A 1,153,433-nucleotide genomic window follows, 5' to 3' on the forward strand; every position below is an offset into this window, starting at 1 on the left:
AGACTATAGCAGATGCCATTGCAGGCTTTTGAGCAGGAGGCTGCCTGATACTATTAAGATTTTTTTTTCTTTTCGAGACAGAGTCTCTTGATGGCTTATTAGAATTCTTTTTGTGTGTGTGACAGGGTCTCACTCTTTTGCCCAGGCTGGAGTACAGTGGGGAGATCTCGGCTCACTGCAACCTCCACCTTCCAGGTTCAAGCGATTCTCCTTGCCTCAGCTTCCCAAGTAGCTGGGATTACAGGCGCCTGCCACCACACCTGACTAATTTTTTTTTTTTTTTTTTTTTGTATTTTTAGTAGAGACAGGGTTTCACTATGTTGGCCAGGCTGGTCTCGAACTCCTGACTTTGTGATCCGCCCACCTCAGCCTCCCGAAGTGCTGGAATTACTACAGGCATGAGCCACCGTGCCCGGCCCTATTAAGATTTTTAACAGCGTCACTCTGCCACTGTGCAGGGAAGACAAGGTTAGATCAGGAGAGACCAGTTAAGAGGCTGTTGCAGTAACCATCGTAAGATGGTGGTGGGAGCGATGGAGGCAGCAAGAAGTGGGTGGATCCTGGATTTATTCTGAATCGAGAGCCAAATGTTTGATGCTGAATGTAATGTGGAGTATGAGAGAAAGCAGAGGTTTAAGGGAAACACAAAGGTTTTGGCTGAGTAAATGGATAACAGAGTTGCCATTACCTGAAATGGGAAAATCTGTTGCAGGAGCAAGTACCAGAGAAGATACGTACTTGGCTTTAAATATCGAGAACATGAGATGTCTCATAGGCTTCCAAGTGGAAATGTTGCATAAGAAGTTAGATAAATAAGCTAGAAGTTCAGGGGAGAGATCCAGGTTGCCAATATAAATTTGAGAATTATTCTCTTACGGGTGCCACTGAAAGCTTTGAAATCGAATGTGATCATCAACCGAGTATGTACGTGTGCGTGTGTGTGTGTGTCCTTATTTCAACGTATAAGTAAGTTTCTTAAAAACAATGCCTGTTTGCCTGTGTTTCATAAGAACTCTATATACAACAAGGCAACAAATGTCATGATATGTATTACCCATATCTGTTACCCTGCTACTTGTTAAGCACAGGCCTCAACAAAATAAAAAAGCACAACACAAGTTCATCAGCAGAGAATTTGGGAACGGCAGGATTATTTTAAACTCTACACAGACACACAGCAAACCAAGTCTAGCTGTGCTTGGAAGCTAGTAGGCATTTAACTACACTTGATTTTTATTCAGTAATTTGTCAATGAATTGGGAAAGATGGTCTCTAGCCTTCACACGACCAGTTATTTGTATGACTATGAACAAATCATTTCTCCTCTCTGAACCTTTGTTTCTTTGTATGTAAAAGTACGCGAGTGGAATAAAAGTACACGAGTGGAATTAGATGACCCTTAACTCTCCGTCTCTTAATAGTCAGCAACAAAAATCTTTTCTAAAATAAACCTTTCCTGAAACCTGCTCGTTTTACAGCTGTATGGCTCCCCCAAGTGGCCAATGAGATGAATGTAACTGAAATGAATGCCTTGTGTTTTATGTAGTGGTTATTAATAACTGAGTTCATTTATTGATCGTTCATCACATGTCAGACACTGTAGTAAGCATTTCGGGTGCATTTTCTCATTAAATTCTCACCAGAACACTATAAGACAGTTACTGTGTGTATATCCTCATCTGTAAGAAATTGAGACATAGGATTCCACATAGCAACAGGAAATGACGATCCGGGATTGAAACCTAGGCAGTCTAAATCCAGAATGTAAACTCTTAACAACTAAGCTCTCCAGTATAAGTCACTGTTCAGGGGTAAGAATGGATGAACAGCCAAGGCTGGAGAAGCTTTTGGGGTATTGGCCCTTGACTTGGAGAGGTTATGAATGGCTACCTGCCTGTGGAGAGACTTGGCTGGCTGTCTTCTCACTTCCTGACGTCAGAAAGGATTTCAGAAGCCAATCGAGGTCCCCTTGAAACACCACTGCTATCCATGCTGTCCAGGCCCCCAGTGCTATAGGAAAGAAGGCAGGCTTCTAAAATCCATCAGGACTGGAAGAAGCATCTTCTACTCAGGCAGTTTCCTTAGATCAACGTCTTCAATAGCACAATTAGAAACTGAATAGAAATTGACTTGCCTTGCTTTGCTTGTTTGCCTTCAGGTAGTTTAGGGGAGGCTTTTGGTTTTAAGATTTAGTAAAGTCGTATGTTTACTGTGGCACTATTCACAATAGCAAAGACTTGGAACCAACCCAAATGTCCAACAATGATAGACTGGATTAAGAAAATGTGGCACATATACACCATGGAATACTATGCAGCCATAAAAAATGATGAATTCATGTCCTTTGTAGGGACACGGATGAAGCTGGAAACCATCATTCTCAGCAAACTATCACAAGGACAAAAAAACAAACACCACATGTTCTCACTCATAGGTGGGAATTGAACAATGAGAACACACGGACACAGGAAGGGGAACATCACACACCAGGGACTGTTGTGGGGTGGGGGAGGGGGAGGGATAGCATTAGGAGATATACCTAATGCTAAATGACGAGTTAATGGGTGCAGCACACCAACATGGCACATGTATACATATGTAACAAACCTGCACGTTGTGCACATGTACCCTAAAACTTAAAGTATAAAAATAATAAAATTTTAAAAAAAAGATTTAGTTAAGTGACCAAGATAAGCAACTAACAATTAGCTGAGCCTGTGGAATCCAGGTTTTCTGGACCCGTATCCCATTCTTTTTTCTCTTTCACCTGCTATTTTTAAAAACAATTTTTAACTTCAGTAAAATTTACCCTTTCCGCTGTACATTTCTATGAGATTTGACAAAGCATAGCCATTTCTTCAACTTTTGACTTCTTTCCCCAATCCACCCACTATAGTTAACTTTTCAGCACCCTCGGGGAGTGTGGCCTCTTGTATTCTGCCTGGAGTTTTTAGTTGTTGTTAATGGGAGAGATAGTCGAAGTGGGCTTACTGGATCTCTGCCAGCCCCGGAGCCCATTAGATAGTTTTAACATTCTGGAAAGAACAATCTGTTTGTATAGTAGTTGGGCTTAGTATGTAAGGAAGAGAGAACTTTCCTTACTGGCTGGGGAGCAGGTCATGGATTGGTCCATGAAGGGGTCCCAGGGAGAAGGAAACAGGAACCCGAGCCAGGTAGCCCCGGGGCTCAGACGGAACCTTCAGGGATGCTCAGATCTAAGGCCTTCAGCAAAGGTTGCCTGGGCAGTTGAAGGAATTTCACTCTATGCCTCCAGGCCTGAAGTCTATCCGTTTCTCTTCCTACACGAATGGGCTTTCCTTTCTATGAACATTCTCTACCGTGTAGCTTCTGCTCACAAATGGCTTCTGTTCCCTTGGAATTTGACTTATGTGTGACTTATACATCATGCTTCCCCTACTCAGGGGCTCCGTAATTCTGTTTTCTTTCAGCCTCAGTTCCCACCGCCACCTGCTTATCTCGATATTTCCCAGTTCAAATTATTGACAAAGAAAAAATAATTTGTCCACTCATCGTTTTCCATCAACCCTGTCGTAGCCTCGCCTATGGCTCAATTAATTCTCCATGGTCCAATAAGTTATAACCAGCCGGAGAGGGTAGAAGGTATTACTACCTGTTACTCTGTGGCGGCCTGAGGTTGTTCCTGTCATCGCCCTATCTAGAATAATTAGAACTGCCAAGGTTCTTCCTCTACTATTTTTGTTGTTGTTGTTGTTCTCTAACAGCTTTTTTCTCATAATTTTTTATTGTGGTAAAATACGCATATATCATGAAATTCACATATATTTAAGTGTACAGTTCCGTGATATTAAATACACAGGCGAGGCTGGGCGTGGTGGCTCACCCCTGTAATCCCAGCACTTTGGGAGGCTGAAGTGGGAGGATGGCTTGAGCCCAGGAGTTTGAGACTAGCCTGAGCGACATAGGGAGACTTTATCGCTACAAAAAATTTAAAAATTAGTTAGATGTGGTGGTGTGTGCCCGTAGTCCCAGCTGCTTGGGAAGCTGAAGTGGGAGGATCACTTGAGCCCAGAAGGTCGAGGCTGCAGTGAGCGGTGGTTGCGACGGCGCCGCTGCACTCCAGACTGAGCGACAGAGTGACACCTTGTGTATAAACAAACAAACAGGCATACCTCAGAGATATTGTGGGTTTGGTTCCAGACAACCACAATAAAGCCAAGCCAATATTGCAATAAAGTGAGCCCTACAAATTTTTTGGTTTTCCAGTGCATGTAAAAGTTTTGTTTACAGATTCTGGTTTTTTTTAGACAGTTTCACTCTTGTTGCTCAGGCTGGAGTGCAATGGCGCAATCTTGGCTCACTGCGACCTCCGCCTCCCAGGTTCAAGGGATTCTCCTGCCTCAGCCTCCCAAGTAGTTGGGATTATAGGCGTGCACTACCATGCCAGCTAATTTTGTATTTTTAGCAGAGGCAGGGTTTCACCATGTTGGCCAGGCTGGTCTCAAACTCCTGACCTCAGATGATCCACCCACCTCGGCCTCCTGAAATGCTGGGATTACAGGCCTGAGCCACTGGGCCCAGCCTGTTTACAGATTCTGACGGTGCAATCGTTGTCTAGCTAGGGAGACAGATCCCTGGCGCTTCCTACTCCTTCATCTTCTCAGACTTCTCCTCTCTAGAATCTTTTAAAAATTTTTACTGTGAAATATTTCAGATAAATAAGCATATATAAAAGATATATGTACGGTTTTTCAAATAAAGCAAACATCACTGTACCCACCACCATCTGGCTTAAGAAACAGACTTAGTCAGGCACGGTGGCTCACATCTGTAATCCTAGCACTTTGGAAGGCTGAGGCCTGTGGATTACTTGAGCCCAGGAGTTCAAGGCCAGCCTAGGTAACATGGCAAACCCCATCTCTACTAAAAATACAAAAATTAGCTGGGTGTAGTGGCACACCTGTAGTCCCAGCCACTTGGGAAGCTGAGGTGGGAGCATCGCTTGAGCCTGGGAGGCAGAGGTTGCAGTGAGCCGAGATCGTACCACTGCACTCCAGCCTGGGTGACAGAGTGAGACCCCATCTCGAAAACACAAGCAAACAAAAAACAAGAAACAGACTTAATACTCTAATACTCTCTTAGAGGCAAGTTCCTCTATGCCCCTCTCTTCCTTTCTCTCCAGAGAAAACCAACGTCTTGTATTTTGAGTTAATCATTCTTTTGCTTTTTATGAGTTTTAATATCTTTAAATGTATTCCTAAAATATATTTTAGTTTTGCCTGATTTTGAACTTTATATAAATGGATTCATAGCTATATAGCCTTCTATGACCTGCTTCCTATATTCAATGTTATTTTTTGGAGGTTCATCTATGTTGATGTGTGGAGGGATTTTTTTTTTCATTTTTAATTCCTTACAACATTCTGTATGTATATATATGTCTGTATATATGTCTATATATGTATAATTACACATTTGTTAATATTCTATAATATATGTATAATTATACACGTATAGATGCCCAATTATACATCCATTCCACTGTTAGTAGACATTTTAGTATTTCTGGGTTTTGTTTTTATAAGCAATATAGACATTTGTACATACTTCCCATATATTGGCAAGAGTTTCTCTGGCGTACATACTTAGGGCAGGTTTCTGGGTCATAAAGTATTATTATTCTCAGACTTATTCGATTACAACATTTTCTCCCCAAAGTATTTATATCAGTTGACTCTCCCAACAACAGATGAGAGTTCTCACAGTTCCACATCCTTCCCAACTTTGGTTTTGCCTAGCTTTTAAAATATTTTCAAATAGTTGAGTATGAAAATGGTATCTACAATTTGCCTATCAATAAGAACAAGCATCTTTTCATATCCTATTAGTCTCCTGTTAAAATGCCTATAAATGGGCCAGGCACAGTGGCTTACGCTTGTAATCCCAGCAAGGCCGAGGCAGGCGGATCACTCCTGAGGTCAGGAGTTTGAGGCCACCCTGGCCAATATGGCGAAACCCCGTCTCTACTAAAAATACAAAAATTAGCCGGGCGCGGTGGCACGTACCTGTAATTCCAGCTACTTAGGAGGCTGAGGCAGGAGAATCATTTGAACCCAGGAGGCAGAAGTTGCGGTAAGCTGAGATCACACCACTGCACTCCAGCCTGGGTGACAGAGCAAAACTCTATCTTAAAGAAAGAAAGAAAAAATGCCTATAAATGTTTTTACACTTTTTTTTACTGATTTGTTTGTATTTCATTTATTGATTCACAGGAGTTTTTTTATATATATATTTTAGGTGTCCCAAGCCTTCAAGATAATATTTTCTGTTGTCTTCTAAAGTTTTAAAATGTTGCCATTCACATTTTCATTCTAAATCTATATATAAGTAATATTCATATATGCTATAAAATTAGGTCTCTAAGATCACTTTATTTTTTCCATTTGAAAGACTTATTGGCACAGAACCATTAATTTACCTTTCTCCACAGAGAATTTCCACTCTGCCAAGAATCAAGTTTTTTATGCATGCATGAGTTTATTTCTGTGGTTCTATTCAATTGCAAGAAAAAAATGACTCACAGGGCTGGGCACGGTGGCTCACGCCTGTAATCCCAGCACTTTGAGAGGCCGAGGCGGGCGGATCACAAGGTCAGGAGATCGAGACCATCCTGGCTAACACAGTGAAACCCCATCTCTATTAAAACTACAAAAATTAGTTGGGCGTGGTGGTGGGCGCCTGTAGTCCCAGCTACTCGGGAGGCTGGGGCAGGAGAGTGGCTTGAACCCGGGAGGCAGAGCTTGCAGTGAGCTGAGATTGCACCACTGCACTCCAGCCTGGGCGACAGAGCAAGACTCTGTCTCAAAAAAAAAAAAAAAGAAGAGTCACAGCATGTCCCCCTCTTATTCTATTCTCTGAAAAATTTGGGAAAATTTGAAATGATCTGTTCTATTATATTTGGTAGAACTACCAGTAAAACCAAGCATTAAGGTATGGTATGTTTTTTAATATTTTAAAATTATGTTTCATTGACTTTAATAATTGTAGAACTAGTGTTTTCTATTTCTCCTTGAATACGTTTTGGTAAACTATAGTTCTCTATTCGTTTTTTTTTTTTTATTTCCACTAAGTTTGCAAGTTTATCAGCATACATTTTTTCCCTAACATTCCACTGTTTAGTCTCTGCAGCAAGTCTATTACAGACCCGTATTCAATCCTAGTGTGGTTTGCACCTTTTCTTTCTTTACACAGAAATAGAAATCTTACCAGTGGTTTATCCTTTCATCACCCCTTCCAGATAAATACATTTTTTTCTTGATTGATCCTCCCTATTAAATTTTTTCATTGGATTCTCCCTCTTTTATTTCTGCGATTAATAATTTCCTTCTGGCTGGGCGCAGTGGCTCACACCTGTAATCCCAGCACTTCGGGAGGCTGAGGCAGGCAGATCACGAGGTCAGGAGATCAAGACCATCCTGGCCACATGATGAAACCCCGTCTTTACTAAAAATACAAAAATTAGCTGGGTGTGGTGGTGGGCACCTGTAATCTCAGCTACTCAGGAGGCTGAGGAAGGAGAATTGCTTGAACATGGGAAGCAGAGGTTGCAGTGAGCCAAGATTGCGCCACTGCACTCCAGCCTGGCGACAGTGAGACTCTGTCTCAAAAAATACTACTACTACTACTACTAAAAACTTCCTTCTATTTTCTTTTGTTTTTCTTTTACTTTTTATTCATTCATTTATTTAAAAATATTTATCAAGAGCCTATTCTTTCAATACAGGTCAGTATTATGAAGAAAGGGTACAGAGTGAGATGAGAAGGCTTACCTATTAACAGACATGTGGCTATGGCTATGTCAGGGAATCACCTTTCCTCCAAAACAGTGATGCTTCCTTGTCTCTAACAAGATCAAAACTGTAATATCTCCTTTCTTTCATGTCTACAAACCTTTTGTTGCAAGGCATAGAGCATAAATTGAACAGTGAATCAGTTTATTACAATTAATGTTTTTTCATCTTTTATCTTAGAATCAGGGGTACATGTGCAGGTTTGGTATATGGGCATTTATGTGGTGCAAGGTTTGGGGTATGATCAAAGCCGTCATCCAGGTAGCGAGCATGGTACCCAATAGGTAGTTTTTCAGTCTTTCCCCTACTTCTTCTCTTCACGCTCTAGCAGTTTCCATTGTCTATTGGTTCCATCTTTACATCCATATGTACCCAAGGTTTAGCTTCCACTCATAAGTAAGAACATGAAGTATTTGATTTCGTGTCTGTATTAGTTCACTTAAGATAATGGCCTCCAGCTGCATCCATGGAGTACTATTGTGAATAGTACTGCAATGAACGTACAGGTCCATGTGTCCTTTTGTTTAAATGATTTATTTTCCTTTGGGTATATACCCAGTAGTGGGATTGCCCTGTTGAATGGTAGCTCAACTCTTAAGTTCTTTGTCCTTCTCGATATTTTCTTTAAATTTACTCTGCCATTAAACAAACAAAAATCAGCAAAAATATAAAAGATCTGAATGACAAAGTAAACAAGCTTGACCTAATACCCACAGAAAATTCTGAACCTAGCAATTAGAGAATGCACATTTTTCTCAAGCACTGAGAAAAAAAAAATTCTCTTTTTGAGACGGAATTTCGCTCCTGTCGCCCAGGCTGGAGTGCAATGGTGCGATCTCAGCTCACTGCAACCTCCGCCTCCCAGGTTCAAGCAATTCTCCTGCCTCAGCCTCCCAAGTAGCTGGGATTACAGGTATGTGCCACTATGTCCGGCTAATTTTTTCTTTTTTTTTAAAGTAGAGACGGGGTTTCTCCATGTTGGTCAAGCTGGTCTTGAACTCCTGACCTCAGGTGATCTGCCAGCCTAGGCCTCCCAAAGTGCTAAGATTACAGGTGTGAGCCACCATGCCTGGCCAGAAAATTTTTTTAATGATCATTTATTATTCCTAAAAAATTTCAATTTCAAATAAATACTATATGTACTAATACCTCTGACTGCAATATAATTAAGTGACAATTTAATAACAAAATATATTTGAGAATATTAAAACATAATGGTAAATAACCCCTGGAGCAAAAAATTAATCACAATTGAAATTTGAAGGAAACCTAAAACAGAAATATAGTGAAACCACTATATATTGAAATGTATGGTATGGTTCAGTACCCATTCTTAGAAATGTATAACCTTACATGTTTACATAAAAAAGAATAAAGGTTCAAAATTATTGGGTCTAATGTCCATGTTAAGAAGTTAGAAAAATAACAACACAGTAAACCTAAAGAAAGTAGATGATGAGGTAATAAAAATAACAGCAGAAACAAATAAAATAGAAAAGAAAAGCAAAAGGTGATTTCAAAAAAACTAACACAGTGGACAAATCTCTGGTAAGATTAATCAATGAAAAAAAGAGAAGATGAGAACAATATCACTAATGAAAAAAGAGAATTGATGAATTGTATTAAAAAGAAAAGTATTGGCCGGGTGCAGTGGCTCACGCCTGTAATCCCAGAATTTTGGGAGGCTGAGGCGGGCGGATCACGAGGTCAGGAGATCGAGACCATCCTGGCTAACATGGTGAAACCCCGTCTCTACTAAAAATACAAAAAATTAGCCAGGCCTGGTGGCACGTGCCTGTAATCCCAGCTACTCGGGAGGCTGAGGCAGGAGAATGGTGTGAACCTGGGAGGCAGAGCTTGTAGTGAGCCAAGATTGTGCCACTGCACCCAGCCTGGGTGACAGAGCAAGACTCCATCTCAAAAAAAAAAAAGTATTAATATTCACATGCCAACAAATGTAACAACTTAGATGATATAGAGAAATTAACATGAAAATGGATGCAAAAGAAATTTTTTAATTTCATAAATCATCCTATAAAAAATTAAAGCAGGGCTGGATGCAGTACCTCACACCTGTGGTCCCAGAATATTTTGGGAGGCCAAAGTGGGAGGATCACTTGAGCCCAGAAGTTCAAGGCTGTAGTGAGCTATGGTGGCTGGGTACGCCACCATATGCTGCACCTTTTCAGGAACAGCATCAGAGGCTTAACACACTGTGTTGGGGGCAGGGGGATGGTACAAAGGAAGCACACTTCACTAAACTTATCCAACCAGTTGCTAAAAATGAAACAGGCTAATAAAAAACCCCAGAGGGGAAGGATGAGTGCTGATATTTCTACAGTATCTAAAATGTCCAATTTCCAACAAAAACTTATAAGGCATGTAAAGAATCAGAAAGTATAAACCATAAAACAGAAAAATAAAATTAAAAACAGGCAACATAAACTTCCCATGATTACAACAAGATATTAGATTTAACACAAGATTTCAAAATAGTCATTATAAATATGTTCATGGAACTAAGGAAAATATAACTAAAGGAGTAAAGGAAGTATGATGACAAAGTCACGTCAAATAAAAGATATCAATAAAGAGAAAGTATTAAAAAGAAACAAATGGAAATTATAAAGTTGAAAAGTACAACTGAAATTTTTAAAAATTCACTAGAGGAGCTCAACAGTAGATTTGAACTGGCATAAGAAATAATTAGCAAACCTTAAGACTGATCAAACAGATTATGCAAGCCAGAAAAAGACAGAAAAAAAACAGAATGAAAAATATGAACAGAGCTTCAAAGAAATGTAGGACACTGTGCATTTATGTAATGGGAGTAACAGAAGAAGAGGAGAGAAAGAATATGAAAGATTATTCGAAGTAATAGTGAGAAGAAATTTCCCAAATTTATTGAAAAACAATAACCTACACATCCAGGAAGCTCAATGAACACTAAACAGGATAAACACAAACAAATCTAGAAACAGATGCATGATGGTAAAAATGCTGCAATTCAAAACAGAAATAAGCGGTTGGGGGAAGAAGGAAGGGAAGAAATCCTGAAAGCAGCAAGGAAAAAAATGAGTCATCAATTACAAAGAAACTCCAACAAGATTAACAGCTAATGTTTTCACAGAAATTGTGGAAACCAGAATGCCGCGGGATAACATATTTAAAATGCTCAAAGAAGGAAACAAAACTGTCATCCAAGAATCCTATATCAATAAAAGTTATCTTTTAAGAATGAGGGAGAAATAAAGACTTTCAAGGATTAAGAAAAAACTGAAGTAAAGCATTATGGAAAACAGTATGGAGGTCCCTCAAAAAAAGTAAAAATAGAACTACCATATAATCCAGCAATTCTACTTCTGTGAATATATCCAAAGGAACTGAAATCAATATGTTGAAGGGATATGTACAATTCCTAATTTATTACAGAATTATTTATAATAGCCAAAATATGTAATCCATCTGAGTGTCTATCAACAGATGGATTGATAAAGAAAATGCAGTAGGCTGGGCACGGTGGCTCACGCCTGTAATCCCAGCACTTTGGGAGGCCGAGGCGGGCAGATCACGAGGTCAGGAGATCAAGACCATCCTGGCTAACATGGTGAAACCCCATCTCTATTAAAAATACAAAATTAGTTGGGTATGGTGATGCGTGCCTGTAATCCTAGCTACTCTGGAGGCTGGGGCAGGAGAATTGCTTCAACCAGGGAGTCAGAGGTTGCAGTGAGCTGAGATGGTGCCTGGTGATAGAGTGAGACTCCAAAGAAAGAAGGAAAGATGAAAGAAAGAAGGAAAGAAAGGAAAGAAAGAAAGAAAGAAAGAGAGAGAGAGAGAGAGAAAGAAAGAAAAGAAAAGAAAGAAAGAAAGAAAGAGAGAAAGGAAGAAAGAAAGAGAAAGAAAGCAAGAAAGAAAGAAAGCAAGAAAGAAAGAAAGAAAGAAAGAAAATGTGGTAGATATACAGAATGAAATACTATGCAGCCTTTAAAAAGAACAAAACTCTCACTTGGGACAACATGGATGAACCTCAAGTACGTAAGGCTACGTGAAACATGGCAGGCACAGAAAGACAAATACTGCATGATCTCACTTATATAAGGAATCTAAAAAAAATTAATTCATAGAAGTGGAGTGGAAAATGTTTAGCAGAGGTCAGGGGAGATGCGAGGAAATGGGGAGTTATTGGTTAAAGTGTACAACATTTTAGTTAGGAGGAGTAAAAATTACTTTTTTAATAAAACAGCCTCTAGAAATGGTTCTGACAGCAAAGAGTAAATGAAGAATCATCTATTCAAGAAAACCTGCAAAACTTCTGTAAGAAAGAAGACAGTCTGTTATTCAACAATTAAATATACATTTATCTCAAATGCACATAAAATATTATCTAGGGTAGACCATATACAAAGCCATAAAACATTTTAATACATGTGAAAGGACAGAAATAACACAAGGAATATTCTTTGAATACAAAGGAAATAAATTATAAATTGATAACATAAAAAAATTGAGAAACTTACAAATATGTGAAAATAAAATAACATACACTTAAATAACCAATAGGTCAAAGAAGAAATAAAAATAGAAATCATAAAATACATTGAGATGATAAAAATGAAGACACAATTTATGGGATACAGCCAAAGCAATACACAGAGAAAAGTTTATAGCTGTAAATACCTATATGAAGATCTCAAATCAATAACCTAATCTTATACATTAAGACCCTAGGAGATGAGCAAACTGAACCTAAAGCAAGTGAAGGTATGAAAATAATTAAGATCAGGGCAAGAATAAATGAAATAGAGAACTGACAAACAATGGAGATAAATCAATAAAACAAAAAACTTGCTCTAGGAAAACATCAATAAAATTAACACACTTGGCTAAACTGACCCTAATAAAAATACAGAAGACTCTGATTTCTAGAATCAGGAATGAAAGAGGACATAGGACTATAAACTTACAACAATAAAAAGTATTAGAAAGGAATTCTAATTAATGATTATACGCCAAAAAAAAGAAATAAATCCCAGGAAGGCACAAAATACCAAAATTAATTTAAGAAGAAATAAACAATCTGAATAGATCCAAAACACCTGAGTTAGTAGTTTTAAAATTACTCACAAAGAAAATATCAGGCCCAGAGGGCTTCACCTATAAATTCTACCAAATATTTAAATAAGAATTAATACCAATTCTTTATTTCACAAACTCTTCTGAAAATTGAAGAGGAGAAAACACTTCCCAAATTATTTTAGAATAAAATGACAAAACCAGACAGAGACATCACAAGAAAATAAAACTATTTATCTCTTAAGAATACGTACACAAAAATTTTTGACAAAATGCTAACAAATCAAATACAGCAACATATAAGAATTACACACCATGACTAACTAGGATTTATCCCAGGAATGTAAGTTATTTCAGTATCTGAAAATCAGTTAATGTCATACATATCAATAGAATAAAGATCACACAAACATGCCAATGGATGCCCAAAGAGCATTTGACAAAATCCAGCATGCCTTTATGGTATTAAAAAAAAAAAAAACATGACTGGGCACGGAGGCGCACACCTGTAATCCCAGTACTTTGGGAGGCCGAGGCAGGCGGATCACATGAGGTCAGGAGTTTGAGACCAGCCTGACCAACATGGAGAAACCCCATCTCTACTAAAACATTTACCAGAGATTTTATCCAGAGAAACTTGGCAAGAAAAATATATAAAAGGCATCTTAATATAAAGGAAGGCCAGATGCAATGGCTCATGCCTGTAATTTCAGCACTTTGGAAGGCCAAGGCGGGCAGATCACTTGAGGTTGGGAGTTTGAGAACAGCCTGGCTGACATGGTGAAACTCCATCTCTACCAAAAAATACAAAAATTAGCTGGGCGTGGTGGCGTGCACCTTGAGTCCCAGCTACTCAGGAGGCTGAGGTGGGAGAATCACTTGAACCTAGGAGACAGAGGTTGCAGTGAGCCAAGATGGTACCAATGCACTCTAGTCAGGGTGACTATGTCTAGCTAGACTTTGTCTCAAAAAAAACAAAAACAAAACAAAACAAAACCCAGATAGGAAGGGAAGAAGTAAACTATCTTGTATATAGAAAATATGAATTAATCTACTTTTTAAAAAAAGAATTAGAATTAATAAATGAACTCAGCAAGGTTGCAAGATACAGTATCTATATAAAAATCAATTGTATTTCTATACATTTGCAGTGAACATCTGAAAATGAAATTAAGAAAACAATTCTGGGGCAGGCACAGTGGCTCACACCTGTAATCCCAGCTCTCTGGGAGGCCGAGGATGGAGAATCACTTGAGGCCAGGAGTTCAAGACCAGCCTGAGCAACATGGCAAAATCCTGTCTCTACAAAAAATAAAAAAAAATTAGTCAGGTGTAGTGGTGCATGCCTATAGTCCCAGCTACTCAGGAGGCTGAGGCAGGAGGATCTCTTGAGCCCAGGGAAGAGAAGGCTGCAGTGAGCTGATTGAGCCACTGCACTCCAGCCTGGGTGACAGAGTGATACTGTGAGGAAGGAAGGAAGGGAGGAAGGGAGGAAGGAAGGCAGGAAGGCAGGAAGGCAGGAAGGCAGGCAGGCAGGCAGGAAGGAAAGAAGGAAGGAAGGAAGGAAGGAAGGAAGGAAGGAAGGAAGGAAGGAAGGAAGGAAGGACCTAATAATTCTGTTCATAATAGCATCAAAAAATAAAATAAGGCAAGATGCGGTGGCTCATGCCTGTAATCCCAGCACTTTGGGAGATCAAGGTAGGAGGATCATTTGAGGCCAGGAGTTCGAGACCAGCCTGGCCAACATGGTGAAACCCCATCTCTACCAAAAATACAAAAAAATAGCTGGGCATGGTGGTGCATGACTGTAATCCCAGCTACTTGGGAGGCTGAGGCACAAGAATTGCTTGAACCTAGGAGGTAGAAGTTGCAGTGAGCCAAGATCATGCCACTGCATTCCAGCCTGGGTGAGACAACAAGTCTCTGTCTCAATAAAATAAAATGAAATAATAAAATAAAAAAGTAAAATAAACAATAAATAAAATAAAATCTTTAGGAATACATTTATCCAAAAAAGCGCACATCTTATACCCTAAAAACTATAAAATATTGTTGAAAGAAATTAAAGAAGACCTAAATAAATGGAAAAACATCCCATATTTATGGATTGGAGGACTTAACATTGTTAAAATGATAAACTGATTCCCAAACTGATCTAAAGAATGAACACACTCCCTCTAAGAATCTCAGCTGACTTCTTTGTATAAATTGAAAATTTTATCCTAAAATCTGTATAAAATTGCAAGTGATCTAGAATAGCCAAAGGATATGATGTGTGTCCCATCCAAATACGTTGAAATGAGACCTCCAGTGTTGGAGGTGGGGCCTAGTGGGAGGTGTTAGATCATGGGGCAGATCCCTCATGAATGGCTTAGCACTATCCCCTTTGTGATAAATGTGCTCTTGCTCTGAGTTCACATGAGATCTGGTTGTTTAAGAGTCTGGGACCTCTCCGACTCTCTCTCTCTCTCTCTTGCTCCTGCTCTTGCCATGTGACATGCTGGCTCTCCATCACCTTCCACCAGGATTCTTAGCTTCCTGAGGCCTCACCAGAAGCTGATGAGCCTCACCAGATGCTGATATACTTCATCTACAGCCTACAAAACTGTGAGCAAATTAAGCTTTTCTTTATAAGTTTTATAAAGTTTTATAAAGAAGTTTTATTAACTTTTTCTTTATAAATTACTCAGCTTCAGGTATTTATTTATAGAAACACAAGAATGAATTAATACAGATAATTGGTACCAAGGTGTGGGGCATTGCTACAAAGATACCTGAAAATGTGGAAGTGGCTTTGCAACTTGGTAATAGGCAGAGGTGGAAGAGTTTGGAGAAGATGATAGAAAGATGAGGGAAAGTTTGCAATTTCTTAGAGACTGATTAAATTATTGTGATTAAAATGCTGAAAAAATATGGACAGTGATGTCCAGGCTGATGAGATGGAAATGAGGAAATAACTCCAGTTATTGGAGTTATGCCCTATCAACTGGAGTTACCCATGTTATGCCCTAGCAAAGAACTCAGCTGCACTGTGTGCATGTTTTAGAGATCTGTGGAAATCTGAAATTAAGAGTGTTGAAATTTCATAGAAGAAATTTCTAAGCAACAAAGTGTTCAAGAAGTGGTATGGCTGTTTCTAACAACCTATTATCAGATGTGGGAGCAAAGGAATGACTTAAAGTTGCAACTTATATTTAAAAGGGAAGCAGTGTCAACATTTAGAAATTTTGCAGCCTGGCCTTATGGTAGAGAAAGGATCCAAGCAGGCTGTGGAACAACCAGTTGCTAGAGAGATTAGCATGACTAAAAGGGAGCAAACTGCTAATATCCAAGACAATGGGAAAATAGTCTCAAAGGCATTTCAGAGATCTTCAAGGCAGCCCCTCCCATCACAAGCCCAAAGGCCTAGTAGGAAAAAATGGTTTCAAGGTTCAGGACTGGGACTCTGCTGCTCTACACTACCTCAAGAGGCTGCACCCCATAACCCTGCTGCTACTGCTCCAGCTGTGGCTCAAAGGACTTCAGGTATACCTTGGGCTCCCACTTCAGAGCATGCAAGCCATAAGCCTTGGAAGCTTCCATGTGGTGTTAAGCCTGTAGAAATACAGAATGCAAGAATGAAGGAAATCTTGGTTTGGCATCTGCCAGCTAGATCTCAGAGGATGTATGGAAAAGCCTGGGTGCCCAGGCAGAAGCCTGCTACAGGGTTGGAGCCCCCATAGAGAAACTCCAGGGCAATGCTGAGGGGAAATGTGGGGTTGGAGCACCCTATACAGAGTCCGTACTAGTGGAGCTGTGGGAAGGGTCCACCACCCTCTAGACCCCAGAATGGTAGGTCCACTTGCAGCTTGCACCCTGAGCCCAGAAAAGCTGCAGGCACTCAACTCTAACCCATGAGAGCAGTCACATGGGCTGTGCCCAGGAAAGCCACAGGGATGAAGCTACCCAAGGCCTTGGGAGCCCATCCCTTGCACCAGGATGCAAGATACAGAGTTAAGAATTATGCTGGAGCTTTAAGATTTAATGCCTGCCCTGCTGGGTTTCAGACTTGCATGGGGCCTTGTACCCTCTTCTTTTCGCCAATTTCTCCCTTTTGGAATGGGAATGTTTACTCAATGCCTGTACACCACTATTGTATCTTGGAAGTAAATAATTTGGTTTTGACTTTGCAGGCTCATGGATGGAAGAAACTTGACTTCAGTTTCAGATGAGACTTTGGACTTTGAACTTTTGAGTGAGTTGATGCTAGAATGCGTTAAGATTTTGAAGAACTTTGGGGAAGGAATGATTGTATTTTCCAATGTGAAAAGGATGTGAGATTTAGGGGGAGCAGGGGAAAAATATATGGTTTGGATGTGTGCCTCCTCCAAACTTCATGTTAAAATGTGATCTCTAATATTGGAGGTGGGGCCTAGTGGGTGGTATTGGATCATGGGGGTGGATCCCTCATGAATGGCATGGCACCATCCTCTTTGTGATAAATGGGCTCTTACTCTGAGTTCACATGACATCTGGCTATTTTTAAAAGTCTGGGACCTTCCCCCTTTGTCTCTTGCTCTCCCTTTGCCATGGAACATGCTGGCTCCCTGCTCCCTGTCACCTTCTGCCAAGATTATAAGTTTCTTAAAGCCTCACCAGAAGCAGATGCTGGCACTATGCTTCCTTTATGTTCAGCCTGCAGAACCTTTAGCCAATTAAACCTCTTTTCTTTATAAATTACCCAGCCTCAAGTATCTCTTTATAGCAACATAAGATGGACCAATACACTAAATAATCCTGAAAAAGAACAAAGGGGGATGACTCATACTTCTCAATTTCAAAACCTACTGCAAAACAATGATAATCAAGACAATGTGGTACTAGTACAAGGACTAATATATCAATAAATGGAGTAAACTTGAGAGTCCAGAAATAAATCCATGCATCTATGGCCTACCAATTTTCAGCAAAGTGCCAAGACTGTTCAGTGGGGAAAGAACAGCTGGATAGCTACATACAAAAGAATGAAGTTGGTCTCTTATTTTACATCAAATACAAAGGTAACTCAAAATGAGTCAAGGATATAAGTGTAAGAGTTTTGCTCTTTATAGTTTTAGACTATAAAACTCTTAGGGAGAACAAAAAAAGTAAAGAAATCAAAATCCTCATATACTGCTATGTGAGAATGTGAAATTGTACAGCTGCTTTAGAAAACAGTCTGCCAGTTCCTCACATGGTTGCACATAGTGTTAACATATGGCCCAGAAAATCCACTTCTAGGAATATTCATAAGAAATGAAAACATACGTCCACACCGAAATCCACACATAAATATTCATGCAGCATTATTCATAATAGCCAAAATGTGGAAACAACACCACAAATGTTAAGCAACAAATAAATGGATTTAAAAAGTGGTATATTCGTGTAATGGAATATTATTTAGTCATATTCATATTCATACAATGGAATATTATGTAGTCATAAAAACAAATGAAGTACTAATATATGGTACTTACATGAACTCTGAAAATCCATTAAGAAGCCAAACATAAAAGTCCACGTATTATCTAATCCCATTTGTGTGAAAGTCCAGACCGGGGAAATCTATAGAAGGAAAGTAGATTAGTGGTTACTTAGGACTGGGCAGGGTTAGAGTGAGAGAGAGCTTGTCAGAGTATGTGAGTTTTTTGAGGTAATTAAAACATTCTAAAATTGACTGTGGCAATGGTGGCACATATCTTTGAATATACTAAAAACTATTAAATCGTACACATTAAATGGCCGAATTATGTGGTATGTGGATTATAGTTCAACAGAGCTATTTTTAAAATACATATGGAGGAAAAGGGTGTCGAGAATAACCAAGATACCTATTAAGAAGAGCAGAGAGAGGGGATCAGATATGAGGATTTATTATGGAGCTGTAATAAAGACAGTGTGGTATTAGTTCAGGGATAAATAAATTGGTCAATGGAATAAAACTGACAGCCTAAAAATGCATGTATGTTAGGAACATTTTCATATGATAAATATGGAGTGCATGATCGATATGAAAAGAAGTAGTTGATTGTTTAACAAATCGAGCTGGAAAAAATGATTTTCACATGGAAAATTTGAAATTGAATTCCTACCACACACCATCTACAAAAATCAATTCCAAATGGATTTAGGGCTTAAACTCAGGAATAGAACTTTAAAACTCTCAGTATAAAATACAGGGTAAATGATAAAGAATAGAGAACCCAGAAATAAAGCCACATACCTACAGCCATCTGATATTCAAGGAAGTCAACAAAAATAAGCAATGGGGAAAGGACTCCCTATTCAATAAATGGTGCTGGGATAACTGGCTAGCCATATGCAGAAGAATAAAACTGAACCCCTACCTTTCACTGTATACAAAAATTAACTCAAGGTGGATTAAAGATTTAAATATAAGACCTCAAACTAAGAATCCTAGAAGAAAACCTAGGATATACCATTCTGGACATTGGCCTTGGGAAATAATTTATAACTTAGTCCTCAAAAGCAATTGCAACAAAAATAAAAATTGACCAATGGGACCTAATTAAACTAAGGAGCTTCTGGACAGCAAAATAAACTATCAATAGACTAAACAGACAACCTACAGAACAGGAGAAAATACCTGCAGACTGTGCATCTGAGAAAGGTCTAATATCCAGACTCCATAAAGAACTTAAACAATTCAACAAGCAAAAAACAAATAACCCCATTAAAAAGTGGGCAAAAGACATAAACAGACACTTCTTAAGAAAAGACACACATGGCCAACAAACATATGAAAAAATGTTAAACATCACTATCATCAGAGAAATGCAAATCAAAATCACAATGAGATATCATCCCATATGAGTCAGAATGGCTATTATTAAAAAGTGAAAAAATAACAGAAGCCGGGTGCGGTGGCTCATGCCTGTAATCCCAGCACTTTGGGAGGCCAAGGCAGATGGATCATGAGGTCACGAGATCGAGACCAGCCTGACCAACATGGTGAAACTCCGTCTCTACTAAAAATACAAAAATTAGCTGGGCGTGTTGGTGCATGCCTGTAATCCCAGCTACTCGGGAGGGTGAGGCAGAAGAACCCGGGAAGTGGAGGTTGCAGTGAGCTGAGATCACACCACTGCACTCCAGCCTGGTGAGGGAGCGAGACTCCATCTAAAACAAACAAACGAACAAACAAACAAACAAACAAAACAGATGGTGATGAGGCTGTGGAAGAAAGGAAACACTTATTCACTGTTGGTGGGAATGTAAATTAGTTCAGCCACCGTAAAAAGCAGTTTGGAGATTTCTCAAAGAACTTAAAACAGAACCATTTGACCCAGCAATCCCATTACTGGGTATATACTCAAAGGAAAATAAATCTTTCCACCAAAAAGCCCTATGCACTCATATGTTCATTGCAGCGTTATTCACAATAGCAAAGACATGGAATCAAACTAAATGCCCATCAAGAGTGGAGTGGATAGAGAAAATGTGGTACATACTACACCATGAAATATGTCATAGCCATAAAAATAATAAAATCAGATACTTTGCAGCAACATAGAAGCAGCTGGAGGACATTACCCTAAGCGAATTAATGCAGGAACAGAAAACCAAGTACCACATGTTCTCACTTATAACTGACAGCCAAGCATTGAGTACATATGGACATAAAGATGGGAACAGCAGGCACTGAGGACTAATGGTGAGGGCAAGGGCTGAAAAACTACCTATTGGGTACCGTGCTCACTATGTGGGTTATAGGATCATTTATACCCTCAATCTCAGTGTCACTCAACATACCCTTGTAACAAATGTGCACATATATCCCTTGAATCTAAAATAAAAGTTGAAATTTTAAAAATTTTAAACAAATAAATAAAATATGAGGTAAATATTTTTAAATCTTAGTATTAAAATCTTATTTTTTTTTTGAGACGGAGTTTCGCTCTTGTTGCCCAGGCTGGAGTGCAATGGGGCGATCTCAGCTCACTGCAACCTCCGCCTCCCACGTTCAAGCGATTCTCCTGCCTCAGCCTCCCAAGTAGCTGGGATTACCAGCACCTGCTACCACACCCAGCTAATTTTGTATTTTTAATAGAGGTGGGGTTTCTCCATGTTGCTCAGGCTGGTCTCGAACTCCCGACCTCAGGTGACCTGCCCACCTCGGCCTCCCAAAGTGCTGGGATTACAGGCATGAGCCACTGCACCCAGCCTTTATCTTTTAATAAGATACAAGATCTATTAATTTTTATAAGTACTAATGTCTGAATAATTGGTGTTCATAACTATTGTTCATCAAAACATAACTTCAAAAACATGAAAAGAAAAGTTACTAAGAGAAGATATTTTCAATACACACCTATGAACAATTTGGATCGATAATACATAAATGACAACAACAAATCAACAAGGGAAGGATAAGTAACTTAATGGGAAGATGAGCAGAAACTTGAGTGAGGAAACATATCTGTCCAATAAGCATACATAGGCTGCTCATCGTTAGTGATCAGGAAAAGTCATATCAAGATCGCAATGCAATACTATTTTAAACTGTGTCAACTGGGAAGAACTTAAAAGTCTGAAATATCTGGGGAAGATCTGGAGAATAAATTGGTGTAACCAGTTGGGAAACCGTTTGGCATTACCTTTTAAAGTTGAGCATTCACATGCTTTATGATCCAGCAATGTGACGATATAGCAGCAGTTTCCTATATCAAAAGAAACTTTGACACTTGTATAGCAGGACACATATACAAGAACGTTCATAGTAGTACAGTTCACTAGAGAAAAATCTGGAAATAACCAAAATGTTCATCAATGGGAAAGTGGATTTTTTTTAAAAAACAACATGTAATGAAATATTATACATCTATAAAAAACAACATGAAGCTTAGCAAAAGGTTATTAAGGGGGAAAATCCCAAAATATTATAGATATAGCTTTTTCATAAAATATAAAAATAGAACCTAAACTCAAATATATATCACACTAACAGAATCAAGAACAAAAACCATATGATTATTTCAATAGATGCTGAAAAAGTGTTTGATAAAATTCAACATTACTTCATGATAAAAACATGCAACAAACTGGGTATATAAAAGGAACATACCTCAAAACAGTAAAAGCCATATATGACAAATCCATAGTTAATATAACAATGAATGGGGAAAATTAAAAGACTTCCTTTTAAGGTCTGGAACATGACAAGGATGCCCACTTTCATCGCTTTTACTCAACATAATATTGGAAGTCCTAGATAGGGCAATTAGGCAAGTGAAAGAAATGAAGCACATCCGAATTAAAAAGGAAGAAGTTAAATCATCCTCCTTTGCAGACAACATGATCCTATATTTAGAAAAACCTAAACTAAAAAACTGTTATAGCCGACAAACTAATTCAATAAAGTTGCAGGATGCAAAATCAACATATAAAAATCAGTAGCATTTCTATACACCAACTGTGAACAACCTAAAAAAAAAAAAAAATGGCCAGGCGCGTTGGCTGATGCCTGTAATCCCAGAACTTTGGGAGGCCAAGGCGCGTGGATCACTTGAGATCAGGAGTTCCAGACCAGCCTGGCTAACATGGTGAAACCCGATCTCTATTAAAAATATGAAAATTAGTCGGTGTAGTGACACATGCCTGCAGTCCCAGCTACTGAGGAGGCTGAGGCAGGAGAATCACTTAAACTCAGGAGGCGGAAGGTGCAGGGAGCCTAGATCACACCACTGCACTCCAGCCTGGGTGACAGAGTGAGACTCCATCTCAAACAAATAAATACATACATACATAAATAAATAAATAAGAAAGCAATCCCTTTAATTGTACATCTTTGTAGTAAGTGTTCTTTATTGTAAATTCCATTTACGATAGATACAAAAAAAACCTTGGAATAAATTTAACCAAAAAAGTGAAAGATCTCTATAACAAAAACTATGATTAACACTGATTAAAGAAATTGAAGAGGAACCAAAAAAAAAAAAAGAAAAGAAAAGAAAAGACATCCCATGCTTATGGGTTGGAAGAATTAATATTGTTAAAATGTCCAGTCAAAACTATCTACAGATTCAATGCAACCCCTATCAAAACACCAAGCACAGCAATTTCTAAAAATCCTGTAATCTGTATAGAAACACAAAAACAAAAACACAACAAATAGCCAAAGCAATCCTTAACAACAGGAACAAAGTTGAAGGCATAACACTACCAGACTTTAAAATATACCACAAAGCTATCGTACCAAAAGAGCATGGTACTGGCATAAAACTGATGTGTAAACCAATGGAACAGAATAGAAAACCCATAAATAAATCCACGCATTTATAGCCAATTCATTTTGACAAAGGTACCAAAAACATACAGTGAGGAAAAGACAGTCTCTTCAGTAAATGGTGTGGGAAAACCAGATGTCCATATGCAAAAGAATGAAACTAGACCCCTATCTCTCACCATATATAAAAATCAAATAAAAAAAGAATAAAGACGTAAATGTAAGACCTGAAGCTATGATACTACTAGAAGAAAACATTGGGGAAGCACCTCAGAACATTAGTCTTGGCAAAGATTTTTTGGGCAAGATCTCAAAAGCACAGGCAACCAAAGCAGAAACAGGCAGATGAGATCACATCAAGCTGAAAAGCTTCTGCACAGCAAAGGAAATAATCAACAGAAAGAAGAAATATTATACTGAATGGGAGAAAATATTTGCAAACTATTCCCCTGACAAGGGATAGTACCAGAATATATAAAAAATGCAAACAACTCAATAGCAAAAAACAAAACAAAACACAAAACAAACAAAAACAAAAAAAACCCAACCAACCCTATTTTTAAAATGGGCAAATGATCTGAAAAAAATATGTAAAATATTTAATATCATCAATCCTAAGGGAAATGCAAATCAAAACCACAGTGAGATATCATCTCACTCCAGTTAAAATGACTACTATCAAAAAGAAAATAATGATGCTGGCTGTGGAGAAAGGGGAAGGCTCATACACTGTTGGCAGGGAGGTAAATTAGCATTGCCACTATGGAAAACAGTATAGAGATTCCCCAAAAAACTACAAATAGAGCTACCATGTGATCCAGCAATCCCACTGCTGGGTATATATTTAAAAGAAAGAAAATCAGTATCTTCAAGAGATACCTGCACTCTCATGTTTATTGCAGCATTATTCACAATAGCCAGGATATGAAATCAATGTAAGTGTCCATCAGTGGATGAATGGATGAAGAAAATGTGGTAAACATACACAGTGAATATTATTCAGCCATAAAAAAATGAAATTCTGTCACTTGCAGCAACACGGATGGAACTGGAGGTATTGAGTGAAATAAGCAAAGCACAGAAGACTACTATTACATATTCTCCCTCATATGCAGGAGCTTAAAAAGTTGATCTCATGAAGGTGGAGAGTAGGATAATGGTTACCAGAGGCTGGGAAGGGTGAGGTGGATGACAAAGATAGGTTGGGTAATGTGTACAAAAATACAGTTAGAAGGAAGAAGTTCTAGTGCCTGATAGCACAATAGGGTAACACACTGTATTGGGTTGTTCTTATGTTGCTCTAAAGGAATACCTGAGACTGGGTGATTCATAAAGAAAAGAGATTTAATGGGCTCACAGTTCTGCAGGCCGTACAGGAAGCATGGTGCTGGCATCTGCTTGGCTTCTGGGAAGGCTTCAGGGAGCTTTTACTCATGGTGGCAGGCAAGCAGGAGCAGGCAAGTCGCATGGCCAGAGCAAGAGCAAGGTGTAGGGCCAGGGAGGTGCCACACTCTTTTAAACAACCAGATGTTGTGAGAACTTACTCACTACCAAAGGGATAATGCTAAATCATTCATGAGGGATCTGCCCCATGATCCAAACACCTACCACCAGGCCCCACCTCTAATATTAGGGATTATATTTCAACACGAGATTTGAGGAAACAAATATACAAACTATATCATATAGTTAACAATAATTTATTGTATATTTTTAAATAACTAGAAAAGAAGATCTGGAATGTTATGAATACAAAGAAATGATGAATATTTGAGGTGATGGATATCTTAATTACCCTGATTTGATCATTATACATTGTATGCAAATATCAAAATATCACATGTACATCATAAATACGTACATTATTATGTATCGACAACAAAATATATCCATGTATCCATTCATTCATCTATCAGGGGAGGGAGGGGGGCAAAGATATAACAAACTAATTAGGAGGAAAAGCAAGCAAACCCTTACCACCTGGATTCAGGATGATTACCTTTTGTCAGGAAAGGTGGGAAAATGAGATACTGAGTAAAATGTATGGTTAGATATAGGTTATTGCTAAAGTTATAACTTCTGTTTTCACAGGAGTTCATTGCTCTATTATTGGTTAATATAATGTATTAACTAACCAAATATCTAAATAAAAGCAAGAGAGGAAAGAGTCACTAGCTAGACAACTGCTTACCAACATAAAACTCATGTTTTTATTCTTTCTTTGCTAAAATGAGAAGGGAAATTCTGTGTGTGTGTCAGGGTGGAGGTGATGGGAGTCACCATCCCATCATTCACTGAGTTTATTATTTCCATCTTTATATTGCTCAATTCTTGAAGTTTTATTTGATCCTTTTCTTTTCTTCTAAATAGATTTGATAGTCTCCTTTTCCTGGCTCTTTCAAGCTTTCCTTTTATTTTAACATATTAAACATTCATTTTATATTCTGTATCTGATAATTCAAGAAACTATTACTGCTTATTTGTTCTGCTAGTTTTCACTCATGGTACCTTGTGCATTTGTGATTTGTTTTTGTTTTTTTTTTTTGAGATGGAGTCTCGACTGGAGTGCAGTGGCACGATCTCAGCTCACTGCAACCTCCACCTCCCAGGTTCAAGTAATTCTCCTGCCTCAGCCTCCAGAGTAGCTGGGATTACAGGCATGCACCACCATGCCTGACTAATATGTACCACATTTTCTGTATCCAGTCTGTCGTTGATGGGCCATTGGATTGATTCCATGTCTTTGCTATTGTGAATAGTGCTGCAATGAACATACATGTGTATGTATCTTTATGATAGAATGATTTATATTTCGTTGGGTATATACCCAGTAATGGGATTGTTGGGTCAAATGGTATTTCTGCCTCCAGGTCTTTGAGGAATCACCACACTGTCTTCCACAATGGTTAAATTAATTTACACTCTCACCAACAGTGTAATAGTGTTTCTTTTTCTTTGCAACCTTGCCAGCATCTGCTGTGTTTTTGGATTTTTAATAGTAGCCATTTTGACTGGTATGAGATGGTATCTCATTGCAGTTTTGATTTGCATTTCTGTAATTATCAACAATGTTGAGCTTTTTTTTCATACGTTTGTTGGCCACATCTATGTCTTCTTTTGAAAAGTGCCTGTTCATGTACTTTGCCCACTTTTTAAAGGAGTTGTTTGTTTCTTGTCCTGTAAATTTGTTTAAGTTCCTTGTAGACTCTGGATATTTGACCTTTGTCAGATGGATAGATTGCAAAACGTTTCTTCTATTCTGTAGGTTGTCTTTTCACTCTGATAGTTTATTTTGCTGGGCAGAGGCTCTTTAGTTTAATTAGATCCTATTTGTCAATTTTTGCTTTTGTTGCAATTGCTTTTGGCGTTTTTTATTTTATTTTATTTTTGAGACAGACTCTTGCTCTGTCACCCAGGCTGGAGTGCAGTGGCATGATATTTGCTCACTGCAACCCCTGCCTCCCAGGTTCAAGTGATTATTCTGCCTCAGTCTCTCGAGATTACAGGTGCCCACCATGGGATTACAGGTGCCCACCATGACGTCTGGCTAATTTTTGTATTTTTAGTAGAGATAGCGTTCCACCATGTTGGTCAGGCTGGTCTCAAACTCCTGGCCTCAGGTAATCCGCCCACCTTGGACCCCCCAAGTGCTGCAATTAAAGGCGTGAGCCACTGAGCCTGGCTGCTTTTGGCGTTTTAATCATAAAATCTTTGCCTGTGCCTATGTCCTGAAGGTATTGCCTAGATTTTCTTCTAGGGTTTTTATAGTTTGGGGTTTTACATTTAAGTCTTTAATCCATCTTGAGTTGATTTTTGTATATGGTGTAAGGAAGGGGTCCAGTTTCAATTTTCTGTATATGGCTAGCCAGTTCTCTCAGCACCATTTATTAAATAGGGAATCCTTTCCTTATTGCTTGTTTTTGTCAGCTTTGTCAAAGATCAGATGGCTGTAGGTGTTTGGTCTTATTTCTGTGTTCTCTATTCTGTTCCATTGATTTATGTGTCTATTCTTGTACCAGTACCATGCTGTTTTAGTTACTGTAGGCTTGTAGTATAGTTTGAAGTTGGGTAGTGTGATGCCTCCAGCTTTGTTCTTTTTGCTTAGGATTGTCCATATGAATTTTAAAATGGCTTTTTCTATGTTGTGAAGAATGTCAATGATAGTTTAATGAAACAGCATTGAATCTATTAATTACTTTGGGCAGTATGGCCATTTTCATGATATTGATTCTTTCTATCCATGAGCATAGAATGTTTTTTCATTTGTTTGTGTCCCCTCTGATTTCTTGGAGCAGTGGTTTGTAGTTCTTGAAGAGGTCCTTCACTTCCCTTGCTAGCTGTATATTTAGGTATTTGATTCTTTCTGTAGCAATTATGAATGGGAGTTCATTCGTGATTAGGCTCTCTGCTTGTCTGTTGTTGATGTATAGGAATGCTTGTGATTTTTGCACATTGATTTTGTATTCTGAGACTTTACTGAAGTTGCTTATCAACTTAAGAAACTTTGGGCTGAGACAATGGGGTTTTCTACATATAGGATCATGTAATCTGCAAAGATAATTTGACTTCCTCTCTTACTATTTGAATATCCTTTCTTTCTTTCTCTTGTCTGATTACCTTGGCCAGAACTTCCAATACTATGTTGAATAGGAGTGGTGAGAGACAGGACATCCTTGTCTTGTGCTGATTTTCAAGGGGAATGCTTCCAGCTTTTGCCCATTAAGTATGATATTGGCCGTGGGCTTGTCATATATAGCTCTTATTATTTTGAGGTATGTTCCTTCACAATCTAGTTTGAGAATTTTTAACATGAAGGGGTGTGGAATTTTATCAAAGGATTTTTCTGCATCTATTGAGATAATCATGTGGTTTTTGTCTTAGGTCTGTTTATGTGATGAATCACATTTATAGATTTGCGTATGTTGAACCAACCTTGCATCATGGGGATGAAGCCAACTTGATAGTGGTGGATAAGCTTTTTGATATGCTACTGGATTCAGTTTCCCAGCATTTTATGGAGGATTTTTGCATCAATGTTCATCAAGGATATTGACCTTAAGTTTTCTTTTTTTGTTGTATCTCTGCCAGGTTTTGGTATCAGGATAATGCTGGTCTCATAAAATGAGTTAGAGAGGAGTCCCTCATTTTCAATTTTTTGAATAGTTTTAGTAGAAATGGTACCAGCTCTCCTTTGTACTTCTGAGAGAATTCAGCTGTGAATCCATATGGTCTTGGACTTTTTTTGGTTGGTAGGCTATTTATTACTGCCACAATTTCAGAACTCATTATTGGTCTATTCAGGGATTCAATTTCTTCCTGTTTCAGTCTTGGGTGGGTATATGTGTCCAGGAATGTATCCATTTTGTCTAGATTTTCTAGTTTATGTGCATAGAAGTGTTTATAGTATTCTCTGATGGTCATTTGTATTTCTGTTGGGTCAGTGGTGATATCCCTCTTATCATTTATGATTGTGTCTATTTGATTCTTCTCTCTTTTCCTCTTTATTAGTCTAGCCAGCAGTCTATTTTATTAATTTTTTCAAAAAGCCAGCTTCTGGATTCATTTATTTTTTGAAGGATTTTTTGTGTGTGTCTATCTCCTTCAGTTCAGCTCTGATCTTGGTTATTTCTTGTCTTCTGATAGCTTTGGGGTTTGTTTGCTTTCGGTCCTCTAGTTCTTTAAGTAGTTATGTTAAGTTGTTAACTTGAGATCTTTCTAGCTTTTTGATGTGGGCATTTAGTGCTATAAATTTCCCTCTTAACACTGCTTTAGCTGCATCCCAGAGATTCTGGTATATTGTCTCTTTGTTCTCATTAGTTTCAAAGAACTTCTTGATTTCTGCCTTAATTTCATTATTTACTCGAGTCATTCAAGAGCAAGTTGTTCTATTTCTATGTATTTGTGTGGTTTTGAGTAAATTTCTTGAGTTCTAATTTGATTGTGTTGTTGTCTGAAAGACTGCTGTTATGATTTCAGCTATTTTAATAGCATTTGCTGAGGAGTGTTTTACTTTTGATTATGTGATCAATTTTAGAGTGACTGCCATGTGATGTGGAGAACAATGTATGTTCTGTTTTTTTTGGGTGGAGAGTTCTGTACACATCTATCAGGTCCACTTGATCCAGAGCTGAGTTCAGGATCCAGATCCTGAGTATTGTTGTTAATTTTCTGTCTCAATTATCTGTCTAATATTGCCAGTGGGGTGTCAAAGTCTACCACTAGTAATGTGTGAGTTTAAGTCTCTTTGTAGGTCTCTAAGAATTTGCTTTATGGATCTGGGTGTTCCTGTATTGGGTGCATATATATTTAGGATATATTCAATTCTTGTTGAATTGAACCCTTTACCATTATATAATGCCCTTGTCTTTTTTATCTTTGTTGGTTTAAAGTCTGTTTTGTCAGAAACTAGGATTGCAACCCTTGCTTCTTTCTGTTTTCCATTTGCTTGGTACATTTTCCTCCATCCTTTTATTTTGAGCCTATGTATGTCTTTGCATGAGAGATGTGTCTCTTGAAGACAGCCTATTGATGAGTCTTGGCTGTTTATCCAGCTTGCCATTCTGTGTCTTTTAATTGGAGCATTTAGCCTATTTACATTTAAGATTAGTGTTGTTAGGTGTGAATTTGGTCCTGTCATCCTAATGCTAGCTGGTTACTTTGCAGACTTGTTTATGTGGTTGCTTCATAGTGTCACTGGTCTCTGTACTTTAGTGTGTTTTTGTAGCAGGTGGTAACAGTTTTTCCTTTCCATATTTAGTGCTTTCTTCAGGATCTCTTGCAAGGCAGGCCTGTTGGTGATGAATTCCCTCATCTTTTGTTTGTCTGAAAAAGATCTTATTTCTCCTTCACTTATGAAGCTTAATTTGGCTAAATATGAAATATTGAATTGGAAATTCTTTAAGAATGTTGAATATTGGCTCCCAATTTCTTCTGGCTTAGGGTTTCCACTGAGAGGTCTACTGCTAGTCTGATGGGCTTCCCTTTGTAGGTGACCTGGACTTTCTCTCTGGCTGCCCTTAACATTTTTTCTTTCATTTTGACCTTAGAGAATCTGTTAATTATGTTTCTTGGAGATGACCTTCTCACAGCATATCTTATTGGGGTTCTCTGCATTTCCTGAATTTGAATGTTGGCCTGTCTTGCTAAGTTGGGAAAGCTCTCCTGGACGATATCCTGAAGTATGTTTTCCAACTTGGCTCCATTCTCCCCCTCTCTTTTAGGTACCCCAATCAGTCATAGGTTCAGTCTCTTTAAATAATCTATTTCTCAGAGATTTTATTCATTAATTTTCACTGTTTTTTTCTCTCTTCTTGTCTGCCTATTTCAGAAAAAATGGTCTTCAAACTCTGAGACTCTTTCCTCCACTTGGTCTATTCTGCTATTGACACTTGTGATTGCATTGCGAAGTTCTCGTATTGTGTTTTTCAGCTCCTTCAGGTCAGTTATGTTCCTCTCAAAACTGGCTATTCTGGCTATCAGCTCCTGTATTGTTTTATCATGATTCTTAGGTACTTTGCATTGGGTTACAACATGCTCCTTTAGCTCAGCAAAGTTCATTATTACCCACCTCTGAAGGCTACTTCTGTCAATTCAGCCATCTCAGCCTCAGCCCAGTTCTGTGCCCTTGCTGGAGAGGTGTTGTGGTCATTTGGAGGAGAAGAGGCACTCTAGCTTTGAGTTTTCAGTGTTTTTGTGTTGATTCTTTCTCATCTTTGTGGACTTATCTACCTTTGATTGTTGAGGTTGCTGACCTTTGAATGGCATCTTTGTGGGGTCTTTTTTGTTGATGTTGTTGTTTTCTGTTTTTCTTTTAACAGTCAGGCCACTCTTCCATAGGACTGCTGCAGTTTGCTGGGGGCTTGCTCCAGATCCTAGTTGCCTCAGTTTTTCCCCATACCTGGAGGTATCACCAGTGAAGGTTATGAAACAGCAAAGATGGTAGCCTGCTCCTTCCTCTGGAAGCTCTGTCCCAGTTGAACAGTGACCTGCTGTCAGCCTGAACGCTCCTGTAGAAGGTGTCTGGAGACCCCTGTTGGGAGGTCTCAGCCAGTCAGGAGGAATGGGATCAGAAACTCACTTAAAGAAACCATCTGGCTGCTTTTTGGTAGAGCAGGTGTGCTGTGTTGGGGGGACTCTTCCTTGCCCAGACCACTTGGACTCTCTAAAGCCATCAGGCTGGAACAGCTGAGTTGATCAATCTGCAGAGATGGTGGCCACCCCTCCCCCTGGATCTCCATCCCAGGAAGAGATCAGAGCTCTGTCCATATAACCCTGGCTAAAGTGGCTGAAGTTCCTGCAGGGAGGCCCCACCCAGTAAGGAGAAATGAATTGGGGTCCCACTGAAAGAAGCAGTCTGGCCACAATCTGGCAAAGCAGATGTGCTGTATTGTGGGGGACCCTTACTCATCTGGACCATCTGGATTCTCCAAAGCCATCAGGCTGAAATGGCTGAGTCAACCAAACTGCAGAGATGGTGGCTCTCCCTCCGTTCAGGGAACATGGTCCCAACTCAGGCAGACTCCAGCCTGTTGCCATTGGTGGCCTGGAATTCCAAGCCAGTGGGTCTTAACTTGTGAGGTGCCGTGGAAGTTGGACTCACAGAATGATGCTGCTGGGCTCCCTGGATTCAGCCCCTTTCCCCAGGGTATGTACAAACTGGTTTCCCACCTTGCCAGGGATCCTGGGGACAACAGATGTAAAACTCCTGAGTCTCTGTGTGTGTGCGTGAGTGGCCAGTCTGCCAGAACTCCACACAGCTCTGTGTATTGAACCCAAGGCCTTGGTGGCCTGGGCTCCTGAGCAGGTCTCCTGATCCATGGATTGCAGAGATCCATGGGAGAAGCATGATTTCCCAGGCAGGGTCGCACATTCACTCATTGCTTCCCTTGGCTGGAGATTGGGGTTCCTTTGGCTCTGTGCCACTCCTGGGTGGGCCATTGCCTCACCCTTCTTTCCTCAGTTCTTCGTGGGTTGTTTGCCTAGTCAGTCACAATGTGAGAACCTGGCGATTTCAGTTAAGGGGCTGAATTCACTCACCGCTTTCATTCCTCTCCATGAGTGCCATGGACAGCAGCTGCTTCAAATAGCCATCTTGGCCTCTGTGTTTGTGATTTTTGACTGTGAGCTATTCATTTCCCTTTGAACCTTACCTATAGTATTCTTTGAGGCCTGAATTGAAGGAGAGTTTCTCAGAAGATAATTTTTATTTGCTTCTATCGGCCACCTACATATTACCAACCTAGGTCCATTTAAATTCTCTGGTTGAGGGTTTTGAACCACAGAGATAGTGAATTTAACCATGAACCCACATGGAAGTTGACTTGTGGTTATGGATGCTTGGAAATTTCCTCCAACATACGCCAAGATGAAGGCAAAGATGTTTCAATTCATCTCCAACAGATTTTCGTTGGAGATGAATTGAACGTTTATTTTCCTATTTTACAATTTGTATGGAGCCCTTTGGGGTCTCAGCTTTATTGGAGGATTTCCTATTAGATATCCCTCAAAGCTCAAGGTTCCCAGCGTTCAGCAGAAACTTTCAGCATGAAAGACCTACTTGTTGGCACTTGGTTAGGCACGTTTCAAAGAAAGGCCCTGACATCTTCAGACACAAAAGCTGATCTAGCAAATTCTTTTCTCTGTCCTCAATTGAAGCAACTCTTCATGCTTTGGAAATGGATTTACTTTCTAGAAAAAAGTAAAAGCAGGTTGGAATTCACAGTCCCTGCTTCTATTTATATGGGAGCTTGACAGATTCCTTATTTTTGTGCCAGCTCAGAAAAGCATTTAAAAATAAATATTTTTATTTTGTAATTGCCAGTGTAGTTACTCCAATTGGGAGTATAGTTAATACTATATAACCTAGCATTCTGTCAGAAATGGAACACACTAGTACTTTCTTAATGGCTACTGACAATTGACTACTTTTGTTTACACACTACCTAAAATTTGATTGCTAACCTTTGACTGTGTGGTAGGATAGCCCCAATTACAAGCCATATTCACTTTGCATTTAACAGAAGTATGCCATGGATACATTAATCCAATTTATTTTGCATTCTAGGGGAAAATCATCTAAGCTAAATAGAATAAAATGCCATCTTCAACAAATGTGATAAAATCAGGTGTATGTGGCCTTTCTAACAGAAAATCAGTATCATAATATGACAGCCTCAGGCTGACTAGAGGACTGGATCATAAATATGACTAAGACTGACTTCAAATTACCAACAAGTAAGGAAACGTATGAATGACCATAACTCAACATGATCAAATGTAACATAAATATATGTAGAAATACATATTCTGTTCTCTTGAGCTCAAAGAATAGACTTGGGAAAGGGTTCCTAAACTGTCTGACATTAACCTAAGGTCTTAAAAGATGAGTAGGTGCTTTCAAAAGGCAAGTTAAAAAAAAAAGAATTTCAGACAAAAGGAACCAGCTTATGCAACAAGAAGGCATAAAAGAGCAAAGCAGATTTGGTAAACCATGAAAGGTTATGAATGGTGCAACAGATGGTATAAAACAACTCAAACCACTCAAACCAGAAAACATTATTCCAGGCTTCTTTACCCCGCACTTTTGATTGGGAACCAATAAAGTATCTCATAAAATTCTCCTTTCTCCATTCCCAATTCTACCACTTTACCTCTCTTTTTACATTTTTTGCCTAAAATATTACAAGTTTTCTAATTGGTGTCCAAATCTTCCCACTTCCATTTTAGGCTAGTCACTGAAATGAATTGTCTAAAATACAAATCAGATCAAACCATCTCCTTGCTTAAAATCCCATATGGCTCACCAGCACTTAAGAGATAAAGTTCAACATTATTGGCACAATGCACCATTTCCTATATGACTGTCTACCTTTTCAGATTCATGCCCTATTCCTTTTTTCACATTTAACAGAAATTTTTATTAGTTTTTTTATTTCAATAGGTTTTTGGGGAACAGGTGGTGGTTGGTTACATGAATAAGTTCTTTAGCGGTGGTTTGTGAGATTCTGGTGCACCCATCACCCAAGCAGTGTACACTGTACCCAGTGTGTAGTCTTTTATCCCTCACCCTACGCCCATCTTTTCCCCTTTCCTCCGAGTCCCCAAAGTCCATTGTATCATTCTTATGCCTTTGCATCCTCATAGCCTAGTTCTTACTTATGAGTGAGAACATATGATGTTTGGTTTTCCATTCCTGAGTTACTTAGAATGATGGTCTCCAATTCCATCCAGGTTGTTGCAAATACCATTACTTCATTCCTTTTTATGACTGAGTAGTACTCCATGGTATATACACACCACGATTTCTTTATCCACTCATTGATTATCATGCCCTATTCTTGATCTTTCTAGATTCCTCCTTGGCTGTGAAATAGTGGGCAAGTTACCAATCACAGTGAGCCCATTTCCTCATCTTTAAGATGAAGATAAGTCCTACCTATGTGTTCAGGATTAAATAACACTACATCTAAAACCATGAGTTTGGCCTTCATTTTGCATATCCCAGGGATTAACTAAGGAATTTAAGCAGAAGAACATGATGAGAGTAGTACTTTAGAAAGGCTAAGGACAGTAGTGGGGATGGGTCCAAAGGGAGCAAAACCAGAGGTGAGGAATGAATGGATAGTGGCAATGGAAACAGACAGAAATAAATTGAACTAGAGAAAATTAAGAAACATAATCAAAGAACTTGGTCCCTAATTAGAAGTGGAAGGTGAAAGAGAAAGGACTTATCAGAAAGCAAGTTTTAAAGAAAGGCCCTGACACCTTCAGGAACAAAAACTGATCCTAACAAGTTCTTAACATTTTCTGCTTCTGAATGAAACTATTGTTCATGATTTGAAAATGAATTTACTTTCTACAAACAGACAAAAGTGGGTTGAGATCAAGTCTTATGAACTAAGAAATTAAACTGTGAAATACCATTTAGGATTAAAAGAGAGCAGATGATCAGTAACGTTGCTTCTAATCATGTGCTAAAGGCAATTTTCCAAAGGAAAATGGTTCCAGGGATTAGAATAAGTGTAGCAGGCAGGAATCATATGTAACTAACAAGCTTTTACTTTTAAACCTTGTAATTCATCGTCAAACAGGAAGCACAGTTTCATAAAAACCCTAACAAGCCAGGTGTGGTGGCTCACGCCTGTAATCCCAGCACTTTGGGAGGCCGAGGAGAGTGGATTAGTTGAGGCCAGGAGTTTGAGACCAGCCTGGCCAACATGGTGAAACCCCATCTCTACTAAAAATACAAAAAATTAGCCAAGAGTGGTGGTAGGTGCCTGTAATCCCAGCTACTTAGGAGGCTGAGGCAGGAGAGTTGCTTGAACCTGGGAGGCAGAGGCTGCAGTGAGCCAAGATTGTGCCACTGCGCTCCAGCCTGGGCAAAAGAGTGAGACCCTGTCACATACACAAAAAGAATCCTAATAAGCCATCAAGAGATCTGAGCTCTATATACCCTCTTGATGTATTACCTTAGGCAAATTACCTAATTATTTAGTACTGTTACGCATGTGTAGGACTGGAGCAACAGAATACCCTTCCTATCTCCTTGAAGAGTGGTGTTCACATTAAATTTGTATAAGAATTAGGAAAAACTGGAAGTCTTAATACTGTTCTTTAGCAGAATGCATATGTAGATAAATTTCAAATGCAGACAGAAATTTGATTCATTATGCATTACAATTACTGAATTGTGACTATATGCTATATGGGTTAACAAGTTTTAAATAGCAGGACTACATTTTACATTTAAGATGTATAAATACATTTTGGCATATCAGAAAAACAAAATGTTATCAAAAGCAGATACTGAACCACTATCTTTATGATTCCAAGGCTTGAGATGAGAATTTCTGGATATTCACATATCGAAAAGATGGGAAGAACTAAGATATAAAGATAACTTCAGTCTGTACTAAATTACCAGAAGACAAGCTGTTTCCCATTCTACAGGTGTTCCTTCTATGATGTTGTCCAGTGTCAATTTTCCACGACGTGGTTCTTACAGTTCATCCTAAGAGTTATTACTGCGGATTACATTTTCCCTCAACCACTTAATGAGGTATTTAAAACCAAGCCAGTACGTTTAAGACCAAGCCTTTAGATTCTCTGTCCCTCACATCCCAAGCAATAAGCCCAGGAACAATGGATGTGACTGGTGCAGACAGCCCTGCACAAGAGATGGAGACACATAATCACTACACACTGCCAAGACAAGTAACCAGTGTCCCAACGGTACTTTCAAGACCTTATGTGTCCTTTCTCTATCCTCCTGCAGCTAAGACAGTTGGATCGAATCAATTAAAGGGAAGTCGGGCATGCTGGCTCTTTGTAATCCCAGCACTTTAGGATGGCGAGGCAGGTGAATCGCCTGAGGTCAGGAGTTCGAGACGAGCCTGGCCAACATGGCGAAACCACATCTCTACTAAAAATACAAAAAAAAAATTAGCTGGGTGTAGTGGCAGGCGCCTGTAATCCGAGCTACTTGGGAGGCTGAGGCAGGAGAATCGCTTGAACCTGGGAGGCAGAGGTTGCAGTGTGCTGAGATTACGCCATTGCTCTCCAGCCTGGGCAACAAGAGTGGGACTCCATCTCAAAAAAAAAAAAAAAGAAAAGAAAAGAAAAGAAAAAATTACCTAGGTGTGGTGGTATGCACCTGCAATCCCAGCTACTCGGGAGGCTGAGGCAGAATTGCTTGAACTCGGGAGGCAGAGGTTGCAGAGCCAAGATCACATCATTGCATTCCAGCCTGGGCAACAAGAGCAAAACTGTCTCAAAAAATAAAAAATAAATAAATGAAAGGGCACTTTACTCATTCTCAGTGATTGCCACATTATCATGCTAATGGAGACGTTCAGTCCATGACACTGAATTCTCAGGTGTTGCACTTAAGAATTACAACCTAGAGTTCCTCTAGTTAATTCTAAGGTAATTACACAGTTGCCTTTGTATGGATCACTTTGTATGTTAAGCCCCACTGTGGCCCCCAGAACCTCTGCCTTCAACTCATTTCCAAAACAACAAAGCAGGCCCTGGTCAGGTTTATGAACAGAGTATCCTCAACTGTATTCATTCTTCTACTTCTCAACTCCACAACACTTCTTTAATAGCAGTGTTTTTAAATTAATATAACTTCTTAGGGTACGTGTTACGGCCTTGAATTTGAATCTCAGCTCTGCTCCCTACTGTTATTTGAGCCAGAATTTCACTTCTTCGGACCTTGGTTTTCTTGTATCTAAAAGGGGATACAGCCACTTGATTTTAGTGGGATGCATTTGGAATCAAATGAGATGAACAAATACAAGGCAGTGTCCTATGAAACATGGAGTGTGTAGTCTATCTCTCATGCCAGTATTGAAACCCAATGGGTACCCTTTCCCTTAGCAGCTGAGGTTAGCTGGAGAGGCCAGAATTCCTGCTTTCATACCCCTCTCAGGGAAATGTTTGATACCACATCTGGCTGTGTAATAGTATCTCAGGTACAGTTAGGAGCAGGCACAAGGGTAAGGTGCTGAATCACCATAATATCAATGAATCTGTTATCTGATCAATTACTGGTAGGAGGTAGAGTACAGCAGATACATTCAGTGCTGGAGCCGCAAAGTGCTTTTCTCCAACAGTTTTCAGGCTCCCATGGCTTTTTGTTCACTTCCATTGTCCTCTCATCCATAAACCTCCCATGTCTGACCCCCAGACGTCTTCTACCCACAATCCTCCCTACCCTTCTAAGGTAACAGTGAGTGATTCCAACCCAGTATCTAACCTGACATCTAATGCTCACCTGGCAGCTGTAGCACCAAGAGCGGAGAGCATGGCTGGAAACCATACACGGGGCCCAGATAGACTTATAAGTTGTACCTCTCCACCATGACACAGGTTGAAGAACTGTACCCACTTCCTTTAGCATTAAGAATGCTGGGGCAGGTCAGGACAACAAACAAAGAAACTCAAGAGACTGTGACACCTGTTCAAGCAAAGCTGTGCTTAACAGATACATCTGTGGTTTCAAGAAGGATAAGCAAAAAGGGTAGCCATGGGAAGGAAGAAGAAAAAGAAAGCAGCCATAAAACACTTCCAAAAGGAGGTCATTTTCCCCGGTGTGAAATGCACAGATAATTTAATGTAATTTACTTTAAGATTTTCCCCTCTCAGGGTCTGATTTCAGAAAATCAAATTACAAAGTCATCATCACATCCTAGATTTATTACAACTGACCTGCAGGCAAAAGGATAGAACTATTACATAAACACTTCGATTCCATGTATATATCTTAAATAGAGGAGGAATTCAAACAAGAATACAGGATAAAATATTCCAAAGCTCCAAGAAGCAGTTATGTTACTGAGCTCCATTTTTTACAGACAAATAAGGCAATATCCCTGCACATTAGCTTTTTGATAATTTTTATACATTTTTCTATGGTACAAGAGAAAAATAACCAGAGCTCACAATGTACAGTTCTTACACTATTTTCACAGTTTGTGAACACTATACACCCTTTTGTTTTAATAAAGATACATTGTAATAAACTCCTTGCCCTTAAGTTTATAGTTTATAATAATCTATGATTAATACACTAAAATTGCCTTCTTATGTGGTCATCCACACAATAGAACGGTCAGATTAGCTCCTGGACAGTCAGAATTGCTTTTATCTCCATTTGCATAATGGCAAAGTGACCCTATGCTGAGCCAGATGGGAAGTTGACAGCAGAGAAACAGATTCCTCTTGAGTCCCCGGGAGCAATGGAGGATGATGGCTTGCTGCGGTCGAAGGCAGACATAGAGCAATGTCTCCTTTCAGAATAGTGGGAAGTCTAAAGTTTAGGATACCGTGGGGGAGAAGATAGGGAAATGAGGCAAGTAGATCAAAGAGATAATCACTTTTGAATTCTGCAATTTACAGGGATGTGACTTTAAACAGCACCATTCTCCCTTTATTGTTTGACAGTATTTATGACTGTCACTCTGAGAGGAGACACAGCAATACCTGCCACGATTTGGTTCTGTAATGGCATCACCTGCATCTCAGGCCATGACTGTTTTATATTCCAGTGTGCTTGAACCACTCACAGTGCTGCTTCACTGTCATACAAAGCCTAAGGTTCAGTGCCAGGGAGGCCCAAGCAAAACCTAATGAGAACCTGGCTAATGGGTAAGTGAAGAAGCACAAGATACTTAAATGGCCTCTTGTAACAGTGCTAAGGGTTTTGTTTTGCTTTTTGTATTTTTTTCCAGTAGAATTCCAATGCCAAGAAATGGTGATGGACTACGAGAGGTTCTAGCAGGTGATGAACGTAAAGGCTGCCGTTTCGGATCCTCATCTGGTCCAATGTGTCTCTAGAAAAGATGCCTCTTTATCACCTACCACATCGGCTGGGCCCCACTATTCTTAGCCTTTTAAACACTAGCGAATATGAGAGATTTGGGGCTAAAAATCCTTGGTAAGGAACATCCCTGCTAACTGTAAAGGTTTTTTGATATAGAAAAAAGGCAAAATATTGGATTAAGCGCAAGTCACATAGCGACAATAGACCACAGGGGAAGGGAAAGAGATTCGGAAACTGAAGACCTGGACCAGTGATGGCAAGAAGCAAACAACTGAGATTTGGTCTTTTGCTGCCTACTAGAAATCTTTATCTAATCAATCAAGGCACATTGCTACTAGCTACTTCTCCCTGTTAGTGAGTTATGATGGCTAAAGTATCAGGCTTGGGACCAAGGGGAAATATATAGCTGCTACAAGTTGTTCCAGATAAAATACTAGAATTAAAAACATCTGTAAACTTTGCCTTCTGTACTGTTTTCTTCTTGCAGTCCTGGTGGTTTGTGGCAGGTGGAACATCAAGTTGGCAGCACACCGAATTCTGAGAATGAAAAATTCTTAGGATCAGCACCTTCTTTGACAAGTGGCAGACTCCTGAGTCTTCCCATTGAAAAATAGGACTGGTAAAGGAGAAAAGAACACATTCTGTCCTGTCTCAATATTTTAATGTTCACCTCTTTGAACGCAACATGGTTTTTGGTAAAGATAAATTCATTCTAATTTAACATGATATTTCAAACAGGAAATTTGGCTGAGCACATCGATCCCCAAACATCAACTGTAACTGTAAAGCAACAGAATATCACATCAGTAATCTATTGCACTTGGTGAAGAAAGTAAATTCCTCCTTTGTCTCCCAGCTCCAGAAGGCAATGTGTCTCGTTGGCTGTGCAAGCTCTTCTCACTCAAGCCCGAGTTTCTATGTTCAGACATAGTACATTCATCACTGTGTCCTTCCAGGATTTGGAAGTCTGACAAAACACCATTCCAGTAGCTGCATCTCCAGGTTTTGAGTCTAGAAATGAATTTAAGATGTGATCTAATCACAGTCAACAACTTGATCGTACTGACTTCCACATTTCATGAATATGTTCATCACAAAAGAGCAGGATGAGGTCTCTCTGACCAGCACTAACACTGTGTGATCAATCAGGTATTACAAGGATGCACGTTCTAGGTGACAGGAGTATACAGACATGATGGAAACGAACACCAATCTTATTGCACATGGTGTCTGGGCGAGCAATAAAAACACTGTGATACGGGATGAAAATTCTTTACGTCTTGCTTCCTCTCAGCCCTTTTTTCTAGAGTCTGATGTAGCAGCGATATCAATCGACATACATGGGAGAGCTGGGAGTAGCTGGCATTTGATCCAGGATTTTACAAACATAGCATGCGACCTCAACGGCACGTTCTTCATACATCAAAATAAAGGGATGTTTCTGCAAGAAAATTGAAAACAAAAAAGTCAAAAGTTTGTATGACAGCCCAAACTGAACATTTTCCAATTTCTATAGAACATAGAACTCCAGGCTCCCAACCACACATAGCTGTGAAATACCGCAACACTACAAGTTCAGAGAGGCGAGTACAGCCTTTATTCCATGCAGATATGCTAATGGGCATGGGCATGCCTAGAGAGAGGATACGTGGTAATGATTTGAAGGTGCCACCTTGGCAGTGAGGTCTGGAAACTTATCTGTATACCAGGGAGTGTTTGTTGAGGAAGACAGCCAAGTTGTCACTCAGCACAAAACATAGCTGGAGCCTCCACCACACCATCTAAGAGCTAAGAAGAATGACGCAAATGCCAGTCGCTATTCCTCTTGGGACACCAATATAAATCTCAACCTCCATTTCTCCTATATACAACAGGAGGACCTTTTTACAAAAAGGTCGCAATCCTTTTGACCTCTTCTTTTGACCTTTTAACAAAAAGGCTGTAATTCTTTTGACCAAAAGAGGCCCAAGAGAAATTTGCCCCAGGAGCTTCTTCCCTGTACTCTCCAGAGCCAGGGTCCCAGTATCTGCTTCACTAACCCACCTTTTAAAACTCCATCTCTAGCAACAGTTTTCTTTTACAGACTAAGTATGTTGACTAGATATTTTTACAGTCATTGGTGGACTGTGATATAAGTTTGTCACGACATCCTTGAAGAGCTAGTAGTTAAATGTGACAAACAAATGGATCTTTTCTTAAAATATTCCCTCATTATTAGATCACAACACTTTCTCCCTGCCCCACCAATGCCATACCCAGTAGACTGCTTAAAACATCCAAGTTCCATGGGATGAATGAGAACTTTCAAAGAAATGGGAATAGGCTATATGATGTAAATTTGCATGAATTTTATAAAGGCAGAATAAACACAAACTTTTCACTAATTTTTTTCTTATGGCTGCATCCCATATAAATAGACTATGCAGTGGAAAATGGCTTCTTAAAGTCAGAATTCTTTGGGGGTGATTTTTATAACATGTTAAGACCAAAATTTTCCATGAGAATTTAGCTAGTATTAGTAGAAAAATTATAACTGCAAATTTTCTCTTTCCAAATCTTTGTGTAAAAACATTAACAAAAAACACTCAATAAAGTTGAGATGTTTGTTTATGACAGAGAGGCCCACTGCTTGCTTAGTGAACCAGCATGTTAAGAGAGTTCCGGGGTGAGGATGTACCTACAATCCCCACAGTCCCACACTCACCAGAAGCTCTTTATACTTTGGCCTTTTGGATTCATCCTTCGTAAGGCTAAAATAACATAAAAATAACATTATTAAAATGTAGATTCATTTGCCTAAGTATTTTTCTTTTCACAGATGAAATATTACAAATAATGAAATAGTTATTTCCTTCAGATCCAAAGTAACAACGCAGACAGCCTGCTAAACACAGTAAAAGCACATACAAAAAATTGTGACAGTCTATAATCTGAAGATTTATCTCTAGGATAGTCAGTGTAGGATGATTAGTTAAAAATTAGAAAAAATATTAATTCTTGAAAATTGACTAAATTATGGCATAGCTACACAGAATACTACAGTTAAATATATAAATGTTTTATAAGTATAAAATTATTTGTGTGCATATATGCTTTTCTAAATGTAAATAAATAAGTAGACAGATATTTATGCAGATACTACCCAAGAGAAACCAGCAATCAAGTAATTCTGGGAGATAAATTACATATACATTTTTATCAATTTATCCTTAAGTTTTAAAAAAGTTTATACTCTGTATCTCAATATGTTCTTTGGTCCAAAAGTTTAAAACAATATAACTTTGCTGAAGACTACATCAGTATATAAAAATGTCTGCTCTGTTGACATTTTCTCCTTGAATTCTACCTTGCCTAATTAAAGCTGCCAAAAGTATTTTCATTTTGTTTATATTTACCTCATCTATCTTGGCCCATATCTTAATCACCATTCCCTTCCAACCTCAATTAATATTTTACTATCAAACATGAATTAATATGGGTAACATAGTTCACCTCTTTCTAAACTCATTGCTGTTTTCCATATCCCACACCTTCTGTAACGGATACTGCAATGTGCTATGTAGATTCCCTCTTTAAGAAGGAAGGACTTATTCTTCCACTGTGGGGCAAGCTGCCAGCAGACAACCCTTTACTATTGGCCTCTTCAGGATTACCACAGCTAAAGACAGCCACCTTAGCCCTCCTGGGACAGTCCATCTCTAATGACTGATCCACAAAAGTGAATAAAAATCCAAGACCCTCATTCCAAGGCAGGTCAACACAGAGTTGGCTGAGGCCTTCAATGACATGGCACTGCAACTGAACTTCTTCTGCCCAATCTCGTTTCCTTCTCATTGGTAGTGTTGATCCCAAGATCACTACCTAGTCAACTTCCTACACTCTTATCTCTGTCTCAAAAGCCTGCTTTCCAGGCAGCCAATCTGTGACATACTTCTTCTGGGTTAACTTCTCTTCTTGGTCAAGTACAGATGGCCCTTGAGCAACACAGATTTCAACTGTACAAATCCACTTATACATGGATTTTTCTTCTGCCTCTGCCACCCGAGATAGCAAGACCAACTCCTCCTCTTCCTCAGTCTATTCAATGTGAAGACAAGGATGAAGATCTTTATGATGATCCACTTCCACTTCATGAATAATATATTTTCTCTTCCTTATGATTTTCTTAATAACATTTTCTTTTCTCTAGCTTACTTCATTGTAATAATACAGTATATAATACATATACAAAATATATGTTAACTATGTTATCAGTAAGGCTTCTGGTTGACAGTAGGCTATTTGTTAGTAGTCAAGTTTTGGGATAATCAAAAGTTATATGCGGATTTTTGACTGTACAGGGGGTCAGCATCCCTAACCTCCACACCATTCAAGGATCAAAGCAGTCTATGAATTGTAAGTGCTCAGTCTTCCCATTCCTAAAACTGTATTTCTTCCTTACTGTGAATATTTGAGTGTCTGAGTCTAAAACTTTAGGACCAGGCTGACAATTATATTCCCTCAGCACTCTGGTGCTGTGACTCCACTTTTTCCTGCAACTATTGTGGCTGGGAACAAATCTGCTGTTAGTCTTATTATCAATTCTTAACAGATAATCTGTTTTCTCTTCCTGATATTGCTCGGTAATTTTGCTTCAATACATAAATGATGATAAACGAAGGTATAAATTTAAAGGTAAATTTAAATATAAATTTAAAAGGTAAATTTATACCTTTGTTTATCATCATTTATGCACTGAAGCAAAACTACAGAATATCAATTAAAATTTACTTTTAAATTTATATTTAAGCTTATACCTTTGTTTATCCTACATGATAAAGAGACTTCACTTTCAATCTGAAAACCTATACTAAATCAGTTCTCAAATGTTTTCTTTCCCCTATGATCTCTGTAAACATTGCTTCTCCACTTTCAGAGTTGCCTTCTTTATTTCCATTACATGCATCTTAGAACCTCTAACTCTGCAATCTGTTCTGATTCTTCACTGCTTTTCATATAATCTGTGCCATGCTGGGGGAACGTCTCAGCTCCTATTTCCCTAATTTTGTCTTCAATTATTTCCAGTCTAGAGAACATCAAGTCTGTTGTGTCTTTTATATCAACAGCTATGATTTTTCCATTTCCAAGACTTCTATTTCCAACCGCTTTATTTCTTCCTCAGTTTTAATTGAATTTATACCTTTATTTCCTTGAGCATCCTAAATATACTGATTTTCTTTTACAGCATATTTCAGACAATTTCATAAATCTATTTCAACTTAAAGTAAGTTTCTGTTCCATTTTGTTAAATGCTTTCTTAGCATTACACTTCAGTATTCAAGAATTATGATTTGCAGACTCATTTTGAAATAACATGTTTACCCTCCATGCATATCCATTCATTTGTTCAACATATGTCTGAGTGCCCCACTAATCACTATGAACTGAACTGGGAGCCAGGGATACACACATAGAGCAGTTTTACAGTTGCCTCTATTTCACAGGGCCACCAGTATCAAACAGGGTCCTGTAATGGACCTTTCAAGTTCCACTACTATGTTGGTATTAGGACAATTACAGTTCCAGTCCTCTGGTTGCAAAACCAGTATCTAAAGCCTTGTCATTGTGTAGTACCATAGCTTGCTTAAAGCTGTGGCCCAGGAAGTAACTGACATCATTTTTTTCATTCTCCAGAATGAAAAATGACCTGGAATACAGCAAGTCCATGGCGTCAGATCTACACAGCATTCTGTAAGTATTTCTGTTGCATTTTTTCACCCACACAGAGGTTTGCTTTGTTTGTAAAGCTGCCATACCTTTCTGGTTTTGTGTTTTTCTATTTCATCTACTGGAGCAGAAAATTATGTCAGTGTATAAACTTATGATGCTATTTGGGTTGAAATCTTAAACTATTAACATTGACTGTCTTCTGTTTCTGAATTACAGCTGACATTAATAATGTTATCAATAATTATATTAGCTCCCCTTAGACTATCTAATAAGGTAGCCGTTAGCAAAATTAATTCCAATAAAAAATGCATTTCCTTAGTTACATTAGCCACATTTGAAATGCCAGCAGCTACCACACTAGACAGAGCAGATTATAGGACATTTCCAGCATCTCAAAAAGTTTTACTGGGAGAGCTTCAGCTCTATCTTCTAGTTCATTAATCTCTCTTCAATGATATCTAATCTGTTGAATCCAGCTATTGTTTTAATTTATGCTTTTTATTTCTAGAAGTTCTATTTGGTTCTTTATAAATGTGTTCCCTGCTTATATTTCTAAGCTGCCTCTTTTTAACTTATTTTTTGTTTCCTTTCATTCCAATATTTGAAGCCTTTGCAGATCTATTCCTACTATCCATTGTTTCTGATTCTCATTTCTTTTGTGAGTGTTGAGATTTTTTTGTGGACTACATATTCCACTTGACTTTATTTTTTGGAATCATTTAGTCCTAGGCTGAATGATTTGCTTTTGCTTCTGCCCGTCAACTGGGGGCAAGAGGAGCATATCTTTCCAGCCAGGGACTCTGAAAAGTAATTTTTCTTAAAATTAAATTCTGTAAGTATTTTTACCATATTCAATATGAATTTAGATGGCAAATCTACATTTGCTTGGGTTATCCTTTAATTTACTTTGACTCTTCCTTCTCTCCCATCATCTCCCTCCCTGAATTTCAGTCAACTTCAGAGCTCCATGGATTCCTCAGTTTTGCACCAACTCTTTTACATTTTAAGAGGGACTTTAGGTGGGGTACGATGGTTCACCCCTGTAATGTCAGAACTTTGGGAGGCTGAGGCAGGCAGTTCACCTGAGGTCAGGAGTTCGAGACTAGCCTGGCCAACGTGGCGAGACCCTGTCTGTACTAAAAATACAAAAATTAGCTGGGAGTGGTGGTGTGTGCCTGTAGTCCCAGCTACTCAGGAGGCTGAGACAGGAGAATCACTTGAACCTGGGAGGTGGAGGCTGCAGTGAGCCAAGATCATGCCACTGCACTCCAGCCTGTGCGACAGAGCCAGACTCTGTCCTAAATAAATAAATGGCACTTTAAAATGCTTATCCAGGCCAAGTACAGTGGCTCACACCACTGTAATCCCAATACTCCGGGAAGCCGAGGCAGGAGGATCGCTTAAGCCTAGGAGTTTAAGACCAACCAGGGTAATACAGTGAAATCCAGTCTCTACAAAATTTTTTTAAAGAAATTAGCCAGGTGGGCCAGGCGCAGTGGCTCATGCCTGTAATCCCAACACTTTGGGAGGCCGAGGCAGGCGGATCACCTGAGGTCAAGAGCTGACCAACCTGACCAACATGGAGAAACCCCAACTCTACTAAAAATACAAAATTAGCCAGGTGTGGTGGTGCATGCCTGTAATCCAGCTACTCTGGAGGCTGAGGCAGGAGAATCACTTGAAACCGGGAGGTTGAGGCTGCGGTGAGCCGAGATCATGCCATTGCACTCCAGCCTGGGCAACAAGAGCAAAAGTCCGTCTCAAAACAAAAAAGCAAAAAACAACAAAAAAACAAAAATTAGCCAGGTGTAGTGGCACATTCCTGTAGTCCCAGCTACTCGGGGGGCTGAGATGGGAGGATCGCTTGAGCCTGGGAAGCTGAGGTTGCAGTAAGCTGCGATCATGCCACTGCACTCCAGTCTGGGTGACAGAGTGGGTGAGACCCTATCTCAAAATAAATAAAATAAAACGCTTATCCAGCATTTTAGTAGTTTCAGTGCAAGTGTTGTCCAAGATATCTAATTCACCAAAGTAATATGAAGTGACCACATTCCTCCTGTTATAGCTGTTTCTCTGCTCTTCAGGTATTGCTGACTTGGTGTTTTGTGTACATTTGTGTGCATGTGTTTTAATTGAAAACTTGTCAAGTCTTATCTTTTCTCAGAATACATCTAGATGTGGCTTCCCTCTACTCTCTTGTTTAATTTGGTCTGGTATTTTAATCTAAGAACTTGAGTTATTCTTCAAGTAGAAGGAATTTTAATTTTAATTCTTTGTCTACAATTAGTTAAATAGAATATTTTGGATTTTTCTTCTCTCTTACCATTTACCTCATGTTCATCTTTTTAGCCCTTTATTCTTAAAGATTAACTAAAGGGTGTTACTTACAGATCTGGTTAACCTGCAATACTCAATCTGCTGTGTGCCACCATTTTCCCCCATTCAGTTCAGGAATCATGTTTACTATCTGAAGATAACGTTTCTGGAATTCAAATTATTCCCTCCTTACAATTTTTTACCTTGATTTTTTTTCTGTGACATTTTAAAGGAAATATTTGTTTAGATTTCTTAGATAGGTACAATTCTCCAAATCACTGAAAGTTTTCATCTGTTAGTGATTTTTCTTTATCACAGTTAATCTCAGCTATGGATTCAGGTTAACTCTGAGAAACAGGTGGAGAGCCATCATTGCAGTATCATCACCTAGGTGGAGAGCCATCATTGCAGCATCATCACCTACTATAGGGATTTAATTTTTGCATTTGCTCTAACAGCGTGCACTGTGCTCCCGCCCTCTAACCAACACAGGCGTTGTTGTTAGAAGTTATTTCAGCAAAGCTTGAGCTTTTCTTTACAGGTCTTGCTGCTAAGAGAAAGGCAGGAGTAGATACTACTACACTGTCCCAGCTGCCTGTGAGATCTAACACAGAAGGCATTTCCTCAAGACATTTCAGGATCGAGCTTTACTGCCTAATTAGTTGCACAATTAGGCAGTCCCACAAGTTGCCTCTTCTTCCAGGTCTGCTGCCCAAGCTACAGAGTTGTATATGGGTCTTATATCCTCCTAGTGACTTTTTATATTCCCCTCTGCACACGATAAATTTTGGATTAGGCAATCCATCCCTGAATTCAGTCTTATCTCCATCCAGAATTTCACAAAAATTCCTCAAGAATAACATTTTTTTTTCCCCCAGGACAAATAAAGAATTTTTCCCCTAAAAAAAATTCCAATGGTGATTTCAATAGATAGTTAAATTGGGAAACAGTTTAAAATATGGGCTGAGATCTGAGGAGAGCAAAATCACTTGGTGACCACTGAACAGGCCCTAGAGACAAAAATTCCTTATCTGAGGAATGTAGAAGGAGCAAAAACCACCCGATGACTATCCAACAGGCAATCTGGAAGCAAAATTCCTTATCTGGGGAAAATCAGAAGTAATTAAACTTCCCAGCCTGGCGCAGTGGCTCATGCCTGTAATCCCAGCACTTTGGGAGGCTGAAGCGGGCAGATTACTTGAGGTCAGCAGTTCAAGACCAGCCTGGCCAATGTGGTGAAACCCCATCTCTATTAAACATACATAAATTAGCCAGGCATGGTGGCATGAGCCTGTAGTCCCAGCTACTTAGGAGGCTGAAGCAGGAGAATCGCTTGAACCTGTGAGGCAGAGGTTGCAGTGAGCTGAGATTGCGCCACTACACTCCAGCCTGGGCGACAGAGCAAGGCTCCATATTAAAAACAACAACAACAACAACAAAACCCAAGAAGTAATCAGACTTCCCTATTATCTAAAGCAGGCATTGGTTCCAGATTTTTTCCCCAAAAAAACTTTATAAGTAACTAGAATTTCTATACATCTCCAGAATGCCATGTCGAAATTCACTGTGCAACACTTGCTGACATTAAGGAACCAAAATTACTACAAATGTAATCATTTATTGTTACCTACATGGCTAATATGGTCCAAATTATCCTCAAGCTTTAAGGTCCATAAATACCCCTAAGGAAAAATCCACTGTGGCACGCTCAGCACCTTTCTGCACTCTTCTGCAGCATACTTTCTTTCTAATAAACTTTCCTTTTTCAAACCTATACTGTTGTCTGTAAATTCTTTTTATCAACCCACGAGTCGACCATTTCCCAATGCTGAGGGCTCAGACACCTCAGTCGGCAAGGTCTTCCTTTTGAACCATTAAGTCTTATCCTTTTTTTTTTCCTTAGGAAAACTTTTAATCGAAGCAGACATACAGAAAACACAACTCCTAAGTGCAGAACTAAAATAAAAGTAACAATATTCTAACTTCCAATACCTTATATTGTTTGCTTTTAACTTTCATATAGAAATAGAACCATACATACTGCTTTCTGTCTTCTTTCACTCAACATCATTCGTGAGATTTACTGAAGTTGCTGAGTGAAGCAATGGTTCTATCTTCTCTGATGCTATATACTGCTGTATACATAATGCTACAACTTATTATCTGTTCTACTGTGGAGAGAGTTTCTAATTGTAGGTTATAAATGTGCTTTTCTGGACATTCTTACATATGCCTTTTAGTGTATTTATGTCCACACTTTTGTTGGGTATATAGTCAGAACTTGAATTGCTGAACCATGGTGTATACATCAACCATATTAGATCAGCTATACTGGATACTGCTTGTTTTTCAAAGGAACTGTACTAACTTATAGTCCTACAAGTTATGTATGAGACCTCCAGTTGCTTCAGATCCTCACCAATACTTGGTACTGTCAGTATTTTAAACTGTGGTCATTCTGGTAATTATAGTGGTATTTCACTGTAGTTCTGACCTGCATGTCTCCTGATTACTAATAATGCAGAATGAATGCAGTAAATTGAATATGTTTACTGGCCTCTTGAATATCATCTTTAAAGTGCCTTTCAAGTATTTTGCTACTTTTGGTTGTTATTTTTCATAAGTGTTTTACATTTTTAAGTACTTTACATATTCTGTGTAAAAGTCCTTCGTCGAATGTAAGTATGAAAAATATCTCCTTCCACTGTGTGGCTTGGCATGTCATTCAGTGCTGTCTTTTAATCAATGGAAGTTCTTAACTTTAATGAAATCCAATTTTTTTTTATCAATCTTTCTCTTAGGTTTGGCTACTTTCTACGTTCTGTTTCAGAAATCTTTACCCAAACGTAATGAAAACATTCTCCCATATTATCCTGTATGTGCTTTTAATTTATGTAACTGAAGAAATTCAGTTTGGCAGAAACCATTCAAGGAGAGGGAAGTCATGAGAAATGTGGCTAGAGCGGGCCGGGGGCAGTGGCTCATGCCTGTAATCCCAGCGCTCTGGGAGGTCGAGGCGGGCAGATCACGAGGTCAGAAGTTCGAGATCAGCCTGGCCAACATGGTGAAAACTGTCTCTACTTAAAAAAAAAAAATTAGCTGGGTGTGGTGGCAGGTGCCTGTAATCCCAGCAGTACTCAGGAGGCTGAGGCAGAAGAATCGTTTGAACCCGGGAGGTGGAGGTTGCAGTGAGCTGCGACCACATCATTACACTCCAGCCTGGGCAACTGAGACTCCATCTCCAAAAAACAAGAAAAAAAAAAAAAAAAAAAAGAAATGTGACCAGAGCAATAAACTAAGTCCAGATCATAATGGGTTCTGAAAGCCTAAATTAATTAATTTTAAGGACAAGAGGAAGTCTCTATAGAATAGTATCTCTCAGTATTTTTTTCATTATTTATCCTCCCCATCATGAAATTTAAATATGATAGATATAGTGCGTATCTGTTTATATTCTATGGCCTTTTGGAGGACTAAAAACCATTATACAACCTAAGATTTTCATTTCTCCAAAATCAATTTTTGCCTCCTTAGGGTCAGTATCACCCTGCTAAGAATGCATACTTTAGACAGAGAAGTAACATGATCAGATATACATCATAAAAAATACAACTCTAATAAAAAGGGGAATCATTTGGAACAAGACAATATTGGATTATAAGAAAATCAATATTGGATTATGAGAAATCTGAATGATCCAGGTTAGAGATTACAGGCAATGTCCAAGACAAAGAGTGGCAGAAAGAATGGACAAATGTGGAGAGCTAATATGAGCATATTATGAACATAAGTACACTTCAATGTAGACCTTAATGATTTGCAATGACATGGAACTATGAACCTACTCAGGGAAAACAATGGGACTCCAATGTCTAAAACTGTCACTCTATTATGGCATCAAGCGAAACAGAAATAAACATGTACAAGTACCAACACATACAGAACAAAACCAATAAAGAGATCAAGGAATTAAAAAGAAACCCTGATGGAACGTTCACAGGTGATCATTTTAGATATTATACCCTATGACTTACACAGATCATTTTAAGCAAATATGTCATAAAAATGAAATACATAAAATGATCACATTTATGCAATTATATAAACTATCCATACTGTGTGCAAATTAGTACAGAATTGATTGTTTTTTAAAAGGAGGAAGCAGCCAATTTGAGTCATCCTTATGTCCTTCTTCTACCTAGAAAATCTTGAAGTATTCCTCTCCCCTCTGAAAAACCAACACAAAAGTAGAATTTGGTTACAGAAGATGAAAGAGACTTAAAAACTATAGTCAAACAAATATTTTTAAATTTTTCATACAAAGGAGGGCAATGTTAGACCCTGATTTAAGTCTATAAGACCTAAAATGAGGAGAAACCGCATTCTTAGCAGGAAAAAATTATGAGAAACCAAAAGGTATTTTCAGGAATAAACAGAAGATACACAAAATGCTCTGAGGCTTTTTGTTCATAGCATGTCTTATATTTAAATCATGTTGGATAAACAAAATAAATGTCAAAAATATCCAAATGATAACACAAAAAGATTTTATTTAAAAGAGCCTAAAACAGTATAAAGCATGATTATATTACTGCCATATCTGCATATGTTTATTCTTAGGTGCTACATATACACAAACACACAACAAACTATTAAAAAGGTAGACAAACAACAACAGGTGTGGGGTTCACATCTTCCTTGGAGTAAGGTTTCAGAGAGCAAAGATATACAGTTCTACCAACTACACTTTGCGTGTGGATGTGACCCTACTACATATAACCAACTGTTTTCTATGTTATGTCAGAACAGAGATCCAACCCTGAAAGTCTGATCTGGCAAGCTCTTGATTCAGTAAATGCTTCCAGGTGATTTTGGTGCAATTGCATTGTGAGAACCACATTAGAGTAAGATGATCAGTCTCACCTAGAAGTTTAACCTGGTATTTCTTGTACCAGGTACTGGAAGTCTGGAGACAGCAGCTTCTCCACCACTCATGGCTGTTTTTCACCAATACCTGAGTAGCAGAATAAGAAGGTGATGCCTCTCCCAGCTAGCTGTAACCTTCCATACAGCCACAGTGATCCAGAGTCCCAGCTTGAAAAGTAGGGTGATGTGACCAAGGGTCCCCTTCCTCCATGTAAAGTACCAATGCTGCTAAGACCAAGTAAATCTCACTATTCTCGCCATGCGTGTTCGACCATTCATAAATCAGGTACTCACCACAAGTTGACAAAGTTGATGAAACTCGGGGAGAATTCCCTTTCCTCAGAATTACTCAGCTGCGGAGGATCTCCTTTCACGACTTGTGTTAGTTGATCAAATACACTATTCCACTTTGGATAAGGAAATCGGCCTGTGGCCAACTCATACTAAAGAGAACAAAGAGGAAAGAGCAAAATACACCAGGCATCATTTACTACTCCCCACTGGAATGGCCACAAAAAAATCTAAACTACAAGCAAAACTCTAGTAAAGCCTTGAATTAAACACAGGTTAGCTTGGGGAGGAATCTTCAGAATCATAAAGGCTAAGTAGAAGTTATATTTAGAAATCAAGATAATATAGAGAATTCTGAATCAACCAAATTCAAGGACTTGGAATACATGGGAACACAAAACTTAAGCCTTGACAATGTCCCTACAATGCATGCTCCAGGGCAGCCTGTGGTTCTGACTTCTTTACAAGAAAGTCTGGAAGACTGGTTTTAGAACTATTTTACTATAGAATACACACAATTTGTAGCCATCTTAGAGGAAGGCCTTGGTCCATAATCGTGGTTAGACTCCTTTTTAAGGCAAAAGAATATCCAACAAACAAAAGCCTAATCTGAGCTTGGAGGAAACAATGTGCAAATCCTGCTCTACAGCTATTCTGCAGATACTACAATTTCAACCACAACCAGATTTTACAAGTAGTGAAGAAATCAAGTCAGGGTCAAACCCTGCATCCTGAAGCCCCAATAAAGGGCTCAGGACAGTACCTCTAAGCCACACCAGAAGAGATCTGAAGAGTCTTAGGTATGTCCCAATCCTATCAAGCGTCCAAAAAAAAAAATATTCTCTAATAACCAGTGAATCGTATTCTCATCTATCTCCCTTTCTGTTCTGAAAAATAATGAAAACCTACCAATTAGGCCGGGCACAGTGGCTCACGCCTGTAATCCCAGCACTTTGGGAGGCCGAGGCGGGTGGATCAGGAGGTCAGGAGATGGACACCATCCTGTCTAACACAGTGAAACCCCATCTCTACTAAAAATACAAAAAATTAGCCGGGCGTGGTGGCAAGCGCCTGTAGTCCCAGCTATTCAGGAGGCTGAGGCAGGGGAATGGCATGAACCCAGGAGGCGGAGTTTGCAGTGAGCCGAGATTGCGCCACTGGCACTCCAGCCTGGGGGACAGAGAGAGACTCCATCTCAAAAAACAAAAGAAAAGAAAACCTACAAATTTTGCTTTTTCCAAGAAACATATTTAAATCTGCACCATGGCATAATGAATCCCATTTTACATGCACTGACAGGTGACTGATACATGAGGATGAGGCTCCAAACATATTACAGAGGAAGATGGCATACAGGAAGAGAGAGAGAACTCTCAGAACACTGATTCCGTTTCCTCCCTAAAGGATGCCTCTGTCAGCTCACTGTTGTTTCTAATTACACACATGTGTGCACAAAAGTAAGCAGGCATGCATGCATACACACACAGAAAAATGTATTCCATTAGCTGAAGTTTCTTTTTGTTAAAATTATAAATGCTTTTCAAGACATAAACCTTCCTGGTTATTCACAGAATTAGGAATAACTTCATTAGATTCCTTCTTGTGTTTTAATAATAAAAGGAAAAGTTGGCTGCATATCATAAAATAAAGGACTTAGGATCTTAGAAATTAATTTCATACATTTCACAATTTTTATAAGATTGTCCCTATGAAAAATAAATTATGAACCAACTGTAAGTACAGAATACCTTTTAAACAACAAGGTTTAGCTAAAAGTACTAAAAGAAACTTGCTAAAAAATTTTCTGTTAAAATCTTTCACAAAATTTTCTTTCTGTAAAGAAGTACATACTTGCTTTTAAAACGTAATTGTTTAGTCATAGATAAGTATTTCTGAATTGTAAATATCCTGTGTATGCAAATAGTTGCCTCAGCTGGAAGCTCTAGGTCTTGCTGCAGTCTTTGGGACCAGTTGCCAAACCTAAAAGATGCCCGAGATCCATGTTCTCTCCTGTCTAAAGAAGAATCTCTTCTTTAGCTGGTTGGCTTCACAATGAGAAAAGATTCCAGAAGGTATTTCCTATATTTGGTCACAAAGTAAAGTAAATCAAAGTCCTCTGCAGAGGTGAGCTGTTGGCCTTCAACTCTCTATACGAAGAATTCTCTAGGCCTAGCAATATGATTCATCAAGAATAACTAACAAGGTTATGTGCTTCTGATCACAGAGAAGATCCTAGAAACATGTAATACCAATGAACAAATGAAGATTATTTAATAAGCTACAAAAAAAGCCCATTGCTCTGAACCTGTGTATTTCTGGGCTATAGAGTCTTAGGTAGCAAAAACTGAAAATGGGAGAAAATGAAAGAAGAGGATTGGCCTGCCTACCTACAGGACAGCCTCATCTAGGGATAGAAAATTCGCCTTCAATATAGAAGCAGCTAAAGAAGCTATCCCAAATCAGAAAAACCCAGCAAGTCCTGGTAGAACAGCAAGCACAAGAAAATAAACCGAAGACTTCAAAACAAAATTTGGTAAAAAGGAAATGAGCAAAGATACTGCTAGAGACTGAATGTTTGTGTGTCCCCACCCCCCACCAAATTCATATGTTGAAGCCTAATCCCTAATGTGATGGTATTTGGTGGTGGATCTTTGGGAAGTGATGGGGTCACGAGGGTGGAACCCTCATTAATCTAATTAGTGCCCTTGTAAGAAAGACCCCAGACAGCTCTCTTGCCTCTTCTGCCATGTGAGACTACAACAAGAAGATGGCTGTTTATGAACCAGGAAGCAAGCCCTCACTAGCCACCAAATCTGTCAGTGCCTTGATCTTGGACTTCCCAGCCTCCGAAACTGTGAGAAATTTCTGTTCTTGATAAGATTATAGCCCAGAGGTCAGCATTTGGTTGGAGCAGCCTGAACTAATACAGATATTTTAAATGAAACCAAAATTTCAATACAGTCCATAGGTAAGAAAGAAGAGTTTATATAATTGCGCTTGCTTGTTGCAAATTAAGTAGCTTTCTTATCATTCTTTCTCAGTGTTGTTCTAAGGTAGAACTTTCATTTAGAATTATCACCTAGGTAGTTCTTGTCTGATATGGTTTGGCTCTGTGTCCCCACCCAAATTTCATTTCGAATTATAATCCCTATGTGTTGAAGGAGCGGCCTGGTGGGAGGTGACTGGATCATGAGGGTGGTTTCTAATGCACCATCCCCCTAGTGCTGTCTCATGATAGAGTTCTCATGAGACCTGGTTGTTTAAAAGTGTCTGGCACCTTCCCCTTCACTCTCTCTCTCCCCTGCTCCTGTACGACCTGTGGAGCTGTGAGGCAATTAAACCTCTCTTCATAAATTACCCAGTCTCATGTAGTTCTTTACAGTAGTGTGAGAATGGACTAATATATTGTCCCTCAAAAACTGAATTACTTTCAGCTCATTCACTTGTGATTTTACTATTCAGTGAATAGAATATTGCAAGAAGAAACTATTTTCCACATATAAAAATACGTATACTTCAGCCCGGCCCCGGCCCCCCAGGACGGAGAGCCGAGCAGCCCCGGCTCTGGGCTACGGACTATGGGCGAATAGCTCTGACCACCCGGCGAAGCATGCCGCCTGCCTTGGCCTCCCAAAGTGCCGAGATTGCAGCCTCTGCCCGGCCGCCACCCCATCTGGGAAGTGAGGAGCGTCTCTGCCTGGCCGCCCATCATCTGGGACGTGAGGAGCCCCTCTGCCTGGCTACCCAGTCTGGAAAGTGAGGAGCGTCTCTGCCCGGCCGCCATGCCATCTAGGAAGTGAGGAGCGTCTCTGCCCAGCCGCCCATCGTCTGAGACGTGGGGAGCGCCTCTGCCCCGCCGCCCCGTCTGGGAAGTGAGGAGCGCCTCTACCCGGCCGCGACCCCGTCTGGGAGGTGAGGAGCGTCTCTGCCCAGCCGCCCCGTCTGAGAAGTGAGGAGACCCTCCGCCTAGCAACCACCCCATATGAGAAGTGAGGAGCCCCTCCGCCCGGCAGCTACCCCGTCTGGGAAGTGAGGAGCGTCTCTGCCCGGCAGCCACCCCATCCAGGAGGGAGGTGGGGGTCAGCCCCCACCAGGCCAGCCGCCCCGTCCGGGAGGGAGGTGGGGGGGTTAGCCCCCCGCCCGGCCAGCCGCCCCGTCCGGGAGGGAGGTGGGGGGGGTCAGCCCCCCGCCCGGCCAGCCGCCCCGTCTGGGAGGGAGGTGGGGGGGTCAGCCCCCCGCCTGGCCAGCCACCCCGTCCGGGAGGGAGGTGGGGGGGGTCAGCCCCCTGCCCGGCCAGCCGCCCCGTCTGGGAGGTGAGGGGCACCTCTGCCTGGCTGCCCCTACTGGGAAGTGAGGAGCCCCTCTGCCCAGCCAGCCGCCCCGTCCGGGAAGGAGGTGGGGGGGGTCAGCCCCCCGCCCGGCCAGCCACCCCGTCCGGGAGGGAGGTGGGGGGGGTCAGCCCCCCGCCTGGCCAGCCGCCCCATCCGGGAGGGAGGTGGGGGTCAGCCCCCCGCCCGGCCAGTCGCCCCGTCCGGGAGGGAGGTGGGGGGGTCAGCCCCCCGCCAGGCCAGCCGCCCCGACCGGGAGGGAGGTGGGGGGGTCAGCCCCCCGCCCGGCCAGCTGCCCCATCCGGGAGGTGAGGGGCGCCTCTGCCCGGCCGCCCCTACTGGGAAGTGAGGAGCCCCTCTGCCCGGCCAGCCACCCCATCCGGGAAGGAGGTGGGGGGGGTCAGCCCCCCGCCCGGCCAGCCGCCCCATCCGGGAGGGAGGTGGGGGGGTCAGCCCCCCGCCCGGCCAGCCGCCCCATCCGGGAGGGAGGTGGGGGGGTCAGCCCCCCGCCTGGCCCGCCGCCCTGTCCGGGAGGGAGGTGGGGGGGTCAGCCCCCCGCCCGGCCGGCCGCCCCGTCCGGGAGGTGAGGGGCGCCTCTGCCCGGCCGCCCCTACTGGGAAGTGAGGAGCCCCGCTGCCCGGCCAGCCGCCCCGTCCGGGAGGGAGGTGGGGGCGTCAGCCCCCCGCCAGGCCAACCGCCCCGACCGGGAGGGAGGTGGGGGGGTCAGCCCCCCACCCGGCCAGCCGCCCCGTCCGGGAGGTGAGGGGCGCCTCTGCCCGGCCGCCCCTACTGGGAAGTGAGGAGCCCCTCTGCCCGGCCAGCCGCCCCGTCCGGGAGGGAGGTGGGGGGGTCAGCCCCCCTGCCCGGCCAGCCGCCCCATCCGGGAGGTGAGGGGCGCCTCTGCCCGGTCACCCCTACTGGGAAGTGAGGAGCCCCTCTGCCCGGCCAGCCGCCCGGTCCGGGAAGGAGGTGGGGGGGTCAGCCCCCCGCCCGGCCAGCCGCCCCATCTGGGAGGGAGGTGGGGGGGTCAGCCCCCCACCTGGCCAGCCGCCCTGTCCGGGAGGGAGGTGGGGGGGGTCAGCCCCCCGCCCGGCCAGCCGCCCCGTCCGGGAGGTGAGGGGCACCTCTGCCCGGCCGCCCCTACTGGGAAGTGAGGAGCCCCTCTGCCTGGCCAGCCGCCCCGTCTGGGAGGGAGGTGGGGGGGTCAGCCCCCCGCCCAGCCAGCCGCCCGGTCCGGAAGATGAGGGGCGCCTCTGCCCGGCCGCCCCTACTGGGAAGTGAGGAGCCCCTCTGCCCGGCCACCGCCCCGTCTGGGAGGTGTACCCGGCAGCTCATTGGGAATGGGCCATGATGACAATGGCGGTTTTGTGGAATAGAAGCGGGGGAAAGGCGGGGAAGGGATTGAGAGATCGGATGGTTGCCATGTCTGTGTAGAGGGAGGTAGACACGGGAGACTTTTCATTTTGTTCTGTACTAGGAAAAATTCTTCTGCCTTGTGATCCTGTTGATCGGTGACCTTACCCCCAACTCTGTGCTCTCTGAAACATGTGCTGTGTCCACTCAGGGTTAAATGGATTAAGGGTGGTGCAAGTTGTGCTTTGTTAAACAGATGCTTGAAGGCAGCATGCTCGTTAAGAGTCATCACCACTCCCTAATCTCAAGTACCCAGGGACACAAACACTTGGGAAAGCCGCAGGGTCCTCTGCATAGGAAAACCAGAGACCTTTGTTCACTTGTTTATCTGCTGACCCTCCCTCCACTATTGTCCTATGACCCTGCCAAATCCCCCTCTGTGAGAAACACCCAAGAATGATCAATAAAATAAATAAATTTAAAATAAAAATAAAAATAAAAATTAAAAAAAAAAATACGTATACTTAATATACACACTATATACAGTATTACTGGACATACTACACCTTGCCTGAGATGGGAGAAGCCTATGTGCCTTCATCAATGAATTGACTGCAGGTAAGCTGGCTTGTCCTGTTCCCATTCTTAGTGCAGTTGCAGATAATAGTTGACTCCTATTATCTGTGGCCAAGAGATCCAGTTAAAACATTAAAGGGCTCTAGACACTTCACATAACTTCAAGGGAAATAATCAAGTCTGATTTGATTTTTAAAGTAAATAAATACATACTTTTTTTTTCAGCAACTTAAAACCATACTGTCTGTGATTATAGTTCTTAACGAACGGGGAAGTCTGATTAAGTTTTCTTTCACTTCTAAATTTCTTATTGTTACGCTACTGTGGCAAGGTTGAATCAGCATAAACATACCAATGTGATCCCCAAACTCCAGACATCAGAGCGGACATCATATCCTTGTCGTGATGCGCTTGGGTCTATTCTTTCAGGCTGGAACATAAAGACAAGTGTAAGTTATTAATTGCCTTACACTCAAGGAATAGGCAAATGGAAGCAACAGCTGGGTAGACAGCCAAAATGCCAGTATATTCCTAGAGGAATCCATGTCTAGCGTCAGAATGGAAGTAATAGGAAGTCATCATTATCATAAAAACAAACAACAAAAAACTTAATGGCTACTTCCATAAAGAGAACACTAAGCAATTCATTTAACTATTCCCCTCAAAGACTCAAAAGCATTTACAAAGCTGAAGCTGAGGGAAGAGGGAGACAAAGGAAGAAAACTGGAAAACATAAAGAATTACAAGGTCACCAGGTGCAGTGGCACACGCCTGTAATCCAGCACTTTGGGAGGCCGAAGCGGGTGGATCATGAGGTCAGCAGATCAAGACCATCCTGGCTAACACGGTGAAACCCCATCTCTACTAAAAATACAAAAAAGTAGCTGGGCCTGGTGGCAGGTGCCTGTAGTCCCAGCTACTCAGGAGGCTGAGGCAGGAGAATGGCGTGAACCCGGGAGGCAGAGCTTGCAGTGAGCCCAGATCATGCCACTGCACTCCAGCCTGGACAACAGAGCGAGGCTCCATCTCAAAAAAAAAAAAAAAATTAAAAAATAAAAAGGTTTTAAAAAAAGAATTAGGTCAAATTTGTGGCAACGAGTGACAAAGAAGACTGTCTTCGATTTTTAAAAGACTTTGTTCGGTGGATGAGGCCATACCACAATATATTTGAGACACAAAAGCAAAACAAGAGCTAAATATATCACAATTATTCCACCCATACTTCACAATAACGCTAAATTTATCACTACACATATGTGTAAAGATATTTGTCTGTTAGTCATTTGTAGCCAAATTAAAGCACTGCCAAGACAGTAATATATTATCCTATGTACTGCAGAAATCATTTTTAGTAATTTCTGTGAAAGAACATCTTTACATTTCCTTGAAATTAGGGACCATCTAAATGATGTGTCAGGAAAAGGGAAGAGAGAGAGAGGGTCCTGTTGGCACAGAGTTGACAATGGATCCTTCGCTAAGTCTGAGAGTAACTGCTGTTGAAAGAAATGCCCGGAGAAGCATAATAGTTGACTGTATTACATTCTCTGCCTGTGAGCATCAACTAAAGACATCTGTATATTGCTTTGAGCATGAGTACTGTGCTGCATAAAATTCACTGTAAGCTATTTACTTTGTTTTTTTTTGTTGTAAATGTAAGTATTTGCCTGATAAGGTACACATTAAAATCCCAGATATTCAACCAAGAGAAAAAATACTCCATCCAACATCATCAAGATCAACATTTTCCCCAAACTAGCATGGAACATTGATTAATCCTGACCACATTCTGGGGCATAAAACACACCTTGTTTTAAAAGATGGAAAGCATGCAAAGCATGTTCTCAGATCACAAAATAAATAAATTAGAAATCAGTAACAGGAAGATATCTGCAAAGTCCTCAAATATCTGAAGATTTAACAACACACCTCTAAATGACAAATGGATCAAAAAAGTCTCAGGAAATAGTTAAAAAATTGAACTAAATGAAAATGAAATTACAACTTCCCAAAATTTGTGGGATACAGAAGTAGTGCTCAGAAGAAAATTTAGTGTAAAATGCATACATTAGAAGAGAAGACATCTCAAATCAAACCTACTTTATAGCTTAAAGAATTAGAAAAAAAAAAAGAACAAATGAAATCCAAAGCAAGCAGGAGGAAGAACGTAAGAAAAAGTAAAGTGAAGACAAGTAAAACAGGAATAGAAAAACAATAGAGAAAAGTCAAGAAAACCAACAGTACTTTGAAAAGATCAATAAAATGGACACACCTTTGGCTAGACTGACCCACAGAAAAAGAAAAGATACAAATTACTAAAATCAGAATGAAAGAGGGGCCATTACTACTGTTCTTACAGAAATAGATGAAATAGAAATATTTTCTGAAAATGAAAACCTACCAAAAAGAATATCAAAGTGTGAATAACCTTTAAACTATGTTACTTAATGAATGTTATTAAAAACCTGCCCAGAAAGAAAAGTCCACACCCAGATGGGCTCACTGGTGAACTCTTTTCAAATATGTGAGAAATAACACTGGCCTTACACAAATTTTTTTTTCAAAAAAGTGAGAGATGGTACGCTTCCCAACTCATTTCATGAGGCCAGCATAACGATTTCTGAAAACCTGACAAAGTCATTACAAGACAATTAATAGCCCTTGTACAGAAAGACACAAAAATAACAAAATATGAGCAAACCTAATCCAGCAACATACAAAGAGGTAATGTATCATGACCAAGTAGAGTTTATCTCAAGAATACAATACTAACTTAATACTTGAAAATCAATGCAATGCACCATTATTTATAGAAAGGAAGAAAATAATGTGATCATCTCAATAAATGTAGAATTAGCAACTGACAAAATGTAAAACCCACTAATAACAACAGAAATAACAACACACTAAGAGAAGAAAACATCTTCATTTCCATAAAGGGCATCTAAAATAACCAAGAGTTAACATTATACTTACTGGTGAAATATAGAACACTTTCTTTTTAATTAATATTGGGCATAAGGCAAATATGCCTACTATTATTATTACTATTCAGGATTCTACTGGAGGACCCAGCCAGTATAGAAAGGCAAGGGGGAAAACAAGCATTACCTTTATTCACAGACACAGAAAATTCCTACTGAAACTAACAGTAAAACTAAACTAGCAAGGTCACAAGATCCAATGTTAACACATGCAAAGCAGCTGTATTTCTATATAATAATAGCAAGATATTGGAAAATATTTTTAATTCCACTCCCAATAACAGTATTCTAAGACAAAAAGAAATCCGAGACAGGTCTCAATCAATTTAGAAGTTTATCTTGCCACGGTTAAGGACATGCCTGAAAGGGAAGTTTGTGCCTTTCTCCAAATATGATTTTGAGGGCTTCAATAATTAAAGGGGAAAAGCAGGCAGCAGGGGGACGAGGGAGGGTGTGGTCACATTACTGAATCTGTATGTTGCAAGAGAAAAGGAGCAAGTACGGAAGAGTCGATTATGTATTCCTCTCATCCTCAGTAAGTTAGCACTTAAATAAGATAAGGTGAACGGAATAGCTACCTGTGGAGATATTTAAAACTTTATCTGTAGCTATCTGCTTAAGAACAAAAGGAAAGGCAGTTTTTTATTTACATCACTCAGCTTTCAGCTGAATTTTTTGTCTTGGCATAGTAAATTGGGGTCCCAAGTTTTTATTTTCCTTTCACAGTATCGAAAAAACATGAACTCCTTAGAAATAAATTTAAAAGGTCTTCAAAAGCTGCACACTGAAAACTACAAAACATTGCTGAGAGATGGCAAGAAGACCTCAATGAATAAAGAAACATACCAGTTTCTATTCTGCAACTGTTTTAACTGCTTAAAAAAAAGGAATGTCTGTAAACATTACAAATAGTAACCATTATGTGCTTTGCAATGTTATGCAATAAAAAGCACTCCTCATACATGAAGTATGCATGTCTAAAAATAGTTGTAGTCTGAATCTAATCATGAGGGAACAATCAGATATTATAAGAATGCGAGACTTTCTGAAAACACTTCCAAAACTGCCAATGTCACAGAAAACAAAAAGAATGATCAAGCCCTGTATATATTAAAATAATGTAACAAATAAAAGCAATGTGGAATCCTTTTTTTTTTTTTTTTTGAGACGGAGTCTCGCTCTGTCACCCAGGCTGGAGTGCAGTGGCGCGATCTCGGCTCACTGCAAGCTCCGCCTCCCGGGTTCCCGCCATTCTCCTGCCTCAGCCTCCTGAGTAGCTGGTATGGAATCTTAATGTGACCCTGGATTGACAGCTAAAAGATAGTTTTTTTGACATATGGGAAATCTGAGTATGAACTATGTATTAGATAATACAGATTGAGTATTCCTCATCCAAAATCCTCATCCAAAAAGCTTGGAACCTGAGTGTTTCGATTTCGGATTTTTTCAAATTTTGGAATATTTGCATATACATAATAATATATCTTGGGGATGGGACCCAAGTCTAAACGTGAAATTTATTTATGTTTCATATACAACTATATACATAGCCTGAAGGTAATTTTATATTATATTTTAAATAAATTTGTGCATGAAACAAAGTTTGTGTACACTGAAGCACCAAAAAGCAAAAGTGTCACTATCTCAGCCACCCAGGTAGACAATCTGTGGTTGCTGGGCATCACCATCATTCCGGACTCGGAATTTACATGCTATTAATAGGCAATCATTGTCTTACACTTGTTCACACAAATACTTAACAGTAAAAAATATGACGTATCAATACAGTGAAAAACAATGAGTTCTGGGGAACTAAGCAGCACAGTAGCATCGCCAGAATACCTGCATCAACTGTTAAACAGCAGCTACAACAAACAGCTACAAGCTTTCAACCTCCAACTACGATGCTGTGTTTTGATTAAAAGGCTATTGTACACTGTATTTTATTTTTTTAGGTGAGAAGAAACATCAGAAGCATTTGAGGGGCCAGAAGTGGGTCCTCTAGTAATGAGGAGGCATTCTGCTAGATGGCTTTGTAAAATGTTTCCTCCCTAGTCAACTGCCTCATTAACAATGGTTTTTGTCTTAGGAGTCTCTCTTCAGTTTTATAAACTGACATGGTTTCTTGTTGTGTTATGAATGCATACTGCTCTAATCCTTTAATGAGTCCATTACACATTTTCATCAAGAGCATTTTTTCTTTTTTATGAGGGGGGGGAATGAGGGAGCTTGTTTCCATTTTCTTTAAAATTTTTTTTAGTTTTTTTCCTTTTTATTTATATATATGTTTTTTGAGACAGAATCTTGCTCTGTTGCCCAGGCTGAAGTGTAGTGGCACAACCTCAGCTCACTGCAACTTCTGCCTCCTGGGTTCAAGCAATTCTCATGCCTCAGCCTCCTGACTAGCTGGGATTACAGGCATGTGCCAATGTGCCTGGCTAATTTTTGTATTTTTAGTAGTGATGGGGTTTCACATGTTGGCCAGGCTGGTCTTGAATTCCTGGCTTCAAGTGATCCGCCTACCTTGGCCTCCCAAAGTGCTGGGATTACAGGCATGTGCCACCGCGCCCGGCCTAATTTTTATTTTTTTTAAACTTTTACTTTAGGCCCAGGATTACACATGCAGGTTTGTTATATAGGTAAACTCATGCCACAGAGGTCTGTTGTACAGACCATTTGGTCACCCAGTTACTAAGCCTAGTACCCAATAGTTATTTTTTCTGATCCTCTCCCACCTCCCACACTCAAGTAGGCCCCAGTGTCTGTTTTGTTGCTCTTTGTGCCCATGTGTTCTCATCATTTAGCTCCCACTTATGAGAACATGTGGTATTTGATTTTCTGTTCCTGCATTAGTTTGCTAAGTAAGTATCCTTAGATATTAATGGATGGCCTACAGCTCCATCCATGTTCCCACAAAGGACATGCTCTCATTCTTTTTTATGGCTGTAGAGTATTCCACAGTGTATATGTACCACATTTTCTTTATCCAGTCTTCCACTGATGGGCATTTAGGTTGATTACATGTCTTTGCTATTGTGAATACTGCTGCAATGAACATATGTGTGTATGTGTCTTTATGACAGAATGACTTCTATTCCTTTTGGTATATACCCATTTCCAGTAATGGAACTGCTGGGTTGAATGACAATTCTGTTTTTAGCTTTTTGAGGAATCACCACACTGCTTTCCACAATGGTTGAATTAATTTACATTTCCACCAACAGTATATAAGTATTCCCTTTTCTCCATAACCTCACCAGCATCTGTTGTTTTGACTTTTTTTAACAGCCATTCTAACTGGTGTGAGATGTATCTCATTGTGGTTTTGATTTGCATTTCTCCAATAATCAGTGACATTGTGTTTTTCATATGCTTGTTGGATGCATGCATGTCTTCTTTTGAAAAGTGTCTGTTCACGTCCTTACCCACTTTTTAATGAGGTTGTTTTCTTTCTTATAAATTTAAGTTCCTTATAGATGCTGAATATTAGAACTTTGTGAGACTCATAGTTATTTGTAAATATTTTCTCCCATTCTGCAGATTGTCCATTTACTCTGTTGATAGTTTCTTTTGATATGCAGAATGTGCACTTGTCTATGGGCATTTCTTCCTCGTTGTTAACATCATCCTCATTATCACTAAGTATCACGTTTACCTTGATTCAGAACCACTTCAGCTATTTCATCATTAGTCAATAAATGAAAAACTAAAGCTTCATTAATTTGATAATAAAAACTTCAATATCCCCTTCTTTCCGTTTACTGACAGACTCTAAAGATGTATTTTTTGCATATAAAAGGAGGTCAGATATCATTTTTTTCTCACTTTAACATATGGAATCCATCCAAGTCACTACCTTGTTCATCATCATCATCACTGAATAGTCACAGGCCAGAGGTTATGCCAAGCAGGCATGACTGTGTCTTAGTCACTGTTGGCCAAGTGCTGGCAACAGCATGTATGACATCCTTCATACTAAACGCCTTCTGAAAACCTTCCACACCCACACCTCTGTTCACTGCTGCTAGCATGATGTTCAAGAAAGTGTTTTTATATTTACCCTTCACTGATCTAAGGATATCCTGGTCACATGGCTGAATTAATGAAGTCACATTTGGGTGAAAGTACATGGCATAAACATTATTTTTTATGAGAATTTCGGTTGCAGCATAAGCAGAACAGTTGTCAATGGATAACAAAATCTTTCACTCTTCTTTCAGTCCAGCTTCCCTGCAATAAGCACAAGGCACTGGTACAAAATGTTTATGAAACCAATCAGAAAAGGTATCCCGAGTGATCCAGGCCTTTTGATTAGTATAATAATGGACTGGTAAGACATTCACTTCTTGAAAACAGGAAGGATGCAAGCTTTTGCCTCCTATAGATTTATACCTACACGGGCCTACTGCATTAATACATCCCGTCACAGTTTTTCTGCCCTTGGCATCCTTAAATCTTGCAGGGGCTGTCTCATCAGCTGTAGTGTCTTTCTGGGGCAATCATGCCAAAACAGTGATGTTTCATCAGCATTATACCTGTTCTGATGTTGAATTTTCATCATCAATAACCCTGGCGAATTCATCAATGAATTTCTCCACTGCTTCATGATCAGCAGATGCTTTATCACCATAAATCTTTAAAAAGTTAATGCTATGTTTTTTCTTAAATTTCTATAACCAGTCTGTTGAATCTTCACAGTTCCCTTCAATTTTCAGTTCTTCATGATAGATGTTCATTTCATGATGAGCATACCATCAAATGGCATGTGTTCACTGTGAGTCTGACAGATCCACTCTTTTAATACATTACCAAGATCTTCATTTTTAGCTATTATGTGGTGTTTTTCTATTTTTCAGTAACTTTTGTTCATCACTTTCAGCACAGAACTTCAGCAGTTTCTCCTTCTGTTTCTTCAGGTCATATATGGTGCTCATACGAACACCACACTTTTCTGTAAGACATTTCACATTTACACCATTGTCCAGTTTCTCCAACAGCTTGACTTTCTGTGCTATAAACATAAACACTTCCCCTTTATCCCCTTTAACAAACTGCTGTCTCTCTAGGGGTATCTGCAGGCCTCTTTGACATTTTCAACATTAACTTTAAGCTACTGAGCAAAAAATGAGCAAAAAAAACAAAAAAAAATACAGTGAGTAATGCAGGTAGGTCTTGGCCCCATGTGAGGTATAGTGTGGAACCTGTCATTAGCACATCTTGCCTGCATACATGCCATTTTATTACCCTCTGTAGGCATGCTTATGTGGGGAAAATCTGGGCATGTGTGGAAAAGATATATTGCAGCTAAAGGGGGCCACAAGGGTCTTTTTTTTTTACCTTGGGAACACTGAATCAACAAGATGTGGTGCACCTGCATTTTGAATGTGACCCATCGCATAAGGTCAGGTGAATTTTCCACTTGGGTCATACTAGTGTCGGTAACGTTTCATATTTGGGAGCATTTCGGGTTTTGCATTTTTGGAATGGGGATGCTCAAAGATGACATTCTTGTTTTTTTTTTTAGGTGTGGTAATGATATCGTGGTTATGTAGAAGAATGGTCTTTTTCTTGGGAGATATGCACTGAAGTGTTTAGAATAAAATGCATGATATCTGCAACTAACTTTCAGGTGGTTTGGCACATCCATACCCACATACAGAAATTGTCTCGTGCTGCAAAACAACATTTTGGTCAACGACAGACCACATATACAAAGGTTGTCCCATAAGGTTATAATGGAGCTGAAAAATTCCTATCTCCTAATGACACCATAGCCCTCATAACATAGAGTGACACATTACTCGCGCTCGTGGTGATGCTGTTTTAAACAAACCTATTGCACTGCCAGTCATTTAAAAGTATAGCACATACAATTATGTACAGTACACTATACTTGATGTCCTTCTACTTATTTAAAAAAAAGTTATCAACAGCTTCTGGCAGGTCTTTCAGGAGGTATTACAAAGAAGGCATTGATATCATAGGAGATGACAGCTCCCTGCGTGTTAATGCCCCTGAGGATCTTCCAGTGGGGCAAGATGTGGATGTAGAAGACAATGATTGATCCCGCCCATGTATAGGCCTAGAATGATGTCTTAGTTTTTAACAAAAAAGCTTAAAAAGAATAAATAAGTAAACAGAATAGCCTTACGGAATAAAGATATAAAGAAAGAAAATATTTTTGTACGGCTGTACAGTGTGTTTGTGTTTTAAGCTAAGTGTTAATACAAAAAAGTAAAAAAAAATTTTTTTAATTAAAAAGTGTATAAAGTAAAAAAGTTACAGTACACTCAGGTTAATTTATTACTGAAGAAAAAATTTTTTATAAATGCCATGTAGCCTAAGTGTACAGTGTTTATAAAGTCTACAGTAGCATCCTAGGCCTGCAAATTCACTTACCACTCACTCACTGACTCATCCAGAACAACTTCTAGTCCTGTAAGCTCCATTCATGATTAGTGCCTTATACCAGTGAACCATTCTTTATTTTTTATACCATATTTTTTTAGATTTGAATAATTTATTCTAACAAAAGTATAAAGTATGGAAAATTAGTGTATTTGAATCATTTCAGACAGTATAGCAAGTTTCACGCTAGCAGATTTCAGATTTTAGCACCTTTGAAAAGAAATATTCAGAGTTACAAGTGGCAATGCAGGCTGCAGGCAACCTACAGGGATACTCATCTGACTTCAGTGCACAGTTCATGTAACAGTGCGGTCATTTGGTTTTTTTCTCTACATTTTGAGAGTGCCACAAAACAGACTTAAAAAGAACGAGAAAAGCGTTCACTCAATTCATAGCTGGTGTTAGAAGATGAACTACCGGAGGAAGGTCACAGGCTGGACTAGGAGGTCCAATACACAGTCCAAAGGTGCCGACGATACAGTACATGGTTTTATTCTCCCATCGCACAGTGCAGCTCCTGTCAGCAGAGCTGTCCCAGAAGCAGGAACTTGCCATGTGTAATCCAGCTCCATTCTTTTGCATAATTACACAGGTCACAATGTATTTAAGTGGTTTTCCCAGCTTGGTGAGTTGGCTTGAAGTTTGTTCTACTACATTTGTGTTCCACTGGTTCACTTTGCTGTGTTGATAAGCGTTAACCACCAATTGTGCTTTCTATAGCCTCTTTTACAATTTGCTCACTTCATCAACAACAAAAGCAGTCTCCTCCGCAGCCTGGTAGTCTTCCATCTTTCCTCCGGCCCGTCGCCTCTACCTCCTTTATACCATATTTTGACCGTACCTTTTCTATATTTGGACACACAAATAGTTGCTGTTGTGATATAATTACCTACAGTATTTAGTACAGTAACATGCTGTATAGGCTTGTAGTCTAGAAGCAACAGACTGTACCATATAGCCTATGTGTGTAGTAGGCTATACCATCTAGGTTTGTGTAAGTACACTTATGATTTTGCACAACAAAATTGCCTAACAACACACTTCTCAGAACATATTCCCACGGTTAAGCAACATAAGACTGTGTACCTACATGAGGGTATGGAGTTGGGAAAATGTTTACAAGAAATCAGTTTACGGGAAAATTTATGTGTAAACTCTACATTTTATTTACTTTTTTATGTTGCACAATCTAATGAGTAATCCTAAGTCCTGTAGACTAAAGACAACTATAAATCTCAAATAAAATGATATACCTCCAATAGGTTTTGTGAATATTTGAAGAAAAGTCAAACCACCTGAAGGCTTTTAAAATTAACATTGATTGAGTTCTTGTCTATCTATAACAGGCTTTGAAAGATGAGAATGGACAGAAGAATTTCATTTGGTCCAGTAAAGATTAGAGGCCAAGAGTTTATCAGCCTTTGTGTTCCACAGATGAAGGTCAGCAAGAAAACAGAAGTCTTACATCTCCTGGGCCTGCAAAGCATATTTCTGCACAAGAATGACGAAAGTCTGTTTTAAAGAAAGTCTGAGTCTTTCTTAGAAAGCTGAATTCAAAATATTCTACTTTATCTGGGCTGCAATTGCATTTTCAAAGCCTGCTTCAATCAAATATAATTCTTAGTCAGTGTCACACAACAAAAACATTTAGTCACTGTTAGTATCGAGACAAGCCCTAAAACTGTAGATGACAATTTCAGTTCATTCTCGGGGTATCCTTAATAAATATGTAAATCACATTTCCCAAATACTCCATGTCTAATTTTTTTTATTTCTTGCCTTTGAAACTATTGTGCCATTTATCCCTAGTTATCACGATAAACAAATGATCTTCCAAACTGAGTCAAGAAATCTGCCCAGCCAGTCAACATCCACAAAACCAAAAGTTTAAAAGGTCTTACCACACAGGTTAGGTGTACACACACACACACACACACACACACACACACACCGCTTTTACATGTTCATCTGAAGAAAAAGTGATATGGGAAGATATAACAAAACCAAAAGAGGATTGAAAAATGCAGTAAGTTGAATTTGTAGTAGCACTAAGCCTATCCATTCATAAATAATCTAGAACACCTATAATATCTAGCCTGTGACTCTTTTTTATTATTTATAGCACTAGGTTTGAAAACATATATATCAAGGAGGAAACCAAGAAAGAACAATTTTATTCAATTCTAAGCTTATCTTTAGTTTAAAAGAGTCTACAAAGATGGAAAGAAACGCTGCTGGCAGGAAGGCCTCAAGAAACAACCACAAAACCTTATGTGTCACATTTAGTAGTGTGCTGGTCCCCAAAGAACCATGGCAACATTGAAGAAAGACATTAACACCTAGGGAAATGTCTGAAATACAGACACTACATTTTCATTCAAATACAGATCAAAATCCAGGCTGTAGGAACACTGTATGCAAATATACTGGGGTAAGATGAGTGTGATATCTATGGATGGATAGTGTACATCTGTCTCTTTGCAGGAAAAGAGGCTCCAGGTTGCAAAATACTGAAGGCCTCTACCTTTGCATTTGTTGGTGTGCTTCATCTACCCCTAAAAAAAAGGACTAACAATATTCAAAATATGCAGCTTCAGACTCTGTAATACATAGTGAATTCTGCTAATGAACTCAAGGCTTCCCATTTGTCCCACTAAGGGATGGTGGGAACTTTCTGAGAAGTTACCATCTGTTTAATGAGTTGAGTTCAATATAATGAAAAAACAATAATCAGAGAAGACCACAACTGCTAAATACCAAGTAAGAGAAATAAAGCAAGACAATGAAAACAGGAGCTGACTGGGATAATTTAGCAAAGTTTCATGGAGAGGCTAGGACCTGAGCTTGGGCCTTAGGGTAAGGGAAATATTCTAGCAGTTTCGTGGTAAAACCGTATGACTAATGGCCAGCACAAAAGAGCACAGGCTCTCTGTGCAATGACTATCAAAGCAAGAAGGCCTGGACTTAACACTTACTGCCATGTATGGCCTACAGCCAGCATCTCTTGTCTTGGCAATAGAGTCCACAAGCTGTCCACTGATGCCGAAGTCACAGAGCTTAATATTTCCACTTCTGTCCAGAAGAATATTGGAAGGTTTGATATCTGCAAGACATAGATATCATTCAGTATACAATTAGCTTCTTCCTAAGTTACATAAGGCTTCACTTTAAGCAAAAATATTGAAAAACCTTAGACAACGTAAGTGGTCAAGTCCTTAAATTCAGATATATAAGAAGTAAAACATCTTCATTTATCACATACAATAATTATTCATGTTTTAAACATGTAGCTTTAATAACTATAATTGTGTAAATGTAACAGCAAAAGTCATTTCACAAACAATCTGTAAGATATAGATGGGGATTGATTTTTCTCTTAACATCTTCATATTTATAAAACACAGAAAAAACAATGGTTTTCTTCTATTGAAAATGAGAAAGGAAAACAATTTCCTGAATGCCAGTGCTTAAAAACTGAATATCAAAAAAAATTTTCACAAGAAATTTAGGCATTAAATTGTTTTCAAGAGGCTTACAAATTCATTTACTTAGTCCAGATTCATTGCATAACAGTCAAAATATAAGGAATGTCAAATCCCTTTCTCATTGACAATCAAGTCACTACCAGTATGTGCCAACTAATTCTCTATCCATAGCTCAGTCCTTTTATCCATGTCCTTGTCACTATCCTGGCTCAATGAATAAAAAATAAGGTTTTAAAATATAGGATGCAGAAAACATCTAAATGTAACTCAGAAGGTGATCCACAAAAAAATTCAGTAAAGATCTCTTACCATGACTGAAACAGCTGCGGGCCTATCAAACATCCATTCCTAACCATCCATGCTTGCTTTTTTTTTTTTTTTTTTTTTTTGAGACAAGAGTCTCACTCTTTTTTACCCAGGCTGGAATGCAGTGGCGCAATCCCCACTCACTGCAACCTCCGCCTCCCAAGTTCAATCGATTCTTCTGCTTCAGCTTCCCAAGTAGCTGGGATTACAGGCATGCGCCACCACACCTGGCTAATTTTTGTATTTTTAGTAGAGATGGGGTTTCACCATGTTGGCTAGGCTGGTCTCGAACTTCTGACCTCAAGTGATCCAGCTGCCTTGGTCTCCAAAGTGCTGGGATTACAGGTGTCAGCCACCACACCCAGCCCCATCCATACTTCCTAACAGAACCTGTGTTTTATTGAAGTATCTCTTCTCATCAACATCCACACCTCGAAAACCTGGCTGTTGGCTGGTATAAGTTTTATAAGGGTAGTCTCATGCTTCTTGATAGTAGCTGGTTTAAGGGCATGAGGCACTTCTGGTGAATGAGCCAAGAAAAGGTATTAGAGACGTGGGAAAAGTTTCCATACTCCCTACAGAGCTGCACAGCACGAGAGCACCTCTTCTTCACGAGGCAGCCATATATAGACATGATAGCGGGAACTGCTCTAGTTGTTACTACCCTGAGGACAGAGTTAACACATGAAGGAGGACAGAAGGAAGAGGAGCAACTTGACCCCTAGTCATATTGTGCTTTGAGCCACCCCATCTTTGGACTAATTATGACAGATAATGAATTTCCCTGAAGTTTAAAGAGAGTTATCAGGATTTTCTATTACTTGTAATCAAAAGCACTGACTCCAACAAAAAAGCTAACTGATCCTAACTGATAAAAGACGGCTATAAACTCATCACTTTATTTAGTAAGAGAACAATGAAAGTTACTTCTGAAGTTTTTTTATTTTATTCAGCTACTCCCCAGGCAGTACCTTGGTGCTTTACTGTGATCAGTAAATATTCCTAAGGTAACTATCAAATGCCTCAAAGGTGCTACTCTCATAATTATAGAACACAGCTAACAAAGAAGGGAAAAAAAAAAAAAATCAAGACAAGAACAAGAAGAAATACAAGAGAAACAAAGAATTTTGTTTAGGGACCTAACTCTACATAATTTTAGGCCAAAAGAAAAAATGATATTATTTCTAACAAGCATTAAGCCAAACAAAATTAAATAAAATTTACTGATGTTCAAGGTTCACTAATTTCAGTGGCCTAGTGTCAACCACAAACAAAAGAACTTAAATAAATGGCCCAATTACTAATTTCTTTAACCACTAGAAATTGTCTCCCAGAATTAGAAATTTTTCACTTCTCTTCATTTTGACTCTTTACTTTCCTTCCTATTTACTGTCAGGCTAAATCACACACTGCCACTTACTGTCTTAGGTTTTTCCATTACAAATTTGCTGAGGGGTAGTGATTCGGTGTGTTTCCTCAAAGCCAGCACCTCATTACCCTGAGTCTAGCACAGTAATAAGTAAAGCAAGCACTTCATCTATTTGCTGGATTAAATTCAGGATTCCCACAGGGTTACTACTTTTCTAGGTCTGGCCTTCAATTACATCAAATGCTTCATTTGAATATGTACCTAATAAAGGCAAGATCACTGTTTACACAAATACAACATGCTTTACAGAAATTTCAACTTATAATACTAATTAAAAGATTTCTCTCAATTTAGAAACATCCTCTAATGTGAAGAAGAAACAACAGACAGGGATAGCATGCCTTTAAAATGCTTGAGGGTACTATCCCTCAGATTCTTCTTTGAATGTCCACAGGACCACCTCGATGCCTTATTTGTATGCAGAAAAACATTATCTATCAGGCAAATGAATAATTATTTTTCAACTAATAATAATAACAACGTGCAGCAAAATCTATTTCAGTTTCTAAGTCCAACATACTAAGATAGACTGAAATTTATTGAATCCCAAAGAAAAAAATAGCAGTAATAGAGTTTTAAAGTACATAAAGCATTTTTTGCTAAAAATACAAATATTTTAGGAAAGTTTATACAGTGACACTGTAATTTTCAATAACCGTTTCACCAATTAGGAGAAAAAACTTAATTTCTATTACAAAAAATACCAATCCATACCCACCTCTGTGAATAATTTTCAAGTTTTCTTTTAAGTGGTTTAGTGCTTTCACAGTCTAGGGAGAAAAAGGAGAGATGGGATAAACAACTTGTTTCTTTTTATTCAAACAGCACAACAGTTTATCACAAGTAATATCCCGTGTAGTCCTCTGCATACATTTTAAGCTTAATATTTCAATATTTTGTCATTTCTTGTTAACCAAAGATACTGAATAATTTTAGATCTAAAAGCTTAGTTGCCTTTATATGCTGTTCCCTGATAGCTCAAACAAAAAATCCAGTAACTTAGACTTATAATTTGTTTAATAATTCATTTAAAATTTTATCTTTTTTTCTAACTCCAACCTAAAATTTCCTTTTTTTTTTTCCCCCTTTTTATTTTGAGACTGGGTCTCGCTCCCACCACAGCCTGCCAAGTAGCTGGGACTACAGATGCATGCCTGGCTAACTTTTTACATCTTTAGTATGGACAGGGTTCTCACTATGTTGCCCAAGCTGATCTCAAATTCCTGGGCTCAAGCGATCCTTCTGCCTCGGCCTCTCAAACTGCTGGGATTACAGGCATGAACCATTGTGCCTGGCCTCTAAAATGTTCAAAAATAAAAACAGGACAACAATGATCACTGAGTTGGTTCCATTTCAACTAAGAGTAATAACTTGCAGCAAAATCGATATCAATTTCTAAGTCCAGTAGTAAATAAAAAGTTTTCTAAACTCTCAGTTCCTCATCATCATCCACGCTCACTGGATGCTAAGCCTTCAAGGTGATTTTTGAAGAGCTAGTGTAAACTCTGTTCACCACTGTGGGAATTTATCCTGTTGCCTGGTCACTGATCATGATCAGAAAATTACACATTTCTTCAGGAAGGGAAGGAAGAGAGACACAACCTCAAACTAAAAGAGAACTAAACAACAGGCCAACTATTTGCTGTAAGGTGACGTCTTTGCTGACGTCAAGCTGCTAGGTACAAGAAATGTAGAACACATAAATTTGTTGTGAATAGCTATGCTTGTTTGCTGGTTTATTAATTAGCAAGAAGAGACTAAACACAAAGTATTTTACATGTGTGCTTAATATATATAAAGTGATCACCAAGTCTTGACTTAGGCAAATATGGAATAAATCATTTTTTACAGTATATATTCTTTATATTGCAATATATGATAAAATAATTTTTCTGTTTTCTAATTTTATGGTCACCCTGTTATACAGCGGTTAAGAGCAGGGTTCTGGGATCAGGCTGCCTGGATTTAGATTATTTACCACTTACACACTTCAAAGCACATTAATTATTTAATCTGTCTATGCTTCAGATTTATCATTCATAAAAATGAGGTAACACTATTTACCACAGAGAGTTACTATGAAGATTTAATGTCACAAATAGTTTGATGCAAATAAGCATTTAATAACCATTAGCTATTATCATTTTTCTATTATAATTATTATGAATGGTAAGTTTCAAGACAACACGGGTTTAATATATTAGAGAGAGATGGCTAAACTAATCATTGTAAAATTTCATATACCCCGCTAAATAATAAGTTTCTAGTCTAAGTTAGCTTCTTTTTATACAATTATTTTTATAAAATTTAAAAATAAAATTATTTCATAAAATCTTTTTATGAAATTATTTGAAAGAGTATATATCTTGGTGAACTACATTGGAGGGGGAGTATGCAGGTAAGGAAGAGCTAGGAAATTACATGCAACCAAAGTATCTATTTTACAATTTCCTGTATGATTTAGTTTATATATCAACTAACCTAGAACATGCCATTAGCTCAGATTCTCAGGAGTTTCTAAGAATCTTATGAATTTTGCTCTATAAAAAGTAAATTATCTTTTTCCTTTAGGAAAAAAAATTTACAAAAGATTCAGAGCAAGAAACAAAGTGATCAATTCACTTTCAAAACTATAAACACATATGTAAAAAAGTACCTATTTTCTTTTTTGGTACTCTGGTAAAAGTGAGTTAACCAAATTTAGTAGTAACACTGGCCCCTGAAACTGCTAGTCAAAATTTTAAATAGTTTAGACTGAATAACCAAATCTTAAATCACAGTAAACATACTTTGTCCAAGGGCTTCAATTATGGGGCTTCAAGGAGACTGCTGTGATTCTGATTAATTTCGGGATAACTGTGGTAATATAACCTATTTAAAAATAGTTAAAGCAACAGGAAAAAATGAACAGAAAATTGCTTTTCCTAGCTTTATTTACAGAACAGTCTGTTATGACTCATTGAGATTCAAAGGGAAAGAACATTGGCAGTATTTATCGAGACCATTATGACCTATTGTGTTAACTACCCCACAGAAGTGACTTTGTCTCTGGTTATTAACTATGAATTATTTTCAGGAAGGTACTGTGAGTGACACTCAGATATGTGCATTCAAAACTCCAGCAGCATCTCTATATAACTATATACACAATGAATAATTTAAAGACCAGGTACTTACTGCTAAAGTGATTTTGCCTAAAATTTCTTCTGGAATAACATCATCTAATACACTATATACATATTTGTAAAACTTATCAAACGAGGTAGACATGAGTTCCATACAGATCCAACAGTCACCCTATAAAATAACAAATATCTGTTATTCTTATACATCTTAAATATCACCTTGCCTTTACTTAAAATGGAAATACAATAGAAAGGTGCAATCTTATTCTTGCTTATTTCAAATGTCAAACTAGTAATAATTTTTGTTTTCTTGTTAAAGCCTTCAACAGAATATTCTACTCAGGTTTAAACATAAACAATGTAGTTAAAGCCAATTTTCCCCACTCTTTAATTGTATGGACAGGGACAGGCTTACACAGAAAACTTCTGTACTTTCATTAAAATTTCAAATTTTGCCAAAATAGGAAATGTGTAGAAAACCATTCTTACTAACAATGAAAATAGATGACAGTAATCTTAAGAGACTACATAAACTTCTTAAATTAGCCAAAAAAAAAAAAAAAAAAAAGGAAAAAGACAAAAATACATAAAGTAAATCCCATGCCTCAAGACCCCGTACAAATGCCACCTTCTCAGTGAGGCCTACTTTAACTGATACAAAGCGCAAGTCATCCCATCAGGCACTCCCTTATCCTGCTCTGTTCTGTAAAGCCTTCATCATCCTCTAATATAAAGTGTAATTTACTTATTTATTATGTTTGTCTCATATATTCCCTACTAGAATGTAACCTCTGCCAGAACAAAGACTCAATAAATACTTGTTAAATGACTGGATGCTGGCTATAATTAAACTGAATCATTCAAACATTTCTTGCATTATAGATTGTTTTAAACCAATTTGAAAGCAATTTGACAATAAAACAAATAAATGTGTTGATACCATTTTATAGAATCATCCTATGACTGGGAATGTAACTTAAATGTTCCATAAATTACAAAAAGAAAAAACAAAACAAAACTAGAAACCGATGAACTATCTCACAAAAGGGAATACAACAACATTAAAGAGATTATCTAAAATCAATTTTTTTGAAAATGAATACAGTTCATGAGAGAGATGTATGAGTCATGAAAAAATAAAAAATAAAAGTAGATACCATGATTATAACTGTAAAAGTACAGGATACACAGATGAACAAGAACTACAAAGTACCTTACAAAAATGAAAATACTATCAAAATGATTTTAAAAAAATTATGCAGTTCTGTATGTTGTTACTTATTTATAAATACAGCTGTATCATCAAAGATTTTCTACCCATTAATCTCCTATCCTTCGATTATATAATAATTATATAATCAATCCTATCCTTGGATTATATAGGAGATTAATGCCTGTTAAAAGTAAAATTACTTGCCCAGAACAATACACTACCCATGAATAGAATCCACTGTCCCTAATGTGTTTCTTCTATCAACGTTTGCAATGCACTCTTACAAAAGGACCACTTTCTAGAACATTCACACAGATACATGGCTATACATAATGTTTTTGTAAAGCATATCTGACGTAGTAAATTTTACTTATTATTTCTGCATTTAAATCTTTCTTCTCTCTGTAAATCTCTTTTTCTTTAGAGTGATCTATGAGAATGGCTATCATGAAAGATCGAGTAACACCCTCCACCCAAAACAGACACAGCTTTATTTTAGAGACACTATCTAAATAGGTTTACTAAAAAATCTTATTAGAGACATACAGCACATTTACTTCATCCACTTATAAAAACAGTAGAAAGAAACAACCTCAATAATATAGCAAAGTGGGAAAAAAAAATGACATTAGGAGTCTGAAAAGCCTGACATTATCCAAGCTCTCCTACTTTCCACTTATATAAGCTTGGGCCTCCTCGCATCCTCAGCTATGAAATGAGACTGCCCCACCATCCTCAGTGGACTGTGATAAAGGGCAAATGAGTTAACATATGCAAAGCACAAACTAAAGTGCCTGGCAGGTGCTAAAAACTATAGTTACCAAATGGAAGGGAGAAGGAAGGGAAATGTGGGCAAACAAAAGAGAAAGATGGACATGGGAGTGGGAGAATAAAGGTAACAAGTAAACCGAGAACTGAAGATGAGAAGGGGGGACAGAAAAGAGCAATGAGATAGAGAGGTCTTTGTAATTTTTAAGGAACATAACCTAATGTAACCTTCTTATCTCTCTGACAGTTCCTTTTGGTCATACAAACAACACAATGGCAATGAGCTGCATTTAAAAAATGAAATGCTCTGAGCTGCCTGAAAAAGGTAGTGACAGCAGCATGACTGTCATGCTCAAGCAGAAAACAGGATGACCACAGGTCTGAAATGCAGAAGTGAATAAATGTGGGTTTATTGGGGGAAAAAAAGCTGGAGAATGATGAACAACTCAACTACTAAGGTAACATAAGGAAGGGTTCCTAAAGATCCGTATATAACCAATAACATATACCAATAACTAATTCGAAAATAAAAAGATATCATTCTCAATCAAAATATAAACTAAGTCACCAGGAAATGTATCTAATAAAAATAGGCAGAACCTTTATGAAAACAAATATAAAATGTTACTAAAGGACATAACAATAACCTGAACAAATGGAGTAGCAGACCATGATTACAAATGTGAAGATTCAAGATGAGAAGCACGTCAAATTCTCCCAAATTAATCTAAGAATTCAGTTAAATTCTAATCAAAATTTTCAAGGACCTGAACAAGCTGACCCTAAAGCTTATATTAAAGTAGAGCCAAGAATAACTAAGATAATTTTAAAGAAGAGATACTGACCTACTACACAAAGACTTTTTATGAAGCAATCACAAATAAAAGATAAATACACCAAAGAAACAGATGCAAAAGTTCATGCACAGACAGAAATCTGATATATGACAGAAGTTAACAAAGCAGATCATAGCAAAAGAATGCATTATTCAATGAATGCTGCTGGGACAACTGGCCATCCATATAGAAAAACATTAAATTCTGACATTAAATCATTCACAAATATATATACAAAAACTCCCAAATGGATTTTGCAAAAAGCAAAAGTTTAAAACTTTTTTTCTAAGAGTTCTCCATGACTTTTATATAGGAAAAAAAATTTTCCCAAGAACACACATAAAAACAACAAATCACAAAGGATAAGACCTGTTAAATTTAACCCCATAATAATGAATACTTGTGTATAAACAAGGACAACATACCAAAAGTTTAAAAATAAGAGACAAAAACATCTATTTGGATGTAAAGAAACAAAAGATCAGTATCCTGAATAATAAAGAGTTATGCTAAACTAATTAGGGAAAGACCAAACTCAGTAGAATTATATCAAAGGCAATTTTTTTTTAAAAAAAGCCTAAATACATGTAAAAAATTCTGTATCTCACCAATCAAGGAAATGCAATTTTAAAAGTGAGATACCATTTCAAACTGCCAAAAATTAAACGTTTATTATCAAATGTTAGTACACACCAGGTAAAAGGAGATCTGTGACAGTAAATGCTGATGGCATACTAAATAACCATTCCCCCTTTCCTCTGTACAATGTATGTGGCTAAAATCTACATTTCCCAGTCTTTAAAAGTAAAGAAAGGCAGCCAAAGAGGTATCAACACAAAACCACTGGTTTGTGACTCCAGGAAAATCCTTTTAGTTCTTCCCTTTTCTTTTCCTTCGTGTGGACATGATAGCTGAACTCTAGGAGCCAATGTGGATCATGAGGTAACCTTAACAACTGAAACTATAAAGTAAGCAAGCTACTAACAGTCAGGAATGGCTGATACCAAATACAATTCTTGATATAGAAATTTTGGTGGAAATTTAAGTCGATACTCCAGCTGGAGACATTTGTATCATTAAATTTAGCAACTGTATTTCCAGGGACATATGCTAAATAATCTGTAACCTAAGTTGTCAAAGAGACATGCAAAACAATTCTTCATTTTTGTGCTGTTTATAATTATAAAAAAAGAGAAGCAATCTACATTATGATTATTTCTAAAAAAATAAAATAAAAAGGTGTATTTAATCATTAGAATACTACAGTTAAAATAAATTAACTAAATCTGTATATTACGAATCTATATTTACATAAATCTTGAAAACTATGTTGAATAAAACTATGTTGAATAAAATGTACAATAGAGAACGCATATAGGATTCCATTTACTTAAATGTGAAAATACATAAAGCGATATTATGTAAAATGTAGGGGAAAATGCACATATGGATGACCTAAACAAACAAGTTAAAGGAAACACTCAGGGTAGTGATGAGATCTGGAAAGGGAAATGTGATGAGGGCTTTAATTCTATTTATAATATTTGAAGACATATAAAGAGTAAATATGCCAATATAGGATTTGGGTAGCTGTTTCTCCTCTGTAATTTAGTCTATGTTTAAAAATTTTCACAGTTTAAAAGGAACACGGACCACCTTAAGAAACAAACAAAAAAAAGCAAATTAAGCAAAAATAAGTAAAAGGAAGAAACCACAATCAGAACGAACACCGCTCCCCGTCAAAAAAAATAATAATAGAAAAGCAATACAGAAAATCATGTAACGGAGGCCAGACGCCATGGCTCACACCTGTAATTCCAATGCTTTAGGGGGCCAAGGTGGGAGGATGGCTTGAGGCCAGGAGTTTGAGACTAGCCTGGTCAACAAAGTGAGACTCCACCTCCAAAAAAAAAAAAAAAAATTCAATTAGCAGGGTGGTGGTAGTGCATGCCTGTAGTCCCAGCTACTCAGGAGACTGATGTGGGAAGATCCCTTGAGCCTAGGAGTTCAAGGTTGGGTTGAGCTAGGATGATGCCACTGCACTCCAGCCTGGGCCACAGAGCAAGACCCTGACTTTTTTTTTTTTTTTTTTAAGATAAGAAAAGAAAAGAAAATCATTTAACTGAGAGCTAGCTGGTTCATCGAGATCATCAATAACATTGATAAACCTCTAGCTGGACTAATTGGGAAGAAAAAAAGAAGACATAAATTACCAGTATCAGAAACAAGTGGGAGGGAGGGGGAGACAGGGAAGACAGAAGTAACACACTACAGACTCTACCAATATTAAAATAATAAAAAAGAAATATTATGAATAATTTTATTCCAATAAATTTGATAATTTAGATGAAAGGGATAAATTTCTTCAAAGAAACAAATACCAAAGATCACTCGACAAGAAATACGTAACTTGAATAGAACTATATCTTTGAAAGAAGCTGGATATTCAGTCAAAAATATTCTCACAAAGAAATTGCCAAGTTCAAGTGGCTTCATTGGTAAATTCCATCAAATACTTACAGAAAAAATAATACCAATTCTATATAAATTCTTCCAGAAAATTCAGGAAGAGGAAATACTTCCCAACTCATCCTATGAGGCTAGCATTACAATGATGCAAGTCAGACAAAAATAAGAAAAGAAAACTATACATCAATGTCTCTCATAGATACAAAAATTTTAAATGAATTTTAGCAAATTAGCTAAATTTTAGTAATTTAACAACTTGAATCCAATGATAGATAAAAAAGATAAAACATCCTAACCAACTGGATTTCTCCCAGAAATAAAAGCTATGTTTAATATCTGAAATCAATTCATATAACTCACCATTATTAAAACAACAAACAAACCATACATCTCAAAAACATCTCAAGGATCTGGAAAAAGAATTTGACAAAAATCTAACATCCATTCCCGACAAAATCTCTCAGCAAACTAGGAGTAAAAAGAAACTTCCTTAACCTGATTAAAAATATATATATATGAAAAGTCCACAGCTAATATCATATTTAATGAAGGAAACATGAATGCTTTCCCTCTAGGATCAGGAAAAAAACCAAGGATGTCTACTCTCACTGTATCTACTCAACAGCATACTGAAGGTTCCAGCCAGTGCAATAAGGCAAGACAAAAATAAATAAAGGAACTAATTGGGAAAGAAAGGAGTAACTCTCTTTATTCACAGACAAAATGATGATCTATGTAGTAAATCTGAAGGCAGGTAAAAAAAGCTACTGGAATTTGAGTTTAGCAAGGTTGCTGCACACAAGATCAATATAAAAAAATCAAATGATATTTGTGCATTTAGTCACATGAGAAAATTAAATTTAAAAATACGTATTAGCATTAAAAATATTATACACTTAAGGGCAACTCTAGCAAAAGCATGAAAGACTTATACAGCGAAAACTATAAAATATTGCTGAGAAAAATTAAAGAAGATGTAAAATAATAAAGTGAGATGCCACAGTAAAGGGTCAACAGACTTAATACTGTTAAGATATCAATGCTCCCCCAGTAGACCTACAAATTTAGCAAAATCCCAATAAAAATTTCAGCAGGTTGTTTTTTTGTTGTTGGTTTTTTTCGGGTCTTTTGGTAGAAATCGACAAGTGGATTCTAAAATCCACATGAAAATAGAAAGGATATGAAAGAGCCGAAACAACTTTTAAAAGAACAAAGTTTAAGAACCAACACTCTCAAATCTGAAGACTTTCTATAAAGCTGGAGTAGTCCAAGACCATGTGAGATCAGTGCAAAGACAGAAAAACAACAGATCAATGGAACAGAGCAGATACTCCAGAAATAGACACACATCTGTATGGACAACTGATATCTGATAAAGGTGCAAAGGATATCCACATGCAAAAAAAAATCATCAATATATAACTCTCGATATATATAAAAACTAACTCCAAATGGATAAGTATAAATGTGATACCTAAAACTATAAAACTGCTAGGAGAATACATAAGAGATAATCTTAAGTGAGCTTGAGTTAGACAAGAGCTCTTATACACAGCATCAAAAGCACAATACACAAATTTAAAAATTGGCCTATATCAACATTAAAAACTTTTGCTCTCCAAAAACACTGTTAAGAATAGATATATATAAAGATAAGTGCAGACAGGAGACAGTATCTGCAAATCATAGGTCTGATAATAAACTTGTATTCAAAACACATTTTTAAAAACCTCCCAAAACTGAATAACAAAAAAACCCAATTTAAATAAAAATGTACAACAGATTTTAACAGGAACTTCATCAAAGATATACGGTTGGTAAATAAGCACATGAAAAGACATTCAACACTGTTAGTCATTAGAAACATGCAAATTAAAAATACAGAGATTCCACCACACATTTACTAGAACGGCTAAAGATTAACACAACACATCACACTAAGTGCCGGAATAGACATGGAAGAAGCTGAACTCTCAAAAACTACTGGTGAAAGTATAAAATGGTACAAATACCTTAGAAAAAAGTTTGTCCATTTTTTAAAAAGTTAAACATACACCTACAATATGATCCAGCCATTCCACCCCCATGTAATTACCCCAGGAAAAAAAAAGCTTATGTACAAACAATTGTACATAAATGCTCAAAGCAACTTTATTAGTAACAGACAAAAACTGAAAACAATCCAAATGGCCATCAACAGGTAAATGAGTAACAAACTGATAGATCTGCATAATGGAACATTACAGATAGTACTCGGCAATAAAAAGAAATAAACGACTGATAAATGCAAGATAATTATACTGAATGAAAGATGACAAACTGAAAAAGAGAAGTACATACTGTAAGATTCCGTTTACATAAAATCTAGAAAAATACAAATTAATCTATAATGGCATAAAGCAGGTCAGTGGTTATCTGAGGATGGGGACAGCAGAGAGGTGGCAGGTATTACCTACGTGGTGTGAGGAAACTCGTGAGTGATGGGCATATTCATTACCTTGATTTTGGTGATAATTCTACAGGTGTATACAGTTGTTCAAACATATCAAACTGTACACTTTACATATGGGAAGTTTATCAGATGTCAATTTTACCTCCATAAGCTGCATTTAAAACTTGCAAGGAGAAAGAAGAGGGAAAGGAGAAGAGGGGTGGAAGTAAGGATAAAAAAGGGGGAGGTAACTTGCTTCAGCCAGCATCACTGCCTTCTATAATCTGATGAACTTCTACATTCACAAGTTACTCAGAACAGTGCTTTCTGCACTAGAATTTATTGCCCAACCTCAAAAGATGTTTAAAGTAAGAGTTTACCTGCTATGAAATTCTCAAATTTTATGTATTAGAAAAATTTTTAACTGATACTAGGTTTCAGCACTGTTAAGATAAATGGTAGGTCTTTTTTGTAAAATATAGGCTAAAAGTTACTTCCATTATTCAATTATTATCAAGCTCTTTTTTCCACCTACCTACAAAGCCTGAAAATGACTTTTAGGAACCTGTGCAACTGAGTGACCTAATAACTTATCTAAACCAAATCCAAGCTGTACTTTGGACTTTTCTTTTTGAGGTTGGTTCCATCCTAGAAAGAAGTATGCATGGTTGAAGATAGTGGCAACATAGAAGTTACCAACTTCAGTATTAAGTATTATTCACTGCTTTGAATAAGTGACGGAACTTTCAGAAGCTCAATATTACCCAACAGCAAGATTAATCTCTAATTAGTGGAACTACCATTTGATCCAGCAATCCTACTACTGGGTATCTACCCAAAGAAAAATAAATCATTATATCAAAAAGATATCTGCACTGGTATGCTTATGGCAGCACTATGTATAATAGCAAACTCATGGAATCAACCTAAATGTCCACATTTTTAAAAATGTGACATATATACACAATAGAACAGTGACAGCCATTAAAAAAAGAATGAAATCATGTTTTTTTTTTTTTTTTGTAGCAACACGGATACACTGGAGGCCATTATCTTTAGTGAAACAAACCAGAAACAGAAAGACAAATACTGCATGTTCTCGCTTATAAGGGGGAGCTAAATCATGTGCACACATGGACAGAATACGGAACTGGAGACCTTGGAGACACAGAAGGGAGGGAGGAGTTGAACGGGGTAGATGATGAAAAATTACGTGATGGGTACAATTTACATTGTTTGGGTGATGGATACACTAAAAACACAAACTGTACCACTATTCAATATATTCATATAAAAAAACTGCACTTGTACCCCTTAAATTTAAATAACATTTAAATTTAAATAAATAAATAGTTGCTGCAAGAATGAGAAAAGGAACATCTCATAAGCTCCTTGATGGATGGCTGACTGAACCAAACCAAGAGCTGAATCTAGTGGTTGTATAAATTAGGTGAAATGAAATCCCTGGAGGGTGTCTCACAGTAACAGGAATTGAAAGCACTGTCTCTCTCACAGTGATAGTAAGGTAAGCTAAAAAGTCCTGACTACATACATTCATTTCTACTATTTCCTTTCATGAACTCAGATTTTGTGTCTATTATTGGAACTGAAGGTCATGTCACCAAAAAAGATGCATGTAAGTCATCAACTGCAAAACAAAAATGTTTCTTTAAAGTCTTATTCAATCTGTTTATTACTTACATATATATGAAAATATATACATATATACATACACACATACTTTTTTTTTTTTTTTTTGAGATGGAGTCTCGCTCTGTTGCCCAGGCTGGACTGCAGTGGCATGATCTTGGCTCACTGCAACCTCCGCCTCCTGGGTTCAAGCGATTCTTCTGCCTCAGCCTCCCAAGTAGCCGGGACTACAGGCATGTGCCACCACGCCTGGCTAATTTTTGTATTTTTAATAAAGATGCAGTGTCACCATATTGGCCAGGCTGGTCTCGGGCTCCTGACCTCGTGATCCGCCCACCTCGGCCTCCTGAAGTGCTGGGATTACAGGCTTGAGCCACCGTGCCCGGCCATTTTAATATTTTTAACCTTTGTAACTTCGGGAAATACACTTTTACTATTCACTCTTTAAAGGTGACTAATAAAAGTAACACTTTTATTGTAAAACTACGCTTTTATTGTAAAACTATTGAAAAACTATATTTTTATTGTAAAACATACTATTGTAAAAGTTGTTACTTTCTGCTTTTCTAAAACTTTTATTATTCAGAAAGTACCTATTACAGACTGCATTCTGATTTGGGAGGAAAGTTCATGTTTCATCTACTTAGGTATTTTGTGTCTTTGTACAGCTTAACTGTGTAGTTCCTAAGCCTTCACCTTATCACACATCTTATCCTATCAAAAATCTTATTTAAAAAGCATATATATATCTTCATATCTGGACCACTTCTAATAAAATAGAAGGAACAGCAAGATTTCTGTCTCTGGAATCCCATCTCTGCCACTTGTTGGCTGTGTAACTTTTGTCAAACACACTAAATTTCATTTTCCTATCTGGAAAAAGGGGATAGATAATACCACCAAATCCCGAAGATTATTGGGAAGAAAACATATGTGAAAACGACAAAGCATTCAACAGACGTTAGTGTTTACAGCTGCATATGTCAACCCCCTTCAACCTTTCTGAGACATAAAACCAAATGTGACTCAGCTATCCATAATAACAAAACCATGGGAATATTGTTCAGACACTACTCCAAGCTTCCGTGCTTTGTTTCCACATCTTTGTCAATCATGAATATGACTTACTCTGCTTTCTTTTCATACAATCAGATTCCCACGCTATCTAGCCCAAGGCTAGGTATGTAAATGGTACTTGAATGATTAAATAAATGAACAAATGAAATAAATTGGTATATTCCAGCACTATGGAGGTGACTTAGGGTTCAGGTAGAGCTGGGGAAAGTCTATAATGAAAACGAATACAGCACTGAAAAAGCTGACCACAGAATCTAGTTAGGAGAGAAAATCTAGTTCAGTCCCTAATTAACTATTGTTCTGCATATGGTGTGATGATTTAATGAACGTGAAGAAAAGTTCATAGTTGGGAATAAAGGGAGGAGGATATGGTAAGATTCTTGTGCAACATGAAGAAAGTTCCAAACATTTAGAATAACATTACACAATATTTAGGTCCAAGATATAGTCATGCACATGAATACATGACTGTATACTGATGTAATGGAATGCTGATGTGAAATGATGGAAGAAAATTAATAAATTCAGTATATCTGGTCATAAAAATGAATATTCTCATTATTAAAAAGTAAAGACAGGAATAGAAAAAAACTACATGAGTTGAGAATTAACAATTAGTGATTCAACAAAGAAATGGGCTCTGTCATGAAGTAGAATGTGTTGTTACTAGTTACCCAGTAAGAGCCCAGAAAAACAAACAAAAATTTCAGAATTAGGTTTAGAATTAACTAACCTCTAACACTGTTTCCAATTACAAGATTGCATATACTTCTACTCAGTGCTACATTCAGCCCTGTTTCAAAAATATATATTAATTTTAAAGCCAATAACAACAAAAACCCCAAGGATACACTCTATAATCCCATCCCAAAAAGAAGAGAGAGCAGGAGGGTTTTTCTTACCAGTTTATAACAACTCAGCTATTCATCCTAACATTTGCAAAATGAGAAAGGTATTTTTTTTAGAGAGTATTTGAAATGCTTAGCAGTTCAGTTCAAGTCCTACTCAACTAAGTATCACAATTTTTGATGGCGGTCTAGGATACCGTAATGTATTAATTCATTTACAGCTCCAGTTCTACCCCTAGCCCAAACTCACTTCCACATTTTAGGCAGCTGGATGACTGGAAATGAGTAAGTGGATTGAGAGCTGGAGGCAGAAATGATAACCCAAGTTGGGACACAAAATAACCAGAGGCCAAAAGAAGAAACATGATTATGAGACCAAGAAATTAGAGCTTTAGTTTCTACACAAAAATCTGGATAAGAGAATTAGAAAAAAAAAATTTATATTGTAATTGTTAATTTCCATGTCTGATGGGTATACTTCAGGATTATGGGCAGGGACACATAAGTGTTTATATTAAATGCAGACATACACTTGATGACAGATGAGTAAAAGTTAAAATATAAAGTTGGCGGGGGTGGGGGGGGGGCGTTGCTCAAGGCCCAATGAAAATCTAAAACTATAGCAAAAGTGCTGATATTTAGAAGTCAGCTGATTTTTCAGGTTCTTAAAGAACAGAAAATATTTGTATGAGATTTACAAATGACAGCCACCAATACTAAAATACACACATACACACACACACACACAAACACACGTGTGATTCACCCCTTACCCACCACCGCAAAAAGAGTCAGAAGTTAATATGTAGATTATCATGGTTAAACACTAAGATACTGAGATATTAACTTATTACTAATGTATGGCATTTAAGAATAGAATTGAATCCTGCCATCTTCATTTGTCCCAATTAGATATTCATTAGTCAGCTAAAACCCAGTTTATTCCTACCTCTCTGAAGAGTGCACCATAAAACTGAACAATGTATGGGCAATCACTACTCCGCATTACTACATCCAAATCCATAAGAAGTTGTTTCTGTTCTTTTTCATCCACTGTTGACCGAATTCTCTGGAAAAGAATGACAAAAGATGTCAAAAAAACAAAATAATTTTGTCAAAAACACCAATAATTTTTAGTCTCATGGTAGAGAAAAACCGTTACGAGACTAAAAATTACCAAGCAAACTTCACAAATACCAGATATGAAAATTATCATCTTTCCTTATACTTCACAAGAATTACTTTAATCACAGAAAGTTTAACAAACAGCACTTAGAAATCCTTTAAAGGAGACAGGGCAATTTAACCATGAGCATTTACTAATAATGTTGGGAGTTATGCAACAAAGTTCTTAGGCAGTAAAAATTAACCCCCACATGCAAATATAAAGAAAATGATAATGAGTTTTAACAGTTTCATATGAATAATTATAGGTAGCTGTATACATACTTTTAATCACCGTTTCAAAATTGTATGCAATCTAGGCATTCAATGCAAGAACATCCCTCTTCACTCATTCACTCATGAGGACACCCATACCACAGTGTCCTCATTCATAAAGACGGGAAATAGTCCAGAACCGGATAAAGTGAATACTAGTATAGGAGCAGTGCACCAGGCAAGAATCCAGGTCTCCAAAATCCTAGATTGGGACTCTGTCCTTTAACTGCACTTTCTATACATTAAAAACAAAAAGTTCTACCTGACTCTCCAACCCATGAGTCAGCATGTAGGGCAGCATAAACCTGTGGAAGAAAACCTAAAAATGAGGAAACAGAGGGCTCTTTTTGTCTATTCCTAAGGTGCTAAAGCACTCCTCCATATACTGCAGACCAGGGATATATTCCTAACCAAGCTGTACAACAATTTCTTTGCATATTTCTAAGAGACTGCCAGAAAACATTAAGTACCCCACCTCCCACCTCTTATTCAGGAACAGTATAGAACACAGAGGTGTTGGGAGGGACAATATAGGAAAGAATCATGTTCAGAAATTATAAAAAATTAATAATAAAATTATAGTTTAACATCAAAGCATGCAAACAACTTCTGTTCTCATAAAAAAGTTCACAATGTCACATCACGCCACTGTGTACAATACATAGTATGTACTTACAAGGCAAGTTAGTATCAAAAAATACACAAGGTGGCATTTTGTCTTCCAAAGACTTCGAGGTATCTGTCAAATGTTCTTGAAAGGGATGAAGGCAGTCAATTAAATTCTTGAGCCCATTTTACAGAAAAGAAGCCAGAGGCACAAAGAGATATAAAAGATGTATTTCATGTGACATGAGAATAAGCAGTTGTTTAAGGAACAGAAGTAGGTTCTCTCCGTTTCATTTTTGAGGAATTCCATATATTCCAAACAAATTTAATTTTGCTACTTAAAATTTACAGCTTGCTACCTACAGTATTTCATAAGCAAATAAAATTTATTAACTGGCATCTATGTTACAGACACAGATTTACCTACAACTTTTATATTAAATATCAACGCTCAGATAAACAAGCACTAAAGTAAGAATGAAAAATGGAAACAAAATAAGACTAGTTCTATTAACGTTAAGGAAAGTTTCCCTTCTTTCTCATTTTGATTATTTTCATAGTTTATGGATTAATAATCTTACTTTTAAATCAACTTCAGCATGTTTGCTCAGAAAGGATATTTTTAAAAGTCAAAATAGCCCAGAGATGTGATCTGTATTTGTTCAAAGCATGATGTAATAATTTTTGTAAATATTCTACCTTTATACCTGTTTTTTAAAAAATAACTCTAAAAGTGTAGCTGTCAAAATGCTAATTCAGGAAGGTAATTATTTATAAAAGAATCTTAATAATCCTATATATCTAAATTTAAAACAGACGAAGAGTTGTTTAATATTAGAGACAAGAAGAGAAGAAAAATCAAATAACCCTTTGGTTGGGGAAGATTTCTACCTAACTCTCACTATTAAAAGGTGTTAACAAATGTATTTTTTTCTATTTTTACTAGTATGAATATATTGGCAAATGGATATATACTAACACACATAAACTACTATTTTTAAAAGGTGTCCTCTTTACTAGTTTATCTTTTGTTTCACAAAACTGGTTGTGTGGTATGCTAAATACACATTTGTACAAATATTTATATTTCAACTAGGAAGCATATTACAGTCAAAACCTCAACAGTTATCATAAATAACTGACTTTTGGGAGCGAGCCCGTGTCCAAAAACCCTACCGTAGCTACAGAAAGGATATATAGACTACATGATCTAAAGGCCTAACTGAAGTTCCAACATCTTACTGATACCTAACACTGAGACAATCTCTGACAGAATTGTTACTAACCAGAATGTAGAGAGTTCCTAGCACAGCTCTATCTTTGAGATCATCAGCACTGGCAGGAAAACCTATTCATCTGTAAGTATTCTTTAATGTCACTTCTAGTACAAAATAGAACACAGAGCAGCTGAATGGCCTACTAGTCTAACATGAAATTGATTGTGCTTTTCAAGAGATCAACACCTCCCCACATTCTCTGAACATTTTGTCTAAGTATCTGGCAGTAGGTAGAAAAGTAGCTGCTGGTATTGCATCTGAATTGTTTGGAATTGAACAAGTACAGCTAACTCTTTTTCTTTTAAGACGGAGTCTTGCTCTTTCGCCCAGGCCGGAGTGCAGTGGCGCGATCTCGGCTCACTGCAAGCTCCTCCTCCCGGGTTGATGCCATTCTTCTGCCTCAGCCTCCCGAGTAGCTGGGACTACAGGCACCCGCCACCACTCCTGGCTAATTTTTTGTATTTTTAGTAGAGACGGGGTTTCACCGTGTTAACCAGGATAGTCTCGATCTCCTGACCTCGTGATCCGCCTGCCTCGGCCTCCCAAAGTGCTGGGATTACAGGCGTGAGCCACTGTGACCGACCTGCTAACTCTTAATTATACTAATGTTTTAGGGTTGAACTGTAACATTTATCATATGCGAGCAATTAATAAACTATTTCAAAAGGCCTAAAGGACCCCAAAAGGGGATCAACTACAAACACATGCCTATAATAGCAGTAACTTCAAATTAGTGATTTTAATAACTCAATAAATAACTCAAGTAGAATACATAATGACAATCAACAATTCAAATTAGAGAATACTTAAGAGACTAAAGCTACTACCAAGAAAGTTTTTCTAATGAACCATCAAAACAATATCTATGGGAAAGACTTCTACATTTGAATCAAGTGAGTCCAGGATCTTCTAACATTAAAGGAGCATAACTACCTAAAAATTGAACATCAATAAGAACAAACTTCTCTTCCCTTTATAAATCTGTCCTTAAGAGCACAGAAAAATGGAAGTAACAAGGTGACGCCAATTATATGACTTGAAATCCTCATAATCATAATGTTCAGAAGCAACAACCATTGATAAAAAACTTTGAATAGCAGGAAAATTTCATTTATTTATATAAATTTAAAAGTTAGATAAGGCTGTTTACTTGAGCTCAGCAAACCTTTTTTTCCCTGGCAGTAAATAGTAGAATGAAAACTACAGGAAACCATAAAATACTTAAGAAAATCAACTCAAGAACATTAAGTTTTTTATATTATTTTCAAAATCATTCTTTTTCATTATGGGGTTACTGAGCTCTTTTACTTAACACTACTTTACTAACTTAGCTTAAGTTATTACACGCTTCCAGGACAAATTAAATTGTGTTTCTTGAAAAAGAATCCACATCTCTTTCCCAATAATAAAAAGTATTTTCAGATTATTTCAAGTTTTACTTTATTTGGAATATAACATAAAGAAAACATTGAAAATCAAAACAAAAATTACTACTCTACATATATAAGTAGTTTTCTATAGTAAAGAAATTTATAAACTTGAAGTTAATTTTTTTTAATTGTTGTCCAAATCTGTATTCAAGGTTGCGTATAAGCCCAATAAAGCAGGTAAATGCCAATAAAAACAGCAGGTAGATACAGGTCAGAAATGCCAACATCAGTCCAATTGAGAGTCACTTAGAGACACAGGAAAAAAAGACTACATTCCCAGTTCTCTGGCTTTAAGACTATTAATATTATGCATGGTTCTTGTCCAATTAAAAAAAAAATTCCAAAAAGCGTATTTTTTCTAAAACTGTCAGTCCAACTCATGCCATTGGTTGGATCAGCCACAAATTTAGTTGTTGGGAGTTCTGTATGGATTAGGCCGCGGTAATAGAAAGTTAACAAGTCCCATAGGACAAGCTAAAAATGTTCAGTTACAAATGATCCCCTTGTCCTCTACTCCATCTCGTCACAAAACACAGCAACATCCACTTGGTGAACAGTCCCAATCATATAGAAATGTCCCAAATTCCAAGTTGTTGAAAGGCTGCTTTCCTTCTTTTTGTGCAACATGGCACCTGGAAGTCATTGGTAGATTTAAATGTTGACAGCTTATAACATCTATGGACCAAAATCTTGAATAATATTTAGCCTCATGTGGAATGCCTCTATTTTTAACAACTTGAATTTAAAGTATAAATAACTCTTTTACTGATACTGAAGAACAATGTAAATGTGGTGCTGTTCTAGGTGTCCTCCAACTTTACACTGAGATCTCCAGGGGAGCTCTCTCTTCACAGTGACACAATTCTCCAGCCTCATATCCAAACCCTACCAAATCCATCTCTCACATACAATTTGTTGGTGCTCATCAGGGATGAATGACTAGCAATAAAACTAACATCGGTAAGTATGAAAAACTTTAAAGCAGACTATGACACATTGTTATCATGAAAAGGGACAAGAGGAACGAATAAAACTAAACTCGCTTAAGGACTGGAGTGGAAGAGCAAAGAAAAAGAAGCAAATAAGAGGATGGACAGAAACAGGCAGTATATACTGTCAAGGAAAACTAATTTATTCCCTTCTTACTCAGATATTATGCCTCAATCCCATCATAATGGTGACTTTTTGTTTGTTTGTTTATTTCCCTTCATTTTCTAAATTTGTTTTCATGGGTGGGAAGACAGGGAGAAGGGATAGTGGGAAAGCGCATGATGATGAAGTGATTGCTATTAAGGGGTAAGGTTAGGAAGACTCAAATGTGGCAAAGGAAGGCAGGCTGACAACGCAAAGGCTAAGGATGGAGTTGCAGACGAGGCAAAATAAAGGCTCACGTTGTAGTTCCTAAGAAGCAGGTCACCAAGTAGCATTGTGCCTAGATGCTCAATAAATACCTGGCTGATTCTGATAGTGGTCCTTGCCAGTCACCCTGATTCAGAGTTAACCCTTACATCTCCATGTTAGGGTGCTCAAAGATATCTCAGTTACTAGAGAGGTCAGCACACACCTTATCCCAAAGCACCAGGGCCTGCCTTGAAATGACCCATTCTGTGACTGCCGGTGTCCTGATGTGACAACTACTGATTCTCCCAAATAACCCAGTTTTCCTTCCTACCAAGTTAAGCTCTTGAACAATGTATGTGAAGAGGCACTCTGGGTTACCTGATCCCATTCCTGCATGGAGAAAGGGAAAATAATAGGTCATTATATACTCAAAAGACTCAAGAGTAAAAAAGGATTGGATGACAAGTCATATATGCACTTCATAAACAGAAGTTCTACAGAGGACATGACAGATGTCAGTTCCTAGGATCTGAACATTCTAGGCAAAAAGGATATGAGTCATCAGCAAACATGTAAGGAATCAAGAACTGAGGAGTCCAGAAAATGACTTTAGAAAGCAGTGGTGCCACAGACACACTTGAAAACAGCAACATAATCAAATAAACTTACAAAATGGCTATCAATTCTAACTGATGCTATTTTTGTTTTGTTTTGAAATGGAGACAATGCATGGAGGAATGAGATGTGAGGAGCATAAGAAATGGGAAAACTGACATGGAAGGACATGACCATCAGTCCTGGCAGATCTCTAAATTCTCACATGACAAATTCTTGTCAGGTGTTTGTATGGCTCAGCTGAGTGTCCGAGAGGGCAGTATAAAAAGACAGTAAGAGCAGAGTAGGAGATACATCTCCCTGCTGCACAGGTACACCTGTAGCTGCTTAGAGAAGTTAGGAATAGGTAGAGCATTCCAAAGTAAAAGACAGGTGAGTTCCTGGATCAGAAATTAGGACTCAGACACAATGAAACTCAGCAAGGTAACGAATTCAATCATTAGAGGAAATCAGTGTAGGGCTTTAGAGATTCTTCCAGGCACCAATTAAAACAAATAGACACAAGATAAAATAATGCAAGCTACTAGTAATTTGGCCATTAGCAAGGCGAAGCATCATTTCCAATTTACCACCAACCAAAATCAGAATACCAGAAGGCATTTACTCTTCAGCAATCTATGTGGAATCTGCTATAACTAGGTTAGCTAAAACCCATACTTCAGTGCAGGGGGCTTGTTCCCCTACATCTAAGGTTACCAAAAGAATCTGTATTCCGAGCCAGGCAGGGTGGCTCCCGCCTGTAATCCCAGCACTTTAGGAGGCCGAGGCAGGTGGATCAGGAGGTCAGGAGATCGAAACCATCCTGGCTAACATGGTGAAACCCCGTCTCTACTAAAAATACAAAAAAATTAGCCAGGCGTGGTGGCGTGCACCTGTAGTCCCAGCTGCTGGGGAGGCTGAGGTAGGAGAATGGCATGAACCCGGGAGGCGGAGCTTGCAGTGAGCCAAGATCATGCCACTGCACTCCAGCCTGGGTGACAGAGCGAGACTCTGTCTCAAAAAAAAAAAAAAAAAGAATCTGTATTCTGTATTTCAAGTAATTGCCAATTGTCCTGTCCAATTATATGATGGCTAAAACCACCACACCCAAGACAAGAAGCAAATCGAAAGCTCCCTATGATGACAGTTGTCCACCTTTTGTACCAGGTAGATATTAGTAAATATTTAATTACCCATGGAGAAATCCTAGAACTAGTACATGAGCAAACACAGCACATGGGACCTCCTCTCCACAGAAAATAAAGAATGATATAGCAAAGGTTCAGCATTAAAAATCAAAAGAAGAAAAGAACAAAGATTATCTTAATTAATCTTTTACATATTATATATAATATATTTAATATATATTATATATTATATATAATTTAATATGATATATATTATATATTATATACATATTATAGGTAATATATTTAATATTGTATATTTAATATTGTATATTTAATATTATATTTAATATTGTATAATATTTAATATATTTAATATATATTATATGTAATATATATAATTTATATATAATATTACAACAGTTTTAATATTTTGAAAACGCATCCAGTTTCTGTGATCTACAAACACCAATACTGCTATGCCATAAACATACCCTTCATTGTTCATTAAGTAATCCCTGCTAAAGATCCCTCTTAAGGTTACTGTCTATAAATAAAATGTGAAGGGGAATCCACTGCTAGTCAATGATTGACATCAGATCAACCAAAGTCAGTGATGTAGAGGACAGAAGAGCAAGGATCACACTCCTCCAGTGTCCCTACTATTCTGAACCCTACAAATATGCTGCTTTCCCAGCAAAAATGTCCAGAATTCAGTTGTAATACAAAGTTGGAAAATCCTAGAAACCAAAGTTGGAAAATCCTAGAAACCACAGCAGCACATCAATATCCTATCACCTTCCTCTGGGCTGCAGAAAATCTTAGGTATTCTTATTTTCCTAATTTGTGGTACGAGTTCCTCCTTATCAGCTAGAGTCTTCTAAATAGATCACACACGAAAATGGCCATGATATCTCACAAAGCCATCATTAATAAGGTCAAAGCAGATGGCAACATTAACCAAAACAAACAGCAAAAGAAGCAAGCAAATTATCTAGAATGCTGATCACAGATGTAAATCTTTCTTTCCTGTGAAAAAATAAGTGTCTGTTAAGTCAATTATTTTAAATTGTGAAAGCATATATGATTTTACTACGGGCAGAAGAAAGAATGCTAATTCTTAATTGCAAAAATCATTCAAGTCTTTTAAAATCAATTTAATAAACTCTCAGTTGTATCTTAGCCCCATTAATTAATTAATTAATAGTAATACCCCATTCTTCTCACTGGGGATACTGAGATCCACTTAATTCCTTTTACCTTACCTTCTGCTACGTATTATCAGAGCACCTGGGAGTTCAGTTCCAAAAGCATGTGTTATATTACATTATGGGAAGAGCTGCCCTGAGGACCAAGTTAATGGAACAAGTTTGACATGCCTTGGTAAGAGTGGTATCATCTTCTTCCTCTTTACTAACCACATCATCCACATTTAAAGAAACAATGTCAATCTTAGCACTGAAATTTTTAAGGGTCTGAAGACCATAAATGACAGATCATCATTTCAGTACTTATGACAATAAAGTGAGGTAACAGTAGAAATCTGACATATACAACAAATTTCAGAGGCATAGCCATAAGATGACAAAGAATGATAGAAAATATGCAGGAAATATATCACATACTGGTTCAAATGACACCCACGCAGAGTGAGGTATGGTAAGACAGGTTTTTGGCTGGGCGTGGTAGCTCTCACCTGTAATCCCAGCACTTTTGGGAGGCTGAGGCGGGCAGATCACCTGAAGTCAGTAGTTCAAGACCAGCCTAGCCAACATGGTGAAACCCCGCCTCTACTAATAATACAAAAATTGGCCGGGTGTGGTGGTGCGTGCCTTTAGTCCCAGCTACTTGGGAGGCTGAGGCAGGAGAATCACTTGAACCCAGGAGGCAGAGGTTGCAGTGAGCCAAGATTGTGCCACTGCACTCCAGCCTGGGTGACGCAGTGAAACTGTCTCAAAAACAAAACAAAACAAAACAAAAAACAGGTTTTTCTCCAGATAACTATGTAAGCTGCGATTTAGTCCAATGTCAAAATTCATTCATTTTAACCAAGTGATGGTAGAAGGTTTCAGAAACCAGATCTCTAGAATGTTCAAAAACACATAATGATTGACTAAAATTCACCTAGAGCAACCATTTCCAAACTGTCTTAATTGTACCCCTATTAATTCCTCAGAGCTGGTGCCCCAAGGGCTTCCAATATGGCTGCAGGTAGTCTCTACTTCCCACCCTCACATAACCCCGAACAGTACTGATTTTGGCTGTTTTATTTCTTGGGTTGCACATACAATTCTGTTAATGGAACAAACTCGCAGTCTGAAAAACATTAACTTGGAGTGACAGCAAAACAAGCACACATGTATACCGGGAATTCCAACCCCATCTACATAAGCAACCTGAGTTCAAAATCAAGGCTGCCTAGAGGCCAGCCCTGCCACACCCCTTGAATATGTCTCCTCCTGGAAATGCTCTACTTACACTTTTCATATGACCACCACAGCTTTTAAGCAATATTAGGCAGCATAAAAGAATACAGCTCAATCACAGATGCCTTAAGTAAGTCACATGATCTGACCGAACGACGGCCTAAGATATTAGACTACAGTCTCAATTCTAAACAAAAGAGCCATGACATCTGCATCCCATAGGTGATTTGGATAATCAAATATGATCACTGCGGCCCTTTGGAAGTGAATAAAATGGCCTAACAAAGCACTCTATGCCATCAAAAAGGAACTTTTCCAATTGAAGTCCATCCCAGTATCATTCTAGTGCTTTCAGAACATGCAAGACCAATGTTTAAACACTAAAATGAACCTCCTCAAATCATTATTCATCATCATAATCCCCACTGAAATAATTTGGTAATGGAACTTTTGACAGAAGTGGCATGGTCTCTCCAGTGGCAGGAAAACAAGCCAAGCCATACTTTTCTGACACCTGACTTCCCATACTCGCCATACTATCTACAACAGGGAGGCCTACCCAACCAGCAGATTAAAGTTCCGTTCTACTCAGGGAACAGCTGAGCTGTGGGCTGCTGATACTGTCAGCAGAGGGCTCTAGTCCTTACTATCAAGCATCAGGATTAGGCTGGGTCTCAACTCCAGGTCAAGGACACTAAAGTCAAAATCCAAATAATCAAGGAGAGGCAGGATTGCAGGAATCAAAATCAAGTTAACAAGCCAGAATCAGCAAGACTCACATCAATGAAACAGTAGAGGTGAAAGGGTAGAGCTGAGGTTCAAAAGAACAAGACAAGTAAGGCAGATCTCCAACAGAAAGAAAATACTTGAAACTCTTGCATACCAGGTCACATTGCTAACTCAGTCCGGCCTATGCACCTACCCTCAAACAACAGATCTGTTTTTCCTGATTAACCCAGATAATTTCTCAAGCAGAAGACTGAAAAGTCATCATAATGATCCACAATGACAAATTTAACATGACACATTCTTATTCCCACCTACCTGCTCAATATTATTCAGTTCTTCAATGAGATGACAGCTTTATTACAGTATTAACCCTTCACACAACAATTCAGATTCCACTGCCTGCCATCATCTTTAGTGACAGGTACTTCAGTCCTTATATTCCCTCTCATTTTCATTCTTACTTTTTCACGTTTCTTTGGTTTTTCGCACATATTCTACAAACATGAAAAGGGCATGCATACCTTCAAGAAGTCAATCTGGACATGAGTCTGCTAGAAAACAACAGGGAAGCTGGTACTCTAGGCATGCAGGATTTTTTACACTGCAGGCAGAGTCAGGTGGAGAATATACTGTCAGGCATCAGAGGCTTACAGTCATTCTTCCCTCTGTCAGCCATCTGAGCTTGTAAGCCCATGGTCTAAGCTGTGACATTTCATTTACTCTTTCTCTTTTCTCCTGTGTCCCTAGATTTTCTGTGGCATCCTGATTCTGACTGATAATGCTAGGTGTTTCTCCCAGATCTGAATTACCCTAGCTCAGAAACCTAATCCTAACTGCCTCTTCAAACATTTGGTCTGAACTCTGGGCTTTACCCCGCTACATTTAACCAGAGAGCTGGTTAACATATAGATGAGGTACTCCTCATCTATATGTTAATTGATGTGTTGTATTGCCATCCTCTCCCATTCCCACCTGCCAGAGAGCTGAGCAGGCACCTACTTTATGTAGAGGACAGTGACTGTTCATGTCTAATGTTTTCATTCAGTGGTTACCCCACCACCGTGCAAAACAGGACACTAAATAAATGTTATTTGTAAAGGATACTGATCACAGTTAGAAGTAAATCCCTGGTAAGAGTTGAAGGTTGTTCTCCCTGAGCTTTAAGAAACCCCAGAGGCAACACTGGCTTTGCCCTAGGCAGCCCTAAGACTAGTCATTCAGGCACAAGTATACAAATTACTCCCACTCACAGGAGAGCAAGACCCTTTTCCCAAGCACGTGCAATTAAAACTAAAGGGTAAACCATGTTCACATCTTAGGTCCTAATGCAGAAACTCACCGATAGCTTGGGAGACTGTCCTCAAACCAAACATCAAAAAATTGTTTTAAGTATAACTCTTACAATGTTACCTCACTAAATCTGATTATATCAAAACTGATTTTTAGATTAAGTCTTTGGGGTAATTATCTCGTTACTAAGAAGTCACCTTTTTCAAATATTTCTTATATATTGCAAAATAAATTTGGGGAAAGAATTCCTCAGAACTAAAAATGAGGAATAATACAAAGAAAAAAATCAAGCTAATATCACAGTTCACTTTTCTACAGATATTGCAAGTAAATCTTAAGGATCATTTCCAGCTTAACATCTAATAATGCAATCCTTCTTTATTCTCAAAGTGTGTATTAAGATGTTAGCACAGAGTTACTTCAAGCGTGTTTCTCATTTCACCAACAGCAATGGAAAGCTCTCAGCTGTGTGAACCACCGTCTCATGGTTCCTTTAAAACTGTAAAGTCTCAAATCAAACTCCTCCTTAATCATACATTGATTCTGTATATTTGTGCCTGTCAATCCAGTCAATGTACCTAAATGAGGAATGAATGAACTCTCTCAAGTGTGATGAAAGACTATTCTTCTTTGAAGAAACCAATAATAAATGCATTCTTTAATTCAGAGATGGCATACATCAGTCATCAATTGGTATCAAATTTTAATGCATATTAATGCAAAAACACTTATTCTTCCAGTATTAATGAAGTCATGGAATCCAAAGGTACTCCTCAACTATATGTTAATTGATGTGTTGTACTGCCATCCTCTCCCATCCCCAACTGCTATGCTTGTTCAAGAATTCGAGATGGTAAACGAAGCTAGGTAGTACCATGTGGTGGGTATACATGTGACAGCAACCAGTTTGTAGGTCTCATGACTGCCTTGAAAGTTCTTCAAGTACAGCTGGGATTTTTAATAGCATCCCAACTGGAACTGTCACAGTAGCCAGTAGCCACTGATAATGTAACATTACAAATGATGGACAACAATTTCCTATTTTCATTCTTGAATTCCTACAAAACTTGAGTAAGCATTATACAACCCAAAATATTATCAAATTAATCAGTGAGAAAAACTTTTAAGTGTCAAAAGGAAGTACCCTCTTTACCTTTATGACCTTTTTAACAATGGCTAAAATCAATCCATATTACTAAAATGGTTAATAATGTTCATCAACAAAGTTGAAGCACACATAACACAAACTGTAAAAAGCAGGAAATAATTTTTTAAAATTACTTTCCCTAGTACCTGAAAGAAAAGTTTACAACTTTAACTATATAGGAAACCTTTCCCTTAAGATCCAGCCAACTAAAACTGGATGCCACACACACGTAGCACAAAAGGACAACACAACATTCATCCAGGAGTCTAAATAAAATGACTCTTTCCACTTACACTGCAGTGGCACAAAATAGGAATACAGAAATCATTTCACATTCCAATAAAACATTTTATTTTAACACATAATGCAGAGTTCTTCACCTGTGCATCTTTAGAGGTCTACGGTTTGTATACAAAATGTTGTGTATATACATCTGCCTATGAAAAGTCTATAGTTCTCACCACATTTTAAAAATACAGCCAAAAACAATGTTAGGAACCCATAGAGAGAATCATAAAAATTTTCCCTACCACTAATTTAACATTACTTTCATATGACCCAGCAAAAAGAAATGCTCAACAGTGAAGGATACTAAAATAGTTACAGTAAGGTTTGGCTCACAACAGACTTCTACACAGAAAGCATTTTATTTTAATTTAAATTCATTCTCAAATGTCAAGAAAAAACTAAGGACTCTTATCAACCACTCTGACAAACTCTCAAAATAGGACACTAATAGGAAGATGATTAGCTTGGACTATATGCAAATCCATTCTGAATTCTTGTAAACTGAAACATGTTTGTTCCCATAGGAATTTTAAGCTCAGAGAGGGTATGGCCACAGCTAGCTTTTTTTCCTTTGTTTTTGCAAGTTGTTCCCCCTGTTGCTGATTTTCCTGAAATATCTTACATACAGCAAAGATTTGTTAAACATCTAAACAAACAAATGAATAAATTACAATTACATGAAACTAGGAGTCAGATGGAAACCACCAGTTCTTTACAGGTACCAGCATAAGCTTGCCAGGTATTGTCTATGGATCAAATCTCTGTTTCTGGCCATTTTTTTTTTTTTAATGAACATATTAAGTGGCATGACACAATAAGGACAAAATGTGACAACATTATCACAAGGTATGCATTTCAGTACAACTTTAAAACCAGGGAACAGGGCAGTACTGAGTAGAGATGAAATAAACAAACAGAAGCCGAGCCGGTCAGGACCGAGTAAGGTTGAGGTTAGTGGCAACAGCATGTGCGTGGTTTCCAGGAAACCTTCAGTAAGACTGCTGTTAGCCCTAGCCCCGCACCTTGCCCAACCCAGTGTGCTGCGTCTTCTTCCAGCTCCCGCCTGGCTCAGTGCAGCACTGCCCTGCTCCCAGGGGTGCAGCCGCCCAGCCTGAACTCACCTTGGCAGTAGAAGGGCCTGAAGTTTAAAACATGTTAATGCATCATGCCAAAAATGCAATCAACATGCACACTTCATACACTCATGTTTCCAAAGAGATAGAAAATGTGCCACCAATAAGAAACCTCTACACAGAACACCCTCAAAGGAGTTGGAGAAACAATTTTTCAAACACCCACATTTACCACAAAAGTAGGAACACAACAACAGTGGTATTACTGCACCATGAAATTTCACCTAATGGATTAAAGTACCAAAAATAATCATGGCATCACCTACTTTAACTGCCATTATTTGCCCACTTGGTTTGTGGACCATTTTGTTGACAGAACCATAAGCTCCTCGTCCAATTTCTCCAAGGTCTTTCAAGTCCTCTGCAGTGAAATCCCAGTGTTGTTCAGGGGAGATCTTCAGTTTTCCTGATGACTCAATGCTGTGTGTTCTCAGTCTCTCTCTGTTAAAATATTGGGAAGCAATTTTTCCACATTTTAAATAGGTTTTAACTTTTTTCTTTTAGTACTGATTAACGTGTGGGAAAAATGTTTTCTAAATTACTAAAATAGTCTGACCTCCAGGTTTTTGAAGTTTTTCATTTGTGTCATCCTGGTTTTTTACACACTGGATTAAGAATGATCTAGATTTAGGTAGTCAATAGACACAGCTTCAACGGGATTCATAAAAACAAATTGCCAAGAAGATTTTTTAAAATTCCCATTTATTGATTAAACTAATTCTGCAGATCAGTTTTCATTTCTAAATATAAGATCTTATTCAAACTTGGATGATGATTTATCCAAACAGCATTATCAAGTGAGAATCCCAAGAGCTGCAAACCTTATTGCGAAAAAGTTCTTACCCTATCTTACCCAACATTAGTTATTCCAGTGCCTCAATCTTCAGTTAGTACAACTATTCCCAAGGTTTGCTGTACCTTACAATCACCTGGGGGAGATTTTAAAAATCTCAATGCCCAGGTATCATCCCATAGCAATTACATCTGAATTATCCAGGGACAGGAGTCAGAAAACAGTATTTTTAAAGACCCCCAGATGATTCCTGTAATGTTTGGGAACTAGTGCCTTAGTATACTGTCCTGTTGTTGTTAATACCATCCTGAGGTGGGAGAACAGTTAACTGAATAGCTAGCTGGCTCTAAGAGGAAAATTGCCATGTGCTATTCAAAATTGAAATTTTCAGCCCTCGTTCGATAAAGCAATGGGATAAAAAATGAGTGGCTCGTAGACAAAAGAGCTCACTCATTACATATTTCCATTAAATAAAAAATCATCTCCAAAATCTCAACCTGGAGATCAAAGTATTAACAACTTCTAACCATGCTTTGTAAAAAAGTAAATCCAATGAAAAATGTAAAATCAATCTGTTTCTCTCTCTTGCTCTCTCTCACACACACACCAAACCCCAATGTGTAGGAACAAACTATCAACCATACACACAACGAAAGAATTCATTAAATATCAACTACATTTTTCAGTTTCATACTAAATGATCAGGATCTCTTTTAAACTCTGATCCTATGATGCAAACAAGCAAAGTTTATGTGCTTGGTCATTATTTTTCTTCTTCCAAAATTTAGGAACGTTTTCTCCAATTAGTAGAATGGTTTTCTGTAGCAACTTTTAAGGTTCCCAAAAAACTTAGAACTTTAAAATCTACCCCCACTCTGAGAATAATCGTATGTACTAATATTAAGGTTCAAAGTTACACTTCAAAGATTCATACACTTGGTCTAAATAACAATTTACTAAATCAGTGTTCCAAATAACAGACTTTCAAATCATACTAAGTGATAAGCTTTCATTCATACAAGTGCTTTTCAGTTCAAAGTCCTTTCACCCATATTATTTGATACTCTAGCATCCAGAATCACAAGAAGCCCGGAAATCAGTGGCATAAGTGACCATTTAGGTGAAGATGAAGCTGGAACTGATCTTTTAAGATGGAAATCAGGTCTAGGCAAAAACAGGAAACTCTTCTTGGTAATCTTTTTCATGAAGTAGACAGATTAAGCCTGAAAAAAGTTCTAACATGAAGAAGTTCCATGTATAATGATTATTGTTCTATAATCTTTGGCAAGTAAATACTATCTCAATGGCAAAATCACTGGTGAAATACACAGCACCAATCTACCACTGAGGGAAGCTGAAAAAAAGTTAATTAAAATTACTTGTAAATCGGAAGCAAAATTTTTTACAGTGTTCGCTAATTGAAGGGCTGTGGCAGACAGGCTCCAGGAAGTCCTCATGATCCCCACCTTCTTAGTGTTCGTATTTTTGTGTAGGCATATTTCTTTGGGTGTGAGTGGGACCTGTGACTTACCTCTAACCAAGAGAATATGGTAAAGATGATATAATATGACTCTCATGACTACATTGCTATATAATACTTATGCTAGCATTCTTGAGAACTGAAATGAAAGATATTTCATTACTATATAGAAATTACAGAATGAAAACAGTTACAATATTATCTCTTGTTTTAAAGATCAAGTTTTAGTATTATGGAATATCTCTACTAATAGTTTAGCTCACTGTAGTTTCTTTTTAAAACTGAATAAGTTGAAAGCGAAGTGATACAGGGTACCCACTTGGGCTAATATCCAAAAACTGAATAAGGTGTCAGATGCACAATTCTGTAAATATACTAAATATACTAAAAGCAAATGAACTATACACTTTAAATGTGTGAACTGCAGAATATGTGAATTACATCTCAGCAAAGCTGCTAAAAGAGGAGAATGTGATTCCTACCCAGAGTTCCAAGTTTCTCATTTAGAAAGAAAAAGTGCTGTAAAAACCACAGAAAAACATGCCACAGTTATGACATCACCAAGGCATGTTCATACATTCGTCTTTATACTGGGCTAGCGATCTTTCCAGCAAAACTGAGTCCATTTCACAGCAATTGCTTTAACGGTAGGTACAACCACAATGGCTTCCACAGAAGGACTATACACAGATACAGCACTGGACTGACTAGATACAGGAACTGGACCAGAACCTTTCCATTAAACTCTGGAGTCAATCAATTTCTGTCCTAAACTACGTAAGAGGCCTAGGAAAGAAAGAACATAAACAGTAGAAAACACACCCAATGAGAAGATTGGTGAAAAATACAAACCAATAAAGATGTAAAGTTGCCCTTACTTGTTGATAAATATTTGCCTACAATTATACTCTTACAGAAAAAAAAAGTTCCCTGACTTTTCCTTGGGATATCACTTTCTTCAGAATGGGGACTATATTTTATCAAAAATAAGTCCTAGTACAATTGGATTTTTTGTAACACAAAGGAAAAGTGCTTGAGAAGATGGATACCCAATTTCCCACGATGTGATTATTACACATTGCATGCCCATATCAAAACATCTCACATACTCCATAAATATATACACCATGTACCCCCCCCAAAAAAATAATTCCTAAATATCCCTCATCTTTCCCTTCATAATTTTCTGTGCATTATTTTATACAGATCACCCTTACCTGCCTCCAATGAACACTACATAAGGTTCCAACCCCAAGGTTCTCATTACCAATCTGGGAAACTCAGACAACAGCCGCTGTGGCAGTAACTATCAGCTGTCACCCAACATCCATTCTCCTCTTCATCCTCCCTAACAGGATCCTCATTTATGTGGGGCAGCAATGCACCCAGCTAAAAGGCTACATTTCCCAACTACTATGAACTGAACTGTGTTTCCTCTCAAAATCCACATGTTAAGGCCCTAACCCCAAATGTGACTGTACTGAAGACAGGGCCTATAAGAAGATAATGAAGGTTCAATGAAGGTTAATGAAGGGTGGGGCCCTAATCCACTGGGATTAGTGTCCTTACAAGAAGAGAGACCACAGAGTTCACTCTCTTCTCATATGCACAAGAGGTCACTTGAGCTCAGAGTGAGAGGTGGCCACCTATAAACCAAGGGAGGACGCCTCAGGTTAAAACCTACCTTGCCAGCACCTTAATCTTGGACTCTCTAGTCTCTAGAATTGTGAGAAATAAATTATGTTGTTTAAGCCACCTAGTATGTGGTATTTTGCAGGCCGAGCTAAGTCACCAACATTCCTTGCAGTTAGAGGTGGAAAATAGGAACACAGTACTTAAAAGGAGCTAACTCAGTTGGAAAAAAGACTCTTTTTCTTTTCCTCCAACCTCCTTCTTGTTGCCTGGAATGTAGGCAATGACTAGAGCTCCAGCCACACTCAATGCCCTGCAGAACTGAAATAATGTCCTGAGAATGATGGAGCAGAAAACAGCATTGACTCCAATAACCGTGAATCTACTACACCAACCCTAGCCTGCTTATCTCCGGACTTTTCTATGGAAAAGCGAAATAAACTATCTGGTTTAAGCCACTATTTGTTCCTATCCTTGTTGTTGTTTAGATGCAAACAAACTTAATTTTAATTAATACAGCCCCTAGCATTATTTTATTTCCCAGGGATTCTCAAAGGAGGTAGTGCCCGGACACCTCCAGCATCAGCAGCAGTTTGGTCATCCCAATCACTGGGAAGTGCAAGTAGCATTTAGTGGCTGGAGGCCAATGATGCTAACTGTCTCCAAATCCACAGAGCAGTTCCAGCAACAGGCCAAAAGTATTTCCTTGAATAGAATCTTAACTCTAAGACTATACTTTCAGGGGTTATTTCTATAGTTCATTACTAGAGAAGTTTCTCTGAACATGCAGAGCACCTAAGATGTTTCCGTTCTCCTGAACTCATTCCTGATGTTTGATACCCTGGTTAAAAACAATTCAGTAAAGCATCCTGCCTCAGAATGACTTTCCTATCATCCTTCATGTGTCATTCCAAGGTTTCTTCATTAAGTCATTCCAAGTTCTCTAGTCCATACCACAGTACCCTGCAAAAAACACATGAATAAAGCAATACAATTTGATTAAGATACACACACAAAAAATACACACACACACAAAATACAAACACACAAAAAATCCGTAACTCTGGTGTCCCTGATTTCAGTGCCTTACTATTCCACATCTAATAATTCTTGGTTCCCAGAGACTTAACAGTTCCACATTCTAGAGAAAACACATGCACATACACCCAGAAAAACTGCCACAGGTGTTACAGACATTCAAAAGAAGTGAAATATGAATGGTCCTAACTTTTGCGAAACATGCAAGATTATAGATAGAATACTTAATATAGGGCATGAATTCATATAATACAGGCCTTATTAAAAGTACAACTCAATGTACAGAAATTATATTTTGATATCAGAGATTTATCTTGTTAGATTAAAATCTGAAAACTAATTTTTTGAGGCTACATGTTTGCAGTGAAGTCCTTCCCGATTATTAATTTATCTTCTGGATAGAAATGACAAATATATCTGTTAACTTAAATTTAATACTGAATTAACACTACTGTATTTTAGTTGTTGTCCCTTCATTGACCCAGACTAATCTACTAGTCTGAAATTTCTGAAATCCTACAGACTAAACACACACACAAACACACACACACACACACACACACACAGAACTGTGACATAATGTCCCAGAACATTAATCAGACTGGACACTGAGAAAAGCTGTATTTCTATACAATGTCTAATAAAGCTGCCTGGAACTTCATATATAGGCAGGTGGCCTTCTTTTGTAAAGAAACACAGTGGCCAGTCAAGTAGGGTTATTAGGACAGCTCTAGCCACATCCTCCACCTTCACTCCCACCCTCTATAAGATGCAGTGTGTTTGCTGTGCAAATTCAGCAGCAGTACCAGTACTTGAACCTCTTTTTCCAACCAGACACCGAATCTAAAATCCCTCCTAAAGCTACAAAGGTAGAAGATAAAAAGGAAAATGGAAAAATCAATCATAATCCAGAAAAAAACCACTATTAACAATTTAGTACATATTATTTTGTATCTTTCTATACTATGGGAATAGGTTGCAAAAACAGCATATTATAACTACTGCTTATAGATTTCACTTAATATATTTTAACACAGTCATTAAATAATTGGTTATCACTACTGGAATGGCTGTGTACCAAGTCTGCACTGATTTAGGAGTACCATCAGCCAAAAGGTGCCCACTGTACCTAGTCAACAGCACCTTTTTCCTCATGCCAATTTGAAAGGTGTTAGGGTTAGATCATTCTTTTCAACTGCTAGAGTTGAACATTCTTAAGCTATCTGGTGAACAAATATGTCTTTTTTGTATTATTATTAACTGCCTGAGATAGCGCCCCTGAGCCTTCCTGGTCCAGGTGTTTGTTCTGTTATCGCTGCTTCTACTAACAAGTTCCTTACCTATTAACACCATCAACCCTTGTCCTGCATTGCAAATATTTTCCCAGTTTGTTGTTTACCTTCCCTTGTGTTTATGAATTTACATTTTTAAAAAATTCAGTAATTTGTATGCTTTCAAATCAATGACTGCCCTCAAATTCTTTTCTTTTGCTGTCATGCAGTATCATTTATATTCACAATTGCATCAAAAGGGATTTCACTCTACCACTGCTTTTCAGGTCCCTAGTTATGTCTTTTCCTCATCTGCCCCTTTTCTATAATCTTGTTGCGTATCCATCCAGTCTGTTCTCTCCTCGAGATTTTTCCAATCCATTTTTATAAACGCCATGACTTCTTTCACTGTATTAACAATGTCAGTCACTATTGTAAGAAACTATTTTGAATCCTGCAAGATATCTTGTTTGGAGATGCTCTTTCTCAAAGTCTTCAAGATATTATTCCCTAGTTCCACAATTCCTGTTTCCATCTCACAGTGAGTGTCAATGTGGCACCTCCACTTGTCCTACTATGAAGTATCAGGAGACAGACTTACCCTCATACCTAAAACAACTGAAAAAAACAGATAGAATATATAGGCAATCTGGAAGACACTGGAAATCATCAGGAAACAAAGGGCAGCAGACACTGAAAGACCGGAAATATGTAAGGTGAGCCCTACAACTGTCCCCAGCTTACTGCTGAAGAGTTCACCAACTGTGATACAGGGAGGGGGGATCCAGGAAGATCCTGGCAGTACCCTTGAGTTGAGGACAAGGATCTGGGAATCTAGGGAGACCAAGGTAGCCAGAGTTCACATGGCAGAGTACAGGATAAGAGACAACTACACAGAAAGAGAATCCCACCGATATGCAGAGGGCCCTCCTTGATCAGTGGATGATTGTGAGGAACCTATACAAGCCTGAAGAATAAGCCACCTAAAAGGATTAAGAAGGAATGATACCCAGGCTCATACAAGGCAGCTCCTATTCTTAGCCACTGGAGTGGAAAACTTCCTGATTGGAAACCAATAAAGTACTTAGAAGGATTTTACCTTACTAGTAAGGCAAAATTAGCTCTAGAGTAGTCTCATCTGCGAAAGCTAAAAAGCAAGACCTGAAAGGATCAAACTATCTCCAAGTAACTTAACCAAAGAACAAAACTCAAAAACATTCATGAAAATACAAAAACAGCCATCACACAATAATCTCTGGGATGCAATCTAAAATTACCACAGTATACAAAAAAGCAGAAAAACATGACCCATAGTGCAGAGAAAAACATCAATCAATTGCAACTGACCAGAAATGACAAAAATACTAGAATAAAGACAATGAAACATTTACCACGTTCCATATATTAAAAAAACGAAAGGATGGATAGAGTATGTTAAATATAGACGTGGAAGACAGAAAAAATAACCAAATCAAATGTCTAAACACAAAAACTACAACGAGAGGCCAGGCACAGTGGCTCACACCTGTAGTCCCCGCACTTTGGGAGGCCAAGGTGGGCGAATCACGAGGTCGGGAGTTTGAGCTCAGCTTGGCCAACATGGTGAACCCCCGTCTCTACTAAAAATACAAAAATTAGCTGGGCGTGGTGGTGGGCACCTGTAATCCCAGCTACTTGGGAGGCTGAGGCAGTAGAATCTCTTCAACCCGGGAGGCAGAGGTTCCCAGTGAGCCGAGATCACGCCACTGCACTCCAGCCCAGGCAACAGTACGAGACTCCGTCTCAGGAAAAAAAAAAAAAAAAAAAAAATCTACAACAAGAAGGAAGAAATTCTGGGAATGATGGATATGTTAACTTGACTATGGTGATGGCATCACAGATGTACACATATGTCAAAACCTAGCAAATTATATGCTTTAAATATGTACAGTTTATTCTATGCCAATTATACCTCAATAAAACTGCTGAGAGAAGGAGAGAAAGAAAAAGAAGATTATCCTTGGGCTGCACTCTACTTATCTGATACGGATTTGCCCATTACAAGCCTATGGTTCAAAGGCAGATTTGAGATATCTAAGGCTTAGTATATTACGAATCAGAGCACTCACTGCTCCCATGGTAAATTCTCCTCTCTCCAATTTTCTTGGTCTCTAATACTGTATTCTGGACTGATAACAGCAATATAAAAATACAATCCTAAGTCTATACTGGGCAGCACTATACTGTTACTACAATCCTTCTCTACTTCCACCTAGTACACTTCACTCATAACGACACTTCCCAGATAAAATTCATCAGCATCCTCCCTCTTCCCATCTCTCCCCAGTTTTTTTCTGGTAGTTACCAGTGTGGGCAGGAGAAGAAATGAACATGAAAAGGGATGAAGTCTCTGCTATAAAAGAATCCCTGGGTAAAAATTTTCCTTATTCTGGCTGTGTTGCTATTAGTATCCATTATCAGATCCTACAGGGAGTTAAGTCATCTTAATTTTCAGTGTTTCATATTTTCATCTTTGTTTCTTAATAAATATTTTAGCAGGACACTGCTACTCATATATCATTTTGTACTACAAACCTCAGATTGCTTTTACAAAGTCAGAAATTTAGTTCTTAAAGCAAATTAAAAACCAAGAGTCTCAACTACTTTTCATTTGTGATCTGTTAGCTAATTCTTAATACTATGTGAGTTGTGTTTTGAACACCTACTTATTAAACACCCTCAAGCTTACTTTTATTATTTTTGAGACACTTATTTAAACATGTCGATGAGAAAAGGAAAACAATTTTATAGAAATAAATTTTATGTATAGACACATTTAGGAACACGTGTATTTTACATAACACAAAGACCTGAAATCTAGGGTATTCATGAGTACCTCACACTGCTTAAATTTTAGCTTGTACATGTGAACTATGATCAACCAGCTCAATTTAATCCCAATCTATGCTTTATACCTGATTTTATTCTAGTTCCTTATGATATTCTTATCATATACTCATGACACTAACAGAAAAATTAAAAGTTAAAAGTCTAATTGTAGTTGGATTCAAGGGAATTTGTATCTTTCTATGAAGGTATTTAGGCATACAATTCAAATGTTTTGTTAAAGGAAGAAAATAAGAAAACTTTCATTCCCATGGCTTCCTATTTGATATTCAGAATATACATGGTCACAGACTAACAGAATTTGATTAGAAAGAAAACGCAGACTTCACTCTTGTCCTTCTAAGAAACTTCCTGAAAATACTGTATTGGGCTTCATGTTCCTCCTCTGTGCCCATAAATGTTGAAATCAAGATACACCTAGTCTGTTCCAAACTCCTGATCTACAGTCCTAGTAACACTTTCAAAAAAGTATATTAGGCTAGTTTAGAACTGCTTACTTACTCTTAGTGAACCCTAATTTGGATTAACCATTTCTATTTAATTCTTCTATGATCATCTCCATGAAGTCTGTATCAGAAGCTTCATTTCAAAGTGCGCAGGTGAGAATATAGGCAATATAAGGTGGCTTTTCTCTGCAGCTCCAGCGTCTACACTGGAATCCCTTGCCTACTATTTGATTCTTCACCATGTGAATTCATCACTTTTTAAACATTTCAGAATATACCCAAATACGGTAAATGAGACTTCCAGGGAATGCAAATAGATACCTACCACTGTTATTATGGTTTACAAATATGCCCATATGAGAAGAGGAAAATGTCACAGACCTTCTCTCCTGCCTAGGCCAATAGTTTGTATACTCCCACAATGACAAAAAGGCTCTCAACAAAAGCCAAATCTCAGGTTCACTGGTCTATACATTGGTGTGTACCTTCTACACTGCCACTCCTCTACTTGCTTATTAAGTCTACTTCTTTTGAATCATATATATATATTTCCCAGTGCCGTAATTTAGCCATGAGCCATCCCTCAAAACTGTGATTTTTGTTTTTGTGCCAACTATTTTTCATTAAAATTTCAAATTCATTGTGTTGTTTTTTTGGAGGTGGGAGTTAGGGTGAGAAAAATATGAAGAGACAAGAAGAGAACGATATGAAGCATCAGGCACTGGTCTTCATCCGTCTCCAGTGAATATTTTAGTACTCTTTCTCCTATGAATTTTCTAGTACTCCCTTTACTCTACTGCTTATGTTTGTGTCACAAAGGCTATCTTCTATGATTCAACTATGCCTCTATCACCTTGCCTTTGAAATGTGAGTTTAATATCTTCTCCAGCAGGTCAAAGGAAACACTAAGAACTGGCTATCCTTAATATACAATGTGATTTAAGAAGCCAAAACCCAGTTCTTCAATACCATCTGTAGTAGGGTGAACTATACACCACCCACCACACAAAATAAAGATAGGTCCATCCAAAATCTCAGAAAGTAACCTATCTTTACGGATGAAATTAAAGATCTCAAAAAAGAGATTCTGGATTAGGTGGGCACTAAATAAAGTAACTATCCTTATAAGAGACCAAACAAAGAAAAGGAGAAGATAGAGATGCACAAGACAGACACAGGGAAGAAGGCGATAGAGATTACGGTTATGCTGCCACAAGCCAAGGAAGAGCAGCAGTGCCAGAAGCTGAAAGAAAGGAAGGATCCTCCCCCAGAACCTTAGGGAGAAGCATGGCCCTGCCAACACCTTCAGATTTCTGGCCTCTAGAACTGTGAGAGAATAAATTTCTGTTGTTTTAAGCCACCAAGTTTGTGGTAATCTCACAGAAGCCTTGAAAAATCCAGTACACCATCTAAATCACGAGTCACAACCTTTTTCTGTAAAGAACCAGATAGCAAATATTTTAGGCTTTGCAAGCCACTAGTCTCCTGCAACTATGCAGCCAGATGGGTGTGGCTATGTTCCAATAAAACTTTACTTACAAAAACAAGCAAACAGGATGGATTCGGCTCATGAGCTGTAGTTTGCTGACTACATGATATAAATGATACCAAATGGTATCTAGCAACCTAAATTGCATCTATCATGCAAATAATCTAAATCATATTTTCTATATCCTTTTTCTCTTTTATATTTATAATTATGCTCTATATGATAAGCACCTTCAATTATCTGCCCAAATCCTATAGTTCTGTTTCCAGAATTTAATCTCAAGATACATTTCAGAATTTTTCTTGAAAATGGCCCACCAATCAACAGAGAGTGGAATTAGGGGCAGAAACCCTTCTAGGATTCTCTCATCACTTAGGTAAGTACGCTAAGATGGCAGCAAACCTCCTTGTTTAATATCCTGGACATCTCTCATATCTACCTATCTTTCAGCAAGTAATAGCTAATTATCTTAACAGATTTCTTTTTCCTGCACATGAGAACTTGATTTCTCAAACTTGACAATGTCTACTATTTTCCTTCAATAAATAAATAAATATCTTCTTGTGCCTAGAACCACTATCCGTAAGAACCTTTTATTATTTAATTAGTTTGAAGTATGTTTTCTCCTCTTATTTCACTATCACATTCTTCTACCTCGATCATCTGATCTTGATTTCTTCCCAATGCTATCAAATATACCTTCTTTCCCAAATCATTTCTTCCTTCTTTTTCCTAAGCAACTTTGACTGTATCAAGCCAGCATATACTAAAATGCCCCAAGCTGTTTTACTGTCTCCTCAGCATGTGTATGTATGTATGTATATATATATATATATATATATATATACACATGACTAATCTTCCTTAGACAGGAAAATAAAGGTAAGACATACCCTGCACATCACTGCAACTGTTCTTCTGTGTCCGTACTGTTACGATCTCTAGATGAATACTGCTTTATGCATCCTTCTGCAATGCAGCTCTGTTAATTCCGGAAATTTCCACAGTAAACTCGGTCTGTCAGTTACCATGGAAACTGCCTGCTTCCTGGCACTACTAACAAATGAGTATCTTTGCTGTGATCTAAGATGAGGCAAAAGGAAAAACTGAAAAACGAAATGTCCAGAAGAATGGCTCAAACATTCTAAATAGAAAATTTCAAATTCTGATACTCATATTTAGTGAACAGAATGTATTAGACAAATTAGATAAGTCTGCAGTATTCTGAAGTAGTACTCATTTGTGAAACACAAAGAAATGTTTTATCACCACAGAAAAGAGTAACATTAAAGAGGACAAGACAAACATTCATGTTTGCATCATGTTGCTATTGACTGTTTCCTAAGAGCTGATCCTGTGTCAGTTGTACTCTAAGTTTACCCTTAGAACAGTTTTTCTGGGCTATGCTTCTTCAAGAAAAGGAAAGGAAAACTGCCCTAAATCTATAGGTTACATGTTTTCATGAGATCCTTTCCCTGTTTAGGCCCCAATTTCCAGTGGCAGCTAAAACCTCTTCCCAAGTAAGTAAGAAATTAAGAGTAGTTTAAAGTGTATCTCAGGAGTTTTTGCCAACAAGGTAGCTTTACTAGCATTCTCAGAACATTAGACATAGCCAACCACAATTCCTTCCCAACTGCACTTTGAAACAACGCTAGATTTCTACAACATCACGCACTACCAGTTTGCTTCCTAATTATCAAGCATCTTTTAATTTTTGCCTGTCCCTCCTCTTCTATCCAACCTCTAAATGTTAGATTTTCTTGGGGCTCAGCCCTGGACACAATTTTCCCATCAAAATACATTCTCACTCTCTTCCTAGGCAACCCTTTCATCTATATGGCAGCAATTTTCAACTTTTTATCTCCAATCTACAACTTCACCTCTGGCACCAGACTCATATTTTCAACACCAGAGTATGTGATATATGCACATAAGCACAGAAACACATGTATACATATACATACATACACACACACGCTATATATATATATATAATATATATATGTATGTTTTGATATCCCTAATAAAATGTCACAGGTCCCTCAAACTTAATATATCTAAAACTCGATCTTGCCCTATGACCCCCATTTACAGATGCTCCATACCCAGTAGTCTCCATCACAGTAATCGCAACTAAACCCATTAATTCAAGCCAGAATTCTACAAGTCACTATGAACACCTTCCTCCTTGTCATCATCTACATTCAAATTATCACCAATATTAATTACTTCCAAAATTTCTTTACAGTCTCTCTACATTTACTGTCATCAATTTAATATTATTAAAGTCATAATAGGTGACTATTATGCTTTACCTATATTACCATAGTTTTATCAGGTCTCCCTAACTATATTCTTACCTCCTTTCAATACATAGTCCACACGGCAGCCAGAATAATTACTTTAGACTGTAAATAATCAGTTTAAATTGTAAATCACTCACCTACTTATAACTTTTCCATAACTCCCCACTGCACTTTGGATGTCATCCAGCTCTTTATCTACAAGGCCCTACATTATGTGGCCCATCTCTCCATACCTAACTGTCTCTACACCCTTAATCTAAATTTGTTTTTCCTTTCTCATTCAGTCACCCTCCATGTGAACTGCCATTCCTTCCATTCCATGACAAGTTGAATATTTCCCACCTTGATAATTTCAAATACATGCGATTCCTTCCACTTGGAACACTCATCAATCCCTCCCCCAAATCTAGTAAAACTCACTCAAGTTTAGAAGCCTTCATTGACTACATTTTCACCACCCTCCTTCTAAATTAGGCCCATATTTCATTTTCTCATAGCACCTGGTTCTCTTCCTTTAATAGCAAGTAGGTGATTATAATTTTATACACACACACGTCTGTGTCTGCCTCTAAATCTCAAGCTTCATGAAGTAACAATCACATCTCTTTTTTCAACATGAAATACCTATGCCCACACCATAGTAACTAGCAGATGGCAGACATTCAACAAACATTTGCTAAATGTATGAAAGAACACGTACTGGATTGCTTTGGTTTCTGGCAACCATGACTTGCTCCCAAAGCTCTGATGTTCTCCCTGGACTCTATGAGATATCCCTATAGCCATGCCCCAAATTCCCCTTTTCTGGCATCCATTCAAACCCCAAGGAATACACCTCTTATATCTGACTTCTGCAGCTCCTCAGTCAGGAAAAAGGTTCATCTGTGTAAACCTGCAGTGCCCGCTATACCAGTGGTCCTAAGAAGAAGCAAATTTGCACTCCAAGGTTCATTTGGTAATGTCTGGAGACATTTTGGCTGTCACAGCTAGTAGGGGGGCAGGTGTTACTGACATCTAGTGGGATGCCACTAAACATTCTACCATGCACAGGACGACGGCCTCCCACAACAAAGAATTTTCCAATCTAGTATCTCAACAGTAACAAGGTTGAGAAGACACAGCTACTTCCAGTCTCTCCTATGACAAGAAAAGGGCTGAAAATTACCAATCTATGAAGAATTAAACATTGGTTAATTTTTAAAAGTACATTTCACCAGCACAAAGTTGTTCTCTAAAACATTGTTTTTAATTCAACAATGAAAATAATCTAAATAGCTATCAATAAGGAACTAGTTAAATATATAATACACCTATACAATGTAATGAATACTATATAACTAAGAATAGGTATGTGGGTGGGGCACAGTGGCTCACCCCTGTAATCCCAGCACTTTGGGAGGCCGAGGTGGGTGGATCACTTGAGGCAAGGAGTTCAAGACCAGCCTGGCCAACATGGTGAAACCCCATCTCTACCCAAAAATACAAAAATTAGCCATGTGTGGTAGTGCATGCCTAAAACCCAGCTTCTTGGGAGGCTGAGGCACAAGAATCACTTGAACCTGGGAGGTGGAGGTTGCGGTGAGCTGAGATTGCACTACAGCACTCCAGCCTGGGCAAGAGTGAGAAAATCTCAAAAAACAAAGAAGAAGAAGAAGAGGAGGAGGAGGAAAAGGGTATGTGTTAATTCAGAAACATTTTCAAGATGTACTAAGTTACTAAGTGAATAAAAAATCAAGCTACAAAAAAGTGCAGAAAAAAACTGCTATTGTGTGTAAATATTCTTTAAGGATCTATATAAATTATGTATTCTGACATATAATAAGCTTTTCTGCAAGGCATTTTACATTTAACAGGGTTATCTTTGGAGATAAATATTAAGGGCATGAAGCTGATTTTTTGTTTTATAACTTTCTGCACCAACTGAATTCTCTTACCAGAAGCAGGTACTACTGATTTTTTAAAGGGTAACATGAACTACCTGGATGATAAGATAATGGGCCATTTTGGCTTTCTTCTTTATACTTTCTCTGTATTAAAAAAAAAAAAAAGAAAGAAAGAAACAATAGTAAATGTTATTTTTAAAGCACACTAAAAACACATCCCCTCAACTTTTTAGGGGACTCTAGCTACTTAGGGGTACACTATACCTGATGTGGTGCAACAGATACTCTAGAATAATCCTCAAAAGAAACTTGATAACCTTCTTAAAAATTTCACTCTAGGGTTCTTTCAGACATCATGAAAGGGGAAACCACATGGGCAGAAATAAAATTTATCACAGTATTGTTCCACAGGCATAAAAGCTGAATTCAATAAAAGCACAGTGTTCATATATTCATCAAGTCATCTAAATTGTCGAAATACATAGGTGCTTTGAGAACAAGGACAGAAAACCACAAATACTGCTCAGTGAGAGTAAAAAAATCTATCACTATAATTTTTATTGTTACTGGCCAGGTACGGCGGCTCAAGCCTGTAATCCCAGACTGTGGGAGGCGAGTCAGACAGATCACCTGAGGTCAAGAGTTCGAGACAAGCCTGGCCAACATGGCGAACCCCATCTCTACTAAAAATACAAAAATTAGGCCAGGCGCAGTGGCTCATGCCTGCAATCCCAGCACTGTGGGAGGCTGAGGCGGGCAGATCACCTGAGGTCAAGAGTTCAAGACTAGCCTGGCCAACATGGTGAAACCTTGTCTCTACTAAAAATACAAAAAACTAGCCAGGCATGGTGGTGTAGGCCTGTAATCCCAGCCACTTGGGAGGCTGAGGCAGGAGAATCACTTCAACCCAGTAGGCGGAGGTTGCAGTGAGCCGAGATCACACCATTGCACTCCAGCCTGGATGACAGAGCAAGACTCTGTCTCAAAAAAAAAAAAAAACAAACACCAATAATAATAATAATAATAATATATGTATATATATAATTGTTATTGTTCTGGATTGCTTTTAAAATTGAGGCACCATTTACATATAGTGAGATGCACAAATCATAAGCATATGTGGCTCAATGAGTTTTGACAAATGCAGACACCTTTCTATTTCACAAAATACAGCAAGATATAGAGCATTCCATCACCTCAGGAAATTCCCTGGTTCCCTGGTGCCATTCTCGTCAATCTCCTCCAGAGGCAAGCACTGATCTGATTTCAATCACCACAGATCTGTTCTGCCTACTCTAGATTTCATAGAGATAGAATCAGTATGTTCTCTTTTGTGTCTCGCTTCTTCTGCTCAGCATTTTCAGAGATCCATCAATATGATTGCAGGTATCAGTATTTTCTCCACTTTATTGAGGAAGAGTATTTTGTTAAATAATATACCATAATTTGTTTCTTCATTCTTCCATTATTGAACACTCTGGGTTCTTTCTAATTTGGCGGCTATTCTGAATAAACTTCCTATAAACATTCACTTACAAATCTTTCTGAGAGTATTTTCATCTTAGGCAAATAACAAAAGGTAGGACTGCTGGGTCAGGGGCAGGTGCTTGTTTCATTTTATTAAAAACCTAGCAGAGTTTTCTAACGTGGTTGTACCATTTTCTGCTTCCTCAACAATACAGGAGAATTCTGCTTACACCACATATTTGCCAAGATATTGCCTGGTCTTTTAAATTCTAGCCCTTCGGGTGGAAGTGTAGTGGTATCACCTTTTTGTTTTAGTCTGCATTTCTCTTATTACTAATGTTCTTATGGCTGTTTCTCATATACTTATCATCCATTCCAATGCCTTCTTTGTGAAGTGTCTATCAGAGTCTTTAAACCATTTTTCAAATTGGGTTCTTTGGGCTAGCCCAGCGGCTCAATGCCTGTAATACTAGCACTCTGGGAGGCCGAGGCAGGGGGATCACTTAAGGAGAGTTCAAAACCAGCCTGTGCAACATAGCAAGATCCCACCTCTACAAAAAATTTTTTTTAAATGAGTCAGGTGTGATGTAATGTGCCTGTAGTCCCAGGTACTCTGGAGGCTAAGCTATGATGCACTCCAGCTTTGGTGACAGAGTGAGATTTTGTCTCAAAAACAAAAAAGTAAACTGGGTTGTTTTGAGTTTTAGTTTATTATATATACAAAAGTCCTTTGTCAGATATATATATACATTGTGAATGTTTTCTTCTAGTCTCTCTCTCTCTCTCCCCCCACCCTTCCCCTCTCCTCCTCCCTGCTTTCCTCCCCGCCCCCCACCCCCTGACAGAATTTTGCTCTTGTCACCCAAGCTAGAGTGCAGTGTTATGATCTCTACTTACGGCAACCTCTGCCTTCCAGATTCAAGCAATTCTCTCGCCTCAGCCTCCCAAGTAGCTGGGGTTACAGCCATGCGACACCACGTCCAGCTAATTTTGTATTTTTAGTAGAGATGGAGTTTTACCATTTTGGTCAGGCTGGTCTTGAACTCCTGACCTCAAGTGACCCGCCTGCCTCGGCCTCCCAAAGTGCTAGGATTACAGGCATGAGCCACTGCGCCTGGCCTTGCCTGTTTATTTTCTTAAAAAACTTCTGATGAGCAGAAATTTTTAATTTTGATAAAATCCAATTTATTATTTTTTAGTGGTTTCTTTGTCCTATCAAAGAAATTTTTGCCTATGCCAGATAACAAATATATTTTGGATGTTTTCTTTTAGAAGCTTTATAGAGTTTTTGCTTTTACTTTTAGGTCAATGATCCATCTTGAGGTAATTTTTGCATATGGTATGAAGTAGAAATTAAAATTTATCCTTTCAAACCTTTTTCCAGTTTGTTACATCACTATGAAAAGCCTATTTTTTTCCCACTGAATATTATAAGCACCATAGTCAAAAATAAATTGACTATACATGTGTGTTTGTCTACTGGACTTTCTATTATATTCCATTGATCTATTTGTTTATCCTTAATATCCTTCCACCAAGCCTTAATTACTGTAGCTTGCAGGTTGTACTTGTAGGCTGACCGTGTTACAGATAACCTTGAAAATCAGGTCGTTTTAAGTCCCCCAACTTACTGTTTTACAAATTGTTTTTAGCTAGGTCCTTTGCATTTTCATACATATTTTAGAATCAAAATGTCACATTACACATATTTTAAAAGTCTGATGGGATTTCACTGAATCAATATACCAATGTCAGAAGAACACACATCCCAGATGAATAAAATAATAATAAATTGTCTTTCCTAGAATGAAAGAGTGGTTTCTAGATTGAAAGAGTCCACTGAGAGCAAACTACAAGGAAAAAGAAAGGTAAGGGGAGGAGGGAAAGGAGGGAGAAGACTGGGAAAAGGGAAGAGGGGAGGTGGGGGGGAAGAATGCAAACACAGCAAGATTTCAGAACCTGGGGAAAAAGAAAAATCCCCACAATAAATCACAAAAAAAAAAAAAAGAGATCACATACAAAGGTTCAGGAATCAAAGTCACATCTAACCTTTTAAAGTAACCATGGAAAATAGAAAACATTGTCGAAATACAAACACAATTCTGGAGAAAAATTTCTACCCCAGAATTCTATACCCAATAAAATTGCTAATCTATTATGAGGGTAATTTATTTAAAGACATTTTCAAGGCCAGGCAGTGGTTCATGCCTGTAATTCCAGCACTCTGGGAGGCCGAGGCAGGAAGATAGCTTGAGTTCGAGACCATCCTGGGCAACATAGCAAGACCCTGTCCTCTACAAAATAATTTAAAAATGAGCCAGGCATGGTGGCACATGCCTATAGTGCCAGCTACTCAGAAGGCTAAGGTAGGAGAATCACTTGAGTCCAGTTGTTCAAGACTGCAGCGAGCTATGATAGCACCATTTACTCCAGCCAGGGCAACAGAGCAAGATCCTGTCTGAAAAAAGACAAAGGCATATTCAGGCATACAAACACCCAAAAAGCTTGAGAAGTAATTAAAAACTACTAAGAAAGAATTCTTATCTCAGGAAGACTTAGAATATATACTCTACCAAAATGAGAGTGGGAAAGCGAAAAATAAAAAAAGATGAAATCCCGGAAAAGATAATCAGAATCAGGCATTCACAAAACAATGGCAACAGCCCTGTGAAGCAGACCTCAAGTGCAACCACTCCAGATTAAAGCAAGAGTATGGATGGATAGCTAACTCAAAAAAAGAAAAAAAGGGGGGGGGAGAGGGGGAGAACTGAGTGACCAACTGATGTATTTAACTATGTTGAGAGAAGATTCACAGTGAACCATATATGAGGCAGTTATTAACTCTGGGGAAAACAAATTTGCTCAAGAACAATAATATAATCATACTGTTACTCAGTTGTAGATAATTTAAAAAAAAACACACTGAAAAAAGTTACCTTCATATAGCAAATTTCCTTAATAATAGATAAAAGTTTCCAGAAACATACATACTACAAAGATAAAAGGCCTTACAATATTCTGATTGAAATCAGAACTCAAAAACATAACTGCCTGATTAGAAATGGTTGGAAAACTCATCAATAGCTAAGAAGTCAGATGTATCTTCAAGGAGCAGCACTTAGAAGTACTGTGAGTTAAAAAACCAGGGCTATCTTCTAATGTCGGCCTCGGTCTCTGATTCAAGAACAAAGATGATTTATAACACCAAAAGCACACAACTCAACAGCATGTATCATTAATCTATGCAAATACATATTCCAGCATTAGCATCCACCACCTCAGCTATAAACATCCAGCTTGAAGGGAATGTGAATCTCAAGGGGGTAGGGGCCCACAAAGAGAATCAGTTCTACCACTCCTATTACCACTGCCACCTCTGTCGAGAATCACTTCTCCAGTGAATTGCTGACTTATGGAAGTGTACCACAGCCTCAGGTACACTGAGGTGGAATGTGGGACTAAAGATAAGACTGAATATCCCTAAACTGTAACATTAAGAAGTACAATGATCTAAGCTTTAAAGATTATCCCAAACACAGCATCATTATTTACTAGAGCCAAAAGGTAGAAACAACCCAAATGTCCAACAACAGATGAATGGCTAAACAAAATGCTGCATACACATAACAATAAAATAATATTTATTCACCCTTAAAAAGAAGGGTGGAGAAAGATACATTCTACAACATGAATGAACCTGGAAGACATTATTTTGAATGAGATAAGCTAGACACAAAATAAATGTTGTTATGATTCCACTTATGAGAGGTACCTAAAAAATAGTTAGATTCATAGAGACAGAAAGTAGAATGGTGGGCACCAGGGCTAGAAGGAAGGGAGAATAAGGACTTATTGCTTAATAGGTACAGAAGTTCGATCTGAGAAGATGAAAAAGTTCTAGAGATGGATGATGGTGACAAATGTACAACAATGTGAACATAATTAATCCCAATGAACTGTATACTTAAAATGGTTAAGATAAAAATTTTTACGTTATGTATATTTACTACAGTAAGAAAAAAGATTCGCAGCAGTAGCACCAAACCAGCCACACACACACACGCACACACGCACACACACACCCCATAGTATTTAACACATTTGAGATTAAACATCATCTATTAATACATACCCATAAATACTTCTACCATTACCGCTATTTTGTAAAAGTGGTCCACCACAGAAATGCAGAGATTTCACAGTATCATGATTGCTTCAAAAAATTTCAGAGACAGAAAAAAACTTCCAAATTCATGTAGATTAGAGGTATTCACACTTAGAAATTCACCAGAGATGTCCTGGGACTATTCTGGGGAATGAAGGCAGACAACGCTACAAAGCTCTCTCCCACCTCACAAACACTTCAGTCAGCACAGTTCCTCCTTTATCTTTTTAGCCTATCAGTTTTGTACATGAGACTTTATTTAAAGAAGGCAGTGCAAAGCTGGCTTAATTCTCTCCCCTCCCTATTCATTATATAAAATAGTGTATGTCGCTATTCTAATTCAATGCCTAAATTGAGAGCAGAATTAAGTGATAAAGTCAAGGTCACAGAGATAACGACAATGCCAGGATAGAAATCCAGACTCCTAAATTTCTACCCATTGTTATTTCTTTTTAAAAACAAATTTTTTTTTTTTTTAATAGAGACAGAGTCTCAATTCTTACACAGGCTGGAGTGCAGTGGTACACTGTAGCCTCAACCTCCAGGGCTCAACTGACCCTTCTACCTCAGCCTCCCAAGTAGCTGGGACCACAGGCGCACGCCATCACACGTGGCTAATTTTTTCTATTTTTGTAGAAATGGGGTTTTGCCATGTTGCCCAGCCTGGTCTCGAACTTCTTGGCTCAAGCAATCCTCCTGCCTCGGCCTCCCAAAGTGCTGGGATTGCAGGCGTGAGCAACTGTGCCCGGCCTCGTCATTAATTCTAAGACAGCAACGTTTATAAGACATAGTTCTCACAATTTAACCAAGAGAAGAAGAAATTCTAAGTTTTAAGATAAAGTTCTACTGAGAAGGCTCATCAAGAAATACGAGGAATATTAGTTATTAACTAGGGACTTTGAAACCTCTTTAAACTACTCCTAGATGTTCTATAGCACAACTGAGTCTCTGTCTGTTCCAATGTAATAAACAAAGATAAGGGAAATCCTAGAGATCCTCTGGTCTAAAGAGAGCACTTTAAACTTAAAACGTGTGGTTCCAAAACTCTTAAGCCCCAAAATGTTATCTGCATCCACCACTATTTATTTCCAGTGTTAACTTTTAAGCTAGTGTTTCTTCTTGACAATTGTGATGTTATGAAGATAAAAGGGCTGTTCTTTCAGAATAACAATTGTACTGAATATATTCTAAACGACTCAGTACACTGAGAGCACTCAACCATAACTCACCATCATGAAAACACAGAATGTTTAACAGAATATCTACTTCTGTTTGTCAAATTCATATACACAACATGATTTTAACACAAGCTGGCCACATTTATAAGAATATCCCTAGAGTATCAAAAAGATTTATAGTGTTTAGTAGAATCCAAACCTGATGAAAATTTAAAAGGTAGCCACACATTTTTCCTTTGCTTTTTCTTTGTACTCTTTGGCTATCCAGTTTAATCTTTCATTTTAAAAGCCAAGGGAAAAAATGTTAGTGGGTACAAGAGTCTCTATTATAATATGCATTTTCTGTCAAAAATATTTATAATTTTAATCAATGATAATTAAAAATCAAGGTTTCCTGTTCAGGTTGTCTCCTCATCCTCCAAGATCCCCCCAAAAATCCTTTCTTAAAGGAAATAAGCAATAAATTAAAAGAATTAAATTTCTGAATGCCTGAGTAGATAAAAATGTATCACAAAGAAAAACTAATCGATTTCAAGAGAAGGAACTCTAGTTTAAAAGACTGATCAGCTAACTGCATAGAATGCAGGACCTTGTATAGACCTCACTTCAAACTATTAAAAATAAAAAAACTAATGAGGTCATCTGCTTATTTGATGATATTAAAGAATTATTTATTCTACTAGATGTAGCAATGGTACTATGATTATGTCTTTTAAAAGCAGCTCTTATCTTTTATAAATGCATACTAAAATATTTGTAGATTGCATAACATCTGAGATTTGGTTAAAACTAAGGGGTTGAAGGAAAAGATAAAACAACATTGGCCATGCTATTAACTGTTGAAGCTGTTAAAGCTGATTGACAGTAAAGACAGATTCATCTACCACTTTACTTCTGGGTAGGTATGCAATTTTCCATAATAAAAGGTTTAAAAATAAACAGAAAAAACTATAACCTATAACACATGGTAGGAGGCAGGCATGCAGTGAATATGAGAGACAAATCATGGTCCCAATAGAACACTGGATCAGAGAGAATTCATGGTCAGAAGAAATGAAGGCCTAGAAACCAGAGTTAATTAAACTTCTTTCTATAAGGAAGTTCTAGGCCAGGCGCAGTACCTCATGCCTATAATCCCAGCACTCTGGGAGGCTGAGGCGGGAGGATCCCTGGAATCCAGGAGTTCAAGACCAGCCTGGGCAATATAGTGAGACCCTGCCACTTAAAAAAAAAAAAAAAAAAAGAAAGGTCTAGTTAATTCCACTTTTCCTCTTTATTCTTCCCCTAAAATAAAAAGGGGGCATGTCTTCAAAGAGAACAAACACATCTGGAGAGAACCAGGCTTCCTAAGGTGAATTTTGGCTCTACTAATTCTAGCATTGGTAATATTCCTGGCCTAAGAGCTAGCTCTCAAAATACTCACAGGAAAGTAAAGCCAAGCCCACCAGGTGATGATCTATAACCAAAGCTTCCATTCAAGAAACAATCAAGAACAAGACATGAAAAAAAAATTATAAGATGTAAAAAAAAACTGAGAAAGAGGTAAAAGAAAAACTGATCCTTGAGGAAATCAATAATTCAAACAACAGAAAAGAATTTTTAAATTCCCTATTTTGTATCCAAAATTAAGAATAGAATCCTAAGAAAATGCCACAATCAACTCTTGGAAATTAAAACTGATTGCCAAGATTCCATTTAGGGGATGGAAAATAAAGAAAATCTCCCAGGATACAGAGTAAGAAAACAATGAGACGGAACACATTTTTTTTTAAAGTCTAGGATACAGGGGATATAGGCAGTCCAACATCCTAGTAACACAAGTTTCAGGAGAAGATGATAGGAAAAACATGAAGGAAATGTATCAAAAGGAAAGCAGCAGCAATTTTCCCAGAAGAAGAGATACATGAATCTTGAAACTAAAAGGGTTAATCTGATACATGGGAAGATGATGCAATTTGAGGCTTATCCTCATATAATTACAGAATATCAAGAATAAAGAAAACGGGCTAAAAGATTCCAGTGAGAGAGAGAAATAGGTAATCTATAAATAACATCCCTGCTACAATTAAACAGATCTACACATGGTTCCCAAAACTTCTCTTGTGCATACGCTCACCAGAATGCCACTGTCCCTTGTCTTCTTCACTCAACCTTCCCTGCCTGTCTTTCAAAATCCAGTAAAATCTTGTTCTTCTGGGAAGCATTTAATCAAGTAGGTTTTCTAAAATGATTTACCCCTTGTACACCTTTAATTTGACATTCAATCCATATTACCTTATGCCTTACTAAAATTACGACAGCCAATTGTCATTTCTTGGAATTTTATTTAAACTGTTGGTTCTCAGAAAAAAAGAACACTGTCTTACAATTTTTTTTTTAATCTTGCAAAGGATCCTGCATCCAGGAGACATCAAATGCCAAGGAGATCTGAAACCAGATCCTGTGACATATCTTAACTTCATTAGCTTGCTTATTTCATCTTATCTTTTCCTAAATTCATGAACAAGTTTTATATTCACATCTGTAATTATTAAAGTTCAAGGAAATTTTAGGAGAAAAAACATATAAATGTTAAGAGATATCTTATTTCAAAACTCCCACAAACTACAAGTTATGTTTTTCTAATTGCAAGTACTCATCCTAAACAGAAACTAACAACTGTTTTTAGTGCTTGATGGCAAACAACTCAGAGGAAGAGTACAAAAGGATACCTTTTGGAAGGGGCTGGGAAGGTAGAGGAGATATGTTGTTCTAAGTAATAAAACAGTTATCTCTGACCAGTAACAATGCTAGTAGTTACCTATTCCTAACCCACAACAATTGACCTGTACAATAAAAAACTTACAACAAAGTCTGGGTCTAAAATTTTTACATACCAGAATCAAGCTCTAAAGATTCTATCATAAGGTAAAAATACCTATTACCATGTCCTTTCAAATTTTAAATACTTGCTGGGAAGAAATAAAGGATGAGAAATCTAGCTGGCTATAGGTTTATTATAAAACATTAGTTAAGAACAAAACAAAAAATAAAACCTGAACTCAACTTTGGAAGAAAGTTTTTTTCCACCCTGTGTTTACTATTTTTTTAAAAAGTTTGCTCCATGAATTCCACATACATAAAGAAACTCCAGAGGGAAGACAGTACAAATAGATGAATGTTTTTCCAGTTTTAATTTAAGTCAGGTTGTCTTTCTCCTTGTCCAAAAAGGCTTTTAAAAAAGAAAGATCTGATAAGTTTGGTGATTACTGCTATATCCTTTCCTTCTTAGACTTCCAACATATGGTTCAGCTAGTAACTAAGGTAACAGAAGGGGGCTATGTTAAAGAATTAGTTTTGCACTAGCTTTCACTACAAATTCTAAGAAATAAGGAAGGAGGTTCTTTTAAGAATTGTTTCCTTGCTGCTGAAATTCTGACTAATTAATAAGTACTAAGTTTCCTTCCTCAAGATAGCCCCTACTTGATGTTTCAGAGAAGGTAAAAAGAGTGGGACTCTAGGCTGAGCTCTGACAAGAAGTGTGATTATGAACACCAGTCTAATAAAATTAATAGACAATTGAGAAAAATAAATTGTTACTACACTTTTTATTTAAAATATCTTTCATTCCCTCTAAGGCTACAAGTGAAAGTATAAGTGTATATATACATACACATACCCCACTACTCCCTTCTAGACATTGCTGTTTTAAAAATATTTTAAGCATCTCTTTTGCAAGACACTACCTTCTACCAATTTGTTACTGTTTGTAAATACAATGCATACCAAATTCTGAAAGAAGAGAAAATAGCAATAAAAGTGCCTCTTTGGGAAGAATAAATGTATTTTAAGCCTAATAAGATCTAGATGCAAATTGTTGAGAAATTACTTAAAAAAAATGTATCTGCCAGCTTTTTAATCATACCTTACACCACTTGCTTTATAGTTCTCAATATCGAAACTAGCTCAAAATTATTTTTATGGACATGGTTATAAAAGTACAGCCACTGGCCTTCATTTTCATGATAGGTTAGGATGGGAAATAAGAAGAGGTTTTTTAATATTTCACATCACTTAAATTCAATTGAAGGTTAATGTAAAATATTGTTCTGAAGGTATTGCTTTATGTTAACTAAGATGCTCTAATATTTTCACTAAGATGCTACAATATCATTTCCATTGTTTAAAAATTCAGTAAATGAAATAACCACTGATATGTGTACACTCACATGTACACAACTCTTTCAATTTACTATGACATAGAAATCTTGCAGGAATCTAGCTTATTAAGATGGGACTCTATTTTGTCACTAAGTGGTGAAAATTTGTACAGTTGGACAGAAGACAGTCAAATTTCCTAAATGCAACTTGCAATTTAACTGGAACTCCAGAAGGAAAAGAATAAACAATATTCCCAGAGAGTTTAGTCAGAGAAATTATACTGACATCTCATAATTGGAAAAATTCATAAAATACAGTAACTTTAAAATCTTTGCTTGAGTTGAGCCTTTGATTACCAAGAATACTCACATGTGTGGGTTTTGAACTCCTGTAGGATTGGGATTCAGAGTAAACCTTGCTGTAGATTTGAAAGGTGGATTTGCAAAATTCAACTTCAGTGCTTTGCGTTTACCTGAGAAATAACAAATAAAAAGTAAAAGTTTCAAGTACTACAAAACAGGTACTATTCTGAGGGCATAAGAAAGTCACACCAAAAGGCAAGAGAACTTGCTTTAACAAACAGTTAATATAGGACAATATTTTGAAAGGCAATGAGGAATTTCTCAAACTAAGAAAAAATAAAATAATCTAAAGTTGTTACTGACTACAAATCATTCACTAGGCTATGATACAATAGATAGAATGCTATCACTTCAAGTTTCCATTATTCAGGGAAGTTAATACTTTTGCAAATGAAAATACTATTATAAAAATCAATTATCTCAGTAGATATACTGAAAAATTCTAAAAATATTACCATCTGTCCAGTGTTATACTTAATGCCCTCAGTTTAATAAATATCGTTTTCCCTCATTTTAATGAATATAAACAACAGAGTGAAGAATCTGAAAAATTTGCTAAAAACATTACGGTAGAGTAAACTTCAATTTAGTAATACAAGTATTCTAAATAATTATTTCCATGAAGCTGTTTCTTTAGGGTAGGAAGGGAAGAGATACCAATGTTTTTTTATTACCCAAGTAAAACCACCATGGTAGAAGGGCAGAAAATGCAAAAAAAGATCAAATATATTAAAAATGTTACATATACACCTATACAATACATAGGGTTAAAATTTTACATAAACTTATCAATCCAAGTACCTCAAAATAATCAGTTTACTAACTACTGCAGACTTTTTTCTATACATAGATAGGGACATGTATTTTTTCACTACAATTGAAATCAGACCATGAAAATGCTTTGTAAAATGCTTTATTCACTAACATTTCTTTCTATATCAATAAGTCTTACAGAATCATTTCTTTAGGACTTAAAAGGATACCTTGTAACAGAACTGAATTTTTTAAGCATTTGCAGCATATCTTGGTTTCACATTCACCTTAGGGACACTTTTTCCTGAACCCACTCTCTAGAGTTTATTATACAATTAACTACTCAAAAAATATCTCTGCAATCCAAACACTTTCTGACCTCAGTGGATGAGGATTTAATAGAGGGTTCAAACTGTAAATGTGAGATCTGAAAATCTGATGGAGCCACACTGGATGGAGAAGATGGCAAAGAGACAAGAGCACAGAGCTCCTTGCCATGGCCCCTAGATCTGCTTTCAAAGATGAGCCTCCTTTCTACCAGATCATGTGAATTCCCGCGAAGACCAAACACATCCATTTTCAGAAATAAGGTTAGTACAGTATGACTTTTCCACATAATGTAGAGGAAGGGCATTCAAACAACATGTGCAAAGGGTACACTAGGAAAAATAGCAGATATGACTGTATTTTAAAAAAAAAACCCTCAGTATATTACCAAAAAACAAAACTAAAAAAAAATTGAACCTTGGGAAAACTCTTGCAATACAAAAATCAGTAGCTCTAAATATATAAAGACATCATAGAAATCAAGAAAAATAGAAAAAAAGTGATAAGAATATGAGCAGTAAAGACAAATCAAGGGAAAATATAAAAAGACACTAACACCAAAAACATTTTAAGCTTTTGTTCATGTGAAAATGGCAAAGTTTGAAGGTTTTATATTATACATACATAATGATAACATGATGATCAGAATGGCTAGGTAGAAGAATCACTAATAAGATATATTGCTGGTAGAAAAACTTTCTGTGAGAGGTTCAGCAATATACAAAAAAAAAGGTTTTTTTAGTAAATATGCTCTTTTACTTCTTGAGAATTTTTCTTTAGAAAATATTTAAAGATAGAGGATTACTCCCGGGTCTTGAAACCAAATGGAATTTGCCCTGGATAATACTCAGAGTTTTACCCATGCCTGATTTAAATGATTTTCATAATGGGATTTGGGATTTTTGAGCTGATAATATTTAGGTGAGATTTACATTTGAGTTAATACTGTAATGAGTCAAAATTTTGGAGACGCTGGGGTAGGGTAAATGTATTTTGCACATGGGAAGGATATGAATATTTGGGGCCCAGAAAACAGACTGTAATGGGCTGAATGGTGGTCCCCAAAGATACTAAGCTCCTAATCTCTGGAACTTGAACCTATTAATTACCTTAATATGGCAAATCGTTTACAGAAAAAATTAAGTTAAGGAACTTTGCTATCACAATTTGAAGAAAATCTTTACAAACTCCTCAAATCAAAAACTGAGCATATGTCATGTAGTCTGTGTTTGAAACCATCTGGCACATCATCCATTACCTCCGTGTGAAGAAAAATTAATATAAGACTAAGATAAAATGCAAGACAAGGACAGAACAAAGAACTATTGTGAAAACTATCCAAAGAAAAACAAAAATTGGTCCTTTCTTAGAAAGCCCAATTTGACGGAATAGTAGCTAACCTTACCAGATAAACAATAAAATATATTACAACAGTTAAAACTTAAACTGTTTTCTTGAATATAAGTATTTATACTGAATACACATAGAGATTTTTTTCAGCATTGCATTCACATTTAAATAAAAACTAAATTGAAAGCTTTAAAGGCCATTAACTTCATAAACGTACACCATGATGAAGAGAATGTGATTTAAGTTACATAAATTAGATTTAAACACACTCTACACTTCAGAGACATCTGCAATTATCTTGAAAAAGTCCAAATTTATATTCTGATCATTTACTAACAAAACACACTAAGTAATTCTGTAAGTTTCGAAGCCTTTCCAAGCAAAGATCACTCAAAGCCTAAAACAAGTGTCAACGAGCTTAGCACATGATCAAGTTACCTTGCTGGGTCTCATCTGTGTACCCCAACTCTTCAAATGCTGATCAGTTTAAGATGAACTTGAAAGGCAGTTTTGAGGAGGAAAAGGAAGGCCCCAAAATGTCAACCGAAGGTGAGATTCAAGAAAAGCAGAAAAATAGCTTTTACAATACTCAGGAGAAGCTGTTTCTGGCTACCTGGAGGCATGAGCTTTTTTTTTTTTTTTTTAAAGGCATCTTCTCCTCTCCCATTCACTTTCTCTAAGTACTAGAGCCTCTACTGGGGCTGGGTCCTTCTCTCCTTTACTTCTTTTTCAAGGGTCCCTCAAAAAAATCAAAACTGAAAGGCAATCTGTCACCATGTATTCAGATATTTTTAATGACAAAAAATTACAAGCAAATAGGACATTAATATGAATTTTTTTCAAAAACTTGAAACAACTTTCACAGGGAGAAAGGAGGGACGTGATACTATAAATGACCTGTGAAGATTTTTAGATGCTAACAAAGATTGAAATATTTGTACAACAGGGTTTAAAATAACTGATCAAAAACATTATGAATTTGTGATTATAACAACCCCTTTGGTGGGACTGTCATATCATCAATTTCTAACCAGTCAACACAGATAAACACTGTCCCTTTAACTATAGCAGGAGAGAAACGAGGCATCAAACATCCTAAAATATTTATACAGAAGCGATTTCCTGCGAGAGATTCTCTGTATACCTAAAACCTTAGATCTGTGCCTGATACAGAAAACACTTCCAAATGTTTATTGATTTGGGAATAAAGTTGACATGGACAGCCTCAGACAACTTAAGCCTATATGGTTATCGGCTGGAGTAAATCTTTGTTGTTTGCAACCAAGAACCCTGACTTAGGAACAGTACCTGTCCTCATCACACTTCCAAAGCACTGTTCCACCCCTCAAAGCAATACTGCCTACTTTTTTCATGCAATGGCTTGTTTAAAAAATGAGAATATTTGTTCAACATGCTGGGAAAATTAGAATTGCAGCTGGCCCAGAGGCTGGCCTAGGCATTGAGCAGTCCTGTCCCCACTCAGCCACTCCAAGGCTGAGGGCAACAATCTGTCAGAATCATCCTTGAAATTCTGGTTTCAAAACTCTGCCTTAAGAGAACAGCCAGCACCTTTCAAACAAGCTTTTCACAGCATCGGCACACAGTGTCTTCCTCAAATTTCTCATGAGAAAAGCACTCCCAAACATGGAATCATCAAGAATATTAAGAACTGTAATCCTGAAGAAAGGGATTGGTCAAGTGTATCCACATTCACCGAGGCCTAGGAATACCCTTTGTCTAGTTGTGAGCAACTCACTGACTCACAGAATATTGAAGTTGGAGGGAAGACACCTTCCAGGTTTATTTAGCTTTAAAAACAAGATGATAAAGAGCCCTGAATATTCTCCCTCCACTAACTTCTCAAGCAATACAAACCTTTTTAACATTGCTTTCCACAACCAGCTAAGCTGAGCATATAGTTTGCTTCGATCTTGGCCAAAAACCTCAACACGGGCAGTTGAGAGTCCACTACTCAATACAAAATCTATGGAATCTCTGCAATCTAGGTTACCAAAAGCATCTCTCCTTCACATTTTATAGAACAGCAAAAGGTGTCAGTTCCTCTATTAAGAGCCAGCATTATTTAGTTTCCAAAAACATCAGTATGTCCCTCAGGAAGAAACACTTTACACTTACCATCCTCTCATCCTCAAGTCTGTTTCCATCAAAAAATTGTAAACAATTTTCTGCTTTAAATTTTTAACTATCTTGATTTATCTTTGAACTCTGCAAATCACCTATAACAGTACCTCAGACAAAACAGCAGTTCAACAAATATTTATTAAATTAGAATTATTAGTAGATTGTTTTTCTTATCAACATTTCACTGCCCCCTGCTCCCTGCCGCCATCTAATGGGCTTGTTTTGTTTCATAATATCACAGGAAAGCAAGATTCTGTTACCTGTATGGTCAGAATCAGAGAACTACAATCACTAGAATCCTCCCGCCCAGCCTGTAAGAATGGAAACCGTCTCTACAACATTTTAGCCAATCTGCATATCTTCAACTCCACTGATATCACCATATTTGATAGCCCTTGTTTAACATCTGTTGTAGTAACAGCAAAGTACTTCATTGTTCATGGTAATGAAGACCACTGAAGGATCTACAATAGCTGCCTCTAGAGTATAACCTTTTTGATATAATGCTGAGTTCACTGTAGGTTATTTGGTAGACTGTCACAAAAATAACCACCAAGGAACCACAGCTCCCTGAGTCCACACCCATCTGCAAAGGGACCTTGCTGCTCCTTCCATAAATAGGTGAGGTCTATTTCCCTACCTTTTGAATCTGGGCTGGCCTTGGGGCTTGATTTAACCACAATATTATAGCAGAAGGAATACTGTATGACTTCCAAATCTAAGCCCTTTATGAGGCCTTGCAGCTTCCACTTTCGCCCTCCTGGAAAGCTACCCTGAGTTTGAATGTGAAGCAGCTCAGTCTATTCTCCTTGATGAAAGACCACATGGAACAAAAGGCCCAGCAGTCCCAGTCTTCCTAATAGACCTACTAAATACATATAAGCAAGCTCAGGTGAGACAGAACTACCACCCAACTAATGAAAAGAATCATAAAAATTAAACAGTTGCTCTTTCAAGTCAACTACTCACATGCGAAAGGAGCCAGGAAGGAATAATCAAAAAGCAATCTGAATCATTAGGGAACACCCACTGACACCACAGGGTATTCCCTAGAACCACCACATAATAAAGAGAAACCTGGAACTGCAGTGTACAAGTCATTCATAGAATACCTTCAAGAATATTGGTATTTGACTTACAAGTATTCAGAACATCACATCGCAGAGAGGGGAGCTGTCATTTAAATTCTCATTTCTTCCTTGGCTCTCATTGTTACTACCTCATTTTCAAAACAGAAAGATTACCTGGAATAATTTTTTAATTATCTGCAATCACTGGTTATGAAATGAGTAACCCACAATTCCAACTATGCAACTTTACAGTCAAACAATTTCAGAAATGAGGAAATAAAGTGGTAGTAAAGAACTTACTTTCATTCTCTTTTCTCCCTAAATTACTACGGTAATGAGAGACCTAATATTTCATAAGCTCAAAAGAAAAAGAGATGTTAGGTCAGGCACGGTGGCTCATGCCTGTAATCCTAGCACTTTGGGAGGCTGAGGCGGACGGACCACCTGAGGTCAGGAGTTCAAGACCAGCCAGGCCAACATGGTAAAACCCCATCTCTACTAAAAATACAAAAATTAGCCAGGCGTGGTGGCAGACACCTGTAATCCCAGCTACTCGGGAGGCTGAGGCAATGGAATCGCTTGAACCCAGGAGGTATAGGTTGCAGTGAGCAGAGATCGCGCCATTGCACTCCAGCCTGGGTGACAAGAGTGAAACTGCGTCTCAAAAAATAAATAAATAAATAAAAATAAATAAAGAAAAAGAGATGTTAGACTCGCAATATCAGGTATTCCATATATCCATGTATTAAGTGAGCTGCTATCAGCTAATATTATATTGCCCCTATCTCCCCCCACTGGCAATCTTTGATACATAAGAGTGAGCAATTACTAAAAAGTTCATAAAATCTCACTCAGAACTTTGAACTCTCATCAATAAAGCACTGTTGTTCATCCACACAGCTAAGCATTTTGGAAACTAGATGGTTCTGAGTTTAAGAAATCAAGTAAATATCCCAACAGCAACTTTTAGCACATTTTACACTTTTGTGTGTAAAATGGATTTTTAGAAAGCCCAATATAATAATTTACACAACAACAAGTGCAGAAATACCACATTTACAAACAAGTTATATGCCAGGCAGTGGAGATGAACAATAGATAAGGTAGCTGACCCCTCCACAAAGACTGTTTCGTTGGGCATTCTGCCAAAAAATTAAAAAGAAATGTGAGGCCAGACATGGTGACTCATGCCTGTAATCCCAGCACTTTGGGAGGCCAAAGCAAAAGGATCATTTGCGCCCATGAGTTCAAAAGCAGCCTGGGCAACATAGTGAGATCCTGTCTCAAAAAAAAAGAAAAAGAAATGTAGTACAAGGAGGTTAAAGGGTAGGAATAGGAAAGAAAATTCTTTTCCTAGATGTCAAATGATCACCACTGAAAATACTAATAAATACCACTGGAACACTAATCAAGATACAAACAAGAATATTTCTGTGGTCTAGTACACTACACATCTGTGAAACCAGGATAAAAAGTCTGCTACTTGGCAGTACTGTTGTGATAAGGATTAATATACCTTAAATATGCTATAATAGTTGGCAAACAGTAGACATGAAAAGTGGTAACTACTATGATATTAGTTATAAGTACATATTAAAACCTAATTGAGAAAGTACTAAATTCTCAAGAAAACTGGAAAATGTTTGTTTGATAGCGTTTAAACCAACAAAATATATTAGCAACAAAGAATTCAGCTTGCTTTGTAAATGTGTTTAAAACCACTTTCCCATAAAAATCTTATTCCTATCCTAATCCAGGATCCTTCCTAATTCTATTAAACTAGAAACCAGAAAAATCAATATAGACTAGCAGTGCCAATCGGCCTAGTTTTGAAGCTCAACTCTGCTACTTACTAGCTATATAATATCTCTTGGGTAAATGACTTCACCTCTCTGCCTCAGCGCCATACCTGCCAAATGGGATTAATATTACCTTCCCCATAGGGGCACTGTGAGGAGTAAAGGCATTACTATGCATAACAGAGTCAGCTAGTCACGCATTCCAGCTTTATTATCAATTATGATAACTGTCTACATTTATGATGGCCAAGTCCTAAACCAGGGTAAAAGTAGATTACTAACAGCCATGATTCCTAAATATTAAACATTTTCCTCATCTGACAGGCTCGGGCCTCAGAGGCTCTGCTGCCAAGGAAAAAAAAAAAAAAAAAATAATTCACCCTCAGCATTTCCGACCTCTGGCAAAAGATTCATAGTCCTTTTCTTGGGTAGAAAAAAAAAATTTAACCCAGAATACCAAGGATTATGTTACTCCTCTATCAGTTCCTGAAAGGGTACTGCTTTGACAACAAAAGGCTTAACAGCTCCTATCAGATTCTTAGAACATCAGACAAAGGCAAAAGCAGCATTCTACTTGTAGACTACCTATGTATGGAGTCCTTTCGTTAACAAAAGCCTTCAGGGAGAGTTGGAAGGCTTAAAAGCCCAAAACTCGCTTCCAAGCTGCTCATCTAACAAGGAAAAAAAAAATTTAACTCATTTCAGTTATAATAAAATAAGGGGTTTATGAAGCTTCATGGAATGAAGCTCCCAAAACACCCTAAATTCCTTTTAAACCCATTAACAGAAACTCATAACTGATTCATCCATTCTGATTCAGCTAACCACCAATGCCACTGATTATAATAGCCCCTCTCTGATCTCCAGTTATTTCACATCAATTAAGCACAGTGCCATCATTATGGGATTCCACACCCAGCCACACCTTTGAGCTATCACTTAAAGCCAATAACAGCAACACTTTCTATCAGACTCTGAGCCAGATGTCTACTACCAACAAGCAAATATATAATTCCACAGGCTAAATTGAAAATCTCTCTGGCCAAGTCATGATTAGTCCAACCCCATAAAAATTACCCAGGGAGCCAGCTAATCACAGAAGGCCCTACTGTAGTTTAAAATGTTGCTAAATTTAACAACATTTTAATCACCAACAAAATATAAAAAGCTTATCCGAAATAACCCCCCGAACCCCAACTCCATGTTCCAATGATTTTGCAAGTAGACTTCATGGGAACCTAAGAGTTGGAATTTCACAATTACACAACCACTCTGAGAAGGTTCCAAATGGATACCCAAAAGGAGGCAGCCAGTTATCTCCACCTTTGGTTCAGGGGAGAAGAGAATGTGTTAATAGTTCTCTGAATCCTTAATTTGTCCCTAGCTCATTTAAAGAGTTCTCTCATACCATCATCTTTCACAGTCCTTAATAAGAACGGCCTAATCTGCTACATACCTGCACTGATTCCATTCACACAGAAACACTATTGCTATACATGTGCTGAGAGTTCTAGCCAGGAAGAGGAAACATTTGCAGCATAGCAAGAGTCAGTAAAGGTACTCAGCATTTTATCCAGGTGCTCAGACCATTTTTAAATCCATGTGATGCCTAAATCTCTGGCAAATCCAAAGGGCATTTGTGTTTTTAAGCCTCAAACTTGTGAGTATATCAACAGAAATCCCATGAAGACAAGTGAGACACGAACCCAAATTGATCAACCCCAACAAAATTTTCTATGTACAACAGTCAACAGTGGTCTCTTACTTTGTAATACACAGGCCATTTTGATAACCTCTGCCTCCTAATCCAACTCAATATTCTAATTAAGCTCCTCATGAGCACCCCAAAGTTTTAAGTTACTGTCTCACAATGTACCAAGAACAAGATACTCAGATTTCTGGAAAACCATCCACATAACTGATGCTTATTTTTTTAGTAGCAATCTTACTAATGGAATAAGGAACAGAATATGCAAACTTATGAAAGCTATGTCAAGAAAAGTCATAAGGCTTGTTCTGATTTCCATCTATATCCCAGAGCCCACGGAGTGGCTTCTAGTCTGACCTCACTGTACAGACAGAAGCACATATCAGATACTCTCTGAAGAACAGCTTGCTTGAACCCTAGCAAGGAACCAAGTGCACACAGGTCTTACATCACATTTATTTTTCCTGCTTGGTAAATGCCATGACATCCTATCACCACCCTATTTTAACAACTTTTCACCACCTATAAGTGAAATAAAAACATTAACCATATTTTATAACTATAACATCAATATTTTTTCAATCAGTGCTTCCAAACCTTTTTTATATGTGCATATGAAAAAAAAATGTGTACAACACAATGAAAGAAATATAAGTCTGTTCTTGACTCAAGGACAATGACACAGAGCTCTAGTGAGTGGCCCCAGGCCACAGGGCTAAGGGGATCCATATTTCAGCTGACACGTAAGTACTCACAACAGCACACAAATTGAGGAGCTACCAAATATGGTATTGAGAAATACATATTTTTGGTTTTGTCCCCATTTCCTGGCACACAACTCCTTAAATTCTTGGAATTTCCAAGGTGATGTATTTTTTGGATGCTAATGAGTTGACTGATGACTGGCAGCACCTAGCTTCAGGATGAGGGCTGGTGACCAGAAAGACCAGCAAATTAATTAACCCCAAAGGAGGGTTGTGGGAAACCCAACTGGGAGCCGGACAGTCAGAAGTTCTGAAGGCCCAGACTTAACAACTGGTATCTGAAGCAGGGGCAGCCTTGTGGGACTGAGCCCTCAACCGGTGGGATCTGACACTATCTCCAGGTAAGCTGTGTGATAACTGAACTGGAGGACACCCAGCTGGTATGTGCTGCAGAAGTGATTATTTGTTTGCTAGTGGGGAGAAATCCCCCATATTTGGTCACAGAGTCTTCTATGTTGATTGTTGTATGGTGTGAAAGCAGAGGAAAAAAGTTTGAGTTTTTCCTTACATCAAAACAATCAGATCTGACTTCTCCTTCTTGGCAAGTTTATAATTTTATAAGTAATAATGTTATTAACTATACAAGAAAGCCAGACTGGTCATAAGTCGTAAGTAATTAACTCTTCTGCACTTCAATTCTATATGAACTTCATTAGCAAGTAGATTAGAATAAAGAAAGCTATAAGATGCAGAGAACTTCCTAGCCTAAGTACCCATTTGCTCCAAGGAAACAAACCATGTTCATCCTTTTCACGACAGAAAAATCAGCCATCCAGTAGACAACCCATTATGGGATTACCACTCTTTTTCCCAGATAGATTCAAAGCTGTGGGCCAATTGTGTGCAAGGTAATTTTGCTACAGAAGTACCTGTAGTACAATGAAAAATATAACTGTATTTTGCCTTTGTCCCAGGTTTGGGGCACAGAGCTCTGAAAACCCTTAGAATCTCCTGAGTGACAGGAGTGTCTTTTGTTACCAATAATGTGGCCCTTTCAACCATACCTGACTTTGTGCAAGAGTCTGGTAACTCTCAGAGGGCCCCTATATAACTTCAGGATAGGGGCTGGTCACCAGAAAAAAACAACCAAGTGAGTAGACTGTTAAAACTTTCAGCTGCCACGCCCCCATACACACACCTCCAGGAAGGGGAAAAGGACTAGAGACTGAGTCCAATGGCCAATGATACAATCAATCATGCCTACCTAATAAAACCTCCATAAAAACCCCTAACAATAGGGTTCGGGGAGCTTCCAGATTGGTAAATGAATCAAGGATAGTGTGCACGGAAAGGTCACAGAACCTCTGCGCTATTCCCCTGTCCCCTTACTCCCAATACCTTGCCCTATACAGGGTCCTATCTCTTCCATTTGGCTGTTCATGAGCTGTAACCTTTATAATAAAGCCAATAACAGTAAATAAAGTTATTTCCTGAGTTCCATAAGACATTCTAGCAAATTATCAAACTTGATGGGGGTTGTGGTCAAGTTTGATAATGGGAACCCCCAAATTTGAAGTCATCCAAGCAGGAGTATGAGTATCCTAAACACCCCATTTGTGACTAGCATCCTAAGTGAGGAGAATCTTGAAGCACTGAGCCCTTTAACTTGTGAGATCTGATGCTAACTCCAGGTAAATAGTGTCGGAAATGAATTCAATTGTTGGATACACGGTTGCTGTCAGAGAATTGCTTGGTGTCAGAAAACACCTCAAGGTGTCAATATTGGAAATATGAAATAAAAATTTCCTTATTTCCATTAATATTTGTAATTGGTTTTTATAACTATCCAAATACATAAACAAGCCTAAAAACAAGTAAAACAAATTCCAAGTGAATTAGAGATAAAGTAGGAAGATATGGTTTATGAATATATTTTTCTCCATCATATATCAATAGTTGATTTACAAACAGGTATGAAAATATTATCAAGGATTATCAAGCCAGATGTCCTTCAAATACCTAGCAGACTCCTGACTTCAAGAACATCTTTTTTTTTTTTTGAGACGGAGTCTCACTCTGTCGCCCAGGCTGGGGTGCAGTGGCACAATCTCGGCTCACTGCAAGCTCCGCTTCCCGGGTTCACGCCATTCTCCTGCCTCAGCCTCCCGAGTAGCTGGGACTACAGGCCCCCGCCACCACGCCTGGCTAATTTTTTGTATTTTTAGTAGAGGCGGGGTTTCACTGTGTTAGCCAGGATGGTCTCGATCTCCTGACCTCATGATCCGCCCACCTCGGCCTCCCAAAGTGCTGGGATTACAGGCGTGAGCCACTGCGCCTGGCCAAGAACATCTTCTTAAAGCAAAGAGCGTGTACGTCCACATCATCCTAACTCAGGAAAGTCAGAGAGTCTACCTTCCTTCTTTTCGACTCCACAGTGAATCACAGTTTTTTGTTTGTTTGTTTGTTTTCTGACAGAAGGTCTCACTCTGTTGCCCACGCTGGAGTGCAGTGGCATGATCACATCTCACTGCGGCTTTCACCTCCCGAGCTTAGGCGATACTCCCACCTCAGCCTCCTGGGTAGCTGGGATTACAGGCCACCACGCCTAGCTAATTTTTGTATTTTTTTGTAGAGAAGGGGTTTCACCATGTTGCCCAGGTTCAGTTAATTTTTTATTCCAAGCTGACTTCTCTCCACCCTCCAGGGCACACCTGACTACCTTGTCCAACTGACCAATTACTTTACCCTCAAAGCAAACAATTCACACCACTATGTAACACTTTACCTGTAATAACTGTTTTTCACCATGATCTGTCCTTAAGAATCCAGAAAGGCAAAAGAATAATTAAGTCATATACATAATTTTGTTTATATTTTAATTAAGACCATTTAGAGAGCCTTCAAATAACCTGTTACTACTACATGGTACCTTTTTTTTTTTTTTTTTTTGAGACAAAGTTTCATTCTTGTTGCCCAGGCACGATCTCGGTTCACTGCAACCTCCACCTCCTGGGTTCAAGCAATTCCCCTGCCTCAGCCTCCCAAGTAGCTGGGACTATAGGTGCTTGCCACCACACCCGGCTAATTTTTGTATTTTTAATAGAGACAGGGTTTCGCCATGTTGGCCAGGCTGGTCTCAAACTCCTGACCTCAGGTGAGCCATCCGCCTCAGCCTCCCAAAGCGCTGAGATTACAGGCATGAGCCACCACGCCCAGCCTCCATCGGCATGACTTCTGACCATTGGAAATCAGACAGAACATTCTAATGAGTCCGACAACTCAGTTCTTTTCGTAACAGCACCTGTCATTTAATAGGAACTCAAATATTTCTTCAATAAATAAGGAATCGAAGCTCAAATGTTTGATTTAACATCTTTAGGACACAACAGTTTCACTAAGAGACACAATAGGGTGTTTTATCTGTATTTCCTGATGGGTCCAATTTGTTGTTTCTTTTTTTTCCTCATTAATCAAAATATGTATAACTGCATGTTATGCAGGTTCTCTGAAAAAGTTACCAGAAGCTTTTAGTAGAAAAATGCTAACAATAGAATTTCATGACACAAAAATTAGTCAGACATCTTCTGGCTTTGAAAAAGATATGTGGCATTTTTAACTGCCATGAGTCATAAGACATGTGGCGATCTTTTGTATACTCCACCAACTTTCCATTTCAGCACTGCATTACACTATATAATCATTTTTAAGAAATGTTAGGTAACAATTCACAGTCAAATTTAAATTAAAATCCAACTATGTCACTACAAAAGCAAATAACAGAGGTAGAAAATGAGCAGGCATCTTCCACACAAAGGTAATACTGTAATAATTAGCAATATTATACTCCTCTTCCCATCCAAATGGCTTCTTTTGACCCTCATTAAATAACTCCCAATTTCAAAAATATTAACACGTGAATGACACTTTTATTTCCTAGTGGACACAATAAAAAACTATTTGCTGCCCATAAATGTATTCTACAAATTGAAAGTTTTAAAAGGTTGGACTAAAGAATAATCAAGAGCGTGAATGGCACTCAAAGAAGATATGCTGCATTCTATCTACTTCATGTGTATACAGCACATGAGAGAATCTCGACTGAAATGTTTCTAATTTGTTACTTACAAAGACCCAAAAAGAAAATCAAAAGAGCAAATTAGTTGTAGAACATTATGAGAGAGAGACTTTAATAATTTAGTTAAAGTTAGATGATGGAACAGGAATAGGAAAAAAGGAAAGCTGGTTAAGAAATTATTACTGCTAAAGGGTAAATGACACCAACTGGACAACAATACACTGGTCATTAAAAGGTCATTACTAATTAAAACACAAGTAGGTCATCAGATTTTTATTATTAAATCTTGGATGAGAACTCTTACTCACTTCTAATCCTCACCAAACTGACTTTTGATGACTCAATCTGATTCCCAAGTATTGGGAAGGCAATGCCCTGAAGGATCTGAGCATTCTAAGCACTGAACACAAATTTTAAAAGCTGGACTCTGATGTGGGATTGATCTTAATTTGGCAGGACTAGTCTTGTCTAACCATTGGCTCCTCAACTTCACCAGAGAACGTCTTATTACTTGACGTGGCTTTTGATTATCCGCAAAGATTAATGAACGGGTCAACTCATGTTCCAGGGTAGAAAGGACAAGTATCCAGTTTTTATTCTATCAAAATACAGAGCATCCCAATAAATGTTTGTATATCATATGTGTGCATATAAATACACTTTCATATCCTTCAGTACTGGCATAGTTAAGTCAGAGATGACCAAGGCTTAACTATAATTTGCTTTCAGTTGTATGCCCCAAACACAAATTTTGTCTTTTTTTGGCTGGATACAACTACTATCTGCAAAGCCCACATATGTCTGAAAATGAGAGTCAACCTCTTCCTAAGAAAATAATTAATGTAGGCAAAGTTAATGGGCCAGAACTACCAGATGAAAGGCTGACGGAGAACTTTACACTATATGGATCACACTGGCAGCACCTAAGCCCATTGGTTTATCTTAACAAGAGCTCCAGCAAGAAATCATATGCCTCCTGATGTGATACAACAACACACCTGGATGTGATGTGAAGCACACAACACCGTCTATGAAGTAAGTGTTCTTGCCAAAAGTCTGATCAAGTTTCTGTAACTACCAGTTAAAGGTAAACAACAGGGCATGAAGGAACATGTTAAACACTAAAAGGATGCAATCAGCCAAATTCAAAATATACAAAATGCTACAAAATAAATTAACCAATTTTTTAAACAAAAAAATGGTAAGGAAAAGAGAGAAGAGGGAATTACCACAGACTTAAAGAAACTTAAGAGACATATCAACCAAACACAATGTGTGCACATACCTTGCTGAGGTCTCAACTTGAACAAATTAACTGTAAAGAAAGCATTTACAAGGCTTTTGGGGAAATGTGAACATTGAGTAGCTATCTAGTAATATTGTTTTGTTCATTTAATGGTAAGATAATTGTATCAAGGTTATGTACTTAAGAGTCCTTATCACTTAGAAGACATGTAACACATTTATGTGGATAAAATAATGATAATCAGAATTTGCTTTAAAGTATTTCAGCAGAGATAGCTGGAGGGAGGAAGAATAAGATTGGCTATATGTTGGTAATTGCTGATGCTATATAATGGGTACATGGGGGTTCATTACACTACTCTATTTTTGTGTATGTTTGAAATTTTCTACTATTAAAAGTTTTCAAAAATTAAATCTTTCTTCTAACCCTGCCAAAAAGAAAGTGGGGTGGGGATGCATAAAAATTTTGCTAAAAGCATCAGTTTGTTCTTACGACAGTCTGTACACAGTCTGTCCTCACAAAGTTCATGGCTGTGCCACCTTGTCCACTGACTTCACAGGTCTCCTGACCTACTAATCTTCTCCAGCTGTACCCAGGCATATAAGTCATTTCAGAATCCTGGAGCAATTTATTCCTTGTATCTGTCTAGGCCAGGAGAGTTTTAGGTTTTCACTAAACGTTGTTTTCCCTAGTGGTAGATCCTCTGTGTTCCTAACTTCATAGCAACACGAATCTTTCTACTTTAATGTTCAGTAAGGCTTACTGGATAACCTTGATAAGCCTTACAAATGGCTTACCAAGATACAAATGGTAGGTCCAAATCTCATAACCTAGTGCAAATGAGGACTCCTCAAAAGCCATTTGATTTAGAAAATCATTCCTATAAGCGCCAACTGCTTTCAAGAATTAGTAAAACACTAAGGTTTACAACGTGTAAACTGTGACCAGACCAAGGTCACACAGTTCTGCCCCTTATTAGCTATATGACTTTGGAAATTTTATTTAACCTCTCTGTGCTTCAGTTTCCTCATCTATATTAACTATTATACCTACTTCATAAGGCTGCTGTGAGAATTAAAGGAGTTAATATAAAGTGCTTAGAGCAGGGTTTGACACACATTAAGAGTTATTATTTCTACCACATAGCTCCTATATATGCTCAATCTCTCAAAGAACATACACTTCTTCAGAGTAGGCTCTAGATTTAATTCATCTTTAAGGATCCCAGTGCTTATCATTGGTAATATCTTTATCTATTGAAGGTATATATAGATACAGATTTGTTAACTGTTAACATTTGTACCTCTCTTTCCTTATCCTTATAAGAGCTTCTCTAAAGGGGAGTGAATATGTTCGTACGCACTTGATTTTCCTTTCTGATTAACGTTCATTTGGCATTTCTACCCAGAGAAAATGAACACCGAGACGGAAGTCACAAGTTTTTCTTAGTGCATCTTATTAACTGTACATTTTTGCCTAGATTCGGATCTCATAAAACCATGTAGTGACAATCCAAATATTTACTACACCTTATCTGAAAACCATCACCCTAAATGTATGAGCTAAATTGAAAACCACTTTAACTGGATTCAGTTGGGAATACTCTCTGGAAACGTTCCATATCATTTCTACTCTGTATCTGTTCAACTCTGAAAGTTCTGTCAACATCCCTTTGTTGCTAGTAGTAAAGTTCAAGTGGCATATAAATGAAAACTTTCTGCAATGTGGGAAAGTCGCTATTTAATTATTTTCTTATCAAAAATGTCACACATTAAGCATCCCCAAATTATTTTAAGGTGCAATAGCTGTTAGAAACCCTCCTTCTCCTAGCAACAAAAAGCACTTTCAGGACAAATTCATGTTCCCACCATTTCCAAGGTCAAAGACAACTAAGCAACATTCCCTTTGTAATGGTATAAGGTATAAGCATAAAGTATGAGAGGAATAGGTGAATCCTGACTCTGGAATATATCACTTCTACTTCTACAATTCCTGGGCTCTAACTAATATAAAAACTTTTTTCCAAGCAGATGGACTTCCCATTGACAATTTATCATGGTCCCCACAAATGGTAATAAATATTAGATGTTAGTCTGGCTTACAGCTAATCCTACAAAAGTCTCATTTTTCAACTAACTTCATTAACTATATATATAAACTTATATAAACTGTATAAACCTCCAAGAGCAGTAAATGACATTTTGTTTCTTAGGATTGCTGACAAACTCAGTTGAATTTAATAATTTCCAAATTATATAATTTTTGTCACTGGCTGCAGACTTTTGCTACATAAAACGAGGAATCAGAAATTTAACCAGCTGAATTTTCTAAGTTCTTAGTTTTAAATGCAGAATAACTTAACCTTCCCTTTGCTCCTTACTTTTCCTGTTTTCCTATAGTCCACTCCAATAAAGTCAAAACATCATGATTTACAGACACTTCTTAGCAGGTCAGTAAACTTAGTATATTTCCCAAATTTCTTGGAAGATTCACAAAACATCCTTCTTCCTCTTTATGGTTTCCTTTTTATTATTACCAATTTAAAAAACAATTAGGGATACTTATAAAATCAGTCTCCAGGATGCCTCCTTTTTTTCCTCCAAATATACTGATGTGCAGTGCCACCAAAAACCACCACCTGTACTCTAATTTCAATTCGTAGCATCCAGAATAATAGCTCTGGAGCATCTAATCTTCTAAATAAATATCCTGTTGCTATGTAAACACTTCCAAGTTAAATCATTTTTTAAAAGCACAAAGTTTTTAACGCCACCAAAAACGTAAAAGACAAAGCTACAGAAACTTAACACTACCCAAAATATTTAGAGCTCCAGAACTCTTCGGCCATGAACTGATAATATACTACAGTTACAAAAAAAAGGTGGCGGGGGGGAGGATAGTGATAAAGAGCTAAAAGCACCTTTGTGTGAAAAATAAATTATCAGAAGAGTATTTGCCAAACGCCTAGCTACTATCACTCTGATTAGCACACAATTCGGTTAGGCATTTTCTGAGGAAAATCCCTATGCCCAAAGATCTTTAAATGAGTCACGATTCTCATCTGAAAAAAAAAAAAAATTAGAATGCTGACAACACTAAGGTAAATTCAACTTCATAAAAGCATTTCTTAAAAACTGTGTTTCTAAAAAAGGGGGCTTCTGTCATGAGTGGCACACATTGGGCAACTCAACTGCTTTTCATGAGGAATCAACATCAGGAGGTTTTGGAAGAATGATTTTTTTGGTAGTTGGGCAGCTTGTGAGAAAAAAATGTTTTAAGGCAAATCCTCATCCCTCCTCAAAAAATAAAAAATGAAAAAATGGTTTTATAAAGCAAGTAAGTCATATTCTAAACAACTATGTTCACAGGTTAGCTCATTAAAGTCAGTGAGATACGGTCATAAATTATATAAATACCTTTACATGTACAAAAACATTATCTTCAAATAACGGATAAATTAATCAACCTTCTAAGGCAGGACCTCTACACTTATAACTCTACATTTACAAATGGAAAAATATTTTTTCCCTAAAGTGTTCTTACATTCAGACTTCAGAAAAATTCAATGATCCAACAGTATTAAAGGAAACATGACACTATGGTCTTAAATAAATGTAACTTGAAGTTTATTTTATCTAAAATAAACTTATATTTAGAAAATAAACTGAAGAATAGATAAATGCATGAACTATAATCTATAAAAGGAAGACTGTGAGGAGCAGAGTGAATTTTTATTGAATTTCTATAGAAATGTTTCCCAAATTAAATATGTAATCGCTATTTGTGCATGTAAATACATACACACACATCTCCAATAAAACTCCACTGACTTGTAACAGGCAACTGTAATAAAGTGATTAAAAGAGAGTGACGTAGCAATATAAAGAGCAAAAACTATGTGAAAGTCAATGAAAAAAATTAATCCTTCAGAGCTTCCATTAGTCATCAGAATCATCTTACAATAAATCTTTTTTATTTGTGATAGATTTAAGCATTTGAAGCAGCCAGTACCCAGACTTATCAGACTTGAATGATATCTAATTTCATGCTCTTTGCCCCATACCCTCCTACAACTACTGTATGATACATAATTCTTTTTAATAAATTAAACATAAGTTTATCTGATAATTCTGAAATATCCTTAGAATAAAAGTGGAGATTCTAGAAATAAGTGTGCCCCAACAGTGGAGAAATCAGTCCTTTGATGATTTCAAGCCTTTATTTTTATTTTATTTATTTTGATATGGAGTTATGTATTTATTTATTTTGAGACGGAGTTTTGTTCTTGTTGACCAGGCTGGAGTGCCATGGCACAATCTCGGCTCACTGCAACCTCTGCCTCCCAGGTTCAGCGATTCTCCGCCTCAGCCTCCCAAATAGCTAGGATTACAGGCGTGTGCCACCACGCCCAGCTAATTTTGTATTTTTAGTAGAGGCGGGGTTTCTCCATGTTGGTCTGGCTGGTCTTGAACTCCCAACCTCAGGTGATCTGCCCGCCGTGGCCTCCCGAAGTGCTGGGATTACAGGCATGAGCCACCGTGCCCGGCCCAAGCCCAATTTTAAAGAAATGTGTGACCACTTTTACCATAAAGTTAATGTCTATATTCCAGAGCAAACCAGCAGATTGTCTGCAAACATTACAGATTTGCACTTCTAATTTTTTAAGTCATGCAAATCACAGGACCAGATTTAGAAGAAGTGCTAATATATGTAGGCAACTGAGAACTTATACTAAAATATAGGTACTGATAGTACAAAAATAAATACTGTCAATTTAGGGCTAGCCATCTCTACCAAGTCTCCAGCTCCCCTCCCTGATGTGTGCACTCCCATTCCCTGAGTCTTTCACTGAGGTCTGAGCCAGCACAGACACATCTGCTTAACTCCAAAGCAGGGTAGGCCCATTGTTGGATCCCTAAGACACAGTGTCCAATCAAGAAAGCAGTTATCATGAGACTCTCAGCACCCTTTATGCTCATTCTCTCTCATGAGAGAACAGCAGGAGCAAAGGTGCCCAGGACAGATCCACTCCTGCACCATCCTCACCCTGGTTCCAGTTAAAAATCAATTAGTATGTAACATCGGTGGTTGAACACTTATGTAATCAATGTAGGATCAACTCTAGTCCACTAAACTATGAGCTTGCTAATGGTAGGGGCCTATTCCATTCATTTCTGTACCAAGAATCTCGCTTACTGTATGGTTTCTAGGTGTCCAATATGTGATTTCGTGAATGTATATAAATAACTGTGCTGAATCCCAAAACGGGAAAATAAAGAGGAGCCTTCCAATGGGAAGAGGCAGAAATAAAAAGAGAGATGTGAAAAGCCAGCAGAAAGTAGCCACAGTGTAAAGAGACAGTGAGGGCAATCAAGGTGAATAATCAAAGTGGGAATACATATGCCCCTCCACCACATAATTAAGTTCTAATAGGTTCCCCTGTCCCAGCCTCCATTGTTAAATTCTTCCATATGTATCAAAGCAGGCCGCACTGCAAACCTATCATTTCTATAATGACAAAAACAGAGCCATTCAGAAGATTCAAAGGCATTTTTAATCCACATACAAAGCTACTTATAGACACTGTATATACAATTTTACTATAATCAATGTTTCTCGTTTTATATCTACAATAGAACTAGGTTAAATAAAAGAACAATAATGTGAGTACAACTTAAAATTTTTAAAAAGTCAGGCCAGGTGTGGTAGCTCATGCCTGTAATCTCAGCACTCTGGGAGGCTGAAGTGGGACTGCTTAAAGCCAGGAGTTCGAGACCAGCCTGGGCAACATAGCAAGATTCCATTTCTACAAAAAAATTTTAAAATGAGCTGGGTGTGGTGGCATATACCTGTAGTCCCAGCTGCTTGGGAGGCTGAGGTGGGAAGATCACTTGAACCCAGGAATTGGAGGCTGGGCTCCAACTTGGGAAACACAGTGAGACTCTGTCTCCGAAATGAACAAAAATAGAAGACAGCCTTTTTTTTCATTAATTAGATTTTAGGTCAAAATACAAATAAAAGCTAAACGTTGTCATGCTAAATATTAAGCAGACATTTTGAAAAGTCAAAGCTAAAAATTATCACAGTGAATGTGTCAAAATTAAAAAAATAAAACAGAAGTTGCAACTTCATTTCATATAGATATACATCATATATAAAGGTTCACTATGAGCAGGAAATCATATATTACTTTTAGTCAGTTATTTAAGGCAAGGGAGACGTAACAGTAATGAACCAATTAAAAAAACTTTTATCCTAGGGTCTAACTGCTTGATCTCTATTATTTATATACAGTTACATTGTGGGTGAACCATTCAAGAAATAAATTTTTGCTAACTACATTTCAAAGTAGTCATAACAATCAATCAGTGGAAACTATGCATTCTCATTCCAAAAAAAAATTTAAACATAGCAGAAATGTTTTTTCCAGGTTAATTTTTTTTGCCTTTGAATCAATGTACTTAAGAATGACACATATCAAAGCATCATTCTTCTCCAGTTCATGAATAAATAAGCAGAAGACAAAACGACTTATATCATATTTTGGTATATTTTTATGTTAACTGGAGAGTAGTCTCCTTGAGATGAGATTTTTTTAACTGTACTTGATACAGATGACATTTAAGCTTAAATGCATTTTTTTTTTGGCTGGGTACAGTGGCTCACACCTGTAATCTTGGCATTTTGGGAGGCCAAGAAAGGAGGATCTCTTGAGCCCAGGAGTTTGAGACTAGCCTAGGCAACAAAGCGAGACCCTGTCTCTACAAAAAAAGTTTAAAGTGAGTCAGGCATGGTGGCATGCACCTGTAGTCCCAGTTACTCAGGAGGCTGAGACAGGAGGATCGCTTGAGGGAGGTCAAGGCTGCAGTGAACTATGATTGCACCGCTGCACTCCAGCCTGGACAACAGAGTGGGACCCTGTCTCAATAAATAAAATACAAGGTTTATAACTTTTTTTTTTGATATAGAAAGTCTGTTTTGTATTATATGAAGACTAGTGTCCTAATACAGAATAAGGATGGTGAGGGAGGCAGAAGAAAAACACTGTTTTGTTTTAAAGAAAAAAATTAAAAATATATTCAATGTATGGTTTATAATAATTCAATCTTAAAGCATAAGATGTCTGAATATAACTCTATACTTTCTGCACCACGATCTTAAAAGTGAATTCTCTTCTATTTGTAATTTAAATTAGGGTTAAGTCTGAATACCTATATATACTTTTCTATACCTAAATACGTATTTCCATATTATATACATCTAAATACCTATACATATTTTGCTATTTCAATTTCAAGTGAAAAAAGTACAATTTACAATCAAGAATATAATTTTTTTAATATTTGGAAGAAGAATGAAAAATGGAAGCTCTTTGAATGTAAAATTGCCATGGCTGGTTAGCTGAAACAATAGTGGACACATTCCCAATACCAAGATGGATATGAAAAAAATAAATAGCATAATATCATAAAATTTGTAGCTTACTTTGTGCCTTTTCACAGAAGTTTATCTGAAAGCCTAAAGTAAAAAAGATAAGTTCCAGTTCATTTACTGTAAATCAAACAAACCAAAATTGGAACATGACATTGCATTTTTATATTAAATTTTGAATAAAACGAATTCAAGAACAGGTCAAATCACATTACCCCCACCAGAGACAACAATAACACATGAGCTTTCTTTAAAAACTTAGCTCTGTCAGATGTAGACGTAATACATTACATGAAACTGAAATCAAGTTTATATTGCGTTGCAGTCTTAATCTTTATTTTTCATATATATTTAATAAAAAGAACTACAAGCCCTTAGAAGTTAACAGTAACCTTTAAGATAGTTCTGTCCATTTTTTCAATGTGTTCAACCTACAAATACAGAATGAGTTACTTAACTAACTTAAATTACTGATTTAGAGTTACCCATGATTAATTACCATCTATGATGCAAAAGTTTTAGCAGTTCATAAATTGTGAAACTTACACACACATAAAACATTTCCTAGTAAATTAGCTAACTTCAAACAATAAGACAATGAACTGCTGAAGAGGGGCTGAAATTCTTCTAAAATAGGCCTGAAAAAATAAGATAGTGTCCCTAGGAATGAGAAAGCCGAGTACTTTAGAAGTTACAAGAAGAAAACCTGTGAATTCCCCTTAGAAACCTAAACACATTTTCAAATCCAGTTGGATCTGGTTACACCTTATGTATACACTGTATCCAGATATAATTTTTAATAAGATGCATCCAGTAAAGTAAGCCAATTAAAACAAAAGCCTTCACAAAATATTCTTTCACCCCTAGTTTAGTGAGTGGATGGATATCTGGTTTTGTTAGTGGTCTATCTACGCTTGTGTTTTGGGGAACAAAATGAAGGAAGTAAGCTTACAATAACTTTGTGTTTAAACAAATTCAATCAAAACACGCAGAAAAAAGAGCCAGGACTGAAGAAAGGATAGTTAAGTAGTTTTTCCTATCCAGTTATCAAAATTCTTAGGATTCTAAGAAGATGCCATCTATAAAGTACAAAAACTGAAAAATGCTAATGTAGCTACTTTGACATGAAAAGTGTCTTTGGTGCACCACCGAAGTAATCCACTGCTGACTACCTTATCATAGAAATGACAATGCAGGAAGAAGTGAGAATGGAGACTTCATGGGAAAGAAGTACTAGGGCAAACCTAGAAGGTCTGACCCTGGTCTCTCTACCACTGAAGGTCAATATGCTACCCCACCAAATGTGCAGTGGGAACAGAATTCAGAAAGAAAAACAGAGATGCATGGGTCTTATAAGCCTAAGCAACTAAAAGCCACTGGCCTCCTACCACGCAAAATGAGCTGACTACATTCAGGAAGAAAAGGGTTCTCTGGAAGTAGCAGGCAAGTCTTCCCCGCATCCCACTGGAAAAGGGAAGGTAAAACTCACCTTCTACTACAACTGGAGAGGAGGCTGGGAAACAAACAACTTTAAAGCAAAATACCCTGATTGACTGTTACTAGGTAGCAAAAAGAAAGAGGTGAAAAGGAGAGAGAAGAGGTGAACAAAATAGTAATATGGATGGCGAAAGAGCAAGAAAACAAATTTGTAAGGTATATGAAAAAGAAATCAGTTGGATCTATATGTAAGGTTGTGTAAAAAAAAGTTACATTGCTTAATAAGTGTATAATATATTAAAAATTTTAAGGTATATGTGACTGAGAATGACAGAATGTCGCCAATGATTGCTCTAACACATTAAAAGCTAAGCGCCAGTTTAAGTGTTAAAAAATTCTCAAAACCTGAAATTCTGTCACCAGTACAGAATCTATATAAGTAGCTACAAAGGAGGTGGGAAGGGGATTAAAATCTTCAAAGCATAAGTATAGACTTGTTCTTTGTATCTAATTATGAAGTGACCAGGTGAACGAATTCTGGGGTCTCATCCAAACATCCATCTCTCCACATTATTTCTCACTAAGAAAATACTTGGTAACTCGCCCAGAGTCCACTGACAAGCAAGGTCTAAATTAACTGGAACACACTGGCTCACCTTTTCTTTAGCAATTCTGTAACTTTCTTAACATTATCAATTAAATTAGGGAAGAAGCGTTTTTAGTTAGTCTGTCTAAATCTTTAAGACCTGCAAAAGTCAGAAAGTTAGTGCTTATAGTGCAGATTTGGGAAAGTACCAAATAGCTCCACTAGCTCATACTCAAAGGGTAAGGATGGGCAAAGGGGACAAGCAACAGTCTTGCACAAGAGAAAGATGGTGGGAAGGAAAAGTGAGGAAAACTTCCAATATCCTCAACTTTACAAAATGCAAGTTCTTAGTTATGATATAATATTCGCTAGTATTCACTCACATATGTTCAATTTTTCTTTTTTCTTTTTTTTTTTAGAGACAGGGTCTTGCTGTCGCTCATGCTGGAGTGCAGTGGCATGATCATAGCTCACTGCAGCCTCAAACTCCTGGGCTCAAGCAATCCTCTCATCTCAGCAGATGCAAGCCACTATGTCTGGCTAAGTTTTGGAGTTTTTTGTTTTTTGTTTTTGTAGAGATGGAGTCCCAACATGTTGCCCAGGCTAGTCTCAAACAATCCTCCTGCCTCAGCCTCCCAAAGTTATGGGATTATAGGCATGAGCCATCTCACCTGGCCAATATGTTCAATTTTTGAAGTCTCCCTTGTCTCCGAAATTCTGACTTCCTATTCACTTACTTTAAGTCCTGTCTCTGGAGGTACTAGATAATCCGTTGAACCTGTTGATAGTTAACTGGTTACATTTTAAGTCGTGTGTGCCTCACTTTTTTATATCTGGGTGAACTATCTGTACCCTGGGGCTTAATTTGACATGATCCTCCATTTATATTTTCCCCATTACAAGTAGGGGTAAATTTGAGTCTTTTTCATTTTTCCTGGCCCCAGGCAAGTTTAATTACATCTTAGAATAAATATCAAGAATAATATTTATTTAAGAATTTAAATTCTTAATTCTTGACACTGATGAATCAATATCAAAATGCATAGGACAGAATGCTAGTAAGCCTATAAAAGAAATAAAGCTACATGAGGGTTTTTCCTCCTCCTTTTTCTCTCTACGTATCTCCTACCCTCATTCCCATATTTGCCCCTCATTCTCACCCTCTTACCTCAATTTTAAGATCTTTTATGTGGCCATAACTTGAAACCTACAATTTACTGTTCTTACCAAATACAGTGAGGTAAGCGGCTGTTTAGGATGTGTAAGTGTTTGTAAAAACAAAAAGCAAATAGTATTTGATAAAGTAAAAAACAAAATGAAGTGTGTTAGGAGACCAGAGTTCTAGTTCCAACTGTGAAACTGAAATCATTTCACTTGAGTCCTAGTTTTGTCATTTTTAAATAAAGAATATTATCTTAAGGGTTTGAAAACAGTGTGCCTAAATCTAATTTTGCTTGTGTAATGGCCATTACGAGGTTTTGCAGTTATCTCCATTCCCATTCCTCTAGGTTGATAATATAAATCAGAGAGGGTGTGGGGCCGGACATAAGTGGTTTCCTATCTCCTCAGTAGTTGCTTCTGATTCCCTGGACATTCTGGATTTTTGCACTGCTGAAAGTGCATTATGAACTACAATATGAACCCACACTAATGTAAAGAAAATCAGAGCTGCCTTACTGGGTCATGCCCATAAGACCGTGCTACAAAGTCTTTCCTCTGTCACAAGCATGAAGGGTCTATTTGTCTGACACCTTCAAACTTCCAACTTCAAAATTCTGGCATGTGCCTTAAACCGCAGCTACCCATAGTATATCATTATGGCTCTAACATGTAAGGCGTTATCTAATCCTACCCTAAATTTGTATTTTCATTGTACTCAGAGCAAGTTCCCCAAGATTTATTTCCTGATGGTTTATTTCTTTCAGATTTCCTTACGTCAACTTTCTGAAACTATCAAAAGGGAGCCACCCTAAGTTAGCAATTCCAGGTTGTTAGAATCATCCACCAGTCAGGAGTTGATAAAATACTCATCAAATCCCTTCCACACTTTTTAAATTCAAGTGTCCTCATAATGCCAGCTCTTTTTCTCTCTTTGGGCAATGACCACCTTATTTATTCTTTGGCCACAAAACTAAATGCCACATTACCTTCTCAAGCCTGTTTAATGAAGCACAGTACACTGAGACAGTAACTTACAATTATGTTCCTTCAGGCAAGTATCTAACGTCTATGAGCCTCAATTTCCTCATTTGTGAAAAATAAAATAATACCCAAAAGAGCTTTGTGATGATTAAATGGGAAAATATATCTAAAATGTCCAACCAAAAGCCTGGACTAAAGCAGGTTATTATTATCACAGGCACTATTATTCCTGTTCTCTCTCTCATGGGAGCAACGATTATGGCACCTTCCCTATCTTTCTGGTGCTCACCAGACCAGCTTAACCTACACAAAACCAGTCTTTCTCCTTTCATTCACAGTCACCTTGAGAGAATTAAAAGGGAAGGACTCCAAACAGCCCTGGAGATCCACACCCCACCCTCTACACCTCTGCCACAACCCTTCCTAGGCACAGCCTGGTATCCTGAGGACTCTAACAACCCCAAAAAGATGGATGCTTCCCCATGACAGGCACATAACCAGATCCCAGGGAAACTGCCAAAATCATCAGGGGAGCTCCTTAATGTCACCGATTTCTTTAGCAAAGCCAGGCAATAAATAGACATAGGCATGTCAGATATATATACATCTGACATATATATATCTCAGATATATATGTCTGGTAACACTTTGCTTGATTCCTCTTTTTTTAAATGTTTGAACAATTTGGTGTCTGTGTCTGTGTGTGTGTGTGTGTGTGTGTGTGTATGTTCAGATATATATGTCTGGCAACACTTTTCTTGATTCCTCGTTTTTCAATGTTTGAGCAATTTTGGGTAAAATGAAATACAATATAGCTCGAAAAAGCTGCTGTGATGTCCATTTTAATCCTCTTTCTCCGTGGTGGAGAATAATGTGTTGTTCTTAAAGAACCAAGCTGCATACAATGTAATTGTTTTCTTCATTCAAAAGGCCCACCTTGAGTTGTGTAAACTACTGGCTAATCATCTCCCTTTCACTGTGTAGCTACAAGCAAGGCCAATCTTACGACTTGAATACTTTCTATTAATGTAAGTACACATTAAACTCCCAACCTTACTGAGCGTGAAGAGACACCTGAAGATTTTCTAGAGTTGGGAGGAAACAGCTAGAAGCTAACCCACATCCACTAGCAAAAATAGTAATTTGCCCAGATTACAAATTTAGCCAGAACGACAACATTTGTTAAATTTTATGACAAATGAGTTCCTTTTATATATAGTGTTAAAAGGATTATATTACCTTTCAAATCTGCACTGGTTTCCTCTAATTAAAGTCTTCTACTTACTTGGAGATTCCCAATCGAAATGTCTCCAGATTCAAAATGCCACTGTAAACCCTCCAGCAAGTTTAGAACATTGTAACATAAAGTGCACCATTCTTGGAGCACCAAGGCTCCAAAATCATCTCAAAAGGTGGCTGGTTGCTTGGAGCTTCCGCCCCCTGACTGAAACCTAAAATAATCTCTCTCCTCTGTTCCTGAATCTGCATCACTTCTGGCAAAGATGCTTCCTTCAGACCTGAATGGCCGAAATGCCTTAAAGAGGCTCAGAGAACCATGCAGTAGAATAGTAAGAGGAGCAAAGGCTACCAGTCACCCAGGTGGTTAAAACCTACCTCTTCCGGAACAAATAAACGTCTACCCCCTCATCTATGAAGGGGACTATGTCCACTTACCTTTAAAGGGTGGTTGTGAGCATCAAATTAGGTAGGAACAGTGAAAAAAGTTGTTAACTGTTACTTTCCCTTTCTTTTTTAAGCCTCAATTAAAGTTTCTCAGGTTGTATCATTGGAGCCATCTGCATTTCCCACAGACTACAAAGGAGACTGACCTGGATTATGTAGAATGGAGTTAGGATTATGATATCCAGACCCCTAAAAATAAGGAAACTCTATGGGCTCACATCAATCCAGCTTCTCAAATTAGTGAAAGAAGAAAAATTTACGAAAAAAGAAAACGACTCAAAATACAGGGTTAACTAATATCCCATCTTAAACAAGTTTCAGCACACATTCAGGCTAGTAAGGTATTTTAAAGGAAAATGTGAGAAAATATGTATTCTAAAAGTGAGGTGAGATGTTTTTCCACTTTTTTACTTCAATACTAGGGTTGCTCTAATTTTTAAGGGAACATAAGAAGAAACGCAGTCTGAGCTTTGAGGGGGGACTAATTTGCTGAGGTGAACTTGTATGAGGTTATGTTAAACAGTAAAAGAAATGTTATGCAACACACTGGGAAGGGCAAGCAGTTCTGGGGTTTGAAACTCTTCACTGTCTGCACAATTCAGTTCTTTAAAATTAAGATAAAGGTCTCCCATGGTTCTCGAAAACCAGACTAATTAGTAAAAACAGATAAAATCAAAAGCAGGACATTTCATATACATTTTATATTCAAATATTTTTGGGAGAAATAACTACATTGATTTTAAATCTCTTGACTTTTTCTTAACAGATATACTTCATTACATTTTAAAGTACTGGGCGTGTTTTCTAAAGCAGAATCAAGCTATCATCTTTTTACTTAAACTGATACATAAAAATGCTCAGCTAAGGGTAAATAGCTAAGGACTCGACTGGTCCCAAAGTTTTCTGTAAATCAGAACTTTAAGAGAATCAGAGGCACCTACAACATATACTTTCTAACTATTTCTTGTAACAAGTATTTTACAAATGGCTCAATGTTTTTCTGAATCAATTATAGATTCTATTCTAACCATTTTAAGAAAACATCTGTTGAAAACTGACATTTCTCAGCTAAGCGATCTTTGAAATCTATTACATTTTAAGTGACTAGTAGCTACAGCAGGCAAATAATCATGTCTAATAACAATCTGTATATACTTATAGATATTCTATAATTTTCAAAGCACTTTCACATGCATTAAGAATGTGATTCTTACAATGGCCCTACAGGTTAGGCATTATCCCTATTTTAACAGATGAGAAATTTCTGAACAGAGAGTTCAGAAAAGTTAGGTAATTTCCCTAAAATCTCAGTGTTTGTAAACAGCAGAGCAGTTACCTTAACCATGGTTTTCTGAGTCTAAGTCCAGTGCTCTTTACACTTCACACTTCAACGTCCTTTTGTTTCTTAAACATTACTACATGCTATGGGAACGCTAGCTGCTACAGCTACTACTGGAAAAGGAATCATCCTGCCTATGCAATTTCATTATAGAAGCTGTTGAATTCTCAACTGGCAAGCTCTATTAATCAGAATATGCTATTCTCTAACATGCCAACCATGATACTATCTAGTACTATTTGCTATACATATCTAAGATTAATTACCTGGTATAACGGGATCTTCTCTTTACAGGATTCACACTAACCCAGCTAAAGTCACGAGGCTTTCGATTTGCCACAAGAGAAAGCCCTAGCTATGGCTAGGAAGGTTCTTGAATGTTGCAAGTCAATTCCGTACTTTAGGTTGACTAAAATTTCTTGGACTAAAGAATAATACTTTTCCACAGAATGAGGCCCTAATATGCAAGAAATTTTCCTATTAAATCTATCTACATTAACAAATTATTGATGAAACATTAAGAATAAAAACATTTCTCAGAGTAGTTAATTTGAGTATTGTTTCCTCTCTCAAATGCAAACTCATCCTAATGCCAAATATACTTTCATAAAACCACTTACCTAACTTGGCAAACAGATCTACATTTTGTTAGCTTTAGTCATCAAAGAACCAAAGCCTAAGAACTACTCAACGTATAAAGGTTGGGTGTGTTTGTGAATGAACATGAAAAAAAAAAATGAGTCAGAATGAGTGAAGACACTCAAATCTATTGAGTAATAACAAAATTAGCAGCTATTCCCTATTATCTGAGGGACAGTGGCAAAAATGGCCAGATTAGAAGCCATAACTGTTAGCATAAACATGCAACCAAAGCTACGTCTGTTGATTACTCTTATAATCAAATTCACTATAAATCCCATTCCAACCATCTACCCATCCCCTATGAAAAAAATGAGTAAAGCAAATTGATAGCTAGACTTCTGTTTCATATCGTTCACATTGTAATTCATTTGAGAGTCCTCAGATCCAGAAAAAAACAGATCCGGAGTTTGAAGTAGAATAAAATCTCATCTAGGATACTCTGAAAGGACTGCTCAATAATGAAAAGTGGGGAAATCAACAGGTTAGAGAGAACAGTGGGACCTAGTAATATGAACCAAAGAAATTGTGTGGTAAATAATGAGAGGTTAGGGACTCATTTACCAATAGTAAAAGGGACCATTAATGAGACCATAACAATATTGTCGCTACTAACAATGATGGCTAATAGTGTATTGCATCCTTACTACATGTCAGGTCCCAGGCTTACATGCATTCTCAAAGCCACCGGGGAAGTAAGCGTTATTCCTACTTTCCAAGTGAGAAACTGAGGCTTCAAAAGGCCAAGTTCATTGCCCCTGGTCACAAAACGCATATCTAAATCCTGGCCAAGAGATTCAAACCCAGAACTCCAGAGCTCTGGTTCTTAAGCAGTATATTAAGAAAACAATATTGGCCAGCCTGGACCACTCTTGGGCCATAAACATGAAGCCATGAAAAAGTATTCAAGGTTATCCAGTGCCCACCACAGTGCTTACCACATAAGAGGATGTCCAATGTCTACTGCATGAAACATTCCTTATGTTCTACAACTGAATCCTGCTGTTTCAGAGAGCATGGTCATTAACAACTCCCAGAAAGGAAGTTTTTTGAGTGGCAAGTATAATTAGATTGGGGGAGAAGGAATGGAAGTACATCAAACATCTTCTAAGGCCCACTCTGTGAAGTCTGATCTAAAGCAAAAGAAGACCGTTGGCAGATGAAGTACAGTATGGGAGGTGTGACTCCCATACAATTGGATGGGAATCTTTCTTTTTGGGTTCTTATAAGATTTCCTCTTCAAGGGCCTCACAATTAAGATACAGAACAAAACAAACCAAAAAGAAAGATCCTAAATTGCTGCTTAAGTTCAAGCTTTATAACAGACTGTTCTAGACAACATCCTGAGAATATCAAGCACTTCATTCTGACTAATGAAAAAAGTTTCAAGAACAAGATATAACACATTCCTGAATCAATCAAGACTAGACACAATATTGATAAAAAAGAAAATTCGGCAATAATTCATAGAGAGGTCTTAGGTCTTTTTTCCTTCTAAAATGGGTTCTGCTTATTAGAAAGTTTAGTTAACTGGGTATCAACATACAAGGGCTGAGGAGAACGGACAGCATCAGAAAAAGTCCTAACCACTGCCTTAGGAGTTCCTAGAACACTCCAAGCTCTTCCCTGCTTTGGAACCTTCATACACACTGTTCCTCTGCCTAGAACCGTCTTCAGGTAAAAGAGGGTTAGCTTTCCAGACAAGCCTTCTCTGACCATCTTATCAAGCGGACTGCCCTCTATTATCTTCCATCACAAAACCCAGCTTGTTACCTTTATTACTTTTCCAACTAGTAATTTTTCATGTTTAGCTAAATAGCCTTCCCTCCCCCATCTTCACAGGGGGTAACCTCCATGAGGACAGTTAGAGATGTTCAATTCTCTATAAACTCAGCATGAGCGTTTTATGCAGATGCTCAATAAATATTTTTTGAACCAAAAAAAAAAAATGTATCCAGCTATTTCAAACTGTCAGCCTCCCCACCAATAAAACAAACAAACAAATCACCTTGTTTTTATAAGCTTTGTAAGTCACCCATCTGGAACAAGAAATACAATCCTAAATTGTCATTTTGCCATTTCATTTCGCCCCAACCACCACCACCTAAATTGTAAAGCTGTACAGTCAGGAAGTCAATCTTATACTTCATCAGTATAATGTGCTGTGCAACACAGTGGGCATCCAATAACTAATTCAATTTGAATGAATTATCTTAGGGCCTGCCCAGAAAGTGTCCTCTAAGCTCTGACATCATCCTGTCTATATATCTATCACTGGTTTTTATGTATATTAAAATTATTTCATGGGGAGGGTGACAGGGATGTAAAGATAAATAAAATCCTGTCTCTTCTTCCTGAATTATGGCATGCTCTATAAACATGAAACATTCAATAAATGTCTGTTGAACCTAACTAAATGCTAGAAGCCCTTTAAGAAGAATGGAATCAAAAAGTAACCATGGTCACACTGACTACCAAGGGTACCCCAACCCTTATTCTGTTAATAATTCAACACAAGCAGTTTGCTAAAGTTGTCAAGAGAGTTCTGAGATTCCCTGTTTTAAAAATAGCATTACTACTCAAAATTCCCCAGTAAATTTAAGGAAATGGTCCCTAACAGGCTCGGGCCTGGCCTGGTATTTTCACAACACCCCCTGTCAAAAGCCATACAGAGCTAACAGGCATTCCCAGTGAGGAAAGTCATTAATTAGCAGAGCTGCCTCAAACGTCCAGACACTACAGTATCACTTTGACCCCTGTCTATTTCCTGTATCTCTCCATTTAAACCAAATTAAGTCTTCTTTTTTTTTTTTTTTTTTTCTTCCTGCACGCAATGCTAACACAGAAATCCCTGGCCTGGAACAAAATGCCTCTCCCAGGCCAGTGGCAGCCTACCTACCTTACAGGTGGCACAGGCCTGGGCAACCCGCCCCCCACCCCCATCCCTTCCAGCGCACAGAAACCCTGCAAAAGTTTGAAAACGCAGGTTCCAAGAGGCCCCTGTAGCCCGAGGTCAGCTCGGTGGTCCGGCTCCAGCTGTGCCCGGCGACAGCCAAGATGGCCCTGAGCGGGGCCCACTGCGGCGGCGGGGCCGAGGGGCGCCGGCCGGGGCCGCTGTCTTCGCCGCCTACCTGAGCGGCGTCAGGGACCAGGAGGCAGGCCCGACGCCCCTCCCGCTCAGCCGCAGCCCCGAGCCGGCGCGTTCCCGGAAACGGGGGCCGGGCGGGCGCCAGGTAAGCGGCGGGGGCGATGGGGACGGCCGCGGGGGCGGTCCCGGACCAGGTGGGCCCTGCGGGCCGGCTGAGAGCCCGGTAGGGCCCAGGGGCCAAGCGCAGGCAGAGGCCGCGGCCGGGGCCTATGCGGCCCGGAGCTCGGATCCAAGCCGGGCCGGAGGCGGCCGGGAGCGGGGCGGGAAGCCGGGGAGGGAGAGAGGGAGAAGCCGGCGGCTGCCGTGGCTTCCTCAGCCGGGTCCGGGGGCGTCCGCTGGGGCAGGCCGCGACGACGCGGGTTGCCGCGCTAGGGGGCTGGGGTCTCGGCGCGGCCGCGTTCCTTACCCTGCATGCTGCTGACGGCCGGGTGGCCTGGCGCCGGGGACCCTACGGGGCCGGGGGTGCCGCTGCCGCTGCCGCCCCCGGAGCCGCCGCCGCCGCTCGGGCTCGGAGCCGCCATTGTTGGGAGTGAAGAGCCGAGCGGCGCCGCGGCGGCTGCAATGCAGCAAGCTCGGCCTCTCGCACGGCCGAGGGGCGAGGCTTGCCCCCGCCTTGGCCCCGCCTCCGACACGCCCCGGACACGCCTCCTAACACGCCCCCGCCCGAGCCCGACGCGCAGCCCGCGCCAGATGCTGAGCTGCAGAACCGCCCGGCTCCGGGTGCGCGACCTGTGAAGCAGACAGCTGTGTTGGACCGGGGCTGCGGGCCCGCGGGGCCTAAAGTGGTTTGCAGAATTAAAGGTGGGCCTGCATTTGTGCGGAAAGAAGGTACACAGCTTTCATCATTCCCATGGAGGTCTGTGACTCCCAAAAGTCCACTTTGTTGGAATCTCAGAACCCCAAATCGGAATAGTAAAGCTGAAAAGGATCCCAGGGATCCCTTTCTCCTCCAGTCGCTAACACATCACTTCCAGAAGGGAGTTACCTAGAGCTATGGTTACAGTCTGGAACTCCTCTTAAGCCCAATACCCCAACCCTCTACACTTCTCTGAGGGGAAAGGGGAGTCCCAAGGGGAACTAACCAAAGTGCTGTCCATGGACCCATCCCAAAACTACTGAATTAGAGGTTACATTTTAATAATACCACCAGGTAATTTGTATGCCCATTAAATTTAAGAAGCATATATTTAAGCACTCGACACTTCCCAGCCTCCTGAAATATGCTATCTACATCACCATCTTCCCCTAAATGCACACTGGATTCCCTCCCCCAAATCCTTTACATCTTGTATAAGACGAGCCGTAGTCATTATTGTAAGTTACATAAAATGACAACCCCAAAAAACAATATGAGGTTTCTTCCATTGCTTTGCACAGAGACTTTTATTTTAGGAAGACAGTAGCTAAAAGAAGAAAAAGTTCTCTATGAAGCTAGGATTTGTAAGCCAACCATAATGTACTCGAAATGGTAAGACATGGGTTTCTGGCCAGGCAGCCTTGCCTAAAATGGAATAGCCAGTTATCCTACTTCCCAAAGAATCTAAGCCATGGATGGAGCTGGACATTTTCTCCCATTTAGAAGCATTGTGTGATCTACAGCTAGACTTCTTTCCCAAAACTTCTTCCACCCAGACGTTATTTGATGCTGAGAGTTCCTCACAGCATGCTGGAAATGTGTCCTGGGTCAAAATAGCCCTGCCTTCTTGTTCCAAACCCAATTTCATCCATCATCTTGATGGCTCAGATCCTAAAAGTGGCTAGCCATAAACATCAAGTGGAGAGGCATTAAAGGCAAATTGAAGGTGAGAGCAGGTAGGTGTACTTAAGTGGAGAGCCCGCCAGAACTCTCCTCCATGGGCCTCGTTGGCTGCCCAATATCTTCAAGTCCAGGTCTTATAAACATGGCCAGATTCCCATCTGGAAATCAGTAGCCCACCCAGCTCTTGTTGCTCCTAGGGCATCTTAATTGTGAGCCATCATAACTGGCCTTTAATAAGAATTTAATATATATTCTTTTAATAGAAATCCAAGAAGCGGCACTACAGATTAGGCAACTACTAGAAAATTAATTTAAACACACACACACACACACACACACACACACACACACAAACATCCAATATTATAAATAACATATATTAAAGAAGGCTGGGGATGTTGGCTCACACCTGTAATCCCAGCACTTTGGGAGGCCAAGGCGGGTGGATTACGTGAGGTCAGGAGTTAGTGACCAGCCTGGCCAACGTGGTGAAACCCTGTCTCTACTAAAAATACAGAAAAAAACAAAAATTAGCCGGTGTGGTGGCAGGTACCTATAATCCCAGCTGCCAGGGAGGCTGAGGCAGGAGAATCGCTTGAACCTGGGAGGCAGAGGTTGCAGTGAGCCGAGATTGTGCCACTGCACTCCAGCCTGGGTGACAGAGCAAGACTCCATCTATTAAAAAAATATATATATATAGTTATATTTATATATTTATATATAGAGAGGAAAACATTCAACCTAGCAAATTCATTAAGGGAAATTGGGAAACTGAATTAAAAGAGAAATACAATAAAAATATAACTAATCTTATTTTTAAGAATACCTAATTCTGAGTTTGTGATAAAACTGACATATACTTGCATTGCTGTTGGTATTGTAAACTAGTAAGAGCCAATAATTAGATGTGCATATGGCAAAAACAAGAAAGCACTTTGATTTGTTCCAACTGAGGAAGCTATGTATGAGCTTTTTAACTTTTTCTTATGCTCACATTTCTCTTACATATTTGTGTTTTATGATTTCTTATGGACTAAATTGTATTCTGCTCCCTCACCAAATTTACATGTTGGAGTCCTAACCCCCAGCATCTCAGAATGGGACTATATTTGGAAATAGGGTCTTTAAAGTAAAATGAGGTCATACGAGTGGGCCCTAATCCAATAGGACTGGTGTCTTTATAAAGAGATTAGGATGCAGACACACAGAGCTAGGAGAAGATGATCATCTACAAGCCACAGAGTGTGTCCTCAAAAGACACCAACTCTGCCTACACCTTGGACTTCCAGCCTCCATAACTGTGAGAAAATGCATTTCTGTTGTTTATTGGTTCTTTTGCTATGACATCCCTTAGCAAACTAATACACAGTTCAGAAAAATGAATTGCTTAAAAAAAGTTAACCTTTTTAGTAATAATGGTGGTAGCTGGCATAATCACTGGGGAGACGGGAAGGCAATTAAGCAATACATATGAATAACCAGCAAATTTACATTTATAAGATATCCTTGAGGAAATCCCCAAATGGGCCTGAAACTCCTGGCTCTGCCATGTAGTGATTTTATCTTCCCACTAGAGTAGATGAAAATAACAAATTAAGATGATTGCTAAGAGGAATGTATGGCAATATCAAAGTCCCCCATCCTGAAAGAGGCTGCAGAGAAAGAGTAACGTCTGTGTATTCCTTGCTTAGAGAACCTTTGTTGAGAAATCTAGCTTGCTTGTTTTTTATGATACATATGTCAATGGTTAGACTAAAAATACATTTTTTTTTTTTTTGAGATGGTGTTTCGCTCTTGTTGCCCAGGCTGGAGTGCAATGGCGTGATCTCGGCTCACTGCAACCTCCGCTTCCTAGGCACAAGTGATTCTCCTGCCTCAGCCTCCCGAGTAGCTGGGATTACAGGCATGTGCCACCACACCTGGTTAATTTTTTACTTTTAGTAGAGACGGGGTTTCACCATATTGTTCAGGCTGGTCTCGAACTCCCGACCTTAGGTGATCTGCCTGCCTCAGCCTCCCAAAATGCTGGGATTACAAGGGTGAGCCACTGCACCCAGCCTCAAGAATACATTTTTCATTTCACATTCCAAATAAAGAAAAAGTAATTTACAACTGGATTTCACCTTAGGACCCCAATTTCAGCCTCTGGGAAAGAAACAAGGTCAGACACCTCTATTTGGATGGAACAGTCACCAGATATTCCATATAGCCTTAGCAATTGTCTTTGAGCAAAACGCCCACCCTCAAATTGCCAAGGGCTCAGGACCAGGCCACCCAGTGACGGATGTTGCCTCTTCAGGCAGAGAGCTGCAAGCTGTGCAGGTTTCTGGATGTCATTCAAGCACTGAATTTAATTGGAAATACAGGGCCTGTGAGAAACTTTGCCCAGTTCGTGCCATTAAAGAACCAAAGTTTCATCTGGGTCAGATAAAAGAAGATGTTACTAATTTTTTTTTTTTTTGAGACAGAGTCTTGCTCTGTTGCCCAGGCTGGAGTACAGTGGCATGATCTCAGCTCACTACAACCTCTACCTCCAGGTTCACGTTGTTCTCATGGCTTAGCCTCCCAAGCAGATGGCACTACAGGCGCACATCACCATGCCCAGCTAATTTTTTGTAATTTTAGTAGAGATGGGGTTTCACCATGTTGCCCAGGCTTGTCTTGAACTCCTGGCCTCTGGTGGTCCACCCGCCTTGGTCTCCCAAAGTGCTGGAATTACAGACGTGAGCCACCGCACCTGGCCAATATTACTATTTTGACTATTAATAATCATGCATATGTATAAAGATTTATAAGAAAATGTTCATGACAACATTATTTATAAGAGTGAAAGAATGGAAATATCTCACTCTAAGTCATTACAAAAGGTGAATACCATGCTACCATTTATGCTAGTGAATACCATGGTCTGACCAAATACAAACATATTACGGAAGTATAGGATTCTATTCTGCAAGAACTACACCCACAACCTGTCCACATACTCTGTATTCTGTTGCTCTAACTTCACTGGAACAAAAAAAAAAAAGGACTGGGCACAGTGGCTCATGCCTGTAATTCTAGCACTTTGGGAGGCCAAGGTGGGTGGATCACCTGAGGTCAGGAGTTCAAAACCAAGCTGGACAACATCGTGAAACCCCATCTCTACTAAAAAGACAAAAATTAGCCGAGCATGGTGGCGCATGCCTGTAATCCCAGTGACTCAGGAGGCTGAGGCAGGAGAATCACTTGAACCCAGGAGGCGGAGGTTGCAGTGAGCCAAGATCGTGCCACTGCTCTCCAGCCTGGGAGACAAAGGGAGATTCCATCTCAAAAAATAAATAAATAATTTAAAATAATAATAATAAAAAGAAATAAGTAAAATACAGGGAAGGAAGCTTGAAGATTAACTGGGAAGGGGAAAAAGGAACTTTCTGGGGTAATGGTCATATTCTATACCTTGATAAGAGTTTGGGTCACACAAGGGTAAGCACTTGTCAAAATGCAGCAAATATATGCTAAAGATTTGTGCATTTCATTGTATGTAAATTTTACATCAAAAGAAAAACCTGTAAACAAATATCAGGCTGAGTGTGGTGGTTCACGCCTATAATCCCAGCGCTTTGGGAGGCCAAGGCAGACAGATTACTTGAGGTCAGGTGTTTGAGACCAGCCTGGCCAACATGGCGAAACCTGTCTCTACTAAAGATACAAAAATTAGCTGGCTGTGGTGGCGCATGCCTATAGTCCCGACTACTCAGAAGGCTGAGTATCAAGAGAATTGCTTGAACCCGGGAGCCGGGGGTTGCAGTGAGCCGAGATCTCGCTGCTGGACTCCAGCCTGAGTGACAGAGCAAGACTCTGTCTCAAAAAAAAAAAGGAATACAAATATAAAACTCTAGCTAATTATAGGAGTCCTGCAGTATTTAACAGGACATAATGCTGATATCTGCAATTTACTTTGAAAAAATGGTTGAATGATAGGAGAGAGGGATAGAAAGATGGATAGAGATATGCTAAAACAAGCATAATAAAATGTTAATAGTGACATCTAGGTGGTGGATAGACTGCTACTAACTACAATTTTTTCCACTGTGTGTCTGAAATTTTTTAAAATAAAATATTAGGGAATATAAAAAACATAACAAAACTAAAAATGTCACACAGAAGTTAAACATTTTGCTAAATTGTATTACTCGCTAGAACAAAATAACAAACCAAGTACTGTAACTTCTAACAACTAAGTCTGAATTTGTCCAACTAATATAATCTTACTGGGTAGGTTCTGATAAAAATAATGACTTATTGAAATGTATCTAAAAGAAAGGAATCACCTAGGGCGTAGCCAAGAAAGGGCCTCACATGCAAAGGCATGTATCAAATGTGGTCTTATGTGAGACCACAACAAGCATCTCTGGCTAACTCAAGATTGTAGAATTTAATAATTAGTTGGGGGAGGGCATTGTGGGTTTGGTTTTGCTTTTGAGATTAGGTAACAACATTGGGTTTGAATTTAATAATACTGTTTTGTTTCATTGTGTTTAAGTTTTATGAAGCTATAATTCATATACCATATAATTCACCTACTTATAGTGTATAATTCGGTGGTTTTTTGGTTTTTTGTTTGTTTGTTTGTTTGTTTTTGAGATGGAGTCTTGCTCTGTCGCCCAGGCTGGAGTGCAGCGGCTTGATCTCGGCTCTCTGCAAGCTCTGCCTTCTGGGTTCACGCCGTTCTCCTGCATCAGCCTCCCGAGTAGCTGGGACTACAGGCACCCGCCACCATGCCTGGCTAATTTTTTGTATTTTTAGTAGAGACAGGGTTTCACCGTGTTAGCCAGGATGGTCTCGATCTCCTGACTTTGTGATCCGCCTGCCTCGGCCTCCCAAAGTGCTGGTATTACAGGCGTAAGCCACCACGCCCGGCCAATTCAGTGGTTTTTGTACATTCACAGTTGTGCAACCATCACAACGATCAAATTTAGGACACTTTTATCATCCCGAAAGGAAACTTTATACCCTTTGCAGTTGCTCCTCATTGGACTCCAACTGCCCCTACCCCTAGCTTTCAGCAACTACAAATCTACTTTATGTCTCTATATATTTGCCAATTCTGGACATTTCATACAAATGGAATCATACAGTACGTGGTCACACAATACGTATCTAACTTCTTTCACTTACCATAATGCTTTTAACGTTCATCTATGTTGTACCATGTATCAGTGTTTCATTCCTTTTTATGACTGGATAATATTATATTGTATGGATATATCACATTTTGTTTATCCATTTGTCTATTGATGGACATTTTGGGTCACTTCCACTTTTTGGCTATTAGGAATAATGCTGCAATGAGCATTTGTACAAGTTTTCCTGTGGACATATATTTTCAGATCTCTTGTGTATATACATAGGAGTGGAACTGATGAATCTTATGGTAGCTCTATGTTTAACCATTTGAGGAACTACTAGACTTTTTAAAGTTGCTGCATCATTTCAGATTCCCACTAAGAGTATGAGGGTTTCAATTTCTCCACAATTTCACCAGCACTTGTTATTATCTGGCTTTTCTATTATAGCCACCCTAGTGAACAACATTATGTTTTGAGGCATTTCATCTACAATATCCAATGAAGAGGACATTGGCCGACATTGTATTTCTTATAAACTAAAAATGAAATATATGTTCATTTCAAGAGGAATTACCAAAACATGAACTCTCGTGACCATCTGTCAGTCACTTTTGGTCCCAGCACATCAAATTCAACCAATCAAAGCTCAAGAAAGCCTTACTCTTTTCCAAATTGTTCCATACGGGTTTGTTGTCTTACTCTAACCATCAGATATCAGCAACTAAATTCTGTTAGTAGTTGATGAAGCACTTTATCAGCAATATAGAATAATTGAAAAATTATTGTTAGACACATAGGAAATTCTCTATTTTTAGAATGCTGAAAAGAATTAAGTTACCTGACATTTGGAATTAATAGCAAAATAAAGAATACCCAGCAAAAAAATGTTAATGAGCAGGAGAGAAATGTCATAAGAATGAAAAAACCTAAATTAGGTGACAAAACTAATTAGGAAGACTAGAAATAGACTCAAATACTTTTGAGAATATAATATAATTAAAGGTGAGATCTCAAATAAAGGTAGACATTTGCTAAAAAGTGAACTTGAATCCATAGCTCAAACTTTAAATCTAGATGAGTTCCAAATGGATCAAAAATCTTAGTATTAAAGAAAAAATAAGAAACCATGAAGATATAAGATAAGCCCATCATTTCTAAGAACGACACAAGCAAAAGATGAAATTTCTAAAACATTCTCTTAGCAAAAAACACAATAAGCAAAGTCAAAAGACAAACTGCTAACTGGGAAAATGCTTCAATTTATAACATGGATAAAGGATTAATTTCACTAATAAAAATTTCCTATAAATTGGCCAGGCACAGTGGCTCACGCCTGTAATCCCAGCACTTTGGGAGGCCGAGGTGGGTGGATCACGACGTCAAGAGATGGAGACCCTCCCAGCTAACACGGTGAAACCCCATTTCTACTAAAAACACAAAAATTAGCCGGGCATGGTGGCACATGCCTGTAGTCCCAGCTACTTGGGAGGCTGAGGCAGGAGATTCACTTGAACCCAGGAGGCGGAGGTTGCAGTGAGCCGATATCACGCCGCTGCACTCCAGCCTGGTGACAGATCAAGACTCTGTCACAAAAAAAAATAAAAAATTCCTACAAATCAACATGAAAAAGAACAACAACCTAATAGAAAATTGAGCCAAGAAAATTAACAAGTGGATCACAGAAAAGGAATATAAATGTCTCTTTAAAAATGCGAAGATGCGGACAGGCACGTTGACTCACACCTATAATCCCAACACTTTGGGAGACCAAGGCAGGAGGATCACTTGAGCCCAGGACGTCAAAGCTGCAGTGAGCTGGGATCATGCCATTGCACTCCAGTCGGGGCCACAGAGGAAGATTTGTCTAAAAAAAAAGATGTAAATTAAAACCACATTGAGGTATAATTTCTCAGTTATCTAGCAGATGAAGTTTAATAACACAATATGTTGATGAAAGTGTGGGCAACTGGCATTCTTCTACATAGGTGGTGGGAATGTACATTGGCACAGCTCAATGGGGGACAAGTTAACAATGGCTATCAAAATTACAAATGTATATACCCTTTAACCCAGAAATTATACCTCTAGACATGTATTCTTACAGATATTCTCACGTTTGCAAAATGATATATGTCCAAGGTTATTGAATATAGTATTTTTGTAGCAAAATATTAGAATCAACTTAAATGTCCTTTAATAGGCAACTGAATAAATATGGAGCGAATACTACCCAGCTGTAAGAAGAGGAAGCTCTTTGTGTAGTGATATGGGATGACTATCAATATATATTGTTATCTTTTAAAAAGCCAGATGAAGAACACCATGGTTTGCTACTATTTGTTTTAAAGAAGGAGAAATGTATATGTAATATTTAGTTACTTGTTTTTAATTTATTTGGAAAGATACTGAAAATAATGAAAATGTTGGTGTCTCGAGAGAGAAACTGGGTGATTGGTGGACAGGATTGAGAGGGACACTTTACATTATATATTCTTTGGTAGCTTATGGACTGTAAATGTCATGAACATAATAGCTGATGAAAATTAATGAATTAAGATGTAACTGCTGGGCGCAGTGGCTCACACTTGTAATCCCAGCACTTTGGGAGGCTGAGGTGGGCAGATCACGAGGTCAGGAGTTCAAGACCACCCTGGCCAATGTGGTGAAATCCCATCTCTACTAAAAATACAAAAATTAGCTGGATGTGGTGGTGCATGCCTGTAATTCCAGCTACTCAGGAGGCTGAGGCAGGAGAATCACTTGAACTTGGGAGGCAGAGGTGGAAATGAGCCAAGATCGCGCCACTGCACTCCAGCCTGGGCGACAGAACTAGACTCCGTCTCAAAAAAAAAAAAAAAATTAAGAACATTTGGCCAGGCATGGTGGCTCACACCTGTAATCCTAGCATGTTGGGAGGCTGAGGTGGGCAGATCATGAGGTCAGGAGATCGAGACCATCTTGGTCAACATGGTGAAACCCCATCTCTACTAAAAACACAAAAATTACCTGGGTGTGGTGGCGGGTGCCTGTAGCCCCAACTACTTGGGAGGCTGAGGCAAGAGAATCGCTTGAACCCGGGAGTCAGAGGTTGCAGTGAGCCGAGATCGCACCACTGCACTCCAGCCTAGGCGACAGAATGAGATTCTGTCTCAAAAAAAAAATAAAATAAAAATGATGGAACTAAATCAGGATGATGGATGTCCTTTCTTTTGTTGTTAAATAAACATTCTTATGAAACAGCAAATATTTATTACCATACATTTATATTCTTTTAAAGTTTCATTCAAAATATGATTCAGGGGAACCGCCATCTTCCAGTAATTCACCAAAATGACGAACACAAAGTGAAAGAGGAGAGGCACCCGATATATGTTCTCCAGGAGTTTTAGAAAACATGGAGTTGTTCCTTTGGCCGTGCACAGGCGAATCTAGAAGAAAGGTGATATTATAGACATCAAGGGAATGAGTACTGTTCAAAAAGGAATGCCCCACAGGTGTCACCGTGGCTAAACTGGAAGAGTCTACAATGTTCCCCAGCATGCTGTTGGCATTTGTTGTAAACAAACAAGTTAAGGGCAAGATTCTTGCCAAGAGAATTAATGTGTGTATTGGGCACGTTAAGCACGTGAAGAGCCAAGATAGCTTCCTGAAACAAGTGAAGGAAAATTATCAGAAAACTAAAGAAGACAAAGAGAAAAGTACCTGGGTTCAACTGAAGTGCCAGCCTGCACTGCCCAGAAAAGCACACTTTGTGAGAACCAGTGGGAAGAAGCCTGAGGTGCTGGAACATATTCCCTATGAATTCATGGCATAGTAAGTGTTTAAAAAATAAAAGACCGGCGGGGCGCAGTGGCTCACGCCTGTAATCCCAGCACTTTGGGAGGCTGAGGCGGGTGGATCACGAGGTCAAGAGATCGAGACCATCCTGGCCAACATGCTGAAACCCCGTTTCTACTAAAAATACAAAAAAATTAGCTGGGCGTGGTGACGGGCGCTTGTAGTCCCAGCTACTGGGGAGGCTGAGGCAGGAGAATCTCTTGAACCCGGGAGACAGAGGTTGCAGTGTGCCAAGATTGCGCCACTGCACTCCAGACTGGCGACAGAGCAAGACTCCGTCTGGAAAAAAAAAAAAAGTTCAGAAACAAATTTTTTGGAAGCAGTTTTAAAGAAAAGCAGTCTGTTCTTGTAAATACATTCTATTTTACTTACACAAAACTTTTCCTTTTTTCTCTTTAAGTCACCAGAAAATAAATGGACTGAGTTTCTATTCTTGGCTCAGATTCAACTAGAATAGCGAAGAATTACAAGATATATAAATGAAAAATCCTGTTCATTTAGTAAACATTTCATACTATATTTATACAGTGAAATTCATTGATAGTACTTTTTTTTTTACTTGTAAGTTTTTATTGGTTCTAATTAAGCCTGAGAATAAAGTCTTGTGAAACTATCCTCTCCATTACTGTCTATTCTAATCTATTCTCGACAGGCACCACAATAAAGCTTTCACCCCTGTTTTGGTCTGTTATATCCAAGCCACATGTGCAGTCAAGGAAAGGGTGATGTTCCTGTAGTCTTTTCTAAACTACCATCTGCTAATATTACATAGATAAGCCATATTTTAGGCACTTTTTTCTGCCATCTCACAAATCTGTATGTTGGAATTCTAGGAATATATGTTAATAAATCATTCGGTGTATTTTAAGTGGTTTTTCAAGAAGCAAAGTTAGGGTATTTGTTGTTTCTTTTACGTCTCACGCAGGCAGGAGCAAGGAGGGATGATTTAAAAGCTCAGGAATGGCCAGGCGCGGTGGCTCACGCCTGTAATTCCAGCACTTTGGGAGGCCGAGGCAGGTGGATCACTTAAGGTCAGGAGTTCGACACCAGCCTGGCCAACGTGGTGAAACCTTGTCTCTACCAAGAATACAAAAATTAGCCGAGCATGGTGACGGGCGCCTATAATCCCAGCTACTTGAGAGGCTGAGGCAGGAGAATTGCTTGAATCTGGGAGGCGGAGGTTGCAATGAGCCAAGATCATGCCACTGCGCTCCAGCCTAGGTGACAGAGCAAGACTCCGTCTCGAAAAAAGAAAAAGAAAAAAAAAAAAAAAAAGCTCGGGAATGTATGGCACAGAGATGGGTGGAAATTGATCATGGAGGACCATAGGACCCTGTTTTCTAGAGGTCCAAATGATACAATTTGGAATAAAAGAACGTCTCTGCCTTGAACTCAAGGCTGTCCTCCTGGAACCCCGAGTGGAGCAGGCAGTTCTAGAAGCAGCCATGTAGGGATAAAAGGATGGCAAAAAAAAAAAAAAAATTGTCTACACCAACCCATGTCTCCTCGAATATATCTGTTTTCAGGTATGTGAAGGAAAGCTAAGATAATTCAGTGGATTCTTCACTGGGAAAAAGGCCAGATTCCAGTTTATAAGTGAGTATAACCCTGAAGACTTGCCTCCTTCTCCTAGACAGGGCTTGAGATTTGAGTTCCTTTCTTCCCTTCATTTCCTCCAGTGAACACTGGCTGATATCTGTATAGCCTGTTTCCGTAAGTCAGGAATTTGCCAGGGTGTCACAATTGTAAATGCTATGCTCTGAATTTTGGACCATGGTATCTAAATTTTGGTTCTTGGGATATAGTTACAGTAGACCTAGACTAAATTCTTATCTGTTGACCTTGACCAAATTCCTTCGTATTTCTCTTTTGGGAGTTCCCTGAATAATAAGGATCTTGGGGGGAACAACAGTTCCTAGTGGCCTACCATCTGGTGGAGGCCACAGACTGATTAAGTAAGTATCAAGTGAACTGTGGGATAAGGGATTTGGCAAGGGCAGTGCCCTGCCCAATCTTCAGTAGTCAGCTTCTAGGCCCTCTGACCAGCAGTCTTCAGACATCCCCAGCAGGCTCTACAGCTCAGACTCTGAGGGGAGCATCATTAACCTTGACTCCTCTGCCTTCTGGAGAATATTTGAGCGCAAACTTGCTCAAATACCTTCAGGGTCCAGATGGTACGGTAAGTATGTTAAAGGAACATGATCTAAAGGGATGGTCAAAGCTGGGCATGGTGGCTTGAGCCTGTAGTCCTAGCTACTTGGCAGGCTGAGGCGTGAGGATCCCTTGAGCCCAAGAATTCAAGCCTAGCCCGGGCAACGTAGCTAGACCCCCATCTCTGAATAATAATAATAGTAGTAGTAATAATGGGATGGTCAGACTTATGACTCACTGCAAATTGCATGCACCACTAAAAGGCATTCCAGTTCAAGTAAATTTTTAAAACTGTGCTTGCCAAAGAAAATACATGCTGCCAGTTTCCAACTTCTGGTTGGAAGGGTCCACATCAATCTCAGAGAAGAGAACTGATCTTGGATAGAACCCTGTAAGCTTAAATGAATGCATTCCTTGCTTAATTCCAGGAATTACCTTGGAAGAGGGTAACCAGCCTCTTCCAAGATGGGGTTTCTGTTTGGTGCCTTGGCTACATGCTGCTGCTTCTTCGTATCTCCACGGGCAACCCGAGGCACTCTGCAGTGGCCCTCCTCAAGACTCTACAGCAGACCACTGCTGCTGATTAACTTTATTTTCTTTCCGTTCTCTGAGCACCACCACATTATGGATTTTTTTTTCAACCCTGGTGTCTGGTTAATTCCAATCATCTTCTCTCTCTGTGTTCCCCAGTGTTCAGACCCTTTGTGCTAATTAGCAGTGACAGACGTGTCACCAATCTTGCTGTTTCTCCAGAGGAAGAAAAAGCTTGCTTTTTAAAATTGATCTGTGAGAACTTCAGGAGCCACCACATGCTCCTGGAAGCTTCTGTTAGAAGGAGAAAGGTTCAGTCTGAAAAACCAAGTGCAGAGAAAATCTCAACGTGGGCAGGCGTCTAGCCATCCCCAGCAGCAGGTGGCAGGGACAGATGGGTCTTCCCACTGCTCAGTGCTGATGGGATTTTCAGGAGTCCTGGCTTTCAAGGTGAGATAGATGTCACAGACCCAGCAAGGGCAAAGTCTGACTGTCCAAAGTCAGCAGGGCCATCAGTCCAGCAAGGAGTCAGGCACCTGAATGTGAAGGAGGCCACGGGCAGCATCAAGTGACCGTACAAAAATCAGAATTCAGCTAACAAGGGGTCAAAGTGAGACATTTAGGAGGACCGAAGAAGAATTCTGGGTGGTGGAAGGTTTAAAGGGACATGGGGCCTCTTCCACAATCGCTCTAAGATTGTCACCTGTGTAGAACTTCCTAAGTTTTAAAGGATCCCTGGCTAATGAGATAAAGAAGCCTAAAGACTTCAGAAGCTTCCCAAATCTGCATCTGAAGGCTGCAGCTCTTTTTCTGGCAGGAACTGAAGCTCAAAAGGGAGATCAACATAGAGAGAGTCTTCACTGGGAGATGATGTCTCAGCATTTGGTGGTGAAGCTCTGTGACTGAAGCCCTGACCTCCTTCTTGGTAGAGGAGGCCAGAATCTTGACATCTTACCAGAACAGAGATTAAGCTCAGAGGCACATGCAGGACTCTAAAAAGACAGAAACAAAACAAAACTAAATAAAATAAAACAGTAAACATTGGCCTAACACACAAAACTACATTAATGGTAGTTAGCTGTCTCTATGAGGCCACAGTCACAGAATTCCTTTGGGTTTTAATTTTTAGGTAAAAATATGATATTTATTACATTATTACAGAATGTCTTACAATTTACATAATTAAATTCATTTAGTTGAGACTTTCATGTTTCTGATCATTACAGCTTTTTTCTTTCTTCTGGGATATCTGGATACTGTTGAAACACTGTGGCAAAAAAAACAGTATGGTAATATTTTTGCTCAGTTCTTTTTTTTGAGCTTCGGCACCTAGGCTGGAGTGTGGTGGTGAGATCATGGCTCACTGTAACCTCAACCTCCAAGGCTTAAGTGACCCTCCCACCTCAGCCTCCCAAGTAGCAGGGTCCACAGGTGTGCACCACCATGCCCTGGTAATAATTTATGCTCAGTACAAATAATTTTTTATTACTATTCTTTCTAGGAATCACCTATCCTAAAACAGATGATACATACAAATTACGATATCTCAATAACAGCTAGATTTTGCTGTGTGCCAAGGCACTGTTCTAGGTATTTTACATATATTGTCTCGTTTAATTCTCTTAACAGTCCTAAGCATTAGGTGGCATTTTTATCTCTCATTTTACTAGTGGGAGAATTGAGATGCATAAAGATGGCTGTCATATATTATTATATTGGGGATATTTATGTTAGGGGTTCCTGGATAAAAACCAGCCCAGAAACCTCGTTCTGTTTTAACTTCTTCCAAAGGCCTCCTGATTGCCAGTTAATTGTATTACTCCCTGTACTATTATCCTTCTTGCCCACATAAGTTTTGGCAACTAACATCTGTTTGTGTCCTGAGGTTTGAATTAATAGACAATTATTTATGAACATGGATTTGAATGCCACTCACAGATCAGTGCCAAAAGCATCACTTTGGAAGTTGTTAAAAAATCATACTTCCAGGCTCTACCTCTCAGATAATCTGATTCAGGAAAGAAGTCAAAATAATGTGGAATTAACACGCCCTCCATGTGAGTCTGATCTGCAGCCCAGTTTAAGAAGCTCCCAGATCTAGAACAGGGAGATCTACACTTTTTTGATCAATCATTCTTTTCTAGTAAAAGTATTTTGAGACTATGTAGCCACTGTTTGTATATGTATTTATTCATAAATAATATATACAGGTATTATTTTGCCTACATGTTGTACATTATAAAACATATTCAAAACTGAAAGTTAAATAGTCTATGGTAAAAATGGAAAAATAATATTTTAAAATATGTATCTTATTTATTGAATAAAGTTCTCACCAGAAATATAATACACCTCATTATTTGAGCAAATCTTTAATACTCTGTGATACAGAGAGTTTTAAAGTCGGGTTCTAAATTCAGTTTATTTTTGACACTTAGTTATAATGGTTGTCAAAAGTGAAAAAAGAAACCTCCCCAAACCTCCAAATGGATAAAGTACATCATTGGCAGCAGATACTAAGAATGATATTTGTTTTTCAATGCCATCTGGTAATTAAGCAAAAAATTTTGATGAAATGTGGCTACTAATTTCCATAGTCACTGATGTGAGTCAGTAGCTCTTGCAAACTAATTGGAAGAGACATTACATTTTCATAATTTTTACCAATGGGCTTAAAATGAAAAGCACAAAACTTTTTATACGGAATATTTTGTGTATTGATTTTCATATATGAGAACCTCGAAAGAGGCCACCAGTTTCCATTTGATTTAATGAAGTTTCATAAAGTACTTGATAGAATATGACTTTAAACTTTGTTGAATTTCCTTCATGTTCTATATATATAATATATATGCATATATTAGTATCTGTGTATATGTATTATCTGTATATATAATCTGTATATATATAACTTCTGCATCCATAACATGCATAAATATATATACATCACACATACATGCATATATATTTATATATACTTGTATATAGGTACAAATATATACACACACGTATTTAAACTTAGTGCGTGTATAAATATATATTTAAACATTTAAAATCTAATTTACAAACTCAGTGTAAATATACACATAAATATACATCTTGTTAAGGTGCCATTCAGTATAGTGATAGAGATATAAATGCACATTTCTTTTCTTTTCTTTTTTTTTTTTTGAGATGGAGTTTCACTCCTGTTGCCCAGGCTGGAGTGCAATGGCACGTTCTTGGCTCACTGCAACCTCTGTCTCCCGGGTTCAAGCTATTCTCCTGCCTCAGCCTCCCAAGTAGCTGGGATTATAGGCATGTGCCACCACACCCAGCTAATTTTTGTATTTTTAGTAGAGACATGGTTTCTCCATGTTGGCCAGGCTGGCTTCGAACTCCCAACCTCAGGTGATCTGCTGCCTCGGCCTCCCAAAGTGCTGGGATTACAGGCTTCAGCCACCGTGCCCGGCCATAAACGCACATTTCTAGTAGATTTCTTAATATTTGAAATTATTTTGCTTGGCTTTGGTCGGATCTGATTCATTGGCATTATCATTACCTTCCGATGTATCTGCAAAGGGACTCAAGTTAGAAGTGTAACTATGCTATTTTATTGCTGTTTACATGTGCCTGCATTATTACTGTTATCTTCAAATTGAGATTATTTTGTTAAGAAACTTTAAACTAGGGTCCATTTTGCTAGGGTTAGTTTAGTTAAAACTAGGTAATATAATCCATAAATCCATTGATTCCTGCACATATTAACTTCAGTATGTCTCAATATGTTGAATAAGTGAAAATGTAAGGACCTCACTTTTTTTTTTTTGAGACACAGAGTCTCGCTCTGTCACCCAGGCTGGAGTGCAGTGGCGCAGTCTTGGCCCACTGCAACCTCCATCTCCCGGGTTCAAGCGATTCTCCTGCCTCAGCCTCCCGAGTAGCTGGGATTACAGGCGTGTGCCACTGCACCCGGCTAATTTTTGTATTTTTAGTAGAGACGGGATTTCACCATGTTGGTCAGGCTGGTCTCAAACTCCTGACCTTGTGATCCGCCCGCCTCAGCCTCCCAAAGTGCTAGGATTACAGGCGTGAGTCACTGCACCTGGCCCAGGCCCTCACTTTTAACTGCTCCATGGTGTGGGCCTCCTCACGTTCCCTTATGGCACCTTCTATATCCTGACTCAAGCCTGTTCAACATATGTGCAAACTAAGGAGCTGGCCAGTCCATTGTATTCAATACCAGTGAAGCTTAACTTCTTTGTCGAGTCTCCAGGCCCATGGATTTAAAAGTTCAAAGGGGTCTGCCTAAGTATGCAATGACTTTTTAAATTTGAGAAAAATACCCATACCTACAAACACTTGCATACTGGGGAGTTAGTCATTGAAATCCTGAAGTCTCAGATTGGGAATACCTTGTCTAAAGACATTTTACGGCCTCAGGGAAAAATTTCATTTGGTGAGAGATGCATCAGGATTTATCCACCATATATACTTTTTTAAGGTATGCACTTTAGGGCTAATCCAGGTTTCTGGCCCTGTGTGTCACTTGTAGGCACTATAGGAAGTCATTTCCTAGCCCCACCTGAACCTTCTTGAACATCTTTTTTTTTTTTTTTTTTTTTTTTGAGACAGAGTCTCACACTGTCACCCCGGCTGGAGTGCAGTAGCACTATCTCGGCTCACTGCAACCTCTGCCTTCCCAGGTTCAAGCGATTCTCCTGCCTCAGCCTCCTGAGTAGCTGGGATTACAGGCGTCCACCACCATGCCTGGCTTATTTTTTGTATTTTTGGTACAGATGGGGTTTCACTATGTTGGCCAGGCTGGTCTCGAACACCTGACCTTGTGATCCCAAAGTGCTGGGATTACAGGCGTGAGCCACCACGCCTGGCCTCTTGAACATCTTAAAGATCTCCTCCAGGACATCCCACATAAAACGTGACGTATGTTAGTATTTCTCCTAACTAGAGAAAAGCAATTACCATCTTGTTTAATTCTCTGTTCTCTCAATAGTCCTTAAAAGACAATTCAGGTTCCTTCTCCCATGAGTTAAATCACTCTTTGCTCTATTGAAGTCAACAGGATACAAACTACATCTTGATGGCAGAGGGAGGGTGTCGGGAGTGGTTTCTGTTCTGGTCTCCCTTCCTTGTCCATGTGGCCAGCCATTTCCACACAGCTTACACTGATATCCTCCACTGATGCCCAGGTTCCTTTCACCTTGAGTCAATCCGAACCTTTCTGCTCCTCAGTTCCAGGGAATTTTTGTTGAAATAACTGATCTGGCCCACAACAATCTCATGTAATTTAACTTCATCAATATATTCATTTCAAGTTCTCACAGTATCTCCCATGATAGTTTGCCCAAACCTTATACAATTTCTTTGAACAGCTTGTCCTGTTAGCCCTACTTTATCCTGGGACAAATGCAGCAGACAGAGGGCAGAGTATGGGATCTGCAGTCAGAAAAAGCAGAGTTTAAATTCAGCCTCAGTAACAATGTCTGCAGCTTTCAGTTACGCTCTTACACACTCTGGATCTCGATTTTCTTATCTCTACAATGGGAACAAAGATATTTGCCATGTCTGACTCTCATCAATGTTAGACTATTTTTTTCCCTAATTAAAAAAGTTGATATCTTTTTTATTTTTTTATTTTATATATTTTTTGGGGACGGAGGCTTGCTGTTGCCAGGCTGGAATGCAATGACGTGATCTCAGCTCACTACAACCTCCGCTTCCCGGTTTCAAGCTATTCTCCTGACTCAGCCTCCTGAGTAGCTGGGACTACAGGCGCACACCACCACGCCCAGGTAATTTTTGTGTTTTCGGTAGAGACGGGGTTTCACTATGGTAGCCAGGATGGTCTTGATCTCTTGACCTCATGATCCACCCACCTTGGCCTCCCACAGTGCTGGGATTAACAGGCGTGAGCCAACGGGCCCAGCCAAAAAGTTAATATCTTCTAGTTTGTAAGAAATAGACTTGATCCTGCAGTTTTATTTTGTTTTCTCCCTCCCACCTTTCATCCTTTCTTTCTTTCTTCTTTTTTTCCCACAAGGTTCTTTTGCTCTATTGCTTTTACTTTTTTTTAAACCTCTTCGAACAACTCAGAATTTTTATTTTAAAATATCTTTCAGATTGCTCTATTATCTCTGAATTTTGGAGTGCATGTGCTTTCATTTTTTTTAGTAACTAGTGATTTTCATTTATAATAGATTTTTAAAAATTTAGTTTTAGTTTTAATTCATGAATAATAATTGTATATATTTATGGGGTATAATGTGATGTTTTGACATAGGTATACATTGTAAAAGTTTAAATCAAGTTAATTAATATATTCATCACCTCACCTACTTATTTTTTATGGTGAGAACATTTAAGATCTACTCTTTTAGTGATTTTGAAATATACATTTTTTTAAAATTTTTGTTTGTTTTTTGTTTTGAGACGGGGTCTCTCTCTGTCCCCCAGGCTGGAGTGCAGTGGCGCAATCTCGGTTCACTGCAAGCTCCGCCTCCCGGGTTCATGCCATTCTCCTGCCTCAGCCTCTAGAGTAGCTGGGACTACAGGCACCAGCCACCACGCCTGGCTAATATTTTGTATTTTTAGTAGAGATGGGGTTTCACCATGTTAGCCAGGATGGTCTTGATCTCCTGACCTTGTGATCCGCCCGCCTCAGCCTCCCAAAGTGTTGGGATTACAGGTGTAAGCCACTGCGCCCGGCCTGAGGTATGCATTATTATTAACTACGGTTACCACACTGTGCAATAGATTGCTAAAACTTACTCCTCTTGTTTAACTGGAACTTTTGTACCCTTTGATCAACACCTCTCTATTCCCCATTTTCTCTGTACGAGGAATTGTTTTTGGTGTGGCTTGTAACTTTTGACTTTAAGCTCCTCTTTAGTGGAGATTGTTTTCTGTGAGTGTTCCATGTGGCCTAGATTATGTGAGTACCCAGAAGCCTTGTTATTCAAAAATCAATCTCTACTCAAGAACATTTTTCAGTAATTGTCACTCTTCTCCCCTTCCATACAAATTTTTCCTCCCTACTGGATCATTCTAATCAGTGTGTAAGCATGCTGTAAGATCTCCTAATTTGTCTCATTTTGCTATTTCTTTTTATAGCAAAACTTCTTGAATGACTTGTCTATATTTGCTGCTCTAATTCTTCTCTTCTCGTTCCTTATTGAACTTATTCCATTCAGGATTTCTCTACTCCCAACCACTCTTATAAGGTCAAGGTCACCAGTGATTTTATACTCCTGTTGCTCAGTCAATTCTTAATCCTCATCTTACATTTGATCATGGCATTTGATTAGTTGATGATTCTTTCTTTCTTCCTTTCTTTCTTTCTGACAGAGTTTCGCTCTTGTTGCCCAGGGTAGAGTGCAATGGTGTGATCTAGGCTCACTGCAACCTCTGCCTCCTGGGCTCAAGCAATTATGGGTTTATACCTTTTCTTAAGGTGCCAGTTTATATATTACAGGCGTGCACCTCCACGCCCAGCTAATTTTGTATTTTTAGTAGAGACAGGGTTTCTCCATGTTGGTTAGGCTGGTCTGGAAGTGCAGACCTCAGGTGATCTGCCCATGTCGGCCTCCCAAAGTGCTAGGATTACAGGCGTGAACCACCACACCCAGCAATTCCTTCTTTCTTTGAACACTTTATGCAGTTGGCTTCCCGGATCCCACTCTCTGTTTTCCTGCTACCTCAGGGGCTCCTCAGTTTCTTTCTCCTTTAATAGATTTTTCTTATTACCCTGACCCTATATGTTGGCGTGGTCCAGGGCTTGGTCTTTATAGTGCTTCTCTTTATTGTCACTCATTGTCTCATGGCCTAAACGTTTATGGGTGGGCCTGGTGGCTCGCACCTGTAATTCCAGCATTTTGGGAGACTGAGGTGGGTGGATCACCTGAGGTCAGGAATTTGAGACCAGCCTGGCCAACATGATGAAACTTTGTCTCTGCTAAAAATACAAAAAGTAGCTGGGCACGGTGGCAAGCACCTGTAATCCCAGCTACTCAGGAGGCTGAGGCAGGAGAATCACTTAAACCTGGAGTCGGAGGTTGCAGTGAGCTGAGATTCTGGCACTACATTGGGCAACAGAGCAAGATTCTGTCTCAAACAACAACAACAACAAAAACTTTTGCAATTTCCTCTGCCTGGAGGTTCCCACAGATACACGCAAGGCTTGCGTCTTAATTAACTTCAGGTCTGGATTCAAGCCTGTTTTATCTGTTAGTCCTTCCCTGACCATCCTATATAACTTGCACTCCATCTCTAACAGTACCTCTCCTCCTTACCCCAATGTAATTTTCTTCACAACACCTATAATTACCACTTGTGCACTTATTTATTGTCCAGCTCACCCTACAAAATATAAGTCTTGGGAGGGCTGGGACTTTGTGTGTTTAGTTCATTCTTGCATATATAGCTATTGGAAGAGTGCTGGGCACATCATCTGGTAAATATTTATTGAATGAGTAAGTGAATAATAGAAATAGATGACATCTTTTCATTATTTCCTAAGCTGAGGTAGATATCTCCCTATTTTAAAAAATATTTTGGATGTTCAGCCTGTTTCGAAATAAGTGTTTATGCCTTTTCCTAAGGTGCCAGTTTATAAAGAAATTATTAAACTTCAAAGTGTCATTTTCATATCAGGAAACATCTACCAGGATTAGAGTTCTCAAACTGAGGTTTGTGGGTTCCAAGGATGGGTTTCAAGGCTGTGTTAGCTCCCTGAATTTGAGTGCAAAGTGTTGTATGTAGATGTGTATGTGCATTTTTCTTGGGAAAAATTTTACCTTCCATCAGATTCACAAAGGAGTCAGAACCCAATTAATGGTTTTGAATTACTGTTATCTTCCTTGGGTGTTGATCAGCTAAAAGCGAACACATTGAAGATAAAACTCCTATAATCTTCCCCTCTAAACCACCTTATCTCTTGACTTTCTTAGAAGCAGAGCACATTGATGTTGGAAGCAATACCCAATGAAGGTGTCCCTCTAAATGTGCCTGGTAAATTGTTAGCCATGCTGTCCTCAGGAACTCAAAGCAGCGCCATCAATCACATGAATGTTAGAAACGTCCAGCTAGGTGCCATGGCTCATGCCTGTAATCCCAGCACTTTGGGAGGCCAAGGCGGGTGGATCACTTGAGGTCACGAGTTCGAGACCAGCCTGGCCAACATGGTGAAACCCCGTCTCCACCAAAAATACAAAAAAAAAAAAAAAAAAAAAGACTAGAAACTTCCACCTATGTCAGGCTGAAACAGTAGTTTCACACATAGGATCTTGTTCAGACCCTGGGACTTAAGAGAACATGTCGAATCCCTTTTTCACTGGTCACTTTTCAGGTACATGAAGATGTAATCCCATCCCCGCATCAAGCTTTATTTCTCCAGAGGAGGATCTTTAATTCTTGTAAACATGGGACAGGTATAGGACATGTTATGATAATGACAGGTACAGGATATGTTATGATAATGACAGGTACAGGACATGTTATGATAATGACAGGTACAGGACATGTTATGATAATGACAGGTACAGGACATGTTATGATAATGACAGCTCTTCTTTAAATTTTTATTTATTTATTTATTTATTTTATTTCCATAGGTTATTGGGGAACATGGCAGCTTTTTTTGAATACCCTCCTCTTTGCCAGTTGCCCAAGATGGAACACCCAAACTTTGACATGATACTTCCATTAATGCAACTTAGTATCACAAGTTGATGTCGTGGCCCAGCACAGGATGGCCTGGAAACCGGCAACACTGGACGCTGGGGAAAGGGTAAGAAGGCCTTGACCATTACAAATGGTGTGGAACTGAGCCGAGGGAGGGATAGTGAGAAGGGAGAGAGGGTGAGGTGTCTGAGAGACAATGAGGTCAAATCAGAGGATTCAGCCATTGTTGGCGTGTGGGAAAGGGAAGGAGAAGGGAAGAGTCAGGGATGACATTTGTTGAGAGAGAGAGAGAGAAGAAGAGAGAGAGACGCAGGTGGAAAGAGGATGGCACCACATTGGACTAGCCCCAACGGAATGGGGAGAAGTGGGAGAGGACCCAGGGGATGCAGAGCTGATGAGAGTGGGAGAACCAAGACAGAGGAAGAAGGTTGGGGCAAATCAAGTGTCTCAGGGAGGCCCAGTGAGGCAAGAACGGAAAGGAGGAGAAAGGCGGCGGTTAAGAATCAGGGATAATGGCAGAGCGTTGCAGCTCTGCGGGTGGGACTGGGCGGAAGGGTTTGGGAGAGACAAAGAAATGATCTTTGAAGGCCTCGCAGTGCTTGGCCGAGTGCCTGGCACAGAATAGGCGCGCAATAAATGACGGGTGAGAAGTGAAGGAACTCAGGAACAGTGATTAGTGAGTGAGTGACGGAAGGAACGGAGGATGGCGTTGGCTCGGAAACGTCGCTGCCGTGTCGGCCGAGGCTCCTGGGCTGCAACGCCAGAGAGAGGCGGGGCGTCCCCGACGGCCAATAGGAGCTTCGGTATCAGCTCCGCCCCCGCCCCCTAGCTCCGCCCGGTGCCGCACGTCGTTCGCCTGCCGCCTGAGGCGCGCGCAGCCACCCAGCTCCCGGAAGTGCGCCCGGAGCCGGCGCCGCGGGCCGAGGTGAGCGCGCGTGCGGGGCGGTCCCGGCCTCCGGCCGCTCGGGGTCAGGCCTTGCGCTATCTGTGTCCGCACCTGACTCAGCTGGGCACCCCGGAGCTACGGAGGGGCCAGCGGGTTCCCTTGCCCATGCGTCTGGGAGCGCGCGGGGGACGTGGCGAGTGCGGGGCCGGGGCAGCCATGGCTGGGAGTGGACCCTTGGTGCGGGGGGATGTGTGAACCCCGTCCCGGCTCTGCATTCCTGCGCCTCTGCGCCCCGCGGGACCGGCCGGGTCTCTGCACTGGGACCGAAAACGGGCTCCTCCCCGCTGTCTTCCCCTAAGGGCTGAAAATGAGTCTCTGGAAGAGGAAACCCGATGGGATGATGCCTGGAGTCTCTCCCTCTCTCATCAGAGTGCAATCGGCATTTGGGGGGCGCATGGTGGAGAATACATATCCAATGAGCAGCGCTGCCCTGGCCTCGAGCACTAAATGCCAGTTCCCCTAGCTGCTTGTGACAACCAGAAAACGCCCCAACAAATCACCAGACGTTGGCCGTTCTCCCCAAAGCAAAGGCTTTAGAGCTTCCTGGGTTAATCTGGCTGCCACCTGTGAGCCTCGGAGGTTCCTGATCTGTACACCAGGGTAATTGTGGGAATTGGAAATACATGAACCGAACTTAATAATGAGCCGATACCTAGTAGGTGCTTAACAAATGGTTACTTATATATGTAACCATGTATGTAACCACGTGTGTATATTACACCTAGAATGCACTTTTAAAAATTCATTCTATTTGTTAAAGGTTTAATAACAGGTATAACAGACAACCTTATTTTTTTTTCATAACTAATGGGGGCAGTTCCTCATGAGGTTATCGGAATATAAACTCTCTATTAAATTTTTAATACTATATAAAGTAATTTAATTTTGAATAATCGAGACATTTTTCTTACACACTACCTGGGAGTATAATATTACTAACAAAAGATTTAAGTATTTTATAAAATCTGTAGTTTTTCCAAAATGTCATTTCTCTTAAATATTATCTAAACTGCTATCTTAATTTAGGAAACAGATAAATTGCAGTAAGTTTACAGGTCGGTATCTTGCTATCTAAAATCTTGCCGCTTGTTATTTGAAACTCTTGAGCCAAATAGGTTGGATTTACAAAGCAAGGTATTTTTTAAAATATATTTATTCGTTTTTTAAGATGTTATTTGAAACTGTAGGTTTACCTCTGAGCTAAAGCTGCTTTCCAGGTGGTTTGATAATGCTGTCATTGTCACTCAGTATGAAAACATATTTTAATTTCCTTTGTGATTTTTTTCTTTGACTATGGGTTAAGAGCATTATTTAGTAATTTCCATAAATTGGGATTTTCTAGTTATTGTTATTGATTTCTACTTTAATTGCACTATGATCAGAGAATATATTTGAACCCAGGAAGCTCTAAAGTTTTCCATTTGACCTTTCTGGTTTTGTTTCTCTTGTGTTCCTTTTCTATCAGATATTGGGTTTTTGAGTGTTTTTTGGTATTGCTTTAATGGCTTTTTAGCAATACCACTTTGCGTAATATTTTTAGAGCTAATTTTAAGATATCAGTCATTTGAAAATTATGCATATAGTCTGTTTTGATGAATACTCTTTGCACTTGTAATGAATGTATACTCTGCAGTTCTTGGGTCTAGTGTTCTGAAAATGTCAATTAGAGCAAGTCGGTTGATAGTGTTCAGATTTTTTGACTTTACTGACTCTTTTTTTTTTTTCTTTTTTGAGATGGAGTCTCCTTCTGTCGCCCAGGCTGGAGTGCAGTGGTACGATCTTGACTCACTGCAACTTCCGCCTCCCAGGTTCAGGCTGTTCTCCTGCCTCAGCCTCCTGAGTTGCTGGGATTACAGGTGCGCACCACCATGCCCGGCTAATTTTTGTATTTTTAGTAGAGATGGGGTTTTACTGTGTTGGCCAGGCTGGTCTCAAACTCTTGACCACAGGTGGTCCTCCCGCCTAGGGCTTCCAAAGTGCTGGGATTGCAGGCGTGACCCACCGCGCCTGGCCTGGGTTTCTTTTTTTTTTTCTTGCAGTAGTGTGATCTCAGCTCACTGCAACCTCTGCCCCCTTGGGTTCAAGCAATTCTCCTGCCTCACTCAGCCTCCCTGGTAGCTGGGATTACAGGCATGCACCACCACGCCCGGTTAATTTTTGTATTTTTAGTAGAGACGGGGTTTTGCCATGTTGGACAGGCTGGTCTTGAACTCCTGACCTCAAATGATCCCCCTGCCTTGGACGCCCAGAATGCTAGGATTACAGGCGTGAGCCACTGCGCTCAGACCTGGGTTTCTTTTTAAGCAAAAAATAAATTTAATGAGGACCACATACAAAACATTTGGTATTGGATTACGGTTGCAAGGGTCCATTTATACAAGGATTTTCGTCTGCCTCTGTGACTCCTGCAAGACCAACCCTTCCTTCTCCTTCTCCTGTTCCTTGTCCTCTTCAGGCTACTCAGTGTGAAGATGATGAAGGTGACCATCTTTATGGTGATTCACTTCCACTTAGTGAATAGTAAATGTAGTTTCTCTTCCTTATAATTTTCTCTTTCTTTTTTTTTGAGACGGAGTCTCGCTCTGTCGCCCAGGCTGGAGTGCAGTGGCACGATCTCAGCTCACTGCAAGCTCTGCCTCCCAGGTTCATGCCATTCTCCTGCCTCAGCCTCCAGAGTAGCTGGGATCACAGGCGCCCGCCACCACGCCTGGCTAATTTTTTGTATTTTTAGTAGAGAAGGGGTTTCACCGTGTTAGCCAGGATGGTCTCGATCTCCTGACCTTGTGATCTAGCCACCTTAGCCTCCCAAAGTGCTGGGATTACAGGCGTGAGCCACCTGGCCTGGCCTCTTCCTTATAATTTTCTTAATAATATTTTGTCTAACTTACTTTATCACAAAAATACAGTAACATGCAAAATGTATGTTAATCAACTATTTAAGGCATCAGTCAATAGACTGCTAAGCTTTTGGGGAATCAGAAGTTATATATGGATTTTCTACTGTGTGGGGGGTTGGCGCCCCTATCTCCTGCATTATTCAGTGGTCAACTGTAATTCTTTTGACTTCGCTTTTTCCTTTCTCGGGCCCTTGAAAAAAATTTGTTTTTCTTTTTTAGTTTTTAAATGATTTTCCAATGTCGGATAAATTATTTTGGTGAAACGGTAAGGATGAAGACATTGTTTCCTACACCTTAAGAAATAAGCAGCTACAAAAAGCTAGAGTATTGTACTGATCTCTGATTAAGCCAGATCCTCAAGTGATGGGGTATCTTTTTTTAAAAATTGCCGTGATTAGTCTTAGGGAGAAATGATGACCACCAAATTCTTCATAACATTTAAGGATTTACCCAGTAATCCTATATTATGATTACTTGCAAGAAAGTTAACTAGAAATAGTGGATGATCCTTTTTAGAAAAATATTATTTGCGATTTAATATTTCTCTTTCTACTGTCTTTGTTGTGATCTTCTAAAATTTGATACCATTCACATAAAATAGTGATTATTTATATCTACACCATAGGAGTATTTTCAAGGTAGTTAGTCTTCTCAACCCTCTTTTTTTTTTTTTTTTGTGAGACGGAGTCTCTCTCTGTCCCCCAGGCTGGAGTGCAGTGGCGCGATCTTGGCTCACTGCAAGCTCCACCTCCTGGGTTCACCCCATTCTTCTGCCTCAGCCTCCTGAGTAGCTGGGACTACAGGCGCCCGCCACCATGCCTGGCTGATTTTTTGTATTTTTTTTTAGTAGAGACAGGGTTTCACCGTGTTAACCAGGATGGTTTCGATCTCCTGACCACGTGATCCACCCGCCGGCCTCCCAAAGTGCTGGGATTACAGGCGTGAGCCACCATGCCCAGCCTTCTCACCCTCTTTAACCCCAAGGTTGAAAGTGTCAGGTATGATACTTGTTTTTTTCATAAATTCTCAAATAGACCTATTTTAATATGGCACTCAAAAGACCTCTCTTGGAAGTTTCATTACACCTTTTTGGTATACTTTTGGAAGTACTTTTGGTACCTTTTGGAAGACTTAATTTGTTCTCTTTAACCTCCTATTTATTACAGAAGCATGTAGGCATTAGCTTTTATTCCTAGGGCATTAATATCTTTTTCCAGCTTTATTTTTTAGTATGCAGATAGATAGATGAAGATGTAGAAGTGTTTTGTAGAGGAGCCGTTTACCTGGAAACCTATAGTGAAAATGTTTCGTATGGTGCATTTTATTCTTCATTTTGTCTGGACATTTGAAGACCAAGAAAGAACATTATAAAATGGGCAGGGAAATGGTGGCTGTTTAGATACAGTATCAGTAGTTTGCTTTGTGGCTTCAAGTTTATAATCTTTCAAAATAGAATCGTGTATCCATTGAGCAATTTCAGAAGCTCCATAGTTGACCCCATGGCTTCTCAGGTAGGGCATGTGAATTTGTTCTTTCTGAAAATGTGTCCCCTTCCTCTGTGTAGCACTCAATCTCATTCCCTTTTTAGTGTCCTGGTGAAGACCTAGTTCTTGCCGGAGACAATTCCACTACAGAAGCACTTTACTTAAAAGGACTTGCCAGGCTGGACAATGCCCGTTGACTTGGGGCAGGCCCTAGGCCTGCTGCCATCACTGGCGAAGGCCGAGGACTCCCAGTTCTCAGAATCAGATGCTGCCCTTCAAGAGGAACTCTCCAGCCCTGAGACCGCACGCCAGCTTTTCAGGCAGTTCCGTTACCAGGTGATGTCTGGGCCTCATGAGACCTTGAAGCAACTTCGGAAGCTCTGTTTCCAGTGGCTACAGCCAGAGGTTCACACCAAAGAGCAGATCCTAGAGATCCTCATGTTGGAGCAGTTTCTGACCATCCTGCCTGGGGAGATCCAGATGTGGGTGCGGAAACAGTGTCCAGGAAGTGGAGAAGAGGCAGTGACCCTTGTGGAAAGCTTGAAGGGGGACCCCCAGAGACTGTGGCAATGGGTAAGCAGAGGGTATTATGATCTGCGAGTGAAACACAGGGCTCCTCTCTGGTCCCATCAGGTGTGTTGTCTTTTTTCTGATACCACTTATGACACCAAATGGGTGGGGCTTTTCACACCAATGGCCAATTCTGTGATTCTCTAACACCAGTACAGTGTCCAGCAATTCAGTTCTGAAGCTAACTCTGGAGGTTCAGGGCTCAATCCAAGACTGCTCCTGATCTCAGATGCCAGTCACAAGTGCCAGGGGCCACCTGTACTTCTGACAAATTGGCTATAAATTCGGAGGTTCCCACAATCTTCTCTTCAAGTTTGATAATTAGTTAGAATGACTTACAGAACTCAGGGAAGGATTTTACTTCCTGTTACTGACTTACTCTAAAGGATACAACTCATTAACAGCCAGAGAGAAGAGCTGCATAGAGCAAGGTGTGGGGGAAAGAGCGTGGAGCTTCCATGCTTCTCCTGGCATGCTACGTTACCAGTACCTCCATGAGGTCACCAACCTGGAAGCTTCCTGAACCTCATGGTTTAGGGATTTTTATGGAGGCTTCACTGCTTTGGCACACTTGATACAGTCATTTGCCATTGGTGATTGAGTATCTCCAGCTGCCCTCCCCTCCTCAGAAGCTGGGTGGAGATACTGAAAGTTCCAACCTTTTAATCTCAAGGTTGGTTCCTCTGGCAACCAGCCCCCATCGTGAAGCTATCTAGGAGCCTAGCATAAACTCAGGTGTGGTTGAGAAGGGCTCCTTATGAATAACAAAGCCTCTTCTTTCACCTCTGTCACTCAGGAAATTACCAGGGTTTTAGGAGCTCTGCGGGAATGGGAACTGGGGACAAAGACTAAATGTGTATTTCTTATTATACCACAGCTGGATTCCCCCATACCTCACCTAATTCTAACACTCTCTGACTCTCGACACTCTTTAGCTATTGAGGATTGAGGGTAAAGTCTCCCAGCGCATTCCACCTTTAGACTAGAATGTTTGAGAAGTTATTTAAAAGATGCCTGAGTTTTCATTGGTGGCGCATATCCAGTAGAAGCACGTTAGTGGCATGTCTTGAAGGTCTCCCACGCGTGATTCGGGCCTCAGCTTTTGGTGTCTTTTGGGACGTTTCTTTCCCTGGTTCCTGCTGGACTAGAAATAAAAGCTGGTTTTCTCTTTCTCCACATCCTTAGAAATTGTCTTATGATCTGTTGTAGAGAGTAAGCTTTGTGTCTTTTAGAGATCCTTACTCTGGATTCTTCAGTAATTACTAATTAATATATGGTCTCTAGATCAGTATCCAGGTTCTAGGACAGGACATCTTATCAGAGAAGATGGAATCTCCAAGCTGCCAAGTGGGGGAAGTGGAGCCCCATCTTGAAGTGGTGCCTCAGGAGTTGGGACTTGAGAATTCATCCTCAGGGCCTGGGGAGCTTCTGAGCCACATCGTGAAAGAGGAATCTGACACAGAAGCAGAACTAGGTGAGGATGGTGCTGTGTGGTGTTCTCTTGGAGAGATTTTGGGATTGTGATTAGTAGGCCTAAGTGAGTTGAAATAGTATGCTGCTCAGATTGGCGTATCCCTGAGAGGTTTGCAAACAGGTTAGACCTAAATAAACTGCTCTTGTATGGAGAGTCAAAGTCTGTGTTTTAAACTGCTTTATGACTGGGCCAGACCATTTGGATTTTGGCTCTGAGGAAGGAGGTGGGAGAACATATGGGTGAGACTGGAATGTTGGAGGGGATTGGAGTGTGTCAGGGAGATAAACACAAGTCTTGAAATATAGATGGCAGTACAGGTATTGTTCTGATTTGTGAAGATTGTTATCTGCGCCCTCTGGGGAGTGGTTAAGGAAGACATCCAGATTCTGAAAACTTCCTCTCCTCACTTCAGCCCTGGCTGCCTCCCAGCCTGCCCGACTGGAGGAAAGGCTGATCAGAGACCAGGACCTCGGAGCCTCACTGCTCCCAGCAGCACCTCAGGTGAGCTGACGTACAAAAGCGATGAAAAGGAAACTTTTTACCTTTTATAATCTCATCCTCCTGCCTCTCTTCACCCCATTCTCCATCCTGAGGAAACTTCTGATCTGCTCTCTGTCACCATATGTTAGTTTACTTTTTCTAGAGTTTTGTAAAAATAGAATCATGCCAAATGTACTCTTATCTTTGTTCTTATGCATATAATGTGTATATATATACATATATATATATATTTGCTTATTTCAGTGTATTCTCATTTTTTAAAACAATTTGATTTTGATGTGCCTTGGAGTCATTTTCACATTTCATGTAATTGGGATTTATTGAGTTTCCTAGCTCTGTGGGTGTATGGTTTTCACTAAACTTGGAAACTTTTTGGCCATTATTTCTAAAGCATTTTTTTTTCTGTCTCGCTTATTTCTCCTCTCCTTTAAGGACTTGGGAAATAATACCTGTGGAATGTGTATAATGATAATGTATATACATGTATCAGAGCTCTTCAAGTTGTCCCACAGCTTACTGATTGTTTTTCTGTTTTTGAAGTCTTGGTGTTTTATTTTGGACAATTTCTGTATGTCTTGAAGTTCATTAATCTTTTCTTTTATAGTATCTGATCTGCTGTTAATCTCATCCAGTATATTTTTCATTCTGTTATTGAAGTCTTGGTCTTTTATTTTGGACAATTTCTGTATGTCTTGAAGTTCATTAATCTTTTCTTTTATAGTATCTGATCTGCTGTTAATCTCATCCAGTATATTTTTCATTCTGTTTTTGAAGTCTTGGTGTTTCATTTAGGACAGTTTCTATTTTGATGTCTTTAAGTTCATTAGTCTTTTCATCTCACAGCATCTAATCTGCTGTTAATCTCTTCCAGTATATTTTTCATTTTAGATGAATTTTTCACCTCCAGAAGTTTGATTTGGGGCTTTATTGTATCTTTCATGTCTATACTTAATGTGTTCAATTTTTTCTCTAGCTTCTTGAACATATGGAATATAGTTGTATTTGTATTAATATCCTTATCTACTGATTACTACCTGCATTAGTTCTGGGTCAGTTTTGATCAATGATTATTCTCATTATGAGATGTATTTTCCCGCTTCTTTGTATGCCTGGTAATCTTTGTCTTTTTCGTTTGTTTTGAGACAGGGTTTCACTTTGTCTCCCAGGCTAGAGTGCAGTTATGCAGTCATAGCTCACTGCAGCCTTGACCTCCCGGGCTCAAACCATACTCCTGCCTCAGCCTCCTGAGTAGCTAGAACTACAGGCATGTGCCACAATGCTTGGCTAATTTTTTTTTTTTTTTTTTTTTGAGACAGGGTCTTGCTGTGTTGCCTAGGCTGGAGTGCAGTGGCGCGATCTCAGCTCCCTACAACCTCCGACTTCTTGGTTCAAGCAATTCTCCTGCCTCAGTCTCCTGAGTAGCTGGGATTACAGGCGTGTGCCACCACGCCTGATTAATTTTTGTATTTTTAGTAGAGATGGGGTTTCACCATGTTGACCAGGCTGGTCTCAAACTCCTGACCTCAAGTGATCCACCCAGCTGGGTCTCCCAGAGTGCTGGGATTACAGGCGGGAGCCACCATGCCCGGCCTGCTTGGCTAATTTTTAAATTTTTGTGTGTCTTACTATGTTGCCCGTGCCTGGTAATCTTTGATTGGGTATCACATTGGTGGGGTGCTGTATATTTTTGTATTACTATAAATGTTCTTGAACTTTGCTATGGGGTGCAGTTATTTGGACACAGTTTATTACATGGCACCAGAGAAACATTTAGTCGAGTACTATTTTTTCCATGCTAAGGCACTTCCCTTCTGAGTATTCTGAGTAATCTGATGCCCCTTCATATACCAGGTTTTCCACTCTGCCTGGTGGAAATACAAACTGTTTCCAGCACTGTGTGAACTCAGGGGATTGTTCCCTCTGATTCTTTTGGGTGGTTATTTTCCAGACTTTGCGGGGACGCTCTGTAGATCTCTGGAGCTTTCTCTTTGTGAAGTTTCCTTCTCTCCAGTTTTTCTACCCTGTCAACTCTAAGGATCTTGGCATTTCCAGACTCTGAGCTCCTTCTGCTCAACTCAGGGAGGCTGCCTGGCTCAGCCTGGGTTTCCCTTCCTGTGCTGCTGCCTGGATCCTCTGTCTAGGCAGTAAGTTTGGATAACTAGAGCTCACTGAATTTGCTTTCCCACTTTCAGGGATCTTGTTCTGCTCTGCTTGTGTAATGTGAAATGTCTGAAAACTATTGTTTCATACATTTTGTCCCATTTTTAGTTGTTTCAGGCAGAAGGTAAATTCAACAATTCCTAATACTTCATTTTTGCTGTACATAAAAGTCTCTGGGACAGATTTATGTTGATATTTAGTTAACAATTTTGAAAAGTTGTATTTTGTAAAAAATTTTTTTTTCACGAACCTATACATCTTAATTAAAACATCATTTAAAACGTTGAAGGAACTCCTCTTGGGACTTGCCTTGCAATCTGCTGTAGCGTGAAGATGAAAATAGAGAAGGCAGTAGGTAATGCTGTGTTTCAGACCAGGGTCTGAGCTTCAGCTCTCCAGGCTCAGATATATAAAAACTAGAATACCAATTTCATAGTTTACTCTGGGGGAAGGTGGATGGGGAGGTGGCAGGGAAGAGAAATATCTTTTTAGTGAATCAAAGGTACCCTTCTGCCTGCTTTCAAGGTGCCCAGAAACCAAATTGTTAAGCAAGATGTTGCTTGGTGAAAAAGATTTGGGTGTTCTGTGGAATATGTCAGCCAGGCTTGGAGGATTATTGTTGTTTCTGTAGTAGGTACAGAGTATCCTCACCTGTTCTGGATAACTTAAAGTCAAAAGATTTAAAATGCTCATCAGCACCAATTTGTTTTTTACAACCGTATTTACATGTATATGTGTGTCTGTATTTCCCTACCTTCAGATGATAACTAGTTAGCAACCATTTAAGTCAAATGAACAAAAGTTGTCCCTACCCAATCTGAATATCCCCTCCAAACTAACAGCAATTATTTGCATCAGAAAGACTTTGATATTTAATGGAATCCTTTGGAAGTAAAAGGAATTTTTAAATTAATCACTCCCTCTAATCTCTTAAATAAGTGAGGAACTTCATAAATAATGCCAGAATAATGACACGGTATTACTATCAGTACACAGTAGTTATTTCATTAGTGGAAACCATGACTCGGTTGGAACCTCACATAGACTCCAGCAGCGCATTTACTCACCTTCCCCTGTTTTCAGACTTAAAGGAAAGGAACAGCGTGTAACTAAGTGCAAGTCAGTTGTAATATCTTATAAACCCACAAGATGGTGCCAGTTCCACACAAAAATAGAATTTTCCCATCAAATCCCATGTGTCTGTCTTTCAGGATAGAAAGTTAGGTTTTTCCGTCTCTTCTAAATATGAGAAAGAGGCAAGCTGGCTGCCATTGGCGTCTTGCCTCTTCAGTAGGAGGTTTTATTCGAAGTACCCAGCTTCTTGGCAGTTTCTTGAGTAAATTTGTGTTTTTAAGCTGGAGGTACCCTGTTAGTGCTCCTGAAGCAACTTTTCTGGTTTTTGAGTGAGCTGATTTTGACCCTTGGGGGTTTTGGTGGCTGTATCCTTTTCTGCCTTGTACTCTTCTTGGTAGTTACTGTTCTGGTGTTCATGGAATAGATCCTGTGTCAGCAAGCCAGGCAGCCAGGCAGATATTACTGTGCTTGGCATGTGCATCCTTTTCTCTGCTAGCACTGAAGCCAGGGTCCATGTGTTCTGACCACAAAGACTGAGAACTCCTGTATTCAGCAATGTTTGCTCAAGTGATTATTTTCAGGAGGTTGTTAAAATAGCTGCATTCACAGAAGATTAACAGAATAAGCTGCTAGCTGTTTATACTTTAAAAATTAAAAAATTTAAATTAAAGTTCACATTAAAAATGTGGTTATAGTTAATAGTTGACTGTGTAATTCAGTATATTGAGGTCGCTTTTCAGCTTCCTATCCTTCCCACCCAAAAAAGTCCAAACCCTCTTTCGTTTGTGTGTTTGGCTTAGCACCTGCTAATTGAACAGTTTTTGGTATCTCTTTTCTCCTTGAGCCATTTCCACTTCCCTTTGATGTGCTAGGGGGCAGACTTGACTTAGGACTGAGAGTGTATTAGTCCGTTTTCACACCGCTGATAAAGACATACCTGAGAATGGGCAGTTTACAAAAGAAAGAGGTTTAATTGGACTTACAATTCCATATGGCTGGGGAGGCCCCCAATCATGGTGGAAGGCAAGGAGGAGCAAGTCACATCCTTCGAGGATGGCGGCAGGCAAAGAGAGAGCTTGTGCAGGCAAACTCCCATTTTTAAAGCCATCGGATGTTATCTTATTCACTATGATGAGAACAGCACAGGAAAGAACTGCCCACTTGGTTCAGTTATCTCCCACCAGGTCCCTCTCACAATACATGGGAATTATGGGAGCTACAAGATGAGATTTGGGTGGGGACACAGAGCCAAATCATATCAGAGAGTGCCTTCCCCAAACAGTATATTGTGTACAGTAGGAGGATGACTTTGTAGTTCCTTTCCTCATTTCTATTCCCTGAAGCCTGGCTATTCATGTCTATCCACTTTGGGGTTTCTGAAAGTGTGCAGAATCCCTTAATTCTCTCTGCAAACCCTTGGGGTGAGACTGGGAGACTGCATGTGATGGTAATAATATATATTATCTACTGAGGACCTGTTTGCTAAGGGCTTTATTTCACCCTGGTAACATATATCAAGTGCCTCTTCTGTCCTGGACAGGGTCTTGGGAACTGGGAAGGTATTATACAATGGAGAGGATGACAGAGTCCTTTTCTCATGGAGCTTACATTGCTAGTAGAGGCAACAGTTAATCAAATACTTACATGTGTGCACATACATTTGTACATACACATAAATATTTAATAAATGGATAAATACTATAAATAAAAGAAGTACAGTGTGCTATGAAAACAGGTGACACTTGCATTATTTATCTCAAACCTCCCAACACTTTTTTGAGTTCAGTGCCATCATTACATGAGGCCTGAAACTCTGGAAGGTTAAATAACTTGCTCAAGGTCGCACAGCTAGAAAGTGGCAAGGTTGGGACATAAAACTCAGTACATCTGACTCCAAAAAATGGGCTGCTAATCCCTCTGCTATACAATCTGAGTTTCTAATAGTCAGCTTCTTGGTGGAAGACTGAAATTTGAATTCATGAAAGCAGACCCTAGCTGTATGGTATTCCCAGTTTTGAGTCTCCAGTCTGTCGTTTCATAGGAAAAGCAGGGCTTCTTTTGGAGATTGGGACACCTTGCTCCAGAGAACCTACCAGTTTTCCACTGTCTGGGAAGAAAACTAATTTAATGTTAGACTCTAAATGCAGAACTTTAAGATATTTCAAGTATGGCTATAACATCTCTCTCTTCTCTGAATATACCAATCTTTGTTTCAGGGTGAAGCTTACAATGCAGTTGACTCTTAACTACATCTTACTGATTTGCACCTGCTTTTCCAACAGATTGCTTTTTAACTTCTTTCTTTGCTTTTTGAATTTCCTGATTTTAATTAAATAGTGGGACTATCAGACTCTTCCTCCTCAAAGACCTCTAGTACAAGCACTTGAGTTAAAAAACAAAAACAAAAACAAAAAACAAATAGTACCGGCCAGGCAAGGTGGCTCACACCTGTAATCCCAGCACTTTAGGAGGCCAAGGCGGGCAGATCACGAGGTCAAGAGATCGAGACCATCCTGATGGTGAAACCCCGTCTCTACTAAAAATACAAAAATTAGCCAGGCATGGTGGCATGTGCCTATAGTCCCAGCTTCCTCGGGAAGCTGAGGCAGGAGAATCGCTTGAACCTGGGAGGTGGAGGTTGCAGTGAGCAGAGATTGCTCCACTGCACTCCAGCCTGGGCGACAGAGTGAGATTCCATCTAAAAAAAAAAAAAAACCCAAATAAAAACAAATAGTATGGAAAAGGCTCCTGCCCTCTATACGTTCTCCACTTTTAAATAATTCACCTGAAAAGGTGCAGAATGTAAAGCCTAGATGTTTTCTCACCAAGGAAAGAAACACTGATATAGGGACTGTTGTTTTCCCTTTGGCCTCTTTGTCCCTTGAACCACTCTGCTGGGATTTCTCAGGTCTTGCGATGACCAGGATCCTATGGCACGTTTCTGTCTTCTCAGCTTTCCTTTAGGCAGGGAAGGCAGGTTCAAACACCTTCACTGGAGTCATGGTATTGTATTGCTTTTTTTTTTTTTTTTCCAGGAACAGTGGAGACACCTGGATTCCACTCAAAAGGAGCAATACTGGGATCTCATGCTGGAGACCTATGGGAAAATGGTCTCAGGAGGTGAGGGTGTGGGTTAGTCTGATGGAAGGAGGTAGAAGGACTGGAAAACTGTGAGGCATTTTCCATGCACTTATAGAGACATCTGCTGAACTGAAAATCACCAGGTGAAGGAAATCGTTAGGGACACAGTTGGGAACTGGGGCAAGTTGGAGCTAGCAGAATTAACAGTAAGAACTTCCTTGTATTGAAAGTATTCAGTGTGCCAGGAACTGTTTGTGGGTACATTGCACGGAGTAACTTCTTTAATCTATGAAATTGATGATGGTATTCTCATTTTAAGCCTGATGAAAGTGAGTGTCAGATCAAATACTTACCCACTGCCACATAGCTCATAAGTGGGCTGAGTGATGATGGAACTCAGCTGTGGCTGGTTCTGAGTCCATGCTCTTTTCTACTAAACCACACTTGTCAACCAACCATTGGTGGGATCCCCGTCATGATTCTCACACCAGCCTGCCAGGTAGTCTACAGACCTTTCTGTCCACCTGCCTAGACTCTTGTTTTCATGGCCTTTACCATCTGTCAAGGTCATCCTGTGAGTACTGGTGTCTTACAAGCTCCACACGCTGTTCTAAGGTGAGTTTCTGCAAGTGTCCAGAGCCTTCATATTTTCCCTCATGCGTAGGGTGCTCCTTTGAAAGACACAGCTTGAGCTCCCAGTCTTCCCTATTCATCCAGGCCCACCATACATCTTTCTCTCTATAGCAGGCATTTCCCATCCCAAATCTGACCTGACTAATTCAATAGAATTTGGGGAAGAGCTGGCAGGACTATACCTTCATGTCAATGAGAAGATCCCAAGACCCACCTGCATAGGTGAGTAATCTTTCATTGGTCTGGAATCATTTCTGACTGCCTGTCATTAAATTGGAGGTGATTGGGGAGGTGGTGAAGGAGGTCGGGGGAGGCAGAATATTCTATTACGTTGGTTATAACTAGCCATGATCTGATTGGTTTGATTTAACTATTGAGATTGAGTCTACTTATCTCTGGCTATAGGGCTGTTGACACATATTTAACTATGGAAGGAAGACCACACATCAGACCTGCTGCCTTTAATCTTGTCTGTTACTTTAGCTTTCTTTCTCTGAAAGAATTAAGATTCACACAAATTAAGACCAATACAAATAGAGTAGAATTTCATTGCAAAGGATTATGTAGCAGCCATTATTACCCTTCCTAGCAAGAAGCTAGAGTATCTAGACATAAAACAAACAGAAAAAAATGTTTTATCTAATCCCTATGCACCTAACATTTCTTAAAACAGCAGCATCAACAAATACTTCATATAAATAATTTATTTAAGACTAGGGAAGAAGAAATCTTAACTTGTTATCTTGTAAAATAGTCATTCTTTGCTTTCTACACTTTTTCTGAAACATTGAAGTTACGTAAAAACTAATTGCGAAACCTACACACACACACACACACACACACACACACTTTTATATATACAGTAAATCCCAGAACCTTAGAGGAAGAAGAGGACCAAGGATGGGAATTGTAGGGCAAGCCATTCTTTCTCCCCAGTGGCATCTAATTAATTATTTTCTTTTGCTAATATACCACAGAGAAAGCAATCATTAGCTGAGATATTTGATTTTAATTTTACACAACGTATTTATCAGGCCGTTTCACAAGGATTTCTTCTGGAACAGAATTTTTCAAACTGCATTGCATAACCAGTTAGTGAGTTGTGAAATCATTTGATAGAGTTACAACCAGCGTTAAAAAAAAACACAATAAGATTGAAGAGGAAACATCAGATGTAGGGGTGGGTAGTGTTTCAGGAGATATTTGTTTAAAATATGTGTGCATGTACTGTGTTTCAATATTAATATATTGATTACTGCCTTAGCTTGGGCTGCTATAACAAAATACCATAGACTAAGTTGCTTAAACAACAAACATTTATTTCTCACATTTCTGGAGGTTGGGAAGTCCAAGATCAGGGTGCCAGTATGGTTTGCTGACCTCGCTTTTCTTGCTGTGTCTTCACATAGCAGAGAGGGGGGTTGGGGAGAGGAGAGGCGGAGAGGAAGGGAGAGACTGGGAGAGGGGGAGGTGAGAGAGGGAGAGGAGGAGACGGGAAACTAATCCCATCATGAGGACTCCAACCTTAGAACCTCATCTAGACCTGATCCCTCCCAAAGGCCCCAGGCCCCATCTCCAAATACCATCATACTGGGGGCTAGGGTTCAACATATGAATTTGGGGGATCACAGTTTAGTCCATAGAACTTATAGTGGGTTGCAGTCAGAAAAGGTTGAAAATATTGCTTTGGAGGTTGTTGCAGTAGGATTTTTTTTTGGACAGGATTTATTTTTAAGACGAGTTTTGGGTTCATAGTAGAATTGAATGGAAGCTACAGAGATTTCCCATATAGCTCCTAGTAGTCTGACCTTATTTGTGATATATAGCTCACTATATTCCGACTCGTTTTTTGTTTGTTTGTTTTTCCTTCATCCCACCTCTGCTGACATGGTCCCATTAGATACTGCCTTTAACCAGACGTGAGGAGTCTACAAGGGTCATCCTGCCTTGATAGGCAAAAAAAAAAAAAAGCTATTATAGGTTCTTGTCTCTACAAAAAATGCAAAAAACCCAAAAAACCGGGCATGGTGTGAGCACCTGTAATCCCAGCTACTTGGGAGGCTGAGGCAGGAGAATCGCTTGAACCTGGGAGGCGGAGGTTGCAGTGAGCCGAGACCACGCCATTGCACTCCAGCCTGGGCAACAAGAATGAAACTCTGTCTCAAAAAAAAAAAAAAGAGGATATGTGGAAAGAGGTTTAGGAAGATGAATCCGGCAGCAACGTGTAGGACAGGTAGGAAGGGAACACTTGGAGGAGAGAAGTCTGCAGGAAGTCAGTGCAGGAGTCGGGCTGTCCGGGGAGGAGACCTAGAATAATTGTGGAAGTCACAGTAACCAAATGGGAATGGCCTGGTTTGAAAAATACAACAGTTTGCCAGTTTACCAGATCTGGACTCAGATCAGGGGCAAAAGTCAATATAGAGAGTGAATATGCTGTTATAGTTGACCATATGGAAGAACAGCTCCTAGTTAAAACAGGTCAGCAGGGGGCAGTCTCAAAAAGCCATATACTTACCCTGCTAATAAAAATCCAAAGGATTAAAGTTTTTAAAGTAGTTATCTGGAAGAATATAACATGCAAGAATAGTTTTTAAAAAATGTTTTGAAAGAAGAATGTTTCATGAATGTTAGATCTGAAAATATTAAGTCTGTTGTATTATAAAGGTAAAAAATCATTAAAATAGTGTGATTCTGATATAAAAATAGATGCACAGATCAATAGAACAGAAAAGGGAGCCTAGAAAAGAGATGCTGGTCTGTATAAGAATTTAGCATGATCAGGCCGGTGCGGTGGCTCACACCTATAATCCCAGCACTTTGGGAGGCTGAGGTGGGGGGATCATTTGAGGTCAGGAGTTCGAGACCAGCCTGGCTAACATGGTGAAACCCCATCTAACTACACTACAAAAATTAGCCGGGCATAGTGGCGGGCACCTGTAATCCCAGCTACTTGGGAGGCTGAGGCAGGAGAATCGCTTGAACCTGGGAGGCAGAGGTTGCAGTGAGCCAAGATCACGCCATTGCACTCCAGCCTGGGTGACAGAGCGAAACTCCATCTCAAAAAAAAGTTTTCATGAACATGACAGATAAATGATTATTTTTGTTGATATAGAAAGAGTTAAAGAAAGTTGATAAGAAAAATGTGCTTTCCCAGTAAAATATGGGCAGCAGTCTTCGAGTATGAAAAATAGCTCATAAATGTGATAAAGATTCATCCTTTCATAACTTAAGAATTAAAATTTAAAACAATGAAAAACCACTTTTCATCCATCTAAATGGCATATGTTTAAAAATATTCAATATTTAAGTATTGAATACCCACTTCCCCCTCTGCCCAATTTCACATATGAGAGGATGGCAGAGTTGTTCTGGAAGTTGGGTTGCCAGTAGGTGTCAAGAGCCTTAATATTTATGCCCACTGACACAGTAATTCTACTTTGAGAAATTCCTTTGAGATATTCATGAGAAATGTGGGCAAAAACTTATGAAGAAAACTGCTGATCACAGCATTATTTATGGTAGCAAAAACACAATAAGCAAATTAGATTTCCATGGTAGGGGAACAAATTATATGTTTATTATGACATCTTCTTGATGGGCCATTACTCAGTTCTTTAAAATGATATTTATAAAGGCTTTTTTAAAAACAAGAGAAAGTACCTTTGCCATTTGAGAGGCACATATTCTAAGGCTTTTATTTTATTTTATTTTATTTTATTTTTAGATTCAGGGACATTCTAAGGCTTTTTGACTTAACAAGTTCAGATCTAGCTCTCTAGAAGATGTCTAGATCCCTGGCAGACAATTGAAAAGACACTAATATGTGAAAGAGAAAGGTAAATGGCATCTTTAGATCTATATAGTTAAAATAATTTATAAAAGTTGAAAATCCTACCACCAAAATAAAAATTTTCTATTTGCATCATTAAGTACTATAACCAAAAACCCAAGTTACGATGAGAAAAACAAACTTCCAGTTGCTAGTGTGATTTAATAAAGGGCATGTAAATACTAGATTCAAGGGATTCACTTTTATAGTAAAGCCCCGCTGCATTGCAGCTCTGGTAAAATGACACGTGCATTTCACAGATTTTGGGCGTCTTATGAATGGGAGAGGGAGACTCTATATTACATTGATTAATGCCACCATTCACAATTAAATGCTCCATAGCTGGATATAGAACTATATGTACAATATGACACAAATTATGTCAGAAAATAGCATATACCTGCATACATATAGGTTAAATTAAAAAGACTGAAAGGAAATGTATGCTCATAGTTGTTATCTCTGGGTAGTAAGATTGAGGCGGATTTGGTTTTCTTCTGTATATATTTCTCTCTCTTCAGTTTTTTTTTTAGTTACCATATTTATCTTTTATATATAATCAGATAAAAATCACTTTAAAAGCAGTAGTTGCCTATAATATACTTGTTTTTTTCCTGGTCCTTAAGAAATACATGTGGCTTTATTTACAGAGTGATCACTTTATGAGTACTCCTGTGTTGTTTAAAAATCCTCAGCTCCAGAGCTGAACCATTTAGCCTTGAACCCAGGACAGGGGAAGTGAGTTTGAACATTTGGGCCGTATGGTAGTTTTCTTCCTCACTTACTAATGCCCTAAAAAAAAAAAAAAAAAAAGAAAATGAATGTTTTATGATGACCCTCTCTTTGACATGTGAGTTAGAAAACAGGGCATAGCACTTGAACCATTTCAAATCTTCTTTCTTCTTTTAGGAGATAGACAAGAGAATGACAAGGAGAACCTAAATTTGGAGAATCACAGGGACCAGGAGCTCCTGCATGCTTCCTGTCAAGCTTCAGGAGAGGTTCCTTCTCAGGCTTCCTTGAGGGGCTTCTTCACTGAGGATGAGCCAGGATGCTTTGGAGAAGGAGAGAATCTCCCTGAGGCTCTGCAAAACATTCAGGATGAGGGAACAGGGGAACAGCTCTCTCCTCAAGAAAGGATTTCTGAGAAACAACTAGGTCAGCATTTGCCTAATCCTCATTCAGGAGAAATGTCCACCATGTGGCTTGAGGAGAAGAGAGAGACCTCCCAGAAGGGGCAGCCAAGAGCCCCCATGGCCCAGAAGCTCCCCACCTGCAGGGAGTGTGGGAAGACCTTTTATAGGAATTCTCAGCTTGTTTTTCACCAAAGAACTCACACCGGAGAGACATACTTTCAGTGCACCATCTGCAAAAAAGCCTTTCTGCGGAGTTCAGACTTTGTGAAGCATCAGAGAACTCACACGGGAGAGAAGCCCTGTAAATGTGATTACTGTGGGAAAGGCTTTAGTGACTTCTCAGGATTGCGCCACCACGAGAAAATCCACACGGGAGAGAAACCCTATAAATGTCCTATCTGTGAGAAAAGTTTCATTCAGAGATCAAACTTTAATAGACATCAGAGGGTTCACACCGGAGAGAAACCTTATAAATGTTCGCACTGTGGGAAAAGTTTCAGCTGGAGCTCGAGCCTTGACAAACATCAAAGATCCCACTTAGGAAAGAAGCCCTTTCAATAGCCAGTAACCAAACTCTCTTTCCCCATTTCTATCTCCCAGCCCAGTCACAAAAATACTCAGCTCCATCAAGAGGAATTGTGTCTAAGAGGATACCCCTGTTAATCTCCTTTTTTCTTGGATTGGAGAGGAGAGAATCTGGACATGACTTTGGACTTGGAGGATATCTTGGATTGGATTGCACAATGGCTTAAATTCTTGATTCTGCCTCAGGAGAAAGAATAGTCTTCATGTTTCCACTCATCCTTCCTTTGGACCCATTGGGGAAAAAGTCTAAATTGGAGATCCGGTTTTAGAAGTGCTTTCCGGGAAGCATTTAATGGGATTAGCTGTAAATCACTGCTTATGGGAAGAACCTCAGATCAGCCCCTTAAAATGGGTTCTAGAGCAGGTCTTCTGTTCCAGAAGGGGAGAAGCATAGAGGGCCTGTGAGCTCACATGTGTTCTTTGTCATAGGGGTGAAAAACTAACTTCAAGTGTCCCTTGTTTGAAATAAACTTAGCAGAGTCACTTTCTATCATCTTATTTGTTTGTTCACTGTGTGTTTGACTGTATTTCAAAGCACATTATTTCATAGAAGACCCTAGGCAGTTGAACTCCAAAGTCAGCCCCTATAAACCTCAAGTTCATAATGTAGCAGAACAGTAATAGGAAAGTCCTAGGCTAATGTTCAGACGATCGGAGCTTGGCCAGTGCTGGCAACACCTTTATCTCAGGTACGTTTGTTTTTGGTGTCCTCTTTCTGAGCCACTGTTCCACTTGATCTCTTGCCTCAAGCTGCCCCTTTCTCCTGGCATCCCACATGGGCTGTCATTTTTGCCAAAGTGTGCTCTATGCTTTAAAATTACCTCTGTTATAGTCTAATTTTGTCTGTGAGTGTTTATTGGGAAGAAATTGATAGCATTGATCTAGTTTATAATACTGTCTAGTGGTTTATTAACACATGTATCTAAACTGTACAATCGTACTTGTCTCCACAAGTTACAGGCCTCAAAGTGTCCTGCCTGTATAGTGAGTTTCATGCGCGTCCATGTGAAGAGACCACCAAACAGGCTTTGTGTGAGCAACATGGTTGTTTATTTCACCTGGGTGCAGGTGGGCTGAGTCCGAAAAGAGAGTCAGCGAAGGGAGATAGGGGTGCGGCCGTTTTATAGGATTTGGGAAGGTAATGGAAAATTACAGTCAAAGGGGGTTGTTCTCTGGTGGGCAGGGGCGGGGGTCACAGGGTGCTCAGTGGGGGAGCTTCTGAGCCAGGAGAAGGAAATTCACAGGGTTAATCACTCAGTTAAGGTGGGGCAGGAACAAATCACAATGGTGGAATGTCGTCAGTTAAGGCGGGGCAGGGCCTTTTCACTTCTTTTGTGATTCTTCAGTTACTTCAGGCCATCTGGGCGTATAGGTGCAAATCACAGGGGATGCGATGGCTCGGCTTGGGCTCAGAGGCCTGACATTCCTGCCTTCTTCTATTAATAAGAAAAATAAAACAAAATAGTGTTGAAGTGTTGGGGCGGCAAAAATTTTTGGGGGGTGGTATGGAGAGAGAATGGGTGATGTTTCTCAGGGCTGCTTCAAGCGGGATTAGGGGCGGTGTGGGAACCTAGAGTGGGAGAGATTAAGCTGAAGGGAGATCTTGTGGTAAGGGGTGATATTGTGGGGTTGTTAGAAGAAACATTTGTCGTATAGAATGATTGGTGATGGCCTGGATACGGTTTTGTATGAATTGAAAAACTAAGTGGAATAAGAGAAGGAGAAAAACATGTATAAAAGGACTAAGAATTGGGAGGACCCAGGACATCTAATTAGAGAGTGCCTATGGAGGGTCAGCATAGTCCTGCCAGCAAAGATTATTTACTTCAAGAGTTAAGAGTGGCAGTTTGGGGATAGGACGAGGAGATACCAGCTGTGATGGCTTGGAGAAACAGTGTAAACCGGCAGTGTAAACAAGAGCAGGGCATGTATGAGTAGTTGAGAATGGTGAATAGGAGTATGACTAGACAGAAGATAGTAAGGATGACAAGTTATTTGGGGGCACAGTCGAAGTTGGTCTGGTGTCTGGAATGAGGCTGGGGCCTAATAAAAAGGAGCGTCTATACAGGAGCTTAAATGGGCTGTACCTTGTAGCATTCTGAGGACAGGTCTGACTTCTGAGAAGGGAAAGTGGTAAAAGTATTGTCCAGTCCTTTTTAAGTTGGTGGCTGAGCTTGGTGAGGTGTGTTTTTAATAGACCATTAGTCTGTCACTGAATACTAAGAGCCTGAAAAAATGCTTGGCTGATTTGACTAATAAAGGCTGGTCTGTTATCAGACTGTATAGAGGTGGGAAGGCTAAACTGAGGAATTATGCCTGACAGAAGGGAAGAAATGACTGCAGTGGCCTTCTCAGACCTTGTAGGAAAGGCCTCTAAAAGTATTAAAGCAGCGGCAGCCGCTGCACGCAGACATGAAGGCTAGGCTAAAACAGTAAGGTCAAGTTGTTTGGACAGAAAGGCTACAGGGTGCGGTCCTGGCTCTTGTGTAAGAATTCTGACTGCATTAACCATGCCTAGGAAGGAAAGAATTTGTTGTTTTGTAAGGGATTGAGGTTTGGGAGATTAAACGGACACGATCAGCAGGGAGAGCTTGTGTGTTTTTACAAGAATTATGCCGAGATAGGTAACAGATGAGGATGAAATCTGGGCTTGACCGAAGTAATGGGGGCTGTCTGTGAAGCCTTGCGGCAGTACAGGCCCAGGTAATTTGCTGAGTCTGATGAGTGTCAGGGTCAGTCCAAGTGAAAGCGAAGAGAGGCTGGGATGACAGGTGCAAAGGAGTAGTAAAGAAAGCACGTTTGAGATCCAGAACAGAATAATGAATTGTGGAGGGAGGTATTGAGGATAGGCGAGTATATGGGTTTGGCATCATAGGGTGGATAGGCAAAACAATTTGGTTGATAAGGCATAGATCCTGAACTAACTTGTAAGGCTTGTCTGGTTTTAGGACAGGTAAAATGGGGGAATTGTAAGGAGAGTTTATAGGCTTTAAAAGGCCATGCAGTAGCAGGTGAGTGATAACAGGCTTTAATCCTTTCAAAGCATGCTGTGGGATGGGATATTGGCATTGAGCGGGGTAAGGGTGATTAGGTTTTAATGAGATGGTAAGGGGTGCATGATCGGTCACCAAGGAGGGAGTAGAGGTATCTTATACTTGTGGGTTAAGGTGGGGGGATACAAGAGGAGGACGCAAAGGAGGCTTTGGATTGGGAAGAAGGGCGGCAATGAGATGTGGCTGTAGTCCAGGAATAGTCAGGGAAGCAGATAATTTAAAGTGTCTCAGCCTAAGAAGGGAACTGGGCAGGTGGGGATAACTAAAAAAGAGTGCATAAAAGAGTGTTGTCTAAGTTGGCACCAGAATTGGGGAGTTTTAAGAAGTTTAGAAACCTGGCTGTCAATACCCACAACAGTTATGGAGGCAAGGGAAACAGGCCCTTGAAAAGAAGGTAATGTGGAGTGGGTAGCCTCCATATTGATTAAGAAGGGGACGGACTTACCTTCCACTGTGAGAATTACCTAAAGCTCAGCGTCCGTGATGGTCTACGAGGCTTCCGAGGCGATCAGGCAGCGTCAGTCTTCAGCCGGTAAGCCAAGAAGGAGTCAGTCAGAGAGCCTTGGGTCAGAGTTCCAGGGGCTCTGGGAGTGTCTGCCAGGTGAGTTGAACAGTCCGATTTCCAGTGGGGTCCCGTACAGATGGGACACGGCTTAGGAGGAATCCTGGGCTACAGGCATTCCTTGGCCTGGTGGCCAGATTTCTGGGACGTGTAGCAGGCTCCTGGGGGAGGAGCTTCTGGAGGAACGCCTGGCTGCTGCGGTTCAGGCGTTTGGAAGTTCTTGTGTGCTGGAGATGTGGCTGGGGTTTGTCTCACAGTGGAGGCAAGGAATTGCAACTTTTTTCTGTTATTGCACACCTTGAAGGTGAGGTTAATTAAGTCCTGGTGTGGGGTTTGAGGGCCAGATTCCAATTTCTGGAGTTAATGTCGGGAGCAGATTGGGTAATAAAATGTATATTGAGAATAAGATGGCCTTTTGACCTTTTAGGGTCTAGGGCTGTAAAGCGTCTCAGGTTGCTGCCAAACGAGCCATGAACTGGGATTTTATATTTGATGAAAAAGAGCCTAAACGCTATCTGATTTGGGATAAAGAAAAAGGAGCATTAACCTTGACTATGCCTTTAGCTCCAGCCACCTTTTTAAGAGTAAATTGCTGGGCAGGTGGGGGAGGGCTAGTCACGGAACGAAACTGTAAGCCAGACCAGGTGTGAGGAGGGGAGGTGATAAAAAGATTATAGGGTGGAGGAGCGGAGGCTGAGGAAGAATTGGGACCTAGCTCGGCCTGGCGAGGAGGGGAGAGGTCAGATGGGTCTGTAGAAAAGGAAGATTAGAAAGACTCAGCGACGCTTGGGGTTGGGACTGAGGGGACAGGCGGGAGATTTGGGACGAGTTGCATTGGGCACAGAGACTAGGAAGGGACTGATGTGTAAACGAATGCCTGGACGTCAGGCACCTCAGACCATTTGCCCATTTTACGACAAGAATTATTTAGATCTTGTAGGATGGAAAAATTGAAAGTGCCGTTTTCCGGCTATTTGGAACTACTGTCGAGTTTGTATTGGGGTCAAGCGGCATTGCAGAAGAAAATAAGACGCTTAGATTTTAGGTCAGGTGAGAGGTGAAGAGGTTTTAAGTTCTTAAGAACACAGGCTAAGGGAGAAGAAGGAGGAATGGAGGGTGGAAGCTTGCCCATAGTGAAGGAGGCAAGCCCAGAGAAAAGAGAGCGTAGAGACACGGAGGGAAGGGGTTCGGGGGTTCTTACCTTCCAGAAAAGCGGGAGGGGGGGTCGGGGCGCGAAAATAAGGCATTGGGGCACAGAGATAAGGGATTGGGGCGCAGATAAGAGGTTGGGGCGCGGAAATAAGGGATTGGGGCACAGAGATAAGAGGTTGGGGCGTGGAAATAAGGAACTGGGGCACGGAGATAAGAGGTTGGGGTGTGGAAATAAGGGATTGGGGGGTTCTTGCCCCCTAGGAAAGCGGGACTTGCCGCTAAGGGTGAAGGAGAAGGGGTTGAGGGGTACTTGCCCCTGCCCCAGGAAAGCGGTACTTGCCGCTAAGGGTGAAGGAGAAGGGCTTGAGGGGTACTTGCCCCTTCCCCAGAAAAGCAGAGAAGGGGTAGAGATGAGAGAAGGGGTTGGGGTACTTGCCCCTTTCCCCAGAAAAGCAGAGAAGGGGTAGAGACAAGGAGAGAAGGGGTTGGGGTACTTGCCCCTTCCCCAGAAAAGCGGGACTTGCCGCTAAGGGTGAAGGACCAAGGCAGGCGTCCCTGCATGGTCTGACACCCTTGAAATGTGAGTGTATAATCAGAGAGGTGTCCCTGCAATGATTAAACACCAAGGGAAGGCTGCCTTCCCAGTCCGTGACCGGTGCCGGAGTTTTGGGTCCACGGATAAAATGTGTCTCCTTTGTCTCTACCAGAAAATGAAAGGAATTGAAATTAAGAGAAGGGAGAGATTGAAGTGTGGCGCCAAGATTGAAAGGAGAAAGAGGTTGAGGGATAGTGAGGGAGGTTGGAGAAGAGAGTAAAAAGAGGCCGCTTACCGGATTTGAAATTGGTGAGATGTTTCTTGGGCTGGTCGGTCTGAGGACCTGAGGTCGCAGGTGGATCTTTCTCACGGAGCAAAGAGCAGGAGGACGGGGGATTGATCTCCCAAGGGAGGTCCCCCGATCCGAGTCATGGCACCAAATTTCATGCGCGTCCGTGTGAAGAGACCACCAAACAGGCTTTGTGTGAGCAACATGACTGTTTATTTCACCTGGGTGCAGGTGGGCTGAGTCCGAAAAGAGAGTCAGCGAAGGGAGATAGGGGTGGGGCCGTTTTATAGGATTTGGGAAGGTAAAGGAAAATTACAGTCAAAGGGGGTTGTTCTCTGGTGGGCAGGGGTGGGGGTCACAAGGTGCTCAGTGGGGGAGCTTCTGAGCCAGGAGAAGGAAATTCACAGGGTTAATCACTCAGTTAAGGTGGGGCAGGAACAAATCACAATGGTGGAATGTCATCAGTTAAGGTGGGGCAGGGCCTTTTCACTTCTTTTGTGATTCTTCAGTTACTTCAGGCCATCTGGGCGTATAGGTGAAAGTCACAGGGGATGCGATGGCTTGGCTTGGGCTCAGAGGCCTGACAGTGAGACTTCCCTCTCCCACCATCTTCCACCTCCTTCTTTAGGCCTGATTTTTTGTTTTTTTTTTTTTTGGTGAGACAGAGTCTTGCTTTGTCGCCAGGCTGGAGTTTAGTGGTGCAGTGGCGTGATGTCGGCTCACTGCAACCTCCGACTCCCTGGTTCAAGCAATTCTCCTGCCTCAGCCTCCCGAGTAGCTGGGATTACAGGCACGCACCACCAAACTCAGCTAATTTTTGTATTAGTAGAGACGGGGTTTCACCATGTTGGCCAGGATGGTCTTGATCTCCTGACCTCGTCATCCGCCTGCCTCAGCCTCCCAAATTGCTGGGATTACAGGCATGAGCCGCCGCGCCCGGCCTGCCTGATGTTATTATACTACTATGGGTGAGGCTCAGGAAGGATGATGCTAATGTGGACAGAGTTATCTGCCTGAAAACAGATTAACCTATAGTCAGGAAACTGCAAGTGCATTACTAGTTGATGGGAGAGGAGGGACAACACCCAAGCTGGAGGTCCTGGCTTCCAGCAGTAAAATTTATTAACTCCCTTGTATCATGAAGATGAGAAGGCCCCACTTAGGGGGTGCAGGAACTGCAAGGAAGAAAGCAGGAAAATCATAGAGGAATTAGCATCGGATTCCATATTCTGTATAGCAGAGATTTATAGGATGATGGGATTTGAGGTTTTAAATCACGAGTTCTCAAACTGGCCTCCAGACCAGCAGCATTGGCAATTTGTTTAAACTTACTGAATCAGAAATATTGAAGGGCGGGTCCCAGTAATCTTTGTTTTAACAAGCCCTCCAGGGCATTCTGATGCCTGTTCAAGTTTAAGAACCACTGTTCAAAACAGTAATCACAAAATTAAGTTTCTGCAAGGTTAGGAGGGAATAATCACAGAAGGAATACTGGGTCCTCCCATACTTTTCTTACCAAACAAGCTGCCTCATAGAGCTTTTTAAAACTCATCAAAACTGTTAAACCCATTGGACTTCCAGTGAAAATTTGTTCCACGGAGGTAAATCTAGAAAACTTTTAGATTAAAAAGCTTTAGAAGGGCCAGGCGCGGTGGCTCACGCCTGTAATCCCAGCACTTTGGGAGGCTGAGGCAGGCACATCACCTGAGGTCAGGAGTTCAAGATCAGCCTGACCAACATGGTGGAACCCTGTCTCTACCAAAAATATAAAAATTAGCCAGGCATGTTGGCAGGCGCCTGTAATCCCAGCTAGTCGGGAGGCTGAGGCAGGAGAATCGCTTGAACCCAGGAGGTAGAGGTTGCAGTGAGCAGAGATTGCCCCAGTGCACTCCACCCTGGGTGACAGAGCGAGACTCCATCTCAAAAAAAAAAAAAAAAAAAGGCTTTACAGTAAAGATTTCTTCTTGGCTTCCTCTTAAATGATCGAAAGGATGATGGAGATACTTCCTGTTTGCTTGTTCACATTGTATCCACAACAAATAGTAGGTGTCAGATTAAAATGTATTGAGTGGATGCATGAATTAATGAAGGATAAATATCAGTATACACATCCCTTATCCTCTACAGCAGGGATCAGCAAAATATGGCCCATTGCTTGTTTTTGTAAATAAAATTTGTTAGAATGCAGTCACACCCCTTCATTTACTCATCATTTATGGTTACTGTTGGTCTACCACGGCAAAGTTGCAAAGTTCAAACAGAGGCATTGTGGCCTGTAAATCACTAAAAGTATTCACTAACTGGCTCTTTATGGAAAAATGTTGGTGACCCCTGCTCCAGGGTAGTGTTTCTCAAACTATAATGTGCATACAGATTTTCCAGAGAGATTGTTAAAATGGAGATTCTGGTTCATGGGTGATGCCAATACCACTGGTCCAAGGACTGCGTGGGGTAGCCTGGAAGAAGAGCACCTAGGATAGTGTTGTGTAACAAGGTCAGGGCCCTTGTGGTTTGTTTCTCTTGGTCTCTACATGATCATTTATGATTCAGCAGCTCTCAAATCCTGGGCCAGACACAGTTGAAGAGTAAATCATTTTATTAAGAAACCTGGGCCCACATTCCTTCAGCTCAGCCTCACCTTAGGCACACCTCTCCAAGTTCCCTAGAGGAATTCTACAGAATTGTGAGTGCTCATGGTTTCTTACCGTTCTAAGTGTCTGTGGTGACCCTTCATCCACCTGTCCCTCTGGGCAGCCTCCAAGCCCAGCTTTTTTATTTTCTCGGTGGCTCTGCAGGATGCTAAATCTGGAGAAGCAAGGCTACTCCAGCCAGAACCCACTTGGATGGGTTTTCCTTAGTCTTCAGGTTGAAAGTCCACACGTAGGTGGGTCCCCGCTGACTAGTCTTGTACACAGGACAGGAATAGACACTGCGGCAGTCCTGCTTATCTGCAGGAATGGCCTTGATGAACATCACAGGCATAGGGGGTGTCAGATCCTTCAGCTTTGCCTCTGTAATGATCCCAGCCTGAGGATAAAACATGAGAAGAGGCACCTTAGATCAGACCCAGGGCCCAGCCAACCAGCCTTGCTCTTGTCAGCAGATCCAAGGGAGGAAAGACTGGACTGACATGGCTGCCTTTATGCCTGCCCCCTTCCAGGTTTTCTCAGCAGCCTTTGATGGAATGCATCTGATATGTAGAAACACGTTTCTATTTTTCTCAGCCTAAATCAGGTGAAGCAGAGTTCCAAAAGCTATTATCACATACAAATGAATCCCTTTGGAGCTTGATTCTCCCCTAGTTTGTTTTTTCATTAATTCATTTCATGAGCATATCGAATGTGTATATTTGCCAGATGTCGGGCTAGGTGCTGGGGATTTAAAAATGACTAAGACACAGTTTCTGCCAGTAAATGCGTTAGCTTTTAAGGCTTTTGTTATGTCCTGTTTCTGTTTCTTTTCTGTTTCATATGCAACCTCCTCCATCCTCTAGAGTGGAGAGGGCTACATTCTATCTTTACTCATGTAATGTGGACCTGACTATTCTGTAGCTTTCCAGATGAGGCCTCCCTATGATTTTCTGAGCTATTTCAATACAGCTGTACAGAGCAATTTTTCCTACTAGTCCTGAGAAATGTTCTGCGGAGCCAAAGTCTCCCTTGGTCCAATAAATTTGGGAAGTGGTGCTTACCATATTCTGGACTTGACGTTTTACAACGTACACTACCACACTGAACACAAGAAGTCCTAGCAATAAAGAAAACAGTTTATTTAACCTGGTGTTTCCCAAACTTATTTGACAACAGGACCTTTCTCTTTGCAACCTATTCATTTCCCATGGCACCTAGTGCCTTATGGACCATACTTTGGGAAATGCTGATTCAGAGTGTTTCACAGATTCTTTGTGTCCATGTGACTCTGAGGCCTTTATGCCATGGACAAAGTTTGGTTTATTTGTGTGAAATTTATTTAAAGGGAAGGATGTAGCTCTTCACTTCTTTTAGAGGCTGATGAGGTAAAGGATGGTGAGTAACAGAATTAAGGTAAACAGTGGGGACCTCCTTGCCCCACAGAGATGAATGTGTATAGCAAGGAATAGGAACAGAGGTAGAACCTCTTTTTTTTTCCCCAACATACTGTAAAACCAATCCTTTTAAAGTGTATAATTTAGTGGTTTTTGGTGTGTTGACAAAGTTGTACGATCATTATCACTGTCTAATTCTAAAACATTTGCATCTCCCCAAAAAGAAACTCTATGATCATTAGCAGTCACCATTAACAGGATGTATTGACGGCTCCAATTATTATGGTTGAATTGTTTACTTCTTCCTTTAATTCTGTCAGTTTCTGTTTTGTATATTTTGGGGGCTCTTTTGTTAGGTGCATACATATTTACAATTGTATCTTCTTGATGGGTTGATCTTTTTATTCTCATAAAATGTCCATTTTTTGTCTCTATAATTTCTATCCTATTTATTTTTCAGTAACAATTTTTACCTAATAAAGTCTATTTTGTCCGATACAGTATAGCCTCTCAGCTGCCTTTTGGTTACTGTTTGCATGGCATATGTTTCCATCTGTTTTCTTTTAACCTGTTGGTATCTTCCAATCTAAAACGTGTCTTTTGTGGAAATGATATAATTGGATCATGATGGGTTTCATGGTTTGTTTTTTAAAATTCATTTAGCTAATCTCTGCCTTTTTAAAATTGTATTGCTTAATCCATTTACATTTAATGTAATCACTGATTAAGTAGAATCTGCTATTTGTTTTCTATGTCTTTTTTATTTCTCTAGTTCTCCATTACTGTCTTCTCTTGTATTAACAGATATACACTAGTGTATCATTTTAATTTCCCTTGTTTACTATTTTTTAAATTATTAGTGGTTGCCTTGGGGATTACAATTACCATTCTAAGGCTGGGCATGGTGCCTTACACCTGTAATCTCAGCACCCTGGGAGGCCAAGGCAGGAAGATCTCTTGAGCTCAGGAGTTGGAGACCAGCCTGGGCAACATAAGGAGAACTCATCTCTATTAAAATTCAAAAAAGTTAGCCGGGCATGGTGGCACATGCCTGTAGTCCCAGCTACTTGGGAACTGAGGCAAGAGGATTGCTTGAGCCCAGGAAGTTGAGGCTGCAGTGAGCCCTGTTCATGCCACTGCATTCCCGCCTGGGTGGCAAAGTAAGTCACCTAGTCTTAAAAAAAACAAAAAACAAAAAATATTCTAATGTACATAACAATCTATTTCAGATTAATTCCAGCTTACTTTTTTTTTTTTTTTTCTGAGATGGAGTCTCGCTCTGTTGCCCAGGCTGGAGTGCAATGGCATGATCTTGGCTCACTGCAACCTCTGCCTCCTGGGTTCAAGCAATTCTCCTGCCTTAGCCACCCCAGTAGCTGGGACTACAGGTGTGTGCCACCATGCCTGGCTAATTTTGCCATATTGGCCAGGCTGGTCTCAAACTCCTGACCTCAAGTGATCCAACCACCTCATCCTCCCAAAGTGCTGGGATTACAGGCCTGAGCCACTGTGCCCAGCCTAATTCCAGCTTACTTTCAATGGTATACAAAAGCTAATCTTGTATAGCTCCATTCCCTCTCCCTCCTTTGTGCTGTTTTCATCATTTACATTAGATCTTTATACATTTCTATCCATCAACACAGATTTATCATTATTTCCTTATGCAGTTGTCCTTTAAATTAGAAGAGAAATAAAAATTACAAAAGATGCATTTTTACTATCTTTTATGCTTACATATGTAATTGCCTTTATCAATATTCTATATCTTTGTGTGGACTTGAGTTTCTGTCTAGTATCCTTTCCTTTTGCCTGAAGGACTCCCTTTAGTATTTCCTATAAGGCTGGTTTACTAGTGATGAATTCTCTCTCTCTCTCTCTCTCAAAAAATCTGAGAATGTCTCACTTTCTTCACTTTTGAAAGAGAGTTTTGCTGCAGGTAGGATTCTTGGCAGATAGTCTTTTTCTTTCAGCATTTTGACTATGCCATCGTACTGCCTTCTCTTTCATGGTTTCTGATGAGCAATCAGCTATTACTCTCATTGAGAACCCCTTGTTAAGTGATGAGCCACTTTTGTTGCTTTCAAGATTTTCTTCTTTATCTTTCACCAGTTTGACTATAATATGTCTTGGTATGGATCTCTGAGTTTGTTCTACTTGGATTTCATTGAGCTTCTTGGACATGTAAATTAATGTAAATTAATGTTTTTCTTCAAATTTGGGCAGTTTTGGGTCATTATCTCTTCAAATAGTCTTTCTGTCCCTTTATCTCTCCTTTCCTTTCTAAACTACCATTGTGCATATGTTGGTATGCTTGATGGTGTCCCACAGGTCTCTGAGACTCTTTATTTTCTCATTTTTTTTCTTCTAACTGGATAATTTCAATTGATCTGATTCTAAATTTGCTGATTTTTCTGCCTATTCAATTCTGCTATTGAATTCCTCTACTGAGTTTTCATTTTAGGTATTATATTTTTCAACTCCAGAGTTTCTACTTTATTCTTTCAAAAACATATATAATTTTTCTCTCTGTATTCTCTATTCAGTGATACATAGTTCACACAATTTTCTTTAGTTATTTAGACATGGTTTCTTTTGGTTATTGGAACATCTTTAAAATAGCTGATTTAAAGTCTTTGTCTAGCAAGTCCAATATTTGATCCCCCTCAGGAATAGTTTGCATTGATTGCTTTCTTCCTTGTGTATGGGCCATTGCTTTTTGTTTCTTTGTATATCATAATTTTTTTGTTGAAAACTTGGACATTTTAAATAATGTGGCCACTCTGCAAATCATATTCTCTCTCTTGTCAGGGTTCGTTTAGTGACTTTTCTGAACTGATTCTGTAAAGTCTATATTCTTTGTCAGGTATGGCCACTGAAGTGGCCTGCTCTATTAGCTTAGAGGTCACCAAATAATTGGACAGATTTTCTCAAATGCCTAGAACCAATAAGTCACAAAGTCTTGGCTGAGTGGCTGTGTGCAAGTGTTGGAGCACACCTTCAATGCTTAGCCAGGCAGTTTAAAACTCTGCTTAGATTTCACTCCCCTGTTTTCCTAGAACCTCAAGGTTAGCTAGAGTGTACAGCCTTCTCAACTCTCTTGAGCATGTCCACAGCTGTGGGTGTGTGCACAGATCTGCACATAGGCATGGCCTAGATTTCCAGGAACATGTCAGGGGTTTTCAAAGCCCCCCATGGCCATCTCATTCTCCGACTTGCCCTTTTAAGCTTTTTGATTAGCCTACTGTTTGCACCACTATTATCTACTGCTTCAGACAAACTGCAGTGTTAAGCAGTTGTCTTTGATTGTCTTCAACAAATGCCCTGGGGAAAAAGACTGTTGCCCTGGGTGAGTTCCAACTCAGGTGAAATAAAGACTTGTGAGTCCAGGGAATCCCTGGACAGGCAAAATAATGACAGTTTTTTTGTTAGGGGTTGGGGAACAGGGCTTTGAAGGTGCTCCAACCCCATTTTGCCCCTTCCAGTGGTTTCCAGGCTACTGGTTTCACTGTGATTGTGGTCTGTTGGTTTTATAGGTAACCTCCAAGCTAGGGGTTGGGTTGAGATGGGAATAGACAAGTTAAAAGGCCATAGACTGTTCTTCCTACTGAGATTCAGCTGTTTTGCTTGAATAAACACTTCTTGGATTGCTGAAAGCCTTTGGTTAATTTCCAGAATTCTAAGAAAGTTGATTCTGACTCAGTTTTTGTGAATGTTCTCATTGTTTTATGGAGGAGAGGATTTTAGGAGGTCCTGACTCTTCCATTTTTGCCGACATCTTTCTGGGATAAAACCTTTGAGAACAACAGCTTTTGGTGAAGAAGTATTGATTTTGGGGAAGTTTTTATTATTTACAATGAGGTATGAAAAATGGGAGGTTGACAATTGAAACTGATATCATTCCCCCACTTCCAGTGTCACTGACTTTCCTTCTGAGCTTCTTGCCTACTTTCCTTTTGGTACTTCTCTCATTTTGGTGGTTTGGAGGATTCTATTAATAGCTGTGGCTTGCTCTAGGCCACCTTATACCTAATGCAATCCATATATGATCTCCACTGACAGAATCTTGTGCAAATGTTCAGGTGGAGAGAGGGAAGTCAACTTCCTTCTCAAGATTCAGGCTTTCTAAACATTACCCTACTTTACTGTCCTTTCTATTGGCTCTTGAATTGCTTTCCTAGGGCTGGCATAATAAAATGCCACAAACTTGATGGCTTGAAACAACATATTATCTCACAGTTCTGGAGGCCAGAAGTCCTAAGTCAAAGTATGGGCAGAGTTGGTCCTCCTGGAGGTTCTGAAGCAGAAACCATCCCATACCTTTCCTAGCTTCTGATGGTTGCTGGTAATCCCTGGAATTCCTCGGCTTGTAGATACATCACTCCAATCTCTGCCTCTGTCTTCATAGGGAATTCTCTTTTGTGTCTCTACATGGTCTTCTTTGTTTTGTTTTTTTGAGGTAATTTGTTTAACTGCAAGCCTACAGGGAATGAATGAATACATTTCCTACTGCTAATAGTACTCCATGAGACTTTACTTGCTATATCCACTAGAACGGTAAGCATTATAAAACATGTCTCAACAAAATTTTCCATCTCTTTTCCTTTTAGTTTCTTTTTTTTTTTTTTAAATTTCAACTCTTAGATACAGGGGATACATATGCAGATTTGTTACATGGGAATATTGTATGATGCTGAGGTTTGGAGTATGGATCCCCTCATCTAGTTAGTGAGCATAGTACCGGATAGTTAGTTTTTATTAACCCCCACCTCTCCCTACACCCTCTAATAATCCAGTGTCTATTGTTCCCATATCTGTGCCCATCTATGTGGTCGTTGTCTTCTTTTTTTTTTTGAGACGGAGTTTTGCTCTTGTTGCCCAGGCTGGAATGCAATGGTGCGATCTCGGCTCACTGCAACCTCCACCTCCTGGGTTCAAGCGATTCTCCTGCTTCAGCCTTCCGAGTAGCTGGGATAACAGGCATGCACCACCATGCCCGGCTAATTTTGTATTTTTAGTAGAGATGGGGTTTCTCCATGTTGGTCAGGCTGGTCTCAAACTCCTGACCTCAGGTGATCTGCCCGCCTCGGCCTCCCAAAGTGCTGGGATTACAGGTGTGAGCCACTGTGCCCGACCTGTGTGGTCTTTTTATAAGGGCACTGGTCATTGGATTTAGGGTTCATGATAATCCAGTATGACCTCATCATAACTAATTACATCTGCAAAGACCTTATTTCTAAATAATCATTCTGGGGTTATACCTAGACATGAATTTTTGGGGGTACTACTTAACCAAGTAAATCTCTATTTGCATATTCTTACTGGTGACAAAACATCTCCAATCTCATGTGACTCACGTTTTTATTAGCCTTTGATAAGGAATCCTTTCAAAATGCCACTTTAAGTGATATCTACTGGCTCCTCTTTGCCAACATAGGACAACATAAAAGGCAGAAGATTCCTGCCCTTTGAGAGCTCATGAATGTGGAAAGTGGACCAAGGAGGTGAGGCAGGAGAATTGCTTGAACTCGGGAGGCGGAGGTTGCAGTGAGCTAAGATCGTGCCACCGTACTCCAGCCTGGGTAACAGACACACAGCAGCAGCAGCAGCAGAGATAGCTGACTCCAACACTTTTTGATCACTGCCTATGTGCCAGGCACTGTTCAAGTGTCTTACATATTAGCTCGTTTAATTTTTACAGTGACGCTCTTCTCCCATCTAACAGGTGAGGTCTGGAAAGGTGAAACTATATCTAAGGTTACAGAGTTAATAAATGGTGGTGCTGGGATTCAGACCCAGCCAGTCTGGTTCCAAAGCCCTTGCTATTAACCTCTCCACTCTACTGCCTCTGCAAAGCTTATGCTCTTTGCACCACCCCTGGCTAAATAAAAATGGCCTGATGGCCTCAAGGAAAGAAGGTTAGCTAGAGAAAAAGATTCAGGAATATCTCTTTTAGTAGTCACACTTCATAGGAAGCAATGTGTATTTAATCAGCCCCCAGAAAGATGCCCTTTGGTTCATTCCAAGCTTTACCTGTGTGTCCCAGCAGGCACCTTCCATGAAGAGGCCATGGATGTAGGCCCCTTCCCGAGGAGGACTCCTAAACTCTTCTCTGTTCTTCTTCGTCATGTCACATTGCAGGGCCATCTGGTCCAGTGGCCACTCATTCTTGCGAGCCGTGGACTGCATGATGGCAGTCAGGAACGACTGGGGGTTGAAGAAGCCTGTCAGCCACACAGTGGAGGGCATTGTAAAGTCACCCGTCCAAGCCTCTAGCTCCTTGATTCTGTTGAGGAGGTCTGGAAACCAGGCTGCCAGGCCTGCTGTGGAAGGGTAGGCTCGTCTAGCCCAGGACTCTGGCACCATATCGAAGTACAGGGCATTCTGTAAGTTCTCCATGTGGCTGGTCATAGTCAGCTCCCCCTGAAGATAAAGAATGGGAGGGGGAAAGCGTGAGAAGGTGGGAAGTCCCTGAAAACACCTGGCCTCAGAGACCCCTGGCTCATGGCACCCAGGGTTATCCATCCTTGTTCATGTCATTTGAACATAACTCCAGGGGTAGGTGACACAATGACTGTCCTGTCTAGTACTTGCTTTGGAAGGTTTGTCTCACAGAAGCTGGTCCTTGAAAACCCTCCCTGCTCTGATGTCAGAGTCTCAACTGTCTACTCACAGTGTTTCAAAAGACACAATTGCTTCCCATTGCAGACCTTAAACCACTTGTGGGTTCAGTGCCACATGACCCTAGCCTAAAGCTTAAATTCCATGACTCTCCTGCATGCAGCTTAGAAACCCAAGAAGCCAGTGCCTACAAAGATCTATATTCCCCCAAATCAGGGATTTCCTTCGGAAATCGAGCTATTGGATATGTAATCAACTTTAAGGGACACTCTTTCAACAGCTAGATAGGATTTGTAAACAAAGGTTTACACTGAACACCATCTTTATTTTTTTTTATTTTTGGAGACGGAGTCTCACTCTGTCGCCCAGGCTGGAGTGCAGTGCTGCAATCTCTGCTCACTGCAACCTCCGCCTCCCAGGTTCAAGTGATTCTTCTGCCTCAGCCTCTTGAGTAGCTGGGATTACAGGCACCTGCCACCACACCCGGCTAATTTTTGTATTTTCAGTAGAGACAGGGTTTCACCATGTTGGCCTGGCTGGTCTTGAACTCCTGACCTCAAGTGATCAGCCCACCTCAGCCTCCCAAAGTGCTGGGATTACAGGCATGAGCCACCGCGCCCGGACTGAACACCATCTTTAAAGCAAACTTTGTAACTTTGGCTCTGCCAATGATCTGTGGCAATTTCTTGAAGACCCCATTTCTATTGTTGTGGTTTCTGTAACAGGTGTTAGGGCACCTGACAGCGTTTGGCTGTCTCATCAAGGGCAGACTGCTAAAATGTAACATGTTCTCACCTCCGTAGGGCCTGGAGTCTCCTGGCCTGTGGGACAGGAGACTGGCACATGGAATTCTAGATCTAACTTTTTCTCTTAACTTTTGGAATTCTTTTTTTTTCTGGAGACGGTGTCTTGCTCTGTCACCCAGGCGGGAGTGCAGGGGCGCAATCTCTGCTCACTGCAACCTCTGCCTCCCGGGTTCAAGCAATTCTTCTGCCTCAGCTTCCTGAGTAGCTGGGATTACAGGCGTCTGTCACCATGCCCAGCTAATTTTTGTATTTTTAGTAGAGATGGGGTTTCATCATGTTGGCCAGGCTGGTCTCGAACTCCTGACCCTGACCTCAGGTGATCTGCCCACCTCAATCTCCGGAACTGATGGGATTACAGGCATGAGCCACCGCGCCCAGCCACTTTTGGATTATTATTATTATTATTTTTAAGACAGAGTCTTGCTCTGTCACCCAGGCTGGAGTGCAGTAGCACGATCTCAGCTCACTGCAACCTCTGCCTCCCGAGCTCAAGGAATTCTGCCTCAGCCTCCCAAGTAGCTGGGATTACAGGTGCCCACCACCACACCCGGCTAATTTTTGTATTTTTAGTAGAGACGGGGTTTCACCATGTTGGCCATGCTGGTCTCAAATTCCTGACCTCAGGTGATCCACCCGCCTTGGCCTCCCAAAATGCTGGGATTACAGGCGTGAGCCACTGCACCTGGCCCACTTTTGGAATTCTTAAAAACAGTTAAGCATACCTACCTTAAGATGAACATATTTCAGTCTCCTGAGTGACAGCCAGAGGCTCCTGATTTATAAGAAATAAACTAAACTGGTAACTTCTTTATGAACTTCCTACATGAAGTATAATTATTACGAATTCACTTTCTAGACCGTAGTGTCTGGTGGCCGGACTATTTTAAGACATAAAAACCTCAATGTTTTAAAGAAAAGACCAATATCCCTAATCAGAGCAGCAACAGATGGACCAGCCTGAATGAGTACAGTGTGAATTACAAACATTTTCCCCCAAGTAACAGGACTTTATTACAGGGATAGAAAATAGATTTCATTCCACGTGTCTATCCAGATGTTTTGAGGTGAATGACCAGAGCAGGGTGTTGTGATGAATCTGAGGCCACATCAAGGCTCCATGGGATGTAAAAGAGCCCTGTATGTGCCACCAACATTTATCACTTTCAACCAAACCCGAATTTGATGAGCAAGTTTCTTCTGGTAGATTTCCCTAAGGATCTGCTGAAATGAATATCATTATTAGGTTAAAATAGAAAAAACCTGTTTCCTTTGTTTGGAATCTCTGCTTTAGTGTACACAGGCTTCTGAGAAATGGGTTTAATATGCTGCTTATATCTCTGAGCCCAAATCAAGCTTCTGAGACAATACGGTCTTCCTCATATCTGTAGTTATGTGATAATTCATTGCTACTTGCAATGTATAGCTTATGTAATAATTGTTTCCCTTTAAATAGCTGATTATTTAACAAAATAACATTAAGTATAAAGATGAAATTTAGTGCAAAGGACAAAATAAATGATCAAAGAAGATCATTCACTTTGTTTTATGAGACCCCATCTGTGTAGCCATGTCTTCCCTTACCACGTTATCAAGGACATTCATGGCAATGATGAACAAAAGTGATGAGGATGGAAAACCTTGCCTTGTTCCCAAACTTAGAGAGAAGGCAGGCAGTCCCTCACAATTAAATATGTTTTCTTTGGATATCCTTTAAGTTGACATTTCCTTTGATTTCTGGGGGTTTTTTTGATATTTTAAAATGAAGATTTGGTGTTCAATTTTGTCAAACACCTTTTCTGCATTTATGAAGATGATCATATCTTTTCTGCATTTATGAAGATGATCACATGATTTTTAAATTTAGCACATTAATATGGTAAACTTCACTGACTGATTTTTGAATCTTAAACCTAATCTTGTATTCCTAGGATTACCGCATTTAGCCATGACATATTATCTTATTCTTATATTGTGTGATTTGATTTGTTAACATTTTGCTAAGGAATTTTGCATTTGTGTTTATGAGAAAAGCTGATCTGTCATTTGCTCATAATGTATTTGGTGTCACGTTAATTCTGTTTTCATAAAATTTGTTGAGAAGTTTTCTCTATGCCTTTTTTTAATATACTTTATTTTTTTTTTTTTTTTAGGGCAGTTTTAGTTTCACAGCAAATTGAGCAGAAAGTACAGAGATTACCCTTATATCTTCTGCCTCGACACATGCACAACCTCCACCACTATCAACATTCCCCACCAGAGCAGTACCTTTGTTACAAGTGATGAACCCGCATTCACCTCATTATCACTCAGAGTCCATAGTTTACCGTAGGGTTTGCCCTTTGTGTTGTACATTCTATGTGTTTGGACAAATTTATAATGACATGTATCTACCATTATAGTATCATTACAGTTTAATGCCACGTATCCACCATTTTAGTATCATATGTCATTGCAGTATAATTGTATGTATCCACCGTTATAGTATTGTACAAATACAGTATCATGTTGTATCATTATAGTATATGACAAGTATCCACCATTATAGTATCATATTCATCATTATTGTCTCAGTGTCCTAAAATTTTTCTGTGCTTGACCTACTCATGCCATCCTCACTCTTAACTCTGGGCAACCAGTGTTTTTACTGCCTCCATTGTTTTACCTTTTTCAGAATGTCACATAGTTAGAATAATACAGTATGTAGCCTTTTCATATTGACATCTTTCACTTAGTAGTATGTGTTTAAGTTCCCTCTGTTTCTTTTCATGGCTTGATAGCTGATTTTTTTAAAAGCATTGAATAATAATCCACTGTCTGGATGTACTGCAGTTTATCCATTTACCTACTGAAGTACATCTTGGTTTCTTCCAAGTTTTGGCAGTTACGAATAATGCTGTTATAAACATCTGCAGGTTTTGTATGGTGATTTAAAAAATTAAACTTATGATTTTGAGATAATTATAGGTATATTTATAGTTGTAAGGAATAATACAGACAGATCTTGTGTACCCTTTACCTGGTCTCCCCTAATGGTAATAGCTTGAAAAACTATAGTACAATATCACAACCAAGATACTGACATTGATACAGTCAAGACACAAAACATTTCAATCATGATAAGGATTCCTGTTTTTTCTGTGGTGTATGGCTGAAGTAGCATGCTTATTGTCTATAAGTTTTCTGTCTTGCTAGGCTGTCTCTTTGCTGGTTCATCTCTCTCTGCTGAAGAGAACAGTTTTGTTGTTGTTGTTGTTGTTTTGTCTGCATCCACTGGTATTTCTGGCTTGCTGGCTTTTTTTTTTTCTCCCATTCTGAGGTCTAGGAGGCATAAAAAAAATCCAAGAAACTCACTTTCATGTCCCTTCTTGGGTCCTGAGGTTCGTAGATAGTCTTCATTCCTCTCTACATATTCCGGAGTCTTATGTTTCTTCTATATAAAATGGCCATGGTTTTTATTTATACTTAGCAGGAGGAATAGGGAAACATAAGTCTATCCATCTTCCTGGAAGTAGAAGAGTTTATGTAAAATTGGTATTATTTCATCCTTAAATGTTTGTAGAATTTACCAAGGATACTTTGTGGATCAGGGGTTTTCTTTGTGGGAAATTTTAAGTCATGAATTCAATGTTTTAAACACATATGGGCTATTTAGGTTATACATTTTACTTGGGTGAGCTTTGATGGAGTCTCATAGGGAACTGGTTCACTTCATTTAAGTAGTTGAATTTAATTGCAGAAAATTATTCATATTCTTATAATGCTTTTAATGTCTATAGGATTTATGATGGTATCTCCCCTTCCATCCTGATTTTTTCAAGTTTTTGTTTTTTCTTTTTTCTTATAAATTCTGGTAAATGTTTATTAATTTTATTCATTTTTAAAAAGAACCAGCTTTTGGTTTCATAAAGTTTTATAATTTTTTTGTTTTCACTTTCATTAATTCTACTCTTTATTATTTCCTTCATTTTGTTTACTTTGGGTTTGTTTTGCCATTTTTTTCCTAGTTTCTTAAGGTGCAGCTTAGGTAATTGATTTGGGAACTTTTTTCATTGCTGATATTCGCATCTCATGCTATACATTTCCCTCTAAGTTCTGCTTTAGCTACATGTTACCAATTTTATATATTTTTATTTTTATTTTATTCAATATAGTTAGAATTATTTAGAAATATGCTATTTAATTTCCAAATACTTGTGGGTTTTCTGATATCTTTCTGTTATTGATTTTTAGTTCAATTATGCTATGGTCAGTTAATATACTGTGTATGATTTTAATCCTCTCATATTGCTTTATGACATAAAATATAGTTGATTTTGGTGAGTGTTCTGTGTAGTCTTGAAAAGTATGTGTATTCTGACATTGTTGGAGTGTCTGTAAAATTGGTTAAGTTGGTTGATAATTTTGCCAAGTCTTTTTTATCCTAATTAGTTTTCTGTCTACTTGTTCTACTAAATATTGAGAGAGGAGTTTTGAAACCAACTATAATTGTGGATTTGTTTATTTCTTCTTTTGATTCTATCATTTTTTTGCTTTATGTATTTTGACGCTTTGTTATGAGGTGCCTATACACTTAGGATTGTTATATCCTCTTGACAAATTGACTTATTACATAATACTCCTCTTCATCCATGGTAATATTGCTTATTTAAAAATATAGTTAGTTTGATTTTTATATAGCCTCTACAACTTTCTTTTGATTAGTATTTTTATATTATATTTTTTCTCATCTTTTTCTTCTAACCTGTGTTTAGCTGGATACGTAGTTTTTTTGTCCTTTGTTTTGGTAATCAGCTGTGCTGAAAGAGTTAATGGGCAAGCTTGAGACTGCTATCCTTAGAAATGCCTGCTGGCAAGGTTGGCCTGTGGCTGGCATCTAGAAACTTAGCTCCTTGTTAACGGTTAATAGAAAAGGGTGGTTGACCATATCCAGACTGTGCAAACAATTTGGTTTACACTGAATACCTACTTCCCATTTGGAAGCATGGAATTTTGGATGTGCTAGACAGAGGGTGCCTATGTGACCAGCTCCTAATAAAATCCTTGGGTGCTGGGGTCTCTAATGGAATTCCCTGGGCAGAAATGTTACACAAATGTTACTCCATTTCCAGTGCTGGAGAGAGGATGCACTCTATGTGATCCTTCATGAGAGGGAGGCAGCATATGGAAACCTGTACATGGATTTCTCCTGACTCCACCTATGTCTTTTCCCTTATGATCTGGCTATGTGTGTATTCTTACTACAGCACCATAACAAATTTTAGCCATATATATTAATACAATCATATGCTGAAACTCATGAGTCCTTCTAGCAAATCTCCAAATGTAGGAGTGGTCTGGAGACAGGATTCCTGACATAACAGCATATAGCTAGGTCTTGCTTTTTAAAAATTGGATCTGGCAGTTCTAAACAGTACTCTGGGCACTTAAGCCGTTTATATTTAATGTAGTTACCAACACAGTAACTACAATAATTGTAGATTATTCATTTATTTTTTGGCTGCTCTAGGGCAAGAATTGACAAACTTTTTTTTTTTCCTGTAAAGTGTCAAATAGTAAATAAATATTACAGGCTTTGTGGGCCATATGATCTCTGCTGACACTACTCAATTCTGCTATTGTAGCACAAAAATAGCCATAGACAATGTATATATGAATGATTGTGGCTGTGTTCCATTGTTTACTTGCCAAAACAGGTTGTGGGCTGGATTTGGCCTGTTGGCCAATAGTTTGCTGAATGCTACTGTAGGATTTACAATACATATCTCTAACTCATCACACCCTAACTAACTTCAAAATTATACCACTCCACATATGGTGTAAGAATCATATACAATATGCTTCTATTTCTCTTCTCTCATTTTTCATGCTGTTGTTGGCATACATTTTGGTTTTACATATGCTTAAAGCCCACAGTAAATTTTTATTATTTTTGTTTTAAACAGTCTATTATTTTTAAAAAAAGATTTTGGATGAGTAAAAATGTCTTTCATATTACTCACATATTTACCATCTGTGGAGACCATTATTTCTTTGTTTAGATCCAAATTTCCATATATCATTTTCTTTCTTTCTAAGAAATTTCTTTCTTTCTTTTTTTTTTTTTTTTTTTTTTGAGACGGAGTCTTGCTGTGTTGCCCAGGCTGGAGTGCAGTGGTGTGATCTCGGCTCACCACAACCTCCGCCTCCCAGGTTCTAAGAAATTTCTTTAACATTTCTTGTCCCACAGGCTTGTTGGCTATGAATTATTTCAGTTGTCTGAAAACATCTTTACTTAGTTTTCTTTTTTGAAAGCTATTTTTTCCTGGGCAAAGAATTCTAAGTTTACAGTTGTTTTCTTTTTTGAAAGCTATTTTTTCCTGGGCAAAGAATTCTAAGTTTACAGTTGTTTTCTTTTAGTACTTTAATGATAGTTCTCCACTTTCTTCTGGCTTGCACAGCTTCTGACAAGAAGTCTGCCATCATTCTTTTCTTTGATCCTTTAAATATCATTTTTATTTTTCTCCTCTTGCTGCTTTTAAAATTTTTCTTTATCCCTGGTTTCAGCAGTTTTATTATGAGGTGTATTTACAATGTTTTCATTAGGCTTATTCTGCATGGGGCTTGTTGAGCTTCTTGTACCTATAGGTTTTGTGGTTTTCATCAAATTTGCAAAACTGTGGCCCTTATTTCTTCAAATAGATTTTTTTGGCCCCCCCTTCCCCATCAACAACCCCATCCTTTTGGGACACCAATTACATGTATGTTAGACCACTTGATATTATCCTACAGGACCTAGTAATTTGTTTACTTTTTTCAGTTTTTTCATTATTCTAGATGTTTTTATTGCTGTGTATTCATGGTTACTGATCTTTTCTCCTGTAGTGCCTACTCAGCTGTGAATCCTCTGAAGTTCATTTTTTCATATCAATATTGTATTTTTCATCTCTATAAATTCCATTTGGGTCTTTTAATAAATATCTTACATGTTTTACATTATACTCTTGTTTTCTTCTAGCTTCTTGGATATATGGTGCAAACTTATAATAGTTGTTTTAACATCTTTGTCTTCCATTGTCTCTGTCATTTCTGGCTTCATTTCAATTGATCACATTTTTTTTTTTTTTTTTTTTTTTTGAGCCGGAGTCTCTCTCTGTCGCCCAGGCTGGAGTGCAGTGGCGATCTCCACTCACTGCAAGCTCTACAGGCGCCTGCCACCATGCCTGGCTAATTTTTTGTATTTTTAGTAGAGACGGGGTTTCACCACGTTAGCCAGAATGGTCTTGATCTCCTGACCTCGTGATCCACCCGCCTCAGCCTCCCAAAGTTCTGGTATTACAGGCATGAGCCACCGTGCCCGGCCCACGTATTCCTACTTCTTTACGTGGCTGTAATTTGTTTACTCTGTGTCAGGCACTATGAATTTTACATTATTGAGTGCTGAATTTTGTCATACTCCTTTAAACAGTGGTGGAATTTATTTTTAGCCTGCACTTAATTTACTTGAAATCAATGGATCTGTTGGTGGCTTGCATTTAAGTTTGTTAGGGTGGGGTCAGACCAGCTATTAGTCTAGGTTCAATGCATCCCCATTACTAAGCTGATACACTCCTGAGAATTCTCCCTGACACCTCCTATTTTTTGAGTTATTTCTACTCTGGCTAGCGGGAACACAAACTATTCCCAGCGCTTTGTGAACTCTGAGAATTGTTCTCCGTATTTTTTTCTGGTGGTTCCTTCTCAGCCTTGGGTGGTTTCCTCTCACTCATGTGCAGAGCCAAAGTCTCAAGGGGATTCCTTCTGTGGATCTCTGGAGCTCTTTCTCTGTGCAGCTCCCCACTTTAAGGTACTGTACTCCGCAAATTCTACGTCTTTCCAGTTCAGCAAGACTGTGGGGCTGTTTTGGGTTCCTGAACTGTAACCTGTAGCTTGTGCAATGAAGGGCTCACATTTCTTGTTTCCTTTCTCTCAAGTATCATAGTCTTATTCAGCCTGTTGTTTAATATCTGAAAACTGATATTTTTCATAGCTTGTCTAATTTTCTAGCAGTTTAAGGTGGAAAGGTAAATCTGGCCTGTTGGTCATAAGCAGAAGGCCACATGAGTTACTTTTAAGCACTTTTTCAATAATACTTTTCAGAGATTACTACCACAATTATAAATTTTCCTTTAAAGTTTTTACCTTTCTCTGTTTAGGCCAAAAAAAACCTCTAAGTATGTAAAAGGAATTATTCAAAAACTTAAAAATCACCGTGAATAATCAATTCTACTAACTTTTAGTGGACTGATTATAGTGTATGTGTGTGTAATTTTCCAAATCCCTGATTTATAAAAAGGAAGCCCACTGAATCCTTTTCAGGCTGCAGACTATTTGCATTGGTAGGCAAACAAATAATTTTAAACAGAAAGACATATCCTGAGGAGTGAACCGATGTAGCTGACCTCCCTCCCTTTACTCAGACCCATGGTAAACAGAGAGAGAGCTATACCAGCCTTTCTTCCTCCAGAAATATACAGCAATTAGAAGAGAAAGTCTTTGCTTGAGGAGTTTACAGTTTAGCTGAGGAAGCAGGGTTTGTATTCATGGAAAAGGCTTGCGTGATAACTTAATAGCAATTATAAAGAAATGCAGGCATAAGTGCATATTAACCCAGGAATAACGCTGGATCTATGTACTGCAGAGGTACAGAAGAGGTAAGTAAACACAGTCAAGTTGGATCAGTCATGGAAAGGCTTAGATATGACACATTTGCAGGTGTCTTTTTTAAGAAAGAAAGAGCCTTAGCCAGGGAAAGAAGCTAGGGGATGGCTATTGCAGACACGTGCCAAGACAGCCTGGAGCCTGCACTGCGGCAGAGGCGGCAGTGGCTGAAGCATGTTGCCTTCTAGGGAGATAGGAGGCGCCCCAGATCAGTGGTTGTCGCCCAGGCTGGAGTGCAGTGGCACAATCTCGGCTCACTGCAAGCTCTGCCTCCCGGGCTCACGCCATTCTCCTGCCTCAGCCTCCCGAGTAGCTGGGACTACAGGTGCCCGCCACCATGCCCAGCTAATTTTTTGTATTTTTAGTAGAGACGGGGTTTCACCATGTTAGCCAGGATGGTCTCGATCTCCTGACCTCGTGATCCACCCGCCTCAGCCTCCCAAAGTGCTGGGATTACAGGCGTGAGCCACCGCCCCCGGCCTTGTCAGCACTTCTTTTCTAACAAACATGATGGATTATGCCCATTAACAGGACATACTCCCAATGTCCAGTAGCTTTGATACCACTTCACTTCGTCCCATTTGTGAACGAGAATCAGAATCAGGTGAATGAGAGTGATAAGGAGGGGAAAAAGCAAGGTAAAGCCACTGATGTCATAGGTTGATGCCGCTTGAGGCCTGACCAGCACAAAAGGGCTGTGGGTTGGTGGCTGGTAGAACCACTGAGTCTGGGTACAGGATCCTCCAACGGTAAGTCAGGCTAATGCAGCAACTTCTCTGTGGGCAGCAGCTGCAGGGTGGACAGGTGAGAAAACCCCCTCTACAGACTGGGCCGTGTCCCTGGCAAATTCATATGTTGAAGCCCCAACCCTCCATGTGACTGTATTGGAAATAGAGTCTTTAAGGAGGTAATTAAGGTTAAGCGACGTCATAAGGATGAAACCCTAATCTGACAGGACTTTCGCCTTATAAGAAGAGGAAGAAATCTCTCAGTCTCTCTCCTACTTTCCCCTTTTCTGGCTCTGCCTCCCTGCCATTTGAGGACACAGAGAGGAGACACCTCTCTACAAGCCCAGAAGAGAGCCCTCACCAGAAACCAAATTTGCTGGTGCTTGAGCTTAGACTTTCAGCCTCCAGAACTGTGAGAAATAAATATCTGTTGTTTAAGCCACACTGTCTATGGTATTTTGTTACAGCAGCTGTACCTGACTCATACAGCCCTGGAGAAGAGAACCAGGAGAGAGGTCAGTGGGAAAAGTGATTGCTGTGAATGGGGAAAAAAAAATGGCCTTTAAGGGCTACAAGCCATTTTAGGAGAGAAGGGCTGAAATTCACCTTTAGGGGCAGGATGAAGTATTGTACTTTATGGGGAAACTACCTGATAGTCTCTTTAGCAAACACAGCTACAAGGCAAATCCTTATCCATTGTCCTTGGCCTTACATTACAGGACCCAAATACATATATTTTAGGTTTACAGTATCTCATACGATAGCCACTAGCCACATGTGGCTATTTAAATGCAAGTGAATTAAAATTATAAAATTAAAAATTGAGAGCTGGGCACAGTGGCTCATGCCTATTATCTCAGCACTTTGGGAAGCCAAGGCAGGAGGATCACTTTGAGCCCAGGAGTATGAAACCAGCCTGGGAAACACAGTGAGGCCTGGTATCTACAAAAAAAAAAAAAAAGAATTAGCTGAGTGTAATGGTGCATGCCTGTAATCCCAGCTACTTGGATGGCTGAGGCACAAGAATTGCTTGAACCTAGAAGGTAGAGGTTGCAGTAAGCAAAGATCATGCCACTGAACTCCAGCCTGGGCAACAGAGCAAGACTCTGTCAAAAAAAAAAAAAAAAAAAAGTAACATAGCTTTGGCAAAAACATACATAATAGTTTACATTACCAGACAGAAAACCTAGCCTTTTTGCCTAAAATACCATCATCCACCAGAGCTTCCTGTGATGGCAAAGACATTCTGTATCTGTGCTAATAAGATCACATGTGGCTACTGAACACATGAAATGTAACTAATGCAAAAAAGGAACTGAATTTTTAATTAAAAAAAATTTTTTTTTTTGAGATGGAGTTTTGTTCTGTCACCCAGGCTAGAGTGCAGTGGTGTGATCTCAGCTCACTGCAACCTCTGCCTTCCAGGTTCAAGCAATTCTCCTGCCTCAGCCTCCCGAGTAGCTGGGATTACAGGCAGCTGCCACCAAGCCTGGCTGAGTTTTGTATATTTAGTAGAGACGGGGTTTCACCTTCTTGGCCAGGCTGGTCTTAAGCTCCTGACCTTGTAATCCACCTACCTTGGCCTCCCAAAATGCTGGGATTACAGGTGTGAGCCACCGCAGCCGGCCGAATTTTTAATTTTCTTTCCCTCAAGATAGGGTCTCACTATGTTGCCCAGACTGGTCTACAAACTCCTGGCCTCAAGCAATCCTCCTGTCATAGCCACTATGCCCAGCTAATTTTTGTATTTCCAGTAGAGATGGGATTTTGCCATGTTGGCTAGGCTGGTCTCAAACTCCTGGCCTCAAGTGATCCACCCACTTGGGCCTCCCAAAGTGCTAGGATTACAGGTGTGAGCCACCATGCCTGGCTTACGTTAAAAACTACAAATGCCAGTTTTAGTACAAATTTTTATGTGCATACAATAGCACTACTTGCTTGCCAACCTTTGGTTAAGAAGATGTGTCAAAAAGTCATGACTCACTTCAAAAGTGAAATGAGTCCAACAGATATTTTTTTAAAAAACAGGCCATACTGCATTCATTTTTTCCCTTTAGAATAAAAATTTTCAGAAGTTTTCAATGGCCAATTAACTTCCATGGTTATAAAATGCCTTTACAAACAATACAGCAAAATATAGTTCTACTAAATTTGCTTCTATACAAAATTGTTTGGGGTTGTATGAAATCTGGGTGCATCTATGGAAAGATACTGCACATGTGAATGTTGTCTGTCCTGTGAGTTGATAGGGGAATAAAGGCCCCATTCTGGAGTCACCTGATAACATGACTCAGCAGAACTCCTAAGGTGTCAGGTTGTGGACTGCTGGCGGTACACTGGACTAAGTGTGATGGAAATGTCCTGGTCGTTTGGGATGTGCTTTGAGGACTGGGCCAGAGCGAGGCAGATAAGATGAACTCAGATGGAACCCTGGACTCAGAAGTCCTTTGTTTCTGGTCATTTCCCTGGGCTAAGTCAACAGCTCACTCTGTGTTACCATCCCTCATACAGAGATATGCCATTTCTGAAAACCGTGAAGGCATACAAACTGTTTCTATAAGTTTTGTTATAAGAAGAGATAATGTGCTTGAAAAAAGTTTAAAATAGCCAGGCACAGTGGCTCATGCCTGTAATTCCAACACTTTGGGTCAAGGCGGGAGGATCATTTCACACCAGTAGTTGGAGACCAGCCTGGCAACATAGTGAGACCCCATCTCTACCAAAATAAAAATAAAAATAAAAAGTTAGTCGGGTGTGGTTGTGTGCACCTGTAGTTCCAGCTACGCACGTGGCTGAGGTGGGAAGATCTCTTGAGCCATGATCACACCACCACACTCCAATCTGGGCAATAGAGAAAGACTCCATCTCTGAAAACAAAAAAGTTTAAAATATATCCAATACAAAGGAGTTTTAGGGCAGTGAAACTACTTTTTATGATACTATAATGGTGGATACAAGTCATTATTTATTTGTCCAAACCCATAGAAAGTCTTAACACTGAGAATGAACCCCAATGTAAACTATGAACTCTGGGTGATAATGATGTATGAGTATAGATTCATCAGTTATAAGAAAAGTACCACTCTGGTGGGGAATTTGAGAGTCGAGGAAGGATAATTTGTCTTTGAGGACAGCAGGTGTATGGGAAATCTCCATACCTTCTTTGCAATTTTGCTGTGAACTTAAAGTTACTCTAAAAATAAGGTCTAATAAATTTAAAAATATATGCAATTCTTAATTTTTAACACCCTCCAGAAATCTAACATCATTTTGAAAGCAGAGGAACATAATATGTGTAACTTGGCTTTCTTAAAAATTTCCCACATCTGCTTATAATAAGATTATAATGTATTCTGACAATAATTTTACACATACTAATTGAATGTGCAAGTGATGGAACTCTAAAGAATGTTCTGTCTCTCAGCTTGTCAGTGAAGCAGGGACAGCCCTGGAGAAGAGAACCAGGAGTCATTTAGGAAAAGAAGAAAATAAAAAATCATTGGCTGGGCATGGTGGCTCACACCTGTAATCCCAGCACTTTGTGGTGGAGGTAGGTGATTCAGCTGAGGTTGGGAGTTTGAGACCAGCCTGACCAACATGGAGAAACCCCCTCTCTACTGAAAATACAAAATTAGCCAGGCATGCTGGCGCATGCCTGTAATCCCAGCTACTCAAGGAGGTTGAGGCAGGAGAATTGCTTGAACCTGGGAGGTAGAGGTTGCGGTGAGCTGAGATCGCGCCATTGCACTCCAGCCTGGACAACAAGAGCGAAACTCCGTCTCAAAAAAAAAAAAAAAAAAAAAAGTCTCAAGCTATACTACAGCAAAGACACCTACTTATGTTCATTCAACCAGTTTCCTAAACTCCTCTGGCCTGAATCCTGTTTAACAGCGATTAATATTCACACTTGCTCACAGGTCAAGAGTCAACAAAAAGAAAACTTAAAACACTGGACCCTTCGCTCAAGAAAATGCTGCATTTCAGGGTCTACAAGGTGCTTCCTTGGTCTTGGCATTGCAATGAAACTCTGGGAGAACTACAGGCTGGGTGGCCCCTTTTCAGGATAGGAGGGCTATCTGGCTGTGACCTTAACCCTTTCATTCATCCCTATCAGTAAATGCTTTCATAATCTTTCTTTGGCATAATACAGAGTGAAAACCTCATTTTTCCTGTAGGTCTTCGTTCTTTTAAGTCAGGGAGCCTGTTAAAAGCTTGGATTCGTAGGCTGTAGTCCAAACTAAGGACTCATACCTCTGGGAATGAGGCCAGGAACTTCCATTTGAAAAGGGCGCCTCTGGTGTGTCTGAAGCAGCTGTTGCCCTGGGCTCACGGTCATGCAGCGGGCGTTCAGTCCACAGAGGGCCAGGGGACAGGGCAGCAGCACCCAGGTCCTCCCTCCTGGAGGGGCTCCATGCTGTAGCCTGTCCTGAGGCTTAGCTCCTCTCTGTTTTTTTCTACCCTATGAAGATGTTCTTGGCGAGGAGCTTTCATTTGTTTAAGACACTGGGAGCTGAGGACATGGGAAGAAGTGAAAGTGATAAGGGTCCCACTCCTTCCAGGCTGGCCTCCAGGCTGGGTTGGCAGCAGCCTTTCTATTCAGGTATTCTGGTAGAGTACTGGAAGGCCAAAGGCATAGAGGCCAGGATAGCTGCCCAGTGGGTGGGGATGAAAGGGCCATAGCACGGCCCACCCTTCCAGACCTGAACTATTCAAGTCAACACACAGTGCATCAGAATAAAGAGCCAGAGGAGGCCGGGTGCGGTGGCTCACGCCTGTAATCCCAGCACGTTGGGAGGCCGAGGCGGGCGGATCACTTGAGGTCAGGAGTTCGAGACCAGCCTGGCCAACACGGTGAAACCTCATCTCTACTAAAAAATACAAAAATTAGCCGGGCATGGTGGCGGGCACCTGTAATCCCAGCTACTTGGGAGGCTGAGGCAGGAGAATAGCTTGAACCCAGGAGGTGGAGTTTGCAGTGAGCCGAGATCGTGCCACTGCACTCCAGCCTGGCAACAGAGTGAGACTCTGTCTCAAAAAAAAAAAAAAAAAAAAAAGAGCCAGATTAGATCTCCAGTCAGCAAGCCAGACTTTAAAACTTGAACAGCTTCACATCTTTAGAAACAGATTTTGTCAATCAGGAGGGGCAATCAACCACTGAAGCATAGAAAAAAAGCCTGATGCCATCACACGTTTGAATGATAAAAATCAGTTCCTGGCCAGGCGCGGTGGCTCACACCTGTAATCCCAGCACTTTGGGAGGCCGAGGTGGGTGGATCACAAGGTCAGGAGTTTGAGACCAGCCTGGTCAATAAGGTGAAACCCCATCTCTACTAAAAAAATACAATAATTGTACTAAAAAATACAAGAATTGTACTAAAAAAATACAAGCCGGGCGTGGTGGCGGGAGCCGGGAGGCTGAGGCAGGAGAATCGCTTGAACCCGGGAGGCAAAGGTTGCAGTGAGCTGAGATCACACTACTGCACTCCAGCCTGGGCAATGGAGCGAGACTCTGTCTCAAAAAAAAAAAAAAGTAGTTCCCAGCCCCTCCCAGATTCTGGGCTGGCCATGGCTCCATCTAAGATATGCACTGCCTAAATGAAATAGAATGCAAACCACATGTGAGAGCCACATAGGTAATTAAAAATTTTCTGGAATTCACATTTTAAAAGTAAAAAACCAAACAGGTGAATTTAACTTTTATTTAACTCAATATATCTAAAATACCAAACATCATTTCAATATATAATAAATATAAAATTACTAGACTATTTTATAGTTTTTGGTCTTATGGCTTTGAAATGTGGTGTGTAATTTAAGCTTATAGCACATCTCAATTTGGACTATCGCATTTCAAGGCTCAGTAGTCACCTGTCATTAATGGCTACTGTATTGGGCATTAAAAGTCTAAGAACTTGTCTTCTGTAGTTTTCCTACATAGGGAGATAATTTCTGGGCAGTCTGTTGTCAGTATATGCCCCTTTGAAAATGATGCCTAGTTGTTATTGAAACAGAATAAATTGGCCATTGGGCATTTGGTACATCAGGCTTTTGTGAGTTTGGTTAGTGGGAGTCAATACCCCTTCCAGTCAGCTCTGGGATAATCACAGGACCTGGTTCCTCATCTTGTGAGGCTGAGAGACAGATGTCTAACTGTGGTGAATTCCCAAAAGAATTCCTTTCTATGGGAACATATTTGTGGCCCCCAGATGATGCCTTCCTTTACCACTTTTGTGTGCTTTGAGCTCCTGTAGTCCTCAAGGCTTTCAGTGCTGTGCTTTTCAGTAGTTAATACTTTTTAGGTAGACATTATGGCCTCCCATCCAGCCAAATATGAAGTATGGTGAATAACAATATCTTTTTCATGAATGCTAACAGTGTTGACTTAATGACTTCAAAAATTAGACATTTTCTAACCTTGGTGCCCAGTCTGGGCACAGCATTTGGGTTTGTCCAATTAATGTGTTGGCTAACATGGGTAGACCTGTCTCCCTATGCTCAACCTGAAACAGCCCTGGAATATTTTATTTTATTTTTCGGCTTGCAAGCATTTTTTTTCCTTTTTCAATTTTAAAATACCGTTATATATTTAGAGGGTACAAGTGCAGATTTTTTTTTTCTTTTTCTTTTTTTTTTTTTTGGGGGGGGGGATGGAGTCTTGCTCTGTGGCCCAGGCTGGAGTGCAGTGGTGCCATCTTGGCTCACTGCAAGCTCTGCCTCCCGGGTTCACGCCATTCTCCTGCCTCAGCCTCCCGAGTGGCTGGGACTACAGGTGCCTGCCACCACGCCTGGCTAATTTTTTTGTATTTTTAGTAGAGACAGGGTTTCACCATATTGGCCAGGCTGGTCTCAAACTTCTGACCTTGTGATCCACCCACCTTGCCCTCCCAAAGTGCTGGGATTACAGGTGTGAGCCACCACACCTGGCCGGGAAGTAATTTTTATCATTCAAACGTGTGATGGTGTCAGGCTTTTTTTCTATGCTTCAGTGGTTGCTTGCCCCTCCTGATAGACAAAATCTGTTTCTAAAGATGTGAAGCTGTTCAAGTTTAAAGTCTGGCTTGCTGACTGGGGATCTAATCTGGCTCTTTTTTTTTTTTTTTTTTTTTTTGAGATGGACTCTTGCTCTGTCACCCAGGCTGGAGTGCAGTGGCACGATCTCGGCTCACTGCAACCTCCACCTCCCAGGTTCAAACTATTCTCCTGCCTCAGCCTCCAACTATTCTCCTGCCTCAGCCTCCCAAGTAGCTGGGATTACAGGCGCCTGCCACCACGCCTGGCTAATTTTTGTATTTTTTAGTAGAGATGAGGTTTCACCATGTTGGCCAGGCTTGTCTCCAACTCCTGACCTCAAGTGATCCGCCCACCTCGGCCTCCCAAAGTGCTGGGACTACAGGTGCCCACCACTACGCCCGGCTAATTTTTTTTTTTTGTATTTTTAGTAGAGACGGGGTTTCACCATGCTAGCCAGGATGGTCTCGATCTCCTGACCTCGTGATCCAGCTGCCTCGGCCTCCCAAAGTGCTGGGATTACAGGCGTGAGCCACTGCACCCGGCCACAAGTGCAGCTTTCTCACATGTGTATATTGCATAGTAGTGCAATTCTCACTTTTAGTGTACTTGTCACCTGAATAGTGAACACTGTACCCAATAAGTAATTTTTCATTCCTCACCCCCCTCCTTCCTTCCCACCTTTTGCCACCTCCAATGTTGGTTATTCCACTCTGTATGTCTGTGTATTCCCATCGTTTAGCTCCAACAGTCCCAGAACTTTAAAGTGATTTTTTTTTTTTTTTTTGAGATGGAATCTCTCTCTGTCACCCAGGCTGGAGTGCAGTGGCACAGTGTCGGCTCACTGCAGGTTATAGCATCCCAGGTTAAAGCGATTCTCCTGCTTCAGCCTCCATAGTAGCTGGGATTACAGGCGCCCGCCACCACGCCTGGCTTATTTTTGTATTTTTAGTAGAGACGGGGTTTTGCCATGTTGGCCAGGCTGGTCTTGAACCGCTGACCTCAAGCGATCCACCCGCCTCAGCCTCCCAAAGTGCTGGGATTACAGGCGTGAGCCACTGAGGCCAGCATAAAGTGATTGTTAAACTAAGAAAGTGAGGAAGGAAAACCTCAAGCAGAATTTCCTCTTCCCCTTCCCCCTGCCAGGTAAGCTGGTCAGCAAAGCCAAGTGTGCCTTCCACCAGTGTTCCGGGAAGAGCTCGGAGCTGACATTCCTCGCTGCTCCATCTGAGGGACTTGCCCCACTTGGGCCCTCCACCTCTCACTCACAGGCCAGACCATCCTGCGAACCCCTCCTGCCAAGTCACCTGCTTTGCCTCTTTTCCCTGCTGTTCTCATTTCTGGCCAGCTCAGCTTTATCCATTCCCTAGACTTAAAACTCTCTTCTCTGAACTCTGCTGCCATCCCCTTTGCACCTTCATTTTGCCACAAATACCACTGTCTAACTTTTTTCTTTTGCCTCTTACCTTCATGCTGTGCTTCCCAAACTTGAGTCATCATAAGAATTTCCTGGCTGGTGATGAAACATTACAGACTTCCAGGCCCCACCCTTAGAGGTTGGTAGGACTGGAGCGTGGAGATGGGAACATGTCATAAAACTTCTGGAGAGTCTGAGGACCAGGCCAACTTGGGGGATGGTCCTAAGGAGAGTCTGGGATTCATGACAGCAAGTTTGAATGGAGATTTCTCTGTTTATCTTCCATTTCGCAGTGGGACCAGTAGACAAAGGTCCCAGCTGCTTTTCTATCATTGTTTTGTCACCTTTTGGAAGTTCACCCTATCACTGTTGCTCACCTGAGTGGGCCTGTAGCTGCAGCCAAACCATGTTAACTCTGAGAACAGACCGTGGGCTGCTCTGCCCTGTGCCTCTAGGAGCCCCTGCCTTTTGTGATCACCTGTCACAACCCTACCCTTCCTCCAGAACCCCCTCAATGCCACTGCTTCCCTGGGGCTTTCCTTATCCCACACACAATACTTGTTTCTTCTTTCTTCTCCCGCGTCTCTCTATGTGGCTCTTAATTAATTTCACCCTGCTTTATATCAGTGTGTGTGTCTGTTTCCCCACAAGACTGTCCTTCTGCAAGGGAAGGCTCCCTTTCCAATCTCCTTTGCACCCTCCAGCAGGCAGTGCTGAGACTTGCCCAAGAGGCTCATCAATCAACATTGCTTGAATCAGACTGAAAGAAAAGACAACTACCTCCCACACCCTGCATCTTTGTCCAGGCAAGCTCTGAGATTCATGACACCAACTGCAGCAAAGGCTCTCGGAAGAAAAATGAGTGAATGAACTGGAAGTCGAATGGGTAAACAGGCTGTGCCACATTACCCAAGTTCCATAAGCCTTTCAAATGGCAGCAAACCTACTCAAGATAGTTACTGATATATACCTGCGTACCTCAGTAATGGAACTGCATTACATAACAGGCAAAGTTCTTATTTACTCTGTGAAATTTTGTACTTCATTTGATTACAAGCTGGCACAGAATTTGGAAACGTTACCAAACATTGTCCATCTTCAACATTCCCCTCCTGTCTCTCCTTCCTTATTTCCTTCTACCCATGTTGAGATGCGGTGGAGGAAGGAGAAAGAACATTAAGCGATTAAACAAAAAAAACCCTAACCTTGATTTTTTTGTTTTTGTTTTTTTTGAGACGGAGTCTTGCTCTGTCACCCAGGCTGGAGTGCAGCAGTGCGATCTCGGCTCACTGCAAGCTCCGCCTCCCAGGTTCATGATATTCTCCTGCCTCAGCCTCCCCAGCAACTGGGACTACAGGCGCACACCGCCACGCCTGGCTAATTTCTGCATTTTTAGTAGAGACGGGGTTTCACCGTGCTAGCCAGGGTGGTCTCGATCTCCTGACCTTGTGATCCGCCCGCCTTGGCCTCCCAAAGTGCTGGGATTACAGGCACGAGCCACCGCGCCCAGCCCTAACCTAGATTTTGCAGTCCGTTTCATCATCTATGTGACTCCATGTGAAAAAACTCATATGTGTTTTTCCTATCCACATGTGACCCTAGCTGTTTAACCCCAAGAGACAGACATGATGAAGGCACTAGCATGTTCCATACCTGGACTTCCAGGGCTTGTCTGAGTGTTCATTTACAATTCTTGTAATAAACAAGCCAGTGTAGGCCAGGTGCAGTGGCTCACACCTATAATCCCAGCACTTTGGGAGGCTGAGGCGGGTGGATTATGAGGTCAGGAGATGGAGACCATCCTGGCTAACACGGTGAAACCCCATCTCTCCTAAAAATACAAAAAATTAGCCGGGCTTGGTGGCAGGCACCTGTAGTCCCAGCTACTCGGGAGGCTGAGGCAGGAGAATGGCGTGAACCCAGGAGGTGGAGCTTGCAGTGAGCCGAGATCGCGCCACTGCACTCCAGCCTGGGTGACAGAGCAAGACTCTGTCTCAAAAAACAAACAAACAACAACAAAAAACAAGCCAATGTAAATCAACATCAGTCACCTTCCTCAGCTCCTCAAAGGCAGCAAGAGCTTCCATTTCCCTGTCATCGGGGTGAACAGTAATTAACAGGCTCTGTGCTAGGCACTTTACATCATCTCAAGATGAGGAAAATAAACTTGTCTAAGTAACTGGTAGTAGAAATTGTAGACTCTTTCCTTGTTGACGAGAAATGTCAAAGACTGTATAACATCTTGGTTCTTGTAGATAACCTCATGGCCAGGCTTTGGTTTCTGGGGAGTGATGACTTTTGGGCACCTAGGATGCTGCAGGACAACTGCTCCCCAGCTTTCAGGTCCCCCAGTGCTCCTTCTTCCCCATAGGGGTCCATCTGTGTCCTCTAGCAATGTCCCCTCCATGCCTTACAAGACCGCGCTCACCTTTAAGCCGAGCTCCAGCTCCCTCAGTGAGCGCTGAATCTCTCTGGTGAGGATATTCATCCGGCCACACTCCTGGAAGGCAACTACAATGTAAGGGGTGCGCTCCTCCACTTTGGCCATCAGTTCTGGGATGTTAAACTCGTCTGTCACCCGCTCCAATATTTCTTCCAGAAGTGCCTTGACCTGCCCCACAGAAGGAAACACAGTGTTAAGAAAGGGCTCTATTCTCCAGAAGGAATCCATTTTCCTGCAGTGTGGGACTAGAGATGCCAATCACCCATCGTCTGCTGCCCCTCCACCCACTGACCTGGCCAAACTCTTGCCTGCTTGTCGAGGTCAACTAGGTCAGGGCTGAGGACTGACTGACCACAGTGGACCTCTTCATAGGCTGGCCAAGTTCCCGGGACTTGCATGCCTAGCATAATACGATGAACACAGATAGCTCTCTAAGAATTTGGAGTTGAAAAACTCAGAGGCTGATCCAGTTGGCTGTGGGAATCAAACTAGAAAGCCATAAGACAGACTTGGGCCAAAAGGTGGCCCCTGCGGGCCATGTGAAGCTGAAGTGATGAGCAGCAATGACAGATCTATCTATCTATATCCAGATACAGTATATCAATATACAGTTATATACAATATCTATCTATCTATCTATATCCAGATACAGTATATCAATATACAGTTATATACAATATCTATCTATCATCTATCTAATCTGTCATTCATCTATCCATCTATCTAATCTATCACTATCTATCTATCTATCTATCTATCCGGTCATCCACTCAGTTCTGAGTTTCTATGATGCAACACTGCAGTTTCTATCCTTGAGTTCTGGAAGAAACACCCTCATCTATCATGTAAACCTCCTGTTGTACCCCACGATTCTTTTCCCCACACAAACTGTCAGCTAATTAGATCAGGGGAGCTAGGACAAGTAGGGTCTCTCTCCTGGAAAACTGGAATTGAGGCTCAGAGATTCTGAGTTAATTTGGGGCAAGCACTTGGAGGTTGAGTCTGCCATTTTGGAATAAATGAGTAAGCCCAGGAGGTCTGTCAGCAGAGAAAGAAAAATGAAACAAGTGCAGACATAATAGACCACACAGCCAGCAGGTTGGGACAGAGGGAGAGAGGGGAAGGAGGGAGGGAGTGAGCGAGCACCAGCCATTTCTGGAGTCCTGAGAGCTGAGCTCTAGGTGCCTGTGGTGGATATCTGTTTTTCATTATCTCTTTTCCCTTCTAGGAACAATTCCCTATCTCCTTTGTGAAACTATGTCTTCCCCATTGTTTTATGTTTATGTTTAGTCACTGGGCCCAGTTTCCCCTGAGCCAAGTTAGGCCAATCAGATTATGTTTCCCAGGAGCACAATGATTTGAATCTCAAGCCTGGAATCCAAGGAACCACTGGCAGGATGGAGGCGCCTGGAAAGGGCGGTCTACCCTTCTTTTACCTGGGACTCTAGAGCCATCGTGATTTTTATCTCTTCTTAGGCTGACTCCCTTGATAGAGTGAGCCATTTCTTGCCTAGTTAAGCTCTGTTGGTGTCTATAGCTTGCAGCCAAGGAGGCCTGACCGAGTTAATACAGTTCTGCCATGCATTACCCATGTGAACGTAAGCAAGTTACTTAGGCCTCAATTTTCTCCAGCTGTAACACTTCCAAGAGTGTCTTTTTCTCCACTTGTCCCCTTTCCCAACTCCCAGAGTTGATGTGAAGATCAAATCAAATGAGCTGATGAGTGTGGCAGTCTCTGAAAGCTATGAAGAACTATATAAGTGTAAAGGATGATAAATATTCACCTTGCCTTGTATTGTTAACACACAATGCCATCTCCAGGAAAAGAGCTGATGTTAGAAAAAAGAAAGTAAAAACCAATCACTCTGTCACGAATGGGTCTTTGGTGCTGTCATAGCAAAAACTGGAATCGGATTTTAATGGTACCTGAGAGCAGCTGCTGGGAAGACAAATGGCTAAAATTATATATATATTTTTCTCTGGAGCAGAGTTTGAAAAAACAGCTCTATATCAGCGAGCTTCCATTTGGACATTATTTACAAAGAGACGAAAAGATCGTCTGGAGGTATTGTTCCAAAATACGCAGGATGTGGGGACACAGAGTTCTGTTTCATCTCTGATTAGGCTGTAAAGGGTGTGGGGGCCTGAGGAGGGAGAGGGCTGATAGGGAAGGACCCAGGTCCACAGATGTATGCGGGGCCCCTCTTTTGCTCAGGGAACCCAGAGACTCTTTCAGATAGGAGGAGTGGGTTCCAAGGGACGGAGTCCACCTTATTTCCACAGACAAACACTTCTGCTTTCTTCCTTTCTGGAAAAGTAATAAATGCTTACCAGAAAAATCTAAACATTTCTGATACACATGATATTAGAAGCAAAGTCCTCCCATAGTCTTAACTCTTCCCCCAGTGGGAGAAAAACACTGTTCAACTGTTGGTTTTTTGGTATATATTCCTGCAGATGCCCTTCAGTGTACATAACTCTATTCCTCTATCATCCATCCATCCACCCACTATCCATCCATCACCCATCTACCCATCACCCATCCATCCATCCATCCATCAATTATCTATCCATCATCACCCATCTACCCATCATCTATCCATCCATCCATCCATCCATCCATCCATCCATCCATCCATCCATGTATCTAACATGCCAACCTCCCTTCTCACTCCTTCTCTTTAGCTGTATACTAAAATCCCCAGCTTCCCTTCATATAGATGTAAACATGGAAGCAGAATTGAGTCAAGAGTTCATGAGTGTATGTGGAGTGTACAACCTCTCGGTCATTTACTTCTTAACAACAAAATACTCTCTGGGCTTTGACTCTTTGCCCGTCATCTTGAGCTGAGCTGCGGTGTGGACAGGAAGGAACATAGCTCATAGGAACATGTGAGCTATGTGAGAAACACCACCATGGCCAAATACTGGGATACTGCACAATCAGATGTGCACCCAGCAACCTGCACACGTGTCCCACGCAGCATTGTGCATGGCAAGTAATCACAGTTCATATCATTTCTGAAATACACACACAAGCACATACACACCCCATTTCTTGGGTTAGCTGGGGGAGGGGATAAGGAAATGATAAGCATTAGAACCTTCTTTGAACCTTGACTGAAGAATTCTAAGTCTATTACTTATACAGTCTCAGCCTTTTCCAGTTTTAGATCTAGGAACATTATTCATTCTGGGTGGGTTCTTCTCTTTATTTTCAAATTATACATCAAATAGTGGAATAGACTGAGTAGAGTGATATGGAGCAGATTTCTCGAAGTATGCTCACCTCATCAAAATCACTAGGTTGCCAATGCAACCTAACCCCAGACCTCGGAGTCAGAATTTCAATCTCTCTGGCACATTCTTAGGCATATTAAAATTTGAGAAATACTATTTTGATGACATGACTCCATACCTTTATATAAAAGTCCAACTCTTTTAGTATCAGTTTGCTTTCCTAAAATCAGTCTCTAGAGCCTAAAAGTTTGATAATCTTCCCAAGGATGTTTACTTGTAAACCTAATGGCATCTCTAAATTAAAGAACCCAGCTAGGACCGGGTGCAGTGGCTCACACCTATAATCCTAGCATTTTGGGAGGTCAAAGTGAGAGGACTGCTTCAGCCCAGGAGTTCAAGACTAGCCTAGGCAACATAGTGTGACCCTGTCTCTACAAAAAGTTAAAAAATTAGCAGGGCGTGGTGGTACACACCTGCAGTCCTAGCTACTCAGGAGGCTGAGGTGGAAGGATTGCTTGAGGTTAGGAGTTGGAGGCTGTAGTGAGCTGTGATTATGCCACTGAACTCTCCAGCCTGGGTGATGGAGTGAAATCTTACTCTTAGAAAAATTAAATTTTAAAAAAAATTCCAGGCAGTACCATGGGGTGGATGTGAGCTGATACAAATACATCTTTAGGAAGTTGGTTAGCTTGTCTCAGAAAAAAATTCATGGAGAAATTTCCCTTTGGTGGCCCATTCTTTTTTTTTTTTTTTTTTTTTTTTTTGAGACAGAGTCTTGCTCTGTCACCAGGCTGGAGTGCAGTGGCACGGTCTTGGCTCACTGCAACCTCTGCCTCCCAGGTTCAAGCAATTCTCCTGCCTCAGCCTCCCGAGTAGCTGGGATTACAGGCGCCCACCACCACGCCCGGCTAATTTTTGTATTTTTTAGTAGAGACGGGGTTTCACCCTGTTGGCCAGGCTGGTCTTGAACTCATGACCTCATGATCTGCCCGCCTTGGCCTCCCAAAGTGCTGGGATTACAGGCGTGAGGCCCATTCTTCCTTTATCCTCAGCTACCCCCACACCAGGATCAGAGCCCCCATGTTGCCTTGGGTTGTCCTGAAACCCACACCTCACCCTGGTCTGCCTTTCTACTCCATAATTCCCTTCCACCTCCCTAAAATTTCAGGAAGTCCTGTGCTTAGTAGCAGGTAACTGTGTATTTAGAGACTCTCGGACTAGAAGCCATTCACACAAAGGGAAGGCGTTTGCATTATGAAGGACTGTGTTCTTCCCCACCGGCATCTGGTTGGTGAAATGAGGTGGGGGTGCTTAGGGGCAACCCCTTGCCCATCCTTGCTTGGTTTGCCAGGGGATCAAGAAATCACATTCAAGGTTCCCAAGCCACCACTGTTCAGCCCTGCCCTTTCTTCACTTTGGCAGAGAAGCTGAATAAAAATGGACTTTGGGTGGACTGGCAAAGAAAACTGCTGAACCCAATGGCAGGGACTTCCTGTGATTTAACTGTTGGCCAGCATGGTGATGACGGGAGGGGAGAGGCTCTTGGCGGTGACAGGCAAGCATCTCCAGGCTGCAGGTGGTTGGTGCTTTGTGTGTTGTCTATGCTGTGTACTGCCAAAATGGCCAGCAGGAGAAAGGTGTGCATCTATGATCCTCGGGGTCCCCCAGAACGACCTCAGGCAGTCCCCACCACACACACCTTTTCTTCTCTTGTGGCGCCCGCTCCGTCTCCGGCCTGGCTGTCCCGAGGCTGCAGCTCCAGCACAGTGCGGAAGAGCTTTTCTGAGGTTTGGGTCAGGAAGCCAATCTCTGCGTTCGGGTGGAGGCCATAGAGGTAGGGGGATTCTGGGGGCAGCTCAGCATCGATGTACTGAAAATCAAGGGCAAGCTCACTTAAAAAGAAACCAACACGTACCTCCCATCTCCCACACCGGCTTGTCCTCTGCAGGGAGTCCATGGGCTAGTATCCCTCCTCCAGGGGACACTGCTCACCATCCCTGGTTGACTTCAGCACCCTCTCCACCTATTAGTGCACCTTGACGTCATCCGTTTTTGTCGGCTGGACCCGTTTCCCAGAACTTCCACATTCATTCTATCATTCTCTCTTTTCTGGGAGGCTTAGATGCCTTTATCTATCTCCACACCCAATGCCTCCCACTCCTCCCTGATGACTCTTTTTCCTGCAGACCAGAGGAGGACTTCTCATAGTCCTTCAAAAATACGAATCCCTCCCTAGTGATTTTACTTAAGCTCTTCTAGGATTCCAGACCTTTCCTTCTTTTCTCTCCCCTCCATCTAAATCAGATATGACAAACCTGAACACGTACATGGGACGGCGCATGCAAAATAAACAAGTGAATTGGGCTTAGGACAAGGGGGGTGAGATTGGCTGCGAACTGGAGAGTCTGCACCCCTGGTGAAAGGTATTCAAATAAAAAAAATTTTGAAACTGTGTGTCACCCTAGCAGCTCCTTTCTGTGGCCAGTGCTAGTGGCTAGAGTCTGCCATGCCTAATGCCTAAAAATCCTAACCAGCGGCTAAGGCTCAGTTTTATTTTATATTTTATTTTATTTTATTGTGTGTGTGAGACAGGCTCTCACTCTGCTGAAAAAACTAGAGTACAGTAGTGTACAGTAGAGTACACAGCTCACTAAAGCCTCCATCTCCCAGGCTCAAGTGCTTTCCACCTCAGTCTCCCAAGTAGCTGGAAATACAGGTACATGCCCCCATGCTCAAGCCGATTTTTTATTTCTATTTTTTGTAGAGATGAGGTCTCACTATGTTGCCTGGGCTGGTCTCTAACTCATCAGCTCAAGTGATCCTCCAGCCTTGACTTTCCAAAGTTCTGGGATTACAGGCGGGAGCCACCGCGCCTGGCTCTGAATGTTTTGAGTGCCTCTTCATGACTCTTTATACGATGGTGGGAAAATATCCCTCAAGTTCCGTTCCTGATATGATTTTGACGATTCCTTGGTGTTATTAACACCTAGCCTAATAGATTGCTCATTCCTCAAGGGCCGATCTGTATGTTCATTTTTGTATTTCCTCCAGCGTTCTGTGCAGGCCCGGACTCTATGTAGATGCCCTAGAACCATCTATTAACTAACACATTAAAGAGAAGTATAAGAAAGAGAGTGTACCTCAGTCATTTGGAAATGTGCAAATCGATTTCACCCTTGCTGAATAAGAGAAACAGACTTCCTTTGCCTGTTACTTGCTCCAGCCTCCTGTCGAATTATCCTATGGACACTAGGGGACGCTGTTGCACAATTTTCCTGGGAAAAGCCTTCTTGCCTTTGGTGAAGTAGTTAAAAACATTTCCTCTTATTTTCCTTAAAGAGCTTTATTGTTTTAAATCTCTTCTTATAGGTCCAATTTTTCTGGATCAAATGACTTTTACGATTTACCCTTAAGTTTAATGAATTAAAAAAAAATTTTTTTAAAGCTTGCAGTTAATATTCCTGTGATCAATATTTCCCTTATGTTTTATATTCAAGAGTTTTTCTAGGCATGTTCAAAAGCCTACCAATAAAAACTGCTAAAAAATATCTTTCGGGCCGGGCGCGGTGGCTCACGCCTGTAATCCTAGCACTTTGGGAGGCTGAGGCGGGAGGATCATGAGGTCAGGAGTTCGAGACCAGCCTGGCCAACATGGTGAAACCCCTTCTCTACTAAAAATACAAAAATTAGCCGGGCGTGGTGACGCATGCCTGTAATCCCAGCTACTCAGGAGGCTGAGGCAGGAGAATTGCTTGAACCAGGGAGGCGGAGGTTGCAGTGAGCCGAGATCGCGCTACTCCACTCCAGCCTGGGTGACAGAGTGAGACTCCGTCTTAAAAAAAAAAAAAAAAAAAATCTTTCGGAATGTTTTCCATGGAAGGTGAAATAGGCAAAGATGAATACTTTAAACATAGCTGTGGTAATAGTAACATAAAAGACCGAAGTAATAGTAAGAAAACCTCCATGAGGCCGGGCGTGGTGGCTCACACCTGTAATCCCAGCACTTTGGGAGGCCGAGGCAGGTGGATCACCTGAGGTTAGGAGTTCGAGACCAGCTTCGCCAACACAATGAAACCCCGTCTCCACTAAAAAATACAAAAACCGGGTGTGGTGGTGGGGGCCTGTAATCCCAGCTACTCAGGAGGCTGAGGCAGGGAGAATAGCTTGAACCTGGGAGGCGGAGGTTGCAGCGAGCCAAGATCGCACCACTGTACTCCAGCCCGGGTGACAGATCAAGACTCCGTCTCAAAAAAGAAAAGAAAAGAAAACCTTCATGAGAATGCTGACTGTGGCATACGTATGTGGTATGTGCCTGTGTTCATAGCCACCAACACGGAGTGGGAGGGGTGAGTGACCTGAGAGATCTTGGCATAAGACCGCATAAGACTATGCTCCTCCAGGGATATTAGGATCACCGACAGAAACTTTACCAAAAGTTGGCTAAGGTCTTGCCTGAAATTTTGCTCCATGAAAAATGGCTTTGTCAGGCCAGGCGCGGCGGCTCACGCCTGTAATCCCAGCACTTTGGGAGGCCCAGGTGGGCGGATCACGAGGTCAGGAGATCAAGAACATCCTGGCTAACAGGGTGAAACCCCGTCTCTACTAAAAAAATACAAAAATAAAATTAGCCGGGCGTGGTGGCGGGCGCCTGTAGTCCCAGCTACTTGGGAGGCTGAAGCAGGAGAATGGCGTGAACCCGGGAGGCGGAGCTCGTGGTGAGCAGAGATCGCGCCACTGCACTCCAGCCTGCGCACCAGAGCAAGACTCCATCTCAAAAAAAAAAAAAAAAAGGGTTTGTCAACATCCCAAGTGAAAACAACCAAATAACTGTCCCAGATGTTATTTGTAGAAAACAGCAACACATAGAATGACTGAACCAAACATCAAGAATCGAAAGATGTCCAAAGGCTCCATTTGATTATTAATTTGAGGATAGAAATCCCGTATCTCTCAACTTAAACAGGGCAGGCTTGGGGCATAGGACCAGATTTGACATGAGCTCAGCTGTCTAAGCCCTTTTGCCTCAGCCCCTGCCTGCAGCCCATGGTGATGTCCCAGCAGAGGCTTCCCTGGTGGTGCAGGTCGGCGTGGGAGGAATACCCAGGGCCCTGTGAGCACCCTCACGACATCAGAAGCACAGAGCAGAGTCTCACCTGATGATAACCATTGTAGTCCATGTTGCCTGGGAGTGGGAACCCTGGGGCCAAAGACAGTTCTCCTTCTAACATTTCTGGTCGAATGAATTCCCCCAGGTAGGTTCTGCAGAGTCTTCTGTCCCAGTCATCTGTGATATGGCCTCCATACATGATCTCTCCAAACAGGTAGCGCAAATCATCATAGGGGACCTGAGTGATGGGGGAAAGAAAGAGAGGAAGGAAGGAAGGCCTCCACACAGGCGTCGGGGCTGGCCTCCCATCTGGGCAGCACAGAAAGCCACAAGAGAGGGACGCTTCTTGAGATTGGGAGCAATGTCTTATTTTTCTCCATACCCCCAGTGCCCAGCAGGGTTAGGGGTGTTTGGGGAGTTCATTAAAAGCTTGAAGAAGGCCGGGCGCGGTGGCTCACGCCTGTAATTCCAGCACTTTGGGAGGCCGAGGCGGGTGGATCACCTGAGATTGGGAGTTCGAGACCAGCCTGACCAACATGGAGAAACCCCGTCGCTACTAAAAATACAAAATTAGCCGGGTGTGGTGGTGCATGCCTGTAATTCCAGCTACTCGGGAGGCTGAGACAGGAGAATCTCTTGAACCCGGGAGGCGGAGGTTGTGGTGAGCTGAGGTCACGCCATTGCACTCCAGCCTGGGCAACAAGAGCGAAACTCCGTCTCAAAAAAAAAGAAGAAAAAAAAAAGCTTGAAGAATTACATCAAAGAGTGAAGACAGGAAAGATGCCAACCCCACGCCCCATATATATATGCCTTCCCTCTTTCAAGCTTTTAAACTGTGACAGTGAAGGCAGGCTCTACCTAGAAATTCTTTAAATAGGTGAATGTCAAATGGAGAAAAGTGAGGACCAGAGTACTTTTCTAATTTTCTGCCTTTAATGACAAGATTAACTGTCCCCTTTGAAAGTTCAAAGGGAATAAACAAAGCCCACAAGTTCATTGGTGTGAGACTTAGGGAGGGAGGTCACTGGAGGAAAGCCAGCAATGAAAGATTACTGTTGAGTGGGCTTCCCAGGCCCAAGGGCTGGAGACAGAAGGATTTCTCAGGGCATCTGGGCCTGGTTCGTTTTCCCCACGAGGAAGAGGTGGTGGCCCTGTTGACTCTGTGTTTGGCTCCTGAACTAGAATAACCTTGACGAGGTGAATATTCCCTTAATTGGAAGAGCACTGATTGTTAGCGAAGTTTGGGAACTTATATCGGGCGAGTGTGAAGTCTCTTCCTGCTGATCCACAGTCTACCTGCCATGCTGTGAAGACATAGGTATGGTCTGGTGGGGCCCGGGACAAACTCTCATGGGAATGACTCACTGTGTGAGTCTCTAGTTAGACTTCCTGAGCGTCCATGGCTCTCACCTCACAGTTGTACTATTCTCAGCCTTTGGGTTAGTCCTGGGGTTGGCACTGCCTCATCCCACCTGTGTGGGGTGCAGCCCTTCTGTGTGCTCATGCCCCTTCTGTAGGATAGCACTGCATCATCCTTGTGAGAGGTGGCCCTCCTTAACGTGCATACGAATTACCAGAGAATCTCGTTAAAATGCACTGATTCAGTAAGTTTGGGTGGGACCTGAGATTCTGCATTTCTAACTAGCTCCCAGGTCCTGCCAATGATGTTGATGCATGGGCTCCGATTTGTACTATCAAGGTTTCAAATAATCTAGCTGTCAGGTAATGGGGAGTGGGGCTTGGAACATGACCACGTGTTACACTCTTAAATTATGGTCCCCGAATCAGCAGCATCTGCATCACGAGGGAGCTTGTTAGAAATGCACATTCGCAGGCCCCATCCTAGACCCCTCTGATTCACCCCTCAAAATCAAATAATTTTAACCCTCTCCCAACCTGGCTAGTCCCTGAATGTCCATGGCCTTTACCTTTGCGTTGGCCTCCAGGAAGTTGTAGAGGACATTCACAGAGATAGTGAGGTCTCCAGTGTTAAAGGGGTATGAGCGATTCCATCCCCGGGGCCCAAATTTTCGTCTTTCTGCCACCACCGCATGGAAGTAACAAAGAGCAAAGAGGATGCTCTTAAACTCCGTCTCCCGAGAACACATCTCCAGAGTGTCCTGAAATGAGAGTGTCGCTTTTAAGGTTTGCACACAACTTCTCTTATACGGGGCTGGCTAGGGTGGGGTTACAATCAGGGTTTGTGTTGGAAAACATTACCATATATTCTGGTTTGGGTTTGAGTTACAGCGAGACTACAGCCTGGGGGGAACGTGTGGAAGGGTCAGGCTTTAGCTGAGCATTGAATGAAGGTTTAGATTCAGGTGATAATAGGGTTTGGTTTAGGGTTCAAGTTTATGCATACGGATGTGCTAATAAAGTTCACTAATGTAGCTGATGGGGATCAGGGTGACATGCAATGAGAATGTTGTGTACCGGGGTGTGGGGTGTGGGTGCACATCCCATGGCACCATCTCTAATATCTTCCCTTCCTACCATGCTTTTCTTGCCTGTTGTGGAACCTCAGCAGGTGTAATCACTGCCTGGGAGTTAAGCTGGGAAAGGAGTACAGGGGGTACTGAATGTGTTTTGCTCCTTGAATCTTTGTGGAAGCTTCCCGCCCAGAGTTGGGCTGCTGGACTCCTACACTACAAGGGTGTCACACAGTCAGTAAAATCTTCTGAGACTCTGACTGTTACATGGTCTTCATCTTACTTTAGGCTTAAACCAGACCCCAAAGGTTTATGTTGGTTTAGGTGGCACAGTCATCCTGTTGGATGGCCCATCTCAAATAACCTGCATGACCCATCTGACACATGTGAGCTGGCAGGGCTTCTGGGAAACCTGAGATGCACTGGTACTATGACAAGATGACAACCAAGAAGAAAACCTCCCTAGCAGCTGCTGGAACCCTCTCCTTGAATTCCACCAAGGCGTGGTGTGGCAGATGGATTTTAAGGTGATCCGATGGCCTCCACTCTGCTACAATTCAGGCCTTTGGGTACTCTCCTGCCCAGGGAGGTGGAACTCCCAAGAGAGAACCAAAAAGAAATAGTGCCTTCTTGAGAAGATCAAAGAGGCCTGGGCCGCAGACTTTGACAGTACAACTTCATATACAAAGTTGGCCACCACGGGCTTGGACCTGGCTTCAAATAAATACGCTACAACATAAGCCTTTAAATTCCCCATAATGGAAACGTAGTGGTCTGCGTTTGAACACTTGATATTCTGGGTCTCTCTGGAGCACAGTATTCTCAAACTTGACTGTGTATAAGAATCTCCCGGAGGGTTCATTAAAACAGATTCCTGGGCCCCAGCCCAGAGTTTCAGATTGGGGCCTAAAAATCTGCAATTTTTTTTTTTTTTTTTTTTTTTTGGAGATGGAGTCTCGCTGTGTCGCCCAGGCTGGAGTGCAGTGGCGCAATCTCGGCTCACTGCAAGCTCCGCCTCCCAGGTTCATGCCATTCTCTTGCCTCAGCCTCCCGGGTAGCTGGGACAACAGAAAAATCTGCATTTCTAACAAGTTTCCAGGTGATGCTGATGCTGCTGGTCCAGGGGCCATACTTTAGGGGGTCTAACATGCAGTTACATTGCAAATCCATATCCCCACTACCTAACACCTGGATTCTTTGAACCCTTGATACTCAAGATTCACGTAGACGTCAAGTGATATCATCTGATTGACAGTGTCATCTCTCTGCCTGAAGATAGCCCATCAGTGTGTGACCCAGTGTATCTTATCAATGAGATGTATAACAACGTGTCCTTCTTCATCTTGGAATATTAGGTAACAGTAAACTTGCAGAAGGCTTCCCCGCATCTCTTGCCAAAGAAATGTCCTGAGCTCTACTCCCCTGGGGTTATCTGGCAATGGAGAGTGGGGTTGCCCTGAGTGGGCATCAGGTGGGAACATTTTACCCACATCAGCATTGCTCCGTAGCCCAACCAGCACCCGACTCCCTTCTGAGTTGCATGCTCTCCCCCCACCAGTTTGCATCAGCTGACTGTGAGGTGTGCTGCTGTTTTTGCCTCCCTCCCGGGGCCGTACCTGAGTGAAGTTGTCCAGGGCCTTGTGCAGGTTGGCATGCATGCCCGTGGGGGGCTCATTGGTGATCTTAATGGAGTTCTCCAGGATGCCCTGGGGGATGATGTGGCCCTCAGGGGAGGGTGCCGGCTCTGCACTCATGAAGACCCTGAACTCTGGGTGGCTGTTCTCACTGTGCTCCTCCAGCTTCTTCTCCAGGGTGCTGAGCCACTTGGCCACCAGGTGAATGTTCTAGTGGGAAGGAAGGAGCCCCCCCTCAATACAGGCATCTGCTTAGCTCTGTTAGCAGTAAACAGTTGTCAGGAAGGCAGCCAGAGGGGGGACTGGTCTTAGCATCACATAATTTTTAAAAATTGTGGTAAGACGTAACAGAAAATTTACATCTCAAACCCTTTTTAAGTGGACAGTTAACGGCGTTACATGCACTCACATGTTGTGCAACTCAATGACTTTTAATGGCAGAAGTGTCTTAAATCACATCATAGAAAAGAGTTCTGGGATGCCCAGTAGTGAGGACCTCCCAGTATTCTGCAGTTAAACTCTATCTCTTGCTATCCTAAGGCTTTCCAGCATAATGTTTTTAAACTTGCCTGTGCATGGGAATAACCTGAAGGGCTTCTTACAACACAGATTCTTGTGCCCCAGCCCAGAGTTTCAGATTCAGCAGGTCCAGGATGGGGCCTGAGAATGTGCATTTCTAACAAGCTCCCTGGTGATGCAGATGCTACTGGTCTGGAGACCACAATTTAAGAGTGTAACACAGCCAGGCGCGGTGGCTAACGCCTGTAATCCCAGCACTTTGGGAGGCTGAGGCAGGCGGATCACGAGGTCAGGAGATCGAGACCATCCTGGCTAACACGGTGAAACCCCGTCTCTACTAAAAATACAAAAAATTAGCTGGGCATGGTGGTGGGCGCCTGTAGTCCCAGCTACTCAGGAGGCTGAGGGAGGAGAATGACATGAACCCGGGAGGCGGAGCTTGCAGTGAGCCAAGATCACGCCACTGCGCTCCAGCCTGGGTGACAGAGTGAGACTCCGTCTCAAAAAAAAAAAAAAAAAAAAAAAAAAAGGCTGTAACACTTGGTCATCTTCCAAGTCTAACTCCCCATTACCTGACAGCTAGATTATTTGAAACCTTGATGGTACAAATTGGAGCTCATGGATCAACATTGTTGGCAGTACCTGGGAGCTAGTTAGAAATGCAGAATCTAAGGTCCTGCCCAAACTTACTGAATCAGCACCTTTTAATGAGATCCTCCGGTAATTTGTACATATGTTAACATTTGAAAGGCACTGATTTAAACTCTTTCTAGCTAGCTTTCCTGAGTCTTCTCTCTCCACTCTCCAAACCACTCTGTTAATTGTTGCCAAACTTATCTTCCTGAAACACACTGAGTCATTGCTGCTCAAAGACCAAACAAGGCTCTCTACTCTAATCCCAAGCTCCTCTGTCTGGTCTTTGAGCCTGTCTCCTCCTCCCAACGTTTGATTGCTGTCTATCTATCAAAACCTACATTTGTTTCTTACCAGTGCTTTGCAGAATGCACCTTTCACTGTAGTAAGGGGAGTCACCTGGCTTCATTGCAATGTGTTTCATTATAATGGATAGATAAAAGCTCCTTGATAAATATTTGAGGAAGTAAGCATGCAAAGCCTTAAATACACAGATCAGAGCTGAGCCCAGCACTTGGACCACAGTAATTTGGTCTTTGAGTGCTGCCTTCTCTTCTATAAGAAGAGAAATAACAATAACGTTTGCTATACTTATTTCAGAGTGGCTGCAGATAACCAAAGAAATGGATTTGAAAGGGTTTTGTAGGACTGGGTGCAGTGGCTCACATATGTAATCCCAGCACTTTGGGAGGCCAAGGCGGGTGGATTGCTTGAGGCCAGGAGTTCAATACCAGCCTGGCCAACATGGTGAAACCCCATCTCTACAAAATAAATAAATAAATAAATAAATAAATAAATAAATAAAAGGGTTTTGTATACTGTAAAATGCTATGTAAGGGATAGTAGTAGTTGTTGAGATGAAAATTGGTGAAATTAAATAATGTACTTATAATCCAATCAATTGGAGCAGAGTGTTTAGTGGGCTACTTGAGAGCCAGGGTTTCTTTTAGCCAGCATCACCAGCAACCTACATGTGGGTAATTTGGCTGCTCCTTTAGAAACTCCAAGTTCTGCTACTGGGCAGGTCTGGGAGAAGGAATGTCTGTTGCTTGTGTATAGAACCCTGGGGTGGATTCAGAGATCCTCGAGGCTGCCCCACGGGGTTGATGGGCTTGGGTTGGGAAATCCACACAACAGCTCCTACAGCCAGGAAGGAAGAGCGGGAAGACTGTGAGCCTTGCTCTCTCACCCAGGACCAGAGAAGCCAGCTCTCCCAGAAGAGAAGCCCTAGTTCATCTGGGTCAGGGTCCTCAGGCAGCATTTCCCAAAAGTGTGCCATGGGATGTTAAAAGATGTTAGATCCATAAAGAAGGTCTGTGTTCCTGCACACCTACAACTATCAGATCTTCGACAAACCTGACAAAAACAAGCAATGGCAAAAGGATTCCCTATTTAATAAATGGTGCTGGGAGAACTGGCTAGCCATATGCAAACAATTGAAACTAGACTCCTTCCTTATACCTTATAAAAAATTAACTCAACACAGATTAAAGACTTAAACATAAAATCCAAAACTATAAGAACCCTAGAAGAAAATCTAGCAATATCAGTCAGGACATAGGCATGGGCAAAGATTTTATGACAAAAATGCTAAAAGCAATTGCAACAAAAGCAAAAATTAACAAGTGGGATCTGATTAAACTAAAGAGCTTCTTCCCAGGAAAATAAACTATCATCAGAGTGAAAAGACAACTTATGGAATGGGAGAAAATTTTTGCAATTAGACCTGACACAAGTCTAATATCCTGAGTCTACAAGGAACTTAAACAAATTTACAAGCAAAAAACAAACAACCTCATTAAAAAATGGGCAAAGAACATGAACTGACACTTCTCAAAAGAAGATATTCATTGTGGCCAACAAACATATGAAAAGAAGCTCAACATCGCTGATCGTTAGAGAAATGCAAATCAGAACCACAATGAGATACCATCTCACGCCAGTCAGAATGCCGATTATTAAAAAGTCAAGAAACAACAGATGCTGGTGAGGTTTCGGAGAAAAAGGAACCCTTTTATGCTGTTGGTGGGAGTGTAAATTAGTTCAACCGTTGTGGAAGACAGTGTAGCAATTCCTCAAAGATACAGAAGCAGAAATACCATTTGATCCACCAATCCTATTACTGGGTATAAGCCCAAAGGAATATAAATCATTTTATTATAAAGATACATGCATGCATATGTTCACGGCAGCACTATTCACAATAGCAAAGACTTGGAATCAACCCAACTGCTCATCAATGATAGACTAGATAAAGAAAATGTGGTACATATACACCATGGAATACTATGCAGCCATAAAAAGGAACGAGATCATGTCCTTTGCAGGGAAATGAATGGAGCTGGAAGCCGTTACCCTCAGCAAACTAAAGCGGGAACAGAAAACCAAACACTGCATGTTCTCACTTATAAGTGGGAGCTGAACAATGAGAACACATGGACACACGGGGCGGGGAACAAACACACTGAGGCCTGTTGTGGAATAGGGGGAGAGGGAGAGCATCAGGAAGAACAGCTAATGGATGCTGGGCTTAATACCTAGGTGATGGGTTGATCTGTGCAGCAAACCACCATGGCATATGTTTACCTATGTAACAAACCTGCACATCCTGCACATGTACCCCAGAACTTAAAATAAAAGTTGAAGGAAAAAAAAAAAAAAAAAAGAAGGCCTGTGTTCAACGGAATTTGGGAAATACTGGATGGAATAAGATTTCTATACCAAAGGATTCTCAGAACCATTAGCCTATTGATATCATTGAAAATATCCTTAAAAGGAATTTGTATGTAGTATTTTCCAACATTTGAAATAGGAATTTGTTAAGTGTATTCCTCCCCCCCAGCTTTTTTTTTTTTTTTCAGAGAATCTCTCAGGTTTACAGGCTGGGAAACATTGCCGGGTAGGATTCTGGTCCAGTCTAGTTCAGTACATCAGGAAATTCTTAGAACCAGATAGCTATGATTTCTACAAGAGATTTCACAAACCAGTAAGGATCTTTTGTTTCTGTGAGCACTTTACAGTTTGGACAGATTACGTCTATTCAATACTCCAATGCTTTATTCAGGGGGAAAGGCAGGCATCCAGATTATTTGGCACAATTTTCCTTTGGAAATGTCCAGTCACCAGGAAATAAAGATGGAATATTGAGTTCAGTGTTGGAGAGCTCTGAGCAACCACATCAGCATAAGATTTTGGTGCCCTGCATGGCCAATAGATGCTGGGGGACAATGGGGGCAGCAGAGGCGGCACCACAGTTTCAGAAACAGACTCTGATGTCCATGACAAGTGCCTGGGTTCCCAGCACTGGCGTCTGGAGAAGTCTCTTGGCAAATGTGCCTGAGGGGGTGGGGAGGTCACACCTTCAAGCACTGTGCTGACCCATGAGGGAGGAAGGAGGAAACTCAGCTGTTATTATCTTTTCTCCTGAACTTCCTGATGTTTCTGGAAAAGGAGGCCCTGGGAGGGGCAGATCTCTCAGTTGCTAGGCTCCAAATAAACAACAGAATAATTAAGGACAAAGACCCAGCAGCAAGATGTGATGTCACCAGTAATCAGGAGATGGGGGAGGTTCATGGTAGTGAAAGCCAGGAAGAATGGGAGTGACTGGCTTTTGCATTTATTCTTTCTTTAATTTCTTCATGGATTCCTTGACCCACCGGCCTTTTGTTTCAGTGTCTGCTATGTTCAAGGCAGTGGGCTGGGTGATAAAAGGTAAAGAAGGAACATCTCTTTACCTAAAAAATTTAGTGGAGAATACAGTCATAAAATAAACCATGTCAACGTAGCAATGGAGCTCTAATAGAAGATTCCAAAATGTTCTAGGAGAAAAGAGGAGCAAGCTATGCATTCTGCCACGCCAGCATCTATACAAGTGGCATAAAAGAGGATTAGGCAGGCTGGCCCTGAGAGATGGATTTGAAAAGGTTTTGTCTACTGTAAAATGCTATGTAAGAGTTAGTAGTAGTTAGGCTGGGTGCAGTGGCTCATGCCTGTAATCCCAGCACTTTGGGAGGCCGACGCAGGTAGATCACTTGAGTTCTGAAGTTCAAGACAAGCCTGGCCAACATGGTGAAACCCTGTCTCTACTAAAAATACAAAAATTAGCCGGGCGTGGTGGTGCGCTCCTGTAATCCCAGCTCCTCAGGAGGCTGAGGCAGGAGAATCGCTTGAACCCGGGAGGCGGAGGTTGCAGTGAGTTGAGATTGCGCCATTGCACTCCAGCCTAGGCGACAGAGCAAGACTCCATCTCAAAAAAAAAAAAAAAAAAAAAAGAGTTAGTAGTAATTGTTGAACGAAAATTGGAAAATTGGTTAAATGAAATAATTTAATAGGGGTTAAATAAAATTTAATGGGGGTTAATAGAGAGGGCTAAATTCTTTAATTTAACTCTCTCTTCTAATAGAAGAGAGGTAGCCTTTTTTCCCTTGTAACTGTTCGGTTAAATTATCAGTAGTAGGGGTTCCAGATTTCCAAACACCAACAAGAGCTCTCAGTGAAGAGGCTAAGGTTGCTCCCATATCCTAGTCATGCCCGTGACGAAGAGCATATGACACACAGCCCAAAAGAAAGGCACAGCAGAGGAACGTGCCATGAAATTCACAGGAAGAAACCAGCTGTTGAAAGCATCCAGCTGCCAGGGCCTTCAACGTAAATGCTAACTTCCTGAACGCCTATTAGAGTGGGAATCTGTTTCTTTTATAAGTAGAGCTATTTAAACTAGAGAGAGTGACAGAGCAGGTGAGGGGAGAAGGATTGTTCCTGGACATGGTCTGGGGAAGAGAACATATGAGTGAGGAGAACTGGAAAGAGAGAAGATGAAGAAATGAAGGGGATAAGAGTGTGAAAGGACAGGTGGGGAGAAGCTAAGAGTGGATGGAGATGCCCAGTGAGCGTGGGATGAGGCAAGTATGGGTCAAGATAACCCAGACAAGGGTAGAGGAACATACCTGCAAAATAACCCAGTGACCTTTCTTGGCAGCAAGGTCCAGCGCAGCCTCAGCCACCACTTCCTGTCCTTGCCCCAAAGACACGTTGTGAAAGTTCTGATTGTTGAAGGTGTATCCAAGTTTTCTTCCTAAAAGGAGGATGGAGTCGTCGTTATTATTTCTTGTGTCTAATGATGGATGTTTGATGTTCATAAGGAAATGCACACGCTCAGATCACCCCTCAAACACGGGCATGCCCAAATCTATAACGCAAACCTCATATACTGACCCTTTTCCTTCACAGGGGGCTACTTCTTCCAGCTTTTTGTTCTCATATAAAAGGAAGCACTTGAGCCGGGCGCAGTGGCTCATGCCTGTAATCCCAGCACTTTGGGAGGCCGAGGCGAGCGGATCACCAGGTCAGGAGATCGAGACCATCCTGGCTAACACAGTGAAACCCCATCTCTGCTAAAAATACAAAAAATTAGCTGGGCGTGGTGGTGGGCGCCTGTAGTCCCAGCTACTCGGGAGGCTGAGGCAGGAGAATGGCGTGAATCCAGGAGGCGGACCTTGCAATGAGCCGAGATTGCGCCACTGGCTCACTCCTGTAATCCCAGCACTTTGGGAGGCTGAGGCAGCAGGTGGATCGCCTGAGGTCAGGAGTTCAAGACCAGCCTGGCCAACATAGTGAAACCTCATCTTTACTAAAAATACAAAAAATTAGCTGGGTGTGGTGGGAGGTGCCTGTAATCCCAGCTACTAGGGAGGCTGAGGCAGGAGAATCACTTGAACCCAGGAGGCGGAGGTTGCAGTGAGACGAGATCACACCATTGCACTCCAGCCTGGGCAACAAGAGCGAAACTCCGTGTCAAAACAAAACAAAACAAAACAAACAAAAAAAAAAAGAAGCACTTGTTCAGACCAAAATCACTTCACTCTTCCCTCTTCACTTAATTCCCAAAGAGGGGTAGGATTGCTGATGCTATTCTTTATGTGTCTTACCTGCAGACCAGATATGGGTCCACCATTCTAGGGAGTGCTGATGAGAGAAGGGTGAGAGAGTAGCAAGCATATGGGTGTGGTCCTTTGTGGCTTGCCTTGTCCTCTGAATAAATATTGTGTCTTCTCTGGAACTTTACTGGGAGGTGTGGCCAGTAGGGGCAGGATTCAGGTAGTTCTGGCTTCCTGTACTTTATGCCCTATTAACCTCCTCTCCTATCATTCCCAACACATAGAAAAGAGTTATCTCATCATTTTGCATGAATTAGGGTGAAGAGAGGCAAGACATGAAGCTGTTTCGTTGTGTAGGTGTGAATTTTCTGTTGGATGTATATAAGGGTTGCTGGTGTTGCAGATGGATTAAGAGAATGACCACACACACAAACGTGGCAGCCGTACCACTGAAGCAAGACCAATGGGCTTCAGCTGCTCTCCACGCCCAAGGGAAACAACACAAAGAAATGACCCTAATATAGAGAACATTAGCTCTTAGCACAATCCAATAAAATGTAGAGAAATTACATAATATTCTTTAGATAAAAGGATCATAAAAATGTATAATACCATGAAGGAATCATTAAGCGATTTTTCTAGCAAGGTGAAGTAGACAAAAGGGGAGAAATCGAAAAAGAAATAATAAAAATCCATACTTAAAAAAATTTAGTTTCAGAGGAACTAAAAGTGAAGATGTAGTTTGATACTTGTGCAAGAAAATTTTTGGAAACAAGTGTTAATATTGAATATTTCTTTTAAACATAAACAATGTATAGACTGTCATTGAAATGTACAGGACAACGCAAGATGATGACTTTTTGTAGTAAGAAATAGATATTGGAGACTTAACTGAGATGAACCCAAGAAACACCGTTATTAAATTATAAATCTTAGTTGGCAAAACATTTGATGTCAGCTTTGGAAGTGGGGAGATAAACAATTCATTCCAGAGAAAATACCAGGATAAAAAGTGTTGGGACTTTTAGATGTCTTCTGTGACATTTCTGCTCACAAAAGGGCCTGTTCATTTTGTTTATTAGCAACAGAAGGATATGGGCAAAGAGGTTATTTAATAAAGATTAGTTTGAAAATTCCAGACTGGAGGGATCATCACGGGCAAAGCTTAGCACTGCAGAGCCCGGCTGGGATCAGTCTGCATTAATCTGGGCTTGAGGCATGACAATGAGGCGGAGAAGAAAGAAATGGATCTTGGAAACATTGAGAAGGGGAAAAATGGATGGGATTCTCACTAACTGAACACTCAGCCAAAGGTGGCCGCATCCCATGTGAGCCTCATGGGTGCGGAGGTAACCTTGTGAGGTCTTTCCCTTTGCAACTGTGAGGCTCTCAGATGGCTTATTGGGCCTTGAGCAAGTCCCTCCAGTGTCTCAGGATTTCACCTTCAGATCCTTGTATGCTGGTGCTTCCATGCCTCCACCCCTACTGCTTGTGACTCATCTCTCCTTTTCTGACTTTCCTTCCAGCTCTACATATGGTGGTGTCACCTGGAACTGTGCACCACTGTCAACCTCTTTTAACATCTTTACGGTGTGCGTCACTGACCTCTAGTCTCTCTGAGGACATCACAACTCCTACAGTCCTCTCCCTAGTTCCATACCCCTATGGCGTTGGCGTTGGAAGGGGAACATTTTTTCTAGTGTTTTCTTGCTACTTGGAGGCTATTTCTTCTCCACCTTCATAAAAAAGAAAAAAAAAACCACCTTTTTTTCTTTTTCTTTTTTTTTTTTCACCCAGGCTGGAGTGCAGTGGCACGATCTCACCTTACTGCAACCTCCACCTCCCAGATTCAAGCGATTCTCCTGCCTCAGCCTCCCGAGTAGCTGGGATTACACCCAGGCTGGAGTGCAGTGGTACGATCTCGCCTCACTGCAGCCTCCACCTCTCAGATTCAAGCGATCCTCCTGCCTCAGCCTCCCAAGTAGCTGGGATTACAGGTGCCCGCCACCATGGCTGGCTAATTTTTGTATTTTTAGTAGAGATAAGCTTTCACTATGTTGGCCAGGCTGGTCTCAAACTCCTGACCCCAAGTGATCCACCCACCTCGGCCTCCCAAAGTGCTGGGATTATAGGCATGAGCCACTGCACCCGACCAAAAACCCCTTTCTCACTGAAAGCACGTGTCATCTGGTTTTATTATTTACTACCTTTTATGTTCTCTGCCTTCTACCAACTTTTCAGTGAGTCTCATTTGTATTAGGGGCTTTGGAACTTGGTTCCTGTTTCATCATCATCTTGGTAAACTCTAATGTCACTATGGATGACTCAGACAACACCCAGCCTCATGTTTCCTCATCTTTCTTTCTTTTTTCTTTTCTTTTTTTTTTTTTTTTGAGATGGAGTCTTGCTCTGTCACCCAGACTGGAGTGCAATGGCGCAATCTCAGCTCACTGCAACCTCTGCCTCCTAGGTTCAAGCAATTCTCCTGCCTCAGCCTCCCGAGTAGCTGGGACTACAGGCACATGCCACCATGCCCGGCTAATTTGTGTATTTTTAGTAGAGACGGGGTTTCACCATGTTAGACAGGCTGGTCTCAAACTCCCGACCTCAGGTGATCCACCCACCTCGGCCTCCCAAAATGCTGGGATTACAGGCATGAGCCACTGTGCCCAACCTCATCTTGAAAGAGCTTAACTCCAACCATAATCCCAGCACTTTTGGAGGCTGAGGCAGGTGGATCACCTGAGGTCGGGAGTTCGAGGCCAGCCTAACGAACATGGAGAAACCCCTTTTATACTAAAAATACAAAATTAGCCAGGCATGGTGACACATGCCTGTAATCCCAGCTACTCAGGGGGCTGAGGCAGGAGAATCGCTTGAACCTTGGAGGCAGAGGTTGTGGTGAGCTGAGATTGCGCCCTTGCACTCCAGCCTAGGCGACAAGAGCGAAACTCTGTCTCAAAAAAAAAAAAAAAAAAAAGAAAGAAAGAAAGAACTTAACTCCATTTCATTTCTGCTGCTGATTCCCAATGGCCACACCCAGGGCTCTCCCATCATGGAGATCTGTCCTGTGTCTGAAACATGATTCTTGCATGTCCACTCATGAATTTCACTTCCTACTTCCTAGATTTTTTACCTTCTTATTTCTTCCCCACCTATTTTTCTACTTCAGTGAAATGTTGAGTCCTTTGGTCCCTTTGTTTTTTTCTAATTTCACCTTTACCTCCTCTTATTTTAATATGGACCCAATAATCCTTAATTTGAGCCCAAGTCCTCAACTCCATTGCCTCCTTCTACTTCCGCACTTACTACTCAACTTTCTAAGACCCCACCTCTGAGTTTAAGTATTAATAAAAGGAATAATTCACATGTTTGGTGAATTGGCACCATCACCAGCTTGTGATTCTCAATTTCGAAGCGCTTTGGTACTCTTTCAATGTGTCCAGAAGCCGGCTATGTTACCCATTTCCCTCTGTCGTTATGTCTCCTAATGGATCCCTCTTTTTTTTTTTTTTTTTTTTTCTTTTTTTTTGAGACGGAGTCTCGCTCTGTCGCCCAGGCTGGAGTGCAGTGGCATGATCTCAGCTCACTGCAAGCTCTACCTCCCGGGTTCATGCCATTCTCCTGCCTCAGCCTCCCGAGTAGCTGGGACTACAGGCGCCCACCACCCCACCTGGCTAATTTTTTGTATTTTTAGTAGAGATAGGGTTTCACCGTGTTAGCCAGGATGGTCTCGATCTCCTGACCTCGTGATCTGCTCGCCTCGGCCTCCCAAAGTGCTGGGATTACAGGCATGAGCCACTGCGCCCGGCCCTCTTTTTATATCTTTAACCTTTGTCTCTATTCACTCTTCTGCTCCCCAGCACATGCACGAATCAGTTTCGCTCATCACAAAAAAACAATACTCCATGAATCCTGAGTCCTCTCTCTAAAGACTGTACTTGCCTCAGCTTATCTATCTTTTACTTGCCTTTTAAAGAAAAGAGGGCTGGGAGTGGTGACTCATGCCTATAATCCCAGCACTTTGGGAGGTTGAGGTGGGCAGGTTGCTTGAGCTCAGGAGTTCAAGGCCAGCCTGGGCAACACAGTGAGACCCAATCTCTACAAAAAATACAAAAAATTAGCTGGGCATAGTGGCATATGCCTATAGTCCAGCTACCTGGGAGGCTGAGGCAAGAGGATCGCTTGAGCCTGGGAGGTAGAGGTGGCAATGAGCCAAGATGGCGCCACTGCACTCCAGCGTGGGCAACACAGTGAGAGCCTGTCTCAAAAACAAAAAAACAAAAAAACAAAACAAAACAAAAAAACACCCAACCAAATACAAGAAAACAGAATGGGGTCAGGAACAATGAAAACAAGACCCAAAGCAAAGTTTCGATAATCTGGCTGCAAAGACACTGAATGGAAAACTGTTTCTTTGAATATATCTGGTAGCAGGCCTACAAAAATCTCAGAACGTTGGAGAGAAAAGGAGACAGTAGAAGACAAAGGCGGGATACACCGCTTCTTTCTGATCAGAAAATGGAAAGACAGAACTCATTTTGTTAAAGCCAGGTAATTGGGCAAAGAAGGATGGAGACCAAGCAAGATGATGCTGCAGACAAGTGAAAGAAAGACCAGAGAAGATGCCGGCATCAGGGCAAGAAGGGGAGGGCCAAGGAGGAGACTGTTCTTTGAGAGGATGTGACAAAAAGATGTGAAGGAAGGGCAAACTGAGCTGCCCCAAAGAACAGATGCACCATCCTCATCGTAACGCCGTGCAATGCTACTGTACTCTCGGCTTTTCAAAGCCTTTTCACATCTGACATTTTGTTTTTATCTTCACAGTAACCCAAGGAGGCAGGTATCATGGGTGATTGAGAACAAGGGGGAAGTAGATGAAGCAAAAGCAGAAATAAACAAGCAAATAAGGAAGTGTGGCTCCTTTAGGGAAAAAGATGATGAGAAAAGAGAGGTGAGTACAGTGAAAGCTCTGTTAAAGGCTTAATCAGAGAAGGCAAGAAGGAAAACAGTGAGCGTGGATGGTGGTAGCTTTCGTGTTAAAATAGAGGCCAGCCAGATGTGGTGGCTCACGTCTGTAATCCCAGCACTTTGGGAGGCTGCGGCGGGTGGATCACCTGAGGTCAGGAGTCCCAGACCAGCCTGGCCAACATGGTGAAACCCCATCTCTACTAAAAATACACAAATTAGCCGGGCATGGTGGTGGGCGCCTGTAATCCCAGCTACTCGGGAGGCTGAGGCAGGAGAATCGCTTGAACCCGGGAGGTGGAGGTTGTTGCAGTGAGCTGAGATCGTGCCATTGCACTCCAGCCTGGGTGACAAGAGCAAAGCTCCGTCTCAAAAAAACAAAACAAACAAAACAAAAAAATAGAAAACAGAGGCCAAGAAGAGTGGATGGAATTTTCCCCTTCCCCACTCCATCCCCGCTTCTCCTCCTCTCTTCTTTCTCCACTTTCCTTTCCTTCCCCTCCTCCTCCTTCACAATTGTTGAGGAAGAAAAATCCTGGAGGAGACTCAGTGCCACAAAAGTGCCTACAAATTATAGATTCCTAATCAAGGGAGTTATTAATTATTAATTGGCCAATGGATAAACTTTAGGGACTGAAGAAATGCTCAAAATCGTATACAGAAGGTTGTGTGTCTGTGGGTATGTGCATTTTTTCGGGGGTGGAGGAAGGACCAAGGAACAAATCTTGAATCTGAATCTAGGGGTTTTAAAACTCTACCTGATATTAAGAACTGCCTTGTTGAAGCAAAAGAATACGTAAATGAAGGAGTAAAGAATTTAAATCAAATACCCAAAGAGGGGAAATGATTCCAAGCTTTTTAAGAGTCTAAACGGAGGAAGACAGTGAACTGTGTGATACACAGACTCTGCACAAGCAATAAAACAGTAAGTTTACTTAACGAACTGGGGCTTGGGGACATGGGGAAAGTGTTTAGATCAGCCATGTGGATTCCAGACTTCAGACTAGGAGCCCATCAGGCAAGCTGATTAGATTCAAGATGTGGGAAATGTGGATGTCACCAGAATATATGTCCTAAATGGGTGAATTAGAAAATAAATCAAAGCACCAAGAAGGCAGGGAGGAAGGAAGAGCGAGAGAGGCACAGGTGCCTAAGTAATCTCTAGTTGATGAACAGCAATATTGCTTCTGGTAAGAAAATATCCATTAAGATTAAGCCAAGGGCAGGGCTGAGATAACGTATTCTGAGACAAACAACCCATATAGATCAGGGAGGGGTCAGTTTGCCTGAGATGACAGGAAGCTGCAAACTACGTGATGGAGTAGTTGGAGGTCAATTGGCTAAGAACAATAGGAAATTGCTCATAAACAGGGTATATGAAAGCTTCCAAAGGGGAAAATACTGAATAAAAATGAGGAAACTAAATTTATCTGTATAAAAGGAACAAAGCCTCCAGGGGACAGAAGGAACACAGACTATAAAGTGTGAAAGTCAGGAATAACTTAGCTCTGATAACAGTTCTGCTAACATTAATTTGTTCGTTTGTTAGTTCATTCAACAATACTTCTCTGTGCTAGTTATGCTATTAGGCAGTGGTAAAAAAATGAACAAGATGACATGGTCATCAAGGATGTTAATGACAAGCAGGTAGGCAAAACATAAGTTAAAATGATAACAGAATGATTAAATTAAAATTGTATTAAATGCTCTGAAGCAAATACATAGAGTGCTGTAAGAATCTCTAGTTGAGAATCAAATGGTCTTCCAGGGAGGCCGGAAATGGCTGGTAATTTGCAGGATGAGTAGGCATTGGATGGTTGAAAATATTTCAGATAAAAAGAACAATTTGTGCCAATGTCCTAGGTTAGGAAGGCTCATGGTGTGACAGGATCTAAAAGCTGGACAGAAAAGCCATACCATGCAGGCCACACAGGTCATGTTAATATTGGACTATACCAGTGGGAAGTCACTAGAAAGTTTTTTGTTTTGTTTTGTTTGTGTGTGTGTGTTTGTGTTTGTTTGCTTGTTTTTGAGACGGAGTCTCTGTGTCGCCAAGTTGAAGTGTTGTGGCGCGATCTTGGCTCACTGCAACCTCCGTCTCCCAGGTTCAAGCGAGTCTCCTGCCTCAGCCTCCCGAGTAGCTGGGACTACAGGTGCGTGCCACCATGCCTGGCTAATTTTTGTAGTTTTAGTAGAGATGGGGTTTCAGCATGTTGGACAGGTTGGTATCGATCTCTTGACCTTATGATCTGTCTGCCTCGGCCTCCCAAAATGCTGGGATTACAGGCGTGAGCCACTGCACCCAGCTGGGAAGTCACTAGAAAGTTTTAAGTAGAAGAGTGATACAATCACATTTGAGATTTAGCAACATGACTCTGGCTGCAGAATGGCAAGGGTTTGCAGAGGAAGAAGAGTGGAGATGAGCTAGGAGGCTAGTGTAATAAGCCAGGTGGAAGACTATGGTGATTCAGACTAGGATGGCAATCATGAAAATAGAGACAATTAGATGGATTTGAAGCACATTTAGGAGTTGGAATCAATAGAACTAAATGTGGTGTGGGTGGTGGAAGAGGTGTCTAGGATGATTGACACCCAGGTTTCTGGCATGAGAAACTTGGTAAATGGTGGTGGCATTTACTAAATATAACAGAAAAATTTTTAGAGCTCAAAAGTTTTAGTGACTCTTCCACTTGAAATGACAGGCTGACTGCTCAGCAGATGAATGAAAAGGACCCACAACTAGGCACAGCTTATGAAATTTCAGAACACAAGGTAGAGAGATTATTCTAAAGTTTTCAGGGAATAAAAACAGGTCACCGACAAAGAAACAAAGAAAGAATATAATTTCACTGGCATATGATATCTCATGAACAAAACTGGCTTCTAGAAGATAATAGAATCATGTATCCAAAGTTCTGATAAAAACCATTTTGGACCTTGAAAAACTAGCAAACTACTATATAAGCAAAACTGAAGCATTTTTAGACACCCAAGGATTCCAAATTTTTACTTCTCATGAGTCTTTTCTGATAATTTATGCCAGCAAAGTAAGGATGAAAAATTGAAAATAAAAGACATGGGATATAAAGACAGTAGAACTAATTTAGAATATAAAGAAAATAGGTCTCAGGATGATAGCTTCCTAGAAGGCTGAAATACAATTTATTTATATTAGAAGAAGATGTCAGTGAGCTCCAGGAAGAGTATCTTCAAGAAGAATAAAGTGCAGTCTTTCCAATATAGAGAACGAATAAAAAGGTAGTGATAATGATAAGTGAAGCATTTACTTCTTCTCCCGAGATAAATAAAAGGCAACTTGCAACTCCAAAGAAAACTAAAAGCTACAAAAATTATCATCACCTATAAAGCAAACTGAAATTTGACATGTTTTGAACCTCTGTGCTAAGAACATTCTTCTTTTAGAGACCCCCTAAAGATTATGACATTTGATCAAAAAGAAGGAAGCGTAATCCTAGACATTACTTGCCTTTGCAGTGAATGATATATTTACATATATTAGAATATATGTGCTGTTTATTGGCTTTCAACTTAAAAATTAACCCATAAACTAGGCATGCATGAAATTAATGATAGTAACAGAGTAGAATGAATATGCATTCATTCTTGACTATGCAAAAACAAAGACATAGCTGACACAAGATGAGAAATGGAAGCTTTAGCTTACCTAGAAAGAAGTCAAAAGAATTATCTAAAACTTGTGGAATATGAAATTGTTTCTCTTTTTCTTTTTCTTTTCTTTTTTTTTTTGAGACGGAGTCTCACTCTGTCACCCAGGCTGGAGTGCAGTGGCGCAATCTCATCTCACTGTAAGCTCCACCTCCTGGGTTCATGCCATTCTCCTGCCTCAGCCTCCTGAGTAGCTGGGACTACAGGTGCCTGCCACCATGCCCAGCTAATTTTTTGTATTTTTAGTAGAGATGGGGTTTCACTGTGTTAGCCAGGATGGTCTCGATCTCCTGACCTCGTGATCCGCTCGCCTTGGCCTCCCAAAGTGCTGGGATTACAGGCGTGAGCCACCGTGCCCGGACAAGAAATTGTTTTTCTAATAGCATTTAGTTATAACATACCCAATAGATGATCTAAACACTTTAATATAGATATCAAAATTAAGGAGGTGTTTATCAACAAGTTATATAACTTAGATGAAATGGACAAAGTCTTAGAAAGAAATAAATTATGGTAACTGACTCAAAGAGAAATAAAAACTTTGAGTAAATATATAACTAGTAAAGATAAATTGAACTAATAATTTAAAAACTTCTTACTCAAAAAAACTCAGGCCCAGATGGCTTCATCACTGAATTCTACCAAACATTCATGAGAATTAATACTAATACTTTACAAAATCTTTTTTTGTTTTTGAGACAGAGTCTCGCTTTGTCACCCAGGCTGGAGTGCAGTGGTGTAACCTTGGCTCACTGCAACCTCCACCTCCCAGGTTCAAGCAATTCTCTTGCCTCAGCCTCCCAAGTAGCTGGGATTACAGACATGTGCCACCATGCCCGGCTAGTTTTTGTGTTTTTAGTAGAGATGGGGTTTCACCATGTTGACAAGGCTGGTCTTGAACTCCTGACCTCAGGTGATCCACCCACTTCAGCCTCCCAAAGTGCTAGGATTACAGGCATAAGCCGCGGTGCCTGGCCTACAAAATCTTCAAAAAAAAAATAAAAGCACAGGGAATACTTTCCAACTAATTCTGATGTATAGATTATTAGCATTATTCTGATACTGAAAACAGACAAGGACATTGCAAAGAAAGAAAAACAATATTCTCAACAAAATGTTAGCAAATTGAGTCCAGTAATACATAAAAAGAATTATACACTAGTACACTAGGACTGATTGAGATCCTAGGAATGCAAGATTGGTTTAACTTCTAAAAATCAATAATATAATATACAATATTAATAGAATAAAGAAACAACTATCTCATTACTACAATATATGCAGAAAAAGCATTTGACAAAATCCAACAACTTTTCACAATAATACAGAACTCAACAAACTAGGAATAAAAGCAACTTTCTCAATCCAATAAAGGATATCTACAAAAAATCCACTGCTAACATCATACTTAACGATGAAGACTGATTTTTTCCCCTTAGATCAGAAACAAGACAAGGATGTCTGAACTTGCTATTTCTACCTAACAGTGTACTGGAAATTCTAGCCAGGGTAATTAGGCAAAAAGAAATAAGAACATATGAGGATAGCACTTTGGGAGGTCGAGGCAGGCAGATCACGAAGTCAAGAGATTGAGACCATCCTGCCAACATGGTGAAACCCCGTCTGTACTAAAAAAATACAAAAATTAGCTGGGTATGGTGGCGTGTGCCTGTAGTTCCAGCTACTCGGGAGGCTGAGGCAGGAGAATTGCTTGAACCTGGGAGGCAGAGGTTGCAGTGAGCTGAGATCGTGCCACTGCACTCCAGCCTGGTGACAGAGCGAGACTCCATCTCAACAAAAAAAAGAACATATAACGATAGAGGAAGAAACATAAATATCTGAATTTGCAGATAACATGGTCTTGTATCTGGAAAATCCTAAGAAATTCACTAGAAGGAATTATTAGAACTAACAAGAAAGTTCAGCAAGTTTGAAGAAGATCAGTATGTAAAGAGAAACTGAAATTAAGGAAACAATTCCATTTACAACAGAATCTAAAAGAAAAAAGTCTTGGGAATACATTTAATAAAAGAAAAGCAATCACACTAAAAACAACAAAACATAGTTAAAAGAACTTAAAGAAAGCTAAATAAATGGCAAGACAATCCATGTTCACTGATCAGATTTATATTGTTAAGATGGTAATACTCTCTAGATCTTATCTACATATTCAGTGCAGTCCTTACTGAAATTCAAGCTACATTTATTATTTTTTGCAGAAATTTATAAGCCAATTCTAAAATTATATGAAACATAAGATGACAGCAAGAATGAGGGAAACAAACAGAAAATAACAACAAAAAGGAAAATATAAGAGACCCAGAGTAGCAAACACAATCATGAAAAGAACAAAGCTGAAGAACTCATACTTCCTGATTTCAAAACATACTGCAAAGCTACAGTCATTGAGACTGTTATTTGGCATACAGATAGATACATAGATCAATGCGATATAAATATTAGTCCAGAAATAAGCTCTTACATTGATGGTCTATTTTTGACAAGGGTTCCAACATCATTTAACCAGGAAAGAATAGTCTTTTCAACAAATGGAGCAGGGACAATTGGATATCTACGTGTCAAGGGACAAAGTTGGACCCTTTCCTTACATACAGAAACATTAACTCAAAGTGGATTATAGACCTAAATGTAATAACAAAAAGTAAAAATCTTAGAAGAAAACAAGGGAGAGTAAATCTTTGTGACCTTAGGTTAGCAATAGTTTTATAAATATAGTATTAAAACGCAAGTGGCCAAAGGAAAAAATAGATAAATTGTATTTTAACATAAAAATTTTCTGCTTCAAAGAATACCATTAAAAAAGCAAATAGAAAACCCAAAGAATGAGAAAAAATATTTGGAAATCATATATCTGATAAGAAACTTGTATGCAGAATTTATAAGGAACTCTTCTTATAACTCAACGATAAAAGGACAAGTCACCTAATTTTAAAAACAGGAATAGAATAGACATTTCTCCAAATAAGATGGAGAAATGCCCAATAGGTACATAAAAAGGACACTTACCATCATTTGGGAAATGCAAATCCAAACCACAGTGAGCTACCACTGCATACCCACTATGGTGGCTCTAATCAGAAGATGGATAATAAGTGTTGGTGAAGACCCGGGGAAACTGGAATTTGCATATTGCTGTTGGGATTGTGAAATGGTGCATCTGTTTTGGAAAACAGTCTGGCAGTTCCTTAGAGTTAAACATAAAGTTACCACCTGACCCAGCAATTCTACTCCCAGGTATATACTCAAGAGAACTGAAACTTATGTTCACACAAAAACTTGTACATGAATGTTCATAGAAGCATCATTTATGCAGCTAAAAGATGAAATAGCCCAAATGTCCATCAACAGATGAATAGAGAGATAAAATGTGGTTCAGCTATACAATGGAATATTACCCATCCATAAGAAAGAATGTAGTTCTGATACATGCTACTACATGTTTGAACCTTGAAAATATTACGCCAAATGAAAGAAGCTCATCACAAGAAAGCATACTGTATATGATTTCATTTATATGAAATGTCCAGAATAGGCAATTTTTTTTTTTTTTTTTTTGAGATGGAGTCTCACTCTGTCACCCAGGCTGGAGTGCAGTAGTGTGATCTTGGCTCACTGCAACCTCCGCCTCCCGGGTTCACGCCATTCTCCTGCCTCAGCCTCCCGAGTAGCTGGGACTACAGGCACCCGCCACCACGCCCAGCTAATTTTTTGTATTTTTAGTAGAGACAGGGTTTCACCGTGTTAGCCAGGATGGTCTCGATCTCCTGACCTCATGATCCACCCGCCTCGGCCTCCCAAAGTGCTGGGATTACAGGCGTGAGCCACCACGCCCGGCCGAGAATAGGCAAATATTTAGAGACAGAAAGTAAATGATGGCTGACTAGGCCTGGGGAGGTGGTGAGATGCCATGGAAAGTAATGGCTAGTGGATGTAGGGTTTCAAAACAAGAGTTTTGAAAATTAGCATATGTTGATGGTCACATAGCCTTATGAATATCCTAAAATGCTTTGAATTGCACACTTTAAATGGGTGAATTGTATGGTTTGTGAATTATATCTCAGTGCAGCTGTTGAAAAATTTGGGAGCACGAGGAGAGTCTTGGTGGGCAGCAGCGTGTCTCATCTGTACCTGTGGGATGTTCATTGATTGAGGAGTCTGGATGATGTCATGGAGGGGCAAATGCCACTGAAAGATTTTTATTCCTTACATTTCCTGAGATCAGGGGATGCACCATACGTGCAAAGCCACATGGGGGAGCACCAGGTTGGTCAAGAGGCAGGAAGGAGCAAGGGGAAATCGTAGGCCAGGGTCTTTATTGGGGTTTTCCCTGAGAAACACAAGGCAAGGCAGGGGAGACAGTTCAAGACTGGCTAATTTGAGTAACTCTTGTGGTTTGGGGGCATAGGGACTGTCCTTACTAGTCTGGTACCTGGCCCTGGGTTGATTTAGGCCAGTGGGGATGTTGGCTTGGTGTGTGAGTTAGATAAAGGGGATGATTGGGAGTGTGGACTCTGGATGGTTATTTTGCTTACAAAAGGCATATTCCCAGGTGAGCCTTTTGTGATCTCTAAGAACTGGCTAGCTTTGGGAGCAGCAGTCTCTCTCCAATCAGTGAGGCCACAAATGCCAGAGCATCAAGACTATAGTTGACAATAACATATTATATAGTTTCAAGTAGCTAGAAGGTGGATATGGAACGTTCCCAACACAAGGAAATGATTAAATGTTTGAGTTGGTGGATATGCTAATGCATGGAGCATAAGTAATTCCATCTTAGCAAAAGACTCCATCTTACATTTTAAAAGGCATCGTACCAACAGGGACCAGATGTTTGCCTAATCAGTAGAGACTGCATGCAACCAGATAAGGACATAACCAGGCACACTTTCCCACTATCAGTCCTCACCAGAGGACTTCACTGGCTCAGAACAGCCATCTTGACAGACACTGGTCTTGCTGTTAATTGTGATAAACACCCGGCATCCGCGGAAGGCTCTGCCCACATCAAAGTCTCTTCCTTGTGGTTCGTTAAAAGACTGCCCAGACCAGGACAGGAGATTCTTTTTGTTCATGTTGCTCCCCTTGGACTGTTTCATTAACCCATTTTTCTCTCCCCTTTATCTTGATGTTAGATGTTACTTCGTTTGATGTGGAATGTTTAATCTGTAACATTTATATTGATTTAGTATACCATTATGTATGGTTTGCAATATCGACTGACTTTTGGAATGGCTTGAGCCCGTGTGCCTACAGCTCTGACTACCGAGTAAATGGGAAATACTAAGAAGAATTACCTCCGTAAAGCTTGTGGCTTTTATGATTGGAATAGCATCAGTAAAAGACTGATACTGTAGAAAGACACAAATGTCCGTGGATCTGGTTATGTCTGACTTTGTGCTGCTCATGATACTAATCACCCTGATCTGACTACTATGTATTATGTGAATGGAAACTTCACTATGTGTCTCATTGATATGTGCAATTATTACTTGTCAATTAAAAAATTTGTTTTAGAAGAATATAGACAAAGAGAGTACAGTCGATCCTTGAACAACACAGGTTTGAATTGTGTGGGTCCACTTACACATGGATTTTTTTCAACCAAACTCAGATGAACATACAGCAGTATTTGAGAGATGTGAGGCCTGTATATACAAATGGCAGGGCCGATGATGGGACTGGGATATGCAAGGACTGGAACCAATACCTCCCAGTCCCCACCCCGTGTATGTGGAGGGAAGACTGTATAGTTAATGCATTTGGCCCTGTGATGTCTCAGTGCCAAACAGACACATACAGAATCTAAGACGACACAGACAGAACACAGTGCACGCTAAATCCTTGTTTTTCATATCAGGAATAGACACTTTATCTAAAACTGCTAATACAAAAATGGTGATATAAGGTTATTACTAGGAAATGAGAAGTAATTCTCAAAAGAACTAAATTCAGAAATGGACAAAAGCATAGGGCCTGGGAAGGGGGACTGCGTATCTGGAGGGCTGGTGCTGGGGGCTGTTGCTTTTCAGTTTTAATTCTTCTCTATTATTGATTTTATTATGCACATCTTATTCGTTCTTTAGGGCCTAGTTAGCTTTATCTCTCCTCCCCTGAGGCACAAAGCATATGCTGTTAGTTCTTTCATTCCATAATCAATACTAGACTTGAAAACCAAAAATAAAATCCTAAGCCTCCCAGCCGTTCTGAATGGACCCCTTCTCTCAGCAAAGGACATTCCAAAGTTAACTTGAAAAACTAGTTCAGGCCATGATGGGAAGGGAGGTCAGACATGCCTCATTACACCCTCCTTTCTTTTGGAATTACTGATAGGACAGACTCTATTTTTTTTTTTTTTTTGACATGGAGTTTCACTCTTGTTGCCCAGGCTGGAGTGCTATAGTGTGGTCTTGGCTCACTGCAACCTCTGACTCCTGGGTTCAAGCGATTCTCCTGCCTCAGCCTCCTGAGTGGCTGGGATTACAGGCATGCACCACCATGCCCAGCTAATTTTGCATTTTTAGTAGAGATGGGGTTTCTCCGTGTTGGTCAGGCTGGTCTCGAACTCCTGACCTCAGGTAATCCACCTGCCTTGGCCTCCCAAAGTGTTGGGATTACAGGCGTGAGCCACCGTGCCCGGCCAGGACAGACTCTTTAAGACTGATAAGAAACGCTTACAATCTATTCTCTCTGAAGCCTGCTACCTGGAGGCTTCACTGCATGAAAAAACCTTGGTCTCCACCACCCCTTATCATTTTTGTTTTTTTGGTTTTGAAGTTGGACATGCTGAATATTCTATTTTTGTTTCTTTAAGTTCAGTGGTACATGTGCAGGATGTGCAGGTTTGCTCCATAGGTAAACATGTGCCACGGTGGTTTGCTGCATAGATCATCCCATCACCTCGGTATTAAGCCCAGCATCCATTAAGCTATTCCTCCTGATGCTCTTCCTCTGCCACCCCCTTAATAGGCCCCAGTGTGTGTTCTTCCCCTCTTTGTGCTCGTGTGTTTTCATCACTCAGCTCCCACTTTAAGTGAGAACATTCGGTGTTTGGTTTTCTGTTCCTGCATTAGTTAGTGGAGGATAATGGCTTCCAACTCCATTCACGTCCCTGAAAAGGACATGATCTCATTCCTTTTTATGGCTGCATAGTATTCCATGGTATATATGTACCACATTTTCTTTTTTTTTTTTTTTTTTGAGACAGAGTCTTGCTCTTGTCACCCAGGCTGGAGTGCAGTAGTGCAGTCTCGGCTCACTGCAACCTCTGCCTCCCAGGTTCAAGCGATTCTCCTGCCTCAGCTTCCCGAGTAGTTGGGATTACAGGTGCCTGCCACCATGCTTAGCTAATTTTTGTGATTTTGGTAGAGATGGGGTTTCACCATGTTGGCCAGGCTGGTCTTGAACTCCTAACCTCAGGTGATTCACCCACCTTGGCCTCCCAAAGTGCTGGGATTACAGGTGTCAGCTACCGTGCCCAGCCGTACCACATTTTCTTTATCCAGTCTATCATTAATGGGAATTGAGGTTGATTCCATGTCTTTACTATTGTGAATAGTGCTGCAGTGAACATATACATGCGGGTAGCTTTATAATGTTAATAGAATAATTTCTATTCCTTTGGGTATATAATCAGTAATGGGATAGCTACGTCAAATGGTATTTCTCCCTCTAGGTCTTTGAGGAATCGCCACACTGTGGGGCCCTGTGGAAGGATCATACTAGTATTTCAGAAAGATTGCTCTGGCAAGATAAGGGGATGGGTGAGGCGGAGTGGAGGGGACGAGGCCTCCTCATGAAACTGGGACTGTGAGTTCTGCCTTTTACAGCCCAGAATGGCTCTTTCTCTCCCTGGTGGGTGATCTTCTGATTTTATTTCAGCAATGACCCTGACTTCTGTATGATTTGCAGTGTTGCATATTTGAAGCTTGAATCCAGAAAAGAGAAATCAATAGACCCCAAGAATGAAAGTGCACAGGGCAAATGTAGCCCTGGCTCCAAGAGGAGGCCTTTCTCACCTTGACTTTCTACATCCTTCAGTGGGTCCACCCCTGGAGACAGGATGAAAAACATAGGAGTGGCTGGTCCCGATTCTTCAAATGAGGTTGCAAAATCTAGGGCTCTTCCCACCACGTATTTGCTTCCTAACTTCTCTTCAACAAAATCTCTGCCAGAAAAAAAGCACATATAGATTTATACATATATAGCAGCCACAAAATGGTAACATTTGAGAAACAGAGGCCTATAGAAATGAAAGAACATGCTCAAGGTCATGGGCTAGGTAGTTATAGAGCTAGGACTGGCTCCAAGTTCACTGCTTATTAAGTCAACACACAACCTTGTGCTGCTAGTTGCCGAGCTGCTCACCTGGATCTGGGCTCCCTCTGAAGCCCCATCCAGGCAGGCCATCGCTGACTCCCTCAGGGGAGCCTGGTGGCTTCTCACATCACCCCACCCATCAGGACACTGTTAGCGCCAGTACCTTCAGAAAGCTGGTAAGTTAAATCCTCCATATGCTCTCTCCCTGCTATCTACCAGCCTTGCCCAAGATTTAAGGCCCTACGGTATGCTATTCTCTCTCTCTTTTTTTTTTTTGAGATGGATTCTCGCTCTGTCCCCAGGCTGGACTGCAGTGGCACCATCTCAGCTCACTGCAACCTCTGCCTCCCGGGTTCAAGTGATTCCCCTGCCTCAGCCTCCCGAGTAGCTGGGACTACAGGCGCCTGCCACCACGCCCAGCTAATTGTTTTTATATTTTAGCAGAGATGGGGTTTCACCATGTTGGCCAGGATGGTCTCGATCTCCTGACCTCGTGATCCACCCGCCTCAGCCTCCCAAAGTGTTGGGATTACAGGTGTGAGCCACTGCGCCCAGCCTATTCTCTCATGTTTTATTTTTCTCTCTCTTCTTTCATCTCACTCCACTTACCAGTGTTCCTGTCCAAAGTGTCACATTTTATGCTGAACAAATCTTCATAGCTATAACCACTTATTGAACATCTGACCCAGCTCCTGGTCTTAACAGAGACTTGCACTCTCTCCCAGGAACACTATTTTCCCTGTAGCCTTCTCGACTGGGCTCATTCTCCTACGCCTGCCTTAGGATTGGCAAGCGGAATCAGGGTCCAGCTCACTGCCCACTACTGTTTTCAAGCCATTCCTTCCCCACTCTTTTTTTTTTTTTTTTTTTTTTTGAGACGGAGTCTCACTCTGTCGCCCAGGCTGGAGTGCAGTGGTGCGATCTCGGCTCACTGCAACATCCGCCTCCACCAGGTTCAAGTGGTTCTCCTGCCTCAGCCTCCTGAGTAGCTGGGACTACAGGCGAGTGCCACTATGCCTAGCTAATTTTTGTATTATTAGTAGAGACGGGGTTTCACCATGTTGGCCAGGCTGGTCTCGAACTCCTGACCTCGTGATCCTCCTGCCTCGGCCTGACAAAGTGCTGGGATTATAGGCATGAGCCACTGTGCCTGGCCCCCTCCCCACTCTTGTGGCTCCTCAGAGGCTCATTTCCCCTGGCTGTGTCACCACTGCCCCTGCACATCAATGTCATCTGTTCCCCTTCAGTCACTCTCCTCTTTCACTGACTTTTTCTCTTTCAGCCTGGGTGACATCAACATCCATGTGGACAATCCTGTAGATTCTTAGTGACCTCAGCTCAAGAGATCTCTGTTTTTCTCCCCCTTTAGCAACCTAATTCTATGGCCACATGCTCATCGTTGTCATTACTTGGAAACTTGTTAAATGTTAGGATACATAAATGGGAACATCTCACTCTTTGACCCAAGCCTTTTATCCTTAGCAATCTAACCTGACTTCACCTATTCTTTGCCTGTACTGGGGCCACTACGAATGGAGGAATTTCAGTATCTTGGTCTCCCTGGTATTTTTCCTTCCTTCTTTCTTTCTTTTTTCTTTTTTAAAATGGAGTCTCCCTCTGTTGCCCAGGCTAGAGTGCGGTGGTGCAATCTTGGCTCACTGCAACCTCTGCTTCCCAGGTTCAAGCCATTCTCCTGTCTCAGCCTCCTAAGTAGCTGGGACTACAGGAATGTGCCACCACGCCCAGCTAATTTTTCTGTATTTTTAGTAGGACAGGGTTTCACCATGTTGGCCAGGCTGGTCTCAAACTCCTGACCTTAAGTGATCCGCCGCCTCGGCCTCCCAAAGTGCTGGGATTACAGGCATGAGCCACCGCGCCCGGGCCCTCCCTGGTATTTTTCTATCATGCCCTTACTCTAATCACTCCTTTCCTATCCAGTATAGACTCCACGGCCTACAACTTCTTTTTTCTTTTAAAAATAACTTTATTGAGGTGTAATTGACATACCATAGGATTTTCCCATTTTAAGTGTACTATTCAATAACTTAATACATTTACCAAGTTGTACAGTCTTTACCATAACCCCGTTTTAGAACATTTATATCACACCGATGAGATTCTTTATGGCTATGGCTATTTAATTTCCTTTTTTTTTTTTATTTTTTACTTTTTTTGAGACGAAGTCTCACTCTGTCGCCCAGGCTGGAGTGTAGTGGCGCAATCTCGGGTCACTGCAACCTCTGCCTCCTGGGTTCAAGCAATTCCCTGCCTCAGACTCCAGAGTAGCTGGGATTACAGGTGCCCGCCACCATGCCAGGCTAAGTTTTGTATTTTCAGTAGAGACGGGGTTTCACCATCTTGGCCAGGCTGGTCTTGAACTCCTGACCTTGTGATCCACCTGCCTCAGCCTCCCGAAGTGCTGGGATTACAGGCGTGAGCCACCGCGCCTGGACTGTTTAGTTAATTTCTATTCCCACCCTCTAGCTCCAGGAAACTACTATATACACATGGCTTTGGAGCTCAGCCCTGCTGGTCCAGTTGTCCTGAGGTTGCCCTTGCCCCGTGCCTATGCTGGGCCTTCCACCACCCTGTTTCCTACCGCAAAGCATAGGTCATCCGGTCGGGCCGCATGGCTCTCAGCATGCAGAGGCGCTGCAGGGCTGTCTTGTTCTTCCACTCCTGTGGGAGCTTCTCTTTCTCAGGACATTCGGACTCCACAAACTTTTTCCAGCTCTTAGCAGATCCCTCTATGTCCCGATCCAGATTAGAGAATTCTTCCATTGATGAAAGTACCTGGGAAATTTCAGAGAATCTGAAATGCAGTTTCTCCAGAAAGCTGTCATTTGCATTGTGTTGGGGGATTGAGGGGCCAGATGGTCTTATCTACACAATTCTGTCTCATTTATACTCTTGTCTAGAGCTTTGGATCATCCCCCAGGAAAAATCAAGAAAGAGGAAGAATTTTGAGCAGCTTAGCAAAGTGCCCCAATAACATGCAAGATTTAGCGCATAAAATGTTTGGGATATTATTAGCAGCAGAGACTGAGCCACACCTGCCTGTAGGTGTGTACATGGAAAAGAGGGGCAAGAAGGGGCATTATGGTTATTCTGGTCATGAAGCTTGGACACCTAAAGTTAGTGACTTCTCCCTTTCCTCCTCAAACTCACTCTGCCACCAAACCCTGTCAATTCACCTCTCAAAATGTTTCTAGAATTATTCATGTACTCTGTGTTAACGCCAACTCTTAAAATGCCCATGGGTTGTCTATTTCTATAAGGATTCAGTCCAAATGCATAACTTGGTAGCCAGATCTCTTCATTTGGTGCCTCTCTTCAATCTGTCCAGTAAGTCATGTGTCCTCCTACTCTGTCCCACTCTGAGCATATCTGCTCCCAACCTTGGAAATGTGCCTGACTCATTCCCAACTCATTTCCTTGTTCATACTACTTCCACCATCTGTAAAGTCCTGTTTTCTTTTCTGCCACATTCCACTTCTTCCTTTTCTTGTGCTGGTCACGACTGTTATATGTTAAGGCTCTACAGGTTGTGAAAGACCAGTTCAAAACCTGCAACCTCCCTCGGGCCATCCTTCCTAATGTAGAACATGTAGACCTCCCATCCTTTTGTAAACCACTTAGAGCAAGCTTGTCCAACCCATGGCCCTTGGGCTGCATGCGGCCTAGGACGGCTTTGAAGGTGGCCCAATACAAATTCATAAACTTTCATGAAACATTATGAGTTTTTTTGTGACAGATATATATTTTAGCTCATCAACTATCATTAGCGTTAGCGTGTTTTTTGTTTTGTTTTGTTTTGTTTTGAGACGGAGTGTCGCTCTGTTGCCCAGGCTGGAGCGCAGTGGCATGATCTTGGCTCACTGCAACCTCCACCTCCTGGATTCAAGCAATTCTCCTGTCTCAGCCTCCCGAGTAGCTGGGACTACAGGCGCAGACCACCACGCCTGGCTAATTTTTGTATTTTTAGTAGAGACGGGGTTTCACCATATTGGTCGGGCTGGTCTTGAACTCCTGACCTCAGGCGATCCACCCGCCTCGACCTCCCAAAGAGTTGGGATTACGGGTGTGAGCCACCACACCCGGCCCCAGTGTTAGTGTGTTTTATGTGTGGTCCAAGACAATTCTTCCAGTGTGGCCCGGGGAAGCCAAAGATTGGACACCCCTGACTTAGAGATACTTGCAGAGTTGACATCTTTAATAAAGAGCTTGACTTCGTTTTTAGATGTTTGACTGCTGATAGCTTTTAAACCTCATCCTTTCCTCTTCCCCTTCTGCCCTGGGCACTCTCTCTTTTGGTGCTGGAGGGAAGTTGTACCAGGCAAGCCCCTGCCCATGCACAGACACCCTCACCCTGGCCCCACCCCCTAAGCATCATAATACCCAAAGCAGTCTCCTTTTCTGGCACTCTCAAGCCATCTGCAGTCTGCTTGGGAGCTCCTCTGCTCTTCCTAGAAAACCATGTTATCTGAGTAATAAACTTTCTCATACCCTCTTAGTATGTATGTAGCATCATCAGTCTTGGTGTTGGAACTGTATTTTGGGTGTGTGTGTAGGAGGTCTGCTCTATTTCTTTAGAGTGCCCAAATCAACATCACTCACTTAGATACTTAATTACCTGCAGTCCTGCCTTCATTACTCAACTGTGCCTGAATGCCTGGTTTCCCCAATGACGTGAAAAGCTAGACGAGACTGCGTGTCTAAAGCACCTACCACAGTGCCATGAGTTTTTAGGCACCCAATATAATCTTTTTATTTGAACTCATTCATTCATTCATTCTTTTGACATTTATTCAATTCCTACTACCTGCCAGATACTGGGGAAGAAAATAATAAAAAACAACAACAACAAAAAACACAAGCCTTTCAGGAGCCTGCAGTCCTAGCTTAGGGAAAAAGAAGATGAGGGAGGCCTTGGTAGGTATGTAGAATTCTGCTGGGCAGAGATGGAGGTAGAGTGAAGGAAAGGGAATTTTTTTTTTTTTTTGGCAGGGGAAGGATCAAGAAGAGCTAAAGCCTGGAGGAGGGAGAGTGTGGGGCCTGACAGGAAGCAGCGTGATTGCTGCAGAGGAGTCTTTTGCCTTACCACCGACAGGAACAGCTGGAGAAGGACAGAGGCATGTGACCGGGGCTTGCAGAGGCTTTTGTCCCGTGGAAATGAACACATGTCCTGGCTTTACATATTCCTTCACATGGGCTCTGTGGCTTCCCAGTTTCACCCTGATCACTTACAGCAGGGAATCATCCTTCAATGGTGCAGATAAGTCGTGTGGAGTGGTGTGTGGAGTGGAGCAGGAGGCACCGGGGGACTGGAGTTCTGGCCCCAGCACCACCACTTTTGAGCCAGTGGACTTGGAGCCTGTTTTAAAACCCTTGTGAGTTTTTTTTTCATTTGGAAAATGAGGCCAAGTCATGTGGTCTGCCATATCTCATACTGTTATGTAGATACAAATGCTTTGAAGGCTACAAAGCTCTCCCTTTTCCTTCCTGGGGCGCTCCTATGGCTATTGAATTGCAACTTCTGGTTTACTTGCCTGTTACTCCCACAAGACTGTGAGCTCCCTGCGGGCAAGAACTTTTGTAGGCCTCTTTGTACGCCTTAGACCTAGCAGGGTGCCTGGCACTTAGGAAATGCTCAGTTAATAAGATTTGACATCTGCCTGGCCAGCAGGAGGGCTCTTGACAGGCTGAGAAAGCTGCAGCTGCTGTAATTATTTCTCTCTGTGCTGAGGAGCTGACTTTCATCTTCTTTCAGGCAGCCACTCACCCCCTCTTCCCAGTTTGCAACATTATTAACCCTTCTGCAGTCCTGCAACCCCCTCTGGCATCTCCACAAAACTGAGCAAATTACACTGTGATCAGTGCTCCCAGCTGCCAGGGCTGGATCTGAAACACACTTTCTTGAAGCTCTAGATTGAATACAATTGCAACATTTAATCTTCCAAATGAGGCAAAGGGATTTCTAGCCTTCTAATAAGCTAAATGGAAATGACTAATTAACCTAATTACTTTGGACTGTGTAGCAAAATACAACCGAGCTAAATTGGCAACCAGACTGGTAGTAAGGGGCCTTTTCAAAGGCTAACAAAGGCCTTCATCGCAGATGAGATTTTCTAATGAGCAACAGAACATGCCCATTACCTGAAAGTTCTGCATTTGATGGGACCTAAAAAACCCTTACAAAGGATATTAATAAAAGCAGTATTTTATCACAAAGATTTCATTCATTACCTGCTTATTAGTTCTTCTGGGGAAACAAAGCAATCAGTCTTCATCACGAGATACAATGCTTAAAATTTTTTTTAAAAAAATCATGTCCTATTCAATTATTTTGTTTCTTTAGGCTAAAATCCAACCAAACACTTAAAAAGAGCATTCATCAAAGGCTTTGGCAACGAGTACTACATAATGCATTGTGTTTCACCTGCTCATATCCTGTGCTGTGCTTGAGTTTGATGGTTCTGGACTTTGCTGCTCTTCCTAACAAATTCACATAGAGAGATAAAGCTTCCCTAGTTGGCAAAAGCCTTTGAACAGCTAGATGAGCTTAGCCCACAAAACAAAACAAAAAAGCAAAGTGAAGCAAGGCAAAGCGAACCAAACAATCCATTTCGTGAAAAGAGGAATGAAACTAAATTGTACGTAGCTTTTGGGTTGAGCTTTGTAAAATGAAAGCACTGAAGAGGGCTTGTGAATCATTTATTCCTTATGACTTTTGCAGCAGAGGGCTTTGTGGGGTAATACAAAGAGAGGCAACTGGACTTGGTCCAAACTGCACAACTCACAGTTCCTGAAAGTTTTTCCTTCTTTGGACAAATTCTATGTGGTACAATCCATATCGACTATAGCATGTAGACACCAGATAGCTGGGTGATTAATCATCATAATTGTTATGGGGTGAATTGTGTCCCCCCAAAATATATATTGAAGAAATAACCTCCTGGACTTGTGAATGTGACCTTATTTGGAAATAGGGTCTTTGTAGATGTAATCAAGTCACAATGAAGTCACTAGTGTGGACCCTAATCTATTATGACTGGTGGCCTTATAAGAAGCGGAAAGGGCCAGGCGCGGCGGCTCATGCCTGTAATCCCAGCACTTTGGGAGGCCGAGGCAGGCAGATCATGAGGTCAAGAGATTGAGACCATCCTGGCCAACATGGTGAAACTATCTCTACTAAAAATACAAAAATTTTCTGGGTGTGGTGGCACACGCCGGTAATCCCAGCTACTTGGGAGACTGAGTCAGGAGAACTGCTTGAACCCGGGAGGCAGAGGTTGCAGTGAGCCGAGATTTCGCCACTGCACTCCAGCCTGGCGACACAGCGAGACTCCGTCTCAAAAAAAAAAAGAAAAGAAAAAGAATGAAGTGGAAAGGCAGAGACTCACAGAGGGACACAGAAGACAGCCAGACAGCCATGTGAAGATGTGAAGATGGAGACAGACCCTGGAGTTATGCTGCCACAAAGCAAAAGACACCAGGGGGTACCAGAAGCTGGAAGAGGCAAGGAAGCATCCTTCCCTAGAGCCTCTGGAGGGAGCACGGCCCTGCTGACACCTTAATTTCAGCTTTCAGCCTCCACGACTGTGAGAAAACAGATTTCTGTTGTTTTAAGCCCTCCATTGTAATACTTTCTTAGAACAGCTCTAGGAAACAAATACAGCAACCATAACCAATCAGCTTCCATTGGTTTAGCATTTACTCTGTGTCTTACACAGCCTTCTAAGAAAGGTATTACGACGACCATTTTGCAGATGAGGAAACCAAGGCTCAGAGGAATAAGACAACATGTCAGAGGCCACACACACAAACCTGAAGTTGAATCCAGGGATGTCTGACTCCAGAGCCTGTGTTAATTAGTCCATCTCCATCATTGCTCCAGTTCTGCAAAGGGGTTCATTCAGAACCGCTTTACAGAACTAACTTATTTTCCGTAAAAGCATCAGACTACGAGAAATTATTGTCTAGCTCTGGACCATACTGTCCTACGAGGTGGCCACTGGCCATGAGTGACTCCCAAGTACTTGAAATGTGGCTGGTGGGACTGAGAGACTGAATTTTTAATTGCATTTAATTTTAATGGTCTTAAAATTCAAGTGTAGAAAATAGGACTTGTTTTATTAATTGGAAAACTTCTAAAGATTGTTGGAACAACTTGGGTATATGAATCAATCAATTTTATGGAATCTCAATACAAATGTTTTTGATGAAAATTTGGCATCTGAATTGAGATGAGCTATAAGTTTAAAAAATATTCACCAGATTTCAAAGGCTTAGTATAAAAGTACAAAATATCTTAGTAATAATTTTATAACAACTGCATATTGAGATAATATTTTGGCTGTATTGGCTTAAAGAAAATATCTTGCTAAAATTAATTTTATCCATTTTTTTGAAACGGAGTTTTACTCTTGCCATCCAGGCTGGAGCGCAAAGCGATCTCAGCTCTCTTCAACCTCCACCTCCCAGGTTCAACCAATTCTCCAGCCTCAGCCTCCCAAGGAGCTGGGATTACAGGTGTGTGCCACCACACCCGGCTAATTTTGTACTTTTAGTTGAGACGGGGTTTCACCATGTTGGCCAGGCTGGTCTTGAACTCCTGACCTCAGGTGATCCGCCCACCTTAGCCTCCCAAAGTGCTGGAATTACAGATGTGAGCCACCGTGCCCAGTCAATTTTATCCATTTTTTAAAACATTTTTTAATGCAGCTATAGAAAATTTAAAATTACTTAAGTGGTTTGCATTATATTTCTTTTGGACGGTGCTACTTTAAAGTGTGTCTATTCATTTGTATCTTATGTAGCCCAGGAAAATGGATGGTTTCCACTTCTCTGCATTTATTTAATCATTCTTAGGCATTTTGTAACTTTGTAATTTGGGTTTCTGTTGTGAATGGAGTACCCCCTTATTTCTTCCCCAGTATATTATTTCCCTTCTCATTCACCAGATTGGGCCCAGAATGACAAATAAAATTAAATAAAAATCAAATTACAACTTTATTATTTGGATCAGAGATTGGCAAACTACAGCTTGCGGGCCCAATCTGGCCCACCACCTGTTTTTGTCAATAAAGTTTTATTGGAACTCTGCCGTGTCCATTCACTTATACTGTGACTGGCTTTGGCAGAGTTGAGTAGTTGCTACAGAGTCTGGCCTACAAAGTCTAAGTGGCCCTCATAATTGTTATGGAGTGAACTGTGTCCCTCCAAAGTAAACTATATACTGAAGAACTAATCTCCTGGACTTGTGAATGTGATCTTATTTGGAAATAGGGTCTTTGTAGATGTAATCAAGTTAAAATGGAGTTACTAGTATGGGCCCTAACCAATATAACTTGTGCTCTTATAAGAAGCAGAGAGACAGGGACTCACAAAGGGAAGACAGCCATGTGAAGATGGGAAGATGGTGATATTTACTAAGTGGCCCTTTGCAGAAAAAGTGGGACAACTCTTGATTTAGATACAGTCCTAAAGTTGGTTAAAACAATACAGGCTCTGAAAAAGAAGTTAGAAAACTATCTTTGAGAAATGGTAGCATTAATGGAATGAGCCTAGAATTTCCTGAGATGACTCCTTTGAAGGGGACAGCAAGTATATAAATAATTAAGTTCTAGGTTTTAGTTATAAAGTAAAACTACTTGGACGGATATCGAGGGAATCATGCTAAATGAGCACACCAATCCCACATGGTTATATACTGTATAATTCCGTTTATGTAACATCCTTGAGATGACAGCAAATTATACAAATGGAGAATGGATTCGTGGTTGGTAGGTATTGGGAACTGGGTAAGGGAAGATGTTGTTGTGGTTATAGAAGGCCAACATGAGAAGTCCTTGTAATGGTGGAACTTTCTGGATTGTATCAATGACAATTTCCCAGATGTGTTATTGTACTATAGTATTGCAAGATGTTACCATTGTGGAAAACTGGGTACAAGGGATATCTCTGTATTATTTCTTAAAACTGCATATGAATTGTTGTCTCAAAATAAACAATTTTAATAAAAAAAAAGGAGAAAGCCAATCATATTACTTTACTCTTATACTTCTTTGTGCTACTAAACATCTATAAAATGCAATAAACATGGGAGATCATAAACAAGATTCATCTTATGTAGATGCTATTCCTCACATGGCGCTGAAACCTGTCATGGGTGTTCACTCAACTGCCTGCATGGAGTGCAGGCCTGGACTCTGGAGCAAGCTGGTGTTGCCTCACCCAGCATTCCCTGCCAGGCATTGTGTCAGGATCTGTGAATTGCAGGCATAGTACCTACTGAAAGAACCTTATAGTTTGTGATCTTTTCAACACTCATAGAATCCCAGCTAAACTAAGCTGCATGATGTGGAATGAAAATAGGCTCTGCCATCAGACAGACCAAAAATTGCGTCCTGGGCTTCTGGTAAGCGTGGGACCTGTTTCCTCCTATGTTAAATGGGAACAAATAATACCTATTGCCCAGGTGGATAGAGAATTAAATAAGGTAATGCATTTCCAAGGCACTCAATAGATAAGAGCTGTTATTAACTGCTGAGCATCCCAGGCTGAAATGCATTCCTGCTTTGAGTCTGAGTTAGGATTCAGATGCCTGAATACAGCACTGGCATCTGCTGTTTTATGGAAATGCTGTGGCAGCCTCTCCACATCAACCCCAGGGACTCACTGAGGAGGCCATGTTCCAGCCTTAAGCCCTGGTAGGTGAAAAGCAGCTCAGCTGACTCAGGGGAGCTCACGGGAACTTCCTGTTTCCTCACACCCTGGAGGCAGAGCCCTCATACACCAGCATGCACCTGCTTCTTCTCTGCAGGCCCAGGAAAGATGAGCTCACTGTGGGGACGCAAGGAAAGGGATGCGCCTATGTTTAACACAGCTCCATGCTTGAACTCCAACAGAGAGCCCTGCTGACTTCATGGGGACCAGTGTCAGAGGCAAACTCTGAGAGATGAGAGCTTGGCTTTTTTCTAGGGGTTAATACTGACCTTGACAGCTCCCCACGCCTGATGGGAGAGGAACTCCACGGGGCTGGCGGTGCCCGTCTGCACTGGAGATCGAAGCAGGAAATCCAACTCCACTGCACTGACTTCTCGGTTCATGAGGAGAATCTGCAATGTGGAGAAATGATACTGCATTTCTTTAGCTTGTAGCCAGAGTCCTAGAAATCTTAGAGGTTGTCACTCAGTATAATTATCACTGCCTCTAATACTAGTTTGCCCATCAATTTTGGTTGTTTAATGAGGGTAGAGTGGAAGGAAGTGTATATTCACACACATTACTACTGTGTCCCTCTATTTTCACCCCAAATATGAGAGTGACTGAACTGCACACAGCGAGTGACTATATCTTGGTTAATAAGCATTTATTACATATCAATCATAAATGCCATGGAGTATGTTTCTGCAATCTAATTGAGCAGATGACACATACAAATGACATGATCCGAGGAGAATGTCAAAATGACGTATGGATATACGGCAGCTAGAAATGCAGATAGGAATCCATAATGCTAAAGGAGTTACAGAGTAGAGGAGTTATCAGCAAGTGAGGGGCAGGAAGAAACTAATTTGACTAAACTTTCTATAAGTAGTTTATTTTATTTTCTTTAAGTTCTGGGATACATGTGCAGAACGTGCAGGTTTGTTACATAGATGTACATGGGCCATGGTGGTTTGTTGCACCTGTCAACCTGTCATCTAGGTTTGAAGCCCTGCATGCCTTAGGTATTTGTCCTAATGCTCTCCCTCCCCTTTCCCCTCCACCCCCCGACAGGCCCCAGTGTGTGACATTCCCTGTGTCCATGTGTTCTCGTTGTTCAACTCCCACTTATGAGTGAGAACATGTGGTGTTTGGTTTTCTGTTCCTGTGTTAGTTTGCTGAGAATGATGGTTTCCAGCTTCATCTATGTCCCTGCAAAGGACATGAACTTGTTCTTTTTTTATGGCTGCATAGTATTCCATGGTGAATATGTGCCACTTTTTCTTTATCCAGTCTACCATTGATGGGCATGTGGGTTGGTTCCAAATCTTTGCTATTGTAAATAGTGGTGCAATAAACATATGTGTGTATGTGTCTTTCCTATAAGTAGTTTTGGATTGGGTCTTGGAGAAGCTAAGAGATGGGGATATTTTCACAAAAGGGAAGACGTTCCATAGAGTAGGAAATGGAAAAAGCAGAGGCTTGAAAGGGGAATTAGTGAGCTGTGTACAGGGGAGAGAAAAGCCTTTGGCTTAGTTTGAGCTCATGATTCACACTGAGAGGTGGGGCCCACATTTTTTTGTTGTTGTTGTTGTTTGCAAAGGCCAAGCTGTCATCTGGGCTGGAGTGGGGAATATAGGGGGTGAGAGGGGTGAGGCAAAGCAACACTCACCCATGAACTCAGGCAGGCCCTGAAAGGTGAAAACAGAGTCAGCACACAAGTGATGATGGGATATCTGACTTTTGGAATTGGAAAGGGCCTTCAACCGCGGGCCAGTGGCACAATGGATAACGCATCTGACTACGGATCAGATGATTCAAGGAAAGGGCCTTCGAGATAATTAGTCTGTGCTCCCAATTTACATATTGGAAAAAATCCCAATTCTAAATGATTACAGGGACATGTAAAAGGAAGTAAATTAGGCCGGATGCAATGGCTCATGCCTGTAATCCCAGCACTTTGGTAGGCCGAGGCGGGTGGATCACCTGAGGTCAGGAGTTTGAGACCAGCCTGGCCAATATGGTGAAACCCCATCTCTACTTAAAATACAAAAAAAATTCGCTGGGCCTGGTGGCGCACACCTGTAATCCCAGCTACACGGGAGCCTGAGGCAGGAGAATCACTTGAACCGGGGAGGTGGAGATTGCAGTGAGCCAGGATCACACCACTGCATTCCAGCCTGGACAACAGAATGAGACTCCATCTCAAAATAAAAAAAGGAAGTAAATTTTCATGGTTTTTTGATGTTGAGAATAACTAGAAGACAAAGGTTTCTTCTTAAAGATGCAGCAACATCGGAAATCCCTGCTTCCCAAACCCTTGAGAACCAACGTTATTGAAAACTTTCTAAGGCCAAGGCTGCTACAGTTGTGGAAAGACCTGTGCAATTTCTTATCCTGGGGGATGGCTGCATCAGTAAACTTGCAGTCTAAAGGTAAATAAACAATGATGGATACTCTACCAAATTTCTTACAGCATTTCAAAAAGCGTCTAGTTATTGGTATGGTTTAATCTAGTTTCATCTTCAGTGCCAGTTTTGATTGATTGGTAGTGGCTGCTGGAGTGCTGTGCTGAGGAAGATCTTAGATCTTCCAGGATCAGCAAGAAAAAGTACAATGATGGATTAAGTATGTCTGCCATAAGTGGGAAATGGTGTGGGCAGATGCACACACCGTATTGGACCTTCTTGTCTGATGCCTCTATCCAAAGACAGATAGTCTGGACATGCTGTGGAAAGTGATGTTCAAAGAAGAAAGTTTCTTAACACCTGCTGTCTGGGCACTAAAAATAACCTGTTTTCTGGAAACTTCTTCAATCCACTTTTACCTGAAAGGTGAGCTGGGCAAGGTAGGTCAGCTTATCACACTCAAAGAGCCCGCGGGTGGTGTACTGGTACACAGAGAAGGTTATGCTGTCTATTAGGTTGGCCACCCGCTCCCTGAGGCTTTCGTCAGGAGCAGCCCTCTCCACAGCCTTCTGGAAGATGATACTGAAGGCCTGGGGACAGAAGACAGGAAACTGGTAAGGTACACAGCCCTCTTACTATACACTAGTGGTCTTACCTGCGAAGAATGTGATAGTTTTCCAGCCCATAGAAATTTTTTCCCAAGGCCAGGCATGGTGGCTCATGCCTGTAATCACAGTGCTTTGGGAGGCCAAGGTGGGCAGATCACCTAAGGTCGGGAGTTTGAGACCAGCCTGGCCAACATGGTGAAACACTGTTTCTACTAAAAGCACAAAAATTAGGTGTGGTGGTGCATGCCTATAATTCCAGCTACTTGGGAGGCTGAGGTGGGAGAATCGTTTGAACCTGGGAGGCAGAGTTTGCAGTGAGCCGAGATGGTGCCACTGCATTCCAGGCTGGGCGACAGAGTGACTCTGTCTCAAAAAGAAAAACAAACAAACAAAAAAACAAAGAAATGTTTTCCCAAAATATCCTGCCAAGGACAATAGTAACGAGAAAACATGCTATTATCTTTTCTTAGTTTGCTCATGTGAATTATTACATAGCTATAAGCATATATACCTCTGCAGTGATAAGACGAGTCCTTGCAAGCAGCCTCCTTTCTCATGGACCCTTCCTGCAATGCAGGGAGCGTAGCCTGCTTTGGTTACATCTTCTGAACTACACATTATGTGTATAAACTAATATAAAAATCATGTGAATCAGTTTTCCATTGTTTTAAACTTAGATATTGACTATTTAAAAAAGTAAATATTTGGAATGTTACATTTTAAATGTGATAATGAATAGAACAAACAATTAAAGAAAATAAAAACCAAGGCCAGGTGCAGTGGTTCATTCCTGTAATCTCAGCACTTCGAGAGGTAGAGCTGAGAGGATCACTTGAGGCCAGGAGTTCAAAACGAGCCTGGGCAAGATAGCGAGACCGTGTTTCTACAAAAAATTAAATTGTCCGGGCCTGGTGACACACACCTGTAGTTCTAGCTACTTGGGAAGCTGAAGTGGGAGTTTGAGGCTGCAGTGAGCTATGCTGGTGCCACTGCACTCCAGCCTGGGCAACAGAGTGAGACCCTGTCTCAAAATAACCTAAGAAACAAAACAAAACAACACAAAACAACAACAACAAAAACAACAAAAAACAGAACAAAAGAAAATACAAGCCAAGATATAATTGGAACTTTTCAATTTTGGGTTATGCAGATTTCCAGCCTTTTCTCTATTTTCCTTTTGTGGCTTCAATAAGAAAAAAAATCTTAAGTCTTTCTAACACCACCAAGTATTTGAACTTTAATGGAAACCAGATAAGATTTGAGTCTCAATATCTCTTCATTTGCAAAGTAGGAAAATGTGAATTTCTCTCTCCCTTCCATGGTTCCAGGGTGTTTCTTGTTAACAAAGGCGTTGCAGTCTTTCTTCCTTATTTAGTTTTAATGATCTTTGCAAAATCTTCTGCCCATGTTCAACCCAATCCATTGTAATGGTTACCTTCACTTGATAGATTTTAGATAGGAAGAATAGCTCATTAGAGGCTGATAATGTCCCCCCAGCACCACAGAGAGCAATTTGGGAAGATTCCAGAACAGTTTCATAGAGACAGAGTGGAGAGCTTTCTCCTGGCAGTTACTATGGCTTTTCCCTAAAGCTCTCTCTTCATCAAGATAACAGTAATCAGTGAAGAATCTCTTTGTTATTTAAGTTTAAACAAAGTGATTCACAATTCAGGAAAACATGTAAAAAAAATTAAAAACCTAGGTATATTTAGCGTTTTCTTTACATTAAACTAATTTTGGCTCTCTTTTTCTTTTCTGTCCTAAAACAAGAAACAAAACCCAAAAAGCTTCTTCCTCTTACTTCTGGTGTCGGAACAGCTCTGATGCTGGGCCTGATCCCACTTCCACAGCATCCTCCAGAAGGTCCCTTCTCCTGCCCATGGGGTCTTATCATTGACTCAAACTACCCTCATATATACTCATTGGCTTTTGTAATTTTTTTGTAGGGCCCTTATCCACTGCCTTGTATCTTTGGTATTTTTCATCTTTTTACCAGGTTATGAGCACATATAGTGGGGCCCAGGCCTTACTCACTTTCTTACATTTCCCCAAACCTAGCCCATCTCTTCACATATAGTGAGCACTAAAAAATATTTGTTGGATGGATGACTATGTCCTGCCAATGCCTAAAAGAACCTAGGCAAAGTATGAGCAACGCTCTAGACCAAGGGTATCAAACTCAATGCTTTCAGGGGCCAGGTGTTTAATACCGAATAGGGAGGCATAAGGACTGTGGCAACACTGGAGGCACATGCCAATCTAGGGGGGCAGCATCCCTTGGCTCCAGCAAAATCGTGCCACGTGGGATGTGAGCTCAGTGTTGTCAATCTTCCAAACCTTCATGAGAAGCCATAATTTGGAACTTACATAACTTCTCCTCATTTTTAAATGTTGGCAACCAATTAAAGTACTTGAAAAGCCCTCCAAGGACCAAAGAAAACAGGACAATAGGCCCTTGGGCTTCCGATTTGAGACCAATGCTGTGTTATTTTCGCCTCTGCCTATCTGATGCAAGCTTCTTTTATTTTGAGAAGTGTTATTCCCCCAGCCATGTCTCTCTGCAGAATGCACACAATACAGAAAGCTAGGCCTCCCATCAATCTGCAGGAGAACCCAGTGAGGTGTCTTTCACTCTGAGGCACCCTGTGAATGTGTCTTATTAACCTTTGCCTTGCCTTTGGCTAAATCTTGAAGAAAAATTACTTTACTGCCACTTAAGTTCCATCTTAATCATATTATAAACTTCAAAGTTCAAAACCTGGCTGTTGAAGAGTTTTTGCATGTGTAAACACACACACAAACACATTTTAATATATTCCTGCTCAAAACACTTTTGAAAGCTAGGATGAATGGTTCCTGCCACGTTGGCCTATCTGGGGTTTCCATATTCTGAGAATGCCTCTTCTTTCTCTGCCAGGAAGGGGAACTGTTAAATCCAACCCCAGACAAAAGCCAAGACCATGGAAATTACAGTGGCCCATTTTTCTTCAAAACAGAGAAGGCTTCTAAATGCATTGTGGTTTCGATATTTTTGAACACCCTTACTTCAGCTACTTATCATAAAGCAGTTAACCTGCTTTTAATGATCAGGTTGGTCAATGAACAGCTGTTTTTGCAATTCTTAATATCAGTATGGTGACCCAAACTCCATCTCCCCTACTTTAAAAATGGAGCTTCAGAACTTCCTATATCAGGACACTGTTGCTGCCAAACATCTTACAACATGGTTTTGAACACAGATTGTCATGGGCCTCATTTAATTTCTTGTTTTCAGACAGAGTCACTGTGGTAGGCTTCTGATGGGTACCTATAGTCAATTTCAACTACTCTTGGAACCAGGGAGGTGATCCTGTGGTCATTAGGCTTATCATGCCAATTTTTATGCTGTTTTAAAAGATTTTTATAATTCTTTCCTATGTTGCCTTAAACTAAATATGAGGCCAAGTATTGGGTTTCTTTTAAAAACGTAAAATATGGGGCCGGGTGCAGTGGCTCACGCCTGTAATCCCAGCATTTTGGAGGCCGAGGCAGGCGGATCACGAAGTCAGGAGATCGAGACCATCCTGGCTAACACAGTGAAACCCCGTCTCTACTAAAAATACAAAAAAAATTAGCCAGGTGTGGTGGTGGGCGCCTGTAGTCCCAGCTACTCGGGAGGCTGAGGCAGGAGAATGGCGTCAACCCGGGAGGCAGAGCTTGCAGTAAGCCGAGATCGCTCCTCTGCACTCCAGCCTGGGCAACAAAGCGAGACTCCCTCTCAAAAAAAAAAAAAAAAAACCATAAAATATTATAAACACAGTTCATCCAATCTGCAGAGACTCTGAGTTAAAATAATAAGATTGGGAAATGATTAAATGCCATCTTCAATCAAATGAGCCCCAGGAACTGGAGGCCTTCTGATTTCTCATCTGCTCATCACCATCCCCGCCATCTTGGTCTTCACATGGTGGTTTAGCTGAAAGCACTCCACAGATTCTGAAGTGTGTGTGCTCTCTCTGTGTGTGTGTGTGTGTGTGTGTGTGTGACTGTGTGTATGTGAAATCTCCATGTGTCTATATACATATGGTCTCTCTCTCCTATTTCTCTGTGTGTATATGTATGCATGTCCTCTTTGTTGGGTCAAACCAAAGAAATTTAGAAATGCTTCACTACCTCCTAATGCCTCTTCAATTGTGGTCTTTTGGTGAATGCCCTAGCGGGGAAAGATGTACTTTCAGAGATGCACTAAAAATTTATAGGTCTTTATTTTTTCATGAGTAAGATAAGTTTAGTCAGCACTTACAATTTGCTAACATCTTTGGTGGTTTTAGGAATATTTCAACAATCATAAGGCAGCAGCTTTGGGGATATTAGGGTCATAAGAAAACTAATTTAAAGTTGGTGTATTATTATTGCCTGCTTTGGACTTTAATCAATACAAGTGACACATTTGATTGTCTATTATATTTTAAGCTCTTTGGGGACAGGGATCACTTCTCAGACTTCTTCGGTATCACCTTCCACACATTCAGTAAGCATAGTACCTACCGTATCATGTGTGCCTACTGAATGAGCCAAGACTTGCTGTGGTGTCCTGTTCTGTTCCAGTCAAAATTACCCGTGAGTCATGTAAGACCCAATTAAAGAGATGAGGATGGTAAGAGATGTCTGAAGGTAACATAGCTGCTCTCCTGGCTTTGATCTTACAGACCTGCCATAGCTAATGATCTTACATGGATAAGCTCTCACAGAGAGCTGCATTGGCAATATTACACTGCTTTATTATAATCAGGCAAGAAACTCCAGGTGTAAGTCACCTTGAGAGAAAACTGGTACATTGGATGGATCTTGCTGAGGTCGTTCATGATGAAGTAGAGCAGTGAGGCCCTGGCAGCTGCTGGCCGGTAGTGCTCTCGGGCCTCGTTGATTTTCACTTCAGTCACCTTGGCCTCCTGGACCTGTTGGAAAAATAAACAGCAGCCCACTGTTCCAACCAACCTGGGCTTCCTGAGAATCAACTTGGCCCCTCTGTGTGAGTAGACATGTGTCTGCTTAGGGGATGGAGTGAAGAGGGATGGGGATGATAGTAGAAAGTTGAAAAGCTACTATGGTATTCCTTCCTAGAACTTGGATAAGAAAGGAGATGGTAAACTTCTAGTGCTTTCGGAGGGTGAGGTGTCAGCTCTTCCAGTTGGGAAGCGTGAGCCATGAAAGCCTCCACACTCCATCTCTAATGAGAAAGATTTCAGGGAAATGCAAAAAAAAAAAAAAAAAAAAAAAAAAGACTCAAAAATGAACTAGAATGCCAAGCAGTGGAAATCCAGGGAAAGAAACATAACATAGTATAGTCTTCTTTTTTCTTAACTTTTATGAAATAGTTCATATGTAATTTCACAAAGATATCTTTCAATGGAATATTCTATTTTCAGAAAATTTTTGTTTGTTTGTTTGAGACAAAGTCTCGCTCTTGTCCCCAGGCTGGAGTCCAATGGCACGATCTTGGCTCACTGCAACCTCCGCCTCCTGGGTTCAAGCGATTCTCCCGCCTCAGCCTCCCCAGTAGCTGGGATTACAGGCGCCTGCCACCACGCCCGACTAATTTTTGTTATTTTTAGTAGAGAAGGGGTTTCACCATGTTGGCCAGGCTGGTCTCGAACTCCTGACCTCAGGTGATCCACCTGCCTCAGCCTCCCAAAGTGCTGGGATTATAGGCGTGAGCCACCGCGCCCAGCCAGAAAATTGTTTATGACAGGTAAAAATAAGAAAGGAGACCTCAGGATCAGGAAGACAGATTTCTGTTAGACTATGCCTCTAAAAGCAAACCTCAATATGCTCTGCCCTTATGCTCCAAAATAGAGGAAAGTTGCTGATAATTTGTGGGAGCACCACAGGAAAAGGCAATGATCCTTATTGAAGATGTTCTCATAATAAACAATTACAAACTGTAGGAGTATTACAAAAGGGAACAATCAGAAGGCCCCTTTCCAAAACAAAACAAAACTAAACTAAAAACACCCAGAAGGATTAGCATCTCATGAACTGAGAATGACTGAACAAACTCACCATTAACAAAGTATGTTTTAGAGCAGTGGACACAAAAGGAAGCATAAAATATGGACATTATGAAAAAGAACAGGCATATCTGGAAAAGAACTAGCTAGAACTTCTAAAAATAAGAGTATAGTTATTTAAATTTAAAAAGTGTTCGGTTTAAATAATAGACTGGAGTTGAAAAGAAAATCAGCAAACTAAAAGAGAAATCTCAGGAAATTGTTACAAAAGCAACTCAGAAAGAAACAGAGATGGAAAATATGTGAAAGAGGTTTATGATCTTTGATGCCCATCAGAACGTAGCCCAATTTTCCCAGCATGGTTTACACAGCCCTATACAATGGAAACTCAGGCCACCTTTCATGCCTTATTGCCAGTGACCACTTCCAGCTCCCACCCCCTCTATGTTCCAGTTACACTCAAGGGAAGCACCTCCTCCCTCTCACCCAATGTGGGTTGAGTGTTCCTCCTTTGTGTGTTCACTGATCCCTGTGCTTTCTTGGCCTCAGCCCTCAGCCCTGTTTTGTAACTGCCTGTTTACTTGTCTTTCTCCCTTAGAGGGCCAGGCCCTAAAAGCCTAGGATTATAGCAAATTTCTTGCTGTATCTCCAACTTTCATCATGGATCTTAGAATACAGTGGCCTTCAAGTAAGTGTTCATGAGATGAATAAATGAGAAAGAGAGAGAAGACAAAAAGAAACGGAACAACAAAAGGAAAAAGAAAGCTTCATACAACCCTCGGCACACAGCAGGTACTCAATAAGTGTTCATTGATTTTAAAGAAAAAGATAAAAAAAAAACAGATGAAGACGTGGGGAGAAGAGATCAGTATGTTGCATCCCATCCTCTGACCTACTCTCTTGATGTAAGTTGGGTCTGTCTCCCCAGCTCTCTTATCCAGGGCAGTGGCAGCTCTACCGTAATTACTTTACAAACTCTCATGCCCCCAACCAGAGATATGGAGGCCATAGGTAACTGATAGTGGAACCTGGTGGTCACATCCCTGCTGTTGACCCAATGTTCGGCTGACTCTTCCTCCTTTCAATCTCATCACTCCAACCTCAGCTGTCCATCACCCCAGAGTGGGTATGACCTGGTTTATCTGTCTTACCCATCATTGCTTTTCATATTTCCTACCTTGTCTCTACCTAGAATGAAGTCTTTCATATTTGGAGAAATCCCAATAATCTGGCAATAAGCATCTTCCCTCAAAGGTATATTGTTCCTGGACACTGTTACAGATATGCTCTGTCCTGCTCAGGGCCAATATCTCCAATGCTCTTCTGATGCAAGCGTGAGACTGAGACTGCAAAAGGCCTTGTTGGAGGTTTGGTGGTATGCTGGAACAGAGCAGGGGTTGGGCCCCTTTCCCATCACACCCCGTCTTCTAGTCCTCACGGGGGGACCGAGGGCCTTCCAAACATTATAAAATAAAGGAAGCTACACACAGTAGGGCACTGTGTCATCACTTCCCAGGATGATACAGTTTTTGAGAGCTGAGTTTCCTAGGAAGTTATTGAGGTTTTCTTATTAAGATCAGACTTGTGAGATTCTGCGGTCCGGTGGGTTTTGTCAGGATGCAATCATGCCCAAACCAGTTGGCTTTTCCAGCAGTGCGATTCCTTAGCTTCAGGGCAATTCCACACACTATCTGAGGTATCCATTTTGAGCTACCATTCCCTGCACAGAATACCAGGCCCCGCAAAGGCTTAAGTGTTCATCAACTGTGGATGGAGTTAAGACATCAAAAGTATTTTCCAGAAGGTGGGAACTACATAATACAAGATATATGGGGTAGTCACTTCAGGAGTCCTGCCTAGGTAGACTTTCTAGAAGAACCTTGCTAAGACAGAAAAGCCATGTGTTACTTTGACATTTTTCTAAAAGTCAGACTCATTGTCTAAGAGGAGAGAAAATTGTAGGAGGACCCCAGCCTAGGCTGCCTTCCCAGACTAGCCAGAGGAGTTTTACCTTTTTCTCAACTTCGGCAGCAGTCTGCTTGGTGATCTCTAGGTTTTCCACCAGCGCTGTTTCTCCCAGGAAGTTCCCAGAGGCGGAGGAGAGGCGAGAGAGAAGACTGTCTTCCAACGTTTTCAGGGTAATTTTGAATCCATTCTGCTGCTTTGTGAGATCGGACTGCAAATATCAAGCAAGAGACAGTCAGGTGCAGATGCCCAGGGCATCCTGCTCTAAGGATGTGTCTGAATAGGGCGAGAGTCCCTTGCCTTAAAGATAGTAAACTGGAGGCAGAATGGCAAAGAGCTTCAGACCATGAGCAGGAGACAAGGAGTCAAATTGGTGCCCAACTGTACAATATTCTGGGCACATGACCTTGAGCCAGTTTACCCTCTTTACTCTTCTGTAATCCCAGTCCCAACTTGTAGGATTTCTGTGCTATGCTTAATGCACAATGGGCAACACACTGCATTATCAGTGTTCACTAAATGGAGCTTATTTATGTAACTAGAGGGTTAGGGTCCAGTTTTAGTTCTCTGGAGAGTTCTCTCTATTACCAATTTACTTTAATGAACAACTCTCCTATGGCTTACTTAAAAAAAAACCCAGCAGAATCTGTCTTCCAGTTTTAAACTGTGTAAAACCATGGCAGACTGTGTAAAAGCTTCCTCGAGGCTGGAGTGGGGTGCTGGTATCCAAGTGGATCTCATCTCTTCCTCTCTTTATGCTCCATATCCTAAAGCACTAACTTCAGGCAGCTGTAGTGTCTTTGCCCTTGTACAGCCTTTGGATCCGTGGGAAGAACAACCTTCCTGTTGGAGGTTCCAACCACAGCCACCCTGACCTTTCTTGTTTCTTAAAACCACATATCTTGATCCTGCCTTAAGACCAGGATTTGCTGTTCTCTGTGCTGGGAATGCTCTATGCCCAGAGGCTTTACAATTATTTAGGAATTAGCTCAGATGCCAACTCCTCACCGAATCTTTTTCTGACCACCACTGTTTAAATTTGCCCTCTGGCTTTCCAGTATTACCCTGTTTTATTTTCTTAAAAATTCTTTTCACTATCTGAATGGCATTGTTCATTTGTTTACGTTGCTGTTTTCTGTGTTCCTCCACTAGAGTGTAGATTCCATGAAGGCTGGGACATGGTTTTCTTTGTTCACTGCTGAATCCTCCATACCTCAAATCCTGCCTGTTACAGAGGTGGTGCTCCCTAGGTATCTGTTCAATGAATGAATGATTGCAGGAAGCGGAGTCCCAGGGAGCCCTGAACTCAATCTCTCATGCACTGGAATTCCACCTACCAACCCCGCCATATTGTATAATCTAAGCACATTTAAAGAGAGGACAAAAAGCACGTTATCTGCTGTGGATTGAATTGTGTTGTCCTAAAAGTCCTATGTTGAAGCCTTAACTCCCCACGTGACTATATTGGAGATGTGGCCTTTAAGGAGGTAATTAAGGTTAAATGAGGTCATCAGGGTGGAGCCATGGCTTTCTTTATGTGCAAAGAAGAGGTCATGTGAGGTCACAGTGAGAAGGCCGCTGCCTCCAAGGCAGGAAAAGAGGCCTCACCAAAAACCAACATGATCGCAGACTTCCAACTTCCAGAATTATAGGAGAACAAATATGTGTTATTTAAGCCACCCTGTCTATGGTATTTTGTTATGGCAGCCCAAGCTGACTAAGACATGACCCTAACATTGTTGGACCTAGTTCTGTTACCCTTGTAGAATTTCATTCCGCTTAGTTCTGGCACGTGGACCTGTGTGATCAGCAGCACTCATGTTCATGCCAGGCTCTGCTCTTGGTCATAGGAGTGTCCAGTCTCCAAGCTGTTTTTTTTTTTTCTTTTTTTTGAGACAGAACCTCGCCCTATTTCCAGGCTGGAGTGCAGTGGCACGATCTTGGCTCACTGCAACCTCCGTCTCCCGGGTTCAAGAGATTCTCCTGCCTCAGCTTCCCGAGTAGCTAGGACTACAGGCTAGCGCCACCATGCCCAGTTAATTTTAATTTTTATTTTTTTAGTAGAGATGGGGTTTCACCATGTTGGCCAGGCTGGTCTCGAACTACTGACCTCATGATCCGCCCACCTTGGCCTCCCAAAGTGCTCAGATTATAGGCATGAGCCACCATGCCCAGCCTTCAAACTGTTTTTGCTTCTGTTCTTCAGCTCACCCATCCTTCTTTCCCCAGTATGGTATTCCCAGGTTGCTACATGGGGTCAGCAGTCTTCCAGAGTCTAGCAGAACCCACCTGACTCAATCCAGGAAAAACAGCCCCCCTCTGCAACCTCTCCCAGAGTGGAGTACACTGCAGGCTCTAGTGGCAGAACATTTTCTCCCTTCTGTCCTCACCTTCAGCTGCTCCAAGTCTGGCCTCTCCATGCTGACCACAGCGGCCAGCAACTGGTCCTCCAGGCCATCCCTGGTCACGGTGAAGTTGATCAGGGTGGCCTGAGCCTGCAGCTCGGGCTGGTAGTGAGGATTAGCCAGCTTGGTGTGGAGGATGAGCCGGAACTTGGGATTGTATTCACATTCTTTGTCTCCAATTTTAATGAATCTGGAACATAAAGGCTCACGTGAAGGTAAGGTGCCTTCCTGCAAAATTTGGTTGGGGTCAGAATTTGAGATTTTTTTTCAAACAATATTGCTATATTCAGATGGATTCCTCCTGAGTATGTCTAGGATGAGCCCTGGGATTCTTTTTTGCACTAATGTTGGGAACAGGTGTGGAGGGGGATAGATGTTTTCCCATGGCCACCATGTTTGGTTCTGTACTGTGCAACTCTAGGAAGAGCCATGCCTGTTGTGTCAATGTAGATTAGTACATTATGAACAATTTCCAGCAGATGGCAGTGAAGTGTCTGGAGGAAGGTGAACCACCTTGCAGTTTCCACAAAGGTGCTTTATACGCCAGCAATAGGGCTTACTTTTCCTCATGGCTGACATGGGAATGACATCTATGGGTGAAAATGATTAACCAAGTAAACGAGCACGACTTGAGGACAGTAAAGGCAACGATGGCCCCAGCAGTGGGTGAGGCTCCTGAGTCAAGCACCCCTTCATGATAATTACTCTGCCCTTCATACGAACCCATTGCCCGTCTCCTTCCTCTCTTTTCCTCTCCACACCACCCCCTGCTTTGCCTTGTGCTTGCTAAGCCCTCATCATGAGCCAGCACTCAAAGCAGCACAGACTCATTAAATTGACAAGGAACCGAGTTGTCAGAATTCAGATGACTGGCTTGTATAAGATGCTCGTACTTAAAAGTCAGCCTGCTTTTTGACTGATTTCCTTCTCAAGTTTCTTCAAAATTGTGCACTGTGGCCATTTAGAAGGAAGTCAATTGGGACACTGGCTGATGGAAGCAAAGTTTCTCCAGGAAACTTTCTCTAGGAAACAAAGGCCACTAAATAGACCTCTGCTGGAAGAAAGAAAGGTGGATGTGCTGCAGGGAGCTACTTGACATGAACTGAAGAGAGGAAATTCTAGGAAGAGCAGACCTCTTCATGATTCTAACCAGGGCCATGAACCAGCTCCCCCCGAAGGGTCAGCAACACAGCTGAGTCTTACCGTCCTTTTTTAATGACTTCTCTCCCAAGCAGGGGTCCCAGAACAGGATCAATGGACTCCTCTAGATTTTCAATCAGCACCACAGCTCCAGCTTCCAGGGCCTGCTCTATGATTTGAAGGTAGCTGGGGAAACAAGTATGAGTCCGGGAGTATGAGACTGTGGCAAGCTATGGAGTCGAGACCATTTAATGAGACAAGCATGACCTCTAAGACATGGTGGTATAGTTGGAGGCACAGCTATTTGGAATGTTTTCAGTGGCCACATTTCTTCCCTATGTAAAGTGATATTTATGTGATTCTATACACTTTTAGAAATAGGGAGAAATTATAAAATACAAAAAAGATAATGAAAACCATAATGTGTCTTCAACGTTTTGGTGTATACTATGTATATTTGAATATATTATATTGTCAAGTTTAGCTTTGAGAGTATTAGATTCATATGGTGGTTTTGTTTTATAACCTGTTTTTTTTTTTACAGAAAATATATTGCAATCACTTCACCATGTCATTAAATATCCTTCCATGTAATTTTAAATGACTGGGTATTAGGCCATATTGATACACCTTAATTTATCAATCAATTAACAAAGATTTAGGTTACTTTTAACTTTTCAGTGTTATGTAGAGTTTAATAAATATGTAAATAGCTTGATTTTCTTAAAGTCAATTTATAAGACTGATATAATACAACTCAAACAAAGAATAACAATAATTTATAAGACTGATATAATACAACTCAAACAAAGAATAACAGTAAAACTTTATGGAACTCAACCAAAGATCTTAAAGTTAACCTAAAAGAATACAGTGAGGCTGGCAAGGAGAAAACCAATAAAGAAGAAGAGGAGGGAGTCATTATCTAATACTACATATTTTATATATATCAACAATATAGATGTGTAGAAAGAAGGCTTAAAGGACAGCATATACCAATAAGTTAGCAGTGTTTTTGAAAGATGAATTATAGAAGTTTTTCTTTGTTTTTTATGATAACTCCTACCCCGCCCTCTCATTTTTCTTTACAGTGATGATACATTACTTTTGTAATGGGAAACACCATAATAAATGTTACTAAATATAAAAGTAAATAAGAGCTGGTGTAGTATTAGATACATAGAAAAGAATAATGACCCTATTTAATAAAATAATTTAATATATAGTAAAATGACATGTCTAATTAATTGAGGAAAGAATGGAAAATTTAATATTTGGTATTGAAACAATAGCTAACCACTTGGAAAATTAGTCTGTACCACATATAGTAGCTTAAACTATATTTAAATTGATTGGATTTCCATGTAAAAAGAAAACTCAAAAAACTTAAAAATGGGCCAGGCCTGGTGGCTCATGCCTGTAACCCAGAACTTTGGGAGGCCAAGGTGGGATGATTGCTTGAGGCCAGGAGATTGAGACCAGGAGTTTGAGACCAGCCTGGGCAATATAGTGAGACACCCTCTCTACAAAAATCCAAAAATTAGCAGGGCATGGTGTTGCACATCTGTAGTTCCAGCTACCTGGGAGGCTAAGGTGGAAGGACTGCTTGAACCCCGGAGGTCGAGGCTGCAGGGAGCCATGATTTCACCACTGTACTCCAGCCTGGGTGACAGAGTAAGACCCTGTCTTAAAACAAACAAACAAACAAACAAAAAAACTAAAAACTAAAAATGTAGGTGAATATTTTAAAAATTCTTGGAGACAAAAGACTCCTCTAGGCATCACTTATAGAATAAATGGCTGACAAATCTGATCAAATAAAAAACTAAAATAAAATGAACTGTAGTAGGTAAAACCTCACAAAAGTAAATTAAAAGACAAATGAGACGAACAAATTTTCATTCATATGAAGAAAGAAGACTATACATATTACATATAATGCAACATTTGTATTCAAATAATATACAACAAATCTAGAAAACCATTCAACAGGAAAGTAGTTAATGGACATGAACTAAGAATTAATTGAACATATTTATTAAGGGCCTACAATGCATTCGGCAGTGTTTTAGACACTAGGGACACTGCAATGAGCAAAAAGAACATACACCTGTCTAAAATGCATTGTTAGTCAGCTGGAAAAGAATATTTTAATTAAAGTTTCGGGAGAAGGCCAGGGTTGGATTACTATGTGACTGAAGATGCAAATAAAAATATATCATACTGGCCGGGCGCGGTGGTTCATGTCTGTAATCCCAGCACTTTGGAAGGCTGAGGCGGGTGGATTACCTGAGGTCAGGAGTTCAAGACCACTGGGCAATATGGTGAAACCCTGTCTCTACAAAAAATACAAAATATTAGCCAGGCATAGTGGCACACGCCTGTGATCCCAGCTACTCGGAAGGCTGAGGCAGGAGAATAGCTTCAACCCAGGAGGTGGAGGTTGCAGTGAGCCGAGATAGCGCCACTATATCTATATATATATATCATAGCATGCCTTGGCATTCACTTCTCAACAAAGTTTGCTCTATAAGATGGATGCATTTATTTTAATGTTTGACTTGGTTAACTATTATTTTTAACATCATGTGTTCAACTTGAACAACCCCGAGTGATCTGGACCTTAGTGCATGCATGCTTGGGACACGTGGCCAGAGCAACAAAGCTCACTTTGAGTGGCTGTTTGCTGGAGTGGATAAATCTTAGGTTTCTAAGTGAGGATGACCCAGCTTCAAATACTGCCACCATTACTTTTTTTTTTTTTTTTTTTTTTTTTAGACAGAGTTTTCGCTCTTGTCCCCCAGGCTGGAGTACAATGGTGCGATCTCGGCTCACTGCAACCTCCACCTCCTGGGTTCAAGAGATTCTCCTGCCTCAGCTTCCTGAGTAGCTGGGATTACAGGCGTCTGCTACCACGCCCAGCTAATTTTTGTATTTTTAGTAGAGATGGGATTTCACCATGTTGGCCAGGCTGATCTTGAACTCCTGACCTCAAATGATCTGCTCGCCTCGGCCTCCCAAAGTGCTATGATTACAGGCTCGAGCCACTGCGCCCAGCTGCCTCCATTACTTTTTAAACATATTTATTAATATATTTAAATTGTGGTAAAATATATGTAACATATATTGTGTGCCGTCTTAATGTGTACAGTTCCATGGCTTTAAGTACACTGTTGTGCATCCGTCACTATCATCCATTCACAGAACTGTTCTTGCAAAACCAAAACTGGCCGGGTGCAGTGGCTCACTCCCAGCACTTTGGGAGGCTGAGGCAGGCAGATCACAAGGTCAGGAGTTTGAGACCAGCCTGGCCAACATAGTGAAACCCCGTCTCTACTAAAAATACCAAAAAAAGTTAGCCGGGTGTGGTGGTGGGCGCCTGTAGTCCCAGCTACTCAGGAGGCTGAACCAGGAGAATCGCTTGCTTGAACCCGGGAGGTGGAAGTTGCAGTGAGCTGAGATCGCACCATTGCACTCCAGCCTGGGTGACAGAGTGAGACTCCGTCTCAAAAAACAAACAAACAAACAAACAAAAAAACAAAACAAAACCCGAAACTCTGTACCTGTGAAACACTTAACTCTTCATTCCCCTCTCCCTCGCACTCCCTGGCAAACACCATTCGACTTTCTGTCTCAATGAATTTGGCTACCCTGGGAACCTTGGATGAGAGGAATCATACCACATTTGTCTTTTTGTCACCAGCTTATTTTACTCTGCATAACACTTTAAAGATTCATCCATGTTGTGGCATGTGTCAGGATTTTTTTCCCTTTTTTTTTAACTTCAATTTTATTTTATTTAAATTTTTTTCTTTGAAAACATTTTTTACTTTTAATTTTTATGGGTACATGGGTGTATATATTTATGGGGTACATAAGCTATTTTGATACAGGGATGCTATGCATAATAATCACGTTATGGAAAATGGGGTATCCATGTCCTTAAGCATCTCTCCTTTGTTTCACAATCTAATTATGCTCTTTTAAGAATTGTTTTCCTTTTAAGGCAATAATATTCCATTGCATGTGTACATCACATTTTGTTTATCCATTTATCTGGGTTCTCTTCACCTTTTGTCTATTATGAATAATGCTGCTATAAACACGAGTGCCAAATTTCCATCACTTTTAAAATGGCGAACTCCCCAGGGAAATTACTTAACTTCTGTGAACCTCTGCTTCCTCGGACGTGAAATGGAACCAATAACCTTACTGGTTATTAACCAGTTGATTACTAACCTTATTAACTGTGTGGATTAAGGACGGCATTTGAGATAAAACCTCTAACACCAAGACTGATGCATATCAACCTCCTAATGAATGATGTCTGCCTCACTTCCTCTTCCCCATTGCCCCATCCTGCTTCCCCAGGTGTCCTGATGACATAGAACAGGATGAGTACTGAAACCACAAGGCTAAAATGAAGGGAGGCATGAGGGATGTCAAGGCCCAAGCCACTGAAGCCTGGTGGGTGCTGGCCAGACATTCTCAGTGCCATTCAAGTCCCTTCACGTGGTAACTTTCCCATAGGTAAGTACGAAGCCACATGGCAGGTACCAAGGGCTCTGAAGGTTTCATAACTAACTCAGCTGCTTCATGGGACCTACTGAAATGTCCAACTGTGCCTCAGGAGGAGAGTTTTGTTCTTTGTATGTGGCTCTAGGGCACAAGTAGAAATAATGGGTAGAGGAGAGATAAGGGAGGCAGCTTTAGCTAAGGGTGAGGAAAACTTTATAAAGCACAGAGCTATGTGACAATGGGATATGAAGTTTGGGGAGGAAATGTTTAAGGGACAATGAGAGGATGAGCTCAAGGGATGGTGAAGAAAGGACCCCAGAATGGGTCGAGAGGTTGTGGTACATAATTTCTCATGTGGATAAAAAGCAAAGACTTAGTACCCAGGCATCTTTCATTGAGATGTTTGCTAAAATGGACGGAGAAACACGAGAAGCCTGATGGAGAGACCAGGAGTGTACAAACCATTCACTGGGGCTTAAAATCTGCTCATGATCTACACATTTTCCTGCACAAATGGCTAAAGTGGGAACTTCTGTGCTCAACCACTTACCCTTTCTGACCAATCTGCGTGACCTGGAGATCTTCACCATATTTATTCTTGATCCATTTGATGCCTTGTAGCTGAGGGTCAACCATGAGTGGCCAGCGCTCACAGTTGATGAGAATGGTGGCATTCTCCATGGACATGCGGTCGGCTGGGAGGCCCTCGTTCTGCCAGGCAGCCACGTCAGCATCATCCATCAGCATCCTCAGGGGATCCAGGGCCGGGGTGACTGGAATGGGAGTCTGGTGAAGAAGAAACGCCAGCCAACCCACGCTCAGAACAGAAGCAGACATTCTCAGCTGGGATGAATGCACAGTTACTCACCAAATGACACAACTCCTTTAAAAGCAAGATCAACATCCCACTGAAGAATGCCTTTCTGGCTGTGTGATTATTTCTGGAAGCAGGTTCTATTAAAGTCCTGATAGCTTTTTTTTTTCCCCTCCATGGATGAATAACTGCAGAAATTCAACTCGTGTGACTGATTCTTTGTTTTTCGGTATCTTTACCTAAGTCAAGTTTCTACTATATTATCTGTGTTTTAATCTATGACCTCCTACACACTCTCACCCATGTTAACAGTGTTATTTCTCTGCTATATGTCTGTGTTTCTTGTGCATGCTCCATGAACCAGCACCAGGTCCCATGCCTAGTGGGTTTGCCCCTGTCTGTACCAACCGGCACAAACCACTCTTTCCTCTCATCTGTTTCACCAGCTTGCAAGAGGCTAGACGGGTTTTCTTTTTCTCTTCCCCAAACACCCCATTCACTTGCAGGACTCTTTCTTGCAAACCTGCCTGCTGGTGCCTGTGGGGAAGCTGCCGAGTATTTATCAGTCTGAGAACTTGCCTGTGGCCTCTCTTATGCCCCTTCAGGGCTCCTGTGTGTGCCCTAGACACTGCCTTTTCTTCTTTGTTAGCCTTTCTCTGCTCACTCAGTTCTTTTTTTTTTTTTTTTTTAGATGGAATCTTGCTCTGTCACACAGGCTGGAGTGCAATGGCGTCATCTCAGCTCCATGCAAACTCCACCTCCCGGGTTCAAGTGATTCTCCTGCCTCAGCCTCCCAGGTGGCTGGGATTACAGGTGCCTGGCACCACACCCAGCTAATTTTTGTGTTTTTAGTAGAGACGAGGTTTCACCATGTTGGACAGGCTGGTCTCGAACTCCTGACCTCAGGCGATCCACCTGCCTCGGCCTCCCAAAATACTGGGATTACAGGCGTGACCCACCACGCCAGGCTCACTTAATTTTTTTTACAGGCAATCTTTTTCATTGATGACCCATTTTTTTTTTTTAAATTAAGGTAACATTGATATGAAATAAATTAATCATTTTAAAGTGCACAATTCAGTGGCATTTAGTCTATGCATAACATTATGCAGCCATCGGCTCTACCCCCAAAACATTTCATCACCCCCAAATCCCATACTCATTCGACAGCCCCCGCAATTTCTGTCTACCCCCAGCTCGTGGAAACTATGAATATGTTTTCTGTCCCCTTGGATTTTCTTATTCTGGATATTTTACTATAAACGAATCCTACAATATGTGACCTTTTGTGTCTGGTTACTTTCACTTAGCATAATGCTTTCGAGGTTTAGACAAATACCCTTTTAACTCCTTCATCTCACTCCTCTCTGAAGTTTGTTCTGCCCAATTATCCCAGGGAAACCTCTCCAAACCATCTCCCATCCTCTTAATTGTATCTAACAAGGGCACAAATGGCCAGTGCTACAGTATCCAGCAAACCTCTGAAGGGAAATAAGCCCCTTGGGGATTCTTATCTGGGACCAGAATTGTGTTCCAATATATTTTTTCCCTTTGTAATCTCATGCATTCTATTTGACGTGCTCAAAATCATTATTCTGAGAAAGAATCCGTAGGTCTCACCAGACTGCCAAAGACGTCCATGACACAAAAAAGCTTAAGAACCCAAACAAAGCCAGAAAAATCCTCACTAAGCTGCTACTGAGCTCTTCATCTTCATTCACTCAGTTAATGATGGTTCCTTCAACAATTTCCTTTTTCCAAAAGTGTTTAGGATGAGTCAAACAGCTGCTTTATTTTTTGTTTATTTGCTAGCATTTTAAAAACTACCGTTCAGCTAATTGTCAGGTGAGCAGTGTTTTATGAGCTGATCTGAGAAAACAGTCATCACTACAGAAAGAGTTTTTGTTCTAAGGTTCTACTTACAAATAGATCTGGAATATAGCTTTTACCTTATGTTGTGAAATTTGGGGCTGACTTTCACCCTCACTGACTGTTTTTGTTTGTTTGTTTTTTGAGACGGAGTCTCGCTCTGTCGCCCAGGCTGGAGTGCAGTGGTGCTATCTCGGCTCACTGCAAGCTTCGCCTCCCGGGTTCACGCCATTCTCCTGCCTCAGCCTCCCGAGTAGCTGGGATTACAGGCGCCCGCCACCATGCCCGGCTAATTTTTTGTATTTTTAGTAGAGACGTGGTTTCACCGTGTTAACCAAGATGGTCTCGATCTCCTGACCTCGTGATCCGTCCGCCTCAACCTCCCAAAGTGCTGGGATTACAGGCGTGAGCCACCGCGCCCGGCCCACCCTCGCTGACTTCTATGAGCCTAATCTCCTCAAGTGGACTGGGAACTTGCCAAAGGTATCCCGGTCTTGAACGTTTTGTGTGCCTCCTGTATAGTGGAGTGGTAGGACACACTAAATACACAGGGAGTATTTGTGGGTTGCTATAAGTGATGCGAAAGTGCCAAGAAAATATTAGGACTTCTGATGCTCGTGTCCAAGTACAGCTTTGAATCCCCTTTAATGGGAAACCAGTATTTCTCCACTTAGTTACACTGCAGGGGGTGGGGGGCGGGTGATGTAAAGGGATGGGTTGGGAGTAACATCCACCTAGCCACACGAAGAGGACAAGCTGAACTGCCCAAATAAGAAGCATGTGAGCAGCTGTTCATGGGATTATGCAGGACGGAAGCCGACGAAGGAAATCTGTGAGTCACTGGCACAAGCTGTGTAGCTCTAGGGCCCAGTAACAAGGTGCAATGTAGGATCTGGGAAATGGAACTTCCCCTGACTGCTCCTATGAAGTCTGGCTCTGGAGGGGGGAGATCAGAGACGAAAATGGTTCTTTTTCTATCTCCCAGGTTTCACAGCTTTAAGGATTGCTAGGAGACAGCCCGCGGGGAAGAGGACTAGTGTTCCCATGGAGGACTGCATTCAGAGGAGAGGTGCTGCCCCCAGGTGGCCTGGAGGGCAGTGGGCAGCAATGCAAGGCAGTGTGGAAGGACACGGGTACGCAGGTTTCACACCTGGTGCTCAGGGGGTGGTGGGGGTGAGTGTGCAGGAGGACACCAGAGGATGTGAATTATGACCATGATGTCTTCCCATTGGTGCCCAGAGGCTGATGTGGTCGGGAGAAATTCAGGCCATACGTACTTTCAGCTGGCTCAGGTAGGGCCTCCAAGTTCCGTCCAGGAGGCTCTGCCGATATTTCTTTGTGAAGAAGCCAAGGTAGGAAATGAAAGCCGTTATAAGTAAAATGTCTCCACATAACGTCCTTTCCTGCTGTTTGAAGTTCTGCACGGCATCTGCCCACCTCACGTTTTCAGAAGCGAGTCCTCCAACCTACCATTTCAAAAGCCAGAGAGGAGAGGAGGCGTGTTACACAGTAGGTGACAGAGCCGTGATTCCATCATGGAGAGCGCCCACTGCACGCTTCATAGCGGGAAGAGGCAGAATATCACTTATATGGCCCTTTCCATCAATGGGGATTTGTGCTGCCTGTAGCAAAGCTTTCAGTACACAAGCCCCCATTCTGTGTCATGCATCACATGAACCATGGAAAGATGACAGGGTTCGACTCTGCTCTTTCTGTGTGTGGAGACTGATACCACTTAATCAAAGGGTTGTTGAGAGGATGAAATATAATCATGTATGTTTATTATTTAGCACGATACCTGGTCTGTGGAACATGTTAGAAAATTAGCCACTTCTTTCTCCTTTCCAAATGCTGGGGAAATGAAAATAAACAAAATCAAGTCCATGCACCATAAATAATTCACAGCGGGCGAGGAGACAGATGTGCTAATTGAGACACAGAGAAGCATGGTAAGGTCATGGGTGTGTACAAAGTCCTGACCCCCCAGCCCTCTTTGGGTTGGTACAGTCTCCCTGGGAGGAGAGCCATTCTTTCTACAGAGGACTGTTAGTGGTATGGCGGAGCTTTGCTTCTGCGTTAGGACTCACCCTTTATTTTTTCTTCTAATGATAACATCATGGAACGTCAGAGTCTGGACAGACCTTAGAGATTTGCCAACCCAGTCATTCACATGCCTGTTTTCAGATTACACAAAGGTCAGAAAGTCCAAATATCTCACCAGAATCTCTAGGTCGGTAGAGACAGGGGTGGCTTCAGAGCCTGAACATCCTGACTCCTAGAGCAGAGTGCCACACTGCCTCCCACGAGCACTGACTCAGAAAGTGCTCCAGCCAGGCAGAGAAGGCTGTGCTAAGTTCAGAAACCAAGCAGGGAGGTGAATGGAAGGCAGGCCAGCTAGGAGATCTGGAGGACTTCTTGCACATTGGCAAGAGTTGCTATCTCTAAACTGAACTGTTCAGCTAAATGGATCATCTCAAAGCCACACAGAAGCTGGTCCAGTGACAACTGCACAGACACACATTTGGGTATGGCAGGTCTTCATTACATCACAGCTCCATTCAGTGATGGCTATGACTCACTGCTCCCCAGATTAAAACATCTGGCTCCGCTGTGTAATTCAGTGGTGGCTGGAATAAATGTCAACAGGTGTGGAGTGTACTTCCCTTCACTGGTGAGGAGGGTGCTGTAAAGTCTCTAGCTTGAAGAGAAATCATATCCATTTGACTTGCTTTGCAGAGTCTTAGCTGATATGTGGGATGAGAAATACAAGCCATAGGAGATTTTAAAAGGCCGTAAATTCTTTGACATTCCTGTCATTAAGAGTTGCTGTCTGTGCTCTCTGCCCTTTAATCTGTGACTGCTTTGACCTGTAGAGTACAGCGGAAGTGCTGTTGTGCCAGTTTTCAGTCCCAGGCCTTCAGATACTGGGACTTTCCATTTCCTGCCTCTTGGGACACTTGTCCTTGATGTCCTGAGTTACTGTGTAAGACGTCTGACTACCCTGCTAGAGGGAATGCGTGGAAAGGCCCTGAGGAAGGGAGAGAGGACCAGCTGCACCCTCCCTTCCAATCATCACTGCCAAGATGCCCAGCATGTGAAGGAAGTCGTCTCAGGGGTCTCCAGCCCGGCCACCAGCTGAATGTACCAAGTGACCCCAGTCATGGCCACATGGAGCAGAAAACCTGGCCAGCTGAGCCCTGCCCTCAACAAACTTGTGAGATATTATGAAATGGTTATTGTACAAAATCACTAAGCTTTGGAGTAATTTTTTTATGCAGAAACAAACACCCATAACACAAGCACCGCTGTCCTGACCTGCAGACTTGATTTCCCAGGAAGGCTGCAGCATGTGTGTATATGTGTGTCTGTGTGTGTTTTCTGAAATACTCAGGGTCAGTAGGTCTCATTCTTTTCTGTTTCTATCTCAGTTCCTAATCTTGGCCACACCCTTATAATGAAATGTTACATAGATAGGAATGTCACGGTTTGCCTATAAAATGCTAGCTTTGTCTTGTAATGTTTCCTCTGGTCAATACACATGAATATAAATGTGTTACCATTTTGCATGAGCTGCCTGATAGATCCAGTGCTCCCATCCTCCCAACCATGTCTATAAGAAAACTCCTTTGACCAGATTAGGGTTTATGCATCCACATTTTCCTCAGGACTCAATTCCTGCATTTCAGCACATTTTAATACTTCCCTCCAAATCAAAGCGCTGCTGTGCTGTGCTCATCTATCTTGCACCTCCACGGCATTTGACAAGCCTGCTAATATAATTACAGCTCGGGCTGCTGTGGCTTACACTCACCAGGCGATTGGCAAGGGAGATTGTGACTGCGGTCACTTCGGCTTCTTGCTGACATTTGAGTTTGTCTGCTGTTGCTTTCTCAAACCTGGCTGTGAGCTTTGCCAGGTTTTCATTAAGGTGCTGTTTAGGAAGGAATACAAGGACCATCAGTCATTTCAGCCCATGTAACTACCAGTGCTCATTAGATGAGGGTTCACATGGAGGTGGTTCTGAAGGAAGCACTCTGCAGGGGCATTCCTATGGGACCAGGGAAAGCAGGGCAGAGAAGGAAATGAAAGCACATTCAGGGAAGATCTCAGGCGGGTCCTAGCAAGGACTTCATCTTGATCCTGCAGTGGGAGGGTGGAGTGGACATCCAGAAATGTCCTACTCCAAGATGAGAGAGCTGAGCTTCATACCCCACCACCGCAGTCATTGAGGTGTTGAACGCTACGAGGTGTGAGGGATGTGGATGGGGGGAAGGGTGCATACATTCTGCCTCTGCTTGAGTTGGAGAAAAATGGGTTCCAGTAGCCTGACAAAATGGTGCAGGTGCTGCTATTAGAAGCAAGAACACATCAAAACTGGGGTTAGCATGAAAAAGGTCAACAGCAACCCACGTGGGCCAGGGAGGACAACTGCCAGTATCTGCTGCAGCTAGTCTGGGGCTGGGCTGTCTGGAATCTAAGTCCTTCACTGGCTCTAAGGTCCTAGAGTACAAGGTAACTTTTACTTAACCTCATCTAGTCTCTCCCATTAACACAATGTATAGCAACATAAAAAAGACATAATTTCAATATTTAAAAATGTATTAAGAATTTAAAATTGAAGTATGTAGCTTTTGTGGTCCTCTGAGTACATATTTTTACACACAAAGATACATGGACACACAGCAGATACCTCCAAATACATCTCAGGTCTGTGCAATAACTGGGGTTCAGGCTGCTTTGTTGGTCATTACTAAGGCACAAGAGAAATCAACGTAGGGCCAAGCTTAAACATCCAAGCAGTTTAAAAAGCAGGTGGTGGGCCATCCAATTAAGGATGGCAGACTGGCCATGCTCATTTACCTCCTACACTTCCCAAGACTTCTCTAAAATGATTATGAAGCAATTAAAATAGTCATAAGCCCATTACACCAAGCAAATTGGTGAGGGCCATTTGGAGGGTGAGGGAGTCCAACAGATTTATGGAGGACCACACTGTTGAAGAAGTGGAGACTGCTGGAGCAGGGCAGAGGACGTGACAACTTAGAGTTAGCTGTTGTTCACCAAAGGGGAAACTGATCAGCACACAGAGCCCTATACAAACTGGAGATCTCAGAAATGTCAGGTGTGATTGAAGGGGAAGATGAAAATATGAGGATTAATTGGAAGCCTATTGATTCTTGCCCTCATATCTCCATCCACATGCACAGTATGCAATGCTACCAGTCACCTATGTCACCATGTAAGAAAGTCAATAGAGGCAGAGAATAAAGGTGCTACATCTTGGCATAACTCATCAGATTTTGAAAACAAATTCTACCAGTCAACCAGCTCTGCCCTTGCCTGCAGACCTAGAATTAGCTTTTGATCGCTACTCTTGTAAACATGAAAGGACAAGAAGAGATTTAATGCAGGCTTAGATTAAGTTAAACAAGATGAAAAAAATGACCTAGGAAGAAGAGGCAGAATTTTGGTAACAACAAAAACAGCAACTGCAACAACAAAGTTAAAACTTTCACAGTTTCTCAGACAGATTCAAGATGATTCATCCACAAAACAAGAACAGGATGTTATTAAAAGGAAGAGAGAATAACAAAAAAAAAGCTCTTGTGGAAATCACTATTGTTGTTAATATAAAATATAACAAAATCAAGGGAAAGGTTAAAAGGTGAATTTGAGGAAATTTCCTGAAAAGCATAAGAAAACAAACAGTAACAAAAAGATGGGAGAAAACAGAGGACTGATCTAGGAGGTTCAACATCTGACAGGTATGCTTTCCAGAAAATAAGAGTAAACAGTAAACAGAAGGGAATTTACCAAAGAAATAATACAAAATAATTTTCTAGAGCTGAAGAAAATGAATCTTTACATGCCAAACACCATATAAGAAAAGAATGGAGAGGAGCCAAGATGGCCGAATAGGAACAGCTCTGGTCTCCAGCTCCCAGTGTGAGTGACGCAGAAGACAGGTGATTTCTGCATTTCCATCTGAGGTACCAGGTTCATCTCACTAGGAAGTGCCACACAGTGGGCGCAGGTCAGTGGGTGCAGTGCACCGTGCGCGAGCTGAAGCAGGGCGAGGCATTGCCTCGCTCGGGAAGCACAAGGGGTCAGGGAGTTCCCTTTCCTAGTCAAAGAAACGGGTGACAGATGGCACCTGGAAAATTGGGTCACTCCCACCCGAATACTGCCCTTTTCCGATGGCCTTAAAAAACGGTGCACGAGGAGATTGTATCCTGCACCTGGCTCGGAGGGTCCTATGCCCACGGAGTCTCACTGACTGCTAGCACAGCAGTCTGAGATCAAACTGCAAGGCGGCAGCAAGGCTGGGGGAGGGGCGCCCGCCATTGCCCAGGCTTGCTTAGGTAAACAAAGCAGCCGGAAAGCTCCAACTGGGTGGAGCCCACCACAGCTCAAGGAGGCCTGCCTGCCTCTGTAGGCTCCACCTCTGGGGGCAGGGCACAGACAAACAAAAAGACAGCAGTAACCTCTGCAGACTTAAATGTCCCTGTCTGACAGCTTTGAAGAGAGCAGTGGTTCTCCCAGCATGCAGCTGGAGATCTGAGAACGGGCAGACTGCCTCCTCAAGTGGGTCCCTGACCCCTGACCCCTGAGCAGCCTAACTGGGAGGCACCCCCAGTAGGGGCAGACTGACACCTCACACGGCCGGGTACTCCTCTGAGACAAAACTTCCAGAGGAATGATCAGACAGCAGCATTCGCGGTTCACGAAAAACCACTGTTCTGCAGACACCGCTGCTGATACCCAGGCAAACAGGGTCTGGAGTGGACCTCCAGCAAACTCCAACAGACCTGCAGCTGAGGGTCCTGTCTGTTAGAAGGAAAACTAACAAACAGAAAGGACATCCACACCAAAAACCCATCTGTACATCACCATCATCAAAGACCAAAAGTAGATAAAACCACAAAGATGGGGAAAAAACAGAGCAGAAAAACTGGAAACTCTAAAAAGCAGAGCACCTGTCCTCCTCCAAAGGATTGCAGTTCCTCACCAGCAATGGAACAAAGCTGGATGGAGAATGACTTTGACGAGTTGAGAGAAGAAGACTTCAGACGATCAAACTACGAGCTACAGGAGGAAATTCAAACCAAAGGCAAAGAAGTTAAAAACTTTGAAAAAAATTTAGACGAATGTATAACTAGAATAACCAATACAGAGAAGCGCTTAAAGGAGCTGATGGAGCTGAAAGCCAAGGCACAAGAACTACGTGAAGAATGCAGAAGCCTCAGGAGCCAATGTGATCAACTGGAAGAAAGGGTATCAGCGATGGAAGATGAAATGAATGAAATGAAGTGAGAAGGGAAGTTTAGAGAAAAAAGAATAAAAAGAAACGAACACAGCCTCCAAGAAATATGGGACTATGTGAAAAGACCAAATCTACGTCTGATTGGTGTACCTGAAAGTGACGGGGAGAATGGAACCAAGTTGGAAAACACTCTGCAGGATATTATCCAGGAGAACTTCCCCAATCTAGCAAGGCGGGCCAACATTCAGATTCAGGAAATACAGAGAACGCCACAAAGATACGCCTCGAGAAGAGCAGCTCCAAGACACATAATTGTCAGATTCACGAAAGTTGAAATGAAGGAAAAAATGTTAAGGGCAGCCAGAGAGAAAGGTCGAGTTACCCACAAAGGGAAGCCCATCAGACTAACAGCGGATCTCTCGGCAGAAACTCAACAAGCCAGAAGAGAGTGGGGGCCAATATTCAACATTCTTAAAGAAAAGAATTTTCAACCCAGAATTTCATATCCAGCCAAACTAAGCTTCATAAGTGAAGGAGAAATAAAATACTTTACAGATAAGCAAATGCTGAGAGATTTTGTCACCACCAGGCCTGCCCTAAAAGAGCTCCTGAAGGAAGCACTAAACATGGAAAGGAACAACCGGTACCAGCCGCTGCAAAATCATGCCAAAATGTAAAGACCATCGAGACTAGGAAGAAACTGCATCAACTAACGAGCAAAATAACCAGCTAACATCATAATGACAGGTTCAAATTCACACATAACAATATTAACTTTAAATGTAAATGGACTAAATGCTCCAGTTAAAAGACACAGACTGGCAAATTGGATAAAGAGGCAAGACCTATTAGTGTGTTGTATTCAGGAAACCCATCTCACATGCAGAGACACATAGGCTTAAAATAAAAGGATGAAGATCCACCAAGCAAATGGAAAACAAAAAAAGGCAGGGGTTGCAATCCTAGTCTCTGATAAAACAGACTTTAAACCAACAAAGATCAAAAGAGACAAAGAAGGCCATTACATAATGGTAAAGGGATAAATTCAACAAGAAGAGCTAACTATCCTAAATACATATGCACCCAAAACAGGAGCACCCAGATTCATAAAGCAAGTCCTGAGTGACCTACAAAGAGACTTAGACTCCCATACATTAATAATGAGAGACTTTAACACCCCACTGTCAACATTAGACAGATCAGCGAGACAGAAAGTCAACAAGGATACCCAGGAATTGAACTCAGCTCTGCACCAAGCGGACCTAATAGACATCTACAGAACTCTCCACCCCAAATCAACAGAATATACATTTTTTTCAGCACCACACCACACCTATTCCAAAACTGACCACATAGTTGGAAGTAAAGCTCTCCTCAGCAAATGTAAAAGAACGGAAATTATAACAAACTATCTCTCAGACCACAGTGCAGTCAAACTAGAACTCAGGATTAAGAAACTCACTCAAAACCGCTCAACTACATGGAAACTGAACAACCTGCTCCTGAATGACTACTGGGTACATAACGAAATGAAGGCAGAAATAAAGATGTTCTTTGAAACCAACGAGAACAAAGACACAACATACCAGAATCTCTGGGACACATTCAAAGCAGTGTGTAGAGGGAAATTTATAGCACTAAATGCCCACAAGAGAAAGCAGGAAAGATCCAAAATTGACACCCTAATATCACAATTAAAAGAACTAGAAAAGCAAGAGCAAACACATTCAAAAGCTAGCAGAAGGCAAGAAATAACTAAAATCAGAGCAGAACTGAAGGAAATAGAGACACAAAAAACCCTTCAAAAAATTAATGAATCCAGGAGCTGGTTTTTTGAAAGGATCAACAAAATTGATAGACTGCTAGCAAGACTAATAAAGAATAAAAGAAGAATCAAATAGACACAATAAAAAATGATAAAGGGGATATCACCAACGATCCCACAGAAATACAAACTACCATCAGAGAATACTACAAACACCTCTATGCAAATAAACTAGAAAATCTAGAAGAAATGGATACATTCCTCGACACATACACTCTCCCAAGACTAAACCAGGAAGAAGTTGAATCTCTGAATAGACCAATAACAGGAGCTGAAATTGTGGCAATAATCAATAGCTTACCAACCAAAAAGAGTCCAGGACCAGATGGATTCACAGCCGAATTTTACCAGAGGTACAAGGAGAAGCTGGTACCATTCCTTCTGAAACTATTCCAATCAATAGAAAAAGAGGGAATCCTTCCTAATTCATTTTATGAGGCCAGCACCATCCTGATACCAAAGTCGGGCAGAGACACAACCAAAAAAGAGAATTTTAGACCAATATCCTTGATGAACATTGATGCAAAAATCCTCAATAAAATACTGGCAAACCGAATCCAGCAGCACATCAAAAAGCTTATCCACTATGATCAAGTGGGCTTCATCCCTGGGATGCAAGGCTGGTTCAATATACACAAATCAATAAATGTAATCCAGCATATAAACAGAACCAAAGACAAAAACCACATGATTATCTCAACAGATGCAGAAAAGGCCTTTGACAAAATTCAACAACCCTTCATGCTAAAAACTCTCAATAAATTAGGTATTGATGGGACGTATCTCAAAATAATAACAGCTATCTATGACAAATCCACAGCCAATATCATACTGAATGGGCAAAAACTGGAAGCATTCCCTTTGAAAACTGGCACAAGACAGGGACGCCCTCTATCACCACTCCTATTCAACGTAGTGTTGGAAGTTCTGTCCAGGGCAGTTAGGCAGGAGAAGGAAATAAAGGGTATTCAATTAGGAAAAGAGGAAGTCAAATTGTCCCTGTCTGCAGACGACATGATTGTATATCTAGAAAACCCCATGGTCTCAGCCCAAAATCTCCTTAAGCTGATAAGCAACTTCAGCAAAGTCTCAGGATACAAAATCAATGTACAAAAATCACAAGCATTCTTATACACCAACAACAGACAAACAGAGAGCCAAATCATGAGTGAACTCCCATTCACAATTGCTTCAAAGAGAATAAAATACCTAGGAATCCACCTTACAAGGGATGTGAAGGACCTCTTCAAGGAGAACTACAAACCACTGCTCAAGGAAATAAAAGAGGATACAAACAAATGGAAGAATATTCCATGCTCATGGGTAGGAAGAATCAATATCGTGAAAATGGCCATACTGCCCAAGGTAATTTACAGATTCAATGCCATCCCCATCAAGCTACCAATGACTTTCTTCACAGAATTGGAAAAAACTACTTTAAAGTTCATATGGAACCAAAAAAGAGCCCGCATCGCCAAGTCAATCCTAAGCCAAAAGAACAAAGCCAGAGGCATCACGCTACCTGACTTCAAACTATATTACAAGGCTACAGTAACCAAAACAGCATGGTACTGGTACCAAAACAGAGATATAGATCAATGGAACAGAACAGAGCCCTCAGAAATAACGCCACATATCTACAACTATCTGATCTTTGACAAACCTGAGAAAAACAAGCAATGGGGAAAGGATTCCCTATTTAATAAATGGTGCTGGGAAAACTGGCTAGCCATATGTAGAAAGCTGAAACTGGATCCCTTCCTTACACCTTATATAAAAATCAATTCAAGATGGATTAAAGACTTAAACGTTAGACCTAAAACCATATAAACCCTAGAAGAAAACCTAGGCATTACCATTCAGGACATAGGCATGGGCAAGGATTTCATGTCTAAAACACCAAAAGCAATGACAACAAAAGCCAAAATTGACAAATGGGATCTAATTAAACTAAAGAGCTTCTGCACAGCAAAAGAAACTACCATCAGAGTGAACAGGCAACCCACAAAATGGGAGAAAATTTTTGCAACCTACTCATCTGACAAAGGGCTAATATCCAGAATCTACAATGAACTGAAACAAATTTACAAGAAAAAAACAAACAACCTCATCAAAAAGTGGGCGAAGGACATGAACAGACACTTCTCAAAAGAAGACATTTATGCAGCCAAAAAACACATGAAAAAATGCTCACCATCACTGGCCATCAGAGAAATGAAAATCAAAACCACAATGAGATATCATCTCACACCGGTTAGAATGGCAATCATTAAAAAGTCAGGAAACAACAGGTGCTGGAGAAGATGTGGAGAAATAGGAACACTTTTACACTGTTGGTGGGACTGTAAACTAGTTCAACCATTATGGAAGTCAGTGTGGCAATTCCTCAGGGATCTAGAACTAGAAATACCATTTGACCCAGCCATCCCATTACTGGGTATATACCCAAAGGACTATAAATCATGCTGCTATAAAGACACATGCACACGTATGTTTATTGTGGCACTATTCAGAATAGCAAAGACTTGGAACCAACCCAAATGTCCCACAATGATAGACTGGATTAAGAAAATGTGGCACATATACACCATGGAATACTATGTAGCCATAAAAAATGATGAGTTCATGTCCTTTGTAGGGACATGGATGAAATTGGAAATCATCATTCTCAGTAAACTATCACAAGAAAAAAACCAAACACCGCATATTCTCACTCATAGGTGGGAATTGAACAATGAGAACACATGGACACAGGAAGGGGAACATCACACTCTGGGGACTGTTGTGGAGTTGGGGGAGGGAGGAGGGATAGCATTGGGAGATATACCTAATGCTAGATGATGAGTTAGTGGGTGCAGCACACCAGCATGGCACATGTATACATATGTAACTAACCTGCACATTGTGCACATGTACCCTAAAACTTAAAGTATAAAAAAAAAAAAAAGAATGACAGCTAAGCACATCAATGTAAAGTTTCAGACATCAAGAACCAAAAGGAAAAGATTAGAAGACTTCAAGGAAAGGGGGGAAACTGTGCATACACAAAGGAACAAGACATTGACTGTCCACAAGACTTCTCACCAGACAAAAGCATAAAACATTCAGTGTTCTGGCAGGGCGCGGTGGCTCACCCCTGTAATCCCAGCACTTGGAGAGGCCGAGGTGGGCAGATCACCTGAGGTCGGGAGTTTGAGACGAGCCTGACTAACATAGAAAAACTTCATCTCTACTGAAAATACAAAATTAGCCAGGCATGGTGGCACATGCCTGTAATCCCAGCACTCGGAAGACTGAGGCAGGAGAATTGCTTGAACCCGGAAGGCAGAGGTTGCAGTGAGCAGAGATTGTGCCATTGCACTCCAGCCTGGGCAAGAAGAGTGAAACTGTCTCAAAAAAAAAAAAACAACAAACAACAAAAAACAAAACACAAAGCAACAACAACAAATTCAGTGTTCTGTGCACAAAAAATTAGCAACTCAGAATTCAAGACTTTGCAAAACTGTTAGTTCAGTTTACGAATAAAATGAAGACATTTCTAGACAATAACAATGCAGAAAATTTACCTCTTCCTTAACATTTCTGAGAACGTTCTTTGAGAATGAGCCATAGCAGAATAAGAGAGAGAAAGGTTGTGGCAGCAAAGAAGGACAAACAAAGAATACTTAATTGTAAACGGAAAGTTTAGAAATAATGGATGCTATGCAAAAGGAACTAATGCAAGAGAAAGAGACAATAAAGGAAAGTAGAAACTCTGGGGAGCGGGGGTGAAGAGACTGCGGAAAACAAGAGAATGTAATTCTAGATCTGTTATGAACAATATAGACAACGTTCACAGAATAGAAATGGAATTATTGCTTTTTTAACTTTGCAGATCAGTCTATGGACAGAGCATGGGTCACTTAATTTTGGTTACAGAAGAGAATGTATTCTCAGTTTTGGTGATTACAAAGCAAAAGTAATGATAAGCAGTAATAACAAAAGTTGGGAAGTAGAAGGAAGGGAGCTGAAGGCAGGGGTAAGAGTGTCATCTTGTGCTATGGTTTGGATGTCTGTCTCCTCCAAATCTCAGGTTGAAATGCAATGGGATTCCCAGTGTTGGAAGTGGGGCCTGGTGGGAGGTGATTGGATCATGGGGGCGGGTCTTTAATGAATGGTTTTGCATCATTCCCTTGCTGGTAAATGAGTTCTTGATCAGTTAGTTCAGAGGAGATCTGGTTGTTTAAAAGAGTGTGGGACCTCCCTCTTCTCTCTCTTGCTCCCGCTCTTGCCAAATGACATTCTGGCTCCCTATTGCCTTTGGTCATGATTGTAAGCTTCCCGAGGCCTCGCCAGAAGCCAGCACCATGCTTCTTGTAAAACCTGCAGAACTGTGAGCCGATTAAACTTCTTTTCTTTACAAATTACCCAGCCTCAGGTATTTCTGTACAGTAATGCAAGAATAGACTAACACATCTTGAAAGCTGAGAGCTCCAAGGGAGCTGCCTTTATGTAATAGAACAGGAAATAAAGGTTACATTAACTGTTAGACTGGCACAAAAGTAAGTGCATTTTTTTTTTTTTTGAGATGGAGTCTCGCTCTGTTGCCCAGGCTGGAGTGCAACGGCACGATCTCAGCTCACTGCAACCTCTGCTTTCCAGGTTCAAGCAATTCTTCTGCCTCAGCCTCCCGAGTAGCTGGGATTACAGGTGCCCACCAGCATGCCCAGCTAATTTTGTATTTTTAGTAGAGATGGGGTTTCACCATGTGGGCCGAGGTGGTCTCAAACTCCTGAGCTCAGGTGATCCACCTGTCTCAGCCTCCCAAAATGTTGGGATTACAGGCGTGAGCCACCATGCCTGGCTGTAACTGCAGTTTGTGTCATTACTCTTTTTTTTTTTTTTTTTTTTGAGACGGGGTTTCCCTCTTGCTGCCCATGCTGGAGTGCAATGGCGCAATCTTGGCTCACTGCAACCTCTGCATCCTGGGTTCAAGTGATTCTCCTGCCTCAGCCTCCCAAGTAGCTGAGATTACAGGCGTGTACCACCACACCGGGTTAATTTTGTATTTTTAGTAGAAATTGGGTTTCACCATTGTTGGTCAGGCTGGTCTCGAACTTCTGACCTCAGGTGATGCAACCACCTCGGCCTCCCAAAGTGCTGAGATTACAGGCATGAGGCACCGTGCTGGCCATTAAAGTAATGGCAAAAACCACAATTACTTCTGTGCTAACCTAATAAAACTGGTTACTGTAACTATATTGGGAAGACATGGAAATGGACAACTTATAGCCTTAGCTAACTAGCAGAAGGTCAACTGCCTCAATAAGATACATCAAAAAATAGATGTCAGCATAACACATGGACAGAAGTCAGAAATTCAAGTGATCAGAAAGTGGGAAGATAATGGAAACTTGTCAGATGAGTCTAGTGTTGAAAAAAATAGAAGTTGGTGGGGATTATGACAAAATGAGCACAACAGTGTGAATGGGAAGCCATTACTTAACTCTAGGGTCAATTAATGACATATGAGAATCTTTTGATTATTTTTAGACTGACCTAAAATAAGATTTTTACGTAAAAGTACCTGCTGTTTTAAATATTGGCAATTAATTAAATCATCTGCAAATAGACTGCGTGGGCCAACTGGAACACAGTTGAGCTGCTAGGTAGCAGGCTCTGATGTGATCTCAAGCACCAGAAACAGATATAAGAATTAAAAGGGATTCTTGTTTCTCATCAGAAGCCTTTCTCTACTATTTGATATTTCACTCTGTGTGTGATAATATGCTCACGGAAAATGCCTCCCTTGTTCTTACTATTATTTTTATAAATCATAACATTAATATATCTTCACTACAGAACAAAAGAAAATGTAGATTAGACAAAACAGCCATCCAAAATTCATCACCCAGAGATCACCACCACTGTTAATATTTTTGTGTGTTTCCATTCTGTATTAGGCCATTCTTGCATTGCTATAAAGAAATACCTGAGACTGGGTAATTTATAAGAAAAGAGGTTTCATGGCTCATGGTTCTGCAGGCTGTATAGGAAGCATACCGCTGGCATCTTCCTCTGGGGAGGCCTCAGGGAGCTTCTACTCATGGTGGAAGGCAAAGCAGGAGCACGTCATATGGCCAGAGCAGGAGCAAGAGGGAGTTGCGGGGGGCAGGTGCCACATACTTCTAAATGACCAGATATCACAAGAACTCACTCACTGTCATAAAGACAGCACCAAACTATAAAGGATTCTCCTGACAACACAAATGCCTCTCACCAGGCCTCATCTCAGGCACTGGGGATTACAATTCAACATGAGATTTGGGCAGGAACAAATATCCAAACTATATAATGTCCTGCATACAGTAATCAAACTGAAATCTGTCTTGAAATATGCTTTCCCCCCACTTTCTGTATTCTGAATATAAGATTATTTACTTGGAATTATCCTAAAATCCTCAAAGTAAGACTTGGGTGTGTGTATGTGAGATTGGACTAGGCTGGAAATGGCCCTGCAGCATATAGGAATCCTCTTGCCCTGGGTGGGTCTCCAGGTTAGGGATGGGTGTTAGCCCATCTCCTGTGTTATTAGCAGGGAGTGCCCACATTCCTGGGATGTTGACAGGGATGTGTATAAGTGGAGGATGGAGAGGAGGTTGTTAAAAGCAAGAATAAATTTTTTTTTTCCGGAAAATATTTTGGCAGAAAAGAAGTGCCTTCCAAAGGTAGCCAAGGAATTTTAAAATATTCTTATTGCTTTCGCAGGTTGAGTGGGCCCGTCATGTGAATGTTGGCTACTGAAAAGGTATAAACATTTTGAAAACATTCTCTTTGCACCAACTGTTCCTTTAGTTAAAATAACTTGAGTCAAGAGTCTTTGAAAATGCAGTTCTTGTTATATTTTCTGGAAGAGACTGAAAAATATAAAAATTATCGGGAGATCTTTTCCTCCCAAAAAGCAGGAATATGGGCTGGACATGGTGGCTCATGCCTGTAGTCTGCTTGTAATCCTAGCTCTTTGGGAGGCCAAGGCAAAACATTCACTTGAGGCCAAGAGTTCAAGACCAGCCTGGGCAACATAGCAAGACCCCTTCTCTAAAAATAAAAAATAAAAATAAATTCAGGAATGGGGATGTGACGGTGTCTTGCATGTGATGTTCTTTGAAGGGAGCAATTGTTATGGTGATTATCATCTATTTTAAGTAAACTAGTCCATGAACATGTGCATTATAAAACAAGCATATTGAAAGGAGGTGAGTTGCTTTGCCAAAGTTCTTTTTTTTTTTTTCTGAGACAGGGTCTCGCTGTGTTGCCCAGGCTGGAGTGCAGTGGCCTGATCTTGGCTTACTGCAAGCTCTGCCTCCCAGGTTCACTTCATTCTCCTGCCTCAGCCTCCTAAGTAGCTGGGACTACAGGTGCCCACCACCACGCCCAGCTAATTTTTTTTTTTTGTATTTTTAGTAAAGACGGGGTTTCACCATGTTGGCCTGGATGGTCTCGATCTCCCGGCCTCATGATCCTCCTGCCTTGACCTCCCAAAGTGCTGGGATTACAGGCATGAGCCACTACACCCAGCCCAAAGTATCTTTTTAAATAGAGAGATCGGTCTCAAGGATCTTTGATCTAGAGCCTTTTTCCATAGATTTTAATCTAACAATCAATAAACCCATGTCACGTGGCATACGGCATGTCTACAATCCTACCTTTCATAACTTGTAAAATCCTCCTTATCGTCATGACAAATTTGTAGCAAGAATCTTATTTGCCTAGAATGCACATACAGAAATTAAAGATCCAGAAAATTTTTTGGATTGAACGTGATCACAGCCGTGATTGAGTCCATGCAAGAGGTTGGATGTGCATGTGGTAGACGGCACATGCTGTCAAATGGGACAGTAGCGGTTGAGCAGTTATAGTCACGCTCACACAGTAGTGGTTGAGCAGTTATAGTCACACTCACAGCAGGGGGGCAGCTCCTGCTGCTCCCTTCATCATGGGCTGGGCTCTAGTCTCATGCTTTATACACATCACATCCTTTAATCCTCATAATAGTCCCATGAAGCAGGTACTATTACTGTGTCTATTCTACTTCAGGAAGCTAAGGTTTGGGCATTTTGGAAACCTTTCTAAAGGTCACGCGATCAGTAAATATTACAGCTTGGATTGGAACTAAGGTATGTGGAAGGATGGAGTCTTAGTTGCTATGCTATCTTCCATTCTGATTTCTACCTGTTACTTTGTTAGTATACATTTTTATGGGAAAGGTGAAGTTCAAGCATATGAAAGTAAGTAATTCAAGATCTAAGCTGGTGGAACTTTAAAATATTTTGAGCCTTAAGGTAATGTGATTATAGGTCTCGAGTCACAGGACAGGCAGCTATAACCTAGGCAGTTGTAACCTTTATTTCTCTGATTATAGATTGGCCTTTTTCCTTACCTACATTGTCTTGTAAAACATTGCAAATGACTAAAGGGCACCAGGGAAGACTCCTTCCAGCTTCATTGCTGATCTTTGTTATAGATTAACCTCTCTTTTACCTTTCTCACACAAAGACTCCACATTATCTAAGATGGAAGGTTAAATACACTCTTTTAAATTGGAAAGGAAGTGAAACAAGCTGTACAGAAAACTGTAATTAATTAAATTGTTGTAACTCATAAACCAGCCTATTATAGAAAATTTCTTTGTTTTCTGCCTATATAAGTAACACCTTAATGTTTTACTTTGGAGCACTCACTCTATCTCTTTGGAGTTCATTGCCAGTTTTTCACTTAAATCAACTCTTGAAGCTGGATTCTGGGCTGGGCTCAGTGGCTCATATCTGTAATCCCAGCACTTTGGGAGGCTGAGGTGGGAGGATCACTTGAGCCCAGGAGTTCAAGACCAACCTGGGCAACATAGGGAGACCCTGCCTCTACAGATTAAAAAAAAAAAAAGAATTCTGATCCTTTCAATTATTTCAGGTTGACAAGGAAAATCTCCCAAATAGGTGTGAATCCAAGATCACCATCCCCATCTCCAAATCCTGGGTGAAGCAGACATAATAACAATATCTACATGAGTTTATAAAAGCTAATGACCCTCACAGTTTTATATTTATGGACTAGGGGCCACCCACTAAGTCACAGTGTATAACTTGCTTTAAAGAACTTCCACAAAACAATGCAGATAGCTGACACATTTCCACACATCCATGCTACTGAAAGTGAGACAGGCAGATAGTTGGCTAGAACTGAAGGGAATAGGTAAAAAGGGTAAGGTGGCTAAAATCCACATTTCCAAGGAGAAAGAGAAAAAGTCTCAAAATTTTAACCTTTTGTTCAGAAAAGGAGAAAACCTTTTAGCACCACAGCTTGTAAACCAGTGGTCCAGTGGAATTGTCTTGTTTGGCCTATACAGTGTTTGAGAAAGAAATGTAAAAAGTTGCCTCTACTGAAAAATGAGATTTTGCATGAAAATGTGGTTTTCCTGCTTCTCTTTAAAAACCGTAATGTTAGGTGTTAGATGGTGTCTGAAGAGCGTTGTTTGTATTGGAGGCGGACTAGCAGGGTGAGGGGCTCTGGGGTCACTCACAGCGATCTTGGCTTTGATGGCAGCCAGCTTCTCCTGGGCAGCTGTGAGGTCCGCGGTGGCTTTGTTCAGTGCCTGGCGCTTGGGTTCCACATCACAGAACACCTCATGAAATCTCACAATATTGATGACCCAGGAGCAGAGGCCTGCAGCCGCATAGGATTTGGTGGCCACAAACTCAGGATTGAACTCGGGGTCTTGCAGATACGGCCTGATGGCTTTGAGGCAGTTCTCGTGAATGTTCTCTTTGTTGAAGTTTATTAGCGAGTCCAGGAAGCCATCCACTTTGGCCATGGTGACCTTAGCAGCCTTCCAGCTCCGGTCCTTGGGCACCCTACCCCTGGGGGCCATCAGTACCATCACCGCAGCGCTGACATTGCTGACGGCCAGAGGCGGAGAGCCAAATGACTTCAGCTCTGTCAGGTTGGTCTGGGAAAAGAGAAGGAGGTGGTTAGGGGAACATGAATGGGCTTTCTTTGTCCTCCGCCACTGATGGAGTTAGGTTGTGGAGTGATCGGTTTGAAAGGGCTGCTTTGAAGCCTGCAGCAGCCCTCTGAATTTTAAATATCATGACTCATCAAAAGGAAACCAAAGCTACTCCTCAGTGGCTTCAGACTTCTCTGAATGGTTAGCCAAGACTCAGCTATGTTCTTTCAGCACTTTAACTGACTCGCAGCCCATTAGAAACACACAATTATTTCACATTCAACTGAGAAATACAAGGATGCCGACATACTCTGAAATACGCAGCATGCTATGAATAAAAGATAAGGTTATTATAAATTAATTTCCATCTTGGATTGAAGAGAATAGCACTGTAACCCAAGTAATATTTTTTTCCTTAATTAAACTGCTTTGTTCCATGAGCTTGTTCTAACTACACTTGACTGTCCTGATAGCAAAACAGCATTTTCTGCCAAGAAATAATTCAGACAGAAACAAGGCACAGCCTGTGAGTCAGCTGCTCTGCCTGGTCCTGGGTTTGTCCTTTGCTCAGAGTTTCGCTTGTTCCAGAAAGACACGGCTGAAAGAGTTGATCTTGGCAAATCACTTAAACCTTCCAGAACTTGCCACCTTCATCTGTAAATTGGGGGCAGGAGAACTCGCTACTCTGTACATAAAATGGTGTCATAAATGCGTATGAAGTTGATTTAAGGCCTACTATGACATTCGGTGAGAAGCCTACAATCAGGTGTAGGGAATTCTAATTTTCTGTTGCTTGGGCATCCATTTTGAATATAGGTTTAACTTTCTCATACCAGAAGCAGGGCTCAGTTACCCTGGATACAGCTTCCAGTTCTATACCACACCCAAATGACTCAAGCCAGTAGCCAGAGAATTTGGATCTCTCCTAGGCAGGAGCTCCCTGCTTTCCTGCCACTTCCTTTAAAGGGATCATTCAGGCATTTGCTGAAAACCTAAAGTGACCCACATCCTACTTTCTTATATATACTTATATATTAACATAAGATATATCTTATATTAAATATGAGAAATATATTTCTTGTATATACTTTCTTTTATATATATATATACACATCCTACTTTCTTTTATATATACACACTTTCATATATATATATATATATATACACACACACACACACACACACTTTCTTATATATATCTCTTATATATACTGCCGGTTGCCATGCACTTCTATGCACTTCTCTTTCTCTCTGCCTCACTCTTCATTCCTACCTGTCGTGACCCAGGGACAGAGCACTCCCCTCCCAACTGATTGCATTCTCCCTGCTCAGGATCTGTAAGTAAAAATATTTGAATGTGTTTCCTGTTGTGGTGGTATACTGAATTTGCGCCTTCCATCTGAAGAACCAGGGGCTGCTCCAGGCTGGGTTTTCTCCAGGTACTGGGCTGAGCTCCCAGCTCAGAGTGATGGTCAGGCAGGCATAAACTGGACATGGATTGGACAAGAGCCACAAGGGGATCCGCCAATATAAACAAATTTCCCATGTGAGGGACCCCCTGGTCATGGGTCAGACAGCTAAGCATTAGGCTGTCTGCCAGGTGAAAGAAATATCCGTGAAAGGTACATTGCAGACTCCCACGCCCAGCTCCCTATCACTTCCCATTAGGGCAGTGGAGCCCCAATGTAGCTGGAGGCTCTTAAAATGCTGTGAAACCATTTGCTTATGGCGCTAACTTTGTCAGTGGGGGGAAATCTTGATTTTAAAAATTAGATTCTTATGCCAAATTAATTTGAGGTGCTCTTGATCCACAAACAAAGAGAATTATTTCTAGCTACGAGTGGAAGTACTGTGGCAGATGCTCCTTTCATTCTTGCAATGGATTTCACATTTGGTCCCAATACACCTGTGAGGGCAGGGAGGTAGGCAGCACAAGTGTGAGAGGGATACCAGCACACCTGTTGTCACGGCCCCCTGAGGTGACAGAGGGCAAAGTGAGAAAATACAAATGTAACCAAAGAATGCCATGATTTTAAAACAGCATAAGTTAAGCAATGTACAGAGATGAAAATGAATTTTATAACCCAGATATATCACGGTCGATGTTTCCACGTACAGTAACTCCTTCTCCTTCCAGTCTTTTTCATATTCATATATATCTATAAATTAATCATGACTCTTTTGGTTTTAGTGACAGAAACCCTAGATGAAGTACACAGGGAGATTTTCTCACTCGAATATCTGGCAAGGGCAGGCATGGAGCTGGCAGTATGATGAGTGGAATCCCATTCTCAATGTTGTCGGCAGGGCTCTGTGGACTTTCTCTTCCTTCCCTGTCTCCCTGTGTGTGGGTTGCTTTTTTACACCCCAGTTTCTTCATGTTGGAAGGCACACGGTCTAACTCTCTGACTGTTGCCCACTTTCTCCTTTTCTCACTAGGCTGTAGCTGTGATCACCTTCTTTCAGTGTATTGACTTGCCAAGCTCATTGCCACCTCAGGTCTCTGCCTGGAACACTTCCTCCTAAGACATTTGCATGGCTGATACCTCTGCATCCACCAAGATCTCAATTCTGGCTGGGCACGGTGGCTCACGCCTGTAATCCCAGTACTTTGGGAGACTGAGAAGGGAGATCACCTAAGGTCAGGAGTTCGAGACCAGCCTGGCCAACATGGTGAAAACCCCATCTGTACTAAAAATACAAAGATTAGCTAGGTGTGATGGCAGGCACCTGTAACCCCAGCTACTCTGAGGCAGGAGGCTGAGGCAGGAGAATCGCTTGAACTTGGGAGGTGGAGGTTGCAAGGAGCCAAGATTATGCCATTGCACTCCAGCCTGGGTGACAAGAATGAAACTCCATCTCAAACAACAACAACAACAACAACAACAACAACAACAAAACAACCTCAATTTAAACGACCCCCACCCTGTAAGACTCTACCCACCAACCTCCCCTTCTTAGTCATTTCCCATCCTAGAGCCATGATGGTTTCCTTCAGAGAACCTGAAATGATTCTCAGTTTTTCCTTGTTGACTTACTGTATCCCTCCTCTTCATGAGAGCAGGGACCTCCATTTATCTTGTTAACCATGGAAGCCCCAGTGTCCAGAACAGAAGAAATTATGTAGTAAATGCTTGTCAAAATATGTGTTGAGTGATTGGATGGAAAGAGAAGGGAAAGAGACTTTTTATCCAATGCAAGTCAAAATTTAAAAAATCCCTGGGTAAAGATCTTGTTTGGTTAAGCATGGGCCCTCAAGTCAATTCGCATGGGGCAGGCAGATAGAGCAGTGTGGTGCTAATAGAAACACAAGGCTGGAAGAAACTTTTTTTTTTTTTTTGACATGGAGTCTCACACTGTCGCCCAGGCTGGAGTGCAGTGGCATGTTCTTGGCTCACTGCAACCTCCACCTCCCGGGTTCAGGCGATTCTCCTGCCTCAGCCTCCCAAATTACAGCTGGGATTACAGGCACCTGCCACCACACCTGGCTAGTTTTTGTATAGTAGTAGAGACAGGGTTTCATTATGTTGGTCAGGCTGATCTTGAACTCCTGACCTCAAATGATCCACCTGCCTCGGCCTCCCAAAGTGCTGGGATTACAGGCATGAGCCGCCATGCCTAGCCTGGGAGAAACACTTCTCAGAAGGCAGGAATTGTTAGGCACAGGCACTCTGGGCTCCACTCCACTCTGTCTTAGGACTATTGTTCTAGCTGTGTGGCTGCTCTTCCCCAAATATCTGCCTGATGCATTTGTTCTTCTCCAAGTTTTTCTCAAACGTCTCCTTCCTAAGAAGGCCTACCACCTCTGCCTCCTCCCACCCATCCTCTCCAGATGCCCAGCCTCATTGCTTCTCCTACTCTACTCCACATTTTTCTTTTTTCCCCACAGCATCTGTCATGCTCTACTACATTATATAAGTCACTTTGAAGTTGTATTTATTGTCTCTTGCCCCTTACTTCTGCTAGAGTATAAGCTTCAGAGAGGCAGGGATCTTCCCTCATGGATGTATCACATGTACCCAGAGCAGTGCCTGGCATAGGAAGAGCACTCAAAAAGTCTTTGTTGAGTGAATAAATGAATGAATCAATATGTGTGCAGTCATCATTGGACAAATATTATTTAGTATGTACTAGGCATTCAGTTTGAGTGATGGGGATACAAGAAAGGCAAAGTTCTTTTGCTCATTCAGGTGGGGGAGACAGGCAACAAAGAGATACATCTTTGATATTTTAAATACTGAGAAAAACAAACACAAGGGCTCAGGAGAGAGAATTCTTGGAATGTGATGATGCCACGTTAGCTAGGAAGGTCTCTTCCTCTGGGAAGGCATCTTCAAGAAGCTGCATTTCACTGGGATCTCAATGATGGGAAATGGCCAGCTCTACAGACTGCAGGAAGACTGTTCCAGGCTGCTGAGCAAGCAAGTGTAAAGGCCTGTGGCAGAAGCAAGCTTGGCTATGATGTACAGTGGGGAGGACAGTCCAGAGAGTGGTGGAGAGGATGGCTGAGAGGCAGTTGGGGCCAGACCACCAGAGGCTCCGGAGGCCATGGGAAGGAGTATGAGGAGTATGGATTTTACTCTAATTTCACTGGGAAGCCACTGGTGTGTTTTTGGCAGAGAATGGAATGATGCAGCCTATGCTCTCAGATATGCTTGCTGCAGTGCAGACACACTGTGGCAGGGGAGAGTGGATGAGGAACAAGAGAGTCAGGAGGCAGCTTAGCCGTCTAGGCAGGGAACTGAAGGTGGCTTGGTCCAGGCTTTTTGCAGGGGAGATGGTGAGAAGTGATTGGATTTGGGACATATTTTGGAGCTAGTGTAGGCAGAACTTATGAATACTTTTAAAAAGAGGTGGCCAGGTGCGGTGGCTCACGCTTGTAATGCCAGCACTTTGGGAGGCCAAGGCAGGCGGATCACGAGGTCAGGAGATCGAGACCATCCTGGCTAACACAGTGAAACCCCGTCTCTACTAAAAATACAAAAAGTTAGCTGGGCATGGTGGCAGCCGCCTGTAGTCCCAGCTACTTGGGAGGCTGAGGCAGGAGAATGGCGTGAACCCGGGAGGCAGAGCTTGCAGTGAGCCGAGATCATGCCACTGCACTCCAGCCTGGGCGACAGAGCAAGACTCATCTCAAAAAAAAAAGAGGTGTGAGAGAAGGTCACTAGTTCTTCTAGAGAGGATTTTTAAAAAGTCTGTACATGGACAATCCACACTTTATCTAAAATTTATCTAATTTCTGAAAATGTTAAGTCATTTCCCAGAATTTACCTCACAGATAATGCTTTGCTGAACATTGTTCTATGTAAGTGAAAATTTTAGTTACTTACGGCAATCTTCTTGGAAGTGGGATTTGCTGGGTCAAAGGGTAAAAACATTTTTAGTATTCTTTGTACAAATTGTCATTAATAATTATTAAATTATTGTACAATTATTCAATTTATTCAATAATTATTCAATTTATTAAATTATTATTAGTAATAATTATTATTTCTCAGAAATTTCAATCCCAATCATCAGTATTTGAGATAACCTATATGCACTCCCATCCTTTCAACACTGGGAAATATTATTTAAATAAAAAAAAGATAGATTAAAAATAAGATCACAACATTGGTTTAATTAACGTATGCATATTATGCAAATATATGTGTATTTACTAGTGATGCTAAACTTTTTTTTCATGTTGACAAACTATTTGGAGTTTTTATTTTGTGAGTTGTTTGTACCTGTCCTTCGCCTACATTTCTACTGGGCTATTTATCTTTTTCTTTTTGATTACTGTAATTGTTAGGGTTTCTGCAGGCAAAATGATGATACAACACACCAGCTCTTTTGAGACAGTTAACTAAAGGAACTATTTATGAAAGTGTAGATTGAAGAGATCTACGAGAGAGTACATTACTCTGGGCTAGTAATGTTAGGGTGAGTGGAGCTGGGGAGGTTCCAGTTCCACTCTGGGCTTGAGGAGAAAAGGGAGAGGAGGGGTTAGCAGAACCTGGAGAGACAGAGAGAGAGCCCTCTGGAGAAGGAGCCCTACACGAGCTGTAACCATTAGTGGAGGGCAGGTGGAGGCCGAAGAAATGACTACCGGGATCTCACTCTCTTTCTCCTTCCTATGACCTTCTGATACTCAGCATGGCCAAAGGGCACAAAAACCTAGAGGGCAAAGGCAGTCCATTGATATAATTTATGCAAATCAAGTCTCTCAGGTTAGGGAAAGAACAGAGTTGGGAAGGGCAAAGTGTAACTGGGTTGGGGGCAATAAGAGGAGGGGAGCAGAACAAATGGGAGATTCCCAGTACAATTCACGAGAGCTTTTCATATATAGAGAAGATTTACTCTTTTCACATATGTGTTGAAAATTTCTTTTAAAATTTTGTTTATGGCACTGGTACAAAAACAGACACATAGACCAGACCAATGGAACAGAATAGAGAACCCAGAAATATAAGGCCACACACCCACACCCATTTGATCTTCAACAAACCTGACAAAAACAGGTCATGGAGAAAGGACTCCCTATTCAATAAATGGTGCCGAGACAACTGGCTAACCATACGTAGAAGATTGAAACTGGACCCCTTCCTTACAACATATACAAAAATTACTCAAGATGGATGAAAGACTTAAATGTAAAACCCAAAATTATAAAAACCCAAGAAGACAACCTAGGCGATACCATTCTGGACGTAGGAATGAGCAAGGATTTCATGACAAAGATACCAAAAGCAACTGTGACAAAAGCAAAAATTGACAAATGAGATCTAATTAAATTAAAGAGCTTCTGCACAGCGAAGAAAACTATCAACAGGGTGAACAGAGAACCTACAGAATAGGAGAAAATTTTTGCAAGCTTGGATCTGACAAAAGTCTAATATCCAGCAGCTATAAGGAACTTAAATTTAAAAGAAAAAAACCACCTCATTAAATCCTATTCAACATAGTGTTGGAAGTTCTGGCCAGGGTAATTCGGCAGGAGAAGGAAATAAAGGGTATTCAATTAGGAAAAGAGGAAGTCAAATTGTCCCTGTTTGCAGACGACATGATTGTATATCTAGAAAACCCCATGGTCTCAGCCCAAAATCTCCTTAAGCTGATAAGCAACTTCAGCAAAGTCTCAGGATACAAAATCAATGTACAAAAATCACAAGCATTCTTATACACCAATAACAAACAGAGAGCCAAATCATGAGTGAACCCCCATTCACAATTGCTTCAAAGAGAATAAAATACCTAGGAATCCACCTTACAAGGGATGTGAAGGACCTCTTCAAGGAGAACTACAAACCACTGCTCAAGGAAATAAAAGAGGATACAAACAAATGGAAGAATATTCCATGCTCATGGGTAGGAAGAATCAATATCATGAAAATGGCCACACTGCCCAAGGTAATTTATAGATTCAATGCCATCCCCATCAAGCTACCAATGACTTTCTTCACAGAATTGGAAAAAACTACTTTAAAGTTCATATGGAACCAAAAAAGAGCCCGCATCGCCAAGTCAATCCTAAGCCAAAAGAACAAAGCCAGAGGCATCACGCTACCTGACTTCAAACTATACTACAAGGCTACAGTAACCAAAACAGCATGGTACTGGTACCAAAACAGAGATATAGATCAATGGAACAGAACAGAGCCCTCAGAAATAACGCCACATATCTACAACTATCTGATCTTTGACAAACCTGACAAAAACAAGCAATGGGGAAAGGATTCCCTATTTAATAAATGGTGCTGGGAAAACTGGCTAGCCATATGCAGAAAGCTGAAACTGGATCCCTTCCTTACACCTTATACAAAAATCAATTCAAGATGGATTAAAGACTTAAACGTTAGACCTAAAACCATAAAAACCCTAGAAGAAAACCTAGGCATTACCATTCAGGACATAGGCATGGGCAAGGACTTCATGTCTAAAACACCAAAAGCAATGGCAACCAAAGCCAAAATTGACAAATGGGATGTAATTAAACTAAAGAGCTTCTGCACAGCAAAAGAAACTACCATCAGAGTGAACAGGCAACCTACAAAATGGGAGAAAATTTTCACAGCCTACTCATCTGACAAAGGGCTAATATCCAGAATCTACAATGAACTCAAACAAATTTACAAGAAAAAAACAACCCCATCAAAAAGTGGGCGAAGGACATGAACAGGCACTTCTCAAAAGAAGACATTTATGCAGCCAAAAAGCACATGAAAAAATGCTCACCATCACTGGCCATCAGATAAATGAAAATCAAAACCACAATGAGATACCATCTCACACCAGTTAGAATGGCGATCATTAAAAAGTCAGGAAACAACAAGTGCTGGAGAGGATGTGGAGAAATAGGAACACTTTTACACTGTTGGTGGGACTGTAAACTAGTTCAACCATTGTGGAAGTCAGTGTGGTGATTCCTCAGGGATCTAGAACTAGAAATACCATTTGACCCAGCCATCCCATTACGGGGTATATACCCGAAGGACTATAAATCATGCTGCTTTAAAGACACATGCACACGTATGTTTATTGCGGCATTATTCACAATAGCAAAGACTTGGAACCAACCCAAATGTCCCACAATGATAGACTGGATTAAGAAAATGTGGCACATATACACCATGGAATACTTTGCAGCCATAAAAATGATGAGTTCATGTCCTTTGTAGGGACATGGATGAAATTGGAAATCATCATTCTCAGTAAACTATCGCAAGAACAAAAAAACCAAACACCGCATATTCTCACTCATAGGTGGGAATTAAACAATGAGAACACATGGACACAGGAAGGGGAACATCATACTCTGGGGACTGTTGTGGGGTGGGGCGAGGGGGGAGGGATAGCATTGGGAGATATACCTAATGCTAGATGACGAGTTAGTGGGTGCAGCACACCAGCATGGCACATGTATACATATGTAACTAACCTGCACATTGTGCACATGTACCCTAAAACTTAAAGTATAATAATAATATATATAAAAAAAAAGATGGTAAAAAAAGAAGTGGACAAAGGACATGAACAGACACTTCTCAAAAGAAGACATTCATGTGGCCAACAAACCTATGAAAAAAAGCTCAACATAGCTAATCATTAGAGAAATGCAAATCAAAACTACAATGAAATACAATCTCACGCCAGTATTGGGTCCTAGGCTTAGTATCTGGGTGATGAAATAATCTGTACAACAAACCTTCATGACACAAGTTTATCTATATCACAAGCTTGCACATGTACCCTGAACTTAAAAGTTAAATAATAAAAAAAGATGTTACTGGCTGGGTATGGTGGCTCATGCCTGTAATCCAAGCACTTTGGGAGGCTGAGGCAGGTGGATCACAAGGTCAGGAGTTCGAGACCAGCCTGGCCAGCATGGTGAAACTCCGTCTCTACTAAAAATACAAAAAATTAGTTGGGCATGGTGGTGTGCGCCTGCAATCCCAGCTACCCTGGAGGCTGAGGCAGGAAAATCACTTGAATCCAGGAGGTGGAAGTTGCAGTGAGCCAAGATCGCTCCATTGCACTCCAGCCTGGGTGACAGAGTGAGACTCTGTTACCATGATGTGGCTTCAAAGGAAATGACTAAAACAAAATTTCAAAAAAATCTTTCTTCACATTGTAATAATATATTAATGTAAAAAATATCAAAATACAATCTGGACTTTTCCCATCAAGATTATAATAAATTATTAAACTTCTATTTAATGCAAAAAAGTTTGTTTATGGTATTTTGTGATCTACAGAAATTTAAAGCTTTTAAGAAGTCACATTTAACAGTCCTTTTCTAAATATAGTTCTTTGTTTCTGCATTTAGAAAGACCTTTCACATACATAAAAACTGATCTGAAAACTTTTGAGAAGTTTTCTAGTTCTTTTACAGTTTTATTTCTTTATTATTCTTAACTGTTCTACAAGATAATACTGTTTTGTCCATTTATTAAGAGTATATACTTATTGTGGAATATTAAGCAAAGATAAAAAACAAGATTCATAATTTTACTAACCAGAGATAAAACATTATGTCCTGGTGTGATTCATTCAGCAGCTTTCTTTTTTATGTCTCTCTATTATTCTCTCTCTATGTGTGTGTGTGTGTATATATATATATATATATACACACACACACATACATGTATATATACAAATATACATATCAATCACTATACTAATTTCAAACCTACTGTTTTACTGAAAATAAAATCTGAAAGTTTTTCTTGTCAATTATTTTTGCAAATATGACTTAAAATAAACAATGCACACTTTTCTTCCATCTGAATATACAATTTGGCTAACTTTATATTGTTGAACATGTAGGTTATTGGATCTTTAATAATTGGTTAAATGATAAGAACTTTTAATAACAGTAGAGACGAATATGCCAAAAATCAATTTGGAGTTCAATTAGAGTAGTATTTTATTTTTAAGTAAATTGGAGAAATAGTGTCCTTACAAAATTGAATCTCCCAGTATACAAAGTATATATGTTTATTCATATCTTTTAAAATATCCTTCAATAAGGATATGTAGTTTTCTTCACAGTTTCAACAAATTTCTTTACACTTATTTGTACCATATGTTTTGGTTGTTATTTTGAAAATATATTTTCTAACTGGCTATTGTGGATATTAGGAAAGGTATTGCATTTTAAAATTTATTTTGCAATGAGTCCTTAACTTTCCCTTTTATTTTTTATATCATCCATAAATATTATGTTTGATATTTCACAACATTTAGGTGATTAAGAGTTTTAAATTTATTATTGCATTGGCTAGAAATTCAGGACACATTTTTGAATTACAGTAGCGAAGGGAGCTGTCATTGCGCTTTCTCTACGTTAATGACAATGCCTCTTGGATTCTGTCATTAGATGGAATGTTTTGCTCCTGGATTGGGATTGGTTTCCATCTGCTAGCGAAATAGCCAAGTATTATTTTATTCCTACTTTACTGAGAGTTTTAATGAGGAACAGATGTTGAATTGTGTTAAATATCAGTTTGACATTTCTCAAGGTGACTGTGATGGTTAACATGAAGTGTCAACTTGATTGGATTGAAGGATGCAAAGTATTGTTCCTGGGTGTGTCTGTGAGGGTGTTGCTAAAGGAGATTAACACTTGAGTCAGTGGACTGGGAGAGGCAGACCCACCCTCAGTTTGGGTGGGCACCGTTTAATCAGCTGCCAGCACTGCTAGAATAGCTAGAATAAAGCAGGCAGAAGGTGGGAGAAACTGACTTGCTGCGTCTTCTGGCCTTTATCTATCTCCCGTGCTGGATGCTTTCTGCCCTCTAACATCAGACGCCAAGTTCTTCAGGCTTTGGACTCTTGGACTTACACCAGTTGTTTTCCAGGGGCTCTCAGGCCCTTGGCCACAGACTGAAGGCTGCACTGTCAGCTTCCCTACTTTTGAGGTTTTGGGACCCGGACTGGCTTCCTTGATCCTCAGCTTGCAGATAGCCTATTGTGGAGCTTCACTTTGCAATGGTAGGAGTAAATACTCCTTAATAAACTCCACTTCATATATACATCTATCCTATTACTTCTGTCCCTCTAGAGATCCTGACTAATACAGTGACTACAAAGCTTCTCTTTTTAATGTATGCTTGGGTATGCATACATAAATAGCATTATATACTAAATTAACTTTACCAGTTGGTGGCATATTGTTTGAATAAACTGCTAAAGTCAACTTACTTGTATTTCACGTTGATATCTTACACCACCATTAATAAGTTAGATCAATCTGAGGTTTTATTTTCTTGTGCTATATCTATCACTTTTAGTATTAAGCTTATAATGAAGACCCTGACTTCTCCTAGAATTCCCCAAATTATTTGATTATAAAATCTTTTTTTATTACTTGTTAATATTAAGTTAGAGGACAAATAACAGACTGGGAACAATATTACAACATACATATACCAAGGGACTCATAGCAAAAGTTTATAATGAGAAACTGTATAAAAAGAAAGAAAGGAAGGAAATAAAAAGAAGGAAAACTACCTTGTGAGAAAATGGGCATAGGATCTGAATAGGTAATGAACAGAAAAAGAAATCTAAAGATTTGAAAAGATGCCCATGTGAAAGGAAAATAAATCTCAGGACCCCAAACTCACTAAGCCAAAGGGAAAAGTCAAGCTGTGAACTGGGTCACGCAAACCTGCCTCTCATGTGGTTCCTAAATAAAATAGCTACAAAGATAAAAAAAAGCTACATACTTCCCTCATAATTTTCCCACAAGGAAATTCCTTGTGGGCCCCAAGATCTTTATCCTAAAACAGTTCTGTTGAATTTCACCCTGACAATGTAAATTGACAGCTTATCTTCACAGGGATGGGACAAAGGACAGAACTCAAAATCATCCTTCTGTTCACCTGAGACAAATACATGTCTGATTGCTTCCTCTGCCCTATGTTTATATTATCTTATGTAAAAATGCAGATTCACTGAGCAAGACGGACGCATAAGTGACTGTTCCCCTACCCTCCTCTCACGTGTGAATGGCTGAACAAAGACTCAAAAGGATGCAACCATTTGCCTCTTAACTTACCCACATGCTTTAAAAAATGTTTTTTCTCTTTCCTCAATACCTGCTCCTTTCCTTTTAAACACTGAGGTTCCCAGAGCCTCTTTGGAAAAAGCATGGACCACATTTTTCTCATGGCTCTGTGTTCTTTCCTGGGCATATCCTTAATCTTGGCAAATAAACCTCCTAAAATGATTGAGACTTGCCTTGATCATTTTCTTTGATCAACACCCAGTCTCATTAGAATGAAATCACTTAAAGTTAAAATAAAAGTGAGAATTTTAAAAGTCATTTCATTGAGTAAAACTGAAGTGACTAAAAATATCTAAGGTTGGCCAGGATGTGGGAGGAGCAGTGTTCAGAACTGTAAGAACAGCTATTTTGGATAGAAACTTGGCAGAATGTATTTTTAAAAAAGAGCATATTATTTTAAGAGGTTTCTATTGTTTCCGTAAGAAGTTACAACAAACTTCCTGACTCAAAACAACATGGATGTACTATCTTGCCATTCTGGAGGTCACAAGTCCTAAAATCAAGGGGTTGGGAGGGCTGATTCCTTCTGGAAGCTTTTGTGGAGAATCCGTTGCACACCCTTTTCAGCTTCCAGAGGTTGTCCGATTCCTTGGCTCGTGGCCCCATATCACACAATATTTTCTTCCCTCTCCCTCTGTCATCACGTCACTTCCTTCTCCCGACCTTTTTTCTCTCTCTTCTATGGACCCTTGTGATTACTTAGGGCCCACCTGGATAATCCCAGATAATCCCCCTGTCTCAAGATCCTTAACTTAATGATATCTGCAAAGTCACTTTTGTTATATGAGGCAACATTCACATGCTTCAGAGATTAGGATGTGGAACTCTTTGGGGGGAGAGGCATTATTTAGCCTACCATGTTGTTCTGTCAAGCAATTGTACTTCTTGTTTGCCCAGAGAAATTCTTACACACAAACAATAAAGATATATGTACAAGGAAAATTGTATTGGAAAAAGTAAACTAAATGCTCAAAAATAGATAAATAATTAAATAGAACGCAGTACCATTAGACAGAGTACTATGAAGCATTAAATAAATGAGGTTTCAATACATGTACTGGCATGAAATAAAGTAATCTTGTATCAAGAGGGAAAGCGAGATTCCACATGTGAGACCATACAGTGTATTTCTGTTTATGTCTGACTCATTTCACTTAGCATAATGTCTTCTAGGCTCATTAGTGTTGTTGCAAATGCAGGATGTCTTTCTTGTATAATGTCGACGGACATTTATGTTTTCTCCATATTTTGGCTTTTGGGAATGAGGCTGCAATGAATAAAGGAGTGCAGATATCTCTATGAGGTGTTGATTTCATTTCCCTTGGGTATATACCCAAAAGAGGGATTGCTGGGTCATATGCTGTTTCTATTTTTAATGTTTTGAGAAGCCTTTGTATACTGTTTTCCATAGCAGCTGTACCAATCTGCATCCTCACCAGCAGTGCACAAGCATTCCCATTTCTTCACACTTTGACCAACATATATTATTGCGTATGGGAAATTTGCTAAGAAAGCAGATTTTAGGTGCTCTCACTGTACATACATAAATATAACTATGTGAGGTGGTGAATATGTTAATTTGCTTGACTGTGGCAATCATTTTACTATGTATATGCATATCAAAAGCATCATACCTTAAATACATACAGTAAAACAGGAGGGAAAGTAATTTGGTAATTTCCATTTGTATTTAAGATTTGTTTTATATGTGCATTAATACAAATATAAATGTGTAGAAAAACTGCTGAAATAGACACACTCCAAATTATTATAGGAGGCATCACTAGGAGAGGTCAGGGGCTGAAGCGGAAAGTAAGGGTGACTTTTTGTTGACCCTATATATTCTATACTATTTGAGTTCTTTTCTTTTTTTTTTTTTTTTTGAGATGGAGTCTTGCTCTGTTGCCCAGTCTGGAGTGCAGTGGCGCGATCTCGGCTCACTGCAAGCTCCGCCTCCGGGGTTCACGCCATTCCTCTGCCTCAGCCTCCCGAGTAGCTGGGACTACAGGCGCCTGCCACCATGCCTGGCTAATTTTTTGTATTTTTAGTAGAGACGGGGTTTCACCGTGTCAGCCAGGATGGTCTCGATCTCCTGACCTCGTGATCCGCCCGCCTCGGCCTCCCAAAGTGCTGGGATTACAGGCGTGAGCCACCGTGCCCAGCCCTTGAGTTATTTTCAGCAACAAAAATGCTGTTACCTATTATTTGTATAAGAAGAAATAAGTTCACTGTAAAAAGATGCATGGGAAATAAATAGACCATTCCAAGTAAATTTGAGGGGGTGGGAGGGAGACCATGAAATTGCAAGATAAACCATTCCTAAATGAAGGCAGAAAAAGTTATACTGGATTTATTTTAGTTCAGCTATAAAAACAAAATAAAACTGCCAAAATGGAGACTTAAAGTGTGCAGAGACTTACTACCCACCTCTGATTTATAGGTATTCTTTATGTATTAGCTAAAGATTTATTGCTAAGTTTGAAAATAATGAGAAAACAGATAAATGGTCCTTAAATACCAGAGTCCTGTGAGTGCAGAAGGGTTTAAAGATAGTCGAGGAGTCCTTGGGCTCATGGAGCAATATTCGTCCTTACTACAGGTGGTGTACTATGCACCATTCTATTTCATAAAAACGCGCTGTTGCAACCCAGTAATGCATTGCCACCTGTAGATTGTGAACCGGTCTACAGTTAAACTTCCTGGTGACGGATGGACTGTTAATTGTCTTGTTCAACTCACCTTTAGAGCCTCCCCTGCCACATCACCTTCTAAGGCACCCACTTCTGTACCCACAGCTCAGATATACCACACCCTTCATTCATCTGGGTCTTCACAGAGGTTGTTCCTTCCTGGGATGTTCTTTCCTACCACCTTCTCCATCTAGTAAAATACTTATCTTTATACTATCTGCTTCATGGGGTTTCTCTTCCCTATTTCCTACCTGGCCAGGCAGTTCGCTATGCCTTCTTCTGTGATCTCAAGTCACTGAAATTTTTTAATTTTTATTTCTGCTAATGTAACACATGCACTTAGTTTACAAGCTGTAATACCACTACAAGGCTGGGAACAAAACACATGCCCATTTCATGCCAGTTCTGTCTCTCCGGAAGTCACCACTTTCAGTTTCTGCACCATTACTTCTAGATTATACTCCTTACTGATAAAGAACATGCTTATGCTGCTACTTTTTCATTTAAGACATTATCAAGTGACTTCCTACCGTAGAATGTGAATATTTAGTTACCGTTACTGACTTCCTTTCCCTCTCCCCATTATGGTTATATCAAACTTTTAGTTAAATTAACATTCAGTATGCACATGAATATGACTATAACTATTGCTCACTTTGGATTAATTTCTTTCTTGTATATCTTAATTTTTTTCTGAAATTAATGAATGCCTTTATTATTTGCTTCCTGATGAGGTGACTTTGGGCAAACACTTGAAAGAAGAGTGGGGAACCATGGAGATAGTTGGAAGATGAACCTTCTATGCAGAGGCAAGCACTAATTCAAAGGTCCTGGGGTGGGACTGTGCTTGGAGTGTTTGAGACCCAGCAGGAAGGTTGGCGTGGGTGGAGTAGAACGGCAAAAGGAAGAGTAGTAACTGATGCCGAAGAGGTGGCAAAGGCAAATAATGGAGTGCCTTTTAGGCCATGGTGACATCTTTGGGTTTTATTCTGAATGTGATGGGAAACCATGGAAGATTCTGAACACAGAGATGACATGGTCAAACACCCATTTTACAAAAAGATTACTCAGATTGCTGTAATGGACAAAGACAGTGTTGGATTATGGGTAGGAGCAGAGAGAGCAACTTAGGGGCTATTGCCATAGTCCAAGGCAGAGATGATGGTGGCTTGGACCTGAGTGATAGCAGTAGGGAGGATCCAAAGTATTTGATTTTTGGATATATTTTGAAAGTAGTTTGTTAATAGATTGGATGGGAGTGTAAAGTGACATAAAGAACCCGTTAATTCCTGTTTTCCCCTCTCTAATACCAGGGAAAAGAAACTGAGGAATCAAGGACTTCAGTGACTTGTACCAAGCTATACACTAGTTCGAGGACAGCATCTATCATATTACCTGGCACATAGTAGGTACTCATTAAAAATGAATTTTACTTCTGTTGTCTAGACTTCAAATCCAGTGTGATTTTCAGTATCCTATTCCATCACTTCTCAAGTTACATACCTATTATTTATTTCAATCTATCAATTAATCAAATTAACCAACAGTATTTATAAATGTTCATTTTGTTTGCAGTTTTGTGGAAACAGAAGTGATAATTCTGGTTATGACAACATCACCACCACCACTACCAACAACAACAAATATTTACTGTGTAGCTATCATCTGGTAGCTACTTTTCATACACTAATCCTTGTAACAACGTAATGGGAATGGTATTATTATTGCTTCCATTTCACAGATGAGAAAACGCAAGCTCAGAGAAGATAAAATTATTCCCAGAGCCACAAAGTTACTAAGTAGTGCAACCAGTATTTGAACGATAGTCATCTTAGGAAATATAAAACCTGTATCAAAAGAACTTATGAAAGACGTTTGTCTTCTTGGCAAGGAATGATCAGTGAACAAGACATGAAGGTGTGTAAATAAAGTGGTTCTATCTTTTGTATTCTGGAAATCAGAAACAGAAGGCATAGATCTGGAATGTAAGGTTGATTTTGCAATTTGGGTAAGATTTAGACGGAATGAATGGAGAGGGACCCTAAATGAGGAAGGGGGTGGGTACAGTCTAATTAAAGGCCTACAGGTGAGCAGAGTGTTGCTGTGAGGGGCCAGAGAGAAGCCTGTCTGGCTGTAGGAAAGCTTCAGGCTCAGAAACAGTGGTACAGCCGGGTCACACCTCTGATCCTGGCCTACCCAATGATATAACAAATTCCTAATGGAAAAATCTTGTGTTTTTCTTTGCAGTAGAGGCTCATTTAAGAACTTTACTGGCCTTGGACACCCTTACTTTTAGGGTTTCCTTATGCCACATCATAAAAAATACAAAAATGCACTCACATCTCACATTAAATATAATTTTATTATAACCATCTATAATAGGATTTTACAATGTGCCTAGTTGAGGCCCTGAGGCAATAGATGCTACATTCCAATGTGAGTATGAGGTGACTATGCAGAATTCAAGAAGGTTTCAGAAGATTAGCTTTTTTGACTTTTCAACCCTTTACTCTAATTGAGGATATAAGAAAGTCAGGAGGTTAGAGATTAAGAGGAAACTTCCATGAGGATTACTGGTGCATCCCACCCACTGTGCCTTCAAGGGAGGATGTGGCAGCTACCCCTTTTCACATGAAATATGGAAGGAGGGACTTCAAAAAGACTACTCAGTGAGCTTAATATGTTTCTCCTGCAGTTTGACGGGCACAGGGGACTGGGGTCTAACTTACATCCCAGAAATCTAGAGTGCATACAAATAGCGGGGTAGCTCCGAGGCATGTGGGCAGAGTATTCGGCATGGGGGGCCTCTTAGAGCTTGTTCAGGGAAAGGTGGTGTGGAAATCTCCAGTGGACCAGATGTGAGCCATTTGCATGGCTCAGCCGCCATAGGTTGTTTTAGAACTTGCCCAAGTGTTTCATTTGAAGGAAGAGAGGGAATTGCCAGACTCTCGGGAGAAGGCAGAGAAAGCAATCTGTAGGGATGAGGTCCCCAGTGACTGGCAGAGGATCTCCAAAAAACATATGTGAGCATCTCAACAGAAAAGGGGGCAGCTTTCTGTCCATCTCTGGTGCCAACTCATAATGACTTGAGTCTGACTGACCCTCTTTTCCTTCCACCTTTGCCTCTCAACTATGGTTATCCAAGTGGGAAAAAAAGTTAATTGTGAAAAATGAGAAAAGAAAAGAGTGGCTAAGCCTCGTGCCCTCCCCACCTTCCTTCCAGAGTAAATTTATGAGTTTAATTTAGTTGACATACAGTTATGTGGTTGCCACTTAATTACTTACCAATTTTGATTTTACAGATTAAAAAGTATATTTTGAGGCTAACATATTATTTTATTCTCTTATCTTAAACATTTAACATAAAAACCTTAAAGGGCTCGTGTGTCCCACAGAACCTAAAGGGCAAAATGGTCCTGGGTTACTGGAGCAGGAAGATCCCTGGGATTAGATTTTGAAGATGTAAATTCAAGTCTCTGCTCTAATATTTAAGTTTATGGGTCTGGCCTAGTCTGTCCTCCTCCCTGGGCCTTGGTTTTCTCATACATGAAGTAAGGAGTTTGGATCAGCTGACTTTTCATGTTCTGTCTGGTTCTAAGATTCCCATCTCCAGGATTTCATTGGTAGCTCATGGAACCGAAAAGATAGTCCTAAGAAATGTTTGCTTGCTTAATGAGCAAATCAGTGACAGCTGGAGCCCACCCTAAACCCTCCCAACATTGTCCTTGCATCTCTTGGGAATGCCAAGGTGGTCTCTGCGTCTACCAGCCCCTGAGGGATGAGCAGGTATGGCAGACAGTCCTCCTACCTTGTTCAGGGTGTTGAGAGCTGCCTGCGCTGCTGTGAGTGCTGGCTCAGCCTTTGCCAGGTCCTCCTCACAGTCCTTCTGCTTCTGTTTCACCTCTAGCATGATGAGGGCCACCTTCTGCTCCTCCTCATCTGCCATGGCTTTCTCTCTGCTCACTTTGTCAGTCTCCACACCCACGACCTGAATCAGTTTGTCTGCATCTTCATTTTTCTGCCTCAGCTCTACTTCCTGGGCAGCCAGCTTTGCTTTCAGATCATCCACCTGCATTGGAGAAGCACGGGACTTATCAGGAGTTGTGACTGGAGGGACTGTGGGCACTGGACTAGTCACTGGCCTGTTGGGCATGACCTGAGGACCCAACTCTGTGGAGCAGAATAGATGACAGCTCCTGATACAAAGGTACAAAGCTGTGCTCTCAGATGGGACCAGGCTCCCTGACCTGGGTTTCTTTCCCAGGAACTCTGGATGTCCTCTCTCCACCATAGTAAATGTGCTGGAATATTCTAAATTACATGTGCCCTGACCTTTCTTTTTTATTTCTTCTTCTTCTTTTTTTTTTTTTTTTTTTGAGACGGAGTCTCACTCTGTCACCCAGGCTGGAATGCAGTGGCGTGATCTCGGCTCACTGCAACCTCCGCCTCCTGGGTTCAAGAGATTCTCCTGTCTCAGCCTCTCAAGTAGCTGGAACTACAGACATGTGCCACCAAGCCCAGCTAATGTTTGTATTTTTAGTAGAGATGTGGTTTCACCATGTTGGTCAGGCTGGTCTTGAACTCCTGATCTCAGGTGGTCTGTCAGCCTCAGCCTCCCAAAGTGTTGAAATTACAGGCATGAGCCACCACACCTGGCCCTGACCTTTCTCCCTGATGCCAAAACAGCTTAGGCTGCTTCTCACTGACATTGGTAGCTATTGCTTATAAAGCTTCATGTACTTAACATAATACTTTTCATATAGTAGGCCCTTAATAAAGATCAGTCATAATTTAATTAAAAGTGGCCAGTGTGGAGTGTGCCAAAGATTTAACAAGATACAAAAAGGGAATGTCTACTGTGAATCCTGAAAGACTGAATGTCCAAGTGGACAATGATAGAACATATATAAAAACTGACCTCTGATCCATAATCTGAAGCAACCTGCTTAGGAACCAACCCCTTTTCTACAATAACCAGCCCAGGAAGCCAGCTTGCTAAGTCAGACTTGTAGGAAGTCGGACTTCTATCTCTAGTAATATTCCAGGAAGACAAACAAAAACCCCTACAGCAAGTGGCTCCAAATGGCCAGGACTTGATTAACAATAAACAATTTCCTTAATTTTTATCCCTGCTTCCAACTGTGGACCAACCAGAGAAAGCCAAACATGCTCCCCTAACCAATCACATAGAACATCAGACTTCCAGTGAGCCCGCCTACCGCAGGGCACACTGGAAGCCTTCCCTCTTTTTACTATAAAGTTTTTTCACTTTTCTGCCTGCCTTTGAGTGGCTAAGCACAAGTGATGGTGGCTGACTTTCTTGCTAGAGCAAGCTCTGAATAAATAGCCTTTGATTGTTCTCATGTGATTGGTCTCCATTTATTTACACAGTCCTTACTAGAAATAGATGGCCAGATTAAAGTTGAACAGTAAGAATCCCAGTGGCCCAGGCCAGCTGAATTTCCCATCCAGCCCAGCCTCTGAAGTTACACGACACCTGGAGGCAGTAATAAAGTGATGGGAATATCAGCACCTGAGAAAACTTCCATTCTGCTCATGAGCTGGGAGAGAAGGATGGTTTTCTATCTACTTTCAGATCAGCAGAGTGATGTGATCCCTGGAACAGCAGCATCAGCATCACCTAGAAACTTGTTAGAAATGCAAACTCTCAAGTCCTAATCCAGATGTACTGAATCAGAAATTCTGGGGGTGGCAATCTGTTTTAACGGTGACTCTGATGCCCGTCTAAGTTTGAGAGTCACTGGCCTAGTGTAATGGCCTTTTCAGATGCAAACGAAAGACACGGACCTATTTATTTCTAGAAAGTAAAGAAGCTATTTGTATTTGCAATATGGCCCATAAACTTTACATTCCAGAATGGCCTCTTGCCTCTCATTTTTCTGCAGTCTATTTCACGCAACAACCAAAGGTTACTTCAGAGCTCCTGGAACACGTCAGATTCCAGTGCTTTATGATGCAAAATGCAGAAGGGGAAAAATAAAACTGAGGCTTAGACGCTGTTGATAATTCCCTTTTCATGGCAGATCAAAAGAAAAGGAAAGGGAAAAAAGAGAATGCTCTTTAATTTTGTGTATTCATTGAAACGGGAGACTTTGTGTTAACCTCAAACGGAGGCCTGCTCCCTAGAACTTGTCTTATATTCACAAGTTGGAAGGTTAATCCATTTCCATCTCCTGTTGTTCAGCTGCAGAGAGATATTTCTACAGGGACAAAGATGCAATTGTAAATCAAAATGATTGAGCGGCATAATCACTCCAGTCAGCAAACACACCAGTAACTTTTTGTTCCTTTTTAAATCTTGGGAGATTTGAGAAAATTGAAGTGGCTTTTTTTTTGGTTGTTGTTTTGTTTTGTTGATTGCAGATATGGCTTATGACCTCAGGCCCAAGGTAAATAACCACCAGCACTGTGAATAGGAGCTTCACAGCTCTTAAACCATGACATGGAGTGACAGGAGGGTCCCATCAGTCAGAATTAGGGCTCCCCCAACCAAGCTTCACAAGGGGCATAACTCAGGTCCATTTTATGGCTTTTCTGCAATAGAATGGGAAGTTGAAATGGTTACTTTACATCTTTCTCTTCTCCCTTATTTAAAACATCCCAGCTACACTTTGGAGGTCTCCTTATTTAGACACACCCACACTTGGATGGGAAGGTTGAGAGGGAGCATGCCATAAACACAGAAGAGACCCTTTTCCTCAGCCCTGCTGGTCCCCTGAATCGGGACCATGGTAGTAAATGGTGCTGACTGAGTGGGGTGACAATACAGTGGTGGTGGGTGATGGGGATCATGGCGGTAAATGGTGCTGACTGAGTGGGATGACAATGCAGTGGTGGTGGGTGACCCTCCCTTCTTCAAGAACCAGGCACATGATGCTAAAGAGAGCAGTCGTGATGTTTCTGCAGTGCTCCAGTCAGCTTGGGCATAAAACTGAGAAGGAACTAGAAAAAATGAAAAGGAGTGTTTTCCCCGCATTGCCTGTGGGGGAGAACTTTCTTTCTTCAGGCAGCTCTAGGATTTGGGGAAAGATGGGATATCATCACTGGTTGCCAAAGAAGGAGAAGAAGCCCAGGGCAACCAGCAGCAATAAATACTACACTGAGGGCTGGAGACTGTTATAGTTTGGATATTTGACCCTCCAAACCTCATGTTGAAAATTGATCCCCTATGTTGGAGGTGGGGACAAGTGGAAGATATTTGTGTCATGGGGGCGGGTCCATCATGAAGAGATAAATGCCCTTCCTGTGGGGGTGGGTGAGTGAGTTCTCACTTTATTAGTTCCCTTGAGAGCTGGTTATTTTTTAGAAGCCTGGCATCTCCCTCCCCTCTCTCTTTTGCCTCCTCTCTTGCCATGTGATATCTGCACACATCAGCTCCACTTTCCCTTCCACCATGAAAAGAAGCAGCTTGAGGCCTTCATCAGATGCAGACATTGGTGCCATGCTTTGTGTATGCCTGCAGAACTGTGAGCCAAATAAACCTCTTTTCTTTATAAATTGCCCAGCCTTAGGTATTCCTTCATAGCAACATAAACTGGACTAAAACAGAAGCTTAGAGATATTTTCCTGCTTACGCTGTGTCCATATAGTCATCCAACTCTTTCTGATATGAATTTGAATTTCAAGGAAGCTTTCCTTTTAGATACAGATGTGTCCTACCTATGCCTGTAATGTCTGCCTGCCTAATAAATGTTCACCTTTATTCTGGTAACTTAGTTTAAGTTTCCTTTGGAGAACTCTCCCTTCCAAATCCTTATAGTTTCAGTGGGGCTTATTCCAGCTGTCATTTGATCCTGCCTTGGCCAACGAGAGTATCCAAGTCACAGAGATTCTTCAGCTGTGGGAAAACCAAGATGTACAGAATATCATGCAAGTCTCTAGCTCCAGCCCTGTTCAAATTAAGCCCTATCTTTGACTTTTCAGTTATACGAACGAATTCATTTATTTTATTTTGTTGTTTTTCCTAAACCAACTTCAGTTCGATTTTCATTGGTTGCCATCAAAAACGTCTTGATAACGACATCATGTAATCTCAAGATTTTCTCTTTCCTCTCTCTATTTTCCCTCCTGTCCCTTCCCATCTTCCCTTCCTTTCATTTTTAGTTTTTTCTCACTAAATGAATTTGAGTTAGAATTTTTCAGTTACAACCAAAAGAATCCTAGTACATCATCACGAATTATGAAACTGTCAACTTCAGGTAAGTTTGATTACCTGAGACTATTTGAAAACCCCAAGATAAACTGAATTTAAGTTTCCAGATTGACAGATGTGTGGATTAAGTCCTATATGCAGGCAGTTGGCAATGGCCTTGAGGTCTTTTATAAACATTTCTTCAATCCAACAACCCTCTCTTCCTCATGACTACACCTGAGTTAAATGTAGGTGCTGGGAGGACAGTGGCATGTGAGCAGTGCCAACGAGGGACAAGTGAAACCTAACTCAGGAAAGGGGGACCTGGCAATGCCAAGAGAAAGGAAGCAATGACACCAGCTGTGAGACTTCAGCTGACATTGATGCAGAAACAGAAGATGCCACCTAAAGATCCGGTAGGACCAGCACTGGCCACCAGAGCCAGTGAGAACTGGAGGAGTTCACCAGGATGTTTTGTCAGCTGCCTTTGGAAACCCAAGTCCACCACAGAGAAGAGGAGGAAAAGTCCCTCCAGAGGGAAACAGGCCTGTGGGAGACTTTTAACTCTGAACTGACTACCGTCCAAAGACTAAGTTTTTAACTTGATGTGACTATGTCACAATGCAATGCAAGATTAATATTAAGAGCTTTCTACTCTTAAATGAATAAGATGGATCCAGAGCCATGTTGAATTCAGCTATAGAAAAATAAAGTTACATTTATGATCAGCTCTAAGAATGAAATTATAAGTCTAAAGTTTATGAACTTTGACCAGGTGTGGTGGCTCACGCCTGTAATCCCAGCATTTTGGAAGGCCCAGGTGGGAGGATCACCTGAGGCCAAGAGTTTGAGACCAGCCTGGCCGGCATGGCGAGACCCCCATCTCTACTAAAAATACAAAAATTAGCTGGGCATGGTGGCACGCGCCTGTAGTTCCAGCTACTTCAGAGGCTGAGGCATGAGAATCGTTTGAACCTGGGAGGCAGAGGTTGCAGTGAGCCAAGATCAGGCCACTGCACTCCAGCCTGGGTGACAGAGTGAGACTCAGTCTCAAAAATAAATAAATAAATAAGCAAATAAGTAAGTAAATAAATAAGTTTGTGAACTTTACAATATAATTGTTAATTTTCGTCATTACTACAATTATCATTCCTACTTCTAACACAATTATCATTGCTAAATAGATTTGTCTTTTATCTGAGCTAAGGCTATAACGTTCATTTAGCCTCCTCCTGCCAGATTACTAGCATCAAAACCTCTCATAATCAAGCGGTAGGATACCAATACAAAATAACTCAAGTCCTTAGCCTTATATCACTATTTTGATGGTATACTTCAGTCTTTTTATACTGAACAACTGCAGATTAAGAGTTTATTACAGAGTTAAGAACCATAGATACCATTTTTACTAGAAGAATCATTATTATAACCATTGCCAAGTGTTTATGGAATGAATACCATGGGCACAGTATTGCCGAGAATTATCCTCCACCCCCACCGAGCTCGCAGGTGATGTTGGGATTGTTCAGTGTTAATTTGCCTCTCCACCCTTCATCTATTCACCTATCCATTTATTCACCCATTTGTAGAGTGCTTGCCATGTGTCAGTTCCTGATGCTAAAAGAAAAATGAATCCTGGTCCCTGCCCTTGAAGGATTAATAGCAGTATAGCTTGATATATTCAGGAGTGGAGACATAATTCAAGGATGGAACCAGAGAGAAGGGAATGCATAACTGCTCAGAGTTTAGAAAGGGCTTCTGGAGCAGTGGGGAACAAATTGTTCAGGTCTTGGAAGTGACGACAAGGTGGGGGTACATGTAAAGATACAGAGATGTGAACCAGTTGTAGAGTTTTGGGAGCGCTGCAAGAGTACTGTTGGACTCTAGGGTACAGTGTGGTAGAACCGAGGAAGAAAAGGATGCAGAAATATGCAAGGGTAGTGCTGGTCTAGTGTGCTACCAGCATACAGTCTGGGAAACAGAATGTTATTCATTCAGTAATTTATTCATTCAACAAATATTTAATGAGTGCCCACTCTGTTCGGGCATTATTATTTTTTTTTTTTTTGAGACGGAGTTTCACTCTTGTTGCCCAGGCTGGAGTGCAATGGCGCGATCTGGGCTCACTGCAACCTCCACCTCCCAGGTTCGAGCAATTCTCCTGCTTAAGCCTCCCGAGTAGCTGGGATTACAGGCGCATGCCACCATGCCTGGCTATTTTTTATATTTTTGTGGAGACAAGGTTTCACCATGTTGGCCAGGTTGGTCTTGAACTCCTGACCTCAGATGATCCACCCGCCTCGGACTCCCAAAGTGCTGGGATTACAGGTGTGAGCCACCGCACCCAGCCTCTGATTTATGTTCTAAATTGACCACTCTGGCTGCTCAGCTGAGAATAGACTACAGAGGGGCAAGAGTAGAAGCAAATAAACTAGTTAGAAGGGTCTTGTGGCTATGAAGGTAAAAGATATCCGTGACTCAGCAGTAGCGCTTTGAAAGGAGTGAGATGTGGTGGGATTCTGGGTGTATTTTGAAGTCACAGCCAATAGTGATCTTCTCATGGTTTGGGTGTAGGTGTGAGAGTAAGAGGAGAGTAAAAAGAACCAAGGATGTGGATCACCTGAGGTCAGGAGTTTGAGACCAGCCTGACCAATATGATGAAACCCCATCTCTACTAAAAATACAAAAATTAGCCGGGTGTGGTAGCGCATGCCTGTAATCCCAGCTACTTGGGAGGCTGAGGCAGGAGAATCGCTTGAGCCTGGGAGGCGGAGGTTGCGGTGAGCCGAGATTGTGCCATTGCACACCAGCCTGGGTGAGAGAGTGAAGCTCCATCTCAAGGAAAAAAAAAAAGAACCAAGGATGATCCCAAGGACTTTGGCCTGTGTGGGTAATATAGTTTGAATATACATCCCTGAGAAATTTCATGTCAAATTGTCAAATGTTGGAGGTGGGGCCTGGCGGGAGGTGACTGAAACATAGAGGTATATGTCTCATGAATGGTTTAGCACCATCCCCTTGGTACTGCACTTGTGAGAGTTAGTGAGTTCTTGTGAGACTTGGTCATTTAAAGGTGTGTGGCACCTCCTCCCCAACTCTTGGTCTTACTCTCATTCTCACCATGTGAGATACTTGGTCCTCCTTCGCCTTCCCCTATCAGTAAAAGCTCCCTGAGGCTTTCCCAGAAGCCATGCAGATGCCAGTGCAATGCTTCCTGTACAGCCAGCAGAACTGTGACCCATTAAACCTCTTTTCTTTATAAATTACCCAGCCTCGGGTATTTTATAGCAATGCAAGAATGGCCTCACATAGTGGGTGATGCAAGAGGTAGTGGATGATGCTGGATTGAGAGTTCAGTTTGTTGAAATCATCCAGGTAAGAAGTGTCTAAATCAAGATGTTGAAAGTAGGGACTCGGCTGGGCATGGTGGCTCAGCCTGTAATCCCAACACTTTGGGAGGCCAAGACGGGTGGATCACTTGAGGTTAAGAGATTGAGACAATCCTGGCCAACAGGGTGAAACCCCATCTCTACTAAAAATACAAAAATTAGCTGGGCATGGTGGCGGGTGCCTGTAGTCCCAGCTACTCAGGAAGGAGGCTGAGGCAGGAGAATCACTTGAACCCGGGAGGTGGAGGTTGCAGTGAGCCAAGATTGCACCACTGTACTCCAGCCTGGGCGACACAGCCAGACTCTGTCTCAAAAAAAAAAAAAAAAAAAAAGAAAGAAAGTAGGGACTCAACAAGAGGACAGAATTGAGAGATATTTAGAAAACATTCAGAACTGGCCGGGCGCAGTGGCTCACACTTGTAATCCCAGCACTTTGGGACGTCGAGGCGGGCGGATCATGAGGTCAGGAGATCAAGACCATCCTGGCTAACATGGTGAAACCCTGTCTCCACTAAACATACAAAAAAAAAAATTAGCTGGGCATGGTGGCAGGCACCTGTAGTCCCAGCTACTTGGGAGTGAGGCAGGAGAATGGTGTGAACCTGGGAGGCAGAGGTTGCAGTGAGCGGAGATCGCGCCACTGCACTCCAGCCTGTGGGACAGAGCAAGACTCCGCCTCAAAAAAAAAAAAAAAAAAAAAAAAACCAAGAAAAAGAAAAAGAAAACATACAGAACTTAGTAATTTTTAAATGTGGGAACTGAGGAAAGGGAAGAGTCTAAAATTACCCACCCAGCTTCCGGCCTAGGGAATTGGATAGCAGAAGCATCATTCATTGAAGTAGAGAATATAACCTAAGAAGGTCATTGGTGATGGTCTCCGATACTGAATCTGATGCCAATGAGGCAGGCAGTTAGCAGGGAATCGGCTTGATTACTTGCAGGTGACTAAAAGCAATGCAAACGAGGCCAAACAGGTTAGCACAAGGACCCACCCCCTAGTAGGAAGCAACTGTTACAACAGGCTTAACAATAAAGACAGATTGCACACATCCTTCTTTAGGCACAGATAAGAATGTAACAAAGAAGAAACCAGCTGAAACTGGTTAAATCCAAGATGGCCAAAAACCTGACCAGCTGTCAATCCTTGGCTTCATTATGTCCTATTACCATAAAATTTCCATGGGGAACCCTCCCACTCCCATCATGCACCTGACACCATGATAGTTCCAGATTAACCATATTTAGTCAAGAAAATCCTGATTCTGGGAATTGCCTACCTATTTCCTAGAAAACCTCTTCCCTCATTATAGAATATTTTGTGCTTTCATTATGCTTTTCCATATAGTATGTGAGCTCTGACCACAATGGGCGTGGCTTGTTCTTTTTAGCATGCCTGCATTCCTCTCTTGAGTGTGTGCATAAATCTTCCGTACTATCACTTTGGTCTTGCTTTCAAATTCTTTTGTGTGGCAAAGACAAGAACCTGTGCTGGCTCCTGGCAAGATCAGGACTTGGGAGGATTCTCCACTATGTGCAGCTAGAGCTGCAGTCACCTAATGGTATAGCCAGGCATCTCCTTGTTAAATAGAGATCACCTACAACAGTAACACAGAAACCGTGCTTTCTTCAGTCTCTGCTCAAAGACCCGCTCTGTATAAAATAGAATACTGGGTTCTGCTCCATGAGAGGATCAAAGTATTTTTCCTATCCCTTACTTCCTGGCAACCATTCTTCAAACAGATGGGCCAGCAATTCCCAGAGGATAAATAGATAGGAGGGAGAACAGGGCTGGTGGAAAATGTTGTGAGGGCATGGTAGGCGGTGAGGAGAGGAAGCACAATGGGGAAGTGGAAGATGTTTTTAAAAATCTGGTAGTACTGCATTCTGAGATTGTATTCTATGCTGTTTGCTACAGATTCAGAGATTGAAACAAACTGAAGGTGATCAGGAGAAAAGATGTTACCTTTCTATAGCAAAGATAAACTCCTAGGACCTAGACTGGGATCTGTGTATCTTACGATGCCCTGAACTGGAATCCTAAGAAGAGGTTTTCGTCATCATACAAAGGGAAAGACAGGGGTATCACAGATAATTTGCACATGCCATTTGTTGGCAAACGTTGAGTTTGAAGTGATCTCATGTTGCCTGAAGGTAAATAAAGAAAAAAAAAAAGGTCTATATAAAACCACAGAGCAAAGAATGGAATAGCATGGAAAAAGAAGAAGGAGGGGGAGGAGGAGGAGGAAGAGGAGAAGGAGGAGGAGAAGGAGAAGACAGTACTGAAAACGATCCATTACCAGACCTAGAAAAAACATGGAGGAACCTGTTTGGAATTATCAGTAGGACAGTTTCTGTGAAACTGTAGCAGAAAAACAGGCCAAAATAAAATAATAATAGGATGCATCGAAAAAAGAAAAGGATAAAATGTGAAAGAGTTGTTAGGAAATTAAAAATTCAATGGCATAATTAAAGTCTTTATTGCAAACCTAAGAAGAAGAAGCAATATTACACACTATTAAATTAGTATTGGTGAGGGTAAACTTGAAAAGCTCTCCTACAATGTAGAGAAAAAAGCCAACGGGATGAAAGCAACACATGAGAACATAATAGATACGGGGCACGGGGACCCCATCCAACTGACTATTGCTCCCAGAGGAGAGACCAGATCTGACGAGTGAAATCATATCACAGAAGGACCACTTCCTGAGCAGAAGAAAATCTATGTGTATACATTGCGAGGGCTCACTGCATCCCACTAAATGAACTTAAATCCTTTAGGTACATTTAATACTTCTGAATCAAGAAATTGAAGAGGGGCAAAAGGACAAGTCAAAAGGAGAAAGTTCAATAGAACAATTCCAAAGGCAAAATGAAAGGCTCAGATAACTACAGGAACACATGATGTCCAAGAATTAGGTGGATCACAATTTTAGTTTAATTGTGCAAATTCATGAAATTTCACCACCTTAATGAGAGGCTGGCTCCGCTGCTGGAGAAGAGAAAATAGAAAGGGGTCATCAAAGAGGCAGTATTTGATGGGCGTGAGCAGAGGCGAAGCAGCTGCAAGAGTTGGCCCCAACTCCCAAGGGAAGATGAGCAAATTGACTGAAATAAACCTGTTCCATTTGGAGAAGTAAACAGAAAAACATAACAAGGACAGGATGACAGGGGATTTCTTTCTTTCTTTTTTTCTTTCTTTTTTTTTTTTTGAGATGGAGTCTCACTCTATCACCCAGGCTGGAGGGCAGTGGCGCAATCTCGGCTCACTGCAATCTCCGCCACCTGGGTTCAAGTGATTTTCCTGCCTCAGCCTCCTGAGTGGCTGGGACTACAGGCACCCGCCACCATGCCCAGCTAATTTTTGTATTTTTAGTAGAGATGGGGTTTCACCATGTTGGCCAGGATGGTCTCGATCTCCTGGCCTCGTGATCCACCAGCCTTGGCCTCCCACAGTGCTGGGATTACAGGCGTGAGCCACCGTGCCCGGCCGACAGGGGCCTTCTTTCCATGGCCAACTACTCAGATAGAGATAGATGACTACTTAGAGATGCATGAAATGAGAGGGCTTTTTGAAAAATTGAGGTTCCAATGGCTCTTTGACAAATAACAGAGTAAGACAAAACAAACAAAAATATTATAACCCTGCAGCCATTCCCCATTTCCTTTCACCATTCATTTCTTTTGGTTTTGAGGATGGAAGGGAAGTGAATTGGAGAGGAAAACGAAGAAATTGCAAAGAGGAAGAGGGAAGAGGTGCTTCAGGGGATTCCAGCATCAATGAGAGCGGATGGATCAGACCTGAGCGGGGCATACGCACTTCTGCTGGGGAACTCAGCCTGAACTTTTGGTACTGTTTCTGATGGTGAGGATACTGTTACTACGGACAAGGATAAACTTGAAAAGCTCTCCTACAATGTAGAGAAAAAAGCCAAAGGGATGAAAGCAACACATGAGAACATAATAGATACTGATGACATGGGAGTCTCTGGAAAACCATACATATTTTTCAGATCTTGATTGTGATCCCTCCAGTTCACTGGAAAGGGCTGCTTCAGCTCCCTCCAAGTCCCCTGCAGGTGGAAGGAGCGGGACATTGCTCACCTGGGCAGAGGTGCTATGCAGCTTCAGCAGCCCGTTCTCTAACCGCTCTGTCTTGCACTTGAGCTCTTTTCTGTGCCTGTGCAACAAGCTCTGGTAGAGTCTGATGAACTCCAGAAAGGACTTGGGAGTTGTATAGTTGTAGCGCTGTTCATTGCTCAGATAAGACTGGGATGTTTGGTTGACACTTGTGTGGACAAAGGCCATGAATTTGCTAATCGACTGCTTTACTGTGGGCTAAAACCAAAGAGCAACAAATGAAAAGATTATCTTGTGTTGAAGATTGGAGGCAACTGCTCACCCCTCACCCCAGCCATTCCTCCACCATGTGGAAACTCATGCTTCCAGCTTGATCTTTAACCCTAACATCCTGGACAGGGAATTCATTGTACCCTCATCTGGGAAGGACTTTTAGGAGTGTCTCCTTTTCTCTCTCACCTCAATGCCCTCTGTGTTCTGCAAGAAGCGGAGGCTGACAGACTCCAGTGCTTGCTGAGGCCACTCGTGGAACCAGTGGATGGCTGTGCAGTTCACAATGGCTGGGAACTTCCTGCTGCGGACTCTTAGCTTGTTCCCCACAGGGGAGAAACAGAGAGTCACCTGAGAAGTCAGAAGGGTGGGGAGAACCAGGAAGGCATCAGAGAAATAGTCACGGAGACGCAGATATGGCCTTGCGTTCTCTAGCTCCCAGAAGATTGGGAAGCACATCCAACAGAGACAATATCTGTAAATGCTAGCCAGCCTCACCAGCCAAGAGATCAAAAATGCTGGGACTGCGTGATCCACAAGGGATGCTGCTGCCCTTAAAGCAGATGAGAAGGGTGTCCTGGCAACTGTGCTCAGGCTGAGAAGGGTGCCGCACACTCACCACCTACTCTAGACAATCAATAAGGACAGTTGTGCCCGAAATATCAGTGGAAGCTCCCATGAATCATCTCGGGTCTCTGCCTGCCCCTGTCAGTAAATGCTCTTTACCTTCAGCTGTCGCCGGATCCGATCTATAAAGAACTTCCAACAGTTCTCTCTGTTGTCAACCAGACCCTGGCTCTTGACTTCATTCCTCACATTGCTTATGATGTTTTCAACTTCATCATCAGAGTAGAGATCTGGGATCTCCCCTGGGAAAAAATGGAGCACAGATAGGCAGCCTTGGCATCTCGTTAAAGGATGCAATCAGACATGGGAAGTTATCCTACCTTAGGACACAGGTCAGTGGTTTTTAGGCCATGTACCAACTCTCTTGCTGGTGAAGCTGGACAGACACCATGTCTACTCCAAACCCAGGGCAGAAGAACGAGTATGTTAATGATTGGAACAGAGTGTAGGGTACCCTCTTGTCCTGGGGTAGACAGTTGGTAACACAAGAGCCTTCAACAGTCTTTTTTTCTTTTGCTCAAAGCATTTGTTTCCTATCTACTGTATTTTTTGCCGTTTTTGTATTGTGCCCTCCAGGAGTTTAATATTTAGCAGGAAACATGGCTAATAGGATCCAAAATAGCTATAAGACCCCCGGCAAAAAGGGCCATAACAAACATACAGATAGGTCCATATATTTAACAAGAGCAAGCTATCACTGTTTATGAGAGAAAAAGGGGAGAAAGCAGAATGGCTTCATGGAATTTAGTATATGATAAGCAGGACGCCTTAAATCAACCGGGAAAAGATTAACTTCAATATATGGTACTGCATTAGGAAAACTGGGATCTGAAAAAATTATGGCTAGATGTTGACTTTTTTTTTTTTTTTTTTGAGATAGAGTTTTGCTCCTGTTGCCCAGACTGGAGTGCAGTGGTGTGATCTTGGCTCACTGCAACCTCCACCTCGCAGGTTCAAGTGATTCTCCTGCCTCAGCCTCCTGAGTAGCTGGGATTACAGGCATGCGCCACCATGCCCAGCTAATTTTTTTTGTATTTTTAGTAGAGATAGAATTTCACCATGTTAGTCAGGCTTGGTCTCGAACTCCCGACCTCAGGTGATCCACCTGCCTCGGCCTCCCAATGTGCTGGGATTATAGGCATGAGCCACTGCGCCTGGCCAGATCTTGATCTTATACAGCACACTAAAGTAAATGCCAACTGAATCAATGATTTAACTATAAAAAACGCAGGAAAATAAGAGAAAAAATAGGGGAAATAATCTCTGAGTGGGGAAGGATTTTCTAACTCTATCTGAATCAACCTATGTTAAAAGAAAAATAAATTTCATGAGTTCATAAAATTGACAAATTTGACTGCATAAAAATAAAAATATTTCATGATGAAAATATCACAGGCAAAGTATAGCAATGATAGCAAAATACAAAGAACAAACTAAGAAAATATGTTAACTCAGATTATAGTAAAGTGGTTAATCTTAGTATGTAAAGAAATTCTCTACAAATAAAGAAAAAAATCAATAATTCAATAGATAGATGGGGTGAAGGATAGGAAAAGAAAGTACATGGTGAAGGAAATAAAAATTTCTGTTGAATATATTAATAGATGCTTCACCTCACTCATAAGAACAGAAATGTATATCAAAACTATGCTTAGTTACTTTTTGTTTGTAGAAATGAGGTTAATGAACAAGGACAGTCAATCTTACTCTTAATGAAAATGTATATTAAAACTACACCTTATTTTTTTTTATCACATTGGCAAAAATCTGAAAGTTAAATGAAAACACTGTATTAATGAGACAATATGTGAAAGTAAAATTAAATGCTCAATCTCCCTGATGAATAACAATTTTAAAAATCCCAACTAAATATGTATAAATTAGTATATGATGACCAAGTGTAAACCCTGTCCCGGAAATGCAAGGATAAATACTAGAAAAAAAACTATGAAAATAATTTACTACATTAATTGATTAATGAAGTAAAACAATATGACATTGAAATGGATGCATAAGGTTTCTAAAGACTGTTAGCAAACTAGGAATAAATGAGATTTCTCTTTAATAATAGATATCACCCCCAAACCCACAGCAAACATACCTAATAGTAAAATACTAAAATATTCTCTTTCAAATCAAGAATATGACAAAAAAGATTGCTATTGTGTTTTCTAGTTATCATTATATAGGAGGCCCCAAACAGTGCAAAAAATTAAGAAAAAAATAAAATGTTTAAGGATAGTTAAGGGTGTAATAAAACTATTATTGTTCAAAACCTAATTTTCTACGTAGAAAATCTAAGAGAATATTCACGTAAACAACCAGAACTCATAAGAGCATTTGACAACAAGCTTGTTGGATAGAAAATTAATACTGGAAATTAAATCACATTCCGTACTCCAGCAAAAACAAATTGTTAATAGAAAAGTTATCAATTAAAACACCAAAAACTCCCTCATAAAGCAGGTAAGTAATAAATATATAAAGGGATGTGCCAGATCTTCATGTGAAAACTATAGCATACTATTGAAAGGAATAAATGAAACCATAAATACAGGAAGAGAAATATTGAGTTCATGGAGGGATGATGAGGTATCACCGCTTTCCCAAAAATGCAGTTTCAATAAGAAATCAAATGGGTTTCTTTCTTAATTCTGACAAATATTTCCTAAAATTTTTATGGAAAAGCAAAGAATGAAAAATGGCAATGTTGAGAAAGAACCAGAAAGAGTGATTTGTTCCACCGGAAATCAAGTCTCCTTATGAAGCTATCTTAGTTAAAACAATGTGAAATTGACACTGGGGTGAATAAATAGAACAATGAGTAAAACACCTAGAAATGGATCCAGAAATAAACAGGAAATTGATATTAAAAATCAGGAGGCAGGGACTTTGGGAGGCCAAGGCAGGCGGATCACGAGGTCAGGAGTTCGAGACCTGCTTGGCCAATATGGTGAAACCCCATCTCTACTAAAAATACAAAAATTAGCTGGGCATGGTGGTGTGCACCTGTAGTCTCAGCTATTCAGAAGGCTGAGACAGAAGAATCGCTTGAACCCAGGAGGTGGAGGTTGCAGTGAGCCGAGATTGTGCCACTGCACTCCAGCCTGCGCTTCAGAGCAAGACTTTGTCTCAAAATAAAAAAAAAAAAAAAAAAATCAGGAGGCAGACAAGGCCTGGACTAATTAATAAGTTATGTTAAGATAATTCAATATTGATAAAAAATATAATTAGATCACTATATAAAAATAATTTTCAGGCAAATAAAGACATACATATGAAAAGTAAAACAATGATAATTAAAAAATAAAACCCAGGCAATTATTTTTATGGCATTGCGATAAAACAACATTTGTGAAACAGAGTACAAAAAGCACAGAAAAAAGGACTATTACAATATTAAAACTAAATTGGCACAACAAAAGTCAGATACAGACTTCCAAAAGATATTTACAGTCCATATAATGAACAAACAATCTAATATGTAAAGAATGTCTGAAATTCATAAGAAAAAGACAAAAAGCACAAGATCCAGAGTGCAAACTGTATAAATAGGCAACACATAGAAGAGAAGCAGGAAGACCAGGCACGGTGGCTTACGCCTGTAATCCCAGCACTTTGGGAGGCCGAGGCGGGTGGATCACCTGAGGTCGGGAGTTCGAGACCAGCCTGACCAACATGGAGAAAACTCGTCTATACTAAAAATACAAAAAATTAGCCGGGCATGGTGGCACTTGCCTGTAATCCCAGCTACTCAGGAGGCTGAAGCAGGAGAATCACTTGAACCCAGGAGGCGGAGGTTGCAGTGAGCCAAGATCACGCCATTGCACTCCAGCTTGGGCAACAAGAGCGAAACTCCGTCTCAAAAAACAAAACAAAACAAAACAAAAAAACACAAAAATACAAAAAAAAAAAAAAGAAGAGAAGCAGTAAGAGCCAATAAACACTTGAAAAGATGCTCAGTGTCACCAGTGAAAAGGGAAAAGAAAATAATAGGATTTAATTTCATTCTCACTGGCAAAAATTAATACGTCAGCTAAGCCAAATATTGGTAAGGTTAGACAGAAACAGGTGTTCATGCACTACTGGCCAGAGACAAACTGTATGAGTACTATGGAGAGCAATCTGGCACTTTTTGGTAAAGCCAAAATGTACACATTAGACAAACTAGTAATCTAGGTATTGGGCACCTGTTGGAAAGAAACCCTTGCAGATGCACAACAACATTTTCCATTTTGCATCATTATTCATAATTACACAAGTGTTTGTTTTATTGCTTTTAGTCATGTCCAAATTGTTTCACAAGGAAATATAGAAAAGCACAAAGGGAAAATGTGAAAACCATAAATTTTATTCTTTTGAGAATTTTGTCTGGGGAAGGTTCTAGGATTATTGCTTGGCTGTCACTTCAAGTCAAAGAAAGTTAATTAAAAAACGTTCAGGATGGAGATAATGGGCTATGTTTGAAATCAGAGAAGAGGGAGAGTCAGAAATTGAAAGAAAAGATGGAACAGAATAAAATTCTGAATTAGGAACTAGGGGCGGGCTCCTAGCTCAGATGAAAAGTTGACCTTGGAAAGGAGGAATGGTAATAATGGAGGAAAAGAGAAAACTGCAAATAATAATAATAATAATAATAATAATAATAATAATAATGGAGACAGACTATGATGTATAAAGTAGCTGTGAGGCCTAAACTAAATGACATCAGTTTTCTCAATGAAAAAGATGAGACTGAGGGAGGTAAGAATGAACAAAACACTATAGCTAAAAAGTTGAAAACAATGGATATGATGTAAAGGTGAATGTGGTTCACTCCAGAAAAGCAATGGGTATCAGAAAAACAAAATTTTCCCATTTCTAGAACAAGTCTTTAGGTAGCTGTTGAAGTTATCTGGGACTGGAATCATATACAAGCTCTTCTTTAAAGTTGTTTTTCACCAACAGGATGCTTTTGTAAAATTTTTTTAAAAGCTGTTCACACATGCTTTTACCTTCTTCTGTAACTGACAGAAATGTTAGCATCATAGGAATGTTAGCGATGAAAGAAGTCATTCGGGCCATCTTATATCCCACTTTCTTTTCTCTTCTTTTTTTTTTAAATACGGAGTCTTGCTCTGTCACCAGGCTGGAGTGCAGTGGCATGATCTTGGCTCACTGCAACCTCTGCCTCCCAGGTTCAAGCGATTCTCCTGCGTCAGCCTCCCAAGTAGCTGGGACTACAGGTGCACACCACCATGCCCAGCTAATTTTTGTATTTTTAGTACAGACGGGGTTTCACCATATTAGCCAGGATGGTCTCGATCTCCTGACCTTGTGATCCGCCTGCCTCGGCCTCCCAAAGTGCTGGGATTATAGGCGTGAGCCACCACGCCCGGCCCATCCCACTTTCTTATGGACTTTGGTGAGGTCCTCAAAGTGAGTGGTCTGGCAAATGATCAGTAATAATCAGAGTGTGAGTAATTGTGATTGTATCAGTCATTGAAGCTGCTGCACTTTCTTGAACTACTGTATCTGGAGGAAACTCATGCCAACTTTCCAGCAAATTATGGACTTCATGGTTTGATAGCACTAAACCAATTAGGAGTCTACTAAGAGTTTCATACTAATTAGCTTTTATCATTTAAAAGGTTGAAATAAAAAAATGAATTATCATGAAAGTGATCATTTGCTGTTTTCTCTTAATTGTACCAACTTATTTAATTTCTATTCTTTGAGATAGTTAATGACATGCATATAAAATTCCTGTACTATAATTTGTCAAAATCAAGATCTTACTAATAGAATGACTCATTTCAGCCTCTTCTGATAAAAATAGGAGTGAAGGAAAACCGCTAAGAAAATAAAATATTTAGCATGTGTTGAAAGTTTAAATAATAATATTTAATGGAATGTGGAAATTATGTGAAGTTCAAATTTTATTGTTCATAAATAAGATTTAATTGGCCATAGCCATGATCATTAGGTATTATCTATGGCTATTTTTGCCCTACAAGGACAGAGCTGAGTATTTGTGACAGAGACTGTATGATCTGCAAAGCCTAAAATGTTCACTTCCTGACACTTTATAGAAAAAACTTGATGACCCTGGTTTATTAATACTCTTAATTCCAAGACGTTGAAAGCACCTGGGCCACTTAGAGACATTTTCCGTGCTCAAATGATGGTGGTATTTGTCACAAGATCCAAGATCCCTAGAACCTTTAAGAAGAAGACCATTGGATGGAATATCTGGAGATAAACACCTCTGAATAGGGAACAAAATTTGCATTTTCACATTTGTTCCTATAATTCCTTCTTGACAATATTCTCGTCACTTGTTTTGTGATGTAGGTAGTCATGCTGGAAGCAGGAAACTGAACTGCCAGATGTGATTTTGTGATGTGAACAGGGGGAGAGGCTATTTAAATATTTGAGAAGTTTCCTCCTGAGACCTAAAGTTCGGAAACATTATTTATTTTTATTTTTATTTTTTTTGAGACGGCTCGCTCTGTCGCCCAGGCTGGAATGCAGTGGCGCGATCTCAGCTCACTGCAAGCTCCGCTTCCTGGGTTCACGCCATTCTCCTGCCTCAGCCTCCAGAGTAGCTGGGACTACAGGTGCCTGCCACCACACCCGGCTAATTTTTTGTATTTGTAGTAGATACAAGGTTTCACCGAAAGTTGGGAAACACTATTTGTAACTCCAAGTACTTTCAGGCTTCATGCAGTACTTGGAGTTAGAAATAGTATTGAAATATTCTAATAGTTTGGAAGCCAGACTATTCACCATCTTCTGCCATCTTCTGTATGTTAGTATGGGACTCCTTAAAGGCCACAGCTGCTTTTCAGGAAGGAGATCCTGATAATTTAACGTGGTTTAGTTAGTTGGACTTTGGTGATAAAAAGGGTGAAGCTAAGGGCTAGATTCTCAACTTCACACTGGTGTAAGGACTTTGACCCTATCTAGACCTGATAGTTTAAAAAAAAAAATTCCCTATTCTTAAAGGAGAAAAAGCAAGTGAGTGTGGTGGCTATTTCAGTACTCTGTCCCTTTGTCTTCACTGCTGGAAAACTTTCCAAAGCACATGTCCAATAGTAGTATTTAATGGCACGTCATTCTCATGCTGTTACTTACTTTACTTAAAGAAGTACCTCCTAAATGTCAATTATGGGCTGGGAGATGTATTAAGAGCTGACTGTATAAACGATGAAAAACAAGACTCTGCACAGAGTAATAGGTATATATCAGTGTTGCTGTATTTCCTAAACTGAGAATTAGCCATTTAATCCTTCTTTTTTTTGTATTTCTGGATTGTTTAATAACGTAAATTAATCAACAGCAAACACAATGGTCTCTCCCTTTCATAAATTTACGATCTCGTTTCAATACAGTGGTGGTACGTGCAGCTATCGAGTGCTGTAGGAATATGGGGAAACTCATTCCTAAGAGTGACAGTGGATCTGTCTCTAGATTTTCTAGAGAGGGAACGCCTAAGGTAAGTCTTCTACTGTGGGTAGAAGTTAATCCAGACAAAGAAGGGCATGAGGTTCAAAAGGAACAGCATAAGCAATTTCGGATGTCAGCAAGTAGCACAGTGTGTTACCTTAAGGAATTAGGAATCACTAGATCACAAGATGGGAAGTGAGACTAGCAAGGAAGGAAGGAAACAGGACAAAGAAGCTTGGAGTTCATTCTGCAACCAGTTGGGAACTAATAAAAAAATTACAGTGTTTTTGTTTGTTTGTTTTCTTTTTTCTTTTTTTGGAGACATGGTCTTGCTCTGTCACCCAGGCTGGATTGCAATGGCACAATCACAACTCATTGCAGCCTCAAGCTCCTGGGCACAAGCGATCTTCCCACCTTAGCCTCCCGAGTTGCTGGGACCTGAGGTGCGCTCCATCAAGCCCCGATACTCTTTGTACTTTTCATAGAGATAAGGTTTTGCCGTGTTGCCCAGGTTGGCCTTGAACTCTGGGGCTCAAGTGACCCACCCGTCTTGGCCTCCCAAAGTGCTGGGATTACAGGTGTAAGCCACTGCTCCTGGCCAGGAATTATAGTTGAGATAGACCCTTTTGCAAGGAGTGAGGAGAATGGATTGGAGTGGGGATAGCATGGGAAGTAGAGAGATAAGTTAAGGAGTGTTAGCATTTGTCAAGGCAAAAGAAGGCAAAACCAGTGGTAGTGAGGATAGAGAAGATACGGATTCAGAAATAGATAAGGGGAAAATTGGTGGCAATAGATTATCTCTTGGACATAGGTAGTAAGGGAGAGGTTAGCAATGTAGGGAATCCCCAGAACACAAAGTCTCTTGAGTAACTTGTATAGGACTTCAGTTCCACAAGAAAAAAAAAAACCAGTTTATTACCACAAAAGGAAAAGAAAAGTCTGATTGCTCATGCTTCTTTTTGCATTGCTCTTTGGGAGTTTCTGTTTTGCAGCTGGAGAACCAAACCGGTCCTGGTTTAAAGTTCCACTGTCTGTGGTTTGAGGGCACAGCCGGTGAGCAGATCTAATGAGTCCACTAAGTATGTCTTAGAGGATCAGTGCATGCTTGATGGTTGCTTTTTTGCCCCAACTTTATTGTTGTTTTTTTTTCTTTCTAGGGAAACTGGGCCAGAATTCAATTTATTTAACAGCATAGATGGCTCCTCAGGAAGTCCAGTTCCAGACGGCCACCAGAGGAGAACAATCCAATGCCAAGTCTGTTATAAACACTTCCGGGCTCTGCATTCTCATAGGATGTGTGTTGAACACTAACATGTCAACCCTAGCTCTAATCCTAAAGCACCTAGAATATGAGGTGGATCTTTTTATGTTCTAGATCCTAAGAGGAGATTTGGCCCACAGATATATAAAAAGAACAGTTTGGTTTAGAGATAAAGAAGAATATGACTTTAGAAGAGAGGGACCCCATTGGTTATAAACTCTTCCATGAGACTGCACAGAGGTTACATGTTATTCATCTTTGAGCACAGTACCTAGTGACTGAGCATGCACACTTAGTAAATGATTATTGAATATATGAATACATAGAAAGTCATCTAGCCTGGGACAGGAAAATGAATTATAATTTTGAATAAAACAATTCAGCCTTTTGGAAAGCAAAAGGAAAATCCTAACATAGGATTCCAAAATAAAATAAAATACAAAATCTGTCATAGCTAGGGGCGGAAGAAACATCACACTTGGAGCTGACTAGGTTTTCTTAGCTGGTTAGTGCTAACTGGCAGGGGCACCAGAGTAAAATGGGCCTTCTGGAAGGCTGGAAAGCTGGAGGAAGAGGTGTTTTCCTGGAAAGCCAGGGAATAATTCTGATTTTTTTTCCCTCTAAATTAGAGTGGGGACTTGCTGAAGTTGAGTTTAAGTGAAGGTCAAAAAGAGAACAAGTTTTGTAAGAATTCCTTAAATGCCTGGGTTTGATGATCAGTGCACATTCCTCAGGAATTATTATAGCAGGTCAATAAGAACATAGCAAGTAATGAACCTTTCAGATCCAGCAAGGACTCACATTTCATGCACAGTTTCACCAGCAGTTGCATGACCCCTATCAAGGACCCCAGCAGCCAAGGGAAGTGACTCAAATATGTGGTTCATCTGCTCTTACCCTGGGGAGCCACTCTAGTTCTTATACAGTTATGTATCTTTTGCTAATTAAACCAGGAACCTAATTTAATATTTTTGCTTTGTGTGTAAGATTTCTTCATGTCCATCTATAATCCATCTGAGATACAACTGGCATAAAGATGGGTTCTGAAATGCTATAGTTCGTGTCAGAAGTGGGATTCATAAGCCAAATTACTATCATGGTTTGATTTTAGAAATCGTGTCAGGAAAACAAGAAATGCAATGGTGAGATAAAGAAGTGTGAGAGGAAACTCAGCCCAGGGCATGAGATCATTGGTTTTCCAAGGGAGATGTTTTTGGGAGAGAACTGCATTCACTATACCTTTATATCCAACCTCGTAGGACTTGTACATAACTACAGAGGGATGAGTGAATTGCAAGGTTGTCTAAGTTATGGTTTCCTAGTCCCTACTATGTTATCCAAGGGTGGAGTCATTGCATAACCCCACAAAGTTGAAAAAGTTGGGAGACAATGAGGTTCTGCGTCATCCCTGCAGCTTTGGCTGAACTGGCAGTCGGTTACTTTCTGGCCAGAAATTACTTATTTGATAGGGAAAATTAGAACCAAGATATACTCTAATTCTCCCTGTTGAAATGGTTAAGAAAAAAAGGGGGTGGGTTAGAAGACAAAAGTGTTCATCTTAACTGTATCTCCACTTGAATATGTATACACAAATTTTACCTTTTTTTTTTTCTTAAAGAATATATAGAAGCCTTAAAATGGGGCCTAAAACTCCATGACTTTGGAGCCGGCTGATTGCATTTTCACTGGGAGGGCTTTAGAAATTCGTTTGCACTTGAAAAAAAGTTGCGTTCTAAATGAAAAATTATCAATACTTAATTGAGGAATAAAATTTCAATTGGTGAAAATGTGACAACTCTGTGTCTCAGATGTTATTTTAGGAAAAGGTGACCTGGCTGGATTAGAGCCAATTGAAATACAATGGTGTGAGGCTGGCAACATGCCCGACATCTCTAAAGCTGTATTCTCTCAGACTGATTTAGAAATTAGGCTTTAGGGTAGCTTTGGGGTAGGAGGGAAGTTGGATCCTTCTCTCATTATTTAGTAGAATAATAAAAGATGAGGCTATGTTGTAGATTAAACACTATTGCAGAAGGTGATGAGATGTTAAAGAGATTGCATTTAAGAAAGGAAAAAATTGTGGCATTGGAGAAGAAAAGGTGTAAGAGTTGGCAGGCAAACTCTCTGATATAAAGCTAACTTGAACAGGGCAGGGAGGGAAGGGAATGAGGGTGGTATCAGTGCAACACTAGCAGCCAGCACAGTGAGGAAACCTGGGACATCGATCTCACCTGAAAGAAGCCAAAGGTTGCTCACAATGCCTGCTAGTACATGCTCTGGACCAGGGACCAGTGGCTCTTCATGAAAATGACAGCATGATGGCATGGGGTGCAATGCCACAAAATATGAAGCAGACAATGATTCCAAAGCCAGGAACTTCCTGGAGGTTGTCAGGAACTATCGTAAAATATATTACTTACAATATATAGTAGATAGACTATATACTACTATATCTATATATACTAGATAGACTATGGAGAAAGGTACTTGTGACCATGGTCCTTGGACCTTATAAACTAAACAGTATTTAATCAGAGCCAGGGAATGGAGTGTGGAGAGAGAGAAGGCTTTTGAGATGCTGGAAGTCTGGAGGCAGAAATTTTGTTCAGGAACATTTGTACACTGACTGTTTTCTCAATTGAGATGAAGAGGTGGTTTTGTAGATGCTGCATTTGGTTTAAGAGCCAAGAAAGCATATTCTTTCTTTAATATAAACATGCACATATTTATATAAATGCATAATTTATGAATTATATTGTCTTATATTCTTGGATGTATGTGTGTATGTATGTATATATGTGTGTATATATATATATATATATATATATTTTTTTTTTTTTTTTTTTTTTTTTTTTGAGACAGAGTCTCGCTCAGTCACCCAGACTGGAGTGCAGTGGCATGATCTCAGCTCACTGCAACCTGTATCTCCCTGGTTCAAGTGATTCTCCTGCCTCAGCCTCCCAAGTAGCTGGGATTACGGGCCTTTTGCGGTCTCAGTCTCGCGCTTGCATCAGAAGAGCATTGGAGATATTGGTTCTGAGCAGGACAGAGCGTATCTGTAACAGTGTCCAGGAACAATATACCTTTGACGGAAGATGCTTATTGCCAGATTATTGGGATTTCTCCAAATATGAAAGACTTCGTTCTAGGTAGAGACGAGGAAGGAAATATAAAAAGCAATGATGGGTAAGACAGATAAACCAGGTCATACCTACTCTGGGGTGATGGACAGCTGAGGTTGGAGTGATGAGACTGAAAGGAGGAAGAGTCAGCTGAATGCTGGGTCAACAGCAGGGATGTGACCACCAGGTTCCACTGTCAGTTACCTATGGCCTCCATATCTCTGGTTGGGGGCATGAGAGTTCGTAAAGTAATTACGGTAGAGCTGCCACTGCCCTGGATAAGAGAGCTGGGGAGACAGACCCAACTTACATCAAGAGAGTAGGTCAGAGGATGGGATCCAGCATACTGATCTCTTCTCCCTGCCTCTTTATCTCGTTTTATAACCTTTTCCTTTTTTCTTTTTCTTTTAAATTGAGATGGAGTCTCGCTCTGTCGCCCAGGCTGGAGTGCGGTGGCGTGATCTCAGCTCCGCCTTCCAGGTTCAAGCGATTCTCCTGCCTCAGCCTCCCAAGTAGCTGGGACTACAGGTGCGCACCACCACACACAGCTAATTTTTGTATTTTTAGTAGAGATGGCGTTTCACCATTCTGGCCAGGCTAGTCTTGAACTACTGACCTCAGGTGAGCCACCCACCTTGGCCTCCCAAAGTGCTGGGATTATAGGCGTGAGTTTTCACTTTGTGGGGGATTGTTGGTATACGTACTGAATTCCTAAATAAAGAAGGACAATAAAATAGCAATAGCAAGCATTGAGCTTTCCATTGAAGTCCTATCTTGCACAGACAGCATCACAGGCCACTTCACACTCTCTGTCAAGTTTTTTGGGGACCAAGGAAAACTATGTGGAACTTCCGCTTTGCTCTCATGAGGTTGTAAATCACTAGTTAATTACATTGGTAACCTCATCTTGCCCTACTGTGTAAGTTTTATGCGTGCATGCTCATGCTCTCTTTTTGTGTATCTTCCTGCCAATGCCTGAGCTTCCTCAAGTACTACACACATTCTAGTTTCTCTTTGATTTGGATACAGAGAGGGAATAGCACCTTCTCTCCACAGCACATCACCAAGCTCTTAACCCTCTCTTCTTCCCATCATCAGGTCTAGTCCCACTAAGAGAGCTCCACGATTACTGTCTGTTTTGCAATGAAATAAGAATGAAAGAGCCAGGATAGTAGGCCCAGCATCAATGCTGAGAAGGACCTCAATGAACCAGTCCTTGGCTGTGTCAGTTTTCTTCCTCATTACTATGACCTTACTCTTCCCACCCTGGACGAAATCTTCACCTTTGTATAACTCTGATTCCAGGGGGAATTTATCAGTGACACCAAGTGCAAGGAATCTCTTACCAGATGCCAAAAGATCATTGATGAGCACAAGGAACCTCTCATCAGCCACTTGGGCATCAGTCATGAGAAACACTGTGTTGAGATTCTTCACTCCAGCTTTCAGACACAGGCTGGCCAGGTCCATCTGTAGGAATGGTCAATATCAGAAATCTCTGAAAAGAAGGCCTCCTTGAAAGAGAACTCCAACCCATTCTTTAGAAATGGAACCGTTTTCTTCACTGCTTGAATGGGAATTAAAGTAAGGTGACAATGGGAAGCTGGGGGAGGGTTATCTTGCACTGACAGGCAGGAGACTATGCCTCATTCCCAGGCTTTGGTGCCAATAAAGGTGGGCAAGAGAAATTACATAGCAATGGCCTCTAATTCATACAACCATGCTAGCTCCTGTACCTCTCTTACACTGATTTAGAAATTAGGCTTTAGGGTAAAGCTTCTGGAGCTCCTGCTTTGTGCAAAGAGGTTACAGCTTTCCAAAGCCCAAAGGTGGTCCCCCATTTATCTGTCTTACACATATATAAGACTCATACAAGTGTCTTACTTATATGCAAGTCTTACATGTAAGACTTACATACTTATATGTAAGACTTACATACTTATAAGACTTACTTACATATATGGAAGACTTACTTACATATAAGTAAGTATGTCTTATGTCTTACTTATATGTAAGACTCAAACAACTGAATGACCTGCTCCTGAAGGCAAGCCATTGCTCTTGGTCTTGACTGAGAGTGAGGTACTTGGGGCTACCAGCATGGCGGATGAATATATCTTATGCTAGCAGGGTCTTGTAGTTTTTATTTTTTATTTTTTGAGATGGATTCTCACTCTGTCACCCAGGCTGGAGTGCAGTGGCACCATCTCGGCTCACTGCAAGCTCCGCCTCTTGGGTTCAAGGGATTCTCCTGCCTCAGCCTCCCAAGTAGCTGCGTCTACAGGTGCGTGCCACAACGCCCGGCTAATTTTTTGTATTTTTGTTGTAGAGATGGGGTTTCACCATGTTAGCCAGGATGGTTTCGATCTCCTGACCTCGTGATCCACTCCCCTCAGCCTCCCAAAGTGCTGGGATTACAGGCATGAGCCACTGTGCCCGGCCTCTTGTGTTCTTATGACTAGCTCCAGCAAAACACTTATGTTGAAAAAAATATACTGGGGCAACACACACACATACACAAATGCAATCACCTGTAGGAAATTATATCCATTGAAAACTGCAGATGGATGACATTTTGGGCTAGGATGCCAAGTTCTGAACTTATCCAGCTTGATCAATCTCAGTTCCTTTGGTGTATCACCCTCCCCAAGCTCAGCCATCAGTTCTTGATGTTGCCTTTCTCTCTCTCTCACATTACTCACAGCTATTTCTAACAACTCCACTCATTTCTTTACCACAGAGCTACCTTAGTGTCCAAATAGCTCCCCTTTAAATATACTGATTTTTGTTTTAGATCAATGGTTCTCACCGCATCCTCTAAGTGATCTAAGACAGTGTTTCTCAGTTCTCATTGGAATCATCTTGGGGATGCTTTGAAAAATCGTGATGCCCAGGCCATTCCCCAGACTAGTTAAACCAGAATATTGGGGAGTGGGACACAGGCATCAGTATTCTTTCTAGATCCCCAGCGATTCCCATATAGAGTAAGAGTTGAGACCCACAGTCTCAGCTCATTCTGTAAATGTGTAATTCCTATCACACTATCATGTCTTTTTTGGAAGCACTAAAGAAAGACCTAATACGAATTTGATGTATGACCTTAGATTCAGCCAGTCGTCGAGAGGCTGGGCTGTGGTTTTAGAGCAGAAATGAGCACCTCCCTCTTCTGTCACTGGCTGAGAGATTATGAGGGCAAGTGGGTAGGACTAGCTCAGTGCTGGCTGGAGTTCTTCCAGGAAGAGCAAGAGCAGCCTCCTGATAGAAGTTACACCGTGACTTCCTACCAAGACTGTTGTGGCCATGGATAAAACAAAGGGGACTGGACACAATGACCTCTGAAGGTTGTATATAGTGTCTTTCTTTACTTTCCAGAGTACTCATCCAGCCTCCAAGTGCTGGCTGTCTGAAACCAGGATATGTCACTGAAGGTCCCAGAGGCCAGTGGTTACTGACCCGTCTTTTAAAATCTGAATTTCTTAGGAAACTCAAGCAGACCTTCAGAATTCCATCTGTCTGCTCCCACTGCCAGTGAGCTGTGTGCTGAATTTGATACAGATGTGCTTCTGATTTGAGCAAGAGTGGAGGCCCCACAGACGTAACTAGGACGCCTGAGGTCTCCCAAAGGCAGACTTTGGAAATGCCACTGTTCTCAGGCTGAGTCTAATGAGAAAAGTCATTCACATCACCAGCCCAGAACCTAAGACAGAAATGGACAGACATTGAAGGGGAGGCTCCAGACAGGGGAACTGGAGAACGAGTGAAGGATGATGGAACTGTGGCTGGTTGGAGGGAAGCTGAGCCTCCTCCCTGCAGCTGCCTGACCTTTTACCTTGAAGTCTTGGATCTGGTAGCCTTTGCGCAGTGTGATCTGGAAGACATCCATGGAGCTGATGAAAGCTGCCAGCCTTGTCAGGCTCTGCTTGCCGCTCCCACCTACACCAACCAGCAGAGCATTTCCCCGCGGGGACTCCAAGATGCGATTGATATGGCAGCTAAAGAGAAGGAAGCAGGCACATGTTGCTTTGATCAGACTTTCTGCAGTCAGAAACATGTATAAAGGCTTGAGTGGGAGCAGGGGCCTTCCTTGGAGGCACGTCACAGGCTGAGCTGTGGGAAACGTTTATTAGATTGTCCCTAAACCTGGCCTCACCTTCTTGCCCGAGCTGACTGAAGCTGCCATTGCTTTGCCTTAAGCCACAGCCTCTAGTGAACTAGGGACAGCCTGGGGGAGCCCATGGAAGGGAGCAGGATTGCAGGGGATGAGTGATGCGATAGGGAAGGGACTCAGGATTGCTTTTGCTCTTCTCCGCACCATACCTGACCCTGCCACACCTCCCACTTCAATTCTTTTGGGCAAGAAGAGGGGACGGAAAAAGCGAAACAGTTGAAAACACACAATTTAAAAAATTTAGGAAAGGCTGGAGGACAAGGCAGGAGCAGAAGTTGGTTCCTCTTAGGAAAGAAGAGAAGCCAAACCAAAGTCAGCAGGAGAGAAACAGGGAGCCCGGACAGAACTCTTCTGTCTCCCTTCTTCAATCCTTCCTGGGCGTCGATGACCCTGTAATGAAGGTTTGTGGGTTCTTATTATCAATAGGTAAGACAGCTGCATCCCTGGCTTCTGGATTCCTCCCTTCACAGCCTTACTGCTCACCGTTCTCAGTGCCCATATTCCTCTCTCCTTGCCCCCTTCCTTGCAATGGAAGACTATTCCAGACCTCATCCTCTTAAGAGGAAACCACTCTTCCTGCCCTCCAGCCCTTCCTCAAAGGCCACCCTCCATCAGCCTCTCCTCCAGGATCCGCTTCCAATCGTGTGTCTAACCCCTCTCGGCAGTATGCATATACCTTATGCAAGGTGCTACACCCTTTATAAAAAGAACCCTGATTTTCTCCTTTTCTCATCTTTAAAACAATGGCTCTGCATTGTATAAAATGCGTACAATACAGAAAAAAATCCACAGTTCTACTATTTAGCAATAAACACTACTGACGTGAATTATAGGTCCTTCTAGACTTTTTTCTAGTGTCCGTCTGCATTTTTATAAGTATATATGTTTGTACATACATTGGTTGTACCTGAAAAGTCAATATATTTCTGTTATGTGTATTTTAAAAATTGAGTTCATGTTGTATACTGAACACAGTCTTTTGAAAACTTTTTTTTCATTTAGCAATATACTGTGATTGTTTCCCTAAGCCATTAAAAATTCAGCTAAACCAGACTTTTGATGGTAGAATGGTATTGTGTAGAATACCAACATTGTGTTGGTAATAAGGAAAGAATAAATTGCCTGTCTGTAATAGCCTGCTCTTGGATATGTATGTTGCTTCCAACATTTTCCATTTATAAATAACACTGTATATATTTTTTAAGTTTATATCCCTGATTATATCCTCAGGATAAGTTCTAGAAGTAAAACTGTTGAGCCAAACAGTAAGACAGTCTTTAGAGACTGCCGCGCAGAATGACGGCACCAATATGTACTTTTCCTGGGTAGAATTGATCAAAAGGTGGATCTGCTATATTGGAGGATTTGAATATACTGGATGTGTTAGTTGAATTAGGATGTGTTAAGTCAGCAAATTCAGGGCTACGTAACACAGTGATCAAGCTGCTTTAGAGAAATGTTTTTGGAAGAAGAGACAACAGGTATTGGTGATTTGGGGACCAAAAGAGTGTGAGAATAGGAACTCGGGCTGGGAGCGGTGGCTCACGTCTGTAATCCCAGCACTTTGGGAGGCTGAGGCGGGAGGATCACCTGAGGGCAGGAGTTTGAGACTAGCCTGGGAAACATGGTGAAACCCCATCTGGAGAGGGTTCAAGATTTCAGTCTGGATGCGTGAAACATTTGTAGCAATAAAAAGTTCTTTGGGGCCCAGGTGCGGTGGCTCATGCCTGTAATCCCAGCACTTTGGGAAGCCAAGGTGGGGGGATCACCTGAGGTTAGGAGTTCGAGACCAGCCTGGCCAACATGGTGAAACCCTGTGTCCACAAAAACACAAAAATTAGCAGGCGTGGTGGTGAGTGCTTTTAATCCCACCTGCTAGGGCAGCTGAGGCAGGAGTATCTCTTGATCATAGGAGGCGGAGGTTACAGGTTACAGTGAGCCAAGATCGCTCCACTGCACTCCAGTCTGGATGATAGAGAGAGACTCCATCTCAAAAAAAAAAAAAAAAAAAAAAAAGAACTCGGGTAAAGTTTGGCCAAATAGAGTAGAGGATACGTTTGAGATTGAATTGCATGGGCTACAATCCTGTGCTCCTGTCTGTGTTAATGATGTTATGATTAGAAATGCCATATTCAAATTAAGTAGGGTGGAGCAACATAAGGTCTAGCTAGCTCCAGTTTGGAAGAAACTCTGGACATGGGTTTTGGTGGGTGGGGTTCAACGCATGAACAACATGTGAGTGTATATAAAGTTACAGAGCTTGTGTTGAGCCTCTGTGGTTTGAGTTTCTTATTTCTGCAAATTTCTTGCATGTACTGATGACCTGTTCACAATTAACATAAATAAACTAAACGTTTGTGGTTCCTCATTGCCCCATGTCTCCTGTGGGGTGCGCTTGCTGCTCTGAAATCTTGCTAGCAGTGTGTAGGAGTCTGGCCCCCAACCCTTGTTGACACTGAATCTTACATCTAATTTTTTTTTTTTTTTTGAGACAGAGCCTTGCTTTCTCGCCCAGGCTGGAGTGTAATGGTGGGATCTCAGCTCACTGTAACCTCTGCCTCCCAGGTTCAAGGAATTCTCCTGCTTCAGCCTCCCGAGTAGCAAGTAGCGGAGATTACATTTGCATGCCACCACTCCTGGCCCCCAAAGAACTTTTTTTTTTTTTTTTTTTTTTTTTGAGACAGAGTCTCGTTCTGTCATCCAGGCTGGAGTACAGTGGCGCGATCTCGGCTCACTGCAAGCTCCGCCTTCTGGGTTCACGCCATTCCCCTTCCTCAGCCTCCCGAGTAGCTGGGACTACAGGTGCCTGCCACCACGCCCGGCTAATTTTTTGTATTTTTAGTAGAGACAGGGTTTCACCAGGTTAGCCAGGATGGTCCGATCTCCTGACCTTGTGATCCACCTGCCAGGCCTCCCTCCCTGGGATTACAGGCGTGAGCCACCGCACCTGGCCAATCTTTGCCAATTTAATGGTGGAAAAATTACTGTTTTTATTTTTATTTATTTGGTTTCTAGGGAATTGAACATTTTTAAATGTTTATGAAGCATTTTATTATTTTTGTTTTGTAAACTTTCTGTTCATGCCCATTGCCTGCTTTTCAACTGAAGTGTTTCTCTCAATTTGCGAAACCCTTTTACGTATGTTTTCAATTATCCTCCAATTTCTCACCTTTATCTTCCAGTTTTTTAAAGATGTTTCAGATATACAAATATTTTTAGGTCTTAAAGTTGGATGTGGTTAACTACTAAATTTTATGTAGTTAAAATGTTTTAACTTAAATATTCAGGAGTTATTTATTGACCTACATTCAGTAATTTTATGATTTTACTTTTCCACTTTAATTATTTAATTGTGAAACTTATACTGTCTTATATCAGATAGATTTACACTTCTCTTGCTTTCCTATGAAACTGTAATTTCTAGATGTCTGAAGAGTACATATACTCATTTTGTATTCTCTGCAGTGATAGCACATTGAAGGTATCTAATACATTTTTGTTAAATTTAAACAGAACAACCCATGCCTTATACGAGCTCCACATTTGGGGTGATGTACGCGATGATTCATTACACTGGGTGCAAGGGGTTATCTGCTTTGTGTCTGCATGAGATGGTGCCTGATGAAGGGAGAAGCCATGGTGCTAAGATACCCAGGCCCTCTCTCCTCATTCAGAAAAGTTGGGGCAGGAAAGGATTAGTGGAGGAAAGAGAGAGGCAGGCATGGAGGAGGAGTCAGAGGAGTTGGAGTCCAGCTGGGTTCTCTGGGTCACCCAACCCCCCAGCCCTATTCTGAAGGCCTGAACTCAGCTTAGCATGGCCCATGCCATTCAATATCTCAATGGGAAATGCATCGTTTGTGATGAAGTTTCCAGAGAAGTGTGGTTAAGTCTGCAACCGTCAGCACCGGACTCCAGCTGGGGATTCATTACCAACCTCTGATGAGGGCAAAGAACTCTGCATTTAAATTACAAAATTTAAAAAGAAGATCAATATTCTAAAGTGCTCCTGGGCCAGAAAACCAAGGCAGTCTAAGTTAAGTCCATTACTGAATTTCTGAGAGATTAAAAACAAAAGCTGAAGATGCACCACCGCACAGCTGGAGGAAGTTGATTTATTGGACTAGACACGCATGTGCGTGTGTGCGAGCGCACACACACACACACACACACCCCCCTAGAGAATGGGTAAGATTCTCAGGGCACAAAAGAAGTACATCTGAGGGTTTGTCGTTGTTGTTGTTAATGATTGCTAAGTGATTCTAAGAGAAGAAAATATATGTGGGAGTGAAAAACAAAGAGACAGAAAAAGATGAATGGAGATGATGCCAAAAGCAGGGGAAAAGATCTGGTTTAAAGCTTGAAGAAAAAGCAGAACAAGAATCTGCTGAAGTGGTGACGAAAGTCAGTAGAAAAGTGGTACTATTAAGGAAATAAGGCAATAGCACAAAGAAAAAAGACTTTAATATTTACTGACTGCAAAGCACTTTGCATAGATAGCAACAACCCTACGATGCAGGCATTCTTAATATCCTAATTTCCCAGGTGAGGATATTTAGGCTTGGGGGTTAAGCATCCTTCCCAAAGCATCCCAACCAATTTGTGGCAGAACAAGGATTTGAACTTTGGTTTGGTTTTTGTCCATAACCACTACACAGTGCTCTGTTACTGAGTTCAGCATCAAAGCTGCAGAAAGGGAGAGCAGCAAAGCTGGGGAAGGGTGTAGGGGACTCTAACGAAAAAGACGATGAGAGCTCGAGCGGTGAGAACAAACAGCTGGATGGAGTTATTATAAAAATAGGTTCTCACCTTGGATCCCTGGACCTGTGAGTTCCTGGGAGGGCACACACAGTCTCCTTCCTCGTCTGCTCTGTCCTACTCCCACTTTTTTTTTTTTTTTGGTCTGTGTGTTTTCTTGAGACGGAGTTTCACTCTTGCTGCTCAGGCTAGAATGCAGCGGCACGATCTTCGCTCCCTGCAACTTCCACCTCCTGGGTTCAAATGATTCTCCTGCTTCAGCCTCCTGAGTAGCTGGGATTACAGGTGCCTGCCACCATGCCTGGCTAAGTTTTTTGGTATTTTTAGTAGAGATGGGGTTTCACCGTGTTGGTCAGGCTAGTCTTGAACTCCTGAACTCAGGTGATCCATCCCGCCTTGGTCTCCCAAAGTGCTGGGATTACAGGTGTGAGCCACCGTGCCCACCCTACTCCCACTTTGCGTCTCAGAAGGTGGTACCTTTCTGGAGTGCTGTGTGTGTAGCGATGTGAGGCCATAGAGTCTTCCCACACTCTTAGGTTATCTGTGTTTCTCCCTTTACTGCCTGGTATCCTTTTTCTGATCGAAGAAGGGGAATCCTTCTGCTTTATTGGTTGGTAGAGGCAGCAACGAGAGGTCCATGAGCCCCAGGGAAGGGAGGGAATGGCAGAGCGAGGATAAAGTAACGGGTGGTTGATGTCTTTAAACAAATGTATGGGAAATTATACAACTAAATACATTTTATTCTTCAGAATTGTCCCCTTCCAGGCAGTTCATTTTCCCAGTTATTTTGCCATTGCTAAATGAGGCTCAGGCTTCTCTTTGGATACTAACTTCAGAGTTTGTTTATAAGCCTATGGAAGAAAGCCAGTGTTTGTAGCCAGTACTTATTTTTTTTTTTCTAAAAACAATATTAGTTTGATCACCCATGTTGGAAGCCACATTGATGGAATCACTTACAATTCTTTCAAATTAAATTCGCCCTTAAAGGACAAAGACTTGCCTCAATTCCAAGACTATGACAGACATACTGGTGGCTCTTCAGGAGAAGAGAGAATACTTACTGGAGCTTCACAAGGTTGAATTTTTTTTTTCTTTTTTGAGATGGAGTTTCACTCTTGTTGCCCAGGCTGGAGTGCAATGGCACAACCTTGGCTCACTGCAACCACCGCCTCCCGGGTTCAAGCGATTCTCCTGACTCAGCCTCCCGAGTAGCTGGGATTTCAGGTGCATGCTGCCACCATGCCCAGCTAATTTGTATTTTTAGTAGAGACGGGGTTTCACCATGTTGGTCAGGCTGGCCTCAAACTCCTGACCTCAGGTGATCCACCTGCATCGGCCTCCCAAAGTGCTGGGATTACAGGCATGAGCCACCATGCCCAGCAGGTTGAACTTTTAATGCCTTATTTCCTGAACCCTAATATGCACTAGGCATTGTCTAAGATACTAAGGTTTCAGCAGTGAGCAAGACAGTCTGTGTGCTCAAGGAGCTCACATCAGATTAGGGGGATACAAAAAAATATTTGAAGAAGCTTCATAGGATGATGGTATAGAGCACAGACTCTGGAGCCAGATCGCACTATTGCAAGTTCTACCTATTTATGAGGAGTGTGACCTTAGGCAACTTCTCTCCTCTCAGTCTCAGTTTCCTCATTTATAATATAGAGACAATAACAAAACTTTACTTCTTCAGGGTTTTTGTGAAAACTAAATGCAATGATATATGCAAAGCACTATGCACAAGGCACATAGAGAGTTCCATGTTGAGCTACATGTCGTTTTAAATGCTACCCTCTCAGGGAGGCCTTCCTGATGACCCTAATTATAATTAGGATCACCCTCAGTCCTCTCTACTCCCCTTCCCTCTCTGTTTTCCTCTGCATGATTTAGTCTCATATAACATGCTAAGCAGTTTTACTGAGCACCTGCTAGGTTCCACACAGTGTCCTAGAGGTTAGGATCCCGGCACTTATCCTAAGATTATCTCATCAATAAATGTATGTTGGATGAGTGGATGATATAAACAGACAGAGGTTAATCATTGACCACAGGGGCGTCATGTAATATAGGCGAGGACTTAGCAGTGACAACTGACTTCAGCAAGACGTGTGGTCACCTCACTACAGAGGTGACAATGATAAGCACTGCTTCGTTCAAGGGCTAAGAAGTAGGCAGAGAAGGAAATCAGAAGTGAGAAAGTAAGACAAAGATGGGCAACGTTTTGGATGAGTGTCATTGCGGATAGGAGCGGAGAAATGGGGGTAGTAGATGGAAAGGAATGTAAGAGGCAAGGAAAAGTTTATTATTTTTTGATAAATGATAACATAGCATGTTTGTATGCTGATGCATATAATCCAGAAATTAATGATGGGGTAAGATAAAAGAGGGGAGAGAGAAAATAGGAGAGGGAGAAGGGGAGAGAGATAGAGGAGATAATTACAGCGAGAGGTGAAGTCACCGAGAAGGTGAGAGGAGGTGGGATCCAGGGCGCTGGTGTAGGGACTAGACTTAGGTAGGGACAGGGGTGTTCATGAACTGAAGTTGTAGGGAAGGCAGGACTTGTGGGAGGGATGCAGGGATACACAGGCTGTTAGATTTGATGACGGGAAGACACGAGATTCTCTTCTTCTCACTTTCATTATCCCAGTGAAATAAGAGATGTTCTTATTAACTGGGAATAAGGCGCTGGGAGTTTGAAAAGAGAAGGAAAATGTGTAATGCAGTTATCACGGGATGGTGAAAGAAGCAACATGCTTAGGGTAGAGGAGGACAATTTCTAGCAATGTTGAGACCTGTTTGATATTTATGGATGCAGATCTGGAGCAAAAACAATCAACATGGTGGGATATTTTTCCTCAACACTATCTAGCTGCTTAGGGGCATGGGTAGAGTAAGAAGATAGTGGGGGCTGGGCGCAGTGGCTCAGGCCTGTAATCCCAGCACTTTGGGAGGCCAAGGCGGGTGGATCACCTTAGGTCAGGAGTTTGAGACCAGCCTGGCCAACATCGTTTAACCCTGTCTCTATTAAAAACACAAAAAATTAGCCAGGCCTGGTGGTGGGCACCTGTAATCCCAGCTACTTCAGAGGCTGAGGCAGGAGAACGGCTTGAACCTGGGAGGTGGAGGCTGCAGTGAGCTGAGATCGCACCACTGCACTTCAGCCTGGGTGACAGAGTGAGACTCCCTCTCAAAACAAAACAAAAAAAAAGACAGTGCGGTCTAGCCCGAGTGAGATTTTGTGGATACAATGACAAGAAAGTTAGGGGAGCTGGCACTGGGGTGATGGGGTCTATGGTGGTTAAAAAGGAAAGTAAGGAGAATCGCCTGAACCCAGGAGGCAGAGTTTGCAAGGAGCTGAGATTACGCCACTGCACTCCAGCTTGGGCGACAGAGTGAGACTCCGTCTCAAAAAGCAATAAAATAAAATAAAATAAAATAAAATAAAATAAAATAAAATAAAATTTAAAAAAAGGGAAAGTAAAGACATGGTAGGGGGAGAGATAACGGAGTCTGGGGAAGTAGTTGGTCCAATGAATGAAGTCTTGAAGTTGAATGAAAGACCAGAGCAGATAAGTGGGAGGGTGGCAGGTACAGGTCAGAAAGTGGGATGTTTGAAGTTGGGATTTTGAAGGTGGGTTCCTATTATAGGAACATGAGAGTGAGAACTGAGGTGAGCTAGAAGAAAAGACCATGGGAGCCAAGCAAGCCAAGGAACAGAAAGAATTATTAGCTAGATGCCAAGAGTGAGTCGAGACATGGGTGAGGAGGAAGGGTGCCCAGGGACTAAGGCCATTAGCGGATGCTGGGGAGTGATTGACTGTCAGCAGATAACAGTGACAAGGAGGAAGAATGAGTAGGAAAGGCAGGTGACTTGTGTTCAAAAGAACTGGGGTTTTGAAGGGTAAGAGAAGAAAGGACTTAAATGTGTCATTGGGGTGGGGGACTGGGGGTAAGGAGGTTACTTACTCCTCTCTAGGCCCTGGGGCACATAGAATGGGGAAGAAAAAACAGCTTTCCTCCACTCAGGGGTCAGTCAGGTATCAGTTAGAATCTGGCAGTAAAGGGAAAGTTCAAAGAAGTTGAAATGAAGCAGATATTGTTGCTAAGACCGTGAGTACCCTGGGGGAAGGTGGAAGGATTTTGGAGGGCAGTGAGCGCTGGCAATGGGTCTCAGATTGGGAAATGTAAGAAGCAGGGTAGGGATGGTGTTGGTGTGAGGCTAGACTGTCTTGGAGGCTTGGTTATTACTTTCAGTGATTCACTAGATAGCAAAAACACTAAAAGGATATTTAATTTTTGAAATATGTATGCACTTCAACACAAACCCTCTCTCTCTCTCTCTCTCTCTCTCTTTTTGAGGCAGAGTCTTGCTCTGTCACCCAGGCTGGAGTGCAGTGGCACCATCTTGGCTCACTGCAACCTGGGCCTCCCAGGTTCAAGCAATTCTCTTGCCTCAGCCTCTGGAGTAGCTGGGATGATAGGCACGTGCCACCACGCCTGGCTAATTTTTTTGTATTTTTAGTAGAGATGGGGTTTCACCGTGTTAGCCAGGATGGTCTTGATCTCCTGACCTCGTGATCTGCCCGCCTCGGCCTCCAAAGTGCTGGGATTACAGGCATGAGTCATCCTGCCCAGCCTATCTCATTTTTTTTAAATGGCCCTTGGACTAATAACAAGGTGGTGATGGAGGTCCTGAGCTGTTCTGGGTCCCATTTTATGATCTCAAGTCTGTTCTTGCTGTCACTGTGATTATGCCCGGGATAGCAAATGGCGGACCTGGAAATGAACCCATTCCTGCCTGAGCTCCGCACTGTGCTGCCCCCTAGGGTCTGCGGCAGGAGCTGCAGCTGCTCTGCCAGCAGCCATCTTGACCTTTAAGGCAGAAGCCGGAGCTCCTTACCTGGCTTTACGGAAGTGACCTCAAATAGCCGAATGAGACCCCTGTCATTGGGAAGAGGAAGCAACTGAGGAAAAGGAAGAGGAGAAGCACACTTACACATGGCGCATGGCATCCTCAAAGAGAACTAGGTCCATCACTGTGTTGACTTCATTGTGGTTCTCCAAGGCCTCCACCAGAGTCTGGGTCAAAAGTTCCCAAGACTGTACAGGCATGTATTTGGGCTCCCCAATACCATTTGCAAAGTGACAATACAGGTTCGGGCTTTGGGTCTGCTCCACAGGGTCTTCAATATCCTGGTGATGAGACACAGGAATAAGGGCCCTCATTATTGACTTCTGGGGCTGGTTCCACAGAGCAGAGACACCTGATTTGCTCTGCACATTCCCTGGAAATTAGGCATCAGTGCTACTTCCAACATGCCCTTCTCTTGAGAAGCCCTTTTAAGTGGATGCTTAACATCCATCTACCAGCTCCATGAAGTCTCAGGTGATGTTTGTTATTCCTTAAGGACTGAGGATGGGAAGTGGGAGGTGGGATGGGGCCTCCTCACAAGCACGGTAAGAGAGTGCTTCTGTGAGAAGAATGGATGGGGATGGATGGGTGGATTTCTCTAAGTGGGGGCTCTTTCACCAGTATTGAATGAAGGGGATCGTGGCCCAATCGCCTCACTTTCTGCATGTACATTCCAACAGATCTAGGTCCTCAATCTGCAGCAAAGCCACCCAACATCTTTTCCTGTGAGATTACACAAGTATGTTGCCAGCCCTGAATTCATAGGTTCAGTCCAGAGGGCTTGGTTTCTGAAGAATGCGCTACTAGCCACCCTCAGGTGACTGGTTTATTTATGGTAATCTTAACGCATTTATGGCAGAACTCCCTACTTACAATACTTTCGGGCTGTGTGTCAAATCTCACCCATAGGAGAAATGTTACCATGTTGAATAAATACGGGCTGGTTATAGTATAGTATAACTCAATTCATTTGAAGGATAAGGAGTCTGCGTCTCTTCACCAACGTATCTCTAAGTACTGAAGAGAAGACCAATTTTTTAACGTTCATGTTAGTGGAGACAAAAAGGAACTACTTGCCTGTCAAAACCCAAATACCTGAGACTTGAGATAGAGGAAAGGTTGTCGAGGAGAGAAGTCCGAGAAAGAATAGGTTTTCTAAGACACAAATAGGAAGTTATGCCAGCATGAGCAGTTGTCCGCACCTGTTGTTTTTTCCTCCTAAAGTTCAGACTGGAAGACCTACCTGGGAAAGAGGTAACCAGTGTGTTATTTATCAGCAGGGACACGTCCCAGGGCATAAGTCACTGCAGGGTAAGCCTTGTAACCTATGGGACGAGATTCACCAAACCTAATATAGGGAAAGCGAGGAAGACAGTAACATCTATAGAGAAACCAGGGCTGCTGCCTGGGTGTAAGAAGAAAGGACTGGAAAGAGTTAAAAATAAAAAAGTTATTAGATTTTGAAGGTGATTTCAGAAACTATAGAAAACTTTTAAACTATGCAGGCTTTGCCAGACAATAACAAAAATGCTCAGACATTTGGATAAGATGTAAACGCAGTGCAGGAGGACTATTCTTGCTATTAGGAAAACACATGAGGATGGAGGATGTGATGTGGGAAGACATTTACCCTGTTTGAGAATGGGCTAACGTCCTGGGAATCAGTTCTTATATTAGTCAATTGACACAAACCATCTAGCGGAGGAGGAACTAAAGTGCAGTTTTGAAAAGGCTGGTTTACAAAGACTCTTTGAGGAACAAAACAAGTCTGTGATTTTATGATCAGAGCCGTGCTGTGTAGAAGGCAGAGAGAAAATCAACCAACTCAGTGAATCAAAGATTCCTTAATAGTGATGCCAAATCACACAGGGCCATGAATCAGAGAAGCTTAAGCTTTGAATAGTGGAAACAGGATTTTATCGCTTTGTTGGTGAAAATCTGGCAACTTTCCCTGGATACCAATACCAAGATGTGGTGTGACCAAGGGTGCTTCAGGCTGGCATTTCAAATGTTGTTGGGGAAGGATAATGGCAATATTCATATATCTGGGTCTGTGATCAAAAGGCAGTGCTCTTCATACACAGACCCACACATGGAACTCTATTTGAAAGTTCAAGTGTTATTACTCTGAAGTGCTAGCTCAGACCGACTTGTAAAGACCATGAAGACTAATTTGCCAGGCCAACAATGAATACCTGAATTGGGTAACTCTATGATGCTCAGAGAAGGGCATCTAACATGAAGGTCTCAAACATCAGGCCCCAATAACAATGCTGAGAGAAGTGGGAGAATTTAGGACGGCTGGCTTAGTAAAAAGCAGAATAAAATAAGTGACTTAAAATGCTGTCTAAACATTCAAAAGGCTGTCACATAGGTTGGGATGGACTGCAGATATCTTCAGAGGTAGAGTCAAGATCTTACCAGGAAAAAAATACGGAACTAAACCAGACAAGGTGAGTATGAGGACAACATAGCATACCTAAATACAAAATTTGAATATTTCTAATTTCCAGAGGGAACAGACAAGCAGTATGTGTGGAAAAGATGGGGCTTTGGTTAATAGAAGGCTCAGTGTTAACTGTGGGGTAATTTCGACACTAAGAAATAGAATATGATCTCAGGTTGTGCTACTATATCAATGCCTCCCAAGGCATAATCCATGGGCCATTCATTATGTAAATTATTAATAGGTTTAATGAGAGGAAAGAATTTTAGGGTCCAATACATTTGGGGAATGATATGTGAATTAGAGTTATTCAAGATTTCAGAACTTTAATGTCTTTTATATATATATATTTTATTATACTTTAAGTTCTAGGGTACATGTGCACAACATGCAGGTTACATATGTATACATGTGCCATGTTGGTGTGCTGCACCTATTAACTCATCATTTACATTAGGTATATCTCCTAATGCTATCCCTTCTCCCTCCCCCCACCCCACAACAGGCCCCTGTGTGTGATGTTCCCCTTCCTGTGTCCAAGTGCAGAACGTTAATGCCTTAAATCCACTGTGAATTTCCAAGAGAGTCATATACAATGAAACATTTTCTCAACTCATTTCATGACAGAGACTCTTTTTCAAGAAGTATCTTGTAGTAAAACTACTTAGCAGGACACATTTTGGGAAACACAGTAACAAAACTATAGTCTTTAAGAAAAAGGGGAATGATGATCATGGTTTTGGTCAGACCCCAGCTGGGTTGTGCAACGAAAAGTCAGGCATCACAATTTCAGAGGGGAGAACTGGTGAGAGAGCAATCAGGAGGATGTCAGAGTTCTTTAAGTTTGAAACCAATCCATGTCAGAAATGGTTAAAAGGATTCAGGCTATTTCGCCTGGAGAAGAGAAGACTCAGGAAGAGTGAGATAAATGGCATTAAAATATTTGAGAGTTTGTCATGTAGACCTGGGTAGTGGACAGAGAAATAACTTCTAGATTATTATTAGACCAAATTTTCAGTCTTTAAAATTATTTCAAATGTTCCAAGTTTCAAAATTGCTCAGGCCGGGCTCAGTGGCTCACGCCTGTAATCCCAGCACTTTGGGAGGCTGAGGCGGGCGGATCACGAAGTCAGGAGATCGACCTCAGTGAAACCCTTGGTGAAACCCTCGGTGAAACACAGTGAACCTCCGTCTCTACTAAAAATACAAAAAATTAGCCAGGTGTGGTGGCGGGTGCCTGTAGTCCCAGCTACTCGGGAGGCTGAGGCAGGAGAATGGCGTGAACCTGGGAGGCGGAGCTTGCAGTGAGCAGAGATCGCGCCACTGCACTCCAGCCTGGGCGAAAGAGCAAGACTCTGTCTCAAAAAAAAAAAAAAAAAAAATTGCTCAAAATTTCCAGTTATTAGCAGCCCCAAAATGGCGGCCTTGGGAACAATGGGATGATGCATTTCAAGGATGCTAGAGCATCACTGGGGTAACCAATCTGAGAAATGCTGCTAGGGGACTAAGTACCATGTGGGGACTTGGATCAGATGACCTCTATGGACTTCTTCAACACTGGGATTCTGGGATTAATTTGCATCTATTCTTGCCCCAGCATTTTTTTACCTGGGCAAAATTACAGAATTTCCTTCCTCACCTAAACTCTGGCCTTTCCCCATTAAACAGCTAGATTTTATCATTTGGGTGATCATCTGTATAATTATCTTTTTTTTTTTTTCAAATACAAAGAAAATCCATAGGGCAATACTCACATCAAAAGTTTTCTTGAGCACTTCTGTCTGGATTTTATCAAAAAGATCAAAGTCCTTTTCTTCTACCATCTTATCCCGATAAACTCGATTTGATTCATGCAGATAGAGCCTTATGAGATCCCATGTGGATTTCACACATTCCACTGAGGAGAAGAGAATGCCCTTCAAGGGGAACAGACACAAAAAAATAACGTTAATAACCATCCAGAGGTACAATAGTTAGGAAAACTTCCTGGAGCATTTTATCTAACCTGGGATGATGTCTAGGGCTTGTCTTGCTAAACAGATCATTCTAGTGGAGGGAACACTGAGAAGCTGAAAGGGAGCTTGTAAAGAAAGACCCAAGGGTTGCAGTTAGACAGACCTGACCTCAAATACTTGCACAACCACTATGTGACTTGTGACTTTGGGCAACCACTAAGCAACTGTGTGACTTTGGGCAAGGCATGTGACATCTCTGAGCCTTAGTTTGCTCACTTTTCAAAGTGGAATAAAAATACTGACTTTCTAAAGTTGTCTAAATAATTCAAATTAATATGCCTAAGGAAACAAGCATTGTTCATTTTACATACTCAATACATTGGAATTATTCTTTTGTGCTCATCATAAAAATAACAACTGCAACAGCTATAATTTATTGAAGCCAGTTATGTGGACTAGATGCTATTGAAGCCAGCATTGGACTAGATGCTTCGCCAGATGAAGCTCATTTAATACTCATGATGATCCCATGAAATAATTATTACTAAATCCATTTTGTATAATGTGAAGATTGGAATTCAGAGAGAAAACACGCCCCATTTCATAGAGTAAGTTGCCTTCCTAACTATAATGCCTGGAATTGTAACCACTCCATTTTGAATCACCCACAATGAGGGAAAAAGTGGTTTCTCTGCTATATTTCAATTCCACAGTGCCATTTTGAAAACTGATTCAGATAACAATTGACTATGTAAAATCAGAACTATAACAAAGGGCTAGAAGGGATATAGCTAACCTTGGCAGGTCAGCAATCTATTTATTTATCTCTAGTCAGTTCCCCTTCCTATGTGCCACAGGGTTGGTTTCAAATATTTATCATTCTTTTCAAATTTCTCTGTCATCTTTTTCTGTTACTATTAGCCAAAGTCCTAACCTTCTTTTATTTTACTGAAAGGTGGAGACCACCAATGTTAGAGCTCCTCAATAACCTCAACAAATTCTCTAAGTTCAAGCTCATCTATATCTGTGCTTGTTCTCATTGCTTGCTTTCTTGTCTTAGAGGGAAAGGGATCATTTAATGGGTCTTTACTTAAATTCGTAGAATAATGTGCAGATCCATTAACATAGAATACAAGTCTGGTGACAACATTACTACAATCTGCTTCCTCATGATCACTCTTTTCTTTTTGAGACGGAGTTTCGCTCTTGTTGCCCAGGCTGGAGTGCAATGGTGTGATCTTGGCTCACTGCAACCTCCGCCTCCCAGGTTCAAGCAATTCTCCTGCCTCAGCCTCCTGAGTAGCTGGGATTGCAGGCATGCGCCACCATGCCTGGCTAATTTTTAGTAGAGATGGGGTTTCTCATTGTTGGTCAGGCTGGTCTTGAACTCCCAACCTCAGGTGATCCACCCACCTCAGCCCCCCAAAGTGCTGGGATTACAGGCATGAGCCACTGTGCCCAGACCCTCATGATCACTTTTACCACTACTTCCCATAAAACCTAGATTCCAGTTTCACAAAATTCCTATTATGTTCTGATCCTGCAAACTTTTCTGTGTCTTCATGCCTTTTGCTTTGCTTGCCATACTCATATTTCAAGATCTAGCTCAACTGAAACCTCTTGTTGAAGTCGCCCAAGACACCTCTCCTGTCCAGCGGCATTCCCTCCCATGTGCCTCACAGAGCCTTTATGTATACATCTCGATTATAGAAGAATTATTAGTTTCCCAAATTATTTTTAATATTATTTTTGTGACAGAGTCTCACTTTTTGTCACCCAGACTGGAGTGCAGTGGTGCAATCTCGGCTCGCGGCAGCCTCCACCTCCTGGGTTCAAGCAATTCTCGTGCCTCAGCCTCCTGAACAGTTGGAATTATAGGCACGCACCACCACACCCAACTAATTTTTGTATTTTCAGTAGAGACCAGGTTTCGCCATATTGGCCAGGCTGGTCTTGAACTCCTGGCTTCAAGTGATCTGCCCACCTTGGTCTCCTAAAGTGCTGGATTACAGGCAAGAGCCACCTCACCCGTTGTCAAATTATTATTTTTTCTTTATACAGGTTTGCTTCTTCCGGGTGATGGCAAGTGTCTCAAAGGTAGGAAGTTGACAGACTTTATTTAGGTTGTGGTTTATTTTTATAATTGTATTATTAGTACTTAGTAAGTGATAAGTCTAAAGGTAATTTCTCAACAGAAACAATAAAAGAAGCCTTCAAAGTGCTGAAAGAAAATAGCAACCAACCTAGAAATCCAAGCCACCCTAAAATTTTTTAAAAATAAGAAATATATTTTTGGTCAAGTTAAAATTGTGAGATACTTCTCCAACAGATATGAACTAAAGTAAATACTAAAAGGAGTTCTTCAAGCAGAATAAAAATGATCCCAGGTGAAAGAACAGGAATGTACAGGAATAAAGAGCAATGGAAAAGGTAACATATGGGTAACTCTAAAGGAATGCTGACTTACTAAAACACAGATATCAGTGAGTTTTCAAAATACAGAGAGTTAAAATAAATGATAGCACAAAAATCAATGAGAGGTAAATTGTCCCAAGATCCTTGCATTGTATGGCAATTAATAAATATGCTAATTTATAAAAGACAAAAAGATAAAATGATGCTTTTGGTAACCATTAGATGAATAGCAAAAGGATGTATACTATGCTAAAAGAGGGAGAACAATTATAAAAACATATGATTAGTTTGATGGAATACAAGAAGTGAGAAGAAAGGAGGTAGAATAGATAGAATATATTAAAAAGAGCATAAGTAGATCTAATCATAAATATATTATTATATAAAATAACATAGATGAGCTAAACATTGTAATTAAAAGGCAATGTTGTCAGGTGGCACTTTAAAGAGCCCAACCGTATGCTGCTTATGGGAGATATACCTTAAATATAAGAATATGGAAAAGCTGAGTGCAAGAAAATGAAAACATGTCATAAGAATATTGACTGAAGATATGGAATAGTCATACATACTAATGTCATACAAAATTGACTTTAAAGCAAACATCGTTTTTAGAGATAAAGAAGTGCACTTAATAAGAAAAAGATCAGTCTGCTAGGAAGATATACTAATTCTAAATCTGTATGTACCTAATAAATAACACAGTTTCAAAATATATAAAGTGAATATGACAAATAAAAGCAAAAATAAACGTACCCACCATCACAGTGAAATATCTTAACATCTCTCTCAGGGACTGAAGGAACAAGCAGACAAATAAATCTAGAAATTTTAGGAATTTTTTAAACAACATGATTTACAAGGTTGCTTTAACTGGAATGTTGATAAAACTATACCCAATATCTGCAGAATGCATTAAAAAAAACCCTGCACATCGATTATATCTTGGGACATAGAGCAGTCTCAACAAATTTCAAAGGAATAAATCCATATAGAGTGTCTTCTGACAACAGTGGAATTAAAGTAGGCATCAATAAGAGAAAGATAACTAGATAATCTCTAAATGTTTGAAAATAAAGCAATACACTTCTAAATATTCCGTGAGTCAAAGAAGAAATCATAGTGGAAATTAAATATTATCAACTGAATGATAATAAAAATACAGCATATAAAAGCTTGCATGATGTAGCTAATGGTGTGATTAGAGATAAATTTATATAGTCTTATAATGAATGTTTTAGATGAGACAAAGGATGACAATTAATGATATAAATAGCCATGCCAAGAAGTTAGAAACAGAACAAACTAACCCCAAACCCAAGGTAAGTAGGAATAAAAATTATAAAGCAAAGAGAAAATATTAATAATATATGAAACAGATATCAAATTAAGACAGTAAGAAAGTCAAATGCATAATGCAGGTATACCCTTCAGGTTTTTTGACTAGCACAATTGCTAACTCCCTAGCAAGGATGATAGAAGAGAAAAAAAGAGAAAAGACACACTTAATACCCAACATAAGGAAGAGGACATAATGTCAGATACAGCAGATATTTAAAAGATAATCTGATAATATTACAATTTTATGCCAATAAATTAGCAACTATTGATAACAAGGATGTCTTAACATGACTGACACATGAAGAAATAGACAATCTGAATAGTCCTGTACATATTAAAGAATTTGAATTTATAATTTAAAACCTCTACCAAACAAACCTCCAGGTGGTTTCACCAGTAAATTCTTCCAACATTTAAGGAAAGCACAATACAATGTTTTACTAAATCTTTTAGAGAACAGAAAAAGAGGAAACACTTCTCAAAGTATTTTATGAGGACTTTATAACCTTAGAATATTAGAGAAAGATTACAAGACAATCTTATGAATATAGATTCAAAAATTATATTAAAAATTATCAAATGAAACCTAGGAAAATATTAAAAAAGAACATGTAACAACCAAAATGAGTTGATTCCAGGAATGGTTGATTTAATGTTTGAAAATAATCAATTAATTTATCATATTACCAGAATAGAAGAGAAAAAATTTATATAATTAAACAGATGGCAGAAAAATCATTTGTTAAGTTTCAACACATATTCATAATTAAAACTCTTAGCAAACTATACACAGAAAAATATTTCCTTAATCAGGTAAAATGTACCCAGAAAAACCAGTAGAGAACATCATATTTAATGGCAAACTATTAAAAGTGTTTCCCTGTAAAATCAGGACTATGTCAAAATGCCACTCTCATTGCTTCTCTCCAACATTGTACTTGAGTTGTAGCCAGCACAATAAGACAAGAAAAAGAAATAAAAAAATTTAAGGATTGAAAAGAAAGAAACATAACTGTTACTCTTTAAGTCAAAAAGTAACAATTATTAAAAATAGAGATACACATATAATACTGAACAAAGATACAAAGTGATATTGGCTATACTATTTATATAAACTTCAAAAATAGGTCAAAATAATTTATGATGTTAGAAGTTTAGACAATATGTAGGGCTGGCAAGAGGAGGAAAGCAGGAAAGCATGAATGGAAGGTGCAAAGGAGAACATCAGGGATATATTGAGAATGTTTTCTTTCTTGATCTGAGTGGTGATTACATAGGTGAGATCCCTTTGTGATAATTAACCAAGTTGTATGCTTGTGGCTTTTGTGTATTTCTACTTGTATGTTACACTTTGATAAAAGTTTATTAAAAGCAAAAAGAAATTCCATTAGGTCTCCTTGGCTCCACCCAGATGTTTATTGCAGCCTCTGTCTCCTTCTTAGCTCTCCTAGGTACCTGCCATATATGAAATGCAGAGGACAAGAAAAAGCAACAACCAGGAGTCCAGACCTTTAGAATTTTGTGTTTTACAGTGAGGCAAGCTATCAGTTGAAGTTTATAAATCTTGTTATAGCCAAATAGTCAGGGTGGTTGACAATTAAGGCTGAGTAAATGTGAGCATGTCATATGCCAACTCTGCACCATCTTAGATAGTTATGTGTTGCACTGAGATGGGAATGGTTAGTGATTTCTGCTACTCAGAGCATGTATTGGTCCGTTTTCATGCTGCTGATAAAGACATACCTGAGACTGGGAGGAAAAGGGGTTTCATTGGACTTACAGTTCCACATGACTGGGGAGGCCTCAGAATCATGGTGGGAGGCAAAAGGCACTTCTCACATGGTGGTGGCAAGAGAAAATGAGAAAGATGCAAAAGCGGAAACCCCTGATAAAATCATCAGATCTTGTGAGACTTACTCACTACCACAAGAACAGTATGGGAAAAACTGCCCCCATGATTCCAATTATCTCTCACTGGTCCCTCCCACAACATGTGGGAATTATGGGAGTACAATTCAAGATGAGATTTGGGTGGGGACACAGAGCCAAACCATATGAGAGCACTATCAAATTCTGTTCTGATCTGAACAGAGTGAGGGGAGTACAGAGAAGTTCGGAATTACCGAGCCTGGGATCAAGCCAGATAAAGGAAAACAACAGTGTTCTCTGGGTAGTGCCTGTCTCCTAGAAGACATTAAACCACCCTCTATACCCTTCAATCAGGCCTTTGGTCAGACTCAAGGAGGAAGGGAGTGTTAAATCAAGTTTAGCTTAAAGCTGCCTCCTGAAGTATTTTAAGTTTGGCCTAAAAGTTGCTCTGTATATTGTGACCTGTAATCTAAATGGAGGTATAAATTGACTGTAACGTACTCTTGTGCCAATCACCGAGTTTCACCCAATCACAGGTGGCCAGCTGTTAAAACTGGTGTTCAAATAAGGCAAACACCAAGCTATAGACATTAAACCACCCCATCTCAGTGCAACACATAACTATCTAAGATGGTGCAGAGTTGGTGTGTGACATGCTCAATCAGGCCTTTGGTTAGACACTGAGGGAGGAAAGGAGTGTTAAATCAAGTTTAGCCTAAAGCTGCCTCCTGATGTGCTTTAAGTATGGCCTAAAAGTTGCTCTGTACATTGTGAACTATGACTTAAAAGGAGGTGTAAATTGACTGTAACTACTCTTGTGCCAATCACTGAGTTTTGCCCAATTGCAGGTGGCCAGCTGTTAAAACTGTGTTTAAATAAGGCAAACACCAAGCTGTAACCAATCCAGCTGTTTCTGTGTCTCACTTCTGTTTTCTGTACATCACTTTCACTTTTCTGTCCAGAAATCTTCTTCCACCACGTGGCTTTGCTGGAGTCTGTCTGAGCCTACTCTGGCCCGGTGGGCTACCCAATTCGGATTCGTGAATTGTTCTTTGATCAGTTAAACACTGTTAAACTTAATTTAGCTAAGGTTTTTCTTTTCACAGCAGGTAGGAGGAGACTGTGGTCAAGCTATGAGCCTGAAACTCTCGTTAGAGTAGGAGAGTGAGGGGACCACGTAGCAGAAGGGAGGCAGCACTCCAGGGGTGTTGCGTTCTCCACACTTGGAGCAGCTGACAGCTGGCAGGCTGCAAAGACGCCTGGCTGGGATGCAGACCTCAGGGGGTTTCCACTCAGGCTAACTGAATCAGGCAGAGAAACAGGCCAGGGGAACAATCTCCACTCCCATGTCTCTGCTGTCTGGTTCCTCCTTGATACTGCATCAGTGACCACTACCACAAGGTGTACTCTTTCCTCCGGAAGCCTTTTGTCACCCTGAATTACCTCCACAGCAGGGCTGAACATTCTAGCTGTTCTATCAATGCTGCTGCTTACCATTATGCGATCATGCAGTCACGCTCAAGAGACTGATTTGTCTGTGGCTCGGTTTTGTCATCTCTAAATTGAAAATAATCAGTATTTTACCTTCTAGGGTTGTTGTGAGGATTAAGTGCATTCATAGATATAAAAGGCTTAGCACTGTGCTCAGTAAGTGTTAGCTATTATTACAGACTAAAGTCGAACTGTTAAGTAGGGCCCACTCTGGTCTCAAGTCACCTTTCCAACCTCATCTCTCCTTTCCATATCACTCGTCGTTCCCACTGGGCTAAACTCCTTGCTATTCCATGAGAATTTTTTTTTAACCTCCCTGACCATTGGTGCTGTCATTGACTAGCTAGTAACTTCTCTGAGCCTCTGTTAAATTGGGATAACAATGTCTATCCCAAAGGGTTGTCGTGAGTATTACATTTCAGGTTGTACAGGGGACAAGACCACTGTTCCAGGCAGAAGCTAAGGTTGGGTTGCTTCTGATAAATGGAGCATAATTGATGCTTCTCCCTTCAGTTCTGTCACTTAGGAGCAGTGTAGATTTGATCAAACAATGTTAACTTCTTTTTTTTTTCATTTGAAAAATCCACCTAGTAACACCCCCACTTCATAGAGCTGCAGTAATATTTAAGAGAAAGATTGTGTGGTGAAAAAGTCTTTCTCAATGAATGCTCATAAAATGGGAGCCAGTTGTGGGTAAGCACAAACTTTGCTGCTGTCCAGTCCTGAGGCCTGCAGAGATGCAGGCTTTATACGCTCAGAGCTGAGTCTCTCTTGCTGCCGTAACCATCACATGCTTATTTTCCTCATTGGAAATTCAGATGAAGACAGAAAGGTGTGGTGGAAAGTTGTCCAGGCCAGGAACCCAAAGACCTAGATTCCAGTTCCTTTACTGGCTTCCTTGTGCTCCTGGGCAAATATATATGATCTATGTGGGTCTCTGTTTTTAATTTTTAAGATGAGCTAATGTTTGGGAGCTACATCTGATTCAGGAGTGGTATCCTGAACTAGCCTGGATGTGTTCTCAGAGACTTATCATTCTGAGGGGCTCATTGATTCCACCTTCAGGTGGAGCTTTCCTGGTCCATAGCTCTTGAGTCTCTGAACCACGGTTTAGTAGATTTCTGCTTCTTACAATAAGGAGTTCTGGCTGGAACAACCTGGCCCTATATCGTCAGGGTCTCGAGCTTTGATGGTTTGGCTCAAAAGTCCTACCTGCATAATTGCTCTGGGAAATTAATTACATGTGCTCTCATTGGAAGGTGGTGTCACTGCCTGATCACTTCGACACTTCTTTATGGGTGTGGCCTCTGCTTGGTGTGAAAGGCATCATTCCCTCAATAATAACCCAGTATTATCTTGGGGGAAGGTCTCTCTACAAACGAGTTTCTGCAGATTCTTGTCCAGAATGGGAGAGTTGTAGACTTGGCTACATGAGGATACTACATCTGACCAGACGGAAGAAAGGGTCTGGGTTTGCTAGATGGCCCTCTGGAGACTTTGATGGTGATGAGCCAAGCAATTGGAAGCAATGGGCAGAGATATGCCGTCACTATTCAGATAAGCAGTTGGAAAGATCTGAAACAGCTTTAGTCTAGAAATGAACCTGGGAATTTTAGGACTGAGACCCTCTTAGAGGCTGGCAGATGGCATCTTAGGAGTATGACAATGTGGTTTTTTGAGGAAGCAGAGTATCTTGCAGTTTGGGGAACATTCTTTTTCATCCCAAGATCAATAGGTGTACCAATGGGAGATCCAAAATAGTTCTTTCTTTTGGGACATTTTTCTTCCCAGGCATACTGGACTCATTATATAACACTATCTCCAAGGTGTTGAGCCTTCTGCAGCCCCCAGGGAACCAACTCAGAGATGCATGCTGCTTACTGAGAAATAATTTAGTTGGCAAAGGAAACTCTATTTTATTGAGGGCCTTCCTCATGGAGCCCATGGCACTGTGTGTACCTGCTTATGTTCATGATTACATATGAACAGTGGCTTTGCCTGTGCCTATGAGCTGGGCATTAACTACTTATTTTTATGAAGAATCGGAGCATCTGGATAATCACTAAGTCCCTAGGGTGTCTCGGAGCCGATGAACTCACCTGGAAAATGTTGGCAAAATCTCTGAGGTTGAAGATGTAGTGGAATTTGATTCCTGTGGGTAGGAAGGTGGTAGCAATTTTCTGGTGGAAGGCGAGGGCCAGATTGATCAGTGGGGGGATGGATTTCTGCAGGGACGCTGGGAAGTTTCCGAGCTTCAGATGCTGAGTGAGGATGATGCTGTAGATAGAGGACAGGGCATCTGCCCCCGGGAAGGAGAGGACAAACACGCTGAAGTGACGCTGTACAGGAAACAAAGGCATGAGCTCAACATCCGTTACCACGGAGTAGAAATCACCGCTTCTGAATTTGGAGATAACAGAAAATTCTTATACAGTCTTCAAATCTATATTTTGGTCCCATCTCTCACACTATGCCCAAATTTAGGTTGAACCTAAAATGACTAGGGGAATAACAGGCAAAGCACCTTCAGTTAAAGATGGCAGCCTGGGGCAGTAGGAAGAGAACTAAACTTGGACTCAGAGAATCTGAGTCCAAATCTGAATTTGATACTGAGAATCCCTGGGAAAGTCATTCATCTCTCTGAAGCTCCCTCATCTGAAGAAAGAGGGATCAAATCAGATGAAATCTATGACCCCTTCCAATCTTGAGACTCTAAGTCTAGGAGTTTCTCTTTTCCCCTAGAGATGCAATTTGGCATTCTATCTGATTTACCATTCTGAGAGGCTGCATGGGGAAAAAGGCCAATTATTATACTTATAATCAAGGGGCATCAGCTCTAGTAAGATAGGATTAGGACCCAGGTCCCATGGCTCCTCCTGTACCTGAAGCCGGGGGTTGATGGTGAAGCTGCCTGCCGTGGGGTTCATACAGGAAACATACTGTACATTTGTGATCTCCTTTAGGGACAGCTTGCTCCGATCATACCTGGAACAGTCAGAAGCTCTAGGTGAAATGTGTCTGAGGACCGAGGCAGGTGAGTGCTTTGTCAAGGTGAGGTAGGATGTGCCCTACTGTTCATGTGTTTGGGTGATAAAAAAGTCTAGATCCACTGGCAGGGATTGAGAAGAGATAAGAGCATAAGACAGATTCCCAAGGTGCCTCAATATCTAAGGAAATAGCATAGGAAGACGAGCCAGCAGGATGGACAAAAAGATAGGAGAAAAATCAGGGGTATGTGCCATACCAAAAGGCAAAGGAAGCCAGTATTCTCAAAAGAAGAGAGTGGTCAACCACATCAAGGGCTGCAGAGAGAATAACAAAGGTAGTGACTTCAGCAGGGGTGTCTAAGGGAGAGAATGCAGTCATGGGTTCTTAGCTTCCATCTCTGGTTGGGCCAGTAATGCCCCTTCCTCATCCCTCTTTTCCACTTATGACTAGAGACAGAAACTAAAAACCATGGTTTCAGGCTGCTAAAAGCCTAAAACAAAACAAACCAGAACAACAACAACAAAATAAGGCAGCTGGACAAGCTTGCAAAGGATTTCTTGGATTTTGCAATAATGATGCAGATAGTAGTTTAGCAAGAACAGTGGAGGGAACAGAAATCAAATAATAGTAGATTGAGGAGTGAGTGGGAGATAAAGAGAGTGGGGACAGAACAGTAATTAGAAAGTAATTTTTTAACCCAATAGAATAAATTTATGCAAGTTTATTTTTAATTTATTCTTTTTTTGAGACGGAGTCTCGCTCGGTCACCCAGGCTGGAGTGCAATGGCAGATCTCGGCTCACTGCAACCTCTACCTTCTGGGTTCAAGCCATTCTCCTGCCTCAGCCTCCTAAGTAGCTGGGACTACAGGCATGTGCCCCCACATCCAGCTAATTTTTATATTTTTAGTAGAGACAGGGTTTCACCATGTTGGCCAGGCTGATCTCAAACTCCTGGGCTCAAGTGATTCGCCCACCTTGGCCTCCCAAAGTGCTGGGATTACAGGCATAAGCCACTGCACCCAGCCTGTTTATGCAAGTTTAAATGATGTGAAGCAGCTAATGAGGAGATGGGGACCGATCGATGAGTGGGAGATGGTAGAATGAAGAGGCTGGTGGAAGGTTTGGCCTTAGGTAAGATGTAACAGGAGGGTGGAGGAGAGATGCATGGGGACACGGGTGAGTTGTATAGATGTGGAAGCAAGAAATGGAGGCGGCATCTGTGTTCTCTGAGAAGGCAAGGTCATCAGCTGAGGTGTGGTGGGAAGATCAAAGAGAGGGAAGATGGAATGAAATAGACATTTCTGAGAGTGGACATACTAAGGCCATATGGTAGAATTTCCAGGAAGCTTCTACTTCCCATTTAAGGTTTGTGACCATGAATCTAAAGTACAACTAGTAAGCTTGACTCTAATTATTGTCCATGAAATTAAGCTGCTCAGATGTCAGTGTGGAGATTGCAAACAGTTCCATAGTTCAAGCATCCAATAAAGATTTTGGGAAGGAAGGGAAGGCAACTCAAGTTGCCATCTTAACTATCATTCTTCTCTCTGAATTCTCCCTTCTCACTCTTTCTCAGCAGCAGATTCAGTATGCGGTAGAAAGGTGAGTCAAAGTTGTCTCAAATCAGTGACTTACTTTTTTTTTTTTTTCCTAGTAAGTTCAGACTTTTGCCATTAAAAATTATGCTGTTGCAAGAGATACTATCCAGCCCTCTGAGCTGCTCTGAAGGCACTGAGGCTGGAAGGTCTGCAGACACAGTGCATGGTACCGGGTGTTTGGTAGTTTTTTTTTTTTTTTTTTGAGATGGAGTCTCGCTCTGTTGCCCAGGCTGGAGTGCAGTGGTATGATCTCAGCTCACTGCAACCTCCGCCTCCCAGGTTCAAGCTATTCTCCTGCCTCAGCCTCCTGAGTAGCTGGGACTACAGGCGCCTGCCATCACACCTGGCTAATTTTTGTATTTTCAGTACAGACAGGGTTTCACCATGTTGGCCAGGCTGGTCTCGAACTCCTGACCCTGTGATCCACCCGCCTTAGCCTCCCAAAGTGCTGGGATTACAGGCATGAGCCACTGCACCTGGCGTGTGTTAGGTGTTATCACTGAAGCACATGCCCAGTGCTGTGGGGCCATGGTGCAGGGGAAGTGGTTAATTCTGCTTCGGGCACGTGAAAAAGGCAACTTCGGAGATGAGTCTTGAAGCAAAAAGTAGGTTTTTTTTCCTTAGATGAGAGCTCAGTGTCTTCTCTGGCTAAATGTTTCATGTGAATATTAGTGCCCCTGTTTGAAGGAACCACTCTGGGAAATAGAGAATTGAATGAGAAATGTGGTTTACCACAAAGATTCCCATCTGGCACCAGAGCTATGCTGAGGTTTGCCGTTCAGGCAGAATAGAGACTGGCCTTCAGCCCTGCCTTAGGCTCTGCTCCCTTGGGCCAGTCCCTCTACATGGGCGCTCTTACCAGTGGCCATAGTCCAGATGCTGCCGGATGATGGTGTGGGGCTGCACCGTCCCGTAGGCATCCACCTCAGGCATGTTCATGTCATCAATGAAATAGATGAGCTTCTTGTTCCCTGGAGGGCCATAGTTTCTGCCAGCCTTCTTTTCCAGAGGCTTCTCCAGGACAGCTGGGGAGAGAGCCAGTCGGTGAGGGAAGGCGGCTCAAATCTCAGATGCCAGTACTGAGACAGCAAAGATGTCAAGGAGAAGCAATGGTGCTGCCTTCATGTGTGCAAAAAACAGCAACGCGAAAGACAACAATAATAACAGCTACTGCTGCTCCCAACAGGCATTCTACAGGACCAGAAAGTGAAACTGAAATTGCTAGGCAGTAATGGGGACTGAACACCTCACCACGTGCACTGTGCTAAGTTTTTAGACATCTTAATTATCTCATTTAATCCTTAAAACATAACTGTGAGATTAGTATTATCCCATTTTACAGATGAGGAAACTGAGGCTCAAAAGAACTCAGCAACTTTACTGGCTGGATACAAACCACAGTGGTTAAAACTCAAAAGACCATGCTTCTTCTGTCATATTTGTGGTCCCCAGTTTTCTTTGTTTACATACTAAAAATGGAAAATATCTTTACAGTCCCAAGGCCAGGTACTCTACTCCAAGGAAGCTTATGAATAGTTGAATCCTGGGTAGAGTTGCCCTCTCTACCAAAGGCAGCAAAAATGCATAAAGGCTGCCGCTCCCCTTCCAGGGCTGGGTAGATGCCCCTTCCTCTCCGAGGCTGTAAGAGAGGCCTCAATGGATGTTTTGCCAACAGTGTTCCCAGAGAGTTCATCTCATGGGATTTTCCTTGGTGGGATGTAGAAAAAACAGCCTCAGAGAATTTCCCAGATGCTTCCAGTGTCATGAACGGTGCCCTCCCCAGCTCTCAGGTTTCCTGGCTCTCTGTCTGAGCACCTTGGTGCCTTTCTGGAGACAGAGTGCAGAAACTCTTTTCTGGAGTGGTTTCTTCAATGATCAAGCCAAAGGAAGGATCTAACAGCAGTTTTCCAGCATGACAGGACTTGTTTAGAACAAACATAAGTAATAGGGTGGAGATATCTGTACTTTTTCCAGTAAAGCAATGAAATATTTATGAATTGCAAGAACCAACACTTCCTGTTACAGCTGGAAGCTCTAAGAACCATCTGATTTCTTCTCTTGAAAAACAAGTTTGTAAACAAGGAAAAAGTGTCAATAGACATATGAAGGTGACAGATAGAAAGACAAGTTCCTTCAAGAAGTTCGAATATTCTAATTTTCTGGTCCTGAGTTAAATTAAGTGTTTCAAATATGAATTAAATTTAAATTTAATTAGCATCCAATTAACATACACTATCAACCAATTAATCACACAACACCTTCTTCCCCCCTAAAGATATAACAACTATATGTGAGATCTGTCAAAATGAAATATAATTCATGGGTTGACAAGGACATGCTTTTGAGAACAGTTCTTCTAATAGGAAATTCTCTCCTTAGAAAGACTTGTTTCTCCTCCTCCCAAGGCAATGATATTCAAATCAACCCCTGGAATTAAGCAGACCCTGTAATTTGGGTTGATTAAGCTCTTTATGCTTTAAAAGGATCGTTGAGGAGAAAACCATGTCAGTTAGCAAGAAGTGTCCGTGGAGCGCACGGGATTATCTCAGGCAGATGATCCTAAATTCTCCAGAGAAAGAAAGGGTCCACCAGGAAAGACAGGCACATTGTTGATCCCTTCTTGGCCATGCTGTGCTCCATGTCACACCTAGGATGGAATTACAGTGAGCTACTCTGTTTCCAAGTAGAATTGGAGGAGAAGAAGAGGGTTTGAGTTTCAGGAAAAGTGTTGATGTTGAAGGAGCTGAACGAATGAGACATGTAAAGAAATGTGACCCTCTTGCCACACTTCTGGGTTCTGACTGTTCTCAACAAGCCTGGAAACTCAAGCCCACACCTGGAGCCCAGGCCCAAGGTCATTTGTACATTCTGGCTGAATTTCTCCTCGAGACCCGTATGGAACAGCTTGGGGTTCAGTCTTTGGCCACACCGACCCGTGTCAGCTGCTGCGCCAGGGTGAATGGCCATTCTCTGGATACTATTGCACTGCCATCTTATACTTGAAGGGCAATTTAATTTTCTTCTTTTTTTTTGAGATGGAGTTTCACTCTTGTTGCCCAGGCTGGAGTGCAGTGGCGCAACCTCGGCTTACTGCAACCTCTGCCTCCCAGGTTCAAGCAATTCTCCTGCCTCAGCCTCCCAAGTAGCTGGGATTACAGGCATGCAACACCACACCTGGCTAATTTTGTGTTTTTAGTAGAGATGGGGTTTCTCCATGTTGCTTAGGCTGGTCTCGAATTCCTGACCTCAGGTGGTCCGCCCGCCTCAGCCTCCCAAACTGCTGGGATTACAGGCATGAGCCACTGCGCCCGGCCTGCAATTTAATTTTCAAAGTGGCTTCCCATTTGTTTTCTCTTTTTGCCATCTCCACTGCTGCCTTCCTTGTCCATCTGCTCTCACCTGGTAACTACACATCTTCCCAAATGGTAAGATGTGTAGCTTTTGCCCTAGACTCCCTACACCATATTCTCAAAACAGCAGACAAGAATACCCTTGTAGAATGTAAATTGGATCATGTCCATCCCCTGTTTTATGCCCTCCAGTGGCATCCTGTCTCACTTGGAGCAAAAGCCAGTTTGTTGACTTCCACTAAACTTGCATCTTTGTTTTTCTCTCCTGTTCTCCTCCTCAAGCTCTGCTCCAGGCACCCCGTTTCTCTTTTTTTTTCTTCCCTTTTCTTTTTTCTTTTTTTTTTTTTTTTTTTTGAGATGGAGTCTCACTCTGTCGCCCAGGCTGGAATGCAGTGGCACTGTTTTGGCTCACTGCAACCTCCGTCTCCTGGGTTCAAGCAATTCTCCTGCCTTAGCCTCCCGAGTAGTTGTTTCTGATCATGAGTCACTCGCTGACCCAAGGCTTTGCTCTGGCTGTACCCTCTGCCTCAAATCCTCTTCTTCCAAATGCCAGCACAGTTTGTTCCCTCATACCCCAGCAGGTGTTTATTTACCCAGGTGCTATTTTTCCAGTAAGGTCTTCCCTGGTATGTGCCCTAAAGTTCAAAGCCCCACCTGCTATCCTCTGCCCCAGCTTCATGTCTCTTTACATCACTTGTTACCTCCTAATATCCTATATCTTTACTTATTATCTTGTGTATTACCCCATCCATCCCCTTCAATTTCATTATACTATATTTGAACTTTCCACAATTCCAAGTAGAATGTCTTGCTCACTAGATGATAAATCTTTGATGATTTCACTTTGATTTGTGTCATTAAGTGAAAGGTATTAGGTGGGAGAGAGCTGTCTTTCTGTAATAATTGTAAGCACAATGCCCTTTGAGATTGGACATTTGATTAGATCTTTTAAGGTTCTGTCCAACCTTGAGGTCTATAATAAACAGGTTACAGAGATTCATTTTACACAAAGTTTCAGACATCTGAGTTTCTATATAATTAGTGTAATTAAGCACTCAAATATTTGTTGAGCTAATAATGCAAATGGCAAGAGAATTCAGAACTATGATGAGCTTGATCTTTGGCCTTCTCTCTGCACACTAAAACTATAAGCCCATTGATGCCTTAACCAAGCTCTTTGTTCCTACTTTTCTAAACTATCCTGCTTCTAAACCATCCTGTCTTGTGGGTCTTTATGAATTCTTTTGTTTTAAAAATTATTTATATTTTCAAAAAGAACAAGAAGAGACTTAAAGTCTTTAAAGAGACATAAAACAGACCAATTACAATAAAGACTAAATAGGGATTGCTAAACAATACAGAATGAGAAGAAACTTAATTACACTAGTAATGTAGGATGACATAGTTACTGTAAACACATAAAAATTTATCTCACATTTTCCTTTATGAACTGCTTGCCTAAAAGCTCAGAACTAAATCTGTGTTTAATTACAATAACCATGTCATCTCACTCAGGTTACTGGTACAGAGCCATCTCTTCTTTCCTCTAAAAATTTTGCAGGCACCAAATTCTAGGAGGCATATATCACAGATATTTATAAAACAGATACCAGGCTACAGAATGGTCTTCAACTGAGATTTTACAGAAGGCATAAAAAATAACTTAAAATTATCTTTTATTATAGTAACCCTCAACAAAACCCAAGGGCGGACCATTATGTTGTAATTTAATGAAGGGAATGAAAGCAGTACAGCTAGGTTTGTGGAGTTCAGAGAAACTGCTGGAATGGAGAATGAACACAGATCTCTGTCTCTCTCAGCTTGAGGTGTCAGTGTTATGAACCTGTGGTTTGTGCATGACTACCCAGTAGTCAATTGAAGGCTGACTTTTTCAATGACTGACGGAAGGGCCTATTATATTGACTATCACAGAAAAAGATATCCATATGCTCTAGATATCAGATGAGTGGAAGCAGAGTTGGCATTCTATTATGAAAATTAAGATGTATGACTTAAAGTCTTATCAAAGTAGAAGGTCTTCATAGTTTCATGAAATAAGACAGCTTTGGTGTTAACTCATAGGATGACTTTGAGATAAGTCCTTAACACCTCTAAGCTTCATTTAATTAACTTGTAAAAATGGGGACTATCATCAGATCTGTGCTGGACACCATTTCCAACCTCCTTCTCTTTAGGCAGTCTTCAGCTGGGGTGGTCATGTGGCACAGTTTTGAACATGAAGACATAGGCATAAGTTTATAAAGTTCCTGGAGAGTTATCATGTCAGGACATGGGCTCTATCTCCCCCTACCACTTTTTTTTTTTTTTTTGAATGCAGATGTGATGGCTGATACAGCAGCCATTCTGCCACCTTGAAGGAGCAGCCAAGAGAACAGCAAATATCTTAGCATTGATATCACTGTCATTAACCTGATATTAGCAACTGCCCACCTTCAGAATTCCTGTCTTGTAAAAAACAGAATATTTACGCCACTAACGTCAGATTTTCCACTACTTGCAGTCAAAAGCCATAGTGAAATAGTTTCATAGGCTGGGGAGGATTAAACGAACTAAGGTGAGGAAAGCCCTTTGTACAAGGGTTGACCAACTGTAAACATTAAAGTGTGTGCTATCCACACTGTAACTCGGAAGCACAGCCCCCACTGGTATCAAGGAGTTCTGAATCCATGTTTAGAGAAATACAATGGAGACTCTAGAACTGGATGTAGTGAAAGAGAGGAGAGATGCAGGTATTATCAGCCAGCTGCCTCCTTTATAAAAGAACATCTGATTGGCCCGGCGCGGTGGCTCACGCCTATAATCCCAGCACTTTGGGAGCCCGAGGCGGGCGGATCACGAGGTCAGGAGATTGAGACCACGGGGAAACCCCGTCTCTACTAAAAATACAAAAAATTAGCCGGGCATGGTGGCGGGTGCCTGTAGTCCCAGCTACTTGGGAGGCTGAGGCAGGAGAATGGCGTGAACCCAGGAGGCGGAGCTTGCAGTGAGCCGAGATCGCACCACTGCACTCCAGCCTGGGGGACAGAGCAAGACACTGTCTCAAAAAAAAAAAAAAAAAAAAAAAAAAGAACATCTGATTTTGAGAAAAATAGCATCTGATGGATTGGCAGGATGAATGAGCTGTAAAAAGTCCCCCTGGAGACCTCTAGGAATTGACCTACTGGGTGGAGTTACTGTCTATTTGAAAGCTGGAATATTTTTTCCCAAAACATTATTTCTGTTTTAGCATAGCTTGTGTTAAACTTATTTTTCAAGCAAAAAAGGTTTGCTTTTGTTGTTTTTTTGTTTTTGGCAGTTGGGGCTTAGAAATTATTGTTCAGTGTAGATTCTTAAATTTGAGAAGTATGTTGTTAATATGATTATAATAACAGCTTCCATTTACAAAGCACTTATTGTATGCTGGGAATCATTTTGAGTGTTTTACATACTTTATCTTACTATTCAAGAATGAAAAGAATGAACCGTTGATTCACTCAACAACATGGATAAATCTCAAAATCATGCTGAGTGAAAGAAGCCAGGCAAAAAGAGAGTGCACATTTTGTGACTCCATTACATAAATTTCTAGAAAATGCAAACTAATTTATAGTGATAGAAAGCAGATCAGTTGTTGTCTGAAACAGGGCAGGTGGGGGGCGTTGGGAGGAAGGGATTACAAAGGAACGTGAGGAAACCTTTGGAGGTGACGGTTATGTTCATTATTTCAATTATGATGATTTCATGATGTATAAATATTTTGAAATGTATCAAATTGTACAACTTAAATATGTACAGTTTATTGTATGTCGATTATAACTCAATATAGTTTTTTTTAGAAAAGAAAAAATGTAAAAAGATTATGCTGCCTTTCAGTAGGAGAAAGGATGAGCTGTGATTTATTCACACAATGGAATTCTATGCAGCAGTGAAAATAAATGAAATAGATCTGCATGTATTAAGACAATGATTAAAATAGTAATGATATGGGTTGGCTGTGTCCCCACCCTAATCTCATCTTGAATTGTAGCTCCCATAATCCCTACATGTCCTAGCTGGTGGGAGGTAATTGAATCATGAGGGCGGGTTTCCTGTGCTGGTCTCATGATAGTGAATAAGTCTCATGAGATTTGATGGCTTTATAAATGGCAGTTCCCCCACACACACGCTCTTGCCTGCCACCATGTGGGATGTGCTTTTGCTCCTCCTTTGCCTTCCACCATGACTGTGAGGCTTCCCCAGTCATATGGAACTGTGAGTCCATTAAACCTCTTTCCTTTATAAATTACCCAGTCTCGGGAATGTCTTTATAGCAGTGTGAGAACAGACTAATGCAAGTAAGTTGCCAAAGAAAGGTATAGTATGGCATATTTAAAGTTTAAGTATGCAACACTATGTATTTTATGGCTACATATTTGTTTCAAAAGTGTAAACTTGGAATGATACACATTGAGTTTAGTACTCTAGTTAATAAGGGGCAGGAAGGAGAAAGGAGCAACAGGGGTGGTGTATTAGCTGTACTTGTTTTTAATTCTATTTTATTTTATTTTGTGGCAGGGATCTCACTCTGTTGCCCAGGCTGGAGAGCAGTGATGTGATCTTGGCTCACTGCAACCTCAACCTCCCAGGTTTAAGCGATTCTCCTGCCTCAGCCTCCTGAGTAGCTGGGACTACAGGCACGCACCACCACGCCTGGCTAATTTTTTTTTTGTATTTTTGATAAAGACAGGGTTTCACCATGTTGGCCAGGCTGGTCTCGAACTCCTGACCTCAGGTGATCTGCCCGCCTCAGCCTCCCAAAGTGCTGGGATTACAGGCGTGAGCCTCCATGCCCCGCCTATTAGCTGCACTCATAAGGCTAAGTTCCATTTAGCATAATGCTAACACTTTAGCATCTGTTAAATCTGGATGGTGCTACACTGGCATCTGTTATATTGTTTTCTGTACTTTTGTACATGTTTGAAATATATTATAATTAAACATAAAAGGTTTAAATAATTCTCTATTCCACCCTCAGCACCCAGTCAGTTTCCCTTGCCAGGGACAACTGCTGTCTGTGTTTCTTTTGTGTCCTTCTGGAGATTGTCTAAGTTTTTATATAAGCATAAATTATGTGTATGTGTACATATTATATATATTTTAAAAAATCATATAAGTGAGTAAATTTTTATATATTTCTTCTTAAACAAGATACAGTTTGGAGCATGCTATATATACTGTTCTATATCTTCCTTTTCTCACTCAACAAAATTTTGGAAATAGTTCCAACTCAGTGCCTACAGAATTTTCTCATTCTTTCCAACATTGCTTAGTATTCTATCATACAGACAATTAGGCTGTTTCTCCCCTTTTACCATTACAGACACATTATAAACATAAATTTGCACATCTGTCTGGGTGTTCTAACTGTCCTTTCAAGCAGACTATGCCACCTCACATCCAACTTTTTCTTAAATACACAGGGTCTCAAGTGCAAATAACGATTAAGACACTGGGCTGCAAAATGAGTTAATGGGTTCATGAAGGAGGTGCAACAGTTTGCCTCTTCATTGAATGATACTAGAGCAGCTGTCTTTTGAGTTTACACATCTCTCTTACATTCAGCTGATTCTCCAAATTCCTGTTTGATACCTGGTTTCTAGCTGTCACTTTTTAAATCGTTGGTAACACCCTTTCTTCTGCCATTTTGTTGCTCTTAAAATGTCTTGGGCTAAGAAGCCCAAATAATCAAGATTATTTGCACTGTGAACAAGGCAAGAGGAAGGAAGTTCCCATAAGGGAATACAGCATTTTTCAGAGTTAAGGATCTGAGCTTTATTGCATGAATGTTGTAACATATATGCTGCTACTCTGGGCTTCGGCTGACTCCCCAATTCCTGGTTGCCTCTGGACAGGAGAGGTTATGGAACAGTAGCTTTCTCCATCCCTTAGTGTGCAAGGAGGGTTGGCTTCAAGATCTAACGTTACCAACAGGCCATTAGGGAATTAACAAGAAACAGAAAGTGTTGGGTTTTGGTGAATGCTCAGCTACAGTGAGAGCCAGTTTTCATCTTGGCCCTATTTAATAGCATTTTGAGATTTTTTTGTAGTCACAGCTACTGGGGAGGCTGAGGCAGGAGAATCGCTTGAACCTAGGAGGCAGAGGATACAATGAACCAAGATTACACCACTGCACTCCAGCCTGGGTGAGAGAGCGAGACTCTGTCTCAAGAAAGAAAAAAAGGAATTCTCTGTGTTCTAACAGGAGGGAAGGAGAAAGCCCTCTAGGTGAGAGATCCAGAGTGAGAATGACAGGTCAGGGCAGTGTGAGAAACTCATCTTCTCTTCCTTGGTTCCAAATGTTTACCCTCTATTTAAAGGATATTTTAAAAATATTATAAAACCACTTTAATAGAATTAAATCACTTTTTCTGTTTAATTTTATTAGATCATTAATTTTAATAATTTTAGAATAAATTATTAAATTTATTCTATTTAGTAAAATTAAATAGAAAATCATTTAAATAGAAAATCAATTAAATAGAAAATCATTCCTCTGGAATACTTGAATAGTACTCCTAATGATAATAGTAATAATGTTGAATATTTATTGCAGCTTTCAAAGTATTTTCTTAGCAGGGAAGCAGTATAGCCTAGTGGTTAAGAGCACAGGCTCTGAAGTCAGACTCTCTGGGGTCAAACCTTGGCTCCCCAACTTACTGTGTGTCATAAGGTAGCTTGTTTAACTTCTCTGTGCCTTAGTTTTCTCATGTATAAAATGAAGGTAATACAAATTCTTATTCACAGGGCTGTACAAGATTTAAGAAGTAAAAAAAGAGAAAAGTGTAAAAGTCTAAGTCAGATTCACACTCCTGATAAGTCTTTGATAAATGTCAGTTGTTGTTGTTGCTATTATTATTATTAGTAGTAGTAGTAGTGTAGTTGTAACAGTAGTAAGAATTGAGGTAAATGGGCAGAGCTGGTAATCTGATCAGTTGTTGGACTCAAGGCTTGAAAATAAGGGTACGTATTTGAACAAGAAAGAGGAATTCTATGAGGCAGACAGCGAAGTGCTAAGATTTAAATTAGCCAGACAGGTGAAGTCTGCTTAAGGCCACTGCCAGGTGCTGATGTGATGGCTTCGGCCTTGATGGAAGGTTAAGATATGATAGTATTGAGGCCTCATGGAGTAAGGACTAAGCCAGTGGTTTATTGGAGCTGATTATTGAAACCAAGGGAATTGTGCAAGCTGGTTGTTAAACATGACCATTATTAAAAAATAAATTAGGCTGGCTGCAGTGGCTCACACCTGTAATCCCAGCACTTTGGGAGGCCGAGGCAGGTGGATCACCTGAGGTCAGGAGTTCGAGACCAGCCTGGCCAACATGGTGAAACCCTGTCTCCACTAAAAATCCAAAAATTAGCTGGGTGTCTTGGCAGGTGCCTGTAATCCCAGCTACTTGGGAGGCTGAGACAAGAGAATTGCTTGAACCCGGGAGGCAGAGGTTGCAGTGAGCCAAGATCATGCCACTGCACTCCAGCCTGGGTAACAAAGAGTGAAACTCCATCTCAAAAATAAATAAATAAATAGGTATAGATAAATTTAAAATTAAGTAAATTATATTGAAAATCATGGTAATAAATATTCAAAACTCATCACTTCTTATTTTATGACATTTACTATCATGTGTATACTGGAGGTTATCTTCATCCATTGTATCTGTAAAGTGGAAATGCTTATAATGGTGTGCTACTGTGTATCTCTTCCTGACTCCTTGTTCACTGACATTGCATTGGTAGCTTACAATTGGCCACGGTGGGAGTATTTACACCATGGAAATTGGCAAACACTACAAACCAGGGTTTGATTTGTTTTGTAGACTTGTGAAAATATAAGGAAAATGTTAATAATACAGATTATACTTAAAAGTATGTCATGCTTGTTGCTGTGACATTGTGAAGAGCACAAAAAATGGAAGAACGATTCCTTCAGTATTTGAATAGAAGATGTTTACATCTTTGACAAACTAGTAAAGTTCTGATGTAAATCTTTGTTGCTTCATTTTGTCTTACTTGTTAATATTCATGTCTGAACTACAGTCAGTTGCTGGATTGGGATTGGCTCAGCAGCGGATGAAGTCTAGAGGTGAGTTTGAAATAGGTGAAGAAGTCTCTGCCATTGAAGGGCGGGTGGGGGGAAGCCGGAATCTCTGTCTACATGCTCCAGGCACCTAGCTGCTCTGAGGGGCAGAGAGCAGAGGTGGTGCTCCCCACCATCAGCATTTTGAGTTGGCTAGACCCTAATCCTACAAGAGCTGGCAAAACTTTGCAGAAAGAATTCCCCCAGGGGCATTGGGGAAAGTAGAGTGTTAGCAGAGGCAACATCGCGGGCTGACTCTATGGTTTACACCAGGCAGGGATGGCAGAAAGACTGGGTAAAATGGTCATGGCGGAGCAAGTGGTGGTGCACACGAAGCCTGCTTTGCAAGTCTGCTGGCCTAAGGCCTGGGTGATGTAGCGGATAACGAGAGTGCCAGGTTCACTTTTTACATTATAAGCTATGGCTCCTAACTTATCCAACTGCAAACAGCTCATATCTAGGTGTGGGGAGGCACTGCAGTGTCACCTGGGAAAGCTCAGACCAAGAAACAGAGTGGGACAAGGCTGTCGGTGTTTGGGAAGTAAGAACAGGGTTTCTCCCCAGCCCTGCCTCTCCCCTCATTTTGTTGGAAGAATGGCTTGGAAGCTTCTCCAAAACAAAGCTGTTTTTAGTTAATGTGTTGTTTCCATAAAAAAGGAGACTGTGTCGTAAATGAGTTAAGGGGAGAGAGACTCTGGCAAGGGGAAAACATCACCGGTGGCCCATATCTATTTGGGAGCTCTGTATGTAAATACCGGGGAAAAGCAAGCCCCAGGTGGAGTCAGAAGACCAGATGTGTCATGCCTGCCTCGCCACTTGGTGGTGACTTTGGGCAATCACATCCTTTTACCTGAGCCTCAGTTTCCCCACCCATAACATATGAGAGATGAATTAAATGATCTCTAGAGATACTTTCAGTGCCGGAAGTCTGCAAGTTCTTGCAAATCTCTCCATGGCTTATAGCTCTCTTTGTCATCGAGGTGCTGAACTGCTCTGTGTTGAACACCTTGCTCTTGAGGAATTTAACAGACCAGGGAGGAATGTAGAAAGAAAGACCAGAAGCAGTGCTAAGGGGTGCTGGAGGAGCCAGAAAGAGGTGTGTAGGGAGAGGTGAGAAGGGGCGTGTGGGAAGAAGTGCGCAGTGCTGGGGTATGCAGAACTCAAGTCAGGCAGGCACCTGACACTTGGCTTCAGCTCTGTGTCAGGTGACACGGCCACCCAGATGCCCCCCACCCCAGGTGCCCTGGGCTGCTTACCCTGCAGCATTGCTGACGTGGTGTAGTAGTTGAATGGCACGTTTTTCACCAGGTATGCCTCGGGGTCAAGGCTGGCCAGCTTAGCTCCCACCAGCACCGACTTGCCAGTGCCAGCCGTGCCCACCAGCATGACAGGCCGCCGCCGCGCCATCAGCCGCTCCATGAAGTAGCACACACGGATGGTCTCACTCGTGTGCACCAAACACGCCTGGAACGGGAGCACAATAAGCCTGCCAAGGGTGGGCTCTAGGGAGAAACAGATGCACCAGCAGTGTTCCGAAGCATTTCAGAACAGGGGATTCCGTCACGATGGAGCTCCCCAAATAAGCACCGGTCAGGAGTATCTTCCCTGATGTTCACAGTGGGACCATTCTACAGACTCACTCTCTGGGCTCCCCGCAGTTAGGCAGAGAGCTTCCCCGCTCTCCTCTACCTCCCGGGCCTCTTTCTCTGTGGCCTCTCTAATGCATTTTAAAATCTTCTGCCCCTGCCATTTCCTCCTCTCTTGAGGAAATGTCCTGGGCTTTAGTAGAATCTGTGACTTCATTATACCTATCATCTCCTCTGCAAAGTCATGGAGCTAGGGATGACTAGTTCCTAGCAAGGACAAATGCTCAGATAGCCATGCGGGGCTGCTACTGGAGCCACTGCAGATCCTTGAGGGCAACTGCACGCACGTCCTCGGCTGCTCAGCTGCGCTCACCTGCAAGGGCATCTCGGGGTCAAATTCGAACTGGGGGACGAGCTTGGACCAAGGCTCGAATTTCTTGGTCTCTGGGTCGATGTAATAGTCAAAGATGGTTCCTTGGGAAGGAAACTTGACTGTTTTGAACTCAGTCAGCCACCATTTGCTGAACTCGGCCCGGTAGTCCACAAGCTGCAAAAACAAAGACAGTCAGGGTACAAGGTCCTCCAGAACTCAAGAAGCCCACACAGGAGGCCACGGCGTCAGATAGAAGGTCAGGGCAGGACAACGTGCTCCTCCCTGTGTGGGCCTGCCGGCTAGACCAGCTCCTCCAGGAAGGCAGCGCTGCCCCAAGGGTCAACCCTGACCAAGCCGGACTACGCAGGGGGCACGCACAGGCATCCCTGCTTGACCATGCGGCTGAGCCAGCCTGGTCCTGCCATGTCTTACAGCCACTGAAGGGTGGAGAGGGTTGAGGGAGGGAGGTGGAAGAACACGGGGGAGAATCAAGAACTCCTGAAGAGATAGATTGGCCCCATTCTTCGGTGCCTGAGATTCTCTGCAGTTCCCAGGATGGCAGCCTAAGGTTGGAATGGAACTCTTGACACCTGGGGCACAGAGCGCTGCAGTGAGAAGAGCCTCAGAAGGGGTATGGGTGTCAGCTAGGTAACCACAGGCAAATCCTTCTTTCTATGCCTCAATCTCCTCATCTGCAAAATGAGGTTTCTGGAAAGATTTCCAAGATTCTTGCAAGAGCTAAAATCCTAGAATCTAGGAGCAGTGGGGGAGACAGAGCTGTACTGTTTTTTCTGACAGAAGGAATAGGTAGAAGCATATAATTTGCACGCATACCTATTAGATAATGGGCCCCTTACGCATGGGGCTGTATACCCAGTGTACTCAAACCATCTTATTGTGTCCAAACACACACACACACTCAGACCCAAAACATACCCATTACTACTGGCAACTCTTTGGGAGGGCAAACCCATTCTTTAAACACACTGAACTAAGAAAAATCCTAAAAGAAAAAAAAAGTCCCATATTGGTCATTTAAGGAAATATTCATGGAGGGCAGGACAATGACAGTTTAAAGGCTGAACAGACCAGGGGGCTGGGCACATGATAACAACTATGAACCCCGAAAAAAGGGCACTCTTCATTTTGCTGTTAAGTAAATAGGATTGAATTCTTTTGCTTTAAAATGAGAGTGGAAATGGGTGGTAAGATAAGAAAAGATTTGTTTGATGTTCTCATTCTGATTTGAATTTAGATCAAGCGGATGTTATAACTTCCCAATATTGTTCTCTGGAACCAGAAGCCTAGAGGAAACCCCCATTCTTAACTCCTAGATAATACGCTTCAAGACCTTCAACTTTCTACGAAAACCAGATTTTAGGTTTCTATGGAAACTCTGAGACGAAGGCCACCTCTAGAAGGAAGGAAGGGTGGGTCTTGTTTCCTCAGCCCCGATGATGCCTTGAGATGCCTGGCAATTTCTCAGCTAAGCCCTTGGCTGGGCCACACCGACAATGTCTCACCTTCCTGTAAGCTGGTGCTTGACCGCACCTTGTACTATAATTGGACACTGTAAAGTCAAGGTGACCTCTGCTGGGCCAGTCCAGTGGTCCTTTCTTTTTCTTTTCTTTTTTTTTTTTTTTTGAGACAGAGTCTCACTCTGTTGCCCAGGCTGGAGGGCAGTGGCGCGATCTCAGCTCACGGCAACCTCTGCCTCCCGGGTTCAAGCTGTTCTCTGCCTCAGCCTCCCGAGTAGCTGGGATTACAGGCACCCGCCACCATGCCCAAGCCCGGCTAATTTTTTGTATTTTTAGTAGAGATGGGGTTTCACCATATTGTCCAGGCTGGTCTTGAACTACGGACCTCATGATCCACCCGCCTTGGCCTCCCAAAGTGCTGGGATTACAGGCGTGAGCCACCGCACCCAGCCCAATGATCCTTTCTTAATTCCACTCCATGGTATCTCTTCAGCATGGTCCCTTCTGAAGTCCCCATCTCCCCTGGGCTCTGACAGTTCACTGTTTTCTCTCTGCCCTTTAACCTGGAGGACATGAGGACTTTACTGGCATACTGTGGTAGAGCTGGGAACCCAGTGTTACTTCGCTTCATTTTCACAATGCTATAGGTTATCCTGGTTACTTAAAATCACTCCCATTTTATAAAGTGGGGGTTTTATGAAACGACAGAATTGGGAGTTGAACCCAGGTTGTCAGTCGCACAATCTGGTGTTTTCTCTACCTTACATTTCTGAGAGATTGTTCTCTCTAAGGGCTGCAAGGTATTCAGCCAGGACTTTTTTTTTTTTTTTTTTTTTTAAGTGGGAACTTCTACTCAGGTATAGCCTCCATTTTGTATTTCTGCTTTGCTTTTATGACAGTTTTTTTCAATGTAAGCACCACTGCTGTTCCTGATGTGAATATTTTGACCAAACTTCTACCTTCCTATTGACAGCACTATTTTTGGTGTTTAGCTTTTAATGCAGGCAGTGTAGGGGTCTGCGATGTGCCCTGCTGCTAAAAGCTTTCTCCCTTGTCCTCTTCCCAGGTTGCTGGCAGGGCTGTCAATTGCTTCAAGTGCTCCAGTGCCCAGGACGCCTGGAGGGATGCTTTCTCCGGGGCTTTTAAAAGGCTTGAGGGGATTTAAATTTTTATACCCAGAGTTAGAAAAATTGATCACATATTTTCATCCTGATACCCCACTGCCTGCGCACCACCAATATTAGACAGCAGCCCAGCAGTCGCTGTCTGACGTTTTCCCAGCCCACAGGTCAGAGACTGCATTTGACGGGGAGCAATTAAACCTATGCATTCGGGATCTCTGTGCAGTTCAGCCAGGTCTCATCCATCTTGCTGAAATCTTTGCCTCCTTGCCTCAAAGGGGAAATGTAAAGCTGTCAAAGGAGTAGTCCACAGAGAAGCTCCAAAGACTACAGAACAGACAGCAGAAAATTCTCAGATGTCAAACTCCTGGTTCATGTATCCTCCTGTCCTTGGAGATTTCCCTTTCTGCCTCCAGGGCATCTGTCTCTGGGGAGGGCAGTAGAGAAAGGTGCACTTTCTGAGAGCCTGCGAGAGCTGCTTTCTGAATTTTGAGCACCAAAGAACACATCAGGGAGTGATGGTTGGTAGGACGGATGTTAACAGCCAGGGCCCTTGAGAATGAAAAAGAAGTTAATTGCGAATTCTTTTTTGTCCAAGTTCACTTTCATTTTGGATTTCTAGAACATGGTTTTGCCTTGGGAGGCTGAAACTTTCTACCTTCCTTTGAAAGAGAGTCACAATCAATCCAGACTGAAAAGAGTAAATGATAACTTTCCAACAATTACAGCTTGGTCTGATCCCCTGTTGCAAGAGAGACACCAGATACGTGCTATAGAACTGAATATTTTTACTAGAAGAATATGAATAATAAGCACCCATGGGTTGTGCTAAGTACCTTGCATGTATTCATGCTGAGTGATTAGAACATTATGCATTCACTTAGTCCTCACCACCCTCCTAGGAGCTGGGTACCCCTATGATCATTCTTTGTGCACATGGGGAGAGTAAGGTAGAGAGAGGTTAAGTTACTTTCCTAAGGTTCCCCAGATAATAGTGGCAGAGCTACAATTCAAATCCACAGTTCATGTTCTTTTTTATTTTTATTTTTGCTTTTCTCAGCTATTTTTAAAAATCACTTTATTGTGGTATGACTGATATACAAAAAGCTGTACATACTTAATGCATATGATGTGATGAGTTTGGAAAAAAGTATACACTTGTGAAACCATCACCACAATCTATGCATAAACCTACATATCACCTTCAAAGTTCCCTTCCATGCTCTTATTTATCATTGTTATTATTATTGTTATTGTTGTTTTGTGCTAAGAACATTTGATGTAAGATTTATCTTCCCTCTTAGCAATTTTTTTTAAGAAAAAGGAAATCTTTCCATTTGCAGCAACGTGATGAACCTGGAGATTGTTATGCTAGGTGAAATAAGCCAGGCACAGAAGAACAAATCTGACATGATATCACTTACATGATACAGCTAAAATAGTCAATTCACAGAAGCAGAGAGAGGAATTGAGGTTGCCAGTGGCTGGGGGAGGGAGCAATGGAAGGTATAGGTCAAAGGGTACAAAATTTTGGTTATAAAAATGATTAAGTTCAAGATGAATAAATCTCCTGTACAGGAAAGTTCCTATAGTAACAATACTGTATTGTATACTTAAAATTTGCTAACAGAGTCCATGTTCTTAACTGTCATACAATAATGCCTAATAGCTAGAGTCAGTTATAAGAGACTGGTTTGCATAATATTGAATATTTTTCTTTCTAGATAAAATATCTTTTATTTGGAGAAAAATAAGTAAAGAAAAATGCTGGGAATACAAGAAGGGTTGGGGGACAGGATCCAAGGATATTCCAAGCCACATATCCCTTCTTCCAATCAACATGAGACTATAGCAGTCAACACTATAAGATAAATTCCACTTTGGTTTTCCAATCCTAGATGCTAATTAGACTTTTGTCCAGCCTTCTCTGGACAGCTTTGAGTTTCGCGGGTATGGAGATATGATGGTTAACTCTGGCCTGGTAGGTAGTGGTACATCCTTGTTCTAGAGGTTTTTAAGAAAACTGAAGGGTTTCCTTCCACTCAAGCTTCCAGAGCACAGCCTCCTTCCACCCCTCTCTCCACAAACACACCACCTGGCAAAGTAGTGCATATATACCAGCAGTTGTTCAAACTCAAACACTGTATAAGTTCCCAAGAAATCAAAGATATGTTCAGTAGCTCAAAAAGGAAAAGCTCCAAACACACCATGACCTCATGTATCTCACCCTATGAGGTCTTGCTAGGACAACTGATGTCTTTAGCAGAGTAATAGGTAGATGACTAAATAGTTTGCTGCTTTCAAGTCCATTCTGACATTTAGCTGTCCTGTCTTCCAAATCTTTGCTAAAGGATCAGTTTTTGCTGCTACAGACTTCAGTGTGGTTGTTGAACTCAACATATCTCCTTACCTGATCTTGGACCATTGCTCCGCCGAAAGCCCAGATGGCAGCAAACACAAAATAATGCTCATAAATTTCCTTAGGGCAGTCTGCAGGGCTGTCCTCCGTGGTCAGGAGACATTCCAGAAGGTGACACACCATCTGAACCATGCTCTGCTCTGGGATGGGAATGATCTTCTTAAACCTGCGAAGAGAGACCCGAGGGGATCTGAAACACAGAGGATATTCCATTCTGGTGGTGCTGTTGGACAGCTATGGAACCACTCGGTTTCAGCGGACTCATGGTCCGTCAAGTTCTTTGGGATTACAGATAACCAGAGCGCCACTTAAGCCTTTATTCTCATCAGCTGTTCTCGCACCAGCTTCCTTTGTAAGGAAGTAAGGGCCCAGAGCTCTCCTGAGGACTTTCTCATCTCCTTTCCTCTGACACCCTCCCCCTCCCACTTCTTCTTCCCGCTTCTCTTTCTGTTGATGATCCCCTCTCAGTACCTGGGGAACACAGGTGGCTGCAACAAGTAACTTTTTCGCTCATTTCACTCTTTCTGCAATTGTCAAAAAGCACCTCAATGGTAATCCCAGCACTTTGGGAGGCTGAGGAGGGAGGATCACGAGGTCAGGAGATCGAGACCATTCTGGCTAACATGGTGAAACCCCGTCTCTACTAAAAATACAAAAAATTAGCCGGGCGTGGTGGCGGGCACCTGTACTCCCAGCTACTTGGGAGGCTGAGGCAGAAGAATGGCGTGAACCTGGGAGGCGGAGCTTGCAGTGAGCTAAGATCGGGCCACTGCATTCCAGCCTGGGTTACAGAGTGAGACTCCATCTCAAAAAAAAAAAAAAAAAAAAAAAAAAAAAACGCACCTAAAGAGGCAATTTGGGTGCAATTCTGAGGCTTGCCCTTTTACCTCTTCACCTCAGAGGTTTCCTTCCATTGAAAACACCAAAAACACTTTTTCTGGGGCCAGGATCTTATCTGGGAAGTAGAGTGGACCAGGACAGATGGTTATTTTATACAATCATGATGAACTGAATGGAGTTCTTCAACTGAAAATACACCTCTGTAACTCTGCCCTGGCCTGGTGTTTGCACTTTTAATATTGGCTTTAGAGGCCTTAATTGAAAGGCAGATATCAAGAGATGCACAAAAGACATCCTATGCCCCATGCAGCAGGAGCATGCACAAGCTCACACACACATACTTTTCTTCCCATAGGTATCCTCATCACACCACATGTATATGCAGAGCACACCACATACCCACACACTCAGCCCACATCGCCACCTCCCACAGGATGAAGTGTTCATAGGCAGCTTGGAGGCAGAGTCCGTTTTCATAACAAATACAGCACTGTCAATGGACACCTTAACAGTCATTTCCCAGCACTGAACCTGAGAGCTGCACAGCACGCCATTCACTTTTTAACATTTGTGCTGGTTTTGAATCTAATTGCAATTCTTACAACAAATGCTATGACAGTTTTAGAGTTTAGTAATCTAGGTATTACTTCCATGAGTGACGAGAAGACTGATTCCTCGATGGGTGTTCCCTCATTTGTTTGATGTGTATTTGTAACAGATAGATATAACACAACTCTCTTGGGCTCAGTGCTGGATATGCCACCAAGAGGATAGGTGCCAACTGCCCTTCCATTCCAAACAGAGATTCTAGACAACTTAGGTGGGACTCGCAGAGGGTTTTGCAACCCTGGCTTCTCACCCTCTCAAGAGTACAGAGGACAAAGTGGAGATGCTGGAAGGCCTGGAAATTAGCAATCAGAGAACTAGAGAGAGCTCTGGGTAGGCAATGAGTGTCCCCTCCTGCACAGGGAAGGTAGCTGCTTTCCCCTAATAGCCAGGGAAAAGGGCTTCAATAGGGTTACTCCGAGTTGGTGAAGGACTCTTGCCTGGAAAACCCCCAAGACTTGCTGATCTCCCAGTGGAGAGTGGGGAGGTACCTTGCAGGGGCAGCCTGTGCTCCAGTTTGTCAAAGCAGAGAAGGGGCAAGCATCTCCTGGAATCCAGGTGTGGGCTGTGTGCAGCAGGGGTTGTCTGAGTGCTTGGCTAAGGGATAAGGTGAGGCAGATGGGGTTTGTGTGGGAGCGGGACCTGACCAGCTAGAGAAGCAGTTTCTTTCTTCCAGAATAACAGATGAAAGATTTCCAGTGATGGGGAGGAGCCAAGGAGCTCCCAAAAACTATCAAAGAGAAGAAGTCGGATTTCCCCTCTTCTCTCCACCTCCCTTTTACAGCGATGGGTCAGAAGTCATAGCCAGGGAGTAGGTCACTGGCAGATAAAGGAGAGAAGTCAAAAACACGCCCCTTTCCCATTGCAGTCCTGAGCTGAGGCAGATGGGGCAGAAGCCTCCATTATGAATGGAGTTTGTTTCTTTATATTTTCAATGGACTAACACACACGTGTATGTATGACTGTGTGACTAGAAGTGATCAGATGCCTTTTTATTACAGAAAAGTCATAGACCTTGACCTAGATCTCATGCAGGGTCAGGAGAAGAACTAGTCACATACAATGGTTTTAAAGGAACAGTAGGAAATAAAATAAAGCTGCTTTATAATTACCCCTTCTGGGCCTGCTTATTCAATAAAAAATTATCTGTTGACATGACACGGCTTTGTAGTGACAGGGCCACATGAAGCTGGCATTACAACACTGTGACTGTATAAAATAGAAGGAAGGCTTTAAAGCAAGTGCCTGTTACTAACTGGCTATGATGCCAGGGGAGCATCGCGGAGCTGCAGCTCCCTCATCGGCAGGATGGCTGTGAGAATGAAAAGACATCTGCCGGGCGCGGTGGCTTATGCCTGTAATCCCAGCACTTTGGGAGGCCGAGGCAGGCAGATCACGAGGTCAAGAGATTGAGACCATCCTGGCAAACATGGTGAAACTCCGTTTCTACTAAAAATATAAAAATTAGCTGGGTGTAGTGGCACGCACTTGTAGTCCCAGATACTCGGGAGGCTGAGGCAGGAGAATCTCTTGAACCTGGGAGGCAGAGGTTGCAGTGAGCCAAGATCGCGCCACTGCACTCCAGCCTGGGCTACAGAGCGAGACTCCGTCTCAAAAAAACAAAACAAAACAAAAAAAAACCACCACCAACAAAAGACATTACACCCAGAGCGAGCACCCATAATTGAGAGTTCGGGGGAGAGTTGCCTCTGGATAGACTTAATACAGTCAGAATATTCAAAGCTGTTTCAAAGGCTTGTGCATGCACCGGCACACATGCACAAACAAAGACACATGAGCTTGCCATCTCTTGTTCTAAATGCCCAGAGTGAGAAATAGCAGACTTTTAGTTAAAGGATATATGGGACAAGTGTCTCAGGAAAATCCTAAAGAACAGGGATGCAAAGGAAAAGAAATTATTTTATCAAAAAGATACCTGCACTCTTATGTTTATTGCAGCACTATTCACAATAGCGAAGTCATGGAATCAACCTGAGTTTCCATCAATGGATGATTGAATTTAAAAGGTGGTGTAGGCGGGCGCAGTGGCTTATACCTATAATTTCAGCACTTTGGGACACTGAGGCAGGCGGATCACCTGAGGTCAGGAGTTTGAGACCAGCCTGGTCAACATGGCAAAACCCTGTCTCTACTAAAAATACAAAAATTAGGCTGGGTGCGGTGGCTCACGCCTGTAATCCCAGCACTTTGGGAGGCCGAGGCGGCCACATCACAAGGTCAAGAGATCAAGATCATCCTGGCCAACATGGTGAAACCCCATCTCTACTAAAAATACAAAAAATTAGCTGGGCATGGTGGCACGTGCCTGTAGTCCCAGCTACTTGGCAGGCTGAGGCAGGAGAATCGCTTGAACCCAGGAGGCAGAGGTTGCAGTGAGCTGAGATCACGCCATTGCACTCCAGCCTGGGCTACAGAGCGAGACTCTGACAAAAAAAAAAAAAAAAAAAAATTAGGTGGGCATGGTAATGCACACTTGTAACCCCAGCTACTCAGAAGGCTGAGGCAGGAGAATCACTTGAACCCAGGAGGTGGAGGTTGCAGTGAGCCAAGATCGCACCACTGCACTCCAGCCTGGGTGACAGAGCGAGACAACAACTCAAAAAAAAAAAAAAAAAAAAAGTGGTGTGTATATATACCTATGTATATCACATGGAATACTACTTAGTTATAAAAAAGAATGAAATCATGTCTTTTGCAGCAACATGCATGGAACTGGAGTCCATTATCCTTAGCAAAATGACCGCAAAACGGATAGTCAAAAACTGCATGTTCTCACTTATAAGTGGGAGCTAAACAGTAGGCATATATGGAAATATAGAGTGAAATAATAAACACCAGAGACTCCAAAAGGTGGGAGGGTGGCAGGGGGTCGAGGGTTGAAATACCCCCATTGGATACAATGTATGCTATTCAGGTGGTGGCTACACTAAAGGGCCAGACTTCACCACTATGCCATATATCCCTCTGACACAACTGCACTTCCATCCCTAAATCTATACAAATAAAACTTTAAAAAACATTTTAAAACTCAAAAAAAAAAAAAAAAAAGAACAGGGATAGACTATTTTCCTAAAACCTTACCCTTCTCGGGTTTTCTAACTCTTGGCTGCCCTAGTCCATCTGTGATATTAACTACTGTTTTCCACTTCCAGACTTTTTTTAGCTACACGGGCTGCTTTAGCCCATTACATCCGAAGGCCACAGAGCCCATGGGTCACCCACGGACTGAAAGCCTTTCAAAGGCTTATACAAATGTTGAGTTGGAATAATAATTATTGACCCTGAAATAGAAAAACTATGAAATCGAAAGTAATGTTTCATTAAACAACGAAAATAGACCACAATGTCACCTACTTGACTGCAACTCAATTTTTAGGTATACAAAATTCACTTTGAACGTGAGTGGATTTTTCAGGGTGTGGGGCGGGGCATGTGGAATGAGAGCACCTGGAGCCCTATTGCAGTATCGTTTCCTGCAGTCTGAAGTGCTCCCTTCCCCTTGGCCTCCATGCTTGCAAACCATTGGAGGCACAATCATATCCCATGCTTGACAAGCCAAGGAAGAAAGAGGCAGGGATCAACTTCAAAGATGAACTTTAGTTTCCGGGAAACATAATCCTGACCCTAAATTGTGGCATCTTCATGGGGCTCTGAGTCACATCGCCTTCACAGCACCAGCCTCAGGGGCCCATTCTTGCCTCCACTACAGGGATGGGTGTCAGATTCACAGAATGATGCATCAAATGGCAACAACGACCATAAAAAGAGTGTAAAACAAAAGCAGGTTCCAAACATGGGCAGCTCCCTGTGCTGACACAGATAGTATTCTTGCTGTAGTAAGTATCCTCTTGGTCAAGAGTGATTAACCTCTTGCTTAGTGATAAGTGGTCAGGGCTTGTTGCTCTTACTTTTACAAACCTATAAGAGGAAAAGTAAACTCACGATATCCAGCAGGGCAGGACTGTCAGATGGTACATTATACCCACATTATCTGGGCCGTGAACACACACAGCCAGGGACAGGGAGTGGGTCCCACAGGTCACCAATAAGTGCCATTTTCACCCCTAGGTCTGTTGATCTGGCCTGTGGATTACTTATTACAAATGCAGAGCTGCTTGCCCTGTACACAGAAGGATCTGAGTATCTGGATTGTAATCTGATACTACAACCCGCAGCCTCCTTCAGATACATCCACGTGGCACTCACGAAAGGGACTTTCAATCTTCCTCCTCTTCGCTCACCTCACTTCATGCCTGAGCTGACAACAGGCATCCCATGGCCATCCTAATGTGTGTCCCCTCTGCCATCTGCCATGCCTGGAGGAGATCGCTCTGGGAACATCTGACTTTGGGACAGGACAGAACATCAGCAGGACACCAGGTGTGAACACATGGGCTTTTTATTGCTGCTTTAACTCTCTATCTTCCTTATTTCTTGGCCTACCTGGTTCTGAGTGTGTCTAGGCAGGTTGGAAGATACTTGTCAAACAAAATGGTTAAGTTGGCTCTCTCTGTCTGGATTTCCCTCTTGTCAATCCAGCTGCTCACTGGAGGGTTCCATCCCAAGTCTGCCGGGTTGATGTACAAGATCCCTGTGAGCACAGAGAATACAGTTTAGTGAATATTCCATATACATCATTATATTTTTCACCCCAGGGAGTTATTTTCTGTGTTTGGAAAATGTACAGAAGACTGGACTGAAAAGAAAAGGAGATTTGGCCGAGATGTGAGAGGGTAAATGGGTTTGCTATTGAGGACCAACTCCAGCGGACTCATGATAGATGGATGGGGAGCAGCTTTGAGAATCCCAAGGCCACGTCCAGGCTCAGGAAGAAAGAAGGCTGTGACAGATTAGCAATACTTGTCATGGGAATGTGGGGGTATGTAGTGGGTTGATTGGTGGTCCCCCAAAAGTCAAGGCCATGTCCTCACCCCTGGAACCTGCCAATGTGATCTTATTTAGAAAAAGGGTCTTTGCAGGCTGGGCGCAGTGGCTTGCGCCTGTAATCCCAGCACTTTGGGAGGCTGAGGTGGACAGATCACCTGAGGTCAGGAGTTCAAGATCAATCTGGCCAATATGGTGAAACCCCATTTCTACTAAAAATACAAAAATTAACCGGGCATGGTGGCACACACCTGTAATCCCAGCTACTCAGGAGGCTGAGGCAGAAGAATAGCTTGAACCTGGGAGGCAGAGGTTGCAGTGAGCCAAGATCATGCCACTGTACTCCAGCCTGGGCAACAGAGAGAGACTCCGTCTCAAAAAAAGAAAAAGAAAAGAAAAGAAAAAAGAAAAAGAGTCTTTGCAGATGCAATTAAGTTAAAGATGTTGAGATGAGACTATCCTGGGTTATCTGGGTGGAACATTTATAAGTGTCCTAATAAGAGACAGAGGGGAGAGACACACACAGAAGAGAAGGCCACGGGAAGGAGCCAGAGACTGGCATTATGGACCCACAAGCCAAGGAACACCCAAGCTGGGAGATTCAAGAAAAGATTCTCCCCTAAAGCCTTTAGAAGAAGCACAGCCCTGACCTTGATTTTGGATGTCCGACTTCCAGAAACGTGAGAAAATACATTTCTGTTGTTTTAACAGCCCCAAGTTTGTGGAAATTCGTTACTCTTGTGAGAGCATCCCTAGGACGGCAGAGACAACTCTCCTGGCCTGTGTGCACCAATTTTAGCAGAGGTTCTTGAAAGGGAACGTAATATTATGGTAGAGGCCAAACAAGATCTCTTTTTAAATTATTTATTTTATTTTTACTATTTATTTCCTTTTTATTATTAATATTATTTTTTAACAGCTTTATTGGAGTATAATTGATATATAAAAAGCTGTACATATTTAATGTATACTATTTGGTGAATTTGGACATATGCATACACCAGTGAAACCATTATCACAATCAAGGTAATAAACATCCATCACCTCCAAAAGTGTGTGTGTGTGTGCGTGTGTTAAGAACACTTAACATGAGATCTATCCTCTTAACAATTGTTTGTGTTTGTTTTTGTAGTAATGGGGTTTTGGTATGTTGCCTAGGATGGTATCAATCTCCTGGGCTCAAGCTCTCTGCCCAACCCAGCCTCCTAAAGTGCTGAGATGATAGGTGTGAGCCACTGAGCCCGGCCCAACAATTTTTTTAAGTGCACACTACAGTATGGCTAACTATAGGCACTGTGTTGTACAGCAGGTCTCTAGAACTTACTCATCCTGCAGAAGTGAAATTTTGTACCCATTGACCAACATCTGCCCCTGCCCCCCAACCCTCACCTTTGGCAACTGACATTCTACTCCCTGCTTCTTTAAGTTTGATTTTGCCACACAATTTTTAAAAAAATCTTCCAGTCTCTGTTAATAAATTTGTTCAGTGGAGACAGAGGAAACTTAAGGGATAGAGTTGCAATTTTGCACCAGGAGTTAGTGATAAACAGTGATATTTGGTCATCTCCATTGACGTGGAGGCTAGAACTGGCCTAAAAGTAGCCTAAGTTAGACACTTCTGTGCAGAGGATAGTTGTGCAGCTCAAAAGCCATTTCCCTTCTTATTACCACAACATTTCCAAATTCACAAAACTGCACGTGAGGCTTCTGGCTCCCATGTGGAGATTCCTTCTGAGCCAGCAAAACTACGTGTGAAGCCAGAGGTACCTCCCTAAGTGGAGTAGCTTTGTGGTTCTTCCATTCTTGGGCCGTACCTGCTCTAGAGACAGTTGCTGGAGTGGCTGTGCGCAGGTGGCTGATCTCAAAGAGGAGCTTCATGGTGGGGTTCAGAGGAATCCTCTCATTGCTGGCCAATGTCAGCACCTGGAGACAACAGGAAGGGCATGCCAGTGAGGAAGGAGGGAGGTGCCTTGCCAGTCTGTGGGGATTTGGCTGATTATTATTGGTTTGGTTGGGATTATGGAGAATTATTTCCTTCATATGGTTTGGCTGTGTCCCCACCCAAATCTCATCTTGAATTGTAGCTCCCATAATTCCCATGTGTTGTGGGAGGGACCCAGTGGGAGACAATTGAATCATGGGAGTGGTTTCCCCCATACAGTTCTCATGGTTGTGAGTGAGTCTCACAAGATCTGATTTTTTTTTTTTTTTTTTTTGACAGAGTCTCGCTCTGTCACCCAGGCTGGAGTGCAGTGGCACAATCTTGGCTCACTGCAAGCTCTGCCTCCTGGGTTCATGCCATTCTCCTGCCCCAGCCTCCTGAGTAGTTGAAACTACAGGTGCCCGCCACCATGTCCAGCTAATTTTTTGTATTTTTTGTAGAGACGGGGTTTCGCTGTGTTAGCCAGGATGGTCTTGATCTCCTGACCTCGTGATCCGCCTACCTCAGCTTCCCAAAGTGCTCACAGGCGTGAACCACCAAGCCAGGTCAATCTGATGGTTTTATAAGGGGAAATCCCTTTCACTTGGCTCTCATTCTCTCTGTCTGCTGCCATGTAAGACGCTCCTTTCACCTTCTGCCATGATTGTGAGGCTTCCTCATTGACGTGGAACTGTGAGTTCATTAAATCTCTTTTTCTTTATAAATTACCCAGTCTCTGTTATGTCTTTATCAGCAGTGTGAAAACGAACTAATATATTCCTTCTTTGTGATGAATAGTATTTTCTAAATTTTCTACAATAATCCTCTTTCTTCCTATGCACTCTCCACCACCACCCCTGTGTGTGTGTGTGTGTGTGTGTGTGTGTGTGTGTGTGTGTTGAGTCAGAAAAAAAAGTTATTTAAACAGTTTAAGTTGATGTTGGTGATTTGAATGAACTAGACTATATTGGAACAATGGAACTCTTAAAAGAAAATAACTTACATTTCATATTAATACTGTTCCTTTTATAGTAGTACCTCATGAAAGATCCCTAGAAAAAGAATTACAAAACCCTGCTTAAATAAATCAGAGATTACACGAACAAATGGAAAAATATCCCGTGTTCATGGATAGGAAGAATCAAACTCATTAAATGACCATACTGCCCAAAACACTGTATGGATTCAATGCCATTCCTACTAAATTACCAATGACATTCTTCACAGAACTAGAAAAAACTATTTTAAAATTCATATGGAACCAAAAAAGAGCCAGAATAGCTAAGGCAATCATAAGCAAAAAAAAAACAAAGCTGGAGGCATCATGTTACCTGACTTCAAACTATACTGGAGGGCTACAGTAACCAAAACAGCATGGTACTGGTACAAAAACAGACACATAGATCAATGGAACAGAATAGAGAGCCCAGAAATAAGGCCACACACCTATGACCATCTGATCTTCAACAAAGCTGACAAAAACAAGCATTTGGGGAAGCCTATTTAATACATGGTGCTGGGATAACTGGCTAGCCATATGTGGAAGACTGAAACTGGCGCCCTTCTTTACATGATATACAAAGATTAACTCAAGAGGATTAAAAACTTAAATGTAAAATCCAAAACTATAAAAGCCCTGGAAGACAACCTAGGCAATACCATCTTGGCCATAAGAATGAGCAAAGATTTAATGACAAAGATGCCAAAAGCCATTGCAACAAATGCAAAATTGACAAATGGGATCTAATTAAATTAAAGAGCTTCTGACAGCAAAAGAAATGATCAATAGAGTGAACAGACAACCTAAAGAATGGGAAAAATATTTGCAAACTATGCATCTGACAAAGGTCTAATATCCAGCATCTATAAGGAACTTAAGCAAATTTATGAGAAAAAAACAATACCATTAAAAAGTGGGCAAAGAACATGAACAGACACTTTTCTAAAGATGACAATTTTTGTGGCCAAAAAGCATATGAAAAAAACTCAACATCACTGATTATTAGAGAAATGCAAATCAAAACCACAATGAGATTCCATCTCACACCAGTCAGAATTGCTATTATTAAAATGTCAATAAAAGAACAGAGGCTGGTGAGGTTGTGGAGAAAAGGGAACACATTTATACACTGTTGGTGGGAGTGTAAATTAGTTTATCCATTGTGGAAAGCGGTATGGTGCCTCCACAAAAGCTAAAAACAGAAATACTGTTTGACCCAGGTATTTCATTACTGGACATATATCCAGAGGAATATAAATCATTCTACTATAAAGACATATGCACCCAAATGTTTATTGCCACACTCTTCACAATGGCAAAGACATGGAACCAACCTAAATGCCCATCAATGACAGACTGGATAAAGAAAATGTGGTACATACACACCATGGAATACTATGCAGCCATAAAAATAATGAGATCATGTTTTTGTTTTTTTTTTGGGAACATGAATGGAGCTGGAGGCCATTACCTTAGCAAACTAATGCAGGAACAGAAGACCAAATGCTACATGTTCTCATTTATAAGTGGGAGCTAAATGATGAGAACTCGTGAACACAAAGAAGGGAACAACAGACAGGACACTGGAGCCCCCTTGAGGGTACAAGGTAGGAGGAGGGAGAGGTGCAGAAAATGTAACTATTGGTACTGAACTTAGTACTTGGGTGATGAAATAATGTGTACAACAAACCCCTGTGACATGAGTTTGCCTACGTAACAAACCTGCACATGTACCCTCAAACCTAAAATAAAAGTGGAAAAAACAATCAAGTAGTCTCTCCAGGAGAGCATACTTTTATTCTAACAATCCTGTAAACGTTAAAGGCATTTTAAAACTTGTAATCTGGACATGCTCTCTGAACAAGCTTACAAACAGCTACCAGCTTAACAGCCACCAGCTAGTTTTTGGAGATGGAGTTTTTCTCTTGTTGCCCAGGCTGGAGTGCAATGGCGCGATCTCAGCTCACTGCAACCTCTGCCTCCGGGTTCAAGCAATTCTCCTGCCTCAGCCTCCTGAATAGCTGGGATTACAGGCGCCTGCCACAACGCCCAGCTAATTTTTTGTATTTTTCGTAGAGATGGGGTTTCACCATGTTCGGCAGGCTGGTCTTGAACTCCTGACCTCAGGTGATCTGCCCGCCTTGGCCTCCCAGGGTGCTGGGACTACAGAGTTTTCATTGTTTATAAAAAATAAAATAGCCTCTCAATGGAACAATATTTGCCACCATGAAAGATGTTTGACAGGCTTGGAATGTTTCTGATCTTCAATATCTTTACTCTAGAAAAGCATAAAAAGAAAAAGTAAAAAGATGTGAATGAATGACTTAAGACTGCTTTGAACTCTAAATACTAAAGAGTCTATGTGCAGAACATTCTGATAGAAATTATAATAATGCCAAAACTGGTGTGAGCCATGGCAGTACCATTGATGTAAGCAAAAGTTGCTGCTGGGAATTTATCAGTGCAGAGATGTGTGGTGAAGATGCTGATGATAGTTCCTTACTCTGAGCCAGCCATCACGTGGAATCTAGATTTGCAAGTATGCCTGCCACACTGGGTGACTGGTTTCACAGGTGATTAGAAATGATCTAGGGATATCCCCCAATTTCATACCTTGTTATCATCCATGACAGTATTCAGGGATTCAATCCACATTGGATCTATGTCGCCGTCCAGTAAAATCCACTTGGGCCCATCATGGGTGATGTTGGCAAGCTCCCGCATGATGGAAGAGAACAATCCTAAAAGGAACCACTGATACCTTATTTTCCATTTCTTCATTAATCCTCTTTCACTTAAACATAGCTTTCCCCTTTAGCTACAACACACAGAAGGGGGCGTACGTGGAACATGCAACGGCAGATCAGACCTGGTTTTATTTTTATTTTATTTTACTTTTATTTATTTTTTTTTAGATGGAGGCTTGCTCTGTTGCCAGCCTGGAGTGCAGTGGTGTGATCTCAGCTCACTGTAACCTCTGCCTCCTGGGTTCAAGCGATTGTCCTGCCTCAGCCTCCTGAGTAGCTGGGACTAGAGGTGCGTGCCGCCATGCCCAGCTAATTTTTTTGTATTTTTAGTAGAGATGCGGTTTCACCATGCTGGCCAGGATGCAGATCTGGTTTTATATCTTGCTTTGCAAAAACCTAGCAGTGCCCAAGGTGCATTCTCCCTGTGCTTTAGTCTAACTTTTCATGACATTAACAAGAACAAGAACAACTCCTGATAGTAAAAGCTTTTTAAGTGACAAAGTGGATCATTACAGCAAGTAACTATGACATGATGAAACTACATTAAACTTTTTAAGGTAGAGTTTTCATGCTTTGTAATTGCAGTCTTAGCGAATCTTGCCAAACACAAGCTTTGGAAAGCGGCCCATCTGATTCTAATTGTCATTACCTGAAATTTATATATTAATTTGGGCAGAATTGATTTTTATGATATTAAACTTCCCTAGTTAATAGTATGGTACATCTGTTCATTTATTCACATATGGCTTTATGTCCCTAATACATTTTTACAGATTTTAAAATATATGTGTTTGGTTAAATGTGTTCCTAAATATCTCATGATTTTTATTGCTACTGTGAAAAGAATTTTCTCCTCCTGCACTTCTATTTTTAGTTGACTCTTGCCAGTATTGAGAAAAGTTACCAAATTTTGTGTATTTATTTTATGTTCAGTTGCCTTTAATGAACTTTCTTATTAATTCTAGTAATTTTTCAGTAATGTCTAATACATTTTCTAGGTATAAAGTTGCATAATAAACAAAACAATAATTTCTCTCCTTTCCTCTAATTTTTTTTTCTTTCCTCCAATTTATACCATCTATTTCATTTTCTTGTCCTATTACATTTTCTAGAACCCCAATAAGCAATAATGTTGACAATAGGCATCCCTAACTTGTTCCTTATTTTTCATGGAAATTTACTGTATCATTATTCAGAATGCCTTTGTTTTCATTTCAGCTTTAGGTACAGAGCATTTATTATATTTTAGGGGTTTCCTTCTATTTCTACTTTACTTAGAATTTTCTATTAGGAATGAATTGCATTTTAAGTATCTATTTAGTGATCAAATGATTTTCCCCTTTAGTTTGTTAATGTTTTGTGTTAATACTGTTAAAAACAATTGCTCTATCCCTACATTCCTGGAATAGCTTTTACTTGGTCAAAGGGTATTATTTTTTGAGATACTGTTTGATTCTCCTTACTGATATTTTATTTAGAATATTTGTGTCTATATTAATGAGTAACATTGGGGTTTTTGGCTCCACATAAAAGTTGGTATTAATATTATTCTTGCTCTGTAAGATAATTTCAGAGTTATCTTTTCATAATTTTGAAATTATCTGTTTTTTGCTCTACTCTTTTTTAACTTTTTCTTTTCACTAGTTTACTCAATTTTTCTACTTCTTAATGAAGAAATTTTATTAATTTATATTTTGCTAGGGGTTCATTTATTTCTTTTAGTTTTTCAAGTATGTGTCATCAATTAAATATTTTCTTCTACTTTAGTCTTGTCTGTTAATTGCAAATTATATGTATATTTACTCTTTCTTCCCGTTAATCACTCTCACAATAGACTTATCTTATTGGTCTTTACAGCGAACCAATATTTACATTTATTTATCTTTTATATAATCTGTTTGTGTTCCTCCTAGTGACTAATTTCAGCTTTTATCTTTATCAGTTCCTTTTCCGTCATTTTCTTTGTGTTTAGTTTGAACAATTTCTTATGATGAATATTAACTTCCTTTACTTCCAGCCTACCTTTTATAATAAAGTGAGTTTAAAAAGTTTTCCCTTAGAGGTTTTAGATGGAGCCCATAGGTTTTCTTGTATGAAGTATTTTTTTATTGCATCCTAGAGAGGTTTGCAATTAAATTTCCTTTTTGATACAGGAATTAAGAGAGCATTTCTTGATTTGCAAGTAGTAAAATCATTTTTGGTGACTTTCTTGCTATTTGTTTCTAATTCTATTCCATTATTATCAGAGAATGTGACCTGTAAATTGATATTGTTGAATTCATTATAGCTTTCTCTGTAGCCAATTACATTTTTAATTTTTGGAAATGTTACATGAACCAACCAGGAAAGGAATACTTTCTATTTATGGGATAAAAAGTTCTATAACTTTGTATTATATTGAGTTTGGTGATATAATTGCCAATTCCTTTATGTACTTATTTTTCTGTTTACTGGAATTAATTTTGAAAATAAAAAACAGATAACAAATAAATAAATAAAACTAAAATAACCTGTTAATTTGTATTCTTTTAAAGTTATCCACATTTTTTTTTTTTTTTGGTAGACATGGGGTCTCACTATGTTGCCTAGGCTGGTCTCAAATTCCTGGCCTCAAATGATCTTCCCATCTTGGCCTCCCAAAGCACTGGGATTATAGGAATGAGCCACTGTGCCTGGCCCCTAAACATATTTTAAAGGCTATGTTCCATTTACTTCGAACTTACCTTGCTCAGTGAACACAGACTTGTGATTATTATATCTTCCTTGTCAATTTTCCCAAATTTAATGTATAAATCTAATAAAATTTTAACTAGAATTCAGACTTAAAAGTTTGAATTATATTATTGAGCTTATATTTAACATGAAAAAAGAAGTGCTTGAGACAAGACAATAAAATTACAAAAGATTACTGAGGAGGGACTTACCTCATTGGATATTAAAATATGTTATAAAATGATTGTAACTGAAATAAAATGACATTAGTATAGGATTAGATAAAGAGGTGAGTCAAACAGAATAGAAAGCCCAGAATCAGATCTCAATATACATATGCAATTTAGTAAATGACAAGCTGGTGTTTAAATTCAGAGGGAAAGGATAGTTTACTTAATAAATGGTACGGTTACAATCAATTATCCATCTGGAAGGAAATAAAGTTGATTCTGTACCCTGCCTCATACTAAGCCCCAACATAAATTCCAGATGGATAAAAAATGTTAATGTAAAAAGAATCTTTTTTGACCAAATTTATGATACTAGATCAGCAGCTGAAGAATTATAAACTAATAGAAATCCCAGATGCTAAAAAGACTAGACAGGCATAATTTCCTTTGTTAAAAAGAGCATGGGAGAATAAAGTGTCTATAGACAAAGAATAGGTTGGGGAAGCATTAGCAATGCATGTGACAGATAAGGGGTTAATATCTTTGATATATTAAAAAACTCTTGGCCTGGCATCATGGTGGCTTACACCTGTAATCCCAGCACTTTGGGAGGCTGAGGCGGGAGGATCATGAGGTCAGGAGATTGAGACCATCCTGGCTGACACGGTGAAACCCCGTCTCTACTAAAAATACAAAAAATTAGCTGGGTGTGGTGGCAGGCACCTGTAGTCCCAGCTACTCGGGAGGCTGAGGCAGAAGAATGGCGTGAACCTGGGAGGCAGAGCTTGCAGTCAGCTGAGATTGCGCCACTGCACTCCAGCCTGGGCGACAGAGTGAGTCTCTGTCTCAAAAAAAAAAAAAAAAAAAAACTGTTAAAAATTGGTAAGAAAAACAGGAAATAAAACCACACAAGAGCAAATTACTAAGATCAATAAGAAGGAAAGATGCTAAGTCTCATTAACAGCAAAATAAAAATTAGACTCTGGTTGTTAAATCCTTGTGTTCTAGACCTCAGATGAAAGCTCCTAAATTAGAGAAATCCAGAGAGTTTGACCCGGATGTGGTCAGACATTGAAACATCAGGAAGGAGCTGAGATTTCCTCATTCCAGAAGCTACATAGGTTTTAGAAAGAGGTCCTCCTTATCAGCTCAGGGACCTCTTTTTTTCCCCCTCAACTTTCTTTTCTGCTGTCTTCCAGTGCCAAACGACCCTTTACAATGTCTATTGGTGAAGTTTAGTTCTTTGAAGGTAAGGCTGAGATCAGCACCCAGCAAACACAGGGTTGGGGGCCTCTGAATCACTGTAGAAAGGAATATGGCTCTAGGGGCCCTCTTGAGATTGAATGGATAATCATCAGGGGCCTGGCATGGGCACAAGGTTCTGTAGCATGCAGCTTCCCCATCACTGCTGGGGCAACATCAAATAGGGGAGTCGTGCCCTTTGTAGGATGCCAGACTGCACCACTTCTTTGGGAATGAGCCGTGGGCTTCCCTACCCAACACATACTTGAAGTCTACTGCCAGGCAGCATTAACACTCTACACCACGGCTCGTACTCCAGAGTCAGTGAACTACAGCTGAATGCCTATGTTGCTTTATCTTATTTATTTATTTGAGATGGAGTCTTGCTTTGTCACCCAGACTGGAGTGCAGTGGCACGATCTCGGCTCACTGCAACCTCCACCACCCGGGTTCAAGCGATTTTTCTGCCTCAGTCTCCTGAGCAGCTGGGACTACAGATGTGCGCCACCACGCCCAGCTGATTTTTTTTTTTTTTTTTTTTTGTATTTTTAGTAGAGACAGGGTTTCACCATATTGGCCAGGCTGGTCTCGAACTCCTGACCTCGTGATCCACCCACCTCCGCTTCCCAAAGTGTTGGGATTACAGGCATGAGCCACTGTGCCCAGCCTGCTTTATCCTCTTTAAATGCACTCTCTAAAAGGCAGCTGGAAGAGGTCCCCAAGGAGGGAGAACATCTGAAAAACTGAAGTTCCCCTGCAAGCCAAAATTGGTTTCTCCCTTTCTACTCGCTTTTTTGTCTCCTTCTGCGGTCCCAAACAGATCAGTCCAATGTTTGCTTCTGCAATTCACCCAACTGCATCCAAGCCCGCCACAGGGACTCTGAGGCTAGCAGAGACTTTCTCCTGGGAGAATCCCATGCTTACCATCCTTCCATTCTCGTGTGGCTGGATTGATGATGCCAAAGAGCTCGTCATTTGTGACTGCTTTGGGATTGAGGTCAGTCCAGACGGGGCGCCGTTTCATGATCTGATAGGTCTTGTGCAAGGACCTCAGCACCTGTGACTTGCCGGTACCAGCGCCACCCACCACGAATACAGAGTGCCGCACAGCCAGGAGCTCCTCCAGCTGGACCACCTGAGGAGGCAGGAAATTCAGCCAGAGGGACCAGCCTGTGACTCACCTGCATCCCAACTGCTCTTCTGTGACCCCAGCTGGTGTCTGAAGTGAGACCTGAAGTCAACAGAGGAAGAGTTATCCACCCCAAGATGTCAGGAGGTCTGAAATATAGGGGCAACATGATTCATTTGTTCCTGTATTCATCATTCAGTTATATAATTATTAGTCACCAACCAAGTGCTACAGAGTGTGCCAGGCGAGGGGGATTCAGATGTGATCCTCCTGCCCTCTGTGATCTTATAGTGTGATGGAGAAGAAAGTCATGTGGACAAATTATTCTAAGGTAAGAGGATAAGTACTATCTTAGAGGTATTTATAAGGTGCTGTGGAAACAGAGAGGAAGGAACAATTGATTTTGTACACATAACTTACAAGTCCCCACAACTTAGAAGTTCAATAAAACACATAAGAACTTTCAGCTTATTACTCTATTCTTGCTTTGAATAAATTCACTTTTCTTAAGGTTCTCTTTTCTGGGAGACTACTGACTTCCAGCTCTAATTTGAATTGATTGCTTTCTAGGCCTGCTAACGGCTGTCATTTCGGGATTTTTTTTCTTGATTCTTGATTTTTTTGAATCTCACAATATTTTTCTTGTTTTTCATTCTTGTTTTGCTGTAGTATGTCCTCAAGTAACTTACTCAAAAAGAGTGCATAAGAAGTAACATTTATGAGTCTGAGAATATCATGGATGATAATTTGGTTGTATAGAATTCTAGTCTTGAAATCATTTCCCTTAAAAACTTTGAAGGACTGCTTTTCTTATTCTCAAATATCCAATTTAGCTGACAAGAGATTCTGAGTTCCTTTTAAATTTCATTCCTTTCCTGGATCACTTGTTGATGTGGTTTGGCTTTGTGTCCCTACCCAAATCTCATCTCGAATCCCCATGTGTCAAGGGAGGGATCTGGTGGGAGGTGGTTGGATCATGGGGGCAGTTTCCCCCATGCTGTTCTTGTGATACTGAGTGAGTTCTCACGAGATCTGATGGTTTTATAATCAGCATGGTGCAGGGAGGAGGTGTAGCATGCAGAACAGAGCATGGAGTCTGAACTTACACTTCATTTCAAGCCCTTGCTCCTCCACTTGATTTGTAGCAGATTGTTATTTAATTAGATCTGTGATAAATGTTACAAAGGAAAAATGCACTGTGCAAGGAAGACAAAGGGTGTCTGCAGCTCTTTATTTCCCCTCCACTCTTTCTCTCTCTTTCCTGCTGCCTTGTGAGGAAGGACTTGCTTCTCCTTCACCTTCTGCCATGATTGTAAGTTTCCTGAGGCCTCCCCAGCCATGCAGAACTGTGAGTCAATTAAACCTCTTTCCTAACTACCCAGTCTCAGGTATTAATACACTAGTACTACCTCCTCACTTAACTAGGAGACTTATTCTTTTCTCTTGACTCTTGACCTCTGAAATTGCCTTGTGATGTGTCACTGCACAGATTCATTTAAAGTCATTCTGTTCAGTACTGTCTTTCCAATGTGGATACATGTCTTTCCAGCTCTAGTTATCTTTCTGTTCTTTTTCTAGAATTCTTACTGGTAACATGTTGGATAACCTAAATTGATCCTCTATACATCATCTCACCTCTCGCACTTTCTGTATCTGTGTGTGTGTGCATGTGTGAATATTTTACCATACACACACATACACAATACATAATACTGCTTATAACTTTATCCTGGGATGTTGCCTTTATCTTCCCATCCTCTCACTGGATTTTGAATGCCACAGATGATACAATTTTACATTTAAAAGAGGTCTTTATAATTCTCCAATAGTGCTTTCTTTGTACAATGGCATCTAATTCTTGTTTGATGGATATCATTTTTTAAAATTTCCTTCAAAGACGCTAATTATAACTTTAAAAATATTCTCTTTGTTATTTTCACTGGCTGTTTTTGTTGTGTGTGTGTGTCTGTGTCTGTCCATCTGTCTTTATCTTGCGTGTTGTCGGGTTTCTTCAATATCTGGTAAGCCTCAAGGTTAAATAAGGAGCTGTGCTGTGTTTTCCAGGAGGCTGGGAGGGGTATTCTCCTCTGCTGGTTTTGGGTGTTCTCTTTTGCTGGTCTCTATCCAGGATAGTAGGATTGAGTGGAGGTTCTGTAGATGTGGCCAGATCTTGGCCTCTGTCTTTGTCCTTTCATTTATGGGTGAGTGAGCAGATAGTTGGCATTCAGGCTGAGGTACACCAAACAGAATGGAAGGGCTGTAAAGTAAGGATCCTCCAACTTTCCCTTGTATTCCCTACCATGCATTCCACATTGTGGGTCCCCAGTTAAGAGTGGTTGAAATGAATTGAGTTATTACTAACTAGATACATATTTGTACATCTAAAACAACCCTTTGGATTATGGATGAAGGATAACCCATTATCCTGGACAATAAGTAAGAGATAGAGAAATCCTGGGAGGAAAAACCACATGTACCTTGAGCACAAAGTTGTCCTCAGCCTGGAGCTTCAGATCCACTATCGCCTTCCTAACCAAAGCTTCGAAGTTGGGGTCTCTCCTCCGGGGGACATCCAGGGCGGGAAAGAGGTCCCCGATCAGGCCCATGAAGATGGGCATGTCATCAGTCACAATCTTGGGGATGTTGAAATCCCGCAAGGAGCGCATCAGGACCTGGTCCTCAGGCCGGTCAGGGTCTCCTCTCTTCAGGGATCCTGCCACCACCAGCACAGACTTGATGGCCCGTAGGCCCCAGTCGTAGTGATCCTGTGGGCAGTGTTAGATCAAAGTGACAGAGAGACAGAACACCATGTGCTGGGGTGAGTGTCTGCAGAATCATAGATATCCTATGAGCATTAGGTCACCTCTGAAGCCTGGACAGAGACGTGGGAAGGGATGACTTAGAAAATCATGATCCCAGAATTTAGTTCCTGGTCTAACACTTGCTACTTTTCCAGGTGTGATGACAGCAGGGCAGACACAGAACATACAAATGATGTGGGGGGTCAGAGAGATCAAACAGAACCATTTTCAAACCTATCTGGCTACTCCTTGCACACTCAGCAGGTAGAATTGGAAGGGCTGTCAAGGAGGGAGCCATGTTAACTCTTAGAGATGGTAGACGCTGAGCTTACATGTGCCACCTTGGAGGCCTGCACATTCTATGGGAAAAGAGGTTTAAAGAATAGCTCCTTAAAGTGGGTTCTGTCAAAGATGAACCCCCTGGTCACAGTGCTGCTAGTACGGTCTGTGGGAGAGTGGACCACACTGCTGATACCAGGCTTCAGGTGGCAGCATGGTGTGGGAATGAGCTGTAGTGGGCAGAACAGAGCACGGAGTCTGAGCTCAGACAGACTTCTGTTCAAGCCCCAGCTCCTCTACTTGATTTGTAGCAGATTGCTACTTAATTAGAGCCATGACAAATGCTACCGAGGAGGCCAGGTGCGGTGACTCACACCTGTAATCCCAGCACTTTGGGAGGCCAAGGCGGGTGGATCATCAGGTCAGGAGTTCGAGACCAGCCTGGCCAATATGGTGAAACCTCGTCTCTACTGAAAATACAAAAATTAGCTGGGGTTGGTGGTGGATGCCTGTTATCCCAGCTACTCAGGAGGCTGAGGCAGGAGAATCGCTTCAACCTGGGAGGCGGAGGTTGCAGTGAGCCGAGATCACGCCACTGCACTCCACCCTGGGCAACAGAGGGAGACTCCATCTCAAAAAAAAAAAAAAAAAAAATTGCAGCCAAGGAAAAATGTGCTGTACAATGATGACAAAGAACACAGCGGCTGTACCCAGGATATGGATCAGACTTCCCTAAGGAAATGGCATTAAAGAAGACCTTGAAGGAGTAGAATTCAGTCAGGCACAGATGAAAAAGAAGTGCAGTCAAGGCAAGTGAGAACAGGATGTTCACAGGCTCAGGTGAGAAGACAATCAATTTCAAGGAACTCAGAAAAGATCAATGGAGATGGAGCATCACACGACAGGGAGAGAGCTGTGAGCCACTGCTGTTGAGGTAGGAGGAGACAGAACACCCTGCAGTATTTAGCAGAGAGTGATAAGGACATTGGTCTCTATCTTGGGACCAGTGAGGAGCGTTTTTAAATAATCACTCTAGCAAGTGGCTAAAGAACAGATCTGAGGAATTAGAAAAGAGGTGGAAAAACTAGTAGAAAGGCAGTTGCAATAGTTTAAGCAAAAGATATGGGTGCTTGGAACTCAAGTGGTAGCAATGAATAGGGAAAGGAAATGAGACTTGTCTGAGAAATATCCAGAACATAGAATCATTAAGGGTTCATTTAAAATTATATATAGGGCTAAGGAAGAGGAAACGGTCCAGGGTAACTCCCAGGGTCCTAGAGTTAGCAAATGAGTGAATGAGGGGTCAGCATACTGAGGCTGGGAACACAGGAGAAGGAAGCTTGGGCTTAGAGCTGACGGAGATCAGCTTTAGACATGCTGAGCTGGAGGAGCTTTTTAAACACTCGGGGGAGCTGTGGTACAGATCATTGAATGTACAGGTTTAGGGCTCAGAAGAGAGGTTTGGGATAAAGCCGTAAAAGTGGAAGTCAACGTTGGGAAAGAACCTAGAGAGGGGATACAATGAGAAAAGCAGTATGAGGAAAACAGGATTTTCTGCATCTTGGACAGACTCCACATGGCTGAGAGAGCCTGTTTTATGGCAGTAAAGGTGATCAAAACAAGATAATCCCAAAGCTCATTGGGGACAGCCCAGGGAAGCTTGGTCATCTGTACTTGACAAAAAGAAATTCTCCGTTCAAGGCAGAAACCTTGCAGGTAATGTTTTGCTAAGGTGCAATTTTTCTGTGAATTTCCTCCTGCCTTAGGTGGAAGCTACAGGTAACGCCAAGCAACTATGAGAAGCTCAAAGCTGGTTAACACCTAACCTGCTTCCCTAACCCTCCTCATCTATGTCCCTTCAGGTACAGACCATTTCCTCCAGGGGTTTTTATTGGCCACTCTAATGTCTCTCATGGGACGCTGGTGTCTGTGACGTGTTGCTAAGTGTTCTATTACAAAATGGAGTTTTGAGGTTAATTTTGAAAAATGCAGAGCTAAAAAAGTGAACATAAATCATTATTATGGAAGTGTTCAGAGGTTTCGATATGCTTATGGGTACAGTGACTTTCTATGAGAAAGCTTGAGTATGTTTTCCTAATACATTTGTTCCAGAACTTTTCCAGAGCTGGGGCTGTTGCATGGTGCTTGGTTGTACAGCCTCCCTAGAGATCCTACCTGTTTGGAGAGAAGCTCTTTGCACAACTGGTAAAGAGTGATGAACTTTCTGGCTAATGACTGGGCTTCAATGAATCCTTCTGCCACCAGCATGATTTCACAGATCAATTCAAAGTCTGGAACCACCATTGCACAAGGCCTGAGTATAGAAAGACAGAAGGCCCAGTCAGTTTCCCAAGTACAGTGTTGAAGAGGAGACTGCAAGAAAATAGGCACTGGCCGAGATCACACATGGAGGCATCTGTGAGTGCAAAAATTCATGGAAAGACCTGAGCCATTATTTCATCTAAGACTTTCAATTTATTCTATGTGCTGCTGCAGTTAGCATGAAGACTTTCAACTTAGAGATGAGTTAGCTAAGGATAAAGGAAATGAAGTCGCCTTCTTAAGGGGCTGGATAATGTTAGCAGGCAGGGGCAGACTTGGAGCTACCACTCAAGTCTTGTGACTTGAGTTCAGTGTGTCTTACACAAGGCATGAATTAGTAAAGCAAATTGCCTAGAATAGATTCGAGGCTTAGAATAAGGAATTGAGTTTCTCTGGGTATCTACAACAAACTGAGAGTTCCCCTATTCTTCATCCTCAAAATGTGTGTCTCCTCTAATCCTAAACACCCAGGGCTTATCCTGTACTTATTTGAACACAAATGTAAATTTCTCATGATGAGGCCTAAAGTATGTATTAAGTGGGTCCAAAAGTAATTGTGGTTTTTGCCATTACTTTCAAGAAACTGAGAGTTCCCCTATTCTTCATTCTCCAAATGTGTGTCTCCTCTAAGCCTAGACACCTAGGGTGTATCCTGTACTTGTTTGAATACAAATGCAAATTTCTAATGATGAGGTCTAAAGTATGTATTAAGTTGGTGCAAAAGTAATTGCGGTTTTTGCCATTACTTTCGATAGCAAAACTGCAATTATGTTTGCACCAACCTAATACTTATTAACCCTATCTTGACACAGAATGGCATATACAATAATATAGAAAGGGATTTATAGAAGGCTTTGTTGTATTTTTTTCCTCTGGCACTAAAAACATTTGATTTTAAAATTACTTACATTTTTTTAATTTGTTGGGTATGTAATAGGTTGTTACATTTCTTTAATTGCATTTTCCCTATACTGATATGAAATTTTCAAAAACATTTCATTCGAGCACATTTTTTTCTTGAAATATTTTACATTGTATTCAAATTCAAAGGAGCAACCAAATGCTTAAATTCTCAAAATTATTTTGCAACCTGAACATACGGGTAAATATACATTTGTACAACAGAACACTATGTAGCCATGAAAAATAGTGGTGTGAAAGGAAAATTATATAATGACACAAAGAAACATTAGTTAATGAAAGTAGGATACTAAACTATATATAGTCTGATCCCAATTTTGAAAAAGAAATGCGCTACTGTTGCAGTATTGGAAAAAAAAATGCCAAATGGTTACACTGATTGTTCCTGGATGACAGGACTGGGGGCGGGGAGGAGCAGGGGCTCTGGGTTCAAACTCTAGCATTCTGCCGCTTACTAGTTGGTTCACTAGCTAACCCTAGTAACTAGGGTTACTACCCTGAGCAATTTGCTGAATACATCTGTTTCTTCACTAAACACTGGAGAAACTAGTACTATCCACCTCATAGGGCCTTTGAGAGAATTAAATGTAAAAGTAGATGTTTGTACTTACTATTTTGAAAAATATGTTTATTTCCAAATTTCCTTCTATGGGTATGTGTTATGGACTAAATGTTGTGTGCCCCCAAAATGCAATGTGATGGTATTTGGAGATGGGCCTTTGGAAGGTCATTAGGTTATGAGGGTGGAGCGCTACCCAGAGAGCTAGCTCGTCCTCTTTCCTCCATGTGAGGATACAGCAAGAAGGTGGCCGCCTGCAACCTGGAGGAGAGCCCTCACCAGAGCCTGACCGTGCTGGCACCCTGCTTTTGAACATTCAGTCTCTTAGAACTGTGAGAAATAAATGTCTGCTGTTTAGGCCGCCCAGTCTGCAGTATTTTTATTATGGCACCCTGAACTGGCAAAGACAATTCCAGTCAGCAAAAAAATTCAGCAAGAAAAAAAGGTAAGAAAGAATTCTTATCTGGGTGATCACCTACTTCTATAATCATTTGTAACACAAGGCTTATTTAATAATTACTTTGTAGAAACAAATGGTCAACAAGGCAGTTTTGTGTAGCACCCGTTTAGACAGCTTGTTGGCATTCCAGCAGCTCTTGCTTAACACAGGGACCTGGCTGAAGAAGGAGAAGCCCCCGTCACTCCAGCGACACGGGAATTTGCCATGACTAAGAAAGTGAAGCACTCAGGGAGCTGCCCAGCGATCTCCTATGCCTCTGGAAATCCAGTAAAGTGTTGACAACCTCTCCGGACAGACAGCACTGTGTTTCTCAGTCCAAAAATGAGACAAAACAGTTTTGTCATAGCACCCCACAGTCTATCTCACTCAGGTAAAAGTTCAGTAACCAGAAGATCAGAAGCCATGAAGCATTCTTCAGTTTTCTCTTTGTTGGGCCAACTTTTCTTTTCTGGAAAAAGAATGCAGCCTCCAGCTACTTCGATGAAAGGTATTTGTGTTTTCTTATCAAAATAAAGAAGAGTTTAAAATATGGCAATGTCCACCGGTAGCAAGGGTGAAATAAAAGAGGTGCTCTCATGCGTCGCTACAAGGAGTGTAATTTGGTACTACTCTTTTTAGAAAGCAATTTGGCAATGTGTATCAAGAGCCTTAAAAATGTTTCTACCTATTAACACAGTAATTCCACTTCTGGGAAGCTAGCCAAGGAAAATAATCATACATACGGAAAAAAAAGATTTATATGCAAAGATGTACATTACAGCATTATGCATAAATTTATTTTAAATGTTAGAAAGTCTTAATATTTAACCATGGGGAAGTAGTTAATTACATTGTAAACCATGCACTTGATAAAAAAGTATGCAGCCATGAAATGAGATTTATCAAGAATATCTAATAGAAGAAAATATTTAGGATATGATTATGAGAGACTATGAAATAAAAAAAAAACAACACAAAACTATGTAGACCGCAAATGCAGGCTACCAACGTATGGATTTAAAATGTATATACAGAGGAGAACAGAACACAATTAAGCAAAAAGCAATTTTACTGCATTAAAGACATTAAAGAAGGTTGTTAAAAATCTACTTTTCCAAATGTTCCAAATTTTCTTTAAAATATATGTCACACATTTTAAGTGGAAAAATGAAAGAAACTTCTCTTTTGGGGCTTTTGCATGGGGCAGAACTGACACTCACCTGAAGAGAGCCTTGAGGTTCTCTGGCAGCTCTGTGCGGCCAGCATAGCCTGGGTTCATGGTGATGAAGATACCGACAGAAGGATTCAGGTTGATCTCCTCCCCAAGGAAGCTGAACCACTGCTTCTTATCTCTAATCGCATCTTGAATGCTTTTTACCTGGTGAACCAATCAATCAGTGAGAAATTCCTCAATTGCCTTTTAGTGGAGGGATCATAACTAAAGCTGGAACCCCGTAGTCAGACACAGCACGAAGAACTGTCCTGTGGACCCTTTCACTGAAAGACAGGCATGATGACCACAACCCAGACCCTTTACTGACAGGCCCTGGTTGCATGTCTAAAAGAAATCTGGCCACTGCTAGGCACAGTGGCTCATGCCTATAATCCCAGTGCTTTGGGAGGCCAAGGCGGGCAGATCACTCGAGGTCAAGAGTTCAAGACTAGCCTGGCCAACATGGTGAAACCCCATCTCTACTAAAAATACAAAAATCAGCCAGGTGTGGTGGTGTGCATCTGTAATCCCAGTTACTTGGGAGGCTGAGGCAGGAGAATTGTTTGAATCAGGGAGGTGGAGGTTGCCGTGAGCCGAGATCATGCTACTGCACTCCAGCCTGGTTGACAAAGCAAGGCTATGTCTCAAAACAAAACAAAAAAATGAATCTGGCTGCCCACATCCACATTTATGACACTGTGGCTAAGAGCATGGGAGGGAACAGCAAACAGGTGTTTAACTCCCTGAATGTGGGTTCTCTCTGTAGTAATGGCTGAAGTGTATTAGGGCTGACCACTGGCCGGACACAGTTCTGACCACTTCTCATGTATTAACTCATTTGAGCTTCACCATGCTTGGAAGGGGGCACTTCAATTACATCATCCCCATCTCTGATAAAACAGAAGCATGGTGAGATGGAGACACTTGCCCAAAGCCACACAGCTACTAATTGGGGCATCAGGATTTGAATCCAGGCAAATGGATCCTGGAGCCTGTGCTTTCAGGTATTGTGTGATGGTGAGGATGCCATAGTTACCTGCTGAGCTTGTTCTAAGTAAATGAAATAAAGTCTGTGAAGTACATAGCCTAAAGAAAAATGCTTAGAAATACCAGCTAACATGAGGGATATCCATGTGACCATCCTCATCACAACTGTGGTCCCTGTCTTGGTTTAACTCCTCATAGCCATCCCCCAGACTATACCTCCAGAACAGGTGACCCTTTACAGATGGAGCAAAGGTAGGCTGGGTCAGACCCAGAGGGCTGTTAGTGCTTTTTTCTTTAGAAAATCAGACTTTCTCTTAAATGTAGACTGGAGTCAGAGGAGGATTTATCCTGAAGCTTGGCCCAGTCAGATATATGTTCTAGATTACTCTCTAGCAGTGGGAAGAGAGGCAGAAGTGAAATTCAACCATTTATTGTCACACCTGGTGCTTGGAAATGCATAAGCAAAAATGATCAGCAACAGAGAAAAGATGAAAGGGACACACTTTCAGGCTAGCCCACAGCCTTGTCCAGCCCGGCCCCAGAAGGTCTTTGGGAATTTCCAGCCTCTCAGGTTCTCAGAAGCAAAACCCAAAAGCTGGGGCCGGTGCAAGGTTTTGAATGAGCCTCAGCAGGTCGGCTAAGTCCAGGGTGCTAGAAGAGCAAAGGGTAGCCTAGTTCTGTGGAAATGGGGCTGTAGAGTTGTGTGTGTGAAACGGTGGGAGGGGTGGGGGGGCAGCTGGACCATCTACCACTGGGCACGGCTGTCTCCAGAGTACACAGTTTGCCTGGATGCATGACAGTTCTACAATTAGGATTCAGCTCCCTTCCCAGAGTGAAGCGCTAATGACTGTATGCGTTTGAGCTCACAGCAATTAGTTTGAAACTGAGACTTCTTTTCTACGTGCAGAATATCAATGCCATCCTGGCAGAAGCAGGCTTCAGCAGCCAGGACGCTGGCCAAACAGATCAAGCTCTGCTGGTTTGCGTGGGGCTCACAGCCCAGCCCAGCTCTGCCATGGAGCCTCTTGCAGCCTTCATCACCCTGCAAGTTATGTGACTGGCAAAGGCTGGTTCTCTCCTTTGTCCCCAGTCTTCCCATCCATAAAATATACAGAGCACTCGCCTTATTAGGGAGTGGGAAAGCAAGTTTAATTAGCGTTTATAAGTTGCTCTGCTACCTTTGGGCGAAGACTAAGGCACGAGCCTGGGACCTTTTCTGCTGTTCATTCTGACTCAGCATTCTCTCTCGAAACACCGAAGCCCAGAAACCTCACGCTCAGCAAGAATTTATGATGCACTTTTGGATTGGAGGCATCTGTGCTTTTGTGTAAAATTCTGTAGAGGGGCTCTTGAGGGAGAGTGTTGAACAGACTCAAAGATGCAGTTAATGTGGGAGCATCGGTGCTCATAGAAATTTTGGTTAGGCTGGCTTGTACAGGACAGGCTTTAGCAGCAAATGCGGTCCGCAGAGCAAATCACTGGAACATAACAATGATCAGGGTCCAAGAGGCCTTGATAACATCCAGGTCCTGGGAAAGGCCAGAGGGTCTTTCAGGATGCTTGGAGGCAGGGAGGGGGAAGTGGAGAAGCAGGTGAACTAGGGATGTATGGATTAAATGCAAGCCCAGCCAGAGGGAAGTACACACACAGGTCGTTTGGCAACTGATAGCTAAGGCTGCCAGGCACATCTCACCCATTGGGATCTGTTTCTCTATCGAAAATGCATCGTTTTCTGAAGATCTTAAAGCCACAGTGAATAACAAAAAATAGTAACTGACATTTTTGAGCACTTAATATGTACGAGGGACGATCCTGAGTATTTTCTGTGAATTATCCCATCCCAAGCTTTTAACAGTTGTCTAAGATAGGTAGTCTCAGATCTTCATTTTACCGATGAAGAAACTGAGGCAGAAGGCAGTTAAGAAACTGTCCTATGTTTATGTAAGATGTTAGCATTAAGGGGAGGCTAAAAGTGAGATATGTAGAAATTCGATGCTATTTTTACAACTTTTCTATAAATCTAAAATTGGTTCAAAATAAAAAGTTAAAAGAAAAAAAAGAAACTTGCCTGAAACCCCACAGTTGGTAAGTGGAGCAGCTCAAGCTTAAAAGCCAGGCAATCTGGTGCCGAAGCACATGCTTTTAGCTACTTCCCCCAAAGGCTCTTGTACCAGAAGGAGTGCTGTGCCAGCCACAGACCAGTTTCTCATCAAACATATACGTTTTCAGAGCAATTTGTTTTACTCTGAAAACTATCATGTTTGTTATAATTTAGAGGCATACTTTCCACAAAATAAGAAAAGACAGTTTTGCCACCGATTAAAAAGACAAATAATCACGCCTGTAATCCCAGCACTTTGGGAGGCCGAGGCGGGCGGATCACGAGGTCAGGAGATCGAGACCATCCTGGTAACACGGTGAAATCGCGTCTCCATTAAAAATACAAAAAATTAGCCAGGCCTGGTGGCACATGCCTGTAATCTCAGCTACTTGGGAGGCTGAGGCAGGAGAATTGCTTGAACCTGGGAGGCAGAGGTGGCAGTGAGCCGAGATCGCGCCACTGCACTCCAGCCTGCATGACAGAGTGAGACCCCATCTGAAAAAGGAAAACAAAAACAAAAAACAAAACAAAACAAAACAAAAAAACAAAACAAAAAAAAAAATGGAAAGCTATGTAGGAACCAGTGTTCTCAACTGGGGATGAGTTTGCAATCCCTCTCTCCCAGGGGTCGTGTGGCAATGTCTGGAGACACTTTTGTTGTCACAGCAAGGAATGGGGGTTGCTGTCGGCATTCAGTGGGTGGAGGCCAGGGCTGCTGCTCAACATCCACAATGCAGAGGATAGATCTTCACAAAATAGAATCATCAGCCCAAAGCATCAATAGTGCTTAGGTTGACAAGCCCTGATGTAGACCAAACATTTTACCAGTGAGGACTCTGAGGCTGAGAAGATATAAGGTACTTAACCTCCATCCCACACCACGTGTCCTTGGGTCCAAACCAATTCCCATGCAAATTCTTAGCTCTACCTCCAAGATAAATCAAATCAGAAATTCTGGGAATGGGGTCCAATGAGGTGCGTCGGAACAGGCCCTCCAGGTGATTCTGATGCACGCTGAAATTTGAGAACCACTGCAGTCCAGTCAATTCTTACATTTCTACTCATCCCTACCTCTGCCCACATGGCCCCATTCATAGCTGCATACTGACCTCCCTCTCTCAGACGGGAGGGTGTTGAACAGACTCAAAGATGTAGATAACTTTGGAGCATTGGTGCTCATAGAAATTTTGGTTAGCCTGGTTTGTACAGGACGGGATTTAGCAGCAACTGAGTCTGCAGAGCAAATCATTGGGACTTAACAATGATCAGGGTCCAGGAAGCCTTCACAAAGTCTGGGTCCTGGGAAAGGCCAGAGGTTCCCCTCTCTCCCTCTCTCAGATGAGCCTGGGTCCCCCACTTCCTTCTGCCCCACCAGGCCTGGAGAGGCTTTGCCCCTGCAGAGCACTGGCTGGGACAAACTGGCCTCAGTCTTGGGGGTCTTGATGTGAACCCAAACTCTACAGTCCTCAGCGGTGTTTTCCTCATTTTTCAGTCTCTCTCTCAGCTCTGGTTCTCAAAATTTGCTGAACGTGTGAACCATGTGGAAAGTTTTTAGAAAGTACCGATACACTGGTCCTATTCCGCAGGAATTAAATCAACATCTTTTCGGGGTGGACACTGTGCATTACTATTTTGTAGAATTACCCAGGCCATTCTAATGTGCAGCCAGGGTTGAGATGACTGTGCCAGAGTGGCACAGTCTCCGATTTTATTGTGCGTAGTAATCACTGGAGGGTGTGTTAACATGAAGATTCTGTTTCAGCAGGTCTGGGGTGGGGCCTGAGACTCCGCATTTCTAACAAGCTCCCAGGGGATGCTGGTGCTGTTGGCTCACAGTTTGAATAGCGTGGGGCTACATGACACCAGCCATGCCTGGCACCCTCTGCTGTCACTCTCAGGGCACCTACCTGAAAGTCAGTGAACTGTTCTTGCCACTGGGCCACGCTGCCCCATCCCAGTTTCATGGCCCACAATTGCCCCTCAGCCAGATGGTTTTACTGTCTCTTTCCAGCCTCTATGGTCCTTGCAATTGCACATCTTTGATGGAACTTATTTTCTGCCTTATCATTTGGATAATTTGCCTAGGTTTTACTTTTTTTTTTTTTTTTTTTTGAGATGGAGTCTTGCTCTGTTGCCCAGGCTGGAGTGTAGTGGCATGATCTCGGCTCACTGCAAGCTCCACCTCCCGGGTTCACACCGCCATTCCCCTGCCTCAGCCTCCCAAGTAGCTGGGACTACAGGCTCCCACCACCATGCCTGGCTAATTTTTTGTATTTTTTAGTAGAGATGGGGTTTCACCGTGTTAGCCAGGTTGTTAGCCAGGTCAATCTCCTGACCTCATGATCTTCCCACCTCGGCCTCCCAAAGTGCTGGGATTACAGGCGTGAGCCACCGCACCTGGCTAGGGTTTACTTCTATATATTGCAAGCCAGCCCTGACGTCCAGTGGTCAACCTTGTTATCTGCACAAGCCTTGTGTGCCCGTCTGACCATAAGAGCTGCATTTCTTGCATGAGGATGACATCTTTCCCCTCATGACTGGAAGCTGCTGATCACAGAGGGTTCTGTCCCTGTATCCTCCCACTCAGGCTAGGGCCTTGTGTCTGACTCACTCAGTGAAGTATTAAGGCCATGCTGTCTCTGTGCAGGTGACATACTTTAAGGAGGTCATGGGCTAGCCCTATGCTACTGGGATCTTGGCTTTTTCTCGTCACCCCTCTACCTTGGCCCTTCTATTCTAGGAGAGTGGCTCATTTTGTGGTCCCCTGTGGTCATTCTCTTTTCAAGTCTTTGCCCCAAATGCCATGTGCTATTTAACATCCTCCCTGGCCCGCTCCACGCTTCCCACTGCAATGGCAGATTGAAGTCTGTTGCCTTCAGGAAGTGCAACCCACTCACCACTTTTTAAACATTTTAACATTTCTGTTTTTTTTTTCCCATTAGACTTTAAGCTTCTCTTTAAAGGGTGTTACATGGGAAGCTCCCTCGGCTCTGAGACTGGAGCATTTGTTTGGTGCTTGGAGTACTTGGAGCCCTGCTATGGTGGGCTCCCAAGTCTTTGCTGACTGATCTTCTGCTTCTACTTGCTTCCTGCCTCTGCCCAACCCATTATTGGGGCTTGTAATGCAGGGAAGAGAAGACAGTGCCAGGAAGGCCTGGCCACAGGGCATGGAGGGGAACAGGGCATTGGGTTGTGTCCTTGTGGCACAAGTCCCCAGGCGCAGATAACCCAAAGCATAGACAGCTGATTGCAATAGTAAAGAAGAGATTCCAGAAAAAAGTAAGTAATATCTTAGACATTTTTTAAACAGCAGAGTAATTTTTTTTTGGAATTGCCACACTGGTGTTTTTCCCAAGTGGCTATGTGACTTTGCTTGACCAGTCTCATGGAGACATGAGAATGTCCACTGACAAAGACGCTGTGGACCAGCAGCATAATCGCTTCTGTAGGAGTTACTGGGAAGAGGAGCACAGACGGACAAGCAGTGGAGAGGAGGAGAGGGGAGGGTTGCGGAGAACTGTCAGCAGCTGGTGTGGCTTCTGAACCAATATGCCAGCCTGGATTGCCGTGTGAATAATTAAGTGCAATTTTCTCCTTGGATGGGTATTCGATTTCAAATGTTACCTGCTCAGATTTTGCCTGGGCTGTTGTCAGACCACTCTCTTGAGAAATGTCTCTGATGGGTATATTCCTAGATCAGAGTGTGACAGTATCAGGGACCCCCCAGTTAAACTTATTTCATTTGATTCCAGAAACAAACAGGAACTAAGTGATCTTAGAGAATGCATTGCTGACCTTGTGTTGAGCAGCTTCAAAATAAAGCAAATTCAGTGTCTATCTACTATCCAGGGACAACAATGGCTGTTGGGCACTGCCTCATTGATTAGTACATTGTTAAGCTTGATAAGATAGCTCGAGGTTGGTCCAGCTCAGAAGGAGTGAAGGGCATAGAGAAGACCTGTGAGAACTGTAAACTAGTTCAACCATTGTGGAAGTCAGTGTGGAGATTCCTTAGGGATCTAGAACTAGAAATACCATTTGACCCGCCATCCCATTACTGGGCATATACCCAAAGGATTATAAATCATGCTGCTATAAAGACACATGCACATGTATGTTTATTGCAGCACTATTCACAATAGCGAAGACTTGGAACCAACCCAAATGTCCAACAATGATAGACTGGATTAAGAAAATGTGGCACATATACACCATGGAATACTACATAGCCATAAAAAATGATGAGTTAATGTCCTTTGTAGGGACATGGATGAAGCTGGAAACAATCATTCTCAGCAAACTATCACAAGGACAAAAAACCAAACACCGCATGTTCTCACTCATAGGTGGGAATTGAACAAAGAGAACACATGGACACAGGAAGGGGAACATCACACACTGGGGCCTGTTTTTGGGTGGGGGGAAGGGGGAGGGATAGCATTAGGAGATATACCTAATGTCAATGACGAGTTAATGGGTGCAGCACACCAACATGGCACATGTATACATATGTAACAAACCTGCACACATTGTGCACATGTACCCTAAAACTTAAAGTATAATTTAAAAAAAAAAAAAGAGAAGACCTGTGAGACCAGGATGTGAACCCTTTTTCCCTGCCCTGTGTATCCCAGCTTCTACTTCTCTTCAACCCATTTCCTGCAGTGTTCAGATAATAATGATGGTAATCATCCTCATCACTACCACAACCATCATTATCACTATCATCACCACCATCACCATCATTGCCACCACCATCCCCCTCATTCTTACCATCATAACCACCATCATCACCATCATTGTTAACATTATAATCACTGCCATCATCATCACTGTCATCATCAACGTCATCACTGCCACCACCATCATCATGACCACCATCACCCCCACCATCATCATCACTATTATCACCATCATCACCACCATCACCATCATCATCACTGACACCATCATCATCACCACCACCATCATCATTACCACCATCACCATTATCATCTCCATCATCATCACCATCATCACCACCACCATCATCATCACCATCATCACCACTACCACCATCATCATTACCACCATCACCATTATCATCTCCATCATCATCATCATTAGAATCATCACCACCACTACCACCGCCATCATCATCATCAGCATCACCATCATTAGCATAATTATCACAATCACCACTACCATCATCACCATTAACATCATCATCATCATCACTAACATCACCACCACCATTATCATCATCAACAAAGCATTTATTGAGTGACTATTCTCTGCAGGGCTTTAAAAAAACAGTGCTTTAGAGATATAACTCATTTAAAAATTATTACAACTGCCTCAAGGAGGTGCTATTATTAACTCCCTTTACAGATGTGCACCTTGAGACATGGATATGCTCAAGGTCACACAGCTAGTAAGTGGCTGAGACAGCATTGAACACTGGCATTATTCCTTATTCCAGGTTGTGAAGTGACCAGCCAAAGGTGAAAGCAGCCAGGAAACATATTTGATTTCTTATAAATATCTGGATGTCCGCTCTCTCTTTAAAACGTAAAAGATCTGGCAACACTCAGCTTACATCCTTACAAGGCAGAGGTGTGCTGGTAAATTTTTAACAACCAGCTCTCCAGGAGAGCAAAAATGCCCTTGATTTGTAGAATTTGGCAGCTTTCATGATGGAAGGACTCTCACCATAGCCCATTTCAAGCTACACTCATGTGATGCCACTGACATGCACACAACCAGCTCTTTCAAGCCAAGCTGGTCAAGGGTTTCAGTCCAAGAGTGTCCAGGCTAGCCATTTGTCTTCCTTCCTCTACTAACTGCTGCTGAACAGAACAAACCCAAAGAAAGGGAAAAACCATATTTCACCACTGGAAACCACGGAATAGCCTCACGTTCTGGCAACTTTCAGAGCTTCATCAAGGAACAGTTTGGACAAGAGTCAGTGGCTGTCAAACACAAGAGATGGAAAGACAGGCCACCTTGGAGCAGTGGTGAGTGAAGGGACCCAGCAGAGTCCCTTGACTGCCTGTGGCTTTCAGGGCAGCTGGAGATGAAGGTGGCATGGATTTGCGGATGGTGTGAGCCCTACTGCTGTTCAGCTTTGCGGTTGCTTCAGTGCCCCACCCACAGCCCCACGTCCACACCTACCTGTGAAAAGGTATGGGATGAGAGGTGACCACATGTGAGACTTATGTGGATGGAAGCTGGCTCCTGCCAGGGCAGAGGGGGACAAGGATGATGCTGGCTCAGTCATCTTTCCCCGCCAGGGATGACCTTTTACATGATGTTCCTCCCACCCCCCTTCTGCCACCCACCCCTCAATCCCGCACTCTTGCCTTAGAAAAATGTCAGTCAAGCTAAACGCTTTCCTTATTCCTTTGTCTGGACCTGAAAGGATTACAGAAACCTGTAGGGACCAAAGAGTCTCTCATAGCTACATTTTTCTTTTTTCTGTACTGTGCGCATACTGCTTTGGAAATAAAAGCAAACACAAGCAAAATTAAACCATTTTCGATTATATGGTGTGCGGCACACACTAGGAGCACCAGGCACATAATTGTCCCAAGCACCTCGCCACAGCTTTGATCATCACATGGTGCCCTTGTGATTGCTTTGCTCTGTTAAGGGCAGGATGGGGGTTCTGAAACCAGCTGCCCCTAGCAGGAGAGGGGGTGCTCAGCCTACAGGGAGGCATGTGGAATAGATGCTGGCAAACGATGTGCTTTATCTTGGAGATGGGGTTCCTGGGGGGAATGGAGCCTGTGCAGCTGCAGTAAGAATCCCTGGGAGAGACTCTTGACTTGCCCTCAGCCACCAGTTTTCCTACTGCTCAGCCCCTCCTTCATATTGCTGGAAAATAGAGGGGCAATCTCCCTCCCAGATGTCTCTGGGGGTTCTCTGATGCCTGCTGAGGAAGGCATTTCAGCCTGCTACTATTGGGTTCGAACTTGTCTCTCTGGCCTTATTTTCTCCTCTGGCATTTTACCCACTAGACACCAGATCAGTGCCCACATCTGCACCTGGACAGTGTTGGTGGGGGCACAGGGTGCACATACCAACCTTACCACTTTCCAAAAGTCTACCCATGGACAAGATACAGTTCCCCTCTGATGTTCAGCTTTTCCACATACGTAATGGGGAGAATAGTGGCTTGTAGGGCCATGGTGGAAAGACGTGAAAGATCTTTCATCATGTGAAAGATGATGTACGAAAAGTGCCTGGTACAGAATTTCAACAAAAGCTTATTCAAACGTTCCCCTTCACCCTCCTACTGCTCCGATTGTTCATGGGATCCTGACCCAAATCCAAAATTCTCTCCATCTTTTCAATGTAATGCATTTGGAAGTCTCATCTCAGTCAGAATTTAAGTCACCTCTAGAACATTGAAAGTACTCACGTCTATCTCAAGAGTTCAAGTTTTTTTTTTTTTTTAGGTCAGAGATCACATTCCATTCACCTGGGAAACTTCACCCGTCTTTTGCGTAACACTTACTAGGTTGTAGGTGTTTAATAAATGCTTTCTGGATGACTTGAAAGACAAGGGGCATGCTTACATAAAATCTCACCCCAGAAGTGACTTCATTCAAAAACGATTCATGCCATATTCCTCACTTTATTAAGCTGAGCGTGGTGGAATAACTTGCCCAAAGATTCCAATAGGAAATAAAATAACTGAAATTTAAGCCTTGGTTTATAACCAAAGAACATGGCCTTTCCGAGGAGCTGAGTTCTGCCATCTTCATGTTTCTGCGCCCAGATGAAGCAGGCAGGACAGATATTCTTTCTCTCCATTTTACAGAGAACGAAACAGAGTCCCAAAGCCAGTAAATGGTTCTACTTTGGTGGGTAACAGAAGGATACCCATTTTGGAGGACAGCTTCCCTGGAGCCTAATTTTAGAGGATGGAGAAAGGGGCATGAAATGACAAGGGAAAAAGGGACGTAGATGCTCAGGAGAGGCAGAAAACAAGAGGACATAGACTTCCGCAGTAATCAATATGAAGACCACAAGGCTCCCACCAACTTCTGGCCCCTACCTGCACTGCCACCACTGACAAGACCTCCACGGAGATTCGATTAAACTCATCAAAGCAGCCCCAGGCACCAGTCTGAGCAAGGCCTTTGTAGATGTTGCCACAGGACTGCAAGAAAATGCACAAAGATTAAATTACCAACAGGCCAGGCTTATCAATACATGTTGAAGCCATTCTCCATCCCCTTTATTATAGATACTTCCAGTCCCCCTAAAGACCACTGGTCAGAAACTTGTATTAAAATTTCAAGAACAATTAAATGTTTGATGGTTATGGGGTGTCAACAGAAGTCACAGGATTAAACAGAACCTTTTCAAGACACTTGGATGAAAATCCCTTTAAAATGTCATCAGGGTTGCATTATTGTTGATTCTGTAGCTTTCAAAATCCCAGGAAATGAATAAAAGATGATTTTTCTTATGCTATACAGACAAAAAGCCTTCCACCCAGCCTTTGTCATGCACTGATGGAAAAATTTATGTCTGTATCTTTAAATCTATGCCCAACCACCCAGGTTTTCCAGAGTGGTGAGGGAGCTGGAGACAAAGACAGGGGGTGATAACATCTGTTAAAAAAACAAAAACCAAAACCAAAAAACAAAAACACACACATGCAAACTAAAGGTAAATCTTTTCAAATGAGAGCAGGGAAGGAATTTACAAGGGAATAATGCATTTCTGTCCTAAAAGTAAAAACCATCCTAGGCATTCAATATGAACTGGTAAGTCATGGGGCAACCAAAAAGATAGGTTCCTGGGAGACACTCACAAGGTCATTGGCAAGGAGACGTCATTAAAATGCCAGGGAAATGCAAATAATGGAAAAGTCCCATTCATTTATTCAGCAGGTTTTTTTTTTTTTTTTTTGAGATGGAGTCTCACTCTGTTGCCCAGGCTGGAGTGCAGTGGTGCGATCTTGGCTCATTGCAATCTCCACCTCCCAGGTTCAAGCGATTCTCCTGCCTCAGCCTCCCGAGTAGCTGCGATTACAGGCGCGCACCACCATGCCTAGCTAATTTTTATATTTTTAGTAGAGACAGGGTTTCACCATGTTGGTCAGGGCTGGTCTCAAACTCCTGACTTTGCAATCAACCTGCCTTGGCCTCCCAAAGTGCTGGGATGACAGGCGTGAGCCACCATGGCCAGCCTTCAGTGGGCATTTTTTGACTATCAGCTCTGTGCACAGATCATGTGCTGGACAAAGGGGAGCTCAGTCTAAGAACTTTTGGTCAGGTTGAGGAGATAAGGTATATACATAAAAACAGGAAAATTACTGCATCAGTAGTGGTTCCATTGAATAATATAGACCACAAATGTCATATTCACAGAAGAGAGGGTCAGAGTGCTCCTGAGTGATCAGTTTTGCCAAAGAGGTGAAAGTCAGATGGCAGCACAACAATACTTCACAAAGTTTATTCCGCGGAACCACAGGCCTGAAAGATGCTCTTCAAAGAAAGGGCTTTTTGGTCAAGCAAATTTGGGAAACATATTCTTCAACTCATTTTGGCCAACTTACAATTTGTATTAGCATTTAAGGGCCCTGAGAAGTCCTATAACAAAAACATTAGTTTCACTGCATTACATGGCTAGGATTATTTTTCCTTCACGTAACCCCTGATTTTCTCAGAATGCACTCTGGCAATTATTGGTATAGTGTAAAGATCACAAGATTAGAGTCAGAAGATATGGGGATCTCACAGAAAAACTACATGCTTTAGGACACGCACAAGAAATGATGGCTTTATAGGATAGGAGTATCTGTGTAGACAGAATGGAAGGGGTAAGGCTTTCTAGGAGGAGGAAGATTATGGAAGAAATACAAGCAGAATAATGATATGTGCAGAGAAAAATGACAGAGCCATTTTGATTGGAAAGTTGAATTACTAAATAAAGTCATGGTTGTAAAAAGCCTTGAATTACTATGAGGGATCTTTGGAGGTTTGCAGCAGAGAACATGAACAGAGCAATGCTATGAGAGGACTGGTCTAACTGCCACATAGGCTAGGTTGGACATTAGGGCAGACTTTAATTTTTTTTGTTTGTTTTTTTGAGATGGAGTCTTGTTCTGTCACCCAGGCTGGAGTGCAGTGGCGCAATCTCAGTTCACTGCAACCTCTGCCTCCCAGGTTCAAGCAATTCTCCTGCCTCAGCCTCCCAAGTAGCTAAGATTACAGGCGTGCACCACCAAGCCCAGCTAATTTTTGTATGTTTTGTGGAGATGGGGTTTCACCATGTTAGCCAGGCTGGTCTCGAACTCCTGGCCTCAAGTGATCCACCTGCCTGGGCTTCCCAAAGTGTTTGAGTTGCAGGTGTGAGCCTCTGTGTCCTGCTATAGGGCAGACTTTGAAGGAGAAGGGAAAAATAAAACCCACCTTTCACTGAGCTTCTGGAATTAAGAGATTTCTTTTTTCATTCATTTCAACAAATATTTATTGAGCATATACTATGTGCCAGAGATTGTTCTAGGTCATGAAGAATCAGCTGTGAACAAGATAGACGACGCCTCTATTCTCATGGGTCTCATATTCCCATAAGGAAAACAGACAATGAGCAATAACAACAAATCAGACAGTGATAAAGTCCCACTGGAGTCTTAAAATGAGGGTGACATGGAGACTTCAGATTGAGCTGTCAGGGACATCCTGTCTGAGGAGGTGATGGAAGTTCCAGGCGTTGTGTTTTTGTGCCTTAAATCAGGGGTCCCCAGCCTCTGGGCAACTGTCCATGGTCTGTTAAGGAACCAGGCCGCACAGCAGGAGGTGAGCAGCAGGTGAGTAAGCAAAGCTTCATCTGTATTGATAGCTGCTCCCCATCACCTGCATTATTGCCTGAGCTCTGTCTCCTGTCAGATCAGTGGCAGCATTGGATTCTCATGAGAGCATGAACCCTATTGTGAATCGCACATGTGAGGGATCTAGGCTGGGTGCTCCGTATGAGAATCTAATGCCTGATGATCTGTCACTGTCTCCCATCACCCCCAGTTGGAAACAACTAGTTGAAGGAAGAGAAGACCAGGGCCCCCACTGATTCTACATGATGGTGAGTTGTATAATTATTTCATTGTATATTACAATGTAATAATAATAGAAATAAAGTGTACAATAAATGTAATGTGCTTGAATCATCCCGACACCATCCCCCACTACCACAGTCCATGGAAAAATAGTCTTCCATGAAACTGGTCCCTCATGCCAAAAAGGTTGGGGACCACTGCCTTACATTATTCCATTTCATTTGCAAAACAATCCAAGTGTCACAAATACTAAGTGGAAATTCAGAAATCAACATCCATGTTTAACTATTCACAACAGTTAAGATATGGAATCAACATAAGTGTCCATCAATGGATGAACGCATAAAGAAAATGTAGTGTATACACACAATGCAATATTGTTCAGCCATTGAAAAGAATGAAATCCTGTCATTTGCAGCAACAGGGATGGACCTGGAGGATATTATCTTAAGTGAAAGAAGCCAGGCACAGAAAGACAAATATCACATGCTGTCATTCATATGTGAGAGCTAAAAAAGTTGATCTCATGGAGGTAGACAGTAGAATGATGGTTACCAGAGGCTGGGAAGGAGAAAATGAAGAGAAGTTGGTTAATGGGTACAAACATACAGCTAGACATAAGAAATAAGTTATAGTGTTCAACAGCACAATAGGGGACTATGATTACTAATCATTTATTTTATATTTCAAAATAGTTGAAGAGGAGATTTGGAATGTTCCCAACACAAAGAAACAATAAATCTTTGGGATGATGGTTATCCTAATTACCCTGAGTCGATCATTATACTACAATGTATAATGATATTCATAATTATTATTGATATTATTGATAAATATTATTGATAATATGTGCATCAAAATATAACATGTACCCCATTAATATGTACAGTTATGATGTATCAATAAAAAAGATGTTTTAAAAATTCAATTTTTAACAAGCCGGGCACAGTGGCTCACGCCTGTAATCCCAGCACTTTGGGAGGCCGAGGTGGGCGGATCACAAGGTCAGGAGATCCAGACCATCCTGGCTAACACAGTGAGACACCGTCTCTACTAAAAGTACAAAAAAAAAACAATTAGCCGGGCGTGGTGGCGGGCACCTGTAGTCCAAGCTACTTGGGAGGCTGAGGCAGGAGAATGACGTGAACCCAGGAGGTGGAGCTTGCAGTGAGCTGAGATCGTGCCACTGCACTCCAGCCTAGGGGACAGAGCGAGACTCCGTCGCAAAAAAAAAGAAAAAAAAATTCAATTTTTTACAGTGATTTTGAAAGCTTTTCAAACTGCAGACCCTTTTTATAAAATGAAAACTCAAAACATAAAATAAAGGAAGTGGAGTTTCCATAGGTGGATGCTTGTCACCCCCATGTTTCTCCCCCCCACCCCAGGGCCTGTGGCTGAACCCCAGGACCCTAAAGTAACCCATGTGTTTAGCTCACCACATATCTCCTGGTCCTGTCAGCGAGGCTGGGGCATTATCTTGCTGTGGGATGGTGAGCTTTGGGACTAGGCGAATGGCAAGAATAGGGCAAAGGCCTGGAAGTGAGAAGGGTGCTGAAGAATCGACACTGGTGACCGATTAGAGGTAGGGAAGGAAGGACATGAAGTAACCCAGGTTCCTGAAGTTTTCCACCAGGATCTCAGGGAAAATGAGATGATCCTTCCTGATGGTGGGGAATCTGGCAGGGAGAAAGGAAGAGTGCTAACCACAATGCAAGAGAAGGGCATTCAAGAGATGCCCACCGCCCCGTTAGAGAGAGACGGGACTAGGACTCCGGTGAAGCTGGAGAATAGACATGGCTTCATAAAGGAGACATAGGTATACACATCACACTGGAAATTATAAAAGAGGATCAGCAAATGAGACCGAGAAGCCAGGAGACCAGAGACTCAGGAGGAGGACTGTGCAAGTATAGCATTTCCGAAGCGAAGGGAGTAGGGTCTCAAGGAAAAGTGTAGTATCCACAATATGGCTGCTACAGAGAGGGTTGGAAATATTTCCAAACACTTTCAGGTTTGGAACCATTTGATGTCCCTGCAATAGCATCTCCAAATTGAGGTCAAGAGGGGAAAGTATTACAGCTATAATATAAAGGATGTTTCAGCACTGAAACTGCAGTCATTTTCAGAGAAAGTGGCTGGTTTTATAGGTTTTCCATCCAGGATAAGAGAGTAAAGCAATAACTTTCCCTTTGCTTCAAGTCTTTGCGCTGTTCTCCTGTCCTCCCAGCTCAATGCACACCCAGTCCTCATGAGCTAACTGAGGTGATGCGGCTTATAGGATTTCTAAGGCAGAGGGGATAGCAAGGGCGCTTGACCACAGCCTAGACTCTCCTCTTCAACCTCTCTCTTTGCTTCACCACTGACTGCCTGCCCATATTCCCGAGATATCACTTACCTTGTTATATTTTAAGCCTCTTATGCTTTTCCATGTCTACTACCACATCAGCTGGTTCCTCATTCCCTCTGGTTTGAATGACTGAGATGCTCTCACCAAAACCTATTCCTGCTTCCAGTCTCTTCCTTTCTCACTTCATCTGACTGCCAATCTTTATGCTTTTGCTCCAGTTCCGAAGCCTGCAGTTCCTTTCTGTAGCCCCCACTTCAAGGTGAGATGCTTTCAGTGGCTTTCAGTCCTTCCCCTCCTTATCTCCTGTTTTTGATCCTCTGTAAGGTAGGTTAGCCCTTGTTCCTCATTTATTTCTAGCTTTCACTATGGACAGACCTGAACAGAGTATATTGCTGTGAGTGTCATGAATGACACATCAAAATCTCCCCTGGAGAAGTGCACAGCAGCTCTTCCTGACCTCACACCCTTTTTCTCCTCTCCCAGCTGGGTCCTGTGAGGAGGGCTCACGGGGTGAAGTCAGAATGAGGGCTGGGGACAGATATTGGCCACACATAGAACTTGGTCATGGCTTTAAAGCTGACATTCTAATGGGTTAGAATGTGTGAAAATGCCACATGCTCTGTCACCAACCCCAAAACTGAGCCTTGGTTGGGTATCACGTCCTCCACATGTCTTTCCTGACCAGCCCACTCTGTGGCTCTCCCCCTACTCTGGAATATTCCAGGGCCTAAAGTTTGTAGGGCACATGAGCACCCAGGGTTATGCTATCTGAGTGTTAACTAGCTCCCCTGATGATATCATATATCCTTTGTCCCTCCAAATAAAATTGGGTTATACTATCTCTCTCTTTCTCTCTCTCATCAATCATTCATCTATCATTTATCTACCTAAAATCCATCTACCGTCTATCCTCCATCCATCTCTCTCTCTCTCTCTCCCTCTCTCTCCCCATATGATCTGTTTTTGGCATCCTGCACAATGCCTAGCACATGCTGAGCAAAGGCAATACTCAATAAATTAATTGGATTGCGAGTGTTTTACCATAAAAAATAATTCTGAACAGCCAGAAAACAAAGGTAGAGGAAGTTTGCAAACAGCTTAGTGGGGCTGTTTGGTTACCTGGGATATTTGGTGTCCAGGAAGGGAGCACCTCCCTTCTGGCATGTTTCACTGTGGCTATGCTTATCTATGATGTTCTAACCTGTGTCTAGCCTGTATTCCATGGAAGCTTAGCCTATAGTTGAAAAACAAACAAACAAAAACAAAAACAAAAAACAAAACAAAAAAACAAACAAAAAAAACAAAGATAGACTCCCCCGTTCACCCTATACTTTTAACAAAATTGGCGGGGTTAGGGTTCAGTGATTGGTTTTGATAGAATTGAGTAAAATGGCCATAGTGACCCCTAGCCAACTCACCATTTCCTGCTTGCTATTCTAGGTATGACTTTGAAGAAATCTGGCTGATTTTCTTCAATCAATACACCACGTCTTCTACATCCAAATGAGTGTATCTTTCAGAATGTTCCCTTTGGGAGACTCTACTTACTTTAGCAGTGCTGCTGCCATTGCTCAACTATAGAAAAATCTAGAACATAAAATTATCCCTAAGGCTGAGGTCATTTTTATAAAGGGGGGAGAAAACTCCACCTTTCTGTTCCAGCCTGACTTAAAGAGAAACATTATCTTAATGTGTTCATCAATAAAAGCAACTGTGCTAAAATTTAAGGGATGAAGACCACGTGGAAGACAAGTTTTTTGGGTCTAGATCCTTGCTTTGTTTACTTAACACGAGAAAACATGGTGCTACAGGACGCTGCAACTCTACACAACAAAATTATGCTACAGAAATGATTAAATTATAGAGGATGAATCTCATTTACAGAGTGCTATACGTGGTAACGGCAAGCATTATTTCTAAAATTATAACTACATTAAATTTATTTTACAGTCAATACAGCACATGACTTTTATATATAAATGTTTAATCTATTTAATGCAACTTTTTTTCACTGCAAATTTATTTGCATGTCATCCTGTTGACAAAAGGGACTTAAGGCAGTTTACAAAAACACATACAATATAACAAAAATAACGAGAGAGGGAGATAATCTGTTATTACACTTTTGTTTTACCAGGGCCTGTCGTGGGGTGGGGGAAGCGGGGAGGGATAGCATTAGGAGATACAACTAATATAAATGATGAGTTAATGGGTGCAGCACACCAACATGGCACATGTATACATATGTAACAAACCTGCACGTTGTGCACATGTACCCTAGAACTTAAAGTATAATTAAAAAAAGAAAAAAAAAAAGAAAAATTGGAAAATAGTTCTCACAAAGAAAAAAAAGAAAAAAAGAAGCTATATAAGGTTCAGTTGTGAGCAGAATATTTCTAGCTAAAGAAGTGACCTCATGGGCCTTTTGTTTCTCTGGCTTTTCTCGGTGACTCAGAACCTGGAACACATTGGTTCTTAAAAAATGGTACGTGCCTGAATGAATATTAGCTTTGCACTTGTCTTCTGTGGGCGTCTGTGCTCTGAGTCGGGGTTGATTAGCCTGCTTTCAGAAATCATGCCTGGCCCTTGTAGAATATTCTGCCCCTGTTGATATTCTGGGGAATGTCCACTTCTACAGAAGAGCACAAATACGTCAAGCTTTTATGTGAAGACAAGTGCCTTCATCTTGGCTACTTGTGAGCCTTTCTGTGTTTCTAGGTCAAATAGGGAAATTAGGACTTTGGATATATGTTCAGTTTCTTCATTTTGCAGGTAATAAAAGAAAGATCCAAAAAGATGAAGTCAGCCATCTGTGGTCAGAGCTCATTGGTGGAATGAGAATACAAAGGGCTGTGCTTCCTCATCACATGAAAGCCTTATAGGGAGTCCAAAAAACTCCAGGGTTCAAACGTCCAACTTTACCATGAAGGAGCCAACAGAGACCTCCTGATCTGGGCTCCGACACCTGGGGAAGCTGGATCAGGGTGGCACGGATGCGTCTTAGCCTTGATTTGGTGCCCTGAGTTCCTATCCCCCACCCCCACCCCCAGGAAGCTGGGTGGAACTGTACCTTATAATCCATCTGCTCCGAGCAGTTGAACACATAGACCAGGATGCCCAGTGCGCGGCCCAGGTCCTTGGTGGTCTCCGTCTTGCCTGTGCCTGCAGGTCCTGCGGGAGCCCCACTCATGGTCAGGTGCAGGGACTGGGTGAGGGTGATGTAGCACCTGCCAAACACGGGAGGGCATAGGTCATCATTCTTGGGGGCCCAGTGAGATAGGACTAAGGCTCAAGGCCATGTGAGATCTGGCATAGCTTCTGAAAAGAAAGCCAAGAGCCCTGCCCCTTTTTCCTGCTCCCCACAGCACTGTGGGGAGGACTCTCTAGCGGGCAAGCTCATCACAGTGCTCCCTCCATACAGGGCATCAGAGGCTCCCTGACAGGTTCTTCTTCTGGGTCTGCTTGCTCCTCCAGCTCTGTTTCTCACTGTTCCCCTCCTCTGAAGCTGCAAACCTCTGCAGTCCAGCCATATAGAGCTCCGTTCATCTGCCAGACACACTAGGACTGAGCTTGTCCCTGATCCTCCCCCAATCGTCCCCCAACTCTTCGAGTCGACCTGATGTTCCTCTTTAATCTTTGCCTGGCTAATGGCCACAAATTACTCAGGACTCATATTTGACTTCACCTACGAAGTGTTCCTGGATCCCCCAACACTGGGGTGAGTGAGCAGAGGCTCCCTCAGCTGAGCTAGTACTCCACTTGAACTTCCTGTGACATATGTTGTATATATCTTCAGTATATATCTTCATAGGGTTCATGAAGGTAGGGCTATATCTTATTCATTGTTTAATCTCCAGAACTTAGCACACTCTAGGCACATACAGGCCCTCAAAAACTATTTATAAAACACAAATGAATCTGTGAATGAATGGATCACATTCAATCCATTTAATCCTTTTGGGACTCTTTTTCCAGTAACAATAAAATAAACTCAGCTTTAAGCTTACTTCTGGTACTATTAAAAAGGACTTATATTTCTTAAAAAGTAATAAAGCATACCATATGATTCAGCAACTCCCCTCCTAGGAATTTACACAGGATAAATAAGAATACATGTTTACACAAAGACTTGTGCGTAGCACAATATCTACCTGTTCATAGCCCTTGTTCATAGCAACAGTATTCATAACAGCAAAAAGCTAGAAACAACCCAAATATCTATCAACCGTGAATGGATAAGCAAAATGTGGTAATTCGTAGAGTGTAATACTCTTCAGCAATATAAAGGAATGAAGTACCAAACATGCTACAGAATGGATGAACCTCAAAAACATTACGCTAAGTGAAAGAAGCCAGATACGGGAGATTGTATGTTGTCAGGCCGGGTGTAGTGGCTCACATCTGTAATCCCAGCACTTTGGGAGGCCAAGGCAGATGGATAGCTTGAGCCCAGGAGTTTGAGACTAGCCTGGGCAACATAGCAAAACCCCATATCTACACACACACACACACAAATGAGATGGGTGTGGTGTAGTGCACCTGTAATTCCAGCTACTTGGTGGGCTGAGGTGGAATGATTGTTTGAGCCTGGGAGGAGGAGGTTGCAGTCAGCTGAGATCATGTCATTGTACTCCAGCCTGGGTGATACAGTGAAACCCTGTCTCAAAAAAGAGATTATATGTTGTCATTCCATTGATATGAAATGTCCAGAAAAGATAAACTGAGATAGCCAGCAGATCAGCGGCTGCCTGAGGTTTGGAGTGAGAGAAGGAAATTATTGCAAAAAGGGTGAAGGAAATGTTCTACAGTTGGATGATGGTGATGGTTACACAACTCTGTCTATTTACTAAAAATCATCCAATTGTACATTGTACACCTGCAATGGGTGAACTTTAAGGCATGTAATTTATGCCTCAATACCTCAATAAAGCTGATACAATTGTGCCACTGTTCTAACTTTTTAATATCTAGCAAATCAATACATAGACTCTCAACTTCCAGGTGGGGCCGTGTGAGGGGGTGTCCAAAATTAATTCTCTTTGTTTCTGAATCTGATATTATGAGATGATCAGAGACTCTGAGACTCTGAAGACACCATCTTTATGTCAGATGGTGGCTGGGTTTCTACTGACTTGACTAAACCTTGGACCAAAATGGTTTTTTTTTTTTTCCTTTTCCCTTTAAAAAATAGAGACGGGGTCTCACTACGTTGCTCAGGCTAGTTTCGAACTCCCGGGCTCAAGTGATCCACCCACCTCAGCCTCCCAAAGTGCTGAGATTATAGGTGTGAGCCATTGTGCTCAGCTCCCAGATGGTTTTGAAAGTCTTTAAGTTCCCTTTTTCTCCTTCAATTAAGTGCAAAATTCCCTTATCTGTTTCAGCCTTTGAAAGGCTGAATGTTGCCCTTCAGACCTGCCACAAGGCATGACGAGGTGAGTCAGGGTTAGGGTGAAAAGTTGGGTCTCGTCTTGTCCTTCTTGGCCACTGTTACCATTTGGTAACACTTCTCTTCTCTCTCAAGCATTTCCAGCTAGATATTCATGGAGCCCTATGCGTGGCCTCACCTGAACCTGCCCTCCTGGGCTCTTGAGTTTCTGGCTCCAGGTGGATCCCATGCCTGCTATCTCTCCCAGCCTTGGGCTTCCTCTACAATTGCTCAGGGCCTGCCATGGCCTCCTGCCTCCCAGGAGGACAAGCTGTCTGAACTAGCAGAGTCTTCAATCCCTGACAACTCACCTCCTCACCTTCCTTCCCTCTCATTGCCTTTCTGTCCCATAGCTGTCCCCTCTGCCGGCTGAGGGTGCATCACAGGCCTCTTTTCTCTGGAGCTGCAGGGCTCTCAGGAATTTGGGAGTACAGAAATGCCAGGTTTCACAAAAAGAGAAGTTGCATAGAAAAAGTTAAGAATTCCTGAAAATAAATACATGGGACTGGGTCCATCTCTTTTTGAGCATCTGCTGAGCTTCTGATTATCTTTTGGGGGAAATGTCAAAATATCATTATCTTCCCCTCACAAGAACAGAACTCCAGAGATGGAAGGGATTTCTAATCTCCCTATTTTACATATGGGGAGACTGGGGTTCAGGGAGGGAAAGTGGACAGTCTGGTGAGTTTGAAGGCAGGGTCAGTGGGGCTTTCCCTCAGGCCATGAAAAAAAACGCAAAAAAGAAAGACAGGGCCGGGCACGGTGGCTCACGCCTGTAATCCTAGCACTTTGGGAGGCCGAAGCGGGCAGATTACCTGAGGTCAGGAGTTCGAGACCAGCCTGGTCAACATGGTGAAACCGTCTTTACTGAAAATACAAAATTAGCTGGGCATGGTGGCACGCACCTGTAATCCCAGGTACTCGGGTGGCTGAGGCCAGAGAATTGCTTAAACCCAGGAGGCAGAGGTTGCAGTGAGCTGAGATGGCGTCACTGCATTCCAGCCTGGGCGACAAGGTGAGACTTCATCTCAAAAAAAAAAAAAAAAAAAGAGAAAGAAAAAGAAAGAGGCAGTATTTCTGTTTGTCACAAGGGAGGCTGCCATGACGCCTGGGCCACTGAGCCAGCAGCAAGTCCTTCGGGACATATCCCTGCTCTAGGATTCTCTCTGAGGTCCTGTTAGAGCGCTCATCTCTTTAAACACCCAAATCAGCTCCTCTGATGTGCTCCTGCTTGCGAGTGTGGGCCAGCAGACCATGTAGAGCTGTTTCAGGCACTGACTCTGGAGTGACAAAATGAGTTCGAAACTTGCCTCACTATGAAGTGTCCGTAAGACTCAGCCAAGTTATTTAAACTTCTTTGTACCTTAAAAACAAAGGCATCCTTAAGATCCATGACATTGCATTTTCTTTGTACAAAGAAACTGAGATAAATTTGCTGCTTCAAAAGCAGTGGCAATTGTGACAATGGCAAAAGATCCTTAAGGAAGAGAGATCCTGGCCGATGAGTCCCGATATGGATTGATTTAGTTTGGTTCCAGTGGGAACACAGGAATGTTAGCGTTGGAAGGGATTTTAAAGGTGAGGCCGTTTGACTCTTTCACCATGTCAGGTGCTCCCCCTTTAAATCCTTCAAATATGATCATATAGTCTTTTCTTTCAGTGAGGCACAGTTTACTATTCTAGGAGGCAGCCCATTCCACAGTGGGCTGGTTCTAATTGTTTGAAAGGTCTTCTTAACATCGAACTAAAATTAGTCTTGCTTTCCTTGGGCAAATAACTTCTACAGGTTTTGTTCTTATCTGCCCCACCAGGGTCTTATGAGGATGCTATGAGACAAGATATTTGAAAGTGCCTTGAAAAGTAGGAAACCGACAGACTTTGAAGGTATTATTTTTGAGGCAATAAATTCTTTTTTTGGTACAGATATTCAACTGGAAGATAAAGAAAATATCAAAGCTGCTATATCTTGATTTCAGCTATGAATAGCCTGTGCTTATCACGGAAAAGTGGTCCAGATGATCCTAGAGTAGGTGGAGTCATAGTTGGCTTGTATTAATTTTCTATTGCTGTGTAACAAATTACCACGCACTCAGTGCCTTAAAAGAACATCCCTCGTTATCTCACACATCTGTGGGCCAGAAGTCCAGGTGCGTTCTCTGCTGAGGGTCTCACAAGGCCAGAGTCAAGGTGTTGGCTGGGCTGGACTATTATCTGGAGGCTTTGGGGTAGAGTCTACTTCCAAGCTCATTCAGGTTCTTGGCAGAATTCACTTCTGAGGTCCCTGTTGGCCAGGGGATCTCTCAGCTCCTAGAGGCTGTTCTGCCACCTTGTACACAGCCCCTACCACCTTCAAAACCAGCTATGGCATGTCAAATTCTTCTCATGCCTCAAATCTGACTTCCCCTTCTGCTGGCTGGGGAGCCAGGAGAAAGCTCTGTTTTTAAGGGCTTATATAATTATATTAAGTCTACCTAAATAATTTTCCTTTGCCATATAACAATACACAACCATGGGAATAATATCATCACAGTCACAGTTTTTACTCACACTCAAAAGGGAAGAGACTATAGAAGGGTGAGGGTCCTTAGAGATCATTTGTAGAATTCTGTCTACCACATGGTTCAATAACCATAACTGAGGAGTGACCATGAATGCAACAGTATCTACCTTCAGGGAGGCCCCGAGGCATACTCAGCTCACTGATGTTTAATGTCTTCACTCATAACTTGAATTAAGAAATAATTACTAGATAGACGATAGAACAAATTTCTAAATAATATTAACAGTGAAAAAATGATGGGACAGACCCAACAAAATCCAATTTAAGAGGGATGAATGTAAAGTAATCTTCCAATCACTTGGATACATGCAGACTGGAGGAGATGTGGGTAGATGAAAATCCATGTGAAAAAGACCCAGAGCTTTCAATAGGTTTCAAGCTCAACATGAGAAATCGCATTAATAGAAATTTCCTTTGCACTAACCTAAAACAAATCCATTCCTTTGATAACGCTTTAATATTTAAACTTTGAAAATTTTTTGTTCTTAGCATAAATGCCCCCAGTTCTAGGATCTGTTCCTTATACCAACTGGTTATGAGATTCTTCACCATCCAGTGCTCATCTTTTTCTTTGCCTATGCTAATTGGTAAATGTCTTTCTCAAAATGTGACAGAACTGAGAGCAACGCTACCCATATCATCTCTCTAGCAAAAATTATAACATGCCTAGTAACTAAACTTGAGTAGTTATAATTACTCTTCTCATTATTTGTCTGTCTCAAATATGATTAGAAATTCTAGGAGTGATTTAGAAAACCCAAGAAAATCAAGAGTAAAACTTTTAGAATTTGTAATACAGGGTAGTAAATGAGTAGAATGGAAGATAAATATATTGTACAAAAATCATTTTTTCTCCTGTACACAAGTGAAAAGAAAGTTAAAGATAAAATGAAGTTAGGCAAAGATTTCTTAAATAAAACACCAAATGCATGTTCCATAAAATAAAAATTCATAAGTTGAACCTCATCAAAATTCAAAACGTTTGCACTTCAAAAGACACCATTAACCTGGTGAGGTTGAGGAGAAAAGGGAACACTTATACACTCTTGGTGGGAGTGTAAATTAGCTCAAACATTGTGGAAAGCAGTATGATGATTCCCCAAAGAGCTAAAAGCAGGACTACCATTTGACCCAGCCATCCCATCACTGGGTATATACCCAGAGGAATATAAATCATTCTACCATAAAGACACATGCATGCATATGATCATTGCAGCACTATTCACAAAGCAAAGACAGAGAATCAACCTAAATGCCCATTAATGACAGATTTGATAAAGAAAATACGGTACGTATACACCACCGAATACTATGCAGCCATAAAAAAGAAAGAGATCATGTCTTTTGCAGGAACATGGATGGAGTTGGAGTCTATTATCCTTAGCAAACTAATGCAGGAACAGAAAACCAAATACCACACGTTTGCACTTATAAGTGGGAGCTAAATGATAAGAATTTATTAACACAAAGAAGGAAACAACAGATACTAGGGTCTACTTGGTGGGGTGGGTGAGGGAAGGAGAGGAGCAGAAAAGATAACTAATGGGCACTGGACTTAATACCTGGGTGTTGAAATAATCTGTACCACGAACCCCATGACATGAGTTTACCTCTGTAACAAATATTTACAGGTACCCCAAAACCTAAAATAAAAGTTTTTTTTTTTAAATAACTCATTTTTTTTTTCTTAAAGCTTTTTAAGAAAAAAAAAATGAGCAACAGACTGGGACAAAATATCTGCAAACACATTTGCAACATATCCAGAATATACAAAGAATTCTCAAACTCAATAATGAGAAGACAGACCAAACAATAGGCAAAAGATATGGGCAATTATTACACTAAAGAAGATGCATGAATGGCTAACAAGCATATATATAAATCTATATATTTATATATAAATATATACAAATGTGTATATATATACAAATATATATAATAAAAACAAAATCTTCTATAGCAACGACAACTTTAAAAAGACCCAGAGATCACATTAAGAAATAACCAAAATATAAAGATAAACTTTTCCAAAAAACATGATTGCACATATGAATAAACAGAAATATACCACATATTATAAAGATGGCTGTTTCTTCCAAATGAAGTTGAAAGTATTAAGGCACACCAATAAAAAACCCCAGTGGTTTATATTTTTGAATTTGTCATTTGAAAGAAGAAACAGAAGTGCTAAAAAAAAGAAAGTGGAAATGAAGGTAGATGATGCAGAGCTTTACCCTACAAATATTACAACTCAGGATAAAGCAAACATCTTTAAATACTGTGGCACAGAGAGGGACTGATAGACTGATGGAACAGAATACATAGTTTTGAGGTAGACTGATGAACTTAGAACTTCAAATATGGTAGAGCAAAGATCATAAATCATTAAGAAGAACTGATTACTCACCAAAAAACATTAAGCCCACTAGTCACTTTGAAAACAAAAGAAATAACATTATATACTCCCCACTGTCATTCCTGTGGGATTTCTTTGCCCAGAATATCACCCTTTGGAGAGCCATCTCTCCTCCACAGCTTGTATTCTGATGGGCTGTCAATCATACCTTTCCTATCCTTGGGGCTGGGGGACGAGGCTCAGGATGGGCAAAACACTCAATCTCATTGGCTGCAGCGACTGGCTCAGAGATGGGCACATGATCCAAATAGGACCAATCAGAGACCTCCCTCAAGGAATTTGCTATACCTGCCAGGCAAGAGAGGGTCTATCTTCCTTCTGAGTCAGAAGTTATAAAGGCATAGGCATAGAGACCATCTTTCCAGCCTGTGCAAGAAATAAGTCAACATTCAGAAGAAGCAAAGTCATGATATATGAGAGAGTTTAAACCCTGATATCTCCTAGTTTAGGTCCCAGAGCTGGTTATTACTGCAGCAAGCTGGACTCATTTTCCAGATGTGTGAGATAAGTCTTTTTTCGGCCACTTCTATCACTGGTAACTGAAAATGTTTTCACAAAAATGTTTTGACTCACTTTACTCAGTAATCAAAAGATTTCCTAAATGATTAAAACAGGTTAAAGGAAAAATTAAAATAAACTAGGCTAGAATGAAATATAGTGCAATATTAAATTGATCTTAAAATAAACATGGATTTTCTAACCACAGAAGTGATAAAAGAATATCCCAGAGAAAAATGGGCAATAACAGTAGTAAATAATTAACAGGAGAAGAAAATCTAATAGCTAATAAACACATAAAAATGTTCAACCTATGAGCAATTAATGACATCCAAATCCAAACTTGATACAATTTTGAATAATAAAAGTAATAAAGTAACAGTAATACTTAATGCTAGTCAGGGTGTTGTGCAATTAATACTTTAATAAACTACGAGTGAGAGTAGGAATAACAGTTTTTCACGAACAATTTGAAAGTATGTGTCATCTAATTATTCTGCTTCTTGGAATCTATCCTAAGGAAAAATACAAAATTTTTGCTTAAAATTGTACATATAAGTGAGTTCATACAGCTTTATTTTTAATAGTGAAAGCTTAGATGTAACTTAAATAACCCATAATATGGTTATGTTACATAAATTATGGGATACTTATAAATAGACTATAATTCAGCCATTAGAGTGTTTTAGAAAAATATTTAGAGAATATACATAATATAATGTTAAATAAAACAAGCAATCTATGAAGTTTTATATATAAGATATGATCTCAGTTTCATTTTTCAACATTCTACATGTAGAATGAAACAAACTACATATTAACAATGGCTATCTATGGGTGACTTTTATTTTCTTTTGTACAGAATACTAAGCTTTCCAAATTTTCTCCAGCAAAAACATGAGAGAAAAACTTAAAGAGAAAGCATACGACTTTTGCTAGCTGTGTCCTTGCCCAGAAAATCACCTTGAAAGACTCTTGCATCAATTATATTTCACCTACTTGCAGAAGTTCCTGAGAAATTAAGGGGTACTCAACATTGATAAGCAGTTGATTAAAACAGTACTTAACACAGCACAGGGCAGAAAGGTGCATTTGTGTGTGAAGGTGAAGGAAGGGGAGCAAAGCAGGAGGAGATCATCCAAAGGTCGAGAAACGACTTATGAGAATTGCTTTTGTTCAGCCTGAAAAAACATTTCCATTTAGTTCTTCAACTTAGTGTGGTGCCGAAATCCTGTGACAAGGGCTGAACCATTGCACCTATTTATATATTCAAGTCCCATCCAGGCAGTGGGAAATTCCAAAGAAACAGGCATAATCATTTGGATGTACTGTAAAACGGGTGTGCTTTTAATGAATGTGCAAAGGTTGTATGGATCAATTGTCCATTTGATTAATTCTTCGGGCAGGAGAGAATTAAATGTACTTAGGCTACACACCAGTAAAAGCTGAATGCTTTTTAAAATGTGATTTTCTATGTTGAGGCCAATTTTTTTCTGTGCAAAAAACATTTCTTGAGATAATAATGGAAGTCAATGAGAAAATGGAATTTGCCATATAAATATTCAGCTACATACTACTTTGTCAGAAAAGCAACTAATGCGCAAACAAGGTGAAGGTCTGTATAGTATTCACCATTATTTTAGCTAACCTTCCTTTCAAGTTCTTATTTGCATCATTTCACGGTAGAGGCCATAAATCCCTATTTCAGAAATAATGCATTGTCAAAACTTTACCCTTTCCCTCTATAAGGTATTCAGCACTAGTATACTAGAGACCTCTAAATCCAAAAGAGGTAATTATCTTCAATTCCTGGGCGAGTGCGAAGGCCCAGGGAAAAGACAAATCTTGTACTTTTTATCACTTGGAATGATAATGTCTGATATGTTGGTGGAAAGGATGGAAATATTCTGAAGGCCAGGCACATCCCTATCTAGAGGCTCAGGAATCATTTCATTGCATTCACTCAAGGAGTATTTCTTGAGTGCCCATTGTGTGCTAGACACAGTGCTAGGTCCTGGGAGTAGAGAAGAAATGAAGGTCAATGTTATCTCGGAACATACAGTCTAGAGCGGGGGATAGATTTATCAAATTGCCCAAATACATAATGGCTTCATTATTCTGTCCCAAGTGGTATAAACTCCCAAACTATTAGCTTATATTCCAAGATAGGCAGACTTCACTGCAGTAGGGAAGACTGATTGTACAGGACCTCCTTCCTGCTAATGACTGAGAATGGCCCTAAAGACAGATACTAGAGGAGTCCAGTCTGAATGAAAAGGTGGGAACCACTTTTCCTTTAACCCAGACAGGATGAGCTCCACCAACTAATCGGCCCAAGTAACACCTGTTAAGACTCCACGCCCCCCACCCCCAACTCCAGTTGCTACTTCCTTTACCATCTAGCTACAGAGAGATCAACATCCCCCTCTGCAGAGGTGCTATTTGCATTTGTCTTAAGCTGAGGTAGGGAGGAAGATGGATTCCCAGCTAAGAGCAAAACACAGAGTAGCTGTTTCTTCTTCACTGGGAGCCAAGACACAGACACACAGACAGAGTCCTGGACAGACCTTGCCCCTAAGTCAACTTCCCTTGCTTGATTCTGTCTAATCTTATGATCTGGGTCCTCAATATTTAAATGTCATTCATTCATTTGATGATTATTAATTCAACACTTACTAGGGGCTGGGGACATAACAGCAAACACGATAGACAAAGGTTCTTGATTGCTAGAGGTTTACATTCCAAAGGGGAATGCCAACAAGGAGGAGGCAAGCCAGGCCATTTCAGAATAGGGGAAACATTAAGATCAACAGAGGCTCTGTCAGGGTTACCTGCTCTCTCTCTCTCTCTCTTCTCTCTCTCTCTCTCTCTCTCTCCCTCTCTCTCTGTGTGTGTGTGTGTGTGTGTGTGTGTGTGTGTGTGTGTGTGTGTGTGTGTGGTGGGAGAGGCTGCCTTTTAGAAACAGTGGTCAGGGAAGGCCTCTGAGGACAGAGAGTAGAACAAAAGCATGAGAAGGTACCAGTGGAACAGACGGCCTTGAGAATGGCATTGCAGGCAGAGGGAAGCATGTGTGTGCAGGTGCTGAGGTGGAATGAACTCCAGGTGATCAAGGAACAGAAAGGAGGCCATGTAGTTGGAGTGTAGTGAGTGAGTCATCAGGGTGGCTGATGGGAACTACCAAGTCCCATGCAGAGTTCACATTTTGGTCCATGCAGAGTGGAGAGCCACTGGAGACAGTGATGTGCCCTCTAAGGGATATCACAAAAAAGAGAGATACAGAGTAAGAGGGAAGCAGTTCGAGTCGGACTCTCCTCTCCCCTTCCAGACTGGGGAGGAAAATGAATTAAAGAAATGAAAAAGCAGAGGAATTATCTTGACCATCATACTTCAGCTATGAGGTGTTGAGCTATGAATTGTGCTGGGATTTTCAAGTACTTACTTTGGATTTTCCATGTCCTATTCATTCCATGAACACAGTGACTGCAATTTAACTGAATTGGAAATATTTATCAAATACTTGGAAATATATTTGAGGATTTGACTAAAATACAAGTGATATCACTGAGAACAGGAAAAGAGAAAAGTCAAAAAATAGCACAGATTCTATCTGGTCATTTTAACTGTAACTCACAATTTCTGACAATCTCTTCATTACCTACAAGTCATTCATCTCAGTGAACCAGTTATTCAGACATACAATTCCTTTTGGGGAAGAGGAGGTTTAATGTTCAATGGAATTACAAGGAAAGGGTATGAACTCCCAGCAGAATTTACAGAAATTTCAGCAGAATTAAAATATCATTTCTCCCATGCATCATGACTTATTGTTCTGCCCTCACTGTCCTTTACCTGTGTTGTGCTGTCAGATGAATCTTCATAAAGTACAGATTTCACACTCTGATGAAATTTCTCAATAGTTTATCACTACTTACTGGATAAAGAATATATTCTGCATACTCTATATTCTGACTCCTTTATGGCTGACTACCTCCCCCAAAGTCTGAACTCCCTCTTCCAGGAACATATCTTGAGTTTTCCCATGTCTGTGACTTTGCCACCAATATGCCATTTTCCAGCAATGTTTATCAGTAACTTCTTAACTTTTGGGGATGCATAGCATTTTAACAATTAATGAATGCTGTGTATCCTCTTAATAGAAAAAAGTTATGTGTGAACAGATTTCTATACAATTTCATGGACACCTCGACAGTAATCTCATAACCTATTTAAATCCTACTGGAATCCAATACATCCTTCAAGCTCCAGGTCAAATACCATCTCTTCCCTGAAGCCTTTCCAGTTCTTTTCCTTCTACTGTGAGTGGGGACCTCTGTGCTCAAAGGGCTTTCTGCTGAGTCACCTGCTTGGAAATTTGTTGCATATGGCCTCGTACCTTATTTTATACTATGGCCTTGTACTTTTCCCCTTGGTGATATTTAAATTTTTATCTACATATGTCTTATTTCCCTCATTAGAATTGGAGTTTAAGGGCAGAAAATGTTTTAGTCATCTTAGCATTCCCAGTGACTTGTTCGGTGTCTGGCGTGAATTCATTCATGTGTGAATTAATATAAGTGATGGAAATACTGTCTTTCTAAAAAAACATGCAAGCTCCTAAATGGTTGGAACTACCTTGCTTATTTCTTTGCATTCCCAGGTAAGAGGTACTGAATAAATGTGCCAGTTAATTGATCAATTGATTGACAAGAAAATAATAATAGGGATCAATTACTGAGCACTTATATACTAACTTCCTTAGGAGTATTATCGTCTTTTTTATGTGCTTGTTTTAATGAACCATATTTATTTTTATAAATATGCCTGGAAAGCAAAATACATTATTCACTTACTTAAGAGTTCTTCATTAAATTGCACCATGACATTTTCAAGAGAATCGTTTTAGAAAGTTATTATAATCTTTGTGCAGTATAACATTCCATGGTATATTTCTTAACTTTAATGAATATAGAGAGAAATACCTCTTTGTGTTTTGTAAATGGAGGTGAGGGGGTTACCAGTATGCTTTTTAAATTGATACATATTTGACATATTTATGGGGTATATGTGATATTTTATTACATGCATAGAATGTAATGATCAAGTCAGGGTATTTGAGTTATCCATCATCTTGAGTATTTATCATTTTTATGTATTGGGAATAACTGAAGTTCTCTCTTCTAGCTACTATGAAATATACGATACACTGTTGCTAGCTATAGTCATGCTATTCTGCTGTTGAATGACAGAACTTATACTTTTATCTAATTGTATGTTTGTATCTGTTAACCTACCTCTCTTCATCACCCTCCTACTCTCCCTCCCAACGTTACTGTCTTTAATCCTTACAATAATCATGGAAGTTGTGAGTTACCACTTCCATTTCACAGATGAGGAAACCAAAACTTAGGTCAATGTTTTTCATAATCAAACAGCTGGTATGTGTTAGGGCTGGTGTTAGAACTCGGGTGTGTATGACCATTTAGTAATTCCTCAAAAAGTCACGGCTCATTGATTTGCTCTGGGATTTGTTCCAAGAAAGGCTCTGCCCTACATCCTTTCAGTTTCACTTTAAACAGGCTGTGTTGAGTCAGGCCCTTTCCGTGTAGCTCTATGGACAAATAGCAAGTGACAGGGACTTTGACCCTAGATGCCCACTAGCTGGCCTGAACCAGACAGCGGTAAGGCTGTCAGTGGTTGACACCAGTGCTCACCTGTCAGTCAAAGGTGTGATCACCAAGCGAGGTGTGTTTCCCAGGTACTCATAGGAATACAAAAACTGGGCATCACAGATGTTGGCAAAGCAGTGTTTGACCTCGTCATCCCAACGATGGCGCAGCTGAGACAGCCAGAGGAAAGCCTGGGCATTGTCTACCTAAAGAGAGAGTGGTAGAGTAGGTGGGTGAATCATAGGCAGCAGGTAGTCCCTTGGCCACAAGACACATAGGGGTCTGATGCCTTGGCTGTTGACTGCTGCTAAAGTGTGCAGCATGCTGTGGCCACCACAGCATAGAAAGCACAAGCTGCTCTGATTACAGGGCTCTATCCCAGCACTTTGGGAGGCCAAGGCAGGCGGATCACCCGAGGTCAGGAGTTTGAGACCAGCCTGACCAACATGGAGAAACCCCGTCTCTACTAAAAATACAAAGTTAGCTGGGGGTGGTGGTAGATGCCTGTAATCCCAGCTACTTGGGAGGCTGAGGCAGGAGAATCACTTGAACCCGAGAGGCGGAGGTTGCGGTGAGCCGAGATCGTGCCATTGCACTCCAGCCTGGGCAACAAGAGCGAAACTCAATCTCAAAAAAAAAAAAAAAAAAAGTAGGAGCAGCCACTGTGATCCTCCCCCAGCTGTCTGGTCAGTGCTGCACAGACCCTGGGGCCCCCATATTTTGGCTGTATGTGCTGTTCTCAGTGTAGCTGTACACAAAAGTGGGCATCCCTGGATGTTTGGGACCCACCTTCTGAGCAATCATCTTGGCTACCACATCCCTGGCATGCACATCGATGGTGCATATAGTCATAATCTTCTGCCGGTCTCCCTTGGAGAGCTGGCCAATCAGCATGGTGATAAGGGTTTTGAGCTGGGCCACTTGCTTCTTATAATAGTCCTTCATGGCACTCTCATAGCCTTCCTCCAGCCTGGCAAATGCCATGCCCACTTCTGTTGTCCACCAGATCTGAGTACAGGTCAGGGCCACCTGTGACAGCAAGAGTTGCCTAGTAAAGCTGTTACCATGGCTGTTTCCAACCAACCCACTCATCACACAGCAAGGGCTCAGGATGTAATTGTGTGGGTGACATGAGCCCCATCCCTCCCTCTTCCACCAGCACTGACTAAGTGAACCATATGCTCTAAACCCTTGAAGGTGTGAAGTTGTTGCGGTACAGGTGGGAAAAGCACTTTCTGCTCCTGAAAAAATGTATCATTCGGTTGAGAAGAACCCAAGATTGATTCTGATCAAGGCCGGTGGCTTCTAGAAATTGTGACACGGGTGATTCAGTCTTTTACTTCCCAGAGGTAGCAACTTTCCCAAGCTTGGGAAGATGACAATATGTTGCCCAACCATCCCAATGACACCCAGTCTTCTGCTCCTCTGTGGTCTGACAACCTAATTTAGTGAGCCACTGCTGATCATCTATGGCACACATTTGCTCTTCTACCATACTTTCACTGCATTTTAAAGATATTTTAAAACCTTAAAGTGCCTATTTTTAAATGCCAAGATGAGAGATATTGAAATTCAATTGTGGTTAATATGATTTGCATTTTCAGAGATTAAAAATAAATAAATAGAAAAAGCAATTGAAATACATATTTCTTCTATTTGCTGGAAAGCTTTGTATGGAACATGCATAACTTTGATTACTCATGGTGGGGAATTTAGATCCATTGCTCATCTGTAGTATCATTTGGTTTGGGGGACACCACTCTAGATGACATTTACTGCAATAGGAGGAGGCAACACATTCTCTTGTCTCAAAATTCTGGTACAGGTAAACAAGGAAGCCTGATGGGATTTACTCCCTTTGTGAAATGGAGAATCTCATCGTAGTAAACAGCACCATTTCTGTTCGTCCATTTTTCCCTTTGAGTTTATGTCCCATTAGATTTTATTAAAGAAGCTCCCCCTCATTGCCAGCCTTACTGGGATAACTTGAGAGGATGTTCCAATCCTACTGTTAATAAACACCTCTTCTTGTCTGCAGTGTGGACTCCTTTCTCCTCTCTTCTTCATAGCCAAGTTTCTCCCTGCTATTCACACACATTCACTGTGAATACTTTCTTTTCTTTTCTTTTCTTTTTTTTTTTTTTTTTTTGAGACAGAGTCTCGCTCTGTCACCCAGGCTGGAGTGGAGTGTTGTGATCTCAGCTCACTGCAAGCTCGCCTCCCGGGTTCACGCCATTCTCCTGCCTCAGCGTCCTGAGTAGCTGGGACTACAGGTGCCCACCACCACGCCTGGCTAATTTTTTGTATTTTTTAGTAGAGACGGGGTTTCACCATGTTAGGCAGGATGGTCTCGATCTCCTGACCTTGTGATCCACCCACCTCGGCCTCCCAAAGTGCTGGGATTACAGGCGTGAGCCATCACGCCCAGCCACTGTGATTACTTTCTACCTTTTCCCACTCCTCAGCCCCTGCAATGTGGCCCCTTCCCTACCACTCCCCTGAAATGGCCTCACCAAGTTTATCCATGAACCTTCTTCATCCTCTTTATTTTGCTTCATCTCTTAGAAGTGTTTGACATTTCCTACCTCTTACCTGCTACCAACAGTTTCTTGCTTGGTTTCCACGATTACTGTTTCCCGGTTTTCCTTCTGCTCCCAAAAGACCATTTCTTATTCTGCTTTACTGGTTCTTCCTTCCTCCTCCTCTGGCTCTGAATGATGCTCAAGAATTTGTTCTGCACTCTCTTCTCATTCTACATACTTTGCAAGGGCAATCTTATCTACTCTATGGCTTTGATGACTATTAAATGTCTGCAACCCCCAAACAGAGCAACACTACTACTATACTGTTAACTGAGGGAAGGAGGAGTGGCCTACTGTAGCCAGAGTTACTTTAAACATTTCTTGTTAGATCTGGCTTCTCTCTTATTACGCTTCTGAGAAACCTATAAGGAATTCCGCTCTATCTCAGAATCAAGTCAGACTCTCCCACATGGTCTACAGAAACTGGCTTCCAGAATCCACCTGCAGCCTTTGCTCCTCCTCCGCTTACTCTGGCTCAGACACACCTGCTCACCCTGGCTTCTGAGCCTGGGCTCTTCCTCCTACTTGGTTGCTCTTTGCTCCCATTTTTAGCTTGCTAACTCCTGCTTCACATCTCAGCTTTCATATCATATGCTCAGGGGCGTGTCCCCAGACCTCATGAACTATCTGTATGCTCCCAGAGTACCCTGAGCCTCCCCTATTAAAACACCTGTCATGGCCGGACGTGGAGGCTCACGTCTGTAATCCCAGCACTTTGGGAGGCCGAGGTGGGCGGATCACTTGAGTTCAGGAGTTTGAGACCAGCCTGGCCAGCATGGTGAAACCCCATCTCTACCAAAAATACAAAAAAAATTAGCCAGCCCTGGTGGCGCATGCCTGTAGTCACAGCTACCTGGGAGGCTGAGGCAGGAGAGTGGCTTGAACTTGGGAGGTGGAGGTTGCAGTGAGCCGACATCGTGGCACTGCACTTCAGCCTGGGTGACAGAGCAACACCCCGTCTTAAACAAACAAACAAAAAACAAAACAAAACAACAACAACAACAAAACACCAGTCATATGTGTCAGCAGTTCAGTTCCACATGAGTCTGTAAACTCCAGCAAGACAGGTGTCATTGTCTTGTTCCCTACTGGTGTGTCCTGTGCTCAGCACAGAGCTTGGCACATAGAAAGTAGGCTGGCTCAAAGAGTTGAACTGTTGACATTTTCTCCCTTCTGTAGCCAATGAGGGCAAAAAGAGATCACCCTTGATTTCCCAAGGTCAGGGTTGACTTAGGTCATTATTGTTAATCCCCCTGCTCCCACCTGCTGACCCCTCACAGTGGTCTGGGATTCAAGCCTCCCTGGCTGTGAAGCATGCAGCCAGCCTGATATCTACCAGCTGCTGAAGGCTGGGGGAGGCTGCGGAGGCAGACAGCCCCATCCATGGAGGATGGGGATCCCATTAGGAGAATACCTGAGCTGGGTAGTCAAAAAGCCACTGCTCCCTCGGCTTTTCTTCATAGGCAGTTACACCTTCTGTCATCTCATGCCTCACAGTGGCCTTCATGTGACCAAGGACATGGTTCAGCCATATTTCTACCTGAAAGAACAACTCAGGTTAGACACTGGGTGCCTGAGAAGTTTTGGTTAGTCCTACATATTTTCTTCCACTCAGTCTGAGGGAGTGAAGGAAAGGGAGCCCACACATTGTATACAGCCCCAAGTGGCTGCCAGAAGGTGCAGAGAGATGTGCTGTTTACGTAATCCGGGATGGTGATAAGTGAGACCCAGACTTAATTAACAGCAGGCTGATGTGTGCATTTGGAATATGCAGGACAGAGTAGCAGGTTAAGGGGGTGGGGGCTGTCACCCAGAGCTCATACAAGGAAATAGAAATCTGGGTTGAGCTGGGTGTAAATAAATCAGTGGCTTCTCATGACCTTGTCCACTCTGAGTATGAAGCGCAAACCAGGATTGTATTCCTCAGCTCAATGCTTTCTGGGTCTACAGAAAGAACGTATTGTGAATGAAACCCCAGGGCCACCCACATATAACTGAGAAGCAATTATTTTCTGGCACTAGAATTGCTTTCTTAGATATAGGTGATAAGGGTGGAACCCTGTAAAATATCCTTACCCCAGCTGTTATTTGGCACTAGATGAGAATCCCCAGGGGCAATGCTTTGCTGGATCATTTCGGACGATAAATAAATAAAGAAAGGCTTATACTTTATCGGTGGTGCTAATGGATGGGAAGGAGGCTTAAGGGGTAAATGGTCCCATGGTTTGTGTCCCTTGCATTGGACATGGAGATTTGGAGGAGGCAGTTCCTGGAGCACAGTGGTAGTTTGTTCTCCAAGGGTAAGGCTGTGGGAGGAAGTGACACTAAGGCACATTTGTGCAGAGAAGGGACATCTCAGGAAAGCAGCTGGTTCCACAAAAGGACATTTTTCTCCCAGGGAGGGTGTCAGTGTTCCAGATTCCCCCAGAGGATGCTCCAGGGGTTGCCATGTTGACGTCTCCTGGTGCCGCTAATCATTTTAAAATCCTTTTCTCATTGACTTGGGTAGCTGTTTATGTGCATTTTATTTCCCTCTGCACAGGTCTTTGGTTAAGGAAAAGATATGAATGTTGACATGTGTCCTTCCCTGAAAGAGGACAGCAGGGCGCCAGCTGCTGCTCCAACATCAGCTCAAGTCAAAGAAGCTGGCTCTTGGAGGGCATGGACAGCAGCTCTGGACCAAGGTCAGAAAGGCCCTCCTAGAGTTGATGCTGATCATATTTGAATGAAGGCATTTGAGAGAGAAAAGCAGAAGGAGGGGAAAGGGCTATTGTGTTACCTGCCCGCTGCAGTCACAGGGCTCACTGAAAGCCACATACTCTTCTTCTTTGCTGTACATGCCGAGGCTTGTCTTGGTTGGTTCCCCACTGGCATCTAGCTGGAATCGCATCTTGGCCATGTTGTCAAAGAGTTTGGAAAGGTGACGTTGAACCTATGAAGGGAAACCAGGCCAAAGGATCATAAAACATGTTCGGGAAGCTGCTTATTAGAATTGTTTAGAGGCCTACCGTGTGGCAATCATTGTGAAAGACAGAGTGGTGGATACCAAGCATTTAGAAGGAAGTTTGTGGGAACAACGCTGATGTGAGGACAGGAATAAAATGAATCCGTAGAAGTGGCTAAAGGAAGACTGAATAAAACTAGTGAGAGTCATGCACTAGCTATAAACCAACTAAGTCACAATGGTTTGACTAAATTTGGATTGGTCTACTATAGATAGGACTAGATTGGAGAAAAATATGATGGTCAAGTTGTAAACCTTCTTCCTAAGAAAACACTACCATGGTACAGGACATGAGCAAAGGACCATCTAGTAGAAGAATGCTAACATACATTGAATCTGGTGAGTCAACAGTGGTGGCGGCAGTGGCCTGTGGAAGAAGCCACCCCATTCTTTTTTTATTTTTATTTTTTGAGACGGAGTCTGGCTCTGTCGCCCAGACTGGAGTGCAGTGGCGCAATCTTGGCTCACTGCAACCTCCACCTCCCAGGTTCAAGCGATTCTCCTGCCTCAGCCTCCTGAGTAGCTGAGATTACAGGCGTGTGCCACCATGCCCGGCTAATTTTTGTATTTTTAGTAGAGATGAGGTTTCACCATGTTAGTCAGGATGGTCTTGAACTCCTGATCTCGTGATCCGCCCACCTTGGCCTCCCAAAGTGCTGGGATTACAGGTGTGAGCCACCACACCCGGCCATAGCCACCCCATTCTTGAAACCTCTTCAGTTCAACAAACACACATCAGAAGGGTTCCAAGCAGTGCAGGCATGCTCATGGCAAGCATAAAGTCTGGCTGTGCAGGGCTGCTCCCAGCCATGGCATCTGAGGAGTAGAGGTCCTCTACAGTGATTGCCTGGGCCTGTAGTGCTAGGAGGGATGCTGGACAGAGCTATGTTGTGGTCCTGAGGTGAAGAAAATGGCAGACTGAAGGAAAAAGAATAAACAGAACCTGCCCCCTGGTAGAGCTTCTTGAATAATTACAAAGGGCCCTCCAGCTGCTGGTATCCTGACTTTTAATGCTAAATTTAGAACAACCAGCTCTCCAGCTTATGAGATGAGAGGACAAATCTAAGAGTGTTTAGGTGAACTGTGAAGGTACCCATGGAAACACCACCCACACTGATTTGGGTACAAATACCAAGATAGACCTTTCTTTATTGAAAAACAAATGCAAATTAAAAATAACAACAATATAGAACCTATGAAAATATCCCAAAATTTAAAAGGAGAAAACAGGACTCAAGAGGGCAAAGAAGAGCATATATATATATAAAATATATAATGTATCTATGTTATTTTATATATAATATATAATTAGTATGTATAATATAGAATATTAATATAATATTAATATTATTTTCTATCTAATCTAATATATAATTATTAATATATAATATATTATATAATTATATATATTAATATATTATATAATATATTGCTATTATATTAATATAATATTATTAATATATTATTATATTAATATAATAATATATTATTATATTAATGTAATATATTATTATATTACATTAATATAATAATATATTATTATATTACATTAATATAATAATATATTATTATATTATACTATATATTATATTATATTATATATTATATATAGCTAAATTTTATATAGGTATATATACTATATATGCTATAAAGTAACATTATATATAATTTTATATATAATTTTTTTAACCTTTATACATAATTATATATAACTTTACATAAAATTGTATATAACATTTTTTAAACCTTTAATAATGGAAACAAATCAATTTGTGAACCATCACCTTGTTTTTCTTTCAATTACATTAAAGAAACATGAAGTCTATAAAACGTGGTGAAAGATGAGTTGGCAGAGGTAGAAAAATAAGGAGACTAACAATGACAGAGTACGGTTTATAGCAGTATTAGCAACACTAAAGTGCAGAATTGACACAAAAAATTAAATATGGTGGAAGAGCTTGAGAAACTTACTGATAAATGCCAAGGAAGAGGACTAAGAGATAAAAATATGATGAAAGAGAAGGTAATGTATATAGCATGTATAAAGTGGAATCTCAGCTTACGGAAGTATGATAAACCTGAATGAAAAAATATACAGATAAATGGGATAGATGTATTATTTAAAAACATGCTAGAAGAAGACTTTTTCAAGATCATAAAAGCACTCGTTTTCAGATAGGACAAAATCTCATCATGTTTTAGGGATAAATTAACAAAACAAGTATATAAGCATACAAATTTTTAGAAATTAATTTAAATTTTATTCTCTATAGGGACCTAGATAGAAAGAAATTAGGCTATCTAGAAATTTTTTTTAAAGCAGGCAGGCCTCAGATGACTTCTTTGTAACAACAAACAGCAGAGTGATATCTGCATGGATTGAGAGGTGATCACTGTGACTCATGAATTCTAACCCTAACCATTCACTTGCTCACATGTGAAATGACAGAGTCACAGATATAGAAGGAATTAGGATGTATTCCACCATGCTTCACCTCTTAGGGTGTGGGGAATACTCAAAAATGTACTCAAATAAGAAATGAATCAAAATAAATATTTAAGAATGAGGCCTATTCTGGTGGCTCATGCCTATAATCCCAACACTGTGGGAGGCCAAGACGGGAGGATCACTTGAAGCCAGGAGTTCAAACCCAGCAAGACCCCGTCTCTACAAAGAATTTTTAAAAATTAGCTGGGTGTGGTGGCTCATGCCTGTAGTTCCAGCTACTCTGGAGACTGAGGTGGGAGGACCGCTTGAGCACAAGAGTTTGAGGCTGCAGTGAGCTATGATCATGCCACTGCACTCCAGCCTGGGTGACAGAGCAAGATCCAACCTTAAAAAAAATTAATTAATTTTTAAAAAGAATGAGATATAAAAAAATCTGGCAGTGATCTGAACACAGAATGAATAAAAATACAGTTATAATACAGAATGCTAATGCATTAATAATAAATATTTCATCACCACCACACCTGGACTACTTTGGAAATATTTTCATCTATAGGAAAAAAAGAAGTGCTATAACTATCAGGGATAATCTCTCTTTAGTACTTGCTTCTTATCAACAAATCAAAACCTAATTTCACTAAGTTAGAAAGGGTAGGTCAAAGACAAAACAACTTATGCATGTTTTCATCCTTTGGCTCTGTTTGAGAAGCTCTTGTCTGCTGCTTGTGGTGAAGCAAAAGGGTGGAAATTTGGCAATATCTAACAAGACTACATATGTATCCACCCTTTGAGCCGGGAATCTCACTTTTAGGAGTTTACCTGGAAGACAGATGGCCAACAATACAAAGTCCAAGGTTATTCAATGCCACATTCTTTGTAATTACAAAATATAATAAATAACCTATGGCCAAACTGTGGTATATCAATCCATGGAGTATGATGCAAATATTAAAAAATGAGGGAGATATCTTTGACTTGATATGGAGTGATTTCCAAGCTATGTAGCTAAGTAGAAAAAAGCAAAGTGCAAACAGGTAGGCGTAGCATGCTACCTTTTGAGTATGAAAGAAGGGGAAATTAGAAACTGTACATGCATGAATGTAAATATGCATTTGCTTATTTTTGTAAAGATAGACATAGGAAAGCTAACCCAGAAATTAATGAAATTGGTTACCTATAGGGGGTGGAACAGAGGTGGTTATGGCATGAAAGGAACAGAGGAGGCAAGGATACATCTCTGAGTATATACATATCTTTTTGCATAGTTTGACTTTTGGAATCCTATCAGTGTCATACATATTCAAACAATCAAATAAACAAGTATGGGAAAAACCCTAACACTGAAAGCAAAAAGAAGCAAATGAGCCCAACTATTCTTTAAATGAATAACAAAATCACACGAGGAAAAAGAACTCATCCAAGCATTTTGAGACCCAGACAATGTTGAGAGCAGAAGTTCTCATAGTGTAGTCCCTAGACCAGCAGCATATTGGGAAAATTCTTAGAAATGCAAATTCTCCAGCTCTAGCCAGACGTAGTGAATCAGAAACAGTGGGAGTGGGACCGAGGAATCTGTACTTCGACAAGCCTTCCAAGTGATTCTGATGCACTCCCAAATTTCAGAACCAGTGTCTGCAGCTCCAAATACCAACACTGCTACAATTAGTTACTTTAATACTCAAAAAACCTTCGAACACAGCAGGTTTCTTCTGTTTTACAGATAAGGAAAGTTTGTTGCTAAGAAGTCACATGTCCAAGACTCTATGGCTAGTAACTGTCTAGAACCAGAAGCCAGAACCCCACATTTTGGGCTTCTCATATATGCTTTTGCCAATAAGCCTTACCTCCATATTCAGTTAACATAACTTCCAATCTTATCTCCCTATAGAAATTTTAGCTATCGAGTTTGGCCAGTATTTCCTGGATCTTTCTTCAGAATCAGATTGAAGGCATTCTCTGCCAAGCCTCAACTCCTTCCACCTTTGCCATCCTCAAAGTTTCTCAGTTCTTTGTTAGAGATTAGCCTCTGATGGGCCAGAGGGCATGCTGAGCAGCAATACTGATGGGGATTAAGAAAGCTCCGAGGTGGCCGGGCGCAGTGGCTCACAGTTGTAATCCCAGCACTTTGGGAGGCTGAGATGGGCAGATCACGAGGTCAGGAGATCAAGACCACCCTGGCCAACATGGTGAAACCCCGTCTCTACTGAAATACAAAAAAAATCAGTCGGCATGGTGGCATGCACCTGTGGTCCCAGCTACGCGGGAGGCTGAGGCAGGGGGATGGCTTGAACCCAGGAGGCGGAGGTTGCAGTGAGCCAAGATCGTGCCACTGACTCCAGCCTGGGCGACAGAGCAAGACTCCATCTATTAAAAAAAAGAAAGAAAGAAAGAAAGAAAGCTCTGAGGTATGTGATGATGCTGGGGGCAACACAAACAGGTCTGAAGTACAGAACCTGCCAGAGAGAAGAGGCATGATGGGGAGCCAGAAACTGCCTCCTGCTGGGCACCCCTCAGCCCTCCTAGACCTTTCTGCAGACGTTCCTCCAGCTTACCTGTTGTGGAGCTGTGCCGTTGGAAAGGATGTCTAACAGATCGGAGGAGGAGAGAAAGTAAAACCGCGGGAAGGCAAGCCTCTTGGTGTCGAGGTACTCTGCCAGGGCCTTCTCACACAGGCACAATCTGAGGGCACAGAACACAGAATTTCCCAGTTAAGAAGGTCTAGACCCATGGATACACATACATTACTTAAATGTCTGTATATGCAATAGACGGAACATATGCAGAAATTAGCACAAGAAACACTTAGAGATATTTGCAAAGATATACATGGATGTGTCTACCTTGGCGTCAACACCTCTAATAATGCCCCATGCTACCCAAACACACAGGCGAAGAAAGGGACATGCAAGGCACCCATACTCACTCCTGCCCACTGGTCTCAGAGACGATGGGGAAAAGGAAATGATGCCTTCTTATTAGAGAAGGGGTAATGGGCGGACCCTCACCTGCCCTGAATATCCTCCAGCTTTTCATACAGGCCTGGCTTGTTGGTGGTTTGCACTACATTTGGAGTTTTCTGGGCATCATAAGCTAGCTCTTTAAAGTCAGTGTCGATGCCTTCAAACCTTTTAGAATCCTGCAAATAAAAATGTGGAAGCAATTAACCACCACTCCACTCAGTTCCTAGAAGCTCCCTCCATGGAGCCAGTTAGAAGCAGAAACTTGTTCCTGGGTTGTCAAATACAGAGAATAGACTCAACGAAGGAAACACCCTTAGTTTAAGCTGCATTCAGCTTAGAACCCATTTACATTTTCAAAAATTATTTAGGAGTCCAAAGAGCTTTTGTTTATGTAGGTACTATCTATCATATCTTTCAATATTTTCTGTACCAGAGGCTAAAGCTTTTTTAAAAAGAAATTTCTAAAATATTCATTAATGCATTTAGACCGGGCGCCGTGGCTCACACTTGTAATCCCAGCACTTTCGGAGGCTGACGCGGGCGGATGGTTTGAGGCCAGGAGTTCGAGACCAGCCTGGCCAACATGGTGAAACTCTGTCTCAACTAAAAATAGAAAAATTAGCTGGGCTGGGCTTGGTGGTGCAGGCCTGTAATCTCAGCTACTACTCGGGAGGCTGAGGCATGACAATCGCTTGAACCTGGAGGGTGGAGGTTGCGGTTGCAGAGAGCCAAGATCGTGCCACTGTACTCCAGCCTGGACGACAGAGGGAGACTTTGTCTCAAAAAAAAAAAAAAAAAAAAAAAAAAAAGGCATTTTAAAAGTAGCAATAATAAGCTGGGCGCGGTGGCTCACGCCTGTAATCCCAGCACTTTGGGAGGCAGAGGCGGGTGGATCACAAGGTCAGGAGTTTGAGACCAGCCTGATCAACATGGTGAAACACCGTCTCTACTAAAGATACAAAAAAAAAAAAAAAAAAAAAGCCGGTCATGGTGGCGTGTGCCTATCATCTCAGCTACTCAGGAGGCTGAGGCAGGAGAATCACTCGAACCCGGGAGGCGGAGGTTGTATTGAGCCGAGACCGTGCCACTGCACTCCAGCCTGGGTGACAAAGCGAGACTCCATCTCAACGACAACAACAAAAGTAACAATAATAAACCCATTATGTCAGCATAAATAAAATACTTAAGTATATTTTCCAAAACCAAAAATAACAGTTGAAAATGGGGCATCATTTCACTTTTTGTCAAATCTCTACAATATCTGACTTAACAGAAAACTGCTTCTGTATCAATTTATTATGATATCACATGTCATCTGATCTCTGGAGAACCCCACTGTACACTCATGGAAGAATGAGAGAAAAAAAAAAGGCGGATAACATCTTAATGTGATTATTAAGATAATTTTGACCTTGAGGACTCCCTGAAGAGGTCTCGGAGACCATCCCAAGCCCCAGGTATACAACACTTGATTCGTAAGTAGATAGTGGATCTAACGTTCTTTCTGGACCCCTGCAAAAGTTTATATAACCAAAATGAATTTTCCCTCAGCAAATATACTCCTTTGATGTCAAAAGTAATCCGTTGTCAACATTTTTCCCAGACATACACACTCACAGTATCATTGAAATGATTGACAGACTAATATATGCAATGTGCTTCAGCCAAATACATGGCACCTGGTGAGGTGGTAGAGCTTGTGGTATTATTATTACATAACAACGATCATAATGGTATGTGCCATGTGCATTGTTTTAATGAAGACTCTGGAATAGATACTAGTATTAGTCCCAGTTTACACACAGGGAAACCAAGGCATTGAGAGGTTAAGTGTCCTGCCCAAGGTCCCACAGCTGCAAGTGAGAGAATGAGGACTCAAGCCCAGGCCTGCCATTCCTTCCCTCTGTGATCCTGCCCCTTGCCCAAGAAGACCTAAAAACAAGAGGGTAGGCCGGGCACAGTGGCTCAAGCCTGTAATCCAAGCACTTTGGGAGGCTGAGGCGGGCAGATCACGAGGTCAGGAGCTCGAGACCAGCCTGGCCAACATGGTGAAACCTTGTCTCTACTAAAAATACAAAAATTAGCTGGGCATGGTGGCACTCATCTGTAATCCCAGCTACTCAGGAGGCTGAGGCAGGAGGATCACTTGAACCCAGGAGGCAGAGGTTGCAGTGAGCCGAGATTGCACCACTACACTCCAGCCTGGGTGACAGAGCAAGACTTCGTCTCAAAACAAAAACAAAAACAAACAAAAAAAACACAAGAGGGCAAAGTAAATTATGATTCCTCAATGAGATATTTTGCTCCAATTAAAAATAAAAAAGTATCAAGGTTGCAGAAGTATCTGAAATATCTGGCATAAATGTTCAAATGAAAAAAGTTGAATAGAAAATTATAATTACACTGAGAGCAATTATGTAAAAATATGTATATACATGAACCAAAGTTGGGAGAAATTCATAATGAATGAATATAGTTACCAGTTAGGGTGTTAGAGCCTGGCTGATTTTATTACGTTTTCAAATTGTTTCTGTTTCATTGTTATTACAGGGAAAGTAAATGTGTTTACATATTTTATACACAAACTTGTGGCACTGTATAGAGGTTAATGATACTAACTCTTCAATATTTTTAATTAGAAGTTCTCAAACATCTCCCTTAAAGTTTCTGCAAGAATCTCCACCTCTGTCCCGGCCCCCTTTTAATTAAGCCTTGCCTGCTTCAATCACTGGCATTTGAGATGAATAAAATCTGGCTTATTCAATTTGACTTAATGACAACTGCCATACAGAATTGTTTTCTATTACTTTTCACTGCAAATATACAACCTTTAATCTACAGTATTACACTAAATATGCTTTTTGGGATTAGCAGGAAAACTATGTTTGGGCAGAACGTGCTTTAATTTCTAACCAAAGCCTGGACAGCCCGTGACATTTTGGAATCAAGCTAATTTGTAAGCAAAGAACTTGCTGTACTGAAAGAATATACAGGAAGCCTAAAGAAAAAATTTAAAAATGAATCAGAGTCCACTGAGAGAGGGGTAAGTTAATGGCACATTAATTAGAACTAATTAGAAGGGGCAATCAAACACAGGGAAGGTAATAATGAGAAGAACACATATTTTAGGGGAATCCATTGTTTGGTGTTTAGCTGACAGCTGGTAGTTGGAGCGCTGGCACAGGTCAGCGGTTTATAGAATGGCATGCTGCTGAGAAGGAACTTGAATTTGCCTGGAAACGAGACTCGCTTTCAGTGGACACTTGAATTTTAACGATCCAAGAAGCAACCCGTGAGGACCTCATTCCAAACTGCAGTAGCCAGTATTTTTTTTTTAATCTTTCTTATATATACATTTTTTTTCTGAATGAGGTTCTCCTTTCTTTTTCCTACCCATTGAAGGACAAACTGATTGGTGTGCATTTCACTGTCCCTCTTTTCCTCTGCCTAACTTTCGGTGGCAGGTAAGGCGAACATCTGTGGGAAGTGCCTTTAAGTAAAGTCAAAGCAAGGAGGCAGAAAAGGAAAGAGCCTAGACAATGCAGGAACTGGGTGACCTTCCCTTCACCCTGGATCAGAGAATAGAGAGATTCTAGATTTCTTTAGCAGGTACCTGGGGTAGCTGTGCCCGAATATCTTCAGATCCAATGAATATGCTTTCCAGGTGAGTCCATGTTCGCTGCACTTCAAACCAGATAGAGATGACAGCGTCCACTGTGGACAGCTTCTTCTGCCAGCCCGACACCTCCTCCAAGAAGAAAGCAACATACTTGGACATCACCAGGTTCTGAAGTTGAACTTGATTATCCTCCAGAACCTCTATGAGGTCCTCATCAGAGCACAGGAGGGGGACATTGGTCCGTGGGTGGGGCTCATACTGGAATTCCATGCCAGCCCAGGTGGTCTGCAGCTCCTTTAAGGTTTTCTCCATACCCATCTCTTTTGCAGCTTTGTCCACAATGCCCCGGACCTCATCCTCATAGTGGTGCAGCTGGAGCTGCAGCAGGTGCGCTAGGGTGGTGTCCTGGTCCATAGTGAAGCTCACACCGGTGGCCTGCATCAGCTGCCTCCAGTGCCGCTCCCGGATGGCTGGATTCTGCAGCTCAGCTACTGCCCTCAGGGAGCTCAGCGTGTTCCACACAGTGCTTTCCAGGCCTGTGAATGCATCCCAGGCCCTGACCTCCTTGTCCAGGTTTCGGATATGCCGGGCAAACTGTTTGCACTCCAACTCCATGGCTTCCACGTTGATATTCCTCCAGGGTGTGGTCTCCCAGGCATGGATGCTGGAGGTCACCATTCCAATGGTGTCCCAGAGCTCCTTCAGCTGGCAGACCTCCTTCCTGCACTGCCTCAGCTGCTTGTAGTCAGGGACATTGACTTCAAATAAGCTGGCAGACTCAGAAATGGAGGCCATAGTGGATTCCATCTGCTGGATCTCGATGTGCCTGGCATCCAGCATTTGATGAGGGTGGATGCTATCAAACCTACAAAACACAGTGTGTTCCTTTGTAAGTATGGCACGCAGGGGCCCATCTCCTAGCATCTCTAAGGTAGCAACCAGCTGAAATATTTAAATGCTTGGTGTTTTAGGAAAGAGCAGTGGCTTTCACCAAAAACATTCTTTTCACCAAAGCAAATAATGTCTTTTCTTCCCAGGATTTTCTTTTGGGAAAAAAAAAAAACACACTCAGGACAGACTGGGGTGGAGTGGGCATTGGAAGAAGGGCAATTCAAGAACATTATGCTTGGATGTTCTCCACCCAGGTCTAGAAGGGAATACCCCCTTATCCAAGCCCCTTTAGACTCTGCCCTTCATCTAGCTGTTGGTTCTGAAGACCATTTGACACAAAAGAGCACTGTCATATTACAGCAGAAGCCGGAAAGCCAAGGGCCTTGCCAGGAACCTAGTGATAGGTGATTTCTTAAATTTATTTTTTATTTTTATTTTTTTTTTGAGACAGAGTCTCGCTCTGTTGCCCAGGCTGGAGTGCAGTGGCATGATCTCGGCTCACTGCAAACTCTGCCTCCCGGGTTCAAGCAATTCTCTGCCTCAGCCTCCCAAGTAGCTGGGAATACAGACACCTGCCACCATGCCTGGCTAATTTTTGTGTTTTTAGTAGAGACGGGGTTTCACCATGTCTGCCAGGCTGGTCTTGAACTCCTGACCTCGTGATCCACCCGCCTTGGCCTCCGAAAGTGCTGGGATTACAGGCACAAGCCACCAAGCCTGGCTTGGTAGGTGATCTTTAAGTGGGAGAGCTGGGACTCAGGAGCCCAACCTTGACCCTCCCTCCATTGATCACTCTGGGGCAGTGGCTATCAGCCTGGGCTGCATGTCATGATCTTCTGAAAGCTTTGTAAGATCCCCATGCCCAGACTGCTCTATAGACCAACTAAATCAGAACCACTGGGGGCGGGACCCAGATGCACTCCACAGGTGATTTCCATTTGCCAGGATGGTGTCATCATTCATGGTGAAGCTCAGACTGGTGCCTGCATCAGCTTCAGGCAACAGCACTTCATGCTGGTGAACCACTGTGAGCGGCCATGAAGACTGGCTGCAAAGCCCTTGATAGATAATCGTGGTCACTTTCCTTCACCGTGTGCCTTGAATCTGGCTCCTCATCTTCGTGAGTTCCTCTCCAAGCTGTCCCTGATCTTCCAGTTCTGCCTTTGCCCTTCCCTGGGCCACTCCCTTCTGCATCCTGGGGCAGCCTCTGGGCTTGCACTCGACACCTATGAGCACCATTTCTAGCTTTTTAGTTCACATTTCCTCATCCTCTTCTCTCCAGTGTTTATGGCATGCACGCACCTGAAACTGCTTCTAATCCTCGTAAGTGTGGACAGACTTTATGCTGCCATACAGCAAAGCATGCATTCCTGCATAGTGTTTTCCCCAACATAAGACCCTACATGCAAAGGAACCCATGTAGGCAGATGGCTTTTTTTTTTTTTTTTTTGGCTTACTGCAATCTCCGCCTCCCGGGTTCAAGTGATTCCCCTGCCTCAGCCTCCTGAGTAGCTAGGACTACAGGCACACACCACCAAGACTGGCTAATTTTTTGTATTTTAGTAGATACGGGGTTTCACTATGTTGGCCAGGATGGTCTCCATCTCCTGACCTCATGATCCACCTGCCTCAGCCTCCCAAAGTGCTGGGACCATAGGCATGAGCCAACCCGCTCGGCTGCAGATGGCTTTTTTATGGTCAAGGGCACTCATAGCCCTAGTGTTCAAGGACCCTCTCATTTTCTCCTCCAACCCCACTTTATTATACTCACTCTCATCCTCAAGCTCAGGTTTTCTTGCTTCTGTGTGCTTGGAGGGCTACATACTAGACACACCACAGCTTAAGGGAGAATGGTATGTTTTGCTAAAATCAAAACACGTCATCATGGGGTTCACCATCAAAGGGAAGGTTGTGAGGAAATGACTAACTAGAGAATCGGCCGTTTCCTCCCATCAACAGTGTGTGTGTGTTTCTGTGTGTACATGCATGTGTTTGCGTGTTGGTAGGTAGAATACAAAAGGAGTGAAAAAGGAAGAAAATGACATACAAACTCCTGTTTTTCAACTGCCCTTTCTCTGTTGACTTTAGAAATATTTGACTTGACAGATGGAAAGTAATCCTAATTGAAGTCGTTTACCTGAATGCTTACCACTTAAGCCTAATTGCCATGCAACAGAATAACAGTTATGCATACTATTAAATTAGTGTCAGATTAACTTCGACGCTTGTTATGTTTGAATCCTGCTTGTTCAATCTAAATCGTTTTTGGCTCAGGTGCTATGGTTGTAGATTTACATCTTAAGAGAATGGGACTATCATTTGCATGCCTTCTCTATTATTTAGCTCCCACATATTTCAGAACAGAAGGTCAGAGTGCTCAGAGTTGAAAAGGGCCCTGTCTCTCTACATATATATAGAGAGAGGAGCTTTCTCCCTTACGAGGAAGAAAGAACTAGGAGGAAAGAAATGGAAGGTGCTCATGGCAAGGGGCCCAGCAAAAAAGATCACCAAGGGTGAGGAGTTCTTGTGTTTATTCTTCATTTCCAAAGACTAATCGTTGGTGTGTGTAGGTTCCACTTTTTATCTTGACTAGAGTGAACTTAGAATGTGAACTGAACCTCTTGATGTTAGTTAAAATTCAAACAAATTCTAAAAGCCCACATGCTGTTTAATTTGTTAGTGGAACACCATTTAGGAATAACTTTTTAGGTAAGATAGGAGCTATTTGGGGTGCACATGGAAGATTAGAAATTATCTTGCTAACCATTCTTCCTTTGGCACCCATAAGCATTCTTAAATCAATGTTGGTTCCTCAAGTATTTATAAGAGGTGAATATTTATCAAACTTATTCCAAACTTCATTCATCCTGCAGCATAATTTTTGTTTATAGTTTAGATTTGTGGGTGATCATTTTCTGTAGCTAAGCACACATAAAAACCAACTTGGCCTAAGTTGTGAAGGGAACCCATAGATGTGTAGCCTTCTTATGATTTCAAACCTTTAGAGCAAATTGTCAGGATATTCATAGACCTCGTCCACGTGCCTAAAAAGCTGGAAGCCATCCTCTAAACTCTTGGGAAATGATACAGTATAAGAACAAGAAAGCAATAGGAGGGAAAAGGGTGGGTTGAGTCTTTGAAGTTGAAATAATAAGGCAAAATGTATTTTACTCTAAAAGAGAAATGCCTGGAAAGCTTGGATGAATAAAACTATAATTAAAAGAAATGAAAATACGGCGCTCATGCATTTGATCGTGGAAAAATGACTGATTCAGGCCTGACCCAGATGTGAGCCTAGAGAGAGAGGAATAAGTGAGCTAAATTGATTCCTGGGAAATTGGCTGTTGGTAAATGGGAATCTCAGTACCATCTGTATCTGTGTATACCATGAACGGTGTCACACCTGTCCTTGATAACCACCAGGTAGCATAAAACTCAACGTGTCTCACGCCTGTAATCCCAGCACTTTTGGAGGCCGAGGCGAGTGGATCACGAGGTCAGGAAATCGAGACCATCCTGGCTAACAAGGTGAAACCCTGTCTCTACTAAAAATACAAAAAATTAGCCAGGCATGGTGGCACGCACCTATAGTCCCAGCTACTCGGGAGGCTGAGGCAGGAGAATCACTTGAACCCGGGAGATGGAGGTTGCAGTGAGCTGAGATCCCGTCACTGCACTCCAGCCTGGGTGACAGAGCGAGACTCCGTCTCAAAAAAAAAAAAAAAAATTAATGTATCCAACCCTGACTTTGTGAGGCGCAGTCCTTCCAATTCTGTGCCCGCCTCAGTGAACAGTGGGATAAAAGCTCTTCCGACCACTTGTCCAAGCTAGAAGATGAAAAATCCCCTTACACTCTCCTTCTCCTCCATCTCCCACATTCAATCAATCCTGCAGATATTCTCCTAAATCTCTCTGTAATCTATTTTCCCCTCTCCCTCATCTCTGCCACTGCTTCTGATCAGGCCTCACCACTTCTTATCTGGGCTGTTGGAACCACTCTCCCATTGAGCACCTGGTTTTGAGCCTACCTTGCCCCATTCTGTTCTCCGCAGCCATGAGAAGGTGGTCTTTACATTATGTTTTTGTCATACTTAGACTCCTCAGTGGCTGAGATTATGGTCAAAACATGGCCCCCTCCATTCTCCTCTCCTGCTTCCTGCATCCCAGCCATACACACATGCAGTTTTCCAGCTGTTTCTTACATTTTCATCCTTCTGCATCTTCGTATGTGCTATTTCCTTTGCCCAGAATATCCTCATTTTGTAACTCTTTTTTTTCCCCCTGAAACAGCTCTTACTTGCCACTGGCTCTGGCTCACCATGATAATAAGCACCATGTTCTACGGGAGGTGTGAACTGCCTCCCCGGGCGGGGTTAAAGCTGGTGCCCAATGTGCATGCCTTATTGCTCATTTTTGAAATTGTCCCTGAGGCTATAAGTCCTTGAGGTCAGGAAAGGTGTATTATCTCAAAATCCTAACAGCTACATCATTTTTTGCTGGCTCCACTGCTGAGACCATAACCTCATCTACTCCATGAAAGCCTAAATCCTGTGAATGAGTCAGATTAACTGGAAGAACAGGATCAAGCTGAATGAATGACATATCTTAGGAAACCGATATGTCTCTGGGAGGTTTAATGACAAATATTGCCCTTTTCTGCAGTTATGGAAGAGACAGCAGACACTGTGCAAGAAGGTCAAAAGCCCTTCTTTCCTCATGACTGCTGCCTTGGGCTATTTGGAAAGCTGTTTTCTCTAGTTGTCATGTAGGACAGCACCTCATGGAAGAAATCTTCAAGAAAGCCCTCCCAGCCATTCATAGAATCTGGTTGCCTGCTGAAAACACGAATGGTCTTCATTGAGCTGGAGCTCATAGAGGTAGATTATTTTGGCTCAGTAATCCCTCGATTACCTTGGTCTTGTTGTGGGCAAGAAGACTATATGTCATGGTGACGTTTCTTAAGGTCAAGAGGACTGTGCTCAAGGTCAGGAAGACCAAACAGTGAAACACCACTAGAGCATGGGGGCATTCCTTTCATTCAAGAGGGAGAACTGGTCACCAGCTTTAAGAGTTGCACAAAGCCCTTGAATCTGAGTAAGATGATTTAGCCAATTACTAAGGTGAGAGCTCGGCTCTCACCAAAACATGGTGTTATAATTTAGAGTTAAGAACTAAAGGAGGAGCTGAAATTTGACTTGGACATGAAGAACCTCAACCTATGCAACCTGACTTCACACAGCACCTGTCAGACTGCAAGGGCTTAATAAGACACTCAGGTTTTTTTTCTCTCCTCAAACACGAGAACATTCAAAACTGAGCTTAACCTGTGTAACCTAATCAGGAGCAGAAACTTGCATCCACAGAGAAATGTACCAGGGTCTGCACTTTAGAAATTTATAAATGATCTAAAAGTGAAGAAACCAGAATTAAACTCAAACTTGAATTCACAGAAAAATATACCAGGGCCTGCAACTTAGAAATTCATAAATAACTTAACAGTGGAGAAACCAGATTTAAACTCACATGCCACACATAATACCTACAAATTTTGAACACTCACACGCACCAAACTAAGAAAGAAAACAAAACACATAAGTTGACATCCACTAAGATTCGCTTTAGTGATAAATCTACAATTCCATTTTAGCTCTGATGTTTTTTTTGACAAGAAGAGAAATACACCAAAATTGCAGAAATGTTTGGTTTCCCAGCAGTTCTTTTCAAAGCATCCTCTTCCAGGGATTCATCTGCATGTCAAATTAGCAGATGTGAATTTGGAACACCCAGCTAAGAGTAGCAGTATCCTCACAGCCAGCAGATACAAGTGCAAAGAAAGAAAAACGAACACAACTATCAAATAAAAATAAAATGAAAAAACAAACAGGAGTTGATCAATACACAAAATATACCCATGAAGGAGGAATACCGAATTTCGAACAGACACAAAAGCACACCAATGTTGTTTCCCTTTCAAGCAGTCTTAGAAGTCTCTTTGGGAGGATATTTTCCCCAACATCTTTGAATTTTTTTCTTTTTTGAAATTATCTTAAGAGACTGTTGGGCCGGGCGTGGTGGTTCATGCCTGTAATCCCAGCACTTTGGGAGGCCAAGGTGGGAGGATCACGAGGTCAGGAGTTCGGGACCAGTCTGACCAACATGGTGAAACCCTGCCTCTACTAAAAATACAAAAATTAGCCAGGCATGGTGGTGGGCACCTGTAACCCCAGCTACTCAGGAGGCTGAGGGAGGAAAATCACTTGAATCCAGGAGGCGGAGGTTGCAGTGAGCCGAGATCGTGCCATTGCACTCCAGCCTGGGTGACAGAGTTAGACTCTGTCTCAAAACAAAACAAAACAAAACAAACAACAAAAAAAAGACAGACTGTTGGTGCAAAAATATTAGTGTCTTTATTTTTATGGCTGTTGCCTTTGGTGTGGTTGTTGTTAACACTAAGTAGTATTACCTAGCTGGAGAACTTACCTCCTTCAGCAGTTTTGGCTCTGAATTGGTGTTCAATTTCAAAAATTCAATTGCATGCCCAAAAAAGAGTCAGAAGAATAAGCCTCAGACTCTGAAAGATAGTCCCCAAAGGAGTCTACAAGGGTTTCGAGCAACAGATGATTCTTTGGAACAAGGGCGTGGCTCCTAAGGCAATTATTCTAAAGGGATACAGACTTAGGAGTTACATTCCTCCGCATGATTGCTCGAAAGGAAACCAATTACTTCCCTTTAGGGTGGTGGTTTCCAAACTTGGCTGCACATTGGAATTCCTGGAGCTTACAAAATACTGATTCACGGGTCTCGCCTCCAGAAAGTCTAACTTCATTAGTATATAGGACACACTGGGCATATTGGGAGTTTTAAAATCTCTCCAGGTGATTCTGAATGTGCAGCCCAACTGGCAGCACATTGCTTTAGAGTCATATGTTTTATATATTTATATCTTATGTCTGTTTTACACACTTGTCCTTCCCTGCCTCTTAACCTACTCATCTTATTCTCTGTTACCCCAAGTATAATGCTTGGGAGATAGCAGCTGCTTAATAAATGTTTGAAGAATGAATGATAAAAATAGGCATGCCAGGTTGGGTGAGCAACCACCCAGTTTGCCCAGAACACAGGTGCTTCCTAAGACATGAGCATGCTTGTAGTTCCAGCTACTCAGGAGGCTGAGGTGAGAGGATTGCTTGAACCCAAGGAGTTCAAGGGTGCAGTAGGCTATGATTATGATGCTGCACTCCAGCCTGGGTGACAGAGCAAGACACTACCTCGAAAATGCTGCTATCTCCCAAGCATTATGCTTGGAGTTACAGAGAGTAAGATGAGTATGTTAAGAGACAGGGAAGGACAAGTGTGTAAAACAGACATAAGATATAAATATATAAAACCTATGACTCTAAAGCAATGTGCTGCCATTTGGGCTGCACATTTAGAATCACCTGGAGAGATTTTAAAACTCCCAGACAACAACCAGAACAATCCTGGACAAACCAGTACAGTTTTTCACCATAGTACCAGACACAGTGCTACACACTTTCAAGAATGATCTCTTTAATTCAACCCACAACTATATGTGGTGGATACTACTATCATCTACATTTTATAGATGAGGAATCTGGAGCACAAAGGTATTAAGTAACTTTGTCATAACATAAGAAGTAAGTAGAAGACCTGAAATTAGACCCCAGGCCACCTGAATCTAGCATCTGTGCACTTAATTTTTATTGAACTTCGTTCCAGTGAAGTTGTATCTTTTTTTGTTTGGTTTGTTGCTTTAATATTTCTGTGGGCAAATAACCTTTGAAAATGAAAACATTCCTCACTGTAAGCATCGAGAATTTTCCAGTTTGGAGATTTTGAAGTCTGTCTACCCAACAATATAGAGGAGACCCAGCAAGAAATGAAGCTCAAGGAAACAGGAAACAAATCACAGAGCTGGAGCGTTAGGGCAAAGGGCACCCAATCTAGCTGGCACATCAGCAGATGTAGGACCATTGAGCGCCAGCTTGGCCTCCTGGTTGGAGCCGTTGATGCTGAGCAGTGGACCAGAAGCAGACCGCTTCACCACGGGAGGAAATCCCTGAGAAAGGAGCCCAAGTATGTGCAGTGTGGGCATGGATGAATGGTGTTGCTGATCCTAGAGTTGCTTTGTTTATGTAAAGACCTGTCATAACAAGCAGGAAGGTGTTGGAACCAAGCAGAGAGAAACCCCCTGAAGAAAACCTTCACCTAAATCCTTCCTTTATGCTGCCAAAATGAAATGCTCTGTAAAATTTTAAAAATTCAATCAGCCACTTTTTAAAACCAAAAGAACAGTCTGTGAGAACTTAGAATGCTAAAGGTTTAGTAAAATCCTAGTAATTATACCACTTATCATCCCTTTATAAACTTGGAGGCACAAAGATGCTTCTAGATATATATGCATCTTTTTAAGGCAAGATGTTTGTACAATCCTTGGCCTTTTCATACAGGTCATGATAGGATTCAGTCCACATTAGCACCACGTTTCAACCACAGGTCCTAAATGGGAAGGAAGATTATTAACTGGTCTGCAGCTGCTGGAAGAATACACACGCCCCACAAAAAGATTATCCATTACTCAAAGACTGCAGTGTTCACAGAAAGAGAGGCAGCAGTGTTCGGCCCATACCTGAACGGGGCTTCTTTGTGGAATTGCTCCCAGAATTGCTGCTGTTCTGCATCGAAGGCTGTGCACCTCTGGCGGAGGAGTGTCACTTCATTTGCCTGCAGTGGGGCCACCTGCTGCTTCACAGTAATGGCCACCTTTTTTATGTTGTTCCATTTCTCAGGCAGCTCCTGCAAAGGAAACCTCAGTGTGGTCAGATTCTCAAGATGCTCTTTCCTCTCCCATAGTCCTGAGCTGGACAGAGCCCAGATGCTTCCATCTGTGCTACAAGATGGTACAATGGTGTGGTGGTGTCATCTTCCCATTCCCTACAATCTGCCCTCCACCCACTCTTCCTCGACTTCCTTCCGCAGCTGCTCTCAACTATTACCTACCACTCACTCAACACTAACCTTCTTGCTCTCAACCTCTGGTCCTCTAAGCCCTCTAAATTTGTGAAAACTTGGAATGCTAAAGAGACTTTTAGATTTTTCTTAAAGGAAGATGTTTCTACAATCTTCAGTTTCTATTGCTTCTACCATATTTCTACTGAAGCTACATTAACCCCTTCCCTTTTCTATATTCTTCAGGGTTGCTTGGTTATTTTCTTTTATGTCCCACATTACCTCTTGGACCATCTTAACATATTTCAGATCTGCTTTTTTTTTTTTTCTCAACCAAAACATTGGTTCATTTCTATGGAAAAAAATTATCCATCTTAATTCTCCCATCTATCTCCAGCATTGCCTTCTCCCATATGTACTGAGTTTCCAGAATTTGCTAGATGTTACAAATACGCTACACATTATAGTTCCAAAACACGGATCTTGCAGCTCCAAGCCCTGTTTTTCATTTGCTGTACCCCACTTTACCCCATTCTGAAATCCTAAAATGTTTCCTCTATTTCTTTTATAAGGAAGACATAAATGCACTGACCTCCAGCTGCTTAAACACTGTTTCTGGCAATTCTTGTTCATAGGTCTTCAGCAATTCAATAGTCTGCTTTAAGGGCTCAAACATCTCATCAGTGTTACTCTGCCGTTCTTTAACAGCCATAAGGTGTCCCATGATCTCAACCAAGCCTTGGAAATCTCCTATTTCAACTTTCTTGAGTAAGCCGCTCTCACTGTTCTTTATAAACGCTTCCAGGTTGGCCAAGCTAATCAACACAAACAGAACATGAGGAACCATTCTCGTTCTACTTCTCGAAAGGCAGATGTATTGATTTCCCCAACAAAAATATCTATCATTATGAAAATACTACCACATGCCCAACACTTGACTAAGCACTCTGCATAGACTATGCTCTGATGTTAAGAATATGGCCTCTTGCACAAGGTGTTAAGGTTATGAATGGCAAAGACTGAGGCCTATCTTGCGATGAAGGAGACTCAGGAGGAGACACGACATCTAAATGTAATGTGTGATTTGGATAGAATCAAGAATGGAGGTCATTTCAGAGGTTCTCCGAGCGCACTCAAAATCTGTGATAGGTGCAGACCTTTGTATTAAATGCTGGATTCAGAGAAGTGGCAAAATTTATGAACTGGATAACATGAGAATTATGGCTTGCGATAGCATTGCTTTGTGAAAAGAAGCATAGAAAAAGCTTCTAAGAGGTGTTTGCTGGCAATGCATAAATGATCATATGTTGATGGAGAATTCCAGGAGAAAGAAGCTCATAATTTTCAGTAGGCCTTTATATCACTTTACTATATGGCAGGAAGAAACAAACATTTTTAAGTTGACAAATCAAAAACTGTCTTAAGATTATACTCTAATAAACATATTTTAAAACAAATAATAAAAGAGAAGGCTTAAAATGTGAAAAATAACAAAGAACAAAAACAAGCAAGCAAAATTATACAATAACTGAGTAGAAGATCTAAAAATGGAAAATATAATTATAATTTAAATTTCAACAAAGCTGAAAGGGGATTAGACTGCTGTATGATATACGTGGAGCAGTTTCTAAACTGCAGGGTAGAAAGAGAAAAAAGGAAAAATATGCAAGTTATTAAAAGACAGGAGACAATGAAAACATCACACATAAGTATAACAAAAGTGCCAGAAGAACGAAATAGAACAAACAAGAGCAACATTTGAGAAGAGTCTAGCTAAACATTTTCTAGAATTGCTGAAAGACTCGCAATGTAAGATCAAGAAAGCCCAACAAATCCCAAGCAGAATAAACATAAAGGAACCCTCATATAAACACTTCACTATGAAACTACAGATTACCAAAAGAAAAAAAAATCTTAAAATTAGCTTCAGAGCAAAGACAAGTTTCTTAAAACAACGACAGCACACATACAACAAAAACAAAACTAGACTGATAACTGACTACTCGGCAACACAAATGGAAGCCAGGACACAGTAGAATAATATTTTCAATAATCAAAGAGAATTTATGTTATTCTTGAATTCTCCCCTCCACAAAACTATTTTTAAAGAACAAGGGCAAAATGAATATATTTCAGACAAAGAAAGAATGAGAACACTTCATCAATAGACCTTTACTAAAGGAACTTCTAATGGGATATACCTCAGTCAGGTGTCTGGACTATAGAGCAATAATGGTAAGTATGTTGGTAAATCTAAATAGGAGGCCGAGGCGGATAGATCACAAGGTCAGGAGTTCAAGACCAGCCTGGTCAACATGATGAAACCCTGTCTCTACTAAAAATACAAAAACTAGCCAGGCATGGTGGCCTGTGCCTGTAGTCCCAGCTACTCGGGATGCTGAGGCAGAAGAATCACTTGAATCCGGGAGGCAGAGAGGTTGCAGTGAGTTGAGATCATGCCACTGCACTCCAGCCTGGGCGACAGAGCGAGACTGCATCTCAAAAAATAAAAAAATAAAAAATAAATAAATAAACATTTGGTATATATATATATATATATATATATATATATATATATATAGTTCCTGGGGCTTAAATAAATAATAGAGAGCAATCTAAATTACTAGGAATGATAGAATATAATTTGATGGATGAACAGGAGACATGAAACTATTCTAAAGTCTTTTAATCATTGTGAAGAGACTAAAAATAGTAATAAATTTACTTATTTTAAGGATGCTTATTAAAATAGCAGTGGTAACCATTAGAACAGCAGAGCTACATGGCATGACATTCAAAGTAGCAGAGGAAAAAATGGAATAAGGAAAATAAAAGAAAACATGAAAAATTATACCCCAAAGCAGACAAAAAAGGAAGTCAATGAAAAAGAAAAAGAATAGCAAACTAAAAGAACATAATAAAATGGTAGATTTAAATTAAAATGTACCATGATCAATGTTAATGAACAAAACCCTCCAGTTAAAAAATACATATTGCTAAAGTGGATTTAAAAAATCAGTTCTATGCTCATTATAAAAATGTCTTCTAATGTAAGGGCACAGCAAGGTTGAAAGCCAAAGGATAAGAAGAGATGCACCAAGCAAATGTCACCAAAGAAAAATTGTTTTAGCTACATTAATAGAAGACAAAACATACTTTAGTACAAGACATATTGCTAGTGATAAAGAAGATGTTTAATGTTTGGTTAAAAGGCTCAATGTTCCAAGAAGATATAAAAAGTCAAAATCTGTATGCCTATAACATAACCTTAAAATATATGAAGCAAAAATTTACAGAATTACAAGGAGAAATTGACAATATACCACTAAAAATGGGAGATTTTTAATACAATTATCTTAGTAAGTGATGATAGATTAAGTAGATTAAAAAAGGCAGTGAAGATACAGTAGATTTGAATAGAATAATTAACAAACTTGAACAATAGGCATACATAGAACATTCTACTCAGTACTTACAGAATATACATTATTTTCAAATATGCCCAGAAATTTATAAGAACTGAATATACTATATTGAATAAGGCAAACTTTAACAAATTTCAGAAGCTTGTTATTAGACATATCATTTCTAAACCACAGCACAATTAAGTTGGAAATTAATAAAAAACTATAACTAGAAAAGTCTCACATTTGAAAAATTAAAAAATCTAAACCCATTATAATTAATATTAAAAGTATTTAGAACTAAATTGTAATGAGAATATTACATACTAAAATGCAAAATGGAGGTAAAACTGTATTTAGAAAAGAATTTATAACTTTCAATGTTAGCATGCAAACAGACAAAAGACTCAAAATTAACAAGCAAACGTTAGCCAAAGAACAGAAAATAAATCCAAAGTAGTAAAGGAAATAATAAAAGAATAAATTATTGAAATAAAAATAAAACTACAATAAATAAGATCAATGAGTTTATTAGATAGTTTTTTTGTGTCCGGCAAGAAGAAAGGAAACCAGAAAGCACAAATAAGAATGAATAGAAGGCCAGGTGCAGTGGCTCATGCCTGTAATCCCAGCACTTTGGGAGGCCAAGGCAGGTGGATCACCTGGGGTCAGGAGTTCGAGACCAGCCTGACCAACATGGAGAAACCCTGTCTCTACTAAAAAATACAAAATTAGCCAGGCATGGTGGTGCATGCCTGTAATCCCAGCTACTTGGGAGGCTGAGGCAGAAGAATCACTTGAACCCGGGAGGTGGAGGTTGCAGTGAGCCGAGATCGTGCCATTGCACTGTGGCCTGGGCATCAAGAGTGAAACTCCGTCTCAAAAAAAAAAAAAAAAAAAAAAGAATAGAAATGAAAAGAGGGAGACACCATAGGCTTTGCAGAGATTAAACAGTTGAGAGGATCTTATCCATTTTATAATAATAATTTGAAGATTTACATGAGATGGATACATTCCTAGAAAATATGACTTACTCAAAGTGACTTACGAAGGAATAGAAAACTTCAATATCTTTATAATCATTAAAGAAATTATAGGCTAAAATCTTGTTACAAAGAAAATCACAATCCCAGATGGCTCAATAAGAAATTTAAATCAAACTCTCACAGATCAGAAAATTTCAAGATTACACCAACTCTTCTGGAGAAAAAATAAGAAGAATTACTTCTTGTTCTATGAAGCTAGCACAATTACAAAACCAAAAACCAGATACAGACAGGAAAAAAAAAAAAGAAAATTGAAGGCCAAATTCAATCACAAACAGGTGCAGTAATGCTAAACAAAATATTTGCAAACACAATAAGCCAGAGAGTATATTGAAAAAGATAATACTTTTTGTTGGGCATATCTCAGATGCTAGGTTGTTTTAACATTAGAAGCCAAATAATATGTTCAACACTTTAACGGCTTGAGGGAAAAACCAGAATTATCTTAATGGACATAGATAAAACATTTGATACAATTTTACATCCATTTATGCTAAATACTCCAAACAAATTAGAAATAGAAGGGAAATTTTAAAATCAGATAAAGCAAGTCCACAGAAAGCTCACAGCAAATATTATACTCAGCAGTGAAATGTTAAAAGCACTCCTTTTAAGATCAGAGACAAGACAAAGACGTATGTTATCCCCACTTTCATTCAACATTCTACTGGAAGTCCAAGCCAGAGTGGTAAGATAAGAGATAGAGATATAAAGCATAAAGACCGAGAAGGAAGAAGAAATAAAACTATCATAAATTTGTAGATGATGACCATGTACGTTGCAAACACCAAAGAATGTACAGATGAATTATCAAAATTATTAAATTAATTTAGCAGGATTGCGTGATATGAAATCAATGTACAAAATCAATTCAATTTCTACAGAAAATATGATTTTAAAATATTATTTATACTACGAACTGAAAAACAAAATACTGAGGAATATATTTGAACAAAAATATGCAAATTTTTTAAAGACAATGATTACAAAATTTCACTGAAAGACATAAAAAGGATGTAAATAAGCAAAGAGACAACATGTTCTTGGACAAGAATACTCAGTATCATCAATTCTACTCAAATTGATCTATAGTCACTAAAAATATAATTAAAATCCTAAAAGATTTTTTTCTTCTACAAACTGATGACTAAAATTTATATGAAATGGTAAGGACCAAGAACTGTCAAGATATTCTTGATGAAAATGATCCAGGTGGAGACTTGCCCTGCCAGATATCGAGATTTGTTACTAAGCTACAGTAATTAGGATTTCTTCATATTCATGAGTGCTAGATAAGGGACTATTTAATGTGAAAGATAAAATTTTAAAACTTTTAGAAGGGAATACAGGAGGGTATCATTAGGATATCAGGGCAAAAAAAGGATTTATTTAACAAGACAAAAGAAGAACAACATAAGGGAAAAATTGGACACATTTGGCCACACAAATTAAGAATTTGTTTATCAGAATACACCATAAGTGGAGTGAAAAGACAGGTCACAAAATGGTAGACTCCATTTGCAAGACATACAATAGCAAAGGACTAGATATAGAAAATGTAAGTAATTCCTAATGTAATTTCAAAAAGGAAAAAAAAGTCCAGTAGAAAAATGAGCCACAGATATGAATAGGCAGAGAAAAGGAAACATAATGACTCACCAAAAACATAAAAAGATGAGGACCTTTTTATACTCAGAGTAGTGCAAAATATTTACCACAGTGAGATACCATTACACTCCCACCAGAGTGGCCAGGATTGAACAATTTATCAATACTAAGAGGTGGGGAGGATGCTAGGCTGTAAGAGCTTTCACCCATGGCTGTCTCTACCTTGGAAGGAGCTTGGCATTATATGCATACTCTTTGACTTAGCAATTCCGCTCTTAAGTATACACCCTAGAGGAATGCTTGCCCATTCCATGATCACATATAAGAGTTCTTACAGCAACATTGTTAAAAGGGAAGCAGTGTCCTTAGGGAAGAGCAAAACCACTGGAAACAACCCAAATGTTCAACAACTATGGAATGGACAGATACATTGTGGTACATTAATCTAAGGGAATACTGTACGACAGGGAAAATGAACTACTGTTATACTGTCAACCTGGATAAATCTCAAACATAATGCTGAGTGAAAGAAATAGAACACAGAAAAATATATGGCATACAATAATATCATTTTTATGAAGTTTTAATGCAAGTCTCCATATAGGTATGTATGTATGCATATACATATGTATACATCCATATGCATACACATGTGTATATATCCATATACATACACACATACACAAAGTGATGAAGAAAAGCCTGGGAAGGATTATGTCACATTTAGGACCCTAGTAACATCTTGCAAGGAGGGAGAAGGATTTAAACTTTAAAATATAGCCAATGTTCTGTTTCTTAGCTGGATGACGCAAATTCACATATTCTCTTTAATATTGTTCTCTAAATTGTATGTATGTTATATTTCATCATAAAACTTTTTGTAGAGAGAGAATGGGAGGTGAAAAACCAAAAAAAAAAACAAAACAAATATAAACACATCTTTTGAGAAATTTTGCTGTAAAGGAGTGCATACAAAAAATTGTGTTGTAGCTGGAAGGGCTTGTGGGGTCATACTCCTTTCTCTTTTTCAATGTGGCAAATATGACAATATGCCCACATGCTACTAAGAATGTGTAAAGGAAAGAATTGATAATGTTGGAGATAGGGAATATTTAAGAAGGTAAGTCCTAAGGTGAGAGGAAAGAGACTGGATTTAGAAAAGCAAGGACAGCTTATCCACAGTCATGGGAGAGGTGGTTGAATATCCAGCTTCAAATGCAGGCATGCTGGTAGATTTGTTGGTGAAAAGGTGAATTAGTTCTCTCATGATTGATACTAATTTCTCAGTGAAATGAGAGGCAGAGTCATAAAGGCAGAGAAAATATTTGAAGGAAACAGGAGTCTGAGAGAATTGGGAAGTGTCTAGGAAAATGTGAAGGGCCTACCTGAATTTTATGTTCACAAATGAAACGTAGGACTGGTCAGAAGACTGGTTTGATTTTGCTTCATCAGGGATGAATTGCTCAGGAGCAGGTGTGGAGCACTGAGTTTAAACAGTCAGGGTTTTACAAGGTGGGAATGGGAGGGAATGGGAGGGAACAGGGACCAAGGATGATAGACTCTGAGAAAGCAGGGGAGTCAGTGAATTGGAAATCCTGATGGGTTTGAAGAATTCTGTGCAGCAGTGTTGCCAAGTAAGTGAGGTGGAAAGATAACAGGTGGAGGCCAGGGAGTGGAATGCTTCAACCTGAGCTTCTGAAGGCAGAGCAATTACTTCCCCATCATTCTCTGAGCCCCACTGAGAATGCAGAAGAGATGTAGGTAGCAGAGGTATGGCAGAGTGAAGGGCATTGGAAGGAGGAGGTCAACGATGTAAGAGCCAGTGTGATGGAAATTCTGTGGATGCTGGGTCATGGCGGGTGACTATCAGCAGAAAGTGGGAAGGGTGGGAAGGGAAACCTCTGAGCCAGACGCTAAGATCTGCACTGGTGAGCAAGAGGGACTAATGGCAGCAAGGCAGAGTGCAGTTGGTATTGTCTGAGAATTCACGTCAGCAGAGCTGGTGATTTTGAGGGAAGATGGTGGTGAAATGGTCTGGAAGCAGCACTGAAGAGCAACCATACCTTACCCACCTGCAGGCCTATTAGTAAGAGGGATATAGGAGAAAAGTCAGCCTCCACTTGGGAGGGCTGGAGGGAAAGCAGTGTCCTCAGAAGGGAGCCAGGTTTCAGTTGGAGCAAAACGGTGATGAGACAAGATGAAAGGGACAGTGGGCATTTGCTGCTGTAAGATCCTGAGGTCTGGTGCAAGGGCACGGGAAAGCTTTGCAAGTGCAGAGGTAGGGGTTGAGTCAGATTAGGGCAGGAAGAGCTGAATGAGATGAGAATTTACGTAATAAAAGGGGGTTGGACTTCTGGCAGTGAATGAAGTACCTAAAATGCAACATAAGGTGGGATTCATCCCGACCTGTTAAGGAAAGGTGGAAATCACATAATTACATGGCACAGAGGAGACAATAATAATTTTTTTATTATTTCTATTTTATCGAATCCTCCAGAATACAATAAAATCTTCTTCTAAAGTGTAACACAATAGCCAGTTTCTAGAATCACCAACTGTTAAAGCTAGAAGACGGAAGACACCTTAGAAGAATCCAGTTGGGCTGTCTTCTTTCAGAGGTGAGGAAACAGAGATCCAAGGACACAAAAGTCAGGCCTCCTAGCTGCTCTACTGTGTGTTCATCCTGTTAAACCAACCCCATTAGATCTTTAAAGCCTACCTGGTTGATGCCTATGGCAGCTGCTGTTACCACGTCCTGTATCAACCATGTGTTTTTGATCCTTTCACATCGGGGTCTTAGAAACTCTAGAGGGACTTCCCTGCACAGGGCTGAGCAATTTCTTGAGACAGCAGTGGCTGGCCTGTGAGCACACTTTCCATATGCAAACCAACTATTCCAGAGTCCAACCACCTCCTCTATGGGGCTCTCATGCTCTGGGCCATTATCCCCCTGCCCTAATCAGCCCAAGGCCAGGTCCCAGACAATTTGGAATAGCCTCTATGCCCCAGAGCTACTGAAATGTTCAAACTCGCCAATCCTGAGCCTGCTTGCCATGTCTTGTCTATTCCTTCCCACAGAAATCACAACAAAGGCTTCTGCCTGTATTCTCTGCCCCCCTCTGCTTCCTGATGGACGCTGGAGCTCCCCACTGTGGCCCTGTATGCCATACACCGTCCTCTTGAGAACTGTGAGTAATAATCTATCTGCTGTAAACTGTCCTCCTGGGAACTGTGAGTAATAACCTATCTTTTTATGGGAGTCATCTGCTGCTCTGTAGCCTTGCTGTGCCTGAATAATAAAACATGCATTTTGAAACATGCTGCTTATCCTTGAATTACCAGATGTAGCAATGAAGAGGGACCACAAAGCAGCTGTCTCCTCCAACAGTGCTCCATCCTGGGGCATCTGTCACAGTCCTACCACCCATCAGCATTTCCTCTTCTTGCCTCCGAGTTCCTCAGGGAAGAAAAGCTTTCATGAATGTGGAAGAATACACAGGAAGCCCTATTTAAAACATCCCCAGTCAGGCGTGGTGGCTCACACCTGTAATCCCAGCACTTTGGGAAGTCAAGGCAGCTGGATCACCTGAGGTCAGGAGTTCAAGACCAGCCTGACCAACATGGAGAAACCCTGTCTCTACTAAAAGTACAAAATTACCCAGGCGTGGTGGCACATGCCTGTAATCCCAGCTACTTAGGATGCTGAGGTAGGAGAATCGCTTGAACCCAGGAGGCAGAGGTTGTGGTGAGCAGAGATCATGCCATTGCACTCCAGCCTAGGCAAAAAGAGCAAAACTGCATCTCAAAAAAAAAAAAAAAAATCCCCACAAAGCGTTCTTGGGGTTTCCTAAGGTGGTTGAACATTACCCTTGGAAAATCTCTCAAAGTTTATTTGTAGATAGATAAAATTCTCAATGTTACCATTTTCTTTCTGCCTATGGCTCCAGATCACGGAGCAAGGCAGTGGCAGCATTAAGCAAAACCAGCACTGAACTGAGGAGGGGGTCAGGTTGGCCTCCCTGCAGTGTCGTCCAGCACTCCAAAGGGCGATCACTGTGCAGAGGGACTGGTGGTCCCCAGTGGGATTCTGAGATGGGGGTCGAGATTCTAATTGTGGTGGGTATCTGGGGACCAGGCCAAGGTAAAGTGACCGGGGGACTGTTGACTACATGGATTATTCATTCAGAGGATGATGCTCTGGCTTAGAGAGCCTAGTGCTGGGCTGGGTGGTCTAGGTCACAGTAGGGCAGACAGAATTTCATATCCAGCCTGTTGCACAGTGAGAATGGCACAGACAGGCAGTCAGGAGCACAGAGTTTTAGTGACATCCATATTGCCCAGCTGGATAATCCGAGACAAGGAATAAGAGGTAGAAGTAAAACAAAGAGGCCCATTAGACCCTCTCTGCTTCCCAAGCTTAAAGAGATTGCATGGAGCCGTGAAGGGAGCTTGGATCTGCTATTATTGTCTCTAATATTCCTTACCACTTAACCACGTGCCTTTCACACAATGGACGTCAAACAGAAAACAAAACAAAGAGGCCTTATCTGGTAAACAAAGAAAAGGGCAGGACTTAAGTTACCATGGTGTCCAAAAGCCTAGAACCTCTAACCAGCTGTCTTAATTTTTAATTTAACCAACATACCCATGGGGAAAAAATATAAAAAAGGTTTAAAAACATGGTGTTCCTCGCAGCCTAGCATGCTGGAAGAAAGTGAAAACAACTATTGTACCTGTGAGTGACGTGGTCCACAAGATGCTGTTTGAACAGGAGGCTCCACCTCTTAATAATATTCAGCAGAGATGCCTTAAAGGGTCGAATATCAATTTTCATCCAGCCGTCAAACACCTTGATGGGTTCCAGCCTGCACACCTCTTCATAGAGCATTTCATAGGAGTCGATTTGCACTTTAAACCGAGAAAGGAGGGGAGGGTTCTCTGGGATGCCATCTTCCACATGGTCTTCAATTTCTTCCGGAGTGAGGATGTGCCCGTACAGCAGAAACTGACCAAGAACCTCCTTCCGGTCCTCCACATAGAGGTACGAATACTGGCTGAAGGTGCTCTGATAGCCACAGCAGAGGCCCATCATTCTCTGGACTCTCTCCATGAGTGTGCGCCGCATGTTTGCCAAATCTGGCATACCGTCCAGGTCGACCTGGGGAAGCGAGACAACGGCAGGCAGGTTACACCAGTGTGTGGCAGGAAGTTTGAGATTCGGCTGGAGGGGACACAGTTGGAGGGCAGGATGGCTGCAGCTCCAGTACCTGATAGTGAGGAGAGCCGTTTTGTGGGGAAAGCCGTGGCACCAGAGATGATATCCTAAAAATGCTGGTGATGAGACCCTCAACAATGTCATAGAAACCCCCCTTCACTCCAGACTCCAGAGACGGATAGAAAACTAGCTCTGGGATGGCTAGACTCAGTTGTGCTTCAAATATTGGGGTAAGTCCTGCCTTACACTCTGAAAAACACGGAAAACAAGCAAACAAAACAAATTGTGGATAAAATGGACAAAGTAGAGGACTGTTTTAAAAGCACCCAGAGCAATGCTTTTCTTTAGATAAGCTGCTAGACTGTAGGGAAACGGAAATGTAAAATTTTGTTTACATCCCATACAATATGAGGGTGATAGTCTTGCAGTGCTTCTCAATGGGGGAACCACTGACATTTGAATAGGCCCATTCTGCTGCAGGGCTCTCCTGGGTACTGCAGGATATTTACTTTCCTTGTCTTCATGGAGCACATCCTAGTGACTGATCAGCCCAAGCCACTCCCCTTCCACATTCTCAAATGCCTCTTGGGGGACAGTCTAGCCTCTGGTTGAGAAGAGATTGATTGTTTTTTTTTTTTTTGAGATGCAGTCTGACTCTGTCACCGAGGCTGGAGTGAAGTGGCACAATCTTGGCTCACTGAAACCTCCACCTCCCGGGTTCAAGCGATTCTTCTGCCACAGCCTTCCAAGTAGCTGGGACTACAGGCATGCGACACTATGCCCAGCTAATTTTTGTATTTTTAGTAGAGATGGGGTGTCACCATACTGGCCAGGCTGGTCTCAAACTCCTGACCTCGTGATTCGCCCGCCTCAGCCTCCCAAAGTGCTGGGATTACAGGCATGAGCCACCGCGCCCAGCCAACAAGAGGTTGATTTTTCAAAGCCCATTTCTTGGAAGCAGCTGATTTCTTCCTAGGCACAAGCCATGCAATTCCACTTATCACTCTAGGTGAACAGGGGCAGGCTTGTCAACGATGTACAGACATGAACCACAAAGAGAAATTACAATTCTGCCTATTCTGCTCCTTATCCTTTTCTAAGAAATAACTTAATTTATTGCTGTAGTCCTGTAGTGATAAAAATTTTAAAAACAGTATGAATAATTAACAAATCCCTGATTACTTACTAGGTCAACTTGCCTTACTAAATTTAAATCAAAATACAACACAGAGCAAGATGTTCCAGGTACAAGATATATGCTTAAAGTTTTTACCAATAACCACTTATTTTTATATGACTTTTCAATTGTAGTTATATTTAGGAGCCCGTTATGGGCTGGATACTGTGGGTGGCAGAGCCTGTTCACTGAAATCCATTGTTGTCTTCTTCCCTTGAAATAGAGTAATAACTGGGATTTGACCAGATTTCCCAGCCTTGCTTGCAGACAGGTGTGGCAACGAAATTTCCTCACCAGTGGATGTAGGACAACATGATGGTGCCACTTGTGGGCTGGGACTCTTGAGACTGCAGGTGATCCTTCTCTGTACTCAGTCTCTTTCTCCTCTACCAGACTAGAGCCTGGACATGGCAGTGAGTCAGTTCAACCCCAGAAATGAGGACAAGGTCCTGAAGAATGGTGGAGCCATAGGACAGAAGGAACCTGCCCATCAAACTGGAACACTCATCTTCGACTCTTGCTTTCAAGGGTAGACTTCTCTGTCCTTCAAACCATATTGTTGATGGAGTTTTTGTTACCACAGCTTAGCCACTCACCCTAAGTAAAATACTGCAGTATACTCAAAATACGTAAGAATAGGGCCTTGCCTTCAGAACTGGAGGGATGACAAATTCGCATTATTGGACTCAGGACAGTCCCAATATTTAACTTAAGGGAACACAAGATTGGACTCAGGAGAGTCCCAATATTTGACTTAAGGGAACACAAGTTTACCAATAACAAAGTAATTATACTACTATAAGTTTATAAGATGGTATAGTTTATAAAAACTACTATAAGTTTATAAAATAGTATAGCTTATAAAATCACCTATAATTTGCTTTATATATATACTCATGACATATTCTGCATTAATATACATATTATGTACTTATAAATTAATAGACAAAGTTGCATATAGTTTACAGAATTCAAAAGACTTGACAGAATGTTTTGACTGTATGAGATTTTTGTCGCATATGTTGACATGGGACTGTAATCTCTACATTGGATGTAACGCCAATGTAATTATCATCCAAAGCAGATTGTCCTGGTTCCACAGTGTTGGTGCACGTAAATCATTTTACCAGGTAAGAGGAGGAGGGACATTTCTCTATGGAGTGGGAAGCATATAACCTATGCAGGGTTTGGGTTGAGAGATGACAGGGAAACCAACCCAAGCCTTGGGAATGCCCTCAACAATGTCATAGAAGCCCCTGCTCTGCTGTAGACTCCAAAGGTCAAAGAAGTCTACTCCCCTCCAGGTTAACAGTGCAAGGTAAGTGTTCCAGTTTGGTGGACAGGTTCCTTCCATCCTGTGGCTTTACCATTTTCCAGGGCCTTACCCTCATTTATTGTGGGTTTGACCAGACAAAATGGTAAGGTGGACCTAGGATGACAAAGCCACCCAACTGAGCTACTGCAAGGGGTCACCATGATTTTCTTCTCAGAGGCCCCTTTAGGCTCCTTTACTTCCCCTTAGATAACCAGTGCCTTTCAAATTTTATCTATAGTGCTTCAGATCAGGCAGCTGATAAATTCAGCTCCCACCCATTCGAAGGAGAATTCGAAGGGCCTCTATATTGTGAAGAAAATGTGTTCCCCTGTCCTCCTATTTCCACAAAGCGAAGGAAACTTTGGTAATCTTGGAGAAAGACTGCCATCTCTTCTCTCCATCCCCTGGTCCCACTCTGTCCTTCCCACAAGTGGACACATGGTACATCGGATAGCCCAGATCAGGAGAACCAGAGCGCCGTTGGTCAAGGATGAAGTCATTTAGGCACCACTTCTAGTGCACTGCCTGCACCCAAGTATGGCTGGGGTATCTTCCTAGATTCTCTAGGGAGGGCTTAGTGATGAAGCCCCCTGAACCTCCAGCATTAGAGGAGGCTTGGTCAGTTCACTAAGGTGGACACCACCAGTGCTGGTCCGTAAGAGCCAGCTGTCCAGACTTGGTGCCCGTGTTCCATGCCCCATTGGCTTGTTGCTCCCAGGCTCCAGAAGATGATCTCTTACCTTGCTAACTATGCTGGATTTCCTGAGTCCTGTTGTTGATTTCCTTAGTTTGGAGCACCCCTGTATCCTGCAAGCAAAGACCATGCCTAACACCTCAGCCATTCTACCTATCAAGACCATGGGGATGGCCATTGGGGCTACACTCAGTGCTGGGCCTTCCTTCTCTCTGGATTCTCAACGTAGGTGTCTGCATGTAGTCTCTTTTATGGGCTGGATATCTGGACACTGGCCTTGGACTATTTATTTTACATCAGTATTTCATTTCAATCCTTGAGTTCTTAAAAACTCTCATCTTACTTCCATCCTCTAGCTTCAAACTATTTACCTCTGCCTTACCACTTTGACAAATCCTTCTATAGGTTCTTTGCTAAGCAACTCAGAATCTGCCAGAATGTGAAGGTTTAATTTGACTTTTAGTCCTGAACTCTTCTGCCCTGACCATTTCATCATTCACTAGCTAAGGTTAGCCCTTTCTGTATCTTTCACTCTGTGTACCTTACCCCAGTTTATCCACTATAAATTCAAAGCCTTTAATTATTTTTTAAAAGCTTCAAAGAATGCCCATTGTGTTCTACACATTTCTTTTTCTTCTGAAAATTACCTCCTCCCCTACTTCTTGTGTGACTCTTTCACTCAGAAAAACTTCTGTTTCTTCCATTTAACCTTGCGGACACAATCTCCTTGTGTTCTCAAAAGTCTACAGAGATAAAATACATGAAGCTTGAAGGCACAGAATGTCCCCCACCCATTGCCATAAGTCAAGCTTGGATGAAGCCTTCTGCCTTTATTGCTAACAGTGCTTCCTGCTTCTTAACTTGGTCACTCCTCTTTACTGAAGCTTGATTTAGAGTGAATTCGCTTTTATACTTTTGCTATGTGCACCACTGTCTTACAGCCTGGTTTATTATCTAATTTTAAGCGTCAGAAATCTTTTGTCTTTGAACAATTTAGAAGTTTGATACCTTTTCTGTTTTCCTGTGCATCATTCACAAAAGGTCTACAACGTTTTGGGAAAAGTCACAGAGCACTCAGCTGCTCTTCAATATAATTCAACAAATGTTACTGTTGTTATCTTTCCAATAATAACCCACATCCATAAGCCAGTAAGTACCAGTATTTTCCAGAAGATACTTGAGGGAGCACTCAATGGCAAGAAAGAATCCATTCAGCAACAAATTGTCAATAGAGTTAACATAAGTCTTCCAGATATTGGAGGTTGGGTCTGCTGAAAATAGACCCAGGTTTTCCTATAAAAGGAAGAAGAAAGTATATAAACCTCGTTTAATAGCATGAAACAACTGGTGTAATCAACAGTCAAAATAAAAACAACACATGGAGAAAAAAACTCTCTTGTGGAGAATTTGCTATTACACGTGTATCGAATCCACTCTGCCTAATGAGTATTACCATTGACTGAAAGGAAGGCAAAGTTAGTCTATGATGGTAATATAGGGGACAACCTGTCCCTGAGGAAGGAGGATGGGGTTGGCCCAGCTTCTCAGAAGCAATGCTGATGGATGCAATGTGTGTGCTTCCTAAGTGCTGGTTGATATACTGTGGAGGAAGTTGCATCAGGGCAGAAGTGAGGGTAGGCAGAGGAAGGAATTCTAAGGGTAGATAGTATTAAGATTCAAGGTTTAATAAAAATTTCAGGTTCAAAGAAGCAAAGCATTTTCTGGTTAATTCTTAGAAATGAGCTGAAATGTTTTGCAGTTGGCATTGAATCCTACTGAGTGATTTAGAAAATGCACACAAATAAATAAAAAATGTTTCTCTCTCTCTCTCTCTCTCTCTCTCTCTCTCTCTCTCCCCTCCTTCCTCCCCGCCTTCTCTTTTACATGATACACTCTTGACCTATTGGCATCCAAGCATCACCATGGTAACAAGGTTTGGGCTTCAAGGAAAGGAAGCCTAAATGCTCAGCAATGCCAAGTACAGACATCCCATTTACTCTTTGTCATTTGCAGTATTAACACTTTTTACAGCAACTTTCCAGTTACCTAATATCTTCAGAAAAATCAGGAACTAACTTGCAGATGTAACTTTTCTAGATGATTCATATTTACCTCTTCAGGATGTATTGCCATGTTATAAATCTCCCTGGATTTAAACAATCTCATGATTCTGCTTTTAGGTAACACAACTCTACAATTTCTAAGATGCAATACCTACACCTTTCTTTCTTAAGTAGACTTAAGATGTTCTTCGTGACTTAAAGTCCATCATCATGCAAATCACAACACAGTGACAAGACAGAGTTTCTCTCGGGTATTAAGATGCGTATGCTTGTTTGCTTCCACATTAAATCACTTCTAGTGTTTATGACTGCTTTGTATAATTGTTCTATCTTCTCTTACTGTCAAGCTATCAATATAATATCTATATCTTTCACCTTTGTTTGCTGCCTCAAATCTATTGTGGTCTAAGAAACAAACGTGTTGGAATTTTCTATGAAGTAGGAAGAAATAGTTCAGGTTTCTGATTTTAACCACAATAGCAGAGAGTGAGATTGTACTTGCTCTTCTGCAAACAAACACAGAACTGATTATAATAAAAGAATTAATTGGTTTGGGTAACTGGATAACAGACAGAACAAGAAAGTGATCCTTGAAACAAGGGACATACTCAAGGTGAGCCTCACCACCACCTGGCTTTCTACCCAAAGGCCCTTTTCAAACTATGGCATAGGTTAGTGGAGCTTAGTTACAGCATCCCTGCTGATAGGCAGAGAAGACAGAATTTGGAGTTTGGTGCTGCTGTGGGGGCTGGGTCCTCTTGAGTCTGACTGAGGAATCAGCTATATATGTTTAGAGCAAGCCTCTGGTAAAGAATAGTTGCAGAGGGCTCTAAGCTGAATGGAAATTATGTAGGCCATATAGTGTTGGAAGATGTTAGGGTTCTATTAGAAATAATGAAGCAACCTTGCAGATAACCCAGGAATTCAGTTGAGACCCTGGAAACACCATAAGTTAGAGCTGCTCGATCCCAGAGTAAGTCCTCTTTAGACCCTTAAAAAGTGAGCCTCAACAGGATCAAGGTGATCCATCAGCAAATTAGTGGACTGCCAAAACAAAAATCAAACTCTTTAAAGGAAAAAAATCCAGATTCTCAAGTGGCATTCAAGTGGCCTCCAACATGTCTAGCACATAATAAAAAAATTACTAGACATACAAAGAAGCAGAAAAAGGTGCCATTTAACCAGGAGAGAAAACAGTCACTAAAAACAGATTCAGAAAATAATCTGGGTAGGTCTCTGATTTCATAATTGTCATTCTAACCCCAGAAAGCCTACTCATTAAACCTATTTTACGTGAGAGAAAATTAAACTTCTGTCTCATTAAAAAAGAGAAAAGAAATAGACTCAGAAAATAACACAGATATTGAAATTAGCAGATAAGAATATCATAATTTCACAAAATTTAGTGAAAAAGAATTTCAAGAAACTTACAAACTCCAAGCATGAAGAACACAATGACGAACAACCTGGGAATATTATCACTGTGCTGAAAAAATATCAAAGATTAAAAAAGAATCTAGTAAAATCAGCCTGAGATAAATAATACATTACATATAGAGAAACAAAGATTCAAATTATGACTGACTTCTTATAAGAAACATTGGAGGGTAGGAGATAATGAAATAACTTCCAAAAGAAAGCAAAACTATAAACACAATTGTGTACCAAATGAAACTGTCCTTTAAAAACAAAGATGAAATAAGGACATTTTTAGATAAACAAAGACTGAGAGAATATGTCATAAGCAGACCTGAACTTGAAGAAGTAGTAAATAAATTTCTTCAGGCTGAAGAGAAATAATCCCAGATGGTAATTTATATCTATAAAAGGGAATAACAAGCCTGAAGATGATGAGTATGTAAGTAAATATAAAACACTGTAAATATTTTTTCTTAAATTTTAAAAGTAAAAACTATAACACTGCATTGTGGGGCTCAATATGCATATTAATAGATACCATATATTTTACTATTAATATATATTATGTGTGTGTGCATATATATAAATATCTCACACAACAGCAGTATAAAAAATAGGTGAGAGGTTAAATTACACCACACTTTTGCAAGGTTTCTGTAGGAAAAGTCTAAGTAGATTGTGATAAGCTGAAGATGCATACTGAAACCTAGAACAACCACTAGAATTGTATTGCAACAAGGTAAAGCTGAAATGCCAATTGAGAAATTAAAATAGAATACTAAAAAATATACAGTTACCCAACAAGCAGGTGACAATGGAAGAGCAGAGGAACAAGAAAGCAATGAAGCAAATAGAAAACAAAAAGCAAAATTTAGTAGAGCTAAATTCAACCATACAAATACTTACATTAAATGTAAACAGTCTATGCATTCCAATTAATAGGCAGAGTTGTTAGACTTAAAAAAATAAATTTTGTTATCCCAGCACTTTGGGAGGCTGAGGCGGGCGGATCACGAGGTCAGGAGATCGAGACCATCCTGGCTAACACGGTGAAACCCCGTCTCTACTAAAAATACAAAAAATTAGCTGGGCGTGGTAGCAGGCGCCTGTAGTCCCAGCTACTCGGGAGGCTGAGGCAGGAGAATGGCGTGAACCCGGGAGGCGGAGCTTGCAGTGAGCCGAGATCGCGCCACTGCACTCCAGCCTGGGCGACAGAGCGAGACTCCGTCTCAAAAAAAAAAAAAAAAAAAAAATTTGTATTATATGCCAACTGTTAAGACAAGAAATTTCAATCCAAGAAACAAATAGGTTGAAGGTAAAATGGTGGGAAAAGATGCAAAATACAAAAAGTAAGAATAATGAATCAGAAAGGAAAGGCTATATTATTATCAGAAAAAAATAGATTTCAAAACAAGAGGGTATTTTTAGAAATAAAAAGGGAATTTCATAATGATAAAATGGTCAATTAATCAGGAAATTGTAATAATTATAAATGTGCTAAAATGTTACACATTTATAATAATTATAAATGTGAAATTTATAGTTATTATAACAGAACTTAACAGAACTTCAAACACATGACAAAAAAATTTAACAGAACTAAAATTGAAATAGACAAATCCAAAATTGTAAGTGGAGATTTTAACACTCTACCTTCAATAATTGATAGAACAAGTAGCCTGTAAAAGATCACAACAATGCTATCAATTGCTTTGAACTAATTTATATTTATAGAACACTACCCCCAACAAAAGAAGAATAAACATTATTGTCAAGTCTCCAAGGAACACTCAGTAAGATAGACTATATTCTGGGTCATGAAACAAGTCTCAGAAAATTCCCAAAGACTGAAAGCTTACAGAGTATCTTCTCTGAGCACAATAGAATTAAATTAGATATCAATTTTTAAAGATATCCAGAGAAGCTCTGAATATATGGAAATTAAACAACAAACTTCAAAGTGACCATTGAGTAAAATAAGTTATAACAAGAGCTGGGCATGGTAGTTCACACCTGTAATCCCAGCAGTTTGAGAGGTCAAGGCAGGTGGATCATTTGAGGCCAGGAGTTCCAGACCAGCCTGGCCAACAGGGCAAAACCTCATCTCTACTAAAAATTCAAAAATTAGCTGGGTATGGTGGCACATCCCTATAATCCCAGCCATTTGGGAGGCTGAAGCACAAGAATCGCTTGAACCTGGGAAGCGCAGGTTGCAGTAAGTTGAGACAGTACCTCTGCACTCCAGCCTAGGGAACAGAGCAAGACTCTGTCTCAAAAAAAAAAAAAAAAAAAGAAACATTTAAAACTGAATAACAATGCAAATGAGGTAGATCAAATTTGTAGAATGAAACTAAAGCACTACTAAAAGGGTAACTAGTATCACCATCAGCCCATATTCAAGAGAAAGGCTTAAAATCAAGACCCTAAGTTTATACCCTAACAGGCTAAAAACAGATAAGCAACTAACCCTAAAGTAACTTGAATGAAATACTAAAAAACATAAATTAATAAACTAGAAAATAGATGAATAGAGAAAATTAGCAAAATCAAAATTTGGTTCTTTGAAAGGATTTATAAAATTAAGAAAAAGAAAAAATCTCTAGCAAAACCGACCAAGGAAAACAAGTCACAAATTGCCAATATTAGGAATGAAAAAGGATGCAGCACTACAGATCCCATAGACACATAATGTTGGGGTAATCAGACCCAACACCAGGTCGTGGGGGCTACAAAGTCCAGCAGAGTCAAAGGAATGAGATAAGACAAGAGTACATAGGGTGGGTCCAGGGGGCCAATGCCAGTTTGGAGGCTGTGAAGGCCCTGAGCTCTGGGAGCCCATACTATTTACTGGTAATCAAACAAAGAAGCAGGTGGTGAGGACGTGCTGATGTAGGGGTAGACAGATGAGGATGTGAGGATAGAAAGGTAGCAGTGCATCAAGCGTAGCTGTGACGGTTTAGCATATGCTCTGCTACTTGAGATAAGGGAAAACAGGGAAAACAGGTTCTTCTACTTCAAGATACAATGAATTTATGATCTTGGGAGAGCAAGGAGCAAGGGGCCAGTGAGTCTGGACACATTCCAGAGGCTACAAGGGGTTTTATGCCCTGAAGCCTGGGTTCTCTCCCAGCCACAAGGGGTTTTATGCCCTGGGCTTAGATTGCAGTGCAGCAGGGCAGCCTTCCACCCTTTGGCACAGAGCTTGGTGTTCCATAGGCCACAAGGGGTTTTAGACCCTGGAAGCAGGACATGTTCCAAGACTCTTTTACATTATGTCAGACAAGCCCTGCCTCAGCTCTTCTGCCAACACATAATGATAATAAGAAATAATTATGAACAATTTTTTTGCCAGTAAGTTTTATAACTTAGATAAAATGAAAACGTTTGTAGAAAAAAACAACTTGCAAAAACTAATAAAGGTGTTAGGCAAAAAATCTAAATAGTCTTTCATCTATCTAAGAAATAATCATCAAACACTTTCCCCAAAAGAAACATCCATATCCAGAAGTATTCCCTGGTGAATTCTATCACATATTTAAGGTTGAGTTAAGACCAACCTTCCACAAACTTTTTCAGAAAATAAAAGAGGAAATACTTCCCAACTCATTTTATAAGCCTAGCATAATCTTAACACCGAAACAAGAACATCAAAAGAAAATAAAAGTAGAAGATAAATGTCATTCTTAAACACAGGTACAAAAATCTTTTAAAATTACCAGAGCAAATACTATAATACATGAAAAGATTAATATGACATGACCGAATGCATTTATCTCAGAAATGCAAATTTGGGTTTAACATTGAAAAAAAAAAGAACAATGTGCCCATTAACAGAAAAAAGGAGTAAAATTATATAACCACCTCAGGAGATGCAGAGAAATCATGTGATAAAATTCGATGTTTAATCATGATGAAACTCTTTTACTCAATTAGGAATAAAAGGGGTCTTCCTGTGTCTGACAAAGAACATCCACGAAACCCTACAGCTAAAAATTTAATGGTGAATTACCAAATGTGTCTCCATATAATTGGAAATGAGGCGAGCATTTCTACTCTCACCACTTCAACGTTATACTGAAGGTTCTAGCCAGAGCAATAAGGCCAAAAAGAAAAAAAAAAGACATAAAAAATTGGAAATAAAGAGGTAATATTGTCTCTATTTGCAAATGACTTATTTACATAGATAATCATCCTAAATTTACAAAGCAATTACTACATCTAATAAATTTAGAAAGATCACGGAATATAATATCAAAATGTAAAAATCAATGATGCTTGTATACACTACCTGATAGTAATTGGAAAATGAAATTAATAAAACAATTCCATTTGTTGTAGAACTGCAAACATAAAAAACTTGGTGCTAGATTTAATGGAAAATGTGTGAGACTTCTACACTAAAACTACAAAGCATTGCAGAGAAAAATTAGAGACTTAACTATGTGAAGAGATATGCCAGGTTCATAAATTGCTATATTCAATATTGTTAAGGTCTTTATTTTCCTCAAATTAATCTACAGATTTAATGTAATCTCAGTCAAAATCACATCTAGCTTTTTTCCCCCTAGAAATTGGCAGGCTGAATCTAAAATTTATGTGGATATGTAAAGAACTTATACTAGTCAAAATGACCTTGAAAAGGAAAAACTGAATTGCAGGACATATAGAACCTGATTTTCAGACTTACTGATAATCAATTTTCTCTTGATCAATAATCAAGAACAAGTGGCATTGGTATTTTCCACCATATATATTTTATATTAATATTTTATACAATTAATCAATTTTCAACAAAGGTGCCAAAAAATTCAAAAGGGAAAGTTATTTTTAATAGTATGGGAACAATCAGATGTTACTATGGAAAACAATGAACTCAATTCCTGTAACCTCCTAAACAAAAATTAATTCAAGACAGATAATACTCCTGAATAAAAAAGTTAAAACTGTAAAAATTCTAAAAGAAAAAAAATAAAAGATATCTTTGCAATCTTTGGAGTAAATAGTTTCCTTAGTACTCAAAAGTACTAACCACAAGAGGAGAAAAGGGAAATCACACAACATGAAAATTTAAAACTATTTCTCATCAACATACATCAATAAGAAAATAAGTAAACCAACAATTTGGAGAAGATATTCACAATACACATATCTGTCAAAAGATGTGTAACCAGAAGCTGTAAACGATTGCTAGAACTATAAACCATCCAATTTAAAATGAGAAAAACACTTAGACACTTTATAGAAGAATTCATATAATTGGCCAATCAGCATATGAAAAAATATTCAAAAGTATAAATCTTCAGGGAAAGACAAATTAAAATTTCAGTGAGATACAAAAACACACTGACTAAAATGGTAAAAATTTAAAAGACCACAACATAAACCCACAATTTGGTGAAGAAGTAGAGCAACTGAACTTTATTACACTGCCACTGGGAGTATAAATTACACAATCACTTTTGAAAACTGCTGGGCTATTACTTACACACATTAAACATATGCCTACTGATGACCCTGCAGTTCTCAAGAGAAATGAAAACATATGTCCATGGAATAACTTATATCAGACTGTACATACAAGCTTTATTTATAATAGTCTGAAACTAGAAATAACTCAAAGACCATCATCAGGGGACTGGATGAATGAATTCTGTTATATTCATACAATGGAATTCTAGCAATAAAAAGAATTAGACTCGAAATAAATGCAACAATATGGATAAATCTCAACAACACTAGGCTAAGTTTTAAAAAGGCAGACACAAAAGAGAACTTGCTACGTAATTCCATTTATAGGAAAAGACAAATCTACTCTATATTGACAAAAAGCTGATCAGTGATTGAGGCTCGCAGGAGAATGGGGATGTATTGACTGGAAAGAGGGACAGGTGAACTTTCTAGGATGATAGCAAATGTTCTGTATTGTGGTAGTTACCTGAGTGTATACATTTGTAAAAACTCACTGAGCTCTATGTATACTTTTTGTCTGTACGTTGTACTGCATGTATATCATACTACAACTTTAATAAATGAATAACCAACTGTACCCAAATACCCAACAGTGGGATGAGTTAGTCAAATCCTGGTGCATCCACACAATTAAACGTTACACATGATATCATAGAAGATAATTAGTGACATAGACAGTTATTGGGTACACTGTTTTAAAAATCTAGTTATAGCAAATCAGCAAGAAAAGAACAAACATCCCATCAAAAAGTGGGCTAAAGATGCGAATAGACAATTCTCAAAAGAAGATAAACAAATGGCCAATAAATATATGAAAAAATCCTCAACATCACTAATGATCAGGGAAATGCAAATCAAAACCACAATGCAATACCACCTTACTCCTGCATGAATGGCCATAACCAAACAAATAAAAAAAATAGATGTTGGCGTGGATGTGATGAAAAGGGAACACTTTTACACTGCTGATGGGAATGTAAACTAGCACAACCACTACGAAAAACACTGTGGAGATTCCTGAAAGAACTAAAAGTAGAACTACCATTTGACCCAGCAATCCCACTACTGGGTATCTACCTGGAGAAAAAGAAGTCATTATATGAAAAAGATACTGGGCACAGGCCCGTTTATAGCAGTACAATTTGCAATTGCAAAAATATGGAACCAGCCTATCAGTAAATGAGTGGATAAAGAAATTGTGATATGTATATGTGTGTGTGTGTGTATATATATATACACACACACACACATATATATATCCCACCCTTTCCTCTGAGTCCCCAAAGTCCATTGTATCATTCTTACGCCTTTGCCTCCTCATAGTTTAGCTCCCACTTATGAGTGAGAACATACAATGTTTGGTTTTCCATTCCTGAGTTACTTCACTTAGAATAATGGTCTCCAATTCCATCCAGGTTGCTGCAAATACCATTATTTCATTTCTTTTCATGGCTGAGTAGCATTCCATGGTGTGTGTGTGTGTGTGTGTGTGTATGTATATACATGGTGTGTGTGTGTATATATATACACGGGGACTGTAGCTCTGCATTTATCCAATATATTACACAACCTCCAGGGTAGTCATAAAGGTCCCTTAGGTCAAATACGAAACTTAGTAATTAGGCCTTAAATAATGTTTGCCTTTTGATAATTTAAATATTTTTAGACAAAAACCACTGAACAGAAGCTCCATGAACAGAAGAAATTTTTATCTTTTTCTCTAAATTTTTATCTTTTATCTAGTTCTATACACACACACACACACACACACACACACACACACACACACACACACCATGGAATGCTACTCAGCCATGAAAAGCAATGAAATAATGGCATTTGCAGCAACCTGGATGGACTTGAAGACCATTATTCTAAGTGAAGTAACTCAGGAATGGAAAACCAAACGTTGTATGTTCTCACTCGTAAGTGGGAGCTAAACTATGAGGAGGCAAAGGCATAAGGAGGATACAATGGACTTTGGGGACTCGGAGGAAAAGGTGGGAGGTGGGTGAGGGTAAAAGACTACACATTGGGTACAGTGTATACTGCTCGGGTGATGGGTGCCTATGTACCAATTAGCAGAAAAAGATAAAAATGTCTTCTGTTCGTGGAGCTTCTGTTCAGTGGTTTTTGTCTAAAAATATTTAAATTATCAAAAGGCAAACATTATTTAAGGCCTAATTACTAAGTTTTGTATTTGACCTGAGGGACCTTTATGACTACCCTGGAGGTTGTGTAATATATTGGATAAATGCAGAGCTACAGTCAGACAGCTCTGCTTCCTATTAACTGGGCAGCTACAGACAATTAATTTAGCCTGTCTGTGCCTTCGTTTTCTTATCAATAAAATAATGAAAGTATCTGATTTTCATGAGAATTACATGAAATGGACAATGCTTAGGACAGTGCCTGGCACTGTATGGTAGTGTATAGTAGATACTAGATAAATATCAACTACTATTATTGTGTTATAATAAGTATTATTATTAAAGTGTCTGAACTTTTAGAGACTTTTGTGATAAGTATTTTGGCTTGTGGCCATTTTTGGTTATTTCCTGGTTGACCCCTGGATAATTAAAATGTTACAATATGTACTTTTTTCTAGGTCACTGTGCTTGCCTCACTGATTTTGTGATTTGTCTGAATTTTTTCTCATTCTGACTTTCAAGAACATGGATTTGAGCATTTGTCATCACATAGATAGGTGATAGATCAATAGATAGATACATAGACGATAGATGGATGATAGATAGATTTTAAACTTTTAAAATCTTAAGTAATTCCTTTTTTTTGCTTGATGGTTTTCTTCTACCTCAAAGCGGGGACTATATCTTACATTTTCTTGGTATTCGATACAGTGCCCAGGATAGCTATGGAAATACAGCTGGTGGATGGATGGGTGAATGAGTGGATGAATGAACAGTTGGATGAAAGAAAGACGAATGAAAAGCAGATGCCTGGGTTCTACAACAGCTGCTGATTTACTGGATGTGGGGACAGAAGGGGTTAAAAATTAAATCAACTTGAGGGACTCTTCAACTTGAGCAGCTCTTTACTCTCAAAGACAAAATTGGGATACTTATCTTAATTCTGGTAATCATTAGTGCTTAAGGCTCAACATTTTTATTGTGCTTCAAACCACAGAAAATCCACAGATAACAACTGTGATTCACTTGTGACTTTCCACAGGAGTCAACTTGTCAGACATGGCCCTATAGCTACTTGCGTAGGGCTGGAGCTGGTGGCCATTTATAATCCTTTCCCGTTGTTCACAAGGAAGCTTCAGTCTTTGACGATGGGACGTAAAGTTTCCCTGACCACTAATGCAGGGCAGAGCTTTACAGCATGAAGTGTAGCACTCTGCATTTTTTCCTCTTATCACACACAGTTAGGGATACCATGGTAGTCTTTCATTTCTTTAGGCTCTACGGAGCCGGGTTATAAGGATGATGCTGGAGGACCACAATATGTTGTGTGGGCAAGCTGGGATGGGGATGGTTACTGCAGTGGATAATTTGGGATTTTGCCCTTGTCATCTTCTTCTGTTCCCTTGGGGGTAGGTGTGAGACCGAAGTCATGTGACAATTAAGTGTTGTCACCATGAAGATAGTAATAATTTCAACACATTGATACCAAAATGCAACTTTTCATTTGCCCAGTCTATTAGCTTTAGTCTTTTGCTATCAGCCTAAACTTCTATCCTTGTCTTCGGAAGACACTGCACTTATTGATTGTCCTAATCACTTATTCATCCAAACACACTTTTTGATGCTTTCCCTAAACTCGTAGTATGTGCGCCTGAGTGGCTGGGTTATTACCTGAACAAGGGCATGGATCTTAAGGCCAGATTCCTTGATGAGATTGTAATATTTTTCCATTCGATCATGCCGATCATCCAGAGAAAGAAGGGATTCCCTTTTTCCATCTTTTCTCTTAAATATTGGAGTCACCCATGTTTTCATGATGTTTTGGATCTCTTCCACATTGTCTTTAGTTTTCTGAATTCTTTGTTCAAGATCATGAATACTACTGGTGATTTCAGTGACATAATCACAAATGCCTGTTCCCCAAAAGAAACATAATTAATTGAAATAGCCTGCAGTGGCATAGCTAAAGGGCTAGTTGCTATGAAAGATAGGGATTTAATACTTGCGAGTGTTATAAGACCTTTCTACACAGGTAACTTCATTATCGTCAGAATATTCTCCCTCCTAGTTGTATTAAAAAGCCAACCCTGGCCGGGCACGGTGGGTCATGCCTGTAATCCCAGCACTTTGGGAGGCTGAGGCGGGCGGATCACGAGGTCAGGAGATCGAGACCATCCTGGCTAACACGGTGAAACCCCGTCTCTACTAAAAATACAAAAAATTAGCCGGGTGGGGTGGTGGGTGCCTGTAGTCCCAGCTACTCGGGAGGCTGAGGCAGGAGAATGGCGTGAACCCGGGAGGCAGAACTTGCAGTGAGCCGAGATTGTGCCACTGCACTCCAGCCTGGGTGACAGAGCGAGACTCTGTCTCAAAAAAAAAAAAAAAAAAAAAAAAAAAAAAAAAAAAAGCCTACCCTTACCATAATCCTGATTATGGAGGAAGAGAAAGAGGTAATGCTTACTTACCAAGCACACAAAAGTTGGTACAGCTGCTAGGGAATGCAATTTTATATCCAAACACTAGTGAGACTTGATGACCTTATTTGGGTTAATCTTTCTTTTAATGTTTTAAGCACTTTCATCGTGTTAAATTTTGAAAATGTCTTTTCCTCTTGTATATGAAATAAAGTTCTAACTTGTTTAATATGGCATTCTAAGACTTTCATGAATCAACTATAATCTTTTTTTTTCAAACTTTAACACTTCTGAGGACCCTAATTCGAATTAATCTCCCTCTCCTTTGATTCCCTCCTGTGAATCCCTCTCCTGCTATTCATCACACTTCATTTTTACCTCTATGATGGCTTTTCATGAAAGTCATCATATGGCTCTGTATAAGTTATGTTGTATATCTGTCTGTTGTCCCCACTAAATGTGAGCTCTTTGAGGGTAGAGTCCATGTCCCATACACCTCAAATCTCTCTAATTTGTCACACAGTACCCTGCGCGTATTAATCAGCCAATGAAAAGTGTATTGAATTGAGAGATACCAGAGAAGTCAATGCATACTGCTTTAAGATGCTTACAATCTAGTTAAGAAAATTAAATAACAAAGATAATATAGTAAGAGCTGTCACTCATGGAGGACCCAATATATGCTGGAGACTGTAGGAGATCTTATGCAACTTCTGAGCCTCCCAACGTGCATGGCAGCAAGGTTTTCTAAATTTATCAACTATATCCATAGAAAAGGAAAAAAAGGAATACCAACCCTTCTTGCCTTCTCTGCTTGGATATGTGTCAAAGGAGAAGACAGACTTATGTTTCAACCCCAAATAAGATTACCAGGGAATAATTGGAGGTTCTATGAACTTTATTAGATCCTCGAATCTCCATGTTTTTGTCAGACTTCAGATGGTGCCCTGTTACCTTCTGTTTTCCAGTTCAAAGTTTCCTCTGCTGCTCTGAGGCGGAGATCAATATTTTGCAGCTCTTCCTCCACTAATGGAAATTCCACCTCCAGCAGAGTTTTCATAACCTTGTTGTACCAATTTGCCATCAACTCTAAATTAGCCACAAGCTGCCGATAGAAATCCCTGGAGGAGAACATGGCTGCTGCTGTCTCAGGCATGTGTTTCATCTCTCTGGGTTCAAGATAGCTCATTTCTTTCAGCACTGAAATCAGCTGGAGAAAAGAAGCAACACAAGTGTCTGTCGTTCAGTGATAATGAATAATCTGCAGCATTGGTCAAGGACTGGACAATCCCAGGAGGCCCAAAGATCTTCTGGGTCTTTTCTTAAGTTCTGCTCCTATCAGTTTCTTAAATCTAGTCTCAGAAAAGGAAAATCAAGTATCAGGCAGAAGGAAGATGTCTCGGAAAGAAACAAGGCTCCTAAATCTATACGTCATAAAGAAGAGGAAAACCTGAGAACAGAGACAAGTGTGATAGCAGGGGAGGGCTCTGCCTTCTGCGCTTTGGACAATGTGGCTGCGGAAATGATGGGCTCATAGGAGCCCAGCCAGTTCCCATCCAAGGGTGGTGGCCTAAAGGAGGAGAATCATCTGGCCTGGGCTACCAACATTCATGAGAAGCCTCAGGTTCAGACTTCTGGCATTCTCTCCAAATGAAAGTTATAGCGAGACACTGGCAGGATTGAGAGGAGGTGCCCATAATAAAACTTTAGTTATTCAATGTAATCATTTGGAATATCCCACAACTTCTGTAACTCTCTGCTGGCATTTCCTTGTGTCTTAACATGCTAGGGGTTCAGGAAATGGAACTCATCCAGGCTGCGTTGAACTTCTGTGGGGTCCCAAATTCAGCAGCAACTGAAGAAGTGAGAAGCCAAGGAGAAAGATTTGTCCAATGAAACAGGGTTTCCAGGCACTCTCTTCTTCATCCTTCCTTATTTATTGATGTTTCTGTCTGAACCCATGAGGACTGATGGGCATAGGTACAAGTGATGAACAGATGGCCCCAGGTTCTCCCTATCTCCCCATCATATGAAGACACTTGGCTCCTAGCTCTCCTTCCAGTACTCTGGGTCAATTCTTTATTGCTAGTGGGCAAACCCTACTCAGCATTCAGACAAATGCTAACCATTTTGTGGGGAAATGGACTCAGTCTTCTAGTTTTAGCTCAAGATAGATATTAATAATTTAACTGTAAAAAGTGAAAAGAAAATAATTAAAAGAAAGATGTGGGGCTATTAATATAATAGGGAAGTAGAGAAAGTCATTCCAAACATAAAACCACAAAACATAAAAACTTTTGCGCATAAAATATCAACATAAAATGGCCAACATATTTGGCCATTTAAACTGGCAAAATTTTTGGAGCAGATTTCTTAGTATCTGTCACATATTTCCTAAGTATCCTAACAAATTCACAGGAAGAGAGGGTACTTCCACTAGCAAATGGGCAAAGGACATGAACAAGCAATTCAAAGAAGAATAAATATACATGAGTAATGAATATATGATAAAAATTCACATTTACTAGTAATCAAATACATGCAAATTGAACAACATTGAGTTTTTTTCTTTTAGTTCAACAGTCTGGAAACTATTTGAAGAAATGAACAGTATCTTGTTGGCAGGAAAATGACTGAGTTTCATCTTTCTAAAGAACAAGTTGATAATATACATGAAAAGTCTCAAAATGTGAATGCCCGTTAGCCCAGAAATTCCATTTCTGGACTTTTATCCTAAAGAAATAATCAGGAATGCATACAATCAAAACTAGGGATATTTGTTGTAGCATTATTTATACCATGCTTTATCCAATTTAAGATGTCATCAATTGTAAGATTCACTATTATTTTATATGCAACAAAAAAGAAAAACATGCAGTCTATTAAACTAAAAACATGCCAATTTCAGAGATATAAATATGTAAAAAGATGCCTCCTAGAATCAATGAAATATAGACTGATGAAACTGTAAAATGATGTAAATGCCCAACAATAAGACATTTAAATGATTTACATAAATTTGAAAAAATTAACCTATACGATTCTTATCCTGTCCCCCAGAGGGGCAAATTTCTGATCATGTCCCTCTAGACTAATAAGATAAGTGTGTTACTGTTCATTCTTTTTTTTTTTTTTTTTTGAGATGGAGTTTCGCTCTTGTTGCCTAGGCTGGAGTGCAATGGCGCAATCTCGGCTCACGGCAACCACCACCTCCTAGGTTCAAGCAATTCTCCTGCCTCAGCCTCCTGAGTAGCTGGGATTACAGGCATGTGCCACTACGCCTGGCTAATTTTTTGTATTTTTAGTAGAGATGGGGTTTCTCCGTGTCGGTCAGGCTCATCTTGAACTCCTGACCTCAGGTGATCCACTCGCCTCAGCCTCCCAAAGTCCTGGGATTATAGGTGTGAGCCACCACGCCCGGCCCTGTTCATTCTTAATAGCCCAGCTTTGGCCACGTTGCTTGAAGTTGTATGTCAAGGGGTGATCGTGTTCTTCTTTGACTTGCTAAGCTTGTAGTTGTCCCCCATCAACTCACATTATAGTTTAGGTATTAATATTTATCCCTACCCCCCTTTTTCTTCTTTCCTCCCTCCTTTCCCTTCTATGGCCTGCAAACATCTATAAAGTGTGCCCTATGTGTTACACATTAAGGCAGATAAGGTCCTTGTCCTTGGAGTATACAGAGGCTGGTCCATCTTGAATACATGACCAAGTATGGTTATATACCAAGGACTTAATTACTATATAGTAATATATCTTATACTGAGGACTTATCTCAAGGGCTTAATTACTATATTACAACATGGAAACTGTGGCCTACTTGGTAATCCAGATAGTCATCTCTTTAGGCATTTAATATTCAATATTGCTCACAGTGAATGCCAATGAAATTGATCCAAGGAGTTCAGTAAGTTAAACAGACTCACGTCTTGCCAAAGTGAAGACATGAATTCTCTATATTCCTTGTTGACTTTGATTGCAGAGGAGGAAGCAATGTTCTACTTAAATTGCAATTTTCTTGAAAGACACCAATATGCCATCAGCTTGGTTTTCAGCTCAATCTATAGTGCATTCCTGGAGCATACGCCATCAAGGCAGATGTAGGTGACTGCTTTTAGCTTAGTGTGACCAATACAGTTTTTTTCAACCTGAGTAATATTATTTTTGAAACCAACTAACCTTTAGTTATCATTTTTCTCCAGCATTAAACTTTCTGTGGCTGCTACGGTCCCCACTGGTCTTCCATCCTTCTGATCATCTAAAACAGTTTCTCAACCTCAGCACTATTCACATTTTTGACAAGTAACTCTGTGGTGGTACACAGTCCTGTGCATTGCAAGAAGTTTAGCAGCATCCCTGCTATCTATCCACTAAATGCCATTGGCACTCCCGCCTAGCTTGACAAACAAAAATGTTTCCAGGAGGACAAAATCACCACCAGTTGAGAACCACTAATCTAGAGTCTTATTTCCAAAGCCACTCCTCTGGGATTTACCATATGCCATCTAGTGAAGATAAAATTTTGCATGTTAAGGTTGTGACCCCCAACTAGACCGTGGGTTCCTTGAGGGCAGGAGCCAAGTCTTATATGCACTTGGTTGGCCCTCCAGCATCTAGTCAATGGCCTTCAGACATGGTAAGTTCAAGGTAGGCCCAGTGGGCTATGTTTGTTACCAAATGATTGGTGATCTTTTGTAGTACTTCCTGTTGTGCAAAATTGAAGCAAATATATTGAGCAACCCTAGTGAAAAATGTGAACATGGACAACTTAATAAAACACTACGCCCCAGAATTCATCCCCAAAAAGAAATCCAGGGTACAAATTATTTTGAGAATCTTTTGCATGTTCTTATAAAAAGTCTTTGTGCTGGGAGGCTGAGGTAGGAGAATCACTTGAACCCAGGAGGTAGGGGTTGTAGTGAGCTGAGATCGCGCCACTGCACTCCAGCCTGGGCGACAAGAGTGAAACTCCGTCTCAAAAAAATAAAAGTCTTTACGCTTTTGAAATCAGCAGAGTTCAAAGAAACTCTTCAGGAACCCAAAAGAGAGCTACTGTCAGCCAACTGACCTGTGGGTTAAAGTTGATAGTGATCTCCTTCGTCTCTGGGTCACGTTTTAGAAGTGGTTGGGAAAGATTGTACTGTGACTTCTCTGATACTGTCCGGCACCAATCCTCATAAAGTCTTGTCTCATACCTGCAAGGGTCAGAGACAATAGCCACCTCATAAGCCCCCTCCCAGCTCGCCAGTGCCTGGTCATGATCTGTAACATAAATTGAAGATACTACTAGTCATTGACCCAGCCAGGCTGGGTCAGCTTCTGCGAGTAACCACAAATTTCTTTCTTTCTTTTTGAGACAGAGTTTCGCTCTTGTTGCCCATGCTGGAGTGCAATGGTGTGATCTCGGCTCACTGCAACCTCTGCCTCCCGGGTTCAAGTGATTCTCCTGCCTCAGCCTCCCAAGTAGCTGGGATTACAGGCATGTGCCACCACGCCCGGCTAATTTTGTATTTTTAATAGAAATGGGGTTTCTCTGTGTTGTTCAGGCTGGTCTCGAACTCCCGACCTCAGGTGATCTGCCCGCCTTGGCCTCCTAAAGTGCTGGGATTACACGCTTGAGCCACTGCACCCGGCCATAGCCACAGATTTCTAAAGGTAGCATTGCTTAAATCAGAGAAGAGGAGAAAGACCCCATGAGATCTTTTGAGGGGATAAGGAAGTTGTGATTAGTCTCAGTAAATGTTGCAAGAAGTTACTGGGGAAGATTCGCTCTCACACTAATCTTTACGTAGCTCATGGACGTTCATCATTCAGTCATGACACACTGACCAAGCACCTACCATGTGCTGGACTTCGGGGATACAAATGACGGATGAGTACCTGACAGTAAAGGCAGTTAATGGTGGGGATCGCAGGCCAACAGATCACCCTGACACAGTGCAGCAACTGCAATCCTAAAGAAATGTACAGCTGTAATCCCAGCACTTTAGGAGGCCGAGGCAAGTGGATCACCTGAGGTCGGGAGTTCGAGACCAGCCTGACCAACATGGAGAAACCCCGTCTCTACTCAAAATACAAAAAAAAAATTAGCCGGGCGCGGTGGCTCACACCTGTAATCCCAGCACTTTGGGAGGCCGAGGCAGGCGGATCACAAGGTCAGGAGATCGAGACAATCCTGGCTAACACGGTAAAACCCTGTCTCTACGAAAAATACAAAAAATTAGCCGGGTGTGGTGGTGGGCGCCTGTAGTCCCAGCTACTCGGGTGGCTGAGGCAGAAGAATGGCGTGAACCCGGGAGGCGGAGCTTGCAGTGAGCCGAGATTGTGCCACTGCACTCCAACCTGGGTGACAGAGCAAGACTCCGTCTCAAAAAAAAAAAAAAAAAAACAAAAAAAAAAAAAAAGAAAAAGAGAAATGTACAGGACATCAGGCACCTAATAGCAGAGGTGGAGGGCTGGGGATAATAAGGAGAATGTCAGGGAAGGTTTCATAGGAGAGGTGATGAAGGGATGCTTGCTTGGGTCTCAGAGGATGGCCAGAGGTTGGGTGGCAAAGGGAGAGTGAGCATTCCTGGCGTAGCCAAAGGGTAGAGGTGAGAAACAGCATGCTTTAAACTGTGTGCTTGAAACAAGGACTACAGAGCATGGCAGAGGCTGGAGGTGGTGTCGAGGAGGCAAGAACCACCTCAGGGAAGACTTTTCATGTCATGTTAAGGAGGCTGTGAGAACCACCGCAAGGCCTCCCAGCTGGTGGTGGCTATGGTGACATTACTGGATTTGGTAACAATGTGGGTACTGAGGGGAACAGATCTGGAGGCAGCAAGGACTGTTAGGAAGCCACTGCAGCAGTTCAGCCTGGAGAAGTTCCAGTCTCTTGTGAAGACGCTGGTGGTGGAGACAAAGAGGAGTGGATGGACTTGAAGTTATTTTGGAGGTAAAAGGGGTGGAATGTGTGTTACTTGCCAGGTAGAGGTGCTGTTAATTAATCTGTCTGGAACAATGCTAAGCATAATCACAATTATAATCTCAATGGCCACCATTCTTCCCTCCTGAACCAGGAGAAAGAACAAATGGCAGAAGGAGAAATCAAGACAATGGCTGTTTCTAGACCCTAAGCCCTTGAAAGACTTATTCAGCTTTAAAGCAGTTACAACTTTGAAGTCATATAAAATTTTCACTCTTATGCTTTCTCAATAAAATGATGCAGGAAGTACTTTTTAAAACTTATTGTCTCTTTGTGCAGCATGCACTGTTGCTTTCTGCTGAGTAAGCAGCTGTTGCAATTTTCCGTGACACCCGTCTCGGAGTTCCATGAGTAGCACCCCACTCCTAGCTCTAGTTCACACTCCCAGCAAAACTACAGTGGAAAAGTATTTATTTCCAGAATACAGCTGAATTCCCCAGATACCCTGTGTGTGTGCAACCCGGAAATACTGTACTCACAAATATCGTGGTTATAACATAAAACATAGAGTGATACTTCGGAGCCACTGAGGAATCTGCACAAACTCGGAGCTGCAAAAGGCAGCAGCATGGAGGCTGTGCAATCTGCAGACCCACGCAATGCCAGAAGTTGCTTACTTTTCTAGCAATGACAGCATATCTTCATATTTTTGTTTCATTCGCTTTCCTTCTGCAGATTCCATGCAACTACTCGTACAAAAGAGAAAAAGTGACACAGAATTAGAAGAAGTTAAAGTAATAATCCGAGGAACAAACTGCAGTCTCCAAAGAAGAGCGTGAATAGCTCCTTGGCTCGTTTCCAAACAGCCCTGAAAGAGCCTTTCTTCTTCCCGAACCTCTTACTCTGGCCACTAGAGGGCATCTGCACTTCCTGAAACGCAGGCAGCTCCGCAAGTGTCAGAGCTCTCATAACCTTTCCTGCCCGCAGCTCCACCAGCACCCTCACCTAGCTGAGCCAGTCACGCACAAGGTATGTGAGGTCCTTCAAAAATCTGAATAAAAGGGAAATTGAGATATGAAAAAATTCTAGGTGCTGTAATTTTCTGTATTTAAGACCATCAATGTTATATACAGTCATGCACCACATAATGGCATTTTGGTTAACATATATACACGTATATGACTGCGGTCCCATAAGATTTTAATGACGCTGAAAAATTCCTATTGCCTGTTGACATGATGCAACGCATTACTCCCATGGCTGTGGTGATGCTGGTGTAAACAAACCTACTGTGCTGCCAATCGTATAAAAGTGTACAGTAATGTCCTAGGCCTTCACATTCACTCACCACCCACTCGCTGACTCACCTACAGCAACTTCCAGTCCTGTGAGCTCCATTCATGGTAAGTGTCCTACACAAGTGTACCATTTTTTAAATCTTTTATACCTTATTTTTTGCTGTACTTTTTCTATGTTCAGGTATGTTTAGATACACAAACACTTAGTATAGTGCTACAATTGCCTGCAATACTCAGGAGAGTCACTCGCTGCACAGGTTTGTAGCCTGGGAGCAATACACTGGACCATAGAGTGTATTGATCATAGAGTGTATTGATCATAGGCTAAGATAGGCCATAGAGCATATTGATCATAGAACGTATTGATCATAGAGCATATTGATCATAGAGCATGTTGATCATAGAGCGTATTGCTCCTAGGCTAAGCTAGACCATAGGGCATTTGTAGCCTAGGAACAATACTCTAGACCATAGACATAGGTTTGTGTAAATACACTCTATGATGTTCACATAATGATGAAATTGCCTAAGGATATATTTCTCAGAACATAACCCCATTGTGAAGTGATACATGATTGTCTATAACACTATATGCCAGGTAAATATCTATATAGGTACAGATATATTAACATGTTTTTAATATATTTAAATATATATGTTTCCCCTTTTCTGAAATCCATCTAGAACACGCGATCCGAAACACTACCAGTTCTTCACGTTTTTACATGAGGGTCCCTCCCAGCTCTTACCCCTGAAACATGTGCACATGTAATACACATACATGAAAGTGCACATGGACGTACATATAACATGTGTAAACACAAGTGTGCACACACACACACAAATGGAGGCTTCTGCAGGAATGCTAAGGACCACGGAAGAGAGTGTGGCTCGAGGTACGGTTACCCTCAACTGGTTTTGACACTTCCTGCAACACTAATGAAAGTCCAGTCCTGGAAGAAATTGGTGAAGTATCTTTAATTCTTCAAAATCTTCACACTAACTATGTGGTGGTTTGTTTCTATTTGACCTGCTGGCAAAACGAGGCAGCTTACTGCAGAGATTCCTTAAAATCCATCTGCTCTTTAAACCAACATAGGATTTCTTCACCAGATCCCTCGAGCTTTCCACAGAAGCCCTAGCGCCTGCAGAGAAAGCAATGAATTTGCTGGCGTTTTTTTCCCCCCCCCTGATTACTCAGTCCATGTTTGTGATGAAAGAGCAGATGCATCTGCCAGGCAGCAAGGAGAGGTAGAATATGCTCCAGCCCGAATGGGCGCTTTCCCTTGCCAAGCTGTGTGATTTCCACAAGCCCCACAGGCCCCAACACCGGGTCTCAGTTTTGTATCTAGAAAAGAATGAGGCCAGAGCAGAGTGAGGCTTCTCACATGGGCGTGTGGCCGAGTGGGTCTGGGAAGTCACAGGAATAAGCACAGTGAAATTCCTGCAGTTCCCATGTCACTTCATGGTGAGGAATCTAAAACATTTTCAATAACCAATCAATACCTATTATAGAATAGAATACACATTTTTTTTTTTTTTTTTTTTTGAGATGGAGTTTCGCTCTTGTCGCCCAGGCTGGAGTGCAATGGCGCAATCTCGGCTCACTGCAACCTCTGCCTCCCAGGTTCAAGCGATTCTACTGCCTCAGCGTCCTGAGTAGCTGGGATTACAGGCGCCCCCCCCCCGCCCCCGCCCCCACCACACCTGGCTAATTGTTTGTATTTTTAGTAGAGATGGGTTTCACCATGTTGGCCAGGATGATTGCAAACTCCTGACCTCAGGTGATCCACCCGCCTCAGCCTCCCAAAGTGCTGGGATTACAGGTGTGAGCCACCATGCCCGGCCCATAATACACATTTGAATTCATTTTTAAAACAAGGGGGAGTTTTCACGGGAATTATAGAGGTCTCTGTTGTGTGCCTTCCAGATCGCCTCTTGGGACCAGGCCCTGGTACACCTCCAAACCTTCCTGCTTCAACCCCTGCCTCGCCCTGTCCCCTCCAGCCAGGAGTGTCGGCTGCTGCCGAAGTACCGCTGCCTCCCTCTTTGGGAGCAGCCTTGGCCAAAGAGAGCTGCCTCACCCAAAGGTCACGCCCCTCCCCAGGAAAGCCCACATCCAACCAGCTGATGTAGGGGTACAGAGGCAGAACAGCTCTGAAGGGCCCAAACTCCCTGGAGGACCGGCTGAGGCCCCCATTGCAACTTTCTTGCAGCTCAGCAGCTCAACTTCTTTCTCTGCCCGATCTGTTTCCCCTCCCTTCTTCATGAGTGCTGTTCCTGAAAGGATCTCTATAAATTCCTGCACACACATCATAGGTCTGCTTCCTGGGAACCAGACCTGTGACAGCTGCGGCAGTCCACATTCTAGGGGCAGCCCTGGCACCCCTCCCCATCCCATTCACCTATCTTCTCCCTTCTGCTGCGTGATTGAGATGCATGAGGGCTCAGATCTACTCCCTGCCAAACTTCCAGGGCTGGGGGGTCCCCGGGAAGCATTCTGGATTAGGAGCCTGGAGAATCAGGCATTTCTTCCAGTTCTTTCTTTGGCTGTCTCTAGGACCTTGGGCAAGTCACCTCCCTTCTCTCTTCATTTCCTCCATTTCTTCATCTGAAAATAAAGATCTCGCCCACACCCAAGCAGATGCTGCAAATGGGTCACCCGCTGGGCAGACCTGCCTCACAGGCATGCTTTGTTAGTTCTTCACAGAGTTTGAGAAAAAATGGAATCCTTGATCATTGGAAAATTGGATATCCAACTGTAAAATCCAGTTTCCAGCTTATCTCCAACAGTCAGGAGATTGCTCACATTGGGTCTGCTTTTCTGCTTGGCAATGCTGGAGTGGGGTGCTGGTGGCCCCCTGCAGACCCCATCCTGGCCATCCATTTGTCTGGCCTCTGATGGTGTTGAGTCTTCCCACTTGGGCCAGACCAGAGGGTCTCTAAGGCTCTTCCTAACTCCAAAAAGCCTGTGAGTCTAATGGCCAGAGTTTGATTCCTTTCCTTCTGTTGTGTTTTCCAAAACCTGTGTGCTGTCAGCAAGATTAAGTCTTTTAGAAAGAGGTATCAGAGAAAGACTGCCTTTCCTCAGCCAGCGTCTTAAACACAACATCACAATTAGCAGCTGAGTTGCTTCTATCTCAGCTTCTAACCTCAGCTATGAAGCAAGCTGAGGGTTTCCAAACCTGGTCACCGTCAGAATCACAGGAGGAGCTTGCTGAAGGGGCAGGTTCACAGCCTACACCAGATTCAGATTCAGCCAGTGACAGGTGAGGCCCTGGAATGTGCATCTTTAACAGGTTTCCCAGAGTTATCCCGATGGACAGAGACCTCATACTGCACTTGAGGAAACACTGGGCTTCATTATTTTCCAGTGGCCTCAGCAGCAAGGAGACATGATGTTAAAGGGAGACGTGTGGAAGAACTCCACAGAGCTTAAAATCCCTGGCTCACTGTCCTCCAGAAATGAATCCCCCAGAGCAAAATGAGTCAGCCAGTTACAGCACTTAACACCAAGGGCCCTGCCCTTCAGTCCAAATGCAACAATATCATGACTGTTTTGCCAATAGGTGTCTAATCCCTTGCTGGAAATGGAAAGAAAGGAAGATGATTTTCTGGCCTTCGTTAAGCAGGTTGCATTTCTACAACACTCAGATCCTAGAGCAGGAACAGCAGCCCAAGACAAGCCTTTCTTTCAGGAACACAATACTCACGGGTGTGTGATGCGTCCAAACTTGCTGAAAGGACCCTGGATGCGCTGCCTCAGCTCCTGTGCCCAGCGGAGGCCGCCAGCCACGGTGGGCATGTTCTTGTGCACCGGGGAGAACCCTGGAGACATGGCACAGACAGACCGAAATGAGTCTAGAGCACCTCAGTCCTCTCCGCTCGGCAAACGCCTCCCACCAAGTACTCCACTTTTGCCTCATTATCTCCAGACTAAAGTCACCTGGGAGCACACTGGAGTTCCTGGGGGGTTCTGTTAAAGAGGAAGAAAGAGTAACCCTGAGACGAACACTCCCAGCCTCAGGGGACCTGGGTCCGTTGCCCAAGCTATTCTGATTTCATTGCTCTGGGAGGGGCCCAGCCATGAGTGTTTCAAGGAGTCTAACTCTTGTCGCCCAGGCTGGAGTGCAGTGGCGCAATCGTGGCTCACTACAACCTCTGCCTCCCAGGTTCAGGTGATTCTCCTGTCTCAGCCTCCTGAGTGGCTGGGATTGCAGGCACCCACCACCACATGTGGCTAATTTTCGTATTTGTAGTAGAGATGGGGTTTCACCATATTGATCAGGCTGGTCTCGAACTCAGGTGATCCACCCGCCTCAATCCCCCAAAGTGCTGGGATTATAGGCATGAGCTGCTGCACCTGGCCACCATTGAGTGTTTTTTTAAACGCTCTCAAGATGACTCTAATTGAACAGTCAGGGTTGAAACACTCCCTTAAACAGACAACTCAATCACCCTGGGTCTCAATTTTCACATCTATAAAATGGGAATAATATCTTCCCTGCTTAATTAACTTTCAGAGTTTCTGTGAGAATTCCGTAAGATGATGAATGAGGCGGGTCATGAGGATTATGGAGCCCTGGACTCCAGTCAGCACAGACTAGATATGCTTATGTTAGCCCAAGCAATGGGTTTGTCTGCTTATATTTGGTTGTCAAGATTTAACAAATGTGAGGTTTCGCTTTTTAAAGAATCTCACTTCCCAGCTTCTCTGGTAAAATGAGAAGATTAGCAAGAATCAGCTGGCATTTCTAACTAGCAACTAGAGAAGTGGCTACTTCCTTTATTTCACCGCGGGTACCACCCTTCCCTAGTGTCACCATGCTCAGTCCGGATCCATGATTTTCATTTCCTGCTTGTCCTCCATGATAGGCAAAACTCTAAGATGACCCCCAATGACACTCACCCTTGCATAATCCTCTCCCCTTTAAGCATGGGTCAAAACTGTGGCTATGATGACAGCGTACTCCTGTGGTCATGATATGTCATACAGCAGGAGGAAGAGGACCCTGGGTGGGCCAGACCTAATCAGGTGAGGCCTTAAAAGCAGAATGTTTTCTCTGGCTGGTGGCAGGACAGGAAAGCAGAGATTTGATGCATAAGAGGATTTAACGTCCTGTTGCTGGCTTGAAGATGGAGGTGGCTACATGGTAATGAATGCAGATGGCTTCTAGTTGCAAAGAGTGGCCCTTGGCTGACAGCCAACAGGAAATGGGGACCTCACTCCTATAGTCATGAGGAACTGGATTCTACCAACAGCAAGGAGGATGGCAGTGGATTTTTCCTCTAGAACCTCCAGATGCAAACTCAGGCTGACCAACACCTTGATTTCAGCTTTGGGATTCTCTCTGAGTAGAGAACCCAGATGCACCATGCTGGACTCCTGACCTACAGAAGTGTGAGCTGAGGGCCAGGCGTGGTGGCTCATGCCTGTAATCCCAGCACTTTGGGAGGCTGAGGCAGGCAGATCATAAGGTCGAGAGTTCGAGATCAGCCTGACCAACATGGTGAAACCCTGACTCTACTAAAAATACAAAAAAATTAGCTGGGCCTCGTGGCAGGCACCTGTAATCCCAGCTACTCTGGAAGCTGAGGCAGGAGAATCACTTGAACTGGGAAGGCAGAGATTGCAATGAGCCCAGATCATGCCACTGCACTCCAGTCTGGGCAATAGAGCCAGACGCCGTCTTAAAAAAAAAAAGTGTAAGCTGAAAGATGGATGGTGGTGTTTTAAGGTACTAAGGTTGTGGTCATTTGTTACCAATATAGCTTCTGAAGGCATTTGAGTTTTCAAACTCTGTATCTGACCGTAAGAAGTCATGGGGCTAATCCCACATAAAGCTTGGCCAACGGATTTTCTTAGAATGACTTCCAAGTGGAGGCAACTCTTGATGACCTCACCATGAAACCTACTTGCAAGCAGAGCAATCCTGTTACTCAGCTACTTAAAAGCCTTTGATAATTTCCCCTACCCTTGATCATGAATTCCAAATTCCCTAAGGTGGCACATTGAGCACTTCCCAAGCTGACCTCAAATGCCGTGGCCGAATGAGTGTCTTCTGCACACCTTGTTTGGCTATAGGCAGACCCAGCTGATCACATTCCATATCCTCTCATATCTGCTCTGAAGGCCTTTGTCTCCTCTGCTTTACTGTTGATCTCCCAACTTTTAGGGCTTAGCTCAAGACTACCTTTTCCATAAGCCTGCCCTCGAATCTCCCACTCACGATGCATCTTGTCTTGTTAAGCCTGCCCTCGAATCTCCCATCCACAATGCATCTTTGCTTGGGGAGGAAGGAAGAGTTTTAGTCTCTTGTTCTTTATTTTCTTTTCATAATAAGAAGTTAATAATTTATTTAATCCAAATGGCATCATTTTTCAGATGTCAGAGGCCATTCAGTCCAATAATGACTTATTGAGCACCCGCTATGTGCAAAGCACTGTGCGACTGACTATAGGAATGTATTTTATTTCTTATTTATTTTATTTTTAGAGACAGGGTCTGGCTCTGTCGCCCAGGCTGGGGTGCAGTGGCAGGGTCATAGCTCCTGCAGCCTCGAACTCCTGAACTCAAGCGATCCTCCCACCTCAGCCTCCTGAGATACTAGGACTAGAGGTTCGCGCCATCGCTTCCAGCTTGTTACCATTCTTTATAACTCAAGTCGAGCAGTACTCAACATTCTATAAAGAACCACCTTTTTGTATTAATTATTTTATCCCTTACCTTGACTTGCCACAGTATACAGTACCCACAGGCATCCTTGGCATGTAGTAAGGACTCAATAAATGTATGTAAAACTGAAATGCATTTGTTTTGACACGCAGCATCATAATAAAAATGGAGACATCACGCCTTGGCATGGTACTGCCCTTTGGAGGGCTCCTGCTGGTTCCTCCCACCAGAAGCATGGTTGCTATGGCATTGGAAGGCATAAGAAACTTTTCTCAGGCGTGTAAACATTTATTTTCAAATGGAGGCGTGTTGAAGATTAGTCAGTGTAGCAATACTGATCAAGGGTCAACTCATACATAATGCCAAGGTCTCAGCTGAACAGAAGCAGTCAAGACTGTACCACGCTGGGTCAGCCTGCCAATCTCAGCCCCAGAAACAGGGAAAGCCATAGTTCAGAGAGCTCCCCAGTCACCCAAGGTGGTCTGGAATTTCAAGCAAGAAGGTTGTGCTTGCTCTTTTTTGAGAATGTATGGATCCATACGTGGACATTTAACAAATACAAGAGGAATGAGTTGCTTCTTTCCAGTAACAGAATGTCCCCATTAAAATCCCCTTTAACCAGCCTACCAAGTTCTGCTTCCTCCTGGACATGCTGACTGTAGATCATCCTCACTGCATCCAGATCTTTGTTGAACATTTGGATGAGGACCAGGTATTTATCAGATGTATCCCTCACTACCAGCGGTCTTTCAAGGAGGTTTCCTGCTATGTCTAGCAGCTGTAGGGAAGGTGGAGGAAAAAGAGGAAAAAAATCACAGATTAAACCTTTCCATAGTCATACAAATCCAGTGTTCTGGTTTTCCTTTATATGCCTACCAATGTAAGAAGAGTGAACAGTGTTATTGTGGAGCTGGACCTGTAATTATTCATATGTGGATGATATTCATAGTCTTTCTCTTCTCCTTTGCTTCTAACAGAGAATTCCTGTCTGCCGAGTTACCCACCCCCAGCTCTACTTGGCATAAGAATCTGGATAAACCAATAAACAAAGGGATAACTAAAGATCCCAGAAAGGTTAAGCTGAACTACATAATTAAGACCTGGAACAGGCCAGGCGCGGTGGCTCATGCCTGTAATCTCAGCACTTTGGGAGGCCCAGGTGGGTGGATCACGAGGTCAGGAGTTCAAGACCAGCCTGGCCAAGATGGTGAAACCCCGTCTCTACTAAAAATACAAAAATTAGCTGGGTGTGGTGGCGGGTGCCTGTAATCCCAGCTACTCAGGAGGCTGAGGCAGGGAATTGCCTGAATCTGGGAGGCGGAGTTTGCAGTGAGCCAAGATGCCAAGATCGTGCCACTGCACTCCAGCCTGGGCGACAGAGTGAGACTCTGTCAAAAACAAAAAAACAAAAAAAAAGAACCTAGAACAGAAAGAAGGTAATGATGGAAAAGAAAAAGAAGCTAAGTTGGCTGGATGTTGGGGAGAATTTGAAGGGCAAAAATTTGAGAATGGGAACAAGGAAATAGTTTCTGAGAGCAGGTGCCGTGAGAATGGCAGTGATGCTGACCTTTCTCTGAAGATGTGTTCCTGTGCATTCAGACTGCCCTAACCCCTCAGTGTTTCCTGGAGCAGCAAAATCAAGATGTGAAATGCTTTTAATTACTTTCTGGCTCCTAGACTGTGTTTCTTCCATTGTGATGCTTTTCTGAGATGAGGCCATGTAGGACTCCAGTTATATTTAGAATATACCAATACACTGCTTCTAAACATGCCTTCCATGATAACCTCTCATCTCCACCTAGCACTTGAAGTCAGGGGGTGACGAAGTACAGCAGTGGGCAGCCAAATCTGCCCAAAACTGCTCAGTGCATGGTTTTTGCATTTCAAAAAAGAATTAAAAAAATTAAAAAGAGGGCCGGGCACTCTGGCTCATGCCTATAATCCCAGTACTTTGGAAGGACGAGGCAGGCACATCACTTGAGGCCAGGAGTTCAAGACTAGCCTGGCCAACGTGGCAAAACCCCTGTCTCTACTAAAAATACAAAAAAAAAAAAAAAAAAAATTAGCGAGGCATGGTGGCGTGTGCCTGTAATCCCAGCTACTCGAGAGGCTGAGGCATGAGAACCACTTGAACCCAGAAGGCATAGGTTGCAGTGAGTTGAGATTGCACCACTGCACTCCAGCCTAGGCAACAGAGCAAGACTCTGTGTCAAAAATAAATAAATAAAAATAATAAATAATAAAATGAAAAAGAGTATGTGACAGAAAACACACGTACCCATAGTCTAAAATATTTATTCTCTGACCTTTTGTAGAAAAAAATGTGGAACCCTTGCTTTAAGTCAACGAACATGAGAAACACGATATAAAATTACATCCACATGTCCTAAAACTGGAAGCTGAACAGTCTGCATTTGTCTAAGACCTTATGCTCTTTATCCTACCTCCTTATTTCAGGTTGGGCCATTTTTTTGCTTCACTGGCATCCCAATCCTGGAGGGAGTGCAAGCTCTAGGAGCTGATTGGCATCAGCTCACAATCTTAGATGGCTCCTAGAAGTCTGAGGTGTCCAGGCCATGTTATGCAGAATGACCAGGTATGGAGAAAAGCCAAATATGGGGTCCTTGGCCAGATGTTTTCCAGGTCTGACAGTTTGACTGGATTTCCTTAATGATTCCAAGGCACTCTAAGGACTCTGTAAAGGTGCTAAAAAGCCTTCCATTGGGGAGGATCTAGGGTCACACTTTCTTTCACAAAACAATCACCCAGATCTCTGGAGACAGTAAAAAGTAGCTCTGCCTCAATGGAAGCATAAGAGAGCAGACTCTTCCGAGTTCTGTGGCTCCCATCTTCTGTTGAGGAAGTACAGGTGTGTGCACAGAGGGACCACCATGGCCAACCTGCACCGTCTGTTCACAGTCCTTGGCCTGGGTGTACTCATGGATTCATGTCCACTGAGGGGCCACCTAGTAGTTGGATGATCTTACAGCAGCAACAGGGGATCTAGAGTCAGGTACTCTCTCTGGTTCCTACTCCCCAGCCTTGAAAAAGTTCTTCTCTGCATGAGCTTATGTCAATTGGAGATTTTGCTTTTGCTTGGGGATGAAGGAAGGGTTTTAGTTTCTTGTTGGTGAGATCACCAAAAAGAGAGAAACAAAGTAGGCAGAAGGGATCGGAGGGTTATGGTTTTCCTACTAGTTCCCAAGGGCTGGGCTGGAAGCTCAGCTGAGAAGAAGAGTCAAGGTCAGAAGATAAATAATCTGCTTTTATGAGCCCTCTGAAACTCTGGGTACAAGCAGTGCTGCTTCAGTAGAGGGAAGGTCTCCCTCTACTTCTGTCCAGAACCCATAAAATTTCAAGGATTGGAATTCTGGAACCCAAAGAGGCATGCCCTTAGCACACACAGACATGTTTTCATGGTGGGAACCATCAGAAGAAAAGCAATGGCAAGACTCCTTCAAGCACTTTTCTTGGCAGATAAAATTTAAAGGGGGTCTGTAGACATGTAGAAGATGTCGTGATTTCAAAGACTTCAAAGTGGCTTGAGAATACTTGTGAGGCATCCCTTGAAGACTCCTGAACATCTCTGGTAGAAAGGGATCTATGTGATGTGTAGGTCTGGGCATCCTTAGTGCACGAATGGAGTTTCAGCCCCACAAGTTGCCTGAGCAGCAGAGTTTCAATCATCCCTGATAGTTAATAGCATACATGATCATTTTGTAGACACATGCAAGCCCTTTCTTTGGAATTGGTTCAAATGCTTGGAGAGGGGAATCTCAAAAGGCTTCCAATGTGAATTACGGTATTGATTAAAGGCTACATGTATATGTATGGTCAATGGCTAATGGAGCCTGCCGCATTTGGGTTACCAAATACTCTAGAATAGCACAGATCCATCCATCCAGGGTTTAAGCCTCTTCTACAATTGTCCCACCCATCACAGATCCTGTGTCTGAACATTTTCAGTGCCCAGAAACTGAACTACTTGCTAAAGAAGTCCATTTCATCTTAAACAGCTTTGACAGAAATCTCTTTCCTCTACTGAACCACAATGTGACTTCTTGTAACTTCTACCAACTACTGGAACCCTTAAAGCTTTACAGAATAAGCCTCTTGATTGCTTGGTGGAAGACATATCATGCTCCACTGAGTCTTCATGTCTCACGATGCAGCGTTCTCAGCTGTGCAGCCATTTACCTATGCAACATCTACGCCTTGTCCTAAACCTTCTCCTCCATACACTTTGTACTACCTGATCTGAGCGTGATATGATAAGAGCACAAATCTTCTTATTCCAGTTATCAATGCCTGAAACCTATCAATCATTACCTGGGAGGTGGTTTGCTCCAGATTGAATCAACCTAGCAGCCATGGTTAAATAGCCATGGTATTGCATGGTCACGCTTTCCCTACTGCTAAAGGTATGGCACCTAAAGAGATCACCGCAGAAATTCTTCTTAAAAGTATTTTTACATTGTCACATTTTCAGGAAAGCATAAGTAATTAGCCTGAGAATCCCAATTCTGCACACTTTCTTGATATAAGAAGGATTCCCATATCCTTCTCTACTAGATTAATAAGAATAATTAATAGTTGCAGGAACAGAACAGTTGGAAAGGTATCCATATCATCCTCTGATGAGGGCCAGGGGAGTATCCAGGACCGAGTGGCTCCTGCCCCATTTACACAAACCTTAAAGGCATGCTCCAAGCCAGGTGCATCATCAAAAGCTTGAATAAAGATAGTCCCCAATCTTCGGTCAAGATCTTCTACTTTCTGGTTAAATTCAGAGACGTCATTTTCAAAGTCCTGAAGAGACACCATATATATATAAGGAAAATGTAATTTTCTGTAAGCCAACCCCACTATGCTCCTCACAGCTAACTTTTGTGTTTGAACTGGTTATACCAAAGAATTATTTTAATTTTCTGAAATTCACCATGGCATGACTTAATTTTTAGCCATGTAGAGTTACCCTGTGGTTGCAGCATTTTTACCTAGAGGGTTCCAGCAAGATGGTGAAATGAATTAGATGTGAGTTTGGTGTTCTTCCACCCTTTCCATGCTCCTCCGTTCTGCTTCCTGAAGCCCCTTCTCTCTCACTCATAACACCAGCTCACATAACCCTGAAAACCACCGCAGCATCAACAGCCCCAGCAATGGGGCTATTTCAACTTTACCACCCACTTTCGTTCCTTCCCCAAGTCAGAATTCTGTTTTTCCATTGTCAGCAAACTAATCTAGCCATTAGGAGGAAAGAAAGCTAATTAAACTAATACAAACTATTTCTTCTAAATCCTTCTTAATTGGTTAAGACAGCAACTAGCCTTGTTCTTAAGATTGCCAAATTTAGCAAATAAAACTACGAGGCACTCAGTTAAATTGGAATTTCAGGTAAACGAGAATTTTTTTTTTTTTAGTATGTCCAAATTAGTGTAGTTTATCTGGCAACCCTAATGTATTTCTCTTAGCACATAGCAATTTTCAGAGAAACGTTGGTCACGCCAATCTCTAATTTGTGGAATTATTTGTTATTATTGCTTTGTAACAGTAACGCATGTGTGTGTGAAAAAAAGGGTACGAAAAAATAGTCTAGTTCTACTTCCCAAGCATGATGACATTTTGGCATGTTTCTTCTTAGTTTTTAGTTTTTTCTCTGGGCAAAATCCCTGGGATTATGCTTTGTTTTACTGTATTGTAGGGTAGCAAATACATTGTATATAGCCTGCTTTGTGGTCTGCTTTTTTTTTTTTTTTTTTTGAGACAGAGTCTCACTCTGTCACCCAGGCTGGAGTGCAGTGGCACAATCTTGGCTCACTGCAACCTCTGCCTCCGGGGTTCAAGCCTCCTGCCTCAGCCTCCCAAGTAACTGGGATTACAGGTGTGCACCACCACGCCCAGCTATTTTTTTGTATTTTTAATTGAGACGGGGTTTCACTGTGTTAGCCAGGATAGTCTACGGTCCACCTTTTTTGGGTCTACTTTTGACTAATAGAATTCTTAGAAGGTAGAACCTTCCTGGGTCTGGCCAACTAAGATTCCGCTGGATGTCTGAAGGTGCTCAGAGCAGATTCCTGCCCTGATTTCTTTCTCCTTTTCCCGCACACACTCTTAAAATTCCTTCTCCAGTAATTCTGCCATTCCTTTTTCTGGGAATTCCATTCTCTGTTTTCATACTGGCCCTTTTTCTTCTTTTTTTCTCCCATGCATGTGGACTTACGGGTCGAGGCTTTCCTGGGGCTACAGGTGAGATGCAGGCTCTTTGTTCCTGTCCTGGAAAATGCTTCTCTGGTCCTTTCATTATCCTATGTGTTCTGTTAGGAACCAGGTTCAGATCAGAAAACCCAGGCTGTGGCTTCACTTATACCTCCCCAAGTCACTAATAAAATTCTGTCCAGGTGTGCCTGTTCTTCCCTTAGCAGTTTTTGCCCGAAGCTTAAAACATTTTTCCCCCTCAGTTTTATTAAGTTATAATTGGCAAATAAAAATTGTATACATATAAGATATACAACTTGATATTTTGATACATGTATACACTGTGAAATGATCACCACAATCAAGCTAATCAACATATTCATCACCTCACACAGTTACCATTTGCTTTTTGTGTGCGTGGTGAGAACACTTAGGATCTATCCTTTTGGCGAATTTCAAGTACGCAATACAGTTTTTCTTTTCTTAAAATTATTTTACTGTAAGTTCTGGGATACATGTGCAGAACGTGCAGGTTTGTTACATAGGTATACATGTGCCATGGTGGTTTGCTACAACTATCAATCCGTCATCTAGGTTTTAAGCCCCGCATGCCTTAGGTATTTGTCCTAATGCTCTCCCTCCCCTTGTCCCCCAACCCCTGACAGGTCCCAGTGTGTGTTATTTCCCTCCCTGTGTCCATGTGTTCTCATTGTTCAACTCCCACTTATGAGTGAGACAGCAAAGCAATACAGTTTTTTGTTTGTTTGTTTGTTTGTTTGAGACAGAGTCTCCCTCTATCGCCAGGCTGGAGCACAGTGGCGCGATCTCGGCTCACTGCAACCTCCGTCTCACGGGTTCAAGCGATTCTCCTGCCTCAGCCTCCTGAGTAGCTGGGACTACAGGCGCCCGCCATCACACCTGGCTACTTTCTGTATTTTTAGCAGAGACGGGGTTTCACCATGTTGGCCAGGATGGTCTCCATCTCTTGACCTCATGATCTGCCTGCCTTGTCCTCCCAAAGTGCTGGGATTACAGGCGTGAGCCACCGCACCTGGCCCGCAATACAGTATTGTTAACCGTCTTCACCATGTTGTACATTAGAGCTCCAGAAATTATTTATCATGCATAACTGAAACTTTATACTCTTTGACCACCACCTCCCCATTTCCCTCTCCCCCAGCCCCTGGCAGCCACCATTCCACTCTGCTTCTATGACTTTGACTATTTCAGATGCCTCATATAGTTGAGACCATGCAACATTTGTCTTTCTGGGTCTGGCTTCTTTCACTGAGCTTAAAACGTTTGAAGCCACAGGGTGGCCACCGCCTCCACTGTCGTGTCATACCCACTTTAGCATCTCTGAAACCCTGGTGTCATTAGTCTGGAGCAGTTAACAGTTGGAAGAGGCCTCCTTGATCTTTCTTCCAACACAAAGAATAATTAGAATCTTTCTCTTGGCACAAGGAATAATAATTTCTCCTAACACAAAGGATAATTAGCAAAACCACTGGGACCACAGAGCCAAAGGAAATACACAGGGAAAATGCAAGTAAATACCTAGACCCTACAGATGAGAGGCATCCGGGACAGAGGCAGAGCTGGCGATTCAGCCCTTCCCAACCCTACCGTGCTTTGGAGGTACAGGCAGTCGGAGGAGGATCCTGAGAGAAGCCTGTACATCTCTTGAAATTCCTCATGCATTTGCTGGACCTGCTGACTCAGAGCATTCCCTCTGACGCCGCTGAACTCCACCTTTCCCAGTTTGTGGAAATCCAGGGCCGTCTTCAGAAGACCCTATGGGGACAATTCACAAAAGAGTTAAAATCATTCTCAGCAAACTGTCGCAAGGACAAAAAAACCAAACACTGCATGTTCTCACTCATAGGTGGGAATTGAACAATGAGAACACATGGACACAGGGTGGTAACATCACACACTGGGGACTGTTGTGGGGTGGGGGCAGGGGGGAGGGATAGCATTAGGAGATATACCTAATGCTAAATGACAAGTTAATGGGTGCAGCACACCAACATGGCACATGTATACATATGTAACAAACCTGCACGTTGTGCACATGTACCCTAAAACTTAAAGTATAAAAAAAAAGAAGTAAAAAAAAAAAAAGAGTTAAAATCATCATCATGATCATAACAGCAGTGAATGAGAAAAGTTGGAAACCATGGGGGCGGTGGTTGCTTAGGAAATTGTGAAGCCTGATTAGTTTCATAACCTTATTATTAGATTGGGCTGGTAAAAATAACTCTTGGTTAAACTCGATAACAAAGCAAAGAGAAAGTATGGTCAAATAAAATTCACTTAAACCAAAATAAATATATACATACATAAATAAGTGAAATGTATGCTTCCACCTCTCTATGTCTTTGTGGTCTTTAACAAATAATAAAATGTAATAATAATAAAACTATTTATATAATTGGTAGCTTTATCGCTGATTTCTCTAAAATAGCTCATTTCAAATGGATCATGTTATCCAGTTCTAGAATGACAGCAATCCTAAGGGATGTTGACGGAAAAACAGAGCTGCAAAATCGTCCTGAAGACATGCCCAGAGGGTGACACCGGCCTTCTTTGCAACTTGTCTGCCAAGCAAACACATCTCCTGCAGGGCGCCCTCGCTGGGCGTGCATAGGATGTTACACCCTGCTGCCAGCCAGGTGGCGGTGAGTAGTTATTTACCAGCTCTGTGCTGCACTTCTTCATCTGCTGCAGAATAATAATAACACCTTGTAGCATGATGCTGAGTGCTAAGTCAGTTAACTCAAGCCTGGGATTTAGGCCAGGCCTGCACACACAGTATCATCGCTGTTATTAATGTGGCAGTGTCCCAGGTGTGCTTGAGATCCAATGACAGGTGGACGGCACAACCCAGAAGCCTTGGGGAGGATCCCCTCCTGAGTCCACGGAAGCTGCCTCACCTCCGATAGGATTGGAGCTTCCTCCTGAGCACATCTAGCAGGACAGATTGAATTTATCTCTTGTGAGTACCTAAAAATCACAAAACCTCCAAACCAAGATATGGTTCTTGTCATGACTTCCAATTTGTGTGCACATTCCTTAGGCAGGAAAGAGGACAGTAAAAGTTCCCTTTGTGTCATTTTGGCCAACATTTGGTGTGGACTGTGGGAGGGATCCTCTGCTCTGGAGGTTTAAGGGGTGCACCATGACACCGATGCTGTAAAATCCAGCAGGTCCTGGTACCACTGCAGGAAATCTCACTGCCCATGGCTGCTGCTATGGGTGACCCATCAGGCTAGCACAGGCTGCCTGGCTCCTTTTTCCTGCTGGGACACACCAACTCCAGCAGCAGTGACAGAGGCGCTGGGAAATGGGGACAATGGCTGACTTTCCCTGCTTGGCAAGGAGGGTACCCACGTGGATTTGGGCAGCCATCTAACAAGCCTGTTTTTGCTCAGCTATGTATGTTTGGGCATGGCTAGTGGGAAGCAGCTGAAGTGGGAGGGGAGAGAAGAGGGAAGACACCAGCCAAGGCAGGGAAGACAGATGCCAAAACCAGGGATGGACTTTTGCCACTAATGGTGGGAAAAGTGGCAGTCTTTCTTCAAAAATAGATTCAACTTGATATACTGGGAAGAAAACCGAAATGAATTTTATGGAAATGAAATTGACTTCAGTAGTAATTCAAGTCTCTCGTAAAGTGCTTAGTTGTAATCGGTTTTATAGGGAGAGTCATACTTGTGCTGTGAAATGCAACCTTGGTACTCATTCTTCATAATTCTGTGGATGTCAATTTCAATTTCTAGGAAATACTTCGTACCATTTTAAAAGGTAGATGCATTGTGATATGTTTGATTACATCAGAAACCCAGATGATAATTTTGTTAGACTGTTTTATTTCTCAAGAATACTTAAAGCATGGTCTAGGGAGGTGACAGGAAGGTGTTTGTCTTCAATTTATCCTAGATATTAGCGAAATATTTATTTAACTATTCTACTTTTGGAGAAAGTCTGGTCACTTAAAAAGATAGATACTTACATTGTTTTATGTAACAACACACACATGGTGGACAACAGATTTATCTGGGGCTCAACTCAAGGTCTTAGGCCTTTCCTCACCCTTCTGTGGAAAGAGATCCACCCATCCAGCTTTCCCCCAGACTCTGTATCCCCTTCTTCTGCTTATTCAGAGCGCTTATCACACTCTGGAATTATATTATTTGGCATTATATTATACTATTTGCTTATTTTCTGTCCAGTAAGTTGTAAATGCCCCAAAGGTACCTTGGTATTTCCAGTGCCTGGAAGAGTCCCTGACCCTGAACACATATTTGTTGAGTGAAGGAATGTATGCTGTTTGTTCTTTGACTTGCCTATAATACTTCCAGAAAAAAAAGCAGCAAGGTGATAGAGGAGCTAGGAACCCTGACATCTGAAGAGCAGTTGGTGAAAAAAAATAGACAAGAGAAGAGAATTATAAGGAAGGACATTTCAATGTCCATAGGACCCTGGTCAAGTGCAAGGGGGAACCTTCCCTGGTGCTACAGTGAGGGCAGAATGAAGGCAAATGAGTGAATGGGACAAAGAAGTAGATGTGACCTCACCATACAGGTTGAACTTATTACATTGCTGATACGGGATCATTTCGACCTAAAAAATGGCCATTTCCTGTGGTTTCACTTAATAAAAAACCATCTAATGCTGTAGAATGGGCTACAAAGAGAGGGAGTGAGCTCTCCATCGCTGAACGGGTTTTAATAAGTTTGATGTTGGAGGCATAGCAGAAAAGATTTCTGAAGCAGCTAGGAAATTGTCTTACAACTATAGACACCAGACTTATGGCATTGACCATGGCTATATCTTTGATTAGCCTTAAATCTTTGATTTAAGAATCAAAATAATTCGATTCTTAAATTATGTAAATGTAAGTTCTTTTCATTGTTTATTTAAAAGTTCTCACAAAACAGATAAAAGGCAATTTAAATCAATAAGAAGTTTAAATGATATTTTTTAAATATCTATTTTTATTCATTACAGTACTAAACACGAAATTCATCATGTCATACACTGGTGAAATATCCACTTCAGAGACACAACATATGGCATTGTGGAAAGAGCCTAGGATCTAGGGCCAGAACAAACAAACAAAAAACCCTGAGTTTATGCAACTCTGGTTCCATCATTTACTAGCTATGTGGCTTAAAGCAAGACACCTAACTTTTCTAAGCCTCACTTTCCTAACCTGTAGATGGGAACAATAACACTTAAGTTGCTGTGAAGTTACCAAGTTTATGGAAGGTTCCCTGTAGGACTTCACTAAAAGGCAGCCACTATAATTAACCATGATCATTCTGATGTCATTAGATCGGGTTAATGGATATTATATGTGTAATGGGGTACAGAGGGGACATTTGGGTGCTTCTTTCAAGACAGAACAAGGAACACTGGGGTACCAGGCTGCTTACTGGACTGATCAGGTTCTATTCTTATGAAAAAACCGTGCAGCACTTAATGGTGGTGGCAGGTGGCAGGGATGTGGGGAGGATTCAATATGTGCTCTGGCCCCTGAGATGAAGAATCAAAACCAGGGGTAATAGCAAGACTTGCCAACAGCAACCCCCTTCTCAAAGGAGAGGCCACACTGCCCATCTTAAAAGAAGAACCTTGGGAATTCATTAAGGGAGAGCACAAAGCAGATGTTCATAGATGAAAATCTCAAAAGGTCATTTGGAAAAAGACTGTTTTCTTTACCTTTTGACCGCCACCGACCTTATGTGGCTAATGGTCTCCTATGTGACCACATATTCAAGCCGGGCTAAAAGGGAAGATACCCAATTAGGCTCAGAATGAAAGGAGGCTGCAGAGTGGCTGGAGATGGTAGAAAGAGCAAAAGGAAACGCGGTGTGGATATTAGGTCAGCTTATTACCTATGTACCTGCTAATCACTTCGCATAAAGTCTCAGCAGGAAATCATTTTGTCTCCAAATAAATCACAGCTTTATAGCAGTTTTATAATAAAGGAAATGAGAGTTCTCTCCAAGGTGCTTACTGCATTGTTTGGAGGGAAGAGGCTGCAGGCAGAAACTCAAACAGGGGATCTGCAGAATCTACAACTCTATGACACAAAAATGAACTCGGTGTGTGTGTGTGTGTGTGCACTGATGCATCAAGCAGGAAGGCAGGATGAAAGAAGGAATCAAGAGGCAACCCAACAACTCTTTTTGTCTTTGAACTTTGATGGCTCATTCAAATTGCAAAGATTTTATATACTTCTGGGATTTTCTTAGTAAGTCATAAAGTCAAATAAGATCCTTTCATGAAATGGGAATTATAATTGTACCTGAGTAACTTACTTTGATATAAAGACCTAGAAATTGTATGGCAAAAATTGAGTGTACAAAAGTAGAACAGAGTGTATAAGGGCAGAATAAAACCACAAAACCAGTTTGGGATCCTCAAACCAGGAAAGTGGGAGGAAAGAAAGAAGGAAGGAAGGGAGAAAAGGACGGAAGGAGGGAAACAGACCTTCACAACTCCCTATAGGATATCAAAGTTTGGTGCAAAGACAGTACTTGGAACCAGCTGTCCCCCTGGGTACAAATCTCAGCTACACCTCTCCAACCTGTGTAACTATGGGTGAGTTCATTTATGTATCAGATTTAGTTATGCTCATTTGTTAAAGAAAAGATACTGATACCCAGTTCTTTTCTTTTCTTTTTTTTTGAGATGGAGTCTTGCTCTGTCACCCAGGCTGGAGTGCAGTGGCACGATCTCGGCTCACTATATCCTCTGCCTCCCAGGTTCCAGCGATTCTCCTGCCTCAGCCTCCTGGGTGGCTGGGATTACACGGGTATGCCACCATGCCCGGCTAATTTTTGTATTTTTAGTAGAGACAGGGTTTCACCATGTTGGCCAGGCTTGTCTCAAACTCCTGACCTCAGGTGATCCCACCACCTCGGCCTCCCAAAGTGTTGGGATTACAGGCGTAAGCCACTGCACCCGGCCCCAGTTCTTAAGATGATTGCAAGGATACAGGCTCTGGCATGGGATAGGTTCTTGAAACATGTTAATTTTTTAGTTTTCTATTCCTCGTTCTTCCCTCCACAAGGGTTAAATCTCTAAGAGATTACCTGTATCATGGTTGTGATAAGAAGGCAGAGGAGAATGGTGGTATCCTGAAAATGCAATTACTCCGCTTACTGCAGACACCGAAAAATACTGGGCAATGTATACCCCTTCTTCCAAGCCAGCCCCACCTCTGGCATTTAGCAGGCACCCAGAGAGGAAGAGTGGATCTGCACAACAAAATTCTCTTGTGCAAAAAGAGTGAAAGAATAAAAAAGCAACTCACATCAGAGAAATGAAATCTGGGAGAATTGTGGGGATTAAAAACCAGCCCTTCACACTCTAACCCGTGACGAGAGCATGCAGAGAGATAAACACATTGGTGTTTCGTGTATTTATTAATTGCAGCTACCATCATCTCAGTGGCCATAGATTGTATTAGAATAGAAGATGAATAAGGCTAAGTTCATGATAATTCTTACTGGAGAGGAGCAGATTAATCCCATTTCAATCAGGCATCGATCACAGAGATACACAGAATATTAACTAAAGGCCTACATGAAATATGCCAGAGGACAGTCGATAGTCCCGTGTTCCACTGCACAGACTCAGGAGGCAAGAGCTGGGGGAGGAGGAAGATGGCAAAAGGCAAGGGCGATGCATTTAAGCAGACATTTGGGAGATTAAAAATAAAAGAGGGGAGGAAATATGAGGAAAGGGGGCAAGGAGTAGCCGTGGGAAGATGAAAACACATGGAAATTCAGGGCAAACAAAGAGGTCAGGGAAGTTAGAAAATAGAGAAGGAGGACAAAGTGAAAGGGGGACCAAGTGAAAAGGGAGGAAGAATTAGACAAAGGGAAAGAGAGGGAAACACAGTCAAGAAAAGAAATGCTGGCCGGGCACGGTGGCTCACGCCTGTAATCCCAGCACTTTGGGAGGCCAAGCTGGGTGGATCTCCTGAGGTTGGGAGTTCAAGACCAGCCTGACCAACACAGAAAGACCCTGTCTCTACTAAAAATACAAAAATTAACCAGGCATGGTGGCACATGCCTGTAATCCCAGCTACTTGGGAGGCTGAGGCAGGAGAATCGCTTGAACCCAGGAGGCAGAGGTTGTGGTGAGCCGAGATTGTGCCACTGCACTCCAGCCTGGGCAACAAGAGCGAAACTCCATCTCGAGAAAAAAAAAAAAAAAAAAGAAAAAGAAAAGAAAAGGAGCAGCTGGGCACAGGAGCAAAGCAGCTAACCAGAGCCAAGGACAGAATGACACCTAAGAGAAGGAGAGGCAGCAAGGCAGGGAGCTTGGTGACACTCATGTCATCTTCTAATTAAATGGGGGCAACTGCTTTTTATGCACCTGTGCCCTTGATTCAGAAAGCAGCAGCAGCCTGAGAAAGGACTTATTGTGAGAGTAATGACACTAGGGAGGCTGGTGGCCATCACTGCTTATATTTACTGAACATATCCTGCAGATTAGGCACCCTGATGTTAGAATAGCTGTCTATATGCAAAGTCAAATCATTAGCATGTGTGCACAGGGCCTGGGGTCATGCTCTGCTACCATTCCCAGGGCTATCTGCAGGGCTGGAGCATCTGCAAACATGGCCGCTGCCAGGCAGTGATGGAAATTCGTTCTTCGTGGTCAGCCCAGGCCAGGCATGGGCTGGGGCTGGAGTGTCCCTCACCTCTCACTAAACAGCAGCAAAGGAATTGGTGGTGGATATGAGAGGAATACAGAGTGCAGGAGGAGTGAAGGGCTGTACATCAACCATGATGGAAACGGCTGAGGGAAAAAGGGCATTTAGGATAAAGCTAGATAATCAATTATTTATAGTCTCTGTGATCCTGATGAAGGGTTTAAGGTGCGCCTTTCATAAGATCTAGCTTCTGGCTTTCTCTCTCACGCATTTTCTCTCTTTATGCCCTTCCCATCTTTGTTTTCCCTGGCAAATTCCCACTCCAGTTTCACAACTGATTTTCTCTTGCGTTCCCACTTTTTGTCAAAGTCCTGCTGGGCTAGAGACCCCTCTTTCTTGCTCCCAGTAACACATCAATCTCACTTTTTTTTTTTTTTTTTTGAGACGGAGTCTCGCTCTGTCCCAGGCTGGAGTGCAGTGGCGCGATCTCGGCTCACTGCAACCTCTACCTCCCGAGTTCAAACGATTCTCCTGCCTCAGCCTCCCGAGTAGCTGGGACTACAGGCGCCCGCCACCACACCCGGCTAATTTTTGTATTTTTAGTAGAGGCGGGGTTTCACCATGTTGGCCAGGCTGATCATGAACTCCTGAACTTGTGATTCGCCTGCCTCGGCCTCCCAAAGGGCTGGGATTACAGGGGAGAGCCACCGTGCCTGGCCTCTTGTCTTAATCTTAAACTCAACCCTGAATTTCTCAAATCCGTTTAAGTCTGTATTTCATTTTATTAGGCCCATTACCCTCCCTTCCAAGTCCAATCAGCAAACACATAGCTGTAAAATGTTGAGAGACCTGTTAAACATATTAAGTTTTGAGAATTGAAACAATCCAAAGAAATAGTATCATGACTTCTCACCGTAGTACTTCACCTAAAATCCATATTTATTTTTAAATAATTGAGGGAAAGACATAACTTTGAGCATAAGTCATGTTTCTTTTGCACAGGGACTTATTCGTTTTGGACTTTGGGGAGCTGCCTTGGAGATTGAGGAGTGGAGGAGGAGAAGTTCAAAGCAGCCAGCTTTGCGGGAATGGTTATAGCCCAGCCAAGGTTTGCTCAGTGTCAATCTTTCTAGGCAGAGTTTATTTGAAACCCAGTTCAAAGGCTACGGGCAATTTGCAAACCAATTGAACTAGTTCATTGATTCCTTGGGCCTTCTTCCTAAATGGGTCTATGATCAGGATTTCCTAAACTTCTACTATAACCACTATTATGTGATGTGATGGTCAATCCAAATGACAACTATTTATTAAAACTTCTTTTTTTTTTTTTTTTTGAGACAGAGTCTCGTTCTGTCACCCAGGCTGGAGTGCAATGGTGTGATCGTGGCTCACTGAAACCTCTGCCTTCCGAGTTCAAGAAATTCTCTGCCTCGGCCTCCCGAGTAGCTGGGATTACAGGCGTGTGCCACCACACCTGGCTAATTTTTGTATTTTTAGTAGAGACAGGATTTCGCCATGTTGACCAGACTGGTCTCGAACTCCTGACCTCATGATCCACCTGCCTCGGCCTCCCCAAATGCTGGGATTTACAGGCATGAGCCACCGCATGCCTGGCCCTTGTTTGTTTTTTTGAGACAAGGTCTGGCTCCTGTTGCCTAGGCTAGAGTGCAGTGGCACAATTTCGACTCACTGCAACCTCTGCCTCCTATGCTCAAGCCATCCTCCCACCTCAGCCTCCCGAGTAGCTGGGACTACAGGTGCACACCACACCTGGCTATTTTGTTGTTGTATTTTTTGTAGAGAAGGCGTTTTGCCATGTTGGCCCGGCTGGTTTTAAACTCCTGGGCTCAAGCAATCCACCCACCTTTGCCTCCCAAAGTGCTAGTGGGATTACAGGCATGAGCCACTGTGACTGGCCAATTGAACCTTTATTATGGATTATTCCAGCTGATGGAGGGTTGGCTATGAGGTTGTGTTGTGCATTTTCCTATTCCACTTTTTGGACCCCTGGACTGCTTCTTTCTGTCTGGGGCTGGCAGCCTGAGGTGAGGTGCGCACTCACCTCCACCATGTGCAGTCGTCCCAGGAAGCCATCCAATCGCACAAAGACCAAAGAAGACTGGAAATCCCATTCCTTGACTTCCTGGTTCTCTTTGAAGTAAGTGTGGAGATTCTCCCTTCTGTCCTGAAACTCTTGCTTGAAGAAGCTCAAAGTGTCTGAGACCACTCGCAGTTTTCTCTGACTTTCTTCTACCTCACTTCTCAGCAGGTCTTCTGGGCTGAGATAATTAGAGGCCTGGTATACAAACAGATTAGTATCACTGAGCAGGTGCAGACATCCTGTAACTTTGCAACACCAACTCTGAACTGAATCATTGCCCCAGTAATATTTTTCATGAGGATAATAGAGGAAACATCTGACCTCGCTTTCCGTTCCACATGTGGACTGCGACCTGGGTTTCGGCCAAATAGTCTTAGTCACTGAAGCTACAGTGATTGGCTCAGGAATGGGCAAGTAGCCAGGGACAAGGAAACACAATGAGACTTTGTTGGGCTAGCTGGGGCTGGAGCAGGTGCCCTTTCCCAGGTATTCTTTTGTGACTTATTGGCTTTCAGTAGTAAAGTAATTTGAATGCAAGAATTATTTGGACCATAATTATTTTTCTGTCTCGAAGAAGCTTACACCTGGAAAACTGAAAAGCTGGAGCTGTAGCGACAGCCACCTTCACCACAACAGGGTGGGTCCCTGGGTCTGGCTGACATCATCTAAGGCCACATTGCAAGTCGGGGCTGAAGCCAGCCTTACCTTGGACTTTCAAGGTACATGAGCCAATATGTTTTCTTTTTTTGCTCCTACTTTTGGTTTCGGTTTTCTTACACTTTCAACCAAAAGAGTTCTGGCTGATAAACATGGAGTAATGGAAAGGCACTAGCCTAGGAGGAGTCAAACAGCCTGGGTTGGGGTCCTGGTTTGGGTGTCTTTGGGCAAGTCAGTTAACCTCCTTGAACAGTAGCCCACATCTTTAAATAATATAATAAATAATAAGACCTTCCCTGCCCACCTTGCAGGGTTTATTTGATGATTGATGGAAATCATGAATGTAACAGTATTTTGCAGCCTGCAAAATGTTAGTTATTCTTAGTTACTTATTAAGCTTGTTCGTTATTTTCTCAGAGAACAGCTCCTTAGAAGAAAAGGAAACTGGTTTGGAGAGATCACCCAAACCTCCTTAAGCCCTCTAGTTCTTTTTTTTTTTTTTGAGATGGAGTCTCGCTCTGTCGCCAAGCTGGAGTGCAGTGGCACAATCTTCGCTCACTGCAACTTCTGCCTCCCGGGTTCAAGCGATTCTCCTGCCTCAGCCTCCCAAGTAGCTGGGACTACAGGCGTGCACCAACACGCCCAGCTAATTTTTGTATTTTTAGTAGAGACGGGGTTTCACCATGTTGGCCAGGATGGTCTCGATCTCTTGACCTCGTGATCTGCCCGCCTCAGCCTCCCAAAATGCTGGGATTACAGGCGTGAGCCACTGTGCCCGGCCCTCTAGTTCTTTTTTAAGATACACTCCTCAAGGTTTACGCTGCCCTGGTTGGTGCTACAAGGGTCCCTAAGAAGGAGGAGCGTGAAGTGCATAATCTAAGAAGCTGCTTCTCAATAGCTTATGGGTACCAGGTTCTTACCATGTGCAGGGCACATGCATGATCACATGGAAGCCTCAAATCACCCAGCAACCCAAAAAGAGATATGGCTTCTTGTTTTCACCATTGTACAGTGGAGGAGAGTGAGGCACAGAACAGGAAGTGACTTGTCCTGGCACACAAGTGGTATGCTGGCTGCCAAATGGCAAAGCCAGGGATTGGTACAGCATCGCCTGACTCTACCTGACATCAGAGGCTGCACTCTTTACTGCTTAGGCTTTGCTGCTGACTCATTACCAGTCCTTCTTCATAGATCATTAAGGAGGTTGAAATTCACCACCCCTACTTATCCCCTCTTAGGCAGAGGGGAAAGGAAGACAGGATGGCTCAGGTGTTCTAATATTACTGACAATGTCTTTGTAAATTATTGGCTTCTGAGAGTAAAATACTGTAATTCAGGTGTAAGAACTCTTTGGGACATAATTATTTCCCCGCCCAGAAAAAAGGACACTTGTCTCTTCTCTCCTGTGACTAGATGCCAACCAGCCCCCGGGAGCAGTTGCTGGGCATCCCGGGGCAGCCCACCTGCTGGATGAGAAGGTTGCAGATCTCCTGGAGCAGCACAGTCAGCCTCCCCGGGGAGCGGTAGGACTTGCATGTGGCCCAAATCAGACAGACCACGTGGAGCAGGGGCCGCAGCCGGGGCTTCACCTCCGGAAATTCTGCATTCTCCAGAGCTTCCAGGTGGCGCTGGAGCGGTATCAGGTGCACGTGGATGTCCTGTGCCTCTGCTAGAGCTGGAAGGAATTGGAGATGGTCAGCATTCCCATCTGGAGCCTAATACCCACCTGGTGGAGCCCTAGTCCCTGGGAAGTAAAAGACCTGCAAAACAACAAGCAGAGAGAAGGCTGGTTCCAGAAAACTTCCTAGCTCTTATGAGGAAATATGGAAACTGGAGAGCCCTGAACAACTAGGATAATGATCTGAAGAGTTCTGTCTTGTAACATTCCTCTAAATGGACTTTTCCCTGGCCCTCCCAGCCTCCATCTGGTGCTTGGTGGGTAGTAAATATTTGCCAATTACTTTGCTGCTATCTCTGAGACAATACAAGTTTTAGAATCAGAAAGACTTTCCTTCAAATGCTGGCCGAGACGCTTGGCAATTGTATGACTTTGGGCACGTGTAACCTCTCTGAGCCTCAAAAATAGGCGGAGCTGTAATGAGTTTAAAGGGTCCTTGTGAAGGCTGAAGGTAGTTCAATAGGAATCTTTATAAACAACTAGCACAGTGCTTGGACCAATGCAGGTGTTTGATAAATGGTGGTGGCTCTGATGAATATTCACTAATAAAGAATCTTGCTGAGCACTTATAAAGAAGTCACAGATGTGTGATGTTCCCCACCCTGTGTCCAAGTGGACCCATTGTTCAATTCCCACCTATGAGTGAGCACATGTATACATATGAAACAAAGCTGTACGTTGAGCACATGTACCCTAGAACTTAAAGTATAATTTTTTTAAAAAAGTCACAGAGCATAGAGACATAACATAGTTGGGTTACGGCAAGGTTCTGCTGGTTTTCAAAGCCAGGAAAATCTCTTACCATCTCCTCTGAATACAACCAAGGAAAGAAAGGGGCCTTTAACCAGTCGTCTTGTGGTGACTGACACGGGAAACTAGGAAATCCAGCAGCACTGGATGCTAATATCTGCATAGCAACTTAGAGGGAATGCAAAAGGGCATTGGACAAACTAAACTGGAAGGGCGAGTTTACAAAGGCTGGTTCTGTCCTGGGCAGATAATCAGGTGGTATCACATGAGAGCAGGTGGTCTTAGGTTACAGTATGTGGATGAAGCTCTGCATTCATCCTAAAGGGAACTCAAAATACACACTATTTAGGAAGCAGTTTCAATATGCCGGGAATTGTTCTACTATCTATGAGATATTTACCATCTCACAGAAAGCCCTGCAAGCCAGCTTTAGTACTTCATACTTTAGTACTTTATAAGTGAAGAAATTAAGGTCTGAATAACTTTCCTAGGGCCCTCCCACGAAACAACCAATCCTGTCCAGCTAAGGAAAAGGGAGACGACCCAGAGTTTATTACATTGAACCCTTGGCTTCACGGAGGCTCACCATACACAAAAATATGTTGATGTGTATGTTTGTACTTTATATCCCAAATAAGGTTGTGGAAAGCAGTATGTGAATCGAATTTTTTGCAAAGTCAGATGTCACAGTAAATTGATTAGGGCAGGGATTCTCAAGTGGAGGAGCTGATGGTGAGTATTAGAACCTCTGTGTTGGGGTGGGGGATTTCAGAATCCAACAGTCATTCTAATGAGCACACGCTCTTGCTTCCGTAAGTGCTGAGAGAAAAGAGGCTGAGACTATCATGCTATAGGAGCTTTCTCTTTATGATACCCTGTTTTGAAATCTTTTTAAAAATCACAATCTCTTTTAATTATACTAATTAGCATTGCCTTGATTTTTAAGAGCACAATACTTGAGAAAAGGGTTGGCCATCCAACCCAGGATGCAATACCCTTGGATGACAAGGCATATGAAGAGAGAGAGAGAGAGCTGGGCTCATACCTTTTTTTTTTCTTTTGGGGTGGGGATGGAGTCTCACTCTGTCACCCAGGCTGGAGTGCAGTGGTGCGATCTTGGCTCACTGCAACCTCTGCCTCCTTGGTTTAGTCTATTCTCCTGCCTCAGCCTCCCTAGTAGCTGGGATTACAGACATGCACCACCATGTCTGGCTAATTTTTGTATTTTGAGTAGAGACGGGGTTTCACCATGTTGGCCAGGCTGGTCTCAAACTCCTGACCTCAAGTGATCTGCCCGCCTCAGCCTTCCAAAGTGCTGGGATTGCAGGTGTGAGCCACTGTGCCCAGCCGAGCTCATACCTTTTTAAAGAATGTAAATACAAACAGCAAAGTGCATAGTGATCTCCAGTGGTTTGCAGGAAAGTCTTTAACAACAGGCTCTTTGAGGACAAACACGTTTATTTGTAGCATCTACCAATTTCTATGGTATAAATATTCCCAGTATTCCTACCATGTCCATTTCTAGGCTACCAATTTGACTTCGCTGAGTGCTGCTTGGGAGAATGGGGGTGCAAGGTTTAAAACAATGCATATAGCAGCCCTTCACGAGCCACAGCAAACCAGTGTGCACTGGCTCCAGACAGCCCTTCTTTGTGTGCCTTCTTTCGCACACGTATCTACCTACACACATCCTTAATTGCTGCTATGTGAATGTGTCCCCTCCAAAATTCAGGTGTTGAAATTTAATGGCCAGTGTGATGGTGTTAAGAGTTGGTGCCTTTAAGAGGCCACTGGGCCATGAGAGCTTCTCCCTCATGAATGGGATTAAGGCCCTCATCAAAGAGGCTTCACATAGAGTTTGGCTGGCTTGCCCTTCCACCGTCTATCAGGTAAGGACACAGAGTTCCTCTCCTCTGGAGGATGCAGCAACAAGGCGCCATCTTGGAAGCAGAGGCCAGGCCCTCACCGGACACCCAACCTGCCAGTGCCTTGATCTCGAACTTCTCAGCCTCAAGAACTATGAGAAATAAATTTCTGCTCTTTATAAATTACCCAGGCTGTGGTATTCTGTTAAAGCAGCACAAATGGACTCAGAAACTTGGCAACCAGGTTGTACCACGCCTATCCTGTGCAAGAAAGGAAAACTCTCTAATTAGTCTTTATTGCCCTTGTTCTTCCTTCTCAAGGGGACTGTTGCTTTCCTGTTTTCCAAGATTATTTACTGCTCAGTCAATACTACTTCATACAATCGTGTTCCTGCATATTTTCCTCCATCCTTTTAACCTCCTTTTTTCTTCTCACTGTTTTCTAATTCATATCCACCAATCCAGAAATATTTCTTTTCCTCTCCTTCTTTCCAATTCATCAGTAGGTCAATAAACCACCCTGACCATGCCTAATAAGAATAATGCACATAGTATATCTATTTAGGATAAAAAAAAAAGATGCTCTGAAATTCAGCTAGAAATGAGAAAATCAGTCACCAGCTTAGAAGATCCTGCCAAATTTTCTGACCAAGTCTCTACCTAACTCTTCTAATCAAATTTTCTTCCATCATCGACACTGAGTTTCATATTTAAAGAATTTCTCTTTTTATGGTAGTGTTTATCTGGCACTATTGTAATGGTATCTTTTTTAAAAAAAATTCATTGCCGGCATATACTCTACTGCAAATAACTTTTTGAAGCTCGCCTGGGGAAGTGAATCTTATAACTATTAATTCATATGAATAATTATAGTCTATTGATCTACTAATGTGAAAAGTATATTTGGGGCACTAAATAACAAACTCATAATATATTTTTACTACATCTTTTTCGGAGCTCCAAATTTCAGGCATTCACATATGTCCTTTGCATGTCTTCTACATATGTATAATCTGTAGCACTCTATTGCTTACTTCATATTTTTCTCTACATTGACTCCCAATTTAACCTAACTAAATTAGACAACATGAAAACTGTAAATCACTACCATAAGTGGAAAGCTGGTATCACTTGCGAAAACCAGGGCTAATAACCTTTAACAATTTTTTTTTTTTTTTTTTTAATTTTAGACGGAGTCTCGGTCTGTCACTAGGCTGGAGTGCGGTGACGCGATCTCGACTCACTGCAACCTCTGCCTCCCAGGTTCAAGTGATTCTTCTGCCTCAGCCTCCCAATTAGCTGGGACTACGCCCGGCTAATTTTTTGTATTTTTTGTAGAGATGAGGTTTCAACGTGTTAGCCAGGATTGTCTCAATCTCCTGACCTCGTGATCTGTCCGCCTCGGCCTCCCAAAGTGCTGGGATCACAGGTGTGAGCCACTGTGCCAAGCCCCTGTAACATATTTTTTTTAAAAAACTTTCCCCTAGTCATTTCTGACATCAGTAGGGATACGCATACCACTTCTGGGGACACCTGTCTCCTGGAAGTGTAAACTGGGAACAAAAGTTGATTCCTCGGGAATACAGAATCTCTCAGCAAAGCAGTAAGCTGGAGCCTCAAGAGACACGTGGTCCCAAGCCAGCCAAACGTGCTGGCAGAGCTGCCTCTGCAATGAGGATTCAGGGTCAGGGAGGACCTCAGAGACTAACAACTTATGCCAGTTCTGCTCTCTGACGTAGCTCATGTTGGAAACTAACACCTGGACTTTTCTTCCTTTAGCTAAGATGTTTGCAAACTCCATGCCATGAGAGGGGAAGGTGGGACAGGGAAGTAGCCAATGGGCTCTGGGCACAGGACACTGCCCTTTTTACTAAACCAAACATGCCTGGATTCGTTTTATGTAGTAGGCTTACATGGGAGATTGTATTTAAAGAAAGAGTTCTGGGCAAAGTAAAATGTTTGAAAATCACTGCTTAAATTAAGCTTAGAACATGTGAAATGACAAAGACCTTTAAAAGCACATTTTGACCTATGGCACTGAAGAGCAAAGAGGAGATTTTACAGGAAAAAGGGAGAAGACACACAGTGCACCAAGAAAGGGAGAGGGAGTCCTAAAAAAATTTACCTACTTCTAATCATAGACTTTGCTGGCTTGGCAATTTTCATAAGCGTAGATCTTGTCTGGTGCTCAAATGGCCAGGAAATTGCAGTCCCATCTGACAGTAGGAACAGAAAATGCAGAATGGAGCTAGAAATGGAATAGAGATTTCTCAAGGAGCCAAAGGTGGAGGGACCTGAATTCCAGAGGTGAGAGATAACAACATGGATTTGTACAGTGCAAAGCAGCAGCTGTAGGCAGATCGGATGGAAGAACTTTCTTCTAGTAGTTTCCAGACCCTGAAGACAGGGCCCAGAAAGACCTTTGACCAGATCCAGGAGTTCCCAGCATGCCAGGGAGTACAAGCACTTAGTTAATGAGGGGTCCCAGCCAATAATCCCAGGTCCTGGAAGGCATGGTTAGGCTGTCTTGCCAGAAGGGTAGTCCTTGATTAGGACAGATGGACTCACATGACCACACTGGAGTTGGTCACACAGGCTCCATAATGGCCACCCCAGAACTGTATGTCCTGGCCCCAGTGTCTGAAAGACACAAAGGGACAGCTCCGGGAACACTGTTGTGTTAAGTCAATAAGTTCTTCCACCTGTATAATCTCACACGGACCTAGAAAAGTAGGCAGAAGTGTATGCCCCATAACCATCACACGTACTAAAGCTCAGAGGGGCTAGGTGAATTTTCCCAGGCCATACAGCAGTGGAACTGCAAACAGCATAGCTCTGTTTAGCTGCTCTCATGTATCTAGATGTGGTATTCTTGCCACCATGCTAGTTTGTGTCGGGTTGGAAATTTACAAGGACTTGAAGTTGCGGAATTCAGACAGAGAGAGGTGAATGCATCATTCAACGGTAAATTGAGTCAAACACATTTGTGAAAACACTTGCTGGTCCTCACCTGCAACAACATCTCTGTACATGGCTTTGAAAGCTGGAAAGTAGCTACTCTGAAGCTTGTCCAGGAGCTTGGCCATGCCCCTCACCGTTATTGTTCTCAGTTGATTATAGATGTATTTCAGATCTTCATACCTGCAATATCATGAAGAAGGGTGAATCCAGGCAAGCATCAGGAAATGCAAGTCACACTGTGATGACCCATCGTCACACAGAAAGAGAGGAGCCCTGCCTCGGGGTGCTTCCACAGAGGCTGTGCTCCAGCCCAAAGAGCCTGGACATCTGTTCCCAGCACAGTGAGGGCAAAAGCCTGAGCTGGGAACACAGGTTCAAAGGGGCAGCTCCAGGAAACACTGCTGTGACCATCTGGTGGCTCAAAAAGCTTGGCAGCTGGAGGTCATTAGCTCTGGCAGTAAGGTTGAGTCAGGGTGAGAGAGGCGTTATTGGAGCAAGGGTGCTAAGAGAAGGGCCTTGCAGTAGGTCAGCAGAATGGTCAGAAGCCAGGCAAGAGCATGGGGCATCTCAGCAGGGTGGTACAGACAAAAGGCTGGAGCCCTACAGGCATGTCTGGTCATGTGACACCGATAATCTCCATTCCATGCCAGGACAGGCACATCTGCCGCTAACATCTGTCTGTCTCCTTTTGAGTAAAGGATTTATCAGCACGATAATAAATAGGAGTGAGGAAATGGGGAGGAGGAGGGCGAATAAGCAGGAGCAGGAGCAGGAGCAGGAGCAGGAGCAATAATGAAGCCTTTCTGGACAAACACCCTGGAAGATGAACTTTCCAGCCCTGCGAGTGATGAGCCGGAACACAGGAAAGGCTGTTCTGCAGCCAACTCCCCAAAACTCCTCTGTATTCAGAACTTTACAAAAGGTGTGTGCATGTGGCCTCAGCTGCTCAAGGAGAAGGGAGCAGATAAGTTAGAAGAAAAATGTTAAAGAGTTGATTAATTTTACATATAGTCCAAAGAGCCTTTGAAAAAATTTAAGAGGACATACTGATGTGAACCCAGGAAAGGAAAAATGACTATTGAATCTGGGGGAAAGTGTGCATCTCCCAGTCTATCAAAAAACTCTCTTGACCCAATGACACAGAGCTGTCTACCCCAGCGATGATGTGAAATACCTATAGGGAAGAACAGGCTCAATGGTGGCTTAACCCAGGAAAGCTCTAGCTTTAGTCTCTGTAAGACATCTTCACCCCAGACTTCCAGCATGTGCCTTCTTGCCTACCTGCTCTTCCAGAACTCCAACTCCACCTTAGGGGTGGGATTCTCCCCTTGTAAGAGTGGCTGGGAAGACTCTCTCCTGAGTACCACCTGGACTTGGTAGCTCCATTTGATCACTGCAGACTCAATGGCATAGATGACTGACTTATCTATAGAATCCAAGCTGTGAAAGACAAAACAACAACAATGATAACAACAAAAACAAAAACCCTGAAGCGTGAAAATAACCCTGGGTGTACCCCAAGACAGAATCCCAAATTTAAAAAAATAGGTGAGAAATTTCATCTAGCCCATGCATTCTTAACTTTTTTGGATAATAGTCTCTGTTGACTAGTCAACGAAAATTATAGATCCTCTCTCCAGAAAAAAAAAATGCTTATGTGTGTATATGTATATTTTTCATACAGATTCAGGGCTCATCAATATCCTGAAGACTAGTTTAAGAACTTTGAATGCCAGTACATTGTCCTGCCAATGCAGGAATACCTTGGACAGAAAATATTCAGATGACCACCCAATGCTTGCTTGAATCCTACCAGTGACAGCAAGCTCTCGACTTCACAAAGCAGCACCTTTCTCAATAGGTTGGCTCTCCCAAGGAGAAAGTTTGTCTCTATACTGAACCATTTCTAACTCCCTGTGATTTCCTCATCTTGGTCTTAGCTCTGACCTCTGCAGCAAGAGGAAATAGTTTATTTCCTCCTTCACAAGGCTAATAATCAGCCACCTGAATATCACCATCACGATTTCACTTGTTCCTCATTTTTCCAGTGAAGAATAGAATTCCCAAACTTTCCCCCTCATACAACTTTTAAAGAAAGTAACTTAGCTATATTTGGAAGCAGTTAAAATTTTTTTAATACATTTTGGTCATTATTTTCACAGTCTTAACTGAAAATGATAGGTGCAAAGAACCAAGGACACAACGACAAAGAAAGAGGACATACAATTCACATTTTTATGTCAGAAACCCACTTCCACTTCATTAAATTAAATTTATATTTGCTGAGAAATGATACGGCACAAGTGATTGCGGAAGGTATTAAAGGAAGAAGACACCCATTCCCCCAAAATGATCCAGTCTTTTGGGAAATTATCCAACTTGAACAAACAGAGATAAATTCAGCAATGATTATAAACAAACACTGAATGTTACAAAGTTAAAATATAAAGGGACTAGAAAAGGGGTAGTTTGAATTTATTTATTTTGAAGATTGGATATCTTTATTAAACCGCAATAAGTTTTCCAATTAACTGGGAAATTACTTCAAATTGTATATGTAGGAAATTACTTCTGATAGAAAAAACTCATTATAAAGTACATTGTTGTATTTTATAATGCATTGCACGCATATAATCTGTTGCATGCGTTACTTATTCTTCGGATCAAATCATGGATCCTGAATACACAATGTTGACAGTAATACATTGGGAAACTCCTGACAGTGTGGCAGACCGAGCTCATGTAGGAAGGCTGTCCGTTGCCACAAGCACATAGAGATGCTGGATGAAATATAGCAAAATATACTATTAATATTTATATGCATAGCCTGGCTTGAAAGGGGAAAAGAATTCCCAAGGGATAGAAACAAAGAAAACTCGAAAGTCAGCATGGTAAACAGAAGCTGACGGTGGATTCAACTTCTAAAAGGAGACAAGCCTGGGGTTTTAAGGCCTACTCAGGGGCAGGAGGCATGAACTCCCAACAAAGCCAGGTGCCAACAAAGCCAGATTTGCTACTATATGAAAAAAGAAAAAAATCCCCAGGACCTGTAAAAAGTCTTCAGCTGCTGGGGGAGGAGAGTCTGGAACTGTAACAAGAGCCGGCAGCGATAGTTCTGTGACATTATGTACTGAGTAAACACTGGGAAGAGGCATGCCTGCCTCCCAGACTGGACCTGGGTCTTTGCCAATGATGAGACACTATCCTGATAAGCAAAGTACTGAAAGCTAGTGTGGTTGCGCTCAGCCCTGAAATGATTCTGAATGGAAAAAAAGGCCATGTTGCTGTAATAGCCTTGGAAGACTTCATGCAGTGGCTGGGCCAGGGAGTAACCAGGGTAAACACACCGTCCACAGTCTGAGGGTGTCGGCAAACAGAGCAGACAGTAGGCTTGTGTGCAGAACGAGGAGATGTGCAGAGTCAGGAACAGAAAAGTTGTAAGGAAAACATTCTGATAACCAGCATCTCCCATATCTCAGAGGCCCATATGGCCAGGCTGGCGGTACTTACACTGTCTCACTTTTGGAATCCGCAAATTCCATTTTTTCTGAGCCTGCTGGAAGAGGCAGCAAAGTTTTTCCCTTCACTTGCTCAAGTATAACCGAGAGGTCACATTGGAGGCTGTGGGCGTGCCGCCTGACATCCTCACATATCATGTGGGGCCAGTTTAGGCGATTCTTCTCATTGGCCAGGACGGGTAGAACAACCTGGAACAGAGGTGCACAGGAAAGAAAGGCAGGCGTTCCAATTCTGAGAACTTAAAGAAAGCCTCATCTGGAAAAGGCTTATAAAGCTATATACAACCTTTTGCAGGTCACTGTGCTGGGAGGCCTAATAATAGGGTCGAACATTATGACCTTGACATCTGGTAAATTGGGGAAGCCCTTGAATAGCCTGCTTACAAGTTTTCCTTCCCATTCTGCTCCTGGGGATAAAGCCCTCTAGCCAAAAAATTCTTTATCGGCTAAGTGCAGTAGTTCATGCCTGTAATCCTAGCACTTTGGGAGGCTGAGGCAGGTGGATCACCTGAGGTCGGGAGTTCGAGACCAGCCTGGCCAACATGGCAAAAACCCATCTCTACTAAAAATACAAAAATTAGCCGGGTGTGGTGGCGGGTGCCTGTGATCACAGCTACTCCGGAGGTTGAGGCAGGAGAATCGCTTCAACCCAGGAGGCGGAGGTTGCAGTGAGTCGAGATCACACCACTGCACTCCAGCCTGGGCGACAGAGTAAGACTCCATCTCAGAAAAAATGTAAAAAGAAAAAACAAAACAGTCTTTATCAAAAGGACGAGGCACAGTTCCCGCTTATCCCTGAGAAGCAGACTTCAGTTCCCTGCCAGCTGGTGGAATGATTTAAACTAGCCAATTGCGTCCCCCAATGAGATCCAGGGACCACTACACCTTCTTGATACTATTAATACAAAGTGTGCTTTCCACAGCCCCTTGTCATTTAGTCTGTTCCCTAGAGCAATCCCCATGTGGCCTGCATGGCTCAGTGTCCTCTTCTGGGCTGTGAGTATGTTGACTGAAAAACTGCTGTCAATGGTGTCTGTCCTATGTTGGGTGTTGTATGTTTACCCATCTCCATCACTCTCAGGCAGGAATCCCTCCCTCATCAACGGGGTGAATAGGAGGTGATTAAATAGTCACAAAGGCCAGAGGCAAAAAAGAAGGACACATGCAGATAAACATGACCTTCTGTCTACAGGTGGTGGGAGGGGCACCTTGAAAAGGCAAGCAAAGTTGAGGATCTTGAATCCATCTTTAGGGTGAACGTTAGGTTATTCTGGCCACCCAACATAGTTCCTCTTTTTTCAGTATTCATCCCCAAATCCATAGGTGAACATGGAACCAAATCTGAGCCAGTGAGAGTCAGGCCAAAGTGTCTTATGTGACTTTTCAAGGAAGAGACACCTTCTCTTTTCTGCTAGTGTGGAGCTTTTCTTGGTCACCTTCACAACCAATAGCGCCTTAGAATAAAGTTAATATGAGAGGAGAGTGCTTACAGATGGAGAAAGACCAAGTCTTGGTAACTTTGTTTGAGCTCCTAAATCAAGCTGCTCTTGAACTTTCCAAGCTAGTTTAAATTAGGTTTCTATTAACCGCAACTTAGAAACTTGTCAGTATACCGAGGTGGGCAGATCACGAGATCAGGACATCAAGACCATCCTGGCCAACATGGTGAAACCCTGTCTCTACTAAAATACAAAAAATTAGCCGAGTGGCATGCGCCTGTAGTCCCAGCTACTTCAGGAGGCTGAGGCAGGGGAATCGCTTGAACCCGGGAGGCGGAGGTTGCAGTGAGCCGAGATTGCACCACTGCATTCCAGCCTGGAGGCAGAGCAAGACTCTCTCTCAAAAAAAAAAAAAAAGAAAAGAAAAGAAAGAAAGTTGTCAGTAAACTCACCCAGAATCTTTGACTGTCAAAATCTCACAAGTGATGGAAGGAGAATATCAGAAAGACAAACAGATGCTCATATAATGTGATGAGGAAGCTACCAATATATAAATAATCAAAAGGAAATATGAACTCATATGACTGGCTGGGTTATGATCAATAAGCCCCAGTGGCCGTGAAATAGAATACCTGGACCCAGCATGTTAGATTCCAGAGGATGGTCTTTGCCTGGTCTGTCTAGAAACATTCACTGAGCTGGGAACTTACAACAATCAGTAAAGGGAGCTCAAAAAGGAAGGAAAGTTTACAAATTAAGCTTTATCACATTCATGTTAAGAAAGAACCATTTGAACCCAGGGCAGAAGTCCTAACCGGGAAAGAGGATGAACTGGAATTTTCCTAGGATCTCAAAGGCAGGGACTCTATCTTATTTAATTTTTATATAGTCAGAGTTCTCTCCAGGATCTGGCATATAGAAAGCACTCAAGATGTTTATCAAATAACTGAATGTATACTGTCTGAAGAAAAAGGAATAGTTTTGAGTGGGGGTTTTAAGGGCTTTGAGTGACAGAAAAATAACGAATGTGAACTCTCTATGAAGTGAAAAGCAACTCATAGCCAGGTGCGGTGGCTCACGCCTGTATCCCAGCACTGAGAGGCTGAGGAGGGCAGATTGTTTGAGCCCAGGAGTCGGAGACCTGCCTGGGCAACATAGCAAGACCTCATCTGTACAAAAAAAAAAAAAAAGAAAGAAAAATTGCCCGGTTGTAGTGGCGCATGTCTGTAGTCCCGGTTACAAAGGAGGCTGAGGTGAGAGGATCGCTTGAGCCCAGGGAGGTCGAGTCTGCAGTGAGCTGAAATCGTGCCACTGTACTCCAGCCTGGGCAACAGAGTGAGACCCTGTCTCGAAACAACAACAACAACAACAACAACAACAAACCAAAAAGCTACTCATTCATTTATTCAATGAGTATTTACTGAGCATCTATTATGTGCTGGTACTTTTCTAGGTGCTAGGAGGATACACCCGTGAACAAAACAGTCAAAAATTTCTGACCTCATGAAGCTTATATTCTAAGGGAGAGACAGTCAAGAAACAGTAAGTTCTGTGAATAACGATAAAGCATGTGAAGGGAATCAGGAGTGTGGGGTGGAGGGGCTGCAATTGTAAATGTTGAGGTTGGCCTGACTGAGAAGATAAGATTTGAACAAAGGCTGGGAAGGATAGGGGGAGTGCTTTGCAGATCCTTGGGGGAAGTATATTGCAGGGAGAAGTAACAGCCAGTGCAAAGGCCCCGAGGTGGAAGCATGCTTGGTCTGATCAAGGAGCAGTGTGAAAGCAAGGAAAGCGGGGACAGAGTGATCCCAAAGAATAGGTGAGAGTAAAGGGAGTCAATTCACATGCAGCCTTGCCTGTGAGATTTTGATATTTACTCTCAGAGAAATGGACATCATTGAAAGTTTTGAGCAAAGGAGTGCCATAGGCTGAGATCGTTTTGAGTAGGATCAACCAAGCTGCCATGATTATAGGTTCTAAGGGGCAAAGGTGGAAAGGGAGGCCACCTAGCAAGTTGGTGCTATAATACAGAAGACACTGGTGTGGCACAGTGGGTAGTGGGGGAGATGGTAAGAAATGGCCTGATTCCATACAAATTTTGAAGGTATAGCCAATAGGATGTGTTAACAAATTGCTTTAGGAGTCGCAAGAGGAAAAAAAAGGGTCAGGATGACTCTAAGATCTGTGGCTTGAACAACGGGAAGAATGGAGTTGCTGTCAACCGATGTGGGGAGGAGTAAAGGTGGAGTAAGATTTTGAGAGAAGATACAGGAGCTTTTGTTTGCACATGTTAAAATGTAGTATCTCGATTGGACTTTAAGATAGAGATGTTGAGTAGGCAGCTGGATATGCTAGTTGAGAGTTCAGAGGAGAAGAGAGGGCTGGAGATAACAAATTTGGGAGGTGTCAGATACAAATGGCTTGTGAAACTTTGAAATTGAATGACAGCCCCCAAGAAAATGGGTGTATATAGAGAGAAGAGAAGACGTCCAGGGAATGAGCCGTAGGGCCATCTGGTGTCAAGAAGTTGGGAAGAGGACGGGCGCGGTGGCTCACACCTGTAATCCCAACACTTTGTGAAGCCAAGGTGGGCAGATCACGAGGTCAGGAGTTTGAGACCAGCCTGGCCAACAGAGTAGAAACCCCATCTCTACTAAAAATACAAAAATTAGTTGGGCATGGTGGCGGGCACCTGTAATCTTAGCTACTTGGGAGGCTGAGGCAGGAGAATTGCTTGAACCCAGGAGGCGGAGGTTGCAGCAAGCAGAGATCATGCCACTGCACTCCAGCCTGGGTGACAGTGCGAGACTCCATCTCAAAAAAAAAAAAAGAAGTGGGGAATAAGAGGAGGCACCATCACTGGTGATAGCCATGGTGATAGGAGGAAACCAGAAGACTGGTTCCTGGAGCCCAAAGAAGAAAGCATTTCCAGGAAGAGAGGATGATCATGAGCTATGACAAACACTGCTCTCAGGTCAAGCCGAACGAGGACTGATTCAGGGCCGTTCAATTTAGTCAAGTGGAGATCATCAGAAACATTGACACGTTATTTTATTCCTCTTCTGTGAAGTGAGAAAGTCAAAGCCTGATGAGTGATGATGAGATAAAACAGGAAAATAATGAGACACCAAGAGGAGACACACATTCCAGGAATTCTGCTATGAAGGGAGTCATAAACATAGGGTGACAGCTGGTGGGATGAAAGGAGGATTTTGCTTGATGAGAATTATCTAGCAGAGAGGAGAAAAATATGAATGCAGGAGAGAAGAGGAAATTGCTAGAGTGATCTCCTCAGGAATGTGTGGGATTCAGAGCACAGGCAGCAGTTTCAGCCTTAGGGTTGGCATCAGAGGGCAGCACAAACAGTTTACCTCTAGCAATGGATGGGATGGCAGAAGATACAAGGAGAGATGCTGCAGTCAAAGTGGACATAAGAGTTCGTGGACATGTTATTCTCGTTTCCGTTTCTTAATAAACCAAGAAAGAAGCAAGAGCGTCTCAGAGTGAGGTTAACAGGAGGTTTTGGACATTTGAAAGAAGAAAGATTTTTCTTTTCAAATTGTTTCTCACGTTGGGAAATAGCGATCTAAAAGAGCAAGAAAATATAGTTGGAATAGAAAAAAGATAGAATGTCTGCTGGGAAACATAAAAGGCTTACTTAGCGGTTCGAGAGGTCGTGCATTTAAAGAGGAGCCCATTGGTTTTTCCCTGGTCTCTTTTAATTTAATGGGTGCAGGTATGAAGTATGTAGAGCTGGGTTTTACCAGGATTGTGGTTGCACCAATAGAGTATGACACAGTGAGGTAGAGGCCAGTACATCAGGAACTGATGCAAGGGTATGATGATCATGAAGGAGCATGGCACTCAAATTGGGTAAGAGAAGAGACCGTGTGCATGGTCCAGGGCCAATGGGAAGGAGCCAAGGTCAAGAGATTGGAGCGCCCAGCAGGATCAAAGGACTGTTGTAGTCAGGGTATGAGAGGGAGTGAGCTGGAAAGATGGGAGTAGTGGTCAGAGAAGGAGGTGCATAAAATTGGACAATGAGGTTGGTGGTTGTTGGGAATGCAAGGTCTGGAAATTGCCATGGGAGGGGCTGCTTATGATCGGGAGGAGGACAAGATCACTGGAGGACAAAGATACAGAGAACCCAGAGGCCAAGTTATTGGAAGGGCCACTCACATGTCTTTGGAAATAACTACATATTAGAAGTAATGTTGGGGAGAGTCACAGTGAGTTGGGAGGCAAAATCATACACACGTAAGGGTAGCACCATCTGTACAGGATGCAGCAGTGAGAGTGGATGATGTCCTCTGATGACAGGAGATTCAAACTGGAGGCTTTTTGATGTGGATCTAGAGCAGCAAGGAGGAACAAGGAGGCCACCTGCCCCAGCTCCAGGCTTAGGAGAAGGCTGTAGGGGAAATGCAGCTGAGTCCTCCAGGAGCAGCCAGGATGGGTTACAGCAAGGTGACAAGGATCCATCAGATGGGTGAGGAGGATTTTAAATAGGATGAAGAGTGACAAGAATTCTCATCCTTTATGGAACACCTGCAGTGTGACACTCTATTCCAGGTGTTCTAATATATGATGTCTAAATTTCATAGCAACCCTGCAAGACAGTTTTGGACCTGGCAGAGTGAGCACATCTGCTCACATCACACTGCTGAATTTAACCAGAATTTGACTTAGGTCTGTGAGATTCCAAATCTTATGCTCACATTCCAAAATGCAAAAAGTCAAAAAAAAAAATCCAAGTTTCAGAGCTGGGAAAAATAAGTTGGCAGTAGTGAATGATGTGGTTGGAGGAGGGAGTAAGGAAGTAGGAGAACAAGTTACTAAATTCTGTTAATTCTTCCTTTCAAACATTTCTTAGGCACGTTTTCCTTTTTTACCTTGTACTAGTAGAATGGAACAAAAATAATATTAAAATTACAGCTTTCTCTCAGCCAACACCCTCAATCCTACCCCCAGCCCCACCCCACCCACACACACACAAGGCAGGAAGACGTCTCTCAGCCAGGTAGGTTCTTCTGGCTTTAGCGATGCTGCGTGGGGAGGTGGAAGGAAAAGGGGAGCAGGTAATCAGAGACTATTAAGCTGATTACAAGGTGCTGAGAGAGAGGAGAGGGGGTGGACAGGAGGGCCGGGCCAGAAGGAGGGTCTTAGCAGATGAGAGGCCAACAAGCCTTGAAAGAGACACTGGATCAGCTTCAGGGTATGGAATAAAAGTAGATGGATGGACAGAAAGTGGAATAAAGTTACTGGTACAAGTTTTGAGAAACGCAAGGAAAGGACTTGAGTTATTTTTAAAATAAATTATTTATTTAGGTTTTAAAATAGGTAATACATTTACATGGGGCAAAAATTTAAACGTACAAAAGCTTTTACAGTGGGAAGTAGATCTTCCACCTACCCCTGTACTTCAGTTACTGTTTCTCCTCCTTGTGGATTACTGTTAAAGAATGTCCACTCTTCCTCCCTCCCTCTCTCCCTCCCTCCCTCCCCTCCTTCCTTTCTCTCTTCTGCCCCTCCTTTCTTTTTTAAACATAAATAGTAGCATACCATCCATGCAATTCTGCACTTCTTTAAAAAATTATCTTAAATTGCAGTATTATTCACAAAAACCAAGAGACAGAAACAACCTAAGTGTCTATGATGGATAAATTTTTTAGAAATGTGGTATATACATACAATAGAATATTGTTAAAAAAAGAAAGAAATCCCACATATGATGATAGGCGGTGACAATATGGATGAACCTTGAGGACATTATGCTAAGTGACATCAGTCAGTCAGAAGGAACAAATACTGCATGATTCCACTTATATGATGAGTCAGGTTCATAGGAACAGAAAGTAGAATGGTGCTAGCCAGGAGCTCAGGGGAGCGATGTGTGGCTTGCTGGGTGTGTGTGGAGTTTCAGTGATGCTGGACGGGGCAGTTCTGAGGATCTGTTGCACAATAATGCATATGTGGTTGACAATATTGTACTCTACACTTGGAAATTGTTGGGTGAATTTTACGTCATGTGTTTTTTTGCCACAAGGAAAAAATTACCCTAAGGAATAACTCCAGTTGGACATGGTGGCTCACACCTGTAATCCCAGCACTTTGGGAGGCCAAGGCAGGAGGATCACTTGATTCTAGGAGTTTGAAACCAGCCTGGTCAACATAGCAAGACCCTGCCTCAAAAAAAGGAATATTCCATATCAGTCATTCTTTTTAATAGTTGCAAAGTATTTCACTGTATAGATGGCCCATAATTCAGTCACCCAGTCCCGCTGATGAACATTGTTTGTCTCCAATCTCTTTCAACGCACCAATGAAAATTCTTAAACATTCGAGAATTTTCATTATTTTAAAATTATTTTTCTTGCTGGATTACTTTGCTTAGCCACGACACAACTCTGAGATGGGCCTTCTGTCTCCCACATACACTAGGTTAAATCCTGTCTCTGAACCTTTGATCAGTCTGCTCTCAGTATCTTGAAAGTTACCTTGCTCTCTACTTATACGAATTCTTCTAATTGTTCAGGAGACAATTCAACACTTATGTTAAGCATGCTTCTCAGATCACAGGCCTGTCTTTCTCCTCTGAAGCCAAAAGTACTTTCTATCGTCAACATTCATTAGAGAAGCTGATCTAAGTTCAGGCTTCAGCGGGATGGCTTTCAGACAATGCACAGTTGCAAGACCGTTCTGTTTGTTAAAATATTGAAATACCGCCATATCTAAAAGATCTAGCTTCCTGGGCCCTCTGTGTCCTCCTCTATCTATCCAACCCTTTCCCTGGAATTTTCACCTCCCCACAGCCTCCTGATATGCCATCTAAAGGGCTTACACTTGACATAGCAGGGAGACTCCAGGACTTGCATCTAGCAGTGGGGCCAACTTTTAGGTAAGCTTTACCCTCACCCCAGTCTTAAAAGTTTGAAATATTTTGAATATATGAATTATTACATACGTTTCAGCTCCTTGGAGTAAGCATTTCATGGGTGGGAATAGTTCTTTGGTATTCCCTATAGCACCTATCACCTGAACCATCATACAGCCAGTATTCTGCCCATCCTTATTTCACAGCCTGCAGGGTCCAGGGCATCAAGCCTCCAGAAGCACACAGGCCTGACTTGCAGGGCAGTTTACTCCCATTCCAGAAAGGTCTAAGGGGCCCAGGAATCTCTCTGGAGCAATTCCCTGAAATCTCCTGCATTCTCGAAGCTTCTGCTGTGGTGCCACTAAAGCACTCATGACCCACATCTCCACTTTCCTCCCTGAGCTTCAGGCAGACTCCTCCAAAGGCCTGCTGGGCATTTCCAAATGGGAGCCCAACTTCTTATGCTGGCACAGGGCTGACCTTTGCTAAATGGTTGGTAATGAATGAATGAGATGAAAATCAAAAGCAAATCACTACCCACCTCCCCCTCCCATTTAACTGCTCTCCAGAAGTAGGCACTGTTTATAGCCATCCACCTCCTTCCACCCCACTGATCCATCAGAAATGCCGTCTTGTTCACCACTTCCCATCTTCCTCAGATCTTTCCAATTTACAGGAGGGATTACGAGACGCTGATTTTGAAAGTAGTCAGGACCTAGGCACTCTTCAGATTATGGTCTTCCCCTGACTTTGGCTGGAACCCAGACCCGGACTGACCCAAGCCTTAGCCCCTTTCCATTCTCATTCTGGCCTGGCCTCCACCCAGATCCCTCCCTCCGGACCCACCCGACTCCGCCCCTAACCCCATCCCATTTTCTTCCTGACTTCAGGAACTTGCCTCCTGGTTGTGCTCCCTCCACAGCCTCGCCCCTCTGCCTATCACTCCGCCCCTTGGACCTCCCCTGCAGCTTCGCCCCGCCCCCTCTGGCCCCGCCTCCGTCCCTTAAGGCTCCTCCTCCCCTCCCCCACCCAGCTTTAGCCGCGCGGGGACACTAACCCACCCTCACCTCCGAGAACAGCGCGGCTAGGTGCTCCAGAGGTGCCGCGGGCAGGTCCCCGCAGACCACTGCGCCGCGGAAGCTGTCGGGCCCTGGAGGCTCGGGCCCGGTGCGAAGGAAAAAAAGCGCCTTAGCGCCAGCCAGGCCCGACTCAGGTCCCACCTCCAGCCCGGGTCGTACTGCCAGGCCCCTGGGCCCGGGCCGCACCACCAGCAGCGGCCGCGGCCCCTCGGCAGCATCGCGGCCCAGGAAGGCCTGGAGCAGCTGCTCCGCCTCAGCACTCCCCGCGCAACGCTCCCAGGCGCCCGCAGCCGGCCGCAGGCTCATGGCCACGTAGGTCCCCAGGAGTCGCAGTCGTCGGTCGGCGCCGGGTTCCCCATCCGCGTTCTCCGCCGCGAGCGCGGCCCGCTCCTCCGCGAGCCGCATCGCGCGCGGCCTCCAGCTGCATCGGTTTCCCTAGCGACGGGGACGCGGCCAGGACTCACTCCTCTGCTCCCTTCCTATTGGGCACTGACCCCTGGTCCCGCCCCTTCCAGGCTAATAAGGTAGGAGGTGTACGCGGGAAGGGGCGGGGTCGCGTCGCTGTTGCTAGGACACCAGCCGAGACTCGTACTCGGTGTCTGCCTGGTGTATTGGGAGTGCTGAAGTGTGACCGTGGAGCGCAATGGCTTATTGATGGGCTGCGTGGAGAGGAGATCAAGCATATAAATGCTGTTAAGGATCGTTTTGGCCAAGGTCGAATTAGAGTCTTTAGAGGTCTCCAGACACTGAAAATAGCGTGGTCCTCTCACCTCTATCCTAAATGCGCAATCCAGACTTAAACACAATGCCAAATCATAAAACAGATTTAAGGAGATTCAGTGAATTTTATTTCTTTTCCATGATGGCAAATTAAACACTTCAGAACAGTGCTGTCCAATAGAACTTTCTGCGATGATGGAAATGTTTTCCATCTGTTCTAGCCACGCATGGCCTATAAAGGAGGTGAAATCTGCTCGTCCCACTGAGGAAATTTTTAATTTTACTTAATTTTCACTTAAAATTAAATAGTCACATGTGACTGTAGTTATATTGAACAGCTCAGCTTCAAAATTTTAATATCAAGTTTTTTTAAGTTTTCTTCCGTGCCTTTCTTTGCCCATGTTTTTTAAGGCATGTGCTTAATCTTCTAAAAATGTAACCAAACTGTAAGAGGCTTGTTTTTGTTTCTGCTGTTTTTGAGACAGAGTCTTACTCTGTTGCCCAGACTGGAGTGCAGTGGCCGGATCATAGTTCACTGCAGCCTCAAATCCCTGGGCTCAACTGATCCTCTGGTCTCAGATTCCCTAGGAGCTGGGAATACGGGCGCCACCACATCCAGCTAATTTTAAAAATTTTTTGTAGAGATGGGTCTCGCCATGTTGTCCAAACTGGTCTTGAAGTCCTGGACTCAATTGATCCTTCTGCCTCAGCCTCCCAAAGTGCTGGGATTATAAGGATGAGCCACCATGCTAGAGTTTTTGACTTCCATGGGTATGACCACTAATCAGTTCTTACTAAATGTAGCAAAGTACTTGTAAATATGCAGGATGCTCAGAACCTTCCCATCCTGCCCTATACCTGGATATTGGCTTCAAAAAGGGATAATATAAAGTGCCTTGCCTGACTTCAGAAATTAGCATTTGTTACCTGCTTAGTCCTTCTCCATGGTCGGGATAAACAGCTTGGCCCTTTGCATGCATGTAAGGTGACAGTGCATGGGTGCTGAAAAAATGGACAAACAACTTGGGCAGCATGAGGTCTGCAGGACTGAATGAGCTCCCCTCTGCCCTGCCATCCTCCCTTTAGTCACCTCCCAGGGACTGCTGAGTTTCTGGGTAAAAGGAATGTTTATAATGGGTTTCAAAGGAATATTAACAGAATAAGCACTTATCAATGGCAGCTTGGCTAACAAGAGCCCCTCAGGAAAACACCAGTGGTTGGGAAGTAAAATGATTGATTTCATAATAACTGGAGCAAAGGAGTTGCTGTAATAAAAAATGTTCATGTTAGAAATGAATCTTTATGTTTGTAAAGGGTGTTTCATCATTGCTGGATTAAACAATAATCAACCAACTATGAGGAAAGGGAAAAAGTGGGAAACTAAAACAATTTTTAGGATGAATTTGGTAACTGACATTTCAAGAAGAAGCATCAGGGAAAAATAGTAATGTCAGGGGCTTCTTACACATATTGTTTTTTGTTTATCTTTGCACATAGGAAGGCATCGTTATTGTTTTAGTGCTTAGGGACTTCAAATGTGTCAACTATGCTCATGTTTCGTATACAGAGTGACTTCAGGACCATTAACTTTCAGTAAACCCTTGAAATAAAATTTCTGCCACCTCACTGTGGCTCTATTATGCTGTTAATCTCCTATGTCCCCTTGCCCCAACATAGATAAAAATAGGAACACAGGAGTCTGTGAATATGACTTAAAGATTTCTGTGTAAGGTGAAGGCTCCTGAATATTAGCAATCCCAGTTTTTAATTTTCTCTCCAAAAAGATACCTTATCTGCATTTTAGAAGGTGATTGGTGGGAGGCATTGATATGGGATTATTGAAAACAACTGACATTTTAAAATATTGTATAATTATGACAAAAATATCCCCAAAATATATTAGTTATCTATCACTGTATAACAAATTACCCCCAAACTTATCAGCTTAAAAAGCAATAAACATTTATCTCACACAGTTTATGGGGGGTCAGGAATTTAGGAGCTGCTTAGCTCGTAGTTATGGCACAAGGTTTCTCATGATGTTGCAGGCAAGATGTCATCAGGGGCTACATCATCTGAAGGCTTGACTGGGGCTGGAGGAGACTCTTCCAAGATGGCTTACTCACATGGCTAGTGGGTTAGTGCTGGCTCTTGGCAGTAGACTTCAACTTCTTAGCATGTGGAGCCCCCTTGGGTATCTGAGTGTCTTTGTAATGCTGTGACTGTCTTCCCCCGGAAGAAGTGATCTAAGAGAGAGCAAGGCAGAAGCCTACAGTGTCTCTTATGACTAGCCTTGGAAATCACACACTGTCATTTCTGCAATTATCTTATTAGTTACAGAAGTCTTCCCTATTCAATATGAGAGGGAATTACATGAGGATGTGAATACCAGGAGACAAGAATCACTGGGTACCATCTTGGAGGCAGGCTACCACCAAAAGTAAGGGAAAGAATGAATTTGCATAAGATGTTCAGCTAAAATAATTTCCATTTTTTAAATTGGAAACTTGAACTCAGTCCCATGAGCGTAATATTTGTAGTAATCATATTTTTTGTTTTAAATGACTATGCACAATTCCTGTTCGAGACTTTTGGTCATGATCTCTTTAAATTCTGGATAGTCGCTCGTGATGAGAAATTTGTTCCCACAAGCAAGTAATATGAAAGTTAAAGCCTTTCAAAACCATTCATAAATTAGCAGTTGACATTATATTTACAGAATCTAACAGCTCTTTCTTTTCTTCCTTGACAAATGTTACATTGAAAATCTTTTATGCTGCTAATAGATACTGAATCTAACCCAATCTTTTCATATCAAATATTTCAAAATAATGATGAAGTTCTAATTCAAATAATGTGCATGAATTATTAGAATAACCTCCTTGCAGCTATCTTGGATACTATTAATGTGAATATCAGACACAAATAGGGATCTCTATGGGATCCAAGAATAGAAGGACAGTGTATGCTGCCTGTGACTACATCCAGGAGACATGCATAAGAACATCAATGGTTGCACTGTAGCAACTTCAAAATAATGGGAAGCAAACCAAGTGTCCATCAATAGTAGAATGGATGAGTAAATTGTGTTATATACTATTCATGACGTATAATACTCTACAGCAGTAAAAATAAATAGACAATAGTCACATGCATCAACATGGGTAAATCCTAAAAGCATAATGTTGAATAAAAATAGGAAAGTTACAGAATAATTTAGTGTTACATTTGTTAGAAGTTTTAAACTAGACAATATGTTGTAAGAGGCACACACATATGTAGTAATCTAATGAAAAGTAAAGGAAAGATTATCACAATTCAGATTTTGATCACTCCTTGGGGGAATTAAAGAAGCATGGGATGAGTAAAGGGAACACAGGGCCCTTTTAAGTTCCTGATAATGTTTTATTTCCTAACTTGGCTTGTGAGTTTTCATTTTGTCATTCCTCTTAAACTGTACATACATATTGTACTTATGAAGCATCTATGTTGTCTGGGGTATAGACCCTGGGGTTTGTCATTACACGCCATGAAAATTTAGGAGATGGACACACAGGAGGAGTCAGGAGCAGAGGTTTAGTAGGCAGAAGAGAAGGGAAAGAGAAACAGCTTTCTCTGTAGAGAGAGGGGGGTCTCCAAGCAGAAAGGACCAGCTGGTGGTCAATGCGCCAGATTTTATAGTCAGGTTTGAGAAGGCGGTGTCTGATTTACATAGGGCACACAGATTGGTTCTATCAGGTATAATGTTTATGTAGTGCAAGCGGAAGGCTGGTTGTCCTACTCTAATCTTATTATGCAAATGGACTTTTTAGTTGATTGGTGCCATCTTGTCTGTTCCTTACTGTACACATGGCTGGCAGAGAAGGGAAGATGGAGCCGCCATCTTGAACATGTCTAGTCCCTAGTTCCTGTTGGCATTCACCTGTGCAAGCTTCCAGCTTGCTTGTGTATGTCTGCAGCTGGACTTTACAGGCTGCTCTTTGTTAGAAAATGACTTGGGGCTGCTGTTCATTAAAAAGAAAAGCCTTACCGAGGACTCCCATACAATTCTGCCTAAGTAATTTCTTCGTAACTCCTGTGTCATGTGAATATGTAATATAAGTCAGAATAAAATAAAACAAACAAACGTGCCATTTCATGTACTCTGAATGCTGTGGGGAAATTCATTTCAGTTACTGAGAATCAATGTATAGATGTTCATTTAAATGCTAATAACTCATTAGATTTATAAAATTACATATCAGATATCCTAAAAATTGATTAAGTCTGTTACTTGTGACTTCTTTTTCATAAAATCCAATTGGCACTATTCAGTCTTTATGTTACTTACTGGTTCTATTAAACTCAGCTGATTCCTGATTCAACGTGTGGAAGCAACCTCCACCTCCCGGACTCAAGTGATTCTCTTCTTGTGCCTCAGCCTCCCGAGTAGCTGGAATTACAGGCACACACCACCATGCTTGGCTTCTTTTTGCATTTTTTTGTAGGGATGGCTTTTCGCCATATTGGCCAGCCTGGTCTCGAACTCCAGGCTCAAGTGATCCACCTGCCTCAGTCTCTCAAAGTACTGGGATTACAGGCGTGAGCCATTGTGCCCAGCCAGGAATTTACTGTTGAAGAGAAGTCAGAAGCCAGCTTCATTTTATTCTTTTGTAGGTAACATGTTGAAACTACATGATCATTTAGGGGATTTTTAAATATCTCCCTTTTAATTTTTATGATTCAGAAAAATGTTTTAGGATAAAACTAAAGCCCCATGTAATTGATCTTTGCCTGAAATTATAAAAGCCCATTCAGTTCTCATAATGAACTGTTTCTTCACAGCAGGAAAGATTGTTCTATGGAATCTTGGATTATGACTTATTTTCCATATGCACTTTCTAGTCTGATTTTCTGGAGAGGTAAACTGATAAAGTGTGCTAACAATTCCAAGTAGGGGATACAATTTGAGATATTAATTGAGGTTTCTCATTCCTATATGTTCTGATGCTGTCCTGCGGCTCTCCACACAGTGAGTTAACATTTAATCCCTCAGGGGAGTGTGAATACAGCCTAAAACAGCTCATTGATTCTGAATAGTTTTTAAACACATAGCAGAGACAATAGCTATGAAAGCTATGCTGTTTTTTTTCTTGTATTGTAATAGGTGAGCTTACAGGGAGAACAGATTTATGTTGTATTATTTGTTGTAATTCTAAGAGCTTGGCTTTGAATATATAAGGCATAATCTGAAAGACTGAGAGGTTAGAGCGTATTTGCTAAACCATGGATGGATAAGAACGCATAGCAATATGATAAGCAGATTTCCTTACAAAAAAGAGATAAGGACTCTTTCTGGGATTGGGGAGAGAGACTAGGGAAGTGGAGTAGAGGAGCAGAAGACACTATGGATATGGCTGCAGAATTCTTGACCCTTTCAGGTAGGTCCAGGGAATGAGATGAGATGACAGCTACTACAGAAATTCTGAGTGTCCAAGAGAAGGGAACACTTGAGCCTTGCTTCTCTGGTAAGCTGTAGGAAACAGTGCCCAAGTGGAGAAGCCTTTATCCAACCTGGCCCTTGTGTTAGTGTAGCATTGACAGAGGGCAGGATTTGACAACAGGGACCAGGAGGCAGCCTTTCAATGCTCCCCTGCCCTAGCATTGTCCAGGTACAGGAGCTGACAGTTTCTACATGTGTGGTATGATTAGGAGGAGGAAAACCAAAATGCTTAGAGGGCTAGCTAGGGGTCAGGCTGTAAAGAACGTAGTACAGGTATTACCTAGAGGCCTTAATGGGTGACAGTGCATGGTTACAAGGACGATACAAGATGGTTTATATCGCAGCGACGACAAAGACAGGTGTAGACTGGGTGTCCTTCTCCTGATGAAACCATCTTTGCAAAAATTATATCAGTGAGAAAGTTGTAACAGTGAGGTGAGTTAACCCACCCCTCATCTTGCCTTGCCCTTGGGCTTTTGGGCCCAGCTAACTTTGGAAGACATTTAGGCTATGGTTTAAATTATAATAGGACTTCCCCAAAACTCAACAGCCTTTGTAAAGCTAATGAAAGAACATCAGGCTGGAGGAAGACAGGAGCCTGATTCTGCTAAGTTGCGGACATAGATTGCCAGCCATTCCTGCAGATAACACTGCTATAGTAGATTGGCCTTTTGAGATATGACTCCACCTGGACCTGCCAACCCTACTCCTCCAGTGGCCCACACCCTGAAGTGATTGAACACACAAAAGGACAGTTCCAACCCCCTAAGATTTCATCTCTGCCCCAACCAATCATCAGTAAGCCTAGTCATCTCCACCTGTTCCCCCAAACTGCCTTTGAAAACCCCTGACCTACCAGCTTTGGATGAGAATGATTTGAGTACTAATTCCATCTCCCATGTAGTGTGGCTGGTCTTGTGTCTATTAAACTCTTTCTTTACTGCAATGCTGAGGTCTTTATTTGTGCAGTAGGCAGGAAGAACCCCTCTGGCGGTTACACTGATTGGTGGAAGATATATAAGCCCTCCAGGTACTCACAACCTTCCAGAGGAGAGAGTAAAAGGAAAGAATCCTAAATAGAGTATGGAGACTGATATGGTTTGGCTGTGTCCCCACCTCAACCTCATCTTGAATTGTAGCTTCCATAATTCCCATGTGTTGTGGGAGGGACCCAGTGGGAGATAATTGAATCATGGGGGCAATTTCCCCCATACTGAGTAAGCCTCACGAGATCTGATGGTTTTATAAGGGGAAACCCCTTTCACTTGGTTCTCATTCTCTCTTCCCTGCCACCATGTAAGACGTGCCTTTTGCCTTCCACCATGATTGTGAGGCCTCCCCAACCACGTGGAACTGTGAGTCCATTAAAGGGTTTTTTCTTTATAAATTACCCAGTCACAGGTATGTCTTTATCAGCAGTGTGAAAATGGACTAATACAGAGACATTGGAAGTGATTGAATTGACCTGAATTGGCAAGATTGTGGATAAAAGGGTGGATCAGTCTGGGTTGGGTTAGAGCCACTCCAAGTGTTATACCAATAAGAGGCTTAGTATAGAAATTAGAGCTTACATAACTATGTCAAGAACTGGGAAGTGAAGGTCAGGAAGGCTATAGCTGAACATCAGCTTTGCCACAGTGAAGTGAGTGGAACAGTCCAAGTTCACGGAAAAGTGTGAGAAACCAAAGCATCCATATGTCAGAACCTCAAAGCATGAGACCCTGGACAGATCTTCAAAAGCATAAGCCTGCCAGGACCACAGAGGGGAAGTTCTTGGAGGTGGTCTGCAAAGGCACCAAGACTGGCCACCATATCCTCTAGGATAAATTACCAGTATATCCCTTACATTTGAATTTTAGGTAAGTAATGAGTAAATATTTAGTGTAAGTATGTCCAAATATTGCATATAAAAATGCACGGCAAAATGGGACATCCTTATACCAATCTGAAATTCAAGTTTAACCAGGTATCCTGTATTTTTATTTGTGAAGTCTTGCAGTCCTACCCGTGAATAACAGCATCCTTTTTATCTCCCCCTTTAACATCTCATGTGAATTCTACTCTATGGCAAGCTCTAGCATAAGAAGGGAGCCTTGCAGTAAGGGAGACCCTGAATGTACCTCCCTGCCTTAGAAGGGAGGGATGGTGGTGTTGGATTGGTAACAGACAATTTAGAATAGGAGATTATATTATTTTGCTAGGGCTGCCATGACAAAATATCACAGATGGGTGGCTTAGACAACAGAAATTTATATTCTCATGTTCTAGAGCCTAGAAGTTCATGATTGAGGTATCATGGGGCTTAGTTTCTTCTGAGGCCTGTCTTCTTGGCTTGCAGATGACTACTTTCTTGCTGTGTCCTCACATGGCCTTTCTTATGTGCCATGCATTACTGGTGTCTCTCTATGTGTTCAAATTTCTTCCTCTTGAAGGACAACAGTCAGATTTGATTAAGACCCACCCAAAAGCCTTCATTTTAACTTAATCACCTCTTTAAAGGCTCTGTCTTGAAGCAGGAGATGTGAGAGGAAAAACAAATTTTCCCTCTTTCCTTTGGTATGAGCAGCTTCCCCCTCGAATCCCTCCCCATTCTGTGTGATTGGACCCTGCTGTGCAAGTTTTTATGAGTTTATGGTTTCCTGTTTTCTGTAACTACAGTCTGTAAGTCTCTGTTGCACCATGGAGGTCATGAGACATGTTTGAGCGTGCTTAGATTGCAGCCATCTGGGTACCATAGGGAAGGACACAAGATAAGGCTGTGCAGGCATCTTGAGCAAACCTAGATAATGGCCACCTGGCCTGCATAGCAAGAGTCACATGTAAGCCTGAGTTAGGAACCTGTCACAGTTTGATTAACTGCCTTGTTCTGCTTCTGTAAGCTCACTTTCCCTGCCCCACAAGTTTTGTGCCACTGGCAAGCCATCCCACTTCGGTTGCATGGATGAAAGTCAAGCCCTGTCTTCATTCATGGCTCAGCCTTTGGATATTAATCTGCTGAGCTGGTGGCCACCTAAATAAAATCCTCCTGTTCCACCCATATGGACTCTCTGGTCTCCTGATTCCCACAACAGTCTCTATAATATAATCATAATTCATGTACTAGGAGTTAGTGTTACCAAAGTGAACTTGGATCTGCCTGCCTGAAGTAGCAAAGTCAAACTCTGTCATCAAGATTTGCAATGTGAGAAGAGTGAGGCATTTATTGCAGGGTGCCAAGCAAGCAGAACCAGGCGGCTTATGCTTAAGACCCAAACTCATAGATGGCTTACATGTAAGAGTTTTTAAAGTCAGGGAGGCAGAGGTTACGGACAAAGTCGTAAATCAATGCATGGGGACTATACATTGGCTTAGTCCAAATAGGTGAGATATTTTGAAGTGGGGGCTTGCAGGTCACAGGTGGATTCAGAGGTTCTTTGATTTGCAGTTGGTTAAGGAAATAAGACTTTGTCTAAAAACTTGGGGTCAGCCGTAAGGAATGTTAAGGCTTTGCCTGTGAGCATGACTTTCTTTAGGGCCCTCAGGAAGAAATTTAGAACAAAGAACAGTGGTCAGAATTCAGTCTTTAGTTCCTTCTTATCTGAGGTCTATGTGCCATGGATGGACAGTATTTTTCATCTGGTGAGCATCTGGGTTTTGAAAAACAACTCAGGAACAAACGTGAAGATGTTATCTTTAGTTTCTCTAGAGAATCAAATATCTTGTGGCTCTAACTTCTTTGGCTGTTGTTTCGCACTACTGTTACCTTCTTGCTTTTTTTTTTTTTTTTTTGAGACAGAGTCTCCCTCTGTTGCCTAGGCTGGAGTGTAATGGCACGATCTCGGTTCACTGCAAGCTCCACCTCCCGAGTTCACGTCATTCTCCTGCCTCAGCCTCCTGAGTAGCTGGGACTACAGGCACGTGCCACCACGCCCAGCTAATTTTTTTGTATTTTTACTAGAGATGGGGTTTCACCATGTTAACCAGGATGGTCTTGATCTCCTGACCTTGTGATCCGCCCGCCTTGGCATCCCAAAGTGCTGGGATTACAGGTGTGAGCTACGGCATCCAGCCACTTTCTTGCTTTTTAAGGCTAGCTAGGTGCCTGGAATTTCCCTTGAAGGAGCTCACAATTTTCCTCTATTTCTATGTTTTGGGGGGACCCTAAGAGAAGTCCCTAAGAAGAGGTCCCTGCTCTGTCTTGCTAGGGATTTAACGTATGAATTTTGTGGGAACAGAATTCATACCTTAAGAGAGATCATCTTGAAACAACTTTAGTTTAGATGTAGGGTAATAACAACATACTATGCAAATAAACAAAGGCCTCCCAAATGAGAACAAGCAAAGGCTATGTCAAAAGAGTCAGCTGCCATCACTTACGTTTTGGTATAGATTCAAAGGCAAGCAGAGGAGCGGGAAAGATTTGTAGCAGAAAGAAGGGAAGGCTTCATGTGTGCCCTGATTGGAGGCCTTTGGCCCGTGGAAGCTGGAGTTGGTTCAGTGGAAGCAGAACATCCATGTGATTGGCTAGGGGAACTTGTTTGGCTTTCATCAGTTGGCCCTAAGTTTGGGGACAAAAATTAGAGAAGATACCAATTTTTTTTTGAATATAATATTTTTTACTTGAACCCCCACAACTCCACCTCTTCCAGAAGCTATCAATTATTAATCAAATCCTGACCATTTGAGTCAATAAATACAGGGGTTCTTGTTTGACCTCCTAGACTGGCTGCTACAGATTGTGAGGAGAGTTCTATTTTTTATATATGGCTTAGCCATTGTTCATTTATTTCGTCTCTCTGTCTTTTTTTTTTTTTTAATCTGAGTTTTGTGACCATGGAAAATGTACCTTCATACAGCATTAATATGACTATCTACTGACTTCTAATATGTACTTCCCATAATTTGATCAATGTTCAGTCTCAGTGGTTTATGGAAGTTTCTGTTTCTGATTGTAGAAAGGTGATGAGAATGGAGAATGTGGGGTATGGTTAAGCTGGAGGAGAGGAGGGGTAAAATATTATTTTGACTCCTTCTCATTCTTAGGACCCATGATTAACAATCAGGGGTTAGCAAACTATAGCCCATGGGCTAAATTCAAGCCACCAGCCAATACTGAAAATACAGTTTTATTGGAACACAGACATGGCTATTCATTTATACGTTATCTATGACTTATTTCACACTGAAAGTGCAGAGTTGAATAGTTGTAATTATGCAGAGAATATATGGCCCACAAGGCCTAAAAAATTAATTATCTGACTCTACAGAAAAAGTTTGCTGACTTCTAGTTTGGATTAGAAACTACCAAATCTCACAGTTAAGAAGGACTCAAGATGGGAAGGATATAAAGCAGCCTCAGTTTCATTAAATAAAACTCAGAAGTGCTTTGCTGTAACAAATCCATACACTCTTCTTCTAGTAACTACTCACCACTTTTTGTTGTGGCAACTATATCCACCTTCTTGACAGCCTCCTTCCCCGCCCTAGTCCAGGTACTTCTGGTAGGGTTCAACCCCCAGTACTGTGGCTGAAGCATGTGACTTGGCCTAAACTTGGATCATTCTTTCTCCTTGTCACAGTCATCAATGTGGTAATGGCCATATGATCCTATCAGGACATTAGAGTCAGACCCAAGCTTTGGTTTGAATGTTGGAATAAACGAGTATTTTCTATTTTCCACTGGACTTGAACCTAGGAGGATGTAGGACAGAGCCAATGTGACCCCCTTGACTCCATGAGGGGAAGGGTTATCTGAAAATGGAGCCAAGACAAGGGAAGTAGAGGCAAGGGACGGAGAAGAGGAAGCAGTTCCTGATGACTTTTTTTTTTTTTTTTTGAGACAGAGTTTCACTCTGTCACCCAGGCTGGAGAGCAGAGGTGCAATCTCAGCTCACTGCAACCTCTGCTTCCTGGGTTCAAATGATTCTCCTGCCCGAGCCTCCAGAGTAGCTGGAACTACAGGTGCATGCCACCATTCCCGGCTAATTTTTTGTATTTTTAGTAGAGACGGTGTTAGCCAGAGTGATCTCAATCTCCTGACCTCGTGATACGTTCGCCTCGGCCTCCCAAAGTGCTGGGATTACAGGCGTGGGCCACCGCGCCCGGCCCCTGATGACATTTTTGAGCTCTACATGCAGCCTGCAAGACTAGACTTTTCATTTGCATAAACCAAGACATTCTCTCTCCAGTTAGCCAGTTTGAGGTGTTTCTGTCCCTGTTAAACAAAAATTACAACTGATGCAGGTGACACGTAAAGAAAAATTTCTTCAAGAACAAGGAGAGATGATGTTTATTTATAAAGGAGAAGGAGGCCATCAAGGAGGTAGTTGAGAGCAAGAACATAAAAGAAGATATTTCCTGAAATAACTTCTATCGGAGATGTAAAGGGTAAACCTTCAATTGCTTTGCTTAGCACATAATGACCCCAGATCACAGACTTAGCTCTTGATTTTCACCCTGCTTTTGAATTAAGGCAGTAAGCCAGAAATTAATATGGGCAGATTTCCCTGTGTTTATTCACTGTTCAACGTTTAATTCCCAGAAGGATGAAAGAAATACTTACTTAATTAAATGTGCTAAACAATAACAACCCTCGCTTGCTTTTCACCTGTACTTGTCTTACAGAAATATGCTATGAAGAGTTGACGAAGCTATTTTTAAAACAAATTCCACACACTACTTAATTATAATAATCTATAGAGTGTAACTGTACATTTCCCACCCTAGGATACGGGTGGGCAGAACAAGAAACAGTGCAGAAAACACACCTTCTTCTCCTTTTTGTGATTGCAGGAATTCTTGGGGGTTGATGTGAACTTTCCTTCTTAGATGTAATCCCCTTGATTTGGGAGGAAATCACACATCTTATAGGTCAAGAGAGTCAACTCTTCTGGTGGTACTGGGATTATAAATTTGTGAAATATATGAAATATTCATTTGCAAGTACATGAGTAAATGAATTAATAGATGCACTATCAAAAGCATGAAAAAGTATGTTCACCTCTAAGCTGGCCAGGTGAGCCCAAGTATTTCCAGGACGCAATAGACTATTGTCCACTGAGAGTAGTTTTCCAGAGGTAACAGATGAATGCCCTTTGGGTATGCTGCCCTATATTCTGGTGGTTCTCAAGTGCAGCCACACACTAAAATCATCTGGGGATATTTTTAAAGTACCAATAGTCAAGGCCCCATTCTAGAGCAACTGAAGCAGTGTCTGGCGATAGGGGCCAAGCCTTGGTACATGTTAGGAGACCTTCAGGGGATTCCAATGTATTGCCAGCGTAGACAGCTACCCTTCTACCAGGAAGCCCTTCCTTCTCCAGGGCCGAGGTAATGCGAGATCTGACTTATCCTCTTTTAATTCTACTTCTTTCTATGCCTACATCTGTTTCTCTTTCTACTGGCTCCCTTTCTCTTTGACATGATGTATCTTTGTCTGTTCTCAGCCCCTACATCTCTCTCTCTCCCTTTGTTCCTTCAGACATTTTTATTTACATGAGTCTGGAGAGGTGACAGAGACGTCACCTCTAGACACCTCTAGACCTCTAGGGACGTCACCTTAGACACCTCTAAGAAAAGACTGAGCCATCACTCCCTCTTGTTCCTTTGGGATCCCTTCAGATACAGAGGCTGTGATTTACAGTACAATGACTTACAGCAGTTCTTTAGTGAGAACCTGATCCCGGCACTAAATAGCCCAGGGGTAAGATATTTTTGTTTGTTTGCTTTTTGTTTTGCTCAAGGGTTGAGTCAGTGGTTCTCAAAAGTGTGGTCCCAGGCAGGCAGCATCAGCAACCTGGGAACTTATTAGAAACCCAAATTCTTGGTCCCCAACTCAGCTCTGCTAAAGGGAAAATTGGGAGTGGGTGTCATCCAATGTGTTTTCAGAAGACCTTGAAGAAATTCTGATGCATGCCAAAGTTTGAGGACCAGGCTCCATGGGAGAAATGCTCTCTGACTTATTCTTCATGGGCCTCTACTTTGGATGAAGGATGTCCTCCAAGCCTCTGAGCTCATAATGGGCCTGAGATATATATTTATCCAAGGAAATAATGCTATCTGATGAAAGAAATGACGTCAAGTCTCAGTGACTTGTGTGGAAATGAAGAATGCCCAAATGGGAAACAGAGACTATATATTCAGAGCTTGCTATAACAAAGAGTCACCTACAATCATTTGTGTTTGGCAGTGCCTCAAAGGCAGGCAGAGTGGGAAAGATTTACAGTGGGGCAAAAAGGGAAAGCTTCAGGTGTCCCCTGATGGGAGGCTGCTGAATCAGCAGGTATGGGGAAGCTGAAGACGGGCTAATTAGAAGTCCGGCGTTCTATGTGATTGGTTTGAAAGTATATTTGGCTTTCTCTGGCTGGTCCTGAGTTAGAAGTGGGGGCAAAAATTAGGGAAGCTGTAGTTACTGACTGTGATGGTTAATTTTATATGTCAATATCATTGGGTTAAGGATACCCAATTTGCTGGTAAAACATTATTTCTGCGTGTGTCTCTGAGAGTGTTTTTGGGACAGATTGGCATTTGAATCAGAATACTGAGTAAAGAATGTTGCCCTCATCAATGCATCTGGGCATCATTCAATCCATTGAGGGCTTGGATAGAACAGAATGAAGAGAGAGAGCTGATTTTTTCTCTCTTTTCTTGAGCTGGTGGGCCAAGAAGGTGATGGCAGTGGTGGGCCATCTGAAGCTGCTGCTGCCATCAGCTGCTGCTGCAGGGAGGGTGTGGGGAGGAGGTGGGCAGTCCCCCCACTCCCCAGACTGCTGCTCTGGGGGCTGCCATGATGGGGCTGGGCTGGGTCACCTGCTAGCGGGGGAACAGTATGGTTGGGCAGAGAAGGGCCCTGAGGTGGCTGGGCCCAGGACAGTGCCATGCTTGCACACGGGGTGCAGGGGCCAGGCCCGGGGTGCAGAGCTGGGGCCATGCTTTGGGGTTCCAGGGTGAGAAGTGCCCACTTCAGGGACCTGACCTGTGGTGCAGCCACTATACTCACCCTACTTTAGAGCACCGGGTTCCTGCACCTTGGGAGGAGGTTGTGTCCCCAGGGTTTGCCCCGCATTGGGGTGACCACCAGACCTGACACTCCAGACAGCTGGGCCTGAGGCCTGTGGCCCGTGATCTGCTCCCAGAGGTGCCACATTGGGCAGGGCCACGAACCAGGCAAGGGGGAGCCCTGGGCTTCCCCTGAGCACTTGGGCCATTCGGGGAGCTTGTGGCAACATTGCTCCATCCCTGGACACCAGCCTGGGCCCAGCAAGGACCTGGAGCCCCTATCCCAAGCTGCGAGGGGACAGATTCCAGGGCTGCACATTCCATGGAGCCAGCAGGAGCTGGGAGCAGGCAGAGCCCTGATCCACTGGGATGCAGCTGTAGCCACCAAAGTTGGGGCTGTGGACTGGGCCTCTTTGCACTCTTGGGGGCCTGGGAAGGACTTTGGGTGTCCACAAGCACAGGAGGAAGACTGAGGGGGTGCTGAAGACAGCCTGGCACTGGCCTGCAGGTGCCCCTTGGTGTGAGCAGCCTGGATGCCATGGACGGCAGCAGGAGGCAGACAGGCTTTTGGGTGGAAAGGAGCAGGTTCCTGGTGAGGCCCCACCTTCAGGCCAAGGAGGGCCTGAAGGCTGAGGGCTGGGCTGCCAGTCCTGTGGACTGGAGTGGGAACTTGTAGTGCCTTTTCTGGGCCTGCCCATCAGCACATGGACTAATTGGCACATACTTCCTTCCCTCTGAGGCCCATAAAAGCCTGGGGCTCAGCCAGAGCAGAACAGACAAGGGGACAACCAGCTGCAGAGAGGAGATACCCTCTTTGCCAAGAGCAGAACACTCATCAGGATGACCAGCTACAGAGAGGAGTTACCCTTTCTGCTGGGAGCTGAGCACTTGTTGGAGTGACCTGCCTGAAGATAGGAGCGACCCTCTCTACTAGGAGCTGAACACTCCAACAGGACACCCTGGCTGTAGAAAGGAGCTGAGAGACTGAGCTGTTTTATCGCTCAACGAAGCTCTGCTTCATCTTGCTTACCCTTCACTTGTCTGCATAACCCATTCTTCCTGGTCATAGGACAAGAACTCAGGACCCACCAAATGGTGAGGCTAAAAGAACTGTAACACAAACAGGGCTGAAACTTGACCCTTGCTCTCTACGTTGTGGACAAGGAGAAGGAGAGAAGAGCTGAGGACCCTTGGGGACTGCCGTGACTCCCTCTTTGGGGCCCTGCAGTGCCTGGCATCTCCAAGCTTCCGGGTACCACCACATTCCTTGGTGCCAGCCAGGGGAAGCTGCTTGTAGTGTGCCTGGTCCAGCCACAGCCTTGCAGAGAGCCGGTGCCCATGCTGGCATCTGGAGTTGCCCACCCTGTAGCAGCAGCTGGCATGTCTGAGGGTGCAGACCCCACGCTCACTCACACACTCCTCACTACTCCATGCCTGACTTGTGGTCTCCTTGGAGGTATGGGATCCAGGCCTGTAGCATGAAACAAGTGCAGCCTTCCAGGCCAAGTGGACAGAATGAGTCCAGTGGACCCAAGCAAAAGTTCGGCAAAGGTGCCATTGGACTCAGGTTTCCAGCCAGAAAAGCAACACCCCAGAGGTCCTGTAACACTGGGACAGCCATCTTTTCTTGCCCTTGGACATGAAAGCTCCTGGTTCTCAGGCCTTTGGACTCTAGAGCTTATACCAGTAGCCCTGCCAGTTCTCAGGTCTTCAACATTGGACTGAAAGTTACACCATTCCTTCCTCTGACCTCTGGGCCAGCACAGCATGAAGTCACAGGAATGGGAAGCAAAATTTTTATTAATGGGTCACTAGTGGTAATGGTGAGTGGTGCCACTCCAATTTCTACCCCTTAATTCCTAGACCCATGAATTCTGGCTATTGGAGAAATAGTACTGTATACTGGATGCTGATTCAGAGTATATACAGCCTTCTGGAGAACCCTGAGCCAGCCCTGCAAGGTATCGCCACCTAGCTGATGCTGTAACTGAGTCTTCAAAAATCCATTTCACTATTTCATGAATCAGGAAATGCCTCCTCACCAGACACTGAATCTCCTGGCACCTCAATCTTGGACTTCCCAGTCTCTAGAACGGTGAGAAATAACTTTTTGTTCTTTATGATGTAACTCTCGGTCTAAGGCCAAAGGACCAGGGGAGCCTCTAGTGTAAGTTTAAAAGTCAGAAAGCCTGAAAACCAGGAGCTTTGAAGTCCGCAGGCAGGAGGAGATGGATGTCCCAGCTCAAGAAAAGAACGTGAACTTGCCTCTGCTTTTCTGTTTTTGTCAGGCCCTCAGTGGATTAGACAATGCCAGCCCACATTGATGAATACAGATCTCCTTTCTGAGTCTACTGATTCAAATGCTCATCTCTCCTGGAAACACCCTCACAGACACACCCAGAAAAAAATGTTTTACCAGCTACCTGGGTGTCTCTTAACCCAGTCAAATTGACTTACACAATTAGATATAACATTGACCAAGTCCTGACTATTTGAGGCCTATTGCTGCAGGGGTTGTGATTTGGTTTCCTGGGCTTGCGGCTGCAGAGACTATGGGTTGAAGTTCTGTTTTTAAGTATGGTCTGGCCATTGTCTGCTTGCATATTCAGCTTCTCACTTGGAACTTTCAGGCCTTGATCTCAGACTGGATGAGCTATCTTGAATTAGCGTCCCCAGATTTTCCACTTTGTTTTGAATGCCTTATTTAAATGTCAGCAGGATTGAAGAACCTTGACTGCAGTTGCCCACACATTCCTCACCATGAGCTCTTGGGCTGGCTCCATTGTGTGTCACGTAAATCATAATCTCAGGGAGATAGGGGGCCTGGGAGAATAGTGGCACCAACAAGCAAAGGGATCATCCCTGTGTGATCTATGTGGTTTGGCTGGAAGATGCCAGTGGGGGGTCCCCTACCACTTTCTTTCTTGATTAGGTGTCATGGATATTAGGTAATTCCTAATCATGGTTGTGGTTTTCAGAGCCCCAGTGGGAGGAGTTGATCAGTGGAAAGATAAGTGAAAAACAGGGGCACTTACTACATGGGGAATACAATTCTTTCTTGATCTGGGATGGAGAAAACCAAATGAAAATATTATAGAGTTAGTGGTTTAAGAAAATTCCATTAAATAGTGCCTGCAATTAAAATCACTGGACTGGAAAGACTAGGGATATCTTAGTTGTTCTTTGGTTATAGAGGATGGTGGTACCAGAAAAACTAAATAGAAGAGGACAGTCATTTCCCTCAGAGGGAAGATCCACCCCCTTCCTCCAGAGAAAGCCTGAATCTAAGAAATCAAATAAGGTGTTCTAAGCTTATAGGAAGTGTGATGATTAGTTTTGTACGTCAGCTTAACTGGGCCATGAAATACCCAGATAGCCAATTAAACACTATTTCAGGGTGTGGCTTGAGGGTATTTGCAGAAGAGATTAGCATTCAGATTGGTGGACTGATTCCTTAAAGATGACCCTTCCCAGTGTGGGGGAGAACCATCCAATAAACTGAGGGCCTGAACAGAACCAGAAGGAGGAGGAGGAAAGTTGAATTAACTCTGCCTGACGGCTTCAGCTGGAACATTGATCTTTTCCTGTCCTCAGCACTCTTTGTGTTCAGGTCTTCAGATTCCAGGCGGGAATTGACATCATGGCCTTTGGATAACACCATCAGCTTTTCCAGATCTTCAGCTTGCAGAGGGTGGATCATGGGACTTCTACAGGAAGATAAGATTATATGTGGAATTCTGTCTCCTCGATTCCCCTCTGTGACCTGTGATGACAATGCAAGTAGAGGGAAATCTGCAGAGATTTGAGAAAGAAGTCCAGGAATATCAGTAGAAGGAACCGCAGGGCAATGTTTACTGAGTTTCAGCATTGGCAGAGCTGTGAGTGGAAAGATTGAACCCCACGCTCTGAGAGAATATGCTTCAAAGATAGATGGTGTCGACTTTTTGGGCAAAAGCTGGTGGCAGACGAGATATACCAAGGGCAGCATTGGGTTGTGTGTGGGTGGAATGGGCAGATAGGGCTTGGATTTCCCCCGGGTGGAATTACCCTCCTCAGGGAAGTAGGTGGGATCAATGGGCTTTGTTGAAACAATCAATACTTTTGTAGACAACTCTTAAGACAACATTGAGATGATTTTTTTTTTCTGGGAAAATAAGCAGAAAAAGAATAAGAATATTTCCATGCCCTGTATTTCAAAAAAATGAGCAGCCATATCATTTCTGTAGTTTCTCTGTGGGCAGAATTTACTGAATTCTTACTATGTGCTTGGCATGGTTCTCAGCACTATTAAAACTATTTCCTCTTCAATGACTTTATAAGAGGGATATTATTAGTATACCCAATTTACAGATGAAGAAAAGCCCAGAGGTTAAGTTACTGCTCCATATAATTCGACTGGTGAATGATGCTGCAGGCAGGCTGATTCCCAAGTCTAATTTTTAAACACTTCATTATAATGTCTGCGTTTGGGAAGAAATATGAGTGTAAGGCAGATTCGTAGGCCTCAGGAGGAAGGGCCTGCCTGACCACTGTAATGTTAATACAGCACAAGACTAAGAAAGCCTGAAGAAGGCAGTTGGAATTGCAGGAGGTGGGAATTCCACATGGATGATCAGGGGTTGCAGATGTGCTTGGAGAGGTGCCTGTTATATATATGGGAATTCTTGCTCCATAGGATATAGTGTATTTATTACACCATTCCCCTCTGTGACCTATGATGACAAATATATGCATATATATATATAGAGAGAGAGAGAGAGAGAGAGAGGAATATATGTAACTCTCATATTATATATGGGGATTCTTGCTCCATAGGATATAGTGTATTTATTACACTGTTCCCCTCTGTGACCTATGATGACAAATATATATATATATATATATAGAGAGAGAGAGAGAGAGAGAGAGAGAGAGGAATATATGTAACTCTCATATTATATATAGGAATTCTTGCTCCATAGGATATAGTGTATTTATTACACTATTCCCCTCTGTGACCTATGATGACATATATATATATATGTATATGGGAATATATGTAACTCATATGTTATATATGAGAATTCTTGCTCCATAGGATATAGTGTATTTATGTCCTTAGACCTCACCAAAGAGGAATTAAAAGGCAAATGTATTTTTAACTGCTTTATTAAGGTATCATTAATATAGAACAAACAGCCCACGTTTAATGTGTACAGTTTGATAATTTTTGACATATTTGTACACCCATGAAACTATCAACACGGTCAAGATGATGAACATCACTGTCAAAAGTTCATCACCAATGAAGTTTCCATTTGTGAATCTCTCCCTTTCTCCTCTTCTTGCCCATCTCCCAACCCCCTGGGAAACACTAACCTATTATCTGTCTCTTTAGATTGTTTACATTTTCTATAAATGGGATCATGCACTATGTACTGAGTACTGGCTTCTTTCACTTAGCCTAATTATTTTGAGATGTGTACATGTCACTGCATGTATCAAGAGTCCATTTCTTTCTTTCTTTCTTTCTTTCTTTTTTCGCTAAGTACTATGCCATTGTATGGATTTACCATAACATATATTCATATATATATATATATATATATATACACACACACACACACACACATTATACCTTGATCTGTTGAATATTTGGGTTGTTTCTAGTTGTTGCCTATTATATGTTTTTGTAGGGCCATATACTTTCATTTTTCTTGCATTAATACTAAGAAATAGAATGGCCAGATTATATGATCGAGGTATGTTTCACTTTTTTAAAAAATCCGTCAAACGATATTCCAAAGTGGTTATACCATTTGCATTCCCTCCAGCAGTGAATGAGAGTTCTACTTCTCTACATCCTTGCCAACTCTTGTATGGTTAGTTTTTTAAATTTTATTCATTTTAATGGTTTGGAGTAGTATCTAACATTGTGCTTTTAATTTGCATTTCCTGAACGACTAAATTATGTTGAGCATATTTTCATGTTTTTTTGACATCTGTACATCTTCTTTTGCAAAGAGTCTGTTCAAGTATTTGGTCTCCTTTTTTGTCGTTTCTGTTGTGCTCTTTGGTTTATTTCCTTTTTGTTTTGTTTTGTTTTACTTTTTTTGTTGTTGTTGCATTATGATTTAATCTAATTGCACAAAAATTTGAAATTACAACTCCTCCTATTTTCTAAGAGGAAGGTTATGCACATGATTGTGTAATAGTTGAACCCATTGTTTTACTTTTTTGAGACAGGGTCTCACTTTGTTGGTCAGGCTGGAGTGCAGTGCCATGAACATGGCTCACTGCAGCCTTGACCTCCAGGGCTCAAGTGGACCTCCCACCTCAGCCTCCCGAGTAGCTGGGGCTACAGGCATGCATCACCATGCCTGGCTAATTTTTATTTTTATTTTTGTAGATATGGAGTCTCTCTATATTGCCCAGGCTGATCTTGAACTCCTGGGCTCAAGCAATCCTCCCACCTCAGACTCCCAAAGTGCTGGGATTGTTACAGGCATGCACCACTGTACCTGGCCAATTTATTTACTTTTGGAAATTGTTTACGTATTCTGGATACAAGTCCATTCTCAGATATATGATTTGCAAATATTTTCTTCCCCAGGTTGTGACTTGTCTTTTCATTTTTAAACTCTTTCTAGGCAATGAGCTGGGACAATCATATGGCTCACCTCATCTGTTTCTTTTCTTGCAGGGATCATTGTCCTTTGTTGCCTGATACTCAATTTCTTCAAGCCTGTTGTTTCATATTTGTGTAATGTGTATATATATATATATGAAACTTTTTAGGTCTTTCTAGAGGCTCCCTCATGTATTTAAAACTTGAAACGTGTTGCTTTCAGGGACTTCTGTTTCCATCCAAGATGGATTAACTCAGACTGGATGTACCCTCCCACTTAAAGTAACATATATATATATATATGTTTTAAATATATGAGGGAGTCTCTAGAAAGTTCTTCTGATTGACAGGAGGTATAACCATTGCAAATGTCTAGGTTTTGCAAGGATGTAGGATTGTTTAGAATGGTCACTCTTTGAGACAGGAGGAAATTTATATAGCTTACCACCCCCACGACACCTTATACAACCATTATATGGGAATTAGTCACAATTTCTTCTAAGATTTATTGAGTTATTCTATGCTAAGTGCTCTTTTAAGTGCTCTACACATAGTAACTTATTTCATCCTCACAAAAACCATATGACCGAGGACAGTTCCAATCCCCTTTTACAGATGGGTTGACTGAAGCATGAAAAGTTTAAATATATGGTCTCTAGATAGTAAGTGGCCTTGCTCTGGAGCCAAAGCCCTTAACACTCTCCGGTGCTACCTACTGCCCTTTGTGGGGAGATTTCTCCCAAGTGAGTTTTATGTTCACAAGTCATAGATGACACAGATAACCTGCATGTGTTGATCAGCACCCTGGCAAATACGAAGACAGGAAGATTTTGTCTTTTTCAGTGGGAGCAGCAAGGCCCATGATGTGAAACCTCATAGGATGGCAGCAAGTTTGTACATTTAAAATGGAAGATGCTGCTCTATCTGGGCTAGATTGTCAGATTGTTTTCCGGTGCATATTGTACACACTTGTTTGGTGAGCTTATTTGGAGTTGGAGCTGATTGTAATTTCTGTGGAGAAACAGAAGAGACAATGATGCTTGGCTTAATGTGGCCTGGAGGCAAACCTAAGTTTCACTGTCTTAGGTTTACCTCTTTCATCAGATTCTGAGAGCAAAATCAAAGAGACAATCACAGTAGCAGTGAGGGGTGAGTTGCTCTCTTTATTGATCCTCATGGGGTCAGAGGAGATCTGTACAGCTGGGAAGGGGGTCCATGAAGGTATTGCCAAAACTGTGGGATTTCTCTAGACTTCACTGATTTTCCAACAAAAGCACAGCAGCACCCAATAGTTGAGCCTAAGCTCGAGTTGAGCCGATAAGTTAACAGGAAAATTTGAGAATGTGGGGCCTCCAAGAGAGGGGAAGCTCACCGCTCCTCTCTAAATAGTCTCTATTCCTCTAGTGCCCCATGGAAAACAGGAGGACCTCTGATCTGGATTGGACAAGTTCCTGGACACAGTCCCAGTCCTAGGGGGTTGGAACTTTTAAAGAGGTTAAACTTTGAGTGAACCACAGGAGACACTCTTCCTTCACGTGTCCAGAGGAGAAGAGAGGGTAAGGATTGCTCTCTGGGAAAAGGGGGCCAACCCCCTCCATTTTGTTACTGGAAAGGGGTCCCGATCCAGATCCCAAGAGAGGGTTTCTTGGATTTTCTACAAGAAAAAATTCAAGGCAAGTCCGTAGAGTAAAATGAAAAAAAGTTTATTAAGAAAGTAAAGGACTAAAAGAATGGCTACCCCATTGGCAGAGCGGCCCCAAGGGCTGCTGGTTGTCCATTTTTATTGTTATTTTTTCATTATATGCTAAACAAGGGGTGGATTATTCATGCCTCCCCTTTTTAGACCATATAGGATAACTTCCTGACATTGTCATGGTATTTGTAAACTGCTGTGGCACTGGTGGGAGTGTAGCAGTGAGGACGACCAGAGGTCACTCTGGTTGCCATCTTGGTTTGAATGGGTTTTGGCTGGCTTCTTTACTGCAACCTGTTTTATCAGCAAGGTGTTTATGACCTGTATCTTGTGTTGACCTCTTGTCTCATCCTGTGACTTAGAATGCCTTAACCTCCTGGGAATGCAGCCCAGAAGGTTTCAGCCTCATTTTACCCAGCCGTACTCAAGATGGAGTTGCTCTGGTTCAAAGACCTCCGACAATTTCACTTTGGTTCTCCACACTGCACTCTCCCATCTTCCCTCCAATCCCACTGCCCGAACACAAATACTTGTTGAACATGCTTGCTGGCTAGAATTGGATAAATGAAACTGGGCTGGAGGTATTCTTTTCTAGAAGAAAGGCAGGCCTTTTTTTTTTTTTTTTTTTTTTTTTGTATTTGGCCTTTCTTCCTTTGAGATCTTTCTTCCCCATGGTTAGCATAAGCTCACCTGGAACATGCCTTGAAATGGAGTTGCCTAGGTCTATTAAGGCCTGAGTGTTCTGATTAAATTTAGTTCACTAAAATTCTACATTGCCCTAGATAATCGTAAATGCTTCTTTACTTTGTTCTTTTCTGGTTGCATGTATTTCCCTCTAAGATTTTGCAGTTAGAGGTGGCAGTTTGCGGAGAGATTTAGATGTTTGGGATTTGGTATTTCATCTTTCTCTTTCTGCTATATTTTGACATGATTTCAATTTACTGCTACAATGACTTTTTCTAGGTGACATAGCTTCCCAGGAGTCTCACAGCTACACAGTGAAAACAAAGACTGGTCCGGCTCAGAATCTTCCAGAGCTTTACTGGTCTGTTAAAAGGGCATCCTGGAAGTAAGCAAAATGTCTCAAGGCCAGCTCAAAGCTCTGTCAAAGGCTCGTATAGATTATGCTCTGCCCAGTATTGTATAATGACCCTTTATGTAGCCAATACTTTCTACTGTAAAAACCTAAATCTCATGACCTACCAGGAAGTGTGATTGCATCCACAATTTTCAATATCCAAAGGAGATGTTTATATCTAACAATTCTGGTCCATGATCTTGTGGGTTCTTGAAATGCCTTGGCCATTCTTTTTGGGTCAAGGTATTACTCATTTATGGGCACCAGACCTATTTTTCAGAATTATAGGTGCCATGCATAGAATTCAATATCAGTGGTTAAGAACTGCTACAGATATGGGAAAACAAGGAATCCTAGTACTGACTATTTGACTTGGAGGTCATGTATTTTTTTAGTTGACTAGTCAAATCATGGCTCACAAAGCTATTGTATTTAGCCAGAACTCGTTGGCCCAGGAAGTGTTTTTTTTTTTTTCAAATGTATTAACATCATTTAAAAATCAGTGTCTTTTAATCCTTTAAAAATATGAAATAGAGGCTATTTTGGGCTGGCATTTCTGTTTTATAATGATTGGCTGCAGCTGATAAATACAGCTCTTTTTAGATGGGACTTGTTCTCTAATTTGACATGGTACTCGCCACCTCCTAAAGGCTCTAACAAATATAATATTAGGCTAAGATCAGAGATAGCATAGAAATTCTTTTTTTTTTTTTTTTTTTTTTTGAGACGGAGTTTCACTCTTGTTGCCCAGGCTGGAGTGCAATGGCATGATCTCGGCTCACCGCAACCTCTGCCTCCCGGGTTCAAGTGATTCTCCTGCCTTAGCCTCCCGAGTAGCTGGGATTACAGGCATGCGCCACCATGCCCGGGGAATTTTGTATTTTTCATAGAAACGGGGTTCACCATGTTGGTCAGGCTGGTCTCGAATTCCCAACCTCAGGTGATCCACCTGCTTCGGCCTCCCAAAGTGCTGGGATTACAGGCGTGAGCCACCGCACCTGGACAGGAATTCTTTTTAAAGGCAGTAGTAATTGACTTATAAGGAATCCAGTAGGGAGTGATGGGGTCTGGACAGACTGGAGAGGGCATGACATTCATCCAGCCCACCTGGCCCTGTTGCAACCGATAATCCACCAGTTCCCCAGTCACAGCTAGAAGTATGTCACAAAAAAGGCAGAGCGAATTATCCAGTGATAAAAGCCCTGCCCTGGAAAACAAAGAAAAAGGGGGCAAAGATCCACCTTAAGGTGGATGCTCAGTAGAGTTGCTCCCAGTTCCACTGAGTTTTCCTAATTTAAGCCAACCATCATGTGAGTATTGTGGCTTCTTTACATAGAAGGCCCTGCTGGAGAATGGCCAAAACATTTGCTGCTCCATTTTCAGGGAGGTGTGGCATCTTTGTTTAAAGTGAGCCCTCCAACCTCACTACTTTTCAATATTAAAAGAATGCATTTTGTTTTTTCCATTAAAAAAGTAATGCATGCTTATTATGGAAAACTGGGAAATACATTAAAGTAAAAAGAAATTTAAAAATTACCAAGATTCACTAACACCGTTAGTAATTTGGAGTAGTTTTCTTCTAGTTATTTTGTTACACACACACACACATACACGAATGCATGCACATATGCACAGATGCTCCTCAACTTTTGATGGGTATTCATCCTGATAAACTCATTATACATTGAAAATATTGTAAGTCGAAAATGCATTGAATACACCTAACCATCTGAGCAGCATAGCTTAGCCCAGCCTACCTTAAACATGCTCAGAACACTTACATTAGCTTACAGTTGGGCAAAATTACCTATCACAAAGCCATATTTTCTAATGAAGTGTTGAATGTCTTATGTGATTTATTGAAAACAGTACACTGTAGAGAACAGAACTGGTTGCTTGCCCTTGAATTGGTGGTTTGCCCTTGTGATGGTGGGGCTCACTGGAAGTTGTGGCTCCTGCCCACTGCCCAGCGTCATAAGACAATATTGTACCACATAAGGCTAGCCCGGGAAAAAGTCAAAATTCAAAGTACAGTTTCTACTGAACATGTATTATTTTCATACCATTGTAAAGTCAAAAAGTTGTAAATCAAGCCACCATAAGTCAGGGACGATCTATGTACACACATTTTATACATATATGCATTTATTATAGATTTATATATAATGATCCTATGATATTAGTAACATGACAAATACTGATTATTTTCTGAACTTAGGCATAATGTGTGCTTAGAAATGATAGAAAATAAAAAGAAATATAAATAAATCACTATAAATCAGATAGAGTCCCACCACCTAGTGCCAACATAATTTACTTATTGATATATTTACTTATTCTTTTATCTACACATTTTACACACACACAATCCTGACTTTTAAGCATACTATACATCAGAATAATCACAGTCCTAGATAGAAGATAAATAGAAAGAGGATTTGTGATAAATGCAAGCTACTGCTAAGTAGTATATTAGTGTATATTTTTAAAAATCAATAATTCAGATCATTCAGTATAATTTTTTTTTTGAGATGGAGTCTTGCTCCCTTGCCCAGGCTGGAGTGCAGTGGCATGATCTCGGCTCACTACAACCTCCAATTCCCAGGTTGAAGCAATTCTCCTGCCTCAGCCTCCCGAGCAGCTGGGATTACAGGAGTGTGCCACCACCTCTGGCTAATTTTTGTATTTTTGGTAGAGACGGGGTTTCACCATGTTGGCCAGGCTGGTCTTGAACTTCTGACCTCAGGTGATCTGCCCACCTCGGCCTCCCAAAGTGCTGGGATTACAGGCGTGAGCCACCGCGCCTGGTCAGTATAATTTTAAAATAACCAGAAAATGACTCAGAATCCTTAAATAACCACTATGTTGCTCTCTGCAACTGAAATTTGAAGTCCACACCTACAGCTCTGATTTGGTGCATGTCTCAGCATAATACCACACTGCTCCTCACTGGTCTACCTGCCCTTCAACATGAACTTCATCAAATCCATGTTCTACAGGACAGCTCTAGTCATCTTCTGAAGGGTGACCTTAATCTTCCTCCCATACATCCCATGGCCCATCAATGGCTTCTCCTTTTCCTTAGGATGTGGGCAAATTCCTTAGCAATGGGACACACAGTAGTTCTAACCTCATAAGAGATGGTATGAGGATTCAGTGGGTTAATGCCTGCAAAGTGCTTTGATAGTGCCAAATGCACAGTTAGCATTGAGTGAATGTTAGCTATCATTATTCCTCTTTCATCACCTTCATTCTTTCCCCATATAGTGTAGGACAAGGCTACGGTAGCCCTAGATTTGTATCATTAAGGTCCAGTCCCTAAAAAGGAAGAAATTTTCTCTCTTTACATTTCTGTCTGGAAATTAAAGAAAAAGACTGCAGTTGGTCTGGCTTGAGCCATTGCCTACACTGGTGACTGAAGTAGGGTTGGAGTCTGTTATCAAGAGGTGTGGGGGACATAGGATGGTGGCCACAATGATCGATGGAAGGCAAAGACCCAGATGTCCATGAATCTCGTCTCCTTTCTATCCTGTCTTGTTCTCTCATGAAGGTTGTTCCTTGTTCGTAAAAGACTCATCTTCTCTTCTTGTAGTCTATCAAGGATCTCATACAGTTCCTTAATCCTGTAATTGTGTGCCCCTCCTTCAAGTCTTTAGTACAACATTCCTTCTTCCTCAATCTGGGGTATTTTGCACAGGTCCTTTGCCAGGTGTGTTTGCTTATATAACCATTATGCCAAGCAAGTAAACCCAAGTGTGTCACCAGTAAGAAATTTCATTCCTTTTTCCCATTCCCTACTTTTCAGGTTATTGTTAGAAAATAGAAAGTCATTTTGTAATTTCCCAGCCTAATAATTAGTAGTCCCAGACCATTGTAATATTAACAGCTTCCAAATTACTGTAAAACTAAAGCTTCTTCCAGCCCTCAACTCAGTTTTACTTTGGGCTGACCAGTGGCAGGGGGAAAATGGGCTTCTTTCTCTTTCCTCTGTTGGAGCTTCCCTTCCTCCTCCTGTGTTCACCAGGCTGCCTTTGGGGGCTGCACGAGATGTTATACTGCAAGAGAGTAACTGCAGAAGCAGACATCAGAATCTGGTTATCTTCCACTAAGCACAACGTTAAAGAACTTTGCAAAAAATGTAAAACAATTCCACTCTTTTTACTAATTCTTTTTTTTGGAAAATATAGTTATTTCCCATAATCATATGTTATTTATGTTAGCACATCATAGATTTACTGTTCTTAATGTAAAATAAATTAATACATACATTTTAAATTCTCTATTTTAATTTTGCGTATGATAATTGTATTTTGTTAAGTCCCACACAAGTGAAGCTCTTTGTGGTCCTCAATAACTTTTAAGGGTGTAAAGACATCCCGAGACCAAAAGGTTTGAGAACCACTCTTGAAAGACTTTGGGTCTTAGGATATTGATGTGCCTGTTTTACACTTTATGGCTGTAATGCAAATATGTAGATTTGTACTTCATTTCATTTCTCTGTAATGGTGGTCTTCTGCTGTTGTGAGCTCTGAGATATGCAGTCTTTGGAGATAGCCTTTAAATTCCTAGCCAGGGTACTTGTCTTCTGGGTATCACTTAGGAGCTCTGAAAGTCTGGGGTTGAGTGAAGGACCATCTCTCTGTCCTGACAGACAGTAGTCCTGTCTCACTGCTGTTTCCATGTTTCCATGACTGTCATGATGGCATGGAGCATTCATTAGGAATTTACCTCCCTAAGATCTAGGCTGGAAGCCAGGCAGAAATGTGTTCTACCCTCAGATTCTCCAATCTATCTGGAGGATTCAGTTGTCCACTTTCCCCGCTCCCTCTTTCCCTACCAGCCCACCCCATAGTGGGTGATCAGGACATCTCAGGGATTCACATATCTTGCTTTCTTTCTGCCTTCTTTGATTCCACTTGAGGTTTTTCCCTAGTGCAGGAGGATATTTCTCTTTGCCTTGTATAGCAGGACATGCTCTTCCATCACATCCTATATGCTGTCTACTCTGTGGCTTATTGTAAAAACTCGAGCTTTCCAAGCTTGGCTCATTGATACTAAAAGGTCAGCTTTCATTGTCAGAGAAAACACTTTCTCTTTCTACTATAAGGCTCTTGCAATTACATGACAATTTTTGCCGTGTGGGCTTGAAAAAAAGTCTATTTTGAAAGTCAAGGTTGAACAAAGACTTCTTCCTCTGGTGTCTAACTACCTTTTCCCTGAGGGCAGAGTAGATGGAGGGTGACTGTTGTTTGGAGTAGTGAGGAAAAGAGTATGGCAAAAGGAAAGGGGGGTGGGTAGAAACCACCACAGTGTGAAATCGTTACATGTTGTAGGAGAATATCTTGATGCGATTCCACAGAATCTACTGTTAGCATTTCATATCCACTGTCCTGTCTGGAGCCCTGAGGTTGGAACTGAAGAATAGATGATCTGTTTATGGGATACTTTCTCAACACTTCATAGATGTCTTATCATAAAGAGGTTGCTCAGTGTACATGCTCTCACACCGCTGGCTTCATATATAATAAGTCGGCTGCAGAAATGTTTCACCTGCCTTAAAAAAGAACACTTTGATGGTTTTATCATGGTGATAGGGAAGGGGACTTTTGTCTACATAAATTCCCAATCTTTTGCTCTAAACTCAACATGGTGACTATGGTAGTCATTGGTGCTGCTCACTGGATATTTTCCATTATCCTGCAATAAGGTAGAATCACACTTCTTGGTTCCCCTTTGGTGGGGTAGGTCCGTGTGGCCAGATTCATACAAGAAGATGTGAGCAGAAGTGGTATGTGCCACTCTCTGCTGCCATTTAATTGTCCTTGTGGGGCCCCCTAGAGTTCTCTTTTTTCTCTGCCATGGACGATGGTAACATTGCTGATAGAGGCTGCTTCCCTATTTCTGGGCTTTTGAGTAAGGATGGGGAAGTACCACAGAGGTCCTCGCTGATCTACAGCAGAGTGGGAGTGAAAAATAATCCTTTGGTGTCTTAAGGAGTTTGGGAGTTATTTATCACCATAGCAGAATCCACCTTATCCTGCCTGATTCAATGACTCCATCTCATAGACTACCAAGAAGATTGGGACCCTCCAGGAAAACCACCCTGAGCAGCCCTTTCTCCTCATCTCTCATAGTGGCTGCCATTTTGCCTTCCCGAGAAGCTGCACTGGAGCAGCCCTGCCCACTCTGTCCTCTTGCTGTGCCTGAGGAAATGGATCTTGTTGTGTATTCCCATCCTTTCCTTGTTCTCCATTGACTTTAAATTTTGACACTCTGGTTTGGGGAATCCTTAGAGATTCATCTTTATGATGCTGTCCAATAGCCACATAATTTCTCTTCTATTAAACCTTTTTTTTTTTTTTTTTTTTAGATGGAGTCTCACTCTGTTGCCGAGGCTGGAGTGCATGCAGTAGCGAGATCTCAGCTCACTGCAACCTCTGCCTCCTGGGGTCAAGAGATTCTCTTGCCTCAGCCTCCCGAGTAGCTGGGACTACAGGCATGTGCCACCACACCCGGCTAATTTTTGTATTTTTATTAGAGATGGGGTTTCATCATGTTGGCCAGGTTGGTCTCCATCTCTTGACCTCATGATCCGCCCACCTCGGCCTCCTAAAGTGCTGGGATTACAGGCATGAGCCACCCGCGCCTGGCCTTCTATTAAACTTTTTGAGTTTATACACCCTACCTCAGCTTTCTCCTCATTTCCTAAATGCTTAATCCTCTGTACACCCATTTTTGTTCTAATCTTGTCACTGAAGCTGGTTGCCTAAAATCGTCAGGCTACATAGACCAAGGCTACTCTGATCCCCAGAGATCCAAGTCTTTATTTTTGTCATAGGGTTATAAAATTTCAAAACTGAAAAAAAAAAAGGCAAAATGGTATGCTTCTCAAGCATTAATGTGCATAGAGTCACCTAAAGATCTTGTTAAAATGCAAATTCCAGGGCCCTACCCCCAGATTCTGATTAGGAAAGTCTGGGGTGGGCACTGGGAATCTGCATTGCAATGAGCTCCCAGGAAATGCTGATGTTGCTCCTCTAGCGACTGCACTTTGAGTAGCACTGGATTAGATGACAGTTTTTAGTTTTCTCTAAGTCTAAAATAAAGACAATGTATGGACCCCCTGCCTTATGTAGCAGAGGAGATCTTCTCCATGACTGCCGTGGTGAAACAGTAAGAGTAGCTCTTCTAAATGCTCCAGGAAAGAAGCATTAAGGTACACACACTTGGGAATAAGGGCAAAAGCCTTAGTATTCTACCTTTGCCACACATCTCCAGAACTTGGATAGAGGCTGGAGGCAAAAAAAAAAAAATTCTCTCTTCTTTGTGGAGAGAGTGCTGGTCCTGCACACAGATATGAGCTCTATTTCTAATGGCAAAACACTGTAAAATAATGAACTGCTGAGAACTTTCTGTGAAAATGTATTATTTGAAATTTCTTTGAAAGGCAGTTTGTAGATTTTGGGAAATCACAAAAAGTCAAACAAAAGAGACAGTTTTCTGAGGACCTTGTTCTTCCTCTCATTCAATATTTTTGCTTCCTCTATAGCGATTTGTTGACACAAGGGTAGACCATGCTGACAACTGGGAAGTTACTACCTCATACATGATGGCTCCAGCTAAGGGTTTTCTCCTTCTCCACATCCACTCTACCCTTCTGCCATGATCCACACCAGCTAAGCTCCCCAATTCCTTGTCAAGTCTTGGCAAAGTCACCAAAGCCAAGACTAAAGAAGCTGAGACGCATTTTAAAGACTGCCTCGTCTGGACTACTCATTTTGTTTTAAATGACAATGTTGAGATTTGAAGAGGAGAAATAAGTTTTTCTAGATCACATAACAAAATTTTGGCAGAGCCAGTACAAGAAACAAGGTCTCCTCACTTCCAGTCCAGTACTCTTCAACGGCATCCTGTTTTGATAGGGATGGGAAAGTTAAGATGGACAGGGCTGAGGAAGACAGCAGGATGGGTGTTTCACAAGCCCTTTCAGCTACCTAGAAGCCCAGATACAATGTGAGTATTGTTTTGTGATAATTAAGTGATAAAATATCAGACACTGGAAGGATCTTGAGTCTATCAAATTCTCCGATGGTTACAGATGAGAAAACCAAGGCCCAGAGATGACATTGGTCAACACATCCAGCACATAAAAGTCATTGATTCCCTTATTCTGGTACTTTCAAGGCACCCCTTTTCCAGCCTCTGCTCCCAAACCCTTTCTCGGTTTTCCATTCCTAACATTTGTAGCCTAAATAGTGAGTGTCCTAGGTCTTCTTAGATCCTTGAAGGAAATCTTTCTTGCTACTCCCTAGAAGTTTTGAGCTTCATTCTCATGCTAAACCAGAGAGGAGAAAGAAGAAAATTAGTGTTCAAAGTGACACTGCAGGCGGAAAGCTGTCCAAAACTCCCAGAGTCTCAGCTTCCAACATGAGTTTTTTGTTGGCCTTGACTTGTTAATGATGGTGTATTAAAACCTCATTTATTCAGATCTCACGAATTTGGAATTAGTGACAGCTGTGGTCAGGGTCTGAATGGAGGTTTACCTTTGAGGACCAAAGAGAAAAAGTTGAAAAAATTGTTAAAGTTAAGAATATTTAAAGGGAGATATTTAGCCTATTTAAGAAAATAGTCTTTTAAAGTATTTTAGAAGCACCATTAAGCATATTGAGAGCTCTCTGATCCATACCTCTTGACCGTTTTAATTTTAGTCACGTATTATTCTTACATATTCAATAAGGAATATTTCCTGAGAGTTTCTATTAGGGAACATGTTTTAGTCTGATTTAGTCATTATATGTATGTTTAAGCATTATAATTAAATTACACTTCACTAAAAAATATTCCCCAATTCAGAATTTGGGTTTTTTCTGGGGGGAGGATGAGGGTTCTTTCCAATAATGGATATAGATTAATGAGGCTTTCCTGTACTTGTCATATGTGTATGTGTGTGTGTGTGTGTACTAGCTATGAGTCATAATAGGTTAGAGACACTATAACTTAGATGTAATTGCACTGCTATAGTGATTGTTGTAATGAGTAAATACATTTCAGAGTATGTGTGGTTATGGGTTATAATGTACAATAATAAACAGGTTTGTAACTTTGTCCTAGGTAATGAATGCCAATGACAGGAGAAAATGAGAGGATTTTTGGAAATAAGCCCAATGCCTTCAATGAGAAGAGTTTTATTTACAAGGGAGTTGGGGAGTTGCTAAGAGAGTGTGACTGACTGTGGATTCTAGGAACTGTGGAGGTGCTGAAGTTGGGTGTTTAGACAACTGTCCCATTTGGCAAAACTTTGTTTGCTGAACCTGAGCCCACTGGTATTGAGGTTCTGGTGAAAATTCAGAAACAGAAAACAGATGACTTTAACAGCAAAAGTGAACATGTGCCAAAGAAATAATATTAAAAACATGTCCAGAAAGAGAGTCTTGAACAAAACTCCAAATCTAAATCAATTTTCATGGTGCAATTTGATTCTCTGGGTTAAATGGCCTGGATACTTAACTGGCTGTCCTCCAGTTATCCATGGTAACTACAAGAACTAACTCAAAGACCAGACTAAGATCTAATGTCCAAGAATATTAAATAGTTCTGGGCTAAATGAGGATGGATAAGGAGGCAGAACTCCTATTAGGTTGGTGCAAAAGTAATTGAAGTTTCTGCCTTTACTTTTAATGGCAAAAACTTTTAATTATAAAATAAAGCCGTTTCAACTTTTAATGGCAAAAACCTCAATTACTTTTGCACCAACCTAGTAATTCTACTTTGAATTAGTATACCTTGTCCATTGACACTTGTCCTAGGCCTGTCTTCCCACATTCCTCACAGTACCCATTGTAGAAAGCATTATTGTGGTTTAATTGGTATAACAGTCACCCATTGCAAGTATAAACTTTTGTGATTTTTAGTAAATTTATGCAGTTGTACAACCATCAGCACAATCCAGTTTTAAAACACTCTTTTCACCCTCAAAGTTCTCTAGCTCCTATTTGCAGTTAATCTTTGTTTCTGCCCCCAACTCCAATGACCTTCTACATTCTTTCTTGCTTTTTAATTACTTTCGGTTTTGACTCTGTAAAAGTCAGCATGTGGCTACTTAAAGAGACATACGTTATGTTGAAACAGCTTTATTTTTTAATCCATAAATATCTGTTACTGACAAAAGTGGAAAAATCCTTAAGACTAAATCTTACTAAAGTGTATCTGTTTACAGTACATGTAGAATGTGCTTTGACAGGTAAGTAGAACGATGAGATTTGTACAGAGAAGCAGTTACTAGAGCACTGCTTACCATGAAGCTTACATATGAGTAACGAAGAAACTGCAAAGATACAGATAGAAAGGTACTTTTCATCAGTGCTACCATATAATAAACATGGAATTCATAAATTGGGCTAATGCATAAAAATGTTCATTAATCCCCCCTTAGGAAATTGTGTCCCCAAACTAAAAATATTATAGTAAGAATTGCTTTTTATTAGAGAATTTCAAGAATTCTTTACTACAAAATGTCTAGTTGAGTTATAGAACTAGAGGAATATTTGCCACTACAAAGCCAATGAATGAGTCCTCCCATGGTGTGGCATTCAGGGGTCACTGCAGGGTGGGCAGCAAAGTTGAGCAGGGTCTTCTCCTCCCTCAGGAGGGAGAGCATTAAGGAAACACACAGCCACAACATTATTTCTCTGACTGATGGAAGGTTAATGTGTTTGCTGATTTACAAGATGGGTTTGATGATCACAAACTTGGACTCTCCATTCTTGCTTCACAAGCCTTCACCGGGAGGACGGTAGTGTCATGAAGAAGGGCTACAAAGGTACTAGGATGGGATGAGTGCCCCTTCCTAGCAGCCCAGATGGAGATGCCTCCTCCTCCAGTTGGAATGGAGCCTCAGTGTCCAGACTTGGTCTTCAGGACACATATTCCAGAGTGGGTTATCATGACATTCATTGCCACACAACAGCCTGTGAACATGTTCCTCTGCAGCTTGAAATGAATTTCCCAGCTGCCCTCAAGTACAAACTTCATGCCCTTATGGGCAAACCTCCAGACCTTTCTCTCCAGCCAGCTCCCTCTCTGAAATTGGAACCGCCTCCCTCCAGCTATAAGGACCGTATCCAAATGGAAACTCCAAACTCAGAATTCCCCAGAATTCCACAGTCACTTAGGATGGTTTAGGTGTGTCTTTACAAGAGGGCTTCCACGGCACACAGTTGGTGACCTATTGAATGGTTAGGCCCTTAAACTTCAGGTACGAGGGCATCCCTGGGTGGCCGAGCCCATCAGGCCCACCCCAGGCTCTAGTGAGGAGTGCGGTGGCTGTCCAGGACATCTGAGGACATCGCTGTGGGGCAGGCGTTGTGGGATGTGTGCAGCTCAGTGGAGGTGGGGAGGAATGGGGAGAGCAGGTGCTGGCAGGGAATGAAAGCCCTACAGTGTAAGAGCTGGATGAAACTTCAGAGCTCATCTAGTCAAAGCCCCTCATTTTACAGATGGGGAAACTGAGGCACTGAGTGGGGAACATGACTCCCCCTCGGAGACAAAGCCAGGGCTGGAAGCTGTGTCTCCAGAGCCTCAGCCCTATGCTTTTTTTCTCCTAGAGTATGCTGCCTTCCAAAATCAAATATAGAGCCCAGGAAGACATGTCCTTCATATTGAATCTGCCATTAAAATGCTGCATTTATAAAAAATAACATTTGAACCCTGAAAAATACTTCATTAAAACACAATGCGCTTTCTTGAAAATACTCCAGAGCAAAATTTCCCAGATTCGGACAGGATGACAGGAAATGTATGTGGGAGGTAACATGCCAGCTCTTCTCAGGGCAGGCGCCTTCTGGAGTCCGAGTGATTGGCAGCCCTTTCATTTTACCTTGGGTCAAGTGCACAGTTGCCTGTGGAAGGAATATGAAGTTGGAGGCTGGTGACAGACAAGGTATCTCTGAAGAAAATGGATTGAGTTTGATGGCAGGGATGTTGGCATGGATATTCCTCCATGCTTGGAGACTCAGGAGGCCCTCAAGTCTTTGTGGACAAAGGAGGATAAGTGACATACACAAGCAGGAAGGGGGCAAGTGTGTTGGAGCAGTGGCTGAGAGCCCTCAAGGATAGGAGTCTTTGGCCAGAGCAGGAGCTTCTGGGCTAACATCAGGCTGGGTTGGGAGCTTCAGGGGACTTGCTAGTGGCAGGAACCAAACTGACCATCACAGGCCATGACATCTCAAACCCAGAGCTCCATTCCCTTCCCTCCCAGAGCTCAGAGGGGGAAAGCCCTTGGCTCCGTGCACTGGGGTATCAACTCACAGGGGCAGGAGATGAAGGATACACCAGTGAGGCAAACAGAAGACCCAAAGAATGTCTTATTCTTCCATTGTTTTCATTGAGAGCTCTGATTTTTAGAGCTGGAGATTATAGCAAGACCAGGGAAAAGAAATTAGGAATGGAGGAAGGTGAATGGAGGAAGGTAGATGGAGGAAGAGGGAGATGAGAGGAAGGAATGAGTGACCTGGCCTGGAAATCTGAGGTTTTCTGGAAATCAGGAGTTTCTGGGAGGGAGAGTGGAAAGAGGGGAGGAGAAATTTGAATTGGGGGCAAGGTTGGAACTTTCTAAGAGGCAGACGCCTGGCCCAAGACACTCCCAAGACACTGGGGGAGCCCTGAGGGCAGAAGCCTGGTTAGGAGGTGAAGTAATTCTTGGCAAAGCCTTTTTGACGCAGGAAGGCATGGAGCCAGGAGCCTGGAGCAAGACAGGGAAGGTGGAGATGCAGGAGGGATTGTGAAAGCTTCAGTGCCATCAGAGGCCAAGGAAACCAGGCAGAACTTTCAGGGCAGGAGAGAACCTGTGCAGATTCCAGTTCATTTCTGTTAGAGCAACAGAGATGTGCAAAAATGAATAAAACAAGGAGAGGAAAATCTTGGGCTTTAGGCTTCCTTTGTGAGCAGGAGGGAGGCTTTTACTGTAAGGGTAGATGGTACTTCTATGTATGGTAGAGGCCACCAGCCTGGTTGGGCTAGAAATCATGGCATCTAGGTTCCAGCCCCAGAAGCCTCTTTTATCTGCTACATGAACTTGCCTAGTGATGTGGCTTTGCTTGTTCCATGAAGATAGATGGGACAGCTGAATAAATGGGATACCTCTCTGTCCCAGCTATGACATAGTTTTCTGGATTTTGAAATGTGGGACTGAATTGGAGCAAGTCTGTAGACCTATCTCTACTTCTTTTTTCTTCCCTCCTTCCCTCCCTTCCTGCCTCTCTCCCTCCCTTCATTCCTTGCTTCTAGACCCAAAGGTGAAGCAGAAGAAATCCTTGAAAAGAAGTAAGCATTGCAGTAGAATTTTCCAACCCAACTGACATCAGAGACTTTCAGCCAGACAGTGGTAAGGCTGGGATGAGAAATGTCTTGGAATCAACTCATCAACAACCCCTGAGAGAGACAGAAACCCTGTCAGAGACAGGGCTTGGGGAGGACCCCTGGGGAAAAGTGTCACCCTGGGGGCTGGAGAACTTGGTGCTGAGAAGCTTTGACACTGGAGATGGGATCAGCTTTCTGGTTTGGTGTATACCTGCATGTAGACACCTGGGAAGGGCATTCTCAGCCACTCAGGTCCTTTCCCCTCACCACCAGCATCCTGCCTTCCAAGGGATGGCCACAGATTAGACGATTCAAAGGTGGTGGGCTCAGGGGCCCAGCTGGGAGCCACCTGCTCTATTCAGACTCACTTCTTCCTTTCCAACCCTCTTAGCCTCACCTTCTGGAACAAACTCTTATAAACCCCTGGGGACCAGCCCTTAAGAAGGTTTATGTGTCTGTTGGGAGGAAAGCAGAGAGGGTAGTCCCTGGCCTTCCAGCCGCACGACTCCAGGAATGCGTCCCCAGTGTGGGGTCTGACGGTGGCTTTCACAACCCCCAGCCTCCATCCCCCTAAGATCCAGGGTGATGGTTTCCTGTTCCTGTTGGGAAGCACACCCTGCAGAGGGGAGAAGTAGATGAGAGCTTTGGAACTCTTGAAATCAGTGAAAGGACACAGTCCATTGCTTTCTCTGTGGTTTGTGGACTTGGTTAGATTAAAAATCTCCAGGGCTGACACCAATAAATTCTCCTTCTACACTCGCCTTTTTAAAGGGCCATGAGTGCAGAACTGAGGGCAGGTAAAACCCCATTTATAAGGGCACTGCTGTTGGATCTGACTGTTTTTAGGATCACACCTTCACCCAATAGCCTGGAGTTGATTCCCCCAGCCCCAACCCAGCGGGTGCCCTGGCCCTGAGAATGAGGGAACCCCTTCTTTCCCCCACCAGGCTCTCTGGTCTTGGGGGAGCGGATGCTGCTGAATTCACTGTCACCTCCCCAGGAGGCCGTCACACCATGCCAACCCCCAGGCTGGAGGCGGGGAAGAGGCTGAGGTGGGCGGGCAGTGGTGGTCCCCCGACAGAGCTGAGGACCATGGTCTACCAGGTACCCCAGTGCCTGCAGAAAGGGACGATGCTGTGGGGACCTGCCCAGTTAGCCCCTAGGCCAGTCGCCTGGATGACCTTTGTTTGCTTTTGCTAATAGGTCTTTGTCCCTTTGATCCAGAGGAGGCACGGATCTGAAGGAACAGCCAGGAGGAATAAAGTTGCAGGGAGGATGTGGGGGAAGGGGACACAGGCAGTAGGAGTGATGTCTGAACTGAGCAGGTAGACAGAGATGGGGAAGGAAGGATGGGCGGAGAGGATGCAGGACAACCACCTCTCATCCTCCTTGTCTGGGGGCTGAAGAGCCGCTCTCTAGAAACTTCTGTCCAGGTCCTGCCAGAGGTGCATGTGGGAACAGGTGGAGCCCTGCAGGATGCGAATGTTGAGCCCGAGACCCCGCGCATCACAGTGGCCCTCCCCACCCTGGCTCTCTGGCCACCGCAGGTGCCTCCTGGGAGCAGAGCAGGGGTGGAGAAGGCGGCCTGAGTGGCAGTCATGGTCAGGTCTAGAGGCCTGGAGGGAGTGCGGAGATGATCGGGTGTCTGGGAGGGCCAGCACCCCATTGTTACTCCCCTCTGCGAAGGCTACAGCCAAAACCCCAGAGAACTCAAGGGTGAAATCCTCAGGGCCAGGGAAGGAGCACAGCCCGCTGAAAGGACAGGCCCAGGGTCCTTATGGGCGGGCAGTCAGCTGGAAGGGGGTGGAGTTCCCACCAATGGGGAGGCAGCTGAAGGAAGGGAACCCCTCCTGGTCCTGGAGTTGAGGGGAGGGGCACAGGGCCAGGGTTGGGCCCTCAGGGGTCAGCAAAGGAAGGGTCACTCAGTGGGGACCAGAGAGTTCCAGCAGGCAAGAAAAGAATCATTATTGTGCTTATGGACACAGCAGCTCCCTGGCTCTGAGAGAGCGAGCAGGCAGTTTTTAGGCACTAGAAGATTTCTGTGATGCGGTTCTAGGTAAATGAATGAGACCGAGTAGCCTATTCGGTCAGCCCACTGATTGGACCCGCTGGCCCCTTCAAACCCAGGCAGCTTCAGACCACGGTCAAGCAAGGGTCTCTTTGCTGACAGAACCTGCAGCTGAGTCCCCCGGATGGGGAGAAGGAGGCGCGGGACGGAAAGGGAGTTGGTGAAGGTGGTCGGGGGTGAGAATGGGGCCTAGCCCCCTCCTCACTCCCCATTGATTCTTCTGGAGGAGCAAGAGCGATTGCTCTTGGTCCTGGGTCTAAGTGTATTGGACCAGGCCATCGGGGCTGTGTCCCCGGGGGTATGGCTTTTTGGGCAAAGGTGGCCCACCCCCACTTCCTACAGAGGGGACAAGGGAAGGGAGAGTGGCAAGGCTAGAAGCTCTGCTCCTGGCCCCTCCTGGCCCCTGCTCTGCTCTGCCACGCCCAGCAGCCCCGGCCCTGCCCCGCCGGTCACACGGTCACTTCGGTCTTGCTGGCTGTGTAGCAGGTGTGGTGGCCCGGGATGTAGTGCAGCTGCTCCACCGTGTTGTGTCTGCGTGAGGCAAAGGCATGGCGCTTGGCTGCCGTCTGGCTCTGGCCCAGGGTGGCGTATGAGTTATTGGAGGCACTGGGATGAGAGTGCATCTTGCTCATGCGGTAGCGGTCCAGCACGGGTGTGGACACAAAGACGTCCGTGTGCGAGATGGCCCTGGACAGCGACTGCTCGGGAAAGGCCGTCCGCTCCGGGGACAGCAGCGGGTCCTGGGAGTGCAGGCGCTCCGTGGAGAGCAGCTGCTCGTCGGACAGGATGCGGTCGTAGGGCATGCTGAACTCATCTGGCAGGCCCCGATCCGGGGACAGGACCCTGTCCTGGGACATGGCCCGGATGGGCCGGCGGGGTCGTTCCCGTGGCAACGGCTTCTGTTGGGACATCTGGATGACATTGAGGGGGAGGGTGCCGCGGGCAGCCAGGTCAGGCAGGTGCCGCCGTCTCATGTAATACTCGTCAGCCTCCTTGTCGGCTGCAGGGGAGAGACAGAGTGAGAGAAGGCAACTGGGGTGACCCTGCAGCCAGGACTCAGATAGAACCCTGCCCCGCTCCTGCTCCATCACAGACCTGTCAACCTTAAGGGATAATACAGTCAAACTCCTTTAGTTATGGATTAGGACAGACGGCTGAAGGGTGTATTTTCCCATTGAATGTGCAAACCATTCTCTGGGGGCTTGTGAAATGCAGATTCTAATTCAGTGGGTCTGGGGTGGGCCCAAGAGTTTGCATCTCTAACAAGCTCCCAGGTAATGCTAAAAGCCTCTGGTACACAGACCACCTTGAGTAGGGATATGTTAAGGGACTTCCTCAGAATCCCCAGTGTGTTCAGGGCAGAGTTGATAGCAAGCCCAAGTCCCTGAACTCCGCCTGATCCTGGGCCGTATCTACCACACCATGGTCCTGAAACAGAATGACTATCTGTCTTACTAAAACATCCAAATAGCAGCTCTTGAAGCTTCCTGATGAGGTCCAGAGCCAGCCTCCGGCTAGAATAAAGTAAGATGCTCAGACTAGGAAACACTTGTGAAAATGTTTAACTGGTAACTTAGGAACATCGTAACACCTTCTCTGTAGTAACAGGCAATGCATAGAAAGCCAATACATGGGCCTCCAGTCCCCACACAGCCACATAATCAGCCTACACACACTCCACCTGTGCCCATAACGCAAGCTGGTTGGAGTAATCTTACATGTGCGCCTCATTTAGATGCTCCACCTTCCTCTCTATCCAGCAGGCCCTCCTAAGCTCACACTGCTCTCTGTACCCTTGAATTTGCCCAGAACTTGCATGCTACAAACCTACTTGGACTTGCATGCTACAAACCTACTTGAACTTGCAGGTTACACACAAACCTGCATTGCCCCAAATTTCAGAAATGAGGCCTCCTACACATGGCCTTCTAGATCTCTGCAAAAGTGTGGGAATTCTGTCTGCTCTTCAGTTGGTGCAGCGGGGTGGTTGATGGGTATCCTTCCTCCTGAGCCAGATTTCATCACCTCAGGATGATTCCTCAGGTTATCAGACAGTCCCATCTCTAGCTAGAGACTCCACGTTTCACCATGGAGGTGGCTGATGTGGACTTGGGCTGCACTTCTGTCAGGGTAGGTTACTCTGAAGCTTTCAAGCAAATGCTCAGCCCTTGAGGCTCCAACTGCAGTTGGGTGGTCATCAAAAGAGACTCCTGGGAAAATGGGAGGAGAAGATCCAAGGCCAGAAAGCCAGGGAGGAAGAGCTGTCCTTTAGGGAACTTTTTTGACATTTTTGTATCTTTAACCCATTGATGCCCAGAGTCTCCCCAGACTCAAGAGGCAGAGCTGGCATCACTGGATAAACTGGATTGAACTGGTGAAATGGGGTGTATGCATGGGAGGTGAAGGATCTCAGGTCCTCAAGACACTGTTGGCTGGGTTGGAGAGGGAGCTGGTTTGTGGGCCTCTGGGAGAGGTCTCAGAGAAAGTTCTGGCCATTGCTAGCCTCTATCCAGTATAGGGTATACAGCAAGGAAGGCCCATGGTTTGAAGAAGGCAGGTGGGTGCGGGACTGGGAGAAGGCTTTCTCCTGCAGTTAAACTGGTGCATGAATTGGAAGGCCGTCTCCTATGGGGATATGAATCTGAGGATTCCATGGTCTTCTTTCTACGTATGGAAAGAATGGACTCAGTCCATAAGGAACAAAAGCAAAGAGTTTGTCTATTCTCTTCTCTCATCCTGCAACTCCTTCTTTATTCTTGGGATTTGACAGCTGTCCTATGGGGTATAGAGCAAGAGAGTGTGACATAGGAAGATATCTTGGAGCCCCAGAGACAGACCCCAACTTGGGGGAAATTCAACTTACTTAGCCTCTTCAGAGATGAATACTTGCTGGGGTTGGTCTTTACTGCAGACTCGTAGGATGGGGGCAGGTGGGCCAAGTTCTGGAACGAGCGGGAGAAGGAGAGGTCATAGGGCTCGGTGGCTGATGTCAGGATGTTGTTCATCCGTGGCTTCTCTGCAAGAAAAGGGAGGGGTGTTTTGTGTTAATGAGGACCATGTCTGTGGCAGGTGTGCTTTCTGCCTCACCCCTGATTCAAATCCCCATCCTCCTTTCCTGGACCTCTGTGCTTGGACATAGGTGATACTATTGACTCAGTTTCCCTCATGCTCAGTTCCAGTTGTCAATAAGCCTAGGGGCAGATGCTGTTTTAGCCACCACCAAGACAGTTCACCATTCTGTGAATGGGAGACTCGACTCTTGAGTCTGAGGAGCGAATTCTCTCTCTCAGTACATCTCTGGGTTATCTGCTGAAAACGTAAGCCTGATGGAGCTGAGGGGCATCATAAAAATCATCTACTTCTGTGTGAAAGTGCTGTCCTTTTCCTAATAGCTTTAGGCAAACCTAGCTCTCAGGCTCAGAAAAATCTTGAGTTGGAGGACATGGAGTGACTTATGTTATTTATGTACCCATAGAAGAACTGAGTCCAGGACCCAGCTCCACTGAGACCCAACCCATGCTCCATCCATGGCATCCTTCCACAGCTCATGTAGCCCCTTTCTCCTCTCCAAGCTCTGCACCTGACAAGCCACAATGAGCCACAGAGCTATTTTATCTTACTCTAATTCCTTTCTCTGAAGCCCCCTTAGCCATCTCTAAGCTGCTGGAGGAAAGAATCTAGACAAAAATGCATAGCACATCATCCCCACTTTCTCCTTCCTTCCCCTGAGATAGAGCATTGAGGTGCAAGAATCTGAAGAGATGGAAAGGTGTGTTGTTCAATGCCAGCGCTGGGGGAAAGAATGGAAGGAAAAGTGGGAGAAAAGGTGAAAGGGAGATGAGAGGATGGCTGATGGGAGCCCAGTGCAGTGTGTGCTGGGCTCAGGGCCAGATGAATGACATCTGGAGAGGGGGCATGCAAGGCCAGTGAGGGAGGCAGTGAGGATGAGGGGACAGAAAGAGCTGGAGATCCTGGGGAAGAAGACGAGCATGCCTCAGTGCTTCACGGACTTGAGGAGGAGAAGCCACAACAACAAGTCAATGAGTGGCTGCCATGGGAAATGGTGGTACCATTCCCAGAAGTGAGGCAGTTGGGAGGCTATAGTCTCGCTGTGTCATTCCTCCATCCTCTTTTTGTTTGGGACACCTCAAGGCCAAAGAATTTCTGAGAGGGGGCAGGCTCTAACTTCGGACGAATGTGCAGGAGGACTGCCACACCTCTTGGCAAAAAGAGTGAGGAAATGTGGAAAGCAGGAATTCTGTGGACTGTGTGAGAGGTGGGAGAGAGAGAAGCCCTCCTAGGCATTGTCCAAGGGCAGCCCCAAGCACCGGGGACTCCTGACTTTTCTACCTCTTCCTGCCTTCATTGTCACCCCCAACACTGGGGACTGAGCCAGGGAAGCTCAGCCAGTGAGCTGGTGTTCATGCCAGCTCAGGACATATGTGAGGGGGTGGAGGGTGCTCTACATCCCCATTAGAACATGCTGTACAGAAAGAGCCTCCTTGGCATGCATCAGGACAGATGCCAGGAAGTGGAGTGAGCAGGAACTTGGGAGTGCTGCTCCTCAGAGGGAGTAATAGCCACTCATCTCTCAGCACTTGTCTCTTCACTTTGGCTATGCTGGAGAAGAAGGAACCTCCTTCTGCCTGTTGGCATTATACTCTCAACAAGGCATCACTCAGCTCACCCACTTCCAAATGCAATCTTTCTGGATACTCTTGTTCCACCACTGTGTTACAGGACATACCCCTGAGCCAAGGCCAGCTCTCCCTTGCCTTCTGCCTTCATGGGATCACTGTTGCACACTCTCCCTCCTATAGAAATGCCTCCTTTACTCTTCTGTATGAAATTCCCGCCTCACTCAAGACATTTTGCTGTGCCAATGTCCCATCTTTTTAGCCGACGACAATATCTGTTCTTTAAGCCTGTATTGCTCTTCTAGTCAGTTCCACCCAGTTTAGTATCTAACTGATCTCTAATAATTTGACTTGAGTTGGGATTGTGGATCTCCAAATATTGCAATCTCCTTGACAGCAGGGCCTTGCTTTCCAATTTTTTTTGAATCCTTCATAGTGCTTGGCCCAGAATAAGGATCCAATTAATGCTCTTTGTGGAACACTAATTAAGTAGACTCAGGCCCCCTCCTCCCTTGATAGTCACTCTGCCAGCTCCTGGGAAAGAAGGGAACATCCAAGAAAGCAATGCAGAGAAAACTCTACTCTCACTACATTGTGAGCTGCTCAAGGGCAGGGACCAGGTCTCATCAACCCCCATCTCCTTGCACCAGTTGGAAAAGAGAAGACAGGAAGAGAAGGAGGGAAGAATGGCTCCTCCTGTTGTATTCAGGAGTCTGCTTGTGTTGGCTCCTTCTCAGGAAAATGAGCTCGGTAGTGTGACTGAGCAAGTGGGAGCTCTCCTTGCGTGCCTTTTCTGGCTCTTCCTGAGGCTGCTTCATCACTGTGGGCATCCCCCAGGCTCCCTGCCTCTGCCTTCTGCACTTCTCTTTCAGTGCAGAGTGCCCCCACTCCTGAGGCTTCTGTTACTGCCTCCAAAGCTTCACTCACATCTTCAGCTCTAACCTTCCTCCAGACTTCATGTCTGCATTCCTGCCTGTTGAATATTTTTTCTTGCAAACTCCAGGTGTCCAGATCCAAACTCACTGACAACTCCATCCCCCATACATACTGACTGTTTTCCTGATTCCTTAGATTTTGTTAATAAAACCCTTCATTTTTCTAATCAGTGTCATCATTGGCTCTCATCAGCCATATTCAGTTAGTAAGGAACTTTCTCCAATTCTTTCTTCAAAAGGTTTCATATCTCAACCGTCCTTTCTTTTCCCACTGTCAACATCACCACTGGTATCAACCTCTTTTCACTGATCTCCCCAGTTTCTCCCAGTTCTAACTTTTTAGACCCCACAACCTGACAAATCTGATTATACTATTGCTTTCATCATTTATTTCCACCTGGAGCATAGCACATGAAAATATTCCAATCTCTTCCTCCTAACTATAATATCCCTCAACTTCAATGCTGAGGCACACCATAATCTGACATAACAGTGGTAGGTCTCTCTACCAGGTAGCCTGTAGGATTTATCATTGTTTTGAGTTTCTCTCTCACTAAAATTTTAATGATGTTTTCACTCTTTCACAGCAAAGAGACAAAAATGACTGATAGTTCACAATTTACGTGGCTGTCTTATGTTCTATCAAGTCTTGAGCAGGTGCCAAAAATAGATTTTCTCTGTTCAGCTGTGATCTGGTGAGAGGATATTATAATCTAAGAGGGAAACATGGTTTTATAACCCTTGGGCACTATGCTAACACTCCTCCACTCAACAATTTTCAGCCTCTTTTTTCTGCCAAGAGGCTAAAGCCCAAATCAGTTTTGAGTTTTATCAAATCTTAATTAGCCTGGGGAGGATCATAAAGTTTAACCAAGTCTCATGTCTTTCGTAAATGATATCACAAATAGCTTTGAGCAAAGGAGGGTGTTCCACTCCTTGCTGTGGACATACGGAATTTATGACTGTAAGAAGTGATACAGGTGGCAAGTAGAAATGGGCCTAGCCCCTTTCTGTTTATGTCAAGAGATCATTCTGATATCGGAGACAGAAACATCAAGGGGAAAATAGCCTACAAGTGAGATTAGAGCATTGTGGCCCTGGAGGAGGGCGAGCCTGTGGCTCCTTGGACCTCCTTAGCTTCAGTGAGTTAATGACCATGTGTTTGATGCCCTGATAGGCATCCATCCTTAGAATGGTGCCACTCGAAATAAGGAGGAAATGCAGAGTGCTCTCAATCATCTCTCACCATGTGGCGGGATCTGGGTAACACTGCTCAAAATCGGATGGTTATATTGATGATCACCTGAAAATCATAGAAAAGAAATTTTTAAAGAAGAGTTCAGGCATTCCACCATCTCTCCAACATAACAGCATCTCTCTTTACCTCTAATGTGCTTCTCTGACTTAAAGGAAGCACTTCTAAGAAAGGGAGAGGTCATTGTATGAGGCTCCAAGAAATGTCCCCTGCTGTTTCTGTCTCTCTCCTTCTGCAACAGGGTTTCCTCTGTCACCATGGTGACCCACCCACATCTCGGGATGAGGCCAACCAGCTATAGAGGCTTCATAGGGGTGGGTGGAAGAGGAGAAGGATGGAGAGTAGGGAGTGTTTGGCAGGTATGCATGCACGCGTGCATGGACAGGGTGGGGGAACTAAGCAGGGGAAGCAGATTTCATTGAGTGGTGGGTATTAGGGTGTGGTTAACCAAAATGAGGGTGCCCTGACTTAAGGCGCTTCCACTTTACAGGACTTTGATTTGTCCCTAAGCCTTTATACAGGAGGGTCTGGATGCATCCTGAGATGCAGCAAGATGACCTGAGCTGTCCATTGCCTGAGATCAGGAGTCCTGGATTCTAGGCTCTGTCCTGCCTTTAAATGACACAGTCTAATAGTTCAAAGGCATTTCCTTTATTAATAATATTCCACTTAGATGGAATAAGCCACACAATTAACACAGTTACAGTTGCCAAACCCTGAAGTTCAAGGCGTTCCAAAAGCTTTTAAAATTGTTTGAATGAAAATGTGGCTGACCACTACAGTGCACTCTGGCATTCTATGATTGCTTCAACTGAACATCATGTTCTTGTTTTTCATTGTTGCATGTATCTGATTTCAACTAAAGCAAAGGGAAGAGGAGGCATGAGGCCTTTGCTTTAGTTTACCTAAACCGCAGGTTACAGCCCTGTCCTTCTTGCAGTCTAGAATATCTGCTTTCATTTCCTTACATCTTGTGACTGAAGCCTTCTTTCCTGCCTTTGGCCTTATACTCTGGCTACTCATTCCATAGCTCCTTCACTATGTCCCATTTCCCCTTCTATTCTGTAAATACCAGGGCTTCATAATGCTCAGGCATCTTTGTGAAGACTTCAGCTCTACTCCAAGGTTTACATCCACTTGCCCAGATTAATAGTTCCCAAATCTACAACTCTAGCTTAAGGTCCATCTTGATCTGTAGGGTTAGATTTTATGCTTATGGACATGCCCTTGAAATTCCTACCCTCACCCCAAATCATTAAGTCCCAAAGTGAGCTCCTCATTTTATTCTGGTGTCCAGGCTTCTGTCCATGGTACTGTTGTTCCGTGGGCCTGGAATGTGAAACTTCAATCATCGTCACCATTTTCCTCCTGTCATCCTCCATATCCAGTGTATCCCAAAGTCCTCTTCCCTGTAGCCATCTCCTAAATCCAGGCCCATAGTAGACCTTTTTGTCAAGATTTCTTTTAGCTCCACTCTCAATTTCCAAGACAAATCCTGTGAATTCCCACCAGACAAAATTTCCCAAACCAATGGAATCATCCAGCATTCCCTTGGTGAAGGCTGAACTCTAAATAGTCAAGCACAACAGGGCCGGGCGCAGTGGCTCACACCTGTAATCCCAGCACTTTGAGAGGCCAAGGCAGATGGATCACCACGTCAAGAGTTTGAGACCAGCCTGGCCAACATGGTGAAACCCCATCTCTACCAAGAATACAAAAATTATCCAGACATGGAGTGGCATGTGCCTGTAATCCCAGCTACTTGGGAGGCTGAGGCAGGAGAATCACTTGAACCTGGGAGGCAGAGGTTGCAGTGAGCCGAGATCGCGCCACTGCACTCCAGCCTGGGGGATAGAGCAAAACTTTGTCTCGGGGAAAAAAAAAAAAAATGTCAAGCACACTATCCAGTGGGGGTGGGTTTGGGAAGTAGGCCACAATTTCTCACATGAAGATACTGTCCCTTTGCAAGACAGATTAGGTTGAAGCCAGGGAAGAAACTGTTTGCCAAAGATTGAAACAGTTCTACACTGGACCTGAATTTAAGCAAGAAGAGAGAATCCAGAGAGATTTAAAAACATTTTTTCTTGCTTGTCCTCCAGAGGCAAGAAGAAAACTAGTTCCAATGAGGTTTTGTTGTTGTTGTTGTTTGGTTTATTTGTTCGTTTTTAAGCAATATGGCAGGATCACAGAGAAATGGGAGAAACCCAGGTCATTCAGTCTGGAGTTTCTGGAGAGTGGCAGTCAGTAAGAAACACTTCTAGACTTCCATCTCAGAGTTGAGGTATCACCAGGAAAGGGTTATTTATAACTCAGATTCACTTAATAATTGCTGATAGCCAATTATGCTTCTTGCTCTGTGCTGAACACTTTCATAGGCATTTTTAAAAAACTCGTCTTCACAATGATCTTCATTTAAATGAGGACTGAAGTAGAATGAATATATATTATTGGCCTACCATTTGCCAGACACTATGTAGAACTTTTTAAACACCTTAATTGAAATCTTTATTGTATTTTTTTAACAGATGAAGTCACAAACAATATATGTCTTGATTTACAAGTACAGTGCTTTTCCTTTTGTTTGAATCTCACTTAAAATGTTTCATTAACAGCAGATTTTTTCCTACCTTGGCATTAAGGAGAACATTTTTAAGTTAAGTATAAGGATGAGAATAACCCTAAAATAACCGCTGTGACATTTTGTTGTATTTCCTTTTAATACCTTCCGCCTGTGGATGATTATATGAGTGCTTACATACACCCTCAACCCCAACTCCCCCACCTAAATAACATTGCAATGAATAATCTTGTATATGTGTCATTTTGTACAGACTGTAGTTCTTAAAATGAATTAAAATAGCATGATTTAATCTTTACATGTATGCAGAATGACAATTGTGTGAGACAATTGGCCGTGGCATTTTTATAGTAGTAAAAGCGATGAAACCACCTAAATGCTTATACATACATTTACTTATGCACACAGATAAAAATATCTAGTTTTTGCATAAGTAATCATGCTGCATATACTACTTTAATCTTCTTCATACCTAATGAATAAATGAAAGTGTCTTGAATATATTTTTACGTTTTGAAATATTATTTGATTACTGTAGCCTTGTAGTATAGTTTGAAGTCAGGTAGTGTGATGCCTCCAGCTTTGTTCTTTTGGCTTAGGATTGACTTGGCGATGCGGGCTCTTTTTTGGTTCCATATGAACTTTAAAGTAGTTTTTTCCAATTCTGTGAAGAAAGTCATTGGTAGCTTGATGGGGATAGCATTGAATCTGTAAATTACCTTGGGCAGTATGGCCATTTTCACGATATTGATTCTTCCTACCCATGAGCATGGAATGTTCTTCCATTTGTTTGTATCCTCTTTTATTTCCTTGAGCAGTGGTTTGTAGTTCTCCTTGAAGAGGTCCTTCACATCCCTTGTAAGTTGGATTCCTAGGTATTTTATTCTCTTTGAAGCAATTGTGAATGGGAGTTCACTCATGATTTGGCTCTCTGTTTGTCTGTTGTTGGTGTATAGGAATGCTTGTGATTTTTGTACATTGATTTTGTATCCTGAGACTTTGCTGAAGTTGCTTATCAGCTTAAGGAGATTTTGGGCTGAGATGATGGGGTTTTCTAGATAAACAATCATGTTGTCTGCAAACAGGGACAATTTGACTTCCTCTTTTCCTAATTGAATACCCTTTATTTCCTTCTCCTGCCTGCTTGCCCTGGCCAGAACTTCCAACACTATGTTGAATAGGAGCGGTGAGAGAGGGCATCCCTGTCTTGTGCCAGTTTTCAAAGGGAATGCTTCCAGTTTTTGCCCATTCAGTATGATATTGGCTGTGGGTTTGTCATAGATAGCTCTTATTATTTTGAAATACATCCCATCAATACCTAATTTATTGAGAGTTTTTAGCATGAAGTGTTGTTGAATTTTGTCAAAGGCTTTTTCTGCATCGATTGAGATAATCATGTGGTTTTTGTCTTTGGATCTGTTTATATGCTGGATTACATTTATTGATTTGCGTATATTGAACCAGCCTTGCATCCCAGGGATGAAGCCCACTTGATCATGGTGGATAAGCTTTTTGATGTGCTGCTGGATTTGGTTTGCCAGTATTTTATTGAGGATTTTTGCATCAATGTTCATCAAGGATATTGGTCTAAAACTGGTACCAAAACAGAGATATAGATCAATGGAACAGAACAGAGCCCTCAGAAATAACGCTGCTTACCTACAACTATCTGATCTTTGACAAACCTGAGAAAAACAAGCAATGGGGAAAGGATTCCCTATTTAATAAATGGTGCTGGGAAAACTGGCTAGCCATATGTAGAAAGCTGAAACTGGATCCCTTCCTTACACCTTATACAAAAATCAATTCAAGATGGATTAAAGATTTAAACGTTAGACCTAAAACCATAAAAACCCTAGAAGAAAACCTAGGCATTACCATTCAGGACATAGGCGTGGGCAAGGACTTCATGTCTAAAACACCAAAAGCAATGGCAACAAAAGCCAAAATTGACAAATGGGATCTAATTAAACTAAAGAGCTTCTGCACAGCAAAAGAAACTACCATCAGAGTGAACAGGCAACCTACAACATGGGAGAAAATTTTCGCAACCTACTCATCTGACAAAGGGCTAATATCCAGAATCTACAATGAACTCAAACAAATTTACAAGAAAAAAACAAACAACCCCATGAAAAAGTGGGCGAAGGACATGAACAGACGCTTCTCAAAAGAAGACATTTATGCAGCCAAAAAACACATGAAAAAATGCTCATCATCACTGGCCATCAGAGAAATGCAAATCAAAACCACTATGAGATATCATCTCACACCAGTTAGAATGGCAATCATTAAAAAGTCAGGAAACAACAGGTGCTGGAGAGGATGTGGAGAAATAGGAACACTTTTACAGTGTTGGTGGGACTGTAAACTAGTTCAACCATTGTGGAAGTCAGTGTGGTGATTCCTCAGGGATCTAGAACTAGAAATCCCATTTGACCCAGCCATCCCATTACTGGGTATATACCCAAATGACTATAAATCATGCTGCTATAAAGACACATGTACACGTATGTTTATTGCGGCATTATTCACAATAGCAAAGACTTGGAACCAAGCCAAATGTCCAACAATGATAGACTGGATTAAGAAAATGTGGCACATATACACCATGGAATACTATGCAGCCATAAAAAATGATGAGTTCATGTCCTTTGTAGGGACATGGATGAAATTGGAAACCATCATTCTGAGTAAACTATCGCAAGAACAAAAAACCAAACACCGCATATTCTCACTCATAGGTGGGAATTGAACAATGAGATCACATGGACACAGGAAGGGGAATATCACACTCTGGGGACTGTGGTGGGGAGGGGGGAGGGGGGAGGAATAGCATTGGGAGATATACCTAATGCTAGATGACGAGTTAGTGGGTGCAGTGCACCAGCATGGCACATGTATACATATGTAACTAACCTGCACAATGTGCACATGTACCCTAAAACTTAAAGTATAATTAAAAAAAAGGAAATAAATAAATAAATAAAATAAAATAAAATAAAAAGAAATATTATTTGAAACACCTTATATGGTTTCACAATATTCTTTCTATAGAATAGTCTATTCTGTATGTCTATATATCATTTAAGCATAATATATTTAAGCATATTTAAGCAGGTCCCCTATTTTTGGTATTTAAATTGTTCAAAAGTTTAATAATGTGACATCAAACAACCCTGAGCACACATCTTTAGCGATGTCTCATTTCCTTAGCCCAATAACTAAAATCAGCATTTCTAAGTCAACACACTGTCAATTGTCTAGCAATGTGACAGGGTAGATTGATAGATTTCCTCATGTTGAACGATTCACTTGTCTATTACTGAGAAATATCTTATTTGATTCTGGTGTCTTATTATTTTGTTACAACACTGGATTCTATTTTCTTGTGATATATGTATATATGTGAAATATGCATTCATAAATAACACTTGTATTTTTTGTGCTAACCCTGTCAAGCTTTTGTATTAAGATAAATTTGTAAAACCAAGTGAATAACTTTCCATCTTTTTGTATGCTTTGAAACAGTATAGCATGAAGCATCTGTTTTTTGGATGTTCGGAGGAATGCAACAATAAAAATGTGTAGTGTCTTTTCGGGGGGTCCTTCTATTGCCACAGGGCTAAAGGCTTGGCTTGTGTTATTTCATCAACTGCACAACACCAATTTTGGGAGGCAGATTGTGTTGTCATTGCCAGTTTAGAGATAAGGAAACTGAAGTTTGGAGAGTTTGAATATTTTGCCGAATGTTGCGTAGTTAACAGGTGAAGCTGGGATATGAACCCAGGCAGGCTGGCGCTAGGCCCACATTCTTAACTATGTAATGTTATGTATATTGCCTTCCCATACTTGGCAACACAATCCTTGCATAGTGATTCATTCAAGCTTTCCAATTTCTAAATTCAATTTGCAATTTCAATTTTTCTTTAAAAAAATCCATTGGACATTTTAAACTTCCTTAGCTTAAAACTAAAATATCACTCACAAAAATCTTCATATATGAAGTTGGATCGCTTTTCTTCTTAATTTTCTGTGTCAGTGTTTTCTGGATTAGTAATTTATTCATATTATTTACTCTTTCACAGAATTACCTCTTATACATATCAGTTCTATAATTTTTTAACTCTTCCAATCATTATTTTACGCTTTTGAATTTGCTAATTCCTGCCTCCTAATTTTCTTTGGTTTCGTTTGTTATTGTTTTCTCATTTCCTGGCTTAAATCTTTGATGCATTTATTTTCACTCTTTTCTGTTAACAATATAAGGTCTTTAACTATGAATTTCTCTCTGGCACTATTCCATGAGCAACAATACACAGTGTTCTTATTGTTGTTATATCCTAAATGATCTGTAATTGCAGCCTTAGTTTTCTCTTTGACCCAAGAGTTATTTAGTAGAGTGTTAAAATTCAAAATGTTTGGGTTTGTTCGTTTGAACTTTTGCCATTAATTTTCTATTGTATTGTACTGTGGTCAGAGAGCAGAGCCTGTACAAGTTCTGCTTTTTGGAAGTTACTGAGATTTCCTTTGTGGACTAATATACAATCAATTTTTGTAAATGTTTTATGAGTACTTAGAGAAAAGATATATTTTCTTTTGGTAGAGTACAAAATTGACATATATCTCTTAAAGAACGTTCCTATTATATCTATGAAATCCATTATTCAATTCCTCTGCATCCTAATTCATCCTTTGCCTACTTAATCTCTCAAAGACTGAGGGTGATGTGTTAAGGTCTTCCACTACTCTTGTGCTCCCGTCACTTCCTCTTTGTATTTGTTACAGAATTAGTTTTATATATTTCACAGCTACATTATTCAGCACAAAAAGCACATGACGCTATGTGTCTTGTTTATCGCATGTACCATTTATTGACATTAAATAACCCTTTCTGTCCTTTTTTTTTTTTTTGAGATGGAGTCTTGCTCTGTTGCCCAGGCTGGAGTGCAGTGGTGCCGTGGCGCAATCTTGGCTCACTGCAACCTCTGCCTCCTGGGTTCAAATGATTCTCCTGCCTCAGCCTCCCGCGTAGCTGGGATTACAGGCTTCCACCACCACATCCAGCTAATTTTTTGTATTTTTAGCAGAGACATGGTTTCACCATGTTGGCCAGGCTGGTCTCAAACTCCTGACCTCAAGTGATCAACCCGCCCCGGCCTCCCAAAGTACTGGGATTCCAGGCATGAGCCACTGCGACTGGCCCCTTTCTGTCCTATTTAATGCCTTCTTTTTGCCTTTAAGTCCACTTGATCTGACATTTATATTGCCATCCCAGCTTCCTTTTTGTTTGCAATTGCCTGATAAACTTTGTCTAGCCTTTTATATCTAACCTTTCTGTGTCATTTTATTTTATGCTTATCTTTTGATGACACAGAAAGAGTATTCTATCTTATGTGGTACTTCATGGGTTGTCCAATTAGCTAAAAGGGATTCCTCATTCTCATAGAATGGTCCTTTCTTCATTGGAGTATCTTCTCCTCTCTGCTATAGTTGTGTAGTATGATCATGCCTTCTCCGCAAAGCCCAGACCCCAGGTGTCAGGGCTACTTGACCAAGTATGAGTGCTTGACTTAACCTAAGTCAATTCAAGTCCCTACTCCAGGAATTAGAAATCATTATAAGAGAGAGTTTTGGTGTCTCTGTATGACTGTACTCATGACACATAAACTAGGTTGCTATGGGCAGTCATGTGGGTTTGGAAGAGATAAAGTCAGTCTTTAGAGACCGGGGCATATTGTATTTTCCAAAAATGGCTACAGTTATATTTCTAGTCCCACAGGCTCTCCCATAACCTTGCCATCCACTCATTAGATGGGACTTATTTTCCTGCTCCTTGTAACTGGAGGCTTGTGTGACTGTCTCAATGAATAGAATACAGCAGGAGTAACCTTGCACGACTTCCAAGGCTGGGTGCAAAAAGTGTTACGACTTTCACCTGGCTCTCTTTCTTTTGGCACACTCAACCTTAGATTCCAGCTGCCAAGTTGTAAGGAAATCCAGGCCACATGAAAAGGATACATGAAAGAGCTGATATTCCCAACTAAGGTCTCAGTTGACAGCCAACATCCACTGCCAGCCCTGTGAGGGGACAAGACTTCAGATAGTTCTGGCCCACAGCCTTCTAGCTGTCCTACCTGAAACAACTGGAATGGAGATGAGCCATCTCTATTGAACTTGGCCCAAGTCACAGATGTATAAGCAAGCTAAATGTTGTCCTTATTGTACCATTTTTATTTTGGGATAGTTGTAGTCTCACATGCAACTATAATGAGTAATACAGAAAGATCCTGTGTACTCATTGCTCAGTTTCTCCATTTTGTAAAAATATAGTACTATATCAAAATCAGAATATTGGCATTAACACAGTTAATGTACAGAACATTTCTGTCAACACAAGGATTCCTCTTGTTGCCCTTTTATAGCCGCACCCACTTCCTTCCTGCACCCACCCCTTCCTTAATGCCTGGCAACCAATAAATCGTTCATTCCTATAATTTTGCTATTTCGTGAATGTTATAGAAATGGAATCATACAGTATGTTAACTTTGGGATTGGGTTTTCTTTCAGCGAGTGTAATTCTCTGGAGATTGTTCCGGGTTGTTGCATATGTAAATGGTTCATTGCTTTTTATTGCTGAGTAGTGAATATTCCATGGTATGGATGTGTCATACTTTTTTTTTTTTTAAACCATCGACCTGTTGAAAGGCATATGGGTTGTTTTCAGTTTGGGGATATTATGAATGGAGATGCTGTCAACATTCATGTGCAGGTTGTCATGTCAACATACAGCTTCATATACCTGGAATAAATACCTAGGAATGCAATTACTGAGTTGTATGGTAGTTGCATATTTAATTTTTTTTTTTTTTTTTGGAGAGAGAGTCTTTCTCTGTTGCCCAGGCTGGAGTGCAGTGGCGTGATCTTGGCTCACTGCAAGCTCCGCCTCCTAGGTTCATGCCATTCTCCTGCCTCAGCCTCCCGAGTAGCTGGGACTACAGCTGTCTGCCACCACACTTGGCTAATTTTTTTGTATTTTTAGTAGAGACGGGGTTTCACCCTGTTAGCCAGGATGGTCGCAATCTCCTGACCTCGTGATCCACCCGCCTTGGCCTCCCAAAGTGCTGGGATTACAGGTGTGAGCCACCGCACCCGGCCTGCATATTTAATTTTTAAAAAATCTTCCAAACTGTTTTCCATAGTGACTGTACCATTTTACATTCCCACCAAAAATGAATGAGTGATCCAGTTTCTCTATGTCCTTGCCAGTATTTGGCGTTGTCACTATTTTTTTTTAAATTTTAGCTATTTATACCTTAGGTGTGTAGCGATATCTCATTGTGGTTTTAATGTGCATTTCCCTTATGGCTAATGATGTTGAACATCTTTTCATTTGCTTGTTTTTCATCTCTATATCTTCAGTATAATGTCTCGTCGTTACTTCTGCCCATTTTTAAATCAGATTGCATTTTCCTGTTTTGAGAATTATTTTTATATCCTAGATATTCGTCCATTATTAGATAGAAGGTTTGCAAATAGTTTTTCCAGTGCGTACCCTGTCTTGTCATCCTTTTAATAGAGTCTTTTGCAGAGCAAATGTTTTAATTTTAAGTCTGATTTATCAATTTTTAAATTTTATACATTGTGCTTCTGGTATCAAGCTTAGGAACTCTCTTCTATCCCTGAAGCCTGAAAAACATTCTCCTGTTTTTTTCTTCATGCTTTATAGTTTTATATTTTACATTTAAATACATGATCTATTTTGAGTTAATTTTTATATGAGGTAGGAGACTTAAATGTTGAAGTTCTTTTTTTTTTGCTTATGAATATCCAATTGTAAATACCTGATCTATTTTGAGTTAATTTTTATATGAGGTAGGAGACTTACATTGAAGCTCTTTTTTTTGTTTTTGTTTTTTGCTTATAAATATCCAATTGCTCTAGAATCACTTCTTTAAAAAGATCACCTTTTTTCACTAAATTGCTTTTGCACCTTTTTCAAAAAATCAGTTGGGTATATTTGCATGGGCCTATTTCTGAGTTTTCTATTCTGTTCCATTTATCTATATGTATATCCCTCTGCCAATGCCACACAGTTTTGATTACTGTTGCTATATGATATTTCTTGAAATTGAGTAGACTGATCCTCCTACTTTATTTTTCTTTTTCAAAATTCTTTTAGCTATTCTACTTCCTTTGCCTTTTCGTACGAATTTTATAATAATATTGTCTATAGCCAGAAAAAAATTTTGCAGGGATGTTGGTAGGAATTACATTGAATCTGTACATTATTTTAAAGAGAACTGACATCTTTGCTGTCTAGTCTTCCAATCCCTAAACATGGCATGTATCTCTATTTATATTGTACCATTTTAATTCCTTTGACATTTATACTTTAAAAATTATTTTCTTAGTGGCTCTTCTAGGGATTGCATATGTGTCTCACCTCATCACAATCCTCAGAATTAACTAATTCCAGTAGAATGTAGAAACTTTGTTCCAATAGTGCATCAATGAATCCTCCTCCTTTGTCTTATCATTGTCATATATATTACATCTCTCTCTCTCTATATGTATACATACATTACACTCAACAATGCAGTATAAAAATTATTGCTTTATATACTTTTATGTCTTTTAAAAGTTAGGAGAAGACACAAGAAAAATATGTCTACAGAACCTCTTGCATTAACCACATATTTGTAATTTCTAATGTTTTAAATGTCTTCCTGTTTAAATTTCTTCTTTCTTGATAATGAAATTTTAAATTTATTACCAGTGGAACTGTTTCTTCTAATGAGATCTTAGGTAGAAGCCCAATTCAGAAGACAGATGGAAATCAAGCTGCTCTGGGAGAGGCAGGGGTTGATTGAGTAGGAGGAGTGCTCATACTCCGTCCTAGACACTATTCTTTACACAGTGGCCCTTGAGGCACCTGCAAGCAACCCTCAGTTCTCTCTGAAGCCATTTTGGAAATGCTGTCCTAGAAGCACCCTTAAGTGACTGCTTTGATGTGAGAATAAGGTGGTCTTCACAGAGAATCATGTTGGCCCCCATCTGAAGGAGGTAGAGGAAGGCACTGAGCTTACACTTACGCAAGAACTGCAAAAGGTTCCATGTGGAACCTTTCTTTTTTTAATTTCTGAAAATGTGTCAGTTTGAGGCAACAAATAACTCCCTTTATCTCGGGGTAAAAGAATTTTAGAACCTATTTCATCCTTCTATAAGATGTCTTGAATACTGAATGACTCATCCCAGCCAATATTCTAACAATTAATATGTGTGAATTCAAATGCATGAACTCAAATGAGCTATGTCCTAATGTCTGTTTCCTTTCAGCCTGAACTTTCCTTAGTATTTCTTATAATTCAGATTTGCTAGCAAATAATTTTCTCAGTCTTTGTTTGTCTAAGAATGTTTTTATTTCACCTTCATTTTTGAAGATTATTTTTGCTGTATGTAGAATTCTTGGTTGACAGGCTTTTTTTTTTCTTGTAGCACTGTTAAAAGGTCTTCCCAACTGCCTCTGGCCATTGTTGTTTTGGTTGAGGAGTCAGCCATTTATTGTATTGCTGCTCCTCTATATGTGATGAGAAGGCAAGGGTATCTCACAGTGCCCCAAATCTGCTAAGTCTGTTTTGACCACAGTAGCAGTTGCCAGTACTCACAGCCTGTCCCACCCAGGTAGAACCTCTGTGCTGACCGATCAGTGGGGAGGGTGGAGCAGCTCTGGGCAAGAATGTCTAGAGCTAATAAACCCCTCACTGTTCTTACCTGAAGTTCAGCAGTTGTTCAACCATAAATGCTTCTCAGATTATTGTATACCTTTGGTCAATTTCCAGAGCACTGAAATGGCTGTTTTTATAAATTTTCTCTAGCTTCATAATTGCTTTATGAGGAAAGGATTTGCCAACCTTCTTACTGGGGCATGACCAGCTTCACTGGAGTTCTGGGCACAGTCTCCCCAATCATCCTCTAGCTTCCTAGTACCCTGGAGACCTCAGTGCTCAGCCAAAGAGATGTTAGAGGGAAGTGGAGATGAAGGGGAAGCTCTGGTTGTGTCCTCACTCCCTGGGTAGCTTAAAGGCATCTTAAGATCTTTTGGTATTAGTAAAATTCCGAATACATTTTAGGTTGAACATTTTGTATCCTGGGAGAATGATACCTGTGTCCAGATTTCAGACTCATTCATACATATTAATAGTTAGAATATTGTCTGGGATGAGTCATTTGGTATTAAAGACATCTCATAGAAGGGGAAAATAGCTTCCAAAGTTCCTTTGCCTCAAAATAAAGGGAGTTATTTGTTGTACCAGACTGACACATTTTCAGAAATGAAAAAAGAAAGATTCCACATGGGACTCTTTGCAGTTCTTGCTCTAAGTATAAACTCAGTGGCTTCCTCTGCCTCCTTCAGGTGGGGGCCAACATGATTCCATATGAAGACCACCTTGTGCTCACATGAAACCGGTCACTGAAAGGTGCCTCTAGGACGCTGTTTCCCAAACTGGCTTCAGAGAGACCTGAGGGTTGTGTGGATGTGGCTCAAAAGCCACTGTTTAAAGGATAGTGTCTAAGGGATGGAGTGTCAGCATTCCTCCTACTCACCTGACCTCCGCCTCACCCAGAGCAGCTGGGTTTCCATCTGTCTTCTGTACTGGGCCTCTACCTAAGATTTCATTAGAAGAAACATTTCCTCTGGTAATAAACTTAAAATCTCTTGATCAAGTTCAGCTACTGCATTTTATAGGTGAGAAAAGAGGTTCAGAGAAGTGAAGTAACCTGTCCAAGATCAGAGAGTTGGTGGCAGAGACAGGACTTTCCCAAGCCTGTACTTTTATTCATTATGCGTCATTGTCTGAAAGCTTCCATGCTATTTACAAAGTCTCTCTGTGCTCCGCAGAAGACACTCCAAGAAGGTTTGTGTTTTCTGGTGGCTGTGCATCTCATTGCTTGTAGCCCTTGGGTGTTGGTATATATCTGGGTTCCATGAAATACTTTCTCTGAACTCTGTAAGAATGGGTGTGGTTTTGAGTTAAGTAAGTTTTGAATCCTGCATACTATATCCTTCCTCTCGGACATTTACCATGCATGTTAAAGGCACTGAGAAGTCCAAACATAAATAACCCATTTTATTAGTTATTTGACCATGGAGCAATTTTTTCACCTAACACAGACTGTAGACAGGAAACATATACATCCATTTGGGTATTCTGGGGGGACTTTAACAAAAGGACTACATTCGAAAGTGTGAGCAGGATGTATGGAACCCCCAAGAGACACTGCAGTGCTCCAGGACTAGTAGAAGTGAGAGCTTTAGCCAAACTGGGCCTGAGTGATGAAGGAAAGGAGTGGCTTCTGGAACCCAAAGGCAGGGAGAACTGTGTACACAGGGTCCTCTGATCTTTAGTTGAGAGACATAGCCAGACTCCCATTAATGTACAGGAAGGTAGCCTGGGAATGAAGTGTCCCAACTTCACTCTCCTCCGTCTCTCTGCTCTCTTTTGGGGATTCCCCATTTATCAAACCCAGCCAGCAGCCACAGAATGAGAAACCTAGCAAAGTAATACACACAGGTCAGCATCCAGGAGCACTGAGAAGGGTGGAGAGTCGATACAGAGGGTCAAATGGAAATTTCCAGCATAGATTCATTAACCAGCTTTGACAAATGCTACGTTAGTGTACTCCAAAGATGTCCTGTGGGGGTTTTGGCAGATGGTTTTCTATGTAATGGGTGGAGGTCTGGAACGTGTGGGAAGATATGTGTTGATGTGGAAGGGAGGACAGCAGAATTCATGACGTACACTGAATAGCAAAGCTAACAATTCTCTGATTTTGTCGAGGGCTCTTCTCTGCGGGGATATGCATGCAGTCTGTTAAGTTTGGCATCCTGTCTTTCTCTGGACTTATCAACTGATCATATCTCCTCTCCCTCAATTACCAGTCCCTCCTCCTTCTCTCTTCATGAGTCCTGGGCTTTGGCACAGTGCCCAGTCAGGGATATCAGCCTTCCTGATGGATTGAGCTGGATAACAACAATTAGAGCTCAGGACTCATTGATCGATATGCTGACAAGACCACAAAGTGACAAAACAATCTCCATTTGAGCTCCAAGGCTGTTTGCAGGAAGCAGACAAGCAAGATGGGGCCCCTCTGCCCACTGAGAGCATGTGGACCACCAGCAGCAGTTAGCAGGTCTCCTAGAACCAGCACATACACCCTTGCCTCAGCAGCCAAGGCTGAAGAAGCTGACAGTGAGTTTCCTCACGTTTGGTAGCAGGTTTATCTGCTAAGGGAGGTGGGCAGTTGACTCTGTGGTACAAATACACTGTGTGGATATGTATGTGTGTGCATGTATTGATGTTTGCATGTGTTTGGTTATGTGTGTGTTTGGAGTGGGCAGTAGGTGAAACAGAGGAAGGGTGATTTGGTGTCTGTCATTCTTCATGATCATTCAATGGCAGATATAACAAAAGCAATTTCTGTTTAGTGAGTCAAAGGAAAGTTGGGGGGTACAAATAATGCCCAAAGGCATAAACAATGGCTGGATCAATGGGATCCTGAGAGTATAAAACAAAGAGGTGGGCCGGGTGTGGTGGCTCATGCCAGTAATCCCAGCACTTTGGGAGGCCAAGGCGGGTGGATCACCTGAGATTGGGAGTTCAAGACCAGCCTGGCCAACATGGTGAAACCCCGTCTCTATTAAAAGTAAAAAAATTAGCCGGGCATGGTGGCAGGCGCCTGTAGTCCCAGCTACTTGGTGAGGCTGAGACAGGAGAATTGTTTGAACCCAGGAGGTGGAGGTTGCAGTAAGTCAAGATCGTGCCACTGCATTCCAGCTTGGTTGACAGAGCGAGACTCCCATCTCCAAACAAACAAACAAACAGAAACAACAACAACAAAAAAACAAAGAGGTGATATAGATATTGGTTATAACTCTCATGTCTGGGGCCTGATCACCACACTCCAGAATTGCTATGATAACCTGGTTTCTCCAATGCTGTGTCATCCTGGCCTTGAGCCTGCAAGTATTTTAACTACCACCAGGTTAAGGTTTAGATGCTTAAGGCCAACGCGTTTTAAACTCTAGTGTACTTAAGAATTACATGAGGAACTGATTAAAAAGATTCTGGGCCTTTGTTCCACCCCATAAATTATGATTTTGGAAGATTTGACACAGGCTCTAGGAATCAGCTTTTTAAAAGCATCTTAGGTGACTGCTGGAAACTGGCCCACACTTTGGGCAATGCTGCAGGTAGAACTTAATTTTCAAGGCTGCCCCATAGTCCAGGCCCATTTCATTTCACTCAACATGCCAGGGACTCACACGGACTGGTTTCCTTCTGCTGTCCCCAAAACCCCTATTCCTCGGTGCTTGCCTTGGGAAGAACATCTTCCACTTGGGTTGTTCTTCTCCTTCTCACTTCTCCCAAACTCTTCCAATCCTTGAAGATAAAACTCAGGTAGGTCGGACGTGGTGGCTCACACCTGTAATCCCAGCCCTTTGGGAGGCCGAAGCGGGTGGATCACAAGGTCAGGAGTTGAGACCAGCCTGGCCAACATGGTGAAACCCCGCCTCTACTAAAAATACAAAAATTAGCTGGGCATGGTGGTGGGTGCCTGTAGTCCCAGCTACTTTGGAGGCTGAGGCAGGAGAATTGCTTGAACCCAAGAGGCAGAAGTTGCAGTGAGCCGAGATCATGCCACTGCACCACTCCAGCCTTGGTGACAGAGCCAGACTCCATCTCAAAAACAACAATAATAACAACAACAACAAACTCAGGTTCATCTCCATAAAGCCATACTCAGGTCCTCCAATGCAAAACGGAGTTCTTTGCTCTTCTGATAATTGGAGAATTTGTCACCACTGTCATTCATTTTTGGTGCTTCATCATATATTGCTTCTTCTCTGTCTCATTCATTCACTCTTTCAAAGTTCATTAAATACTTCTGCATGTAAGGCTCTCTTCCTCAACTATTTATACATTGAATGTTTCTGGAGGTTGAGTTCAATGACAGTGCTTTTGTGTTTACCATAGCACAGTATTTCTTAGGCTCCTTGGAGGTACTTGTGCAGTTTTTTGAATGATTAATAAATAAGTAAATGAATCAACTCTTGAGGTAGCAGAAAATGAACAAGAGGCCATGGTGATAATACTGGATTGCTTATCTGAGCTTCCTTCTTCTTCTTCTCTTCTTCCTAAGGCCCAAAGTGGCAGATATTCTGGGCCTGTAGCCAGGTTTGTGGGTCATAGCATTTCACATGTATCTGAGTATGAGCGTGTTGGGGGAAAGAAGGCACCCCTCCTTCCTAATCTCAAATCCAACCCACACTTGGCACTTCTGCTTGAAGATTAGTTATCATTCTAATTCATTCCAACACAGCTCTTTAGATCTTGGTGGCATGAAAAAGTCAATGCACAGAGGCAGGCCTTTGACTCTTGGTGTCAGAAAGTGGGATCCCCCCGCCGCCACCCAGTAAGACAGGTTGGTTGCTGATGACATTATGAGGTCACTGATTCCTGTGCTTCTGTCCACTCTCTTGCTTTCCCTATTTCTCAGTCTTGTCCCTTTACCCCAGAAGCCCTGACTCAGGGTCCCCTTGGAGCTGAGTAGTGAGTGCTCTTTTTCTTGAGAGCCCAGGTCTGTGTGAATTCCTCCCCAGTGAGCCTGCTCTGCTTCCCTACTTCTGGCAAGGAAGTTCATTTCCAATTCTGCTTGAAAAAAAAGTGGCATCACATTGGTTGTCATGCCCACGCAGGGAAACAATGTGTCTTCTGCCAGATTCACTTAAAAAGACAAACTTTAGGTCTTCTTGGGAGAGCTGCCTGCCACCTGCTGTGATCCGCGTTTTCAGGACAGCTTTGGCTCGTCTGAGCCTGGAGATGCTGGAGCTGTGTTTGTTCTGCTTGAAGTTATTGTAATTACTACAAAAGACACATTTACCATCCCCTGCTCAGCTCCAGGTGACTAATCCTCTTGCTGGTAATAGGGAAAACTCAGGAATATCCTGAGAGCTATTTAAATCATATCCATGGGAAGACAACCTTGAAATGCCCTGGAATTGCTTGGGAGTGGAATCAGGTGTGAGCACCAGATGTGTGATGAGGTGGATATGAGCAAGGGTGGGCTGGGCTTGGCTGCTGACACAGTGCCAAGCGGGCCTGCAGGTGGGCTCCCTATGGAGGCATAAGGCCTACGATATTCCCTCTGAAGTGGGATTGCTGTGAGATTCTTTTGCAAATTTCAGATTCTTTTCACCTCCACCCATGGGCAGGCACCCCATCTTACAATCTGTCAAGCTCCAATCTAGGCACCCGACATAGCTACTTAACATCACAAAACTCAACTCAAGTTGAAATATTGGAATGATAGAATGGTTGCTATTTTGAGAATGTGCAACCTTTTGGGAAACCCCCAAATATCCCAAATACAAAGTAGATCACCACACCACCTGCATCTACCCAGTAAATGCTATGCGTGTACCTGACATAATATCATAGCTCCCCCTGCATCTACCCAGTAATGCTATGAGTGTTCCTGGCATACTATCATAGCTCCCCCCGCATCTACCCAGTAATGCTATGAGTGTACCTGACATACTATCATAGCTCCCTTAAGTAGTGAAATTTTCTGTGATCTAGGTCTGTGTTTAACTTTCACATTTGTTCTTCCCATTATAATACCAACTGGAAGAAATTCTGACTCTGGTGCCTGGCCCAAGAATCCACACATATTGCCATCCCAGTATCAGTGGAGCTTTATTTATCACGTTTGGGAAAAGACTCTGTCTCACTTTCTCTCTCTCTATATATATATCTATCTGTATATATAGATATAAATATCTATATATATCTATATATGTCTATATGTGTATATATGTGTATATATGTATATAGATATATACACACACACCACACACACACACACACACACATTGTTTTCCCATCAGCCACTGTTTGTTTTGTTGGACATTGTTTGAAGTAATTTGGAAATATCATGCCATTGAACCTCACAACAAGTCTGTGAGCTCATTTACATTTTATAGATGACATTGAGTTGCCCAAGGAGGTCACAGAAAAAATAAGTAGCTGAACCTGAATTCAAATTCACATCGAATAACTCCAAACACGGTGCTCTTGATCTCTGCACTATAATGTGGTTTTGCCAGAATGTGCAAATACAGACTCATCTGTTGAGCTGGACAGGGTTTCTAGTGGGATCTAGGTTTGCACACTGGTAATAAATGGCTGATTCTTGGACAAAGGTTCACACTGCTTCTAACCTAGAAATCTTACACTCACCCTAAAACCCCCTAAGGAGTCTGCCTCTGACTCAGCCCGGAGCAATGTAGCTATTCTTTGTCCTTGCATCTCCCTGCTGACAGCATTCTTGTAGCTTCATATTGTAGCCCTTCTTTTCCTTCACCTAAAGGCCATCATCCTATTGGAACATGCAGCCTGGCAGAAACCAGCCACACTGCTGGGGAAGGTGGTTAGACACACAAGACCAGGAGTTGGGCAGTGAGTGCTCTTTTTCTGGGAACCTCCATGCATAGCACTACTTCCAGGTGATGACTCCTGGCCGTATGGACATGGATGAACATGCCAGCGGTCCTCTGCCATCTTATACCTGCTTTCCTGCACCATAGCCTTCTTTTATTTTTATTTTCTTTTATTTTTTTTTGAGATGGAGTCTCGCTCTGTTGCCAGGCTGGAGTGCAGTGGTGCGCTCTTGGCTCACCGCAACTTCTGCCTCCCGGGTTCAAGCAATTCTCCTGCTTCAGCCTCCCGAGTAGCTGGGGTTACAGGTGCCTGCCACCATGCATGGCTAATTTTTGTATTTTTAGTAGAGATGGGGTTTCACCATGTTGGCCAAGATGGTCTCAATCTCTTGACCTCGTGATCCACCCTCCTCGGCCTCCCAAAGTGCTGGGATTACAGCCATGTGCCACCGCTCCTGGCCCGTAGCCTTCCTAGAATAGTCTCAGCACACAACCCCTTATTGATCTTTCCACTGAGTTCCTTTTTTATTCTGTCATCACTTTTCTGAATCTTGTTTCTGTCTCCCTGGAATGTCTTTTCCCACATTACCACTTGTTCAATTTTTATTCATCCTTCAAGGCCCTCTAAAACAACACCTTATCCATGGCAGCTTTCTCCAATTCCTTCAGCTGCAGGTAATCTTACTTTACTGTGAACTCTCCTCTGCTCTGTCATTTCTTGGGGGTGCTTACCACTTTCTACATTGTGTTATAATTACATATGTACATGCCTTGTGTCTTCTAACACACTAATTTCTTGATGATGGCAGGTGATGAAAAATTCATCTTTTTGCTTCCCAAGGAGTCTAACATAGCCCTTCCACTCAACATGCATCCATTGAGTGGATAAATATGGCCATTATGCCGGGCACTTGGGGAGATATGAAGGCAGATCTGACACAGTGCAACTTGCTCATAGTAGGTGCTCAATTGCTCAATAAATATTTAAAAATGTTAGAATAGGCCGGGCGCAGTGACTCATGCCTGTATAATTCTAGCACTTTGGGAGGCCAAGGTGGGCAGATCACTTGAAGTCAGAAGTTCAAGACCAGCCTGGTCAACATGGTGAAAACCTGTCTCTACTAAAAATACAAAAAAAAAAAAAAAAGAAAAAAAAGATTAGCCACGCATGGTGGCAGGCGCCTGTAATCCCAGCTATTTGGGAAGCTGAAGCAGGAGGAGAATCGCTTGAACCCGGGAGAGGAGGTTGTGGTGAGCTGAGATTGCACCATTGCACTCCAGCCAGGGCAACAAGAGTGAAACTCCATCTCAAAAAAAAAAAAAAAAAAAAAGTTAGAATAAATACTAGTCTGTGTAATTGCAGAGAGTACATAAAATATTTTGAAGATTTTAATAGAGTAAGAATAATGAGGCTGGGCGCCGTGGCTCACGCCTGTAATCCCAGCACTTTGGGAGGCGAGGTAGGTGGATCACGAGGTCAGTAGATCGAGATCATCCTGGCTAACACAGTGAAACCCCGTCTCTACTAAAAATACAAAAAATTAGCCAGGCATGGTGGCAGGTGCCTGTAGTCCCAGCTACTTGGGAGGCTGAGGCAGGAGAATGGCGTGAACCCGGGAGGCAGAGCTGGCAGTCAGCCGAGATGGTGCCAGTGCACTCCAGGCTGGGAGACAGAGCGAGACTCCATCTCAAAAAAAAAAAAAAAAAAAAAAAGAATAATGAAAGGCAAGCTTCAAAAAGAAAGTAAATCTTGAATGCAGCTATAAAGGAGACTTGATTTTGGACTGTGGGGAGAGAGGCCAGGGGAGGTGACTTCTTTCACAGAAAGGAAGGCCAAGAATAAAATGTGAGAGAATGGGGCCTGAGTCACAGAGGGTTGGTAGGAGTGCAGATGAGAGACGGTAGAATGAGGTTAGATTATGGCACTTTAACGCCAAATTGACTTTGACTTTATCCTGAAAGGCTGTTGACGGCATGGCAAGGGTCTTGTTTTCTAAGAATTAACCAGTAGGAAGAATTGGAGTGAAGAAGGGAAATGCATTGACAAGCTACTGTAGAAATGCAAGTGGGAGGTAACGGCAGCTGAATCAGCTCTGAGGTCTCCATAACTTATGGTCTTTGTGGCTAATGAGCAAAGGGCCAGGTAGAAGAAGCAAAGAGGGCTGATAATGAAGATTTGATTCCGTTTCTTTTCATCAGAGGACTCATTCCTGCTGGTTGTTGGATACAGCATTTGTCTGAGGCATTTGGGCAGATTTCATAGCTAACAGGCACAGCTCAGCAGCAAAGGCAACACAACCCGAAGTGGCTGTTTACACTCACGCAGTCTGCCAGATCCCTGAGAAGTTCTCTGGGAGTGGAAAGGGAGGAAACTGGATGCGGTGTCCTGCACCAACATGCCTATTTCCAGGTAACCATATGCCCAGTGGAAAGGATGTGGAGCTCCCTTTGCTAATCCTCAGGGAGACCCTGGAGATCACTGTGTGCTGAGAGGTGGAATATGTGTCATGAGGAAGCCTGCAGGAGCTGGAATGAAATGGAAAAAAAAAAAAAAGCCGTGATAGAATGGGGAAAGGCATGGGCTCCTGCTTTGGGAGGCTTGGGCCTTAGACTGCATTCAATTCAGAACTCTAATTCCAAGACTATAGCAAAATCCCTGTCTGTAGCTAACTTGATCTGAGAATTGTGTATGCTTAAACTGAAACGCTCACTGGAGGGGAGGATGTGGGATCATAGGAAAATGTTCCAAAAAAGGAATCCGGGGGAAAGGCATTTACACACACACACACACACACGCACACACACACACGCACAGCCTATTTTGCTTTCTCCCCTTTTGGTTGGACACTCTGAGAGAGATAAGGAAGGGAAAGAAACAAGGATCTATGCTCCCTGGGCACCAGGCAACAACGTCTCAGAGCTCACACATGCTCTTTCTGATACCCACTGTTAACACTTTGCTGCCTCATCAGACACTCCTTCTCCATGTCTTGGCTGGGAGTGGAATATGGTATACGTGGCTTGATCTGCCTGCTGTCCCCTAGGGAAGATCCCGGTGCCTATTTCTTCCCTAATTCTTGCACCACTTACACCCCAGTTCAGAGCCATCGGCTGGCGCTGGTCAAGTGACAACATGTGTCACTCCAAACTTCTCCTGCTTCAATTTTCTCTCCACCCTATGAAATTTTCTGTTCTACATCATTATCTTCTATCATCTGACTTCTGACTGAATTTCTTCTCACATCTCCTAATTTTTCATATTTCCTCTGTGTGGATTTCATGAGGCATTTTATTTTACAAATTTTATTTGTATTTGACAAATAATAAACTGGATATATTTATTTGGCACAAAGTGATGTTTTGATACATGTGTACATTGTGGAATGATTAAGTCAAGCTAATTAACCTATCCATCACCTCATATACGCATCAATACTGTGTGTTGAGAACATTTAAAATCTAATCTTTAAGCAATTTTGAAATATACAATGCATGGCTGTTAATTATAGTCACCATTCTGTGCAGTGGATCACTAAAGCTTAATCCTCCCATCTAAGGCATTGCTTCTGAATCCATGCATGGAGCCACTGATTACTGTCAATGTTATAAATGTGAAGGACTCGATAAACTTTAGGGGCCGACTAGGTTCTTTACATATATTGCTGTATTTAATCTTTATAGCAACTCTAAGAGGTAGAAACTAGTAGTAGCCCCATTTTATAGGTGAGAAAACTAAGGCATGGTGCAGTGGCCTGTCCAGGTCACACAGCTGTGGGTACTGGCTGTGCGTAATGATGAACCAGACAGACCAACACAAGAGTTGCCATCCTAACCCTCACTAACCGTATCTGAGCTGTTTCTTTGTTTATCAATACTAATTCCAAGACTGTGGAAAACCCCCATCTGTAGCTAACCTGCTCTGAGAATCTTGTGTGTTTAAACTGAAATGCTCATCAGGGGGAGGACAATGGCATCAAAGAAAAATGTCCCAAAACAGTAATTTGGGGGAAAGACATTTACACACTTACACACACACACACACACACACACACACAGTAGTAACCTGTCCAGCTCACACAGCTATGGGTAATGGCACCAGCTGATGACCCAGACAGACTGGCCACAGAGCCACCATCTTAACCCTCACTAATGGTATCTGAGCTGTTTCTTTGTTTATCAGTTCTGCACAGTTGACCTTGTCTTGGTGGCATTCTACTCAAATCAGTTTCAAAGACAACTGAAAAAACTTTATTGGTCCACTGGGAATCCTATCCCTACGAATACTGAAGTTACCTACCAAACATCAGCTGATACCGCCTATGGGGAAGAAAGAACAATTAAGAAGTTCACCATTTGCCGTGCAGTTCCATCCATGGTGAAGAAAGTTAGCTTGTTAGCGTGAGAAATGTCGGCCATCATTACAGAGGTCAGCTGCCTCGCTCTGAAACATATGCTAGCTTTGTTTGTGAAAAATTTACACACTGTGCCTTCTTTTCCTCATGAGTATGGAAAACCTTCCACAAAGAAGAACATCTTAAATAAACGACTAACCTTGACAACAGACATGTCAGAGATGCTGCTAGAACTTTATAACATGGTGTTCTGAGATATTCCTTCAACTGTGATCAAGCGGGGGATGTCTGAAGGAAGCATGCCATTTCTCTGCTCATGTGCTGGGCTTCTGGGAGCAGCTGAGTATCTCTGTGTCCTCGCTAAAAACAACTCTGGCTGTTGCTGGTTTTAATGTCTAAAAACTCTATAGTTAACATGTATAATTGTTGAAAAAACAGAAAGTAAAATTGAACAAAAAAGAAGTGTGTGTGTATTTTTTTCCACACAAAAAAGCAACAATGCCGAACAAACTGAGATGTGCTTTTTCAGTGACAAAATACTGTCACTGTTTTTCTAAGTCAATAATGCACACTTCCATGATGACTGTCAACGGTAGCTTAGCATTCAGCTACATCAATACATTGTAACTTGTGTGTGTTGTGTGTGGTTTTTTAACCTATCCTTATTGTTAGATATCTAGGTTGTTTCCATTTCAATGGTGTTATCAATAAGGCTCATAACAGGCAGACCTTAGTGTATGTCCTTAATTGTTTTCCCTAAGGAAGGTTACTAGAATCAGAATGTAGAGGGGTTCTAATTTCAAGGTGTCAGAAATGTGCTGAATTAGAATTCTGATTCCGATTGACAGTACTGTGCCCATTTCCCCTCACCCTGAGCAGCACTAGGTGTTTTTTTTTGTTGTTTTGGGGGAGGTCACTGCCAACTAGAAACGTATACACAAGTATACTTTGTGTTTCATCAGTAACTAGTGAAATTAATCATTTTTTCATTTCCTCTATGTTTGATAGGGGAACTAGGTTTGATATACGTTTGAGTATTTGTTGAATATGTTTGATCATTTCTTTTGCCCATTTTTCCCCTATTAGGGTAATTATCTTTAATTTTTCTTAGAGACTCCTATATATAAAGGATATTGATTTCCCATCTGTCACACATCATAACATTTTCCCCCAAAATCATTTGTCTTATCATTTAATTTTTTGACTCACAAATCTCTTACTTTCAAATATAGTCAACTTTATCAGTATTTTCCTCTATGGTTTGTCCTTTGGTAATTTATTAATTTATAATTCACAAAGCAATTTTTGAGCAGGGACTTTGGGCCTAGTGTAGGGATATGCTCAAAGAGATTATTTCCATCCCCAGTTGGGACACATATTATTTTTCTTATTCTTGTATGGTTTTGCTTTTGGCATCTTATGTGGAATTTGTTTTGTTTTACATCATGAGATAAGAATTTATTATAAAATAATACATATTGGTTCTAATGCAGCCTTTCCTCAGTTTTATGTCAATTTATCTTAATCCTATACCAAATATTGAGCCATTGAGGAAGACAGCACAGTTTGTTGGCTGAGCATCTAGGCTGCTTAGATTATAGCTGGTAAGACAGGGTTGCCCAAAGATAGGCCTATAGAGTTAACTACGAACTTATATCCAGAAACTATTCCATAGTTTTAAGCCTATTTTCTTTTTTTAATTTTTATTTTATTTTTTTTTGAGATGGAGTCTCACACTGTCACCCAGGCTGGAGTGCAATGGCGCAATCTTGGCTCACTGCAAACTCTGCCTCCTGGGTTCACGTGATTCTCCTGCTCAGCCTCCTGAGTAGCTGGGACTACAGGCGCCCACCACCATGCCCAGCTAATTTTTTTGTATTTTTAGTAGAGATGGGGTTTCACTATGTTGGCCAGACTGGTCTCGAACTCCCGACCTCGTGATCTGCCTGCCTCGGCTTCCCAAAGTGCTGGGATTATAGGCATGAACCGCCACACCCGGCCTTTTAAGACTATTTTCATAGTAGAGTAGCAGCTATGGGAATCAAGATTTTGACTGGAAAAGCATCTCAAAATAAGCAGCAGTTGACTATAAAAGGAGAATCGAGCTGGATCTGGTGATGTCTGTGTCATGCAGGCTTCTGTTACGGGAGTCTGTTGCCCAAAAGCATCTCCTTGGGTCTTGGACACCATCTGGGGTGCTTCTGAATGCCTGTGCTGCTGTCTCCTGGGTTGCCAAAATGTGCACATAAATATCAGCCAGTTCTTTGTTATTAAGTGAATATTTCCACCCAGTGTCTGTGTCTCAGTGCTTTCTCTGTGGACCATAATTCATTACACATACAATTCCATGCTGCCTATTCTATCTTTTTGGCACCACTGTTTTAATCATTACAATTGTATATTACCTTTCAATATCTAACTATCTAGCAGTGCAACTGTCCATCTGTATTTTTATACATGCGTCTATATACGTTTTAGCCTCATGCATTTATTCCTCTACATGTTTTTTACTATTATTTTGTCCAAAAGCAAATTAGAATTTCTGTTCGGAATTACATTTGCTGATGAATTTGGGGATAATTAAAATTTTCCCATTTCAGGGACACACAGTATATATCCCTCATTTAATTTAATCTTTTATCATGCACCTTAGAAAATATTAGCTGTCTTCTTTATATTGATCCTGCACATTTTTAATAATAAAATTTATTTGTAATTAGTTCATATTTTTTCTTTTACAATGGATACAACTGCTTAGTTTGGTAAATACTATTGAGTAGCCAAAAACAAATGAAGGAAGTTATAAAGTACCCCCAACCCCCCAAATTTGGAAGGAACTCTCTAGGATTTTATAACATTTAAAGTTTATTGTAAAGTTCTTTGCCTTAAAAACACAACTAATATACCAATGAGTACATAATTACCAGTAAACCTTGAGAGAAGAGACTGGTTGATAGATATGGCAATTGTATCATACAAGGTGGTCTGATTCAGGGATATTAGGGAGATTTTGTGTAAGTGAATAAAAACTAGGGACTACCTACCAAAAACAATAACTTCAGATTTTTAGAAGGTGTTCTGTATCAAGAGTTGACAATTTTTTTGTGTGTGTAAAGAGGCAGTGAGTAAATATTTTAGGATTTGTAGGCTGTACGGTCTCTCTTGTAACTACTTAATTCTACCATTCTAGAATCGTAGATGATACATATACGAGTGAAGTGAAACTGTATTCCAATAAAACTTTATTTACAAAAACAGACAGCAGGCCAGATTTGACCCACTCTCATAGTGCCAACCCTTAAACTATGTCATTTTTTGTGGCAGTAATTACCCAGACAAACCAGTTTTTTCATGAGGTTATTTCTAATTTAATAATCTAATAAATAATACTAACTGAATATAAAAAGAATGATTATCCTTCTCATCCTTATATGGCTGGAAAGGCATACACATCATCCAGCAGTAGACTCAGTAAGAAAGCAACATTTTTACCAACTCTTATAGTAATACTAGACTCCAATTTCTATATTTCAATCCAAACAAAGAATCTATGTGGAATGATTATAGCTTAACCTTTGACTCCTGTCCATGAACCAAAGTTCAAGGAAACTCCCATCATATTTATGTGTGATCTACTACATTATTTAGTGGTTCTCCTCACAGGGCAGGAGTACATATTACAGAGCTCTTTATGGAATAGCCAAGACTCATCCATCATTCTTCATATGAATGGTGAGGAACGTTCACCTGGGGAACCCAAACCCATGGTTAATCAAGCCAGAAGCTGGCCTATTCTTTGGGTAAAATGTCCAGGAAAGAAATAGGTCTGTATTCTTGGGTGGTAAAGGGTTTCCCTTTTGGAAGATGGGATTCACTTTCCACTTGGTCCAGGTAGGCAGGATCTTATCTGGAGTGCTTATTAAAGTCAAGAAGCTATCAAGGCGATGGATAGCCTAAATACCCTGATTTGATCATTATAATATATATATATATATATGATGATAGCTTGAGGCATCAAGATATCACATGTACCCCAGAAATATATACAAATATTGTATATGTATGAATACAAAATAATTATAAAAACAAAAAGCTAGTAAGGATCAGAGCCACCATGCAGAATGGTTCTTAAGCACCCCAAGAAGCAAAATGCTTCAGCAAAATGCTTAAATGCTCCATTCTGGTTTGTTTTTAAAACTCAGCTGTATAACGTGGAACTATCATTGGGTTCTAAGTAGAAAAGACCCCGAGATGAACCATCGGGGAAGTTACCAGGAGTTAGAGAGACAAGTCATACCTCCTGGTATCATTCAGAGTGTGGGCATGTGGCTGCATGTGCTCTACAAAGCTGTGCAGGGTAACATGATTTTGTCTCTGCTACATAGAGTACAAGTGCGATGCTCTGGGGACCACCTGTACACGTGTGGAGCAGGTAGAAAATAGTAGTGTGTCTGTGGGGACAGTCTGCAGGCACATCTTTGACTCAGGTCTGCTGTCAAACTAGGCAAGGGCTCTTGCCAGGCTTCTTAGTTTTCATAAGCAGCTGAGACCTTCTTTCAGATTCATTGTTTATTACAAAACAGAGGATTTGCACTGCCCAGGAATGCAATCTCCAGCTCCCTCCCATGCAGTATTTACCAACAGTTTAGCTGAAAGAAATGATATCCAGAGAGAACTTTAGAAAAGGAATATAGGCCATTTACTCATCCTGATAATTGAAACCATATTTGGGTCACACCAAATCAGCAGAGAGCAGGGGGGGTCCCCTTGGTAGGGTCATGCCACCATCATGTGTGCTTTTACTGACCTTCACTTCGGAGTGATACCCTTAGTTTATTGAAGACAGGTTTGTTTTTTTTCTTTTTAAGATAGGGTCTCGCTTGTTGCCCAGACTGGAGTGCAGTGGCATGATCTCAGCTTACTGAAACCTCAACCTCCTGGCCTCAAGCCATCCTCTCACCTTGGCCTCCCAAGTAACTGGGACTACAGGTGTGCACCACCATGACCAGCCAATATTTTTTAATTAACTTTTTGTTGAGATGGGTTTTTGCCATGTTGCCCAGGCTAGTCTCAAACCCTTGAGCCCTCCTCAACCTCCCAAAGTGCTGGGATTACAGGTGCGAGCCACCAGACCCAGCCATAAAGACTGTTATATAAAACAACCCTTAAAATTTATCATTTGTGATAATCTTGTTTATTATAACACTTTTTTTTTTTTTTTTTTTTTTTTTGAGACGGAGTCTTGCTCTGTTGCCAGGCTGGAGTGCAGTGGCGCGATCTTGGCTCCCTGCAACTTCCACCTCCCGGGTTCAAGCAATTCTCCTGCCTCCGCCTCTGGAGTAGCTGGGACTACAGGCATATGCCACCACGCCCAGCTAATTTTTGTATTTTTAGTAGAGATGGGGTTTCACCGTGTTTGCCAGGATGGTCTCAATCTCTTGACCTTGTCGTCTGCCCACCTTGGCCTCCCAAAGTGCTGGGATTACAGGCGTGAGCCACCAAGCCTGGCCTCACAATATCCTCTTTAAGAGGACTACTGGGAGAATGCCTCATCTTTGTACCAATAAGTGTACATCTCCCCTACGACTGGTTGTGTTCTTCTTGTGGGCATGATGAATCGTATAACTGAGAAGATTCCATTTCTCTGGCTGGCTGTTGGAATGGCCAGATCAAATATGCAGGTGAGTAGATGCCTGGGCCACATAATTCAGCTTAATTCTATCCCCTCCATGTGTTTCACTTACTCCACCTTTTAAATCCTCTTTTGCCTTTGAAAGGCTCTTTGAATTCCTTTCTGAAACAAGATAAAAGATATACAAACAAAAACAAAAATCAAACTTGTAACCACAAAACCCTGCTGGCCTTTCATTTGTTAGACATGAAAGGATCATCTACCCCCCGTCATCTCAGGGTTTCAACTGTGTAGGAATTACTTTTCTAAAAAATACAGCAAGATAATCTCTAACTGCTTGATGTTTAAAATAGGACAGTTTTATTTATTTTCAAGTGTCAGATTATAGAAGTGACTGATGCTGCAAAACATTCAGAAATTATAGAGAAATAGACTGGGCGCAGTGGCTCATGCCTGTAATCTTAGCACTTTGGGAGGCCAAGGCGGGTGGATCACCTGAGGTCAGGAGTTTGAGACCAGCCTGGCCAACATGGCGAAACCCCGTCTTGACTAAAAATACAAAAAAATTAGCTGAGCATGATGGCAGGCACCTGTAATCCCAGCTCCTCGGGAGGCTGAGGCAGGAAAATCGCTTGAACCCGGGAGGCAGAGGTTGTGGTGAGCTGAGATCACACCATTTCACTCTAGCCTGGGCAAAAGAGCAAAACTCCATCTCAAAAAAAAGAAAAAAAGAAAAAAAGAAAAAAAGAAAAGAAATTATGGAAAAATAAATAAAATTATCTATAAGCCCACTACCTGGATAAATATCTTGGTTTTTAAAAACATGCTGCTAATTTTTTATCTATGAGTTCAATCTACCTCTTCTGGGACACTTTCTTTCATAATTATGGACCATATTAACCTATAGAAGAAAAATAAAAGCAACTTGTCTTTCTAGAATACCTGTTTTCTGTCTCCCTTTGAAACAAGTTGCTGTCTTATGATTTTTGGTGTTATCTTTTCATAACTGAAGAAGTGGAGTGCAGTCCCTTTCTCAGTAGTTTCGGGGCCCTATTACCAGATGGCAGAAGTGTGACCTTGTCCTCTAATTCAAGCTGAAAAGTATGTGTATTATTTTCTTTCTTTCTTTTTCTTTCTTTCTTTCTTTCTTTTTCTTTCTTTCATCTTTCTTTCTTTCTTCTTTTTCTTTCTTTCTTTTCTTTTCTTTCTTTTTTTTTTTTTTTTTCTTTGAGACCGAGTTTCACTCTTGTTGCCTAGACTGGAGTGCAATGGCGTGTTTCTCGGCTCACTGCAACCTCTGCCTCCTGGGTTCAAGCGATTCTCCTGCCTGAGCCTCCTGAGTAACTGGGATTACAGGCACGCGCCACCATGCCTGGCTAATTTTTGTATTTTTAGTAGAGACAGAGTTTCTCCATGTTGGTCAGGCTGGTCTCGAACTCCTGACCTCAGGTGATCTGCCCACCTCGGCCTCCCAAAGTGCTGGGATTACAGGCATGAGTCACCGCGCCCAGCCGTATTATTTTTAAAGAGTTCAAGATTATAGCTCTTTACTCCCCAGGAAATAGCTGTATGAAGTATCAGGGAGATAAACATGGATACATTTTAAATAAATATCAAAGCATGCCATTTTCACAGCCAGGCGCCCACACAGGCAGAGCCCTAGACTATCCTTGTTAGTCAGAATCAGCCCAACTCTTCAGTGGCCAAATCCCCCTCACATCCCAAGCTCCCACTTTGACTTCTGGCTCCAGCTTTGTACAAATGCTCTTTTCTCCTCTCTCAGGCATATCTATCTCCCTGGCTCACAGAGAGACATCTGCCTGCCTCTGCAGTGATATTTCAGCATTTTCATTCAGCTACACTTTTTGGTGTTTTGTCAGATTCCTTTTGCAGACTCTAATCCTCCCATAGACAAGGAGAGGAATAAATTGCTAGAAATGACAACAGTGAAACTACAGCAGCAAATCCGGTCGGAGCCAACGGAGGGTTTTCTGCCTTTTATTTCTTTTGAGCAGGAGATCTCTCCAACTTCTCTGCTCAGCCCTAGAACGTGCCTTTACATAGTCCTTGCTTGTTAACCAAGAGGCTTAGTTGGTGGTTCCTAAAAACTTACCATGGGATTTTTTTAGAGGCTCAGAGAGAGCTCAGCATCCGTATCCTGGATGAAACAAGACTAAACATCTGCTAAGAAACCGGGCCTAAACATTGGCAAAAGAAGAAAAATCTTCAAAAACGTCTGCTTAAGCAATGGTACAAGTTGTTTTGGAAAAGCAGCTCTGGAGATAGTGACTCTAGAGGAAGCCTCAAGGCATGTCTGGAAACTTGGGAAGGCAAAGAAACTTCTGGAAGCCTACGTGTAAAGTATTATTGCATGCAAGTCAGTATAAAATATTTCTTGTTGAAAATGCTTCAGTGTGATAAGGAACAAATAATATGAAATACACTGTCTACTGAGATAGATCCTGGTCATGGGTTTGGATTTCTTAAAACAATGTTGGACAAACACAGTGGCTCACACCAAGGCGGGAGGATCGCTTGAGGCCAGGACTTCAAGGCCAGCCTGGGCAACATAGAGAACCTTTAACTGATATTTACTTTACTTTCCAGTAAACAGCTACATGGAGAATAAAGGAGATAAACATAGGCACATTTTAAATAAATATCAAAGCACACCATTTTCATAGCAGGCATCCCCAACACACACCCTTAGACTATCCTAATTAGTCAGAAACAGCCTGACTCTTTGGTGTCCAAATCCCCCTGATATCCCAAACTACAACTTCTCTATACAAAATTAAAAAACCAAATACCCAGGCATGCTGTTGCGTGTCTGTAGTCCCAGCTACTCAGGAGGCTGAGGCTGAACGATCACTGAAGCCCAGGAGGTTGAGGCTGTAGTGAGCCAAGATCATGCAACTGCACTCCAGTCTGGGCGACAAAGCGACCCTGTAACTAAATAATAATAATAATAGGGCCAGGCATGGTGACTCACGCCTGTAATCCCAGCACTTTGGGAGGCCGAGGCGGGTGGATCACGAGGTCAGGAGATTGAGATCATCGTGGCTAACACGGTGAAACCCCGTCTCTACTAAAAATACAAAAAATTAGCCGGGCGTGGTGGTGGGTGCCTGTAGTCCCAGCTACTCGGGAGGCTGAGGCAGGAGGATGGCATGAACCTGGGAGGCGGAGGTTGCAGTGAGCCAAGATCGTGCCACTGCACTCCAGCCTGGGTGACAGAGCGAGACTCTGTCTCAAAAAATAATAATAATAAATAAATAAAAATAATAATTTTAAAAATAGAAAAACACTCAATGTAAAAACTGTATATATCTCTAAGTAGAATTTTCCCTATTCACTACTCCTGTTTCTTCAAAGAGAGAAAAGATAAGCTGAGAGATAAGAGATATAGTCTAGCTAGTTTATCTTGTTTTTAAGAGACAGGGTCTTGCTCTGTCACCCAAGCTGGAATGCAGAGGCGTGATCCTAGCTCACTGCAGTTTTGAATGCCTGGGTTCAAGAAATCCTCTCATCTCAGCCTCCTGGATAGCTGGGACTACAGGTGTGTGCCATTCTGCCTGGCTAATTTTTGTTTTTTGTAGAGATGGGGTCTCACTATGTTGCCCTGGGGTCTCACTATGTTGTCCAGGCTGGTCTCGAACTCCTGGTCTCAAGCAATCCTCCCAACTTGGCTTCCCAAAGTGCTGAGATCACAGGCGTGAACCACTGCGCCTGCCTTCAGTTTCTTCATCACTAGTATTTGATAGGTGGCCATCACAATGAAGAGTTTCTAAAACTTTATAGCCAGCAACCCTAAGATGAGCTGCAAGTATTTTTGAAGTCAGATTGACCTGAAGCCTCAAGTCCTAAGAGGATTTTGACCAAACTTAGAATAAGGATGAATTGATATTGGGAATTTATGAAAAAGATACCAAATACATACTACATTTTACTAAAATCTTGCTTTAATTGCAAAATATATATTTAATTATTGTCTTCAAAACCTTGCTTTAAAGAACAATATAATCCACTGGTTAATAGTGTTTAAGATCAGTTATCTTAATAAAGAAATTTTTGTTAGCAAATAAAAATGAGGGAACATTCAGAGTTATAAATTTCTAGAACATGACCAGAAAAGTCTATCTTAATTTGAACCCAAGCTTTAAATCCAAAGCACCATGTTCCATGATGACAATGTTCCCCATTCTGTCAAGCAAGTATTTATTGCGCGTCCATTGTCCCAGGTGAAAACTCTCTCAGGGGTTTCTACAAATACAGTGGTGAACCAAACAGACAGAGTTCTTGTACTCATGGTGTTAAGAATGTATTGGAAGAGATAGGCAATAATAAGTTAAATACACAGAAAGAATTGCTCATAGTGATAAGGCTGAAAAGATGACAATTAGACATAAGGAACAGATAAAAACAGGAGGTGGTGTCTATTAGGGTGATCGAGGTAGTTTTCTCTGAGGAAGTGATATTTATGCAGAGGTCTCACGGATGAGAAGGGGCCAGCCATGCAAATGGACATTGGGTTAGAGGAGCAAGAGAGGGAAATGTGTGCATGGGATGTGTGTGTGCACATGTGCATACTGTATGTGCAAAGGCCCCTGACATAGGAAAGAGATGAGCTAAGCTGAGCATAAGCATAGTTGCAACACTGAAATGATCAGTGTAGCTGGATGATCACAGCTTAGGGCAAGAAGGAGAGAGGCTTGAGATACCATTGAAGAAGAAGAATCATTCAAGACCCCGGGCCAGTAAGGAGGCTTCTCTAACAGTCTAAGGAAAGTTGGTGACTTAGACTAAATACAGAGTGGGTGTGCAGAAAAGTGGATGGATCTAAGACATATTTTCAAGGTAGGACTGTCAGGATTTACTAATGCATTATATATGGGGTGTAAGGAAATTAGAGATGCTACTGAGATTCAAACAATTCATCCTTTGCTGAGATGGGGAAAAATTTGTTGGGCGCACAGTTGGTGGTGGTGAGACGGGTGGGGAATGTAAAGTCAGAAGTTCCATTTTGAACACATTAAGTGTGAGATGCTTGTGGAACATCTAAGTGTTGATGTCAAGTAGGCAGTAGAATTTATGATTCTGGAGTTCAGAGAAAAAGTCGAGGCTCGAGATGTAATTTTGAGAATCATCCACATGGAGATTGTATTTAAAACTATGAGACTAGATGAATTACCCTAGATAAAAGAACAGTGTGTACACAGAGAGGAGAGAGAAAAGGTCTAGGAGAGAACAGAGGAAGCCCTTCAACCTAAAACCTAAAGCTTGGGGCCAATGACAGAGGAGAGCAGTTAGGAGTTAAAAATAAGAAAGCACGATGTCATGGAAACCAAGAGGGCACAGCATCTCAGGAGGACAGCTGAATGCTTCAGCTAGGTTAAATTAAGGAAAGAAAGAAGGTATTTACTGGATTTGCATACATGTGTGTCAAGGTGACCTCAGCTGGAGCAGGCTTGTTGGCGTGGGGGAGGTGGAAACCAGACTGGTTATGGGCTGAGAAACATATGGGAGTTTGGTGGGGGGCAGGTATTTACAGCTGTTATTATTGTTTTTAATCGTGAAAAAATATATATAACATAAAATTTACCACATTAACCATTTTTTATGTACAGTTCAGTGGCGTTAAGTACGTTCGTAGTTGTCCTACTATTACCACCCTCCGTCTCCAGAACTTTTTCACCTTCCCTAGCTGAAACTCTGTCCCCAATAAACAACAACTCTTCATTCCTCCCTCCTCACTGCAGCACTTGGTAACCTCTGTTTTATTTTCTCTCTCCACGAACTTGCTTACTCTAGATACATCACATAAGTGAAATTGTTGAATTTTTGTTCTTTTGTGACTGGCTTATTGCATTCAGCATAATGTCCTCAGGGCCTGTCTATGTTGGATCATGGGTCAGTGTCCTTCCTTTTTCAGGCTGAATGATATCCCATTGTATAGATGGACACACTTTATTTGTCCATTTGTCTGCTGACGGATGCTGGGGCCGCTTCTACCTCCTGGCTATTGTGAATAGTGTTTGTGTAGTCAAGGGAAAGGGTTTGCTTTTGTTACTGTTCTCCAAGCTAAGAGAAACTAGAGCACCTTTGGCAGTGGAGGAGAAGAGGCAAAGTCTGAGCAGAAAGAGGGACTGGTGAAGGAGGAAGAGGGGAAGAGGACAAGCTTTCCAATAACACGTGAGGAAGTGGGAGTTGGGGAAACACACTTCCTCTGTAGAGGAGAAGGGAGAGGCTATGGCTCCAGACAGAGGTACTTCAATGGTTTAGACCATAGGTGGATAGGGAAGTTTCCTTCAGAGAGCTTCAATTTCCTCAGTGAAGCATGAGACAAGTTCATCAGCTGGGAGTTGAAAGGAGAAGGGAGAGTAGGGGGATTAGAGGAAACAGAAGGTACAAAATAATCCTCTTAAAGGAATGTTTCTCTGTCTTGGCTGCACGTTAGAATCACCTGAATGCAGAACTTTCAAAATATTCCAATGGGTGCCTCCTTTCCCCGGCATTCCTATAGTGATTCAATTGGTCTTGCATGGGGTCTGGGCATCTGTAGTTTTAAAAACTCTCTAGGTGATTCTACTGGCCACATGGGTTGAGGATGACTGTCTTACCACAGAAAAACAAACATGTTAGAGAAAAACAATAAGATACCTGGGAGTGTCAAACCCCAATCTGAGATTTGGAATCATAAATTTCAAGTGAAATAAGCCAGTACAGATCACAGGGTGTGGACATTTGTGTGTGTATGTGTGTATGTGTTTGTGTGTGTGTGTATGTTTCCTGGCCCAACATGTTAAAGTTCAGCAAATCTCTGTCCCCAGCCTTTTAAACAAAACAAAGCAAAAAAACTATCATTTGAGAGCCCATCTGTTTCTTATCACTGACCTCTATCAATTATAGTAAAAGCTAATGTCACCATGTGCCCAGCATAGTTCTAAGCATCTTACTTAACGATTCCTTCAGTCTGAACCATAGTCAACATGTTAATTTTACAAAGAAGAAAATAAGGCACAAAAATAAAACCAGGCAGCTGCCAACACTTACAGTTAATGCAAAATGGCAGTGGCACCTGAGACCAGGAAATCTAGACCTGTGCTCTCGACCACGGCACCACGCCACCTCTGCATGCGTGGCCTAAAATGTGTGTCTCCAGCCCTGCCCTTCCTAAGACACAAAGAACCATAGTTCTATTGGTGGTGGAGGATACTTGATGGGGTTGGAAGAAATACTTTGATAAACCCTCTGGCAAGCAGAAAACCCTACAGAGGTTCGTAGAAACCAAGAAGGCACAGCATCTCAGGAGGACAGCTCTACCCTACAAATGAGTGGCCATTGATGGAGGTTGGGCCCAATTAATGCTGAGGGTGGGGTGGTGAGCAGTAAGCTGTGCAGGTGTGACAGGAAAATAAAAACTTGGGGCCAAGTGTGGTGGCTCAAGCCTGTAAATCCCAGTACTTTGGGAGGCTGAGGTGGGAGGACTGCTTGAGCCCAGGAGTTAGACCAGCCTGGGCAACACAGCAAGACCCCCGTCTCTACCAATAAAAAAAGAAAGTAGCTGGGCATGGTGGCACATGCCTGTGGTCCAGCTACTAAGGAGGCTGAGGCAGGAGGATAGCTTGAGCCTGAGAGGTTGAGGCTGCACTGAGCTGTGACTGTACCACTGCACTCCAGCCTGGGTGACAGCAAGAACCCAATTCCATAACAAAGACTTGGGCCCTAATTTCATTATGCTAAAAGAAAAAAAATTAATCCGAATTTGACTCATACAAGAAGCTGCCTTTGTTTTTGTTCCTAAGCAGATAGCTACAGATAAGAGGTTAAATATCTCCACAGGTAGCTACTCTATGTTCACCTTATCTTATGTAAAGTGCCAATTTACTGAGTGCAAGATGAATACATAATTCACTATTCCCCTACCTGCTCCTTTTCTCTTGCAACAAGTGGATTCAGTAATGTGAATATACCCCACCTCTTTCCCCTCCAGCCTGCTTTCCTCCTTTAAAGAATGAAACCCTCAAATCATCTTTAGAGAAAAGCATAGACCTGTCTCCCTGGTGTGCATCCTTAACCTTGGCAAACGAAACTTCTAAATTGATTGAGACCTGTCAGTTTAGAAGTTTAAAGTTTTGACAGTCTCCTGGATACTTACACCATTATGATCTATATGCTCATTAAACCCAGAATTATCTCCCTAATCCACTTTCTGATTTCTAGGCTTCTACCAGGGGTACCAGGTCCCTCAATCTCTAAGACTTGAATTCTCAGCATGATGTTTGAGCACAATACTTGTACCAGAAGGTGCTGAATTTGGGTTGGGCTTGGCTGCAGCAAGTGGTGTAGCTTTGGGGATTTTTTAATCCATGTGTGTGAAGATTTGGAATGAGTATTATACCAAGACTCTTTCAGAAGTCACTGCAGAGACTATCCGTGGCCGGGAACAGTCCTAGTTGTCCCCTTTTCTAACCATTTATCTATCTGAGAAGGTACCAGTGACTACCACTTTGATGGATTTACTGGTAGTGTGCTGTAGCTGCCTTCTACTGGCTCCATTGAGCAGAGTTTCAAACATTCAGGGATTTCTTGAGCTGGTGTTAAACCATAGGTAGTTTGAAGTCTGCCACAGTGGGAATATTTACACCATGGGGATTGGCACATGCTATATATTGGGGTCCTCCTCCCTGAGATCCCCCTCCTTCAGCTTGTCTACCAGCACATCAGTGATTTAGTGTCTTTTCATAAGGTGCTGTTGTGCTCATTTGGAATCTAATCTTTATTCTGCCCCTGTGAATGAGCTCACCAAGGTTGAAGGAAGTTAGGTGTGTTGTCAAGGGCCCCTACTCTGGTGAGCAGCAGGACTAGAATTGGACCTAGTGTTTTCAGTGGAAGATCTGATGACTGTGGAATTAGACTCTGAGGTATTGCTGCAAGGAATTGCCTTGGCATCTGCCTCCAACGCTTAGGCAGGGTGGATACCTCCTGAGCTTCCTGTCACCAATCCTTATGTAGCGCTAGATGTTTCTCTTCTGAGGCAATGGAATGCTTAAGGAAATGCTCTGGTGTTCAGCTTATAAAAAAGATTCCTAATTATCAGCTTGCAACCCTGGAGGGAATGATGGAGATTTATGAGAATTTTCATGCTAATGACTAGGATGATGTCATAACATTAAAAAATCTGCCACATATCTTTATGTGGAGAGAATCCCTGGCACTCCCCTGAGCTCTCAGTTGGAATTTTGTTTTGGATGGAGAGAGAGATGCTTGTAAAGATTAAGCAGAGAACTGTGGGCAAGGGAAGCTTCAAAGCTCACAGCCAGAGCAGAAGTCTGCATTGTGACAACTTGAAGGAAAAGTGGTCTCTTTTGCTCCTTAGGAGCTCCTCACATAGGGAAACATAGGTGCTTGTGCCCTGCCCAGGTCTCCTTGGTTGAGTTGATGCATCTACCCTTGTGCTCCTGGGAAGAGTTCCCTGCTCAGAATCTGAGCCACCTTGCTAGGACAGTGTTGTGAGGAGGGAGGCAGGCTTTGGCCAGCGTCTGACCCACATGGAGGCACAAAGGGTACATTCTGCCTCAAAGTCTGATCAACATTGCTACACACTCTGTGCCCCAGAGCTCTTCGTAGGATCACGCAGGAGCCAGTCACCAGCTGAGACCACACCTTGCTTAGCTTTCTACCCTGCCCCACCCTTCTTTCTTTTCTCCCCATCTCCTGAGAAAACTCCCTCAATAACACAATTGCCCAAGAATCTTGTCTCAGGCTCAACTTCTAAGAAACCCGACCCGAGACAGGAAATTCCTCTATTCAGGGGATCCAATAAGTAAAGTCTTAGTGGTTATTTGGAGCATTTTCTCTCCTTCCTTCCTTCCTTCCTTCCTTCCTTCCTTCCTTCCTTTCTTTTTTTTCTTTCTTCCTTCCTTCCTTCCCTTCTTCCTTCCTTCCTCTTTCTTCTTTTCTTTTCTTTCTCTCTTTTCTTTCTTTTTTTTTTTTTTTTTTTTTTGAGAAAGAGTCTTGCCTGTCACCCAGACTGTAGTGCAGTTGTGCAATCCCAGCTATATGGAGCATTTTCTAAGGGTTCTTCTGGTATTGTCACCCTCCTTCCCAATGACACACTGATAGAAGGATTTAGGGGAATCCTGGGTCCTCCTGAAGAGACCACATGCTCCCTGACAGTGGCATCATCACCCACTGTGGTCTCTAAAGGAAGTCCACAGGGCTTCATGAGCTGCCTTTGCAGCCCCTTGTACCCCTGGGAAGACCACTGTTCCTGGCCTCCATGCCACCCCCTCAAAGGCACAGTTAGAGACAAGGATATGGGTGTGTATTATTTATTTGGGGCGTGACCCCTGGAATGGAGATAAGAGAGGAAAAGAAGCCACTACAAGGATTTTTAGTTGAGGCTGCTGCTATACAATAGGACATGTGCCCTGTGCCAGAACCTCTTGAGAAATGAACAGGTGCCTCCTGGCATTGGTCACCCGAAGGAAGGGAGCCTAGAGCACCTCTGTGTTGGTTCCCATCCCACAAGGGCCAAGAGTTCCTCTGGGTGCATTAACTCTCTCGCCTTTCTGGGCTTCAGCCACATAAGACATTGCCCTTGAGTACAAAGCACAAAGATGTGCTTCACAGGGGGATGCTGCCCATGTGAGGAAGGCTGAGGTCATATGGAACCATCCACTGCAGATGAGGCTGAAAGCAGAGATGGATGCAATGCAGGCCACAGAGAGGTCTGCTGCAGTTACCTTCCCCATCATTTCAGAGCGGCTAAAATGGCAATTCTATGAAGAAGGATTGACTTAGAATTGCTTCCCCTGAAAAAACATGATGACCAATACCATCATGCCTTACAAACATGCTATCTCGGGCACCAACAGAAGCCCAAGCCTTATGCCCAATACCAGCACAATACTTGAAACATAGGAAGTCCTCAGCATACATGCATTGAACATGGGAAGACAAAACAAAACAAAAATTTAAACATTAAGTCAGCATGTTAGGCAAGAGTCAAATCACCATTAAAAGACAGGACTGGCAGGACAGTCAAGCTAGATGGTGTTCTGCCTGGAACTGTGATCACAGCTAAGGTACAATAGGGCCGTCCACGAAGAGGAGAGGGTGCCAGTCGGCCACAAAGCAGAGTCAGAACTGCCTCTCCCCAGGCACTGTCTAGGGAAGAGCATGGGAAATGGAGCACCAGACTGTCAGAGCATGCTGCTAGCAAAGTTTCAAACCTATGACCTACTCCCCTCATCCTGCATCTCCCACTCATGAAGCACCCTTTTGAGATGTTGGGCTGCTTCTGTAGCTTGCCTGAGATAAATTGTACTGGAGAGTCCAGCAATTGTCTGGTCTGCCTGACAGTTATAATTCTCATCTCAAATAAATAAGTTGGCTCTCTGGTTTATATACTCGGTCTCCTGTGAGTTTATTCACTGTGAGTTAGCCACTCAGGATCAGCTCTAGGGCACTAAAAGATTGAGTTTCTTGACATGGAAGACCAATGCTCAACTTGTGAAGGGAATGAGTTCACATAGATTGCACAGCTAGCTGGCATCCTAGCTTGGATCTTGTCTACAAATTTCTATACTTATTTAGTGAAAAGGCAGGAGAAAAACAGGCTAGGAAGAGTCAATAACAAGTTCTCAAGCATATCATTCCGTGGAAGATGGGAAAGGATTTATGCAAGTCAGCTTCCAGAATCTGTTACCCAGAGATGTGACATAGGTTGAAAATGAAGAGATTTAAAAAGCAATTGGTCATTTAAAAGTTACATCTTTCTCCACAGAAATTCATAGAAGAAATGTTCGAAGAGTTGACACTTAGTAGGTGATAAATATTTATTGAATGAATGAAATATACTTGGTCAATGAACACATGAACATAATCCAGCCTCAGTGATCAAAGAAATGCCTGTTAAAACAATGAGATACCACTTCACCCCTCTCAGACTGGAAAAGTATGTGTATATATATATATGTATGTATCTTATGTGCATATATACGTATGTATATATACTATATATATATAACACATACATATATACACACATATATGTGTGTAATAAACATATAAACTTATGTGTGCTACTTTATATATGTAGATATCATAAATAAAGAAAATAGCACATGCTTCTTGGGAAATGGAAAGAAAAATAGGTACTCATACAATCACTATAAAATTTCTGAAAATAAATTAAGTAATATGTATTCAAAATCTTAAAAATACATAGACCATTTCACCCAGCCGTTTCATTAAAAGGCAATAGATCCTAAGGAAATAACTGAGTAAATTCACTGCAAAATTGTGGATAATACCAAAAAATTGAAAATAATCTGTGTTCAACAATAGTAGATTAGTTGAATAAAATATAGAATGCCAAGCAATAGAAGATCCCTCAGCCTTTACAACTCATAATGTAGATCATTAACAAATTTATGCAAATTAAGTGAAAAAAGCAAGCTGGAAACAGTATTTATACTATAACACTCTCTTAATTATATTAATTGTTTGGATGTACATAATCTAGAAGGATATATAATAAATGGTTATTTTTGAGTGATAGGATTATTGACATTTTTACTTGCTTTTTTGGCTAATTTACATTTTCTAATTTGTCTACAACCTACTTATTTTGTTGCAATAATACAAAGTTACTTATAATTAAAAAATTAAAGTGACAACTTTTTTCAGTTTAAAAAAATTCAATTTGAAATACAATTTCAAAAAAAAAGAAGTTGACTTGTTTTGACTCAAGAGGTGTAAACATACAGTTACAAAGTGATATATGCAAGTTAACAAAGAACAGGATTCACCACAGAAAGTGGAAGAATGAGCTGCTTCTGGGTGTGTGAGTTGAACAGATTAATTAACAGTAACTGGGTGGTGTACTTGTCTATAAGTGTCCTGTACGGGGAGCTAAGGCAAAAAGGAACCACAGGAGGTGAGACTGTTTTCATTTTCCTGAAAGGAAAGGCAAACAGATTCACCTGCCCAGGCACATTCCTCCAGACATAAAGATGCTTTATGTGTAGATAATGCTGTTTAAAAAATTACATAGATCATCAAAACCTCATTCAAGGAAGTGATTTTTGGATGGAACTTTCTTCAAAATCAAAGGGTGCCAACATGAAATTGTACTTAAGAAATCTCTTGAATGTTCAAATTGGAAGACAGGGACCTTGGGAATCCAATTCATTTACCAATGGAGAAACTAAGGGTCACAGTGGTGAGGTAGTTTGCTCAGTGCGCTGGAAAAGTGGCGCTAGAATCCGAGTCTCTTGGATCCTGGCCCAATGCCCTTTGTACCACACGCCCAAGGTCTCCGTCCTCCATGCTTCTGGCTTGTGTACACATCCAGGGCTGGGCTGGCTGTTAGCAGCCATGTGTCAGATGTGTCTGACCCAGACTCCAGATTACTGTCTTCTCTAATGCAGGAACCTTGTTTATCTCCTTCACCAGCTGCATAGTGCTTTGCACACAGAAGGAACGTGGTGGAGTGGGTTTACTGATTTGCAATCAATAAGGGAGTGATGCAGCAGATGAAAGTGCAATGATAATTTTGCTTTTTTACAACTTCATTTTCTATAGCTTTGAAAATGTAGATAACATTAAAGATTGATAATAACAAGCATGATAGTACTAACTGAACCAGGCATTCTTTTGGGGGGTGGGGGCTATACCACATTTTCTCTATTCATCAATTGATGAACATTTTGATTTTTTTCTACTGTTTTTTTGTGGGGGGAAGCTTAAAGTTATTTATTTATTCATTCAGTTTATTTATTTTTTAAAAATTTACTTTAAGTTCTGGGATACATGTGGAGAACGTGCAGGTTTGTTACACAGGTATACATGTGCCATGGTGGTTTGCTGCACCTTTAACCCATCATCTAGGTTTTAAGCCCCTCATGCATTAGGTATTTGTCCTAATGCTCTCCCTCCCCTTGCCCCCTCACCCCTCGACAGGCCCCGGTGTGTGATGCTGCCCTCCCTGTGTCCATGTGTTCTCATCGTTCAACTCCCACTTATGAGTGAGAACATGGGGTGTTTGGTTTTCTGTTCCTGTGTTAGTTTGCTGAGAATGATGGCTTCCAGCTTCATCCGTGTCCCTGTAAAGGACATGAACTCATTCTTTTTTATGGCTGCGTAGCATTCCATGCGAACCAGGCATGTTTCTAAGCCCTGTTCATATGTCATCTCATTTCATAGTCACAAATTTATGAGGTGGGTGCTCTTCCTAGCTCCATTTAACAGAAGAGAACACTGAGCCACAGTGCAGGAAAATAACTTCATCTAATAGAAGATGGCAGAACTGGGGTCTGAACCCAGGCTGACCTCAGGGTTTTAGAGTCTGGATCCTTAGCTACAAACGACGCTGACTCTTCTGCACTAACAAGAACACTAATGCCTACCATTTAGTGAGACATTTTTATGGACCAGGCACTGAGCTCTGTTAATTGTAACATACTGCTCATTACATAGTACTGCTTGCATGTGATTTAGAGACTGATGTTATTTACCCAAATCCAAGACAGCTGGTAAGTGGTGAAACTTGGCTTGAAATTCATTCTCTCAAATGTCTGTGCTGTTTCTACCATGCCACAGACAGGAAAAAAGACTGCCACAGTAGGGCATATTGTGAACCTTTGCATAGGAACCAGCTAGAACAAGGATTTTACTCACCTTTCAAACAGATCCCAGGGTTTGTGGCTTAAGCACTACCTAGACAGTCCTGGGGTGTGGATATTTTCTTTAATGTGGGACAACCCCATCACTTGGCAAGGTCCATTGGGTGGCTGTTCCTGCATTTTGCAACTGTGGAAATCCTTGTCCAACTTGGAAAGGCTTTAACTGAAGCAACGATACAGGCTAATGTTCTTCTCCCCCTACCCAGGACCCAGGACCACTCAGGCACTCAGTTTAGTTGGTAGACAGGTAAGGACATGGTGGCTCTGCAGTGGAGCACTGTGGGAACACAGACCTTTTGGAGTGGTTAGGCATCAGAGGAGGCTCCCTGAAGAAAGTGACATATAATCTGTGACATCATGAAAATGAGAGGAGTGAGCTTTGGGAAGGGGTCAGTGAGTAATATACTAAGGGAAAGGACTCTCCAGCCTGGGACCACCAAGAGGAAGGGACAATACCAAGTTACTGGTATTGTCTCTCAAGAAGCCAGCTCTGTGCAAAGCTGCAGGCAGGAAAGTGTGTGCTTTCTTCTTCCTCGGTTTTCCCTTAGGTGCCTTTAGCTCCTTGCAGGTTTGCCTTCTTACCTCTCCCATCTCAGACCTTGAGTCTGCTTCTTTCTTTATGGACCTGCGTTTCCAAAGCCTCTCTTTCCCAAGGTGCAAGTGGTCAATAAGACCATAGATGTTCCTCCTTGCAGGGCAGGGTGCACAAAGCACACTAGACAATAGAGTATTAAGAGGATGAGCATCTCTTTTCATCCTGCCCTCTGCCACCTTAGCTTGCTTTCTCTCTTCTATCCCAGAGTGGGACACTGCCACCCAACTCACTCCATTTCCTCCGAGGAAAGTCTAGCCTTGTGTTTCTTGCTGTTGCAGAGGTTAATTCATTTGCTCTAGTCTGTCTTATAGGCAACTCAAAAGACCTTCAGTTAGGGCAGGAGTTTTGGAGAGACTGGGAGGCCAAGGTGGTTCGGAGGTCAAGGCTGCAGCTGCCAAAGTATATCTGTGAGTATCCAGTAAACAGCTCTCCACAGTTCATGGAAAGTGTTCGTGCTGGTTACACCACCAAGGAGGGAGGTGACCTCAGGCATTTCCTCCAGCTCTCTGAAGCTCAATTTCCTTCCTGCATCATACAGTTGTGCTGAGCCTCAAATGAAATAATAGATGTTGAAAGTGCTTCATAAATGGTAAAGCCCTGCGTGCATAGAGGACCATGTGTGATGCTGTCGTTGACTATGCATAGGTACTTTTTGAGTGGATCTCCTCAGACTGTGTTCCCCAAGATTGTTCATGGACTTGCGAATACATTCTAAGGAGGGGGCTCCAATGGTAGCTAAGAAGCAACTTCTGCCCATGCCCAGGGTTGGCCTAAACCATGAGCTGGAGAGTTGGGCCTTCCGACACTTCTTTCACCTGGACTATCCAAGAGACTAAGGCTGTGCAGGCATGAAGTCTGAATTCCTTCTCCCTGATGATTCTGAGAGCCCATCCATGCTTTATGCAGTGAAACCTTCCAGGGAGGATTTTATAATCAGCTGGTGCTATTATGTCACTCAGATACAAGCTCTTGTCACAGGTTTTTCTTCCTCAGGAGGGTTTCTCTGACCCCCTGTCTCAAGTGTGTGCCATGTTCCTCTGTTGTATCCTATTGCTTTGTGGCCCCCATCACAACTTGCATCTGTCTTATTTGTGTGTTTGCTCATTGGTTGCCACTGGTAGATATCTTCTTGGACAGAGGGACCATACTTGTCTTGTTCACTGATTATAGCCCTAATACCTAAAGGAGTGCCTGGTACAGAGTCACTAACTTCATAAATATTTGCTAGATGAATAAAAGGAAGCCACAAAATTGTATAGCCAAGGAAGAAGGCAGAGAAGGAGAAAGCCTTCTCACCTCTGTCTGCCATATTGCATGAAGCACCCACCTGTGGGCACCCCCAAGGAGAAATGACCTGGGAGCACTGGCAGGGGAGAGGTGGGAAAGGAAGGGGAGGGGAGGGGAGAGGAGGGGAGGGGCTGATTCAACCATGAGTGAATTTGAGGATTTGGCCACTGGTTCCTGAGCTTTAGAGGTCCTCAGGATATGATGGTATGAAGTGGTAGGTCCTTTAAGAGGTGATTAGGCTATGAGGGCTCCTCTTTGGTGAATGGGGCTAGGTGCCTTTATAAAGGGGCTTGACATTGGAGTTGTCCCTTTTTACCCTTCCGTCTTCTGCCATGTGAGGTGTAGCCCTCACCAGACACCAGATGCTGGTGCTTTGATCTTGGACTTCCAAACTCCAGAACAGTGAGAAATAAATCTGTGTTCTGTGTCAGTTACCCAGACTGTGGTATTTTGTTACAGCAGCACGAATGACTAAGACAGTCACACAGCTAGTAGATTTCAAAGCAAGAGTTTGAATCAGACCTTGACTTCCAGTCCAGGGTTTTCTCACTGCATCAAGCTTGCTGCCTCCAAAACCTTGGAGTAGAGAAGAATAAAGCTGCTTTAGCAGAAGGCTTAGAGATGGTCCTTGGTGTGTCCGAAAGTAGTTTCCTGATGGTGGAAATGTAGGCAACTGGCTAGTGGTTAGCACTGGAGTCCTTGGGCTAGCTCACTCCCTTTGACCTCATGTCTCCTGTGTGTGGGAGGGGACATATGTCTTAAGCTCGCCAGTCTCACACTAAATGGAATTTGAACAGATGTTTCAATGAGAAATACACAAAGGATGAGGATGTTATGCAATCGGAGGGAGTGCTAAAGATTAGAAATGAAATAATCTTATTGTTTTAAAGGAGAGAGATATTTTCAAGTTAGTGGCAAGAGACACATTAAAACAATGATGTTGAAGTCAGGGTGTCAGTGAACAGCAGGCAGATTTGCACTACACTCACTTCCTCCAAATGCTCTTCTCAAGTAATAATGTTGGAGAGGTGGGAAGACCTCTTCTGGACTGTAGGAGAGCATCATTTCTCAGAGATCCAGGGAAAGAGGAAAGGGTGGAATACATCTGTTTAATGCAGGGTGGAAAAGTAAGAGAATGGGTTATTTTCCTCAGCAGGTGGGAAACATAAGACATCTCTTATTGCCCAAGGCAATGCAGACTGAGATCTGCCTGGGTGGTTCATGAAGGATGAGAAGGGATGCTCAGAGGCTGGGTGGAGAGGAAAGCTCTGAGCAGAAGGCAGGTAGGGCGGAGGGTGGGGAGGTGCTCTGCTCCATACATCATCGGGGCCAAGAAAGCCTGTGCTTGACATAGGTGGCAGGTCTTATGTGCTCCTTGTAAGGAAAAGATAGACATTCTGTTCCCCAGCCTGCCTGTCCAATTCACCTTCCTTCAATAATACTGAAAATTTAAAAACCAATATTAATTGAGCAATTTATACTACAAGGCGTTTTATACACATTAGTTTATTGGCTTTTTATGAGATACTAATGTGGTGGATGTCATTGTCTTCCTCATTTTGTAGATTAGGAAACTGAGGGTAGGACAGGCCGAGTAACTTTCTGAAGATGCAGTTAGTGGGTGGCAGGGTGAAGACTTAAACCTCCACACTGGACTGTTGAACTACATGGCCTCAACGTGCCTAGACTCTAAGATCATCTCTTCACCAGCAGACAGCCTTGACTATTCTACTGTTTCTCCTCTCTACTCATGCCCAGCCTGATTCACACTGGTGTTCCTTCCTGTCAATTTCCCTACATAATAGCCTGGGAGTCAGTTGGGGCGACGGTGCTGTCCTAGGTCCTGAACTTTGTTTTGTAAAACTTGAAGTGTGAGTGCGCATAAAAGGAAGGGTCTGAGTCACGTTTTAAGCTCATTTATAAAAAGCTCACAGCAGTTACATGCTTTGTGTGGCATGGAATCACTGCTTTTTCAGGTAGCAACCAGTCCAGAAGCTCCCAGATAAATGTTCCACCCCAACTTTGTACTTCTCTGGGCTAAAAATGGTCCCAGGGGACTAGTTGAGTGCAACTGCTAGACCTCATCATAATAGCGTGGGTCAACACACAGTTTAACTTCCTGGAGCTCAATCCTCTGTCAGTTCTCATATGATTGATTATAACTGATGGGTTTTGTGGGGTTAGGGCAAACAAGGAAAATATTTCTATTTTCCAGTGGAGAAAAAAGACCATGACAAAGGATTTGTCTGATGTTAAATTACTTGTGTGTGATACCCAGGGTCATTCAACCTGGATTGAAAACTCTTTTGCTCTTCTATGTCATCTCCGCAAAGTAATTGCAGACAGTAATTAAGGAAAGAGGAAGTGAGAGAGAAAAAGAGGAAGTAAAGAGAGACAGAAAGAGGCAAAAGAAGAGATGCAGGGAGGCCAGAAAATAAAAGGAAGAAAGGTACAGATATGTTGGGGTGAGGGAAGAGAATGCTCTGACCATCTCCTCAAGTGTCTGTCACTCAGAGAATGAATTTTCATCAGCTTCATGAATATCAACTTTTCACTTGAGAACATAATCCCGTGGATATGCATTGTTCCCTATCTCCTATTTCAGTGGAAATCTACATTAGGAGTGGTCAGTTGCTGTATCTTAACTACAAATTAAGAACCAAACTCTCTTCCTAATTCCATCATCCCTCAAGGTCCATGAATACTCCCCCACCCTCTTCTTTCCTCATTCTACTGCTATTCCAATACGCATCGTGGACTGCCTCGTGGTATACAGTATATGCCTTTCTTCTACATTTCCTCTTGCATTACCTTTGAATGGCAGGGTTTTATCCTATTGTTGTTGATTCTCTGGCTTCCCATAGCACAAAGCACATAGGTTCACAAAGAAGGTACTCAGTTTTGTTTAAATGAATAACCGTTTCTAGTTGAAAATATTTTTAGGATGCATCTGGGACTTAATTTTATAAAAGTGAGATAGCCGTGAATGAACCCAGTTACCTTATCTGACTCCTGGTTCAGTCTTTGTTCATTCCACTGCTCTGCAATCCATGCCAAAGCTCTGGGAAGCCCATTGAGCCTGGAAGTCACTGATCAGGGTCTTCATGAAGGAAAGGACGGGTTCCCAGAACAGTGTTTTCAGTGTATTCTAGACTATGTTTACAGTAGCCAGACTTAAGAGTAGGTGGGCTCTTAGGAAAGAACAGAGAGGCACTGTGGGATTTTCCTGCACTAAAGCATGATTCTGCAGTCCACACAGCTACATCCCACTCCATGTCTATCCCTACAAGGTTAACAGACAGGAAAATTCCCATTTCTGGAACCCATCCATGAACCCAAGAAAGTCCAAGAAGGATGCTGCTGGGAAGAACTTATCCAAATGACTATAGTGTGTGAACCCAGAATCCTGGGAGATAAGCCATACTTCCACCTCCTACTTAGAGGAGAGGTAATAATTATAAACTCCTTTTTGGAAAAGAAAGGAGAGAGACAGCAATCACCGGACTTTCTAAAAGTACTGGAACTTTTCTCCCAACAAAATAAAAAGACAGTATCTGGACAATATCTGGTCCTGGCCAGGTAGTTCCAGCCTCTGAATAATGAGGCTTTGCTAAAACATTCAAGTCCCAGTTAAAGAAGAGATTTGGAAGTTCAGTCTCAGGAATTCCAGATGGGAACTGGCCAGTGAGGACAAGAACAGCTCCACAGCAGTGTCAGACACATAGTGACTGAACATCTTCATGAAACCCCAGTTGCCTCTTGGGACACAGGTGCTGTGCTTACCTCTTTTATCAGGGTTTTCTGGCCCATGGTAAGGGCTAATGGTATTACATACCTGAGACCTGAAGCTCCTTTTCAGTCCTAACATCTCCAGCTCCTTAGAATAAGTCCCCTTCCCATGAGGAATCTGAGGGAGTGTGTGTCCTTCCCCTTCTGCCATCAGTGTGTTATTCGTGGCATCCCTGCTGAGTTGACCCTGATGTTCCAGCTCACTGTAAGCTACAAGGTCCTTGGATTAAGTTGTAAATAAACTTTCCGTTCCTTTTTCTTGCAATACCCCCCACTTCTTTTCTGCCTGGGCTGATGCATGTGATTTGATAGATACTTTCCTACTCTGTGCCTTCTATTCTCTGGCCAAGGCTAGGAATGCTGGTTTCACTTCTTAACAATAGGATCATGTCAAAACCTTGAGACAAGTCTCTTCTAAATGAGTTCAGTTCCCTGGGCTCCTATGATCAGGACAGAGAGGGCAGCATGGGAGGGATGCTTCACCTCCTCCTCATGATGAAAGAGCATTTCTCAAGGTGAAATTTTGCAGAGTGCTTTAAAAGTTTAGCAAAGATTGGGGCCATGGAGCTTTCACGGATACTAACAAACAGTCCACTAAGAGCTGTTTGATTTCTGCTCTGCACTTTGAGATTTCACACAGGACACTCTGGATTGCAGTGATTCACGTGCAAAGCCCATGAAGCCAGCCTTCCCTCTTCCTCCTCATATACAAGCACTTTCTTACCTGCCTACCCTCAGCAGAGGGCCAAAGGACTCATGGACCCTTCCAAGGTCATCAAGAAGTCATTTTATATACAACCCACTGCTTTTTGGTAATAACTCATGCATCCATCCCAGATAAGTGAGCATCTCCCCTAGGTTTAAAAATCGCCAGAAGGCGTTGTGTTATTTTAGTTCTGCTTTTATTACATTGTGAACATTGGTACAAGGTTAAATACACACAGAGACAGACAGCAGAAGGCTGCAGAGAGCATACACATTAACATACTTGTACATAGAGAAGGAGTACAGAGAGACTGACAGAGCATACAAATACACATACAATACAGACAACAGCCACAGTAGCGCCGGCTACATCTGGTATACATTCCTATACGAAACAGCATAGGATACAGACAGCAGATGTCAATTGATAAACATCATCCATGAAAATCCAGCCATTTGTGTTACATTTGACGACAACAATATACAAAGCCTTATTACATCTCCAAGGGGCAAAAGGTCTAGGGAACCTCCAAGAGCTTTTCAAAACGGTCTCTGAGGCTGGTCTCTGAGGGCAGGAAGAAGCCAGCAATGACCACAAAGATAAAGAGGGGAGGAAACCGACTGTCAGGCTGAGAAGTGGGAACAACCAGCAGGAGTCAGTATGGACAATGGGACAGCATTTTTCAAGAATCTTAGTGACATCAAGACAATCAAAAGTGCTTCTCTGTGGCTGGGCGGGGCTCTCTCCAGACCCTCAGCCCCACCCCCACCTCCACTCTCCAGCCTTGCTGGAAATATCCAGAGATTGCAAATGACCGAAGGGGAGCCTGTTTTTGCTTCATTTAAGTCATATTTGGTGGCTAAGTTTTCGCAGGCAGATAATAGGCAAAGGACATCACCCCTGCATGGTAAGAACTGCCTTCAAAGCCTCTGTGCTGTCAGCCATGGGTTCTATTCCTGGCTCTGCAATCAGTTAGCTCAGCGATCTCAGTCAAGTCACTTAACCTCTCTGGGCCTCAGTTTCTTCATCTGTTATATGAGAACTAGATGACCTCTAGAACCCTTGCAGCTCTTACAGAGGGAAATTCAGGTGAGTTTTACTAGCATCTTTTTCTGAAGGAGAAATAAAAGAAAAAGTACATGGTTGATCAAAGGTAATCCAGTTTTCCAACCATCCCTCTACCCATTCCCCACAGTAATCTCCAAAGACCCGACCCTGAAATTAATCAAGGAATTAGACAGCTTGAGACCCAGCTCTGTGCCCAAACCCATCCAAAAAGGCTGCCTACTGTTCTGTTCATGGCAGACTTCTGAGAATCAAGAGTAAACTACTGCATACAAAGGTGAGCATGACATTGCATTTGCTTTGCCAACCCCAGAACCCCACCCAGTGCCTGGCAAACAGGATATTTTTTATTATTTATTTATATTTTTGAGACGGAGTCTCGCTCTGTCATCCAGGCTGGAGTGCGATGGCACGATCTCAGCTCACTGCAACCTCTGCCTCCTGGGTTCAAGCGATTCTCCTGCCCCAGCCTCCCGAGTAGCTGGGATTACAGGCACGCACCACCATGCCTGGCTAATTTTTTTACTTTTAGTAGAGAAGGGGTTTCATCTTGTTGGTCAGGCTGGTATCAAACTCCTGATCTCAAGTGATCCGCCTGTCTTGGCCTCCCAAAGTGCTGGGATTACGGCTGTGAGCCACTGCACCTGGCCGATGTTTTTAGTCTTAACCCTCTGCAATGGTATATGGCAGTGTGGTTAGACTGAATTTCTGTGGGTATGAGTTTCAAACATTTCAGCCTTTCTCTTTGTTCCTAAAGCCCAGGTAGAGGAACCTCAAATAAACCCAAAGTTGAAAAAGGGAAAAACAAAGGAATTTGTTATCAAGGAATTGTCCCCTTCCTAGCAAAGCATTTGCCAGAGGATACAGTAATTCCTCCACCATCTCTGTCCATCTCTCCTGCCCTTTTCTCTCCTTTTCCACTATATTAGGAGAGAGAACAAGAGCTCTCTTGTCCTTGTCTATCTGCAGGCAGGGTACCACTGGCACCCTGGGGAGTGTGTCACCGGAGGCTCTTTTTCTCTAAATATCTCTGGGTGGCAGCACTCATATCTCTCTTTCTCTCTCTGTCTCTCTCTCTGTCTCTCTCTCTCTCTGTCTTCTCTGTTGCCCATGCTCAAGAAGCACCACTTTGTGGCCATCTGAATTCTCATCGCTCCATGTCTTTTCTCATTGCTGGCCTCTAGCACCTATGGAGGCCCAACTGCCTGCCCAGCAGCCTCCCATTCCTAGAAATGGGATTAAGTCATGCCTTGGTCTTTTCTTCTAGTACTAAAAAAACCTCCTTAATTCCTGTAATTGGTTTTAGCCACTTCATAATCTTTGTTGTCTTGAAAATAGCATCTGTTTGCTTGGCTCTCCAGCAGCACTTTGGTCTATATACTTTTAAAAATTTGTTGGACACCTGTAATCCCAGCACTTTGGGAGGCTGAGGCGGGTGGATCACCTGAGGTCAGGAGTTCGTGACCAGCCTGACCAACATGGTGAAACCCCATCTCTACTAAAAATACAAAATTAGCTGGGCGTGGTGGCGGATACCTGTAATCCCAGCTACTCGGGAGGCTGAGGCAGGAGAATTGCTTGAACCTGGGAGGCGGAGGTTGCGGGGAGCTGAGATTGTGCCATTGCACTCCAGCCTGGGCAACAAGAGCAAAACTCCATCTCAAAAAAAAAAAAAATGTGTTGGAAGCATTAGAGATTAATAATTAAGCACCTGGCCTCTGAAGTCAAACAGATCTGAGTTCAAGTCCACTTACAGGCTATGTATTCATGGCAAGTTGCTTAGTTTTGCTGAGCTGCAGTTTCATGTGTAAGAAAGGACTCATGACACCACTTACAGCACTTGTAAAGACTGAATGGGGTCCTACATGCAAAGTGCTTACCACAGTACCTGGCACACTATGCTTTTGGAAAAAACAACCTTTCTGCCTTGCCTTCCAGTTTCCCTGTAGACCCAAGTATAATCCATAATCCAGCTATGTCCAATAGCACTTTCTGAGATGATGGGAATTGCAACACACCAGCCACCAACCACAGGTAGCTACTGACTACTCAAAATGTGGCTGATGCAACTCAGAAAATGAATTTTTAATTGGATTTCATTTGAATTAATTTAAATTTAAACAGCCACATGTTCCTAGTGGCTACCGTATTTGTTAGCGGAGATTGCTTTCTCTATGGATGTATCTTGGCCTTTTGAACAAACCAGGGAAACTATGGTTTAAAACGTGGCCTGGACTGGAGGTCCCCACTTGACACTACCATGGAACCTTGAGCAAGTCAGTTCACTCCTGTGCCTCAGTTTCCTCACCTACAAAATTGAGAAGTTGACCAGTATTCCAAGACCTCTTCCATCCAGGGCAGCTTTATATGAGTACATGGGCCATGCACAGCACTTTTGCAGGCAGGTGGCACCATTTACAGAGACTGCAATGGGAAGGGCATCCTTGGAGTTGTGCAACCTCATAAGCTGGCTTCCATCTCTAAACATTCTGGGGCACGACGAGGCTGCTTTTCCAAACTGCCTCTTCTGACACCTCCCGTAAGTGAGAAGGGGCTTCCAGGCCACATCAGAATGCAATCTGCGAGGAGACTGAGGATGGAGAGTAGCAGGGAAGGAGTGCATACATATGGCAGGAGGTCAGATTCCCTTGGCCAGGGTGTGCCTGTCTGAATTCTCTTCACTCCATGTCTTTTCTCATCTCTGGCCTCTGCCTAGGTCCCTGCCCAACTGTCTGCTTTGGTCTCAGGCTCCACAGGCTGATGCTCATAGCCATTATTTAAGAGGGACAAGGCCAGGCATGATGGCTCATACCTGTAATTCCAGCAGTTTGGGAGGCCAAGGCAGATGGATCACTTGAGGCCAGGAATTTGAGATCAGCCTGGGTAATAAGGTGAAACCCCATCTTTACTAGGAATACAAAAATTAGCTGGGTGTGGTCGCACACACCTGTAATCTTAGCCACTCAGAAGGCTGAGGCAGGAGAATCACTTGAACCTGGAAGGCGGAGGTTGCAGTGAGCTGAGATTGCACCAGTGCATTCCAGCCTGGGCAACAGAGTGAGACTCTGTCTCAAACAACAACAACAACAACAAAAAAAAAAAAAAAAAAAAAGAAAGAAAGAAAAAGAATAGATTTCAAATTACTTAAAAGAAATAAAAAACAAAAAAGAGGGACTAATGTAAAGCATTGCTCCCCTATTAAAGTACTGAATGAGTGAGTGTACATGAAGTCTTAGTATCCATTAACACTTTAGCATAAAGTAGCCTATTCTAAAGTGCTAACTAGCTGAGAGTTGTTTTGCTAAGGAAGAGAGATATTTGGAGCCTGTCACTGGCTTGAGATGGGAGACTTAGGTGGGACAGGTAGGGGAAGAAAGCAGAGGTTGTGTGTGTGTTTGTGAGGTTCCACGAAGAGGTGCTTCATAGGGGATAAAACGTCTGAAAGGGGATAATGGTGCTTTATAGTCCACTCCCCAAGTGGCGTCATTCTGCTCAATGCTAGCCTTGCATGAGGAGGGAAGATGCTTCTTGGACAGCAATGCCACTGCCACCCTGTCATCTCAATGTCAGATCTTGCCTCTCCCAATTCAGTGAGGCACTGAATTCTGGCCCTGGTGAACTTCCTGCCCCAGGGTAGTTCTAGGGCTTGCATTCTTGCCCTTCTTTTCAGAAGCTAAGCTTCAGTGGGCCGGGTGCTAATCATGCATCCTTAGAAGCCAGTCCACGTGCTGAGGGTGCAGCCCAGCCCAATCTCTGAAGGCTCATAAGGTGCCCTTGTCACAGCAAGGTGGTGTGACTGCAGCTTCCACCTCTGCCTCGCTCTTTCCCTTTTAATAATAATAATGACAATAAAGTAGCAAAAACAAACACTTACTGAGTGAGGACTCTATGCCAGGCACTGTGTGCTAAGCACTTTCTATCCATCACCTCACCAAATCATCAAGCGAATCCTTCGTTGTTATGGGGATACAGGCTCAGAGAAGGATAGTAGGTCCTACAAGTCCACAGCCTTTATTACACGTTTGAGCTGCTAGTCCAGCCCAGGTCTTTCTGGCTCCACAGTCCAAGCCCTTCCCTTCTCCTCCTATCCGCCCCCTTCTTCTCTTCTCTTTACTTCCCTTCTTTTTATTATTATTGTTTATTGATATATAACAGTTGCCCATATTTGAGGGTTACATGCGGTATTTGGATACATGGACGTAATGTGTAATGATCAAACCAGGGCAATTGGGATGTCCATCCCCTTAAACATTCAGCCCCTTTTTATGTTGGGAACATTCCAATTCCTCTCCTCCAGTTATTTTGAACTGTACAACAAATTATTAACTATAGTCACCCCACTGTATTATTGAACACTAGTTCATATTCCTTCGATGTAACTCTTTACTTCCCTTCTCTCTTAAAGGACATCTTAGAAGACAGATTCAAGCTCTGTCCTCAGGAAGACAGATACTCATACCAATGATTCTGAGTGTGAGATATGGATGTGTCCAAGATGTTTGGGGATGGAGGAGAAGGAAAGACTAGCTCAGGGAAGGTGCAAGATACATCAGGAGTGAACACTCTACAAAGGACTTTCCCTTGAACTGAGTCTTAATCATGGAGACAACATCCCTGTTTATCCTGAGAGCCTCTGCTTCCCCAGTATCTCCCACCTGTGGATTATATTGAGGTAGGAAGAAAACAGGAAGAGGAAGAGCAATGAGCTTCTAAGCTAGAACTAATTAACATTCCCCCACTTCCCACTCCTTTCTTCTCTTTCTTCCAAAAACACTGTATTTATTAAGCACTTACTGGGAGCTGGGGGATGAATATATAAAGAAAGAGAACCCAATACCTGCTCTCAAGGTCTCACCTCCAAGCCAGGAGTAGGTATAGCCATGATTTGTACTGTCAATCAGCAAGAGAGGAATGGGCTTTAACAACTCAAATGGAGTGCTCTGCAAGCCTGGGGGGTGAGGAGGTGTCTGAGCCAGTATTGAGGAATGGATGTCGTAGGATGCGAGAGACAGAGAAGGCCAGGAGGAAGCCCTTAGAGGCAGAAGGAATGGAAATAAAGGTGGCTGCTGGGAAGATCTTATGAGGAGTGAGAAGTTTAACCCATGTATGGAGAGCCCAAGGTTGTGGGAAACAAGACTGGTGACAATTTATGGCCAGCTTTGGGGTCAAGGAAAAGATTTTGAACAAATGTTTGCTAGGGTATGATTGATCCCTGAAGTGGCATTTCTCATTGCTGTGTTCAAGAACATTTGTCTAAAGTGTCGAGGAGGGAGGCCTTTCTCATTCTCAACACGGTCTCAGACCCCATGACTGATGCCCTTTAACCACAGCCAGTGTCTTGTGCTTGGATGGTTGTAGTAGTCTATTCAGTGGTCCTCCCATTTTCAACTGGATCCTGCCACAGCCCCCCTTTCTCCTCACAGCAGTCAGAGTGATTATTTTAACCCATAAATCAGATCACTTCCCTTCCCTCCCCCAGGTTTGATGAAAATCACGGCACTTGAAAATGATAGCGGAGACACCAGAATTTCTAGAAGCAATCTCAGAACACAAGCCAGGCTGGTCCCCCATGATTGCAGGTTCCTCATTCCTCATCCATTTATTTGGCCCATGACACTGTCTTGTCTTCTCCTTTCCCCAGGTCAAGGCTTCAGGGTGTCTCCTAGCAGAGCTGGTCCTCAGGAGAGAATCTACAGGGGCCCAGGACATGGTTCTGGGGGTCCTCCCCCTACAGTGTGTAGCTCGGTGTCCAAACTTATGGGAGGCAGCATGCAAACTGAATCTGGTCTGCAAAGGGATTTCTTTGGCTGCCATTGTTTTAAAACTTGGGAAAATCTGTGTGAAATCTGGATTCCTATCTTCTCTTGAAAAATGAAAAAATGTAGTCACATAGGATCTGCATTCCCACATGGAAATGTCTGCAGGAATCTCAATAATTGGCTCCTTTAGCTGGGGCTGTGCTTTCCAGTTTGCCACAGTGCCCACCACTTCTCATTGTTTCCTACCTATCCCACTTCTATCCCATTCTTTTTTTTTTTCTTTTTTTTTGAGATGGAGTCTCGCACTGTCACCTGGGCTAGATTGCAGTGGCGCAATCTTGGCTCACTGCAACCTCCGCCTCCCAGGTTCAAGTGATTCTCCTGCCTCAGCCTCCCGAGTAGCTGGGATTACAGGTGCCTGCCACCAGGCCCAGCTAATTTTTTGTATTTTTAGGAGAGATGGGGTTTCACCATGTTGGCCAGGCTGGTCTCGAACTCCTGACTTCGTGATTCACCCGCCTCAGCCTCCCAAAGTGTTGGGATTACAGGCGTGAGCCACCATACCCAGCCCCCACTTCTATCCCATTCTATGCCTAGCCCTTGTAGGCACTGTAAACCGTAAGCTTCACAGTTTCTAACATCTCTTTCAGCCCACCGTGTTATTTTTAGCCTACAGTAAATTTTAATCAAGATGGCAGCACTTGGAGAGTTTGCTTTGAAGTCTCACCTGTGGTGGATGGAAGGGTGTTAAAGAAGTTTTGGGAGGCAGAAAATTGGTTGGAGGAAAACAATGTGAGAGAATGAACACTCTCCTGTGGACCTGGAAATCTCACCAGGTTGGACACCCTTGTTTGACTAATGGGGAGGCCCCACTGGTTCCTAGGAGATTACACCTGGCAAATCTCAAGTGTAGTTGCAAGTAGACTCTGGGTACTAAGACAGCAGGCACCGTATTGTGTCTGGTACATAGTAGGCCATCATTAATCTGTTGTGTAATGGATGGATGGATGGATGGGTGGATGGATGGATGGATGGATAAATAGAAGGATGGGCCAGACAAGAAAGAACTGCTCTGGGAGAGGTCATTTTGGGACTTCTCCAGATGCAGACAGCCTGGATAATTGATGCTTCTTTCCCTCGGCTTCTAACTGTGTGATTTAGAAGTCTGGCCTGCAGCCAAAACAGCACAACTGTTACACATTCCATAGATAAATCAACTCCCTGATGGTTTGAAACTAAGGGGACCTACAGAATGTTAGCCCATAATATATGAGCCAGCACGCCCACTTAGTTCTCAGAGGGATGGCAGGGTGGCCGGCCTGTTTCAGGAACAGCAGGAAGATGCCTTGCATCCTTGCAGTCTGACTGTTTTCATGTCACTGCCAGGCTGGGACATATCTAGGGGATGGACTGGTAGGCAGCCACCCTAAGAGGAACCTTGAAAGAAACCCTGGACACAGGGCTTGTCTTTGCAAAATTCTGCCAGCCAGCATTGCAACAAACAGAAGGAGCACATGTGTGCTCAGAGCACACCTGGGCCAGCCATGCCCCTCTGTGTGGGCTGGCCTCCTCTTCTCTCCCTCTCCCCTGGTCACCTGTCCAGTGTCCCCAGTTCTTTTGGCTTCTGTGGACTTGTTTTCATCTGGCCCCCATGCTAGAGAACACAGCCCACAAATGCAGCTTAGTCTATGAACCCCAGGAAAGGTGAGAAGGAAGGAGAGAGGAAAAAACAGAGCAGTGCTAGGTGGAGCAGTCAGCTTGCCCAAAGTCACACAGCAGCTACGTAGTGGAGCCTGGGTCTCTCCGACTCTAGGGCTCAGGCTGTTTGATGAATAGACACCAAAGAGTTGGCAGTGGGCAAGATGCTTTCACCCCAAGGTTTGGGTCTATCCCAGATAGAGCTCTGAGAAATCTACTGGGGCAGGATGATCAGCTTATTCCACCTTGCTCAGGCCTTTCCTGGTTTTTGCCCTGGAAGTCCCATGTCTCAGGAAACCCCACATGACTGGGCGGATGTAGCCTGGTCGGCCATTGTCTTCAGGAGGTAGGTCATCCTCAGGCTCGTGGTCCTGTTTGGCTGTACTGTGATGGGCAGTTTGAACAATATTAATGGCTGGCTCCCGACTCCAGACATTTTGATGTAATTGGTCCAGGATTCAACCTGGGAACTGAATTTTAAAAGCTTCCCAGGCGATTCTAATGCACAGCCAACATTGAGAACCGCTCCACCTGAGGAATCGAGCCTGGCACTGTCACCGGGTTAACCCATCACGTGGGTAGCTTTGTCCATGTCCCTCCAACGATTTCCTTCCAAAATAAGCAGAAACTCCTCAGCCTGGCAGCCAAGAGCTTTCCCCTGATGGCTCCAGCCTAATTTTAAAGCCCCATCTTTCCTCAGTTCTGTTATGTTTTCACTCTATTCCAGATAAACTCCCTGTTATTTTGGGGAATTAACCCTAGGAGTTCTAATGCAAGAGGTCCCTAGACTTGGTGCAACTGTTTTCACAATCCCTTTCTGAGGCTCCCTGTTCACTGGAAGTTCTGTGGGTGTGCAGAGGTGCACTGCGGAGGACATTCACTTTTAGCTAATATAATAGCACATTACACCTCTGAGCACCCTAGCTGATAAGTAACAAACAATTCAGAAAACAGAGACCAGGGAATGGAGGGCTAGGTTCGGGCAGCAAGCCACATGTGGGAAGAGGTCTGGGCCAAGGACATTAACAGCAGAGGAGAGCTGGGGCCGATGAGGGTCTTTCAGGCAGGGGATGCTAATGAAATAGGAAGAGAGTGGCAGGGATGAGGGGGCTATCAGGGAAGCTGGGGTGGAGAGGAAAACCCTCTGCTCCTATCCCTGTTTGGCTCTGCCTGAGATAAGTCCCTGAGTCCTGCTGAGCATATGGACTGGGAGCCTGCTGGGAAGACACAGAAGCCCCCTGCTAAGCCACAGTCTCAAATAACAATGTGAATGAGGACTGCCTTATGCTTGCAGAGCCTGACTTAATTGGTATTTCTCCTAATTATCAGATTTAATCACCACCTCTCCAGTGAAATAATTTTTGACTCAAATGAGAGATTAGTATAAAAAAAGAACAAGTCAAAAAAAAATAGAAGGGAGAACAGAATTTAGTTAGAGTTTTCATTTTAAAATGACTTTGTGCGTGTACAAATTGTACACAAAACATTTCCTTTTCCATTCTATCCATCCGACAGGAGTCAAAATGCCAGGGTTTCCAAGGAGACCCCTACCCTTGTCAGCTCTGTAGAGTTGGAAGAGAAGCCCAGGGGCTCTGAGGTTGCTGAGGCTGGGAATCCCCAAATGGCTCTCGTTCTTTGATGCCTTGTATACGGTACCCCTTGGGCCTGGCAACTCTGCTGAAGGGTCCAGAGGAGACTCACAAAGGTTTTGGTAGATGGTGTGTGTATGTGTGTGTGTGCGCGCACGCGTCTGTGCATGCGCGCGCGCACGCAAGTGCATCCACATGGTACCAAAAAACAAGTAGGAGTTGCATTATTGGCCTGGCACAGTGGCTCATGCCTGTAATCCCAGAGCTTTGGGAGGTCGAGGTGGGCGGATTACTTGACATCAGGAGTTCGAGACCAGCCTGACCAACATAATGAAACCCTGTCTCTACTAAAAATACAAAAATTAGCTGGGCGTGGTGGCATGCACCTGTAATCCCAGCTACTCCAGAGACTGAGGCAGGAGAATCGCTTGAACTCCGTGGTGGATACTGCAGTGAGCTGAGATGGCACCACTGCACTCCAGCCTGGGTGACAGAGCGAGACTCTGTCTCAAACAGAAAAAAAGAAAAGAAAAAAAAAGGAGTTGCATTATTTCCTTTTAGGAGTCCTATTTGGCTAAGTGGTCACAGTTGTCAGGAGGTGGTCCTGCTATATAAATGAGGGAGGTCCTCTGGACTCACAGCAATCATTAGCCAAAACATTAGCCAGAACATTCCTTATCTCCATGCAAAAGTTGGATAAATGTTAGTGTTGAGGCGATCAGGGAATGGTTCCCCACCTGCAAGAAGACAACTAGTGACAGATGGCCAATCTCCAAGTTCCCTTGCTACTGACGCTGAGATTCTGTGATCCAGGCTGGCAGGACAGACAGACTGTGGGACAGGGGAGGGGAAGAGAGGAGCAGAAGCCTGTGAAGAAAGTGTACTGTGTGGGACAGTAAACAAGCAACATGATGAGAGGGAGGAGAAGTGGGGATTGGGGCTTGGGAACCCTAAGACTTCTTGAGCATGAAGAGAGCCTGTGCTAGGGTCTGAGTTCAGGAGTGGTGCATGCAGGGCACTGGGCTTCAGGGAGGAGGTTGCAGTTGCCTTAACCTACCATCAGGATGCCAACACTTGATGCACACAGTAGTGCGTGCAAGGAGGAAGGGGTAGAGAGGAGACATAAGTGTTCACTGAGCCCTCACCATGCACCATGATGTGTAAGACACTTTCATGCATTTACTCCCTACAACAACCTTGAGAAGAATCCATCATCATCCTAATTTTATGATTGACAACATTCATAAAATTGGGGGCTTAGAGAAATTAAATGATTTACACATAGTAAATATTGACTGCTGGTAAAAGGAGAGCTGAGACTTAAACTCAAGTCAGTATGATTTCTAAACCAGCCCATTCTCTACCGAATCACCAAGGCTTGGGTAGCTTGCTGGTCAATGCAATAGTGGTTTTTATGAGTCACGGTTAGGGTTCATTCAGCTTAAAGCTGTTGTAACTACTGATGCCATTGAGCCTAGATTGAACACTAAGAGGCTGAATATTTTGGAGCCTGTACCCTCAACCCTCTGTGGCCTTTTAGCACTTCATCCTCCTTATCCTTCTTTGACTGGGTGTTCCTGGAAAGCTCAAGAGAAACATAAAGATCCAACAGGAGACTCCTCCCCCACCGCATTCCACCCAAGACTCTGCTCACGTCACACTTCACTTTTCAAAAACCTTCACCAGTGGCTGGGCATGGTGGCTCATGCCTGTAATCCCAGCACTTTGGGAGGCCAAGGAGGGTGGATCATGAGGTCAAGAGATCGAGACCATCCTGACCAACATGGAGAAACCCTGTCTCTACTAAAAATACAAAACTTGCTGGGTGTGGTGGTGCATGCCTGTAATCCCAGCTACTCAGGAGGCTGAGGCAGGAGAATTGCTTGAACTCGGGAGGTGGAGGTTGTAGTTAGCAGAGATCGCACCATTGCACTCCAGCCTGGGTGACAGAGGGAGACTCTGTCTCAAAAAAAAAAAAAAAAAAAAAAAAAAAAAAAAACTTCACCAGCTTCCCTTTCAGTACACAACACACTGGACCAAATTTTCTAATTTCTGAGTTGGTATTTAAGTCCCTATGCATATGGCCTCAATGGGCTCTTCCAGGCCTTTTGTCCATTACTCCTCCATAGTCCAACCTAAAGGGATACCTCTGGGGCTGCTTTCCTCCTAGTTCCATTTACTTGAAATTCTTTCCACAGATGCTTGGGTGGCTGAGGTGGGAGGATGGCTTGAGGCCAGGAGTTCGAGACCAGCCTGGGTAACAACACAGTGAGACCCCCATCTCCACAAAAATTAAAAAAGTTAGCTGGCATGGTGACACACGCTTGTAGTCCCAGCTACTTGGGAAGCTGAGGCAAGAGGATTGCTTGAACCTGTGAGTTGAAGGCTGCAGTGGGCCGTGATTGTCCCTCCCACCGCCCACTGCATTACAGCCTAGGTAACAGAGAGAAACCTTGTCTCTTAAAAAAAAATTCTTTCCCTCTCTAGACCCAACTCTTATTGGCAAAATCCCTGCTCAAGGCCATTATTTCCATGAATGCTTTCCTGGTCCATTCTGTTGACAATATGACTCCCCTCCAGGTCACTCAGTGAGTTACAGAGCTGGGCCTGCCCTACGGAAACCCCACTTCCCTGGCCCCTAGTCCGGACTTCTTCTAGAGAATCTTGACGTTGGAGATGCCCCTAACCCGACACTGACACTGGGCTGAAGGGGCTCCGAAGGAACTCCGGCTATTGAAGGGTCTCATTTCCTCCTTCTGTGGTCAGGGAGGCTGAGATTGGGCAAGAGCCCTGAATTTGCCTCCTAGATCTGTGCTTGCCCTGTTGGCCCTGGGCATGGCCCAGATAGGGCTTGCTGCATTCCTCACAAAGCCCCTGGAAAGACCCTTTCTCTTCACTGAGTCATCAGTCAGATGGGCAAAAGGTCATTAAACTTCAACATCTCCTATAGATGAGCATTCCTCCCTGGGCCTCTTAGCCCCATACAGGGACTCCTTTCAACACACACCCCTCCCTTTACACACAATCTGGAGGAAACAAGACCAGAAACACCAAGGAAGGCCTCTGGCTCAGGTCTGACCACCACGGCTGGGAGCCAGCCTGCCCTTCCTCCTTCCTGCAGTGAATATGGATCCGAAGTCACCACCGGCTGCACTTCTCCAGAACATAGTAGCGCATGTGGGCTCAGAAACCGCTGGAGCAGAGTGTGAATAATGGGAACTGCTTCTGACTTAATTAGACTCACATTAAAATCGCACTCCCTGAAGCTTGCAAAGGCATCAGGGAGGCCTCATTCCTCCCTGCTCGGTGACCTGGAATGCTCTTCTCATTCCAAACACCTCCTGTTTCATCGGCAGGAGAATTCTGTCCCCTTTGTCTCCATGTCCCTTCTTGCTCCCTGCTTCTTCTCCTTCATTTTTCCTCTTCTCTTACTCCCTCTCAGTGTCTGCAATTGGACTTTATGTCACCGCCTCCACCGTTGTGATTATTCACCACTCTGCTCTGCTCCTCTCCCCAACTTTTGCCTCCACCTTCTCGGGTACTCTGCAGCCCCACGCTATGCATCTACAAGGTCTCTCTACCCAGGAACTATGAGCGCAGGCCAATGCCTTGGCATCCTCTGGTCATGGGAAGACCTGGAGAGGCTGGCAAGAAGGGATGTCCTTCTCCCCTGACTCTTGTATCCAGGCCTGTATATTTCTGACCTTTCTGACAAAGAGGAAATAATGGTAATGACTGATTTCATTTGCCTGTAGCTGAGGACAGAAAAAAAGGCCATTAGGAGCTATGGATGGAAACCCCTATTCTTTAAATGCTCCTAAGCCAGGATTTCTCAGCCTGGGCAGTACTGACATTTGGGGCTGCATAATTCTTTGCTGTGTGTGTGATGGTGGTTGGGGAAGGGGGGAATTGCTCTGTGCATTGTAGGATGTTTGGCAACATTCTTGACTTTTACCCACTAGTTGCCAGTAAACTGACATCATCCCCAAGTTAGGATGATCAAAAACATCTTCATACATTGCCAAAGGTTCTCTGGGGTGCAAAACTGGCCCCTGGTTGAAAACTGCTGTTTAAGTAAGCTTGGCTTCTCATTTGAGCATCTGTGTGGTTTCAACAGAAACATGCTGGCCTTGGTCTTCAGGTCCTGGATCTGTCACTTCCCTCTGCCTACCCTTCAGCTCTCCTACCCTTATGTTCTCGGAGTTGGGTTTTTTCATTCTGCAAATGGGGCAGTTGCCTACTTCACAGGATTAATGCAAAGGACATATGAGATACAAACTATAAAGCACCACATAATATTACATAAACTATATTTCAGCACTCTAATATAATTACTGGGTGCAAATAAGACTAAAGCTGGACACTCAAGGGAGAGTTAATGTTAAGTGTTGATGGAAAAGGTCATGTCAGATGCTCAGTGGACTAGATTGGGAGATTTGCAAAAAATAGATAAAAGGGAAGAAGGGACCCAGCAGTCAGGATGGCAAAAGGAGAACAAAATGAAAGCAGAAGAGAAAGATTTTCATACAATTGGGGCCCTGAGAAGCACTGTGGCTAAGATGCTGACCATCGGTCTGGGGTGGCCTTCTCCCTAAACAAAGGGAATAATTTGAGGAGTCAAATAAGGGCTCTGTAACCCAGAGTTAAAGAGGAAGGATGTCTAGACTGCAGTGAAGGGGATGACCAGAAAGATTTTGGAGACATCTTGCCTAGCCTAGAAGAGAGAATCTGGACAAGGAGGCTCCAAACTAGGAGTTGACATACCCCCAATTGAGAAAAGACAGCTTCAGAAACAGACTCATCAGGGAGCAGCGTGGACTCCCCAGCATTTCCCCAGCATCTCCCATTTTATCCCCTGGGCACAGTACCCTGATTTTTCTTTGAGGAACCATCCATTTGCCATTCTCTGGCCATGTGGCTTCAGAAGTGAACATGACTATCACATCCTCTAGGTTGCAGCAACAGATTCAGGGATGAGCATATAATTCAAGTGCGTCCATCAGAACCAATGAGCATTAGCCCTGGGGCTTCTGCCTGAATTACTGGAAAGGATGCACACTCTTTTTGTTAAGGTTGCTGATTTGGAAAGATAGATGTAGAGGAATCTGTCTGATAAGGACGCCAACAGAGAACAAAGCAGAACAAGAGATGGACAGAAATAGATCAGTGATGACATCATCTGTGCACCTGGATCTAACCATGCCTGAAGCCCAGTACTCCAAGCATTTGTAGTAAAACGAGGCCATAAATTCCACGAAAAAATAATGTTTTTTCTGCTTAGTCCAGTTTGAGTTGATCTTGTGAAGCTGAAAGAGTCCTTAGTAATATAAGTAGGCAGAATAGTGAAACAGCAAAAAGCCTGGCCAAGAAACTAGTAATTCTAATCTTTACTGTGGGTAGCCATCTCACCTCTTTGGGTTTCAGCTTTTGCTCATCTATAATACAAGGATGTTGAACAATATGGTGTTAAAGGACCCTTCATACCAGTGAGTGTGATGATTCTGACCACTCTATGACCAATAATTCCTGCCTATAAATAGTGCACACCAAGATTTCTCAGGGCCAATTCGCAGACACTATTCAGCTATTCAGTGTGGCTTTTAGTTATCTATTTGTCCTGACAGCTGAGGGCTCACAGGGCTGGCCTTGGACAAAACTATCAAGTCAGGGAAGTTTGGCTCCGTTGGAAACGTAATGCTCCCTGGGTGTTATAACACTCTTGGTTCTTCATCCCACTGCCCCTGAACCCCATCCGACACAACAAAAACCCAGGATATCAGACTTTTGACCTTTAGTCTGAATGGGATTTAAATGAGTTTTTGCCTTTCAAGGCAACTTGGGCAAACATTTGGCCAGGCTCCTAATAATCTTCACTGAGAGGCACTTTACGGCCCTCAGGGAAGCTGGCCTGAAGGTGAATTGTCACCAGTGACTTGCCTTCAAGAAGGGTCACATCCCTAAGACTAGACTCCAGGTTCTCGGGAGGGGGCAATGTAAGCTAATTTCATTCCAAGCTGGAACTCAAAAGAGATTGACAGACTGGAGAGGATATTTACAAAAGGGTCCTGGCAGTAGCAAATTGCTAAATTGAAATGTTTCCAGTCTTCTAAAGAGTCAGGGGCATTAGTACACTTTAGCTGAGGCTAATCCTATTATTTGGAACTCTATCAGTACATTCCTCTGGCTTGAGCCTAATCTCAGGGGAGGATTACTGCAGGGGGCTGTTTTTCATGCTTTCAGGATGTTTCCTGGGTACATGGCTAGATAGGATAATACTGCAGCAGGTCTGACTCTTGTCCCCATTTTCCGCCCAACCAAACCCCACAACATTCTCTGGGAACAGTTTATGGCTAGTTATGACAAGCTAGTGTGAAAGTCTATTTTGCAAGTAATGAAAAATAACAATTGAGATATACTTTCCACCCTAACTTTCAGGCTTTAGGTGGCGCATTCGGTGGCCCGTTCCCCTGGATGCCTGATGCAGGAGGAGAGAATCTTGCAACACCTAGGATACTTATTCAGTCTCTTTGGGGCTGTCAGGTGCCATGGCTCTTGATGCCCCTCGACGGTGGACATGGTGATGGTCTCCTGTGCTGAAGCAAGCCCATGCACGTGTGTGAACAGGGGTGCCTGTGTTTCCTCTAGATCAGGGGCTAGTAAATGTTTTTCTGTAAAGGGCCAGGGAGTAAATATCTTAGATTGTAAGTTCTCTGCTGCAACGATTCAACTTTGCCATGATAGCTTGAAAGTGACCATGGACAACACATACATGAATGACGTGGTTGTGTTCTAACAAAATGTTATTTATGAAAGCAGGTGGCACCGGATTTGGCCCCCAGGCCTCGTTGGCAGACCCCCAGGCTAGACACCAACTGTGCTGAGTGAGCTGGTTTACCAGTGTAAACTTAGTAGTGACAGTCTGCCTATTTCTTTTGCGCTCCTTCTGTAGTGGGTGTTGGATAGCTAGTCTCTTGGGAAAGTCTGAGGACAGCTGGTGACAACAAAGGGAGTGGATGAAATGGCTCCTTGAGATTATTCCTAGTGCCCAGATGCTAGGGTGCAGGAAAGATGAAGGATGACGGAAAACTCTTCCTCAGCATGTCTATTTATGGTCTCACCTTGGGTGGTGTCTCCACTGGTGAGGAAAGGCACTTAAGGATAACATGCACAGCCCAACGCAGGGCTGAAGTCTCTGACCGCCCATTTATCAGTTCTGCTGGTTGTGTCATTCTGTGGCCTATATTTCACTTATTCAACTCCTTGCTCTTCTCCTTAGCATAGTACTTTGCATATTTACAGTGGCTGTGTTTCATAACTATTTGTTGACTATCTGCCAACTATGTGCCAAGCCTTGTGCTAGCATTGTCATTCAGAGCAAAGAGACCCGGGTCCCTGGCCCCAGAGGGCTCACAGTGCAAAAAGAAAAACAAACCATTACAGTACAATGTGTTAAGTGTTGTGACAGTGGTGGGCAACTGGTGCTTTTGAATGACAAGCTCCAGGGCAGGCTGGGAAGGGGAGTAACCCCAAGGCCCCAACTCTTTCAGGGACAGAATTCCAGAGCACACAGCGCCACGTGGAAGAAATCACTCACCTCTTGGCAGCCACTTCAGCACAATTGAGGGCTGTTCACCTGCTTAGAATCACAGTGAGCTGCGGCAGAGGCCTCCAAAGCACATTTATAGAAATGAAGAGCGGCCCATTCAAAGAAAAAACTCCCCCTGTTTGCTTCTTACAGCAGTTTTTGTTTATCTCATTATCTCCCAACCTGAAGAACAGGACCATCTGGCATGCGGGCATGTTAACAAGATCATAAATTAGGAGGAGAAATGAAGCCAGATTTCCATAATGGTCGCAAGACAGAAATCAACAGCGCTGGGATGGAATTTGCTTGGAAGGTGGGGTGGGAGGGAAATGGAGCAAAATAAAAATGCCTCAGCACATCCAGCCTGAATGAAAAACACAAATCCAGAGTCATTTAGAAGGAGTGATTAAAAAAAAAAAAAGTGCTGGCAAAGCATCTCTCCTCTCCATTTTTCTCCCCCTTTTCTCTCTCTTCCTGTTTGCTGGGTCTTCCCTTAGGAATGGGGCCAACTCCAATCCTCATGTTCTCGTAGGTCGTGATTGTAACAATTGTGTGAAAACTCGTTTTGCAGAGAAAGAGGCTCACTCAGTGCGCGTGGCCGTCTACGTGGGCCAGAGCTCTGGGGCAATGTTTAGCAACTTCTGCAGAGTGTTTCCTGGGATGTCCAGCATTTCCTGGGATTCTGGGCTTTGGGTATGGCAAAGGCAGCAACTGTAGGTAGTTAATGTGAGACAGCATTGCCCACTAATCACCTGGAAGCTAGGCATCCCCGTTACATGAGCATGCAATCCCAGCTTTGCCCAGTGTTAGCCCTCATGAAATTGCTCTTGGCTTCTTGGCAGAGAGAACCGCCCCCCATTCCCCAGAGTGTTATTAAATGAGTATTAAATGCCCCATCTATGGTGGTTCTGGCCTCTTCCCCTCCTCCGCCGCAGCATCTCTCAGTCCTAACTCCTTCTCTGGCCTCCTTCTCTAGAGTCTCTTTCCCTTCTTTCCCATCTATCCCAATAATAAAAACACCTCATCTATTTTAAAAATGAAGACAGTAGGAGATAATTGTTTTCCAATGATTGTACTTTTAGAAGAACATCAAGGAAAAAGGTTGGTCCTTTTTAAAAATTAGGGGGATATTTGAAAAGAGCAAACTTGAAGAAACCAAATGCATGCCAGTTTTAAGCTACCTGATGGGCTGAGACTGTGAGGGTAAAATAACACGCTCTTTTGTCAATTGGAAAAGTCACGTTATTATGGATTCACTTTGGTGATGTTTTGTAGCATGAGGCTCCAAATACTGCCTGAGAATTTACCTCTACTCAGACTCTTTTCAGAGGGCAATTCACTGACAATTTTTTCAATTTCTTCCAGGATTTTTCACCAATTTGGGCTTTTAAAGTTTTTATGATGTTGATTTTGATAATATACAATTTTGATGATAGTTTCCTAGAAATTTTCTCTTTTGTGGATATTAACAAGACCCTATTTTAGGCTGGGTGTGATGGCTCACACCTGTAATCCCAGCACTTTGGGAGGCCAAGGAGGGTGGATCACTTGAGGTCAGGAGTTCAAGACCAGCCTGGCCAACATGGTGAAATCGTCTTTACTAAAACTACAAAAATTAGCTGGGCGTGGTAGTGCATGCCTGTAATCCCAGCTACTTGAGAGGTTGAGGCAGGAGAATCATTTGAATCCAGGAGGCAGAGGTTGCAGTGAGCCAAGATCATGTCACTGCACTCCAGCCTGGGTGACAGAGCAAGACTCTGTCTCAAAACAACAACAACAAAAACCCTTTTTTATATCCACTGTGGTTTCTTACTTTATTTTGGTCTTATTTTGTGTGTGCAGATCTTTCTCTCTAGTTTGTTCTCATTAATGTGGATGCATGCTTTGCATATTTTATTTGTATTTATTTAAGCCACAATTTTTGAATTAACTAATCAATTCTGCTTTTATTTAATTAATTTTGGCTTTCATGATGATCAATTATGCTCTCCTACTTTTTCAGAATTTATTTAATTGTATCCTTTTACATTCTGAGATGAAGGGATAATTCATTGGATTTCATTCATTTTTGTCCCATTAATTCATGTTGTTTTCTTTACAGCCTAATATATGGTTAATTTTTGTAAATATGTTTTTACTTCTCTGCATGTTAATGATGGAAATAATTAATTATTGAATAGTCAATATTGACCGCTTTCTTTAGTCTTTGAATTCTGAATTGTTCAAGAAATATTCCCCTTTATCTTGCTGTCACCAATACTGGAGTGCTGTGGTGTGATCACGGTTCACTGCAGCCTCAACCTCTTGGACTCAAGCGATCCTCCTGCCTCAGCCTCCTGAATAGCTGGGATTACAGGCGCACACCACCACTCCTAGCAAATTTTTAAATTTTTTATAGAGACAGGGTCTCGCTATTGCTCAGGCTGGTCTTGAACTCCTGGCCTCAAGCAATCCTCCCACCTTGGCCTCCCAAAGTGCTGATATTACAGAAGTATTCTGATGTAACACTAGTATGTGTGTAAATAGATAGGACTGTTAGATTTTCATCATGGATTATAAACTTCATAAATAAAAAATGTGTACTCTAAGTGGTTTATCACTTGAATTCTGTGCAACACTGCTTTATATTATATTTGTGTCACCTGGTGTTTTTTTGTTCTTGTTGCTCAGCTCTAAACTTTTACATTTTTGGAGTAATTATGTTGTAAGTGTATATCTTGTAGATAACATAAAGCTATACTTTATTTCCTGAACCACTGTGAAAGTCTGTGTTTTAATGTAGGAGTTAGACCCACTAATCTTTGTCTATTACCTGACCTGTTTGTCCTTATGTCTGTATTATTATTGTTATTCGTATTTTGGTTTGCGGCATTTTTTTTTTTTAGACGGAGTTTCACTCTTGTTGCCCAGGCTGGAGTGCAATGGCACGATCTTGGCTCACTGCAACCTCTGCCTCCCAGGTTCAAGTGATTCTCCTGCCTCAGCCTTCTGAGTAGCTGGGATTACAGGCACATGCCACCACACCCAGCTAATTTTGTATTATTAGTAGAGACAGGGTTTCTCCATGTTGTTCAGGCTGGTCTCGAACTCCTGTCCTCAGATGATCTGTCTGCCTCGGCCTCCCAAAGTGCTAGAGTTACAGGCATGAACCACCGTGCCTGGCCGGTTTTCTGCTTTTTATGTTTTTTTTTGCTGGTTGCTTTATTTCATACCATTAGTTGTATGAGACCATGTTTTGGTTTTTTTTTTCCTCTATAGTGTTATATTTAACTCTATAAGTAGTTACTTTTGATTTTTAAAATATTATAAAACCTATATAGTTTTTATTGTGATCACAGTCATTAATGAAGCAGTACCTAATGACTTATTTACACACAGGAGGAAAAACTTATTGCATCTTACTTCTTCTCCTCTCTTCCTCCCAGATTTACCTGCTGTCAAAGTTTTGGCCCCAATATTGATCAATTCTAATTATCTTTGTTTACATTGTGCTTTCTTTTGCTTCCAAGGACCATGATATTTGCATTCCATTTCATAACTACATTGACAATAATTATTTAGACCCGTAGTTTAAGTAGTTTCCATGTTCACTAGCAATGCGATAGTCTTGTGAGCTTTTTCATTCATCGTGGGGTCGTCAGATAAACATGTTAGTGTAATTTTTTTTTCTTGGCAGAAAAGCCGCAGGATACATTTTTAGATTTTTATGTATCTGAGAAAGTCTCTGTATTGCCTTGAAAAGTAAATGATACCTTGGTTGGTGGGTGTATTCTTAGATCAGAACCTTCCCCTCCATTGTGTAGCTGCCGTCTTCTAGAATTTACATAAACTCATGTTACGGAGAACATGGCAAATGTAACTTATGTTTCTTTGTAGATAACTTTATTTTCTTTTTAAATTTCTTGCCAGGACATTGTCAAATTCTTGATTTATTCTGAAATTAAAACAAACATCACCAATATGTTTCTTTGTGTTGGTTACTTTTAATTAATTGTGCCTGGGGAGCTTATTCTATCTACCTATTCAAGTATCTCTAAATTCATCTAAGTTTTCTTCTACTGGATCCTATTTTATACTTTATATTGATTCAATTCCATTTTTCTGGTCTCCTATTCAAGAACTCCCATTATCTATGTTAGTTCTTACTCACTGAGCTCACACTTCAAAGTCTTTTCTCTGTCCATTCCCATCTTTTAGTCCTTTTGCTTCTGCATCTGGAGAGCATCTCCAGCTGTCCTTCACTTCCTTGTTGGTATTTTTTATGGCATTTTTTATGGCACTTTTTTATGGCATCAATTTTGCTCTTTGCCACTCCCAATGCCATTTCTCATGCTGTTATTTGCTTCCTTTCATTCCTTCCTTAACCTACCATGCTCTTAAATATATCTTCAGGGGCCGGGCATGGTGGCTCACACCTGTAATCCCAGCACTTTGGGAGGCTGAGGTGGGTGGATCATGAGGTCAGGAGTTCGAGACCAGCCTGATCAACATGGTGAAACCCCATCTCTACTAAAAATACAAAAATTAGCCAGGCGTTGTGGTGTGCGCCTGTAGTCCCAGCTACTCTGGAGGCTAAGGCAGAAGAATTGCTTAAACCCGGGAAGCGCAGGTTGTAGTCAGCCAAGATCGCGCCACTGCACTCCAGCCTGGGCGACAGAGCGAGACTCCATCTCCAAAAAAAAAAATAACAAACTTCAGTTTGTCATTTTATTATTTCATTTTTCATATTATATTTTAATAAGCATATAGTCTCTTCTACTTCAAATAAATGCCATCTAATATTTACTTATGTTTCTATATATATATATATATATATACACACACACATATATATTTTTTGAGAGGGTGTCTCGCTCTGTTATATGTGTGTATATATATATTTTGAGAAGGTGTCTTGCTCTGTCGTCCAGGCTGGGGTGCAGTGGTGCGATCTTGGCTCACTGCAACCTCTGCCTCCCGGGTTCAAATAAGTCTCCTACCTCAGTTTCCTGAGTAGCTGGGACTACAGGCACATGCCACCACGCTTGGCTGATTTTCACATTTTTAGTAGAGATGGGGTTTTGCTGAGTTGGCCCGGCTGGTCTCGAACTCCTGGCCTCAAGTGATCCACCTGCCTTGGCCTCCCAAAGTGCTGGGATTATAGGCATAAGCCACCACACCTGGCCTCTAAATATCTTTAAGATTACTTGTATCTAGTTCTTGAATGCCATGTTCATGTTTTTATATACTCTATTTTTTTAATATACTCACTTCCCCCTGCCTTCAACTGATTTTTTAAATAAGACACCTGTCACAATTTAAAATAGCCTCAGAAGTAGTACCATTAGGTTCTCCTCGGGGACCTTCTATCTTCTATCCTGCACGGTGTCCCCTACTCAGATCATAAGTTGGTGTAAGTTTACACACAACTAGCTTAATCATCACAGAGCTCAGGAGCAGGTGGACAAGCACAGCATGGGACCATAATTGCTGTGTCATTTCTTTCCTGACAAGACTTAGCTTTTTCTGTCTTGTAGGTATCAATGTGGGGGAGTCTAGTCTCTTCTTGGAACCCATGTGGGGAGCATAGTGATGGAAAACCCCATCACTGAAAACAGTACTCCATAGAGTCAGGGGAGAACCTACCAGAAAGGGGGGGACCTGTGATTTTGGGGTGAGCCTGGCCATACCTTGCTTCTCCTGGCAGCTGTCCGGTGTGGTGGCATATTAACTGGATGATACCTACTCATTCTTCAGATTTCCATTTTATTCATTCATTCACTCATTCACTCAATGAGTATTAGTTTATTGATTCACTCAACAAGTATTTAAGAATATATGATAGGTTCCCCAAATTAATAACAGGTATCAAACTACAGATCCAGAAAGCACAAATAATACAAAGTAGAATAAATTGCAAAAAATACACCTAGGCACATCATTATCAAACAATAGAATGTCAAAGATAAAGAAAAAATTTTGAAAGAAGCTAGGACTGTGGGACTCTTACCTGTAGAGGAACAAAGGTAAGAATCACATCTGACTTCTCAGAAACCATGCGAGCAAGAAGAGCGTGAAGTGAAATACCTAAGGTATTGAAAGAATAAAACCACCAACCTAGAATCCTGTATCCTGTGAAATTATCCTTCAGAAGTGAAGGAGAAATAAAGACTTACTTGGACAAACAAAAATTGAGGGAATTCGTTGCCAGTAGACCTGCCTTGTAAGAAATGTTAAAGGAAATTCTATAGAGATAAAGACAATGATATAGGTTAGAAACTCAGATCTACATAAAGAAAGGAAGAATAATGAAGAAAAAATAAGTGAAGATAAAATAAAAACTCTTATTTCTCATATTTTTACTTCAGCTAAAAGGTAATAGTTTGTTTAAAATAATAATAGCAACAATGTATTAAGTTATATATGTGTATGTATATATAATATATATATATATGCTTGTGTATGCTTAGCCATAAGTGAAATGAATGATGCCAATGTTACAAGGGATGAAAGGGAGGAATTAAAATTATTTTATTATTTTTTTTCTTCTTTTTTTTCTTTTTTCTTTTACTTTAAGTTCTGGGGTACATGTGCAGAACATGCAGGTTTGTTATGTAAGTATACATGTGCCATGGTGGTTTGCTGCACCTATCAACCCATCATCTAGGTTTTAAGCCCTGCAGGCATTAGGTATTTGTCCTAATGCTCTCCCTCCTCTTGGCCCCCACCTCCTGACAGGCCCTGGTGTGTGATATTCCCCTCCCTGTGTCTATGTGTTCTCATTGTTCAACTCCCACTTATGAGTGAGAACATGTGGTGTTTGGTTTTCTGTTCCTGTGTTAGTTTGCTGAGAATGATGATTTCCAGCTTCATCCATGTCCTAACAAAGGACATGAACTCATTCTTTTTTATGGCTGCATATAGTATTATAAGGTACTCAAATTATTATTTTTTTTAAGAAGGAGTCTCACTCTGTCACCCAGGCTGGAGTGCAATGGCGCTATTTCGGCTCACTGCATCAAACTATTTTTGAAGTGGTATAGTATTATTTAAAAGTGGACCTGGATTGGCTGTAGGTGTATATTGCAAACTCTAGGGCGACCATAAAAAAAAGGTTTTTAAAAAAGTAGTTTAACTGGGGATGGCATTGAATCTGTAAATTACCTTGGGCAGTATGGCCATTTTCACGATATTGATTCTTCCTACCCATGAGCATGGAAGCTACCAATGACTTTCTTCACAGAATTGGGAAAAACTACTTTAAAGTTCATATGGAACCAAAAAAGAGCCCGCATCGCCAAGTCAATCCTAAGCCAAAAGAACAAAGCTGGAGGCATCACACTACCTGACTTCAAAGTATACTACAAGGCTACAGTAACCAAAACAGCATGGTACTGGTACCAAAACAGAAATATAGATCAATGGAACAGAACAGAGCCCTCAGAAATAACGCCGCATATCTACAACTATCTGATCTTTGACAAACCTGAGAAAAACAAGCAATGGGGAAAGGATTCTCTATTTAATAAATGGTGCTGGGAAAACTGGCTAGCCATATGTAGAAAGCTGAAACTGGATCCCTTCCTTAAACCTTATACAAAAATCAATTCAAGATGGATTAAAGACTTAAACGTTAGACCTAAAACCATAAAAACCCTAGAAGAAAACCTAGGCATTACCATTCAGGACATAGGCATGGGCAAGGACTTCATGTCTAAAACACCAAAAGCAATAGCAACAAAAGCCAAAATTGACAAATGGGATCTAATTAAACTAAAGAGCTTCTGCACAGCAAAAGAAACTACCATCAGAGTGAACAGGCAACCTACAAAATGGGAGGAAATTTTTGTAACCTACTTATCTGACAAAGGGCTAATATCCAGAATCTACAATGAACTCAAACAAATTTACAAGAAAAAAACAACCCCATCAAAAAGTGGGTGAAGGACATGAACAGACACTTCTCAAAAGAAGACATTTATGCAGCCAAAAAACACATGAAAAAATGCTCATCATCACTGGCCATCAGAGAAATGCAAATCAAAACCACAATGAGATACCATCTCACACCAGTTAGAATGGCAATCATTAAAAAGTCAGGAAACAACAGGTGCTGGAGAGGATGTGGAGAAATAGGAACACTTTGACACTGTTGGTGGGACTGTAAACTAGTTCAACCATTGTGGAAGTCAGTGTGGCGATTCCTCAGGGATCTAGAACTGGAAATACCATTTGACCCAGCCATCCCATTACTGGGTATATACCCAAAGGACTATGAATCATGCTGCTATAAAGACACATGCACACGTATGTTTATTGCGGCATTATTCACAATAGCAAAGACTTGGAACCAACCCAAGTGTCCAACAATGATAGACTGGATTAAGAAAATGTGGCACATATACACCATGGAATACTATGCAGCCATAAAAAATGATGAGTTCATGTCCTTTGTAGGGACATGGATGAAATTGGAAATCATCATTCTCAGTAAACTATTGCAAGAACAAAAAAGCAAACACCGCATATTCTCACTCACAGGTGGGAATTGAACAATGAGATCACATGGACACAGGAAGGGGAACATCACACTCTGGGGACTGTTGTGGGGTCGGGGGAGGGGGGAGGGATAGCATCGGGAGATATACCTAATGCTAGATGACGAGTTAGTGGGTGCAGCGCACCAGCATGGCTCATGTATACATATGTAACTAACCTGCACATTGTGCACATGTACCCTAAAACTTAAAGTATAATAAAAAAAAAGTAGTTTAACTGATAGGTTAAGAAATTAGAGAAAATAGAATCATGTAAAATGTTCAATTAAAACCACAAAAGACAGAAAGAAAGTGGAAACAAAAACATAAAGAACAAGAACAACACATAGAAAACTGTAATAAATATGGTAGATACTAATCCAACTATATCAGTAATTGCTTTGTACATCAATGGTCTAAATGCACCAATCAACAGACAGAGATTTTCAGAGTGAATCAAAAGACAAACCTAATTATGCTGACTATAAGAAACGCACTTTAAATATAAAGACACATATAGATTGCAAGTAGAGGGATGGAGACAGATAAGCCATGTCAATACGAATGAAAAGAACATGAGAGTAGCTATATTAATTTTATGCAGAGCAGACTTCAAAGCAAGGAATGTTATCTGGAATAAAGAACAGGTATTACATAAAAATAAAAGGACCACTTCTCAAAGAAGACATAACAGTTTTTAATGTTTATGTGCCTAACAAGAGAAGGCCAAACTTTGTGAGGCAAAAACTAACAGAACTACAAGAAGAAATAGATAAATCCACTGTTACAGTTGGAGACATTAGTACTTCTGTATCAGAAGTGGACAGATCCAACAGGCAGAAAATTATTAAGGACATAGTTAAACTCAATGACACCATCAATTAAATGAATGTAATTGCATCTACAGATTACTTCATCTAACACTAGCAAAATACACATTTCTCTCAAGTTCACATGGAGCACTCACAAAGATAGACCACATTCTGGGCCAGGAAATATGCCTTAATGAATTTAACATAACATCTGTTCTCAGAACATAATGGAATTAAACTTGAAATCAATAACAGAAAGATGACAAAAAATTCCTCAAATACATAGACATTAAACAACACATTTCTAAATAACACATGAGTCAAACCAATCTCAGGAGAAATCAAAGATATTTTGAACTATGTGAAAATAAAAACACAACTTATCAAAATTTGTGGGAGTCAGCAAAAGCAGTACTTAGAGGGAAGTACATAGCATTGAATGCATATATTCAAAATATCTAAAATCAGTAATCTAGGTTTCCACCTTAAGGGACTATGTAAAGAAGAGCAAATTAACTCCAAAATGAACAGAAGTAAAGAAGCAATAAAAAATAGAGCAGAAATAATTGAAATTTAAAATAGGAAATAAATAGAAAATAATAAACTAAGATGAAAACTGGTTCTTTGAAAAGATACATGAAATTGATAAGCCTCTAGCTGAGCTAACTAAGAAAAAAAAGGGACAGCACAAATCACTAATACTAGAAAGTAAAGAGGGGACATCACTACAGATCCCACGAATGTTAACAGAATAATAAAGAAGTACTATGAACAACTCTATGCCCACAAATTATATAACCTAGATGAAATGGACCAATTCTTAAAAAGATACAATCTGCCAAAACTCACACAAGAGGAAACACACAATCTGTATGGGCCTGTATATATTAAAGAGATTGAACCAATAATTAATAACCTTCCAGAACTGAAGTCACCAGACCCAAATAGGTTTACTCATGAACTCTACCAAACATTTAAGGAAGAGATTATAGAAATTCCCTACAATCTGTCTCAGAGATGAAGAAAGAATATTTCCTAACTCATTCTGTGAGGCCAGTATTACCCTACTACCCTAAAACACATAAACCAAAGACATTACAAAATAAGAAAATTAAAGACCAATATCTCTTATGAAGATAGATGCAAAAATCCTCAAAAAAAGAAACCTAAGCAAATCAAAACCCAAAATGTATAAAAAGGATTATACATCATGACCAAGTGGGATATACCCCAGGTATGCAAAGCTGGCTCAACTTTAAAAAACCAATTAACTAATCCATCACATCAACAGGCTAAAAAAGAAAAATCACATGGTCATATCAATAGATGCAGAAAAAGCATTTGACAAAACCAAAAACACATTCATGATAAAAAATTCTCACTAAACTAGGAATAGAAGGGAACTTCCTTAACTTGACAAATAATATTTCAAAAAACCTATAGCTAACATCACATTCAATGATAAGAAACTTAAAATTTCCCAGTAAGATCAGACACAAGGCAGGCATGCCCCCTCTCAACACTCCTTTTTAATATTAGATTGGAAATACAATTAATGGAATAAGACAAGAGAAGGAAACAAAGTATACAGATTGAGAAGGAAAAAATAAAATTGTCTTTGTTTGCAGATGACACAATCATCTACATAGAAAATTTAGAAGATTCAACAACAAAAAACTGGTACTAATATGTGATTATAACAAGGCTGCAGGATATGAGGTTAATATACAAATGTCAATGAACAAGTAAAATTTAAATTAAAAACATGAAATACTTAGGTATAAATCTAACAAAATGTGTGTAAGATTTATCTGAGTGATACGAAACTCTGCTTAAAAAAATCACAGAAATAAATAAATGGAGGAATATTCCATGTTCATGGATAGATTCAATAATGTCAAAATACCAGTTCTTCCCAACTTGATCTATAGATTCAATGCAATCCTAATCAAAATCCCACCAAGTTATTTTGTGGATATTAACAAACTGGTTCCAAAGTCAATATGGAGAAGCAAATGACCCAGAATTGCCAACACAATACTGAAGTAGAACAAAGTTGGAGGGCTGACAGTACCCAACTTCAAGACTTTAACTATAAAGTTACAGTAATTAAGCCAGTGTGGTATTAATGAAAGGACAGATAAATTAAGCCTGTGTGGTATTAGTGAAAAAACAGACAAATAATTCAGTGGCACAAAATAGAGATCCTAGAAATATACCCATGTAAATATAGTTAACTGATCTTTGGCAAAGAAGCAAAGGTAATACAATGAAGCAAAGACAGTTCTCTCAACAAATGGTGCTGGAACAACTGGAAATCCACACACACAAAAATCAATCCAAACCTTACACTCTGCAATCTATCCATCTGACAAAAGTCTACTATCCAGAATCTACAAGGAACTTAAACAAATTTACAAGAAAAAAAACCCATCGAAAAGTGGGCAAAGGATATGAACAGACACTTCTCAAAAGAAGACATTTATGTGGCCAAAAACATGAAAAAAAAAGCTCATCATCACTGATCATTAGAGTAACGCAAATAAAAATCACAATGAGATACTATCTCATGCCAGTCAGAATGGCAATTATTAAGAAGTCAGGAAACAATAGATGCTGCCAAGGCTGTGGAGAAATAGGAATGCTTCTACACTCTTGGTGGGAGTGTAAATTAATTCAACCATTGTGGAAGACAGTGTGGCCATATACATCATGGAATACTATGCAGCCATAAAAAGAATGAGATAATGTCCTTTGCAGGGACATGGATGAAGCTGGAAGCCATCATTCTCAACAAACTAACACAGGAACAGAAAACCAAACACTGCATGTTCTCACTCATAAGTGGGGGTTGAACAATGAGAACACATGGACAAAGGGAGGGGAGCAACACACACTGGGGCCTGTTGGGGGATGACGGGCAAGGGGATGGAGAGCATTAGGATGAATACCTAATGTATGTGGGGCTTAAAACCTAGATGATGGGTTGATAGTTGCAGCAAACCACCATGGCACCTGTATACCTATGTAACAAACCTGCACAATCTGCACATGTATCCTGAAACTTAAAGTAAAATACAAAAAAAGGAGAAAATGGGGGAAGAAAAACAGAGGAGAGAGAGAAAGAGGTTATCCATTTGTCCATCTGTTTTTTCCATAACACCAAATGCTTCCATTCATATGTGCTAAATTATATAAATATATATATAAAAAATTAATTGCCATTGTAACAATATTAGGAGGTGGGATCTTAGAGAGGTAACTAGGCCATGAGGGCTCCACCTTCATGGATGAGATTGGTAGATTTTGGCCCCCTCTTGCCCTCTCTTACCCTCTCTTTGCCCTTCTACTCTTCTGCCATGTGAGGAACAGTGTTTCTCCCCTCTGAAGCATGCAGCATGCAAAGTGTCATCTTCGAGTCAGAATTGCCAAATCTACTGGCACCTTGGACTTTCCAGCCTCCAGAACCATAACAAATAAATTTCTATTCTTTACTAATTAAAAAAAACCCAAAATGGATTTATAGACCTAAATGTAAAGTCCAAACTATAAAACTCTTGGAAGATAATGTAGGAGAAAACCTAGATGACCTTGGGTATGGCAATGACTTTTTATATACAAAGGCATATTCATGAAAGAAATAATTGACAAGCTGGGCTCCATGGAAATGAAAAACTCTGCTCTGTCAAAGACAGTTTCAAGACAATGAGAAGATGAGTACAGCCTGGGAGGAAATATATGCCAAAGACACATTTTATTTTTTATTAAGAACTATTAACTAAAGTATACAAAGACCTCTTAAAACTCAACAACAAGAAAACAACCTGATTTTTAAAATGGGCTAAAGACCTTAATAGACACATCACCAAAGGAGATATATAGCTGGCAAATAACCACATAAAAAGATGGTCTAGATCATATGTCATCAAGAAAATGCAAATCAAGACAATGATAAGGTAAAATTGGCTGAAATCTGGAACAGTGACAGCACCAAATGCTGGTGAAGATGTGGAGCACAGAAGCTCTCATTCATTGCTGGTGGGAATGCAAAATGGTATGACCACTTTGGAAGAGAGTTTGGTGGTTTTCTACAGAACTAAACATAGTCTTACCATATGATCCAAAAATTGCACTCCTTGTTATTTATTCAAAGGAGTTGAAAACTTATTTCCACACAAAGAAACCCTGCACATGATGTTTACAACATCCTTATTCTTAGTTACCAAAACTTAGAAGAAACTAAGATGTCCTTCAGTAGGTGAATGGATAAATAAACTGTGGTACATCCAGACAATGGAATATTATTTAGCACTAAAAAGAAATGACCTGATTGGGCACCATGGTTCATGCCTATAATCCTAGTACTTTGGGTGGCCAAGGTAGAAGGATCACTTGAGGCCAAGAGTTCCAGACCTACCTGGACACCATAGTGAGACCCTGTCTCTACAAAAAAATAAAGAAAATTAGCCAGGTGTGGTGGCATGAGCCTGTAGTCTCAGCTGCTCAGGAAGCTAAGCTGGAAAGACTGCTTGGACCCTGGAGATCGAGGCCGTGGTAAGCTATGATTGTGCTATGAAAAGACATGGAAGAAGCTTAAATGTATATTACCAAGTAAAAGAAGACAATCTGAAAAGACTGCATACTGATATGATTCCAACTATATGACATTCCAGAAAACAAAAAACCATGTAAATAGTAAAAAGATCAGTGGTTGCCAGGGGATAACGGGGGATGAATAGGTGCGGCACAGAGGATTCTTAGGGCAGTAAGAATACTCAGATACTATAATAATGAATACACACCATTATACTTTTGTCAAAACCCACAGAATGTACAACACCAAACGTGAACCCTCATGTAAATTATGGACTCTGGGTGATAATGGTCTATAAATGTAGGTGTATCAATTTTAATGAATGTACCACTACAGTGGGGGATGTTGGTAATGGGGGAAGCTATGCATGTGTGGGAGTAGAAGATATGTGGGACATCTTTGTGCCTTACTCTTAGTTTTGCTGTGAAACTAAAACTGCTCTAAAAAATATCTTTTAAGAAAGAATATGTGCCAGGCACGGTGCTCCCCTCACTACACTTTCATTCCAGTGGTTCAAGTAGACTCCACAGTCCCTAGTCTAAAGATGTACAGCAAAGGAGTACCACCCAATCAATAAGTTGATTACTGACTGTAGTAGATGACAGGAAGATGTCCTAAAAGTCAAGTGCATTCCTTCAAATTGAGAGGTCAGCAAAGGCTTCCTCCGAGCAGATGACATTTGATCTGACACATGAAAGATGAGAGGAAGCTGGGCATATCAGAGAACAGAAAGGAGACCAGCATGTTGGAGAGTAAGTGTGCTGATATCTTCCATCAGCACTGCAAATCCACCCCCACCTTCACTCTGTATCCCCCAAGTTTCCTGATGCTCTGGTTTCCAGTTGAGCTTGGTCAATAGGGAGGACCAGCAGGAGGCTGGAACAAGACTGACAAGGAAGTCAGTTGGGCTATGCATTTCTGCAGGTCCTGCCCATCTGAGTTGCTCCTGTACATGGCCTTTCTCTGCCTTCTCTGGGGTTCTAGCACCTTCCCCTCCTCTTTCCTTTTTTTTTTTTTTTTTTTGAGATGGAGTCTCACTCTGTCGACCTGGCTGGAGTGCAGTGGCATGATCTTGGCTCACTGCAACCTCTGCCTCCCGGGTTCAAGCGATTCTCCTGCTTCAGCCTCCTGAGTAGCTGGGATAACAGGCATGCGCCACCACGCCCAGGTAATTTTGTATTTTTAGTAGAGACAGGGTTTTGGCATGTTGGCCAGACTGGTCTCGAACTCCTAACCTCAGGTGATCCACCTGCCTCAGCCTCCCAGAGTGCTGGGATTACAGGTGTGAACCACCACACCTGGCCTCTTTCTTCTTTAGACCTAGGGATTGCAACAACTCTTCCATCACTGTCAGACCCTGGGGACTGCATTATCCCTTGTTAGTCCCCCTAACCTATGCTCACCCTTTCCTCAAGTACCTTCACTTCCTGCCAGGAGACAGTGATAGGAGATGATGCTGCACATTTGTCAGGGCAAAATGAGAAGACTACTTACTCTCTGTCCCCACCCCCACCCCTCCTCAGAAGCTCAGTTATAACTTCAATGCCTACTGAATTGAATTACTGTCTCCCTCATGTCTGCCTTGTTGTCCATTTTAATCTTGTTTCACCTGCTGTTGGTGGAGGCTGAGGAGGGGAGGCCTGCTTGCCTGGAAGGCTTGGTCCTGGCTGTTCTCAAGGAGTCTGTGTCATCATACTTGCAGAAGAGAATCAAAACTGATGGAGTTTGGGGTGACCTTGGGGTCTTGTTGTGGGGGATGTTCTTCCGAAGCAAGGGAAGGCTGAAGAGCATCAGCAGCTTTCTGCATTTGTCTCTGGGGACTGATACCTGTTAGGAATGCTCCCTAGAGATGCTCCTGACCTCCTTCTCACTGTGTGTGCATAATTGGCCATTTGAGTTGGGGAAGCTCAGAGGGGAAAACAGCAGAAATGCTCTGAGTTGGTCCAGCTGTGTGAACAGAGGGCAGTAGAGGCTTTGCTCTAAGTTGGAACCTTGACAGACCTGGGATGAGTGACTAGTCGGCTACAATCTTCTAATAAACTACCACAGACTGGAGGCCTAAACAACAGATATTTATTCCCCCACAGTTCTAGATGCTGGAAGTTTCAGATCAATGTGCCACCAGGATTGGTTTCTGGTGAGGTCCCTCTCCTTGGGTTGCAGAAGGCAACTTCTTGCTGTGTCCTCACATGATCTTTCTCCTGTGCATGCTCAGAGAAAGAGAGAGCCCTCTGGTGTCTCTTCTTCTCTTTATATGGACACCAGTTCTGTAGGATTAGGGCCTCATTCTTATGACCTCATTCAACCTTTACTATCTGCTTAAAGGCCCTGTTTCCAAATACAATTACATTGAAGGTAAGGGCTTTAACATGAATTTTGTGGGGACGCAAAGTAAGGATTTCTATCACAGTAAGAAAATCCAGATTTGGAAGGTCTGTTGCTGAGGCCAGCTGGGAAGCCAGAGAAGAGAAAACTGCTTCCTCATGATGCTCCAGTCTGGAGCTGGAGCTCTGCTGGGTATCAGGGAGAGGCAGGGAGAAGGGGGGAAAGCCCAGTGCTTCACAGAGGGATCCAAGGCAGAGGAGACTCTCAGGACACCTCCCACGAGGCTCATTTAGATCACGTGAACCTCACCCACAGGAACCCCCCCAACCCCTGCTCTGCTTTCTTCCTTTAAGCAGAGTGCATTAATTTCCTATTGCTGTGGTCACAAGTTACCCCAAACTCAGTGGCATAAAACAACAGGAACTTATTACCTGACAGTTCTGGAGGTCAGAAGTCTGACATGGATCTCATGGGGCTAAAATCAAGGTGATACTGGGGCTGCATTCCTTCTGGAGGCTCTAGGGGAGACTATTCCTTTGCCCCTAGAAGCTCCCTGCCTTCCTGGCTCTTGGCCCCTTCCTCCATCTTCAGGCATCTTCCAATTTATTTCTCCGACTTGCATCTTGCTTCCTCCCTATTGTAAGGACCCTTGTGATGACACTGAGCCTGCCCAGATAATTCAGGACCATCTTCCAATATTATATCTCTTTTGCCAGGTAAGGCACCATATTCGCAGGTTCTGAGGATTAGGAAGTGGACATCTTTGGGGCCATTATTTTTCTACCACAGAGGGTTCATTTTGCTTGGGCCAGATGCTGTCTTCTGTCTTTGGAAAGTCACGGAGGCCCAAAGACTTATATATATATATATATATATTTTTTTGAGACGGAGTCTCTTTCTGTTGCCCAGGCTGGAGTGCAGTGGCACGATCTCAGCGGCTCACTGCAACCTCTACCTCCTGGGTTCATTCTCCTGCCTCATCCTCCCGAGTAGCTGGGATTACAGGCTCGTGCCACCATGTCTGGCTAATTTTTGTATTTTTAGTAGAAATGGGGTTACACCATGTTGGCCAGGCTGGCCTCAAACTCCTGACCTCAAGTGATCCAGCCACCTTGGCCTCCCAAAGTGCTGGGATTACAGGTGTGAGCCACTGTGCCAGGCTCAAAAGACTTATCTTCTAAGGAAATGGTAGAAGCCGTTGCACCCAGGATCATCCAGATCAGAATGAAGTTATCCTTTTCTGTTTTGAAAGAAACAGTGGGCTTTGAGCTTCTCTCCAGTGAGAATCGGGCTTGGACTAGCCCTTTGTCAGGACCGCTGACAAATCCAGGTCCTGTTCTGTGTTTTCTCCAGGAATAATCCCCAGGTACCAGAACCCCCCTTCTCCTAAGATTAGTGTTCAGATGAAAACCAGCCTCCAGTCCTCCTGAGTTCTCACTGTACTAACAGAATCAGGCACGGTAGCCCACTTTTGTAGGAGCCCTAGAATGCAGGCTGCACCCCAGAGGATGTCCCTGGTTGATTCCGCCCCTGCTTGCTTACAAAATCTGGACCTTGGCTTTGTACAGCCAACTGTATCTCAGCTAAGATACCCAGAAAGCATCTTAGAGCACGGCTACAGTCATACTCTAACTTTAGGACGGGAGAGAGAATCAATAAAGCTCATATGGGCAGTGTTGCAAAAAAAGCAAGGAAAATCAAAGAATGGTTTTCAAGGAGAAAGTTGGCCTGGGGGGTGGAATGGGCGCCAGGAGGAAAGGGCAGCAATTGGGCAATGAATGGAAACAGGCCAGAGAACAGAGGGAAACGGAGCAAATAAACTCACCTCCCTGAAGTTGTTGAATTAGGAAAATTAAAAATATAAATTAAATAATATGGCTGTTCTCTGAGGTCCCTTCCAGCTTTGAAATTTTTTATGCTTCTGTAAGCTTTCAGGGAAAAGAATAAACCAACCACTAATATCAAGGAGATTGTGAAAGCTTTAAGGGTTTTAGAAGCTGTACCTAACAAGAACAAGGATGTTTGCTGCACACACTGGAAGGCCTAGAGGGAGAAGTGGGTACTTGGTTCGCCATTATCGGAATGGAGGCTTATCCAAAGCAAACCCTGCTTTCAGGCACTTACCCTGGATCTGTTTGGCTGTGCTAAACTCTCAGAACAGGGATATTGTTTTCCTTTTACATCAACAGGAGCTACAAGAAGAGGCCCTTTAATCCATTATGTATTCTCACTCCCCAAAGAGGTGAGAACCAGTTAAGAGGAAGTGAAAGGCTTTCCTATTAGAGTGCCTGATGAGGGCTGGTCCTGCTGCAGGCTCAGAGGCTCTTAAGTGCATTAGATTTGGATATCACAATGAGGGAGATGGGTCCCTCTCTTGTCTCACTTTCCTCTAGCTTTTCTTCATTAATGCAGGAAGAAAATCTTCCTGACATGTCTTTTGTCATCCAAGAATTAACAGAAGAGAGAAAAATATGACATCATATGTCATACTGACACTGTAGGACCATTGTCATTCTATGATCAAGGTAACAGAAATTAGAGGTGATCTTTAAATCTACAACTTGAGGGTGGTGTTGGTGGTGGTGGTTTATCTTTGAATTAAACACGAACTATCTCTCAGATGGGGACCAGTGTGAGCTTGTTCATCATTATAACCCTGGAGCCAAGAGCAGTACGTGGACATGGTAGACGCTTACTAAATATTTGCCAAGTGAAGGCATGAATGAATACTTATGACGGAAATAGATCCTTGAACCCACAGGAACTAACTCTGGACAGCTTGTGAATAAATACATCTTGATAACGTTCCCCATAAGGTCATTGATGGTAGTGAGAGGGATAGTCCATGTTAAAGAAAAACCTGTCATTTTACAGCTTCTGATGTTTCCTTGTAGCTACTGAGAGGGGTGACAAAGAGCCACAGCACTCAGCTTAGGCACTTAATGACACTTGAGACATGCATGAAGGAGGCTGAGATGGGAGAGATGGGCCCGAGTAGAGAGCAGCCCTGATCTGCACAAAAGTGTCCTAAGCAGGCCGAATGGAGGAGGGCCAGGATGGGTTACAGGAGGTGGTCTCTGAAGAAAACACGGGCTGAGAACGGTCCCCGTGGGAGGCAATTGCCAATGAATTTCCAGGATCAATGATGTCTGACATCAATTTAAAAATTGTTTCCTGCTTTCTGCCTTTTAGAATAAAAGCCCCGAAGTTCAGAAAAAAGTGCCTACAAAATCTTATGTAAGTGGGTCTTTGAGGACGGATGGCATCTGGAATGGGGGTCTAGAGATGAGGGATATCAGATGAATTATGGACAGGCACATGGAGACGTAAACTGCAGTGTGACTTGGGAACAGAACGGGGCACACCCACTGGTGGCAGGCTGAACAGTAGGCCCTGAGGATGTCCCTGAAGTGTGTGAATAAGTTACCTTCCATGGCAAAAGGGACTTTGCAGATGTGATTAGGTTAAGGATTTCAAGGGCCCACTGGGGGACCTTGGGTGGGGGGCTGCTTGCCTCTTTCAGGACTATTCCCCTTCCTCAAGCTATCGCATCCTGCTTGACCCGTTTATCATCCTTGTATTCCTTCCTGACCACTCCACATGGATGGGCAGCTGTCAGTGGATCCTAAGCACAAGCAGCCTCAAGTTCAACCCAACATTCTTGACTTGACAACAGGCATGTTCTCTTATTCTATGGATATTTGCATTGATTTGTTTATGTGTCCAGCAGGCACTTTGTGCAGTGATTGTGTGCAGACACCCTTCCAGGACTGTGTGTGTGTCATTTTGAACCCTGGGCCCCACTCCTAGTTCAGGCCTGTAGACTGTGTGTGTAGATTGTGCTGCAGCAAGCTCTCAGCATCAATCTAGAAGAACAAGGTGCCGCTGCATTCCTTCAGTTGTAGTCCCTTCCCCAGAACTCCATTTTATAAGAACTTTCTTTGGGATGGTGGTGGAGGGAATGTTGCTGCTAGTAGTTGAATTGGGAGCAATACAGTCACTAAGTCTCTACTGAGTCTCTATTCTCAAAAAGGTGTGTCTTCCAGAGCCGGGGAGATAGGCCTGGAGACTGCGTTCGCCACGGCTCCCGGGACAGATGCAGTTGTGCAAACCATGTGTCCTTCTCAAGGGCACTGCAAAGTGACCATGTATGAAGCTCAGCCTTGAAGCAGCATCACCCCCACTGCTGCACCACAAAGCAGGGAGTGGATGGGAAGAGTGAGATCAGGCAGAGGAGGGCCAGGATGTGAGTGGAGGTGTGCGCCATGACTCCAACATTCTAGAGAAGCTGTCAGATCTCCTGGGGGCAGTAGCTAGGATATCCTACAAGGGAAGCTGAAGAAATAGCCTTCCAGGTCTAAGCAACCTGGTCCCAGCTACCTGGGAGGCTGAGGCAGGAGGATCTCTTGAGCCCAGAGGGTCAAGGCTACAGTCAGCTGTGTTCACACCACTGCACTCCAGACCAGCAGAGCCAGACTCTATTTCAAACAAAAATGCTTCATGTGGCCTAATTCATGTCCTCCAAGATTTGATAATCTAGTATAGGACATAGGCTATATGGAAACAGTAGCAATGCAAGGCTGCATACGAGAGGCATGAGCATATTAAAATAATTTAAAAGACACAATTGCTATAGCCGATGCTTCCCCGAGTGGTGGCCTTGTAGGATTCAGTAGGCTTGAGGTGAGAACACAGAGGGGACAGAAAGCGCACCGAGAGGAGCAGGAAAGGACACTGCACGTTGAGAATGCAGCAAGTGGGTTGTTGGACCAGATGCTTTGGGACATAAAGCTGGGACAGTCAGTTGAGGCCAGGTGGCTGAAGACAGAGGTACTGGTACAAGGAGTTTAATCTTTTGGTAAGTAATGTGGAGCAACTGAAAATATATGAAAAAACTAGAAACATAATCAAGTGGCAGCTTTTTGAATAGCATGAACCTGGTGCTTATAAAAGGGGTTTTTTTTTTTTTTAATCAGTTTTGCTCTTGTCACCCAGGCTGGAGTGCAATGGCATGATCTTGGCTCACTGCAACCTCTGCCTCCTTGGTTCAAGCAATTCTTCTGCCTCAGCCTCCTGAGTAGCTGAGATTACAGGCACCCGCCACCACTCCCGGCTAATTTTTGTATTTTAGTAGAGACGGAGTTTCACCATGTTGGCCAGGCTGGTCTCGAACTCCTGGCCTCCGGTGATCCACCTGCCTTGGCCTCCCAAAGTGCTGGGATTACAGGCGTGAGCCACCGTGCCCAGCCAGGGATTTCTTTTGGCTTGATTATTTTCTTTGCCTGAGAACATGATAGGGTCTTCCTCTACTGTGGAACTCTGAGCTTGCTTGGCTCCCTTCTCCACAGAGTGTAATGCATTCATTTCATGGATGTGGGTGTGATATAGACAGGGGCCTGCATGGACAAGAAAGCTGTCATCAGGCAGAGGTGGCCAGTTTCACTTCGTGCAACTTCTTCCACAGGGTGACAAGACTGGAGGATCACTCAGGCAAGATGGAAAGTAGAGCCTCCTGCCTCCAGCCCCCAGAATCTATGTGAAAATCTCTGTTGGGTGATGGACTGGGACCCAGGTGGGCCTGGGAATTGAGCCAATTTTATGATGCAAACAATTATAGTTAATCCAAAAAGGAGGGAAAACCTGTTGATCATACAGCTAATGGTGTATTGTAAGTTTAGGCAAAATCTTTTCCATGGCTGGGTGCAGTGGCTCACGTCTGTAATCCCAGTACTTTGGGAGGCCGAGGCAGGAGGACAGTTTGAGCCCAGGAGTTCAAGACCAGCCTGGGCAACATAGCAAGACCCCATCTCTACAAAAAATTTAAAAATTAGCCAGGCATAGTGGCACACACCTGTAGTCCCAGTTACGTGGGAGGCTGAGGTGAGTGGATCACTTGAGTCCAGGAGGCTGAGGCTGCAGTGAGTTGTGATTGGATCACTGCACTCCAGCCTGGGTGACAGAACAAGACCCTGTCTCAAAACAAACACACAAACAAAACCTTCTGCACAATCTAAAATTCAACACTTCTTTTCCAAATACCTACAGGTGCTTTGCATGTATTTACAAAATGTATAAGCAAATGATTTTTCATATCAGATCACACTTAGGATCCGTGAGTATTATAACCTAAATATCCATCAATAGGAAAATGGATAAATAATTGACTGCGTACTTGTACCATAAAGTACGATGTAGCTGTTCAAATAAGAACCTAGTAGACATGAATGAACTGATTAGGAACATTCTCCATGACGTATTGTCAAGTGAAATAAACAAGTTCCAGACCAATATGCATAGGGTAATCTCACTTTTATATAAAAAGAAATAGATACAGACCTACAGATATGTAATAAAGGACAGCAAAATGTTGGAAAAGATTCTGTTAAAAGCATTTAACTAACAGAGGGTGGGATTGGAGAAGAGGCTGTAATTTCCACTTCTTTCTTTAATCATTATAAATGTTAGAACTTGAGGCAACTTTTATTTTCTTGTTGTTCTTCAGTATTTTCTTAAAAAAAACCTTTTAAAAGATTCATAAAGGGTTTTTACTATTTACAGGAGTGGTGATCATTTAATAAAGTGAAGAATAGTAATAGCTATTATTTATTGAGCGCTGGCTATATGCCAAATCTGTGTCAAGAGCTCTACAAACATTATCTCCTTGATCCAATACCCTTTTGAAGTAGGTACCATTCTTATCTCCACTTTATGGATAAGGAAACAAGCTTACGGAGCTTAGATGACCTGTTGAGGGTCCCGAGTTTTCCTTTGCAGCCTGTTGGCTCCACAGATTACTCTTGCCTGGTAAACTGTTCCTGGATAATCCTTTGAAAATGTGAATAACACTGTGCTCTGCATCTAGGTTTTTCATAAAGTAGATTTTTAAATCATGGGTATGTGATGCTGTGCTTCATGGTAGTGATCAGCTTCCCAAAGACAAAATTTGCATTTGTACGCTTCTTCGTTTTTTGTCCTACCTCAATGGATAACACATTGGATAACACACTATAATCCCAGCACTTTGGGAGGCCAAGGCGGGCAAATCACTTGAAGTCAGAAGTTCGAGACCAGCCTGGCCAAAGTGGTGAAACCTCATCTCCACTAAAAATACAAAAATTAGCCAGGCATGGTGGCACATGCCTGTAATCCCAGCTACTCAGGAGGCTGAGGCAGGAAAATTGCTTGAACCTGGGAGGTGGAGGTTGCAGTGAGCCGAGATCGTGCCATTGCACTCTGGACTCCAGCCTGGGCGACAGAGTGAGACTCTGTCTCAAAAAAACAAAAACAAACAAAAAAAACCCCACACTGTCAGCTGTGTTTATTATCTCTGGAAGGTAGGAAGTAGAGGAAGCTCTTATTGAGGGTTGCCCAACACTCCATATTGATGGCAGTAGTTGCCAGAGAGTAGACCCTGCTAATGACACCACTCATCAGCAAGAACACAGCCTGGCACCTTGTATTTGGTGTGAGGGAGGGGTCAGCTGTTGCCGGATCCATGACTAGTGGCTACATACACTTGGGAGACAGCTGGGATAAGATGAGAATCTGTGGTCTTTGAACACAGACAAGCATCTTTGCCCACCTTGGGGAGAAATGCTTGCTGATGGAGTCCTTAGCCTTAGAATGCATGGCATCCTGACTGGATAAAACATTCAGCCTTCAGGGGATACTTTACAGAACACAGTCTCACACTGACTTTGCCCTCTCTCCCAGAGAGGACAGAAGCAAGGGGGGGAGGAAAAGCAGGGGTGAGCTTTAATCTCTGCTACCTGTCACTTTGCCCTATTTTTCTAACTTGTTTTCTCTCATTATGATCCAGCTGATCTTTTCCCCTCTTATATGGCTTTGCCTGAAATTTCTTGCATTTCTCTAAGGCTTAATAAATCCAATTGTCCACCAATATCAACACAAAATGAACTGTGCCCATATTTGCCCTTGGAAAGGATTGTATTAACTATATTTTTAAATTTTCTGTATTCTTCATGCTCTGGTATCTGGGGTCTTGCTGACCTAGGAGGGAATACCCCTCCCAGAGTTAACTAATTCCTAGAGATAGTGAAGGACTTGCTGGAGAGCATGCTTTTCATAAGCAAGCTGACCAATCCAGAGCCCACAGCTCCCCACCTCCTCTACTGGGCTCTCAAACTCTGAACTACTCTCTACCTGCCGTAGTAATCCCAGGGCTAGGAACCAGACAACTAGAGACAGCCCCTATGTCCCAAAGCCTGCTGAAATTATCCCAACTAGCCAATCCTAAGCCTGCTTACCCTGCTCTGCCTTACCTTCCTATGGAAACCACAATAAAACTCTTACCCATGTTTTCCCGCTGCTCCCTCTGCCTCTTGTCCTAACCTGGTGCTTCCCCATGTAGCCCTATGTGCTGTGTCCCCTTGTTTATAGGCATCTGTGAGTAAAAAACTACTTCATGTCAGCCATTTCTATGTCTGTGTGTCTTACCATACCTGATTAAAACAAATCCCAGGTACCTTTTTTTTTTTTTTTTTTTTTGAGATGGAGTCTTGCTCTGTTGCCCAGGCTGGAGTGCAGTGGCACGATCTCAGCTCACTGCAAGCTTCGCCTCCCAGGTTCACACCATTCTTCTGCCTCAGCCTCCTGAGTAGCTGGGACTACAGGTGCCCACCACCATGCCCAGCTAATTTTTTGCATTTTTAGTAGAGACACCGTTTCACTGTGTTAGCCAGGATGATCTCAATCTCCTGACCTCGTGGTCCGCCTGCCTCGGCCTCCTGAAGTGCTGGGATTACAGGCGTGAGCCTGCTATTCAACTGTATATCAAAGGATGATATTTATATTTATTATAAATACTTTTATTTTTAACAGATTCAACACGCACTCTTTGTACATGCTAATAATTCCTCAGGAAGACAGCAACTAGTAGATAATCATTCATTAATTAATCAATAAAATCCTATGCTAAAAAAATCCCTCTATGTTGTAAGCACATTTGTGATCCCAGTTGCAATCCATTCATTATGGCATTCTGCTAGTGTTTTGCTGATTAAAACACATTCAGGGACTTGTCCATTCTCTGTAGGCTCAGCTAGGCCCTGGGGCCAGTGGCAGGACCCATGTTGAGGGATGTGGGCTTTGCTTAGTCAATGTCTCAGGCCCCAAAGTCGCCTTGGCCTCACTTCCTTACCTACCCTATCCAGGAGTTCTGGATCTACTCAGAAGGGTGATGCATAAAAACTCATCACTGGCTCATGCCTGTAATCCCAGCACTTTGGGAGACTGAGGCAGGCAGATCACCTGAGGGCAGGAGTTCGAGACCAGCCTGACCAACATGGAGAAACCCTGTCTCTACTAAAATTACAAAATTAGCCAGGCACGGTGGTGGGTGCCTGTAATCCCAGCTACTCGGGAGGCTGAGGCAGGAGAATCGCTTGCACCCGGGAGGTGGAGGTTGTGGTGAGCTGAGATCATGCCATTGCACTCCAGCCTGGGCAATAAGAGTGAAACTGCATCTCAAAAAACAAACAAACAAACAAACTCATCACTTTTTCTTTTCCAACTCCTAGATATTTGTATCGTTGTTTTTTTTCTGCTGGACTCAGGTCTATCATTTTTACAAAGCTGCTTCTGGGAGACCATCCCGGCACCTAGCCTAGCTGGTTGCCAGGCAGTAGGAAAGTTCTTCCTTCCTGCATCTGGACAAAATCCCTCATGTGGCAGTTCATGCCCTTCTTTCCTTGTTCCGGCCTCATTGAGCTGGACATTGCTATTCTTCTTGTAGAAAATTTCCACAGTCTTGCACACTGTTATTTGTTCTTCTTCACAATAAATCAAACAGATGGCTCCATCCTTTCCTCACAGGTCCTATTTTCTGGCCTTTAATCATGTTTGTTGCTTAACGTTGGCCAATCCACTCTGCAGCCATTTGTCTGAGACCTCTGCAGCTGAGGCTGTCGACGGTCCCTCTTGAACGCATCGGGGTTCTGGGGTTTGATGAGCAATCGCTCCTATCAGTGGGCTGGATATTAAACAGCTGGGGCTCTCTGCAACCACTGCAGGGACTTGCCCAGAAGTCAGGGAAGCAATTTCAGAGACAAGAAGCAATTGCTTCAAAAACTCCAACTAGTTCCCGTGATGTGTTCTGTGACTGAATACAACCCAGTGATCGAGGGAAGGAACTGGGTTCTGTGTTTCACATACAGACTCCGTAAACTTCCCATGTTTTCCCACTTATATCACCAGCTTGCTCAACTGGGGACTGTCACCCAGGCTAGGGAGTGTGGACCTTCACAGAACCTTTCCTCTACCTGCAGATATTAAACAGCACATAAAACCTAACATGAAGGCTGGATCCAGGCAGAAAGAGGTCTTGATTATTTCATTAAACACTTACTGTACATGTGCCATATGCCTGGCACTGTGCTGCCTGCAGAGGTGTACACAGAGATGCATAAGAGCCATACCCTGTACACCTGCCTCATACAGATCATGGTCTAGCAGGCCAACAAATGCATGTGAATAACTCCTTATTATCCAGGGCAGACTCTGAGCAATGCTATAGCAGGGGCATATTATTAATATTCAGGAGGCAGTCCAGAGCAATACAAGATTAATTCAGTGTAGGAGGGTAGGGGAGGGCTTCATGAAAGGATGAGATATTTGAAATTAGTCTTGTATTCATAATGTCTTTTTTTTTTTTTTTTTTTGAGATGGAGTCTCGCTCTGTCGCCCAGGCTGGAGTGAAGTGGTGCGATTTTGGCTCACTGCAAGCTCCACCTCCCAGGTTCACGCCATTCTCCTGCCTCAGTCTCCCGAGTAGCTGGGACCACAGGTGCCTGCCACCACGCCCAGCTAATTTTTTTGTATTTTTTTTTTAGTAGAGACGGGGTTTCACCATGTTAGCCAGGATGGTCTCGATCTCCTGATCCTGACCTCATGATCCGCCTGCCTCGGCCTCCCAAAGTGCTGGGATTACAGGCGTGAGCCACCATGCCCGGCCCATAATGTCTTTTACACCATAACTCCTTTTAATTCTCACAACTACCCAATGATGGGAACAGGCCGGGATTATGCCTGTTTGTCAAGTGAGACATCGGGACCCAGAGAGGTTAAGTGACCTTTCAAAGGCCACACAGGGAGTAAGCAGCAGATCCACGTGGAGCCTGTCTAAATCTGGGAGGAGCATTGTGCTATCTTACTTCTCAGGAGAGTAGCGTGGGTCAGAAGATGCTGCACTGGAGGCTGGTTCTCCCAGAAGATAGAAAAGTGGGTTTGTGCACTGAATAAGGGGGCCTGGCCCAGCCTGAGAGTTTGCAGAGGGGCCCCTCATCCTGGCCATCAATTGTCTGCATCCACAGTTTGGTCTCCTCCAGGAGAGCAGATCCTTTCTACCAAACAGCCTCATCCATCCTCATTAGCACATGGTCTGCTACACTAAACAGCGTGGCGACAGAAATCATCACTCCTTCTTCGGTGTCTGCTTCTGTAGGGCTCAGAGCTCACTCCTTGGGATATTGAGCTTTCTTTATTCCCTGACAACACACCCAGGGGAGGGGAGAGTGAAGAACAAAGAGAGAGGAGGAACATTACTATCAGAGCCCACCAACTAGCTTTGCAAGGTTGACTTCTTTTCATCATTTCATTAAGGTAACATCACAATAGGCAGACATGTTTACCACCTACAGATGAGAAAACCGAAGCCTGAAGAAGTTGCATTATCACCCAGAAGATACTCACTGGTTGGACTTAAGATAAGTCTGGTGAAGTATGTAAGGCAATTCTTAACACATGGTAAGTGTAAGACCTTGTTTTTTCAGGCATTCTATTTTTTTTTTTAGACGGAGTCTCGCTATGTCATCCAGGCTGGAGTGCAGTGGCGTGACCTCGGCTCACTGCAACCTCTGCCTCCCAGGTTCACGCCATTCTCCTGCCTCAGCCTCCTAAGTAGCTGGGACTACAGGCACCCGCCACCAAGCCTGGCTAATTTTTTGTATTTTTAGTAGATACGGGGTTTTACCACGTTAGCCAGGATCGTCTCAATCTCCTGACCTCGTGATCCCCCTGCCTCAGCTTCCCAAAGTGTTGGGATTACAGGCATAAGCCACTGTGCCTGGGCCAGGCATTCTCTATTTTTATGGAAGGCATCTATCTATCTCATCTGTCTTCTTTTTTTTTTTTTTTTTTTTTGAGACTGAGTCTCACTCTGTCACCCAGACTGGAGTGCAATGGCGTGGTCTCGGCTTATTGCAACCTCCACTACCCGGGTTCAAGCGATTCTCCTGCCTTAGCCTCCCAAGTAGCTGGGACTACAGGTACATACCACCACACCCAACTAATTTTTTTTTTTTTTTTGCATTTTTAGTAGAGACAGGGTTTCACTATGTTGGCCAGGCTGGTCTCAAACTCCTGACTTCGTGATCTGCCTGCCTTGGCCTCCCAAAGTGCTGGGATTACAGGCATGAGCCACCGTGCCCGGCCTATCTCATCTACCTTTATGGAAGTTAATGAGAAACTGGCATTTCCCTGTGCAAGGAAAGCTTCGATTCCAAAAGACAGATTTTAACCTGTGTTGTAACTGTCGACTGCACGGGTGGTGGTGTAATTCAGAAAAGCTTCCTCGGGAAGACTGAGGATTGATGGATTAGGATCAACAGTAAAGGAGAAGGAGTGCAGGGTAGAGAGATGAGTGGCAGGGACACCACTGGGGAGCTGTGGAATGGGTACCAGGGAGGGCTGCATGCATTCGAAACGCTGGGGCCCTTTGGAGACGTTGGGGCATCATAAATATTCAGTTGGTCGCCATGCATATTCAATGAGGCAGAGATTTGCAGATAGGCTCTTGAGAGAGCTGGAACTGACAAGGGGGACTGACTTCTTTTAAGAATCTCCCAATATCAAGGGAGCATACGGCACAGCAGAGAACTGGATGAGATTGTAGGTAGTGGCAAAGAGCCAGAAGCTTCGATGAAGGGAAGTGGATGAGTGACAGCCTACAGGAGCTGAGGACCCTGCTAGAAAGACTTGAAAAGCATCCCCCAGTTGAATGGCCAGGGTACACAGTGGAATTGTGGGTCTTATTATTTCTATCTGTGTGTAACTCTCTATAATCTCTGGGGAGTTTTTCTTGCTTGACAGGTTCTTATAAAATCCCAGAAATAGAGCCCTAAAGAGAATATTTGAGACAGCCTCCAAGTCCTGCAGTTCTTCGTGTGCAGAGGGGGGCGGTCCAGCCCTGGTGAGGGCTAAGGGCTCAGGTCCCCTCCCACCTCCGACAGCGTGGCCTCAAGGTCATTTGCTTCACTTAGGAGGTTCAAAGAACTATTTCACTGGAGGACATGGCTCTGCAGCTACAAAACAAAATGTGTGAAAACCAACTATCTTGTCTGAATTCATCATCTTATGGATGTAGATGCCTGGAGCTAGAGGAGGGAAGAGTCTTAAGTTAGTGGCAGAATCCAGGCTAGAACTTAGCTGTGCTCATACCCAGGGTCCAGTTTCTGCTTATTTCTGTTTGTGAAGGAGGCTGTTTATGGAACCAGGTGACTGTCGGCACACTGAGTGCCTCTGGAAGGCACTTAGGAAGAGGAGAACTCCCCTGGGAAGTCACAGCCCCAGTGAGCAAAATGGCTCTCTCCACCAGGTGCCTCGGTGCAGAGCACAACTGGTATGACCATCCATATCAAGTAACAGAGGTGGGTTTGGCAGGGCCCATGTGCTGTTGGTGTATCCTCCTCCCTCCCTCCAGTCCTCCGTCTCCCACCACTTTTTGAAAATGTGCATTTAGTAAATGCCTCCTGCATGCACAATGATGCTTTCATGACTCATCTCATAAAGAATGCCCTTGGAAAGGTAAAGCGATGGGTTTACATTTACAAAGCGCCTTTCTAACCATGACAATTTTAAATTGTTGGGAGGACAGGTCTGGGTGCTGTTAAGACAATATGGACTTCCATATATTTGAACATCTACGGTCAAACCTCAATCCTTCACGCACCCTAGAAGAAAATGCACTCATTTTAGTATCAACAGGATTTGGAGAATATCTTAAAATGATGTGTATTGCTTTGAGTGCAAAGGTACTCCCAAGAGCTTTTCGATGACCAGAAGGGTTTTCGATGACCAGTAGGTAGTGCACCCATTGCAGATACAAACAGTACCCAGCGTAGTGCCCTGCTGTGAGGATGTCGCCTTCTAAAATGGAATGTGGCCCCTCTCCCATGGTTTCTGTGCAAATTGGGGGTGTCAGGGAGAAGGAAATGCTCAGTGGGGTGAGAACCTTTACTCCTGGGCTCTTCTGGGAGCAAAGTGTGAAGGGTCTGTGTTCTGTTCTTGTGATGAGTGCCATTTGGGTGTCATGCTCACGCTTGTGCACACACTTCCATCTGTGCAGACTCAGTAAATATTTGTTAAAGGAATAAACAGTTTTGTTCTCCTAAGAAGGCTGGAACTCCTCTTCCGTGAATTTGCTTCCATCATTATTATTTTTAGTCTCACATTTACATCATGTTTGCTGTGTGCCAGGCATTGTTGTAGGTGTTTAGCATATGTTGACTCATTCAATTCTAACCTTATGAAGTAGGTGCTATTATCCCATATGAAATCTCCACAAACTCCCTCTCTTTTATTTTATTTTAAATAAGGAGTACAGGATGACATTGCATTGAGTCATTCATTCATTGAACTGTTTTTTTTTTTTGTTTTTTTTTGAGACGGAGTCTTGCTCTGTCGCCCAGGCTGGAGTGCAGTGGCGTGATCTCGGCTCACTGCAAGCTCCACCTCCTGGGTTCACGCCATTCTCCTGCCTCAGCCTCTGGAGTGGCTTGGACTACGGGTGCTCACCACCACGCCCAGCTATTTTTTTGTATTTTTAGTAGAGACAGGATTTCACCGTGTTAGCCAGAATGGTCTTGATCTCCTGACCTCGTGATCCACCCACCTTGGCCTCCCAAAGTGCTGAGATTATAGGCATGAGCTACCGTGCCCAGCCCATTGAACATTTTTAAAGCACACCTGCTATGTGTCAGGAACTGCTCCAAGTAGGAGTGACAACCAGGATGAGTTCTCTGCTCTGAAGGTTCTCCCATTTGAATTGGAAAGAAATAGATAACAAATGAGTGAACAATTGTCTATAAAAATAACCCATTTGGATAAGCGCCATGATGGACATGAAGGGCCTTTGAGAAAGTGGCATTTAGACTAGGGCATGAAGGAGCCACACGCCTGGAGCACAGAGAAAAGCATTTCACAGTGCGGGCAGGGTGTCCACAGGCCTGAGGTCTGGGATGGCTCAGCTTGGTCTGGGAACTCACAGGAGGCTAATTGACTGTGCAGGACAATGAAGAGGAAAGTGGAAAATTGGCTGAGTGTAGCCATGGGCCAGAATGCAGAGTCCTCTGAAGGCCAAGTACAATGGGATGTCAATGGGAGGCTTGAAGTAAGGAGTTATCTGATCAGATTAATGTCTGAAAAGGATCACTTTGCCTGCTCTGTGGGGAACAGGCTGTAGGAAGAGGGTGCAGAGAGGACGTGGGATGTGGGCAGAGAGGCTGAACAGTAGCTCCTGAAGAAGCCCAGGCGAGAGATAACAGTGACTCACTTCAAGGAGGCTGCAGTGATGATGGAGGAGGAGGGAGCATTGGAAGCTATAGTTTGGAGGTAGAACCTTGAAGATGTGCAGAAATAGATTGAATATGGGGAGTAGGAAGAGACAGCAATAAAGAATGATTGCCAGGTTTTGACTTTAAAAATCGAATAAATGAGAGGCACTCCAGAAAACAGTTTAGCTTATTGGTTTATATAAGCCAACATGGATTATTGATTTAACTTATAAAATTAAACATAAACATACCATTGGACCCAGCAATCCCTCTCCTAGGTATTTACCCAAGAGAAGTGAAAATTTACATCCAAACAAAAGCTTGTACCCTAAATATCCTTCAGTGGGTAAATCGATAAACAGAGTGTAGTACGTCCTAACCCTTAATCCCTGGCAACAACTGATCTGTTCTCTGTCCCTATAGTCTGACCTTTTCCAGAATGTCATATTAATGGAATCATAAGTTTGCAACCTTTTGAGACTGGCCTCTTGCACCTCGCATAATGCCTTTGGGATTCAGCCATGCTATTGTATGCTTTGATAGTCTATTCCGTTTTTGTCGAGTAGTTTTCCAGCAACGTTCCCACCAAAAGCTAATTTTAATGTATGTAAGTTTAAAAATAAATTTCAAAAATATTTTTAAGTAGAAAAGAGAAAAGAAGTGAGAGGCAGAGATGAAAACTAATGGAGTGGATAATTTTGCTACTTTCTGTGATGGGTAAGATGGGAGAAGGCACAGATTGGTGAAATAGTGGGGGAAATGAAGAAGCTATATTTAAATTCCATTTATTCCAGTTTGGTAGGCTTGAATTATGCTTAAAAGCAGGTTGGGTTAGGCAGTAAGTAAGCACTGTCCCGCTGAGGGTCTCTGGAAGCAAGGACGATAAACTCCTTGAGTGAGGGGAATAGGGCAGGATGAGGGGTGGGAGACAGAAGATCTCAGGTTTCCCGAAGCTGCTGTTGCTGCTGCCTGGACCTCAGGCTCTCTTCTACCAAGTGTCTGTTCTGTGGCCAATACTGTCTTGGTGTCAGCCTGGAAAAATGACCTTTAGCATCCACAATGGATCATCTATGATAATCTCTTTGTAGGTCTCACCCTGTTTAGGGACTGCTTTCAACATCCCTGGGCCTCTTCCAAAATCATGAGCATTGATTAATGAGTCATTATAAGAGGGGAGGAAAGGCTGAAAGGAAATTAATGCCAATGCCTGTCTGTTCTCCAGTCCTGAGGAAAGCTGAGGAATGTTTCCAAAGACCTGGATCCGGATTGAGGGTGGGGAAAAAGGGGAGAATATGGAGGAAGAAGAGGAGGAGAAGAGGAAGAGGAGGTGGGGGAGGAAGAGGAGGGGGAGAAGGGGGAGGAGAAGAAGATAAAGTAGAGGAGGAGGAGAGGAGAAAGGGAACTCAGAGAAGTAGTCGTAGGAGAACAAGGAGGAGAGGAAGAGAGTAAGAGGAGAACAAGAGGAGGAAAAAAGAGGATGAAGGGAGAAGAGAAAGAGGAGGAGAAGGAAGAGTAAGAGAAGGAGGTAGAGTAGAGGAGGAGGAGGGGAAGAGAGGAAGAGGAGAAGGAGGGGAGGAGAAAGGAGAGGAAGAAGAGGAGAAAGAGGAAGTTGAAAAGTGGACAGGAATGAAGGAATGCTGTGAGATTCAGTGCCAACCTTTCAGGTTCTGGAGCAGAGATCTCATTTGCTCATGGGATTTTTGCCCCCACCTGTGTCTGCATCATGAAACACAGAGGTGGTGATCCACTGAGTCACTCTAATTCCTTTTATCTGCTGATGAGGAAGCTGACCTTGAGTCACCTGCTGGACTCTATGTACAATCTACCATTGCCATTAAAGAGAGGAAACAGGACTGGGCTTACATGTATGGTGTTGTTTGCATGGGATGTGAGCACATGGGGGACAAAGGTTTCCTGAAAATGCCAGAAACACAACCACGAGGATTGTGCATGTAGGGATACATACAGAACACATAAGCATCCCACAAAGAAATACTGAGAGGACATGCAACAGTGCTATGCACCGATATCCCCAGGAGACCTGGATTAATTGCTTTCTCTCTTGCAAGCTGGCCCTATCTCCACCTACCATGCCCAGCTCTACGTGAAGAGCCTCTGACCACTGCTGGAGATAAAGCTTATTCTCCATGTCCGTGGTCCTGTCTCCTACACAGAGCCAGGCATTGCTGCTCCCCACTGCCCTTGTCAAGCAGTTGCACAGTGGATGAGCAGGACCTTGATGGTAAACCACAGTCTTTCAGAGCTAAAGGACCTTTCTATTGAGTTCAGCCTGCCACATCTAAGGATTTCTTCTGCAATCTTGAGTTCAACCTGCCACATCTAAGGATTTCTTCTGCAAACTTCCTCACCGATGGTCAACGTTCCTAAAGCTTGAACATCTCTGGAGATGGACAGCTCATGACAGCACAGGCAGCACACTGCAGAGATGGCAGCTTTGATGGTCTGGAAGTCTTTCTTATATTGTGCCTCACCCTGCCTCTGTGCAATTTCCACACACTGGGCCTGGCTCAGCTCCTGAGCCAACACGGAGCATACCCGCCCTGGGATGTGGGAAATGTGCATTCGTGTTCATGTGGCAACTCCAATGTCGCCTCTGTGGACAGGAGAGGTCCTGTCCAACCACTCTATCAGTCCTTGTGTTCCTTCCCCTGCCCGGTCATTCCTTATCACACTATCCTGTTTGATTTGCTCACGCCACCTATCATATTTAACATTACCTAGTTACTTAATTACTTGGCTATTTTCTGTTGCCGCCAACTAAATGTAACCCCCTTGAGAGTATCCACAGAACATATAAACGTTTCTGACATATAGTAGATGCTAAAAACTTTTGTCGGATGAATGAATGAATGTACATTTCTTATCTCTAACTTCTTCCTCCTCCATAGGGCAAAGAGAATAAGAATTGAAAAGGCCAGTTGGATGTGGTGAAGTTTTAAGATAGCACTTTGTGTATTGTAGGGAAAAATATGGAGATCATATTGAAGGGGGCAGAGAATGGATGGGAAAGATGGGAGCAGGGGCTGTGGGTAAAACCACGCATTTGAGATGCCTGGAAGAGTGGGAGTGGGGAACTGGTAGCACAGTGACCAGCAGGGTCAGCTTCCTCATTTCCCAGCTTCTCCCGAAGCCCCACAGTCTGACCTCTTTCCTCTTGTCACACATAGTGAGCCTCATCATGGATAATCTGGCCAAATCTGTTTTTTTTTTTTTTAATTTTCTATTTTCCCTCCTGTCCTGGTCTACCTTGCTCCTTATCAGAGAATGAAAAAATAATGTTTTCAACATCAAATAGTAAAGGCTGACAAGAAACCTGGACCCAGCGCTTGAGGGGCAAGGTTCATGGTGTCTCAAGAAGAAAGGCATGATGAACTGCAATAGGCTTCTGTAACCATCGACCAATTGGTTCTTCTTTCTCAAAATTCCTCCTTCCTTGGTGCGATTTCCTGGATTATTTATATTTTGGGTCTTGTCCTACTCTCTTGGATTACTCTGATTTTTTTTTTCTTTTCTTTTGGATGGAGTTTTGCTCTTGTTGCCCAGGCTGGAGTGCAATGGCGCAATCTTGGCTCACTGCAACCTCTGCCTCCTGGGCACAATATTGGCTCACTGCAACATCTGTCTCCTGGGTTCAAGTGATTCTCCTGCCTCAGTCTCCCGAGTACCCAGGATTACAGGTGCTTGCCACCACACCTGACTAATTTTTTTGTATATTTAGTAGTGATGGGGTTTCACCATGTTGGCCAGGCTGGTCTCAAACTCCTGACCTCAGGTGATCCGCCCACCTCGGCCTCCCAAAGTGCCCGGATTACAGGCGTGAGCCACTGCGCCCGACCTTGGATTACTCTTTGTTACGAATTGAATTCTGCCTCCAAGAAGATATGTTGAAGTCCTGACCCCCAGGAACTCAAAATGGGAACTTATTTGGAAAGAGGGTTCCTGCAGATGTAATTAAGATGAGGTCAAAGTGGAGTGGGGTGGGCCCCTAAATTCAATTTGATTCATGTCCTTATAGGAAGAGATCCAGCTGGGCGCGGCGGCTCAACGCCTGTAATCCCAGCACTTCGGGAGGCCGAGGCGGGTGGATCACGAGGTCAGGAGATTGAGACCATCCTGGCTAACATGGTGAAACTCCGTCTCTGCTAAAAATACAAAAAAATTAGCCAGGCGTGGTGGCGGACGCCTGTAGTCCCAGCTACTTGGGAGGCTGAGGCAGGAGAATGGCGTGAACCCGTGAGGTGGAGCCTGCAGTGAGCCGAGATCGCGCCACTGCACTCCAGTCTGGGCAACAGAGCGAGACTCCGTCTCAAAGAAAAGAAAAAGAAGAGATCCACAGGAGAAAACACCATGTGAAGACAGATGCCTTGTGTGAAGCATCTATCGCCAAGGAAGAACGAGGGTTGCCAGCTGTCACCAGAAGCTGAGACAAAGACGCTGGGCAGATTTTCCCTTGGAGCCCTCAGAAGGAACCAGGTGTGGAGGTTTCTGGCCTCCAGAACCATGAGAAAATGAATGTATCTTTTTGTTAAGCCACCAAGTTTGTGGTGCTTTTGTACAGTAGCCTTAGCACACCAAGACACTATTTCTTTCCTTCCTTGGTTAATTTCTCTTCTTCCTCACATGTCCTGTCTTCATTCACCTGGGATTTTCCCACTCCATCCTTTCAAGAGACGCATCATTCATTCCTTCAGTGTCTCGCTCATCTCTCTAAGTCTTCCAAGCCTCAATTTTTTTCTTTTTTTTCTTTTTTTTCTTTTTTTTTTTTAAATAGAGACGGAGTCTCGCTCTGTCACCTACGCTGGAGTGCAGTGGCATGATCTCAGCTCAGTGCAACCTCCGCTTCCCAGAGTCAAGCAATTCTCCTGCCTTAGCCTCCTGAGTAGCTGGGACTACAGGCACATGCTACCACGCCCAGCTAATTTCTTTGTATTTTAGTAGAGACGAGGTTTCACCGTGTTGCCCAGGCTGGTCTCGAACTCCTGAGCTCAGGCAGTGTGCCCGCCTGGGCCTCTCAAAGTGCTAGGATTACAGGCATGAGCCACCACGCCCAGCCCCAAGCCTCAATTTCTATTGCTAACTTTGGCCCCAACTTCCTACATATCATTCATGTCAATGCTTCATGTACCTTTCAGACTCAATGTGTATCATACAAAAATCATCTTGTCCTTTCCCCACTTGTTATCACCTTAAGACTGCAGAACAAATATAAAAGTGGGGAAGTGACAAGCATAAAATATAAATATAAAACATTTACTTAGGGAGTAGAACATAGAAGTCAAACATTTCAGATCTGGGAGAGGAAAAGAATGACAGTGGCCCATGGTAGAAAGTGGGACGTTTGGAAACAGAGCTGGGCTGAAGAGACAAGATGATTTTTTGCTCAGACAAGACGGAGTTTTGCTCTTGTCACCCAGGCTGGAGTGCTGTGGCATGATCTCAACTCACTGCAACCTCCACCTCTCGGGTTCAAGCGATTCTCCTGCCTCAGCCTCCTGAGTGGCTGGGATTACAGGCACTCACCACCACGCCCGGCTAATTTTTGTATTTTAGTACAGATCAGGTTTCACTATGTTGGCCAGGCTGGTCTTGAACTCCTGACCTCATGATCTACCTGCCTCAGCCTCCCAAAGTGCTGGGATTATAGGTGTGAGACACCACGCCCAGCCTATTTTCTTTTTTCAGAGGCAGGGTGTTACTCTGTCACTCAGGCTAGAGTGCAGTGGTGTGATCACAGCCGACTGCAGCCTCGATCTCTTGGGCTCAAGCCATTCTCCCACGTCGGCCTCCTGATAGCTTGGACTACAGGCATGCATGCCACCACCATGCCCGGCTAATTTTTTATCTTTTTAGAGCCAGGGTCTCACTATGTTGCCCAGGCTGGTCTAGAACTCTTGGCACAGGAGATTCTCCTGCCTTGGCCTCGCAAAGTTCTGGGATTACAGACTTGAGCCACCACACCCAGCCTCTTTATCGTTTTAAAAGAACAATTAAGCCCGCCCCAAAGAGCACTTGTGAGAACTAAATAAAATCATGTAGGGGAAGTTCCCAGAGCTTAGGAGATACTCCATAGATGTTAGCTCTTCCCTTTGCTTCCCCCTTTTCCCTTGTGCTCCCAGCTCCCGGGGAGATTATAACAAGGCAGTTATTATATTTTCATTGTGTGCCCTGACATGCCAGGTCCTGGGTGAGTCACAATCGACTGTCACATCAGAGAGTCCAGCTCGTCTGTAGAAAGTGGAATGCACAGTTGGCGGCGAGGAACTCCACCACGGAGTGCCCGTACCCACTGCCCCTCCAGCCCTGCCCACTGCTGTCCGCAGGTTGGACAAGCTTCCACTGGCTTATAAGCCCCTGAGCTCTGTACCAAGCCCCCTCCCATACATGTGGGGTATTTCCTTCCATAGCAAAACATGCCAGCCACCAAACAGTTGGGTTTAGAATGGAAGGAAATGGTCAGAAACTTCATTGAGGAGATGATGACAAAGCTTATGAGAAGGCTTTAATGAGGCAGCTCTGCTGTCAATCCATCCGAGTGAACAAAGCAGGAATCTGTCAAATCAGCAAAGGTATTATACGTGGAGAAATAGAAAATGACTGCCTCCTCTCTGAAAATGTTTAGCTGGGTGTGGGGTAGAGGGTGGGACACAATAAAACCAAACCTGCGGAGGCTGAAGTAAGGCGAGCTGTTAATGAATCTGGCATTAAAAGATCTGTGTTAACTCAAGGAAGGTGGCTCCATTCCCAGGTTTGATTGAGCCAGTTCCGGGAAGCTATGGGGGGTCTTCTCCGAGGTCAGCAGCAGTTAAGCTAAAATGTTCAACCACTCATTATTCCCATAGATTACACCATGTTCCCCATAGTATTTTGGGAACTCGACAATAGCCTCACATTGGGTGAATTAGTCCAGCCCTGAATTTCTGAGATCATCCTTAATTCAGAGACTACCTTCTTATTTCTTTCTTTCTTACCTTCCCTCCTTGGAAAACTGTGAAGACTGCAGGTTACTCTGGTTCTGAAAGTTATCCTGACACCATTTCTTGTGTTCTAATGTGTATCATTTGTTAAACACACCCATGGCTTTAATGACACCTGGAGATAGCTCATTGTTATTGAGGCAAAAGCAATGGTTCTGTCTTCTTTGGAAGAAACAATAAGATGCCTGCTCTGAGAAAAGACAGGTTCAGGAGATACTCTTGAGAGTTTAGATAGGAGGAAAACCACAGAGAGAAGGTTCTTAGTGGGGCAAAAGTTGAGGAATAAAACTATACTTGTTTCTTGGGATGATTAGACTGAAAGAAATAGAATATTCCATAAGCCCTATCTTGCTGGCTTCTCCCATGTCTGTGGGAGATGAATAGGTACATATCACTCCTGTTTCCAGACAAAGAACCCACAGCTCAGAATTTAAGTGATGTGCACAAAACCACAAAGGCAAACACAAGATGAAAAATTTTCTGGGCTCCAACCTTGGAAGCTGGGACAGGAAAAGCCAGATCAGGTGACTGGTCAGAGACATCTGGGTAGAAAAAGAAGGATGAATGGTTTCCCAGGTTGGACATGGCAGGAGGAGACCATGTCTACCCACACACATCTGCCCAAAGTCAGATTTCATCTTTTCATGTCTGCAGCAATTTCTTTTCACTCAATATTTGTCTAAGAGTATTTTGCTGACAGCCGCCTTTCTGGGGAGAAGTGTTGGGAAATTGGATTAGAAATGTTCTATTCTAAAGGTCAGAGCCACAGTAATTAGCACAAACAAGCTTGAAGAGGGGCAGCCAGGGGCGGCAGGGCCAGAGAGCTGCTGTGTCTTCGTAGTTCCTAAGGCTCTGAGTCTGTGTCTTTGAAGACGATTCCACCATAGATGAAGGTCTAGTGTGTGTGGTGTGTGTGTGCTTAGTTCTATGCATTTTGATCACATGTAGAGTCATGGGACTACCACCAAAGTCAAGAAACAACAGTTTCATCCAAGTATACTGCTTTGACCTACGCTCTTCCCTCTGCATGCAGAGTCCTCCTTCACTTGATCTTCCTTGGTTTGGATAACTTTTGTGCCTCTTATAAGACTCAACCCACACATCATTGCCTTTAACAAGCATGCTGCGATGGCTCAAGCCTGTAATCCCAGCGCTTTGGGAGGCCGAGGCAGGCGGATCACGAGGTCAGGAGTTCAAGACCAGCCTGACCAATATGGTGAAATCCCATCTCTACTAAAAATACAAAAATTAGCTGGGCGTGGTGGCACCTGCCTGTAGTCCCAGCTACTCAGGACGCCGAGGCAGGAGAATCACTTGAACCCAGGAGGCAGAGATTGCAGTGAGCCAAGATTGCACCACTGCCCTCCAGCCTGGGCGACAGAGGGAGACTCTGTTTCAAAAAATAAAAGAAAGAAAGGAAAAGAAAAGCCTGCTCTGATCTCTTGCCCACTTGTGGAGGCCTTGCTCCCGGCCCCCAGGCTTCCAGTGATTACCTCCTTAGAGCTTTCCTTGTTTGTTTGTGGTTATTACCTCCCCTACCCTGTGACTGTCTTATGTTCAAGGACAGTGTCTTTCAGATCTCGGCATCACCAATACTTAGCATAGTGCTTGACACTTAGTAGGAGATCAACCATTGTTTACTGAATAAGATTGGATTTTATAGAGAATAATTGTCTCATGGCCTACAGCAAAACCATACACAAGAAAAGCTATCATTTAATTAGGATTTAATATACTTGACTAATACTGATATAGTTGCATTGCTAAAATACATTAATATTTAATTAATCTGAGTTATTTTGCAAGGATATATGTGTGAGTGTGTACAGTGATGGTTTGCATGCAATTTCACCTCTTCTTTCAGAAGTACTAAGTATATGCTGCAATGGACTAAAGGTTTGTGCTCTCTTGCCCCCAGTTCAGATGTCACCATTCTAAACCTCAAGGTTATGGTATTAGGAAGTGGGACCTTTGGAGGGTAATTAGGTCATGAGAGTAGATCCCTCATAAATGAATTACGGCCCTCATAAAAGTAGCCGAAAAGAGCTCTCTTGCTTTTTTCTGCCATGTAAGGATATGGAGATGTCAGTTGTCTACCACCGGGAAAAACGTCCCCTCATTAGAGCCTAACCATGCTGGCATCCTGATCTTGGACTTCGAGCTTCCACACCTGTGAGAAACGAATTTCTATTGTTTATAAGCCACCCAGTCGATAGTACTTAGTTATAGCAGCCTGCATAGACTAAGACATGCAGATGCTTTCCTAAACATTTACACTAAATTTTGCTTTAGTGTCACATCCAGCTTCATCAAAGGCCATCTTTTAAAAGTCACATGAAAATCACGTCTCTACAGCTGCATTTTCTAGAAAACAGTCACTCAGTGCCTCTATATAACTTATCTGCATGGTACAATAACATTATTTTAGAATTTAGCCTCAAGAAAATTGTGATCTCCTCTGTGGAACTTGTAAGCTTCTCTTTCTGATAGCCAGATGTATACAACTGACCATCTTTTTCTTTTTGATATGGTTGCCAGGAAGTTCAGAGTCCCATCTGAATCTTGTTTACCAATTGTCAATCATTCTGTTAACTGTTTGGTGACCTGTATATCTTGAGAGAATTATAAACCATTGTTAAGTAAATACATCTCGGTTCCTTCTTTCCTTGGTGTAAGACACAGGGAGTGGCCTATTTGAGAAGGAGCTCCATCCAGCTAGAAGCTTCTCCTTTAGTGATTTTAGATTTGGGGCTCAAATTATTATTATTGTTGTTGTTTTCATTTTTGTATTTTGTTTTTGTCCAAAGCATCTGGATTCACATAGCCCATCCCTCTGACCCCTGGTGAGTGACCTGTACTGGAGCTTACTTTGGACTGCTCTGGTGGACCCTGGTCTCATTGAAGGTTTCTCCATAATCCCTCAAAGGGAATTTCACATGTGCCATATAATGTGGGTGAAAATTCCTTATGGGTGTTTTCATAAAATATGGTAACAGCAAAACAGACAAAAATTTAATTTTCTCCTTCCTTTCTTTCTTTCTTTTTTTTTATTTTTATTTTTTATGGAGTCTCACTCTGTCACCTAGGCTAGAGTGCAGTGACACGATCTCAGCTCATTGCAACCTCTACCTCCCGGGCTCAAGTTATTCTTGTGCCTCAGCCTCCTGAGTAGTGGGGACTACAGGCATGTGCCACCACGCCTAGCTAATTTTTGTATTTTTAGTAGCGATGGGGTTTCACCATGTTGGCCAGGCTGGTCTCCAACTCCTGACCTCAAGTGATCCACCTGCCTTGGCCTCCCAAAGTGTTGGGATTACAGGTGTGAGCCACCGCACCTGGCCTCTCCTTCCTTTCTTGATCTTGATCTTTCTATTTCTCTTTTATTTCTCTGACTTTATTTTATAAATATCACTTATGGTGAAATGCCTTAAATCCTTTACAGACAGAAAAAAAGATCTCTATGTCCAGCTCTGACCAGAGACATCAGATAGCATATTTTTACACATTCATTTTCTCAGTATTTATTCTGCAGATATTTATTGAGCCTTAAACTATGGACTAGACACTGCTAAGCACTAGGAATATCAGAAGTAATAGCACTACTTCTACTTCTATTTTTAATAATCTTAATACCACTACTATTACTACTACTACTAAGAGGTAATATAAGCAAATATTCATTGGGTGGTTACTCTGTGTAACAGACTTTATATGACTTAATCTCTTTCAATCCTCACAATGATAGCACCATAAAGTAGATGCTATTATTATGTCTAGTTTTCAGATAAAGAAACTGACGCACAAAAAGTGTATCTAACTTGTCTACAACCATGCCTCTACTCAGCCCCAATGTCTCCAACCCTGTGAATCTTGCCTGATCTTAGCCTCCTTTCACTCCCTTCAATGGGCAAAATAGATAACTCCCTTCTCTTCGTTCTTGGAACCATTTTATCTTATTATTGTTTCTTTTGCAGCACAAATCATAATATATTGCAATTATGTGTTCAGATGGCTAAGAATTGCCTTGGCTTTCAGTCTTCTTGAAGACAGAGACACACTTCGTTATCTTCATGTTCCATGGGCCCACTCTTACAGAGGGATGGATGTGCAAATTCCTACTCATACACTTTATGTTGAGATGTGCAGCCTTTGACTGAAAGCTCAGGCAGCTTCGAGAAAAAAAGAAAGTCTTCAAATCCCAGGGGTGTCCTTCGAGACTCCTGAAGACAAGGCTTCTCAGGCCAGGTCAAGTACGTGTGTCACAACTGTCAAATGCAACCTCCACTCAAATACCTAAGACTGCCAGGGGGAGAGAGAGCAGCAGACAGCGTAATCGTTGGCCCTTCACCTTCAACTCAACTTTAATCTAGTTCTTGGCTTCCTTTTTCTGCTAAGAACTACCAGGATGGACAGGATTTAGCCCTATTTCATTTCCCTCCTTGCCTGAGCTCTGGAGGAAGTGCTAATGAGCAGTGGCTTGGCTAAAAGGAAGGCTGCAGAAGTCAGGTGAGACATCATTAAACTGGACGCCCAAGGCCAGCCCAGTCCCACATCACTGCACTGCCTATACTGTCCATCTACATGCCCAGGGCCCTGCAGCCTTATGGTCCACAGCCTTCCTCCCCCACTCCCACAGGTAGTGAGAGCTTTATCTATAGGTGCATCCTGTCCAAAGGCAAACTTAGATCACTGGAATCTATTAGCATAGATTCTACTAGCAAACAGTGCTGAGTCTTTACTGTGAGCCAGGCACTGAGCTAAACATTTCACATGCTATTTTGTTTAATCCCCACAACAGCCTTCTAAGGGAGGTGCCATTATTAGTCCCATTTTCTGTTAAGGAAACTGAGGCTTAGAGGGGTTAAGTACTTTGTCTAAGCTTGTGAAGGCTGAGCTGGGACTGGAACCTGAGACCTGCTTTTCATAGCACAGTGCTTTCTCTGCCGGTCTCTCAGAAGCAGGGCTCTGATGGAGTGACAGGAAGGATAGATAGGTGTTTTGGAGGAAGTGAGGGATGTGAGGGAGAGGGAAAGGCCAGAAACCTAAGGGTCTCGTTTGGTGGGTAGACCCAAACGGATCAGGTGCTCACTGACTCCAGGCAGGTTGATTTGTTGCTGGCAGCCCAGCATTCACTTACATTCATGTGCCCATAAGTCTGAGATTCCACTTCTTTAGCTACGAAACAGGGACAACCATACTAAGACATGATAGTATTACAAGTGTCAAATGCCAAAATGTTGGTGAGCAACCTCAAAGCATGGCATCAGGTCTGTGAGGCTGATGACAGTGAAGAAGGCTCTATACACCCAGAAAAAGGATAATGGAAGACAGAAGGGCTCCACTAAAAGGAGAGGGGCAATGCTGCAGTTTTCCTGCTTCCTGGCTTTGCCCATGGCTACCTCTGAGGAGTTGCTCAGGACACTGTGCTTGTTAGGAACAAAGGGCCTCCAGCACTCTCTCATTTTGCAAAGGTGAAGTGTCTGCAGAGCTGCTCACTGCTCACAGAAGGCCCCCTTGGAAGTTTCAAATAAGTAGTTCGCAGCGCTGGGTCAGTGCCCTTCGTCATGGCACCAGACACAACTCAAGGTCCATCTGAATGAAGTTAGTGGGAAAAAGTGGCAGGATGCTGGATATTCCTCAACTTAATGCAGGCAAAAAGGTCTAACACTATGAGCCTCATAGTGGGTATAAATACATTTTGGGCTTCAATCTCAAATCTAGAACTATCTTTTCCTCCCCACTCACTACTAACAACATCTTGTAGTTCTCAGTAGAACTGCAAAATGGAGAGTAATTTTAGTCTTTCTTTTCCTGATTACAGATGTTTAAACTAAAAGTGACTCTTAAAATGTTTAATGCCATCTCTCACTGGGTTCTCACAAAGCATATGTTCTAGTGTGTCTACTGATGAGCATTTCATTCCTGATGGAGATGGCTCATTCCAACTGAGGACAGCTTAGATGGTTTCACACCTTCCTTATGCTAAGTCATCCAAGTAGATTCATGTTCCTGATGGTTCTAGAATGTCCAGTCTCACCTTAAAAATGAAGCAGATTCACACTTCTATCCCCAAAGTCTTCTATTTTCAAACCTTCCCATTGCAGGTGGTTTGAAATCTGTTCTGTTTGCTCTCCTGATTTTGTTTACCATGTGTTGGCTGTTTCAGAGAAATCAGCCTTTGGACTGCCCCAGTCTACGCCTTTAGCCTGGCTTCCTGACAGCAGAGGAACTGAGAAGGGCTTGAGATGGGCCTGGAGTTGAAGTCATGGAGGGAAGAAGGTTTTTTTTGTTGTTGTTCCTCAGGAGAGGCTGACGCTCTGTGAGAAGGTGGCAGTGAGTGACTAACTTCTTTTTCTTCTTCCTTCTTTCCTCTCTCTTCTCATTTCCATGGATGTCCTCTCTACTTCACCAAGTCTTTACCTTCCTCCCTCCTTTCCTCTTGCTCAGCCATTTCTCTCGGTCCCAGGCTATCTTTATCCCACCTCCTCTCTCCCATCTCTTGATGGAACTGTAAGAAGAGCATGGCTGGGAGTGTCTGCAGTAGCAAGGGGCCATACCCACATCTCCTATTATTAACTCCATTTGAATGTTGGAAGCAGGCCAGTGATAGCAGAGGTCACAGAGGTTGTGGTGGTGGTTTTGGCAGTAAGAATAACAAGAGTCTCCATGCATTATGTAGCTATTACTTGTCCTAGATTATCCCCGATTTAATTTCTCTAAGCATCCGTTTGCTCATCTACATTGGATGACGGATCATCCAATGTAGATGAGAAAACGGATGCTTAGAGAAATGAAGGCTTGTCCAAACCTGTAGACAGGCAAGTGATAGATTAAGAGTTAGCCCTAAGGCTATTTGGATCCAAATAGAGAATCCCCATTCTCTGTCCCATACTCCCCTGGTTCTTCATTCACTCCTGGGGCAAGGCCAGATGCAGCAAAAATGCATGGAGGAGCAAGGTCAAAGGTGAAAGCAGGAATTGAGGACTGGTATGTTCTCTTGTTACAAATTGGATTTTCCTCTATACTTCCTTTATATCCCCTCTACTCTCCAAGAAACTCTAAAAGTCACTGGATGGCTTTCATTGTTGGCTAAAGTTTGATGCAAATTATGAAGTAGCAAACATTTCTTTCTGATTCCTACCAATCTTCTATGTCTGCACTTTTTAACATTTCCCACAGCCTCTAACAGACAGGAAATACCTGTAGGGCAGTGTCCTCTCTTGGTCTTTCTTGTTTCTTGGGGACCTAGTACAGTGCTCAGCACTAAGCAGGTTCTAGATAAATATGGAATAAGTGAATGAATGAATGAATTGAATTAACTGTGTTAGCAGACCCAGGACCCTCAGGCTGCCTCCTGTTTATTTGGGGTGCACCCTACTATTCCCCACCTGGGTTGTCTTTCCCTTTCCTCCACCAAAGTGCAATTAGGGTCCATCCCCATAGTATGTTGCAAATTAAAATAGAGAGTGAATGTCGTCTCTTCTCAATAAAGGGACAAAAAACACGAAAAGAAAGCTGTCATCAAGACCGTAAAACTCTCTCCCCAAAGCGCTAAAAGCACTAGACCAAAAGAGAGACAGGAAGAGGCAGAGTTGCATTCAGATGTTTTCAGGAGCAAGCATGTGATTACTCAGAAGAAAGGGAAGAAGAGGGTGGAAGGAAGAACTTATGTTTCTCAAGTTCTACTAAATGCAGGGTAATTTTTTTTACCTGCTTTATTTATTTGATGTCTCCATCTTGTAGATGGCATTTAGAATTAGTTGGACTTAGTTACTTAACTTGAGTAATGGTGTCAGTTGCTTAAGGTCACACAATTAGTAAGTTGTAAATTCATGATTCAACTTGGAAATGCTGGACTCCAGGGTACCCATTTTTCCCCCAGAAGTCTAAGAAGCCATTAGTTTTTGAAGTTTCCACGCTTGAAGTCTGTGACTTTTCACTGCTGCATGCTAATGCTTTCCAATGTTACTATCTGAGCAGCATGGCTTGGGGGAAGGCTGAGTGCTGCTCAGAAGGCTGGCCCCTGTGACAACTGCCCCCCACCCGTAGATGTACGTTATTCTAGCATTCTGAAGTGGACACTATTGATGACCCACCCAGAGTCCTCCGACCCCCTTGACCGCATCTATGCATTCCTCTTCGAGGTTACATGTGCTTTTTTCTCCAATGCACAAATGTGCCTTTCTTCTTTGAAGGATTTTCTTGGGTGTAAAAAACTGAAAATGCTTGGAAATTGATGTCCCTCAGGCATACCCTTAGCCAATGACTGACAGGTACAGGAGTAGGAGAGCCCAGCCCCCAGGTCAGCACAACTCTGAGGTGTAATTAACTCCCCAGAACCCCCTGTAATATCAGTCCTTGGGGCCACTGCTTGAATCTTTATATTTACTTCCCGTCTCTTTCCCTGCCCTTCATCCTTGCTCTGCTTCCCCTATTCCCTTACCAGTCTCCCCTGAGACTTGCTATAAATCAGCTGCACATGAATCTTCGTCTTAGGGGAACCCAATCTTGCCATAACTCCTACCGCATCATCTGTGACTTAGATCCCTAAAGGTGAGTCATACTCTAGCCCATTGCTTTCCAACAGGATTAATTAACAATGTCTTTAAAATAGAGTGAGTTCACTCCATAAGGTTATTGTTATGGACTGAATTATGCCCCCTCAAAATTCACGTGTTGAAGCCCTAACTCCCAGTGTAACTATATTTGGAGATAGGGCTTTTAAGGAGGTAATTAAGGTTAAATGATGTTATAAGGGTAGGAAAGTCTGATAGGACTGGTGTCCTTACAAGACACAGAGCTGGTGTGCTCTCTTTCTCTCTCTCTCTATCTGCCTCCCAGCACAAACAGAGGAAAGGCCAGGGGAGCACATAGCAAGAAGGTGGCTGTCTGCAGGTCAGGAAGAGAGACCTCCGCAGACACCAACACTGCTGGCACAGTGATCTTGAACTTTCAGCCTCCAGAAGTGTGAGAAAATAAGTTTCTGTTGCTTAAGCTCCCCCAGTCTGTGTTATTTTGTGCCCAGTCTGTGTTATTTTGTTATGGCAGCCCTGGCAAACTAATACAGTTACTAATGAAGCACTCTAGGTTTTTAAACATAATTTGATGTTTAATGTTTGGAGAAAAGTGAGGATGCAAACATGGTCGAAATAGTTTAGTTTGTGAAAATAATGCTTGGGTCAAAACAAGTCATGAAATAATTAGGAATTAAACAAAATCCATGTACCAAGCATCTGGCCTGTACCAAGAAGGCAATGAGTGATATAGCAATGGGCAATGCAAAGTGCTGGCCCTCAGTGGGCAGGGTAGTATGAGGCAATCTTGGAGAAGGGGTGGACAATAAGTCTGGCATAAATCCTTATCCACCCTGACTCAACCTGCCGAGGCTCAAAACATCACCATAAGCAGTGACATTATGGTTGGAGTCATCTGATCGCTGTCTCCAACATCATCATCACCAGCCCCACCTTCATCAGCAGTGGCCCTAGCTGCAGCCCCAATGTCGAAGAGACTCTGGTCAGTCTCCCCAGGGATGCCTAGGCTGTGTTGGTTGCTCTTCAAACCAAAACCACCACTACATCTGCTTACAAGAACCTTTTACGCATTGGGACACATGCAATGGAATAAGAAAATGAGTCAGAGAAACACATGGCATTAAAGAACCATGTAAGCACCAGAGTGCAATGTGCCCGAGGAGCTCTGTTTTGAGAACTTGGAAAAATAACAGATTGTTTTGCTACTTATTTGGGGACTCTTCCTATCTGACTGCTAAAGAGCCCTACTTACTGTTCATTCCCTCCATGCCAAGCATGCTCATGGAACAGAGAACAAGTGTATCAACAACTTGAACCTGGGATAAAGAGCAAAGAAAATGTGTTACTGCAAAAACAAAAAATGCTGCACTGAAGTTCGTCACAGTAGCAGGCACTTGTGATATCCCACTTCTGATTTCAGACACTGTTATGAGGGGACAGTTCCCTGCAAGTGTAGGCTTATGTTGACCCGTGATCCACTTCGAGAATGTTCTGTGTTTATTTCCTGTTTATGCCTCACTCTCAAATCCCTGGGAGTCCTCTCAGTCCTCATCCAAAGGCAGCCTGGAAGTCTGAAAGTGAATGGTCCTGGGACAATTCTCAGCAACAGGGAGGTGACCAGCCTCTCATTCTTCAGGGCATCAATTAAATTCTGCACAATTTCCAGAGGTCACGGCTCATTCAAGACCCTGATGTTTACAGCAACAACCTTGGCAATGCAACCCTATATTATCTTTGTCTCTTTCCTTCTCACTCTTGCATCTCCCTGTCCCTCATTCCTTCCTTGGAATAAGCTTTCTGCACCCATGTCTCTCCCTCATCCTCTGCTTTCAAGGGAATGGGCTAAGACAGCCACTATTAAGCAACACGTGATATACACAGGAGCCTAATGATTTTTCTCCCAGGACTTTTAGCTTTAGTTGGGTGGTAGCCATAATTTAGACAGCCATTGATGAGTTTTGCCTTTTGGTTGAAAAAGCCACATTTCCAATAAGGGTATCACTGAGTTAAAGATAGAATTTTACCACTCTATTAGGCTCTTCAAAAGTCAAAATAGAATGCTTTACTAAAACAACTAAGTAAAGTAAGTTATGGATAAGTAATATTCACTAGCATTGGGATTCATCCATGTGTTTATACATTCAACAACTGTTTCTCAGTGTCTACTGTGATCAGCCCTGAAGATATAGCGAAGTTCATGAGAGTGCCTCCCCTCATGGTGTTTAAAGTCGAGCAGAAAAAGCACATTAAACAAGTAGTTAAATCGATTAGTATGAGTACAATCAAGAAGAAATAAAGGGATGCTGTTAAAGTGAATAATAGAGATCTGATAAAGAATAGGGATGTGGTGGAGTCAGAAATCCATAAGTAGTTGTGAATTAATATTTCCAAGAGAATAATATAACTGTACAGCTGATAGAAACCACAGGGATACATAAACAGAAAGGTACAAGCCAGTGTCTGTATTAGTTTGCTTGGGCAGTCATAATGAAATACCAGACTGGGTAGCTGAAACAAAAGGAATTTATTTTCTCCTAGTTCTGGAAGCCTGGAAGTCCAAGATCAAGATACCAGCAAAGACGGGTTTCATTCTGAGGCATCTTCTCTTGGCCTGTATAGACTGCCATCTTGCTGTGTGCCCACATGACCTTCTCTTTGAAAGTGCAAGGGGAGAGGGAGAGAGAGAGAAAGAAAGAGAGGGCCCAGACCCAAGAGGATTCTTTCCCCCTGGAAGAGCTCCCCAGGCATTCAGCCTATGGCCCTTGACATTCGGTTGCAGGTTACCCTCAGAATCAACATCTATCCTGAGAAGCTCTGGTGTTTCCCCAAGTCTGCCTATGTATTAGATACTCCAATCAATGCTAACACAGTTTGGTTTTTGAGGGAAATAGTTTTGTCATAATACTACATCCTTCTGTTGTTTTTAAATAAAAAGGAAAAACAAAAAGAAAGCCATCCATCAGGTAAAGCAATGGTCCATGTTGGCCTGATGCTTTATGAAGTTTTGGGAGGTAAGCATGGAGGCACCTTAACACCAGTTTTTGAGCAAAATTTCTAGAAGCTGGTTTAGAACTGCACAGCTATGGATACACTTGATGAAAACTGCAAAAGGCTATGACAGGCCCAGAAATATGACCAGCAACCCCATGAGCCTTTGGGGCATCCGAAGGAATTTGAAAATGATATCCCCTTCAGATGAACAGTAAAAACCAAGGTACTGGAATTCTCTTTGTTCTGTCTGGCATTTGGGGGTGTCCAAGGACCTGTGTTTTTTTAACAAAGATGACTTTATGACTGTTCTAAGGATTGAACAGATTCCTGCACAGGGTGCCAGGTTTCAAGTTAGGTCCTCTTAGTATAAGCTCTGTTTTCTGAATCTAAACCTATTTGCATTGTCATTTCTAAAAATCTAGTAGGCTTCTGGGTACTGTACAGATACTGAGGACAGATATAATTGTGTAAATTTCATAGTATTTTATTTTGAGGTGAGACTTTTGTTATAGTTTATAAAAGATATTTTCCTGTTCAGACCTCAGGGCTACTTAGGGACCTACAAGTAAATGTGATTCCCAGCAGCTTCAATTTTTGATATTCAAAAAGTTAACAATCTTTAAGTTAAATACAATGTGATATTATTCAGCAAAAAGAATGTTTTTCCCTTTTAACTTCTAACAAATTCTTATGGTTAAAAAAGAAAGAGAGAGAGAGGGAAACAGAAAGAGAGAGAGAGAAAGACAGAGACCACACTCATAAGCTCTCAAGCCTCTTTTTTTAAGACACTAATCCCATTATTAGGGCCCCACGCTTGTGACCTCATCTAACCCTAATTATCTCCCAAAGGTCTCATCTCTTAATACCATCACTTTTGGGGTTAGGACTTCAACATATGAATTTTGAGGGGATACATTTAGTCCATACCAGTGCCTCTTTCAACAACTTTTAACTGTTTGCCAATCTCTAAAACCCGTGAAATAGGCTAAGGTAGGAAGATTTAGAAATGTGGTAATACATTCTCCCTTCCCTGTCCTCTGCTTTGGAGATTTCTTTGCATTTCAGATTCAAAGACCATTTAAATACACTAGATGATAGAGACTAGAACAGTGTGTTGGACAGAAACATCTTAAAACATAAGAGAAAATGGTAATAGGTACCAGTTAAATAACACATAAAACTTATATGTCTTATGTAAGTCTCTCTTGTACCTAGAGAAAAACTCTAAATGTGACACAAGGGACACCTGAAAAAACTAAAAAAGAATTTGTCTAAACTTAGTTGCACCTCTTGTTTTATGCTCAGAAACATGGGAATGCTATCTTTATAAATCTGTAAAAGTAATTGATTTTAGGGGCCGTCAAATGGCTGGGGAGATCATGCCAAGGTCAGTGTGCACTGGTATTAGACACCACTCCAAATATGAAAATAACACAGATTTGTGAGAAAATTAGGGAGGAAAAATATTTAACCCAGGTGATTAGAAAAAGTGTTGCCAGCCAGGCGCGGTGGCTCACGCATGTAATCTCAGCACTTTGGGAGACTGAGGTGGGCAGATCACGACATCAGGGGTTCAAGACCAGTCTGGGCCAACATAGTGAAAGCCCATCTCTACTAAAAATACAAAAACTAGCTGGGTGTGGTGGCACGCATCTGTAATCCCAGCTACTCAGGAGGCTGAGGTGGGAGAATCAGTTGAACCCAAGAGGCAGAGGTTGCAATGAGCCGAAATTGTGCTACTGCACTCTGGCCTGGGTGACAGACCGAGACACAGTCTCAAAAAAAAAAAAAAAAAAAAAAGAGAGAAAAAAGAAAAAATGTTTCCAAACAAGGAGTGTCCTGGGATATACCGCATGTGGTTCTGGGCATGCTGCGGGCAATGTGCACTGATTCTGACCTCTCACAACCATTTTTCCTTCTTTGAAAACAACCTCCTGATTTCATCTTGGGAAATTACCTATTTTTCCTTTGATGCAGTCTTGTTTGGATGGCAGATCCCCAGGTAAAGTCCCTAGGATGCTCTCCTGGGGCTTTGCATCTTGAGTGGAGTAAGCAAACAGCGGAACAAGGATGGGTGAATGTCATTCAATCCATCAGGTCTCTCTTACAAGTGGATTCTCTAGAGTATCCAGGGTCCTGAATGTTTCTAAGCCAGGATTTTAGATCATTTTTTGGAGGTTTTCTGAATGTAAACTTTTTAAAAAATATATAACAGCTGGGTATATACCCAGTAATGGGATTTCTGGGTCAAATGGCATTTCTAGTTCTAGATCCTTGAGGAAACGCCATGCTGTCTTCCACAATGGTTGAACACACACATGTATGTTTATTATGGCACTGTTCACAATAGCAAAGACTTGGAACCAACCCAAATGCCCATCAGTGACAGCCTGGATAAAGAAAATGTGGCACAAATACACCGTGGAATACTATGCAGCCATAAAAAAGGATGAGTTCATGTCCTTTGCAGGGACACGGATGGAGCTGGAAGCCATCATTCTCAGCAAACTAACACAGGAACAAAAAACCAAACACTGCATGTTCTCACTCATAAGTGGGAGTTGAACAATGAGAACACATGGACACAGGGAGGGGAACATCACCCACCGGGGCCTGTCGGTGGGTGGGGGGCTAGGGGTGGGATAGCATTAGAAGAACCATTTGATGTAGATGACGGGTTGATGGGTGCAGCAAACCACCATGGCACATGTATACCTATGTAACAAACCTGCACATTCTGCGCATGTACCCCAGAACTTTAAGTATACTAAAAAGATATACATAATAGCTGTATTGAGATACAATTCACATGCCATAGAATTCACTCATTTGAAGTATATGATTCAATGGTTTTTCGTATATTCACAGAGTTGTGCAACTGTTACCACAATCAAATTTAGAACATTTTCATCACCCACAAAGAAACTCTGTACCCATCAGCAGTCACTCTCCATTTCCTCCTGCTCTCCAGCCCCAGGCAACCAATAATCTACGTTCTGTTTCTATAGATTTGCCTATTCTGGATATTTCATATGAATGGAATCATACAATACGTGGGGTTTTTTTTAAAATACAACACTGGCTTCTTTCACTTTGCATCATGTGTTCAAGCTTTGTGTCTGTTGTAGCATGTGTTGGTACTTCATTCTTTTTGTGGGTAGACATATGTTATTGTATGCATGTAGTATATTTTATTTGTCCATTAATCAGTAGATGGATTGACACAGACAAAGTGGTTTCTCCCCTTTGTTTTTATGAGTTATTCTATGTCCTCCCAATAAATTCCTTCTCTATTTAAGTTAGGCAGGGTCAGTTACCATTGCTTGAAGCTAAATAACTGTAACAGATCAAATTTTCTCTATAACTGCCCATATAGAACATATATTTCAGATGCAGTGGCCCTAGGGTTTAGGTGGCACGAAGCCCTGTGCCTCGTTCAACTTCAGACTTTCTTTATAGGACTTTCAATGAAGTAGGCTGAGTGTAAACATCATGGCAGCAAAGCAGAACTTACAGATAATTGAGCGTTTTGACTGTTGATTCAACTGTCCCATTCTCACTGACTCAGAGGAGTCCACCCTACTGAGAGTTGCAAGAGAAAAGCTCATGGCCAAGAGCAGAACCCATCCTATGCAGAAGTATGAAGTCACAGAAATCCATTTTTATTTTTAATCCTTGTGGCTTCCTCTCAATAAACCATTCTTCCACCACCACCTCGGAATGCTTTTATCCTTTCTTCTCTGATCTCTCAACTTCCATTTTCATGGAAGAACCCAATATTGGTTTTATAAACCTTCAGGGTGAGTTTGAATCTTTTTGTTCCCTCTTACAAGCAAATTTGCTTTTAGGATTCTAGTGTACCTGAAGAGCACTCTGCTAATGGCAAGGCATTTGGCCTCAGTTTGTTACATCTATATAATGGGAGTGTGGGGGTGGTTGGACAGGCCAGTGATGTTTCAACTTTTCTTAGCAACAGAACCAGTTCTTCAAGTGCTATCATAGGTGGAAGCCAAAACACAGGTGAGCCCAAGGAAGAGCTACTCTGTTTTTGTTTTTGTTTTGTTTTTGTTGTGTTTTTAACTTAGAATACCTAAGTCTACCTTTCAAGGGTACCCCATGCCCGGGTGTGTTTGTAGACTGAATAACTTAGGTTTAAGGAAACCTGCTGTTGGAGAAACAGGGAACGGATAGCTCTTGGACAAGATCAATCGCTACAGTGGGGTTTTCTGAAACACGGGTACCAATTCACATGCTGGAAGTTTGAAGAAGGAATGGATCTGAAAAATATCTTGGACTTAAGAGATTAAAGAAACAAAATTAGCAGCTGGCAGTGTCCACAATATCATTTCCTCTAGAAGGATGCTTCCTCCTTGGACCATGGGAAAAGCTAGATTCAGTATGCAGTTGAAAATATTACATCTTTTACTCAGTTGGTATGCCTTCATCTTTGAGCAAAGTCTAAGGCAGCCACACAAACCTGTGTGGTGGTGGGTGTGGGTAAGAGGGACAGAGCCATAAAGGGCAGCTCTTCCTGCTCCACACTCCCCTCTCTGCTGTTTCCTGTGTGGAGGGTGCAGCTGTCTACCAAGGGGACTGTATCCATCTAGGAATTCTGGACAGTCAGCAGCAGCGAGGAAGTACAATCCTCAGTGGTATGGAGGAGAGTGGGGAGACATGAACCACCAGAAGAACAAGCTGCTGGGCTGATGACTCAGGGAGGACATGAGAAGAGCATCCCGTCTTTCCGACGGAAGAAGATGTGGGAAACTCATGCCAGGTGACATCATAATCTATGCTTCAGTCCCTCCCCGGATTATCCCAAACCTTGGCACCCCAGCCCTGTGTCAACCAGTCCCCAGCCCAGTGAGGGAAGACTAACTTAGCAAATGCCCATTCCAGCCACAAAGGCTCCTCCGTGACAAGCTGCTCTGATGTGAGGATGCTGCTTCCGTTAAGCCTCTTTCAAAAGCCTCGTGCTGTGCTATGTGTGTCAGAACAGGCTTGGGAAGGGATAACACTTCTCCTGCTCTGTTTGTGTTCTTTGCTGTTCCAAAGTAAGAAGCATTCAGAATGAATGAGGCAATGCGGTTCACACCCTACCTCTGAGTAATGCTGTAGGTGCCTCTGGTTCTTATTATGCCCAGCTGCATCCAGAAATAGAAGTCCGTTGGTATGCAGACACCATGGAGCCCAGGTCAGCCGAGGTAAAGGTGAGCCCTCATGCTGCCATAAGACACAAATAGGGCTCTCTTGAGGCAGCCTCTACACTCCCTTACTCCCTTCTCCTTCGTCTTCAGTGATACATCAGTCAGGATAGGGTGGATTATGCTGGAGTAACAAACACCCCCAAACCCCCCATGACTCCAAACAACAAAAGTTGATTTCTTGTTCGTGCAACATGTTCATTGTGGATTTAGCAGAAGGCAGGATGGGAGCATCTGTTCATCATAGTCCCTCAGAGACTCAAACTTTGCTGGTGCCATGCCAGGGGCCTCTTAAGGGTCTTGCGGTAAAACACTTGATCCTGGAAGTAAGACTTCAATTCTACTCACAACACATGGGCCACAACCAGTCTCGTGGCCTCGTCCAATCACAAAAGGGCCAGAAACTGCAGTTCTCCTATGGACTCAGAGTGGGGAGAACCAGAAACGTTCGACAAATGGCCCTAATGACTAAAATCGATGGAAAGAATGTAGTTTTAGGGTCAGAAAAACTCTGGCTTGTAATCTTAACTCTTCTTAGCTGTGTGACACTTAGCAAATTATTGAAGTCTGTGATCCTCAGTTTCCTCATCTCAAAAGTGAGGAGATAATACCTTCGTTGGGGCATCTACTAGTATTTACCACAGAAAATGGGTCATCGACAAATGTTAGTTCCCTTTCTTCCTTTTCCAATTCAAATACCTGATTGTAGGTAACTATCTTGATGGCCATGATGTAATAATCACTTTCAACCTGAAGGCTAAATGCAGATAAAGTTTAAAGTTTATTGTTTTTTTTTTCAATTCCTATGGGGGATATTTGATTGATTGATTAATTGATTGATTGGATTGATTGATTTATTTATTTTTGAGACGGAGTTTCACTCTTGTCACCCAGGCTGGAGTGCAATGGCACAATCTCAGCTCACTGCAACCTCTGCCTCCCGGGTTCAAGCGATTCTCCTTCCTCAGCCTCCTGAGTAGCTGGGATTATAGGCATGCGCCACCATGCCTGGCTAATTTTTTTTTTTTTTTTAAGTAGAGATGGGGTTTCTCCATTGTTGGTCAGGCTGGTCTTGAACTCCCAACCTCAGGAGATCCACCCACCTTGGCCTCCCGAAGTGCTGGGATTACAGGTGAGAGCCAAGGCGCCTGGCCGGATATTTGAATTTTAATGGGTAAAAAGTTCAATTGGACAGATGGACTTTGAACACTATGGGATGAAACTTTCTGAACTGGCTCCTATGGTTCCCTCCCCCAACATTAACACCTGTGTGAAATGCCCTCCCACTGAATGTACCTTGTGACTTGCAAAAGTGATGGGATGGCACTTCTGAGATTAGGTAATAAAAGACCGTGACTTCCATCTTTTTTGTATTCTCTCTACCTGGCCCTCTCTCTTGACCACTCTGACGATGCAGCTGCCATGTTGGAGGGGCCCATGTGGCAAGGAACTGAGGGCAGTGTCCAGATAACAACTGGCAAGGAACTGAGATCTTCAGTCCAACAGCCCACAAGGAACTGGATCCTGCCAGCAAACACTGAGTGGATTTGAAAGTGGATCCCTTGGCCTGGCACGGTGGCTCACACCTGTAATCCTAGCACTTTGGGAGGCCGAGGCAGGCGGATCATGAGGTCAGGAGATCCAGATGAGACCATCCTGGCTAACATGGTGAAACACCGTTTCTACTAAAAATACAAAAAATTAACCGGGCGTGGTAGTGGGTGCCTGTAGTCCCAGCTACTTGGGAGGCTGAGGCAGGAGAAAGGCATGAACCCGGCAGGCAGAGCTTGCAGTAAGCAGAGATCGTGCCACTGCACTCCAGCCTGGGCGACAGAGCAAAACTCTGTCTCAAAAAAAAAAAAAAATTAAGAAAGTGGATCCTGCCCCAGCTGAGCCTTCAGAAGACTGTAGCCCCAGCAACTGTGTGATTGCAGCCCTGTGGGAAACCATGATCCAAAGGCACACAGCTAATCCATGTCCAGATTCCTGACCCAGAGAAGCTGTGAAATCATAAATGTGTGTTGCTTTAAGCCACCAAGTTTTGAAATAATTTGTTATGCTGCAATAGATAACCAATACAAACACTACTGAATGCCAAGCAGTCTGCTTAGCGCCGTAGCCACAGATGTGTAGAACATATCCCTGCCTTAAAGAGACAACCTTGCTGTCACCACCCAGTCCTCATGCTCAGCCTCCCTCCTTCAAACAAGGACAGACCTTGCATTAAATCTGGTGTGGCCATGCTCAGAGTGGGCCTTTTCAGGACGTACGTGTTCCTCCTTTGACTGCAAATTTGCTCATGCCGAACTCTACCTTCGCTGTTATAAAAGACTGAGCACATCCACATTTCTCATCTCCATTTCCAGTTCTTTGATCAGAGACAATTTGGTGTGGTGCTTAAAATCACAGATTCTGTCATCAAGCTTGGTCCCATCACTAATTAACTGCGTGTCTCTGGGAAAGTTAACTCACCTCTCTGTGTTCAGCATTGCTGTGTGTAAAAGGGGATACAATAGAACTTGAGATGTGAGAGGGTAAAATGGGCATAGTCTAGTGTAAAGAGTGTAGCCCAGTGGCTGGGAGATGGGTAAGTGCTTAATAGATGTCAGCTGTCACTAATCTCAGACTTCATGCTTCATTCTACAGGCAGAGTGTTTGTCTGGTGAGTATCTATACTCTCTCGTTGCTATTCTAGTCCCAGCAATTACACTCCATCTAAATTAGTAGACTAGGGGCAGCTGGAGCCAAGAATGGTCACAATTCAGTTCAACTCTATTTATGAGCTGTCCCCTCGCCTCCACCCAAGAACAGGGTGCCATGAATCCATGCCAGGCATTGCATGTGAAATTTTTTTTTTTCTATTCATGTGGTGGATTTGGGTTTTCTGTCCTCTCCACCTCCTTTTGGCCCTTATACCACTCACCTTTTGCGGGAAGCAAGTCCTTTAGTACATTAATCCACCTAAGTAATGTCATAGACACAGCCCATGAGAGGCAAGTTGTGCAGAGGATATTTTAAGTTAATTAATTAACTAATTAGTTAATTAACTTGAGGATGTTTCACCCTGAGCAGTGAGGGTCTAAGGTGAGACAGGTCTGGCCAGTTCAGCACTGAGGGTGTCAGTATAATGGTTTGGGATGGAAACTGGCAGAATAAAGCTTAGGCTGGAAGGTGGAGGAGTGGACAAGGGAACAGGAAAAGATATGAAAGAGGAAAGGCCGGGCGCGGTGGCTCACGCCTGTAATCCTAGCACTTTGGGAGGCCAAGATGGGTGGATCACAAGGTCAGGAGTTCAAGACCAGCCTGGACAACATGGTGAAACCCCGTCTCTACTAAAAATTCAAAAAATTAGACAGGTGGTGTGGTGGGTGCCTGTAGTTGCAGCTACTCTGGAGGCTAAGGCAGGAGAATCGCTTGAACCCGGGAGGCAGAGGTTGTAGTGAGCCGAGACTATGCCACTGCACTCCAGCCTGGGCAACAGAGCAAGACTCTGTCTCAAAACAACAACAACAACAACAACAAACATATGAAAGAGGGGTTGTTCTGGGTGTCTCTGACTGAAAGGCACCAGAGAGTAACTTTAGAAAGGTTTTGCATTACCCCCAGGGTTCTGGGGCACATTTCTAATTTATAAACATAACACTAAGTTATTTCTGGTTTTGTCTTTCCAGTACCTACAGGGGTGGAGACAGGATGGCAACGTGATGTTGTTATTGTTGTTTTCTGCAAAGAAGCGTTGTGGAAAAACAAGATGGAGAAGGTGAGAAAATGAAAGTGGAAGATCTGGAATATCTGGGTCAATGGATAAAGATGGAAGGATAGAGAAAGGCTTTCTAATCCTCCCCAACTTTCCATGTGGTACCCTCCCCGCAACTTCCAGAATTATTTAACACCGTGAGAGTCGCATCCAACAAATAGTTGTTGCTCATTGATCATGTAAAAAATCTCTATTTACTCTAAATTTATTAAGATATTTATCTAGACGTATTAAGTTTTGAGAGTGGTTCAAAAATAAATATAATATTTTCTTGCAGTGCTGTGACAATAAATGGTTTACACAATCTCATATTCTATTTCCAACAGAGGTGCTCTGGGCAAAGTTGTCTGCCTTACACAGCATCAATCTCTGTAGGTGTGTACTGCACCCATCATCTCTTGCTAAGACATCATGCTTTACCTTCTACAAATCTACTTAACTTCCTCTTAAAGCACTTACTTTTCATTTTTGCTATTGGGGAACATCACATGGTTCATACTTGCCATGATTATTCTCTGTCATTCCAATTAGAACTGCCTTTGACTGATTCTAAAACTACATCTTTCAAGCTACATAAGCTCCTGCCTAGCTCATGAATGCTAGAATTGTGGCTAATAGATATTTATTCTTACATGGCCCCTTTCTATGCTTTAGAATGCTTGGCACTTTTAGGATTTCCCTTTCACCTTCTGTCACTATTTAAGAAAAAGACTGAAATTCTTAGACTGTCCTTCTTGGAGGGTCACTCATGTTTTTGCTGGTTGGTGAACATTTGTTTTTGCCATCTAATATCCATGCATCCTTTTTCTGGTAATCACTTCCTGGTTTCCTTATGGGAGGTAACACTCACCCTTACTCTTAGCTTATATGGTTGAGGTGAATTTGTGCTCATTCCACAGTGGGAGCATGTTCAAGGCTCAAGTTGATCAGTGCATAGCTCTCCCCTGTCTACAATGAGTGGTTCAGTGTTGGGCTTAGGACTCTATCAAAGCTAAGGAGATACAATGGGTGTTGCACTGGGGCTGCAGGGGAAGAGATTTTTGCTTTTCTTGCAGTACAAAAAACTTAGGGGATTTAAGGTCTGGAGCTGCCATTGTCATCTGGCTACAACCACCATCTGGCTTATCACATGATATCCGCGAAGAAAGCCAATGTAACTGAAGACACAGTACAAAATATTTTTAAAACTACCTGAGGTTCTTGATAGTATTTTTGAGGTCCAAATCTAGTGTTGCCTAAAACTGGATGTAGCCCTGAGGTTTTCATCTTATATAAACCTATAATTTTTCACTTTAATTCAGCCAATTTGGGCTGAATTCTCTGTTACTTGAAGCCAAAGGAATTCTTTATTAGTGAAAAGGCATTTTTAATGTCTGAAAATGTGGCTATCTGAAAAATCGGAGGCAGAGGAACAAAAGCTGGAAATGGAAATGATATTGTAGAATGACTACTGCCAACCCTATTAACTATAAGATGAGGAAGCTGAGGGCCAGGGAGGGGAAGTCTGTGCCTGTGCTCACATAGGCACTTAGCGGTAGAGGGGAGCATGACCTAGATTGGCCATCCAGTTCTCTTTGTCACCCCCTCCCACTAAAATTGAAATGGGCTCTCATTTTCTACAAGGGTTGGAAACAAACCAGAAAGGTTTGTTTCCAACCACCCTCAAGAGCTTACCATGTTGAGTTACCTCTTTTGTCCTTCTCCTGCTTCTCCTTGGCTTTCTTCTCTCTCCTATTTGATGTAGATTTATTTCTTTAAAAATGTTTATTTTGAAAGATTTCAAACACATAAAAAGAACAGAAAATCACAGATACCATGTGCCTACATCTAGATTTAACAAATGTTAATATTTTGTCATTTCCTCATTTTTTTTTTTTTTTTGAGATGGAGTATCACTCTGTCGCTCAGGCTGGAGTGCAGTGGCGCGATCTCTGCTGACTGCAAGCTCTGCCTCCTGGGTTCACGCCATTCTCCTGCCTCAGCCCCCAGTAGCTGCAACTACAGGCACCCGCCACCACGCCCATGCCCGGCTAATATTTTGTATTTTTAGTAGAGACGGGGTTTCACCATGTTAGCCAGGCTAGTTTCCATCTCCTGACCTCGTGATCCACCTGCCTCGGCCTCCTAAAGTCCTGGGATTACAGGAGTGAACCACCCTGCCTGGCCTGTTTTTTTTATTTTAAAAAAAGATAAGACATTTCAGTCACAGGTGAAGTCCCATTGCTTTTTCCTTCCCTTCTATCCTATCCAGCAATAACTACCATCTTAAGTGTGGTTGTATTTTTCTTAATTGTGCTTTGCACTTTAAATCACAAAGAGTTGATACTTCAGTATTGGGCTTTATAATTGCAGGCCAATAGTATTGTACATATCCTGTTGCAGCTTGCTTTTCTCGGTGTTACGTTTTGAGATTTATTTATGTTGATGGAGGTAGATGTCTCAGTCTTTATTTGTGTTATACTGTATCTATTTTGTCATCTCATGAATGATAGTTTAGCTGGTTATAAATTGATGGTTGATGATGATTTCATACACAAAATCCTATGTTGATGGTAATTTTGCCTCATCACAGCATCATCTGGCACTATCATGTATGTTGAGAAGTCAGCTGCCAGTCTGAATTTATTTCTATGTAAGAAGCCTATCATTAATTTCTATCTGCTTTAAAATGTTACATGTGACATTGGATTTTGATTATTTCACTTCCTCCATGGTCATTCATCAATGTTGAAAAGTACTCTACCATCATCTATTTAAAGACTGTTTCTTCTATATTCTTTTTGTGTCCTTTCATTCTGAAACTCTTATCAGATATATGTGGGATCTACACATTCTTCTAAACTATTTAGCCTAATCTTTTCTTTTATACTTGCTTGCTGCTTTGCAATCTAATTTCCTCACATTTATTTTCCAACCTACTAATTCTTTCTCCAGGAGTGTTTAATCCATTCCTTAATCTATCCTTTGGGCTTTTAATTTTATTTACTACTTTTCCCATATCTAGATGTTGTATTTGGTTCTTTTTCAGTTACCTGTTTTTTTAATAGGATCTTCATTTTTTTATTATTAGCTTGAATCCCTTTCTTTACATTTTTATTGAATTACAATTCAACAATTTTAAATACACTTTTTATGTTCCTTTTCAGCTTCTTCTGTTCAAGTGCTAGAAGTCTTACTTATTTTGCAGTTTTGGCGGCTGTATGGTGAACTGATCTTTTGTGGAACGTTCTTTTTTCTTTCAGAGATTCTGTGGCTTGCCTTTCTAGTATATTTCTGCTTTTGCTTCTACTGAGCACCCTGGGAATATCACTGTCAGAGAATCAATTTTTTTATTATTTCTTTTATGATATATTTTCACTTAGACATTGATGGTTACCTGACAGTATAAAAATCAGACTTGAGACCTTTAAGAAATGCAGCCCTGGGTTTGATTTCCAGAAAAAAAAATTTTCCCCAAACAGTTGCAGTTAGCGAGAGCTCTTACTTGTCACTGCCTTGCACTGATAGGCATGCATATATGTTACAGGCATATATATATATGTTACAGGCATATATAGATATATGTTACATGCATATATATATGTTACAGGCATATATATATGTTACTGGCATATATATATATACACACACACACATATATGTTACACAGAAATGCAATCCTTTGAGGGTTCTTGTTTTATGCTTCCCACTTTGCTCAGGTCCAAAATTTTGTGTCTTTTCTCTATATGGGAGATAAATAAAATCTAAACCTGTAGGTTATTGGCATCAAAAGCACTCACTCCTTTTATAGCTACAAAACCCATGCAGACATTACTGGTCTGGTTTTAATTCCCTCTTTTTTTTTCCTGGAATCTAGGAATTTCCCCTTCTTTCTAGTGACTGTAGCCATGCATTTTAATCTACCTAGCAATTTTTGGTGTGCATAGGTTAAGGGATTTCAAGCTATCTTGGTGTATCTAACCCAGCTCATGCTCCTTCCTGTATTCACTTGGCCATGTTTTCCTGTTGAGGCTACTGACAAGTCTCTGTGAAGTCTGTGAAGATCTCCTGGCCTGGATGTACTTTTTTTTTTTTTTTTTTTTTTGAGACAGAGTCTCACTCTGTTACCCCAGGCTGGAGTGCAGTGGCGGGATCCTGGATCACTGCAACCTCTGCCTCACGGGTTCCATCGATTCTCTGTGCCTTAGCCTCTTGCGTAGCTGGGACTACAGGCATGCACCACCACGCCCTGCTAATTTTTGTGTTTTTTAGTAGAGATACACTACCATGAATTTCACTATGTTGGCCAGGCTGGTCTCAAACTCCTGACCTCAGGTGATCCGCCCGCCTTGGCCTCCCAAAGTATTGGGATTACAGGCATAAGCCACTGCACCTGGCCTAGATGTACTCTTGTAGGTACAGGTGGAATGTCTCAATCTTGGTTGAGCTCTGAGCCCTCCTTCCTGGTGTTCCACTGGCTTAGCTGACTGGGCTCGGTAGTGGCTTGTCTAGATCCCTCAAGTCACTCACAGTTATGGTCTTGTACCTCCCTGTGCATCCCTCTTGCCTCTCATTTTTGTTGCTCCGGAGGCATGTGACAACTGTGAGGCTCTCTTGACGCATGCAGTTCATTGCCCCACCAGCCCAGTCAGGCTGCAGGTGGAGCGATGGGGAATGCCACTGCTTGCTTTCATCACATTCTCAGCCTGAGAGTGTGGCATATGTCACAGGTGCTAGCCTTACTATCCTGGGATCTGGCTTCCCAGGTGGCTGCCGGAGAGGCTAGGAGGTAAACCCAAAAGTGCAAGAGAGTTGACGTCACACAGAATAAATTTGGCCAAAGGGAGACAAGAGCCGACATAATAATTCTTCTCCCCTCCTCCCCTAAGATGGACTATTCAAAGATGCAGTGGTTTCAGACAGCCTCTTTGAAAACATCCTGAGAAACTGAGCAACCAACTTTGCTTATTACAAAAGCTGTGAGATAACCCTTTCAATTTGCTCCCCTGCCTTCCCTGACTCACTCCTATTTTTTCTACACTCTGGCTTTTCTGGAGTCATACTCTCCAATCTACTCTTAACACCTAAGAATCTGCCTCATGCTCCATTTGCAAAGAAACTCAGACTAGGATTTGCTATCTTACTGGAACCTGTAACTCCTCTTTGTTTCTAATCAGGCAGCAACTGAGGGAAGACAGAAGGCCTCTGAGGCAAAAGTATGTTTGTTCCATTTTTATTTTATATGGATGTCAGCCTTGAACAGATTCTCAAAGCTTGCACACTTCCCACCTCGTGGTGTATCATGTCTTGGTGCTGGATATGGGTAAAATGGAGACAGCGAATGGTAGTGGCTTGGAGTACAAGACCTAGGCAGTGCTGCAGGGACCAGCCTCTAGATTCATGGTATGAGCTGTAAGCCCTTGAACTGTACAACCCCTTATTTGGTTTATATAATAAACTTTAACAGTAGACATTGATGGGGCCCAAGAAATCCCCCTGGTGCTATTATTTCCTCTTTCTTTTTGTTGAACAAATTATCTTTTTCAGCCATGCCTCTGCTGAATCTGCAGGATTTGTCTGATAGTAATCTTCGTTTTAAATTTAAGGCTCTCTAAAATTGCATTGTGAAAACAATGTTCTTAACACAGTACTTTATCACCTGAAAATGTTATATGGAAACATTTAATCATAAAATCTCAGAATATGAGAGGTAGAGGAATGCTGCCATAGAACAGGGTATACAGGAGAGATTCAATATCCACTACAAGACTGAACAAATTGAAGTGAAGGCACATAAAATGGTGAAAGGTCTAGGAGACTGGGATGAGGAGAAATGGGCTTCAGTCCCGCCAGCAATAATCTGTGTCTCCTGAATAGGCCATTTAACCCATACAGTCCTGACATGGACATCTGAGTACCCTTTCTTTTCCTGTGAGGAGAAGTCCCAAGAAAGTTAAGAGACAGAATCCTACCTCCTGCTATGGAAGCTGGGAAGGGTCAAACATACCCTCTGTCAATATCCTGGTAACCAGAGTGTAGGCAGGTAATCTAATCTTAGCCAATTGACTGGTTTCCCCTGGGACTTTGAATCTAGAGCCAATGTCGCTATAAGGCAAGTGATCCTTTGGAGTTCTTTTGGATGGTGGCAGTGTCATCTCCTCTTGGGGCCAGTGGCGGTGACAAAGGGGCCAGCTATTGGAACAGCAGTGCCCAACCTCACCCTTCCTGTGGCGTGTTACAGATTCAGTTCTGACCCCTTCCTTCTATTAATGCCTGCATCTTTTTTGAACCTGGAATTTCATTATTGCTGCGGAGCCTGTGACCTATGTGGTGTTATTCCAATATGTGCCTCTGCTGCTTAACTTAGAGTTAGTTTCTCTTGTAGGAACAAAAAACTCTACCACTGGAAGATCTAAAATTTCTCCTGTGTTCATAAAATCCTACAAACTGCTGTGCGACTCTTTGGAGATTGCAAAGTACTTTTATAGGCACGGTCTTATTTCATCCTCCACATAACCATGTGGGAATGCTTTATTCAATGTTTTACATGAATAGGGGCAAATGAAGATCACAGGGATTGATGGCCTCCTTAATGTTATACAACCAGTCCAGCGGGGGCAGGGCTTAAGGCCGGATGAATTCCTTGTACTTTTTGTTTGTTTGTTTGTTTGTTTTGAGATAGTGTCTCCCTCTGTCGCCCAGGCTGGAGTGCAGTGGCGCAATCTTGGCTCACTGCAACCTCTGCCTTCTGGGTTCAAGTGATTCTCCTGCCTCAGCCTCCCAAGTAGCTGGAATCACAGGTGCCCACAACCACACCCGGCTAATTTTTGTATTTTTAGTAGAGACAGGGTTTCACCATGTTGGCCAGGCTGGTCTCGAACTCCTGACCTCAGCCCATCCACTTGCTTCAGCCTCCCAAACTGCTGGGATTACAGGCGTGGGCCACCGCACCTGGCCCCTTGTACTTCTTCTATTTCACCTTTGGAACCATGGCTGGGTTCAGATGAGATCATGAACACAAAACTGCAAAATAATTTGAAGAGCACTATATGATTGTTATTACTGTTCAAGGTCATCCAGGGAAAAGGTGGTGGAAATGGAATGCAAAGGATGATCTTCCCAATCCTAGTTCATTGTCACTTCTATTATTCTGTACCCCCTCCCTACCAAGGAATGCTTTTATCTGATTAAATGTACAGCTTACCTTTTTTGGGGTACTTATTTTTACAGGTGGTTTGGCATAGAAATAAGACATTCCTTGGCTATCTTTATTCAAGAAATCTTTGCATGCTGTTTTTAAGAGCCACACAAAAGCATTTCCATTGCCTGCCTAAACTCCTAACGGTTCACTCAACGTAATCTAACTACAGCAGAAATTTAACCACATCTCTTTAGTGAATTTATAACATTGAAGAATTTTTTCTAATTACCCCAACACCCTCCAAATTGTCCTAAAACTTTTCCCTTCTCAGTGCCTATCTCTCCTGTCCTTTCTTCTTGTTAAACCTAGTGACTTAATCACACATTCTTTTTTTAAAATTTTCTGTAATTTTATATTTATGAAAGGATATAATTTAAGAAAGGAACTATACATTGACAGTTGTTGGTATTTTTGTTTTGCTTTGTTTTCTTTTTTCTTTTTTAAATTTTATTATTATTATACTTTAAGTTTTAGGGTACATGTGCACAACATGCAGGTTTGTTACATATGTATACATGTGCCACGTTGGTGTGCTGCACCCATTAACTCGTCATTTAGCATTAGGTATATCTCCTAATGCTATCCCTCCCCGCTCCTCCCACCCCACAGCAGTCCCCAGTGTGTGATGTTCCCCTTCCTGTGTCCATGTTAATCACATATTCTTGACCTTCCTGGAAGCCTCTCATCTTCCAGTGGAAAGAACAGACTAGATTAGTTTCTCAGTTAGTGCCAGGTAAGCAGAGGAATGGAAAGACAGGCAGCACCTCAATTAGTACAAACTGGTGAGCAGATGGAAATGGAATAGAAATAAAATGATCTCCACAGACCATACAAGACCCAAGTAACTAAGAAAGAAAAGAACAAATTCATTATAAACACAACAATGTGATGACAGCAGTAGGCAGGTGGGGTGGCAGGGAAAGGTGATTCCTTTCACATCAGCCTTTTCAACAAACCAAATGACGGACAGTCTTATCCAGGAATATGCTTACGCCAATGCAGGGAAGGTAGGGATAGGGCAATGATAGCCATGATACCAAACTTATATTTAGATAGCACTTTACAGTTTGCAAAGTGTGGTGGATAGAGTTACTGTTTCCCTTTTATGTATGAGAAAATAGTCTCCAAGGTGTTAGTTAAGAGGGTTGCCAAGCATCTCATCGCCATTAAGTGGTGAAGCTAGGAATCAAGCCAAGTGCTGTTGAGGGGCAGGGTGCAGAATGAAAACAGAAGGAAAAAAATAACAAAAAAGTAAGGAGAGATGATCAAGAAGGTAACTGGGAAGAAATGTAACAAAGAAATCTCTCATGACAACGCAATGGAGTGAAAAAGAAGGATACTGATCAAATATCCACCATGATAACATGACTTACCCTGTATGGAGTGGAGACAGCACAGTTCCAGCCAAGTAGAGATGGGACAAATGATATACCATCAAAACTTGGACACCAAGATTTTTTTAAAAAAAATTCTCCATCATAACAATTAAAAACAAACCCACAGAGCATAAAGAACCATTACTTACTTTTCACATTTTTTGGTGCTACTTTTGACATATTCTGTTCTGATTCTAAAATTTGGAAGGCATTTGTTATGAAGTTTGAGGGTTAGGGAAGAACACATGTGAGGTGTATTCCACATGTACCTCTGCTCACAAGATACACTAATGTGTGTTTCTTCTTACTATCTTCTAACTGACCAAGTACCTTGAGTACTTCTTTTACCTTCTTTTAAAACTGACCAAGTACCTTCAGTACATCTCCTTATCAACTTTCCTTTAAAATGGACTAAGCATTTTCCTAGATCGACTAAGCATTTTCCTAGATCTCTTCTCTGATAACAATGGGGACAGAATTTATTCAGTTGGACACATACATCCTGACCTCTGATATGTTAATCACTTTGCTTCAATAAGGCTCCAATGCTAGCTCCAATTCCAGAAGCTCTGTTCCTACCATGACCGAACTACCAGCAATGGCTCTGCTGAGAAGATGGTCCAAAGCAGCCTTCTATGTTTGTTTTGTATGTTGTAAAGCAGAGCTGTTTTCAGGAGAAGAAGCCTGCATCAGAAGGCTGCATCTTAGCTAAATCCTAGTCCAAGTGAAGATTACATCTCTAAATTGTCCCCGATCTCCAAAAGGCCAGCGCTGTCCTGGAGAATGTCCGCTGTGATTGTCAGAACCCCAGGGTGAGGCCACGTGCTCCCCATACAAAACACCATCTAGCTGGTTATCGGGTGGCAATAAAGGGTGCATTGCCAGTGAGCATGGTGTATTACATAATCTTGAATAAAAAATTCGAAACATAAATTACCCAGTAATGGATCCATTTACTTCTTCAACCTACTTGTGTTTTCGGAATCAACCATTTCTTGGTGGTAATTTGGTTAATAATTACCTGTTTTGTTCATTAATAATTTGATCTTTCTGAAAAAACCCAGTCAAACTTATATTCCCTCATTTTAGACTCTGGTGAATAGACTAGTTTCTCAGTCACCACTCATGGTTTAATATAAATGAACTGTTATCTCCTTTTAGCATTTTCTGTCTCATGGAAGTAATATAATTGTTGTAGTTGTTGTTGTCAGTTTGCCAATCATATCTGTTTTCAAATGGCGATTTCATATAATTTTATTTTAATTATTTCATTTGATTTTTAAAATAATAGAGTATGAGCTTTCGAGTCAGATGGTTTTGGGTTCAAATCCTGACTCTCACTTTATTATCTGTGTAAACTTAGTTTTCATTTCTCTGGGATGAAGACTTTGTGTTTGCATAGTGAATACTTACCTTAAAGGGTTGTGAAAGGGTTAAGTCAGACATAGAAATGACTTACATCAGGTAAACACTCCCAAAATGTTAGCTTTCTCCCCCAATTCAGTTTTACTATGTCTTTCCTGAATCTGACTTCAGACCAGAAGTCTGAAGTAATATTCAAGTGAGGATATGTTGTATTTTTTGACATAGTCAATATACATAAAGAATATAATGAATGTTCTTTGGTGTTTAAAAGCCAACGCATAAATTATGTTTTATCTATTTTTCACTAAATACAGAAAGTCCTAAATCTTTAAAATCCAAGGAATTTTCATGCAAAATGACAATCATTTTTAGAAGGCTAAGAATAATTTTAAAATGCACTACACATTATTATATTCATAAGTGGATTTTGAGATCCATACAGTTCTGCAGACATTTGTGAATTTCGACCAACAACTATGAGATGAGATGGACCAGCCACTGAATAGTTCTGCAATTCACATCATCTCAAGTAAGTATGGCCAACAATGCAAATAATACTGCTGTCTTGGAGATCCACCATGCAGATTATAATGTGTAAAAGGCTCTAATATGCCTTGCAGTAAACAAACAAATATACTTTAAATGTTAATGAATATTATATTATATATATTTACTTGACTCTGGGACCCTTTTTGTTCATGGGACATCCATGAGCAATGCTATGAACTCAATGCCTGGGTCCCCACCTCTCAAATTCCTATGTTGAAGCCTAAATGCCCAATGTGATGGCATCTGGAGGTGGGGCCTTTGAGAGATAATTAAGTCATGAAGGTAGAGCCCACCCCCCAAATGGAATTGGTGGTCTTATAAGAAGAAACATGAGAGAAATAATATCTCCCTCTCTTTCTCTCTCTGCCACGTGAGGATATAAGGAGACGAAGCCTATCTGTAAACCAAGAAGCAATCCCTCGCCAGACAATGGATCTATCACCTCAATCCTGGGCTTTTAGCTTCCCAAACTGTGATAAATTAATGTCTTTTTTAAGCCATCAAGTCTATGGTATTTTGCTCTAGCAGCTCAAACTCACTAAGGCAAACATAACAGAGGCCATCTCCTAGGAAATACAGTTTGGAAAACACTAACCTGTTAGATAATACCAAAATCCTATAGCAAAAAAAAGAACAACAGCGACAACAAAACAATAAGGAAAAATAGCAAAATCCACAGCAAAGCCTCGACCTATCAATGTAGTTTAATAGACATAAGTGTCATTGTGAATGAACAACCTCATTAATAAAGATCTTGTTTACACCTTTTAAAATTATCAATAATCGTCTGGCTTAAGTAATGTATTCTACTTCATTAAACAACACCATGGTCATTAGAGCTTGTGAGTAATTGTAAATTCATTTGGGTTTTAATTATTTTGGCTCTCACACAGGGACATAAGCCCAGTGAGTCAAGACTGTCAGCTGATACTTATGAAGCATAAATTGTATCTTAGGTTCATTTATAATTACTTTCACACCATGGATTACAAATAAATAGAATGTGGTGTGTTCTAATGGTCAGAAGCAAGGGTTTGAAGTCAAATGGAGGTGAATTTGAGCACTGATTCTCCAAATGAAGATCCCTAACTTCAATTATCTGTGCCTCAGTTTTATCAGATATAAAATGGGGATATTTCTTACTTCATTGGACTGTTTGAGGATGAAATTAGATCACATACAAATACTTAGTACACCACCAGAACACATAATAATGCTGAATAAATGCTCCCTATTATCTTATGAACTTTGGATCATGAGTTTATTCATTGTTTTTTTCTTTCTTTCTTTCTTTCTTTCTTTCTTTTTAGATGGAGTTTTGCTCTTGTCGCCCAGGCTGGAGTGCAATGGCACGATCTCAGCTCCTCCGCCTCCCAGGTTCAAGCAATTCTCCTGTCTCAGCCTCCCAAGTAGCTGGGACTACAGGCGTGCGCCACCACGCCTGGCTAATTTTTGTAGTTTTAGTAGAGATGGGGTTTCACCATGTTGGCTAGGCTGGTCTCAAACTCCTGACCTCATGATCCACCCGCCTCGGCCTCCCAAAGTGCTGGGATTACAGGCGTGAGCCACCACACCTGGCCTGTTTTGTTCTTTTGAGAATAATAACCTTCTTTAGCCTCAGCATATATATAGTCACTGAAATACCAATGTGGCCAGCAAGTTTCTGCATCCAGACTGATATTTGCCTACATGTCATTTATAAATCATTTCACTTTCAAGTAAAAATCCTAAGGGAGAGTATTATTATATGTGGGTTTTTGAAGGTCTCCTTTCATACCTTATCACAGAGTGTGTTTTTGAGGACAGCTACAAAAGCCACAGGGAAGCAAAGCAGCCACTTTGTACTCACGTGTACTTTGCAAGGTTTTGCCATGACTGACATTTCAATGGCAGGGAGGGGCAGGGAAAGAATAGAAGCATGGTTTCTGTATCATTTAAGCCCCTTTAATGCCTCAACAGGAACCCAGTGGCATTCTGAGGGCTGCCTGGGTCAAGATGAATGCCTCCCAGGATATGCCAATAAGAGTGAAGCAGGGTTGAGGTTTTTGAGAGTCTGGTAGGGATATCCATCCAATAACTTTCTTAGCAAAGTCAAGAATGAGATACTGCAAAGTGGTGTGTCCCAATACTGTTTTGCAGCATTTTCTTCCCTGGCCTGTCTTTATTTTAGGGTCTGGTAAAGATTTCAGAAGAAAAGAAGCAGGAGCAGGAGGAGGAGGAGGAGTACAGAAGAAAGATGAGGAAGGGATAAGGAGGAGGAGAAGGAGGAGAGGAGGGAAAGGAGGAGCAATGGGAGGGGAGAGGAGGAAGAAGAGGGGAGGAAGAGGAACTGGAGGAGGAGAAGGAGAGAGGAGAAGAGGAAAAGGTAGAAGGGAAGGAAGGAAGAGAAAGGGAAAGAATAAAAGCCCCCAACCTCCCAGTTTTAGTTTTTGCTAATAAGTCCCTGGCAGATGGATGACCTCCATCTTCAGCCCTCCCTGGGTCCACATCTCTCTGCACTGTGACTGCGCAGCGCCTCCCATCAGGAGATGGGATCTATTTTTCCACCTCTTAAAAGCTGAGCTGGCTACGTGTCTTACTTTGGCCAACAGAAGGAGGCAACGCAATGTTCCAGTTCTGAGGCTGAGACTCAAGAAGCGGAACATGGCTCTGCCCTCCTTTGGAAACACGGCTGGGCTGCTGGCCAGAACAAGCCCAAGTGAGCCTGTGGGGTGATGAGAGGCACGTGGTCCTGGTGCCCCATTCACAGAGGCTGATCCAGTCTGCCAACCTCCAAGAACCAAGCATAGCCACATGAGAGAAGAACCGGCCAGCTGAGCCAGCCAGATTGCCTCCCCATGTAGATGGTGGTCGTTGCATGCCCCAGTTCTGGGGTGGTTTGGACACAGCAGTAAAGAAGGGACAGAGAAACAGAAGCCGGTGTCTGGTGGTATTGCCCTCCCTCTGTTCTGGCTTTTCCTTGAATGTCTGGGCAATGGCCTCTGAGCTTGAATGTCATAACTGGAGCTTCCCAGCCATCAAGCAACTATGAGGGTGAACACAGACATCTTGTTCTATAGGGCAGATAAACTCTGTTCGTTTATGCCTGGTTTTCTGTTACTTGCAGCTCAACACTACCCTGACACGAAATGAGGTATCATCGAAAGTCTGACTGGAGTTAGGGTGATCTGTGATGGCAATCACAGAATGACATGCCGGAAGGAGATAGTGTCCTGGGATTTATGGAATCCAAGTACATGCTTTCACTCATTCCTGAGTGCCCATCCACAGATCTGTGTGTGGAGGAAGCCACGTGGGTAGGAATCACAGCCTATGGGCTCTTACAGTTGGGAAGTGTGTGAGGAGTAGCCAAGTCATGCCTTTCCCCCAGTAATCCCCTTGATGGCATCTCTGGCAGGATCCTCATTACAATGCAGCCTCTTCACTAATGTTAGAAATTGACTTCCACTTAAGCCATAATCTACCTACTTATTGCATGCATGCCCTGGCCACAGCCCTACTTTCTAGTGCTTCCCAGATTGTTCCTTGGAAGCCTGCCAGTGTGTAAAGGAAAGAAAGGCCACACCCGGGCCCAGGGGTGGTGGGGATGGTGGAATGCACAGAATACAAGCCTCTAACCAAGTTCATAGAAGTCTAAGTGTTCTTCCCCCGTCTCTACTAAAAATACAAAAAATTAGCCCGGCACGGTGGCAGGTGCCTGTAGTCCCAGCTACTTGGGAGCTGAGGCAGGAGAATGGCTTGAACCTGGGAGGTGGAGCTTGCAGTGAGCCAAGATCACGCCACTGCACTCCAGCCTGAGCGACAGAGTGAGACTCTGTCCCAGAAAAAAAAAAAAAAAAAAAGAAGTCTAAGTGTTCTTCACAACCACGCTTCATTTCAAGAATGCAAAAATGTAGGAGAGTAAACAGAATCTTGGTTGGTTTTAACATGAAAATCATATTTATGTTTCTTACCAAGAAATAAATGTGGTCCTTGAGGGACCTATGCCACATTTATTTGGTGGCTTCCATACCTTTACTCCAGAGTATGTAACACTGTGCCATTTTCCCCAATAATAATAGTTATTTGCTATTTACTTAATACTACAGTATGCCAGTGTGTGAGGTACTTCACTTTCACTATACTGCCATATAGTTCTCACAACAGCCCTAGTTGGTATTATTTTCTTCATATTAAAGATGAAAAAATTAAAGTTCAGGGATTTAAAATGATTTTTTCCAAGGACTCAAAGCCAGTAAAGTGAAAAGGATATTTAAACCCAGTTCACAAGATCTTCAAAGCTCATCTTTTACACTACAACTTGCCATTAATAAGCAACCACTTCACATTTTCAGAGACAACCTTATTTTTTTCAGAGACAACCTTTTTCTTATCTTCCCCAAATATCCTTGGGGGAAAAGGAAACTAAATGAAAACCACCTTGCCTTTTCTAAAAACAATCATACATTTATGAATTAGGGAAAATAAAAGGAAGAGGCCCATTTGAACACACCTATTAGAATCCTGAATGCACGTGTGTGGTCAATAAAACTTCAGCTACCCAGACGAAAATCTTAATCACCTGCAAGGTCACAGCAGCAAGTTAAGGAAACAGATGATGCTCCCTAACATGCAGAGGTTCTCCATGCCAGCCTTGGGCAATCTGTGATACCCTCAGTGAATTAGAAGTGATTTTGGAGGCCAGGCACGGTGGCTCATGCCTGTAATCCCAGCACTTTGGGAGGCCGAGGAGGGCGGATCATCTGAGATCAAGAGTTCAAGACCAGCCTGACCAACATGGTGAGATCCTGTCTCTACTAAAAATACAAAAATTAGCTGGATGTGGTGGCATGTGCCCGTAGTCCCAGCTACTCAGGAGGCTGAGGCAGGAGAATTGCTTGAACCTGGGAGGCGGAGGTTGCAGTGAGCCGAGATCACGCCACTGCACTCCAGCCTGGGCTACAGAGTGAGACTCCATCTCAAACAAACAAACAAAAAAGTGATTTTGGAAAACAATAAAATAAATATGTGGGCCTTCAAAGCCAGCCTACATTTCTAAAACACCTGAGAAACAGAAAGTTAGCGAGAGAGAGAGATCAAGAGTAGGAGAGGCTGAATAGACAGAATTGAGGCCAGGCGCGGTGGCTCACACCTGTAATGCCAGCACTTTGGGAGGCTGAGGTGGGCAGATCACGAGGTCATGAGATCGAGACCAACCGGGCTAACAGGGTGAAACCCCATCTCTACTAAGAATACAAAAAATTAGCCGGTGTGGCAGCAGGCGCCTGTAGTCCCAGCTACTCAGGAGGCTGAGGCAGGAGAATGGCATGAACCTGGGAGGCGGAGTTTGCAGTGAGCCAAGATCGCGCCAGTGCACTCCAGCCTGGGCGACAGAGTGAGACTCTGTCTCAAAAAAATAAAAAAAATAAAAAAAATTAAAAAAAATAGACAGAATTGAGTTTCTGTTTCACTGTTTCCATCTATACTAAGAAACAGGCTAGACCAGTGTTCTGAGCTCTTATGCAACAGAGCCGCCTGGATGAGCAGTTAAGACACATTTTCTGGGTCCCAACCCCAGATTTTCTGATTCAGTGGGCCTGGGGTGGTACTGGAAAATTTGCATTTCTAATTTGTTCATAGGTGACACTGGCACAGCAGGTCCAGGGACCACACTTTGACAACCTACTAAGTCTTGAACTATTCCTGGAGCCAGCCAGATTGGGGAGTGGATGCATGGGGCGTCCTGGACCTAAGGGATGGAGGGGGCAGGCTGGCGAGCGTCCAATGTCCATAGTGACACTATCAGTCAGCGAGGTTATTGCAGGGCAGCTTATCAGTGTGATCCAATTTCATAACAAGGACCAAAGGAAGAAGTTAGATTTTAGGGTTCGACCTTACCCTAACCCTAACTCTAATTGGACCTGAGTTCAAATACTAGTTCTGCCACTTAATAGCTGTGCCTATTTGGGTAAGTCACTTCATCTCTCCAAGCTTCCTTTTCCTCATCTGCACCCAGAAGTTCATAGTACCTACTTTGTAGAATTATTATGAGAATTAAAGAAAACATAGGCGAAGGACCTGCTGGTACAAAATAGATGCTCAAGGATTGCTATTGCTTCAGTGAACTGGATAACTCATCCAACCTCCTCCGAGGGTTGTTGATTGAGGGCATTAATACTGGAAAGATGAGGTCGCAGCCAACTTGATTATTACTTCTAGCTTTAGTCTTACCCTAGCAACTGTAGCTTCAGTGAGTCAGGGCTGGCTCAAAGAGCAATCTGAGATTCAGGGATAATTACTAAGACTCCTGGAAGACTGGGAGGCATCTGGACTCACAACTTGTGGCTACTGCCAACAGAAAACGATGACAAGACCTGAACTCTTCCATTAACACAAATAACTCTGTGAGCCTATGACTCTTACCCATTTTCTTTTCATCTCCATATAACCTTTCATCCTCATGCCACTGAACTCAGGCAATGGAAAATGACCAAAGATGCATGTATCAGAAGCAACATGTTAGGTCATACCAATGGTCTCTCCAGGTAAATTTTGGTGGTGGCACTATTCCAGGTAAGTTCTTGCCCTGGAACACTGATCCTTTGTGATATTACCTGTATGTGGTTGAGATGATATCCCAAGAACTCCTAACTTTCTCCAACAGACATGACACTGTCATTTTCTTTTCCTTCTTTTTTTTTTTTTTTGAGATGGAGTCTTGCTCTGTCCCCCAGGCTGGAGTGCGATGGCACGATCTCGGCTCACTGCAACCTCCATCTCCCTGGTTCAAGCAATTTTCCTGTCTCAGCCTCCTGAGTAGCTGGGACTACAGGCAAGCGCCACCACTCCTGGCTAATTTTTGTATTTTTAGTAGAGACAGGATTTCACCATATTGGCCAGGCTGGTCTCGAACTCCTGACTTCGTGATCCGCCCGCCTCAGCCTGGGATTACAGGCGTGAGCCACCACTCCCGGCCCGACACTGTCTTTTTCTAATACAGACAACACTAGACAAGAGCCCCATGAACTAGAATATTGCTTCCTTCTGAGTTTGATGACCTTCTATTTTATTGTTAATCTTGCATGTGAGTCCATACCCCAATTTTTGGGGGGAAAGTGGGGAAAAGATAATTATAACTAGTATTCTCTATAGAACAACATTGGAAAGTCAAGTTAGTTACTGTCTGACCTAATTAGGTATGTATCTTTTAGAAATTGTACTGGCTTCTTCAAAAAGAAAAGCTAAGGTTATTTTAGACACTGCAGCTATAATGACACAACGATACATGGGTCTAGTGAGTAATTTTATCAAATTAATTATTTCTGAGAGGATAAATTTTTATGCTTGAAAAAATCATTTCAGTTTTTTAATGTTTTGATCTTTGTAACTAATTTTAAAGATGACACTGTGCTGGTTCCATTTGCTCTGTGTGTCTTGCAACGTTCCCAGTCAAAAGCAATAACATTTGAATTTGACCGAAGCTCCAGTCTTTATAGTCTCTTGGTGTGTCCTATCACCCTGGTGATTAAAGTCAGTTGGTTGAATTAGCTTTCAGAAGTTTCACAGTTTTAATATCATCACATCAATAAGGCAGCTGTGAGCAAGGGGAACAGCTGAGCTCTTCAAGTAAGAAACACCTGAATTAATCATCAACCTCCAACCACATCCCACCTGCTTTGCTCAATGGGCAAAGGACAGTCAATACACTGTGGAGGCATTTTTCTGGGGTTGGCAATGAATAGATGGCTTCAATATCCCAGCAGTTTATGTCTAGCTTCTTACAATTTGGATGACACTTCATGCCTGCTACAGAACTACATTTCTAGGTAGCATTAGTTAAGATATCCCTTGAGGACAAGATACTTAAATGATGTATTCTCTGCATCAATTTTGGTACGGTCATATATTAAGAAGCATGTTTTGATTAAATGTCTTAATTCTTTATGACAGTGGTTCTCAAACTTTGGCACACATCAGAATCACCTGGAGGGCATATTAAAACACACACTGCTGATCCCCACCCCCAGAGCTTCTGATTCAGTAAGTCTGGGATAGAGCCCAAGAATTTGCACTTCTAACAAGTTTCTAGGGAATGTTGATGCTGCTGGTGTGGGAGCCACACTTTGAGAACCACTGCTTTAGAGATACTGATACTACTTTTATTTTTTTTTAATTACATTCTAATAGTTTCCCATGTGGCATAAGGAGGAGTGAGAACATAGAAACTATTGTGAAGTTCTTTTCTTGCTAACTTTTTTTCGAAGAAGTACAGTTTGCTGTACTTCTCCTTAACAATGTAGAGAACTTCATTAAAGACACGAGCTCCCAGCTTTTCCCTCTGGCTTCAGAGATGGGAAGAGGCAGTGTGTTTATCTGGTCCAGGCACATCAGATCATATTCATTTGATGGTGTCGGGGAAGAAGTGACCATGCAAAAATATTGATTCTAACTCTTGGTTTTTCAAATGTGAGGTCACCAATGAAGCCACCTTATACAAAAGGTGAAAACTGCAGTGATGAGGACAGATGCATTTCACAGGCAGGTCCTCCAGTGTGACACAGGGAGCTCTCTAATTTTCCTCATAAAGCCAAGGGGTCGGACCACATCCCCAGAAAGCACAGGAGGGATCTTAGGTTTCTGGTAGATCTAAAAAAAGGAGCCGTCAAATAATGACAAACAGTGGTATCATTAATAGGAGTCTTAGACTCAGAAACCATCAACCAAACTCCTCATTCCAGCACCCCAGTCTTATCTCCAAAAGCAAGCAAAACTCGAGGAACACAACAGCATTGCTCTCATTCAGAATTACTTTGTTTTTATAAGTAAGTTAGCTATTGAAAGTCCCTATGTCTATTTTCTAAGAGATGGGTATTGCTGTATGTGTGTATATTTAAGAGAGAGAAAAAGAAAAAAAAAAACAATATGCTAAACTTTGAGGACTGCTACTTCAATAAGATAGAGAACCCTGATGGTCCATTCTGCTTCCGGGGTCGAGTTAGGTCTGAGAAATTTGATTATGCTGGATCTTGAAAGAAGCCCATTCACTAGGGCAGCATAGACTAGAGCATAGTTCCCCATAGGGATGGGGAACACAGACCTGGAGCTGCTAATCTACCTGGTCCCAAAAGAGGCTCCACCACTTACCAGGTATATGTTGGCCAGGTTACCTAACCTCTCTGTACCTTAGTTTCCTCACCTATAAAATTCAGATACTAATAGTGGTTATCTCGTAAGATGGTTATGTTGTATAAATGAGTTAATATGTGTAAAGTACTTAGAAGAGTGCCTGGCACATAGAAAACGCTCTATAAGTGCTAGCTATTATTATTTATGTCCAAATACTGTGCCATCCTTCTCCTTTTGTTCTATTTAAATTCCTCATGCTAATGCTATTTAGATTGGCTAACATCCAAAATTTAGACTTCTGCCATAATTATCTACATATGGCAGCAGGATCGTTCCAGAACCACCCTAATGACTTTGATTAGAACCAATCACCTGTGCCTATTTACACAGAAGAATGATTGACAGGGTTTTGGAAGGACTGGATATTCCAATTATACTCTCGTGGGGTGTGGACTAGTTTGAGCAAATATGCCAGTCAGAATCATGCTAAAACAGATCAGTTTCTGTACATTTTATACAATCTAATAGAGAAAGCAGGAAAAAAAGAAAGAGGAGAGGGACCATTGATTAATTCAATAAAATGTCATGTAACCTGCTGCTCTGTTCTGGGCATTGTGCTCAGAAGGTAGCATTGTGGTATAGATTGAGAGATTGGCAAGACACTCCCACCAGTAAGGAGCTCACAGTCTAGTGGGGAAAAGAGATTCAGAAATCAATAAATACTTCACAACGTGCTAAGGATTATAGTAGACATTTCCATGGAGCAAAGAGGAGTTGCCGAGAATTGTGGTGCCTGGGAAGGTGATGTCCAAAGGCAAGAAAGAAAGAGCTGAAAGACAAGTGGGAACCAGCCATTTCGCAGGGTGAGTTAGGATATTCTGGTGAGGACTGGCGAGTTAAGACAGTCTGAGCAATGCTGCACAGTGTGCAAGAGCTCAGAGGTACAGATGACTTGAAGAAGGTGGAAGAGGTAGAGAAGTATGATATTAATTCCCTCGTGTTCTTAGGGAAGGACCAGGGAGTATAAAATGACAAAAAGTGGAAGATAGAGGGGATGTGTGAGTGAGAGGTTAATCTCATGCATGTGGTGTGTCCACGTACCACTGCCTACGTGGTTGTGTAAATGTACCATGCAGATTGCTCCAGGAGAGAGACAGAAAAGCGAAGAAGCCATTAACCAACAACGGAGAATTAATTTTCTGTGCAAAGGGAATAGGGTGGATGTATAGACTTTGCTAATACTGCTATTGGTTATCTCTAGAAAGGGATGTGTTTCAATGAGCTCTTCTAAGATGAAAATATGTATTGTCTAGCTGTCTGGAAAAACATATGCAGTGCAGCTGCCTGGAAAATAGATTTTGGAGAGAAGGTAGCAGGCCTGTGGTTGGGTTGGGAGTTGAGCAGCTGAATCACAGACCGACTCTGGTGTGAAACAGCTCCCAAAACAATGGTTCTCAACTAGAGCTGCACAATTTTTTTTCTTTTCTTTTTTTTTTGAGACAGAGCTTTGCTCTGTCACCCAGGCTAGAACGTGGTCTCGACTCACTGCAACCTCCGTCTCCCGAGTTAAAGCGATTCTCCTGCTCAGCCTCCCAAGTAGCTGGGATTACAGGCACCCGCCACCACGCCTGGCTAATTTTTGTATTTTTAGTGGAGACAGGGTTTCACCATGTTGGCCAGGCTGGTCTTGAACTGCTGACCTTGCGATCCACCCGCCTCGGCCTCCCAAAGTGCTGGGATCACAGGTGTGAGCCACTGTGCCTGGCCCAGAGCTGCATAATGTTATTACCTGGGAAGCTTTAGAAATTAGTGATGTCTGAGTCCCAGCCCCAGAAGTATGATTTAGTTAGCAGTGCAGCTGGAGCAAAGGGACTTTTTTTAAGTTCCCCAGGTGATTCTAACATGTAGCTGGGATGGAGAACCATAGCTCTACACCTTGGCTACCTCAAATTTACTCCGGGACCAGAAGCAGCCCCAGGGGTTTGTTAGAAATGCTACATCTCAGGGGCACCCTAGACCTACTGGATCAAAATCTTCACGTTGACAACATCCCCTGGTGATTTAAATGCATGTGACATCTTAAGAAGCACTGATCACGGTTGTGTATCAGGATCATCTTGGAAGCTTATTGAAGTTACATAGCCTTACTTCTATAGATTATGATTCAGGAAGTCTTGGATAGGGCCTTCCTTTTGCATATTTTTTTTAAGTTTTGCTGAGTCAGATTTGCAACTGGGGTCGGAAACTACTGTCTCGCTCTGCAGATAAAGTTGAACAGAGGGCCCAGGATGAAGGGATTTTGGGTAAGATTGCTCTTGTGCAGAAATCAGGGAATGGAGGGAGGCAGACAGTACTTCTTTTCACATAAAGGGAGTTCCACACTGAGAAGGGGAATGCTATGTAATCGGCATCTGTTGGAGGGCTGCATTGCCTCTTATAGTGGCAGAGTCAACAGATGAAGATAATACATGAGCCCAAAGGTGAGGTCATCCTTCTGTTGTAAAATGACTCGCAACTTCAGCGTGGTCCTCCAGGAAGGAAAGTCAAGGCACGGAGTTTAAATCTCCTTGCACTCGTCTGTACGTGGGGTTGTAGTGTACATTACTGTGTGTGCTTGGGCGTTCTTCCATTCTTACAGGAAAGTTTCACCAGTTCAGGAGTCCCTGTGAATCATGCCTCACACTGACTTCCTTCACCACCTGGCCTGCAGTCTATAATTGGTAGAGTGCCAGGCCCTTATAAACAGTGAGAGGGCAAATGGGGGTGGTCAGTCAAACAGAAGGAAATTGCCATGTGAGTCAGCCACAACCCACAGATATTTTCTTTCCTCTGTCTCCATTAAGAGGGAGCTGGGAACAATTTGGTGTCTAGACAAACAGTCTTGGGATATACAGGCATGAAGTCCCTAGACTGTCTCCCCCCTCACTCCAGTCTTCAGTGGGCCAGATAAGGACTTCCAGTTCACGTCTCCCGATGCCATTTTCTGCCCAGTCAGATTCTTGCCAATAGACTCTCTCAGTGCCTAGCACAGGATCAAGTCACAGATTGAACGAATGAATAAATAAAAATATGTTATTTTTCTTGCAATTATTCTTTTAATTCAAAAGAGCAAAGACAGGAGTTTCAGAATTGCCTGCATCACGAGCTTTTACTGAGTCTCTGGCTTTGATCTCCCTAAAAGCTGCCTGATATTTTTATTTTGACTGAACTTTAGTTGAAATGTGTAATTTCCTACCTAGTTCTTGAGCAGTACCTCAGCCCTCATGGGCAGGAATAAGACAGCAGGTGTGAGAGCTTCATGTGCTTGGGGTGTGGCCTCAGGGCCCTGGGCATGTCCGAGCCCTCTATTCCATGGGGCATCCAAGCAACTCTGTTCCTGAGTGGCCCCACGGGGACATGCCTGGGCTGATTGGCAGGAGGTCTCTGAGGAACACCACCCAGCTCTCTTTTCCCTCTGCCTCCAATTATCGAGGGAGGGAGGCGATTGAGAACATATTTGGAAAATGTGTTCATTGTTGCTTTTTAAAAAGTATCCTATGTAATTAGGTACTACAGGGGTAGTCAACCACGAAAAGCCACCACCAGTGCCGTCAAGTTCCATAAAACAAAAGAGAAACAAATTAATCGAAACAAAGAAGAGGCTGGCTAAGCGCCAGCACCTGTTTCCACCATGCCATGCTGACACCCACCCAGTGGCCAGTCTTGACTATCAGGCAAGCCCCACTTTGCCTGCATGTTTCCAGAGCCCGTGTTGATGTGGAATCACTAAGTCTTCGACCTCCCTCCCAAGAACCCATCTCATCAATAATGGGGCCAGCAATTTTGTTGTGTTCCCCTAGAAAAACTTCCAGGGTGGGTCCCTGAATCTGACAATTGCAGAATAAAATACATCAACAAAACAATCAGATTCCCAGCACTTTTTTGCAGTGTAGTGGCTCTGTGGTAGTATTTGCATCCATGCAAAGAGATGAAGGATACAAAGTCCTGCTCAGACTCCATCCTGTTCCCTGGTGGCTTTTGAACCTCCCCCTATCAAATCTGAGTCTTGAGAGCAATTACTCCCTAAAAACTTGAGTGATTCTAATCATGTACATTTATTAGAGAGGATTCTCACTAAAGTAAGGGGAAATTAAAGTAGGCTACATTATGAAGTCTTAGGGATATCCCTTGATACATTAGCATAATCTCCAAGAAATGTGGTCTTTCAAGGGGCTCTCTGGGATCCCAAGCCACATGGGGAAGAATTTTCCTTCAACCCTCCTCCATGACAAAGGTGCTTCAGGGTACCAAGGTCAAAGAATGAGAGGCTATGAGGCAGCCATTGCAGAAGGTTCCACGAAGAGCACCAGAATTATTTCCACAGTGTGCAATTACCATCGCTTCAGCTATTTGTCTGACCCTGGCCCAAAGGGAGAACCTACACCTTTTGGCATCTTCTGTTCCACACCATTGCTGGTTCCCTCGCTGAGGTCTGCCTCAGTGCCTCACAGTTTCCACAAGGAAGTGATGTATCTCATCATATCCACTAATTGTTTTGGCTTTCTTTCTATCCCAGTGCATGAAAGAATATGTTTCCTTGCTCTCTTGAAACTTGGCAGGTCCATGTGACTTGCTGTGGCCAATGACATACACATGGATGTCACATGCATCAAGTCAAAGTGAAAACATTTAAGAGCCATTTTCTATAATCCTCATCCTCTGCCACATTAGCTGAGAAGGTTAGTAGTTAAATTGGACAAAGTGACTCAGAGCAAAGAGCCTAAGGGTGTATTCCCTTACAAAGGCTGATAGGCTGAGAATGCCTCTCATTAAGTGGAAAAGAGGTAAGGGACTAGAAAGCAAAGGAAACAGGAGTTTGGAGAACTATATTTCAAGAACTGTGTATGTTGATTAACATCTAGAATTATTATGGAATCAAATAAGAAACCTCATTTTTTACACAAACTGCCAAGGAACAGAGACCCTGATACTCTTCAGGACTTTAAACAATCCCTGGGCCTCTGACTATGGCAGGTTGGTGGGCTGAGAAAGCCGTGTAGTTCCTAAGGAGGATATATTCCCCAACACCCATTTGAAGTATGGCCAGGAAGGATAATAAAAAATAAGGAACCTCCTAAATGGTGGAGCTAGGGGCCATGCTAAACAATGGACAAGGAAGCCCCTTCAGAGAGTAGAACTGCAGCCTAATCACAAACATTCTCCACCCCACGTTAGGAGCCCCTTACAATGTCTGCCAAAAGAAATTTCAAAATTGCTAAGGACCAGTGCCTGCTGCGTGCCTCCCTTCTGTCCCTTTATGAAAGGGAGTGTTCGTTGGGGTTTCCCTGTCCCTATTCTACTGCAATGCATATGTGTGGAGGAAAGCATGACTTTTTACTTTATAGATTTGTAGTTTATAAATCTGGAGAAAGATTAAGAGCCCCTCTGTAGACCTGATGTAGAGACTACAGCATATCACTCCACGATTGTGTCAGCAAGGGAGGTTGCATGTTCTTTGCAGCTACAGGATGGCAGAACCTCCGTTAGTATAAATTTCTGAGGTACCACATGGAGGATATTTGCTTTAAAGGACTGTCCATATCGGCTATAAACTTAGTGTGAGAAAAATAAATAAATCTTTGTTGGTATCCAGACACCAAATTTTTTAATTGCACTCATCCCAGTGTAGCCTACTATTGTGATGACTATAGAACCCCATTACATAAAGTTGGGTCTAAGATGACTTATTCCGAACTCTCTCATAAAAATTCCAAAAACTCCTTCTAAAATCAGAGTTAAATATATACATGTCTGAGGCTGGTGGCTCATGCCTATAATCTCAGCATTTTAGGAGGCCAAGGCAGGCAGACTGCTTGAGCTCAGGAGTTTGAGACCAGCCTGGGCAACATGGTGAAACCCTGACTCTACCAAACAAAATACAAAAGTTAGCTGGGCATGATGGCATGTGTCTGTGGTCCCAGCTACTCAGGAGGCTGGGGTGGGAGGATCACTTGAGCCTGGGAGACAGAAGTTGCAGTGAGGGGAGATTGCACTGCTGCACTCCAACCTGGGTGACAGAGTGAGACCCCATTTCCAAAAACAAAAACACACAAACAAAACTTACATATCTGGAATAAGCCAAGTGTCCAGGTATAGGAAGATGCCAATAATGTAAACAAGTATTAGGTATAGAGTTCCCAGGTAAGGCCTAGTCTCTGTGCTCCATAAATCTAGTCTAGTCAGAGAGCCAACAATCCCACTAGAAACACATGACATATATGCAAAAATAACTAAACAACATTATAAAGCAACAAACAGTTTAAAGACTAGGAGACCACCGACAAGAACTGTTCCAGGATTTAGGTGTGGAGAAAACTCGTGGAGGGTGAAGTACACAGAAAAACGCAAGACTTGTATAGAACCATAAAGTATGAGTAGTATGTAAAGTAAGTGAGTGAAAAGTCAAGTCGGTGAAAAACATTTCAGTCCTTATGGATGCAGAAAAACTATTGTGCATTCTGTGAAAGATTAAGTACACCAGGCAGGCTACCCACATATGGACAATCAGAATGACTCTGAAGATGGAAAAACCTGAATGCCTAGAAAATGAAAGAAATATAGGAAATGGAAACCACTACAAGATTCTGATCAGAAGTATGATTTGATGAAAGTCATATTGAAGAAAGATTAATTTGACAATAGACAGTTGTCAAAGGGGTAGAGCAGAGAGGGTGTAGGCAGGGATTCCAGTGAGGCAGCTGCTATATTAAATTGGAAATGAGTTGACAAAAGCTCATACTGGGGGAATGGACAGATACAAAAAAAGTCAAAGGATGTATTGAAGGAGAATCCATAGAACAAGGATGAGGGGCAAGGAGTGTGTATCAAAAGAATCAAGCAGAAGTTATGTTCAAGGTTTTAGCTTGAGCAACTAGAGAAAAACAATGTTAATGACTTTTCATCACAAAAAGAAGTTGGTTTTGGAGAGAAGATGCTGACTCACCTTAGGAGATGCTGGGTTTGAGAGATGGCAGAAAACGAACGTCGGTTTCTCCCTTTCCCACTCTCAGTGCCACTTCTCTGCTAAAAAGCTTTATTATTGGAGTTCAGCAAAAAGGTCAGGGCTGAGAGAGGTGCCCAAGAGTCATGCAAGTAAGTACATTCTTTAAGGAAAAGTGTTAAGAAAGAGAATAGTAGAGGTTTAACAAGAGCTTGGAAAATGTGCATATTTGTGGAGTGATGGAAGGAAACTCTGCAGAAAAGAAGATACAGAAGGTACAGTAAAAAAGAAACTGTAATCTAGCAATATGAGAAATGACTTTCAAGCAAGAGTGGGAAGTGTATAGTATCACATTCTGAAGAAAAAATAGCAAGGAGAATGAAGACTAAAATAAAACCCTTAGTTATGGAGATTTAATTTTTCTCAGGGACCTTTGACAGTGGAGTTTAATTTATCTAGTTTTCTGCCTGGAGAGTTACATCATCATTTGCTAAAATCTCTTACCTTCTGCATGGCTCAACATTTCCATAAACGTTTTTCTGATTCCTGTCCTCCTGCATCTGCTACTCTAAAAAAATGGGGAATGGGCTGGGCGCAGTGCCTCATGCCTGTAATCCCAGCAGTTTGGGAGGCCGAGGCAGGCAGATCACCTGAGGTGAGAAGCTCGAGACCAGCCTGGGTAAAATAGTGAAACCCTGTCTCTACTAAAAATACAAAAATTAGCTGGGCGTGGTGGCGGGCACCTCTAATCCCAGCTACTCAGGAGGCTGAGGCAGGAGAATCGTTTGAACCCAGGAGGCGGAGGTTGCAGTGAGCTGAGATTGTGCCACTGCACTCCAGCCTGGGTGACAGAGTGAGACTCCATCTCAAAAAAGAAACAAACAAAAATTTAAAAAAATGGAGAATGGATAGTCAAATAATTCCATACTTGTCAATGACACAATATTGAGTCCTACACTCAATATTGATTAGTACAGTCAATTACTGGTTAGGGTTTCTCACACTTGGTGGCAATTCAGGGAGTAAATACAGTACTACACATAAGACCAGGCACTGTAGCCGGACAAGGCAGATTTCATTTCATATGAGCAGCTTCAACAGAGCTGCATTCCATTTCTCCTACTCCACCTTTCTGTTGTAAAATACAATCAAAACATTATAATCAGACAGCCCCAGCCTTAATTACCACTGTTATTCCTAGCTGTGTCTTTAGCATAATTGGAAAACAGAAAACTCCCAGATTTTAAATTACTTTTAATAAAATAAGAAAAAAATATACAGCAAGTGATCTTTCCACTCCTGCTACAATCCTTGTGGTGAGCAAGACAGTCTGGAAAAAAAAAAATAACCTAGGTAGAAGATAGAAGAGGTGAAATAACAGCAGGCCCAAGAATGATCAAAAGTACTATTGAGACCCGGTGTGGTGGCTCATGCCTGTAATCCCAGGACTTTGGGACGCCAAAGCAGGTAGACCACAAGGTCAAGAGATCGAGACCATCCTGGCCAACATGGTGAAACCCCATATCTACTAAAAATACAAAAATTAGCTGGGCGTGGTGGCACACACCTGTAGTCCCAGCTACTTGGGAGGCTGAGGCAGGAGATTTGCTTGAACCCGGGAGACGGAGGTTGCAGTGAGCTGAGATCGCGCTACTGTACTCCAGCCTGGCAACAGAGCGAGAGTCTGTCAAAAAAAAAAAAAAAAAAAAAAAAACAAGCAAACAAAAAAACCTACTGTCGGAATGCGGAAGTTCATCCTAAGTATGAAAATACTGGAAAAGTGTCCTGGTAGGTCAGAGTATTGATTACATGCAACTCAAAGTAACAGTCTTCTGAATGAGAAGAAAGTAAAATAGGGAAAGAAGCACTCTGGAGATTGTTCATTAAAGAAAAGGAGGCATAGAAGTGGGGAGTAGTGGCATCCTGTAAGACGAAAGAGGACCAAAAAAATCAGAGGACACATAACTACTTCCTCCTCCTCCTCCTTATCGTCATCATCATATCCATTAATAAAACTGTATTTTTTGTACTAATAGAAGAGGATGCCTTTTTAAAATACGAATAGTATATACTGCTATAAATTTTTAAAGGGATAAAAATATGAATAAACATATACTAATCTATTGTTAAAAATGTAATATGAGACTCCAAATCCAAACTCCTATACTGACAACAATTTTCTCCCAAAATTACGCAAAACTAACCATGAAGCAGGAGAAAATCTAACACAATACTTGGAAATGAATTAAACAGCCTTAAGGACACATTTGTAGTTATTAAGAAAAAAAAGTTTTAAAACAGAAATTCAAAAATTAAAAACAACCAGCAGAAAGGAAAAATTTAAAAAGAATTAATTGAACTTGAGAAAGAAATGAAAGAAAAAGACAAAATGAGGACTAATGTACAAGATGCCTAAGGGGGGGGCTCTAATCTCCCTTGGATATGACACTAAGGTACGTATGAAAAAAGCCCACCAGGTACCTGGAAAATGTACTCGGAATCATCAACTCTGATGTCCTAGCAAAACCAAGACTTCAAAGAGAAAGAAAAAAATTCTCAAGCCTTTTAAACAAAAAGATCAAATAACTTATAAGATGAGAAGAATTTAACTGTCATCAGACGTCTCAAAAAAAAAAAAAAGTAACATAGAAAGCAAGGCAGCAATGGGACAGCATTTTCCAGGAAAAGAAGGTGTGAACCTAGAATTTCAAAACCAGGCAGATTGCCTTCAGGTGTCAAGTACGTAAAACAACAGTTTCAACACACAAGAACTTAGGGAATTATGCGTCCACAAGCCCTACTTGAGCAATCTGTTGGAAGATAAACTCCAGCCAAGAGAGGACTGGGCAAACTTCAGAGAAAACAAAATTAAAAGGTAGTGACACACACACACACACACACACACACACACACACACACAGAGGCAGGTAAGAGAGTAGACATTTAGCACCCAGATGCTGTATGTGACAAAGTAGAAATAATGCAACTAAAAACTGGAAAGAGAAAGGAGGCAGGAAAAAAAAGTAGAATAATCACATTGATTGTTGTGTAGGCAGGAAGTGTAAGTTAAGAAATACCAATAAAATTGATAAACTAGTTTTACAAAGTTAAATACAAGCACTTGGAACTAAGTAGTATTTAAGAAGTAAGTACAAAGGTAACTACTAGGAAAAAAACATATGAAAATCTACCTAAAAGTCAACATTTTAAAATATAAATGAAACAGCTAAAAATGTACAGCTTGTAAAAAAATTTAAGTTAATAAACTACCCTACCTAAAAGTTCTAGGCCCTGATGATTTCATAGGAGAACCGTTTCCAGCCTACAAAAACCAGAGAGCCACTATGTTGTACATATGGGTTCCAGAGCATTGAAAATGGAGGGGAATTTCTAATTCTTTTTTTAAAATTTTACTTTAAGTTCTGAGATACATGTGCAGAACGTGCAGGTTTGTTACATAGGTATCCACGTGCCAGGTTGGTTTGCCGCACCTGTCAACCATCATCTAGGTTTTAAGCCCCGCATGCATTAGGTATTTGTCCTAATGCTCTCCCTTCCCTTGCCCCCCAACCCCCGACAGGCCCTGGTGTGTGATGTTCCCTTCCCTGTGTTCATGTGTTCTCATTGTTCAGCTCCCACTTATGAGTGAGAATATGTGGTGTTTGGCTTTCTGTTCCTGTGTTAGTTTGTTGAGGAACGCTTTTACACTGTTGGTGGGAGAATAAATTAGTTCAACCGTCGTGGAAGACAGTGTGGCGATTCCTCCAGGATCTAGAACCAGAAATTCCATTTGACCCAGCAATCCCATTACTGGGTATACACTCAAAGGATTATAAATCATTCTACTATAAAGACACATGCACACGTACGTTTATTGCAGCACTGTTCACAGTAGCAAAGACTTGGAACCAACCCTAATTCTTTTAATAAAGCAAGTATAACATTGATACTAAACAGGATAAAGACAGTATGAGAAAGAAAACTATCAACCAGTATCATTCATGAATATTGACACAAAAATGCTAAATGAAATATTAGCAAACAGTATCCAATACTATATTAAGAAAATAAAACAACATGGGATTTATTCCAAGACTGCAAGATTAGGTCAATATTAGGAAATCCATTTAAATTATAAAACAAAAAAACAGATCTAAGGGAAAAGTCTATGATGATCTCTACAGATGCTGAAAAAGCTTTTGACAAAATTCAGTATCCATTCTTGATTAATAAAAAAACTCAAGATAATAGGAACTGAAGGATAATTTCTCAACATGAATTCTTGTGAATCAATCTGTATCTATCTATCTAGCATCTCTGTCTATCTACCTTAGTCATAAAGACAGGATCTTAATGGAAACGCTCTGGAGGGATTTCCACTAACATCAGAAACAAAGCAAAGATGCCCTTTATCTTCTCTACTATTCAACATTTTACTAGTGGCATTAATCCAATGCAATCAGACAATAGAGAAGCATAACTGTAAAGAAGTAAAACTGGCCGGGCACGGTGGTTCAGGCCTGTAATCCCAGCACTTTGGGAGGCCGAGGCTGGTAGATCACTTGAGATCAGGAGTTCGAGACCAGCGTGGCCAACATGGTGAAACCCTGTCTCTACTACAAATACAAAAATTAGCTCGGCGTGGTGGTGGGCGCCTGTAATCCCAGCTACTTGGGAAGCTGAGGCAGGAGAATCGCTTGAACCCGGGAGGCGGAGCTTGCAGTGAGCTGAGATCATGCCACTGCACTCCAGCCTGGGCGACAAGAGCAAAACTCCGTCTCAAAAAAAAAAAAAAAAAAAAGTAAAACTGCCTGTATTTGCATATAATATGATAGCATACCTAGGATGCCAATAATAAAAATAAGCAATAAAAGAAATCAGTAAGGTAGCAAAATATAAAATTAACACAAGGAAATCGATAGCCTTCATATATTCAAGCACAAACAGTTAGAGGGCCTGTGGCAGAGAAACCTCATTTACAGACAGCAATGATGATCAGCTACTTAGAAATAAACCTAAACATGTGATCCCGGACCAGGAAAAACATTTTTCTTTTTACACTAGTGGTACGTTTGAATAAACACTTTAGATTATGTACTGGTATTGTATCAATGATAATTTTTCTGATTTTGATAATCATACTGTGGCTGTGTAAAAGAATGTCCTTGAATTTAAAAAAATACATATGTACTTAGAAATAAAGGGCCATCGTGTGAATCCAGGAGGCAGAGTTTGCAGTGAGCCGAGATCGCGCCACTGCACTCCAGCCTGGGCAACAGAGCGAGACTCTGTCTCAGGAAAAAAAAAAAAAGAAAAAAAAAGAAAAAAAAATAAAGGGCCACCATATCTGAAATTTACTCTCAAATATTTCAGAAAAACAATTATAAAACAATATATACATATAGTTACAAAACTGTATGTGTTTATAATGTGTGTATGTGTATATTTGTGTATATATTATACGTAATGAAAAACAGAGACAGAGACTAAAAGAGGCAAAGAGATAGAAAATGATAAACCAAATGTGTTAAAATGTTAAAATTTGGAAAATTCGAAGGGTATGCAGGAATTATCTGCACTGTTATTCTAACTTTTATATATGTCTGAAATTGTTTCTAAATAAAAACATTAAAAAATAAAAAGTCAATAAAAATAAAGTTGTGGGCCCAAAACTGGCTATATAAATGATGGTATAATAGCAGATACGATTAAGCAGTCATGGGGGAGGTGCAGAATTGAGCTAAAGCTGTAGGTGTAGATATCAAATGATCTACAAGGAATATTAAGCTGAAAAAGGCAATATGCAGACTTTTGTGTTCAAAAATGTATATGATTGAGTGGTAACAGGTTCATAAAAGGTACAGAGATGACTCAATTAAAGGGGCACCAACTTTGACAGAGGTGGAAGGGACTGTCTTAGCACAGATGCATTGTGTCTCAGCACATATGCAGGAGTCCTGGAATATTAGAAATGAAAAATATCTTCTCAAAAATTTACAGGTAGGGAGGTGCAGACTCAGAAAGATGAAGCAATTTTCTAATACTACATTTACCTGGAAGTTCTCAGGTCTCTTGACTCCCAGGTTGGAGTTGTTTCAACTTATCCATCCATCCATCCACTCATTCTTTAGTGAATGTCCACTGGGCATCAACTATGTGCCAGGCACTGTGCTAGCCATAGGGAACACAGTGGTCAACACCCCAGATATGGTCCTTGCTCACACAGGGGCAAAGACAGGCATTAGGCAAGACAGCATACAAGTTAAAAATAATTTTTTGAAGAGTATGATAAAATATTATGAAAGATATAATTTTCACTTGAGGGCCAAGGAAGACTTACTAGAGAAAGGAAAATTTAGGCAGAGACCTGGACGATGAGTATATTGGTTCAATAAGTACCAAAGTGGAAGAACATTCCAGACAGAAGAACAGCCTGTGCAAAGGCCCTAAAAAGGGAAGAGCAGAAAAGAAGCCAATTTTGGCTAGAGTGCAGTGAGCAAGAAGGACAGCAGCAGAGCAAGATGCCTGGGTGTTAAGCAAGGGCTAGATGATGTAGAGCCTTGTTTGCTTTGATTCTGAGTCATGTTTTTTACCACAGACTAGAGGAATGAAAGAAGAGTATGTGCATCTTGCCATTTCAGAGTTTTGAGCTCAGCATTTTTATGATGGGCAAGCACTGTTCCAAAGAGTTAGGGTTAATACATATATAAGATTCTGGCTCAAATAAATAACCTAAGTAGTAACAATAGAGCTGAGCTTTAGAAAGATTACACTGGAATACATTAGGTTAGGAAGGTACATTGGAGCAAATTTGGTTAAATAAGGTAGAATGAGTTAGATCAGTCTGGCTGCTCAGTAGAGGACAGGATGTGGGTGAAGGGTGGGCAGTGGAAATGGAACTCCATGGAGGAGACCTTTGCAACTCATCTGGATGGGAAGCAGAGGAGGTACAGACTAGGATCCTGGCTAAGAAGGGGACAAATGGTGTGGAAGTTCAAGAGAATGAAATAGAATGGTAACGGACTTGGATGCAGGCAGTGAGAGAGAGAAAGATGTCAAGGATAGTGTGCAGTGTGTAGAGTGCTGCTGGAGCAACTGTATAGCTAGTGGAGCCATTTACCAAGGTGGGGAACACTAGGGGAAGAGGAAGTTGGGGGAAAAGGACCAAGGCCCAATACCTCAATAAATGCCCAGATATCTTCTTCAAGGGGATCTCCTGAAGACTAGGAATGTCTCATATCTAAAGAAAAGGCTAAGATGACAGAATTTGGGTAGAACAATAGGCTTAGGGGCAAATGCTCAAGAGCGAGGCTTCCCCAGAACCTCTCAATTCGCATAAAAAGGGGGCTACTGATTCTACTCATTTGGTCCACTGGTACCCCACCTCCCACCTGATGCTGCCAAAGAACCTGCCTTATTCAGCCCCAGCCACGTAGGGCCTTCTTTGTGGATCCTGGCTTGGGGCTCCATTCCCTCCCTGCCCACTTGTCTACATTTTTGGCTCTCTCCTTTGTTTTTCACTGTGGGAACAATGTCTTCACTGCATAAGGGTAAGCTTCTCTCTAATCTGCTACACCCCAATCTGGGCATAGCTCATGTCTTAGTCCATTTTGTGTTGCTGTATCATAATACCTGAGGCTGGGTAATTTATAAAGAAATGAGGTTTATTTCGCTCACGATTCTGGTGGCTGCAAAGTCCAGGACTGGGCAGCTATATCTGCTGAGGGGCTCATGATGCTTCCATTCATGACAAAGCAAAGCGGGGTCTAGGTGTGTATGGAGATCACATGGCAACAGAGGAAGCAAGAGAGCATCTAGGAAGCAAACTCACTTTTATAATAACCCACTCTCAGGAAATTAATCCAGTTCTGTGAGAGAAAGAACTCACCCCGGTGGGACAACAATAATCTATTCCTGAGGAATCCTCCCCCAAGAGCCAACACCCCTCTACTAGGCTCCACCTCCTAACACTGCCGCACTGAGAGTCAAATTTCAACATGAGTTTTGGCACAGCAGCTAATGACTATGCCATGGCCCTATCTATTTTGGTTAAATGGATTCAGGGCTCAGGCGTTCAACTGCTCTTAGTGAAAAACCAGAAAACCATTACATTTCCCCAGAATTACTCCCCCAGGACAGAAGAAAAAAAAAAGATTCACTGGGAAGCAGATGAAGAGAACAAGAGTCTGACATCAATCCTATTCAAAGAATGAATACTTTATGAGCTCTGGCCCCTCTGAACCCAAACTGCACATTTTTGAATTCCTTGTGGAAGGGCCTTCAGGTATGAACTATGAACAATCTGCTATTAACCTTAGAAAAAAGCCACTTCTTTTCAGTCCTATGTTCATATTGGGAGGGTCTTATTACTGGTAAACAAGGATATGAATGGTCCAAGACTCAGAGTGGCAGAAGAATAGACTGCTTTGAGAACACATGGGGTGTTCAAACTCAAAGACATCCTCTGGGGGAAAAGCTCCCCACCTTATTCGATGCAGTAGGCCTACATTTAGGAAGTGTCTTACCTTGAAACTATCCCAGAATGTCGGACAATAAAGGGTCTTATCAATCTTCAATGCTCTGATTTACATGAGGAAACTGAGGCCTGCAACAGTGAAACTATCCATGATTGGGGCCATGGTTGAGTCTCTGGGGAGCACGAAATCCATAAACCCACTCAACTCCCTTCAGCTCTGCAGTCTGAGCTGCACCACAATTCACACAAACGGGGACAGTCGTGCTGAGAAGAGTAGAGGTGAGGGGAGTTGAACATCAGTTTGTAGTCCATCTCTGTCCATGGAGTCAGCCACACACAGAGGTCTGCTTTTTGCGTGCTGCTTTGCTCCTTAGTTCTGTTCTTAAAGGCAGAAGTGTAAAAAGGAGGAAGAGGGCATGGGCAGTGGTCATTAATTGTAATGTTTAACTCAGCTCACATTTTTGTGCCTCCAACCCGCCTTTCTAGCTCTGTTTCCTACTGCCCCCTACAGGTGTCCTACAGTGCCTTCACTTTTCCACTACCTCCCTACAGGTGTCCTATAGCCCCATCGCTTTCTCATTACCTTCTACAGGTGACTTATGGCCCCATCACCTTCCTGCCCACCCTCTACAGTTGGCTTATGGTCCCATGACTTTCCTGCTCTACCCTCTACAGGTGACTTATGGCCCCACACATCTGCATTTCCATGATCATGTCTTTGTTTAGGAGGCTCCCCCACCTGAAATACCTGCCCTGCCGTATTCTCAGCCCGTCACTTTCTTCTTTTCCTGCAAGGTAATTCTCTCAACCCCGTCTCCCATAGGAGGCCATTTAGGACCCGTCCATTCAGAGGCAACATTTTTCTCTTATAATATCCTCCACTGTTCATGGGATCTACTTCATGGCACTTCCCATTTACTCGGCAGGAGTTTTACTGCCTGGCTTCTCACAGGCAGAATCTGTCTTACCCATCTTTGCTCAACTGATACCTGAGTTTCACTGGAATGGGCAAATGTAACATGTCTCTGTTGCTGGTTTTGCTTCCCTATCTAGAACAGGTCACTGGAATCTTAAGAGGTCTCTGCATCCTCCCTCAGAGCTCTTCAAATTATTTTCTTCCTCAGCTATGGGACAACCTGGCTTCCAACATGCAGGATATAGAATGAGACTGTGTGGCATGTGAATCTTAGAAGTGATCTTAAAGGCCATTGAGGGGACTTCACTGAAATTAAAAAAAAAATTTTATCAGTGCTTCTCAAATTTTAATGCATGTATGAATTACCTGGAGTTTTTGTTATAATAAAATGGTGATTCTGATTTAGTAGGTTTGGGGTGGGGCCTGGGAGTCTGCATTTCTCACTGGCTCCCAGGTGAAGCCCAATGGCTGGTCTGCGCATCATCCTTTAAGGGGTAAGATTCTACAGCGCTCTTAAACTCCAACAACATGAAGGGCTACCATTGCTTGAGTGCTCAGAGCTCTGGTGCAGGTGTTTCTCCTACAGTCTCCACAACAGCCCTGATAAGTAGGTAGTACTGTTACCCTATTATATAGATGAATGTCAAAGAGGTCAAAGTCACACAGCTAGCAAGGTTAGAGCCAGGAGTCCAGCATGTCTGACTCCATGACTCTCTTCACCAGTTTTCTTCTTCCAACAACCACTGAATGAAGAAAATTTACGTTACTATTTGGAGTGGAGTAAGACTGAGGCTGAGGCCATGATTCTAGGCAAGAGAGGCTGAAATGTCTTTACTCTGCCATGTTTATAATCTGCACAGAATATAGTTATGTTTCAAACAGTGATGCCCTGAGAACACCAGTCTTCTGCCCCACTTCTAGGCCACCATGGAATCCAGGCCACTGTTGATTGAGAGGCTGTTTTCTCCTGGCCACAAACCCAAGCTGGCATAGAGAAGCCATTCCTACCACCTTCCTGGGGCTTGACTTAGCCCCATAGCTTAGCTTTCAGGGTCTGTGAGACTCTTGGCAGTAAGCAGTAGAGAATGAGGGAAGCAAATGCCAAGGGCTGGCACATAAGAAGGGGAGATTCCCAACTTGGATGACCACTCAGTGCCAAGACCAGTGCCAGGAGGAGAGATTGTACTAGCCCAAGGGTCATGGCAAGAGAAAGCTCAGATTTGGCACCAGCGAGGGACTGGAAAACAAGAAGAGCAACAGCCCAGAGCTGCTAGACCTCTGGCTGAGCAAGCCAGCCTCTGGCAAAACAGAACTCCGCCCTCTCTCCTCTCCCAAAGAGACGGTAAAGAAAGCACCAAGATTAGGGTTATAACAGACTTCCTGTGAGCCTCCCCTTCTGCCTAATAGAAAGAAGACAAGCTGGTGAATGCTGAGGAATATGGGACACATTCACGATCCCCAGTGTCCTAAAGTCTCTCTTGCTCCCTACCGGGGGCCATGGGAGATCCAGCTATACCTGAGTTATTCCCCTTTTGAAGAAAGCATACATGTACCCTACAGGTAAGAGCTGAAACTTCCGCAAGCAAGCAGCCTTGCAGTTTATCTGGCACTCCTCCTTTGCCGGGTACTATCACTCCTCTCCTTACGCCAGTCCAGAAGATTGTCCCAGTGGCTTGGCCTGCCACCTACATGGGCCAATGGTAGCAGGCCCACAAACAAGCATTAAACAGGGATATGAGTGAGTCTCCTGAGGGCAAATGTGGTTGGTGCTACCTTAGAGGTGGACTCTGTGAGTGGCTCAGGAACTTGTCCCATGCTTGAGTGCTTAGTGCTCTCCTGCTCCTCAGATCAACCTGACTGGCTTAATTGCTGTGAATCCAGCAGGAGACAGAGTCCTGGGCCATACCGAGGAGTCACAGCATCCTTTCTGCTTTCTGGAGGGTGGTGGGTATCCTTGTCAACAGGACCCATATAGGAAAGGGAGTTTTGCAGAATCATTGCCCTTAGGCAAAATGGCTGAACTTGCAAACAACTACCCGACTGAGAAACTCTCAACGGTTTTTTTTTTTTTTTTTTACCTTTTTAAAAAATATATATATATATATATAAACTTTTGTTTGAACAGTAGTTCTGTTGAAGATAAAACTTACCATTCCTACAGGCCCATCTTTACTTCTGATGCAATCATTTTTTTACCAAGTAGCTATGGTGTGAGGTTGACTGGATTCTAACAACATATGGAATCACACTGATGCCGCAAATTTTCCTAAGGGTAAGACTTAGGGAGAGCCTGTGTGTGCTAGCCAGGGTCATGGGAAACACTACTGAATAAAGCTGAGCACACCAAGTCAATGACAGGTTCTCCGTATCCAGACATTAATCAGGAGTGAGCAGACATGAAGTAAACAGGGGTGCCGTCCCACATGTGCAGATCCGAATGACCAATAGTCAGCTGAGATCTTTGGTGCCCTCAGCCCAGAACCCGAGAGTTCCTCTCTGCTCTGCTCCCACTCCTACCCGTCCTCCCCTCACCTATAGAGCCACACAAGAAAGACGGCTCCCAGGTGGTACTGGCTTCACAGAGGCCATTCCCAGATAAGCCTGTACTTCCCTCTCAGGGTTGAAAAAAGCTCACTGTTGCCATGGAGACTGGACGCCTTCTGAGTGCTGCGCTTTATCTAGAGTCCAGCATTCAAACACCTTGGTATACTCAAACCCACTCACTCCCCTGGCTCTCCGGACTGTGAAAATATCTAGGCAGGGTTCTATTAGTCAAATGCCTCAGACATCTCCTTGCCACAATCCACTGTTGGTCTGGGGTTCTTGCCCAAATCCTGGTGTGGGGGTGGCAGCCTGTGACTTTACGGAGGCCCACACATACACATCCATCCTTTCTTCCTAGGAGAAAAGGCCTAATTTCAAATCTTGTATCACATGAGGCCATGGGCAGCACCCAGACAAATGGGCTGGTGGGAGTGGTGAGCACGGCCCCTGGATCAGATCAGCTGTGGGGCTGCAGAAAGGGCTGAGGAGATAAAGCAAGCTCAGCACCAGAAGGCAGTGCTGGGTAGGATGTCCACAGTCCACATAAAACCTGACGCAGCTGGAGGAGGTCCCTGACCTCAGCTTTGATTAACTTCTCTGGTTTGTTCAGCCTCCCACGTTAATGGTTAGTCCCTGGACATTGTTATTTCCCAAAGTCACACTCCTCAAAAATCTTCTACTCTCACATCCCCCACCAATTCCAGGGACTAAGGCTCTTATCCTTGCTTCCCCTTGTCCTGCTCTCTTATGCTGGTTAGACTATTTACCCCCATCATCACTGACTAACATCTCTGCGTTTTCTGAATTTTATAAGCCAGGCCTGGCTTCATGCCCTTCTCAGAGTCAGATATAGCAGGTGCCATCAGCCTAGCCTCTAGAATCCCTCCAGCCCCACAGCTCCTCCTCCTCAGATCGGTGGGTTTGCACAGTCAAGGGGGCACCTCTGTGATTCCCTTGTTAGTGAGACCCCTAAATTGGCCTCAGGATGGTCACTTTTCCAGCCTTGAACTCATCACCTGCTCCAATGCACTCACCCCTTTTTTAGCATTTAGCCCCTGAACTTTCTGCCTCAGACCCCATGGAGTGCCTGTCTGGGCAGCAGGATGGCCATACCCAAACCAGTCCCCAGCAGCATTATTTGGATGGGATGACGAGATCCGTTCAGGGTTGTTCTGTGGGGCCTGGAAAGGTGCTCGCAGGCCAACAGCTTCTTGCATTCTGGCCTTGTCTCCAGCTCCCAGGTGACCTCAGAGCAGTCCCAGTATTTCCTAGGGCCTTGGAGCTGTGCCGGTTCGAGCTCTGGGCAGAAGCACCCTTATGCTACTTCTCTGGGTTCTGCAGGTTATCGTGAAAAATGCTTTGAAGCCAGACTGGCAGAGCTTTCTCCCACACCATTAGGGTGACCAACTGTCCTCATTTGCCAGAAACTGAGGGTTTTCCTAGGACACAGGACTTTCAGTGTTAAAACTGGACAGTCCTGGGCAACCCGGGATGGTCGGTCACCCTAACCCCTTACTTACAGCTGATGGTTTGCTTTCCATTTCACTGAGCAAAGATCACATACACCCACTTGCCTGCACCTGTGGCCGTGTGGCCTATCTGTCATATGTAGCCTGGTGGGGTTTGCTCCTTGCCAAGGCCAGCGCCCCGCCTGAGCTGTAGATTCTATCTGCTTTCACTTACCAAGAATGTTACTTCTGAAATACACCCCCAGCATAATCAATTTTTCCCTTTTTTATTGGATCATTCCTATCTGCAGATAAATGGACTGGGATTTCTCTCCTCTTAAAAAAACAAAACAAAGCAAAACAAAACTCTCTTTTCACCATCCTCCCTTCTGGCTGACTACTGCTCTCATTCTCTATAATCCTTAACATTAAAACTCTAAAGAGTTGTCAGTACCTGTAGTCTGCATTTGTCTTCTCCCATTCTCTTATTTTAAAATCTTCTATTACTTTTTCTTTTTCTTTTTAATTTTTGAGATGGAGTTTCGCTCTTGTTGCCCAGGCTGGAGTGCAATGGCATGATCTCGGCTCACTGCAACTTCCACCTCCCGAGTTCAAGTGATTCTCCTGTCTCAGCCTCCCAAGTAGCTGCAATTACAGGTGTGCACCACCACAGCCAGCTAATTTTGTATTTTTAGTAGGGACGGGGTTTCGCCACGTTGGTCAGACTGGTCTTGAACTCTTGACCTCAGGTGATCTGCCCTCCTTGGCCTCCCACTTGTAACTTTTTATTAGGAAACATTTCTGACATTTACTGAAATAATGCACCTTCCTCTTCCCATCACTTGGTTTGTCCAGGTAATGAGCACATCCCAGACATCATCCATTCTCTCTTGCATCCACTGAGTAGATGTTCCCCTCTCCCACCCCCAAACTGTTCCTGCCAAGTTCATCAATGACCTCCACGAGACTCGGTCTTGTGGTCACTTCTCACGCCTCAGCTCATTGGATTTCTCTACAGTCTATAATAGCCGATTGCTCCCTTTCTTGGGAACATTTATTTTTTTCCACTCTATTTCCAAGACAGCACACCACCCTGGTTTCCTGATGTCTGGCTACCCACTCCTGAGTCGTCTTTTCTGTAGGTCCCTCCTCATCCCCCCAGCCTCTCCCCGTTGGGGTGCCCTATGGCTCCATTCTCAGGCCTCATCACCTGAAGAGCACGACTCACTCCCTAGCTAATATCCTCCCAGCTTCAAAAGCCACTCACCTACTGGAAACTCCTACCCTTCTATCCCCAACCAAGAGTTTTCCCTTGAACTCAGCATTTTCACCTGGATGGTTAACAAGCATCTGAAACTTAACATGAAGACACACTGAATTCGTATGCGTCCTGATCTCTGCCTAAAATCTGGTCCTTCCACAGACTTCCACCTTGCCAATACCTCAGCCCCAAAACGTGTCTTTTCTCATTTCCCCAGAGTCGAAGCCAGATTCTTAAACGCCCCACAGGGCCCTGTGGGGTCAATTCCCTGCACCTTTCTGACCACACCTCCAACCACTACACTCTGGCTCCTTCTGTTCCAGCCTCATTGCTGCGCCCCACACAAGCCAGGTAGGCAAAGCACAGTTGTTCCTTCACCTGGAAGACCCTTCTCCCGGGAATCCAGACGGCCTGATCCTTCACATCTGTCAGTCAGTCTTTGCTCAATGTCACTTCTTTTTTTATTTTTCCTAAGGCCTTCTGGACTCTCTTTTAAAAAGTGCAGCTCCCCATTCCATTCCCTGCCTTAATTGCTCCAAAACTCCTAACTCCATTGGACCTACTTCATATATTTACTTGCATCTTGATTTATTTCTGTCTTCTCTGACTGACATGTAAGTTTGTCTGCTGTATCCTCAGTGCCCAGAACAGTGTCTGGTATTCAGCCAGTGCTCAGGAAATGTGATTTAGTGGAGGAATTAATGGAAAAACAGGCAATCGCTCCTACAACGAAGCGATCACTGTAGCTCCTTTCTTTTACCAAAGGCTTCAAAATTTTCTCTCCTTCTCTCTCCCTTGGTCTTTCTTCCTCTCTCTCTCTCTAACTCCCACCCTCGTCTATCTGGCTCCCAGCACAGCAGAAAGGACCTGGTGAGTGGTGAGAAATATCAGAGGAGGGCAGGCAGTAACTCGCATCATCACCTCCATGGGGACCTGTATGTCACATTCACTCTGCAGCTGCAGTGAGCACATCTGCCACTGCCGCTGCCACCACTGTAAGGACCCCTTACTTACCCTGGTGTGGCCAGGGATATCCCAGTGGAAACGACTGGAATTGGCAATATTGAAATGTGGGGATTCTGGAAAGAATCCCCTGGCTTTTTCAACCAGGCTCAAAAATCAACCAGCCGGACTGAGTTTTTAACCAAATTGCCAAAGTCGAATAGGGTTTCCATAGGGGTATTCATTTAGACAGATTCTGAAAATCTATCTGAAGGGACTGAGCTTTCTCCCAGGAAGGGCAGTCCCTGCCAATCTAGTGTTCATGCTGTAACTCCTGGCTTATCTTTTTTATGACTTCCTGTCTTGCAAAATGTGTGCCTCTAATAAGAAGAGTCATCTTCTACTGAGCATCTACTTGTGGTCCCCATGGAAGCACAGCCCATCCACCACCTCAGCTGCTCCGCAGCTTGGAGAGGCAGGATAGCACAGTGAGCAGCAGCAGATCTTCAGAATCAGGCCTGGATTGGGAATAAAACAAGACTGACCACTTGATGTTGACTTAGGCAAGTTGCTCAACTGCTCTGAGTTTCACTTTTTGCCTATGAAATGAAGGTAACGACCTCTCCCACAGGGTGGTTGTAAAGGTGAAGATACTGGCACACAGTATGTGTGTATTTATGTATGTATGTATGTATGTAAAGACCTGGTACATAGTAAATGCTCAGCAAATAGAAGTCTTCATCACTGAGTTTTCATGGTGGCAGCCTGGGAGGACTCTTTGCCTTGCTAAAGACTGTTCTGGGTTCCAGTGTTGGGGGCTGAGTGATCTTGTCTAATTAACGAAGAAAATATTTCAGGGGGAACTTGGCCTAAACTCATGGGCATTCAGATCAGCATCTTAGCCCTAGATTCTATTTATCATGAGGGATGAATGAACAGGAGGTCAAAGAAAGGAACCAAGAAAGGGAGACACGCAGAAGTAGGTACTTAGAAGGAGATAGTAAGAGGAAAAGTAAGAATCATAAGAGAAAGAATGAGTATGCCATTCAGTTAGAAAGTCCTGAAAAAGGGTGTCAGAACTAATTCTAGTGCCTGGGGAGCCTAAGGTAGTGCTATGTAACCTGGGGGGTTGGCCAATCACTGTGGGACCTTCTAGACAAAAATGAAGGCTCTACCAACAGGTGAGAGAGAAAGTAGAGGCCTTTGAGGGATATGGAGCTCCCACAGGCAGAATTCTATGTTTTATAAGGTCTCACGTTCTCAATCCCACTAACAAAAGAATACGCATTTATTGCAGGCGTCCTTTGAGAGTATTTAATTACCCATGAACTATGGATCTTGTTACAAAGCAGACAGATCCATATGCATTCTTACCCCCAAGCCCTTGAAGTGGAAGAGCCCCCGCTGATGCTAGACGGTGCTTCTGTCTCCAAGCTGCCTCTAGAGCCTATAAAAAAGGGCTGACAGGGCTGGGCATGGTGGCTCATGCCTGTAATCCTAGCATTTTGAGAGGCTGAGATGGGCAGATCACCTGAGGTCAGGAGTTTGAGATCGGCCTGGCCAACATGGTGAAGCCCTGTCTCTACTAAAAATACAAAAATTAACCAGGCAAGGTGGCGCATGCCTATAGTCCCAGCTACTTGGGAGGCTGAGGCAGAAGAATTGCTTGGACCCGGGAGACAGAGGTTGCAGTGAGCCACAATCGTGCCACTGCACTCCAGCCTAGGTGGCAGAGTGAGACTCCGTCTCAAAAAAAAAAAGGCTGACAGGACTGATGTCAACTAAGATTCCAATGAAGACTCCCATCTTCACTTAGAACAAGGACCATCCATGCTTGGCTCTTGGACAATCAGAGTCTGATTAGAAATACATATTAAATTAAGTGATCCGGGTTAGTAGGGCAATGGTATTACCTTGCAAAGCAGGTGTTGGCTACCCATTTAGTCCTGAGAGTCAAAATGGGGCAACGCAATGGCTAGATGCCACCAGGAGGCCGGAGGAAAATGTTGGATGAAGAGGGAGAAAGGAATAAAGGAAGAGGATCCAGAAAGGGAGTCACTGAAGTTGAAACAAAGGATAGAGAAATAAAACAAAGAGAATTAAACACATACAAATGAAAGTGACTCCACATTAGATGTTTCTGAATTGTTCCCTTCCATGGGATATTTACATGGGGCCAGTTGCTTACAGCTAGCACTTAGAATTGAACTTAGTTTGCTCTGAAGGAAGAGAGGATGGTTCCTTGCCCTTTTCCAGAGATCCCAGCTGTCCAGAGAACTAAAGAGTCCCTGACATTAGAAGGGAAGTTCAAGCCAGGTGTAGTGACTCAATCCCATAAACTCAGCACTTTGGGAGGGGAAGGTGGAAGGATCACTTGAGGCCAGGAGTTTGAGACCAGCCTGGGCAACATAGTGAGACCCTGTTTCTACAAAAATAAAAAAAAATTAAATTAGCTGAGCATGGGAGCATGCGCCTGTAGTCCCAGCTACTCAAGAGGCTGAAATGGAAGGATCACTTGAGCCCAGGAGTTCGAGGTTATAGTGAGCTATGATTGTGCCACTGTACTTCAGCCTGGGCAACAGAGTGAGACCCTGTCTCCCTCTCTCTCTCTCTCTCTCTAAAAAACGGAATCTCCATTTCCAAAGTCTGCCTGCACCCACTACCCCCAACCACCAACCTCAAACCCAGATTCTTTGTTCTTGAAACTTTAGCTGTTCTCTAAATAGGGAAATACACACAAGGTACATTCCTGGAAAGAGAAGGTGTCAGAAGCCTTGGTAGAGAAGGGAACGGGGAGAAAAATATGGCACAAATAGTGAATGGGGAGAACAAGCAATGCATGCACAGGAGGGGCAGGTGGTGCCACAGAACAAATTAAGATGGGAGATAAGGAGCATCAGACACAGCATAGCCCCACAGGCATGGGCAGGGGAGGGTCTCCTGGATGCCCCCAGCAGCAGTGACTGAAAGAACAGACGGGGATTGGGAATCACCTTTATGTGGCTCTGATGGAGTCCAGTTCATTTGGAAGCAGTTTAACGTCCACTATTGGATAAATGCATGGTCTGGCTCCCCTATGGCTTGGATCCTCTCTCTTTCCACTCTCGTCCTCTTTTATCCTGCTGTACTCAGACTGGCCTCCTTTCTACTTCCCCAATTCCCACCTTATTGGAGAGGCCTTCCCTGGGAAGACCAGCTTCCTGCCACTGCACTCCATGCTGCCTGCTTTAATTTTTCTCCTTGCACTTATTGTCAATAATTTATTTTGTCTGTTTCCCCCAGTGGAATGTGAGTTCTGTAAGGAACTCCATAAACTCCATATCTTCTAAATATTGCTTAGCACATAGCAGGCCTCATTAAATATTTGTTGAAAGAAAGCATGAACCCAAAGCCATCATATTTATTATATGTATAAAGAGTTCTGTTGGTTGAAGTGTTGGGTGTTTTGGGTTGGACCACCTATAAGAGTAAGGGGTAGGGGAAAGGGTGGGGAACCACTGCAGTGGAGAAACCTCCCTAACAGTTGCCGTGTTCTGTTTGGAAATCCATATTTCCACCTCTGCTCCAAGGTTTGTAGGCTTGTGGTAGCTGGCCTCCGAATTGGCCCCCAACAATCCTCGGCTCCTGATATTCATACCTCAGTGTAGTTCCCACCCACTCAGAATAAGATATTGCAAAAGTAATGGCGTGCAACTGATAGGATTGGTCATCAAAGATGCTGTGTCTTCTGTCTTTCTCTTTCTCTGATTACCCACCCTGAGGAAATCCAGGCACCATGCAGTGAAGACACTCAGCTACCCAGGGAGAGAATGTCACGGGGAGGAACTGAAGCTTCTTGCCAACATCCAGCACCATGTGAGTGAAGTGTCTTGGAGGCAGATCCTCCAGCCCTAGTCAAGCCTTCAGAGGAGGCAGCCGTGCCTGACGTGGTGATGGCAACCTCATGAGACTCCAAGCCCAAAGCACTCAGGTTCCCAACCCACAGGAACTATGTGAGATAACGGATGTTTATTACTGTTTTAAAACGCTAAGTTTGAGAGTAAATTGTCTCACAGTGCTAGGTAATAATCACAAAGTGGATGATGTGGGGACCAGCAATCCCAGGTTTGAGTTAATAGACTATGGCCCAGAATGTATCTTTTAGTGAGTAAATGTGAAGTCCATTTCCCATTCTGGAGGTAGCTGGTCTCAGTTTGATTCTGCAACTCTTAGTAGCCACAAATGCCACCTGTATCCTCGATAAACTTTATTTAGACACAAATAGACACAACAGAAAATACATACACAGATACAGATTTTTTTTTTCTCTATAGGATGAACAAACATCACATAAGGAATTTAAAAAGTAGGTGCATGGAATGTAAGAAAATATTGCACAGTTCCTTGTTTACTCACACAAGACACGTATCTCAGGGGAAGACAGGGATACACTATCCCTACAACAGAATTCACATTTGATCTATAACAGCACACAGGTGTTGGGACGGTAATTAAAGGAGTTAGGGATCCAGTGACTCTTGATGTGACAGAATGCTCACAACACTCGTAGGACCTTGTTTAAACAAAAGACAGAATTGAGGAGGAGTCCATGCCCCCTGCACAGATGCTCTGCAAGCTGTCAGCTAGGTTGTAAAGCAGCTCAGCAGAAACTCTAGGTTAGCTTTCATCTTGAGGCTTGAAGGTCTGCATAACCTTCTACCTTTGTGTCCACATCATAGAGTGTTTATGGAGACACACTTAGGATGCTGAAACTCTCCACATGCACACCGGCTTAGATACCACAGTACAGAACGTTGACATTGGTTTATAAAATGTAGCTTTCAAAAGGAAAAGGAATACTGGCCAAGAGGCGAACACACACATTGCAAATGCTGCTACATCCACTGGCAGTTTTCCACCACACTCCCTGTGGTCCCCTCCCACAAGGAGCCACCGGCATGTGTCCCCGCCATGGGTGGAGCGGGATGGGTGTCTCTTGGAAGTCTATCGCCCTCTAAAGTCACACCTGTGACCTCCTGGTAACTCCTGTCAGGAGCCACGCATGTCACCAGGACAAGCTGCCATGGAACCACCCCACTTACTCCTGTCCCAGACAAGCCTCTGGCCTCCACACCATCTTCTCATTTCAGATGGGGTTCCCTAGGCAACCTCTGTATTTTAGTAAAAAATGGTTTCCACTGTACCCTTGGTGTGTCCTCTTCCTAATGTGACAAATCCAGATGAGATGAAGTTATGGAGATCAGGTCCTCCACTTCGGTAAGCATCCTTCCCATAATGCCCTGCAAGAAGATGGGGCAGAATTACCTGGCGCATCCACGACACCAACATGGAAGACAAGTGCAGCTGCATCTCACCCAACAGTGATGGCGTGCATGTTTTCAAACCAGCAGCTAAGTCACAAGGTGGAGGCAGCCAAGAATATATATACACATACATATAAAATATATATTATATATGAAAAATATATATATTACTGAATATATATACATATACACATATATAATTATATATACATATTATACATATATGTGTGTATATATTAGTATATATACTTATATATATATCTAGTATATTAGTATATATACACACATATATGTATATAAAACTGTGCAACAAAGAACAAAGTCCTGGGAACATTACATTACATTGAAAGTATAGGAGAACAAAGGAGATACACGGCTTGATTTTGGCATTTCTGGCTGAGCGCAAGGTACACCAGAACCTTAGTCTATTTGTCCCACCACTCTTTCCTTTATCTCACCTTCCCTCTGTCTCTTTCATCCATTATTCATTTGTTTTTTCTTTCTAATGTTTATGAATCATACCACAACCTGTGGGACTACAGCTCGTGACTTCAGAGAAATCCGACAGCAGCTGAGGCTGACAAATAGAATGGTGGTTACAAAATACTGAGAAAATATATACGTGCTTCGCTTCTTTAACTTTATGCAGCAGACATTATCCCCTGCCTGCCTAATGCAGAGATCTACCTGTGGTTTTGTGGGGAGGAAAAGACAGAGGGCAGGTTAGGATTGTGGATAGAAATTCAAATAGAACTAAGTTAATGTTCTACTTCCGACATTCAAAATAGGATTTTGCAGTACGCTTGAAATACAGGCATTGTAAAAAAAGAAAGGCCTCCCTAAATGCCCTCCTAAAGTATGTACATGTGAAAAAACCATTTCTTTCATGTTACCAAAAGAGTGTATTAAAAATCGTACGTATAACTATAACAATGCACAGGCCTACTTCAGATATAATGTTAAGTTTAAAAATGGACAGAAACGGTTCATTAAATAGAATCACAGTGCTGTAAAAATTCAAACCAGTGCGTGCATGTGCGCGCACACACACACACACATAAGATAGAAAAAAAGCACACAAACATATCAAAGACAAATGTCTTTGGATAGTAGGAACACGAGTGCTATTTCTTCTGTCTTTTCAGCTTTTCTATATTTTCCAAGTGTTTTTTCCATATGAATATGTAATTTGTCTCATATAAATAGGTAAAATAAATGCCTAATGGAAAAATTTATGAAAATATAAAGACAACGCAAAGCGTGATTTTTCGTAATGCCACTTTCTGGATCAGTAGATTGCAACCCTGGGTGCGTGCTGGAATCGGAGTTGGGGGACGAGGAGGAGAGCATTAGAACAGACAGCTAACGCACGTGGGGCTTAAAACCTAGACGACGGGTTGACCGGTACAGCAAACCACCTTGGCACATGTTTACCTATGTAACAAACCTGCACGTTCTGCACATGTATGCTGAAACTTAAAGTAAAATTTGTTTTTAAAAATGCAGACCCTCAGACTCAACTCCAGAGATTCTGATTCAATTGGGTGGGGTCCGGGCTTAGGCAGGTATATTTTTAAAGCACTCTCTAGTGATTCTAATGTGCCACCGGAAATGAGAACCACTGCCTTAGTGTAAATGGAGGAACAACTAAGCTCAGTTTATTCAGGTGACTTCAATGAATACCTCTTAGGCGCCCAGCTCTACCCACAATTTACATTCAGGGCTTCAGCACTCTTCCTCCGAAGAGTGGAGTCTAGCTCCATTCCCTCCCTCTTACCCCAGATCTCAAACCTGAGAGTGCCTCAGCATAGCCAGGAGAGCTTAAAACAGGTGCTGGGCCCCACTCCCAGAGTTTCTGATTCAGAAGATCCAGGACAGGGCTCAAGAGTCTGCACTTCTATCAAGTCTCCTGGTGATGCGGATGCCGCTGTTTTGGGGACCACACTCTGAGAAGTAATGCCTTCGTGCATCAGGAACAGGAGAATCTTGCCACTGTTTCCCTCACACCCTCCCTTCTGGAATAAGTTACCTCCTTCCTTAGGGCACACAGCTTTCCAGGAGGAGCATTCTTGCTGTAAAATACTGTGGCCACAATCCTCACTTTTATAGAACAGAATTATTAGGCTGGGGGTGGTGGTTCATGCCTGTAACCCCAGCACTTTGGGAAAAAAGAAAAAATGCTGGGGCATAATGAGGCAGCACCAAGAGCATTTGAAAGGAGTAAAGAATTCTTTGGTCAAATCAGTTTGGAAAATGTTGAGTTCAATGAAATGAAAAGCTACATAAAAACCAAGTCTAGGGACTTCTCACAAGGCAGTGATCACTGAACTGTCTATGAAGCTTTTATGCTTTTCAAAGCCATCCATTGGGACACTTTTTGGGAAAGCTGCTGATGAGACTGAGGTGGAAAAAGCCTAATGACAGTTTCAGCTTTCATTTGAACTGTGGTTCTCAAAGTTGAGCGTGCACCACACTCTCTTGGATGGCACAGATCGCAGGGTCCCGGCTCCAGAATCCCGGATTTAGTAGGTCAGAGGAGAGGCCTGACAATCCCCATTCCTAACAAGCTCCCAGATGATGCTAATAATGCTCTTAGGTCCAAGGACAACTCTTCATGAACCACTGTGTTTGGACCAGTGATAGGTCAGTCTTCTGCTGGACCCAGGGTCAAGGTCTAGAATGATCTGCATTCTCTGTAGCCTCCAAAGTTTAATATGAACCAGGGCGGCATGAAGAGAAGAAGGGCTCGTTAAAAGGGAAGCCCCAGGCCGGGTGCAGCGGCTCACGTCTGTAATCCCAGCACTTTGGAAGGCCGAGGTGGGTGCATCATGAGGTCAGGAGATTGAGACCATCCTGGCTAACATGGCAAAACCCCGTCTTTACTAAAAATACAAAAAATGAGCCAAGTGTGGTGGCACGGGCCTGTAGTCCCAGCTACTTGGGAAGCTGAGGCCTGAGGCAGGAGAACTGCTTGAACCTGGGAGGTGGAGGTTGCAGTGAGCTCAGATCGCGCCACTGTACTCCAGGCCGGGCAACAGAGTGAGACGTCTCAAAAACAAACAAACAAACAAACAAAAAAAACCGTGAAGCCCCATGCAGGCAGACAGAAGAGAGGGGAGTCAGTGCCTCTTCTTTTCCTTGGCGATGCATAGAGTTAATGGGTTGATGATATGAACTCATGATTATATGAGTGGGTATCATAGGATTTGTTAGCTGTAACACAAAGAACCACCCCCTTCCTTGTCCTGCAGTCTCTGCCCATCTGCCACTTATCAGGGTAAGAGGACAAAAGAGGGCAAACTTTGACCAAATTGCAGTTCAAGAGAAACAACCATGTATATCCAGCAGAGCTCTGAACAGAAGTAAGCCAAAGTTCCGTGAAGCATAAGCACTTCCATGTCACAGGACGGACAGACACACAGTCCACAGCCAGTGACCAGGATGGTTTCAGGTTTCAGAGCATGCCTTCCACCACCTGCTGAACCGAATGGTGCAAATCAGCATCCTGGTGATGTCTATACCTCCAGTTCTGCCACTGCCCCCTCACCTTCACCACTGACAACCCTCCCTAAAGCAACAAAGATTTTATTTTAGCTCAGTCACTGCCCAGGCTGCCTCGACCTCCCGTCAGAACTCCATGCCTTTCCCAAATCTCAGCACAATTCAGAAGTCCTAGAGACAGCACCAATGGACAACTGTCCTCAGGCAGGAGGCAGATTCAAGCTAAAGAGAGGACCATGGCTGGGCTCCTGGAGTGTGTGATACGGCTGACTCTGATAAGAAAGCAAGTGGAGGGAAAGTTTCTCTGTGAAACAGATTTGCTGTAAGGAAAGGAGGGAAAAAAATGAGATAATATCCAAATGGTGATCTCTGTAAAGACTTAACAGAATTTTGCATCTGTGAGATTAGACCAACAGCCATAAGGGGGAAACAAATTGATCAGGACAGTTTGCCTCGGGTTGCAGATCTGGACTAGAGAACGGATACACAAGGAAACTGATAAAGGAGAGTCCAATGAGAGAAAGGCACTGGGTACTCAGAGGGGAAGGACAAAGAGATAAAAACTGTGGGAGAAAAGACAGGGCACAGAGGACAACTTTAGGAGTCATGTCTATTTAAAATAAGACTCCCAGAGGAGAGACAAAAGGGAGAGTTCAGAAGCAATAATTACAAGTTAATAGTTTTTCTTTTTTTCTGAACAGATTGGAAGACTTTAGTCTTTCGATCAAAAGAAATAATCAAGTACCAGATTATGCATTAAAAGGGACCGATATCTAGATATACCCTGGTGAAATGCCATTTTAAAAAATAAAGGAGAAAACTCAAGCCAACATCATAAAACACAAAACCTACAGAAAGTGCAGCAACGTTTTTAAGAATTTTGACCCCTTCATTTTTGTAGAGGCGGGACAGTATACTGGTGGAGGGACACTGTATCTGGAAATGACTGACAAGATTCAAACCTCTGTGTGTCTGTGTCCTCAAATGCAAAATGAAAACAATGATGATGCCCATTTCATATTATATATGTTACATATAATATGAATTATATATGTGTTATATATAATATGAATACACAAAGCAGTTAGAACAGTAGTACTAGTATTACTTAAGTACTACTATTACTACTATTTAAGTACTAGTATTAAGTGCTAGTACTATTACTATTTAAGTGCTACTAGTATTATTTAGGATAAGAGCTTGCTATTATTTTTGAATGAAGATGTTTTGATTCCATTCCTCTACCTAAAAATTCACTGAAAATAATGAAAAGAAAGGAGAATAGAAAAGCTTTCTTCACAAAAAAGTCCAGACTTTTCACTAAATAGGGGAAAAATATACAAACATAAACATACATGCAAATATACACAAAAACACATACACAGAAATCAAGTCAAGGACTAAGAAGCTAAATACAAAAAAAATCACACACTAAAAACTGTCACATGAGAATCAGAGAGAATATGTTAATGATCTCAGAGTAAGAATTTTTAAACAAGACTCAAGTCAAAAACTAGAGAGAAAACAAAAAAAAATTTTAAACTGTGGTACATCAAAAGCAGTCATGAAACTACAAGTCAAAGACTAAAAATGTATATTTACATTACTTTCTAGAGCACGTAAATAACTTCACATTAATAAGAAAGTAAACAACCCAATTAAAAAAATAGGGAAAAGAAATGCATAGGCGACTCAAAGGAGAGAAAACCCAAAGGGCAAATACACATAAAGTAGTGTTCAATCTCACAAGTAATAGGGAAATTCAAATGAAAACCATAATGAGGTATCACTTCACACTCAATAGACTAGCAAAAATTAAAATGCCCGAGCCTACTGACATGAATAAGCAGAAACAAGAACTCATGTACCTTTCTGGGAGTGTAAATCGGTTCAACTGCTTTGAAAAGAACTTTGGCAATGGCTAATAAAGTTGAATGTGGATATAGCAGGAAACTGGCCATTCTACTTCTAGGTATATAACCTAGATAAATCCTCACACGTGCATAAGGAGATAGGCACCAGCATGTTGACTGCAATATTGTTTGTAATACCGACAATTAGGGAAAAGAATCTATCTTCCCAGCCAGAGAAAAGTCATAAGTAGTGGTGTACTCACACAATGTATTCTTATACAGTACAAATGAAATGTAATGAAATTAAATGAACCAGAGCTCTAAATATCAGCATGGATGGTTCTCAGTCATAATGATGAATGCACAAAGCAAACAAGAAAAGCAGGATGACATGACACAGAGAGAGTTTTAAAATATGCAACATAACACATTATGTTGTTTAAGGATGCGTGCATATGTAGTATTATACAGATACAAAGAAATTCATTGAAATGATAGAGATTTTAATATAACAGATAATTCTGTAGGTAAGAAGAAAAATGTAATTGAGAAAAAGTATAAAAGGTACTTCTCTGTTTCATTTCCTATGCTGGGTAGCTGGAGACTTGCTTGACAATTAAACAATTTTTTGTTTTATTTGTTTATAATCTAGATAAATGATGGACGGATAGATGGATAGACAGATGGATAGACTGATTGGCGGCTTTTGGTTAAGTGGCTGTTACCTGAGGGTTTTATTCATTGCCAAATTATCCTTTAAGAATAAAGGCCACAAAGAGTGTCCAGTTTTAAGAACTCAGGGACTAAAATACCCACGAGTCACCATAGATGGGAGAATTAAAATAGACCTGATGAAAAAATCTGCCAAGAAAGAAAAAAAAACTCCAGAATTTCTAAAAACATGAATGTATTTATCTGTAATCTTCAAGCAGTACACAAATCCCAAATTCATTAAGAAAAGATTGGCAAACTAGATTACACATTTTTAAGCATTTAACGAGTTATCTTTATTGACAGAAATAAAGTTAAATGATACTGGAGTTGCCCCAGAAAATCTGGTGTAAAAACAGGGTAATAAAAGTACACTGTGGTCATGAAATAAAACCGAAAGTAGCTTGAGGGGTGGGGGAGCAATTCTCCATCTTTAGAGCCTGCTTGAAATGCGTTATGTGCCCTCAGAACAGGCACAGAGCTGGCCTCTGACAAGCTGAGAGGGAGCTTGAATGGTGCTTAGGCCCTTCTGTACAACCATGCACGGCTGAAACTCTCTACGGAAAAATATACCACAGACAAAAGATAAAACACATACTATACCCCAGTGACACACTTTCAATACATGAGATAAAGGCCTTTTCCCTTTGTTTACAAAAAACTCCAGCATGTCAATAATGAAAAGGCACACAGGTACAAACAAACGAACAAATAATAACTATAAAAAACACATTAAAAATATACAAAAACTGAAAAAAAAGAAAAGCAATAGGTAGTACCCCACTACACACAGAAAGAAAATGTTTTAAAAGGCTAATGGATATTTAAAAATATGATTAACCTTAACTCCCAATTAAGAAAACACAAAGCAAAATATAAGATACCTTTTTAGAAAACCAATCAGTTCGGCAAAACTGAAGAATTTGATGATACCCAGTGCCAGGAGAATGGGCACCTCATTCCCACTGGTGGGAGTGAAAATCAGTAGTGCCAATTTGAAGGGCATGCCTTTGACCTATTTTCCTGCCGCTAGAAATTTACCTTACATACATGCCCTCAAAATTTTCCATAATATCTCAACCAGGCTAGACAGTGCAGGATTCATTGCAAATAGTTTCTGCCAGTGAGGGACTTAATAAACTGGAATCCAACATCCATGATGGAATACTATGCAGCTGTTAAAAAGAAGGAGGCAGAGCTGTATGTGCTGGCAGGAAGGTTTCCAAGATACAGAAAGTTGAAAAAACAACAACAAAAAAGCAAGACCCAGAGCAATGCTTATGTATGACTTCTTTTATATAAATAACAATAAAAAGAATACACACAAAGAAAATATCTATAGGTCCATTCCAGGTATGATGATTTATACAAACAAAAATTTTTTTCTGGAAATAATCATGAACACAATCTATTAAAACTTTCTTTCCTTTGAGGAGAGGGGTGGGGCTGATGGGAGGGAGGCATTTGCCTTTGATTTTTATTATTTTCTTTAATTTTTGAATATTCTAAACGTGTTATTTTAATTTTTGTAATATTTAGAGTTTATCTGGGATTATAAAGTGGGCTCATGGGCCTTTTTTTTGTTTTTCTCTGTACTTTTTTATTTGAAAACAACAACAACAAAAACCTAATAACGTTATTTTATAAAAAGAAGTACAAGGGCCAGGAAACGAGAGGGGCCACTTTTCCATGTGTAAATGACAAGGCATTTATCAAACACAGATACTAATACCTAACCTCACAGGAGGGCAGTGAGGATTAAATGAGATTCTGTGTATAAAGTGCTTCGTCTAATACTCTGCACAAATAAGCCCTCAATAAATGGGAGTTGCTCTTTGCATTAAGACCACAGTTTTCCTCTTTCCCATGTACCTCCCTGGTGTCCTCTTACCCTGCATGTGCCTCAAGCTGACCTCAGGCCAGAAAGAGTCAAGGGAAAAGGGAGCTGGAGAGAGCCCGGGGTTTGCTCTCTGGCCTGAGGGCTCCTTCCCTGAGGAAGCCCCAGGGCTCCTTCCAGTTCCCAAGAACACACAACCCTGACTATACAATGAGAAGGGGGCTGGGAGCCAGGAGACCTGTGCTCCTCTCTGCATTAACTTTTTGTTGAACTAACAAGGCAGCTTCTGAGCTTGCTCTTACCGAGGTAAACTGGGGCAGGCCAGGTCTAACTGGAGATTGCACTGACACTAGCTAGTGCAAAAATCTCCAGAGAGCAGCAACTGGGGATGTGTTATTTCATGTGACAATTCTAGTGCTTGCTCACATAAGCCCATGAAGACTGTGTCCTCCAGAGTTTGTGCAGAGTTAGAAGAGCTGTTGGCAAATACTCTGGGCACCCCAAAGATCTCTTCTCTGGTTGTCTTCCCTCTGCCTACACTGCTGCTGGGGGAAACAAAGGGGACCATTGCTAAGTGCCTAGCCCATCAGGTGAATGCAAGGTGTCCACAGATGGGAAGGCTCAGGATAAACCATCCCAGCTTGTCAGAACCATTCAGGGACCACCTTACCCGACACTCTCACTGGACTAAAGAAGTATAAACCCAAAGAGGGTGAGTAGTGGCATTCTCAAGGTCACAAAGGCAGACAGTCTTGGAAACAGAAACACATACTCTTGACTTCCAAGATGGTGCTTTCATCCTGTCATCTGCCCTAAGAGAAAGCAGAAGATCTCATCAGATACGGAAGCTTGAGGAGCACAGGCAAGATGGGGTGGGGACTAAGAACCTAGAATGCAGCTTGATAGCCATCCAAAGAGTGGGTGGATCCTCCCGAAAGCAGTTCATAAGCAAACCTCTTTCGATTCAACTAAATGTCCCCCAGATCATCATTTTGTTGGTTTGGATTTTGTTTTTAAACTGGTGCTTTGTGTTTGAAACCAAAAACAAAGAAACAAACAAAAACGTAAATATGTGATCCACGGACGTCTCCAGCTGAGACCAAGAGCAAAGAAGGGGAGGGTCAAGGGCAAACTGTAGGTCAACTCACCCGTTGTAATTGAGGAGCTCCACTATGGGCTCTCCTGTATATTATATGGGCTTTCAGGTAAGATATCTTAAGAAAGTTACATGGCTAAAAATACAGTGTTTGAAAACCATACCTCTCATGTATCCTAACTATTTGCCACAGGGATGAGGGAGAGGAGTGCTTGATGGTGGTGATCTTAAGAGGTTTTAGAGGGGCTAAACCCTCTGCTTACTCCCTGCCATCAAGATAAAGTCAGAGAATGTTGCAACAGAAAGAGTCTTCAAGGTCACCTTTTCTCGCCCCTCTATTTGCTAAAGAGGAAACTGGAGCTAGGGAAGGATAGTAAACAGTGCAAGGTCATGGAGGTGTTGACTGTTAAGTGGGGACTAAAGTCAGTGTCTTTGATTTCCCAGCCCTGGGCACTTTCAATGCGCCTAGCAGCCCACAGTCTGCTCTGTGTTGGAGAAAACAACGCGAAAGGCTGAGTTCTATTTCAGGGGACCCCAGCGCGCCATTTATTTTCTCCTCAGATATACTGGCTGTAATCCCCTTGGAAAGATGCCCAGAGCTTAACCAAATTCTTGTCTCTGACTGGTCAGCATCCCAGAGCTGTTGCATTGTCATAAGCAGGACCCTGGCCAAGACAAACCCTGAAAAGAGCCGGGCAGAAGAGGCAAACGATGTGGTGCTCTTCAGGGAGGAACAACTCTTTCTTTGCACCCAGCGTCTTATGAGAATACAGGTTAGACCCCATGGCTCTATTAAGAAATGAAGGAATTGTCAGTTTCCTCTTGTCACCCCGCAGATGCAGTGTGTTAGCCCATGGGGCAACTGAGACCTGCTTTCCTCTCTGTTTCTTGACTTCTTCTCACATTCTGCAAAAACACTGAGCGTCCTATGAGTGAATCCAAATGAATGAGTTTTAACTAAATGATCCTGAGAAACTGCCACCGTCTTAGATAATTTTATCATGTGCCTTTGGACTGAGACATTGGTGATGAATGCCTTTTAACATCTAGAGGAAAATGTGTGAAGAAAATATTGACATTCTCTATTTGCCAAAAGAGTTAAGTCTCAGAGAGGTTAAATAATTACACAAAGTCACAAAGTGACTAAGCTGTGATTTAGGATGGACTCTAAATTCCCTGTCTTTCTATGCTGGGAGTTCCTTTCATTCCACCATACTTGCAAAAAAAGCTAAGCCTGAAGTGCCAAATGGCCCTAGGCATATCTCAGTAACATAGAGGTGATAAAAGCATAGACTTCCAATAAGTCTATCTGGTTCTGGGACTAGCTGTGTGGCTCTGGATGAACCATTCATGCTTTCTAAGTTATCTTCATCTCTAAAATGGGAACGGTGCCTCGCTCATGAGGAAGGGATGAAGATTAAATTAAGTACAATAATTCGGCCGGGTTCGGTGGCCCATGCCTGTAATCCCAGCACTTTGGGAGGCTGAGGCGGGCGGATCACGAAGTCAGGAGTTCGAGACCAGCCTGACCAACATAGTGAAACCCTGTCTCTACTAAAAATACAAAAATTAGCTGGGCATGGTGGCACGCGCCTATAATCCCAGCTACTCAGGAGGCTGAGGCAGGGGAATCACTTGAACCTGGGAGGCAGAGGTTGCAGTGAGTCAAGATTGTGCCACTGCACTCCAGCCTGGGCAACAGAGCAAGACTCTGTCTCAAAAAATAAATAAATAAATAAATAACCAAGCAAACAAAAAACAAAAAAACCCAACAATTCATATAAAGCACAGTGCCCCTTACAGTTATTTGATAAATGGTTACTATCATTACTAGTACTACTACTATTACTACTAGAAGAGCAAAACTCAAGTATACTGAATATTTCAAAATACTCCAGGGAGAAAGTCAAGGAAGAGTCTTAAGTCCAAAATTATTCAAAGCTCCAGGAAGGACTCTTCTCTACCCCATACTTCTGGGAGAGTATCAGTCTTCATGCTGGTAATGTCATGGTTTAGGGCACTCACTGCGATTCTCCTGAATGTGCTTTGGAAAAAACAGACCCGCTAATTAAGATTAGTAGGAGAAAACACTGAAACTCAGCTCATCTCACCTCCAAAAGGAAGCGCTCCATCTCACACCTGCCTGCACTGGTTCCTCTGTGATTCTGTGATCCCTGTCTTGCTCCTGACATGCTGGGAAATTTCATGTTTGTGTGGGTTGGACCATGTCCTTGGCTCTGAGACAGAATTTGCTTGGACACACCGAGTCTTGTACTGTATTGTCCAAATGTAGTCACATGTATAGAGCGTCTTGTGGGATTTTGTCATCTATTGTCTCTGATTCTTTGGAAAAGTGGGTCACGTGAGTGACTTGGGGTTAGATTAATTCAACTTTGGGAAGATGATGGAACTATAAGCACTCTAGGTGGGGGAGCTGTCCGGCCAGCATCTGCTCAAGGGACCACACCTCTTCCCAAGCACCTAAGAGAGAACTTTCCAACTCAGAGCAAAATAAACAATTGGAGAGGGAGAAAATTTGAGGGGCTAAACTATTTTTCAGACTGTAATGCCCAGTAGGAAGGTGATTTCATTTGCAGACTGTTACACCCTGAGCCTTCCTTGCCTCCTTATCCAGTTGTGTTGGCATGGTCCATCCTCAGCATCCTCAGCCTCCATCTCATTCCATGCATTCACTCAGCAAAACCGCCAGTGGTGAGAGCCCACCAGCTACATCTAGTAGATGTGGGACTTTAGATGTAAAGGGCTTAGAACAGCGCCTGGGGTGTGTTCACCAATATCACTGTGACTGCCCAGGGTCTCTTAGAATTGAGAACCACAAGTTTCAAAGGGCCCCTCACCTCTTGGGAACTGTGCTTTCCTTCCCTGGAATGTTGGTTCTTCCAATTCCCAAATGTTTTTTATAGTTTCTGCTGTTCCTGAAACCTCCAGTGTTCCCTGTTCTCTGTGCCCTTCAACTCATGACCTTGCCTCATCGGAAAGGAACTCTGTTGTTCACAGGGAATTTACAACCATCCCCTTTCTCTGTCCTCCCTGCTATGAAAGTGAGTCCAATGTCCTTGTTCCAAGCATGGCCTATCCCTTTTCATCATCTCAAGGACTTAGCTCCTGAAATTCTCCCTCTCCTCCTCAGTTATCAATTTCTCTCCCTCAATGGGCTCATTCATACTGAAACTTCTCAACTCTTATGACTTTACATGTTCTATTCTCCCTTCACCCCATTCCCCCAGCCAAGTCACCATCCCATTTCTCCACTGTCCTTCTCTATGAAATGTCAAAAGAGTTGCTGATAGTAACTTTCTTTGCCTCACAGTTTGTCCTCAATTCCCTCTTGCCCATCCTGTAGGTCTGTCTATCCATCTCTCCTTTCTGTTCTTCTTATCACCATAAATCCTTATCATATGGATTAAAGTCCAACCTAATTCAGTATGACCTCATTTTAACTTGATTATATCTGCCGAAATCCTGATCTCAAGTAAGGTTCAGCAATTCGGACTTCAACATATCTTTTATGGGGGTACAATTTAACCCATGACAATGGCCAAAAGAAAACTTTATTCCTGCAACCCTCCACATACACCATTTCTCCTTCAATCTTTCTTGTCATTGCTTCCTCTGTTCTAGAGCCTTTATTCCTCTCTTCATCTTCTCCTCCCTATCATCAGCAAGGCCCATCAGGACGATTTGCAAGCTTCATTTCACATCCACCCACTCTTCTCCATCTGTCCTGCCACCTCCCAGGAGTGCTGCCACCATCCCTCATCTGACCTGCTACAGCAGGAGGACCGAGCTTCCTGCTTCCACTCCTTACCCACTTATATCGACTCTCTAGATTCTCTGCATAACACACAGAAAAGTCTTCTCCTAAAAATAGACATCTGCTCATTCTATGCCTCTCCTTAAAATCTTCCAAGGCGTCATATTACACTTAACATACAAATGTAGGCTGGGCACAGTGGTTCATGCCTGTAATCCCAGCACTTTCTGAGGCCAAGGCAAGCGGATCACTTGAGCTCAGGCACTTGGGACCTGCCTGGGCAACAAGGCGAAACCCCATCTCTACAAAAAATTAGCTGGGCATGGTGGCATGTGCCTGTAGTCCCAGCTACTCAGGAGGCTTAGGTGGGAGGATCACCTGAGCCTGGGAGGTGGAGGTTGCAGTGAGCCAAGATCTTGTCACTGCACTCCACCCTGGGTGACAGAATGAGATCTTGTCTCAAAAATATACATATATACAAATGTAAAATAATCTACAGGACATTACACACCATGGCCCTGCCAGCTTCCCTCCCTCACACCACTTTTCCCTTGGCTCCCTACAGCCATAGCAAATTCCTTCTGTTTTTCTAGCATTCCCAGTTTATGCCTGTCTTACATCCTTTGCACTTGCAGTTCCCTCTTCCTGGAACTCTCTGTCCTCAGATGTTTGTAAACCTAGATTCTTGTTAATCATTTAGATTTTTATTGTAAGTCCTGCCTCCTGAGAGAGACTTTCTCTAATCACCCAATCTACTGTAGGCTCCCCAACATTCTCTATCACATTATTGTATTTTCATCAAGGGCATGTATCATTCTATAAAACTATCTTGTTCACCTACTTGGTTATTGTTTATTGTCCATCTCCCTTCTTAAAAGCTTCCACAAGAGGGATACCCTGTACCTAGAGCAGTGCTGGGCACATAGGATATACCTGTTGATAGTTGCCAATGGATTAACAGACTAAATGAACTTCTTCTCTCAATATTATTAAATTCCTGTCAACTGCCTAAGAAAACTTTATAACATAAAAATATAACTTTAAAAATAATTTGGCTGAGTGCAGTGGCTCACGCCTGTAATCCTAGCATTTTGGGAGGCCAAGGCAGGTGGGTCACTTGAGGTCAGGAGCTTGAGACCAGCCTGGCCAACATGGTCAAACCCCATCTCTACTAAAAATACAAAAATTAGCTGGATATGGTGGCGAGTGCCTGTGATCTCAGCTACTTGGGAGGCTGAGGCAAGAGAATCGCTTGAATCTGGGAGGCAGAGGTTGCAGTGAGCCAAGATTGTGCCACTGCACTCCAGCCTGGGTAACAGAGTGAGACTCCAACTCAAATAATAATAATAATAATAATTTCAACCAATAATATCCTTATATGTAGGACAACCTTAATAGAATAAGGGATTTCTTTACCTGAATAATATCAATTGCAGTAGTAATAATAATAATGATAATAACAGTAGCTATAATAGTTATTATTTAATACTAAGTATTTATGAGCAAGAGCTTCTGCTTTGTAATCACTACCTCATTTAATCTTCAGAAAACTTCTTGAGGTGGGCAAGAATATCCTTTGTATTATAGGTGAGGAAACTTGAGTCTCAGAGTGTTTAGGTTTCTTGTTCCCCTTCACTTACCTCATGAATAGAAGACCTAGGGCTCAAATACAGATTTTTCATGGCTTCAAGAAAGTCTACACTTTTAACTGTAATGTAATACCACCTTACACTCACCAGAATGGCTAAAATTAAAAAGACTGGCAATACCAAATGTTGGTGAGGATGTGGAGCAACTGGAACTCTCATACACTGCTGGTGGGAATGCAAAATGATAAACCACTTTGAAAAGCATGTTGGTAGTTTGTTCTGAAGATAAAATATTTCCATTCTATATTCCAGCAATTCCAAATCTAAAAATGTACCCAGGAGAAATGAATATATGTCCACCAACTGACATGTGCAAGAATATTTATTGCAGCTTTATTTAAAATAGTAAAAGAATTGAAAATAGCTAGAATGTCCATCAAATGGTGATTGAATAAATAGACTGTGGCATATTTATAATATACCACATAAATACTTATGTGAAATACTTATGTGAAAAATTATGTGAAATACTTCAAAAAGTGTGAACTGGTGACAGATGTAACAATACGGGTAACTCTCACTAATATAACGTTAAGTGAAAGCCAAACACACAAAAAAATGCATGTCATATGGCTTCATTTGTATGAAGACCAAGATCAAGTTCTTTTGAAAGAAGCTCAAAAAACAAGCAAACAAATATTAGGCCAAGCTATTTGATAATGACAGAAGTCAGAATAGTAGCTACCTCTGGGGATTAAATTTAGACTGGAGAGGAACATGAAGGAAACTTATGGGATGATGGAAACGTTCTTTTTTTTTTCTAGGTGCTGGATAAGGGGGAGATGGATAGTTGAATAGATAGGAAAAATCCATTAAGTTATATACACAAGATTAATACACTTTATGTATTTTAGTATTTAGGTATACCTGTTGCAGGGCAGGCGAGTCACCAAATTGGGGTTTAGCTGGGGAAGATTCTTAGCGTTGCTCAGGAAAGAATTCAAGAGCAAGCTGGTGGTAGAAGGAAACAGCTTTATTGGGGTGGCAGTGCTCCAGCTCTTTGACTGCTCCTGCAGAGCAGGGCTACTCCTTAAGCAGTGCGCTGAGAGTAGCACCTCAGGGGCAGTTCTGCAGTCAGATTTATATCCACTTTTAATTACATGCAAATTAAGGGGCACGCTACTCAGAAATTTCTAGAAAAGGGGAGGTAACTTCCAGGTCATTGCCATGGAAAGGGGCAGTAACCTCCGGGTGTTGTCATGGCGATAGCAAACTGTCATGGCACTGGTGGGCGTGTCTTATGGAGAAGAGCTTTCAGTGCCTCCTCCCTGTTTCAGCCAGTCTTCAAGCTGGTCTGAAGTCGAGTCCCACCTCCTACCTCAATACCTCAATCTTAAAAATTCATCCTTTAAATCCTTGCATTAAACTTTTATTTGCACCCCAACTATAACAACAAGAGGAAGGCAACTGTTCTTATTTCTTTAAATGCTTGCACTCAATTAGGTTTATAATCCAGAGACTACCAGAACTGAAAGGAAAATTAGAAACCACCAATATTTACTCTTTCAGTAGAAAACTGAGAAAACAAACCTGGAAAAAGAAAGTGCCTTGTAAAACAGACAGTGTTTATAAAGGGCAAGACTAGTCTAATCCCATCTGTTTCCTACCTCCAAGTCTGGTTAATGTTCTTTCCTTTCCACAACACTGATCAAAAATATAGTCTTTGTCACTCTTCTGCAAGCAAGACTATTCCCAGAGATTGGGAATGTGACACCAGGAGAGTTGACCCCATAAGAATAAACAGGCCAGCAGGTTTTCTTAGGAAAATAAATAAATAAATAAAAGAAATGTACCCTGGAGCTGGCCAGGAAGGAATGGAGAAAGGATTCCTGGTGAAGAATGTTGAGTGCAAAGAGTTCAGAGCAGAGGCATTAGCTCTGCTTCTAATAAAGCTGTAGTTTCTGAGCCAGCTCACAAGGATGAGGAATGAGGGAAAGAGACTGCACCAGAAAGTGGACTGGACATGCTAGGAGGCAGAAGGTATTCATCTCAGCAGTGGGCCTGAAGACATTTATTCCACTAATAAACTCAGTGCAACAGTTGACAAGGAGTTTAAGGTTCAGAACTCCTTCTAACAAAGCAATTTAAGTAAAAAGAATTGGTTTCACGGAAAGGTAAAGAAAGTCAGGCTAAAACCAGAAGACGTGTGATAAATCTCTGGGTTTAGGAGGCCTCTGATCCAAAGGGAGGGCAAATATTAATAAAATGGTCACCACTTTGGATATGGCGCTAGACTGCAAGCTTTATATAAAATCTCATTTAATTGAACACTTAAAACAATCTTACATAAGATGTATTAATTACCTTCATATGGCGCATGAGAAAATTAAATCTTCCTCATTTTAGAAATTTGGTCCAAAACCACACCACCAGTAATATAAGCAGCAAGGATTTCAGCAAAGCTTAGTTTTACTCCAAAGGCTGTGGTCTTTCGGGAGCATCGGGCTGCCATTAGAAATCAAGATGTATTATATTTCAAGGAAGTGAAATTGGTAGAAGCATCAGAAAGCAGGTCGACAGAGATTACGTTCAAAAGAACTGGCCTGGCCAGGCACAGTGGCTCAGGCCTGTTAATCTCAATGCTTTGGGAGGCTGAGGCGGGTAGATCACTTGAGGCCAGGAGTTTGAGACCTGCTTGGACAACATAGTGAGCGCCTGTCTCTATAAAACTTAAAAAAAGAAATTAGCTGAGTGTTGTGATACGTGCCTGTAGTCCCAGCTACTCAGGAGGCTTGGGCAGGAGGATTGCTTGAGCCCAGGAATTTGAGACTGCCGTAAGCTATGATCATGCCTCTGTACTCCAGCCTGGGTGACAGAGTGAGACTGAGATTCTGTCTCTAAAAGAAAAACTAGGCCCAGGAATATGAACCCAGGAATGGAGATCTTAATGATGAGAAAGTGCATCATGCTTAATGATGAGAAAATGAAAAGAATAACATGTCAAAAAACACCTGATCCTGGGACTGGAAAACCCCTCATTTGATCTAATGGCTATGGCTTGTAGTCTGTTCCCTCCATGAAACAGAGAGGAAAAAGGTCCCCTGAATCTGGATGGCTGTGAGCTGACCCCATCTCTGAGTATCCACAGCACAGTGCTTTATGGTACTGATAGAATTCCGTCTCTGTTGTTATTATTGGTGAGCACATGTAATACTACTTACTGCGCAGCAAGGACCAAGTCCCACCTGTATTGCCACTCTGCAGCGAGCACAGTGCCTGGCACATGGTGTGTGCTCATTAATTGTTCATTGAATTAATTAACAAATACCCATATTCACATTCTAATGAATTGAAGCTCTGAGCCCTGGAATGTTCATGTTTTATCTACACATAGGGAAGTGCTGAATGGTTGTTAACCAGCCACAAGGCCCCATCAACTGGGTAAGCAAAACATCTAAAACTGCTTTTGCCTCCAAGTCAATGCCTCCCCCTAAGTTACCCACTTAATTACCTCAGCTTTTCACTCACTTGGAGTTGAAGTCCATGGACATGCATTAGAGATAATATTCACTCACTCAGTAGGGAGCTGGGTGAGATTAACTTTATATTTCCTTTGGTGACAAAGTGGATCAAGTTCCTAGGTTCCATGATACCCTAAAAATTTTCTAAATTATTAAATGTAATTCAATTTATTTTTATTTAAAAATGCATGGCAATAGTACACACATTAGATATTGTGAAAGTGTAAATTCTCAGACTAATTTACTAGCAGTTCTGAAACAATTCTAATGAAAACAATGTATATATGAATTAAAAAGCAGAATAATTGAATCCAAAGTCTATCTGAAAAAAAAAAACTAATGTAGGGAAGAGACAAGACATTTTGAAAAAAGATTTAATAAAGGAGAACTTGTACTAGATATGACATAAGGCTATGATAATTAAACCAGTATAGCACTGACATAAGAATAGATAAATGGAACACACACACAAAAAAACAGGAAAAAAGATCATAGTAAACTTAAGGAATGAGAATATGATAAAGATGATATTCAAATCAGTGGGGGAAAAAAAAAACAAAGAGAAAAAGGAGTACTGGTGTTCTGTTTGAGAAAAACAAGAGTGACCTCAACAGTTTCTTTTACAGACATGTTAGGGTGCCTGCCACCCCATACACCCTTTTGGAAGCTCCACATTAATTTCCTGGGAAAGGTGTGGGCCTGGAGATTCTTTTTTTTTTTTTTTAATTTTACTTTAAGTTCTAGGATACATGGGCAGAAAGTGAAGATTTGTTACACAGGTATACATGTGCCATGGTGATTTGCTGCACCTATCAACCTGTCATCTAGGTTTTAAGCCCCGCATACATAAGGTATTTGTCCTAATGCTCTCCCTTCCCTTGTCCCCTACCCCCGGACAGGCCCCGGTGTGTGATGTTCCCCTCCCTGTGTCCATGTGTTCTCTCTCTCTTTTTTTTCTTCCTTCTTGAGACAGAGTCTTGCTCTGTCACCCAGGCTGGAGTGCAGTGGCACAGGCTCGGCTCACTGCAACCTCCACTTCCCGGGTTCAAGCAATTCTCCTGCCTTAGCCTACCAAGTAGCTGGGATTACAGGCGCCTGCCACCACGGCCAGCTAATTTTTGTATTTTTGTAGTAGAGACAGGGTTTCACCATCTTGGCCAGGCTGGTCTTGAACTCCTGACCTCGTGATCCACCCGCCTCAGCCTCACAAAGTGCTGGGATTACAGGTGTGAGCCACCATGCCCGGCCCATGTGTTCTCATTGTTCAACTCCCACTTATGAGTGAGAACATGCGGCATTTGGTTTTCTGTTCCTGTGTTAGTTTGCTGAGAATGATGGCTTCCAGCTTCATCCATGTCCCTGCAAAGGACATGAACTCATCCTTTTTATGGCTGCATAGTATTCCATGGTGTATATGTGCTAACATTTTCTTGATCCAGTCTATCATTGATGGGCATCTGGGTTGGTTCCAAGTCTTTGCTATTGTAAATTGTGCTGCAATAAACATACATGTGCATGTGTCTTTATAGTAGAATGATTTATAATCCTTTGGGTATATACTCAGTAATGGGATTGCTGGGTCAAATGGTATTTTTGGTTCTAGATCCTTGAGGAATCATCACAGTCTTCCACAATGGTTGAACTAATTTACACTCCCACCAACAGTGTAAAAGCGTTCTTATTTCTGTAGGCCTGGAGATTCTTGTTTGTTTTTTGTTGTTGTTGCTTGTATCACATGACCCTCTCCCATTTCCCGGTGAGAACTGTTTGGGCCCAAAACAAACAGCAGACACAAAGAAAACCAATCCGTGGACAAGGGTGAACCAGTTTGTTTTTTCTTTCTCTCCCTCTCCAGATTATAAACTAAGAGTTTGAAATACTCTTGTCAGAGTATTTGCACCATTTAAAATCATGTAGAATTAGAGGTGGAGTCCCTGTCAAGACACTTCAAAGTCACATGCAATCCAGAGTTCTGTGAACTCCCAAACTGTGTGCAAGCCAAAAAACCTGGTCCAGAGTGAAGAGAGTTGATGCAGAGAGAGAGGCCAGAGAGGGAGATAGCTTGCCCAATGGTATATTTGCTCCTGGAAGGCCCAGCTGACTCTGCAGCCATGAGATGTATTGTTGAAGAAGCTTCCTTTTGTCTGCGGTATTTTGACTGGGTTTGCATTCCTTGCAAACAAATATATTCTGAGTAAAGCATACACTATTTAAGAAAATATGGTTTAGTTAAAGCCTTAAATTTAATAAGAAAAAATGAGATGATAGAAGACAATTTTAAAAAGTGCTTTTTCTAATTGTGGGTGAGCAAGACATGCTTAAACATGACAGCAAGGAAGCAAGCAACAAAAAAGAGGACACATAGGTCAGATTTCACAAAAATTTTTAGAAGCCTATATGTCAAAAATCACCATGAATGTACACCCATGTTCACAGAAGCATTATTCTCAATAGCCAAAATGTAGAAGAAAGCCAAGTGTCCATCAATGAATGAATGGATAAATAAAATGTGGTATGTACATCACATGGAATAATATTCTGCCTGAAAAAGAAAGAAAACTCTGGGCTGGGCAAGGTAGCTCACCCCTGTAATCCCAACACTTTGGGAGGCCGAGGTGGGCAGACTGCTTCGAGCTCAGGAGTTCGAGACCAGCCTAGGCAACATGGTGAAACCCTGTCTCTAGAAAAATACAAAAATTTGCCAGGCATCTGTAGTCCCAGCTACTTGGGATGCTGAAGCTGGAGAATCACCTGGGCCCGAGAAAGCAGAGGTTGCAGTGAGCCAAAATCATGCCCGCCACTGCACTCCAGCCTGGACAACAGAGTGAGATGTATTCTTTAAAAAAAAAAAAAGAGGAAATTCTGGCCAGGTGTGGTGGCTCACGTCTGTAATCCCAGCACTTTGGGAGGCCGAGGTGGGTGGATCATGAGGTCAGGAGATCGAGACCATCCTGGCTAACATGGTGAAACCCTGTCTCTACTAAAAATACAAAAAATTAACCAGGCATAGTGGCGGGCACCTGTAGTCCCAGCTACTCGGGAGGCTGAGGCAGGAGAATGGCGTGAACCCAAGAGGCAGAGCTTGCAGTGAGTGGCGATCGCACTACTGCACTCCAGCCTGGGCGACAGAGAGAGACTCCGTCTCAAAAAAAAAAAAAAAAAAAAAAAAGAATTCTGTCATGTACTACAACATGGATGAAACTTAATGGCATTACTCTAAGTGAGAGAAGCCACAAAAAGACAAATACTGTATGGCTCCATTTATATGAGGTACCTAGACTAGTAGCTGAGTTCATAGAGAAAGAAAGCAGAAGAGTGGTTACCAGGGGCTATGGGGAGAAGCGAATGGGGAGCTGTTGTTTAATGGGTACAGAGCGTTAGTTTTAAAAGATAAGTAAGTTCTGGAGATTGTTTGCACAACAGTGTGGAGATACTTAACATCAGTAAACTGTACACTTAAAAATGGATAAAATGGTAAATTTTATGTTATGTATATTTTACCATAATTAAAAATTTTAAAGTTAATATTTTTAGCATATGTTTAAAAAGCTCTTCCAAATAAGAAGAGATGAACTTCCTTAGGGGAAGACAAACCAGGCCATGGACATTAACAGGCAATTCAGAAAAGAAGACATAAAGTGGGACAGTGTCTTTTCAGGACAATATAGTGATATATACTAAGAGTCTTAAAACACGCACACCCTTTGGCTTAGTAATTCGACTTGTAGCAATCTATCCAAGGGAAATAATTACAGACAGAGAAGATTTATGTGCAGTGATTATCATCCAGTATTAATTATAATAGTGTAAAACTAGAATCAAGCTAAATGTGATCAACAGAGGAAAGGCTGCATAAATTATGTTACATCCAAAGGGTAGATGCCACACAGTCACTTGATGCTATCTTTTGAAGAACAGTTTAATGCCATGGGAAATTCTCATGAAATGACGTTAAGTGAACAAAAGGTTTGTAATTACTCCATAATGTGATTCCATCTTTGTAGAATAAAGGAGGGGATACACCTGGGGAAGGGGAGGAGGAGACACATCAGTTGCTCTCTAGGCATTTTTTGGGATGTAATATGAGTAATTTTATACTCTTCTGTGTTTTCCAAAGTTTCCTTAATGGGCAGGTATTCTTTTCATAATTAGAAATATTCTATTTTAGAAATAGGGTACATTTTGATGGGAGGGGTAACTTAGAAATTAAATGACAAAAAGTCATTAATTCCAAAAAATGAGAAGTTACACAAGGCACAGCCTCCTCTTACCACCACAGGCCTCTGAATCCCTGCAGCCTCCCTGCTTCTTCTTCTTCTTCTTTTTTTTTTTTGAGATGGAGTCTCGTCCTGTCACCCAGGCTGGAGTGCAATGACGCGATCTCGGCTCACTGCAACCTCCGCCTCCCCAGTTCAAGCAATTCTGCTGCCTCAGCCTCCCTAGTAGCAGGGATTACAGGTGCCTGCCACCACGCCCAGCTATTTTTGTTGTTGTTGTTGTTGTTGTATTTTAAGTACAGACAGGATTTCACGATGTTGGGCAGGCTGGTCTCAAACTCCTGACCTCATGATCCGCCTGCCTCAGCCTTCCAATCTTGCCATCTTTGTTTCTTATAGGACAGCAGAGCAACAGGAAATGGGAGTGAGTGCTGGGTTGTTCACCCCTGACCTCGCCAAGGCCCTTCTTTGGCTACCAGGTAGATCCTCACATGGCTTTAGATGAAAGGAAAAATATTAACATCAGACCCCAACTCAGCCAGCAGAGACTTTGCTGTGCAACTTAAGGGGATACCACAGGCCCCTGGTTATAGAGGGGAGGGTTGGTGTGCCACACAGCTGAATGACAGGAGAGATGCTGTCCTGTTGGCGGCTCACCCACAGTGGTCCTCCACCCAGACACAGCATTAGGGCCGGCAGAGGCCAAGCAGATGGACTGTGACTCCTCCACAGCTGTCAGTCAAGGGGAGGAGGCTTCCCAGTTCTTGGGCTCATTTAGAGGAAATTAGCCATTAACACCCTCATCTCCTTGGGTGTGAACTTTAAATAAGATGTTCCAGCCGAAGTGGGTAGAGGAAACTATTTTGCTGTGACTGGGGAGAGAGTAATTGCACCTGCTAAACAGCAGCTCTGGGACCTGGTTTCATGCAAATGAGAGAGACCAATGGAGAGTCTCTGGAGGGGACCACCTGAAGGCAGCTGCCTTCACATAGGCCAGTGGAGCCAGGGTTTGGGCAGCCTGCATGCTGCTTCTAACTCATGCTTTGTGGATTGCCTGGACTGGTGCTTGGGTCTCTAAGCACACTGACAGTGGAGTTTGCATCAACAGGGAAGATGGGAAATTGTCAGTGGTTTGCTCATTAAGCTAATTCTACAGTGCATGCCTCATTTGCTGGTCTTATCTTTGTAGAGAAACTTCTCTACATACAACTAACTTTGCACCAGTGCCTCTCACACTTTGGTAAACACACAGATCACCTAAGAATCTTATTACAATGCAGATTTGGACCATTCTTTCTGCCTACGACCAACAGATGGCATTAGCCATTTTGGTCTCATCCGCCATGTTGGTCCTTGATCTACATGGTTTATTGTATATCTGTGTTTTGATCTCAGATGTTCTTTGCTATTAAGTGCAAATGGCAGGGTGTCTTAATCATTAGGCAGATTATCATGGGAATAAAAGGATTATCTGTTGATGATTCTCGGCATTCCCCCTTCTGTCTAACTCATCAGACCCACCATCTGCCTTTCTATCCCAGATGGGGACCCCAAGAGGCTGGCCGATGTGGATTCAAGCTCATCGGTTCCCTTTCCAGCCAGTTTTCAATTGAGTTCTCTCAATAGAAGGTACCTGTAGGTAACTGAAGAATGAAGAAAAGCAGAGATCAGTGTGTTTTATCTTTATTTGATATATTTTTGGCAGTTGTTTTGTTCTGCCACGGCTTGAGCTCTAACTGAGCTCTGGAAACTCTATGACCTCCCCTTGTCCTTCCATCAGGCCTGGGGGTGGTAATGGCTTCCCACCTGGCTGGTTTCTAGAAACCACATCCTTCATTTATTCCCATAATCTCTTAAACCAAGTAAATTGTATTTTTTTCCCATCAGGACCCAATCGTCAAATGGTTCTGCTAGATAAAGAAAAAAGTACAAGTGAGGAAACAATGGAGACCTATGTACAAAGTAAAGGGAGGATTCTCAAGGAAGTAGCATGTGATACCACGAGGGGACAGTTTTCGGAATAGGACTTCAATTTGATGGAACAGCTTCTCAGGATAACAAACTTAAGCCCTGCTCAGTTACTTCGGGGCTGAGGATAGATGGACCTGCAAATAGCCCATTGGCTCTGTCCACTCACTCAGGTTTAGGTTGCAGAAGCCTGGAATAAAGTGCTCTCAGTTGGCTCTCTGAGGTGGTTTTAATAAAGGGCTTCGCTCTCATGTGAATAGTAAAGTGCTAATACATGACACCTCCAGTAATTACCTGCATTTATTGGGAGATAATGCCTTGCCTAAGAATCCCAATTTAAGGTGTTGGAGTAGAGGTACATATATTTTCATTTTGCTCCAAATCATGACCTTACTTGGCTTCCAAATACAGGTGGCTGCTAGGACCTTTAAAGAAAGTTCCATGATTCCACATAGGGACATCTAAAGCTCAATGGAACACAGACTGGGAAGAAAGAGAGCCTTCCGTCACATTTCATTTAAAAATGGCTATTCTGTTTCTGGAGGGAAGGAACAAATAAGGAAATCACTGACTGAGGATAGGGGGGTGGGGGAGGCACGTGCCCACAAACAAGGCACAGACCATCTGGTCCCATTAGCTGCTGTACCCTCTGAACTGCACCCAGTGGACTGAGTCACAGCTGCCTTGGCTGATGTGTGAGCTCCTCCCAGCCTCTCCAATCTCTAGATGCCCAGGGCTTTCTTCGTGACCTTGGAGGCATTAACAATGAGGTTGAGATGCGTCTCATTAATTTACTCCCAACTGCTCTATGCCCCTCCAACTGAGAATATGGAGAATGGAACATGAGGTCGGAGGGTCCCTGCTTGGTGGATGTCCATGTTGATACAACGGGAGGCCCTGGTAGCATCCCTGCCATCATCCGGCCTCCATCCTGTGTGGTGGCAGAGTGTGTAGAAGGGAGAAAAGGCAGGCAGTGTCAAAACCCAGCTACCCAGAATGTGCTCCTTGGAGCAGCAGCAATAGGCACAACTTGAGAGTTTTCTGGAAAGGCAAACTCTTAGGCCCCACCCTGGGCCTACTGAATCCGAATTCGCATTTGAACAAGGTCCCCAGATGATTCCTGTGCACATCAACATTTGAGAAACTTTAGTGCAGAGCAGCGGTGCTATACTGGGAGTGATTTTGCCCCAACAGAGGATATTTTTCAATGTCCGGAGACATTTTCGTTTGTCACAACTAGAGGCTAGGGTGGATGATGCCCTGGGTGGAGGTCAGGGATATTGATAAACATCTGAAAATGCACAAGAACAGCCTCCCCTTCCCCAAAGATTTATCCAGCCTAAAATGCCACAGTGCTGAAGTCGGGAAACCCCTGGAGTAGGGGGTTCTCTTAGGAAAGAAAGACATATTGGGGCCTGTTCCTTTTCCCTGTCTTCCTCACAGTTCGCCTGAAATTATTATTTAAACATGAATTTATACAGCATGCCCAGGACAATTCTGTAAACAGATGTCTTCTTCCAGCATTTAGTCCCAGGAGGCAGGAATGATGTCTTCCATTTCACAGCAACATTAAAATCTAAATTATGAACAGATAAATTAAACTTCCCTTTCCTCAAAGCATCTTTTCTTCCTGTTTATCACAGTGTCCTCTGAGCACACACATCCATGATGATGTGAGGGTCCTTGTGGCTACGGGCAGACCTGTTCCCAGGGTTTTTCTAGAGCTGGGGGTGAGCCACACTGGGCTCAATTTATGCATCCTCCAATCAGAGCGCTTGCCTTATCTGTTGGTTGAAGGGACCAACAGTAGCTTAAGCTATGAAGTTAGTTTATTATTACACTGGTTGAGGACCCCCCGCCTCACCTTTTTTGTTTTTTTTTTTTAGACGGAGTCTTGCTCTGTTGCCAGGCTGGAGTGCGGTGGCGCGATCTCGGCTCACTGCAACCTCTGCCTCCTGGGTCCACGTGATTCTTTTGCCTCAGCCTCCCGAGTAGCTGGGACTACATGTGTGCACCACCACACCCAGCTAATTTTTGTATTTTTAGTAGAGACGGGGTTTCACCATCTTAGCCAGGCTGGCCTCGAACTCCTGACCTCGTGATCCGCCAGCCTCGGCCTCCCTAAGTGTTGGGATTACAGGTGTGAGCCACCGTGCTCGGCCCGTGTTCTCCTTTTTTATGACTATTATGCACCGGCAGCTGTAACATTCTGCATGACCCTGGCTACCACATATAAAGAAGGAAGATGTAACTTGAAAGAAACATGAAAATTGGTAAAACGGAGGTTGGGGGCTGCCATATGGAAATGGAAACATGAGGATAGTGCCTTTCAGTTTGGCAAAGATAAAGGTTAGGGTGGAAGGCAATCATAATTTGAACATCATGAGCAGTGCGGATCAAGTGATTAAGAACTGTCCACTGTTTATAGAAGAATGCAAATATATGGAATTTGTTTCTCCCCCAAATAGTTAGTATTGGTTGGGAAATGGTCAGAACTGCTTTTTAGAAAGACCACTCCAATAAAAGGGGGGCCATTCTGTTTGCAACAGAGAAAGTAGCTGTAGGAACCACTGTTTGACCTACATCAGCCCACCCTACTGTTTCAACCCTACATGCACAAGGCGCACCAGCCCTCTCTCCACCATGCTCAGCCCCAGGGAGACAGCTTTTCTTTTGCCTTCATCGCTGGAACGTTGGTACTCTGGTCTCTTGGTTCCCCAATCACCCCAACTTCAACTTCAGTGCTGCTCCCCCAACCATTACCCTGTGGGTATGATCAGCAGCAAGACTTACTCCACTGTTGAAAGCTCACACTGTAAAAGCACATGGTAGCTCACCACCCCTATTTTTCCCATCTTGCAGTCCACTTGAAGTCACTAATAAATAATATTTCTGCTTCTGCAATAATTCAGCTTTTGAGCACTAGTGACTGCCTAATTACCAAACGCAACCATTTTTCTTTGGTCCTTAATCTACTTGTCCTTTTGTATTTGCAGCTGTTAACCATCTTCATATTGTTCAGGGTTTTTTTTTCCTCCTTTGATTTCTCAATATGAACACTATCTCCATTTTATGCTTGCCTTTCCAGAAGATCTCTCTCCTTCATGGGATTCCTTTGCTTTTTCCCACCATGTAAAATTACATATTCCATAAAGGCTCTTTTCTTTAATGTTTACCTACCCTCTCTCTCCTCCTTCCCTTATTAATGTACTCTGTTCTCATGGGTCCCACCTTCACCTCCAGGTAGGTCCTTTTCAAATCCACTTCTCAAGCTCTGATTTTGTGCACTTGTTCTGTCCCTACATGTCCAACATCTTGAGGCATATCTCCATACCAATATCTCACCAAAAATTTAAAGTTATCCTTCTCCTAAAACCTATGTCTTTTCCATACTTACCTATTTTCTCCCCACTGCCCATCCCAATAGCACCACCATACTATGTTCAAAAACCTATAGGTCATCATTGGTTCCTTATAGTATATATTCCTGCAGTATGGCTTTGTTCTGTAACCACAGAACACACCTCTTTCATCCCCCTCTTTCATTTGACGGTGCCATTCCTGACTTCCTAAAATGCTTTCTTCATTCAAAAAACATCCCTTGAGCTACAAATATGTGCTTAGGGCCTATGCCAGAGGATGAAGGTGCAGAAAAGAGTAAACATAGTTTCTTTTCTCACGGATCTCACAGACTAATACAAATAGAGATGTGCAAACAAAACAATTGTAATGAAATGTGATCACTGCTGTAATGAAGATATGATTAAGAAATAATAGAAGCAACAAAATAGAATTTGTTGGGAGGATCAGGGTAGGCAACACAGAGGAGGTAATGCTTGAGTTGAAACTTGAAAGATGAGTAGAATTTTTACTAGGTAGGTACTTTGATGACTGGATATTAAAGGAAAATGGAAAAGCATGTAACAATATGTAGATAATTGTTTTCAGAGAACCATACATGACTAGGTAATTGGATATTCAGGTAGGCATGACAGGAGATAAAGACGGGATAGTATTTTTTGTTTATTTATTTTACTTTAAGTTCTGGGATACACGTGCAGAATGTGCAGGTTTGTTACACAGGTATACATGTGCCATGATGGTTTGCTGCACCTATGAAACCATCATCTAGGTATTAAGCCCCGCATGCCTTACACATTTCTCTTAATGCTCTCCTTCCCCTTGTCCCCCACCCCCCAACAGGCCCCGGTGTGTGATGTTCCCCTCCCTGTGTCCATGCATTCTCATTGTTCAACTCCCACTTATGAGTGAGAACATGTGGCATTTGGTTTTCTGTTCCTGTGTTAGCTTGCTGAGAATGATGGTTTCCAGCTTCATCCATGTCTCTGCAAGGACATGAACTCATTCTTTTTTATGGCTGCATAGTATTCCATGGTGTATATGTGCCACATTTTCTTTATCCAGTCTATAACTGATGGGCATTTGGGTTGGTTGCAAGTCTTCGCTATTGTAAACAGTGCTGCAATAAACATATGTGTGCATGTGTCTTCATAGTAGAATGATTTTATGCCATGCTATGGAGTTTTTAATCTTTTGGCCAGTGTGAAACTAGTAAGGAATTTTGAGTGAGGGAATGGCATGACCAGATTTATATACTAGAAAAAATGCTCTGATCACTCTACAATAATTAAATAAAGATAAAGGTAAGATAAAAGGCAGAAAAATAGTAAGCAGAATAGTTAATGGTCCAGTGAGAGACGATTGACAGTGGACTGAGGGAAGAGGGGATAGAACTGAGATGTAAAGAGAAGGAATCAACTAGATATGATGTTTGATTAGATATCTGATGAGGCTCTTGGTTTGGTTTCTTCATAAGCTGACCCTTAAATGGGTCCTCGGCTGGGCACGGTGGCCCATGCCTGTAATCCCAGCACTTTGGGAGTCTGAGGTGGGTGGATCACAAGGTCAGGAGATCGAGACCATCCTTGCCAACATGGTGAAACCCTGTCTCTACTAAAATACAAAAAAAAAAAAAAAATTAGCCGGGCATGGTGGTGCCTGCCTGTAATCCCAGCTACTTCGGAGGCTGAGGCAGGGGAATCGCTTGAACCTGGGAGGCGGGTTCAACAAAAAAAAAGGGGGGGGAGAACACGGTTTTCCATGGCTTTCAGAAAGCCACCCACAAAATAAAATGTGAAAGGAATCATTTATCCAGATAAGCAGAGGATGTTTCTGCACTCTCCTTTTGTCCCTCTTGGGTCTTGCATTTCCCCTTAACATTTATTAACAGAAGGCCCAGTGCAGGGGCTTAACCCTGAGCCTACAATCTTCCACTTCTATTCATCTTGACTCTCCGCATGATCCATTTTTGCCTGTTTCCAACCTATTGCTTTGAAACTCTTAATCTGAATAATCTCTCTTTTTCAAAAAGCCTCATTTCATTCCTTCCTTCCCATCAGTTATCTGACTTAGCAGATAGTGGAGCTGACTGACAGGTAGAATACTGCAGACATTTGGAAAGTGCTGGAACTTTGTAAACAAAGTGGTTGTCTTTAGCACTGACTTACACATTCACGCGTCCCCCATCCCCAACGGTGGCTGCTCAGCTACAGAACTCACAGCCCAAGGAGGCACAGTCCTGGCATTTACAGTTAACTTCACAAGTGTTGACCCATAAAATCCATACCATAAATAACTTCCATTGTTACTATGTAGGTGGGTGACAAAAGCCTGACTCAATGGACTTCTGCTAACCAAGCACAGAAAACAATGTCAAATAATCCTAGGCTGATGTATTTACTCCCAAACCAACTCTGAAATCATAGAATCTGAGAGCGGTGTTAACTTAAGAGGTCTGAGTCACGAGCTGATAAATAGTTTCTTTCTGGCCCAATGTGAAAGCTGCACTATGAACAAAATAATACCTTTGGGGGATGAGGTCAGGCCCTGTTTTGTTGTGGATCCATGATGGGCAGAAACAATGGCGAAATGGAATGGTAAATTTATGTGGTGGGAACTCTAGCCAAATTTTTATGGCCAGGCAAGATTTTATACTTCTTTGCAAGGCACAAATAAATGAATCTCACTAACATGTTTATCCAGTGGCATAAAATTAAACCAAAGGATCCCAGACCAAACACAACCTTTAGCTTATTTTGTACCCTGGTGCAGAGCTCCTTTTTTATGAATCCCCCAAAGCTGTAGGAGCTACGCCTAAGGTTTCCCCCACTAGTGAAAGCACAGCCAGATGAGTAGGAGAAGCAAAAGAATGGCCAAGTTTCATGATTTCTGTTCTGATACTTGTTTCTATGTTTGCTCAACTCTTCCTATCAGTGGGAAGAATATAAGTGCTTCACAAGATAATTATGTGGTTTGAAAGTGAGCAATCTTGATACAAACATGAAATATTATTCCATTTTACTACTTAGGATCTCGAGTGTTAAAATATACAGATTGGGTAGACTGTTAAATATAGGCCCCAAATGAACTTGTTTCTTATGAAGGAAAAGAAAGGGGAAAAAAGGGAAGAAGAAAGAAAGAAAAAACTCAGGGTAGACATTGCTGAGGACCAATAGAATAAAAGGAATAAAACTTCACTCACTAACTCAGACCAAGATTGAGGAGGCCTATTGGGATCATAGAATATTTTTAAAGATGGTTCTATAATTATTAAATTATTTTATAACTATCAAATAATTACTAAATTATTACATTAAATAATTATTTAATTCTTTTAAATATAGAGGGTGACAAGTGCCATTAGCTCATCAAGAATTGCCAAGAAAGTCTTTAAAGCCTGCTTTAACAAGAGGCAAAAAATCATTTATAGTTGACATCACTCACGATCTGCAGGTGCATGGCTATTGTTCAGTTTTTGAGAATCATGTATGTTCTTAAGAAGATAGAACACGCTGATCCCTGTTTACATAAACAAATAACTTACCAACTCTTTTTGGTCCCATAAATAGAGCAAAGCTAAGCTTCAGCCGAGCTCCTGACCAGACCTTCACAAATTTCAAAGCAATGGGGCCCAATTAAATGCAGTTTCACCATATGTACTCTTAACATATGGAGGACGCAAGGCTGGTTGATTCAGCTAGGACATATTTCTGTTGATGCCATTATGCTTTGCCAAGCCACTATATTCTGTAAACAAAATAGAATTTTGCATCTTCTTATGGATGACCAATTAACTCTGGCAGTCCAAAAACAATCCTGTTCACTCTCAGAACATAACTCTGTGTTTCAGTTTTATACATCCCCAAGGATCTTTCTTTGTACAGAAAGTCAGCGCATGAAAGAGGAGCAGAGTGGGTTACGTGGGACAACCCATAAGCACCAGGCCAGATGCAGCTCTGAGTGTCCTCAGCTGTCACCTCAGCAGGGCTCCCAGAGAAAAGGGCACCACTCTCACCTCTAGATACAGCTTCCAAGCTTCCTTCTCTGACACTTCCTTGTTCGTATGTAGGTTCTGGGTCTCTCATGTGCCTACCCACACTGCTTTTGTTTTCTTTGTCACCTGCTCTCTCCTCCTTTCTCCTTTATAGTGAGATTGCATTTGAAATCCAGCTTGCAGTTGACTTTCTATTTGACCTTAGGCAAGTTACTTAACACTTCTAAGCCACCGTTTCCTCATCTATGAGATGCAAATAATACCTAGCTCATAATGTTAAGTACTAATAAGATAATACATGTGAAATATGTATTATAGGTTCTGATATATATTAAGTTCTCTATCAAAGGTATAATTGAAAAGGTTCTCTCTAAAGTTACCAGGTGACTTACTATCCTGTAATCTAAAGAATGATTCTCACATATTTAGCCTTTTCCATTGTCTCTCTCTGTTGACCACCTTGGTCTTTTCTACTCCCCTGGTTCTTCTCCTACTTCTGACTGCTCCCGTTTAATCACTTGTGCTGCTGCTGTTGTTGTTGTTTCTTTTCCTCTTGTCAATGTAGATATCCTTCAAGGCTCAGGCTTCTTTGTGGATATCCTTTTTTTTTCCCTCAAAAAATGATGCCCAACTCTAGTTCCAACCCCAACCTCTTACCTTCAGTTAAGTTTCCATCTTCCTACCTTTCCTGTGAACATTTGTGCATGGAAGATGAATCATCACCATCCAAACTCTGTATGTTCATAAACAGGAACTTTGCAGCTACATAGCATGACTTAAGCTATAGACTCAACTCCACAAACATGATACTGTGCCTATAAAAGTCATGCAATGGAAAGATGCCATTGTCCTTCAAAGAACAATTCATTACATCAAATGATATATATCAAGTAAGTATTCATGAGAATATCATCAGTAGACTGACTATATGATGAGTATATTATTGAATATCATAGGACACATATCATGTGGGTATTTCATGAATATGTCATCATCAGTTTGTTGAGTATAACATTGAGTCTCAGATAAACATTTCTATTCAAGACATCAAATGCAACTCAAGTGAGCATGAGTGACAATTATTTCAACATAACAAAATAATATTATTCAAGACAACAAAAGATAAACATAGAATGATATATTATTGGGATAAATTATTTTCAATTTCCTTTAAGTATCTCCAGAAATACTCATGTACTGGTTGATCCCAGATGATTCTGTCTCAGGAAAGACTGATGGATTTGCTTTATTATTTAGAATTTATAATTTTCTCTAACAGATTCAAATTTTCAAAGTAAAACTATTCTTCGGGCAATCACCTACCTCTGAAATCTCTGAGAGTTCACTTAAAATGGTTCTTTAGATCTAGAAACAATTTCAGAGAGGCAAAAGTTCTTAGATACTTATAACTACAGATGCAGATAATCTTAGCAGAGTACTAGCAAAACCAAATCCTGTAACATATACACCATAACCAAGTAGAATTTGCCCCAAAATTCAAGGTTGGTTTAACATCTGAAAATAATGTAATGTACCATATTAATAAATTTTTCCTTTTTTAAGTTTTGTCTTTTCTTGAACAACAAAAAACCCATATGATTATCTCAAAAGATGCAGAAAAAGCACCTGACAAAATCCAACACCCTTTCATGATGAAAACACTCCACAAACTAGAGACAGATGGGAACATCCTCATCTTGCAAAGAGCATCTATGAAAAATCCATAGCTAACATTATATTTAATGGTAAAAAACTGAATGCTTTCTCCCAGGATGAGAAACAAGACAACTATGTTCGCTCACAACTTTTATTGTACTGGAGGTGCTAGCTGTGACACTTAGACAAGTAAAAGAAGTAAAAGATAAGCAAATTGGAAAGAAAGAAAGAAACTATCTGTATTCACAGATGACATAATCTTTTATATAGAAAATCCTAAGGAATCTACTAAAAGAACCTACTAGAACTAGTAAATGATTTTAGCAAGTTTCAGGATACAAGATCAAGACACAAAAATCAGTTCTACTTCTATTTAATAGCAATCAACAAACTGAAAATGAAATTAATAAGTCAAGTCTATAATAGCATCAGAAATAAAATATCTAGTAATAAATTTAAAGAGGTGTAAGATCTGTACCCTGAAAACTATAACCATTGCAGAAAGAAATTAAAGAAGATCTAAATAAATGGAAAGACATCCCATGTTCATGGATTGGAAGACAATATTGTTAAGATAGCAAAATTCCCCAAATTAATTTACAGCTACTACACAATCCCTATCAAAATGTCAGTTTTTTTTTCTTAAGAAATTGCATATGAAATGCATGTGATAAGGCAAAAAAATACAAAATAGTCAACACAATTTCAAATAAAAGAATAAAGTTACAAGACTAATACTTTCCAATTTCAAAAGTTATTATGAGCTAAATTAAATAAGATAGTGTAGCAAAGACAGATCTAAAAGTAGAATTATCGTATGACTCAGCAATCCCACTACTGGGTATTTATCCAATGGAAAGGAAATTGTTATGTTGAGGAGATATCTACACCCTCATGTTTATTGCAGCACTACTCACAATAGCCAAGATACAGAATCAAACTAGATGTCTATCAGCAGATGAATGGATAAATAAAATGTGGTATACACAACATTCATTCATTCAAATGAAATACTATTTAGCCATAAAAAAAGAATGAATTCCTGTTATTCAAGGCAACATGGATGAGAATGGAGGATATTATGTTAAGTGAAATAAGGCAGGTCAGAAAACTAAATACTGCATATTCTCACTCATATGTGGGGGCTAAATAGTTGAGCTCATAGAAGTAGAGAATAGAACTGTGGTTATTACAGGGTAGGAAAGGTCAGAAAGAGGGGGAATAAGGAGAGGCTGGCTAATGGATATGAAATTACAGCTAGATAGGAGGAATAATTTCTAGAGTTCTATAGAACTACAGGGTGACTATAATTAACAATAATTTATTATATATTTTCAAATGACTAGAAGAGATTTTAACGGTTCCCAATGCAAATAAATATTAAATGTTTGAGTGGACAGATATGCTAATTACCCTGATTTGATCATTAGACACGTTGTATACAGGTATTGAAATATCACTCTGTACCCCACAAATATGTACAATTATTACATGTTAATTAAAACATTTTGAAAAGATAAACCTATAGATTAATGAAATAGGCAAGAGAGTCCAGAAATAAACCCTTACATTTACGGCCATTGATTTCTGACAATAAGAGACAAAATACTCTTTTTCATAAACAGTGGTGGTATGACTGGATATCCACATGCAAAATAATGAAGCTGACTCATAAATCAAAATATAAAAGCTAAAAATATAAACTCTTTGAATAAGATATAGGAGTAAATCTTAGTGAGCTTGGAGTAGTAGGCAAAAACTTCTTAGATACAACACCAAAAGCACAAGTAACAAAAGAAAAAATACATAAAATGTATTTCATCATATTTTTAAACGTTTTTGTTTCAAAGGACACCATCAGAAAAGTTAAAAGACAACTTACAGAACGAAGGAAAATATTTAGAAATTCTATATGTGATAAAGGACTTGTATCCAGATTACATAAAATCTCTTTCAACTCAAAAATCAAATGACAGCCCAATTAAAAAATAGATGAAAGATTTAAATAGACGTTTCTCCAAATAAGATACACAAATGGACAAATAAGCATGTGAAGAGATGCCTAATGTCATTAGCCATCAGGAAAATGCAAACCAAAACCACTATAAGACACCACTTTACGCCCACTAGGATGACTATAATAAAAAAAGACAGATAATAGGCCAGGTGCAGTGGCTCATGCTTGTAATCCCAGCACTTTGAGAGGCCGAGATGGGTGGATCACTTGAAGTCAGGAGTTCGAGGCCAGCCTGGCCAACATGGTGAAACCCTGTCTGCAAAATGGAAGCAATGCTCTTCTAATGCATGAGTGTACTGATCACTTTTTATGCTCCATCTCACATCCTCTTGTCCTTCATTTTTGCTTTGGACATGACTATAGCAGCTGGATGACTCCATATAGGTGTATCAGGAGAGCAACTCACCTCTCAGCTGCACCTGGTGCTTTCTGCCCTGCAGCTTTTTGCTCTGCTGTGGAGCCTGCTCCGCCATTCCATCACATAGGCTAATCTGGAGTGATGGATTTAACCACCTCCCATCCAAGGGGTAGGGGACTCAGGGGATCAATGCCCCCCAGTTCAGCATCCCAGGCAGACAATGTCAGGGTACCTTCACATGTTCCCAGCAGGATTGAGATCCCGTGTTCCATGGTTGTAACCAGCTCAATAGCCTTTGGACTGTCTTCCTCTCCTTCCTGGTACACTTTCTCAGTTCTCCACTCACTGGGATCACACCCCCAAATAAACTACCCTACACAAGCCTTTGTTTCAGGCTCTGCTTCCTGAAAGCACTCAAGGTAAGCCACTGATCCTTGTGAACATGGGCTAATAAAGTGCCCTGGAATTAAACCAATGACATCAGTTTCTCTCCTCTAAAAGAGGACCAGGGAAATTAACTGAGAAGCTTACCCTGGGTTGAGTTGGCAGCTCCTCTCTCCTTCCTCCAGAGGCTAACACTGAAATGATGCACAATTTTCAGCTACTATCCTAAATAAATTATTAATTTGTCTCAGAGCTAAAATCACATATAACGTATAGGGGGAAAGAAGGAACTGGAATGAGAATTAGGAGTTCCAGCTGTGTGTATCTGCAGGCTCTTTCACAAGCCACCCCCCCCAAGTCAGTCCCTGTGTTTCCACTTTCTGCTGCATGCACTGGTGGGTGTGAGTATGTTAACCTCCACATCTGTGAAATGAGAGGCTTGAACAAGAAGTCCCAAGGTCCCCTCCCAGTCCAAACTGTCCCTGAGTCTGTATCTGGAGAAATGTGCAATTCACACAGCTTGAAAAATCCACAGGAAGTGGGTAAGGATATCTCAGAACCAACATCAGAACAGGACTGTCTCTGCCCCTACTTCTGACAAGTTGAACTTCCTAGTATGAGGACCTTGCCTGTGGTGTTCATGGACAGAAATGCCCACTTCTGCACATAATCACCCTTCTAGAAATATTTGTGCAGTGAATATATCTCTTGCTATGCAAAAGGAGGGATTGGTTGTTTATTTTGGGACAATCCTACACCTGCACCCACTGCTAGAAGGTTCTCACTGCTCTGCTAATGGGAAATGAGGTTTAAAAACTTTATCAGTGCATCTGGGAACATCTTTATCCTCTTACTATCCTTTTATCATAAGATGTGTTTTTTCACCCCTTTGGGAGCTCACGAAGACCCTTTGCAGGGTCTGGCTCCGCTAGACTGATGGGAAGAGTCCCTGTGCCTTCTCTCCATATCTCCACCGTCCCAGCTTGGGCCTGGTCTGGCTGCAGCCCCAGCCTCCAACACGCCCTCTCTCCTGCCTCCCTCTGCCTGCCACCTCCCCTCAGGTTGTCTGCTGCTAGGTAATGGATGTTTCTTCCTTCTCCCTGCTCACAGACTGCCCCTCCCAGAGGGCTTTGGCTCTTGGGTGATTTAATATTTATGTGGTTTTAGGCTGCAGCTCCATGGATCTCACTTTTATGTTAGACACCTTCGCCTCTCTGGGTCCTCTGGGGGACCTGGGATCTGCAAGGAAAGAGCAAAGCGGGCGGAGGCTTCTCCCCTATCACCCCGCTCCATTTCAGCAGAGATACTGGCAGAGAAGTCATTCAAGAGGCCAGAGGAAAGTTTGCCAGAGAGACAAGATAGACTGGCCATGCACATTGGCCTCTGGGAGGATGGGGAGGTGCAGAGAGGGTGGGCTGCAGAGGGCTGTCATCTCTGGGCTGGCCCTAGACACCTCTTCTCCCACTGTTCAGAGGAAAACTCCATGTTGGAAGGAAACTGTGTAAAATTAATCAGCAGCTAAATATACAGTCTTCCTCCTGATAATCTGTTATAAATGACATCAAAGTGCAGTCTATGGGCAACAGCACTGAGATTATAACATCAAGGAGAAAAATGAGCTTGGTGTTGGCAGGGTGGTGGGCAAGAGCACAACCCTGCAGCCAGGCTGTTGGCATTAAAATTGCAGCTTCAGCTCCACCTTGGGCAGGTCAATGAGCTCCTCTGTGCCTCTTTTCTCTCACTTAGAGAATGGGATTCCTGGCCAGGCGCGGTGGCTCACACCTGTAATCCCGGCACTTTGGGAGGCTGAGGCGGGAGATCACTTGAGGCCAGGAGTTCAAGACCAGCCTGGCCAACATGGCGAAACCCCGTGTCTAATAAAAATACAAAAATTAGCCAGGCATGGTAGTGCACACCAGTAATCCCACCAACTCAGGAGGCTGAGGCAAGAGAATCACTTGAATCTGGGAGGCAGAGGTTGCAGTGAGCCAGTATCATGCCACTGCACTCCATCCTGGACAACAGAGCAGGATTCTGTCTCAAAAAAAAAAAAAAAAAAAAAAAAAGAGAGAGAGAGAGAGAAAGAATGGGGTTCCTATTTTACAGGGTTGTTTAGAGGATAATCAGTAACTACAAGGCCCATAACTGTTTGCTGCCATGATCCTTGTCATTTTTATTGTTGCTGCTGCATTAACACTGTAGAATGGTGGAACTGTGAGTCATGAGACAAACTCAATCCTGGGTCCCCCAGAAGATGCTCCCATCCCTGTAACCAATATGAGAGTGGGTGCATCTCAGCCAGAGATTGACCAACAGAACTTTTCTTCAGAAGGTGGGGCAGGATTGGTGCCAACATTCGTCAATTATTATCCACATGAGAAACAGGAAAGGAGTCTTGGGGCTGCTTCCTGCTTGGCTGAGGGTCACCTCCAGACCTGCAGCTAACCAGCAGGGCTCCACAGGCCCCAGCCTTTGTAGCTTTCTCCCTCCCAGATCCATTCTGTATCCTTTCTTGTCTTCCTTTCTTGTACCTCTGGGAACTGCTTGGAACATACGGTCACTAGGTTTCTCCTTCCATGTGTCACTGCAGTGTCCACTATTCTAGTTCAGTGCTTCAAGAAACTGTCTGTGATCCCAGCCTTGTTAGGTAGCCTTCCTGTAACTGGGGAGTCATCTCTTTGGAGTGGAGGTGACGCAGCAGACTCTAAGCTGTGAATATAGCTGGATCCTTCCTGGGCCAGACTGTCTGCAAAGATGATTGCCAGTAATCCCTCCCATCCCTCTGTACAAGCACATGGCCACTCCATCAAGAGGTGAAGTCTGGTTTCTCTCCCATTAAATTCAGGATAGTCTTGTGACTTGCTTGGGCCAACAGAATGGAGCAGAAGCAATGCTGTAGCAAGTCTGGGACCAGGCATTCCTGGGCCTGGAAGCTTCTGCTTTAAACCTCTTGGAACACTTAGGAAGCTTAGCCTAGCCTGCTGCATGATGAGGACCATGGGAGAGAAGCCCTGCCTTCCAGGGTCCAGATGAGCCTAGCCCCAGCTGTCCCCACAGCTAAATGCAACCACAGGCATGAGCTCAGGCAAGACCTGCAGAAGAATCATCTAGGCCACCCTCAGAATTGCAAGAAATAATAAAGTGTGGTTGTCTTAATTCACTAATTTGGGGGATAGTCTGTTACATAGTGACAGATAACTAATACATTTCTCAAATTCCCCAGAGCATCCATATTCAGTTCATTGGTGCTCAAGCTTACATGGTTATATTTATAGGATCACTGAGAATTCATGTGCTCTCAACTTTTGAAATGGTAGGGGGAACAACATACAGGAAGGCAAAAAACAGGTAGCCAGTTTCATTGCTTAAGCAGCTTGGCAAAATCACAATGGTAATTAGCTTTTAACAAGTGGTTCCTTTCTTTCTCTGCTGGGTCATCTAGGGTCCTCCTTTAGTACCAATTCTTGAACACCTGGTTCTTTTCTAGCAAGTCTTGGTCTTCCTTCTAGCTGAGCTTCTATTCGAGAGTCTTTCTCTACTTCCTTCACCCTCAGAAGGCTTGGAGTCTGGGTCGCAGGTCCACACTACCAGATCAGAGCTGCTCTTTCTTCACGGCTACCAAATATCAAAAGGGAATCCTCCCCTGGGCTCCCACAGGCTGAAATTTTCTGGCTTCACCTCATTTACACATGAACCCTTAACTCCTGTAGTCACACTTCTGCTGCAAGATAGAAGAAGGAAGCAATAGAGCTGTTGCTGCCAGTCTTTCTAAATGTGGCATGTCGAGGCAGCTTTTATGCTTTTATGTCTTACTTCAGGTGAGCAGAATATTCCTAAATCATACTGTTTAAACATCTAGAGTCCAGCTAATTTCCACAGTTATCCCTCAAAAAACTATTTCTTGTTATTCTATATGCAAATGAAACATGTTTCCTGTAGAAAAATTTAAAAATAACAAACCAAAAAGTGGGGGGGGGGGGGTGTAGTGAATCCCTCATAATTCTACCACTTTGAAATAACCACAGTAAAGGCTGGAGATTACTATTTCAGATCTTTCGCTCATGTTTAAATAATTATAATGAAAACAATTTGACCAGGGTGTGCATAATTTTTAATTTGTTAATTTCATTTAGTATATTACGAACAGAGCTTCATATCAACAAAGACAAGTTGACAACATTACATATAACAGACCAGGGGCAATTTAGCAGCCTCACGGTTTTCTTTTTTTTTTTTTTTATCATACTTTAAGTTCTAGGGTACATGTGCACAATGTGCAGGTTTGTTACATATGTATACATGTGCCATGTTGGTATGCTGCATTATATGAATGTACTACACACATTTTGGATTTTTTTCTTCAATGAACTCTCTGTTGCTGGGCACACAGATCACTCCTTGTTTTTCCATATTTTAAACATTATGTACACAGTAAATATATAAGAATGTTTGCAATTTTATGCACATCATTTAATTAGTTCAGTAATCCCCCACTGTTGTACATTTAGGTTTTTCCCAGCTTTTCAACAATTTAAGCAGTGCAACATCTTTTTCATGTATCTTTGCAGTTTCAGTAGTAATCTGTGAGGAAGCAAGATTAACAGCAAAATTCAAAGTCACCTTGAGCTATGAATCACAGGATGGCCAATGAAAAGACAGATAAATCTTTTGTTAAAAGTCTTCTGGTGGCCGGGTGTAGTGGCTCACGCCTGTAATGCCAGCACTTTGGGAGGCTGAGGACCAAGGTGGGCAGATCATGAGGTCAAGAGATTGAGACCATCCTGGCCAACATGGTGAAACCCCATCTCTACTAAAAAAAAAAAAAAATACAAAAATTAGCTGGGTGTGGTGGCGCATGCCTGTAGTCCCAGCTACTCAGGAGGCTGAGGCAGGAGAACTGCTTGAACCCTGGAGGCAGAGGTTGCAGTGAGCCGAGATCATGCCACTGCACTCCAGCCTGGGTGACAGAGCGAGACTCCATCTCAAAAAACAAACAAAAAGATAAACAAAAAAGGCTTCTGGTATGAAGAGGACTTGCTTAGCAGGATGTGGCTCTAGGATACCAACTCTAGGTGGCTTTCACTAGTAGTCGCTCCTTGGACTATCACTTTGGGGCTAGAGGCTCAAATTGTTATGTAAGTGGGTAGAGGGGAGAGAGGAGAGTGGTCCCAACATCTTCAAAGCAGATGCATGCCAAACTCCTATCTAGTCTGTGTGCAGCTGCTGAACATGAGGTTGCTGTGTGCTTTACCCACTGCTAAAGACCTTATCCAAATCAGATGCTGAGTCCAGCTGATTCTCCCCTGACAATGTGCTTTTCTACATTGTTCCTCCTACACCCTGGTTCCAGGCCTCAATCACTTCTTGGGCTATTGCAATGGCCCCTGATTGACACACATGCCCTCTACCACTCTTCTTCCAAGACTTCCTAAAGGTCAGAGTTTGCTAGCCCCTGCTCAATCAGCCACAGTGGTAACGAGTAACACATCTTCTGCAGTAGCATTGCCAAATGCAGGAATGAAAAAATAATCATTTGACTAATAATTATTACACATCGGGTAGTTTTCTAGGTGCTCAGGAAACAAAAAGGAAGCAGCTATGTCTCCTTGTCCTCTAGGGACTCAGGTCTGATGGTGAAGACAGGCAAACAGTGAGAGGGGACTGTGACATGGACTCTCCTAGAGCCAGGTAATGAGAAGGATCTTAGTGCACCTGGCCAAGCAAAGCCATCTTGGAGCAGGTAATCTATAAGCTGATTCTCAAAGAAAAAGACAAGTCTGTCAGACAGGAAAAAGGAGTCCCTGCCTTTTTGTGCCTACATGAAGAAGCCCCACTTTCCAAGAACTCTGCCTCTTTGTAGCTAATCCAAATCATCCGCGTCACATCCCCTGCACCGCTATCTGTGTAAGTTGCCAGCCTCCCACATCAAGTGTCTCAGGTATCTCTGCCTCAGTGTCTCTGGGTTTTGCCCAGCCTAGTGCAGGTGCAAGTCCGAAGTTCATGGCAAATCATGCACCGGGGGATGGGAATGGGTGGCCCTATAACACACCCTCCAGTGGGACATGCTACATGGTACTGCAGAGGGTCTTCCGTGGGGCTGAATTCCAGATGCCCACAGCGATAATCGGCTCATTCATGTATCGCACGACTGGCTTTTCCTCCCATCCATTTGCGTTTTGCCCACTCACTTCTGCCCCCTGGATCCTCTCCCATATAAACTACCTGCAGCCAAATTCTTGTCTCAGACTCTGCTGTTGGGAAAACCTAAAATAAGGCACATTCTACACTGCCTGTGGTTCTGGGGTCCTAAGGAAGATGTAGGGCTCCATCTTAGATCAAAGGGGCCAAAGAAGAAAGAGGAAATGAGTCCATTTGGGTCTACATCCCACTCCTCCTTGTCTGATTTTGCACTCTCCTCATCTCATCTCACACAGACTCCAACTTCCTTGAACTTGAGGAATCCTAGTGTGTTCTCACCACCTCTGTGCTGCCTGCCCTGGAGGGAGTTTTCGGACGCTGGGGCAGCTCCCACACAGGTCTGCTTAATGACTTTCTGGAAGAAATCAGAGGTGACAGAGCACTGTAGAGTATCACAATGTGCCGGCTCCAAATCCCTGCGCCCTGGGCGACTGGAGAAGGACAGGACAGATGGCAACTGTCAGGCCTTTAATTGCATGATGTTTCTCAGAGGTGGCCAGGGAAAGGCTTTGCTGGTGGCTCAGTTTCTGTCCAATCACTGTTAGAGGGGAGGAGAGAAGGGAGCACTATGACTTCTTCCCTGCCTCCTCCTCATCTGCCTTCGCAAGCCCCAGGCGTGTGACGTTGAGAAGCTTTGTCACAGGGTCAGAGTGAGTGTGGACAGCCAGGGGTGGCAGGTGAGGAGCTGCAGCAGGAGGTGCCCCATGAGCCCAATATTGGGGTCTCTGGGGAAGGGTCCATCATGGGCCATGTTGATTCCATAAGCATCTAAACCTCTGCATGCCCACCCTCTCTTCTCTCTCTGCCCCCATAATAGCTTACCACGTTCCCCTTTAAGCTCCCAGCACCCCTCCTTTACCCCATACCCACATTAAGACTATTCTGACAAAAGTGTGTCTATAAAGATCAGAGCCATAAAATAAACAAACTTATGGACTTAGCTAACATTTCATAGCACTTTGAGATTATTATTATTATTACTATTATTTTTTTTTGAGAGAGTGAGTCTTGCTCTGTTGCACAGGCAGTGGCATGATCTCAGCTCACTGCAACCTCCACCTCCCAGGTTGAAGCAATTCTCCTGCCGCAGCCTCCCGAATAGCTGGGACTATAGGCATGCACCACCATGCCCAGCTAATTTTTGGATTTTTTTTTTTAAGTAGAGACGGGGTTTCACCATGTTTTAGCCAGGCTGATCTCAAACTCCTGACCTCAAACAATCCACCTGCCTTGGCCTCCCAAAGTGCTGGGACTACAGGTGTGAGCCACCACGCCTGGCCCACTTTGTGGTTTTGTAAGGCATAACTCGCATATGTCATTTGAACCACTGAGCGTGCTATGAAATAAACTTTACTGCAACCACCATTCTACAAATGAGGAAAATGAGGCTCAGACAGGTTCCATGGTATGCCCAAGGTCACCTGGCCAATGAGTAGTGGCACCAGAGAAGGAACTCAAGTCTGCCTTTCTTTCCTCTATGTTCGCTGGAACCTCGGGCTCCTGATAATTCGTGGGAAAAGATTCCAGTTTCCTTGGGAGGGAAGTTCATTGAAACACTAGGTTTTTGCCGCAAGAGCCCTTTTCATGGGGCTTGAGGAGCCAAGGAAAAAGACATCCATGGATTCTGCACTACTCAAGAGGAACTTTAATTGAACAATGATTCTCAGAGGTGGCCAGGGAAAGGCTGTGCTGGTGGCTCAGTTTCTGTCCAATCAGAAATTCATTCCTCTCTTCCTGCCTTTGGAGGCCTTGGGCCTTGAGATCACCTATAGCAGCACGGCTTCCCTGCTCAGGGTCATGTCCTCATGTGTAAGCCTGGAGAAGGAGCACGTTCACGCATGGACTCAAGCTCCTCCGCTCGTTCACCCATATTCATTTGTCAGTGACCCAATATGGCTGGCACTTGCAAGGCTCTGGAATAGAACCCAAAGGAAGCAGCGAGCATCTAAATAGAGGCCTGCGATATGGGATAAGTCTTCCAGCAGAGAGTTGGGCAGATCTGTGCAACCGCCAAGGCTATGGGTTGCGAGTATCTTTGTGACAGGAGAAAGCTCTGTATTCACATCTGTATCCCTGAGTTATAAAACTGTCATTGTTTCTAAGACGCAAAGGGCACATTCTTCCACGTGTCCTAAGAAAAGATGTTGAAGTGCCACCTGTCAATACCCACTGAATAAGTTGCCAGCCTCCCACATCAAGTGTCTCAGGTATCTCTGCCTCAGTGTCTCTGGGTTTTGCCCAGCCTTGTGCAGGTGCAAGCCAGAAGTGCCTAGCAAATCATGCACCAGGGGGATGGGAATGGGTGGCCCTATAACACACCCTCCAGTGGGACAAGCTACATGATACTGCAGAGGGTCTTCCGTGGGGCTGAATTCCAGGTGTCCACAGTTTAAAGATCCTACAGGCAGCTGTGCCAAGGCCAGTATTCCATCCACACCTTCTCAGAGCACCAGGGGCTGAAATGATGCTTTCTGATCCGAAGGCAGGGCTTCCAGGGGAGCATGCTAGTGTCTTGTCACAGGTGATGTTGGCATCATGTGGCAGTCTCCCTCCCCCCGATAGGCATCCCACATCTTCAGGGAGAGGCCATTGTGGCCAGGACTCCAGCCTGGCTTTGGCATCAAACCTAAAACCTGGACATGCATGTCTAGTGCTCTCCTGGAGGGCAGAGCCAGATAAGTTGTGTTGCAGCCACCAGTATCCTGTTAGGGGCCCTGCTCCCTGCATGCCCAAGTTCATGAGAGATGGCCACCTGTGAGTCGAATGCAGACAGTGATTTTCAGGTCCAGGGGCTTGTTTCTCAAGCACTCTCACAAAGCTGTTTTTACTCACAATGCTTCTGGCACCAACTGGATGAATTTTTTTTTCCTTACATCAACCAGTTCTCCAACCTTTCAAACACCAGCTGGGTGTTCAAGAATTCAATTCAATTCTGATATTTACTACCTAGAGTTAGGGCAAACCTCAGCACTTACAGGCTCAGTCCCACGAGACTGCTCCCTTCTTGGGACTCTGGTTGCAGTTGTCAGGCCTCCTGCACTTTGAACGAACTGGCTATAAACAGGGGATTTCCATGACCCCCATCTTCATGCTCAGTAATTTCTGGAATGGCTCACAGAACTCAGGAACACACTTTACTGACTGTTGCCAGTTTATCATAAAGGAGAAAACCCAGGAAGAGCCAGATGGAATAGATGCACAGGGCAATGTATGGAGAGTGGGGAGCATGGAGCTTCTGTGCCCTCTCTGGATGGTGTAGAAACTTAATTGCCAATGTACCATCCTCACAGTGCCTCCACATGCTCTCCAGACCAGAAGCTCTCTGAATACCACCCTCCATTGTTTAGGGGTTTTTGTAGAGTTTTCATGACCTCAGGTGATCCACCCTCCTTGGCCTCCTAAAGTGCTGGGACTACAGGCATGAGCCACCATGCCCAGCCACCTGAGGTCAGGAGTTTGAGACCAGCCTGGCCAACATGGTGAAACCCCATCTCTACTAAAAATACAAAAATTAGCCGGGAATGGTGGCGTGCATCTGTAATCCCAGCTACTTGGGAGGCTGAGGCATGAGAATCACTTGACCTCGGGAGGCGGAGATTGCAGTGAGCCAAAATCACACCACTGCACTCCAGCCTGGGCGACAGAGTGAGACTCCATCGCAAAATAAAAATAAAAATAAATAGAAGAAGAAGAAGAAAGAAGAAGAAGAAGAAGAAGAAGAAGAAGAAAGAAGAAAGAAGAAAGAAGAAAGAAGAAAGAAGAAGAAGAAGAAGAAGAAGAAGAAGAAGAAGAAGAAGAAGAAGAAGAAGAAGAAGAACATAGAGTTTTCATCAGATTAGCCTGATGGGTTAACTCAAACTCCAGCTCCTGTCCTGTCCCTGGAGGCTGCAGGGGGTGGTAAAAGTTCCAGGCCTGTAATCAAGACTTTGCCTTTCTGGCAACTGCCCGATGCTGGAGCTATCTAAGGGCTCCTATCACTCAGAAAATTCCAAGGATTTAGGAGTTCTGTGTCAGGAACCAGGGACAAAGACCAAAAGTCTATTTCTTATAGTCCCACACTCTCAACCCGCTGGCTCTGGCAGGTTCCCTCTCCACATGGACCAGAGAAACCCACCTCTGTGCCACTCTGAACATTACAGAGTGGGGCCTAAATATTCCTTATAATGCACAATCAGTCCCAGCTCCTCAAGCCACACCATGAGGAAGTCATTGCTGCTGTGTTCTTGTCACAGTGATGAAGATGTGGCATGCACACCAAAAGGCAGGTCACCCCCTGGCAGCCGCCGCACAGGGAGGCCCCCGCTGCTCTGCAGGCTCCTGGATCACCATCTCATCTGGACACAGACTTCTCTAGATGCCGCACTGGCAGTTTGACTTCTACCACCACCCGAGAGACTATGACACCAAACATCCCTGGAAGCTTTGGAGCCAGGGGTTGGGCAGGCTTCCAGTGGAATATCACATGACCGGTTGCTCTGTCAAAACCCCCCACTAATTCATTGGAATTGTTTCCTAAAGCAATGAGAGTGGGTTAACAACAGATCTGATCATCTAGATGCTCCCCAACCCCGGCATGGGCGTAATCTATCCACTTGAATTTAAAGGCCTGGAAACCTGCAGGAGGTGGCTCCCAGCTGAATTTCCATGGAGCCTAGTCTGCACAAAAGGAGACAGAAAGCAAACCTGAGCCTGCGAAAGGGAGACAGGCTCACGGTTCTCTCCCTTTCATCAAATATGGCCCACGTCCTTCCCGTATCATGGGATGTGGGACACATCAGCGGTGTGTTTATTTTATCACTGACAAAGAACAAAGGAGCGTTTTCAAAAGTTTTGGGAGCCCATGGATTCAGGCCAACTCTGATTACAGTGCATGTTTATTCTTAAGTGTCCAGATAAAGAATTCATAATTTTACCCATAAGGACGGACAAAAAGCAAGTTGTCCCCAGTCTATGGTACGCAGGGTAGCAGAGAGCTGCTATAAAACCAGAAAAAGCCCACGGATGACTCACCCAGCTGAGGAAGGTAAACACATTATTGTCTTTCCATTTTTTTTTTTTCCCAACGCTGGCGCTTCTGTCTCTTTGCGCCAATGAGACGGGTAACATTTTAATTAGGACGCTCACTTGTCTTCACTTTTCAAGAGAGGTGGGGGAGGATGGTGGTGCTTGGATAATTGAATCCATAACTCCTGTGGTTATAAGTGTGCACAACTAATCAAGGAGAGTGTGTGTGCTTTAGAGAGAGAGGGGGAGGCCGAGGGGGAGGGAGGGAGGGAGACAGAGTAAGATGGATGAGAACTGAAGGATACAGAGAAGAGAGGAAGTGATTCCGCTCCACCGGCAGTGTGAGCGTCTGTGAATGGAAGGTACACAGAGCCACAGAGTGAGGGGAGCAGCCACTGAAGGCTCCTGTTTGTGTGCAGAGCTGGGAGGGTCAGAGGGAGGAGACCCAGAGGTGACAGCAAGACTAGAGGTTTGTGTATGAAAGAAGCAGCTGGAAAGAGAGGGAGATGCAAAGGAGGAAGTGACCAAGGGGGCTGTGTGTGTGTGTGTGTGTTTGAGAGAGCCCTGTCCATGTGAGCTGTGGATCAGAGAAAAAGATAGACAAGAAGAGAAGAAATAGGGAAAGCTCGTATGTGAGAGAGAGAGCAAAGGGAGTGTGGAGTTTCATTGTGAGTGCATGCATGGGGTGCTCCAAACCATGCATTTGGTTTAATGCATGCCATCTCGTCTATTTTAACTGTGCATTGTTTTTATTTTTTTCATTCAAAAAGTCATTAAAAATAAGAATAGAAAACTGAAGGGAGGGAGAAATCACCCACAGACATACCTCTCAAAAACAAAGCAGGCTTTGCATTTTTTTCTCTAGACGTAGCTGTAAATCCCATTTAATTGGACTTCAGAATTCAGTGGTGAAATTTACCTGTGAGAACTTACATTAAGCATTTAGCAAAGGTTCCCACTGAGAGGAAGCAGGTGAGAAATGCTGTTTGTTGTCTCTTTTGGCCTGTACTTCTCTGAAGAAGAAGCTTTTCCAAAGGAATGTCTTATGTTCAGTTACAGAGTCAAGCCAATAAAGAAGGGTAATGCATTTTGAAATCCCTCCCTTTTAAGCTTCTTCTGGATGCCACTGGGACAGGAAAGCCACGCCTCCACATCCCGTGGAGAGGCCGATCACCCTGGGAGAGTTACTGTGCAGATGTTTCTCCTGCAGGCTCCCAGATGGGGGAATCTGACTCTCACCTCAAGGAATGCAGCCAGTTCTTATAAGCAAAACATCCACTCGCATTTCTAACTTCAGTTATCTTTGGCTGGCTAGAACTTCAAATCTGCTAGTTTCCAAGACTGTATATATCCAAGAATGACTTCATGTTGTCACTATACGTGAGATACTTTGTCTTGGCACGAGGTTCCTGGCTCACGAGGTTCCTGGCTCACGAGCACTCAGAAAAGTCAGGCGCTTCCCCACTGTCTCTGGTCCTTGATACCAGACCAAAGACGAAGGCCAACCTAAATTTTATTCATCTGACTATACAATAATTTTTAAATTATCTTAAACATCTAGATACTTACATTTTTTTCTTTGCTCGTATATGCTGGTCATTTGGCAAGGTGCTTCATGCATGGATCTTTTTACTTACGTTTTTGCTATAATGAATAGCACCCTTTTAACTTGGACCCCGGGGAAGCTCAGGGAAGGTGATTTGTCTGCATCTTTGATTAGGACACCTCAAAAATTGTAGATTTTCTTTAGAAACAGGTTTAATTTTAGTCTTTTCCCTGTCTTTCCTATCTATAATCTTCTCTCTCTCTCTCTTTCTCTCTCTCTCTCTAGCATTAGTCTCAGAATTTTAGAAAACATTCTCAATTTGCCAACCTTATTGCTGACTAGCCTTTGCTTGATGTCAGTTCTACCCTCTCCTTGGCCTGCTATCACCTAGCACAGATGGAACAGATGTGAGCTTTTCATCTACCTGGAAGCCCTAACATTGGTAAATCACATCAGCCTCTTTCCACAAGAATGCTGTTCAGTCCAGGTGGTTCAGATGGATTGTCTCCCCCTCCTCCAGGTCCCTGGTGGCAACCACGTGACCATGGTCTGGTTAATCAGAGTACTCCATCCCACTGAAACCGGTTCAGACACGAGCCAATCCAAGACAGGTCAACCAGAACCCAGGAACATTTGCTAGAAATATAAGGAAAGGCTTTGCTTCCCTCTGGGATACTAAGCTGTAAGGATGATGCAAGTTGGGACTTGCTGGCGGCCGTATTCTACTCATATGGAAAGCCATATTCTATTGATGTGGCCGTATTCTACTCATATGGAAAGCCTTATTCTACTCACATGGAAAGCCATATTCTATTGATATGGCCGTATTCTACTCATATGGAAAGCCTTATTCTACTCACATGGAAAGCCATATTCTATTGATATGGCCGTATTCTACTCATATGGAAAGCCTTCCCAAGAATGAAATTAAGGCAAATAGAGAGACAGGAGGGAGAGCGAGGGAGGGAGGGAGAGAGAAAGAGAGAAAAGCATCACTGGAGCACCTTGATCCAGGTGCGCTTGAACACATTACACACAATGAGTCAATGCTTCCCTCTTTCACATAACCTATATTAAGTCGATTTTCTTTACCCTACAATGGCTAAAAATTCAGACCAGGACAACTGGTTCTGCTGGACCTTGCTGGGATCTTCTCCTGTCCCCTCCAACTGGTTCTTGCAGATCTTCTTTAAAAAAACCACATAAGGAAAGCTGTAATGCCCAGTATATTTGTTCCCAAGGCTCTTCCAAACTCTACCCTTAACTAAAATGTTTTACTCGCGTGGAGACTCTGCCCACCAAGATGCATTGTGTCGCCACCCATCTCTTCACCCCATCCCCTTCTTATTTTCTGGAGTTTGCAAGGAAGAGTTGGGAAGGGCAGGGCCAAAAATGTATCAATTGGAGAGAAGATGAATGCCCAGTTATCTGGAAACTATGCTTATCCACGGACAGTCTCCGAGATAACAGTAAATGGTAACCCTACCCCTATGCACATTATTTCCACAAATTTGGTGTCGATTTACATTTTTAAGATAGAGATGTAACGACGTTGGAATTAGTAAAAATTTCTCCAAGATTCTGATAGCAGCTTAACCCACGGTGTCCGTGTTCGGCAGTCCATGAGCAGCTGTTCTTCTTTCTGTCTTCATAGGTCACTTGATGGGAAACTGGAAGAGGCTACACCAGGGCTACTAGCTAGGCAGACAGCATTTAAAGCAGGAAGCCCTGCCACCTTTTCTTTATTCCCTCTTTGAATACAGGCAATTGCAATCTTAACACCTGCTGACTGTAATAACTTACAGGCTAAGATGAGTCAATGTGCCTGCATGGATGTCCTGAACATCCACTGAGTACTATTTATTAAAGCATTGTTTTGATTTATTGTTATCATCATCACCATCGTTATTAGCAGCAGAAGCACATTCAAGCGTGCAGCCTTTACATCAATGCACCCTCTGCCTCACAGCAGATGCGCCCACAGCACACTCCCTCCCTTCATTCAGCTCCTTATTGAAAACCTCACCTCCTTAGAGATGACTCCATCTAAGGGGCACCCTTTCCTCCCTCTCCATTTGCCCCTTCCCTGGTTTTCTTTGTTTCTTCTCCATCATACTTTCCTCTACCTGACCTACTTCATACTTATTTTTTTCATTTGTGTGTTGTCTGTCACTCTCCTCAGAATGTAAGATCCACAAGAGAAACACTGTTTTGTTACTTGTAGTTTTTGTTGGGATATTTGTTAAAAGACTCTTGGTGACTGTATTAGACTTAACAACACACACACGCAATTTATTTATTGAGTGTTTCCTACATACCAGGCACTGTTCCAAGTACTTTAGATGTATTAACTCAGTTAATTCTCAAGAAAGCCCTGGAAGATAAGCACCATTCCCATTCCCATTTTTGGATGGAGAAACCAAGGCACAAGAAGGTTAATTAAGCTGCCTGTGGTTCTGCAACCAGTAAATGTCAGAACGAGGCTTGGAATGCTTCCAAGGCTAGCCCCAGAGCTGTGGCTCCGAATCACCCCACCACAAACAAAGCAACCATTAGGGAAAAGTTCTCTTATTGCCCCTGTTTACTGGTGGTGGGATCAAAGCCCACAGAGGTGGGAGGGAATTGCACTAAAGTCACAGAGCTGAGAACCTGCAGTCATGTGTGTGGCCGGAGTCCAGGACCCAATTTCCTACCCAATATGCTGTACTCATTTCTAGTTCATTTGTTGCCTTGACATAGTTTTTATATCTCCATTTGATAGATGAAGAAATTGAGGGTTAAAAGATCATGCTGGGTTCCACAACTAGTAATTGCCAAAGAAATAAACTGTAAATGTCACAAAAAAGTGAATGAATTTGTATTTATTAAAAATATATACATTTTTTAATTTAACAAAATTGTGTGTGTGTATCTATGAGAGAGAGAGAGAGAGAGAGAGAGAGAGACAGAGAGAGAGAGAGAAAATGCTTCTGAATGGGGAAACTTTAACTTAAATTGTCTTTTGTCAGCAGTTTAAATCTCTTTCCTTCAGTGTTTTGTGTTTTTGTTTTGTTCTGTTTTGTTTTGTTTTGAGATGGAGCCTCACTCTGCTGCCCAGGCTGGAGTGCAGCGGCACGGTCTTGGCTCACTGCAACCTCTGCCTCCCGGGTTCAAGCGATTCTCCTGCCTCAGCCTCCCAAGTAGCTGGGATTACAGGCACCCACCACCACACCCGGCTAATTTTTTTATTTTTAGTGGAGACGGGGTTTTGCCCTGTTGGCCAGTCTGGAATAGAACTCCTGGCCTCAAGTGATCCACCCGCCTTGGCCTCCCAAAGTGCTGGGTCCTTCAGTATTACTGTATTTATATTTGATTTATCACTGCCACTACTAGAAAAGATTTTACCAATAAAGTAGATAGAGATGCTTTTCTTTCCTTTTCTTAGAAGAGTCCTAAGGCGTCTCTAAGCTAACCACAAGAGAATATTTTGGTTCCACCCTCTCATCTCTCTGATGATAAAACAAATCCTTGCGGAAGGGAAATGATTTGCCCAAGGTCATTTGGTTAGTGAGCAGTAGAAACCCCATCATGGTGATCTTTTGAAATCACACCAACTCAGAAGTCAGGTTTTTCCAGATTAATGTGTATTCATGGTATGCGACCTAGGAAGAATCCTTTTATCCTGGATGAATTTGGAAATGAGGAAATAGTTACTGTGGTCTCTGACTCTGCACCATAAATGTCAAACACCAGGTTTTTAGACTCATCTATCCTCAACAGCATTTATTTGGACATCAGTCTCTATCGGATGGTTCCCTTAAACTTTATAGTAGTATTCCAACCCTACGGCTCCTCCCACTCCACCCAGAGGGTTAACATGTCCACAGAGTTCAAGAGCAAGGACGTAATGGACATTGAAGATGTCCTTTGTACTACCTCATTTGCTATTTCAGAATCTCATTGTCTTAGAAGTTTCCCTGAAGTCCTACGTTGCTGCGGATGTGGTAAGATAATGCAGACTGATTTCTCCTTGAGAGGGGACTCCCTACTCTGGGACACTGGGAAAGGAAAGTGTGACCCAGGTTAAGAGGCCCGCCTATATCCTCAGCCTAAGTGGATCAATGGACTGACTCGTGGTTCAATCTATGCCTCCAAGGACAGAGGATTTCACACAGAGGTCTGGATACAAAAACTTTGCATCATCCTCAATGTGCATGTGCTGAAATGTCCTCTGAGCACATCTCCCTCTGGAGCCAATTAACGGTGTTAGACAGATGGTCTAGGATTCGGAAGGTTGAGGCGCTGGCCAAATATGGTGCCATGTCATTATGAATGGTTGAGTAAATGAGCTTGGCCCCAACCCCAAGACTGCTCTGTTTCTGATAGACCGTAGAATTCACTGCCTATTGGTTCCCTCTTCTCATTTACATCATTGAGAGTTTAGAACCTGCAATACTACAACACACACAAATGAATGCACACAGGGTTCTGAGTGCCCTGGAAGAAGGAGTGAACAAAGAGTGCATGTCTTTAGAGGGGAGTAGAGAAAGCAGCTGACCTCCACTACCTTCCTTCTCCTTGCCCTACATCCCCCTATTTAGGGCTTTTTTTTTTTTTTTTTTGATGGAGTCTCACTCTGTCGCCCAGGCTGGAGTGCAGTGGTACGATCTCGGCTCACTGCAAGCTCCACCTCCTGGGTTCAAGTGATTCTCCTGCCTCAGCCTCTCGAGTAGCTGGGACTACAGGTGCATGCCACCACGCCTGGCTAATTTTTTGTATTTTTAGTAGAGACAGGGTTTCACCATGTTAGCCAGGATGGCTAACGATCTCCTGACCTCATAATCCGCCGGCCTTGGCCTCCCAAACTGCTGGGATTACAGGCATGAGCCACTGTGCCCAGCCTTTAGGGCCTTTAATACTGCATTGCAGAGTCACCCAGTCACTGAATCAACAAGTCTTTTGGGGTCAAGGAGGAGCATATTAGACATTGGCTGTCCCCGTTATTGTTTTTTGGCATTGTTAACTAGAGATTGCATATAATCATAGGCTTTCAAAGCAGGAAAGACTGAGAGATCAACTAAGCCAACCTCTTCATTGTACCACTGGGAAAGTTAAGCCCAGGGAGGAAGTAATTTTTCCCAGTTTAGCTACCCAAATCAATGTCTCTTGACATCAAGCCTTTTTTTTTTTTTAAACATGGCACACTTTCTTGCAATTATTTTGCTTCTCTAGACTATAAAACGTAAAAGTAGATGGGGAAGATTTATTGCCATTTCACTTCCTGATGCTGTCTTTTTTTTAAATGAGAAATGTTTCTTTCCCCCTATTGTTTTGGAATAGGCATCCTACACCAAAAATGGGCTTGATTCCATTTGGTGTTGTAAAGCTCGCTTTCACCTAAAGGTTGTCAGTGCCCCGGAATTAGGGGCTGGAATTCCAGATGGAGCTGGACAAGGAGATGGCCATTTCTGGGTCACCCAGCTGCCCAATGCCCTCGGGTAGCCGCAGCAGTGGGGAGGGTAACCTAGTTTGCTTAGGAAATATTGCAGATGTCCCAGTTTATCCGATGCAGTCCTAGAAAAGTATTGGCACTGTCCTGTTTCTAGAGCTCGTGCCGTTCAACCTGCCAAAGCCCTGCTGCCCCTTCAGCCTGATGAACTGAAACACAGAGGCCAGCATCCCTGCTCCTGCTCCACTTTTGGGCCCGCCTGGATGTGCCCCCAAGTTTATCATTTCCATTTGGGGTGATCCTCGCCTGGATCCAGGCTGTCCTGACATGTCAAGGCTGCCATCTGAGAATGATGGCACATTTCTCAGAATGATTTTCACAGATATTTGACCCTTACCGGGTAAGAAATTGGAGCCAGAAGCTAGGATGTCAGGGTTTGCTTGGTTGTGAGGAGCAAAATTGGGAAAAGGAAGATCTGGGGCAGAACCAATGAGGTGGGGAAGGCACCAGGGATGAGATAGGCAGGTGATTGGAGACCCGGCCCTCACTGTGCTACTACTTAGTCAGGTCACTTTGAGTATCTTTGATCACCGCTCTGTGAGTTTCAGCTTCCTAATTGTGCACTAAGAAGACCAAAGCATAACAGGTCGGATGACATGGGATAGTAGTTTGAGATTTTAAAGTAAATCTAGATGCCATACCTCACAGATCTCCAACATATAGTTCCAGATTCTCCAGCTTGAACTTAGAGGCTTGAAGAAAAATCACAGAAGGGTCTTGAGGAGTTGAACGAAGGGGAGGATTATGGCTGGTGTGGCCTCTTCTCTCCACCCCCCAATCTGGAGCACAATTGTGTTCTCCAGCCCCAATACCCCGCCTACCACCCAAGGTCCATTTACAGATTTCCATGAAGGAAAAGAGCTTCTACTATCCAGGAAGCATTGGTTCATTTCCCATGAGGTCCACGAGGTCAGGGGCCCTGTCTGTTTTGACTTAACAAGTATCCCCTGTGCCCAGCACAGGCCACAGCACTCAGGCAGTGCTCAAGAGTTACTGGATGAACAAATAAATACGAGTTCCTTCTTCTTCTATTCATGCCAAAGACAGCTCACAGATAATTTTCCTTCTAAATGCTGTGTTACGGGGGAAAGGAAGAGTGTCATCGACAGGAAAAGGATTGGAAAGTCTTCCCTTGTGTATGGGCATCAGATTCGACAGCCTACGTGTGCCAGTCTGACACACTTGCATGAATCTTTGATAAGATGAAAACGCGGCACCAAAGCTGAGAAGAGCTGCAGATGGATGGGAAATATTCCCAAGAGATGTGGGGCCAGAAACTTAGAAATGTGGGCCTTCGTGGGTTGTCACTTCCGTGAAATAGGGGTGCATATACCGCTGGGTGTACACGCTGAGATGTCAAGGGCTCCCTCAATCATTTTATTTGTTATAGCCCTCCTTCTGTATTTGACATTTTGAGATCTGGGATCCAGATTTCAAGCTGCAGCAAAAAGTAAATGAAAAATAAGTGCTTTGGATCATATGTAAATTATATCTCAATAAAGCTGTTTACAAAAGCAAAGGAAGCTCAGGTAGAGCTGAGACTGTGGATGAGGGTACTACACCCATGCTGAGGCCCCTGGAGCGTAAGGGAAGGAAAGGGGTCATTGGCGTGCTGCAACCTGGACTGGGAGAGCAAAGCCTACAGGTTGAAGTCCCAGCTCGACCACAAAGTATCATGTATTATTATTATTATTATTATTATTATTATTATTTTATTTATTTATTTTTGAGACACAGTCTCACTCTGTTGCCCAGGATGGAGTGCAATGGCGCGATCTTGGCTCACTGCAACCTCTGCCTCCCAGGTTCAAGAGATTCTCCTGCCTCAGCCTCCTGAGTAGCTGGGATTACAGGCATGCGCCACCATGTCCGGTTAATTTTGTATTTTTAGTAGAGACGGGGTTTCTCCATGTTGGTCAGGCTGGGCTCGAACTCCCAACCTCAGGTGATCCACCCGCCTTGGCCTCCCAAAGTACTGGGATTACAGGTGTGAGCCACCGTGCCCGGCTCATGTGTTATTATTATATGTATTTGATTGTTATGAGGACAATGACCTTGAACAATCCTTTCTCTCTGTCTCAGGTTCCTTATTTGTATCATTAAGGAAGTTGGATGAGATGAGAGCCAGCTTTCTATTATTCTTTGGTTTGGGAATTATTTTAAGACAAGCTAATGAAGTTTAGATAAAATTAGAACGATTTGAGATTTAAAGAACTCACCCTGTTCTCAGTGATAGATTAAGGAACAGAATGGAATTCCAAGTTCTTTTGTGAACTTGCTTGCTGAAGGACCTGTGAAACATTTGGTCCTGTGGACATAGGATGGGAAGACTGGTTAACCTGACCCGAAAAGAATTTTTCAAGAGCACCAATGTCAGAGTGAATCACTCCTTTCTTCCCCTAGTTTAACTCTTTCTGCCTCTTTCTCTCAAACTTCAAACCTTTGGGAACCCTTAACTTCTAAAGAAAAATCTCAAAATTTTCTTCTCAACTAAGCACCCTACTGATACCCACTCTTCCATCCCCCACCCAATGTGGCCTTTAAAGAATGGATGTAGTTCCACATTTCTTTTGTAGGAGCCTGAAAATCTTTAGGTTAGATACTTGATAAATGCATTCAAATAGAAATTCCGCATTTCACATTCAGATCAACCCATGTATGCACACAAGAAATTCTCCAACAGGGATCAAATATACTGAATTGGTACCCCTAAGAGGAGAATGATTTTTTGCAAATTAATTAATACAAGTTAGGTTTTTGATTCTAGTATAACTAAATAGGAATTGTATGCCAGTATCTCAAGTCCTCAGCATGTCCTTCGCAACTTTTCTGTAAATCTCATACTGTTCTAAGTTAAGATTATTTTAAGAGAAAAATCATAGCAACTCAAAGATATAGATAAAATTTAAAAATTAAGGGCAAGGCAAAAGAGATGTTTTCAGATAAATACAAGTTAAGAGAATTTATCACCAGCAGATTCACTCTATAAGAAATTGTAAAGAAATTTCTTTCTACTAAATGGAAATAGAGCCAAGGGGAAACCTGAATATCTAGGTGAGGAAAACAAGTCCTGGAAATGGTAAATATATAGATAAATACAAAAAACTATTTTTTTCTTTTTTACGTTCTTTGACTGAAAAAAAAGGTGAAACAATGTAGAGTGGGGCTTAGAACATATGTAAGAGTAAAACTTATGTCACCAATAGACAAAGGATGGAAGGGATATAAGTAGGATAATACTGCTGAAAAAACCTTACATTGTACATGAAAATAATGTTAACTCATAGTAATGGTAGATACTGATAAATTAAAGAGCCATAATCCCTAGAGCAACCACAAAAAGAGTTGTTTAAACTTAAACAACTTAAGTTTTAAATTACTTTAAAAGCCTATAGAAGAAGGGTGTCCAATCTTTTGGCTTTCCTGGGCCACAATGGAAGAAGAAGAATTGTCTTGAGCCACACATAAAATACACTAACACTAACAATAGCTGATGAGCTGAAAAAAAAATTACAAAAAACTCTCAATGTTTTAAGACAGTTTAGGAATTTGTGTTGGGCCACATTCAAAGCCATCCTGGGCTTCATGCAGCCTGTGGGCCACAGGTTGGACAAGCTTGCTATAGAAGAAATGGAATCCAAGCAAAGAACAAAACAACAATAGCAGCAAAAACTTGATTAGCCTGAAAAGGATCAACAAAGAAATAAAAAACGGAGGGACCAGCTAGAAAATAAATAACAAGATAGTAGATTGAAACTCAACTATATAAATAATTACATTAGATACAAGTTAAGTAAAACAGTGCAATTAAAAGGCAAGGATTGTGAGACTAGCTACAAAAACAAGACCTACCTATATGCTTTTGTAATTGATGCTTTTTAAAAATAAAGTCATAGACAAGCTACAAGTAGAAAGATGCAAATAATCTACCATGCAAAATCTCAAATCCCTGACTAATATTGTTGGTTGCCAATCCAGAATTCATTCTCATTCCTTTTCTTGTTTGCCTACCTTTCCTAAAGAAGCTGGAAATGTTAACCATTCATGTTACTAGCCTCTCTTGCACCTAAGAGTGGCCATATAATCTAGTTCTGAGGTAGAGTTACGAACAGAAACTTCCTGACACTGCATTAGCTTTCCTGATACATACGATACATATAGCTAAAATCCTATATCTCCATTAACCCTACCTCAACTGTAAAAGTGATGCATGGCACTATAGTAGATATCTTGTGACTTGAGGATCAAGGCCAATACAATGACAAAGATGCTGGCTAGTATATCACTGAGCTGCTTCATAAATACTTCATCCCTCTTATTTGGTGAGAAAAATATACGCCACTTTGTTTATGTGATATTAAGTAGGTATTTAGTGTTTTAAAAAAGCAATCCAAATTTCTAAGTTTAATACAGACATGAAAGAGCATTTTCTGGAATCTACATCTGTATATGATCTGTCTGGTATCACATTTCCCACCCTGAATTACACTCAGATGATACATTTTCACAAAGTGATAATTCTCTGGAGAACAAGGTATGTCACACCCATACATGAGTTCTCTGCCTCCTGAAGGCATTATTATGTCATGCAAAAGAAAAGGATGTAGGCTCTAAAAATGAGTGCTTCTCACAGATGTCCCTTTAGTTGCCTGTGTTTTGCTCCGGCTGCTGCTGCTCCTCCTCCTCCTTGGTTTCTTCTCTCTCTCTCTTTTTTTTTTTTTTGGTGATGGAGTTTTGCTCTTGTTGCCCAGGCTGGAGTGCAATGGCACAATTTCGGCTCACTGAAGCCTCCACCTCCAGAGTTCAAATGATTCTCCTGCCACAGCCTCCTGAGTAGCTGGGATTACAGGTGCCCACCACCACACCCAGCTAATTTTTGTATTTTTAGTAGAGACGGGATTTCACCATGTTAGCCAGGCTGGTCTTGAACTCCTGACCTCATGATCCACCTGCCTCAGGCTCCTAAAGTGCTGGGATTACAGGCATGAGCCACAGCACCCAGCCTCTTCTCTCTCTCTCTTATACCAGCCCCACCCCCCATGCACAAACACCAGGGAATTACAGACTGGGGAATTAAGACCTATTGCTTCCCAATTTCTCTGAAACAGCTTATTTGTCACTTAATTGTTAAGCATCAAAGCTATCTACAATGTACCCAAAAGAGTCGAGATACAACTAAGGTTCAGAATAGTTTTCTTCACTATGTCCACATAAATGATTGAAAATATTTACTTAAGAAATAGAAGACTTCTGCTCCAACAGCCTACATTAATTTCCTCATTCCCTGAATGCCAGTTCATCTATTAAACATGAAGTATTTACTATCTCTCAGAATCCTAGGGACACAAAAAGGAAATAGCCACTGATTTTCAGAACCCTAGGGACACAAAAAGGAAATAGCCACTGATTTTCCCTTTCAAACGTTTTAGAACTTTTCCAAATTCTTGTCTTCTAGTTTTCTTTTTAGGCAATCCGCTGTCATAATTGTTTTAACACTGCAGTATTGTGACCTGTTTACATGTACTTTCCGCCTTACTTAACCGAACTGATAAGGAAAAGAACAGAAACCTATTCATGTCTGTCTCCAATGACTAGCAATGTGGTTCTCACTTCATGTTAGCTAAACACTTTAAGGAATTGAATACATTTTGAATAGTGTTTATATCCTCAAAGAGGGAGAATTAGAAGAATTTGAATAATCATAAAGCTACTATGTTATCATTTTCTTTCAATTTGTAAAAGAAGGCTAGTCAAACATGACTTATTTAGATGGTTAGAGTATTAATTTTAAAAGTAAGAAGGCAATCCACATTTGCAACTCCTCAAGGAGAACAGCAGCATGAAAAAGATGTATCAGAGCGAACCAACTAAAGAATCCCTGAAGACAGAGTGAACTCAAGAAACAGAAAACAAGTTTAAAACAAGTAAAATCAGTTTTCTCAGAGACCTTTGAGAGACTATTATACCAGACACAACCATACACTCTTATTAATAAGAAATACAGTCTGGCTGTGGGGCTCACACCCATAATCCCAGCACTTTGGAAGGGCGAGGCGGGTGGATCACCTGAGGTCAGGAGTTCGAGACTAGCCTGGCCAACATGGTGAAACCCTGTCTCCACTAAAAATACAAAAATTAGCCAGGTGTGGTGGCACATGCCTGTAATCCCAGCTACTTGGGAGGCTGAGGCAGGAGAATCGATTGAACCCGGGAGGCGGAGGTTGCAGTGAGCCAAGATCATGCCATTACACTCCAGCCTGGGTGACAGAGCGAGACTCCATCTCAAGAAAAAAAAAAAAAAAAAAAACATAAGAAGAAATACAGGTCTTAGAAAATAAAATATAATAAAAACAAAAACCAATGAAGAGCTGAATACTAGAATAGACCAGGTTGAAGTACAAATTAGTAGACTCTAGCCAAAAGGATAACAGATCCAAATTATGAGAGAAAAGTTAAAAGCCACTGCAGATAGTTTGAGCAAAATCAAATATCCTTCTAATGAGAATTCTAGGAGCAGGGACAGAAAAGGACGGAATGAAAAAAAATCCAAAGTCATTTACATAATAAAGACACTGAATACCTTATGAGGATATTTGTCATTTATTCCTCCAAAAATTCAAGCATTTAATAAACGTTTATCAAATGTGAAGAACGATGGTAGATACTGCATATGCAACGAAGAGTAAAAACAGACACAGTCCGTACTCTCATGGAGCTTATGGTAGTAGGAAAAATAGATATTATACCTAAACACATACGTACATACATAAAATGCACATTTGCAGTTCTGATAAGAGCAACCAGGAACAGGTAAACGGTGTTATAGCAGTGCAAGCCAGGAGGGTGCCCAGGTAGCCAGTCAGGGAAGCAGTGGACAGGCTCACATTGAAAGGACCTCCTAGGGGGTGGCAGATGGTACATGTGAAGACAGCATTCTAAGAAGATGGAACAGCTTGTGCAAAGGCCCTGTGGCTTGGCACACGACGAAGCCAAAAGAGGCCTAGTGTGGTCGGAGCTCACAAGATAAGGAAATACATGAAATATGTAAATCCCAAGTAAAAAAAGCAAATATTGCCAGTTTCCGAAAAGCAAGACTAAAGGCAGTTACAAAGAGAGATTAGTATTATACTTCTCAGCTGCAAAACTAGGTGTCATAAAACAATGGAACGATGATTTCAAAGTGTTGAAGTTCAGATAATTTGAATCTAATTTCAATGTGCTAAGGAAGTAATGCTCCATTTTTTTCCGTGATAATGGCACTGTGATTATATTTTCAAAAAGTGCCTTTGTCTTTTTGTCTTTCAGAAATACACAAAAAAATTTACTATTTATGGATTAAATTATGTGATGTCTGTGATTTGCTGCAAAATAATCCAATGCAGAAGTGTAATAATCCAGATGGAATGAGTGGCAGGGACAGGTTAGATAAGCCAAGAATGGCTGAGGGATAAGTAAAAAGGGTTTACCTTACCACCCCCATATATTTGTATTTGTCTAAAATTTTGCTATAATAAAAAAGTTAACAAAAAGAATTAAAATAATTATATCTAGAATAATAAAATAAAGAATTTTTTCAGAAATATAAACACTCATACAATTTGCCAACCAAATACTCAATCTGTTTCTAAAACGGAAAGAAGACTCTACCAAAATAGAAACAAAAATAAAAGCAAAAGAAGGAAAGAACAGAGGGAGGGAAGAAAGGAAGAAAAACAGGCAGACAGGCACCCAAGTAAGCAAGCAAAACAAAAACAAAGTTTAAAAAAAACAAAATCGAAATAATTATTTAAACTGCGGTTGTGAAATGCAATTCAATTATTTTTCAAGGATTCCTAAGAAGTAAAAACAAACAACCACCAAATATACATATGAGTATTTACGTATATATATTCTATAAACAAAATGATACAGAAAAGCAGAAAAAGTGCTGAACAAAGATAAACTATATGTTTATGATCAATAAGAAATCAGGACTAGAAATATTAGGTAACAGATAATACAAGGCAAAAAAAAAGCATCAAAACAGATAAAAACAAACACTGCATTTTGGTAAAAACTATAAACCAAAGTAATAGCAATCATAAATTTTTTTGAACAAAAATAAAATACAATAGAGAAACATTTAAAGCAAAATTCAAAGAAATAAAAGAGAGTTTGACAAAACTACAATTATGACAAAAGACATAATAATTCACTAAGGTTTTTAAAATATAGAGCCAAATAGTAAATAAGATATATAAATTATACACAAAAACAGGTAGCCATACAAACATAAAATATGTATTTTCCAAACATCTATAAAACATTTAGAAAAATCAGTCATTAAGCCAGAAAAAAATATCAATAAGCCTCTCAATGTAGAAATGGTAACAGGAGCTCATTCTCAAATTAAAATACATGTTAGCGAGTAACAGCCAAAATCATAACTGTCTGGAATATTTTCTAATGTAAACATAAAAACTCTTCCAAGTAATTTTTATGTAAAATAGGACATTAAGCTAAAATTACACATCATTTAAAAAATAATAAAACAAACTCCTGCTATATTTCAAAGTCTAGGAGATGTGGCCAAAGTCTAACTCAGAGGAAAAGTTATCAACTTAAACACATTTGTAAGAAAATAAGAATGAACGAAACTAAGTCTACATAAAAGAGAAGGATGGGCCGGGCATGGTAGCTCACGCCTGCAATCCCAACACTTTGGGAGGCCGAGGTGGGTGAGTCACTAGGTTAGGAGATCGAGACCATCCTGGCTAAGATGGTGAAACCCCATCTCTAGTAAAAATACAAAAAATTAGCCGGGCATGGTGGCACGCACCTGTAATCCCCATTACTTGGGAGGCTGAGGCAGGAGAATCGCTTGAACCCAGGAGGTAGAGGTTGCAGTGAGCCAAGATCACGCCACTGCATTCCAGCCTGGGCAACAGAGCAAGACTCCGTCTCAAAAGAAAAAAAAAAAGAGAGAGAGAGAGAGACAGAGAGAAGGATGGAACTAATGGAAATGCAAGGAGATTCCCATTGAATACAAAAAAAAAAAAAAAAAGACCTGAAAATCAAACCCAAACCTTGTTTACTGAAAAGTCCAGTAAATAAAACAGAAAAACTGGTCTTAGCTAAAGAAAGTAAACTCACATGAGCCCACACAACATAAGAAATGGCAAAGCAAAAGTAACAAGAGTTACTGTGAAAACTTTACAACTAATTTTTTTTAAAAAAAACACTATGTTCAACTTTATATCAATAAATTCCAAGCATTAGATAAACTAGACAAAATTAGCTCAGGATATAATGAAAATTAATGTGTCAGTAGCAATGAAGATAATGAGCAAATAGGCAAAGAGGGACTTTCCTCAAAATGCACCAGATCATTTGATGATGGAGTTTGATACAACTTTTAAATAATATATATCACTTTTGTTATTTAAACCACTTCAGAGCATAAAAAATGATTAACAAAAAATTCAGTGATTTTTAAGTCTAGATGATAAAATGTCTTGTAATAAATATAAGGGAAATCTCAGAACTCTATGTTTGGCTCTCATACCTAAACCAAACCAAATTTTGATGGAAAAATATCTGAATAAAATGTTGGCAAACAAATTATCAGTGTAGTAATACAATAAAGCATCAAGGCCAAGGTGAATTAATTCTAGGAATGCAGGGAAAGTTCAAGAATGGAAAATCAAAATATGTTATATAATTCATGACATAAAAAAGAAATATCGTATGATCATTCAAAGTGCAGAAAAAGTTATTTTTTTAAAAAAAATCTTTTTTAAATGTCAATATTGTAATCTGAAAAGTCACTTTTTAGTAAAAAGCCATTGTTTTGTAACCTGTAAAGATTAACTAAGTGATGTGTCCCAGAAGACATTTCTATAAGGGATGCCTGTTACCGCTATATTTCTCTTTTTTTAAAGAGGTCGGAATCAATGTAATAAGAAAAAAAAGAAGAGAAATAAATATTGAAATAGAAGAGGCATAGCTGTCATTCTTTGTAGGTGATACGATAGTTTACTTACAAAATCCAAGGCAGTCAACTGAACCACTATTAAAACTAGGAAGAAAATTCAATAAAGTTACAGAAAAACACAGAAAAATCAATAACTTTCCCCACATACTGGCAAAATCCAATGAAAAATAACTCCATTTATTTAATAAGAAAAATGATAAAATGCCTTGTAATAAACACAAGAGAAGTATCAGAACACTAGGATTAAAAACTGAAAATTTTGCCAAAGGGACAAGAAGGAAAGTCTGAATAACTGAAAAGACATATTTCTGGATATGAAAACTCAAGATGTTTAAAATGTCAATCTGCTCCACATTAAGCTATGAATTCCATTCATGTCCCCTTCTAAAATCTCACTGATTTATTTAAAAATAAAACTTGAACAAACTGATTCTAGAAGTCATAAAGAGAAGTGGATGCACATGAACAACCAGTAATATTTTGTAAAAGAATCTGATGAGGGGTGATTTACACTTCCAGACATCAAAATAGATTACAGAGCTCCAATTAAAAAAACGAGCATGGGCCAGGTGCAGTGGCTCACCCCTGTAGTCTCAGCACTTTGGGAGGCCGAGGCGGGTGGATCACCTGAGGTCAGGAGTTCGAGACCAGCCTGGCCAATATGGTGAAACCCCGTCTCTATTAAAAATACAAAACAAAATTAGCCAGGCGTGGAGGTGGTCAGCTGTAATCCTAGCTACTTGGGAGGCTGAGGCAGGAGAATTGCTTGAATCTGGGAGACGGACGTTGCAGTGAGCCGAGACTGCGCCATTGCACTCGAGCCTGGGGAACAAGAGCGGGACTCCATCTCAAAAAAAAAACAAAAACAAAAAAATGAAAAAACAGTATGGAATGACGTAAAAGTACACAGTGAACATGTATATATTCACAAATATATATATAATATATATCTTAGTTTCCTACCTTATTTATAGACCAAAGTAATTTACAGATTCATTTTAAAATCTAAAGTTTTTCCCCTAATATAGACATTGAAAGAAAAAAAACATGCAAGCATATTTTATAAATTTGCAGAGGGGAAGCTCTTCCTAATGTGACAAAAAAATACTCAGCACCAATAAAGGAAAAAATGAACAAACCCAACTTCATGAAAATTTAAAATGTTAATACTTTGAATCATGAAATAGGTGATAATCAACTATGGAAAAATATTTGCAACTTAAATAGTAACCAAAATGTATCTATTTTCTAAAATACTCCTAAAAACCAATAAAGAAACAAGGGCATAGTCTGTCAGTTTGGTCCACAGGGCTGTCAGTAACAGCAGAGCACAGAGTTCAGTTTGAATGGGACTCTCTGAGCTGTTCACTGGGATGATCACAGCACAGTCTCTTTTCACTGACTCCCAGATACCTCCTTTGCCTCTCTATAATCTATTCTATGCACAGTTGTAAAAGATATTACTATATCTTTATTTTCAATAGCATTACATCATTCTCTACCTAAAAACCTTCAGTGGCCGGCCATCCAACCCTGGTCCTTCTCTCTCTCTCTCTCCGTCTTCATCTTACTCATCTCTCCTCCAGCATCACCAGGCTCTTGACTTGCTGGTCTTCCCTAATCTCCCTGAGTTCTCAGAAAGATTGCAGAGATTGTTGCTGCTGTTTGGAAGGCTTAGCAACACCACCTCAATTTCCCAGTTGTCAGCTCACCCTGTTGACCTGGCTGACTCCTCCATACCCTTCAAATCCCTGCTTAAATGCCGCCTCCCCAGGGAGGGCTTCCCAAAAGGTAACGGTTAAAAGAGATGCCCCTTTTAATTTCTAGTTTAGCTTCCACGTATAGCTCCCACCTTCATAGTTTGCTTCCAATTTGCAATAATTTTGTCTGTCTGATTACTCGTTTCTGGATATCATGTCCCTAGAATACCTTTACTAGAACAGAGAAAAGAATCCATCTTGTTCGCTTTTCTATCCTTAGCAGCTACAGGAATTCACAGTATGTAGAAAGGACTCAAAATGTTGTTGAATTTAAAAAAGGGGGTAGGAAAATAATATGAATAAGCTATTCATAGAAGACAGATAAGTGGTATTTAAACACATGAAAAGAAAAGCAAACTAAACAACAGTGAAATACAATTTTTAAAACTCAGATTGGAAAAATAGAAAAATTCTTAACATTCAGGGTTACTGAAGTTATAGAGAGAGGTGCACTATCAGATACTGCATGAGTATATACTAACCCAATAATTTTAGAGGCAATTCAGCTTTTTGAAGTGGTGTGCTAGGATCAGATGGAATTGATTTGAACTGGCTTACACGAGTCTGTAGTTAAATATTCAAGAATATTTTTTAGAGGAGTTGGTAGCTTGAAGTTGCCCATGGTGGGAATTTTTACACCAGGGAAATTGGCAAATGGTACAAATCAAATGGTTGTTTTTGTTTGTTTGTTTGACAGAGTTTATAAGCACATCAACGCCTTTACCTATAAAAAGAAAAAATGGGAATAATTTTGATCTAGCATTCTATACAAATTTTGCACAAGTGCACAAGGAGAATATATATTGTTTTTAAAAAATGACAACCTAGATGCCTATATGCTCACTGGTAGGGGAATGATTTGATACATTTATTCCATATTATAAAATGACCATTTAAAAAGAATGAAATAGAACTATGGATACTGCCATAGCTTATTGCTGAATAAATAAAGAAATTGGGAGGACATCTATGATATTACTTCATTTTGACAAAACCATATATGCTTATATTGTTTTATATGTGTTTGGACAAGGTCTCTTTGGATGCTTCCTCTTAAAGGTAGTGATCCCTTTGGACAACTAAGGAATCATTGATCTAGGAGTAAAAAAGGAGGTGAGTGGTATATTTTGCTTTTTAGCCTATTCATTTATAGATGAAGTGCGTTTTCAAAGCAACAGATATTATTTTCAGAAAAATACAATCTTAAGTAACTTTTGTATTAAAGAGGTAAACAAATTGACTAACTAAAAACCATAACAAACAGTGAGAATAATACATAGCAAAAATTACAAAATGTGAAAAGGGTTGTAATAAGAAGGAAATTCATAGTTTTTATAATTTAATAATTAAACAAAAACATGATAATAAATTAATTAAGCCCTCAACACAGTATATTAGATAATAAAACTCAGGGAAATGAAGAGAAAAGGATTAATGGATAAAAGTGGCAATTAATACATTTAGAAAACATGTAAGTAATAAATAAGTCCTAAACTTAGTTCAGTGACCAAAAAAAATAAGTAAAGCGTTATAATTTCTGACATATTTTATCAACAAAAGAAAAAATAACAGCTGGGTGTGGTGGCTCACACCTGTAATCTCAGCATTTTGGGAGGCCGAGGCAGGCGAATCATGAGGTCAGGAGTTCGAGACTAACATGGACAACATGGCAAAACCCCATTTCTACTAAAAATACAAAAATTAGCCAGGCGTGGTGGCACATACCTGTAATCCCAGCTACTCGGGACACTGAGGCAGAAGAATCGCTTGAACCTGGCAGACGGAGTTTGCAGTGAGCCAAGATCGCCCCACTGCACTCCAGCCTGGGCAACAGAGTGAGACGCTGTCTCAAAAAAAAAAGAAAAGAAAAGAAAAGAAATCTAAATATGTAGCTAGCTATCTCTAGCAATAAGAAAGAAAATATAATTAACAATGGAGAGATTAAAACTCATCAGAGTAGTTATATGAAAATGCCAATAAAATGGGTGTGCTATTTTTTAAAGTATAATTTAAAAAACATAAAACACTGTTGATTATGAATTTTCCAAATTTGTTCCCCCACAAAAGAGGTTTTGAAGCTTCAAGGAATGCCTTATACTTATGCTGCTGAGGAAAAAAGAGGTAAGCATTCCAATTCATTGGACTAGTATTGTGTTACAACAGATTTGTAATACATTTTCCAATGCATTTTACTAGTATAGCCATGACTCCAAGACCTGCCACATCATATAGTAACAAACAAGAAAATCTCACCTGCATAAATGCAAAGATTCCAAAGAAAATACTTAGTTTCCTGTCCACACAGCAGCCAGAGGTGATTTTTTTTGTTTGTCGGTTGGTTTTTTTTTTTTTTTTTTTGACGAAGTCTTGCTCTGCCTCCCAGGCTAGAGTGCAGTGGTGCGATCTTGGCTCACTGCAACCTCCGCCTTCCAAGTTCAGGCAATTCTCCTGCCTCAGCCTCCTGAGTAGCTGGAACTACAGGCGCCTGCCACCACGCCCGGCTAATTTTTTTTTTTTTTTTTTTTTTTGAGATGGAGTCTCGCTCTGTCACCCAGGCTGGAGTACAGTGGTGCAATCTCAGCTCACTGCAAGCTCCGCCTCCTGGGTTCATGCCATTCTCCTGCCTTAGCCTCCTGAGTAGCTGGGACTACAGGCACCTGCCACCACACTGGCTAATTTTTTTCTATTTTTAGTAGAGACAGGGTTTCACCACGTTAGCCACGATGGTCTCGATCTCCTGACCTTGTGATGCGCCCACCTAGGCCCCCCAAAGTGCTGGGATTACAGGCGTGAGCCACAGTGCCCAGCCTAATTTTTGTATTTTTAGTAGAGACCAGGTTTCACCATGTCGGTCAGGTTGGTCTCGAACTCCTGACCTTGTGATCCGCCCACCTCGGCCTCCCAAAGTGCTGGGATTATAGGCATGAGCCACCGCGCCCAGCTCAGAGGTGATCTTTTTAAAGCATAAATATGATCTTGTCTGTTCCTTGCCCCTAACCCTCTAAGAGCTTCCCATCTCATTTAGAATAAAGTCCAGAGCTTTCCTCTGGCCCACGAGGTCTTTCATGATGGGCTCTAGTGACCTCATTTCTTCTGTCTCCTCATGCTCCTTCTGTTCCAGCCATTCAGGACTCCTTGATGTTCCTCAAACAACTCAACTGCAGGCCAGTCTCAGGGCATTGCATTCTTTGGCTTTGTCGTTCTCGACCACCCTGAGCAGCAATTTTGATCATCTTATATCCCCTAACCTGCATTATTTCCCTTCATACAGTTTGCCATTATGTGAAGTTATACAATGCACTTAGTTGTCTATTGATTGTCAACAGCCTTGGGTTGTTATGTGTTATGACACATATGTAAACAGATTTTGCTCGTTCTGGTAGTCTCAACCTTAAAACAGTGCCTGGCACACAGAGTCATTATGAATTTGAATATTTGTTTACCTCCTCAAGTCAAGACAGTATGAAAATAGCATGTATAATGGAGACTGTCCACCCCAATCCACTCTCCCCATCTTCTGTGGTATAACTGCAGCCTGACACACATGGCTAGACAGACACACTCCACTCCCCAGCCTCCCTTGCTGTCAGATGTGGCCATGAGCCTAGGATCTCACCTAAGAAAGGTGATTAAGTACCATGAGCCACTTCTGGGCTGAAGCCTGAAAGGTGCTGGATGTCCTCATGCTGCAGTTCAGCTTTGGCCATGCAGCTGAGGACAATGCCTCAATAAGTGAGTGAATGAATGACCAAATCCCTTTTCTTGACACTTCTATTCCAGATTTGAAAATGGGGAAAGGAAATCCAAAATCAAGATAAAGCACAGAAATCTCTCTGTACAGGAAGAACCTTAAAAGAGAAACAAGCACTTTTTCTAAAGTGAGCTGCCAAAGTTATCACACAAAGCCGGGGCAAAGCAAATGCTTGCATAGGGAACATCTATTCACTTGATTTAATAAAGAGCTAAAGTTATTGACAAACCACTCTGTAAATTATTGATGATGCCTTAGAGTATGGCCACTGCACAGAATTCAGTTATCACCCACAAGAGGGTAAAAATCTAACATCAGAAGTTAAAACATCAAAGCATCAGAAAGTAAGAGAACAAAAAAGGAAAAGCAGGGAATGGCCCAATCCAGGTTCTCAGGTTATCTTCCTTCTTCCAAAAGAAGAAACACAACAGATTGGTCACTGATAAGATGGATCTCCTACAGAATAGATACAGGTTCCACATGAGAAACAATCAAATTCATCGACTGAAGTTATTACAGAAAACAAGCTGCAATTAGGCCCAACTAGTAACTTATTCTCCCTAAATGATGAAGGCCAGTTCTGTATAACTTCTGCCAGCAAATACTTGCTTCATGTGGAGTGGGGCGTGTTGGCTTGAGCCTGTAATTCCAGCTACTTGGGAGGCTGAGGCAGAAGGATCCTTGGAGTCTAGGAGTTCAAGACCAGCCTGGGCAGCAGAGCAAGACCCCATCTCTAAAATCATTTTTAAAATTGGCTAAGCATGGTGGCATGCACTTGTAGTCCCAGCTACTCGGGAGGCTGAGGGAGGAGGATTGCTTGAGCCTAGGAGTTTGGGGCTGCAGTGAGCTATAATGGTGCCACTGCATTCCAGCCTGGGTGACAGAGCAAGACCCTGTCTCAAAAAAAATTTAAAAAGCCACGTGGATGATTCGTGCTCCACTGGCAGTGCCCAATCTTTGGAAGTTTAGTATCTGGTGAAAGTATGAAACTGAGAGCCTACAGGTTTACCGAACTAATTTGCCACTGTGCCTTCCAGTCTGACTCTGAAAGGTTGCCTGTTCTTCCCTTTACATAACAAAGCATTTTCTTTACAGCTCTTGCCTGCATCGCAGCCACCGAGCATGGAGAGATTCCCCTGTGGATACTTACCCAACAGAACTCAAGTATTGGTTGCAGCCTGAGCCCTGGGCAAAGATCAGCTGTGAGATCGCAGAGTTTCTTTATTAAAGAACAAATCATGCTGGACAAACTTGATTGCTTTTTGGATCAGCTTGTGAAATGAGGAGGGCTTAGCGAACGTAGCCGATCACAGTATCTGGGGTGTTTAGTGAGTTATTTAATAAAGCACTCTGGAAATTGTACTGGGAAGTCTGAGATATTGTGGCCTTCAGTAGGGGGGAAAAGAGAAAGCTCCCTTGGTATCCTTGGATGCAGAAGGGAGAAAACCACACTCCTGCCATTTCCAGGAGAAGTTAATTTGCTGCATTCCTGTGCACATATGAGGTTAGGAGGAAGGGCTGGGCAGAGGCAGATGTTTGTGTGTTTAGGGAGCTGGGATCACCCTGATGGAATTCTGGCAGTTTGCTTCTTTAGCTGTGCCTTCTCCACCCTGGCATTTCTGCCTGTTACATGGCCATCTTCCTGAACAGAAATTGTGAAAAAGCCAAAACACTAAGGAAATTCAGGGCAGATGGTTCGTCCCTCTGGACTGCAGGTTTCTCACCTATAAAATCAGAGATTGGGCCAGGATTTCTAAAGGCCCCCTAACCCTGCCCTTCCATGATAGATTTTGGTGACCTGGGCATCAACCTCCCTAGTGCCCACTTCCTTACCCCACCAAAGTCAGACCATCAGGACAACAGCTCAGACACCAAACTCCGCTGTATTATTTGGAGGCACCGGAAGAAACTGCCTTTTTTCTAGTACACTCCTTTCATTTGCTTGTTGATACTAAACACTTCTTAGTTATTCTACCTTCAACATTCTCATCTGTAAAATGAAAGGCTGGGCTGGCATTTCTAAGGGTCCTCCAATCCTATCTATGTAACAATTTTCGTTATTCAATATCCCTTTACTCACATTATTTTTCTCCATAGCATGTACCATTATGTGAAGTTATACTATGAATTGGAATATTTGTTTACCTCAACTCAAGGTAAACTTCATGAGAGCATAGACTTTATGCAAACAGCATGAATGATGCACACTGCTCAATGTCCATCCCAATCCGTTCTCCCCGTCTTCCGTGGTAGGAGAACAATAACCTGACACACAGGTGGCCAGACACACACTCCATTCCCCAGCCTCCCTTGCTGTTAGGTGTGGCTATGTGCCTATGAGCTCAACTAAGAAAGATGAATAAGAGTACTGTGAGCCACGTCTGGGCTGAAACCTGAGAGATGATGGACCTGCTTCCTTCCTCTTGCTTTCCTCTTCCGATAAGCTGGAGAATTGACACTGGAACCCAGCTTTGGCTATGCAGACATGGACAATGACTTAATGAAGGCAGGGGAACAATATGGAAGAAACCTAGCTCCCCAAGCTAATGCATGGAGCAGAGCTCATTGTCAACCTGAAACTCAGATAGTTGTGTAAGCAACAGTTATCTCAATAGAGCCACCGCATTTGGAGATCTCTTGAGTAGAGCAACTTAGACTCTAACTGGTACAGACAACAGAGTACTAAATATATCCCTAAAACTTAAAGTATAATAAAAAAAAAGAAAAAAAGAAAAAAAAGAAAACAAACCAAAAAATAAATAAATAAATAAATAAATATATGGCACTGTCTTAAAGGTTATTTTGCAAAGAGATATAGAAGAAATAAAGTTTTTCCACTGGGGGGTTGCGAGAAACAGGGCTTAAAATGCCATCTGCTTCCATATTCTGAACATCAGGAGATACACTGCTTTCTTCAAAGCCTTCTTTCAGAGGCATCTTTTAGGCAAAGATCAACTTAAGGATGTTGCCTTCCCTTTCCACCAACTCCTACGGCTGGTTTTGGATGGGACAAGTCACCATGGAAATAAAGGAAATGGGGATAGGTCAAAGAAGCAAAGGATAAAGCAGATTTAAGAGCAATGTCTAGGAAAGAATACTAAGTGCAGTTGCTGGAACATGGAACTGACAGGAAGCAAGTAGCCCAGAAGCCTATTAAGTTATCTGTGGGAATTTATTGCCAAAGAAAGACTGGACCAGGCCTGAAAAAACCTGTGACTGTTCTGTGCCTAAAGCCACCACAGCCCTTATCACATCCAAAAAATAAGCAAGTAACGAAGTTTTCAGACTCCAGAGGGCGGGCTCACCAATGCCCACTCAGGTGCAGTCACAGAGGACACAAAGGAAGACCCCAAGGATGAATACAGTGGACACAGTATATCATGGCCATAAACAAGGGCATGCTTCCCAGAGAGCGGAACCAGGGTCTCAATCAGAAACCTCCTCCACTCTCGAGGCAATTTCTACCCAGCAGAAGCCCATCATTGCTGTGGCCCAGCTCTGTGGCCCTCCTTCTCTTTTCTCAATGGAAACTGTTCTTGTGAATTGTTCGGCTCTGCTCCACCATTGCATATTGTATGGGGAGGTCTTGGGGAGATGGATGAAGGCTTGTGGTGGGGGAAGGCTGAGATCACTTACTTTCCCTTTTCAACCTCTGGATTGGGAATCCAGACCTCATGAGAGGAGAACTGCTTAAGATCCAGGGATCCTGAACTCAGACCTAGGTAAGATCAACCTCATTAGTGGTATATGGTTTGCATTGAATAAGCAACAATTTATAAAACACTTAGTACACTGTCAGCATTCAGTAAAATGAGCTGTTTTATCAGGTCTTCATAGCTGATGAGGTTTGGTGGGGTTGTTTGCTTTGAGGCACGGTGGCAGATGTCCTGTTTGTAAGAAGAAGGGTACACACAGGCATCTGGTGTTCAGAGGCGCTGACTATGACAGTGAAGACCACTAACTGCCCACCAATAATGCCTTCTCCCTTTCTCTGTGGTAATAAAATCAGAGCCTGGCCATCAGCTGGACAGTCCACCCCATCTCCCAGCCTCCCTAGCTGTTGGCCTCTGCTCCGAGACATAAGCAGACGTGATGGTGCTACACGCAGGTGGAGGCTCGGGGCAGGGTGGGCCTGTCTCCTCCACTCTCTGTCATGCCCTGAGGGCTGAGCACAGACTGTTGTGGTCCAGCTTGGACCACAAAGAAAATGTTCCGGGTTCTGGGCCTAGGGAATGGCAGAGCCACCCGCAACACCAAACTCAAAGACTGTTACAAAAGAGAGAAACTTCCGATTTCTTGATGCATGTTTGAATCTCTGTCACAGCAGTTGAGTGTGTCATCCCAAGCGGGCTTTATCAGTCAATCCAACCTGCTGTGCAGCAGTCTGTGAGGCGACCCAGACAATGCAACCTGAACTCGGGCCCTTCTCCCCCCATTTCAGGGGCTCTCCAGGACACGTTGCAATTTGTTTCCATTAGCTTTGCTCCCCCTCTTCCTGTGCATTGCTTATTGATCTCAGAAATTTATTTAAATTCATTGAACCTTGGTTTTCTTACTTGTTGACTATAAAGATGACTTCATGGTTAAAAGGGTTGTACAAAGATCCATGAAGTAGCTAGTTTTATGGAATGCTGACAATGTCCTAAGTGCTTCATGAATGCTTGCTTATTCGGTGTAAACAGTATACCCCTAATGAGTTGATCTTAGGAGCCCTGCTTTTTGTAAGAGGAAATGGAGGCACAAAAGTTGTTCCAGAACTTGCCCAAGGGTATACCACAAGCAGGTGCCATGCTTCACCAGGGATGAGATGTGACTCATGAAGTGCCTCAAAAGCCCCAACACCACAGGTCAATGTGACACCTAGTCTTGTAACTGCGGAAGGACTCTTTGAACTACATAAAAATCGGAACAACAAAGCTGTCCATCGAAACCTGCGGTCTGAGGAACTATCACAGCACTGCTTCTGCTTCCCTTTGGTCCTCTTTGACCAACCAGCCACCCAGAAGCCCAGCAGGAAGAGGTCTCTTACAAGTGGCCAAGCGCAGTGAGACCTGCTTGGCACCGAGCCCTCATCCCCAGCTCCTACCGGGAACAGTTCTGGCAAGTCTCAGGGCTGAGTTTCCCTACACTCCGGCTTGAAGTGTCCCTGGAAAGTTCCCAGAGTTATTTTGGGATCTTCTCTCTTCTCCTCCACACCTCACTGGCACTCCTTCCTTGGCATCATCACTGAAGCATAGCCCTAAAGGGTGCTGTGGTCCCCACTCATCTCGTCTTCTGATGCCTCCCCAACCTGTGCCCCCTCCTCACTTCCTCTCCAATCAGCTCAAAATGCTGCTGGAAAAATACTCTTTCTCCTACCTCCCAGCACCCACCTGCCCTTTGCTTCTCTCTGCTGGCTTCTCCCCATTGCATCCCAGTACCAGGCTTCCCAGGCATCATTCCTCCCCACCTCACAGAGCAAGGCTCAAGCAGGGGCCGTCATCTTTTGACTGCAGGTGTTGAGATCAAAGCTGTAGGAGGAAAAGGTAGATCTTGAGCCTAGGACGTGAGGTGCTGTGTGATCATCCTCCCTCTGCTCGTGAAGCTCGCATCTTCCTGTTCGCACCACTTCACACTGCCGCCCGGCCACCTCCCCAGTGCCTTCGTCCAACTCCAGGCACTGACCCCTCCAGGGCCCCTCTCACTGGAGCAGGGCAGCTCCCACAGAGCAAAGGGGCCTCTTGGCCAGTCAGGCCCTCGTTACCCACTGGGGACCCTATCGCTCACCAGGAAAGGTGCAAACTACCCAAAGCTTCCCAGGAAAGGGCTTCTATTCTAGAAGGCCTTCCTGATATGGCCTTCTGCTCCATTTGTCTGTGCAGAAACAGCGAGGCCTGAGGATCCTCACATCTGCTCCTGGATATGGAGCCGGTCAGGCCCTGCAGCTTTTGGCACACTGGAAATATGGCCTTTTCTCGGGCACCTGCCCTTCCACTGCTGTACCCACCTCAGGCCCACCCTAGAAACACAACTGGAGGAAACACAGAAGCAGGGATGGCATGTCCCCATCCCCACCTTTACCCCCAACTCAGCACACTCCTCTGAGGAGTCATCCTTACAACGAGCTTTTGTTATGACCTTTTGTGCTGCAGGTATTGAGGGCAGAGAAGGGTCTTTGAGCGACACGCATGGCCAGCTGGGACTGGGGGCTTGAGAGCACCAGGCCTGATGGCCCCCTTGTCCTCTGTATGCTGGAGATGGCTCCCCAGGCTCAGCCTTCTGCATGTGGCCTTTTTCTGTGTGGCTCTCCTACAGGTAAAAAATCCCGTCACCTCATGGCAGCATCAGAGAAGATCACACTCTCACATACACACAACCGCACAATCACACACTCAACCATGCTCATAGTCACACACAAGTGATCACATATATTCACACACAACCACACATACAGCCATACAACTGCACACAAAACCACACACACACGCTCACAACCAGACACAATCACACACACAACCACACTCAGAATCATGCACAAAACACCACACACAACCATACTCACGACCACACATAACCAATCACATACATTCACAACTATACACACAACCATACAACTGCACATAAAACCACACACATACAACCACAATCACACAACCACACTCACAATCACACTGAATCTTACACACACACACTCAAAACCACACAAGCACACACACACTTAAACACAACTATACTGGTAATCACACACAAAATCACACACTGATATGTACACACACACAGGCAATCACAATTGTGTATGTATCACACAATCATACAAGCACATAGGCTGATCACTGCACTGCACTGCACTGGGTTGGGGGCGTCATCACACTACTCAGTCAGACGTCTTTCTTTCCCAGGAGCCCTCCACACCCCACGCTACAGCCCAGCTTGATGGGAAATGACAAAGCCATCAGCCTTCAATGAAACTCCAGCAGAACCTGCAGGAAGTCTGTTTCATCTAGAAACCTCTCATTTCAAACGTCCCCCTCCTCTCCACCTGGATGACTCTCTGCTTTTTCTCCCACCCCCATATTGTTTCTATAGCAACCTCAGTCCCTGGGTAGGGCTGTTGCTGAGAGTTGCAACCCTTTGGGTCTGCCCTCTTGGCCCTATATGTGAAATGGCTGGATCACAAATCATCTTCCTGCTAGGACCTAAGCAGGACTTCCAATGTTGGAAGCAAAAGACGGCTTGGACTGGTCCAGATGTTCCAGAGGCCACCAATGCACTCAGGCTATTTCCTCAACATCTGCTTCTCTCCCTCTCTCTCTTGCTTTTCAAAAGCTTAGGGCTGGCAAGGGAATGCTTGCCTGTTTTTGGCACGTTCATGTACCAGATGTACCATCCCCTTATTGCAATAAAATACAGGCAGATGCATAGGTGACCACGTAAAAACTGAGCTGAGAAAAGATCTGGAAGTCCTGGGACCTGGATTCTGGACACAGGTCTGCCACTTTCTGGCTGCTGGACCTAAGAGCAAATTCCTCATGTGCAGAATAAGAACTTTATACTAGACAAACTTAGGAGGTTCCTTCCATCATAACATTTTGTGGTCTATTTTACTCTCTACAACTCCTCAAATTTTGCTGTCAGGAAACTGAGCCTGACAAAATTTGAATTCTTTCAGAAAACTCCAACACAGGCCTAAAGTTAAGCTCTAGGCCTGATATGGTTTGGCTGTGCCCCCACCCAAATCTCAATTTGAATTGTGTCTCCAAGAATTCCCATGTGTTGTGGGAGGGGCCCGGAGGGGAGGTAATTGAATCATGGGGGCCGGTCTTTCCTGTGCTATTCTCATAATAGTGAATAAGTCTCACAAGATCTGGTGGGTTTATCAGGGGTTTCCATTTTTGCTTTTTCCTCATTTTCTCTTGCCACCGCCATGTAAGAAGTGCCTTTTGCCTCCCACCATGATTCTGAGGCCTCCCCAGCCATGTGGAACTGTAAGTCCAATTGAACCTCTTTCTCTTCCCAGTCTCTGGTATGTCTTTATCAGCAGTGTGAAAACGGACGAATACAAGGCTCCTAAAGCCAAAACCATGCAAAGGGAGAGGACCCCTACAGCTGGCAGTTTCCCCTTATGAGAAATCTCTCCTTGAAGGAGTCACACCTGCATTCCCATCCTTTCTACCGGCATGACATTGACTTGGGGATCCACAAGGACACATCTAGATTGCAGGAACGTTCATAGGAAATGCAGTAAGAGTGGGAAGTTTTCTGGAAGCTGCCTCTGGCTGGAGGAGGCAGGAAGGAGGGGAACGGCAAGGAGGTTGACTGAAGGACGCCTGGAAGAGGAGAAAGACTCATTCATGCACGGTGTGACCAGAGTGGGGAAAGCCTTTATCACAGTTCTCTGGTCAGCACCTTTGCAAAGGAGTGAATTTAGGAAGATACTGACCCAAAGTGCTGCAATCATTTGGACTAGAGCTCATTAGGCCCTAGCAAAGCCCGGGGCCCCCAAAGAAGTGGCAAATTAGAAAGACAAATAAAGGTCAATGTACCATCCCCTTATTGCAATGGAATTATTTACCCACCTGGGGAATTTGATGCCTGGAGAATGTGTAATTAATGGTCCTGGGGGCTGCAACGCACCCAGGAGATAAACAGTGCAACTTCGACTTGAGAGTCCAATGCTCCCCACCCCAGTACCCACCACTACATCACAGGTTGTTAGGGAGGAAGAAAACTAGTGAGGGTTCCAGCTGCATTAAAGGGGTCTGCTACTGGGCTCAGCACAGGCAGAGAGGCTCTGACAGCTAGACATGGAAGGCCCACAGTGAAGCTGAGCACGGGACTCCACGCAGCTGTACTGGAGAAGTTCTTTTGCTTCAGGCCTTGCAAAAAAAACCCTTTAAACGTGTTTCCCTTGACTGGTATTAAAGGCTGATTGTTTTCTGTTCTGTGTGAACATGTTGTGATTTTCTCTCCCCCCACCCCATACAGGGGGGAACAATTACAGTATGTTCTTGAAGCACAGGCAGATGGGGCGGGAGGGTGGGGCTGTGCTCCCCCATGTGCTCCACCTCCCTTCCCTACCACCCAAACTGAAATTATCAACTAGCATTTCACAAAGAGCCAGGTTCCTGGCCAGTATGCCGGGGAATTGAAATAAGAAGCCTGCTTTTCCTAGAGCCGTCTCTTATGAAGGGGTCATATTTAAACCCACGGTCACTGAATTACAAAAAAAAAAAGAAAAAGGAAAAAAAAGTCCTAAACTGGCAAAAAGGGAATTCTCTCTCAAGAAGGGCACACAGGCTTGCCACAACTCACTCTCTAAAAGCTCACTGGTGCCACGGGCGTCTTGGATGTGACACCCAGATGAAAACTTAGAGATCAAAACTGAAAATGGCCCACAGGCTTCATCGTGCCTGACAGTTGGGGTCGATTGACAGGGCTGCCTGGAAAACAGTGTTGAGAAGGATTCTAAGATGCACTCGGATTCTGAAGGAAAGAGGGCTGCAGTCAATTGCCAATGCTCCATGGACACGAAGAGAAGGGCAGTGGCTTGCATGCCCCATGTTTGCCCATCCTAAGTCAGTACGGCACAGTGGTGCCCAGGGCCCAGGTCTACACTGGTCGGGAACTCATGCTTCGGGTATTGTGGTAAACAGAAAAATGCCTCCCAAAGATATCCACATCCCAGTCCTTAAACCTGTGAAGGTGTTGCCTTTCTTTTTTTCTTTTTTCTTGTTTTTCTTTTTTTTTTTTTTTGTTTTAAGATGGAGTCTTGCTCTGTCGCACAAGCTGGACTGCAGTGGCGTGATCTCAGCTCACTGCAACCTCCACCTCCCAGGTTCAAGCGATTCTCCTGCCTCAGCCTCCCAAGTAGCTGGGACTACAGGCACATGCCACCACGCCCAGCTAATATTTTGTATTTTTAGTAGAGATAGGGTTTCACTGTGTTAGCCAGGATGGTCTTGATCTCCTGACCTCGTGATCTGCCCACCTCAGCCTCCCAAAGTGCTGAGATTACAGACGTGAGCCACCGCACCTGACCTGAAGGTGTTGCTTTTCATGGCAAAAGGAACCTTGCAAGTGGGATCAAGTTAAGGTTCTTGAGATGAGGAGACCACCCTGGATTGTGTGGGTAGGCCCACACGGGATCCTTTCAAGTGGACACAGGTTGGTCAGAGTCAGAGAGAGAAGGTGATGGGATGGGGAAAACAGAGATTGGAGTGATGCACTTTGAAGACGCAGGAAAGGACCGTAAGCCAATGAATGCATATGGCCTCTAGAAGCTGGAACAGGCAAGGAAATCGATTCTCCCCTAGAGCCTCCAGAAGGAACCAGCCCTAACATATCTTGACTTCAGCCCAGTGAAAGCTATTTTGGACTTCTGGCCTCCAGAAATGTAAAAGAATAAATGTGTGTTGTTTTAATCACAGGGAATAAATTTGTGTTGTTTAAATCTGTGGTAATTTGTTTTAGCAGTTAATAGGAAATGAATACAGCATGTTACTTATTCTCTGTGTCTCAGTTCCTGCATTGAAAAAAAAAAAACACCAGAAATAGTAATATCTACCTCTGATGGAGCTTTCAGGACAATTAAATGTAATATAATGTATGTAAATCACTTAGAATAGCATCTGGCACCCAGTAATTCTCAATAAATATTAGCTATGATTATTCCGATCCAACTGCTTTACTTTATGGGGGAGAACATTAAAATCCAGACAGAGAATAGAATGTACTAGAGGTCACAATGACACAATGAAGAAATGTGGTCCATCCTAATGCTTTATTACTGAAGAGTAGCTCTTTTATTTGTGAAAGGGACATGGGAGCTACAGAAGATTCAACCATTCTTGGTCATGGAAGGAAAGGGGATGTATTTTCGCCATGACTTTTAGTGGCAAAAACTGCAGTTACTTTTGCATCAACCTAATAGACTAGACCCAAAGCACATTCAGCAGCTGACTCTGATTTTCTACCGTCCCTGAACAAATCTACCTCTAACATCAGTCCACCCTCAGAGAGCCACCTTGAGTAGCTGCAAAAGCTAGGCTCCTCACTCTCCCTTTAACCCAGCGATGAGGTCTACCTCCTTGAGCTAGCTGCTGACAGTGAACTTGGAACATGGTTTGGCCACTGGGAGTCATTTGTTAGTGTTCTTGGTTCTCACAGTGCCTTCCCTCAGCCATCCAATCCAGACTCCTATGTTGGGTCTTACGTTACCAGAATCTGTACTGCTTTCAGAATCATCATGGCAAACACCCCACTGCAACACCGCCTAGCACATTCCCCAGCTGCCATGGCACTGACCCCACTGCTTTCTCACTGGCCATCACACCCTCCTTGTCATCACCTGTTGCCTGCTGGCCCAGCCTGAGTTCAGTAGTCTATCATGATAATATCTGCATGTCCAACAGGCTCCAGGCTCCAGCTGTGTTTCTCTTTGGTATACTCACCTGGAACACCCTAAACTACCATCTTCTCCTCACTTGCACTCAGCAGCTGAACCTTCCCAGAACTGTATGAGTGAGCTTATTGGTTTCACATTAAACTCACGAGCACAAATCTCCACTGGGCACTCAGTCTGGCCAGGCAGCCTCTCTTATTGTGTGTCCCACTCTTGAAGTGGTTGATCTCATATTTCTGGTTCCAGGCTAGAGGCAGTAGGCACAGAAGTAAAGTACATAGATGCTGGAATGAAGACGCTCAGGTTCAAGTCCAAGCTCTACCACTTACTAGCTGTGGGATCTTTATCAAGGAACTAACTTTCTTGGCTTCAGCTTCCTCATCTGTTCTTCAAAATATTACATAAATTAATTCATAGATGTAAAGGTTTTAGAGCAGAGATTGGCATAACATAAGCACTCCATAACTAGAAACAATTATTATGATCTTTTCAACTCTTTGGCTTTCCATCCTCAACCTCTAATAACCTCACCTCAAATATCATTCAGAAAACAGAAGGCATCAGATGGGAACTTTCTTGTCCTCCAACCACCAGATAAACAAACCCTCCAGCTCCACCATCCATTTTCTCTTTCCTCCTGCTAACACCAAGGAATTAATTGCTCCTTCTTTCGCTGAAGGGCAATATCTCCCCACTTCATTTAAGGATTCCATTCCTATTTGACCATGACAGAAACCACAAGATACTGCTACACTTGGATGGGACAGGGTCCTAACAGCTGCCCCTCCCTTCTTCTATGGTAAGAAAAACTGATTTCCAGCTAAGCACATAGATTAAGAACAAAGGCTGTATTGCCCAGTCTCCTTTGTAGCTCAGCATGACCATGTGGCCAGATTCTGGTTAATATGACTTGAAACAAAGGGATGTGAGTAACCTCTAAGCAAGCCTTAGAAGGACAGCTTGCTCCTTTATTGCCCTTGCTTCCATCCTGATGCTTGGAGTGTGGATGCAGGGTTATATTGTCCTGGACCCCCTAGACAAGGACCCTAGAGATGGAGGAACAAGCTGTATGAAGGGGCCAACTTCGTGAACAACCTTGTGCAGTAGAATGATCATTCGAGCTCTAGAACAACTATCTTGGGCTATTAATAACCTTTCTTATTTAACCACTGCTACTCAAGGTCTCCCTTACATACAGCCAAACCTATATACTAATTAATAAACTCAACTTCTCTTGGATTTCACTCCTCTGCATGCCCTCTCTCCATCTCCAAACTCTTACTCTCTACTAGATAGCGCTCTATGGCAAACACACATGATCTGGTGTCTTCCATTTATAAGAGGTATGTTCTTGGTTCCATATGCCCCCAGCACCATTTCTTTACTCCTTTTCCAAGCAAAACTTCCCAAAATGTCATCAGCACAGTTCTACTTCTCCTCATCCACCTCTTTGCTTCATCCAAATTGGCCTCTCGAGTCCCTGAAGCCCCAGTGGGACTGCTCTTTCTGAGGTTGCGGTTGACTTCCGTGTTACAAGCCCAGTGGTATCCTCCGTTCTCTAATCATTTAGCCCCTCCATGGCTTTACACAGGGTAAGTGATTTCCCCTTTCTTGATGCACTCTCTTCTCTAGCTTCTGGGACACCACAACCTCCTGGATTTCCTTCTACTTCCTTTCTGATCAGCTCCTATCTGGGGCTCTTCCCACGCTCCTGCTATGCAAATGACCTCAGGTTTTCGAGTCCCTCAGTACTTAGTCCTAGGGCCCCTTCTCCCCTAGCTCAATATTCTGTTCCTAGGAGACATCCCTCCATCACTTCCAATACTCCCTAAAGGAAGATACTCACATTTGTATTTCAGCCCAGGCTGCTCCTGGGCTCTATAGGTAAGCAATGTCTCCTACATAACATGTCCAAAACACAAGTCTTCATTTCCAGCATCTAGCACTGGCTACTGAGGACTCTTTTCTATTCCATTAAATGGCACCACTATAGTCAAACACCTGGGGTCCATCTCAGTTACTTCCTTTCTAATCCATACAATCCCCACACCCAATCCATACACAAATCAAGCCCCACTGGTTTTGCCTTGAAATCTATCTGGTAGCCTTCCCATTCTCTGCACGTTCCTTTCCACCCCCTACTCTAAGCCCCTATCCTCTTTCTTCCTTGGACTACTCTTATAATCTTAACTAGTCTCCCTTAAGTCACTCCTGTGCCCTCTCAACCCATTCTCCAAACAGCAGCCAGAAAGATCTTTCAAACATGTAAAGATGACCATGTCATTCCCAAGTGTCCACTCCATCAGGGCTTCCTATTGTCCCTTCCTGCAGCATGTATAATTCTGCATGCCCTGGCCTCCTCTCTAGAACCTTCCCTCACACCCCCTTCTTCCACTACGAAGGAGTCACACTGGTCTTCTGACAGTTCCTAGAGCAAACCAAGCTCTCTGGCTTATCAGCGCCCTTGCACTTGCTATTCCCATTACCTGGAATGTTCTCCCCTGACTTTTTTTTTTTTTTTTTTTTGAGATGGAGTCTCGCTCCATCACCCAGGCTGGAGTGCAGTGGCGTGATCTCAGCTCACTTGCAACCTCCACCTCCCGGGTTCAAGCGATTCTCCTGCCTCAGCCTCCTGAGTAGCTGGGACCACAGGCGCCCGCCACCACGCCCAGCTAATTTTTTGTATTTTTAGTAGAGACGGGGTTTCACTGTGTTAGCCAGGATGGTCTTAATCTCCTGACCTCATGACCTGCCCGCCTCAGCCTCCCAAAGTGCTGGGATTACAGGCATGAGCCACCGCACCCGGCCCCATGACTTCCTTTTAATCTTTTAGGTCTCAGCTCAAACGTCACCTCCTCAAAATGGCTTGCTAGGACTGTCCCTGTCATCCTTTATCATTTACAAAATCCTTTATGACTCATTTATTGCATCCACTTCTTTACTTCCAACATCACCTTCCCATCATTTATTGTGTCACCTTTATTTCCTTTATAGAGCTTACAATAATTTGTATTAATTTGGATTAAATACTGGAATGTGGGCATGTTTGTTATTTACTGTCTGTCTCCCCCACTGACTGTAAGTTGCCAAGAGCAGGGAATTCAGAGTCTTATTCACAGCTGTATCCTCAGAATCCATCATGGGCCTGAGACTTAGTAGGTGCTCAATAAACATTAGTAGAATGAATGAATACTCATTAGTTTGGATGGTACAATTGTGACTATGGTACTCCAAGAGAAGACTGATATGGTAGTCCCCTATTATCTGCCGTTTTGCTTTCTGTGGTTTCAATTACTTGCAGTCTGAAAATATTAAATAGAAATTTCCAGAAGTAAACAACTCATAAGTTTTAATTTGCTCGCCTATTCTGAGTAGCTTGATGAAATCTCCCACCCACCCGGGACGTGAATCATCTCTTTGTCCAGTATTTTCACACTGTACCGGATACCTGCCTATTAGTCACTTTAGTAGCTGTCTTGGTTATCAGATCGACTGCCGCGCTATCCTAGTGTGCGGGCTTGAAAAACCTTTATTTTGCTTCTTAATGGTTCCAAAGCACAGAGTAGCGATACTGGCAATTCAGATATGCCAAAGAGAAGCTGTAAAGTGCTTCCTTAAAGTGAAAACACAAAAGTTATCAACTTAATACAGAAAGAAAAAAGACTTATAGGCTGAGGTTGCTAATGTCTATTGTAAGAACCAATCTTTTAGCGGTGAAATTGTGAAGAAGCAAAGAGAAATTTGTGCAGGGTATATATAAGGTTTGGTACCATCCTTGGTTTCAGGCATTCAGTCTTGGGGGTCTTGGAATGTACATAGCCCCTCGGATAGGGAGGAATACTGTATTTGACTTTCTTAGTTTCATCTGTTATCAACAGTAGAAAAATAAAGCTATGAAAAAAATATATATTGTCTCATTTGGGAACAAACTTTGCAAGACTGGCAGTGGGATTCTGTCTGTTAAATCAGCAAAAAGGAGCAGCCTCGCACGCGGGGAGCAACCTGCTCATGCCACTGTCTTCTTGGGTCCACAGCTGCTACCTTCTCCCTGCCCCTTATCCTGCCAAAGGCCTGGGGTGGACAGGACCCAACCCTCACACTGCTCAGAGCCTTAGGGACATGTCTAGAGCCTCTGGTTTAACTTAAAAACAAAAACAAGGCTGAAGTGAGAGCCAGTTGGTTACTAGGCTGGAGAAATGTATGGAAGAGTGAAGACTGTATGGGAGCCTTTGGGTATCTCTGAAGGTTTTGTTGGAGTCATTCGAGCTGATATCCCCTCAGTATTGAGGATATTAACAATAACACCAGCCGGGCGTGGTGGCTCATGCCTGTAATCCCAGCACTCTGGGAGGCCGAGGTGAGTGGATCACGAGGTCAAGAGATCAAGACCATCCTGGTCAACATGGTGAAACTCTGTCTGTACTAAAAATACAAAAATTAGCTGGGCATGGTGGTGCGCACCTGTAGTCCCAGCTACTCGGGAGGCTGAGGCAGGAGAATCGCTTGAACCCAGGAGGCGGAGGTTGCAGTGAGCCGAGATTGTGCCACTGCATTCCAGCCCGACGAGAGAGTGAGACTCCATCTCAAAAAACAAAAACAAAACAAAAATAACACCAAGGATATTAATAATAGTACCAATAATAATTTATTCGAACTGCGCAGCGTGTGCCAGGACTTGCAACCATTTCACAAGTGTGACCCGGTTGAATCCTCAAGACAGATCTATGAGGTGGGCGTGCTTATCCCTACAGCACCAGAGACTGACTTCGCTGAGGCCAGATGCAGCAGATATCCATCGAGATCACACAGCTGGTGTGCTGCAAAGCCCCACCAACCTCATCACCATGCTTGCGTTCCTACAGCATCATGCCTCCTCCCATTTGGGAATTTCTGTGCTCTGGGTCTGGGTGTCAGTGCTAAATGACCCAGCAGGAGGAGTGTGTCAGTACTTCTGAGGATGCCCAGGCTCCACCAAGTTTCCTGATCCATGCTCTCAGGGAAATACTAGGTTACTTTAATGTTCTCCCAAAGCCTGTTCTCCCATTCTTTCCTGTCTTAGTAAAGGGCACCACCGAATCTCTGGAAATTATCCTAACTTGATTTTAACATGTAGTAGTGGTCCTTGAAAATCCATTTCCCTTGCATATGACAAATCAACAGGTCCTATAGCCCCTGTAACCTTTTGCTAAAATGTATCCCCAATGCACCAACTTCACCCTGTCTAAGCCACTATCACTTTCAACTGACCTGCGAAAAAAAGCTCCTTGATTCCATATCGGCCATCTTTAGAATGCAACTGTGAAAAACTTATAAAAATATCAATCCATAGAGCAACTGGAAAAACCTTTCAAAAATATCAATCTGGAGGCCGGGCGCAGTGGCTCATGCCTGTAATTTTAGCACTTTGGGAGGCCAAGGCAGCTGGATCACCTGAGGTCGGGAGTTCAAGACCAGCCTGATGAACATGGAGAAACCCCGTCTCTACTAAAAATACAAAAATTAGCCAGGTGTGGTGGTGGGCGCCTGTAATCCCCGCTACTCCGGAGGCTGAGGCAGGAGAATCGCTTGAACCCAGGAGGCAGAGGTTGCAGTGAGCCAAGATCATGCCATTGCACTCCAGCCTGGGCAATAAGCGCGAAACTCCATCTCAAAAAAAAAAAAAATCCATCTGATTGTGGCTCCTGCTTGAAACCCTCCAGTGACTTCTCACTGCTTGGGGAATTCAATCACAGTCAAGTTTATGTATCCCACCGGAAGGACGCAAGTTCATCTCGTCTCCTTGCTTTCTGCACCCCCTGCCCGCCACCACTGGTCTCCGGTTCCTCAAACTCACCCTGTTCACTCCCATTTCAGGACCGTTGCCCAATATAATCCTCCAACTGAAATTTTCTTCCCCAGGATCTTTGCATGTCATTCCCTGTGTTGCTGGGTTACTGAGATCTCAATGTAAATGTTACGTCCTGACAGAGACTGCTGTGAGCTGAATTGTGTGCTCCCCAAAATTCGTATATTTTTAAAGTTAATTATTATTATTTTACTTTATATTCTGGGATACATGTGCAGAATGTGCAGATTTGTTACATGGGTATACATGTGCCATGGTGTTTTCCTGCACCTATCAAGCCATAATTTGAACAATGAGAACACACGGACATAGGGAGCAGAACATCACACACCAGGGCCTGTCGCAGAGTAGGGGGAAAGGGGAGGGAGGGCATTATGACAAAATTCATATGTTAATGCCCTAACCACCAGGACATAAGAATGTGACTATATTTGGAGAAAGGGTTATCAAAGAGGTAATTAAGTTAAAATGAGATCTTTGTGGGTGGAGGTGGGGGAGTGGGGAGATGGTCAAATTATACACAATTTCAGTTAGACAGGAAGAATAAGTGCAAGAGATCTATTGAATTGTGGTTCTGTTCTTGAACGCTGCTAAGACAGTAGACTTTCAGTGTTCTCACAACAAAAGAATGATGGGTATGTGAGGTACACATATGTCCATTGGCTCAGGTTAGCCATTCCACAACGCATGCATATTTCAGAACAGTACCATAAATATACAAAATTTTTATCAGTTACAATAAGAAAATAAATAGTTTTAAAATGAGGACCTTGGATGGGCCCTAACCTAGTCGAACTGATGTCTCCCTAAAAGAGGAGGTTAGGATACAGACGTGCACACACAGAGGGGTGACCACATGAGGACACAGGGAGAAGGCGGCCACCTACAAGTCCGGGAGAGAGGCCTCAGAAGAAACCCACCCTGCCCACATCTTGATCTTGGATTTCAACCTCCAGAACGGTAAGGAAATAAATCCATGGTGCTTTGTTGTTGTTGTTGTTGTTGTTGTTGTTGTTGTTGTTGTTGTTTTGAGACAGAGTCTCGCTCTGTCGCCCAGGCCGGAGTGAAGTGGCACAATCTTGGCTCACTGCAATCTCCGCCTCCCGGGTTAAAGTAATTCTCCTGCCTCAGCCTCCCGAGTAGCTGGGACTACAGGCGCCCGCCACCATGCCCGGCTAATTTTTGTATTTTTAGTAGAGACGGGGTTTCACCATGATGGCCAGGATGGTCTTAATCTCGTGATCCCATGATCTGCCCGCCTCAGCCTCCCAAAGTGCTGAGATTACAGGTGTAAGCCACCAAAATCCGTGTTGTTTAAGTCACCCAGTCTCTGGCAATTTTTTATGGCAGCCCTACCCAACTAATGCAGAGGCCGTCTCTGCCCATCCAGTCTCAAGAAGCCACCAGTAACTTACGATCGCATCCTCTATTTTAATTATATGCATGGGAGGTACCACTCTCATCCTTGTCCTGTGTGTTTATTCTCTCTCCCCGTCCCGAACTCTCACTCCCTAAGGGCAGATATCTGCTCACTACCCCTCGAATCGCCCACTACTGTGCATGTCACCTGGAAGTTCCTGAATACATAGCTACTGGATTATTTAGAATAAATAATTTATTATTAATAAATTAATGGAATTAAATTATTAATAAATTTATTATTAAATTATTAATAAATTTATTATTAAATTTTTAATAAATGGAAACTAGCAGAAAGTCAGGGCTGGCATCACCAGCGCTACAGCATGACACATTCAAGGTGAAGAGCATGGGGGATGAGAATGCATCCCCTGAAGCAGACACGAAAGTCCCATAAACCCTCACATATCAGTATCATAAACATAGGTTAGCCTGGATGTAACTGACAACATTTAATTGTTTTGACCTAGGAAACCAGCAATGTCCATGGCATAATGCAAGAAAATACAAAACACAATCACAGTGGAAGAAATTAACACATTCCTAACAACTTTAATCAAGAGAACAAAAATAAATATATATAGAGAGAAAATATTTGAGGCCCGGCACAGTGGTTCACGCCTGTAATCCCAGCACTTTAGGAGGCCGAGGCAGGCATATCACGAGGTCAGGAGATCCAGACCATCCTGGCTAACACGGTGAAACCCCGTCTCTACTAAAAACACAAAAACTTAGCCAGGTGTGGTGGCGGGCGCCTGTAGTCCCAGCTACTTGGGAGGCTGAGGCAGGAGAATGGCATGAACCCAGGAGGCGGAGGTTGTGGTGAGCCGAGATTGCGCCACTGCACTCCAGCCTGGGCAACAGAGTGAGACTCCATCTCAAAAAAAAAAAAAGAAAGAAAATATTTGAATAACATGATAAACACACTTTCTCCTAATCATGATATATTAATTATACATTGTGAAGATACTCTTAAGTGCCCATATAATAGTTACAAAAATTAGTTGTATCATACGCCATGCATACACACACAAAAACTACAAATTTCCAAAATTGGGTATAATTTAGGTCACAAAATCTACCTAAAATGCAATAAAATTAGACATTAATAACAAAATATGAACAAAGAGCCAATCCAATTGAAATTTAAGAAACAGTCTTCACCAAGTAACCTTTGGGCAAAAGCATAATTCAAAACAACCACCACAGATATTTAGAACACACGAGTAACAAAAATATTACATATGAACACATCTAGGATTCAATTATACCTACTGTTAGAAAAGAACTTACAGCTGCAAGTTCTTTTATATTTAAAAGGAAATAATAAATTAAAATAATTAGTAATCCAACACTAATTTGTACACTAACTGGTTCTATCAACTAATTAAATTTTTAGCAACTTCAGTGAGAAATAAGAGAGAGAGCACAAGCACTCAGTGATACAAAACAAAAAAGGTATATAATCACTGATCCAGAAGAGCTATTTCAGAATCAGAGGCTGTTTGCAGCTCTATGCCAATAAACTCAATGGAATCAGAATGATTTTCTTTGAAAGTACAATTGCCAAAATTAATTCAAACTGAGAAGAAAGTCTAAAAGTTGTACTAATTATAGAATAAATGGAAAATATTGTGTGTGTGTATATATATATATACATATATATATTTGTGTGTATATATATATATACATATATATATATTTGTATGTATATTTATATTTTAAAAGATTCTTTTCCAGGGCAATTTCACATGTAAGCTCCTTCAAAATTTCTTGGAACAGAACATACTGGGGAAGGGGTGGTAAGGGAGATGGAGGATGGAAAAAGAAAACTTCCAATTCATTTTGCAAAGCTAGCATAACCTTGATTTCAAATCTTAACAAAGCTATCTCTGAAAAATCATGATAGAGGACAGTTTAACTCATGAAAATAGATGCACATGCTCTAATAAAATACTAGAAAATAAAACCTAGCATTATTTCAAAAGGGTAACAAACTTTTGACAAAATTGGTTTTGCAGTCCAAGAAAGACAACTATATCAATGCTAATATATCATTCTATTAACAGTTTAAAGAAAAATATAAGTAATTATTTAAATAGATATCCCCTTAAGAAAGGCAGGAGTCAAAATTCAACATCCATTCTCAATTTAAAAATAAATCTTAATGACAGGAAATTAAAGTATACCTCTTTACCATGACAAAAATATAATAACAAAAACATTTGTTGTGAATTTATTATTTGAAAGATTCTGTGTTAAATGTTTTACCATGTTTGTTAATCCTCAGTTAAGATCAATTACAAACCAACAGTCACCATCAGGCAAATTAAACCACACAAAGAACCATTTCCACTCTAGAAAGAAGGAGACACTGATACCAACTGTCCTCAGTATCATTTAGCCTCATTTCGGGTCAGCCAGTGCAGTTAAACAAGAAAAAGAAATAAAAAGTAAGACTACTTAAAAGAGAGAGGCAAGATCATCCTCGTTATCAGATGATAAGAATATAGATCTAGAAAACCCAAGAAAATCAGTGGAAGAAAATGGAAACTAGTAAGAATCTTCAAGAAGGTTGGCAATGACAGAATTCACAACAGGAATATTGTGTAAAGTAGAATCTTATTCTAAAAATGTAGGTATATATGCAAATAAAGACCAAAATGTAAACTAGTCATTTTGAGTAAGATTATGAGTAGTTTTTAGTTTTGTTTTTAAACAGAGACATAGCTTGCTATGTTGCCCAGGCTGGAGTGCAGTGGCTATTCACAGGCAGACTACAAGAATTAATCTTTTAATATCAGCAATAATTAGTGAGAGAAGGAGGAAAAAGAGAGAAAGAGAGAAGAAAATAGTGATCTTATTTACAATTATAAACACTATATAAAATACCTGCTGTTTTAGGTGTGAAAAAATTTTTGTTATTTATTGAAACATTGTTTGCAATAGTGAAAAAAACTACAATCTTCCATGGCCAACAGCAGGGTACTCACTGAATAAATTATGCTTTAGCCACATGAAAAGTTCCTATGCAGCAATAAAAGAAGGTTTTGCAACTAGCTGGGTATTTGGTGAGATTAAGGAAGTATTGATCATTTATTTAAGTGAGACAATGGCATTGTGGATGGATTTTTTAAAGCATCCTTTTCTTTTCAGATTCATCCTTAAGATGTCACAGATGAAATGAAGTGATATCTGGAATTTGCTTCAAAATAATCAGGTGCTAGTGATGTGTGTATGATTAGGGAGTTATGGTGGGGCTATAGATGAGTAGGATTAGCTGAGTGGACAATTTTTGAAGTTGGGTGATGGGGCATGGAGATTCATTATACATACCGTTCTTTCTACTTTTATATATGTTTGAAATTTTCCATAGCAAAGAAAAAGCTGTTACTAATAATGATCTACATGCATAGTTTATTTTTTATGTTCTTTTATGTTTGTTAATATGTAAACATATTTGTGATACATTATTAAGTGAGAATATCAACGGCCTTCCTTCTTTCCTTCCCTCCCCACTTCCCTTCCCTTCCCTTCCCAGCCCCTTCCTCCCTCCCTCCCTCCCTCCTTCCTTCCTTCCCTCCCTCCTTGCCCCCTCCCTCCCTCCCTCCCTTCCTTCCTTCTTTCCTTCCTTCCTTCCCCTTTCTCTCTCTCTCTCTCTCTTTCTGACAAGGTCTCTCTGTGTCACCTAGGCTAGAATGCAGTGGTGCAATCAATAGCTCACTGCAGCCTTGACCTTATGGACTCAAGTAATCCTCCTACCTCAGCCTCCCAACAGCTGGGACCTCAGGTGCATACCACTGCTCTGCTAATTTATAGAGATGGAGTCTCACCATTTTGCCTAAGATGGTCTCCAACTCCCAGGCTCAAGTGATCCTCCTGCCTCGCACTCCCAAAGTGCTGAGATTACAGGCATGAGCCACTGTGTCTGGCCAGGGAAGAGCAAATTTTGAAATATTGTATAAAGTACAATCTCATTCTAAAAATTTAGATATTTGGGATTTTGAGTAAAATTATGAGTATTTTCCCTTTCTTTTCTTCCTTCCTTCCTTCCTTTCTTCCTTCCTTTCCTTCCTTCCTCCCTTCCCTTCTTTCTTTCTTTCTTTTCATTACACACTACAGCCTCCAATTCCTGGTCTCCAGTGATCCTCCCACCTCAGCCTCCCAAGTAACTGGGACTACAAGCATATGCCACCATGCCCGGCTATTTTTTCTTTTACTCACTGCATTTTCACATGTTTCTAAAGTGAAAATATTTTAATTGAGTAATAAAAATTGTTAAAGTAAAAAACATGGGAAAAAACTGAATAGGAACCATATTCAACAAGAAAACAGAATAGTCATGTCTGCTGGTCAAGCTACTTCCTTCCTCATATCAATAAACTTAAACCAAAATATTCATATTCCCAGGCATTCAGGACATCACCTTTTCTTTTCTATCATTCTGATAAGAGCTGGAATTATTTCTCCTGAATCCTCCTTCCAAGGCTGGATGCAGGGTTCTGCCTCTAAGAGGTTCCCAATTCATGTCATTTAAATAAGTAAACACACTCTGAGATTCTGGACAAAATATCCTGGGGTCCTATAAGGTCTGAATGGACATTTCACCCAATAAAAGAACCTTCCTCTGAACTGGGATCTGGTTCCTTTGGAGAGAAACTGAAGTTAGTCCTGACTCCCATGTGAGAAAATCTTTCCATGATTCCCCAGAAACATTTCTTTCCTAGTAACAGCTACGATTTTCCTTACAAACATTCCAGCATCATTCAGATGCATAACTTGGGTCAAGGGCAGAATGAGAGGGAGTGCAACCGAGAGGTACGAGCCAAGAACTACAGGAGAAAGGGAGGGAGCAGAATGAAGGCGGTAGATGTATCACAGAGGGCTTCCCAGAGGAAGTAGCATTTCAGTAACTCTAAAGGGATAAGGCTTCCATAGGTGGTCAAAGGGGTATGGGAATTCCTAGGGCAGAGAATAGCAAAAACAAAGGCACAGAATTGTGTAAGCCCAGGATACGTGGATGTGTGCCCTTTGAATCTGTTCCTGAATCTTCAGTAGGGAAGGACGCACAGATATGCCCTAGTCCCTCATATGGTCTGGTCTGTGGGGTAGATGTTAGATGGGCAGGGGGTGAGGCCACTCTGAAAAACAAGGCCCCCCCTTGTTGCAGGCACACTCATTCCTGCTGAGGTGGCCAGTGGTATAATTCATGGTCTTGGATGCATTTCCTACACGGGGTCTCACCTACGAGTTCAGGAGTTCGAGACCATCCTGGCTAACACAGTAAAACCTTGTCTCTACTAAAAATACAAAATATTAGCCAGGCGTGGTGGCACGTGCCTGTGATCCCAGCTACTCGGGAGGCTGAGGCAGGAAAATCGCTTGAACCCACGAGGCTGAGGTTGCAGTGAGCCAAGATCGCGCCATTGCATTCCTGCCTGGGCTACAGAGTGAGACTCCATCTCAAAAAAAAAAAAAAAAAGAGAGAGAGACACAGAGCCGCACCACCAGCACCACCCTGCCTCTCATTCCAACCACTGTCACTGCAGCCACAAGCTTCTACGAAGTGCACAAGAGCCCTTTCCCAGCTACGCTAATCTGTGTCTTGACCACAGGTTTTCATAGTAAACACAGACCTCTGCAGCATGGGCGCATAGTCTGTACAAGCCCAGGGGCAAAAAGGGAAATTGATTCCTGTCCCATCAGTCCCTCGCTCAAAGTAAGCTCTTATTAAATGCACATTGGATCAAACTTGATTAATTCCACAAAGGCCTCCAAACTGTCAGTAGGATTCATTTTTTAAAAGGTGTCAACATCATTATTTCAAACAATAAAATGACTCCCCTTCTCCCCTTTTTAAGACAAAACTTTTCCCAACTGCAAGGCAAGATTTGCTCCTCTCAAGGATTGAGGGGTGGTGGGATATGTCCCCCAGATGTATCATTTGCAACAAGCTGAAGGGAAGGAAGCAAACGGCAGCAACTCCTGCAAAAATCATGCAACACCTCCAAGTCTCAGAATGAGGAATCCATCCCTGTCTGTCTGACACACCAAATGGGATGTGCAAACCTAATCCCAACTCAGACTTCTAACAACTCATTTGAAGTTCCTCAGATCAAACTGGAATAAGCAGACACCCTAACTGCAGAGCCTCATCCAGGAAGACTTACTTCTGGGGTGTATGTGTGTATAGAAGCACATATATCAATTAAACCTTGGAGTCAGTGAATATTTTCCAGGGTTCTGCCTTTGATGATTTCATATCAGCCAAAAGACACATGTGTTAGCAAGATGGCCCGTGTTTAGCATCCTGAGCTGAGTAGCAGGCCACAGGGCCAGCTGGAGAGGGCTCAGTTAAGAAACCAAAGAACTGAGTCATCCTGGGGAAGCAGATCAACTGTGGTTAGAAGAAGTAGAGGTGGACAGAGGAATGGAGCCCTGGACAAGGAGGATCTGGGTTGAACATATCACTAAATTGCTTTGGTCCCAGCCATAAGAACTTATCTCATGACTGCTGCAAAGTTTAAGTAGGATTCATGCCAGTGAAAATATAAAGTGCTATAGAAGTCTAATACAGCATCAATAGAATCATTAAAAAACAGGATGAATTCCAAGGGACATCTGAATTATTTTATTATAGAGAACTTTGTTCAAATGAGCACATAACCAGAAGCCATTCCTCAATGAGGAAGTCCTATTTGAACCCATACAGAGAGAGAAGAAAATGCACTAAAAACATGGGGCAGACACTGTGAATTACCTACCTAGTAGTCAATTTGTCTCCCTCCTTCCCTGCCAATAAATCCCATATTATTTGGGGCAGCAATATATATGCAGCTAAATGAGGGTCACTGACACTGCCCTTCTCCATTCCTGTTGCCTGGAATGTAGATAAAAAGCCTGGAGCTCGGGCAGCCATGTTCCAATCATGAGGTAACAAGCATAAAGATGGAAGCCAACCCTGTAAGGATGATGGAAGAGAAGATGGAAAATATCTGGTTCTCTGAAGGTGTTGCTGAGCAACTAAACCAACTCCAGAAATTGCCTACTTTGGGACTTTTGACTAGGTGAGAAAATCAACCTTTATTTGGTTAAGCCAAATAAAGTCTTCAGTTTTCTGTTACTTGAAGTTGAACATAATCCCAAATGATATGAATCATTTCCTTACTTTTTACTAGATGATGTAGGGGGAGGATTGTGCATGCCTACGTGTTTGTACAAGTGCATGTAAATGTGTGTATGTCCGTGTGTGTGGTTTTGAGGTAGTTGTATTAGAGTCAGTTTTCTAATGGAGGCTTTCCTGTGAAGTGTAAGAATTTCCAAACAAGGAAAACTTAGGAGAACTAAAAAGGAACTGGGGAACAACAACCTACCAAAAAAACTATCAAGTCTGAAGCACAAAGCACACAAAAAGCTTCAGCTAAACAATTCTATAGATTATTTTCCAATATGCCTTCTTAATAGCAATAGAAGCAATATAAGAGATAAGTTTCTCCACAGCACAGAACAGAACTGGAATTTTCCCATTAGTCACTAAAGTTTTCTGCTCTTGAAATCCAGAACTGCACCTTACTTTCATTATATGCTTCTTCCCTGTTCCAACAATAAAGGTGGCTGGCATCTGCAACGTTACATGACATCTATGCATTAGAAAATATTTACTGAGTTCATACGGCATGGTGCTAGGGTTATATATAAGCTTTGTGCAGTATCTGCTGACACCACTTTAATGTAATTGGCTTATTTTCCTTAATTCAGATTCAAAAGAACAGAAAAATTAGCATGTGCATGCATTTATTCAACATGAGACTTTAGACCCACTTGATTTTAATTCTGTAGTAGACAAGTGGCTGTGCTTTAATAGAGGCAGGATGGAGAAATAGAAAGAAAATCAGACCTTGAATCAGAAAACTTGAGTTGAAGTTTTGGTTTTAATATCTACTGGTGTGCAATGGTAGACAAATTGCTTAAACCTCCTGAATCTCCTTACAGAATCACCTATTAAATGGAAACAATTACTTCTTCAATAGATTCATATGATGATTAACTGATACATATGTACATTTACAAACTATGTACATATATAGTTGCTTTCAAAGAGTGCTATATAAATGCAATTTACTGCATATTTTGTCTAAAAGAGCAGTAAGTAACAGTTAATATTCATGTGGGCACACTTAATAGAGTTCAATCCTGAGAAGTTAAGTGATTTTGACTTCACTTATCAAATGAAAAACTTGAAGATTGGGTTGGGACAATATCTAGGTCTGGTGCTCCAAATTCAATGATCTTTACACTTCGCTAGATCAATGAAACTATCCTGGAGCAAATCATATACAAACAGCAGGACTGTTTTTTAATGTAAACCTATTTTGAGCTCTCCACTCTATAAACCTGAATGTGGAATGTGGTTTTGGGGAAAATTGGAGTGAATGATTCCATCTAAATCCCAGTTTGCAGGCTCAAGTCTAAGTGAGGGCTCCTCCTCCCACTTGCTGCTTGGCAGCTGCCCCTCTGGTTGGGGCTGGACAGATGCTTATTCATTTGTCTCTCCGGGTTACAATGGCGAATATGCAGTGTGATAGCAGATGGAATACCATGTATCTGGATGAAGCTGGAAACCATCATTCTCAGCAAACTATCACAAGGACAGAAAACCAAACACCGCATGTTCTCACTCATAGGTGGGAATTGAACAATGAGATCACTTGAACACAGGGCTGGGAACACCACACACTGGGGCCTGTCAGCAGGTGGGGGACTGGGGGACGGATAGCATTAGGAGAAATACCTAATGTAAATGATGAGTTGATGGGTGCAGCAAACCAACATGGCACATGTATACCTATGTATCAAACCTGCATGTTGTGCACATGTACCCTAGAACTTGAAGTATTAAAAAAAAAAAAAAAAAGAAATACCACGTATCTAGTCCAAATCCTTTGCTCTCTTGCCCCTTCCCTACCTTCTATGGAGAAAGAACTTTCAATCTTGTTGAATCGGCTCTAGAACTCTACTCTGATGTTAAAAATCTGGGCAACAAGTGAATAAGAGAATTATGCAGAGCAAGAGTGTCTGCTGATTTACATAGTAAAGAGAGGTGGTAACACCTGTAGACGCACTTAGGTTAAGTTTGGGGACCTCTTTTGAAAAAGGAGTATTTGGGGAAGCAGCTTCTGTGGCTATGAAAGGCATTGAGAGTGAGGAAGATGAGGAAAGGTTTTGTAAAGATAATTTGGCCTGTACCACAAATGTATCATAGATCCCTTTGGGTTTTCTTCCAAGAGACCAAGCAAAGATTGAAATTGCTCTTAAAAGAAAAAGAAAAAAACTTTTATGCATTTGACCATTGCTTATTTAAATGTCACATCAACGCAAGATAGTCAGCTGAAGTCACTTTTGCTTTGTGTGAGTTATATTTTGAGAATGTTCTAGGACCAGTGATGTTTTCAAGTACTTTTTAGTCATGCTTGGTTGTTCCTGAAAGAAACAGATAACCTGAATAGCTTTACACTTATTTTCAAAATTGAACTTGTAGTTTAAAATCTTCCTACAAAAAATAAACAAAAATTCTAGGCATTGATGCCTTCACTGGTAAAGTTCTATAAAAATTCTTCCACAAAACTGAGAGAAAAAAACATTTTTCGGCATATTTTATGAGGTCAGCATTACTCTGATACCAAACCAAAATGACAAGAAAACAGAACTATGGACCAATATGCTTTATGAACATAGACACAAAAAGTTCTTAACAAAATTTTAGCAAACAAAATATAATAATATATAAAAATGGTAAGACATTATGACCAAGTAAGATTTATCTTTGGAATGCAAGGTTAGTTTAACATTTGAAAACCAATCAATGTAATTTTCCATGTTAACAGGCTAAAAGGAAAAACTGTATCATCATCTCAACAGATACAAAAGATGCACTTGACCCAATCCAATATCCATTCTTCATAAAAACTCCCTACAAACTAGCTGTTAATGAAAACTCTTCCTATTTGATAAAGGGCATCTCCAAAATACATAGAACTAACATCACAATGCAAAAGACTGCTTTCCCCCTAAGATTAGAAAATAAGTTGTCACCACTTTGACTGTATGTTATACATGATATATTATATACATCCTTGCTGGAGCAATAAGGCAAGAAAAAGAAAAAAAGGCATCTAAATAATAAAGGGAAGAAGTAAAACTAGCTTTACTTGCAGATGGTATAATTGTTTGTAAAAATTCTAAAAATCTATGAAAAAGCTAATAAAACTGATAGGACTATGCAAGTTTGTAGGACAAGGTGTTTATATAAAAAGCAATTGTATTTTTATATGCCACCAATAAACAATCAGAAATTGAAATGGTCAGTTCTTTAAGAAGGTGATTATGAATGCGAATGTAAACACCACTATCATGATGTTGTCTCAGGAATTCCATTTGAACACATCCTGCCATTCAAGGCCTCCAATTCTATTTCCAGCCCTCTTCTCTAACTTGCTCTCATGCCATTCACCCCATTGAGCATGCTGCTTCAAAAGGGGAGATCTATTCCCTCTCCTATGAGGCCTGATGTTTCTACCCTGATAGTTTTCCTTAAATCAACCCATTCCTATCTTGGTCAATTCCTCCACAGCTTTCTGACCATTCAAGTCTTATTTACCCTTAAAGGTCATAGTCAATATCCAACAGCTCTCAGGCTACCTTCTTGGACATTTGAACCTCTGGCACTAGGCCTGGTATGCAGCAGGCACTCAAGAAAGCTCAAGAGAGTGAATGAACTTTCAGCATGCTCCTATTTATGTGGATGTCCATATACAATTCTCATCCGTACTCCTGAATTCATGCTAGTTTACCTGTTGTATTGCAACCTCTCTTGCCAGACGCCTACATGCAGCACCTTATTCTTAAGGATAATAAGTGAATATTTCCATAATCAGTCTTGTACATATTTTAAATCCTTACACAGCTATTATATTTAACTCTTTATGCATATACATCTTGTTTACTCAGATGGTAAGTTCTCAGTGGGCAGAGAATCCCATCATTTGTTGCATTTGTTTGCATAGATTAATGACTCTCAATCTACCTGGAGTAAATTTCAATCGCAGCCATCGTATATCCTAAAAGTAGTTTCAAAACAGGACTTGCAAGGTGCTTTAGCAAACCTTTATGTAGCAACAACATAAACAGAAACGCCACCAAGGCTTGTTGATTCAGTGGCTCTTATTTAAGAATGTTTACATAGGAAAACATTTCGCTCCTTCTTAGAAAAAGACAAGGCTCAGAACGCCCAAGCAGCCCTTTTGACTCACTCGAGCCCACAGACCTGAGGGTGCTGGCCAGCCTCAGCTAAACCTTTATTACCCTCAAAGTCACCACAAGCTTCTTTTACAGGAAAATCTAAGGAGCCAGGTGTTTGCCCAGAGCAGCACTGAGAGCGTGAGCCTGCTAATGAAAACTGAAAATGCAGGTCATTTCCTTAGCCTCCTCTCTCTCTCTCCCTCTTTCTCTCTCTCTTTTTGCTCTTTGCTATTCTTGGTCACAGTGACCTTACGGCTGTGGATAAAAAATAATAGAAGGGTGGGAGGCAATACCCAACCACGGGAGTTGGGAGAACCTATCTTATAAGCTCTTGTAACCACTGCAGGCACCACCACAAGAAACTGACCTTGAACAAGTGAGTCAGCCTTCCTAAGCCTCTATTACCAAGGTGGTAATAGAAATAATAATATTACTGACCTTACAGGATTCCCATGTAACAGCCTCTGAGGAAGAGGGCTCACATGGACCACAGGGCATTGCAGAGTTTCCGGTCCTGAAAACTATGGAGGAAATGGCCTGAGATCACCTGGATTATTGTGTGACACTGATCCTAGCTCCCTAATAGTAATAATACAAAGGGCTACCATTTTGTGCACATCAAACATGTTCCAGGACTGTCTTTGTTGCTTTATGTTTATTGTCTAGTGCCTCTACGAGGGTCTAACAAGTTGATATGAGTATTCTTAAGTAGAGAAAAGCAAGCAGAGACCCAGCAAGGTTAAGCAGTGTCTTTGCTCAAGGTTACATGCCTCACCCTCTCTTTCTATGATGACAGTGCTTCTCTGGTTGCCCTGGAGCTGAAGTTGTGGCCCGAGGAAGACCTGCAAGCCCTGAACTCTCACCCAGGACTCTTGCAAATAATTGCAGGAAGCATGCTTGCAGCTGCAAACTGGCCACTCAGGAGGGCTCCACAGCACTTACAAGACTTTGCTGTTTTAGCTTCTTTCTGTGGAAAACACGAGGCTGCTTCTCCGTGGCTCACTCTTAAATGGCCCCGAAGTGCACCCCAGCCTCTCCAAGGCTTGGCTGGCAGTGTCTCTGCCTGCCTCGGCCACCCACCTCCACCTTCATGCCCTGCCCCGCCTCCTCAGAGGCCCCATTTCCTTTAATCTAATTCTTATGGGGAAAGAAACGCCACGTTTATTAAAGTGCAGGCTTATCTATTTCATCACAGATCTAAGCCACAGTGATAAATCCCTAAGCTAAACACACACAAAGGGAAATACGAAGCTTGAATACAGAGCAGAATAAAGAAGCAGGGCAGGGATAAATGTGGCCTTCGCCCAGCTGCTAGCTGGCGGCCCACCCACAGCGGGGTCTTGATCTGGGAGAGGCTGCTCCTGCCTCCTCGCAGGGGTAGGCGGATGGAGCTGAGGCAACGTCCCTATCAACATACTTTCTAGATAGCTCTGGCTAAACTTTCACAAATGTTCTAGTTAGGAAAAACTGGCTTTGTTGCATCTTGTAAAACTTCTGAATAATCTAAATTGATTGCCTTATCTTCACTCAACACATATGGGCGAGGAGACACAGGACAGGAGAGTCCAGAGCTCCTGAGAGTGCAGGTGCAGGGACCCAAAGATGAATAGGACGCAGCCTCTGATTTCAGGAGGCTCAGTTGGGACACAGACTTAGGGACTCTCTGCAGGGATTTCCCCAATGCCTTGGCTTTGTTGTGGGGTAACATTCTGCAGCCTCCATATCAGAACCAAAAGTAGGGAAAAACAGCATCCTTAGAGCTTTCACTAATCTCTCCAGGAGTCTCCCAGTGACCCTCCCCATTCTAAGCACTCACAGTCCATCTAGCGACATAACTGCTCATATTTACAGTGGAAAGCACAGAGGATAGCCACAGCAGCTCACTTCACCTGATATTTTTTAATACCAACGGTTTGTGGTAGAAGCATTACACAGTCCCCTTGTGGGCCACACTGTGACACAAATCATTAATAGCCCCCAATAGCCATTCTTCTCTAGTCAAAGAACTCCCATATTTTAATTGATCACAAGGCCACTGAAAAGAAAAACCACATTAGTTAATGTGATGTAAGTAGGAGTGGTATGACAACTTCAAACAAGTGTTCTTAAAGAAACGAGGTATGATCTTCTTGGTCCTTTCTCCCTCCTGATGTCTGGAATGCAGACATGATGGCATGAGCTCAGGCAGCCATCTTGGGCTATGACATGGAAGGCACGTGCTTAGGAAGCCAGAGCAACCAGATAGAAGGAATCTGGTTGCCTGGACACTGTAGAGCCCATATTCTCCCTGAACTGACTTCTTTCACAGAAGAGAGAAACTTCTCTTCTGTAGCAGTAACTTTTACTTTAGATAATTCAGTTATTTGTGAGCATACATAATTATAATCGTTGCACTCTGTATAACGTATTAAATAAGGGCATTCATTCTGTCACTTGTTTATTCAAGAAATAGTTATTGAATGCCTACTAAGTGCCAAGATCTGTGTAAAATGCACTGGCACTGTGAATAGAGTGAGCAAAGCAGACATATCCCTGTACTCAAGGCACTTACAGTTCAATGCATCATTATTGATTTGCTTATCATTCTGATGAGATATGCCCATGGCTACACTCAGGTCTAGATCTCTGGGAGAAGAAAGTCTGTATACGTACATGCGGGGTGTGTGTGTGTGTGTGTGTGTGTGTGTGTGTGTGTGTGTGTGTGTGAGAGAGAGAGAGAGAAAGAGAAACCGGGGGTGGGGAGGGAGAGACCAGATTCTTTGACTTCCCTTGTAATTACTCTGGCAACGTCCACTGGAGAACTGAACACCCCAGCTCAGCTCATCTGCCAAAACTCAAACATTTCCAATTTTCCTTTGGGTAAGACCTCTCAGCTATTCATTTCAAGTCCTTGGATTGACCTGGTCATGCTCATCAACTGTTTGGTCTGGCCAAAAGTCCTTGGAATCATCTGTGACTCCTGTCTTCCCCGCATACCCTCCATACAATCCATTAGCAAATACCTACAAATAAATCCTGAATCTCCTTTAGATATTAGTATTAAAACAATGACAAATTTCATAAATCTGGTAATTGTATCATAGTTATGTAAGTGAACATCCTTGAACTGAGAAGATACCTATTGAAGTCGTCCTGAATGAAGAGTCATAATATTAGCAACTTGTTCTCACATGGTTCAAAAATGATGATGATGATGATGGTGATGATGGTCGTGGTGATGATGGTGTTGACAGCAGTGGTGATGATGATAATGGTGGTGATGGTGATGATGGTGGTGGTGATGTCAATGGCAGTGGTGATGGTCATGGTGATGATGATGATGGTATTGGTGATGGTGATGATGATGGTGGTGGTGGTGGTGACAACGATGATGATGATGTTAAGGAAAAGGAGAGGGAGGAAGACAGAGAGATAAAGAGAAGCAAATATGTTACAATGTTAACAACTAGTAAGGGGGTATGGGTGTTCATTGTATCATTCTTGCAAATATTCCATTGGTTTGAAATTGTTCGAAATAACAAGTTAAGAAAAATAAACCCTGAAGAAAGTCTTTCTCACATCTTCCATCACTGACATTCCAGTCCAAGTCCCATCTCCCTCCCATCACCTGGGTGATGCAGTAGTTTCCACTTCCTAGGCCACCTCCCCTCCCCCACCTTTGCCCCTCCAGAATCTAGTCTCAGCCAGGTACAACGGCTCACACCTGTAATCCCAGCATTTTAGGAGGCTGAGACGGGCGGGTCACTTGAGGTCAGGAGTTTAAGACCAGCCTGGTCGACATGGTGAAACCCTGTCTCTACTAAAAATACAAAAATTAGCCAGGCATGGTGGCACGAGCCTGTAATTCCAGCTACTTGAGAGGCTTAGGCAGGAGAATTGCTTGAACCCCAGAGGCGGAGGTTGCAGTGAACAGAGATTGCACCACTGCACACTCCAACTTGGGTGACACAGCAAGACTGCATCTCAAAAAAAAAAAACAAAAACAAAAAACAGAATCTAGTCTCAAGATGGTGGCCAGAGTGATTATGAAAACCACATGTCAGATCATATCTCTACTCTGCTATAAGCCCTACAAGAACTCCCATGACATCCAGAATGAAACTCAAGATGTAGTGTGACCCATAAGGCCCCTCATCTCTGACTTCTAGCCCTTAACATGTCTCTATCCTGGCTCTCTCTACTCCAACCACTCTGGTCTCTTCTTCATACCAAGCAGGATTTCACTTCTGCCCTAAACACCCTTTCTCCACATGGTCACACATGGCTCAGTCATTTGGGTCTCGGCTTCAGTGGTCCTTCCTCAAATCAGGTTCCTTCATTTCACTTCTCATCACTTCCTACTTTCTTTTCCTGCTCTCTTTCTCTTCAAAGCCTTATTGCCTGATTTCAAGTATATGTCCGTGGGTTTATTTTCTGCCTCCTCCAGCTGAATGTAAACACCATGAGACTAGGGACTTTGTTTTGTTCACTGTATTGCTGATGCTTGACATCCAATAAAGGACCAAAATCACTTTTGAATGAACGAAGGAATCAATGAATCTGGAGTCCCATCTTGCCATCCTCCTTCTCTGGCTCTCAAGGTGCTGCTAATGAACTATGCTCCTCACATCTCCTCCTCTGTGGGTTTCTCACTGTAGGCCCCCAAAAGCCTCCTCTCCAAGCCCCTTTGGAGGGTCCAACCTTGCCCCATTCCCACGCCATTAGAACAACTGAGCCATTTGCCACCTCCACAGCAGCGACCCCTACCCGCTCCCACACATCTTCCACCCCGCCAGGGACACAGTCCGTATGTTTAATGAAAAAAAAAATTCCTCCTGCTCAGAGCAGCCTTCCGCACTAGAACACAGAGTTCCAGTTCCTTCCTGGCTGTTGTCCCAAATCTTTAATCACTCCTGTCTGTTTACAGAAAAGCCACAACCAATCTTTCCAAAGGAATTGATCACTGTGCCCTTCTGCAAACCTTTAGTCCCTTATGCATCGCTGTTCTCCAGGCTCTTGTGGACCCCAGTTTTCCATCCTCCAGGAGTACCCTCCACCCTCCTCCTCACCCATTCAATCTTACCTGCCCTTCAAGCACTCGGTGATGATCACCCTGACCACACAACCTCCCTCTGAGCGTTCTGAGCTTGTGGCCTATAATTCTAGAGGGGCACCTGTAGAGTCAATTATTTTCTTGTATTGTCTCGTCTTTCTGCTCCTGGAGTTAAGCCCCTGAGGCCAGGACTGTGTCTAATCCACCTTTCAGCTCCTGTAGGCCCTAACGAAGTGTTCAGTACACAGTTGGTGTAGCACATCTAGCTACGGATGCCGTCTCCTCCTCCATCTTTGGTTTCCCAAATAGCCTTTACTCTGTAGGCAACGGACATTAAGCCCATGAGGAAAAGACCGCTAAAGGCCACTCAGATGGAGGCTGGGCTCTCCCTCCTGGTGAGAGCTCCACGCTCCACATCCCTGGGGGCCAGGAGCATATGGCTGCTCTCCCTCACTTCCTGCTGCTCAGGGCCGCCCTTGCCCAGCACCCTCTCGCTCCTGTCACTGCACCGCGCTCTGTTGCTTCCTTCGTTTTGCCAACTCATGGAGGTAATTGCGAATTCTAACCCTGTCCTCCGTGCTTTGGCTTTCCCTCTGACCGGCACCTCATTTTGGGAACAGCCCGGCCATATTCTAAATCCTCTGGCTCCCTGGGCGTAGGGGTGAGTGATTAGTGAGCCAGCTCCATGGTTCTCCTTTCTCCCCCGGCCACGTGGGGAAAGTAGGCTTTCTCTGTCCCCAACTCGGGCTGCCTCCTTGATGGGAGGGGCAGGGGATGGGTCCTTTCTGGCCAAGCCTGTGCAGCAACCAGGCAGGACAAAGCCCTAAGGGTGGGACAAGTTGGGCACAGCTGGTCCCATCATCACAAGGGCAGCTCCTCTGGCTTCTGGAAAGCTTTGCTTCTGGGCACACCTGTCCTTAAGGCAATCCTATGCTGAGAAAAGCCACTTATGTCCCAGGATAAGAACATAGTTGCTTAGCACTCTCTTTCTGAATGGCATAAAATGATGAATTAACGCTTCCTCGCAGGACAAGCCTGGCACTGAGAACAGAATGGTGATTTGGCCATAAGTTTCACCTGGGCTCTGACCCTGGGTCACAGAATCCCAAGAGAAGTGCAGCCAGTGAGAGAGTGAGTCCTGGATACTGGGTTGCCTAGGTCAGACCCACACCCTGACATCGACAAGCCCTGCGCCTGCGAGCAGGCTGCCCATCACTCCATGTCGCTGTAGCCTCCTATCTACTGGGAGGGGGACACTGCCTACACGAGGACTATGATAACGAAGGCTCCTAGCCCAGGGCGTGGACAGTCAGCCCTCAACAAATCCCAGCTACTGTTTCTATTATGACACACGAAAAGTAGGACCTTGGAAGTTGCTAGGCCAGCCTTCCTCTCAAGCTGGAAATGCCCAAGTTGCTCCTCTCCTTTGCTTAAAATCATCACGGAGTGAGCAGCTCGTTGCATGGCAAGGTGGTCTGACCTGGAGCAGAGGGGCTCACATCAGGAGAACGCCTGCCCTTGTGCTGAGCAAGCAGTGGCCTCCTCTGGTGTCCTCCCCACAGCCCTAGATCCATGCACTGGGACAAATGAGAAGTGTAGACACATGGCTTCAGAACAGGATTCACGTAGCTGGAGGGGGCTCCCGGGGCCCTGTCTGTACCTCTGGTCAATTTGACCTCAGGGCTTGAGCTCTAGGGTCTGTGTTTAGCGCCCAGATCAGTCAGCACCCCCTCCTGGCTGTGTGACCTTGGGCAAGCTTCTAATGCCCATTGAACCTGTTTCCTCATCTACGAAGTGGGCATTATAATGGTGCCTGCCTCATGGGCTTGTTACAAGAATTAGATAGGTCAGTCCATGGAAAGCATTTTAAAAGTACTGTTAGTTGCTAATATGATTTGAAGAACAGCGTTCTCCAGCTTTCCCGGGAGCCGTATCACCCTCTCTGGCAGGCCAGGGGCACGAGTGTCTACAACAGGACACAGGAACTCAGGCATCACACTCCAGCCATGAAAACAGCTGGCATGCCACCACCTTGGATCTGGATTCCAGGTTGCTTCAAAGCAGTCTAAAGACATAGCTGTTTCCAGAGCTCTCAACTTGCTCTGTTCTTTCATCCTAAACCTTCGTGACTCTCTCATATGACCTACTGTTCCCCGTGGGACTTACTGGGACTTCTGACCCAAATATGGGGTTCACATCATTGCTAGTCACTTTGTGAGTACTTACTGGACAGCTTGAGTATGCCAGGCTCTGAGCCAGGGATTAGAGATTGTCAGGTGAGCTATGCTGATACCAGACACACCTTAGAGAAACCAGATAGCCCAGAGGTGGTTAAGTCAATCTTCACAACACAAGTAGGAGAGTTTATACCCAGTTTACAGATCAGGAAACTGAGGGACAGAAGGTTAAGTAAAGTGATCAAGCCCTACTTCCAGCTAGTGAAGGCAGAGCGGGGTTCCAAACTGGGGCCAACAGTCCTAGTCAGCCCGCTCCACTGCCTCTCTGCAAGGACGGAGGAGCCCAGGATGCCACCAAGGACCAGCGGAGAAACGCCCCCAGGCAGGGAGCCAGGGAAGTGAGAGCCACGCGGGAGCCTGGGAGATAAGGAAGAGCAGGCTAGGCTGAGGGAAAGTGAACGAAAAGAGAACATTCCAGACCAAGCAAAGAGCAGAGCATGGCTGGGGAGCTATAGAAGACAGACAGTGAGTCCCCATAAGGACCCAAATGTGTTTGAGTAGGCAGAGCTTTGGTGTCCATGGAAGGAGTGGCAGGGTTTCTGATGGCAGAGCCAAAAAAGAAGCTGTTCCCAGAACCCCCCAAAACTGTGGGAAGGAGGTTGCCTGATAGTGGAGCGGAGGAGATGGGCTGAGGAGGAGGTAAGGGGAGCTGAAGGAGAGGCAGCAGGTGTAGATAAGTGTTTTGCAAAGTTTGGCTGTCGGGGAGAGAAGAGACAGGAAGAGTGTGAAACGGAGGGTGGGCTCATCCTACGTGAGGGTAAAGAGGCTGAACATATCCCCAGGCTGGAGGAGCAGAGCTGCTAGAAAAGGGCGCAGAAGGGGAAGGGTGGAAGTCCAGGGAGCAAGATTCTGTGGACCAGGAACAGATGGGGTCCCAGGCACAGAAGGAAAGGTAAGCTTTGGCCAGCAGAGGGGGTCTTGTTAAATGGAAAATGGGGCTGGGCGTGGTGGCTCACGCCTGTAATCCCAGCACTTTGGGAGGCTGAAGCAGGCAGATCACCTGAGGTCAGGAGTTAGAAACCAGCCTGGCCAACATGGTGAAACCCCATCTCTGCTAAAAATACAAAAAAAAAAAAAAAAAAAAAAAAAAGCCAGGCGTGGTGGTGTGCACCTGTAATTCCAGCTACTCGGGAGGCTGAGGCAGGAGAACCGCTTGAACCTGGGAGGCAGAGATAGCAGTTAGCTGAGATCACGCCACTGCACTCCAGCCTGGGTGACAAGAGTGAAACTCCATCTCAAAATAAAAAATAAATAAATAAAATGGAACTTGGGGTATCTGCGCCATGCAAGACATGTTGAATCCCGAGTTTGTCATCATCTGAGCGGTGCTGACCATCCCTCCCAGTGATGTGTCACTTATAAATTTAATAACCATGCTTTCAACCTCATCACCTAAGTGATAGAAAAAAGCCACTGAGAAGGTCATGGCTGAGGAGAACCAAGGCCTGCCCAGGTCCCTCCCTTCCTGCACCCCTCCCCTCCGTACCCTTCTCCACCAGCTCTCTTCCTCCAGCATGGGCATGTTTTCATGTTTCCCCCCACCCTTCACCCCTCACATAGGATGAGCACACCCTGTTTCACACCCTTCCCGCCTCTTCTCTCCCTGACAGCCGAGCTTTGCAAAGAACAGTTGTCTACACCTGCTGCCTCTCCATTTGCACCCTAGAGACCCTGGGCCCCACTGCAACATGATTCATTCATCAGGCCTCATGAGCCCTGGTTCAACCAGCTATAAAATCAGAATCAAGCAATACCTTGGCTACAGCCTCAGGGAAGGAAAGAGGGGAATGGGACCTGACATTGGCAGGGCACCTCCTGGGCTCACAGCTCTGTGTTTGCCATCCATTCCCCTATGGGATCCCAGAGAAGGACGTGTCTCTAGTCATATTCCACGTGGAAGGAAATACCGCATGGAAGATGGCTGGGACTTTCAGAGAGGGGCTGACAAACTAGAGCCCACAGGCCAAACCCTGCCCGTTAACCTGCTACTGTAAATGACATTTGATGGAAACATATGTCCAAATTTTATGAAAACACACATCCATTCATTTACTTATCATCTATGGCTGCTCTTATGCTTCAAGGGCAGAACTGGGTAGTTGCCACAGAGATCTTATGGCCTGCAGAGCCTAAAATATTGACGATCCGGCCCTTTCCGGCGAACGTTTGCCAACTCCTATTTAAGAGCCCTGGACTAAGGTCCAGGCTGTCCAAACCAAGGGGCAATTTGGTCTTTGGTTTGTCTTACTGTGAAACCTACAAGCTCTTTCTACATCACCTTGGCCCCTCTATAGGAGGGTGTCTTCCTGTGGAAAGAGAAGTCAGAGAAAGTCATAGAAAGTTCTCTCATTAACCTGTGCTGTCCACTACTTGGCAATCAGAAAATAGAAATCAGATCATCACACTTAAATACACTCCTCACCGAGCACGGTGGCTCACGCCTGTAATCCCAGCACTTTGGGAGGCGAAGGCGAGCAGCTCACGAGCTCAGGAGTTCGAGACTAGCCTGACCAACATGGTGAAACCCTGTCTCTATTAAAAATACAAAAATTAGCTGGGGGTGGTGATGCACACCTGTAATCCCAGCTACTCAGGAGACTGAGGCAGGAGAATCTCTTGAACCCGGGAGGTGGAGGTTGCAGTGAGCTGAGATTGCACCACTGCACTCCAGCCTGGATGACAGAGCAAGACTCTGTCTCTAAAAACATAAAAACTTACAAAATAAAAATAAATAGGTAAAATTAATTTTAACAATTAGTGCTCAACGGTCGCATGTGGCTAGGAACCAATATATTGGAGAGTGAAGACTTAAAATTGTCTCGCTTTTGTGTCAGATGCGCTTCGATTGCTTTATACCTATATTGATGTCACCTCCCACTTAAGTGACCCCCGTGTGCCTCAGTTTCCTCACAGGCCAAGCATAATTCTGGCCAGCTAATCTCACCATCTCCATAGGGCTCCAAAACCTTATGAGGCTATCATCTCAGATTCCTCTAGAACAACAGTTCTGTTTCTTTGGGGATGACTGAGAAAAGAAAAGTCCTGCTTCCTGTGAGAAGCTGAGACTCACCAGAAGTTTCCCAGTTCAGCTGCACAGCCCAGGTTTTCTGGCTTCATGGGCAGCCCTAAACCTGTCCCTGGGAACAGGGACTCTCTGGGTTGCCTGGGCTTCCAAGCCACCCGTGCTTTCTTAGCAGGGTGGAAAGAACTGGAAGGGCACCCTGGGTAACAGTCCCTCTGAGCCCAGCCATGGAAGCGAAGCTCCCAGTCCCTGGCTGCGCTGACCCAAGGAGTTCTGGGTCAGCCCCAGATAGGAGGAGAGGGGCCACAGGGCTCAGTAAGAAGCCTGGGCAGGCCAAGCACAGTGGTTCACGCCTGTAATCCCAGCACTTTGGGAGGCCGAGGTGGGTGGATCACGAGGTCAAGAGATCAAGACCATCCTGGTCAACATGGTGAGACCTCGTCTCTACTAAAAATGCAAAGATTAACTGGATGTGGTGGCGGGCTCCTGTAGTCCCAGCTACTTGGGAAGCTGAGGCAGAAGAATCACTTGAACCCAGGAGGTGGAGGTTGCAGTGGGCTGAGATCGCGCCACTGCACTCCAGCCTGGGCGACAGAGCAAGACTCCATTAAAAACAAACAAACAAACAAACAAAAAAAACTGGGCACTGGATACCAGGACCTTCTGGCTCAACCAGCTGGCTGGTGACCAGCCTATGGGTTATGCAAGTGACGGACACCATACTTACTTTACAGAGAGGGCTACTACATGGGATGCAGTCTTGAAGGGAGTTCTTCAGCATGCAGCAGCTGCATAACCAGTATCTGTGCTTGGATCCTACGCCCATCCAAGTAAAGGACTATGTCATCTTTCATCATTCCCTGAACAAACAGCTCTTGAGCAACTAGGATTTTCCAAGTGATATTCTTGGTCCTAGGATACCACGATGATAGGAAGATAAAACCCTTGTGTACCTGGGGCTTAAATTCTGATGGTGACAGATAATAAACACATGAACCGACAAATGTATGATGTTAGATGATGTTAAGTGCTCTGAGAAAAGTAAAGCCGGAGATGGTAACAGAGAAGGTTAGGAAAGGCCTCTCCAAAACAGTGCTGCTTGAGCAACAGATTCCACAAAACAAACACCTAGTGCTAGAAAATTTGGGGCTACAGAAACAGAAAGGGGGAAATATCTCAATGCAAGAATACAAACAGCATGAGAAGAAACAGTGTGTCTGGAGAAGACTAGTGTGTCTGCAGCCTGGGAGGGAAGCAGAAGGTAGTAGGGGTTGAGGTCAGAGAGGCGTGGGGGGATGGGAACCAGGGCATGCAGGACTGTGGCAGAGTGCTCCTCTGCCACCTGTGCAGCCTCCATTCTGGGTCTCCATGAAGCTTAGAGAGTCATGACCTTTGGTTCCCTTTGTCTGCCATTAATGGATATGGCTTTGACAACAGGCAGGATGACTGGCTGTTCTTTTATACAACTCACAGTGCTATGTAGATGGGCATGAATATTTATTGTCTCCAGATGATGTCACTCTTGATAAAGTGAAGTTGGACATCAACATTCTGTAACCTCAGCACATGATCTCATTGCTACTGCCAGGAATGGGCACCCCACTCTCCCCAGAGGTCCCAGGACAGGCTCTTTAGGAGGGGGTGAGGTCAGGCAAACATGCTGGGTCTCTCCTGCTCCTCATCTATGAAAAGCAAGCCCACAGCAAGCCTCTAAGGTGCTGGACTCAGGGAACTGCAACGCTAGGTATGGTGCATCTCTTCATGACTTCGCTTGGTCCCCTAAACAATCTTTTTATTTCTACTTGTGCCCACTTTTGCCCAGGGGTCTCCATTCAAAGCTCCATACTGACCTCCTCCCTCTCTCAGATAAGCCTGAATCTTCCACTCCCTTCAGCCCCACCCATTAAGGAGAGGACTGGTTACCACAGCCACACTCACTCTGCCTAGCCAGTCTCCATCTTGCAGATCTTGATGTGAACCTACATTCAATAATCTTCAAAGAATCTTTTCCTTATTTGACAGCTTTCCTCCAGTTCCCTCAAAACTTTAAGAACTCAGTTCTCAAAGTTTTCTGGACAGGAGAACCACGTGGAAGTTTGTTTTTGTTTGTTTCTTTTTTAATATCAATGCCAGGTCCTACTATAGACCAAGTAAATTAGAATCTTTGGGATGGGGGCAGGCATTGGTATTTTCAGAATTCCCCACACAACTCCAATGTGTGACAAGGGCTGATAATCACTGAGCTAAGAGAGGTCTTCTTCAACTTTATCATGTGTACAAATCCTCTGAGGATCTTGTTAAAATGCAGCTTCAGATTCAGTAGGTTTGAGGAAGAGCCCAAGATTCTGCATTTCTAACAAGTTCCAATGGAATGCAGTTGCTGCTGGTCCATGGACCACACTTTGGGTAGCAAGGGTCTGCAGGCAGCCAGATTTGAGGGGTAAGGGATTAAAGCAGGGTTCACTGGTTTTCTACATTCAAACCAAGTGTTCCTTATGGGGCAATCTTTAAAGTTGGAAAGCTGCTTCCTGGAAGAGTTGGGGTAAAAGGCTCTTATAGAAGGGGACAGGATTTTTCTGCTAATGTGGGATTAGAAACTTTCACATCTAAGAAATATTGCAGGATCCATTCGCTATTACGCATAAAGTGCCTAGCAGAGTACCCAATACATAGTAAGTTCTCAATCTATGGTACTTGTGTTATTATTGTTTTCATTACTACTGCAGGACTCTCAACCCACATCCCAAACCAACCAAGCATGTGCTTTCAATGTCCAAAACCCTGACCAAGCTCCACAAATTCCTTTCATCCCCAGAGGATGTGCCTCAGACAGGAGCCAACCACAGGAAGGCTTGAGTCCAGGGACCTTCATCCCACACACAACCCCATGTGCCCTGCCTGGTCTAAGGACACCAATGCATTGCCTTTGGTTCTTTCATTCATTTGATTCATTTTCCATGAGCTGTGGATGTGCCTTCATAGCCTGGTCATGGCTAACAGTCAGTGTTTGCTATGTATGGGGACCTGTCTTAAGTGCTTTACTTGGTTTAACTGATTATACCATTAAAACAACTCTGACCTACAGGTATGATTGGCTTCAATAGCAGACAAAGAAACTTGGAAAGACAAAGAATCTTGCCCAAGATCACATACATAGTAAGAGACAGGGCCAAAAAGCAAACTGAGGAACATACTTCAATGCTCAAGCTTTCCCAGTGCTTCTCAAACTCTAATTGCCAAGTGATTTCACCAAATTACAGGTTCTAATTCAGCAGGAGAGGTAGAGTCTGGGATTCTGCATTTCCCACAAGCTCTCAGGTGATGCTGATGTGGCTGACCCACCAACACCATCTTGAGTAGCAAAGCTACTCATATGCTCTGATGCCTGTTGGTGTTGCTGGATATCTCCCTTAATAGCCCCCTAAAAACTTACTACCATACTCCTACAATTGATGGTTTCTTGATTTGATGAGTGGCAAAATTACAGTAAATTTCCACTTTGAACACTCATGCAAAGTTCTGTTCAACTTCTGCTCAAACTGCAATATTTTGTGGCAAAGGATATCAACTGCTTGGAAAAGCATTGTGTCCATTATAATCTGTAGAAGCTGCGGCTTGTGATGAAATTGCTTTTAAATTTAAGCATCACAACTGAGAATGCTTTCTGGGCCAGGATACTATTCCCATCTCTAAGCGCAAAGTGAAGAGTTCCAATTTGAGAAATTTGAGGAGAATTTCTTGAAACATAGAAGTGAATCATGTAACTGGAAGCTTTCCTTCTCAGCTCACTAGAAGAGACGAGGTATACAGAAACCAGAAGAAATGACAAATCTTCCTGCCCTGTGAAGGGTATTTAAGGGCAAATCCAGACTGTGCACCTAATCAGTCTGTATTCAGCAGTGGGGAACCAGCTCGCTTGAGAATGAGACAAAGAAAACCCGAACAGAGAGAGGGGAAGATAAACAACCAGGGGTGCTTTTGATGCCAGAGTGACCTGAAGTTTCAGAGTCACAACAAGGTTCTGGTGGAGAATGACTTCAAAGGATGAATCCTTGGAAAAATCAAAATACACTACTCAAACGTGGTGATAATACCAGAGTTGGGTTCAACAGTGATCAATGACAAAAAGGATTAGTTACAATGGTGCCTCTATGCAACTCCCACAGCCCAGTGACTCTCAAACTTAGCTCCACATTAGAATCACCTGGGAAGTGTTAGCCACCAGCCCCCACCCACCTCCATTCTCAGGCCACACTTCCACATCAATTCAGTCAGTCTCTGGGGATGGGGCCCAGACATCCTTAATTTTTAAAGATCCCCAGTTGATTCCAATGTGCAGCCAAGTTTAAGAACCATTGGCTTAGGTTTTCAGTGTCTTCACTCATAAAATGAATGAATCCTTCAGAACCAGTGATTCTCACCACTAGACGCATGTTAGAATCACTTTGGGGAGATTGTTTAAAACACTAATGTGATGCCAGCACCATCCCTAGAAATTCTAGTGATTCTGTGGAGCCCAGGCATCAGCAATTTTAAGACCTCCTCAGGTGATTCTAAAACGCTGCCATGTAGATGACCACTGGTCCAGAAGTTTTTGCCAAGATTCCTTCTATTGCTTGTTTTAAGGATCTATGGTATTAAAGCTGAAAATGCATCTTAGACATTTTGCAAAGGTGGAGCCCTCATCTTTACCTTTACAGCAGAGGTTTTTAACTTTGGATGAATCTATTAATTCCCCTCAATCATATACAAACTGTTGATTGAATATGAATATGTATATGTATTTGTATTTTTCAGGAGGGAGTGTCATCTGCCTTTATTAGGTTCTCAAAAGATTTAAGAATGCTATTTTAAAAGCAAATATTAGGTTTCTGACGTAATAAATTTAAGAAAATTAAAGAATGAATGGAAAATAAATTTGGTCTCATCAGCACCTTTGCTATAGTTTGGATTTGATCACACCCACTGCCACCTAGTGGTTATATATCCTTATTGCAGGTTTAGTTCAGATCACATTGCCCATCCTCTGAAAACTGTTGAGCAATAGATGTGCAGATTTCAGATCCAAGCATCAAAGTAAAAGCTTTCTCTGGGACTAGGATTAGTACCAGTAAGAGGCTATCTGGAAACACTCACTACAAGAGATGACTTGAATCTTGTTTTTCTCTCTTACTAATCATGTGACCTTGGGAAAGTTACTTAACCTTTCCATTTCTCACACAAAATGGGGATAATATAAGTACTTCTAAGATTGCTGTGGAGAATAAATAAGAAAATATATGTAAAAGGCTCAGCATGACTCTTGGCACAGAACAAGATTCCAATAAATATTTAGGTTATATTACTGTTATTACTGATTCTTTAATTATTATTAACATCTCAGTGACCTTGTTCAAGTTACTAAATTTCTTTGAGCTGCATATATTGACCCGTAAGACAAGGAAAATAAGCCCTGCCATTTTCTTCACAGTTATAGCTATGATAAGTACAAAAAGTAAAAGGCATATTGTTATTTTATGGCAACTCATCATACATCCAGGGAATCTACAGAGCACAGGAAAAGGTCACTCAACTCCCAGTAGTTGAGCAGGCTCTACATTGGGGTACAGTAATTTCTTGTCACATATCTAGCATCCTACTCAGCCTAAAGTTTCCCACCACGTGGGCGAATGGATGGCCATACCCTGCTATGGATGCTGCAAGCTCCTTTTCCGGTAAGAGAATTATACCAACCACTCACTAGGTCACAAGTGCCTGAAATTGTCAGTCCTCATCCAGCCCAGACACTGACCGGCAGCAGTCTTGCCCATTCCAAACTCACCCCAGGGAGAGAGTCCCAAAAATCTTTTGCAAGCCTGCCTGTCCATGAGAGTCCCTCATCACACCATCATGGTCCACAACCTGCCCCACCAGAGCAGAAACATCCTGAAACCTCTCACCAGCCTCAGCAAAGAATCAAGGTGCCCAGCTGTTACTTACCTGGAGTCTGCTTGGCCGTACGCACAGGAGTGTAGTGGTTTTTGGAGGACGATCTGACCGGCGTGTTCTCTTTGGGAGAGGTATCGATAGCCGAGATAGTTTCTCTTTCACAGTGTGCTATGGGGATTGGTCCCTGTTGTCTTAAGATGTCAGCCAGAGCCCTAAACAAGGAGGAGATCACATAATGAGATTCACTGAGCAGGTGTGCACAACCATGAGGGAAGTTAGCTTACTTTCATATGCCCTTTGATTTACAGAGATGCAGGAAGAGAGAGAGACAGCATTCAGCTCTCAATAGTCAGCTACATCTTGTGTTGGTCTCGGGGGGACACAGGGTAAAGGTTACCATGCCTGGAGGTACAGACTAAAAGGCTGGGACTATGGTTTCTTTCTTTAATTTATTTCACATCAGTAAACTCTGAGCCCTTTCAAAATACTGGCTCCCCAAATATCCACCTATGCCAGGCAGGTATCTATAGCAGCTGGCCAGTGGAATGCCACTATGGTGAAGGGCTGAAACCATCGGCCTCAAATTCAGCAGCAGGTCACTAATATCAGGGGACCACTTCATCATCCAAAACCACACACTGAGTATCATGTACTAGATACTGGAGACCCAAATAAGTACAACACACAGCTCCTGCTATCAAGGAAGGGTGTGATTGAGCTGCAAAGACAGGACATAGAGATGAAAAGATAAAAATCAAAACATGTGGATGCTGCAGACAGTGAAGACAACTGGAGTTTAGAGGAGGGAGCAATCACAAACACAGGGGAAAAATACACAGGAAGAAAGAGAGACAGGCAGAGACTCTGCCATAGCAGGAGAGACCCGCCCCCCTGCAAGAGGTCCAGTTACTCAGAGAAAGCAGCTTTTGTTAACTCAGCGCCTAGCTTCAACAACCAAACATGCATTGACTGACGATTCAGCATGCATCAGTCATTGAAGAGACACAGATCAATGGGACCCAATTCCTGCCATCTAGGGGTTCATAATTTAGGGGGAATCGCTCTCCTATTTGCTTTCAAACAGGATGCCCTTTGTGGGTGTGACATGTGAGATACCCACTGGCAGTGGGAAACAGATGAGTGTGGACAGCCACAAGAAACTACACCTGGATACTGTCACTTCAGAGCCAGGTCCCCAGTCCTCAATGCACTCCCGTTTTGCACATGCCAGGCAAAGACTCTTCCATCTTCTCAAGGGGTGTCTCTGATGGGTGGGGCCCTGCCCACCCCAAGGCTTCCCTCTTACCAGGAGTCCAGCTCCAACACTATGCCCTCATGAAAAGTGACAACTGCAGCAGTTTAAAAATGCATCTGAGTAAATTGTGGGGGAAAGAATAGTTTCTTCACAAAATGGTCCTGGGACAACTGACTGGATTGCCACATGAAAAAGAAGGGAGTTGGATCCTTACCTCACACCATATAAAAAACTAACTCAAAATGGATTATATACCTAGATATTAGTCCCAAAACTGTAAATCACACTGAGATACCCTTTCATACACACTAGGATAGCTATAACCAAAAAGCCACATAATACCAAGTGTTGGCAAGGAGGTAGAGAAATTGGAGGCTTCATACACTACTGGTGGAAATGGAAAACCCTTCAATCCCTTTGGTAAACAGTTTAGCAGCTCCTCAAAACTGCAATGTTCCTTAAACGCAGAATTAACATATGGCCCAGCAAATCTACTCCTAGGTATTCCCAAGAACAATGAAAAATATATGTTGCATTAAACTTGTGTACAAAGGTTCATAGCAGCAGTATTAATAACAGCCAAAGGGTAGATACAACCCAAAAGTCCATCAACTGCTGAAAGGAAAAACAAAATGTGGTCTATTCACACAATGGAATATTATTCAGTCATTTAAAAAAGGCATACTGATACCTGCTATCACATGGATGGACCTTGAAAACATCATGCTAAGTGAAAGAAGCACACCATAAAAGACCATGCTTCTATAACATACCCAGTTAGGTAAATCCGTAAAGACAGAAAGCAGAACTGTGGTTACCAGGGGCTGTCTCTAGGTCATGTGAGAAAAGAAGAAAGCAGCTTGCGCTATGCGATGTATCTTCTTCTGGGAGAGGGCTCCTGATGCCCAGTAGGCTGCACTGAGCTGGTCAGCACAGCCAAGAGAGAGGGGTGTACAGCAAAAGGTGTTTCTCAAACAAGGGCTGCCTGACAGGCTACCTAAGGATGGGAACCCTGCCACATGTTGTAAAGTGCATGGCAGCTATGGAAATGCTCCTGGTCCCACACCCATGTGTGACCATTCTCCAGGATCCTTCCTTTCCCAGTACCCTCTGGCAACTAGAAAGGCAGCCCTCATTCCCAGACCACGTGGCCTTAAGAGTGAGTCCCTCTGCCTACTCCCCCTCCCCCTCCCTCCATTGGTGACCCCCTCCTTGCTCTGGTTCCTCTCCATCTTCCATCCCCTTCTCTCCAGGGTACTCAATAAATATTATTCTAGTTCTGAAATGTGCGATTCTGGTCTCACCTAATTAATTTGAATACGCCGGAGGAAATGGGTTAAGGCCTGAGCTACTTTCTAACCGTAGGAAAGAAAATTGGTCACTGAGGAACAGCACAGCAGATTTTGCAAAAGAGTGGGCAGCAGCTTCCAGCATCTGAGAGAACAACAGGGAGAGTGAGACAGTAGCAAACAGAGAGGGAGAGAAAGGGAGGGCTGGGGGCAGAGGTCCAGAGAGAAAGAGAGGAGAGAAAACAGGTGGAGAGAGGAGAGAAATGGGAGATGGAGCCAAGGAGACAGAAGGAGAGTGAGAGTGGGTCTGAAACCCCAAGCAAGAGAGAGCAGGGAAGGTTCAGAGAAGAGAGTTAGCGAAAGTGACAGGCACCAGGAGACAGAGAGAGGAGAGGAGGCAGAGTCCGAGGGACAGGCAAGCGGGTAGGAAGAGCAAGAGGGAGAGTAAGCCACAGAGAACCAAAGGGAAATCCAGAGATAAAATGCGATTCAGAAGAGACAGGGAAAGGGGGTCAGAGAGAGACATTCGGAGGGGAAGAGTCAGACGGAGAGAGACACAGAGACGGCCAAGTGAGGGACTCGGGACAGGACAGGCTGTCAGCAGGGCCCTGTCACCCCCCATGTGGACGACAGATGTGTCTGATTTAGGAATCTGAAGTGAAGACTCACCTTAGTAGTATGCTCCTTCCAACCATCCCCCACCCACAGCGAGCCCTTTTTGCTGCAATATCTGATATATTAAACAAAAGAATTCTTTTGCCTGAATTATCTGGATTATTGCCTAGGTTTGATGCTCCCTTCTGTCTGTGTATTTCTTGGCTTTCTCGGGTGTGTGGTGAGCAGGGGAGAGTAAATTAATCAGGCAGCAAATCTGATCAGGGAAAACAGTCATTGTGATCAGGCCAGGAAACTTAAGCTTTCTTCAGTACTTGGTATTGTGTATTAATCACCTTAATAGCAAAAGTATCATCTTACATTTGGATAGCACTTAATAATTCCTCGATACATTCACCTGCCCTGTCTCATGTGATTCCCATCCTATCCCTGTGACCTTTGCAGCTATTATTACCACAATTTTTAACAAGGAACTGAGGTTCAGGCTAATTCCAGTACTAACACATATTGGAACAGGGATTTAACTTCAAGGCTTCTGACTTGAGCCCGGGCATCCTTCTGTTCACTGGGACTGCCTCTTACATACATTTCACTTCCTACAAATCATCAGCTTTAATGAGTCCTCCTGGTCCCTCCAGCTGGGTCGGCTAATTTAGCAAATGCCAGTTAATATTTGGGCATGGAGAAACAATTAGTAAATGAGTGATTCAGTTCAATACCAATTATGTATTTGCTTAAAACCTTGGTTATTGTTGTCAGTGGTCCTGAGGAAATGAAAGTGTATCTGAATTTCCGTAAGTGCTTAGTTATCTCAACACCTGCAGGGACCAAGCCCAGTCAACATTTTAACGTGTTGCCACCTGCATTCAGGATATGAACTAGTTCTTAAAATGGCAAGTGATTTCCCTTAACAACAGAAAAATAAACAAAACCTTGTTCATAACTTTGCCTCATCACAGTCTTGTCTGCTCAAGATATTAAAGACTATCATTTATTGAGTGATTACTATGTCCCAGACACTGGCTCTTACATGCATTGGATCATACATTTCTCAGAATGCTCTTACAAGGGATGTGCCATCGGTAGCCCTATTTCGTTGTTAAGAAAATTAAAACTTTTAGAGGTTATGTATGTTACCCAAGGTCACACAGCTAGTAAGTGCTGAATTCATATTCCAAACATAGGTAGGTTAAACTACAGGGGCTGACTATATACCATTGGATTATCCATCCATCTAGCCACCCACCTCTCCCTCCCTCCATTCATCCTTCCCTCCCTCTTTCCATCCCATATCCCATCCATCCAGCCACCTCCTATCTATCCAAAATTATATCCATCTCCCCCAATTCATCCCCTCATCCATCCATCCAACACTCTATCCATCAATCCATAAAACACTCCATCCATCATTGAAGACTTCATCCTTCCATCCAACACTCCATCCATTCATCCATTCCTCCATTCATCCCTCCACCCAACACTCCATCCATCCATCCATCCATCCACTTAGTCACATTGGTCTTCTTCACCTACTATGTCCCTGTAATGGTCCCTGAACACAAGATTTTAGAGAGTGTTTAATCGGTAGGGCAAAGATCTACCCAGACCTAAGAACTCAGCTGTGGCTGAACTGCTCAGTGCTATTCACCTTAGTGTGTCATTCACATCAACAGCTCTACAACCTTTTACACTATTTTAGCAGCCATCTTTTTTGCCAAATGAAATCCTGACTAGAACACCAATATACTTCACCAGACCCCTGCTCTGCATAAGGCCAGTGGGAAGTGAGGGCCCTGTTCCTCCAAGCATTTCCCAGTAGTCTGGCAGGAACTACCCACTTGTCCCTGGACTTCATGGAGTTTTCAAATTTTAAAATAAATATGGTGAAAGAGCACCAAAATGAAAACTTGGATTATTTTTTGTCCCAATCTTCATTCGCTGAACAAATGGTCAAACTTAGTTCCCCCCAAATTAAGTGGGGGAACCTAGAGCCCCTTAGTTCACCTGGGAATTCTTTTAAATCTCAATCAACATGCCCTCCATGAGGACCCCATGAATACTGCTGCTCACTGAAGTGGTGCAATGGAAACAAACCTTCGGCCTCTGCCACGTCTCTGGATTTCTGAGCTGTCTAAATGCTGTGGAAAGGAGAAAACAAGCTCAGCTATTATTCAGTAAGTTATTCTGTGCCAAATGCAAGGCAAACTGGATAGTTTCGAGCCCTAATCATGCCCTTTCTCTTTTCGGGATGGTAGGAAGAAATTGATGCTGTTGGATAAGTATGATAAAAGGCCAAATGGATGAACTATTCCGTGAATAAGCTATTCTGGTTAATGTTCTTATTTCTAAGGACTAATGAGAACACTCTTGTTTTTGAAGAACTTTCTAAAAGCATTCCTGCCTAATTAAGTAAAGTATACTGAATATAATTAATTTTTTTATAAAATTCAAGGTTCTTCACGAGAGGGCCATCAGTCTAATCTTTAGTTCTCTTCACAGATGAAAACCTAAGTAATATGTAGACAGTCTAGGAAATGGAACTGTTCATATAAAAACTACAAGACAGATGGTGGAAATTGCTTGTTTTTGTTTCCTTTAGGTAAGTCTCTGATAGCTAATTCTTTTGTATTTCTCTTGAAAGCAGAATGTAGATACTTTATTCCAGTTAAATAAAGGATATGGGTTATTTGAGTCCCAGATAACTGAGCTTTTCCTCTTTCTTCCCTTCCTGCCTTCCTTCTCTCCTTTCTTTTCTTTCTTTTTTTTTTTTTTTTTTGAGACAGGATCTCACACGGTCGCCCAGGCTGGAGTGCAGTGGCGAGATCACGGCTCACTGCAGCCTCGGCTTCCTAGGCTCAAGCGATCCTCCCACCTCAGCCTCCCCAGTAGCTGATACTACAGGCAAGCACCACCACATCCAGCTAATTTTTTAATTTTTTGTAGAGACAGAGTTTCACCATGTTGCTCAGGCTGGTCTCGGACTCCTAAACTCAGGCAATCTGCCTCCCTCAGCCTCCCAAAGTGCTGGAATGATAGGCATGAGCCACCACATCCGCCCCTGTGCTTTTACTTGATAATGACCTCTTAGGAACTGCTGGTGTCCTCTTTAACCTCATCTCACACTTACCTACTGGACAGTCGGAGTGCTTCCATTGTCTAAAATATGTAGCCAGGACAATTGAAATGAATGTATTTTTAACAAACATGGACCAAGGAGAACGGCTTAATTTAGTTTTCCCTATTACCGGTTCTCTCGGAGTCCACTTGAAAAACACAGCTGCTGGCTTTGTGTGTGCACAAGACTGCTCTCCTCATACAGAGAGGCTCAGAACGGCTGTGGAGATCTCATTTGTTGTGTTAACAATGTCTGTGCATCTGCATTGAGCTGTTCTGCAGGTCTGAGTTGTCCCCAGCACAATTGAAATTCATCATGGCCAATAAACATCGCAGGACTCAGTGAGGGAAGGCACGGCCTGCCTGTTTTGTTTTTCAGGCAAGCCGAGCGAGTTTCTCCATCCCAGTGGGTGCCTGTCCTGGCGCTGTCACTAGGCCAGCTGGGAGCCAGGTAGAGAGTAGATGTGCATCCCCTGGGGGCCCCATTCAATCCTAACAGCATCATCTTCACATACTCCGTTCCTTACATTAATCATATGAAAATTCCCCCAGGCCTGAGAAATGTGGTAGCGTCAATATCAAACCCAGACTTTTCAGAAATACTTGAATTGTTTGAGAATTCGTTGAAAACGTGGATGTGTCAGGTGCACCTATTATTATTGGGAGCTGGGAAACCAAAAAATGCTACCAAGATTTGGTAGCAGGGCCACATGGTCAACCAGGGGACAGATGAGTTCATAACTGTACCTGTGTACAAGGTGCAAATGGGCTGCTGCCACCATTACGATTCTTGTGATTGTTGGCGTTGTTGTTTTGTTTTGTTTTTTGAGATAGAGTCGCGCTCTGTTACCCAGACTGGAGTGCAGCGGTGTGATCTCAGTTCACTGCAACCTCCGCCTCCTTGGTTCAAGTGATTCTCCTGCCTCAGCTTCCCGAGTAGCTGGGATTAAAGGCCCCTGTCACCACGCCCAGCTACTTTTTGTATGTTTAGTAGAGATGGGGTTTCACCATGTTGGCCAGGCTGGTCTCGAACTCCTGACCTCAGGTGATCCACCCACCTTGGCCTCCCATAGTGCTGAGACTACAGGTGTGAGCTGCCGTGCCCGGCCAGTGTTATTTTCTTTATTTGCAATGGGCTCAGACCTAAACCTGGAAGTGAGGCAACACGTAGGCAGCACAGCCTAACGGCCACACACTGAGATTCTCAAGCCAGAAAGCCTAAGTTGGAATGCTGGCCACTTGGCGGTTGTTAGCAAGCTACTTAAGTGTCCTGTAGCTCTGTGACCTTATTGAAAAAATAAGACCAAAATAATGAGGCAAAAAATAATGTCTGCCTCTTAGGGTTATCATAAAGATTAAATGATGTAATAGTTGTAAAGTGCTTACGAGGCTTACAAGGAGCCTGGCACCTATTAAGCACTTACATAAATATTTGACTAATAAATAAATCCAAATGTCTACAACCTCCTAATATCTACATCGGCTCAGCCTATAGGACGACAACAAAAGCATAGGCAGAAGAGGAGAGTCTTAGAGGACTGGTGCAGTTATGCCAAACTGGCAACACTCTTGGTGTGGTGGGGGAGCCACACAGCACAGCTGTGGCCGTGGGTCATCCTGGAAGAGACCATCCACGCCCCATATTTCCCACTCAGGCTTAAGGATGGAAATCCATATGACCACACACCCGTTTCTGCTGAATCCTGAACTTGGACTTTGACAGCCAAATGCAAAGAGAGTCTGTTCCTTCCTGCCAGGTCACCATGGATTTGCTTCCACTAGCCTGCAAAGAAGTATCCAGATGAAGCCCCGCTGCAAATGAAGGTATTCACAGCTTGAGCAAAAGAAATCAGGAGTCAAATGGGGCACAGAAGGGCAAACAGATCAAACTGGCCAGGGCAACACGTTCTATAAAAGATTCAGTTATTTATTCTTTCTCCCTCCCTCCCTTTTTCTTTCTTCCTTTTCTTTCCTTCTTTCCTCCCTCCTCCCTTCCTCTATTTTTCTCTTCCTTCTTTAAAACAATTAGAAACATTATTGTCATTTCCCTACTCAAGGATCTTCACACTAATGCAAATATCAGAAGGGCAGGGTACACAAAAAAGACCACTTTAATTCCTACTGACTTTAACTCATGTATTCAGCCTGTCATTCAGTTATATTTCTTAAGCACCTACTCTGTGCCAGGCACTACTCTAGGCACTAGAATACAGGTGTAAACAAAACAGGCAAACACTCCTGTCCTGTTGACATAGTGGTATGGGAGATGGATCCCTGCCACAAAGCAAAGCTGCTGTGTAGGGCTGCAGACCAAAGAACTTCCCAGAAGAAACCAGATCTTTAAGTTGCATCTGAATTACTGAGATCCACATGTTGCTCTTAGAAATCTCCTTTGGGGTTTTACCATAGAATTATAACCCCATTTCTGGGTGGACAGCCTCTGCCCCAGTGTGAAGTTGAACCCACGTCCCATGAGGACAGACTCTTAACTAGGAGTGCCTATTTATTAGGGAGAAGGGAAGACTGAATGTGGGCCTTGAATGCCATCTTCAAACAGATGTTTTGCCATCCTGCAAAAGAAAGGATACGCTCCTTCTGAGTTACTCCAGGAAGTGGATCTCAGGCCAAAGAAGTAATTTTGGCTCCCCATGAGAATCAACTAGAATTGCATTCTAACAATAGACCAACTGCCTCCAGAGGTAGGGGCAGCCCTGCCCTAGATGCATGGGTGGCCACTTGCTGTGCATGAGAGGAGGGGAAGGTGGTGCCAAAAGGGAGAGTCACTAAAATGCCTCATAAGTCCTCTTCCACCAAGAGATCCTATGAGTTGAAGATGCTAAAAGCAGCATCCTCACGAGGCCACCTGCAGACAACATTCTTATCTGAGTGGCGTATGCAAGGAAAATACATCTCCTCCCACATCCCAGAGCTGTTGAACCTGTAAGTACAGATGTGGACTGTGTCAGCATCTATCTTTCAGGTGTGCTGAGGGCAGAATGGGCCAAAGAAGAACACACTTCCACAACACTACAGCTCACATCCCACAGCAGAGGGGCCAAGGGACTCACCCAAGGTCATCAAGACAGAAAGTGACAGAGTTGGGATTACTCTGTCTTGTAGCTCAGCTCCCAGGAAATGCTCTAAGGCAGGGAAAGATGGATGACAACCTCCAAAGGTGAAAGAAGGCTTTGCTAGATGTCCCTTGAGAGCCACATAAGCAGACTAAGAGAAGGAAGTCAAAGTTCTTTTCTATAAGGAGCAGGGCTGCTGGCTAAGGGCCTCCTACCACTTCCTACAGTAGGTGTGATGCTGTCTCCTCAATCCAAACAGTGGTGTTGGGAATGGTGATTCACAAGCAAGAGAGTCCTTAGGCCACTGAGAGAGAACCACAGAGAGAGCCAAGGCAGGGCTCGCAGTCCGGACAAGTTTTCCAAAGTCTGCCTCCAGATCCATAACCTCTCAGGCCCAGCTGGTTATGACTGTGACAAGAAGCAGAAAAGCGAGCACAAGGATGTGGCAAAGTTTATAACATAAATTCTCAAAGCCGAAAGAGAGAGAGTTGGATTCTAAAAACTCAGGGAAATAGAAAAGAAAAGAAACAAGAAGAGGGAAAATTAGCAGGAACCCCCAGAGGGAATTGAAAAGGAGATTTAAAGCAGCTTCCAGTCAAGCATCACCAATTCAGTAGAAATAAGGGCAGGCTAATCCCTATCAATGAAACAGACATAAAAATTCCAAAACACTTTAAAGGAAATGCATTTTTACTGCTTCCCGGGCCAATGCAGGATTTCAAACTCAATTAAAAAAATAAAATAAAACTGATCTTCGAAGAGCTACTTCAATGAATAGATAAGAATGATTTGTAATTAACATGCCAATTGTCTACTAAGAGCCCGCCTGTAAACAATCTAACCTTCTCCATGGTGTATGTCCCCTGCGAAATCTCTGCAGTCTTGTTTGAGCTATTAATCTGTTCATCAAAGATTTTTATCAGACAAAGAAAAAAAAAAAAAAACTTTGCCCAGGTCCAATTTGGATAAATTTTGAATTAGTGGCATCTAAATCCATGCGGCTTAATGAAGTTGTGGCAGGACAAGTTCAAGAAGGCAAGTCGGACGGAGAGGGGAGAAGGAACACAGCTCGACAGAAGTGAACAGGAATCAAAACAAGGACAGATGGAGAAGACGCAGCAGTGGACAGAACACCAAAAGTGACACGAAGAAACATTTTAATGATGTGACTTAAAAGCAAGGGAGAGGTGTAAGAGATCCTCGGCTCAAAAGCCCGATATTCTTCTTTGCGAATGCTTGAGGGTGGGTAAGAAGCTGGCTGTTGATTATCTGAGCACTGAAACACATTGATGTTTCCCATTGCATAAATAGTCTCCCAAGACTATGGGACACCATTCCTGGGAAACTTCAGGCAAGTTTCTCAAGATGCAGCAAAAAGTCAGAAACAGCTAACCATGAGTCCAACAGGGAAGTTGGAATCCAGATTCTTCCCCAAGTTCTGGAGCAGCCTCAGCTTTTGAACCAGCCACATGCCCTGTCGCTGCAGGGAGATGGATTAAGAGGAGTCTCGCCTTCAGTCAAAGCCTTCTAACAGCAGTGACTAAGGTCAGAATTCCCTAGTGATTGTATCCGAGCCTGATCCTAGGACTGAGGGGGAAAAACTCCCCTGGCGACTCCCTTCTTTGCTCCTGTGGTGTTTGGCCACCAACCTGCCTGACTCCTAGCAAAGATCCATACTCTCAGGACCTTAGAAAGGAGTGGATGGATGGGCTCTGGAAGGGACTCTCAGATGCCACTTCAAATTAACAGCCACCCCCTCCCTCCGCCAAGCCTTTCAGAATTCATATTCCTCCCACTGAAACAGCAAGGGCGAAGGAAGAGAGAAGTGGCTGTTTGGGTGGAAAACACGCTTCCCAGAAGAGGACATTTGGCTAAGGGAACAACGAATATGTCCAGAGGACAGATGTCCTGAGTAATGAGACTTTAATGCCGAAGCTAATGGGAACAGTACACGAGTCCAAATGCCAAAAAAGCAAGGAATAATGAGAGTGTTTGCGAAGACTGCAGAAAGCAGCTACTCTTCTCCCAAACACTGGGGAATGGGGCCAAGGTTCTAGCCACCCAGAGTCCCACTGGGGCTCCTGCGTCCGTGGGTCTGGAGAGAGGGACAGGGGCTTTAGGCAAGGACGGTCCAAGTGTTCTCTTGCTCTTCTAACAAGGAGTAGGCATGAGTCAAGCAGGGACAAGAAGGATGAAAACAGGGAGCGGGAACGCTGGGTTCCTGCGGAAGACTAGTGAGATACATTTTCACACACCCTCAAGCAGAGGTGAGTTTCCCGCTCAGGTGCCCCTGGCAAGAGCTGCACACCAGGGAATGTGAGTTCAGCTGCTGCTCACCGCCCTGTGACAACCGGACCTTGAGGCGTGTGGCAGGTTGGGAGATGGAGAGTAAAACACAGGCTATTAGAGTGTCCCAGGATTCCTTCCTTTCCACGTGCCCCTCAGGACAGGGGACTTGAGAGAACCAGAAACAGAGAATCACAGGGAAAGAGTGAGTCATTAGGAAGCACAGCCACAAGGGTAGAAATAAGTAAGGAATAAAACTAGAACAGGGAACAGCAGAAGCAAGTTGGCTAAAGTGCTGTGTCTTGTATGCACAACGCTAGGTGTTAGAAATGGGGCAGGGTGGGAGAGTTGTGACAAATGGAGCTGTTTGTGAGCTCTACATCTCAGTAATTAAAACTAGAAATATCCCTAGGTCCATACTGCCTCCCAAATCGCCTCTTTTCTCTCCTGTGCCCCTTACCCAAGCTCCCGTCACTGCTCTCCACTGACTCATGCAGAATTGCCCAGGGGTTCTTTCAATATTGTCAAGTTTTTTTTTCTCAATTAAAATCAGGGTGTTTTGTTTTGTTTAATATTTTCTTTGCATTGCCTTTGCTATCCTCAGCCAATATCATATATTCCTGAAAGAGAGCTCTTTCACTGCCCTGAGGATCTTGCTGCCTGCATGCAATCTAAATGGGGGCCGCCGTTCTGGTTCCACAGAGCCCTCATAGGTAGGTCACTTATCTTCCCAGTCTTTCACTATGATAACCAGTCCCAGGGCATGGGAAGGTAGGTCTTTGCTTTCTTAAGTAATCTGAGTATCACTGACTCCATTACATTCAGGAAGGTGAGATCCAACTGTTCTACTGGACTTGAGAGAGAGAAGGGCACCAGCAATGTACTAGCTGTGTGACCTTGGGCAAGTTACTAAGCCTCTCTGAGTCGGTTTCCTCATCTACAACATGGGCCCCTACACTCAGACGGGATGATGGGAGGATGCAGTGAGATAATGCAGGTTAGGTGCAAGCTGGATGCTGGTACAGAATAAAGCCCTCAAGACCCGGCACTCTTATGAGTATCTCTCTACCATCCTCTCCACTTCCTTGGGTCTTCATCTCACCGAGATCTCCAGTTCTCTCCAACTCTGGCCTGTGGGCTTGCATGAGTGATGGGGTTGTGTAAGCTCCTGGGACACAGAGCTCCCACTGTCCTGACACGTGAGCAGAGTTAAGAGGGACTCCCCAGGCTCACAGCAAGACTGACTCCTCCAGAATGCCCAACAATGGCCTTTAGAGGGTCATCAGGACCAGAGGCTCTGCCCCGGCCTATGCATGGGGGCAGTACAAATGCCCAGCCCTTTACCAACCCCTAAATCCTGACTGAGATGAAGGAATGCCATTCTACCCAGGTAGCACAGCCATGGCTTCCCTGCCTGCAAACGCTGAGTCTGGTAACCCTTGTCACCTGCCTTTACACTCAGCCTGCCCCACCCTCGCTCCATTTCGGTGATCAATTCATCCACTGAATGGACATTTGGGGGTGGAGCGAGTGGTGATAAATGCACATTAGGAATTGATCAGCAGTGCTCACTGGCAGCCTTATCTTCCTGGGCTTGCAAATATTTCTACATCATCTAAGGCAGTCTGGCCCAGCTGGTGACCCCGTCTGAATGCAGAAGTACAGAGGCGACAGCCCTGGGATAGAAAGAAGGGAAGGCACAGTGAACACGCTGGCTCTGACCCCGAGCCTCACTGCATACATCCCGTAAAACTGGGTCCTTTTACCCTCAGTATCAAACTAGGAAGCTAAATTAAGCTAACTGTCTACTATCTCATGCAGAAATGTGGGACATGCACTTTTTCACCCTTTCTGAGCAGTTTCATGTGAAATGCTTGCTGCAGACTCAACTCCTTTTTCTCCCTCTCTCTTAAGACCTCCACCACCTGCCTGACACACGGATAAAGCATAAAACTGATTTTCTTAAGGCCAATAATTGTCGTTCCTCATGAGGAGTGTCCTTTTCAAAATGAGCATCGTGGATTGCCAGGCACTCCTGTGCAGAGCTGCCATTCACTCCTCTCTGAAACGCCTCTTCTGGGCTCCTGCCTTCAGAGACAGCTGACACGGCTCCTAGGAGAGCAAGTCTCATTACTGGAGGCACTCTTGATTTCTGATCACCTATTTCATTCATCAGACTCAGCCCCATGACTTACCATTGCTTACAAGAATCAAATCAACCCTAGGAAAATTAAAATATGTTACCCTTATATAAAGTCAAAATGACATGCCATGGGCTCTCAATGTACTTTCAAGAGAGGGACCGTGGAAACATTTTCTGCAGAAAAATCAGCATGCGGCCTCCCAAGGTGACTGCTTGGAAGGGTGACACATTAAGGTATGTACAACCAGGTTCTTTCAAAGGAAGTATCAAGCACATTACAGGGAAAACCCCCAAACTGCATGCCACAGAGGTTATTTTCACATAATGATTAAGCCCAGATTTCCAGCTTCATTAGCCTGCAGTATCTGGGCCCAGAGCTGAGAAAGGGCAAAATTGGCACCTATGAATGAGCTTCCGTGGCTTACAGAGCTATATTCTATGCAGGGGGCCAACCCAGAAGATAACCCTGAAATCACACACACATACACACGCACACACACGTCCACACACACGCGCGCGCACACACACACACACGTGGCCACTGGATGGCGGGAGGTCTCTGGCCTCTCACAGAGCTGAACTGCATTGATCCGGTAGGTCTCAGCATTCAGCATTTCCACTCATCTCTGGGAGAGAGAGAGAAAGCATTCACAGTCTGAATTTTTTTTTTTTTTTTTTTGAGACGGAGTCTCGCTGTGTCGCCCAGGCTGGAGTGCAGTGGCGTGATCTCGGCTCACTGCAAGCTCCACCTCCCAGGTTCACGCCATTCTCCTGCCTCAGCCTCCCCAGTAGCTGGGACTACAGGCACCGCCACCATGCCCGGCTAATTTTTTGTATTTTTAGTAGGGACGAGGTTTCACCATGTTAGCCAGGATGGTCTCGATCTCCTGACCTCGTGATCTGCCCATCTCGGCCTCCCAAAGTGCTGGGATTACAAGCGTGAGCCACTGTGCCTGGCCCTGAATTTTTAATGACAGATTTCTGCCCACAGTTTCATTCGGTGACTTTTTGCCCCAGTCCACAACTCTTTGGTTGTGCTGTTATTTTCCTTCTTCAATGGTCCGCATTACTCAGACCTTATAAAAGGATTATGCTTAGATTAGGTTATTGCCCTTTAGAAAGGAACGTGAAAAAACTGCAAAAGGACCGGGGAAGATCGACAGAAATCATTTTAGTGGAGACATTCAGTGGAAACAGTGAACCAGGAGGGGTAAAGAAACGTAGGAAAGAAAGAGAAAGGAGAAGGCTGTAACTCACATCTCTAAGGATCCCAAAGTTATTTGGTGATGACTAACTAAGGAACGTGCAAAGAGTAAAGAAGCAGAATATATTTTCATTGAATGAGATGAGTCTGAGCACTAGAACACAGGCGCCCTGGCTTAACCTCCAAGCTCACCCACCCACTAGCTGGGCTCCTTGGCACTGTGATCTAGCCTCTCTGAATTTCAGTTGCCTCACTTGTAAAACTAGGTAACTAGATTAAATGAATTGCCTGCAATGAAAATGTTATAATTCTGTAATAGATGACAAAAGAATAGAATGTACTATCCTGCTTTTTCAGAAGTTCTGGTTTCACTTCGAGAGATTAAAAAACTATAGAGTTAGCAATGTATCCTGAATTGTTTTAAAATTAAGCTTGCTCAAGGGTTGAGTTCAAGGGACTGAGACCCTCTGAGGATTCACTGGTAACCCTTGCACCCAGGCCTCTTATCTCTCTACAATACCTGCAAAGAAAGACACTAGAGGCCAGGCTCGGTGGCTCACACCTGTAATCCCAGCACTTTGGGAGGCAGAGGTGGGCAGAGCATGAGGTCAGGAGATCGAGACCATTCTGGCTAACATGGTGAAACGCTGTCTCTACTAAAAACACAAAAAATTAGCCAGGTGTGGTGGCGGGCGCCTGTAGTCCTAGCTACTTGGGAGGCTGAGGCAGGAGAATAGCTCGAACCAGGGAGGTGGAAGTTGCAGTGAGCAGACATCGTGCCACTGCACTCCAGCTTGGGCCACCAAGCAAGACTCCGTCTCAAAAAAAAAAAAAAAAAGAAAGACGCCAGAGAGGTGAGGTCATAAACATAACTCAGGAAGAAATAATGGGGTGGAGTTTCCCAAGGTAAAGAAAAGAGGGGAAAAATCACAACAGAAACTACAAAATGTACTTAGTCTAAATCCTCATATATTCCACCCAAGCACAACCCCTCCCACCACCACCAACCAATCTGAGACATCTTACATGCTTGTAAATTGAAACCATCATTTTGTGGTTCCAGAGGTGATATATCATCAAGGGCTATGAGCAAAATTGTAAGACAAAATTCACCATAATTTCAAAAATGGATGGTACAGGAGTTTGAATGGGGAGAGGGCAGCAGGGAAGGAGGGTGGTGACCTCCCATAGCCAGGAGCACAGTGGCAGTTCCAGCATGTGGTAGGAATTCTTGCAGACTATAGAAATTGAACTAGAAAGGGAAGACCTAAATACAATCTGCCAGCCCCTGGAAAATCAGGCGATGGAACTGGAAGCATGAAGCTTCTTTTGTTGTGGTTCCCTTTTATTCCGGATCCGTAGGACTGGCCGTCTGGAGCTAGTGAATTAGCCTCTTTCAATCAGATCACTTTCTCAGCTGTCTTAACCACTGTTTCCTGCACAATTGATTTGAATCCACTGCACGGTCAATCCGATCTCTCATTAAAACCAGTTGAAAACAATGAATTAGGCTTTTTTCTCTAGCTGTGTCTTGGCAGCCTAGAACAGTGGGTAAACTTGGTACCTTAGCAGTCGATTCCCAGAAATGAATGTGCTCCCCACCTCGGGTAGGGTAAGAGGGGAGAAAGGGATGGGTGTGAAGGCCTTCTGAGCTTGGGGAGGGGCAGGAAGGGACATGAAGACAGTGAGCAATGTGACCAAGGAGAATTGCACAGTGTAGGGAATTTGAAAAGTATTTGCATGGCTGCCCTGCTAAAGCAAGAAGGAACCCTGCTAACCTCACATATCAAAGGCAACACGTGTCTTATAAGCTTATATGGTGTAGTATGAAACACATCTTGCCCAGGGAAGGTGAGCAGGGCTCATTTGTTAAGTGAATGTCTGCGTGTGTCTGCAAGAGTCAGGACAAACCAAGCCTGTGGCACATGAAGGCAGGGCAACGTCACTTTGTCCCTTCAGTGGGAATAATCAACCTCTCACCAGATTGCTTTCCTCCTTTTGCTATTTTTGCTTCTTTCTGCCTTCCCAGCATCCTTCCCCTAGCCCTTCCTCCATAAGACTTCTCCAGTTCTTCCACAATTTTCCTCTTTCCCTACAAGCATTTATTTTTTCTTTTTATTTTTTGAGACTGAGTCTCGCTCTGGCCCCCAGGCTGGAGTGCAGTGGTGCGATGATCTTGGCTCACTACAACCTCTGCCTCCCAGGTTCACGCCATTCTCCTGCCTCGGCCTCCCGAGTAGCTGGGACTACAGGCGCCTGCCACCACACCCGGCTAACTTTTTGTATTTTTAGTAGAGACGGGATTTCATCGTGTTAGCCAGGATGGTCTCAATCTCCTGACCTCATGATCCACCCACTCTGGCCTCCCAAAGTGCTGGGATTATAGGCGTGAGCCACTGCACCCAGTGAAGCATTTTTTTTTTTAACTCAAAGAAAAAAGAAATAAAGGCAAGGCTAAAACTTTCAGTCCAAGGCAAGATGCTTTTTTGTTTCTTTCCTTCTATATTTGAAGTAGAAAAATAAGTTGACTCTCTATTTAGATCAATTCATTATAGTGAGCTCACAGTGCTTCAAAAAACGCAGTGACTTGACAATTTGTTGCCCAGGAGCCTAGGAAGAGAACTCACTAAATGAGCCAGCGAAGGGGCCCTGCCACTGCAGTTATGTGGCCTGTGAGGAAATAACAGAGCTCTTTGAGTTTCTAATTAATTTCTGGAGGGAGAAAGAGTAGAACAAACTATTCCCTTGACTTCTTCTAGAAATAAGCAAGAGAACCAACCCAAGATGAAGGGGTCACCTCCTAATACTTTTTCCTGTTGATATCCGCCTGGATTTTTCTTCCCACCCCCCTAGATATACCCCCCCAACCCTGCCCACATTCTTTGATCCCCTCTGCTCCTGTGCAGGCAGTGGGAGGACCCAGGGCAGCTCTGATTTCACCAACTGCGTCTCCAGCATCCTAATAGCTTCCTGACCCATCTGTTAATTAGCCATTAAAAAAAGCCACACAGTTCCTCCCTCAGAATGATTCTCATCTCCAAGACACTAATGAATCAACTCGGGGTGAGGAGGAAGGAACAGGTTTGGATGTGAGACAGCTAGCACAAAAATGAATGTCAAAAAGGACCCAGGCTCCCAGGCGGTTTCCTGGGTGCAGCCCATGCCCTTGGCGGCCCTCCCAGAACAAAAAGCCCCTCAGGGGAGCTGTGCGGAAGTCAGTCAGGAAATAGCAAAATCTGTGGATGGCTGCAGCTTGAGCCTTAGCCCGGGCAGTTTGGAAGAAGGGAAAAGTGAAGTGGAGATCCTGGTAGGAATTGGGCTTCCGGTTGGGAAAGGCAGGCACGGCTGCCCTGGGGCTCTCTGGCCACATCCAGCACCCAGCTCTGCCTTTCAATCCTGTGCCCATCTCTTCCTCCTCCACGGAGTCCAGCTAGCTGAGTCGGACTTGGTACTCATCTATTAGAATCACAAGAGAACTGACGGTTTCCCCCACAGACACTGATTTCTCACTCAGAAACACGATAGCAAGGTCTAGTCACTTCTGGAAATGATGAAATCTCTTCCTCCCTGAAGGAGTAGAGAGATGAAAGGAAGTCCTGCCCTAAGGAATGTGTGTGCATGGGCAGGCGGAGGGCTGTCCAGCCTGGGAGCACTAAGGCAGATGCAGATGGCCCATCCCTTCCCTTCACCCCTGCTCACACTCCCATAAATGTCCCTCTCCAATGAGGCTGTTCTCACTGAAACTCCCTCAGACTCAGCCCCTGCCTGCCCACCTATCATCTTCAGGGGGAAGCACACACTGAAACCGGTTTGTCTTTCTTGTTCAGAAAGGAAACATCTTTGCTGAGCTATTTCAAGGAATATGTAACTGCATGCACATCCGCCTCCTCTCTTGACCTCTCGAGAGTGTACATTCTTTCTCCTCCCCACTTTCCCTAAGGAAAACTCATTACGGTGTGAATATTTCTCTTTCTCTATCACTCCCTCCTTTTCCCTACCTTGATTGCCCAACAAGACAGTCTACACAAAAATACTCCCCAGAATGGCAAACGGTGGTCTCTGGGGTGTGAGCAAAGTGAGAAGAGTGGTGTAGTCACACTCACCCCCAGGAGTCTGAGATCAACTTGCACACTCACCCTGACATGCCCCGGAAGCAAGAAGCTGAGTTGGGACATTGTGCTTCAGTTACCCAGAACTGAAAAATAAGTTTCCCTGACCTGCCCAAGGTCATTCATGGAGTGTCGTAGATGGATCGCCCATGCTCTGTCCCCCTGCCGCCCCACCACACACACAGACAGGCATTGTCCCCTACCCAACAGGCGCGGATATGATGGTTTCCAAAGCACTGATCAGGCAAGACTGCAGCTGCTGGAAGAGAGGCTGTGAACTGAATAAAATCAGGAGGTGAACTTGAGGGGGCAACATCCCATATTTGCATAATGCTCTGAGGCCTGAAATTCATCTCCCTTCCCGTGGTTACTCTGCTTCCCCAACCCCAGAGAGAAGCTGCCCCAATGCTGTAATCACCTTCACCCTAGTTTGGCGTAAGGGGCATCAGGGTGGTGGGAAGGGGAGAAAACACCAAGAGGGACAGTGACCTCTCCAGGGTCACGTGCCAATGCCAGCATCCAAAGATGCCTGCTGCCAGCATTTGAGGACACCGCCCTCTGTATCATCCCAGGCGATGACGAATAAACTCTGTGTGAGGTGGAAGGGTCAGGGCAGCAGGCAGTTTTCCCTGAGTACAGAGAACAATGGCTCAGAAAGAAAGTAACTTAAAGAAAGATGTGTAGGAATCAACGAGCAAGCGGCTGTGGTCAGAGCAGAAGGTTTAATGAGAGGCCAAGGCCACAGGGGAAGGGGAAAATGAGACAAGCCTCCAAGTCTTGAGGCAGAGGTGTAAGGATGATAAGGACCAGCACATCTGCTTCAGGACAGCACCTGCCCACGGGCAATTCCTTCTTTTCTTTCCACACTGAGCCGAGACAGAAAATTCTTTGCCAGACAAGATGCAAAAGAAACTGTCTCTTGCCTTTATTTTGCTCACCGTCCCACTTGTCTTCTGCATTTGAGAGCCAAGACTGACCACAGGCTGTTTCTCACACAAGAGGATACTTACTGCACTATCTGAGACATGAGGTGCAGGTGGAAGACAGGGTGGAGGCACCTCAGGGTGACAGAGCCTTATAAAAGGGTCTCCTTTTGGAATCACTCCAATTCCAGCACGCGAGTTTGAGGTACCCACCCTTTGTGGATTTGACTCAATAAAACCTTCCAGGGAGTATCATTTCTCTCAACACCCACAGTATCAAGCAGAAAAAAAAAAATCAGCTCTTTTAACATGCCTAGAAATTTCTATCTGCCTTTCTCTCTCTTCAGCAAGGCAGGGGTGATTAATGTGCACAGCAGCGAGGAAGGCGGTTTTCAGGTGGTAAGGATAACAAGCAGGACGCAGAGAAGAGCTCAAGGTGAATGGGTCAGTGTGGGGGCCTGCAGGACTGACTGACAAGCAGTGGTCTGGGGGGTGCTCATGGTGACTAGGGCAGTGCCCACACCATGCACCAGAAATGGAGGCATCTCCCGGGGCAGGGTTTGTTCCCTGAGAGGACTCTTTTGCACCATGTCCAGCCATCCATCAACATGAGGGGACAGGAAGCCAAGCTAACTCTGCATCCTCTGGGTGTGTCATTCCTAGAGTTCTAAGGGGAGGCTGGGTTTCTGTCATCCCCTTGGCTTTGACTTCCCCAAGGGCTCACTGGGGGGGCAAGATGGTGCGTCGGGGCAGCATTCAGCGTGCAACCAGGGACTGCCATAGTTTGAGCTCTTGGCGTAAGTTTTGGTAGGAGGCAGCTCCCACTGTCTCTCGAACGTAAGCAGTGAAAGATGCCCCACCAGGTTTAACACAGGCGAGTACTGTTAACTCAGAGTTCTGCCTACAGGGTTTCAAAGAACGAGTCCTCTAGTCTCAGCAGGAAAGATAAACATCCCACTCCGCAGGATGCAATGAGGAGACACCATCTGTGCTTGGTCAACATGGAATGGAGAAATCTTTATCCCTACTTCCGGCAGGAGGCATCCTTTCTATAAAACCCCAATTCCTAATGTACGAGAACATCTCAGTTGACACTAAGCCACTTGGTACCGCTTTCAGTAAGGTTCCAACATTGGTCAGTTTCCTATATTGAAGATGACACTCTGATTTGACTCAAAAAACTAAATGCCATTAAGAACCTACACCAAAGTGCCCTCATGCCAGGAAAGCAGAACCCTGGATCCTCATCCACGATTACAGAATTTGTAACATTCTTACACTTGGAACTTCATGCACTCAACCAATTCTTACTCTGCCTTGTAAATCCCCCTACCACCAAAGCATGCATTCCCGGTTCTGAAGAAATGGAGGAGGGGGCACAAGAAGACCCTGATTTATTGCATGCAAAAGGAGCGATGGTGGAAATGACTAGAGGGCCTGGGGAGGTGTGATGATGCCGAGAGTGAAGAGGACAGGGGAAGCAGGCTGAGAGGGTGAGGCTGCGGGGAGACCGGGGCGCGCGGCACGCGGCGCTCTCACCTGTGGATGTTCATCTCCCGTGGAGGGCGGTGGGCCTTGTCGTAGGAGACCTTGGCGAAGACGCCGGCCACGATGACGAAGGCGATCACCCCGCAGGTGATGTAGACGGTGAAGTTGGTCTTGTCCTTCTCCGGGTCGTACTTGTTCTCGGGCCCCGGCGACACCACCTTGGTGCTGGGCGTCTGTACCCACACCGGGCTCTGGTAGTTGGTGCACTGGCGCTGGTCCAGCTTCTCGTGGCGCTTCTTGCAGCAGAAGCGGTAGTAGCAGGTACCGCAGCAGTACAGGTAGCCGCTCTCGCTGTTGTTACACTCGAACTCCTTGTCGTACTGGCCGCTCACGTCGTAGTAGCCCCAGCACGTCTCGTAGGTGACGGCCGCGCTGGCCGCCGCCGCCACAGCCGCCGCGGGCTGCCCCCGCCGGCTTCCCGCCTCCGGGATTCCGGGCGCCCGGGCGGTGCCGTTCAGCTCGCGGCCGCCCCGTGCCAGGGCGCCCCCGGCCCTCCGGCCCCCGACGGCAGCGCCGCCTGCACTCAGGGTCCGGTTGGTGGCGCGGCCGCGGGCTCCGTGGGCGCTGGGCAGCAGGTCCAGGGACTCCAGCGAGAGCAGCAGCAGCAGCAGGAGGCGCCGCAGCGCCATGGCGGGGCCGGGCGGGAGGACGCGGGGAGGCTTCCGCGGCAGGCCGCTCCCCCGGCGGGCCGGGCTCGGAGGACCCGCCGCGCGGGCCGGGCTGGAGGCGCTGAGCGGTCAGCGGCTCCGGGGCGATGGCGCCATCGAGGCGCGGGCGGCAGTGGCGGCGGCGGCGCGCGGTGCGCACGGACCGGCCCGGCGCGGGCTGCTCGGGCACTCAGGCTGCGCGCCGGCTCCGCGCTCCCCCTGCGGGCTCGGCGCGCCTCCTGGGCAGCCCCATCCCCCGCCGGCGGTGACTGCGGCCCCGCGCGCGGCTCGGCTCAGGCAGGACCCGAAGCGCGGCTCCGGGCGGCGGCGGCGGCGGCGTGGTCCCGTCCGGGCGGGTCCTGCGGGACAAGACGGGGAGCCGGTCACGGGGTGGGGCGACTGGCGCTCCGGGAGCAGGAGGGGAACCGCGGGCAGGCGGGCGGGGAGAGTGTGCGCAGCCCTCGAGGAGAGAGACTCGGAGCCGGGAGGGGCGTAGAGCCCGCTCCCAAGACGGGGTCCCGCGGCCCTGCGCGCCTGGAACCGAGAGCGCACGGGCCGACCCTCCAGGCGCAGCTCGGCCGCCCGGGTCCCCCAGCCGCCCGGCCCCGCAGCGCGCTCCTGCCGCAGGCTGGCTCCCTGGGACGGAGCCGGTTGAGGCTGGGGTCCGGCGGCGAGCCGGGAGAGCGCGCGGTGGCTGGACTTCACTCACTCACCATGCCCGGCTGCGACTGCAGAGGCGGCGGCGGCGGCGGCGGCGCCGGGGCGAGGCGGGAACGCAGCTGCCGGAGCGAGCGAGCGGAGAGCCGCCGGCTCGCCGCCTGCACTAGTGCCGGAACGTGTGCGAGAGTGAGCGAGGGAGACACACGCACTCACACACCCGCACACACGGGAGCGCCGCGAGGGGAGGGGGGACAGGGGAGGGGAGGGCAGCCGCTCTCCGCCACCCACGTTTGCACGCCCGGGCGCTCAGGGTGCGGGGCGGGGGGGGACTCCTTTTCGCTTCTTCCGGATCGCAGCAGTTGAAGCTCCGCGTCACGAAAGCTCCGGACGGCAGTTAATCAACACGGCGAACCCGGCGGGCGAAGAGGGGGCCGGGAGCAGGGCGGAACGTCCGCTCTGCAGCCGGCCCGCGGCAGGGACTGACCTCCCCTGCCATTGCCTTCTCTAGCCTTCGCGACCAGTCCTCACCCTACCGGACCCCGGGGCAGCGCGCTGCCAGAGCGGGAGTTGGGGTTTCTGCAAGCCTTTGCCTCTCCCTAGTGGTGATACTCGCAGCCAGGAGAAGAGGTCAAACCCATTGCTACAGGTTCCTAAACTGAGTCCAGGAGTCAATTGGCTTGTCTGAGGCTGTTGGGCGACCCGTGAGCTGAGCCTACACTCTCTTCCCCTTGGTCACTCTTTCCCCAACCCCGTACCCACTACGCATAAAGGCGCTAGACAGCCCCAGGACTGGATGGCAACTCTTTGCTATACTTTTTTTTTTCCCCCGCGGAGCCTCGAGGCCATTAGAAAGCTGTCTGAACCTCTGAGACTCAGCTTTGTAACCCCTGTGTTGAAATCTCTGTGCTGCAGCTCCTATGGGAGGTGAGGAGGATGGGGGTGCAGGGCGGGGGTGCTTTCCGGGGTAGTTGCGTGTCTGGGTCTGTGGAAAGGAGGCCTGAGTCTAACTTTCACAGCTACGAGGCCATCCCAAAAGAGAATCATAGTACCATCCTTGGCATGTGTCCTTGGAGGAGGTAGGGGGAACTGAGAACAAAAAGCGATGGCCAAGGCCAAGATTCTGCCTGCGTGACCAGCGTGCTTTGGTTGAAGGCAGGGAACTGAAGGCAGGGAACAGGCTGTCAGAGCGAGGGCGGTAGAGAATTTTCCCTGAGACTTTCTGTTCAGTCCCACTCATGTGTGACCCAAACAAGGGATCCCTATCCAGGAACAGAAGAGTTCCTCTTTTGGGAACCGTGGAATGGATATATTAGAGCTCGAACTCAGACTCCAAGACACAAGAGGGAGATCCTGATATTGACTAGGGGCTGGGGTGGGGGGGTGGGGGGCGGTGCACAGACTATCCCCGCAGCTCCCCACTTGCTACTGTCTCCATTCCCTCCCTCTTCCTCTGCACTTCCTCCCGTTCCCTTAACTTCTCAGTTGCCACCTTCTTCTTAAAGATTCTGTCCAACAAACATTTGTTTACTGCCTACTCCCTGCCAGCAGAATGAATAAGAGAGTCCCTTTCCTCAAGGAGGGGGACCTTGTAGACCATTAGGGAGACAGATAAACAAATGATTTCCACATGGCAAGGTTACGTCTCATGATAAAGGCAGGCAGGGTGCTCTGAGAGCAGAAGACAGGCACCCAGCCTAGGCCTGCAAGAGGACAGATGGGGGTCAAATGTAGCTTTCTCAATGAGGTAGAGCAGAATCTTGAAGAATGGATTACGAGTTAATACAGCAAGCAAGAGGGGAAGGAGGCTCCCAGCAGAGGGAACATCCTTAGCAGAACCAGAAAGACAGGAAGTGGTTAAGGGTGTGTGAGCAGGGATGCAAGCAGTTTAGCGTGAACCCTGAGGGAGTCTTCCAAATAAGGCTAGCAGGAGGGCATTGAATCCTCCCTTGCAAAGAACTTGAATTTATTCTACAATTGCTGTGGAACTGTTGGTGGGTTTTAATCAGGAGAAGACACTGTCAGTTTTACATGTTTGCTGGATCTCTGAGTCAAATGGAGTAGGGAACACTGGACTGGACGCAGGAAAAGCAATTTGGAAGCTGTCCTGATAATACAGGTAAAAAGTGATGAAGGGATGCAGTAGATTACTGGGAGTTGATGCCCACAGTGGAAATAAGCACGGCTGAATAAGCAGGTTCAGGACAGAGTTAGCAATAGTCGTGTTGTGGTTCCTTTGAGAGAACTAAGTGGAGCTGTCCTGCACAAGAATTGCAAGCTCAGAAGAGAAGATAAGACAGGCATATACATTTGGGAATCATAAGAACATATTTGAAGACAACAGCCTTATATATTTACCTTTACACTCTGTGCAATTTCTAAGCTATTCCCTTCGTTGTCTCTTCCATAAGCCTTCACCATCCCTTCATTATTCCAGAATTTGCTTTTCCATGTCTGAGAGCCCCTTAATGATGGATAGGAGAAATGTGTCCTCCTCACATCAGACTCTAATGATTTGTTCAGCGGCATTAAGTAGGGGAAACTGATTTGGTTTCTCAGACCACCACCACCTATAAATGTATCCTGAACCCCTGTGCTCATAAGTGGTGGCATCAACACTCCTGGAAATAACAGCATCTCAGGGTTGTGTAAGATCTTAGGGGTTATATATCCCAACTCTTGGTGCAGTACACTGTATTTCTTATTGACATTTCCAGCCCTCCTGGTTTGCCCTTTGTAGTAGAAAAGGTTGCTTGGTTACCACCATACATTTCTCTTTTCTCCTTCTAGTTTGAGCGCCTGAATTGTTGACAGTATTAAAGTGCTCTTTCTTTGTGGATTTGACTCAATAAAAAGTACCAGAGAAGAATCATCTCTTCCAACACCTCCACCAACTTCAGACAGTCCTGAGGTTCAGGGGAGAGTGACCCAGTCCCTGGTTGTAGAAGGCAAATGCTGATTGGGTTGAGCTAGACATAATAAATCTTTTTCCCCTTCACAGGGATTAAGAAGGGACATATGATCCAGTTCTAGCCAATACTAAGTGAGAGAAGTTTGCAGGGGGTTTCTGGGGAAATTTTCTTGCTCTTAAAAATAGTGATAATTCTTTCTTCTTCTTCTTCTTCTTCTTCTTCTTCTTCTTCTTCTTCTTCTTCTTCTTTTCTTTTTCTTTCTTCTCCTCCTTCTCCTTCTCCTCCTCCTTCTCCTTCTCCTCCTCCTTCTCCTTCTCCTCCTCCTTCTCCTTCTCTTCTTCTCCTTCTCCTTCCTTCTTTCTTCTTTCTTCTTCTTTTTTTGGTGTTATTTCTCTGGATGTTGTTACCTTGGGGTTGGGGCACCAGCTAAGAGTTGAAGTTGATCTTCTTTTCTTTTTTTTCTTGAGACAAGGTCTTACTCTGTTGCTCAGGCTGGAATGCAGTGGCGTGATCTCAGCTCACTGCAACCTCCGCCTCCCAGGTTCAGGCGATTCTCTTGCCTCAGCCTCCCTAGTAGCTGGGATTGCAGACACCAGCCACCGCGCCTGGCTAAGTTTTGCATTTTTAGTAGAGACGGGGTTTCACCATATTGGCTAGGCTGGTCTTGAACTCCTGATCTCAGGTGATCCACCCGCCTTGGCCTCCCAAAGTGTTGGGATTACAGGCTTGAGCCACCGCATCCGGCCTCAATTTTATAGTTGTTAGCACTGCTTACCAAATATCTCTGCCTCCCAGGCATGTAGTAGAATTGCAATTCCTAGCCCACTTGTGAGTAGGAGGGGAAAGTGACTAGTATCAGTCAATGAGTTGTGAGCAGAAATGATGTGTGTTATTTTTGAAACAGAGCATCTAATTGCTGCTGCAAGACACTCTAGAATTTTCATTTTCTTCTGGCATGGTGATCAGCGATGTTCTATATGGGAGTGGTTTTGTCAGTGTGAGTACTTAGGTGACTATAGTGAGGAATGCCTGATAGCTAATAAAAATAGTGTCCCACGATGGGCATGTAGCATGAGTAAATATAGATAGATAGGTAGATAGATAGATAGATAGTACATAGAGATATAAATATAAAAAAATAAATATTTCTATCTATAAATATCTGTCTATATCTCTATCTATTAATATCTATCCATCTCTCTATGTATCTGCTTTTTAAAGCCACTGGAATTGAGGCCTATTATTGCAGCGTATCCTAGCCCACCCTGACTGATACACTGAGGGTGCCAGCTGAAAAGATGGACAGAACATCATTGGGCCACTCAAAGAGGTATGCTCAGGGCCTTCCCATCTCTGGTCTTCCAGTAACGTGAGATAATTAAGTTTCCTTTTATTGAAGCCTGTCTGAATCCAAAGTTTCTCTTTCATGTAGCCAATGGCATCCTAATAAATACATCATGCATTGTCTGTCTCAATTCTGAATTTCTCTAGGGCTTCTACCTAGCTATGCAATTTTGTACTAATCATATAACTTCCATGGGGTTCAGTTCACTCCTCTATAAATGAGCAGTTAAGTGAAGGGAGTGCCTCTAAGAAGTTACCTCTATTGCCACTTCACAGTATGTCTTTACCATGAACCTCAAGTATGAACTTGGGCCATGGCCTGGCATGACCTGCTCGCCTGCTGTCCTTCTAAGCTCATCTCCTGCCACTCTCCCCATACTCCCTCCCCTCAGCTATGCCGGTGTCCTTGTGTTCCTCAAGGCCTTGGTATTTGCTGTGCTCTCTGTCTGGAGATCTTATCCCCAAATGTATGTAGAGTTATTTCTCTCACTTCTGTAGATTTCTACTTAAGAATCACTGATGAAAATAGCACAACCATCATACCACTACCCACCATTTCCTCTTCCCATCGTGTTCTACCTTCACCTTATCATGATGAATTTTCCAGCATGGCATTTATCTCTAACTCATACACATTCATTCAGGCATTTAAAAATTCTATTCTGTTCTTCTACTAGAATGCTCAGTCTTGCTTGAATTTTGTGTCTGTTGTGTTGATTGCTGTATTCTGAATGCCTGGAACAGTGCTTTGGTGGACCTGGAAGGACTCGTCTCCAACTGTCAGCTCCTTTAGGGTCTGTCTCAGCTGCAGAAAGTTGCCTCCCCTGGAACCATAGTCTTCCTTCCCCAGGGGGCCCACATCCAATGACTAATCAAATTCAAGGTGTCAAGGTCCAGCCATTTCAGCCTAATACAATAATAAGATGGGCACTATTTCCTCTGAAGTTCTAGAGCACCCTAGGGTCAAGGCTTTGCTGGACCTGTATCGCATCTGTCCAATCTTGCTTCCTTCCCCATTTCCATTGGTGATGACCCTTAAAGAATAGTTTGCATGCTACATTTTGTCTCAGTATCTGCTGGGAGAGATCTGAGCCTGCACCACAGGCATTCAGTATATATGTGTTGAATGAATACGTGAATGAATGAATGAGTCCATGAGCCCCAGGTTCCCACCATGGCATCCCTATACATGATTATATGGCTTTTGGTTTATCATATCTAGTCACAGTTAGAAACTATCTCCTAAGGCCACTGAATCCAATATTAAATAATTCTAATAGATAGAAAATTAGAGTACATTAGCTTTTGTTAATGTTGCTGATAGGCAAATCAATTTAGTGGCTCATACTGAGCTTATAGTTGACTAGAGTATTTTTCATATTAGGATGACTTTTTGCATTCATGTGAAACACTTCATACATATTTTAGTTTATTTTACAAATTCAAGCCCATTAGTCCAGCCTTTTAAGCATTCTGGGAATGTGTCATCCAAGATGCTATTTCTATCAATATGGTAGACATGTATTCTACCCTGCTTCCCAACAGTCTTTCCCCTTCCTTCCAGCCACAGTCCCTGATCGTTGGTCAGAGATTTACCATCCATTCTCATTCCATGGGGTCTTCATGGGGTTTCATATGACCCAGATTTGAGCCAAACAACCATCTTAATTGTTTAACCTGGACATTCAGAGCAAACCAGTGGCAGAAACCCATCCAGTCAGATGAGCCCCAGGACTTGTGTGGACAGGACTGAGAAAGATGATAACTCTCTCCCCTGGGAAGAGGCAAGAATGGCACTGTGCCAGCTGTCTTACCCTATGAATGGTGGGCCCAGTGTTATTGGGAACCCCACAAAAAGCCCAAGAAAGGATCCAGGATGACACTAGGCTAAGGCAAGAGGAGAGAAACCCAGTCCCATTAGCATCAGGGGAACCTTGAATCTAGCTTCATCTGAAGTCTGCCTATATCTCTACTTCTCTGTGATGTGAGCCAATACATCCATACTTTAATTAAGCTCCTATTCACCAGAGTTTCCATCTGTAGCCAAAAGTGTCCTAACTGAAACAATCAACCTCACGGTTAATAAAGTGCAAGAGTTTAAGCTAGAAGAAGTAGTTCCCCCCCACCCCCCGCATGACCCCACATGTCCCTTGCTCCTGTTCATAGCAGGTGAGGGCTGGAGCTGAGGATGGAAGGAGCAGCACAGGTCAACACGTGAGAGATATGACAAGTGGCCATTCCTAGCTGATGTCATCAAGGTGCCTCTAAACATAGGATTTAGGCCAAGCACCTCTAGATCTCCAAAAGCAGTTGGGAGAAGATGCAGATATAGGTGAGTCCATTCTTGGCATGAAAACCCACATCAGGATGTGACAAAGTCAGAGGAGAAATGACCAGCTGTTAAGATTATTCCAAAGGTACAATCAAGCATACCAGACACAGGGTCCAAAGAGCACATCAGTCTTAACCATAGTTTTGAAAATTATCAGAAACATAGTATCTTTTCCAATGGGAAGAATACTATAGACAGAAAAGATTTGGAAATCTAGGCAATTATCAATAGAACCAGCACAGTGCATGGTTGTACTCTGGGCAGTTGTACTCTGCCACCAAGCACGGTCAGAGCAAGCCCCCAGTTGTGGTAGAGACATGGAGTGTTGGCAGTGTGATGACAGGGAGCTGAGATCTGGGACCTAGACAGAAGCCTTGTCCAAAAGATTAAGTCAATGTTGCGGAGGGGAGTGGAGAGCTTCAACTTGGACATTGGTTCCCTTGTGTGATTGACAGCAAAGGAGACTTGAAGAGTAACATGGGGCCAGAAGCCATAGTCAATTATATACCAAAGATTGAGAGCAGGACACCTCAAGCCACTGCCAGACTTTCTATCTCAGACAGATCCTGTAGATGTACTCAGTTGTATGGCATGGGGAAAACAGCTTTAGGAAGGGTAGGAGCACAGGTGAGGTCAGGGGAACAAACAGCATCCTTGTGGTGGATTAATCATGGTCTCCTCCCAACAAGAGGTGAAGGCTGTTTGTCTTCTCTTTGAGTCTAGGCTGGGCCTTGTGACTTGCTTGACTAATAGAATGTAGCAGAAGTGATGCTGTGCCAGATCCAGGCCTACCCCTTCTAGGGGTAGGCCTCTGCCCCTAGAGGCCTGGTGACTTCTGCTTTTGCATTCCTGGGTTCTAGCTACCCTATAAGGAGCTTGGGTTACCTAGAAAGACGAAGGTTGGCAGGCCTCATGAGAAGAGATCTTGGAAAAGGAGACATCATCTTGAGCATCTTGTTCCCAACCAAACTCCTGAGTAAAAGCAGCATGAGATTTAGGCCAGTGTGAGCAGAAGAACCATTCAGCTAAGCCCCAGCCAAATCACAGAATCATGAGAAGTAATAGATCATTGTCATTTTAGATGTTTTAAGCCATCAATGTGTTATAATGATTTGTTACAATACAATAGATAGCAGAAACAAAACACATATCATAGCATAGACTCTAGACAGAAATGTACCATATTGTATTGATAGCAACTTCTGACCACAAAGATGTCTGAGGCTATTTTTGGTTAACTATATTAACCAAGAACTATAATATAGTTTTGGTTAACTATATTAGCTTCCTAGCATTATCCAAACAAAGTACCACAAACTGAAAGCCTTAAACAACTGAACTTATTGTCTTACAGTTCTGGATACTGGTAGTCCAAAATTAGGGTGCTGGCACAGTTGGTTCCTTCTGAAGGCTGTGAGGGAGAATCTGTTCCAGGCGTCTCTTCTTGGCTTCTAGATGGCTGGCTTCATGTCCAAATGGCATTCTCCCTGTGTGTCTGTCTCCAAATTCCCTTCTTTTTATAAGAACATAGTCTTATTGGATTAGGGCCACCCTAATGGCTTCATTTTACCTTGATTACCTCGATGAATATCCTGTCTTTAAATAAAATCACATTCTGGGGTGCTAGGGGTTAGGACTTCAACATATTAATTTTTTGTAGAGGGACACAGTTCAACCCATAATGCCTGCTAAGTGGAGTGGTTGTGTGATCTCTATAAAATATTATGCAAACTTACATGCCAATCAAGAAGAAAGGAGGAGGGGTCACATTTGTCACTGTCTCTCACTGAGAAGAAGTTAGAGAATTCCAACTTAGGTTATCCCGGAGATGATCATTCCATTCCATGCCCTTTTCAAAACTCAACACACTTTGCTCTTGTGAGCTGAGAGAGATTCCAAATAGGAAGCCTAGGAAAGGGAATGTCTCTCCCTGGCATTCTCTACCTAGTGATGGAGTTACAGGAAGTTTGCACCATGCATAATTAGAACTCTGGAATTGTGGCATTTCAGAATTGGATGGGTGCAGAAAAATTCACATCCTCTGGACTCTTTTTCTGTAACTAGTCAGCCATACACGTGAAGGCAAGGATGACCTCAAATTATCTCTAGAACTAGCCTGGCCTAGAATTAACTCAACTCTTCATCAATGTATTCATTCCTTTTTATTTATTTTGTCAATCAGTTATTCAGGCCCCCACTATGTGCTAGTCATTATGTAGATGCTAAAATGCAAACATAAACAAATTATGCTTTCTGATTTGCAATATGGAATACTATTTAGGGCCTCATGGAACTGTCTCCCTCTACCACACCCCAGAGATTGGGAGTAAAAAGCATCTCTCTTCAGAGAGAAATGTTTTTTCCCTCCTTGCTGAATGTCCAGCTGCTCCCTGGGATATGGATTCTTTCCATTAGGTCATGAACTACACTACCAGGAGGACAGGTTTGCAGATTCAATCCACTTCGGGAGACATTCTGGAAACTCAATTGAAGGTTCTAGTATGTGGGCCACGTGTTAACTCAATGTCTTAGCAACTTGTTGAAAAATATCACTCCTTAAGGGGCTGTTTTCCTATTGTGGTCACATAGGACTATCAAATGTGGTTTTCTTCACATCTGATGCAGCAGCATTAATAGCAATGATTGTTGAGTATCTGTGCACTTTTATACTTTTAACTTCAGAATTTATAATCCTACTGCTTGGAACTGATCTGGTTATCAACTGACTATCCTAAGAGTAAGATTGTATTACATCATCAAATGATTGAAAGTTTTGTGGGGTTTTCTTTTCCCTTCCTGACATATATAAAGCAGTTCTGCATCCCCAAACATGTGTTGAGTCACAAACAACTAATTTTAGTTGTGTGTTTCCTAGACAAGCTTGGACTGAATCACTTTCAACTGACACATTTAGCTGGGTCTACAGAATGTGATTTCTCTGCATAATATTGCAGTCATTCCTTGTGACTAGAACAATGTTAAATACTACAGCTCTCCCCTCCTGTGCCCATGCCAGACATCACTAATCAATTGTGGAACCCTTTCCCACTGAGACCAGTCGGAGCCCCAGAAAGCCCCTCAACACCCAAAGCTCCAAATAACCAGCAGGCCTTAACTATGGTTGAAATTAGCATAAGTAATAAGTCCTATTTGCCTAACAGCCCTGTGAGAGGTGACAGTCAGAACAGTTCAAGCATAGTTCTATTACTTTACGTAGACATGGTTTTAGAATTCTGTTCCAATTATGCAGGTTTATTGCCCCAAACTGAAACATTTGTGAAATGAAGGTGAGACTACAAGAGGCACGAATATCACCGGTTATTACATGCTTTTTACTGAAAGACATCACTTCTTTACAGCTAGAATAAATGCACACTGGGGTTAGCTCTTCCTGAGAAAGGTACTAATGAAGAGTGTGCAGATGAATGCCAAAGATAATCATGCAGCCACTCCCAGATACTCACGTGCAGATTATATACATCACCAATACATTTTCTCTTTGGTTGGAATTTATTGAAATTTTATTCAAAACCACCATGAATTAACCTATAAAAATACATTTCCCTATTAAAATAGGAGGCCTGTTGTGAGTACATTACACATAGATGTGACATTTTCTTGGCTTATAGTTTATATTAACTAGTGTTCTATGTTAATATAAACTGTTTCTCATACCTCTGTTTCCTAGCTTTCGATGATGGCTCTTGTGTCTAGTATCATTTAGATCACCTTGAATTCTCTTTCTGACTTTTACGAAGTTAAGCCCACCATAGACAGTAGTATCTTTGGGAGAATAGGTTGTATATGATTTTTTTTAATTTTTTTTTTTTGTCCTTTAAAGGAGAAAGAAAATGAGTTGACTAATTAGATCTATCCCACTTATCTAATCCAATTGACTGGGCACAAATTGGTCATTAATACAGACAAATGCATGAACAGAAATTCTTGATTCTGTGTCAGGTAGACATGATCTAGATGGACCACCTGTTGGTTGAGTGCCAAGCTAAGTGCCAACCACTGGAACAGAAAAATGTCATCATTAAAATAGCCAAGGTAACGCTGCTGAAAAAGGCCAATTTTCTTATTGTTAAGCACCATCAAATTTCAAAATTACTAATTTGATCTTGGCATTACTGCAGTGGACAGACATCCAACCTGATATCCTGTACCCTGATCAAGACATTACATAACCACATGGGCAGACACAGCCAGTACCAAGGTGAGGCGTGTGAGAGACAGGTACCAATTAAAGGAGGGAGTATTGGCCCAAAGATGCTTGAAAATGGAATTTCTAGAGAACTTGAGAACCTTTTTTTTTTTACCTTTGCTTGAAGTTCTAGTTTTCCAATTTATTTTGCAAATCCTGCCTCAGCATCTGATAGTGCCTGCTCATTTCACACTGCTGTCCATTACACCCCAGCCCCCTGACCCAAGTCCACCTCCTAGAAGTTCAGTCTTAAGGACAGAGAAGGAATTCCCTGCAAACCCTCTATTCAGGAGGAATCCCCTACTGGCAAGTGCACACCAGGGGCTAAAGGGCAAGGTCATGGTGGCATTGGTGTGGCGGAGGCAGCTATGGGGTTGTGGACAGTCACAGGTCGCAGAGAGAAACTGGGACTGGGATAATCCTGAGCTTACATTAGAGTTGTACTCAGGCCATTTAGAATGGACGCAAACTCAGTGAAGCTCACACGTGGAGAATGAAGCAGAGAACTCATTTGGAGCCAGGCAGTCAGCTCAGACAGGTTACACAGGAGAAGGAGGTCAAGACAGGGCACTGAATTAAACCCGGCAGACTGGAAGCCTCAGGGCAGGAAAGGTGATGCCTCAATGTCCATCCAGCAGTTGGGAATAAGGATGCTCATGAGAACTGACAGGCAGGGCAAGGCATTATCTCTGGGTCCAGTCACAGTGACAGGAACCCTGGCCAAGAAATGGCTCACAAGCTCTCGGCATGAGCTGGTCTTTATTGTAAAGCATGGGTTCTCCAGGGCTTGCAGATACAAATAGCTACAGATGCCACTAATGTGTGGGACACATCCCACCAGGCCAAGTGTGAGAAGAGTCTGTGCCCACTTGGCATCTGTTTGCCTGTTTGGTAGGCCACGCTCTATTCCTCCACCTCTGCTTCTATCCCGAGCCCCTCGTTAGGCCCCCCACCCACCCCTGAACAGATTTCTTAAATCAGCACAGCGTGTTGGCTGCACAGGTGCCATGATTCAGATGGCTCATTGACCGTTATTTATATTCCCTTCATTACACACTTCCTCCCATCACTTTGGTTTGATATCTTCTTAGATTGTTGTTTTTTTTTCATCTACATTTTCCCATTTTTTTTCATATTTCCCCCCAGGACATGTTTTAACACATTTAATTTCGGGATAAGCCATCCCATCTGAGAGACCATATATTTCAGGAGAAGAAAGAAAATTTGGAAAAGAACCAAAGGAACTTGGTTTTAATTCTCATCTTCTCAGTGCTTAATATTCCATCTCAGATTTTTTTTTTTTTGGAGACAGGGTCTCACTCTGTTACTCCCGCTTGAGTGCAGTGACACAATCCTAGTTCACTGTAAGTTATCCTCCCAACTCAGCCTCCTGAGTAGCTAGGACTACAGGCATGTGTCACCCTGCCCAGCTAATTTTTTTGTATTTTTTGTAGAGACGGGCTTTCACCATGTTGCCCAGGCTGGTCTCGAACTCATGGGCTCAAGTGAGCCACCCACCTTGGCCTGGCAAAGTGCTGGGATTACAGGGGTAAGCCACCGCACCCAGCCCATTTTAGAATTTATTTCTTGCCCTATTGCCGTTATAGAGATTGAATAGCATAGAACAGTGGTTCTTAGCCTGGGGCTGATGGTAAACCCCTTGAAATTATGAGCAAAATTGTGTGTCTCTCCGGGTGTACCTGCCATTTTCAGGAGACATTTCATCAGACAATCAAGTGAATTCAGATCCCAAAAGAAAATATGTAAACATTCATATCAGACAAAAATCTTAAGAATTAAATCTGGAAGACCTGTATTTCAGTCTTGAAGCTTAAAAAGTAGTCTTAAAGCTACTTTTTTTTTTTTTTTTCTACCAGTTCAGGGATTAGTCCATGATATTCTGTACTACAGTTTCCTTTCTTGTAAAATAGAGAATGTAACACTAGCCTTTCATACAACACTAGGTTGTGAAGATCTGATGACATCATGAATGTGAAAGCATTTTGGAAACCCACAAGTTTAATAAAAGGTGTTAGTCATTCTTATTTTGCCAAATCTCTCATTTACATAAAAACAGAAGGGCTGGATCAAAAGTCAAACCAAACCCGTTCTGGCAGCAAGGGATGTGCTGTTATAGGAGTACAGTGCATGTCCTCTGTAATATTAAAATATGACCAAATATCTCATTAGCATTGCATGCAAATACAAAGGGAACAGGGGCATAAAGGGCATGGTGGCAGTTATGCAATTTATTATCTCAATTATCTAGATATTTGGATAAATGCAGTTATAAATTCTTGCTTTATCATTTCCGTCTGGATATTACTCTCCCTTTTGGTGCATAAAAGTTAAGGGAGGTACAGCTCTCGTATGAACAGCTGTCTGGTGGAGAACAACTGTTCTAGGAGGTTTCAGCAATTAGCTCTCTGTGGCATTGACTTTGTTACTAGCTCCAGCGACAGCCAGCTCCAAGTAAAGGAAGGAATGGTTCAATATTTTTCCTCCAACAGAGAAGGGCTTCGACTTAAGTGGAGCTCCGGATGATTTTGGCAACTAAGTCCAGCGTGATTCAAGCTAGCAAATTAAACAACAAGACAAATCAAAAGAGGCTGGAGTAAAGAATCCGGAAGAGCAAGGTTACACTTTGTTACCAAGAGAGTAACACCTTTTAATTGGTTAACACCACAAATAAAGAGGTGGCGGCCTTTCTAGCTGGCTTCTGATTTGCTCCCGCATTAAATGGGTTTAAGAAAACAAAATCCTTTCCTTGCTTACTTTAGAAGCTGTGATTTTAACTAGGAAACAAAGGGACACACAGGAAAAAGTCAGAGACAAAACGGGAAACAGAAGGGAACTTCTAAGTGGGTCAGAACTGAATGTTTTAGAAAATCCCCTTAAAAGCAGATATAATTAAGTGAAAATAACTTTATGAATTCAACATTAAGAGGAAAACTTCAATCTTATGGGAGGTCAAGAAAAGAAAAGCCACATTGTGTAGCATGCACATGGGGGGTTGTGGATTTCGGAGGACCATTTAATTTCAAATACTATGTCCCTCAACTTCACGGATCCTTCCCCATAGTGGCTTTTTTCCTTCTTCGGCTCAGTCATCCCACTCTGTCAACAAGGCTGGAACAAATAAATTGGATAGCCAAAACTATTGCTTTCACTTCTAAAAGAGACTACCTGGCATTATAGGCATTTAGAACAGCATCAAATTTTAAAAGTGCAGCTGTGATCATTATACATTTTTACAATGTCAGCATGGTGATCGAGGTGGTTTCTTGGCTCTGTGAGGGCAACTGTAAGGGTTTCCTTTTCTGTCTGGACCCAGTTTCATGTAGTAGTTCACGTTTATGGTGGCAAGCAATGCTACTGATACACCGTTTGTTTTTTGTTTGTTTGTTTGTTTTTCTTGAGACGGAGTCTGGCTCTGTCACCCAAGCTGGAGTGCCGTGGCGGAATTTCGGCTCACTGCAAGCTCTGCCTCCCGGGTTCACGCCATTCTCCTGCCTCAGCCTCCCAAGTAGCTGGGACTACAGGCGCCCACCACCACACCCGGCTAATTTTTTTTTTTTTTTGTATTTTTAGTAGAGACAGGGTTTCACCGTGTTAGCCAGGATGGTCTCGATCTCCTGACCTCGTGATCCGCCTGTCTCGGCCTCCCAAAGTGCTGGATTACAGGCGTGAGCCACCGCACCCGGCCAGTACACCGTTATTAACCAGAGTCCACACTTCAGCCTGATGTCCTTAGTTTTGCCTAGTGTCCTTTTTCTGTTCCAAGACCCCCTCCAGGATCCCACGTTACATTTCATCATCATTTCCCCCCTTAGGCATCTCCAGACTGTGACAGTTTCAGACTTTTCTCGTTTTTGACGACCTTGACATTGTTGAAGGGTGCTCGTCAGATATTTCATAGAATGCCCTTCCATTTGCGTTTGTTTGATTTTTTTCTCATGGTTAGGCAGGAGTTATGAAAGGGTGGAACCACCACTGAGGTGAAATGCCACTCATATCAAGGATGCATGCTATTAACATGATTTATGCATAATACTGTTAGCCTGGATCACCCTGGGGAGGTCGTGTTTGTCAGATTTCTCCACTGCAAAGTTTCCTTTTGCTTCCTGTCTTCATGCCATCTTCTTTGTAGGGAGTCACCTTAAGGGGGTATAGCTACATCAAGTATTTAGAATTCTGTATAGGATATTTGTTTCTTCTTCCTTATTATTTTATACCTTCAATCATTTATTTATACCAGCATAGACTTATGGGTATTTATACTTCAGGTGTAATTCAATACTACATTGACTAAGCATGGTGGCTCACATCTGTAATCCCAGCACTTCAGGAGGCTGAGACAGGAAGATTGCTTGAGCCCAGGAGTTCAAGATCAGCCTAGACAACATAGTGAGACCCCATCTCTACATAAAAATTTAAAAAACTAGCCCGGTGTGGTGGCATGCATCTGTAGTCCCAGCTACTCAGGAGGCTGAGGCAGGAGGATGGCTTGAGACCAGGAGATGAGATTACAGTCAGCTATGATCGTGACACTGCACTCCAGCCTGGGCAACAGAGTGAGACTCTGTCTCTAAAACTAAAACTAAAATGCCACATTATTCATTGTCTTGCTCAAATCGTTCCCTCTTTGCCCATCGGGAGCTCTGTTAGTTGTCCCTTGTGTCCATTTGATTTCCCAGTTGGGAATTTTTGTTGTTTTGATTTATTTTTGAGCACTTCCTTACTTTTCAGCACTATAAGACCTTCTAGATTCTTCTTGTATGTTTCCTGCCCCAGCCCTGGACTCAGCCATTTCTCCAAGGACCCCACGTTCTTTTTATTGGAGAATAGTATTACTTCCCTTTTTTTAAATTGTCCATTTATACCACTTCCTTCCAATCTCTCTATTGCCACCCTAACCTTAGGAACCCAATTATTTCACTCTGATTCTCTGGTATTCCTTTTAGTGTCTTAAAAATCTGCCGCTAAGATTGAAGCTCTTCATCACATTTAGAGCCCTTTCTTTAATATCTCTCGCTTTTCTTTCATATGTCTACTGAAAGACACATCGTTCCTATAGTGTCCACAGTAAGTTGAAAAGAAGGGAACACAGAGGATACTAAGAGAAGTGAGTTCAAGCTGTCTCTTGTGTGGCGTATTATTTTTAATTAATGTTGCTGCCATTTTCTCACTTTCCCAGCCAAATCAATGCAACAAGAATTGTGTTGTCATCTGCAGCAGCAAATAGAGAGAAAAGGTAGTTTAAAGGGAGGGTGTGACTGCTCCCCACTCCCAATCTGGGTGCACTTTGGAGCAATTCACAATTCACATGCAGATCGTCAGAGTGTGGCAAGTCTATGAGTTGGAACCTGATTGCCACAGGAACATTTTTCCTCCGTGGCTGGCAGAGATTCCTACTTTCCGCCATGCTCAGAGCCATGGAAGAAGATTCTTCTTGATGAGTTCCCTGCAGTTGCCCACAGGAGCACCTTAAGGGGAGCACTGGGGTAATAATATTGAGCAGAGCACCCAATCCCAATATTTTGCTGTTCATTTCCAGAAAGAACAGGCATCCTGGCCGAGGGGCAGAGTCCACTCCGTTCTGTTTTTTTTGTAGTTTATTTGTTTGTTTGTGTTCGAGATGGAGTCTCGCTGCTCTGTCGCCCAGGCTGGAGTGCAGCGGCTGGATCTCGGCTCACTGCAAGCTCCGCCTCCCGGGTTCACGCCATTCTCCTGCATCAGCCTCCCAAGTAGCTGGGACTGCAGGCACCAGCCAGCACGCCCAACTAATTTTTTGCATTTTTAGTAGAGACGGGGTTTCAGCGTATTAGCCAGGATAGTCTCGGTCTCCTGACCTCGTGATCTGCCCACCTCAGCCTCCCAAAGTGCTGGGATTACAGGCGTGAGCCACCGCGCCCGGCCCACTCCCTTTGTTTTTACTTCTACTCACTTGTTCCTTCCTCAACGCCCACTTCTTGAATTTTTTTTACTTTCTCTGCTACCCCTTAAACAGTCAAATGGTTTCCTTTACAACAGTCCTAGAGAGCCAAATCCCTGCCAGTGTCCACGGTTGACACTAGAGATACAAAGAGGGACAAGATATGGCTCAGGGTCCAGTGCAGAGACAACATCAGGCTAGACATTACTAGAGTATACAGAACAATGTTGATATCTTATGTATGTAGACTCTGGCTTTTATTCATTTTTATTTTGCAAAAATTTATCTTTTGTTTTTAGGCAAGTATACTTATTTTTTTCTTTTGATCTTACAGATAATAATTCAAGGCATTCTTTTTTAAAAAATTGAAACACTAGGTATAAAGCCAAAGGTCTCTTGAATGGTCACATCCTTCCCCCACCCACTCCAAACTCATCTATAGCTCCTCCTTCCCAAATACTAAGGCAAGCACTGCTTTGAGCTTTTTGTCTTTCTTCCCAGATTAAAAAAAAAAAAAATTAAAAAACAGATGCGCAGGACTGGGCTAATCTCAGCACTTTGGGAGGCCAATGCGGGCAGATTCCCTGAGGTCAGGAGTTCGAGACCAGCCTGGCCAACATGATGAAACCCTGTCTGTACTAAAAATACAAAAATTAGCCAGGCATGGTGGCGGCGCCTGTAATCCCAGCTACTTGGGAGCCTGAGGCAGGAGAATCACTTGAACCCGGGAGGTAGAAGTTGCAGTGAGCAGAGATCGTGCCATTGCACTCCAGCCTGGGCAACAAGAGCTAAACTCCATCTCAAAAAAAAAAAAAAAAAATAGATGCACAAATTCAGGATTGTCTAATTCAAAATAATACGGCTAACAATCACTGCCTTGTCTTTTCCCTCTCCTTCCACTCTCTTTCCCCTGTCACTTAGCCCTCATTGGTGATAAAATTCCACTCAATGCTTGGAATCTGGATGAGCCAACAGGGCTCTTGTCAAAACTGAATAATCAGAGCTGGGGAGAGAGGCTTGGACTGGGGGAGGCATGCAGATGCCCTCTTTAATTAAACCAGGCTACACCAGGTCAAGGGGGCCTGCCCAGGAAAATGAGCAGGGAAGCAAAAATTACCAGGCAAAGCCATAAGGGAGAAGAGTGCAGAAATGAAGAAAGGAAGCCAAGCTGGGGTGGAGACGTGGACAAGGAGGATCGTGGTTCTCAGGCCCACATGAGACCAGAAAAGCAGGGCCAAATAGGGAAAGCCAGAATTGAGCAGACTATGGTCATAGGCAAAAGATGGCATTTTGCCCAAAGGGGTCGTGTGCTTTGACCAGGACTTCCTGCCTTGGATGTGCTTTTGCACTTTTTTTCTTTCTTTGAGACAAGTTCTTGCTCTGTCACCCAGGCTGGAGTGCAGTGGTACAATCAGCTCACTGCAGCCTCGACCTCCTGGGCTTAAGACCCTGATCCTCCCGTCTCAGCCTCCCGAGTGGCGGGACTACAGTGGCGTGCCACCATGCCTAGCTATTTTTTTTATTTTTTGTACAGATGGGGTCTTGCTATGTTTCCCAGACTGGCCTCCAGTGATCCTCTAGCCTCAGTCTCCCAAAGTGCTGGGATTACAGGCACAAGCCACTGCACTGGGTTGCACTTTTCATTAACAGTACCCAGGTCAAAAATGCACATTGCCAGCAGAACAGAAACCCCCTCCTTGTGTCCCTAAAACATGTGTAGTTCTCCTTGGCAATGTGGTTCTCCTCAAGGCTTTCTGTCCTGGTCTGGAAGAGCCCCAAAGGGCCCAGCAGGATGGAGAAGGGGTGTGTTTGTGTGTGTGTTGGCAGGAGGAAGCTCTGCTTTTCCAGGGAATAGGGACAATATTTTAAAAAACATTGATGTGCTTTTTTCTTTTGTCCTTCTGTGTACATGACCTTCTCCCTAATAGACTCAAGGCATTAATATACCTGGGGAACAGAGGGGACTGGTTTGATAAGGCAGGAATGCATAAGGACTGTTTGGAAGGGGAGCAAAGAGAATGATTCCAACCTTCAAAATCGTGTGTGGTGTAAAGTAAACAACAGGGTGGAGAGCCAGGCCTTGTCAGGAAAGGAGTGATGTTTTACATTGTCTGGCTCCCGCGTAACACAGCCAAGGTAAGGCCAGCTGGCAAGCTCAAGGAGCTTTAAGTAAAGAAGGTCTGAGTAGACAGGAACGACATTAGGAGGTCTTTCTGACCTCAGTTATTGTGGTGTGGTTGATGGCAGAGAGGAAAGTGGAAACAGAAGATGGGGAGAGAGACTAGAGACCATTAGACCTGCAGCCCTATTTCCCTTTCTAAAATGTTAATATCTATCTATCCATCTGCACACATACAATATGTACGTGTGTAATTATAACATACCAACGTGCAACATGAGGCATCCCTGCAGAGTTAGGCGGGAGAGGTCTTTGGTTGGGCAGTGTGCAGCTCACCCCCCTGAGCGGCCTTTGCATCCTGCGTTGCATGGACACCATGCAAGTGCCTCAAGACCCACTGAGGGGAGGATGAGTTGAACACACAGTAGAGGTTGAGAGGTGAACAGCCTGGGCCAGAGGGCAGATGGAGGATGTAGACAAGACACAGTGGGAAGCATGGCACCAGCAAGAGGGAAGAGGAGGCCAAGTGGTGATAGGTCTATCAGCCACAAAAGCCAAGATAGGTCTATCTTGCCCAGCCACAAAAGCAGAGACCACATAGTTTCAGCCACAGGCATCAGCATCAACCAACCAGTGACAGGGCCATCCCTACTAAGCTGCAGTGTCCCTCATGCACACTGGAGAGGTAGCTTGAGATTGAAGCCCCACATCCTCACCCTAGAAGGTCTTGTAAGCCTCCATTTTCCAGGACACCTTTGGAGAGGGACAAGGGACAAGGGAACAAGGGGAGCATTTAAAAGACCAAGCAGTGATCTCTAAGAGTCTGCTCAAAATCTAAAGAAACCATGAATGGGGTGGACTACATTTTAAATTTTCTTGGATGAAGATATAATTCTGACGCTTCCTTAGCAACCCTTAAGGTAGCTCAGGAGGGCGGACAGAGTCATTCTAGACAGCAAAGACAATACATTTGCTCAGCAGAGCCTGAGATGTAATATAAAGAGATTTGTGATCTCACCACACTGGCACCGAGATTGTCTTATGTAGCTTAAGAATACTCTGAGCCTGCCATGGAAGAGTGTCTTTTTCCCTTGAAATGAATGTAAGAGAAAGAGAATAAGAGGGAGAGGAAAAGAGGGAGAAGGGAGGGAAGGGAAGAAAGGAATGGTAGAGAGGGCAGGGCAGGAGGGAGGGAGCTCTGGTCTGAAGTGAGAGGGGAACAGATGCCCAAACCCCAGGAGTAGCTGTCTAATTTGACCTCCCGGGGTCATCTATAGAGTGCAGTATTTGCAGGAGTCTGTGATGTATTCCACCTTAATTTGTGGTGGCCCTGTCCTCACGTTCTGCAGGTGAGATGTCAGGCCCAGGGAAGTCAGCCTCACAGCAAGTGAGTGCAGGAGCAAGCCTCCTTCCCTGTCAGTGCAGCGGTAGGCACTGCAGGGCCTCCCAGCACACAGGGCCAGGGAAGAGCTATGGGCTTCTGGGGTCAAACAGGAGTGCCTTCAGGTGCTCGGACCCTTCCCTTTATTACAAAAAGGGAAATGGTGACCAATGACATTTTTTGTGTTTTTAGCCACCTATTACTGCAGCCTTGTGGGATACACTGGGCGTCATTCACTTCTCCCTTCAGTCATCCTCTTTTTGGAACAGGAAGCTGCTGATATCTCTGGCTCTGAGTGCCCTTCTCCTTGTGCCTTCCCCAGGACAGACATTTTGGACAGCTCAGCTTCACAGACCCTTGCCATACCAAGGCCCTGTGGTCTGGGCACCCCAGCTCTGCAGGGCAGCTCTGCCAGCAGCAGGGCCCTCAAAGTCTTCCCTTGGCATTGTAGGAGCAGGAAAGAGAAAGCATGTCCCACCTCTTAACAAGGCTCCCGCAGAGCTGCTCCTGATAATGGAGAGGAAACAAGCTTCAGATGGCTCACCAGGGGAAGCTGCTACTCTCCCAGCCTTCTTCTCAGGATTTGCCAAGTAGGCAGGATGCTTCTGCCTGAGCTAACTTGATAATCACAGGGCACGATGATGCAGAGAACTCCACTCGGAGAAACAGCCCCCTTGAGAGCCTTCCCAGATCCCAGGCACGGAGAAGCAGGGACATTGAAGGTGCAGCTTCTTCCCAAGGCAAAAGCTATCTCAGACCAGTCTAGAAGCAAAATGGACACTCCTGGGCTTGGACTACAGCTCTCAGTTCTGGAGAACAGCAGGTAAGCTCAGGCAGACCTCAGGCTGGCACAGCAGGCAAGCTCAGGCTGACCACAGGCTGGGGGCTGTAGAGAGCATGAATGGTCCAAGACCATGATGATTCCATATAATATTCTCTCTTCAATCATGACCCTTCTTTCAGTGTGTAATCAAATGCCATTTAATGTTCATGTCTCTGTAAGGCCTTTCATATCAATTAAAAATACTTTGTGTTCGATTTCTGGATCTCAAAATGTGGTCCCTTTCAGTATCCCTAGCTGCTGAAGCTGGATAGGTCACCTGGGTGTCTCCATACTTGCCACATCATATCATACATAAATAACTTTAATGGAAAATTTTGAGTGCCACAGAAAAGGAGGTTGGAAGTGACATATGAATTCAAAGGAAGGAAGGATGTCATTGGCTTGGGGAATGTCTTCTGAGTGGCAAAATGACTAGAAAAGTTATGTTGTACCAGCTTACATCACGCTGCCTAAATGCACAAAGAGGAATTCATTCACTCCAGGAGAGTAGGAGTGTCCTTGAAATAAATCAAGGGGTTTTCCTCTGGATCCTTCACCTTATCAATCACTTAACTTTCCTGGTGCAAGTTTCCAGTTCCTTTGTCTGTAAAATGGGTAGAAAATTGTAGACCTGGCATTCTCTGTTCCTATTGACACTGTTCCAACAGGATATGGTAAAGGCGTACATTTCAACTGCCACACTTGAGTAGTACATATGTCACATTTCTTACTTTTTCTCCCTAAATTAAAAAACCTGATCAGACAGGAGGTGGAGCTCAGGCGCTAATGTGAGTGATGCGGAGCAGCTGTAAATACAGATGAAGCTTCACTCACTCACCTGCTGCTCATCTCCTGCTGTGCGGCCCGGTTCCTAACAGGCCTCAGACCAGTACTGGTCCACGACCCTAGGATTGGGGACTCCCAGTCTAGGTGATATGCTACTATTTACATAGAAATGGGAACATGTGTATCCTCATCACTTTAAGCCAGTAAATGCTTAAAATATCACAGTAAGAATATAGAAAAGATGAATGGCATTGGCTTGCCTCTGAAAGGGGAATTTTCTTTTCCTTGGGTACAAGGTGGTAGAGAGGTTTTTTTTTCTTTCTATGTATAATATGTCATGACTTACAGATGTTAAGCCACACACACTAATTTATATTCAAAAATAAATTACTTCAAATATATTTAAAGAAAAGAGGCACTAAAAAAATACCGTTTCCTGAATAGGAATCACCACCAGAGTTTTCCGAGGCCTCTTGCTCTTCGCTTTCTCGGCAAGGCTTTCTGAGTGACTGGCACTGCAGCCACACTGTCTCCACAGGAATAGGAGGAGTTTGAGCATTTGTGGGCAGCAGGGTATGAGGATGAGCTGGTGAAGGCGGCATCAGAGAAAGATACATTGGCCAGAGTGAAAAATTATTTTCACCTAAAGTGATACAATCAGGACACCTGGTGTCCGGTGACACTGGCTTTGCTCACCAGTCCTGTCCCCAAAATCATGTTGGCAAGGAAATAAAACAGAGATGTTTAAGTGTCCCTGCCTTGTTTTTCCCTCCTGTTTCATCTTGAATGCTGAAATGACTCCTACCTGACTTTATCTCCTTAAGTACATTCATGAGACACCTCGTGTTCCTTTCTCCTTTACCAATGGAGTGTCTAAGTAACCAGGAGGAATAGAAGAGGAGCACTTCTAAACTTACAGGAATGCTTTGTCTTTCCTGCAATCCTAGCCCAGCTCCAGCATTAACTCTGTAGCTTCTCACTGGCTGGATGCAGGAGGTGCTGCAAGCCCAGAGACAAAATTTAGGTCCTTACCATGATATCCAGATATGGATAGCTACATTCCTAAGGTGAGCAAGAGCAATTCCAGGCCAACAGTTTACTGTTGCATATGCTCTCCATTTTCTCTCTTAGGTGTCTTCCTTTTATGCAAGACTCTGAAGCTACTTGTACAGGAAAAGTGTGTCTCTAGTAACTCCTTCCTGAACTGTCTTCATAGAGCCTGCTATGTTTTCTGCTCTGAAGTGCAAATGAAATTCCTGAGGGTTGCACCCACTTCCAGTGTTCCTGAAAACACTAGCTGGGTAGACTCCTCCCTGAATCCCCCTCATATCTATAAATCTGTGATTCCGTTTCATTAGCCTGTTTTATTCTTTCAGCAGCTATGCAGTTACTGTGGCAAAAACAGGAAGCTGCAATATTTACAGACGTATTCACAAAAGATGCAATAACATCTGGCCCTGGAGGTCAGGGGTTTCATATCCCATGGAAAATAATATGCGCATGGGTGACAGGATTAAATACACATATCATATTAGAGTTTCAGCTCATTTGCCTAATATATTTGAAAATCACTCAATTTATTGCAAACTAAGATTTACGAAGCTCAGTTTTCAGGTTGACAAATTACATTTGTCTGCACATATTTCGCTATTTTGCATAATTAATTCCTCCCCATAGTACGCAAGCATTTTCTTCTACAACAAAACCACTCTATCTCTCATTCCCTTCCTGTTAGCAGCATGTAAATGGTATTGATTCAGAAGATGCATATTCTTTTCCAAAGTATCTCCTGGAACACGACTGAGATTTTCATCCCAATCATTATCAGCTGTTTATTACCCTGCTTCCAAAAACCTCATTCATAAAAGAAAATTAGAAAAGGAAAAGTTGAGTCATAGGAAACAAGTACAATGCTGATGAAATGGATTCTCCTAATTCAGATTAACTAAACGTATCAGCTAGTGCTGCAAAAAACAGAGAAGAAAGAAAGTAATTAAAACCGGGCTTAACAAGAGAAAAAATATACTGACTCATTTGCCTGAAAGATCCATAGGTAGTCTTGGCTTTAGTTTTGTTTATTTTATCAAGCAATTCAATAATGTCATCAAATACTAAGGGGTTTGTTTGTTTGTCTCCCAATCATGCTTTTTTCAGTGTTGTCTTCCACTATGGTTGGCTGTACTCTTTATTCTAAGATGGCTTCCAGAAGCTTCGACAATAATTATACAACTCACAGTTCCAGCAAGAAAGAGACACCATCTTTGTCATCAGCAAATGTCCTAAGTGTTACTTTAATTGGATAGGCTGTCACATGCCCAACATCGGGTCAATCACGGTGGCCGGCAGATTGCACTGATTTGTCATATGCTCTATCTCTAGGACTAAGATGGAATCAGCTTTCCTAGAGGAACATGCATCCCTAACCACAATTGGGAGCTCTCAGGAAGAGAGAACTATCTGAGAAATGGGAGGATGGACAAGAAATCTACCAAAAATATTGACTACAGTTGAGAAAGGTGAACTGGAGAAAAATCTGAATTATAGAAGACTTTCAACCTACACTTCTTTTAAAATATCCTATACTGCAGATTCTTTTTTCACATACTTGCAGTAATTCAAATTAGGCCAATGAAGTGCTGACAGGTGCTCCCTTGAATGAAAAGATTTGATTGATTGGCAATTAGCCTCTCAATTATATGTACACACACTGATCTTTTTTTTAAGTAGGTACTTTAAAAGAGTTTGCTCTTTGAAGGCAAGTATATTGTAAAGCACATTTTGTAAAGTGCAGTTCATGTTTATGTGTTTGAAATCTTGAAATCACTAGGGTAGAAATGGGGAATGAATGGCAATGAAAGCCTTGAATTGAGCAGGAAATGGGGCAGGAAAGAGATGCACTGCTACAGCCCTTCCTTCTTCTTGGGAAAATTGAGCGGCGCAGGGAGCACAGAAGGGCTGGCTAAAAGAGTCTGTAATGGAGAATGGGCAAGTACAACAGGTCTGGATTTCCACCAGGTAAGTATCTGAGATTTTCTTCACATGGCTCCATCTTTAGCAGAGGAAACATAATCTCAGGATGCATTTATATTGTTCACATGGCAAAGATTTCTCTGACCGGAAATAGCAAGAAAGAGATGGCGCTTATCAGGCATGACTGAGTCTTCCTGCTACAGTGGAATTTGGATAACTTTACAATTACTGCCTAAGCAGAAATTGCAAGGATGCATTTGCTTCTCCCTAGCCTATCCTGTGGCAGACATAACTAATCAATCAAAACTAATCAATCAATCCCTTTCTGCTAAACCTAGAAATGACTCCACAATCTGTCTTGATAAAGTGCTCCAGGGAGCCACTACCAATTGATGAGACTTGAAAACAGAGATAAAACTTTCTGGGACAGAACACATTTTACACTTTTCCACTTTCCTTTCCTGTGATGTTTCTCCTAAGGACACAGTACATTTTGTGGTTCATTCATTCTCCAGGCTGTACTAAGACTTTTCTATGAATTCTCTTCTTCCTGAAGTAATCCTGTCTCCTCATGGCTCTCAGGGTGCCTCCTATGGGATCACTTTCTTCCAAGATTATTGTGTTAACTGTGATTGCCAGTGGTTGGTTAATTTAACCTCCTTTTTGGTATCTACCATTCATTCCTGTCTTCAGGGTTCTTGTCTCTGCTCTCCATTATGAACCAGGCTATGGATACACAATATTTCTTTTTTTTAGCCCCTCTACATCTTAAATAAATACACCCAGCTTTCCAGATTATGTAAGATTTACTTTGTTTAATGTGTGCCCATTATGGCTTAGCATTATTTCTTAGAATAAAGTCAATGTTCCCCACCTTCATCAAAATTTACTAGGGTGGAGTTCTTACTTAAAATGCTATTTGGGGGCCTCAGTCTGAAGCCAATAAATCAGAATTTCTAATCTGATTTTTAGCTGATACCCAAGGTAATTCATAAACCCCTTAAAGTTTGAAAATAACTGCTACAGGAAACAGACAGAGGATTGGGGGAAAATCGTGGTGAGCCTACTCAGACAGAAGGAGTCTTAAATGTCTTCAATAATGGTATCTCCTGAGCTGTATTGATTTTTAGGTGGAGCAATGTCTGATCCTTCTTAAGCCATCACTGACTCATATTTTGTGATCATTCTCTTCTGAAAGTCAGACCAGAACATACCCAGATTAAGAGGCAGGCCAATGGAATGTGTGTAGAGGCACCAGCCCAATAAGGCCACTAAAATATCACTGAAAATAAAACATGGTAGAGACTATTGTATTTACCAGAATGTTCTTAGGAAGAGACATGTAAGTGAGTTGGAGGGAATAATCTGATGGGTTGCTTGGGGGGCAAACGTCCACAAAATTTGTCCACATAATAATAACAACAATGTCAATCATTCTGATGATACTGTAAGGGCCAAGAGAAAATTTCCCCTTTGCCCTCTGAAGATTCACTGAAAAGTCAACTCACAAAACGCAGATTAATAGGAGAAAAGGCATACAAAATGTATTAAAGTGTACATGAGAGACTTCAGAATGAAGTCCCAAGCATATAGCGGAAATTGTCAGTGGTTATGCTTAGGTTCAACTTGTAGGGACAGCCATGCAGAAATATGACTGGACAAAATGAATAAGATCTAATGCTGATAGACTGAGTGGAGAAACCCAGCAGGGCCTGTCTGTCTAGATTCTACTTGGCATTCTTCCTTCTGGGTGTGGGGCAGGACCCTCTTTGGAATAGGGTCTTGTGACCTACAGTCAAACAAAATAGGCCGGTTTATTTTTTTATGGCCATGTTTTATACAGAAAGGCAGAGGGAAAGCTAAAGTAATATTTTTAGGTTTTATGGCTGGCTTTGGGGAAGAGGGATTCTAGTTTCCATTGCTAGCCTTAGAATAGGGAGAGAATGGAACTGAGACAGGAGAACAGGAGAAGGTCAGAGAAAAACTTTTACTTTTGAGGACTTCATTTTGGGGAATTGCTTTCTGAGTCCCACAATAACAATAATAGTATTAATCTATGGCCTTCTGAGGAGACTAGGTCTGGTAAATGGTAAGGCTTTGGTTTTGCTGCATGGAATGCTCAAGGCTCAGATTCAGAGCTGAATGTTCTGGATGAGAAAATAGGCTAGGCCCATGCCTGTGGCCTTCCCTCATGCTGTACCAACTGTACAATAAGCAGTGCTTCTGAACAAATAGATCAGCAAATACTCTAATTATATCACAGTTTTAGGAGGCACCAAGTTTTTAACCTTCCCAGGAAACCTGGCTACTTCAATCTGACCTGTCAGAACTGCCCACTTCCTTCATTTTATATTTTCATTCTTGGAGATTTTTCTACTGGGACCTCACCCCTTCTTCTCAAACTCAGCCCCATAGACCTTAGAGACCACAGGATTCATGCATTAAAAATAGAAACAAAAGCCAATTAAACCTCTAATATGTTAAATAAGAGTTATTTGCATCTCTGAAGAAACTTCTGACAAGCATGACAAGCGATTACAGCTAATGCAATTCTTGCTTCACATAGAAAGTCATCTCAGGCTATTCCTTGGTACTTTGTCTCTCTCCTGCCCAGGGCCTTTGAACCTGGGCATACAACCCAAAGTGGGCACTTGCCCGATCTCTCTGCTTCTAAAGATGTATTTCATCTTCTCTTCCTATTCAGGCAAAAGATTGGTTAATAGTTTGGTGCTCCTCTCCCCTCAACAGGAGGACCTGAATATAAAATACAAACTCTTCACATTTGCAGAAAGATTGGGGGCTTGCCTGTAAAACTTTCATACTGGGCATAAAATCCTGTGTCATTTTCTCCCTCTCTGATGCTGCTCTTTATGCTGCTCAAGGCCAGCATTGGGCAACATCGGGAGAACTTAACACTCTCCCTCGGGAATATTCATTTAAGTGCCTTTTTGCACAAGGTAATGATTTTCATGGGATATTAGCATGTGGCATACTCTTCACTTGCCCAATACTCCTAAACTGTCTAAAATACAGGAATAGCCCTTCTAACAGGGTGTTCTATTTAGGAATTTAATAGGTTTCTGGTTCAAGATGGCAGCCTGAGCACAGAATTTGACTTCCATTTTCTCCCAAGTTTATATTAAAATTACACACTCACAAACACACACCCTGTAACAGAGCAAAGGAAAAAAAAATAGATACTATTACTAACTCTTAAATTTGGAGGACTGCATGAAGGACACAGTGTAGACTTTATTTGATTGCCAGAGAAAAAGTAGAAGAATCACAGTTCAAGGTACTAGAGTTAAGCATCTGTCCTGTCAAAGGAGACAAGAGACTATCCAAGCTAGAGTCCCCACATGCAAGAATGGACCGAGAGATCATCTTTGAGATATTTATTGAGGAATTGCGTTTGAAAGGCCGTATCAGTGGGCCCTTGTCCCTTAAACGGAGTTTCTGAGAGCTACAACTTTTATCCTTGGGCTGCAGCTTTAGAACTACTTTATAGAGAGAGTGATTGATCTGTTGCTACAAAAAATAAAAAACAAAAACAACCAACCAAACAAAAACAGGTAATCTATTATTGTTGCTTTGTAGCAAACCACTCTAAAGTGAAACAGTTGAAAATGATTTCCTATCTCTCACCTTTCCGTGGCTTGACTGGTTCAGCCTTTTTGTTCTCTCTCTCATGTGGGTTCAGGCACATGGGGCTGGGGCTGGTGGAGCCATCTGAATCTCTCCTCATTCATACCTCTGGTGCCTATGGTGCAAGCCATCCAAGTGGCTAGGATATCCAAAGGCTACTCAGGTGTCCATCTCTTCATACAGCCTTTCCATGTGGCTGGCTGCTTGGGCTTCCTTGCAGTATGGTGCTCTCAGGGTAGCTGGACTTTTTACATAATGACTGACTTTTCCCAGAGCAAGTGTTCCAAGAGACAGGAAGTGAGAGCTGGCCCAGGATCAGAACTGATAATGTTACTTCAACTGTACTCTCTGGGTCAAACCAGTCATATAGCCCCCACAGACTCAAAGAAAGGGGGATCAAACTCCACCTTCTAATGGGAGAAGTAAACGAGTGATGTACATAGTCTTTAATCTACCCTATGTGAACTCCTGGTGATGGTTTTGGGGAATGCAAGAGAAACAGAGAGAACCAAAGCACCAGGTGCTCCACTCACAGGGGGCTTTGCATTGGCAATTATGCAGCTCCCTAGCCTGTTTCCTTGTTTCTGGATGCCAGGCATTACAAGGGAGCCTGCCTGTCACCCTGTTTGATGACTGAGCTCATATTTAGACTTTCTATTTAAGGAAGAAGCCTATTGTAAAAGAGACACACAAATGCTGAGGAAATGCACATCTATAATCTGCACATATCAAAGTAACTCTTCATTAAAAACCAAAAAGAAACCAATAGCAGCATGAAGCAGGGGAATAAAAGAATCTTCAGGGAGAAGATGAGAACTGTTTAAAATTATTCTGATTTCTGCCTATAGGCTTCAGAAGATACTGTTACCACAAATTAAGAGCAGTCTCTTTTGAAAATATATTAATCAGATTTTTAAAAATCATTTTTGAATTTAAGCTTTTCCTGCAATAATAAAGATTTCACTTTATAGGTTAAATAATAATATGGACAGAGATGAAGATCAAGTTGATGATCTGGAAGATAAGGTCAAGGAAATCTCTCGGAACTTGGGGCAAAAAGATAAGTGAAATGTAATAGAGAAAAGTTAAAAGTGGCAAATCTAGGAGGCCTAATAGCAACTAATAGATTTTCTAGGAGAGAACAGAGGCATAAAAAGGTAAAAATATTATAGAAATGTAGAAATTGAAGATAAAATAAAATCCCCTGAGTGGATAATAGACATACCTCTTAAAATTGAATGTCTAGTGAGTATGGAGAATGATGAATGGGAAAATCCCTCATGTATAGACCCATCCTGCCAAAGTTTCCTAACTTAAAGGATAAAGTGAATGTTCTTAAAGCTTCTGGAGAGAAAAAGAGAGGTCACTCACAGGGAAGATACGCATACTGACATCCACTTCTGGTCAGCAATACTGGATTTTAGGCAGAGGAACAATATGTTCAAACTTCCAAGGAAAACTATTTTGAATATAGAATTCTATACCTAGCCAAGCTATCAATAAAATACAGGGGCCAAAAATAAATGAAAGAAAGAGGAAAGAAAATGAAAGAAGGAAAGAAGGAAGGAAAGAAAGAGAGAAAGAGAAAGAGAGAAAGAGAGAAAGAAAGAAAGAGAGAAAGAAAGAAAGAGAGAGAAAGAAAAGAAAAGGCAAGCAAAGATGTAGCAAGTGTATCACCTGTATTTTCTATATATTGAAGGAACCACTTACCAAACTCCTCCCACAGAATGAAGAACAACTGCAGGAGGAAGGCTGGCATGAAACACACAGACTTGAGGCATTGAATATAATTCAGAAGTAGAGGAAGCAAGCAAAACATCAAAAGAGAAAATCTTGGACTGGAGTGCTTGAAAATTAAAAAAAAACCGTACACGTGATTACTTAAATTTGTAAAAGTTTACAACGACAAAAAGAAGATTGAAATATAAGTAGCAAAAAAGAAAAAAACAAATTTGTATCATGTACAACAAAGAACTAATGTTCTTCTCATATAAAATGTTTTGATAAGACAATTTGAAAAACAGAAATAGAAAAATGGGCAAATATCCTGAATGGGCAACTCACAAAGGCAAGGAAGAAATTAATGCAAACGAATGGTGACATTCCCTTACACTTCCCATAGGCTGCTCCTCCCTATAAATTCAGCCTGGGCAGAAGGGTTCAACCTTCCAGGGCTCATGTGGGCATATGGAACAGCCATACTGCCCTGGCTTTGCAAAGGAGGCCAGGGGGGCAGTGGAGGGACCATATGTAGGGAGAGGGGACATTTTTCAACAGCTGCAACATGTGTAAAACTTGGAAAGAGAAAGCTTCCCAAAGAGAATTTGGGAGAATTTTTAGGAAGTTTGATTCTGCTTAAGTGTGTGTGGTGTGTTTAATAATTGTCACATTTATTCCTTACCTCCCAGTGACATTATTATCATGACCTCCTGGAATTCAGTTAGCTTGGCAATCAGAGCTTGGTGGGTTCTCAACATCCATCAGCTTTGTTCTTCCTGTAAGTGTTTTTAAGCACACTCTGTTGAATCTTTTTCCCGTCCCCTTGGCCACAACTTGAGCGAATTGCACAAATTTCTGGTTGCTTTTGGTTATGAAAAGTCCAATCTGGTGTAAGGCTTTAATCAAACATCCTATTTTAAATTCTTTGTCTCCACCATCATCAGCTTTGGGGCCCTATAACTGTCTAGTGGGAAGGAGACCTGTGCTTTCTTTCACTCCTTCCCTGCAGTGTGGGATGGGACCATGGTCTCATTCCGGATTCTCCTCCTCACCATGTTTCCGAGTTTGTTCCTCTATGAGGGCAGAGATGAGGGAGAGGGTCCTAGGAGATGTCCTTACCTAATCATCAGATTTCTGTAGCATCCTAGTCTCGTGGGGTCCATCTCATTCTGAGAGGTGAAGCCAGCTGGACTTCCTGGGTCGAGTGGGGACTTGAAGAGCTTTTCTGTAGCTAGCTAGAGGTTTGTAAAATGCACCAATCAGTGCTCTGTAAAAACGCACCAATCAGCACTCTGTAGCTAGCTAGAGGTTTGCAAAATTCACCAATCGGTGTTCTGTAAAAATGCATCAATCAGCGCTCTGTAGCTAGCTAGAGGTTTGTAAAATTCACCAATCAGCGTTCTGTAAAAACACATCAATCGGGGCTCTGTAGCTAGCTAGAGGTTTGTAAAATGGACCAATCAGCACACTGTAAAATAGACCAATCAGCACTCTGTAAAATGGACCAATCAGCAGGACATGGGCAGGGACAAATAAGGGAATAAAAGCTGGCCACCCCAGCTAGCAGCGGTAACACGCTTGGGTCCCCTTCCATGGTGTGGAAGCTTTGTTCTTTCGTTCTTCACAATAAATCTTGCTGCCACACACTCTTTGGGTCTGTGCCACCTTTAAGAGCTGTAATGCTCACCCCAAAGGTCCACCGCCCCATTCTTGAAGTCAGTGAGACCACGAACCCACCAGAAGGAACCAACTCCAGACACAATTTTATCTGTTTCTATTTGGTCTCCAGAAATGTGGTGGCACCTGTGGAGATGTGAGCAAGGCCTTCCTGGGATAATGTGCAATTTCACTACAGCCTCTTTTATCACTAACATCCTATTTGTTTCCCTTTGGACATGTCGGTGGTCCATACCATCAACCCTGCTCCTGAAGGGTATGGCTGTGCATGCCTGGCTCAGTCCCGAGCATATCCTCAGCATCTGCCTACTCTTCTAACTTAGATCCTCTACAGGATCGATAGGGTTTGGCTGTGTCCTCACTCAAATCTCATCTTGAGTTGTAGCTTCCGTAATTCCCACATGTCATGGGAGGGATCTGGTGGGAGGTAATTGAATCATGGGGGCGGGTCTTTTCCAAGCTGTTCTCATGATAGTGAATGAGTCTCACAAGATCTTTTATAAATGGGAGTTCCCCTGCATACACTCTCTTGCCTGCCATCATGTAAGATGTGACTTTGCTCCTCATTCACCTTCCACTATGATTGTGAGGCCTCCCCAACCATGTGGAACTGTGAGTCAACTAAACCTATTTCCTTTATAAATTACCCAGTCTCAGGTATGTCTTTATTAGTAGCATTAGAACAGATGAATACAGGGATGACTGGGGATGATTAGGTTCCTCCTCGAACTTTTAGAAAGCCTTGGAAACCCAGAATGCAGGTCTTTCATCCTCTGTTGGGCACTCTCTCCCAACCTGATGAGGGCTTCTCCTGCAAGTTTTGTCCCCTCAGACCTCACCAAAGGAAAAGCTATCTGTCACTGTGCCCTTATCATTCCCAAGGACATGGTCAGATCCTCCCAAGAAGCATCACTTGGTGCCTTGCTCTGAGGGCAGTTCGGAGTGGCCTGCACCTGAGCATCCAGCCCCAGGCTAGTCTCCCCTTCTAGTAGGCAGGAACTCTCTCCTAGTGATGCTCTTGGAATCCCCTTCTCAGCCTCTCACTTGTTTTGTTTATTTGTTTGTTTGAAGGGTGGGGGAATAAGGTCTCTGTCCCTCTGAAAAAGAGGAGTAAAACTCCCCACAAACACTATACTTGAAAACTCTGGGCCGGGGGCGGTGGCTCACGCCTGTAATCCCAGCACTTTGGGAGGCTGAAGCAGGTGGATCACGAGGTCAGGAGATCAAGACCATCCTGGCTAACATGGTGAAACCCCGTCTCTACTAAAAATACAAAAAATTATCTGGGCGTAGTGGTGGGCGCCTGAAGTCCCAGCTACTAGGGAGGCTGAGGCAGGAGAAAGGCGTGAACCCAGGAGGCGGAGCTTGCAGTGAGCCGAGATTGCGCCACTATACTCCAGCCTGGGAGACAGAGCGAGACTTCGTCTCAAAAGAAAAAAAAAACCTCTGAAGATTTTCCCACCCGTCACTTCTTTGCTACATTGCATGCTCATGGACTTCAGTAGAGGAGGGAGCTTTCCAGCTTCCATCTTTGCCTGACAAATCTACAAACCAAAGGACCTAACTCAGCTCCCAGGCTGTGCCTCACTTCCTAATCCCACCTCGCAGCCCCCAAGCTGAATTTGTGGGGGCTTTCTAAGGCAGGCTGTGGTGCTGTCAACGAGAAAAGCCATATCCACATCCAAAATGTCAGAATACTTTCTTCACTATGGCCATTGATATATCAAAAATGGTTATTCCAGTTTTCTGCCTCTCTTTACATTTGAAAAGACAAGAGTATTTATTAACATATAACGATGTAAAAACATAAATAGAAATCATAACAAAAGTCTAACCTTTAAAGGATTCAAATTTAAAATCTCCGAGAAAGCCAGTGATTATTTTATTGATATGGTTTCTCTACCAGCTCTCAAAATCTGCAGGTGTTAAATTAGCTGCACAAGAATTTCTCTCTGCTTCCGAGTCTGCAGTAGAAACATGCTAATGAGAATTAGAGGAAATTAATGAGAGAGGGTCTAGGAGGCCAGGAGAGAAGTTCAGCACAGCTTCCTGTGTGGTAAATTTTCAGAAAACCTGCTTTAATTTACCATGACCGAAGAGCTTATAAGTTAAAAGAAAAAAAAAGAAAGAAAGAAAAAAAGAAAAACAAAAAAATATGCAAATCTACACCCTTAATGATTTCATTCTTCTAACACGGGTCTAAAAATGCTAAAGGTAACATCAATGTCAAAGAAGCTATTGCCAGAAAAACAAACAGACAAACCCAGAAGCCAAAACAAAACAAACCCACAAAAAAGAGCAACAGTAAAGCACCCCCACACTTGAGTCCCCAAGACTAAGCAACAGTAAGAGTGATACTGATGCTGACGGTGATCCAATTATTATATACACTCTGACTTCAGCATGAAAGATGGTCCTAATTGTAGGTCTTTAGCAAGCAAAAGTCTCATTCTGCAGATAAATGAACCGAGGCACAGAGCAAAAAAGATGGAGCCAAGACAATTCCTAAGGTTTGTTACAACGTTGGGGCTTAAATGCATGTCTAGACGCCAAATCTGCTAAGCCATATTAATGGTGACACCCACGTTGCGAAGCATGTTCATGTTAACACTGATTCTGGGTCCAGCGATGTTAATGACCAAGAGGGTCATGAATATGTTAATGCTGATCGTATTAGAGTAGGTAGATAGGCAGATATGAGCAGGTCAGGGTAGGACCCCAAAGAATGTTAGGTGACTGTCGGGCTGCTGGAAACAGAGAGGTGAAAATTTCCTAACAACCAGGAAACAGCTTGAGTTTGTGAGGAACAATGTCCCTATAAGAACTTAAAAATTGAGTAGAGGTGTCTAGGCATGCTGGTAAGGGGCAAAATGGCAGAGTCTGGGCAGCATATGATCTTCATCGAGGGGCGCTAGACTGGTAAGGGAAAATTGCCATAAGAGAGCATGCACATAGCTCCAACCACCAAAGGGAACGTGCAGCCCCTCCCAGATACTGACAAGTCACTGCACATGTGGTGATTAGCCAACAGCCTGCCCAAGGCGAAGGATGAGGGAAAGAGACTGGGAAAGAAAACAGGAAATAGTAAATCTGTAAGAGCGCTGAACCAAAGATTAGGGGGCTCACTCAGTCTTTTGAGTAGCCTGCTTGGTCCCTTCAAGTGTACTTTTCTGTGCTTCAATAAGCTCTCATTTCTGCCTTAAATCTACTTTTGTCTCTTGGTCAAATAATTTCTTCCAAAAACACAAGGACAAAGGACCAAGGACCCCAACCGGACGCACTGCCAGTAACAATCTGAAGTCCAACACTGAAGCCTTTACTAGTATTCCACTAAATTCAGTCTAGTGAATATTTATTGAACACCTGCTATGCTAGACACTGTTTCTGACCTCCAAGAATTCATGGTTGAGCAAGGAAAACAAATGACCAATATGCAAACAAACAAATATAAGCCCACGTGACAAACACGGAACAAAGTGTTATGCCAACAGAGATGAAGGAGGAATTAAGCCTAGCTTAGGCATAGGAGGTGGGGGAAGCATTCAGGAAAGAGTAGAGAAAAGTGGCTGGGCTTTTTTTTTTTTTTTAAGAGGTGAGTGCCAATTTGAACTAGCTCTTCAAAGAAAAAATAAGGAGAAGAGTAGGGAAGCATGAACAAAACTAGAGTCCTGAAAGTGCACAGCGAGTCTGGGGAATGGTGGGTGCACGTGAGTTACAGAGAGGCTGGAAACATCATCTGGAGCTTAGCTGGGTTTATATAACCTTCTGTGCCATGAGAAAGATTTTGTTCTTCCTCCTGAACTGATGGAGGGAATAGAGGATTTTTAGAATGGGTGACATTGGATACAATTTCTATTTTATAAAATGATGCTGTTGGTATTTCAGAAAGTGGATGGAAGGATAGTGAGCCTGAAGGCAGAAAGATTGACTAAACAGCAATAGGAGAAAGAAACAAATATAACAATGAAGTAATAGGAGAGAGAAACAAATGCTTGACCAAAGCCAAGCTGGCAGGGACAGAGGACAGCCAGGTTATGAGTGAGATGTCATGGGTAGAATTGACAGGTATTTGTGCTGATTGCATGTGAGAGCTGAGCAGCTTGTACTTTTGGCCAGAGCATTGCTGCTGGCTATCCACAGTGATGGAGCTAGGCTGAAGCTCCTCATTCCTCTCCACATTCCAGTCTTTGATTGCTAGGCTGGTTCTTGACAGCATAACTCATTTCTGCTTCTGCTTTCCTATAGGCCCTGGACTATTGTATCATGGATCCTCATTCTTCAGGTCTTGTTAAAGGTTGAACTGGGTCCCCACCAAAATTCATAGGTTGAACCCTAATCCCCAGTACCTCAGAATGTTATTTTATTTGAAAAATATAGCCTTTACAGAGATAGCCGAGCTAAAATGAGATCATTAGAGTGGACCCTAATCCTATATAAAAAGGAGAAATTGGGAAATAGATACCCATACAGGAAAAACTCATGTGAAAATGAAGGCAGGGGTCAGCATGATGCCTCTTCAAGCCAAAGAATGCCAGAGTTTGCTAGAAACCACAGAAGCTGAGTAAGAGGCATGGGACATATTCTCCCTCATAGCCTCAGAAGAAATCAACCCTGCCAACACTGTGATCTTGGATTTTTTTTTTTTTTTGAGATGGAGTCTCCCTTTTGTCCCCCAGGCTAGAGTGCAGTGGTGCGATCTCAGTTCACTGCAACCTCCGCCTCTTAGGTTCAAGTGATTCTCCTGCCTCAGCCTCCCAAGTAGCTGGGATTACAGGTGCGAGCCACCACACCTGGCTAATTTTTGTATTTTTAGTAGAGACGGGGTTTCACCATGCTGGCCAGGCTTCAAGAAGCTCTCATTTCTGCTTTAAATCTACTTTTGTCTCTTGGCCAAATTATTTCTTCCAAGAAGACAAAGACCAAGGACCAAGCACCCCAACCAGGCGCACTGCCAGTAACAATCTGAAGTCCAACACTGAAGCTTTTACTAGTATTCCACTAAATTCAGTCTGGTGAATATTTATTGAACACACACTGTGCTAGACAGTGTTGCTGACCTCTAAGATTTCATGATTTAGCAAGGAAAACATGGTTTAGCAAGGCTTGTCTCAAACTCCTCACCTCAGGTGATCCACCCGCCTTGGCCTCCCAAAGTACTGGGATTATAGGCATAAGCCACCATGCCCAGCCTTGATCTTGGATTTCTGGCCTGCAGAACTGGGAGATGACACATTTGTGTTGTTTAAGCAGGCCAGTGGGTGGCACTTTGTTTCTACAGCCCTACTAAAGTAATACAGGTCTCAGCTCAAACTTTTGTGACCACAGAATCTAAAGTAGTGCCTCCCCACCACATCACCTTGTTTTATTGTCTTCATAGTCGTTAACCTTACCTTATCATGTTAATGTGTTTATTTAGTTGTTTTGTCTGCCCTTCTCTGTCTCCTACCCAGCCACACACTGTCATGCTACACTTAGAATGTGTGCTCCAGGACTCTGAGGAATTTTCCATGATTTTTGCTATATCCACAGATTTTAGAACAACCTGGCAATAGTGGGCAATCAGTACCTATTTTATTGAATGAATGAAAACATAAGTGATTATCATTCTTGACACTAGGACGAACTCTAGCATGAATTCCAACTAAAGTGTTATTGTTTGTCCTCATCGGCTAGGGTTGAGTTTGAGAGGCTTATCTTCCAGTGTGGAATCACCTGAAGGCTCCTTCCCTCAATGTCTGGGCTGGGATGACTTGAAGAGTAATGCGTGTCCACCAGAACACCTGGATAAGTCTCTCCATGTGGCCCAGCTTCCACACTGCAGAGCAGCTGCTGCTTAGTTGGACTTAGGTGCTGGTTTGGGACTCCAAGTAGGTGGGCTCCAGAGAACAAGGTGGAAGTAACATTACTTTTCATGACCCAGCTTTGGAAGTCATATGTTACTTCTACCATACTGTGTTGATCGAAGCAGCCATAACCCCATCGGCATTCAAGGAGTGACAGACACAGACCTACTTCTTGATGGTATAGTGGCAAGATCATACTGCAGGGAGGATCTGGGATGCGAGATATTTTGTTGCAGCTATCTTTAGAAAATAGAGTTGCCATGGGTTCTTATTCAAAACCTGAGTTTTGGGTCTCTCTTCAAAAGATTCTGATTCCTGGGTCTCAGTTCAAACTTAGAGGACCTTTTGGGGGTCCTGAGAATACAATCTTTATAACAAGCACTTTAGGCATTTCTGATACTGAGATGCACAACCCCATTGTCTGAGAACTCCACTCTGGGGCCAGTTTAATGTCTCCTGGCAGCTGCCATTCTGCAATTTAAGTGCACAAGCCAGTTTTCTACTGCACTCTCCCCATGATGAGAAAACACTGAGATATAATAAGCCAAAATGATAGGGCTCCTAAATCTATAAAAACAAGCTATTAATATAACAATATATAGAGATAAAATGACTATATTTACATATAAAATTTTTAAATAGTATTGGAGAAATATTACAGAATAAAAAATCCTAGCTGAATTTTATGCTTCTATGAATGCAATAGTTCTCCATTTCTGCCTAATGACACTGCTAGTATTCACCTAGTCCTAAATTATGAATTCACTGTAACTCCTTTCCCAAAGTCAGACTTTCTCAGGCTATACTTGTGCTATCCGTAATCACTAGGTATGCTTTAAAAATGCCTCCAGTTGGCCGGGTGCGGTGGCTCATGCCTGTAATCCCAGCACTTTGGGAGGCCGAGGCGGGCGGGTCACAAGGACAGGAGATCGAGACCATCCTGGCTAACACGATGAAACCCCGTCTCTAGTAAAAATACAAAAAAATTAGCTGGGCGTGGTGGCGGGTGCCTGTAGTCCCAGCTACTCAGGAGGCTGAGGCAGGAGAATGGCATGAACCCGGGAGGCGGAGCTTGCGGTGAGCCGAGATCATGCCACTGCACTCCAGCCTGGGCGACAGAGCAAGACTCTGTCTCAAAAAAAAAAAAAAAAAAAAAAAAAAATTCCTCCAGTTGGCATTTTTAAGAGATAGCCATCCCGCCTCTCCCCTTAGCTTTTGGGTAACATTGGTTTTTCTTGCTCATTGTTCTCTGATCCGTATTCACCCTCTTCCTTTCAGATAATGTCAAGACACCACAAACTGATATGATCTTATCATTACAGTTCCTAGGATTATCTTATTCTGAATTCGGGTTTTCTTTCAACATTTTTACAAACCAATCTCAAATCACTTGCAGGCCTTTGTGAGAAATTACAATAGCTTTCATCACTTAAACAAAAATTAAAGCCTGTCACTTCCCTGAAAAGATTTGAACCTAATTTATTTCCAGAAATTGTCCTTGAACTTATTCCTTCTACCTCTCATTCTCAATCCTATAAACATAACCTAAATATAGCAAAGAAGTCCTTAAGTGAAGGCTTAGAGCGGTTTTCTTGCAGTTTGCTAGGGGCAGAGCATTCTGGGCTGTGCACAAGCAACTAAAGAAATTGCTTGTTCATTTTGGAAGGCCAAGGCAGGTGGGTCATTTGAGGTCAAGAGTTCAAGACCAGCGTGGCAAACACGGTGAAACCCCATTTCTACTAAAAATACAAAAAAATTAGTCGAGTGTTGTGGCGCACACCTGTAATCCCAGCTACTCGTGAGGCTGAGGCAGGAGAATTGCTTGAACCTGGAGGCGGAGGTTGCAGTGAGCCGAGGCCATTGCACTCCAGCATGAGGGACAGAGCAAGACTCCGTCTCAAAAGAAAAAAAAAAAGGTAAGACCAGAGATCAGTACACCCCATAGGGGTCAGGCAAGGCAGAAGCTGAGCTAATGGCTGTTAGGAGAATGATAGTAAAACGAGGTAGCCAGGAACATCACGGGTGGCTCTTCCATGAATCAGAAGATTTTTAAGCCCAAGGCCTCGCCATTCTTAAGGAAGTACCTGGGAATCTCCTTGGATGATACAGAGTGACAATTATGCTGATGCTAGTGGTGCCTACAGCCAGGGGTGCTCAGAGTGGTGTGGGTGATGATGCTGGGGACCCTGTCTCTGGAGGGCAACCGCGACCTGGTGCTCAACTGAGCTGCCCGGGGCTCCTGGACACCAGCTGGCCAGACTCGCAGGGCAGGTGCTTCCTCTTTCTTCCCGTGGGCTCCCCAAAGTAAAGGTCATAGCAAAAGAAAGGAGGTATGAGCTCACAAGGGAGGGATCCCCCTGGGTTCCAGAGATTGGAGCATCAAGAGAGAGCATTCCTGAATCATCGCAGGATGCTGCCCTTTATGAAGTTAATTAGGACTTCAGTTGTTTATGATAATGATTGTAATCATGACTGCTTTCGAAATTACTTATAGCTCTGCGAGGAATACTTTCTGCAAATCTGTGTTGTTTTCCTTTTTTATTGTTGCAGCCTTTCTCATCTTTCCTCCCCCTCCTTTTCGAACAAATTCTCACCCACCTGCTATCCACCTTCTCTTCTTCCATTTCCTCCTTTTCTTCACCCTTTCTCATTTAGAATACTTGAGTCATAGAAAGAGTTGGAAGCCAACTCAAGACCACCTCATCCGACCTCTCCCTTTTACACCTGCATAAACTGCATCTGGAAAGAGGAAGTGACAAGTTATAGTCACACAGTCGGCTTGTGACAGATCTGAGACAAATACCCAGGACTCCTGGGGCCATCTGATATTCTATTTGTTGCTTCCAACAGCTGCATCTTCCACATTTTTTTTTCATTGCCTGGATTTCTCCATCCTCTTTCTGACTCCAAGAAAGATGAATAGGCTCCCTAGAGCTCCCCAAACGAGAAAAGCTAAGTGTTTGTGGTGTGAAGAGCTTGCAAGTGGCAAGAACTGCAGTCCAGAAACTGCCATCTGAAGCCCTTGTGGACTCCGTGCCCAAACTTGTCCCAACAGAGACCCATACCTCCCTTTCCCTCTAGCATGGAGAAGCGGAGGGGTCATTCTGACTTGCAAAGTGAAAATTGGTTGTTTGGTGTTGGCTCACGCCAGGAGCCACTGAATCCCAACTGTAAGTTACTGACATTATTGCAAATATCAACTTTTCTACTGCAAATGAAGCTGCAAATGAAATGCTGGTTTCCCGCTGGGTGCTTCCAACTGTGTGTGAATTGTTTGCAGGCATGCACACTGCAATGTTGGCCCTTTCCTAATCATTTATTTTTCTTGTCTTTGCATAGGTCATGGTTGATGCCTGGGAGCCTCCTGGAACTCACCCCTACAGACCAAAGTCACAGAAATCTCAGCTTCTGCTGTTTCTTCCCTGTGTGGGGCATCTATTGTGATGATAGAATCCTAAAATGCTTGAACTGAAAGGAACCCCGGGGATCACCACTCGCCCTATTTCTTCGTGTTATAGATGATGAAACTGACGCCCAGATAAATTAGAGTCCAGCAAAAGTTAGTGACAAAATTACGAAGCAACCTAGCTTGGAATGCAGGCAGAAGATGGGAAGGAGGAGGTGGTATTTTTTGAACTCCTACTGTGTGCCAGGCTTAAAACTTGCAATCCCATTTAATTTTCAACTGAGGGCTTTTCAAAGCAAGGGCAGTGATGGTACAGGAAAGGGGTCCCGATCCAGATATCAAAAGAGGGTTCTTGGATCTCATGCAAGAAAGAATTCAGGATGAGTCCATAGAGTAAAGTGAAAGCAAGTTTATTAGGAAAGTGAAAGAATAAAAGAATGGGACTACTCCATAGACAGAGCAGCCCCAAGGGCTGCTGGTTGCTCATTTTTATGTTTTTTTTGATGGTATGCTAAACAAGAGGTGGACTATTCATGCCTCCCCTTTTTAGACCATATACGGTAAATTCCTGACCTTACCATGGCATTTGTAAACTGTTATGGCGCTGGTGGAAGTGTAGCAGTGAGGAGTGAGGACGGCCAGAGGTCACTCTTGTCACCATCTTGGTTTTGGTGGGTTTTAGCCGGCTTCTTTACTGCAACCTGTTTTATCAGCAAGGTCTTTATGACCTGTATGTGGTGCTGACCTCCTATCTCATCCTGTGACTTAGAATGCCTTAACCCTCTGGGAATGCAGCCCAGTAGGTCTCAGCCTCATTTTACCCAACTCCTATTCAAGATGGAGTTGCTCTGGTTCACACACCTCTGACAGTGAGTCTCTACGTGGTTGAAGGACTTGGCCAATGTCAGAAAGTGCCCAGTGGAGGAACCAGTAGGGAGGAGGCTGTGTGGCCTCCCTCTGAAGCCCCAGTTTGTTCTTTATTCTACAGCCTGGTGAAATATTGAAAGTGGACTCTATCTGCTCTGAAAGCACTCAGAAATGGAAGAGAAAGTAAGGTCTTCCCTCAGTGACTTGGCCTGCACCCTCTCACCATGCCCAGCAACTGCTTCTGTTCTCTTGCTCTGAATTGTCCTTTGCAACCTACTAAGGCATGTTGCCTGCAAGGATCATTTAGAATGTTGGACAAGGCTCCTCGAGATCCCTAGCAGCTAGGCCCATGATCTCAGCACTGTGATTCAACTCAGGTTTAGCATATACATGCCTATTTTTGTTTCTTCACTAGAAAGCTGTGTTGCTAAAGGAGGTGGGAAATTCACTTGGGTTTACCAAATAGGAAATCAGTCTAGAACCATCTTTGTGGGCTGGGTCCCACCCCAGAGCCCTTTCCAAACACATGAGGATTGCAGTAGTGGTATTTTCATTTCTGCCTCCACTTCTGTGGCAAATGGGATTTCAAGGTCATAAAAACAATCTCATTTTTTACGCTCCTTGACTCTTTGTATTCATGGTTCAGTATTAATTTTGTTTATTCTAGTTGGTATTACTCTTCAGCTTTCTATGTGTCTACATGTGTCTGGTACTTGTACAATTTGTTATAATCAACCCAGTAATGTTTATAAACATTATTTTGATAATATCTGTCTTCCCCCATCAAAATATAAGCAAAATTGATGCCAAAGGTTTTCATCATGATACTCCAAGCCTCTAATACAGTGCCTGGTATATGGCAGATGCTCAGTAAATATGAATGAATGAATGAATGAATGAATGAATGAAAGAAATAACAATCCTTTTTAAAAATCTGCCAAAATGGGAAGACTAAGAAATTTTAAATTTTGCAATCGTTTAAGAATGATGAATAAAATGTTTAGAATAAAGCTCTCTTGTAATCACCTGATGGGCTCATCTTTCCTGCTGCTCAGAAAAGCTGATGCACAGAGAAAAGCAGATTTTTGCAACAGAGAAAGAGCTTAATAAATGCAGAGCCAGCTAAGTGAAAGGACAGGAGTTAATTATTACTCAAATCGGCCTCCCAAAAACTTCAGAAGCTAGGGTTTTTAAAGGATAGCTTGGCAGGCAGGGAGCTAGGGAATGGGGAATGCTGATTGGTTGGGTCAGGGATGCAAAACCATAGGGTGTCAAAACATGTCCTCTTGCACTGAGTCAGTCCTGGGTGGGGTCACAAGAAAGATAAGCCAGTTTACCAGTCTGGATGGTGCCACCTAGTCCATCAGAATGCAGAGTCTGAAAACTACTTTGAACACCAATCTTAGATTTTACAATAGTGATGCTAGCTATAGGAGCAATTGGGGAGATTAGGAATCTTGTGACCTCTGGATGCATGACTCTTGAGGCATAATTTTTAATCTTGTGGCTAATGTGTTAGTTTTATAAAAATGGTCTGATCCCCAAGCAAGTAGGAGGTTTGTTTTGGGAAGGGGCTATTATCATCTTTGTTTCAAAGTTAAACTATAAACTAAATTCCTGCCATAGTTAGCTTAGCCTGTACCTGGGAATGAAGGAGGGGGTAGCTTGTAGGTTAGAAGCAAGATGGAGTTGGTTACATCAGATTTCTTTCACTGTCATAATTTTTCTACATCAGATTTATCTCACTGTCATAATTTTTGCAAAGATGGTTTTACTCTCATTTAGCTTTGCTCTTATTTGGTCTTTAACACCACACTCATATTTTTAAAAGCTCTGTCCTGGGCATCTCAGTTTAGTGGGGGTAGCACTCAGTTCCAGACTCAGCACTGCTATTCCGTGTCCCCTATAACAAGCTGCTTTGCATCTGGGGTCCTCAGTTTCCCCAAATTGTAAATTAAGGGTGTTGGAGTCAATGAGCTCTTTATTCCCTCTAGTCTCATATTAATTGGATGTTATGGGAAACTATGAGCCACATCAGATCAAGAAAATATCTGTATGATACAACTTTTTCATGAACAATACACTTTTGTTTCCTGGTTGTACTGCTAGGTGCATATAAAAATGAAGAAGGACTCAGGGCCTCACTTATGTCTGAACCTCTTGAAATTGACTTGTAATTGAATGTGTTCCTTCTTTAATCCTCATTCTTTGCCATGGGTGGCAGGAAACACTCATGCCACAAATAAATCATATTCGCCATGTACAGCTGCTTCTCCTTACCCCTCCATTAGAGACTCTAGGTTTTTCTAGGGAGCCCCGTGAAGCTGGCGTGTTGTAACTAGCTTCCCTGTGACCCCCATGCCTTATCTGTATGGGCAGAGAAAGGCCCGAGTGAGAGAGAATGGGAGTTGTACAAAAGTAAAACAATGTTCTTCAAAGTATCTTCCAGGAAATGTCTGATCAATACGATGTTCCATCAACTGTTTATCACTGTCAATGAAGTCTGAGAAATGCTCCCTAATCAAGCCAGCCACTTCCTAGACATACACAATCCACTCAACATATTTGAGTGTCTGAATATTGACACAATAAACAAACCTCTTCAACTGTATTTCATCCTGTTTCCTAAGTATTTTTGACCACAACAGCCTATTTTTCCTCATCACCCTTATTCATAGCCCACAAAATTCCTCCCTGTTACATATTCATGGCAAGCACAGAGATGCTGTACTGTACAAGGCAGGGGCCAATGCTAGCCCAGGGCAAATGTGCAAAGAAAATAAAATGTGCTTAAAATGCCTCCCATGTCACTTTCGGTGCCCTTCTCATCTCTTAGAGTACAGAGCCCTCCTCCTTATTGCTTTCTTTCAGCATCAAACCATTGGATTCTGCTCCACACTGATTCATTTCATTGGAATGAAAGTTGGATTAGGAGCTATACATGTTAATTTATGCTGATACATTTGCATACATTAACATAATGCTGATCAGTTAACCTAACACTGATAAGTGAACAACATAGATCTAAGCAGGGGATTTTTCATCACCCCAGTGAACAGATACTGTCTCAAGGGGAATTTCACTACCAATTTGTGAAAAATACTGCTGAAGAATAGAAAGGTAATATCAATCCAGAGACAAATAAGAACTTATATCTGAAAAGGATATATTTCAGAATCAAGAATGAATCATTAGGACATGATTTAGCATTGTCAATAGAGTAGAAATCATTATTTCCCTGACACATAATAAAAAATCTTTAAGGCAAGAGTAGGCTAAATGAAAAGACAACCGGGTAAGATGAAAAAAGAGATGGAAGAATATGGCAATGAAGCTGATATTTTAACAGCAATTGTAGAGAAAAATAGAACTGATCCTGCAGACAATATCATATGGGTGACAGAGATGATAACAAATTGGAAAAGCTCTCCAAGAATATACAGGAAATGGGGAAAATTCCAATTAGAGAAATGATAGATAATGAGAACAGAGAATGTAAAATTAGTGACCAGATAATTATTGTTCTAAAAGTAGGAAACAGAACTATTTAACTACAGAAATAATCAATGATATATTAGAAGAGCTTCCTGAGATGAAGAGACTTCTGTCTATGTAGTGAAAGATTCACTGCACAGTAAAAATGTATATGCCTTATTTTTAAGAGCCTAGAAAAACTAATTAGTAAAAATAACATATATACATATTGAGGTGTACTTCCTCAATAAAACCACTGTTAACATTTTGGTGTATTTTTTTAGACTTTGCTCTTTTCATATTTTGTACAGCTATGCTATTATTTAGAAAGAACTTTTGAAAATTCTATTATGTAAAAAGAGATAAAATAAAGGGTTTTATTTATGCTTGAGCCATGAAAAAAGAATTGGTGTTTTCTTAGGAAACAGACAAAGAAACACAATCTGGAGATTGACATTTCATTGCTGCCTACAAATTATTCAATCCCACAGCTGGGCAAGTCACTACCTTATGTTTTTGTTTTCTTTTATAAACAATTGTTTCATTACATGGTGGTGATGGTGGCAGTGGGCATTACGGTGGAAGACTGTTGAAAGACAAAGGGGCCTTAGGGCTGGAGACATTGGGCAACTCTTCTTCCTCATTTTAGATATTTCTTTCCAAGGGTAAACCTTGAAGTTTGGGGTTTTGTTTTTACAAAGTCCTGACCCACTTCCATTGCTGAATTTTGTTTATAAAATAAAAAAAAAGCACAAGGTCGTGACTTGCCCAGTTGTGAGATTTAATTATTTGTAGGCAGCACTGGAATGCCAGTATCCAGATTGTGTTTCTTTGGTTGTCTTCAGGAAAATTACTGACAACTGTATGTGTAAAGTGATTCAGAAATCGACTTGTCTTAAGGTAGGAGGCAGGACAGAATAAAGAAAGACTCCTTTCTATTCTGTTGGCTTACCTCCATGGTGCCATTGGATCCACTTCTAGCCATTCATTCCAGGGTTTTATCACCATAATTAACATTGCTGTGTGGAAATAATAAGCCTGTAGGAAACCAGGGGAGAGAACTAAGGTACTAATGAGCACATCAATTACAATAATGATAAATTTGCTGTCATTCCAACCATTGATCTTCACATCACTCAGCTGTTGATTGCAAGTGAGCAGAAGGAAGGAAAAATCTCCTATAATCCCACCACCTATTTAATTACCATTAACTCTTAGGTGTATGTCTTTTGAGGCTTTATGCTGTGCATATTTTATACATAAATTTGATCATATGCTAGAGTTTAAATTGTAGACTTATTATTTTAAATTCCACTATTTTTTTCTGATTTGAAAAGGAATAGATATTCACTGTAGACAATTTTGGAAAATAATTTTAAAACCATCCAAATTTCCATCACTTAGATATAACATTCCTAGCATTTGGAGTACATCTTGTAGTATTAAATATCTTTATTGTCTTTCCTGATTGTAGCAGTTTTAGAAACATATTATAAGAATTCAAACAATACAGGAATATAAAAAGCAGAAAGTGAAACCACTTGCTATCACACCCTCCCCAAAATGACCACTGATAAGAATTTTCGTATTCATCCAGAATTTTTCTTAAGCATAGACATAAGCATGTGTGTGTGTTTTTTAAAAAATGAATTAAATACGGTTTTAAATATACAATAGTCTCTTCTCCCATCTTCTTTTTGCATTGAACAACTTGATATGGCAGTAGTATTAATTTTAAACTTTCCCATTAATTCATTTTTAGATTTCTTGCAATTTTTCTATTACAAACACATGTGCAGAGAATATCATCTAATTGTGTCTTTCCACACTTGCATAAGCATCTCTGGAAGAACCACAGGTCAAAAGGCTTACAATTTTCCTTTTTTTCTTTCTTTTCTTTTTTTCTTTTTTGAGATGGAGTCTCGCTCTGTCTCCCAGGCTAGAGTGCAGTGGCGCGATTTCAGCTCACTGCAATCTCCACCTCCCGGCTTCAAGCGATTCTCCTGCCTCAGCCCCCCAAGTAGCTGGAATTGTAGGTGCCCACCGCCGTGTCCGGCTAATTTTTGTATTTTTTTAGTAGAGACGGGGTTTCACCATCTTGGCCAGGCTAGTCTCGAACTCTTGACCTCGTGATCCACCCGCCTTGGCCTCCCGAAGTGCTGGGATTACAGGCTTGAACCACTGTACCCGGCCTCAATTTTATAGTTATTAGCATTGCTTGCCAAATATCTCTGCTTCCCAGGCATGTAGTAGAATTGCTGTGCCCTGCCAAGGCTTACAATTTTCAAATGTTGATGTACATTTTAAATCTTAAATTTTATTGTCTTCTAAAGGGGATATTCTCGTCCTACTGTCACCAACAATGTATGAAATTCCCTATTAAGACAATATTGGAGATTTTCTTTTTTTTTAAGTTTAAAAATCTCCATTTGAACTCACTGCCCCATTCATTATTATTGATCACTCCGTTATTCATGAAACCCTTTTTTCTTGACTTTTGTGATATAATTCTCTGCTGACTTTCTTTTCTATTTTGGATAACTGATTACATTTTTGTTTGTTTTTACACCTTTATAGGTACAATCGATAAACAAATAACCATATATATTCAATGTAGTGTAAAATTCACTCAGTTTAGAAACGTATACATCCATGATACTGTCACCACAATCGAGGTAATAAACATATTCCTCACCTCTAAGTTTCCTTGTGCCTTTTTGATTCTGTATGTGTGTGTGGGTGTGTGGTAAGACTACAACATGAGATCTACTCTCTTAACAAATTTTTTTTTTTTTTTTTTGAGGCGGAGTCTCGCTCCGTCGCCCAGGCTGGAGTACAGTGGCGCGATCTCGGCTCACTGCAAGCTCCGCCTCCCGGGTTCATGTCATTCTCCTGCCTCAGCCTCCCGAGTAGCTGGGGCTACAGGCACCTGCCAGCGCGCCCGGCTAATTTTTTTTTGTATTTTTAGTAGAGACGGGGTTTCACCATGTTAGCCAGGATGGTCTCGATCTCCTGACCTCGTGATCCGCCCACCTTGGCCTCCCAAAGTGCTGGGATTACAGGCGTGAGCCACCACGCCCGGCCCTCTTAACAAATTTTTAACTGCACTATACTGCATTGGTAACTGTAGGCATGACGTTGTACAGCAGATCTCTAGAGCTTATTCGTCTTGTATCACTGAACCTTTATACCCGTTGAATAGCAACTCTCCATTTCCCCGTCTCTAGCTCTTGGCAGCCACCATTCTACTCTCTGCTTCTATGTATTTGACTGATTTAGATTCTACACGTAAGTGGTATCATGTAGTATTTGTCCTTTTGTGCCTGGCTTATTTCACTTAGCATAACTTCCTCCAGTTTTATCTAGGTTGTCACATACGACAGGATTTCCTTTTTTTGAGATAGAGTCTCGCTCTGTTGCCAGGCTGGCGTGCAGTGGTGCGATCTCGGCTCACTGCAACCTCTGCCTCCTGGGTTCAAGCGATTCTCCTGCTTCAACCTCCCAAGTAACTGGGACTACAGGTGCGCACCACCATGCCCAGCTAATTGTTGTATTTTTAGTAGAGATGGGGTTTCACCATGTCGACCAGGATGGTCTCGATCTCTTGACCTTGTGATCTGCCCGCCTCGGCCTCCCAGAGTGCTGGAATTACAGGCGTGAGCCACTGCACCCAGCAAGAATTTCCAATTTTTTCAGGTGGAATCATATTCCATTGAATGTTTTTACCATGCTGTCTTTATCCATTCATCTGTCAATGGAAATCTGGGTTGTTTCCATGTCTGTTGTGAATAATGCTGCAGTGACCACGGGGGTGCAGACAGCTCTTCCAGATCCTTATTTCAATTTTTAAAATAAATACCCAGAGGCAAGGCATGGTGGCTCGCACCTGTAATCCCAGCACTTTGGGAGGCTGAGGCAGGTGGATCATTTGAGGTCAGGAGTTCAAGACCAGCCTGGCCAACATGGTGAAACCCCGTCTCTACTAAAAATACGAAAAAATTAGCCACCTGTGGTGGTGGGAGACTGTAATCCCAGCTACTTGAGAGGCTGAGGCAGGAGAATGACTTGAACCTGGGAGGCAGAGATTGCAGTGAGCTGCGATGGCGCCATTGAACTCCAGCCTCGGCACAAGAGCGAAACTCCATCTCAAAAAACAAAACAAAATAAAAATAAAATAAAATAAAATAAAATAAAATAAAATAAAAATCCAGAAGTAGGATTGCTGGATTAAAAATCTGAAAACTGTAGCATCTCATTATTATTTAATTTGCATTTATTTCATGACTAATAAGGCTATGTATATTTTTATGTTTATTGCCATTTTCACTGTAAATTCTGTAAATTGCTGTTGATACCCTTCCCCCATTTTCTTTTGGATTGTTTATTACTTGTAGGAACACTTTACACATCATAGATATCAACTTCGATATAAGTTTTAAATAAACAAAATGTCCACTTAAGTTTTTTGACAATGAAAATATCAACATATTGCTTTAGGAAGAATTTTTTTTTTTCTGATGGCAAAAAACAGATATTTTTGATTTCATAGTTCTCTCGGTGCAGTGTGCCAAATGTGTAAATAACATAACTGTTGCTAACAAATGGCATAACAAAACAATACCAGATACCATTTTAATTGATAAACCACAAATATTGTGAGCTGGACAATATGGCACAAAAAAACTTATTTTCTGGAAAAATACATTTCCCAAGAATTAACATACTTTCTTGGAGGAAGTTTTGCCGAGCCATATTTTCCCCATCACTATAGGATCCACCTGAACATAGTTAAAAAACTGAATTCCTGCACAATGTGCACATGTACCCTAAAACTTAAAGTATAATTAAAAACAAACAAACAAACAAACAAACAAAAAAACTGAATTCCTAATTTAGGAGACATACTAAGTAAAAGAGATTCTTTCTTTCTTTCTTTCTTTCTTTCTTTCTTTCTTTCTTTTTTTTTTTTGAGACAGAGTCTCACTCTGTTGCCCAGGCTGGATTGCAGTGACATGATCTCAGCTCACTGCAACCTTCACCTCCCAGGTTCAAGTGATTCTCCCACCTGAGCCTCCCGAGTAGCTGGGATTACAGGTGCCCACCACCACACCTGGCTAATTTTTGTATTTTTGGTAGAGACAGGGTTTCACCATGTTGGCCAGTCTGGTCTCGAACTCCTAACCTCAGGTGATTCGCCCACCTCAGCCTCCCAAAGTCCTGGGATAACAGGACTGGCCATTTCAAGCTTCTTTTATATGATAACGAGGCTTGTAATGGCAAGAGGAGGGAGAGACCCCACCCTGCCTTGCCCTCAGTGCTAAAGCAAGGATGTGAGCTCAATTTTCCATTAGGTGCAGACTTCAAGTTTCTAAAGATATTGGAAAAGGAAGAAACGTATTTCTACCTATTTTCAAAAAGACAGACTCACCCATGGCATCACAGGGTACTCTGTTTAGATTGTTTTCGGCTGCGCGTTGTGGCTCACGCCTGTAGTCCCAGCACTTTGGGAGGCCGAGACGGGCGGATCACGAGGTCAGGAGATCGAGACCATCCTGGCTAACACGGGGAAACACGTCTCTACTAAAAATACAAAAAAATTAGCTGGGCGTGGTAGCGGGCGCCTGTAGTGCCAGCTTACTCTGGAGGCTGAGGCAGAAGAATGGCGTGAACCCGGGAGGCGGAGCTTGCAGTGAGTCGAGATCGCGCCACTGCACGGCCGCCTGGGCCACAGAGCAAGACTCGTCTCAAAAAAAAAAAAAAAAAAAAAAAAAAAAGATTGTTTTCAACCTTACATCAGCAGCCTGGAGGCAAACAAAAATTCCCTCCAGTGCTCCCAACAGGCTTGCCTGCCAGACTTCGAGCACTGCAAGGTTTTTTTTATCTTTTACTTTGCTATCTTAATAGGCATGTTAATCAGGAAGTTAGAGAAATTTATAAGTGGCTGCTATACAGAAGCCATTTAAAGATACAGAGAGAATGAAGTTTGCATATGTATCTGTGCGTTGACTTTTAATTACAATATAATACATATTCAGCAAAGTACACAAGTAAACCAATTAACTTTCACAAACTTCATAAAAGCATGTAACCAGCACTCAGCTCAAGAAACCATTATCTGCACACCGAAGTCTACCTTGTACCCCACTCTCCTGACTTCTCATACCATAGATTCGTTTTGCCTATTTTTGATCTTTATGTAAGTAAGATTATATATTATATATTCTTTTTTTAATGGTCCGACTTCTTTAATTCAATGTTAAGTTTGTGAGCTTCACCTATATTATTTATGAAGTTGTAGTTTGTTGTTGTTGTTGTTGTTGTTGTTGTTGTTGTTGTTTTTGAGATGGAGTCTCACTCTGTCGCCCAGGCTGGAGTGTAGTGGCGCGATCTCGGCTCACTGCAAGCTCCGCCTCCCGGATTCACGCCATTCTCCTGCCTCAGCCTCCCGAGTAGCTGGGACTACAAGCACCGCCACCACGCCCGGCTAATTTTTTGTATTTTTAGTAGAGACGGGGTTTCACCGTGTTAGTAGGATGGTCTCTATCTCCTGACCTCGTGATCCACCCACCTCAGCCTCCCAAAGTGCTGAGATTACAGGCATGAGCCACCAGGCCCGGCCAGTTTGTTCATTCTTATTGCCGTGTGGTATTCCATTGTGTGAATGAACCACAATTTACTTATCCATCATACTATTGTCGGTCATTTGTTTTTTCCAGTTGTGAACTACTATGAATAGTGCTGCCGTGAACATTCCACTACATGTCTTTTGATGAGCAAATGTATAGCTAGCACTGGAATTACTAGGTCATAGGATATGCACATATTTACGTTTAGTAGGTATAGCCAAGGAATTTTCCAAAGTGATTGTATCATTTTACATTCTCACCAGCAGTATATGAGAGTTCCAGTTGCTCCACATTCTGTGTACTTTGCCTTTTTCTATGTTAGCAATTCTGGTGGGTATGGGGTAGTATCTCAATGTGACTTCGATTTGCATTTCCATCATAATTAATAAAATTGAGAAACTTAAAAAAAATTGGGCATTGGATATCCTTTTTATGAACTATTGTTTCAAATATTTTGCGCTAGAAGGCATATTTGAGGCCAAAGTTTTCTACCTAGTTCTTGGTCCTTTCCAGAGTTTACATTGGTTCCTTAAACCAACCTCTCAATAATCAAGCCATATGGATGGAGGTTAAGATACCCATTTTACAGACAAGGAAAGTAAAGAGCAGCAAATGTAGATGAGTTTTCCAGGCCTTTATATCTGCTGAGTGAACCCGGGTTTTGTGGCCTTCATTCAGTTGACTCTTTCGTTCTACCATATTGCTAGCCGTGGTCACTAATATTTTTATGGGACACCAACTATAATTGCCAGGGTCTGCATTGGATCCAGGGGATTTAATCGTAAACAAGATTGTGCCTCAAGGCAACTTTGCAAATGATTACTATTAGTATGGATTAACTAAATTCATGATTATAGCATGTGATAAATTGGACACAATATCTCATGTATTAATTTGTCATACCTAGAGAGAGAGCCATCTCAGAAAAATTAGAAGATGGCTTAACACCAATATATTGGGGCTGTGTCATCTCTGGCCCTGCTGTTTCAGTTCAAATTTCAGCTGCATCACAAAATAGCATGTGACTTGGGCTAGTAGCCTGACCTTTCTGTGCTTTCATTTTCTTTTTTGTAAAATGAGAATAATTATAGTTTTTAATTTATGGATGTTAGAATGATTCAATGAATTAATACATGAAAATGCTTAATAGAGTCTCTGACATATGCTAAGCACTCTATGGTATATATGTCAATAAATGTTAACTATAAAAATTTTATTATTGTGACCTGGGCTGTACCAGCCAAGTGACTGACCACATGGTTCTGGGATGAAAATTTGACTATCTGGATCACTCATTAATCTTTTTTCTAGTTCCTTATCCTCTTCTTTTTATTACTTCTTCCCAAATGCTTTAGGAAGCATTTTTTTTTTCTGGTAGCAAAAAATAGATATTTTTGATTTGGTAGTTTTCCTGGTGCAGTGTGCCAAGTGTGTAAATAATATAATGGTTGCTAACAAATGGCGTAACAAAACAATAGCATATAACATTTTAAATGATAAATAAACTTGGCAAGAATTGTGAAGTGGACAGTATGGCATAAGAAAACATATTTTTTGGAAAAATATATTTCCAAGAATGAATGTACTTTCTTGAAGGAAGCTCTGCAGAGCCAAATTTTGGAAATACCCTCTACTTTTCATTACTTCTTTCCACGACTTCTACGTCTCTTCTCTTCAGGGCAACTTTTAATTTTGCCCCTCATCCCCTTATAAACCAGAGGGCAGCACATTTTAATGAGACATTCCTGGGGATGTGATACTTTATCTTAGCCTTTCCAAAGCCTATATTACTTTTGGCTTCATGGAGATGACTTAAAGTGGTAAATGGACAATACGTTGCAATATTACATCACTTTGTGAAAACCTTATAACCTTTTTATTTCTACTCCAAATCTCTTGAGGATACCAAAGAAAACATCTCGAAGTAGTGTTAGCCTGTCTTAATGCATCTCCAAAATTTACTAATTTCATTTCCTTTTTTAACAAAAACACAGCAGGTCTAACCTCAAAGTCTGCACCAGGAAGCAAATATTTAATGACATGATATCTAATAACATAGATATCTAATAACATTGTCTTGTATATGTGTAATTATCTTCTTTTTGTATGTAACACTGGTTTTCACTTAAAGTAGTAAAATATTCATTCCTTTGTTTAAGCCAAATCTGTGAGCTGATTTAAGTAAAACTACTAAACATATTACAATATGACCAAAAATTATGTGGGTGTGACAACATTGCTTTAACTGGAAGAAATGTGTCTTTAGCAGCGACACATCAGTCTCCATGACCAATCTTTGGAGAATCTCTTCCCCTGCAAAAGAAGTTCTATCCCTTAGGAGATATAAGAACTTGGGTTTAAAAATTAAATAGACTTGGTTTCGAGTTGTCCTCCACTTGTTTGCTATTTAATCCTGAACAAATTATTTACCTCTTCAACTTCTACTTTATTATCTGTTAATTGAGAATAATTTCTCCTCTCTCATTAAATTAGGTAACACATGTAAAGCATGTAATTGAATGTCTGACTCACAGAAGTATTCAATAAATGCAGTCATTTCATTATAATTTCATACCATATGGGTAACTATCTTTCCTGCCTATTGTTACCTATTCTTCAAATTCTAATCTCAGTATCCAAAGTTACCAGTCTAATCTCAGTAACCAAAGATCTTTGGGTTCTAGCACAGCCAAGGGCAAGTAAACACAGCACTCAGTTGATTTGGAGTACACTACTGTTAGGTAGCAGCTCTCTCAGCGCAGTGGCACAATTGCAGCTCGCTGCAGCCTCAAATGCCTGGGCTCAAGCAATCCTCCTGCCTTAGCCTTAGCCTCTTGGTAGCTGGGATTACAAAGTCAGTGCATTTTCATTGACTAGTTGATTAATTGACCAAGAGATGTAGAGCTGTGGTTGAAATTTCCAGTAGAAGCACTTAGCACATGTTTATTTATTCCAGAAAAGTATTTAAAGTTGTAGAAAGAGAAACCAAGCATGAAACTCTGTCTAGCTAGAGTTTTGTTTTGTTTCATTTTTTTTCCTTCTTCTTTTTCTTTTTTTGAGACAGAGTTTTGCTCTTGTTGCGTAGGCTGGAGTGCAATGGCATGATCTTGGCTCACTGTCCTTCTTCTTCTTTACTTACAACAGAAGGGGTTTGAGGTGGTGTTGAAACTTAACTCTATAGCATGAAAATAAGAGGTCTGGTCTACTTTATTCTGCCCTTTTCATACTTCCCACTTGAACTCCATATAGAAGTTCCTCTTCTGTATGGAGTTATAGCCTACCATTGCACCTCTATTCTAGTGATCCTCAATCTGTTGCTGAGTATGAAAGAAAGTTGGCACCTTTTTCCCACTGTTCAAGTTTCCATAGAAGAGGAAATTCTCACTTTGTTACACAGTGGCAAAAGTCATAGAAGGAACTTGTATAGGTTTTCTCCATGTTCCCAGTCTTCATCACAGAGAGGGAGGAATGACTGATTGATGTGTTTAGAAGAAAAGTGAGCATGCTTACCTCAGCCCCTTCCTTATTTTCCATTAAGAGCCTGTTTGCCTGCCAGAAGCACACATTCTCTGCCCCTTCCTGCTTTAAGCTTATGGCAGTCCCCCATGGGGGAGACCTCTGGTTGACAATCTGTGGCTGTGACTGGAAATTCTTGTGTCTAATTAGAAAAGGGAAATATTGCAGAGATCATTGCAAACACACATAGAAGCATCTCCCTCCAGCTTAGGCAACTAAACTTTAAGGAGAGTTTTCAAAGCAGAAACAGCAACAGAGCTAAATGTTTGACTTTTGGATTTTTAAAGCTAGCATCCAGGATATAAGACCAATATAGTTGGAAGAAGATGCAAAACAGTTTTCACACTCTCAGACTAGATAAAGATACCATGGGCTGGATGTGGAACCAAAGAGATGACAGCTGAGCTACTAATAAAGGACTGTCCACCCTATGCCAATGTGAGCTGCATCTGTCCCCAGTACCAGAGTGGCATATGAAAGTTGCATTATCTGAAGGTATTCCATTCCCATGCAAGTGAAAACTGAACATTCCGTATGCCAAGAAACTAAAAGAATGTTCATCTCTTCACCCTCCAGTGAGTAAATTTCACTGATAGCTGCCAGGACATTATTGATTAGGAGTGATGTGCACCTGCACTTTGACACTCTGTGCAGCCCTCCTCCACCTTGCCATGTGAAGAATCCTCCTAGAATGACCCAGAACACTTAGAAGCTCTTTGAGATAGAGATGATGGTGGTTTAGATAAATAAAATGATGGTGATGGTTTAGAAGCAAAATGCTGTATTCATAGTTGAAGTGGGGCTGAATTGGACTAACTCAAGATTCATCTCTACTTATCCTAGGAATAAAGCATCCAGCACACCTTGTTATATTCCTTTGCACTTCTGGCATCAACTAATACAATCGTGCGTTTAGAAAGTCATTGTTAAAATATATCTTTGTTGGACTTAACAGAGTTTATTTAAAATTTATCCTCTCTGCCTATCTGGTCAATGGGCTATGCCTCAGAACTGATCATTTCTGACACTCAGTTTCTAAGTCAATTCTGACCAAGGCTAGAAGCAACAGATGTCTCTGTATCTTTGGTTTCAGGTGTTGAGGTTTCCACATTAGAAAATGTAACAATTTTTTGTATTATTATTATGCTTAAAGTTCTAGGGTACATGTGCACAATGCGCAGGTTTGTTACAGATGCATACATGTGCCATGTTGGTGTGCTGCACCCATTAATTCATCATTTACATTAGGTATATCTCCTAGTGCTATCCCTCCCCACTCCTCCCACCCCAACTCAAATGTCCATCAGTGATAGACTGGATTAAGAAAATGTGACACATATACACTATGGAATACTATGTGGCCATAAAAAAGGATGAGTTCATGTCCTTTGTAGGGACATGGATGAAGCTGGAAACCATCATTCTGAGCAAACTATTGCAAGGACAGGAAAGTAACTTTTTTTTTTTTAAAGAAACCATACTTTAGGAAATCATCCTGTAACACAGCAGATGTATTGACAGGTAGTGGTGTGTACTTTCAACTCTCACATTAGGGAATATTTGGAGAGGTCAAAAGTTATGAACATGTCGGTCCGAGCATGGTGGCTCACGCCTGTAATCTCAGCACTTTGGGAGGCTGAGGAAGGCGGATCACGAGGTCAGGAGATCGAGACCATCCTGGCTAACATGGTGAAACCCCGTCTCTACTAAAAATACAAAAAATCACCCGGGAGTGGTGGCGGGTGCCTCTAGTCCCAGCTACTCGTGAGGCTGAGACAGGAGAATGGCCTGAACTGGGGAGGCAGAGCTTGCATTGAGCCGAGATCGCGCCACTGCACTCCAGCCTGGGCGACGGGGCGAGACTCCGTCTCAAAAATAAATAAATAAATAAATAATAATAAAAAAAAGAAAGTCATGAACATGTCAACATAGCCCAATAGGTAAGCTACTAAAAGCTCCAACTTTGAAATTTGACAGATATAAGCTATGCCATTTGCTGCCTATAAGGCTTTGAATAAGATATTAACTTCTCTACCCCTCAGTTCTTCATTTGTGCAATGGGGATAATAAAGTTCCTATGACCTAGAGTTATTCTGAAATTCAATGAGATAATGTTTGTTAAAGGCTTAGAAAAGTCTCTGGCACAGAAAAAGTAATCAATATATGTTAGTTACTATTTGGGATGAGTAAGCCACATTATAACTTTCTAAGCCCAAACCATCATCACTGATTCCATTGAAGCTGTGAGGGTTTATTTGCTAGAAAGCGAGGAGAACCGTCAACAATTGAATCATGTGGCTTCTTTTCAAAGGCTAGGAAAAAAAGCAGGGTGTGATGAGCAGCAGCTGGAGACTGCCCTATGAATCAGAAACTCAAAGTGCAAATCCAGACTCCTCCCTTGAGGAGCACAGCCAGTTTGGGACATGCCTGAGAAGCTCCGGCCAGGAATAGCAATCATTGACTTAAAACCACTGCCATCTTAGAAAACCTACCAGGCGAGGTGACATAGTCCAGTGAGCACCCTGGCACTTGACTGAGAAGAGATCAGTGACCTGTGGCCAAGAGGAAGCTGCTGGCAGACAGTAGACTGCAGGAATAGCTTGAGTCATTTCAGGCTCATTAACACCATCTGCTGCGGCCATCTAGGCTTGATCAACTGGAGAGGACTCCTAGGTTATTGACACCATGGGGACCTTTCAGGAAGTTATTTTCCTGCTGTTCAGTGATCACTGCTCTGTGGAAAGGACCTCCATGAAGTGATACCAATTATCTTCCTTGGTTAGGAGTGGGCAGTCATTTATATCTGATAATTTGGGCCATATCACAAGGATTCCTCACCCCCGCCCCCACAAAAGCCTCAATTTCCCCCCATTTCTTACTATCCAGCCAACATATCTGTTCCTATCTGACCTATATTTCCAACAATTCTATCACTACTTTGAGGGAAGGGATAAAAATAGGGGCATAGTTCTCAGAGGCCACAGTTAAATAAACCTCCATGCTATTTCCTTACCTAAAAGTAGTATACCTCTTATCTTCTTTATGCACACATTCTCTCTCTCCAGATTTTTCTCATTTATTCAATAAAAAAAATATTGCCTAGGTGCCTGCTATGGTTTCAATGTTTGTCCCCTCTGAAACTCATCTTAAAACTTAAGCCCCAATGTAACAGTATTCAGAGGGCCTTTAAGAGGTGATTGGATCATGAGGCCTCTGCATGAATGAATGAATGAAATCATTAATGGTTTAGTGGAAGAATGCGGTATCATAGAGTGGGTCAGTTTTCATGAAAATAGGTCTGTTTTAAAAATCATTAGGGCTCGCAGTGTGCCTCTCTCACCCTGTGATGCCTCCCATCACCGGGTGATGCCTCAAAGAAGGGTGATGCCTTCTCTTAGCAAGACAGCACTAATTGGAAGCCAAGCAGATGAAGTCCCTTGGCTTTGGACTTCCCAGCCTCCAGAACTGAGGAACAAATTTTGTTTTAAAAAAGAAATTACCCGGCTGGGCATGGTGGCCCACGCCTGTAATCCCAGAACCTTGGGAGGCCGAGAGGGGTGGATCACGAGGTCAGCAGATGGAGACCATACTGGCTAACACGGTGAAACCCCGTCTCTACTAAAAATACAAAAAAATTAGCTGGGTGTGGTGGCGGGCACCTGTAGTCCCAGCTACTCAGGAGGCTGAGGCAGGAGAATGATGTGAACCCGGGAGGTGGAGCTTGCAGTGAGCGGAGATCACGCCACTGCACTCCAGCCTGGGTCTGGGTGACAGAGCGAGACTCCGTCTCAAAAAAAAAAAAAAAAAAAAAAATTACCCAGTCCCAGGTATTCTATTATAGCAACAGAAAATAGACTAAGGCAGTGCCTATGTGCTAGGCTCCGTGTTAGGTGCTGAGGATACAGTTGTGAACAAGACAGACAAGGGCTCTGCATTCACAAAGAGTATATTCTAGTACAAAAAGACGGAGGCATGTAAATGTATAAATAAGATCAGTTCATAGAGTGAGAGAGGCAGTGTGAGACACTGGGTCTACACGCCAAAACTACCTGGGTTCAATTTTTGGCAACTTCATTTGCAAGTTGTATGGCCTTGGATAAGTTACTTAGCCATTACAGAATAGTTCCTGATTTGTACAGCTCCTCTGATTTATAATAGCGCCTCTCTCATACAAAGCATTTGAGCTGCAACTTAAATACTGGTATTAAAGCAGCCATATGAATAACTGGAAGAGGAATGCTTTAATCACAGGGAACAGCAAGTACAAATGTCCTATGAGGGAAACAGGCTTCAAGGATTCTAGTTACTAAAAGAAGGCCTTTGTGTCTGCATACACCGAAAAGGCACAAAAGTGATAAGGGATGGGATTGGATGAGTAGGCAGATAACTATAAGCCACATTGAGGACTTTGGACTTTATTCTTATTGATTCGATTTTAACCTCTGCCTGCAGTGATTTCTTCTCACTTGGCCTCTCACCTTTTACCTTCTAAAATCCTAGTCATATTTCAAACTCAGTTTTAATATCATTTTCTCTATAAAGTCTTAATTTTTCTACCTATCGGAAAAATTAGTTCCTGTCTTCTTGATGCTCCAATGATCATATTCGTTGCATAATTGCTTGTTTACTTTATTCACTGTGAGTGTGAAGTCAGGGATTAAACCCCATTCATTTTATTTATTTTATTGTTATGATTTTTTTTTTTTGAGACAGAGTCTTGCTCTGTTGCCCAGGCTGGAGTGCAGTGGCATGATCTCGGCTCACTGCAACCTCTGCCTCCCAGGTTCCAGCAATTCTCCTGCCTCAACCTCCCTAGTAGCTGGGACTACAGGTGCATGCCACCACATCCAGCTAATTTTTTTATTTTTAGTAGAGATGAGGTTTCAATATGTTGGCCAGGCCTGTCTCGAACTCCTGACTTTAGGTGATCCACCTGCCTTGGCCTCCCACAGTGCTGGGATTATAGGCGTGGGCCACTGCGCCCAGTCCCCATTCATTTTAGAATCACCTGGCAAAGTGTATGGTGCAAGAGCACAACAAATATTCTTTGAATGATTGATGTATGAATGCATGAGTGAATAGAGGATCTCAATTTGGGTCCTTCTGTCAGACTTGCTTATTGGAAATCTAGACCCAAAAGGAATCACATATAGCCCAAGTAGATTTCACGTGGAGCACAAAGAGACCAAAAGTACCAGGGAAAATGGGAGGACATAAAAGGGAAGAGGATTGGAATGGAACTCCATATACTTGGGTAGAAGCCACATTTTTTTTTTCCTTTACTCCTAACCCTAGCTATTATTATGTGAGGTTGGGAAAATTAATCAAAAAGAATTACTCAATAAAATTCACAACTTTCCACTTATCCAGAAGTTAGACTTCTGAGAACTTCAAAATCTCTTTAACTTAGGCAAAACAAGAAACAAACAAACCTGAAAACTAAAATAAACAAAAAAATCCCAAAATCAAAAGCCAGACATTAGAGAAAAATCTTAGCCTAAAGAAGTGACTATAAAACCCATAGACCTCAGAGCAAGAGTGCCTTCATATAACCGCCCATTTGTTTCCTGTTCTTCCTTCCTTCCCTTCTTGTCCTTCTCTCCCAATTATTTACTGAGCACCTACTATGTGTTAAACATAGAGTTAATGCTGGGCATAAAGCAGGAAAGAGGATGGGCATGTCCCATTTGTCAAGGAACTTACTTACTCCTTTGCTCCTGCCATCCTAATCTATCATCCTTCCTTATTGTAGTATAAAAAGTCAATACATTCTGAAATCAAAATTTCAGTATTCAAATATTGCCTCTCCCAATTAGTTACTTCTCTGTTCCTCAAATTGTGAAAGCCCTAAGTCAAAATCTGGCCCAGATGTAAGAAGTCATCATGAAAGCATGGAAGAGGATGGCATAGGAAGAGCGGAGTCCTGGGATGAAGTCTTGCTTCTGGCATTTTGACCCATCTGTCTTGAGCAGGTCACAGGACTTCTCTGGCCCTTGGACTCTCCACCTGTAAGGGACAGGGATTGTCCCTTTCATCAGTCTATGACTCTGGGCGCAAACTTTCAGAGTGATAACTCAGCTAATATCCCTGGCTCAAGTGCTGTGGTATTTGATACAACTAGCAGACACCACATCTGCCAGCCTGTTACAACACCTGCGGGGAAAGGGCTTTAAAGATGCTCAGGAAAAACAGGTCTTTCTCACTTCTCTGATGAAGAGATTGACTTTAAAGCCAGGAAGAGAGAACTATGTGCAATTTGATGGGATTCAGAACATCAAAGGCAGTTGAGTTGGTGTTTGGAACAATCTCTCAGGTCAAATCTAATTTTATCTGAGCTGATGTTTTTAAGCTCGGGTAATTCTCCCAGCATAACCGCCACTTCCTTGTTATAAGGCAGTAAAGTGCAATTGCTGCAGGGGCCTGCAGCAGAGGGTCTAGCAGATGGCTTGTCTTTGTTGCTGCTGGGGCTGGGGCACTGAGCTAGATTTAAATCTTGGGAGCTATAGATTGACACAGCAGAGAGGACACCGAACCTGGAACTAGGACCACTGTCTTCAAATCTTGGCTCTACTGCAGATCCTCAGAGATTCTCCTTCCCAAGGGCTTTCCTGTTTGGACTTGGCAGTTTTGTGACAGAAGAGGGATGGACAGGAGATTGGGCTGTGGACAGCAGGGTTCTGTGTGGCTCTAGGGAAGGCAAAGTTGACAGATGGAAGTACAATATGGTACAAGGACTCTACTTAGAGCCATTTTCCTGACTTGGAGAAAAGTATTAGCCTAAATATTAGGAGGCACTTAGAACTACAGGAGGGTCCTGATGTTGGGACAATACAGTTGGGGAGTAAATGTCCTATGTCCGCAGCAGCCTCTTGCATTCAAACAAGGGAGGTTGGGTCAAGAAGTAAAAATAACACAGGCAGAGTCCAAGTCAACTCCTTGCTGATAATCTGTTTTGAATCTTCTAACCTCTTGCCAGACACACCAAAGAGCAAGTCGACTATTAGCCAAGCACAGCAGAGTGGCCTCTAAATTGTGGAAGAGATTTCCTAATTCTTTATTATATCTTTCTGCCTTTCCTAGGTGGTGATGGGTTTTGCGATCCCATCAGTATTCCCAGCTCACCCTCCTAACTTAGAAACAAACATGGCAGACACTCTTTGCAACATTTCCACGGGTGTGCTTTCCAGATTCCACTTGAGAAGCTCTGAAACTCTCACTTGGTGTCTGTCTTGCTGAAGTTGGGGCATCCACAAAGGATGTGGGAACGCCAAGGGGATACTTTCTGGGCCACAGCCTGAGCTAGCCTTGTGCTACAGGCAGAAAATATAGGCAGAAATAATTGTATTTGCAGTGAAAAGTATTTTGATATTATGTGTGTGATTACTTTGATCTCTTTTTCCCTACACCTTTCCCTTTATCATTGAAGAAAAGGCTTTTCATGTACACTGCCCTTAGGCTACAGATGGTACAAAGTTAACAAAAGAGTCAAGTTCCAGCATTTGAACTTTTAATTAGTCATTTGTTGTTCTGGTAAATCTATAGCAGATTCTGCAATCATGAATGCCATAGAGCTTTCTTCCAAGAATCAGGCGCTTGTAAAGAAAAAAAGTAAATATTTGAATTCCCAAAAGCTTGGCTAGAAGATCAGGAGGAAAATCCTGAAGAAAGAGGGCAAACATTGATTACAAAGAGGAATTTGAAGAACAAAATCCTGCCTCAAAGGGAGTGAGAGCAACTGAATTTTAGTAGAGAGGGCAGAAACATCCAAGTTGCAGAGAGGTCTGCTTACCAGAAGCAGCCATGGTGTCAGAGGCGTTTGAACCAGAGTAACTCCATCTTGAATAGGAGCTGGGTAAAATGAGGCTGACACCTACTGGGCTGTACTCCCAGACTGTTAACGCATTCTAAGTCACAGGGCGAGACAGGAGGTTGCCACAAGATACAGGTCATAAAGACCTTGCTGATAAAACAGTTTGCAGTAAAGAAGCCAGCTAAACCCCACCAAAACCAAGATGGCGACAAGAGTGACGTCTGGCCATCCTCACTGATACACTCCCACCAGTGCCATGACGGTTTACAAATGCCATGGCAACATCAGAAAGTTACCCTATATGGTCTAAAAAGGGGAGGCATGAATAATCCACCCTTGTTTAGCATATCATCAAGAAATAACCATAAAAATGGGCAACCAGCAACCCACAGGGCTGTTCTGTCTATGGAGTAACTATTCTTTTATTCCTTTACTTTCTTAATAAACTTGCCTTTCACTTTACTTGATGGACTCGCCCTGATTTCTTTCTTGAATGAGATCCAAGAAACCTCCCTTGGGTTCTTTTGATTCCAGTAACATTGAGCTGGAGGGATGACAATCCAGTGGCTATAGCATGGGGCCTAGAAGGTCAGGGGCAGATGTCGAAGGTGTGGGAATCCCAGCAACATCTCAGCCTCAGCCACCTCTAAGATGTGCTCTGCTCATGCCAGGCAAAGGATTTACCTAAATGAGAGTAAGTTTTAAACAGGAGTGAACAAATTGTTTTGAATTAGTAAGATTACATTTTCGGTCATCCGTGGGATCGGAGTTTTCAGACCTAAGCCAAGTCATTTCAAAGATAAAGTTTTGTCTTTCCATCTCTCATTTTTTTTTACTACAATATTTATTCCTGCCTTGATGCCATTGCTGAAAGCAGCCACATTTTGCTAGGCTGTATGGGTTTGTAGATCACAGCTCTGGGATGCTACGACCATCCTCATTCAGGAGAAAAGCTGGTTGAAGTGATCTGGCAGATTTGAGGCTGTCCTCCAGGAACCAGAGTTGTCCATTTGTCATTTTTTTCTTTATTACCACCTTTGTTCATGTTAACAGCATTATAAATAATAGTTACAATTATTTATTGGGAATTTGTTATATTTCCAGTCATTGCACAAAGTGCGACACATGGGTGATTTTACTTAAGCTGCATGACACCTGTTTGAAGCTGATGTAATCATCTCAAGTTTATAAATAATAAACTGAGGATCATAGAGGTTAAGTAATTTTTTTTTTATTATACATCTAGTGGGTGACAAATGTGAAATTTAAGCTCAAGTCTTTCTGACTAAATCTGCTATTTAAAATGACCCAGTTATACTGCATTGAATAAACGTGGACACTGGCCAGAATTGTCTGATGGACCTTTCCCCAAATCCTTGTAATTGTTAGAAATACAATGAATGTTGCCAGTTACTTTGGCTGTTCATCAACTGCATTTCTTTCTGTGTTTAAGATGTTTCCCACTTTGGGGTTTTAGTGGAAGAACTATTTGCAGTGTTTAGGTGAACACCAGCACACAGTACTTGGTGCATGCTGATGTTCAAAGGCAAAAGGGCCGGCGGCATCACGGGTTGCCCTTTCTCTCCTGTCATGTTACAGAACAGTATTGAGATCTGTACAAGACCCCCTGGATGCACCATGAGGTTGTGCACCAGGAAAGAGACCTCGCCTCCCTTTCACTCTCTCATTTTACAGAGCAGGTATGAGAGTGATTTTGCAGGCAGCAAATAAACATTACGGACTTGGGAACCAAATCTAACCTTGGCTGGGCCAACTGTGCTGGAAAATGCCAACTGGCTAGCATCTGGAGACTTTGGAAGTTGAAATCACGTGCAAATTCTCTCCATAAGGAGAAGGGAGCCTCCCGTCTCGGCTGGCTTATTGCAAGACTACGTGACTTTCATGTGTTCTTCTTCTCTTTTTTTTTTTTTTTTTTTTTTTTTGAGATGGAGTCTCGCTCTGTCACCCAGGCTGGAGTGCAGTGGCGCGATTTTGGCTCACTGCAGCCTCCACCTCCCAGGTTTACGCCATTCTCCTGCCTCAGCCTCCCAAGTAGCTGGGACTACAGGTGCTCGCCACCACGCCTGGCTAATTTTTTGTATTTTTAGTAGAGACTGGGTTTCACCATGTTAGCCAGGATGATCTCGATCTCCTGACCTCGTGATCTGCCTGCCTTGGCCTCCCAAAGTGCTGGGATTATATCATGGGTTCTTCTTTAAGTAATCCTGCTTGCCTCTCCACAGTCCGCGGGCTCATCAGACACAAGTCTTTCTAGTAAGGAAATCATGGGTCCATATATAGAACATGAAGAAAGAAAGGATCATTCAACCTCCACTTCTATGCACTTCCTGGTACTAACAAAATTTATATCCAGCCTTAGGCAAAATCTCTAACCCAATTCTTGTTCATTCAGGTGATTTCACTTTAAGTGGTGAGAACCGTTCATTTCCAGCTCATGGACAGCTCCGACTCAGGTAAAGCCTGTTGTCTACATGCTTCCAGCTGCCGAGCTCAACCTGGACAAGCAGAGGCATTCACTGATGAAGGGCAGATGGAGGATGAGGATTAAACCAGCCAAAAGGGAAGCCACGTGCCCTCCTTTCTCCACCCTCAAAATCCAGGGATCCCTGATGGGGACCTTAGCCCCTTGGCCCACACTCCACTCTCTGCCATGTTCCAGCAAGAGTACGAAAAGGCAGAATCCGTGCCATCTCAAACTCTGGTTTGTGTTATTTGTATCCCTCACTCCAGCCTCCTGAGTGCCTAGGAGCTTTCCCAGAACAGACAAGCCTGGAATGGTGGTTATTCTTTCAGTAGAATCTTCTCATTCGAAGTCCCTGTGACGTCACCAGGAGTTGTCTAATTGATATGTTAAGACATTTCCCTAGGATCAAAGGAAGAGCAGCCACATCCACTTGCAGCTGTTTGTGCCTCAGTGCCTGACAAGCTGAGTAATGCCTGGGTGTTTCCTGGCTTATCAGTGCCCTGGCGGCCACATTTCCATCACCCGAGGTCTTGCCTATTGGATTCTTCTGTGTCTGGCTTTCTTTGCTCAGCATCATGTTTTCAAGATTCATCCAAGTTGGTTTCTGTATCAGCAGCATGCCTCTTTTTCTTGCTGAGTAGTACTCCATTGTATGAACACACCGCAAATCATTAATCTGTTCTCCCAATAATGGATGGATGGTTTGTTTTCCAGTTTGGGGTAATTCTGAATAAGACTGAGGTGAGCATTCTAGCGTAAGTGTTTTTTGTGGACATATGCTTTTATTTCTCTCATCTCTCTTTTTTTTTTCTTTTTTGAGACGGAGTCCCACTCTGTCGCCAGGCTGGAGTACAGTGGCGTGATCTCAGCTTACTGCAACCTCTGCCTCCCGGGTTCAAGCAATTCTCCTGCCTCAGCCTCCTGAGTAGCTAGGACTATAGGCATGCACCACCACACCCAGCAAGTTTTGTATTTTTAGTAGAGACGGGGTTTCACCATGTTGGACAGGATGGTCTCGATCTCTTGACCTCATGAGCCGCCCAACTTGGCCTCCCAAAGTGCTGGGGTTACAGCGTGGGCCACTGTGCCCGGCCTTATTTCTCATGAGCACATAACTGGGAGTGAAATTGCTGGGTCATCAGTTAGATGTATGTTTAATTTTAATAAGCTCCTTTTCTGCTAAATTTATGCAGAGTAGTAGTATTTCTGTGGCTTGTAAAGAAGAGCTCTCATGCTACAAGCATTGCTGTTATTGTTGTTAATTATCCACTTTTACCGAGCACCATAAAATGTCAGGTATTCTGCTAAGTGTAGGGGATTCAGAGGTGAAAGGGACTTGGTTTTGTCTATGAGGCTATCAGTATCTAGAAAGAGAGACAACACATCAGCATGTAGACACGTTAGGAAATACAAAGGGATATTTGCTGGGAGTCTGGCAAATGGAGAGAGGATGGTCTGAATGTCAGAGGAGGGCATGTTCTCTGAGACCTGGTGCATCTGTGTAAGGCTTGCCAAAGACCTGGGGCTGGAGACGCAGCTTCCAGAATGACTTGGAGAATTTTTATTAAGTGGATGTTAAGTGGATTATTGAACATCAACTCCATGGAATACATGTTCATTAAAATTATAATTAGAAAAACTGTATAATAACTTGGAAAAAATAATGGTAGACTATTAAGTGAAAATGACAGAAAGAACCTATCTCTGTTATGGTTATGACTATGTAAATGATACTTATGAATGTGGGAAGGGAAGAAAGCTGGAAAATGAAAACAAATGATGTGTTTTCGTGGTGCAATTCTGGGTGAAGTTTTGTTTTAATTTTTAATTTTGTTTGAGGGTTTTTTTTTTGGAACAATAACTTTTTTTTTTTTTGAGACAGAGTCTCCCTCTGTCCCCCAAGCTGGAATGCGGTGGCACGATATTGGCTCACTGCAACCTCCACCTCCAGGGTTCAAGCTATTCTCCTGCCTCAGCCTCCCTGGTAGCTGGGATTCCAGGCGCCCGCCACCACGCCCGGCTAATTTTTTTGTATTTTTGGTAGAGACCTGGTTTCACCGTGTTAGCCAGGATGGTCTCGATCTCCTGGCATCATGATCCGCCTGCCTCGGCCTCCCAAAGTGCTGGGATTACAGACGTGAGCCACCGTGCCAGGCCTGTGTGCTGGAATTTCTACACTTAAGTCTGTTGAACAGCTGTGCTCAGACAGTACTACTAAACCAGAAGCCAGAACCGCTTTGACCTTGCCACACAGGCATAACATAGGCAAGCAGCCTACCCATTAACTTAGAGGAAGAAATCCTAGTGGCTTACCATGTCCTTTAGACCTGAGGGACGCAGGAAGAGGAGAGAGACCTTTGGACTCAGGGGTGGGAGGTGTTTGGTAGGTGGAAGAGGGCTTGATGAGAGGGTATTTAGGGCTGAAGGAAAAGCAACCAGAGGTGATGACACTCGCTCTGCTGGTTTTAGCAGCTACCGTCACACCTTTTGCCAATCAACGCCTACCCAGTACTGCTTTTTCCGGAAACACTGAGATATGGAAAGTTGCTGTAGGGATCAAAGGAAAAATCTCCCGTTTGCCTTCTGAATATTTGCTGAAAATCAAATGAAAAAGGCAAATTGATAGGAGAAAAGGCATACATATTTATTAACATGAATGGGAGGATATCAGAGTGATTTTCCCACCACACAGTAGGGTATGGGTGCTAAGATACCCTTCTTCTTAGGCGATAGGGAGGTGTGGAAGTATAAACAATTTTGGGGGGTAGTAATGATTTTTTGGGGAATTCAATGGCCTTGAAGAACATACAAAGGGCCTAGGACAAAGTCTGTACAGTCCGCAGACCAGACAATGGTTTGTAACAAAAGTCTGTCCAGGTATGTTGACAGATTTCAGTCTTTTTTCCTGCGATATCAGTTCAGTGAATGAAACTCAGGGAAAGAACCAGAGGTCATTGTTTTCTTTTTTGGCAGGTTTGGACTTCAGGCAGATAAAGGAACTTCAGAGAACAACTTCATCCTATGCTTGGAGAGAGACAGAGATGGGAGGGGAGGAGGAGAGGTCAGAGAGAATTAGAGGCTGCTTCAGTTCTGCATGTTCACAGCACCATATTTTGGGGTATCCACTTCTGAGCCCCAACATTGCCTATCCAGCAGCCTACCAAGTTGTTTTCAGTTTTACTTTAATTGACCCAAAGCTGGCTAATGCAGATATGGAAATGGTCCCTCCCCTAGCATCCCTCGGTGCAGTCAATGAGGCTTAGCGAGAGTACCCAGCATGCAAGCAGCTCAGACAGGGGCACCCTCCGTAACCCAGATCAAAGAGATAAGCAACTTGTTTCCGAATGAATTATTGGCTAGAGCAGGTTGGGAGGCGCTCTCATTTTTCTTACAGAGAGCAACCTTGGAAAGGTCTCTCGAGGGGTGGGAGGCTAAGGAAATTCAAGAGATCTCAAGCACTTGAGCTGCGTTTAGTTTTCCTGGCTCACATATCTGATCAAGCCTTGGAATAGTTATCAGGGGCTTTCTCGATTCTTTGCTTCTGTCTCCAGGCCTCCCAACCTGTGGTTAAAAACGAGGTTGCGTCAGTGTGAATTGGATACTCAATGCTGCTGACTCCTGGTCTCTCTACCTGCTCCTTGTAACCTTCCCAAAGCCCCACTGGTAGTGCTCAGGTCCCCAGAGTGTTCACAGATAGCCCTCCTAAGTCCTTCTTCTCTGAGCTTCTTGTTGATGTCTGTGGCAATGTGGCAGCTTGAATGAAGCGCTACCCCACCACTGCTAAGGCTGCCGTGGATTTCCACACAGAATGCTGCTGCTGCTCCCAGCACGCTATCTCCCAGTTCAGCCAGGACTGCAGCACCCTCAAGGCAGTACAGCCAGGTTGTGTCACTGATCCCCATGGCATCGATCTCAGCATGTGAGCTGGGCTGTCTCCTGTGGTTTTTGCCCAGCAATGGGGAGCATGCCTCCCACCAGCAACTCTCAGCTTTCCTTTTTGTCACTGGAGCCTCAAAGTAGCCTTGTCTATGCCCCGAATGACAGAAAAATGGTTACTTTGTTTTTTACATCCAGCCTTTCTCTTTTCAGGCAGGGCTAGGGAACAGACACCTGGACTGGTCCGTGGCATGCCTTCTGTCACATCCTTCCTTCCAGGAAGGTTCTTCTGCCTCCTAGACCCTTTCCATATGCTTGACTCTATGCAAGGCTCAGTATAATTCCCTTCAATAGGCCCTCAATTTTTCTGGAGACCTTCCCCAGATGTAGGTGCTGAATAAGAAGATGTGAGATACTATATCATACTCACCATCAAACCCATCCGTTAACTCTCTTCTCTTCTTGGTGCTTCACTGGGTACCACAGAGCATGGCATCCCTGACATGTGCTCTGACCTCACTTAGCATCAACTCCCAGCTCCTATTTGTCTAACACCAATAGCACTCTGAGTTTCCTTCCTGAGCCCCCAGTGGAGTATGAATGAACTCAGTTTATATTAGACAGTATCTCTGTGCAGATGTGTTGAAAAATGTACCCAGCGTTTGTTTTAATCAAGTATGGTAAGACATGCAGACACTGAAATGACTGCTATGAGGAGGAAGTTTCATGCTTACTGATCCCGAGAAATAGCAAGTATGAGGGTCACATGAGGAGGCACCAAGGTAGGTCAGGAGGCAGAGGGAGGAGTGGGAAAATGTGGGCAAAGGCCTTCATGGTGGTTTCCGTGGGAAAGAATGGTAAGGCAGGGTAAACAGGCATAGGATCTGGTAGTTTGAATAATTTTGGCAGACTCTGGGGTAGAGGAGCTGTTCCTTGTCTGGTAGTCCATCGCTCAATGCGGTGATTAAGGGGGGTGGGTGGTGGCCTGGAGTGTAAGAGCTTGATAAGGGATGTCCTTAATGGGTAGGGACTCTGGATTGGTTAGTTTGATTATGACAGTCACACTTGCAGGTGAGTTGTTTATTACTCCAGGGATTGGCTAGCCCTGGGAGTGCAGTCCCTCCTGGGTCAACAAGGCGCCAGATGTCAAAGCAGCAGAATAAAAAGACACGCTTGCTGGGCGCGGTGGCTCACGCCTATAATCCCAGCACTTTGGGAGGCCGAGGCAGGCAGATCACAAGGTCAGGAGATCGAGACCATCCTGGCTAACACGGTGAAACCCTATCTCTACTAAAAATACAACAAATTAGCCGGGCGTGGTGGCCGGTGCCTGTAGTCCCAGCTACTCAGGAGGCTGAGGCAGGAGAATGGTGTGAACCCGGGAGGCAAAACTTGCAGTGAGCCGAGATTGCGCCACTGCAAACCAGCCTGGGCGACAGAGCTAGACTCCGTCTCAAAAAAAAAAAAAAAAGACATGCTTACTGCAGGCTATCAGACACGGTTTTATTTATTCAGTGTTGAGCAATCTTACAGTCTACTTCTGCAGCTTACAACTCACAGTTTCCAAGGGGGATCAAAACAAACAAGAAGGCAGAGATCCAAAGACTAAAGCCAGTCTCAAGCCATCATAGAACATCAGGGGCAACCTGAAAGGGGGAATTGGCCATGGAAGGGCAGCCTGGTCGGTGTGTGGAGAGAGGGGAAGGCCAGTAATACTGGCTGCAGAGTATGGACTAAAGGTCTGTGAAACAGCAGCCTCTTCCCCATTGCCTGAGCTGCTGAATTACCAACAAGAGTGAGTGAGCAACCCTTCAAAGGATGCTCACTTAGGCCCCGCCACACTTTTCCCTGAATCACTGGACCCAGCATCATTTGCTGTCAGAGTTAATTCCTCCAAGACAAGGATTCCTTGATATAATGTTATTGAACAAAACAAGCTTGGATTGCCTTCTGGCTTTACAACTCACCTCCTGAATGTCTTTGGTGTTAAGTAACCTCTCTGTACCTGTGTCTCTTAAGCTGTAAAATGGGAATAATAATATCACTATTGCAGGGTTGTAATGAGAAATCAATATGATGAAGCATGTCAAGTGCCCGGCACAGAGCCTAACACAGGTAGGGGCTCCTTTCTTCTGCTTGATCAGTCCGGCTATTGATACTAATGTATGCTTCATGAAGTTCTCATGCTGTGTTTTTTAAGCTTCATCAGGTCATTTATGTTCCTCTCTATGCTGATTATTCTAGTTAGCAGTTTCTGTAACCTTTTATCAAGGTTCTTAGCTTCCTTGCATTGGGTTAGAACATGCTTTTTTAGCTCAGGGGAGTTTGTTATTACTCACCTTCTGAAGCCTACTTCTGTCAATTCAATCTCAATCGCTGTCCAGTTTTGTGCCCTTGCTAGAGATGAGTTGTAGTCATTTGGAGGAGAAGAGGTATTTTGGTTTTTGGAATTTTCAGGATTTTTGTGCTGGTTTTTCCTCATCTTCATGGATTTATCTACCTATGATCTTTGAGGCTGATGACCTTTGGATGGGGTTTTTTGGGGGGTTCCTTTACGTTGATATTGATGTTGTTGCTTTCTCTTTGTTAGTTTTTCTTCTAACTGTCTGGCCCCCTTTCTGCAAGTCTGCTGCAGTTTGCTGGAAGTCCACTCCAGACCCTATTCACCTGGGTATAACCAGGGGAAGCTATAGAACAGCAAAGATTGCTGCCTGCTCCTTCCTCTGGAAGCATCATCCCAGAGAGGCACCAGCCTGATGCCAGCCAGAACTCTCCTGTATGAGGTGCCTGTTGACCCCTGTTGGGAGGTCTCTCCCAGTCAGGAGGCACGGGGATCAGGGACTCACTTGAGGAGGCAGTCTGTCCCTTAGCAGAGCTGGTGTGCTGTGCTGGGAGAACCCCTCTTGTCAGGATCAGCTGCTCTCTTCAGAGCCAGCAGGCAGGAACAATTAAAAGCACTGAAGCTGCACCCACCGCCTCCCCTTCCCACACTTGCTCTGTCCCAGGGAGATGGGCATTTTGTCTGTAACCTTTTCTTCAGAGATGCCCTGCCCAGTAAGGAGGAATCGAGAGAAGAAGTCTGGCCATAGCCACTTTGCCGTGCTGTGGTGAATTTGCCCAGTCCACACCTCCCAGCCTCCTTAGCACTGTCAGGGGAAAACCGCCTACTAAAACCTCAGTAATGGCAAATGTCCCTCACCTAACCAAGCTTGATGGTCCCAGGATGACTTTAGACTGCTTTGCTGGCAGCAAGAATTTCAAGCCAGTGGTTCTTGGCTTGCTAGGCTCTGTTGGAATTGCAGAAATCACCTGCCTTCTGCATTGGTCTCACTGAGAGCGGCAGACTGGAGCTGTTTCTATTTGGCCATCTTTGCTTGAATTTTTTTGAAGCCCTTTTCCAGAACCATGAAAAATGTTTTCTATTTCTATTGTTGTTGTTTAAATAAACTTCATTTTTAAAGCAGTTTTAGGTTAAAGCAAAATTGGCAAGAACACATAGAGAGTTCTACTATACCCCTGTCCCCCACCACCCTGACAGTCTCCTCCATTATCACAGTGGTTCATTTGTTACAATCAATGAACCTACATTAATACATCACTATCATCCAAACTCCAGAGTTTACATTAGGGTTTACCATTGGTTTTGTACATTCTATGGGTTTTGATAAATGTACAGTAGCAGGTACCCACCATTACAGTATCATACAAAATAGTTTCACTGCCCTAAAAATTCTCTGTTTTCCTCCTATTCATCTCTCCCTCCCTTTTAACCTCTGGTAACTGGTGAACTTTTTACCCTCTCCATAGTTTTGTCTTTTCCAGAATGTCGTATCATTGGAATCACGCAGTATGTAGCCTTTTCAGATTGGTTTCTTTCACTTATTAATATGCATGTTGGTAATATGAATTTCACTCAATGATATCCATGTCTTTTCATGGCTTGATAGATCATTTCCTTTTAGCACTGAATAATATTTCATTGTCAGGATTTGCCAGTTTATTTATCCAGTCACCTACTGAAGGACATCTTGGTTGGTTCCAGGTTTCGGCGATTAAGAATAATGCCACCATAAACATCAGTGGATTGTTGGGTTTTGATAGAGCACACTGTCAGACAGAGAGCTTGGACTAGGAATCAGACCCTGGCACTGCTAGTAACTGGCTGTGCAAACTTGGGCAACCTTCAACTCTCTTGGCCTTTGGTTTCCTCAACCTGTGTTTCAAATGCCTTTGGTGCCTGCTGCCTACTGTGGCTGTGTTCTGGAATGATGAAGCTTTCCTTCATCTTCTTATCTTCTTCTGAGTCCTCCAAACTCTTCAAAACCTCTGTTGTTAGCCAGTTCCAAAGTCACTTCCATGTTTTCAGGTATCTTTATATCAATGCCTCACTCCCGGTACCAATTTTCTATATTAGGCCATTCTTGCATTGCTATAAAGAAATACCTGATACTAGATAATCTACAAGAAAAGAGGTTTAATTGGCTCACAGTTCTGCAGGCTTTACAGAAAGCATGGTGCTGGCATCTGCTCGCCTTCTAGGGAGGCTTCAGGAAGCTTACAATCATGGTAGAAAAAGAAGGGGGAGCTGACATGTCATGTGGCAAAAGCAGGAGCAAGTGAGAGTTGGAGGGGGAGTTGACACACACTTTTAAATGACTGGCTCTTGCAAGAACTCACTACCATAAAGGCAGCACCAAGCTATTGATATGGCTCCAATGAGTGGAGGAACACCAGGGTTCTTGGTCTTTGCGCGTTTGTATAATATGACGCAGAAACATGTGGAGTAGTTTTAAGGAGTGAAAAGTTTAATAGGCAAAAGAGAAGGAAGGAAGAAGAAAACAGCTTCCCCATACAGAGACAGAGGGAGGGGGGAACCAAAGCCCAGGGAGGAAACCCTGAGTGCTAAGGAAACATTGCTGCTTATATGAGGAGGCTGGAGGAGGCAGTGTCTGATTTGCATAGGGCTCAGGGGATTGTTTCGACCAGGCATGTCATTCACATAGCCCTTGAAAAAACTGGTCCTCCCACCTTAGCTTTTTAATATGCAAATACAGGGCACCATGATGTTCTATACATGCCCTCCCACCCTAGCCCTTTAATATGCAAATGCAGGGCACCACGATGTTCCACACATGTGGGAATATGTGGGGATGGCCATGTTGCCAGGAACATGTGGGGCAAGGGCAAGAAGAAGGTGGAGAGAATTGCCATGTTTGGGTGGACCCAGTTTCTAATGTTTGGCATTTGCATATCAAAGTTTGCTGGCCTGGCTCTAAGAGCCAGGGCTTTCTTGCTAGACAAGAAATGTTTCTGGAGCTGCTTTAAAAGAAACAAAAACTTCCCAAGGACCTCTTTTCCTCTCTCTCTGCCTAAAATAATTTCTTAATAACTCCTATAACATTATGACGCATCCAACTACATGATCCACACATCTCCCACCAGGCCCGCCTCCAGCACTGGAGATTACAATTCAACATGAGATTTGGATGGGGACAATAAACAGTCTCTGTGTGTGTGTACATGTGGTTATGCGTGTGTTATGTTATATACATAAAAGCAGGAAGTATATATGTATATAACACACACAAACACACACAGTATTAAAACATGTATACCTACGTGCTATATTTCAGTTTTAGCCATTTCTTAAACTTTATATAATGAATTATACCATATGTGTTTTATTGTTTCTGACTTCTTTCAATGATGTGTTTTCACATAGCTTTACATGTGTTTTCATTGTGATATTCATGTTGATAAGCTTTATTTTCATTGCTATATAATATATCAGTATATGAATATACCACAATTTATTTATCCGTTTGTACTGTTGATGCATGTTTGGGTTGTTTCCAGTTTGGGGCTTTACAAACAGTATTGCTATAAACACTCTTGAACATGATTCCTGATGCACAGGTGCATGCACTTTTGATAGGTGTATAATTAGAAATGGAATTACTGCATTATAGGGAATGCAGATCTTCAATTTTAGTAGGCAATGTCAGTTTTCCAAAGCGATCACATTAATTTATATTCTCACTAGGAATATATGAAGTATATGAATTTATTTTCATATATTTTCATATGAAAATATATGAAATGTATGAAACTTTTGGTTGCTGCATATCCTTACCTATGTGGTAAAATCAGCCTTTTACATTTTAGTCATAGTTCTTATGCATATGCAGTGACTTTACATTCTGTTTTTAATTCACATTTCTATGATTTCTAATGAGGCTGAACACTTTTTCATGTTTATTGGTCATTAGGATATCTCCTTTTGTATCTAAGTTCCTCTTCAAGCCTCTTGCCCATTGTTCTTTAGACCACCTGCATTTTCTGATTGACTTGTACAAGTTCTTTATATTCTAGACACAAGTCTTTCAATGGCTTTATATGTAGCAAGTATGTTCTTCTAGTCTTTGAGTTGCCTTTTCATGTTCTTAATGGTACTTTTCGATGAGCAGAAGTTTTTAATTTTCGAATATAGAGTTAACATTTTCCTTTACACTTAGCATTTGTATGCATGTGTGTCTGTGTGGGTGTGTGTGAAAGAGAGAAAGAAAGAGAGAGAGAGGTTTAAAAGTCAACTGGGAGTGGTGGCTTATCCCTGTAATTCCAACACTTTGGGAGGCCTAGACAAGCTGATCACTTGAGCCCAGGTGTTCAAGACCAGACTGGTTAACATGGCAGAACCCCTTCTCCACAAAAAAATACAAAAATTAGCTGGGCAAGATGGCGTGCACCTGTAGTCCCAGCTACTTGGGAGGGTGGGCAGGAGGATCACTTGAGCCCAGGAGGCAGAGGTTGCAGTGAGCCGAGACTGTGCCACTACACTTCAGCCTGGGTGATTACAGCAAAACTCCATAATAAAAAATAAAAAATAAAAAAATAGTTATTGAGAGGTATGTTAAAATCTTCCACCATGATCATGTATTTTTATCTATTTATCCTTTGGTTCTGTTAATTTATCTGTATATATTTTGAGACAATATAGTTAAGTGCATACAAACTTACAATTGTTATATTTACTGGTGAATTGAACCTTTTGGTCATTGTAAAGTATTCCTCTTTATCTTTGCCTTAAAGCCTATTTTTTCTCTTATTAATATAGTTACAATACTGTCTTAGTCCATGTATGTTGCTGTAAAGGAATATCTGATGCTGGCAATTTATAAAGAACAGAGGTTTATTTGGCTCACAGTTCTACAGGCTGTACAAAGAGCATGGCACCAGCACCTGCTTCTGGTGAGGGACTCCGGCTCCTTCCACTCATGGTGGAAGGAGAAAGGGAGCCAGCATGCGGAAGTCACATGGCAAGCCAGTGGGGAGGTGCCAGGCACTTTCAAAAAATCAGTTCCTGGCCCAGCGCAGTGGCTTACACCTGTAGTCCCAGCACTTTGGGAGGCTGAGACAGGTGGATCACGAGGTCAGGAGTTTGAGACCAGCCTGGCCAACATGGTGAAACCCCATCTCTACTAAAAATACAAAAATTAGCCAGGTGTGGTGGCGCACACCTGTAATCCCAGCTACTGAGGAAGCTGAGGCAGGAGAATCACTTGACCATGAGAGGCGGAGGTTGTAGTAAGCCGAGATCGCACCCCTGCACTCCAGCCTGGCTGACAGAGCGAGACTCTGTCTCAAAAAACAAAAAAAAAAACAAAAATAACCAAAAAAAAACAGGTCCCGTGAGAACTAAATAGAGACAGAGCTCACTCATTATTGCAAGAAGAGCACCAAACCATTCATGGATTTGATCTGATGACACAAACACATCCCTTTACACTCCACTCCCAACACTGGGGACCAAATTTCAACACGAGGTTTGGAGGTTTGGAGGGGACAAATATCCAAATTATATCTACTACCTTTTTCAAATATTGGATTTTGCATAACATTTTTTTCCATCCTTTTATATTAATCCTTTTTGCATCCTTGTATTTAAAATACATCTCTTATACGAAGAATATCGTTTGACTATTTTAACCCAGTCTGACAACTCCTGTATTTTCACTGGTGTAATTAGCCTATTGTTTTTTATTATAACTACTAATATATTTTTTGTTTAAATATTTATACCATGTTTCTATTTGTTTTCAATTTTTCCCATCTTTATTGCATTTATTTTCTTCCCTTTCTGCTTTTGGATCTTATTACTGTGTTTTCACATACACAAGTTTTGATTATTCTTTTAGCGTTTACCTAACTTTCACTTTTGAATTTTTAAAGCCTAATATTGATTAGTTTTTTGTATCTGTTCCAAGAAAATATAAGCAACTTGAACTCTGTAACTCAATTTCACCCTTTTCATCTTATAAACAATTTTTGTATATTTACATTACATAGATTTTATATATATATATATATATATATAATCTAGATTACTATTATCCTGTTGTTATACAGTTGACTCTTGAATAATATGGGTTTGAACCGCAAGGGTCCACCTATACATGGACTTTTTTTTCCCACTTCTGTCACTCCTGAGACAGCAAGGTCAACTCCTCTTCCTCCTCTTCAGCTTACTCAACATGAAAATGTTAAGGATGAAGACTTTTATCATGATCCACTTCCTCTTAATTAATAGTAAATATATTTTATCTTCCTTATGATTTTTATTGGGTACTATTTTTTTAAGAGGTGAGGTCTCATTATGGCTATGATATTTTGCCTTATGATTTTCATTTTTTATTTTTTTTCTTTTTTGAGATGGAGTCTTGCTCTGTCACCCAGCCTGGAGTGCAGTGGTGCAATCTCGGCTCACTGCAAGCTCTGCCTCCTGGGTTCACACCATTCTCCTGCCTCAGCCTCCCCAGTAGCTGGGACTACAGGCACCCACCACCACGCCCAGCTAATTTTTTGTATTTTTAGTAGAGATGGGGTTTCACTGTGTTAGCCAGGATGGTCTTGATCTCCTGATCTCGTGATCCACCCATCTTGGCCTCCCAAAGTGCTGGGATTACAGGTGTGAGCCACCGTATACGGCCATGGTATTACTTTTTTAAGAGGTGAGGTCTCATTGTGACTACTCACAGGCATGATCCCACTCTAATCAGCATGGGAGTTTTAACCTGCTCTGCTTCCAACTTGGGCCAGCTTGCCCCTCCTTAGACAACCTAGTGGTCCTCTTCTCCCAGGAGGTCACCATATTAATGCCAAACTTAGTGTGGACACCCAGTTGGCAAAGTGCACAGCAGTCCAGAATGCCTGGACTCCAGTGATTCTTCTACCTCAGCTTCCCAATTAGCTGGGACTACTGGCACATCCCACCATACCTGGCTTCCTCATGATTTTCTTAATAATGTTTTCTTTTCTCTAGCTTACCTTATTATAGGAAGGCAGTATACCATACATATAACATGCAAAATATGTGTTAATCAACTATTTATGTTATAAGTTTGCAGGGAGTCAAAAGTTATACATACATTTTCCATTGTGTGGAGGGTTGGAGTCCCTAACCCCTGCAGTGTTCAAGAGTCAACTGTACGTGTAATATTCATTTGCCCACAGATTTTAATTGTTTTTTATATTCTTGAGTTCTTGATGCATTTCTGAACTTTTATTTGTATTCATTCTCCTAAAGAACATCATTTTGTATTTCCTTTAGTGTAATTCCTCTGTTAATAAAATTATTTACCATTGTCTGAAAATATTTTTAATTCTTTATTCTGGAAAGCTATTTTTCTGTACAGGATTCTAGGTTGGCTATTATTTGTTTTCTTTCATCTTGAATTTATCATCTATTATTTTCTAGTTTCTATTATTCCTCTTGAGAAGTCAGCTGTCAGCAAATTAGTGCTCCATTAGATGTAATTGTGGAATATCTTAATGCTGTTCACCAACTATTTCTAGTTCCATGGTTTAGTCACACTTTTTACATACCTGAAGTTGGATGTGGACATGTGATTAATTCTGGCCAGTGAGTTGTGGATAGGAGTGAGGTGTGCCACTTTCAACTGAAGCATTTAATTGCTGATGCAAGGATCCCCCAAAACTCTCCTGTGGTTCTGGCGTGGGGACCAGCAATGTTATAGCTGATGGCTGCCCCCGTTATGTCAGTTCTGGTCCTCCAGGAAGTAGAGGCTTTGACAGGGATGTGCAAGAGCTGTATGTATGGGTGTGTTAACAACTGTGCAAGATAAAGGAGGAAGAGACAGAACTGGGTAAAGAGGAGAAAAGCAGAATCAGATGAGGCAGTCTCAGATATCATGCGAATGAGACAAAGCCTTGGCAAACCCAATGAGGACCTGTAAGACAAAACTGTTTGTTAGAAGAGTATCGGCGGGGCGCGGTGGCTCACGCCTGTAATCTCAGCACTTTGGGAGGCTAAGGCGGGCGGATCACAAGGTCAAGAGATCGTGACCATCCTGGCCAATATAGTGAAACCCTATGTCTACTAAAAATACAAAAAAAGTTAGCCGTGTGTGGTGGTGTGCGCCTGTAGTCCCAGCTACTCTGGAGGCTGAGGCCGAAGAATTGCTTGAACCTGGGAGGCAGAGGTTGCAGTGAGCCGAGATCGTGCCACTGCACTCCAGCCTGGTGACAGAGCAAGACTCCATCGGAAAAAAAAAAAAAAAAAAAAAAAGAGTATCATGTTGAGCAGAAGTGGTCATGCCTTTTACCCCCCACTTTGCTCAGTCATTAGCTGAAAGATGCTTGGGAGGCGTGTAGCCTCAGCTGCTGTAAATCTTGAAGGTGTTGCAGCTAGAGGCTCAGTTAGATGACTCCTTGCAGCTGAATGGCAAGTTCCTCCTTGAAGAGAAATCCGAGTGGTGTACTTTTACAGCTGCCACACACATCAGCCTGGATTTTTGAGTGATTTATGATGAGCAGTGTATCTTTGTATTCCTAAAGATATGCAATGGCTGTGTAATGTGAGCAAGAAACTTACCTTTATTTTATTTTATTATTATGTTTTTTTTGGAGACGGTGTTTTGCTCTAGTCACCCAGGCTGGAGTGCAATGGCATGATCTCGGCTCACTGCAACCTTTGCCTCCCGGGTTCAAGCAATTCTCCTGGCCTCAGCCTCCTGAGTAGCAGGGATTACAGCCGTGGGTCACCATGACCAGCTAATTTTTCTATTTCTAGTAAAGACGGGGTTTCACCACGTTGGCCAGGCTGATCTTGAACTCCTGAGGTCAAGTGATTGGCCTGCCTCAGCCTCCCAAAGTGCTGCGATTACAGGTGTGAGTCACCGTACTCGGCCGCCTTTCTTAAAGTTACTGTAACTTTGAGTTGTTTATCTATCTTATTTGCTTTATAAGTACTATTTTTCTCTCTCTAACTTCTTTAAAAGTTCTCTGTCTTTGGTTTCTTACAGTTTTCATTATTATGTACTTAGATCTGAACTTCCTGTTGTTTTTCTTTCACGGACTTCACAGTGCTGTTTGAATCTTTGCCACTTTCTCTCATTAAGCATTGCTTCCTCACGCACCCCTTTCTCTCCCTGGATGCCTCTCCTAATCAGTTTTATTTGTATATATCTTATCCCCTATTTTCTATTTTCTATCCTTTTGTTCTCCAAGGTTTATTCCGTATATTGTCTTCTGACTATATTTCAATTCACTCATTCTCTTTAGCTGTGCCTAATCTACTGTCAAATCTTGCCATTGAATCCTTAATGCCACTTCTTATTTTCATTCTAGAATTTTTACTTGAATCTCTTTTGTTTCATAGTCAATTCTTTGCAAAAAGTCTCAATCTTGTCTTTGGTCATAAACATAATAATCATGTACATTTTAAGGTCTCTGCCTAATAACTTGCTATTTTTTTCATATTTTTTTCTCTTGTGCTGTTTTATTGTGTGGCATATTTGTATTTCAAAAATTCTTTGTAAAAATAATTTACATTTGCATCCTTACAGGGAATAAAGCGTACCTTTGAGTCATCTATATATCTGGTGACCCAGATATACAGTATGGGACCAACAGATATATAGATGACTCAAAGATACGCTTTATTCCCTGTAAGGACTTGTCTACTTATAGTTCACTCTGATTTCTAGGATTCTGTCCCTTGACATTGCAGCTTAAGGTGAGAGAGGTCAAAAAAACCGGCGGGGCGCAGTGGCTCACACCTGTAATCCCAGCACTTTGGGAGGCAGAGGGGGGCAGATCACCAGGTCAGGAGTTTGAGACCAGCCTGGCCAACATGGTGAAACCCTGTCTCTACTAAAAATACAAAAATTAGCCAGGCGTGGTGGCAGGTGCCTGTAATCCCAGCTACTCAGGAGGCTGAGTCAGGAGAATCACTTGAAACCAGAAAGCGGAGGTTGTAGTGAGCCAAGATTGTGCCATTGCACTCCAGCCTGGGCGACAAGAGTGAGGCTCTTTTTTAAAAAAAGAAAAAAAAGCACTGCTTAGTGGACCCTGAACTCCAATTTTTTGCCACTCTAACCTCTTCCAGCCATCCCCTAAGGAATCAAAAATTACCCAGAAGTAGTAAATGACCACAAATTCTAGGCTCGACTTCCTGGGATCTGTCCTTACCTGAATCATGGCCAGAAACTTTCTACTTCCTTGGTGGCCTTCCTTTGCAAATTAGTTTCTTGGGAGACTGATTTTTGAGATGGAAATTTTGTAATGTAGTTTTTGTTGTCTTGAGATGTCATAAGAACACAATTATACTATCATATGTGTATATGTGTATACATTTTATATGTATATTATATATATGCATATATAACTTCTTATTGTAAAGCTTTAAGTGGGAAACAAAAATTCAGTTGCATACAATGTAGGTTAATGGAAGATGATACTTTAAAATCAATCTATATTGTTACAATACTGTAGTGTTATATACTGTACAGTACTGATTGTGCACCAAAATGAGAAAGTCTCAAATGTTGACAAGACTTTCACCTCTTACTGTATTCCTTCTCCATTAATTGATACTAACTTAATCTATCCCTGTTTCCAAATGAGGGCTGACCAGAGGATTTGAGCCTAAACATCAGTAGTTTCTTACAGATTCATGTAAGTGTAGAATGCGTTATTTCAGTGTGTGTGTGTGTCTGTGTGTATTATCTAAGGATTATTAATCTAAGGATTATTGTATTTGTAATCATGAGAATACAATCTTCTCTAGCTACTTTAAGCAGAAAGAAATTTATTAAAATATACTTAGTAACTTAGAAAATCTTTGGAAAGGCTGATGAAGAGACTTTAGGTTAAGTTTGCAGCAACAATTATGAGTGAGAGCGAAGCAGCAGAACTAAGCCACCTCCAGTGTGTTTTGAAGGCTGTTGCTGTTACCTTTCTCCATTAAATGGATGAGCCACACCCACCTCTTAACTCAGCGTTAAGTCAAAGTTTCACTTCGATTGGTGAAAGTTCAATTTAAGGTGCCTGCTATTATTGTGGTTGATTTTATACTATTGACCCTTGAAATTCAACACGTTTTTGTCAGCTGCTTTGGGAGCAATTTAAAGAGCCACCGCAGATTCTTGTACTTGGCCTTAGAATAAACTTGGGCTTCTGAATTACCCTAGGCTTCTTATTGATCTCATACTTTTCTTTTGTTGGCTCCCAGCACGGCCGATATTATTGGTATCTTACACTGTCTCTTCCTGTTATGTCCAACTCTGTTTGAATTGATGACCTCATTTGAAACTGCCCTCTTTGGGTCTTCAGGCAGTTTCCAGTGATTTTGCCTAAGTTCCATGCACCAAAGCCCTGGGAAAATTTCCTCCATCACATACGCCCCACACAGGACTTTGAAGTACTCCTCAAAACAGTCCCACAATATCTTTAGCCCTTTGAGGGAGGGGGAGGAACTGTATTGACATTGTAATAAAAGAGAGCCCTCTGGCAAAAGAATGCTCACAAATTAAGTGACTGGCTTCCCCTAGATTTCTGCAACATGGTGGTACTCACACAGTATCCACTGGTGAGAGAAAGAACCAGAGCTGAAGAGGAAGCAAATGGATACAAAGAGGAAAGGGGAAGAATGAAACCTGAGATAATATACAAAGACCAACATAGTGGCTTTTAGACATCCGAGGTCCCTAACAGAGTTTTCTTGCAAGTAGCAAATTAAAGGGCATTGTGATACGTTTCTCTGTGCCTGCAAACCATGGGTCATCTCAATGAATATCTGGATGTGGGGGAAGGGATTGGCAGACACTTGTGTTCTTACTGTTGTACTTTGAAGCACCTTCTTTTGATTATTTCCTGTTTCATGCGCTATGTTTAGCACTTTTACATTTCCACTTATGCCTATGATCTTTTGAAGATCTAAGTGCAACTCTGTAAAGGTCAAAGAGATCTCATTTAATATTATCTCCAATTTGTAGGTGATTTTTTTTCCATTCGATAATGAAGAAAAAATAAGAAAAACTGTCTTTGATTTCCTAACTTTGAAAGCCCCTTTCAAATACATTTTTCACATGTGCACATGTATTTGTATATGTCAGACTCTGCAACTTTGAATGATTCATGTTTATGGAATTCAGTATGTGCATTCAGCCATGGTGTGCTTGTGTATACACATATATGTAGATTATGAACTACTATTACAAAGTAAAGGTATTGTTTTTGGTAACAAGAATGCTAAAACGGCATAAGTAGCAAACATCTAGGGCAGCGAATCTCAACTGGGTGTGATACAGCTCCTCAGGGGACTTTTCACGATGTCTGCAGACATATTTGGTTGTCACAACTGGGACTGGAGTGTTACTGGTATGCAGTAAACAGAAACTAGGGATGCTGCCAAACACACCAGACAGCCCGCTACAGCAAAGAGTCCCACCCAGCCGAAGGTTTCAGTAGCCCCAAGGTTGATAAACTCTGTGCCAGAAATAGACAAGTAGGCATATCATTAAATAAATGGTTATCCGGCACCTATAATATGCAAGACTCTCTTTTAGCCGTGGTCAGATATAGGCATAATGCAAGCATTTATTAATGTGCTCTCAATTTATTTATAGTATAGGAAGAGGATGTGCAAGGTAACATACCAATAATAAACATTTAGTATACACAGAGTAAGTTAAGCTGAAGATCTACTTGCAGAGGAATGAATATAGGTGAGGCTTAAGGAGCATTGTGGTTATCCGGGTAAGTAGTACTGAGGTATTATCATCCCTAGCCCCTTCAGAAGTAAGGTGGGTGGTAGATGCTGGAATTTGGAAAGGTGAGAGGTGAAGCCGGCTGGGCTTCTGGATCGGGTGGGGCCTTGGAGAACTTTTCTGTCTAGCTGAAGGATTGTAAATGCACCAATCAGCGCTCTGTGTCTAGCTAAAGGTTTGTAAATGCACCAATCAGCACTCTGTAAAAACAGACCAATCAGCACTCTGTAAAACGGACCAATCAGTACTCTGTAAAATGGACCAATCAGCAGGATGTGGGTGGGGCCAAATAAGGTAATAAAAGCAGGCCAGCAGAGACAGCAGTGGCAACGCACTCGGTCCCATTGCAAGCTATGGGAGCTTTGTTCTTTCATTCTTTGCGATAAATCTTAGTGCTCACTCTTTGGCTGCGCACTGCGTTTGTGAGCTGTAATCTTCACCTTGAAAATCTGCCGCCTCACTCCTGACGTTAGGAAGACCACAAACCCACTGGGAAAAATGAACAACTCTGGACTCACGGCTTTTATGAGCTGTAACACTCAAGCCGAAGGTCTGCAGCTTCACTGCAGAAGCCAGCAAGATCACAAACCCACTGGGAGGAACGAACAACTCCGGACGTGCCACTTTTATGAGCTGTAACACTCACTGGGAAGGTCTGCAGCTTCACTCTAGAAGCCTGTGAGACCACGAACCCGCTGGGAGAAATGATCAACTCCAGACACGTTTCCTTTAAGAGCTGTAACACTCACTGCAAAGGTGTGGGGCTTTACCCCAGAAGTCAGTGACACCACAACCCCACCAGAAGGAAGAAACTCTGGACGCATCTGAACACGTGAAGGAACAAACTCCGGACATGCAATGTTTAAGAACTTTAACATTCACCGCGAGGGTCACCGGCTTCATTCTTGAAGTTAGCAGGACCAAGAACCCACGGGAAGGAACCAATTCCAGACACAAAGGGATAGGGTCTTACCGTTTCAGGCACCTTGAAAGGAGTGACATTCAGTTGAAAGACGTATGTAGTCACCATGAGGTGACCCCTCAGGGAAAGCACTGAGGTATTACATATCCCAACCTCTTTTCTTCCCGCTGTGACAGCTCCTCCCAGGCCCATTCCCGCAGACGCTGGAGAGTATGTGGGTCTATGGGTGTTTTGCAGCAGCTCAGCATCCGACTGCTGAAAAAGGGATGGAGAGAATAAAAAGAGAAGTGGGGCTTGGGGGATTGGGTGGCAAACCAAAGGTATCTGAACAAAGGAGTTACTTTCCAAAATAACTCTTTTTTAAAGCAGAAGTTGTTCAGTGCCATAAGGGAGGCCCAAATCAAGGGCTCTCAGCTTTCAGAGGTGTGAAGAATTTTTTCCAGCTTGGATGAGCTCAGGGAAAGCTTAGTAAAGGATGTGGCATTTGAGAAGATGGTCCCGAGGAGTGAGTAGAGTAACCTACACGTCAGCCTCTTCTCGTTTTGAAAGGTCAGCTGCTTTTCATGTATACGGGGAAGGAGAAAGGGCTTCATTTACAAGCCTTCCAAGACTCACCATTCTGCTTTGCTTCCCACGGCTCCCAGCTCTATCTTGGGCCTCTGACCGTTTATTTGGGAAGGAGGTTCTGTCTAGGATGCCTCTTCCTCTGCGTGGCACCCACAGAAGGGCAAATTGGCCAGGCCCTACTTCCTTCATTATGCTGTTCTTCACAACACTGCTGATAGACATATGTGCATGTGTCTACCGCCGTAACATGCAGAACGCCTCTGATCTCCTTTGATATATATGTATATGTCGGTATGCATGTCGACTGTTCTGTGGGATTGTAATAACAAAAGGAAACCATAATACAAGAGCATAAATCTCTAAAATTTCCGTTGCCATAATACAAAGGAAAAACACAATGTGAAATCCGTATAGGGATGCTCTTATGGGCTCCCCTAATTCCTAGCCATACACCCTTATTTTGGGGGTCTGCTCCTTATTGAGAAGCATCTCTCCCTATTCTCCTTCCTGTGATTCATTATTCATTTCAGCAAAATGTTCTTCCTCCCTGCAGAGACTGATCTCAAACCAGTAGCTGCCTCCTTCCCCACTAGCAGAACTTTTATCTAGCTCTCAGTCCATTTAAGACAGTATCCCAGAGAGAGTTGATGGTGGACTTGGCATCCCCAGTCCCACAGAACCGTCCCGAGCTGGCCTGGACACTCCTCATCCGGTCCCCTTGGGGTCTCCATACCACAGTGAGTTGGAGACAATCTTCATAGCCTATTGATTGCTCATTGGAAGCTGTGGGCTCTCCCTGCAACCTTGCACTCATCAACCACACTTTTCTCCACTGCATGTACACACAGCTCTCAAAGATAAATATTAACTATCAGATCTATTAGTCTAAGCCCATAAAATGGAAGAGAAATACTTTTTAAATATCCCCGTAGTTTTCAAAGCCTCTTCTCTCCATGTAGTTAACACCTTATGTAATTTACCTTTGAACAATGTAAGTACTCCCACCCTTTTCAAACTGTGACTCCTAGGACCTGTTGAAAATAAGAAATGGGCCCATTTTCCAGCTTTATGCTGCTTAAGAACTGCTCTTATAACTACCCAAACGGCTCACAGAGGTTTTGTAATTAGTTCTGGAAAGAGCTAGATTAAATTCTTAGCCAAGGGACATTCTCTTCCCCAGAGTCCCTGAAGGAAGAGAAAAAGAGATGGTTTTGTTTCTCTAGCAATATAAAATTATAAATTTTGAGATACAAATTGAACTGGGAGGACAGATATTCAAAGTGGAGAGATGTGAGTACGAGTCCAGCGGCTGGACGTAATGGACATAACCTAGTTTAAATTAACTTGTCTAAAAACGGGAAAGCAATTAATTGCATATATCTATAGGGGGCATCAAATTAAAGGTAATGTTTTCTCATTTCTTTGAAAATGTTTTCGTAGTTTTATTTATTTACTTGTTTTTGAGACAGAGTTTCACTCTTGTCGCCCAGGCTGGAGTGCAGTGGCACGATCTCGGCTCACTGCAAGCTCTGCCTCCCAGGTTCACACCATTCTCCTGCCTCAGCCTGCCGAGTAGCTGGGATTACAGGCGCCCGCCACCACGTCCAGCTAATTTTTTGTATTTTAGTAAAGACGGGGTTTCCCCATGTTGGCCAGGCTGGTCTCGAACTCCTGACATCAGGTGATCCACCCGCCTCGGCCTCCCAAAGTGGTGGGATTACAGGTGTGAGCCACCACGCCTGGCCTGTAGTTTAAAAAATTAATTTAAAAAAGAGTGTCAGCTCACTAAAACGAAAACACGAAATCATTTTTTTTTTCAATTTCTGCTGCGACTTGTGTTTTATTCAACGTTTCCCCCACGTGATAGTGGATTCCCCTCCCGATAGCACAGTTGAATTCCATTGTTCTTTGATCACTTTTAGTTATTAGCTCCGTCTTACGTCCTTTCTCTTAGATTCAGTGTTGTTTATTTTGATGGTTAATTTTATAATCATTTTAAGGTCCTCCTCACCAATCCCTGCCTATAGGGGTTACACTTGTGGCTCGTGGCTTGAATGTAGAGGTGGCACATACCGCATCGATGTCATAGCCCAAAGGAAGGAGAGGAGTGCCACGGGGCCCTTATTGGCTGACCCGTAGTAAAGTCACCACTTCTTTCTGTTGGCTTTTGTCTGTTTTCCGACAGCCAGTAGCCATCGATTCTAACTGTGTATCAAGTCTCCAAGACACATAGCTGTCAGATTCCAAGAATACTGGTTATTTCAGAGAGGGTGTTGGCTGGTGTTTCTGAGAGCCCTGGGGGACCCACTGCCTGCACATTCCTTTGGATTTGTTTCTCAATTTCAATATATCCCCCCTCCTCCCAAAACTCACTACAGGCCTATCCCATCTTGCTTCTTTGTCCCCCATACCATGCCTGCAGCCTTATAGGCTGAAATAGCTTCAAGATATCTGGAGCTATCTACCTTTATGTCTTAGAAAACTTACACATCTTTGCCACATGAAAATGTGAGGAGTTCTGGCTCCCCCATGGAAGTCTCCCCCCCATTGCAGCCGTATCTTCTCTCTTCTACATTTATTGACATGCCCTACTGGTAATTAGGTTTGCCAGCCCATTCGTTTGTCACCTTTCTGACAAGATGATCTTCTCATCCCAGAATTAGTGGAGGGAGAAAAGATTTAGGCACTTCCCACTGTGTGGTGGTTTGTCTTGGTGGCGCCTTCCCTCAGCCTTGGAGAGAAGAGAGAGCTACTTTTTGTAAACATGACATTTCTTCAAAATGCCACCTCCTCTCTCTCTCAGCCATCCTTTTATATTAGAGTGGTGCGTGGGGAGTAGGTGGGCAGTGCTAGATTTTCTGAATGGCATCATTTTACACACCCTGAAGGAAGAGGACTGACTGCATAGCTAGTGACCCCCTCAACTGAAAATGTAGGGTACGTTGCAAATTTTCTTTTTCGTAGTGGACCGGAGTAACTGTTATGGACTGAATGTTTGCATCCTTCCAAGTTCATCTGCTGAAGACTTAACCCCCAATGTTGTGGTGTGAGGAGGTGGAGCCTTTGGGAGGTAATTAGGTTTAGAAGAGGACATGAGGATGGAGTTCCCATAGTGGGATTATAAATAGGACACTCCTATAGTGTCCTTATAAGGAGGGGAAGAGAGACCTCGCTGTCTCCATGTCCATGCCCAAAGAAAAGGTCTAGTGAGCACACAATGAGCTGAAGGCTACCTGCAAGCCAGGAAATGGGCTTTTGCCAAGAAACACATCTGCCACCAACACCTTGATCTTGGACTTCCCAGCCTCCAGAACTGCGAGATATAAATCTCTGGTGTTTAAGCCACCCAGTCTGTGGCATTTTGTTATAGTAGCCTGAGCTGACTAAGACACCACTTCCAATATTTGGTAACTAGCAACATTTTATTACTATTGTGGCCACCTTCCAAGAGGGATAGACCTCCCTCCCAAACTGGTTTAGATGTTGCAACCGATGATGCCACATGTTCATCAAGAGACTGTGAAAACTTTTATTACTTATATAATTGAGTTCTCTGGGAGATCAGGGCAGGCCTCCCAAGCAGGTCCAAACTAACCTGAGAGGTTGAAGAAAGGAGATTGATCTGAGTTTTAATGGTGGTTGGGGAGTAGAGCCAAGGTGAAAGTTCCTGTGCTGGGGCAGGGGGTTATAGGGTTTGAATTTCCTGCTAGAGCTAAGGAGGAAGGGCCCAGGCTTTCTTATCTCTCTTTCCAGATGTGGGGCACAAGGAGTAGAGGAAGGAAGGAGATATAAAAGCCGTCAACAATTAAACATAAGAAAATGGATCCAGATTCTTTGTTACAATTACGTAGATGTCAGAGAGAACAAAGATGATGCCATTCTTCAAAGTGATTACTGTGGAAAGCTGGAAGTCTTGCAAGAAGCAAAAACCAAAACGAGATCAAATGTGCAAGGTCTTTTAAGAAAAATGCCTGCAGGAAGGAAATACCTGTGGGGTAGGATCAGAGGGAGGCAAGCTGGGAGAAACATCAGACCATGAGGCAAGTTTGACCTTGAGTGAAGGATGGAGAAAGAGAAGGTTTGATGGAAACATCCTAGATTTCTGTGTAGTCTACAAATGGTTCAGCAAAGTCTTGGGATGTCTTTGAGCCAAAGCTGGTCATCAAGAGGTGTCCCTGCTAGGGATGGGTCTTCCTTCAGTCCCTGCTACGCTCTTTTCTGAGCTGGGAGCAGCCCGGGGAGGCCTGGCCTCTGTGTGAACAGGTAAATGGATTTCACACTTCAGTGGCTGGGCCCCTGGTCAATTATCTTCATATAGTTGTAAGACCGTGTCACATTCTCGTGGGTACCATCTACATTCTGAATCCAAATGATTTTTTTTATTGCTAAAAATATGTTGGAGTTCCTTTTCAGAGAAGCTTGTTCACAGAGTAGCACAGAAGCAATAAATGGGAAAAATAGTTTGATGGTTTATTTAAATGACTTTTTACTCTTGACCAAAAACAGCATATCTGGCCTAACTACCTATCTCAGTACTTACCAGAATAGGCTCTGTGTGGCCTTGGCTATTTCAAATAAAAATGAATCTGCACTGAAATGATAAAAGTTACCATGATTAATGGTATTTTGAGGAATATGTCACAGGATCTGAAGGCAATTCCTGTAATTCCAGATAAATTCTAAACAATGGTAACATCATAGAAATAAGTGTGCAGCTTTCCAAAGTGATTTTATTCTCACTAGCTATAGGACTTTAGGAATAGCATAAAAAATAAAAGTAACTCTACACTTTAATTTCCTCTTTGTGTGTGCACAAACATATGGGTACATGTGAAGTTTATTCACTATGAAGCTGATGAAGGAGACCCTTTCATGGCTCTGTATCTAATTTTGCATTTGTATTTTTATATTTCTTTTATCAAAGGGAGCTTCCCAAATTTCATAACCTTTAAGGCTCACAAAACCTTTAACCACCACAAGTATTTGTAGTTACGTGTGCATATCCCAGGATGTCTTTAGTGTGTGTGTGTTCCTGTGGCTTTCCCTCTCGCATCCTCAAGCTTAGGTACATATGGTTCTCCATATGGGTTAATGCTTTCCATCACTCACGTTTCTAAATGTCTTCAGATTGTTGAATAAAAATACATTAGAAAGTATATTTTGAGAAAAACACTGTTTAGACAAATCTCTGAACCAAAGAGAAGCATGGAGGAAGGACAGCTTCTTTCCCTCCCAGAGACTCAAGTTTGAAGTTTCTACTGTAGCCAAGTTTTGGGAAAAGGATCTCTTTCTTCAAACCACTAGAGGGCATTGGTGTGCAGACAATTGCTGGATTTGGGCAGGGTGCTGAACTCCAGGGAGTAACAAGGAAGGTGACTCACATTCCTACAGCCTCCAAGTCCCTTTTCCTTCTCAAAACACATCTTTCTCTAATCAGAATGCTTCTTCTTGGCTCTGAGTCTTCCTAGTATCACTTCCTTACCTCTCACTCTCTAATAAGGCCACCCACACCTGTCCTCCAGATTCTTTGCCGATGTGACTATCATCTCTGTGAACGAAGGTTAAAGGACTCTCATTGACTTTGGGATGGTGGACCAGGGTGACATATAAGATATGGAATGAATGCTGAACTCACTCAGGAGACCTGGATTTGGGCCCAAGACCTTTCTTCGGCTATGCAAAGTTAGAAAATCACTTTACCTGTCTGAACCTAGCTGTGCTCACCTGCAAAATGGGACACAGAGTCCTCTAAAGTTCTGTGTCGATAAGAAGAGAACTGGATCTCACTAAACATCCTCATATGAAGGCAAAAGCCTAGTTCTTCCCTGTCATTCACTAAGTAAGAATACAAGCGAGTGGTTGAAAACTTTCATTTTAAAATTCTAAAAGCAAATCCTTCAGTGTTGTTCATAAACTGGTGAATAGAGTTCCAAATTAAAGACTTCTTTGGGCTTCCAGTCCAGCAGGTAAGGAGCTTGGAAGTTGTTTCTTCCATCCACACAACAAGAGAAAAATCTGAATAAACTTAAAGTGAACAGCTCTTCTTAACGCAATCAGAAAACCCAGCATAGGGCAAGCAGCTGCCCCCCAAATGGAAGGATGAACAGTCAGATACAGAGAATCAATTGGTGGAGCAAAGCCCAGGAGCAGAAAACTCTGTGGGAACCAGTACCAGATCCCTTTTACCCAGTACATCATGTTTAGCTTGCAACAAAACATGACAAGGCATAAAAGACAACCCCCCACTGCCAGTTTGAAGAGAGAGAGCAGATCTCAGAAGCAGACTCAAACATGGCGGAGATCTTGGAATTAGACTGGGAATTTAAAACAACTATTGTTAATATGCTAAGGGCTCTAATGGGAACGTGAGCAACATGCAAGAACAGATGGGTAATATGGGCAGAGAGATAGACATTCTAACAAAGATCCAAAAAGAAATGCTAGAAATCAAAAACACCATAATAGAAATGAAGAATTCTTTTGATGAATTCAACTGAGGAAAGAATCAGTTACCTTGAAGAGCTATCAACTGAAATTTGAAAACTGAAATGCAAAGATAAAAAAGAATGAAAAAGAACAGAAAGCCCAAGGACTGCAAGACGATTATAAAATGTGTAACATATATGGAATGGAAATACCAAGTTAAGGACTTCCACCTTCATCTACCCATGTGCTATTCAGCCACCATCACCCACATCAGCCACACCACTCTTGATAGGGTCAAAGCCCTGGGATAAACTAAGAAACCATGATTTTGCCTGTAATTCCTAACATTGCCAAATCTTATTACACTATCTATGTATTAAAAATGAAAGACTTCACAAGGGACCAAAGAGAATTTGAAGAAGGGGAAAGAAGTTTTATCCAATCTCTTTGCAATCTCATAGTCCTCATTAAATTGTGTCTGAAGCCACTTCTACCTTCTCAGGGCTTCTGCCTGAATCCCGTACTCCTCAAAAGACAGCTCACTCAAACCACTGGGCTGTGACAAGGAGTTCTTAGAGATGATGTTTCTTCATCATATTAACTGGAATGTCTTATTCCATTTTTAATGGAGCTTGTTTTTGTATTGAGCTACGGAGAGATTGGGCCAGTTTGGAGCAACACATGGAGAGATAGCCTCCTTCTGTCCCTCTAAGAAAATAGGCTTGAGGTTTCCTGACTGTACTCATTTCTTCCATTCTAAACCTTTCTCTTCATTGGAATCACCTTTATTGTAGATGTCCTAAATATCATGAAAAGGCCTGCTGCATTCCATTCTCATTCCTACCCTCCTCACTGTTCCATTTGCACCCTGCTTAAGGTTCTTCAGTAGCACCCCTCTTGAAAGTGACTTTCAAAGCCCTCTGTGACCTGCTGGAATGATCTGCTACCATTACTTTTATGGCAAAAATCGCAATTACGTTTCCACCAACCTAATACCACCTGCCAAATTTCTGCAACACTAAGCTATTTGTAATTACCTAAAACCCAAGACATTCTCTTGCTTTCTTGTCTTTATACATTCTGTTTCCTATGCCTAGAAAAGATCTCTCTCCATTTTTTGGACTAAGTAATCAACATTATGTTTTAAGATTCAGCTCAACAGTCACCTCCACCAGGAAGTCTTCCCTGAAAAGCCAGTCCAGGTTTTTGAAAATCCATAGCTTTCCTAGGACTTCCTCCTTCATATGGGTATACCTTTGCTTTATCACTTGCCCTAGACTATAAGGACTTCCTGGTAGCTCAGATGCCTGGAGGACAAGGATTATGTACCTTTCTCTAAACCTATTTTCTAGTACAATACATGGAACAAGGTGTCTTATATGAATCAAAGAATAAACGAGTTGACAAAGTAAAATCTCAAAAATAAATTGTGAAAAAAATAAATGTGGGTCATGAAACAAGAAAACCAAAGATAGAAGAAAAAAAAACAGGAAATAAAAAAGACAAGAAAATTCTATGTGCTGTTTTACACATAAAAACTGGATTAACGTTCCAGTCCTGATTCTGACAACTAAGGAAATGCAGCTTAAGAAATCCTTTTCAAAATGAATTTTTAAAGAAAACTTACAGATAAAAGCAGTAGAATGGCAACAGAGTATGTCTTTCAAAATACTAAATCTGGCTAGGTGTGGTGGCTCACACCTGTAATCTCAGCACTTTGGGAGGCTGAAGCCGGTGGATCACCTGAGGTCAGGAGTTTGAGACCAGCCTGGCCAACATGGTGAAACCCCATCTCTACTAAAAATACAAAAATTAGCCGGGTGTGGTGGAAGATGTCTGTAATCCCAGCTACTCAGGAGGCTGAGGCAGGGGAATTGCTTGAACCTGGGAGGCAGAGGTTGCAGTGAGCAGAGATCGCACCACTACACTCCAGCCTGGGCAACAGAGTGAGACTCTGTCTTAAAAAAACAAACAAACAAAAAAAACTTACAGATAAAAGCAGTAGAACTGCAACTATGCACTGAATGTTTGTTCAGTGCATAGCAGTCTTTGTCCCCCAAACTCATATGTTGAAGCTCTAACTTCCCAGTGTGATTGTATGTGGAGGTGGGGCCTTTAGGAGGTAATTAGGTTTAGATGAAGTCATGGGTGTATGACCCCTATGATGGTATTAATACCCTTATAAGAAGAGCAAGAGATCAGCATCCTCTCTCTGTCATGTGAGGCTACAGCAAGAAGGTGGCCACCTGCAAACCAGAAAGAGCGCCCACACAAGACATTGAATCCATTGGCACCATGATCTTGGACTTCCCAGCCTCCAGAACTGTGAAAAAATTAATGCCTGTTGTTTTAGCCACTCAGTGTATGATATTTTGTTATAGTAGCCTGAGAAGACTGAGACAAAGACACAACAAATATATCAGTTCCCTGCACCTCACCCTCTTTAATACCCTAGAAGCAACTTTGTTCAAATCTTTTAGCTGTTTCTTATACGTAGCTCCATGTTAAAATTGATGAACATAAGCTGATATCTCTTGATCAGTAGCTCTGGCTTCTTACAATGCCAGCAAATAATTGAGGTTTTGTTTATGGTTTTATTTTATATCCACTTTATACTGATGTCATTCTTCTGATGTAGTTATATCACAATTTGGGGTTATGTCCACATCCAGTATTGTATTAGTTACGAATGAGCTTGGTTGCAAATAACAGAAAACACTCTGAATAGTAGCTTTCAGGCAGTCAAGCGCTGATGTAGTTGCTTTGTGTTGTCATCAGAGACACAACATCTTTTTGTTTTTCTATTTCTCATTTTTGCTGTGTGTGTGTGTGTGTGTGTGTGTATACGTGTGTGTGTTTTCTTATGATCATAAGGTAGCTGCTGCACCTCTGGCATTATATCCATGTTGCAGGAAGGAAAAAAGAAGAGGTACAAGAAGGAGAAAGGAAAATGAAAACTTTCCCAGGAACCCTTAGCACATGTCTCAGCAGGCACTGAGTCACATGGCTATCTCACACTGCAAGATAATCTAGCATTGCACAGATTTTCAGATAGACACATTGCTGCCTGAACAAAATTGATATTTTGATAGGAAAAAAGGGGTGTAGGAATTGGCAAAGTAGCTAACAGAATCAGTCACCAACGTTTTTATTACCATTACTATGTGAATAGTGCTAACTGCTTAACCAGTTATATATTACGAATATTTATGTTCTTGTACATATTTGCCCGGAATCAATGGTTGCTTCATTATTTGTATTTGCTTAGTTTCTTTTCCTTTCTTGAACTTGTGGCTAAGTTTTTCCATAAATACCAAAAGCTCTGTAAGATATTTCTCAATATAAGTTCCATGTGTTTAAATCTGGCATATATTCTATTATTTCAAGCCTTTTTCAGGAGACATCACCACTAGAGTCTCTACCCTTCTGCTCCCATGTAAATGAACTGCTTTCTAGGCTTGCTGCCAGACTGTCAGCCTGGGACTTAGCTTTGTCACATCCCTTTATTCCCTCCTCCAATTTTCCGAGTCCTCTCTTTCTTTTTCTTGGATTACTACCAAAATTAGGTCCAAGCACATCCTTCAGTTGCCTTCTAGAAGGAAAAGAAAAAGAAAAAGAAAAAGATGTGCGGTAATTATTGCTTTCTTTAGGCTTTTGCATCTCTACCCAACACTTAATTGAAAACTTTGCCAGTCTGGTATTCTAGGTTAGAAAATACTTCTCTCAGGTTTTTGAAGTCTTTGCCCCATTTCTTTCTAGTTCCTCTCTTCTGAAGTCTGGTGCTATTCTGACTCCTGATCCTTTGTTTGTGACCCATTTCTCAATCCACCTTCTATGTTTTTTGGTTTATATTAGTCAGGGCTCTTCAGGGAAACAGTACCATAGGATATCTAGATAGATATGAATAAAAGGAGGTTTATTATGGGAATTGACTCACTCCATTATAAGGGCCAAGAAGTCCCACAGTATGCCATATGCAAGCTGGAGAGCCAAGAAAGCCAGTTATATAATTTGGACAGAACCGAATACCAGGAACTTTAGTGTCCTATGGCAAGAGAAGATGGATGTCCCAGATCAAGAAGAGAGAGAGAGTTTGCCTTTCCTCCACCTTTTTATTCCATCAGACCCTCGACATACTGAATAGTGCGTACCTACGCTGGTGAGCGTGGGTCTTTTTTTACTCAGTCTACTGATTGAAATGTTAATCTTCTCCAGAAACACCCTTACAGGCATACCAAGAAATATTGTTTTACCAGCTATCTGGGCAGCCCTTAGCCCAGTTAATTTGACACATAAAACTAACAACCGCAGAATCCTCTCTTTATCTCATGGTCCTGAAATTTCACATCAGTTGTGTGAACTGATGTGAGCATCTTATCATGCATTATGCAAGGTACACTTTGAACTAGAATCTCTTATCTTTTAGTTATAAGAAGGTTAATTTTCATTAGTCCTCTGATATATTTTCTCCTACATTTCCTTAATTTTTTGCTTTCTAAAGCTAGGATTCCTCCCTCTTCTCTATTTCTTTATCATTTGTTCTAATTTCTTACAGACCCTTAAACTTTGTTTTCCAAACTCTATTGAGCTTTAAATTATAGTTATCATGTTTTTAATTTCCAAAAGTTGTTTTTGATCTCTAATTTCTCCCCCATTTTGTAAAGAGCATCCTATACTTATTATACAGATGCATTGTTTTATTATCTGTGAGAATATTAACTACAATTTCTTTAAAGTTTATCTTGTTTCCTGCATTGTTTCTACTATTGCTGATTTTCTTTCTTCCCTCTTTTTTTTTGCTTCGATTTTTTTTTAATACCAGAAGCTTTCTTTAGAGATATGGTGATTCTCAGCTTATGTGATTCCACTCATATTTAAGAGTAAGGCAATAAGAATGGAAAGTTACATAGATGGAAGTGGTTGACTTCATTATATGGCAAATAAAAAACCAGCTGGTTTTTCCTTTGGGAATCCAAATATCAGAGTAGTTAGGTCTTTTCTTTGGGTGTGTGTAGAAGGTTTAGTTCCTCTACCCCACCATGCAGAATTCTGAATCTGGTAGGTGTTCGTTTCCTTCAGTATGCAGACTTTTACTTAACTCTTCTATTTTCAATTCTACCTCTCACCCTGGTGCCTCTCGATGTTTAACGTGGCTTAGTTTACAGGCTCTCTGGTTCCATGTTTTAAAATATTTGTCTCTTGCTTTATATTGGCAGTAACTGCCTGACTATGCAGGATAGTGGTAGGCAGAGCAGAGAATATTGGACATAACTGCTTTTTGTACAGACTTTCAAATAACCCCTGGTTATCAGTTCTACCATAGCTCTGACTTTGGCATTTGGAGCATCCAATTCCTAAAGCTTTCCAGGACTTGGCCAAGCATAATGATTTGTTTCTTATCAGTTTCCCCCTCCACTATAAGTAAGTTTGGCCTTTCTCCTATTGCTGAGTCATTTAATATTCGTCTATTGACTTTCCTTCTCCACTTACTGTAATGTGGGCTGGAGATGTCTACTGGTTTCACCAAAGATGGAATTTAGGTTTCAGTTTCTCTTTGTTGCTTTGGAATGATTTCAAGAAGAAGCAGAAACCAAAACACATTTTCTCTATGATTTTTTAAACTGGAAGCCTCATTTTGTTTTGATAAAAGTTATAATTTGCAGCTAATATATAACTGACACAAACTTTCATCTGGAGAATAATTTTACACCAAAATATGTAATAGCAAAATAGTTTATATTCACGGAGAAATTGACAGAATTAGAATCGTGGCAGGAAACATATTATACCTCTTTAAGTCTTTGACAGATCAATAGGCAAAATATAAAAGGTTAAAAAGCTAAAATGTGTAATTTATTAGTTTGATTTAAAAGATATATTTCAAACTCTGTACTTCACAGAAAATAAGGAGGAATAAACTAAGCCCATTCATAGATCCAAGAACATATGAGAATGGGTTTCATGATGAAGGCGGCATTTCAGATTAGTGGGTACGTGGTAGATTATTTAACAAATGGTGTTGGGAACACTGACAAATGATTTGGAAATAAAGAGAAAAAAATAATAATTTCCATCTTTTACTTATTGCTGCTAATTCTTGGCAGAGAGTTTGACAACTGGGGCTTTTCTCGAAAAGTCCCTGTTCCCAGGCCTTTTACATACTACCAGAGGCTACTTTCTAGGAATTGCAAAGAATAATCACCATTAAGCTATCTGGCTTCACTTGATGATTTAAATGGCTGCATATTTCAAAAACCAAGAAGTCTTTATACTATAACCCTCTTAGTTCACTGCCCTGCATGCATTTGATAGCATGAAACTAGATATTGGATTCCCCCAGCATGGGAGTTGAAGGAGGGTGAGTATATAGGTTGACAAGGTCAGGAATAGCACCATCACTAAACAAGATGACTTTCTAGAATCACGCTTTCGTAAAGGCCTTTAACACTCCCTGAGCATTCTCATGGTGCTCCTTTCAGCATTTCCATTGCCTCTGCACACCCTCTCCCCACATCCAGGAAGGATACTCAAAATACTTAACAACTGTTGTTTCCTTGTGTCATTGGCACCTACCAGTCAGATATTGCAACCAATGCAGTATCAGTCTATCAAGGAACTAAGCATAATTAACCAGCACACACCTGTGTCTAGCAGGTGAACAACAGCCCTCCCTCTACTAAAGACAGTGCCCCTACAATTCTCTTCAGAATCTTTCCCAAAAATTTCATTTTTCTTGAGGTATTATATTCCTTCTGAATTTTTATCTTATCTCTCTTAACTTACTCCATTCTTTAGGACACTCTGGAGCTTTTTGGACAAACTGCATAAGGATTTCAAAGGTCACTCTCAGTTTTTCTGCAGCACAAAGACTTCCCTTCCCTGGCACGCTGTCTGCCTGATAAATAATTTTCCTGGTTTGATTTATCGTGAAAGTCTCTTGAGCAAGTACATTTCCTGAGTGGAACATAAGTGGGGACAGATGCATCCATTGGCAGACTAGAGAATGATATGATTAAGTGCCCCTGGTCTGAATGTTTGCGTCCTTCAAAATTTATAAGTTGAAATATAATCTCTAGTGTGTTGGTATTAAGAGGTGGGAACTTCAAGAGGTGACTAGGTCAAGGGTAGAGACTTCATGAATGGGAGTAGTTCCCTTATAAAAGAGGCCTGAGGGAGTTCATTTATCCCTCCTGCCATGTGAGGACACATAGAAGGCACCATCTAAGAGGAACAGGCCCTTACCGATATCGAATCTGCTGGCACTTTGATCTTGGATTTCCCAGCCTCCGGAACTGTGAGTAATACATTTTTGTTGTTTACAAATTATCCCATCTACGGTATTTTGTTATAGAAACCTGAACGGACTAAGACCCTAAGCATGCCCAAATGGCGTACCCCCTTTGAAAGTATCTTCTTTTTGCTTTTCATTTGGTGAAGCTCTTGGCAAATAGGATTTTTCTCTTCTCGACTACTCCATTTCATCTTCATTTATACTATAAACTAAGAAGCTGCCACATCTTCTGTTTTCTGAGGGCTGAAGAACAAAGAGGATAGATGTCTGCAGGATACCGAAGGAGATTGAGAGTCCAACACTGGAAGTGGCCAATATCCTTTCTACCCACATTTCAGTGGCTAGTACTCAATAGCATATCCTCCTACCACTGCCAGGAAGGCTGGGAATGGAATTTGGCTTGTTGCCAGAAGAAGAAAATGGGTTTGGTGAACATATAACCAGTCTCTGCCTCACTTTATCATCCCTGTCCTGCAAGGTGTGTTACATGCTCTAAATTAGTGACCAATATGTAATATTTCTTCTCTCTTTTTATGTAAAAGGGCATTTTATTGCTGTGTTTTTTTCTTAGGACAGTTGTTCTTAAACCTTGGTATGCACTGGAATCACCTGGAGGGGCTGGTAAAATGCAAATTTCTGGTACCACCTCTAGGAATACTAATTCACTTGCTCCAAGTGGAGTCAGGATATCCATGTTTTTAACAAGCAACCAAACTGATTCTGATGCAGGGTGTTTTGCAGCTCATACTTTGAGAAACACTGCATCTTACTTTCAAAGTCATTAAAATAGGCCAGATGACATTGAGCCCTACAGAGAGAAATTTTTTTAAGGATAAGAAAAGTGGGAACAGGAAGCTGGATTTTACTTGAAGGCTAGAAGCCAAACGTGGAAAAAACTTACATCCTTAAGGAAAACAACATATAAACATGCCTCGGTACAGACTAACACAGGCTCACTGTTATGATGTTTATAATTTCATTTTAGGTATATCCTCAATTCTAAGACACACAATTTTGTTTCACATTTTAACATTCCTGATACCTGGGTATATCTTACAGTCAATGGTGCAGTAAAATTATATTTGACAATGCTTTCCCTCCAGAGATGCAAAAAAAAGGTGTGTCTTAAAATCTTTGCATCTTAGATTCATAAAATAAGAGTACTTCAGCATAAGGAATGTTAGTTATGTGTGTGATTGATGGTACCATAGTTGTGCTTAGTTACTTAACTCAAGAATGCACACCATAGGAGTGGTAAGCTAGCATTGTAATTGGAAAGCCCACCCACCAAAGAGGGCTATCAGAAGGCTTCAGTTGTCTTTGTTTCTGATCAATATCTTTGATCAATACTAGTTAGCATCACAAGTGCTAGAAATGGATCTTCATTGGTGAAATCATGCTGTTCCAAAAATATGAATTGGCTAAAATATTTTAGAAAGCCTTCCCAACTTTTCATAAATGGTATATAGTATCTAGCAAGAATTTTAATGTGTACCTTTTTAATGCGTGCATCTGAAAAGTTCCATGAACAGCCATAATTTTGGAGGACTCTGGTTCCCTGATACCAGCTATAAAGTTAACTGAATTCTGCATCCGGATTGTTGGGTCTGCCTCAAGTGAGCCTTTTGTGGAAGGTCACCAGAGAGCAGGACTTCACTGAGCTGACCCAGCAGGTTATAAGAACTGCCTGTGTGCCCTCCTGTTAATAATTGTTTTTGTCTAATAAACACATCATGTGAGATTTTGGTTGGAGATTCTCTTTCATTAGACCCTGGTGAACAAGATTGTGTAAGATTAGCTACTTGCCACCTACCTGAAACTATTGGAGGCCACGAAGAGCTACCTAGAATAACTCAATGTTTATGCATGACCACCTTCTTTTAGAACACTTCACAACATCTGGGGACACAGCTGCTTCAGTAGGAGTGGTAGTTACGGAGGCTCTGCCCTTGTCCATCCCTTTAGGCTTTAAAGGTCAGTGGATAGAAATGCTGGACTCTGGCTCCAGCTAGAGAGGAATGGGGAGCAGCGATCTTGAAGACAACTCTGGTGTGTGTGAGAGAGACGGAGACAGACTTGCTCTGCAGTTTTAGGAGGGACTGGTGCCAGGCTCTTGTACTAACACACAGCTCTGGCATTGGAGGCACCAGCAGCACCCTGGCTTTCATCAATTGGCACTCAGCTCATGGCTATAGAGTTGCCCAACTCTATAACTGTGTGTGGACCGTGGTAAACCAACTCAAGACCAATTTGGTTGTTTGGTGATCCTGTGGGGTGTGTGTTTGGGTGGGTGGGTGTGTGAATTGGGTAGCCTCTAGTAGTGAAAGGCAGGGAGCAGAGATCCAGTCCTTACAGCCTCCCTAAGTGGTGACATAGTAATAAAACCAAGTCTTAGATCAAATTCCAACTAATGTACAGAGATTGTAAGAAGATGCACAGTTACAACCTTTCTTTGGTTGTTTGCTTTTTTCGCACCTTTAACTACCCCTACCAGCACTTTGTCTGAAAGGCTGACAATGCAATTACGTTCTTAAGGCTGTCCTTGGAGTAGAATTCAAGGCAGTAGGATCTTCCATAGTGGAAGCATAAACTGTTGAAACTAACTGTTTTATATTATATTCACAGAGGGCAGTGGGTCCTGTTAACCATTCCTACCCAGTCAAACCTTCAATACTACTGATCAAGTCTACTTAAATCAAAACATTCTTTTCTTTGTTTTTGTTTTGTTTTGTTTTGTTTTAGACGGAGTCTCACTCTGTCGCTCAGGCTGGAGTGCAGTGGCACGATCTTGGCTGACTGCAAGCTCCAACCCCTGGGTTCACGCCATTCTCCTGCCTCAGCTTCTCGAGTAGCTGGGACTATAGGTGCCCGCCACCACCACGCCTGGCTAATTTTTTGTATTTTTAGTCGAGTCGGGGTTTCACTGCATTAGCCAGGATGGTCTTGATCTGACCTCGTGATCTGCCCACCTCGGCCTCCCGAAGTGCTGGGATTACAGGCGTGAGCCACTGCGCCTGGCCCAATCAAAACTTATTCTAACATTCCTTACCCAGTTTAGCCAACCTGAAGATGTTTCATATCAGGACATCTCTTATGCTAATTGGCCAAGCCCAAGATGTGGGTTCATATTGGTTTGTTCTCACACATATCACACTGGTTGTATTGAAGAATTTAAAGTAAATTGCCACAAAAAGTACACTTCAATTATATGTTGATTATACATGCAATGGCTGAGTGAACTATTAAAAACAATGTTATAGAAATATACATTTGTTGGCCGGGCATGGTGACTCACGCCTGTAATCCCAGCACTTTGGGAGGCCGAGGTGGGCGGATCATGAGGTCAGGAGTTGCAGACCAGCCTGGCCAATATGGTGAAACCCCGTCTCGACTAAAAGTACAAAAATTAGCCGGGTGTGGTGGTGGGCGCCTGTAGTCTCAGCTACTCAGAAGGCTGAGGCAGGAGAATTGCTTGAAACCGGGAGGCGGAGCTTGCAGTGAGCCGAGATCGCACCACTGCACTCCAGATCGGGTGACAGAGCGAGACACCATCTCAAAACAAACAAACAAACAAACAACAACAAAAAAAAGAAACAAAAAAAAGGAAAAGAAACACACATTTGTTGATAATGAGGAATGTTTACAATATGTGAATAAAAATCAAGGAAGGCTACAAAGTACAAAGCCCAGTAACAGATCCAGAGCATATGAGAATGTGTTTCATGATGAAGCTGGCATTTCAGATTAGTAGGTAAAGGGTAGGTTATTTAACAAGGTGGTGTTGGGAAAACTGACAAATGATTTGGAAATAAAGAGAAAGAAGCTAATTATTTCCATTGTTTACTTATTGTTGCCAATTCTTGGCAGATAGTTTGACAACTGGGGCTTTTCCCAAAGAGTTCCTGTTCCCAGGCCTTTTACATACTACCAGAGGCCACTTTATAGCATATATAATAAACATATATAACAAATATACATATATGTATATATATAGTTAGCCTCTATTCTCCTTTGTTGTAAGCATATATAGTATATATAATAAACATGTATATCCTTTATAGCATATATGATAAACATACAACAAATATATATATAAATATATACATAGCCTCTATTCTCCTTTTACATAAAAGTTTGACAATATAGTTAATAACCAGAATCTATAAGGAGCTCAAACTCAGTAAGCAAACAAACAAACAAAAAGTAATATTTTTTTAATGGGCAAAAGATGTAAATAGTCACTTCTCAAAACAAGACATACAAATGTCCAACAGATATTTGAAAAAATGCTCAACATCACGAATCATCAGGAAATGAAAATTAAGACCACAATGAGATATCCTCTCACCCCAGTTAAAATGGCTTTTATAAAAAATACAGGCAATAACAGATGCTGGCGAGGAGGTGGAGAAAGGAGAACCCTTGTATACTGTTGGTGGGGATGTAAATTAGTACAGCCACTATGGAAAACAATATGGAGTATCCTCAGAAAACTAAAACTAGAACTACCGTATGATCCAGCGATTTCCCTACTAGATATATATCCAAAAGAAAGTAAATCAGTATATCAGGAAGATACCTGCACTCCCAAGTTTATTGTAGCATTATTCGCAATAGCCAAAATACGGACTCAATTTAAGTGCTCATGAATGGTTGAATGGAAAAGGAAAATGTATATGTACATGATGGAACTTTTTTGCCATAAAGAAGAAGGAGACCATCCTGGCTAACATGGTGAAACCCCATCTCTACTAAAAATACAAAAAATTAGCCGGGTGTGGTGACACGTGCCTATAGTCCCAGCTACTCAAGAGGTTGAGGCAGGAGAATCGCTTGAACTCGGGAGGCGGAGGTTGCAGTGAGCAGAGATCATGCCACTGCACTCCAGACTGGGCGACAGAGCAAGGCTCCATCTCAAAAAAAAAAAAAAAAGAAAGAAAGAAAAGCAAAGGAGAAGGAGGAGGAGGAGGAGAAGGAGAAGGAGAAGAAGGAAACTGTCATTTGCAGCAACATGGATGGAACTGGAAATCATTATGTTACATGAAATAAGCCAGGCACAGAAAGACAAATATTGCACATTCTTACTCATATGTGGAAGCTAAAAAAGTGGCAGAGAAAACAGAGAGTAGATTGGTGGTTACCAGAGGCTGGGAAAGGTTGAGGGAAGAGGGGATGAAGAGAGATTGATTATAAGGGTGCAAATGTGCAAATATAGTTTGATAGAAGAAATAAGACCGAATGTTAGATCAATAGGATGACTATAGTTTACAATAATCTATTGCATATTTAAACATAGTTAGAAATGAATAATTTGAAAGTTTCTATTAGGTTGGTGCAAAAGTAATTGCTGTTTTTTCCATTAGTTTAACAGTGGCAAAAATAGCAATTACTTTTGCACCAACCTAATAGCATAAAGAAAAGACAAATATTTAAGGTGGTAGATATTCCAAATACACTGACTTGATCTTTACAAATTAGATGAATGTATTAAATATCACATATGCCCCTGAAAATATGTACATTTATCATGAATCAACAAAATAAATTTCCAATTTAAAAAAGTTGAAAATGTGTCAGCCAAAATGTTACAAAAGTTTGAAGGTGCATTGGCCAAAATGTTAGCAGGGTTTGTCTTTGCATTATGGGGGCTTTTATTGTAATTTCTTCATTTTTGAATGATCTGTACTTTCTAAGTGGTCAGATGTGAAGGATATGGTTTGGATTTGTGTCTCTGCCCAAATCTCATGTCAAATTGTAATCCCCAATATTGGAGAAAGGGCCTCGTGGGAGGTGATTGAACCACAGGGGTGGAATTCTCCCTTGCTGTTCTCATGATAGTGAGTTGTCACGTGATCTTGTTAAAAGTGTGTAGCACCTCCCCCTTCACCCTCTTCCTCCTGTTTCAGCCATGTAAGACGTGCCTGCTTCCCCTTCACCTTCTGCCATGATTGTAAGTTTCCTGAGGCTTCCCCAACCATGCTTCATGTCCAGCCTGCGGAACCATGAGCCAATTACACCTCTCTTCTGTATAAATTACCCAGGCTCAGGTAGTTCTTTTTAGCAATGCAACAACAGACTAATACAGTGAACATGTGTTTATCAAGAAGGAAAGTTCATTTATTAATATTAAAAGTAACACTAATGACCTTCACATCCTCTTCTCAGCCCCCTTCCTATTTTGTCTCACAGTAGCATTTAATACACAGTATTTTGTCTTTCAAAAATAAATTTTAACAGCTTTATTGAGGTATAATTTACCTACCATAAAAATACCTGTTGTAAAAGTACAAGTCAATGATTTTTAGTTAATTTATAGTGTGTAACCATCACCATAACTCAAATGTAGAACATTTTTATCCCCTAAAAAATTTCTCCATAACCATCTGTAGCTAATCCCTACTCCCACCTTGGCCCAGGAAACCACTGATTTTCAGTCTATATAGATGTTCTTTTTCTGGATATTTCATATAAATGGAGTCATTCAATAGGTGGCCTTTTGTATCTGACTTTTTTCACTTACCATCATGCTTTTGAGAGTCAACCATGTTGTAACCTGTATCGGTAGTTTGTTCCTTTTTATTATCAAATAGTATTTCATTATGTAAATATGTCACATTTTGTTTCTCTTTTCTCCAGTTGATGAACATTTGTATTGCTTCCACAGCTCTTATAAATAATGCTGCTATGAACATACTCCTACAAGTTTTTGTGTGGACATAACTTCATTTCTTTTGGGTGAATAGTTAGGAGTGGAATTGATGGGTCTATTGGTAAATTTGTATTTAACTTTGAAGAAACTAACAAACTGTTTTCCAAGTGATTCTTCCACTATACATTCCCACCAGCACTGAATTAGGATTTCAGTTTCTTCACAGCATTTCTGACACCTGATATGATCAATCCTTTCAACTTTAGCTATTCTAGGAGGTGTATAATAATTGCATCTCCATTGTACTCTTAACTGCATTACCCTAAGAACTACTTGTATCAAGCGTCTTTTTGATGTGTTTATTATTCATTTATCTTCTTTGATGAAATGTGTATTTAATTATCTTGCCCATTTTTAATTGGGTTGTTTGCCTTCTTATTATTGAGTTATAAGAGTTCTTTACATTCTGGATACAAATCCTTTTCAGATATGTTATTTGTAAATATTTTTTCATTCTGTGATTTAAAAAATTCTTAACAGTGTCTTTTCAAGAACAGAAGTTTCTAATTTTGATGTTAAATGTACTAAATTTTTCTCTTATGGATTGTTCTTTTGATGTTGTATTTAAGAAAACTTTGCTTCACTCAAAGTCATTAGATTTTCTCCTATGTTTTATTTCTAGGGCTTTAGCTCTTACAGTTAGGACTATAATCCATTTGAGTTGATTTTTGTGTATGGTATGAGATATAAGAATCCAAGTTTATTTTTATTATTGATATCCAATTGTGCCAGCACATTTGTTGAAAGAACCACGCTGTTTTAATTGAAAATGTGATAAAAATATATGTAACATGAAATTTACACTTTTAGCCATTTTAAGTGTACAGTTCAGTGGTATTAAGGGCATTCGCATTGTGGTGCAACTATAAGCACCATCTATCTCTAGAAATTTTTTCTTCATCTTCTCTAACTAAAACACTTTAGCCATTAAATAATAACTCCCCATTCTCCCTTCTCCCAGGACCTGGATACAACCATTCAACTTTCTGTTTCTGTTGTGGGCTGAATTGTCTACTCTCTCAAATGCTTACCTTGAAGTCTCAACTCCCAGCATTTCAGACTATAACTGTATTTTGAAATAAAAACCTTTAGAGGAGGTGATTAAGTTAAAATGAGGCTTTTGGGGTGGGGTCCTAATCCAGTAGTACTGGTGTCCTCATAAGAAAGAGAAGGGACACCAAGGATGCTCATGCACAGAGGAAAAGACCAGTGAGGACACAACAGGAAAGGGCTTGCCCATCTGCAAGCCAAGGAGACAGGCCTCAGAAGAAACCAAACCTGCCAACACCTTGATCTTGGACTTCCAGCCTCTAGCAGGTGAGAAAATAACTTTTTGTTGTTTAAGCCACCCACTTTGTGCTATTTTGTCATGGCGGCCCTAACAAATTAGTACAGTCTCTATGAATTTGACTACTCTAGGTACCTCCTGTAAGTGGAACCTTACAGTATCTGTCCTTTTGTGACTGGCTCATTTCATTTAGCATAATGTCTTCAAGGTTCATGCATATTGTAGAATGTGTCAGAATTTCCTTTATTTTTAAAATTAAATAATATTCCATTTAATTTTTGATATTGGGAAATGTATATTTGATTTTCTTCTCTGTTTCCTGGCATACAGCTCCTAAAACCCTGGTAATCTCTGGAGTGTGTGATAAGAGTGTCTTTAGTGTGTTCGAGAGAGAACCGGTGGCTGGGGGCCCCTATATGGCTTCAGGCTGGTCACTTGAAAGACCAAGGTATGATTACAAGGTTAGAACTTTTAGTGTCTCACCTCCCCCAACCACCACACACACACACATACATACATGAAAGGGAGAGAGGATGAAGATTAAATTAAATATCAATGGCCCATGATGTAATCAATCCTGCCTATATAATGAAACTTCCATAAAAACCCAAAGGGACAGGGTTTAGAGAGCTTCCAGATAGCTGAACATATGGAGGTTCCTGGGGGTGGTGCCCAGAAAGGGCATTAAAACTCTTCACCCCTTCCCATATCCCTTGCCCTCCACATGCTTTCCATCTGGCCGTTCATCTGTGTCCTTTGCAGTATCCTTCTTAATAAATGGGTAAACATAAGTGAAGTGTTTCCCTGAATTCTGTGAGCTGCTGTAGCACATTAAACAAATCAGAGGAGGGGGTTGTGGGAACCCCTGATATATAGATCAGAAGCATCAACCTACAAGAAGTGACAACGTACTACTTCAGACTGGCACCTGCAATGGTGGGAAGTCTTGTGGAAATGGGCCATCAACCCGTGAAACCTGACACTATCACCAGGTAGATAGTGTCAGAATTGAATTGAATTAGAGGACACTCAACTGGTATCCACTGGAGAATTGCTTGGTGTGCTGGAAACAAACCCCCACACATCCAATGTCAGAGTGTTGTGTTAAGAGACTGTGTAAGAGATTAGGAAGAGCAGTTGGGTTTTTTCTATCTCATAAGATATGCATACATCCCATTTTGTTTAGCCATTCATCTCTTGATGGACCCTTGGGTTGCTTCCAACTTTGGGCTATTATGAACAATGCTGATATGAAATGGATGCACAAATATCTGTTCAAGTCCCTGCTTGCAATTTTTTGGGGGAATATACTCAAAAATTTAATTTCTGGATCATATGGTAATTCTATTTTTAATTTTCTGAGGAAGCTTTTTGCTGTTTTCTATACTGACTGCACCATTTTACATTCCCACCAGCAGTGCACAAAGATCCCAATTTCTTCACATCTTTGTCAACACTTGTTATTTTTAAAATAATAGCCATCCTTATGGAGATGATGATAAAACCATTTTCCTTCCTTCTTTCCTTCCTTCCTTCCTTCTTCCTTTCTTTCTCTCTCTCTCTTTCTTTCTTTCTTTCTCTCTTTCTCTCCTTCTTTCTCTGTTTCTCCCTTCCCTTCCCTTCCCTTTGTTTCTTTTTTTTTTTTGAGTCAGGATCTTCCTCTGTTGCCCAGGCTGGAATGCAGTGGCGTGATCAGGCTTACTGCAGCCTTAACCTCCCAGGCTCAAGAGATTCTCCCAGCTCAGCCTCCCAAGTAGCTGAGACCACAGGTGCATGCCACCATGCCTGGTTCATTTATTTTTACTTTTTGTAGAGACAGGGTCTCCCTATGTTGCCCAGGCAGGTCTCAAACTCCTGGGCTCAAGTGATCCTCCCACCTCGGCTTCCCAAAGTGTTGAGATTACAAGCATGAGCCACCACGGCCAGCTCAAGCCATCCTTCTTGACTCTCTTCTCCATGAAACTTTTTTTTTCCCCACATGGCTTCCAGAGTTCCCCATGGCCATATATTTCCTCCTCCCATGCTTGCCATTCATTCTCAGTCTCTTCTGCTGTATTATCTTCTTCTTCTCAATCTAACACTTTGGACCTCCTCTATTCTCTTAAAGAAAGTACCCTAAATATTTTAGAAATTAAAACCCATGATTTTCACTTTTTTTTTTTTTTTTTTTTTTTTGAGACGGAGTCTCACTCTGTCACCCAGGCTGGAGTGCAGTGGCCAGATCTCGGCTCAATGCAAGTTCCGCCGCTCAATGCAAGCTCCGCCTCCCGGGTTCACGCCATTCTCCTGTCTCAGCCTCCCGAGTAGTTGGGACTACAGGCGCCTGCCACCACACCTGGCTAATTTTTTGTATTTTTAGTGGAGACAGGTTTCACCGTGTTAGCCAGGATGGTCTCGATCCCCTGACCTTGTGATCCGCCCACCTTGGCCTCCCAAAGTGCTGGGATTACACGCGTGAGCCACTGCACCCAGCCGATTTTCATTTTATACATAGCCTAAATTCACTCGAATTAAAATCTCTAGTCCTAGTCGCTCTCAAACTCCAGATTTGAATATACAACTGCCCAGTCAACATTTCTATACTTATATCTAACAGCCTTCTGAGACTTAAAAGATCCAAAGTCTATTCTCAATTCTCACTCCAATTCTGTGAATCCTGTTGTGTTCCATATCTTGGATTATTTTTCACTCATTTCTTTCTCTCATGCCCTCATGCAATTCAACAGAACATCCTACCAGCAACCTACCTTCAAAATACATTCTGAATCGAACTATTCCTCATATTCTATGTCATTGGCATCCTGGTCCAACCTAAATTAAATGTCTTGCAGGACAATTGCAATATCTTCCCTACTGATGTCCTTGCTGGTACTCTCCTTTCTTCTCCCGACAGACCGTCAATTTTCCACACACAGTAGCCAGAGCAATCCTTTGAAAACATCATTCTCCCTGCTCTCTATCCTCCAATGGCGTTCCTTGACCCAGTAGCATTCAAAGCCCTTACCAGGGTCCCTAAGGCCTGTGGGATCTCCACTCCGGCTTCTTCTCTATCTTGTGTTCTACATTTCTGCTCATGGCACTGTGGCCACCCTGACCTCCTCAATGTTCCTTGAGCATTTCAGGATCTTGGCACTCGCTCTTTCTTTTCCTAGTGTGCTCTTTTACTAAATATTTCATGGCTTCCTTCTTCACTTCAATCAGGCCTTTGCACAAGCTTCATTTTTGCAAAGAGGCTTTTCTTGATCATCCCTTTTAAACAGGCACCCTGCCCCCTCACACAATGCCTTTTTACTTCTGCTTTATTTTCCATCCAGGCTCTTACCATGAACAGACTGGACATTGTATAATTTTTGTTCATATATTTATTTTCTCCCAGTCCTGTCTCATAACACAGAACTATCTCCTTCTGTTTAGTTCTCTATTCCCAGCACCTAGAACAGAATTTTTCCCCAAAAGATTTTGTATTTGTCTTTTTAAAAATAATTACAAATTCAGCCAGGCACGGTGGCTCACACCTATAATACCAGCACTTTGGGAGGTGAGGAGGGCAGATCATTTGAGGTCAGGGGTTTGAGACCAGCCTGACCAACATGGTGAAACCCTATCTTTGCTAAAAATACAAAAATTAGCCAGGCGTGGTGGCATGTGCCTGTAATCCCAGGTACTGGGGAGGCTGAGGCATGAGAATCGCTTGAACCTGGGAGGCTGAGGTTGCAGTGAGCTGAGCTCTCACCACTGCACTCCCGCCTGGATGATGGAGTGAGACCCCATCTCAAAAATAATAGTAACACTAATAATTACAAATTTGTTGAGGCTCCCAAATAATTTTTCCTTTAAACCAATGAGTGGCTTTATTTAATGGAGAACTTTTACTTTCTGATTACATATTCAATCATAGTCAAATAAAATGTCAGTGTAAACCCAGTGTCTCAACATTCTGACTTCCTTTTTCTGGTAGTTCTTAAGTCTCCGTGAACACATCACTTTACCCTGGCCTTCCCCATCCCACTTTGAAGTAATCATCAAGACAGCCCTGGTTTCCAGGCCTCTACATGGGTATCTGATCTCAGGCATAGCATCTGTACCCTGCAGTAAGAGATGGAGAAATCCCAGGAGCGTTGCTAAATTGGGAGACTGGCTTCATTGTTATGCGTCTCTAAGTGAATCCTAAGCATGACTTACAAGACTCCTTTTTGGATGATTAAAAGAAAGAAAGAAACTAATGTGAAGATCACACACTTCATTTGTAGCAAACATTTCAGGCAGTTTCCTTCCAAGATCTTTTAAAGAAAACCCAGAGGTATGAAATGGGTCTCTCCACAATGGTATCTCCAAATCAGAAAATACAAGAGGCCACATGTCTTAAAGAAGAGTGTGGGATGATCAGTAGAACCTAAACCTGGAGATCAATGGGATTGGGTGTAGTGGTTGAGTGTGTGTGGGGTGTGTGTGTGTGTGTGTTTGCTGGGTGGAGAGCTGATGCTGGAGAATAATGAGAATAAGGGTAGGTAGTAGCCAGACGGTAAAACATTTATAAGAATTTTGTACTTTTCCTGATGGCAATGAAGAACAATTGAAGAGTTTTAAGCAAAGCCCTGACTCAATGGAACTTGCCATTTCAGAATGATCTCTCAAGTTGCAGCATGGAAAAAGAGGTGGAGGGCACACCAGAGATGCCAAGACCAGTGACGAGGCTACTGTAACAATTCAGGATAGACATGACAGTGGAAATGTGGACAGAAAGAGAGATATTAAAGTGGTAGAAATGGCTTTATATCCATGAATTTGGAGGCAGAGAAAAATACCTTTAAAGGATTCTAACCTTCCAAGAGTGGCACATTGCTCTGTTTTGGGGAGACGAATGAAGGATGGAGCATTACACCCTTAGTGGCCTCTACAAATGCTGAGAACTTTTCCAGGAAGACTAAGGTCCTCTCTGTGCAAGTAAAATGAGCTTTGCCTTCTCCTTAGGTTCTGACAAAATGGACAAACTGGTGTGACCCCGTGAGGGACATGACCTATTTAAAGAGCTTTCCAGCATGAGAAGGAAAGTCAAGTGTTACCAACCTACTGAAAGTAACCTCTACTCTCAGTAGCTTTCCTCAACCCTAGTACCAAGGGCAGTGAGCCAGGCATAGATGCATGCCAGGAGAATCCTTTATGACTCTGCCAAGCAGGGCAGTGGACCAACGTGGAAATAACGACATGTTAGCTGTAGTAGATAGGTCATGTGTGATGTCAGAAGCCTGGCCATGAACCCTTTGTAGCACCTCCTCCACAAGCACCGTGCCAGCCCATGCTTCTGCAGGGTCAGACTAGGGGCCTCACATGGACCTCCTTCTGAGCTGCGATTTCCTACCGACTGATCTTTCCTAGCATATTCCTGCTGGAATAATTTGTCCCAAACCCACACATTAGAGATGACTGAGTTTTTCTTTTTAAAAGCAGAACTTCATATCAGATAGCAGCCCTGTGTTGTGATTTTTTCATCTGCCAATTCCTCCTCCAAACCTCCAATGGATCCATTTTCTATCCTTCTGCACTCTGCCCTGTGTCCTCTATCACCCCAGGCTCTCTTTCCAGATGGCTTCTGGTTGGGTTCAGCCAATGGGACTATTGGCAGGAGATTGGAAAGGGAAGGAGAGAGACCAGGCTCATCTCCCTCTCTGCTTCCCAGCTTTGGTACTTTATCTTTGGCCTTTCTCCATGACTGTTGCTCTCACAGGGTGGTTCCTCCTCCACCGTGGGTCCAAGTCCTGAGAGTCCATGAACACCCTTTTCTCCCTATATTGCTCCAGCCCTAGGGGAAGTGACAGCTTCCCACTGTTGCTGGTCTCTGGACACCTCCTTATCCCTTATTTGTCCCCTGTACCCAGTCTACCCCTCTGGAAGTGGTCTTTTTATGTATTTATTTTAATTTAAACCATCTGCACTGAATTCTGTTTCCTGCTGGGACTCTGATGGGTGGAAATACAATTCCATAAATCCAGTGTGTCATCTGCATAGTTTGTGGTGCTTTGCATCATGTTGAACATCGGTGACATGAAAATTATAGGATAGGATGCTAACTCCTATTAGGACTTACATGTTTTCTTGTATACACTCACCTTTGCAATGATTTGTTCTAATCTCTTAAGAATACTCACATGCATGCTTTGAGATTCCATGGCAATTTTTCACCTTTTCCAAAGCAAAAAGAGCTGGCCTCAGAGTAGCCGTTATAACTTCCCTTTTGAATCTGAGATACAGACCTCAATATCACATCTCAGGTTTAACAACCGTGGTCAGGCTGCAGTTCTGGTCTATTCTAGGGTGGGGATTTAATTTGAGATGAATGACATGGAGGCTGCACTTTAATCTGAACTGTTCAGAATACTTCCTATAAAAGTAACTCAAATCCCAACTCGGGATCCCCACTGCCTGAGCAAATGAGCAAGCTGTCTGTTTGACTCCTGGGCCAGCAGGATACAAAACAGACACTTGGCCAGTTTTCACATAAAATCTAATCAGCCCTAACATTCACGAGCTCTATAGACTTAGCTAAAGGAGTGTTAAATCAAGTGTAGCCTCAAGCTGTCTCCTTACATATTTTAAGTTCTGCCTAAAGGTTTTTCTGTACATCGTGAACTATAACAAGTGAAGGTGTAAACAGACCGTAGCCTACACTTGTGCCAGTCAACAAGTTTTGGCCGATCAAATGTGACCAACTGTTCAAACCGTGTTCAAATAAGGCAAATGCTGAGTTATAACCAATCCTGCTGTTTTTGTGCCTTACTTCCATTTTCTGTGTATCTCTGTCCTTTTTCTGTCCATAAATCTTCTTCCACCACGTGGCTGTGTGGGAGTCTCTGAGCCCATTCTGGCTCGGGAGGCTGCCCAATTCACGAATCATTCTTTGCTCAATTAAACTCTTTTAAATCTAATTCAGCTGAAGTTTTTCTTTTACCAGGGATAAGATCCAATCAGGTACAGCCTCCTACTTATTTAAAATAAGCAAACACTTTACATATTTACCATCTGAGTCCTCACACCATATATCCCTAGTCACATGAAAGAGAAGCTGTAAATACACAACTGGAACACAGATCTCCTCTCCATAAACCACTCTTTCCAGGAGGCTAAACTCTTGGGTGGAAGCCAGTAACATCTTGTCTGGGATGCCCCTAGACATGCATTATGGTGCTTGGAATAAAAACAGGAGCTGTTATTCTCCCAGGTAGAGAATGTCTGTATCTTGTAAGCTCCAGATTAGATCGATAACAAACACACTTTCCTCATGGTTCTTTCTTCAGGGAGTGTCCAGTTTCCCCATCTGGAAGACCTTTTCCAAAAATGTTCAAAAAGCTTGTTCAATGCTTAGTTTACACAAGGAGTGTCTACTAGCTGTTTCTACTTCACAGTGATATTGCCTTCATTTTGAACCCCTAAGCATTCTATAATGCCACAATCACACTTAAACCTTGTGCCTCTGTCTCTTTATCCACAGACTGAATTGAGCTCCTCAACATCAATGTATTTTCCTTTTCTTTTTGCCCACTTCTGTTCCCAGTCACAAAATAGGTATGGTATAAATTATGGATCTGTGCAGTGATGTGATAATGCCTATATCCCAAAAGATGTGTATATGTGTGTATATATATATATATACACTTATGTATATATACACACATATATGTTATATGTATATATTTTTTAAATTGTCTATTTGATTTGTTATTATTATTATTATTATTATTGAGATGGAGTCTTGCTCTGTTGCCCAGGCTGGTGTGCAGTGGTGTGATTTTGGCTCACTGCAACCTCTGTCTCCCAGGTTCAAGCAATTCTCCTGCCTCAGCCTCCTGAGTAGCTCGGATTATAGGTGCTTGCCACTATGCCCGGCTAATGTTTGTATTTTTTTTTTCTTTGAGGCGGAATCTCACTCATCGCCCAGACTGGAGTACAGTGGCACGGTTTCGGCTCACTGCAACCTCCGCCTCCTGGGATCAAGAGATTCTCCTGCCTCAGCCCCCCGAATAGCTGAGATTACAGGCACACGCCACCATGCCCAGCTGATTTTTGTATTTTTAGTAGAGACGGGGTTTCACCACGTTGGCCAGGCTGGTCTTGAACTCCTGGCCTCATGTGATCTGGCTGCCTCGGCCTCCCAAAGTGCCAGGATTACAGGCATGAGCCACTGTGTCCGGCCTAATGTTTGTATTTTTAGTAGAGACAAGGTTTCACCATGTTGGCCAGGCTGGTCTCGAACTCCTGGCCTCATGTGATCCACCTGCCTTGGCCTCCCAAAGTGCTGGGATTACAGGCGTGAGCTACCGGACCCAGCCTGACTTATTATTAATAGCTAGTCTGGTGGGTAAAATAAATTCTTAGAAAAATAAAATATAAATGCTTTCCATTATCTGAAATAATATTGGCTCAAATGATAAAGTTGCATTTAACATTTAGGAATTAGTTGACAATCACCTTAAAATAATACTTTGATAAATGCATGCAATGACATACATTTTTTATATTAAAAATTTATGACGAGATTTATGTCTTCTCTACTGGGTTTTAATTTAGTCTGTGATTTAATTTAATGTCTAAGTTTTTGTAGTTATCACAGAATCTAGCATAATGCTTTGCACATAATAGATACGAAACCTGTTGTGTGAATAACAAATACACATTACTGAGATCCAATGTCCTGCCATGTCCCTGCTATTCTCTTACCAGGTTTTATTAATGCAATATTTTTTTTCTCCTTTCATCCACCGTCCCTCATACTATAGTGAATTCTTTTTTCTTTTTCTTTTTTTTTTTTTTGAGACAGAGTCTTGCTCTTTCGCCCAGGCCAGACTGCAGTGGCACTATCTCGGCTCACTGCAAGCTCCGCCTCCGGGTTCAGGCCATTCTCCTGCCTCAGCCTCCTGAGTAGCTGGGACTACAGGCGCCTGCCACTGCGCCCGGCTAATTTTTTTGTATTTTTAGTAAAGATGGGGTTTCACTGTGTTAGCCAGGATGATCTCGATCTCCTGACCTCGTGATCCACCCGCCTCGGCCTCCCAAAGTGCTGGGATTACAGGCGTGAGCCACCGCGCCCAGCCCTATAGTGAATTCTTATAATTTTATGTTGCCTTGGCGTCCATTTTTTGAATACAAGTTTAGCTTTCTCATACCAGAAGCAGGCTCAGTCACCCTGGACAGTTTCCAGTTCTACGCCACACCCAAATGGCTCGAGCTGGAGGCCAGCCGCAAGAACTTAGAGGGATCTCTGCTTCCTAGCACGCTGGGCTCCCTACTTTTCTGCTGCTTCACTTCCTTTAAAGGGACTATTCAGGCATTTGCCCACGAACTTAAAGTGACCCACATCCTATCCCCTTATCCATACTGCCAGTTGCCACGTTTTTCCTCTCTCCTTCTCTGCCTGACTCTTCATTCCTGCCCCCTGTAAGCTGGGGACACAGGACTGCCCTCCTGATTGATTATGCTCTCCCTGCCCAGAATCTGTAGGTAGAAATATTTGAATTTGTTTCCTATTGTGGTGGTGTTTTGAATTTGTGCCTTCCAACTCAAGAACTAGAGGCTGGCCCAGGCCAAGTTGTCCCCAAGACACTGGAGAGAACACGAGGTCGAGCTCCCATCACAGGACAATGGTCAGGCAGATGTAAACTGGACACAGGTCAGAGAAGAGCTGCAAGGGTGCCCACCAGTATAAACAAGTTTCCTATGTTTGGAGTCTCCTGATGGTAGGTTGGACAATTAGGCGTTAGGCTGCTTGCCAGTTGAAAGAAGTATCTGTGAAAGGCACACTGTAGACACCCACATCCGGCTCCCCTTCATTTCCTCATAGGGCAGGTTTGCTAGCCACTCTTGTACTAGAACCCCAATTTAGCCATGGAATCTCAAAACATACAGCCATGGAAATGTATCTGAACCAGGTCTTGTTCTCATGGTTCTAGAAACTGTTAGCTGTGATGACAAATGTATGCCAGCTCGTATCGTCAATAAGTTAAGGTGATTTTAGGTCCCGTAGCAGATCAACCATTGAAGCTCTATGGCTTAACATGAAATAATTTTACTCTATACTCACATGAAATCCAATATGGGTGATTCTAACTGGCAGGTGACTCTTCTTGATGTAATGACACCCAGGTTTGTTCCATGTTGTGACTCAAGTTTTTTCAACAAGTGACTTCCGAGGTAACTTGCTTGTCTGCCTCAAGCCAATGGAAGAGCAAAAAACATTGAGATTCATGGGTTAAGAGATTTTTAGAGACTAGGCTTGGAAGTGGTGCTCATCACTTTAGCTCAAACACCATTGGCGGGCCAGGCATGGTGGCTCATGCCTGTAATCCCAGCACTTTGGGAGGCCAAAGCAGGTGGATTACTTGAGGTCAAGAGTTTGAGACCAGCCTGTCAATGTGGTGAAACCCCATCTCCAACTAAAAATACAAAAATTAGCCGGGCATGGTGGTGCACACTTGTGATCCCAGCTACTCGGAAGGCTGAGGCAGGAGAATCGCTTGAACCCAGGAGGCAGAGGTTGCAGTGAGCCGAGATTATGCCACTGCATTCCAGCCTGGGTGACAAGAGCAAAACTCCGTCAAAAAAAAAAAAAAATCCTAGACATAAAGACTCCTTTAATGTTGGTATTACCTAACTGAGATTTGATAGAACTGAGATATCTAACAGAGGTTTTAAAGTTGCTTATTGTGGCATGAATGATATAAATCCCTCATCCATATGATATTCAATAATATTTTCCTTGCTCAGGAAAGTCTTTGTTAACATACATTATTTTGTAAGTATTGAAAAGAATGTCCTAGTTCTCATGTTGTTCAACATGGTGAAGAGCAAAGACAATATTCAAGTTTAAAAAAAAAAAAAACTTGAGAATAGTGAAGAGTGTCCCTAAGAATCAGCGTAATCTGTAGGAAGCACTCCAGAGTTCCATAGGCTATAGAATTGCTAGAGATAGGAATAAATGATAAAATTAAGAGCATGAGTTAAGAGCATCTCAGACATCAGACAGGTGAACAGCACCACATCATCCATAATGTTCTCCAAGCTAAAATTCTTAGTGTCATCTGTTTATTGATGTATCCATAACAGTTCTGACTGGGTCTCACTCTGTTGCCCAGGCTTGAGTGCAGTGGCAGGATCATAGCTCACTACAACCTCCACCTCCTGAGCTCAAGCAATTTTTGTGCCCCAACCTCCCAAGTAGCTGGGACTACAGGTGCACGCCACCATGCCTGACTAGTACTTTTAAAGTTTTTGAAGAAACGGGGGTCTCACTATGTTGCCCAAGCTGGTCTTGAACTCCTGGACTCAAGGAATCTGTCTGCCTCGGCTTTCCAAAGTGGTATACAGGCGTGAGCCACTGCACCCTGCTATCAATCTATCTATAAAGAAATATTGGCCAGGCACAGTGGCTCACTCCTGTAATGTCAGCACTTTGAAAGGTCAAGGTGGGGGGATTCCTTGAGCTCAGGAGTTCGAGACCAGCCTGAGCAACATAGTGAAACCTCATCTCTACAAAAAATCAAGAAAATTAGCCAGGCATGATGGCACACACCTGTGGTCCCAGCTACCCAGGAGGCTGAGGTGGGAGGGTCACTCGAGCCCAAGAGGTTGAGGCTGTCATGAGCTATGGTCATGCCACTGCACTCCAGCCTGGCTGACAGAGTAAAGCCTTGTCTCTCTCTCTTTCTCAAAAAAGAAATATTTATCAAGTGAATGAATCACTGTTTCCTGTCTTTGCCTTACCTGCTTCATCTAAATGATACCCAAATCCTGTTGTTTTTAACTTCTTTGTGTCCCTCAAACCTATTTTCTCTATCCCTACCTTATCCATGCTGAAGAGAGAAATGGAGGAACTCCTATTCAGTCTCCCTGGCTCCAGTCATCCCTTCTTCCAATCCATCAAATCAGTCTTCCTAAAATGCAAATCCAATCAAGTCACTTCCTTGCTCAAAACTCTTCAGTGGCTCCCAGTTGCCCTCAATCTTCTTCTTCTTCTTCTTTTTTTTTTTTTTTTTTTTTTTTTGAGACAGAGTCTCACTCTGTCACCAGGCTGGAGTGCAGTGATGCGATCTCAGCTCACTGCAACCTCCGCCTCCCAGGTTCAAGTGATTCTCCTGCCTCAGCCTCCTGAGTAGCTGGGACTACAGGTGCGCGCCACACGCCCAGCTAATTTTTGGATTTTTAGTAGAGATGGGGTTTCACCATGTTGACCAGGATGGTCTCGAACTCTTGACCTCGTGATCTGCCCGCTTAGGCCTCCCAAAGTGCTGGGATTACAGGTGTGAGCACCACAGCCAGCTCCTCAATCTTATTAAAATGACTTACAGGGAGATTACTCCTGATTTGGCATCATTTATTTTAACTTTCCAGATTTACCATCTGCCAGTCTCAACCTCAATGTTCACACAGTGTGCTCCTGCAATACAGTAAAATAAATTCAATCACCCCATATGCTCTTTTACCTTTGGGTCTCAACTACTTCCTGATTTTCTTACCCGTGGGACTCAAACATGTCCTGTTCTCTCTTGCTTGGGACTTTACCAAAGCACCCTTTCCTACTCTCTCCATTCCATAAGAAACTCCTACCTACCTGCAGGTATCAGCTAGATGCTATGTCACCCCTGAAGTAATTCTTGGCTCCCCTGAAGTGTAGGTTTCCCTCTTCTGTGCCTTCATTGCTTCCAAAGCACCTGTCATGTCATATTGCATTTGTTGGTTTATTGTCTGTATCCTTTACTAGACTGATACAGACACACTCTGTAAGGGCTTGCTCTATCTTTGCATCAGTCATGGTCTAGTAAGAAAAACAGCCAACACCAGTAATTTTACCAGAAGGAATTTAATACAAGGAATTGGATAAGTAGGCATTGGAGGACTGAAAAGACCAAGATGGCAACACTGAGATGGCACAGGTAGAGTAACCGTGGGAAGCAGCTACCACCCTAAGGCTAGAAAGAAGAAAAGAAGTTGGGGGCACTGGAAACTCGTAGTCTGTGGGAGGCGCCCTGCAGAGCTGGGACCAGATCGCCAGGCAGAGGATATTTCCTGGCTGGTGCTGGTGCCTCAGCAGCCTCCAAGAGGGGCCCATTCAGCTTGGAGGAGGGACCTAGAGCCATGGCCGTGCTAGCTGGCTGGAGCTGTTATCTCCTAGTAGGAGGAAGGGAGGGAGGACAGGAGTGGAGAGCAAGATGAGGCTGGTTTGGGGAGTGTGTGGGCAAAGTTGGTACTAACTGTAGAGTAAAAACCATTGTTTGGTGATGCTAACAAAAACAGCAGCAACTTTGGGAGGCCGAGACAGGTGGATCACGAGGTCAGGAGATCGAGACCATCCTGGCTAACACGGTGAAACCCTGTCTCTACTAAAAACACACAAAAATAAAATTAGTCGGGTGTGGTGGCGGGCACCTGTAGTCTCAGCTACTCGGGAGACTGAGGCAGGAGAATGGCATGAACCTGGGAGGTGGAGCTTGAAGTGAGCCGAGATCGCACCACTGCACTCCAGCCTGGCGAGAGAGCGAGACTCCGTCTCAAAAAAAAAAAAAAAACAGCAGCAAACAGGAAGACATGGGCTTCCACTTCTTCTTCCAAGCTCCCCCTAGTCCTCCCTGTTGGCAGAGCCTAGTGGGAGCCCACTGTCAGGACTGTACACCCAGGGTCACAAAGAGTGGGTTTGTATCTGACAGCTAATAGCTTAAGATAATAGAGACCCGTTCACAGAGATTGGGACCTATTAAGCACTCTAAATACTTATGAAATAGGTGAGTGAATTGAAAACGGGCATTTAGGCCGGGGGTGGTGGCTCACGCCTGTAATCCCAGCGCTGTGGGAGGCCAAGGCAGGCAGATCAAGAGGTCAGGAGTTCGAGACCAGCCTCACCAACATGGTGAAACCCTGTCTCTGCTAAAAACACAAAAAGTAGCTGGGCGTGGTGGCACACGCCTGTAATCCCAGCTACTCAGGAGGCCGAGGCAGGAGAATCGCTTGAACCTGGGAGGCGGAGGTTGCAGTGAGCCAAGATCGCACCACTGCACTCCAACCTGGGCGACAGGGTGAGATTCCGTCTCAAAGAAAAAAAAAGAAAAGAAAAAGAAAAGAAAAGAAAAGAAAATGGGCATTTAAACCTCTGTCCCCAGAAACTGACCAAAATGATTAGAGAGAAGTATCAATAAAGGGAAAGCTCCAAAACTCTCAATAAATGGCAGAAACAAAGGAATGGTACTAACCACGCTTGGTGCCAGCCAACCACTGTGCATGCTTACTTCTGGGTAAAGAGCAGGCTCTGCCAAACTCAAGAAAGACACAAGGAATCAGTGGATAACTTCCCTGCCTGAGAAGGCTGTGCAACTTTCTGAGAAATAGAAAATTCTGACAAATCCAGCTGATATCCCTTAAATAAGGTCGTGGATAAGCTGTAGGAGAACTGTGTGCTGTATTAACAGCATCCCCAGACCATGCTCATGGTTAGAAAGAAAGCTCGTGGGATGGCTTTTCTCTGACACAGTTTAGGCTTTCTCTGGAGTGCACAGATGGTGAGTGAGAGAGGAGGACATAGAGAATGTCCTCTACGGTGTTGGGTGAGGTCTGAAGAGAGGGCAAACCAGGAGACCTTTGGCAATTACTCTACTGAGAACTGTTTCTTCACCTCGAACTAGTGAGAACAACTATAGAAAGCAGAGCCTTTAGCTAACAAGTAACTGGATCACTTCAAACTGAGATTGTGTTTTCAGAATTGGGAGACAATAATCAGCTGCCAAGGAGGAGAAAGGAGACAAACCCACTTGGTGTTTACATAATGAAGTTCATCCAAACAGGAAAGCTTGCAGAGAAAGCTTGTTCCTAGTGCTGCTAATCCAATGAACACAAAGAAAATAAAGTATGCAAGTTAGTCCTTCTGATGGAAATGTCATGAACTCAGCTCCCATCTCTACCTCTCTAAGGACAGAGCCCAGGTAAATAGTGAGTGGTCCCCAAGAGCATCCGCCATTCAGTTCAGTGGAAATGATTTACCTGCATTGATCTGAGTACATTAAAGGAACAGTAAACAGCAGAGCAAACACAAGCCATGCAAATTATAAATTAGAAATCATGGCAACATTTACCCTAAGGAATCGAAAAAAGGTTAAATGACAGCTACCCAGGATTTTTTTAAGTGGATTCTGAAAATCAGATGGCAAGATGATTAGGTTAAGAAAAAAATTGTTACAGGAGATTTAAAGAAAAAGGTAGCACATGCCTGTAATCCCAGCACTTTGGGAGGCTGAGGCGGGCGGATGTCTGAAGTGCAGGAGTTTGACACCAGCCTGGTTATCACGGAGAAACTCTGTCTCTACAAAAAAAAAAAAAAAATTAGCCGGGCGTGGTGGTGCACACCTGTGGTGTGGACCCAGCTACTTGGGAGACTGAGATGGGAGGATCACTTAAGCCCAGGAGGTTGAGGCTGCAGTGAGCCAAGATTGTGCCACTGCACTCCAGCCTGGGTGACAGAGGGAGAACTTGTCTAAAAACAAAACAAGACAAAAACAACAACAACAACAAAAAAACCTTTAGAATATATATAGATACACTTTAGAGTCAATAGCAGGAATTAGAAGCAAGAATGAAAATAACAAAGCTGCAAAAATTGAATTATATGATGTGAATAATCTTGAAAAAAATCACCCATAATTCAGAGCAAGAGAACAGAGGTAGATGTAATCAGAAATTATATGACAGATAAAGGGTAGACAGTGGCAATTCAATAATATAGATAATCAGCATTCCTGAAGAAGAGGACAAAATAAAAGAAGCAAAAATATTTTCGGCCGGGCACAGTGGCTCACACCTGTAATCTCAGCACTTTGGGAGGCTGAGGCAGGCGGATCATGAGGTCAGGAGATTGAGACCATCCTGGCTAACATGGTAAAACCCTGTCTCTACTAAAACTACAAAAAATTAGCCGGGCGTGGTGGCGGGCGCCTGTAGTTCCAGCTACTCGGGAGGCTGGGGCAGGAGAATGGCGTGAACCTGGAAGGCGGAGCTTGCAGTGAGCCGAGATGGGGCCACTGCACTCCAGCCTGGGCGACAGAGCGAGACTCCGTCTCAAAATATATATATATATTTTTTCAAAGACATATGGAAAGAAAACTCTCTAGAATTCAGGGAAAATCTGAACTTATGTATCAAAAGAATTCACCAATTCTTACCCAAAATTAACAAAAAGAAGCAAACTAGTTATAGTGTAGTCATATACTGTATTCATATGCTAGCATATTCATATACTAGTCATATTCTGGTGACAATGTTATTTCAACAATAAGAAAGCCTACCATCATCTAGATAGAATGAATGAGTTACCTGCAAAGAAAAAGAAATTGAGCCAACCTCAGACTTTTCTTCAATGTTAAGTGCCAGAAAATAATAAGAAATGTTTAGAAAATTTTGAGAGTAAAAGCTTGAGACACAAGAATGTCCTTCCTTGTGAAACTACTATTTCCAGGTGAAAGGAGATGATTCACACCAACCGAGGGAGCATATGACCAACATACTCATCCATAAAAATCTGCTCAGGAAGGTAATAAGCCAGTGAGAGAGGAATAAGTATGCAAAGCTGATAAATAGAGTAGTGATAATATAAAGAACTTGCCAATGGGTACTTGTCTTAGTCTACTCATGCTGCTATAACAAGGTACCCTAGACTGGATGACTCATTTTTATTTTTTATATTATTTTTTTTCTTTTTCTTGTTTCTTTTTTATTTTTTTAAATGGAGTTTTGCTCTGTCACCCAGGCTGGAGTGCAGTAGCACGATCTCAGCTCACTGCAACTTCCACCTCCCGGGTTCAAGCAATTCTCCTACCTCAGCCTCCCAAATAGCTGGGACTACAGGCATGTGCCACTGTGCCTAGCTAATTTTTGTATTTTTAGTAGAGACGGGGTTTCCCCATATTGGCCAGGCTGGTCTCGAACTCCTGACCTCATGATCCACCTGCCTCGGTCTCCCAAAGTGCTGGGACTACGGGCCTGAGCCACCGTGCCTGGCCTTCTTTTAATTTTTTAAATTAATTAGTTAATTAATGAATTTAGTTTACTTTAAGTTCTGGGGATAACTGTGCAGAATGTGCAGGTTTGTTGCATAGGCATACATATGCCGTACTGGTTTGCTGCACCTATCAACCCATCATTTAGGTTTTAAGCCTCACATGCATTAGGTATTTGTCCTAATGCTCTCCTTCCCCTTGTCCCCCACCCCTCAAAAACTCCCAGTGTGTGATGTTCCCCTCCCTGTGTCCATGTGTTCTCATTGTTCAGCTCCCACTTATGAGTGAGAACATGTGGTGTTTGGTTTTCTGTTCCTGTGTTGGTTTGCTGAGAATGGTTTCCAGCTTCATCCATGTCCCTGCAAAGGACATGAGCTCATTCTTTTTTATGGCTGCATAGTATTCCATGGTGTTTATGTGCCACATTTTCTTTATCAGCTGGATGACTTATAAACAGCACAGAGTTACTTTTCACTGTTCTGGAAAGGTGGGAAGTTCAAGATCAGAGTGACAGCAGATTCAGTGTCTGGTGAGGATTCACTTCCTGGCTCACAGATGGCACCTTCTAACTGTGTCCTCCCATGGTGGAAGGTGAGAACTCTGGTCTCTTCAGTCCCTGAAAAGGGCACCAATCCCTAACCACCTTCCAAAGACCCCACCTCCTAAAACCATCACATTGGGGGTCAGGGCTTAAATTTATGAATTGTGGGGGAAACAACCATTTAGACCATAGCAGGACTAATTCATGTACATATAGAACCATGTCTAAATGACTGTAGCAAATGTGGTCATAAAAACAATGAAAATAATACAATTATTGAAAGAAAAAATAGAGAATGTAAAAGTAATGATAATACTAGAACTAGGCTGGGCACGGCAGCTCACGCCTGTAATCCCAGCACTTTGGGAGGCTAAGGCGAGTGGATCACCTGAGGTCAGAGTTCGAGACCTGCCTGGAGAACATGGTGAAACTCTGTCTCTACTAAAAAAAAAAAAAAAGAAAGAAAGAAAAGAAAAATTAGCCGGAAATGGTGGTGGGCACCTGTAATCCCAGCTACATGGGAGGCTGGGAGGCTAAGGCAGGAGAATCGCTTGAACCCGGCAGGCAGAGGTTGCAGTGAGCCAAGGTCATGCCACTGCACTCCAGTCTGGGTGACAGAGCAAGACTCCGTCTTAAAAAATAACAGCAACAACAATAATAATAATACAACAAGACAGACAGTCCTAAAACTCTGAAAGATAAGACAGAGGAAGTAGGCCAGGGGAGGCTGAAAGAAAGGAAAAGTGCTCACTTCCTCTTTGCACCAGGAGGAGTCAATAATGACAATAATGTCTGTTACATTATTAAAGTTGAAACTTCAGGAAATCCAGATTTTAAGTGCAATTTTTTTTTTTTTTTTTTTGAGACGGAGTCTCGCTCTGTTGCCCAGGCTGGAGCGCAGCGGCGCAATCTCGGCTCACTGCAAGCTCTGCCTCCCAGGAATCCTTCCATTCTCCTGCCTCAGCCTCCCTAGTAGCTGGGACTACAGGCGCCCGCCACCACGCCTGGCTAATTTTTTGTATTTTTAGTAGAGACGGGGTTTCACTGTGTTAGCCAGGATGGTCTCGATCTCCTGACCTCGTGATCCACCCGCCTCGGCCTCCCAAAGTGCTGGGATTACAGGCGTGAGCCACTGTGCCCGGCCTTAAGTGCATTATTTAATGATTCGGAAGTGAGTACTGGTAGAACTTACAATAGATAAAGTGCGCTTGTCACATAACCAGAGGGATAATAAATGAGAGACAACACAGATGATATCTAAGGAAGTGCTTTTCAAGCTATAATGTGCATGCAAATCGCCTGGGATCTTGTTAAAATGAACATTTGGATTCACTTGGTGTGGGGGGGACCTGACGCTGCATTTCTAAGGAGCTCCCAAGTTATGCTGCTGCTGCTGGCCAGCAGCCACACTTGTAGAAGAACTTGATGACAGCAGTGGACCCACACAGCCCTAAGTTCTGCAAACCCTGTTCATAGATGCTTCCAAAACACTAGACTTCTCAGCGAGCTGGAACACACTCTGCAGCTTTCTACCTCCGTGCCTTTAGTCACATAGTCTCTCCTATCAGTAAATCCCCTCCAACAACCTCCACTGTCACCGTTCTACTGGACAACCTAAGGCAAGTTCTATTCAAATCATACTCTCCCCAGAAGCCCTCCCCTGTACCCTGGGCTAATGACCTTTGCCACATGGAGCTACCCACATTCTACCACACTATCAATTCTGTGTACATGTTGTGTTTCCCTTATGGGAAACAAGTATTTTCTTTCTATTCAACACCATTTACTTGTAATACTGAAATCACGACCTTAGTTGCATTCATTGCTCAATTAAATTAAGTTGAATTAAGTTAATTGAGAAATAAATGCATGGTTATTGGCTAGAGAATTATACGGAAGCAGAGAGAACTTGTAAATGCCATCTCAGGTAGCACCTTTTTCGGCAGATTGACCTGTCATTGTCTCTGGAGTCTCTGAGCAGTAATCAGGAGAGTCAGTCCAGACAGTTTGACCTATGTACCAAGCAAAACTGTTCGAGATTCAGAACATAGGAGAAAAAAGCATCTTGTTGATAACTTTTTCATCTTGTTTCAAACATTTCCTTTGGCTTGACGTATATACACAATAAATACGAGCCCACTAAGAATTAATTTCCTTAACATTTATAAGTAATTTCTTCCATTCCCTTAATAACACATTTTCATTTTTCTTTGTCCAATTTCTAACGCCTATTTAAGCCTATCTTTAAAAAGAGCTGGAAAACGAACACAGAGAGCCAAAAATATAAAAGTCATTCAAATGAATTTCAAGTTTGTTTTAATTCCATTTAATCAGACTACTTGGGGAGAAATGCTATTATATTAACAGATGACAGGAAAATGCTATTCAACGTCTTTGTGTTCATTTCTTCTCCATTAGGAATATTATATCCAAAGAAGGAAGGCTAGGCTAACCATGAATATGAAACATGTAATGTCTCAGATGGGAAGAAATCTAGTAAGAGAGCTGCTTGCCAGTCTTAGTGAATTTAAGGGACTTGGGCCTTATAAACTGCAGCCTGTAAAATGAAAGGTATGTGCAGATGTGACTGAAGGCTGGAAGCCTTCTCTGAAAAGTTATGAAGGACAGGAAGCATGATTGACATCTCAGAATGGGGAAACACCGTCCTGATTTCCCAAATGGGGGAAATGTAGATTCCTCAAAATAAAGACTAGCTCACCCTGACAAAATTCCGGAATGGGTTAGTTAAAAGTAATTTATCCATTACATTGAAATTATTTGTAATAAATTCAGAAGAAATAAGACCAAATGTATCCCTGATTTACGCCTGAAAATCTCCAAGTGCAGTCCAGAAGACTCTTCACAATTCTCACAGTTCTGTGCGCACAACAGGCATTTAAGAAGTATTCTTGAAAGAAGATATGATTCGGTTTTGGCTATAGAAAATGTGGATCTGGAAAATCAAGGGACTAAGGTATCAAATGTTTATTATCCCAAGAAAAGATGTAGCATAGATTTTATGTTATTTTGATGGGATAGACTTAACCAAATGCACTGCAAGTTAATGGAAAAATGTCAGAATAGAAAGGCTGTTTTTTAGTCGCTTCCCATGAATTTGAGTGGCCTCCCACTCTCGTCCTAGCCTTTGCCTTAATAACTTTGAGTCATCCTTTAGTCCCCAATATAAATATTCCTTCTCAGACTATGCCCCTCCCCATGATTGCTTTGGCCCCACCCGGGCTTTGCAAAAGTTTTCCAATATTGAAGATTTCTTTTCTTTGTCAAATACTTCCAATTAGACCTTAAAAATCCCTCTTTTATGTGAAGTAGGATGATCAACTGCTCTGATTTGCTCAGGACTAGAGGGTTTCCCAGGATGACAGATGAATGTTCAGTGCTAAAACCAGGTAAGTCTTGAGTGAATGGAGACACGTTTGTTACTCTAATATGAAAAATTCTTGCCTCCTTACTCACTTCCCCCAAAGCTTTGCTTCTCTCCTTCCTCTTTTGATTGAGCAAGCTCAAGTACCAAGAAAGCTAGATGGGAGAAACTCCACTTGTCAGCAGGGTCCACCTTTTGAGATACTATAGGCTGGAGGATGAATTTGTCTCAAGTGGGAGGTGTCCTGAAACAAGCCATCCATTCTTTTGTTAAGTTTGTGCCATTGAGTTGAGTTATCGTGAAAGACACATGTAAAGGACACAAAAAAGTGGGGGTGTGAGAGCCAGGGTAGATCTTGCTCTTTTTGTCATGCTGGTCCAAAAGAATGCTAATTTAAAGACATTCACTTGGATTAGTAGATACAGAAAGTGTAAAGCATCGATTTCAAGTTTCTAAGAACTCAGTTCTCTCAAATCAGGACTCACTAGAATAGTATCTCATAAAAGCAATGGAAGAACACTCCTCATTGGCTGCTTATATCACGGGAAAGCTAAAGTCCCTATCCTCTGATAAACTTGTAAAGTTCAAGTTCTCCTCTGGGAAAGTTTTGTGTTTATATTTTTGTTTTTTATTCAGAGTCTCGCTCTGTTGCCCAGGCTGGAGTGCAGTGGCATGACCATGACTCACTGCCACCTGACACTCCTGGGCTCAAGCAAACCTCCCATTTCAGGCTCTAGAGTAACAGCTGCACACCATCATGCCTGGATAATTTTTGTATTTCTGTAGAGACAGGATCTCACTATATTTCCCAGGCTGGTCTTGAACTCCTGGCCTCCAGCAGTCTTCCTGCCTCAGCCCCACAAAGTACTGGGATTACAGGTATGAGAAAGCTTTATATTATGACCATGGCCAGGACAGGAGTTTTGAGAGTAGAGGTTGGGAGAAGAAGAGAGAACTAGAAGGTAAACCTCAAGTTAAGAATCAAAGAAGTATAGTGAAGTGTGAGTCCACTGTAGTCATAAGCCAGGAAGGAGGCAGAAGATAGCCCTGGAGACACCAGCCAGGTGTACTCAGGAAGGGGGCAGGATGTGGAAGGAGCTCCTGGAAGGTAGGGGTGTGGACTGTGAACAGGGCAACCATCGCGGTCATGACCTGGTCCTGACATTGTCACCCACCACGTTCCCTTTCTTGAGTGAAACAGGATGAGGAGGGCTGGGTGGAAGGCCAGAACATGCTGAGCAGCAACCTGAGGCTGGGAAGCAGCCTTCCACATTGTTATTTCAAACCATGTCCTTCCCAAAGGACTACCCATGAAGGTTGGCTGCACACTGTTTCCAGGCATCTGATATATCACCTGAGACTTGCAAGATCCATGTCAGAAGGTGGCTGGGACCCAGGGAGAAAGGTGTGACCTTAATAGTTGGGGTGATCATGCAAAATGTGGATTATCAAGCATAGAAGGAAACCAAGGGGATTGTATAGGCCAAGCAGCATCATTGCTTTAACTCTAGTAACCAAAGTATGTTTTGAAGACAGACTTCTACATGGAAGCTTCCTAAATATCAATAAAGTTTTAGAGGCACAGGTGGCCTAATTTTGTAGAGGCACATCCCACAAAATGCAAATTAAAACAATAAGGAGATAGGATTGTGTAGGGCTTTAGAGTATCTATAAAATTTTATTTTTAAAACATCCAAAGCCAATGGCAAAATGTCAACATTTGTCAAATATCAGCAATGAGTACATGGATATATATTATTTTCTGCAATCTTTTGTGTGTTTGAAATAGGCTATGATGAAATTTTTTTTTAAATTAAAGACAAATACTACATGTCCCATGGTGTTATCCCTGGCAGTTGAAATCAGAGAGATCAGGTAATGGCCACAGATGGCAACCACCTCCTCCTTCCTATTCAGAATTTTAAATCTTTATTGTGCCAGCTGTCAGAAAATGAACTGTGGAACTCTTGCAAAAATTAGGATATATTTGCAAGTCTTATCTTTGTCAAGCTTGGGGGTTTGCCTGGTTCAAAAGATATTTTTTTTTGTTTTGTTGGTTTTGATTTAATTCCTGAAAAGCTTGATGGAGCTTATCTTTTCATGTACATTCCCTTGCCAATGCAAATTTGACATGACTGGGTATATGGTCTTGTCTCATGACCATTTAAACTTCATGTGTCCTAGTTATTCCTTGGAAGAAATTATTTGTTGGAGAGTGATTGTTAGGTTAAGAAGCAAGTCTAATGATACCTTTCTTGGCATCACTAAATAAAGGAGTGATTGCTTCCCTCCATGACAAATATGATTCCCAATATAACACATGTTTTGCATAGCAAATATAGACATAACTTTATTATTTAGAAAAAAATAACAAACAGTCTCTAGAAAGAGCCAAGTCCAGCTTTTAGACCTGGTATCAAGTTCTACAACACAGTTGCCCAGAGCATGAATCTGGAAAGTAGCATAAAAGGGGCTCTATCAGTTAGGAGTGGCTTTGGTTGCAAGTAACAGAATGCATGGTTTGGAAAGGCTTAAACATAATGACATTTAGTTAACTCACAGAGCACAGAGTCTGTAGGTGGGCAGCCTGGGACTGGTTCAGCTGTTCAAGAGTCTCATTGTTCAATTCCCACCTATGAGTGAGAACATGAGGTGTTTGGTTTTTTGTCCTTGCAATAGTTTGCTGAGAATGATGGTTTCCAGCTTCATCCCCTGTTGTGGGGTGGGGAGAGTGGGGAGGGATAGCATTAGGAGATATACCTAATGTTAAATGACGAGTTAATGGGTGCAGCACACCAGCATGGCACATGTATACATATGTAACAAACCTGCACGTTGTGCACATGTACCTAAAACTTAAACTATATTAAAAAAAAAAAAAAGAGTCTCAAGGCCCAGATTCTTTCCATTCTTCTGCTCTGTCAACCCAAATATGGTGGCTTGTTATGTTGTAAAATGATTGACACAGCTATGAGCATCATAGCTGCTTTCAAAGGCAGAAGGCAGGAGCTGGGAAAGATTGAAAGAGGTGGGGCTAGAGAAAAAGAAAGAAGACCCTTTTCTCTAATGGTTCTCTTCTTTCAACGACAAAGAAATAGATTTTTTTCCAGGGTCTCCCAATCAGATTTGATTCAAGATCCGTTCCCTAGGCTTGATACGTTACAGCCTCGGGAACATTTTGTCTCTTTTAGCAAAAAATAAGTGTGGAAGAAGAGCTATTAAATTGGCAATAAAGAGTCTTTCATAGGGACACCTAGGATCCTCATTTTTGGAACTATAAACTAAATATACAGCCTTAAACATCGCATAGCACAGACGTTTTGATTTTCCAACCTAAAATGAGTGAAACACAATGATACTTTTGCTAACAGAGCTATTTAGAAACCTCACAAAATAACGATTTTCAATGTTTACAGACTTGTTAATCTTTATTGGTTTTTCAAAGATGGCCCCATCTGACTGGAGCCAGAGTATTATTTACTCCATTTGCAAAATAAGCAAAAATCCACGCTCCTTGAATTGTAAACCTATTAGTTTGTTGTTCAATCCATCAATATTGTGTTCTCATAATTTGCCTAACAAATTGAAAGTATGGGTTTCTCAGGTCAAAGTTTTACAAGAGCTACAGATAGGCTTAAGACACAGCTGGTCTCTCATGGACAATTGTTATTATCGACCACCTCCTAGAATGAGAAACCAGGAAACTAGTGAGCGATTAATAGCTTTGATTGATCTTTCTTAACCTCAGATCATATAGACTGGAACCAGTTGTGTCTTCTTGACTAGGCTGAACCACGTTTCCTAGCACTCCTTTTCCTGCATGTTTCTGGTTAGGATAGGCCACAGGAGGAGTCCTGCATGGAGCCCTGGCAAAGTTGACGGCAAACCTCAATTGTAACCTGCCAAGGGAATTGGAACTGAATCATGCATTCTTTTTCTGTTTGTTTAATTGACAAATGAAACATTATATACATTTATGGTATACAATGTGATGTTTTGATATAGTATGCATTGTGGAATAATTAACTCAAGCTAATTAACATAGCCATCGCCTGTCACACTTCTCATTTTTTGTGATAAGAACATTTAAAATCTACTCTCTTAGCAATTTTCAAGTATACATTTATTATTAACTATAATTACCATGTTTTACAATAGATTTCTGGAATTTATTCCTCCTTTCCAGCTGAAAGCTTGTACCCTTTGACCAATATCTCTCCTTTCCCCAAAATTTCCCCCAGCCCCTGATAACCACTATTCTACTCTCTGCTTTTACACATTTAACTTTTTTAGATTCCATGTATAAGTAAGAATGTGTGGTATTTGTCTTTCTGTGTCTGGCTTATTTCACTTAGCATAATGTCCTTCAGATTCATTGTGTTGCCAAAAATATCATAATTTCCTTTTTTAAAGGTTGAATAGTATTCCATTATGCATATATACCACATGTTTAAAATCCAGAACTGGATCATACATTCTTTAAAGAATATTTATTGAATGCCTGTTACATGCCCAGAACTGTGATGATTGTGAACTGTCTACTGAAGGGCACTTAGAGCTTTTCAGGTGTAAATTGGGGATGTATTTGGTTCTATTTCTTTTTTTTTTTTTTTTTTTTTGAGATGGAGTCTCACTCTGCCACCCAGGCTGGAGTGCAGTGGTACAATCTCAGCTCACTGCAACCTCCACCTCCCAGGTTCGAGCAATTCTCCTGCCTCAGCCTCCTGAGTAGCTGGGATTACAGGAAAGCACCACCATGCCAGGCTAATTTTTGTATTTTTAATAGAGATGGGGCTTCACCATGTTGGTCAGGCTGGTCTCGAACTCCTGACCTCGTGATCTGCCCGCCTCGGCCTCCCAAAGTGCTAGGATTACAGGCGTGAGCCACCGCTCCCGGCCAGTCCTATTTCTTTTGAATATATTTCTTTAAATCAGCTACCATTCTTGTATCTATAAAGGAGTAATTGGAGAAACAGAACCACTGAGAGAGATAGATAAGGGATTTGGCCTTACCCAATTGTGGAAGCTGCTTATGTAGCCTCTACAAGGCTGTTATCTTCACATTTAATGCTGGAGCTTGAAGTGCAAAGGGCAGACAGTTGAGAAGAACAGATGGATGTAAAGTGGAGGAAAGTAGGAATGCATGGTAACCCACAAATATGAGCTGGGCCCGTGAGGATGGGCTGAAACCCACGTCAGTTCTTCCTGGTGGGAGTGACCTTCAGAAGCCAGGACACTGCATCCCATTGCTGAACACTCACGCCTGTCCGGGGGCTGAAGGAAGCTCCAGGGGAGCCTGGCCCAGCTGAGTACAGGCCCAGTCACTGCAGAACAGCAACAAGGATTGTGGGCTGCAAAACGGCCACTGCTTCCCTTCTGCTCCCACATCTCCCATGGGAAGCTGTCTGTAACCCACGCTAATAGAACACACCAGAAAAAAGAATTCTGGAAAACGTAGGTCAACCTAGGCAAGCTGACACTTCACAAAGCCTCCATACTTAGTGAGCTAGAAGAATGTGTCTCTGTTATAGAGAACACAAAGACTTAATTTTCTCAAATAAAAGATGACCTGAATGAATTGTTGTCCTGATAGCTATTTTTTTTTCTAAAAAGTAGCTCAAAATAACTAATATTTAGTGAGTGCTTTTTAGGCCCCAGGCATCATACTGAGCACCTCCTAGGTGCATATGCATTAACTTCCTAGGTGGCCTGCCTTCCTCCACTCTTGTCCCTCTACAATCCATCATCCACACCATGGCCTAAAACACCCATTAGATCATGCCACTCCACTGCTTACATCCTCCAGTGGCCTCCCTTTATGCACGGAATAAAATCCAGGTCCCAACTGGTTCCATGAGCTCTCGTTCCTGTCCACTTCTCTGATCTCTCTCCATCATCATCCTCATACCTTGTGCTCCAGCCACACTGGCCTTCTGGCTGCTTCTTAAAATGTGAGGCTCATTGGTGATGTTCCCTTTGCTTAAATGGCTCTCCCTAGTATCTTTCTTCTCGTCTTTCAGATCCCTGTAAAAAATAGTACTTTTTCAGAGAGGAATTCTCTGATCAGTGCATCTTTAAAAGTGTACGCACACACACACACATACACACATACATACCCATCATTTACTTGAGCCCTATAGCATGGATTATTTTCTTGATGGAAAGCATCAGAATCTGAAATGATCTTGCTTATTTTCTTGTCTTATGTCTCCACCCCCACTAAAAGGCGAGCCTCAAAATGTTAGAGATGATAGTCAGCCTTTGCTGTGTGACTGGAACAGGGCCTGCCATGTAGTGTGTCTCAATAAATATTTGTCGAATGAATGACTCTGTGATAAGTCTTCACAACAGTACTATAAAGTGGACATTTATCACCCTCCAGTTTTATAAAGGAAGCAACAAAGAATCAGAAAGGTGAGGTCAGCTTCTCAAAATAACCGGCTGGGGAGCACCAGAGCTGGGAGGTGAACCCATTTCTCTGTCCTGCCTCTCAACTACTTAAGATAAAAAGCAATTCTAAGCTATATCTCAAATTATGCAACTATTCCAAAACTAAAGTTATCAATATTGTAGCTATTCCTTAACTTGGGTGCAGTGGCTCACGCATGTAATCCCAGCACTTTGAGAGGCCGAGGCGGGCGGATCACGAGGTCAGGAGATCGAGACCATCCTGGCTAACACAATGAAACCCCGTCTCTACTAAAAAATACAAAAAATTAGCCGGGTGTGGTGGTGGGCGCCTGTAGTCCCAGCTACTGAGGAGGCTGAGGCAGGAGAATGGCATGAACCCGGGAGGCAGAGCTTGCAGTGAGCTGAGATAGCACCACTGCACTCCAGCCTGGGCGACAGAACGAGACTCCGTCTCAAAAAAAAAAAAAAAAAAAAAAAAAAAGCTATTTCTCATAAAAGACTACTTTGTGTGGTAACCCTGTTATAAACCCTCTGGTTAATCTTTGAGTTTACCCCACTTCCACTTCAACCAATACACACACTGAAAATCATTACTCAAAGTTAGATGTGTGTGTTTTCTTAAGCTTTACCTTGGCAAAGAAGGGTGTTGGATTTTTCCTGCCTTCAAGATCCTTGATGAAACCCTGTCTTTAACCTTGTTTCTCTTTCTTTTGTATATTGTGTTTTAACTTTATTCTATTTTGTTGCACTTTATGTGTCTTTTCAGGCCACCTAAATCCCCCTTAGTATAAGGCGAGCATAAATAATTAAATGAGACTACCTGAGTAGCAGGTATTATTCTGAGTAGCACTAGCAATCAATGGAGGTAAAATAATGAGATAAAATTTGAGTTTCAGCATTAAGAAGCCAGAGGGGTGGCCATTAAAATTGATGATCACAAAGAATGTAAAACTGCAAAGATGCTTACAGTGTAATGTGAGTAGGAAAGCTGAGTGTAAAATTGCATATTCAGTACTGCTTAGAACAATTTAAAAAATAAGACTGGAAGGAAATACAAATATACTCGGTTTCGTATAAATTGGAACTATGCAAATTGGAAAGACTGTGATATACAAATGCAGTATCTCATTTTATAAATCAAACTTCATCAACATTTCAGTGTTTAACTCTTCACTGCGGAGAATTGAAAGCTCATACAACACAAACAGTATACGGCAATAAACTCCCACACACCCATCACTCAACTTCAACAACCGTACATATTTTGTCATTCTTCTTCCATCGCTACACCTACTCTCCACCTTCAGGATTGTTTATCTGTTTAATTTACATAGATTGAAATTCAAAAATCTTAAATGTACAATTTTGACATCCATGGAACCGACTCCTCTTATTCCAGAAAGTTCCCTAGGACCCCTTTCCAGTCCACGTCCCTTACTCTGTTGCCTTCAACAGAGGCAACCACTGTTGAAGTTTTCCACAATAAATTAGCTTTGCTAATTTAGAATGTCATTTGAATAGAATCACAAAATCCACACTCCTTTGTGTCTGACTTCTTTTGCTCAACATAAAGTCTACGGGATTCACCCAGGCTGTTGCCTCTGTCAGGAGCTTGTTCCTCTAATTTCTGAAATATGTTGTGTTAATTTGGTAATTTTTTTCCTCCTTGAATATTTAATGAAATTCACTAATGAGACCACTTGGGCTTGAAGAGCTCTTTGTGGTGAGGTTTTTGATAATAAATTTAATTCTTTGGTAGGGGTAAGTCTATTCCTGTGTCAGTTTTGGTAATTTGAGTTTTATAATGAATTTTTCCATTTCATCTACCTGGTTATATTTATTGTCATAAAGTTAACCATAGTATTCTTCTTTTAATTATTTTGAAAATTACATAATCTGTAATAATAATCCCTCTTTCATTTCCAGTGTTGATAATTTCTCTCCCTTTTCTTCTTAGTCATGCTTGCTTGCGGTTTATCTGTTTTGTTGATCTTTTCAGATAACTGACTTTTGACTTTATTGATTTTTTATTACATTAACTTCCGCTCTTCTCTTAATTTTTTGTTTATAGTTAACTTTCTCCTAGTCTTTATCTAAATTTGAAAAGTGGACAGTTAGATAATTAATTTTAGGCCTTTCTTCATTTTCTAATACATGTAAGCATTTGAAGCTATAGGTTTCTCTTCAGAAAGACCTATGATGAGAAAGAAAAAAAGAAAAAACAAAGCACCAAAGTCCTTGAGCAAACAAAAGGGAAGGGCACTCAGGACAGCAGTGGAAAGATTAAGTTTGGGTTAGTGGTGAAATACTCTCTTCTTTACAAAAGGAGGGAAAGAGGAGAGGATGGATAAAAATGAATAACACGTGGCTGGGTGCGGTGGCTCACGCCTGTAATCCCAGCACTTTGGGAGGCCGAGGCGGGTGGATCACGAGGTCAGGAGATCGAGACCATCCTGGCTAATATGGTGAAACTCCGTCTCTACTAAAAATACAGCAAATTAGCCAGGCGTGGTGGCAGGCGCCTGTGGCCCTAGCTACTCCGGAGGCTGAGGCAGGAGAATGGCGTGAACCCAGGAGGCGCAGCTTGCAGTGAGCGGAGATCACGCCACTGCACTCCAGCCTGGGTGACAGAGCGAGACTTCGTCTCAAAAAAAAAAAAAAAAAGAATAACACATTTGCTGATGGGAAGTTGAGCACATTCTTATCTCATGGTTTGCATGTTCTCAGCAGGTATGAGGAGAGATCACCAACTGAGAGTGTGGGAGAGGAGACAGTGGGGAGGGAAGGAGCAGAAAGGAAATGCTGTAAAATAGTCATGTTAGGGTGTGGAGAAGGGGATTTGGCAATTAAGGAGGACCGATGCATCAGGTGGTGTAGAGTGCTTATGTGAGAATAATGGCTGTGATGTCTAAAGCAAAGCAGATAACCTGGATCTGTGATTGTTTTTACCCAAAACTCAGCTGCTCATGTGCAGGCAATTTAGAAGGCAGCTATATGGATTGAGCCAGGGCTGGAATTTACCAAGTGAGCAAGGCAGTGGGGTTGGGGGATGGGGGACAGGTTTCCAGGGGACTGAAGGTAATATTTATGAAGAGGTGATTAAACTGAGCCATGAATTTGTAGCTGGGCAAGTAGAGAAGTGGGGATGAAGTTTGGAAGTCTCAACAAAATCAAAGGATTGTAGCATTGGGAATGCTGGAGTTAAGGACCTAGAAGTGGCATATACAGGCTCGAACCTTTAAAGTTGGGGTTTTGAGTTGAGGGAGATCTGGTTACCAGAGATGACAAGGAACAGGTGTGACCATGGAAGAGGATAGAGGATGTAGAGTTGAAACATATATTTGGAGGGGGTGAATCAAGGGACTCAGAGGCTAGAGGACGCTTTATGGTTCATCAGCACAGGGGTAGCGTAGACAGGATAAGTGAACAGCTAACACCTTCAGTGAGTGGTGGAGTGACTGTCAGGATAACAGATGGCAGCAAGGAGAAGGGAGAGAGACTGACAGAACTAAGTAGCATGAGTTGAAATAAGAAAGGGTTTGCAGGAGACAGGTGGGGGTGGTGAGTTAGGAAGATATGGAAAGTGACCCTGAGGTCTTGGGCTGCGAGAGAAAACTCAGCCTCAGCTTGAGTGGCTTTCAGAGACACTAGGGCCTTCAAGGGGTGTCCAGCATCAGACAAGGAATGTTCCAAGGAAAGACTGAAGTTAGAGAAGGAGGAAGTGATCATAGAGCCTGAGTTCCAGGGAACACGTAACAGGGTTTAGGCAAACAGATGTGCAAAACCAACTCAGATTTGGTAGTGCAAAAAAGGTAGGATAAGATTGGGAAAGGAAGGGATATGGGAAATTTGATGAAAGGGGTGGTTACGACCACAGCTGTGAGTGTTAGCTATGCCCTTGAGTGTCTTTTATGGGGTATTAGTTTCCTATCACTGCTGTAACAAGTTACTGTAAACTTGATAACTCAAAACAAAGTTATTATCTTACAGTTCTGGAGGTCATTAGGTCAAAAATGGGTCTCAATGAACTAAAATAAAGGGATCAGCAGGGTGTGTTTATTCTGGAGGCTCTAGGGGAAAACCTGTTCCTTTGCTTTTTCAAACTTCTAGAGGCTGCCTGCATTCCTCTGCTTGTGTCTCTTTCTTCTGTCTTCAAAACTCGCCATCTCTCTAGTTCTGATTCTTCTGCCTCCCTCGTCCTCATTTTAGGACTCTTACAATTATGTTAGATCCACCTGGAAAATCCAGGAGAATCTCTTTACTTTAAGGTCAGCTGATTGCAAACCTTCATTCCTCCCTACCATGTAACATAAAATATTCACAGGTCTGGCCAGGCGCGGTGACTCACACCTGTAATCCTAGCACTTTGGGAAGCCTAGGGGGGCAGATCATGAGGTCAGGGGTTCGAGACCAGCCTGACCAACATGGTGAAACCCCGTCTCTACTAAAAATACAAAATTAGCATGGCACTGTGGCGCGTCCCCCTGTAATCCCAGCTACTCAGAAGGGTGAGACAGGAGAATTGCTTGAACCCAGGAGGCGGAGGTTGCAGTGAGCCGAGATGGTGCCACTGCACTCCAGCCTGGGTGATAGAGTGAGACTCTGTCTCAAGAACAACAACAAAATATTCACAGGTCCGGAGAATTAGGATGGGGACATCTTCGGGTGGAGGGGGAGGGCATCGTTGTGCCTACCACAGAGTGTCCTGCTTAAGATGAAAGGGTGTGCATAGCCACCTACAGGAGCCGTGCCAGGTAGAACAGGAGGTGATGGGACAGGGGAGGTGAAAGGAATCGCAAATCAGCTACTGATTCCTTTCCAGGGATAGATCCACAGTGGCCCCAAAACTGTTCCAGGACCTCAACATGCAAGGATGGAACCCTGTTCTATGACAGTGGTTCCCAAACTTTACTAAGTATCTGAATCACCCAAAACTGTTCCAGGACCTCAACATGCAAGGATGGAACCCTGTTCTATGACAGTGGTTCCCAAACTTTACTAAGTATCTGAATCACCAGGAGGGTGTGTAAAAACAGATTTCCTCCTCTCCCCTGCCCATTTGGCTTCAGTATGTAAGGAGTATAGGCTAAGATTTCCATTTTGAAGTTCCCAGGAGATGCTAATGCTGCTGGTTCAGGAGCCACGCTCTGAGAACCAGCACCCTAAATGCTCTTGCTTCAAAAATTCTGTGAATTGAGATATGTTTGTTTGTATTTTTTTGTTTGTTTTTTGTTGTTGGTGTTGTTCAAAGCATGGCACTTGCGGCCCAGCTGGAATCCCAGCTCCACCATGAATGGACTGTGTGACCCACTCTATTGCTCAGTCTCCACGTCTGTAAAATGGGCACAATACTAATCCCTACCTCATGGGAAAGTCATGAGGATTCAATGAGTTAATAATGTAAAGCATTTCCTAATGCTGTACAAAGTGTTATCTATCATTATTATTTTTTGAGATGGAGTCTCACTCTTGTCACCCAGGCTGGAGTGCAATGGCATGATCTCAGCTCACTGCAACCTCCACCTCTTGGGTTCAAACGATTCTCCTGCCTCAGCCTCCCAAGTAGCTGGGATTACAGGTGTGCACCACCACACCCAGCTAAGTTTTATATTTTTAGTAGAGATGGGGTTTCACCATGTTGGCCAGGCTGGTCTCAAACTCCTGACCTCAGGGGATCCGCCGGCCTCAGCCTCCCAAAGTTCTGGGACTACAGGCATGAGACACTATGCCCAGCCCTATTATCTATTATTTTAAAACTTTATCAGCGTAGAAAAAGGAAGAACTAGAGGAAACAGGAGTTTTAAAACAGAGGGAATTTTATACAGGGAATCGGTTTCATAAGGGATGGAAGAACTGAGAAGCCGTGATTAACCACAATGGAAAATCACTGCCACCTTAGGGACAGGGACTACAGAAGGAGAGGGTAGTCCTCTCTTCTGTAGTCCCTGCCCCTAAGTCCAGACCACAGATGCTGAGGCCACACTGGCAACTGCCCAGTGGGAGCAGAGCAGGGGAGGAGTGGGACAGGGGCCTGCCAGCAAACAATAGCTGAGTGGTCCAATAACTAACCCATGGATCTTAGGGATAAAAAGAGCAGAAGAAAAATTCCTCCTGCAGAGTCCAGTGATCCTGGCTGATTTGTCTCAGCTCAAGGGTGGCTCAGGCAATCCCCATTCATTTCCCTCTCTTGGAACGATTAACTCAGAAACAACATTTAGAGCAGACACTGAGAGAACATCTCCTCCCACGTGCAATCTGTGCATGTGCTCAGTTCTGCACAAGGAGAATTCATTAGTGCCTGAACGCTCGCTGGAATCCTCATGTGGCTCTGAGAGTGTGTGTGCGCCATCCTCGGAGGGGCCCTTTTGGCACATGGAGGAGGCCAGAAGATGCTTGGTGAGATGTATCGCACGGAACAAACCCGAAGCAAACGGAAAGAGGCGTAAACTGGATGTGTCTGGGAGCTCAGGGAATTGCAATGTCTGTCTTGTTGGCTCTCTTGAATATGCTTCAGAAAGATCGTTTCTCCCCAAGTGGCTTTGCCGTATTGCATGAGAAAAGTGCCTCCTTATGTCATCATGATGAGTAAAACCACAGGCTGTGCGGTGTCTTCCATGAAGGGTGTAAATTCCCTGATGCTGGAAGCTCCCGTTAGGAAACAGAACCATTTGAAGGGGGTTGGAGAAATAACGACATTGGCATTTAGAATGTTGTCCTTATGGTGCTGGTACACAGGGACCTGTCAAATGGACCTGAGTGAGCTGGACGTGGAATCAAGCTAGAACTGAGGCTATGACCCAGGCCAGATGGGATGCAGGAGATCAGATAACGGAAGGTGTAGGGCTCCTTGGCACACGTACACGTGGATGAACACACATAGGTGTGTGAAGCTGGAAGACCCTTTCCATGAGCAGCACCCCAAAGTTAAACAGGAAGGAAAAGTCAGCGAACCTCCATTGGCAGGAAAGCTGGGGATGGCGTCTTAAGATTAACCAACAAGAGGATGAAATATCCTGTTTAGCATGCATCTTTTGGGATCTCTAAACTTTCAAATCTCCTCTATCCAGTGACCTGTTGTGAAACTCCATTCTTCTACTCCATCCATTCTTGAGTCAGCCTTGTCCCTAAAAATGGGAAATTGAGGAATTCCTTGATACAGTATTTTATTTCTTTAAATCTCATCTACTTTTTTTTTTTTTTGGAAACGGAGTCTCTTTTTGTTGCCCAGGCTGGAGTGCAGTGGTGCGATCTCGGCTCACTGCAACCTCCGCCTCCTGAGTTCAAGCAATTCTCTTGCCTCAGCCTCCCGAGTAGCTGGGATTACAGGTGCCTGCCACCACGTCTGGCTAATTTTTTGTATTTTTAGTAGAGACTAGGTTTCGCCATGTTGAGCAGGCTGGTCTTGAACTCCTGACCTCAAGTGATGCGCCCACCTTGGCCTCCCAAAGTGCTGGGATTACAGGTGGGAGCCACCACGCCCGGCCTTTTGTAAATGTTCTATCACTAAACCATCTCCGCCTTCCCAGAGAGGTCCCACTTTCAATATGAGTCCAGTAGATTTCTGATTATTGATCCAAGGGATGAAGGCAGCTAGTTAATTTATACTCGAATTGTATAAGTCTTTTCTGATGATGGAAAAAAGTGTGTCCAGCATATGCTAGAAGCAAGGCCACTACCCAAAATATAGCCATTAATAGTGCAGAAACGTCAAGCTCATTATTATCAACCGTGGCTTCTCACTGTTCTCACCCAAAAGCTTTAAACAATACTCGTGCTTTGGTACCATTCCAAGGCAACTGAGATGCAATTCCAGCACCTCATCATATAGCTATGGCTAATGAGTTAGGCTTCCCCTTTCTTAAGGGTTCCGATTCATTAGACCTAGAGTAAGACCTAGAGTTATTATTATTATTTTTGAGATGGAGTCTCGCTCTGTTGCCCAGGCTGGAGTACAGAGGTGCAATCTTGGTTCACTGCAACCTCCACCTCCCAGGTTCAAGCGATTCTCCTGCCTCAGCCTCCCAAGTAGCTGGGACTACAGGAATATGCCACCACGCTCAGCTAATTTTTTGTATTTTTAGTAGAGACAGAGTTTTACTGTGCTACCCAGGGTGGTCATGATCTCCTGACCTCGTGATTTGCCCGCCTTGGCCTCCCAAACTGCTGGGATTACAGGCGTGAGCCACTGCGCCCAGCCTGGAGTCAGTATTTTTAACTAGCGCCCAAAATGATTTTGACTGATAAGCTGTGGGGACTGATCCCAAAGCTTCTTGTACCCATGAAATGACACCATGAAACAAGAAAGCTGCAAGTGTTCCCAAGTGTCCTGTCTTCTAGACAGGGCTCAAACCAATTAGCTGTAAACCATGGTAGGGAAAACCAAGATTTGATTAGCAAAGAAACATTACACTTAAAAATTAGTCAGAGGCTGAGGCAGGAGAATTGCTTGAACCCGGGAGGCGGAGGTTGTGGTGAGCTGAGATTGCGCCACTGCACTCCAGCCTAGGCGACAGAGGGAGACTCTGTCTCAAAAAAAATAAAAATAAAAAAATTAGTCAGAAAGGTCTTAAATCAATACCTTCATTTTTGTATTTAAATCTTTTCCTGAATCTGGGTGTGGTGGCATGTGCTTGTAGTTCCAGCTATTTGAGAGGCTGAGGTAGGAGGATCACTTGAGGCCAGGAGTTCCAGGCCAGCCTGGGCAACATTTGGGACCTCTTCTCTTAAATTTTTTTTAAATGAAATATTTTCCTGAGTTCATTTTTTCTTAATATTTTTTAAAGTTATCGTTGGTTAACACTTTGCATATTATTTTTATTACATCAGAGATTTTTGTTTTGAGAAAAATAGGCAATAGTTGAGATCGCATTCTATAGACATATATTCATTTTTATTAGTCATTCTTGTCCATGAAAAGCCAGAGCAATATCCCATGAGGTCATAACTTGAGGTTGCATGTGAAAAAGCATGAACTCTAAAGCCAATGGCCTGATTTCCTTCCACCTGCTTCAAGATCTGTAGGCAGACTGCTTAATCTCTGTTCTTCAATTTACTTATATCTAAAATATAAAATGGGAAGAATAACAAGCCTTACTTCCCAGGATTGTTGTGAGGATTTAAAAAGTTATTAATAATATGCATAAGACACTTACAAAAGGGTCTGGCATTTAGTAAGCACCTAGCTACAATTATTATCATTTCCACGATTCATCTTTTGGTAGATACTATGCTCATGGTACCATAGCAGAAGACAAGAACACAACTCCGAAGGGCTGATCTTGTAGACTCCAAGCCAACAAAGTGCCAAATGACCATTACAGGATTCAATCCTTTTTCTAGCATTTCTCTAGAAATGTTATATAGGACATAGTCACTAAGTTTCATTAGCTTCCAATTTGCTGGGCCGAATAATGGTGATTAGGGAAGAAAGCAATCAAAGGGGGTCCCATACATCTCTCCCTTCCACCAACTCTCAGGCATACCCTATACTTCTGTCCCTCCTCAGCCCCCCGCACCACCTCCCCATCCCTGCCTGAAATTGGCTTCAATATGGCCCATCCGTGATCAGAAAGAAGAACATTTTATTTCAGTTCCTTCCAATGGGTCTCTGCCTTGGGAGGTGGGATTTTATCACCCCACGAATTGTGGCCCTCAGGGGACCCGTAATATTTATAACCACAGCTTTTGGTGTGGAGTTGCTGAAGCCAGCAATTTCTTAGGAAGACATAACAGACATAACAGAACTGAAAGCTGCTAAATAACAGCTCTCCTGCCCTCTCCTCCAGGTGCCCAGGAACTTCAGGATCCAGGGGATGATTTTATTGCCTGTGTTTCTGCCTGCTAAAAGGTATTATTTCCTTTCCCCTGGTGATTCCTTCAAGCCAGAGCTGGCTGCTGGGTTGGTCCCATAAAAGACAGGAGCAGCCCGTGAACCAGGACAGAAACTCAAGTCAGGAGTGGCATTATCTTTTTAGGTGGCAAGTCCCTTGCATTATGTTTTTCAGGAAACTTAAGCAAGATAGTAAACTGACAGGATGCACGTGGAAACCACGGAAGATAGGGAATCCCTGTCTGCTACATGAATAACACCATGGCCTAAGGACTGGAAGATGTGCCACTACCACTGAGTGATTCTGTTCAAGATCTTGGTAAGAGCCTGGCATGGAGTGAATGCTCAGTGAACAGAAGTTTTTAATAACGCGATGAGCACTACCAAGTCTCTAGGGCACTATTCCTGGTCCAGTCCTTTTCAGAGGACATGTGGAAATTGTAGCAATAATTAATAATAATAATAAAGTATCTATGGCTGGGTGCAGTGGCTCACGCCTGTAATCCCAGCACTTTGGGAGGCCGAGGCAGGTGGATCACGAGGTCAGGAGATCGAGACCATCCTGGCTAACACAGTGAAACCCTGTCTCTACTAAAAATACAAAAAATTAGCCAGGCGTGGTGGCGGGTGCCTGTAGTCCCAGCTACTTGGGAGGCTGAGGCAGGAGAATGGTGTGAACCCGGGAGGCGGAGCTTGCAGTGAGCCGAGATTGCGCTGCTGCACTCCAGCCTGGGCCACAGAGCGAGACTCTGTCTCAAAATAAATAAATAAATAAATAAATAAATAAATAAATAAATAAACAAATAAAATAATAATAATAATAAAGTATCTATAAGAACTTTCTGCTGTCTCTAGATGATGCAAGCTTTTACCAGGTTTGAGGAACTGAGCTAAATGTATTAAGTTTCAGATCAATTCCTGGCCCTTCTCTAGGAACATTACTTAGATACTATATTTCTTTGTATAAGCCTACTTGTTTGAAAAAGTTTGAAACTAAGGTGGAAGCAATGTGGTAGTGGGAAAAAAATCACTGGGCTAAAAATCTGACTTGGAATATGTAGGGGGTTTGAGGGATTTGGAGGCAGAGCAAGGAGAAGGGGGGTGATCATGAAAGGCAATAACATACAATAAGCTGTATTGGACAGTGCATGGACAGGGCTGGGACATCCCTTATGGCATGAGACTGTCTGCAAGTTCATGGATGGAGGCAGAGGCCACCATCCAGAAGGGGAGGCAGGCAAGGGAACTACTGGGGCTGGAGGAATTAGAAAGGGGGCTTAGTTTAGGTGATGTTGCTCAGCAGTAAGGTAGGAGGATCTGTGTCGGAGAGGTCCTAAGGCCAGGGTCGTAGCAGCTTGGAGGCTTTATGGCCAACATATGTGGCGAGGTTTCCTGGAATATGCAAAGGAGACAGACCTGAAATGGCTACAAATCTGCTTGTTTGGGCTATTTTTAAAACAACTGGGTGCATGAAAATTTGAGTTTAGCCCCAGCTTTTGAAATAAGCAACAAAGAGGCTAATATACAGACACCAGCTTTGGATAATTTATTTATTTATTTATTTATTTTTATTTTTTTGAGACAGAGTCTCGCTCTGTCGCCCAGGCTGGAGTGCAGCGGCGCAATCTCGGCTCACTGCAAGCTCTGCCTCCTGGGTTCACACCATTCTCCTGTCTCAGCCTCCCGAGTAGCTGGTACTACTCGGCCACCCGCCACCATGCCCGGCTAATTTTTTGTATTTTTAGTAGAGACAGGGTTTCACTGTGTTAGCCAGGATGGTCTCGATCTCCTGACCTTGTGATCCGCCCACCTCAGCCTCCCAAAGTGCTGGGATTACAGGCGTGAGCCACCGTGCCCGGCAGATAATTTCTATAACGGAGTGCTGAGACAATGATATCCTGGCTGTGTTGCCTTGGAAGATTTCTTGACTGTCTTTGAGCCATGGCTTTTCCATCCATTAAATGGTGATAACTACTTTGCAAATTTGTTGAGACTTAAAATCAAAGATCCAAGCCCAAGGATTTCAAGCACTTTTCGGTTTGGTTCTGTTTTGATTTTGGCCACTTTATTTCAACTTGAGAACGTGAAATGGTAGCTATTCCTTTCATGGAACGTCTTAAAATGGGAAGAATAGGCCCCGAAATTGAACTCTTTCCTCCCTCTCACCTCTTTAACCCTGACCTTGAATATGACATCCCTACCCACCTGATGCTTGAAATGTAGGAAAGTAGAGGATAGAAAAGAATAATCCAAGAAAGAAAGAGGAGGATGAGAGGAAAGCGGTGAATATAGAGAGGGTTGTGGGGCGGGGGTGCCGGGGGGCAGCGGGGGGAGGCTCCTGGTACATAGACATAGGCAAGGAAGTAAAATAAACATACCAAAAGTAAAACCAGGGTGTGTCTCCTTTCTAGCCCTCCATCTCCGCCTGAAGTGTTCAGGCCCCCTCCTGCTCCAGCCTCATGGATGACATGCCTTGGCCCCAGAGTGTCGGTCCCCTTCACCTGACACAGCCTTGACCATCCACTACCTGCTCTGCAGGGGCAGAACTTAGCTTCAGAACCTGCTATGATCTGCCTCTCTCCTGGTCTCTGGGGGTATCAGTAGCATGTTAGTGGAACTGTATTTCTCCTTGTGCCAGGATTTCTCAACCTCATCACTGTTGCCAGATAATTCTCTGTTATGGGGGACTATGTTGTGCATTGTAGGATGTTTAGCAGCATCCCTGGCCCCTACTCACTAAATGCCAGTAGCACCAGCCCCTAGTTGTGACAATCAAAATTTCTCCAGACATTATCAAACATCCTCTGGGTGTCAAGGAGGGGACAAAAATTGTCCTCAGTTCAGAACCACTGCCTCATTCTACCTTTTTCTTCCTGACCATTTTCTTCTAAGATGAAATTAAACTAAAATACAAAAGACATAGTTTGGATGTGTGTCTCTGCCCAAATCTCCAGTGTTGGAGTTGGGGCCTGGTGGTAGGTGATTGGATCACGAGGGCGAATTTTTCATGAATGATTTAGTACCATCCCCTTGGTACTGTCTTCATAATAGTGAGTGAGTTCTTATGAAATCTGGTCATAAAGCACCTCCTTTCTCTCTCCCTTGATCCCGCTATGGCCATGTGAGGTGCTACTCCCACTTCACCTTCTGCCATGACTGTAAGTTTCCTGAGGCCTCCCCAGAAGCCAAGCAGATAACAGCATCATGATGCTTCCTTGTACAGCCTGCAGAATTGTGAACCAATTAAACCTCTTTTCTTTATAAATTACCCAGTCTCCAATAGTTCTCTGTAGTAATGTGAGAACAGCCTAATACAACAAGAGATGAAGTCTCCTTCCAGTAAAATCATTTCGCAAGGTCTCCGACATATGTAAGCATGAGCTAAGGGCAATGTCCTCTTAGTACCTTCTTGGAGACCACCGCTAGAGGTAAGTTCTCCTTCCTGAAAATTTTTACAGCACTTTGTACCTCTCATCACATTACCTTTCTGTTATAATGAAAGTTCCTATGTTATAAGCATCAATATCATCAATCTTTAAGTCCCTGGAGAACCTAGAACTAGGCCTGAAACATGATCACACAATGATGTACTGTTTGGCCAGCACAGATTCCATCCCCAATCCCCACTCCTGTCGGTTCTTGTTGGAAACAGGCTACTGGGGACAAGTGACCCTGGTGAGCATCTCATTTAGACTGTGAGTACCTTGCATTCAGGTGCTCTGTTCCATTCATGTCTCTTATTCCCAGATCTCACACAGGCCTGGTCCAGATGTGTTTTCATCTGTCTTCCTTCCATTTCAGTTCAGTAGGTCAGGGGTGTGGGCTAAGGAGTAAAATTCCTCCACAATTATTTCTTGAATTAATGTGTCCCTCCGGTGTGCTAGCCCCTTTGACATCCCTTTTCTTCTTCGTTACTCCCTTAGAGCTCCATAAAACCTCCACCTGCCAGAAACAAGCAGCTGTATCTCCATGGAGCCAGAATCCAACTGTTTCTCAGAAGTTTGCTTTGCATTGTGGGCCAGTCAGCACCAATTATTAAAAAAACATTTTTCAGCAAAATCTAGAGCAATGATGTTCCCGGCCCACTGTCAGGGTTGCCTCACAATAAAGCCTTCCTATTGGCAGGGGAGAGAAAGTGAGAAACATGGAAATTTAATATCTTTGCATTATGCAGATCTGATTTAATCAGTGATGAGGGTGAAGTGCAATAAAAACTATAGTTTCATTATGTTTATGACTTCCAGACTGTATGTCAATTATTTTGTTACCATGGCCACCAGCGGTAACAGCCTCCATACAATTGTTTCCCCACAGAGGCTGAACAGGAGGAAAGGGATATGAAACAGGAATAAATTTCCCATTTTATGCCCTTTTCCTGTGTTGGAGGTTTTGGAAAGGAGTAAATCAAGTTGCAAGAGTCATGTAGAGTCCTCTTTGAAAAAGAGCCAGAGAGTGGGGAAAAAAAAGGAGAGAGGCTGTCTGTCCTCTGGTTTTCACTTCTTTCAAGACAACTCTTAGAGACTCTTACCTTCCAGGGGCAGCCAGGAATATTACTACATGTTAAGCAGTTGAGCTACAGATGTGAACGAAAAGAGTCTTCTGTTGCCCAATCCTCTCTCCATGGTTTGCCAACATGATGATCAGCCAAAACTTTACTCTCTGCTCTTCTCAAGAACTGCCATGGAAAGCTAAATTTGTGGAAGAGGGTTGATGGCAGCTGTTTAAATGGTGTATTATATAGCAGCCACGTCTTCTGCACACTCCATGAGCCACGAGGGCATAGCAATCACCGAAGTACGTTGTTGACAAGTTCATGGTAGGAAGATTGGCTGGTGGCTCCTAATATAACTTTGTCCCCATACTGCATGTTTTATAGATATTTGGGGGACAGGAGGAACAGCTCTACCTAGGAAGGAGAGAGTGGCTACTCTTAGACATGATGTTGAACAGAACCTGTTAGTTGCCTGCATGATACCCATTCTTATTCTTCCTTACAGAATGTAAAATTCTGATTTTGTTCAGCATGGCTCTTACAAACTGTCTTTTACAAGCTGTCCCGCTAAAACTGCTCCATTCTCTAGATTCCTTTTCAGCTAGGGGTGGCCATAGGACCCATTTCTGGCCAATGACAATTGATTTGAGGGTACAGGAGGAGGTAATTTTCACGTTCCTGATTGTAGCAGATGACTTCTTTGCCTTCTACCACATCTTATTCACCTACCTCTGATTTCACCACAGCTGTGGTAGGCAACTCCAGGCCCACTGTCAGTGTCGCCATTTCAAGGGCACGCTATGGCATGGCTTTATTTGTCTGCCTTAGGGCTTTCTTCAAAGTCACAGTAGTCTACTCAACTCACAGCCTGGCACAGTCAGAAGGGGCAAGGATGTTACCCTGGGGGTTAACCCTCAACCAGTGGAGTATGGCAGCCAGTGGCTTACTGCCCCCAGCTTCCTGTTCTTCAGAAAAAAAAAAAAATTCTAGGAAGCATTCTGTATTAGTCTGTTCTTACACTGCTACCTGAGACTGGGTAATTTATGAAGAAAAGAGGTTTAGTTGACTCACAGTTCCACAAGCTTAACAGGAAGCATGACGGGGAGGCCTCAGGAAATTTATAATCAAGGCAGAAGGCGAAGGGGAAGCAAGTACCCTTCTTTACACGGCAGCAGGAAAGAGAGAGAGAGAGAGCACAGTGAGGGAGATGCCACACACTTTTAAATCACCAGATCTTGTGAGAACTCACTTGCCGTCACGAGAATAGCAAGGGGGCAATCCATCCCCATGATCCAATCACCTCCCACCAGGCCCCTCCTACAATTCGACATGAGATTTGGACAGGGGCACAAGTCCAAACCATATCTCATTCTGTATGTTTCTCCAAGATTCCCTAGGAGCTGAACTCTCCTGCAGGAGTTGTAGTAATGAATCCTTTATTTGCTCCTCCTTCCCTGTCTCATTCTCAAATAATCACTGGGTAGAGATTTTGCAGAGGGATCCTTATGTATGTCTTTTCTCTCCAAATAAATCTAAGTCTCTCTGGGACATGAATGATGCCTCACATTATACCTCTAAATATCTTCTACCACTTAGCACAGTGCTGACTAGAATGCCCACTGACACTCTATGATTAGTTCATGGCTTGGATTTGCAACGTTGTGTATCAGTTAGACCACGGTTAATAATTTTTAAATATAGAAATGGGTTTCATTTGAAGTGAAAAATGCATTTGATTTTCAAGAATTTTCTACTTACTCAAGTGGATATATCTAGTCTACAGAGAAGTTCAGAAGCCAAGTTCTCCCTCTCTCTCCCTTTTATCTCCTTGTCTTTAAGAAAACAAAACGATTTCTCTGAATAAGATAAATCCATGTAGCAGAACAGAACTAGATGATAAGGGCAATGTGATATTTGACAAACTGCAGTGTGTAATTCATGCCCTGACAGTTCTTTCACTTTATTTATTTCTTAGGTTTTACCCCCAATTTCAGCTCATTTGAGTGGTGATGTTCTTTTGACTGCATCAGCCTGATTTTCACCTCCAACTCTGCTTTCTCCTGCCTGTGCTTTCTCAATCACAGATCCATGCTCCCTGGGCTTCGTTTTCCCCTTCATGTAAGTATCCCCCATCCATACTTGTTCATTCATCTCACAAAGCTTCACATTCAGAAAGACCTTTTGGATTTCACTTCTGAGACTCTGAGAAAATCATTGAACTTCTCTGAACCTCATCATCAGGTATGATGAGAGGATGCTACTGATAACTTAGTATAATGCCTGGAACATAATGAGCATTCAGTACACTGTTGTTTTTCTTATGTCATCATTGTTTACTCTTTCATGACTGTCTAAATATTTTAAATACTTAAGGGATTACTTTTATGAGGGAGGCAATATCATAGAGTGGTCAAGAGTACAGCTTTACAGAGAGTAGACTGAAGCTCAAACCCAAATTCTGCCAGCCCCCAAGAAATCCTCCAATGATTCTCTCCTCCTCATAGTTACACCCTTGTGTTGGAGCTTCCCCCACTGGATCATGGCAGTCCTGTGTACCCAGAAGAACATGGTAGAAGTGCCAGTGTGCAATTTCTGGGGCTAGGTTATGAAGACACTGTCATTTCCACCTTGCCCTCTCTCTCGAATTGCTCACTCTGGGCAAAGCCAGCTGAAACGTTGCAAAAACATTACAGCATCCTCTGGAGATACCCATGTTGACCCAGGAGAAACTGAGGTCTCCTTACAAAAGCCAGCACCCGCTTGCCAGTCATATGAGTGAATTATCTTGACCATGGGTCCTTTGGCCCCAGTCAAGCCTTCATATGTTGCAGCCCCAGCTGACATCTTGACTGTAATCTCAGGAGGGATCCTCACCCCAAAAAACCCAATGAAACAATCCCTGAATTTCATACCTAGACATTTTATGAGATGATAAATGTCTATTACTGTCTTAAGCCTCTAAGTTGTGGGGTAATTTGTTATGAAAAACAGGTAGCTAATATACTATGTTGATAGTATGGGGGAGCTCCTTATAAGCCTTAATTTCCTTATATGCAAGATGAGAATAATTAATTGCACTTACTTCAAAGTGTTGTTAAGAGGATGCACAGAGTTAATATATGCATAGCAATTATGAAATTTTCTTGCACAGTAAATGCTCAGTATATAGTAATACTGTTATTGACAATAAATATTTTTATCCTATTGTGCATATAACACTATTCTCCTGAAGTATTTTAAGGAGCCAACCTTCTGTTTATATCAAATTATGTCTATAATAGAAGGAACATGAATCACAAAGGACATGACACTGCCTCATTCAGTAATAATCTGGATCCTAAGGATCAGAGACCTCCTGGACCAAGGAACTCTGAGAAGAAGTAATTTAAGAGGCAAAATGCTCAACTCTTCTTTGACTTGTTAACGTACCTGTATAATTGATACCCTGTTTATTGCTTTCTATGAAAAACTAGAGTTAAATTTTAGTTGTGCCCATTATTAAAGATAAAGACTGTCCTGTTTATTAAAAAATGAGTGAAGACTGTGGGGGTATTTCTGCTGTCTATAGTTCTTTAAATCAAAGCTCTCTGGATTAATCCTGAAGCAGATGAAGGTCTGGGGCAGCCCAGCCCAGGTGCTAAGTGTTCTTCAGGCTGAAAGAATTGTAGAGAGCAGAAATAACCCACAGTCTTCACTTCCTTTTTAATGAAAAGGACAGTCTTTTTGTTTAACAATGGGCACAGCAAAAATTTAACCCTAGCTTTTTACACAGAGCAATAGCAAAGCACAACATTTAACTAGCATTCATTTGGAACTCCTCTCTGCAGGATAATCTGTAATTGAGCTGATTAGCAAGAAGTGTTTGAAGAGCTCTTTTTGTCAACTTAGCTTGTGCAGATACCCAGCTGGCTCCTAGGTGCAGTTTATCTGTGGCTGCCCTTCAGAAGTGCAGTGTTAATTATTTTATTAGCTCCTGCCCTTAGAATTCCTTGAGAATTTAAGAGCTATTAAGATATCTTTCACTGTTGAAGCTCTTACCTCTCCTACTTGGTGTGGACAAGTACTACAGAATGGAGAGATGGAAAAAATATATTAATTAATTAATTAGCTGGGCATGGTAATGCGTGCTTGTAGTTTCAGCTATTCAGGAGGCCGAGGCAGGAGGACCCCTTGAGCCCAGGAGTCTGAGGCTGCAATGTGCTCTGATCTTGCCACTGCACTCCAGTTTGGGTGATAGAGTGAAACTCTATCACTAAAAGGTAAACATTTAAAAAATAAAGAATGGAGAAGTGGACTTTTCACCTTCATCTCTTAAAAACTGAACATCTGAAGACTTCCTTCTTATTTCTCAAATGCATCCCTCTTCCCTCATAAACTTTTAACTCCTTAGAACACACACAACTGGAACATACTTGGTGTTATGAACATGTTGTTATGTTGATAACACACATTCATAAATAGCTCCTTCAGAGTAGAATAGAAGCCTCTGCTCATCATTGACTGGTTCATGAGGAGGAGGGTGGTGGGGAAGAAGAGGCAGATAAATCCCTAGGATTCTTGGTCCCTGGTGGTGGACTGTTCCTTGCAGACCCGGAGCCTGGCATTTCATCAAGAAGCATAACATAGCCAATGCTTTGGGGTTTTGTGACCCATCTGCCTTTCATACCACCTCTTATTGCCCCTTGTCACAAGAAATAGAAAATGGAACATGATTAAATGTCACTATCCTTATAGGTACCATGCAAGGAAAATCAACTGAGGTGTCAGGTCATCCATGCTTTTGTGTCAGCTCTACCTCTAATTAGCCAGTCATGTTGGGCAAGTCATTTGTCTCATCTCTGGGGTATCTTGTTGTTCTTAACCTTAAAAAAAGGAAACATCTACCTAGCGCAATTTCCAGGCTTCTGGTTTGAGTCAGAGGAAGGGAAAAAGCACTCAAATTTGAATGCCACTATGTGCCAGGCTTTTTATAGACATGATTTTATGTAATCTGTATGCAACCCATGAGATACGTGTTTAGTCACTTTTTTTTATAAATGAGAAAGCAAAGTTCAGAGTCCAGTCACCTGACTCGACCCCTCCCACTCCAGACCACACGCTCCTACCTCTCATCCAACCACCCATGGCAAGAATGCTTTGCCATGCCTATGTCCTGAATGGTATTGCCTAGGTTTTCTTCTAGGGTTTTTATGGTTTTTGGTCTAACATTTAAGTCTTTAATCCATCTTGAATTAATTTTTGTATAAGGTGTAAGGAAGGGATCCAGTTTCAGCTTTCTACGTGGATGAAACTGGAAACCATCATTCTCAGCAAACTATCGCAAGGACAAAAAACCAAACACCGCATGTTCTCACTCATAGGTGGGAATTGAACAATGAGAACACATGGACACAGGAAGGGGAACGTCACACACTGGGGATTATTGTGGGGTGGGGGAAGGGCGGAGGGATAGCATTAGGAGATACACTTAATGCTAAATGACGAGTTAATGGGTGCAGCACACCAACATGGCACATGTATACATATGTAACAAACCTGCACGTTGTGCACATGTACCCTAAAACTTAAAGTATAATAATAATAAAATAAAATAAAAAAAGAATGCTTCCCATTTTTGAAGTGCATAACTAGCGTTTGGCACAGTCTGTACTTCGATGCTCCCATATCACCCTGTGCTTATTTCTATTATCGCATCACAATGTTTTCTAATGTTCTGTTTGAATGTATGTATCTCCCTGTGAGTTGGCGCTCCTTCAGGGCAGAAGGAGTCTTCTGTATGTTTGCATGCCTCGTATATACAAGGTGTTCAGAAAACATTTTCACGTAAAATTTGTCATGTGCTTTTTTTAACCTGGAAAATATGACGAAAATTTAAGTGGCTCCTCATCTCTTCAGCCAGATAACACTGTTAGCCTTAAAATAATATTAAACATATTACATGAACATTGTTAAAAAAAGTCAAAATGGTACCAAAATGAAAAATAAAAGTTTCTTTTTCTTCCTCTACCTCTGGTTTCTTTCTACAAAAGTATCAAACTAAAACTTTCCTTTCATTGGCATCTTTCTTAAGAATTTGTATACATATACACATGTGTATATATATATACACACACACATATATGCATGCATATATGTGTGTGCATGTGTATTCTTATATATATACTATAAATATTATATATATGCACACACATATATTTGCACACTAAGGACACTGATCTGTACTGTGCCCTTTCACTTAATAATTTGAAATTATCCTATCAGAATAGAGAGCTATGTCATATTCTCAACCTACGCATAGCATGGTATTCCATTATATGGATGTTCCATAATTTAACTATTTCCCAACTATTGAATGTTTAGGTTATCTGCAGTTTTTTCCCTTAGTTATTCCTACAGTAACCAACCTTCTCCAAGCATCTTGATGTTCTTTTGTATCTGCATCCATATCATTACATTAACAATGTTGATGACATTTACATTATACCATGAAAAATATATGAACAGTCTTTTGTGTAAAAGCTGATTTTGAAAGTGGAAGAAACAACCAAACACGTGTATAATATTATGATTGTGCAAGTCATTTACATTGTACAGCCAAAAAATGGTCTAGGATTATAATTCCCTATTTACAAACTGTAATGGTCAGTTTTATGTATCACCTTGGCTAACCTAGAATTCCCAGCTATTCAGTCAAACACCAATCTAGGTGTTGCTATGAAGGTATTTTGTAGATGTGATTAAAGCTCCTAGTCAGTTGACTTTATGTAAGAGAGATCATCATAGATGATCTGAGTGGGCCTGAATCAATCAGTTCAAAGACCGTCTTTCTTGACATCCACTCATGTTTTCCTGGGGTAAATAGTTGACTCTCCATACCCAAGTGTTCTACCTCTGAAGATGCAACGAACATTGGATCCAAAATATATGGAGAAAGACATTGCAGCTGTACTGAACATGTATAGACTTTTTTCTTGTCATTATTCCCTAAATAATATAGTACAACAACTATTTACCTAGCATTGAATTGTATTAGGTATTATAAGTAATCTTGAGATGATTTAAAGTATATGGGAGGATGTACATAGCTTATATGCAAATGCTGGGACATTTTATAGCAGGGACTTGTGCATCCCCAAATTTTGGCATTGGAGGGGGACCCCAAAACCAATGCCCCATGAATCTTGAAGGCCAACTATACTCAGCTTTCCTAGAAAGGCATCATGGGAGGCAAATTTTAAGTTCTTGAAAATTATAGAGTCTTTTCCCTCTCCATCTCGATTTGTCTGATAATATAATTGATCATAGAATTTAGGTTCAAAATCATTTTTCCCAAAACTTTGCCTTCCAGCATTTAGTGTTGCTATGAGAAGTTTTTTGCCTGGCTAATTTTAGCCTCTTTGTGTATGATTCCTTTTTTTTTTTTTTTTAAGTCTTTGAGGATTATCTTTTTCCCGTTGTTTTTGTGGAATTTCATATGATGTGCGTTGGTGTGGATATTTCTGGAACTTTACATGAGTTGTCTCAGTATGGAACTTTTTTTTTCTTAAATCCCAGTCTGCATTGGGAAGGCCCTTTAGAATCTTCAAGCACATCTCTTTTCAGCCATGGAACTTTTTTTCCTCTTTGTTACTGTTTTTTTGCTCCCCTTCATTTTCTTTATAATTTCTTTCTAGGATTCTACTTCAGAGTTGTGACTCTTAAGTTGATTTCCCATGCTCCTTATCCTTTTACTTGCATTTCTACATCTTTGGTTTCTTGTTCTGTGATCTGTGAGATATCCTTAATAGTTTCTTCCATCTCTTTATAGAATTTTTAATTTTAGCCATCACACACTTACTTTCAAAGCACTTTCTTATTTTTTTATTTGCACCATTTAATATATATCTTCTTGCTGTTTTATGGTTAAAATATCTTCCCAAACTACTATGCAGTTACTAGTTAGAGTTTCTTCTTCTTCTTCTTTTTTTTTTTTTTTTGTTGTTGTTATTTTTGTTTTTAAGTCCTCTAGTTTCTGGCACCAATTGTTCTATTTGTTCATCTTAGATTTTCTCTTTAATGTCAACTTTCTATCATATGTTTGCTAGATGAGGGATCGAGTTGATTTTTTGAACTCATCTAATGCTGTTGCTTATCTTGGTTAATTTTCTACTGGGTCTGTGCCGCGGATGGGAAGGCTGACTAGGATTATATAATGGGAGAGGCTGGCGGTGGGAGCATCTTGGTGTGAACCCAATTGCCAAAATTTGGGATGACTCAACCCCATCCACTCCCTCCATACACTGCCATCTGCTCTACCTGCCCTCACTACTCTCAGGCATCATATTCTAGTTCTTTAGAGAAGAGTCCTCTATTTCTTATAAATTAACCAGCTATCATACTGAACTTTTCCAATTTTATATAATTACAGTTTGTCAGTTGGCTCTTTTGCTTTTACATAGTATACAATTATAACTGCAAATAAGAAAATTTTGCTTCCTCTGATTTAATTCTCTTATCTAATTGCATTGGTTAGTACTAAAAGAAGTGCAGAAGAGTACTAAATAGTATTTGCCCTAGGAGTTTTGTCTTTCATTCCTAAATTCCCCAGCAAGCAAAGTGCTAACTTTTAATTTGTGCTATATAATTTATTACGCAATTTTCATAAGGGTTTGTTTTTCTTGCTTTATTAAGAAGTAAGATCTAGTGTTTTCAGATGACTTTTAGCATCTGTTAGGATCATGTAGTGCTTCTCTCTTAACCACCTGTATTAGTTTCCTGGGACTATCACAACAAAGTTCTATAAACTGAATGCCTTACACAACAAAAATGTGCTGTCTCACAGTTCTAAAGCCTAAAAATCTAAGACCAAGATGCTAGCACTGTCCTGAGGGCAGTGAGGGAGAATCTATTCCATGCCTGTAGCCTAACTTCTGGTGGTTTACTGGCAGTCTTTGGCATTTCTTGGCTTGTTGATGCATCACCCTGATCTCTATCTTTATCATCATGTGATGTTCTCCCTGTGTGCATGTCTATATCTGTGTCCAAATTTCCCTTTTCGTAAGGACACCAGTCGTATTAGATCAGGGTCCACTCTAATGACCTCATCTTAACTTAATATCACATAGACTCTATTTCCATAGACTCTATAGGCACTAGAGCACCTTTTTGGAGACAAAATTCCGGCCATAACAACATCTTTACACTCACTGGGGGAAAAAAACCTACTTGGTTAGAAACACTATATGAACCTCATAGATGCTAAAAGTCATTTGAAAGTCACTTGGTAATGGTATGCCATTCATTCGATATTTTGCTAATTTATTTTTTATAATATTTTGGTGAAGATTTTCTCCATTGATCATCACAAGTAAGCTTGGTCTTTCCTTGTGTTATTTTTATTAGATTTTGAAATACAATTTTTTTTCTTTTCAGACGCAGTCTCACTCTGTCGCCCAGGCTGCAGTGCAGTGGCGTGATCTAGGCTCACAGCAACTTCCTCCTCCCGGGGTCAAGCGATTCTCCTGCCTCAGCCTCCCGAGTGGCTGGGATTACAGGCACCCACCACCATGCCCAGCTAATTTTTTGTATTTTAGTAGCTGGGACTACAGGCGTGCACCACCATACTCAGCTAATTTTTGTATTTTTAGTAGACACGGGGTTTCACCATGTTGGCCAGGCTGGTCTCAAACTTCTGACCTCAAGTGATCTGCCAGCCTTGGCCTCCCAAAGTGCTGGAATTACAGGTGTGAGCCACCACACCTGGCCACCCTGCAGGCTGCAACCTTTTATGAGAAATAAAGCTCTTCCTTCCAAATTTATGAGCCCCATCACTCTTCAATTAACACTTGGTAACTAACTTTTGCGGGCGTGATCTTCCCCACAAAATATGATTCCAGCAAAGGCCCCATGAAGAGAAGGAGCTATTTGCTCCAGATATAAATGGACTCCGAAAGGTTGAAGTGGCCTATCATTTCCTATACCATATTTTTAAAAATTTAACAAAAGCTTACATTTGGCCTTTTGAAGTGTTATTTTATCTGGCAATGCTGACTGCTATGGACTGAATGTTGTATCTCTCCAACATTCATATGTTGCAGCCCTAACCACCAATGTGATGGTATTTGGAGATGAGGCCATGAGGGTAGGAGTCCCTCCCGATCTCATGATAGGATTACTGCCCTTATAAGAAGAAAAGATATGGCTACATGCATGAACCAAGGAAAGACAATGTGAGGACACAGCAAGAAGGTGGCCATCGGTCAGGCAAGGTGGCTCACGCCTGTAATTCCAACACTTTGGGAGGCCGAGGTGGGTAGATCGCGAGGTCAAGAGATCGAGACCATCCTGGCCAACATGGTGAAACCCCGTCTCTACTAAAAATACAGAAATTAGCTGGGTATGGTGGCATGTGCCTATAGTCCCAGCTACTCGGGAGGCTGAGGCGGGAGAATCGCTTGAACCTGGGAGGCGGAGATTGCAGTGAGCTGAGCTGAGATCGCACCACTGCACTCCAGCCTGGCAACAGTGCAAGACTCCAAAAAAAAAAAAAAAAAAAGAAGGTGGCCGTCTGTAAACCTGAAGGACAGCCCTCACCAGAACTCCAACCATGCTGTCACTCTGATGTCGAACATTCAGCTTCCAAAACTGTGAGAAGTAAACTTCTCTTGTTTAAGCCACACAGTCTATGGTACTTGGTTATAGCAGCCCAAGCAGACTAAAACATTGGCTCACATAGCACTTATTACCAAAATATCTAAATATTCAGTCTTATGACTTCCCTTTTTATGTTTGCATTGATTCTTTTGAACAAAAATAGTAAGATTTACACCTATACCTATTACATGTGATCTGCTTATTAAATGTTTTTATTTATGTAATCTCAAATCTTTTACTGTAAACTGTAGTACTTTTTCATTACTCCCAAGATGAGTCTTGTAAGCTACAAAGGTAAGAGAGGGGCCTGGTTTCCCCAGTAATTCCCATACCCTGAAAGAAGCACAAATCTTGGATTAGGCATGAACATTAAAATTCACCTAACAGCTCAAACATGGAAGATTAAATGCACATTGGAGAAGATGGAAATAATTGGATCTGAGCCAAGTTCATTGAGTAATGTGTAAACTACAAGTTACTTGTTCTGTGTTCACTGAAATTCCATCACAAGCATTCAAATCATTTGTGCCTGAAGTGCTGACTTGTGGACTTGACTATGCATTGTCTATCTTAGTAAAAGAGATTATAAAATGCAATCCAGGATGTGTGAAAGGTATAGAAAAAGGATATACCCAGTCCATCCGGATACTTGTCTCAGCCCTCATGTGTGACCTTATATAAATTAAATAATATCTCTGAGCACTGATTATTTTGGTCTGTAAAATGCAGCCTTTTGCTCTAAAAGCCCCTTCCAGCTCTTGAGTTCTAGTTTTCAGGGGTGTAGATATAAAGACAGAGCAGAGGATACCAGTATGTCCCTTGGTGTCCTACACCTGGCCCCAGAGGGGAGCTGAGCAAAGGTGCACAGAGAAGCCTGCTCCCCACACCCTCTACTCCATGCATAAATAAACCCTAAGAGGAAGGAACAAGTGATTTGGCACTAAGCAGCCTGCCTGCTCTCTACCCTGAGCCACCTGAGTCAGTTCCTGTCACTGCCAACACATCTCAGTGGGTCCCCCGAATTCCTGGGGGATGTAAAAGAGACATGCACACATTCCAGCCCCTTTCTGCTGACTCTGAGATTGCACAGCAAGCTGCAGCCATTATTTTTATTGCTGATGCCACTTCCTATCGAAACAATTTGGTGCTAATAAGCCCCTATAATAGTAAGCAATGGTTTGGCTGAATAATTGTCACTAAATACCATTCAAGGCTTTGTTGCTTCTTGGGCATATTGCTAATTATTCTGCATCTGAAATAACACCCAGAGGCCCACTGAATGCTAGTAAATAGGGTTTCTTCATGCTCCTGAAGCCCAGGGCTGGGTGTGATTCCGAATGCCAAGGCTCTAATCCAGTAAACAATGGCTGCTTCACAGCCTCAACTCCTATAAAATCACAGCTTTTTGCAAATCGTACTGGAGCTCAGACAAATCAAGGTGTCTGTCTGGTGACAGAATTGGTGGAGGAGATTGGTGTGGGTGAGGGTCTCCTTGGGACTGTCCAGGGGAGGTCTTGGGGTGAACACAGGGCTTCTGTTGTAAAGGGAGGAGCCACAGAGTCTGACTGGTTCACCTCAAAGCTGGATCTATGTAATTATAGTCACCACTAGGAAAAGCAAAGGTTGGTAATATAAAAGGAGTGAATACTGCGGGTGGAGTGGAGGTAGGAAGTTTAGAATGTCCATATCAAGCTCCATGTTACAGAGCAGTTTATGCAGACTTTGTTTTTGCCTGATCTAGGATGCAGGTGATTTTGCCTTCTATTTTCTGGCACAGTGCTATTCCAGACCCTCAGTTTCCTCGCGTGCATTGCCTCATTCCTCCTCACTCTCAGGACAATTCAGTTAGCCAAAGGCCATGTTAAGAATCACAGGGATCTGAGGCAGGATCCTGCAGAGGAGCAGAGGATTATGGAATTAACACATGCAGCTACATGCATGGATCAGCTCAGAGATGATCTATAGAAGGAGTTAATGGTGGTTCCACCTCAGGAGGGAAATTAGGGAACTTGGGTCCACCTCAGGGGGGAAATTAGGGAATTTGGAGACAGGGATGGAAGAGAGGCAAACTATTCATTGTACATCCTTTGTACTATTTGGAATTACGAAGCAATATATATGTGATAAAGATGTTTAAAAATATGATGGCATGTGTATTACCCTGGCTTAGCTCCACATCTGAGATAGTCAGTGGACATGGGCAGGTGGAAGTACTCACAGGGCACTGAGGCGTCTCATTTCTCTGCAAAATTCCTACTGTATCCATCCATTCATTCATCACATCCCTTTATCTATGCAGGCAAATTCTAGGCCCCAAGGCTATAAAGTATTCTTACAGGAAGACTTCTATTCTCAAAAAATTGAAAACTTAGGAAGGACAGAAAACTTCATAAATACTTATAATACAATTTGATGAACTCATACAGGTATGCTCAAGGGATCCTGAAAGCCCAGAAAAGGAGGGCACTGAGGAAGACTTCCTGGAGGAGGGGAAAGTAATGGCGGAGGGGGTCAGGATAGGCTACTCAGTGACTGTGCCACTAGAACTTTACTCCTTGGCCACTTCAAAGGACTCTTATGATTAGAAGACACATCACCGAATTTCAAAATGTAACTTCTTTGGGGGAATTGGTAATGATTTAGGAAAAGACATACCACATGCTTCTTATTTGCTATTAGGATGAAGAAAAAAATTGTTACCTTAAAGTTTAAAATCAGGCCTACAGTCTGACTCTGGTGATGAAGAAGGTAAAGATTGTTTGGATAGGGTAGGAGATGCTAGAAAATCAGGAAGTGGAGAGTCAGCTGCAAGAAGAAGTCCCTGACAATATTAGGGTCAGATGCTTCCTTAGCTTGCAGACAGAAAACATCCAGGAGGGAGGAGGAGGGATGTCAGCAGGGAGAGAAGAGGAGGGGCTCCTAGGAGGAAGGAAAGAGGAAGGTGAAGGGGGACTCCAGAGGTAGGGAGGGGGAGGGATCTCCAGGACAATCATCAGCTGAGGGAAGTAGACACACGAGTGCTGCTCAGGCAGGGCCCTGTACATCTTGCCATTTAAAAGGATGTCAACACTCACCTTCCCTGATGAACATGCTGGACCCATCATAAGAACCAGACGTAATGTGGGAATGGACCTTCCAAACAGGTGTAGGAAAGACAACTTCTTACTCAGATGATGTCCTTGCTTTGCTAAAACCATCAAAATGAGGTTTAGTTGCACAAAAATCAAACTTATATTCACGTATGCTACACAGAGTAGATGAAGGATCAGTGTACACATGCACTTTGACTGAATTAGGACCTGAGATCTGGCTTTAGGTTGGGTACATTTTGCTCTTGAAGGAAATCTGGGAGAGAAGTGATGAGCATCAACCCCAAACCTTCTCATGGAGGTTCAAAGTTGTTGAAACATGTCAGACGGTGATTTGGTTTGGCTGTGTCCCCACCCAAATTTCACCTTGAATTGTAATACTGTTTTCGTGGTAGTGAATAAGTCTCACAAGATCTGGTGTTTTATAAATGGGAGTTCCCCTGCACAACCTCTCTTGCCTGCTGTCATGTAAGACGTGACTTTGCTCCTCCTTTGCCTTCTGCCATGATTGTGAGGCCTCCCCAGCCATGTGGAACTGTGAGTCCATTAAACCTCTTTCCTTTATAAAGTACCCAGTCTTGGGCATGTCTTTATTAGCAGTATGAGAGCAGACTAATATAAACAGTCTGGGTTAGAAATGACTACTCTACTTTGCTCTCATGGCATGAAAGCATCCACAGATAGCACAAGACCCATGAGTGCGTGATCAGGTGTGCTGAAAGCCAGGGCTGGTGACCCAGATTGCACATGCAGGCTGATTCTGGGAACATGAATATCTGGATTCAGTAAGTGCTCGCTTAACATCAGTGACAGGTTCTTGGAAACTGTGGCTTGAAGTGAAACGATGTATAATGAAACCAGTTTTACCATAGACTGATTCATACAAACAAAAATTCCTATGGCATATTTCTGGTCATCAAACATCACCAAACTTCTAAATAAAGACCAAAACACTTGACATTTAAACATGGAAACAAATGTGAGCTACACATATACCTAAGAAAGATTAATAAAAACAAATAACGTAATTACTCACCCAATTATTCCAGTTCAGGGGCTCAGGTGGCCAGAGCCTGTCCAGTCAGCTCAGGGTATAAGGTGGGGAACTGATACCTGGACAGGACAGCATCCCGTCACAGGACACACTCACACACTCACACACACACCCTCACACTGGAGCAATGAGGACACACCAATTCACCCAATGTGCCCATCTCTGGGATGTGGGAAGAAGCCAGATTATCCACAGAAAACCCACGAGGACATGGAAGGAATGTCAGATGCCACACAGGCAGTGGCTCTGGTTAGGAAGCAATTGTTTTTATTATAACAAAACAAAGTTAAATGAAATGACATGATTCAAGGACCTGCTGTACAGGTGGCCTGGTGCTAGAACCTCTCCTGACCTAAGCAACCTTGACAATGGGCAAACTCAAGGAAACAGTTGTGCACACAGTAGGCACTCAACATTTGTTTGTTGAATAAATGTATGGAAATATCAGGTCTGGAGGAGTTTGATTTTGTGAACCTAACTTTGGCCTGGAGCAGTGATCAGAGGACAGATCACAAAGGAAGGATTCTCCTGGTATGAGGAATCTCTCTGGGGTGAGGAATCCTCTGCAGAACAGACACTATCACCGTACCGACAGCTTGCGTGAATGAAGGCTTGCATCCCACGCTCATGGTTTCAGGGACAGCGTTGAATTACAAAGCGATGCATGAGAATTTCTGTAGAGGAAACAGGACCAACGGAAAAATCCCTGGCTGTCTATAGGAAGGCCTAGGGAGGCGTTATGGTCTGGATGTTTGTGTTGCCCCAAAATTCACATGTGAAAATCCTAACCCCCAAGTAATGGTATTTGAAAGTGGGGTCTTAGGGAGATGATTAGGTCATGAGGGTTGTGTCCTCATGAAAGGGATTAGTGCCCTTATCAAAGAAGCCAAGAGATGTCCTTTGCCCTTTCCATCATGTGTGGACACAGAGTAGGCCATCCATGAACTAGGAAGTGGGTCCTCATCAGACCAGATCTGCCGTGACCTTCATCTTGGACTTCCCAGTCTCCAGAGCTGTGAGAAATAAATTTCTGTTGTTTATGATCCACCCAGTCTACAGTCCAAAAGGACTAAGACAGGAGGGGAACTCTAGAAGAAGGGCTGGATTTCCTGATCTCTATGCAGAAACAGGAGTGTGGTGGTGTGGGGCAGGAGTCATAGTAATTTAAACATTACATGATATATGCCCTTATTTTGTATTTGAAGGATAACATGCAGAATATACTACTTTTGGAAACTCCTTTCCATCCACTTCTCCCAGAAAAGCCTTTCATTGACTCAACATCCTCCCCGACTACCACCCTGACTTTCTCCTCCACTTGGCTCACAAACATCATGGAAAGCTCTTGGTCCTCACCACCTTTACTCCCTTCCTTTACACTCATTCCACAGTGGTATCCCCTCCTTCTCTACCACTTTACCAACACTGATTTCACCAAGGTTGCCATTGCTCTCTGTGTGGCTAAATCCACTGGGCGCTCCGCTCTCACCAGCATTTCATTGCATTCTCCTCCTTAAAACACCTTCTTCCCTTGGCTTCTTGGACACAGCATTCTCCTTGACCGCCTATCTGACATTCATCATTTTATTTTCTCCTCACCTGCATCCATACCTTAAATGTTAACATCCCTAAGACTTCCTTTCTTTCATTCTCTGCACGGTTGAATTCTCAATTTACATATTTTTTTCCTGAGTGAGCTCAGGTGCTTCTATGACTTTAATTGACATCTATATTCTGACAGCTATTAGATCTCTGCCTCCAGCCCAGCTTTCTCTCCTGAAACACAGACTCTTTTCACCAAATGTCCACCCTGTGAGCCCAACTTATGCCCAGCGTGGGTGATGATACAAGAATCCTCATACACAAGGAGTGTAAAAATATATAATTTTGGAGGTTGATTTGACCATACTGCCAGATCTAAAATTATGTGTAGTCCTTCAAGCTAACCTTCCACTTTTAAGAATCTATTCTGTAAAATATTCCACTTATATAAGGTATCTAAAATAGTCAAACTTAGAGGAGCAGAAAATAGAATGGTGGTTGCCAGGGGCTGGGAGGAGGGGAAAATGGGGAGTTGTTGTTCAATGGGTAAAAAGTTTCAGTTATACAAGATGAGTAAGTTCTAGACATCTGCTGCACAACACAGTGCTTATGGTTAACAATATGACATTGTACACTTCAAAATTTGTTACGGTAGACTTCATGTTCAGTGTTCTTAATACACACACACACACACACACACACACACACACACACATACACACACACAAAGGGCACAAGAAATCTTTGGGAAACTTTTTGACATGTTCGTTACCATGACTGTGGTGATGGTATCACAGGTGTAGCCATATGCCCAAATCCATTTAATCATGTTTGTTAGTGTTTTTTTTTTTTGTATAGCAATTATACCTCAAATTAAAAAAAACACAGTGAAGAATATGCACAAAGTGTGCAAAGATATGCATGTGCAGTTAATTTTTGCAGAATTTTTTACAAATGTGAAAAGTGGGAAATAACGACCAATGGTGGATAGTTAATGAAATTGTAGTATATGCATACTATTGCCCACCCATTCCACCTGGGCACTCACCGGTTGGGTATATGCCAGTGGCATCCTCCTTGCAAATAACTGTGACTCTCAGCTCAAGATCTGGGGGCAACTCAGCCCATGACAGTTGAGAAAAAGAAGTGATACTATGAAGTAGACTCTTAGGGTGGGTTTCTGAAATTAGATCCCTCCCCACCCAGATGACAACAAGGAACTTGTTTCTATTTCTGGCATTAAGTGGAGGGGTTATCACACTGTGGAATCACATTTACTAACATTCTCCCCTGTGGTTTATTTGGATTGAACAATAGGCAGAAGAGGGTGCACATGCTTATGCAGTAGATCTAATAAGTGAAAGATATGGGCACAGCCATAATTGTAAAGGTTAGATCAAATGGTATTTCTAATTCTAGATCCCTGAGGAATCACCACACTGACTTTCATAATGGTTGAACTAGTTTACAGTCCTACCAACAGTATAAAAGTGTTCCTATTTCTCCACATCCTCTCCAGCACCTGTTGTTTCCTGAATTTTTAATGATCGCCATTCTAACTGGTGTGAGATGGTATCTCATTGTGGTTTTGATTTGCATTTCTCTGATGACCAGTGAGGATGAGCATTTTTTCATGTGCTTTGTAGCTGCATAAATGTCTTCTTTTGAGAAGTGTCTGTTCATATCCTTCACCCAATTTTTGACGGGGTTTTTTTTTCTTGTAAATTTGTTTGAGTTCATTGCAGATTCTGGTTATTAGCCCTTTGTCAGATGAGTAGGTTGCAAAAATTTTCTCCCATTCTGTAGGTTGCCTGTTCACTCTGATGGTAGTTTCTTTTGCTGTGCAGAAGCTCTTTAGTTTAATTAGATCCCATTTGTCAATTTTGCTTTTGTTGCCATTGCTTTTGGCATTTTAGACATGAAGTCCTTGCCCATGCCTATGTCCTGAATGGTAATGCCTAGGTTTTCTTCTAGGGTTTTTATGGTTTTAGGTCTAACATTTAAGTCTTTAATCCATCTTGAATTAATTTTTGTATAAGGTGTAAGGAAGGGATCCAGTTTCAGCTTTCTACATATGGCTAGCCAGTTTTCCCAGCACCATTTATTAAATAGGGTATCCTTTCCACATTGCTTGTTTTTCTCAGGTTTGTCAAAGATCAGATAGTTGTAGATGCGCGGCATTATTTCTGAGGGCTCTTTTCTGTTCCATTGGTCTATATCTCTGTTTTGGTACCAGTACCATGCTGTTTTGGTTACTGTAGCCTTGTAGTATAGTTTGAAATCAGGTAGCATGATGCCTCCAGCTTTGTTCTTTTGGCTTAGGATTGACTTGGCAATGCGGGCTCTTTTTTGGTTCCATATGAACTTTAAAGTGGTTTTTTCCAATTCTGTGAAGAAAGTCATTGGTAGCTTGATGGGGATGGCATTGAATCTATAAATTACCTTGGGCAGTATGGCCATTTTCACGATATTGATTCTTCCTACCCATGAGTGCCATCCCATTACTGGGTATATACCCAAAGGATTATAAATCATGCTGCTATAAAGACACATGCACACGTATGTTTACTGTGGCACTATTCACAATAGCAAATACTTGGAACCAACCCAAATGTCCAACAATGATAGACTGGATTAAGAAAATGTGGCACATATACACCATGGAATACTATGCAGCCATAAAAAATGATGAGTTCATGTCCTTTGTAGGGACATGGATGAAGCTGGAAACCATCATTCTCAGCAAACTATCGCAAGGACAAAAAACCAAACACTGCATGTTCTCACTCATAGGTGGGAATTGAACAATGAGAACACATGGACACAGGAAGGGGAACATCATGCACTGGGGCCTGTTGTGGGGTGGGGGGACGGAGGAAGGATAGCATTAGGAGATATACCTAATGTAAATGACGAGTTAATGGGTGCAGCACACCAACAAGGCACATGTATACATATGTAACAAACCTGCACGTTGTGCACATGTACCCTAAAACTTAAAGTATAATAATAGTAAAATTAAAAAAAAATTTAAAGGGTATAGAGCTGGATGTTGTTTACTGATATACAATAAAATAACAGATGCAGGTCAACCAGTAATGAATTCAGGTCATGGTAAGAATGTCAGAAAGTATCCATGGTAGCATTGAAAGAGACCCTCATCTCCTACAAGCAACCTGTGCTGACGATATGGCCCAAAACTTTGTTGTAAGGGTGGCAGAATTATAAAGGAGGTTGAATGCACAAGCTAGTAGTTCTCTTATGTTTATTACTAAGAGCTTGGACCCAGCATATTCCACTGAACACTATTTTTTCTGTAAAAAGGTTATTTTTAAACAAAATTTGCTTCTAATAAACATATAGACATATGAACACTTATGTTATACCTCATTCCATGTCAGCACATACAGATATAGAACACTTTCTGTCTGAATGGATACTTACACACACACACACACACACACACACACACACACACACATTTATTCCATTGAATGCAGGCGGTCTATTTCTTGGAATGGAACCTCATTTGGGGGGATTACTATAGCATAGGCTCCTATGAAATGTGCTCCTAATAGTCAGTCTGTTGCAGAGTCTTTTCTTTTCCCTTTACATTCCCCAAAGTCAAGACATGGCTCTGGCTGTAGGTTCCTATATTCCACAACTATGCATATAATACCTTCATCATGTCAAAGCATGACTACCAGCCTCTAATTTCTTGCTAAATTTTATACCACTCTGATTCCTTCTTAATTTCCTTCAAGGAGACTGGAGCCACCTTGGCATTTGCATAAAACCTATACTATGCTTCTTTTCCTGGCACTTTTGGAGCAGGCTTTCTTTTGTGCCTTTTGTAAGCCACTGTGGGTCAAAGCTATTTACTGTAACTTGAAACAGTGGCAGAAAGAGAGATCAAGTGGAACAACATTCAACCTGAGAAAAGTCAGTATCTCCTTTCAGCACTTATTAGTGAAACACACAACAGTGCACAGTCTACACAGTCTACTCTCTGTCTGACACACTATGAGAAAAAAATAATTCTGCTCTACTTGGACATTGAATGAATATGTATATATATTTTAAATGTTAAGTAATTTTGAGATGAATATTACTTTTAGTAATCATGGGTCCCCCAAGGCAGTGCTTAAGAGATGTGAATCTTAGGTTAGATTTTCCCAGAATCAGATCTTGTGACAAGGCCTTGAATACCTGTGGCTTATTTGGCAAGTGGTCCCTGGAAGCACTGGTAGGGAAGGATGTGAGACAGGAGTTGGAGAAAGTGATACAGGGCACACTAATGAGCAGGATATCTCCGTGGGCACCCAGGACTCAGCCCCATTAGGGACATCTGAGAGACGGTATGAATCGTGCCTCAGAATTATCCCATGTGAGAACAAGAAAGCAAGGGTATGTATCCAGCACTCATCTGTCATTGGCTGAGGGCTGCTCCTGGAAGTGGAAACTCCCATACACCTTTGTGCACTAAGTAGATTAAGAGATAGCTCATAGGTGGAGAGTTACCAGTGCTTGCTGTAGGACGCTGTTGGAAAGGTCAGTGCCAAGAGGACATGAGCAGAAAACAGAGCCTCTGCTAGAGTTCACTCCTGACACTACTCAGATCCCATATTCATTCTGTCTTGGCAGTGCTTCATCAAGGAAGTTGTCATCACAATTTTTTAAAAAAGGACTTACAATGAAAGGATTGATGGAACAGATTATACCCTCTGCTGCTGTGATTGGTCCTGATCCAGCATCTCCTTCCTCTATTTTTTATTCTGGATAAGAGGTAGCGTCTTCAGCCTCAGCCAGCACCTCATGCCTGAAGGGTCTGAGGTCCTGATTTACTGGACCCTTGAAAAGCTTTCTTGGTTGTTATAATTGCCCAGTTCATGACCATCACCAGGCATAAAAGCACCCAGAGGTACCCTAGTGAATCAACCGGGCCCCAAACAATTCCTTCTGCTGTCTATCTCCTCATAATAATCGTGATCAATTATCCCTGCCAATACAGGAATCCCTTTGATTGTTTGATAATCGGACTTGAAGAGCCCCAAAGAGACAGATATCAGCCACAGCTTTAAGTTCAGTGGAACACTTATGGTGTCTCCTGGTGTAACTATCCCCTCCACACTAGTAGCCAGTATCTGTAGCCTAGAAGAGCCTAAAATTGTGGGGACAGGAAGTACAATTTATCTAGCTGGGTTCCTGCAGTAGTGTTGAGAAATCCAATCCTTCTTTCACCTCTTGAATTCTGGACCTAAGTGTATATTACCTCTTGAAGCATTTTTGGTGTATTATTCATAAACTGGTGCCTTAGCTTAACTTTAAGAGGTCATCCCAATATTCTACTAGATCAGCCACTTGTGGATGAAGCAGCATATGATGAAACCAGTAGAGCCCATTGTCACAACTCCTTTGCCCAAAGGTGGCTTTTGGCCCCTAGGTTTTCTTATTCAGGATACCATGTTGGAAAATCAGACATTCTAGGAGCCAGTGGATAGTGGTGCTTGCAGAAGCATTGTGGACAGAAAGGCAAATCCATACCCAGAATATGTAGCAATCCTAATTAAAATGAATAATTATCCTCTTCAGGAAAGAATGGTCTGATTAATCAACTTGACATCTACTGGTAGTTGGTCTAAAAACCCAGGCTCAGTGCTGGGCTCTGCTGCTCTCAAGCCAGAATACTCAGCAGCAGTGGTAGCTAGTTCAGCCTTGGTGATCAGAAGCCCGTGCTGTGGGGTCCATGAATACCCTTCTTTATGTCTGCTGGGCTTATTTTGTAGGCTCTGGGTGATGGAGAATCAAGGCTGGCTGAAATCCACACGTCATCCTATTCACTTTGGTGTTTCAGTGCCAGGTGCTTGTTGGTGGCAGGTGCTTTCTAGTTGTCAGTGACATGAGACACAGGACTAACATGCTTTGTGTCCACTCCCATGTGACCATCCATATGCCCCTTCTCTTTCCCTGACTTCTTGTATATATTTTTCAAGTCTAGCCCCTGACAATCAGCCAAGGCATTTTCTACCACCAAGGAATCTGTACATTTCAGATCAGCCACTTCTCTTGCCACACAAAGTTGATGGTTTGGTGCAATGCTCTAAGCGCTACCCAAGAGGCTTTTACTCATCACATTATTCTGGTGCCACCCCTCTGTTGGGTTATAATATGGTAGCACTCTCTTTTCTGCCTATGCCAACATGTTGAGCCAATCCCTTGATGAATCAAGCCTGGGTTTGTTTCCTCTTCTGACAGCTAGTTATAGGGACCTCACCATGAAGCTGCACTTGTGAGTTGATGGAAATATATTGCTACAGACTGAACATTTGTGCCACCCTCCCTCAAATTCATATGTTGAAACCTAATCCCCAGTGTGATGGTGTTTGGAAGTGGGGTCTTTGGGAGGTGAATAGGTCATGATGGCAGAGCCCTCATAAATAGGATTAGTGCCTTTATCAAAGAGGCCCCAGAGAGCTTTCTTTCTTCCTCTCCCGTGTGAAGAAACAGCAAGAAGGTGCTGTCTATAAAGCAGGAAGTGGACCTTCACCAGACACCACATCTGCTGGCACCTTGATCCTGGACTTTCCAGCCACCAGATCTGTGAGAAATAAATGTTTATTGTTTATAAACCACCCAGTCTATGGTATTCTGTTATAGCAAACCAAATGAACTAAGACATACATCAACACAAAAGAGGTGGGTAACTTGGGAATCTGGGCTACCTGCTTATGTAATTTATACTTCCTGGACCTTCTTGAGAACCATTCCAAATATTCCATTTCCATCACAAATCACTCTCATGTTCACTTATGGTAAACAGAATAATGGGCCCCCAAAGATGTGTACATCCTGATCTCCAGAACCTGTGGATATGTTAGGATCCATGGGAAAGGGGAAGAAAAATTGCAGAGGGAGTTAATGTTGCTGATCATCTGACTATAAAGTAAAGAGTTTATCCTGGATTATCTGGGTGGGCCCCATATAATCATAAAGGTTTCTAAAAGTGGAAGAGGGAGACAGAAGAGGAGGTCAGAGGGAGCTGTGATTAAGGAAGAATGGTCAGAGATGCAACACTGCTGACTTTGAAGACAGAGGACAGTGTCCATGAGCTAAAGAATAGAAACGCTTCTAGAAACTGGAAAAGGTTAAAAAAGAAAAAAAAAAAAAGTCTTCCCTAGGTCCTCCAGAAGAAATGCAGCCTTCGTAACTCTTGGTTTTAGACCAATGAAATCCACATCAGATTTTTTTTTTTTTTTTTTTTGAGATGGAGTCTTGCTCTGTCGCCCAAGCTGAGTGCAGTGGTGCGATCTCGGTTCACTGCAAGCTCCACCTCCTGGGTTCACGCCATTCTCCTGCCTCAGCCTCCCAAGTAGCTGAGACTACAGGCACCCGCCACCACACCCGGCCAATTTTTTGTATTTTTACTAGAGATAGGGTTTCACCGTGTTAGCCAGGATGGTCTCGATCTCCTGACCTCGTGATCCGCCCGCCTCGGCCTCCCAACACATCAGAATTTTAACCTGTTTAACTGTAAGATGCTAACTTGGTGCTGCTTTAATCCATGAAATTTTTGGTAATTTGTTATGGCACAGTAAATAAACTAATACAATACATGAATTTATGATGGATAGGTCTGACAATACCCAGGTTATAATGAGCAGCTACAGCTACAGTTTAAAAGTCATTTAGTGTCACATGAACAGGTGCTCTGTCTCTCCTTCGTCCCCAAAGCAGGTAGGAATGTTTTTTGTTTCGAAATGTAAATGGTTCTCTGCTGTAGATATCATGACCTTACTCCAGAACCGTCAGGCTCTGCACTGCAAGTCTCCTATCAGAGCTTGTCAGGTATTCCACCTGGCACCTTATTTACCATGGATACTTTCAGCATCGTAAGATCTGCTCCATGATAGCGTCCATGTGGCAAGGCTGAATGTAACACAGTCTGAACCTTTCTTTCTCTTGGCCCCAATTAAAACACAAACCTTAGCGGCAAAGGAATCATCTGAGCGGCTTGCTAAATTCAGATTGCTCAGCATCTCCTCCAGAGACTTTGGTTCAGTAGAACTGGAAGGAAGCCTGAGAATTTTCATTCCTAATGATCTCCAAAGTGTTGCCAATGGATCACACACACATTGGGTAGTGCAGTTGAGATCACTGAGTCTCTATAATGATTACCAACATGGCAGGTCCCTTATTCTTTGTAAGATTTATGTTCTACCCACTGGTACATTTTTATTTTACTAGGGTATCCAAAGTACTATATACTACCTGCTTATCATTTCTGGTTTTTATGATATGATCAATATAGTGGACCACTATAATGTTTTATGAAATTTTGAGACAAAGTCCCTTTGGACTATGTTGTGTCAGAGGAAATGAGAGTTATCATAGCCCTGTGATGAGACTATGAATGTATATTTGTGGTGAATGCAAACTGCTTTTTATTCTCTTTTTTGATGGATATTGAAAAAGGCATCTGTCATATCAATAGCTGCACAAGAGCATAAGCCTGCATTGATCTGTTCCAGCAAAGATACAGGAACACTAAAAAAGCAGCTGCAGATGGGTCCACTGTTTGGTTAGATTCACAGTGGTTTACCACTGCTACAATTTGCATATTTGTCCCCTCCAAGACTCATGCTGAAATTTAATCCCCAGTGTGGCAATATTGAGAGGTGGGACCTTTATGAGGTGACTGGATCATGAGAGCTTGTCCCTCATGTGGATTAATGGACTAATCGACTCATAGATTAATAGATTAATGGGTTATCATGGGAGGGTAACTGATAGCTTTATAAAGAGAGGAAGAGCGATCTGAACTAGCATGTTAGCACACTAAGCCCCTTTGCATGTGATACTCTACATTGTGTTTGGACTCTACTGTAGACATTCCTCATGAGAAAGAAAGTTCTTAGTAGATAAAAGCCTTTGACTTTGGACTTCTCAGTCTCCATAACTATAAGAAATAAATCGCTTCTCTTTATAAATTACCCAGTTTCAGATATTCCCTTATAAACAAGAGAAAACAGACTAAGATAAAAAATTTGTACCTGGAGTGGGGTGTTGCTGATAATGAATGCTTGAAAATATGGAAACAGCTTTGGAACTGGGTAGGAACTAATAGGCAGAGGTTGGAAGAATTTGGAGGACAAGACCTTAAAAAGCCTAGATTCTTGTGAGGACTTAGAGGACAAAAACTCTAGGGGAAGCTTGGAACTCCCTGGAGATCAGTTAAGTAGTCATGACCAGAATGCTGACAGAAATGTGAATGGTAAAGGACATTTTGACAAGGTTTTGATGAAACTGAGGTGCAAGGTATTGGAAAGACCATTTTTGTTATAAATAAGGGAAAAAAAAGTTGCCTGAACTGTTCACACCCAAGGGCTTTGTGGAAGGCTGAACTTGATAGTGATGAACTAGGGTATTACAGAAGAAATTTTAAAGTAAATTATGGTAGGAGCTGCATGGTTACTTTTGGCCACTTACACAGAGATTAGGGAAAAAAGGAATAATTTAAAAAGAAAATTTATAATCAAAAAGGAAGCATAGCAGAAAGATTTGGAAAATTCTCAGCCTGGTTATGTGAAAAGTAAAAAAAGCATGTTCAAGATAGGAAACTGAAGGTGTGACCCAGCAACCTTTTGCTAAAGAGATTAGTACAGAGAGAAGGGATCATTAAGAAAATGAAAGACCCCAAAGGCATTTCAGAGATCTTTGAGGCTGACCCCATCAGAGGCCCAGAGACCCGAGAGGGCAGAGTACTTTCAGGGAACAGACCCAGAATGCCTTTCATGGGCTGTTAGCCAGGGACCCTTGAGGTCTCTGCTTTCTGCATTCTAGCATAGGGCTCCTTGGCCACCGCAGGTGTGGCTCAATCAGCCCAAGATATGAGTCAACTCACTGCTCCAAAGCTACAAGTTGTAAACCTTGGCAGCATCCACGTGGTGCTAATTCTGCGGGCTTGCAGAAAGGAAGAGTTGTGGAGGCTTGGCAGCCTCCACACGTATTTCAAAGGATGTCACTAATGGAGGCCCAGACAGAGATTTGTTACAGGGGTGGAGCCACTGCAGAAAGCCCCCACTAGAGCAATGCTATGCAGAAATGTGAAGTTGGTATTGCTGCAGAGTTCCCACTAGGGAAATGCCTTCTGGAGCTGTGAGAATAGAACAACCATCAAGACCACAGAACTACAGAGCTGCCAGTGTGCAATGCTCCCCGGGAAGGAAGAGCTGAGCCCAGCCAAGCCATAGAGGTAGAGTTGTCCAAGGTCTTAGTCCCCAGCTGCACATCAGCGTATAGCTAATTCTAGATGTAGAGTCAAATAGTCTACTCTAGACTCTTAAGACCCAATGCCTGCTCTGTTCATTTTTGAACTTCCTTGGTGCCTGTTACCCCTTTACCCCTTTATTCTTGCCTGTTTCTCACTTTTGGAAAGGAAATGTGTGCCCTGTGCTTGTAAGCAGATCATTTGTGTTGATTTCACAGGCTCATAGATGAGATTTTGGACTCGGGATTTTTGAGTTGCTGCTGAAATGAGTAAAGATTTGGAGCTTAAACTTATTTGGGGAGGGGATAAATATATTTGTATGTGAGAAAGATGTGAATTTTGTGGAGCCAGGGGGCAGAATGCTATGGTTAGAATATTTGTCCCCTCCAAAACGCTGTTGAAATTTAATTTTTTTATTTTTTATTTATTTTATTTTATTATTGAAATTTAATTTTCAATGTGGTAGTATTGAGAGGAAGAATCTTCAAGAGGTGATTGGATCTTAAGATTCAGCTCTCATTAATAATCTACTTATGGATTAATGGGTTATCAAAGGAGGGGAACCGGTGGCCTTATAAGAAAAGATATATGTGAGGTAGCATGGTGGCATGCTCAGCCCCCTCGCCATGTGAGACTCTGCCATCTTGGAATGCCGGAGAGCCCCCATGAGCAAGAAGGTTCTCATCTAATGTGGACACTTGACCTTGGACTTCTCACCCTCTATAACTGTGAGAAATAAGTTCATTTTCTTTATAAATTACCAAATTTTAGGTATTTTATTACAAGAAGCAGAAAATGATCTATGACAACCACCATCCTCTATGATCCATTTGGTTTTTGCAAGTCCCATACCAATGAATGAAATGAGATATAAAAACCACTACCTCTGCAAACTTTAAGTCTCTGAAAGTGTCCCTAGTTTCTGCCATTTCAGCTAGGATGAGTTATTCCTTCTAATTTACCATCTTGATTGGGATAATGAGCAGTTTCAGGGGCTTCCACTTGGCCTTTTGTACTGTAATGGCTCTCACTACGCAGGTCAGAAGCCAGGGGTCTGGTGAGGGGTCTTCCAGCTGTTAGGTGCATCCAAACTAATTAAGCACTCAGAGACCATGAAATTATCACAGTGTGAGTTGGCAGACTCATTGGACATTTATAATATCAACGTGGGCCAAGACTCTATTTATCACCTGGCTTTCACATACCCACCCTAACCAGGACATCATGATGGTGCTCTGGTTTCTCTGGTATTAGCATCATCTCAAACTCTGGATTCAACAGCACTTGAAATATTTGGCTACTTTCATCTCTGTAGTGCATAGTGTAATGCACACTGTACAGGTATTTTATTTTCTGCAGTATAGATTCTTTTGGAGAAGGATTGGGGAAATTACTACTATAAATTTATTGAGGCATTATAAGATTTTCTGCAAAAGGATCCAGCATCTCTATCAATCACACGATTCTGGATCTGAGAATGGTTCAGTTTGGAAAACCAGATGTGTGATTATTATATTCCACTTGGCAGCCAACACCAGCATTCTGATAATCTGCTCCTGGTCTATTTTGGTTTTATAAGCCAAGTAATACCCTTGTTGCCTCCCCAGCTAGTTGCCCCTAGTGATACCATGGTCTAGTAGTCTTTGCCATAGAGTCCTGTTGTTCTAAACCTCCCACTTGCAATCCCACTGTTGGTGTTCATTAAATAATTAATGGATAATGGATAATTAAATCTACCTTGCCCCTGTTGATTAAGAGCCACCACCTTGCACCTGCTATTCTGGATGGAATTCTATCATTTCCATTGATACTAGGGATCTTACCATCATAGCAGCATCTCTAGCCATCAACTCTGGACTACAGAGGAAGCTGCCACTGAGCTCAACAAGGCTAGGGTCCCCTTCACTAGCACATTTATTATTTCTTTAGTGAAGGTACTTTCCTTTGGGTCTGTATTAGTTCACCTTGTGTTGCTATGAAGGAGTATCTGAGACTGGGTAATTCATAAAGAAAAGGGGTTTATTTGGCTCACAGTTCTGCAGGGTGAACAAGCATGGCACCAGCGTCTTCTCAGCTTCTGGTGAGGCCTCAGGACAATTTCACTCATGGCGAAAGGCAAAGGGGGAGCAGGCATGTCACAAGGGAAGAGAAAGAGTGAGAGGGGAGGAGATGCCAGGCTTTTTTTTTTTTTTTTTTGACGGAGTCTTGTTCTTGTCACCCAGGCTGGAGTGCTGTGGCGCAATCTTGGCTCACTGCAACCTTTGCCTGCCGGGTTCAAGCGATTCTCCTGCCTCAGCCTCCCAAGTAGCTGGGATTACAGATGCCTGCAACCACGCCTGGCTAATTTTTGTATTTTTAGTAGAGACGGGGTTTTGCCATGTTGGCTAGGCTGGTCTCAAACTCCTGACCTCGTGATTGGTCTCCCAAAGTGCTGGGATTACAGGCGTGTGCCACAGCGCCCAGTCATTGATGCCAGGCTTTTTAAACAACCAGCTTTCATGTGAGCTAACAGAGTGAGAACTCACTCATTACCATGAGGACAGCACCAAGACACTCATGAGGGATTAACTCCCTTGACCCAAACACTTTCCACCAGGCCCCACCTCCAACATTGGGGATCACATTTCAACATGAGATTTGGAGGGGACAAAACCCAAACTATATCAGAGCCCTTCTAGGGAACAGAGTCAACTGGCAAGTTGTCTTGTCTTACATAAAAATCTATTTTAACATGCCTACATCTGAGCCTATTGGCACTTTCCTCAAAACTGCCAGGGCAATTCCACCATCTCTGTTTTATTTTCTGTAAAACATTGCTGTTTCCAACCTTCAAAAAGAAGCCATTCCAACATATTTTGCCCAGCTTTTGGTATCCTTGCCAGGATGTTAAATCTATAGTCATTGGAGAGTATGCCTGTATAAATATGCTTTACACTACTCAGCCTTATATTTCAGCTTCTTTGGTCAACACCTTCCAGAGCCCAGCTATATTCTCTCAAATCTTTTCAGTACATTAGCCATGCCTTACAGTTCTTTTGGAAGATAATCCCTTTCTTCTCAAAGGAGGAATAACACTTCCCCGATTGAGCCATCCTGAATCTTCACCCCTATTATTTGCTTGAAACAATGAGAGAAAGCAGAGGCAGGTCTTGAGGACAAGTTTACGGGTTTTTTTTTTTATTTTTTGAGACGGAGTCTCGCTCTGTCGTCCAGGCTGGAGTGCAGCGGCGTGACCTCGGCTCACTGCAAGCTCCGCCTCCCGGGTTCATGCCATTCTCCTGCCTCAGCCTCCCGAGTAGCTGGGACTACAGGCGCCCGTCACCATGCCCGGCTAATTTTGTGTGTGTGTGTGTGTGTGTGTGTGTGTGTGTGTGTGTGTGTGTGTGTGTGTGTGTGTGTGTGTGTTTAGTAGAGACGGGGTTTCACGTGTTAGCCAGGAAGGTCTCGATCTCCTGACCTCGTGATCCACCCGCCTCAGCCTCCCAAAGTGCTGGGATTATAGGCGTGAGCCACCGCGCCCAGCCCAAGTTTACTTTTTTAAGGCATGTTTCTTAGGACTCCCCTTTGCATGCTATCCAGGCAGGCAATAATGCTGATCTCCTCTAGCAATAGGGGATATTTCTGGCATAAATAGGTTTATTGTGTGTTTTAACTTTCCTCTCTCTGTATTTTTGAATAGTTTAAATTTTTCCTAAGTACGCTTCTTTCTGTAATCAGAAGAGAATCTCTGCTCCTCTTTTGTCTTTGAAGCTACCTGAAAACAACAAAGAGAAGGAGAAACAGAAAGGAAAATTCCATATTTGGTGAAACTAAGACATATTTGAAACTTTAAACCACAATTGATGAGGGACAACAAATGCAGACAGTTACAATTGAACAAGGGTGAGGGAAGATGCTGCAAGAGAACTCATGTCCCTCAGGTTTTGGGATGAAATAGACAGAGCACAGAATATTCAGGAAGATAGTACCTTGGACTCTCACTTTTTATTTTATTTTATCTTATTTTATTTTATTTTATGTATCTATTTTTTTTGAGACAGAGTGTCACTCTGTCACCCAGGCTGGAGTGCAATGGCACTATCTCAGCTCACTGCAGCCTTCGCCTCTGGGGCTGAAGCAATTCTCCTGCCTTAGCCTCCCAAGTAGCTGGGATGACAGGCATGCACCACCACCCCCAGCTAATTTTTGTATTTTTAGTAGAGATGGAGGGTTTCACCACTTTGGCCAGGCTGGTCTCGAACTCCTGACTTCAAGGTATCCGCCCACCTTGGCCTACCAAAGTCCTGGGATTATAGGCGTAAGCCACCATGCCCAGCCTGGACTCTCACTTTAGAAAGGTAACTGAGGTGCATTGTCAGCTAGGGGAGTTCTCCTGACAGTTGGCACCATGAAATAGTGAGGCAGTAGGGCTGAGTGTGAGATTATGTGGACCCGACACTTTTATAAAAAGTAGGCCATCATGGAGGAAAAACCAAGAGGATGAAAGCCCACAGGAAGCATGCTACTCTGATCTGCTAGGGAAAATCCAAGACTAAAATCACTCCCACCAAAAACAGCTGTGACATGTGAAGCTTCCCTGTGACCAGGTAGATGTTCTGCAAAACCGTAGAAGGAGAAAATGCTTGTGTAAAAACGCTTAGAGACAGTAGAACCAAACTCCACTTTGTTCACTATCCCAAATCCATCCTGTAACCCCTCACTCTTACTGTTATAATGAACTCATCCAGGGAACATTCCAAGGAGAGCCATAATCATGAAGAAAATAAACAAACTAATGTGAACGGAGAGGGAGAAGAGGAAGGAAAGCTAACAAAGGACACACCTCAGAAATATTATAAAACAAAGTAAATACAAATTATGACCAGAGATCTATATGAAATGAAAGATACAAAATTCAACCTGAAATAAAAGCTCAAAGAAGAGATAGAAGAGCGTAAGAAAGAAATGACTGAACAATAGAAGGGGACAACGAGTGTGCTGACAAATCTCAAGAAATAAATGGAAAAGAAAAATTAAACAATTTCAGAAATGAAGATAACACCAGAGGCAGTCAAAAGAAAACTAGATAATGCAAAAACTCGTGAGGAATATGCAAAGGGGACTCAGAAAATGGAGCAAAATTAATTTGAGGCCGGGGGTGGTGGCTCATTCCTGTAATCCCAGCACTTTGGGAGGCCAAGGTAAGTGGATCACCTGAGATCAGGAGTTCGAGACCAGCCTGGCCAACATGGCAAAACCCCATCTCTACTAAAAAAAAAAAAAAAAAAAAAAAAAAAAAAATACAAAAATTCGCTGGGCGTGGTGGTGGGCACCTGTAATCCCAGCTACTCAGGAGGCTGAGGCAGGAGAATCACTTGAACCTGGGAGGCGAAGTTGCAGTGAGCCAAGATGCCACCCTTTCACTCCAGCCTGGGTGACAAGAGTGAAACTCCAATTCAAAAAAAAAAAATTAATTTGAAAAGTATAGAGTTTAAAAGAAATAGACAAAAATGATAGATCAGAAAAACTATTTGAAGAAAGATGCAAAATCTCTGGTGGATCTATAGATTCCTGCCTTGGAGACAAAAATACCAACAGTAAAAAGTATTCTAATTATGTTAGAGGAGTTCAAGGAAGAGTTTTGATTAAGAAAACTTCACCAGACACCTTGTGTTAGTTATCTACTGATGCACAACAAATTATCCCAAAACTTGGTGGCTTATAAAAAGAAAAATATATTATCCCATGGTTTTGGTAAATCAGGTAGCTAAATGTGGCTTAGCTGGGGCCTCTAGCTCAGGGTCTCTCGTGAAGCAGCAACCATGATGTCTACAGCAGCTACAGTCATGTCAGGGCTTGATAGGGGAGGATCCATTTCCAAGCTCACGCATGTGGTTGTTGGCAGGATTCAATTCCTCAAGAGCTGTTGAATTCAGAGCTTCGGGTTTTTTTTTTCTGGCTGCTGGCTGCAGGCTGTCCTCAGATCCTTGCCACATGGCACTTCCATAAAGCAACTCACAATATGACAGCTGGCTTCTCTCTGAGCTAGGGGTGCCAGATAAAATACAGGATGTCCAATTATTCAAATTTCAGATAAAAAAATAACTTTTTTGTATAAGTATGTCCCAAATATTGCACAAGACATACTTATACTAAAAGATTATTCATTGCTTATCTGAAATTCACATTTACCTGGGCATCCTGTATTTTTATTTGCTAAATCTGGCAACCCTACCCGGGATGAGTCAGTTAGAGAGTGAGAGAGGAAGAGCAAGATATAATCACAGTCTTTCTGTAAGCTAATACTGGAGGTGATACCCCATCATTTTTGCCTTATCTCATTTGTTAGAAGCAAATCATCAGGTATGGACCACCCCCAGGGGGAGGGGATTTCACAAAGGCATGAATTCTGCAACAAAGAGACCATTCTGGGACACCTTAGGGGTTGGCTCATACACAGCCACACCAATACAAGGAAATCATATACAAGGAAGAAATTAAAATTAGGCTTATGCTAAAACTTATCTACAGCAACACTCAAACTACAAAACTATGAAACAATGTCTACAAAGTTCTCACGGTGGTAGCAGGGAGGTGGGGAGTAATTGAAATTCAGATATAAAGGCCATGGAAATACATATGATTCTTGACTTATGATGAGGTTACATCCCAATAAACCTATCATAAGTTGAAAATATCCTAAATGGAAAATACATTTTAATACACCTTACCTACTGGTATAGTTTGGATGTTTGTCCTCTCCGAGTCTCATGTTGAAATGTGATCCTGAGTGTTGGAGGTGGAGCCTACCGGAAGGTGTTTAGGTCATGGAGGTGGATCCTCATGAAAGGCTTGGTGCCCGCCCCATGGTAATTAGTGAATTCTTGCTCTATTAGTTACCATGAGGTCTGATTGTTTAATTAAAAAATAATAATAAAGCCTGGTGTCTCCTCCTCTCTCTTGTGCTCCCTGTCTCACCTTGTGAAATGCCTGCCCCTGCCCTTAGCCATCCTCCATTATTGTAAGCTTCCTGAGGCTTCACCAGAAGCAGATGATAGTGCCATGCTTCTTGTACAGCCTGCAGAACTTTGAGCCAAATGTATCTCTTTTCTTTATAAATTATGCAGTCTCAGGCATTCCTTTATAGCAACACAAAATAGACTGACACACATACCAAATATCATAGCTTATCCTAGCCTACCTTAAATGTGCTCAGAACACTTACATTAGCCTACAGTTGGGCAAAATCATCTAACACAAAACGTATTTTAAAATAAAGTGTTGACTATCTCATGTAATTTATTGAATACTGTAATAAAAGTGAAAAACAGAATGGTTATATGGGGACTTGAACTACTGTTTCTACTGAATGCATATCGCTTTCACACCATCATAAAGTCAAAAAAGCAGACCATCTGTATGTGCAAATCTTCAAGATTTCTGGGTGTAAAGCTGATATGGTTTGGCTCTGTGTCCCCACCCGAATCTCATCTTGAATTGTAATCCCCATGTGTCAAGGGAGGAATCTGGTGGGAGGTGATTGGATTATGGGGGCGGTTTCCCCCATGCTGTTCTTGTGATGGTGAGTGAGTCTCATGAGATCTGATGATTTTTAAAGTGGCAGTTTTTCCTGTGCTCACACTTTACTTCAATCACCTGCCACCATGTAAGACGTGCTTGTTTCCCCTTCCACCATGATTGTAAGTTTCCTGAGGCCTTCCCAGCCGTGCCGAACTGTGAGTCGATTTCTTTATAAATTACCCAGTCTCTGGTAGTATCTTTATAACAGTTTGAGGACAACTACTACAAAAGGTTTTAGAGCATTTTCTAAAACAAACAATAAAATGGAAAGAAAAAGTACAGTTCATCATGATGCAGTCTCAAAGGAAAACCATTGATTTCATGCATCAACATACAATGCAAAACTAAAGCTAAATAGTTTTGGGAAATATAAACTTATGCTTACCTTGATAATACATAATAATGTAATTCACGAAACTCATGAATTGGGATGTGGAAAGAAAGTGGGGGATCACATATGTGGGCTGACCTTGTCGTTCATAACAGGGTAGGGAGGGCTGTCAAAAAAACAGTACATAGAGGTGATACATAAAATAATAGAACTGTAAGTATGATTCCATTTATAAGGTTAATCCCAAGAGAAACAATGGAAAATAGTGTAACCAAATTAATCAGTGATGGAAGTATCAGGGTAGAGAGAGAGATAGAAGACAGGAAGAGTATACTATTATAGACGAAATGTTTGTATCTCGCCATCCCTAAATGCACATGTTGAAATCCAAACCCACAAGGTGATAGTATAGAAGGCATGATCTTTGGGAGATTATTATATCATAAAGGTGAAGGCTTTGTGAATGGAATTAGTGTCGTTATAAAAGAGACCCCCAAAACTCCCTTTCCCTCTTTCTGCCATGTGAGGATACATTAAAGAGTCAGCAGTCTGCACCTATAAGAGACCTCTCATTAGCACCCGGCAGTGCTAGCACCCTGATCTCTAATTTTCAGCCTCCAGCACTGTGAGAAATAAATTTTATGTTGTCTGTGAAACACCCAGTCTGTGGTCATTCATTATTTCAGCCTGAACTAAGATATATACCAAGATTCTCATCTCACATAAGGGAACATTGGACATTATTTAAAGGTGAAATTCAATAAAATAAATAAAATAACCACAACAAGAACAAAAAGTCTTCATAACTTGTCAAGGTATCAGAAGAAAAGAATAGTTAATAAACAAAGAGAACAAATACTGTAGAGTATAAGTTTTTTTTTAAAGTAGCATTCAGAATAGAAAAAAATAGGAAAACAAGATGATAAGAATAAAATAAGTTGTCTCATCAATTAACTTACATCAGACCAACTCACCTTTTAAAATCTTTTATTCCCTTAAATATCAGCAGGCTGTACCAAAAATCAAAACCTGAGGGAGACATTTAAAACAAAATAACCTAAAGAACTGAAAATCGAGGGGTGGTCAATGATACAACAAACAAGTGTAAACTAGAAAAGTGAAAAATCATTATGTTGGACAAGGAAGGGTTCTTGAAAATAATAAAGGATATAGTTTATAACATAATAAACATTCCCCACGAGTTACTACACAGTAAATAAAAATAAATCAGCATTTGGTTAATAAAATTTACCCTTCAGGGACCAGGCTCGGTGGCTCATGCCTGTAATCCCAGTATTTTGGGAGGCTGAAGTGGGTGGATCACGAGGTCAAGAGACGGAGACCATCCTGGCCAACATGGTGAAACCCCGTCTCTACTAAAAATACAAAAATTAGCAGGGCGTGGGGGCACGTGCCTATAGTCCCAGCTACTTGGAAGGCTGAGGCAGGAGAATCGCTTGAACCCGGAGGCGGAGGTTGCAGTGAGCCGAGATCATGCCACTGCACTCCAGCCTCATGACACAGCAAGACTCCATCTCAAAAAAAAAAAAAAAAAAAAAAAATTACCCTTCTGGAGAAACAGAAACTCATTCCCATTTGAAGATTCAAATACATCTTTCTTAGGGCTTGATAGATGAAGTAGAATGACACCATGTAGTCCCAAGCCACACAACAAACAAGTCTCACCTAATATATAAGAATATATCAGAGTAAAAGAAATAAAAAGTCTTTTCAAAGATTTTTGGAACATTTCAAAGAGTAGAAATAACATAGAGCATTTTTTCTGAACACAAAGCATTAAAAGTATGAAATAACAATGAAGTGAAAAACAGCAACAACAAAAATGCTGCACTATCTGAAAATTTTTAAACTTTCTCTTAATCCTTTGGCCAAAGAGAGGAACAAAATCAAAATTGCAAAATATCAAGAAAATAAGAAAAATTTCGAAACATTATGTTGATCTTGTCCAGTGAAAACAAAGTCAGTTTCTTTGAAGACATACATATCTTACAACACTGCTTAATGGTTTTTCCACTGCTTTTTAGATGAAGTCAAAACTCTGCAAAGCCTTTCACGCCCCATATGTGTGGCAGGCAGCCTCTAAGATGCCCCCCTCCATGACCTTACCTCCTAGTGCTCACATCTTTGTGTTATCTCCTCTTACAGAACGTGGGCTGGACTCAGTGACTCCCTTCTAACAAACAGAATAAGGCAAAAATGTTGGATGTTACTTCTGAGATTAGGTTTTTTTAAAAAGCGTATTCTCTATCTTTCTCTCTTTTTTCTCTCTCTCTCCTTCCCTCTTCCTCCCTATACTCCCTCCCCAAGTCCCCCACTGAAGAAAGCCAGATGCCATATTATGAGTAACCCAATGGCAAGAAAACAAGGTCTCTGGCCAATGACCAGCAAGAACCCAAAGCCTGCTAAAGCCGTGTGAGTTTGGATGTGGATTCTTCCCCAGCCAAATCCTGAGATGACTATAGCTCCAGCCAACCCCTTGATTCAGCCTGGTAGGAGTTCCTGAGTCTGAGGCACCCAGATAAGACAGGTTCAGATTCTTGACCCATAGGAACAACGAGATAATGAAACTTTGTTGTTTTAAGCCATTAAGTTTTGGAGTCATTTGTTATGCAGCAATAGACAACTAATACATCATGCTTCTCTCTACCCATCTTAAGTCACTCTCCCTGTATTCACTTGGTCTGAGATACCACCTGGATGCAGACACCTCTGCAGCCTGTGAACAAACAAACCGATCTGTTACTCAATATGGCCATCAAAGGGAAAGAGTAAAGGGCTCATATGAACAATATTATCTCTTTAAATATTTTTAAATCAATACATTTTCCCTTTTAAAATTCTTATAATGATTCCCCAATCAAAAGAATTGTACAATGAAGGCATATGGGATTCCTTTTTTTTTTTTTTTTTTGACATGGAGTCTCGTTCTGTTACCAGGCTGGAGTGCAGTGGTGGGATCTCGGCTCACTGCAACCTCCGCCTCCTGGGTTCAAGCGATTCTCCTGCCTCAGCCTCCTGAGTAGGTGGGATTACAGGCGTGCACAACCACACCCAACTAATTTGTGTATTATTAGTAGAGACCAGGTTTCACCATGTTGGTCAAGCTGGCCTCGAACTCCTGACCTTGCAATCCGCCTGCCTCGGCCTCGCAAAGTGCTGGGATTACAGGTGTGAGCCACCATGCCCAGCCGATTCTTTTAAATATTTATTGGAAACCACATCTGGACACTTGATGCTGTTTTTTTCTATGCAAATTAAGATCTCATTTGTCTAACTTTCCCTATGGAGATTAGGAATGTGTCATGGTTTGTACCATGCACACTTGGCAAAGCTGAAATTATGTTTTCTCAGTGTCCCCCTAACCTGTATGGTTCCACATTAGAGTTGGACAAAAGAGACATTTTCAAGAAATTTGGAGGGAAGAATGGAAGTGTGACTTGTGAAGGCCACCAAGGCTCCAGCATGTTCTTGCTCTCTTCCCTCTGCATCCAGCTCTTCTCCTTGACTCCTGAGCCTGTGGACCAGCAACAGCCTTGAGTTCATCAGCAAATGCTTGGAGGTAGGCCCCTAGAGCAGAAGCTACAGAGGCAGCTTCCCACGGAACTCCACTTGAGCTTTCCGTTTGCGGCCCCACCTTGGTGCCTGAATGTGTTTGGGTTCTCATATTAAATGGATGGTGAGTTCTTCTTTGGTTCTCATCCCCTCCCTCCTGGACCTTCACTTTGCCAGTTCCCTACAATTGTGCAAGGTCAAATTCCTCTCCCATAATTCACCATAGTTCTGCTTACCAGCTGAAACCCTGACTGATACAGAAGAACTTGTCATATGAACAAAATCTATACCATCAAGCACTATATGTGCCCAGGAAAAGCAAGCCACCCATGCTCCATGAGGCATAACTGCAGGAAACAAAGAAACCCAGAATGAGAAAAATAAGCTCGATGTTCTTGAGGGGGCAGTCATTTCTCAAACCCAGCAAGAGTGAGGACCCAGGTGAAGATTCTGTTTGTGCCTACTAACTGAACAAGCTGAGTCGTGGCTTTGGAAGAAAGACGTTTCCAGAAGAATTAAAAGAAGGCTTTGAGAGATCTGGACTGTGATCATTTAGACAAACTCATGAGGACACAAACTGAGTGAGGGAGCATCCCTGAGGAAGCTGGCGTCCCAGTTTCTCTGCTGGTTCCCCTTAATATCCTCTTGACACTTTCATCTTCCCTCTCTTAGTACTACAAGCAATAATAAGCCAAGATTTATTTAGCACTTCATATGTGCCATGCAGTCCTCTAAGTACTTTTATGTATATTAACTCATCATATTCACAAAACCTTGAAAAACATATGGTATTGTCCCATTTTCTTAAATTGAGGTGAAACTCACACAATGTAAAATTCACCATTTTAAAGTGTATAATTCAGTGCTTTTAGTACATTCACAATCACAATATTGTGCACCTATCACCACTGTCTAATTTCAAAACATTTGCATCATCCTGCAAAAGCAGTAACACCCCATTCTCCCTTCTAATTCCTGGCAACCATTAATTTGCTTTCTGTCTCTTACTGATTTGCCAATTCTTGGTAGTTCATGTAAGTGGAATTGCACCCTATGTGGCCTTTTGTGTCTGACTTCTTTCACTTAGTAGTATAATGTTGTCAAGATTTGTCTGGTCATGTTGGAGCATGTATCATGACTTAATTCCTTTTTTGGGTAAGTAACGTTCTATTTAATGGAGCATTATTATCCCACGTTTTGTTTATTCATTCATCAGTGGATAGATACTTGGGTTGTTTCTAAGTTGGGCTATTATGAATAATGCTGCTATGAACATTGTGTACAAGTTTTTTTTGAATATACATTTTCTATTCTTTTGGGTATATACCCAGAAATGGAGTTGCTGGGTCATATGCGAATTCTATGTTTAACTGGTTGAGGAACTGCCAAACAACTTTCCACAGTGGGTATACCATTTACATTCCCAAGCTAGCGATGTCTGAGTGCTCCAATTCTCTACAGCCTTGCCAACACCTGTTATTTTCCATTTTTTAAATCATAGCCACCTAGTGGGTGTGAAGTGCTATCTTTTGATTTGCATTTCCCTAATGACTACTGATGTTGAGCATGTTTTTATGTACTTATGGGCCGTTTGTATATCTTCTTTGGATAAATGTCTATACGAGTCCCTTGCCCATTTTCTAACTGGGTTGTCTTTTTGTTGTTGAATTGTAAATGTTCTTTATTGAGGTAAAATTCACATAATGTAAAATTCATCATTTTAAGGTGCAATTCAGTGCTTTTAGTACATTTGCAATGTTATGTACCTATCACCATTATCTAATTTCAAAATATTTGCAATGCCCCTCAAAAGCAGCCCTTTTAGAGTTAAAGAAACCCTACACCCATTAAGCAGTCACTCCCCATTCTCCCTTCTAGTTCCTGGCAACCATTAATATGCTTTCTGTCTCTTGCTGATTTGCATCGGGATACTAGATGCTTATGAGATACATGATTTGCAAATATTTTCTCCCATTCTGTGAGCTGTCCTTTTACTTTCTTTTAGTCTCCATTAATGCACAAAAATTGTAAAATTTGATGAAATTCTATTAGTCTATTTTTTATTTGTTACCTGTGCTTTTGGTTTTTGAAATTAAACCATTGCCTCATCCAGGTCTGTGATGGTTAATATTGAGTGTCAACTTGATTGGATTGAAGGATGCAAAGTATTGTTCCTGGGTGTGTCTGTGAGGGTGTTGCCAAAGGAGATTAACATTTGAGTCAGTGGACTGGGAGAGGCAGACCCACCCTCAATTTGAATGGGCACCATCTAATCAGCTGCCTTCAAGACTAGAATAAAGCAGGCAGGAGAAGATGGAAGAGCAGACTTGCTGAGTCTTCTGGACTTCATCTTTCTCCCGTGCTGGATGCTTCCTGCCCTCGAACATTGGACACTAAGTTATTTGGCTTTTGGACTCTTGGACTTACACCAGTGGTTTTCCAGGAGCTCTCAGGCCTTTGGCCACAGACTGAAGGCTGCACTGTTGACTTCCCTACTTCTGAGGTTTTGGGACTCAGACTGATCCAACACTGGCTTCCTTGCTCCTCAACTTGCAGACGGCCTATCTTGGGACTTTACCTTGTGATTGTGTGAGTTAATTCTCCTTGATAAACTCCCTTTTTTATATACATATATCTTATTAGTTCTGTCCCTCTAGAGAACCCTGACTAATACAAGGTCCCAAAGATTCACATCTATGTTTCCTTCTAAGAGTTTTATTGTTTTAGCTCTTACATTTAGATCTTTGTTTCATTTGTAATTAATTTTTGTAAATGATATTATACAAAGATTACACATAGACATCCAGTTGCCCCAGCGCTCTTTGTTGAAAAAAACTATTTCTTCCTCTATTGAATGGTCTTGGTATCCTTGTGAAAAATTAATTGACCATGGATGTGGAGATTCATTTCTGGAATTTTAATTCTAATTTACTAATCTATATTTCTAGCTTTATGCTAGGACCACACTGTCTTGATTACTGTAAACTTGTATGAACTTTTGAAATCTGGTTGTGTGTTCTTGGAGTACCTTGCAATTTCTTTTGAATTTTAGAATTAGCTTTTTAATTTCTGTATTATTATCTTAACAGTATTAAGTCTTCCTCTCTGTGAGTATAAGATTTTTTTCATTTATTTAGATATTAATTTCTTTCAACAGTGTTGGTAATTTTTAGTATACAAGTCTTGAGCCTCCTTTACTGAATTTATTCCTAATTATTCTATTCTTTTTTTTTGAGATGGAGTCTCGCTCTGTCGCCCAGGTGGGAGTGCAGTGGTGCTATCTCAGCTCACTGCAAGCTCCACCTCCTGGGTTCACACCGTTCTTGTGCCTCAGCCCCCTGAGTCGCTGGGACTACAGGCACCCGCCACCATGCCTGGCTAGTTTTTTGTAGTTTTATTAGAGACAGGGTTTCACGGTGTTAGCCAAGATGGTCTCGATCTCCTGACCTCGTGATCCGCCTGCCTCTGCCTCCCAAAGTGCTGGGATTACAGGCGTGAGCCACGGCACCCAGCCATATTTTATTATTTTTGATGTTATATAAATGAAATCATTTTCTTAATTTCATTTTCAGGTTATACATTGCTAGGGTATAGGAATATAGTTGATTTTTGTATGTTGATCTCGTGTCCTGCAACTTTGCTGAACTTGTTAGTCCTGATCATTTTTTGTAGGTTATTTAGGGTTTTCTATAAATAAGAATATATTACTCATTGAGTACCTATGGATGCAAATTGGGAACAGACACTGGAGACTTCTTGAAGGCGGAAGGTGGGGGGAGGATGAGGATTGAAAAACTACCTATCAAGTACTATGCTTATTACTTGTGTTTGAAATGCTTGTTCCCTGGTGCTGTAAAGAAATAGCCCTTGAACATAAATTGAATTTCCTCAGCAAGGCCATTTTTATACTTTCTGCAGAAAGGGTACACTCGCCAGCAGTTTTGCCACTAAAGTACACTGGACAAAGGAGACGGGGTCGTTTATAACCTGACGCGTCCACCCTACCACTGTGTCTGGTTTCCATTGGCTGGAATGGGACCTCACATTCTGCGTTTGTCCCGACTGGCTAGCAACTTAGAACTTTTTAAAAGAGGCAAAGGCAGAGGAGAACAAAGGAAGGAGGAAGTAACTTGTGGAATGCTGAGAAAGGTAAAAACACCTTCAAATAAGGAAGAGGAACAGGCTATGACCTAATGCTTGCTTGGACCAGTATAAGCATGCCAGGGCGAATATTCAGACTAAACTGTGGGAGCTAAGAGCATAAAGTACATTGATTTCTTTATTACGGCTAGCAGATATTTAAGAATGTTAGCACAGGTCTTTGAATACATTTTGCTTCTAAGAGAAGTTACTATTTATTCCTAATTAGATGGGGAAGAAAGTCTTTGAAGAGGAACCTCTACTTTACTTTTTATACTTGGGTGACAAAATAATCTGTACACCAAATCCCTGTGACATGCAACTTACATATGTAACATGTATACCCTTTAACCTAAAATAAAAATTTTTAAAAAGAATATGTTATCTACAAACAGAGAGTTCTGCTTCTTCCTTTCCAATTATGATGTCTTTTGTTTATTTGTCCTGCCTAATTGCCCTGCTAGAACTTCCAACACGATGATGAATAGAAGTGATGAAAGCAGATATCCTTGTCTTTTTCCTCATCTCTGGGGGAGAGTTTTCAGTCATTCACCATTAAGTATGATGTTAGCTGTGAGATTTTTATAGATTTCTTTTATGATTGAGGAAATTCCCTTTTATTCCTAGTTTGTTGAGTCTTTTTTTTTATCATTAAAAGGTGTTGAGTTTTACCAAATGCCTTTTCTGCATCAATAGAGATAATTATGTATTTTCCCCTTTATCCTATTAATATGGTTTATTACATTGATTGATTTTCATGTATTGAATAACACTTACTCCCATTTTGTAGGCAATAAAATTGAGATTCAGAGAGGTAAAATAGTTTGCCTGGATCTGAGATATAACCTCAGGGAATTTGATTCCAGGGGTTAAGCTTTTAAGGACTATTCTGTACACAGTCTTTAAATTGCAGAATGTCCCAAAACACAAGCTTAAATTTATTAATTATTTGCTTTAAAATGTACTGCCTATTTTAGGGTTTTAGTTAAGATTTGTTTGTTTTAGTGTGGCGTCATAACCAGAGAACCATAAATGGTTAGGAGAACCAGAGAACCTCCTAACTGACGGAGCTATATTCTAGACATGATGGTGGGAAAAGAAAAAAATGAAATAAAGGATAGTGTCCAAGGATAAAAATAAAATCTTCAGACAGAAAGTGCAAGTTACTCACAAAGCAAAAACAATCAGGCAGACCTTAGACTTCTCATCTGCCACACACTGAGTACATTGAGAGAATACAACTGCATCCTATCCCCTTTTCAAGGCCTAGCCACGATTTCTGGAGAGAAACATTTAAGAAGCTGAGATGAAACTATGTAGCTTTTTGTAGATGACATGATTATATTTCTGGAAAATTCAAATGTCTAAGTTAAAAAACTATAAGTAAAAAGATAACGTAAGGTCATTAGACAATTAGATACAGGATACATGTATAAATAACAGCCCCTTAAAGCACTAGCAACAAATACTTAGAAATAATATTTTTAAAAACCTTCATTCACTGTGAAATATGTAGGAATAAATTTAAGAAGAAAGGGATAGGACCTACATCTTAAAATGTATAAAATATTACTGAAAAATATAAAACAAGATCTGAACGTATGGAAATAGTTATGATAATAATAATAATTACTAGCACTAATACAACATTTATATGATAGATATTATAGTAAATGTTTTACTTATCATGTTTTGGATGAGGATACTTAATGTTACCAAATGTCCATTTTCCCTAAATTAATGCTTAAATTTATTGCAGTCTAACTAGTGTCCCCACAGGCATTTTTTTAATTAAATAAACTACTTTATATTTTCATTTGGTAGAATAAATGCATTTGGCAGAGAACAGCCAATAAAATAAGCGAGAGAGGCCTAGTGAGGAAAGTTGTCTTACCAGACATCAGAACATTATAAATTCAGCGTCATGAAACCATCATGGTGTTTTTATACCAATATACAAGCAGATGAGTGAAACCGAAATAAGAACCTGAATTAGTTCCTAGTATACATTTAACTTTGATGTGGTAAATGCAGTATTTTAATTATTTGTAAAAGAATGGTTAATATCTAATAGGCATGCTTCCTATTGCTTGGGCATAGAGGAAGTGGAGTGGCAGAAAATATCTGAACAGGTCTGTCCCAAAAAGGCAGGTCTTGCCTTGGTCTGTTTATCAAACAGACAGAGGGAGCAAGGGTAAAGAATTGTAACACAGTGACCACTTCCACTAATGTCCACGGAACAAACGGTGTCCTGGGATTCTGACCTATCAGAATAGGGTCTCTTTTCTCTTTGTATGTTGTGGAGGTAGGGTTGGGGAGAAAAGCCACAAAGGGGATTGTCAGAAGTCTAACTGCCTGAGGTGTCCTTTGTGCCTGTTGCACAAATAAAGACTATGGCATTGCAGTAAAGAAAGAGTTGAATAGACGTGAGGCCAGCCTTGCCTTTTGGGAGATGGAGTTAGTACTCAAATTAATCTCATCCAAGGCTCACAGGTAGGGGTTTTTCAAAGGCGTTTTGGGGGAAAAGGTGGGGCTGAAATGTACCTAGGTAATAGAAGCACCTCTGTAATGGGTATAATAGAAGCACCTCTCTAATAGGTGCTTGCTGCTGATTGGTTGGGGCTGAGATAAAATTATAAGGAGCTGAAGCTGACCTCTTGAGCTGAATCACTTCTGAGTGGGTCCACAGGAGTGGGGTTGGCAGGTCCAGGTGGAGCCATGGGTGTCAGACATGCCAAAAAAACGAACAAACAATAAACCCTGAAAGGATGTCTTAAAAGGCCAATCTACAGTAGTGGTGTTATCCACAGGAATGGCTGGCAATTGTTTATGTCTACACCTTAGCAGAATCGCTTCTCTCCTCCTCCTAGCCTGATTAGCTGTACAAAGGCAGCTGAGTTTTGGTGAAGGCCTATTATCATTTAAACTATAAACCAAATGTCTCCCAAAGTTAGCTTAGCCTAAGCCCAAGAATGATTAAGGGAAAGGCAAGATGGAGGGTGGGTTAAATCAGATCTCTTTTACTGCCATGATTTTCTCACTGATACAATTTTTGCAAAGTCAGTTTCAGAAGGAGAAGCACGAAGAAAGGATGGAAATTTCACCTTTTCACTGAGAAAAGGAGGAAGTTTGGGGACGGAGGCAGAATCATCACCTCACTTGCAGTCCACACTATTTTTTATTTTCTTTTAAGCCAGTGGCTCAACACACAATCCATGGTAAATAGGAATATGGCTGTTCCCACAGGAAGGTAAGCAGTTCCGTCCCCACTTCCTGAGCCTACTCCTGTGGAATCACCACCCCTCCTTTGTACCATCTTTGAAACCGTGAGAGGAGCAGTATATCTATGGCCCATGGAAGTCTCTGAAGGAGGTACAAAAGATACTTTAATCGAACATTTTCCAAAACCGTAGAATACAGCACACCAAATACTCACATTCTAGTCTCCTTTTGTGATATTGTGATTTATAATAAGATATATATGTATTTTATCTTCTTTCCTTCCTAAAACCCTTGTAACCTTCAGAGTGATAAGAGAGTCTTTTATATGCTAATGAGTAGACTGATGGCTGTCAGCCTCTAGATAGCTTCAGGATGGGGCTATTCATCAGAAGTACCAACCATGGCAGGATTAGAGGGAGGGCTTGAAGTTCCAGCCCAGCCTCCAACCTCCAGAAAGGGAGAGGGGCTGAAGCTTGAGTTGATCACCAATGCTCAATTATTTATTCAGTCCTGCCTATCAAGAGAAGCCTTTATGAAAATCCAAAATGGCGGGGTTCAGAGAGTTTTTGAATAGCTAAGCATGTGGAGGTTCCTAGAAGGTGACCGAGAGAGGGTGTGAACCCTCTGTACCCCTTCCCAGCTGCTTTGCTCTACAAATCCTTTCCATTGGCTGTTCATTTTTATCCTTCATAATATCCATTATGATGAATGGGTAAATGTAAGTAAAGTATTTCCCTGAGTTCTGTGAGCCATTCTAGCAAATCAACCAAACCTGAGAAAGGAGTTATAGGAACCTCTGATTGATAGCCAGTTGGTCATAAGTGTATATGACAACCAACTAGTTGCTACTAGCATCTAAAGTAGGGGACAGTTTTGTAGGACTGAGCCCTTAACCTGTGGGAACTGGTATAGAACTACTCCAGGCAGATAAGGTCAGAATTGAGTTGAATGAGAGGTCACCCAGCTGGTGTCTGCTGGAGAATTGCTTGGCATGTGGGGAAACAGGCCTCCACACATCTGGTGTCAGAAGTGTTATGGTGAGTGAGACAGTGAAAGCAGAAAAAAACACTTTTTTTTCTTCCTGTCTGTGATAACTTTCCATCTCAAAGTACGGTGCAGCCTATTTGACCAATACAGTTTCCTCCAAGATTATAGCCCAACTAACAAAATAAGGATGTCTAAATTTTTAACAGGAAACCAAAAAGAAATCAAGGTCTAAAAATGAAATCCTCTTTCTCTTCTAGAAATAAATGGTCTCAATTTATTTATAATGTCAGATTCTCTCCTATCCAATTTCTCATTATGCTTTAACCGGCAAAAAGGTCTCACTCTAACTTCTTGGTCACACACTGAGTTTCTTAGTTTCTTTGGTACTTCTAAAGTGGAATTGTTAGAGTAGGCAGATAGCTAGACACGAGCAGGTCAGAGAGTCCCTGAGAAAAGGGGGGTCTGGAAAATCTCACATCCCAGAGATCACACAAAACAAGCATACTAGATATAAGCAGAGAAGAGGGGAAATATCTATGCAGAAAAAAATGTCAGTAATCTTTCACTCTGCAGTTAACCTGTCAGAATGTAGCTAGCTATATGCTAATAGGGATGGAAAGAGGGCAAAGGAAAAAAAAATCCCAGGAGATACACAGGTGCAGTATGTACAGGTTCAACCACTGTATGACCTTACTGGGGTGGCAGTAATGAGCAACACTCTCATTAGGTAGAATTTATATCCAACACCAGGCCCGTGCATGCATGTGCATCAACTGACAGTAAGGGAGACTCCTGTTAACCTGGGAGCAGGAACTAGGTGGGGAAAAGGCAGAGTCTTAGGACAGAAGCAGGAAAACTAGACAAACACAAAGGCAGAGACTGGAAACAGAGGTGGGAACTTAAAGAAAAAAATCTGACATAATAAAAACCACAGTGGAGAACTCTTGCTGCTGCTGGCTCATTCTCTCTTTTAAGTAGTCCACTCTGACTCATCTTTCAGAGTATACGGTCTCTTTAAATAAGCACTGCTACTGGTACTTTTCCAGCCACACCAGCTTGCTCTTCTCTTGGAGTGTACTCTTATCTCCTTAATAAACCTTTTGCTTACATTACTAAATGTCTCTTGGCTGAATTCTTTCTCCCAAGTTAGACGAGAACTGAGGATTCCCACACTTCCTGATAATAGAATTAACTCAATCCTAAACTCTCACATGTCCTATTTGCCAAATGCATAAAAGGTCAGCATACAGAACAGGCATTCTTTCTTATGTGCTCTGCTTCCCTTCCTTTTGGTAACTGACTTCCCAGCCCTTGTGTGATGGGGCTGTCAATCCAGGTGGCTTTGCATCTTCTGCCACAGAGTTAGGCACATCATGAAGAGGGGTCATTTGCAAACTCATTCCCACAATCCAGACACATTGATTGGTTTTAGTTTGGACTCAAGACCCAAGCAAGATGAATCAAAGCCCTTTGGGGAGATTTACGTAAATGCATCCTATAAAACATTGCTTTTCTTTAGAAGGCAAAATTTCCAAAGACAACATAAGCTTACGTTACATGTAAGCAGTGATGGAGCTACAGGTCTAAGATGAGGACAGAATTCTGTTATCATATGGACAAAGCTTAACTAAAAACAAAGACAAGCAGAGACAAATAGCTGAGTGATGGGGAGTGACAGACAGCAATAAAGACAGAGAATTCTGAAGATATTGTACAAACCCTGCAGACATTCCAACCTGCAGCTTGAGCCACCCTAAGATTCCCCTAGTTCCATGAACCAATCACTTTCCTTATATTACTTAAACTGGTCGAGGAGGATTTCTACCTCTTTTAACTCAAAGAACCTGAATAGTTGAGTCAATGAGATATGCATGGTTTCTAAGTGCAAGAGACCCCACCACCACCTGCACCCCATACACACACACACACACACACACACACACACACACATACATACACACAATGTAGACCATATATATGCCTGCTGCAGAAATAGCATTTTCTATGTAATAGCAGTGGTGTCACATTGCTAGTCTGGAGCCACAACAGCAACCGTGTTGTCTGGGGTGGGGAGATAGACAGAGAAGCCTGGAAGGAAAGGATGGGGAAAGCTTGGTTTCAGCTTTGCCAGGAATCATCCTGTGGGCTTAAAATTGACTGGCAGAAATCCCCCAAGAAGTTAATTATGCTGTGATATGGTTTGGATCTGTGTCTCCAGCAAGTCTTATGTTGAATTGCAATTCCCAGTGTTGGGGGTGGGGCCTGGTGGGAGGTGATTGAAGCATGGGGGTGGATTTCTCATAAATGGTTTAGCACTCTCCCCCCTTGGTTCTGTCCTCACAATGGCCAGTGAGTTCTTCTAAGATTTGGTTGTTTAAAAGTGTGTAGCAACTACACCCTGTAGCTCTTGCTGCTGCTCCCACCATGTGAGATGCCTCACACCCCTTTGCCTTCTGCCACAACTGAAAGCTTCCTGAGGCGCCCCCAGAAGCCAAGCAGAGGCTGCCATGCTTCCTGTACAGACTGCAGAACATTGAGCCAATGAAACCTCTTTTCTCATTAGTTGTCCACTCTCAGGTATTTCTTTAGAGCAATGCAGGAACAGACGCATACACGCTGCCATCAGCTTTTTATGAGATTTCTAGAAACCCAAAACTTTCGTAGCCTTATATGCTGCTTTTGGAGCAACCAGAACCTGTCTTTAGAGACCCAGAAACTTCTGCAGGTTCCTCCCTGAAACTTTGTCTTTTCTGAGATTCTTCCAGCCTTATTTAATTCACTAGTCCAAAAACAGGGCATATATTCCTTTCTCTCTCCTTTTTTCTTGACGGCTTGACCTCTTCTTAGACACCTAAGGGTCTCTCAGTTCTGAAAGAGAGAATTAATTCTAGGGCAGCCAGTCCTGAGCACAAAATTCATCCCTAAAACTTGTACTTTGAAGTAAGCCCTCCCTGCCTTTCTCCTCCAATACAACTCCTTCCTTCCCCGCATGCACTCTATGTTGAGAAGAAGTAAAGCCATTTCTTTTCTATATATATATACATTTTTTTTTTTTAAAGACAAGACTTCACTTTGTCACTCAGTCTGGAAGTGCAGTGGTGTCACCTCAGCTCACTGCAGCCTTGGCCTCCAGTTCAAGCAAATCCACTGCCTCACCCCCGCCAAGTAGCAGTGACTACCAGCATGCACCACCACGCCTGGCTAATTTTTGTATTTTTAGTAGAGACAGGGTTTCACCGTGTTGCCCAGCCTGGTCTCAAACTCCTGAGCTCAAGCGATCCACCTGCCTCGGCCTCCCAAAGTGCTAGGATTACAGGCATGAGCCACTGTTCCCAGCCCATCTCTTTTCACTCATTAAAGAATCTCTCTATTCTGGGCCATAATCAGAGGCCTGTTATTTCAAAGTGAGATCGAGGACATGCTTCACTTGGCCCCAATTATTCCTCTCTCTTGGTAAGTCTGTGTATCAGGTTAGCTGTCAAGGCTGGGCAGAGCTGAACTCTAGAAATGGTTCCAGAGCTTCGATATCTCCAAGTGGTGTTTTGTCCCTAAATCCTCATCTCTGTGCATTTGCCCACTTGGCTCAGGATGAGGCACTAATACATTAGTGATTTGTTATAATGTTATCATATTATTATATCCAGGGCCCATAAATACCCAGATATTGCTGAGGGGCCTATAGTAGGAACAATAGCAGAATTCTAAGCAAAGGTACTTCTTACTTAAAAGATGAAAAGCATATGCTATGTCCACTGTAGGGCTTTCTGACACAGCTAAATAGAAAATGCTGCATGGGCTCCTTGCGTCTTCCCTTTCTGAACTCAATATGATCAGAGTTTCAGAGCCATCCCCAAACCACTCACCCAATTGTAGGTGCAGAGGAAGTAGATGAGAAAGAGAGATCTGGTTAGCCCTCCCAGCCCTGTCTGCTTGCCACATGCACCCTGGAAGGGTCAGCTCATGCATGCTGAGCCTTGCACTCATAATGATTCTGCCTGGTAGTAATGCTGGCCTAAAAGTATTTATTTATTTGTTTATTTATTGGTCTAGTTATTATTTACTGATCACCTAATACATATTAGGTACTGTTCTAGACATTGGGGATGTAACAGGACGACAAAGTTGCTCCTATCACTGAGCTTACATTATTGTGGGAGAAATAGACTACAATCGAATAAGCTAATGAAAAATATTAAAATGTGGGAGGTGATTTAAAGGAAATTAACACGGTACTACACTGGTAAGTAAATGACAAGGGTGCTGGAATGACTTGGATGAGTCATGAAGGCCTTTCATAAGAGACATCTGAGCTAGATTTGATGAATGAGAAGGTGCCAGTTGTGCAAGAAGTCAGGCGAAGCACACTTGAATAGAAATATCATGTGCAAGAAAGATGTTAGCACATTCTCAGAATAGTCAGTGGGGCTGGAGCATGGAGGGTGAGAAGGAGGGTTCTATGAGTGAAGTGGGAGAGGCACTAAAGGCAGACCAACGTGGAGCTGACAAGGTCATTATGAATATGGTGAGAACTTTGGAGTTTATTCTAAGAGCATGGGGAAACCATTGGAGGGTATTAAGCAAGAGAGAGAAGGAGAAAATCTGATATATCTTTTAAGAGGATTACTATGGCTTCTGTGTGGATATTAAACTGAGAAAGATGAAAGAGGATACATGTTTGAAAACTAAAGCAAAAGTCCAGTTGGGTTCCAAACTCTGAGAAATAAAATCAGCAAGTCTTTCTCCCTTGTGGGTAGAGGAGATGGGAAAACTGGTGGTCAAAGAAAAAAGTATGGGGAGAGGGTACAGAAGTCCACTGTCTACTAGCCTACAGGATTCTATGCAAAACCCTTACCCTAATATACAATGAAAAGACATTATGTGCTTTGTGCTTGTGATTTAGTTTCACAAAATCCCTTTGCAAAGATTTCCCTATCTTACAGATAGGAAAACTGAGGCTTAGAGAGGTAATTTTTTTTCCTTCTGCTTTTATTCTTTTTAAATTTTTTTATTATACTTTAAGTTTTAGGGTACGTGTGCACAACGTGCAGGTTTGTTACATATGTATACATGTGCCATGTTGGTGTGCTGCACCCATTAACTCGTCATTTACATTAGGTATATCTCCTAATGCTATCCCTCCCCCCTCCACCCCACAACAGGCCCCGATGTGTGATGTTCCCCTTCCTGTGTCCATGTGTTCTCATTGTTCAATTCCCACCTATGAGTGAGAACATGTGGTGTTTGGTTTTTTGTCCTTGCGATAGTTTGCTGAGAATGATGGTTTCCAGCTTCATCCATGTCCCTACAAAGGACATGAACTCATCATTTTTTATGGCTGCATAGTATTCCATGGTGTATATGTGCCACATTTTCTTAATCCAATCTATCATTGTTGGACATTTGGGTTGGTTCCAAGTCTTTGCTACTGTGAATAGTGCCGCAATAAACATACGTGTGCATGTGTCTTTATAGCAGCATGATTTATAATCCTTTGGGTATATACCCAATAATGGGATGGCTGGGTCAAATGGTATTTCTAGTTCTAGATCCCTGAGGAATCGCCACACTGACTTCCACAGTGGTTGAACTAGTTTACAGTCCCACCAACAGTGTAAAAGTGTTCCTATTTCTCCACATCCTCTTAGAGAGGCAATTAAATGGTCAAATATCACCCAGCTTATGTGCTACACAGATTTTTTTTTTTTTTTTAGACCGAGTCTCGCTCTGTCACCCAGGCTGGAATGCAGTGGGCAATCTCACCTCACTGCAACCTCCGCCTCCCAGGTTCAAGCAATTCTCCTGCCTCAGCCTTCTGAGTAGCTGGGGTTACAGGCATGCACCACCACGCCCAGCTAATTTTTGTATTTTTAGCAGTGACAGGGTTTCACCATGTTCGTCAGGCTGGTCTTGAACTCCTGACCTCGTGATCTGCCTGCCTTGGCCTCCCAAAGTGCTGGGATTACAAGTGTAAGATACCGTGCTGGGCCCTTTTTTTTTTTTTTTTTTAGATGGAGTTTCACTCCTGTTGTCCAGGCTGGAGTGCAATGGCACGATCTCAGCTCACTGCAACCTCGCCTCCCAGTTTCAAGCATTTCTCCTGCCTCAGCCTCCTGAGTAGCTGGGACTATAGGCATGCACTACCACATCGGGCTAATTTTGTATTTTCAGTAGAGATGGGGTTTCACCATGTGGGCCAGGCTGGTCTCAAACTCCCGACTTCAAGTGATCCGCCTGCCTTGGCCTCCCAAAGTGCTGGGATTACAGGTATGAGCCACTGTGCCTGGCCAACACAGACTTTTTAACACCCTGATTGAGCTATCATTGGCATCCAAACATCCACACATATTTAATGTGTTTAATTTGGAGTTTGGATATATGCAAATGCCTGTGGTACCATTGCCACAATTAAGGTAAAACATATATCCGACACCTTTCAAAGTTTCCTTGTTTCTCTTTGGGTTTTGGATGGGCGGGGGTTGTTTGTTTGTTTGTGGTAAGGAACACACTGAACATGACATCTTCCCTCTTAACAAATTTTGAATTTCATGACACTGTATTGTTTACTCTAGTATACTATATTACAGTGTAACCATAGGCACTATATTATACAGCCGATCTCTAGAACTTACTCATCTAGCGTAACTAAAACTTTATACCCATTGAACAACAAGTTATAATTTCTCCCTCCCAGCAGTCCCTGGCAACAACTATTGTATTCTCTGCTCTGTGTCTATTATAGATACCTCGTTTAAGTGGAATCTCATGTGGTATTTGTCCTTCTGTGACTGGGTTTTTTCACTTAACGTGATATCTGTACAGCTCATCCATGTTGCTGCAAGTGACCAGATATTTTTGTTTAAGGCTGAATAGTGCTCCATAATATGTATATGTCACATTTTCTTATCTATTCATCTGTGGGAGACACTTGGTGATTTCCATACCTTGGTTATTGTCAATAATGCTGCAAAGAACATGGGTTTTGAGGGGTTTTGTTTGTTTGTTTGTTTGTGGTAAGTTTGTTTGTGAGTTTGTTTCTGGGAGTGCAGTTATTTCTTCGAGATATTGATTAGATTTCCTTTGTATGTAAGGAAAGGAAACTACTTTACATGGGGCAGGAAAGTCAGAAGCAGGATTGCTGGATTATATGGTAGTTCTATTTTTAATTTTCTGAGAAACCTCCATATTGTTTTCCGCAGCAGCTGGGCCATTCTGTATTTCCACCAACAGTGCAAAGGTTCCAATTTATGCAGATGTGTTTTGAAGCAGGATCATCGAATAGCAAAGTCCCTGGTCTTTCCGCTCCATTACTCCCTCTCCTCATCATCTGCTCCCTTAGACGTTCAACACTCTTTCCTAAAATGAGCTTACCACACAAATGGCCTGTGATGGAGATTTATAGTGCTCCCCAGTGGTCCCAGCTCTCCACTCCTTCCTGGGCACCCAGCACAATACACTTCTTAGCTCCGTGGTAAGTTGGAAAGGGCCAGTGACCAGTTTTGGCCAATAAATGTAAGTGGAAGTGGCAAAGGTCACCTGTGCAAGGATGGAGTGAAAAACCTCTGTACTCTTTCTTCCCTAACATAGGAAACCTGCAAGCCACCAGTACTGCCTTACAAAAAAAGGTGCTTCCCCTTCCTCCAACCCCATATGCAAATCCCAACATACCAGATGTGAAAGCAACAAGGAATGGAAAGAGAAGTCTACTCACAGGTCCCATTCTGAGGCCTCCAGCCAAGGTCGGTGGAGAAGTTGGGAACAAATGAGAATGAGATTGAAGCTCCCGCTGTGTTCTTTGTATTCTTTAATACCAGAAAACGATGAGAAGACTGACGGGTCTGACAGAGATGTTCATAAGGGAGAGAAAGGAGAAACGGGGTGCAGCATTTTGAAGAAGTGATTGGACAGAAAAACAAATTTGTGGTTATTCTAGGCCCAGTTTGGTTCAAATTAGAGTAATTACAAAGCCAATGACAGTTAATATCTATGGGGGGCTAACTACGTATCTGGGGCTGGACGAAGCCCTAAAACTGTCACCTTACTTTGCAGGGGACGCCATGGTAAGAACACTGCAGAGAGACCATTATGTGAGTTGCCACTGTCATGTTGCTGTGTCTCAATGATCAAATAGAAGTAGCCCTGCCTCAGAGGCCACACTCTTTACAAGGGTCAAGATTCACACTTGCCATCCCAAAGCTTCCCACCAGGTGTGCTGTGGCATGCAGAGAGCCTTGGCTGGTTGCAGGCATACCACATAAGCTGACGTCTGGGTCAGCTGAAACCTCTGGCTTGAAGAGCCTCATCTCTTTATCCCAATGGGTTGTAACATTTTTTTCTCTAAAATCTACGGTGTGAAGAAAGAACAAAAAACCAAACACCACATATTCTCACCCATAGGTGGGAATTGAACAATGAGATCACATGGACACAGGAAGGGGAATATCACACTCTGGGGACTGTGGTGGGGTGGGGGGAGGGGGGAGGGATAGCATTGGGAGATATACCTAATGCTAGATGACGAGTTAGTGGGTGCAGCGCACCAGCATGGCACATGTATACATATGTAACTAACCTGCACAATGTGCACATGTACCCTAAAACTTAAAGTATAATTAAAAAAAAAAAAGAAATCTCATACTTAAAAAAAAAAAAAGAAAGAAAGTATAACAAGCATTGCAACAGGGGTAAAGCAGGAATAATAATTATTTAAGCATCTGCTCCAGAGCAGGTTTTCCATATTCCAGTCACATGAGTTATCTCTTTTAATCTTCCTAATAACCCTGGGAGGGAGAGACTAGTTCTTCTCCTTGCAATAAGGATGTTAGGCTCAGAGAAGTGAAGTAACATGCCCATGGTCATGAAGCTGGAGAGAGTTGGAGCTGAGATTCAATCCCAGGTCTTCTCATTCAATATTATTAATGCCATGAGATTGCCCACAATAGCATCAGCTGGAGGCTCACAGCCAGGCTCCTGGGGTTGCCTCCTGCTGAGGCTGAACAATAGCTCAGATAGATCTGAAGAGCGGAGGTCAGAGTCAGCTGGCAATCAGCACCACTGTAGGCACATAAACAACAACTACAGCAAGAAGTGACATTAATACTTGTAATTCCAAGCAAATATCCAAAGAGGCTGATGAGGCATAAGTGAAAGAACTTGAAGGTAAGAAATGTCCACAGCTCATACCCATTAGGAACCCCCTTTGTCTTGTGCCTGAGATTTTCTGTGGTTTACATGGGGCAGAAGCCAGGTTGAGAAGAGGGGATGAGAGTCCCCAAGAGGACTTTCTTGTAGGACTTGCAGGACCAGGTAATAGTGGTTCCTGCAAAAAATTTGCAGCAGTTTCTGGTTAGCAAACCTGACATCCTACATGAAGGGAACATGAGGATAACAAATTAAGCCATCTCATGAAGACCCTCAAGGGTAAGGTTCCTAGGATCTTCTTCTTTTATGTACTGATTCTAGTGAGAATAAGAAGTGAGTAGCCAAACGGAAGAGGAAAATCAGAACCTACTCTCTCCCCCTTCATAGTTATAGATTAAGGGACAAGATAATGGTCCTAGTTAGGGAAAGAGTGCACTGAGTTTCAAGAAAGCTATTGCATATGCTGTCTGATATGACTGATAATGAAGGGCCATTAACTTCTCTTTTGTGATTTTGGACTCAAGTAGAAGAGGTTGGGTGAGCCAGATTAAATTAATTAAAGAGTGCACACATTCAAATACACACACACTTTATTTACACACATTTGCACCACCATTCTTACCACCCCAAATCTTGCAGTTACCATGGAGGACCAATTGAGGTGAGACCTACAT

General features: G+C 42.1%; 5 protein-coding genes and 2 pseudogenes across 25 annotated transcripts; 3 read left to right on the forward strand and 4 right to left on the reverse strand.

Moving 5' to 3' along the window:
- Positions 1 to 38,255: 38,255 nt before the first annotated feature.
- On the reverse strand, positions 38,256 to 163,571 carry MAP2K4 (mitogen-activated protein kinase kinase 4). Of its 3 annotated transcripts, XM_034942363.3 has the most exons (12): positions 163,371 to 163,571; positions 152,045 to 152,077; positions 129,393 to 129,495; positions 103,116 to 103,290; positions 88,971 to 89,090; positions 76,782 to 76,901; positions 74,323 to 74,374; positions 71,360 to 71,487; positions 59,348 to 59,425; positions 52,742 to 52,890; positions 42,201 to 42,246; positions 38,256 to 40,937 (listed from the first exon to the last, which is right to left on the reverse strand). In XM_034942363.3, the coding sequence occupies exons 1-12, from the start codon at positions 163,483 to 163,485 to the stop codon at positions 40,824 to 40,826; spliced, it is 1,233 nt and encodes a 410-aa protein (XP_034798254.1). In that variant the 5' UTR covers positions 163,486 to 163,571; the 3' UTR covers positions 38,256 to 40,823. The 3 variants fall into 3 exon arrangements, with proteins under 3 accessions (XP_034798254.1, XP_034798255.1, XP_054957099.1); XM_034942364.3 differs by lacking the exon at positions 152,045 to 152,077 and having other exon boundaries at positions 163,371 to 163,568; XM_055101124.2 differs by lacking the exons at positions 129,393 to 129,495; positions 152,045 to 152,077 and having other exon boundaries at positions 163,371 to 163,567.
- Positions 59,433 to 71,347, reverse strand: LOC103786033 (dynein light chain Tctex-type 1-like). Its single transcript, XM_063598737.1, is given in 1 exon segment — positions 59,433 to 71,347. A coding segment is annotated over 1 exon segment (405 nt). The 5' UTR covers positions 69,174 to 71,347; the 3' UTR covers positions 59,433 to 68,768.
- Positions 107,481 to 107,572, forward strand: LOC112437706 (small nucleolar RNA U3; annotated as a pseudogene).
- Positions 153,736 to 206,889, forward strand: ZNF18 (zinc finger protein 18). 15 transcript variants are annotated; one of them, XM_063598734.1, is made up of 9 exons: positions 153,736 to 163,049; positions 175,198 to 175,267; positions 185,962 to 186,956; positions 191,463 to 191,931; positions 193,213 to 193,402; positions 193,815 to 193,903; positions 200,173 to 200,257; positions 200,963 to 201,073; positions 205,590 to 206,889. In XM_063598734.1, the coding sequence occupies exons 4-9, from the start codon at positions 191,545 to 191,547 to the stop codon at positions 206,375 to 206,377; spliced, it is 1,650 nt and encodes a 549-aa protein (XP_063454804.1). In that variant the 5' UTR covers positions 153,736 to 163,049; positions 175,198 to 175,267; positions 185,962 to 186,956; positions 191,463 to 191,544; the 3' UTR covers positions 206,378 to 206,889. The 15 variants fall into 15 exon arrangements, with proteins under 15 accessions (XP_063454804.1, XP_063454803.1, XP_063454802.1 ...); XM_063598733.1 differs by lacking the exons at positions 153,736 to 163,049; positions 175,198 to 175,267 and adding an exon at positions 181,760 to 182,145; XM_063598732.1 differs by lacking the exons at positions 153,736 to 163,049; positions 175,198 to 175,267 and adding an exon at positions 188,712 to 188,833 and having other exon boundaries at positions 185,746 to 186,956.
- Positions 173,165 to 174,068, forward strand: LOC130540925 (large ribosomal subunit protein eL21-like; annotated as a pseudogene).
- Positions 206,890 to 207,025: 136 nt separating the features above from the next.
- Positions 207,026 to 587,985, reverse strand: DNAH9 (dynein axonemal heavy chain 9). Of its 2 annotated transcripts, XM_003818106.6 has the most exons (69): positions 587,551 to 587,985; positions 578,163 to 578,359; positions 575,934 to 576,092; positions 574,702 to 574,832; positions 568,862 to 569,073; positions 566,703 to 566,936; positions 557,590 to 557,757; positions 554,461 to 554,577; positions 550,396 to 550,546; positions 546,806 to 546,920; positions 542,472 to 542,540; positions 539,959 to 540,085; positions 535,845 to 536,100; positions 534,148 to 534,389; positions 522,533 to 522,668; positions 518,242 to 518,438; positions 517,708 to 518,132; positions 507,509 to 507,731; positions 506,597 to 506,763; positions 497,050 to 497,920; positions 493,482 to 493,612; positions 493,029 to 493,155; positions 487,803 to 487,955; positions 486,438 to 486,563; positions 483,231 to 483,470; positions 482,487 to 482,647; positions 468,947 to 469,103; positions 460,521 to 460,625; positions 449,399 to 449,556; positions 446,113 to 446,251; positions 443,335 to 443,622; positions 440,653 to 440,863; positions 435,471 to 435,598; positions 431,751 to 431,859; positions 429,496 to 429,643; positions 423,577 to 423,751; positions 418,568 to 418,741; positions 417,865 to 418,072; positions 406,002 to 406,167; positions 403,438 to 403,540; positions 402,655 to 402,894; positions 393,239 to 393,400; positions 389,123 to 389,319; positions 379,036 to 379,198; positions 376,553 to 376,676; positions 363,495 to 363,637; positions 362,958 to 363,119; positions 362,523 to 362,756; positions 350,689 to 350,949; positions 331,218 to 331,643; positions 316,384 to 316,503; positions 313,850 to 314,038; positions 310,440 to 310,675; positions 305,435 to 305,557; positions 304,217 to 304,421; positions 301,873 to 302,037; positions 298,668 to 298,808; positions 293,683 to 293,853; positions 291,143 to 291,265; positions 282,745 to 282,938; positions 279,845 to 279,993; positions 262,224 to 262,351; positions 256,108 to 256,335; positions 253,988 to 254,179; positions 252,106 to 252,297; positions 248,652 to 248,822; positions 243,698 to 243,880; positions 222,047 to 222,436; positions 207,026 to 215,019 (listed from the first exon to the last, which is right to left on the reverse strand). In XM_003818106.6, the coding sequence occupies exons 1-69, from the start codon at positions 587,965 to 587,967 to the stop codon at positions 214,792 to 214,794; spliced, it is 13,461 nt and encodes a 4,486-aa protein (XP_003818154.4). In that variant the 5' UTR covers positions 587,968 to 587,985; the 3' UTR covers positions 207,026 to 214,791. The 2 variants fall into 2 exon arrangements, with proteins under 2 accessions (XP_003818154.4, XP_054957089.1); XM_055101114.2 differs by lacking the exons at positions 301,873 to 302,037; positions 304,217 to 304,421; positions 305,435 to 305,557; ... (51 more) ...; positions 578,163 to 578,359; positions 587,551 to 587,985 and adding an exon at positions 301,039 to 301,323.
- A 34,247-nt stretch (positions 587,986 to 622,232) lies between these two features.
- On the reverse strand, positions 622,233 to 947,056 carry SHISA6 (shisa family member 6). Of its 4 annotated transcripts, XM_008971357.5 has the most exons (6): positions 946,209 to 947,056; positions 924,712 to 924,872; positions 808,823 to 808,918; positions 634,361 to 634,417; positions 630,406 to 630,558; positions 622,233 to 628,542 (listed from the first exon to the last, which is right to left on the reverse strand). In XM_008971357.5, the coding sequence occupies exons 1-6, from the start codon at positions 946,844 to 946,846 to the stop codon at positions 627,992 to 627,994; spliced, it is 1,656 nt and encodes a 551-aa protein (XP_008969605.2). In that variant the 5' UTR covers positions 946,847 to 947,056; the 3' UTR covers positions 622,233 to 627,991. The 4 variants fall into 4 exon arrangements, with proteins under 4 accessions (XP_008969605.2, XP_008969606.2, XP_034798259.1 ...); XM_008971358.5 differs by lacking the exon at positions 634,361 to 634,417; XM_034942368.3 differs by lacking the exon at positions 808,823 to 808,918 and having other exon boundaries at positions 946,209 to 946,959.
- Positions 947,057 to 1,153,433: the final 206,377 nt, after the last annotated feature.

Source organism: Pan paniscus, chromosome 19 (assembly GCF_029289425.2).
Source record: "Pan paniscus chromosome 19, NHGRI_mPanPan1-v2.0_pri, whole genome shotgun sequence".
NCBI classification, from domain to species: Eukaryota; Metazoa; Chordata; class Mammalia; order Primates; family Hominidae; genus Pan; species Pan paniscus.

Coding starts and splice junctions, on each gene's coding strand:
- ZNF18 (XM_063598734.1), top strand. CDS start 191,545: ATGCCCGTTGACTTGGGGCAGGCCCTAGGCCTGCTGCCATCACTGGCG. Junction 193,904..200,172: donor TGCTCCCAGCAGCACCTCAG/GTGAGCTGACGT, acceptor TTTTTTTTCCAG/GAACAGTGGAGACACCTGGA. Junction 200,258..200,962: donor TGGGAAAATGGTCTCAGGAG/GTGAGGGTGTGG, acceptor TTCTCTCTATAG/CAGGCATTTCCCATCCCAAA.
- SHISA6 (XM_008971357.5), bottom strand. CDS start 946,846: ATGGCGCTGCGGCGCCTCCTGCTGCTGCTGCTGCTCTCGCTGGAGTCC. Junction 808,919..924,711: donor TACGGCCAAGCAGACTCCAG/GTAAGTAACAGC, acceptor ATCTTCTTGCAG/GGCATTATGGGAAGGATGCT. Junction 630,559..634,360: donor TACCCAGATCCCGCCACATG/GTGAGAGATGAT, acceptor CTTTTCTTGCAG/AGAAGCCACGGATGAACAAC.
- DNAH9 (XM_003818106.6), bottom strand. CDS start 587,967: ATGCGGCTCGCGGAGGAGCGGGCCGCGCTCGCGGCGGAGAACGCGGAT. Junction 486,564..487,802: donor CCTGTGACTGCAGCGGGCAG/GTAACACAATAG, acceptor TTGTTCTTTCAG/GTAGAAATATGGCTGAACCA. Junction 279,994..282,744: donor CGGATGACCTATGCTTTGCG/GTAGGAAACAGG, acceptor TTTTTCTGGCAG/AGATTTTGTTGAAGAGAAGT.
- MAP2K4 (XM_034942363.3), bottom strand. CDS start 163,485: ATGGCGGCTCCGAGCCCGAGCGGCGGCGGCGGCTCCGGGGGCGGCAGC. Junction 76,902..88,970: donor ATGGTGCACTCTTCAGAGAG/GTAGGAATAAAC, acceptor GTTATTTTATAG/GGTGACTGTTGGATCTGTAT. Junction 40,938..42,200: donor CAAAGTATAAAGAGCTTCTG/GTGAGTGTGGGA, acceptor ATTTTCTTGCAG/AAACATCCCTTTATTTTGAT.